The sequence below is a fragment of the Rousettus aegyptiacus genome, unplaced genomic scaffold (assembly GCF_014176215.1).
Source record: "Rousettus aegyptiacus isolate mRouAeg1 unplaced genomic scaffold, mRouAeg1.p scaffold_m13_p_13, whole genome shotgun sequence".
NCBI lineage: Eukaryota > Metazoa > Chordata > Mammalia > Chiroptera > Pteropodidae > Rousettus > Rousettus aegyptiacus.
Genome location: NW_023416288.1, coordinates 25,633,918 through 26,605,071, shown reverse-complemented (window position 1 = coordinate 26,605,071; position 971,154 = coordinate 25,633,918). Strand labels below are relative to the sequence as shown.

The window sequence follows — 971,154 nt, the reverse complement described above, 5'->3', positions numbered from 1 at the left end:
GAGAGATGCAAACTGACTTTGCAAATAATTATGAAGATCCTCAGGTTTGTTAATCTACCATAAGAAAGGATAGAGAGAGGAAAGGCACATTTATTTATTGAGTAGTACTCAATTAGCATTATTTCATTTAGTTTCTAAAATGCTAGGAATTAAGTACTATTAATGTTATTTTACAGAAGAGAATTCTGAGGCTGGCAGGGCAAAAAAAACTTGCTGAGGACTATGATGCATAGATGGTGGCTAAAATAAAAATTTTAACTCTGAAGTTCGACATCAAAGTTTCTCCATTCCATGATGTTAGATATTCAAGGCAAATCTTTAAAAGTATGTAGGCTTAGAAATGTAAGTTTGGAGTACTTCCTATTCGATATGATGCTCCAAAGTACAAAATAAAGTTTAGAGGATAAGTGCTTTAGTTATAGGATGGATTAGTTCACTAGGTGAATGAATACAGAACTTCGAATGTTTCTAAGAATGATAAGGCTCTGGTTTTATTTACAGAATTGTCATATGTCTAAAATAATCCATTCCTATACTTGATTTGTTAGAATTGCCTATTACTTTAGATCTATTTTTGGGTCATTTACTTCCCCTTAATCTGTTCTTTCTAATTATTTTTGTTCAACTTATTCTAATCATCTCCCGGCCATGATGTTCAGCAATGTGTGGATCTTTAATCATGTATCTGAAATTCAGTTAATCACCAAAGTATATGAACCCTTGTTAAATTTAACATTGCTAGCTTACATTATTGTTTATTAGAGATTCTGAAATTTCACTTTATTGGTAGTATATAATTTAGTCATTCAGCGTAGAATCTTTGATTTGAGTGAAATTCTTTGTAAGGTATACATGATGATGTACAAAAATGTGATTTATCAGGGGGAACAACATTAGTTAGAAAATGAGCTCCCTTTTATATGCTGCTTCCTCTATTGTTTTTTCATATTTGTAGCTTCCAGAATCCCAAGAAAAGACTGAAAACACAGAGGCTAGTTTGCCTTTCGGAATCTTAAAATATTTTTGATGCCATGACTTTCAGTAGCACTATGGAAGCAGGCAACTCCATTTTTTAAATTTAACAGAAAATATTCTATCTATTGTTAAAGTAGTTTTTCAAGTCTCCAGTCTGCCACCCTTTCTTCTCAATAGAGTAACAAATTAAACTCCTCTCTCTCCAAAAATTCTGTTAGAAAAAGGTATTAGCCAAAGAAACAAATAAGCAAGCAAGAATTGTCTTTCTCTAGTGGGTTATGTCTTCCTTTGGAATTTCAGTCAAGATTTTCTACCATTCCCAAAATGTCAGTGCCCATCAATCATAAATTCATTCTTTAGGTGTCTTCTCCCTTCATTTTAGCAGCAATGCATTCACAATTCTAACTTGTGTGTTTACATTACAGAAAACAAGAGAAGCAGGTTTTACCTTTACACATCGGGATTATCTGTGGATCTATTTAAAAATATAAATTCCTGGTAGGAACATTGGAATTCTAATTTAGTAAGAACACAAGCCTCAAAACCCAGCCTTGTCATTGGTTGTCTCAGGTTCTTCATCAAAAAAATAAAATAAAATAAAATAAAATAAAATAAAATAAAATAAAATAAAATAAAATAAAATAAATGTGAGGAGGCGGGAGGGGGAAAATAAAAAAATAAAATGTTAAAAAAATTATGTATATATAGTATGAAAAATAAATAAATAAATGGCATTTAAAAAATTGTGAGCTCTGGACCTGACCCTGTCTTCATTTTTTTATAACTCCGACCTTCCAATGAGCAGTTTATCCAAATTATTTCTATATTTTAGAGTAGTATAACTATATTTCTTTTAATACTATAATCAAATTTGGACTCAGATGAATAATGAATTCATCAGATTTTCTTTCAGAGAATGTTCATTAGAATCAAGTCAATGGGGACAAACTTAGGAAGAAGACAAGGGAACTATTAAGGTATAGTATCCAAACTAAAATCTCCCTCATTCATTTAAGAATCCTAGAACTACTTACAAGTTCCAGTTCTTATTTCTTAAACATGCTTCCCTTTCCACTGTCTTGTCCTTGCTCTCGTGTTTTATTCTATTCCTTCCATTCCTCCTCCCTCCCTTATCTTTCCCTACTACAGTTAAATTAAAGTAGTTTTACATGAATCGTAGTCTCTCTTAACTCCTGTGTGCTTATTACGGCCACCACATTTCGATTTACTAGTTGATAAATTACTTCTTTGGCCTTCTTTTCACTCTTTTGGAGTGAAAAATTTCAGCTGGTTCCTTAGTAAATATTTCCTCTGAAACTGAAAGCAAACAAAGCAACAGCTGTTCACCGCACACACAGCCCTTGGAAACCCTGAGCGCAGGTACCACACAAACAGCTTGGGAAATCCAGGTCATCAGATACTTGTGAGGTCCTGTGGAGAACCAGGGAACGTCTCAGAACACAAGAGAAACTTGCTGACTGTATCAGGAAATCATTCAGATTTTAAGTGTACTATTAATTATGAATGGTAAACAACACTTATTTAAGGAACTATTATAGTTTTCTTTTTTCCAGAAATATAAACTATCAAGTTAAAAAAAAAAAACAACAACAACAAGAAATAGCCTCTCTGTACTGGAATATATGAGAGCCAATGATCAAATATAAAAGTTAGCTTTATTTGGGTGTTTTGATCATTGAAAGTCACTGTCACAATCCTCAGAGACTGGAGTGGGAAGTGCTGTAGGTGCTGCTGAGAGCAGAGAAGGTTGCCCCTTAACGTTTTATTGGCTGACAAATTCAGCCGGTAGTGATGCTTTACAAAATTGAGCTTCCCTCCAGCTCTCTAATGGAATAGAGGCTTTGAGAATTTTACAAAATGAGAACTTATTTTCATAGGTCATTGGAAGCCAAAAAATAAATCCTAAAGAAATGACGTTATCAGTTGTCATCTTTTCTCTTTTAGGAGGTCTTGTAAACCCCTATTTGTAAATCCCTTTAATAAAGCAAGTCAGTTTCCTCATGGCAGTTCTTACTACTCCCCTAATTCCTTGGAGACTTTTGCTGGTGGCTCACTGTAATTTTCTCCAATATTCCTCTTGCCATAATTCCCAGTAATTCAACATCCACATAAATGATCCTTCTAGTATTCTGGCATCTCAGTTCCTTGATTTCCTTGCCCCAGTGATTGCACCTTACGTAAGACATGTGTCTTTACCAATAGCTACAATTCTGCCATAGTCTCATCTTCAAACATCCTGCTGCCTTAAAAGAGACTCATGGACATGGACAGTAGACCTGTGGTTACCAGAGGGTGCGTGTGAGGGGGGAGGTATTTGGGGTAAAAGGAGTCAAATATGTGGTGACAGAAAGAAATCTAACTATGGGTGGTAAACACACAATGCAATATATATGTATAGTATATATATATATATATATATATATATATATATATATATATATGCCTTACTGTTGAATTGTACACTTGAAACTTGTTGGATTTTGTTAATCAATGACACCATGATAATTTTTTTTTTCAAAAATCCTGCTCTCTTACCATTTTATCCTCTCTTTTTAGCTGAATACCTTTGATATTCCACCACCAACATTTGCCCTACCTACTGAGACAGTTCTACTACTTTTTCCATTGTCTCTTCCCTCATTGTGTATTTATTGGCTTTCTTGGTTATTCAAATTTTACCGTCAATCATTATAATAGCCCTTTTTGTGTTACTGAATCACAAAGAGGATTAAATCCAACTGTAGATTCCTCTATGTCTGCACTCTTGTAGCTGAAGGTATGTAGAGAAAAACACACTACCATGAAATTGCTCTCTTCTATTCATGATTACGTACCTCAAGTGAGTTCTTGATTCCATCTAGCCATCACATGACACTTTCCAGTCCTATTCATTCTCTCACTCTTTGACAACTGTTTCAGAGTCTTCAGATTTTCAACATGTTTTCAATCTTGGTTGATGACCTAGTTCCTTATTTTATTGAAAACAAAAAAATAGAAACTATCAAGGAGAACTTTACCTAACACTATCTTTCAAATCTATTCCTATTCATGAGCTGCTCCTGCTCTTAAACAGGGCTAACCTCTGCGCCTGCATCCCAGTTACCATTCACCCTAGCTTACTCAGATATAGCTTCGGCAATTCTGTTTTCTTCTGTCTACTGGGTCATTCCTGTCAACATACAAAAGTACTGCTAGTTTCCCCCAAGTCGAAAAAAGCTTTTACATCATTTCTTCTTTGCCCCCAGCTAACCCTACTTATTTCTATTACTTTACATTAAATGTCCTTCAAAGAGTCATCCATAATCACTGTTTCCAATCTTCTCTTTCCATTGTCCCTTGGACACACAGGAGTTGCCCACACTCCGATTGCTCTGGTGAAATTGCTCTTACAAAAGTCAGCACAAAGCCCATGTTGTTAAGTCCAATGGCTGGGTCATGGCCATTATTTTACTTGACTTCTCAGCAGCATTTGACATTGTTAACATACTGCCTTCCTTAAAATACTTTCTTGTCTCAGTTTATAAGACAATTTACTCACCTAATTTTTCTCTGACCTCATAGGCCCCTCCTGATGGATTTTTTCTTATTTCTCCTTTCCCTAATCCTTCCAGCATTGAAGGTTAGAACTCAGTCCTTGAATATTCTTAATTGTCTATACTCACCCTCTAGATGAAAACCCCAAATGTGTATCTTTGGCCCATAATTCTCTCCTTAATTTACAGCCTTATATCCTATTGACATAGCTCTTCAATTATGGTAATAATAAAAAAAAATGAAAATTAAAAAAAAAACTTACCTAGTGCTTACTATGTGCCACACACTATTCTTTGTATTTTACATGCATTAACTCTTTAATACAACAACTTGTGAGGTAGATAGTATTATCCTCACTTTTCAGCTAGGAAAACTGAACAGGAGAGAGATTAAGCAATTTATAGGTCACACAACCAGTAATGGCACTACCAGGATTTGGACCTGAGCATTCTGTTTCCAGAATATATACTATCATCCCTTATAACTATGTGGCACACCCTCTCAAATTAGACAGTAAGGAATCATCTTTATCGCTCATACCCTACTCAACAAACCTCCAGCAACATGTGTTGAATGACCTTCAAAATATATTCATAACTTCATTGCATATTATATTATATCTCTTCCACCTGCACCACTTTGGTTCAAGCCATTATGATTTCTTCTTACTATTATACTTCCTAATTTGTCTTGCCTTTTCTAACTTGCTTCCCTTTAGTCTATTTTCAGTATATAACCAGAATAATGCTGCTAAAGTACACCAGACAATATCGTTCCTCTTCTTAAAACCCTCCAGTGGCTACTCGTTTCACACAGAGTAAAACTCAACCCCACACTGTGACATGTAAGATCCTACATTGTCTTGCCCGTTCATGTTACTTCTCTGAGTTCATCTCCTCCTGCTCTCATCCCTCATCCACTTCTCTCCAGTCACATGGGAGACCTCACCTTTCAGGTTTTCCTGACATCGCCTTGGGAATTCATTCTCACTGTTTTATATGCCTGGAATGTCTGTCTCCAGATATTTGTGTTGCAGGTTGAATTATGTCCTCCTAGATTTATATTTATATCAAGTCCTAACCCCTTCCCACCCACTTAAAAATGTGACCTTATTTGGAAATAGGATTGTTACAAATGTAATTAGCTAAGATGAGGTTATAATGGAGTAGGGTGGGCTATAACCCAGTATGACTGGTATCCTTAAAAAGCATGGAAATTTGGACAAACACACATATACGGGGAGAATGTCATGTTAATATGAAGGCAGAAATTAGGGTCATGTGTCTACCAAAGAACAAAATCTTACTGTAAGTTAAGTGCTAAAGATTGCCAGAAAACTAACAGAAACTAGAAGGGAAGCATGGAACATACTCTCCCTCACAGCTCTCAGAAGAAACCAACCTTGCTAACACCTTCACCTTGGACTTCTAGCCATCAGAAATCCAAGACAATAAATTTCTGTTTAAGCCACCCAGTGTATGGTGCACTATTATAGTAGCCAAACTAATACCATTTGTATTTGATTTTCCACCTCGACAGGTCTTTAATCAAATACCACCTTCTCAACGTAATCTTCTCTCACTAAAATTCAAGACACGCACATCAAAATAATTTTCTTTATTTTTCTCTTTATTATGTAATATGATTTAATTTCACATATTTTTCTTGTTTATTTTGTTTTTTTCTACTAAGCATTCATGAGAGCATGAATTTGTTTTTTTGTTGTTGTTGTTGTTTTTTACAGTGCTGTTTCCCCAGCAATTGGAACAACTGGCACATAGGAAGTGTTCAATAAATATTTGTTACTTGGATAAATTCATAAACTTTCTAGTTGTTTAAGAGTAAATATATATAAGCAAAGAAAAAACTGACATTCTTTCAGCCTTAGTTTTGAAAGACTCCCACCACAATAGTTACCAACTAATTGTAAATTCCAAAGTGAGATTATAGAAAATCATGAAGGACCCACCTTGTCTAAACTTATTGCTAAGACTCTTGAGTCCTCAACACAAAATTAGAAGAAGGGTTGTGAGTTTAGAATGGAGAGAGAATTTCTGGAGAGCTTGGTGATGTGAAGATTCCACTTGCTGTTCCTTCCACAAAAGAAAAATCAGTGGCAATTCTTTCTCTTTCTTTCTTTCAAACTTGGTAAGTGGAGCTTCAAAGAGGCCAAGGAAGAGCTTAGTAGTCATCCTCTACAGTTTATAGCTTCAGAGGACTTCCGTTTGACCCAAACCTGTCTGGCCGAGTGTCCAACGGCTGCATTTGAAGAGTAACCATGTTCGTAGAAGTGAGTTTCATTTGCAAGTATATTCTCATGGACTAGAAAGAGGAAGTGAGTGTGAAAACATAAGACACCTGGGAAGACAAGATGTCGGCTGAAAAATGCTGGAGTTGTACAGCTAGATGCTGGTGTGAAGGTGGAGCCAGAAGCAGCAGCTGGGGAGGCATCATCCTTGTCAGGAATTTACCCGAGAGTTCCCACTCGGTAATTATCCCTAAACACCTCCAAGGCAGGGAGAAGACAGTATGAAATCCATGGTGACCAGGAAAGTTTTTTTCCTTACCCTTCTCCTCCCTTCTGCTTCAACCATGACTAGACTCTGAGCTTTAGAAGAGAGTGAAGATGTGACAAAGTAAAACCAAAACTGAACCCCCAACACCCCTTTACACAACGCATGCGCACACATGCATTCACTGCACTGCTTGCTTCTCCCCTACAGTAGGCCAGATGGGGAGGGAAGATGGAGCACCAGACACGGAGAAACTCAAATTCCAATGAAGTTCAGAATTGTTTTTTTAAACATAGACATTGGCATATTAATTGTTGAACTGAAAACATTTTTCTGACTAAGTGTGACTGAAAGAGTTATTTGTCTTAGAGTACTCAGGTAACTTACTTGCCCAAGATGCCATTCAAGGGCAAAGAAATAGTTGGCTGTACAGAGAGAATGGAGGGAAGGAAGTGGAGAAAATGAGAGCAGTTGTTTTCTTTTGATATTTTGGAGTCCTGCCTTTTCAGCATGCGGGTCCCATATTCCACTGTGCAAACAGAGGAGAGTATGTCTTTATGAAAATTATTTGAAAATTATAGGATGCTTTATGTAGAATAAACCACAGATACTCTCATTTTCTGAGGATGCATTTATAACTCTTATTTTAAAAATAAAATTTAAACAATATTATATTTTGTTACATAGAATAACTCTTGAGACTTCTGGAAGATGGTATAAGAAGATTACTTACTTTTTAAAAGTAAAAAAAAAAACAACTTTATACACCACTTTCTATAACTTGCAGTGTGGGAAAGGTGAATAGGTCTACAGTTATTTTCTTCTGTTTCAGCATTTTTGAAAGGCACGAAAGGAAATAAGACCAATCCAGAAATTCATTATTTCTCTCCAATTTTTCTTTTTCCCATATGAGGAGAGCCTGGAGAGTACAGACACATCAGGGAACATTTCCACTGTGTGGGAGAAACATCTGCAGCGAACTCCGCGGACCACCAGAAGCGGAGTGAGAAGAAGCATGTGGGGGCGGAGGCGGCAGACAATAAAAGGAAAACTGGGAGCCGATTAGGCCCAAACATCCAACTGAATTGCGTAACCTTCAGGTTGCCTTTGACGTTATATAAGTTTAAGAGCCGTAACATTCATATGAGAAACGTCTTTTTATAAATGGTGATGAAACAGAGCTCAGAGGAGCATACCCTTCAAATTACCCGCCCCCTCCCCCAAGGGTATGGAAAACGTTAGCGTTGTGCTTTGCACATTACCCTCTGTAGAGCCTAAGCTGGGTGGTTTTCGTGGGATTCTTCCTAGTCCTCTTTCGCAGGCATTTAGTAAGATGGCCATGCAAAAGCCCAGGAGCTACAAGCCTCCTCTCAAACCAAAGAGAAGAGCAGTGAAGATAGAGATGAATTCAAAGTGAATTCATTGTATAACAGCAGGGGCAAAAAGAGCTCTGAAATGCAAATAATTATCATTAGAAAGTAATATGCGACTACTGAAGAAACATTTGAAAGAATAATGTGGTCTAGCAAAATAATCCCGCAATCTGCATTCAATCAAAACTGACCAAAAATGCTTGCAATGGTCCTCTGTATTGTTGGAAGCCAAATGCTTTCTGGAACTCGTAAAACAACTTTTGCCAAGTGGCACATTACCAACAGAATATTGGTAAAACAATAACCAGCCTTTTCCAATAAAAGGAACTCTCCGACTGTAGTGACCAAGGTGTTGAGAATGACAAGAATATTGATACACCTGTAAATGCTCACAGGTGAGTTTTATGGGTTGGTTTGTTTTAGTATACAGCACATATGACCTGACATCTTGCCCACCAAATAGCTTATGTGGGAGGATGTTTAAAATTCAATATAGTTTTGGAAAATCATATTGGGCAGGGCTACAATTGGAAGGTCGGATGGGAAGAACACATACCACAGACTGTTGGAATCTGCTTAATTAATTTTGCTTCTGGGCCAATTTCATAATTCTCTTAAGTGTAGTATTACTGAAATTCTATTAACCATATTCTCATAGAAAACAAGATATATATTCTTTATAGGTTGTGGGTTTTGCTATTCATCTTTGGTTCAGAGCCTTAGTGAGTAAGATTTTAGGGCTCTAAACAAATAAAAAAAGTCTATCCCTGGCTAGATTTGATTTCAGAAAAATCATCTACTTTTACCCCTCACAGTTCACATCTAGCATCTATGAGAAGCGCAGCCTCTTTGAGATGCAGACTGGCGGTTGTAAGGCAGAAGCCTCACTGTTTTCCATGGCAGAACTACTTACCCTGGGGCCATATATCATATATGGCCAAAGTGCATGGTTTAGGACAGTGGTCCCCAACCCTTGGGCTGCAGACCAGTACTGGTTCATGGCCTGTTAGGAACTGGGCTGCACAGTAGGACTTGAGCAGCTGGAGAGCAAGCGAAGCTTCTTCTGTATTTGCAGCCGCTCCCCAGCGCTAGCTTCACCTCCTCAGCCCCACCTCACGTAATCAGGCATTAGATTCTCACAGGAGCACCAGTCTCTGGTGCCAAATAGGCTGGGGACTGCTGATTTAGGAGATGTCTAGCATATTCAGAAAGCCTAGGACTCATTCATTCACCTATGAGGAACAGAAATATGTTCATGATTAGCTTTTTCAACGAAATGCTAAGAAGTTAGAAGGAAGTTGAGACCGAATGTTTATCAGCCAAAAAAAAGGCAAACTGAAGAACTTAGATTTTCTTTAAATATATTTAAATTATATATCATATCTTTTAATTTATATTTATTTTTCTGAAGGAGAACCCGATAAAATTAGTTAAAATGAATATTCTACCAAAATAGTACACTGAAGAATAATAGTAAATAAGATGGTGGATGACCTCTTTGGAGTCGTACTGAAAGATGATAAAGTAGGTTGCATGAATTTTAATCATGTAGAAAAATTTTTCCTTTATATTCCAGATGAAGTTTAAAAGAATAGATTTTTATTGTATTATTAATGCCAGTATTACATAATATAAAATGTACTCAAACAATAAAACAGTTCATTTATAGCTCTCATGATTTCCTTGATCTTTCTTCCGTCCCTCTTATTTCTTTCTTTCCTTTTTTCCAAAGAGAGATGCCATTCTATTTCTTTTAAAGTTTTATAAATTCTAATTTAAATGAGTGTCTTGGTATTTGAGATACAAAGTAAGTATAGGATAACTGTCCAAATATTTAGATTAGCAAAGATGGAGAGATTAAATTAAAGATTATTTCCCTCAGACATTATTTTTAACAATTTTTAAGCAACTTATTAAAATATACTGTTTTCTGTCTGATTAAAACGTGCTTAACAGTAACAACCGCATTATAGAACACTGTACTTGAAAAAGCTGCAGTCATCTAATTTTATGAGTTTAATAAACCGAAATCATTAAAATCCATCTATTGTCTTTTTTGAGCCCCTCATAATATTAAAGAGAATTGGTTTTATACAGTTTTTACTTGAATATAATTTCTTGATGTCAAAAAGCCTAATTCACTGATCTAACTGCAATTTGGTCCCCAAATATTTCATAGATGCTACAGTTCTTGCCTCGTGCATTAACTCACTGAATCTTCACATTGACCCATTTAAGTAATTATCCCCATTTTATAGTTGAGGAAATGGGCCTTCAAGAAGGTAAGCAACTTGCTAGAAGTCATATGGTAGTTAAATGGAAAAATCCAAAGGAGAACCAGGAATGTTTAAGTCTAGAATCTGGAATTTACCTCATCTCTTACTGAACCAAAAGCCAAGAATAAAATCTAGAAAAATAAAGGTTTTTAAGTGAGGATGATATTGATAAAGCAGCTTGTTTTTTTCAAAGAAAGTAATTCATCTAAAGCATAAAATTAACATTTTACATATTAGATATTGAAGCATTGGAATACATGATAGGTAATAAAAAACTGAATACTTGCAAACTTCAAACACCTGGTCTGTTGCCCTCTTACACCCTGCAGAATGGATGGAGACCAGGAGGTCTGTTTACTTGGATCTTCTTCCAACTGTGTGGGTTTTGGATATGAGAAATTTTATTTTCTTTAAAGTCAAGAAAGAACAAAGAAACTATGTAAAGAAGATAGAGTACACATATAAAGGCCAAACTCTCCTCTATTACTAATATGTGCCATGTGTTTATATGATATAAACAAACAAACATAAATAAAAAGCATATTTAACCTAACGAAATGCATTTTCCCAAAGTTTTATTAATTTTTATTGTGATAAAATACCCATAAAATTTACCATTTTACCCATTTTTATGTGTACAATTCAGTGTCATCAAGTACATTTATACTGTAAATATCACAACCACCCATCTCTAGATCTTTTCATCTTCCAAAACTGAAACTATATACCCGCTAAATATTCACTCTTCATTCCCCACCCGCTCTAGTCCCCGGAAACCACCATTCTACTTCTTAGAATGCTTCTTAGAAAGAAATGGTGGACAGTATAACTATGGCTCTTGAATAAATAGTACTTATTGTTATCCTTAGATTTATAAAAATGGAGTTTCAGAAAACAAGTAGGGAAGTGGAAGTGGATACAGAAAAGTGGAGAGATTGATGGAAACACTAATACCTTCTATTTTACAGAGGAGTCAAGAGATGCTGGTTATGGAAAAATAATTAAAAATGGAGATTTAAGAAAGTCTTCTGAAATAGAAGGGGAAGAGAGATATATCAGTTACTAGACATGAGGCAATTACTGTCCTAGCATAAGAAAAAAAATCTGTAGACAATGTCTACATTTTATGAGTCAAGAAAATGTGTTATAAAAGAAAATTTGGAGATTGAGGTAAATGCCAGTGTAAACAAAACAGAAAACAGGAAGAGGATTTGTTTCCGAAGGAATCAAACTATTGGTGGGCTGCGTAGGCACTGTTTACATTCATTATTTAGTATCCTTGTTTTCATCATTATATAATCTTCCTTATGCCCTTTGAATTTTAAAGGAAAAAAGTGAATATTTTTCAACGAATATAGATGCAGCTAATTTAAAGGAAAGTAAAGACCAATGTGAAGGAGTTTGTGCAAACAAACAAACTACAAGGAGCACCTTTTTTGCTTTTTCATTAACTCAGATATTAACTGTTGTGTGTTTTTGTGGCATATTTCGAATGCATCAAACTCATCTCATTAAAAGCAATGCAATTATGCCTTAAGTTTCTAAGATTTGGACAGGGCAGATATGGATTTCTTAAAGGCAAAAGTAATCTAAATCCAACAACAATGGTTTTACATTACTATTTTTCTCTTGATTTTAAGAATCTTAGGTTTGCATTTATCTTTTAGTGTTTATAAAGTGCTTTTGTAAATATCTTCACAAGGTATCTAATCTGCTAGATAAATATGAAATATCCAATTGCAAGAGATTAAATGACATATCTTGGTCATATTATCAATGAGTGACAAGTAATACGACCATATCGAAACACTTATACTTTTGTTTATGAATGCATGTCATTCTGAAGATTCTGTAAGTCTATAATTACAATGACATTCAAACTACTCTCATATTGTGCTTTCTCTTGTTACAAGATAATGTGAATAGCAACACGTGTTCTCTACATTCTTATATTGTGCAAAGTATCCTTTCTGATCACTAACAATAAACATTCTTTCACATATATTCAGTTCTATCCTGAAAAATTGGCAGGTTACATGCTCAAGGGCAAAATTGAGTCCAGTGCTGATCAGAAAGTCACACATGGTTTATATCTTAGTCCATTTGCATTTCAGTCCTCATCATCATTCACAGAAAGGAAGAGGAGCAAAGCCTGAAGAAATGAGATAATGGACTCCTTTTCAACGCTTCAACCACTGTAAACTAGAAATGTATGAGATTTTTTTTTTTTCATTTCACTCTTGATAAATTAAAGCAGTATGTATACTAAAGTATAAAAGTAAAATAAGGTAAATTCGGCTTGGTGTAATGTAGTTAAAGGAAATGGCAGGCATGATGTGAATTTTGTTAGTCATTCTTAGAGCTATCACACTGCTGCTCTCTGTAGATGAAGACACCATTTCTTCCACATGATCTTAGTTCCAAAGATCTGTGAATCAGTAATGTCACCTGCAAACCGTGTTAAAATCTGCCAGGACTCAATGCATACTGACAACATATACTTAAGTCCAGATTTCAGAATAAATTTTCTTCCCATTCTTGACAAAATTCTAAATTCCAGTTCTCCCTAGCCTTTAGTTCTGTATGTTGCTGATGAATTAATTTGAAATTCTGATAACTAATACTGCAAATATGATGCTTTATTTAAGGTAAAGTTTTATGATAGTGAAAATAGAATGGATGATAAGGACTAGTCATGTTATTATTATTTTAAAATACTGTGTTTGAAAGATTAAAATGCCATGCAAAAATATGTAAACTCCTTATTGGAACATAAAATAATTTGTGAATTAACATTGAGAAATGGAAACTAAAGAGGAGGGATTCAATCTTCTATGCAGAAGAGACAGGGAATAATAGAGCCACAAAGAAATAAAGGAAATAGAAATAGTCAAATGTTTCCTTATTATTTGCTTCCACTTCAGGCATCATGATCCCTACCTATACTAATTACATGAATTTCTGCCCCCAAAATAATAACCAGTATGTATTTTAAAGCTATTAGCTTTTTTAGACTGCTTAAATGGGCTATATCAATTCTGAGTACATGAAGCTGAAAAGAAGGGGAAAAAATATTCTACTTTGTACAGTAAGATTAAATGGCTAGTTCTTTTCTTTTTGATACTGACATCTGTTGGAAAACAGGAGAATGTGCATATGTTTGTTTTTTGAAATCAAATAAAAACTAATTAAATTTAAAACCCCAATTTAAATTAAAGTAAATAACAGATCGACCGTTTTAACGGTACCATTCTCTAATTGCCTAAAAACACATTTATAATAGTTTTCAATATCTTAGACTCTTTTAAAACCAGTAGTTATTATTGTAAATATAAGTATACATCCTTTAAAACTCATTCACTCTAGGTAATGTGCTCGCGATTTAAACTAACAACCGAACACTAAATAGTGAAAAAAAAAGAGTAAAGTTTGATTTAAGTTCATGTATCCTCTATCAGGTGCTCTGAATATTTTTCTTTCTATCATTGTGAATTGATAACATATAAAGAACATTTTCTGAAGTACTTTAATTGATTCAATTTGTGAATATTCTTTAAAAAACATTTCAGGAATGTTTTAACTAGGTTTTTTACAATTTATTTGCCACTTGGGTAAAATATATGCCCAATAAAGCATGTATGCTTACTATGTAACTACTATATTAATCTCTCTTCAAATTAGATAGATCTGGAGGTACTAAACCTAAATGGGGTGTTTTGTATCTGCAGAAACTCTCATCCATCTCCATGGAGGTACAGAACACACAGCTCTGAGGCAGGATGCTTGTTTCACAGAATAACCTATGATGTACATTTTCTACATTGAGCTAGGTTGAAGTCTTTACCAAATGGCCCACCATTTCACTTTGACCTCTGACCAGTATGAGAAAATCAAATATGTGATGGAGAAAGTACTTTTCTTCAAATTTAACTTCTCTCTTTTCTTTGTTAAAAGTTAGACATTTAAAATTACAAATGCAATATGTGATTATCATACAAATGCAAATAGTATACAGAGAGTAAAATGTGATCATTCCTCTTTATCCTCTGATAAAACCCCTCCTCTCAAGTAAAAACTATTAACTTTATTTTACTAGACTTTATGTATTTACATCTGTCTGTATGGATGTGTATATACAAAAGGTGTGGCATGGACATCTCTTAAGTTTTGAGTTAAGTCTGATTATTGTGCCCATCCCTAACTAGTAATGTTTGCCATCGCACATTACGAATCATTACTGGCCTTAGGCCAAGTTTCTTGAACCCATCACTGTTGGAGGAGTTTGAAATGATGGGTTAGGTCTAATCAGGATCCACCTGGTACTGGGAATGGAGTCAATTAAACTGAAAGGTGGGCTTCCTGTAGAGGACAAAAACAAAGATTGTTATAAACCTCCTGAGGGAAAGTTTAAGAATGCAAATGGACACACCTGCTGAGGTTATTGATTCCTCTGGCTAAATGAAGCGGTAACAATAGGCATCAATTACCCACAATCTACCTGCAATTTAGGATATTCAATAGCTTAGTTCTGTCCAATTGAGAAATATGAATGAATGGTATGATCCACAAATCTGGTAAATTTACATCCATAAAAAGGAACAAGGGGCCGAACAAGAAGCCAGAAATATAAATCTGACAGATGCTCTTCATCAAAGCAGGAAACATCACAGGTGGGAAAAAAGAGTTCTCACCTTACCACATTGACCTTACCTTTTAATCTAGTACAAGGGGTCAGTAGAAGATGGTAGCCTAAGGGCCATCCCGGAATGGATTCAGCTGAGGAGGTAAAAATGGGCTTCAGTGTTTAAAATGGTTGTGATGTAGGCTGGGAAGAATCCCCTCAAGTGGGGACTCAAGCCCTACAGCCCACCAAGAGAAGGTCCTTGACTCCATACAGGAAAGAATTCTGGAGCGAGTCAGAGTTAAAGACATAGGAAGGTTTATTAGAGAAGAAATAACACTCTACAGACAGATATGGTCTCCTTTCAAAGTCAGAGAATGAGACCCCGAACATCCAATACATGTATTACTTTCTGTGAAAAAAATTACTGATTATGGGGAGTAAAGAATGGAATGAATAGTTAGGTTTATCTTTAACTCGAGCAGAGTACAGTTTAAATTCTTTGTTTTCCTTTATGGTACTGATAAGCATTAAAGGTATGGGTAAACAGTAATCTCAGCAAGAATCTTTCTCTGTTCTCTAGGTTCCCCCAAGGTCAGCCCTATGGCTGATCAACAAGGTTCTGAGTCAATAGTACGTAACAGGTTCAAAATTCCACTTGGTTTAATATTTAATCAATCTATGTAGTTCTCATGTCGCCTTCTGTTACTGTTGTGGGCAATTTAAATCTGTCGTTGGCCCAGTGGCATTGGAGAGCCCCAGTTCTTTCCAACAACCCAGTAAAGAACGACGGGTCAGTGAAGTTTAGGAAAAAGTAAGCTTTATTGAAGTACATTTCAAGAAAGAAACAGGCTCTATCAGAGAGCTGCAGCCTGAGAGAGGCGGGGAGGTTTGTCTAATATGTGGGCTGTGTTAGGAGGTTACCAGGGTGGTGCTAGCTGATTGGGTGTGAGGTCATTTTGATTGACATTTGGCTGTTACCTCATCTTGTCAACTGCACATGTCCTTACTTGGAATTCAGTCTATTATAATTAGATGAATGAACTTCTGGAAATATGTATGATATTATAATGATGCTATAATGAGGCTGAGATAAAAAAAAAGGTCAATAAAATTCTTACTGCACAAGTATTTGTGTCTGGCCTAAATGTTGTGGCTTTTTTTCCCCTTGTACTTCAGTATATAAGAGCACTGTTAATTGAAAAATGGATTTTTCTGGGAGGTCCTAGGAGCGACCTTTGGGTTAGGTTCTCATTCTTGTTATTCCTATGGCTACAGAACTGGGCATTGCTCCCATCACTCATGGCTACCTAACTGCCTAGCGCTTCCTGTACTAGTTAAAAAGAAGTCAAAAGAATAACATTTTATAACACATGGAAATTATATGGAATTTAAATTTTAGTGTCCATCTATAAATAATATTTCATTGGCCACAGCCACACTCATTTGTCTACACACATCTTGACTACGGCTGCTTTTGAATTGCAGGTTGGAAGAGTTGCTTAGTTGTGAAAAAAACCATCTGACCTGAAAGCCAAAATATTTACTATCTGGTCTTTTACAGGAAGTTTCCCAATCCTTCACCTGTAGTCAATCAAGGACTTTGCTACCTCCCTTAGAAGAGGACATAAGCAATCTCTCCAGCCAGATCTGTGCCCACTTTATGAAGCGTCTCCTCCAGTTCCTTTGATTATCCTCCTGGGACCGCTGACAGGCAAATGGAGTTTTCCCCTAGAACAACTCTCTCAGAAGGCTCTGAATTAGTTCAGAACAATATATTAACGCACCCAACTAGATGTTAGAAAATTATTTCCTTTCCCATTGTCCACTTCAAATTATTTCTAACAATATTGTTGCATACAGTTGTTAAAAAACAAAATTTAACTGAGTAAATTTGAAGATCTAATTGGCTTCATTAAGTGATTCATGAATCGAGCAGTATCTCTTCAGCAACTAGAAGGGCACTCTGAAGAGTTGTGCAAAATGGAAGGTTTTTATAGAAAGAAGGATGGGGCAAAGGAACTATTTACAAAAGAAGAGGAAGAATTATTTTTAGTCCAGGATAACTTCTTTTTTGGGGGTGGGGGGATGGTAAGGGTTTTTATCATACAGATTGTCTCTTCTTTCTATGGGGAATGGAGAGGGCCCAGGTGACTGATTACCTTACTGGGGCTTGAGTAGAAAATTTCATAATAGTTGATTAAAACTGTATTTCTGGGAGAGGTTGAAACAGGAATTGGTCAGGTATTAAAATTAGGTTTGCTATCATGGGCTTTAGCACAAGCGATGCCATTTTAGGCCTGCGATTTTCTCTTTTAATACTGCCTATCAGAATTTCTGCAGTGAGAGTGGCATTAAAGACATGGCTACCCTCTTTCAAAGTTTAGAAATTTAAGAAGGCATCCCCAATTACCAGGTTTATTTTAGGCGACTTTTTTCACATCTGATATATTTAAAGCATTTTGGTTCTGTAGCTTTTGACTCATGTTTGGCACTCCAACACTGAATTGAATGTGGGCTCCATCTAGTGACAGAGTATGCATACTCCCTTGTGAGTATTTTCAATCCTGTGTTTTGAAAACTGTTCTACTTTGCCACTTGCTATGAAAACTCTTAGGCTTAAAAATAGCCAGCCTCCTAGGCAAAGATTCTTCCTCTTAGGTAATTAACCAATGTAGAATCAAAATAGAGACCACGTGTGGGTGGGGGGAGGGGCGTGATACTCAAACCTGTGGACAAGTTCTTGAATCTAAAACTAGCCCTTTACAATTTGTTCCTAGGCTCTGTGTGAATGTTAACATTTTGAGCAGCACATATTGGCTAACCAAGTGGTACCCTAACAATTTCAAGCTTAAGATTTCATTAATTCTTTGAGTTTGAAAATAGGAAACACTGATATAGCCAGCAATGTATAAAAGGAATATAAAGTCTTCTTTTATTTTTTTGTTGTGTTTTCTTTTCGCTCTTCTTGCATTCTTACTTCTGTTGCATCTACGTGTGAGGACCCTTGAGACCTGTCAGCATACGCTCTTGATCTTTTCCCTCATGCAGTAGCTATGCTGGACATGGTTTAAAGCCCAAGTCAGTCTGAGAATATGCCTAACTGACCCTAAAGCTGCCTGTGCTGGCTGACGATCTGTTTGTACCTTTCATGTATGTGGCCAGTACAGCTGCCACGCCCTGTGTAAACGAATCTGCAGTGCTACGGGTCCCTTGCTCTGCCGGACGATGAATTGGGTGCTAGCATTGCAAAGAAGCTGGAGCTACAGAATTCTCTACGAGAGTGGTAGGTGCAGGGAAACTAAATTTCTGAGCTGGAGTGCTGACTGTTGACAACCATGTAAAATAGTGGTTTTTTTTGTTTTTTGTTTTGGTTTTTTTTGGCTGTTGGAGCTACAGCTTGTAGTGCCTGGGGCTGAAGGCAGCATCCTCACTAGATCAGTTAGTTCTCCAGCACAGTTTTCTGCATTATTCACTGCTATATCATCTCTAATCTTAGTTTTCAGCACTTCTCATGATGCTATGTATTATTCAATATCCTCTGATAAATTCTGCTTAATTTCGCTAAAGCTAATTTATGTTACTTATAGCTAAAAATACTTAACTGATATACCAAGCAATTATCCAGCCTTATTTAACGAGAAGTAATTGTGAAAACTCCATTTAAATAATTCACAATTACTTCCAAGTCCAAATACTGTATAATGAATTCTCAGAATGATGATCAAATTATTGTGTGATATGATTCTTCCAAAAATTAGATGGAGCTATTTGTATGCTTAACCACTTTCCCCTTTGAACATTTTTTTAATTTACTGAATACATCAAACTTTTCACCTATCAGAAATAGTCTGTTATGGAAAAGTGGTGTGTTTTTATGTAAACTGCATCATTTTCTCTGCATCCTCCACAGCACTAAATTCTGTATTAAAAAACAAACAAACAAACAAACATTATGTCCTCCATTAATTTCTATTATTATTTTGTTTTTTGATTGTTTTGGAAATGTAAGCAGGCAGCACGACACCTGGGAACATATGATCCGTTATTTTATGCCTACGAATGCTGTTCAATTTGGTATCTTGGATAGAAAAAAAATAAAACATTTGCTATTGAATAAGTATTAAAATATTTAAAGAAATTAAAATAATTTATGGCCAGTATTTGTAACTGCTAATTCTGGGATGATGTCTTAGAGATATTTTGGCTTTATATATATGAAACATGCTTGGAACAACTTATGTAAAAGTGAGATTTATATCGAGAGAACAGAATTATCTTATGACGACGAAAAGTAAAAAAGTATACTGGGAATTCAGGGTGGAAGTGAGGGAACTAGAGAATCCAGGTAATCATTTTTTGATTTTTTTTCTTTCCTTTGAGGTAATATATTTCATTACAGCTGCTCTTTTGCATATCCTCCATTGTTTTTTCTGTAATTCGACTTTCCTGTTTCTCTATATACAAGTTCCTCAGCTACCGAATTTTTATCACCTCAGTACCAATCATCTGCAGAGACCCAGTGCAAAATATCTGCTCAAAATATCTGCAGACCTCCGTTTACATTTTATTATAAGGAATTTGGCTAAAATTTAATCAAATGTCCACGCCTGGTGTAACCAACGTGGCATAAATGGCGCAGTCACGTGTTTAAACACATCTCCCAGGAACCCTTCCACACAAGATCTTTGGTATGGAAGATGTAGATCTCAGATAATTGTTGGAAACTATGTCAAAAATTGTTTTCCACATATAATAAAAGCAATCTCTTTAAAGAAATTGAGAAGGCTTTCATTTTATGTTATCACTTTGATATTTAAAAAAAAATAGAAGGCAAAAATAACTTGTAATTCATAATGCTTATGAAATAATGTTTAAATTATACTTACTGTACAATTGTCCACCTGTGCTATATTTTTTATTTTGCTTCTCTTACTTCATTTATTTTCTGTTCTTCCATTTCAGGAACATCTTGGGAAGTAATGGCGAGGAAGAGGTAATGGATTGAAGTAGGTCTAACTTAAATACTAGGAAAGCTTTATTGTCATTTCCCCAGGAATCAGGAAAGCATCTTGGGGATCTCTGTCTCTATCACTTCAGGTTTCTATGAAAAATATTCTCAATTCTCAATATACTAGATCACTAGGCAGCACATTTCAGTATTCAAAACAGTAAATCAGGATTTATTAATCTTAAATTTAAAGAATGTGTCTCAAAATATATAATAGTATTTTTAATATTTCCACCATCCTTAATAGGTGATAACCATGTTCTAAGAGAAAAGTTAGACTCAAGAACTCATACATCAAGACTATTTTTAATGGATGTTATCTAGCAAACATTCAGTGGTTAAGTTTTTAGATCTACATAGTTCTCTGCATTGTCACACCAGGATAACCAATTAAAAAATAGTCGGACATACACTCTTTATCTCTATTGCTTTCTTTTTACATATTCTAAATATTATATATAGACAATCTAACTTATAGTATACTTTACAATATTTTTTATTCTGAAAATTAACAAATTAACAAGGTAAATAATTATACACGAAAAACCTAATGTTGGGCAACTAGAAAACCTCTGAATGTATTATCCTGCCCCACTGTGCAGTATTGTCAATATTCCCTGCCTTTTACAACAGATGGAAAGAAACACCTCTTAGATTGACATCAGGTTCCAGTTTTATGTGTTGTGCTTTCTGCTTTAGAGATTTTTTGCTTCCTACCTGGTTCATGTTTTCCCTAGGAAAAACAAAAATAGTTGTGTTGTTTTGTTTTGTTTTATTTTATTTTTTAATGTGCATTCTGGCTGAGGATGAGAATAGGGTGAATATACTAACCCTCTGCTCTTTTCAAGTCCTGGAAATGTACCCTGGGAGCATGTAGTGAGCAGACACAGGAGTAGAATCTCAGTGGAATTGTAAACAAAGCAATCAGTCTCCATCTACTGTGTTCCAGCGCTTCTTCTAAAGCTTAAAGATTTTTTTTTTCAGCATTAAACCTTGAGATATTTTGAAAGTTTTATTTCAACCAAAGTCTGTAAACTTTAACTCATTATAAATAGGTTTATCCCATTTCCCAGTCTCCACAACAAATAACAAGAAATATATTTTTATAATCTAGCTCAAATTTTTTATTCATTCATTAAGTACAAAAAGTTAGGTTTTTTTGAGGGATCTCTAATTTTATGGCGCTATATGGGAGTTATAGGGAATCAAATGTGAAGAAAACATGATCAAATACACATATAAATTGCTTAAGAAAATATAGTCTCTCCCCTGCCCCCTCCCCCAAAAGCAATATGCAATTCTGAGTTTTTGCCTTTGTTCAGCATTTTGTATGTATTTTCAGGGACAAATAAAGCATATTTACTTGTATTCCTGATTTTTATCTTTAGTGATTCTTAAGAAGTCCCATCAATAAAGCGCTATCCTAAGCCCTGGGATATATTATACAATTTACTTCCCTTCAGAAAGGAAATTAAAATTTAATTCAGAGACAGGAAACAAATAAAGACAAATCAATTTTATGCTAGAGCTTTATAAGCCCAGCAGTCTGGGAAATTCTGCCTTATGAATGAACCTAGTTTATCGTAACTTTCCTTTGCTTTTGGACCTTAATTCTCAGAGGGGCTTATAAGACATTCATTGATGTAGAACTATTTCCTACAGCAATATTGCTATCATGATTCTATTGTAAGACCAATGTATGTGAAGAAACAAAACTTGAAATATCAAATGTGTTATAAGCATAAGGTGTAGGGCGAGACATCTGTTGTATTTTCAGGGCTAGGTTTTGTTGTTGTAATTATATGTTTTAAAAAGTGTTTTTCCCACAAATATGCTGCCTTATTATGAAAGTTGCTTTTTGTTGTTTACCCTTTAAAGATGTTATCACAGAGCTTCCTTGAGTTCCTGAGGCATGCATATGCTCTAGCAGTGCTTCTCAAACTTGCCTAATAAAAATCACAGAGGGAGCTTTACTAAAATGCATATTCCTGCCTCTCTCCAAACCTAGAAACAGGGCCAACTTCTCCATTAGCCACAGAAGACACGGTTTCTAGGGTCCACAGTATATTTTGATCCAAATAAAATCAAAAGAAAAATTAAATAAATGTAACCCAGTTTGAATTATATTTGTCTTTATACCAACAGTTGTAAAACATAAAGGTTACTATTTCTGTGGATAAAGGAGTACACTGAAGGCAAAAGTGCCCAGGGCCCATAAAAGTCAGAATCTGGCCATGCCCCAGGATCTCTAAGACAGAAACTTTATTTTAATATGCACACACAATAAAGTTTTTGAAATAATGTCCTTGAGCAGTATTTTAATACTATATCCTCTCTGGGTTCAGTCAGGGTTCAATTATGGATCGGAATCATTATGAGTATTACAGAATAAGGACTATTACAGCAAGTTCTTAAATAATCTTTCCTTCAATGTTGTTTCATTATAACATTGATGAGAAAAAAAAATTACTGATCTGGCCGGGGCCACTGTCTCACCATCTCCTCATGTCTGCGTGGGTTTTCTCCAGGTGCTTTTTCTCCAGGTGCTCGGTTTCCTCCCACACCCTGAAGCTGTGAAAGGAATGAGCATGTATAGTCATCCCAGTCTGAGTGAGTGTGGGTGTGGGTGTGCTCTGCGATGAAAGGGTATCCTGTCCAGGGTGGGTCCGTCCTTGCACCCTGAGTGGCCCAGAGAGGCTCCAGCCACCCACAGCTCTGAACTGGAATCAGCAGGTTGGAAAATAATCTTATTTATTTTTATACATTTTTCTTAAATGCGTGTATAGCTCACATTTATTTTGATATTTAATATTGAGTGTTTGGAGTCATTGTTTAGAACTTCAGTGATGTTTTTGTGACCAGCATATGCCAAAAGAGCTTAACTCTTGTTTACATAATTAGCAGATGGGGAAATTGGTTTTGTTATAAGACGTTTAGCTTAAAGTTGTGGTTTCCTAGAACCTGTTGAAGGTGTTAAGTGAGGACTTCCTGTTTTAGAGGGCTAAATCTTATGCGATTGTGAAAGGCCTGGACAAATAGGCCTGGAAGAGGGATTTAGAGGCCAGCTCTCCTGAGTCTGGAAGTGGATGGAAGGGTGTTAGCTGGTGGGGGAATCTGGGAAGGCAGCTTGTCCAGCTGAGGGAGTAGGAACAGGGCAGGCAAAGGGGAGCCAGAAGTCTCTGCAGGGCTATTGCCTCTGCACCTGTTGGGATGGTGTTGTGGCGCGATCAAATCTAAGACCCACGGAGCCAATTGAGATTAATTATGAGCCTTTATTAGCTGGCTGGCCACTGATTCTCCCCACTAGAGAATCAACTCCGAGTTTCCGGGGGAGGCAGCTTATAAGCCTGAAACTATGTCTTGGTGGCCTTGATCAAGCAAGCAAGCAAATTACAAAAAGCAGAAGATGGCTGTTAGCTTTTAGCACAAAGATATATTGTTTCAGGGGGACTCCTAAATCTTGTAGCAAATGGGGCCTGGTAGACAGTTTTGTTATCTGCACCCCCGGAAGCAATGTTGTTTTTTCTCTTGGGAGCTGACGCCTGAAGATATCACTCCCTGTCTTGTCCTTGGGACTAGCTTACTGGAGAATTTTCCACTTTTACAATGGGATGTGGAGTTGGGGCCACTCTTCACCAGGCCTGCAGCCTGGCAGGAGAAGAGTAGAACATCAAATAAGGGACAGCAAAGAATTGTTGGGAAAATAGTTCCAGCTGAACTGAGGAAGCTACAAATGGCTACACGTCTTCACTCAGATGATAGGTCACTTCACCTGAAACAGATTTATCCTGTTGATTGATTCCCCATGATTGCAGTCATTTCGCTCCTACCCTCTCACTTACCAGCTTTATGACCTGGCAAAGGTTATCTAACCCTCAGGAGCCTCACCTTCCTCATACAAAAACAGACAAAAGAGTATCTACCTCAAAAGATTATTGTGAAAACCTAATGAGATCAATAACATGGGGAGTTTTACTTCAGCATCAAGCTCATGGTAAGTGCTTAAAAAATGTCAGTTTCTATTATTATTAATACAGTAAACCACAATTCAAGTGAGTGATGTAATATAGCTAGGAAAATAGTTTTTAAATTTCCATCAAATAACAGTGTTTTTATGGTCTTAAGAATTTAATACCCGGAGAGAAGATTCAGACTACCTAAAAGTAACAACCATTATATAGCTAACTTTGTAACAGCTGCTTTGAAAGCCTGTAGAAATCATGGGGATAACAACTTCAATGGGCTGGGGGAAAATAACTGTCGAACTAGAACCCTATAACTACAAAACTACCTATCAAAAATAAATGCAAGATACATTTCACACATAAGAGATTTATTACTAATAAACTTTTCTTAATGGAAATTCTAAAATATGTATTTAAGTGGAATTAAAAATAATTCTAGCAAAAGAACTGACATGTAAGAATGAATAAGCAAAGATGTAAAATGTAACTAAATCTAAATATTAACTCTTAAATACATATTAATACCAATACTTTAGTAACTGAGTCCTTCTGATAATACTTTTCCACTGAACAAGATTCATGAGCGTTTCTGTGACTTTTTTTGAGTCTTTGCTGTAGCAAACAAAATTTAGCTGCCAAGCTTCAGATGGGGCCTCTCTGTTTTGTGGTTGCAAAGATTCCAAAGTTGACATCTGAATGTGATGCTCTGACAAACATATTATACATTGATTAAAAGTCAAAATAATAAAGCTCAGACTAGTACAAGTCTAGTGTCTAAATCAGGAAAAGATTCTAAGTTTTGGTATTTTTTTAACTATTACAATTTTTCAGAGACTGAACTTTTAGAGTTTATGTAGAAGTTACTAGATATCTTCCAGTATATATTCTTTCTTTCTTTGGTGGATACAGAGTTCCTTCTTTTTAATTGGTTGCATAATCACCTAGAATCAAGTCTACATTTTCCAGTCTCTCTGGTAGCTAGCCATAGCTCTGAGATTAAATTATGACCAGTGAGATACTTTGAAAGGTTATGGGTACAAATTCCAAGATGTACATTTAAGAGGTAGTATTGTGCTGCTCATTGCCTGCCACACCCACTTTTTCTAAGGTTAGACTGTGAATTCGGTGGTGAGTTGTTTTGGACCCTGAGGTAAAGGAGCCCACCCTTGAGGCTGGCAGAGCAACAAGAGGGAAGGAGACTGAGTCTCTCTGACACTGCATAACAAGCACTTCATCAGCCTGGACTTTTATGCATGTTTAAGTCTTTCTGATTTTGTATCTGTTATACTTAGTTGAACTATATATATGAACTTAAATAGAGTAACTATAAAAAATACAGATATAAACTTATAGACACTGAAATTCTTTATTGTAAACACAGCTTTGTCTTTACATTTCATGAAAACACCTTTAACTATTTCTTATGCTGTAAATATTTCGGTGATTTTTAAATACTACTTTCTATTTCAGAAGACAATATTATGATTCTGAAAGCACTAGAAAAATTTCGAGAGATTTTCGATAATAATACTTTCATTTGTAACGTATGTGTCCTTCAGCACAAAAAAAGTCTATCTTTAAGACTAAATTTCTGTGCCCTGTCCAACTGTACAGGCAATTTTAAATAATAACAAAAATATAGAGAATGTTTTGTTTTGGTTTGAATTTTAACAAAACTATAAAGGTACTTCAGAGCAAAGACAGCTAACATATTTAATCATTCATTTTAATGAAGAAAACTTTGACAAAAACGTCTGATCGTTTCCTTTGTCTAGACAAAATTGCTTTGTAGAATACATAAAGCTAAGCTTTTTAAAATATTAAGAATTGATTAAATTACACAATATTTAAGCCTATCTTTCATGTGACACTAAATTATATCACATATTTATTTCCTTTAGTAATTAATTTTGGATTACAATATTCGAGCCACATGTTAAGTTTCCTGTTTCATATATAAATTATTTACATTCTTCCTTCTCTTAAAAAACTAATGACTAAGAATTACAATAAAAAATACTAACCCTGCAGTTTTAAAAAATCAGTTGTCAAAAATCTGAAAATATATGTTTTTGTAGATTTAACTCGACAAACCTAAATGCATACATTTCAAAAATTATAAAATGTACTAGAATTAAATATGTGGGTGTAGAAACAATTTTATACAAATTTTATTTGCTAGTTATGTTTTGAGTGCAGGATCAGATCTGTGCTTTATGTTCTTAATATTTACATTTAATAAATTAGCTCTATCCCAAGAATAAAAATTTCAATACCTTAATTTTCATAAGTAAAATTTAGCCATACAGATATTTTAATAAGAAAAATACCTTCTGCTTCTTTCCTAACAAAAATTTTCTTTCGAAATCATTATTTATGAGGAAAACTTTAGAGCACATTTCCCGAAATTTGAAGACAAAATTGTTTTCCAACTACTCTGTTTTGTAAGTAGATAAGTATAAATGATTTACACATAAAACACAAAGCTTAAGAAAGTACATGTAGAATTTTTTCTATAGTGTAATTCTGAAATACTTTTCTCTATTATAGGATATCTTAAAGAGATAAAGGGTAATAATCCTCAAATCTTCTATTGTGAGAATAATGAAAACTGACATTGTGACATATATGGGGAAACATAAAAAGCGAGAATAGTTTAATCCAAATGTAAATATAATATTTAGTTTTCCTTTCAAACACTACAGTTTATTGGTTTAAAAATATGGAAAATACAAAAAAGTCAGTTATAATATCACTATCTAGAAATAACTGTTATTAATATTTTGATATATTTCTATTCTGTTGTTTATTCTGAGCATATAAGCTTATATATCTATAACATGCACATAACTTTATTATAATTTTAAATTTATATTCTATTCATACTTTGGTAGACTGATCACTTTTATATATTTTAAATAGGTTTATTAATAACTTATTTCATAAAATTTTTGTAATTATTCTTTATTTTAGAAGCATTCAAGAAGCAATTATCTTTTTAATTACTATTAACAGGAAGCAAGTTGAAGATGGCAGTTGAGACATTATTTATTCAATATCTTACCTCATCTTCTTAAAAAAATATAGAGCAGTAAACATGTGATGTTTTGACCCTATTGATGAAAATAAAGTTACTAAGCTGTTCTGCTCCCTTGTAAATTAGACATAAAACTGACTTCAATATGAGTTCATATCCAGAACATCTTAGAACTTAAATTGTGATGACACCCAAACTTTGTAGCCTGGTTAAAAGGAGCAGGTATAGACCGGTATGTAAACACATCATTATAATTGAGAAAATGCTACTAGTGGTAAATATAATGTATTTTGGAAGTTCTTACTAATCCTTACTAAAAATATACATGTATCACTCTCCATACACATTCATATCACTGAGAATATTAGGTATTTATAAGAATTCATTCACTTTTTTGGTCTGTTTTTATGTTTGCATTTTTTATGGTTTTCTGGGTAACAGGTAAATAATCTTTTGAAGTTATTAATTTATTTTTTAAAACTTAAGTTTCTATTCTGCGAAACAGATTTGGAGAAAGTACTATATTTTAATGCCATTTAACTAATTAAAACATAATCTTTCCTTATAAAGAGAAAATATTTTGTAGAATACTTATAAAAAAAGTCAAACAGATACTAGTTCCTTTGGATTCTCTTACAAAATATTTGACTGCATATTTTTGGCATACTAATCTGCCAATTACATAAACTTTAGCCAGTTTTCCGATTAAAAAATGTAAGGTTGTTTAATAGGTCAGTAATACAGCAAATACATACTTTGTCATAATTTGTTTATATCATAAAGTTTCCTATTATAATATATAATTAACAATGTCTCCTTATCAATTTATTAAATGTAGAATATTCTTGCTTTCTCGTTCCTGCATAATCTACCCTATTCGAGTATTTACGGAATGAATGGTACTGGGATAGTGTTCTCCAGGATGACTCGTCATTCTTAAAATCTCTCCATTTCTCCTTTTCTTATTCTAAGAAAACGTGAAGTTTTAATGAGCAAGCTGTGCTACACTGTCAAAAACTCTTACTTTATATGTTTTACAAATTTTTTAAGTAAAAAAAATGTCCATGCCTACACTCTCTGTAAGCCTTTCTTGACAAAGTAGGACATTTTTAAGTTATTTCCGATTATACGTATAGCGCCAAAGATCAAACACATGGTATAAATATTTACTCATGGATCAAAATGTGTTTTACTATTAAAGTACCTCTCAGTTTACTATAGTCTACATGTTCAGTTAGTCAAATCTTGGCTTTGAATGGGTCATGACAGGTGTTCAGTAAAGGGAAGGAAGAAAGATAGGACAGGAACAAAACATAGTCATACCAATGGGACAGACAAACTGAGCAGCAAATTCTCCCACCTCGGCATGTCACGTATAGTTTAGGGCAGTGAGTTGTTGCAGCAGATTTTAGGGAATTCAATAAAATGACTGGCTGTGATTAGAAGCTGGCCTTGGAGAAGTCTGTCAACAGTGAGATTTCCATTCAACAATCTGAGGTTTAATGATAGGAAGATTCCAAATCCTTGGAAAATTCCTAGATTGATAATTTAAGTCATTACCAAAAAAGAAACTAGAAAGCAAGGAAGGCTTTTTAGGAGTCTAATCAATGACCAAAGGCAATACGATTTACAGCTCGTTGAGTTTTAAATCCTGGCTCTTTAAACTCTTTTTAGCATTTTGTAAATTGGAGATAATAATATTACCTTTTCCGTAAGGCTGTTATGAGGATTACATGAGATAATGACTGTAAGGTAAGTTTCTTAGCTTTATTTCTGTCATTCGAGAAATATTAAATATTAACAGTGATTACTGTGGCAAGATAATCAATCACTTTTCTCTTTTCTCTCTGTGATCCCCTCCCCCTCTACTTCACTGAGGTAGCCACAGTCTTTAGTATTTCACAGCCTCAGGGGAAGTTGCATTGCAGGCCAAAGTGAAAGCCATTAAAAAAAAAAATGCTCTCTTGACATTTAATGTGTAAAGCCTGGGGATGAAGTAATTAGATGAAACGCTCATGAGTGTAAATAGAGGAGAAAAGAAAAAAATTGAAAGATCAAGAAAAAAGACAGAGGTATTTCCTCTTATCTAACAAAAGGTGAGAGAGAGAAGACACCAAAAGTAAAGGTTCTAAGGAGAGACTATGGATGTTGAATGATAAACATCAGAATTCCAGTCTCAGGACAGTATTCCTATTCCAAGCAAACCATGAAAACAAAATTTCTAGATCTTAAGAACCTCTTCACACTTAGGAACATTGTAAGCTGTGACTACTATGGTTCAAATGGTACATGAGTCTGGTTTCCTTCACTAAGATGTTGAAGGAGAATAGGGCCCTAACAATGACCGAATGAGAATTTCCCACCAGCCATCTTTGGAAGCATAGAATCCATTTGATTATATTTTTTTAAAGGTTAAAATGGCTCTTTTGTATATACTTGAATTTGCGAATTGTGATTCACATGCTCTACATTATAAACATTAGCACACATGTATGAGTGAGATTAATAATATTGGAGATTATATAATTATAATATAATAATATTAGAGATTAGTAATATCACGAGGCTTCTGAAACTTTATACTGAACACTGCTGTATAGAATTAACTTAAATGAATACCTTATAGATGAGGTAATATTTCACTTCTGGAATTAGCATAAGGATAAGCTTACAGGTCAAGGCACAGCTGACCAACTTTTTGGTAGGAAAAGAAATGTTGGCTAAGCTTTTAACATGTGCTTTAAGGAGGTCTCTTACTTTACAGAATAAGAGTCCTCGTTTAGTTCTAAGCATTTACAAAAAAAAAAAATATTATTTGACACAAATATCGGTTTAATTTTCAGTGATGATTTTATACTATAGTTATCAATATTAAAATTAACCCAAGTAATATAACCACAATTTTTTACTTGGAAATACTTATCCTCTACAAAAGTTAAATTTGTAGAATTTCCATTCCTAGTAATTGCTTTGAATGGCCTTTAAGAACATGGAACCAAACTTGAATAACACATAGTTATGTTAGTAGATTACTCAGAAGGCAGAAACATCTCCAAAGGATACAAAACAGAAACAACAAAGGTATAGAAAAGGAGTTTGAAACTTAAACTAGAGCCTGCCTATTAACACCCAGAGTGTGTTTCCTCTCAGGGTAAATGCCATCAGTGCTGGAGTCAGGTGACTTGTGATGGGCTATTTGCAAAGTACAAGTCTTTAGGCTCTTTAATTAAAGCCAGGACCCTAAAAGGTAGGTAAATTAGTTTTAGTTGGTAGCTAGCTACTGTGACATCTGGGAGGAAGGAATGTATATCTACTCTGGAAGATAACTAATTAAGTTCAGTTAAATATAAGCCTATAATCAAAGAGCACTGAACTCACAAGGAAACAAGTGACCTTGAATGAGATTAGGCAGAAAACGGTATTAAATTTAGGAGCCCCAAGAATTTCAGCTATTGGAATTGTAGAGGAAACAAAACTTTACCTTCTTAGGGTTCTCAGTGAGGCCTGAGAATTTAATTGACATAAAACAGGTTGACAGGAGAAAAACAAGCAAATATAAATTTTATGTGTCATAAGGAAAGGGGGACCCAAAGAAGTGACAAAACCTAAAAACTTTCATACTAGTTTGAAAAAAAGGCAGGCAATTGTGGAAATGTAACTAAAATGTATGAGAGGTTAATTGAAGATAAGAATTACTTTAACAAGGTATGTTTGTATAGAATTCTTTTGCTTTCACTCCCTGTCAAAGAATGTTTGTTTTCTCCTGGTATAGAGAAGGCAACTCTCACATGGGAGTTTTATCTTCTGTTCCAGGAATAAAACAGGAGGTTAGAATGTCCTTGCATCTGCTATTTTTCAAGGACCTTTAACTCAACATAATGCTAAAGTAGTATATTTTGGGATAGCATATTCTGCCACCTTTCAGAATCATATATAAAATGTAAAATAACTATGTATGAAATGTGTAGATAAAAAACAAAGTCGTAGAAAGGAAAAACTAATAGGAAACTGTTCGAAATGATCGGGAAATTTAGAAGAACCAAAATAAAAAAAATATAATTGAAATAATAATTGTTTAAAAAATGTATCGTTTGAACTGTGGATTAGTCAAAACTGAAGAGAGACCAGTGCACTAGAAAACAGAACTGAAGAAGTGACGATATCACACAAAAAAGCAAGAGAATTTAAAAACTAAAAGCAGTGCAGTGAAATCTAATCACATCCTGAGTCTCTTACTTTGCTTAAATCAACCAGGAGTACGTAAAGTCACCAGACATACGTGTACTTTGCCGTTATTATCTAACTCGAATTTCACAAATAGTTTTTCTGTGCACACGAATGAATAAAATGGAGTGCCTTGTCTCTAGGACTATCTAGAGAAACAGGTTCTGAAATAAGTAACAATTAAGCAAGATCAAGAGATGTACTAAAAAAGGAGAGAAATGTGATCAAAGGGAAGAGGATCATTCTAACTAGGTCATGAGCCTAGTGAAACAGCAAATGGAGAACTTGAGAATTGAGCTAGATTTGAAGCGGGTGTTAAATAACATTGATGGGTAAAGAAGATGAGGGGAAGGGAGGGTTAGAGGAATCCGAAGTGATGGGAAGACTGTAGTTCTCAGAAAACAGTGAAGCAAAGAAAGTAGTTTTCCAAGTTAAAGTTTCTGTATTATTTCACTGTCTCTTACCTCTACAATCTCTCTTCCTTAACATGATCAGATTGCCTCTTTAAAAATACTTTCAATTATGTCACTTTCCAGTAAAAATATTTACTGACCTCTCCTTTCACATTTTCTGAGGCTAGAACTCAAAGGTCTCTTCAATATGATCCTAATAGTTCTTTTGAGCCATTTTTCCTCCTGTAAAACTATTTCGTCAAAAATAAATCTGTCTAGTATCTTCAGTTTTCTCTAGTCTGCATCCTGGTCTGTATGTGATTTTACATGTCTACCACCACTGCATGTCTGCATGAGTTTACATGTCTACCCCCACCACTATAACATACCATTTGCCACCTGTTTTAAGACACATGTCAAGTACTGCTGCCTCCAAAACATGCCCCAAATCTTTGAGGAAGATTTCCTCTTCTAACCTCTCTGCAGTTTAGTACAACACTAAACTATTAACCATTTAATTCACAGAAAACAGAGAATATGAAAGGGGGGAAATCAAATAAAAATAAAAGAGAAATCTTTGGGCTTGAAGAACGTAAATTTCCAGATCAAAAGTATCTATCATTTTCTATTTATTTTTTTAAATTAAAAATAGAACTACCTTTTGACCCAGCAGCATACTTCTGGGTATTTATCCAAAGAAAAACAAAACACTAACTAGTTCATAAAGATCTATGCACCCGTATGTTCATAGCAGTGCTATTCACAATAGACAAGATATAGAAGCAACCTAAGTGCTCATCAGTAGATGGTTAGATAAAGAAGTTATTGTACGTATATACAATGAAATATTATTCAGCTTTTTAAAAAATAAAAATCTTACCATTTGCAATGATACAGATGCACCTAAAAGTTATTATGCTGAGTGAAATAAGTTAAATACCATATGATTTCACTTACAAGCAAAATCTATGGAACAAAAGAAATGAACGAACTAAACAAAAACAGGCTTATAGATACAGAGAACAAACTGGTGATAACCAGAGGGAGGGGTTTGGGGGGCTAGGTGAAAAAGCTGAAGGGATAAAGTACAAACTAGTAGTTGCAAAATAGTCATGGGGATTTAGAATATAGTATAAGGTGTATAGTCAATATTATTGTAATTGTAAATAAAGAAAATAAGTACTGTTCTCTAAGTAAAACGTATAAAAAATCACTCTAGTATGTATTATTTTGAAACTTGGACAAAAGTATATTCTAAAATTGTCTAGAGATACAAGTTACTGACAATTTGGCAAAAGTGATCAAAAACCCTGCACACTTAAAGGCTGTGGAAGAAGGACTTCAAATTCTAAAAGAAAATAATTTTCAACCTAGAATTCAATACTCAGAATTCTAAGTATCAGCCAATTGGGGAATGTAAATAAATAAATAATTCTCAATCACACATAAGCTTAACCTAGTTATAGAACCCAAGGATGACTATTATCAAATAAGTTGCAGAGCTCTAACTTCATTTTATAAGTAATTAAGCAATTTATTGCCCATCCCAAAACACTGTTTTATTCATCAACGATAGAAACTAGTCCACAGATAAACAGAAATCAATGTTTAAGCCAAGACTTTCAGGAGGCTATGGAAAGAAACTTCTGATGTATCTTCTTGAAGTTGTCTCCTCTTTTACAAAAGTGGTTTCATCTACACACACACACACACACAAAATTTACAAGCAAAACGATTTTAAACAGAATGCAGTGACTACTGGCACTGAGAAGTTTACATGTTTTTTAAGCTTAATGAATTATTTAAATGTTTTAAAATTATTTTGTGTAAACCAAGTTTCTGTGTTTAATGGTAACGTATTTTAAACAACACAACATATATGATACTCAAGATAAGAATGAGAAGCATAGCTCACTCACTGATCAGTCGTACCTGAGAAATGTATGTTTAAATTCATAACATACATATATGCTAGATGTCATGTCATGGAAGTTAAAATCAATGTCATAATTTTAACACTGTATTGCATTTCTCTATTCCTTTAAGCAATTTTGCAAACACAAAATTACTATAAATGGCCATGTGTATTAATTCTAACAATTACATAGATTACATTACTGGAATGTTAGTATTCTGATCTGTTCCCTTGTTTTCAAGTATTCCTTTTCTTGTTCACTACTTGTGCTATAGTCAGTCTCCTTGATCACATCTCACAGTAATTAGAGAACTGTTCTAATATATTTTTTTATATTATGTTCTAATATATTTTTTTTATATTAGAACATTTTTTAATGATTTCCAGGCTTAGTCATTTTTTTTAAGGGTGAGGAAGAAGGAGTGGAAAAGGACACGGAAAATAAGACACCAACATTCATAAAAATGTTTCATTTTTCTAGAATATTATTTTTATAGGAAAAGAAAAGAAAATAATAACAATTATAAAAAAAGATTTGACCATACACATAAAAAAAAAAACCGAGGGTATTTATAAGTATAAAAGCAATATCATTTTAAACATGAGAAAAGAAAAATAAAACAAATACTAAATTAAGAATTTCTGAAGTATAATTATCATAATAAATTTGAAAATCATTGTCCTAAACAAACCTAAGTGATCAGAGACCAACCAAATTAAATATATAGTTATGCTATTTAAAATAAAACTATATGTTTAGTTTAATTCATACACCAAATGATATATTGAAATTGCAAAAAGGGGAGGAATTGTATGTAGCGTTTTACGATTTCCTATTTCTAGAACATATGTCTCATACCCTCAACTTTTATACAATGCAAGTTTTTCAATTCTCTCTTTAAATTAAACCTTTGGGATTACTCAAGCATGACTGATACACTTAGATGCTATCAGGCATTCAATACACACTATGTGCCTTTGATTTATCTGACAAGTGACAACAAGGCTATATTGAACTAAGCTCAGACACTATCACTAAATGAATATTTGCAGGACCTGCTTGTGGTTATTGTCATACCAGAACAGAACTCTTGTTCAATATCCTGTCTGGAAAGCAGCCTCTACCAGATGCTTCCAAAGAAGGGCAAAACCACCCATAATGCAATTGGAGGAATATGCAATTCTATACCCCTGAGAGAAAACACTTCATCCTGGCCCCAGGTGGCGAGCCACTCATACTCCGTTCATATTCCTCTGAGGACTGGTCTCTTCAAAAAATACATTTTTAAGGGACTTCTTTATGGTAAAGACTTTACCTTTGAAACGCTAATAATATATCAGTGATTATAAGTCACCACAGTGGGAACTCTCCAATTTGTCAGAAGGAATTGCTTTTCCCCATTTTTCATAGTGAGGGTTACTCTATTCAAATGTGATGAGAAACATATATCATCTCCTTATATTTTATACATTTCATATCATGTATAAAATAATTTGGTAAACTATGTAGTAGAAGCAAAAAAGTAAATCGAGAGGCTGAATATACAACTGAACAATGGCCAGACAATATTAACAAAATAGAATAGAACTCACACCCACACCACTGTAGCAACCAGCTTGGGAAGCCAAACAACAATCTCTAAAGCAATCAATCCAGGAAGGCAAATCATACTTATGTAGCAGTCACTGTAAAACGACTGACTTGGCCAAAGACTGCAGCTTCCCTATCCTGTCTTACGCTTTCCTGCCTCCAACTCAGGTTCAACCTGAAAAAGCCAAATTTCTCCCCAAACTAATCACGTAAGATGCCCCACTTCTAGTTAGCCCACCTTCTGCTTCTCATTCAAACAACCTCCAAGCATACACGAAGCATTTTCCATTTTCACTAGAAAGTTCTTCACTCCCCTGACTGCCTTTGAGTATCTACCAAATGGGACAGTGGCTGACTCCCTACCTAGCTAGAGCAAGTTCTGAATATACAGCCTCTGTTCTCATTTGAGCATTGTTCATCTATTTCCATAACAAGTTTATATTCTTAAAATGTGTACATTAATTTTTAAGATTTTAAATTAAAATTAGTTTTAAGATATACTTTAAATCGTTTTAAACAGTTATTTCTGAGGAAAGGATTAGATATTGTTGGTAACTTATTTTTTACTGCATATACATAACACACGTGTTTATATATTTTTACTTCATGTATCTGAGTATAACTTTAACCTATTTAAAATTATTTTATATAATACAAATAAGCTTTGTTTCCATTAGTGAATTTATTTTATTTAAAGAGCTAAGGCAAATCACATGTTGAAAGGAATTATCACAAACTTCCTAGTGGGAATATAGATAAATAGAAGTTTTATAGGTACTATTATGTGACTATTAATAACAACATAAAATAAAATTTGTAAAAAAAAAAAAAAAAAAAAAAAAAGCTTACCCAGAATATCCTCTACTACACAGGTGACCTTGAAAACAGTAACTTCTTCAACTTTATTAAATTTGCCCCTCCTTTTCTTTCTTTTCTTTTCCCTTAGAACTGCCTCCCTCCAATGCCCTCTCCCTCCACCTACCCCCCACCAGCCCAGCTACATAGAGAATGACCACAGCTGCTTTTCTTTTGTCTGCCCGGGGCACCAGGCATCTCTATGGTCACAGATGCTTGTTACTGTCAGACATCTTCTTTGTTAAGGAAGTCTGCATGAAAAAATAAGTCACTACTGACCAGAGGCAAATTATTGGGTAGCACTGTTGGAATTCAGGGCAAGAAAGACAGGAGTAGTGCTACAATATAGAGAAGAAAATGATCGAAATGATCGACTTTCATTTTGAACACTTGTAATTGTGTCTCCACACGACAAGCGATAGTTTAGAAGAGAGGGAATTAGATAAGAATGCGGATGGCAAGCAGTGAAGGCTGGGGACAGGAGTGTCACCAAGGAACAAGGGAGTAAAGAGAAAACATTGCAAATTTCTGAATATACAGTTAAAAGGAAGAGAATTATATGAATTAACTCTTTTCACTACATTCCCAAGAGTGAAAAATTAAGGTAATTAACAGGGATATTTACAATCACAGAATATCAGATTTAAAAATTTTATAGGAGAAAGAAATGTGATTTCATTAAAACATTGACTTTAAAATAGAAAAATTTAAATAGAACCAGAAAACCAAATTATTAAAACAAACTATTCTTAGGAATAATTCTAGATTAAGCCTTCAGTTTTACTGTAGCAATTTTTTTTTTTTTGGAGTGATTTTGGATTTTTGTCTCTAGACCAGCACAAGTGTATTATCACTCAGTCTTTGGAAGAAGATTTAGTTTCCATTTGCTTAATTTTTACAACATCGTTCTCTCAGTATTTTCCATTAAAGCTGATTTAATAAACTTTTTCTCAGTGTGCAAAGATCCTGGAGGCTCTGTTATGTGTACTGGAGAATAGGTTTGTTGGGGATTTATTTACATATTAGTCATAGTAATTTCCAAAGTCGAGACAATGTTTGTTATTTCAACACAAAAGGCCACATTTATGAAAAAAAAGATATCTTGGGAAAATATGAGTCTTAGAATCATGTATTTATGTGTTTATCTTTTAAGTTTAAATTTGATCTCTTGAATTTTACTTTTATATGGCACCAAGCAGGAATACGTTGTTTCATTTCTTATGATTACAAGCAGCATTAGATCACAATAAGGGGCTATATCCAGAGTTTAATAGATTTTATACTTTTACTTAGCCAGTAGGCTTACTCTATGATTCATATAAATTTAGATATTATTACATTTCTTACATGTTTATCTTTACTTCACAGTATGTATGCATTCTGGTTTATGAGCATCTCTTTTTTATTTACAGTATTATTAAAGCATATTGCTATTGGCTTCATATGGGAAACACTTAGACTCAAAGAGTTTGTAAGTGGTAATGTCTAAATTAGAACCCAAATCTTTTAATTTCAAACTGAGTGTAATTTCCATTACCCTATTTGTGTCTCACCAGGAAGCTTATGTGTGCCTGGTTCCCAGCATTTTCTTGGTACAGAATATATAACTTCACTGAATGCTTGAACCTGGTTACAAGCAATACTAACATTCACATAGCTTCGTTACTAATTAATATACTGTAGAATACCTATTACATACCAGACACTATATTTATTGACTTACAGATATTTTCTTTAATGCTTACAAGAATTTTAGAAGGTAGTTGATATCATCTTCATTTTTAGGTAAGAAAATTGGCATTCTGAGATTAAATAACATGTCTAAGATCACACAGTTGATCAAATTCATACCCATGTCTTTTTAATTTTATGCTTTTTCCAGGATCTCTTGCCCCTTTAGAAGCAGAACACCTTTTTATATTTATGTGGCTCTATGTTAAATCATTTTACTTCCTCTCACCCAAAGACCTACCAGTTGGTTCATTTATTTAACCTATCCATTTTTTCTAAGCTATTGGTTACATATATGCATTGTTAGGAAACAAAAGACACCTGGTAAACATAAATTTTATTTGAGAGTAGTGTGTTACAAAAAAGAAAGAAACACTGGCAAAGGAAGAGATTAATAATAGCTAAGGCATTTTAAAGTTGAGGCTGAGGCAAAAGATTAAAAGTGGCTGGGAGAGATCTATTAACAGTATACTTGGGGCCCAGCTTTATGTATGATTCTTTATATCAAAATCAATCACTTCTTAGCTATAAGATATGGGTCTCTTGACAGTAGTCTGATAATAGAAACCTATCTCTAGTGTGTTTTGTTCTCAACCTGCAGACCAGAAACCACTTAGTGCCCCCTCCCTCATTAGTCACTCTGTGAGTAAGGCACAGAACGAGGGTAGAGGGAAAGCACAGTTCCAACCCATGTCGTCTGGGGACAGACTTATGCATTCTGGTTATACCTAACATCCCAACTAGGGAAGAAGCTATTAAATATTTTCAAAGATATAAAAACTGCAATTCTGTTTTATAGATTGGAAAACAGGTTTGAGTTTGTGCATGGAAGTATCTTGGTCTTGGGTGTAATGAAAATGCTCCCAGTAGGTGGTTCCCAGCTCGATTGTCATTTGTTTCCTGAAGCCATCTCAGTCCAAAAAAGTTTTCTTTCCACTTTTAAAATTTTCCATAACATTTTATAACTCTGTTATAACTTTGTTATAGAATGTATCAAACCCACTGTTATTAAGATTGATTTCTGTGCCCTTCTCTGTTTATTTCATCCTCAACCATTACATCAATGCTCTCCTTGGCAGCAGCTCCCCTGCAGCTTAAAGGTGCTGCCATGACTTCAGGCCTTGGAGGAGGCACTAACTACTCTTAGGGACATTCATTGAATGTCTGAATCCAGTTACAAACAATATTATATTTCCTAATATCTTGAGAAGTAAATTGAGAATAATCCCGAGTCTAATGTAACATCTGATAAATACTTCAACTTTGTTGAAAAATGTCTACTTTTTTTTTATATAAGAAATCATATGAATGCTAAAGAGATGGAGAGAAGGACAACACCATTTCAACCTTCCTTCCAAAGATCATGGGCATGTATCTATGACCTGAACATCTCATAAGCAGAAAAAGGCTTTACCAGGTTAAGTGACACTAGACTGAAAACTGTAAATAGTTCCAGTTTTTGTCTAGGATCTTTCTATATTTTGGATCATGTTAGGCCTAAAAGAACACAATATGGAGTGCTAGAAAATTCTACTGTCATGATAACTGACAATCCAAACAGGCTATGGGAGAAAATCTGGACTGTGCATATTGGCTTGCAAAAAAAGAGCGTTACTAAGGAGACACTGTGGCTACCACAGAGATAAATGGCTCAGGTAAAAGACAGGATAGTGGGAAAGCTGGTTAGCCACCACCAAGTAAAGGAAAACCCTGTTAGATGTTTTTTTGGTTTGTCGGTTGGTTTGGATTTTCTTTTTTTTTTTCTGCTTGCCTCTTATTGCCCATAACTGTGTGAAACAATGGCTATGTAGTCACTGCCTTTTTTTTTTAAAATCACTCATGCCATCTCTACTCACAAATGTAATAAACACTCTGAGCTTTTTAAAACATTCCGGATATGCTATAAATTATTGATTCGAAGCATTCCACAAGAATATTTGAGATTGGCTCAGATGCAGATTTAATAGAAAAGCTATTAAAATTTGTAAAAAGCTATTCTTATCTGAGTACATGTTCTAGCAAAGGGTACACCCACTTTACAATGATAAATTATTTGATTTTATTGCTACTCATGTCACAGTTTTTATGTTACTTAAATGAACACATCAAAGATCTATTTAAAAAATGGATCAATTGATTTTTTCTCCAGTTCAACAGAACTAAGTAAAATAATATCTGTTTGCTTGTTTGTTTATTTGTTTTATTTTTAAGCATATGGCCACACTCAACCTGTCTCATTATTTTTCATCTATTGTAGCAGACAATAAGGCAGAGAATGTGGGAGCAAATGCTGGGAGATTAGTAAATATGGTGATGAGAATGTGTGGAAGTTCTTTTCTGATTGTTTCAGTTTTGTCTACAGGATACAAAATACTTATCTGAGATTAAGGCTAGAGGGAAATTCTCTTGGGAATTAAGAAAAGAAGTTATGGAATATTTGTCTTTGGAAGTATAATATGATTACATGGAAGCATAAAGAGGCCAAAGCATGAAGCATTTGAGGTTGATGATCTTATGTTAAAAGTGGTACCAGTCAATAGGTTGTGTGTCTTTCTCTAGCCACATTCAGTTGCAGGGGTGAAGGGGTTAATAAATTAGATGTAATCAGCCAAGCCAATCTGACTAAGAGAGGTGCAGTGAAGCTCCGGTTTATAATGACTGACTTTAGAATTTAAGCTGGTTAAGGGAGGGAGATTGGGATCAAGAGAGTGAAGTGTAATAAAAAGCTGGTAAGGTCAATTTCAGTATTGGAGAATTAGAAGTATTAGATTTGAGAAAAATATTTTGCCTGTGTGAGTCAGAGTATCCATTCCTGATATAGTCTTTTATGTTGTCTTACATGATTAAATTATACTATATAAGATATGGGGAGCTTAATTACCAGTGCATCTCAATCTCAGGCATAATTTATTTAAATGGGCAGGTGGCACAATTCTTAACTTATCTTACGTTTAATAACCAATCACAAACTAACTTATAGATTATAGTTTTATATTTTAATCATTTGCAATTATGTTTTCTATTTTTTATCAACATTTCTAAGGTTTCAAACATGGCAACATTTATAACTATTATATGTATGTGCATCATATAAATCAAATTTTTCCAGCTCTAGAATTATATACAAAATTGCCCTTTATTTGTGTGTCATTAAAACATCTTTATACTTAGAGATGCCCATACATGTCAGGGTTACATATTTATTGCCTCATTCAAAGGTATGTATTCAATTTGCAAGGTGTAATATATCTAAATGTAAATCTATCTATCTGTATATCTATCTATATCTATATCTATATCATCTATCTATATCTATCTACTATCTATCTATCTATCTATCTATCTATCTATCTATCTATCTATCTATATCTGTATTTCTTCCCTGTATCTTAGATGTCCAAGAATTTATGTCTGATGATTCATGTCTCTAAGAGCAGGTGAGAAGAACCACTTTTAGTGACATTCACATTAATCAATTTTCTGCTCATATTCAGTTCTGATAAAGGTCAAAAAAATCAATAGCTGAACTCAGTGTTTTTAAATGGTGAATATGTAACAGAATGCCTTGATAAGCTTTTTAAAAATTCTGACACCTGGGCTCTGCCTCAGACCACAAAATAAAAATATCTTGGGAGTAGAGTGTTGAAGGTGTAGGCTTCTGTATATAGTTTTTAAATCTTTTCAGATGATCCTAATAGGCAGCCAGGGTTAAAACCAATAGCTTAAGGGAAATATTTATTTATCTAGCCTTGTGCTTCCTTTAGTAGTCATAACCAAAGATTGAGAAAAGCAAATGACAAAAAATATCTCTCTGGTTTCATAACTACAGAAAGGGTAATTAGTACAACACTTACACAAAAGATATTAGAAATATATGATTTAAATGATGATTTAAACAAGAAAATATCAATGATTTACAACACTTTTTTTTTTTCAGAGAGGAAAACTATAGCAGACAAAGTTAGCTTATGCTGAGCAAACATGATTAGTTTTAGAGAATCAGTAGCAGAAACTCTTAATCAATTTAGAAATTGCTCCCTGGAGAACATACCTTCCCTATGAGAGTAAGAATTAAACAGCAGACGATTTGCACAACTAAAATAATGATTCCTCCTAAAGAAGTTCTTTCATTAAAACATGGATAACGTTTGATTTTTTGAGTGAATAAAGAGTTTAAAATTTAGAATAATATTCAATTGAATAAACTTTGGATTTCCTACCTGAAAAACATATTGGATGTTATAGATGTCTGTCTTCCTGCTTAACTTTTTTTTCATTCTAGCCTATTTAACATTAGCTCCTATGCACTTTTGATCAGTTTTATAACTTTGATATTTATTTGATAAACTTTCCAATAAATATTACAGAAGAAAATTCTATTTGCAATAAAAAAAAATACTAGCTTTCAATATATAATCAAGTAGAGTCATGTGAAACTTATGAAAAATTATTCCTTTGGCACAAAAGTGAAGCTTCTTTCTCCTTTTGTCTAAAGGAATTTAAAAGCATGACCTTAAATATAAAAGTTGAATATAAAAGTCGAAACTATAAAATTTTTATCAGAAAACAGTAGAGCTGCTTGGGTAATTTCATTACAAGAGAACAAAATTTTTCCCACAGAGACTCTCATTCCCCAGTCATTCAACAAATCTAAGCACTGCCGTGGAGGAATTTTGCAGACATAAATAAGTTATATAAACTGTGCTATATTACTAAGGGCCAGATAAATAATTTGCAAATGAAGCCTTTGATAATCTGTTATTAGAGAGGAAAGCACAGGCCCCAAATGGGGTCACTCCTGCTAAAGCTCATGACAGCTCACCTAGATTTAATACATGACCTAATTACAACTTCAAGCCCTCTAAGAAATGTAATCTTAACCAACTAGTGTGGAATTTTCTGCTCTGCTCCGGTGAGGTAATCTGTCACCTGAACCCTCTTCATCCCCCACTCACAACAGGAGAAGAGACAATCTACATGATAAACACCTCTGCCATTTATTTCCTCCAAAATATAGTGACCTGGCTTGAAACAACCTCACTCCCCACCCCCTTTTTTTGCTAAATTTCTTCTTGCGTTACCTTCCTTCTGCCTATAAAAACCTTCCATTTCATACAATCCCCTAGAGTATCTGTCCACCAACTATATGAGATGCCACCCAATTCATGAATTGTTTAATAAAGCCAATTAGATCTTCAAATTTACTCGGTCGAATTTTGTTTTAACACTGTTAAAGACTATGGAAACATTATGTGTTCTGGGTACTGGTGGTGCTTTGGGGTGAGGAATAGAATAAGAATTTTAACATGTACATCAAGATATTTTGTTTTATTCACAATTTCTAAGCATGATGAATAACATAATTATCAGTATTCCAGAATATTTGATTAGTAAATAGTCAAAACCTTAAATAAATTCTTGTATGTCAGTAAGGTCAGCAATAGAAAAATTCCAAGCATCTTTAGGATCACAAAATGATTGTCTAAAATATTGCAATGTTTCTCTGGTATATTTTTAAACATTGAAAAATTATCGAATAGACTTTGAAGTTTATCTAAATTTATCTTGAAATTTATTACTAAAATTTCTTAAAATTCAGAAATTATATCTTAAACTACTGAATATCCTTTTATAAATCAGAACTACTAAATTTATAATTTTAACATTATCCTAAGACAGCAAATATTATAAATCCAGTACTTCCCAAACCATCTTTACATTTAAAAATAAACTACAAAAGTAAGATACATAAACAAAGCTAAAAAATGATAGAAAGCCAACTAAACACATTGAAAGTAGGACAAATAGGAAGAAAAATAGAGTATAAGGAAACTACATAGCAAACACACATGAGATAAAAATATTATCTATGTAAAAGGAATAAAGAGAGGGAATCTAATTAAAAGAGGACTCAAATTATTTCACAGTTAACCCATAGTAATTTTCTTGGATATGGAACAGACCATTTTTACTTCTGGTTTAAATAAAAGTCCAAGTACATAGATGACAGTTTCTCTTTAATATAGCTTGCAGTCATTTGGTTAAATTATATTTACATTTGATTTGGTGAATGCGTTTGAATGTCAGTAGACATTTGCACATCACCCTTAGGCTTCAGTAGAGAAAATTCTATTACAATGGATTGGTCAGGAAAGTTAATTGGTTTAATTCTGATAATGCATCAATAAGGACATTTCTGAAATGTTAGTAGAAATAGGTCATTAAGACACAGACAGGTCTAGATCAAATTGTGAAGTATGTGAAATGTCCTTAATTCCTCCCTTCCCTTCCCTGTTGACAATCGCTCAGTGGATCAGAGATGTGTTCACCAAACAGCCTCTATCACAATTTACTCTGAGGAAACTTCTGAAACATGCGTGTCCTATATGTAGATAGAATGGGGAATAAAACTTGGCCAATAACCTACATGTAAATATAAAGTAACAGAACCCAGAATGATTTCATATTGAATACTGACATGAGTTAAAATAATGTGCTTTGAGAATTTTTTTTTGGAGAAGAATAAAATTGTATCTTAAAATCAGAGGATCATTTACAAAATATGTTTTTAAATAAGACCTAAACCTTCATGAAGCAAAACGAAAGATTCTTTATTACTGCGAATTCAAACATTATCTAACAGAATTGGGTAGTTCTCTTTGCTTAGATTAGGATCTTAGAAGAGCTGAACCAATATCCCTGGAATTTTACTGTACAAATAGATTGTTCCACATATGAGCAATAAAAGAATTTACCCTTTAACTAGTGCTGTACCTCATAGTCTCAGCTGTTTATTTATTGAGATAGCATTTTACTATATGCCTGGCTCATGGGAGGCATGTGATTACACATTGATTGAACAAATGCATACTATCTACAGCAGTTGTGGAAAAAAAAATCCTGCATTTGCCCCAAATAAAAAGTTAAAATGAATTTTATTTAAAAACATACCTAAAGCACAGGTATGTTGTAGGTATGGCTTCAGAGTTATCAAGTAACCTCAAAATCCTTTATGGAAACAAATAGATTATTTATTGTTTTTTATAAAAGCAGAGTAATCATGTTTAGTAAGATTACATTTCTCAACATTTACTTTTTTGTCTAGGGAATACTGATTGCAATCCTTGATTTAAGATACAATTTTATCCTTCTCCAAAAAAATTCCCAAAGCAAATTATTTAAACTTGTGTCAGTAATCAAGAGATATTCCTAGTGTTAGGGAAGAAAACTTTTATCCTACCTTTCTAGGTTCCTTCAGCTGGTCTAATAATTAAATTAACATGAGACAGATTAACAAGAGATAATAACCAAAATTAATTAGAAACATATGTACAGGATCCTCATATACATGATAGAATCTAAGATATCACATACATGAAAGATTCAGAGACAGAAAGGTAAAATGAGGTATAGATGACATCCTGAGCTAGAGAATAGGATAAGGGGACTGGGGCTTTGGGGGAGAGGGTAATGCACAGGATGATAAAATAAGCGCAGATGTTCAGTATTTAGATGTTTGGCCCTGCCATGTAGATACATCATAAAAAAAAAAGAAGTTATTTCTGGAAAGTACTCTAATTATAAACAAGGCCCCAGTTTGATTTTTTTCTATGGGCAAAGTAAAAGTTTCTCTGTAGTTCACAGGGTCTCGTTGCCTTCAGCTCAATCCACACACCAAAGTATCACATTGGAAGGCTTGTTTTGAACCCCTTCAACAGCATAAAGGATTTAAAGAATGAAAGTAGTTTTATTTTTTTAAAGTATATTTTGCAACTATCAAAAGATTGGAAATTCTAAGAGGTAATATAATTTTAAATTTGTATGTCCAATATGTTGAAATTGATTCACATAGCGTGTAAGGTTCCTCTTTACAGCAATCTAGAATGAAGGAAGTTTCCTATTGATGAGTCCACATTTATGAATGGCCTCGTTTCCCACCTCCCAGTTGAGGTTGAGGACCTTTCTAATATATTCTAATAATGTATGGTAATACTGTTTCATATCTTGGATATGTAATATCGAGTTGTATTCATTCAAGTGGAGCATAAACTCTTGTCTTGATCAGAGATCCACCAGTTGTTTTGATGTATACTTTTAAATAAAATCAATAATCAAGTTGGAAGACAGATAATAAGTTTAGTCATGATTTATAATAGTATATGATACCTCGACTGCAAAAAATCATATCTTTATACTGATGCTTGATTAAAAATTATAACAAACAACAGGAAACCCGAATATATGATTGTTAGAAAAATAAGTTAACATTATCCAAAATGTCAAGAGAAAAGGCAAGAAAATATTACACTAATATGATTAGAATCTTTATAATATCTGAAGTATTTATATCAGCCTTCCAATAATAAGCAAAGTTGTTTATCCATGGTTTAATATAGGGTTTAATTTTATGGTCTAAAGCACAGTAATATTCTCAGTCTTCCTTTTTTTTTTTAGATTTTTATTAAAATATAACTAAGATAATATATTGTATTAGTTCCAGGTATACATCACAACCATTCAACATCTATACCACGGTAAGTACAGTGACCATCTGACACTGTACGACGCTATCACAGTATTATTGACTATATTCCCTATGCAGTACGCCACATCCCATGACTGATTTGTTTTATACCTGGAAGTTTCAACCTCTTATTCCCCTTCACCTTTTTCCTATCCTTTTTGATTTTTCAATCACAGTTGGCATTCAGTATTATTTTATATTAGTTTCAAATGTACAGCATAGTGGTTAGACATTTATATAATCTGTGAATCGATCCCCTAACTAGTCTAGTACCCACTTGGAACTATACATAGTTATTACCATATTATTGACTATGTTCTCTATGTTTACTTTATATTCCCATGACTATTTTGTAACTATCAATTTTTACTTCTTAACCCCTTCATCTTTTTCATCCCTAACCTCCCCATCATCTGACAATCATCACCTTGCTCCCTGTATCTGTGAGTCTGTTTCTGTATTGTTTGTTTATTTTGTTCTTTAGATTCCACATGAGATCATACAATATTTGTCTTTCTCTGTCTGACATTTTTCACTTAGCATAATACCTTCCAGTTCCATCCATGTTGTCGCAAATGGAAAGATTTCATTCTTTTTTATTTTTGGCCTTCATTTCAACATGGAGCTGCCGTAAGTAGATGATAGCTCATTTAAGCTGAAAAGTTTATATAAAAGGCAGAGAATAACAAAATTTCTATGAGGATCCTGAGATAAGACACCTTACATAACTGGCACAGGAATAGAAAAGTTTTTATTGCAGTTTTGTTGTTGTTGTTTTTGTTGTTGTTGTTTTAGGGGGAAGCATATGAGTTTGTGAGTTAGGCATCTCAATTTTATTGGTAATTTTCTTTTCTTGATCAAACTGGTGGTGCCAGGGAGGGGAAAATTTTTCCTTTCACCTCTTAGTTCTTCTGGCTGGTTGAATAATTAAAATGAAGTAAGAAAAATTAACAGGAAAAAATGATAAAATTTAATTTTGTATATACACATGGGGATTCCATAAGAATATGAGGCCAGAGGATAAGCTGAGGCTTATATGCCATCTTGAACTAAAAAGAAAGAATGTTAGTAGTTTGGGACTTTAAAGGGGAGAAAGACAATTCACATGGAGCTAGAAAAGCCAACATTTGGTAAACAAATGTTTGGTGGGTCACCTGTAACAAAGAAAATCAGAGAAGACTGATTAAATGGACCTTGCCAGTTCCTCCCAGTCTCTACAGGCGAGTTCATATTTAACTATGGTTATCTATAATGATAGCTCCCTTCCTAAAGCAGCTCTGCTAAACTCACTTAAAATAATCAATATCCTAAAGAAGCATATTTTGCAGTGGTAAACTCTATTCCCCTTCAGTGCATCAAGAGCATTGCAACCTAAAGAAACAGTAAAGGATGGCATATATTTAAAATAGAGAAGGAGAGGAAGAGGAAGAGATAGAGGGAGATTCAGAGAGAGGTTCAGAGAAGGAAGACTGACTGGAAGATTGTGTATGTGCATGTATATGTGTGCATGCGTGTTCATACACAGTGGAAATTTCCATAGAAGTCTGTATTAAAGCAAATGTTAAGAAAGTAAGGGTAAAACACTAGTAGGTAAATCTGAGAAAATAATTGACTTTCCCCCTCTGCCTTTGGAAAATCATTTCCAAAGTAATATAGAGGTACACAAGAAGATGGAGAAAATAGAGAATAAATGAATGGAAGATAATGCACATTGATTAGTGGCAGTCAGAAGGAATTGGGATTCAATGTGGAAGTCACTGAAATAGTTACATCGACAGGTTTTTATAACAAGTTGACATAGTTTGTTGGCGATGCTAAGGTCAGGGACAAAAAAGGCTCTACAAAAAAAAATGCTAAAAAACAAATTGCATTCCTTTCCCATCTGTGCATGTTTCAGCTTTGCGTAAGGCACTGGAGATACAAACATATGTATAATGTATAGTCTCTGCATCTGTGAAACCTAATGTCTTCTTAGGAAGATGGACAAATAACTACAAGACAATGGGGTGAATGGGAGATGTATGAACATGGTGCTTTGGAAATACTGAAGTGCACATATAGAATGGGGGATCATGGAGAGCATACCAGAGGAAAGGACAGCAGTTATTTTCCAGGTGAAGATAGGGTTGTGGATGGGTGGAATTTTGTGTCAGGCAATGCTTATACTTCTGGAATACTTGAAATACAGTTTCTTAATAGATAAATTCTGTAAGATGAATTAGGTTAGACAATAATGATCAAATCACCAAAACTGTATATTCAACTATAAAAACGGGATTTGCAACAGATATATTTTAAGTCGAAGAAAAACATGATCAGTTTTTATTTTAAAAGTCTATTTTAAAAGAGTGATAATTTTGAAAACAGGAAGGTGGTTAGGAATGTATCACATCAGACAAAGGTCATGAGGTGAAGATCTGAATTAAGGCAGAGGAAGTATAAATAGAGAGGCAAAAATAGATTCTAAATGATGATTACGATCATGATGACGATGTTGATGATAGTGATGCTGAGGATGGTGATGATGATTATAGGTAACATTTTTGAACACTTATTATTTGACATGTACCATGGAAAATTTGTTACATAAATTATATCACATGGTTCTAATGACAGTTCTATAGGTGAGACCTATTTTTATCTTTGTTTGAAAAAGGAGGAAACTATTCCTTGAAAAGTTTGAATAACTTGTTGAAGATTAAAGAGATATAGTAGTTCCCTCTTATCAATGGTGTTTGTTTTCTGTGGTTTCACTTAAGAGGTGTTTGTTTGTTTGTTTTACCCATAGTCAACTGTGTTCGAAATATTAAATGGAAAATTCCAGATATAAACGATTCATAAGTTTTAAAATGTGCACAGTTCTGAGTGTGATGATGAAGTCTCATGCTGTACTACTCTAGCTGGGAAGTGAATCATCCCTTTTTCCAGAGCATCCACACTGCATTTGATACCTTCCTGTTAGCCATCTGGGTTATTAGATCAACTGTTGCAGTATCAAAATGCTTGTGTTCAGGGAACATTTATTATACTTAATAATGGCCCCCAAACTAAAGATCAGTTATGCTGGCAATTCAAGTAGGCTAATGAGAGGCAATAAAATGATTCCATTAAGTAAAAAGGTGTGTACAGTACAATAAGATATTTTGAGAGAGAGATCACATTCACTTAACTTTTAGTACAGTGTATTGTTATAATTGTTCCATTTTATTATTAGCTGTTGTTGCTAATCTCTTATGGTTCCTAACTTTATCATCAGTACGTATATGAATAGGGAAACAGAGTATATAATGGGTTCAGTACCATCTGGGTCTCAGGCATCCACAAAGGTCTTGGAATGTATCCCCTGGATAAGTGGGAACCACTGTGCTAAATACCGTGTATGGATTTTTACCAAGCAATCTAGAGCACCCACTTTATGGTGACTTTAATATTTTAGGAGTTAAAATGGTCAACAGGATGGTAAGATGATATGGCGAATTAGGAAAGAATCTGAGATTTCTCCCAACATTCTAACTTATGTAAATAGGATAAGAGTAGTCCAATTTTTTTGAGACTGAGAATACTGGTAAAGGTACAAAATTTGCTAGAATAATATTAATTTTGAGAAGAAGAAAAATCTATTGAGAGTTGAACTAAAATATATATTTGATTAATCTGCCTAGAGAGATAACCAAGCCACAAGTTTTCTAAAAGGAGATCATAGAGTGAAGAAAAGTATTTTGCACATGTGCATAATAGGACCAAGAATTTAACATTATTTTATTGACTCAGTGTATTTGGTGGGTTTTCCTATTCTTCTTCTTTTTTTTTCTCATTCTATGGGTAACTTCATTTACTTTTAATTGGAAAAAATTAATCTTGCTTTCTTAGTAGCTGCAGAGTTAAGAGCAAAATGTAATTCAAATCACAGAAACATGTCTTCAAAGGATGCATATTCTGAAGAAAAATTTTGCCAGTATAATGACATTAACGTCTACTCATTCCACAATTCCACCTGAAATGAAAGAGCCCTGTCCCTTCTTATCTATTTTGGATGCTCACCCCTGCTCTTGTACTGACACACTATAATAATTGTGCCATCTCTAATTTTTACATCTTCACTAACTCTCATGTGAAAGGGTCTGGTCTGATAATTACTATTCATTACTTCTTTTGTGGCATCTCTTTTCATGACAAAGAAAAAAGCACTGAGAACAACCCTTGAAAAACACCTATAACACATATAATTTTCCTTGTAATACATCAATAAGTTATGATAATTTTTATTATTAAAATTTACAGTGATTAATCTATAAAAGAAAAAGTCAATGCTTTATCAGACAAACTTTCCATCATGTTACAAATTTAGGGAGACTGATAATTAAGATTAAAACTTCTACAGGAAAACCAATAATTCCGAAGTTTTACTTGAACAGCTTCTTGCACTCTGAGAAATTGTTCCTTTTTGGCAGAGTGGATAAAGAACTGTGCATCCCTTCAAGCTTATTAATGACATTCTGTCACCAGAGAACACACAAGATCAGATCCCTGGGGAAAAAAGAGAATGTCTTATTCTAAATGGACAGCTAATGAGATACTTAAAAGCACAGCCAGTAAAATGTGTTACTAGAACATGATCTATACAAATTTGTTTGAGGCCTCCACTTCATTGATTAATGGATATGTCTTATATTCATCTATGTTTCACTACTATTGTTGTGTATAGATTAAAGGCATATTAGACACATCTTATTTGATGCGAGTTCCCAGAGGGAGAATCAGAATTAGCAGCTTTCCTCAATAATATTTGAGGGTTCCCTGCTTGATTAAAGAAAAATAATTAAATTGCTTGTCTAATGTCATTTACATTTCAACCAATTTTGAATGTCAGTAATTTTCCTTGAAGGAACAGACAAAAGCACATGTTCTTAATATTTTTCCATGACTGTTCATCTCATTTATATGTAATTTAGCTGTGTCTAAACAAAGTAAGTAAATGACGAATTAGGCGATTAAAGGGGGAATTTGTTTTTCATAGCCACAATATTTTAATCAACTTTTTCCAATAATAACACTGATTTTTCACTTCCACTTTCTATGTCAAAATGCAAATTAAAACTAAAGCACATGTTTGTACAATATGTAATCTTGTGTTTGAGCAGAGAGCCAATTAAGATGAAACAGAGTCGGCAATGATTTTAACACTCCTAGAGGGAGTCAGGACAGTTCAATACACACATGTCTTCTAAATGAGGACTGTGAGAAAAACTGAATGGCATAAATATGGAAGTGGTACTCCCTGGTCCTGGAGGAGTTTATAATCAATTGAAAAAAACTAACAATTGAACAGATATTTTTAATATAATTTTCACATAAGTACCAGGATGAAAATTTATCAGTGTCATATAAAAAGGTTGGGGAAAAAAAACCTGTAAAAGCAATTCTAAAATGAAAAAGATATAAAAATCACTAGGAAAACTATTAACAATTACAAGTACATTGAAGTGCACTGCAGTGCTTCCTGACTAGTTAGTAAAAGAGAACACTTACTATTTCACAGAATCATATATATTCTAATGTAGCAGGGATTTGTCAATGACAGAATAAATAAAAATGTCAATGATTTCCAATTTTCTTGAACACATTGCCTTATAATTTATCACAGCTATATCTTAGGTCAAGAGGGTAAACATTGTAATGACTTTTCAGTTTATAGCTAAAAATTACAGAGAAGAATAACAAAAACTAAGATATATGTAATGTCTACTGAAGATTCAATCAGTATATTATTGATAAAGAAAATTGGGCCACTTATAATTACTAAAAGAATGACAGTATGCATATACCCATCATGCTGTTACGACTTTCACTTGTAGTGTCCCTGAGTTCTTACCATTGGACCAATTAAACAAAGTATTTGAAAAAGGTGATTTTAAAAAATAGTTTATCCTTTATCTTAGCAATTTTTTAACAGGAGGATTATGATGGTTAATTTTATGTGTTGACTGCACCACACAGTACTCAGGTTATTTCTAGGTGTGTCTGTGAGGGTGTTTCTAAAGATTAGCATTTATTATTCTCTTTAGCTACTATATTCTTTTTAGTTGTCTTAATTAGTTCTTTTTTCAATATTTGTTATTCATAATGTTTTTTTATTATATTGAATATGGAAGTGAAGAAATCTGAGGCCATTCTGAATTTTGTTTTCCTTCTTCCAAATCTCTCTCCCTCTTACTGTTCTACATAGTGCCCTGAAAAATTATTTTCTTATCTTGAAAATACAGTGTTTTAACTGTATATGTCCTAGTGTAAATTTTTGTCCAGAATAATACAGAATAATTTTTTCCAGAACAGTTTAGTAACATAATACGTTTTCACTACATTGATTTAATTTTTCCTTTATTGGAAGAAAATATTATTCTATTATGACCTTTAATATTTTTTTCTATTCTATATGTTACGTGCTCTAAGAGGCATGAATTATCTTGATGTTTAATCATCTTTATTCTCCTTATCTACTTTATATATTTTTTGTCTAAATCAGTACTTTTTCCAGTATTAGATATTCACAGTAGTTTTTTAAGGCCTTTCTCTACCCCATTAATTTATTTCAGCCATTTTATTTTCTTTCTTATTTGAAACTCGTTTTTCAGCATTGTTATTTGGTTCATGATTTTTCTAAGTGTACAATCGTCCTATTTATGTAATTCTGTCCTTCTATCGTCTCATGTTTAATGTCTCATTTCATTCAAATATGCTCTCCTTAAATTCTTCTATAGAAACAACCAAAACATTAGTGGGATCATTTTTCTGTGTCTTGAGTTTTATTTAATCTCAGAATTGAATATTCCATCAATTTGTGATTTTTACATCTTAGTGTACCTTCTTATAGAGTTGTAGGCCTCTACCATTCTTTTTTTTTTTTTTCATTTTACCCATTTCTAACGCAAGTAACTTTAGAAATATTTTTGTTTTTCTGATATAGTGTGGTTAATTTCTCCTTAATTCTTTTACTATATTATCTAATACTTGTCTCCACTTCTGAGATATTATTTGAGAGATATGAATTATATGTTCTTTTTGCTTTTCTAAGAGACTGAGTATATGCTTGTATTTGTGTTGGTGTAGGGAAAATTAGGAGCATTTTAGGGTCAAAAGTGGTAAGTTAGAATTATGTTTCAGTTTAGGAACTGACAGTTGGTCAGTAGTTCTGTCACAGGTCCTAAACCACCTGGCTGGAATATATTTTATCCTTTTTTGAGATGTTCTTGAACTTTCAATTTTTCCCTAGTGCATTTGATTCAGTTAGCTTCTGGAAAATACATGACCCAGATAGCCTCAATTAAATTTGTTAGTTTTTCAGACAAGAAATTTCATGGTCAGCCAGTCTTTATTCTGCCTGTTTATTCAGGATGTTAGAAAGTATAATAAATGTTTTAAATTTGTCAATTCTGGAAATACTTCAAATGATCTTGGAAGGGAGTAAAATATAAATAATAAATGATAGAAATGTTAGCTCTATATCTCCACTTCTTCCATACAAAATCTTTACAATAGTCTGAGAGTGTGGCTTCAGTTATGCCAAAAAACATTTTAAATTAAATTTGCACACAAGTTTAAAACAAATTTTTTAGCATATTTTTCCTTTTATAATCAATCTCTGCTTGATATGAAAATAGGAAGGTAATTTATAATTATCATTGAGAGTTCAAAATTGAGTCTAATTACTTGGGTTCAGTCATGGTTCTATTACTAATTGAGTGACTGCTGTATCACTTTACCTCTCTGAACTCTAATTTCTTTTTATTGTCTACATCTTTGGGTTGTGACTTCAACTGTATATGAAGTATCTGGTATAATTCTTTACAGAGTGTCCTCAATAAATAGTAATTATTATTGCTAGTTAGTATTTTAGTGTTTTACTCAATTTTAATAAAAGCGTAAGGTGACAACTATACTGTGGTTTTTCCATAAATGTAAAAAATATATAGACTTATATAAATGTTGTAATGATATCATACAGTATGATATAAAAATAATTTTTGAAAATTCCAAAGATCTGAAAACAAAATGAGCATGTAAATTTTTTTCTGTATGCTTTCTTAGTATAATAAATAATTCAACTAAATCTTATTTTACATTAGAGAACCAACAATTCTTTAGTTTTCAGTTATTTTTGAAGTATACCCTCTTTATTGTGTTTCTTTTCCTTTTGGAATAGCCATTTCAATTAAAAATCTCAACAAATCTATATACATTTTAATTTAGAAATTGAAACATTGACAAACTGTGTCTTTTGGAGATATATGTGTTTCAGCTTTTCTTCTTCAGCAATCAGTTCTCTCATATCTCATTTGGTGAGAGAAACCTAGAAGTACAATTTGATAGTTGAAGGGGTCAAGTACACAAATTGATTAATGTAAATTTAATTAACTGAGTCTATTAACTGTTGAGTTCTTCAAAACCCTTTAATTACCAAAGAAAATATTTAAGAATAAACAAACAAACCATGTTTGATAAACTAGTCTTGTGCACAAACAAAAATAGTAATGTTAAATAACATTTTTTCTTGGTGCATTTGTTTTGTTTTCCATCAGTATCATCAGAGAAAGCATGTTTTCATCCACTGATTATGGATAGTTCAGTTTTCTTTCTTACATTTATTTGTTACTCATACATTTTAAAAATAAATAAAAAAATATTTTAAAAACAAAAGCAAAATTAATTTAAAACTGTTTCTACCAGAAAAGTACACTTAAAAATCAGAATATTTGATTTATAGACCCTGAGAAATTTCTATACAGAATTTTCAGGGCCTTAGGGAGTAAATGTTCTATGACTAAACCCCATCTGTTATTTTAATGTTCAGAGAAAATATGTTTGTCCATTATTCATTTATTTTCCCATATCGAATTACTTTTTTTTTGATCTGCTTGTCCCACTTGTGTATATCAACAAATCAATTTGTAATTCTGACAGTATCCACCCAGTGATTTGCTAAATCAAATTCAGGACAACTGCTGTGAAATTTTCATAGATTTTGTTGAACTTGCTTTGCCTTTTTCAAATGGCTGTGAACCTATGGATCTTAAACCTTTACTCTATTGTGGAAACATAAATATCACTTTACATTCATAGTTACATTTTTCTGTAAATATTTTTTGAAAATAATTTATTTCTTAATTATACAAAATAATTATTTGTTCATTTTAAAGTATTATTTTATCCCATTGTTTTATTGAGGAACCTATTTTCAAGATTGTACTAAATCGTCGTTTACATACAGAAAAGTTTAATGGGCAGTTCTTCCATAAGTGCAGATTTCAAAAAGCAAGATAACCTGTCCTTGAAACTCTGAGAAATAGTTCCAAGTGATAATATTCCACCCATGCATATCATTCCTCCAATACATATCACTTATCCTCAATTGCTAAATTCTAATAAGGATGCTGCCGTCCTGTGACAAGTTTACATTTTAGGAAGCAGTTGAGCTTTTCAAAAATGTGATTACTATATATTAAGTGGTATAAATGAAAGATAATGCATGCCTAGTGATCTAGATGGTCTTTGGACTGTTTTTATTACCTCTGTTTTTGTCTTTTCCCCCATCTTCACTAACTGTAGCATACAAAATGCATTCTATGTTGAAGAGATTATGAGCAGCATTCTCACAGCAATTACTCATTGAATTTAGACTTTGACACTAAAGACGAAACTCTCAATGCTTGTGAGACAAAGTATGGCCTTTCATATCATTTATGTTTAACTAAATAAACCCAAAATGTGTCATCAAAAAATTAATATTGGAGTAATTCATTTTCAGATCTAAGAGGCATTGCCCTTTGAAGGATCAACTTTTAACTACTTTTTCTATTTCCTCTCTCCTTCACAGGAAAATTTTTATGTCACACATGCAAAACCCAGAGCCCTCTCTAAAATGTCATATGGCATTTAAAAATATAAATATCCATTTTTAGTGCTTGAATAAATCTGATGATTGTTTTTCTCCTGAGCAAAGAGATTTTAATGCCTTCCTGGTGTGTTTTGCAGAACACTGGATCAACATCACACATGGAATATATTTGTAAAGAGACAGACAAAATTATGTCATACCCAGAGGGGATAATAATCAGGTAACAAGCCTACATTTGCTTCATTAATCATATTTTTGTGACTAAGAGAATTAAGAATAGAGTTGGTTATTAGACTTGTGACGACCTCGTTCTCCATCTCCAGTTTTGGTGTGACAAATCTGTTGACTTGTCTGCACAATGTGTCATTGGTAAAGTACGGATATAATAATGCATAATATCTTCTCATTGGGTTAGGGCTTTGGAAAGTGATTTCACATTTTGTATGTTACTTGAAATATTTTTTACTACCCAGGTGCTAATGGTTTGCCCTGGCAAAGAAAATTAAGGCATATTCTCATGGGATGATTTGATAAGGATTTCAAGTAAATAATTATATTAATGTTATAAATAAATTGCATATCATCATATTATAGCATTTTGTGGTATTAGCTTTAAGTAAAAATTAAAATATAGATATCAGGAGTATTCATTTTGGAGAGAAACAGTAATGTGGAATTAAAGAAAAACTTTTTATTTATTGAAGATAGAGTCTGGTTTTTGTTAAGATAATATTACATTACACCTGGTAAAATATAATTTAGTAAATATTTTTGGATATAATTTAGCATCTAATTGGAAATGATAGTGACTGGAAATGTTAGAATTTATTATAAGCCTTTGGGATAAATTTGATGGGATTACTGTATAAAATAAGGTGGATGGGGTACTCATTATAAACAAACTATCAGTTGAACTAAAGTTATAAACATTGCACTAACAAGATATTAATTTATGTTTGTTAATTTAAAAATCATATAATAGTGATTATAATAACTGATTAAACTCCAAAAAGTTTGAAAAGCCATGTACAAAGAGTCTTCCTATTAAGAGATGGTCAGTTTCCAAAAATGATATCATATTGCAAAGCAGTTGCACATGTCTGTCAATATCAACTTGCATAGAGAGAAAAATGCAGAATTGGGTAGAACTTAAGTTAGATAAAATAGGACTGACAGACATTTTTCACTTTTTTTATTAACAGAACCACAATTCTGCTCAGGCAGATAGCCATGTACTAAAGAGAAGTTCATATTTCAAAATATACATACCAGTGGCTAATTTTACTCGGTAAAGCCTATGATTGTAATTCAGATTTCATGCCAATGGCTGGTGTAAGTATAAATGTGTAAATGAATTTTGGCCAAACAAACGGAAGGGAAAACCTGCAAGGAGAATTCTGGAAAAGACCACTTTTCTTGTTGTTAACAAGGAAAAGCAGAGGCAAAATGAAATCTTCTCTTTGTTGGATTCTTTTCTGACACCTGAATATTTGGCAGTCATTTTCGGAGCATGAGTAGAGATAGCATAACAGAATTAGTCAACATACATGTAAGAAGAGAGAAATTAGTAAGAATGAGTCATATAATGTAATTAAATCATATGATATAATGATATAATGTCATGTGATATATAATTTACCGACTAAATTAACCAATTATTCTGCCTCTGAGCTTCTTTTTGTATACAAGATTAAATTTTTATATTGCCAAGTTATTTTTTGTTTGGTTCTTCTCTTACTTGCATCATGAATGATGCTTGGTATTCAATACACTGAAACATTTCTGTAAGACAGTCTATCTGAGAGAATTTGAGAGTGTTGAAAGCCTACATTAGTGGGGTTGATATGTAAATTACATTTGCACTCATCTAAATTTTTAGGACAACTTTTAGGTAATATTACTTATAATTTAGAGCAGGAGAGGACCTTAGATAACATTTGCCACAGTTTTTTTCTACCTCATCAGTTTACAGAATACAGAAATCTCAGAAATGTTAATTGGCTTCCTAAATAAAGATAGCCTGGCTTTATTTGAGAGCTTTATTTAGAACTATATTTAAAACACTTATCTTTACTCCTAGTCTTTTTTCTTTCCATTATACTATGCTTTTACTAGAAATGTACAAACTAAGTCAAATATCTAATTTTAATGATTGTCTCAAAGCCTTATTTTGTTGTCCACTCTCCTTCATAAGACTTGTAGTATATGCATTTTCCAGATTAACCAACAGACTGGGCTTAGCTCCCGGTGTTGGTGAGTCACTGTCCATGGTGCTATAGTAGTGAAAAGAACATAAATTTCTTTAGATAGTTATATTACATGGTATCATTTAAATATATCTTATATGCTAAGTATTAGCCACTTAAAATTAACATATTTACTATATTAGCATCAAAATTAAGATTTTGAAATTTTTTCTTCTTTATTATTCTAGTAATAGTTTAGATGAATGTCTTCTTAATCTATTAAATTCTATATGATCTGTAGTAGAATAGTTTGAAAATACAACAGGATAATATAGTAATTAACTGCACATGATTGATTTTTCTTAATAGGTTCCCAACACTGGTTTGGAACTGATGATTTAATATATCGTCTATTTTTTTCACATATTCATATAGAAGCATTTCATAGTGCTGTAACTCACCATTATCGAGATTAAATTATAATAAAGAGAGACATTTTTCTCAAAGTACAGCAGTGTCTTTACCAAGGCCCGTGAGGCACCACATGATCTGGGCCTCCCTAAACTCTCATGTCCTGCTAAGCTCCTCCTCTTTTACTCGTTCCATCAGCAGTTGCCTTCTTGCTATTTCTGGAACATGCCCAGCAAGCTTCAATTTACAGTCTTAGCTCTTCTTGTCCCCTGTCCCTAGATAGCTCTTTACCCCAGGTACACATGGACTCACTTATTCCCTTCCAGTACTTCACTTTCTCTGAATAAATGGCAAAAAAAAGACAAATAAAATTGATTAAATTGTTGACAACATAAGTCATATGATAGGAAGCACAATCAATCATGTTCATAAACATCCCAAATTGTTTTTATATCATTGGTAATAGATGTACCATAAGCTTTTAACACTATCATAGCATGGAACAGCTCTCCTTGTAGTTATTTATTTTGCTCATGCACTGTGCTAAAAACTGCTTTGACAAACTTTAAGCTTTTTTTTTTTGTAATTTTTTTGGGGGTACGAGCTTTCCACAGCTTTTCAAAGACAATTTACATTATTTTGCAAAAAAACATTTTCCCCTTAAATTATTTTTAAGGTAGAAGAATATCCATTCTTATGCAAACTTTAATAAATCATGACATTCCATAAAAATTTAGAATTTTATGTCATCCACATCTACAAAGTCTGTAGAATTTGAGCCAGCATTTTTTAAAATATATTTTTATTAAAATATAGCTAACACACAATATTATATTAGTTTCAGGTGTATACCATAGTTATTCAACATTTATATGCCTAAAGAAGTGATCACCGTGGTAAGTCCATCAACCATCTGACACTGTACAATGTTATCACATTATTACTGACTATATTCCCTCTGCAGTACATCACATCTCCATGACTTACTCATTTTATACCTTAAGCCAGCATTGTTGAGTCCCATAAACATTTCAGTTCTCACTGTGATCCTGGACTTCACAGCTCAGTTTCAAATATAGCACTATATTTTTTTAAAGGACTTGAGGAAGGTGATTATTTAAAAGAGAATAGGTCAGAAAAATTTTCAGTAATCTTAAAAAAAAATTAAGTAGACCATGAAGATCATGACTATTCCGGAAAAAAATCATGGCAACATAAAAACTTTTTAGTATTTCTGTATATCATACATAAAGTGGTATCAGCTCAGCCAATTTGGAAGCTTCAAATCTATTAAATCAACTGACTTCATTAAAATATGACAGATTTACACTGTAAGAATTCAATTTTTTGTTAAAATGGCCTATAGTAGTCCTTGACTAGGTACTCAGTTTGCCTGCAAATATAAATACAGTTGTTGGGAACATTGTTATTTACTAATATTGAAGTGAACATTTAAATAAAAGAGAGTATAAAAGTGAATTTAAAAAAACAATATTTGTTATGATACTGGGGCAAGCAAGAAAATAAAAAGAGGAAGTAATGAGGATTGTTATAGGAAAGAATTGCTGAGGAGCATAAGCATAAGAGAAAATAAATATTATTTTCCTAACTTTTATCACCATTTCCTCTGAGAGATGGTTAACAGTAGTTTCCCATATATCTACCTACTTTGATACACTGCCTATTAGATAAGCAATTATGTGGCAATAGTTTTTTGACCACGAACCTGATAGCTTGGGTATAATTTTCCTGCCAAAGTTTGTTTTACACATTATTACACTTTCCTTTTTCTGCTGCTTCTTAACATTTTTGTTTCAATGTGCAATAATGGTTGATGTCTAAGCATCTAGCCCTGAGGAAACAATCATGAAATGAAATGAAAAACTAGGATCATGATGCTATCAAGTAAATCAGACTTCTAATGTTTGAATTTCTTCAGTTTAAATATAATAATGGTAGTAGCTTGTCTTAAAATATTTTTAAAATTTTAAAAACCTGAATTAAATGGACCAAAAAAGGGAAACAGCTTAGTTATTCTAATATGATACTGGACAGAAAATGTTGCCCAGGACATGGTCTCTCTATTTGTTTGTACTGATGGCAAAATAATCTTGTCTTTGATCTAAGACAGCATGTGCTTCGACTAGATGTTTCAGTTATTTCTTTTATACTCTTTTTTAAATTAAATTTATAGAGGCGATATTGGTTAATAAAAGTATATAGATTTCAAGTGTACAATTCAATAATACGTCATCTGTATATTGCATTATGTTCAACACCCAAAGTCAAATCTCCTTCCATAACCGTATATTTGACCCCCTTTACCCTTATCTACCTTCCCCCTTTCCCTGTGGTAACTGCTAAATTGTCATCTCTGTGTATGAGTTTTTGTTTGTTTATTCATTTGTTGTTTATGTACTAACACTGAGTGATATTCCTAGAATCTTCCAGCATTATATAGTGATGTAGGTGAGCATGGGATTGTTGCTGAGTGATAACTGACCTTTTAGTAAATTTTTTAATACTGCTCAGACCTGGTTACACAACGCACTTTTCTTTCGAATCTTCTGCATCGTCATGAGAAAAAGCTGAGGTCCCTTAAGCATTTAAATAAAGAAGCTGTCAGAAATCACTATTGAAAAGGAAGGCAATACAACTAAATGGTGTGTTCAAAAGACATGAAAACAAAAACTCAGGAAATCGAGTTTCAGGCATTAGGTTTATAATTCCTATAGAAGAGTTCATTCTAGGTAACTGCACTTGAATTCTCTCCTCCTCTTCATAAATAAAGCATGTTATCACTTCCACCATCTATCTTCCCCTGTTGCCACATATGGTTCCTACAAAATACTCCATTTTCTCCCATCTCTGGGTTGCTGGGACAAGAACTCTACCTTTTGTAGTAGTTCCAAATAAAAAAGAAAGATGTGACTAGCTCACTGAATGCCAGTTTTATATTGGCTTTTTCTGTTCCAAGAAAGAAACTATAGAGGTAGGTTAGATTCCATTTCAAACTGTATTAGAAAAAATAAAATTTCTGAGCAAATTTTTAAGCTCTTACCCGCAATGGCTCCTCTGCTTTCCATTACTATAACATAATATATTATAAATGGTCACCTAGCTTCTTTAAATCGGAAGACAGTATAATTTCTGATATTTAAGGTCTTTTTTTTTTTTTGACGTCTACAGATTATGCCATCTCCAGTCATTCCAGATTTCTGGAATCTCACATTTTAAAACTACGTGTGACTGCAAACCATTCAGTACTCATACTTCAACAATCTTACTTTATGCAGTCCAAGATTGGAGAAAATCGAATGATGTATTGGAGACAGAGGCAGTTATCTATGGCAGGTTTCCATGTCTTCTACAAGGTGTAGTGTTTTACTCTCCCATCATCCCCTCATGTGGCTTCTATGTTCTACGCTTCCCAAAGTGGCAAAGCGAGTACCACCTCCTCCTGGGTGTGGCTCCCACTAAGGTTAATGACTTTCTATTACAGCCGACACAGTTGACCTCTTCTTATTATTGGAATACTGCTTTCTCTAATTTACAGGACATTGCACTTTCCTAATTTTCTTACTTCTCTGACTTTTCCTTCTCAGTTTCTTTGGCTGATACCTGTTTCTCATTTTACCTTCTAATCTAAATATGAAATATATTAGGCTTTGGTATAATCTTTCTCTTTTTCTGTATACATGATATTGTATACAAGATAATATATTTTCTCTTTAAGTGTATCCTCTCTATATATTGCATTTGTATACATATAATATGTCTTCTCTATATTCATGATAATATATCAGTCATTAAAATACTATTTAAAAAAGGGACATGATTCTATCTAAACAGATTCATGATGTATTAATTTTGAAAAAAGAACTTGGAAACAGTTATGATTAATTAGCGTATAAATTCTTGACATACCACAGATCAGGTTAAAGTATAAAAATAAGGAAAAAAACATGAAAATAGACAAACAGACATAAACACATACCAGGATTTTACTTACTATGTTTAACATGGGCACAAATATAAACTATTTTTTTCTTTTATTTTCTCCATTTTTTAATGTACTTCATTGTCTTGGTTTTAAAACAATTTTTCATTAAGAAACTTTGATTTTTATAAAAACTAAAGTTTTTTTTGTGATCAAGACTATTACTGGTTTAGTTCTATTTGCCTATTTTTTTCTTTTGTTGTCTGGGCTTTTAATGTATTATCTGTAAATCACTGTCAAGACTTATATCATGAAGATTTTCCCCTATGTTTTTATCTAGAAATTTTACAGTTTTGAGTTGTACATTTAAGTCTTTAATCCATTGTAAGTTGATTTTTTTGTATATGGTATAAGATGAGGTTTTAACATCATTCTTTTTGTGTGGGCATATCTATTTTTCTCAGCACCATTTGTTAAAGAGTCTATTCTTTCCCCATTGTACATTCTTGACACACTTGTATATCAGTTGACCATGTAAGTGTGAATTTCTGGATGATCTATATTCTGTTCCATTGGTCTATAAGTCTGTCTTTATGCCAATGGCATTTTAATAACTATAGCTTAGCAATATATTTTGAAATCAGGAAGTGTGATGCCTCCATCTTTGTTCTTTCTCAAGATTGTTTTGGCTATTCAGAGTCCTTTGTGGTCCATGTGAATTTTAGAATTTTTTCTACTTCTGTAAAAAATGCCATTGGGATTTTGATAGGGTTGTATTGAATCTATAGATCACTTTGGATAGTATGAGTGTTTTAACAATATTAAGTCTTCCAATCAAACTAAAAAAGCTTCTCCATTGTGAAGAAAATAATTAACAAAGTGAAAAGACAGTGTAAGAAAATATTTTCAAACCATATATTAGATAAGGGGTTAATTTCCAAAATATTTAAGGAACTCCTATCATTGAATAGCAAAAAAAGAGTATTTTTTAAAGATTGAAGAACTTGAATTCACATTTCTCCAAAGAAGGCATACGAATAGCCAATAGGTTTATAAAAAGACACTCAGCATCACTAGTTATCACATCAAATCAAGTCAAAACTACAATATCACCTCACAACTACAGGATGTATACTATTAAAATAAAGAAAAGTATGTTGAAGATGTAGAGACCTTTTAACCTTTATAGACTGTTGGTATGAATGCAAAAATAATAAGGCTACTATGGAAAACGGTATGATAGTTTCTGAAAAAATTAAAAATCAAACTACCTTATTATCTAGCAATCACACTTCTAAGAATTTTTCCAAAATGATTGAAATTAGGATCTCAAAGAAATATTAGCATTTCTTTGTTTATTGCCACACTATTCACAAAAGCTAGATGTGAAAACAACATAAATATCCATCAATAGACAAATGGATAAAGAAAATGTGGTTTATATGCAATGGAATATTATTTAGCCTTTAAAAAAAGGAAATCCTTCAATTTCCGAAAACATGAATGAACTTTAAGGATAATTAAGCTAAGTAAAACAAGCCATTCATAGACAAAATACTGCATGATTCCCCTTATATGGAGTATCTAAAGTAGTCAGAGTCATAGAAGTAGAGAACAGAATGGTGGTGGCAAGGGGCAGGAAAGGAGAGAAATGGGGAAGCTGCTCATCAATAAGTATACAGTTTTAGTAACACAAGATGAATAAATTCTAGAGCTCCACTATACACTAATATTCCTAGAGTGAGCAATACTGTATTGTGTACTTAAAACATATAGAGGATAAATCTCATCAAATGTTGCCAGAATAAAATAAAATAAAATTAATATTATTGAGTAAATTACAATTAAGTACTATATTTTAGGGAGCTATTTTAATGCACGATCTTCTTATTCAAGAGTCAGTGTCTGGTTTCAGAAAGTTCAGTCAGAGAAACTCTGAACTGCTTGAGGCATGTTTCCTGGCACTGTCTTGCATCACCTTTCCTGACTCTGAAGCCAAGACTCATAGCTTAAAGAGTGAGACATTGATTGTCAATGTGTTACTAATAAAAAGTTAAGCCCTCAGATTTCCAAACCAGACATATTTGCAAAAACCATTGCAATTTCTTATTTTTCTTCCTGTATCAGCTATTCATCTCACACTCCTGAAAAGTGATGCATGACTTCATTCATTATGATCTGCTTTAGTATGAGCAATTCAGGAATAGTCATCAAGATTTGCCATTAATCAGTTAAAGATGTTCATAAACAAAGCTGTTGAATAATTCATATAAAATCAAGTACATGTGCTCTAATGATGAATAATCATGAACTGATCTGGAATTTGTTAATGACTTATGAATATTTATCTCTAGATGGTACTCCTGTGCAATTCACAATTCCACAAAAACTGTTTTCTTTTAGATTTCATGGCATACTTTTGCTGAAGATACCTTTGGGACCATTAAGTATCTCTCCTAGAGGATTATAATACAATAAAAATTGTGAATGTAATATCATCTGCAGACCTTCCATAACATACTCAAAAAATCTAATTTATTTTCATAGTCTCAATCTAGCAGATTTTCTCAGATAATATTGTCTTTCAGCATATGATGAACTTACATATGACAGGAAGATTGCTGTGTGAAGCTTACTTAACTAGTCAGATGTGAAAATATGACTAAATAAACCAAACTGAAAACAGAATGCCGGAAATAACGTTTCCTTAAGCAGCCATTAATCTTATGCCAAGTGCAGAATGTGCTGCTCATCAATGAATATCTTTTTAGTGTGCCCTCTGGCCACTTACAAATTGGAAATTTCACAACAATTTTGCACTGAGTATTTATATGACATGAGACACTTCAGCCTAGAATTGTTGTCAGCTGGCCCTTCTCAGGATGAGGAGAATTATTAGCAAGCAACATTTTCAGACCTTTTCAAGTGTTCCAAGTGCTTGGCAATCATTTACCAGTTAATCCTCCTTTGAGGGAGGTCAGCCCCCTGCTTGAATTTTCACATGAAGTTTCTTTTCACACAGATGTGAAATAATCTCCGAAAGGCCACAGTTCAGCAAATGTAGGATAAAGAAAATAATGAGACAGTCCTGTTCAAAATTGAAAAGCAAGGAATTTATATCTTTGCTTGCTCACCTGGATGCTTTTACTGAACGTTTCTACTAATAAAAGTATAACTATTACTCATGATATTATCAAGTATTATTCTAAACACATGAATCAATTTAATCTTTACTATAATCCTAAGAAGTGGGTACTGTCATTGTCTCTATTACATCGATGACAAAACTAAAATACACATGGGTGTATCAATCGTCTAGTACATAGCTAGTAAGTAATCAGGAAGTTGGATGTTAGTATTTTAGGAAGATGGCTATTGAGGTGGAGTCCCAATGGAAAGAACTCTATTCAGCAGGGCTCTAGGCTTGCTTTTAACCACTGTAATACACCACCTCTACTTCCCTGTGATGCCTCCATTGCCGCACTTTTGCGTTGGCAGTCATGATTATCACTTCTTGTCCATCTCAGCAATTACCTATAATATACCTTTCTGCCAAGAGTCCCCAAGCAAATTTGTTTTATGTCCAGTTACTCTTTTTTTTTTTCTGTTAGGGAACTACTAAATTATTTTTATAATGTGCCTCTATTAACAGAAATATTTTGAAAGAGAAACTTTTGGAAATTCTTTTAAAATACCATGTACGTAGATACATACTTGGTCCCTTAGAAAAATATGGTGAATTTTATATTGCTGTTTTTTTCTCTCTCTCTCTCGAAGATTCTAAAATTATCAGATCCTTTACAAAAGTGGGAAGTGTTTCCAGCAAAGCTAGGGAGAGACTCATAACTAACTAGGTGCGCACAGAGTAGTGATTGAGGGTGAGATTGAAACAGCGAAGCATATCATCATGTTCTTCCAGACTTTTTATCCACTATGCCAAGACATTTTCATAAGCATAAATGGTTTTTTGAGGCAGTATTCAGGCAAATTACTTTGAGAGTGTAAATTCCACTGATGTCACACATTGGGTGGTTAAATTCCTCAATTTACAATGAAAGTTAGTGGTTACGATGAGGTCAGTTTCTATTCATAGTAATTATTTCATTTGAGAGGAGAAGGAGCAGGTCTATGAACTATTCTACTTTCCTTAGAGTTTAGGACTATTGCACACTTTTAAGTGTTTATCTCTGGACCAAACTTTTGGGTGTATATACACACCCCTGCCCCACTCTCCATTTCATTAAAAAGATATTAGTGTTTGAATAACCAATAATTATTCGCAAATACTAATACTACAATGGGAATTATATTCTGATAGCTTCGAAAGGGCTATATAGTGGTAAATATAATGATACAACAAAGAAAGAAATTATGAAGTCTGTTTAAGAGGCTAAATTGGAAAAATTAGGTCCTCAGAAACATTTCTAAAATTACCCAAGATACTAATGTTTATAATACTCTTCCTTATATATATAAGTTGAATGTTTTCTCCATAAGGGAGAATATCTAAGGATCAGTGGTTTTCAAAATAACTAAGAGACATTATGAAAATTATTTTATTTATCTTCATAAATACCTTGTATGCATTTATCTCTAATAAAATATTTTATTATTAGAATTAATAATGACTTTAAATGCAGTGATTTTATATTTAGGAGTTTTCAAAACTTTTTTATCAGTTGACACTTTGTATACATCTAATCATTACTAATAGATTCTTTCTTTGTAAATTTATTATTGACATAAAGAGACCATTTTCTCATATTTCATATTACTTTAAAAATGATAATTGCTATTTTATCAAAGTAATAGACATTTTAAAAATAAGTGCCTTACCTGCATTTGTTCATTTATACTGTTATACCTCTTTTATAAAGTAACTTTCATTATCCCTATTTTAAGAAGAAAACACAAACAAAATAATTGAAAAACATAAAGGTTTAATTATTTATCCAGAGTTACAGTTAGTAAGGGGCCAGGTTTGGTTTACATATAAACTTTTCATTTTTAAGCAATAGTTTGTTTTTATTTTGTTTTATTTTATTATTTTGTCTCTAGCTTTATTGAGGTATAATTGACAATTTTTACTGTTTTTATTAAATATTTAATTATACTATAAAGCTGAAAATTAAAAAGCCCTCCCTTTTTTTTTGTTATCATCAATCACTATTTCCTTATGCCCTCTGTCTTCCTTTTAAAAAATATCTCCACATTTCTAACTAATATAGTTTATAGAACTATTTATTTATTTTTCATTGTTAGACATTAACTTTTTAAGTTCTTGACTTTCATTATAGAAGAGAAAGATTTAGCTCATAAAGTTCTCTTTCCTTTGGGACTCCACTTTGATAGCCATTCTTTTAAAATAGTAATATCTAACTTCCTGGTTAAGTCAAATTTTAATGTTTACATTAATATGTTTTCACAAATATTGCTCTCAACTGAGCCATTGTCAGAAGTCTCACTTCATTTCTATACTAAAGACACTGACACTTCATTTCTTGTATGAGTTTTTCTTTATCCTGGAGTTACCTCATTCTCTTCAATGCTTTTTTTACTCTAAATTTATCACTAAGTCAACACCCAAACACTGTAACAGAACTATAAAATTATTTTCAATATGGTCAAATATTTCATATACATATATGTTTCATTATTTTTCTCTGAATATACTCCTCCTAGACCTTCCCTGTCCCCTACTCCCATCTGACCTATTTCTTTACAAAGCACATGGAGCTTTGGAAAAATTAATATTTTTTTTCCCTCTATCCTAGAAATGTTCTTCCTCACTCTTCTCTATTGGATCCACTTTATCTTGGTCATGTGTTTTCTTTTTTGATGCTTATTCCCTAGTTTTGGTGGAGTTTATTCTCTAAGAGATCAGAAGTAAAATGTTTAAAGACCGTATATGTCTAAACATGACTTGTCTTTACATTGAACCTGTAGAATTGTAGGCTAGAATTATTTCATCAACTTTTAGTTTCCTAGGTTGATCTTGAAGAATATGATGCAAATTTTGCATGTAATCTTTTTCTTCTCTGGAAGCTTTTAGCATCTGAATGCCAGTCACTGTGATCATGCCTGGCTTGCTTTAGTGTTTTTGGTTGTTTAGTGTGTGTGTGTGTGTATGTGTGTGTGTGTGTGTGTGTGTGTGTGTGTGTTATGCAGAGTAATTGGTGAACAAGGACATTTCCAAAACCCATATCCTCAGTCTGAAAATTTTTCCTTCCCATATTTTTCTTTCTTATCTCTTTCTGAGACTCTAAATTGCTGGTTTAAAAATTAATTATTAAATATTTATCTTGATCAGGGGTTAGGAAACATTTCTGTAAGAGGTTAGGTATTAAATATTTTAGGTTTGGGCAGTTAATAGAGTCTCTGGAACAAGTACTCAATTCTGCCTATGTAAGCAACCATAGAGGGAATGGCCATGTTTCAGTAAAACTTTATTTACAAGTGGAGTAATTTGCTCTATAGGCAGTAGTTTATCAACCCTGACTTTGATCTACTCTACTTTATTGAAATAAATCATTAATTTTCACAATTTCCCAAATCACTTTTTTGAATTTTCTAGGCAAAGTAACTCATTATTTGCATAGCAAAAAAAAAAAAAAAAAAAAAAAAAAAAAAAAAAAACGAAAATATTTCTTTTCATTAGTACACTATTTATTTGGCCAGATGTTCCAAATGAAGGACTGAATATTACAATTGACAGTAACCTTCCAATTTTAAGATGAATAAATCTAGTATCATTAAACTCTTAGTTTAAGGAGATTTTTAAAAATTTTTTTCAAGTAATTTTAACTTTAAGAACAGTTTAATTCCCTAGAGACAGACATCTATTAATGTAATTGTGAGCATTTCAAGTCATTTGGGATATAATGTAGTGATTTTATAATATTAAATTATTTAATTGATAGGCTAAATCTAGGTTCATCATGGTATTTGATTTTAGTTGACCAAAATTTATGTAGCATTTTAACACATATATTTTATTGTTCTCATACAACTTTTTAAAACACATATATATCTATTTCCCAATGACTAAGGTTTTTTTGTTGATTAGTGATTGAATTTATGCTTTGTACATATGGCGCCTATATGAAAAAAAACATTAACTCTACTCAGTCTAAATGACCAATAATGGATATCAACTTACCAAATTAGTTATCATTTTGTTTTGTCTCCTCTCCCTATGAGGCGATGGAATTTAAAGCTCACAAAGAGAGAGGAAGTCATTGAAGGTAAAAGTAGATTTAAAAAAAAAAAAAAAACAGAAGTGGTTGGTGTAAATAAGAAGCACTAATTTAGGTAATAATAGACATCTGCCAATGTTGGGATAAGATATATTGGCCAATAGAGGTATTTTATGCCGAGTAATCTACCAGTTCTTACTTTTGGATGTTTGATTGTTCAGCTGTTTTTATTTTTTTAAACTTCAAACTTTTCTATATATCTGTATAATAAATTCCAATACCTAAATTTGGTTTTAAATATCTTAACAACCTAAAGAAACTTTAAAATGGATGCATAGATTAGAGTGTAATTATTTGTTTCTTGAAAGGTTGAAAGAACTCAACAGAAAGTTATATTATCCCAAAGCTTTATTTGGATGTAATTTTTAAATTTTTTCAACATTTTCTGCAGTTACAGATTTATTCATATTTTTTCTTTTTCTGAGTCAATTATATATTTTTATGTATTCATAGAAAAGCCATTAACTTATTGAGATTTCAAGATAATTAGCCTACATGTGGGTGTATTATTTCCTTAAAATATTCTGAATCTCCTTTCATGTCTTGAAAATGTTCAACCATGTGTACTCTTTAAAGCTAAAAAAGTGTTGTAAGGGGCGGAGATTAAAAATAACAATGGTTTTTATTGTCTCTGAAAGTGCAAATATTCAGTTCTAGAAACGTTACAAAACTCTTTTTGTTAGCTGCTCAGATTACCTCAAACATGAAAGTGGTTTCTCAGTTGTTTATTTGCAGATGTAAATGGCACTTTTGACAAAAACCGAGGCAGATATTTAATTGGCATAAGTACAGAGGCAATTATAGCCTAAATTCACCTTGAAGATCATTAGAAAATACTGATGTTCCCCAACACAGTTTAGACATGTTTGGCAAAGACAGTTTTTATTTATTGTTCCCACATTTATTTGTGAGTCTGGATTTTCAGCACATATGGCTGTAAAAATCAAACTGTTTAACTAGAAACAATTATATGTGCATTGTCATTTCTCAAGTACTTTCATGTTTCCATATACTTATTTAAACTTCATTTTTGCATATTCATTTTGAAAATCACTTTTGGGCAATATTAAAATTTACTTTTGCTTTATTGTATGGTTTGTAATAACTTCCCTTTTGTTTGGAAATGGTAATGAACTTTTTGATAAAATGAAAGTGAAGCAATATATGTCTTTGTAACTTTATATATTACACATAAATAATAACTGAATTTCAAAGGATAAAATATTTTTATGCAAAATTTGTTCCCTTGAGGAGGACATAATACTTTTTCCCATGGGGGAGAATAATAATTATCAGATCCCCAAATAAAACTGACCCATAGAAAACTTTAGAATCATTGATTTACTGTATGAGACTTGGATGACGATCACATTGCTTAAATATTTTAGCTCTTATTTTGTTCTCTAATCTACATTAGCTAACAATTTTGAGTAAATAAAAGTTCTCATAGCAATAGTTATTGCATTGTTTTTTCAATTAATAGAAATCTTGTTTTTCACCTTTTAGTATGATTTTATCATCTGATTATAAATTATATTAAGGAATATTATTCTATTGATGTTTTACTAAGAATTTTATCTGTTTTATAATCAGAAATGAATGGTGATTTCTATTATAAAAATTTGACATTTTTCAATTTATGATTTTTCCCCTTTGAATCATGTAAAAATGAATTAATATTTACAGATTTTCTAATAGATGCTTATAAATTTCTCAGAGAAGCAAAAAAATCATCAGTAGGCAAGCACAAAATTTTTTTATTCATGATAGGCATATGGTATCAGCAAAGGGTTAGCTTTCATGCCTTTTTGTACCACTCACAGTACAAAACAAATAAACTATCAGCTAAATTGATAAAGAGAAAACACAAAAAAGCATAAATATTAAAAATAAGAAATAATGAGTAGAGACAACAATGGAAACAAGAAATTTAAAGAGACTGCTTTACAGATCTCTAAGCAAATAAATTTGAAAACCTAGATGAAATGGATAACTTCCTAGGGAAGTAGAGGTTACAAAAATTAACCCCGATAGAGTTAGATAGCTTTAACAGACCAATTTTCTAATAAAGTAAATTATAAAAGAACTGCCCAGTAGGACCAGGCTCAAATGGTTTCACAGAGGAATTCTACCAAAACCAAATAGTCTCATTGCTCTATAAATTAGTCCAAAGCAACGAAAATGAGAGAGAGAGAGAGAGAGAGAGAGAGAGAGAGAGAGAGAGAGAAGAAAACTTTTTGAATTCCTTTAAGAAAACAAGTATAACCCCAATAACAGGCTCTTCCTTCTGTCTTCCCTGCAGTTTTTCATCATTTGCTTTCATTCCAATAAATCTGTTGATAGAATGAGAGAACATATGCCACTATTTTGTGAATTATTTTTCTTTGATACTGAAGTTATGTAAAAGTCTCAGCATTCTCTGTCATCAAATTATAATGGGGGTATAATATATGAAGAATATAATTTTCCATCTGGGTTTACTGCTAGTTGATTATTACTGGATAAGTGCATAGATTGAATTTGGGCTCATTGTTATGGAGTATATCATGTTGCTCCATTGTTGGGACGTATTTTTAGTCCTTGTATTTTGTGATTTGCATACCTGTTTATATTATAATGTGACTTCTTTTCACATTAACCACTTTTTGCTTTAAATGACACTTTGCCTGATATTTATAATTCACCATCTTTATTTCTTATGACTTTCTATATAGGTTTTTTCTCTCCTTTGATTTTTTTTCTGGCTTTATTGAAATAGACAATTAGTTGTTCATATTTACATTGTACAATTCTATTAGTTTCAGCTGTACAGCATAGTGATTAGAGATCTATATAACTCATGAAGTGATCACCCACTAAATCTAGCATTCCTCTTTCCTCTTACATATTTATTACAACATTATTAACTATTTTCCTTATGCTATACTTTATACTTCCATGACTATTTTGTAACTATCTACTCAGACTTCTTAATACTTCTGCCCTTTGTCACCGTCCTTTCTCCACCATTTAGTAGCCCTCAAACTATTCTCAGTATCTATTAGTTTCCATTGTTGCTGTTGTTTGTTTTGTTCTTTAGATTCCACATGTATGTGAAATTATGTGATGTTTGTCTTTTACTATCATACTAACTTCGTTCAGTGCAATACCCTCTAGGCCCATCAAGACAATATCGTTTTCCATCCCTTTCCTTTTAGTCTGTATCTTTTAATCTAAACTGTCTCTTGTAGGTAACATATATAGGAGTCTTATTTTCTTATCTATTCAGCCACTTAATTCTTTTCCATTTGAGGTACTTGTTGATAGGAATGTAGTTATCATCATTCTTTATTCTTATTTTTGATACATGTTTTCTCTTCTTAAAGAAGTCCCTCCAACATTTCCTGTAATAGTGGCTTGGTGTTGATAAATTTCTTTAGCTTATATTTGTCTGGGAAACTATTTACCTGTTCTTTGACTCTAAATGATAGCTTTGCTAGATAAAAATTCTTGGTTGTAGATCCTGGGGTTTCATCACATCAAATATTTCATGCCAAACCCTTCTGTTCTGCATAGTTTTTTTTGAGAAATCAGCTGCCAGCCTTATGGGTACTCCCTTGTAGGTAACTAACCACTTTTCTCTTGCTGCTTTTAATATTCTTTCTTTGTATTTAACCTTTGGCATTTTAATTATGTTGTGTCTTGGTGTGGGCCTCTTTGGGTTCATCTTTTTTTTGGGACTCCGTAAGCTTCCTGGAGTTGTATGTCTATTTCCTTCAATAGGTTAGGGAAATTTCCCATCATTATTTCTTCAAATAGCTCTTCAACTTCTTGTTCTCCTTCAGGTTCCCATATGACCCAGATGTTTTTACATTTAATTTTGTCCCATAGGCTCCTTGAATGATTATTACAGTCTTGGCTTCTTTTTTTCTTGCTTTTCTGATTGGGTGTCCTTGGCTTCTCCATCTTCTATATTGGTGGTTAGATCCTCTACTTTACTCCATTGATTTCCTCTAATATACTCTTTATCTCAGATAATATGTTTTTCATTTCTAATTGTCTCCCTTTTATCATTTCCATTTCCATTTTTACATTGTTGGTGTTTTTTTTTTTTTTAGCTCTTTGTTAAAGTTCTCACTGAGTTCATTTACTCTTCTCTTAAGTTCATTGAGCATCTTCATAACCAGTGTTTTGAACTCTGCTTCTGTTAGATTGCTTAACTCCATTATTCCTGGATCTCTGTTCTGTTCTCTCATATGGTTTCTCCTTCTTTTTCTTCCCATTTTGGCTGCTTTTCTATGTCCGTTTCTATGTATTAAGCAAAGCTCCTACATCTCCCAGTCTTATAAACATGGTTTGTATAGTAGGTGTCCAGTGGCATAGTCCTGAGAGGGATTCAGCTGCAGGCCAAATTTAGCCCAAGCCTCTACCCCTCTGGGGCCACCTGTTAAGATTCAGCAAGCAATCCACAGATTCTGTGCTTATAGTTGCTTAAGAAGCCACACCAGAAACTGAGGCCAGCTGCCTCTGTGTGGGTCTTGGGGTTGGCTCAATCAAGTGCACTGGACTCGCCGAGGACACAACTGGATATGGCTTGAGTAGGGCTGTGAGTTGGGGGCGATGGAGTTTCAAGGGATCCTCTGGGCTGGCGACCTCTGTTATCCAGTTTGATGATGTCTCAGCTATGTAGGCACTGCATCTGCACCCTGGGAGAGGGGAAAGCTCAACAGAGGAACCATGGATACTGCCAGCAGTTCTTCCCAAGAGAAAGCCTTACCTCTGGCCCTTGCTCCAGCAACTCAGTGTTCCCTTGTAAGTCTATTGCTGATGCTCAGAATGAGCAGGTCCATCACCAGGAAAGTCTGTTTGCGGACATGGCTCCTTTAAGAGATGTCTGTAGCTGCTGGCTGCCACTTTGGTAGCCTCTGTCCTTCTCAGCCACTCGGGACCAGGCAGCCTCACATCTTCACCCCATCCTACCTTCTACTGTTTCAGGGTGATTAATGATTTCTCTCCCTAGTTGTAGTGCTTCTGTTCCTCTAGATCCCAGATGACTTTGCTTGCTGTTTGCTCTGTGTTTCTGTCCCAACTTTGATGAGGTCATAAGAAGGATGAACAATGCCTCTATCATCTATGTCGTTTTTTGGTGCCTCCTTTCTCTTTTTATTTTAAAACTTTCAAGATCATAATACCTATCTCATAAAATATGATGGGATTAAATGTTTAATATATGAAAGATTACTTAGAAAAGTGTCTGACACATAATAAGTACTTGGCATTATTTTTTCAAAACAAAATTTAATTAGATTTTTAAAGTCTGGTGTGAAACTATTGATTTTTGTTATGGATGTGGGCTGGACATATCTCAAGCATGGTGGGTGTCAGATTACTTCACCAGCTGCTACCATAGCAATTATTTTCTGCAGTCATGCTCTTTTGTCCATCTGAGGCTGTTGCTCAGAGTTTTATAACCTTCCTGCCACTTCCAGATGAAGTCCCACATCAAGGAATTGACTTCCCCAATGAGCGTCAAAGGACCAGTCAATATAACCTGAAAGTCAGGGATACTAACTCTCTGTTTTGTGAAATTTGATCAGTGCTAGGGGTGGGGAAGCAGAAATGAACATAAGATAAATTCCCTTTTTCATACTTCCCAATATAATCTTCTGAGAGTATTTGCATAGTTTGCTTAGAACTATACAGGTTGGCCGAGTAAATAGACATATTTCTTTTCGTGTGGCTATTCATGTAATTTATTCACACTTTTTAAAACTTCTTGTGTCCTATCCTAATTATATGATTTCTAATGCATGACGAATTTCTGAAATACCTATGATGTCATGACTTGGTAATTTGATCACATGCAGCTCATGGCAGTTTGAACTCCATGGTCAGATTATATCTCCCTAGAAAAGCCCAGTAGTATACTGAGACGTTTTTTGTTTTCCAAGCAGAATCTTTTCTCTGTCATGAATGACCTGTTTTTGTTCTAGATTCCTAGGAATATACATTTCAATTCACTTATTGGGGCTTACCAGAGACCCCACCGAATGTCTCTACTTACCAAGAAAAAATCCAGCCCTGTCAAAAGTTCTAGAAAATGTAGCTCAACTGACAGGAAAACCTAACCCATAGTTTGGACTTACTTCAGAGTCCCCTTTCCATTAGGATCTACTTACAGCCAACAGCATTCCATGAGTTGTGATAAATGAGGCAGAACATTATTCTCACTGTGCTGTGCTAATAAATGTTTAATAGCTCTTTAGGAAAAAATAAGTTCTAATTTTTAGTTTTGTCAAATTCTTTCATATAAATACTCCCACCATGGCTGATTTCAAACTATCACATGGGCATCTTTAAATGTGTATTAGGGAGGAGGTATGCACATTTTGATTTCACAAGCCATAGCGAGCCAGTTCCATCAAATGTCTTATATCCTGACAGTCAATTACATGGGTATCTAGGGTACTTGCAGCATTCTGTTCCTCAGGATCAATATGGTGTTATTGATAGCAGATTGTGTGTGATATTCTATAGACCAAGTATACATATGTCATGTATGATGTTTTGTTGTATATTGAGGAAAATCAATGTCTGTTTAACTATATCATGATAGAAAAAGAGATTTAATTCTACATTGAAGTTATACTTCTGGTCTTAACAAATAAAGACAAACTGCTTTTGACTTCTCCATCATGGAGCTCGGAAATAAATGTTTTGCCAAATTAAATGTTGCATACTAAATACCAGAAACTGGGCTTATCTGAATCATTATATATTGACACAGTAGTTTCAGTTAAGACTCCCATTTTAAATAAATTTACAGCAGACTACCCATCATCTACCATGTTCCATATGATTTTAACTAGAGGCCATATAAGTAAACTGAAAGGAATATAATGGGGCCCACCACACCAAATTCTTCAAATCTTTTTTATGTGGTTACACTAATGATTGCTATATTATATATTGATATTTTTATAAGTAACACAAAACACAGATACAGATACAGGAAAAACTCTGAATTTTCCTTTATGAATGGCAATTATTGGAAAGAAACATGGTTCAAAGAAGTTTGTTGAACAGGTATTATTAAAATAGTAAGAATTATAAACAAGTTTTATATATTAATTGTTCATAAATATAATTTTCGAAATATTTTTCTTTAGTCATTCTCTTGGTAGTGTTCAGAAGGTAAGCTTTCATTTTTAAAAACTGTCAAGTGTAATATATATAAGCAAAGCATATATCTCAAGTTTCAAAATCAACAAATATTTAAAAAATTGAACACAATAAGATGACTAGCACCTTGATAAAAGACAGGGCATCATCAGAATACCAGAAACCTCCCTAGGGTGCCCCATTACAGTTAATGCCCCAATAACTGCTATCCTGACTTTTAAAAGCATAGAGTTGTTTGGCCTTCATTTGTTATTAGTCTAAATGAAGTCATATGTTATGTACACTTTGTATCTGCCTTCTTTGTCTCAACATTTTACTTGTGAAATTTATTCATGCTACTGCAAATAGATGCAGATCATGTCTCTCACTGTGTAGTATCCCATTGTGAGACTATTCCATTTTAGTCACTCTAGTGATTTATAAGTGACAATAAGGAAGCCAAATACATTTTCAAGTATGTATTGGCTTTTTTAAATAGCTAGCATCTTCTGTGAAATCTCTGTTAGAGTCTTTTGCAGATTCTTCTGTTAGATTTCCTGTCTTTCTCATAATAAATTTATTTTGCATGTTATTTGCTTATTAGATATATATGCTACAAATGTTATCTCCATTCTGTGGGTTGCTTTTATATACTTTTATTGGTATTGTTTGCCAACTACTAAGATGATAATAAAAGTTTGATTAAAAGAGCAGTTCTAAAAAATTCGTGTTTACATGTATTCTATTTTACTGTATTTACTTTCTAAAAGAACTGATTTTGTCCCTTGATGTATTCACAAATGAATGTATTCTTCATACCAATTTTTAAGGGAAAAGCTTTTTCACCATAGACTTTCCATTATGTGAATTTTCAAACTGTTTTGTTGAAGTAAGGCCATTGGTATACTAGTTTTTACCAAATGGTTAAAACTTCAGATGTATTCATTTTTGGTAAACCTGCATATTGTTGATATTCTAACCAGTAATGGTACCAACTAATTTGTAAATGTCAGTACTTTAAGCAAATGGTTTCATATATTAAATTCAGTTTTCCCAAGGGATAAGTTATTATAATTATTTCATCCTACCCCTTTTTAGTAGATGAGTCAATAATTTTGGATTATGTATATAGATGAATGCATGTACATAAATGCATGTATCATATAATGACACACATACATACATATAATTTAAAATAGTGATTTATTAGAAGAAAGGTAAAAATAATACTTTGGGCCTGAAGATTATTTAGCTACAGGTATTAGACAGCATTTATTATTGTGATTAGCAAAAAGCATGTGGGATTAAAATATGTTAAATTTCCTCTAAGCAAAGGCATTTATCTTGACTTTTAACTTCTGGTACACATACACATGTAATTATTTTCTCTTTGACAAAATAGGTTATTAAAGTTTTTAAAGCACTGATCTTTTAAAAGCGTGCCTTAAGGACAAACAGTATTAAAAGAAATAATTTGCCCATAAGTAGGAGTGAGAATAAAATAGAATAGGGAAATAGTAATACCAGTATCATTATGATTTTGTAGCCTTAAAATTCCTATAGTCTTTGAGAATAGCCTAAGTTTTCCTACAGATTGCATTGAAGTAATTGTATATCATTATTTTCTTCTACTTTGACTTCTTTATTCTTATGACTTAGTGATTTAAGAACAAGGAATAAATGTTTCTTTGAATTAATGTTCAGTATCAATACATTTCTTAGAAGACATCTTTTTCTTTATTGCTTGAATTGGAAATCTTTAATCTAAGGTCAAATATGTTCTCTGATGCATTAGAAGCATATTTTCCCCTCATGTTCTTGAATTTGCCTAGATTGATAAGATAAAGCCATAAAAAATGAAAATATATTTTTCGGCACTGTGTAACTTATAGCTCCTTCGCTAAATTGAAGTAGTCCTTCCAAATAAAATCTTCTAAATACACATACATGTACTAATAAATAAAAGTCAGCTAGATAAGTCACATGATATTTCTGATGTTTTATTTCAGGAAATGTAAAGTACAGTGGAAATAGATGGATTGCAGATAATATACAGCTTATTTATCATCAAATTCATTCAAGTCAAATGGCTAATGGAGCTAGTCGTCATCAAAAGGAAAGGAGGTAAGTGAAGGAACAGAAATACCTACATCTTATTATGCAACCAACAGAGAAATGAAATGAAAAAAAATGAGAGAGTTTTGATGGGGAAGCCTCCCTCTGGAGATAGGTTAGGGCACTCGTTATCTCTTTGTTTTATAAATATAACTTGGCTTTCAATCAGTTCGATTGTGCTTGATCATTTAGGGTTGGCATATTTTCTATCCCCGTGATATGAAAATGTCTGTGATAATGTCCTGCCAAGAGCAAAGGTATAAATGTTCAAATGACTACACCAATCTTATGTTTTCACATCTAAAATATTTTGGAGATATTTCATTCTGGTATTCTATTAGAATGAACACATGTTGTTTTATTAATTTAGCTAAAATGTTAATATGTTAATTTAAATCAATGCATTTAAATTAATCTTCATATAGTTGAATAGCTTTCTTCTCTAAAGTGCCAAACAGAGATTTATATATCTAGAGATGCCTTTCAGAAACTTATAGCCCTTTGGAAACAGATTAAACATCTAGATGACACCAGCATATTTGAAATATCAGAACAAATTTACAATTCCAAAACAGCATCAGCATATTACGATCTGGTTGTTCAACACAGCCTACTTTTCTTTCCTAAGTCTATCCTTTGTAGGTATAATGCACAATTATCTTGTAGCTTCAAATTTTTAAATGCTACATAAAGACCCTTCTATAAAAGACTGCTGGGCCTAAATCTGCATTTTTGTAAAACCTTAAAATTTCTCTAATGTTTGATACAACTTTCAGAAACTGCAAATGTCAGCAAGGAATAAAAGAATCATTAGAAATAATTAGAAACTCTTCAAAATAAAAACCAACCTGAGATGGAGTCTCTTAGTCTAAAAATGAAATTCTCTTGATTTTAACTGTAAAAATTTATTGCCACAGAGAATCCATATAAAAAAAAAACTTTTCTGCTGTGTTACATTCACAAACCCAACACGAATATAGTGAGAAACGGTTTCTTTTTCCATTTAGTAGATCCACTACTTAAAGTAAAAACCTAATAAATCCATTTTTACCAGAGTTTTACTTTTTATTTGCTTCACCCAAAATAACATCAAAATAAACTCCAAATTTTATTCTAAGTAGATTTTGATCTCTTTTATACAATTGGGCTTCCATTATAATAGTATGATATTTTGTAGGACAAGATTATGTCACTGTTTCCTTCAAGGGAGTTTTCAGGTTGTAGGTAGGAAAAGGTGGAATAGTGATTCTGAGTTTCTATTTTCAGAAGTTTTAGGATATAGCATTCATCTCTCTGTTCTCTATCACTCACTTGCAGACTGCCACTATCTGATAGACCCGGTCCACATAACTTAGTAAAAGGGTATGACCAAAAGTATCAGGGAGGGTAAAATATTTCTGATTGATGAAAGACAGTAGTGTCCTTCATCTATATCTGAGAGATCACTAACACTTTATTTTGGCTCTCTATCTTATATATTTCAGATATTTGAGATGGACTTGTACTAAATATCAAATAGCCGTAGCTATTTTTCAATATAAAAGAATGAAAAATGAATTTCTTTTTCCTAATAAAAGAGATAATATATCTCCACTCAAAATAACTTTGCTGTGTCAGACATTATATAATCTATTTCAATTCTTTGTTACTTTTTTTCTGATAACATAGCATAAAGTCAATGTAAACATTTAGAAAATAGAATTTTGCATGTCAAATTTATCTTTTTAAAACATATTTTTCAAAAATACATAAATGTGACTCTTGCACATATACAGAATGAACATATCAAAAAAAATTTAACTTGTTAATAAAGAAACTAGTAGGATGTTAAATGTTGGTTGCCAGTGTAACTGGGTTTTAATAAGCATTTTTAGAAAGGGAATGGTACAATAAGATTTCTAGGTTAGAAATAAAACTTGTTAATGTCTTACAGGGCATTAAAATCAAATCGGGCTTATATTTTTCTCCCAGACAGAAGTGTGCAAATTATTATGTCACTTCATAGTTTTTGTTTTTGTTTTAGCTCTAATTAAATAATAAATCACAAAGTCAAACATAGGTACATCCTTCTAGAGAATTTAATAACCCTCGACTGAACTTATAAAAACAGTGCTGCAGTATGACATCGAAACAACATGATATACTTTCTTTTACCTTTTGTCCAAATTTTGGATATTTTCTTAACAGTCCCCTGATTTGATAAATATATCTCCAAAGAATATTCTTGATTATGAAGATAGGTCACATTATGGTTGGACTGGTTAATTATATAGTTAAGTAAGAGGTATCGATTAACAATATATGTTTCCTTGAGCACACAGTTTTGAAAAACTACTAAGCATTTACCAGAGAAGTCATTATATCTACAAATTTTCATAAAGAAGTTCAGTTCTGTATTTGTTCTTTCATACAAAGACCAGGAAACCAAGACTAAGAAAGTTCTTCCATAAATTTGGGGGAATTCTATTTTCCTTGATGTGTGTAATATTTGTTAAAGTCTCTAATCTGTTAGGAAGTACCTTCCTTACAGTGAGGCTAGAAATACATAACAGATTTTAGTGGGCCAGTTCACTCAGCAAATCCTCTGGTAAGCATATGTTCCACATGGCAACGTGTTTCTTAAGAGAGAGCCTAACATACTCTAATTAAATGAGCAGCATTCTCAATATGATACTCTAGGCATGATCTTGAATTCACCTTTGCTATCTCCAATTATATCTTAGCAAAAGAAAAATAGATTTTTATTTAATCTCTATAAATAACTATATTTTCATAGGAAGGAGAAAAGCAAGAAAACATCCATAGATGAGACCGAATAGCTGTGCTTAATTTATAACAGAACGAGTCATATCACTTTGGAGAGAAATAAAGTTATTTATTGGGGTACAATGAATAACTCATAAGAATTTTATTGGTGTTGCTTCTGAGAACATATGAAGGACAGTGAGGTCATTGACAAATCGTCAGGGCCTTCAAATCCATTTTGTAAACTGTAGATTCTCTGAAATATTTATATTACTCATAATTTACTTGTATACAATCATCCTTTTTGTTTGAAATCTTATTCTATGCATCTTTTATTATAGCGTTAACCTAGCCAAGAAATATGGAGCATAGCAAAGGAATTTATTTTTTTCTTGTATTCTCCGTTCGATAAGGTGAAAGAAGAATCCTTTGTGATCCCCCAAAACACTCTGAGATCTCAAAGCTTTAGTTGTAGATGTAAAAGACACATAGTTTATTCTCCATAAAATTTAGGGTCTGATTAGGGGAAAACAAGAAGATTGGCTGGGAAGATTTGGTGATTTGATTAAAATAGAATCATGGGTACCAAAGAACAATTAATCAATGTGTCACTGTAATATTTTAAATATACATGAGAGAATAAACCTTAATTCCTTCAGATATGAACAATATTTTTTCATTGTCTGAAAGTCAAGGACATGATGAAGTCAGTAGAAAGCACAGAAATATGTTCAGTTATTCTGTGAGGCATGAAAACTGAGGGGTTTGGGAATAGCATTTTAATATCCTTTCTTAAGAAAAACTAAATGTTTAAATTGTGACTTATTAATAACCAAATTCAGTTTTGAATTAATATAATGTGTGAAAAAATTCAAAATATTCCTTTAAATTATATTATTGATAGGCCATCAATAATAAAATTATACCAAAATTTTAACATATTTCTTTGCTTTTTTTCATATTCATTGTTTGTAGGTATATTCTTTCTAAGGGAAATTAAATTAGCTTCTCTCAAACCTTCTCAAACTTGTAATCCACACACAAAAATTTTTTCCTTTTACCTGACTTTTGTATATTTTGAAACTACGTGACAAATCTACTTTAGGACAAAACTATTTTTTTAACTTAAAATCAAGTGTTTATACATACAGAGTGTTTTTCCATATCATTATCATTCTTAGTATAATCTCAAACATCAATATTAATTATAACTTTTAATCAGTGTAAGTTCTATTATAGGGAAAAAACTGGAAGATAGTGATTGATGACTGAAAGTCAATGCCGAGCATGTTGACAGACGCCTGCTGATACCCACATCACTTTTACTCCTTATAGTGGCTAACTGAACATGTTCATTAACTTGACCCAAAGTAACATAATAAAGTAACAGGAAAGTGATATATGTCATATTACATACTATTATATATAATATATAGAGGTTTATTATTCAGTCTTATTTACTATTTCACCAGGTATCCAAATATTATTTGTTAATTACTTGATTTCGTATTTGTCAAGTTAAGTAAGACTATTGGAAGTTTTTTAAAGCTCACATACCTAAAAGGTATAGAATATTGTTATAAATTCTTTTTTAAGCATTTTATATAATTATTAGTTTCAAGTATACAGTACCTTGGTTAGACATTTATATCATTTATGAAACAATCCCCCCACTACCCTACACATGTCTCTACATATAGCCATTACATTACTGCCGACTACATACTCTTTGCCATACGCCCCATCCGCATGACCATCTCTCAACTACTAATTCGTACTTCTTTAGCCCTTCTTAAAGTACTGTCATATTTAAGGTTTTAGAAGTTCAGTTGTTTTTGTTCCTCAATTCTCGGTTCCCTAATGTTTGATTTATGTTACCCTAATTCATCTCTATAAACTAACTAAACAAAACTCCTTCAGGTTAAGAAATTTTATAATTCAATATATCGATATACTATGAAAAAAGGAAGGCTTTTAATCCACAAGAGGTACTGGTTTTCCCCAATTACAAACATATGTATATAGAGCAATCTTGCAAGTTCAGTTTTATAGTCTTAGTCACAAGTTAAAAATAAAGAGAACAACAAAAGAATTTACTGCAGCAAATCTCAAAACACTGTTCTTTGCAGCATCCAAGAAATATTTTCTTTACTAAATTTAACTCATGAAAAGAAAATCACACAAACAAAATGAATAACTAAATATTCAGATTTCTATCTCTCACTTGACAAAAAAAAAAAAAAAAAAAAAAAAAATTCCTGTCATTCAGTAGAGGTCACCAAATGTTCAGATCATAAAACCAGAATTCCAATCATTGCTGCCACCAAGTGAGAAATAAGTTATTGGCATACAAAAACTAGAATCCAAACCAGACTTTATCAAGAATGTGAAATAAAACCAAAACAGAATTTGGAGGTGGGAGAAAAAGGAACAAGAGAGAGATATTAAAGTACTATTGGCACTTGGAAACTATCCTTAGGTTTTTACCCTACACCCCAATAAAATGTCAAAGATTTATCACCTATTATTGAGGAAATCACTAAAATGATAAAGTTGATTCCAAAAGCATTGAGTAGTTGAGCATTTAATGTATGAAAGAAGAAGGAGAGAAGAAGCAGTAGGAAAATTGAATACTGTAAGAAGATTGTTAATCTAATGTAACTAGATACAATCCTAGTTAATGTCCTACATAGCAATAAATCCGTAACTTGGGGCTAGTCTTGTCTACCAGACAAAAATCTACAAGTTAATATGTAACATCATCGTGTGTGGAATACAATTAAATAATAACTAGGAAAGCCAAATTGTATATTCCTCTGGGATCTAGAAAGTGATATGATTCATATTAGAAAAGGCTCACAGTGACATTAAAAGGGTATACTGTATTCCAATTGTTTTTGATTTTTTTCTTATTGCAAGTTTGTATACTATTCCTTAATATATTGTAATTTCAATTGTCAGAGATTAACTGTTCGGTATATAGATTTTTTTCCATGTATACACTTATACTTAGGAACTTTATGTGGAATTTCATAATGTGTAGCTTATTATGTCACATTTTTCATGGTGGAGTATAAACTGCCTATTTCAATTTAGATTTCCTAATTCATTAAAATGGCCTAATGATTTTACATACTTTTTATTTTATTCTAATGTATGTATCCATTCATTATATTACATTATGACATCAAATATACACACTAAAATTTTGAATTCTTAATAACTTTAATTTTAGATTAAAGGGAATAAATTTAGAATATAAATATTTCTAAATTTTTTTAGTAGTAAAGTATTTGGAAGATATTTTTTTCTCCATCCATTTTGTGCTATTTTTAGCTAAGTCATCTGTCTCAATGGTCAGTGAATACATGATTTACTAATCCATGAGTCTTTGAACCATGTGCATTCATTCTATTTACTATTTCATATGTACATGACAAATATTTGTGTTCAACTGTTTCTCAGTAATTATGTATGTTCACTTACTTTGTCCTTAGATAATTTCTTCAAACAAGCAAGGGAAGCTGTGTCCAGTGAGATTGTGATATTCTCTACAAAGATTCTGTGCTTTCTATCTAGTTTCCCTTAGAAAAACCCTGAAGGCTACCAGTAATGTTATGATTTAACTATAGACTCTTGAGATGAACAAGGAAGTTTTGAATGTTAGAAAAGGATGTGAGATAGAGGAATGGAAGGAGAATGGGAAATGAAACGGGAAAAAAAATACTTTATATTGTAAAACCTCAGGAAGAAGTAAAATTTTGCATACACTCTTATTCATACCTCAATAAATACATTATAGATTTATTGCAGAGTTCTTGTTTGTGATCTCTACAAATAATTTTAATATGAAAAAAGATTTTATATTGAAAATTATTTTTTATTCTGTCCTTTTAATCTACAAAGAACACACTTCTTACAAATAAAATTATATTTATATTTTCAAATATTGCTCAAAGACTTAAGTGGTTATAATTACTTTAAATATACTTATAAAATTTATCTCCTGATATCTTAATTATTTTTATAATCTCTCTTCCTAAAATATGCATATATTTTGTTTCACGTAAAGAGTTTTATTGAAAGCTATTCTTTCAATTCAAATGAATAATACTTTCTCCCAGATATCTTTATACCCACTAAGTTGCTGGGCTGGACTGATTCTGATTCTCAAAACCCTCAATCTCATCTAAAATGTATATTCAAAGGTCAGGTGGACCTTCTATGCCAGACATTTTCCATTATGGTGAAATCTATCATGTATCTCATTTTTTAAAAATAATTTGTTTTCCACTTGTTCCTTCAAATTTATCAAATATATCTGTATGTATCCTAATGTCAACTATGGATTTAATTAAAAATAATTTCCCCCAAGGAGGTCCCCAGAGGGCTTCATATAAATTAGTGTATGCTATTTAATTCTTGTAATTTCACCTGTCAGGTGTATTTTCCTCTCAGCTCTCACCTAAACTGGGCACATGTAAATATAACACATCGTATAATTCAAGCTTTTTTGAATATTAGTGTTATTAACTTTACTTGACATATTCTAGAGTATTATTGCTTAATATTTTATTAGTAAAAATAGAAATACATAAAAGTTTTCATATTCCTTGTTGAAATAAAATATCAGCCTCCTCACAATGTGTTGCATTGAGCGTCACAAATTTACAACCTGATAGAATTTATAGAAAAAGGACCCAAATCATTGATATCTGGGGGCCTAGAACTGATTACTAAATATATGATGAATATCAATGTGCACATTGATTCCAGAAACAAATTAACTGAACAATTTATCACTGACACAAACATTATAATAAAATACCTTATTTTTAAAAGGCAGAACCCACAACTGTTAAAATATAGATACTTTGGGTTTTAGATGGTATTATGGTATACATAGATAAATACAAATACACAAGTTTTAATGGCAATATAATGCCAAAAGTTATTTCCTTTGGGAGGCTTAAATGAACTTTCTAGATTTTAATTTTCTTCTTTATGTTACATACTTTGTTTCATTTTTCTGCTCAAGGGTGAGTCCAAAAAATAATGTAAAACAGTGTTCAACTTTATTTATATGTGAATATATGTTATATAATATAAACAAAATATTTTTGTGAGCCTGCTACATGCAAGTCACTGTGAGAGGCTTTAAGGAAATTAAAAGAGAAAATAAAATCCCTTTAAAAGATATGAAATATATTCAATAAAATATCAAAATAACTTAAAATTTGTATATACTTTACACATTGAAATTGAGAAAAATTGCTAGACCTGCTTTCTGGGTCCATGTTTGACTAGGAGTCAAAGTCAAAAGGACTTCCATATGTGCTTTTTTTTTTTTATTAGTTTCAAGTATACAGTACATTAGTTACACATTTATATAGTTTATGAAATGATCTCCTGGATTATTTACCCTCTGGCTGTACACATAGTCATTACCTTACTGCTGTCCATATTCCCTATGCTGTGTTCCCCATTCCCATGGCCCTCTATCCACTACTAATTTGTACTTTTTTTAACCCTTCACTATTTTCTCCCAGTCTCCTCATCCCCTTGGCTCTGTCCATTACCAATTTCCCTCTATGTTTGTGGGTCTGTTTTAGATTCATTTATTCTTTTTGTTTCTTAGATTCTGCATATCAGTGAAATCATATGGTATTTATCTTTCTCTATCTGACCTATTTACCTCAGCATAATCACCTCTAGGTCTATCCACGTTGTTGCAAAGGGTAAGGTTTCATCTTTTTATGGCTTAGTAGTATTTCATTATATATATCAACCATGACTTCTTTATCCATTATCTGTTTATGGGCATTTAGGTTGCTTCCACATCGTGGCTATTATAAATTGTGTTGCCGTAAACATAGAGGTGCATAGATCTTTATTAATTATTATTTTGGTTTTCTTTGGGTAAATACCCAGAAGTGCAATTGCTGGGTCAGAAGACATCCATTTTTAATTTTTTGAGGAAACTCCATACTATTTTCCATAGTGGCTGTACCAATTATAAATCCTACTAACTGCATATGAGGGTTCCCTTTACTCCACATCCTGGCCAACACTTGTTCCTTGCTTTATTGATAGCCATTCTAACAGGTGTGAGGTGATATCTCATTGTGGTTTTAATTTGCATTTGTCTGATAATTAGTGACCTTGAGCATCTTTTCATATGTCTCTTGGACATCTATGTTTCCTCTGGAGAAGTATCTGTTCAGTTCTTCTGCCTGTTTTTTAAATTGGATTGTTTGGGATTTTTTTTGTTGTTGTTGAGTTGTATCATATATGCTTTTTACTCCATTTTTATTCCCACGGCAGTCACTTTACAGTCCCAAATCTGTTTATTTTTCTACCTAAGGTTGTGAGAAATAAATAAGAAACTGTATTTGAAATCTCCTGGAAATACATAGAGAGTGAAAAGCGTAAGGCATTATTATAGTATTAATCATTCTTCAAGTTGTATATGACTGACCGGCAAAATAATGGATCTTATTTGTCAACAAGGAGTTTCCTAGTCATGGTCCATTACAGCTAACTCTTTATTTCTTTATATTTCACTATGTAGATAAATGCTAAGGTGTACTTAATAAAATGATAAATCCTCAGTTTAGATGAGAGGATTTAATGAGAGAAAAATTATTTGTATAATTATAGCAATTAAATGTTGGAGAATAGCTTGAAATATGTGATTAGTCTCAAAATCAGTGTTGATAGTCTCCAAAAATACTACCTTCCAAACAATAAACAGGGTAAGTTATTTATGAATAGCTAATATGTCAAAATTACTGATTTTTTAAATCATTTTTGTTTCAAATTTGAGATCAAAAAAAAAATCCTCAAGACCTTGGAATTAATATTTTCCACATCTTGAACTGCTATTCTTTTGAATGAGAATGTTTCTTTTCAAAACACCCTCAGCCTGACATACAGTTACTATGACATGTCAAATTGAGTTGCATCATGTAATAAAAGGTAAACCACTTCACAGTAGTACACTATCAAAGGTTAGAAAAAAAAACTCTCTTAAAAAAGATATTAATGTGCATGTCTTAAATTTCCCCACCTGCATTTTTTTACTAAAAAAATCAATATGCCATAATTACATAAGCAAATCATATATAAATTAAGGCATTGTATTAGCATATCTTCATCAGACTTTTTAAAACAGTACTTATGGAGAAATTGTCTATATAAAACATTTTCCTTGGAAAATACAAGTGTTTGGTAAGGAACATTTGGAAAATTGAGTGTTTAGAAAAAAGCTTCATCAGCTTTATTCACAACAGATATATGTTGTCAACAAGGACTTGTTTTTATCCCTGTTTGACAACAAGTTAATCCTATCTGCCTCTTCAGAGCAGAGCAGTTTCATATAAAGCCAATGAAGAAATGCACAAGCTTGCATTCTCAAAAGATTTACACATGATTATAGTTTATTTGCCCAAAGTTTAAATTTGTCTCACTACGAAAGTATCTCTGATGAGATTTTATCTTCTATAAATGAGGCTAGTATACAAAAATATTATACACCCACTCTGTCAATTTTAAATTCCTAGTGTTGGTTATATAATTGCAGTAGAATTTCCCTGGCCAGATTTTAGATTTCTTATCTACACTTACATTTCAGAACACAAGTTTAGAAATTTTGACAGTGATTTCTAGAAATATAAATAACATTGAAGTTTTTTGGACTTTTGAGGAAATGGTATAGAATAAATCAAATAAATAGTATTGTTTTATTAAAAATGTCAAAAAACTTACAGCATGAGAGGGAGAATAGGAAAGTTTTCTCTCACAACTTGACTATTTTCTCAACAGAATATTGACTCTTCAAGTCCTGTAGATTGGTAACACTCTGGTGCCTTCAAATATTTCTCTCTTTTCATCTTTGCTAATTGTTCTTGACAAGAAAATTGGCCCCATATTAACTAGTGAGCCATAAAGTATGCACATGTCTCTGTTTTTGAAATTTAAAAATAAAACATTAATTATAAAATGACTTGAAGAATTCAAATATATTAATAAACATGTACAGTCAAGGCTTCCGGTATAATAAAACCAAAGTCGAGTAATGCATTTCAAATGACTCAAATGTATTTCTAGCACATATATGAAAAGAAATTGTTTTAGATTATTTAAAGCCACCTTATATTTTCTACTCAAGGCATTTGTGGATCGATCATAAGAGAAATGCTTCATAACGATAAAAAGGAAATTATAAACAATTTTAGATGTGTATGCACATAGAAAATACTCTCAAAATACATAAATATTTTAAAATGTTAAGTCAAACTTGAATACTTTGAAGTAAATCTTGCTTAGTCGTGGTATAATTCTTTTTGTACATTGTTGGATTTGATTTGCTAATATTTTGTTGAGATTTTCTGCATCTGTGTTTATGAGAGATATTGGTCTGTAGTTTTCCTTTCTTGTGATGTCTTGGCCTAGTTTAGGTATTAGGGTCATGCTGACCTCATAGAACAAGTTATTCTATGCTTCTATTAAAGATACAGAACAAGCACTCGATAAAATTCAACAGTAAAACATGATATATTTTTTTCAATTCTCTTAAGAAAACCGGGAAAAAAATGTTTCTCAGTCAATATAGCATACTCACAAATTACTACAACCTGTATTGTATGTACTCATGACATTTTTAAAAATTTCCCATCTAGATCTAAAAGGGTACAAAGGTGATCATTTTCACCTTTTTTTTCAATAATTTTTCTAGAGATCCTAAATTCATTCAACAAAGCCAGAAAATAAAGTAAAATATATATGAATAGGAAATAAAAGGAAGAAAAAAAAAGCTATTATATGTGGAAAAGTGTATATGCAGAAAATCCAAAATAATCTACAGTAATATAATTAATCTGTTAATTTATCAAGATTACTAGGCAAATGATCAATATGTAAAATCCTATTGCATTTCCAAATAACAGCAAGTAATAGAAATATTTTTTAAGTGACAGTATTTAAATTAACACAAAATAGGTAATATTTGGGAATACACATAAAAATATAGGCAAGAACTTTATAATAGAAATCTACAAATCCTTATAGAAAGAATGCAAAGAAAGCCTAAGTAGATGGCAGGACATACCATAGTCATAGTTGAAAAGGTTCATAAGATAAAGATGTAATTTCACACCTAATTTCTCCATATATTTAATAAAATTCATATCAAAATCTTAGCAAGTTATTTTTGTGAAAATTAATATTTTTTTACTAAAGAGATGGGGAAATGTAAATAAAGTGAGATTGTTAAGAACACAACCAAGTAAATTTTCATAGAGTTTCTTCTTATTTTAGGGTCCCATTCCTTTTTTGACAATACCCAATTCCATAACCCCAATGCTCTTTTAGAGTTTCCCATGTCAGAACATCCACATTTCATTTGGACAGTTATATGTCACTCCTGAAGCCATAGCATCTCCTAGAGAAAGAAAATAAAAATAGTTGTTCTGCCACTCTTTGACAAACCACCTACGGGTATTATCCTCAGTCTCCTTCTGATGTGATTCCCAAATTCTATTATTAAAACTCACTTTTGAAGCTAGTTCCTTTCTTTAAGTAGCATGGACTAGTGAGATTTAAAATAACTCCAGTAATCTTAAGTCTCACAATTATACTTGGTCTGTTTAGTTCAGTCAATTTCAATGAACTCAATCTTCTTATTTGCTAAGTCTTGCAATCTTTTGAGGTTGCTAACACAGGTATTATCTTATTGGTATTTCTTTTTGGCATTTCAGGTTTTTCAAAAGGAACAGAAAAAAATGCAAGTATTCAACTGCTCATTTTAACATAGATATTTCAATGCCATGCAGGTGTTTTCTACCAGTATTTTAACTATTGTTCAAATTAATTTTGGAATAATAAGCAAATTCCTGATATGCAACTATTAACTAAAAGTCAATAGAACTAAAGAAAGAGGAAAATAACCTGTGTCCTTTAAAAACCTTACTAATGTTTTTTGATTATGAGAGTTCTTATAAGCTTTACACTGAATATTTTTTAATGTTTAATAGAACTAAGTAGCTCATGGTTTACAAAAAGGTTATATAAAACAAAGCCTTCAATAAAGTACCTCAAATTTGCGTAAATATAGATTTAATCTCTGGACTTCATTATTAATACAGCCAGCCAAATATATAAGCAAGCATATCCTGAACAGTATGAATGAAGTGCATTTATGCATTTTTATGAATTGGCTTCTTTCTTACCTGGTTGCAAAGTTGGTCCATAAAATTAAATGCCTGAAGGATTTTAATAGCAAATCATGATGTTCCATTCATTTACTACTACTCCTCCTCATTTTTATTTTCTTGGCACTAAATAATTTTAACCATAACAGCATATATTGAGTAATTTTGACATAAATGGAAAATTGACATACTCTTTGCAAAAACAGAGCATTAACCAGTTGTAATAAAAATATTGGGCTGCCTTACTACAGGTAAATTTAAACTATTATATATGTCCTCATTCGACTATGTTTGAAATGTTTTGTTTCTCCTCCTCCATTGTCATTCCCTTAATTCAGCTCCAGTTATCTACTTGTTACATTCTTGTAAGGCCTCCTCTATATTCTGCCTGTATCCACCTTGCTCTTGTCCAATCATTTTCCACATAGGAACCAGAGAGAGTCTAATAATATTGAAAACAAATTATGTATTTTTCCTGCTTATAATTCTTCAATATTTGCTCGTATCTAATAGGAAAAAAAAGATAAAATGTAATATGTGTTCATTTCTCTTCGGAAAAAAGACAAAATCCCTTACCATGAAAGATAAAACCCTGTAGAACCTGATCCCTTTCAAGCTTTCCACCCTCCACTTCCTCACACCTCCTATTCTACTCATTGTGGTTTTCTTTTAAATAGCTCCTTTATTGAGATAAGATTCTAACGTATACAGAGTCTTCACATATGCTGCTACTTCTGCTTGAAAAATACCTTTTTTAATTTTAAAACCAGATTACTCCCATATTGATATTTTACCCTTTTATTCATTCAAGAAACTTCTGTTTACTACTTACAATGTACTAGGTACTATGATAATGCCGCAGTACCAGTGAGCAACCTCAGGCACAGTCATTGGTTCCAAGAATATCAGAGCCGAAATAGGAAAACAGACATGGGGCCAACACTTGCACCAATAACTTGACAATTACGAAAGTGCTCTGAAAGAAAAGCATGTGGTTGTATGAAACATATCATGAGTATACATACTATAAAGAGATGTCACCTAATCATAGAGGTCAGAGAAAGTTTTCATGAAATGATGATTAGCTGAGCTGTGAGTGAGTAACAGTTAATTAAGCAAAGTTGAGTAGCATACAGGCACTAATGTGGAATAGATCAAGCAAGAGTGAAGCAACAAATTTCACTTCCTGATTGCTATCGACTGACTTATGTCCTCCTGTATTTGGAGATGGGACTTTTAGGACATAATTAAGATTAAACAAGGTCATAAGCAAAGGGTTCAAATCTGATAGGATTGGTGGCCTTGTAAGGAGAGGAATAGAAAGGGCAGAAGAGGACAGAGCAAGAAGGTAGCTGTCTGCAAGTCAGGAAAAGAGCTTTCATCAGAAACCTAATCTGCCAGCACCTTGATCTTGGGCTTCCCAGCTTCCGGAACTGTAAGAAATAAACTTTTGCTATTGAAACCTACATGTCTATGGTATTTCGTTATGGCAGCTCATGTAGACTAACCAACTAATGAAAGGCCTCCTTGACTCCGCAGACTACATAAATGTGCCTCTATAAACGAATTTCATTGCAACTTGCCCTTCTCTTAATCTCGTTCTCTATTTCTCAATTAAGTTGTTCTTTTTTGTGTTGCTTCCCTCCATTGACAAACTTGTACCTTGTAGCTTGGGGAAATGGCTGCTCCAAGTTCCAAGTTTTGTTTATGTAGATTAACATGCAGAGCAGGCAGAAACTTCTTTTTCCTCCTCCAACACCCATGTAAAAATTCCAGCGAAGGGTACTGATTGGCCTTGCTGGGTCATGTGCCTGGCATACTGTGGAGCATGCCCAGGGTCTGTGTTCACTCTGTGTCCAAGGTCAGGGATTGTTACCAGAAGGAGCATGGGAGAAACCATACCAGGCTATTAGAAGCCATCATTGTGACAAGCTAGCACTATTTTCAACTTTTTGACTCCATCCTTTACCCACTTCTTTGAGTACTTCACATTGAAAAGTGGCTCAGTTTTCTTTAAATATTTAGAAAAATATCACACTTAAAGACACTCTAAGAATCCATTTACAATGTGACTAGTGTAAACATTTTTTTACTTAATCTCAAGTATGTTACAGTGTAATACCTGAAATCATATTACATGTTAGAATTCAAAAGCATTTTATAACTGCAAGAAAAATATTGTAAGCCAGGTTTATAAGAGCTAAACCTTTTTCTGCAGTCACTCATAAGACAAGAATTGGTTGTACTAACTTTTCCATTTATATTGAAAATTTTAATTTCAGCCATAAAATCTCTCAACACCTAAAAAATTCCCCCTTAGAGAAAATTGTAAATCAAATATGGAAATATTTCACCATCCTCAAAAAAATCTAATATGGATTAAAATAAAAATGAAGAAAACAAATTTTATAGTAAACTAGATAATTTTAGATAAATTGGAACATTAATTGTGTTATTTTGGCAGCTGCCAATCTATGTTGCTTATCATACAAATGCTAGAGCTGATAGAGAAAGTGATGTTTTGCTTTATCCTTCAGATCCTTAGGACTCATTCAAGGTACAGAGAAAATAAATTCATAATCCCAAATTATCTATAGTAATATAATTTTATCTAAAATTTATGCTAAAACTATACTTAGCAACAATTTAATTTAATGAGAGGACATTTTTAAAACACATTTACTGAGTGCTTATTCTGTGCTTGGACTATTGAAGGTACTTCGGATACATCAGTTAATAAGGCAAAGTTGCCTGCTTGCACTCAGAGAAATTATGTTCTATAGAATTTTAATATTTATTTCTATTCATAGTAATGTGACCATTTCAAAGATATCTCACAATGCGTAAGGGACCTGGGATGGCACGATCATCAGACAGGCTCCTACAAATTAGCCTTCACCTTGGAGAAATCAACTCATTTCATCGACTGGCCTTTAACCACATAGCTACAGAAACCTGACATTGAGTATACCAAGTAGTGCTACATCTCTCAGAGGTGGTATTCAATTAATTAAGTTTAAAAACACTAGTGTCTCTAACAAAAACAATGATTTGCTGGTTTACATTAAAAACAACAAAGGTTGTTATACAAGGACCAAACACCTATATGCATTCTTCCTCTGTACACAAAATCTTTGAAAGCCAAATTGTAATTAGACAATTGCTTGTAAAATATAAAATTATAACATGGGAGTTAAAGGCAGGTTTCAAATATTTGCAATATTAGGTTAAAAAAAGTCTAATAACAACCTTCTATGAAGTGTCTAGCTCCAAATTTTTGTGCAATTATTTTACCTTCTCTGATATCACTCTAAAATATACAAATGGATAAACAAAAACAAACATGCTTAACTTACATCTCTATGGCTAATTGGAAAAAGAGCACTCTGTCTGTCTAATTAGGAACATTGTATCTCAGTATTTAAATTGCTCTTCCCTCAGATTCACCTGCCTGGGAAAAGAAAAGGGAAAAGATGCAGAAAATATTCTTGTTTCTATTTTAGTTTATTGCATAATTTTCATTACCTTCTAGTTGACCTACAAATGCAACACGCAGTTTCAGTCTGGAACTTCCTTTTGTTTCTCTGAATATATAATTAATATACTTTAATATCTAATTGATTTTTTCTAACTGGTAAACTCCCAATCTGTGACACTTCTGTATTTCGGGTTTATTCTCCAGAAGTAGATTTCTACTTCTACCTATCACGAGTTTTTTGTTTTACAAAACTCTCAACAGTCTATTCACTGTCAACTCTACTTTAAAACTGTTTTTCTTACATGTTCCTGGTGCATTCCTATGGATGAGTTACTATGGATGAGTGCATTACCTTCTTTACTAATCTCTCCAGTCACTGTGTCCCATAGCTCTATGAGGAGTTGAAGTAAGTCTGGTTTACTTTCACAACATAATAAAATGCTTCCACAAAAGACAATGGCATGTGTGCAAAAGGTGGTGTTTTCAATAAACTGCAGTGTTGGAAAAGCTTTTGTGATATGGAATTGCATATGGAAAATTCATATACAACAAAATCAATGGAGTACTTGTCCTTCCTGGATCGCTCTGAAATGGCTTGTGGTTCACAAAACAACCCAGGCTCCTCAAATTAGCATTAAGAGATCTGCTTCTCATCACTGACCAAAGTCTTCACAGGATAACCTAGAAGATAAACCTGAATTGACATTTGGCTATTGATATGTCATGAAGTTGCCCAGAACACACTTCTTTACTAGTGAAATCATTGAAGACTAAGCAACTAAAGAAAGGCCTCCTTGACTCCGCAGACTACATAAATGTGCCTCTATAAACTAATTTCATTGCAACTTGCCCTTCTCTTAATCTCGTTCTCTATTTCTCAATTAAGTTGTTCTTTTTTGTGTTGCTTCCCTCCATTGACAAACTTGTACCTTGTAGCTTGGGGAAATGGCTGCTCCAAGTTCCAAGTTTTGTTTATGTAGATTAACATGCAGAGCAGGCAGAAACTTCTTTTTCCTCCTCCAACACCCATGTAAAAATTCCAGCGAAGGGTACTGATTGGCCTTGCTGGGATATTTATTCATTTTGTTTGTTTGTTTTTTATTTGTTCATTCAGCTACCTGGTTATTTAGTTACTTATAGCAGATATAGAGATGCACCACTAAGATCCCCTTTCAAGCAAAGCCTCATTGCACAGGTTCAGGGATTGTGTAAAGCCTTACAGCTTTAACTTCATCGAGTTCACCTCATCCTTTGAGCCGAGGGCATGCTTTCCATAGGGCGGCCACTGAATGACAGAGCAGGGCAGTGGTGCTAGTGAATAGAGTAGAAGGACTTCTCCAAAAGGCAGTTCGGCCACCTTTCAGATCTACAATGTGGCTTGACGAGTGTCCTTTCCTAACCCTGCTTTCTCTCAGGTACTTTCCCAGGTATGCCTCCCCAATATATCATTTGTACTCCCAACATATCATTATCTGCTTCTCAGAGGACTCAATGATATCAGAATTGAAGTTTTTAGAACTGGATCATTTATTGCCCAGCTGGAAATGAGGACCATATCTTGAGGGGACTGTGGGGCACTGATAGTGCCCAGCTAAAGCTGGCCATTCAATTACTAAAATTTTACCACGTCATTGGTGCAAATACAGACAAAACAATGCATACAAGATCAATAGAATCTGTTGGTTGAAATTAAATTTTATTAATGCCCTGATGGAAAGACACCGAAAGCCTAAAAACTATTAACGAATAACTGAAAACTAAGTGTGAAAGCCAGAAGGCCAAGTAGAAGTCTTGGAATTACTCCCCCAGTCATTATCTCTGTGGGCACAGTAGTAGAGATGTAAGCAATGCAGTGGTGATCTCTGTCATGTTACATTAGCAAGTAACTTGACAAGTAAGTTAGTTAGTAGCAACTAACTTGGCTCTTGAAGAAACTAGATGGATCCTGCAGTATGGCTAGACTCCCCAAGTTTCTCGAAGTAGTAGACCTGCACCTTACATGCCATGTAAGATTATTGCTAGAGCAGAATAATTGGGCTTCAGGTAGGTGATATATAGCCACTAATTTGGTGAATGTTATTTCCTATCCTAATCAAGAAACAAAATCAGTTTATATTAACAGGTAATAATAAAATGCAGCCAAAAATAAATAAAATGCTGTGAAGGGTATATTACCAGTGGCTCAAAACTCTTTAGGAATAAAGATTTCTTCCATCTTCATGTAAGTAACCAAGGCCAACTGAGGTGATATCTGAGATTTGAGAGAATTTAGATTGCAAAGTGGAAAACAAAGAAGACAAATAGCAGTTGTGGCCACAACTATGAGAGGGACTATATTTTGTCCACATTAACATCATTTTTCTAAGTGTCTTTCCACTAAGGCAGGCAAACTTGGATTCTAGAGAACAGCTTCCTCTGCTTTACAGAGACCCAGTGCAAGTAGTTTTTGTTGTTGTTGTTGTTGTTTTTAATAAAACAACCCAAATATCTAAGAAGGGTAAACACGATTCCGTGAACTTCTGCGTTTAAGTTGGTCCCACAGCCAGAATTGAGAAAAAAATTAATAGTGAAACATCAAAATCAATTACTTTTGGAATTTTTTTTTTTTTTTTTTTTTACTTTTAGAACTTTATTCATATGAATTTCGATTTCTGGTTATGATGTAGTAATCAGTATCAGATTAGTCCTTCTGCAGTAAACAACTAAAAACCTGGATGAGACATATTTCACAAAGATGTTTTAAATGTTAGACAATAGGCAGAGCAGGAATATTTCTTACAGAGGAGTAATAGATATAGTATGCCCCATAATACCTTGGTTTCTGTGTAAAAGCTTTTCTGAACAATGGAGCATAGAGGATATACTGGTGTGTTCTCTCCAAATTCATATCCAACTGGAACCTCACAACGTCACTTTATTTGAAAAGAGGTTCTTTGTAAATGTTTAGTTAAGATGAGGTCATCCCGAGTAAGAATGGGCATTAGATCCAATACGCACTATTACATGATTCCACTTAAACGAAGTTTTAGAACTGACAAAAATACAACAGTTGCTTTGGAGCAGTGAGGGTGTAGGAGCAGGGGGTGAGGGTGAGTGGAGATACCTAGGAAGAGAAACAAGGGGTCTTTCTGGGTGAGAAAATTTTCTGGGGGTGAGAAAATTTTTCTATATCCTAAGAGGAGTAGGGGCTAAACTGATGTGTTTATTCATTAAGCCTCACAAACTCTATTGTACTTTTCACTCTATGTAAATTATATCTCATTTTGAAAAGTTTATTGAAAAACATACACACACACACACACGGTATATTATTCAGTAAATATCTGAAAAATATATCATATCTTTTCTTCAGCTATGAATTCTTCATGATGCCATAACCAAGTTCATTTCAATGCAAATAGGTTTCTGTATGTTCTCTGTGTATTATTGATTTTTGCATTCTACTTTTATTAATGCCTTAATGACATTAAAATAGCTTGATATTTTAGGTATGCTGTACCTAAATGTACTTTGCCTTTTATGAACACCCGATTTGTCAGCAAGTATTAGTCAAATACCTTTATTAAACAATATTCTGCTAGGCACTATAGAGAGGAAGAAACAGAAAACACAATTTAAAAGAAATAAATGATGATCTACATGATGTAAATAATATTGCTGATGGAAAATACTTACCTTACTTTGAGAAAATAAATGACAGATGTTACACTATATAGTTTCAAATACAGTACAAAGAGTTTTAAAGACTGAAAGCTAAAATAGTAGAAAGCAGCTTTTCAGGAAAGTGAAATTTGTATAAGTCCTGAAAAATCAGTAACATCTAATTTTATCCAGCCAAATCTGTCTCTTAACAGGCTGACAGCGTGCTTGATTTTTGCATATGCATGTGTGCAAAAAAAAAAACAAAAAAAAACAAAAACCAAACAAACAGCTTCTTCAAAGCGAAGAGCGTCTTTAAAATTCGTGATATTTTCAGGAATTAAGCATGCACACACACACAATTCTTTTCATATTAAAGCTCTTTTCGATAGCCAAATAATGGTGTTTTGAGATCTGATGATTTGTTAATATTCATTTCTGTACTTATTCTCATAGATATCATAAAAATCTCCAGAATATTGCCCAGGAGAATATGTATATATGTAAATTTTTCAAGATCACACATATTAGAAGTTAGGATAAAGCTAAAAATAATTCCATTTCCATTTTGGTAGATGACTGTTTTTTAACATCCATCTAGTAGAAGGCACACACTAACTCCTTTTCCCCCCACCCTCCCTCTACCTTCATCCTTCTCACAATAGGATTAACTGGTGATTTCCTCTACCACATACTTTGTTCTTCATTCCCTCTTGTGAATTGTTCTTTCTTAGGTTTGTTTTTCCAATCGATTTTAGATGACACCTAGTGTTCCATTTCTAAAACTGCTTGCAATAATACCAGTAGTAAGATTTATCTTTGAACAATAACTGGTCAGTAAAGGATGATAAAGTTTTAAAAAAATTAATTGATTTGAAATCAATTAATGATATTTTTAAAAAAGCAATCAGAATAATAATTTTACCAAGTTGGTACCTATATATAGAATTATGAATGAGATTTTTAAATGTCCTCTATTTTTCAACTCTTACAAGGTACTTATATTTTTGACCAACTTTTTCTTAGTTGAATTTTCTCCATTGTGCTTACATACAGTTTAAAATTTAATAGTTGGATTTATAATTCAATAATACATAGGAAGAAAAATGACCGAGCAGTCTTAGAGTGGGTAGCAGGGAAAATGACAGTATTGTCCTTTATTTGTGACCTTGTGTTTGTTAAAGAAAGAAATATCAGTGCCTTAGCTGTCAGAGTTTCAGAAATTGATGAGACCATTTTGAAGATATAGAAAATGTATAGGATATGCAGATCGAAAGGAGATGACTTAAGAGAAAGAAGGAGGGTTAAAATTTCGGTTATTTGGTCTTTAAATAAAACAAAAATTGACAACGAAAAATGAGGTCTATTGTGATTTCTGCATATATTTATCTATTGATTTTACCTATCAATTCTAAAATACTTCAGTGCAATCTCATTTTATATCTTCAAATTATCCCTGCATCCTTATATCTAACTTAATCTTCTTTTAAAGTTTCCTTTTCTATTCTTCCTAATTTTTTGTTACATTTCGTATTTTGGCCACATATTCGACACTTTCATCTCTATTTATTCTAATCATTATAGATTTCCTTCTAAGACTTAATTTAGTTCCTTCACCAACATGAGCGAAGCAATCTACTGAATTAGTAGAGAATTACTGAAATATGTAGACCTATAAACCTTTCTCAACTCTCACTGTGAATATTATACTTTTTTCTTAGAGTACATTGTTGAACATCACGTTATATTCTGTAAGATCTTAATTCTTTTGCCATTACTCATTTGCTTATTGTTATGTTTCTTTGGCTATGTCATAAGTAAAAATATTCAAGAGATAGACACCTTCCCTGTTATGTAGAAAATAACTCTCTGAAACTAGTTAGAACTTTTTATTATGGTGATGTTTTTCTAGATGGCATATACATATTATAATTTAAGTCTCAATGATACTTATATTCCAACATTATTTAGAAATGTGCAATAACTTAAATGAGAATGGACAATAAATAGGACATTTCCAAACACTGCTGAAAAATTTATTTAAAAATTATTGCTTTAGGAATATTCCATTTATTTAAAAGATTTAAATTGGAAATTTAAGAAAAGCCGAATACGTTTTTAAAAAACAGGGTTGAGAGACCTTTAAAAGTATCTTAAAATTCTATTTACTTTTTCTTTATGTTCCTAGGGCTATTTGACAATGGGAGATTTAATCTAGACCTTAAAACTGTGACAGATACTGCTACATCAACAAGGATATAACAATATATATGTATCAAGTTTGCACATTGCATACCTTAACCTTACACAATGTTTCACATCAAATTTATTCAATAATTTTTAACAGTTTATAAAACTTCTAAGGCTATTACTCATGTAAGAAATACAAATAGAAAATAATTACCTCCTAATGAGCATTAAAAATAAAAATGAGAAAATATTTTACAATTTAGCAGGTAAGCTTTCAGGAAATTGCAATTATTCACATACCATTTATAATTATTTTCTTGTTTTAAGTATATGGTTATATCACTACTTCATTTGAGTTTTAAAAAAAAGACAAGTTTAGCTATCTAAAGGAATAATCAATTTCTTGAGCATATAGTTTTTAGAATTATTACAATTATCTTTTACAAGTTTTTATGTACTTTAATGCACAATATTAACATTGCCCTACTTAGCTATTTTAGCATTATTCAGTCTTTCAAACCTATTGGTACTAAAAGCAAATTTAATGATAACGTGACGAGTATGGCGTTTCTCCTGTTTTTTTTTTTTATTTAAATTTATTTCATCCCATCAATCACTTTTGTTAACAATTACCAAATTGTCTGTCTCCTCCACATGCTTCCAGCGGAGACCCTCTTTTGCTTCTCCTTTATTTCTTACTATTTGTTCTTCACACATTCTCAGCCTCACTGACACTTAGACTCCTCCCTGCTCAATTAAAAAGGATTTAGATTTTTAGATTGGCAATCACATTCTACTGGTTAATTTATTATAGTGCTTTTTTTTTTTTTTCACTTTATCTTCTACATCAGTGAAAGTTCTCTTGGAAGTTCAACCGTTAAACTCTTCAACATGGAATCTCAAGCACACTGAAAGTTGGGTGTCGGGGGGAAGAAAATACCTCATGATCCCAGGCATATAATATCTCCACACAGGAATACTCACAGGCCCAGTTGTTAACACTGTCACACCAGTGAGCTGGCTAACATTTCCCTGAAGTTGCAGCTGAATATCTTCAAAATGGTGCCTCATGTGTGCAATCAATGAAAACCTCACTAAATCTCTCAGGAAGAGACAGTTCTCTTCATTTCTGGTCTTCTAGCTTACAAAAACAATCTAAGAAGTGTACCATGTTGTCATATCCATGGTCATCTACTCTTTCTACCCAATAACATGTACAAAGTGGGATAGATAGTAAAGGAATAGAAACAAAAAGAGGTTTTCCTCAATGCTAGCAAAACTGACTACAGAAACTAGATGTAGACTTTAGTTTAGTCTCGGTTTTCCACTGGACTTAAAATTCTTGTAAGAAGGCAAATTAAGAAACATGATGCTTCACAATGACCAGCAAAGCTCTGTGTCCATGTTAGTCTCTCAAAATTGTTTTTGATGTTGTTGATAAAAAAAATTACAGAACAATAACTTTTTTCAAAAATAACTTTTTGAAAAGTAAACCCAAGTTTTTCATCTGGAGATTAGATTTTTTGTTATTATAAACAATACCAAGGAATAATAATTAATTTTTAGAAAATGTTTCCACTTGTATATAAGATAGGATAATCTATAGATTGTTTTCAACAAAGTGGGGAGAAGCATGATTTATATAAAAGATGAGAGAGAGAAGAAAAAAATACAGATGGTTTTGGTAAAGTGATTTTTTTTCTTTTCAGATTAGCTAGCAGCCAGCAAAGAGACCAATACGGATATTCTGGCTTTGATAGCTCTATGGGTCATCAAAGAAAATTAATTGTTTATGGATTTTCATGATAATCTTTGGTGCACATCTAGCAGGCTATCTCTGTCTAATGTCTATCTGAGTCCTTTGTTAACACTTCCTTTTTAGGTCTGCATATACTTCTCTTATCAGAATTTCCCAAACTAGAGCTGACAATCCAATGACATGGCTAAAATCCCTTAATGAAAAGCTGTGCCACTGTTAGAAATAAGACAATCTCTCATTTATTTATACTTTGACTGTATGTTATAAACTCAAGATGAGCTTTCCATTTATATCAGTATACAGATAGGGTGTTACTATGAATTACTAAGTATTTCAAACTTCTGATTGTAAAATCAAACTTCTAAATAACATCACTACCACCAGCAATCTGCACCTCTCTCAGTCTTTCTCATGTATAATCTATTTTTTAGCTGTCCCTAAAAAGAAACTTTGAGAAATGTTAAGTTTCTGAGCCTACTAGGCATGTTAACAGCACAGCAAGGTCAGTGTGTCTGGTTCTGACCGTAATAGAACAGAAGCTACAGAAACAGATAAGGTCCCATGGCCAATAGAGGCCTTGCTTGTGGAGGATTTTTTGGTCATTATAAGGATTCTGGCTTTCACTTGAGTAGATTTGATGCGGTTTACATTTTGACAAGATGCCTCTGCATGGGTCTTGAGAATAAAATGCGGAGTAGAAAAGGTGGAGTAAGTGGAATCTATTAGTTGGATTTATTGTGATAAAGTGAGTAAGAGTCAATTATTGCACTGAAGTACAGCTATGCAGGTGGTGAGAAAAATTTGGATGCTGGATAAAGGATCTGTGGATGGAAAGGATGTGGGGTATGAGAAAAAGATTGACTCTAATTTTGTCATTTCACATGTCTTGAACACGCTGTTGAAGCAGCTTTAAAAGGATTGTGTGTCTGAATCTGTTGTGGAAATATCCAAAAGAATTAAATCAACTGCATTTAGTCTGATTATTTTAGCCATCTAGATATGGAGTAAATAGTGTCCTAAAATATTGACAAGGTGTTCAATCTCACTCATAGTTAAATAAATACAATGAGAGCAACAAAGAGATATTTTTCCTCTTATTATTTTGGGAAAAACACGAAGTTTGATAGTACAGAATGGTAAGAGTGTGGGAAGGCAGAAATTTTCACGCACAGTGTGAATGTAAGAGAATAACTTGATAATACCATGAGGGAGGTGACATGGCAGTGTCTATAAAAATTAGAAAATTATATCTAGCTCTTAACCAGAATTGCCTGCTCAAAATTTAGCCCACAGATAGATTTTCAGATATGTTTCACAGATATATATATTATAGCTTTTTTTATAATAATGAAACACTGAAAGTGACTTAACCCCCCCCCACACACAAATCCTTAGTTGAATAAATCATTCATCCTCTATGTACTTCCATTTGCTACATTACTATGTAATAACTTAAAAGATATAATTTATCTCTAAGATATATTCTAAAGTAAAAAGTGAAAGGTAGAAAAGTATTTATAATGTATTATTTTGTGTAGAAAGAATTACATGTATGTATTAATATGTAATATCTATGTATGTATGATTTTGTATGTATAAAAATTCTTTGAAGAGTATACAAATGATTAATGATTTCCATTGTGAGGAAAATTTGTTACTTCAGGAGAGGTCCTTATGTTTGACCTCTTTTGCAGTGCTGCATTTTTTTCCCTTTGTGCATGTATTACACCTTTAACTAAAAATACAAAAGTTGATCATCTCAGAGAAGTGGTCTAACCTAGTTTAGACCACAATAATCTACAAATTTCCATCTATTTACTTTGAATTGTTTTAATTTTATTTTGTTCCTGAAATATCTATAATGTCTAAGGTATGTGGTCAAAATTACCTAAGTAATCGCTTTGTTAAATATCTTAAGATTGATTTTGTGCTCAAAATGAGCGTTAGGTTCTTCTTGTGTATTTAACAGAAACTGGAACATTGGAACACCAATGACTTCTTAATTGCTAAACTTGTCTGCTTTTCAAACTTTAGTATATTTGATCTCTTTCAAGAAGTATATTGCTTTGGCCACCACCTACCCTAAGTACTGTATTATACCTTGACTTCAGGATAACCGCTCTTGATTTTTTTCCTTCTATATTTTTTTCCCCCACTTACATTATTTAGCTGGCAGCTTTTCTCCTGTGTGTTCCCCTTAAGGATTACTTTACCCGGGATTCTGTCAGTCCAAGTTAAGTATTCTTATCTTGAGGCTCACAGACTTCAGAGTTGTTCTTAGAATTTAGAGGAATATATGAACTTAGATAAGAAAAATAATTACAATTATATTTTCATTAACCTTTATCTTTAAAATGTAGGCAAGAATCCACAATAGTAGTAACAGTACCTGTATTTTATGACCATTAAAAATTGAGTATTTTTATATAACATGAAAATTGTTATAGATACTCAATATATCATTTATATCCACAACTAGTTTAAAATTATATTAGCTATTACATTTTCCACCAGAGCTTATAATTTGGCAGTAAAGAAGCAGATGTATGACCATAAATCTCATGTGTCTTATAAATATTTTGATAATTGTATTGTAATGGTTTTCTTTGTGACCCTACATATTTAATTCTACATACTTAAATGATTTATCCAAGGAAGCTTTCATAGACTTCACCAGTATATCAAACTGGTAAATAACACAGAAAACATTTGTAAAGTTAAGTCTTTGTTTAGGTGAGCACATCACTTTTAAGACATCAGTAATTATTAAGATGCAAATAATTCTTGAATTTGCATCTTCAACAAAGACTTATTTTTTGAAGGAGACTATACAAAAATCTCACAGGCATGCTAAATTCAACTTATCTAACTTGACTGGACTCAAAATCTGTCTACCATTCCTCCTCTTCCCCATCTCTGTGTTCAAACCTGAGACTTTCTATATCCCCTGTACTTCAGCATACTGTTCCCATTCATTGAGTTTTGAAAACTAGATCATGTAGTCAGTCATTCATTGTTCCTGTGGATTAACAAAAAGACAAAACAAAAAATATTTCACCTGGCAATTTTTGTGCCAGGTGCTATTTAAGATTTATATATCTCAATTTAATTTTATCTTCACAATAATCCTACACACCAAAAAATGTTTTGAGCCCTTAATAGGCTGAAAAACACTGGCACAGAGAAATTGGGTTTTATTAAATTACAAAATCAAGACTCATGTCCAGGTTTCTCTGATTCAAACACCATGCTCTGTCTATCATGTAGGAGATCAGTAGAGTTCATTATTGTTTCTCTTATCTTACTAGAAACTCAAGGAAACAGGAGCCATATTTCTCTCATTCATTCATTCATTCATTTACTCATTCATTTCAAATATTTATTGTTCTACTTAACTGTACAAAATGTATTTCCTAAATAATAAGACTTGAAATTTGAAATTACTGCTTGATCCATGGTCTTCAGAATGAATGTTGTGTTAGCAAGCATGAAATCAACATTAATCTCATACATCTCCATCAGAGTTCTATGCAACCATGTGCATTGCCAATGAGCAGTAATATTTGAAAGGAATCTTTTTTTTCTGAGCAATAAGTCTTAACAGTGGGCTTAAAACATCAGTAAACCATATTGGAAATAGATGTGCTAGCATCCAGGCAGACTAGATAAAGCACAGACAGAATAAATCTAGTATTGTTAAGGGCCCTAGGATTTTTAGAGTAGTAAATGATCCTTGGCTTCAACTTAAAATCACCAGCTGCATTAGCCCCTCTCAAGAGAGTCACCCTGTCCTTAGAAACTTTGAAGTTAGGCATTAACTTTTTAGCTATGAAAGTCTTAGATTATCTCATCTTCCAACATAAAGCTGTTCTGTCCACTTTGAAAATCTGTTTAGCATAGCTACCTTTATTAATTATCTTAACTGGATCTTCTGGATAACTTACTTCTGTTTCTATATCAGCACTTGCTGCTTTACGGTACATTTTTATGTTATGGTGATGGCTTCTTTTCTTAAACCTCATGAACCAACTTCTGCCAGCTTCAAACTTTTCTGCTGCAGCCCCCTCACATCTCTCATCCTTAATAAATTGAAGAGAGTAAGGGCCTTGCTCTGGATTAAGCTTTGGTGTCAGAAACTATTGTGGCTGCTTTGATCATCTATCCAGACCAGTAAAACTTTTTCCACATTAGCAATAAGGCTTTCACTTGATTATCATTTTTGTGTTTACCAGAGTAGCACTTTTAATTCCCTTCAAATTATTTTCTTTTGTATTCCTGACTTGGCTGTTTGGTACAAAAAGGATAGCTTTTGGCCTATCTTGGCTTTTGATATGCCTTCATTACTAAGCTTGACTATTTCTCACTTCTAATTTAAATTGATAGACATGTGAGTCTTCACTGGAACACTGAAAGTCCATTATATGGTTATTCATCAACCTAATTGCAATATTGTCCCCAGGAGAGGGAGAGAGATGGGGGAAACAACCAGGAAGTAGACCAGTCAGAACATACACAACATTTATTAATTAAGTGTGCTATCTTCTATGAGTGTAGTTTGTGGTTCCCCAAAACAATTACAGTAGTAACACCAAAAATGACTAACCACAGATCACCATAAAAAAAAATAATAATAATGAAAAGATCAAAGTGTTATGAAAATCACCAAAATATGACACAGAAACACAGAGCATATAAATGCTGTTGGAAAAAATGGTGCCAATAGACTTACTTGACACAGGGTTGCCACAAACCTTCAGTTTGTAAAAGATCACAGTAAAGTGAAACACAATGAAATGAGGTATGCCAATACTTACATTAAGTTCTAGAGACTGAACTCACAAACTCAGCATACAATCTGGGGTTTTTAGATTTAAAGAGCCAGAAACTAGAAAGATGGAAAAAGCATCAAAGAAAGGATAAGAAAGATGTTGGAAAGCCAAGATGTAAAATATCTCAGTTTGGGATGTGTATGTGTATGGGTTGGAAAGGAAGAGGGAGTGGATAAAGAAAGCTTTCTCAGAGAAGGAAAATATTTTGTTAAAATGGTAATATATTTTTATAAGTATTCAGTAAAATATAATAATTTAGAGGGCAGCATATGAGTTCTATTGCCCATTTTAAATCAGTGGGGTTATGAAGTATATAATTTTGTTTAATTAAAATGATTAGATAACTGTAAATCCTATATCCTTAAAACAAAGAATTGCAATATTTTCAAGTTGAGATTATTTTTAGGGGTACTAATGCTAAATTTTTCCTTTCTCTATCTTCTTTCCCTAATTGCAAAATACATCACTGCAAGAAATGGTGAACCTTCCTTTGGTACCCGCAAGGAATAATACCTACTGTTTGCAGTCACATAAAGATGACTTAAAATAACAGAAAACACTTGTGAGGATTTTCAATACCTGTCACTTCTATAAATATAATTTTAGAGAAGTTTGGCTAGTGGGTATATAGTTTTTATGCATGACCTAGAAAGCTTTATATATATTTTGTAAATATGTATGCATATTTCTGTATGATTCCCTCTTGTTTCTATCCTTATGAAGGAGAGCAAGTTTGTTGATAAAGGGTATGAGGTATACCATGTTTGATGCTGTCACCTAGAATCTGGGAAAAATGGTGTGAAACTAAAGGACAGCCGTGATTGCTATTATTCAGTAATTTAACTACAGAAAATCTAGCAGATGCCACTGATGAGTATGCACTTGAGTATCTTTCGGTGAAGAGCCTAGAGGGGAACAGCCTTTGCCCATCCCCATGTAATTTAAATCTCAAATGACTGTTAAGTGCATTTTGCAAGAAATTATAGAATCAGACTCAATGCTGCAGCTTAATAAATTTATAATGAGAAAAACATTCTAATTTGTTTTTTAAAAAATAAATGGATGTAGATATACATGTGAATATATACACATTTAAAAATCCATTTACTCTTAGTATGATCTAGGTATCATTGGTCCTGATTGGAAACTTGACTTGGTTTAACCACATTTCTTGTGACACAAAGTGCTTTACTCCAAAGAAGAAATTTTTCTTGATTTGCCTGCTATTTATTACAGAAATCGATTCTAGGTCAGGGGCTTCATGGATTCATCAGAGTTGTGTCTCTTAGAAATTCTTTCCCTACAATAGAAAATCAGATATTGTGTAAAAGAAAACAGATATGATTAGCTGCTGTTCACTTAGTATGGACAATCCCATAGTCTACTCAATGCCAAGAAGAGAAAATTACTTTATTCTAGGGGATAGCTATGGGTGGGCATCTGGCTTAGAATTGGAAGACTGGGGATTATTTCTGGCACGGCTGTGTGCTATTTGAGCCCACCATATATCTTCTCTGACTCTCTAAACTCTTATTCATAAAGTGAAGGTGATAATTTTACAAATAATTGTTTGTTACCGTTAACCTAAAATTAAAAAAGGTGAGAAGAGAGGCAATACTCATTCATTTGCAATCAATGAATTTTATTTCAGAGAGCATAGGTTCAGGCAGAAACTCAAATAGTGTCCTAATCACAGGGTAAAGGCAAGGGATTTTTATGATAACAGACAGAGAAAATTTACATGAAAAGAATTTCTATTTGTGTTGTAAAACTGAGCTACTCTAGCTATACATGATTAGTTACTGTCTATCGTCAGATAGAGTTTACAATAATCATTGGTCCTTGTGGTCAGAATGTCTGCTGTGCTGTGGACTTTACAAATAATTGCTTATGAAACGGTGTTGGTTTTGCCCAGTCCAGAGGTGGTTTTGCCCAGTTTGAACATTCCAAAGGGTCAAAGATCACAATGTGCAAAGCAGTTGCTCTGGTATGGTGGCTCTGACTCCTTTTTAAAATAGCTCTACTTATGTCAATTTTTATACTACTATTTTTAGTACAATTTTTCAAGGGTATTCAGGGTATCAAGTGTGTAGCACTTCACATGTTTTATTTTGTTTTCTTTTCCAAACAACCCTATTGGATAGTGTTCTCATTATCAATTGATGCAAAGCAAATCATCCCAAATTAGTGACCAAAAATCTTTGCACACAATTTTGTGCAGTGGAAATTTGGAAAGTCTCAGCTGGAAGGTATGTCTGTGATCCACTGTGATGTCAGCTGAGGCAACTAAGACCAGAGAATCCACTTCTAATATGGCTTATTCACTCACAGGTCTGGTATCTTGGGATCGCTTGAATTATTTCTCTTTTCACCTGGCATTGCATCCTTTAGGACCTCTCTTTGTGGCTTTGGCTTCTCACACATGATATTGGGGTAGTCACTCTTCTTTTGTGGTTTCTGGCTTTTGAGAAAGGAGCTGTCAAGCCTAGTTCACAGCTGTACCCAGAATTGGTACAGCATCATCCCCGCTGCGTACTGTTGGTCAAAGCAATCATAAGGACAACACAGGTATAATGGGTAGAAAAAAATGGATTCTATCTCTTGATAGTCAAGGGATTCAGAATAGGCCTTCCTAAGATGTACAACTTTGGCATGTGAATTATTTTGAGCTGAAGACAATCAAGATCCTACAGACTCACAAGGAATTTTTACCTTACACTTAAAGAATTTAAACTTGGTACCTTGCCCATAATAAGAGTTATTACTAAAGATAACTTTTAATGACCTATCTATAGGGGAGGGCAAACATCTAATCATTGAACATCTATCTTATTGTGGTGAAATGTCCTTCATCCTCTTTGAAGCCCCATGGTGCCTTACTTCATCCTTTGGTCAGAATGTACATGTATTTTTTTTTCCCTTTTCTGTCCCAGAACCTCTCATGAATGTAAGGTTTCTGACTTCTCATATATGTGGAGTTGCCATATCTATATATGTACTGAAATTTCCTCTTGTTAATCTGTCTCATGTTGATTTAATTGTTAAACCAGGCAGAAGAACACAGAAGGGTAGAGGAAGGCTTCTTCCTCCCTCATAATAGAATAGTAGCCAGGTCAGCTGAGTTTTGAATTATATCTGACCCATGATCTTCTGGGGTTGTCTTTTTTGCAGGGGAAATGCATTAAATACATGAACGATTATAGCTTACATGATACACAAATACATACACACAGAACATTATGTGCAAAGGCAGTTGTTACCTGCTGTTTTATTGTCTAGAAATATCCATTTACTTGATATTTATACTTGCTTTTGTCACATAGGCAATTAATAGCTGTATAAGAACCCTCAGGTGTTGAAAACGTGGAATGCCAAGGTAGAATATTTATACTTCAGGTTGTCTATGATGTTCCAAGTCTAAGAAATAATAGATTTTCAATGCCTAAGGCACTGGTAATAAAAATACTTTTAAAAATTGGTACAATGAAGGTAGCTGCCACCTCTGCAAAGAATAGGCAGCTTTTTCATGAGTTCGAAGTATGGAAATGAATTTGTGGTATGTAGGATATATTCCTGTGGGCGATAGGGCCACTTTATATTTTAGAATAATTAACTAACCAGAATACCACATTCCTTCATTATGTCAGAAAAGAGAAAATTCATTTTTCTAAAACTGTTATGAGTTTTCTTAATAGTGGTTATAGCTATAATAGCATGAACTCTACACTGAGCTTAGTAACTCTGACAAAATCTTACTGTGGTCATTTCTTAATATTCTTAAGTAGATATTGGGGGACAGTTGGCTGTGTGTGTGTGCGTACGTGTGTGTTTTATCTTATCCTTTCCATCCATTCTGGGGGAAAATCCAACACATTTTTTTTTCTGCTGTTCTCCGTCTTGCCTTCTTGATGTCTGTTTCTCTAGTTTTGTTTTCTCATCCTCTACTGGCTTCCTTCCTGATGGGCTCTGACCGTTCAGCACAATAAAATACACCTCAGGCAGATTCATATCATTTGAAAGTATCAAGACTTTGAACTCAGTTATGGGGCCCTCTTCTTCCCTCAGTCTACATTTTCCTTTCTTCTTTGCTGTGGAATCTGACTTACATGAGAGGGAGCACAGCCTCAAGTGCCTGGAAAGGCGGCCCAGGAAACATAGATGAATGAGGTGAATAATGTAGGCTGGATACAAATAAAACAAGGTCTTTGGGTTATCTATTTTTTCCCTCTTATTTGGTTTGGACATGAGTAAAATTTGTATTGTTTATCCTAATTATAATTAACCTATTTTCTTTTTATTATTTGTTTACCATCTGAAAGGACCAAGTCTGTCTCATTTACTGCAACACTGTAGTTTCTTAAAAACTTCCTGGAGCAGAGTTGAGACTAAATAGTCATTGACAAACATTTATAGATGACCAGCAAATGGAAATATAGATCTCACTTTTCTGTCAACCCCCTTCCCCTAGAGTACAAATTAATTAACATTAACAGAAATTACTTAACATGTCACTCTAAACTAGCAATATAGGGTCATCGTTCTCTAAACATGTTCTCCTCCATTGTTTTGAGGAACTCTTGAGGGGTTTGTATGTGTGTTCATGAACCATTCCTTTGAGCCACCAAGAACTCTGCTGTGTCCTTTCCTCCGGGAGGGTTCTCTTCCACCGTCCCTCAAGTTCTCAGCAAGGTAGACTTTGTTATCTTTTGGTACCACTGCCAGTCTCTGCCACCATATTTGCTACTGCTGCTCTGGAAGTGTTGAGTGCTTTGAAACATCCTGCGTGAATCTTCTCCACAGAGAAATTTCCAGAAAAAGAAAAAAATCTCCTTGCTCTCTCCTGAATTATACCTCATAAGAATAATAACATCTCGTATTTCAGCACTCTGCAGATTTTTTAGAGTATGTTTGATTATTTTTTTCTTTATACTCTTTTAAATTCATAGCCACCTCTCTTAGGATTCAGGCAGAAATCCATGAAACCCTGAATAAAATACAAATTCAGCTAATCTTTCATGTTTTTCTCAGAATCACTTTACCTTTCTGATAACTGAAGCTTTGATGTGTTTCGAACACATCTCTCTCCTAGGAGTGTCTTCTTATGTCACTCATACACATAGATATCTGGAGAACATGTCTCATCCATATCCTAGACTTGGAATACAATCGAGGATCTTCACATCCTCTTCCAATTTTGTTTCAGTAAACAAAAAAACAAACATGACAGGAAGCCATTTCCAGACCTGTATTGAAGTCTAATGGAAAATGCTTTGAGTTGTAGGGAAGGAAACATAATTTTCCCTCTACCCTTCTAGGTTCTTAGCTGAGATCCTCCCCCCCCCCCATAATAAAAGAGATATTAACAGGAGAAAAACAAATACAAGTTTAATACCTCCTATATACATAGGAGAGACCCAAGAAAACTGAGTAACTCCCACAAATGGCCCAAGCTTCCAATTTAAATATAATCTACAGCTAAAGATAAAAAAAGATGCGGGAGTAGGAGGAGGCCAGTTTTGAGAGGTTACCAGGAGAAGCACAATAAACAAGGGTAAAGTTGTTATGCAGATTTAAGTCAGTTGCTTTGTCCATAAATAAGAGTTTCTAGAGATTTAGAGTCATCTTCCTCTTCCAGAGAGTAGAACATCCTTACAAATAATTTCTTTATAAATAAATATTTTTTAACAAAAGGATAATTTTTATTCCATTTTCAGAGGTTATTCTATATCTATAGTTTTTAAAATAACCTAAAATAATCTTGTACCAAAGGGGCATATTTTGGGATGAGAAATGCTGCACCCTTTCACAGTTCTGATCCCCTTCACAATTCCAGCATGCTGAATCACATTATGTATTGTGACAGTATACAAAGGCAAAATAATTAATATTGTGTCAGCAGCCCAGAGCCTGTAATGGGCCTAGGTTTCAGTTATATTTATAGCTAACTATCATAATCATCAGGGATCTCAGCCAAAGCCTCCTTCTTTCTCTTTTTTCCCATTCCCATTACTGATGATTACAAGGAATTTCATATGCTTATAAAAGGAAAAAACACTGATGGGGGACCAAAGACTAGGGATGGTGTAAAGTCTGCTCTTTTGCAAGGAATGCTTTTTCAATGTGTATAGTGACTAAACTTTTCCATAAAAAAGTTTCCACCCAGATAAATCTGCCACACTTTATGAAGAAATTCAAAACAAGATGATAGACACAGAGCAGTCTAGAGACAGCCTGGCCTGCTTAGCCTTTCACTGCCTTCCAAAAGCCAATTTGAGCTCTGAATAGTGAAATGTATCAGTGCTTGAGAAGCACAGAAATGCCAGGTGAGAATTCAGAAGAGGCCTGTTGTTAAAATGCAAGAGTTGATACAAAAGAGAAATCTTACTCTTTTAAAATAAGTAGAGACAGAACAACCTGGGAAAGCAAGAGTTTAAATAAAGGGGAATAAAAATCATTTAGGAAAACGAAAATAGACTGATGAAAGACTGCCATTTCATAGGCCTTGATTGTAAAAAGATCAAAGGGAAAGGTGAATAACGACTAGAAAAACAAGCATTACTGTGAACAACTTAACTTGAACATAGATCTCATACATATCACTTTTGAAATATTGAAATACGTTGCATGATTTATGAATGTGTCCACACAGCATTTGAAACTGTATGCTGTGTAATGTCTTTGTTAATTTTTTCCACATGCAAGAAGTGATGGAAACTTTCACGTCAGTGATGCGAGGATACAAGAAACCAGTACTCACAGTAGGTACTTTTGTACTTGGATGTGCTTCACCTCTGATTCTTGTTGTAGTTAAATCAAACTCCCACCAGGGGGAGCACGGGAATAAATCTCAAAACCCTAAATCCAGGCACACTTCCCACGAAGGTACACTAGATTACAGAGGGAACTGCTCAGTATTTTTATTTATTTATTTTTTTCTGGTGAAGCATTTACAGCCTGAATTTTACTGTGGGAAGTTTCTTTCAGATTTATTTTCTCTGGTTTTGAAGCTGCTTTTTTTAGTTGTAAACCCATGGGTGAGCAGCAAAGCGATATTCCAGGAAACTCCAGCAGGGAAATATTTTCCTACAGGTTTTCTAAAACCTTACATAGTCAGTAACAACAGAGCCTTCTCCAAGTAGCACTGTGGTGACAGCCTGGGACATGAAGAGGGGATAAAATTAGATGGGGAGGGGACAAACTTTTGAGGGAAACTCAGGCAACAGCTTAATGACTCAGAATGATGAACTGTGGAAGCATGCAGGTCAGCACACCAGATGTAATTAGCAAATGAAATTAGCATCAGTCTATAAATCCCTCCCCCTTGACTTTCTCCTTTGCATTGCCAAGGCAACCCAAGCAGCCTCCAGTTTCGCACCTCCTTTCCAACGACCCCTTTCTCCCTCCTCTTCTCACTCACTGTCTCTGCCCTTTGGGTTGATTTTAAGCCAGTTACACCTGGATTAACATGTATCCGGAGGTGGAGAAAGGAATAAAACGGACAGGAAGAGTGAGGAGATTTTTTTGTTGGTGGTTCATACCCTTTTCAGGATATACACTTTACCAGTTTGGGAATAGTTTATTCCTATTTGTGACTATCAGCTGGCATGAAACATGCTTTTTTTTTTTTTTTTTTTTTTTTTTTACCTTATAGAGGAGTTTACAGATGGAGTGATGTGCACCCATGCATGCCACTGTATGCTCTAAGTGTGCCTTTTACACACTTAAATTTGTCCTTGGAGCTAGTTTGTTGTGAGATAAGCAATTTTTCAAGTTCATTTTCTTGGTCATGACTAGCCAGAAATTGTGAAGAGCAAAGTAACAACTCAGAAAAAGCTATGGGTCTGACTATACACACACACGTAAAACCTCTTCTTTTTTATTCACCCGTTGACAGACACTTAGGTTGTTTCCATAGCTTGACAGTTTTGAATAATGGGGCAATAAACATGAGTACAGATATCTTTTCGAGATAGGGTTTTCATTTCTTTTGCATATATAGTGACTAAACCAATTTACATTTCTACCAACAGTTACAAGTTCTGTTTTCTCTGGATCCTCTCTAACACTATTATCTTTTGTCTTTTTGATGATAGCCATTCTGACAGGTGTGAGATAATATTCATGGAAGTTTTGATTTGCATTTCCCTGATGATTAGTAATGCTGAGCATGTTTTCATGTACCTGTTGGCCATCTGCATGTCTTCTTCAGAAAACATTTATTCAGTTTCTCTGCCCATATGTAAATCAATTTTTTTTCTATTGAGTTGTATGAGTTCCTTATATAATTTGGATAACCCCTTATAAGATATATAATTGGCATATATTTTCTCCCATTCTGTAGGGTGCTTTTTACCTACTTAATTTTAGATAGCATCCTTAAATGTGATGTTTAAATGGTATATCTCTTAGAAAAACCTACTGCTCTCATTGTAGACTCTGGACTTAAGAGGTAAACAAATGTTAGTTCAGAAGGTACCCATATTGGTTTACTGCTTCCAGACTCCAAAGACTAAAACTTTCCTTGACCTATAATCAGGCTACAACTTGTTAAACACCAGAAATGAAAATACTGGGTAGTGCTTCTTGTGTATATAGTGAATTTGGTTATATGTCCCAGCTGCTTTGTTGGGGCTGTAGGGTTTGGCAACACTATAAGGACAGTTAGATTCTGCTCTGGGAAAGGGAAGTTTGAATTTGGAAGAGACCATTCCCCACCCCCAACACACACACCCAACCCCTGCCCCCACACATACACCTGGGACTTTATCTATTTGGTTTGAATTTTCAGGGAATATTAATATGCCTAAGGGTCTTAAGACTATCTCCACTTTTAGGAAAGAGCAGCAAAATGGGGTAAGGATTGAGAGGGTCCCTAGAGAATTTCTTGTCAATAAGAATGATTTTGGCTTCACCTAGAAGAAAAATTTAATTCAAATGTCTCAAATGATTAACAAAATTTTTTATTTCACAATATGAGAAGCCTGGAGATAAATCAATCCCAGGCTCAATTAAGGGACTGACAGTGTAATCGAGGACAGAGTTTCTTCTTGTCATCATTGTCATTCTGTTCTCTCATCCTCACTCTGTTGGTTTAATCCTTGGTTTTGTCGCCTTATGGGTGCAGCATGATCCTGCGCAGCTGATCTTTGAACAATGCAAGGGTCAGGGACACCAACTTCCCACACAGTTGAAAATCTGTATATAGCCTTTGACTCCCCTAAAACTTAAGCTGTCCTTCTGTAACTATGGAGATTGGTTCCAGGATCCCCTGGAGATACCAAAGCCCAAGGATGCTCAAGTCTGCTATAGAAAATAGTGCTAGATCAATGCATTCATTTGGCCTTACGCATCTGGGGGCTCCCAACCACGGATTGAAAACAGTACAGGTATTTATTGGAAAAAGTCTGTGTATAAATGAATCTACACAGTTCAAACTCATTTTGTTCAAGGTTCAGCTGTACTTTCAAGAATTACATTTTCAAATTACAACACCCAGTGTCCCAAATAGGGGCAGTGAGTACAATGGAGAAGAGCATGCAATCTCCTTGTGTACTTTTTGAAGAGCCCAAGAATATTTTTGTATGCTATCTCCACTGACTTGACTTTCATCTTCTATCAACCAGTGTCACATTCCTGTTTGTGAATCAGTCACTGGCAAGGGAAATATCAGTACCTTTATTGAAATAGAATGATCAAGATGCATACCTGGCTTATCCTGAGATGACAGCCACCAGAGTTCTTCCACTGACAAGGAAGAAGTAGGGGATAGCAGCCAATGTTGTTGGAGCATGGGCTAGGGAGCAATTCTAGAGACAATATAGGAAGCTAATTATAAAATATTCTCTTTTCTGTAACTCCTATTATCCCTGAACCTTGAATGATGGCTTGAGAACCTGATTTTATTTTGGTATGGGCCTTATGGACAAGGTCTGTGGGCACAGCTGGATGTCATAGCAGCCGTACTTAGTAATATCCACAAGGGAAAGAACAATCTGGGACCAGCTGCATCTGTGAGATTCATCTGTCCTTCTCAAATGGATATTTTCCCTCCAGTATTCTTGGAGGATTCATTTGTTCATTCAACAAATGAACGTGAGTCTCGAGCACGTAGTCAGGCATTGTTCTAGGTTCTAAAGATACATCAGTGAATAAAATAGAAAAAAAAAATTATGCCTGTGGCACCTTTGTTTTAGTTAAGTTGGCGGGGAAAACAATACCAAAACTCAAAATAAAAAGTAAATCATTTAGCATATGAAAACATCAAATCCTGATCAAATAAATAAATAAAGCAAAGAAGGGAATAGGGTGGGCGAAGGGCTAGCAACCTTAGACAGTGTAGTGAGAAATAACCTCACTGAGAAATAACATTTGAGAGAAGAACTGAAAGAGGTGAGGGGGTGACATTCGTAAATGGCATTTTGAGAAGAGCATGTGAGAGAGAAGGAATTAATGCACAGACTGTGCAGTGTGACGAAGCTGGTGTCTCCCAGTGACAGGAATGAAGCCAGTGAGGCCTGAGTGGACTGAGTGAGTGAGCAAGGATAAGAAAGTCAAATAGAAAACTGGGGGATTGGCGCTCTGAGGTCATCATAGGGACTTTGGTTTATATTCAGAGAGAGATGAGGACTCGGTGGAAGGTTTTCGGCCTAGTAGAAACCTTTTTTGATTTAGCGTGTTTTGTAGAGTAGACGTAGGGTGGCCAGCTTAGAAACAGGAAGACCAGTGAGAGGAGAGTTTCAACAACAAACAGAAGAATGATGGATCAAGGTGGAGAGGAGGTTGGATTCTGGATGGGTGTATAGAAATAGCCCCAGAAGAACCAATGACAGGTGAACGTGGCAAGGAAAAAAAGAAAAAAAGGAAGGAAGGGGGGAGAGAGAGAGAGAGAGAGAGAGAGAGAGAGAGAGAGAGAGAGGAGAGAGAGAGAGAGATGGAGAGAGAGAGGATGAGCGAGAGAAAGAAACCGCTAGAAGAAATACAACGAAGCAAACATAACACTGATCACGAACTCAAACCTAAAAAAAAAGCAAAGAAATACTAAATGAGCGAATACTGCAGGATAGGGAGTATTCTTTTATTAAGAGAGGATACATGGTTTTATGTTTTCTTGATTATGATTAGACAGCACTTAGTAGCACAGTGCTACTGATAAAATGTCAAAAATGTGTTAAATATAGAGAAAAGATATTCTATAATTTTTAAGGGTCATGTTTCTATAGTGATTGAGTTGTCTACTGCAAAACAAGTCAGAGCTCTACCTTCTAATTTTGACTCTATTATTATGTAACTTTGTTACCTTGAACAAGTCACATCATCTTTCTGGATCTCATTCTCTTTCATTATAAGAGTAAAGTGACTTTACTAGGTTATCTGAGGTGCATTTCGGAATCAACATTCTATAATTCTTTCTGTCTATCATCTGATGAAGCCAAAGGTGTTCAGAACAGGCCTCCCCAAAGTGTGCCATTGCTGGTATGTGGGTTATTTAAAGCAGAAGGCAATTGAGGCTCTGGGTTCAAGAAAAACTTCTGTGCTTTCTTTAATTTCATAGAAGAATCTAAATCGGAGGCTTTGTTCAAAATAGGAGTTACTACCAGAGATAACATTTTATGACCTCTCTATAGAACAGGCAAACTTCTAATTATTAAACAGCTTCTCTCTTTCTCTCTCTCTCTTTTTTTTTATCCCGTGAATGACCTTCCTCCCCTTGAAGCTCTAAGGCATCTTGTGTCATTCCTTGGCTCAGGATGCCATATTACCTCAATATACCTTTCTGTCTCTAAATCTCTCATGTATGTGGGGGTCTCTGACTCTCATGTATTCAGGATTCTCATATGTATGTATGTAATTGAATTTGATTTTCTCATGTCAATTTAATTATTAGACCAGCCAGACAAACCTAAAAAAGGTAAAGGAAAAGTTTCTTCTCCTCCAAAAGGCAAACAGTTCACTCTTCATATATAATTGAGAATGTTTGTTTATTAACACGTTACACAAAACATTGTCAAATGGCTTTTTGTCAAAATTCATTTGAGAACCATTTTATTTCAGAAATAAAAACATGATTATTTTAGAGCATACCAGTCTATCAATTGTTGAAATTCCTAAAGGTCTAAATAGAGAGGCACAGAAATATATATTCACAAATAAGAGAATATTTATAATGTATTTTTGTAAGTTTGAATGAATTGCAATATTTGCTTCCTCTCGGGAAAGATTCTCTTATTGTTTGTTTTAGTCTAATTGTAAATCACCAAAAAGAAACATCAGTTAAAATCAAAGGTATTAGTTTTTCTCAGTATGTCTGAGTAAGGGTTAAAGGAAACGTCACACCAAATGAGCACATAACTGGCAGATCCTCCAGTTCGTATCATTCATCAATTTAATTTTACAATATTCATTTTTTTAATTAATCAGAGATTTAATTTTTTTGAGCACAAAGGATCTATTCTATGGTCAAAACTGGCTCTCAATGAGTCATTTCTGAATAGTAGATTTCATTTGCTAAGGAACTGAGATTTTGTATAAATCATTCTTACAGATTTACTGTTTAAATGCTATTAACACTTTTATTCACTCGATATACATATAATGAGCCTCATATGTGCTAGGCGCTACTTTATGTGCTAAGGATAAAACTGCAAAAAAAAAAAAAAAAAGTCCCTAGGCCTAGGGACTTTGCTTATAGTCTATTTCATGTTTGCCTTCAATGTGTCAACTTTACTAACTTAGAAGAAGAAACTAGAGTATGACAGTGTCTAAGGGAGTTTAGAAATGTAATTCTAAAGCAAATGCTACTGCCTCATATGTGTAAATCCAATTATTAAGTACTACTTGCCATTTTTCATCTTTAACTGTTTATAGACTTTCCTAGCACTGTAAGTAAGCTGTGATTTTGAATTAGTTTTTCATAGACAAAGGAATTTTCGACTAGATGAGTGGACTTTATTTGTGCATTTCAATAAAAAGTGGTAACATGGTTTGGACTAAAGAAATTAGATTTCAAATCAAAAGCTTAAACTCCAGCCTTGTCATGTACTATAAATTCAAGCAAGTTGTTTACCTGTCTGAGGTGAGGCCCCATATGTAAAATGGAACCTATGAATGTGTCCCTCTAAAGACTAACTTAAGGCTCTTGTAAAACTGTGTATCCTATTATTCTAACTCTGAAAGTGCATCTTATCATATTAAGGTCTATAACATTAATTCTTCATTTTAAAAATAACAACCATGTTTGTTGTAGACTCATATAGTACATACACATTCAAAAGAATAAAAACATAACTAGTGTATAATTAACCTGAAAAGTTTCATCAGCACATCACTTCATTAATCAAATATATCAGAAGAGAGAAGTCCTAAAAATGTATCAGTTCATTTCTATTTTCTTTATCTTGGTAGTGGCAAAGCAGAAGGGCACTCTGAAAGCAGAAAAGAAAATATGCTTACCTCTGCTTATCTAAAAAGGGATAAGCAAGCATAATTTATTTGAAAACAACAACAACAACAACCACAAAAAGAGCGTTATGCATCCCAAACAGCACAAACATGAGCACATTTTTCTTATTTCCAGCTCTGTATTACCCTTCTAAGATTTACTAAAGGTGACAAAGGTGTTCTGCAGGTACTGTTGATTAACTCATCAGGATTTGTTAGGCTTAATGAGGTAATAAAATGAAATACCCACTGAAAGATTTTATAGTCTCAATAGAGAATGAACAGAACTAACCAAAAGTCTGTTCCAGCCGAGGAGTTAAAATGGTCTTTTAACCTTCCACAATCAATTTAAAGACTCCAATGAGCAGAATAAATAATGGCAATGCTCAGTGTGGAATGAAAGATAGGTTATATGCTAAGTGCATATCACTCATCTCAGGCAGAACAAGCCATCATTTTTGGCTGATTGTTAGCTTAATATTTTATTCTCTCTGTCTGTAAGAACATCCTAGTTCTAGCGCCTTGCTAAGGAAAGTGTTTTATTTAAAAATATATACTTTAAATATTTGTAGGGTAGTATTTCATCTTTACCTATTTAGTATTCCTCATAAATGGTATAAGACATCAAGATGATATCACAGAAACTGATGCCTGAAAGAAGAAATCTAAATATGATAGAGTACATTATTCACTAGCGCTTCTTATTATAAATGAATTTGATATCTGGTCATGTGATCCGCATCAAAAAATAATTTATTAAATCCCCATGTTTACTTGATGAGGTACCAGACAGAACCTTTATGGATCTGAGAATTGCAGCGGGAAATAGCCTAACATGGATCCACATTTAGGTTGCATTCAGAAATGGAATGAAGGAAAAACAAAAACAGATACAAATATCATAAATGGTTGTTTTACATTATAACATCATTGAAGTAAATCAATCAAGTCTCACATGTAAATCAAATGCATTTGAAATAAGTTTCAGCTCATAAATTAATATGTGGTTTATATCTCACATAAACGCCTCTAAAGCTATTCCCATCTTTCATGCTACAGCAATTGAATATTCCAGGCAAATAATTTAACAGTGATGCTGCACTTGGTGCACCGCTTGTCTCATGCAGCTTCCCAACAATTTTGAGTAAGAAAAAGAGCAAAATCAGAACTGAACTGTTATGCCATTGACAAAATAATAAGTAAGAACCCCTCAAAATATGATGAAAGAACAAAGGGATGAGCAACTCAGTACTGAAGACTTTCATCTGCACCACACATAAAGCCTAGTTTAACATTCAAAGAGTGAATATAGACAAGAGCATTGAGGTGAATATAGTTGCCAAATCACAGCACAACAATCTACACAATCTGCACAAAAGAGGGGTAGAGGGAGATAATATTTTGAGGAAGTCTTAATATTGAATTTAATCATACAGATTCATTAAAACTTCTTTCCTAAATAAATCTTAAATTAACATTCATTTCGTTTATTTTTCTCAAAGATCAAATAGAAGACAATCGGATAATTTACCCTAACACACCAAGTAGATGAAGCTGTAAATTCACTGTAGTGGATGCTGAGACGCACTGCACAGCTCCCACTGAGGATCAACACACAAGTTCCCCCAGGGCTGGGAGGGCTGCCTGGCTCACAGCTGAGGCCCTCCCCAGTAATTGCTTTTTGCCAAAGGGAACTATCTCTCCACTGACTGGTCAAGGAGAGAAAGGGCCCAAGCTTTCCTGACTCAAGAAGAACACACCAACTCCAAGAGCTCCCCAAGGGACCAGCTTTGGCCTCTATGTTAACGTTGTTACAATTTGTCTTCTCCCTCTACGCAGTACTGTTTCCTTAACTTTCTCTCAAAAGTTGTCCTAAAGAGCACTACCCATAAATCGCATATATGCAAAATCTGCCTCCTAGGGAAACTGACCTTGGCATCGTCCTCCTCCTTAATTAATTATATTTTGAAACTGCGTGTATGAAAGCAGAAAATTGGAAACACTGCATTTTCTCATTACTTTACCATCATTTTATTAAAATATTTTGCTTATTGTCTCAAAAACTCTTGTTTCCCTCTTTTTCCTTTCCCACATTTTTGATCAAATTCTGATCGCAGCAAGAATACAAGACACTGATTTTTCTTTTCTAAATGCATGATTTAATAAGGATAGAAAAATATTAAAGGTCATTGAATCTAGTTTTAGTTATGGTTTTCAAAAGCCAATAGGCTCTGTACATTCATAGAATGTTCTAATCAAAATAGAATTTGCTAATCCAAATTAGCATTAGTCATCCTTATCTAAGACATTCCTTTCTGACAGTTCGTTCAGATTTATATTCCCAGACATGAGCTACTGTAAAAATTAAGTTTAAAAGAAATAAACCAGGAGTTGTAACAGGAACACTGACAATGCTATTAAGTATAATTAAATATACCGATAAAATAATTACCTACCATTTACTGATGTTTGCTGTCTAATATGTAGCACACTAGGTACTTTTCATATATTGTTCCTAAATGGCACTCATACAACAAGATAAATATTACCAGTATTATACAAGGAAAGAGAAATGAGGTTCATGACAAGTAAGTAGGCCAAGACTACATGTTTAGTTAGTGGTAGTTTTGAGGCCCACTGACTACAGCAAGGCTATCAGGGACATACCTGTAGTGATACAATGCCAAGATGCATTAGCTTGATGTGGTGAGAGAGAACATTCCATAGGCAAGCCTTAGGAGCTTCTCAATCTGAGAAAATTATGACAGGCTTTTATAGGATATTTGGGGCTTGGTTTGAGTTGCCATAAGATAGTTTATGCAAAACAGAATATCAATTAAGATTGGTATGTTGAGAGAAGCAGAGGATAATATGATTGGTTATGGACTCTTATAGAGATATTTCGACCAAGGAGAAATGTTTTTTTGTCATTTCTCTTGGGCCATACATCTATTATTATGGTTTATGAGTTAATATTCTTAAGAGGGCCCATCAAATAGTTTCTCAATTTTCTTATACTCTATTGCCATAATCCGAAAGCCTCTGAATATGTGGACATGGGCTCATTTTACCTATCCAACTTTGTCATGCTACCTTCAACCTAGGCAAAAATTCTAGAATATGGATAGATTAAAATGTGGTTTTTTTTTACATTTAAATTTCATTTAGAATATTTTATAATGTCTGTTGGTATAAGTCTTACCACCAGCTTTTTCTTTAGCCAGATAAAAATGTGCTTCCGCCCCCGCCCCTCCCCCCTTTTCCTTTTCAGGTTTGGATATTATTGACCATAGTTAGGTCTACTAAATATTTTTTTAAAAAGTGAATTTGGGAGTAGACAGCAGAAAACACTACTACTAAGGAAGGACTTGAAAATAAAAATGAGGAGTTGATTTTTAATGTCATGTATAATAAGGAATCACTGAACATTTTTAAGGTAGAAGTATCATGAAAATGTTAGTGAATAAATTTGGGAAACTGTGAAAGATAATGACCTCAAATCAGCAAATGGAGGTAAAGTAAAGATATTGTAATTGATTCAAGAAACAGCAGACATTATAGAACTCATTAGTTGGTTTAATATTAATTTCATTTGAGCAATAGTTGTAGATGGTTCTAATATATCGAATCTGACCAATCAGTCAACGTCAGTTCTTTCCTAAAGAAGAAAGTCAAGTTGATCTGCTTTAGATCAACTGATTGTGAAGTACAATGCATTGAAAGATCTGTCCTTCTGATTTTCTCCCAGACCTTGTAAAGCAGAACATGAGTGATTTTGCATGCTTATTATGACATTACATAGTTTTGATTTACTGTACAAGTGTGAGACATTTATCTCCACAATTCATCATTGGAGCCACAATAGGAGGATGACACAGGTAATATAAAAACACTGTAGCCAGGTCTGGAGTTGAATCTGTTGATATGGTCTGACAAAACTATTTTCAAACACATAAGGTAATTATTGTAAAGTCAGAATGACTTATTTGGGAGGTGTTCTGGTTACTTACTGCTACCTAACTCCTCTGCAATCATATATGAATGCTATCATGCAGAGACAACAAAGGACAGACCACAAAAATAGAAGGGAAGAAAGACCACCTCTTCACCAATTTTTACCTTTCTCTCCTGTCTCCAAGAGGAAACGGGAAAAGGATGGAAAAAGTGAAAGAAAAATCAGAGCCCTTTCTCACAAGAGGCCTTTGAGACATGGTTGGTCTTGAGCTGTGGAAAAGAAAGAAGCTTTGAATGGAATTAGAGATCGAAGTTCTGGTTTAGACTGGATTGAACATTTGAATAACTGACAGTGAGTCATAATGACTAAAAAGGAAATAGAAGTGACTTGGAATTCATGAGATTTGCATAATGTGCTATCAGGAGGCAGGGAAGGTCAATTGAAAAGGAATGTTTAAAAGGAATAATTGGTGAAAAACAATAGGGCTTCCATAAAACATCTTTGCCAAATTTAGTCCGCTCAGTAAACCAGTTAACCTTGTAAATTGTAGGATGGAGCAGCTGGAGCTTGAGACCAGACCTCCCATGTTACTCTTGAGTTTTCTGCATATGACAGCATGTCAGATCTCTAATATCCTTATAAATTTCCCTAATATTAGAATTTAATCTCTCATGTATTTTATTTCCAGTGAATGTGCCCTAATAATACTTTGTACAGTGCATTGGTTTTAGTAGTAATCTGTCAGTTCTTTTCCTGCTTTACAAAATCAGATTATCTTTAGACTTTTTTGGTGGGTATTTTTCAATTTATTCTTTTTGATTTCTGGTTTACCTAACTTGCCATACTTTGTTCTTTCTTGGAAACCTTTCCATTTTTTTCATCTAATAGATGTCAGTAAATAAGAAATTAAAAGATATATTTCCAAGAGCAAATTCAGCATACCTTTGATAGCCTAGAGACAATTTTTGTGTGGTCTTTAGAGTTTATGATTTTAACCAAAGGAGAGGAGGAAAGCTGGATATCATTACTTTGTCTAAATGGTTTCTTGAAAAGTTCAAGATGTCTTAAATGTCAACCAATAAAGAGACTGTCAATTTAAATAACTCAATCCTGGTTATAGGGAATGGATGAAGAATTGTAATGGGAAAGGAAAAAACATTTTAGTCATTAAATGACCTAAGGACACTTAGAAGATAATTAAATAAAAGCCTCTCCTAAACCTGAGACAAATTGAAACACTAAATATCGGTAAATCCATTATACGATATTGTCTGTGAAAGAGTGAAAGCTCTGTTATTTGTCCTGTACTACTTCAAAATTGCTAAGAAACAACATTTTTCTATTTCTCATTTCATGCCTTAAATCGTGTTTAATAAAATATTAAAGGCATATAAACTAAAACATGTCAAGTTGAAGGTTGAAAGTCTCTAGTTAAACTGCACAAAAAATACATATGTTCATCAAAAATGTTTTGAGCCTACTATGATATGTGTCATTACAGGAAAATAAAGGTCAACCTTTGTGCGGTTATAAAATAAATAGTTCAGTAACGGAGTCGCAGATTGTCAAATCTGGTTGGGACCTTGGATCTCATCTAGATCACTCTCTCAGTGGTTGAATACAGATGTCTAAGGTTTCTCATCTAATCAGTTACAGAATTTGAATGGGTGACCATTTCTTTGGATTCCTATCCAATGCATCCATTCTCTCTGAATAGCATTTATAATTTATATTCTGGCTCTAAACATCACACACATGACTCCCCCTTCCCACCCTCCACCGCTCCACCCTCATCCCCACCCCAAATACAAGATACATTTTGAAACAAAATATTATTTCTCTATTTTTACTTTCTAAATCCAAAATCATGTTTCTTTGTGAGATGGCTTTTCCTCTCCGTTTTCTGTCTCCATTTTTCTACTCTAAGCCTAACCCCCTTAATTATTCAACCATTTGAACATCTTCTAACAGGATACTGTGGTCTTGGAGCTGAGAGTCAGTTTTAGGGAAAATAGGTCAATCTGTGGGAAGATGAAGATGATAAACCAGACAAGATAAGACAGTTTGATCTGTTTCTCAATCATTTAAGGTGTTTATGAGGTTTTGTATTTTATGTCAAATTAGGTTCACATACCAACATGAAAATAGAATAATTTTGACCAAGATTTCATAATTATTTCTGTTAGAGAGGGGAGGCTAAAGTGTTTTAACAATAGACTAAAATGAAATGGCTGAAAAAAAGTTCGTTTCTTTCTATGCCATGGTCTAGGGCAGTGCTTCCCAAAATACAGGCGCTATTAGAAAAGAAGATAGATCTACTGAATCAGTAACTCTGGTACTGAGGGCCAGAAATCTGTGTTTAAACAAACCTTCCAGATGTTTCTGATACATCCTAAAGTTTGAAGTCTGTGGGACAATTTTCCAACCCAGCAAGACATGTGTGTGCCAGTGAGAGGGCTTAGCACTGCTTCACTTAGTCATTCAAACACCCAAGCTGATTATATCTGTCATTCTCAATATGCTCACATGAAAGGGGAAAGAGCACAGAACAGGATATGTGAGAAGTTTTACAAGACAATTATAGTACTTCTCACCTAACTTCGGAGGGAATTTCAGCACATGATCACAGCCAATTGCAAGGGAGGCAGAAAAATGTAATACAGCTGAATCATAATATTCCCAGTTACTATAAAACAAGAGAGAGGGAATTTTGGTAGATAGCTGATAGTCTCTGCAACAATTACATAATGATCTTTGGGCAAACAGGTTTACTAGTGATATATTTTACCTCTTTTTCTTACATTCCTATTGACGTTGCTTTCAGTCAGGTGCTTTAATTCCTGGAGTTGTATGAAAGTACTGCATCATGGGAGCTGAGATAAAAGGGTAATTCACAAAAGAGTCATTAGCTAACAGTGTCAGGTACTACTGAGGAATCATTGAAATGAACACTAAAGCTGTCCCCTACATTCGGCCAAATGGAGGCCATGTTGTTACAAAGGATAGTTCCAAAAAATAATGCTACATAGGCTGTGTTAGCATAGAGTATGTTAGTGAGTGCATGGAAGCTGAGGAAATGAAGACAGCAAAATAAAGTTTCTGAAAAAGATTGACTGTGGAGTGACAGAGAGATAGGGCTATGCATGACAAATGATATAGTTTAGAGGCCTAGGAATGATTACATGTTGATGGAAAAGATCTAGCTGAGAAGGTGTGTTTGAATAATCAGAAAAGGGAAGTTGAGTAGTATTCTTGAGAAAGTATAATAGGGTCCAAACAGACTAGAGGAGGGATCTTTGATAGAAGAAGAAGAAAAAAAAAAAACAGCTAAAAAAGAGACATATATGGAGAAAAGAGGAAATTCAAGTAACCATTAGATAAATTGAAAAAGGAAGTTTCAAGAGTAACACAAGTGGATTTCTGAGTATTAAAGTCCTATTTGAAGATTTATGTACAAATCTACATAAAACCGTTACAACAGTATGTTAATGTTACATTGGGTGTCTATATTAATTCGGATGCTAGTAAGTGCTAAAAACTAACATTTATTAGAGTTTCTCTGTTAATTTTTTAAAATACTATATTGGCCATGAGTAGGAAAACTTTGATTTTTCCCACCTAACCCTACTTAATTAATCTGTGTTAGGAATTCCTTACTCAGTAGTTCTATAATAAATATAGAATTGTGTGAAATTCAGTAACTCTCTCAAGGCTCCAAAATGGGCATTCATATGGGAGGTTTAAAACTGTGACATCATTTCTATGTATTTTATTGGAATTTTAGAAAATTCTGAAACTCATAAAATGAACAAATGCCTCATGTTTATAAAAAAGCAATTAAGAAAAAGTGAGTGCATAATTTAACATTCAGTTTATGTGCCAGTGAGTGAAAAAAAATAAGCATTTCTCAATTATTAAACATATTATTTTTAATGAGATCTCTAGGTGCCTATAAATTGTGAGGTGACCTGGATATTTATCCCACACTGTGTTTTCACCCCTGTAGTCTGACTTCTTTAGGTTTCTGAGTGTAAGCCCATCATATTACTCTGGAAACTTATCTTCCCTTATCAGGCTCTCACGGCCAGGCTACCATCCTAATGGTGTCAACTGCTGGGAGACTAGGGGTAACCCTTATGCTAATTATGCAAATTAGCTAGTCCCCAGGGAGCCCGCAAAACCTAACCCTGCTTGCCATATCTACCCTACATAGCTGTCCCCCTACAGATATTTTGCAGTTACCCATCTGCCCCTGAGTGCAATTTCCTGTGTAGACCTGCCTAGCTCCCATCTCTCCTTAATAGCTGTAAATAACAACAAATTCAGCCTTTAATCTTGAAGATTGTCAGTGTGTTGCATCCTACCATCAAAAGAATTCTTAGAGTCTTATAAAACAATTGGCACGGTGTCCATAACCACTGATTTTTGGAAAACTTTTTGGGATACTGCTCTTGGCTTACTAATTGGTTCCATACCACAGTGAAGGAGGTTTGGGATGAAACTTGAGCTAGTGCTTTAGTCTTATTGTCTGCTGCTGTGTCTGCTGGTGGCTGCCATATTTCTCAGAATATTAAAAACAAACTGTGCAAATTGGCCCAAGTCTGGGAGTTAGATAATAGACCAGGTAGGGGCCCACCTTATGCCCATAGGAGTGATAGGCCACTTGAGCTGAGCTTTTTGGGGTGTTCCAGTGTGCTTCCAGTACAGTATGTGTTTGGCAGAGATCTATTCCAGGAGGCTGTCACTTCTTGGATGTTGGCATTTCCTTATTATTATTTTGGGCAGAACTCTAGTTTCTCTATGTATTTCAGGAGACTCCTATGCAGGAAGATGTTGGTTTGGCTCTCCAATGATGGAAAAGTGGTAGCTGGGTCTTGTCAATGTTACTTAGGTTGGGGTAACAGCTACCTATCTTCTTTGCTGCATACCTTATTGCTGTCACCAGGGAACTTAATACTCCCTAGGCACTCATGAACATAAGAGGCTGCACCCTTGTGAACCAGCACCCAATTTATAATCCAAAGGGAGCCTCTGGGGCAAGAAAACTAATATCTCATCCTAGCAGACCTTTCCCAAACACCTATCAGTTACTCAATTACTTAAATAATGCAAGCCCCCTAACCAGTGTGCTTGGGCCTTAGTAAGTGCCCTAACATAACATGCAAAGAGATTGATATTTCTGACAATGGCTTTACCATGCCATCCCAAGGAGAGACTGCTATAGCTCTCAAGTGCAAAGCCCAAACCTTTAGAAGTGGACTGCCTACAAGTAAAGGTGCTGGGCCCATTCACTCTGCTTTCCTGTAACCACCTAAAAGGTTGACACTGAGTTTGCACTGAGTACAAAGACAAAAACTAAAATCAGAGCTTTAGGTGGCAAAAGCTCCTAATGGGAAGAAATAATGAAATAAAAGGAAAAAAAATGCTAGATATGCAGGATAAAATTAAAAAACAAATTTAAAGAAAGGCTTATAATTTGACCCAATTGGAAATCCAAAATTTATTAAAACATTGAAAAGAGTGCTGATTGCCTTTTGTGTCTCTATGTCATAGCTTCTAAATTAATTTGAACATCTCCTAAAATGCATGAATTGACAAAGCTTCATGGAATTAATTATACTGGGTCTCAAATTACAGTTATACCAGAGGATGCCACTAAATTTAAATACAGCACCCCTATAACCTAAGGAGAGTAACTAAATATAAAATTGAGAAAAAATAATAGGTGTTTCTTACTTTAACTATATAGCCTTGCCTAAATTTCTCATAGTCATAATACCTATTGTGCTAACATATTCCATATTGGATGTAGACACTCTGAAACAATGAGTAATAAGTTGAAATTAAAGAAAGTCTTTGGCATTTATAAATTGTTTTGATGAAATTGGACCCTATGGACTTTCCAGTTAAAATAGTTAAGATGACCCAATGTAAGTTAAAATAGGGCCTTCAAGAATTCAAACTTATTATAGAAGACCTAGTTAATAAAGAAGTAATTATGCCCACTGCTCCTCCATTTAACAGTCAAGCTTTGCCTGTTCTTACACCTTTAAAAACTTAAAAAAGGAAAAAAAAAAAAAGAAAAAACGACTTCACAGTGGATTGTTGCAACTTTAATACTGTGGTCCTATCCACTAAGGTTCCTACATCTGATACCCAATATTATTAAAATTACCAACCTCATCCAGTCAAAAATTATATTTTTACCAGAGATTTGGTTAATATGTTCTCTTTAGTGCCTATTTCATCAGGCTCCTAGTGGCAGTTTGCCTTCACCTCCAAGGGAAACAATACACCTTTTCCAGTCCACCCCCTAGAGCACCTCGGCAGCTTTGCCATTGGACACAGTGTCTGCAGACGAGATATTAACTGCATCCGCCTTTCCCCATTACATGCGTATGACATTACAGTGATGGCATCCTCCTCCAAGGAGTTTTGTTTAACGTACTTTTAAGGGGTTAAAAGTCTAGCTTCTTTTAATTATTTTTGCATTCTGGAGGCAACATGTTTCTCATTTATGATTTAACTGAATCTCTCTATTGCTGCTACTTACAAAAGCCAACCTTAAACGGAGCCCTCACCAACAAAAGGCTATAAAATCTGTCCAAATTAAAATCAAAAGGTCTCACAGAAGACCACTCCAGAAAGTGCACCTGAGTTATGCATGAGGTCAGTCCAGAATGGTTTGCAATGGCAGAGGCTTGGCTGCCTTCACTTGGTCACAAGTGGCTCCACATGAGATTGCTTCTCTGGCCATGCCAGTGTCTGAGGCAGTGTCATTCCTGACCATCAGAGACACAGTCACTGAAGATGCTGTTCACTGGAGAAGCAACAGCCCAAACCAGCCCTACCCTAACTGCCCTCGCTCCTTCCCCCATTCACTAAGGTCCCCAGGAGTTTCTTTTCTTACCAAACTGCAGAGCCAATTTCAACAAGGCTTGGAAGTCAGATATGCACCAGTGAAACATATGGAGGAGAGACCGTCTGCTTGTGACTCTGAAGAGCTGGTCGGTCACTACTATCTGGGAAACTACATGCTGAACCACACTGGACAACAGCTGGTTAATTGTGTAGCTGGTGGATGTGATCAAGAATTCCGCACAAAACCAAACTTGAAGAAACATTTTGAATGCAAGCATGGCAGTCAGTAAAAACAATGTGGACGCAATTTTGAAAGTCGTGAAGAGATCTTTAAGAAACATCAGCAGCTGAAAATTCATCAATCTCAGCAGAAAAATGAATTCAAGTGAAACCATGAAAGATGTGGAAAACACTTTGCTTCACCCAGCAGTCTTAAAAGACATGGAAAGGTCCACGAGGGCTATATATGTCCAAAGAAATGTTCCCTTGTGGCAAAAATACGTGAGAGAAATCCATAAAAAGGAAATATGTGAAATATGCTGGGAAAAATTCAAAACCAAAGATTAAAGTAACCAATGTATGAAAACCGTTGCCCAAGAAAGAGATGTGTGTTGATGTCTTAAAAGAAGACTGTAGTAGAAGCTACATAACTGAGCTTAGTCTCCAGAGCCATATCTCTCTTTTCATGAAAACAAAACAAAACAAAACACCTCAGAGTTGTTTCTCTGTTTGGGGTAAAGAACTCTGTGAACTGCTCATCTCACAGACACCCAAAATATAAATCAAGGTTATACATATCCCTTCATATACTAAGGTCACAATACATGACCTTATTTGGACACTCCTTATCCCCTTTGGAGTTGCAGACATTAGTGACGGTAACCAAGACACACATTTTATTTAGAATACACAAAAGTGGGCTCTTGGAAAAGGCACTCAGTAAGGATATTAAGGTCTTCTCAAACTAATGCTGCACAATCAGTTACAGAGACAAGCTTCCCAGATTTGAGGAGGAAGTAGTTTTCTTTCATATTTCAGCATTGGATCCCTTAGTGATCAATATCCATTGTTCATTACAAATTATTATTTAAAAAATAAATCCTGTAATTTTCGTGCAAAGAACTCAGTTATATTGTATAATAGTTTGCTGTTAAAAATAATGAATTTGTTTAAAAAGACATCTTAAATATACAAATAATATAACTTTTTTTGTATATATTATTTTCATTTTTAATATGCTAATGCACTAAAAATGGGGATTCTCTCTCCATCTCTGAGAGGCTTAGCTACTGTTCTCATTGCTTATAGTGATGGCAGTCTGCAGAGCATAGGAGTAAGAAGTAACTAAAGCATAACCTCAAGTTTCAATAACACCCCTTTGGCATGGAAGGTGATGACTGGAAGTGTTTTGCCAAGATTGTGAGGGATGGAATCCAGGATTCAGGACTGTTACTGCCATATCACGCTTGGAGTCCAAAAAAAAATTAAAAAGGATTTAACAAAATAATTAAACTGAGCTCATGATTTGAGGAGCTTTTGTATTTGGCAAAGGCACTTGAGAGCAGAATTTTCCTTAGCAACCGGTTAATCATGATCTCTTGGCTATGTTCACCAATATCCTCATCATCTATTCAGACACTTATGCTTTTATCTACATTTCACAAATACATATACCATCAATTACACTGTACTTCTCGGGGCTTGACTTAAGTAAAGCTTATTTACCTGTGATATTTTAAATAGTATATTTCACAGCATTTTGGTGTAAAATACACCAGGAATCAGCACTGATATTTTTCTCAAATAAATCACTGCACTGATTACCATGAAGTACATTGATGTCACTATCACTATGACAACATTATGACAAGAACTAGTCACTCTAAGGTACCTAGTAAAAGGAATTGTCATTTATATTTCTGAATAAAATGTAACATATTAGGACCTCCGGTTTCTTACATAAAATAGTACCTCTAAGGTTAGGGTTGAATCACAATTGGACGAAGAAATAATTCATGTTAATATTTTTCTAAAGGTAAGAGAATGTATACTTTAACTTTTTTGAAGAATGTATATTTTAGATTTTCAGTCAGTTACAAAGGAAGCAGTTGTTTTATTGCAACAGAAGGAATTATTGATGTAATAAATGGATTTTTTACCTGTTTGTTTATATTTTGTATTAAAGAAAGCACAATGCAGTGATATCCACAAATAGTCTAAATAGGTGAACTTTGGTATCTATTTGAAGCTTTTTATGTGAAGCGATATTTGAATCAGTCTTTATATTTTTAGGATATTGCATAATTTTTAAATGTTTTCAGTTTGTTATGATAGAAGTGAGTCACCTTCTTGTGCTGTTCCATTTTTAATTAAACAAGAATTCAAAATCATTTTTTCTTTGTTAACTTTAAAAATAATGACGCTCATGTGTTCTCTGCCCCTTCCTCATCCCCGGGTATGTCTTATAGAAAATAAATGAAGGCATACTAGAAACTTAGGAAGAAAATATTAGACATCACAAATGCCATTCATCTAGAAATACACTGATGCCAATACTTTTGGATCATTTATGCTAAAATTTGTACTTGTTTTAGTTTGTACAGGAGAGTGTCAGCATTCTGACATTTGCTGTTTAGGGAACTGTATCACCACATGATATGACATGGAACAGTTGACAAATGGCAATTTTCCCGGTAATGTTTGCCTTTTTATTTAATCTGAGCCAAATCTGAAACTCTTTAGAGGAATTCCTTCCTTATAAGACTTGGTTGACTTAAAAAAGAAAAACAAAGGTAAAGCCTGTCTTGATTTTAAGTCTTCTTTTAATTTTGAGCAATTCAGAGAATATGACTATTAGGCATTATATCTAAATATGAGCTGTAATTATAGAGATGGATGGTGTTTTCCCTTTTAACTTATTACAAAATTCTTGAACATAATTGAAAAGCTATTTTTTTTTTTGTAGTGTGACATTTCATGCTAGAGACACTGAAAGAAAAGCAGAAACATATTTGATGGAAAACTCAAGTATGTTTTTTGTGTCACTCAAGTACCAATGTAGAACAGAGAAAAGTAATTCCAAAAAAATGAACATAGATAATATTTATCTGTAAGTAACCTGAAGTTTCTCTGAGAAGTGATATGATTGACTTGAAATAGCTTATATTTTGTTGTATCAATCTCTGTATTAGAACTCAGATGTGCATATTCCGAATATACTATTTTTAAGTAAACCACTTTTGTTTTCTAAATTATACTAAAGTTTTATTATACACCATCAAAACAAAAAAGAATAAATTTTATTTTAATAAAAGACATTTTGATAATGCCTCAATAGCATTTTAAGTAAAAATTAAATAGATATGCATAGATATAAAGAAAAGAAATATAATAAAGAGAAAAAATATAATCAAAAGTCTATTGGATATGAAAAAAACTTAAGGAGAGAATTCCAGACTTCTATTTTTAGTGAAAAACTTCAAAATTGATTGCTTTAACAGCTTTGTTTTCATAAGACATAATTCCCTTGCAATTTGTAGTTTCTATTTTTAAAATAAGCCCTTAGCAGAGCATATTGCTTATCACTAAAAAATCTGTTCAACACCATTCATCTAACCTATTTTATCATATAATAATTCAAGCATTAGCTTTCTTGTATCCTGTAGAGTTAACCTACTTTCTACATCCTCTTCCCATACACACACATACACAAACATATACCAACATATTTTTGTGTTTATTCTACCCTGCTATCCAAATGATATGTTTCACCATGATTCTATTTTTTATGTCTCTCCTTAAAATTCTTGCAGAAGTAAACAGATTTAAAACCCAATTCTCTAAGTACAATTTTTAAAGACTTAAGCAACAGTAATCTTTGAGAGAACTAGGATATTAAAATCATAGTCTTACAAAAGGAATTTAAATCTTAAGCAATAGATCTTAAGAAATAATAGAATATTATTGAAATTATGAATAATCACTTTAATGTTATGATTACGCCCTCTTGTACTATTTCAAATTTAAGTCCAATGATTTTGTAGTAAGTAAGAAATAGAAAGCAACATATCATCTTTTTTTTCTTTCTTTCTTTTGTATTTAAAGAGCCAGTGTTTTAGTTAATTACTCTGGAGATGAATAAAATTTGCCGTTTGTAAATTTGGGACAAAAGGGAAGCAAAATCTCAATGTTATATATGAACTGATTTATTCTAGTTTGCTTAATTTACATCAAATAGCTTTTATAGTATATAAGGAATCCTAATGTTTAGAAAGATATTAAATCTAAAACAAAATTTTTCTAGTATGTATGTTTAAGTCAGAATATATATCAAAACTTAGCTTATTTGTAATGCATGCTAAAAATGGCATTTGGGATTCCAGACACTGTTTTATGTCACACCCAGATCCTAAGGCATGGTGGCACATTGTTATTTTACTAGAGCAATATTATCTTGATTTACCTTAAAATTATGTTCAGTATTTTTTTATAAGCAATTTTAGGCATAGCTGTGATTTAAAAAAAATAATAAAAATAAAAGGCTGTCATCCATCCAGGACTTTTTTTTGCAAACGGGATTACATTTGATAAGCTTAATGTTAATGTACTTATTATTTTTCCTTTCTTTTTACTGAGTAAACATTGCTATTCTCACAAACGTTAGTTTTAAATTCAGTTGATTTGGTCATACATTTAGGATACGGAAAATGGCCAGATATTTTTATTCACCTACAAGTCTTAAGCCAAAAAACCATTTAAAAAGTGCTATATTTAGTGTTTGCAAAGAGTTATCTGATAGTGAGAGCTTTCTGCCAAGAAAGTACCACGAGCCTTTTGTTAGTATTATTCAGAAGTAAGAAAGGAGGTAGGAAACTTTATTTCTGCAATATAAATGAGGATTTTTCTTCTACTATCTTAGAGCTCAATAAACATAGGGACCCTCTTGAAATATATTTATTTATGTTATTTTTCTTTTCATGAGTGCAGACATTTTTTATTTACTTGCTGTCTTATTTACCTGGTGTCACCATCTGTCAAAATATGTTTTGAGTTGAACAGAAGCAGCCAAAAATAAATAAATAAATAAAAATCTCTCTATATCCTACCTACAGATGCTGTTTAATTGAGAAATTAATCCCGACAATTGAAATCATCGTTTTGGAGCATGGGTTTATTTTTCTTTTTATTGTCATCTAATAATTTACCTTATTTGACTCCTCAGGATAAGGAAAGGAAATGCTAATTATTTTCTATTCAGATTTGCATTAGAACCTTCATTTTAGGGCTTTCCGCAAAAATGATCCAAGAGCCCTGAGACACAATCCCTGCCACCCTATGGTGTTCGATGCTATCCTGGTATATGGCTGATCTGCACAGCTGACTGCAAACCATAAACGGTTTCCATTCCAGGGCAGGCATTCTAGGCTACCGTTTGGAAATGCGAAACAGGAATACTACTTATGCATTCTTAACAAGATTCATATCCCTGTTAAAACAAGATAAAATAAGAGCACATCCTCTCAGGGGTGGGGGTTATCACAAAAAGGCAATTATGTAACCCTGGGTAATGGAGGGGCGATTATATCTGTTTTCTCTTTATGATTGATGAAATGGTGGACATTTTGAGGATGATTTCTATCCCATTTGTCTTTTTTTTTTCCCCCCTCTGAGTCATTCATTCTTTCATTTCCTTTTCCTTTGTATTATTTTTAAAAATTGATTCATTCTATTAACTTTTATTGAGTACTTTAGCATAATGAGCCACTTTAGTTTATTTGCCAAACTTGTTTGTACCTCACAACTAAACACTTTCCTATTACCCTAATTTAGTTCTTCACAGCATTTGTCACTACCTGAAATCATCTTATTTGTTTAGTACATTGTCTGTTCCCCTCCCAGGGAAGGTAAGCTTTAGGAGAAAAGAAAATTCTGTGTTGTTTCACACTGAATTTCGCAGACCAAGGGGGTTTCCAGTAATAGTGGTGTTGCTAGCAAATAATAATATTAATAATAATAATAATAATAATAGATAGCAACTGACCTTTGCGAAATTTTTAAATGTTTGTTTAATAAATGAAAAAAAATAAAGTCTACCAAAGGATTTGTTGGGATTAGGCCCAAATCATGTTACTGCACTTAATGACCAAGTCTTTGATCCCTCGAATTTTCACTTTCAAATAACCCAAAGTTTCAGGGTCAAGCCTGGGTAGTACTTGGATGGGAGACCGCTTAGGAACACCAGGTGCTGTAGGTGTAAAAAATAAAAGATAAAGAATTGTAAACTGACAGTCCTTGCAATCCGTGAGGTCAACCAAGAGTTGCCTTAATTAATTAATTAATTAATTAGCTCCAAGTTTCCTAAGGTCAGAGGGTTATCTGTAATCATGCCTCTTCATTATCCTTCAGGCACATTTGTATTTGACAGGAATTGGAATTACTTTTCTTTTTGTGAGATTTTAACAATATATTAAGTGGATAATTACATCAGGCTTGGGTCCCTGAATTTTCTTCCATTTTTTTATGATACGAGAATCCTTAAGGAAAATTGATGGTCCAACACCAAGATTCTACCCTTGGTTTGTCTCCAACATCAGCTGCTGCTGCTGTAGTTGTTGTTACTGTTGATCTGTGTAACCCTTTTACAAATGGCATAATGTTGGACAAGACAGTGAAAAATTTAGGTGAGCAATGAATAAGCAAAATAATTTTGATACGTGGAAAACATGTCAAAATAAAGAGCTAGAATTTTGCAAAAAAATAAAAACTCTTGTAATTAGGTCTTTAAAAAATAATTAATGCATAATAAGAAAATGCCCTGAATAACAGTATTAGTGTGAAAACGAACACATCACATTCTTTGAATCATATCAAGGTATGGTGGATATGTTAAAAACATGACATTTTATGTGCTTGGATAAACATATATGCTCAAATAAGGAATGCAACGAACTGTATTTTAAGATGGATACTTAAAAATGTACTTACATTTTAACAGTCAATTAAATTTATTTCATGCTTGTCTAGAGCAAGGGGCTTGAATGGTGCCACAGGAAGTCTTTCGGCAAAGAATAAATAAATGTCTCTCATTTAGGTTATAGGAAAAATACGAGCAATGGATGGTAGAAAGGGGTGGATGATCCTCAAGTCCCTCTCGAGTCTCATATTTGATTATTAGGTAAATTATTTAAGGCAAAAAAAGAAAAAAAAAGAAATTCAGGAAAGTGAATGGGAAAAGACAGGATCTTCTTTTTTCAGTCTTCCGAGATGGGACAAAGTAAATGTTTCTCTTTTTTTAGTTCAGAAGAACTCTTTTTAAGGACTTATGCTTTTAATTTCACTTGTTACCTCATAAAAAACTACATGTAGGTAAATTGTTACTATAGATAATTTATTTTTCACTGTGAAAACATCAAAACTCGATTTAGCTTGATCCAGTTAACCATACACAAACACAATAAATCAAAGAATTTTTAAATAAAATGGTCTAGCCTCAAATTAGAAACTCATTTTTATTTTTCACTGTTCACATTCTAATTGTACATACTCTAAGAGCTAGCTTATTATATTTAGGGTTTCCATTAACTTACTCTTATATTAGTAAGTCAATGGAAGCTTGTTTTTATTATCCTAATACTTTAGTATCGGGTGAGAAAAAAGGAAGAAAAACAAAGATTAGACTTAAGTATAAAAAGATATAAGAAGCATAATGTAAATATTTATGATTTCTCTGCTCAGTAACATTAAGCATAAAGTGGGCACAGATTTTAGTTCTGAGTTTCTCTAATGTATGGAATGTGGCTGAGTGGGTTCCCACGCTCCTCTCCATGCCTTTGTCAGGAAGAGGAATCCTCACTGATCCCCAGCAAATATTAGAATAGGTTGTCGCTTTGGACTAAACTTAGGGTTCTCTCTTTCTCTCTCTGTCAATTTCTCAAATACCTTTTGCTTTAATTATTTCCTACTAAAATTCTCCAGTGAAATTCATTAGTCTTATATACTTTATTGACTTTTAACATTTTAAACAAGATTGCTCACCAGTAAGGACAATTCAAATTAAATTTAAGCTCTATAATAACATTTTGCCCCAAAATCATGTCTGAAATTATATCGAATCAAATAATTTTAAGTTTTTTTTTTTAATTATAAAATACATCATCCTTAGAAGAGTCAACCACATACTTCTAAAGTCAGAAAGCACTTATTTAGGTTGGCCGAAATAAAAAGTTCTTTTACATTACATAGGAGTTTTTAAATCCTTGTAGATTTTTCCTAGCACATCTCTATTATTTTTTTCATTTAAAAATGCCATTTTTACTTTTCATGTAAAAAAATTTCTGCAGCTAACCAGTTGTTTCAGTCTGAAAATGAAAGTTAATATTAATTAATTCAGTAATTTAACTGAACCAATAATTGCCATCAGGCATATTACTAAATTGGTTCATTTCAAATAATTAACTCATTGAAAAGGTTTGCATTTTATGTAGAGTGAATAAAACATGTCAGAATCTATTGTAAAATGTACAGTGTATGAATATTACCTCTATAAGAGGAAAATTTTAAATTTTACATATTAAGAATCCTCTATCATTTTATTTTTATTTAACTTTCTGTAATGTAGATTTTATATGGTATATTTTAACAAAATTTTATTAGTTATCAAATGGTGGAAGTATTCTCTTCTCCAATTGCCAGTTATTTGTCTTCACAACATCTCTGTATTTGAGTTGACAAATAAAGAAAATAAAAAATTAATTAGACTGCCTGAGGTTATTGTGGAATGGGGCCCAGGAAAAAAATCAAGCTAGCTCTCTCATCTGGTCAGTCCATTCTAATAGAAACAGCACAAGCTGAGGCAGTAAACAACATTGATTGAATATCCCCTTAAAAACTTCTACTATTTCTATCTAATTAGAACTTTTCCTTTGAATAAGAAAAATGATGCCAATCCATTCTGATATTACCAGCATGAGTCACTAAAAAGTTACTTAGCAAACTTTTACAATGTCTTACTGCTGTGCTATGTGTGATATAAAAAAGCCTTTTAAAATTTAGTCCTTCCATAAAGGCACTATGTGTCTAATTAGGGAGACAAACTTAAAAACAAAATTGTATCCACTCATTCACTTGTAGAAAATAAGAGAAGGAAATGATTAGAATGAGCTGTTAAAGTAAAATCACCATGGAAGCAAAAGACTTGAACCAGTCCCTAAGAATTTGGAAGATTATACTTTTGTTGACAGAGGAATAAAAGGGATATCAAAATGAAAGAAAATATCACTTAAAACATAGAGGCAGGAAAGGGAATGGCCATTTTAGAGTGTGCCTGATACAGCTGAGTTGGAAATGATTTTTAACATTTAGGAATGCTGGCAAATAAGGGAGATCATTGAAAAGTCATATATATGATTTCAGAACTGATAAGAATGTTTTTTCATAATGTTTTATTCTTTTGATGGTAGGCCTATGTAAACTTAAAAGGGAGTAGATGGTAGTAATATGTTATTATCACTCAGTTCTATTTCATTGTTCTATGTGTTAAACCAGATTATAAATTTACTAATTAATGTACATAGGTTTAGTAATCTTGTATTGATAACTAAATGGTACATATATATGATGAATACAAACTACCAGTAATTGATGATTAAGAGACAAGTGTTTTGTTTGTTTTATTTAATGTCTATCCTAAAATTTGGTACATATTTTTCTTAGAAATCATGCTTTAAATGATGTTCACATTTCTATCAGCTATCTTTAATCTTGAATGTCAGTGATTTGGTTCAAGACATTATACCTCTTGTCTCCTATCTTATTTAATGGCCAACAATTAATTCCTTATCAATCTTTCTTCCATACTGTTGCCAGCAAGTTCTCTTTAAAATAAAGATTTATTCTTGTCACCGTCCCTAGCTCACCCAAATTCTGTGTAAAAACTTTCAATTATATTTGAATAAATTCTAATATCCTTTGCATAACATACAAGATCTTTCTTTTTCTGGCCTTGGCTATCCATCTAACTGTCTGTAAATCTTACTCATATGTTTATTTTCTATTTATCTTAAATATCACAATTCTTCAAAGTACCATGTTATTTTGGGACTTTATGCCTTGACATTTTATATTTTTATTTATAATTCAACTGTTAAATACATTGTCTTCCAAATCTTTATCTGATATCTCCTTCAATGTATAATCCCTCCTTATGCCCAAATTTTCATCCTTTTCTGCAAAAACAATCAATGTTTACTAATGGAAAGTATTGGATATAACTTTATTATAGCACATAGATGTATATACATTTATATAAATTATATTTTAATTTTATCTTTTTGTCTTCCTTATTAGACTATGTGCTACTACAGGTAAGGTCTGTACTCTATTTGGATGGCTAATGCTAGTGCCTACACATGACTAAAATCATTAGATTTTTATTAATATTGGTCAAATTAGAATAAATGTCCCACCTACTGGAAAGACCAAAGGAAGAAATAAAACTCAGTGCATGTTTTTTTGTGGCATGGGAATATAACACATGCTTAAGACCGGGAGCCCTAGAACAAGCCTATTTGTCAATAAAGTCTTGTTCCTTCACTCTCTAGCATATCAAACAGTTGTCAAACAATTGGCTGTGAATTTTAGAAAGGTAATTAATTCTCAGAGACAGCAATATCACCTCCACCAGCCTACTCAAATGTGAATCCATGAAAGAAGCAAGCAGGCCAAGAGAGACAAATGAGAGTGAGAGAGAGCTAAAGAATATAAAGAAACAGAGAGACAGACAGACAGACAGACAGACAGACAAAGAGACATGCAAGTAGTTCACAAGTGTTTGGTTCTGGTTGCCTGGAGGCCTATAGTTTGATTAATGAGCCAATATATTCCATATGGTCCACATCTTGTCTAAGTTCATTTTACTTGCATTTTTATCACTTGCAACCAATAGAATGCTAAACAATAACTTAGCTATGACATTTATATGCTTAAGGAAAATCATAAAATGAAAAATGAAAAATATTACTTGAAATAATTATAGGACCATTTATTAGCCTTGTTTTATGTGTACTATTTTTATTTTGCACATATTATGTTGTTGTTGAGTGTATACATATACACATACACACATACACCCAGGCACCCTACATCTACTTATAAATTAGTCTCCAAGATACTCTGAGGGAGATTTTTAACTGTATCTCATGCCTGGTTACAAATAATTGATGATGAAAATACTTCACTTTGAAAATACAGAAAAATGTGACCACTTTGTGGAAAAGCCATGAAAGAACATGTTATGTTTTTTCACTCAGGATTAGATATCAAAACTTTTTGCTTAAAGAAAAACATAAACATTTCTTAGGCATATAAAATCTATATGTGTGTATATATTTAGATATTACTATGCATATAATTATTGTCATTGAAGTGAGAGAAAATCTTTTGGGTACATTGTTTTTACATAAAGGAGACAAAACTACTGTTTTTCTTTTATACTTCCAGTGATAAAATCTAATATTATATTATAGAGTTTCCCATTTCTCCTCACAGCAATGATGTGGAAGAATTACATTCACCTTGCAGACCTAAAATGTTTAAATTACTGAGTTATCCAGTAACCTTTTCCAGGTTGACACATTGGAGCAGTTCCTTAGCTAGCATGGCAATATGTAATTTAGTGACAAACATGGTTACTAGGTTACAAATGACTTATGCTGTCCTTAGTGAACTATAGAGCTGTGAATATCCAAATTAGTTTCCTCTATGAAATAAAAAATATTAAATTCAAGAAACTGGATCATGATGGCAGATAGAATGAATAAAGGCATGTAATTCCTCTCTCACCTAAAATACCCTAAATGAATGAAAAATATATTAAGGGAAAAAAAAAAAAAACAACTCTCTACTGCACTGGCAAATGAGAGAGCCATGGGATAGATATAAAATCAGTTTGTCAAAATCAACATCTTTCAGATAAACCAGCTATAACCAATTAGAAAATGTAACTGAAAAATCTATAAATACCTAGAAATAAACCTATAAATAAATGTGCACTGATTCTATGAAGAAATTTACAATATTTTACTAAAGAACATAAAAATCTGAACAAGTAGAAAGATATGTAGTAATCCTAAATGTGAAGATTCTTTTGTAAAGCTGCTATGTTTCATTTAACTGCTCCTGCTATTGATCTATAACTCAGCGCCATCTGCCAAAAAACCCCGAATAGAATACCAAATCAACACCAGCAATTGTCAACCAAATGACAGAGGTGAATTCCAAAAGCAATATCCAGAATGAATCTTTGTGATTAGGTTATTTTTACGGGGTGGGGTGCAGCGGTTCTGATAGAAGAATCTAGATCATTTATTCAGTTATGAGCTGGGGCATTTCTTTATACCTAGAATCGTAACCCACCTAAAAGCTACTTCTCCAGAGAAGCTCCTGCGGAGGGACAGATCACAGCATAATATGGTGTGTGGCCATGACATCCAGCTGTGTGCCCTCCAGGAACTTCCGGGAAGCTCCACCCTGCACTGTGATTAGCCTCAGATCAATAGCAGGCAGGTATAGCAGTGGTCTCATGACCTTTGACCTCCACTGGTTTTAGTATGTTATTTTGTACACATTTCAGCAGCAAAACCAAACTGGGTTTTCAGCTTTGTCCCCATTTCTTGCAAGGCAATACAACTGAACACATTGTGGTTTTCCCTCATTGAGAATTTTAACCCTCTTTTTACAATAATTTGGAAACACTTATTTGTGACTGACTTCTTTTTCTTTTCAGGACTTCTTAAAATACATATTGCACCTATTTGTCAAAACAGAGTTACATAAAAATAAAAATGAAAGGGCGGTCAAGGATATGCATGGTACTCTTGAGATATGCAAAGACGCAGGTGTTGAAAACCTTGAAGTAATGAAAGTGTAGGTTACCTTAATAAAAGGAATATAGCATCTTTGAGACAATTGGTCATAAAAAAAAAATCAGGTGGTTTTTGACATAAAATACTAATATCCTTACTTAAATTTTGTTTTTGTTTTTTTGTGCTTTTGGTTTATTTTTGTTTTGTTATTTTGTTAACATCTCCTGGAAGGGGGGGGAGGGGTGTGTGTGTGTGTGTGTGTGTGTGCGCGCGCGTATTAACGAATAGGTATTAACGAAGAAGGTTGTTAAAATAATTAAACAAGCAGGCCACTAGACTGAGTTGGCTCTAATGCTTTGGGACCCTGCATATGCCAGAGCCAATGCACTTGAATCTGAGAAAATGAAATCAAAGAACAACCAATCACAAACAGCTAACTAGGATTTCCCAAATAAAGTAATTTCTTAAGCTATAACCAATCAAACAGTTTCCTTGCTTTGCTTCAGCATTTTCTCTATAAGAACCTTTTCTCTGTCTCCTAACGATGAAGCACTCTTTTGGTCCGGCTCTGCCAAATTCATTTCATCATATGCTCAGATAAACTCTTGAAAAATTTCATGTGCCTCCTGCTATTTTTAACGAGGAATGCTTAATAATTTAGGAAACCACTTAATTTAGTTTTACATGTTCACCCTCTGCCATTTATTTTCTTTATTTGTCTAACACTAAACACCTTGTCGCATGTACACCTCCCTCACCTGGACCTCATTCTCATAAGACCACAAGAACCATGTGAGGCTTTCTTGGTTACATCATGGAGAACTTTGCAGACTGAAGGAAAATAATCCCTCTTACCACATGTGCAGATACTATTATCTACGGTTATGTGGGAGCCAGAGTTGTCTGAATGTCGATTTAACTCGAGAACTGATGTGGCCAAAATTGTTTGAATAATGTGAAAACAATTTAGAATCTGTAAAAGCGTTTCAAATTAATGAATTTAAATTATGCATGTATGATATTACAGATTCTATAGTATAACCAATTCTACGCACATTTTTATCAAATAATTATTTGCTATCAAAAATATATTTCTGATAAAAAATTTTACAACAATACTTATAAAGCTTTTGCTTTTACAGTGCTATGGATGTGAACTAAATTTTGAAATTTGACTCATGTTAGTATTCACTTACATCATTCATATATAACTCTATCAATGAGACTATTTGCTCTATTGTCATATTTCAGGCTTATAATATTTTGATACAGGTATTAAAAATCTATTATATATAGAAATAGACATGCTAATAAATTATAACAGTGTTATGTAGAAAAACACACAAAAAGCATTGAAAGCCTAATGTATATCATCAATATGTAATATAAAAAAAAGTTTCAAGATCATTGTTAGATAAATAGAAGCTAGTCTCAGGAAATATGCTCATCATCCCTTCCCATTCTTTTAGCCATTTTTCTATGGAGTCTTTCTCAATCTTTCATATTTGGAATTATTAATTTATTAATTATAAATTATCTCTATTTCTTTTTATGCTTTCTTGTTCCCAAATGATCACTTTTAAAATATTCTATTTTGTTTTATGATTGGTTGTATAAGAAACTGTCTCTAGTACTAGACAACATTATTTATTTTTCTCACCCATTGGATGCACAGAATAAATAACTCTTTAAATGAACCAAAGCAGCATTTAAATCTTCTTCTGGGAACATTTCTAGAAATCTCCAGAAAAAAATATAAGAAGGAAGAGAAAAAAGTGTCAGGAATTTTCAAATGCTATCTGAAGATTGATTTTTGAAGGCATTTTTAAAAATTTTTAAAAATGTTTTTGTGCTCTGTTAAGAAAAATGAAGCAAAATACTTGTAAAACAATAAAGTTAAAAACATAAAATTTTAACCATGGAAGTAGAAAACTGAAATGGCTCACAAATTCAGATTTAGGCCTTTGATAGCCACTGAAAAATATTAGAATGTGATTAATAGGTTTCAGGTTAAAGAGTTTATTCCTTGGTAAAGGAATTGTGAAGGTCGACCCAGAGGAGGAAAACAGGAGGGGGATAGGGAGTTTTAAGAATGTTTAACTTTGTGCTAAGGGCTCATGTGTGTGTGTGTGTGTGTGTGTGTGTGTTATAAAACGCGTTTTTTCCTATTTTGAGATCTTTTAAGAAAAGGAAGTAAGATGATCAAATTTGATTCAAGAAATGCGTTTACTGTGGAGAATAGGTTGTGAAAGGAAGAGGGCTGTGAGAATGGAAAAACAAAATTCAGCTAAGAAGCTATGTAATTATATATATTGGGGGAGAAAATTGACATAGGGATAGAATACTTGGCAGAGTGGTGAGGGAGACAAAAATCCACAGGACTTATGAACAGTTGGATTTAGTCATGGAGAAGACTAGAATGTGAAAAAAAACTTCCAAATTTCTGACTTGAGCGACTTTGTTGATGCTCATGACATCACAAGAGAAAGGAAAATGGGAGGATGATTCGGAATGTGTGCTTATTTGGGGCAAGGAGTTCAGGTTGAAGTACCATTGAGGATTTCTAAATTGAAATCTACTTCCAAAAGAAAAAGTAATATAAAGAACTAGCTCTGAAGATAAAGTTCTGCTTAAAGAAAGGAGTATAGTTTACATAATTTAAGAAGAGTGTGTAGAATGAGAATTAAAAGTGAGCAATTCTAACATTTAAGAAATTAAAAGAGAATGAGATGCTGACAAAAGAGTTTAAGAAGCACTAACTTTTGATAAGAATTGTTGGCACATATTTTCCCTACGTCTCTTATTCACTCTGCAACTGAAAAAAGTCTGTTTTCTGCTTTTTTTCCACTAGACTTGCTCTTGCAAATGATCTTCATCATTAAGTCAAATGTGCACTTCCAAGTCTTAATTTTCTTTGACATCTCAGCAACTTTTAGCAGTGTTAGTTTCACCCTTATTCCAGAAGCTTGCTCATCTTGCCTTTTATAACCCTTCAGTCTTTTGGGAGTTCTTCCTAACCCTTTAGCTGATTCTCTGTAGTTTCTTGGTTGGCTAATTTTCCTCTGCAAAATCTCTTAATGTTTCTTCAGGCTCAATTGCAGACCAGCTTCTCATAAATTCTCGCCACAGAATTTTGGAAAAAGCTACATATCAGTGACACTCAGATTTGAACTTGAAGCTAAACTTCTCTTCAGAGCTCCAGGCCTATTTACTTGTTATCGCCACTTGCTTATCTAGTAAGCATCTAAAATTTTATATATTTTATTATGCATACCTCTTGTTATTCCTATTTCCTTTTGCTTTTACCTCATGTCCAATATATAAAGATGATTGATTCTTCCTCCAATATATCTCATATATATAGTATATTATATATACTATATATATACACACACAAACATTTTAATTTATCTTGCCACCATATCTGTAATTCAAAAAATATCGCCACACTTACCTGGATTACTCTAACAGCCTCCTATTAATAGTCGATCTGGTATATTTGCTTTTCTTGCAGTTTATTCTCAATTCGGTGGCTGGAGTGATTCTTTAAAATGCAAATCTAATCATACCTCTATGCTGCTTAAGTCTATGAATGACTTCCTTTAGTTAAGTATAAAACAGGAAACCTTGGTGCTCCTTACAAGGCATTGCATGATTTTACTTTTATTATTATTATTTTTGATCCCAATCTCGTACCTCTCTACCTGACATTTAATGAATTTCTCCAAACTTGTTCATCCTCAGGGCTCGTCTGCCTGAAATGTTCTCCACCGAGTACTAAAAACTGTTCTTGCGGTCGGCACCGTGGACATTAGTTGTCAGCTCGTTAGAAATGTAGAATCTCAGCACACAGTGAACGCTTCAGGCTGGAGGCTGGGCAGTCGGGCATGACGCTTGGGTTTCTGACTTGAGCAACCAGAACTTCATCATCTTCCCTCTCTACACCTACTTAAATTTCAGCTTCCCCAATTAATAAAACTTCTTTAGGAGAACCGTCTTTGATCCCCAAATAAAGTGGTTCTCAAATTAGAAGAGCAGCATCTGTAGGACTTAGTAAATCGCAATTTGCCGCATTCCCGGAGTTTCTCATTCAGTAGGGCTGGTGTGGAGGGCTGGAATTTACGATTCTAACAAGTTCCCTGTGATGCCGATGCTAATGCTGGTCTTAAGGACCCTCCTTTAAGAGCCATTGCTCTAATCAATTATCACCCTTAGCTGCACAGTAGAATCAGCTGGGGGAGTTTTCAAAAACCCTGTTGCCCGCACCACACCGCCAGGCAATAGGACCTTTATTCGGGTCCTTAAATTTACGCAGTAGTTTTATCTTCATTTTCTTCAGATTCCCGAGAACCTATGACTATACTGATATCTGACTGCTGATATCTTAAGGTAAAACATTTTTTTGTTTGTTTTGTTTTATATTTTCCTTGTCTGTTATCTCTGCTAAAATCTAAACTCCGTATTTGTTGTCGTTTTAGGATTTCGAAATTTCCTTTATTTTCTGGAGAATCCAGTAGTGTATTAAACTTTTTGTATGTTCTAGTTAATAGAGAGGCTTAGCACATTTCAGCAGGGGAAGGGGAGCTCTAGAAGATGGGCTTGGCTGACCACTATGTTAAATACCGGACTGCTAAGTTTGAAATTTTACAAGAAAACTTTAGTGGAACATAAGGGGGAAAAGTTGTTAAGAATTTTCACAGTAAATGAATTTAAAGTAAATGATCTTTTAGTTTAGATTTGAAAAAGAAACTAGCGAAGGCAGAAGAGGTAAGATTAGAGTGTTTGTAATCGGAATTTTGTTATTCGATTTCAGATGTTCTGGTACATTCTTGCTACTGAATCTCATTTTCTAGGCCCCATAATTTTTTCCCCTTCTGTTGACAAGTTTTCCTTCAGATAAGAAAAATAAAATTGCCAATATATTATACTTAGATTTGTGTTAATATAGTCATTCCTCTTGAATCGTCTATTTAAAGTCTTGCTTCAGGTGTGTCGGTTGAACAGATGGCTTCTTATCCTTTATTCTTTTGACCTGAGTATGTGTGTGTGTGTGGGGGGGGTATTTTTCTCTTTTAATCCTTATAATATACTGGTTTTATGTGGAAGCCAATAAATGGGGAAGAATAAGAATTAATATGAAGAGAAGTTCTGTAATGAAAGCATTAGATTAATGATAATAGGTTGAGTGGGATTATTGAACCCATTGATATGGAGAAAACTAACAGATGCTAGGATAAAAAAAGATTCTAGGGAACTGAGTACATACAGCTATACTTAGTTATAACTGTTTCAACATTTGTTTTTCCCAAACTTCTCTTTGAACATACATGATTTTATATATGTATGTGTGTGTATACACACGCATACATATATATGATGTAAATTAATGCATACACACATTTTTAGTTTTTTTTTTAAGCTCTTCACATAGATAAACCTAGAAGAGTGTTTTTCTTCTATAGGTATTATTCAGTACACATGATCATGTGCTCAGATAATTACGTTAACTTGACGCCGGTGTGCTCAGTATAATCTCATTACTTTAACATAAGAATTCCAGTTAAATATATACACAGTTTCTGTTTATGTCTAAAAAAGTTAAGGATATAAAAATAAATCTTATTAAGTAAAAATTTACATTAAAACAATACTTTATCCAGAAACAAGTGGAATGCCAGAAACATAAATTAAAAGATTTATAACAGAACAGTTTTGTTTTTTTCATTTCTATATAAAGCAGTTTGTTTTACAAGCAAAGTAATAAATGGCTTAAAACAATCTTCTTGTTGCTAGGCTCCTAGGTACCTAAACGAACTTTATACTTTTTAGGTTTATACATAACAAATAGAAACACTATAAAGATGCTTAGTCAAATAGGTGACTCATCAGAAAAAAATTAGAATTTCTCTTTCCTACTAGAAATTCTTGACATAGTATACAACAGGTAGTAATTTCTTTTTTAGATTTCTTGCCTTTTAATCCTGTTTTAACAACCTAGCTATGTGAACTAATCTCTTTAAAAATAATACCCCTGAAATACTTTCTTAGACTATAGCTTATTATTTCCTGGTTGTTATAAACAGCTATTTCCTTTCAAAATATATATTTTAGCTATTTCTATTTGATATAAGATGGCTGGTACTGATGAATATGCAATCAATCAAATATACTAAAAGTAGGTTAAATTTAAAGAACTTAATTCGAACATTAGAAGAATCTTGCCAAGTAGTATAAATACAAGAGTAAATAATATTTAAAAAGGAGCTTAGAACTGAACTTTCAGAAGACTGAGTGATATATCCGTTTTGATTAGTCAATGACTGTGTGATTGTGAGCAAATCATGTCTCCTTCTGAGACTTCTCAGATTCCCTATCTACATAATGACACGTATTTCTTTGGATGTCAGACATTCAGAAACACAAGGTCCTGATATATGTATCTTTGTGTGTATGTTTATAGTTTTAAAGTGAGGGTGAAGATGCTATTATTGAGCTACATCATGTGAAAATGATATGGGATTAAATACCAACCTATGAAATACTGATTTTATTTTATATGCAATGTGTGTGTGTTGGAAGGAGATTAGTTTGAACCAGTGATTACCATGATCAGGAATGAGGGAACTATATTAAGAAACCATTATAAAACCAGTGGCAGTTTGGCCTAAATAAAGGTGATAGTTAAGGAAATGGAGGGTTCGTTGATTTTTCACTATAAGATTCAATTCATGATTTTTTTTTCCTTAAAATTTTGTGTCAAAGGTGAAGTTTAACTATTACTGGAGGTGTTAAGCAGATCATGAAAAACCAGAAGCACAAATACTGTAGAACAAACATGTATGGAATTAAAATACAAAATCAAGTGGGAAAAAGTATGGAAAACTTAGCAAGTCTATAAATTCTCAACAAATGAAAATTAGGAGAATAAGAATATTCATATGTTAATGATATTTTATCTATTAACAGTGTAATCTTATGTGCTTTTACATCTTCATGCTGATACATCTAAAAGAAAATATTTAATTCCACAATGCCACAGTAGTATTAAAAACAAAATATTTCCCCTTTAAAGATTTTTTAGAGAGTTATAGATGTGAAAAACTGTAGGAAAAAGTTATAACTAGGCTACTGTAATTTGCTCATTTGCCTGATACAAATATGTTATGTATGCTATTGATAAGTCATAAAGACTAAGAATTTTGTTAATTCTTAATGATGATGAAAGTGCAATAAATAAGCATTAATAATTAGAGTATTGATATTCGACTCTACTTTGCTTTCTCAATTATCTTCATCTATGTCTAAGTGTTTCAATTTCTAGCAATAGAATATTTGCGTCGTTGCCTGTTATTTGCATATGAGGATTAGTGGAATGTGTTCAGATTTAGTCCCTTTTCAGATGCGTGTTTGTGTGTGAGTATATAAGAGAATAACACCTATAATTAAGAACAAATATGGTTATTTATGAAAGATATGATTTTGATGTTTATTTGTAACCATATTCATTTTCAGTTTTGTAAGCAATTGTTTCATTAATAACATACAAAGAAAAAAGTGGGCAAACTTAAGTGTACAGATCAAAACATTTTTTACAATTTGAACACACACATAATCAGAACTGACTTCAAGAACTAGAACATTACCAAATTCCAGAAGTTCTTCATATGCTCCCCTTCTTCAAACTCCTAACTTCTAACATTATAGATGAATCTTTGCTCTTTTTAAACTATACGTAAATGGAATTATATAATACTGACATAATTGTATCTTTTTCAACATTATCTTTGTGAGGATTTATTCCCGTTTCATATAGTTATAATTCATTAATTTTTATTGTTGCATTTCATCCATTATGTGATTAGGCAATTTATTTTTCCATTCTCTTGTTCTGAACATATGTTATTTTCATTTAGAATATTTTCACTTTTGAGGTATTATGTATAAGAAGTTATAATGATATGTGTACATATATTTTAGTGACCATTGTTCTTACTAATTTTTTTTCCAATAATAGCCATATTATCTGAAAAAAAAATAGATTATTTTCATTCTTCCTAAAGTTTAAACTTTCAGTGTTACCTTCTTATAAGTGTAATGCCTATACAAAGTAAGAGGAAGAAATAATTCAGATTTTCCAATCTTAGCATTATTGACATTTTTGAACTGGAAATTTATTGTTTGTAGGGTCTGTCTTGTGCATTTTAGAACATTTAGCAGTAGCCCTGGCCTGTCCATATGCGATGCCAGTAGCAACTCCTACAAAACCATAATCAAAATTGTCTGCAGACATTTCCAAACGTCACCGGGGGAAAGGTAGAGGAAGGAATCACCCTGGCTTTAGAATCACTGGAGTCGAATTTCCAGAAAATTTAATAAATAACATTGATTATGTGTATTACAGAAAAATTGTCATTTGCTCTTTACAAAAAGAATGTTATAAACAAAAACTTTAAAAATTGTATTCTAAAGCAAAATCTGAATATGAATCTCTCTTTTTCAAAATAGTCAATTACAAAAGAATGCTTAAACTATTGTAGATTCCAAAATCTTCTATTGGCAGTTATTGCCTACTGTATCTCTTCACAAATATAACAAATTCCCTCTTTTATTAGCTAATTGTAGGATCAGAAAACTTCTAATGAGTAGGTTAAATGGGGTCAAATATACCTGGGTTTTTGAATCTGCTATTTATTTTATGATAATGGATTAATCTCTGTATTTCTCAAACCTACCATCTGCAGAATGTTGTTTTCATTAGCATATATAGTTATTATGAGGTTTAAATGTGATTATGTATGAGCATTGGGATAATAAGACATAAAACTAATGAATTTAGTAGATAACAAAGTGAAATATAATTAAGATGCTATTGACAATGAACTTGAATTTATTAATGCTCAGAAAATGCCTGTTGCAATACTCAAGTGACATTTGATAGATATATTGGTCTGTCAGGAGAATGAGGGATAGACTTTTATGGCTAAAGAGAAATCAGATGACACTATAAAGCAAGAGTTGTAAGAGCCAGAATAGAGCAAATTTGACTTAATAAAATATAGTAAAACAATTAAGAGGTAATGGATTTCGAGTATTCTTTATTTTTAATGTGACTAATTTAACTATGAGTGAATTTAATTTTAATAATAGTTATGTCTAACAGTTGAATCTTAAAAACAACAAAATTTTGAAAATTCAACAATTGGCTCTGGTGAATTGGAACAAACTGCCTTTAACAAATTACTGACAAACACCCATTGTGAAAATACATGAGTAATACTTACATATGTGTTTTATTATCTCAAAAACGGGCATTACAAATCAAAGTTCTTTTTAACACATGTCTGACTAAAAATGACTATATTAACAAAATATTTATAAACCTGATTCTGAGGTTCATTTGCCTCATTCCATAACAATAAAACGAATGTGGATAATATATTCTAGCTTATGTGCTTAAGCATTTCATGAACAAAAAATATATCTGTAAAATAGCCATCAAAGTATTCATTTCTATCTAATGTATGCTACACTTAATTTATTGTGTTAGTCTGACTTTGTGGAGGTTTTTTTGTTGTTGTTTTGGTTTTATTTTTTTTTATAACATATAATGTATAGTATTAGAATTCAGGGAAGAACTGATGTATATAAACTTTTTTTTTTCTTTGTAAAACTAAGACATAATTAACTTTAATAATATTTGTATTCTTCCTTTTAAATACAATATTATAATATAGTAGAAAAATGAGCATTCATCATATACCAAGTAAAGGAATGTGATATTTTAAAAACACTTTTCTTCTATATTAAATATAAAAATAACACACATTTTTCAGTAAGCCATTTGCTGATTGACTGGTCTTTTGGTCAATATTTACTGAGCAATTACAACTCGCTCATTAAATTATTCTAGATATGAATAAAATAGGCCACATCTCTTTATTTGTCAAGCTTTCATTCTAGGGCTTTTCATTTCTTTCATTTTACCTACATTTGTTTATTGAAAAGACAGACATGAACAAATGAAAAAAATCATTTATAATGCTAGGTCCAGCTTTGAAACAAATTTGGTAATTGCTATAAAAATAAAATAATTCATGATAAAAGAATTACAAGTGAAATGCAGAAGATAGTTTAGATAAAGTGACAAAGAACTTTTGGAAAGGTAACATTTGAGTTGAGGCCTAAATAAATAAGGAACTGAGCCCTGCAAATATCTGGGGAGAGAAAAGTCCAGGCAGAGAAAATAGCCCTGGGGCAAAAGCATGTTTGGAGAGTTCTAGGAACCACAGGAAGTGAGTAAAGCTAGATTAAACAGCCCAGGAAGAGTGGTAAATTCAACAGATAGCCAGGGGCACTATTTTAGACATGCTAAAATTGTCTAAGCCGTATTAGTTATGATATATCCTACTATTAAACTAAAGCTAGGAGACTATGACAATCTCTTCCTAAAAAAATATAAACATAAAAGAACTTTGAAATAAGATTTTTGTTATTGTTAATGTAAGTATATATAATTCAAATGAATAGGAATGGAAATAATGTTATTCCTGTTAAATTAAGTTGTAGCTCAACTTTCTGTGCATTTTTATTGTAGTAAGTAGAAATTTTATTCTTTGCATGAATTCGCTTTAATAATTCGTTTATTACTGAATAGTAATCTGTGTTATTTTGGGGCCAGCACTAGTTAGTACACAATTTTTAATTCTTTCCTCTGGTGGCTCAAGGGATCACTTTTGCTGTTCTATGCTTCTAGTCTACTGGTCTAAAGGAGAAGTAATTCTCAATTCATGCCTCGCTTCCTCACCCCTCTTTCTTTTCTGAATTGATAAACAGTTCCATTTAGGTTCCAGTAGAAATCGGTTATTGGCAACAAAGGACAGAATTACCCTTCCTGGATATCTTTGTCAGAATCTGGGATGGGGAAAAGGGCTCACTATACATAAACGAATTGCTCTACCTAATCTGAAACACTTTTTAAAATAAATCTGTGGTTTTTTTAATAAGGAAGTAGATGATGGGCAAAATAACTGTTGAAAAGTCAAACAATAGTATCTGTCACTTCATATTCCTCAATTTTTTTTCACCTGATAAATCTTTTATTCAATTGCAAAATTAAGTCTCTGAACTAAATTAGCACAAATGAGCACAGCTCCAAAGAAACTATCACTAATCGGCTTCCAAAATTGACTGTTATTCAAACTGAGTTGGTAGTTATAATTTAATAAATTACAAAATTATATCTTGTTATATCTATACTGCTTCCAAGCACCCTTTTATTAACTTGCACCTAAATCATTTAGTGCAATCTTTCGATATCTTTTCATTATACCCAAACCTGAAATCTTGTGTATTATAAAATTTTTATGTAATCTTTATTGTAAGTAATTAGGAATTGCCCCTTCTTGCTAGTCACTCACAGATGGTTTCTCAGAATGAGCAACAAAAAATCTAAGTTTGTATTTGATATTATTTGCCAATATTTAAATCATTGTTATTGTTGATTCAAGGACCACTTCAATTTTTTTTTGAAAACTATAAACCATCTTCATGGATAACTGTATATATTTATAAATTATACATAAAATTTCTAGAGTGAACCTTTACCATGATCTAGTTAAGTAATTCAAAAGTCTGTGGACCGCAGGTCCATAGATATTTTTTTTAAAATATCTACTTCTTATTTAATTCATTTAGCTAATTTTAAGTAGCTGGATCTTATAACAATATAGTTATATCTAAAATCACATTTTGAATTCTTTTATGGATAAGGCAGTCTCTTCCTAATACTGGCACAATACAATTTCAGAATAAGATTCTTTTTCTTTATGCAGAGCACTACTGTTTCAATTTTTTTTTTTTGCAAGAGCTTAAAAAGGTGTGCTTTTTATGACAGTATTAGTTTTATTTGTAATCATCCCCACCGTCTACGCCCTACTGAAGTTAGCTGACCTTTGCTTTGAGCAAGAAGTAATTCATCTCATAAATTTTCTGAAAATATATAATCTGTCTTCCTCACATCTAGTATTTAGATCATAATCCTCACCATAACAAAAGAAACTTTGAGTAACTGTGAGAATTCAATAATAAATTTATATTTTCTCCTATCAAAGTCTTACTTCAGACACTTGTTACTTGAAAGAAACACTCAAGGAACTTATTAAAAAGCAATTAATATCATGCTACCAGAAAATAAAATAACTGGAATCTCATGTTACCGTCTAAAGATATATACCTAAACTAGGATTTATGTATGTCCTTAGTCTTTATAGAATTAAGAACATAGGTTATGTTAGATTTTAAATAGTGATTTTTGCGTTCTTGGCAAAATGTGGTCCTAGATGAATGTGCCTTGTAGAGAAATATTTGCATAGTTTCAGAAAAATATGTCTTTGTCTCTACACATTATTTCATATTTTTAATTTTGTCAAACAATATAAACAGTTCAATGGAAAGTTTTAACTTCTTCCTTTCATTTATGAGGAAAATTGCAGCTTAATTATGTGCCCATCTATGAAATCAGCCTGTTTGAAATGCCTAATAATGTCTTCTCCACGGGTCTTTTTATGTGTTCTATATTCCATTTTTTCACTTAAATATCATCTTTAAAATTATGTTTAGAAGCCCAGTTAGAGATTTTAGGAAATGGCCAGATAGGGATATTTGTTAAAATTGTTTGAAACTTTGCATCTTCTGAAGAGTAGAAAAAAACGCAGAATGTCCATAGTTTTCTAGATCACTCCTTGCATGTTTATGTGTTGCATGACCATATGTATTAAAGCTGGGCAGAAAGGCCACAAAAATAGAGAAAAAGAAACTTAAGGAGCTAATGTCTCATTTGTTGCTTAGCATGTATCAGGTTCTCCCCTGACATCTTATATATATTATTTCATTTAATCTTTGTAACAATGCTAAGAAACTGGTATTAATCATCTTCCCATTTTACAAATGAGATAATGAATTAGATTATATATATATATGTATATATACATGCATATGTATGTGTGTATATATATATTTATAATATGAAAGAGAGAACAATGAACTTGGAGTTAGAAATCTGTATCTATATGTACATGTAAATGTGATCATTCAGTGGCTGGAGGTGAATTGCCCATGCTTTGCTATCCATGCATTTTAGTTAGATTTTTGTAAATATAGATATCCATGATTGTCTCCTTCCTTTCAATGGGAAGTATCTATCCATAGAGATACTTTTTCCATATAAACTTTAATTCAATCAGGATTTGGTTGAACATAAAATTAAGCTATGTTTTTGAAACACAGAGAGGACTTTTTATTTTAATTCTCTTAGTAGTAAATAATGCAGATCTTTTAATACTTTTATTTCGCAATGAGAAGCATAAGAATTAAAAAAAATTCCAGAAGGAGAACCCTTTTTTACAAAATAAATATATGTTATTTGGGGTGACAAATCTCAATTGTATATTTTTGACATATTTGACAATTTTACAATCAATACAAAAAAAGATAAAGGTAGATGAAATATTTTAAAATGTAGAAACCAGTCCTGGCAACAAAACTATACAATCTTGCTGTAAAAGTACGTATATTACATTCTGCCCAAATTATTTTTGTAATACACTAAATTTAGTTCCTTAAGTCGCTCTTCATTGCTAGCTGGCCTTTCCATTTTCTGTTTTCCATTTCATCTTTTTCTTTTAGATGTCAATATAACTCAGCTCTGCTATTAGCATGTTTCGAATGTGCAGCGTTGATAGTGTATATACTATAAGATCTGTGAATATGTGTGTTATCTGGAATAATAAAAATTTTAAAAGCTTAGAATAATTATAATCTAATCATGTAAATGTAAATGTAGAATAAATGTAACTCATGTAGATATAATCATGTTATTACCATGGCACTCAGTAATCTAAGGAAAGTCAGGTCGAGCTGATTTGAGATGAAAACAATAAATCAGGTCAAAAGTTGTTCTTATAAAACTTAAGCAGAAAGGCATTTTAAGTGGATATTTGTCTCTAGGGTGAATTTACATGTGATCAAAAGTAAGTACAAGGGATGGTTTTAATATTGAAACTGATTCTTTATAGCATACAGAAAAAGATATGATCTATCCCTTTCATACCATGGAAAAATACATATTTATTGAGTAACTACTCCATGATTGACACAAAATTAAATGTACATAATAGAAATATAATTAAAACATAGTTTCGCTTTGAAGAGTTTAAAATTTGATTGAGGAGGTATACATATTATACATATAAACTTAATTTAATATGACGTGAGATATGCATACAAAATGCTAGAAGATCATGCAAGAAGAAACTTTAACTGTATCTGGAGGCTTGAAGTTATCTTCCTTAAAAAAAAAAAAGCAAGTAAATTTCTTGACCTTAAATGTCTTGTTTTTAAAGAAATTGCCAAATGATAAGTCAAATTGTTACCTCCAGTACTTAATACCATGTTAGTAAATGTTTTTCAGTTGCAAACCAATTTCGTCTAACTCATGTTTTAAAAAAATGCGAAAAGAATTAGAATGAAAGTCAAAGTTGAACTTTCACACATGGGAGAAAAAAAGAAAGAAAAAATAAAGGAGCAAGATGCTAGTCCTTCCTATTGTACCATTTAGAAGCTTTGAAGATTGTCTTGACCCTCATGTTTCTTTCCATTCTGTTCCTGAAATAAGGGTTCTTTATTCGAGTGTAACACTTCCACTTGTGATTTCGATACAATTTAGACCTTTTCACAGGGACCGTTCTACATCATTTTTCTTCATTCTTGTTATACTGTCAGTCTCTAGTGACCTCACCCACCTCTGACAATACATCCATGTTGATCTGTTGCAAAGAAAGCAAAACACAGGAAACCTTTACTTTTTTTAATCTTGTTACTCTCTCATTCAATCTCTCTCTTTTTCCTCTCATTGCTTTTTATTAAAAAAAAAAGTTACTCTATTCCTGCTATGTTCATTTACTCTTTCCTATTTCTTAGCTACACTTTGGTGTCTGATCCTGAGCCCTCCATATGTTGCCTTAAAAAAGATTTCTTAACTAACAAGTAAAATCATTTTATTTATTTTTTTGTTCCTTTTGCTCTCAAGTTCTCTGTATTTTCTTACAACACCTGCCTTGAAACTCCCTTCTCTCTCACTTTTAGGTACTTCATAGCTGATTATCCTCCAAACACTGATAGCTCCTTCTCTGTATCATCTATGACATTTCTTACCTTCAAAATATGTGTGTCCTCTAAGCCCTGTTCAACTATTTTCATTGCACGCTACTCTTTAGACTAACTACATGTACAGATATAAGTTTGATTTCTCTTCTCAACTATAAACTTTATAACTATCAGTTAGGGATCTTTGGTTGACAGACCAGTAATGTAGGCATCACTGGGGAATGTTTTAGAATTGAAGAATCTTCAGACTCTATTGAATCAGAATCTACATTTTAATAAGACCTTTTGTTTTAGGGTAACTTGCTTTGAGAAGCACCTTCCCATTATATATGAGTTTATGAGATTTTTTTGAGAGAGAGAAAAACGGAGAGAGAGGCAGACAGACAGAAAGACAGAAATGGAAAAGGAGGAAGGGAAAAAGGTAGAGAGGGAGGGAGAGAAGAAAGAAGGAAGGAAGAGACGAGAGGAGGTCAGAAGAGGGTGAAGAGAGAGAGAGAACATGTTTCTCCTCTTGGGTATTCGGTATATTATTAGCCTGTGTAAAGCCTTACAGTAGAGAAATAAGATTCTGAATGTAATATACATTAGAGTTCTTCTAAAGAGTATTATATACATAGCAACTGTTCTACATTCACTGATTTTTTCATTTTCTATTTTATATGGAATTATTGCTGCTATTCATAATTACCATAACCTACCTGCAAAAAACTAATGGAAAATTTATTTGAATGCTTTTCTTCAAAAATGCAAGTAATAGTTTCATTATATTATTTTTATATAACATTTTTTTTTTTTTTTTTTGTCAAGAACTGTCTGGTGGGATGTTCATAGGGAAAAAAAAATTCTAGATAGACAATCTCATGACTGAGGTGTGTTATTGAGTCTTGGTGAGACTTTTGTAATCTTTTCAAAACCTACACAGTTCATCCTACCTTTTCTATAAGAAGGATTTTATTTTTCTCCTTGATTAAAAAAACCTCAGTGTGGCACACCTACCTCTCTTTCACATTTTCACAATAAATGCTGTATTCCTTTTTGGAGATTCCATATAAAAACATTGAGTATTTACAGATTGATAAGGCTGCCAAAGCCACTTGAAGTAGGAATCTCATTTGCAGCCTCATTAAAGCCCACAAAGAGAAAAGACCTGGTCACCGCTGATTTGTCAGCTGATATGCTCAGAAAAAAGCAGGCACTTGAATGCTTTCTTGTCCAATAATACTCAGATTGGCTCTAAAGGCTTGTCTCAGCCTTAGTAACATGCTTTTAAAACCGCAAGACTCCAAATATAACATTAGGCTATAGGTAAAATTATGACTACAGAGAAATTCAGTTATGTGGGTTTACTTATGTTTGCTTTAGCCACCGATAAAAATCATTGAAGTAAAAAAAAAAAGCTAAGCACTTGTCAAGTACCGATCAATATGCCCCATGAAATTTTAAATCAAGTTAAGGGACTGATTTATTGAAACAGACACTCATTGTTGTAAATATTTGGCTTTGTCAGTTTTTCACCTGCTTAAGTATTTATTCCAAAATATTCCCATTTTTATATGATAAAATATATTTGGCAGAATATATTTTAGAGATGTAAACAAAAATAATTTATGGTATTATATATATACACACACATATATATGTATATATGTAAAGATTCACTCTTGATTATTTTTAAAACTAACATGTGATGGTTTTCTGTTCCTTACTTCTGTACTTTGCGATCCTCAATCAGCACATTCAAAAAGCAATAGCTTAATCTTATAATGATGACTCAAAAATGAATAAACGAAAATAAATTTTTAATTCAAAGAGATCATAGATTGGTAGTTTATAGTAAGCCAGGCACTCCTGAACTCAAAGGATTGATAATCCAGTAGTTTATTAGATAATTGCTTACTTTTATATATAGCATAATTTTTATTTTTACAACAAATGATTGTTTAGAATATTGACATACAAATAAATAAGGTTTGTCATTGAAATTTTATAAAGTGATTTTCCTCTCCTGTGAGAAATTTATTAAAATAGTATTTTTAAATGTTAGCAATGTCAAAAGGGAAAAATAAATTATTTTTTCTGCTGATCAAATGGAAGTTGAAATTATTCATGAGGTTGAGTACTAAAACCTTATTTATTGAATCCAGAGCTATATGTTGTTCAAATGCTCACTTTTTCCTGAGGATATTAATTATCTACAGATATAAAACAATGGAAGGGTATTCAGAAAGGATTGTTTTCTGCTGTATCATGAAGAAAAATTACTACTGGCAGTATATCGTTTCTTGACAGAGTCGGGGGTAGACTCCAGAGAGGAACATTTTGAGATGTCACGTATTTCTTAATTAATGTGCCATGATTAATGGAGAAAATAATAAAGTAATGCCTTATAATTTTCAAGCATCAACCTAATAGAAATACTTCTGGGGCTGTTAAAAATTAGGTTTGTTTTGTCTATGGCCATGCCATCTGAACAGGCCCAATCCCATCTGATCTCGGAAGCGAAGCTGGGTCGGGCCTCGTTAGTACTTGGATGGGAGACCACCTACGAAGACCAGGTGTTGTAGGTATAAAAAATAAAAAATAAGGAATTCTAAGCTGACAAGGTCTTTGCAATCTGCGAGGTCAACCAAGGGTTGTCCCATCTAGAAGAATTAAAAAAATAAAAATAAATAAAAATTAGGTTTGTTTTATCTCTTAAATATTAATTATAATTAAAAAGCAGCAAAACATAAAGTAGGAAAAGTAAAGAAATTCGCATTCCGAAAGAAGCTAGTTTACCTTTTCACCTTTCTAAAATTAAAGTTTATATATTTATAAGAACTTGATTGCTTTCTTATCTTTGTATACATCAGTTTGGGAAATTTCATCAAATAAAGAGTACTGGGACTGCAGACAGAGTAAGACATTTCTACTCTGAAGAAACTTGGAAAGTGATGCAATTGGCAAAACAATAATTATTTAAAGAAAAAGACAAAAAATAGTATTCTTGAGAGAGATACAAATGTAGATGGAAAATGCACTTCATGAAACACATGGAGTTCACATAGACTATATTCCAAAAATCATGCTAAGAATAAAAAAATAACTCTGGGGATAAGAATAGCTTTATAGGCAAATCAAATTTAAGAGAGGAACTAAAGGATTGAGAGATACACTTTCCAACACTTTTGGGAAAAAAAAAAAGAGAAAGTATACTCCAGAGATATAAAATTATCATGATATAATGTGCTTAATGGAATGTTTAAGTGTGTGTGAGTGGTAGAGAATAATCTAATAGAGAATAAGCAGTGACACTTTAGAAGTAGATTAATCTGGAAGCAAAGGTTTATCATAAGTGCAATAAACTGTGATGGTTATTGTCACAGTCAGCACTCCTAGTTTCTGCTGTCACTTCTGGTCCTTTGTTTCTCAAGCCTTAGTGGCCATAACTGCTTCTTATAGATTCAATTTTTGCTTTAGCTTTTTACCTACATTAAATAATCAGTTTTTTAAATACTCAGCTTATTTTCCGTTTCTCGAATGTACCTTAACTAATATAAAAGGCGTTGAGAGATTTTGCCCACGAAATTGGCATAATCAGTCATGTGCTTTAAAAAGTATAGTTTCATGGTTTGTAGGAGTAGTAGAATGTACCCTAATCTGGAAGTATATTATTCATGTAGAAAGACTGTTAATTCAGGTAAATAGAAAAAAGTGCGACTTGGGTTTGACAAAAGAGAGCTCACTACTGACCTTATTAATAGAAGTTTCAATGACATTGAACACAGAATACAGAAAACATGTGTTGAACCACTGAGGAAGTTAATCCAGCATGTGTATATCACTAATAAAGAGACACTTGGCCTTAAAAGAACAGAGAAATTCTATAACATCTAAAGAAATAAATATATGTAACCAGAATATTTTATTAATCTGACAGGAAAAAGAATATACTCATTAATTTTTTTGAGGTGCTAATGCCTTAAGTAAAATTCTGACAAAATTTTAATATAATTAGAGTATTGCTAGGATAACTAGGTATTTATATGATTAACATATTTCATGTATTTTATGTTGCCATAATTGCTATTAAATAAATTTTTATAAACTCACCCACTAGGATGCACTTTCCATGAGTTTTCTTATGTTCATTTCTGATTTGTCAGTGTCTGGCAAATAATAGTTGCTCACTAAATATTTGTTTTAAAAAACTATGTTTTAGTATATCTATTTTTATTAATGGTTAGCATGAATGTAATTTTAAATAGATTTTTGTTCCCAAGATGAAATGATTTCTACAAGAAATTATATTTAATTAGATTTCTCAAATTCCCAGGCCACTCCATTAGTTACTCTTGTCATATCATCTAAGCATAATACTATGAGGGATGTATTTTTAGTATCAATCTTGTCTTTTTTATAGACTGGCTCAAAGCTGACTATGAATTGCCTCCTAAACTAGTCAATAAAATAATTTTTGTAAAATGAATTTGTACTGGAATCTTAGAGTTGGTTTTGCATATAACTATTTAGCAAAGAGGTAAATGCAAAATGTAAGCCAGCTGTTACTTAATAGAACAAGTTAATTTTTTTGAAAAACATTTTTAATTTTTCTAATTCTTTTCTCATCTCTGACTTTGTGAACACAGAATGCAGCCGAAGGAGAAATGGGGGAAATTATAATTGAAAGAGGTGTTTTTCTTTGTAGAAAGCAAGCAGCTCTAGGATTTTTCAAAGTAAATATAATCTTGTTATTATATAACCTGTATCTTACTGTTTTTTGACCATGACTTCTGTATTTAGAACTACAGGATTTGTGGAATAGTTTTCATTTAATTTTTTTTTAACTTCTCAGTTACAGACATGATATAAAACAAAACAAAACCTAGCAAACCTCATCCTAGTTCACAGATATTTTTAAAAAGATAAAAATAGTGTATGGTGGAATATTTGTCCTGCCATACTCACCTTCTTTAAACAAACAAACAAAAGTTAAAACAATATTTAAAATTTTGTTTAAAGGCATCAGTAAACTGTAAATAAAATGAATACTTAGAGGCCCAAACTAAGGAAAGACAGGAACCAAATGGATGAACATAACACTGAAACCAGCTTTCTCTATTTTGACAGCAATTATAGGGGAGAGAAGAAAAGGTCCAGGGCCCACTCAGTGTAAAGGATACCATTCTAATAGGAGAATACTCTTCTATTAATCCTTGTATAAAATCAGAACCCACACAATCTAAATCATCATTGAAACAGGTCAATAGAAATATCTACCTCCCAATGACTCCAACAAAAGGAAACTCTTAGAAAAAATGCCTGTCTTAGAACTTGATGTTTGGTGTAAAAAAATTAAAAGAACCGCTCCAGTGAATTTGTAATGATAAACAGACTCTTTCATGAGCATGCAGCCTAAATTTTTGCTGTTTGGTTCAAAACCTAAAGCTCAGAATTTATATTCAAATGGGCCTGCGTTGGAAGATTCCTCAGTTTCTTCCAAACAGATGGAAGCAAATGCAAGTATTCTGTAGAGAATCCATTCAGCATGGTGTTAAAGAATTCTCATAGCAAATTTTAAGGGAAAATGGGCAGATTTCTAAAACTTACACTATACAAAAAGAAACAGGTATTACTAGCAAGAACCAGAAGAAATAATAGATTTCACTTTCAGATGCAGAAACATTATTGGCTATACCAAACATAGAATATAAAATATTAATGTTAAATATATTTTTTTAAATTATGAATTGAATATATGAGAAATAAGCATAAGACATAAGCAGTGACCAATCAGATTTGTCAAAATAAAAACATAAATAAACTAAAAGCATGGGACTTTTGAATCTGTGAGGATAGAGTAACTTTATTCTACTCTTCACAGATTCTCCTGCTTGAAACTGAAAAACAAAACAAAACAAAAAACTAAGTATAATGCAACAATAACAAGTAGAAGGATTCTGATAGGTAGAAAAAAGAAGTCAGACAGTTTAGAAACCACAGAACTTGAAAAACATTCAAACATATAATCAAAAGCCACTCATTGTACTAAGAACAAGGAAAATCACAATTAAATGAGAAAAGAAAGTCAACAAATGGCAACAGCAGAATAAATCAGATGAAATAGTTATCTGAAAAGAATTTCAAACCATTAATTAAAGAGGGACACCAATCTGAATGATAGATTTCTCATCTGAAATTTATAGGGACCAGAAGAAAGCACATTTTTTCCAGCATTAAAAAAGTATGTAATCACAATTAAGTCACAATTAAATAAAAAAAGAAAGTCAACAAATGACAACAACAAAATTAATCAGATGAAATAATTATATGACAAGAATTTTCAAGAAGCCATAATAAAAATATTTTAGAAAGCAGTTTTGAATTCTCTTGAAATTGCTGGAAAAAACCCCTTAATCTCAGCAAAGAAGTAGAAATTATTTTAAAGACTCCAATGTTATAGAACTGACAAATGAAATCACTATTGTAATTAAACCTATGAAAACTAAAGACAAAGAAAAAAAATCTCAAAGTGACCAGAGAAAAATACCAATTAATTTAAGAGAAACACCAACTTGAATGACAATAGATTTCTCATCTGAAATTTAGAGAGACCAGAAGAAAGCACATTTTTCAAGTGAAAAAATATGTAATTATACCTTTTTTTATTCAGTAAAAATACACATCAGGAATGAAGGGGAAGTAAAGACATTATCAAACAAAGGGAAACTAAAAAAATTTGTTGCCAGTAACCTACATTTAAGAAAATTTTACTTTAAAAGTAGAAACAATAAAGTATTCTAAAAAGACGTAAGATTTCTAAACTTCATTTGAAGTAGTAAATCACCAATACTAGTAAACCATGATAAGTTATAGGTGTGTATTATAATACCTAGATAAATTACTAAGAAATATATACAAAACAATAAACTAAAAAACACTGTGAATAAATCAAGATGGAATCCTAAAAAAAAAATTAGTCACCTATGGGTAAGTAAGAAAAGAGAAAATGAGAAAACAATACAGAAAATAAAATGTCACTCTTAAGCTCTTACATATTAATAATATTAAGATGTAAATCATCAAAAGATAGCAATTAAAAGACAGATTTGCAGAGTGGGCTAAAAAATAATACAACTATAAGGATCTACAAGGGATTCACTGCAAATACAACATGCAGGACTTAAAGGGATAGAAAAGGGCATACTATGAGAATACCCCCTCAAAAAGAGACAAAACAAAACAGGAATGACCATTAACATCAAATAAAGTAAACTTTGGAATAAAGAAAATTGCTAGAGATAAAGAGGGTCATTACATGATAAAAAAGGATTAATCTACCAAGAATGCATTGTAATCCTAATAGTATAAGCAGTTGTATAAAGTGACAAAGCCTCAAAAAACTGATCAAGCTGAAAGGAGAAATATACAAACCCACAATTTTAGGTGTGGAGAATCTAACTGATATCTATAGACCACTCCATTCAGCAACACAAAATACACATTTTTTAAAGCATCCAAGGAATATTCAGCAATGTAGACTATGTCCTAGATTACAAAACAGAACTCAAGACATATAAAATGATTTCTAGTCTACAGAATAAGTTCTCAGATTGTGATATCAGACTAGAAACCAATAACAGAAAAACAATTGTAAATTTCCCCAAACAGTTGGATATTAAACAACTTTAAATAATATCATGGGTTAAAGAAGTTCTAAAATAATTTTTAAATACATAAAACTAGATTCAAATAAAAATTCAATACATCAAAATATATGTGACATAGGTTAAGCAGTGCTGAAAGGGTAATTTATAGCCCTAAATATTTACATTAGAAGATGAAAAGTCTCAAATCAATAATATAAATTGTACCTAAAGAAACTATAAAGAGCAAATATTCCAAAGCAAGAAGTTAGTGACAAAGATAAGAAAATAAATAAAACTGAAAATAGAAAACGAGTCAATGCGACAGAAAGCTAATTTGTCCAAAAAACTCAAGACATTTGTTAAAACACTAACAAGACCCTCAAAAGAAAAAAAAAAAAGAACAAATATCATTTATATTAGGAATGAAACGAGATATTACCGTAGTTCCTGCAATCATTAAAAGAATACTAAAATAATAACAACAATTTTGTGCACATTTATTTGACTACACAGAAGAAATAGACCACTTCTTTGAAACTCTATAAATTATTAAATTTTAGCCAAGATGAAATAGGAAATCCAAGTAGTCTACTAAAGATATTGAATATATAATTTAAAGATTTCTGCTAAAGTACTGTCTGGGCTAAGACAGTTTCCCAAACTTACCAAATATTTAAAGAAGAATTAATACCAATTTTATACAATTTCTTTCAGTAGGTTGAACAAAATGGGAGTCTCCAAGAGAACCATGAAATAGTGTATTAAGGAAATTAGAGTAATGACCTTTGACAAGTGAAATAAGTCACAACAATTTAAATCAAGGAGGGGCAATTTGTGGAGGACAGAGAAGATTTTCCTGTATAAGGCAATAGGAGAGATGATTTGTAGGTAGGAAAGAGGTGGATATATGTGAGGCAATCACGTGCATGGGACGCTCAGCACCCCACAAGAGAAATAGAGCCAGGAGCCACTGTCGAAATCATGAGAATGGCAACAGTGGTGAAACAGACCACTGGATAAGTTTCCACTACAATATTTAGCTTTGACATTGGCAACCACTTAGTCTTAGTTATAGTTAGGGAAAGAATGATGAATTTTGTGGCTAAATCTATATAACACTAAATATTTTTCATTTTAACTCCGTTAAAACAGTTTTAACTTCTCATGTAAACTTTTAACAGCATCTCTATGATCCTCCTGGTGCTTGTCTCTTTTTATGCCAATACATTTTACTCATTATCGCCGGGTGAATCACCCTTCCCAAACCCCCAATGAACTCATTGCTCTCATGCAAATTCTGAATGGTTCATCATTGCTTGATATAGCTGCTGATCTTGTTGCAGGCAAATTAAACAGATTCTGGCTACTTGATACAAGATATTATTATTCGATAAATATAAAGTGGTTCCTTGACTGAAATAAACCACAATAGGACCAAGTTTAGAAAATTTAGGAAACAGGCCAATTTGAATATCTAGATAAAAACATTTGAAGGTGCTTCTACTGGAATTTATCAATTCCAATAGCTTCACGTGGTTTGTGAAGCTCATACTTCTAGAGGGATTCTGGTTGGCCTAAATTAGGTCCCCTTGGCCCTGGGAACAGGCTGTTTTTATTTACATTCCAACAAAATTATATCCATAGAAACATCAGTGTGGCTTTTGGTTGTTTTGTTTTGTTTTTGTTTTTGATTTTGACTTGTTTTATTTTAACAGAAGATGGAAAACTGGACACTGAGTAGGAATAAACAGAAACTAAAATAAATCCAAAACAATCAATACTAAGATGTGTTTTGAACATAGTCCAAATATCTTAGCCTAATAGTCAACCTTTTCTTTTCTTTTCTGGCTTCTATGTACTGTTTTAGTGTCATACAATATTTCAACATATTGTTGTAAAAGCAAAGTCAGAAAATGCATAACAGAATGGCCCATTAATTTAATTAATTGGCCTCATTTGTGTTTTTACATCTTTAGTTTTCTATATTAGGCTAAATGAAGCATAGTGTTGCTAAATTTGGCTTCTCTGCTTAATGTACCCAGATGCTTACCCTGTAGCTTAAGGCATTCATGAGAGCCTTAGGTGAATATACATACCTTTCCCAGATTATTTAAGTTTGGAAAAATAGGTGAATTTTTTGAAGGAAAACAAAGAAAAGATATTTATCAACTCTTTCTGAATTTATTATTTTTATTTAGATGTGGGTAATTAATAGGTCATTAAACTTGGGTGGCCATCTGCCAGGCATTGGGCTAAGTGTTGAGGCTATAGTAGTGGAAAAAAATTTCAGAATCCTGCCCTTCATAGACTTTACAAGTTAGTGACTTTAAAAGAGTTTACAAATAATAAGCAATAAATAACAAATATACTGTATAATTACTAATTATCTGAAGTTCTGTAAAAGGAAAATATAAATATTTCAACACCAGACTATAAACTTTACAGAATCTGAGATCAACTTTTTAAAAAGTATTTTCAGCATTTGGACAGATCCTTACACAAACACATTTACTGATGCTGTGATAATTTTGGTAAAATTTCTTATTCCAAGCATTTTTCACAAATATAGTATTTCCCTCACTCAGTTTATGTTAATGTTTCTTATTCTACAGAAAAACTAATATAACAACATAGCATGTTTTACTACATGTGTGCATTATAAAGTTAACATAATTATTAAGATAAATTAATGATTTTATTAATTACCCTTTATTTGGCATGAGCTATATCTTATATAATCTATAAGTTACAATAAATGTGTATATGCTTGAAATAGATTATAGCATGAAAAATGTATGGAATCTCAAATTTGTAGTTTAATGAGGATATTAAATCGTCAAGAATTCTACCCCCATGTGATTTAAAGTTAATATAAATTATTGACATTTCAAATGTTAGTTACATTCTGTACCAATTAAACATGGATTAATTGATTATCTCTTATATTGCCTTAAGCATTCTAATTTCGGATCTTAAGTGATATTTATCTGTTGGAAGCAGAGAGGCAATGTAGCAGAGCTGTTAAGAATATGACATCTGGAGCCAAATTATAAAAATTTAGTACTTTTGCCACTCACCACAGGTTTTGGTCTTTGGGTAAATTACTTAAATTCTCTGTACTTCTGTCTCTTCATTTGAAAATTGTAATAACAGTATCAGATTAAGAAGATAGTTATGATAGTTAAATAAGGTATCATTGTATATTTTATATCTCTTAGATTAGTGCCAAGCATAAAAGTGTTTGTTCATACTAAAAGTGAAATGTTTTGGTTGCCAAAAAAGGAAACAAAAGTAACATAAAAGTATATGCTCTTCCAAGCTTTTAGAAAAATATTTTGGGATGAATCTTTAAAAGAAAGAATACTTAGGTGTTAGTTTTTCTTTTTTAAAAAACTAATATTGTATATTTTGTTTGTGTAAAGTATCATGACATCAGTTTCTCAAAATAATCAAAATGGGTGACAATTTTTCCCTAATAGTTTGACGTCAATTCCTTCTGATGTAGAAGTGTTAATGGGCCAGTGTTTCATGGAATTATTCAACCTCAAAAGCCATTTTTAGATAAATCATCCAGGGCAAATATGGTCTCTGAATTCAGGTCGTATCAACTGAGAAAAAAGTGACTGACTTTAAAAATATATTGAGTTATTTTTTGTTTTCATTGTGCAATTAATTTTTAATTTGCAAGCTGACTAGTAATGAAGTTCATTTGCAAAGTTAATTTTCTCATTCTGACCAAGAAACCTTAGTTTTAAAGATTATGCTGAGTATTTTTATAACTATTTATAAAATCTCTAGTGAAAATTACTGGACTAAATGGGAGGTCACTTTTTAAATTGTATAGCTGTCTAGCCACTATGCTGTACACCTGAAACTAAGATAATACTGAATGTCAACTGTAATTGAAAATTTTTTTTTAAATCTTAGGATTCCATAAAGATTAAAAATATGTTTTTCTTTCTATTTACAAATTATTAAAGTTCCTCTTCAGAATTCTCTAAAAAGAGCTATAAAACTGAATTGCAATGATGTAATATATAGATGATATTGGTATGATTAGAACGAACAGGTTACAAAAAGCTTTTAAGAATGATAATAAGTGAAAAGATAACTTTGAGCTTCTTTCAAGTAATTTTTCTATGCCGAGTTTTTTGAGAATGTGACATTTAAAAACATGGTTACAATATAAAGACAGGAAATTATATATATTAATTCACTATAAGATGAAGTTAATTGGTTTTAATGAACGTAGCCATTGGGGACTATACAGGTCACACACGATCAAGCTTTTTCTCTCCCAAACTCTTCAAGCCGAATGCAAGGATATCACACAATGGAAAGCCATCAAACACACACACAAAAGAGTTCAATTTTTAAGAAACATTTAACTGAGGCTTAGAATGAGCTGTATCTTATATATAGTTTTTAGAATGTAGGAAGCTTTTAAAAAATTTTTATTAAGGTATAATTGACATATAACATTATATTAGTTTCAGGTGTTCAACATAATGATTCAATATTTATATATATGGCAAAATGTTCACTACAGTGATTCTAGTTAACATCTGTCATCACACATACTTACATATTTTTTTCTTGTGAAAAGAACTTCTAAGATACACTCACTTAGCAACTTCAGATATACAATGTAGTATTATTAAGTATAGTAATCATGGTATGCTGTATATTACATCCCCAGGACTTACTTATTTATAACTGAAAATTTGTACCTTTTGATCCCCTTCATCCACTATACTGACTTCCAACTTCCCACCTCTGGCAACTACCAAAGTGTTTTCTGTGTCTTGGAGCTAGAGATTTTTGTTTGTTTGTTTTATTTTGTCTTTTTGTTCTTGTTTTGTTTTTAGATTTCACACATAAGTGAGAACATTTGCCACATCATGCAACATTTGTCTTTGTCTGACTTATTTATTGTAATGCCCTCAAAGTCTATCCAATATTTGCAAATGGCAGGATTTCTTTTTTTTATGACTGAATAATATTCCATTGTGGATATACACATTTCCTTCCTTCCTTCCTTCCTTCATTCATTCATCCATTCATGGACACAGGTTGTTTCCATGTTGTGGCTACTATAAATAATGCTGCAATGAACATGGAGCATGTGCATTATATCTTTTCAAGTCAGTAGTTTCATTTTCTTCAGGTAAACATCCAGAAATGAAAATGCTCATTTCTCAATATGCATATTTCTCAATATTGTTTTGGCTATTTGGAGTCTTTTGTGGTTTCATACAAATTTTAGGATATTTTTGTTCTATTTTTATAAAAAAGTTTCATTGAAATTTGGTAGGAATTGAATATTTACATTGCTTCGGGTAGTATGTACATTTGAAAATTATGAATTCTTCTAATCCCTGAGAACAGAATATCTTTTCATTTGTTTGTGTCTTTATTTTCTTTCAATAATGTCTCAGCAAATATGTTTTATTATGTTAATATTTATATTTATCTTTCAACCAGTATAAACTGAGAAGGTTAATTGAAGAAATGTATCCTCAGTTTTTCAAACTAACTACAAGAACAAATACTACACAGATGGCTGATTTCACAACAGTGAATATAATGAATCTTGTTATCAAATTTCCACAATCATATAGCATTTATCTTTTCAACAAAGAGGTTTGTCAAATCTACCAAAAACTAATCTATATGTATATGCATTTTTAATGGGTAGTGCAGGCGAGTAAAATTAATGTTACATATTTTAATGCAAATTCTTCCGTTTAGGTTACCTGTCATTCTAGAAGTTATTGAAATCTAAGGTTTAATTTAACAAAAATGTCTTTAACATTCAATCGCATAGAAGATACAGTAGAAAGCTATCCCATCTCCAAAAATAAAAACAAAAAAACCCCTGAATTTTATTTTTAAGCAGTCTTTCCCAGACTATAGTTGACATAAATCATATTTAACCAGTTAAATAGTTTAAATATCTATTTGCTGAAATTTATAGCATGTTGTTTTAGATATTTAGTTCTGAGATAAGGCTATCTGTTCTCTTTCAAAAAAAAGCATTTAAAACAATGATTTTTACAACTGCATATCAATGCAATTGAAAATCTCTGAATATCATTTGTTTGCATAGCTCTGTGCAAATATAATTATAATTTGGTCAATAAGTCTTGTGAAGAGACAAACAAATGATTTCCAGCGAGTTAAGGAGAATGATGGATGTTGTTCTAGGGTTAGAGAAGGTACAGAAGAATAATTAATTAAATCTATCTATTAGATTTTTTAGGAAAAAAATAAAATGTCATGATATAATATGTATGTTTTGTCTTTTTTAAAAGCATTGGTGATCTAAATAATATAGTGAGGTCACACAACATAAAATACATTCATTTTCAGGAACACTGTGTGGATGGCCATTGCTAAATCAATTATGTTGTAATCCACATTCATCATGGAGACAACCAAATAAATTGCTAGGCTTTACCAGAGTTGCTAATTTCCCATGTAAAACTTCAATTTTAGAACTATAATTTCTTTTTCATAGGCTTTTTATTTTGTACTTCAAATTGTGTTTTGCTGCATTTTCTTTGGTTCTTTAAGTGTGTGTAGTTTAGGACTTCAAATATTAATGATGCTTAAGAAAGTTTGACTAAATGGCCTCTTCAGTAATTGATGTTATTTATCACTCACTGTTTAATAAGACCTCTTTACAATATCAGTTACCTTATTCGAAGTAGCAGGAGAATTCTCCCTGATTTTAAAAATAGTATCTTAGTTCAGCAATATGCTCGTTGTTCCTAAGTGAATCATGCAGCATCCACCATCATTTAATTTTAAAAAAGTAAATGGAAAGTCATGCACTTAAACATTAACCTCAGCAATTATGACTCCAATGAAGAAGAGAGGTAACAGTTTTAAAAACTACTAGTCCATGTGTGTGTATAAGTGCATGCATGTACACATGTATGTGCATGTGTGTATGCATATATAGGCATGCAGGTGTACACATTCATGCAGAACTCTGCCAGGCAGTGTGCTGTGTGATTTATACATGCCATTTAAAAAAATTCTCTAAACAACTCTATGGGGTAGGTGCTATTACTATTCTCACTTTGAAAGGGACCAAGATGGTGACATAAGAGGTTCCTGAACTTCTCTCCTCCCATGGATGTACTGAACATACAACTATATACAGAGCTGAGAGAAATACAGAAACTAGCTGGATGACTTCTACATATTTGGGCAATTGAGAAAATATGCACATAAACCTGTAGGAAAGTGTGAGACATGCTCTCCCCGGAAAGTCCACCATGGGCACAGTGCCATACAATTTGAAAGGAACCGCTAACTTCCACCTTTCCTTGAGGCCTTTTCAGGCTCCCACTCAAGAGATAAGATCCCCGAACACCTAGCTCTGAAAGCCAAAGGGGCTTGCATCCATAAGACTTACGGGCCTATGGAAAACGAAGAGAGTTCTTAATGGGCACGTGAGCCCTAGTCATGACTATCACCCAGGGATCTGCACATAGGGGGAAGGCAGAATGCTCATCTCCCTGTGTTTCCTTAGAAGGGATTTGATTACATACTTTACAAGCTGCTGCCTGAGAGTCTGGTTTCTAATTTTCCCACATTTCAAGCTGGCTGTGATCTTCCACTTTCTGGGGGGGAGCCAGAGGGCATTTCTGCCACCTTCCCCCTCCAGTGCACTCCAACGATAAAACCAGCATCTCTCTCAAGGATATTGCACACACGCCTGGTGCCCCAGCCTTTATGCTTGCCACCTGAGGGATAATACCCCAGATCACCGGACTCTAATAGCAATGGGGCTTGCATTCTCAACTCCAGCAGGATGATAACAGAGGAGTGATTTTAATTTTTAATTTTCAAATTTAATCTTTATTGAGGTATAATTGTCATGTCAAATTGTGAGATATTTAGAACATGCCTATCATGGTGAATATATATATGTATGTATGTGTATATATTATAAAAAGATTCCTCATCTAGTTAATTAACATATCACCTTATTTATTTATTTATTTAGAACATTGAAGTTTCATTCTGTTTCAAATTTTAATGATAAAATACAGAATTATAAACCGTAGTCACCATGTTTATATTAGATACCCAGAACTTATGCTTCTTATAGCTGAAATTTTCTCTTTACAAGCCTTTCACTATTTCTTCAACCCCAACCTCTGACAGTCACTTTTCCACTCTCTGTTTCTATGAGTTTGACTTTTTAAAAAAATTCCACATATAAATAATTCCACGCAGTATTTGTCTTTCTCTGTCTGGTTCATTTCACTTAGCATAATGCCTTCCAGCTTCATTCATGTCGTCACGAATGGGAGAATCCTCTCTTATTTTTTTAGGTTGAATGATATTCCTAGGTGGGGGTGTGTGTGTGAACATGCGCATGCCTGTGCAATTTCTTTATCCATTCATTGGTTCATAGATGCAGATTGTTTTCATACCTTGGCTATTGTGAATGACAACGCTGTGCCTCCAAAAGGAATACAGATACCTCTTTGAGATCATGATTTTGTTTCCTTTGGATATATGCAAAAATTGGAATGCAGGATTATATGGTAGTTCTATTTTTAATGTAATTGAGGAACCTCTATAGTTTTTTTCCATAGTCTCTGAACCAATTTACATTTCCACTGACAGTGCACAGAGTTTCCTTTTCTCTACAACCTGGCCAACACTTATTTTCTCTTTTTGACACTAGCTATTCTAACAGGTGTGAGATAATGTCTCATTGTAGTTTTGTTTTGTATTTCTCTGATTTGTGATATTGAGTATTTTTTCATGTATGACCACTCGTATGTGTTCTTTGGAAAAATCTCTTTTTATATCTTTCACCCATTTTTAAAGTTATGTTATTTGAATCTATAGACTGCTTTGGCAATATGTCCATTTAAACTATTCTTTGAATCCGTGAGCACAGAAGGTCTTTCCATTTATTTGAGTCTTCTAAAATAGCAGTTTTTAAATAGTGTAGCTAGAACACTTCTGCTCACTCCCAACTACCACCACAGCTGTACACCCATGCTCGGCACAGAAGAAGTAGGCAAAAATGGTCCTCTACCAGTTTTTCACTGAAAGGAGCTTAACTGCATACTCTTCTAGCTGCTACCTGAGAATCCACCTTGTAATTATAGTGCATCTAGGTGCTGACTGCAATTATCCCCTTTGGGGCACTGATGGACCTTAGGGCATCCTCGAATTTTGGGAGCCACAAAGGATCAAGACTATATGACTTGGATAATCACGAAGAGTTGAGAGACAACCAGGAGCTCATGATAGGCTGGTGAATGAGGTCCTCTTTTATAGGGGACAAGTCTGTTAAGGCTGGGGAGGTGGCTATCTTACCTAATGTTCAGAAAGTAATACAGAATGTCAAAGAAAATGAAGAAACAAGGGAATATATTTCAAACAAACAAACAAACAAAACAGTAAATCTTTAGAAACTCATCTTAATGAAATAAAACTAAGCAATATACCCTATAGAGAGTTCATGCAAATGAAAAACAAAGAAAGCAGAGGGCGCTATATTTATATCAAACAAAATAGACTTTAAGCCAGAGATAGCAACAACAAAGGAGATTATTATGTAATAACAAAACAGTCAATTTATCAAGTGTATATAACAGTTATAAATATTTATACAACCAACATTAGAGTACCTAACTACATAAAGCAAATATGAACAGATCTTAAGAAATATGTAGACAGCAATACAATAATAATAGGGGAATTTATTACTCCAATTTCAACAAATTTTAGATTATCCAGAGGTATAATCATTAAGGAAAGAGTAGATTTAAACTACATGTTAGATCACATAGATCTAATAGACATACATAGAACATTTTATTCAATAACAGAAGAACATACATTACTCATAAGTACACACAGACCATTATCCAGAATAGATCATATGTTAGGTCACAAAATAAGTCTTAATAATTTAAGAAAATTACAATCACATCAAGAGTCTTTTCCTACCACAATGGTATGAAACTAGAAATCAATTACAAGAAGAAAACTGGAAAATTCCCAAATATGTAGAGATTAAATAACATGCTTCTGAATAACTAATGAGTAAAAAAAAATCAAAAGAGAAATTTAATGAAATGGAGACATGAAAATGGAAGCACAACACGCTAAACTTATGGGTTGCAGCAAAAGCAGCAGTAAGAGAGAAGTTTAGAGTGATAAATGCCTACATTAAGGAAAAAAAAAAAAGATCTTAAATACACAACCTAATTTTCTACCTTAAAGGAAAACAAAAAAAGAACAAAGAAAACCCAAAGTTAGTAGAAGAAAGGAAATAACAAATACCAGAGTATAATAAAAGAAATGGAAACTAAAAAGACAATATTGTAAATCATTAAAACTAAGAACTGGTCTTTGAAAAGATAAAGAAAACTGACAAACTTTTTGCTATACTAAGAAAAATAGAAGACTCGAATAAAATCAGTCTAGAGAATAGAAATAAGCCCACACATATACAGTCAATTAATTTATGACAAAGCAGTCAAGATTATAAAATAAGGAAAGGATACTGTCTTCATTAAATAATTTTGGGAAAACTGGACACCTACATACGAAAGGATGAGCCTGAATCACTATTTTACACTATACCAAAAAATTAACTCAAAAGGAATTAAGGACTTGAATTGAGGACCTAAAACCATAAAAATCCTAGTGGAAAACACAGGGCATACACTCCTTGACACTGGTCTTAGCAATGATTTTTTTTTTTTTTAATTTGACACCAAAAGCAAAGCCAATAAAAGCAAAAATAATAAGAGGAACTACATCAAACTAAAATTCTTCTGTACAGCAAAGGATACTATCAAAAAATGAAAATGAAACCTCAAAATAGGGAGAAAATATTTGCCAGGCACATATTCAATAAATGTTAATACCCAAAATATACAAGAAACTCATACAACTCAACAACGAACAGCCAATTAAGGATGTGAATAGACATTATTCTAAAGAAGATATACAAATGAACAACAGGTATGTGAAAAGGTACTCACTACCATTCACCATTAGGGAAATGCAAATCAAAACCATAATGAGGTATCACTTATACCTGTTAGAATCTCTATTATCAGAAAGACAAGAGATAAATAATAGGAAGTTTGTGAAAAAAAGGGGACCTATTGTGCATTTGGGGTGGGAATGCAAATTGGTGCAGCCACTATAGAAGACAGTATGGAGCTTTTTCAAAAAAATTAAAAATAGAACTACCATATGATCCAGCATCCCCACTTCTGTACATAAATTTAAAAGAAAGTAAATCATGGTCTCAAAGGGTTATCTGTACTTCCAAGTTCATGGCAACATTATTCAAAATAGCCAAGTAGGTAAAGAAAATGTGATACACATAGACATACACACACACGGTGGAATATTATTTAGCCTAAAAAAAAGGAAATTTTCATTTATAACCACATAGAGGAAACTGGAGGGTATTATTCTAAGTGAAATAAGCCAGAAAAAGGAAAGTAAATACTGCATGTTTTCACTTATATATAGAATCAAGGGGGGAAAGTTGAACTTGTAACAGAGAGTAGAATGGTTGTTGTGATGGATTGAGGGTGTGGGGTTGGGGAATAGAAAGAGTCTGGTAAAAGAGAACATTTTAATTATAAGATGAATTGATTCTGAAGGACTAATGTATAACCCAGTGACTATAGTTGAAAATACTGCATTTTGTAATTGAAATTTTCTAACAGAGTTGGACTTAAGTTTTCTTGAAAAAAAAAATATGCGAGGTGATGGTCATCCTAATTAACCTGATAGTTGGAATTCTTTCACAGTGTATACGTATGTAACATCATCATTTAAATTTGTACATTTAAAATATATTCCAATTTTATTTGTCAGTTATTTCTCAACGGAGCTTGAAACATCCTGGTATAGTACATGAGAAAACTGAGATCTGGCAAGAAAATTTTCACAAGGTCATACAGGTAGTCATTGACATACTCGGGAATGAAAGCATGACTTTTCTTTTTTATGTCAAAGCTTGTGTGTCTAATACTGTGCTATTCATAACCAGATAGTCTGGAGGGACTGGTGAGTGGACTTTCCAGCAATATGCTCTGGTGACCTATTTATAGCCTATGAAATATAAGAATTGGACTGAATGAGATCTAAGGTCCTATCCAAAGCCAATCTTTTATGATTATGACTCTTTTTTAAAGGTAATGATATAAAAGCATGTCTTTTTTCTGGATCTCTCCTAAACTCTTAGCCTATATCCACTGATTCATCAATTGAAAATCAGTGAAAAAATTCCCTTGTGACAGTTTGCTCAAGTTAGGAAGTATCATTCTGCTCATCATTTTAATCATGTATGATTTAAATTTTAGCTATTTTATTTTCTGACACTTAACATACTTAAATTATTTATTAATTATAAAGTAACAATATTTTTATTTATTGAGCCATATGTACTTTAAAAACAGATGCTATGCTGATTGGACTGTCTCTTCTCAATGCTTTGTACATACTAGATGCTCAATAAATTTTTGTTGAATAAAATTAACATGACAATGTGTTTTTAAGCACAAATTTACATAAAAGGATGTAATTAAATATGGACTTGTATTTATTTTAAGTAATCTATGATATTTTACTATTTAAGTTCTATTTTTCAAGTTTTTTTTCTTAAGATTCACTGTATTTTGTCTATAAAAGGTCAGTGAAGGTTACCTTTCTTATAATCCTTGATACAAAACCAAAATTTTAGGAATACACACACACACACACAAAAGTGTAAGAAGATATTTTCTTAAACCATTTACTTTAGTACACATGACCAGGTGGAGATTTGAAAATCAAAAGTGGGGAAAACCATACATTTCTTAGGGATTAATAGGTCCTGATGTTACTTCTTTGCAAAATACTCAGGAAATGAGAGTCTAGGTAATTTTAATGATTGAATTTGTATAGTAGAAAACCATTTTGGAGAAATACTGAGACAGACATTTATTACAAAGTTTTATGGAGTCTCTGAGTGACAGACCTGAAAGGATACTTTGAGACCAGAAGAGCCGAGTCATTTGTCTAAATGCCACAGTTATTTACCTTCAGAGTAGACTGGAAGAATGTAAACATCCTTATTTCCAGCTCACTTATCTTCTCAATGTCTTGCATTCAGAGATTAATTAACTTATTCATTCATTTATTTAAAAAGTATTTACTGCAAACATACCACTTTGATGGATGCTAGAGACACACATGTGAACCAAACAGCTTTTACCATTATAGAGTTTACAATCTTTTGGCATTTTTCTTGTAAAAAAGTATTATTAATATACATAATTTTATTTGGGAATATATATTTTGATGATATAGTTAAAGTAGTTAAAAATTAAATGTTTCGATAGTTCCATAGATTGTTGATTTTGTTTATTGAGCAAGTTTAATTTTCTAAAATATTTTTTGGGATGGATTAATTATAAACAAGATTCTCATAAAGTTTCTGAAAATCCAGTGATAAGAGCAAAGAGGCATCTTAGAAAAATGGGCACAGGGTCATGAAGCAGCAATTTATATAAATGTTCCCACAAAAAGGAAAATCTTGAGTAAAGAGGCATCTTAGAAAAATGGGCAAAGGGTTATGAAGCAGCAATTTCTATACGTTTTCCCACAAAAAGGAAAATCTTGAGTTAAAAGAGTCAGAGATTAAGGGTCAGCCATCAATTCTCAACTAAAGATTTTGTTCTTCCAGTAGCAAACCTTGGGGATTGTGTGGTAGGTTTATTTAAAAAGCTGTTTGTTCTTAAATCTCAGTAATGCTATAAGCAAATTTTAAAAACCCAACCAAATTGTTGTTAAATGCTCATTAGCAATTACTTCAATACTTCCTGGTTTTTCCTTCTCTGTCTAGCTTCCTGCTTGTCTGTAATACAGATATCTAATAAATCATCTCAAGAATGTTTAATTTATAAATGCTTTTTCTAAGTATATTTGAATTTTAAAATAAAACTAAAACAAACAAAACAAAAAATGTTAAACTGTGAAAATTCAGATTCTGGTAATTTTAGTGACAGATGAGTTTCAGGGGCCAGATAAGCTTCAAACCACATCACCTATTGATAAATTTGGCCTTCTATTTCAAATGTATTTCTAAGTGGTCGAGACTCCTTTAGACTTCTTTACATTGCATTATATGTAAGTATAAAAATATAAAGTTACTCTTCAGATTTTTAATAATATTATTTGTATGTTTTATAACAGCTATTTAATAGCTCCCTCCCCTGCCCCCAAAAAAGAGGTAAAATTATGTGGCTATTTGGCATGCCGTTTTAGTAGGATTTTGACATTTAAAAAATTCTGAATACTTTTAAATTGTAGTGTTTTATTTTTAAGACAAAATATTAGTCTTTGTAATTTCTATAACAATTGTAGTTAGGTTGATTTTGGTAAGCTGATATTTATTGAATAACTGACACATGTTTTGCACATCAACTAGCATTTGTTTAGCTAAAGGCTGTGATTTTCTAATAATGATAGAAGAGGAGAAGATCTATCATTTAATTATTTTGGGTTTCTTTTCTCTTTCTAGGTTCTGTGTTATATTTCCAGGGGCTTTATTCTTTCTGCATTAATATTTGTCCAATTTAACACTAATTACACAAGCCCTAATAACTAGGAAACTCTATGACAAATATAAAAATTGCTCAGAGCAAAAGAAATAATTCAAGGTGTGTGTTACAAATAAAATCAAAAGAAATTAAGTTTATTTTTAGCTTAGACAACAAAATGCTCAAAATGAATTAATAGTACCGTTAAATTAAGAGGTGCGAGTGTTTATTCAGGAAGAGTTCATGGTTGGCCAATCTATTACAGAATAAGAACATAAAGACAAACTATTGCTAGAGTAAATTAAGTTAGCCATTAAGAAGTATTCTACTCTTTAAGAAGTAGTCTAGTCTTTAACTTTTAAGTTCTGCTAAATATCCCCTTATCTGAGGATATAGTGAAGATAAATTAGGGCAGTGAATGAGCAACTAATAAGGAGAGAAAGAGCGAGTCCATAGACAGTAGTAACCAGTAGGTTCCACCAGAATTTGAAGCTGACAGATGTTAATGCATTGAAATCACAGTGGATGTTGTGTGGGGAAGCTGAGAGACACCACGGAATGTGTTTATCAAGATACCTTGCATTTAAGCTGGTAAACACTTTTGAATAACTATCTAGGTTGCACACATTCTATAAAATAGGCATGATTATTTACTGGTTTCCCTTTTTATTGCCCCAATGCATTATTTTACACATACAGCTCAAAATTATCATTTTTATCTGTGCCCTGATTGGTCACACATATACGCAATTTCCCTTTTAATATTCACTGGTTTCCCTTTTTCCTTTCTTTATTTTCATCCATCCCCCAGTCACCCGCTCCCAGGTTACCAAGTTTGAATGTAGAAATACAGTGTGCAGCTGTTACAATTGCTGGAAGTGGGTTAGGCAGGTGGTTGATGAACAATGAATGACCCATCAAGGACTAAAGGACTTTAGTTAGTAAAAGAGAGAGGGAGACAGGTGTCAGGTTTCCTGTAGGGGAAATGTATCCTGAAAGGTGGTAATTGCATTGAATCGAGCTTATTGTCTCAACAACATCCACTCATACCTGAATAGTCGCTCCCCTGGTCTTATAACTGGTTCAGCAGTTAAATAGCTGTAAAGCACTGTCTCCTTGTCTCATTATTTCCTGAGCTCCAACAGCAATACTAGCAACAGCAGCTGTAGAAGCAAGCAGCAGCCAGAGATAGGCAGGGCTGTTGCTTGCAGCCACACAGATTACCTCCTCCTCACCACACACACACACACACACACACACACACACACGCCCCACAGATTTCCAATATCAACGCGTCTCGATATAAATCAAGGATTCGATGAGAGAAGAGCATTAGTCATGGACAACAGGTATTTTCATCTTTGACAGATTTAGTTTCCTTCTGATGCTTATTGGTATGGATAATAAAATAATCATTTGTGATAACTAGCTTGAGTGGGAGACTGGAGGTGGCCGCGGTGAAGGAGGGGGGAGTGGGAGGAGTGAGAGGTGGGGAAGGGGGATGCCAAAGATGACTTTCAGGCTCCGGAAACCTACATCTTTCAGCCTCCGCTGTTTGCGAGTTGCAAATTCTCTGGGAAATTTTCTGCAGGCAGCCTGTGTTGTTGACTGGAAGTCGATTTTCATCTTTCAGACACTAGTTAGAATGGGCTGTGTGTTCTGGAAGGGGGTGGAAGTGGGTAGGGAGGAGGAGATGCTGTGAGCAGAGTTCTTGAAGCTCCACTCCTCAGGGGAAGTCGAGCGGTGAGGGAGCCTTCTTACTGAGCCGAGAGCGTGTGAATTGGAAGGGATCCTGATAGCTGGCTAGTCCCAGCTCCTCTCCGGAAAAGCAGTTGCTCTCGCTTCAGAGATGTGCCCAGCCTTCGCCTGCATCACACTGCAGTAAGTTAAACTCGACATGGTTAGCAATTTGAGTGGCTTCTGGGTACGTGGTGCGGGGGAAGGGAAGCTGAGAAGAAATGGCGAGGAAAGTTAGAAAAGCATAGCTTTGAATTCTCCATGTGATGTTACATCGGTTTGTCTCCCTCACTCTTGTCCTAGTTGTGCTATAGTCGGCTACTCTTAGTTATTTGCAGAAGGATACTGCTGGTTGCTTAGGTATGCAGAAAGCCCCTGCCCATTGTGATTTTAGGCAACAAAACTGGTAATTGTCCTCTAGATTTGATTATGAGAGTGGTCTCCTGAAAGTTACTCCATTAGTAACTATCCATTATAGCAGCTTGCCTTTGTAGAAGAAAATTTGTAAAGTCTGACTTAGATTTTCAGATGCCCAGTTAATTGTTAAAAGTTTCATTCCAGACTTATTCCGAATCTGTAAAATAAAGAAGCAAACAAGCAAAATGCTTTGATTTGCTTTATGAAATCAAAATAAATCGTGAAGTAGTTCTCTAGATAACTGCTAGGCAACAGCCTAGGTGACACTGATGATATGATAAACATTCAAATACTTTTTAGTGCGTGGAACGTGAAGGATTCCCTCACTTTCTTACTACTGCAATAATCTCTAGATGCTAAATGGTCCTTTCCTTTTGATTTCAAAGAGGTGGTTTTAACTGATGACTTTATATGACTTTATACTTAGGACTAAGCAGCATTGTGTTCACCGACAAACAGTAAAGCTAAAAAAACTTTTAAAAAACAACTTCAACTGGTTGCTCGAATTGCAGATAACCAACTCCTTTCAAAGGAGGCAAAATAGGTCAACAAGGGCCAGCCCATTATAAAGCAAATGACCAAATGAATGTGAATGCCTGCAGAATACTAAAGGTCTTTTGTAGAAGGGGAACCAGAAATAATTAATTTAAAATCTAGGAATATCTCACCAGGTCCTCTTTTACACTGACCAGATTTTCTTAACAAATTTAAATAAATGAAAATAAAAAGAATCCCTCAAGCAGAAAGGATATGTTACACAAAATTATTAGACTTAGTCACAGGGTCATTGGAGAATTTACTGTATTACTATAGTCTTCTCCAAGAAAGATTATGAAGAAAAAAAACAACAACAAAAGTTACCTAAAACAGAACTAGAATTTTAAGCTGATGCTTCAATATGCTGCCATAAATTCTATAAGATAAAGGGGTATCAAAACTTATGAAATAACATGAAATGCATAGTATGTAATTCTGAAATAATGTCATTAAAAAAGAGGAAACTAAGGACCACTCTTATCCTCTTATTTACATTTTAAATTGTGTTACTCTTTTTCTAATCCAACTAATTTTCATTATTTTATTAAAAATAAAATATTCAGAAAGTAATAAGTTACTTTTGCTATGCTCAGGGATCTCCAGATACAATATGTCCATCATTATTGAAACACCCAATTTTTTAGAGATAATCCATTCCACAGAACATACTTTCTTGGTGCAAAATCTCTGCATATGACTTTGGAAATCACTGAGTAAGCTATAATCCAGAGAATATATTTGTTATGATAGTGTATGTAGAAGGGTGGTTAAAATTTTTAGACAGCAATAAAGAAACTGGACTAAGACTGAATAAAAGAACATGTTTGGAGCGAGTTTGCCAACAGTTGCCAGTTACTCTAAAATAGATCATTGCCTAAATCTTGAGTATTTGGTTAAAAAGAAGAAACATAAGGCTAAAAGCCTGATTGAAATTGATACGAATTTGGATTAAATAGGAATTTGTCAGACTTTTTTAAGATAGAAATTCAGGTAGCGTTTGAGTTTTGGGAATACCTTTGCTTCATATTTTGTTTGTTTTACTGGTAAACAAACCTCACGTTATATCTGAAAAGAGGATTTTCAAAACCATTTTCGAAATAAAAAAATTGTTTTAAGATTAGACTCTTAGTAAGGTTTGCTGGCGCAGTGTCTGAACTAGACAACTCTCTTGTGACTCAAGCATTTACTTGCACACTGTTGAAAGAAGGAAGAGTTGTAGCCAAACAAGCCAGACAAAGATACCTGCTGGCCCCTTGATCTAATTCCACCTACTAATAATGACATTGATGTTGATATATAGGCATGAAATGAAATGACCTTTTAAGGATACAATTGCAATGACATTTTAAGGCTACACTTTCCTAAATGCTGCTTCTGGCTGGTGTCAGGAATAGAACTGTACTTACGTATACATGAGACTCTTGCAATATCTTCTTACGCCTGGGAGTACCTGCCTGGAGGAAGCTCTAGGCAAAAATTTGAAGAAATTTTACCCCTATTACCTGTTTCCCATCTCTGGCATTCCCTCTTTCTTGTAAAACACCAGTACAAAATCTTACCTCAAGTAAGAATCCCATGCATTTCTTTATACATAGGTATTGACTATGGAATAGGTTCAACTTCTTGATAGGTCCTTGGTTATTTGCATGTATGATTTACTTGCCACACAATGTGTAAATAGTTCCCGATTATTGTGAGTGTAGTCATGGCAGATACTAGGTTAAGCTTTTTAAAAAAGTCTTCTTTATGAGTGGCAGTAGGGAGATGGCATTTTCTCCCATTCATAAAAAACTCAATCCCAAAGGGAATAAGCAAATTGCCTAAAGCAACACATTTAGGAAATGGTAGGCTAGGATTAGCCCCAGGTGTGAGTAGTGCTAACTCTTAATCATTTTGGCACTTTGTATTGTTAAAGGGGTACTCTACCATGAATCAAGTGGGGGTGGATATGTTTTGTAGGAAGAGTGCGTTGAGAATGCTTGAGAAATCATTCCAGTCAGGAGGGACTTCCCTGTTCTACCGATACCAAGATTGGATCCACCAAAATTGGAACCTAAATTGACCCCAAATCCAAACTTGTCATACTCAGCCATTCCAGTGTCAGTGCTCTGCTCTGGCTTCATGAACTATGGAAATGAAGTTCAGAGCATGTTTGCCAGGATGGACGATATGGGAGGGGAGGGTAAAGGGAAAAGAAGAGTACCACCTGGTGGGAGGCTGGTGTGAGACCTTGTCTAAATTCTGTGTCCCGTGGGACTCTGAAAAACAAGCTCTTTAGACTGTGTGTGGGGTGGAGATCTTTAAAGTCATAGATAAAACACAGACTCAAAACATCTCTTTAAATAGTTGTAAAGTCTGATTGTAGATATCAGATTAGTCATGTCTTCAGTTAATCTCCTTTACTTTATTTCAAAGACTGAAAAGATGATGATTCAAAGGAAAATGAGGGAGAAAGACCAGATGATAACTGAAGAGGGAAAACAGTACATGGAAATATCACTGCTTCTTGCATAATCACTTTCTGAATATTTGCCAGTAAATGAAAGGACATCTTTAACTGGTGAAGATGAAAACAAAATGGTTCATTTAGGTAAAATTTGAAGTATTAAGGAGACTAACATGATTACTGTCACTTGTCTTCTTATCACAGAAGACAAACACTAACAAGGAATAAAATGAAAATGTTACGGGCGTAAAGCCAAATAATATTTTAAGATTGGTCTTTCTCAGCATACTAAATTTAAACAGCTGAAATTCTTTTAAAAATATTATCTGAGTCAACAATTTAAAGGGTTTGCCTTCTAACAGAGAATCTGTATCATATTGTAAGTTTGAAACATGATGTCCTTGACTTTGTTATTTTGTATTGGCAATATGCCCATCACTACAGATAAAGTAGAACAAAACTGTTACCTTCAAAATCAGCATGTAAATGTATATACTCCATAAGGAAAGTTGATGCTACTGTGCTGTCATTCTGTGTGTGTGTGTGCGCGCGGATTTACAAAGCTCCATCGCTATATACATGCATGTTTTGTCAATATGTTCACATCGTTATCTCTGTTTTTTTTTTCTTGTTTCTTGTCATTTGTGATATTACAGGTTGAGGTTAGGAATAAAGAGTTTCAAAAGTTGATTTTTTTAATGTGGTGCTTTGGCTTTCTTTTCTTGTCTTCTCCAGTAGAAAGGAACTTTTATTTAGTGCTGACTGTGTACCAGTTGCTTGTATAAACATTTTATACATTCAATCTTGACAACTCTTATAGGATAATCCTATTATCCCCATTTTCATTTTATAAGAGAGGAAACTGAGACAAAGGATTAAATGACTTACCCACAGTTAGAAATGAGTAGAAGTAGAGCTGGAATATGAACCAGACAGTCTGACTGTAGAGTTCATGCTTTTAACCAAAAGGTTCCAAATCTATTAACTATCACCGGCTAGTTATAACCCTCTACAGTTCGTGCTATGTGTTCACCTTTTTTGTCTCCACTTACACCTGTCTCTCTGTAATTTCTTTCTTGACACAAAATTCCTGTGCCCTCACCTTATAAGTGTTTTGCCTGATAATGAATCTTTATCCCATAAGCTTCTACTCTAGCATCATGACCTTCTGGAATTCTATTTGGAATCTTCCACTGGCCCACCTGTCCTTCTCTGTGGTTTCATTGAAATTTGTGCTTGCCTTTATTATTGAGTATGCCACAGAGGGTTGAAATAATCTGTTTTCTATATTCGGGAAGGAAACCAAACTGTATTTATCTTTGGAACTTTAGTGCTGAGCATAGTTTCTAATACAGTGTTAGTGGTCAATAAACTCTTATTTTGTAAACAATTCAAAGCTCTAATTCGATTCCCTGAAGGGATAGGTAGTTCCACTTCTGTGGTCTTTAACCCCAAAATGACTACAGAATGGTCTTTCACATGCAAGTTGCAAAGTCTGAGCCAGATAGTATATTTTAATAAGTTGAACTTATAATTAGTATAAAATTACTCAAAAGACATTTATGGTCCTCTGTAGTATTGAATATGTAGAATATAGGGGACAATATTTTGGAATATGACAGATGGCATATTTATATCTAGATAACAATATTGATATTTTTAAAGATAACCAATTTCTGATACTAATGTATCTTTGGTAGGGGGAACAAATGTGAGACTCAGTGGTTCATCAAAGATGTTTTGCTCTTATAAGACAATGGAGTGAAGTTGTGAATTGGTGCTTTTTAAAAATTATTGTTGAACTCTTTTATTTCCTTTGAGGAAGAATATTGAGATTTTGATTCAATCTTAGCTGACAAATATTGAGTCATATTTGTGAGCAGACATTAGAAACTTAACTACCGCTAGAGAAAAAATGAAGAAACAGATAATGATGGGAAAATCGATCCTCACTGACCATCTCCCGAAGAAGCATTTTCAGTTTATGGGGAAATTTGGATTTTACTTATTAATGCTTTTGTAAGTTCCTTTCATTAAATATTTAAATATTATAAAAATCAACTGAATGGACACCACATATGGTTTTCTAAATGTATTATTTTTATTAAAAGTACCATCTTCGGTCAGATTATTTGATTTTTTTCGCTTTCTAATCCACGTGAATCAGTTATCAAATATTCAGTTTTAACCATGGCAAGGACAAATGGGATGAGAAGTGGATATTTAAAATCTCTTTGGAGTTCTAGAATGGGGTTACTCCAGTGAGGTAGCTGGGCCTTCCTTTGTAATATAAATTCTTTTTTTAAAAAAAGTTTTGAATTATGTAGTGTTTTGATTATTCATGATGACAGCATTGTGGATGAAGGTGTGGAGAAATTAACTTTGTGTATAGTTTCTCAATATGCAAAGATGCTCATTTGAATGTCATCTTTTTCTTCTTAGGCTCCGTGATATAAAGGTTAAAACTTATTTTTGTATTCAAATTGCCTGACCTCAAATCTTTACTACTTGGATGGCCTTGAGCAAATAACTTATATTCTATGCTTTAGATTTCTCTTTGCAAAAGAGGGTTAATGAAAATGCTATTCAATTCGCAGAATTAGATGATTTAATCAGAACATAAGGGACTTAAAACTAAAGGCACATAATACTAAAAAAGGTTAGCTATTTATTATTTTCTATTTGAGGTATCGCAAAATAAAATATCAATGGAAAAGAAAATGTTTTAAATCAAATCCAAATCTAAAAGCAATATCTATTAGTTTTATTATTAAAAAATATGAGACTCATAAAAATCTATTAAATGTTATAGTAAACATTCTTTGTATAGGATGTTCTTTACTAAATACTTTGTCCCAAATGTTTCCATTGAATTACAAAAAATTACAATAAATTAATAAAGATAAATTAGGTAACACATATAAACATTCCCAAGAGGGTTGCTGGCACACAATCAACCCTCAGAAATTTGAATTCCCTTCCCCTTACCCAAAACTATAATGAGAGGTCTTTCATTCTTCCTCCCCTGACATTCTTTTTTTTTTAATTAATTTTTATTAAGGTGTCATTAGTTAACCAAATCCAGTAAATTTCAGGTGTACAATTTAACAGTAAGGCATATGTATATTTACATTGCGTGTTCACCGTCCATAGTTAAATTTCCCCTGACATTTTTAAAAAGTAGTCATAGCTGTCATTCATTTAATATTACAAAATGATATTCTGTCTTTATCCATATTGACGACTCTGCTATTTGTACCTCAGCAGACTGGAACAATGTGACCTCTTACGTGAGGAACTCTGTTACTACTTAGATTGACTCCTTTTGAATTATATGAACTGGAAAGGAGGAAGAAATGCAGGTACTGTGGAAAAGCATTACAGTATCCTTGACCTGAAAACAGAATGTTAAGCGCACAAGATGAGTTTGTGGTTTATTCAGCAACTTGTTTTGCTGAGACAGAATGTTAGAGAATGTTTCTTTCTGGGCTTTTGACCAAGGAATCCCTTTGCTGGGTCCTTAGTGAAAAGAGATAAGGGCTGTGGAATTCTCACTTGCCTGCTTTTTGTAGCGTGTATTTTAGAGACTGTAATAACACTCAGCTACTTCTGGGAAATTTAAGGTTCATATAAAGAGATATTGCTGTTAAAAATTATCACCTTAAGAAACAACTGCTAACACCATGACACTGTATCCTAGTCCATCCTTTAGGCACTGATGGGATACTCTGGGTTAGGTACTGTGACAGACTCAAGGAAGGGTGAGTAACAAATTATAGACAAGTGCCTAGAATACGGAAGGTACTTAAGTGAAAGAGAAAGAAGCAAATACATCTAAATAAGAAAACAAGTATGTGATTTATTGATGTCGTAATAAGTGCTGTGAAAGAAACAGAGCTGAAATAGAGAACAGAGGGCCTATTTACTAGGGTACAAACTGGTTTTAAGACTTACAAGGACCAACCCTTCCCACCTTCCTACTATGCTTTTTACTATTACAGTGGGTTTCTGGTGTTCACAGTGACTGGAAGAGGATTAGACACCTGAAGTAATCCTTAAAATCAAGACAGATGAACTCATGGTGAATCAGAATTTTAGAATTATTGAGCAAAACATTTTCATTCAGTCAAAAACATGACTCCCACATTGCTTTTCCTTTTACCTTTATATTATAAGATTATTCAGCTTGTGGCAGCTTTTAAATATTAGAAACATGTAAGCACTTTATGTTGCTTAGTAACTTCTCTTGCCTGTCATTTTGGGCTGCAAATAAACAACTTAAAACTTCCCCACACTTGTCCCAAATACTAGAATTGAGAAAGAGCACACAAACTGATGAGTCACTTTGCAATCCTGTTGTTCTTAATAAGAGTCCTGATTACCAGGATGGGTGCTTTACAGTTACATAATGTTATTTGCCACGCCATATGTCAGAACTTTGTAAAATAGAGTCACACACTGAGGAAAGTATAGTATGAAAGCCATTCAGGGGAAGGCTATTGTTTTGCTTTAGGTACCTGGTTTTGAATGTACTCTATCTAAATTCTATTGTACAACATGTTGTGAAAGTGAAGTGGTAAGGGTTTTGAGCTTCATTCAAGCTGCATGCATAACAGCTTGCTGGTGCATTTGGTATTTGGGTAACTATATTATCTTTATAAGAGCACTTTCAAAACAACAAAACAATGGTTTCAGTGTGGCTGTAATAATATTGCTATTCTTTGTGGTTAGGCAATGTTCTTAGTTCTTGAAATAAGCAGCTGTAAAAAAATAAGTCCATTTAATTTGGTGTATATATAGGTAATATGACGGTACTATATTGATCAAAATTTTTCCTCCAGTAACTGTCAAAATTGAAGGAATTAGCAGCTGTATCTTATCAGTGAGGAACATCCTAGATAAGAAGAATGTATATATTTTCTGGTTCTTTAACATCTGCTTTGCTGATTCTAATGAGTTAAAATCCAAACTATGTTAAGACATATGGAAACGTCATTTGAGGAATGCTAATATCTGTGCTAAAAGAAGAAAAGGGAAAGAAAGCTTTCCTTATCTAAACATTCAACAAAGTTAAATAGTTTTCTATTTTAAGGGCTTCTTATAGTTCCTCAGATGTAAGTGTGTGTTGGAATCTCCAGGACTGGAATTTAGTATGAATTTCCCTGATACTGTGCAATCACAGAATCCCTCTTTCTGGGAGTGTCTATTAATATCGCTTTGAAAACTCCAGAGCAAAATTTATTGGTCTATTTGCATTCAATTATTCATTTAAAAATTTTTGAGCATGTACCATATATCAGAGTAGTAGGTTCTGAGAAGAAAATTAAGTTCCCCTAAATTGGGGATTAGAGGAAGATACTTAGATGTAGAAATTATAACACCACAGGCTATGTGCAGCAATAAAAGTTAGGTACACAGGAGGTGCATAGTCAGTTGCTATAGATGAAAAGAATAAGAATCTAAAAAATTAATCACAGATTAATTGGAGGAAAAGTAGGAATTTACCAAATAAAGACAATAAAGTAATTTACAAAGATAGATCCAGAGATCATTATTCTTATACCTTCATATGAAAACCTGTACTCATTTCATTTATCCAAGCATAACTCTTGAGTGAACAGATGGCTACTTAAATAAAAAGATGAGAACTGCAAACTGGGGAAGAGATAAATTTGGTGGTACAGATAATAATTGATTTCTCTGGAGTAGATAAGAATCCCTGGGAAAAGAATGTAGAGTGAGAAAGAAGATCATTTTAGGAACAAATCTCGATGAACTCTAACAGTTATTTTTAGAGTATGTTGGAGTAGGTGGGACTGTAAGGAATGAAAATGAGTTGTCTCAAAGGAGGAAAACAATAACAGAAATCTGTGGTATTCCAAAAGCCAGGGGAAAACGTACTGTAAGAAAGACAAAGTAATCATCACTGCCAGATGCTGCTGAGAGGTTAATTGAGAAAAGGAATGGAAAATAACCATTGGATTTCAACATAGGATTGGATTTCGACATAGGAGGATCATTGGTGATCTGAGCTGAAGATGTGTTGCTGTAGCAATTGGGATGAAACCTAGATGAAAATATGTTAAGGAATGAGTAGGAGCTCAGGAAATGAAGACAGTGACTTATTCAAAAAGTTTTTCTATGAAGGTTTGAAGGAAGATAGTGCTGTTTTAGAGGATAATAGGAGTTCGAAGGAGCTTTTACTTTTCTAAGATGGGAGTTTTTTGATCATGTTTAAATATCTGAAAAGTTGAAGTGATTAGAAATATAGAAGAGAAAGGAAAATCTTAATGGACACCTCAGAATGTGAAATTGAATATGATCAGAGACATATGAGGCATGAGTCGACTTTGACTAGAAGTAACATTCTCTATAAAGAAAGAGGGGATACAGGAGAGAAAGGAACAATATGAATAGGCATTTAGGTTTTGTAGTGCTAAACTGTAGATATTTCTGGAATTTAAATTTTCTTTGAGTAAAATGGAGAAAATCTGAAGTTTTAGACAAGCTTGGAGAAGCAATTGACCTACAAGGATATGGGCAATAGTGGGAGGGGGCAGTTGAGTAGATAGACATGAATTTACAATGATAATAGTTTACCTCAATGAGTGACTTCATTCAACTGTTCAGAGTGTGGCCAAGAAAACAGAGTTTTGGCTTTGTCATTTGTAATGTTACCTACCGCCTCAATATCAGTCATCTTATTGTTCCTTCAGATTAAGGAATTTGGGTGACAGTTTTTCTTTCTATCTCCCGTCACCATTGTAACAGTTGACAAGTCAGTCAGTATGCTACGGAATTTCCGTAACCACCTTACCTTCATTGACATTTCACTCCATTCCATGTTAACCTTTGGACGGTGGCTCCATTCTGGATCTTGGTATTGCTTAGAGTTTCTCATCATTGAACTCATGAATTACAAAACAATATTTATCTTGTTCTCTCTACTTCCCATCAGTCTCTAATACCTTGACACACCTCGTTTTCTTCTAATAGTTCTTTTCTCCATCCTTTTCTTACTATCCAAGCAAGACCCAGTATACAATTTAAATTACTCTTTTACCCAAATCCTTATTTTTTTGTATTCTTTTCCTTCCATTTTACATCTGGCAAAATCCTTACTCTTTCTCAGCTGAGCAATTTGGCTTTGCTTTTTTTTACTTGGAGTATTGAATGCTATTGAAAATCGTAAAACCATGAAAACTGGTCTCATAATAAATTTGTGATCTCCCATCACTGTCTGACCCTAGTAATTAAGAGCTCATGTTTTCTCTTCTTTTCCATTCTCCACAGCAGTTTTCTCATAATTAGCCCAGCCCTATGCACTTTGTATTTTCTTAAGAAAAGAAAGACTTCAGCATATTTAACTTCTCCATTTTTATATTATTTATTTTTATCTTTGGTATTGGCATTTAAAATTTTTAATAAAATTTGAATTTGAAAATTACTAATATCTACAATTTTTGATCCCTATTCCTCACCATCCCCTGCCCTCTCTGTACCCTTGTTTGGACAAAGCTTCATGACACGGCCTCAGTTTATCTCTTCAAAAATGCCTATCGCCACCGTATTTTCTTCCAATCTAATGTTTTTTTGACATTAAGCTGCTTAAAATCCTTTCTGTCAGTACTTCCTCCTCCCCTTACTTGCGCTCCTGTTGTCTCTGTCGTTCTTTATTTTCTCAATGCTTATTAGTTCTTGGTACAAAACAGGTACCTCAAAAAATGCCGAATAAATAAGTGAACTTTGAAAATGCCTCTTTCTTGATTGGGGGTGATGAGTTGTCTCATAAAACATCTCCCTGCATCAACAATATTTTTATCTTTCGATCTTTTCTGTTAGGTAAATGACCACCTCCTACATTCTCTGAACTATACCAGTTCTTACCTCCTCTCTGCCCATTTTTTCAGTATGGTTTGTACTAATTCTGAACAAGTGTCTGTCCTTTAGCATATGTTTTCCCCTTGGTACATAACAGTAATAACTATATAGGTTCTTATTCTGGCGATAATATTCAACCATGTTATTCTGCTTCAAGAGAGTGAAATTAGTCTTAATTTGACTAAATGTAGTAATTGGAGCTTTATTTCTGCAATATTAGAAGCTTAAGTAGGATTTATGTTTATTTTATTTTTTTTAGGCAAGGCAACCTTTGGTTGACCTCACAGATTGCAAGGACCTTGTCAGTTTACAATCTCTTATTTTTAAATATTTTATGCCTACAGCACTTGGTCTTCCTAGGTGGTCTCCCATCCAAGTGCTAACCAGGCCCGACCCTGCTTAGCTTCTGAGATTTAGGTTGGATTTAGATATTTGTTTTGTGACATATTCTGTGAATTGATTATTGACATTCAGTTGTGAATCTGGATAGAAAGAAGTGGAAGGATCAGGGTTATTTTCAGTATTTGACAATAACAGTATGTAGACTTTGAGGGCTTATCTGAAGTAAACAGAAGGCTAAAAGGTCACACATGTGGCAAGAATAGAAAATAACCTAGTCTGTTTTCCCCAGTGCTATGTCATTTTCTTGGAGCCTCATTTAAGTGATGATTTGCCAATGACACCAGAAGTAAAATATTCTTTTAGCTACATCAAATGCTTCTCAAAATAAATGTGAAAAAAAAAAATGCTCGAAGTAGGTTTTTATCATGATTTCCAGGGGTAGTTCACCAGTGGTTGGTCACTTGTTTAGATTCTTGCTTTCTCATAGCCATATCTTTCCTCCATTCTTTTCCATATAAGCACATATCAACTAAAAAGATACATGAAGGCATTTTTAGGGGGAACATGATTTATATCAAACTTTAGTTTCAAGTGGATTCATTCATGGTAGTACACTAGTTTACTTTGCAAGAGTGCATTTTTTACTTAGAGTAGCTTCAGAAATCACAGAACGAAGTTGTCTCTGGGATAGCTTTTGAATTTCTAATATTCCTTTTTTATATAATTTTACCTAAGCAATAATAAATAAGGTTAGCTGTGACCTAAATATAGATATATACATATATATATACATACTGTCATTTTGCTCACAACACAATATAGCCTGTGCCCTCATTAATTTTGTCAGATTTTAAAAAGTATAACTTTACAAAGAAATTAACACTTTCAGGCTGGGAAACCGTTAGATTTTATGATTGTTTAAATTCCGATAAGCAAATATATTTTTAATGTATGTATGTTTGATTTTTCCTCACTTTTAATGGTTTTAAGCAGCACTAAAAGAGGTTGATATATTTTTAGATGATATTTTTTCCAGTCCAAACACGGAAAAATATGGAAAAAATTAATTTTCAGTTTTGAGAAAAGACTTTCTCGATATATCTGGGTTGACAATAATGGAGGTAAGTTTCCAGTCTTATGTTGCCTGGATTCCACTCACTCCACAGTTTTTGTCTTTGTAGGTTGGGGTGGGATTTTATGTTAGTAATCTTTCCTTCATTTTCTACTTTAGATTGCCAAGAGATTAAGTACAAACTATCAAATGAATCCTGCGAAGACTTGTTCTTTCTTATGTGCTGAGCAAAAATGTTGACTTTTACTACCCAACGAATGTTCATTCTCTGTTATCAGGTACTTGATTCTGTTTCCTAAACTGAGTACTTGACTTGTGAGATGAACTTTCTTTCCCATCTACTTTGGGGCTGGAGGTGATTTTCCAAATGAAGTTTGTTGGTAGGCCATACACAAGCCTGCTACACTGGCTGGTAAAGCAAGAGAAATAGAATACAGAAGTATGTATCTGTGGTGCAGCAAGAATGTTACTAAAATGAATATGGCTGCCCTTTCAAAGCTGTCACGGACTCCCTCCCAGATGGTTATAAAAGACCAGAATCCCCCTGTGTGCTGCCTAGAAGGATTTCTTCCTCCGCATAGGACTCTGGGGGTATTGCACTTTGGCTGTGCTTTTGTGTGGAATAAAACAAAGCCTCAGGGAGCATCTACTCATATGCATTCTTAATTCTGTGTTTATTCTTTGCAAGGATTATTTGCTAGTGTAATTGTTAATTGAAGTGAAAGCCAGCTGTAGCTGAGTCATGGTCTTAATTCTTGCCAATGCTAGAACCTGAACCAGCTTTTTAAATTCTGACCAGCTTAGAGTCAAGGATAAAAATATCTTTATTGGACTGGCTCATAGATTTCTTGCCACTTCCTGCAAAACATCAACAATTTCTGGTTCTTGCAATTCCATAGTGTTCCTCTTTATCCTTATCATGCCCATTGGGGTGCAATCCACATTGTCTTGATAATGTTTAAAAAATCATTAAGCTTAGAAAAATTCTGACAGGCCAGTAAACGTAACAGTTACCAGCCCTTACTTATTTATACTTGCCAATTTCAGTATTTAAGTAAAAGGACTCAAACATTACCTGCCTGTAGCCAGCTTTGAAACTTAACTTCATAGCAATTATCTGCATTCTAAGCAATGGCTTATCCTCATAACTTTCAGATGTATGGTTCCTTATTCATAAAAGATGAAAATGAAGAGGGTCAGAACTTTTGAATTTAAGATACCATATGCCAAAGAGGAATCTTTTAGTGCAAGGCAGAGAGACACTGGAGTCCTAGTTGACATAATGGTGTAGGAAATTTTAACACTGGCAAATAGAATGAAGGGAAATCATGTGTTAGGAATAATATCTACTAAATCACGTTCATTCTTCGGGCTTCTGTCTCTGCCTCCCACCAATTCCTTAGCCAATTATAATTTGACATCAATATGCACTTTACTTAAATTGGCCTTGATATTTATTAATAGTGTCCTAATTATCAAATGAATTTACCTTTTGTCATCTTCACCTTATCAGTATTTGCAATTATTGGTAGCTTCACTCATTGTTTTGACTCAATCCTTGTTATTGTTAAGACCATCTTACTATATTATTATTTCTGTTTTTTTTTTTTTTCAGGCAGCCAAAAAGCATTTAATGATTGCCATTCGCCAGTCACTCAGAAGACAATGCTAATTAAACACATAAATTGTTTACGTCCCCGGTAACTTTACAGTTTAGTCTGAGCACCTACATGGTGCTAGATTTTGTTCAAGGTATCAGAAATATAGCATAAAAGTAGTACATTTAAAAACTTACATTATTTTGGAGATAGAAAGTAATGATTACACATATAATACAGTTTTATATATGAGTACCATTAAGAATAACTTAGGGCAAGAGGAAAGTAATAGAAAGTGGGTGCTATTTTAAAAAATGTACTATTTTAGATTTATTTTTAAAATATTTCTCATTTTTCTGTGGACATATTACATTTGAAATGCCTTCAAGTTTCCCAAGAGGTGCTGTTAAGTAAGCAGTTAAATACATGAGGATGAAATTAAGGGTAGTAGTTGGAGACAAAAATGTGAGAGTTGTGTATATACCTGGAACCAGGAGAGATCACCCAGGGATTGAGTGTAGACAGAGAAGTTTCAGTACTGAGCCTTGGGGTAAGCCAACTTTTCACAGGGTAGAGAAAAGGTAGAGGAATCTGAGAAAGTAAGTGAGATGGAGCAGCAAGAGAAAGCCAAGTAACAAAGTGTTTCAATAAGAAAGGACTGTTCAATTGTTACCATTAAAACTGAGAGGACTAGCAAATTGACTTTTGATTAACCACAGGACTGGGAGAGAGATCTGTTGACCTTGAAAAGGGCAGTTTCAATGAAATGGTGGAGCAAATGTCAGGCTGAAGCAGATTAAAGTGTGAATTGTTAGTGCTGAAGTGGAGAGAAAGCAAATCAACTAACAATACAAATAAATTTGAAATTGCACCTAAAATGAATGGTCCAAATATAACAGTATTATTTGACCTAGTCAAGAGGGTTCAAAAGGCTTTATAAAGAAGTAATTATAAATTGAGATCTGAAAGATGAGTTGGTATAACAAGATAGTAAGGAGTTAAAAGTAGGAAAGCATATAAAGACTTTATTGCAAGGCAAATTTGAGGACTGAAAGAAGCCCATACAGCTTGGAGTGGATATGTCTGAGTTTAAAGAGGAATCAGATGGCACAAGGCTGTTTTGTCTTTAACCTTAGATAATTGGACACAGTCGATAATTTAAAGGAGGTGAGTATATGTGGACAACATTATCTACGTTTCAATGTGATTATGCTATCTGTAATGTATATAGGATGATTTGTATGTTGGCCAGATAAAAGTTGGGTAGCTCATTAGCAAGCCATTGTAGTAATAAAGATGAATTATTATTTTAGCCTCGATTATGGCAGTAACAATGTAAATGGAGAGAAAGATAAATCTAAGTGATATTTATGAAGTGGAATTGATAGTGCTTATGGCAGTTTGGCTATGAGTATATGAGAAAACGAGGTAGAGAATTTAAGCATGACCTCTAAGCTTCGAGCATTTACTGTCGTAGAGAGACATTGCCTTGGCACCAATTCAGAGAATAAGAAGAGGATTCTTGTTAGTTGGCTGTTATTTTTGCGGGCCTTAATGAATTTAGTTCGAACATGTTGAATTTGTTCTGCCAACTAGACTTTTCTGTCTAAACATCCTACTATCTCAAGAATACTATTACAACTGAGTTTATCTTCTTCTTTCTATTTTCCTTCCCATGATCTCAGACCCAATCATCTTGAAATGTCCTTTCTTCCTAGTACTGTCCCAGCTTTTGTATTAGCTGACTCAAATTTTGTCTCTTTATCTTTCCTGTCTCTCTTCTTATTCACATTTACACCTGTTTCCCCATTTTTAGCCTTACCAAGCAGTTTTAAACTATTAAATTTCACTCGACTGTACTTTTAACCTGCTGTTTGGTCTTTTCATTTTCAATTCATTCCTTGCTTGATACATATTATTAATCCTCTGTATCAATTTTCCTGTACAAGATTTGGATTTTCCCATACTTTGCTCAAAATAGTTCAATGTCTCCTCTTTTCCTTCTAAATAAGCTGTAGATTTGCCTTGCCCTGTCATCGAGGCTAAAACAAAAACATTTGTAGATTTTCCTTAACCTGCCGTACTGTATAACAAAGTGATTAGAAACTGCCTGGTTTAAATTCTGCCTTTAGCACTCACTAGTCGTGTGATTTTTGTTGAGCTATTTAATCACAATGTTCTATTTTTCAAGTGAGATTAATAATAGCAACTCATTTACATGGTTGTTTTGTAGTCTAAATCGATGAAATTCTCTTAGCACAGTCCCTGGCACAAAGCTAGCGCTCAATTAATGCAGCGTCTGTTATTCTGGTAGGCCCCCACTATACCCCCTCTATGTATGCAGGCACATTTATCACTTCATGAGTAAACCTTTTATTTATCACACGTAACATTTTCTACTCCTTGAATTTTTCTACCTCGAAGATTTTCTTCTTCCTCTCTTGATAAACTTTCACCACAACATAATTTCTTCCTGACTAATCTTTCATCTCTTCAAGAACCTGCTTGAGTCTCACTCCATCCAGGAAACGTTCCTTTCTTCCCCAGCTCACCCTCCTCCCCAATCCCAGGTTCTGTTACCTTACAATTTTGTGTTTTAGTATGTGTGCTCCCGAAGTGAGCACCATTTTTACGTATTTTAACATATATCTTATGAATTCCTGTACATAGATACTTATGTAGCTTTCTTAACCTTTACTACATTGTGGTGCTTGAGTATAGGAAATTTATTTGCTTAGCATCCATAGTGTTTCAGTATTTGTGAGCAAATGATTGCAATGTAAGTAGGCAATTCCTTCAGTAACCTGTATATTCTCTTTTCTTTCCCAAACAGACTAGTTTTGTGTCTAATCCCCATCAAGAAACAGAGTTACTGGTCTAAGATCTTTTTCCTTAAGGACAGCAGCTTTTAAGCCAGCAATCTTCTAAACCAATCAGGGCTAATGTGCTTTCCTGTGTTCTCAGGAACTCTAAGTGCATCTAACTAAGCCTTTCTGGCAAGGACAGCCCTGCTTTTATGTTCCAGGGTCATTCTTTTTTATTTTCTCCCCCAGGTATATATAACTTGAAGGAAGCAATCTTAGGGGAGGTAGCCAAGCACCAGCTTAATACTCTTCCACTCAGAGATCTCCAATAATTGGTTTCTTTTAAAAAATTGGCATACTAAAAGAATATTTAATATCTTTTCTGTTTCCTGCTTAATTTCCCGTGGTCTAAGTTGTGCCGAGTAATGGTCTTTGGAGCGTGAGCTGCCGTTTCTTAGGGTGTTCCAAAAGCATGAATCAGGATTGATTCTTATTTTATTCATAGCTATACTTGGTGGTAATTTTACACAGCCTGAGATGAGGGTTTATTTTTCTCCTTTGAAGGTTTCAGGGATGTTTTTGTCAGGTTTTGGAAAATGTGCTTGAGGAGCGGTGATAAATTGAGTGCTGACTCAGAAAAGTCAGGCTGTCAGGGAACATATTTATCTCCACGTTTGGGAAGCAGAACAGGGTAAGTACAGCCCTTTTAAAAACCTATGTGAAAACTTTCTAAGGTAAGGGAGAAGGTCAATGTGACATGGCTTTATACCCATTTTATTTATAATTTATGGGCTACCTAGGCATAAAAAATATTCTGAAATTCATGATCATTCAAAGACGAACATTTTTTTTTTTCTCGTAGTACTCTACTAATGAGGAAAACCTGATTGTTAAATGGTTGTTTCATTCTTTTTCAAAAATAGATATCATGATATCAGGGAAATAAATAATTGTATTAAAATATTCTTCCAGGCTTGCCTAAAGTAGAGGTCTACCTGCTTTGTAAATAAAATGTTATTGGAGTGTGGTTGAATTTATTTGTTTACATGTTACTTATAGCTGCTTTTGTACTGTGACAGCAGAGTAGTTGCAACAGAGACTTTTTGGCCCACAAAGTCTAAAATAGCTATTATCTGGCCCTCTAAGAAAAAGTTTGTTGCGCCCTGGCTTGAAAGGAAATTTTGTCATAAAAGGAAGTTTCTACTGTGTTTTCTATAATGGCATTAATCAGAAGCTTACTCTAATTGCAGTAAACAACAGAATTGTGATGAGAGCATCAGTAGTCTTAGTCTACCGATTCATTTATTTGCTAGGTAGAATTGGGTTTATAAGAGAACTAACAGTGAGAAGATAATAAATTTAGAGCTGTCTCACCCAATGAAAGCATTTATGAGGAATTAATAAGGTATTGTTTGCAAAATTTTCGGGTCTACCTATGTGAGCAAAATGTCAGTTAAACCCCTAGGTTCAGATCGCCTCTTCTTATAAGAGGTTTCCAAACTATAATTCTCCAGCTTCTGCAAATGTACAAATGGTCACAGTGGTTAATATAAAACCACATAGCTTTGAGTGCAGACTCTTAGCAAAAACTTTGCAGATTCTCTCTCTCCCTCTCTCTCTCATCTCTATCATTATCATCTCTCTTTGTATATGTGTGTATATTCTTCCACTTTAAATATTTATTTAAAGAAATTGGAAAATTTGAATTTATTAAATATTTTATGCATCTGTATATTTCGTGTTCTGGTTTTGCATTTTTTGTTGTTCACTAACACGAATTAATATTCATATAATTAAATATTAGCCATGTGCTAGATGCTAAAGGGGAAGAAAAAAGGCATGGTTCCTACTTTATGAAATCTTTATATTTGGGGAAGATAAACATTTAGTACATTGCAAACAAATCATGTGTATATTTCTCTTTTTACCTTTTTGTCTGACAGGAAAGGCACAAATCATAAATGTATGGCTCCATGAAATGTTTGTAAACTGTATGCACTCATGTAACCAGCCTACATTAAGACAGAACATTTTCTCTAAGAGCTATGGTGTCCCCTCTTGGTTATTCCCACACCTCAAGGAAAACCAGCACCTGACTTCTAACCTCAGATATTCAAATCCAAAATTTCTAAAACATTGAGTTTCTGATATTTATAAATCAGGAAATCTGCATTTCTACCACCCTTTGAGAAATCAGGTCTGGCAGTCCTGGGTGTGTGTATTCTCTCCAGGCTGTGGCATGGCCACGCAGGAGCAGCTGTCCCTTAAGGATGGCGTTAAAGGAATGCAGAAATTAATTTACCAAATGCAAACGTGGTTAAAGTCATACAAGGAGATATTTGGGTTATAGTATAGAAGTCATTTGAATTTCTTTTAGATAAAAATGATTTAAAAGTTTCTCAGAGAAGGAGTATTGTCATTTTAATTAGATGTACAAGTTAACCTTTACTCTTGGTTGCAGTAGTAGGTAGGATGTTGAATGAAGGTATACAATTCTAAAAAATCAGAAAATCTTTCATTAAGGTGTCTGGTATACAACATTCAGTAGCTATACTGAAATGAAACCTAGTAATAATTTTGCCTATTTTCCAATGCGGACACACATTTTTTTACTCAATTGTCTTGCATACACTCTTAATTTCTAATATATTCTCTAGAAAACTGTAAGAATGTTTTTTTTTTTTTGATAATTTTATTGCAGAAATTTAAACCATGTTTATGGAAAATTATCTTAATCAAAATCAAAATTAAGTGATTTGTTGGGAGAAAATGCTTTTAAATATTTTTTATTCATATGATAGACAATGGGTTAGTTTTTTTAATGGTCAAAGATTGTAAAAAAAAAAAAAACACAATTTAAAGGAGGGTAATGGGTGTCAGAGCCATAGATATAATTCAAGAGGATAAGGACAATTTATAGAAGTGACCAAACCTGTGAAAAGATGCCAAGGATCAATGTTGTTGTAGATATGAAACGATGACCATAACACTAACACCAATAGCAATGTAATCCAAATTTCACCCATCAGATAGGCAAAATTTAAAAACATTTAATAACATCCAGTGTGACAAGGGTGCAAAAAAATTGCTCTCTTATAAACTGTCAACAATTCTGTGAATCCTGTGGAATATTTGGGAAGCAATTTGCTATAACATATTCAATTTCAAATTTTCCATTTTTTTTAACCTAATAACTTCATTATTATTTATTTATTTTTTCAATAAAGTTAATATACTAGAATTATAATGACATATGGCAGGGATTTTTTATTGCAGCATTATTGTAACATAAAACTGGAAATAAGAACAAATAAACATCAGTATGGATATGGCTGAGTAAATTATACTTCTCCATTGTGTAATGCTCTTTAGTTTATTTTGAAAAATTGTATTTTTCTTTTACCTCAAAGTCTTCCCCTTACTACCATACCCTCTGGCTGGAACCACCTTTTCTATACTCTGGCCGATTCAGTTTAAATGTCACTTCCCTAAAATTGCCACCTTGATCCTTCAATAGAAGTTATTATGCCCCTCACTTATGAATTCTCATAAGGATTCTGAGGAATTTAGTTTTTTAATAGAAACCAAATCGACATCCTATGAAGCTCAGAATTGCTAGTATGAAGATTTTTGAGTATGCTGTACAGGTATTCATTAAATTGTAATTTATAAAAACTAGAATTTTATTATGAGAGAAAATAAGGATCGCACATACCATTGTCATTTATTACTTACATTGACAGTTTCTGATTATTTCACTTAAAAATAATTTCACCTTGTCATACAAAAGTTTTACGTGGCATGATTATTTCAACATAGATTTAATTTACCATGGAGAAGAATGAGTGCCCTTTTTTGCGTTTTCTTCCCAGCTGTAGAAGCTGTTACTATCGACATTCTTGTTGAATCAAAGGAGTTTTACAAATTTCTTTACTAACAAATATTTAGGATCAGAGGCATATGCTTTGGACCTTATAGCCCTAGGTCATCTTGGATATTAAAAAAAAGTTTTGGCCACTTGGATTAGAACCTCTGAAGATATAAATATTTGGATAGAATGCACATATTAATTTAAGAGGTTCTGACAAGGTAAAGTATGAAATATCCAAATAACTTGGAAGAAGAATTGTGTTTTATATTTAGGAAGAAAATGCTTATATGAAATGGCAGAAACAGTCTGTCTCTTTCAAGTGGTATATCTGACCACATTTATTTACTAAATGCAAAGAGTAGAAATCTACCATATTAAATTTCTTCATTAGTTAGACTTGGGTTGCTGACATTGACAAATCAGGCATCCGAACAAGATATACTTTACCTCAGGTCATGGGTATTTTAGAACATTAATATAGACCATTTGTGTTTGTCATTATTTGGGAAGAGTTACATTACTTTGAACCATGAGCTCTTGTCTTGATATATATTATTTCTTTAATAAACCAAATATATGAGAAATAACGTATATGATATTTAGCTTTGTCTGGTAACATGAGGCCATGAGTATATTGTTTATTATTACCAAATAAAAGCATGAATTTTTGAGCACTAAAATATGACCTATGACCCATAAGCTAAAATGCATGCAAGATACATAATGAATTCAACAGGAGGAATTAGTTTTTAGACATTTTAATAGATCACATGATATAAATAATAAATATCTGTGAACTTTTTATACCCAATAAAAATGTAATTTGGACGTGGTTCCATAGTGTAGCAGTTAGCATGTCTGCTTTACATGCAAAAAGTCCTGGGTTCACACCACAGCGGAGCCACAGTCCATGGTTTATGGCCATACCACCATGAACAAGTCCAATGCCTGGATCTCAAAAGCTAAGCAGGATCAAGCCTGGTTATTTGGATGGGAGACCACGTAGGAAAACTAGGTACTGTAAGCATAAATAATAATAATAATAATAAATGTAGTTTATGTGGACTTTTCATCACCTTTCAAATTATGCAGTAAAATGTGTAGTCATAACTACTCTAGTTGCTTACAGTCTTAAAGCTTCAATGCGGGAGCATTAGAGCAGTTGCAAAAGAGAAAACTAAGCAATTTATAAAGGTTTTACTCTACATTCCCATTTATGAATGTAGATGAAATGAAAAGAAGGTGGAAGTGTTAATTTCTGAATTATTGGCATGACTTTTCTGGTTAGCTTGATTTATAGATTTGTATATATAAAGGTTAGACATAAAGACTTTTTCTTGACGGACTCTGTATATGTGCATAATTCACTGAGAACATATTATTGGCTTTTTTCCCTCTTATTGCGCAACCCCAAAGTTACCACAAGTTAGATGGAACGGAAAAATCTATTTTGCTTTTCTGTAAGAATTGGCAAACATATGAATTCTCTTTTGAACCCATACCCATATAAACTAGGTGCTAGAGGTACAAAACATCATAAATGATAATCATTCCCTCAAAGCAAAGAGTTTTATTTAATTCTCCTATATATGATTTCCCCCCATAACAAATTAGCATATTTTCAAAAGCTTCAAGAGCCTATTTTTCATAGAACTCTACACCATAGAGAGTTATTTAATGATCTTGGAAAAGTTTAAAATTCCCTTAGTAAATAAACATTTATTAAGTGTCACAAGCTTGGTTTTCTGGAGAATATTCCAAAACAAATGAAGTTATACATAGGTTATAAACCACTGACACATGCAAGCCAGCACAGGCTGTGCACAAGGGTGATGGAATGCAATGTCAGAGTAATTGCTCAAAACAAAATTTTCAAAAGAATATTTTAATTAGGAATAAGACTAAAAATTTAGCTGAATTTCAGCAATTATATTGTAGAGTGTAAATCACATAGTTGAATTCTCAAGAGACTGCAGTGGCAGTATGTACTACATAGTTATGAAGCATCCCCTGACATCCCAGCATTGTTATGTGGGAAAAAAAACCTCTTAATTAACTGTAGTCATATAAGTCCTTTTATTTTTTTCACATGCAAATCTGAAAATATTAATGTCTTTATAATTGCCTTCCCAGCACTAAGCACAGTTCTTAACACATAAAATGCATGGAGATATTTAAATCTCAGACAGTGCCTACTTTTTCTTTTCTGAAATCAGAATTCGGTGGATGCTAGTAATCTTGGCTAAGTAGCATTCAGTATACAAGAAAAATTGTTTGAAATATGAGCTAAAGTTTGTTTTGATTTAATTGATTATAGATATTTACACAGAATGTATTACAGTAGTGCTAGGCACAGAGGATTAAAAAAATACAAAATACATAGCATAGCTAGTTGAGGAGACATGTATATCATTAATTGACAATATAGAGCATTATATAATTCAGTTCGAATATTAGTTGTACAGAAAAAAATAAGTCAAGAAAGACAGGTTATATTGAGATGAATTCGTTGCACTTTATAATAAAAGCAACAATATAAAACTAATCTGTACCATTGAGACTAAATAAACCTAAAATCCTAAGAAATATAAGAATATAAGGAATGTTGGTTAAGTTTTAGCTTGACGCTACTTAGTAATCAAGGCAAAAATGTAGACATGATAGTTAAGACGCTCTTATTTTTACTCACATGATGTATAATAGTATATTAGGAAAGATAATTTCATCCTAATACGGGTAATATCATACACACATCTAACATATTTAGCATGTACGCACATATTAATGCACATAATTTCATAATGATTTTTATTGACAATTATTAAACAACATGATTGGCAGTGGTCTTGATAGTTTTACATTATTCTTACAAGTATATAAAAATTTGAAAACACAAGACATTATATTGACTAATAGTTAACAAAAGAATTTTTATTTTTCAGAGCAGTACAAATTAGTATATTTCATATACATAGTGTTCAGTTATGTATGTGACTTAAAACGAGTAAACATGATGACTTCTAAAAAGTGAATGTTTAAAGTATTCTTAGATTTTAAGTTACATGCAGATACAGAAAGCAGAATTTTCCTTCTGAAATATGAAATAGCATTTAGCATTCAGTAAGAATGTTTGAAAAAAAATGGAAGATCCTAGATGGCAAATAACTTTAGAAAAATGAAACATTTTGTCCAAGGCTTTTAGATCTAGCTTCATTTCTTCATAAATACTTCTTTTATATGATTAATGTTGATCATACTGTTGTTAAATTATCTTATTTTTTTGTATGCTATCTACAGCTTTCAAGGAAATTCATCTTAATTCCATGACATCTGCTTAACTTCTTAGTGGCACACCAAACTACTCTTTAGAACATTGGTATTATTTTCCAATACAGAAGAAAAATCTGTTTGTTTTTTTTTTTCTTCTTAACAAGATGAAAAAAGAGTTTGAGAAAGGAAGATATTTCAAAGCTATTTTTTCCTCCTACTTATTTTGGAGAAAAAACTTGAAAATTTACATACAGGGGACTGTGTGATCTAAAGACTTTATATTGTATCTAATAATAAATCAATGTGGAGGGCTAGATTTTGAATAATGCCTGAAGCTCAGAGTACAGTGAATTTGTTGTAATTGTTACTTTTTTCAGTTCTGATTGAAAAAAGCAATATTTAGGATGACTTTAATCTTTTGTGGCAGCACTCCCCCATTTTAAAAATCTATATATGTAGATATAAAATATTAATATGTCAGAATATTAATACGGGATATATTAATGCATATGAATATATTAATATTAATTATTACATATTAATAGTGTTATGTTATCAGTTTTACTATAAAATAGTATAGTCTTTTTCCTCTTTACAGTCTCATGGTAAGATTTTGTAGATAAAAAATTGAGATTCCCATACATTAAGCACATCCGATATATTAACATAAACAAATGGAAACAATGTGTTTGTATTACCTACCTTAATGGATTTAATTTCAGATGTGGAAAATAAATGCTGTTTCCAGTGCTGAGCTATATCAACTAACTTGTCTCCATAAACTTTGTATTATAGTAAATTCATGTCTCTGAAACCATATGAGTTCAATTGTGTAAGATAACCCCCGGCTAGCGAGAAGTGGGTGAGACAACTAAAAAGTTTGAGATAGAGTAGAGAAACTCAGATCCTGCTTTTCTGAGCATTTTCAAAACAGGTTCCTCAAGAAGGATGTGAGAGGGAGGAGGGAGACAGAGATGGAGAGAGGGAGTAAGGGAGAGAGGGAAAGAAGGGCGGGGAGGGAAAGTGGTACCGTAGGATAACTGAGCACATCTTTTCATCTTTGATTAGAGAAATTCAACCTCTGATACATTGGCTGGACTAGAAAATTTTATTGAAGAAAAGAATGCTGTTACAAAATATGTTTTAAAATCACTACTGTATATTTTTATTTTATTATCAGTAACAGCATTCTATTCTTTCATATTTTGCTTAATTAATAAAATTATTATTCCATATTTTTGTACTAACCACCTATGTAGTATTTTGCACATAAATTACTTATAGAACACATATCTTGTACCATTACTGAATCCTACTGATTATATTTCTTTTCAGAAACTAGATGACTTTTATATAATTTTCACTCAATTCAGAGATCTTAAGAAATTATACTATACTTTAGGACTGAAGATTAACTTTGCTTAGAAATAGCAGAGCTCAAAATTAACTATAAATTGTCATGTATGTACATGTCATTGAAAAGCACGTGCATACATTCGTGTGTATATATAAAGGATATACATATATAAGAAGTTAATTGGGACAGTTTATCTAGTATCTACTCTAAATCAAGAGCTGTGCTAGGCATTTGGAGTGTAATATGATAGAAGACAAATGCTTTATCGAGCTACATTCTGTAAATTCTGTGATTCTAGAGCAGGTGAAAAGTAGGTTTCATTACATATGCTGACGTTAATCAGCTAGTATTTGCCTCTGATGCTGTGTAGAGAAGGATTCTATTTTAATCATTCATTTATGACTGTCGCCGTTTCAGTATTGGGGAGGGGAGTGCTTAGTGGTAGCAGGTATATATTTGTTTTACACACACACACACACACACGCACGCATGGACGTGCATACATCATATATTCGTTATCCCTGTGCTGCCGTTTTCATATTTATAATCAGCATTTCTTTGGAAAATTAGGTGCACTTTACAGGCATATTTATGTAATGAATAATATGAGGAGATTAATAAATGAAAGGTTCTTATATTAAACTGCAGAAACGACTTATGATGCTTGATTTTCCACCCTTTATAAACTCACATTTATTTTTAGACCTAATGAATCACCATTTTGCCCTTTGCTTCACAAAGACCTTAGGGAGGTTAATGTTCTTGAGAATCCCAGTTCTGTCTCGATGATAGCTTTATTTTGGGCAAAATGCCATATTGGTGATTGAAGTTTTAGCAAAATCATTAGAGAATGCTTACATTTCAAATGTCTACTGGTTGTTTGGGATAAAAGTACAAACACTAAATGGATAAACATTAAAATTCATTTTGATAATGATCAGCTAAATGTCTGCACCATGCCATCCCTCTTTATATCCCTCCATCCACAAATATGCTAATATTTTTATGAAATCTAAACAGTACTGGGCACTTAGTAACGTCTCAATAAATGCTTGTTAATGATTTGATAGAAGAGTGATCTGAGCGTTCTAAACTTTTTTTCATCACTATGTTATGTTTTATAAAATGAGAGTCCTATTCCTTCTCAGTCCAAATTCTAGGTAATAATAGCATACCAAACACCTAGATGTATTAACATTACCAAAAACCAAGAACAATAAGCATTTAATAAATAAGTACTAAGCTATATGAACTGACATTAAGGCTAGTAAATCAGAGTAGGGTGAATCATGGTAGTGAGAGACAAATTTTCTCAAGAAGGTCAGACTTAAGTTAGTCTTCGTCAGGACTTCCATAATTAGAGAAAATGGAAAAAAGATTTTTTTTCAAAGACAGTAGGGAAAATATTCTGAGCAGAAGACCAAAGTATGTTCTAAATAATTAACTCATTGATAAATGTTTTTATTTCATTTAACTCATTTATTCAATGTCAGAAAAGAATAGCTTTACACCTACAATGTAGGTTATAGGAAGCTACAAAGGTAGGTAAAACAGAGATGTGGAGAGAGCTATTTATTCAAGGCATCTATGAGATACCTAGATTAAGATTCCCAGGTAACATGAATCTGTGGGTTTGGGTATCAGGTGAGAATTGTGGGTGAGATAAGGTTAGAGACTTTTTCATATGCATAACAGTGGAATCCCAAGATGTGGGACAGATCACTCAGAGAAAAGCATGTAGAGCTGAGAGGCCACATACGATTTTCTGTCAAGGTGTTGGATAAAGGAAGAAATTTGATAAAGGAGATTAGAAAATAGAGAGGTGGAAGAATAATCAAGAAGATAGTATAATTTAAAAAAAATGTGTCGAACTATAAAACTTTATTAAAAATTATCTCCCAAATCATAAACTAGATCGTCTGATATAGCATGAACATTAGTAGGTAATCTGTTGTTTATTACTATGTCATGATCCATTCAGACTGACTAGATATGAGTAAATTATTATAAATGCAAAGAATTAATTTAAAAATAATATGAATGTATATTGTATATAAAACTGTTTCAAAAGATAAATTATGTGTGGAACAGAAAAGTGCCCATGCACAGTAAATGCTTGTAATATATTCTTTCCTATTAATGAAGTATTTTTATATATTTCAATAAGAATAAACTTTCAGAAAAGCTTTTGTTAAGGTTAGATTGATTACATTTCATTTGAAACATAAAGTGCTTAATTGACATGAATTTAAGAAAGGGCATTAATAATACAGTATGCCAGCTTGAACATTTTCCTAAAAATAGTCCATTTTGGAAGAATATATGTTCAATTACAAAATTATAATAAAATGTGTTAGTACAGAAAAAAAGGAACATTTAAACTTTAAAAGGTACAGGAAATTATGGACCCCTTTAATTTTAAGTGTTTAATTCTGTCAGAAAATAAGAGTTTGAAACTCTCTGAGGTGAATTCCAATCTAAAGTGAAAACCAGTGCTAAATGCATTGAATTTAATTTCCCAAGAATTGCATAGGTCGTTTTTCAGTTATTCATTACTCATTTTGATGAGTAACATGACTTTTTCTTTGTATATAATACTCCTATTGGCAAGATGTCATTGCTCCTCTCTGTGGGCTTGGTTATTTTAGTGATTGCCATGCCAAAGAAGGATTTAAAATGTTTAGTTAAGAAGAATTCTGACAATGTTTAGATTATAATATCTAGAGGGACTATCCTTGCAGTTTGATAAAAATGTTCTATCTTTACCTCTAAGACAATGTTGAAGATCACTTTTTTCAGAGGTTTTTAGGGAGCTGTTTTATGTCTTCATTTTCCCAGAGGAATTTATAATTAGCATTATACAAGGAACTAAGAATTTCCTAATATTGACTGAGTGCTTATATATGCAACAGAGTCTGCTAAATTTTTAGAACTTTAGTTTCACAACAGCCCCTTGAGGTAGATAATATTTTCTCATATTTACTGTTGTGGTGCTATCAAATCTAAGACCCACGGAGCCAATTGAGATGAAGTGTGAGCCTTTATTAGCCAGCTGGCGACTGACTACCATGCAAGGTTAGAAGAGATCAGTCCCGAGCCTCCAGAGGGGATAGCTTAAAAAGCCTCAAAACCCCCTCCAGCAAGCAAGCAGGTTTACAGAAGCAGAGGCTGGCCATTAGCATATCTTTACACAGGATAACTACACCCTTAACATTAGCATAAGTTGGCCATTTAAAAATTTTCCACCCTTAACATTTACAGGAGAAAATTCACCATTTTCTCACTTCTAAAGAGGAAGAATGGTGAATGGAAAGGTTAAAAGAGAAATTATTCATTAAAGGTAAAATGGTTGGGAAAGTTAAAGAGAGGAAGGTGAGAAGGCATGAGATGGGGGATCAGTACCTGAGCTACTGTGGAAAATCTCTGAAATGAAAATGGATAGGAGAGGGGTGTGAGACAAGCCTGAGGGGCAGCTACAGAAGGGAGCAGTGATCAAGGAGGTGACTAAGGGGATATTTTGCTTTTGAAAATGTGGGATAGCCCCTTCTTCTATGTTTTACCACAGTACCTTCCATATAATCCACATTATTTTCAACACAAGACTGACTCCATGGAGATTCTTGGTCTAATCAGTACCAGGGCAAGGTCCAGTGATATGCAGATTAAATGTTGATGACCAAATGGAAAGACAGTGATGTCAGTTTGGATTAAAAGTAGAATTCAATCCAGGTCTATCTGACTTCAGATCTCATAGTTCTGTTACTGTATCACTTTGCATACAATTTGAAGTCAGCTATAAACTCGAGGCGAAACAACACTTCAAGACCACTGCTGTATCCTTGTTGATACACCTCAGTATTCTGTTAACGACATCCAAATGGACAACTTATTTGATTGTTTCGGTAGTTATCTCACTAAGAATTAGCCATCAGTCAAGGAATCAGTGCTAGTTGTCCCTGCATACATATCCTAAAGAACTGTATTTCTCTGCTCTGCTAGGATGATTTATAAAGATCATTCTCAAAGGAGTAAACAGAAGCCAAAGTTAGTTTCACATTCTGTTAAAAGTAAAGGAGAGAATATGATTCATTTGAGACAATTATATAGGTTAATTACATTCACTTTTAATAATTTATAAATTTTTGGGGCCTTTTTGGTTCACAAACACTGTTAAGCAAATAAACTTGAAAAATTAGTGTTCCAACTTTAGAAAGTACAGTCACTTTAAATTTAAAGAGTAATTTAACAAGTGCCATCTCAGTAAAAGGAAGTAAAGCATTTAAAGAATTTATCATTATAAAAACATGTCAATGAGTAAAAGTGTTGGAGTTAATATATTTTATATGATGCATTAAGACATTCTTAAAACAGTTGAAATACAAAATGTATGATATTTAAAAAAAAGTTTAAAAAGAAAATGGGTATTTTCTGAAATACTAATAATATATGTGAATGTATTAGGAACCAGGACTACTGTCTTCAGATAATTAAATGACTTAAGAAATAGTCACCAGCATCATAAAAATATAATCCACCTAAGTTTATGCATATCAGTATCTAAAATGTGCCAGCTTACATTGCAATGCTCTGTAACAGATTTCTTAACCTCGGCACTATTAGCATTTGGGTCAAATAATTCTTTGGGGCTTGTCATGTGCATTGCTGGGTGTACAGCGGCATTCATGGTCTCTACCTCCTAGATGCCCATAGCATCTCCTACACCCACACTTCAGTTCTAACAATCAAAACCCCCTCCAGACATTGCCAGGGATAAACTTGTCTCATATTGAGAACAACTGCTCTATAAAAATCCTCATTTAACTCCTTCTGAGATACCTTCATGCATAATTTTAAACCTTAATATTTACTTATGTTATTCATAGTTATTACAAATAATTTGGACATCTTCTTTAAGCCTACTTTCCAGAAGTCTTGTATAATAAATAGTGTAGCTCAAAAACTTAGTACTAGTACATGACACGCTCCATCTTTGTCAGTCAAAAAGGTTATTTACTACCAAGGAATGAGTGAATAAAAGTTATTTTAGGAAACTCTTTAGAATATTTTGAGAAAATAATGAGAAATTGACACAGCTAATTTGACTGAAAATATACATACTTGGCACATTCCATAGAGGGACCATATTTTAAAAAGTACTGGAAGGAGAGTAAACTCATCCTTGAGATTAGTTAAAATCTGGGTCTTTCAATATGGAGTGTTGTATGGTCTTTGCTGAGTGAATTCATAGAACATCCCGTGCGTGGATGGATTTATTTTGTTAATGACTGTCACATTCATTGATGACTACTCATTTTACTTTTTAGAAATGAGTTGTTATATCTAAGAAAGAGCCCAATAAATTCAAACATAACTAAAATAATTAGGTGTCATCTGTATTTCAAACTTATTTGAAACTGTTTAAAAAATTTACAACCAGATTAGTTTTTCTGACTTTCTTGGGTATCCTAGTTTTTGTATAGGAATTGAGACCCTAACAACAGATTACCAAACGCTAACTGCTAAATATGGATCCAAATAAAACATTTATTTGTTTGTTTATTTATTTATTTGTTTTAAAGTTTATGCCACTCTAATTCAGGACTCTTCAGTCTGGAAAATAACTGTTCTCCATCACCACTTCTCAATCTCTTCCATCATTATCTGTATTTTTGTATTCATCTCTGTGTTTTTGTTTATATAATTTATGTCACCCAGGAATGCCTTACTTTTTTACCTTAAATCATGAAAATTATGGTGAGTTTCAGTGCTCTCTTTAAATTTCACCTTTTCATGATTTTATTTCAAATCTTTCTGATCCGTATAATGCCTTCTCAGTGGGTTCTCTCTCATTTCAGTTTAGCTCAATCCTTGCCCCTTTTCATCCAGCACAGTCTCTGAGCAGTTGCCATCCATATGTTTATACTATGACTCTTTAAGTCTTTACATTCAACCTAGAACTCTGCCCTGTCTTCTACCTTGCTTTTATTCCTCTTAATTGTAGTAGCTTGAGTATTCCACATTATCAACCAGTGTTCAGCCAAGAGACAAACTATTTCAGGCTTTAGCTAACAAAGAGAATGGAAGAAAGAGAAGCCAAACAGAGACTAGCAACAACAGGAAGCCACTAGTACCTTAGGGCTAAAGAAACTTCATAAAGGGGATGTTTAACAAAATCCCAGAATCCAGACTATTCTGGGAGAGCTCAGGGCATAATGTGATGGACTATGAAAAGCTGGAACCATGGGGGGACGTAAGAGCCCCTGCCAGAAAATAAACCCTCCACATCCAGGCAGATCAAGAGAGAAAGAAATATCTTGGCTACTCACCTCTTTCTACTCTCTGTTCCTATTTGATGGTTTGCTAAAGCCAGTTAGCAAAGGAGCCTGGAAGATATAGGGGATGGATCAAACGGGTACCAGAAATGTAACATAATTTTATTAAAGCCGTTTTCCTTGCCCTTAATGCAAATTCATTGTTCCTCCAGAGTCCCATTAATGGAATTACTGTTTACCCAAGTCACTTTTGATCATCCCTCAGTCCATCTATCGGTCACCAATTCTTTCCAATTTTAACTCTGGAATGTCTCTAGAGTTTGCCATTTTTTTTTTTTTTCATCCTCACTGCTATGACTTATGTGCTTATTCTTAATATATCTCTACTTAACACCCTTGTAGACCTCCATACTGACAGCTCTGTATTCAGGTCTTTCTTAAAGGCCAGTAGAATTCTGTCTGGAATATGAATGAAACCATGATATTCTTCTACTTGTATATTTTTTAAAAAGTACCCATTATGAAAAGAAAAATCTTAAAGCCTTAGCCTGGCATGATGTGGCTTCTGAATCACTTTTTCCGTCATTATCTAGCATTCCTTTGTCCATAGCCCTTGCTCACTGCTATTAAAATGGCTCATAACACCCTTGGCCATTACACATTTCCCTGTCTTTACATACATTGTGCCCTCTGTTGGAATAATTCATAGAGCTTCTATGGGATTCTGTTCAAATATCTCATTTTTTGTAAAATCTTTTCTCACAAACCTTTTATCCAGACTCAGTTGTTTTCCCTTAACTATGCCTGAATATAACTTTATTTTTATTTCTCTCTTTTCATTTTAAGAATGTGTGTGTGTGTGTGTGTGTGTGTGTGTGTGTGTGTGGTATTCTCGGCCAGACTTTGTACTTCTCAAGGGCAAGTACTGTGTGTTTTATTTACCTTTGTATTACTAGAATATTGGAAATATGCTAGGCCCATTACAGATGCTACATAAATTCTTGTTGGTTGGAGAATAGTACATTTCTAGTGCTCTTATGGTCCACTAAAACAATTTTAACTCTGATGTATGTGTACATTTGTGTGTACGTGAATTTGCGCATTTCTTTTTTTTTTTTTTAGATAAATATTTGACATAGACTGTTCTCACTTTTTTAGATTCATTTTCTTTTTGCTCTTCTGATTGGTGTTTTCTGTTATCTTATCTACCAAGTCACTGATTTGATCCTCTGCTTCCTCTAATCTGTTATTTTCCACTGCTCTTTATTTCAATTATTGTATTCTTCATTTCTAACTGGTCATTTTTATGTTTCTTATCTCTATTTTTATGTTTTTAAAAATCTTTTTATTGAAGTTCTCAGTGAGATCATTGAGCATCCTGGTAACCAGTATTTTGAACTCCACATCTGATAGGTTGCTTGTCTCCATTTTGTTTAGTTCTAGTTCTGGATCTTTGTTCTCGTCTTTCATTTAGGACATGTTTCTATGTCTCCACATTTTGGCTGCCTCCCTGTGTTTATTTCTATGTATTAGGTAGAGCTGCTACATCTCTTGGTCTTAGTAGAGTGGTCTTATGTAGTAGTGTCCTGTGGAATCCAGTGGCACACTGTCCCTGGTCACCTGAGCCAGGTGCTTTAGATGTGTTCCCTGTGTGTGTTCCGTGTGTCCCTCTGTTGTAGTTGAGCCTTGGTTGCTATTTGTACATCAGTGGGAGAAATTGACCCTCAGGCTGATTGGTCGAGAGGAGCTGTTTTGTAGGGGCTGAGCCTTCTGAGCAGGATTTGCTTTAGTGGAACTCTGGTGCCTTCCAAGTCTTCCCTTTAGGTGTGCCTTTTTATGGAGGTGGTTACATGGTGCTCTGGTGTGGTCAGAAGCTGGCCACCAGGTGTGTTGGTTATGGGGCCTCTTGGGATGGGCTCTGTCTATTTCAGGCCAAGGTGCCTGTGCCCTGCCTGGGGCCGCTTGATATGAAACAGAAAGTTATCTGCAGTTAGTTGCCACTTGGGCTGGGGTTGCAGGTGCCTGGGAGAGGCTAAGTTGTGAATAGAGTCTGCCACTCCCAGTGCTGGGCTTGGAGCTGCTTAGCCAGAGGTGCAGGGCACATGGAAGCCATATGCTGTCTGTTTGGAGTTTGTGAACCTGTGACTGATTTTAGGAAAGTAGCATGAGCCAAGACAGGTCATATGTATAGAAAAGCCAATGGAAACGGGTTGAGTGGCCCCTCAAGTTGGGTGGGGCAGGGTCTCAAGGAATCACCAGGGTAGGATGAGTGATGTTAGGTAGGTTGATGGGGACTCAGATATGGTACCTGTCTACACATGCATGCTGAGTGTGGAAAGTCTCAACCAAGGAACAGTGGCTTCTGCCCGCACTTCTGTCTTCGATTAAGCTTCCCCTCTAGCCCTTGCCCTGAAGCCAGACAATTTAGTTCGAGCTTACTGTTTTCCTGACACCTTTCAAGCTGCTGTCCCAGTGCTGAGTCTCAGAGAGAGTGAGTCCATCTACAAGTATGTCCATGTGTGGGCTCTTTAACAGGAATGCCTGGGACTCCAGCAGCCCTTTGTCTCACTCACCCACAATCTCTTCTGGTTTTCATAGATAGAAGTTTTGGGGACTTCTCTTTCTGGCACTTGAGTCCTGGGCTGGGATGCCTGGTTGGGGCTAGAACTCCTTGCTCCGCATTCAAGATATTCCTGCCAGTTTTTAACCACCACGTGTAATTTGAGATCATCCTGTTCACATCTCCACCCCTTCTACTAGTCGCAATGTGGCTTCTTCTGTGTGTCCTTAGTTTTGGATTTGTTTTCTGTTCAGCTAGTCTTCAGGTGGCTCTCAGTGATGGTTGTTCTGTTGTTTAGTTTTAATGTGGTCATGAGAGGAGGTAAACACAGTGTTTACCTACTCTGCCATCTTGACTGGAACTAAAACTATATTTTAATTCACATTATAACATTCTTTTTTATTTATACAACTATAAATATGTAGTAAGTATTCATTCCTCTTGGGTTAAGAGCTTTTCCAGTTATTTGTATAAAATAATATGTTGTGAAATTGTAATTTTATATTTAGTTCTAAAATATTTAACAGAAATAGTATTAGTATTTTTGCAGTTATTACAAACTATGCCCAAAGTCTTTTGAAATTTATGAGAAACTATTTATAAAACATGCGATACAAATAATTAATACATAGTTGAACATATTATATTAAGAAAATATGTAAGAAATAATCCCAATGGAAAATGAATAAAGTGATTCAAAGAGGTGATTCATACTGACAAGAAAATTCCTAATACTTAATAAATATAAAAAGTTTCACAACTTCACTGATATTGAAAGAAATGTAACTGATAGTGGTTTGCCCTTTTGGGACTATCAAAAATAAATACAAAAATATTATTATAAAAAATAATTTATGCATTTCCTTAAGGCTTACGGTCATGAATAAGTCTACATTTCCTGACTCTGTACTGCTGCTCTCATCATTACCTCTTGCAGTATCTAATATTAAACTATTGAAAATCATTTTAAATTATTATTCTTGAGGAAAAGCATAGAAAAAAAAATCAAAATTAAATTCACTAATTTTTGTGACCTGAAAATACATTTAATGCAATAGATATAAAGTGGTTGAAATAAAACACAAATATACAAAAATTGTTAAGGTGAATGATGAGATACCACTGTATTATATGTAACAAATGTGAAGAGAAATGATAAAGACCTTTTAGTCTTTCACCTCTTTTTTCATTGAATGTCAGGCTTTTTCATATAAATATGAAAAATCTAAATAAGAGAAGCAACAGAATATGGCGGTTTTCAATTGGCTGAGAGTGGAATTCAGTTAATATGAATTCTGGCCACATCATATTAACTGAGATTTAAGGCAAATAATGTAAACTCTTCTTTGTTTCTTTTTCAATCTTTAATATTACCTCACTCAGAAAGTTCTTACAACCACTAAATAAATATAAAGAGTTAAATATGAACCTAGGTTATAGAGAACACTTAATAATTGTTAGCTATTTTTAATAATTGTTAACTATCTTTATATTTTTAGAATTACTGGTAAGAAGTTATTGTTTTTAATTTTAAACCATATTACACATTTCTTAAATATGGATTATGCTGTAAGTCAAACATTCTAACACATTTTTATTATAAAATCTACTTGATTATTTCCTTTTTCAAAGTAAAACTCTGCAGAAGTAACTTTGTACATTTTATTGGATGCCTCAGGATCTCAGAAATATAAAATATAAAACCACAAACAGTGGAAAACCCAATAAATTTATATAATTCATATATTTATGAATTATATAATTCATAAATATGTGAGTTTGCCAGGTAGCTTAAAATAAAATGAGTTCGTGTATAAATTATCCAGACTTTGAATTCTGAGATTAAATTCTTCCTTCAGTAATGTCTTATATTACCACTAATAATCATTTTCTTATCAGGATATAGATACTTTATGGATACAGTGTGTCCTTCACTGTTTATGAAGGAAGTACATAGCATCATTTTAAATTCTCAGGAAAATCTATGATCTCAATAGTTAAAATCATAGAACCTTTAAAGAATGTTACAGAATTCATAAAATTTCTCTAAGTGTGTACACATATTCATACAATTTTTCACATAATAAATAACATGGCATTCAAAGATACCCTGACACTGTACATTTAACATCTTGAGGGAAAAAAACTCCAAGAAGGAGATTATTTTATATAATCCTCTAATTATAAATAACATATAAGTGTACCATTTGAAACTACAAAACAAATGAATAACAGTAAAAGCATCTAATTAAATTTTTTCTTTATTAATATCTTGTAACCTAAATACTCATCTTTTAGGATTATATATCATCCAGTTCTACAACCTTATAAAAAGAGAATGGAATATCTACCTGTCTTTGGAAAACTGCACCAACATACCATTTTAAATCATTCTTTTTCTTTCTAAGTTTTTCAGTTTTTATTTGCCCATCGCAAAATAACTTTCTAAGAACCTACTTACTGGGCCTTATATACACATATAAAACAAATAAATAATGGGAGACAAATATAGATATATATAATTATCATCAGAGTTCAAATTTCCTCCAAGAAGCACTTATGTTACAAGAGAGGCAATAAATTATCAAGAATGAATGACATTTGTCTTTAGTAAGAAAATGCTTACTCCTTTATAGATTTTAAGTGTAAAACATTATTAAGTGCTTTATATTATGAAATTTCATAATTTTTAAAATGACAGAAACGATAGATTATATTTTAAGTATATATTATGCTTTTTTTAGAGAAGGTATTTGACAAAGAATATAGTTGGCACATTGTTATTAGAATATGCCATTTATATGAAAATACAAGGCTGCTTTTTACATTATTTGTAGCTAATAAAATAGTTTCTTATTGTCATTTTGTTTGTGACAGTGAAAACAAGTAGATGTCAGCAAATCGTTTCTTCTTTTTTGCTATAATTTTCTTATCATATGGCATGAAATCACCTAATTTTTACTACTACAGCTTTGTTATAACTTTGGCTATATGCCTTTTAATTGGGTGTCCTTAGTGTCTATTTTACGTGACATTATAAAGTAGATGGGATACTTGAATCTAATACACCTTCTGTGAGATGTGCATTTGTGCACCAGGTGTTTACCTTTAGTCAGGAAAGGAGGTGAGGCCAGAAAGGAAAATATGTATTAAACAACATAGAGATTGCAATAATTAAAGGTACAAAATAAGTATTACTTCAGGAGAATATAGCTATAATCCTCAATGGTTTAGTAGGAGGGAAATGGAGAAGGAAATTTGCAAACTCTTAAAATGATTATTTAAAAACACCTGAAAATGTCTTTTCTACCATTCTATCCTACTAATTATCTCATTCTCTACTCTCGTACAATATGAAGTTTTGGTAAAGTGGTCTCCTGTACTTCGCCTCACTTGGCTCACCTTTTGAAATCAAGCTTTCCTACTTTTTTTTTTTTCCTAAATCATTTACGTAGCTTTTTTCTGACTTTAAATCACTCTGTATTTAATGAAGTTAGTAATAACATGTTTTCACATGTGTCTGAGGAATAAAATCTCGTTACCAAGACCAACAGGGAGACTGGACTCTGACCCCGTCTCCTTTATCTTCATCTTCCCTTGATACTCAGATCTCTTGTGCAGATACTAACTAACCTCTTTTTGCCCAAACTTTGGTGTATGTTCCTGGCATCCACCCACAAACCACATTCTCTGCCTGAATCATTTTTTGATTGCTGATCACAATGTTTCTGCTGCTTGGAATGCCCTCTTATGTGCTCTGTTCCTAGGAACATATAATTCAAGGTCAAACATTGAATTATGTGCATTCTTCCTCTTCATTTTAGCTTTTCTTGATTTTCCCAGTCAGAATCACGCTTGCACCTCTGTGCTTCTGAGGCACTCTGTTATTCACCAAGCTGCCTCATATAAAAACGAACGTGTTTAAGTCTGTCTTTCCAAATAGACTGTGAGATCATTGAGATCCCAGACCACTGCCTAACCATATTTCCTCCCCGCCCTTCTCCCCCAGAACACATGACAGTGAAATGCACTTGTCACTTGATGACTATTTGATTTTAATATCTGTACCTTAACTACTCTAGCTAGTTTGATTCAACTGCCTTGCTGACCTACTTTGTCTCTATATCTTGGTCAATTACTAAGATTTCTATCCATACCTCTTGGCTTTCTGCCATTCTCATGGTTCTGTCTCTTCCCCACTACTCTTTCATCTTTTGCCATGTGACACCATAACGACTTAATATTCCTCATGGAGCTCTGCCACCTAATGATAATACACATTTTCCTGGCCAAGTAATTATACTCCCTTTGAAGGTGCCACCTCATTTAACAAATCTTGCTCCACATGGCAGGATCTTAATCTAATGAAGAGTTTATTGTTTTCTTTTATATGTCTTCCATTGCTCTTACATTTATTATTATCTAAACACAAATGTTCTATTTTTATTTTTCTCAGAAATAATACATTCATATTCTAAAATGAATGGGAGAAGAATTTAATCATTCTGGTTCTTTAATATATATTTCTCTTGGTCTTCAAATCCTTTTAATTGTAGTCAGTTTTGAACATAGAGATCTGCTATGAACAATCTGGAGGTGGCAATTAGACTCAAGAACATAAACATCCTGAATTTCTGGCTATTTCCAGTGAAGCAGCATTTTATTGAGGCAATTGCAAACGAAAGATAAATCCCACCTCGTGGTTTCTGGGGACACTTTTAAAGTGTTAAAGACTAATACTGGAAAACAGTTTAACCTTCAAATACCCATTCCTCACCACGATCTTGAATATTAATTGGCCTTACATTGAAAAATATTGTTATAGGCAACTGGAGTATGACCTTTAATTATAGTTGAGAACTATTATTCTTCGGGTAGTAATTCTAAAAGGTCACAGGACAAGTAAGAAATTATCCATATAGCAAAAGATTCATTTACTTTGGTCATCTGTGTTTTCTAGACTTCTTGTCTCTTGAGATACTTAGTATTTCATGTATTATTAAAAATGTATAATAAATTATAAAATAAAATTGATACATATCAACACAGTAAAATTTAAAATCCTGACAACAAAAATACCATCCACAACTGAAATAGACTTAAAGCAAAAAGTTAATATATAAAACTCCTATATATGCAAAAGAAAAAGGAAAAATAAAACAACAGAAACATGGTAAAAGAATATAAGTGGACAGTGTATTGAAAGGATATCCAAATGGCTAAATAACATATGAAACGGTGCTCAGTGACTTAGGATGTAAAATATGCAGATTAAAAAAAATAATGTGCTATCATAACTATTAGTTTTCTATACCACTTTAACAAAATATTTAACAAAACCATATATTTTACAGCTTCAAACAACATCTATTTATGATCTCTTATTTTCTATAGATCAGGAATCTGGGTGTGGCTTAGCTGAATTCTCTGCTCAGGGTCACACAAAGCTGAAATCAAAATCAAGGTTTCTGCCAGGCTGTGTTCTTATGTGGAGGTCTGACTAGGAAAAGATCTGCTTTTGAGCTCCCTTGGGTTGTTGGTAGAATTTAGTTTCTGAGGCTGTAGAATGATGCATTGAAGCTTACTTCTTCAAAATAAGGAAGAGAGAGAAAGAGAAAAAGAGAGAAGGAGAGAGAGAGAAAGAGGGAAAGAGAAAAAAGAGGGAGGGAGAGAGGGAAGAGAGAAGGAAGTGTGTGGCTTCAAGTTTCTGGCTTCTAGATCCTCTTCCAAAGGGCTTGTTCACCTGACTAGTATACCCAGGATGATTTTCCTTTTAATGAACTTAAAGTCAGCTGATTAGGGACGTTCATTATCTGCAAAATCCCTTTATCTTTGCCATATAATGTAGTCTTACCAAGAGAGTGACCACTGACAGTCTTGTTTAAAAGTTACAGGTTCTACTCACTCACAGTCAAGGAGAAGTGATTACCTAAGGATGTGCCATTGAGTTTCACCCTAGAGTGGGTCTCCCACACTTGTCTTATGGGCAAAAACTTAATAAGCTGATTGTGAAGAATTTGGCAGCATATGGTAATGCATATGTACTCTCAAATCCAGCAATTCCGTGTATAGTCATGTGCCCAAGAGACATATGCAGAAATGTCAATTGCATTATTATTTTTAATAATGAAAAATTAAATGTAAAACCTATTCTATGAATAAAAGACTAGATGAATAAATTTGGCATATTAATAAAATGAGTACTTTTACTTTTCAGCAGTGACAGTGAGTGAATCAGAGCCACACGTGGCAATAAGTATACATCTGAAAAAATGGGGTGAAACAATACACCGATGTGTACACCTGAAAAAAATTGGGTAAAAAAATGCAAGTTGTGGAAAAAGGCAGTGTGATACAACTTATATAAAGTTTTAAAACATATAAAATGGTAGTATACTTGCATATACTTATATACTTACATATATAAGTAAAACATGTGACTAAAAGAATAAAGGTAGCATAGAAATAATAAACATCAGTGTTAACATCTGGACTTTAAAAGGTGTGAGTTTGCGTGAGTGAAAAAAATATGCTTGCCAATTGGAAAAATATCAATTGACTGAACACTTTATATTTGAATTTCAATAAGAATCTTTTTTAAAGGAGAGCTTGGGATCTTTTTATGTTATATTCCACTGAGACAATTTTCAAATTTTAATCTGGGATTTTTCGGTTCTTAAAAATAAGCCTCAGGAGGGTAATAGGAAAAGTTTATAAATCGAAAATTGTTTACTTATGAGTTCCCTTATAACAAGTACCTTGAATGCTATCAGATTTTATATTTGATTAAAGCATTATTTCTATCATAATTAACAGAAATATGTGCTTCAGAAATTCAAGTGTACTATAATTTAGGAAAATGTTAATTACTAGTCTTCATATATATCATCCAAATTAGTATATTGACATGAAATACTGTTAATATTACTATGAGTGATATTTGTATATATTGTCTTTTGCATATTAAGACATTGAATTTTATGTTTTTATTATGTATGCCTTATTCTCAGAATAAAAAATCTTTAAAAGTACCTGTGAGCCACTCTTCAAAAGAACAGAAATGAAGTTATATCAAATATTATATTTATTCAATATCAAATAGGGTGTTAATATTTAGAAACAAAAATGAGAACAATGCATTAAGTGGCAAGAATCTGAGTTTTCCACGAACATTGTATTAAAAAAATTTTTAGTAACTGAGACTCAAGATTAAAAGTAAATTTCTAAGTGCAAAGGATATATATACTTTTCCTGAAAGAATCTCGGAGAAGGAATCTGTTAGTTGAAAGTAGATCGCACTGGTGATGTGGGCTCTCCCTGGATTTCCAAGTGCTGCTAAATTTAGGCCATTCTAACCAGGAGAGGCTGAGGTGTGCTATTTCTCCACTGATCTCAAACAGCTGGTGCTGCTCACAGACCTTTTTGTGATGGACTTGAGTTAAACTATTACAACCTCGTTTCACACCTTGGTTTCTTCTCAAAAAGAGTGGTTTAATTTCTATATCTTTTTTAGAAACTGACATTAAAACCTTTGTAATATAGTTCAGTTTGTCAGCATTTCTGTTTTTCTTTTTTTAAAAATTTTTTTATGGATGTCCTTGAAGGCTCTCTTGAATGCATTATATCCCATCATGGTCTTACCTAGCAATTATTCCAGTTTAGAGTTTGATTTTTTTTTTTTTTTTTTTTCCTATCTTGTTTTGGTTATAAAAACTTAAAATTGTTTTTTCTTCTTTAGGCCAAGTAACATGCTCAGTAGACTAATTTTATTATTCGTTCTTTTGTAATTCTGCAGATAAACTTCTATAAGTTAAGAATAAAAGCTTGACTTGTAAAAAAAAATCCTCTTTCAATTCAGTCATGTACTATAATATACAAGGACTATGTGATAGGCACTAGGTGCTTTACACAATAGATTTCGTCTTGCTGAGATCATTTGTATTATTTTGCCCAATATGCAAATAGGATATGAAAAAGTTAAACGTTGTTCAAAATGACAGTTCTAGGATACATATAACAGTAAAGTTAAATACTAAAATAGCATGCTCTAAACTAAGTTAGAGTTTATGGTTGAATTACATAGGTTTAACTGTGCAAATTGAACATTACCCTATGGGTAATGAAAAACTATTAAAGATGTCACATATGGGAGTCATAGGTGGATGCACTGTTAGAAAGAGTACCTTGATTGCAATGCCTAAACAGAATACGAAGGCCTTTCTGCTAGTGAGGGAGGGGAGATGTGGCAAAGGTGTTTAGTAGTACAGTGAAGCCAGTGTATGTTTTGCTCGTAGATTGTCATGTGAAATTTAAACTGATCATTTCCATAAATTTTAAAGAAAAATAGCTATATTCCAGAGGTTTCTCAAGCTCACTTCTAAAAGTTTCTGAAGATTATGGTTAAAACATCACTAATCTTGAACCCTTGGTAATTACAAGTTTAACAGTTTATCAAGCAGGGAAAGGCAACATTTTATATTTCAATCCTGACAACAAAAGAGAAATCAAATGAGAAAATTACATTGTGTTTTTCAGTGGTTTTTTGGTGAACCATGCCATACATGGAAAGTTTAAGATGGTGTTTTTTTTTTTTTTTAAGAAAAAAACTAAAACTATATATGACCAAAATACGTATTTTTTTTTTTTTATTGCTGACTTCTGTCTTTGTGTCTGTAAATTAAATATAGCTCCCTGTTTTTGTACTGTATATTACTGCAAAGATTGCTTGTTTCTCAGAGCAGACATCAAATTTCATTTGGTAAAAAAGGTCCCCAGAGTACTTCAGTAATAATTTTCCTAAGGCTGTTTTGTACTCTAACTTGAAGTTGAGTAACAGCATTAGAGTTGATTATTTTCTGAGGATTAAAGGTTTGAAAGATATTAGCTCTTTACCAGCAATCATCAATTTCCAGGAAATACATAAGACTGAATTTATTTTTAATTAATAGAAGAAAATTATAAACACATGCATTCTTAATTCAATACAAACCCTGCATGTATTTTTCTCAGAGGCTCTTCTGGAAAAGAATTAATGGTTGGAAAATTATTTTTAGTGAATTTCTGCTTGGTGGGCATGGAAAACAGTGAAATATATCAACTTATAATAATCAACATTCTAGGACATATCTATTTCTATTGAAAATTTTCAGGTCACATAGCTTGGAAAAAAACATTCAATAGCTTTTTTATTAATCAGTGTTCCATCCTTTACATTTTCTCCTCTTTATTTAGGTTTATATTTGGAAAATCTTTATAAAAGACATGAATAGACTTCATTTTCTGACTACAAAAACAAAGAAACAAACAAACACACAAAAAAATAGCTTATAAAGTGAATCTTTCTTTTCTTTCTAGGTTCAAGATCTTTGACTTTTTCTATTATAGTCTGCTAAATTCTTATTTTCTTATTCTATGACTCATGATCTTTCAGCAGTCCATTGCTGTAAGGTTCAAAGTTAGAAGAAAACTTTAGTTAAAAATAAGTTAATACTCAACTCCCAAAGACTTTATTTCTCACTTGAGTGAGAAATGAAAAATCAATAACAATAATAACTTGACCATATAATGTAAGAATAGTAAATGAAGAGTTACACACACAATCTTCATTCAACATATGCAAAAATAATGATAATAGCAATAATAAAATGATAACATTTTTGGTACTTTTAATGTATTCAACATTTTCCTAAATCACTTGTTTTTGTTTCTATTGAATAACAAATCAGCAAATACTTAGTGCTGTAAAACAACCGTTTTTTCTGCTCATGGATTCGGTGGGTCAGGCTTTACAATGGATATAATGGACTAGCTTGCCTCTGTTGCACTCGTTCTGGTGCCTCATCTAGAAGACATACAGCTTAGAGAAGGGGGGTACTTGACAGCTGTGCTGGAATCATCTGTGAAGGCATCTTTACTCACATATTTGGGGACGGGTGCTGGCTGTTGACTGGGATTTCATCTGGGCTGTTGGCTGGTGTACTTATGTATGGTGTCTCCAAGTGGTGTCTTCACATGGCAAGGTTTGGGATTTCTTAGATGATTTTAATTAAATTCCAAGAGCAAGTGTCCCAAGAGAGAAGGCAAGAGTGAAGCGTGAGCTTTTTATGATCTAGCATCGCTTCTGCTATAATGTGTTGGTTAAGGTAGGCACAAAGGTAGTCACAAGTACAAGGGGAGGAGACATAGACATCACATGTCAAAAGGGTATAGCAGAGTTCTAGAAGGGAATGTAGGATGAAAAATTTTGTTGTGGTTGTTCTTGAAAAGTGGAAGCTACCAGAGCACTTTATATTCAATATTTCACATTAATAAAGGTTTTACTGCTGTACATAATCACTATTGTCACCCAACCCTCAAATCTCTATTCTAAGAGTTGTTCTCCTTAAAACCATGTATGAAAGTAAAGAGAATTGAAAATTCACTTAATTTTCTTAAGAAGAATAAAATAAAATAATTCAAGTTCAAAACCATGCCTGCAAAATGTTGACAATACAAAACTTGATATAGTTCCCTATTTTGCATCACCAAAGATTTCCCTTGAATTTTTTCTTTTATGTTTTTTCGTGTCAACTGAGTCCAAAAATAACACAATTATGAATCTTATATTAAGCCACCCACATAAATCTTCTGAATGGTTTGTAGGCTTTCAATCTATTTCCCCTCTATGTATCCTGTATATATGTTCAAATTTAACACTGGAAATATATTATAAATTCTCACTTACAGAAGCAAGAAGAAAATAACCTTTATTGAGAATCTTTTATCCGTTATGTATTGTGCACATGTTATTTCATTAAATGCAAATGCATCTGGGAGGTAGGTGGTATTATCCACTTTTCATGAGAAAGGAATTGAAACGCAGGTTAAGTGATTCATTTTACATAGGGAAGATGGACAGCTCAGAAATTGAATGAGAATATAGATCTGATTCAAAAGTGGTAGGTTAAGAATATGACTAATTATCCTTTTAATGCCTTAACATATAAATCAATAATTTGAAATTAGGCTATTAGAGTTCCAAGTTAGGAAATAGCAATATCCCCTTGGCTTTTAACTCTTCTATTCTTACTACATGCTTTTAGTAAGCTCACTTTACCATATATGTATATAATTTTTCATGTCTTTCCACTGTTACTATCCTCTTCCCCCAACATTACCTATCTAATCTTGCAGATAATAACTGAGATTTACGTTGTTGAGAAAACAGGAGTCATTAACCAGAATTCTTGCATTTTCTAAGCACCAGATATACCAAACTACTTGCATCTACACTCATAGTTAGGATTAATTTCGGCCCTCACATTTTCTGGAACATATCTCTTCCTGCTTTTCAGGACTTTTAAAGCACATTTTAAAGTTCTTTTTAAGAACTTTGAAACACTGATCATTTTTTTCTCTCCAGAAGCTTAAACAATTCTCACTATAAACTATTCTCTTCCATTTTAAAATGTGTTCCAGTGATTCCTAAAAACAACATATAATTCCCTGATTCCACATTCTTCTCTCAATAGTTACTTTTAGCTTTCAACTCCTCCTCAAAATTATACTTCTCAGAGTTGATGATATTCAGTTTCCCCAAACTCAGTTCTGTTATGTAACACATTCCAATTTGCTTGCTTAGCTTCAAAAAAAATTAATACGCTAAGTTTACCAGTGACCAGCTTGTTGCCATTGGATGTTTCTATCCTCATCTTTTAAAAATTCTCAGCAACTTTTGAAAAGTGCCTTCTATCCTCTCCTTGAAGAATTCTTTTCTTCCTCTTCTGTTGTCTCTTTGACATCATATTCTTCAATTTTTTTTTTTTTTTGTGGGGCGGGGGTGTTGGGATGGGGATCTTTTCCCACTTTTAATTTCTAGATATGAGAGTTTCTTGCAGCATTGTCCTGAGAACTCTTTCTTATATCACACTCCCCAGATGTGCTTGACATTTCATATTTGCCCCTTCAGATTCTTCCTTTATTCCCTACCATTTTTGCTCTATGCCTTCTGAGGCTATTTCATATACCCTGCAACGTTGGTTACCTTTGCCCTCTGGCTTATAACTGGGTTTGGTCAATGTGAGACCCTGGAGGAGATTGGAGAAATGGAGGAGTGTGTGATGAGAGAAGTTATTTCACCACCTCCTGCCCAGCTAAGTTATTCAAATAGAGATGTGCCCTGGTACCTATAAGACCATGGCCCCTACCAGATAATCCTGTATATATAACTACTTTGGTAGTTGTTAACTGCAACATTCCTAGTCCCTTCAGGCTTATGGTCAATAAATTCCCAAGAGAAATGGAGGATATCTACTAGTCCCTTCAATTTAAATATCTTCTCAAATTTAATATATCCCAAAATAAAATGTTAATTTCTGTCTTCTTCTCATATCTGATACTATTCCAGTATTTAGAATTCCTTAAAACTCTACCTTTCTGTACCCTGTGCTTAAGCCACAACTAAAGTAATCATTCTTTATCACCTCATCCTGCACACAACAGATAATATTTATTATCAAATCTTCCTTCAAAAGTATATTTTGAGTTTGGCCTTTTACCTTCATCTTTACTGCCATTTTCCTAGTTAAAACTACTACCAGCTCTCATCTAGTACTGGAATAGCCTCCTGCTTGGCTGAGTTTCCACCTCCTTTCTTTTCCTTTTCCAATCCATTAATCAGAATGGACTTCTAAAGTATGTCTGGATCATGTTTATATCCTGCTCAGAATACTTTAATGGCTTCATAATTTACTTAGAATCTCCATGATGTAGCTCATATCTGTTTTTCCACTTTCTCTCTTGCTCACTAAGCTTCAGTCACACTTGCCTTCTTTAAAGATCTAATATTTCTAGATTTTTTTCTCTCTTACTTCTAGACTTCTGCTCAGAATATTTTTCTTCTCACTCAAGTTCACAACTGTTACTCAACTTTCATCATTTAGTTTAAAGACAACTTTCTCTAAGGCTTACTCTCTGAATTTCTTAATATAAATCAGGTCTTCTATTAGACTCTTATAGAATTTCATTGCCTTTTTTCATATAACTTATAGTTTACAGTTATTTATTTGTGTAGTTGGTTTGTTTAATGTAGATCTTCCTGCTTAAACATGATCCAGGAGCTCAGATACCACATCTGTTTTGCTTATAACTATATCCTCAGCGTCTGGCATAGTGCTTAGTATGCCATTGTGTCTCAATTTAGACTAATTTTCATGGATAAATGAACAAATAATTATAAACCAATTGATAGCATTAGTATTCCATTTAATTTCATCCTTTCTTTCAGAAAGTCTCTGATATATTGGCTCTCATCTTTTCTCTATGATTTTTCCATTAGTTACTTTATAATTTGGAGTTCATAACTGTTGAGACCAGTAAATATTTTCAGTCCTCAAAATAACTAAAATTTGTGCACATATAGTCTTTAATATGCCTTAATGTGTATTAACTGTTCAATGATTAGAGTCATGATATGCTGACTTTTAATAATTATTTAGAAATCTGCATTTAATGTGACTAACAAATAATGTTTTGGATTCACCAGATCCATTTATCTAGACATTGCCTGTGGCTTCTTTATGAGGAGATTGAGTTTCTTCTCTAATTATGAAGAATGTGTTTCAGTTAAGGTACAATAGGACAAGAGCCTTCTCCAAAGCCTTCAACATAATTAATTTACTGACACCTACTAAGCAAAGTAGCATATCCGTTGAATAGAAGAGAATGCCAGGATTAAACTGTTTTCCAACAGCCAGAAAAATGGACCCTTCCTGGTATTCATTTTATGTATCTAAAGAAAGCCCCTTTTGGGGGGAATGTGAAGTCGTGAGTGCACCATGACTAAAAACACACAAATGATGTTAAGAGAGTGCCATGCATACTATAAGCTCTCAATAAAGCTGATACAATGTTGAATTAGCATTATTTTCATCTCGTGTGTATTTTGATTTTCATTGGATTCCAGTGCCTAGAATGCTTTTTGGCATACACAGGGGCCCAATAAATGAACTTTTGTCGTCATCAGCTATGATTTTTGGGTTGGAGGAAATAAAAACTGTTTCTGGCCCATTTAATCATTCATTAAAAGAATATTTCTTGCTTCCAGAAGTAAGATAAGTGGAGAGTCAGTCTCATATTGGGACAGGTATCCAATTATCACTATAATTATTTAGATACAACTGTTTTCATCCTGTCCTTGAATCACTTCAGTCAACATTTAAAGCCCCATAAGACAGAGTCTAATGTGCCAAATGTGACTGAATCATCTGTCTCCCTTTGGTTAGGAGAGACAGTATACCTTGTTTTATAGTCCCACTAAAATTGTATGTAACTGGAGAAAAGCAAATAATTAGGATGAAATCAATGTAAAGGATGATATCAACAGGAAGAAACAAGGAAAACAACACAAAGAAATGTCCATAACACATTCCCATTCCTTTTAGTTTGCACTGCTTCCACAAAGTCCTGGTTGTGATGTGAGAGCATCCTCTGGGAGGAAAACGCGATCTAGCAATGTGGCCTCTGCTAATACATCAACATCTTCATTTTTTCCTAAAGCAGAACAGGGTCACTTTGTAAAAGTGAGTGCAAAAACAATGAACAGGTGGGACCAACAAGAACAGTTTTTTTAAGGCAAGATGACAGGTTATGCCAGTGAGGTCCTGGGGTTGATACTGGAGAACAGTGAAGAAATTCTGAAGAAATGTTAGGCCCAATAAAGGTACCATGGCTATAGATAATAGCATCTGTATAAGCTTTCTTCCAAACATACAATTGTATAAATTCTCTAATTGTTTCTAAATGCCTCATTTTCTACAATGATCACACTGCCATTCTGGTTGATTCCTGAGCAATTGAATATTTCTGATAAAAATTTGAAATCATATGACATTTTGTTTTGTCTTTGTAGATGTAGCACTGAAAGTAGATTCATGACAACCCAGGAATTTATTTTTAAGCATGATTCACAATAGTAGCATCTACTATCATGCAAATCTGTCAGACATTTGGAATTGCTTTTATTTAGTAACTTTCATTGGGATTTTAAAAAATCATAAAATTAAAATTATTTTATTACTAGAGAAAAAAGTTTATATGATCTGCAAAATTGATTTGCATGATTGTGAATGTTTGTGTTGGTACCGAAGATCATTCCAAGTCATTGCTGGAAATTTGGTACACTAGAGGATTGTATGGGTAAGGATCTATAGAGCTTATGTAACCTCATTTAATAATTCGAGTCTAAATTTTTTATATTATCTTTGTTTAGATATTAAAGAATTGATAAATGGTGATTAATAAAAATTGCTACTATGTCAACTCTTGGAATATGAAGTTTATGAAATTAAACAAAAATCTACCTGTACAAAACTAGGCTTTATAAAATTCTCATTACATTTTGTATTCTTAATCATATTTAGTTTTGTGATATGACATTAGGAAATATAGGTAAACATGCCATTAAAGGGTGAATGAGCAATTAAAGTTTAAGCATTATGTAAAATAGAATTACATTATTTAAGAATTAAAAACCCTTAACATTTTATAATTTGTTGAATTTCTTCTTTCTGCAATAATACTAATCTTTTGGTCTTTGTTTCTGTTTTTACAGTGCTTTGATACATTATTGAAACTACAATCTCACATCCACAGTGGTTTCATGTTGACAGATTGCATATTCTAAAGCTCGATATATTTTATCATGAAAGATGTCTGGTGGAAACTTTGAAGCATAGAATTCTGCCAAACACCTGAATAAAGAATTTCTCACCTGGTATGTAAGAGACCTCATCATCACCATGACAAACCAGGAAAAGTGGGCCCACCTCAGCCCCTCAGAATTTTCTCAACTTCAGAAATATGCTGAGTGTAAGTATATTGATTTTATTTGGCATTTGTGCTAAACAAGGTACTATTGGTTGACACAAACAGATTAGAGATTCTGTTCAGCATCAGAATAGATGTAAGTGTATCTTTAAAGTTTGAACATTATGTAAAATAGAAAAAACTTTACATTATTTAGAAATTAAAAACCCTTTGCAAAATAGGTTGATTGGAGACTACCTTTTGCCATGAGAAAAAGGAAATGATATACTTAAACATCAGATCTAGGAGAAAAAAAAAACTAGCATGTTAGATGCAAAACTAAACTTGAAAACACTCCAGATGTAAAAGAAGTAACACGGGATAAGGTAGCCTGGGAGAATGTAGACTAGTGAGACTGTAACCAAGGAGGAGGATGACAGGAGCATAAAGATGGTAATAAGGAAGTAAAAGGAGGAGGGAAAAAAATGGCGTTATACTTGAGTCAGTAGGACCTGACTCAGAGAGATCAGGAGGAAGGAGAAATGTGAGTATTTTTTCCTCCTGTTTGTCAGCTTAATGTTTCAGAAAGGACTGAGAGTAGGAAGTCATAGATACATTGTGAAGTTGGCAATAGAGGTTTTAAAAAAAAAAAGTTGTCAGGACCTTAGGCCAATTTGTTTAGTGCATGCATTTATACAAAAGATAGGCTGTGGTAACTTGCTTTATAGTAAGGTATTTTTAAATATTAATTTTTTATATATATACATAGTAAGATTTTGATTATAAGAGGTTTGTTTTTACCATAAATTTTCAGGAATATGTCTGTTTCACAAAATGAATTTCACCTCTGAATAAAAATAATAGTTAGGTCAAGGTATTGGAGAGAAAAAAAGAAGTAACTAATAAATAGGAGACATTAAAAGGATTGGAAGATGATGAATAGAGAAAAAACAACCTGTATAAAGAATGTAATAAGAAAGGTTGAGAGTCAAGGGAATAACATTGTATTGGGAAAATAAAATGCAAGAAGCGAAAAGAGAGAAAGAATCAATTGCACATAAGAATGAAAAAGACAAAAACTGGAGCAACTGGTGATGCTTAAGCAGAGAGATGTATGGTGTGTAGGAGGATAAGTGTCAGAAATAAATTGAATAATATGAAGGAGAGGCAAAGGAAAGAGTTAAACTCGGGAGAGGGATTTGGAGTAATAAGAAATAGATATGATGATAACAATAAATAATAACACACAAGTACACGTTATGTCAGGAACATTAAGAAATACTTAATACATATTATCTGAAAAGGCCAACTTCGCAGGTTTTCTAGAATCTTCCTCACTTGAGGGCTCCAGTACCCTGGGTGAGGGTGTGAGAGTGCTGCTGGGTTTGCAGGGAAGTCACCCATTCATATAAACATGTGCATTGTCTTGCGAATAATAATAAAAACATAACTGTAATATGGAGGAGGGATCAGAAATTTTTGATATGAAAATGTCGTGATACCGAAAAACTGTTTTGAACCACTGAAAGCACAATTTATTCATTTATCACATGAAGAAAATTTAGCCCAGAATGGCTGAATTCTTGTCTATATTCTTATAATTTGTAAACCGATTTAAATGATTTACCTATGTTTTCCAATTTCTATATGCTTTTTGTTTTTTTCTCTCCCAAAATGAAGTAAGTATTTTTGAGAGTATTCTGCTTGCTGCTGATGAAAATGCAAATATGTGAATAGATATGGACCCCTCTCCCCATCAAGGAATTTACAGTTTAATGAAAGCTAAAAACTAGTAGATAAATGACTATTTCTGGCCAGAATATTGTAAGTGCCATAAGCAAAGTTTGGTGTTCTGTAGGTGTTTAGTGTTCAGTTCAAGAGGGGAAAAGGGAAGTCTTTATGAAAGAAATGGGATTTGAGATGAATCTTGAAATACAGGTTTAAGGTAAATGGAGAGAAAAATGATATGGATAAAAATGAAAATTCAGCATATGTTTAAAGAAGAGAGATGATTCACATTTATTCACACCACAGATTAAGGGAGTAAGTGGAGTTAAGGTTGTAAAAACGAGATGGAATCAAAATATACAATGCTAAACTTGAGTTAGGCAGTGAGGAGTAATTGGAGGGTTTTAAGAGTAGAGCGACATAAACAGTGTTATGCTTCAAGAACTTTGATTGAAACTATGAAAATAGGATGTGCTAATGGAAAGAGACTAGAGTCAGTCAGGCCAGTAGGCTGTTGAAATAGACTATATAATGTGAATATTTAAAAGTAACGAGAAAAGTGGAAATTTAGATTAAAACTAACAGAGGAAATAATAAAATATGAAAATTTAGGATATATATATATATTATATATATGAGAGAGAGAGAGAGATATCTAAAATTTAGCTCTAAGGATTGAATTTGGAAGATGAGAGATTTTAGTGACATAATCCTTTAGTATAGAAAACATTGAGTTTGGTTTAGGTTTATTGAACTTAAATATTAAAAGATATTTTCCAGTATTTGAGTACTTAGGGAAAAAATGGCTTATAGGAAGCTTTAATATAAAAATAGGTAAATTATTGCTATGATAGCTAAAGTATCATTTATAATGACTATTGCTCAGATATTCAAATCCCATTTGAATTGGTTATTAGACTTTAATATTAAAGTTTTAATATATTATAGACTGCTACTTTTATTGGCTAAGGAATATGGGGGTGCATTTAATTATATCATAAAAATGCTTAATTTAGTAATCAATTTGTATAAATGCCTAAGAAAAGTAGTAATAAAAATTGTCATATATAAAAGTTGTATTTTTGAGACAAAGGTTAGTTAATAGTAAGAAGTAGCATGGTGAGTTAAAGAACTTTATTAAATGGATTTCATGAGAAGATAAATTAACTGATTAACTATAAATGAAAAAAATAGTGATGATTTCATGATCATTAGACTTGCTGCTTTTAAAATAATCAAGAAAACATGAAAAGTGCTTGACTTAATACTCAGAAATGTCCTATATAACTAGGAATCTAAGACTGTCATGATTAGAATGTATACTCATGTTATAAATTGCCATGGTCAAAATACAATTGGAAAGACACTTTTCATCCTGCATATTATAAAAAGTAGCATATTTTCCATGCTATTCAGTACTCGTGATCAGTTTATCAGCAGCATTTAAGGATCAGACTTTTTATGTCAATACAATACTGTCAAAGTGATATTCCTCTATATTCTTATTATAAAAGTGGTATATTGGATACTCTTTCTGGATTTTAATTGTTTTGTATGTTTCAATATGAAATTATTCATACGTGTTAAATGACTAAATAAAAAAACAAGTTATTGATTTAAGTTTAAATTCACGACGTGCTAATATACATGGTACATATCAAATAAGTGTTTTATATGTTTTTTGGAGAGGGGATGTGAAACTCTTCATCAAGTTAAATGAGTTTATGGAAACCCCTACTTCAGCAAAAACAAATCATTCAGTGTTGAACCTAGAGACTATTATTTCCTAAAATTATCTGATTTGGGATTCTCTCCCCAATTGCCACAATATACCTGTGTCTTATTTCATTCAGGCTGCCATAATAAAGTACCATGGACTGGGTGACTCATAGACAACAGAAATTTATTTCTCTCATAGTTCTGGAGTCTGGAAGTCTGAGTTCAGGGTACCATCATGTTTCATAAGGTCCTTCTGGGTTGCAAATTATCGACTTCTCCTTGTTCCCTCACATGGTGGAAAGAGCAAGAGAGGAGCAGCAGGCTCTCCATGGACTCTTAAAAGGGCACTAATCCAGTTCATCAGGGCTCCATCCTCATCTAACCCTAATAACCACCCAAAGATCCTTCACGTTGGATATGGGGTTTTAACATATGCACTTAATATGCAGTTGACATAGTTCATTATACCCTTTCACTATAAATGTTTTCTCCACTTCTAGGCTTTTCTCATGGTTAACTGCAGTAGAGTGATGTTGGCACAGCATTCCTGGTTAGGCAGCTAGCACATCAGACAGCTCGTATTCAAATCCAAGCCCCACTATATTTTATATTTTTGAGAAAGTTACGTAATATCTTTGCGTCTCATTTTTTGCACTCGTAAAATGAGGAAAATGGTAAATATGTTGTGTGATAAGTATTAAATTGAATGAGTTAGTACATGTCAAGTAGTGAGAACATTGCCTGGCAAGTTGTAAATGATATAACTGTTTATAATAATAATTATTTTAATAGAGAGGGGGCAAGTGTTATGTTGGCTGTTTGAACATACCGTTGATCAAGTAGGAAAGTGCCACATTTTGAAGCATTGAGTCGGTGTCTTATTTTCTGTTATAAAACTAGATTCTTCCCACAAGGTAAAAGCTTCTGTGCAATTGGCAGCCTCCGTTCTGTATTGTCCCCACAAATGGTGAAGGCAGCTAATGTGAAGCCTGCTGTGGCTGCCTACAGCACGCTGAGACCACGCTCCTGTTTAGGGTTTCAGGCTGAGTCACTCCATGGGAAAGGTTTCCATTGATATGTGGGAGAGGAGTATAATTTTCTTTTCCACACTTTATATGAAGTCATCCAAATCGTAGTTATAAGATAGCTCTCATTCCTGCCGTGTAGAGAACAGAGCTTATCACATTATTAGTTTGTCAGTGCTTCCTGCTGTGGTTTCATGGCTCTGAGAAGGGTTAAGAAACTCCAAGTCTTTTCATGGATAACGCTATTTTCTATGTAGAATCTACACAGTATTTCCAAGTGATTCATTATCTGCCCACATGTTGTCACTTAGGATTAGCTTTTTATTTGCTATATATAAAGTGTGTTACATAGCATGTAAATTATTTTTGAAAAAAATACTGCGTTATTATGGTGGGAACACTTCCAAACCTTCATGAATTTCATATTTTTATAGCAACTGGCATTGTAGAGAGTTGCAAAATTATGATGAACTTGTTCTTTTCAGTAAGGACCGATGTGCCTAATTTTGGACCTACTGTACAATTTCTTCTATTGGAGAGAAGCAGGCGGCATGACTTAGTGGAAAAAGCACAGGCTTTGTGAGCAAACTAGTATTTGACAGTGTTGTAACACAGGCCCATGTTCTTGTTAGTAGTGTGACCTTGAACATGTTACATAAACTACCCAGCTTTCTCACTGGGAAGAGTAGAGTCTGACCTCAAAGTGTTGTTGGATTTAACAAGATAATAATCATATTTATAATAAATCATAGATTTTTAGTTCCCTATTCTAAAAGATATGCAACTATTAATTTATTTAGTGTTCACACTAAGCAGTAGTGGGAGGCAAATGACCTCTTACAAGTAGATTTCCTGGCCCATTGCTGTGACACGATAAGTGATAATGAAGATCAAAAGATAACAATTCATTTATGTTTCTTAATGAAGATCAGTATGTTGATGGATTGTTAACCATACTTCTTCCAAGGTTGGGAAATCTGGAATCCAGGATTCAAGTCCTCATATCTCCATCAGCCACAGCTATTTCTCAAAGGGTTTTTGCATACAGGACAAAGCAAAGGGGCAAAGTTGCTAACTACAAAATATCTTTCTCGTTTCTTATCCTGGTAGATTGGACCTGATTATGTCTTAACATCGGTGATGCTCTGGCTAAAGCAGAGGCATATTCCTGTAGTCTACCCACACTCATTCCTTCCTCTCTGGAACCTCCCTCACTCTCCTTTTATGATAAACATGCGAGGGGAAAGAAGAGAGATGAGAAGGAAACCATGAAACAATTGCAATAAAAATGTAGTAAAGTTCTCCTCCATTTTAAGTAGCTAGCTTACTCTCCCAAGAAATTTTTCTCTCTAGCACAGCAGTCACCCACCTTTTTGGCACCAGGAACCGGAGCTTCTATGAGAATCTAATGATAATCTGAGGTGGAGCTGAGGTGGTGATGCTAGCGCTGGGGAGCAGCTGCAAATACGGATAAAGCTTTGCTTCCTCACCAGTTGCTTACCTCCTACTGTGTGGCCTGGTTCCTAACAGGCCTCAGGCTGGTACTAGTCCACAGCCAGGGGGTTGGGGAACCCAGCTCTAGTTTGATGGTCTAATTTTGTCTTTGAGAAATGTTTTGTGCCTGATCCATACAAGATGGGGTATGGAGAGTGAAGAGACAAGAGACTTGACTTCCTGCCACGTGCATATATTCAGTTTGTTGTTAAGCAAATGTAGATCACATGCTAGCCCTCTTTCAATTTGTCTTGCTGGGATTAGCTTTAACTTTTGGCCCTTGCCCTGTGATACATTGGCTCTATTTTGGGAGGCCAAGCCACTTACTGATAATTACTCTCTTTGTACAAGGCAAAAGAAGAAATGGCACAGGGTCATTTGGTATATGGCTGCGAACACATTATTTGATTAGAAAAAATTGAGTTCGAGTTCTAGTGCTGTGATGTACACCTTAGTTTCCTCACCTATGTCATAGGCTATAATGATGATTAAATATGAAGATGTATGTAAAGTGCTCAGGACTCAATATATTATTGTTATGATGAGGATCATGATGGTGGTACTGAGGTAGTTTAATATCAAATGAGAGCCTTTTTTGATTTAGGCCTACTCACTTATATTACTTATGTGAAATGTCTTGACTTTGCTCTGACACCTGGTCTGAAATTGGAATCTGCGACTCTATTTTAGATATTGCATGTTTCTCATTTCCGACCCTGTTTCTCTGATTCACATTGATTAACTCAGCAGTTCCTGGCTCTGACCCAGATTTTATTTCTGGAATGTATGTTGGCTGCATAATCTCTTTTGCCTCATCTCTGGCTCTGTTTCCTATTTGTTGCACTGCTTGAGACTGAATTGTCTGTTGGTGGCTTCTCTGGGTTCATATGTCTTAAATTTTTTAATATCTAAATCTTGTGATAGTAAAGAGAATCATAATTATAAATGTCTAAATTTGCATTTTTTAGTAGTATCATAAGAAGACATAATTTTCAATAATTTTTAAACATTTATTTTTCTCAACTTTTCAAACTTGCCAAAAAAAATTTTATCAATTTATGTTTAGGACTTCTGTGAAGTATTGGTCAAGGTGAGCCAATGGATTCTGACTGAAAAATTCACAAAATCCCAGTGGCTTAAGAAAGCAGATATTTATGCGTTTTTTTTTTTTTTTTTTGGTATTACATTTCCAAATCTTAGTCAGTAAATGGTTTTATTTCACATTGTCCTTGATCAAGTCCCAGTTAGATGGAGTAGTCATCAAGTTTAAAAATTGGCAGACGCCCTGACAGTGAGAAATGGAGAGCTTGTGAATTGGGTGCTGGCTTGTAAGACTTCTCCTTGGTAATGATATGCTTACGTTTCCTTGGCCTAAGTAATCCACATGACCACATCTAACTTCAAGGGAGGAGAGAAATGCATTCCTTTTGTCTGCTCAGTGTCAGGGGAGAACTGAAATATTTGGTGAAAACTGTTAATGTGGCCAGTATCACACAAGTAAAATATAACCTGCCGTTTACTTTAGACCTTTAGGCAAGTTATCACAATCTCTTTAAGTTTCTGTTTCTTCATCTATAAAGTGAGGATAATACTCTCTATCTAGAAATAATAACTCTTGTTTTCATTACTGCTATTAGCATGATAAATTATAACAGAAGTTATTGTATTTGTACATATTTTAAATTATATCCTTAACTCAGTTAAAGGTTGTTATTCACTGTATGTTTCCTTAATTTTTCACTCACTCCCATCATAGCAGAAAGAACCCCCCCCCCCACACACACCCAAATATGAGTATGCAGGCTAGAGGAACTTAATTTTATTCATTGGTCATTATTTTGCCAACAATATTTAGTATATTTTATTCTTAGATATTATGATTGACTCTGGATAATACAGAGATGAATATTGTTGTGCTTTTAATCAAAGAGCTTAGTCTATTCAAGAAGCAAATATGGTGGCAAATGATGGGTGATAAAGCAATGAAATACCTCTCTGAATGTTATATATGCAAGACTTTTTAAATCGAGGTATAATTGCCATATAACATTGCATTAGCTTTAGGTGTACAATATAATTATTTGAGATATATTATGAAATGATTAGCACAGTAAATTTAGTTAATACCTATTACCATAGTTACAAACTTTTTTCTCGTGGTGAGAACTTTTAAGATGTACTCTTTTAGCAACTTTCAAATATACAATATAGTGTCATTAATTATATTCCCCATGCTGTATATTACATTCCCAGGACTCGTTTATAATTGTAAGTTTGTGTCTTTTGACCACCTTCATCCATTTCACAGCCCTCCCCCATCTTTGCCCTGAGCTTGGGCCACCACCAATCTGTTCTCTGTAAAGTTTTATTTTATTTTTTTATTCTACATATAAGTGAGATCATACAATATTTGTTTCTCTTTTCTGATTTATTTATTTACTTAGCATAATGTCCTCAAGTTCTGTCCAGGCTGTCACGAATGGCAGGATGTCCTTGTTTCTTATGACCAAATGTATTTTTTTCTATTTGTTCATTTGTCTGTGGACGCTTAAGTTGTTTCTATGTCTTGACTATTGTAAATAATGCTGCAGTGAACAAGCAGGTGCAAATATTATTTTAAGATAGTGATTTTGTTTCCTTCAGATATATTCTCAGAAGTGAGATTGTTGGATCATATGGTAGTTCTATTTTTTAATCTTTTGAGGAACTCCCATCCTGTTTTCCATAGTGGCTGGACCAATATACATTCCTACCAACAGTGCACAAGGGTTCCCTTTTCTCTACATCTTCATCAAAACTTGTTACCTCTTGTCTTTTTTATAGACATTTTAACAGCTATGAAGTGATATCTCATGGTTCTGATAAACATTTCCATAATGAATAGTGATGGTGAGCATTTTTTCATGTAACTGTTCATACACGATCTGCAAGTAGGCATCTTTCTCTGAGAGACTGAGCCTTTCAGTCTGCAGCCTCTGCAATGTATTCTGTGGTTTAAGTGGTTAAGAACTAATTTTCTTTTATTACAAGCCTGTGGGATCCATGAACATAGCCTTGCTGGCCACTAGAGCCAGGTGATCAAGGGGTGCATCTTTTGGGTGCAACCCTAAAAACCAGGGCACCAGACTTGTGCACAAGCACCTTTCTGGTAGAGTTGGGCGATGTGGAATGAGGCAGAGGAAGAGTACAAAGATGGCTTCTGCCAGCCTCCCATTTCTGGAGTATTGCTATCAGTCTCTAGACGTGTATTAAATTAGAAGCCCGTTCCTTAAGCCACAGCTTTTAACATGAGCAAATAGGCCTTTTTTTTTTTTCACAGAAATATTGGATACTTGAGTCTGCTACTGCCTCTTTGCTGTGGGCCTGGGGGATTAATGCTGACGAGGCCCAAGAAGCCTGTTAAAGAAACTTTTCTTGGTTCTCTGTAGCCAGTTGGTTTCCTAAACACGAGCTCTACTGGCTTTCAAAACTAAATGTTTTGGAGGCCCATCTTTCAGGTAGAAGTATTAAAAGTTGTGACACAGATGTGGGGTCTAAACCTTTCACTCGTCGAGGAGAAGCTGGGAGTTGTGTATTCTCTCTTTCTCTCGGGTCACCGTGGTGGCACTTGGGTTTACGGTGAGATCCTGACTCATCTTCCCCTACCTGTTTTGACATGGGCATTATTCTCATTCTCCTGATATGAGAAAAATATCCAGTTTAAAAACTTATTTCAGAGGGAATTTTTTTATGTTACGCTGTAAGTTTGGTGTGTCCATGGGAGCAGGCGAGTTCAGGAGCCTTCTATGCTGCAGTTTTGAATAGGAACCTATGCAGAATTCTTAGAGAGCTTTTAACTCTTCATGTGAATAGGAGTCAAAAGGGGAATGGATTTTAATTTTAATTGAAAATAAGAGATAAGAGCAGAGAAATTTCAAACAGTTATCAGAGCATATGCTGAGGTATGAAAGAATGTGACACATTAGGGAAGAATTGGAAGTGTGTGTTGGTGTGTGTGCGTTTGTCTATGAGCCTGTATGTGTGCGCATGGACATGTGTATAAACACCGAGGAAAAGGCTGAAGAATTCAGCAATAGTCATAAAAATGGATTTACAAATGCCATTAGTAAAAAATTTGTCTATCAACATATAGTCATCGGGAAACATTAGAGATATTAATTGAGTGGAAAAGAAGAGAGGCAGAGAGAATGTAGTTAAGCTATTCTTCATAGAATCTTACCCATAAAAATAAATAGGAAGTACTACAGCTAAAGTAAATACGATAAACAGAGGGATTTTGTTCTTTCATAGAGGAGAGAAAGACATGTTTATAGGGGGTAAATGGGAACTCTTATAAGGGGAATACCATATGATGGAAGATTTTGACACTTATGACCAGATCTTGATTTTTGTTTTTGTTTTATTCAATTGTCTTAAGTCAATCTCTACTTTTTATCTTCTTAGTGTATTAGTGTTGGTCTTTAGCAAGTTACATAACCTTCTAAACTTTAATTTTCTCAACTGTGTAATTAAGTAAATAATAAGGCCTTTCTTGCAAGATTGTTTTAAGACTCAAATAAAATAATATGTGTGGAAATGCTTTGTAAAACTACTAACCACCATACATAAGTTAATTATTGCTTTCATTGCTATTATCTACAGAATGTTCAGAGTTATATTTATAATGTTTCTTATATTTTTATGTAGTTCAATGTTTCTGCCTCTCCTAAATGCACATTTATAATTTCATTATTTATCAAATTTTACAGTTTGCTTCTATGGGACTGTGTAAGAACTACCCTCCTGCTCTTATGGCTTAATTTCCTCTTTAACCACTTAGATCGTAGTTTATTTTCAAATTCAACAGCCTCTTTCAAAGCATTCCTATGGCTTCTTCAGGTTCAAGAATTATATCCTGATATTCAAAAATGTATTTTATAGAGAAGAACATTGCCATGACCATGGTGGGTCTTCGATTTTATCCTACTTGAAATGTGATAAGTTAGCCTGCTGCAGATTCATGATGCTAGGAGACATGAGACTTCTAGATCAGAGAAAAAGGACTTTATGAATCATGTCATAGCAAAGAGCGTGTTCCTCAGCTAATCAATGGCTCCCCTCCTTCAGTTCCCATAGGGAAACATGGAAAGGGCCAGGGGATCTCTATATAAGTAAGCATTGATTTTAGTTACAGGAGAGAAACCTCAAATTTAGGGAACCCGAATCTTTTATAATGGATAGTGAACAAACCTTCCATTTGCTCAAGAGGGGATTGCCATTCGTGTTTCTCAATGTTTTTCACTACAAAGACATCTTTGAACTGATAGTCTGTAGTAAAAGGAATTTTTGCCTCTGCTTGCAAAATCTGCAGAAACATGAAAGAACATTGAGAATTGTCTCCCAATGAACATAAGCTTATAATAGTCATTACCACCATCATCAGTAGTTCAGAGGATGCTGTAAACACGTATTCCCCATCAGATTGCTCTTCAGTCCATATAAAAGTAGCCTAGATTTTGTGCCCAGAAGTCTCTTGCCTTGGTGTCTGACCCCTTTTCTTTACATTTTACCTACTGCAGGTTTTCAGGTCATAGTATTTGTGCCCTATATTTTTAAGATAGAAAGAGACTAACCCAATTTCTATATTTGTCTAGAGAGGATTGAGGAGAATTCACTTAGTTGTTAGTATTTTAGAGTCTACCTATGAAAAAATAGGCTTAAGTCTTCCATTTTAGTCAAAGAATTCTCTTAAAACACAGAGATTTACACACCCACACATAACACACACACGTCTTGCAAGTATCAGTCACCATTAACTTATTTTTTAGTGCTTTATTATAGAATAAACACACAAAGGAATTTGAGAGAAGGGGACAAATAGCCTTAATCCACTTACAGTCTCCCGTTTTGTAGAATGCATTGAGAACTTGCAACTAAATGAATGTTGATGATGCTGACTTCCTGACCAATGTCTTAAGTACCTTTGGAGCAGAAGGTATTGCTATTTGAGCTGCTACAACTGCCAAATAATAAATTCTTATAGAGCTTTTTTCAGTTTAGCTTCTTACTAGATTACAATAATCCATCGTCCCTTGAAACTTGTCCTCAAACTGCAGTCAATGGTAAACCAAAGCTCTTAGGTGAAAAATAAAGGAAACGGTAAAATGCTGGTAGTTACAGTTTTGACTTGGATAAGAGAGTCCCTAGGTGTTTACAAAATTCTACCCCATAGTCGTATATCACATATTAGTTATGGCATTTTTTTTTTATTCCTGCCATATGAAAATCTTTCTCTAGAAATTGACTCTTAAAGCTTTTGGTTAAAAAGTATTAAAGAAGGTAGAAGGAATGTCATAACATTTATGTAACAGAAGATATATTCCAATTATTGCTGGAATATGATTTTTGTGACTAATGAAATAGTCTATTACTAATATCAGGGTAGGTGGTTATGATGGAAAAAAATCAATTTTTTTCCAAATGTATGAGCCAGAATCATTCTAAATAAAACTTTCTGGAAGGCCACATTTTCATTTTTACCTTTCTCATACTCCATAGATGCCAGAATTAAAAAGAAAAAAATATAACATCTAAAACATCTTGGGCTCTTTGGGGTCAGAAAAACTGAACCCTAGTAATCTCGTCTTATTTCTCTTCCTAGATGTCAGAGACATCAGGCATTGCTCGCAGTATGTCTGGGAAGTGTTTCTGAAGCAGCAATAATTGATTTGCAGGCTATTTATGAGGCACTACTGTTATGAGACCCCTTTGTTTAATGAACATGTCTGCCATTTCTAAAGTTTCTTTCTGGTGAAGGCACTTCGTGGAACTTTTCTTCCACTAGTGGCTGCCAGTATGATTAAAAAAGCATAGAGTTTAGAAAAAAATAGTACCATTAATTTAAGAGTTCCTTAATATAATCCCTCAAATAATTCTTTTTAGAGTAACAGATTTTCCTAAAAATGATTACTGATAAGATTCCATATGTCCTATAATTGCATATTGCTCCAGTGTTTCTAAGTCCACATTACATATAAAATGGGAGGACTCCTCCTGCTACCTTATAGTTTCCTTTTCATCTGCTCTTTTAAATCCTTGGGTCTCTGAAAACTTCCAGTGTCAAAAAGTTCTGTGTTTAGCTCCTTTTCACTATAAACTACAGACTCAGAACTTTGGAAACGTTCTCATGATCCTTTTGACTTCTGACCATACAGATTGGCACAAGGGAACCACGATAAGATGTCAGTCGATCTCTCCTATAAGAGGGAAAGAATAGATTAATACCTAAAGACTTTGGCATTGACCTTAGTTAGCATATTAGTCTGGTTGTTAGTGCTGGGACCACGTGCACCATTTCTCTGACCTCTTCATTCTCTTGTGGCTACAGGAGGGACTCTTCAGTGCAGCCTGCTCAGGTGCAGATGACTTTGTACATTCAGACTACAGAGAGTTATACCAATAGTCTTTCTGGGGAAGTATGAATAATAATGTCTAGAGTAAACCGAATAGTAAGTCCCCTGAGACTCTGTCCAGAATTCTTCTTCCTCTGTTAGTGCAGATACTTTGGAATGCTTACACTTTTCTCAGGGTATTATTGATAGGAGCTCTCATCAGCCAGCTGAATCTAATAGAATGGCATTTTGTCCAATACTAGAAAAGAATCGATTGGATACATAACTTACCAACTTGTGCTGCACACTCCCCTAGACCACAGTGGTAGCACTAAATGAGGTGTCCTTTTGATAGGAATCCTATAGTTTGCTGACCATGAGGGTGTGGATTGGAAATTGTTATTCCAACCATCTAAATTGTCCACGAGCAACTCAGTTTTGTTGACATTGGATATGTCTTCTGAGTTGATATACGATTTTTGCCTCTTCAGCTTTTTCTCTTTTTTTCTGGTTCTCCATAGGCCCCGACGTCTCTTGATCTCCCTTGAATTAATAAAAATCACAGAGATACTCAGTATCTTGGGGAGACTGATGGCTGACAGAGCTTTTTAGAGTTTCAACTGGCTTTTTCTAAGCTCTTCTTTCTACGGTACTTTGTAAAAATTTTCTAGTGTATCACAAAATTGTATATATTTTAATTTCTCTTGTCTAGGTGGTCAAGATCATAGCATATACATCTTGGCATATCCTAACCTAATGAAGATTTGCTTTCTAAACTAATAGCACAGAGCTCAGCACAGAGAGATATTGCTACTTTCTCTGGCTTTCTCCAAATTCTCCTTCATTAGCCTCCTTGAAGATGACATTCTAACCTCCTTATGTTTCACTTGTATCATCCTAATAAACACACATACAATAGCTTGGTCCCGACCTCGGCGGAGAAACAACATTATCAAACTTATGTTTCTTAAGTAGGTCCAGTGCAGAGATCCAGATGTCTCCACATTGTCACTATCTCTCTCAAAATGCTTTACACCTCTCTACTGTCAATTTAAATGCCACAGCGAAAGCTTCTGGAACTTTCTATGGTAGTCTTAGATTTAGGTGTGACTATTCCACAGGTCAAAAATCCTAGGTAATGTCTTCTCTAACTGTTTCCATGTTATTATGCCACACAGTGTTTTAAAGTTTGTCCAAGTACAGTCCATGTTTCACAAAGAATGGAATACTATGTGTACCTGATCAAAAGCATACCTAGGGTACAAAGGATGGGGCAAACCATTTGTTCTTTTTTCTATGTCTGTTCTTCTGTTTCTCTTTCTCTTTCTTTTTGTAGCCTTTTGCTGTGTCTTGGCTCTATCCTGCCTGAATTCAGCAAGGTCACAGCTGGCAAACCCATTATTTTGGTGTCCTGGGTAGTCATAGTCAGCTATTATTTATGGTTTCATCCCATGAGAAATAGCTCATCGCAGACTTTGGGTCTATTTTTAGAGTATTTAGAGTGGTGTACTTTTAAGGCAAGCCACATATTTGCACGCTGATATTTATTATCACCCAGGATATTGCAGATATAATATAATATCTAACCCTTGTCAAGAGCTTATCATAAGTTCATTATAGGTCACAGTTTTCTAAGTACCTATGCTTTGCCTCTGTTGACATATTTAACCCCTATAGCAAAACTATGAGGCCAGTACTTAATGTTATTATTACCATTTTACAGATGAGGAAATTGAAGCCCAGAAAAGTTAAGTAACTCGCCTAAAGTCATAGTGTTATTAAATTAGAGAGCTATGGTTTGAATCAGGTGGACTGTATTTAGAATCCATGCACTTAATCACTGCTATGCTGACTCTTTATATGTTATACCTTGGGTGATCATTAGCTTAAAAATAAAGCACAAACAAACAAAATTGTCCCTTAACCAGGAATAAGATCAGAAAGGAAGAAAATGAATAAAGAGACCAGGAAAACTCCATTCTGCCATAAATTCAAATTATTTATAAAGGCAAAAAGTGTTTGCTATGACTAAGAAGCTACAGGGCTGAGAAATGGATAATTTTTCATGTTTTCCTAGTATATCCTTTACAACAGCCTTGGGATAATTCTGATGGACAGGGAATTTGGAGTAACTTTGAAAGCAATGAGAGACTCATAAAAAATGAGAGATTATGGGCAGAAGCTTCCTTGAAGATATACATTTCTCCCAGGCAGAATCCTTGAGACTTTAGTAGGAAGAAGCATGATGAGGTCAGCCAAGTTGTTTGAGTAAGCATTTAATGGCTTATCTATTTTTTACTGCAAGTTTAACACTGCTGTGCTGTGAATGCCCCTGAGCAGTGTGGGCAAAATAGGATGCCTCAGGCAGCAGCAGTAATAAATTGTGAAGGTATAATCCAGTAAGTGGGCGAGGGGAAGTTTGCAAATGGAGAGTTAATACAATTTACAAAAATGAAATTAGTCAGAAAGCCCAAGATATCTCTGCATCTGTTTTTGTTCAGTCCTCCACCTCACAGTGTTTTCTTTATTGATATAATACAAGAGGTAAGTGTTCAGTTATGTTTTTGTTTTCAATAGGTAAGAATTCAGTTATATTTTTGTTTTGAATAGAGTTGATTTTAAGGACAGAGGAAATTGCCCAGATCATTGGTTTAAATTGTGAACCTTTAAAAATATGCTTTTGGAGAATGACGGAATTGCCTTGTCAGCCAGTAGCCAGATGAACAGCTCAGTCCATCTGAAGCACAATCTTGTTTTAGAGAGGACCCTGTGGGATGCCACGCACAGCACGCCGCTCAGGAGCGCGGACAGAACCGCAGCTAATGGATGCTCTATAATATCTCTGCTTACCTGGTATATAATTTTTTTTAGTTTACCTCCAATTTTTACGTCCACTAAAGAAGCTACTTCTGTTGGACTAATCAGTATGAAAACGGTTCATTTGTAATGAGAACCAAAAAGTCTAAAATGATATGATTGTATGAAATGAAAATAGACCCTTAAATGACGTTTTCTGTAATTTTGTAATATGATCTTGAATGATAAGGACTAGGTCAATTTAGTAATTTTAAAATGGGTAAGTATTAATAAATTTAGTATATCTTCTAATCTCTGACGTAACTCACTTTGTGGCATAGGGAACTATATTAAAACTTTTCTCCAAGTGTAGACTAATGAAAATTTTGAGGATCTGATCGATAATAAAGATATTTGCCACTAATTTCTTCTCCAAAATAAGTACGTTTGATTCATCACCCTCTTTCTCTTTTTCTCAATCTGTATTATTCTTTTCATTTCATTTTTTTCCTACTTTAGTTCCTCCAGCCCTCTATTTCCTTTCTTAATTGTGGGGAAGGGAAAATTTCCCCTATTCCTCCTCTAGCTTTTTTTGGCTGGTCAAATACTTAAAATAACATAAGACAGATTAACAGGAAAAAAAAAATCAAATTTACATGCATATGGGAAATCCACACAAACATGAGAGGCTCCAAAGAGAGTTAGGCAAAATGAGGTATATATGCCATACTAGACTGAGGAGAAGTAGGTAAAGGTATGGAACTTAAAAAGGAAGTAAGGCTTTTTACAGGAAGATGAAAAAATTAATGTTTGGTAAACAAATGTTTGCTGGGTCATAAGAAACAGTGAGGTCACAGAGAGGACTTTGATCAAAGAGGCCTTACTAGATTCTTCCCTGTTTGTCAGATGTAGTTCATATTATACTGTAGTTATCTGGGATGATGGCTTTCTTCCTAAAGCAGGCCCCCTATCTAAATTCTTTCAGGCAGTTATGGGAAACATGAAGAGTTCTTCCTAAGTCCATTGTTTCCTGAAAGTAATCAGCCTATAATAATTCTTATGCCCAAGAGACACATCTCAGGTTGGCAAATTTTGCCCCCTAAATAGCATAATCCTGAGAGAACAAAAAAATCCATATTTTAATTGGCAAAAACACAATTATATTCTCTAACATGAAAACTAACTCAATTATCACTTGCTCTTTTATTGTTTTTCATAGTTTTATTATTTTTGTTATTCCAGTTATTTTGGTGAAAGTTGTTTGCTTGGGGATAATTGATTTTGAGCTGTATTTTTTTTCCTGTCAGGCAAGAAAAAACAATATCTTTAGTGCAGAGATAACTCTTAAAGTCTGATATTGTAAAGCATGGTTAACTTTAAGTTCTCTCAGTTGAAATTAGATAAAATATAAATCCTCTGTGTCCTTGTGATTTTTACTTTTAATGAGATGCTGTAATAAACATGCTTTTCCTCCAAAGGCTGATTTCTGATATAGCAAAATAATCTTATTTTTAAAAATGAGAAAACTTTTAACAAATCCACTGGCCTTAGGAATAAAAAATAACAATTGAAGACAAATGAAATGAGAATTAAAAATTATATGTTTTAGATTATATATTTCAGTATTCTAACTATTAATTGTCTCCTATCTAATTTAATTTTGTTTTGTACTGAGATTTCACTACTTCTATAATTATAGTTTTGAACAGTTTTATTTTTTCTTTTACTTAGTTTTCTTAAATGTGCCAAGATATCTGGAATCTCTACAATTGTATGAAATGATAGTAGATATAAATTTAATTCTAAAATCATAAAATGTATTATTTACAATAAAAATATATACTATTGCTTAAATCCTTGGTGAATTAGAACTTCAAGTCTTTATTTTATGGTTTCCTGCTTGCTAGAACAATGTGGAAGCATCTAACACTTTCATCTGTTATTTTGTAATTTATATTTGTCCTTTCATAAGTATTGCCAGGCCTTAATACTCGAGTCATACACTTGCCGAAAGAAATGCATGAGCAGGAGTTTGCAGTATAGAAAGGAAAATAGTTTAATATTGAATGGGCCGATCCAGAGTGCGGGGAGCCAATGCTCTGAAGATCTGACTCTCTGATGGCATGTAGCTTACAGATTATATAGGACAAAATCACAAGACATTATGAGTTATGGGTTTGGGTTCTGTTGGGAGCTGATTGGTTGGAGGTGAGATAAGGCTAATAAATCATTTCTTCACATCTTGAGGACAGTTCTGAGGTTTGCTGTGGCATCCCTTTGTCTGGTTTAATTGAACAATAGACAGGGGGTCATTCTCCCTTAGGTCTCAAGAGCTGAAATATAGCTTAAATCAAGATATTTTCTTTAGCCTGCAGAGACACAAGACCTGTGACCATTAGTCAGGTCCATGCTGTGGTCTTCTGCTACGTCAGGGGTTGCTGATTATCCAGGGGAGAGGCTGGGTCTATGAGGAGTGTAGAGAGAGAGAAGTATGATTTCTAGAGCTAGAATTCAAAGCTAAATATAATCACAATTATAAGGACCCTTGGTTTCATAATGTTGACTGATCTCAAGGACTGCCCCTATTCTTTAGTTCTTCACCTACTTAATTCTTTACTCAGAAGGGGAGCAGAATTTGCTACCTGTAAATATGTCTTTTGGGCATAAGAATGATCTCAAGCTGGTTATTTTTAAGAAACTGGAGATACAGGAGAAACTTTGAAAACAGACTAAAAGTAACCCTTTCGTAAGAGACATTTACATTTTTAAGGAAAATATCTATTTGTAAGTGTGTCTCCCTCTCTGTACCAGGAAGAGGAGGATGACCAAATCTCTAGAAACTGTTAGCAATGGGGAAGGCACCTAAGCAAATCTGTACAATTGCCATACCATCGTTTACTATGCTTTTTCTGGTAACTTCCCATAACTAGATATCCCATCATCTTTCTTTTGTCTTTATCAGAAAATGATGTTTAAGGTGGTGGCTTGAGTCATTTTGAAAAGTTACTCAATTTTCCTGGGTATTTCCCATGTATACAGGAAATATACTTGGTATTAAAATTCTGCTTTTCTTTTGTTAATCTGTCTTTTACTACAGGGCTGGGCGTTCTCAGCCAAAAACCTAGAAAAGTGGTCGAAAAATTATTTTTCCTCTCCTACAGGTCTATCTTTCTATCAACCTTCAAATGTTCTCTAGCACTGCTCATTCTAAACATCTCTTTACATATTGTTCCATTTTTCTGACTGGCTTCTGTTCTCAGCAGTTTGTGAAACCATTAAAATGAAGATTTTCATGGTCAGGATTTATTGTTTATTTAACCTAAGCTCTTTAAATTAATTGAATTAGATAACCAGTCATTTCTTCCTAAAGCACTCATGTCTCTTGCTTTCAGATCCATAATTTGCTCTTTCATTGCCAATCTCTGGACTATTTTTTCTCAAACTCCTTTGTAGAGTCTTCTTCTAAAACTGTCCTCTAAATGTTGGGTGGTTTCTGGATTATGTTCCCTTCTAAACTCAACTTTCATATTCTTTGTGATCATCTGTTCCAAGGCTTTAAATACCACATATGTGACAATGACTTTCAAACGTATATTTCTAACACAATCCTCTCCTCTCAACTTCAGCTCTAAATATACAGCTTTCTGGTTGACATCTTTAATTGGATGTCTCATTGACATTTCATATTTAACAAATCCAAAATTGAATTCTTGATTCCCTTCTTTATCAAAATAAAATAAGAATTAAAACTCAATTCTGTTTCTCCCTTAGGTTTCTGAATTTTGTATTTGTGATATTGTCATTCTATAACTTTGAAAGAAAAGTTAAGACTCAAACTCAATTTTCATTTATTTTCTCATTCTCAACATGTAAACTGGCATCCTCTAAAATAATTTTCCATTTCTCTTAACTTATGCTGCTCCCACTATAAACCCTGCCTCTGGGGTTAAAGAGAAGGGTTCTATAAGGAACCTCTGAATATTTCAATTCATCTCTATCTTTTCAGAATTTATTACATTTATTGGTTGTAACATTCATTTGACCCTATTTACTTTTATGACTTAGTATGTTTAGTTAATGCATGTGTATAACTCTTTAGGCATATGGTTTAGTGGGTAAGGACATGGGCTTAGGATTAAAATGCCTAGGTTGACATTTTGACTCTACAAACTGTAACTTTGGGCAAGTTACTTCATCTCTGTGCCTCAGTTTCTTACCTCTAAAATGTGGGTAATTATAGTATATGTGCCATAGCAACATAGTAGTAGTAATTATTATTACCACTTATTGTTATTGGTCAATAAAACAATTGATTTATTGAAATAGAATATGTCCATTTATCCTCCAGTATCATACACACTAGGTACTTGGTATGTGATAGAAAACTGGAAGGCATTTGGAAAAGAAATTGAGTATGGAAAATGAATAAATCTTTGGCATTTGGAAATGATTGGGCATAGGCTAAAGGAATCCAAGAAAAAGAGAAAAGTAGACAGAGTTGTAGCATAAAGAAGAGAGCAAATAGCCCAAAGTTTAGATGTAATCAGTTCTTTTAATGAATGATTAAATATGTGCTCCTTTATATTCATTTTGAAATTGCAGAACTATGCCTATTTTTGTAGTAGGCATTTACGTCTGATTTTCTGTCTCTTGCTCTTCATTATATTCCCATCACTTCTAGTTATTTTCTCTTTCCTCCAAATATTATCATTTTCGATATATAGATTTTGAGCATTTAGCAGTCAAAATATAGTTTCGACAACAATTAATACGTTATTTGTTTTTATCGTTACTTCCTTCTCCTCACTTGCAAAATGAAAACTTCCACTTCACAACTAAAAGTTGAATTAGAATCCTGACTGATAAAATAATCTGATTAGAAGCAATTGTCTTCTCTAGTTTTTCTTCTCCAAAGAGCCATTGCCTCTGCTTCTGTTTCTCTTATGTTAGGGCTGTTTTATAGTTCCTTTCTTCACGTCCTCTACTCACAGCCTCACCCAGAAGTTTTCTAATACTGGCAAGATGACAGGAGGCAGAGGAAAAAGGGTAACTACAGGAGCCTAATGGGCCGCTTCTCCATGCTGCATGGGAACATAGCAGGCCACCCACCCTGCCTGCCTACTTTTTGCTCTTCTTTTATATATGCAGGTTGGCATTCTCATCATAGCCTGCTGGTTCAAGGTTCTTGAACAGCATGCATTAGAGGGGGCAGAGCTAAGTGATTGAATTAATAATGAATAGAAAGTGGACCACCTCAGATTTAAGCATTTTATTTATATTTCTGGAAAATACATTTAAACTACTTTCAATAGTCCCTTGCAGGAGGATTGTGACAATGGCCTAATTTCCCTTGATGTTTTTGAAACAAAGGTACCTAGTGCTTAACACTCTCCCACCCCCTCCCATGGGTCCGTGGAGGTTTAAGGCTCTTAAGAATTCATGTTCTAATCTTCTGGAACATTGGTATTATCACAGTTTCATAGCAGAAGTCACGATTTCTGTACCCAAGAGAAAATCTGGAGTCTTTCCCAGTTGGTATCTGGGTTGCTCTCTCTTGTATTAGCACATAGTAGAAATTCAAAATTAGACTTGGCAGATATATGAGACGCCTACTGATTTTTATTGTTGTGTTACCAGGAGTGACTCTTGCTATCAGCGTCATGCCATAATTTGCATGCTGCTGCATGCACATGTACATTTGTATATTATATTTCATTGGGAAGTGATTAAAAATAGACTGTACTTTGTACTATATAATTATTGTCAATATCTATGGCAGAGATATGGGAGTAGACACTAAGTAGACCATTGGTTTTGACAGTGTAATTTAAACATTGTGTCGTTTGTGCTTATTTTAGATGAAAACATGCATTTCCGTGGTAAGAATGAAAAATGTATGTTAATTAAAATATATGACTGACTTAGTTTCTAAAAGTGGGTAAATTACTGCAGAAGCATAAATATTAGCCACTTCAAAAGAGAAATAATTAAAAACTTTGCAAATAAAAATTCAATGTTTGCTCAGTTTTTTAATTGGTGTTTAACCTCTCCTTGATCATTTTTTACCGTAGTTAATTCTTTAGAAGCTTTTATGTTTTTATTTCTATTTGTTTGAGATAAAACCTAATAAGATTTCATCATTTTCTTTTCACACTAAAGCCAAATTTTGTACTGGGCTTTTCGTAATTTAATTTTTATTATGGTTTAATTAGACATGTTTTATGATTGAAAAATTAAAACTTGCAACATTTACTGGGCTATGAGATGCATTCTTAGTGGCAAAAATAACAAAATATTCCAATATCATTTAGTTGCATATATGAGCGATGCAGTCATAAGCTAATATAATTAGATATGAAGGTCAGAATTCCCGAGAGAGATTATAATCATATTAAAGCTTAGTTTTTTTAGTTATTTTCTGAAATCTCGAAAACTAGAACTGGCTTTGAACTTTCATAGAAATTTGAAATGAGAAAAATAAAAAGATAAACATGGATGGATATTATGAAAGGAGGCATCTTCCAGATAGAAAACTGTGTCAGTAGTCTGTGAGCTTTTATGTTGTCTCCATCAGAGGCATAGAACATAAAGTCAAATTTCTTACTAGGACTTTGTCCCTGAATGATATCTGCATAAAGTAAATCATTGCTATTATCTGCATATGTTGGTTCAGAAATTTTTTGTTGTTATTGTTGCTTTTTCTTTTTTTTATTACAATAAAGGCATTGACAAAGAATACAGGTATCAACCTACAATGGTATTTGATATACTTACATAAAGCATTGTTCTATATCCTATGCTCTCATTATACCATTTAATCTTTCCATCAAATTTATGAGCTAGTATTATTTTACTATTTTTCAGACCAATAAAATCAAGGTTTAGGCAGGTGGAACAGCTATAATATGCTGTCAAAAATGGAACTTGATTGTGTTTGATTCCATACTCCTTGTTCTTTATTCACTTGCTATTCTGAGTGGCCACAATTCTTATAACAGAAATTAGAGACTAAAAAAAATGGTCAATGATTTTTTCAATAACTTCCAACCATTTAACATGAATAAGAGCTCAGAAAAACTTGGCAAAATGACAGTCTAGTGAACAATGAAAAGAAACATAAAAGATAATTTCTAATAAGCATGCAAAGGGACTTCGTTGACTCTTCTCTATACAATAGAAGTATATTATAACAACCTATAGTATAGATATTGAAAATCTGCATCTTCCTCCTTAACTTTAACCTGAGGTTATGTTTTATTTATCTCCTGGTGCCCAACAAGTCTGGTCTAGAGGATTGCTTCTTACAATATGTTCCCAACAGCTCCCTTCCTTTTCCTGATTACATACAGTTTCTGACCTCATGACCCCTTTTGCTCTGTTGATTAGATATAGAAATAACTAAGGAGGAAAAGTTGGAGTGTTGAGCCTGCCTGGTAGGTAATTCTTTGGTTTGAAGTCTCCCGACCCCAAACACTAAAAGCCAGGTTCTTGGGTCTCCAAGAGAACTGCCCGCCACTGGAGATTGAGATGGGTGGTATAGAAAACAAGACATGTCTCTGTTGGGCTCTTGACTTAAGCAGTGGGCTTGGTACTATGCCATACCCCTGCCTAAACAAGGGGAAAAAACAATCCTGTAATGAGTGACTAGAAGAAAAATGGGACAGACATGAGACAATCTATACCTCAGCTTTTGGCATGGCAAGGATATATGAATTTCCTATGGTTAAATAGAGTCAATGAAAGCTGGCCAGGCTTGAGCTATTTTGCCATATTTCAGAGGAGGTCTGCTGTTAAAGGGGACTTGGAGCAAGAACTTCACGAGTTTAGGGTAGGGAAGAGAGGATGAGCTACAGGCACATTTTCAGTGTTGGAGGAATGTGCAGTGGAGGCCCCGAATGAAGATTTCATTCCTGCACAGAAGACTGCTGGCATTCGATTCCTGCCCACGGTGAATGATGACAACCAGAAGTTCTAGTCAGAGAGGCAGCCACAATCAAGATGAAAACAAGGAAACAGCAAAGAAGCAAACAAGGAAAACAAACAAACAAAATTTTATCTCTCCTTTTTTAATTCTTCTCTCTCTCTTTTTTTTTTTTTGGTTACACCTCTCTCTATTCATTTGTAGTTCATAATATTTCATTTGTAATTCATAATGTTTCATTTATATTAATGTAAAAGTATAGGAAAATAAATATGAGAGAAAAGATAGTAAATATGAAGATTAGAGAAACAAATACTGTAATTGAAATGCCAGAATAAGAGAGCAGAAGAAATTGATTATAAACATTACTATTATAACTGAGTATTTACTAGAATAAGCCTTTTTGATTTGAAGAAGTCATATGTTTGCTGACCATAGGGGTTACTTTAATAGAGTTAATAAAAAGAAACACCTAGAATGTACTTAAAATATTTGTAAATTTAAAGAATAAAGAAAACATAAGCACATAAGCAGATAATCTCTAAGGTAAGAATTTAGCTCTTCAGAACCAATTTTCAGAGGAAAATAAAGTTATATTAGTTAAATGTTAGGTGGAAAACAACTCCAAAATTTCAAACCCAAACACATTTTCATTCACAAATGAATACAAAAGAGACCAGTACCCAAATATTTGTGTAAGATTTTGTGGTTTTGAATATCGTATAGTTTTTTATTAATCAAAAAATATTGCTTGAAGATTTTTTTATTGCAGAGATTATTTTCAATTACAATATTGGAAATCCTGACTCAAAGTGGCTACAATGTATATCTATCTATATTTTTTCCCATGTCATTTCTCTCTCACTATTCATTTATGTGCTAGTTTTATGTTCCCCTGAGCAATCCTGGTTGGGGAAATATGCCTGATGGGTGTACTAAAACGAGAGTAGTTCCTTTATTGTAATTGAAGCAAAAATTAAATGTTGCATTACTCACAGCCATTCATATGTATTTCTCTTCCTTCTCTACTAAGATTTGCTAAAAGAAATAGCTGAAAGTAAAGAACACAGAATGCATTAGAAATTCAGACAGTAAAGGTCTTTGGAATAGTCTGGTTATTAATAAAAATTATCATATGCTGTCACACATCTTTAAACACTCTAAATATGGCATTGAAAAAGTCAGAGAACAATCTACTTTTGCTAAAAGCATCATTTATCAAGATTTCATGAGCTTTGTTTTCTTATTTTTGTATTATACTTGGTATATCGCTGTGTTTCTTTTTCTCCTTGGTTTGGATCATGTGTCCTTAAAACCGTATTTGCTAGAGGGGAAGAGATTACAATTGAATGTGAGTTGTGGATCAGGGATGAAAAGGAATAGGAAGATATGGAAAGCTCTTACTGATGCTGCAGAATTGCTAAGGTGAAATTTCAGAAGGCTAAATTTAACCTAACCAAGCATACATGGTACTTTAGTTGTTGAAATCATATTACTTTAAAAATGAAATTTTAAGACCAGGAATAGTTCACATGTGGGAACTGGGAGAAGAATTAAAGGAGTGACGAGAGTTGAAAGATTGAAGTATGTGACAAGATAAATTTCAACAAAAAAATGTGAAACTTGGATAATTTATCTGGGACCTAGAGAGCTGTAACTTAGACTTTTCTGCAGATAGTTTTAGTTTTTTAGAATTTAGTATGCTTACATTTCTACATATGAAATAATTTAATATTGGAGAATGATTACCTGAGAAGAACATAGTAAAATAAGAACTAGGAAATAAAGGGTAGAAAAAATTAAAGTGTTCAGGGGGAATAAATACATTTATCTGGTGTATTATGAAGAAAGACTGTATGTATCAGAACAAAGAGAAAAGATTTTCATTTTATTCCATTTTAAAGTGAAAGAAAAATCTGCCACTATTATTATGAAAGAAAAACAGGAAAGATAAGTGGTCCTCAAACTCAGGATAGATAATAAAAGTGAAAGCCTATAACTCAAAGAGATATTTGTACATCCATGTTCATAGCAGCATTATTCACAATAGCCAAAAGGTAGAAGCAACCCAAGTGTCAATCAAAGGATGCATATATGGGCAAACTGTAAGGTTATAGATACAAAGAAATGATAGCTTTAAAAAGGACGTTTTTATGCATGCTACTACTTGGATAAACCTTAAGACATTGTACTAAGTGAAATAAGCCAGTCTCAAAGGGACACATGTTATATGATTGCACTTATCTGAACAGAATAGAAGGGTATTTGGTGAGGATTGGGGTGGGGAAGGGAATGGATATAATGTGTCAGAGGGAGAAATGAAAAATTTCTGGAGATGGATGCTGGTGATTTACGTACAACAGTGAGAGTATACTTAATGCCATAGAACTGTACACTTACAAGTGGTTAAAAAATAAATTTTATGTTGTGTATTTTTTACCGCAATAAAAAAGTGAAAATCCAATTTTAGAAACTATAGTAACAGGATGAAAATGATCAACTTAGGGAATTCTGATTTTAGGGAATTTTAACTACATACATAAATAATTTGAATATTCTTTCACTCGAAGTAGGTATGATTTATTCATTCTTCATTTCCAATATCATAAACTTAGAATAAATAAGAAAAAGATATAAAAGACTTCATATTTTGAATAAGAATTTTATGAGAAGCATGGATTTTGATCTAGAAGAGCCAATGGTCGAAAGTATATACTCTTATTTAGTTTATGTTTTAGTTATAATTCTTTATAATTAAACATTGAGAACAATTTATTAAAATTACCCTTGCTGTTGGTTTCCAAGCAACACAGTCTTATAAGGATTGTATTGATAGAGATTGAGAAATTTGGAATATTTTAGTTAGATCTCTTCTGAGCCTCTAGGCTCCTTTTAGTTACACCATTATACTTAAATAGCATTTTAATAATCTTCCCAAGTTCACGATACATATATATTTTTTGGTTGGGTACAGTGAACTTTATTGATGGTGCACGACAAGGTAGGGCTCCCTAAGCCCCTCCCCTTCTTCTGGCGGTCTGGGATGGAAACTGGACGTCAGGAGATTCTTAGTGTACTCTTCGTGGCACTGTTTAAGACGTTTGGAAACTTAACATTCTCGAACTGCATTATCTAATACTGTAGCCACTGAATAAATTCTTTAGCACTGAACCAGTCAACAGCTGCTTTACTACACGGTGACTCACTACAGTAGCCATCATTAGCCACATGTGGCTATTGATCATGTGAAATGTGGTTACTCCAAATAGAGATGTGCCATAAATAAAAAATGAAAAATTTCGAAGACTTAGTAAGATAAAGAGATTTAACATTTTAAACTAACAATCACATATTGAAGTGTCATTATTTTAAAATATTGAATTAAATTATTAAAATTAATTTTACTTATTTTTACTTTTTTCAATAGGACTAGTACAAAATTTTAACTAACTGTTGTGGTGCATGTTTGTGGCTTGCATTTCCTTTAAATGACAGCAAGGTCTATCCTAGAACATTGTTACCTAAACACAGCTGACCCTGACTATATAAATTCAGGATGATATTCATTCACTCAGGGTGCAGACTGCCTGCCAGGAGTGACTAAGGTTCACTGGATTACCAGAAGTCATACCATAACTCAGTTGTTTAGTTCCCAAGTCATCATAGTATCTTGCAAGCAACAATACGGGTACTTCTGCCGCTCATCTGAGTGTAGTCTTTTGGAATCATATTTCCTGGTATTTGTCAAGTCTCTAAATGTAAAAATTCATGTATGTTTGCAATCTACATACATTCTTCCACACCTCTATGAAGAACTTCAATAAAATAAAATACCAAAGGAAATGGAAACTCAGTCATCGAAAGGAGTTAATATAGGATCCATATTTAACAAAGGTTTGCTTGTATACCAGCATTCAATACTTTTAAAAAATGCTCCTTATTTCTTCACTCCCTGCCCTTTTATTTCCTAAAACACTGCTATGCCACTGGCACTGAATTATTGGATAAATTTCAATCAAAGTCTTTATGTCAGGCATTGATTTGTGCTGATTTTATAAAAAGTATTAAAACAACAATAAAATACATTTGGGCAAAACAAATTGCCTAGTATTATGCATTCTTTATTAATGAACACTTATTAGAGGATCTCAAATGTGTTAGAAAATTTATTAAAAGAATTCTACACTTCTTACATGGGTAGAGGTGAAAATATGTTCTTGGGGATGGTGATGCTTCCCATACAATTCATACATTCCTTGGCTCTAGCTTCAATTGAAGTTGAAATCTTAAACTTGATGTTTCACTTATTTCTTTTGATATGACCTTGAAAACGTGAGCTCTTAGTTACTATCTGACCTCAAAAATCAGAGGTTGAGATCAGGGAAATCTAGTACTAACAGGTGAGTAGTTAGGACTGTTGTAAACTAAGTCCCAGGTAAGATCATTCATGTAAAAAAATATATCTATGTGCCTAATCTAAATAATAGAGTCAGAGTCCTTAAATTTCTAGATTGACTTTCTTGTAAGATATTCCAATCATTTATTTGTTTTTTAAAGTAGTTTTGTTATACTTTTCTATAGAACCTATAAAGAGAATGCTGAGAGAAAACTTGGCGCATTAAAGTTCTAACTTTTCAAGTTTTATTTGTAAAGTTCTCCTTAACCTCTGTTAAAAATAAATGCTTTTAATATGAGGTTCAAATTTCTAAGTAAAAAACAAATAAGCCATGAGGATGTAATATACAGCATATGGAATATTGTCAATTATATCACGATAATGTCTTACAGTGCCAAATGGTTGCTGGACTTACCAAAGTGATCACTTCTTTATGTCTATAAATGCTGAATAACTCTGTTGGACACCTGAAACTAATATAATATTGGATATTCGATATGTTTAATTTCATTATTTTTTAAGTCTTTATCCCTGTATTAACTATATTTTAATATTTTATATCCACATCATTTGAAAACCTCAGGCAGCTTCAAGTTTAAATGGAGGGTGGCTCGTATGCCAGGGCTGTTCTTGCATTAAAAGGAACTTGAAGTTGTACCTTAGTTGTCATCTGTTTTGCCCCCTCAGTTTTCAGTCGAGGACTTTGGTAGCTCTGTATGAGTTATACAAGGTCACACAACTGATTAGTGTTAGGGCTGCCCTAAGGACCTGGAGTATCTGTATCCTGGTGTAGTTATTTTCACTGTTTCAAAAAGAGCCTCTTGGCCTTTTCTAGGAAAAAAAAAGGGGGAAACCTGTGAATTAAAAGCAAACATTCTACCCTCATCAGTTTTTACCTGGGTTACCGCAACAGCCTATGTGCATGTTTTACTTTTGGTAATTTCTTGTGCTACATTCATTTTTTTCCCCCAGACTTTAATTTCAAGTCTTTATCTTGTGCAGAACTCCTTCACTGACTCCTGATTCAAGCTCAGTGTTTTTCTACTCTCCTTGAAATCCAATAAGAGTGCAATCTCTCTTTTTCTTTTCAATCTTATCTCATTATATTTCTTCTTGACTCCTCACTATGTTACTGGAGAATAATGTACATTTAGTGAGTATTAATGTATGGTTCTTGAGTAGTATAAAATCTTTTCTACAACCACTCTAATTTGCTATCCAATGTACCCTCTTCATATTACTAAGTATTTATTAGTTTTCCCAAGTATTTTTCTTTCTTAAGAACTTATTTGTTCCATAATACTATTTTTATTTAGTAAATGTTAATATTTTGTGACACTAGTATTTTGAAGAATATTCAGTAAACTATAATCTGACCTATTTGTTCATCACTCAGAGAAATTCTTTTAGTCTCCAATAAAGAAACCTAATAGTCATTTGTAATTCATGAACCTAGTTTAAAAAGAAGCTCTAAAGGGCTTTCTTGTGACAATTGGGAATATTTAAATGTAGTTTAGTTACTAGATTATGAATTGTTATCAGTGATTTTAGATATTATGGCATGTGTCTTCGTAAGACATTATTTCTAGGAGTTACATGATAAAGAATGTATAGATGAGACGGCATAATGTCTCTAACTTTAAAGTGACATCGAATTTGTATATACACAGATATATGAGAGATAGACAAATATGACAAAATATTACAATTGTTGAAGCTAGTTTGAAGACATATTTTTCATAATGTAAAATTTTTCATCACAAAATAAAAAACTAAAAAAGGACTTTTATTCCAAAACGATGTTCTACAGCAGTAATACTCAAATTTGCCTAGCGAAACATATTTGTTTGATAATATAATTATGGAAAGTGGGAGCTTCTGTGGCAGAGATGAAAGACTATGTGTTATGAGATATTTTTAGGACTTTCAGCTCCATCATTTCTACGTCATTTATATAATTTATGATACACTTCAATACTGATCTTATCTGATCAATGCGATTTAGTTGATATTTTTCTAATCTGATATTTTAGTTCTTCATAATAATATCTCATGGGAGAGGGTATAAGGAAGATAATATTCATTCTATGCCAATTTAAGATATTGAACTCAGAATTTTTTATAGAATTATCCATCAGTTATTTAAAATTACAAATAACTAGTAATATAGCTATGAAAATTAGTGCTTACTCATTCATTAAATCTTTTTAAAAGTAAAAAGTTAGGTACTATGTTAGGAATTGAACATAAAATGGTTATCAAGGCATCATCTCTATTCTCAAGAAATATAGTGGGTGATACAGAGGAAAGGACAGGCAATTATAACATATGATCTGTGAGGTAAAACTCTTGCATTTAGAAACTAAACTCTAACTGAATATTAAGGGAGGGAGGGAGGGGGAGAAAATGAATTTACTGACAAAGGAAAATTTCCAGGACTGTTCTAGCTTTAGGCATAGCTTCATGGCCTCAGGAATTTTTCTCCATTTCTCAGCTCTGATTTTTTTTTTCTCTCTAAGAATGTCGTTGTCTTTCCTTCTGGTAGCAAGGTGACACCAGCAGTAATAGATTAATACCTTACTAGTTTACAAACTTGGTAGAAAGAGCTGTCATTGTTCCAAACTGTGCAGGGAAAACCCTTGAGCTGATGATGCTAAGTGGTGTCTCGGCTCACTTGCTCCTTGCTGCAACAAATGTTGTAACACTGTTGTAACATTGATAGTCTGGGCGTAGATTATATTGTCATTCTGTAGCCAGGGAATAGGGAAGGCCTCTGGAACAAACATCAGAATAAGAACAAAGTGGATTCTTAAAAGAAATTGCTCTGTTATCACAAAAAAAGAAGGCAGCTTATGAATACCAAGTAGGCACATATAGGAGATATTCAGTATGGAAAATAAGATGTGACAATTACAAGATACAGTAGAAATCATAGGAGGGACACTATATATCAAAAAGGAAATGCTATGTGAAGTACGAATATGAGCACAATACCTTATTTAAGTTTTCACCTTGCAAACTATAGCATTATAGGTGTCTCAGTTATTAATTGTTCATTTGTGTTTATTATTCTGTTGATTAGGAATGACATACATAACTAGTAAGGAAGGTGTTGTGTTATGATCTTAATTACATTTTAACTTAAACATGTACAAGATTTAGATTATTTTCAGGAACTTTACTATAGGTTCTATAGCCATGTAATTAGTGTATATAGCACAATGCTAGGTAATAATTATATACATATATATAATTATATATAAAGAATTATGTAATTATATAATATATAATACTCTCATCTATATAATTATATATATTAGTTAAATTATCCAAGTAAAAATTAAAGAATATTTTTTGACCTTTCTGAACCTCTCAATATAGCAGTTTAAGTTAAAGTGAACTCTTCAGGAAGACTGCAAATTCAACTAGAGTTATAAAAAGAATGAAACCTAAAAGCTGTTATTCAGACTTATGATGAAGGAAACAGAATACAGTGTTATTTTGTAACATGAATTTTTAAAGAACGTATTTCAACTATTTTCGGAGTAAAATATGAAGAACTGTTGATATCTTAGCATATATAAAAATAAGTGAAATTATAAAAATAAAAAAGATTATAATTTGGAATAGGCTGAAATGATCTGAAATGGTATAAAGATATTTTCTAAAACAATTACAAAGAGAAAATATTTTATTTAAAAAGATAAGCATACTTTAGATTCAAATTCTATGAATTCTTGATAAAATTACTTTGGAAGGAAGAGTTACAGGCTTTAAATTTTGAGAACCAAGAAGAAACATATAGATTATTTTCTTGGAATTCTTATCAAAATGGAATTGTAAGTTCACACCCTTGTGTTACAGATATTTACTAGTGTTGATGAATAAGATATTGTGAAAATTAAAATCCAAATCATAGTTTATCTGAAAGTAAGATATCCATCTCTATGGACTAAAAACTGAAAAGACACGTAAAATAGTATATGAAACTAAATATACAGGCATGCCAGACTTTGGTTTTGAACTCAAACATAAGAGGCTGAGACTATGACAGTTTCTCTGTACCAGTGACAACTAAAGAACTCCACAAAAGATGAAATATCAGAGCATGTTTGAAATAGATACCAGATGCTATAGTGAGTCTAACCAGTTATTGAAAAAAAAATCTTGGAAACGATGTACTTGCTCTCTGGAGCAGAAAATACAGGGATAGAGAATAAAGTAGCTAGAATCCTTATGATGATTTTATCTACTGGCTATGACTTCTGTGATACTCTCATTTTTACTGTTGGATGGTGTTCCACAAGGCAGCAGCCTATAGTGTGTAGATGGTGTACTACACAATTCTTAGGGATGCCACATTGTTGTCCAAATAAATGAGTCCATTGGAGTTGTATAGTGATAGCTCTATGCTGCAGTTCTGGGAATAACAATTTACCAATCTAAGTCTTGTTTTCAGGCAGTGGGCTTTAGGACTGAATGGAAGCAACTATAAACTTTCTATAAAGGAATAAGTGAGAATAAAACAAGGAAAAAAAATTCCTCTTAAAATTTGCTTGAAAACAAATTATAATAGCCAATAAAGAAAACCAGTAGTAACCAATAAAGATCAGCTCTGCGAGAATTATATTTTATAATGACTGAAATTTCTAAAAGAGATAAAGAAATAGAATGTATAAATAGCAGCAGTAACAAGACATATGAATTAAAATAAATGGAAGTGAAACAAAAACAGGTATACCTAAAATAGCCAAAGAAATCTCTGGGAAAGAAAGTCCAATCAATGAGAAGCTATGAACTCAACAGATGGAAAAATACCTATGTTGGAAACAAAGAGATGAGCAAATTGATTGTTTGCTCATCAAGGGATTAGTCCCCAAATATAGCATAGATGAAGTTAAAATTACATTTTATAGAGACTATAATTAGATTGAGAATATGTAATATATAACTATTAAGAGCACTAGAAAAATATAATAAAAGTCGAGAGGTGATATTTGAAAAATAAATTTCATGAATTATCTTAAATTGAAGGAAGACATAAGCCTTCTAACTGAAAGTGAACATCCAGTGTTGACCAGGAGAGACAGATAAGTGGGTGGATGAATGGATGGATGGATGGATGGACGGCAGATGCACAGATGAATGAATAGAAAATAGAAAGGTACATACATGTATATGTATTTAGTAAAATAGAAATAGACAATGATATATTTAGATTTTAATGTTGAAACTGCAGAATATATAAAATAAAGAGAGAAATTTTACAAGCAGTTAAAGAAAAAAGATATTACCTGAATTAATTTTTTCAAAAGACCAGAAGCAGACATCCTCTGCAATAAAAGATATTAGAAGACAATAAAAAATAATCCAGAATGCTCAAGAAAATTAGCTATAAAAGTCTAATTCTATAAATTGATAATATTTGATTCAAGAGTAGAGGCAAATAAGTTATGTACTGTCAAATTTTAGCACAAAGCTCTTAAAGAACTAAAAAAAAAAGTGAACTCAATGTTAGGAAACAATACAAGGAACAACTAGGTAAATGTATTATTGAGTGGAGTAAATAATAATGATAAGTAATTTTTTATGTTTCAAAAGAAAGTATTAAAATATAGACAGAACTTACAAGGAAAATGAGGGAGATATTCACTCATGGCTAAAATATGCTAAGATTCTTTAATAATAGTGATATTGAACTATTTTAGACATTGTTAGAAAACTTCTGTTGATTATTTATATTAAACATTACAAGAGTCATCAATTTAAAAAGTATCTGTAGTTTTCTAAGATCATAGTAAATGATTGAACAAACTATATTTATTCTTAGAATTCGAAAGAAAAATAAACAAAATAAGCAAAGAAAAATTATGGTAGAGAAAACATGCACACACATGCACACACATACAGAGCTAGTATACCAATATTAGATAAAAGGATTAAAAGCAAAGACATTAATGAGGATAAAGAGGGCTTTATTCTTATATCTAGAGGAAACTGCTGTAATGATAAATGTTATAATTAATAGTGTAATATCTAGATATAATATCAATGTAATAATACGTGAGAAAAATAAATTATTGTCCTCATAAAATGTTTGCCCAGATGACACCTTCCTCAAGAGGCCAATAATTTTTCCTCTTTTTAAATTCAACCTACCCTAGCTTATACATTCAAACCCTCCTTATTGGTTTCTTTTTTTTTTTTTTTTAGCACTATCACTTCTACGATCTTTTTTCTTATTATGTTTACAGTTTATTTTTTATTTTACAAATGAAAGTAAATTACTGAAAATCTTTTTAAGAAAATGAAAACATGCAAATATTAGAAAAATATTATGTATTCATATGCTTATGAATACATAAATAGGCAGTGCATGTATAAAAAATCTGGATGGTAAAGATCCGCTCCAATTTTAGGATTGTGATTGTTTCCGGGTAAGATCGAGAGGAACAGATTTTAATATATCTGTAAATTTAATGTTGATTTTTATACCCGAATTAATGAGAAATACAACATTTTAACATTTGGTAAGTATTTGTCTTGGGGGTTACAGACGTTCCTCATTTTATTCTCTAAACTGCACATAGTTGAAATATTTCTAATAGAATGATAATTTCATTAATCATAATTTGGTGAAACTTCAACATTGTTTTATAAATAATTACATCAAGAATGTAAACAAGCAAAGATTTTTAAATATTCAGGGAAATTCACAAAAAATAGAATATTTTGTGAAATCGTCACAAAATTGACCAAGAGAGTATGAATACATGCTATCGATGAATTTAATATAAAGCTGCCTAGATCTTAATGGGTCTACCAACTTAAATGCTACAGCCACCACAGTCCTGCTTACTGCAGTGGACATTAGCAGAAAAATAATTGCATTTGTAGAATTAATAACAAAAGAGAAAAAAAGAAAGGCTAAAAAGAATTATAAAATTGATTGCTCCTTTAAAATTAGATTTTAGTTCTCTTGGTGGCAGTGATTTTATAAATTGGAAATTAAATCAAGTGTAGAAATGATTAAAATTATTTTAATAGTCTTCAATTTGTAATACAATCGCAAACTCTTGATTTAAAAAGACCGTAATTTAGTGGCGAGATCCCAGACTTTGACAGTAATTGTAGAATTAGATATAATACTACAAGAATTTCTCATGGAGATAGTTACTCTTATCATATTTGTTTTATTTAAAGTCAACTTACGTATACATTTTTTGTAAAAACTAAGGTGTCTATGCATTTCTCTGCTTTTGGCAAGCAATATTAATCACCTTTATAAAAACTCTTGAGCATTAATTACACAGAATATTTGAGTAATACTTTTAAAAGCATGCAGTCTTCCCTAATTTCTAGAAGCTAAATATCCTAATGATGTTCAGAAACCGAGATAGAGAAGGCAAAGCAGGTCGAATGCATCTAGGAAACAGAAAGTGGAAATGTAGCATTTGAATATCATAAGTGTGGGGAGAAAAGATAGGAATGTTTTTTTGGGACAATAGTGGTGGAATGCCATGTCTCCACAAGGCAAGATGAGGAGAAGAATCTCATTTCAATAGTTCTCTTTTATGAATCTAAGAAGTTTACTGTAGCATTTCTTATAGAATCTATTTCCAACAGCCATTATCTTTCTTAATATTCACCATAATATTTATGTAGCATAAGTGATATGCCTTTTTCCTCTAGGAATTCTAAAAGCTTCCTAGCTCTTGTCTCTTGTTTTCACCTTCCTTTTGAAACTCTAAAATGTGTATCATATACAGCGTGGTTGGTTATGTGCAGTCTTTTTTTAAAGAATTTCAATTGGTAACTTTGTATCACATGACTCTTCGTATCTGTATTTTCACATACTTGTCTTTTCTCCTTAACTAGAGTGTTAGCGCTTCTGCTGAAAAAATATTTTTTTCTTAGATTTAATTTGTATATTCTTAACTGATGATTTCAAGAAATGTAGTTTAAAGTGGAACTAATTTTCTATAGAATTTCTTTTTATAGCATCAGTATTATATTCCCATCAGGGAGAATTTCTCTAGTGGATTAAATTGAAAGTATTTGAATAGAAAAAGTATAAAGGGATTAATGTTAAATTTGTAGATATGCTGGTAGCTTTTAAAGTCAGTTTATGAAAAGATGAGGTATAGCTGTATTTAATAAACCAAAAATATTCTAATGTTATACTTATAAAAGAGCTTTCAAAGTTAGCCCAGCTTTTTATTTTTTTTTTGGGGGGGGGGGTTGGGGCAGATGTGGTGAAGCATTGGCTTAATGTTTATCTTTTGACTTGAATCCACTAGTCTATTTTTACTGTAAATATCTACAGCTACCATTGTTGTCATTCATAGAAACATTAGAAAAAGGTTGATTTTGCACAAAATGTATGAAACCCTTCCTTGAGCTCTGCCTATCATTGTCCAGCTACTTGAGATGAGACTTACTTAGTTTCAGTTCTTTGGGTGGCTTCCAAGGGAAACTGTATATTTCCTTTCTACTTCTGTGATAAGAGTGATGGCAATAATGACAATTCCTAACTCTAGTCAAAACATTTTCTGTGCATCTAGTACCTTACATTCATTGTTTTATTTAATTTTCATTACATCCTTTTGAAGTTGATATCATTATTGTTGTAAAGAATACAATTGAAACTCAGAGATGTTAAGTATCCTGCAAATATCACATAGCTACTAAAAAGAAAGGGTGTTTATACTCAATTGTTTGACCCCCTGCCCAATCTTATTCCAACTGAAGTTTCACTTGAACAGTAAATTATTGAGACCCTATGCCAGATATTGTTCAAGATACGCCTTATCAACTGCTGACTCAACTCTTCTATCCTGACTATTCTAAGTATGTCCTTAACGTTTTTCTTTTTCACTACTTTGGTTTAGGTTAAATATGTATGTAGTTTAAAAGTTCAAACCACAAGAAATGGGAACAATCTGAAGAGTCTCTTTTCCATAACAGTGAGGGGCTGTTTCCATTCATTTCCTTCCTTACCTCTGGTTCTCTATTGTTTTTTTTAAAAATATTTTATTATTAGTTTCAAGTATACAGAGTACATTGGTGAGACATTTATATACTTTATAAAACAATCCCTGTAATTGCCCTTTCTCTCCTCTGACTCTCCACCTAGCCATTACATTAATGCTAACTATTTACCTTTCCAGTGCCTCTTTTTGCAAATGTAAGTAAAATCTAATACATATTATTATCCTTCCTTTTAAACAAAATTTCTCTAAGGTATATATATTCTCTTGCTCTCTGTTTTTTTTTTTTGCTTAAATCTTGGAACAGTTTCCATAGCAGTATCTGGAGACATTTTTTTTTAGTTATTTCTTTATACCTATACTATATTCTTTATTACCTAATAAAATTTCTTCTCTAATAGTCTTTTGTCAACCACCCTCCAAACTACAAATATTTTTATTAGTTGGATAGTGTTCTTCTTTCATTCCTGGCAGTTATCTAATTCATCTCATATTAATACATAAATTGATTTAGAATAGCTATCTCAAAGATAGCAGGTGATTAAAAGAAAGTCCAGTTATTGAGAAGCTGGAGGATTAATTGATGAATTAGTAACTGAATTATATAATGATAGGTTTGGGAGACAAAGAAGAAAATCCCCAAATATATTTTGGTCATTAGGATCGAAGAGATTTGAGGTCTCCATTGCTATCTATGAACATGAATAAGTTATTTAGCATCTCTGATCTTTACTTGCCACTTTCGTAAAATTGGGAAAATAATGCGTACATCAGAAATTATTATGAGGATGAGTGAGATAATTAATATAAATATAAAGAGTATGTGGCATATAGTAGTCACAATAATGTTTTATTTCTTCTCTCTATTCAAATTAATATTGCAAAAATATGCGTATTATCTGATTTTCCATCTTTCTTACCTAATCTTGTCAGTGGATGGTTTAAGACGAAAACGTGGTTCTTGGCACATGGCAATGTGGTTTTCTTTTGGACCGTTATGTAGTTTCTATCCTGTTGGATCTCATTCTCTTTTATTGCCAAGCTCCCAATGATTTTACAAGAAGCATCTTAAGTGATCAAGGCCACCCACTGTTTTTAATCAGAGCTGCAGAACTGCATGTAGCTGAAAAAGCATTAGAAGGGTAGCTAGATATGACAACACTGAATGCTAATTGGATTTGGGGATTAGAGTAGAATGAATAAACCACAGTACTTCTTCATTCTCATATTTGGTGACTGTTAGAACACTTTGCTCTGGGAAGGCAAAGCAGATGATAGGTCTGAAACAAGGTAAATGACTGTACAACTATCGCTCAGAATTCTGTCAAGGCTTTCTACCATTTAAGGAACTCTATTTCTAGAACAGTAATAACAACCCCACCCACCTACTTGGCTATTTTAGGTAATACAGTACTGAAGACTGTCAGAATATTCCTTAGACAATTTCAACTGGCAAGGTGCCCTCTGATCTGTGATTCATCCTAGTGTCCGTTTTTGATTCTTTGGAACATTCGACAAAGGAATAACCAATAAGAAGACAGATGTGCTCACATTTAATTTCTGATGGAAATAATTAGATGCTTTATGTAAAAGCTGAAAACGACCTCTGTGAACCTTTTAGAAAAGCAGAATGAAGGCACATTTTTCAAGATGCACCAAGTAGTTTTTCTATTTATTAATATATATATATTTATAGAATATAAGCAAAACAACACTGATTATGCCGCCTTTACCATGCTTCTTTTATCTCTCTTCAGGGACTGGTTTGCATTTTATTAGGCCCCTCAGTGTTATTCGCTCACCATCTTGACCCCCTGTAATCATCCATTAAAACAAACTGTTGGATTTTTTTTTAACTTACATTAACACCCACTCTACTTGAGGTATAAAGTTTTAAAAATCATATACTAGCATAACATAACATACCATAACATACTAGTATAAGGAATATGACAAACGATATACAGAAAACCTATAGATTAGTCAATCCAATTGCAACTTCATGTCTCAACGTATTTCCCCATGAGGCTTTGAGAAATCTCTGGATTCTTCTCACTTAGTCTCATTAAGTTCAAGTAACAAAAGGATAAGATGAGCTACATAGAAGAGTTCGTATGGTGATTAAATGAGATAATGTATAAAAGCATTCCGCAAAGCATTTTAGACATGTACTAATGTGTTATTTTAATTGCTTTAAAATTTTTAACTTGCAGTTTTTATCATGCCAAAGAGTTTCTTCTAGCCCATGTTAAGTCAGTTCACTCTTATACCCAGCCCCTGGCAACCACTGATTTGATTTTCGTCATTACATTTTACATTACATTTTATCTTTTTAAGAATGACATAAAAATGGAGTCATAAAGTGTAGTTTTTGTTATTGTTGTTTTTGTTTTAAGGTTTCCTGTTTTCTGGCTCCTTTCATGTACCATAATGCTTTTGAACACATTCTTGTTGCATGTATCAGTATTTTGAATTTTTAGCCCTTTGACTAAGGGAAGAAATGGAAATAAAAAGGATATAGATTAGAAATATCGCCATTTGCAGATAACATAATTGCCTATGCTGAAAATTTCCAGGAATCTATCCTCCAAAACCTTAAAATTATTTATAATGTCAAGATACAAGATAAGCCACCTAATGTCAATTTTATTTTTATATATCAGCAATGAACACATGGGCATTGAAATTCAAAACAGTATCATTTGTAATTACTCAAAAATATACTCAGTATAGGAAAATGTGTACAGAACTTATGTGTTGAAAACTAAAAAGATTCTGATGAAGGAAATCAAATAAAATCTAAATAAATGGACAGATATGTTTATAGTTTGGAAGTTTCAACATAACAAAAATGAAAATTCTCCTCTAAAATAATATACAAATTTAACACAAATACTAGTAACATCTCAGTAAAAATTTTTTTAGTAGATGTAGAGAAGACCCTTCTAAAATTTATATGACAAGGCAGAAAAGAACTAGAATAGCCAAAACAATTTAGAAAAAAATACAGTGGGAAAAATTAGCATACGTAATTTCAAAAATTTATTATATAGCAATAGTAATCAAGACTGTGTGATAATTCCAAGATATAGACATAAGTCCGATAAAGACGCCAGAAATAAACTCACAAAAATATTCTGACTGATTTTTGACAAAGGTGCACAAGTTCAGTGGAGGAAAGATAACTTTAAATAAATAGTACTTGAACAGTTGGGCATCTATTAGCAAACAAACAAACAAGAAAACTAACAAATGGGCCTAACTTTTACACATTATGAAAAGTTAACTCAAAATGGATCATGGCCTTATATTTTAAACTCAAAACTATCAATCTTTTTTTGAAAATGCAACAAGAAAGTACATCTTTTCATCTCTCAGAAGAAGGTTGCTGTTTTATGTTACTTAGTATATGATGTTTTCAAATATATGTTCTATTATTAGGACAACAGATAGAAGGATGATTGCATTTGAGAAGGCAGTTTGTTGTACTCACAGATCCTGAGAGAAAGGCATATACCCTGTCCCTGGGGACCACATGTTGAAAGCACCAGGGTTGGTCAGAAAATAAGAAACGAGGAGAAAACATAGCAAGAGACTTTATAATGATATTTGTGGAAAGAAATGGGTGAGAAAGAGTAAGCAGTTTTAGTATTGGTTAATTTGAATAATTTAAGTAGGTGTTGGGTTGCAGGGGCTTTCCCTAATAGTCTGGTACCTGATCTGGAGCAATCAGGGCAGAGGGATAACAGCACAAAGTGTGAGAGCCCCAAAATGGAGATAACTGGAGTATGACCTTTGGATTAATTGGTTTATCTATGAAAGGTATACTTACAGGTATTTTTTTTGCTATCTCTGTGAATTAGTTAACTCTATAAAGGGACAGTCCCTCCATGGTCAGCAAGACCCCAAGATGTCAGAGCATCAGAATACAGAAAATAAAAGACATGGTTCATGTACACGGATTTTGGTGAGATAAAGGTGGCAGTGGAGGGATTCATATCATCTGCTATATCCTCAGACTTGAACGGTTCTGTACACTTGAGCCTGATGGGTAAGGTTCTCAGTGGTTCTAACCTTCCTCCAGAGGCAACAGGCCTCTGCTTCATATGAGGGCAATGTTCTGGGCATTAGAGCTTTTTCTGCTTCTCCTCCAACATCAGTAAGCTTCTCCCTGGGATCAGGGTAGCAGAGGGTTGTCTCTAGCTTTCCCTACTGTGGCTTGCTACTCAGTGCAGTGCTGCTATGGGCCCAGAGCGTGTCTTTGTTCTCCTGATGTGTAAGTTTCTTTGTGTCATACTCTTCCTGTTATTGCTCTCTCCCACATGTTTCTATTGCAGGGGGCCTTGGATTTCGAGTTCAGTTCTAAGGAGACCACTGTCCTTTTTCCATTCTGCTGACAAAAGTACAGCAGCAAATGGATTTAATGTAATTTAATGATGAATTACAATAAGATTTATGCTAATTACATGCATGATTTTATATCTATCTGTCTATCATCTATCTATCATCTATCTATCATTTATCATCTATTTGATTTTAATGAGCTAGGTGGAAGGAGTCAGAATTTAGAGCCAAAATGTTTTACTTAAAAGGAAATCAGTTGACAAAGCAAGAAGTTTAGAAAAAGAAATACTGAAATTATGTTCTAGAGTTAGGAGTTTGCCAGTTATTTTCTATACTTTTCTTGAGTTATTGCTAATAAAATATCTAAAAATTATTTTAAAAAGCTAGTTAGCTATTTCTAAACATTGAAGTGTCATTTTTATATCTCATTACTTTTTACTTTTTTTTCCCTGAAACTGAAAGTCATATGATTAAATAAGTGTATATTGCCGAGGAAAAATGAAAAATATAAAGTCACTCAAAAATATTTAGCTGACCTTTTCTCTTTTTCCATAGAAAGTACATTGTTATCTCCATATTACACTCTGTGGAGATATAGGACCTGTTAATGTTATACAACAAGTTTATGATAACTGTGTTCTAGGATAAGAATGAGAGATTTTCCTTTCTAGCAGTGTGGCAGATTAGCCATTTTGAAAAGACTTTCAACAGCAAACCTACATTAAAATGTATTATTGTTGAACTCACAAGAACTATTATTAAAAATTCCCAAAGGCCAAAAAAATGAAAAAAGTGCTAACACAGGAGAGAGAATAGAATGAAGAAGCTAGGTCCCCCTGGGGAAAAGGCTAATAATATTAGGAAATTAAAGCAATTTTAAGTATATGAATAATTGTAATAATTTGTCAGGAGCATTAAAAAATAGATAACTAAAATCATAATCAAAAATAGCATATAATTTGAAAGAGGTAAATGTGATTAAAATATTCAATGGCTCTTTTATTCAGATTTTATTAAAATTAAATGTTCCTAATGTTAACTATTTGTAGTCTGATCTATGGTGTATCCTCCACTAAAAGAATAGATTACAGGATGTAACGTACAAGGCGGTAGAATCCAAAAAAGAACATGAGTGGAGGGGGACAGACCAAAAGGTAGTGATATTTGAAAATAATACAATATATCCCAATCTTATTTACTCTAGGAATGAAAAGTTTTTAACACTTAAAAATCCCAGGATGTGATTGACTGGAGGAAAAAAAGCTGGGCTAGGCATGTAGAGTAAAGAACCAGAAGTTATACAGTAAACGTATCTACTTTGAAGGGCAGCTGTAGCTTGTGCAGCACTGGCAATTTACAGTAAAAGATTCATGTTGAAAATGAAGCACTAACAGTATTCAGTAATACTCAACACATAGTCGTGATTAAAAATTCTTTGTAAACCAGGAATATCAGAAAGTGTCCTAATTTTACTAAAAGTATTATACAGGAAATTATAACAAATGTCGTTTTCATTGACAAAATAGGACAAGTATTACTTCTGAAATCAGGACTTTAAGAAAGATCCCCATTATCACTACTTCTATTGAACATTATAATGAAGGTTTATTATAAGAAAAGAAAAAAAAAGATAAAAGGATCAGAATAGAAAGAGTAAATTATAGTCCATGGATGATACGATCATCTATTTTTAAAGTTCACAGATTTTATGGACACATTTTGAGAATTAACAACTGAAGTAACTAGCTGGTAGATACAAGATCTAAACAGAAAAAAGTTTTATATTCGAAAACAACTAGAAAATGTAATTAAAAAATAAAAATGTTATTCAAAGGGGTAATGAAAATTTAAAGGTGACATGAATATAAGGAACAATATTTCATGTTTATGATTAAGAAGAACTGATTTTGAAAAATCAATTCCGCATAAATTAAGCTATAAGCTTAACTCTATTATAATAAAAAAGGCATTTATATGTATTAATGTTAGATTTAAGAGCATACTCCATTGTAATATAAGAAAAGTCTATGAAAAAATAGAAACAATAAAAGATCAGCAGCACTTCAAAACTAAAATTATAATGCCAACATAAAAATTGTTGAGACATGCAATCTAGTTGAAGAAAACCTTAAATATCAGAAATCAGTGGATCAATAAATAATTTTTAGTAAAATATTTAAAGTTGTAAATGATAGATCTATTTTGAACATAAGACAAAATATTAGAGATATAAAATGTTTTTGGTAAACACCTCAGAAAGAATAAAAAAAAACACATTCAGAAATTTTGAAAAAAATCTATATAAGACTATCATGCTCAAAATACTATGAGAACTAAAAACGCATGGTGTGAATTGATGAGATATAAGAAAATAGAGTGTACTTGATACTTTGAATATTCATTTTCAAATGAAACAAGATTATTTAGCTTTACAGCTCCTTCCCTTGGGGTCCATTCACACTAGTTAAGAAGTAAATTTACTGTTATATGCCTATTATTATAAATGCTGCTAAGTAGTTTTGAAATTTGAGAATCAACAAATTGACAAAATACTAAAGTGTGTTTGTTTAAGGCAGGCTAAGGTGCTAAAACAGAAACCCAAATTTCTTAGATTTAAAGAAAAAAATAGTTTATATTCCCTCTCCCCCAAATTAGTCAGATGGGGAATGTTCTAGATCTGTGTATGGCTCTATTTCAGGGGTCATTTTTGGGCTCACATTATTTTTATCTTGTGGCCCTGCCATTGACTATACACTCTTGGGTGGGTGTAAGTCCTATTCATTTTCCAGCTGGAAAAAGCCAAGAAGAGAAAGCATGAAGAAGGTATAACATTAGCATAACATTATTAAAGCGTCGCATTTTAGGATTGATGTAGATCATTTCTTAAAGTTCCATGTCCTGTTTTTACATCTGAGCTGGTCATTTGCTCAGCTACGTTAACTATAGAAGAATCTCCATTTGCAGAATACAAATATACAAGTAAAGATGTAATTAGGAAAAGTTGGGAAGAAGATTAATGAAGTGAGTATAGTTAAACAACATTCCCACACTCCATAGAGAACAGACAACCGACACTCTGAAATCAGTGGATCAAGAAATAGAGTTTTAGTAAAATATTTACAGTTATTTAGCATTAATAAGAAAAACTAAAACCGATAATATAACCAGTTTTATATTTATAACCAGAGATAATTTTTAATATCTCTGTGTGTGTTGGGGGAGGTGTATAAACATTTTTTTATATATATATATATATCAGGCAATAAATAGATACTGTGACAGGAAACAGAGGGCTAAACAGAATAGAAATGCCTAAAACAGTTAACTCTGAGGTTTATGAGAGCCCTTATTTTTTATTTTATGGTCATTTCCTTTGGTATTGATTGGTTATTTTAATTGTTATTTTGACCATTTTACTCTAAAATGGTAATTAAAATCACAGTACTTTTATAATTAAAAATAAAATAATGTAACAGAGGGTGGCTATAATTCAGAGATGACAAATCTTTAAAAATTTTCCCTCATTAATTTAAGCAACTGGAATAAAAATAAGAACAAATGTTTTCTTCTTTCTACTAAGTAATTTATATTACATTTAAAGTTACAAAAATGAGCTAATACTCATTTAAAATTCAGAGTGAAAGTTAAAAGTCAGCTCCTTCAACTCTCCTGAAGGCAATGTATAAAACCAATGCTTTCTTAGTTGACCAAATGTATCATATTTGTAAACTTTGTATAACACCTAAACTTTTTTCTCTATTTTCTAAAAATATCAAGCAACTGGAAGAATGACTCCATTTGCAAAGGGTTAGAGTGTAATTAATACTGGAAAATCAGTTCTTTATTTTTATATAGTCCTATGAGATTCAATAAGTAGCTAGCATACTCATTTAAAAATAGATTTTAATTTGATCTGCATGCACACAAAATTGACTATTTATGCAAAGTACTTTATGCACTAGGTGCTATGAAAAAAACTAAGAAAAGTCATGGTCATTAGCTTAATCGAGCTTGCAATATAACATATACAGAGTGTTTATAATTGCAAAAGACTTAGAAACTGCCCGACTTATCATCTTTATTTACAGATAAGAAAAAAACAGTTCCAAGGAATGCATTTACCCTAGCAGTAAAGGTCTCCTAACTCTGAATCCTGTGCTCTTTCTACTTCAGAGCACTTCCCTTCTTCAGTCACTTAATCCTAATAACCTTTAAGGGCATGATGCTTACTAATTACTCTACTAGAGTGCAAGAAATACAGAATTTCCTAGCAATACCTACGTCTACTAATATATATTCATAGAGACTTGGAATCTGAATCAATGTGGCATTTTACTTGAGCATATAATTATTGTAGGTAGGATTCAAGTAGATTTGTAGATTTGTATCACATTTAAATTATGTTCAGATTCTATGCACAATAAAACACTTTATATTTACACACCCTTTAGACAAATTAAATTGGTTCAAAATTGCTAAAGAACAAATTAGTGTGTGTAAAAAAATCTTAAAATGCAGAACATATTGGATCCATTCATGAATCCTTTAGGAATTTATCCTAAGAACAGAATCAAATATGTTTCCAAGATGTATGCATATCACTTTTATTATACTTTTATTATTAATATAAATGTAAAGTAGTTTAAATGCTCAAATATGAGACTAGTAAATAAAATTATTGTGCAGCTCCACAAGGACACACTGTTCAACCAATACTAATGATAGTTAACAAAAATATTTAAAATATATTTAATGTAAAAGTAGCTCAAAGATGCCATGTAATCTTTAATTCCATTTTTATGATTTTTAACCCCAGTTTTATAAATTTTATACATGCATATTGAAAATATTCCAGGAGGATATCACTACAGTGATAATAGTAGTCATTTTCAGGCAGAGAAATTATGGATGGTTATATCTTTTCATATTTAAGTACTTTCTGGTTTCCTTTTTAATAGGCATTAACTATGCAATCATTAAAAATATACAATGATCTTGCCTTTAAACATTAAGGTTATTTTCATCGTAACAGCCAAGGGATACATGCCACTTAATACAATGTCACTCTGGACAGTGAGGGCTGAGCCAAGTGAAGAAATCTGTAATGGAAAGAAAACTTAAGAAAGGGAGGAGAGAATTCTAAGACAATAACAATTTTTTTAAAAAAAAATCTCATAAATTTGGATAAATTTGCTGTCAGTTTTACTTAGCTGGCCATCTGTCTTTATTTATTTGGACTTTTCATTAAAAAATCAAATAATTTGGAGAAGACTTGCATATGACTGCATAGATTTTTAAATGTATAAAAAGGATAATTGATTTCCAATTGTAATCTAATTAAGACTTAAATAACATTTGCAAAGGGCCAGTTATTAATCCAATAACCTCATTCAGAAAAACATTCAAACAAAACCAGTATGCCGTAGCAAAATAGCAATGATGATAATATATGAATAAGGGGAAACCTAAGATCATTGACACTTTCCACTTACACTGCTTCTTAGCTTTTCTGTAATTTTTTTTATCTTAAGTGAAGCAATTAAAAATCTTCATTATAATTTTGTATGTGCTTAGATAATGTGCCTCTGGCAAGAAGTTCTTGCTAGGTAATAATCATGAGTTTAATTGAAATTCTCTTAAATGACTTTTCTCCAGATCGACTCTAACTTTGGGGGAGATGCTTTCCCCAGTCTTTCTCAGATTCTTCCTATTACAAATCAAGATGATTTCTCCATGGCTTGTAAATCTTTTATGCCCAGTAATTCAAATAGACTTTTAACTAGTCCTTATACTCCTCCCAATTCTATAGGTGAAAGCAAATAACACTAATGCAAGTGAAGACCAAAAAGGAACAAGGCGACTGGCTGTCACACATTCTAGTATTTCAAGCTGATGTACAGATGTCACACCACCAAGACTATGAGCTTGTTGACAGAGTTTTTATTTCCCTTTTGCAGTGGACAGTGTAAAAAACTTGTGAGGTAATATGTATTCATGAAAACGTAACTGTCTAATGTTAACATGCTTTTATTATGATGTTTGGCAGGTTGCAATACAAAAGAATATCCCACAGATGTAGGTCAGTATAATAATTTTTATTTATGATCCATTTATATCTCTTGGTGATTTCATCTCTTTTCCACTGCAAAGCCCTCCCATAATCCTTTCTAGAACTTTTTCTGTTGTTGGAAGTAGTTTAATTATATGTTTCTCAGCCCTCATTTTTGATAACTTTACATTTTTATTATAAACTTAAGGATAGGACCCCTTATTTGGAGCAGGTGGTCTTAGAACTATACTGTTCAGGTTTTTTAAGACCCTCCAAACTGCTTGGTTAAATTAGTTCTATTCCTGGTTTTTCTCACTCTCATGGTCTCTTCATTATTTCCTGTTTTTCGATTACTTTGAATTAACTGAGTATACATTCTATTTATACTTAATGAGTGTAACGTATGCATCCTTCCTTATCTGAATCTAATTCATTATTAAAAATGCGTTGACTATTGATTTTTTTAATAATACAGGACTCTGTCATTATTCATTAACAGTGAAAATAAGAATGCATACCCAGCCTATTAAAACATCCCACCAAAATTTCCTGAGTAATAATTAATACTGAAACACCTATGCAAAATTCAGTGGAGACTTTTGAATAATAGAAAGCACAAAAGCAACAATTACTTGATCATATAACACCTAATTATCTAGAACCTTACGAGCTTCTTAGTACACATGTGTGCAGTATACAATGATACTGCTGTGTAAAGTATTAGATATAAATTACTTTTCCTTCTAAGCAGATACTCGAAGAATAAATAATATTTTAAAGACATTGTGAATTAAAAAAAAAAAAACCCTTAAGCAGAACAAAAGCAACAAAGAGTCAAAGTAGTTTTTAAAATCAAACTCTTGAGGACTTCCTGATTGATGTTTAGTCGTGAAAAAAGAGGAGGGGTATGCAGTCAAGGGGAAGGATGATCAGGAGGGAACTGGTGGAGGGGTAAGAGAGACCATGTCTTACATTCAGCCATGTCTAGGTATAAGGCCATGTCCAAGTACATGGAACCAGGGGACAGTTTCTCCTGTTGGCTCTTTTAACTGTGAGAACAAATGTCTGTGAACTATCAATTGGTGCCATAGATAACAACAATAGGAGACTTAAAACTCAAATTCCACATCTGTTTTCATTCACTGTGTGTCAATAGAACTAGTGATAATATGAGAATATGTGATACTCAAATTTGTGTCACAATCACATACCCTTGCCAAATTATTTTTAGATGTCTGATCTAAAATTTATTTAAAGATTTGCATCAAATATTTATGAATTCTCTTCTCCCAATCCACACCAATAATTAAGTTGAACAAATTCCTTGCTATAATTCCTTGCTGTGTGCATATGAATTATTTGTCAACATTTTCATCATCCACAGTAGGATATCTGGCCTCTATACTAGGCCTAAGATGTCTGATTAGCTCTCTTCATAAAAATTTTGAACGATTAGCAAAAAAACATAAAATGATGTCTTTTCTTCATACTTTATCGTTAGGCAGGTGATTTATACTGTATTCTAATTGATCAATTTGAATGCTTTCTTGCTCCCTTCAGGAGCATTTAACCCATTTCCTATTTGCCTCTCGAACACTTGAGGGGAGCGCTTGCTTCTGCAGCATTTATCCTGAGATAACTTGCAGATTACAGTTCTAGATTTACCCCTCAGAGTTTGCCATGCATCCCCAATTCTTTTCAGAGAATTACATCAAAACAGGACTATAGTTGTTGGGACAGCTCTTTTGAACAGGAAACAGATGCCAAATGATCTGAAAAAAGGAATTGCAAAAGGAACAACTATAGCCAGACTCTGTGGTGAATTTATGACACTGAAATGGTGAGATGAGAAGGAGGTGACAATGTTTTCAACATTCCACAGTGACACTGTGATTGAAGTAGACAACAGAGATGGAGAGAAAACTGAGAAGCCATGTGTCATTGTGGATTATAATGAGAGTATGGGAGCATTTCGGCTGATGAGATCAGATGCTCACTTCTTATCTAACAGCGCAAAAGTCACAAGTTTCGGTGTAAGAAATTCTTTGTCACCTTCTAAACATGACAGTACTAAATTCCTACATCCTGTTCAAGAAAGACATTCCTGAGCACACAATCAGCCATGTAAACTTAAGACCGACGTTGATTTAAAGAATGCTGGAAAAGCATCACAATCCAGGGCAGCTACATCTCCTAGGTTGTCCATGCTTTGATAATGTCATACCTCTTCACCCATCTGCAAGACATTTCCCTAAGAGCACGCCACCAACATAAAGGAAACAGAATCCAACTAGTTGCTGCAAAGTGTGCTGCTTGCACAATGACAATGATGGCGAGAACATCTGGAGAGAAACGTGATATTTTTGCACAGTATGTGATGTTCTACTTTGTGTTGTTCTGCACTTTGAAATTTACCATGCAAAAAAAATATATATTAAATACTGATCATCATACACATTTCTGTTACATTAGTAATATAGAGAAAAGTTCTCTTTAGAAATAACTCCAAGAACAGTTTTTATATTTTCTTTTCAGACTGAAAACCAGTCAGATTTGCTTCAGCCTCAAAGAGCATGTTTATATAAAATTAATGTTGGCAATGAGCTGCACTTTTTTTTTTTGAAACAGGAAACTGGTTGATTAATCCTTCATCAGAGCAAAGGCATCTGCATCAGTATCCCCCTCCAGATACTACATCACCAACATTATGTAACATGCTTTCAAGGTTGCCAGTACTCATGGCTGTAATAATAACAGTGGTATTGGGAGACATACAAGCACTTATACATGATCTCACAATCAACAATCCTAGAAGGATGTGCCCTAGAGGTATCAAAAGAGCTATGATTGCAAATGTCCTTTCTACTTGAATTCTTCTTGGAACTTTGATGGGTGGCAACAGAAAGCTTTTTACTTGAGCTTTGACTATTTCTTCCTCATCATTTAGTCCTTACACTTTAAACTTACTACAGCATTGATGTTGAGGCCATGCTCTCCCTGGACTGCTCCGGGGCAGTGACCAAGCACAATGGTGGTAGTAAATTCAGGTTCCATGACAGCATTCTTCCAGTGGACGAGGTTTGCTCAGGAGCTCCGAATTGGCCCAGAGCTGCACCACATCTGTGGTAGTGCTACCCAGTCTTCCTGCTCTTCCTCCTCTTCCTCCTCCTCCTCTCATTTCTTCTCCTCCTCCTCCTCCTCCTTCTTCATTTATTTTTTTTTACTTTATATTGCTCATGTTACCCTTTTTAAAAAATTAATTTATTTTAATTAGTTTCAAGTATACAGTACATTGGTTAGACATCTATATAGTTCCTAAAATGATCCCCCCAATTGCTCCCTCCCTTTCCTGGCCCTCCATCTAGCCAACATATTAATGCTAACTGCATTCTCTATACCATGCTCCCCATCCCCATGACCATCTATCAACTACTGATTTGTACTTCTTTAACCCTTAACCCCATTCTCCAAGCTCCCCAAACCCCCTCCCCTCTGTCCATCACCAAATCTTTCTTCTTGTCCCCTTTAAGTGTTAGACCTGCTTCACACTCTGGATGTGTCCCTGCCTACTTCTCTGCTTCTGCTCCCTTTTTTATCCTAGAATTTCTTTCATGTGTTTCTCAGAGGACCTGAGTTAATTTACCAGTCAACAAAAAGTAAACTTTACAGAATTCCATTAAGTTCCCTGAGTTTTTCAGATCCATGCTTTAATAAAAGTTTTGGCTGAATATCACCTTTAAAATTTTCATCTACCTAAAACCAGTTACTTGTAGTGGGTTTAATAGTGCCCCCCAGAAAAGTGTGTCCGAATCCTAAACCTGGGAACCTACGAAGGTGACCTTATTTGGTACAAGGGTCTTTGCAAATATAATAAAACTATCAGGATGAGCTTATTCCTGGATTTAGGGTGGGCTCTAAGTCCAGTGATCACTGTTCTTGTGAAAGACAGAAGAGGAAATCAGAGAAATAGGAGAAGAGGCCATGTGACAACAGGATCAGAGGTTAGTGTGGTGGGTTGACAAGGCAAGGCTTGTTAAGGATTTCTAGCAGCCACCAGAAGCTAAGGGAGAAACATGAAACAGATTCTTCCTCAGAGCCCCAGGACCCAAGCCTAAGAGTATCTAAATCTCAGACCTCTAGAGCTATGAGGAAATAAATGTCTGTTGTTTTAAGCCACCAAGTTTGTGGTAACTTTTTATATCAACCTTAAGAAACTAATAAACAGTATTAGCTTATACTTGGCAGCTCTTATCTTCCTGGCAGTTCCTCCCTTCCCCACATCACTGAGAATTTCCTCAGCGCATTGATTCATGAGTTCCTGCAAGTCACTAGGGAGACTGTGCAGCCTCTCACTGAGATCCCCTCATTCTTGATTTTTAAATTGCACTGTCTCACAGTCCTTAAATCTCTCAAGCTATCTCAGACTTGCTTTGTAACTAAACATTGTTTTTTTTTTTTTTTTTTTTTTTTTTTTTTTTTTTACAAAATAGTCACCCTTAATCATTACTTTTTTTTTTAGATCTTTAAAAATATTTTAAAAATATGATACTAACCTTATCCTATTAGGTGAATGGCTGAAATAAAGCTAAGGTGTAATGTAAGAAATTCACTCAGATTGGCCAACACATTTAGCTAGCATTTTGGCATATTTTTTTTTTTTGGTAGCAAATTATAGCAAAGTCTGTCAGAAGTTGTCATAGCAAATTTTGCAATGTGATAATGTAGACAGAGAGATACCATTTAATAAAAGTAATGTCATAGATTCTTCTGAACACTGCACGGCAGAGAGATTCAGAAGAAATAAGCCACAATATTCACACACGTAGTGTTTTATCTCCAGTCTACTCTCTGCCCAGTAATTTTTAGAGAATATAAAAATAGTCACATTGTAGGTAAGTTTTCACCTTAAAATTGCCAATTTTAGCTAAAAGGTAGCTTTATCAAAGCTGAGTAATTTTCAGAATAAGTATAATTCTAAATATATTTCTCAAATGTAATACCAGTACTAATATTAATAGAGGTTCTAATATCACTGGGGAATTTGACATATCAGTAAAACATATTCTTTTATGAACTAAAATGTTTCCTCCATTTCCCTTGTTTTCACCTTATCTGGTAGTGGGATTAGAAATTTCCTAATTCCTCAATCTGAATTTCTGTTCAAAAGTTGGATAAGATTTAAGAGAGGTAAGAACTAGAGATAAGATTATTAGGAGGAAAGTATTTAGGGGTGTAGGGCTAAGTATCCTTTCAGGGTATCTAGAGATGTTTTTATCATTGAATCACAATATGTTGTGACTAGAAGAGTCTTTCAATATTGTTTCTTCTAATTTCCTCAGTATTAGAGGAAGAAAATGGAGATCTCTCTAATACCATGAAAAAAACTTCTGTTGATGTTTATAGTGTTTATAATTTTCAACTACTTCTAATTTCACATATAGTTATTATTCTCCTTCTCACATTAAAGTTTTCACAGTCTCTAGAGTCATGGGAAAGATGAGTAGACATTAAAGCCACAAAATACATGTGGCACATTTCACTGAGTTCTCTTTTGAAATTATAATTTGGGGACGATATTTTAGGGTTTATGTTCTTTAAAATTTTTATGTAAGCAAATTATATTTCTTGAAATGTGTATGCCAAAAAATAGATTTTGGTTTTCCCAGATTGCCTAACATTGTGTTTGTTGGTGAATGTACAGAGAGCTAAAAATCTGGTTAGAAACTAATTAGAGACTTTGGTAATTTTGCATTGTCTTAAAACAGGATGTTATTAGCATTGCAACTAGAGAAAACACTATTGTTGCCAGAATGTCCGATTTTTCAGTGTTTTGCAACCCATATAAGAACTTTTAAAAAATGAAATGAAACTTTGATCATCTAAACTAGTGTGTGTTTAAACATGTTTACTAAGGTACAGATTCAAAATTATAATTCAGCTGCATTTTATTAAATATTTTGATCGAAATATTTTAATTTCCCATAAGAAAAAAATTAAAATCGATGATTTAAATATAACTAATTTTGAACAATTTTACATTATATTCAGGTTATTGAATCAAATAAGAAGTTTAATGCATCTAGTAAAAGTGCAAATGGAAATGAAGAAAATTGAGAATAATCTGAAATTTAATCTGAAATTAAGATTCTGGGAAAAAAGAAAAAACCCAGATCTCAGTGTAAATATGACAACACAGACGATGGATGATAAAGGCTCAGAGTTAATGAATATTTATTATGTGCCAGGTACTAATCTTAGCAGAAGCACAAAGAAGATATTTTTATCATCCGCATTTGCCAACAGCAATAATGTCAGCACAAATAGTGAATGGGAGTTAAGCAGCACTCTTAAATCTAAAGATCTGGATATTGAGTTGAAAATGAGTTCATTAGTTTAGAGAATCCATGTGGTATATGTGAAGAAACTACTTGAACAATACTGCATGAAAAGATCATTTCTTGCAACTGTATATATTTTAAAGTATAATTTATCTTCCTGGGGAAATATACTGAATGCAATTTGTAAAACCTCCCTCTGCCAAATGTAATAAATGACCCCAAGTCACTTTTAAAAAGATAGAAAAAAAATGTAGAGCGTAAAGAAGCAGACTAAGCCAAAGGAGAAAAAATATATGTAACTTCAAGTATACAAGTTGGAACGTGTCATCAAGGGGCAGGAATTTCTCAGAATTATCTCACTGTTATTTTTCCACTTCTCCAAAATGAATCAAATGAGTGGGTGCTGGGGATGTTACAGCATCATCAGAAGGGAGGGGAGAAGCAGGAGAGGTGGAGTGGGGACATGAGACTTGGAATATATAACTTTTTTTTTTTTTTTTACCACTAATATAATGGCTCCGCATGGAGCTGATCTATTCAGGTTCTTTATTTTATTCTCTGGGCAAGGAAGAAGGCCGAAAATACAATTATTAACCAGAACTAAATATGTCTAAGTATAATTAGCCACTTAACAGAATGAAGTGAAAAATGAAGGAAAAGGAAAAAAAAAACAAAAGATAAGTACTGAAGTACTGTTACCTCTTGAGAAACACACATAGGAGGTAGCTTGAATTACACATCTCTTTTCCACATCCCCTCATGGCTCGTACAGAGGAGGATGACATCTGAATAGAGTGCATAGAACTGTGAAAAGCACAATAACTGCCAGAAAGTGTTCTCTCTCAAACTAGAGAAAATGACCGGCAGAGTCACGCAGTGGACTTTTCATAAATTGAAGTAATGATCTAAAACCCAAGTGCAGTCTTCCATAAAAAGCCATTAAAATCATCTCCTTGCTTCTCCTCAATTTCCTTGCCCTCTCTCACTCCAAAGCAGTTGGATGGACAAACCACACTAACCCAGTCAATTTTGACTTTCTCCATAACCTGCTTTATAACTGACTGGCCTTCAAAGTGGCCTGGTAATTATATCACGTTTTCCTTGTCGATGTACTTTTGCTCTCTCCTGGAGGATTTCAGCACCTCAGGACTCTCCTCGAAACTCCTCAAATCTGCCTCTCTCCTCTTTTCTCAACAGTTGACCTTTTTTTTTCTTTCACCGACTAAAGTCATCACAACAGAACTTTACATACGCTAAATGGACATCTACCTCTCCCAGCATATGAACCCATATGCTCTGCCTTCTCACTTGTGTGAATGTCCATGCCCCCATCCTAAGACCTTCTGCTATGAATAAGATTATATATTTTTTACCTATTTAAGGACACCGGCCTATGGTTTTCACTTATTTTTTCTACATTTTCAGATTTTCTCCACTAGATAATTTCTATTGGCATGCTGTTTTCTCTTCTCTTAAGAAAATAATCTTAAATCCACTTCTACAATCCAGCTATTACTCATATTCTTCACTTTTATTGGAATAAATATTTTTAAATGATTTGCCCATATTCACTGCTTCCCATCCCTTCCGTGTTATTTTATCTTTACTCACTCTGATTGGGCTTTCGTCCTAACTACTAAACTGAATCAACTCTACATATGGATTTGAATGACTTTCTTTTGGGTCAGTCTAGTGATCAGGTTCTGCTTTTCACTTTTCACTTTACTTGATATTATGTGACACTCTGCTTTCATAACACATTGCTTCTCTGGTTTTCTTGCTGTTTTACTAGATACTCATTCTCAGTCTTGCACATTCATCCTCTTTTCCTGATATCAGAATGTCTGAGTGCTCCAGGTTTTGGTCGTTGGTATTTTTTTCTATGTTCACTCTCCATGTGATATTTTATAGTTCTAAGGCTTTAAATATAATTTATACAAATAACACTCAAATTTAGCCTAGAACCTCTCCTTAATTCCACATTTATATTTAATTATTTACTTAATGGCTGTACTTCGATGTCTAATAGATTTCTCAAATATAAAACGCCTAAAACAAAATGGAGAACTCTCCATCCCAAACTTGCTCTGTCTGCATTGCTCCCTGTTCCTTTTTGTGGCAACTTCATCCCTCTGAATGCTTGAACAAAATTTTAGGGTCGTTCTTAACTCTTCAGTTTCACAACTAATGTCCAATCCATCAGGAAAGCTTTTGGCCACACTTTCAAAAGAATCCATCTTTCCTGCTCCACCACTAAGACCTTCATGCAGTCATAAATCTCTGGAATGAATTAATATAATAATGCCATAATAATTTCCTCACTTTTACTTTTGTCTTCTGCATTCTTATTTTCAATATTATTGAGCATTCCTTTCAAAAAATATTTTGAAATAATGATGGACTTAGAGGAATTTATAAAAAATATGACCAGAGAGGACCCATGCAGTTACAGATGGTTACATATTACATAACTACAGTTTATAAAATACTATTGACACGATAACATACACATTGGTATAATCCACAGAGTTTATTCAGATTTCATCAGTTTTATATGAGCAGTGCTTCTTTTAAAACATTACTAGATTCAAAACTTTGCCCAAATGTCACCTTTTTATAGAAGTCTACTCTAACCTTCCTATATAGAATTGTAAACTGTGACCTACAAGTTAATAATCCCCTTTACCTTGTACTATTTTTTTCCCATAGTAGTTGAAATCTATCTAATATTCTACATTTATTATGTTTATTTTCTATCTTCTTTCAGTAGACCACAAACATGTGAACAAGAATAATTTCTGTTTTGTGCAATGATACGAAACAGTACTTTTTCTAAACTCAATAGTCTTGAGTATTTGAAAGAATGATTGAGAATTCACAACTGGGGGATTTTATTTTTGCTCTTAATCTCTATTTGTTTTGAAAGACCTGTTCATTCTTCCTAGAGTATATAAAATTCTATGTTGGTTAATTCATTAATTCCTGCTCCTATGAGTCAAATGTTAGCATCTCTTCCCAACTCCGCATTCATAATGTCATAAGAGAAGTTTGAATGGCCATAGTGGGAATATTTATAACAGGTACATCAGCAAATGCTACAAGTTAGCATTCTGCGCCCTCGGCAATTATAAACATTTACTAGAACATCACTGAATCACAGCGATTTATTCACCACTTATAATTTTCAATTAAAATTATGTTTTTCATGCCAATTTTCAGTTATTGTGTAGATGAGCGGCTCACATACAAGTGTACATTTTCTTAATTCATTTTATGCACAATAAAATCTGTATAAAATGTAAATTATTTCATGAACCCCCTATAACAGTGCCTGGCCAGCATAGATTTGCTAACAGTTAGATTATCTATCTAAAAAAAAAAAAAAAAAGACTACTCTTATAAATACGTTGTCTAAGGCACTGGACTAGATACATGCATCGAAAAGTCATAATAGCAAATGAAGGAAAGTGTTTTAAAGAATTCTTGTTTAAAAAGATTATTAGCAAATAATGAAAATCAAAAAGAAAAAGGAAATTTTTTCATAGTCTTATATCAGCAGTTAATCTGGAAGTAAATAATTGTCTTTCCAGATAAATAGAAATAGTAGTCACTACAATGTGTATTGCTATACGCATTTCTCTGAGATATTATCGTTGTCATCTTTTCAAGTTAACAGTGATCCCAAGAGCTTAGCAGAAACATGTAGAGAGAGAAATTGCACTCAGAACAGCTTAAGAGCTTTTTATTATAGTTCTTTCTAATGTAGCTGTATCACTAGAATATTCTTTTTAGGATGTTTAAAAATCCAGGTGTATAAATTTCAATTAGCATATAAACTGCTACCATGTGACTTATTATTTTTAACAATAGTTCTGTATTTTTTCAATCTCTTTATACTTTTATTATAATTCTCACACAAGTAGATATGAACTTCTGTCTCTTTGTGACTAGTCCTCCAAATATCCTATAGTGCTGTAGGTATTTCATTTCCACTGTTGACTATAATTTATGTAGAATATCTTTTATATCACTTGGGGAACTGTATTAATGGCTATATCAATTTCTCGATCTTTTGGATTACCAAAATACTGTTATTTTGCCATTGTGACCTGAGGTCAGGGTTAATAAAATTTTGAGTAAAAATCTCCAATTTTTTTCCTAATAAGCCCCTCGAACAACTTTCTCGCTCTCTCTCTTTCTCTCTCTCTCTCTACACACACACACACACACACACACACACACACACACACACACACACACACACACAAACAGACACAAGGAAATGTAGCAGGAAAAAATTATTGATTAACTATCAGTTTCTTTGTGCATCTCTTTAAGGATCAGAGTAGCGATAAAGTCAACCTTAGCTACATACAAAAATCAGTTGAGGTGCTTTTTAAAAATCCTCAACCTGGATCCAATCTAGTACACAATTCAATCTTCATCACAGTGTTTTGGGCCCAGATATATTTTAAAAGTTGCTCAGAAGATCTTAAGATGGATTCAGGGTCATGTACCACTGAGTTAGATACAAAACTGTTTGGTTTAGATATAGATACAGCTCTTTTGCTAATTTTAAATATAATATTGCTAAGTGGATCTTTAATTATCAAATTTAACTTTATTTTGAATACTAATACATTACAGGCACATTAATGCTGCCTCAGTATTTAAATTAGAAAATTATTCTCTTTAAATAGTTAAAGCTACACAACACTATTTGTTACAGGGTTAAAACAACCACTGCAAAGATGCTTTGGTGTGGCACAAAAAAAGATTTCTAGGCCACAAATATCCTTTATGACAGGGGAAAAATTATGTGAGGAAATGTAGATTGTGAAGGAAACTTTTGAAAGCACCAAGTTGAGAGAACCAAAAGATGACTTTTCCATGGTCCCGTGTATTAAACAAGATTAAAGATGTTGGCAGCCCCTCTCATGTTGTCAGAGCCTTTATTTGACCCTGGAAATCCAGTGTCCTCAATGAAATAGGGACCTTTGGCACTGTCTATTTTGGCAAATAGAGGACTAAAGTTGTTATTTATAAAAATGACAAGTGCATTTTATAGCTGAATAGTGTTGGTGTTAACAGTGGAATATGGTCATCTTCTCACAACAGCTATGACTCCTATTTGGATGGTAGGACTCTTGGCCTTGACTTATAAGATATATTTACTTTGGAACAAGCTAAAAAAAGGTTTTCTCTTGAGGCATAATGAGAATGTACTATTTGTGAATTTTTTAAAAATATCTGTTCAATAGTCCTGTCTTTTCTATATACTTTCCTCTTATAATGCAGCACAATTTTAATGTTTATTGAAGATGCATTCTTATAATAACTATATGATATATATATTGTGAAAAATCCACATATATTTTACTTAAAGTTTTCAAAAAGAATAATACACACACACATATATTCTAATTCCATTATTAAACAGAAACATAATCCTGAACAAAAAATAAAATGCATTAAGAAACTTAAATTTGAATAATATCTATAGGAATTTTTGTTGTATTTTTTTATTTATATAGAAGACATCTTCTTCATCTGTTGGTAAGAAAAAAAAAAAAGAAATATAATATTTCCAGGCACTAGGAAAGTAGGTAAAAAAAGTTCTCTAAACTAAATTAACAAAAGTAATGGACTCCATATTTCTATTGGTTCAAAGCAAAGAGGACAGATTTTAGTCATATGCAAGAGTTTGGTCACTGCGTCAACCTCTTTTAGCTGTGTGATTTTTAAATCAGTGATTTCTTTAACCTTGATTTCTTCATGTGTTAAATGGAGAGGGAATTTGATAAAGTCAGAGGTGATTGTGAATTTTAAATGAAATAATAAGAGAAAACACTTTGCAAACTCTAAAATACTTTTTACATACAAACTTTAATTAATAGTGTTAATAGTACTCTATGCATAAAATCACATTGTGGATTTTAAGAGAGTTATTATGAGGAGTTCCATGGGAGGTAAGTTGCTATCTACTGTGGTCGAAGGAGGTCCTAAGAGGTTTTGTGGATAAGATGACAGGTAAACTATGCGTACATTATGCTTGAACTTGATTTGACTGAAACAATCCTGGGGAAAAAGGACATCATAAGCAAAGGAAGAGCTCTAAAATCATGAGATGCCTTGGTAATTGGATGGCTGGATATTGAATTGTAAATAAGGATACATAGAAAATAATTATTGCTAGGTAGGTTTGGATCATATTCTGACATACCTATGATACCAAGAGGAGGAATTTGTGCTTTAATCCAAAGGCAACAGGAAACTATTGAATAACGATGGTATATTTGAAGTCATGTTTAGGATAGAACAAAGGAACAGGAATTTGTTGGGCACCAGACGCTTTGCAGGGCACCATTGTGTGGTCCATATCATTATTCCAATTTTAAGTATAGAAAACTAAGCCACAAAGAAGTTAAAAATATGCCCAGGGACATTCAGCCAGGAATTCTGGAGCCAGGACTTAAATCCAAATCTATCTGGCTTTAAATCTTTCCATTACTCAATGGAGCCTTTTTGATTAATCTGACAAGTGTGTGTTGAATTTTTTGGAATAAAGAGGCAAAGAGGCAGTGAAATCACAAAGGAAGCTTATTCAAGATGCAACAGACATCTAAAGAGATGTGAGGTCAAACTAAAAGTGTTTGATTTTAATGGAGCATTTTTAGGACTCATTAGTTTGAGTCTTCTATTTTCTGAACATTGCCAAATGTACTATGCACTTATTGATTTATTTTTACTTCAGAATTATGTAAAAATAATTAAATTTTTCTTGAAAATCATGTAAAATTCAGAACATTTCTAATTGTAGATTCTTAAAATGTACCTAGTTTAATTCTCATTGTGTTGTATGTTATGTGATTTAACCAAACGTGAGAGGATTCTTAGGGAGTAGACTCTTGAGGGGTCCTCTGGAATGACTCGTATCCTGAAGGGTTTACTAGGAAGAAAACCAGAAGAGAAATCTACTCTAAAGTCCCCATATATATTTCCTTTGTCCCAGCATATTAAAAGGTCTCTGTTAAATAAAATGACTCTGCTTTCAGGCTCAGGACCACCTTAGTTCTTAGATGATTTTTATGGTGATAGAAAAGACAACCTAAAATGACTCAATCCTCTCTGTTGTGTTTATTAATATTAAACTACTTCCTGGTAAGACTAATATACTAGTTTAAGGGAAACAGTTGGTATCCAGTGTTCTTCTCCAAGTCCTCTGTCCTGTTAACCAAGCCAAACAACAGTGCCTCTGGAATTAGCCCTGTATTTCATAGTTGCCTCAAATCACGACCCTCTTTTGCTTTCTAGGAGAGCCAATATTTTGTGCTGAGCATCTGTCCTGAATCCTTATCCTAAAGATTAAACCAGCTGTTTGAACCTGGCTGTCCAGCACCTCAGTTGTCAGCCTTCTTTGGATGCTAGACCTTTGTTCCATTACAGATATGTATTAACTGTGAATTGATCTCCCAGCTTACAGCTGCCTGCCTGCCTGCCTGTCTGGCTGCCGGCCTGGATTTCTCAGCATTGCTTAGCCCAGAATCTGTCACTGTGCTCTTGTATTTGAGGCTCCAATATTAGCTGAAATATAACTGAGACTATGTCTTTCACTCACCTCCTATCTCTTCATCCAGGTGTCACGTCCTTGTTAGTTTTCTTGTGATAGAAGGTAGGTCTGATCTAGTCATGCATCCTTTCTCCTCTCCACTGCTCCAATGTTGGGTTGAATTGCTATGATTCAGAGTTGACATAATCAAAAGATAGGGATATTTATGGTGGTAGGTAATACGAACAAATCCAGGAAAGCAGCTGAGTTACAAAATAAGTAAATGTGTGTTCTCCTATGAAGGTAGGAAGAACAGAAAAATTTCACAATCTAGTGCAATTTGGGAATCCAAGCAGATATGTAAGCAGTTTATGTACGGGGATTCTGTTTGAAGGTTATAGGGCCCAGGCAGGATATGTGGAACCCTCTGGTGTTCCATACCAAAATCTCCTTCTATAGAAGATTGGTTGGATAAGTCAAAGACTCTTTCTTAAAGAGACTGGACCCCACAAAGGTTATTGGGACAGAAATAGAGGAAAAGGTAATGTTGCAGTTTCTAAATTATATTGTGAAGTGGACATTAGATTATGGGTAAACTTCAGATATAAAAATATTAAAAATGGAAATGGATATTGGAAAAGATGACTTAATGGTGATTCATGTGAATATGAATTCAAGTTCCTTAAATTGCCTCAGGCCAAGATCATCATTGAGCCTCAGTTCATGGAAAGGGCAGTTACAGATACATAGATTGTAGCTCTTAATTTATTAATTTATTCCTAGTGGACATCTCACTAATAATATTTCAACATAACTATGGCTAGTAAACCACAAAAAAAATGACACGAATAATTTTAAGGGTTGCTACCTTCTTTGGACATTTATAAATGATTACTAAATGTGTTTTTTACTCCTATAGAAACCTGAGATGAAAAGCCCATGTTAAGGCAGTATCTGTGAAGTTCTATGGAAGAACTACATATAAGAAACCAAACATTTTTCTCCTTCCATTATATCATAGGGCTAAGATATGATTAATATGCCATAGTTTATTGGGATATATTAGCCCATAATTTATGGAGGTATATACAGAATGGTCTACATCTACATCTATAAACAAGAGGAAATAAAAGGTTTTCTGCTTACTCAGAGCAGTGCCTTCTTATCCATAAAGAAAGATTTGAGAATAAGGAATCAACTTCTTGTCTCTTTTTAATATATAGACAGGTCTCAAAGTAGTGTGATTTTCTGCCAGGCCAAAGTACATATTAAAGCTATTACTTTAATGTGTATTAATGTTGGAATAGCTCTGACTGATTCAATCCCAATATTAATTGCAATTCTATTGTTTCAACTTTGTAATACATTTGAATGCTGTGTTAAATTAAAATGTACATCTTCTTCCTGCAGTGTAGCGAGGGATATGGCATAACATATTAAGACTGATCACAATATGAAAAATGCTAGCAAAATACATCCTGGAAACAATTTATAGGAAGCTATACAGGCTTCAGTCATGTTAAAGCAAACTCACAAGTGTGTGCATGTGTATGTGAGCAGGTAGGTAGGATCTCTCACCAGAGGATCTCAATAACAAAATGACAACTTAACTAAAAAATAGTCAAAAGACTTGAATAGACATTTCTACAGAAAGGTACATGAATGCACAATAAGCTCTTGCAAAGGTATTTAACATAATTTTTTATTAGCAAAAGACTAATAAAATACAAAATAAAACTCAAAACCATTCATATCCACTAGAATAACTATAATGATAAAAAAAAAGAACTAGAAAATAACAAATGTTTGCAAAAATGTGGAGAATTTGAAACCCTTGCGTATCACTAGTAGGAATGTAAAATAGTATAGCCCCGTGGAAATCTGTTTGGCAGTTCCTCAAAATATTAAAAATACAGTTAACATATGACACAGCAGTTCTCTTCTTTGGTATATACCCAAAGGAATATTCGTAAAGAAATATGTATACTTGAGTACTCATAACAGCACTATTTATAATAGCTTAAACATGGAAACAACTCAAATTTATATCAGCTAATGAATGGATAAACAAAATGTGGTATATCCATAAAATGAATTTTTTTTTTTGACTGTGAAAAGAAATAAAGTACTGGCATATGCTACAATACGCATGAGCAGGAAGCTCCACTTTTCAAAATTTACGTTATGCCATTTCGCTTTTACGAAAGACCTACATTAGTACCTGCTTTTGCTAACCAGGAGAAATGAGAAAATTTTCACTTTTAAAGAAATGGTAATTGCTTCTTTGCTTTATGGCTATTTAGGCTTATGAAAGTTTTCATAGGAACACTCTATGTTTGGATAGTGGGGAAAACCTGAACCTGAAGACACTGTACTATGGGAAAAAAAGCCAAACACAAAGGCAGTGTATTGTATAATTCTGTTTGTATGACATGTCAAGAATATGGGGGTTTTGAGAGGGTGATGAAAATGTTCCGGAATTAAGATAGCAGTGATATTTGCATAGCATTATACTTAATTGTGCCCTTTATAATGGTTAAAGTGGTGAATTTATGTTATGTGAATTTTATCATACTAATAAAAGGGTCACACATATAAAACCCCACAGAATCACAATAAAGAAACAAAATTGTGCATTCCAAATGAAAACATAATTCACAAAATATAGGTAAGCATGATGCACTCAGCGAGCATCTAAGTGAATTTTCTAACAAGGTGTTTCAAAAGTCATTTTTAATTAGATTTTTGGAACTGGGAAATGTGGTTGTTCATATATCACTAAATCTTGGGAAAGGCAAGAAGGATCATATTCAAATTATAGCAAACACTATCTATGCCCTACTTCATAATTAAAAACTAAGAATCCTGCTTTTTTCCTACATTTTAATTTCAAGCTTATTTTATCACTGTTATTCAAACTTAATTAAATATTTAGATGGCCTATCAACATATGTTAGCTTTTGTTTTATTCCAACTTAAACATATTATAATTTTGAGGTTTCTTGGTCAAAAATTTATATTTTGATAATTATAAAAGCATTATTTTAGTAGATTAAATACACATTTATAGTACATTTATATATAGTTTTAAAGTTTAATAATGTTTATGTTTTTATGACATTATTTCCCATTTTAACTCAAATTCTTTCACCATCTTAATATAAAAATTCTAAAATTTATTTAAAAATTGAAAAAAAATTTAAATACTTTCGGTAATGTATCTAAACTTTGTTTCTTACTTGAATTAAAATGAGCTTTAAGTGTTGAGCTTTATGTATATTTGGAAAATTCTTTCTAAAACTACCTACAAAATACTAAAATCCATAGCTTGCCTCTGAGTAGATTCACCATCGAGGCTTATCTACACATTTTATTTTTCTTGTTTATTTAGTAGAGTTATTATTTAGTTAATGGTGTGATATATGAAAAATGCACTGTATAAATTATAAAGTTTAAAGGTGCTCCTGTTTTCTTTTTTCTTCTTAAACTAATTTAATTTGTTTAAATGTTATGTTATCAAGATAAAGGAGAACAATACTACCTATTCATTTATTTTCTCATCATTTTATGTCTAACATACAAGCAATGGTTCCATTCTTGAACAATACACTTGGGCAAAACATACTTTTTCTGTTCCTTTCATTTTGGTGTGATTGTCTTTTCTAATTAAATAGCCTTTTAAAAGTGACAAAGAACACTTTACATGTTCATTTTTAAATTAATATCTCTTGGTGATTATATTTTAACAAGTCTTTGTTTCTTGACTGTTATATAAAGCTATAACAAACATATATAAATAATTTGTGTGTTTTCTATTTCTTATAGATTCTACAAAGAAATTAAAAGATGTTCTTGAAGAATTCCATGGTAATGGTGTGCTTGCAAAGTATAATCCCGAAGGGGTAAAGTTTCTTTTTTCTTTATATCAGTTTTATATAAGTACTTAGAGAAGGGATTTCTTAATGATTAGTACTTGCAAATATATATACTGTATACTATAGGCCATAACAGAAACAAAATAAAATTCATGATAAAATGATTTTCTGGAAGATAACATTAAATTTTGTACTTACTATTTTTTAATCCAAAAACATTTCGTTAATGAAAGTAACACTTCTATATTTTTTACCTGAAAAAGTATAGATCATCTATAATATAGTTCTAGATTTTTTTTCCTAGAAATCAGGAAACAGGATTAGATAGAAGGCGAGAGAAAGTGGACTGATACTCGTTTTATGACCTACAAATTTAAACCTCAAATGACCATTGATGTGAGGTAGTGAGATTCCTCCTTTCAGGGAATTATTCCCTTTACTGAAGAATAGGTTTTGTGATGGATATAACTGATCAGTTAATTAAAGGACCAGATTTGACAAAAAGAGGAATTTCTTCCCTCTATCTTTCTTTTATCACTTGCCTGTAAGCTTAAGAGTGCCTGAAATTCTTTCCCTGTAAGAACTTAATGTCTCATCGATTGCTTTTGAACACCAAGCTTAAATGAATGCCTTTCCCTTCTTAATTATTTGTTAGATAACCTTCCATTTAATGATAGCTGAGAGATGTTACATTTTAAATGTTTAATGATCATTGCTGTGAGTTCTTTTGCAGCTTCACCAAAGGTAGGTTTACAGGAGTTAAACTGCCCTTTGCAAAAGATTCTTCTGCCCTGGATGTATTATCTAGCCATCCAGAGAGATTCATTTACTGATTAAAATGTGATTTGTTTTTTGTTATCATCGTTATTGTGGTTTTCAATATTTAAAAGAGCACAGTTCTTGGTTATCCTTCAATATTGTACTTCTCTAGAATTCATAGGACTTACACATTTTAGTCAAACCCAATTTCTAGATTCCAACCTTAAAATGTTCATATTGTTTTATAATTTCCTTTTAGTATTTCTAGTAATTAGCTTTTTTATGTCATATTTTTTATTCTGTCTGCATTATGATACATTACTGTACCTTTTAAAACTCTTTAACTTAAGATTTAGTTTTTAAAATAAAGTTAATATTTAGTGCCTACAAATTATGGAGAATATAGGGCAATTTAAAGCCATTCCCATTTTTTATGTATCAAGAAAAAACAAAAACAAAAACAGATATCTGGCCTGCATTTCTCTCACATTTTATTTTCCTGGATGCTGCAGAGTGAGAGAAAAAAATGTTGGCAGATAAATTTGTAGAACTAAAAATCTCAACAACCAAAAAGCAGAATGGGAAAGTTAAAGATGTCAACTTCACTGAATTACTATAAGACACCAAACATAATTAATATTTACATTTCCAATCATGGTTGAAAACATGAATGTTATCCACATACAGAGATGAAACCAGTCTTTTTCTCTCTAAAGACAGCTAATGGCTTTAAATTCAGTTGAAATGTGGTATTATTTGCATAGTAGCCTTTTTTCTTCAAGGAGTTCTTGTATAAAGGACTCACAAGACAGTCTTATTGATATTATATATTTAATGAGGATTATCTGTCACTGTATACTGGATTTATTGAGGTAATTACTAGATTCACTATTAGACACACATATGATGTCAGCGTTTTTAATAATGTAACACCTCTCTATAAATGCACAGATCTGCTCTTGAAATGCATTATTAAAATAATGAACAGTTGAAAAACAAAAAAGTTGGATCTCACTGTGATCCAAAAGCAATTCTAATTTAAGAGTGAAACCATTCTGTAATGTTAATACTGGTATATATTTTCCCTTCGAGAAAAAAAAAATTAAATTTCATATGACTCTTTTAGAACTGATACCTGTTTCACAAAAGTCAATAAGAAATAATTAGGAATGTTTAATGTTGAGAAAGAAATCCTTCAGTCCTAAGATTCTCATCAGTACATGACTCCATCCAGTTTGTAAAAGGTTATACTAATTGCATGAAGGAATTCATAAAAAATTCATAAAGAATCATACTGTCAATTCACATGTGAAGTTCTCTCTATTGACTAGTAAAGTTGAGCCCAAAGTTTTTTGTCATTGGTGACTACTTAATAATACTCAATTATAAAAGAAAAATTAGAAAAGTAATTAATTTAGTCTGATTTTAGAATGAATAACTAATCCTTTATTTTTTAAAATGAACATGGCTTGTATAAGCCATATAAGGTATATTCACAAAGAGAAAACCATCTAAATTTTTCTTAAATTGCTTCTCCTCTTACAAAGTAAAGCTGCTTAAATGCTAGATGCATTATTTTTGTCATTCATCCAAATTACTGAATTTTAAAAGTGCTGTATATGAAATCTTAAGCCAGTGAAAATGTGACCTGTTAGTCTATTGTAATAGAAAGGAAACATTAAGTATAATATAAGTGAGTGATTTATTTTTAATTCCTGTCTTTTAAAGATTATTTCATATTCATTCTTCGAAGAAATAAATAAAGGAATCATAAAATATAAATCTAAGCAATGACTTTAAAGATTCTCTAAGAATAAAACGTTTTAAAAAATGTCGAGATTTCCAAACAAATAAGATTACAGAGTTTTTAAGTAAAGAAACTCATTTAAAGAAAAGTAAAATGACTTTCCCCAAATTAACTAGCTAAGTTCACAACAATAACCATAATTAAAACCTATGTGTCTGGAATCCCATTGTAAGACTGAAGCCCTGTCTTCTTCACTTCATTGATTAGGCCATAGAATGAAAAGGAAGACCTTGAGAGGTGAGTAGAATAAGGGGAAAGGAAAGGTGTTTCAAATAAGCAGTGTCATTCAGTGTGCATGAAATAGTACACTGAATTACATTGCATATGTAACAAGTATGGCATATTCCAGTGCCCATAATTATTACTGACTCATACCTAACAAGGTAAGAGATTCCTATTAGTCTCCATCTAATCTTATGTGAATAATATAAATTGTATGATTACAGCTTGTTTATAGTAGCCATTCAGTCTTAGTGAGGGTATTCATAGTAAAACAGAGTCAGGACATTAAGATATAAATTATTCATGAGTGTAGTGGAATTTTATAATAAGAAATAACCAGTTTGAAATGAATGCCATTAGTGTGTGTGTGTGTGTGTGTGTGTGTGTATCTCCATCCATCCATCCATCCATCCATCCATCCATCCCTGGATTTTAAATTTAATTCTATATTTTCCATTTACATCTAAAGTTATGGGAAGAAATTAGTGGCATATGTATGGAAAGATACTTTTAAAGGTATAGAAAGAGGGTAGGCATATTCTTCTAAAAGAAGGAAATATTAGGAGTGAGGACTAAGTATTCATAATCTAATATATCTTTGTACATACTGTATATTCCCTAATCTCTACAGGGCTTTAATCATACCGTATGTGTTATTCATTGTATTTATAGCATGTCAATTAGACTGTTTGCTTATTACCTTCAAAGATTGATCTAGTTAGCGATTCTCAAATTTTAGCTTGCATCAGAATCACCTGGAGGTCTTCTTAAAACACAGATTTCTGCCTGCTCCCCCACCGTTCTCCTTAGTTTCCATGTTTCTAGGGTGGGATTCAAAAACTTTTATTTCTATCAGTTTCCCAGTTGACTCTGATGCTGCTGTTTTGGAACCACATTTGGAGACCCATGCATCATAGGGTATTTTTAAAATCAATCTGCGAACTTGACCTTTTGGTTAAAATATCAGGGATAATGCAATAATGAGTATAAATTATCTTACATTAATACTTGTATTCTTTCTTTCCTTGCATGCACAGAAACAAGACATTCTTAACCAAGTAAGACAATTTCTTTTCTATTAAAATCTATCTCTCTTCATTCTGATGTGAGCTATACATTTCTCATCTGTATCACTGAGCTATACTTCTGCATCAGTAAGATTTGTATAATATGCAAGATTCTCTATAATACTTATAAAGTTATAATTGATTGTTATCTGTGAAATCAAAGTCTGAAATGGAGGAGTTGATACATTAATGGAATCAAAAAGTGTCCAGACTGTGGGCTTTAGTTTTATAGAGTCTTGAATTAATTTTCTAATTTCACCAAACATAATCAGATTCAGATAAATTATTTATTTAAAGAAAATCCTAATTTATTAATTTACAATAAGAAGTTTAAAATTGCATTTAAATATAATCTATAAGGACTTTTTAAAGTTTGATCTACAGCGCTATTAGAATTTGTGATGGAAATATGGCTAAAAAGCTATTGATTTTTGCCCTTTCAGGGAAAAAAGAGTAACCCATCTTTTCTAGGAAAGTCTATTTTATAAATGAAGTTTTAGGTTCATAGTTAAGTTGGATGTAGAGAACTACAACACATTTTGGGGGTCTCTAAATGGATTGTTCTATTACGTTAGGAATATATCTTACTAATACACATGTGTCGTCTAAAGCTATAACATTGTCTCATTGGACAATACTGGATATGTTTGTACTAGTAGCTCCTTATTCATAGTTTTCCTATTGTTTCAATGATTGCAAGCACTAATTTCATCTCCCAACATGTTGCAGTCAAATTTATTGTATCAGGATGATCTTGACTGACCTAGATAGAGGTCCTACATGTTACAATCTTTGACTGTGATGACTTTTACTAGCTTTCTTCAGAGGATGGCCATCCCTGACCTCCTCTCTGACCTTTGTGGAAATCTACTAGCTCCCCCAATGATAGGCTATATGAGCTTTATGGTATTAGGAGGCAACTCCTCGGAGTGAATGGTTGTTTTTATGAAGCAGGCCTTAGCTATTAAGGGGCATTTGTTTAGCACCTTGATCAACAAACACACCTTTCTGCGCAACCCGCATCCCCACTAGAGACTATCTGAAAACTGATGTCATAGTTAGCCCTGCCTCTTCTTGGGGTCAGCAAAATGAATTCCTTCCTCTCATGCCCCCTTGCTCGGTCTTCCTTCCATATACAATTATTTAGTAGGCAAGCAATTTCAGTATAGATAGAACAGGGAAAGCTGAGAATAGCCTAAGGGAAAAATAATAAAGGCTTGAATATTTGTTGCTTTATTTGTGTTGTGTATCAGTATTCTGTGAGTATAGATTTTCTCTTCTACATTACCTGTTCGTAGATGATTCTTGGCCCATTACATTTTCATAATTCCATGGTGTTCCTTTATCTTTGCCCTTGGTATTCTGCACTATAGTTTTCGTTAATGTGTAGATCACATTTAGACAAGTTGTTTCCATCCCTTAATAAATTGCCTGGGAATTCAAAACCTACATTTTGTATTGCTGCTGGCTACTGTAATATTTTAAATGTCTTTAACAAGGATATTGACACGTATAATTATAAGCAATGATATTGTAAGCTGTAATTGTTCTTCCAAACCTAACTCAAACTTTCCCATTAAGGAAACATCTGGAAAGTATAACAGAGAAAACATGGTTTTAGGAATCCAACTGAACTGAGTTCAAATTCCACATTTGCCATGCATTAGCAGGTCTTGGACAAGTATTTGATCTCTTGTAGCCTCAGTTTGTTCACTTGTAAGATAAGACTGTCAGCCTTATCAAGTTGTTAAAAGGATTAAATTCTATGTAAAATTATTAGTTCTTTGTGTTACATATAGGTATTCCATTGATGTTTAGAGGCAATGGCTGTTGGTCACACTTTAGCGACCAACATGATTTCATACGAATTTCTGGCATATGAAGGTGGAAGTGAGAATCTCTGAGATATATCCGCACCCAGTTCTGTAACCTTGATTTTTTCAGTCTCACTCTTCTCATCTATAAAGGCTGGCCACAACCTAGAATGTTGTCATGGTAGTAGGGTTATTATGTTTGTTTTATGTGCTCCACCTCCCCAAACTACATAAATATCAGGACAGTCCGTTAGCAAGAAATGGAAGTAACATGTTAATCAGTTAATCAATATTTCTGCTTCTCTTCCCTATTACTATCAACACAATTTGTCATCTTCCTCTTCTTATCAAACCTATAATCAGAACACAGTTTTGAAAACACACTACCAAACTGAATAATAAAATGCCTGCTACAAGTCTATTAACCTGATATCGACTATGTACTAATTAGTGTTGAAATGTATAGTAAGTTTCATATCACTATGTGGCTTCAATTTTTATGCCTTGATAGAGAATTGCTGTGGCATAGAATAAAATTATGTCCAACAAACTGAGAAGATATTTACATAAATACTTAAGATTAATTACTTACATCATTTAATAATTAAACTAATTGAAAAGCTTCTTGAAATTTTCTTGTAAATTGCACTGAGGCTCAAATCTCATCATTTACAAAAAATACATTATCTTATACCTATGACAACATTTTGAGTTTATGAATGGACCACCTGCCACATCTTATTCTAAAATGGAAAATTTGATTGACTGCTTCAAGTGGCTGGGCGATAGCTGTCACAGTTGATCTATTCCTCCTCTAACTTTCTGGAAAAAACATATAAAAACTTAAAAATTGTTATTTAAGGTCCATAGTAATAGCTTCTAATTGTTTCTCTACAAATGAGTTTTGAAAATAAGTTTACATAATTTGGAAAATAAATTATTAGCACTTCAGAGTTTAATCCTAACAGCCAACTTTGAAATATGGAATTTAAACACTTTCTATATATTGTTTTTTTTATAACATTTATTAAATAATTTATATAGGAGATAAAAACTAGACTAGAGGAAAAAGTAAAGCTGGGATATTTAGGTGATTTTTTTGCACTTTCTCAAGGACAAGTAGAACAAATACTTTTGGTGTTTGCTACGCCTAAAGTTGATTTTGAGGGTTTGTTTAATGTTTTTTTGGTCTGTGTGTTTTAATCATCAGAAATAGTTTTTTGAGCAGAGCAATGCAAGATACTAGGGGAAAATAAATCTAAAGATTTGGATAGAAAGGATGAGAATGTCTAAGGATTTTAAGTGTTTTTCTTTAATAGGTAAAAATATTATACATAATATCTTTTAAGATCAACAAGTAAAATTTTTCACTTAGAAAAATACTCCAAAGGCAATGTGAACAATAGACTGAGTAGAAGAGAATACCAATTCTGAGTTATTAAAGCAGCACAGTCAAGTGATGAAAACTGGATGACAATGAAGATTATTATGGAGGCCGGGGGCAGATTTAAAGCACATTTGAGATATATGGTCAAACTAAGAGGTTACATTTGGAATGTCAAAGGGTTTTTGATAGACTTGTGAATAGAGATGTTAGTGATAAACCGGTAGCGCATTACCTTCTACTATATATGAATATTAGGAAATCTGTCCATAAAATTATATGTTGATTAACTATAACATAGTGGACTTTGAAGTTAGGTACTAACTAGGAGTTTTTAGACCCGGGGGAATTTTTTTAACTTTCTGAGCCTCAATTTCCTCATCTATAAAATAGGAGTGATAATAGCATCTACTCACTGGGTAATTGTGAAGATAAAAATATAGAATACATATTAATATACTTAGCGTATTTCCTTAAACACAGCGACATTTATATAGTGTTTCCATTATATGCAACAAATATTTTAATCAAATATCTGATAATCATCTTTCCATTTGGTGATAGAACGTATCATTGACTATAAAGATTACAAGGAGAGATTAGAATTTTAAGGAGTTTGGCATAAAACAGCCACCTATCAGAGATAAACATACAGAAAGTGAGAAAAGCATTTGGAACAGAAAGAAGCTATTGGATTACATCTCGATGTATTTACTGCATTTATAAAATACATTAGATATTGCATCTGGTCCTTTGGAAGACATAGAAATGAGCAAGATGATCTTTGCTATCAAAGAGTGTTGAACTAATAAATATATTTTAAAAATTGTTGACAAAATGCTTCAACTCAGGGAATTCTTAAGCCTTAAAAACACTTAGTGGATTCCCTGACTCATTTGGAAAACCTCAGTCCTTTAATCTCTTGCATTGGCTGAGAATTTCCTGGACTTCCACCCCTCAGAGTACTTACACTGGTAGATTTGGGCTGTGATGGATTAAAAAGATCAGAATTCTTTCAAATTCTTAGTTATTTCGTTATCTTTAGTTTCATTGATTTTGTTTTGTTTAATTTGCTGTAATATTAAATATATAGTCATATACTATTACAGTTTAATCTCATTTGAGATTTATTACATAAACGATTTAGCCTTGCTGAGGGCATTTTGTATATATTCTATTTTACAAATCATACCACCTCACATGAATTTTTTTGCTAGACTGCTAACAATAGGTATTTGAATAAAATTTTGCTATTTTTTCTATTTTAGTGTCCATTCTCAAATATATAGTGAGGCTCTATAATGTAAAAGATACTATATTAAACACTATATAATGCAAAGTCATGTTGGATCTTAGTCTAGCAGAAAAGATATACTTGTAAATCTGCCTGTACACATACTTGCATTAAGAGAACTCCCTTTTGAAATTTTCTTTAAATGTGAACATACAATAATTAAGAAATGATACTATTAATGAAAATTATATATGCATAGTTCAAGAAATTTTATTGGGTTTTGTTTTTCAAGGAGAATAACTTTAGAGAATTTATATGTGTGCTTCGGTAACAGCTTACACCTGTCCTAGTCATAGCACTGAAAAATAGACAAGATAGTGTCATAATAGATTCAAACAGATGCTAACTGAAGTGCAAAACTTAGTTGGATACAGATCCTTGATTATAAGATATACTGAATATCATGATAAAAACATTCTGTTTAAAATTCTTCCAATCCATCATTTGCATTTTGTAATTATATACTAAAATAACTGGGAGTAACACTATTTGTTATTCTTGCTATTTAACATCCTTTACTAAAAAATACATGTCTAATTTTCTCTCTACTGAGTCTTAATAATTGTTAGTCTTAGGTAAAGCTACAATTAATGGGGTATTTGCCTCCGACGTGGTAAACAATTTTTTATTTTCCAGAAGTAATTTTTAAAAATTCCAGATTTTCACAATTTTTATTCTTCCTCTATAGAGGGTGTTTCTCCATGGCAGTTTTAGGGGACTATCAAGCAGCTCTCAAGTAATGAACAATCAATTATAGGACAAGATAAATATAAGAAATGAGACATTTAAAAATGAAAGTATTTCATATCACAAATGTGTATTTGAAATCTCAGAAAGTTAGCCATGTTCTTTTGCCCAGTAGCTAACATAGTATTATGGTCTGCATACTAGGTACTCAATCAGCACTTGTTAAGAAATGAGTTAAAGTCAATTATTTGTTCATGGTTTTGTCTAGCTAATCTATAATAGTTCGGTGATTCATTTTTGTCTTTTAAAGACCATTTATTAATTAACAAGATCATGTGGCCATAATAATATTCCTTTACATCAAACAAAAGATAGTCTAAGTTCACTTTTCACATTTTCAAACTTGTATACATAGCTAATTAATAAATATCTCAAATCATGTGATTTCCTCTGCACACCCTCCAATGACTCTTCCTCTCACTCTACCCTCAAGTCATAACTATTGATGGTCTGATAACCGTCATTATCTACCCCAGTCTACACACCACCAAAGATCATGTCTTTGACAGTATCTCCTACTGTTCCAGTCCTCCCTTACTCATGCTCCAGTCTCCTGCTTCTCCTCACTGGCTCCTTTAGAAATTCCTCTAAAACAGGAGCATCTTTATACCTCAGGGCATTTGCCCTACCTGTTTTGGCTATCTGGAATGCTCTTTCTCCAAATATGTACAAAGCTCTCTCCCACATTTCAAATCTTTATTCAAAGAATGTTTTCTCATTTTCTGATGATCAGAGTTAAAACTGCAAGCAGCCCTCCCCCAAGTATATAAACCTCTGTCTTCTTTATTTTTCCTACAACACTGTTGTTTTCTTATCCCCTTTATTTGTAGATAAACCCCTGATGGGAAGGACTTTTGCATGTTCCGGTAACATCTTTATTCAAACACCCAGAGCAGAACCTAGTGCAAAGTGGGTGCACAGTGAATATTTGCTGAGTACAAGAAAATCTCCATCCATCGTGAGACTGCCAAAATAAAATAATGATAACATGACGACATTTATTTTCACTCACTTTGAATCTATTTGGATGAGTAGTAGTGCCATTTATTTAGTATTAATAGAGATTTAAAAACAAAGGGTCCAGATGGTCAGATATAATGAAAAGCATATAGAAATGTGTTTTGAATTTGTGCCAATTTGGCAACAACATCTGAGCAGCTTCATCAGTCTGTATTCTTTACAGATTTTCTGTGTTATCTCCCTAAATAGTCTATGGATGCTACTTACAGAAGAAAAAAATGAAAAAGCAGTTTTCAAAATTTTAAAAATTGTTTGGTGTATGTGTTTCTGAGCTTATAGCCAATTCAATTAAGTGTGACCCACTTTTTTCATTAGTGTTTCCGTCGATACGCATATAAATGATCTCATTCTATTTAAAGGTCATGATCTTCAAAAATCAGTTTGAATGCTGCTTCATAACAGCAGTAAAAAAAATACAATACCTAAATTTGGAAATGTTCTATTAAATCATGAGATACAGAAAATATATAGATTGAGGACAGTATCTATTCACTTACAGAAATGTTTGATATTTTAAACAGCATAGAATTTTAGAAGAGATTTGAAATCTTTTACTAATAAGAAAAGGAGGAGATGGGTTAACTAGGAAAGACATTAAAGAATAATTCCTCAATGAATTGGACACTGAAGCTGCTAATATTTTTAACTTTAAAGAAGTTTGAGTTTTGCAACATTGTAAATGGTGTGTAATGACAGGAAATGTAGGAGAAAGGAAATTTGCTCCCACTGACACTGTAAAGATTTTGAAGAAAGTTTATATCATCAGTAAAACTTCAGTGGTAAATAGGATGAAATCGTCTGATAGAAATCATTTAAGAAATAAGGAAATTTTTATTCTTCTTATGTCTGTAGTAGGCTTTTATTTTTAAAAGTAAGACAATCTGTTTTTAAATGCTTGCTTTCTGAAAGCAGTAATTTGCCATATTGCCTGATACAGAACAATTATAGCAAATATCTAAGATCCGAAAAATTGCAAGTTTGATTTGGGAAGGTAAAGTGAATTTTTCAGTTTTCTGGAACAATAAAGAACAGAGCAGATTAAGATAATAAAAAATCTAACTGACCACAAACCATTGCTTCCTTTTATTTATTTATTTATTTATTTTTATTTTGCATACTAAATGCCCAAGGGTACATTAAGTACTCTTTATATCAATTTACATCAATTTTATATTACATTTAAGCAATAACCCTGAATAGTTGATTTTATATGGAGAAAAGGCTTAAAGCTTTCAGAGAATAAAACTAAGCGGTTTTTTACTTACAGAGCAAGGGAGTGCTATGTCATGAGAAAGTTAAGAAAGTTTTCTTGATAACCGCAAAAAAAAAAAAAAAGGGACTGAGTTATTTTTATTAAGAGGGGTGCCATACCTGCTCATCATCATACAGCAAGAAGGTGTTGGATCCGAGAGTTGATCCAGGTAGTGTAGCCTGACTTAAAAACTATGCTCCTACCATCTGTTGTTCCTGAGAGATTGCTGATGCCAAAAGGCTTGGAGTACAGAAGGAAGAGGAACTATATACAACCTTGCTTCTAACCACAACGCCTATGTATATGTTCATCAAATAAACTTCCTATAACTTTGCAGTACAATTAACTCCTTGTTACCTGTGGATTTTTATACATGTTGAAAAATTATAGATATATCTCTCAGTGTTAGTGACCCATCCAACTGAAAGTGGATTGCTTCTCTTTCACCAGGACGTCTCTCAGGAGCCAGCAGTAAGGATAGGTGCCCCTGCTCAGGAAAACATTTGTATGCCGCAGTCTAGCTGATAGCCTTATCTGCATATTTTAAAACCTTAGCTTTATTCACTGTGGCAAAATGCATTTTGAAAGTACTCCTGTTATTTGAGGCTGTTCTTATATTTTTAATATTTTTCATAGTTTTTAGGTATGTGGTTCCATTCATAAGTGGAATTTGCAATAATCTGTGGTAGTGATGATCTATTAAATATAGAATAAAATGAAGTCTTTTTATTGCCACAAATATAAACATCTGAATTGCCCATCTGAGAATGGATAAGAAAAGCAGACTAAACTAAACTGAGAATATCACATAAAGGTATAGACAGAATCTTGGAACCATTAGTAAACAGTGAAGTTTTTTTTTTTATTATTGCTTTGAGATTAGATGAGGAACAAAAGTGTACATAGTACATATACTTAATTGGCACATGATCTGATCAACAAAAATTTACTTTCTCTAATGATGTCCTTATATGTCATATTACATTTCAAGTTTATTCAAAATAATAAAATTCATTATTACCTACCACCTGACCTCAATATTACATATGAAAAACAGACTTTTAACCCAAAATATCAGTTTAAGGAATTACTTTTATGTTCATCTGCCAGGAGTTTGAACAAAATTAAGAACATCAGTCTGCCAAATATTTGTGCATGTGGGTTTCCTATTTTTAATTTAATCTCAGTTACATTAAACTGGATGAGGAAAAAAAATACCCTTCAAATGCTTCCTTTGAGGCCTATTGTCCCTGTACTCTCTTGATCTGGACATATGTGGCTTTATTCCAGCTTCTTTGTAGTTCTCCCTGTCTCTTCAAATGGCCTACTAGATAGGACCCTATACAACTTCACTGGCCTTCTCTTCCGTGTGGTCTGCATCTATTTCAAAATATGCACTGTTGTCCTTGAAGTCACAGAGACTGTTGGCCAAGCCTAATACAGTACCATTCACTTGCCTTTGCCCTAATTTCCCAGGAGAAATTCAGTTCCTGGCCCCTTGTCTTCCCTTGCTTGGAGAAAGCAAGCTCTCTGGGTAGCTCATGTAAAATCTTATTAGCTTGAGAATAGAAAGTGGCTGCTGTCACCATTTCCCCAAGAGGATGTGGAAACTCGTAACGTGACAATGGTTCTCTCAAAAGAAATGTTCACTCTTTTATAGTCCTGCAGTGAATAAGATTGGACAAGAATCTTGAAATAGGTTTCTTTGAAAGTCTGCATAGCAAGTTTTAGAATTTCACTTTGGAACTTTCATCTGCTGATCTTGGTGTTAGGGTGAAACTTGAACGTTAACTACTATTTCCTATTGTTAAAACAGTATTTATCATGAGAAACAAAGAAAGTAGATAAGAGAAATACCTTTCTTTGGAGTCTTCATGGTTCTGCATTGGCATGTTCACTTTAATGGTCTGATTTAATCGTTACAGCAAATGTGTGTGATTAGGAGTATTATTCCCAATTTACAGAGAAGGAAACTAAGTTTCAAAGAGTACATTTTTAAGGTCATACAGAACTGTCTGGTGGAAGGCTTCTGTTTTTCCTGCTACACCACCGCAGGTAAGACATGCATCTAATTACCAGTGTCAGCCTAGAACTGCCCGATCTGTTTTTAGTCACTTACCTTTTGTAGATTTAAATATAAAAATGAGGTCATTTCTATTGGTAATGATTTTGAACATAGCATAATAACATCTTAACATTGGCCAAGTCTTTAAATATAATTTTTTTTTTCAGACAATAGATTTCGAAGGTTTCAAGCTATTTATGAAGACATTCCTGGAAGCTGAGCTTCCCGATGATTTCACAGCACACCTATTCATGTCATTTAGCAACAAGTTTCCTCATTCTAGTCCAATGGTAAAAAGTAAGCCTGCTCTCCTTTCGGGTGGTAAGTTGAATTATTTACTTTAAAAATCTATATTCAGTAAAAACCTCAAAGGGAAAATCAATATCAAGTTCTTTATAAGAGAAGAGCTGATTTGCTTAAAATTCACCTTTGTTATAAGATTTATACTTTCATACTAAGATTCTGTAAAGTATTTAAAATGTCCCCAAAATAATAAATCCTAAACATTAGTTAAAATATACTTTATCTTTATCCATTGCTTGTCATTTATTGTCTTAGAAGTCTATGTTTAGGTAATAATTTTAAGGGATACTTTCATCAAATATAGAAAAATGGTCTTTTAAATGATTGTATTATATATATATATATATATATATATATATATATATATATATATAAAATATATATATCTCTCCACAAAGCAGTTATGTCTAGAAAACATTTAATGTCAATTGTGGGAAATATCAATATACTTTCACATTTTTATATTTGTAACATGAGAAAAGTGTTTTGATTTTTCTCTTGGATACTTAATTAAATTTTTGTCACCATAGCAGGTGATTAGAGCTTTCATTATGTGTAGCTCTTTAGAGATGACTAATACATTAATTGTCTGTTGCTAATTATGTCAGTTGCCATCCATTCAGGAAAAGTAGAAATCTATGTGAGATAGGAAATTGGTTAAACAGTATTGGAAAGCTGGAAAAGCAGACAAGCATTGAGATAATGCAGAGATTGAAGCACATGATGGCCGTAGTTTGGAATAATCGAAACCCAGAAGCTTAAAGGAAGGTCCTCTTTGAGCTGAGCTGCAGAGTTCTGAGAGATGGAGTGTTGACTGGCAGATCTTGCCCTTAGATGTCTGTGAAAGGGATATTTCCTGGCTGATGTTGGTAGCTCAGGAGCTCATGGAAAGGCCTGCACCTTGGATATCGACCCTTTCAAAGAATCACCATGGTCTGTGCAGGACCCTGTCACTGGAGCTCACAGTGCCTTTCTTGGTGTGGAATAAGCTGGAGACTAGAGCCTATTGCTCCTGCAGCCATGTGCTGCAAGGGTTAAATGCTGGAGAAATCCAACAGGAAGTGCGGGCAGACTAGCAGAAACTAGTCCCTTGTCTTTCCTTCCTTCTAATGTCTCTGTATTACCCCCTTGAATCTCATAGGTTTCTAGCTGGCAAGGGAGAAATGTGGTCTCTAGCAGTGTTTCTCAAACTCTTTGATCTCAGGGCTTTTTTGGGACCTTAAAAATTTTTGAGGACCCCAAAAAGCTTTTGTTTATGTGGGTGACCTCTATTGCTATTTGCCATATTAGAGATGAGACATTTTAAAAATAATAATGAGCAACTCATTACATGTTAACAAGAATAACATATCTTCATGGGAATGACTTTTTAAAACATATTTTGAGAAGAGTGGCATTTTTTTTATTACTATGTCTTGATGTCTGGCTTCATGGAACAAATCTATGTCTTCCTGCTTCCGTGTTGCCATATGCCATGTAGCTTCTTGGAAACACCGCTATGTACTCATAAGAGTATGAGAGTGAAAAAAGCAAACGATATCTCAGAATCATTGTTGAACATGTTTTGACTTTACAAATCCCCTGAAAAGGGCCTAGAGAATCCCAGGGGAGCCACTGGTCCAGAAATTTCCGGCTCGAGCATCACAAAGTAGAATATCAAAGTGTGTGTAAAGCAGTGAGAGGAAGTTCAGTAACTGGCACTCTGGTAAATAAAAATTTAAAACCTATAATTGAGAAATAGGTGGTTCAGGCATAAAGAAAACAGGCAATTTGATGAAAAGTCCACATTATTAAGCCTTATGTCGTGCTGCCTCCCCCTTCTGTTAATGAAATATATTTTCCCTAGAGCAATGAGATGATGGTCCAAGCTAGTTTTAAAACAAGTATACACCGTCTTCCACAGAATATATTTGATCCCTTCAAATTATATAACAATTAGTATTTATCCTTATCTTTAACCATACAATATTTTTAGTTTTTAAAACAATTCCTCTCATGAATTGATTGAGAGGACTCACATTTGCTGTTCTTCTCTGAATGAGATCCATTTGATGTGTCCTTAAAGTGTGATGTCAGAGCTTACCAGTGTTCATGGCTGATCATTTTAAAATGGGACAATTGCTTACGGTGATCTAGAAATTAAAGCTTCCTACTTCTCCATTTCATGCTTTAAATGGACTGCACATACCTTAGATCGAATAAAATAACAACAGTGTTCCTTATTTAATTTTACATGAAGTGATACTGGCTTTGGGTTTTGAGAATGGAAAGGGGGAAACATTTTTTGATATGTTTACGGTCTGAATAATTTAATGTCAGAAAGGATAGAAAACATAAATTACTTAGTGTTCCCAGAAATTCAAATCTCAAACCTCCTTTTTATTCAAATAACATATAGAACTGCATAAGAAATGCCATATTTATAAGGAATAGAAATCAAATCAGGTTTCAAGATAGAAAAAATAATAAGGAAAAATAGCTCATACTTCATTTGGGACAATCACATATTCTGCACAGACCTACTTGAAAGGAATTGTAGGAGAGGCTGTGTAACCTTTATGTAGCAATAATAAACTGTGATTCCTTTTCAAAACTTGGCCTCCTTATTTAAAAACATAAGTGCATAGTGTTCTTTGTAGGATTGTTTCTAATCCTGCATACTTTTCAGACTTAACCTTTGCTGTTTTTTTTCTTCTGGGTAATATGAAACACTAGACAACAATAGACTTTTCCAGGCTTGGGGTATCCTTGACTTAGAAACTGAAAAATACATGTATTTTTATTTCTACAACATTGCTTTGCAATAATCTAAGTCATCTACATAAGATATATTTGTGGTTGGAAATCATGAATAACTTTTGAATAGAGAAGTGCTATAATCTGCTCTGTTTATCCCCTTTTACGGTTCACCATATTTTACTTCCACAGCACTATTGGGAATATGATAGCTATTCTTGACTCTGTATATCAACTGAATAATAAAACCTTCTCAATAAAAACTAAAACTAGAAATGAAAAACAAGCTCTTCTTGTTAATGAATTATAATCAAGTATGGTAAGAGTGAAAAAATAGTTTTTATAGAATAAAAAATTTAAATAATTATAAATGGGTATGAAGTTTGTGTGTGTAGATGTGTTAAGCTTGTAATACCTAATGATCCATCTGGCATTTTGTGTAGTGGATGATTTATTTTTTGGAACATTTTATTCCAATGTAAGTGTGTCTTATCACCTACTTAAATATAAGGTGATTACTTCTACTGTTCCTATGTTGGACTTTTAATATTTAAAGATATTTCTAATGTACCATCTTTCTCATAATCTCTTCTTATTCATTGTAAATGTCAGTTTCTTAATTTCTCACCTATCTCTGCTAGCCTAATGACCAACTTCTTATCCTACCTTTACTCCTAAAATCTATCACTTGAACTACTCTCTTTGCAGAATTGTTCATTCATTTAGAAACTTCATTTTTCTGCAAGTGGCTTATAAACTCTTAACGATGACTCTATATTGTGATCTTATATTTCAGTTCCTATAACTTGAACACTGAGCATAACCAGGGAGAAATTTCATAAAGATGCAGAATGTTGCCACTACAAGTTCCTAACACCTAGTATTAACATGGCTTTAACAACATTTCAGTTAAAAAAAAAAATCTATTATAAAATGTATTTATTCTTGATATTTTCAGCTAAATCAATTAAGTTAAACTTTTAAAAGCTTTTTTAGTTTATTCACATCTTTCCTCTTTCTTAACAGATGACATTTTTTCACATCATACAAAAATGCCTCAATTATTCCCTATACAGCCCAGAAGATTTACTTCAGCTCACAGAATATTAGCTATATTCCTGATGGAGACCTTCATCTGGATGTCCCATAAGGAGTCAAATTAGATATGTCCGAAAGTCAAATAATTATATGCTACCCAAACCTGCTTCTATTCCTGTCTTCTCTGTTGGTGAATGGAGCCCAAGAATCTAATAATTTTCCTACTCTAAAATTTTTGTATTCTTCCTGCTCTACAGTGCCTCATGTTTCGCTAATTACAAAAGGCTTTCTATTATTCACGATAACTTCTCACCTTCTGCCAGTGTCAGTTTGATTCATCATTGTTTGTATTATAGACCGTCAATTAGCATGGCTCCCAGTGGGCCCTGACTTTTCATCTCCAAAATGTTATTTCTCACACAGAAGCTTAATTATATTAAATATATTACTCCAGGGTTTCCAAGTTTCAGGTCTTTACTGTCATCTCATGGAATGTTTTTTAAACTTTTATTTCAAACTTTTTTTTAAAACCAGTTAAAGCAGAGTTTCTTTGGTGAAGGGAAGGGGTGCAGGGGAGATATGAGTACAGGAGTCCTAGTCGCTCTGCCTTTCCCCCTCTTTTTGAGGCACCCCCTTCTGAAGTGCCCTTAATGAGACCACAGGTCCTGAGCAGGGCCATGAAGAAGATGATAACATCTGAGTTCCACAGAATTAAGCCCAATGCCTTATAGTTTGTAGAGTCTGCCTGTGGTCCAAAATTCTGTCTCCTTACCCCATGTACTCCTGATGCTTTTCCTATCTAACTGTTTGCTGAGACTTAAAAAGGCTCTGCTTATTTAGAACTCTGTACTTTCCTGAATGAAGTTTCCTTTCCCCTTTTAACAAAACCCAACTATTTCAAGCCTCAGCTAATGCTTTACTCTAATTCATTAGTATATGCAATGACGAATGCCAGGAATGCAATGATCAGTAAGATGTGATACTAGAATGTCCAACTGGGAAGCAACCCCTGGATCCCTTGTAAAAGTCACAGCATCTGCCTCTTATGGAATAGCTGCTTCCACCTTGCCCCTCCCCAACTCCCAGGTGCCAACTCAGTACAAACTGGGAATTAATTACCTTTAGCTAAATTATCTTTCTTTTCATATAGGGTAGAAATTAATAGCAGTTATTAGTAACTGTTACTTTATCTAAAAATATAGTAATTAAAAGAGAATATACTATGATTTATTACTGGTTCAGACACCAATACTATATATTCCTGTTGAGCTCTGCAATGTCCAAAATATTAATTCTGTAATAATAAATGTCCATTTTTAGCCATGAATCAGAGTAAGATTTTTTGTCATTTTTAAAAATTTTTATATTTATATTTTTTAAAATTATAGTTATATACGATATTATATTAGTTTCAGTTATTACTTCTTATTAGTTGCTTTACAGAGCAGAAAGAGAAGATTTTCCTAGCACCCTTTACATCAAATCATGTAGTGAACTGACCCGTTTTGCCATTCAGTTATTCATTTTATTAATTCATTGATTCATGCATCCAACAATCCATTTTTAAAAACACATTATGTGCCAGGCATTCTACAGGAAAGCTGCGAGTTCTTTAGAGCCAAGCAAATTAAGTGGTTGGATATATTACAATCAAATAAATTCTGTGATATATTTATCAGGATCACATGACTAAGACTTTAACCATAAACCGAAATTATCCAGGTTAAATAGAGGTTGGGAAAGGAACCAAAGGGAATTTCAAGTAAAGAAGACAATGTTTACATTTCAGTTCAAATATAAACATGTCTCATCAAAGGATAGTTCATGAGTTGTAAGACATTCAGTATTTACTCATTCAAAAATATTTATCAATCACTTATAGTGTGCCACATATTATTAAAATCTCTGGGAATATGTCATATGTCAGTGAGCAAATTGGAACTCTTCTCACCCTATAGTTAATTACATTCTAGTAGGGAGAGAAAGACTGTTAAATAAGTACAAATGTGTTAGCATGTCAGATGATATTACTGCTACTGGCAAAAATGAATCATATAGAAAGCATGGGTTTAAGCTGAGGATGACTAGGAGTCCTGGGCTTCTCATGACTGACAGAAACTGAGATAAGGGTTATGAAATGATTATTTATATTTGATGGTCCCAGAGCAGATGGTAGTTGTAACCTTAGAAATACTGGACACAGCCTGGGTCGGGGTGGGGAGGGGCAGCCCTGGCAGGATCAGAGTCCCAGTGGCCTTAGGAGGTTGGAGGAAGGTAGAGTTACTGTGAACACTGAGAGACCTGGGTCTGTGCCCCGGCTAAATTGGACCCGGTAGATGCAATGGCTGGAGGAGGATGGCTGGAGAAGAGGCAAGAGAGGTAGCCAAGGCCATATGGTAAAGAGTTTTGTCTGTGATGCTAAGTTTTGAATTTTATCCGGAAGAAATTGGAAAGCCATTATAGGATTTTTAGCCAGAAGATGATCGCACTGCCAGTGGTGTTGAGACAATCATGAAACAGATTGAGGCTGAAGGTATAAAGGAGTCCAGAAAATATGTAGAATTGAGAAAAATAGCAACTCTTAAAAAGTTCATGTACCTTTTCTTGGTCCCCTCTCATTCATCGTCCATCAGATGTAGCCATGGTTAAATGATTTGTGCTGATAAACTATACGATCATTAGTGAAATTTAGCCATTTTCATGTTTTCTGTACAATCAGAGAGTCACAAGTACTTCTTTTAGGTAGAAAAGGAGAAATAATTTCTTTTTGTCCATAAAGAACTTAATCAAATTAAGAACAGAAAACTGCACAATGAAAATGAGGTACTTGAGCCTTTGGGAAAACATTCTTTTGCCAAATGACTTTACTGAATGTTCTTGCCAAAAGAGACACTTCATTAATTGTGCTGAGAAGAAACTATTACTCTTATCAGGACCGTCTTGAGGATATTAAAAATGTCCATGCGTGCGTGTGTGTGTGTGTGTACATGTGTGTGTATGTGTACTTTTTTACTGTAGGTACCTTTATCGTTCTTTTGTTTCTAAACAAAAGAGTGTTTTTAAGGAGATTTGGTTTAATAAAAATATACTATGTTTTAAGAATTATCAATAAGCTACTTCAGTTTCCACAATGCTAAAAAGGACAGATAAGTTTCTGAAAAACACAGACTCAACAGAGTGCCAGGCTTACATGACTATTAGATAGGAAAATTTTTGGCACTTAGTGGGCATTTAAAATATATTTGTAAATTTTTGGCACTTAGTGGGCATTTAAAATATATTTGTACATTTGTAATGTACATTTGTACATTTAAAATATATTTGTCGATGCAATTTTACCGTTGATAATAATGATTCTATGTAGTCTGTGCAGCTTCCATACCTCCATACAAATTCTCTAGAAATAAAGATAAAAGAATTTCTATCTATTGATCGATTTGGATTTATTTATATCAACCATAACTTTCTTATGACTCCATAGTACCAAATTCACACTTCTAATCATTATTAGTAGTAATGCACAAATTATTTTACTCTACTAAATCTTCTATTGTGAAACTCTAAAAACTCTTCACTGAAACTGGAGAAAGCCCCACAACTTCAAGTACCAATTCATAATAAAATTACTGTCATAAAGGAAAAGTTCCTTTATAATTTCTCCTTTAATTATTATATGGCTTTTAATATGTTGGATTTGATTATACAGGTTTCTTTCTGAATATTCTAAATAAAATTTTGATGTTCAAATTTTCTATATATTCACTCTTAGATTTATTCACACTGAATAAGGAGTTTTTATAGTTTAAATTACATCTTAACAATTACATATAACAAATAATAGTGTTAAGATCATTGCACTGTCATGTTCACAAATTTTTTTTACAGTTTTTGAGATACTAATAAAGGAAAATATAGTATTAATGGTATTCGATACCTTACAGTGTCCCAAAGTAATCCTAACATCATTGAGTTTGTGATATGCCCTTAAAATGCCTAGTAGTACTCAGGAAATATGCAGTAGTATTGAGCATTTGCTGTGATCCACTAGAATGGTTGCTGTATAAAAATGGGACTTTTCAACTGCTTTCTTTATTGCTTTATCCCTAAGCCTAGAACCTGGTTTTATTTGACTAATATTAAAGGTCCTTAATATTTATTCATTTTTATGTTTATAAAGGGCATGCTAGTTGTATAGCTATTGGAAAAAAAAAAAAAACAGATGAGCAAAAAGAAAAGTCATTCATAATTCTTATCCCTATAAGGAAATACTGGTAAAATCTAGTAAATATGTATATGTGTATGTGTATGTTTATGCAGGCAAACACTCATGGACACACACTTCTCACAAACATGTATCACAATGGATGGCCCAAGAAATGGTCTGAATGGAAGATCAACATTTAGAGCCCTCAGACTTGGCTAGGATTTGTAATTTCCTTCCAAAGGTTTATGAAATAATCAATGCATGCACTCTTAAGGGTCTTGAAAACCAGACTCATAAAACAGAAGGTCATTTATGGAGAGGCAGAAGACGGATTCCTCTGATTTATTTTTCTCACCCTAGCTCCACAAATTATCCTGAAAGCATGAAATCCCAGTTCAGACCGCCTTTTGAATTGCGGCTGCACTGCTAGCCTTTGTCTCTGTTTGGCAGAACATAAGATGGAGATAAGTGCATCTATCTTACTGGGTATTGTGGGGCTCAAAAACATGATCTATTAGGTACTCGTGCTTAACGAATTCTAGCTATTACCATTATTCATTAAACAGGTAATTTCCTAGAGTTTTACTTTTCAGATATAGGATAATGGTCAAATGAAATGTTGTCCCCCCCCCCCGCCACCCAATGTCATACATTTTGAAAGAGTACAGTAAAATTTAGGGAGTATTATTGGAATTTCTTTATAATATGTCAAAAATAGAAATTTTAGTTTTATGGCCTCATTTAACATGTGGTGTTTTTATTCCCATACTTAGATATATTCAAGGAACTGAGAGTAATTCAACCAGCTTTCAATTCTCTACCTGCAGACAGCATGTTGCCTGCATTGTCCTGTATAGCCCAATGTAACTTTTTCAGCTTTATTGAAATATAGTAGACAAATAGTTGCTCACATTTATGTCATATAATTCAATGAGTTTTTTTTTCAATTGTAGTTGGCATACAATAATATATTAGTTTCAGTTGTACAGCATAGTGATTAGAGATCTGTATAACTCACAAAGTGATCATTCCACTAAATCGAGTACCTTTATATATTTATTACAACATTGTTGACTATTTTCCTTATGCTACACTTTATATCTCCATGATTATTTCCTAACTATCAGTTTGTACTTCTTAATTCCTTAATTCCTTTGGCCATCACTCCCAACCCTCCTCCTGTCTAGTAGCCCTCAAAATATTCTCTATCTCTGAGTTTCTTTTTTTGTTATTGTTGTTTATTTTGTTCTTTAGATTCCACATGTACATGAAATCATGTAGCATTTGTATTTCTTTAGCTGACTAACTTCATTCACTGCAATACCCTCTAGGTCCATCAAGGCAATATATTTTTTCCATCCCCTTTTCGTCTGTGTGTATGTTTTAACCTGATGTGAGTCTCTTGTAGGCAACATATGTAGGGGTCTTGTTTTCTTATCCATTCAGCCACCTTATCCTTTTATTGGAGCACCTGATTATTTTTCATTTGAGGTACTTGCTGAAAGGAATGTAATTATTACCATTTTTGTTCATGTTTTTGATACATATTTTTTCTTCTTAAAGAAGTTCTCCAGCATTTCCTGTAATACTGGCTCAGTGTTGATAAATTCTCTTAGTTATTTCTATCTGGGAAGTACTTAATTTGTCCTTCGACTCTAAATGAAAGCTTTGACGAATAAAATATTCCTGGTTTTAGATCCTGGGTTTTCCTCACTTAGAATATTTTGTGCCAAGCCCTTCTCTGTCCTGCAAAGTTTCTTTTGAGAAATCAGCTGCCAGTCTTATGGTGATCCCATGTAGGTAACTAACTAACTGCTTTTCTCTTGCTGCTTTTAAGATTCCCTCTTTGTATTTAACTTTTGGCATTTTAATTATGTTGTATCTTTGTGTGGGCTTCTTTGGGTTCCTCTTTCTTGGGACTCTCTGAGCTTCCTTGGGTTGTAGATCTGTTTCCTTTACCAGATGAGGGAAGTTTACATCATTATTTCTTCAAATAGCTCTTCAATGTCTTGTTTTCCTTCAGGTACCCCTATGACACCGATATTTTTACATTTAATAGTGTCCCATGGGCTCCTTAAGTTACTATTATAGTCTTGGCTTCTTTTTTCTTTACATTCTTATTGAGTTTCTTTCTTTTTTTTTAGGTGAGGCAACCCTTGACCTCACAGATTGCAAGGACCTTGTAAGCTTACAATCCCTTATTTTTTATGCCTACAGCACCTGTTCTTCCTAGGTGGTCTCCCATCCAAATACTAACCAGGCCCCACCCTGCCTAGCTCCCGAGATAAGATGGGATCGGGGTTGTTCAAGGTAGCATGGCCATAGACACGATCCTCTTCTTTATCCACTCTGTTTATTCCATCTAATAGACTCTTCATCTCAGATAGTGTGTTCTTCATTTCTGACTGGTTCCCTTTAATAATTTCCATTTCCATTTTTGTGTGTTTTTTTTTTATCTCTTTGTTAAAGTTTTCACTGAATTCATCTACACTTCCCAAAAGTTCATTGAGCATCTTTATAATCAGTGTTCTGAACTCTGCTTCTGTTAAATTGCTTGACTCCATTATTCCTGGAGCTCTGTTGTGTTCTCTCTTGATTTCTGTTTCATTGTCTTCACATTTTGGCTGCCTTTCTGTATCTGTTTCTATGTACTAAGTAAAGCTCCTAAGTCTTCTGGTCTTATTAGAATGGCTTTGTGTAGTAGTTGTCCAGTGGCACAGTCCTGAGAAGGGTTCAGCCACGGACCAAGGTTAGCAGCTGGCTTGGAGTTGGCGCTCAAAGCGAGTCGGTCGGTCACCATGAAAGTCTGCTTGGGGACACAGCCCATTTAAAAGACATCTGCCCTTGCCACCTGCCACTGACTGCCACTGCCATACCCTCTGTCCCACTCAGTCACTCTGATGGAGCAGCCTCTGGTCTCTGCTTCCTCCTACTTCTACTGTTGCAGGTAGATTTCTTTCTAGTTGTAGGGCTTCTGGTCAATTAGACCCCAGGTGACTCTGCTTGCTGTTTGCTCCATGTTTCCTTCACAACTTTGGTGTGGTTGCCAGGGGAGATGTACAAAGCCTCTATCATCTACACCATTTTGTCAGTCCTAGTGTAAATTTAAATTAGTTAAAAATTCAACAAAACATTTAGTTTCTCATTCACATGAGCCTTCTTTCACATGCTTAAGGGTCATGTGTGGTTAATACTACTATATTGAACAGTATATGTGTGTGTGTGTGTGTCTGTGTGTATGTGTGTTTGTGTGTGTGTATTTTTTTTTTCTATTAGTGCCGAATACTCTATTGAAAAGGTCTGATATGGACAGGTCTTGTTTTAACTGCTTTTGCGAAGAACCTAAGGTTTGGAATTAGACAGCTTGATTTTAGCTCTTGACTTCCCAGATAGTTACGTGACCATCAGCATTTTACTTTACTTTCTGGCTTTTCACCCTCTTGTCTCTAAAATAGATTTGTAGGGTCAAATAAGACTACTGTGTTTAAGTGTTGGCACACAGCCAGAAATATTATTATTATTGCCCCTTCACAGTGGTGGCTCTAGAACATCACCCCTAAAGACTTGTACTTCAAACCCTGTTCTTTATTTGGGGTTTTTGCCAGTGTTCAGACAGGAAACTCAAAGTATGTTTTTAGAGGGACTTTGCTGACCTTTATCTCATGGCAGTAACTGTATCCCACTGCCTGTTTTGACTTTTTGAAGAATCATAGTCTTTTTTACATTCCTGGTTGATTTGCAACCCAGACGATTTCATTTTGTTGTCAGTCCGTATAGGCGTTAAAAATAATAATAATAATAATAATGATAGCACTATCCTAAGACAAACATTGTTGGAAGGGTAACTTTAACAATCATGAAATGTATAATAATACTAAACAACTGTTTTACTCTTGGTTGTCTATACTACTCATTGTGACTGTTAATATGGACATGGGAAGTAGGGTTATACTATGTGACAAATCGCTTCGTAAACCTAATAAATTTGTGCAAATTGAACTAGTATTAAAAAAATGGGAAAGCCAAATTGCCAACGTGCTTTATTGCCTTAGAAGTTTAGAAATATAATTCATGTTATTAGTTTTAAATATTTCATTTTAATACATGAAGAGAAACTGGAGATAACGGTACCATTTTCATTATCTGAAATGCAAGTATTTAAAAATAAAACTGGAGCAGAGGCAGTAATTGAACATATACCCCAAACTTATTTGCTAATAATTGAACCTTGTGACGGGAATTAAAAGTATCTATTAGAGCAAAAGTTTTTAGGTTATTGTTTCCAGAAATGGAAGAAAATGAAAATCATGTTCTTGAAGAGTATTATGATAGCATATCATAACAGTAGGCAATGTTAAATTTGACTAATGCTAACTGTTTTTGTAGTTACAACTTTGAAGAGAATATTTATATATAAATGTATATATAAATATATATTTCAGTGTACATATATATATATGCTAAAGTCATAAAAACAGAAAATTACTCTCAAAGTATAAGATTTTTCCTAATAAAACTAATACATTCTAAATACAACATTTATTTTTCATCTTACTACATTATTATACACTGTAATATAGATGTACAAATGTATAGATGTGAGTATGTGGACATAAATAGTGTGAGTGTACACTTTTGTGAGGAACTGTTTAAAGAAGCATAAACTTACACAGAGAGAATCTGCAGACTGAGTGTCAATCAACAGCGTGAGCTTCAGAGCTAAGTACTGACCACTTGTGGGCAAAGAAACACCTTTTGTTTTTCTTAAATTCTTGTTCAGCTTTAACTTTAAAGAGAGTTTCACTAATTTTGGATGTCTTAAAATGGCCTTTGTTAATGGGAAGTAGAATTCTGAGCCTCTTCATTGGAGGCTATTGCTGCTAAAGAGAAATATTTAGTAGTCCATTTACCTTTTTCCAGAGGGGCTATTGTCAAGAAACTAGGCTTGCAAATTTGTGTTTTCTATTTACATTGTTCTCTGTGTATTGTGGACAACCATTAGCATAATCTGCCCAAAAGGAAAAGAACTTGACTTCAGGGCAATGAACTGATCTAGAGGGAGATAAGTAGTGAGAAGACCTCCAGCCAGATTTAGGAAATGGAAAAAATTATAAATGACAGAGTAGGGTACCAATTTGTAGACAGATTGAGGCTCAGAGTCTGTTTTCAGAAAGTTAAATGAAAAGAAGAGGAAACGTTTCACCAAAGAAGAAAGAGTGGGCTGATCTTGGGGAGGGAATGGAGCAGGAACAGAACTCTGAGTATTTTCATTAATTTAACACCCAAGATTTAGTAGAGTCCGGCTTTATGGTTTTTCTTGTTATAATACAGTAATTGTGAAAAAGGTCTTTGACATTGCATCTTTTTCTTTAATATACCCTACAATTCATTGCAAAAAGTGTATATTTTGCCTCTCAAATTTGGCTATAATAGAAGTTGACAAAGAGTTAAATAGTTTTTCAATGTGCGTTGTCATATATGCCCATAATTATTCTTTTGGTAAACTTTAAATATTTTTTAAATATAGAATTATGACACAAATATATAATACAGATTTTAGTTTACAACATGTCATGAACAGCAAATGGGAAATATTTACTCATTTTGTCAAACAAAACGAATTTTAGTACAGTACTGTTTCTTCAAAGAGACTGAGGCTAAACATAAATTATATGTATGTGCTCATGTTCAACATATATATTTTATGTACAGGAAAGGCAAACAGAAAATCATGTGGTCTTCACATTCTTCAACTGTTTATATTCAGTATTATGAAAGATGACAATGGAAGACCATACACCTTAGTTTTATAAGTACAAACAAATGATCACAAAGTGTTCTAAATAAGTGAAAATGTCTAATACATTTGGCATTCTTTCAAATGAATGTCACACCATATTCTTTTCATTCTTTCTTGTTTTGTTCTCAGTTTTGTATAAAAGATTTAAATCGAGCTGATTAAATCATTTCAGTACCATAGGGGGAAGCATAGAAGAGAGGATTAGCTCATCAGGCAGGATGAGTTAGGTCATGGTTTATCCAACCGTAATTCAAGTGCTCTGTTCTTCAGGGCTGGAAGTTATGGTCAAGTCAAGGTTCAGCACCAAGATGTCTTTTATCATAAGTTGGAACTGCGTATTCCTACAGATGGCTAAGCTTTATTTGGTCAGTTAGAATTAGTCAGGTTTTTTTTTTAAGCCTAGGAGAGTCTTCAATTCTCTGCTTGTAAAAGCAACTATATTAGTATTAGATAGTGACATTTTGTTGAGAAGAAAAATAAATGATATATATATTCACACATATATATATCCAATTAACTATAAACAGAAGAAGAGTTAATGTGACGCACAGAGATATTTTTGAAATAAGTAATACTTTGGTAAAGCAGACGAAGGGCGGATATTAAACAGTATTTTTCAGACTGTGGATAGGGACACATTAGTGAATAGTGAATTCAGTTTAGCGGACAATTTTAAGAATGAAATTAAATAGAAGAGAATAGGTCGACAGAGTATACTGAGGCAGTTATGAAACCTAGTGTGTGTGTGTGTGTGTGTGTGTGTGTGTGTGTGTGTGTGTGAAAGAATCATGCTGGATTAAGATATTTATTGTTTTTCTTATGTTTTACTATTGGCCTTGAACTGACAATAGTCTATAAACCATTAGTGTAGAATAAAGAGAATGGACTTGCTAACTGTGAAACTCATAGAAATTAATCGCTATAAGCTTGTTTCTCATCTGTAAAATGTGGGAGTATATGGTTTACCTCACAAGTTAATGTGAGAATTGTATTAAATGATACATGTTAAAGCCCATGGCATGGTTCATCCCACATAATAGCCATTCAAAAAACGGTAACTTTTATTACTAGTAGCATTGTAAATGATAAACTAATTTATGACTTTTGTAATGCATTAAATTATATGCTGGTTGTCTTGATATAGTTGAGGGAGATGACAGATATTCAGCCACAGTTATACATCAAAGGAAATAGAATAGAGCAAGAGTTGTGATCAGGCAGAGATACTCTAAGGAATGATGGGCATGTAGGATTTTGTTTGGTTGGGATTCCAGTAACTTTTGGTTGATCGAGTAACACAGTAGCCATTCAGTTTATTAGCTATCTCAAACACCTCTTATGTTGCCAAATGTACCTCAAAGGATTATTGGGGTTTATCTTCAGTTCTTTTCACGTACAAGAATCTGGTTTCAGAGGCTTCTCTGTTAAGAGGGAACTAGCCATCTAGTCTGAACACCTTTCAGTTTGATTGTCATCGACCAGATAATCTGCAAGCAACAATTGTTGTAAAAAGGTATTGAAGTTCTCTACCCTTGTCTTGGAATAGGCAGAGCTAATGGATTTCAGAAATTAAAATGCAGTCATGTGTTCTTACCTCTCTAATTAAATATCTGTCATGTTATACAGATTTTCGTTCTCTTTCTCTTTTATTCATGGGCAAATTCCTTGATGGCCAAAAGGATGTCTCATTCATGGTGCTGGCAGATATTTGACACAAAAACATGTTTTTATGATAAATGATTCCTGATTATCAACATATACATCATATTATGACTCACTTTTCTTCTTCAGCTTTTTTATGGCCAATTTTATATATCTTCCCAGCTGATTTGTTGCTGTCGTGTCTAAAGCAGAGAAAGGTGGAATTGAAAGAGATTCTTGGTGCATTCAGATCTGTCTACCAACTCACCCTGGACAATAGGATCCAGACTCTGACACCCTCCAGTACATGGGCAGAGCAGTCCTCATGTCCCCAAGTCCCCTGAAATTCTCCATTGTTTACAGCAGTAGGAGGATATGTCTGATGCTGCCAAACCAGTGATCCAGAGACTTAGCTTATCCCATGCCTGGAAGTATATAGCTCTCTACATGGTCTGTGCTTTAACTATTTCTTTTCACTGGTGTTGTTTATTTGTTTGAGAGTGTTTTGGATATTTTTAAGAAAATAAAAACAATTTTTTTCAGGTCTGAGAATGAATAAAGGTGCCATCACCCCTCCCCGTACTTCTCCTTCAAACACGTGTTCCCCAGAAGTGATCCATCTGAAGGACATTGTCTGTTACCTGTCTCTCCTTGAAAGAGGAAGACCTGAGGATAAACTTGAATGTATGTATTTCTTCATTTAGTTTACTTATCACAATTGGGGGTGGGGAAAGGGACCAAATATTGATAAACTTAAAATTGTATCTTACTATGGTTATCTATGTTTTTTGAAATAAAGTGATCTTGATAAATAATAATAATAATAAAATTCTTCAGTTGAAAATGAAGTAGTGAAAGGATATTTGAAACTCTATCAATTTTAGGTTATTTATTAAATTCCATTTATTATCGAGCCTTTCTTGAGCATGTTTCTCTGTTAAATGACCCTTTTTAATGTTGGTCAGATTAGCAATAAGATGATATTTAAAAGTAACCTTTGTTTGTTTTGAAAAAAAGGAAAAAAGGAACATTTATTTCTATATGAAGAGGTCTTCCCATTAGGTAGCAAGAGAGTTCACAGTACACATGCAGCCTCAGCCAACCTCCCCTGGAAATCTTTCTTGAAAATTTCAGCCCTAACACTTACTTTGCTAGGAACAAATAATTTCTCAAATGCCAAATATGAGAATTTCATTTATAGAAATCAACTCCGGATATTACCAATAATTATACAGTAGCTCTGTTTGTTTCTCCTACAATGTAGCAGATATTTCAGATAGAGAATTTCTATGTAGTTGAAAAGAAATAATTGCTGTCTTTAATGAAATATAGTGGCTGAGCTCTCTCTGGTGGCAAACTGTACTCATTGCAATGCAAGAAAATATTTTTCGAACATTTACTCTAAGCCTGAATATTTATTTAGTAATTTATTCTGTCTCTAAAGCCCTTGCTAAATGTAGAGCTGGTGGTTTGTTCAATAATGTGATTAACTTGGTTACATTGGATGTTATTAAGGTGAATTAAAAATTCTTGGTACTGAAATGATAGTGAAAATAATGAATCCCAAATTTGACATTTCTAAAGCAAGTATAGAACATTGTAAAGTCTCAGAATCGTGATTAGGAAGTATGTTTAATTAAATTTAATAGCAACTTGTTGATAATATTTGTCTTACCAATAAAGGATTATTATAATATGATTGAATCACACCTGCTTATGAATGGGCTATGTTAGCATTATTCTTTAAGTAAATATTTGTATTCCTAAATGTTGAATATTTGCATTTCAAGATTTATTTGTATTCCTGAGAATCTACAGAAATCTCTCTCATTCCAAAATAAATATTGATGTTCAGTGAATTTCTGTTGAAGTGACAGCCAGAGGAAAAGTTTACTCAGGTGTTATCAGGATGATGTTTGCAATGAATTTAAAAATAGAAAGGCAAATATATTTTTCCAGATCAGAGACTGAATAAAGGTACCAGCACACCTTCCCAGCATGGTCTTTGTGTTGAAGTTTAATTATTTTAGGTCCACTAGAAGTATTTTGTTTTTAAGGTAGAATTCCTAAGAGGCATGCTTTTAGCTTCTCAATTTGAGTTTATGAATCAACAGTCTTTGTCCACATTGCAGGCAGAATGGTGACCCACAGTTCATTCAAAACTACTTGATGAAGGAAGTCAAACCTGACCTTCCACCTTGCTCTCTTCATTGTTATCAACCCCCTTCCTTTGTTCTGTCTCTGACTTCTTTAGCTTTTTTTTAAGCTTACACCAGATTCAGTTTTACTGTCCTTTTTTTTTTAACCATTTCTTTAGATTCTTCTCATAGATAAACTTGTCATTATTATTGTAATTTTTTTCACCAGATTCTTTAAAGTAAATGAATTTCAATTTCAGAAGCACAATTTCTTTAATTTCTTACATCGATTAAGTCAGAATTCATTCCTCTGACCCACTGTCTTAGCAATGTACAGTACTGTGTATTTTCCCCTTCTGCAGTTGCAAATTTACAAATTCCCGAAATTCATGTCTTCTTTTACAATTATAGATTCAAAATTTTTTAATAAGATTTTAAGGGAATTTAATCATTGTTCATTTAATATATATGTGTTTCCAAAATGGTTATGACTTATTAAATACAAAAAAAATAAAAATAATAATTATAATTAACACAGAAATAGATATAATCTAGTGCCTAATATAATTAACTTTCGTAGGTGAATGTTGAATTTTGATACTGATTTCCTAATTGACTCTATCCAAGTGACCTATGTACATTAAAATAAAAATGAAAAATAAAAACTTCATGCCTCAGTTACCTCAACTATAAAATTGGAATCATTCTAATGTCGATCTCATATGTTTGGTATGAGGGTTATATGAACCAGTATTTGCTAACATAAATTCCTTCACATTTATTAGTTTACATAACTGTTTGTGAAGTGAAATAAAAATAAGTTCAGAACTCTTGCCCCTTAACCACTTTGTTTCCATTCTGAATTTGTCTGCTGCTTGTTGGCCACCCATACCTTCAAATGTAGACTGACCCCGTAATCCATGATGTCCATTATTATTATTTTTTCACACTTAGTTTAAGCCCTCAATTTATTTGCTCATATATTGAGGTGACAGAGGTTTAGTGAAATAAAAATATAATTCAATGGATTAACCTCACCTGGCCTTCAATGTTTCTCTGGTCACCGATCTTTTCCAGTGAAAAGTTAATCTAAATGTTCTGCTTCTTCAAACACCTGCCTTTTTAATCATCTTACATACCAGGTGTGAATTCTTGTAACTTCCTCATGTTGCCTAAAACTCATCAGCTTTCTGACCTTTCTACTTTCTCTTCTGATTCTGAACAAATGAGTGGCGCTTTAATAGTTCCTTATTGAATAATATACAAAAGTAAACCCTAGCGTGCAAAAACTGACCTGGCTCCACAATTTGACTCCAGCCTACCTTGCCAGTCTTGCATTTGGCTTTGAATTGTGCACGCATGCACAAACGATGTTTCAGTCACATAAATGTAGTTTTCAGTCATCAGACAAACCCTGAACTTTCCCAACTTTATGCTTTTGGCTTATAATGTGCATTTGCTGAGGGTGTTCATTCCCAGTGTATGTCAGATCTACACTATGATATGAGATCTAGCTCATATCATAAATCCTCTTGCCATCTTCTAATCAGATCTATTTTGCTTTCCTTCTTTGTACTCTTGTACTGTGTAACTTCCCACCCTACTACTGATCGGTTGTATGAGTGAGCACATTTTTGTGTGTATTTCCACAGACATGCTCAGTAAATAGTTAAATAGAATTGTATTGAAGTTAATGGGTGCTTGAGAAAAATAATGTAAATTATTTAAGTCATAAAATTATGCGAAATTTATTTATACTGTGACTTTAAAATACATGGTATTCACATTTGGGGTAATGTTTATAACTTATTAATAACTTAACTAGGATAATATTTAAGTTAGCTTACCAGAAATTTATCACTAAAGGGAAATCAATGGGAAAATAACCAGAAAATAGAAGACTGGCATGCGGATAATGAAGACTAACCTGTATGTTAGTTACTGCTCTGTGGAGTATTAATCTCAGAATCACTGAAATCTAACACTGAAGAAACCTTAAAGGTCATGTGGTCAACCTCTCAATAGTTTCAATGAGAACACTAAAGCCCAGAGAGACTGGTTATTAAGTATGCATGAGTTGATCTAGTTGTAACTAAAACCCATGATTTCTGACCTACTGCATAAGTGCTCCTTTTATTTTTTTTGAAAAACTTACTTTTACTGTTTTTATTGTTTCTCTCATGAAAAAGGAGAAAATATTACTCTATTACATTAGATGCCACAAACTCCAAGCAACTATTTTTTCAGCTCTGCCCTGAAAGTTTATTAAGTAGGTCTTGAAATACACAAAATGGAAAAGAAAAAAACGCAAATTGAGGAAATTTCAGCTTAAATGCCTTTTGAAATTTTTTAATGTTTAATAAATTCTATATTAATATTTTCATATGAATAATGTATTTGCAAAGCACAAAAACACCGGAGTATACATAATAGGATATTCAAGGGGAAGAAAAGATTAAAATCTTTTGGAAGAGAAAAACTTGTACATATAAAGAATTACCTTTATGTTACATAATGTGCCTTTGCTCTGATCTTTTAACCAAATTCATGTGTGGGCACATAATTGTTTCTATATAAAGTGTAATTGCATGAGCATAAAAATAGGAAAAAAAGTGGGTTAAACTAGCTTGTAACTTTGTGACAGGTACCCACCTTTAGAAGCTATCATGCTGACAGAATTTTAATATTGGGCCTAAATTATTTTTGCACCTAAAAACCTATATCCTTATTATGTTGGTTTTTAAATTAAGGTCTATTTGCTCAATGATTCTCTTAATCTTGGGGCATAACTTTACTTTAAAATTCGAAGAAATAGTCTCATTATAATATTTTAAGATAGGTATTAATTTTATCAACTAATTATTCAGATACATTTTAAAAGGGAAAGATTTCATACACTTACCAAGCCAAAGAATTTTCATTTTCTATAGTGTTAATAATTGCATTTTTATTATTTAGTTCTATTTTTATATGATAAAATAATCCCTAAATCTTACGCCATAAATTTTGATTTTGAAACTCATGCTCTTTATTTATTCTTTAATCTTTTCTTTGTTAGTACCTTCTCCTTTGTTCTTTCTGGAACCACTATTTTTGGATATTAAAACTCCAAGACAGAATTTTGAATGACTGCTCTTTTTTATTTTTCTATTTTCATCTTCTTTTCTTTTTTCTTTCCTTCAACATCTAAAATGTCTTCTACATCTATGATGACTTTCTCCTCCCACCTCCCCACTTTTTCTAATACACCTTGCAGAGGATCCATTCTCTTCTCAGCATGATCCTTATATGCTCCTATTCTTATTTTGTTAATTAAAACTTTCCTCTTACTGAAAGTTTTTTAACTCTTTCCCTGCTCCCTCCTTTTTTTTTTTTTTTTTTAATTGCTTGGTTTTGGAAGGATTCCTTGGTGGTAGTGGGTAAGTGGGCAGGTGGTTAAGATTTATGTCTGACTAATTGGAGATGAGAAAGGGGACTTTTACTCTTCATATTCAGTGTACAGACTGTCACATAATTACTCTATTTTTGAACTAGTACCCCACCATCTGAATTTCTAAATACCTTGAGCTCAGAATTCCTGTGATTGGACTCCTTTAGAGCAGAAAGGCCCAGTCTTCTGCTGGGGTAGAGAGCTGGTATATACTCTCAGGTGCACAGCGTGAAGGGTAATATTTGAGGTCTACCATCTTTTTAGAAGATTTATCAGTTGGTTTTCCAGCTCATCACCCTTTCTATGTAAATCTTTGCCTTCTGTTTACTACCAGCCTAAGTTTATATTTCTCAGTTTCTAAGTCAGTCACTGTGTGTTTTCCAGCTTCTAAAATTTGGTTGTTCTTTTCTCCTTTTATGTTTTCTTTGTGCTTGTGAATATATTCCTATTTCATCCCTTACTTTTACTATTGTGGCACTTCAGTAGAAAACCAAGGTAAACATGTGTGTTCAATATTTTGTATTTTGTAGGACCCCACTATAATTTTAAATTAGAAAAGTGGACTTACGTCTGAAAATTAAAATCCTAGAATTCCTCTCTTATCCAGGACCAAATAAAATTTTTATCCATGATTAGACTTGGTAAAACTTAGAGTAAGTGATACATAGTGCTCAGTATATGTATGTTAATTTTATTATTGATAATATTATTGATTAAACTTAAAGTTCTCCAACTTTATTCCTTGATGAATTAGAAAGAATTCATAGACAGCTGTTAACTCCTATTAATGTTTAGAAATTAATTACGTAAAAAAAAAAATTAGGGGATTTCCTTCAGTCAACAGTGAATGTGTTTTAAAACTAGTTTTCTTATTGAAACAACTAGAAATTTTAGACACAAGATTTCTTTTTTAATCTGAAAATTTCAGGGAATTATCAAGACTAATTAGATTTGTGGGTCCAATTTCTAGGAGAGAGAAAGTTGGCTTTTGACACTTTTTAAATTATACTTTTTTAGAATTACAACTGAGAGCAGCTAAGCAGCTGAGCAGTTTTGGAAGATTGGTCTTAGGAAAAAATATTTCAATTCCAGGATCTTTCTAATAGGTACATGATGGTCTGTAATTGTGGTTTATATAGGTTGGCCATTCATATACTTTTCTTTTTTGAAATATATGCTCAATTTTTGGCCTCTTTCTTAAGTGGGTTGCTTGTTGTTTTATTACCGAGCTTTAGGATTTGTTCATATATTCTGAAAACAATCTTTGTCAGTTGTATGTGTTCTGAAAGTTTTTTCAAGTCTGTGGCTGACTTATTTTCTTATTTTCAGTTTGTTTTTGATGAGCAGAAGCTCTAATTTTTATAGTTTAATTTACCTGTTGTTATTATTTTGTCATTGATGATTCATGTTGGTTCATGAACCTTAAGGCTGGTTACCTTAGGTTGTAAACATATTTTCTTCTTCTTCTTTTTTTTTTTTTTTGGAAGCTTTATAGTTTTGCATTAATGTTAAAATTAAAGTTTGTTTTTTAAAAATGTCAAAGTTTAGTTTAAAGTTTAAAGTTATTTTGACATGATGATTATGTTTAATATGAAGTCAGAGTCAAGGTTATCTTTTTAATATGAATATCCATCTACTTCCATTGTCATTTTTTTGAGAAGACTTTTGAATGATTTTGGTATCCTTGTTTACCATACGTGTATGGATCTATATCTGGACTCTGCTCTCCCCTTGTATGTGTTTATCCTTCAGCTTCACTGTCTCGATTACCTTGGGTTTTTAGCAAATCTTGAAGTCAGGCAATAGAAACCTAAATTCGTTTTCCCTTTTAAAAGTTGCTTTGGGAATTCTTAATCTTTTTTATTTCTATGTAAATTTTTATATGAACTTGTCACTTTCTAAAAACAAAGCTGAAATTGAATAAAGTTATTAGAGGATATGTTCGATTTCATATCAAGATTTTTTTTTTAAGGCTGCCATAATTAAGACAGTGTGGTACTGATTCAATAATAGACAAGTCAATGGAATCGGAAATCTAGAAACTGACCCAAACCTACTTGGATACTTGATTATGACAAAGTTGGCACTGAAGGTCAAGTAAAGATTATATTTCCAGTAACTGTTTCTTTTCCTGTTGTAACAAACCCATCCCCACCAAATTTAGTGGTGTAAGAAAACCACATTCATTTTATTATATCTCATTTTTGTGTCTGGAAAAAGCTTACTTGGGCAGTTCTGCCTGTAGGTCTGTCATATAATTTCAATCAGGCTCGAACTGGCACAGTAGGGGTCAAGAATATCCTTTGAACATTCAAGACTGTCTGGACAATCAACATATGAAAATTAGCTCAGTCTCCCTAGTAGTGAAGGGATGAAAATTATAATGTCAGTGGCATACCACTATACCCTCACAAGAATGGCTTAAATTAGATGGGTACTAGCCACTGTTGGCCAGGATGTGGAGCAACTCACTCTCATTGACTGCTGTCTAGTTTGGTAAAACCACAATATTACTAACGGGTAAACATTTGCAAGTCCTATGACTCAGATATCCCTTTTACTGGTTTATAACCAACTGTCAAATGCTCATCTAAGCATAAAAGCCATTCACAAGAAGGTTTATAGAAATAGCAATTTGGAGACAATCTAAATATTGCTCGAGTTAGAATGAATAAATTAGATATTTTTATACCTTTGAATAATATGCAGAAAAGAAAGTAAATGAGTTAATACTGCTCAGAATAATGCAGATGAAGATCAGAAATGTAATATTCAGTAAATGATGCTAAAATCAAAAGAATGGATGTAGAAGTCAAGAGACTGGTTAAATTTGGAAAGGAGAGAGGAAATAATAATGGGGGAACATGAGAGGGTTTCTGTTATGTTAGCAATATTCTGTTCCTTGACTTGAATCATTAGTTGCAATAGTGTGTTCATTTTGATAATTTTTTGAATATTACAGTTCTCTATAAGTGTAATGCTTCAACAGTATGTTCATTTTTCAAGATAAGTGTTTCGTGTACAGTATCACAGGGGAGACAGAGAAACAGGTTAGTTTTTAATGAAGTTTATTTTTAATAAAGCAGGTTATTATTATTTCTTAAAGGATATTGAGGGCACACAGAATCATTAGAGAACCAGATTTGGAGGCTATTTCTCTAGGAATGATGACCAAGTTAACAATAAATTATACTGGGGGTGGGGGGACATTGCTGCCTCTCTGAGCACCGAGCACCTTTCAATGACAACACCCCTGACGCATCTAGGATTCTAGATGTGCTTTTTCCAGTACCTGCTACTGCCGCCTCCCACCACCAGAATGGATTCCCTGCAGCTCCTTTTCTCTTGAGCCTTTAGCATCAAATTGATCACCTGGGCTTGTGCTTTTGATTGGTAGAGTCTCGGTCGTATGCAAAGTCTGTTTTCAAGTCAGGCTAGAAAGAAAGGGTATCTGGCGTTCCATCTTTGATTGCGCTTTATAAAATGTGGCTTTCAGGACATAGCAAGAAGTTTCAGATGTTGCCAGAAATGAATGATAGATACCCACATCCTCATCCCACTTGCGTTTGTGTCTTTGAGCTCACTTTCCCAATGAAGTTTACCGATAGACATAGGATTCGCATATACCTGAGCTGTATTAAATAGTTTAGCAGTCACTTACTTCAGTAAGGATTAACTGAGTTACAAGTATCTCTCATTCTAAAATATAAGTCTTTGCCTTGTTCCTGGCACTTAACCTGTTCTCTGAGTGGTGTGTGAATTCTTGCCATTGACAAAACTACTTTTACCATTTTCTGCTGTACTAGAAAATATCGAGATGTTGAGTATCCATATTTTGATATATTTTTTTTCCATTTTGGATTTCATTCTCATGTTTTGAGTATACAAGAGAGAACAATCATTTTTTTGCAAGTAAAGACATTTACGTTGTTTACCTTGAGTATAATTTTCCTTATTAATTCAATAGGTGCACATTTCCCTCTTACATTTTAATATCTTTAAAATATGTTTGCAGTTTACAATGAATTGAACATGATAGATTGGCAGATTTTTTTTCCTTTTAGTGTTATATACAAAAATAAAAATTAATTACAAATATGTGATCAAGGTCATTACATATTTATGTCTCCTAGTTTATCAATGTTCTTATTTAACGTTATAAACCTCAGCTGTCAAGATTCTCCAGGAAGTTATACAAACCCAACACAAACCCTCATTTCCACTGCTCTATTTTTACAGCTGTGTCATTCTCCTTTGTTTATCTCAAAATGACACCTGCAGCCTAATCAGTAGTCTCCTGGTGGTGTGTGAATTATAAAAGGGAATCCTCAGGCCAGTCATGGACCTCTGCCATGCTGCTTTCCTGAGCTCACTGCCACAAAGCCAACGCTCACCTTTTCCTTACTTGATTAGTTCAAATAGTGATTTTCCTATGAAACAACATCTTAAGATTTAAACAAATACTCCATTATAGGCATTATAATAATGCATTTTATGTTTTGTCATCCTCCATCAGAAAAATGCCCTGATTTGCCAGCAATCCTTTCCTTCCTTTATTGCTTGGGGATCAATCAAAAACAGTAGCCTGTATTTGTGTAGTACCTATGGCTTTAGATATGCATTTGTGTGTATCACGTCCCTTAACTTTCACAACAAATATGTGTCTTATGACAGGATGATTATTCTCAATTTACAGAGAAAATAGTGTTTGATTAAGCTTACAGAATAATGGACGGTGGATTTCAAATTACAGTTTATTTCCAGATCACCCAAACGATTGTTTCTTCTTATCCACTCTGCTTTACTATCCACATTCTGGATGTTTAAATTTCTTCTCTTATTTTTGAGTTTCTATTTAATGCTCTTGTAATAAAGGATTTGAACAAATAGTACCTTTTATTGTTTCCTAGATATATAACAAATACTGATACACTTTTTACCTGATAGCTAATATTTTTATAAACTAATTTATTTTCAATTAAGCTTGAGAAATGATCTCACAAATCAATCGATTTGAGTAGGGAGGGATTTAGTATTTGATTTCAACAAAAAGTAAATTTTAAAGAATATGCCTTATAATAACATTGATCTTATTGTCTGTAATCTTTTTTCCCAACATCTCTTTTATTTCTAGTTATGTTTCGCCTCTATGACACAGATGGGAATGGCTTCCTGGACAGCTCGGTAATTTTTTTTCTTCAAATGTTCACAGAAAATTTCAAAGTGGTTTGTTCTGAAAAATGCATTGAATAAATTTGTAGCTATTACCATAGAATATACACTTAATATAATTTTCACGAACTCACACAACATTTTTATCATCTGACTTTTTGTAAGAGAGTGATCTGAGAAAACTTAGATTACAATTGTTGCACTGAATAATTTTATTACCAAAAAAATGACTTTTTATGCTCTTAAAGATAAAAATGACTAAACCTTATTTGAATAAAACATGAGAAAGTTGAGACCATTGATCTAGAAAGAAAAAAAATTGTGAGATATGACATTATAGAGAAATATTAAGAATACAGGTAGAATTAAAAAGAATTATGAAGTCGATTTAATCATTATTTTTCACCTTTTTAAAAGTACTTTTAGCCATGTAGGCTGTTGAAATAGCTAAATATATTTACAAATTGCTTTGACAAATTTCCGTTTTTAAAACGTCTCATCCAATTTTAAATGCAACTTGCATTCTCTAGAGTTTTAATTATAATAAGCAATAGAAGAAAATACCATCTCTGTATGATTTAACTAAAATGAATAATTAAATGTTTATTTTATTTCTAACATATGCAAATCATTAATAGTTTTCAGAAGAGTACTTAGACTCTTAGTTGCACTGCACAAATCAGTGGCTCATGTAAATCTATCTCAGGCTTTATCTAATAATGTACTTCATATTTACATTAATAACGTTTTACATATTCTCTCTTCTAGAAAGGAAATATAAGGATATTACTAAAAGAATAAGTGTTAGGTTATGGAAATTTTGAAGTACACAGGCACCTCAAAACAAATGTTTTGATATATTTAGTAATGATTAAAATAAACATTATTTCTGATAATAAGTGAGTTTCTCTCATCATCTGATGTCTCTCGCTATGGCAGAACTCAAGCAGACTTTTACAAGCAAAGCAGTGAAGTTGAAGGCATACTTTTGTAACACTGAGTAGGATAACAGTATATTAGCTTCTCTAGAGAGTGATAAAATATATAATTCCCATTCCAGGAAACGAACACCAATCTGAATTGATGCTGTGATTGTGGGATTTCTTATGTTTAAGTCTCTCTATCCTTTCAGATGCTATTATTTTTAAGTGCCTAGTAGTGTTCAGTTTTCTATTTAGGAATATTAAGCTACATGATACATTTGCTCATTTTCTGGTGGCATTTCATAGTCGCAGTTTAGATTTCTTCAAGATAGTTCAATATGCTTATTGTAGCACTTCTGATTACACTAATATATATTTTTACTGCTGATTTGCTTTATTTAATGTTTCTTTTTCATTAAATTAAAAGGATTTTTTTTTCACTAGGCTTTTAGCCAAGAGTTGGCAGCTTATTTGAAAATTCAGTCAAATGCTGTTTTTGCTTTCTGCCATCTTTTATTAACATATAGTAGATTGATAGCAATATTTGTGGCTATATTCCCAATATTAAACAATAAATTGGAATAAATACATTTGTTTATGTTAACCTAGTATTTTCTATAATTAAAGGTCTGGATTTACTTTCTATGTTTTTTTCCAACAAAACTTACTGCCCAGTGTATTTCTTTCAATGTGAGTTTGAAATTACATCTTCTGATGTCATTTGCTTAGAAATTGTAAGATGTAGCAGTTCACATATTGAGGCAAAGCAGAAGAAAACTGATACTTTGAAAAATGACCACTATGTCTAATATTACTGATAATGTTTATTATTCACTTATAATATGCTAGACAAGATAAATGCATTTCATATAATAACATGTTTAATCTTTGAAGCAACTCTCAAACTAGGTAAGATTAGAATATTAAAAGAAATGTTTTTACTGATGAAGAAACTGAGTCTTAGGTTAAGTGACTTATTTAATGTTGCATGCCTACATAATAGTCCACTAAAAATAGTTTATATTCCTTAAATCATATCCAGGGACTTAACCAAACCAAGCCATTAAGGCATATATAAGCAGAAATAGAGTAGGTGAAGATTAGTAAAACACACACACACACACACACACACACACACACACACACACAGAGCCCAATTCTGGCCTATAATTCCAAAGGATTTGTGTTTAAAATTTTTCTTATCTGTAATAAATAAACACATTTATATTTGTATGGTTTCTGAGACAGTCTTTGCAGCATAAATAACATTTTCATTTTTACATTTTTTCTAGAGAGACGAAATGTAGCTTTCATTAGTTTCTCAAAGAGATCCATGCCCACCACCACCACCCCCAAAAATAAAAACCTCTTTACCATATTTCTGAGTTAATTCTATGACTGTTAACTACATATATTAGATCAGAGATTTGAGCAGAATAATCTTTCATTAATATATGTTCAAGCCTTATTCTTTTATACTTATATTTTAAATGTCATACTGTATAACACCACTTTCAATTTACATTTAAAATTGCTGGCATTTACAATGTATCTTTAATCTTTTCTGAAGATAGGGAAAAATTAAAACATTAAATATCTAGGTACGAAATAGTTTTAAGCTATTTAGCCAAGCCATACGTATTCACTATCAGTTCTTTAAAGAGTTGGCATTTGAGTAGAATAATGTGAAAATTCAAACCAAAATTCTATCCCCTCATAAAGTAAGCTCTACATGAGTTAAGCTTCCTGATCTTGACCCCAAACATTCCTCTAGCAGAGCAAATTATCCTAATAAATGGCTGGAAGAGTTGATATACGTTCTCAATATATCAATAAAAATAAATCTCTCAGCTGCTTTCAGACACATGTTTTCAAGCCCAAAGGTAAGGATACTCAGTGACTTAAAAATCATGTCTTGTGAAAATATACATCTCCTCCTTTCATCAGACGCTCCATTCCAGAGAAAGTTCCTTAAAAATCTACTGGAACAAACTCTTTGTATGGTTGTGCCCTCTCCTGGTGAAGATTTCTAGACAAAATGCAAAGTGAATTTATAGTTAGACTCTTCTTTTATGTGGAATTAATCAGACCTTTTAAACAGCTATTTTACATATATGTAATTATATAAATCTTTTACAGGTTGAACAAAATAAGTACTGCAAGTCAAAGTTATTTAGTAAGACATGGTGTTTATTTTCTCTTCTTTCCTCTCATGTTCTTTGTCCCTCTCTCTGCTTCAGGAGCTAGAAAATATCATCAGTCAGATGATGCATGTTGCAGAGTACCTTGAATGGGATGTCACTGAACTTAATCCAGTAGGTATATAAATTATTTCATCGCTGGCCAAATAAAAGAGACTTAATGGCCCCTTTCTTTTTTGTCTTTTTTGAAACTCTATTACTGTCATTTGATTTTGTTTCTTTTGATAACTCTAAGTTATTATTTCTGATCAAAATATTGTAATTTTATTATCTCTAGCCAAAATGAATTCTGAACAAGAAATGATATATGTTATATTCAGAAACTCTTAGCAGTTACTTTCGCTTTTCTTCTTTATGAAAATTAATTTGAATGGTGGTCTAATATGCATGTAGATCAATAGAAGATGTTGATGGGCACCACCACAGCCATGCCGTGCCATAGAAAAAGTCACAATTAAAATATGGTTTTGATTTTGATTTTTCTTATATGGAAAGTGCTAAAATAGTCATTCCGAAAGAAGATGAAAGCGATTAAAAAGGTGATGATGATAGTTTATGGTGCACAGTGCTGTCTTTTGGATATGTATTATTTAAAGCTTGCAACTCTCTGAGGCAGATACTACTATCTTAATCATTTTATAGATGAGGAAATAATTGAGACCCCAAAATATTAAAATTACTTGCCCCAAACTCTTCAGTTAGTTAGAGGTAGAGCTAGGAAATTTTAAGCAAGTCATTTAAAGAGATAGTACCTACAATACCTAGAAGAGCTTAAAAACTTCTTATTTTTAGTAAATTTATACCAAAATTATAACATAATTCAAATGTGTATTAAAACATACTTGATTAGAAACTATGACTTTAGCCACAAATAATATTTTTGGTTAAGTTGATAAGTGTTATTCATTTGTTTATTTTTTAAAACAAGTTTAGCAAATTGCACATGAATTAAGCAAATAAAAATCAATTCTCAAGTGGTTTATATTTTATATGAATTCAAAAAGGCTATTTCTAAACACTGTTCACATTTATACAGATAGCAGTGTGATAATGGCATGAATATGCGATATTCAAGAGAGCTCTGATAGCATTTCCCTTGTTTTGGCAAACTAATGCCAAACTAACACAAATGAACTTAGTAAAGTAAATAAAGTCATGTGCAATGCCAGGGACAAAGGAGGCACCATTCTTACTGGGAAATGGTTTCCCAAGTTCTAACTCAACTGGTTTTTCTTTTTCTTTTTCTTTTTCTTTTTCTTTTTCTTTTCTTTCTTTTTCTTTTCTTTTTCTGATGTGGAAATACACATGCTGTGCATAATGAGAGGAAGATATATTAACAGTGTTGCAGTTTGTATGTGAAATAATCAAGTTTATGGAAATATGCATTTAATTCCAAGAATACTGCTTGATTCATCTTAATACTTTTTGCACTGAAATCAAGGGACTTCTTTTAAATTCTGTTGCCTTTTTTGGTTATGTTAATCTAACACAGTGATCTCCATCCTATTCACCTTAATACCCATGATATCATTCATCTATTAGTCAAGCCTCTTGTCCTCATTGGAGTGATGGAGGGAAGTGGGGTCTTTTGCCATCTGCTTTCAAAGCAGAAGTGGGTATTACCACTTCCCAATAAAAAGTATTTGTTGGCGATGGAGTGAGTGGCTTGGGTTTGAGATCTGGATGCTCTAAGGAAAGGAACAAATAATTGGCTGAGCAGTTTAATTATGATAAATACCTAATGACAAATACAAGTAATAAACTTTTAGCATTATGGCCCATGCAAGTAAGTCTGCCACTTCTATGGGTAGTATAAATACTAGAAAGTCAAGATAAAAGACTTACCTGTTGCACTGTGTTTGTCGTCACAGTAACTGCCTCATCCTACCTGATGATTCAGTAGCTCTGCCCGTTTTAAACAAATGTGTGCATTTGTACACATTGTCAGCCCCTGATAAGTTGGCATATGTGAATAAAAAGAATTGAACATTTGAGACTGGTGACATTTAGTAGAGAAGATGTTTTTGAAAGGAATTTTTTCAAAATGTACCCAAGCTCCAACATGAGAATTATTAGGTACAAAATAAAATCATCAGCCATCTAAAACAAATGCTCGGTGTTTTTGTTCTCTTCTCATTTATTCATTTCTCCTAGTTCACACTACAGTATTTTCAAGGAACAGGCATTTTAATGAGATCTTATGCATTTGCCAAATTCTAAGTAATGTCCCTTGTGTTTCATTATGAGAACAATGAAATAATTATTTCGCCATCATTTTATTCCAAAAAGTCTCTTTCAATATCTATTAGTTAGTTCTATAGCTAAATAATCTGATTTTCAAACACTTTCTGAAGATACCAATCAACCAAGTTTAAGACTTTTTAAGCAAACAACACTTCTATCTATCATCATAGTAAATATTCTATTTATTGCACCTTTTCAAATTGTCGTTCTAATGTTCTCTGTACTTCTTTCTTTTTTCACATTGATTAAAATGTCCATATTAGATAAAGATGCTGAATTATTTTCTCCATTGGAGTTCTACCATGTTGGCTGGTTTAGCACAATTAGATAAGTACTTTTACTTAACATCAGCCAAGGATAATATATTTAGAGCTGACATATAATTTCTGCTAATACAACACTAAGAATACCTATATCACACTTACTTTATGTGCTAGATGCTTTTTGAAGATACACTAACACATTTAACTCTCACAACAACCTTTTGAATCAAATACTGATAATAATGCTGTATAACCAAGAAATAAATGTATTACGCTGTGGACAACAATTTGGGACACTGTGAGCAAGTCATCTTTAGAAAAGAAATCTAATAAAAAATGACTTGATTGTTTAACTTCTTGGCTCTATTAAGTTCTGATAGGCAATTAAAAGCAACATAATTCTCCCGCCTCTTACCACTTAGCGAAGATTATTTCAGCTCTTTACCATGAAGTTAATTTGTTCAGAGAGTATCTGGCATATTTTGAATTAAAAAAATAATCTAGAGAAAGCAATTAAAATCATTTTTACTTTTTAATTGAAGAGACTTTCTTGTTTTACCTGTGTCATTCAGTGAAAACATGTTATAAAGTTGAGCGATTATTTCTAAAAGTTGATCTTTGAAAGTGCATAGAACTTTCCAGTCAAATTCTGGAAATATAACAGAGCCACTATATCCTCAGCGATAGGATTAAATTAACTCTGTATAAAATTAGCTAGGTATTTATCTGAACTCTCCACTTAGCTGCTAGTCACAGTTATAACCAATTTGATGCAATGCTTTATTGTATCATATGAAATTTTCTTTATTGATTTATTGCGAGTTTTCTCTCTACTCCTCTTTTTCAGATCCTCCATGAAATGATGGAAGAAATTGACTATGATCACGATGGAACGGTTTCTCTGGAGGAATGGATCCAAGGAGGAATGACAACAATTCCACTTCTTGTTCTCCTAGGCTTAGAAAACGTAAGTATTTACACAGAGAGGGTGCCCTGGTGGTGAGTCAGTGGGGTCTCTTATTATACATTTTGATTAGAAATTGATCTTGCCATTTTCAACTATTAAGCATGTAGTGAGTGGCTGGACCTTTTAATAAGTATACCGCAGTGCAATTTAACAATAACTCCTTATGTAGTAATACTTGTCACAAACATATTGACTCATTTTAGGTATTAACATTTTTAGGTATTAACTATTTAATACACAATTTTCCTATTTTTCATCTATTTAAAAGTATAATCTAGTTTAAAAAGTAATTGACCTCCTTTTAACTGATGCAAGAAACTCCCCAATATTATTGCATTCTATGGTTCTTCCTCCCATCCCTATGAAGATAATCTATTTAATTGATAACTAATAAATATTTGGAGAAGCCAATTATATAATGAGATGTTTGAGAGGAAACATATGTGTGTGTATAAGCTTTTCTTGCATATTACCAGATCAGCCAGGTTTTCATTCTAAGTCTGTCTAAAGTTTTTGTCTTCTCATATCAGTGCCTCCAGTGGCAATTGAATACTGGTTTGGAGGAATAAAATAGATTAACCTATGTTCGGATGTGATATGATAGTGATTTTGAAACCAAATCTTGCTGTCCCAGTCTTGATGTGAATTTTAGTAATAGTTAATTTAAAAATCCAAGGAGTTGGTACAACATTTTTGTTTTTAGCACAAACAGTTAAACAAGAATTAACTATAACATGTATATAGTATAATGTATACTTAGATTCAAAGAGCATTATTTATGGAAAGCACCATGGCATGTATAATATTTAGAGTTTTTAGATACAAGAAAATAGTGCCCACCACATTGCTGCTGACCCCAACTCTGTTCATACTTATTACCAGCAATAACAATTTGGCAGACTTAAAACTTTACTGTAGTTACTCAAGATACTAAATTTTTGAAAGTCAGCTATCAAATCATATAGTCTTGTGTTTGTAAAATGTGTAAGACTACATATAGATATATAGTACATATTTATATGTGGGTTTGGAAATATATAAATAGACTTTGGAACATTAGCGTTTGTCTCTTTTTCATCTGGGTCTTTAAATTCTTTTACATTCAGGTAAATTTTACCCTTCATGAGGTCTTTGGAGTTTTATATGTGGTCAGAGGAAGGGAACAAAAAATTATTATTAGATGATATATGGAAATTACCTTTGAAATCGAAACTTATTAAAATAAATATTTAATGTAGATCTTATTTTTAATAGATACATAAGTCTAGAGTTTGAAAATTTATGAGTAATCTTTTTTGTATCTAATTTTCTTATATATAACTTACTATTTTTTTGTAATAATTATGTATCTCTATTATAAATATTTGTTTAATTTGTTAATATACCTTCTGAAAAAAGCATGTGTAAATCAAAGTATTGGAATAAAACAAGGAAATTGACAAAATTTTAACATTTTGAGGTTTAGTGTGGACTCAGTACTGAAAAATAGTTGTCAAATGACTAGTCAAGAAATTGTAATAATAACAGAAGGGAATTTTGTATTTTGAAAGCTATATTTTGTTTATTCTAAACATTTGTGGAAATTCTAGTAGGAAAGAAAGAGAGGAAATGCAGGAATGAGCTAACAAAGCAATTGGTCCCTGGAGAATTGGATAAAGAAGTGCAGAAATGTAGACCAAGTCACCTGTATTTTCAGTATCGCAGAAAGATTTTGAATTGATGTTTTTCTCTGGAAACAATTCTTTATAATTTGATATATAGCTAACTGTACACTAAAATATAAAATTATATATGTATATATATTATGAAAATAGCACGGAGAAAAATAAGCTATGTAGATGGCTTTAACTCGAATTATTTTAAATAAAATACCCTATCAGTTTCTAGTGTAGCAGTGACTTTATTTCAACTGAATAATGATTCTTTGCTATTAATGCCCTTCAGGTTAGCAGCACATAATTTGCTTTATAATCACATTCTTAAATTTATTTTGTGTTTTTAGTTCAAAGATATTCTTTGAGCAATCAATTTAGGATTTCTATGTAGTAGTAACCAGAGTGGTATTCCCAAGCTATGTTCCTAACTATGGCCACTAGATGGCAGGGTTACACTGTTTTAAATTTATAGGTCAATTTCACAGCGGTTGGATGATTGGATTTTTCCCCTGTAAAGAACAATTCTGAGAGTAATATCCCCTTTCCTTCACTTTTTAAAAAAAGAATAAAGCTGATAGTATTTTAAAATATCTTTTAATACAATGCATAAACCATGTAATTGTTATCACAAGACGGAGCATCCGTTTGTTAGAAACAGCTCTTTAATTCCAAAGCATAAGAGCTTTTCTTTATTTTTTACAAAGCAAGAATGACATAATGAAAACTGAGTGATGATGGCGTTTTTTTAAAGGAATTGAGATTTATTTTCTTTTCTGTAGGCAGTTAATGTGTTATGCTATTACCTGTAGAGAATATGATTCATGGTGCCATTCCTGGTGGACCACCCCCAATTTCCCACTTTTGCTTATCAAATTGGAAATTTAGAAGCTTTAGGTTGAATTCAGCCATTTATTGTGCGGCCAGTCTTCTTATGTTGTCCTATAAACTCTCATCTATTGTCATTTATGAGATCAGGGAGTAGATGCTAATTGACAGTGCATGTTAAATACCGTAGTGTATTTGGAAGTGACTATGGTGTACTAGCCAAATTACGCAGATAAAAATATTGTCCCGGGAGAGAAATCCTCACTCCTAATGTTAAGCAGAGCAGCTGTGATTTTATTGTAGTTTATTTTTCTTCATCAACAGAATTTAAAAAGCTATTCTATTTTAAATATGTTTTAGTGCCAAAATCAGAAAAGTAGTTTATCAGAACCTGATTATGTATCAAGTGATAGAGAATAAGAGTCATTTTTTTTTTCTCTTATAAGAAGTTCTTCAAACTTCATGGTACCCAATATGAAATGATGCCGTCTCTTATATCTGAAGGAAAATTGAGAGTTTAAGTGGCATATGTGATTTTGATTATAATAAAAGTTTTGTACCTGAGACTGACTCATTTTTGCTTTAGCAATTATCTCATTGAATAATTATTTCTAAAAATATCTCAATTTCGAATGAATTTTTTAATAGCTAGCTGTATCTAATAAAAAAAATTTTGCTCCGGTGATTGGCAAAATTTGACCATAAAGGAACAGGTAGTTAATAGTTTAGGTTTTGTGGGTCATATTGTCTCTGTTGTAACTGCTCTACTCTAAAGTTAAGAGCTAAAGTTGGACATACAAAGAAAAGTTTGTCAGGATTATCTCTTTCGTTTTATAATCATAGATACTGCATAAGTGAGAGAACAAGGTTGTGTTCCAGTAAAACCTTACTTAGAAAAACAGGTTGATGGCCAGAGTTGACCCAAGGGCCATAGCTGCTGATCCCTGATTTATTCTATGACTAATCTGTCATATTACAAACAGAAAGATTTTAAATGTATTTTAAGTGATTAGAAGAAAGAAATCTAATACTTTTTTTGTTTCAGCTCAAATTGACAACCCCAGAAACATGAGAACTAATGAAAAGATAGCACAGTAACAGTGAACTTCATAAAATTGGTTTTGATACTCTGATTAACTAACTAGGTCATTTTGTGCCTACTAGGCATCCTATCTGGACATACGAAGAGAAGTTAGTCATGAATATCCTTTTCCTTTTATAATATTTTCAGTACAGATATTCCTTTTCCTAGAAGAATAAGATAATTAATAATGCTTCAGTTCCTAAAACATGTAGTCTTAGGTCATTATTAGATTTTTCAAGAAAATTTCTAAATTCATATCATTATATAAACAGGAATATACAGTTATGTAGGAGCCTGCCTTGAAATAAGGATATCTTAACTTCTTAATTTTGAATTGTTGTGCCCCCAACTGGCCTGTATGATTTTTGAATGGATATGAATTTGATTTCACTATAAGTACACAAACAATCCTGGTCTTTAATTCTTAAAGGTAGTTTAAACTTTGCCATTGATTTAAATGTTTTAGGACACTTTTTTTTTTTTTTTTAATTCTGACTCAATAAGGTAAAAGTAATCGTTTTATTTGCCTCCTGATTTTGGATTAATGTGTTCCATGATAAAAATTCTGACTATAGTGGAGAGCAGAAGATGTTGTATTATTAACAGATTAAATTGTGTTTGGAAAGCTAATATTCTGTACTGTACATTCTAAAAATTAATATGGTCAGGTGGTTGTTCTGCTGTTTATATGTTGCTCAATCTAGAAAGGAGTTCTAAAGCTAGATAAAGGCAACAATTCTTGAGATTCCAGATTAGATCATTTAAGGAAAATGACTGTGTGATGTTAATGTACTGTTACACTTGCATTTGAAACTTGAGAATGGCAGGATCTGATACTTCAGAAAGTGTGATCTGGAAATAAGCAGTTAATTCCAACTCAGAATTTTAAAACTGTGTCTTCATTCTCTCTGCCCACACCTGATATAGCTCATCATTTTGTCTAAAAGAATAGTTTCTTTCATATGGTTATACCTTTTTAGAGACCCTGAACAGAATAGTAAGGTAATTTAATGGTACTTATTATTTAATGAGTTGGAATTAACTTGTAACATTAGCTCTTCTATGTGTTATAAGTGAAGTCAGTTTAAATGGGGATATGGCTAGGCGTGGGGGTAGGGGCATTTTGGCTGTGACATCAGTGAAATTTCTCCTTGAGGTCTTTTGGGAAAAAAAAAAAAAAAAGATTATTTATAGTACCCCTAGTTCAGGTGAATACTATATGTGATCTTGACTGTGTTCAGGGAAAAACTAAAACCTTAGAAATTACTGTTGATAATAAAATAGATTTTGAAAGTTCTAAAGGACATTTGCCCCCTTTGAAACCTTTTGAATTCTAGGGGATTAGAAGGAGAGGAAGAACCTAGGACTCTTCTCTGAGAACTTAAACATTTCCCTGTCATAAACACAGGCTAACTACTCTATTGTAAAATATTATGTTCACTAAATAGCAGGAATAAATTTCTATTAAGAATAATGTCCAATAATGAAAAAATAATAACACAATTTTCATGAACTAACAAACATCCCTCAAATCTTTTGGCTGGAACTTTGGGATGTTATACAAGTCAACCCATTGATGGTAATAATATTTGCTGTTTATATAACACCAGTCTTCTGAGGAGCTAAATTGACTTCACAGGTATTGTATAATGAAACCTCACACCACGGCCTGGGCGAGGAAAGTGGGTACTTTCATTTTATTAGAGAGGAAAATAAGAAGAAAAGTAAAATGGCTTATCCACATTTTCAGAGTAGGCCAGGGACCAAGCCTTCTAGATTTCCTCTTCATTTCTTTCTTATAAAAATGAATTCTTTTCTATGACAATAAATATTTATTTGCAATAGAAATACTAATAGGAATATGCTTGACTAGCTGATACAATAATATTGCAAGGACAGAATCTCCTCCCCCGCCCCCCCCCCCGCCCCACTAAGTTTACAATCTAAATATGACAAACAAGACAAGACATGAAAATACAGAGTTGGAGTATAATTTGCACTGCTGAGAAGTAGTTGGCTCCTGATTTCAATTTCTTTCTCTTGAAGTCACATACATATTTCATCTTTTGCATATTTTGGCAATCTATCCGGCTAAGAGCTATAAAGCTATTTAATTTGTTTTTTGGTAAAGCATTTTATGTCTGGGTAATGGATTTGTACATCAGTTGCAGCCTGTAACATGGCTAAGTGTTCTGATTGACAGAACACCCACGCTCAGACTTGTTTATTTTTTGATAAGGAAAATGCCAGCTAACTTAGTCCATATGTGCTCTTCAACAGGATGAGGCTTATTCACATGTAATGGACAATCATTTAAAAATGAAATGACAAGGATTATAAGAACAGTAACACATATGAAAATTGTGGTATTCCTTTCTCCTTTTTATGTAAATGTTCTTTAAGCATTAAACTGTTAACTTTATCAACATGATTTTAAAAAATTAACAACCCCATTACTTAAACTTTTCTCACACAATGTTTTATTCTTATTGGACGGAATAGAAATTTAAGAACATAGAAGTTAAATAAATACATAAAGCTTTCTATTCATTTTATAAACATACCAGAAACCTTATGACTCTAACAAACCAGAGTTAGATCCAGATATTACTGCAAAGCCTATTTTGTAAGTTTGGAAGAAAATTAAAACAGTAACGTTTTCTAAAGTCCTCTCCATGATAACCTTCAGCATAACTGCTTTTGTCGAGAGCTTGTTAGTTCTTTGTCAGAAAAATGAATCTCTGAGCATTGTCAAGAACTGTGAAGAGTCTGAAATTTAGACCACTTACAAGTTAACAAGTTAGCTTGTCACAGTTTCATTCTGGATGCTGGCAGGGGTCGTGAGATTCCTGGGTCAGGGACAAAGTACTTTTTAACTCTCAGTGAAGCAGGCAGTAGGAGCTTCGCGCCTGAGCCGATTCTCCTGGCCCATGAAGCCTCATAAGGGTGGTAGATTACGGCCCAAGTATTTGCTGTACATACCTTCACAGCTTGGAACCCTGGCTTAGGGAAACTAACTTTTTTTTTTCTTTTTTTTATAATGTGTAGTAAACAAACTTGCTTAACCTTTGCTGAATTGAGAGAGATTTTTATTTTACTCAACAGTAAGTAAATCTATTCTCCTTAGGCTCCTTAGTGATACATATCTCCATTATCCAAGATTGTTTATTATTCAAACATATTTGAAAAGATAGCATAGAAAAAAAAGATATATGCTTATAAAATGTGCAGAAATTTAAGGGACCATGGAGAATTATCTCCCAAGAAGCATTTTCACTAGTTGCATATTATGATAAATTTGACATTTCTGGTTCTAATATAAGAATTAGCCACTATGAATCTAATCTAGTATTACAAATACAATGGTTTATCTCTTGAATGGGAATAAGAAAAAGGGGTTAGGGGACATTATTGATACATTATTTTTATTGAGAGAAAGGTGATCTGGGCACGTTTATACTGTTTCACTACTACAGAATTAGTATTAATGTCCCAGCACATAGTAGGTGTTCAAAAAGTTATTGAGTGAATGTATTCTAAGAGATACAATAACTCGGCTAATGTGAAAAATTATGTCCTATAATGGTTTCTATAGAATACCAATAAATGATATCTAAAATTAATTGAATTTGATACAATTTAGTAAATGGTATACAAGAACTACATGTTAATGAGAAAATGGTGGTAACAAAAATAATGATGCATAGTGCCTTTATTTAATAGATTTAAATTTCTTGTAAGGAGTTCAAGGCATTCAATAGTATCATATTATTTCACTTTTATCTTGAACAGTGCAGATGTGATTGAATGCCTATTAGTGAAGCAGCTGTTATGATATTTTATAGTTTTATATTGAAGAATAAATAATAATTACAGTTGCTCAACTAGAATGTGAATTAATTTAAATTCAAGGTCTATTTTTGCAAATAAATATAATGTTATAAATAAATACAGTAATACAGTTTTAATATTTTGACCACCTTTCTATGAAATTAAAATTATTCATATTTTACAAAAAAGGAGAAAGCGTAATGATGATATAATTTAGATATTTAAAAAAAGCTTATCAGGATGACTCCATAGTGTAGTGTTTAGCACATCTGCTTTACATGCGGAAGGTTCTGGGTTCGTGCCCCAGGTGGACCATACCCTGGGGGTGCCAGGCCCCAGGTGTACCCTGCGAACATGTGGGAGGAGATGCCCCACTTTCAGAGATCCAGTTCTTAAGGAGAAATGGCAACATTTATAGGTCAGGGGTAGAAGTGAGGTCGGGGTGGAAGTGGGGTGGGGGTGGAGGGAATTAAAGAGGGGAAAAAAATAAAACTTAAAAAGCTTATCTTTTAAAATTTACCATTGAGACATACAAAAATATATTTAAATAAACTATAACATAGAGAATTCCCAGTTAAAGCCTTAGAATACCACCCATAACTGACCTTTAAGTATTATTGCTTCTCATCCTATCCTTCTGCCTCTTTATAAGACCTAACAACCATCATTAAATTTGCATATTCTAACTACTAAGCAAGGGTTAACATATTCTTGCCAAGTTTTCATTTGTAAGGCCCTTCTACTCATTTTTTCCCTCCCTTTATTCATTTGTTGGCTTCTGGAATTGTGCTAAGGATTAAGTATTCAAACTTGAGGTGCACATGTCCCTCTGTTTGGCAGGTCATTATGATGGCTTGGGACATGCTGCTGAACCATTGGCATTAGAGGAGAATTTGTGGGTTGCTATAGCATCCCAAGATTCGTTAGCAGGGTCTCATTCCACTAGAGCACATGTGTTTTTCTAGACTCTGCGGTGATCTTGGAGAAAGTTGGGGATGAAATAACAGATTGTCTTCAAATGCTTCAGTCCAGCTCTGAATTTTATTGGCACCTACACATTCCACTGTTTATTTCATTAAGTGAAATCTGTTTCTCTTATGTCCCGTGCAGAACGTGAAAGATGACGGACAGCATGTGTGGCGACTCAAGCACTTTAACAAACCTGCCTACTGCAATCTTTGCCTGAACATGCTGATTGGTGTGGGGAAGCAGGGGCTCTGCTGCTCCTGTGAGTATGTTTTTTCTGCCTGGCTGTCATCACCTCGAGTGAGAAAAGGTCAATTTTTATGAAATGGTCCTATTTGTAGATGGAGAACTAAGAAATAATCCTGAGCCTTCCAGTAACTATGATTTATGTTTTCCTGTTGTATGATTCTGGATGTTTAGATCACTTTAACTTTACTTTTCTACAGTTTTGGGAAACCCTCCCTTGGACAAAAGCTAACAACATTTTCTAATTCATTAGTCTTTTATTTTTTAATTGTAGTTTCATTTATTCCTTAGTCTCATTTCTATGGGGATTATTATAAAAATTTTTACTAGTTTCAAATATTTATATCTTGCTCATTTTTATCCTTATTTTCCCCCAAGTTAGCTACTTTATTCACAATGACTTTTCATAAGGAGTCAGTTCCTTCAGGTCTTTAAAAAAACAAAACAAAACAGTTAAATCAGTTTGCATTTCAACTAAGAAGTCACACAAAATAATACAAACTAATCTTACACCTTAGGCATTTTATTTTAACTCTATCATGAAGAAAATCTTCATATATGTCTAATAGGTATTTTGGAACCCAAAGCATAGCCAATTCATAAGCTGTGGCCATTTTCATTCCAGTATATGTATCTTTGCAATTTTATTGTAGTCTATTAAGTGAACACTGCTCATTAGAATTTTCTAATAGTTTACATTACAATTAATTTGTAAGTCACCTAAGTATTTTTAAGTCAACATCATCTATGCGTGAAAAACTTTTATATCTCCTGATGCCCCTCTTAAAACAGAGGGTATATTGTATACTCCTCACTAAAGTGTGAAGTTGTCTTGGGCCAGCAGTTTGACTATCTACACCCTTTTCTGCTATGAAACTGTCAAGTGTATTAAACACATTACATTTTTGTGTATTTATACTAAGTCTAATTTCTCACTTGGCTTCCATACAGTATGTCATTTTCAGGTATTATTTTCAGCTAGCAGCTTCTTAGGTAATATAGGAATTAACTTTCTCTCACATGTATTATTTGACATTAAAAAACATGTCTCTGCCACATTTCAGCGATTTCTGAAGTGTTTAAGGATTTTAATAAGGTGACATGAAATTGCCAGGTGTTAACTTCAGAGGGCAGTTTCTGGTGGCTACATTTGAAAGGCTAGTTATGCTAGAGCATTCTCCATATACTAAGGGAATACTTTATTTTTAAATTTCTATTTTTATGGAAAATAATTTTTTTATTAAAGATTCTATTGATGAGAGCATAAGAAACAAATGATAACCCTCAGGTAAGATGAGAGAGAATTTTGCTCACAAATATTAACTGGTTAGTGTAGCACACATAATACTCTTAATTTTATTACCAACATAGAAGAGAAGAATAAATACGTTTTCTCTTTCAGTGTTACCAAAGGAACTCACAGGTGTGACTATTTTGGAAAAATTTTACTAAATAAATACTACGTCGATTTAGTTTTTTTCATTCTAATTTTATGAAGTGGATAGATTTTGTTTGTTTTATTAAAAGGGCTACATGATCTTTTTTGATTTAATTTTTATTCTATGTATTTATGCATCTAGAACCTTAATTTGAAACAAGTGTTTTATTCAAAGAACATCTGTATATGACCCTAAGTTATATTCAGAATCAAGCCATGAAATAATTTGAAGATACCAATAAAACACACATATACCTATATATGTTTGCATGTGTCGAGATACATATTTGCATATAAATATAAAATTTTGCATATGTATGTATAGTATATGTTGCCTAACAAAAGTCGTTCCTTTTGGACAAATAGTTCCATGATGGCAAGTGAGGGATGAATTGTTACTAAGCCTAGCACGTATGATGACATCTCTTCTCTGGAAATGGATTAAACAGCCATTTAAGGTTTATATAAATCAATAGACAAAATAGCATAAACTCATGGGTTTTTATTCCCATGCCTCCAGCTGCTCTCATGCCTATACTTTGTAAAATATAGATCTCTTTCTTTTAGCAAATGACACTAAGCCATTTGGCAGTCATCAATTTGTCTTTAATATTTTTGTCATCTGGAAATTATTGTGAAAAATTTGAGGGAGGTCTGATTTAATTAAGCATTTCCTGCTATGCCACGATAGAGGAGTCTTGGTTTTTCACATGCATAATATTTCCTGTACTAATTGGCCTTTTGCATTCTATGGTAAAAACAGTCGACTTGGATTTTTCCTTGATGTGGCTGATTGGATTGATTAGGGAGCAGTGGATATGAAATGAGGTTCTGTTAATGTCATTCTTTCCCTATAAAATTGCAATCAAGTTCAGGATTAGTTCTGAATTTGTGTACATGTTTCCTTACAGTCTGCAAGTACACAGTCCATGAGCGCTGTGTGGCGAGGGCGCCTCCTTCTTGCATCAAGACCTATGTGAAGTCCAAGAAGAACACTGATGTAAGTGTATGGCAGTGTCAGCTTTCCGAGGGTGTTTATGGATGCCTCCTCTTACCACAGTGCTCTTATTCTCTTCTAGGTCATGCACCATTACTGGGTTGAAGGCAACTGCCCAACCAAGTGTGATAAGTGCCACAAAACTGTTAAATGTTACCAGGGCCTGACAGGACTGCATTGTGTTTGGTGTCAGATCACAGTGAGTAACACTGGAAAATAAATCTCTAGTCTCCACTCACATCAAAGACTGCATATCTTATCCTCTTCTAGAGTCCACCCCTGAAAGATCAGCCTGAATTTCAGACTAAGTTAAGATAAAACCATGACGTGTCTTATTTTATCTGGCTCACAAAAAGATAAAGATCAGATTTGTCCTCATAGAATTCAGAATTTTAGAGCCAGTGACAATATTGGAGATGATACCATCCTAAAGTTTTCAAACTGTGCTCCCTGGAGCCCTAGGCATTTACTAGGAAGGTAATCAGAAGCCACAGCTAGGGATGGCCAATGAGCATTGGATACTGACTAGGTAGAGTTTAGATCTCCTTCTACTCCACAACCTTATTTAGGTAGAGTTTTTTGTTTTACATATTGTGAATTTATTTTAATCACAGGATAGAAAAATAAACAATGTGGTCCAAAGATTATATAATGAAGCTAAGTCAATTTCCCTTGACCACATGGCTACATAGAGATGCAAGTGGGTTCACATTTTAGTTCTTGATTCTTCTAAGAACTCACTTTACCCTTCTTCATAACATGTTGTTGCCTTGTTCCTTCAGTTAAATCATAAATTGAAAGGTAAAAGATACAGCAATAAATTCATTTATGGTATTGATAATGGAAAAAGAAGAGGTACATCCATCTTTGCTGGGACACTTAAGGACTCCACTTGGTTTGCATGATTGTTTAAGCCTGCTTCTGAGTTTGTTAGATGGTACTTCTAGTGTGCCATGTTTAATTTCTGGAGATTAATTAGGATGTTCAATTTCAAGAATAGCCATTTTTGACAATAGAGTACAAAAATATTTATGGGACTGGGGTTGGGGTTTTGTGTATTTTCTCCAATTGTTGTTGTTGTTGTTGTTGTTGTTGTTTTTCCCCCAGCTAATATTTGCTTTCTCTTTTGATAGTTCTTACTTTTGTGGAAATAAAATAGTAGGGAGCACTATTTCAGTTAAGCAAATAAGTTTCTCTATAGTGCACCTCAACCCGCCTTTACCATTTAATTATTTTTCTTAAATACACATGTACATAGACGGTAATGGGAAAACAAACTGTTTTTCAAAAAAAAATTAAGTCCTTTTTTTAAATGAACATATTTTCTTCAATCATGTTCAGCTATTACTTAAATTACATTTACATTTGAAATGTTCTCAATTATGAAAGTTTGATTTTTTAGAGTGTTTATTTTTTACAATGTCTAACAATGATGTAAACAATGCATATAAATTACTAAAACATTGAGTTTTCAGTTTTAAGAAAACCATAACTATTTTTTTAAAAATCTATGCACATTTAAAAAGTTGCTGCTGCTTTATTTATTTTTTTTTTGCTAAGCATCTATAAAATATATAATTTTTGTTTCAGACCTTGTAGGAGCTTGTTTCTCTTATTTTCTGCATGCAGTGCATCATTCATTAGTTATATTTTTATCATAAACTGAAATTAAAGGATATCAGAATTCTTTAACAGTTTCCCTAATCTGTGACTCCAAAATCTATATTTCTAGCCCATCTGCTCACTACTTATACTTATATATTTGGTCCTGATCCCGGCCCTGGCCTTGCAAAAAATTAGGCCTTTCCTTTTACAAGAAAGAGGTATCACCTCAGAATAAACTGTATTTTTTAAAATATAAGGATTTTATGTCTGAATCAATTCAGACATGACCTAACATCTTATTCTTAACTAAAGATCAATGTGTACATGGAGATGATTTTATTTGTTCACTGTGACAGAGCACCTATAATCTATAAATGTTTTTAAATCCCTGAGCTCTACTCAGGAAACAGGGCCAATGAGGAAACATTGGGTTTTAAGGTGGAATTAGAAAAAAAAAAAAAAAAAAAGTTGCTGTCTTCATAAACCATCTTAAGTCCTGAGACTTCTGGCCCACCTCAGCTTTATTTGATGAAACCCTGACTTCCAAGAGTCCCCTGCGTATTTGGTTAATGAAACAAGACTTGCACAGTATATTAAAAAAAAAGTTTTCACATACTAAGGAAAATATATAGCCTTCTTAAAAGTAACTTTAATTTTTATGCATTTTTTGGATTTTTATTTTAAGCAATTATGAAGACATTAATTTATTGATTTTGTGCTTAAGTTAGAATAATTTACTTTTAAACATTTATATTTTTAGTATAATCTACAGTTTCTTATTTAACCATTGTTCGAAAATTTTAGTATAAAGTTGATTTGCTCTTGACTGATGCTTACTCACTGCTACTGATTGTCTTTAAACAAACCGAATCTACTTCCTATGTTCTTATACTTCCCAGTAAGTGCTATTAATGTAGCAAAGATCTAGCAGAAGTTGTGAAGGTGATGGGATATGACTCCACCAACGTGGAGCTTTAGGAAGGCCTATCTGAATGAAGGCCAGGAGGTATAGATTATGCAGAGAAACAAAGAGAATGAAATGATTTCATTTCAGAGTTTTCCAAATGCCATTCCTTTCTTTTATATCTTGCTTTTGAAAATGGCTTGAGTCTTATAAGACAGACTGACTGTATTATTAAGATGATCTCTGTCCAACAGCTAAGATAGTAGTTGTGTAGTTTTGGGACAGGTATATAAAGGTTTAGGACATTTTCCTAATTTGCACAGTAGTTAAAATACCTATCAGTGTAGGATTGTTATAATAATTAAATGAGTAAAAAAATGTCTGTGCAGATGTATGTAGGGCAGGACCTCATACATAATAAGGGCTCAGTAATTGACAATTATTATTATAGGAAAAACTAGGTAAAATATCATACAGAGGCACAAAACCCAGCTCCTGGCTCTAAAAGGGCACTCCATGAATATCATTCATGTCATTTCTCTGTCACCTCTGGAAGGATCTGTAGTTGCCCAAAGAAACCTGTGGACCTGAATCTCTCTATATTCTAGACGAAACTGATTATTTATATTCACAAGTGGCAATTATTCTAACTCTTTTCTATGAGACATGATATCATCATGCTTGCAGTCATTGGAAATAGAGTTGGAAGTCAGTTTACTTTATTCTTGTCTTTCACCTTTATCTCATATAGTCAACGTATCACCGAGCCTTGAAATTTCCTCCTTAAAATATCTCTCTCAGATTTGAGTTTTTGTCTCCATCGTTCACAGCCCAAGTGCAAGCTCTTAGCACCTCTTAACTAGATTAGATCAGAATGTCTTGGCTTATCTCCCTAACAGAAGGTACTTTTCCTATAATGCAGGCTGTGAACCACCTCCAGAATCATCTTCTGAAAATACTAGTTTGTTATCATATGTCACCTTCAGCAACCTATAATAGCTCTGTAATAATAAATGCAGCCCTCATCTCCTACCACCCAACCTGGTTTTCAATTACTCAAATGCCAGACCCAGTTCTTAAGGACATATATAATACCTCCTCTATGCATAACCCCTGCTGTAGCTGTGCATATTTTTTGGCAGTCCCTTGGGAAGGCCATGCTTCCTCTTTACCTGTTATCTTGCTTACTCTGCTCTCTTAAATGCAGCCCCCTTAAATTCTGACTACACCCCAAGAACCAATAAGTTTCCTGTCTCCCTTGGAATTTTCCTGAACACTATTTCCTTTTTCTGAATACTTTTTATATTTTTAATTCACACCAGAAGGAAAGACTGGAGTGCTTTCCAGTGGTTGTATATCTGCATGCTTACATTGTCTGCACTGCTAGACTACAGTCCGATCCAGCTCTGGTCCAATATACACATTTTTCCTAATCACTCAAGTTCTTGATGGAGTTCTGAGTTTAGAGGAGGTCCTCAATAACTTCACTTTAATGACTGATGTACTTTTCTTCTTACTGTTCACATTGAATTTTAAATGAATGATTTAAATTCTATTTCTTTAAAAACTTATAATATTCAAACCTGTATCAGATACACAAGTAAGTTTAGATAAACTCATTTTAACATACCTTTTCTTAGTCAATACCAAGGCTTCTTGATATTGTACTATTTTGCCGTCACGTAGCCATAAATATAGGCTCTTAGAACTGAGTTCTGTCTTTAGCAAATCTAACAAGTCAAATAATTAAAAACAGAAAAATCATAAGTGAACAGTGAAAGCTATTTTCTAACCTTTAGGCAACTACTTTCCCATGCTTAATAATTCCATCATCCAGACTAACTGTTCTCATTGGTTCTCTATTTCTTCTTTTGCATACATCTCGTGATCCTTAGTATCCCATTGTTTATAACTGCTCATTTATGCTATGAGTGGATTTTCTTGACATTCTATTAAAAACATGTTGTAATTGCTCCTGGCTGTAGTAGAATGTTGCTGGTCAGGCAGGAGTCACCAGAATAGGAGGGTGATACATTTTATTTGAGCTTAACAAAAGGAAGCCTATATTGCAGCTATGGATTATTTACCTTTAGTATCATGGAGAGCTACTACTTTTATTAAAATATTAAGGTCTTAACAGTAATGTTTAAAGGTTTTCAATATCTTTCCAAGAGTTTATTATGCCTTAGCAAATACCGGCATTAGGGCAGTATCCTGAAATTGCAAAGGATTAGAGACAAAAGAATGTATAAATAAACCAACAAATGTTCTTCTAAATCACTTAATTATTTTTAGAATGACATTTTTTTTAATTTCCCTCCAAATTCTCACAAAAATTGTGTTCTATTTTTTTCTTGACTTCTTAGAGTCTACTGCTTTCTCATCAATACAATACTACCACTTTTTTCTGTACTCCATCTCATAAATGTGTGTGCGCGCGCGCACGCACACACATTTTCTTTATCTTCCCTAACTTGAAACAGCTTACTTCAATAAACATAGAACTGGCTCTAGGTTAGGTACTTTTCGAAATTGCCATAAACTCTGAAATTATTTCCAAGTGTTTAATTCACTTCCAGAAAAAGCTGGTTTATACTATTTTGGATTTCCTAGATATGGGACCAATTCTCTTACATAAATGGGAATTTCTGTACATACAATAAAATAATGACCTGAGGATTTCTAAGCCTTACTCTTTGCAAAGAGAACCATGGACAGAAATAACAACATTTTTAACAAGATTGCAATCCCTTTTCTCTGGGACTCCATTGATCATTTTATTGAAGAGGCAGGATTCATCATTGCTCTGGTTTATTTCTATTCCTGATGAGGTTCTTTACACTTTTGGTGATTTGGGAACTGGGTTATCTTTACATCAATTGTCAGTCTTCAGCATCTTATTGACACCAAGAAAGGCTTAGATGTATTTTTTTCTTATATGGTGGTCTGTAAAATGTCATGGAGACAAGTTTAAGTGACTTTTTAAAAAAATTATTGAAAAATAACATACTTGCAGAGAAGTACAAATATCATAAGGGTAGAGTTGAAAGAATTTTGCACAAATGAGCATCCTATGTTAACTAGCACCTGATCAAGAAACAACGTTGCCAGTGACCTAAGATTTTTTGGGGGGAAGGGGCTTTTAAATTCCATTATATAATTGCTATTTTGTTGATTTTTTTATTCTTTTTTTTAATAGACTGTTTTTTTTTTCCCAGAGTACTTTTAAGTCCACAGCAAAAATAATGTTTACTTTTCATGTGGGTAAATATTTTGGGGACTATGTGTATTTTCTCTTGGCTTTCACATTTTATGTTGTGTGTTCAACTATGTGTCTGAGCAATATGACCTGCCATACAAATTTGATTCACAGCCTGTAGAATGATCGATAGTTCTAACATGATGTCTTCAGCTTTGGCATTCCTGCTTGCAGACAATGCCAAGATGTGAATGGTCACCAGATATATTTACCAGCTTCCAGTTTCAGTCTTAATAAAAACATAAGTTTTATTGCACATTATTAGTCAATGTAGACTTCTTGGGTAGGAAAATTTTTTGCACATGTGTCCCTGTGTCACTGATGGTTACTGACCTTCTTATACAGAATTTGCTGCACACTTATCTTCCTGAAGGACTCTGCCTCTCAGCTGCCTAGGCAGAACTAATGGATATGGGCCATATGACAGTCAAACTGGAATATCCCATGCTAGTTTAACCTAGCTGTGCAGAGATGGGTATTTCATGGAACCAGTGGCTGGTACCTGTATTCTGAAACCCTCATACCGCCGTATAGACACACTGCTCAGCTTGTCAGCTGTGTGATTCTACCTGAGTCCTCGGTTCTTTCTTTTGGGCTGTGAAACTATTTTAAATGCCAAAAAAGCTGTTATAAAGTTTATTTTATTTTCACTATCTCCTCTTAACTTCTGCTAACCCTCAAATAACTATATAGAGAGGCTACTCATTCTTATATCATTTACAAATTGTTAGAAATACATGGAATGGAATCATGGAAGAGGCCGAGGCCCTCAGACTACAGATCTGTGGTCAGTACTGGCTAGAGGTTCAGAGTGATCTGCCCTTCTGTCCTTCGGAGTCATATGTGAGGCTTTACAAACTGCAGTCAAGATGAAAATTTCAGTATACTTTCTCATTCTGTACACACAAGGATTTTAATCTTGTACCTTGCTATTTGTAGGGGCTTCTTAGAGCCTGCATTCTCAGTTTTAAAATAGTTTCTTAGGATCGGAAAGCAAAGTTTTTTCTCTGTGACACTTGGCTCAGAAGAGCCTTAAGACACATTGTCTTTGGTTCTGGTTCAATTTTTATAGTTATTGATACATTTGTTTCCTAGGACTGCCATGACAAAATAATACAGAATGAAGGACTTAAATAGAAATTTATTCTCTCATGGTTCTGGAGGCTAGAACTCTGATATCAAGATGTCAGCTGAACCATACTCCCCCTTGAAGGCTGTAGGGAAGAACCCTTCCTTGCCTCTCTTTTGCTACTTTCTGGTGGTTGATCACAATTCTTGATATTCTTTGACTTGCGGCCGCATCATCAAATCTCTGCTTCAATGTCACATGATCTTCTTCCCTCCATGTCTATTGCTTTATGTCCAAATTTCTCTCTTTTTAGAAGGACACCAGTCATTGGATTAGGGGCCAAACCAATTATGTATAACATCATCTGAACTTGAACACATCTACAAATATCTTAATTTGCATTCATAGGTACTAGCAGTTAGGACTTCAACATATCTTTTCGTGAACCCAATTCGACCCATGACACTTGTAATTCCTTCTCTATAAATCCCAAATCCCAAGGCCATAATGTATTCTAAGAAAATTAAGTTGGAAAAATAAGTGTATATTTAAAATAGTCACAGATTTTATTCTGAAGAAACCATGCATTTGCATGTGCCCAATCAGAGCGTCCATTTATTTAGTTCTGTTTTTCATGTGGCTGCCTCTGCTTCTTTATCTTCAACATGTGTTGCCTGCTGACAGAGATCTGCAGTGGCTGATTTGATTAAACCACTTCTTTAGAAGGAGTTTGTATGCCACTGAGAAGCAGAGCTGCTAATTGTGGGCGAATGTACAAAGGTACTTTCATTTCATCTAATGTGGCCTAATGTGTATTATAATACAAGAGCCTTAACTACAAAGCAGGAGTTAGCTTGACAGATACTTTAGATTGAAGGACAACAGAAATACCCTCTTCAACAGAGTTCTATCACCAACAGTAAATTAACACTCATTGGACTCCTATGTTTGGTTACTAATTAACTGTTACAAAGGTAAATTTCTTGTGAAAATTAATGTACCAATGACTTCATTGGGGTGGTGTTTGGTTCAAAACTAAAAAATGATGCAGCTTTTTTTGTTTGTTTTGAATGAGACATGTTATTTTATTAACATGTATAGTTTTTCTAAAGTGTGATATTTCAATTGAATTGATAAGATGTGGAGGGGGGGAAATCCCTAGATGTCTTTAAACAACCGTTACTTCATAAATCTGTATAATTCCAATAAAAATTACCACCTAAATTAAAAAAAAAATCACTATTTAATTCACTGTGTTATGACATCTTAATTTAAACTTGTGACCAAGGTTGATAAAAATATTAGTTTAGGTTCATATATGTTGAAAAGTAAATAACACATTATATGATTATACACTAACTTAACGTAGAGCTGGTAAATACAATATAAAGATACATTTTTATAATGATAATCATCTTATATTTATATCCTGCTCCTACTGAGATGAATCTCTGGTTGCATTTACATATTGAATTACAAAGTTAAAACTAATGATGGGATCAATTATGCCCCATACTGAGCTGTGCACTTTGGAGTGACTTTGAGAAAACAGGAGGGTCAAAAAAAAAAAAAAAAAAGCATCCTCCGTGCTCAGTGGTTTCAAGATTATGCTAACAGATAAGCAAATGAAGGACTGTAATGGACAACATTGTGTGTTTGTCAAAGAAATCAGGCTTTTTTGGTGTAAAACCTAAAGTACTTTATTAACATTTCCGAGAATTAGAAACTGTATCGGCTGGGTCACGGTGCTAAATTGTTTATTTAAGGTAGATAAATAAGGGAAAATATTATGTGAACCTCTTTATGATCCTGTTTGTTTGTTCTTATAATTCTTTTAATGTACTTTTAATATATTTGCTGTCTCTCCTTTGAAACATAATCTGCCCCATATTTGCTGTTGTCATGCAAATTTTGATAGTATCCTCTTTCTCCTTTCCTAGCTGCATAATAAATGTGCTTCTCATCTAAAGCCTGAATGTGACTGTGGACCTTTGAAGGATCATATTTTACCACCCACAACAATCTGTCCCGTGGTACTGGTGAGTTTTTCCTTCTCATCATGCTGCTATAGCTTGAAGTTTCTATGACTATATACTATACCACTAAATACTTCCAGAGCTAATTGTCCATTGATCAAGGCAGAACTGTATAGATATAAAGTAGCCCATTACTTTGGAGAAGACACCTTTGCCCACTATATTTCCTTTTCCCTTCATGGCACAATACAAGTTTTAGTAAGGTATGCTCTAACTGAAGCTGACTCAGGTTTTATCACTTAGTCATGATGTACTTACCAGAAATTGTATAGGCAGAATACTTCTACATTTTACATATTTTATAGATCTAACTTCCCAGAATAATGAAGTTATTCCTATGGGCAATTTTGCTGGGGATGCACATTATATATCTACAATGTTGAAGTCTCCCATGTAGGTCAGAGGCTACCTGGAATGAAGACATACACCTTGAAGAAAGCTATGCACTGTCATTAGGAGTGTTTTATCTTTTATTAGTGAATAATAAATTGAACTACCAGAAAAGTAATTACTTAATTGATTAAATATACAAGTGAAAAATGCATAAGTAAGGTAACTCTGAAAAGAACAAACCTCGATAGAAAGAGAAGCAGATTTTCAAAGATAGTGTTCATATTACATTTTAAAAATCCAAATTATTTCTAAAGTGAAACAGTTATTTTACAAAACAAACTATTTTATATCTATAATGCAGTTCTCAGTTTTTAAAAACAACATGAAAATTAAGTGGCTGGAACTTCAGTTTTATATAATAAAAATACAACAACTAAGAAATGTTAGACAAATACTTTTCTAAAGGTCAACTTAGAAATTAATCAAATTACTCAATTTGCACCCACTTATGATTCATTTTGTAATTATCTGTAAAATACTGGTTGTACTTTAAATGTCTTTATTTAAAAATTACTAAAAACTCTTCATTTTCTGAAACTACAAATGTAGAACAAAAGAAAATACCTCTACATTGCTGAGGATAGCAATAACTAATCCTAACTTCTTTTTTCATGTAAAATTTATTAGACATCCCATGGTAAATAAGATTAATTAAAATTAATGGGAGCCATGTAAAAATGCTTTACATTTTAGATGAATTTTGGTGTTAGTTTTGTACTTCTATAGTATTTTCTTAAAGAGAAACAACTTGTAAATTTTTTTTAGATATTTTCATTTTTTAAAAAAAGTATAGTAAGTTTACTGATTTAGATGCATCCTAGATCTCAAAGTTTAACTTTGAGAAGAAATCTGTTATGTCATACTGTCATCCAGCTGCCTTTGTAACTTCTACTCAACTCTGAGAGCCGGGAGACTACTGCTTTGGTTGACTTGTGCAATTGCTGGTCACATAAAGTCAGACTTGAGATGGATTCTTTTTGTTTTTCTTTCCTTTCTTTGAAAGAATCAAAAATAAAGAACATGTGTGACGTGAATATTCTTCTAATCTCATAGGCAGGTCTTCTAACAGTCTTGCAAACCCTTTAATTGCTTTTTTAGACACTTGATTCTGAAGATTTAGTTTTAATCATTAAACAGTACTGCAGTTTTAATCACGATATGCATTTCATTATTTGCTAGTTCATCATTTCCTTAGTACGATCTACTCTGAAGTATTAGGGACTATTGACCACTTTATCCTTCATGAATTTCTACCTTTCATTGATTCCCATTATACCATTATACCAACCTTCTCCTGGTCCTTCTGTATCTTTGGATACTTCCTTTTATTATCCTTCTTGGCTTTCATGACTTCAACCCGGCCATGTTGGTGGATCACCTTGCTCTACTCTCACATGCCACAGCTTTCTACTCTACCTTCTTCCAAGTAGTATCTGTTTATTTAGTGGATTTCGTTATCCTGTTAGTTTATATTCAGTTCATTATCCTCTTACAGATCTCAAGGCTATAAAGCTGTAACCTGGAGGCTTCATGTTTTACTTGCCCCCATGTATTATTATTTAATGTAATAATGATAACTCTTATTTACTAAGTATGTATACTACACCAGCTACTTTGCTAAACAATTATTCATTCATTCAACAAGTATTTATTGAGTGTCTAGTATATGCCAAGTAGTGTTATAGATGTGAGGGGCAGTAAAAAGCTAAATCGAAACTTTGCCTTTATAGAGCTTTCATTGTATTGGGGCGAAATGGACAAAAAACAATGTAATAAATTATTTAGTACCTGGTTGCGTTAAAATGCTGATTGTATTTTAACTGTAAACAAATGAAATTAAAGCAGAAGAGGAAGAGAAGAAATGCTGGGGCTACATTATAAAAGAAATGGTCACAAAAGAGTTAACCAAGGAGATAGTTGAGTGAAGAGTTGAAGAATGTGAGAGAGTCACCCATGTGGCTATCTGAGGCCATAATTTTACAGACGGAGAAGTCACCAAGAAAAGACTCTGAGGTGGGAGAAACCTGACATATCTGAACGATATCAAGGAGATTAGTGGCTGGGCTTGAGTGAGCTGGGGGAAGAATAGTAAAAGAGAAAATGAAAGATGTCATAAGATTTTCATATTGTGTAGGGCAATTTAACCATTATAAGATCATGAGCTTTTACTCTGAATGGAAGCCATTATAGGATTTTGACTTACATTTAAAAAGAATAATTACTTTTGTATTGAGGGGGCAACAATGGGAAAAATTTATGACACATACTTTTTCAGAGAAATGGGAAGCTGGGTCATTGCTGAGAACAAGAATGGTATAAAGCATATGAAAATTTTGAAGATTGGAAAAAGGTACATGACAGTTATCTAGGGAAGTGATAGTTGAATGAATCAAGGAAATCTCATAGGCAGAAAGTAATGAACAGTCGCTCGTTACTAATTATAAATTTAGAATAAGATCGGTAAGCATGAATGAGTATATTTCTCTGGTCACATTCAGTCATTATTTCTCCAATTACATTTTAGCTCTAGGAGTAGAATAAGAATACCACAGCCTTAACGAGACTGTGTTTTGCCAAATATGACAAAAAGAGAGAATAGCCAGGGAGTTGAGAGTGTATCAAGAGAGTGATTATGATCGCCTATAGAATTTAAGCCTGAAGATGAGGGAAGTAAGGACATGAAGAATGACGTATAGTAAATAAATGTTAGAAACAACGCATCGTGGATTACAGTTGAATCAAAGATTGTTGGAATCAAGGTTATTGGTGTCGGGTTATGGGAGTGAGTGAAGTAGCAATTAAGATTATGAAGGGGTCACAGTTATTGGTAATGATATATATGAATTCCTTTTATCTTCACAGTGATATCTTAAGATTAATATTATAACTATCTCCTTTTATATACAAGGAAACAAAAATAAAGAGGTCAAGTAAATTTCCAGTGTCACATGGCTATGAAGTAGCAATTCAGAATTGGAACCCAAGAAGTATCGCCCTAGAGCTTGTGCTCTGAGCTAATCATTCTCACTCTCTCTCCAAATCCCCAAAGAGGACTTCTCCCTCTTGTCTTATCTCCGTGACTAGAACTTTAATATTGCAACTTTCCCAAGCCAGAAACCTAAGAATCAGTGTTTATGCCTGATCTTGCATATTGACGTAATCATTAGGCAGCCCAGTCTAATATTCTTAATTTTTTTTCTCTTTAGCCCAACTGTAACTGCCTCATATGTCACCCTCACAAATTATTCCCGAGGATTATCCTAGTAGCATACTTACTAAATTGTCTTCTTTGCATGCGTCCTCCATTCTGCTTCCTGGATCTATTTTAAAATGCAATAAAATGTTTTCCTGGTTAAACATTTTAAAATATTTTCAGTAATTCCTCATTTGAACTCCAAACCCTCTAGCATGGTAAGCAAGGTTTTAACTAAATAAACCCGCTCAGTCCCTCATACATCACCTTACATACTAGATATCAAGAATAATTTGAACCACTTGTAATTCTCTAAGTATACCTGCCCTCTAAAGCCTTTGGGATTTTGTATATGTTAATAAATCAGCCTAAATTACTTTGCTTAAAATTCCCCTGCCTTGCTAAGTAGAAATTAAAGGTTACTTTCTTATCATAGAATACATACATTGACTATTAAACCCATTAACTGTTTAAATACTAATAATTTAAACAAATATAGTTGTTCTGTCCACAAAATTGCTCAATCTGCTCTGACTGATGGGCTCTGAGATTTTTCAATTTGTGAGCTCTCATTAACATTCCAGAAATGATTCACGCCACGTCACCGCTATAAATTTTTAATCCTTTGTTTAAAGAAAATTGTTAATACTCACAAATAATATAACTTGTTTTGTTCCTTATTCTTTAATGATAATTTTCTAATTAAAAAATTGGAAGTCCCACTTTCTTATGCTAACATTCTCTAAGAAAAGCAGGTGAGGTTTAGACTCAGTTATTGCAAAATAGTTATGAATATCATATCTATCACATTCTAGAAAATATAAAATGAAGACTTAAGATAGTTTTATTGAGGTTTTTTCTCCCATTGCTTTGATTCTGTGGTCAGGAATTGGTTATTAGATGAACAATATAAGCTCAATATAGATCCCTAATTCCTGTCGGAGGCTCCTTAATCTTGACATACTCCAAGGTCAAGGTTCATTGCAGCAGTCTTCTGATGTTTTAGAACATCTTTTTATGTGTTATTTATATATTTTAAAAAATTCTGTAACACCCTTCTCAGCCTTCTAATCCTTCCCTAACAGTTGTTATTAACTTTTAATAATTCAATAGATATGTGCTTACCTGTTATGGAACTTAATAATGTAAGCATCTTTTTTCACACTGATGGCATGCTTTTATAAGCATGCACTAAAAATGGCTTCCACAGACAATTGCTCTTGATAGTGCCTGTTGCCATGAAAATGGATTATAATCAACTACTCTGAAAAATAAAATAAAAATGTAAAATGTAGTGATTACTGATGCCATACATCAGATATAATCACTGTTTTCTGGGATTGCAATTGGCATCTAGCATATTTTATATTTGGAAGATATATCAAAAAACTACATCACTCAACATTTATGTAATATGGGAATTCTATCAAGATTTTTATGTAAGTTCTTATAATACTTTCTCTGAAAATTTTTGCAGCAAAAATGATTACAACCACAGTCCATTTACTGCCATATTAAAGTAAATTCAGAACTGTTTACAAAGGTAGATTTCTTACAAAGGAAGATTTCTTGAAGGTATTTCCTCATACCATCTTCAAATGCATATAAAGTGAATCCAATACATGAGCTTGATAAAGTTAATTTCTATAAACGGTCATTAACTCTTCCCAATTGATTGTATAACCAGATATTCTACCTTTACTGGACTTCATTAAAAAAAAAAAATGCAATCTTGATTCTTGTTTTAGATCACACCCAGAAATCTCTGCTGTTCATTCCAATCAAAATGATAATGCGAAATTTGTAATAATTTCATATGGAACATAGCACAATGAGAATGCAGTCCATTTATTATTTTATGTTTTAAATTTTATCTCTAATCTACAACAGATTTGGTCCAAGTTGTTGTAATCCTTTACAGGTTTGCTTTAATTAAATTTGTACGTACCATTATTTCATTAATCTGCATCGAAGGGTATTTTAAAAAATCTCATGGAACCCCCTATTTTAATAAAGAAAGATATGTTGTTGGAGACGCTTTTATTACCTAGAAGACATTTTTGTCAGCTCTTTTCGTCATGGTTTGTTATCTTCTGGACCCTATGAGTCTTATTACTGTCATGTCTTATCTTCTGTATTGAGAAAGCATAAAGTTAAATGTATACCCACATTTGACTATGATGCAGGTATTTATTTATTTACTTCTTTAGGCTATTCTATAACTTTATTACTATCCTGCTTCTAAAATTTGCTTCATTATAATGGCCTCATTTAGTAATTTTAAAATATTTTTGATAGCGCATAAATTTATTAGGTTATAGAAATTAATGGAATAGGCTAGATAAAGTCCCTTTGATTATTGGAATAATTTCATAGAGAAAACTTTAAAGTCAATAAACTTCTATAGAACTATGGTATAGTCTTACATTCATTATTTATTTATGACCAGCAGAACTGGGTCTCTAGGAGTGCAGATGTTTTTGTAATGATTCTTCAGTTTAGAGAAGAAAAGTAGATGATCATAAAAAGTCATTTTTATTATATTTAGCTCCAAGATTTAATTTAGTTTTTCTATACATAAAAAAGTTGTAGTATATTATTATTTAAAAGCTAAATTCTTATTTCTAAGGGGTTAAGTTTTTAGTCAATTTCTATATTAATATGTCTTAGTAAAGCTTATGAATTAAAATTGATGATAAAATGATGATTACTTTAAACTCGAGTTTATATTGCAGATGAGTATCTACTGTTTATATACTGTTATGCCATGTCTTTAAAGTGTTTTGAAGATCATTATTAATAATCAATATACATTATTTTGCATACAGTATTTTTAGTATTAGATTCTGGTTTTTCATCTCTTTATGTATTTTTGTTATCTTTTTATTAAAGTCATTGTAGCTAAAAATTCAGATAGAACAGTTCTCTTATTTCTTATAAATTAGAGTCTATTGGTCAAAACAGAAAAGCAGATTACACATTATGGTGTGATAAATATTAATTTATAGAGGCTTTAAAAGAGAGAAGCTTAATCTATCCTGAGGATAATTCAAAGAGTAAATGAAAATTTTCTTGACGAAATGATGCCTTAGCTAAATCTTGAAGAATAACTAGGGATTTGGCTGTCAAATAAAGTGAACTCCATATAAATAGTTACAGCAACAAAAGAATAGGTTGAGATTTTGAAACTGAAAAATGTTTATTAAGAGTTATGAGTGAGGTGAGGCTTGGAAAGATGGATAAGACAAGGTCTGAGATAATGAGAAGTTGGCCTGTCTTGTCAGGGAATTAGGTTTATCTAGTATAAATAGGAGACTACATGATCAGGTTTGTATTTTAAAAAGATAATTCTTCTGGCAATATGATTTAAAATTAATTTGAAGTACCAAGCAGAGGATATAGGAGAGTGTAATTATGGGACTGTGATATGAATAATCAAAAAACATTAACAGAGTGAGAAAATAAAAGAATCAGGAAAGAAGATTGTAGCATAGTAGAACAGGAGAGTGTGATTTTAGAATAGAGGAGCTCAGAGTATAGTAAAGTCCAATAGCAGCCATGGATCTGAGTGGCTAAACTGGAATGTCCAGGAGTTTCACTAGATATTAGGAGGTCAAAGAACTCAGGGGATAGTTTATTGTACCTTGTCCTTAAAACCACCCAGGATAATCATAAGGTTTTGCTCAAATACTTGCTATATGGCTATATTGAATAAGGGTAGAGAGGAAAACTATTAGATTCCATTAACCTCAAATGATAATCTGCTTCAGGGCTGGGGGAATGATGATATTGATAGAAAGCCAAGAAATTTTCATAAAAGCTACAGAACCAATAATGGTAGGGAGAATGAGTGACCTCTTTACAGAAGTGTTATAGGGAAAGTGGCAATGACTTAGAAAGAAAAATTATAATTTATTTATTTTAAGTGTAATTTCCAGAGATCCCCGTAAAAAGTTTTAGAAAAGAAGTGAGGTATGGAAGGTCAATTAGGCAGAAAGGAAGCAAGAAATAAGCATGAGATATAATGATAACCAGAAAGGATTTATGGGCAAGTTGTTTCCTTCGGATGGTTACAGAATGGTGACAAATGACATGTGTCCAGAATGTGAAAATAAGTTATGTAAATCAGTAAGAAGCATCAAACAATCTGTGATTGAAAAAGGGAAAATACCTAAACAAGCATTTGAACAACAAAAGCATGTGTGTGTATGTATGTATGTGTATATGTGTGTGTGTGTGTGTGTGTGTGTGTCATCTAAAACGTGAAGATGTGCTCGTCATCATTACTCATCTGAAAAATGCATATTTAAATCTCAATAGATGACACTGTACACCTATTACAATAATTGAAAACACTAAAAATCCTAAGCTTTGGAAAAAATATGACGCAGCTTGATTGTTCATACACTGCAGGTGAGAGATTAAATTGGTTCAACTGTATTAGAATACTCTCTGGCATTGTTCTCTCTGTATTTAAATCTTTTTTTTTTTTCCACCAGTTTTGTGACATGAGGCAAATTATTAATATGTTGTACCTCTACATTCCATTTCTAAAGTGAAATTAGGTGAATTAATTCAGGAATAATACTTAGAAATATGCCTAGAATATAATAAGTGCTCAATTGATAACATCTAAAACTACTGTTATTGTAACTATTCTGTTGGAATTAAAAAAATAAAATAAACTGTTATTATAAAAGAACTATGTATTAAATAATATTGTGAATACAATGAAAAATGAGAAAAAAATTTAAAAATCTGTAATCAGTTATGTAAGAAGAACCATTTTTAGTATATAAATAGAATCACTATTAAATTTTTTTTCTTGATTTTTAGTTGTACGTGTTTGATATTTTTGTAATTAAACTTAATATATTATGTTACATCCTATTTTTACACTAAACTACTATCATTAAATGTTGATTTCTATATACCATGGAACATCACTGTTAATGACTGCATAATATCTCATTAAATGAAGCTGTCATAATTTAGTTGAAATAGTATTTATATCTAGCATGTTTCTAATTGCTTATTTTGTTGTTATAAATTAATATCTTCGTAAACATCTTTATGAAGAGTAGCTTCTCCTGGTTACTTTCTAATCAATATTGCAGAGTATCATTTTTTCTATACTGCATTATTTTGTTCTACAAATGAGTCAGATGTTACAGATTAGTTATTTCTATACTATAAAACACATTTTCAAATCAGGAACATAGTGATTAGAGTGTTTTCCAAAACCAAATTTTAGTTTAAAAATAAACAGTTATTTAAACATTGAAAATTAACTTTAGGTGATTATTTTATATCTCTTTTTAACATAAGCAATATCAAAATATATGCTAAAGTAATAGCCATTGACAGGAAGTGATATGACATATGCAAAGAATATGTTCAGCTTCTTGTCTTGTGGTGTGTGTTTTCCTAGAATACTTTGTCTTTTTATAATATCCTATATTATTTAAAATTAACCTTTAAAATGCCAATAAAATAATAAACCATGTTAGCTCAGAGAAAGGAAAACAAAAGTTTTCGGAAAATCTAAAATTTAAACATACTTAGATTTGACTCAAATGTTTTCAATCTTACCTCTCATTCTTCTTCGTTGTGACTCTGCAAACTCGGCCAAGTCCTGGTGTTGCTGAAGCAGCAATCTACGTATCTCTATACATAACACCCTCAGAGAACCATATGTCAACATGAAATTCTCTTCCGATCTTGCTTGCACTTCCACAAGGATAAGAATTCTATCAAAGTATGCATTGTAGATATGGTGATTAAGCCTTAAATAGCATAGAGTATGTTAAATCTTTCCTTAGAACATGTGTTTAACCAAGTCTTCACTCCTCAGCAGTGTCAGAAGGTCTGTTAGGGAATGGAAGTATATGTCCCAGTATTATGGGCTCTTTCCGTTCTGCCTGTCATTTATCTCTAAACAGCAACAGTTAATAATGACAACTTTACTACTAAACATTATGCAATTAAAGGAAGGAGGGAGATATTTGAATTCTCTGAGATTCTAAAATTTAGAATTTGAATTCTCTGTAACCTTATTTCCTGTACTAGTTACAGAGCTTCCATAAGTATAGAGTCTGGAGGAAAGGTGTGAACAGTTGGATGAGGATGTGACTTGCTGCGCTGAACTTCAGCTTTTATTGACAGCATTTTAGCTGCTTCACCCTTCTTTTCCATTCACCTTTTTAACCTTTATTGCAGTTACTAAAGTCATGTATTTCTTGAAATTCTTTATGTAACATACCGTAGGTTTGTGCCCATGCAATTTTCTTTTCTTTTCTTTTTTTTTTTTTGTCTGAAGAGTGGGACAAAGCACATTGTCAGTGCTCAATAAATGTTTCATCAATGTCATTACTTAATATTCATTTAATTAATATTCATTATAGTTCAATTCATAATTGTCATGATAGTAATGATAGGCAAAAAAGGATCTCATTTTTTTTCATATTTTGAAAATCTAACTCAGACTCAATTTCATGGTATTATAAAGGATAGTTGCTTTTTATTTTTTTATATTTTAAAATGTGCAGAATAAAGTTCTATGTGTCCCTATTTATTTTTTAATCTACTTTGCCAATGGTTTTCTCTTTTAAATTTTGATGAGGGACACATCACACACTAGAGAGCCGTAATGTTTATAAAACTCGTACACATCTATTTTTGTTGCTCAGTCTTTATGTACATATACTTTAAAGGGACATAGTGTAAGAAATGGAAGGAGGACCCAACATCACTAAATAATGAGTCTATCAATACAGTTATGAGATGAACCTTTCACGTGTTACATTGTCTTAGATTGTCTTTACTGGTTTCTGAAGAACCCATCTTTATGTTAACCTAGGCTCTGTTATGTAGAATGCTTATACTTTTAAGCAGGGTTCATCTAGAGGGAAAAGTTCATGTATTTATGACTAATTATATTTATTTCTACCTAAATGAATTCATTTAGGTAGAAATTAAGAGTTTTATTTTTAGGACTTTAAAATAGTTTTAGTTTATTTTATAATAAGACCACAAAATATCTTTGCACATTCTGTCAGATTTTATGTCTAAAATGTAGCTATACCCCAAGTAAGATACAATAATTTTTTAAGGAAACACACTTGTACTCTGTTGGTTTTGTCATGATTTATAGACTAGAAAGAAAAGAAAAGGCTGATATGACATAATCAGAAGTTCAATTAGTTGAAAATCTTACAAAAATTGAAAATGTGTAGCTAAAAATGAGCATTATCTAAAGAAATATCAAAAAAATATTTAAAACCTAAAATCTATGAAATAGATTCAAACAAAACAAAGAATATTATATATCTGTCTGATTCAAAGGTGAGGATGAGATTATGTATTAATGAATTAAATTATTCTATGACATTACCAACAATATTCAAGGCAGCTTATATAAATAGTAAACAGCAATATAAACATAATCAGATTGTGACAAAATTAGTTAGACTTAGAAATTCATGTCACAAATCCTAAAAAGTCGATACAGGTAGTTTGAAAATTTATCCCTGAGTTTCTTAATAGCTTAGGAAAATGGAGGAAATAAAGCCTGGCAGTATTCATAGCATAAAAACAGAACATTCACTTAGAGAAAACACTTTTTATTGTTACTGTCTTTACTGAGAGCTGAGGTTAATTTCTTCCATGTGAAATTGAGTTGGGAGGGGACTATGCCTCAACAATACCGCTGTACGCTGTACTCAATGTAGTACTGTTTCCTTTGGTTTTGCTTTTTGATAACAACTGTTAATACAGACTGATGGCTTATGGCCAAAGTGAATTTTAGTATAAATAAGTCTACCTATTGACAAAATAAAATAGTGATAATTATGCAATAAGAAAACAAAGGAACAAGCTTAGCATTTAAAAGTTAGGTGGATGTCATGCATGAAGATTTATTGCATCAGGCAGAGGCAAATATTAATAGCAATTGTTTTACATGATCGAGAACACTAAAGAAAATGTACTTTACAATATGCTCATGTGAAAGGGATAATTATAAGGTTAATAAAAGATGAAGAGAAAAAATAATGCTTTATCAGAAACTAAAAGATATGAATATTTGCCTAGGGAAAAATCAACATTGAGGACAACTGAATCAATAATTTGGAGAAAAGGATTATGAACATCTACAGTGCAACAGAGAATCACAACAAAGTAGAAAGAGATCAGCTATTCATAAAAAAAAATTAAACTAAAGTATTCTTTCAGTCTAATTATACTAAAGAAAATCAAATTGAACTAAAAAGAACCTACATTTCTTCAAACTCACTCCTTTACTTAATGCAATTTCCAAGCAATATTTTTTTCTTGACAAAATGACTTCAAAGTTTTCCTGGAAGAATAAATGTTACATGAACACATTATAAATTCTGAGATTAAAGAGTAATAAGGAAAGACCTGTTGTAACAAATCTTAAGAATGTTTATTAATGTTACAGCCATCAAAAAAATGTAGCAGTGGCTCTAGAAGATATAAAGAACTGGTAGACAGTCTAAAGGATATTGAACGATATGTAATAATGTAGAATATGGCGAGGGTTGTATATCAAAGCTGGTGGGATGGGGGGGATGAGTGGTGTTGAGATTACTGTATAGCCATATGGGGAACTAAATTCCGATGAATCATACTACACACCTATTCCAAACTAAATCAAACATGGACTAAAGGTTTAAGTTTGCCTGTAGAAGGCCTCTTTGCCTTTTCTTAAAAAAAGAAAGAGAAAAGATGTTGACAGACTTGACCAATCAAAAATTTCTTTAAAAAATGATAAAGACCAAAACATAACTCAAGGTAAACAGAGGCATTATAAAAAAAAAAAAAATCTGGTTTTGTAAAATTAATATAAATCTAAAAAAATTAAAAATGTAAACCTCATAAATAATCAAGAAATACAGACTTAAAAAATGAGATATACTTTTTCTATCCATTTTGGTAAGTATTTTAAATACTTAGTCTTGATAAGGATGTGTGAAACTGGCTATTCTCTTTAAACATTGGTGAAACTAAACTGCCACAAACTGTATCATAAAAGTTTCCAAATAAGGTAACCTCTGTATTGGTATTTTTGCTTGTGCCCTCCATAGGAAGTACGGGTTAGAGTAGGGCAGCTATCCAGGTCTAATTGCTTCAAAGTAGAAATAAATGCTTTATATCATTCCCATCTTCTATCATTTAAATTTTGAGTGCAATAAAAATCAGAATCTCTTTACCACCAGACATTAAGAATAAATTTCATCTTGCAAAGGTAATCTGTGGTTTTAATGATTCCAGATAAAATAATGGTGATCATAAAGTATTTATGTACATGTTTTCCTCTGTTTTGCTATTAAATATAACTTATTTATTCTGAACTTTCACTTGAAACCAAAACAAGAATTAGCTCACATATAACTTTTGATCCATACAGTCATACCTTGGAGATAGCGCTGGTTTGGTTCCAGACCACCACAATAAAGCAAGTTATAGGCATTCCTTGGAGATAATGTGGTTTTGGTTCCATATTATCATAATAAAGTGAATATCAATAAAACATGTTGTAGTCTTTTTGCTATTGGAAGGTCATACCTTCCATTTGTAAAAATGCAATACCCGTGAAGTGCAGTAAAGCAAAGTGCATGAAATGAGGTATGACTACAACAATTTCATGCACATGTGCAATGATTTTTGACTCATTTCTGTCTTTGTTCCTTAGTTAAATCTACTTTTCTCAATAATGCGGAATGAGGATAGTTTAGTTCTGTTGAAACCGCCATGCCTACTTTTTTGCTATCAAGTCTAAATGATAAAACGTATCTTTTGAAATTTTGTTGTTAATGTTCACAGGAGCTTTGACCTATTTGGTCTCATTTGCCTAAGGAAACCCAAAGCCTGAAGGAATGTAGTGTTCTATTATTATATTACTCCTATTTTTCCTAACCACAAATATTTTAAAAAATTTTTTATGAGGTTCACATTTCGCCAATATCTTTGAGTCATCTAAAGCCTATATTTCTCTAGTTTTTTCCATTCTAGCATTTTCTGCCTCTCTCATACAACTTTACATTGTTTGCCTTTCAGGGCATTTGTCACCACCTGCAAGCATATACTGTTAATTTGCTAATTTATAGTTGAAACAACTCCACTATACTTACATTAGGTAGCACTTGACAGCACTATGATTTGAGTCCAGCGCTCGAACTTCTCTGTTTGTACTCTGAGCTATGTGTCTGTCATAGAACCCATACCAGAGATAGAGCTGTTCTTTGTCCTGTGCAATGTTACTTTGTATATTTGCATATGGATGTGATCTTTATCTGCCTCTTAATGTAGCCCTAAATATATGCTGGTGTGAAGATACATTCACTGTGTCAAATTCCCCTCCTCCTTTTTCTCCAACCCACATTATTCTAATTTGTGACTGTTAAATGTTCTAAAACTGCTCTTGCCCTCCATCCTAAATCTGATGGTACTCTTTTTGGTTGAATTTCTAAGGAACAGAGCATGAACCAGTGATTTAGCTTTGTGTGATTTATAACAAAATCTCTAAGGGAGGGCATAGAGAGAGTTTAAGCCTCAATTTGAACCTTGGAGAATCTGGGACAAAAAATGTACCATAGTATTGTTTTTAACTGAGCGCAAGGGCTGACTTTCCTAACCCTATTAATCATTCATTAACCGTGGTCTCCTATAGATAAGAGGACCCCGCTCCTGTGAGCAAAGGGCAATTCTTCATAAAATGGGATAGCTGGGAAGACTCAGCAGTCAGCACTCATAGTTCTTGGGGATAGGTGCTCTGGCCAGGTAACAAAGGACCTACTTTGACCTACCAACAGGATTAGACACCATTTCCATGAAGGATCTGTTTTGAATCCCCTGCAGCATTTGACAGTATTTGAAATGGTCTGTTCCCATATTCTAAACACTCACCTAATACATTTCTACTAGTTTTTCTTCTTCTGCCTCTCTAGCCATACTTTATTTGGTATTGCTAAGTTCCTAGTCTTCCTTTTACTCCGATATGTGTGGGCATCCATTTTAAATTATATTTTCATATTATGTTCTATGTAAAGGTTCTCATCCAATTCCATGATGACAACTACCAGTTTTGACTATGTCTATGTGTGTTCTCTCTTACCCCTCTAGATCCTAATATTCAGCTTCATGTTGTAAATTTCCTCTTAGAAGTCCCACAGAAGACTCAAATTCAACACACAAGAAACTCAAGTTAATTTCTTGTGAAACTGTTCCCTGCACTCATTGAATAGCACCACCATCATTCCTCACACTAAAAGGTCTTCATCTTTATCTCTGTCTAGTACCTAATTCAATTTAACATGTAGTAGATGCTCAGCAAATGTTTGCTGAGTTATGAATAACATTTAGTTGGTTTTTTTTTACTCCTATCAGTTATTCTTTTTCCTGAGTCAGGAAGAAATAGATCAGATAGTAACATAAATAGCAAATAAAAATTACAATGAATACATAGTAGACAGATTTTTAAAATAAACAATAACCCATGATAATTAAGTTTTATTGTTATAAATTTTTATTGTTGAGTATGTGATGATAAAGTCAGATTAGCATTGTGTTTACTTTCTAGAGTTTCACTTGAAGTATTTTACAATTATTACTAAATTTTGAAAAACTAGTGATTGTTACGTTATTGTAGGAATATAAAATATCCAATAGATGGTAGTGTGAAATGCCTAATATTTAAAATAGAGTAATATTACAGGTCAAGAGCTTAAAGGGAACTTCAAAATTTTGAGGAGAACCAAAAGATTTTTCTGTAGATATATTATATTTAAATCTGACTTTTAAAAATATAGCTCAAAATAGTAATCCATGTAAAATATCACAGTTGCTCTGTGTATTTCAGAAAACAAAAACTGATGTTTACAACTAAATGGAATTTTAAAATTATTCATAATAGTAGGATTTTTTTTTTTTTTTTTTGCGATTAACCTTAGTTCATGTGGTGCTTTAGTTATTGTTACTTAAATCGCAGCATTTTCAATAAGCAAATGTAGCTATATCATTGTTCTGGAATTCTACAGGAACTTTTATGTTTAAAATAAAGCAAATCTGTGTGAAACAATCTGAGTTCTGGGTTAGCAAGTGAGTGTATCGTTTCTTTCATTATTTGATCTCTACTAAAAACAACACACATTCAGAACAATTAAAATATATAATATTGTTAAAATATCTTTAAAAATTAAGTAACAGTTTAAAAACTACTTAGATTTTGCTTTTAAAGAGCATATGAAAAGTCACAATTTTTCGATGGCCTAGTTTATCTCAGTGTTTATTCAAAATTTCTATTATAAAGTAGAGCATGTCTGTTTCTAAGATTGAACAACAATTTTGATTTCCAGAACTAAATTTTATAAATCCTATTTCTAAAGCTAAAAATGTCTAAGGAATTATCTGATAACATAGAAAGCTTAACATTTTCTAAATATCTTAAATATCACATACTGCTTTTAAAAATATTTACTGCTATTTATGATATTATAATGACAAGTATTTCTTTGTATTAGGATTACTTATTAATTCAATAAACTTTTATTGCACATGATAATATGTCAGGTACTAGAGAAACCAAGATAAATAGCTTTTAGGAAGAATGTTTCTGCATTAATCAGCAGCTTCTTGTGGGATATGTATCATATGTCTCTCAGTTTCTTTATGCATTTACTATTTTTTCCATGTTTTACATAATCCAAATGTGTGATATGATATATTATGCATCCTCTTAAAAAGAATATATTATTAGCTACATATGAATGTTCTGCTTAAAGAAAATATGCTATTGGAATGACCTAGCGTAAGTAATTGAGGTTATTTTCTTTCTTTTTTTTTTTTAATAAATAGTTAGTGCTTTGGTAAGACTAGGCTTTTCTATTATCTCCTAAACAATATTAGAATAGATATGTCAGATCTATAATAGAAAGATGTGTGATGAACAACTAATTCCCTAGATATTTTGAGTTAAAAATGATTTCTGCCCACCACTATGTGATGATAAAATCTTTTTGGATTCATCAGGAAATAATGAGGCCTCTAAAATTCTGTGCAGATTCTTTAAGATTTTGCGGGCATTGCCTACAATGCTCTTTTCAAAACAGTGACATGATAATTCATTTACTTAGATTTTTTAGTATACTGAATGTACATAACAACATAGCAAAGTTCCTGCTTGAGTTAAATGGGTTTAAATATAAACTGTGCATGTAGATCTCAAGTGATAGTCTCTTAATAGATGTCAGATACTCTTTATTGTTGCCCTCTTTTATTTCAGTAACATTTTAATTAATTCACACTGATTGAATAAATGTACATTGAGACTTGTTTCCTAATGAGGGCACATTTAGAGGAAAGGTTTTGCATCATTCTGATATCCTGTGGGTAATTATATTCTAATTATGTGGTCGGGGGAAAAGAGTCTATAACACGGTGCTGATATTGTTCATTGGACCCAATTAATTACATGCACATAGTGAAAGTTCATGATAAGGTTGACTGGCAGTTAGTGTAAAATTTTAACTCAATTGAATCTTTTTCTAATAATAGTACAGAATTGGACTTTAACCTGGTTATAAAATGCTTGTGTAAGATCAGTGGATACTTAGAGAGGGGCAAAGGATGAGAACGAATTTCATTATAATTTATTTGTTTTTTAATTCAAGGTTTTTACCAAGATTGATTGAAAGGAAAACTTAGCAGTCTAATGCTTTAATTCTAAATATTATTCTCAATATTCTTTTCTTACATGTAGTGATGTTTCTTATTTTGGAAAGTAGCAGTTTACTTAATGATGCAATGATACATTTCTAGAATGGTTTGTATATTTGTGGAGGGAAAGAATAGCCATAACAAAAAATAATATTGATTAATTTTATGAACTTAAAATTAATTAGGTATTAATCTATTATATTAGGTTCTTTTAAGGGTATTTATTTATTTATTTCAAACCACCAGTTGTACTCAGACTCCTTTTCCAAACATTCATAAACATTATCATACATATATGTACTCATAAATAGGTATCTATTAATTGCATAAAATAAGAGCGATAAGGAATAATTTGAAAAAATTAAGACATGTATGTTTCATTTTGAAATGTGCTTTGGAGATAGTTGAATCTTATTAAAAATTTTGCATTGCTTCAAACAAAAAACTAAAGCTATGCTCTAAATATCAGCTCCCAGCTTTCCCTTACTCAGTTTCATTGTTTTCTTTGTTTAGATTTTGGAAAGGAAAATCCCTAGGATTGAGGAGAATAGCAGGGAGGATTGTGTTTTTCTTTTCTCCTGAGCTTCTGAGCTTCTCCTCTTTCTCTTCATTGCTTTTCTCCTTGATCTCTTCTCTTCCCTCCTGCATCTTTCCTTCTTTCTCTCTATGCTAATAGTGCAAACACAGATATGTCATTTAAAAATAAATAAAACTGTTGGTCCCCATCTACTTATTAGTAATGAAAAAAATAGTTCCAGATGAAGAAAGACCAATCATTGTTTCTTTGCTGAGCTCGAAGCAGGCAGTCGAAACTAATAAAATAGTTTGGTTTCTAGGGTTAACAAAAGTTACCATTTTGTGAAAACTTAAACTTTCCAGACATCTTTTTAATTCTACACTAGATATAGTTATGATGCCCACTGTGCATTTGAAGAAAGTGAAATTTAGATTAAGAAATTTACCTGATGTCTCACAACATACAAATGGCAGAAACAGTGTTTGCCCTAGCCTAAATCCCATGTTTTAAACCTATTTTTAGTATTCTTGCTGCAGTCTCTAGTAATTGGTGAGGCTTAAATAAATTTAGGGGATCTAGACCAGCATTTCAAAAATAGGAATGGAAAGAAAAACAATGGAGTAAAGTAGTAGAAGAGAAGAGAGAGGGAAATGATAGACTACGTCAGAGAGTGGGGCACACAAGTAAGTGTTCTCTGTGAAATCAATTTATATCTATAAATATACATGTATTCTTATTGTGGATCAGAGCAAGAAAGAAATTGAAGAACTTGTCTTCAGTCATATAGGCTTCTAATGATTTTAGGAGACCAAACCAAGTAGGATAACTTTTCTAATGGTTTTATATAACTAGCCAATCAAGTAGTTGAGACAATAACAATAATATTAGAAAGGGTTTTAGCTGTTCTTGTTGATTGTTTTTAAATGTAGAAATATATGTTTGAAATAATTTGAATATATCTATAAAAATACACTTTTAGATTTTTCTTGAAAACATTTGGTGCCTCCAATATTAATTGCTCTAGGTGTGCTTTCCCTGAGGTTCAGTGTGCTTTGTTTCTGGACACAGGTACACATTTTGAGGGAGACTCACATGCCTTGCTCTTCAATATCTCCTGCCCATAGCATGGCAAATATGCACAAATGGTCACATTGACATGAGTAAAATAAAATACTTTTGAGCCATTAATGGTAGTGGAATTATCTCAGTTAAAAATTCTTTTTACTATTAAGTTTATACTGATACAAGCTCAAGTATTTGACTCAAGAGAGAATGGTTAGGCAAGATTGCTGGGATAAGATTATAATTTTTAGACTGTCTTCTAAAAATTTTATTTTGATTGTTAAATTTTAATTAGATATATCAAAGTACCCCTGGAAAACAAATAATTTATAATTGTTTTAATTGACTTGTCATATATTTAAAAAACCTTATTAAGTCTGTTAATAAAGATAACAGTAGGATTAACATTATTTTGATCCTGCTTTTTGAAATTTGTATTGAGTTCATACTGCGTGAATGTCCATATTTAAGGATTCATAAAATTATAAAGGTTAAACAAATTGTGAAACTGGAATGTGGAAATAAAATTCATGGAAATGAAATGGGTGTTAGTTTCTATATCTAAGAGTTGCCATTGGTGCCTTTTTTATAATGTGTGAGGCAAGAACACTATTACCTCTTGGGCTGGGGCAGTGTACCATCTTAGGAAAACAATTGTCCTTTCCTCAAACCTGCTTTTCTTTCCATCTCTCACTTTTCATTTTTCTTTTCTTTTCTCTTCTAATCTTTTTTTCCCCTTTCTTTTTTTCTTTTTTCTTTTTCTTTCTTTGATGCTAGAGATATCCAATTGTTTATAAGGAAAAGAAGTTATTGAAAATAGTTTTATTTGGCCTCTTTAATTTACCACTGCACTGGAAGTTATTGTATTAAGTTAATCCACATGGATATCCACGCCAGATTTTTCAGGCAGAACAGATCTACATTGTGGTTACAAAATGCTTTTTCATATTCAACCACATTTTAAAATAACTTGATTTCCTAATTATTTATAAAAATAGAGACATGGTTAAAAAAGAAAGACAAAGAAACAAAACAAAAATTCTTATTGAACCTGGTATAGTTTGAATAAATAAAGTGATGGGACAAAAAAGTCACTATATTTCGATTCTGCCACTGACTTTATTATCTTAGGATAGTCTAAACGTTCTGATTTTCAGTTTCCCAATCTGAGAAATAGAGTATACAATCTTGCTTCACCGAGAGGATTAAATGAAACAATAAATATGAAAGCAATTTAAAAAAAATATGAACTTTCTTATATAGGTATAAGGTATAATTGTTAATTTTACTTTATCCTTGAAATAACTGATGACCCTTTTAATGTGAGTACTACTCTCTTATTATATTTTTAACTAAATCAAAGCTCTAATAATCTCTCCATTAAAGATTTTTCTTTGTCTTATGACAATTTGGATTAAATTGTCAATTTAAAATGATTACATGTTAGAAAATATGAAGACAAGAGATATCTCAATACTTTAGAATAATAGGATTTTTAAAAATTCTTTAATATTAGGTTGAACTTAATAAGTGCCCTGAAGGCAAATGCATCTTTTAAACTAATTATCTGTTCTGTGTATTCTATTTAATATTAAAATGATACTGATTAAATAAAATCAATCACATCCCTCTGTAGTCACACCTCACATTTGATTAAATACAAGTATACAGTTCCTGTATTAATTCTGATTAAAAATATATTACATTTAGAATTATACACTCATGATAATTGTAAAAAAAAACTGAAACATTTACTCTGCTCATCTCTGATATTTAAAAATTATGCACAAAAGAGTAAATTTGAAGTAATATAATATTTGAATTTGTTTTCTAACAAATTACTTCTTTTTTACTTACCTAGATACCATTTTTTTTTTATTGTAACTCAAGGATAAGATACCAATAAGCATGTTAATTTAATATACACTCTGCATACATATCTTGATTATGAGTGAGTTCATCACAGTTATTCTTGGAGTGAATTTCTAAAGTTGCTCTCAGACGTCTGTCTGGGTGTTGCTAGAGAAAATTCTCAGAGCTAGTGGCTTTCTGTCTTACATATTTATGACTTCTAGCTCATATGAGCTCTCAGTTTTGCTTGAGCTTGTTACTCATCCTTGGTCAACTGCTTTCCAGTTTTCAAAGAAGTAGTGACAAAGTCTTTTCTCTTTCCTTACTTTCTTTATCTCACTACCTCTCTGCTGGCCTTATTTTCTCTGAGCAGATAACCCATATCTCTATTACCCTAAGAAGGAAGAAGCCTGTTAACATGAATATCTATAAATCACCAATTCTCTATACATGTTGCAGCAAAGTGACAGCCAGAGTTCAATTTCATTCCACAGTGCCTTTTAAAATGGGATTTTTATTATCCAGTTTGGCATAATCTTTGCTTTTTGTGGTGTCAGGTCACATGAATTTATCCGCAACCTATATTTAACAATTGTTATTATTTCGCCATTGTTCTTTATATATGTGACCGTGTATGCATGTATATACATATTTACAACAATATACTCATAATATATACTTTATTAAGTTGAATCTTTTAAAAGCAAATTGTAGATAGTATGACACTAGATCTCTAAATACTTCAGCAGGCATCATCTAAGATTAAGGATAGTTTTCTATACAATTAAAATACAATTATTACACTTAAGAATATTAACAATTCCCTAATATCAGTCATCATCCAGTTTATATTTAAATGTCTACAATTATCTTAAAAATGCCTTTTATAATTTTTGTTTGCTTGCTTTGGTGGTAGAGGTGGGTAGACAAGATCTATTTGAGATGCCTGCATTGCACTAGTTTGTTATACTGAACCATTTGATGACTATAATCAATTTACTTGGCTTTTCATTTTCTCTTTTGTGCAGACATATGCACAACAAATATAAACTTCTCAAGGTATAGGCATCTGTGACTCACGCCTTGGAGGCTACTTGATAGACATCTTAGTTTGGTTGCTTGAGAGTCTCTGGGACTCTCCTGGGTCCACAGCATAAGATATGATAAGAAATTTTTGGATAAGGCACTTAATCTGGATTTGAGGGAGAACAAACATTTATATATTATAATAAGGTGGAAAAACTACAACCATGTCTTAAAAATGTTTATTCAGCTCTAAGCTTTAACCAAGAGCTGAGAAAGAAAAATAATAGTACACTGACAAAAAGCCTTAAACTGGCCCAAATTAAAACTAGCATAAACATTTCCTCCACTACCTATTGCCCTAGGTGTATGTAGACTGACTAGGACTCAAGAAGCAAGGAATATTACTGAAATCAAGACACTTTGAATGAAAATTCTACCAAACCTCTTATCAATTCATCTGAGAAAAAACAGCAATTACTTCCACTGTATTCTTTCATTTGTGGAGTAGATGATCCAACTTCATCCTCCAAGATTTTGTTACTTCTTTTGACTAAAAATTTACAGCTGTGGTATTTCTTTTACTTATAGAAATATCTTATAAACAAAGTTGTATTCCTGGGCACCTTAATGATATCTGTAATGGTCCTAGACCCCTTTTTCCTCTGTTCCACTTTTGGATACATTGGATCCTTCTTGTTCATCTCCATATTGAGCAGCTGTTAATCTGTGTGAGGGCTCATTTACTTCAAAAGTTGCTATTTTTTCTTTTGGTTCTTGCTGCCTTCCTCAAGTTCTAGTTGGTAAGGATGTAAGATATTATCTGAGCTCTCAGATTTTTTCAGACCCATCTTGGGGATCCACCCGGTTTCTCCCTCACATAGTTAGTTGGTCCTGGGGAGGAGACCAAAATATACTCTCTGCTCCCTCCTTTTCAGAGACACACAAATATCTAAGAACTCCTAGCTTCCCATCTAACTTCCTACTCTCCTACATCCCCACTACAAAAAAACCTTTATCTAGTATTATGAGAGTCAGAAATTCTTCCAAATGTGTTTTAAGGTCCTGTAGTAACCAGGCTTTTCTAATTCAGTCAACTTTTCTCTGTCTTGCCAGAAGACAACCTTTCTGATGTGAGTCAGAAAAGTAGGGGTGGTGAATAATTGAAGATACACTGTCGTGAAGACCAGCCTCAGTATATTTAACCTTAACTTTTTGTTTAAGTTACTTTCAAATAAAATCTTAATTATATTTTTATTTTTTACAAATATCAATGCATTTTTTTCTTATTTCCAGGGAATTGCAAAATAAAAACAACACCATAAGCTATATCTGCATCAAAAAGACACTATTTTTAGGAAGGAATGAGAGTTGGACTGGAAAATGAGAAAAATGGGCGGGGAAAACAGGCAACTTCAGCAATTAGGGATTATTTAGATATTGTTTAGATATATTTTAGATTAAAAGATAATAGAAGTTGGAGATGAGTTCTTAGTCCAAAATACAAATGTAATACATCATCATTGTTGTAGAGAGGTCTGTGAAGCTGGCTTAAGATGTAGATCAGTCTACTTTGCGTGGATGAAATTGTACTTTGGATAAGTAACTCCACAACCTAACCCATTCTGTATTAGAGCATTCTTTATTTTGTGAAAAGATGTTCATTTATTTAATGTAAGTAAGCAGAAAAATTATAACAAGAAAATGGATTTGATGTTTATTCATTTAGTTCAAAGAGTATAAGAAACTTCTTTAATGTTTGTTTTCAGTTTAACTATTTTTTTCAGCTTTAATATGAACTTCTCTTTTTCAATAGAATCTGCCCACTTCAGGAGTTTCAGTCCCTGAGGTGAGTAAGCAAAAAAGGTTTTCAAACTTGCAATTACAGGTTATTATATGTCTTATATTATTATAACGGGGGGATCTTTATAGTTTCATAATAGGATAGACTTGAAGCATTTCCAGTTTACATTTGTGACAAACAAGAAGTTATGTGAAACAAAGTATAAAGAGAAAAATAAAGCTTATTTTGCAAAGAATTTTGACCAGCATATAAAAATAGTATCATTTTTATTTGTCAGTTAAAATGTAAATACCTTGCAGATACCCCAAACAATTCAATCTTTTGAGCCATTCAAATGTAGCTTTCAATGATAGTACTTTGAGAAATTCTTGCTCCCTTTGAAATGCCCATCACTTTAAAAAGGGTACATTTGCATAGATTATTTAGCATATGATATTGTATTAAAAGCCATTTGAAAAATATAGTCACAGAATAAATGACTTATTTTGAAAATAAATGTAGACATTGCCACATTTATTTTCAATAAAGTGTTAGCTTTAACTTTGCATTAATGAAATAAAGCTTCCACTTTGTTCTGTGACAATATCCTATTTAATTGTTATTATCTCTAAAGGATCTGCTCAAATGGTATCATTTTCTTAAAATTATAATTGGAATCTGCTTCTTAGGGAAAATATGATTTATAATAGGCCAGTATATTGTATAAAAGTATGAATTTATCTAGATGATAACCTAATTGAACAAAAGAATGCAATAATTGCACAAAAATACACTCCCTCATAAGAAATTTTCTAATCCATATAGACTACCTCATCGAATCTTTAAAAAATTTCCTTTTGTAACGAGGCCTTTACTTGAAAGTATACTTGGAGATATGCTTGAAATAGGATATTTCTAATCTAAGAGTAATATTAAATTGTGTTTATATTCTTTAGGTCAGTTGATACCGTTATCATAATCATTATAAAATAGAGATGTGAAATTATACACTCAAGTGATAAAGGTATTAAGAAAGTGTATCATTTAGTCTAACTATTTAAGTGTAAAAGAATTAATTTTATATGTTCGGGTACTTGAATTTATTTTTCTCCTTACCACAACCCATCAAGTGAATATAGGCACTATATTTAAGATTTAAAGTTTTTCTTTATACTTGTAATTCTCCAAAGATTTACCACATTGAACTGTATGATTTATATCATAAGAATGAATAAATGGATCAAAATCGCTATTTTCATTATAGGCTTTTTTATATGTTAATTTTCTTTTTTTGCTATAATGTATGGTTTACATTAACTTGAAATTTTCACTATTCTCCAAAGTCATTATTTAAAGTTTATTTAAACTATATTGTTCCAAAATTTTTCTTAATCCTATGTGTGGATATATAAATGAGTGAATGTGTGAACACATACACACATGCACACACACATGTACACACAAGCACAAGACAAGAAACCTAATATTCCACCATCAGGAACAATAGCTTTTTGGTTAACTGAAAATGTGATTAAAGTATGTAAGGGAACTTATATAAAGGGAATATACATATTTTAAATATTTTACTTAAAATATGTTAATGTGTATTCATTGGCTACACTTTCGATAGGATAAATTTCTTTTCTATGTGGCTGATGCTACTGTTTGGAAATGGCAGATAGCCTTTCTTGAATATATCAAGGTCTGACCACCATGATGTTTCAATTATCAACTGCTTTAAAGCAAAACAAAGGCATTCCTATTTTGTCTCAAGATATTTGTATATTCATGAAAGCAATTATTTCCAACGACTTTCAGTTGTTTTAAAGTTTAACAAAAACTCAGATATCTGTGAAGCAATTAGTTTAAAATACCTTCAAATTTTATTATTAAATCTCCATGTTTTTACAGTCATTGTATTCAAATCCGACTTGAAGAATCTTTTTCTACACACACACACACACACACACACACACACACACACCTTATATTGTGTTTTTCCAAAGTATGCAAGTCATTTTTCATAGAGACAACTTATTTTATACGCACAATTCAATGACTTTAGTAATAATTAAGTTACACAGTAAAGCTAACAAGATATATACTACTTGGAACTGGCATAAACAGACTGGGGATTATACAGAAATTCGTATGTTGATTATTTAACTGATAGAGATGATGAATGTGCACATATAAGAGAGCTGCCTTCTTGCTTTTAACCATGGCCATCAATTAGTGTGGTTTACAAAGGGAGTGGAGAGTTAAATGAAGTTGAGGTACATGTGCACACACGTAATTTTATAATGGCACTACTGTTTGTAAACAGCCAAATGATTTTGGCATAAACCTTCACAGCAACCATTTTTAACTACTACAATCTAAGCAGCATATCCGTGTTAAATTTAATGATAAAATATAAGTTTTTATATGTTAAAAATTACTGCCATTTACTAACTGTGAGTTTTATAACAGTACTTTGATTTTCTCAGTTTACCATCAGGTGAATATTCTCATTATATAGGTAAATTAAATTGTGGCTTAGAGGTAGTAAATAACTTTCCCAGGAATTTAGAGCCTTTGCTATTTTTTGAAATAAATTAGTTTCTCTGGACAGAGAATGTTCAAATCCCACAGTACGGTCACAATAATTAAAGGTACAGCTTTACATAGGTCAGTAAGTTGGTTTCACAGAGGTCATAACCCTTATAAGCCCCAATGAATATGGTGACACTTCTGCTTCAGGGAGATCTTTTATGTTGTGAATATCCAAGTGTTACCTTGGGTTAAAATTCTAGAGTTTCTGGTAAATTTTTGTGGCCTAGCTCTAGTGGCAGAAAGATCTAAGTCTCCATTCAGGCAAGTAGCGCAATAACAGAGAGAGCAAGTTCCAGGATTCCTCTGAAGGATGCTGTTGGCAGCAGAGCATCCCCCTCCCCCTCACTGTGGCTTTGTACCAATGGAGGTGCTTTGCTGTTGCCTGTCTCTCATGCTGAGATTGGACAAAAAGAAGAAAACCCTGTGCTTGAGGTAATCATCCCTTGCTGCTTGTAGTTTGTGACTGATCAATAACAGTAGGCTTTAGTATTGCGGTAAACATCCTTTTTGTGAAAGCAGTTTGCAGCCGAGTACAAATACTAATAAATACCCTGAGAATCAGCATGATATAAAAAAAGATTTTTTTAGAACACGGATTTAAAGTGGTCTTTTTATTTTATTTATTTCATCTTTCTGTTTTCTGCGAATGGTCTTTTCAGCTTTTCTTCTGCGTATATTATGGTGATTATTCTTTTGGAATTCTAATACAATATATCCCCCAGTTAAGATCTGTTGTGCTACTTGTAAAGTCTAAGGATCACAAAATATTGAATTCTATATTTAAAATGTCTGCATAGCAAACACAAATGGTTGATATTTGAAAATGCTGAAATGTCAATAACTTTTGTATTTCGTAGTTATATGTTCTATATTCTTTTATGACTTTTTTTTTTTTTTTGGTTCGAGTAGCTCTTTTCAGTGTTTGAATAATTTCTATTGATTAAAGCAATAATTTTCCAACTCTTTATATCTGCGATAATTTTTCTGGCAGAACAAAATTTGTCTTAATTATAACAAATTTATTTTGTGATTTAGAGCCCTAAAACTAAAAAAAGAGAATGGAAGGTAAAGTGATGAACACTACTCTCAGAGAGTAATTTTATCCTGAATAATGATACAAAATAAAGTTGGTGAGCTCTTCCTGAAACTTTTCAATAACTTCGACATTAGGAGAAAGTCAATGACCATAACAGAGCTGACAGTCAGGGTTAATTAACCTCAAAACAGGCTAGTGAAATTTTCGTGGACAGCAAATTTTCAAAGATACAATTGTTTTCACCTTTCTGTCCCTCATATAAAATAGGAAAGAAGCAGAAATTTTACTCATGGAAACAGGAAAAATTATCCAACTACCCTCCTGTTAGCTTATGCCGCTTAAATAAAATACAGCGAACATCTCAGAGAGACGTCTATAAAATTTGGAAATAAACATAAAACAAATGAGTATAATAAAAAGAAAGCCCTGGGAAAAATTAAATGGCTATGAGTCTCTCCTATTGTAAAATTTTCAGCTTGATTAATTCTACGAATTCCACCTACTAAGCATATTTACCTCAAAGAAACCACTGGTTTTCTTACTGTGTGTTTGAGCATGTATGTGCATATGTGTAAACAAATGTTTACCATATTAGTATTATCTAGATTATATAATAAAACTTTCATATAGATGATACCTGAGGATTTTTGATTAACTTTTTATAGGCCTCTTATAATTGTAGATTACTATATATATATATATATATTTATATATATATAGGCCTCTTATAATTGTAGATTACTATATATATATATATATAATATTATCAAATGAAAATTCAATTTAGGACTTTAAAATTTGTTTATATATTTCACAGCCGTTACCATAAAGCATTTGTTCAGAATATCCTACAGTTTACTCAGAGGAATGACTTCCTGGAGAGACATGAAGCCACTTAATCAACCACTATCTGTTAGTTGGAGATTGTTACCACGCAGAAATCTCCCTAGCTATATACATAGCTAACAATAAAATAACATTAACAGATGTTATGGTAGCTCTTTACAGACACATACTTACATCTTAATTTTCCAGAATCTGGTCACAAATACCTAGTTCCAATGTGACTGACCAACTTAAATTTTATTTAATTCTCATAACCTAAGCATTTTAGGAATTAAATGCTAAATAACAATTACTGGATTATATGGCATAATATAAGGTACTTAAGGTATGGTAGAATATAAGATATATAGGATAAGATATGTCTTTTACATTACAGATTTTTTATAAAATATTATCATGTTTTATTTACCTGCATGCAAGAACCTAAAAAGAAGTTATTCCCATATTCACCAACAATATAACAGTTTTGAACTTTTGACACAAGCTATGGATTTTCAAACATAAAAATTGAGCTTTACTTCATTAAACATATGCCTAATATAATGTGAAATATGTATATATACACACTAGAGTGTACACACATACACACTTTCTCTTTTGGAAATATGATAGACACTATGCATGATGGTAATAATAATTATCACCCACATGGGAAAACCACACCTATTTTACATTTTTCATAATAACTTTCATCTATCGAGCACATATTCTAATGCAGGCACAATGTTAGAACTTTAAAAATTTTCTGCTAAACCTTTCTTACTCTCAGAAATAGATATTTCTATCTCTATTTGAATAAGAGTTCTATAAGGTTACATAATATTTAACTAGTAGAGATAGGGTTCAACTCAGGCTTCTTGACTCCAAATCTCATCCTGTAATTCATTCATCCTTTCTTTGTGTTATACTATTAACTATCTGTGGACAAAATCATAATTTACAAGTTTAGAAAGAATGATCTATTTTTTAAAATGTCTATATTTTTGCCAGAAATTATGCTTATATGTAAGCATATTATTTTCCAACGAATTTTAATTTCAGGAATCCTATTGTATCATACATTTTCAGCCAAACAAATAAATATGTATAGTGTTTTGCATCATGAAATTACAAAATTTCACTTTTTGTCTATCCCGATTACCATTTATTTCAGTCCAAGACATTTTCTGATTCATCTGTTTATCTTATACTTAAAAAACGTTTTAACAAGTCCAATTAAAAATATTTACTAAATTACAAAAATTGAAGTGATACTCTAAAAACCAAACATAAATATAAGAAAATACGTACTTGGATAAGTGATAGGAAAGTAGCACTCAAGCATTTAAGCACACATTGGAGACATTTCTAATTGATCAGAACAATCTTTCACACCAAGCCTAAGCATAGCCCAAGATTCCTTCTCAACATAATGCTTAAGGCAGTTTAAAAAAAATTTTTTTTAATGTTAAGATTTATATTTCTCCATTCACTTATCTTGACTTTTGTCAGCTACTGATCTAGGATCTGATATAGAATAGTAAAACAAAGTCTTTACTCATATGTAGCTTTGGTTAAAGTGGAGGAAGAACAGGATTAAACAAATTAAGTAATGACCATTTCATGTAATAAATTACGTACTTACAAAAGAAAGCTAAAGTGAATAGAGAAGCCTAAGGTTTGACCAGAAACCTGAAATAAATAAGGAGCAAGCCCCCAAAATACATAAAGAACTTTCCAGTACAATGTAGAGTGATTGCAACAGGCTGAATTAAGTGCATGATTGTTGTGATCAAGAAACGAGTAGTGGGGAGTCAATGGAGTGAGATGACAGGCATGACCATGGCTGTTGTACAGAGAAATAACTGTAGAGAGACAAAGATAGAATCAGGTTGAGCTGTTTGGTGATGGTAATAATAATTCAGGCAAATAACTTAAGCCATGTAATGATGGAGGTGGTGAGTAATTAATGTTTAGATAGGGATTTGTTTTCTATGGGAGTAGGCAGAAAAAAATTAGTTTTAGACCCTTTTAAGATTGGTATGCATTTTAGATACTCATGTAGAGAGATGGAAAGAGCATTTGGTATAGGAGTTAAGGTTCAATGGAGAAATCTGAACAAAAAATATAAATTTAGAAATTGCATTAAATAAATTTGAAGCCTTGGTTTAAATGAAGTTACCTAAGGAGTGAGTATAGATGGTGAAGAGACTTTTAAGGGAGAGATTAAGTGTTAAGGACTTTAAAATTGGAGAAGGAACCAATGACGGGGACAGGGAGGTAGTAGTTAAGTAAGAGAAAGAAGTCTCCTGGAAGCTCGGTACATTTCCAAGAGACGAGAAGACACCAATTCTGTCCATTGCTGCTTAGAACTTAAGAAGATGAAAACTGACCGGCAGGTGTCGCAATGAGAAAGTCACTAGTAGTTTTAATAAAAGCTGATTTGGTGAATTGATGATGATAAACATTTATTGGGTTGAGTGAAGAGTGTGAGAGAAGAAATAGAAACAGAGCAAATACAAGAAATGTTTTCTATTATGGTAAACAAAGGAGTTAGCTGCAATGGATTGTGAGTTTTAAGGTTTATGTGATCCTTGATTTAATAATAGCTTAAAAGCCCATCATGTATTTGTCTTCAATATTGGATGTATTTATAGGCATTATTTTTAGTGCTTAGTACTAAATATTTTAATTTATAATCCTATATTTATCTTTACCATTGTTTTAATAAAATTAGCTTTAGTGTGTCTTAATAACTTTCAACAGAGTCACGGTTGGGCACATAGAGATAATACAATTTGGATTCCTTTCCCATTCTTTCTTGAACTGATGTATTGACCACACATTTATCATATACATTGACCTATTTGAAAGCAATAGATTTCATATTATTTACTAGGAATTTGGTACCAAGTTTGTAGCCATGAAATTCTTCTATATGTTTCCCCTTTCAGTAAAATAATTCAATATTTTTATAAAAGGCATTTTTTTTTTTCCTTACAGGAAAGACAGGCAACAGTGAAAAAGGAGAAAAGTGGTTCCCAGCAGCCAAACAAAGTAACTGACAAGAACAAAATGCAGAGAGCCAACTCTGTTACTATGGAAGGACAAGGCCTGCAGGTGGGGTTTTTAAAATCCAAATTTTAGTAATTCTTCTATTTGTCACTTCTGTGCTCTTAAGGAAGCAGTTGTCAAGATACCAACCTCTTTATTTAATGTGTAGATTAGCTCAGTAAATGACTTCAGAAAAATCTTTATTAATTTATCAAATGTCACTTTTATGGTTGATTAACAGGGTGACATTCTGATTAGTTTAATAGTTTAAGATGTTAATGTCCATTTCAACTCAGATCGGTAAGAGATTTCACAATCCAGTTTTTACAAATTATTACTAAATATACACATTCGTTATATATGTATATATTATTTATTTACAAGTATACTTTGTCCAAATATATTATTATATATATTTGGAAGAGTCATTTCAGTGGCAAAACATGTCTTTAGGAAAGAATAAAATGTTCTCTACCTGCGTGGATACTTTTGTTTCTAAATATATAATAAAAATCATGAACTGATTACATTTTATTTATATCTCCCAAAGTATTAAGTCAAAATTAAAATCACCATATATATTTCTAGTTTAAGTGAAAATAGGTAGCTCAAAATCATGTTTGTAGTGCTTTAAAATCCTCCGAATTACCCCTAGGGTTTCTGACATTAAGAACAAGATATATTTCCTTCTGTGTTTTAAAATCTCTTACAGATTAAATGTGTTTTATTTATTTAACTCTGTTTCTCACTCCAACATAAAAACTATCAATGAAGGCATACTTTAAGAGATGGCGAAGTTCATTTTCTTATTTTCCTACCTATGTGTTTCTCTCTTCCAGTTTTCAGTTTCTTTTCTTAAAAATATGCTTCAAGTTTCATGTTCTCCAGGAAAACTTACGATTTACCACACAAAGATATATAATGTCACACACTTTCATTCAATATCATGATTTCATGTCTTCCTTTTTTATTGATTATTTTTTCTGTGATACTGTGAATTATGTCTTTACATTCTTTAATTTGACAACACAGTTCAGAGCACACAGTAGCCTAAATGCTAGCTTCTTCATTGTTTTGAATATCTCATTGAAAATTTAATAACAGCTTAAATGTTAAAACCAGGTTACTGCTTTGTTTTGATCTGAAGAATATATTATGAATAGAAAATCTATTATGAATTACTAAACTCAAATATAAAAGAGGGAATTATGAATGATAAAGTTATTACATTGCATAGAAAGTATAAAAGTTTATCAAAAGAGGAAATCAGGATCTTCACTTTTTTGGAAATCATATCTCCATGTTTAGCAATCTCATTTGAAGTCCCAAATAGAAAATGTAATCACATTTTGACAGCAAACAATTTAATTAAGTGATCCTATGACATTTTTAGTGAAAAATTTAATATGTCAATTGAAAATATTGAATAGTTTAAATCTTTAGTCACTGGGTTTCTAAAATGAAAATAATGAAAGAGAAACCTAATTTTAAAGTTCAAGTACATTTCACAGTTGGCTAGGACTCTTCTCAACATGAAAGGAAAACATACATCATTTGTTAAATAATATACGTTAAGCACTATGGTAATATTTTATGCATATTAAATGGATTCTCTCTATAACAAGAGATAATTATTAGTTCTTAATTTTCTCAATAAATGTATGATAGATATAATTATTATTAATCAGTATTTTCACAATGAGCATATTGGTGTTTGGAAGTAAATTATTTTCAGGGCCTCACAGTCATTGGTAAATCCAAGATTTGGGTGAGGATCATCTGTCTCAGAGTTTATGTGTTTTACTTCTCAGATACTCATCTCACTGGTTAATAAATTTTAACAGGTATATAAATGTGAAATTTCTGACCACCTTGTTCTTCCACGTATTTTTATATTGTTGCAGATTTTGAAATAAAAATCACACATGCACAGAATGGAGTAAATATGATACACATAGGTATTCAAAGAATTTTGGATAAAATACTAAGAAAAGGTATAAGACTAAGTTCTAGGATAGCTATTTCATGCAAAATGGAAATATAAGTATTTGTCTTGTTGTGGTAATCAATTTTAGAATAATAAAATGTTTGTTCTTTATTAGAAAATGCAAAACGATCTACCAGAAAATTGATTTTTGTGTTTTTAAAAATATATATCACAAAAAAGCATTGAGTTGCAGCCCAGTTTGCATATAACTCGGTGACAGAAGAGATCTACACTGCTTAAAGAAGACTATTAATCATAGTTAAGCACATTCATCTTACTTCTTTCCAGCTAACCAGCATAATGATCAGGATTATTATTTCTAATTAGAGGAAGTAATAGATCATGTATAACCTTAAGATGAGTCTCATTAATTAACCCAAGTCCTAAGGGACTTCAAATAGAGGTGGTTAAGCACTCTGTCTTTGTCATTGCTCGCACCGTAGGTTTACACTTAATACATATGATCAGATATAATTGAACCTATAGTTTCTTAACATGCAGGAGATGTAAAAATATGGATGAGTATCCACATGTTAACAAATAAGTAGAAAAACAAAGCAATCACTTAAACTGTGTTAAACTAAAGTTACTTTGTCCCTAATTATTCTTTGAGAAAACTTTGCAAATAAAAGGGTCACTCGATAACCAAAAATTCTACTTTGTAATATTTTTAACAGAAGAAAAAAACTATACTTTTATACTGAAATAACTAAAACTAAACCAGTGTTATCTCTACCACAACTACTTCTCCCTATTCCTTTGTCTTTCTTATTCGCAGTATCTCATACTTATAGTCACCAAAACTAAACTACATCATATATGCACTATATACATCTATATAGTATGTGTATAAAATTAATTCCCTTTGATTATTGGGGGGTGTGTGTGTGTGTGTGTGTGTGTCCTTTGCATACTTTGGGATCCTCAAGTCTGTTCACTATTTCATAATCAACCATTCATTGTCATTTTAATTATCTAAGTCCAAAATTTTAAATCTATACTTTGAATGTTATAACAACCTTTAAATTAAATCCCTGTCTCTATACAAATAATGGGCTAGATTATAAATGATGTGGAAAAAAAATGGAACTGAGTAAGATATAAAATATCATGTCAGAGAGTTAGGGTTGCCTATAATTATAGGTAAGATGTCTAGATTAGAATTGGGGAGTCAGGGACATCTCAAAGTTGTATGGCCCATGCAGCTAAAATGATGGAATTGTTACTGACTGAGATGGAGAAGGGTAGAGTTGGATAAGGTTTGGAGAGAAATTTCTTATTCGGTTAAATATCCAAATAGAGATGTCAAGTAGCAAGACATATGTGAATCTAGAATTTAGGAGGGAGGATAGATACGATTTTGGAAGTGAAAAGCATGTTGATGAAACTTAAAACTGTCATATAAAATGAGATCACTAAGGAAGAAAGTATATAGAGAGAAGGACAGTTGAACTGAGATCCCAAATTATTCTGTCTTTAAAATCATGTGCTTTAATATTTACTGTATGAAATTGTCCTTTTATGTAAGTAAATGAAATTATGCATGATTAGCTCTGTTGTCTGTAGAGGAGAATCTAGTATGAGCTGTGTTCTTCTGGAATGCCCATCACACCTAATTTATAACTATTCTCAAGATTTCAGGTATCACACATGCTATGAAATCTTGCTTGAACACTTTCTCCACTTACTAATATTTTCTAGGTTATACTGTATTACCCTGTACTAATATTTCTTAAAATCTTTTCTGTGAAGCCAAGGGTTATGTAGAAATGCCTCAAACATAATTCTGGTTGATACGAGGCTGAGAACAGGTTCAGAGGTCTTTTATTTATTTATTTTTTACACTCTAAACAAAACAACTTGTATTTCATATGCTTTATATGCTGTTTCACTTAAAATAATTTCAAGTGCTTTATAAATATTTACTTCTAAGAATAAATAGTGTTAGGCTAACAGAATTTTTATGTATTCATGTTTTTGTCTTCCCCTTCCTATTACCAAAATCTATAACAAAATGAATACAACATTTTAGAATGGCAGTAAATCAGTTTTCAAAACAACTGAGTTGTACATTTTATTTCAGAATTATTGGATGGATGTAAAAAATAAAAATGTTGTCATGTTAAAAGACTATATTAGATGCAATTCAAAAGAGAATTAGTGACCTTGTGTATAAAATTGAAACATTAGTTCTATCTTGATTCACAAATTCCATTCAAGGTTTACCAATTGTCTCAAAAATATCTTTCATAACAAAAGAAGCTAGTCCGGAATCATATTAACGTCCTGATTTTGACAGTTGTGTTGTATTTATATAGGAGAATTTTTTGTGTGTAGGCAATGCTAAAGTAAATGGGAGGAATGAAACTTACTTTGAAATAATTTAGTAAGAAAAGTTTGTACAGTGTTGGCAGATTTTTCTGTAAATTTGAAATTATTTTAAAGTATAAAAATAAAAATATCACTTTTAGTTAAATGATTATTATAAGATATTTTCATAATCTACTTAAATTCCTTTAAGTATATGTGATTTGCATTATAATACAAATTAGCTCCTTTAGACTAAATTTTGACTTCTATAATTTCTTACCTGAATTAGGCCCTCTTAAAAACAGATTTGGAATCAAATAGATTGAATTAACAAATTGAAATATTACATCCAATAATTCCTATATCTTTTTCTTATCTCAAACTATTTAAGTTATAAAAGTATTGACTGATTATGATTATGCCCATATTCAATAATAAGAATAACATAATATGAAATGAAATATAGAAACTATTTATGGATTTTGATATTATTTCTGTTCTTTACTCAGGGACTGGAAATATTAACAAATTTGATGAAGAATAAAGTTTCTATGCCTGGTTTCATTTGTATCTAAATCTTTTTCCCTATGCATCTTGTCTTTCTCATCAGTTATTATGAGGTTCTTCCGAGTTTAACAGAGAAAAAACAGAAACAAGGAACAAATAAAACATAGCCTTAGTTCAGACAAGAGAGCCATAATTTTTTCTCTCATGTGTATGAAGTCCAGAAGTAGCACTAATAAGACAGCTCCATGTTTTCCTTAGGAGTGGTACTATCTTTCCCATCTTCTATCTGTAGCAACTTCAAGGTCACCTTATGATCAAAGATTGGTGCTGTTATGGTGTCAAATTCCATGCTGGCATCTGGAGGAGAATGACTAGATGCTCTCATTCTTCTATTTCAAGGAGCATATCTTGAGTTTCTGTAGGACACTTCTGTATTAATCAGCTTGGACTGCTATAACAAATTATCAGAGACTGGGTGGCTAAAACAACAGACATTTATTTCTAACAGTTCTAGAGGCTGGAAATTTCGAGATCAAGGTGCTAACAAGGTAGGTTACATCCCGAGATCTCTTCTCTTGGTTTGTAGGCCGCAACCAGCTCTCTGTGTACTCACATGACTTTGTTTTTGTGTGCGCACAGAGAGGGGGAGGGTAGGTAGGGAGGGAGAGAGAGGGAGGAAGAGTTTGAGAGAGAGATCTTGTTCTTATAAGAGTATTAATGTGATAATGAGGCTCCCACTCTCATGACCTCATTTAACTTTACAAGGGGGGTATGGTTGTAGGGCTTCAACATGTGAATCTGGGGTGACATAATTCAGTTCATAGCAACTTCCAATATATATCTTATCGGGGGGGAAAGAAAACCTTTTTTTTTTCTACTTAGAATATTTATTTGCATTCTTACATGACAAGACACCAAAAGTTACAACTTTTTAAAAGCTCTTTTTTTCCAAGTAGTAGCAACAGTTTGCAAAGCACAACTGAGATTGTGGGGTGCAATCTTACAAAGCAACCCCTTGGCCAGGGTTTTTTTCACTAAGGATGGCAAGGAGTATGAGAATTAAGTGACAATAGTAGATACTCTGTCACTAAGATACTGCATCTTGTTTCAGAACTGTTAGTGAACACAGTGGTTGTTTATTTTTAACTTTTCAGACATAAAAATGGCTATGTAGCACTGTAGGTCTTTGGCTTTCAAATGTAAGAACTCGGCCTTTGGTCTCCTGGAAACTAAATTTACTCTGCTGGATTGTGCTTCTTTTTATAATAACAAAGTTTAGCAGAATTTTAAAGTTTTTTTTCAGTGAGCATTGAAAAAGATGCCAGAATTGCCTTGAACCTTGACATTTCTGGTAAGGCACCATTAAACAATACTTTAACACAAGTCTTTGTGGTGCTAATGTTGAATTATCACCCCTTAAATGTAGGTTACATTAGGTCAGGTTTTTTATCTGTTAACATCATCATCAAATGAGCACCATTCCAGTGTCTTATAAAAACTTACAAATAAATATCTAAACTGTCTAATGTTTTATTTTTATATAGCCTTATTTTATAAGCCCAGTTTCTAATTAGGGATATGTGAGGGAAAGATTTTTAAATTAGTTTTATTATTCCTATATTTCCATTTGGTTATTTGACTTTTGTCTCTTGTAGAGTATCATCATTTTTCTAAATTCTTTCTTTAGCTAAATTATCTTCTATTTTTCTAATCTTTTTGACCTATTTATCTAGTTACTCACCCCTAAAATTGAAATCAAAGTTTTTGTATTTCGAGATACTCTACAGACTGTTCTAGTGAGACATTTGTTTGTAATAATGTGCTTAGAACATAACTATTATATTTCATGCTACTGACCCTTATTTGATAAATAATAATGATACTTAAATGTTTCAATAAATAATATTTCTGAAAGGCATTCCAAAACATGTTTACAAATGAATTCCAAATATTGGACCTAGTTAAAATTTACTCTAATAATGGTAAACTGGATGTTGTGTTTGGGGAAGATCATCCTAATGAGTACTTGAGTTCAGATTTAGTGATTTGCTCAAAAACCTTTATTTACCTTGATATTCTCACCTGTATTTAAAAATAAAAAGTAAGAATTCAAAGTAAGTGAGAAAACGAACTAAAATCCACATCTGTTGACATTTCTTTTTTTGTGTGTAGAAACTTTACGAGCTATATTTGATTTTATAATAGGATGAGAAATAAAGATAATTGAATACTAATCCAGATAAGGGTGTGTTTGGTTTTTCATCATTTTAACTTTTAATGGGGAAGAAGGGCACACGTAACAAATCAGCAGCACAATGACTTAACCTGGTAGGTCCTTCTATATGTAAATTGGTTGAGCACGTTTGGTGCAGGGAGAACTAGAAAGTTAACTGCAGATCCAAGTCATTCATCTCATCTCACAACTGAATTAGAGACAAACCAGGAACAAAGAACCTATGTTCTTTTTTACAAAAGAAAGTAAAATAAAGAGGCAGATAGGATAAATTATAAATGAGAACAAGTTGGATAAGTGTAGAAAAATGAAGAATATCTTGCACAACCTTCTCATATAGCTAATGTAAAAGATGTTAACATTTTCCCCATGCCTGTAGTCATTTTAAAAAAATACGATTTCACTTAAGAATTGGAGGGAAATGTGTTGGTAGAATATTTGATCTTACATTGTTTAAACAAATAGAAAAACATCATATAGTAACATGGTTGTTTTTATTTGTCTTATTAAATATTTAGTATTTCTTTCTAGGAGAGAATAACACAGCAATGAAGAACATTTTGAATTTATTTTGAAAAAAATCGATCTAAAATTTTTCAACTTAATATTTAGGGAGCTTCATTAATTGTATATGTTTATTATTAAAGTATCATTTTGTCAAACTATATTTAGGTGAAAATTTTACAGGGGTATATTGAATAGGAATACCTTTATAAAGAAGTTACCTCAATATTGAAGTTATGCAAAATATGAGTTCTCCTTTATTACCCTATCACAAATAACTTTGCCGTTCACTAAAAAAGTACTATCACCTTACTTGTTTTATTTCTTCTCCTGGAATGTTTCACTACTAAATATGTTTGTCTGTATATTTGTTTACTGTATGTTTCTCCACTGGAGTATAAGCTCTCCTGTGACAGGCACTTTTTCTCGTTCAACCGAGAAATGGGTAGTGATGGAAGCAGTGCATGGCGTATAGCAAGGACACACTCTTTAATGGACTCCTTTTTAGTGAATAGACTTGTTTACTGGTCCTTTACTCTGTAGGCAGACAAAGAAAGCAGTGGGGAAACATCATATAGAAAGGGGCTCTTAGACTGAAAGGGGCGTCAAGCTACCTATTTACAAGTGGTTGGGAAGACAGATTCCACACATGCCACAAAGTTCTAAAGTCTGGGTCCTCTACAAAAGTAGGGCTCTCTGTAATTTGATTCTTTTCTTTTTTTCTAATATTTTCCCCTCTATATTCTGTTTTATTCTGGCTGGTTTATTCACTGTACCATAAATTGTACCTTTTGTTTTCATCTTATGGCTGTTCAAACTTATTCCTTCCTCATAGCTGCCTTCCTCTCTGCCCTGTATTAAGCTGGATCTTACCTCTCTTTGACCACACACACACACACACACACTCTTCAGAATAAAAGAGCCATATTTTTGAATTTGCCAGTTGGCATTTTATGACTTAGAAATTAAAGGGAACTTTTTCATATATAATGTGAATAATTTGTCTAATTGTCCAATTTTTCTTCTAGATCACTCCTGTTCCTGGTACTCATCCACTTTTAGTTTTTGTAAACCCCAAAAGTGGTGGGAAGCAAGGAGACAGGTATGTTTTAAGTCATGTTTATTTTCTGCATCATAAATATGTAAAAAGATTAACTAAAACTGTGGTAAAAACATTTGAAAACATTTCTTATGATTTACTAATTTTTAATATGAAGTAAATAATGCTAATGTCTATATGTTATATCTTGATGTAATCTCTCCTTGTTTTTACAGTTGAAATTTTAAAATAAAAGTTACCTTTTGTAAATGTTCTTATTATCATATCTCAGGTATCTGAATTTTCTCCACCCTACATATCCTTCCTAAACCTATCAAAGAGATTTGTGTGCAACATTGCTCCATAAATACTATTGAATGAAAATTGGTTCTCTAACAGTCTAGTTTCATTATTTTGCATGTAGCTTTTCAGTTTTCTGAGCACCATCGATTGAGGAGGCTTTTTTTTCTTCATTGTATGTTTTCGGCTCTTTCGTGGGAAATTATTTGCCCATGTATGTGTGGGTTTACTTCCTGGTTCTCAGTTTTGTTCCATTGATCTGTTAGAATGGCTATTATCAGCAAGACAAGTAATAACAAGTGTTGGAGAAGTAGTGCGGAAGAAGGAAGCCTTGTACACTGCTGGTGGGAACGTAAATTGGTACAGCCGCTATGGAAAACAGTATGGAGGTTCCTCAAAGATTTATGAATAAAATTACAATATGACCCAGCAATTCTTCTTCTGAATATCTACATGAAAAATTTGCAAACATTTAGAAAGCCAATTTTCTTAAGCTAGTAATGAGAAAAAGAATTTATATTCAGCTTCTAGACAAAATATATTATAATGATTTTCTGCATGTGCATTTTGGAGAACATGATGCCATATTTCTTGGAGAAGCACAATTAACTTAATCTGAATAATAATAAGCTTCATTATCAAGTATCTCAATATTCTGGCTGACAACACAAAATTTTGTTTTTCTGATGAGTTAATGATTTAGTCATATTTAATAAAGATCTGAAAATTACCAAATTGAGGAGTAAATCATATATCCCTCTAAAGAGAATAGTGATAATAATGTATTTGTATCTGCTTTAATAATTTCTAAAAGTCTTTACTAATCCCAGCTAATAAATGAGCAATCAGATAAAAGCACTAATCCACACACTGTGGTAATAAAACAGAAATTACCTTTGTGGTTTACCAAATAGGGAAGTTTAAATGTTTCCATGAATAAAAATACTGTAATTTCTTACCATTTAACTTTCCAGTTGTATTTCAATGAAATTAAGAATGTTCTTCAGTTTCTAATCAACAAAATATTATTTCTGCTTAAAATGTTTTTATCAGCATATAGTTATATTTTAACTCTGCTAAACATGATAGAAATTATTTTAAGTAAATAGTTGCTTAAAATAAGCATTAAAATATTTATAATGCTTTATTAAAGAAAATAGTTGCCTCACATATAGAGATATAAAATAGTAATTTAAAATAATGCTAAATTATTTTCACTAGTACTAACAGTCTGTCTGCTGTATGGATATCTTGAATTAAAAAACTAAACTCTTCTCAAAGAATTAGATAAGACTAAATTCATGTTTGGAATTAGACACAAATTAAGTCTCAAGAGAAAAAAATAAAAATATATTATGTAGGAGAAACCATTTCCCTCACACTAAGATAATATTAACCATGTAGAATATCCTTTAAATGTCTCTCTACCCCTTTTCCCACATACAAAAAATAATTTTCTTTAAATTAAAAATAATTATATAGATACACTAAAGTCATAATATGATTATATTTAGTGAGGTGGGCGGATAGTTGAGTGTTCCTGTATGCATACTCACTTATTGCTTGTCCTTTATGCACTAACAGGGACCATTTAAAGTCAAAGAAAATGTAAATGTGTTTTCAAAGAGATCTATTATGAACAAGAATGTAAATTTTTCTGAATTCATAACAAGAATCTTTTACAAACAGTGAGATTCCATTCAGGATTTTTCTTTCAAAATGCTTTGGCTTTTTTTTACTTTGATATGTTAGATAAGTAGAAAAGGTCACAGAATCACATATTCATACAACGTTTCCCATATCAATCAACAAGTATGAAAGTGGTCACAAATCATCATTCAGACAGCAATGCCTGAGCAGAATGCAAACTCTGCTAGGTACTGGGGATAAAAGACATACAATACTGTCATGTGGGGAAGCAGGCACACAAGCAGATATTTTGCAATACCGTATGGTAAAAGCTAAGCTGGATATGTTTTAAATAAAGGTATTAGGAAAGTTCAGAGGAAAAAATGACTGTTTCTTAAGCCAGAGGTCTTTGAAAAGAGGTAGCTTTGAATTGGTTCTGATAAAAGTCAATGTTAGGCAGGTGAAAGAAGAAGAAAGACAGATTTGTTAAAGGGCATGGTGTTTTGGGGAGAACCAGGAGATATTCACTAAGATTAAAATTTAAGGGAGGAAGGGTAAAAATGAGACCTAAACTATTCTAAATATAATAAAATATTTTATATTATAAATAACTTGACATGGAAACTTTTCATCATGGAAACAGCATGACTACTTAAATAGCGGTATAGAAGAGGGCTGGATAGGCAAGATTTTTATATAATTGGTGAGAGCTCGAAAGCCTTAATTAAGCCATATGGATGGCGTACATAGCCAGGTTTGATAGGCATTACTCAGATGGAAGGTGCAAGGATCATCCATAATCAGGTTTAGGTGCTAGGCAAAAGGAGGTGCTGAGAACAACACTAAGATCTTTCTTGAGACACTAAGTAATATGAATTATCAAGATCTAGAATGTGAGGGTTATTCTGGATTTGAAGTGGGGGGAATATAAGCAGATATTGCATTGTGCATTTGGAGAGTTTCCATCAGTAAACCCGAATGGAATGTGTTTATAAAATATGCAGTAACATTTTTACATGTATGTGAAAATAATTTTAAAAATCTAAATACATTTCTTCACTTTTATTATTTTGTCTAAGACTTGCAATGATGTGAGATATATGTGCACTTAGAAATACTTTGTTGCATTTGTTATACAAAGGTTGATTTCTTTCAGAAAAAAATAAATTATTTAATATGTACTATTGAAACAGTTCAGCAATTTTATGAGTTGACTGATCAAGATGCTTGTTTATATGAAATAAATAGGCAGATGAGGTCACATTATTTGCTTACACACATACAAAATGCATAATCTAAATTTCTATGTGGGAGAGATAGTTTTCATCTCTATTAGGCTGGCCCCATAACGTATAAATTTCACAAGGATTTATTAAGAGAAGATAATTAAGTAATTTTATACTAATATTAAAATATTTATTTGAAATCTAATTAGCCAAATATCATAAAAGCAGGATAAAGTTCTAAATAAATATGCATATTTAGAATGCAAGTATCATTATTTCTAATTTATAAGTCACATCATCTTTATAATTACTGCTAAGCCTCTTGTTAACAGAAACTTTAGTTCTTATTGAACTTTTATACTTCTAATATTAATACAAATTTTATAAATATATATAATTACATCTATATGTATGATTACAACATTAAAGAGTGCTATTTATTTTAAAATTTGGGGGTATCACCAGATTTATAATTTTTTCTTTGATATTTTCATCTTTATAGAATTTACAGAAAATTCCAATATCTACTAAATCCTCGTCAGGTTTACAGTCTTGCTGGAAATGGACCAATGCCAGGGTAAGTCCAAGGATAACATCATTACCATTAACTCATTTAATACTATTTAATTAAATAAGCAGCCTGACATGCCTGAAAATAATGTTATTTGAATACAGCAACCATATCAATATATGAAAAAGTATTAAATATAAACTACATAAGAGAAATCAATGCAGGTGCTGTTTTTCAAAAAAGCCCATTTTGAGCAGTTTTTCTCCCTTCTAAATATTGTGAAGTAACATTAATTCTAAAGCTAATAATATTCACACACATAAATATATATACATACACTAGCTGGATGCTTAAACTTCAAAACTCTGAACAACTCTTCTCCTTTGTCTGTAAATATAGAATACAAATCTACAGAGTAAAGATAAATCTAGTTAAAAAGAATCACGACCATTGTATGATTTTATAATTACTACTTACCAAATCTAATAACTATCACTCTATACTGTATTGTTGATAGGTAATATGCAGTAAAATAAAATAATTTTTTAACAGAAACCATATACTTTCGATGTCATAAGTAGTCACTGAAATAAATCATCATTAATTTGGCCTAGTTAACTAATTAATGTCATTTTCTTCCACTGACCTGTTTTCTCTCTTTCAACATGAGAATAAACGTTAGACCAGATGAGTGAACAAATGATCTACAAGCCTTACACAAGTTTCATGGTTTTTTTTTTTTTTTAAGAAAAATAGCCAGTTCGATTAAATAAGTTCCTTAGGTTATTCTCAGAAACTAGAAACCAAATAATGAAATTGTCTGTACTATTAAATGCTCAGAATAAAATTTCTAATAATGTGTCTATGTTAAATAAATATAAGTACAATACAATTATTAATTAACACAGGCTCCCACAATTATATTCATCTCTTTCTTCCACTCCCTGCTGCCTGCTGTCCAAAGCCAGTTTTCCAATGCTGAGCAGTGATCTGAGGAACCTCCTTGCTGTAAAAGGCAGGCTCACCACAGGAATTTAGTTCAGAACAATACTTTTGTCAAGCTCCAGACTCCAGAAGCTAAAGGATCATGAACAGATTATTGGCTATGTGAGACACACAGGAAGCCACACGATCTAGATAAAGCCAAATAAAAGTAAAGTCTTGATATTAACACAAAGGTCAGACAGGATAGCTCTTTTTCTTGTTCTTTCATAGTCCAAACTTCAAAGAAGTAACTCTTATTCTGTAGGATTAAGGAATCGTGCATTCAAAAATGTAGCTATTCCAAGACCTCTTACCTCCGCCAAGCCTAGTAAAACCTAGGATTTGTTTGTGTTTCATTATTGAATGCCATGCTTGCTGACTCCGCTAATTACAAGCCTTATAACAATCTCTCTGTGCTTTCTTGATCTTTTCTGTAAAATGAGAAAAATATTAGCTGCCTTATACAATAGTTTTGAAGTAAAATGAGTTGATGCCTATGAAGCATATAAAAATTTGCCTATCACATAATATGTCCTGTTAATGTTATTATCAATATTGTTAATAGTAATATTAATTAATAATTACAAATAACATGACCACTTTGTGGCTCTGTGAAATATACTGCAATAACATTGATTTTAGCCCTGTTTTCTCATTTCATTTTTCCTCTACTCTAAATATATACTACATGTTTCCTTTCACTCTTTCAGTTTTTGGCATCCTCTTTTCCTCTACTCTATTTTAATATATTGAAAAAATAAAAGTAATATATGTACTTTTAAAAATCCACACAACAATGAACATTATTTAGAAAGTAAGTTAAAGGCCCAACTTCAAGCAATACCACTCCTTAGGGATTATCATTGTGAATTGTTTGTGTATGTTCTCCCAGAACTTTTTCTATAAACATAAAAATTTATGTATATAATGTATTTACATATATATTCATATATGTAATAGATTCATATACTAATTTATGCACACATGTATGTTTTATAGATAAATTTATTTTTTACATAACAGAGTAATTCTTTTATTATACTCAAAAGCATATGACAAATACTGAGTTCAGTCCTTATTGATCAGTTTTATTATTTTTAAGAGCTATAGAATTTTCCATAGTTTTCAGCTTTGCCATTATTCATAAACACTTAGAATACCTGTACTTGTAAATTATAACCAAATACACTGTTAACATTTATAAAATTATATATGTTTTTTAAAAAAGTATATTTAAATATTTTTATTGAACAGGTTGATATAGGTAGTGTTGCTTGGTTGAGAATATTTTAATTTAATTGTGTAAGGTTCTGCCAAAGTGCTTTGCAAAACATTAGTACTGAGGTTGCAATCTTAGCAGCAACATATAATGCTTATTTTTCATGCCCTCCTTTGAATTGGCTATCTTTAGCAATTTCTATTTTTTGTCCAATATGAGAGATGAAAATATGTCCCTATCATTTTTATTTGCAAGTCTCTGATCAATTATAAACTTGAATATGACATTAATTAGATTAACTTTTCTATAAACAACAGAAATGTACACTGATATATCTAAAATAAAGTTTACTGGAAAATTATGGAGTTGCTCATAAAATTAATGGAAAAATGAAGAACTGTTTCAGAAAAGATACAGATCAAGACAATTTTAGGAAACATAACAGCAGGAATAAAAGGACAATGTCCCATGGGCATTATTGCTGAGAGGAATTGATTCCAACTGCTTTTGGTACACTTACTCTCTGCTCAAGATTCAAACCCCAGAGAGAAACAAATTTATTGCTCTTGTTTCCCATGCTAAAACCTTGGCTAATTCGCAAATGGGACATCTTTACTGACCTTCTTGTCAAGATTGTATCCAAATAGTTTATTTCTTCAAAGGCCAATGAGGATGCTATAACCTGGGGACTTAAGGTGAATTCTTGGTGGGAATAAACAATAAGTGTTCACCACATTTCAACCACTGGGCTCTCCACTATCCCTTCTTTTCTAAACATGTAAATTGAAAACAATTATATCAGTTGACATATTGCTACTAATAAATAAATAATGGAAAACATACTCTTATCCTCCTAAAATGTAAACAACCCAAGCTCTCATATAATTACTATACCCGGCTTCAAACAAGTTCTGGTTCTTTGGAAATATCTCTGGAGATGACTATTGTCTCCACTCTTTTCACCAATTTAGTCAAAAATAAGGAAATGTAAGGGTAAAATTTTAAAAGATAACTAGTTAATTAAATACTATTTTTAATAATATAAAGAATTAAAACATGTCAAGTCTATAGTCCTAGTTTTGCAAGTGATTGAAAATTGTAGCTGAAATACAAAACATTTTTCCTGCCTATATGTCAGCTCTTCAGAAATTTTTACGCAGCACAGTGACCTAAGTATTTTTACCTGCTAGATCTGATACTTTGGTAATCTTGTTTGTATAGGGCAAATTAGTCTCTCACATACCTGTACTGATAGGCATGGTGGTATATGACAATATTAGAACCACCTATCAAATATCTCTGGGTATCTTCCCAAGAGCCTTGATTTTATTGTTTTTCTTTAACTATAGGTATTGAGAAGCCATAATGATTTCTCTCATGATAAACTAGTCAGAAGGTAGATTATTCACATTTTCTTTTTCTTTGTTACAGCAACCAGCAATATACTAGAAATGACTCTTTTGTTAGATTGGATATTAAAGTGGAAACAGGGAGAGAGAGCCCTTCCTCACAGCTGCTTACCCATATTTCCCATGGAATGAGTGATAAGCCTCTTAAGTAATGCCATTAAGATTTGCATTCGTTTGTTACTGTATGTAATCTAGCCTTTAATGACTAACAAATGATAGGAGTAGAGATCCTATTAATGCTTCCTATTCCCATTGTATAACAGCAAATCTATTTCTCCCTGGGAATCAAAGTCAATTATAAGTTAACATCACATCTTTCTTTGTCCTGTTTGTCTTGTGGTATGAAGAGCCTCAAAATGTCTAGGTGTCAGTTTCAGCTTCTAATTCAATGAAAACTTTATTGTCTCATATGGCAACATGATTTTTAATCTAAACCATTAAAAAAAAAGAAAATACAAATTAGTAGTTACAAAATAGGCATAGAATGTAAAGTACAACATACGGAATATAGTCAATAATATTATAACTATATATGGTGCTGAGTGTGTACTAGACTAATCAAGGTTATCATTTCATGAGTTATATAAATGTCTAATCATTATACTATATACCTAAAACTAATATAAAATAATATTAGATCTCAGCTATAATTGAAAAATAAAAACATTGTTAAATAAATAAATAAACTATATGATTTCAAAACCAAGAGGATGGAAAGCAAATTTTTGAAAGTAGATGTATTAGTAAGTGATATATAGAGAGATTTAGTATAAGGATTTTGCATGTTAATGGAGGCTAACAAGTTCAAAAATCTATAGAGTCGATGTTCTAGTTTGAATCTAAAGGCTGGCAAGCTGTTGTAAAATTAGGAAGAGCCATTGTCTCAGTTTGAAGGCCATCAGGCTGGAGAATTCTCTTTCTGGAGCAGGGTTAGAATTTTGTATTATTTAGACCTTCAACTGATTAGACGAGGCTCATACACATAATGGCGAGAGGGCAATCTACTTTAAAGTCTATCAATTTAAATGTTATTCTCATCCAAAAACACCTTCACTGAAGCACCCAGAATAACATTTGATTACTACATGGGCATCCCATGGCACAACCAACTTTATACATAAAATTAATGATTACAGAGGGTGATAGTGTAATTGTAAGTTTTATTACCCAAGTTTTACCTTGTGGTCCAAGAACCATCTTTTTTGACATGGGTAAAGAGAATCATACAGTTCAGAGCACACAATACACCATATGCGTTCCCATTTTTCAAGAGTCTAAGTCTTCAACAGACTATGTCAATATTCTATTAACTAACTGCTTCTCCTTGATAAAATATACAAGAAGCCTTTTAAGTACGACAGGAATCATCTCACTGCCTTTATTTTCCTCTGTGAAATAAATTATTTGAAAGGAGACAACAATATGTGAGACACCATGATAGTGTATAAGGCATTCAGTAAGTCAATTGCTGTGACCAGTGACAAAGACATAATGGGAAGGAAAAATAAATCCAATTGCTAGAATAAATGTCTAGTTCAGTGAGGCAGATGGCTGCACTTCCATTATGGAAAGGGTCCAGTGAATTTAGGCTGTTCCTAAGTAGCTGACAAATTCCCTTGAGGTACAGTAACATATTGGAATTTACTTGTTGGTTCCTTTGATGACAGTTGAATATTCCGGAGTCAGTAACTATCCTTCTTGTTGAAGATAAATCTGTGTTGTTAACCTCTTCCATTGTTTCCACAAACATGAACATGTGCTTTTAAAACACTCACTGGGAGTAACTAAGCATAAATGCTGACTGGCATTCCTTTGGGACATCTGTAGTCCCAATAGATATTCCTTTTGAGAAATTCGGTTGTATAAATTTACCTTTCATCACTAATTCTCCATTCTTGTTCTTTCCAAATCCTTCATAATATAAGATATATTATTAGCAAGCACTGTGAAATTTGTGTGTTTACTAAACTCTGGGCATTATTCTCTCCAGGAAAGGTAGACAGAAAATCTTATGGTTTTAAATACTGCCCGCTTGTCAAAATGCATTCTTTTCTGTCCTCCAATTACTGTGTGGTTGTACTGCCACAGCTGTCTGCTTCTTGCTACTTCCGATATATCATGAAGCATCATTGGTAAATCAGTTTTTTTTTTTTTTTTCATTCTAAAAAGTTAGAATGGAGAAATCTCTATTTGGGCATAGGTCTAGGTTGAAAGAGAAGTAGAGAGTGCAGCCAGAATTAGATTATCTGAGAGCTGGACACAGTTACTTGAATTTCTTAAAAGTTCCACAGCTGATTATGTTGAAGAAGCATGGAGAACAACTGAGTTAGTAGATCAATTACTGTATAAATAGGTGTTATAGGCCATATCTATATGCTACAGTTAGAGTAACTTCCTGTTTAAATTTACAACAATCACTTTAAATTCTTAAACAACCTATTCATTTTTTGTACTACCATTTTTGCAAATTGCCATGTAGGAATGAATCTGCAACCCCCCTTGGTGTCTCAAAGATCAAAATTCAGATTTAAACTCCAGAGAAAAAGTATATCATTGTCCTAGCCTTGGCCACATGCCTACCCCATTGCTTGGGCCAATATAGTTGGTTTACTTGTTAGATAGACCTATCAAAACTGAATTCATCAGTATGTTTCCTCACAGTAAAATAAGTCCAAAACCATAGATGCTCCAAACAAACATTTTTTTTCTTAAATATACTAAAATTTTATATTTCTTATATGAAGCATATGTTCTTTTATTTGCCTACTTTCCTTTTTATTTGTGTTTTTCATGTTCATTTTAACATCCCATTGCACAAATATTAATGTTATCATTTTATATCTGGTGCAGATGTTTTCTTCTAGTTTGTTCTGTGTGCTTTCAATTTATATATTGTCTTTTTTTGACCATATAAACATTTAAAATTGTCATCTACTAATTAATTCTATGCTGAACGATTTCTAGATTTTATTTTAGAAAACTCTATTTATAAGCCAAAGTTACTGAAATGTTCCTGTGTATCTTTTTATTAGTTTTACACTTTAAATTTATAACCTTGAACCTCTAAAGATTGTATTTTTCTTAGAGATGCATTGACAGATTAGGGTGAAGTAGGAATGGAACACTTTCTTTATGTCAGATTGAAACCTAGTTGTCCCACCAAAAGCTGTTCATTCATCCACCGTTTCACCACTGATTTGACATACTTCATATATAATGAAATGATAGATATATTAGAGTATTTCTATCCTTTTCTTTGCTACATTAATGTATTTTCTGATTCTTAAAATAGACTGTTTTTTGTACTGGGACTCTAATTATTCTCTCAAAATTGAGTGACATTTATTCTTTCCAATGTGTTAAGTAATGTCTCAAGTTTTTAAAATATGAGTTTGCTTAGAATTGCACTGAATTTCTTGTTTCATCTTGATTACTATGGGTATGCCCTGTTTCTCTCTGATACCAAGATGAACACTGCATGCCCAGTGGCCTACCTGCACTTCTGTTAGAGAGCTATTCCTCTGTTGCTATCCTAAGGGCAAATGCCACAGGCAGCTGTTCTGAATGGGGACCCTGGCCAGACATGGCTGACCTGCTCACTTGCTATAACTCCTTCCATCCCTGTTTCTATGTATGGTGTACCTGATTCTTGGTCCGCTAGGACAGTTCCTTTTGCAGTGGTTCCTTTTAATGTATTGCTTTGTAAATTGCTCGTTCTGTAAGGTCTCTGTACGAATCTAATGCTCATTGTGATTTAATTTTATCACCATTTCTGGTTTATTACTTTCCCAATGCTACAATATTCTTTTTAAAAATTATATATACATAATTTCATCAGCCACCTTGAGCCTGCAGCTATTCTTTTACTTTTCTTTTTTTACCTCAATTTATCTTCTTTACCACAAGAAATTTTAAAACCATTTTGTATGCATCCCTTCTCTCATCCTATCTTAATTTAATTTAATTTAACCAATTTGTTTATGGAGTAGAAGCTTTTCCTGATCTATCGAAACCTATGCTAATTCCTAGTGTGAATTATCTGTTAAATACCAAAACTCTCTGGCCATTTCTGTTTTTATCTCTGATTATTTTCAAGATAGAAATTGGTGTTTGTTTGTTTGTTTTCATTATATCTCTTTATCTAAATTTTCTCATTCTGATTCTGACTGGTCTATTTAAAGATATCTGAAACTAAAGTCTGTGCTATGAAAGTTGTCTCTTCCTGGTGATGCATATTGTGATATAATTGACTAAATTAATCATAGGTACAAAATAGTTGGTAAAGATGAAATTTAAAATATATACCATTCTCTGGTCTTTATAAAATAAGTTTTTCTTTTGCAAATTAATATAAATATGCATATCTCTAGTTGTTATACCAACTAGTGACTTATGAAAGTTACTATCAAGTCTTTTGTATACTTGTGACATTGCTTGGTTCTTTCTGACTCTAAATTTTAGCATTGCCTATGCACTTTGAATGAAGCAGACACCACTTCCTGCCCTCATGACCATATGTTTTAGTGGAGGAAGACAAATTAAACTAATAAAAATACATTATGTCAGCAGAGAAGGTGAATAGAATGGTAATGAGTGGTGGTTGTTGTTGTTGTTGTTGTTGTTGTTGTTGTTGTTATAAATAGGCTGATCAGGGAAGAACTCACTGAGTATAGACCTGAAGGAGTTGAGGGAGCAAGCCATTTGGCCATTTCATAAAGAGCATTTAAGGCAGAAGGAAGAGCAAGAATAAAAGCATCATGATGAGAGACTATTTGACATGGTTGGGAAACATCAGTAAGAAGGTCAAGATGCCTGGAGAAGAATGGATAGCAGTAGCATATTAGAATATTACTGATGGGCCAGATAACATAGGGTCTTACAGTTACTGTGAGAATAATATTTCAATTTACCTAAGACTCTTTTGGTCTATTCCTGGTGTTCTAGCATCCACTCTAATTTAATAATGAATTCTTCCAAGTTAACTTCTTTGAAAGGTCAGGAAGTACATATAATTTATGGTTAAATTTAAACTCTTTATTATATTTTTCACTTAATTCTTTACTTCAAAATTGTTGTTCAGTTCTGTTTATGTCATGATCATGTAATTTACAAACTTAAAAGAAATATTTTTAATTATATTTCCAAATATATATGCATATATTAGTACATACAGAATAGGTGCATATACATAAGTACTTTGAGAGATGGAGACACATGTACATGACCAAAAATTTGACTGCATATTCGTAGCACTAAATATAGTATGTAAATTTAGTGAGTTGATTTAACTCCTTTCCATTATAATGAAGAACACTCTTACATTTATAGATGAGAGAAAATAACTAAAAAACCTCCAAACCCCAAAATAGTTGTTTCATGTCCTTCAGTTTCCTTGCTCTTAAATAATAATTTCTATTTATATATATTTAAAACATCCTAAAAGGGTTACTATTTTCTACACACCAGAATAACTTTTATTTTAAAGGTCTTTATAGAAGTGTTTTACTATACTAATGAAATCATAAATAGTTTTAATAAAAGATCAGGTGTATTTTAGCTAAGTATTACTTGTTTTTTATTCATTCAAAAATGACTTGAGAGAATTTGATATTCCTTTTAACACATTAATTTTCCAAAAATAATGTGCACTAGTCAAAAAGGAACACATATTTGGACCACATTACAGAGCCTATTGTTTACTGACTGACTTCTTTCTAACTCATATTACATTTGGGAGACTATTAAATTTATGTAATGAGATGACATCATAGATTTCCCAGAAATAAATGTTCTCTCATTTTCTGTCTCTCCTTCTCTTTTTGTCATTTCTCTTTGCCTCTCTGCTTTTCTTTGTCTCTCTTCTCTCTCTTTCTCTTCTAAAATACACATATGCGTAAAATATGTTTTTGAGATTTCCAGAGATGATGACATTAATGTTTCAATTATTATTGACTCACCGGAATACATATTTTTAAATACTCTGAAAGTTATTTCTAGCTATGATGGTAATAGAAATAAATTACACTAAATATGAAATACCCCACCCCATAAAGTATAAATGAATCTTCCATAAAATATCCTAAAAAACTATCTGAATTTGTTGAAACAGGTGCATTTTATAGTTTTCTAAACTTTTAATTTATTGGTAAAATAGAGTACAGAAAATATGAGATGGGAGGAGATGGTTATAATTAGTTTTACTTTAAGCAAAAATGATAGGGGACACACATTACAGTTGATGACAAGTCATCACTTTGAAGCTGACATTATCAATATTCAGAGAAAAAGATGAAATCTAACACCCACCAGTTTGGTATTATAGAGTAGAGAAAACTTTTTTCATAATTGCCTCATGCATTGTTTTTACAAAGTGACTGCAGCGACAATAATACTGTCAATGACACCAAGGTATATATAGATGCAGCCTGGGTACTCGATAATAAGGTGGATGGTATTAAGAATTTGTTTTCTATATTATAAATATAGTTTCAAAAGCAGTAGTAACATCACAAACCAGAAAAGTCACCTGATTTTAGTGAGACAATTGTGAAGACATCTTGTAACTGTAAGGATAATGTGCATCTGTGTACATGCAAGTATGAATATGAATTGAGCTAAATTATAAGATATAAGCATGCTTTTTATCTGGCTCGGAACACTTAAATCAGAATGCAGCCTTTTCTTAAGGCAAGCTCTCAAAGTAAACTATTTTTTTCTAAACAAATTGGAAGGATAAGGAAGAAGAGAGTTGATGACATATGATAAAATCATTTTTGTTCTTTCAAATAGTGTTTCAATAAAATAATATGAATATGTACAATTGTGACCATTCATACAAAATTATTAAGCTAATAATATTTATGAATCTCACACAGATTTCTTCTAAGTATCAGATAGTATAATTTTATTATATATAATGTTTAGTATGTACACTGTTTAGTACCCATGCATTTATTTATTTTTATGTGTTCAATCTCATTTCTAATTGATATATCTAAATTATAATTAAATGGCAGTATTATTACTTTCTTACAATAACAAAATATGAGATTAGAGCATAAAGAAATCCCTACATATTGTCATTTAAGAAATTTGATTATAAGACACTTTCCAAGGTTATGGAATCAGTACGGCAGTTTCTCTCCTTAAGTTTTCCTGGTGTGTTTTTAAAATACTGTTGTCAGGCACAAATGAAAACTTCCTAAAATTTTAATATGTTATATCTTTATACTTATTAAAATTGGAAAGTAGACTTCTGAGTCTTAGATGAAATGTTTTAATTTGCTTTATTGTATTAAGTATCATAATATCACCACCCACATTCTTTTAGGGTGTAATATAGTGATGGCTGTACTGATTGAACAAATGTGATAAAAAAAAGCATTTGACACAGAGCTACTAAACCCACTCATTAACACAGGGCCTCTTTCAAATTTAGCTATTGTGAATAAAAATAAATGCTCTGGGAGAGCATTCATGACCAACATTGAAGCCTCAAAAAATAATTAATTCACTACATTAAATTATTGTAAGTTTAATTTCAATAAATTTCCATAGAAACAACACAAATAATTTCTGGAACCATGCATGATTACTTCATTGGAAAATGTTTATACTTATTAATTCTGCAAGTGAACCTCTAAAATTGATAGTTGAAAAGTATAGCATACATTACTAAAGTTTCCACAAATGGACATCTTTCCAGACACTTCATTCCTTCATCCTTTCTGTTAAGAAAACTGATGTTATAAGGTTGGAGCATCACATCTACTGGTCTTTACAGCTTAATGGGTGAAAACTGAATGCCCACTCAGAGTCTTTCCTTTTGACTTTGGCCAAGTCTCACAGATTTGCTCATTCTTAATTAGAGCTGTATTCCTCTGCAGTTTCTGTCCCCAGTACCATAAGCAGGCCTTCCAGTAGTTCACTGGCTACAATTCCAGATTCGAGGTAGGAGAACCCTGCTCCCTGTTCCTCCAGCTTTCCCTGTCTCTTTGTTACGATTTTGCCAGAACACTGGGAGTGGGAGAGGTGGAGAAAGAGAAGAATGGCCCTCTGATCCTTAAAAAGTATTTGTAACTTTTAGTGAAAGGAAAAATAATTAAATCAGTAATAACCTGTGGACAGTATAATGCAATTTTTTTACATACACATATTGTTTATATCTTTAAACAGCCCAATAAAGCAGATGGTGTTAATTCCATTTTAAAGATAAGGAAACAAATGCTCAGAATGATTAAATAGTTTTCCATGGCTACTATTAAATGAATGAATGAAATAAGGAATGAATGAATTTCTAGGAAAAACAGCATGGGTTGAGTGGAATAAGAGGTTTAGATAGAGAGGTCAATTTTTCAATCCATTTAGCAATCAATTTATAGAGAGTAAGCTGGTCTGACAGTCACATGGGGTTTATGTTTGGGGGTAGGATGCTGCTGAAGAACCAATGATGACAAATTTTAAAGAAAACAAGAATGAATAACAGATGAAACATCATCATGGAGTAGAAGAACAATGGTGAGTCAAATGGATGGTTAGGTTTTCACCAGAAACAATTAGCTCTATAGTAAACTTTTCAGCCACTGGCATATTTTGAAAAACTTTTGTAAGCTTCAAAAACAAAAAGTTTGAAAACTGAGGAGATATAAAAGTTGATAGAGAAATATAGCTGGCAAAAACTGATTCAGAAAGAATTAGAAAATAAGACATTTTTCAATAATTATTAAAGGAATTTAACTATTTAAGACCTTACTATTTTTTAAAAAAAGGAAATCAAAGATATACTAGAAAATGTATAGTTCATATGCAAGTTCTACCAAGCTTAATGAACTTCTAAAATTATACAAATGCTTCCAAAATATAAATATTAAAGGCATACTCTGCAGTTGTTTTTAATGAGAATAATTTTGATAAAAAATTAGAGATGATATCAGGAAGGAAAATAGTCTATTGTGTTCATGAAATTACATGTAAAACTTTTAAACAAATTATCAAACCAAATCCAATTCTCTATTAAAATATTAATAACCAATGTCTAATTTAGGTAAGTGAAAGGACTGTGAGGATGGTTTAAAAATGCAAAAAATATATACATATACATTCCTATATTACTGATTAAATGGGATTAACCATATCTACATTTTAAAAGATGCAGTAAAAATTAACATTAATTTACAATAAAAAGTATTACTATAACAGGAGTAAAAGGAAATTTTATTAACCTTATAAAAGTTATATCACTCAAAAAAAGAAACAGAAAAGAAAATCCCCATAACAAACATCGCCCTAAATAGGGAAATTCTGGAACCATTTCATTTAAATTCAGGAACAAAATATAGAGGTTCTATGAATACTCCATTTCAATAATGTATTGGTATTCCAGCCAGCACAATAAGACAGGGAAAGAAATAACAATTATTATAAAATAATTGAAGACCACTAATACTACCATTGTTATTAGTATATGATACAATTGTTTACATAGAAATTCCAATGGATCTATAAACAAGATATAGGCAGTAGAAAAAATAGGATTAATGTGTCTATCTTTAAGCTCTCTATATAAAAATCAAATATATATACACCAGCAACAAAAACATTAAAATTAGTAAATAAGTTTTAAAACATTAAAAAGAACAACACAAACTATAAAAGAACGGAGAATAAATCTAATAAAATATATGCAAGATCTGTAAACAGAAAATTTAAACTTTTTTAAAGACTATCTAAATAAATTGAACAATCTTATATTCATGGATGAGTAAACAACATTATACAGATGTTATTTCTCTCAAAATTGATCTATAATCTTAAAGTAACTATAATCAAAATTACTATTGTTTTTTCTTTGTTTTTATTTTTAATTTTTGTGGAATATAAGTTAACTTTAAAATGAATATAGTAAAGCAAAGAAGGAATAATATTTTAGATTCTTCATGCTCTATGAGCTATAGAGCTATAGTAAGTATAAGCTTTATAGCTTACCATAAAGATATAGTAATTATAAGAGAGTGATACTAGTACAGAAATGGACCAATTCATAAATAAAATAGAATAGACAGTCCAAAAAGAAATGTGCTCATATTTGGAAATTTGACATATATATAGGGCTCGTATGGTAGAAAGTTGAATTATTCATTAATGAAAAGATGGATTAAAAAGAAGACAAGGAGAAAAATTTGTGCACAACAGATGAAAGGGAGAAAGAAAGGAAGGTAGAAAGAGAAAGAGAGAGAAGAGTTAAAGGATCCCTATCTCACACTACCCCAATAGAATATTGTAAATATTATATTATATATTATATTAATATATCATTTATATAAAATATACAATATAATGTATATTCCATATATTTCTATGTGGTGGTATGAAATAGGAGGATCATGTATCAATATATGATCCTAGGCCATAACAAATATACGACAGTAGATCATAACGAATGTATAATAGACCATAATCCCTATCTCATAAACACCATCACATGGAATTTCCTGAAAAAGTAAAACTGAAGTAAAACTTCTTTGGAAAACAAAAGTTGTGTATAGGTAAACCTTATTCCAAAAGTAGTACTGCCATGAACACTAGGATGCATGTCCGGTGATGCAGTTTGTATAAGAACATAAAAAACTAACCATCCAAATGTCCATTAACAGTGATTTTAAAAAGCATGTTCACATAAATGGTATTTAGCAGTAGAAATTAAATAACTTCAACAACACTCAAAGAGAACTTTAGCTACCACATGAATATATCTTGCTAAGTGGAAAAAGCCAAAAGAAACCAAAATGCTGTTTATGGCATGTGCATGATAACCCAAATAGTGCGCACGATTGTGACTGTGAGGGTGAGATGCTCTAGGAAAAGAGCACCAAAGTATAAGTAAGTTACTGCAAATGTTCTACCCTGGGCATTGGCAATTGGTACATTGTGTTTGTGTTATACATAATATAAGCAAACAAACTGGTAATAGACTGGAAGAAAATATTGCAGCATGTCTAACGAGGTAAATATTCACAGTGTTATACATAAGGAAATATATGAAAATTTCATGTTCTAAGTATGCATGGTGCTTATAAGATGGTTGGGTTTTAGTTTATTTATTTATATTATGCATTGTATGACTTTGACAGTTTTTTCTAATCATGCTAATTTAAGTAAAAATATCACTCATAATGTGTAAAGAGTTTGTAAGATGATTATAAAAGATGACTCAATGGAAAAGAAGGGCAAGGCTTTAAGATGCAGTTCACAGAAGAGGTCACACATTTTCTATAATTCTACAAAAATGCATTCAACCCAGTTGTAAACAGAGATGCATGATTTCACAATAATAGCATGATGCCGTTGCTCACAGTTATTGAAGAAATATAATAAAGTTGTTTATATGTATTGTTTTGGAGTCGCAAGGAAATGGACACCTATCTTCTACTGTATGAGTCATTCAGTGTAATTTGATGATATAGTGGACTTTTTCCCTTCCAGAAGATTAGCCTTTAAAATATGCACATGTTTACATAAATGTACTTAAAATTATGTTAAATACAATACTTATTTTTTTGTTATAGTGAAACATTAGAAATAGTTTAAAAATAGATGAAGATAAATCATTAAATCATAAAATGTACACCCTTATGTAATGCATTTACTTATAAATCATGACATACTATATGTGCTGACATAGGAAGATGTCTCAGATATTTTAAAATAAAAAGATGCACATGAATTGACAGGATGTATAGCATAATGTCATTCATGTTAAAAATACGTGAGTAATAAAATTCATATGTGTATATGCAAATATGTAGGAAAAAATCTTGGATGATTACATATTATATTATTACCAGTGATTTTTTGTAGTGCAATGGAGGTGAAGAGACACATTCCAAATATTTATGTCCCACTCCAATTCTTTCATTGCAAGAAAATAGGCATATATGATCATTTAACTCGCTGCAATACTTGCCTTTGTAACTTTTTCCTTGGTAGATTGCATTAATATGGACGCTACACACAGTAGTTTCAGAAGCAGTGGGCATTTATCATAAGTCTGAGGGAAGCACTGAAACAGTTGCCTAGAACCTCAAAAGCAGCTTGATCAATTTCTCCCAGTCATGAAGAAAGCAGAAAACCCTCAAAGACATCATTTTACTGACAAAATTGTCACATTTCTCTATTCAAAAGAGAATTTTTGATTAATAAAAATTATTAAATGAAATAATGTAGTATATGTCACTCTGGATTATGTTAATTGCAGATAATATCTGGAAGAATATCAATAAAAATTACAACTTATAAATTTTGTTTTTTCTAACTTCAGAGTTGATAAAATAAAAAATACATATATATTATAGAAACTAGACTATATAATTAAAACGTTTAAATTAAAACGTCAATACTTCTAGAATTTTGTTCTAGATAAGAACTTAATATTTTTTAATAAAATCATGGAGATCTTACAGTTTTCATAAAATAAAAATATTTTTCATTAGGGGAAATTCTATGAATACGAAATTAAAAAAGTTCTAAATTTTAAAATATCAACATGTGCCATCACATTCTTATTTTTCAGGTTAAACTTTTTCCGTGATGTTTCTGACTTCCGAGTGTTAGCCTGCGGTGGAGATGGAACCGTGGGATGGATTTTGGATTGCATAGGTAATGAAGACACATATTTAACATGGCTGTGGTGAGAGTGGTAACTTTAAATTCTGTATATTTTCTTTATTTTATTAATGCATTGATATCATTGGATGCTACAGTGATATAAGTGGAAATCTGGCATGTTGCACATAATTTACTGGTTTAATTTATTCTGTATTTTCACATTTTAATTAACACAATAATTTACAAGTATCTAGAAACCCTTCCTTTCTAATCGATTTCTCATGGAATTTTCTAAACCCACAGTTATTTTTAAATCAGGCTCTAAAAAATCCATTTGTTTCTTTACCCAAGAGAGGGAGCCAAAGAGGATGTTAGCATTTGCAGTAAAGTCTGTCAAACTACTTACTCTGTTTAAGTATGGGACCTCAAAACCTTACCCTATGTGGATATGGATATTATAATCACCAATCACTTTTATCATCATGATAGCTAATTTTTATTTATCATATCTAATAGCCTTGTGATAAGATTTTAATCCCAATCATCTTAATTCTCACGAATCTTTAACACTAGAGATAAGGAATCTAAGGTTTGACTAGTTTAAATAATTAGCAAAGTCTTGTAGCTGTGGAACTGCCAGAGCTGGGATTAGAACCCACACTTTAACCTTATTCTATATTGCCTCTGTATTAAAATTTTAAAAGCAGCTTGATTTTTATAAGCTAACAAAACAGATAAAAGATGGACATGTATCACAAGCAAAGCTTCGGATATTCAGAAAAATTACTGGGTTTTCAGAGACAGCTCCCAGAACTGATTACTAGTCAATAAAATAGATTATGAATTGGCCTTTATGAGGAGATAAATCTAAAATAAATGTTCACTCCTTTAGTTCTCATTTTAGTTACTTCATGACTAGTTCTTTGCTAAATAAAGGCCTTTTCACAAAAAAGGAAATAATTTACTCAAAAGATACTTTTACTATCTATAGAAATTGAAGCAAACTTTTATTTAGTCAATGCAGGTAAGAATATTCTCTTTTCAGATGTATGAAAATATTCAAATTAAAAATGAATACAGGTTGTCAGCACATTTTTGGTAAGCATCTTACAACGCTTATCTACTAAAATTTTTGTTAAAAAAGAAACCCCTGAAAATTGTACTTCTTGGCCTTACAATAAAAAAAATGTAAATATTATTAATATGTTATGTTTATGGAAAATACCAGAATTCAATATTTGCAAAATTTAGAACATTGCCTGTACAGTGTTCAAGGACTTGTGAGAATTTTAAAGTAGAAATAGTAAGATATTATTTGTTTTAATCCTCCTCTCCAATTCTAAGCTTCGGCTATTAAACTGTATGATACAACCTTAAATAATGTATTCCCTCCCCATTCTTACCCACAGCCACATACTGCCTTTGGGCAGCTGAGAAGAGAGAAAAATAAAGAAAAGTAATATATGTTTGTGAGATTCATTCAAGTCATATGATGATTTAGACAAAAGTATATGGAAGTTCAGTGGCAGAGATCTTTACTGCTCGAATTCGAAGCACTGTATCATACAAAGTTCAATCTCAAAGAAAACCTTCTGATATCATGGTGATGGCTCCCATGTTGTCTACTCTGACACAGAGGAGCACCATGGGTGGGAACGACACGAAAATATTGTGAGCATTTTACTTTTAGAATTGAGTGTTTTTAAAATATTTTATTTCTAAAAGGAAGATGTACCAAGAGTTGATGTTACAGAAGGACTTTATATAAAAATATACCCTTTTACTCTGGCGACGCCCATGTGTGTATATTCCTACACTAGGTATACCCGTATCCCTGTGAATTTTAATGGAGTTAAACTCACCACAAGTTTTAACTGGGTTAATATGTTTACCAGACTTTCCTCATGTATGAGTCTGAAAAATTCTTGTCACTCTGTAAATAATGGTATTTGTTTGTGTTTTATAATTTACTAAAAATTCATATAGATTAATTTATACTTGCATATTTCTATAAAATATAAGTTTCTGTTTATAAGTACCTAGAGAAACGCCTTCATTTCATGCCAAGCTGTCTTTTTTACTGTTTTTTTTTTCCTGTGATCAAAATTTTACTGTTTTTTACTTTTTCAATTCCACAGAAAAGGCTAACGTAGTCAAGCATCCTCCGGTTGCCATTCTGCCTCTTGGGACTGGTAATGATCTAGCAAGATGCCTGCGATGGGGAGGAGGTAAAGCAGCTCCAGCAATAATGAAAATCTTAAAAAAAAAAAAAAAATTCAGGGCAGAACCTGCTACACACCATAAACACTGCATTTCCTTACTGCATGATGATTGCCATGTTCTTTTAGCAAATATAATTGCTGTGAGGTATAGAGTATATGATTTTGAACAATAATCTAGGGTGGAGAAACAAAAGTGGACCAAGAGTTGGACTGTCAGTTTTGAGCTCTAATCCGTTACAAATTATAGACTTGATTGGGCAGGCAAGCCTCCAGACCATCTCTGGTTTCAGGGTTTCTAATATAAGAAATGAGATAAGCATGGAGTAACTCTAATATTCAGACTTTTATTCTCTGAGTTGTGTAGTAGAATCACAAAAAAAGAAAAAATGCAAATGCTATTGAATGAATTCTCCAGAAATGAACACATATTTTGAGACCCACTTTACACTAGACAGTGTTTTTTTTCATTTGGAGTACAGGGTTAAGAATAGAAAATAAAGGCTGTATTCAAAAGGGTCTTAGATTTTAGTGGCATAAAAATCATATCTAAATTGTGAGACTTCCTACTAACAAGTAAACATAAACAGATAATTAATGTAATGAAAGACCTCACCAAAGAAATTATAAGATGACAAAGGAAGAATCTTATTGGAATAATGACAGGGCCTTATAGAACTGGGAGTAGCCTTTATTTGCCAAGAGAATGTCAAGTTCAAAGGCTCAGAGGTAGGATATCACTTAACTTACTCGAGACTCACAATAAAATTTTGTGAATGGAACAGTGTGAATAAGAGGAGAATATTTCAAGAAGAGGTCTTAAATACATTGAAATGTCATTAATAGGCTGTACTTAACTGAAAATACCAAAGGAAAGAAAACCAGATTTTGCTAAAGCAGCAAGAATTGAATCTTAAATAGTTTTAGCATCTAAACTCAGAGATGTTTGGAAAGTATCTACTAAGAGTGTGAATCCGAAGCCCTTGGGGAGCTTGTTAAAAATACAGTGGCCTGTCCTCACTCCAAATATGCTGAAAGGAAATCTCTGGGGCTGAGACCTGGGCAGATGATTTTCTTTTTAAGCAAACTCCCTAAATAACTCTGATTTATAACAAAATTTAAAGAGAATCATTCCATGAGTATCTGGCCAACTGGTGAAATCTAAGCTGTTATATGTATGTGTGTATATGACAGACAGAAGTGGAGACTTAGTTTAAAAAATGGCATATGATTTATTTGTGATTTCCTTAAGAATATAATTTAATTGTAAAATATAAGTTAAATCTTAGAGTCTAAAGAAAGGTAAATACATGGATGATGATAGATAGATAGGTAGATGGTGATAGATAGATAGATAGATAGATAGATAGATAGATAGATAACAGATAGATGATAGATAGATAAATAGATAGGACCATTGCTTATGAGATTCTTGTATTTGCCAGTGTTTATATATATGTGTGTATTGATTAAAAGGAAGAGAATCATGAATGTATCTTCTAGTTGTATTCCTCTGGAAAATATATTTGATATTTGAAAATTAAGATTTTATTTTTGTTTTCAAATAGTTTAAACCTAATAATTGGTTTATAAGTTTCATTTTGACCATAGTTTAATGATTTTCTTTTAAAAATGTTTTAAAGATATTATCAGTGGTCAAAGACATAGGAACTATATTGTATGTGTCAAGGTATATATTAATGATAAACCACATGTTGGCACTGTTGTAAGTGCTAGATATAGAATGAAAAATTAAATAAATGACTCCTACCCTTTTGGAGATTAGATTTCCATTGAGTGCATAGTCACTAAATCAGTGAACAATGAAATATATAATTATAAAATAAGATCGAGAGTATGAAAGGACAAAAATGATGGTATTTTAGAGAAAGAAGGAAAACTTGGCTAGATGGTCATGACATTCTCTGAGGAACTAACATTTGAGCTAGATTTAAAATACGAGGAGGGAGAAATAGCTCCTATATCAAAAAAAATGAATAAAAGCTGATGTGACTCTTGAAGCTATCATGGGGTGGTGCATGGGTATGGATGAAGAGGAGTGAACAGTCTGAGATTGAAGAGGCGATCATGAGCCAGGTAATGGCAGGGGCTTAGTGGTCATGGTAAGAATTTTATTTGATTGACCCTAAAGCACAAAGTGAAACTGAAAGAGTTGCAAAAGCAGCGTGACACAATGACATTTATGTTTTCAAAAATGGGTTAATTGGGGGATGAAAAATAAACTGTTAAGAAAATGTGGAAATGTGAAGAAATTACAGGTTTTTCAACTGAAAACTTTATAGTTGTTGTAATTAAAGAATAGAAGGATTGGGCTAGGGTGGTGGTAATGTGAATGAGACAAGTAGACCAAGTGGAGTTCCATTTTTGAGGATGGACATAGAACTAGCCAATGGATTGGATAGAGCTAGCAAGGGGGACGGAAAGATGCCGGAGTTGAGCAATTAGGAAAAGAGTCACCATCACTAGAGTTTGCTAATAAAAAAAATGTGCACTGGAGTGAGATTATTTCTTGCCAGGGGTGAAACTGAGCAAGTTGCTTAACAGATGTTGTGCTTCGGATTTCTAATCAGAATTTGAAGAAAATAAGAGCATCTGACTCACAGGTTCTTATGCTGAACTATTAAATTGTTTTCCCAGTGTGTGCTGAGTACCTTATGTAGTCGTAGTAATTATCATTATGCTTAACATTTAGAAAGGAAAATACTTTACTTAACTAATAATCATTTGATTCACTTAAGGTCACTGAACTATATTGACTTGAAGTTTTGTTTTTTTTTTTACAAGAATGTATTTTCATATTTTAGAAAATATAATACTGGAAGACCATAGGATGTCCCTGGGGCATTTGAAAAATATATAATTTATATTCTCTTTGCAATTTTTCTGGCAATTGTTACTCTAACAAAAGTTTGAAATTATTGCAATAAAATACATTGTTTGATAAAGAGTAGGGAGAAGAGACAGTTTTAAATGTAGCACACTCAGAAATACTTGTTTTTGCGTTTTCATGTAATTTTCATTTATAAAATTTATGACTTTTTAGATAGATTCAGGCATTATGATAACATCAATCATTAAATAAAAAATAAATATTTATGTTTTAATTTTTTCTCTTAGCCTAGAGTGATTATAGGCTTTAAATAAAAATAATGGAAGCAAAAATAGCATCATTTTTTTCTGGAGATAAGCTTTTACTTTCGTATCTAGTGAGTTTAATTTGTCTTTTTTATATGAACTTGAGTTCAGGAATCTTATTTATAGTTACAGATTATTATTTAACAAGCTCAGGTATACACAAATATAAAACAGGGTATAGATATTTGTAAAGTAAGGGACTATAGTTTGGAATTCTCCTTTGATGAATTAGTTCTGAAATATAAATGTTGTAATTCACAAAATAGGTTTATTTATTGCTTATCTCTTTATCTTTTTTACTTGGCTAGAAGGCTGATTGATGCCAGCCTTTTTTATATTTAGCCATGAACTCTGAGAGCATATCTAGTGGTAAAGATTTTCAATTGAGTGGCCCTACTAGAATCTAGTTGCGGTAATTAATATTCAGTAAATTAATTTCTACTTTATTCTCTCCTGGTCAACTGCTGTTTCCACATTTTCCTAGTGTTTTGTTGAACCTTGCTGTAATTAACTTGAGATATAGCTGAGGACAAACTCAATATTTGATTTAAAGCATTATTATTTACTCATATTTTCGCTGAGTATGTATGTATATATATTTATATGAATATTATACTATTTTTATACTACATTATTACTATCTTATATTAATATGTGCATAAAAATATGAGTTCTGAAAACTCATTTATTTTCAAACGAGTAAAATTTAGAAATTAGGCAAATATGTTTGTTTCACTTATGGTTATTTAATTCACTAGGGGATATGTGTATAAAATTTGTTTGGGGGGCTATTATTTATTCTGTTTAAAAGAAATAAAAATATTAAGAAAAATTAAACATTTAGAATAAAGATTGAATGATTAGGAAACATAAGTTTATGATGTTTAGTTATCATAATCTAATCATTTAACAATTTAAAGTTTTTTCACTGAATACAATTATATACGTATTATTATGTATGTTCATAGTTTTTGAATTGTGCTGTAAAATATGATATCATCTATTTAAATAATATGTGATACCTTTAATATTTATACCTGTGTAATCATTGTTGTATACTTTGTTGTATGTGGCAAATAGTGCATAATTATTTTTTAAACCTGTGTATGATGAGAAATGAGGTGAACTCCAAAATAGGTATCTTTAGTTTCAGGCTGCCTAGATGCTCTAATAGTTCATTGAACAAATACACCATAAATATGATTTATTCATCTTTAGAGAATTTTGAAATGTTATAGTGCCTGTTCTTTCAATCCAACTAGTTTCCCCAATGTTATGTATGCTAAAACATGTAATGAGAACTCATAGTCTCTGGTTACTAGTTCAACAAACAAATTATTAAAATGTAGACCAAAATGTAGACCAAAGTTGGACACAGAACAAAATCTATGAAAATATAGTTCCGATTCAAAATAACACTTCAAGTGTGTGTATGTGTGGAGTCAGAGAAATATTATTTAACTTAGTACAATATCACAAAATCTGATGATATTATTATCAGTATCATTATATTGTTGCAAATTTTCTATTTTTATGCTTCATGTACTAAGACATTTTATGCATTTTCTAATGTTTTTCCCATTTAATTCTCACAACAGACCTAAGTTTTACAGAAGAGAAAATTGTTGAGGGAGGTTAAAAGCAAATACTTAAGAAAGTAACATAGCCATGATTAGGCTACCATCTTAACTATAATTCTGTATACATGTAGATACTTTTAAGAAAAAATATAACAATAAAAAATAATGTCTTTGGGGACTATCTGTAATAGATTCATTAAAAAGTGGACTTGCTGAGCATTTACTCTAGGGCAGACCTGGTAAAATGAACTTGTAGTGAGAATGATGTGCATAACAGTATGCAGTGTGGTAGTTTTATGATAGGGCTAGTTTTGAGAGCTGTGTGCTATGAAACTGCATAAAATCAGTTGTTTTGAGAGGGTGGCTTCCAGAAATAAGTGCTATCAAACGTAAAACCTGAAAAGGGAGTAGAAGCAAGCCAGCCAAAAGAAAGGGGATGCTCTATGTAGACAAAATAAGATGTGATAGGGAACAAAATTAAACAGTGAAGGACCTTCTGCTTAAATTAAAAGTTCTGTAAAACTAGAAGGGAAAATGTGAGATTAAGGGAGTGATGGAAAGAGACAAGTCTAAAATAGCATCCAAGATTTTTACCTCAGCAACTGGGTGGAGGTTGTTGCTTTTAGCTTTAGAATGATGCACAGTTATACACAAACTCAAACACATGTAATACACCTTTTGTATTTGGTCATAATTTTTCTCAAGATAGTTTTTTTTTTTTTTCATTAGGTTATGAAGGTGAGAATTTGATGAAAATCCTAAAAGACATTGAAAATAGCACAGAAATAATGTTGGACAGGTGGAAGTTTGAAGTCATACCTAATGACAAAGATGAGAAAGGAGACCCAGTGCCTTACAGTATCATCAATAATTACTTTTCCATTGGCGTGGTAAGATTTTCCACCTTTTTTTTTTTATACCAATCCTGGATAATCACTCTGTTAACTCTTACACTATGAAGATTTACTAATTATAAATAATTTATCTTTGTGTCAGCAAAATACTTCTTCTAATGGGCAGTAATAAAGCTTATGAATTTATTTAAAGTTAGAGTATCAGCAATAAATAAGTGTTTCATCTGTTAAACGAAGGAAAGAAACTATATATTTTTTGTAATTGGTTTGACTATTTGTGTTACAAAGTGAATGTTAGAATGGTTTATGATAATGGATTAGTTATAAGTATCAGAGTATAAACTAAAGTTCCAAATTAGTGAAAATGTGAAAATAGTGCATCAAATTGACCTTATTTTGAGAACTTTATTATAATATCATCATATTCTACTTGTTTTTTTTTCATATAGACATTATGTTTAAATTTATAGATTGATCTGAAGTGTAAGAAAAATGCTGCTACTATCCTCACGTGGTTAAGTCAAAAGGCTACCTTTTCACTTAAGTTTTTGAAAATCTTAGACTGAAAGTAAAATATCATTTGACAATTGAATTATTGTGATTTTAATCCTTAAGAATTATAAAAGTGATTTTATATATGTGTAATATATACATATATATAACCAAAGAATTATAGTCTCAAATGTATATTATCTACAGAATTTAATTCCATTTAATATTTCCACTCAATATTATCTTATGTCATACTGTATTCTCTCATGTACACACATGTGTGCATACACACATACACATACCCATACTTCCATGCACTTACATACAACACTAGTAAACTATAGAAAGCATTGGTTGAGTTTATGAACTTAGGAGTCAAACTACTTAAATAAGAGTCCTTTAGCAAATATTTTTATCCATTCATTTATCTGTATTATGATGGTTATTTTCTCTTTCATAATTACAAATAATATGATTATACATTTAAAGAGCCTCAAATAATGGTGCATAATGAAGATTTAATAGACAATCATTGCTAATACTATAATAATTATTGTTATTTACAAGAAAAATATAAGGGATTTGATCCATAAAAGTCCTATTTATATTTGATATGAATGTGAATAATATTTTAATGGCTTTATCGTCACATAACGGACTCAACTTAATTCACTCATTTCAAGTGAATTTTTTAATGATTTAAAAAATATCCAATTTTAGAGCATTTTCATCACCAAAACAAGAACTTCATGCCAATTTATAGTTAATTCCTGCTCCTTTCTCCAGCTCTAAGTGATATCTAATCTTTCTCCAAGATTTGCCTTTTATAAATATTTCCTGTAAAAGAAATATATAGCCTTTTACATCTGGCATCTTACACTTCACATGTTTTTGAGGTTCGTCCATATGAACTACGAAAACACTGTATTATTTTTTATTGCTGAGTAGTAGCATGTTATAGTAATATATTATATTTCCCATTCATCAGTTGATTAACATTTAAAGTGTTTCTAGTCTTTGAATATTATAAATAATGCCACTATTTTGAATCCTTTAGTGATTTTTTTGTTTTGGTTACTGTAATTTTTAACTCTAGAATTTCCATTCGATTCTTTTTGTAATTTCTATATCTTTAATCAGTATTTTCTATCTCAAGAGTCATTACTGTTATGCTTTTCTTTATTCTTTAAACATGGTTTACTTTAGTTTTTTGGACGTTTCTAATAGCTGTTCTGAAGTACTAATCTGGTAAGCCCAACATCTGGAAACTATCAGAGAGTTTGCTAACAGTTGGACTCTATCAAAGACATTATTTTTTTACAAAGTATATGTCACATTTTCCTATTCCTCTGCATGTCTGGTAATTTTTAGTTGGGAAGTAGAGGTTTCATATCATGTATTGTAACTTGGTGTTTAGATCCTCACAGAGAGGTTATGGTTGTTCTTGTGTTTGTTTAATGACTTGCCTGGACTAATTACGTGGAGCCTTTCTCCCCTGTGGTGTATGAGTACTGATGACTCAGTTTTTAGTTTTATCTATTTAAATTTTTGTTTTTATTTTAATCCTGGCTTCCTAGGGATCGGCCTGATTGACCAGAGTTGTGCTCAAACACATCTTTTTGCCATTGGATCAGTGTTCATTGAGGAACATGTATATACTTTAGGCAATTATTGATATTTTAATATCTGCTTTTAGTATTCAGCTTTTAATATCTACTGGCCCTTATTTTGTCTCTTCTGTTCATGTACAAGTCCTCTTATTTAGTCAAGGATGTGTAAATCATAAGGTCTTCTTTTCTAAACACATGTACAGTCTTACACATGCATATGGCCTTTCAGACAGCCAGGGATATGTGGAAATTTATCAAGGTCTATTATGGCTGTCTCATTCCATGATCTCCTGTTGAATTTATGGCTGTTTGACTCGTTAGTTGTTTGTGAGCTCTGACACTAATTTTCCTTATTCATTTGCCACAGAGATCACTACTGTTTGAGATAACTCTCTGAACCATGAATTTTTTTCTTGCTTCTGTTCCAATTCCAGTCAGCTCTGGTGATAGTAAAATTGCTCATTTTCGTAGATTGTCCCACCCTGGTAGAACTACAGTACTGATGGAGTTGAAGGGTAAGAGGGAGCCCAAGGCTGAAACATCACAGATTATCACTGTTCTTATCTGAAGTTCAGCAGTTATTCTTGAATTAACACTCCCTAATTTGTTGTATGCTTTTGGTCAATTTCCAAATTTCTGTGTGGTCCTCCATAGAGAATAATTTCTCCCCACCACAGGAGACACTTGGCAATTTTTGGACACATATTTGAAGGTCATGATTGAGAGAATATTGCAACTTGCAATTAATGAATAGAGGGTAGGAATGCTACTAAACAATCCCAGTGCATAGAACAACTCCCCAAATAAATAAGAGTTATATAGCTTAATATGACAATAGTGTTGAAGTTGAAAAACCCTGACTTTAATAAACAGAAATATTAAATACAGAACTCAACATGTTGAAAAGGAGAAACAACAAAAACCCAAAGAAATGAGAAAGAAAGCTGTAATCAAAATAAAGCAGGAAATAACAGCAAAGAATAACAACAAAAGAGAATATTAGTGAAACCAAAAGCTGGATTATTGAAAAGTGTTAATCAAATATATTGGAAAATTAATTTTATAAAAATATTGTAAATGTTTTTCAAATGAACAGTATAGAGTGAAAAAAAAGAAACTCAAATAAAAAAAGTAATATTTCAAATGAAAATATATGAGGACTAAATATGGTAGTATATCAGTAATGATCAATGGATTTATAAAAGACAAAAATTAAAAGCATCTAAGAATTAACAAAGAATGTATAAGACCTACAAATCGAAAATGTTAAAACTCTCTACAAAGACATAAAATGTCTTTTATTTTTAGCTGGGATAGGTTAACATAATATGCAAACTAATTTATACATTTAATCTATAATCAATATTAGAGCTAGATTTTATAACAGATTTGAAAATCTTATTCCACAATATGTATGATAAAATAGGTAAGTTGATTTTAATAAAAAAAAGAGCTGTTTTACAAAATTAAATATGCTAACAGTGGATTGCATAATTATCATAGAATGGTGCTATGAAAGAACAGATGAAAGAATCAGTGAAGTAGAGAGACACATTGAAAGTATAGAGGTAGCAAAAAACTCATTAGAGAAATGACAGATTGCTTAGTTGATAGTGTTCAAGAACTAGCTTTCTAGCAGAAGAAAATGTTGTTAGAACTCTACCTTATATTATATAGGTAATTACTAGATGTAGTACTAAATTTGAAATTCAAAGCTTAGGACCTAATAAAATAACATGTAATAGAATATGTTTATGATTTTGAGTTAGAACAGAACTAACTAAACAGAATAGATTTTGACTGAGTGTTCTCTCAGAGTCCTACTTCGTTTGACTTGGACCCTCTTTCACTGAGTTATATGAGAAATAGAGATATGAAGAGAGGACAACATCTTGCTTTGAAATTTTGCCTGTGCTTAGTAATATAAACTCTCAACATTCTGGGTCACCATAAACACTCTAGACCTTACAGAGATTTCACGCTTTGTCTGTCCCTCAGCAAGGCTACCTTCTACTCAGCAAATTATATTCCTCTGCCCTAGTCAGTGAATCGGAAAAACAAACTATTCCTGAATATGTAAGTAGTGGAGCTGGAGCATTGAAGGGATGAGAACATTTCAACATTTTGCTATTAGCAGCATGAGAAAGCTTAAGATGACACATAATTTGTATTTGATATAATCTGTAGGAACCCAATTATCAACTAGTTAGAAGATGATCTCACAGTTTGACTACTATTTGTGTAGTTTTTATTATTTTGACTATTGCCATTCTTATACTGACTATAAGTGTTTTATACTTTACATAGAAACTTGCTTCAACTTGTTAGAAAATTTGTAATGGTCAGAAATATATAGATATCCTCTTCATGTATGATATAATTCTTGTATTACGGTGCGTTAACTGCTGACACAACGACCCCTAAATATCAGTGGTCTGACAACAGATAAAAATTAGTTCTTCCCTCATATGATAGGACAACATATGCCAAAATTTCAAGAGAGGCTCTGCTCCACTTGATCAACCAGAGACCCAGGCTCCTTTCATCTTGTTCCTTCACTCCTCTCTATTCAACAATTGGGTGACAAAAGAGAGTAGAGTATTGGAGTGGATGTTTTTGTTTGTTTGTTTGTTTGTTTGTTTTTAATGGGCCATGCTTGGAAGATGGTCATTTGTTGGCTGTATCTTAATAACTTGATTGTGCCTAATTGTAAGGAAACTGGGAAAGGAATTCCATTTGCCCAAGAAGAAGTGGGAAATTGGTAAATAACTAGCCAGTTTTTGCTACTTTCTTCTTTGTAATACTTTTCAATTTTAGTTAGAATTATTGCAAATGATCTGGAAATTATAATTAACTCTGAAAATAGATACTCCTTTACAGTGGTGGTCCTTCAGTAAAAGCATATTTATTTTGCACTTACTATGTGTCAGATTTGTTTGACTATTAGAAATGAACAAGATAGAAGTCTCTGTAATAGGTAAGCTTACCTTATAGTGAAGTGAGAGAATTGTCACAAGAGGATGAATAGCTGGACTTAGAAGCATGGGTTATAGAAATTAATAATAATAAAAAAAATCCATGTGTTACCTTTCATTCTAATTTTGAACTTTAAGATAACTATAGATAATCTCAAAAATCTCAGGAAGGAAACTGCCCACTGCATTGTGACCACATACACCATTAAGTTTATCCTCATAGTTAATTCTTTATTCATTTGCTTAATAAACAAAACAAACAAATAATTAAAAAAAAAAAAAAACTAAGTACCTATTTTCGTTGTCATCATTTTGGTCAGGCCCTATAGTTATACAAATTAATTAAGAGATAGATGACCTCATTATTAGAACTCAGAGTTTAGTGTGAGAGAGAAGCATTAAAAAACAAATGTACAAATACAAATTAAAAAAAAATTTATGTTAACTATTGTGAAAGAAAACTAAAGTTAGCATGAGGTAGAATAAGAGACAGCAATTTTAGATCTTATAATCAGGGAAGGCCTATGATACATTCAAGAAAAAAAAAAATCTGAGGAATACACAGAAGTGAGTTGGGTACCAAAGAGATGGAAAGAGCATACCAAGCAGGTGTAACTGTACGTAAAAAGCGTGAGGTGGGAAAAAGCTCGGTGCATTCAAAGACCTGCTGGATCAGTGTGTCTGGCTGAGAGAAAGTGGTAATGAATGACAAAAAAAGGCAGTTGCAGAGGTGGCTGCCGCCATGTCTTAAAGACTTGGAAGCCAAGGTGCGGTGCTTGTCTCTTAGGAGAGTCAATTAAATGAGTCAGCGATTATAATCAAGAAATTAAGTCATCTAATTTAAGTACAGCAGGAGCTCTTCTACCAGACATGATAGTTGGACATTAATTGAAAGGTAAAATAAGTGTCATAAAAATGATACATACAACTTTGAATATTTCATTTTATCTTAACGCCTGTGACTGTAATTGAATTGGCCAGTCTTCACTTACAGTCCCAGCTAATGTCGTTTCTTTGAATGTGGGTCACTAACTGGGGTTCTACAAAGTCTTGTGTAAATCACATTCCATAGGAAACCATGTATGATTTCCATTTTTAGTTTCTTTTAAGTGGAGTAAAAATTCAAAAGACACCTGTGAAGCAATCTGAGTATGAAATCCTTTTTTACAATAGTTTAAAAAATCTTTTATTATGATCTGTTATATCTAATTCTATAGCAAAGAATATATAATTCCATAGCAGTTTCAGTGTGGCATTTATATCAAATCTTCCAAAACCTTTTTGTTTCCATATAAAACATAGACTTTATTTGTGTAATCATATATCTCTATTTACTTAATATGTCATTAAATTATATTATTATAAACTAAAAGTGGCATAAACAGTATTGGAAGCAACACAAATGACTTAGTAAGAGCAAACCTCAAAATGTAGAAATACAAATGTGCAGGTTTCCTAGACATTAGTAGTAGAAAGAGGCTAGAACCGAGTTACAAGGCTGCTTCAGCATCCATAATCTGGAAGTCTGCAGGCCTCCTACAAAGGCATGAACAGGCATATCTCCTTCTGGTCCTTGAGAAGGCAGGACCACTTCCTAACCATTGCAAAGAGATACTGGAACCAGGTTACAGGGCTGCTTCAAGATCACAGACAGACTTGCATTTGAAGAAGTCACTCTCTCCAGCCTTCACTGACTGCCTTTGGTAGACCTCTTAGCTAGGTTTTCTGAGACTCTCTCAGAACTTTTTCATAGATGTATCCACTCCATGCCTCTTGCTCTCTCTTGGGGGTGCATGGGGGTGGGGGAGCATGGGTAGAGAGTGAGAAGTAATCCTTTTTTTTTTTTTTTTTTTTTTACTATGGTGACATTGCTTAATGAAATCCAACATTATATTCCTTCTCTAGCCTGGCTGGGTGCTGAATACCTCCTGTGTGTTTTGCCTAGGGCATTGCCTGAAATGCTCAAAATTGTGTGTCATCCTCTAATCCTGCAGAGTTGAGCCTGCTGTCTGCAAGGCTCAGAAGGTGTCAGTAAAGGCCTGCCCGCCCACACAGGAGAGCATGCACCAGGAGCTGGCGGTGCTTTGGGGAAGGGGTGAGGCACACAAAACATTGGGGCACGGGAGGCCTCTTGGGCCAGTTTGTGGCAAGGCCTTCAGCTGAAGCGCCCGTAGCAGCTTGTGGGCAGGCCTCCCGATTTAGCCCGTGAAGTGGTTTGTAGGATTCACAGCCCTTATGTCTGTGAGTCCTTGTCTCTCTCACCTGCTCCCAGTTTCTCCTAACCACTCAGCTGTGTGATACCCTCTGTATTCTGGGTGAGGCCAGAAAGAAGCGGCCTATGGGGCTTGAGAAGCTGAGCTCTCACAATACTCCTCCTCTCGGCTGGAGAAACCTCAGGCTGAGGTGGGGTCTCTCTTGGCACTAAGCTGTGCCACCTAGGGGAAGGGGCGAAACGGGCAAAGTGAAAAGTATTCATCTGACTCTTCACTGCATCTATTTTTGGAGTTTTTGCTCCAACTACTGGTATACTGGAACTTCTCTGCTGGACTCTCTGACTCCCGCAAAGGTACTCTCATGGGTGAGTGGTTGTTAAACAGGTGTTTTGTGGGGGTGGATGATGGTTGTGGCATTGTCATCTTACTGATGTCATTCTCCAATAATATTTTTTAACAGAAAGAAAGAAATACATAGGCATTACAATTGAAGATATAACCAGGGCTATGGAAAATATTAAATAATTATGACTATACCATTGAGATCTTTACTCCAACAAACTATCGTGTAGACGAAATGCAATTTTTAAAAATCGAAATATAAATAGCTGAAATTTGCCAAAGAGAAAGGAGCAGCAAATCTAAGCGAGTAGTTTTCAAACTTAAGCATGAATCACAATCACCTGAAGGGCTTGTTAAACTGCAGAGTGACGCTTCTCATAACCAGGCTTTCTGTTGCAGTCGTCTGACATAGGATCCAAGAATTTAAAGTTCTAACAACCTCCAAGACAATCCCTTTATTGCTTATCCGGGATCATGCTTTGAGAACCGTTCTAAGCATACAGACAAAAAGGAAAAAGTAAAAATGTAGTAGAAGAACTACTAAAACTGGTGTCATTTCCAAAGATCTCGCACAGCACAAATAGTCCTTATAGTATAAAATTATTCCAGAATATAGATTTTGAAATGGAATATTTTTCTATTCACTTTATATAACTAGCAAACTTCAACATCGATACCTCATAAACATACCCAAAAAAGAAAATACACATGTGAATATAAATGTAACAGTTACAGACAACAAAATTAACAAATAAATTCAAGTATTATATTTAAGGACTAAAACCTATTGGCCAAGTAGGGTTATTTCAAGAAAATCAAAATGGGTCAATATTAGCATAATTATTTAATTTAAATGAAAACCAGATCTGCCATTTTATAATTAAAAAGTAATGAAAAAATATGTAAATATTTTCTACAAATCAATAGTTAACATCATAATACTGGCATACTAAAGACATTCCAAATAAAATCAGGAAGAATTTAGGGATATTTTTATCACCAGTTCTGTTAACACTTTTAGACAAGTTAGGTAATTTAATATAAAAATTTGAATAAATCCTATAAAAGATTATTATTATTTGAAGGTGAGATGATCATATATACATGCAATACATATGTAGTGCCAAATACCAGGTAGATATATTAAAAAATGTCTCTGTAGCTTTTATTTATAAAATTATAAATTAACATATTAATATGAATATAATTTAATTAACAATATCAGAAAACTATAAAATACCAAAGTTTACATTAAAAAAAAAAACCCTTAGCCTATATGGCAAAAACTAAATAATTTTATACAAAATTATAAAATAAAACCTGAATAATAAGTTATCTCATGTTCCCATATGGGAATATTAAATAGTATTAAGTGATCAAGTTTCCTCAAAGTAATTTATGTTTAGCTTGTTGCTACCGAGAATAGAATTATTGGTAATAATAAATGGGAATTTACATTTAGACAAAGATGCCTTTATAAGTTTTTGAAATAACTAGTGCCCTATAATGGTCAATACTTTGCCATATACAAAATACTGCCAAGTTACAGCAACTATAAAATATGGTGATACAAAAATACATTAATAGAACAAATTTTAAATTTGATAAAAAATACACAGATATGCAGGGAATTTAACATTTGTTAGGTGTTGAAATTTCAAATCATTAGTTAAGGATGAAATGCACAATAAATTAGGTGACAGAATTGATTATTTATTCGAATAAAAATAAATTTATATTTTTATATATAAATTTATATTTTTTAAATTTTTTATAAATTTATATTTTTATATATAAATTTATATTTTTTAAATTTTTTATAAATTTATATTTTTATTCACATCCATATGAAATATACACCAAATATATTAAAAATATAAATACAATTATAAGATATTAGAAAATCTGGAAGTATAATGTTTAGGTATGAGAAACCTGTTGAGGTAAACAGGAAACCTAGAACCCATACAGGAAAAGAAAATTAATATTACTTTTCATAATTTTTAGTTTTAATAAAAAGTATGTTAAACCTCATTAACAATTAAAAGGCAAAGTAAGTAATTCAACACAAGTAATAAAAATGGGGTTTATAAACTAAAATATAGAATTAAAAATAAGTAAGCATCCATGGGACACCACCTAGGAAGACCGGGTGCTGTAGGCATAAAAAAAAAAAAAAAAAGTAAGCATTCAATGTAAAAGTAGACTAAGACTATGAGAAAGAGTTATAATGAATAGCCAGATGAAAAGATTTCTAAGGTTATTAATTTACAAGGAACTGCAAAATTATGCAATAGGGTATCATAGTTTGCCTTTCAGATTATTAAAAAATTAAAGACTGATCATGTCTAATGTCAATAAATATATACAAAAATGGTCATATTCATAATTGTATAATGAACCTGTAAGTTATTCTATTAGATGGTATCTTAAAAATTTAAATGTGAATGCTCTTCGAGCCGTCAATTCCATTTCTAAGAATCTATTCTACAGCAATAAATAATGTAAAAGCCTGAGATGCACCAATTATGTTTGACATATAATTGAGAATAATCTAAAAGTTTATCAATTTTAAAATGATATGCAGCAGGAAGGGCGGTCCCAGTATTGCAATGTTAAATCTCAAAGGCAAATGGTCTATACATAGGCACTATTTTTCCTGTTCTTTTGTGAATGGTGGTACTATAGAAGCTATCTCAAGGAGCTTGTGAGGACTGAGTTGGGGAACCCTAAAGCTCTTACAACAGTATCTAGCACTAGTGCTTAATAAATGTTAGGGCGATGATGGCAGTAAAATAGGAATAATTTTATATGCCTCTGTAAGAACATATGAAAAAGTCAACAAATATATATATATACACACATACATACACACACCAAAATGTTAACAATATTAACTTCTGATAAGCTTGGATATGGAAAGGGAAATGAAAATTTTTCTCCTTAATGTAATTCAAAACTGTGGTAGGATCGTGGATAATCTTTAAAATTCCACAGGATTATTCAAATGTATTTAAATGCTTCTAAATATACTATCAAGATGCTTAAATTCTCTTTCAAATATTAACTTTTTACCTGCTCTGTATCCCTGCCTCTTATATAATTGTTTAAATAATGATTTGAGAGACGATGTAGCTTTATTTGCTTAGATTACATTTTAAGTGGATAAGCTTCACTAATCTATAGTTGCTGTTCTGTTGACTTTTGTTCCGTGTAGTCTTGTCTTTTCCTTTTATCCATTTACACAACAATTTTATTTGTTTATGTGAATAGGCAGTATGTGATGGATACTTCTAAATGTTGGCCGGTACAACAAAAAGCAGTATTGGCGAATATAGGGCAGACAAAACTTTATTTCTCATTCAGTGTATATTTTTATGGGAGTGAGACACAAAAAACAAGTGAATTTCAAATAGCAATACACATTATGAAAGAAAAAACATATGTAGAGTACAGTGGTCCCCCTTTATCTGGGGTTTTGCTTTCCACGGTTTGAGTAACATGATCTGAAAATTAATTAAATGAGAAATTCCAGAGATAACCATTCATGAGTTTTAAAAAGTACCATTCTGAGTAATGTTATGAAATCTCATGTTGTCCTGCCTGGGATGTGAATCATTTCTTAGTCCAATGTATCTACTCTGTATAAGCCACCTACCCATTAGTTACTTAGTAAACATCTGGGTTATCAGATTGACTGTCCTGGTATTGAAGTGCTTGTGTTCAAGTAACCCTTACTGCTTAATGGTCCCTGAGTATAAGAGTGCTGATGTTGGGAATTCGGATATGCTAAAGGGAAACCATAAACTGTATGTATAGGAAAAAACATAGTCTAAGTATAGGGTTCAGTACTATCCGTGGTTTCATGCATCCACTGGGGGTCTTGGAACATATTTTCCATGGATAAGAGGGGACAGCTGTGCTGTAAAAGTGACTAAAAGTATGCTTCTTGCATAGGGTCTTTATTTCACTGCTGGATGGAAAATATTTTTTATTCTACATTATTTGATATGTTTTGCATAAAGAATTTGTCTGCGCTAAGCTGCCTGTACCAGACCATGGTACATTCTGTGGGATGTCACCTGTTCCCTCCATTTGGCCATCTCCCCTTTGGAGATTAGGCTGTATGTATCCTAAAGGTCTTAAGGCCAAGGCCCTCTCTATTAGCCTTAAAATCACTGTCTCATTAGTTTTATTTTCCAGATATTTTCTTCTTTTTGGTAGCTGTGACTTTCCCAGCCCATAACAATACGAATCGTGACTTCTCAGTTTTTTTTTTTTTTCCTTGTGGATTTGAGCTGGAGAGTCAATTTCTGGATAAATGCTGGTAGGAAGCCCATACATCTGGGAACTATAGGATCCATACTCCATGATAGCTTCCTGTTCCAAAACATTCACTTTTTCCAACAGCACAGATGAGAGATTACATACTTAATGTGCAAAGAGTATAATTCAAATTAATGGCAGCAGCCTCACACACACACAAAATCATTTCAATTCCCTTTAAACATTATTTTTTTTCTTCTCTGTCTCATATCAGTCACTGAAGCTACACATGCCATATTGTAATAATGAGAGTATTCTGTTGCAATATCAGGGAGAGAGGAGTGATCCTATGCGAAGATATTTCTAGTGGAGGATCCAGGTAAACAGATTAGCAAAATATTACTTTGATGGACAATTTACTAGGATTTATAAATGGCATTGTTGAATAACATCCTTAACGTTTTCCGATGGTGTATGTCATACTTGTATTAGCATAAAAATCTCAAATATCGAGTTATCGTGGTCATTTAGTGCTCTCATGCTGGTTCGCTTTTAGTCACTGAAGAGTTTATTTATTAGTTCATTCTACAAATATTTATTGAGTACCTACTCTAATTCCTGGGATAAGCATTATAATGGATACAAAAATGAACACTGTGCCAGAAAGAAGTGTGAATTCTAGTATAGTGGAGGTAAAACAGTACACATATGTATCTTTCCTCGAATGTGGCTAGAAGAGATCCAAATTAGTAATGGTTCAGGGAATTTACTTCCCTTTAAACTGTTAGCATTTGTATCTTGTTATTATGAAGTTGTTATAATAAGTTATTATAAAGAGTATAATAAGTTACTGTAAAGAGTATATAGCTCTACAAAAATAGATATAAAGGATTTTTAGGGCATATGTCAGCAACTACTGTAGCATTTTGTAATTAGAGCATCAGTATATAAAAACCAAATGCTCAAACATCTGTATTAACTTTCAATTTAATTTGTGGAGAACAAATTTTAAGGTTCTTTTTGAGGCAGATTGCAGCGGCAATAATAGTGTGACTTAGTGTTTCAACCGTAATAAATGCTAAAATAATGAAAGATTTAAGCAAACCCATTTCTCACTAAATGTTAACAGTTATCATCTCTGCAACCGAGAATATGCATAATTATGCATAATTGAAACCTATGAATTATCTTCCCCACCCCCTAGGTCTCTGAGGCCGAATCTGAATAGCCTATGGATAACATCCATGGAAATGCTTCCATGACCATAAATTATATTTGGCTTGCTGACATCGAATGATATTCAGCCACAGAATAGTGTTCATGTAAGACCATCTTAGCCCAATTCTGTTTTCCCTACATTGAGTATTGATTTTGTAGCAGCCGTTAATCATCCTAGTAAGTTCCAATTTGGACACTCTTCAACACAGAAGTCAGCACTGTGAACAGAAACAAGCAAGGCAATAAGAATTTCTAAAGTTTCTGGAAAGGTCCTCCAGTTTTTATAGAACATATCCAGAAAATGAATTAGTATCACACACTGTGTAAAAAGTGAAAGCCAATATGAAAATGAAAACCTTATCCATATTAGTACTTCTGAAATTGGGCATGGGTCTTTGCTCACTGTAGTATTACTCTCTGAGTCTAGAAGAAATCTGACAAAGACAAGTGGACTTTTAGTGCACCATATATATTACCACCCAAATGTCCTATCAAATAGATATTTGCATAGTTATGATTTAATACCCTTCAGCCTTACTCAGTCACTAAGAGCCTCTTATTCCGCCAGTGTAGGAAAAATATGACTACTTAATTCTCATGACCATAAATTTCAAGTTAGTGGAATAGTTACCACTGCAGTTACGAATAAGAATTCCTTCAGTCATCAGCCCTTTCTTACATTACACATTTTGCCTTTACTGGATAGACAAAGGAAATACCATGACTTGAAATTTAGTTATGATCACAGACTGGTTAAGAATGTGGGGTTTTTTTGTCTGGTTCTTGAAGTCAACAAAATTGGGCTTTAAACATGATCAAAATTTCATTTTATTTGATTTGTCTACTTTAAATGTTTAAGTACTATATAATTTTTAAGCTACCACCTTTTTGTTTATTAAATTTGGCCAAATCCTATTGGTCTAAAGACAATTCTGCTGTTATACTGACAGTAGTAATTGCCATGAGATTCCTAAATGAGGAACTGTGATTATACTTTTGAGAAATTGAAAAAGTTAATCAAATGAAGACTATAATTCTCACTGTAGAAAGACATTATTTTGAAATGTATTTTTTTCCCAATTTCATGATAAGAAGAAATTTATAATGACATTAATCCTATACTGGTGTACAATGTTCTTGGAAAGTCTACTTCACATTTTTTGTTGGAAGATACTGTCTCATGACATTCGCTTCTGAAATGGTTATCTCTAGAAAGATTTATATTATTTGAGTAAACTGTCAATCACAAAAAGATCACTAATCTCAAATACTGGACAATTTTATCTCAAAGCAGTTTAATTTACTTACAAAATTTCATTGCAAATTTAATTCGAATCACTTTCTTACAATTATATAGTTTCTCTTTTAGTGACTAGTCCACATTAATACTCTTCTGTAAATTATTTTTAGAAAAATAAGTAACTTTACTGAATGATAAATAATTTATTCATTAAGCTTCAAATAGAAAACTGAGTTTTTTTTTAAAACAGATCCATCATATAAAAACTAATAATAGATGCTATAATTTGATTTCGGCATCAAAACTAAAACTCCAATTACAACACTGAATCAGAGGCTAAAGCAAATTGTTGTTTATATTTTATAAATTGTGAAAAATATCCTTTCATTAAGCAGCCGATTGTTATATTTTTCAGTTTTTTTGCTCAGAGAAATAGTTTTTTTAAGACCTAAATACATTTACAAGTTATTTTTCCTGCATTTTTTATCACCCAAGAAAATTTACAGTGGGTTTTGGTTATTGACAAAAAATTCTAATCTCTGAAAAAGAGAAAATGCAATGTTTATTTTAAAATATTTAAATAAATATAAAATGTTAAACAGTATTAAATAAGTATAAACTATTTGGGTAAAGAAGAAAATAGAAAAAAAAAGTAGATTTAAAAGAAAGCAAATCTTTATTCCTAGGTAATTTAAATGTCTAAAACAACTATTTTTAGTTGATACCACTACATCATCTATTTGCTGGAAAAATGCAACCTGGCTCTCCTATCTGTTTATTCTCATCATATCACTTTCCTAAAACTTTTCTGGCTATTTCACCTTGATGTTCAAATTTACTCATCTAATAGCATTATCTTTCTCAGTGTTTTGCTAAATTTATTTTGGCATACTTCCCTCCCCCCCGCACCCCCCCCCCCTGCCGCTTGAAATTTTTATCTTACTTCCTTGGGCATCCTCAACCCCATACCTTCTCGAGTCTTGTATTTATTCTCCGGCCACCTTACTGGATTTCTATCACCTTTCATGGTGTTTACTAAGTTTATCTGCCCTTTAGTTGCTGATGGTTACCAACAATTTGCTCTTCCACACCTATCTAGGTTGCTCCATTCCTCCTTATGGTTTCAGTCATAGTCGGTGCAAGTGACAGCATTCTCTGTTTCACCCATCTAGATCTCTTCGCAGAGTTTGACAAGTCTCCACAACTAATCAAGGAATCCTGTTGATTCCATGTTTGATTATCCTCTAAATTTTTTTCCTAGTCCTTAAGTAGCTCAGACCCTTATCACCTATTTTCACTTTTGCAGTGTCTCCTCATTGTTCTTTATGCCTCGAGCATTGACTGCCCAGATCCATGTTCCATCTCGTCAGTCATGCATCAGTGGCCCACTGTTGTGAGCAGGTGAATTCCAACCTCCTTATCATGTTCTGGCCCCACCTCATCTTCAGCCTCACTTCCCTTCTGGGAATTGCCTATAGTTTTCAAAGTGCTTTTTCTTGATTGCTTTGCTCATTTTATCAACTCTGTATGAAACTGACTACCTTCATTCCTCCCCCTGTAATATCTACCAACTGTATCCACTCTTTCCTCATTTGCAAGTAATAAGCTCCTGTCACATTTCTGAATCATCACCTAAAGCCTTTCTAGCATCAAAAAGTCTTTCCTGACTTACTAGACTGGGTTTTCTACTCATTGTTAGTACCTCGTATTACTTTTCATATATCTTGATTTGCTATTAATCATATTCCCATGTTGTTTTTATAGTCATGTTTTTCATTTCCTGGAATCTCAGCACCTTTAGATCAGGAGTAGAAGTTATTCAAGTATGCCTACTCTTTGCACATACATTATCATAGGACAGTTCTCAGTAGATATTAAATGATCAGTATGCTACAAATGAATAAATGTTCTACTTTATTCCAAGCTCCAGACAGAACTTTTTGGTTCTTTCTCTTGCTTATATTTAATTAAGAACATTCTCAGTGTTAAAGGAAAACAAATAGTATAAAATTCCCATCATAAAAAAAAAACTTTCTATATAAAGGTAAGCGTGTTATTTTTTAAATATTTCTAACAATATTAGAAAACGAGACTATTAAAAAGCTGCCTAGTGTGCACAAAAGAATTCATATTGTGCCATACATTTTTTATACATACATTTCAAAGCATGGAATAGTTTCAAAATGCTATGCAATACAGAAGAGAGGGCTTTGTATGACTTGAATGATTTTAACAGAATTTTGATTTTCTTATAGTCATTTAATTTTTGGGACATGAACTTTCCTAATGTTCCATAGCTAATTTAATCTTACCTGGGTTTAGCTGTCATGTGTTCTTAATGACTGAACTTGCAAAATGTGTCACAGCTAAGGAATTTTTTTAACATCGAAAAAAGCCCTACACTTTTGCTGAGAGCTATAATGCTGCAAGTGACAATGATAAATGAGAATGTGTTCCTGAAGAAGTAATTAATCTGCAACAGGGTCAGAACAGCTCCTTAGGTAAATGAAACTAAATCAGCTGTGTAGTCTATAATTAACTTACAACCGTATTACTCCAAGTGTAATATTATTCATTATATATGTAAGGTACTATTTTCTCCATAGGAAAGTTATAATTTGCTAAGTAATGATTAACAATTCATGTTAATATTTTAGTCATATTATTATATTATATTCTTATAAGTGTCATGCATTTCATTTTATTCCATTTACCGTTTCTATGTGAAAGAAGTAAATGTGAATTCTTGACATGGTGTGTACAGAAATGAATAATTTGAAGATAAAGCCTGATTCCTTGTGATTAGATTAGTGCTTACTGGTCATTGGTCCAGCAGGTTTTTTTAGATTTTTGAGAATGTGGAAGTGTATGTAATAAATATTAATTCAAAGCAAAGACATCACACTCAATCTGCATTGAAAAATTAGAAGAAATAAAGGAATATTTGACCTTTAAAACGTGTCACCAGATTTTTATTTCATACTGATCATTTCATAATGAACACCGAATCTATAACAAGTTCAGACATTCTATGATCACTCGATATTAGCTAACCAGGACAGAGCTTACTTTATGTGGAGCACGGTGCTTTTCTAGATATTTTCAAGAATGTTTTAAGAAAGCAGGAAAACAAATGAGACTTAGCACAGAAATGAAACATATTTTCATTAGAACTACTTGGGATTCACATGGCCAAAACCCCACTCAAGGAAGTTTAAGCTGAAATGAGGATACATAACTAGTCCAGGAGTATTTCAGGCTTCAGGTTGGGTTTAGAGGCTCAACACCATCAATGCCATTCATATTGCTTATTCTATTTCTTGGTTCAGCTGATCTTTGACTTCTTTTCTAGCTGGGTCTAAATGATATTGTCTGGATTCAATTTCTCCATTTTAGAATCTGCTTAACTCAGAGTCTCCCCATCAAGTAGAAGAAATTGTTACTTGAAATCTTAGATCAATAATGGAAAGATGCAGTTTTACCTCATAATTCCAACATCAAATTAAGGGAGATATTTGAACAAGTTTTGGACATGCACTCAGGATGGGTCATATTATTGCAAGACCCAGTGCAATGTGAAAATGAAGATCATCTTGTTCAAAAATTATTAAGAATTTCAAGAATGCAGCAGTAGAATATTAAATCAATTGAAAGGCACTCCTGAGAGCAGGACCCTTTTTGATTACATAAATTCTATGGCCCTGAAACCAGCCCTGCCTGGACTCATTCCTGAGGCAATCACTGTGCTCTGAATTACCATCATACCAAAGAATAGTGCAAATAATGATGAGTTTTTATCTACTGAGTCACAAGGACTCTGTTTTCTGTTCTAGAGAGAGATTCTATTAAGACAGGAGAGAATGCTTGATAGACAAAGCAAAAATGATGCCCATCAGAAGTCATTTAAAAACTTGGAAAGCCACTTAAGAAAGAAATGAAAGATTAAGTAAAGTAAAATTTAATTCAAATCATTGGGTTCCACATACATGCAAGTAATTTTCCTTGTTGATGTGAATATTACTTAAGTACCATAACAAATTATTTCTTTTAAGGGAGCTTGTAATGTAGCTGAGAAGATTTGAGAAATTGAAAAGTTGAGTTGTTATTTTTGTCTTGTTAATATTTTTACAGATATAGTTAGTAGATAAAAATCAGAGTACCAGTTAGAAGTAATATGTGAATAGTAGGTTAGCTGAGGAAACAGACACTCAAAATCTTATGACTTAAGAAAACAAAAAGTAAAAAGCTAAAATTTGTTTCTTGCTGGTGATATGTGTCCATCACAGTCCAGAAGGGTCTGCATGCCATTTATGCTAATTCAGGGACTCAGGCTGATAGACCCTCACCATCTGGAACATCCCTTTTCTTTATGGCAGGGGCGTTACCGTTGGGTGATCTAAAATCTGTTGTTGCCCCAGTGGCACTGAGGGGTCCTTGGTACTTAACACTGGCACAAGAAAAAATTACAGATCAATGAGATTTAGAAAAAGTAAGATTTATTAATGTGCATTTCAAGAAAGAAATAGGCTACACCAAAGAAGGCGGCAACACTGTAGAATTCAGGAATTAAACCTTATGTTGTGGCCTTGATGGGTGGTTATAGGGCTGGTGCTAGTTGATTGACATGTGAGGTCATTTTGATAGACGTTTGTCTGTTATATAACTCTCTGCCTACTGTGCATGTGGTTACCCAGAATTCAGTCTGTTATCATTAGATTCATGAACTTCCGGGCGTAGGCATGATATTATAACAATGGTGTAAGGAGGCTAAGTCACAGGGATGTTAGTGTAGGACTGATTATGCATGCATGATCTTGCAGTTAGACAAAACTGGCTACTATTTTATGGCTTTTCATTCTTTTGAACTTCAGGATAAGGTTACCCCTTAGGGGTAATTCATAACCGTAAAATGGGGGTTCTAGGGTAGTACTAAGGAAAGTCTTTGGGAGTGGCCTTCATTCCCCAGTCATTCATGTATACCTAACTACATAACAGGGGTACGAGGACTTTAAAGTCTTTTACCAAAGTTGGCATAGATTAACATTTTATTACTAAAGGGAGTTTGCAACCACAAATAACTTCAAGGGTGCAGGAAATTTCATTTTTACTAAATATACATTAGAAGAACCAGGATATTGAGGGACATGCCCAATGAGCCTCAGAAAGAGCTCTTTTGGTTAGAAAAGTTTCAATTAAATCTCAGCCCCATACTTAGTACATTCATGCCCTGATCAAGTAAATTAACTTTATAATCCTCGCCAATCACATCTAGCTGGGACAAAGTCCTTTATCATTCTCGTCTCTTTTTCAGGAGGTGCTGAGAGCAGTATGCTTCAGTTATATATGTGATCTCTCTTGAGCTAGGGACCTAGAATTAAAAATTAAAAATACCACATTTTCTTTCTTCTTTGTCACCCAATATATGATGGTAGATTAGGAACAGGATAACCACAAAATATGCTCCCAGGAAGGGAAAGAATGGGAGACTTTCAGCTGACCCTGGTTTGTAGCAAGTTTTACATGCTGCTGAGCATATACCGTGAGGGTTCCAGCTACGGGAATGTGCGATGGAAGCTAATTAAGCCTTTTTTCTCTTTTGCAGAGATCTCATTGTCCACTCTTTTCTGTAGTTTCTTTGCTCTGCGCTTTTTTTTATTACTCTCTTTGGCCACATATTATATAGGCATTTGTTAATATGTCTTTTTTTTTTCTTTTTTCTTTTTTTTTTTTTTTTGAGAAATGTTATGTTCTCTGGGCACTTTGTGCTTATGGATTGTGGGAGTCATCTCAAATCTTGTAGACTCACAATCTCTTCTAGTTCATTTCGAAGGTATTTTAATTACTTAGTTGGCTATTTATCTGTTAGATTCCAGTCAGCAACATGATCCGGTACCTACACCCACAATTCCTTTTTGTCTAGCATACTCATACATATACATAAGTGGGAGACACCCTTCATTTTTTTCTGTGAGCTGTCTTTTACAATTGAAAGGGTTTACTACATGCCACATACATTAACCTTTTTCCTGATGCATCTTAATCTTTTGGAGGTTTAACAATGGGAATGAAGGCATAACTTTAACTACATCTTTCCCCTGAGATAATTTAATAAATTGAAAGTTTTTAAAAATAGGTATGACTTTATTATTTTCTTTAGAAAAGCTGAGTTTTAATCTACATTTGTTCTCTAAAGTTCTCTCAGTTTTATCTTGTACCGCATGGGTTCAGGAGAAGTTTCTTCCAGTCTTAATGAATTATCTCTACATAGTCTTTTATTCCTATATATTCTTTTATCCACAAACTCTCAAGTTCTCTTCTGTGCTCACTTTTTTCTTGGAATACCACCAATAGCAGCCAACTCACATTACTTATGTTTAAAAAAATCTTTTCTTCTAGAGCTCAAGATATTTAAGCAGATGATTTATTTCTGTTTCACCAAAACATAATGTGGATTTCATCACCTTCTTTCCTGCTACCTCTGATACTAGTTTCTTCACTGTGCACAATTCTAGGTCTAATTGCTAAGCCAATGTCATATGTTATCTTTTTTCAATCATAACATTCTCCATAAGTTAACAGTTTCTGCAACAGTGTGATAGCAGAAAACACCATACATTTCTTTTACACAGTATATATATTTTTTTTGATTTAAGCTTTGTCCGGCATCTGTCGCTGTTATTCTCTGATCCATGTCATCCTCATTTATGGACCCACAATGTGATGTTGTCTCTACAACTTGGAAACTTGTTGGTTGTTTTGGCAGCTGAAAAGGGATACAGTGAATCACACGCTGGCTTTTCAAAACATCTCACTGACAGCGATGTGTATTACTTCGGTTCACTTTTTTCTTTCCTAAAGCAAGTCACGTGGCCACTCCTAATTTCAGATAGTGCCCAGGAAGTGGAGAACTGAAATATGGGCAAACAGCCCTAATGACTATACTAGTTTGGATGCATAGAGAGGAATAGAAAAAGTAAACAACATTTTAGAAAAAATCTGACAGAGATAAAACATTTAGTGATAGTGGGAGGTTGGAAAGGATAGTGATAGAAAGGATGAAATAGTAGCAGGTAAAAAGGAAATGGGAGAGTTTTCAAAAGCCGAATTTTTTTTAAAAAATACATATTTTGGCATTGACACGAAGAAGCATCTGACAGTAGAAATACTAGTGGGAGTGAATGAGAGGGAAAACTGACATTTGGGAGCAAGCCTGGAAAGCAGAGAAAGAGAAAGAACTGACTTACAGGGGAAAAAAACTGACGGAACTGAAAAGGATAAATGAATTTCTATAAAAGGTAAAACCACACCACTAAGGAATTTAACATCTGTCCTAGAATAATTTTCCTATCAAAAAAACAGAATGTGAAGTTTTTGTCATTACTATTATTCAGGCCCCAGTATTTTTGACTATCCATATAATAAATGTGCCACATTTAATTTATATATTCTTTCTTCGTAAAATAGTAACCTTACTTCTTTTCCATTAGACACCAGATTTTGACATGCATGTCAGCAATGTTAGAAACCCATGAAAATTTTTAAAAGTTATTGACATTTTATTTGCAAAAAAAGTGAGTCTCCAAATATGTTTTAATTTTAAATGCCTGTTATGAAGATTTCTCCTTATTTTAATGGTTTTATGTGCATATATCTCATGATAAAAGTCGTTGAGGCTGATGAAAACCACTACTATTGTACTAAACTTTTACAAATACAAAATCATGGAAATCTTTACACTTTTAGTAAGAAATAATTGATAAATATCATTGTATAGGTTTAAAATGTATAGAGTGTTGATTTCATACACCGATATATTGCAAAATGATTACACCATAGCATTAGCTAACATGCACATGTCACATAATTACCATTTCTTTTTTGCGGTGAGACTATTTAAGATCTACAGTCTTAGTAACTCTTAGTAACATTCAAGTATATGATACAGTGTTATTAATTATAATCACTATACTTTATATTCGATCCCCAGAATTTATTCATCTATAGCTGGAAGTTTGCACTCAGACACATATCTTCCCATTTTCCTCACCCCCCCACCCCCGTCCCTGGTAATGGCCATTCAAATCTCTGTTTCTACAAGTTTAACTCTTAGATTCCGAATGTAAGTGATATCATACAATATTTTGTCTTTCTCTGTCTGACTTATTTCACTTATCATAATGCCCTCAAAGTCCATTCATGTTGTCACAAAAAAGCAGGATGTCCTATTTCTCATGGCTGAATAATATCACATGATATATATATATATATATATATATATATATATATATATTTTTTACCACTTCTTTATCCATTCATCCATAGGTGGACATTTAGGTTGTTCCATACCTTGGATACTGTGGATAATGCTTTAATGCACATGAGAGTACAGATGTCTCTTCCCAATCCTGTTTGCATTGCCTTTTGATAAATACCCAGAAATGGGATTGCTGAATCATATGGTAGTTTTATTTTTTGATTTCTTGAGGAACCTCCATTTTATTTTCCACAGTGTGTGCATCAATTTGCATTTCCACCAACTAACCATTTACAAATACACAATTACTTTAAAAAATTGTGTAATTTTTATTAGATGATTTAGTGAATATTCTCAACAACTCTACCTAATTCAGTTTTAAGGAACTTAAATAGTGAAATTTTTTTCTTTCATCATTATAAACTGCATCATCACCAGGGCCTTCTTTAAGTGTTCTGCTGAAACGTCCTAAATATGTGTGAATTTTATACATCTGATGATTGTCTTATAACTATAACTCAAAGAATGTTTTTAATTAGCTCAAGATTATTTGAAATTTTCAGAATTAATGATTGGATTATAGAGAAATAAAAATTACATTCTAAAAGCAATATAATATCTTTAACAATACATGAAAAATAAATTTTATTTAGAGTATTTATTTTTATCAAAATGAAATTATTTTTTAAAGTGCACGATATCATATACTTTAAAATTTTCCTTTTTGTTCAGCTTTTGAAAACTCTTCCACTTTTATTTTACCTGCTACTATTTTATCCTTTCTATCACCATCCTTTCCAACCTCCCACTATCACTAAATGTTTTATCTCTGTCAGATTTTTCTGAGGTGTATGCAGGTGTTGGGAAAGGATTTGTGGAGCTTCCTCTCTAGCATTTATAAGCAATCACTACCTTCTGAGCTAGCAACATCATGAATCTTAAATTCATGGCCATAACAATGCACTATTATTTATTGAGATTTTGCTATAATTAAGCTACTTAGGAGTAGCTTAATTAAAAGTGCTATTTCATTTAATTCTCTCCACATCACTGTGAGCTAGTCACTTCTATTCTTGTTTCATTTCACTGATGAGAAAACTGAGGTTCAGAGAGGTATCCCCATATTTTTGTAGCTGCTAGGGGAAGAGTGATATCAAAATTTATTATTTTTTAATTCTTTCAAGTAATTATAACTCATAATTAGTTATTTTTAATAAATTTGTATTTTACATACTTTGAAAAATTGATAAAATAGAAATTGCCCATCATTGTGTATTTAGAAATTATTTTAATTTCTAACAATTTTAAGACAATAAAACATAGACTAGTAATGTGTTACAGACCATAATGTGAAACTGTGCAAATAAGTCTTTATCTTAAAATATTTAAATGGTCCCAATGGTCCACTCTTTTTCAAAGCCATTATAGTAAAGTCAGCTAACGTAGAACTATTTACAGGCTCTGTAAACATAGCTTTAGAAGCAGTGTGACAATAAAAATAGGGCATTTTCTTTGTGCACCAAAGTACCCTGAAATCCTCTAGCCACAATGGTGACTGAGCTGGCGATCTGCAGGGAGAGGAGATGCTTGGTTAAAGTCTTATGCTGATTGTCCCATGCAGAATCTTCCCCAGTAGAGAACCCTTGAATTGTGTACTTGAACCACTGTCAAGCAGAAGTATTACATTCCTTTCCGAATGTCTGAATCTTTTGCGTCAGCAAGAGAGGCAGCTACAGGTTGGTTCAGGTGACTAGGCAAAGTAGTGAGATGCAAAACTGGTAAAATTATATACAAAATATTTTGTCCAAGATTGCTTAAGAGGTGTAAAAAGTAAATAGTAAAATAAAATATGCAAGAGTTTCCTGGACAAGAAAAATGACGTGAGCAAAGTTATGAAGTGGAAAATTTAGGTAGTGCAAACCATGTTGAGAGGCGAGTAAGCACAGAGGCTCTTGCAGGAAAGAAGTAGATGCTCCTAAGAGAGTTTGAAAATAGCAGAATGGTCACTTTGAAAATAATTAATAAGGAGTTTGAAGGTTAAGATATAGTCTATATAGTCTATAAGGAAGCCTGGAAAAACAGTTGATCATTTGAAAGGAATGGCGTTTTAGGAAGAATAATCTGACTGCAGCCATGAAAATATATTTAAAAATGGAGGCAGGGAAGCCAATAACAAGTTCAAAATCCAGCACAGTTTCCAGGGTATAAGATAGATGCTGTAATGAAATAAAATAAGATTATTACGATGGAGAGATTAAAAATCAACATGTTCTAAGGACAAAAGAACAATTAAGATAATTTGGTAATAGATTCAAATTGAGGTTGACATGTCTATTAAAAATATTATGACTTGAAAAACATTCTCTGACATACTGATATCAAGTTGGAAATTCAGATGTGTAACAGAGAAAAGAGTATGGTAATAAAAAATTGAGAGTAGATTGATGTGGATGTGATTGCTCAGAAAAACCTTTTAGAATGTAAAAGAAAGTCAAGGGCTGAGTAAGAATAAGTTATTTATGTGCTTTGGGGAATTTGAAAATCTTTAGATTACATGGATTCTGAATATCTATGAGCCTCATTTCTTAAGACCTCTGAATCACAAATAATTAAAAGGTGTTATTCTATGCAGGTAGTTGTGAGAGAATCTCTGTGATAATTTTATCTTTTTTACCTGTTTATCCTCAGTGGGCTCAGTCCTGTTGGATTTGTTGTGTTTAACAAGTAGCAATACATATTGCCTACAGCACTGCTTTTTCATTTGTACTCTAAGGCATTGCCAAATCTTTTCATTCAGTTTCATGGCACTTTAGTGTGCCTCACAAGTGGAGTGGTACTGTAAGTGATCTATGTTTGTGGATGATTTTCATTTTAGTTTTTATTAGCATAGAATCTTCGTTATCATCATAATACTATAGCTGACCTTCAGTTGAGTTATTCTCTGTTCCCATGCGTGATGGGATCACAGATCTTTGGTCAGGCTGTCACTTGTCATATGAATGTGTCAGGGGATAAAAATGTAAAAAGGATAACATTTTAAATACAATGTTTCTAACATGTAAACCATACACTACTTGTTGAGCTTTATAGTCTGTCAAATGTCGGCAAACTACGTGGTGGCTTTAGGTGAAGTGGCAATGAAGTAGTTTTGTTCACATATATCGCACAAACTGGAAAAGTAAGATTAATTACTATTTTAATAGATACTCTATTGTACTGTTAATAATCATTGTATTTTGAAGGTTATATCTATGCTAAAAAGACAATATTGATCAGTTTTTCTCAGAACACATTAAAAAAAAGCTTAAATTTTTCTCACTTAATGTTCATATTCTTTGCATTTATTGCTAATGTGTTTTAAGTGTGCATTTGCCATTGTTACTATTATGTTGTTTTACCCACAAGTCATTAGAAATGAACCAAAGCCTTGAAAGAATTCATTGGAATATAAATGTGATGATAAAATCAATCATGAAGTTATAGTCCAAATTGTGACCATACTATATTTCAAGTGCAGAAGGTGAAACTATATATTCTCAGAGAAGCAAATTGATAAGTGTGATGACTTTGCACAGCAGCCAAAATAGAAAATGATATGATGGGCATTATGAAGATAAAAATATTTTAAAATTAGATTTTGGTGGATTGATGTTTTTTTACATTACCCTGAAGCTTTTTAGGTTAGCTATATCTGCCAATTTAGGGCATGAACTTTTGCTTAATTTTCAAACAGAGCATAATAACCTTTCTGGTAAACTAATTGAATTGTTTCAGAACAATCACAATGTTTACAAAATTGATTACTGTTATTTTTGCCAAAGGCAAGGAAGAGATCAGCAGCACTTCAAAGGCATCATTAAAGTTACATTTTCATAGTAACATGGCTTCCAAGAGTATTATAACATCTGTGATATTATACCCCAAAAACGGTGTATGAGAAAATTCCTTTATCGAATGACACTGTGGATTCTGGTATATCATTTGCTTACAATTTGGATGAACAAATATGGAGTCTACACGTGCTAACAAATATTTCACCTAATAAAACCACCAAAATGACATAATGGGTTGTACATCAATAAGGGAACAGGCTTAATGACTTTTTTCTGATTATCATGTGAAATTTTATGCTACAGGAGATTAGGCAAAGTTATTTTATAAATTATTATGGAAAATTAAAAAAGGTATATTGTAATCAGTAATGAAAATGCCTGAGTATTTCCTCTTGAAGTGGTTACCCCTGAAAGACAATTCACATACCGTGACTATTTAGTTAGTGGTCAGATATACACCTCTGGATCTGAGTATTGAAGAAATATTGAAGAAGTCAATGATATGAAGGTGAACAGAGGACCAATACTTTTTGTGTGTGGTTTGAGATATCGTATGGCAACTCTGGAATTGTGCTTTTAATTACTGAACTATCATGGCTCTCAAGAAGAATGTGCTTTGCATGAGTTTTTGAAATTTAAAGTGAATATTTTTTAAATTCTTGCAGATCAAAATTTAACTTGCTCATTTCATATCTTAGCAATATTTTTAAATCTGTCTTAAGACAAAAAATTTACATACCATATAATTAACCAATTTTAAAGTACAAGTCAATGATTTTTAGTAAATTTATAACCATCTCCATAGAACAGTTTTAGAACATTTCTGACATCCCCAAAGTTCCCTCACGCGCCTTTGCAGTCAGTCGCTGATCCTACCTCCTACATTAGGCAGCCACCAAATCTCTTTTCCGTTTCTTTTATTACCTAACCTTAGTGTAGCACCCCCATCCTCCCAGGCGGTGGACAGGGTAGGGTCTGTGGCCTGTTAGGAACTCAGCTGCACAGCAGGAGGTAAATGACAGGCCAGCGAGCAAAGCTTCATTTGTATTTAGCCGCTCTCCAGCGCTAGCATCACCGCCTCAGCTCCACCTCAGATCATCAGGCATTAGATTCTCATAGGTGCACCTGTCCATGGTGCCAAAAATGTTGGGGACTGCTGCCTTATTGCATTAGTGAGAATTATCTGAATACTCCTGTGAACAGGTATACTTTCCTTGTTCACAATCTTAAGGAAAAGGCATTCAATCTTTCACCATTAATTTTGAAGTTAGATTTTCATGGCTGTTTGATATAAAGCTGAGTAAATGTCCTTTTAATGCTAGATTGTTGATAGCATTTTTTTTTATCATGATGAGTTTTATTGGATTTTATCAAATGATTTTTTTTGGTATCTATTGAAATGGCAGCATTTTAAAGATATTGATTTTCCACTCAGCACTGCTTTAGCTGCAACTCATACATTTGTTATGATATGTTGATTTGCATTCAGTTCAGAAATTTGCTAGTTTTTTTTTTTTCTTTTCATGATTTCCTCTTTGATCAATGTGTATTTAGAAGTGTGGCATTTAAACAAATATTTGGGGATTTCTCAGTGCTTCTGCCCTCCCCCCGTGGTGGATTTCGAATTTCATTTTGTGGTGGTTGAAGTACATCCTTTGAATGATTACAGTAAATTTAAAATTATTGATGCTCTTTAATGTTTTTTCCTGAATAATGCTCCACATACACTTGAAAAGAATATGTAGCTCCTGTTATTGAATGGAGTATTCAGGATGTCAGCTTACTCAATTTAGTTGGTAATGTTGTTTTAGTTATCTACGTCTTTACTAATTTTCTAATTGGCTTATCAGATATTAAGAGTGGGGTATTTTAATCTCCAAATACAATTGTGAACTTGTCTATTCTTTTAATTTTGTTATTTTACTTTATGTATTTTGGGATTTATCATTACATGCATATATATTTAGGATTATTATGTTTCCATTATGTATTTGCAATTTTATCAATATCAAACATTCTGTTTCTAACAATAGTTCATATTTTAAAGTTTATGTTGTCGTTACTGTTTACATGGTATAGCTATTTTCCATCCATTCGCTTTCTATTTGTGTTTCTGAATCTAAAGCATTTTTCTTATATCCAGGATGACAATCTCTGCTATTTAGTGCAAGTGATAGTCCTTTCATATTTCTGTACTATTGATAAGGTTTTCTTCGTGTCTGTGATTTTGTCTTGGTTTTCTTTAGGTCTCATGAAATTTGTTCCTTTCTTTCTTACTTACTCTGTGAATGTGTGTGTGTATGTGTGTATGTGTGTGTGTGTGTAAGAAATTTTTGTTTGGTATCATTTTTATTCCTCTCATTTTTTGTGTGTATGTGCCAGTAGCGGAGGTACACTTTACATACTCTATACTTTAAATGTATAATTCAATGGTTTCTTGTTGTTCATTTTCAGTTAATACTCTCATCTTCAGTCGTAGACAACCACTGATATACTTTCTGTCTCTACAAATTCGGCTTTTCTAGACATTTTATATAAATAGAACCATACAATATGCAGTCTTTCGCATGTTTTTTTCTCTTAGCATAATGTTTTAAGTTTATTAATATAAGAGTATGCATTAGTAGTTCATCTTTTTAAAAACTAGTAAATGGTGTTCTGTGAGTATATCAAATATCGTATATCATTTTATTAACTGATATGTATATGGATTACTCTCAGTTTGAGATATTATAAATAATGCTGCATTCACACATTTCTTTTTGTGGACATATATCTTAATTTCTCTTGGATAGACTCCTAAGAGTAGAATTGCTTAGTTGTTTGTCAAGTATTTATTTAACGTTTTAAGAAACTGCACATCTTTTTTTCAAAGATATTGTACCATTTAAAATCCCAGCAGCATTATGTGAACATTCCTGCTCCTTCACATCATCACCAGCTTGTGATATAGTCTGTCTTTTTTATTGTGGCCAATAGTAGGTGGGTAGTGATATCTCATTATTATTTTAATTTGATCATTATTTATTTTTTTAAAAATTATTTAATTATTTTAAATTTTAATATTTTAAAAATTGTTTTAATTATTTAATCATTATTTTAATGATTGTGGAATATTATCCATTGATATATCTTCTTTGATGAAATATATATTCAGATCTTTGGCCCATTTAAAAAGCATGTCTTTTGTCTTATTGTTGGTTATAAGAGTCCTTTATATAATCTGGATATGAGCTCATTATCGAGTATATATTTGAAATATTTTCCTCTAGTCTGTGACTTCTATTTTCCATTTCTTACTGGTTTTTTTTTGATGTATAATAGTTTTAATTTTAATTAAGTTCAATTTATTAATTTTTTGTGGCTCATTCTCTTGGTGACATGTCTAAGAATGCTGTCCAACTCAAAGGTCATGAAGATTTTTTCCTATATTTTTGCCTGGAAGCTCTATAGTTTTATCCTATTTATTTAGATGTGGAATTAATTTGACTTAATTTTTGTATATAGTTCAAAGGAAGTGTCTGGGTTTTTTTTTTTTTTTGCATATCGATATCCATTATCTCAATGTTATTTGCTAAAAATTTTATCTTCTTCTCCACTGATTTTTGTCAAAAATCAGTTGACCATAAATATAAGGGTATATTTGGGACTCTTAAATTTGTTCTTTTGGTCTACATGCTTATTCTTATGCCAATACAACACTCCAGTTGGTATTGAGTTATAATGTTTTGAAATCATATAGTGTAAGTCCTCCAATTTAGCTCCTCTTTTTTCAAAATTATTTGATTGTTTTGGGTCCTTTTTATTTCCATATATATTATAGGATCATTTAGTCCATTTCTCCAAACTGTTCTGCTGGCATTTTAATAAAGATTTAATTAAATTTATAGGACATTTCTGCAGAATTGCTGTCTTGACAACAATACTACTTTTTCCAATTGATGAAGATAAAATGTTACTTTATTTAGAATTTCTTCCATATTCACAGCAAAGTTGGGTAGTTTTCATCGTACCAGTCTTTTACTTTTTTGTTAAATGCATTCCTAAGTATTTTAGTCTTAGAAACTATTGTATATGAAATTTTCTTGATTTTACTTTAAGATTGTTCATTGCTAGAATATATAAATAACTGATTTTTCTAGATTTTTTTTCTATCTCTGACCATACTAAACTCATTTATTAATACTAGTAATTTTTTGTTGGACTTGTTGGTTTGGGATTTTCTACATACAGGATCAACTCCTCTGCATATAAAATATTCTTTTTTTCCTTCTTTCCAATTTGGATTTTTAAACTTTTTTTTTCTTTATTCTTCTATCCATAACCTCCCATGAAATGTTGAATATAAGTGGTCAAAGTGAATATTTCATTTCGTGTAGCAATTTTTCAAGGGATAGAGTTCTTTGAATATATTTGGGGGCACAAGCTTACTTTTTACATATATTTGCCAATATAGAAATGCAGAAATAATTGTAAAATATTTGTGACACTATTTAGTAATGTTTTTAAGCAGACTATAATTTCTTTTTATTCTATATTATGTAAGGTTTTTATATATTTGCTCTAGATTTACATTATTTAGCTATACAATATATATTTTTATGTCACTTTTTAAAGGAGACAACCTAAGTAAAATAAATGGGAAACTCAGTTTGTATTCATTCATGACAATTTCTGCTAGCTTCTTTATTTTAGGAAAAATCTCATCCTATACAAGAGCAATGAATTAGTAGGGGAAAAGGAAGACAAAGAAGAGGTTTAGTCTAATGGTAAATTACATAAATTATTCATAGTGAAACTGTTAAGAGGTCAGTTTGAACCACCTTGCTATATCTTGTATTAAGACACATTTCTCCTTAGGAACTTAATATAATGGTAGCTTGATTTCATCTGTTTTTCTATAATTTGCCCTATTTCGTGGGACACCCAATATTGTATAGTAAACTCACTTAAAACATCTTTTCATGTTTTGTACATGCTATTCACTTTTCAATTCTTACCCTTCTATAAAGGAGACAGGAAATTTAAATTGTAGGATATATCTGTTAAAAAGTGATCAAGGGAGGAGGCAACTTGAAAGATAAGTTATTGTATGTACAAAATAATAAGCCATGTTAATTACTAGCTGTTTTTCTCAGACTGACCAAAAGCATTAATCAACATATAATCCTCATTACCTCTGAATTTTTTGTTTCATAAAACTGTATAATAATTTACCTTCAAAATTAAGAGTGTAAAGAGTCTTTTGGAAAAGAAATTGTAACTATTTTTTCATTACTACACTAGAAAAAGTAGCCTTAATAAAACTTCATTTCTTAGTAGAATTATTGACATTTTTTGTAAGGCAGAGACCTTTAATGAGATCTCAATCAAAGGACATACTTCAGTAATGATACATGAATTAATCAATGCTGATCAAATAAATCTACTCCAGGCCATTTTGGATTTCACTTTATAAGTAGCTGCTCAGGTCAAAAGATTAACAAGTTCATAAATGACTACTAATAGCATTTCACTTGACTATGCATTTGTATCTAGCTAATTGTACAAGACAGTATTTGAAAGTACTTCAGATTGCAATTTATTGTAGTGTTGAATTCCTTAGAGAAGGAACATAGCAGGGAAAACAATATAAATCAAGGCTTAATCTAAATAAACCATGCAAAAATACTTAGTTATATTGAGTTTCATGCAATTGAGAGAGAGCATAGACAAATACTAAATAGTAATATTAAGACTATTTTGAAAAATACAACAAAAAATTTGAAAATAACCAAATTCTATTTTGATAGTATTATCATTTTTCAGATGCTGTCAAATCATCCTTATTCCTTAGATAAAATAATTTTTATTCATTGCTCAATGATATTTTCATGGAGAGTGACAACATTAATACCTTCAGAGGTCCAAGCCAATATTACATATAAAATATTATCATAATTACTTTGTGATGAGAGCAATATGATCTTTATTTCAGGGCTTATATTATTGGTGCTTTCAATTATGCTATCAAAGAATGTTATCAAAGAAGAAATAGTTACTTAAATTGATTTTAGAGATTATTAATTTTTAGCACCATTGATCAATAAAATAGTTGATCTTCACCTTTTACAATGAATGCATATATAAATTATAGTCTCCCCACATCTTTCTCTTGGTGTCCATCCTTGCCACTCCACAATTTCTGTCTTTGTTTCAGGGTTTTCTACATTCAGCCTATATGAGATACATTTTTAGGGGAGAATATTTTATTATTCCCTTTTCGAACTTAAAGTAGAAGCTTTGAAAATAAATTTAAGTAAATATCTTTAGTATATTTCAATATCATTGTAAATAATTATTTAAACAGTTCTCACGTCACTTAGTAATTTCAGTAAGAAGACAATGAGAGTATGTAAAAGACTCCTACTTAGACTCCACCAGTTAGTCATGAAGTTAAACTACTCTCTTCATCTGGATTAAGCCACTAAATCCCAGTTCAGTTGATCCATTTCTGAACTCCACCTCTTTTGATGTTACAATATTAAATCTACTTCTCTATCCCTGTCTCGATTATTTAACTGTATTGTTTTTTAAAGAAATATGCAATGAAATTACACAAGATTATTAAAAGATACAATGGGACGTCTCTATTTTATAGGTAAACTGTAATAATCCTTATTTCAGATACTGATTACCTGTCTTGCTATCCCCATTCATATTTTGAATAAATTATGTAATATTTTTGGTTAATGTATTTATGCACTATTAGTATAATATAGTGATGATTATTTTTTTCTGTTATCCCTTCATAGAATGTATATTACAGTATAGTTACTCTGAAATTACTGTTCAGGAGAACCACAATACAAATACAATTTCTACAGATTACTTCATAATTATACTTCAAGTTACCATGTAGTTCAATGACTAATCACCATGTTACTTGCAATTTTTATATCTTGTAAGCCTGCAGTTTAAAAGACAGAAATAATCAGATAATTAGCCTTTGATTACATGGTACTCACCCTGTTCTTAAATGTACTTAAATGGTCAATAATTACCATGTAATTACAGAGCAATTATTGTAGTGCATTCACACCACCATATGTAAGGCACTGTCAGTGATTTTATCCCCTATGTTTAGGGATTTATGACTCAGGCATAGAAAGGTCACTGCAAGCTGCATTGGGGAAAAACTGCCTGAGAAAGTGGGGTCATTTCATAAAGGTGAAAGCAGGTGGCAGTTCAGTGGAAAGACCGATTAAAGAAAAGGAGTGGTGACTTTTTTTCTGAGATTTTTGACATAGCTAATAATTACAAAATATGTACAGGAAGAGAAAATCCAGAGTTTATAATGACTCGAAATTTTTTGAAGTCCATCAACTTGTTCTTTTCAGCAAGCCATTTTTGCTAAGGTATCTTTTTTCACTTTACCCAAAGATTTTTTTTTTTTTGGCTGCTAATAGACCATTTTAAGTTACATAGTACAAGGTTCACAGACTAAAACTTTCCATTTCTTTTCCATATAGCAAGAAGTTTTAAGTGCCAGCACCTGGCACCTCAGCAAAAGATCATACTTAGCACATTTTCTTGTTATTGCGTAGTTGCATGGCAAGAATTGATAATTTTCCACTCTGAGAGTAAAAAAAAAAAAAAAAAATGCTGCTTTAAAAATAGTTTTACATAGTTCTATTTTCCTACTGAACTGTGTAATTCATTTTGTTCTGTAATGTTTTATTTTCTACATGTTTATTTTCATTACAATCATATTTCATCAAAAGGAATTGGCATTATTTTTGTTAACAGGGAAAATTTATATTTTAACCCAATCAAATTTATAACACTTTATAATAATATTGTTCTATACTTTCTTTGAACCTTCCAAAAGTGATTCAGACAGGGTTCTACATATTAAAGAACCCCAGGAAAAATTTGAGTAGAAATCCATTTTAACCTTAACTCTCTCAGTGCATTGTCTAGTGCCAAAATTGGCAAAGTTGCTGATTCACCAGCAAATTGCCTATTTACTTTTATAATTTTTAAATTTTCAACTTTTCTTTGATTGGAGATGCTAAAAGCTACGACTACAAAATAGGGGGAAAAAATTCCTCAACTTAAGTCTTCAGATATTTTTTCAGGTTTCATTCTATCCCCAATGCTTTTTTGTATACAGTGGACAATGAAGAACAAATGAGCTTTCTATATAGTTGTAGAGTTGATATCAGTCATTCTAGAGATCAGTGCTAAGATACACAAGCACGTCTACAGCCATGCTCTCCTGAGCAAGCCCAATCCCATCTGATCTCAGAAGCTAAGCAGGGTAGGGCCTGGTTAGTACTTGGATAGGAGACCACTTAGAAAGACCAGGTCCTGTAGACATAAAAAAAAAAGATATGCAAGCAAATTCATTTATGTTCATCTTTGAACATAAATGCTGAGGACATTTAGAATAAGATAAAAATCCTTGAAAACTAAATAAATGAGTTGAATGTGTCATTTCTTGTGGGCTTTCTAAGTACACAAAAGTAGATCAGTTCGATCTTTAAGCAACCATATTTATCATTATCATTTAATTTTTTTTTTCTAAAAAATGGGTGGGAGAAATAGGTAAACTGTTAAGTAAAAAGTAGTGTTTACTTTTATCACAGTGTGTGTATGTGTGTGTATTTACCTCTGACCAATTTTGGTTTGCAGGTATGAAGGCTTAAAATTCATTATTTTTCTATGATTAATTGCTCTACATGAAGAAAAGTTCAAAGCAATTTGATGAAAAATGCATTGCTTGCCATCCTACCATTTCTTTGGGCTTTATAAGCAACTCGAGGTTTTAAACAGCAGCTTATTACTGTGGCGCTCTTACACATCCTCACATTCAGCACACATTACTTGAAATTACTTATTTTAAAATTGTTTTTAATTGAAAAGCTATTTCTTATCATAATACCTTCCTCAGATCCATAATTTCTTCTGTTTTGTTTGACTTTTCCCATTATTTGTGTTATAATCCTTTGGGAGTAAGTAGAATGCAGGCAGATGTAAATCAGAACTCACTTTAAAGTTTTGCTTCTCAGTGAGGAGTGACTGTGTCTCTCCAGTGACATCTGGCAGTGCCTGGAGACATTTTCATTTGACACAACTTGGTAGGGAAATGTTACTGGCTTCTCTTAAGTAGAGACCAGAGATGCTGCTAGATATCTTACAATATACAGTACGGCTCTCCACCAAATTACTCAGCCCAAATTCCATAGTGTTGAGGTTGAGAAACTCTGCTTTTAAAGAATTAGTATACATTGATCTTAAGGGTTTCTAAGAAATCACATTATTTTAGCAGAATGTTTTTCCTTGAAATTATTTAAAATATATACAAGTGAAAAAATATATGTATTTGAATTTAAAAATAATATTACAAAAAACAAAGGAAAAATTAGTCTACTTGGCTTTTTGGGAGTGGGCACATATTTATCAGCATATATAAAATGCCATATTAAATCAGTATTCTTAATGCCTTAAAATTTCCCCTTTTTAATGCTAATTTTCTTTAAATAATGTTCCTTTATAACTTAACTGTGGACCTAATTGTTATGATGCTATTAATACAGATCAATAAATCCTGGAAAATACGTTGAGATAGATAGTTAGCTTAGTAAATTAAAAAAGACCAAAAATATTTTTTTCTATTGCAAAAGGAAAACTGTTTTTCTCTCCCTAATGGTTACTTCTTTTGAATTGTCAATGTCTCTACATCCATTACAGCAATTGGATCATCACATCTAGCCTACTATCAACAATGTTATGAGTCTAATTTAAAGGTCATTAGACCAAGTCACTTAAGTGACCTGCCAAGGACATGTACCCAATCATTAGCTGAGAGAGAATCCCTTGTTGGGCAGAATAATTTTTCCTCTGCTACTTAATGGAGACAACTTGATAACACTTTTCAGGACATGGTATAAATGTAGCAAAAGAGTGTAATTTCCAGAACAGTCGTTTGTATTTCCAGAGGTCTAATGCAGAGTACTCAAAATGTCTTCTTTTCATTTGGGACTAAGGTCACATATACACCTTGGTGCTGCATAGGAACAAATCAAGATGAAGTTTAGAATCATGCATAAAGAAGTTTTTAATTGGAGCAAGAGATTGGACAAAAGGAAAAATATTGACCTACTTGTCTTAAAAACGGTTGTTCTATTTTTATTTGTGGCAGGCCAGCAAACCAGAGATTATAATTAAAAATAACTTACCAAAGTGGTTCGAAGTAGTAATAGTAAAAAACGAAAAACAAACAAACAAAAAAAAAAACAAAAAAAATGAACAAAAAACTTTTTATTACAAAAACTACAAAATAGAGAAAAAGTTATAATGAAGGTAGTGTGCTTATCAAGCAGCTTCAATAATGAGCAACATCTTGCCAACCTGTACTTTATCTATAAATATTTTAATATGTCTTTAACTGCTAAGGGAATTGTATTTATTATGCAGCTACAATGCTCTCATCACATCTAACAAAATTAACAATGATTCCTTAATATTTTCACAATTCCTATAGGAAACAGATGGCACATTCCAACTGGGATTCTTTAAAGTAGAGTTTAAGAAATGAACTATTTTGGGAGAAGTAGGTAGGATTTAGGGGATAAGATAAGTAACAAAGGGCAGTTCAGTAGGTTGGCTTGGATCTGGGCAGAGTGTCGCTTTTGCTACATCCTTGTCCTGAATTCAACAAGGAGTGTAAGCAGTTACTTAATTTCAGAGGAAGGAACTATAACCAATCCACTGGGAATGCTGTTTTCCAGGAACACTGAATTTTTTTCAAGTTTAAATTTAAATTGTTAATATATCTCCTAAGAAACTGTTTTAGAATATAAAGTACTTATATTTTGGATATAATACAATAATTATAAAATACAAAAATTTAGTGATCAGTTTCTCAGCTCTTATTAAATTGACATGAAACAAACATTTTTAAAGTTTCCATTAGAGTAAGTACAAAACAGTCAGTTTATTCAGTATGTCTGTGTGCCTCCATCCAGGGCTGAGGAGTGCAGGGAGATGGATAATTATTAGTTATGGTCCATATGACACATACTATAATAAATATTTTCTATCTAATATATCATTTAGTTATTACAGCAACACACATTAAGATGAGGAATTGAAAACAAAGAGAGGCTAAGAACAGAGCTTCTATGTTTTAAGAGAATTAAGTTGAATTCGATTTTGACAAACGTTAATACATATTGTTACCACTAGCAAAACCACTAAGAAAATAACTAACATAATTTTTAAAATCAGCAGAAAGATTAAATTTATACTCTAAAAATATTTATCATGAAAGAAGGCAGTAAAAGAGATGTAGAAGAGCAAAAAGTCATGAGACATAGGAAACAGTCACAAAAATAGCATACATAAATCTAGTGCTATGAATACTTACATTAAATTGGAATGGACCAAATATCCAACTCAAAAAGCAGAGATTGTCAGACTGGATTTAAAAAAAAAAAAAAAAAGGATCCAATTATAGTTGTATATAAGTGGCTCACATTAAATTTAAATACATAAATAGGCTAAAATAACATAATGGTAAAAGAAATGCCATGCAAACAGTAACCATAAAAGAACTGGAGTGCTTAAAGATGAGAACTATGGCACTTAAAGATGAGAACTATGGCAAAGAGCATTTTATGACAATTATTAGTAGGTTCTAAACGTATATGCACTGCTAAATGGAGTGCCTCTAAACATATGAAGCAAGAACTGAAAGAGTACAAGGAGAAATGAAAATTTTAACAGTATTGCCTAGATTTTTCATTCTTCCACACTTAGTAATTTATAGGGAAACTAGACTGAAAGTGGCAAGGATACAGGAGCCTTGAACAACACTGTCAACCAACTAGATTAAATTGGCATATAAGGAACACTCCACCAAGTTACTGTAGAGTACACACATTCTGTTCAAACATTCACACTCATGGATCATTTTCCAGTATAAATCATTTGCTATTCCACAAACAAGTGCCAATGAATGTAGAAATATTGACATCATACAAGGTGTTACGTTGACCACAGTAAAATTATATTAAAAATATAACAAATAATGAGAAACCCCAGAGAATGAAAATTTAAAAAAAAGACTGCTAATCACCCATGTCAAAGAAAAATCATGAAGATAATTTAAAATATTTTTAAATAAATAGAAATGAACCCCAATATAAAAAAAAATAGAGATGCCACTAAAGCAGTTTTTAGAGGGAAATTTAAAGACTTAAGTATCTATTTCAGAAAAGAAGAAATCACAGACTTAAATTTTAATCTTAAGAAATCAGAAAAAGAAAAGCAAACTAAATCCAAAGGAAACAGAAGTAATGACAAATATTAGAGCATAAGTCAATGAAATATAAAGTAGAAAAATAATAGAGAAAATCAATGCAACCAAAGATTTGTTTTTTGATAAGATGAAAAAAAAAACTGACAAATATTAGCTAGACTGACCAAGAAAATATGAGGGAAAAGCACGTTACCAAAATTTAGAATAATAATTATAAAAACTATAACCTTCTCAAAGAAAACTGGCAAAAATTCTTGTGAATTTGAGTTAAGCAAAATGTGCTTAGACACAATGGTAAAAGTCTGGCCCATAATTTTAAAATTGATATACCAGTAAAGTTAAAAAATATTTACCCTTTAGAAGACATCATTAGAAAATGAAAAGATGAGTGAGGTAGAGTGGGGAAAATATTTTTAAATCACATATTTGATAAATGTCTTTTTACAGATCACATTAATTTTATCCAAGAATAATAAGACACAACTGAATTAAAAAAAAAAAAAAAAAGGACAAATGACTTGAACAGACATTTGATCAAAGGTTAAGCACCTGAAGAACACATTATTAATCATTAGGGGAAATGCAAATTAAAATAACAATGTGATACTACTACATACTCACTAGGAGGCTATAATCAAAAGCCAGATAACATTAAGTGATGGAGAGAATGTGCAAGACAGAATCCTCATTAATTTCTGGGAGATTAAGTGAAACAGCCACTTTAGATAACAGTTTGGCAGTTTCTTAAAAAGTTAATTCCGCACCTAGAAATATACTCAAGAAAAATTAAAATTTGTGTCCATGCATTACTTGTATGTTTATTATACATCAGGCTCATAAGTTTTTTCTTTTTATTGAAACAGAAGACATGGTATGTAGGTCAGTAGAGAAGCAGCAACAGCAGCATCACCTGGGAAAGTGTTGGAAATGCACATTTTAGACCCTACCCCAGACCTACTAAATCACAAACCCTGGGTCAGGGGTCCAACAATCTGTATTTAACAAGACTCCTAGGTAATTCTGGTACATGCTAAAATTTGAGAGACAGCATACCTTCAGATTCCTTTAGTGGTGTAGTTCTTTCTCCTGAGAAAAAGCTCATATCTCCTAAGTCCCCATAAGCCAAATGCTCTTTTAAAAATGGTTTTTAAAATGTTGAATAGACAAATGTATAAAAAATATCACATATAAAATTCTAAATTTCACAATTCTCTTGAAAAAAATCACAAAATGAGACAATACTACTGTCGTCTTGCCTATGTGGAGTATTGAGCTTGAACAGACTCTGAGTATTCTTCGAGGCAGCATGGGTTTTTCACTGCACCCCACGACTTTCTTCATCTTTACTATCTATATGGCCCTTCACAATCTGATTTGCTTATTCTTGATCTTCAATGTAACCCTAGACTACTTGAGTAGAAATTATACATTTTGGAAAGTACAATGAATTCTTCAAGTATGCAAAAAGGATTTTTAAGATAGCATTGCTATAATGGATCTGGGGGAGAGTATTTATAATTAGATTACCAATTCATAATAAATTTTATATTTGAATATTTAAATAAAAAATATTTTGCAGGTATAATAAAATGTTATGGAATGCAAGTAATAGTTGAGTTTAATTGAACTGGTTGAATTAATTTAATTTTATAGTCATATTTTTAATTAGCCCAATTACTTTGTTCAAATTAGGTGCTTTTTTTGGTTTACTTTTCTGTTTCATGTGCTAGGAATTTCAACAATAGTTTACTCATTCCTAGAATGATAGATTGTTTTGTTTACTTGTGAAACAATTATTTTTTTTAATTCTAACTTTTACCCTAGCAATTTGGAAAGAGTAATCTTTTTACATTTCTCTAATAACCCTGTCATTTATTCATAATCCAAGTAGCTTTAAGAAAAATAGTCAAGATGATTATTTAAATAATTTAATGATAAAGTTCTTATTTTTAGATGAAAAGGAATAAGATCGAATATATTGGCCAGATTGCAGCAATGTTGGGTGTATACTTTGATGTTAGACACTCAAAATGTGAAATTTATTGATTTTTTTCCCTCTCTGATTCATACATTTTTGGATGAGGTGCCTAAATTCTTTTTGAAATCAGTTGATATGCAAGTTAATAGATAAATGAAAAGATAGCATAATAAATTTTAATTATTAAACATATTAGATTGTTTGATTCAGTTTCTGATTTATTCACAATACTAGAGAGAAAAAGTGTTTGGTCTGCCTGCCAGGAACACCTAAGAGACAATCTATCTCAAAGCAAACAACTTCGTAATATGGGACCTTGAACTCTGCCATAACTGATTTCATTATTTTCCTGGCAAATAATCACAGAATCTGCTAAAATAGTTTTTCTCAGAGATATTGAGTATTTCCTTTTTCATTTTTGTTTTAATATTTGTTATCTGACATTCTAACACTCAAAACGTGGGAAGTGTTACTTAAGAAGTATTTATTGCTGAGGAAATGTCCCAGCTTTGACTGGGAGATCTTGAGGTCACTAACCTTTATTCTAATTATCTTTTCAATGGGAAATTAATAGTACCTTTCTTGTAAAGCTGTGGTAAAAATTAATTGAGAACATTCATTTTATTACTATATTTGATACAGGGTAAGATTAAAATGATGTTCATTTGATACAAAATAAGATCTCAATATGTGTTAAGTAATACCTTCATGATTATGATAAATGTCTGTTTTGCTAATAAAAGAAATATCGAGTCACTTGCTTGTTTTATAATTAGATTATCAATCCATAATAAATTTTATATTTGAATACTTAAATAAAAGATTTTGCAGTTATAATAAAATGTTATGGAATTCAAATAATAGTTGGAAATATTCACACATTGTCCAGGTAATGCCGTCAATAGTACTAGTGTTCTAGTTGTGTGTAGCTTTTAAGAAAGTCAAATTAATATTCTGTTTTTTAAAAGTCATTTTGGGGTGGGAATATGATCCTCATGTTTGTTTTCATTTGTCAGTGCCGCATTTAAATTTTTAAATTTTGGAAGATAACTTTTATTCACTTTTTTTGGACATGGAGGCAGGGAGTAGCTGCATGATTCAATAAGGAGATCGAAGTTTGATTTATTATTTACATCATAATTTAGAAAGCTACCAAAGAATTTCATTGGCTAGAACCACAAAAGCCTTGTGATTTAAAGAGTACCCCAACATAATTAGTTCTTAAGTTAATTAGTTAGATTTTATTGGCATTTTATACATGTTTAACATTTATAATTTATCTTATGGATATAAAGATTTGATTTTCATTGAAAAGAAATAGAGCTTTAAAAAGAGATTCGGACTTTTTTTTCTAAATAACTGCCTAAAAATGTCTGAAGATCAAAAGCAATAGCAGCAAATTCAGGTACCAAATAGCAGGTAGAACATTTAGCCACTAGTTATCAATAGAACATATTAACTATGTAGAACATATTTATATTTAGAAAACCACCCATATGCTCATCATTTAAATTTCTTTCTATCTCCCTTTAACTAAATGAAACATTATGTTAGGTCCTAGGGAGTATATAAAGATGAACAACATTTAGTTCTATCTGTCAAAACGCTTAAAATCTAGTAAAATGTTATTCAGTTGAGTCTTGAACAATATGGGGTTCAGGGGAGCCAAAACCCTCTTTGCAGTCAAAATCTATGTAGAACTTTTGGCTTGCAAAGAGCTTAGCTAATAGCATTCTGTTGGCTGGAAGCCTTACTAATAACATAAACAGTGGAGTGACACATTTCGTATGCTATATGTGTCATATAGTGTGTTCTTAATAAGCTCGAGAAAACAAAATGCTATTAAGAAAATCATGAAGAAGAGAAAATACATTTATGATGTTTATTGAAAAACAGTCTGCATATATGTGGACCTTTGCAATCAAATAAAAGGTCACCTGTATTTCATTTGTATTTAAATATAAACTTTTGAAAATACTCGTAATAAAAATATTTTCTTTAACCGCAGCACTTGAAATTCAGTAGATGTATTGGAAAGATAATTTTTAAATAAAATTCCTGTGTTGGTACAATATGAAAATATAGGTAATATTATGTGAGTCTTAATTGCTCCCAGAATTAAAGTTTGTTTGAAAGTCAAGCAAATAAACTCTCAAAGATCCTCTCTTCATCATGCTCACATGCTCAGAAAGTGGGAATTACAACAAATTTGCATTTGGTAAAAGCAGAATAAGCTGTTGACATAAATATAATTGCTTTGAATAGACACTTTCAGCAGCTATGCCCCATGTAGATGAAAAAAACTTTTTATTTTATTTTTAATTAACATAATACTCCCAAAATGTGGTCAAACCTACTTAATACATGTAGAAGATAGAATAATAAAGTATAGGTTCTGTCTTAATCACTCTGCTCTATTAAATATTAAAAGTCTGTTATTAATAGCACTTTTATAATGGATGTAATTTTCTACCTTGAATGAAAACCTCATCTCCTTTCATGTGTTCATTGCTGAAGTTATATAATCTTTTCAATTCTGAATCTTATACCAAAGGAATTTTCTTTTGCCTATGTGCCATGTCTTCTTTGTATCAGTCCCAGTTCTTGACTTGTACTAAATACTCAACAATTATTCAATGAATGAATGAATGACCACATGATTGAATGGAATGAAGGGAGAAATAAAAAAGAATAAATTGCCACAGAGCAAATTAAATAAATTATTTCAGATTTTGGTGTTTAAACTTTTGCTATCAGGGATATTTTATGTTTTGTGGTGTTTCAAACTTTTGTAATGATTAGCTCGTTATATTTATTTCTACAGTGTATTAATAGCCATTTTCTTAATTACATTCAATAGGGAAAAGCTGGTAAAACTAAGTTTTTACAAGTCGCATATCTTAATTTGACAAAACCATGTAGTACTTACTAGCTTCCTTCTTTCAAGAATGGCTGGAAGCCACTCTCTAAAATATGAGCTATCTATAGGAATGTTTTGAGACAAATAAAAGAGAAATTGAGTTTTCAGGATGAGATTTTAGAAAGAAGGTTTAAGAAAACCACAGGCATTCTAATCTACCTCATGTCCAAGTTAAACATTAAGAGTAAGCCTATTTCTTCACATTTTAACATCTTTCAAGAAAAGAATTGTGATAAAACTTTACTCTCTGGGTAGTCTTTGAATATGTATCACTTATTAAAATCCTCCTTGGTAATCAAAGAAAGCCAAATAATTGTATCTTGTAAGAAAATAATGGTAAAGTGAACTTCTCAAACACCATTTTCTGTATGTTTGTTGTTCTGCAAACATGAGTATGTTGTTTTGGAAGTATGCATCCAGCCTTTGGTAAATGACAGGCAATGGACATAAATTTACGAGGAATCAAAACTAAAGTGGTAGTGTGCTATCTGATCATAGAGGTGACTAAATGTGTGTACTAAATGCTATAGAATTTAAATAAATTATGGAAATGTAAAAGGATTTAACCACCCCCATACAAAGAGCAAGTTATTTTCTCCATGCGATATTGAAATCCCAAGCTTACATGCCAGTGGTCATATAATAAATGCTCACGTGAAAATTGAATGTAATATTCCTACTCACATCTTAAATGGTAAAAATTACGTAAATAAACTAGTTGAACTCTGTGCAAAAGCAGGGTGATAGGATAATAACAATAGCCCTGGATTTGGGGTCAGACCTGGGTTAAATATGTACCTCACCGAGTCACTTTGAACATAGTAGGTTATTTAGTCTCCAAATGAATCTAAGAATTTTCAACCTTGAGAAGTTACTATCAACTTATTTAATAGATACTGTCCTTGAAATCAATTTAATAGGGATTGGGTAAGAGATTCTGGGGGATTTTTACAACAGCTCCAAAGGGCCTTTGCTTCAATAACTCCACCTCATATTTCTAAGATTTCAAAATCTGCTTGTTCTTCTGTCCTTAAAAAAATACTTTTTCTAATACACACCTTCAGAAGGTATAGTAGCTTAACTTAACTAAGTGATAATGATTTAATAAATTTTAAGCAAACTGCCAAAATAGCAGGAAAGGGATTCTTTAAGTGGATGTGTCATTTAAAGAACTTCAAATCATGTACTGTCCATTTTATCTGCCCACAAGCCCAATTCTGATAACAAAATTTACTTGTTTATAAAATAATATACTGTTGATCACACAGAAGGTCAAAGAAGAATATTTAATAGAGCCACAATTTGAAGCCTATTGTGCAAACAATGTTTAGTCCTAGTGCATAGTTTATTGACATTTGTCTTCTATTTTTATTGTATAGTTTATATGAATAAATCCAAAATACACTTTTTCCCTTTATTTATAACTGATAAACAATTTTGTTTAAATGTGCTGCCTGATCGTCTTTTGAATAGTCACCTGGGTAAAGACAAAAGACTGAACACCAACCTTTGTAGAATTATTGCCTTGTAGCTATCCTCAGAAACCAAAGGTGGCTTTAATTTTTTTTTTTAAATTAATCTGTCACTGCTAGATCATTGTTGTTGACAAATCTGTGTATCTGTAAGTATGTACTATAAGCTTAGGATGGACAAGTGTTTGGACCTCCATGTCTGGGAATTATGCCATCAATACCCACAGTTGATTCACATGTTTTTTTTGGCTCTTTCCCCTCATGCCATCTGTGTGTTTGGCATTGTGCCTGCTTGCTAGTTGGTCAGACCTGTGCCAATATCTATGGATAGTACATAGAATGCTGCAAAATGTAGCATTTTAAAGAGGAAAACCTGCTTCAAGGGGCGTCACATTGGTTCAACATATGGCCTTCTGAGGATACCTGAGGAGAAAGGGTGAACAAAGACATGGAACCCTCAGATACTCCCAAATAGCAAAAACAAAACAAAACAAACAAACAAACAAAACAATCCCCACACTGAAAGTCTCTGTGCAAAGTATGAAATAAAAACATCCTCATATACCTTACAACTTGACATATCTAAGTCATATGTGGATTTTCCATGAAAATGTTGTTTAGTAAGAGACCATTAAGATTTTTACATGGCACATTTAGTATTTCAGGAGCATTCCTGATAGTATGCTCAGGAGTGGTAAGTAGTTCATTAAAATTGGCAGTAATCCTTGGAGAAAATATCAGAGCTTAAATGCTCTTAAATTTCGAGGGCCAGAAATTGAGATGCTAGGTTTTGTAATCGTCATGAAAAGCACTGAAAAATATATTGATCTTAATTTTTATGTCAGTGAATGAGACTTTTAATAATATATATTTTGAATTAAGCTAACTATGCTAAGTTATGCTGCAACAACAAGTAAACCTCCAAATCTTTATGGCTTAACAAATAGTAGTTATATCTTGTCCATGGATCAGACACCTGTTCTTTAAATAACCCAGGCACCAGGCACTCACAGGTAGCACCTTTGCCATAGTATAAGTACATTGTCGCCTTGGCATCATCCAGTGTACAATGGGAAAGAGGACAAAAAAGAGGGAATCCTGGACATATAACTAGTCATGACTAGAATTGATACCTGTAACTGCTCTCACTTCCACTTAAAATCTCCTGGCCAGTGCTAGCCAGTGGTCAGCCTGCTGGGAAATATAGCATCGAGCAGAGTATCAGGGAGTAATGATATTTTGTTCACCTACTTTTAAACAATTCTGGACTGTCAGGATCCTTAGAGATCCCAGTTGTGATCTCTTTAGAGGTCTGTGTATGGCTATCTAATTCTGTGATCTAAGTGCCTTGTAGTATATAGCACATCTTTATTTTGTGGGTAAGCGAATGAACAAATGAACGACTGAATGAATGAAAGCTAAATACCTGTTTACTTATCAGATCAAAAAAAGTTAAATGATACAAAAATTTTGAGTTAGCTAGATCTTTTAAGTACTGTTGCAATTGTGCCAATTCAGGGCACATTGTTTACCTTTTTGTGCATAAATGTTTTGAAGCTAGAAAATTTAATTGTTTCCTTTAAGAGTTTAAAAAATGATTAAGAAGTCATTTTTGACTGTAGGAGTGTGCTTTTTGCCTCCAAAGAAATGTACTTTACATTAAGGTCTGGACTTGCTCTCAGCATGCTCTCTGGAGTTAGGACAACATCCTTCCCGTGGTGAGTTTGCATTTATTGGTTTGTGGGAGGCCTGGAATTTTGTCCTTCTCTAATAAGAGGATTCTGCCAAAATCTTTAGTCTGAGTTACCAGGAAGTGCAGTTAGTCATAGTGTAGTGCAGTTTGAACTAGAGACTATACATTTAATAACACCATAAGTCCTGCTTTGTAGCACTTACATTTGAAAATATTAGACGAGACCTACAAAACTATCTGGGTGTAGCTAAAAGTGAAAGGATTTTAAGTCACTGTACTGGCAGGGAAGAATGTTGTTCTGTCTTTATAATCAGCAGTAATGAGACCTGGAAATTAAATAAGTATGCTGCAGATCAAGAGAGGGTATAGAGAATTTATACAAGGACATTATAAAGAAGCAAATAAACTGGGCATTTGAGCATCATTCACATTCATTTTGCCCCAACACTTTCTACTCCCATATCTTCTTGAGGACAGTCTGCTAAAATATGTTTTCTGTTTGGAGAAAAGAAAGAGCCTAAAGGATATCAACATCTAAGATAAATGATTATATACATATACAGTGAGGAGGCAATTTTAAATTGAGTTTTGGAGACAAAAATTGAAAAACATGGACTAAGCATTTTCAAAATCTTCACAAGGCAGTACACTTGTGACAGAAAGTAGTTTTCAAGATAAGGGAAAATGAGGATAAGTATGGAAAATCAGGTTAGAAAGAAATTTTAAGTATGTGAAATGAATAGGATTTGAGTCCAAGAAATGAGACGTCATATCTAACTGAGCTCCATCTCTTGACCGCAGCATGGGGTAAAGGAAGAGCACTGGACACCTTTACCATGTTACGAAAGTGCGTTCTCTGCTTGTGACCTTTAGAATTCTAGTCTTGTTGTCTTGAGGATTTTAGCATGTTCAAGAGATGATTATAGAGTTAACTAAATTATATCGATTACACTATACCTAATTTGTTAGGTTGAGAGAAATCATTTAGTCTTCAGTCACATATTGACTAGTGTAGATAGAGTCAAATCTTGGAAAATATCCACTAAAATATCTTCAAGTAAAAGTCTCTCAAATAAAAATTAACTTCAAGTCAACCATGAACTTTTTGTGGGAATCGTGTCTTTTTCTGTTTGATTTAAAGGAAAGCAATACTTTGGGTAACTTTTTTGGTTTCATATGCTGGCAACTTATTGATGTGTGTTACCACTTGCTTCAGAACATTCGTTCACTTTTAAAAAGGTAAATAGAAGAATTCTTAAATGTTTACAGTACCTTAGCAATCACATCTCAAATAGATGAATGATACTCTGAATCACAAGGAATAGCTATAGGACATAAAAAAAAAAAAAAAAAGGCAACAAGTTCATCTCTAGATGCATCTTAGCTGTAAACCTCTAGCCACTCCTCGTTTGTCAGTATGGAACTTTAATGAGTCCGGATAAGAAGCTAGTCAATGGATATCCATTTAGCTAGTGATAATCTGAACTCCAGCTGATTGTCCTAGCAGCTGTGTGATTTCATTACCATTAGAAAGGCATACAGCCAAGCCAGCTGGTACCCAAACAGGCTACTCAATACACAGAGCATATCTATTTGTTGGTTTACACATCAGAATTACACAAGGCTTCATGAAAAGTTTGGAGTATAAAATAGAATCTGCATAAAGATTTAATTTAAAGGGCTTATCATTACTATGCCAAGTACAGCTAGTTTGTTTTGTTTCTATATGATATAGTATATTATGGTTGTTTTCGGTTCTTCCATAAATGCAGCCTACATGCAAAATTTGCATTTAGATACCAAACATAACTGCACATCATAATTTCCCAGTTAAGAAAACATCTTTTTGGTTGTGTTTGTTTTAGTGCTTACAACAGTGCATTTTCATTTTTTAAGGCAGCTTTAATAGAAAACAGTTTCAGGAACTTTTTAATAGCTAGTTTACCTTCCATCTGTCCCTTTCTGCCCTCAGTGCCACTGTCTAGATCAGACCTCTGTTGGCTGTCCTTTGCACTTTTGTGAAAGTATTCTAACTGGTGTTGGCTCTCTAATCTCTCAACGCTTTATATTAATCTTAGAAAATTGTCTTGAATCTCATCCTCATTGCATAGAGCAATATTTTGTAGGATAGTCTCTGGCAGTCTGCACCAGAAGCAACTGGAATGCAGATTTTAGCCCCTTTCCAAATCCACCGATTAAGTCTGAGTTAATCTTGTTAATACTAATCTTTGAAAACCAATTCTGTAATAATGATACTACAGGTAATAATCTAATTCTTGACTCGAGGGTACTCCCAATTTAATCAAATGATTAGCAATGAAATAAAAACGAGTCAAAATATAGATTATGATGTTAATTCAAAATATGTGAAAAATCACATTATGTAAGTAATCCTTACAGTGTTTTAGGTGAGAGAAAGCAATTTGTTAAAGCCACAATCTCCTTTTCAGGATAACATGATAGACAGGAATTAATCAGTTCCTGGAGAGAGAGTCACACAAACATAGAGCTGAATTTTGGAAATGATTGTAATAAGCATGTCTTACCAAACACATCTCTTTCAAAGAACAGTATCAAGCAGGTCTTATATAGATGTCGAAGTACATAAGAACTTTGTATGTGTATGTGTAAAATTGAACAGCAAAAAAAAAAAAAAAAAAAGGCAGAGATACAGGCATACAGATGCTTCTAAAGCAAGGGCTCACCACAACATATAGTCACATAAATTAGATCCTGGAGAGGCATATAATCACAAGGGGGAAAAAGACAAGAACATAATTACTGGAGTGAAACTAAAAAGTCAAAAGACAGAGCAAAGCTTTTCAAATGTTAAGCTGTCTAGTGGTGCTTTCATTGATTCCAGTTTTCTATAAGTAAACCAATCCTTGAAGGGAATTTTGGAAAGAGTTCAAACTGAAGGTATTAGAAAGCTCTCGGGTGAAGGAGAAAGGAAGTCTGACAGTCAGAATACCGGGTAAGAGTTTTCAGACAGTAGAAATTGTGCTGGGCTTTGAATGATTAATGCAAGAAGCAAGAGGGCTTTTGCAGTTGGGATGCACTATGAAGGCAGTAATGGTACAGATTATATCATATTTTCAAGGGTTACATAGCCCTAGGAGTTTTAACTGAAATGATAAAACCCAAGATAATCTAAACCTAATTTGTCAATCTAATGTGAAAATTTGTGATCTTTATATTTCTGTCCACTATATTTAATGCTCTAACTTTTATAAATTATATTTTAGTACCACAAAAATAAATATTACCAAAAATATCTCAGAATCATAAAAGAATACCGAAATGACAGTATAGGTGTGTATGGCTTCCTTAAGAGTTATTTATTCATGTGTAACAAACTACTGGATCATGTAATGTCTTAAACAACCATTTTGTTTTGCTTACAATTTTGTAGGGAAGAAATTGGGAATGTGATTAGTGGGTGATTTATCTCTGCTTCATGGACATTAACTCTGGCAGCTGGGCGTGGAGGATCTATATCCAAAAGAGTTTCTTCACTCACATGTCTGGTACCTTGGTTCTGCTTGTCTTTTCTCTTTTTCTCCCTGATAGGAAAGCCTTCTCACAGCATGGAGGTCTCAGGTTATTTGGGTTTCTTACATAGGGGCCGATTCACCCCAAAACAGACATTTCACCAACAAACTTTCCAAGGGACACAAGTGGAAACTGCAAGGCCTAGAATGTCACTTTCACTGCATTCTGTTAGTCAAGCCGAAATTCAAGGAAAAAGTAATAGACTGCCTCTTTTGCTGGGATATGACATGTGAACAGATAAGGATAGAGTTAATTACAGCCAGTACTATGACAAGCTACTACATTAATCCCCTTACCCCCCAAATTTATGGCCATGTCATATGTAAAATATACTAACCATCTCACAACATCCCCAAAAGCCTTATTCCATTAGGACATCGGCTCAAAGTCTAGAACCTGATTTCAGTCAGTTCCCGGTATAGATAAGGTTCCTAAGTGAACTTTCTCAGGTATGGCTTTTTGAATATGATTCATTTTGAAACCTATTAACTAAAGAGACACGTTATCTACATTCTCTATACATACCCAACATAAAATGGCATGGGGTTAACAGCAATTGACACTCCCATTCAAAAGGTGAGGAAATTCAAGGTACAAAGCCATCAGTGGTTCATTCTGACATCCAGGAAAGCACGTACTGCCAGATTTTTGTTCAATACCCAGTTCAGCATCCTAGAGATGATTTTATAAGCCCTTTGTTCTGCTTTTCTGAGTTATTGTTTGTTTGTTTTTGCTTACTTGTACAGAAAAGGACAGCCATGTTTTCTGTTAAACAGTTTCCTCAGCCCGCTACCTTTCCATAGTAGATTGGGGCATCAGCAACCTCATTTCATTTTGTATTCTGTCTGTGTCTCATTCAGCCCAACTGAAAGAGTTCCTTTAAAAACTGTGTGCTTTCTGTGTGTCAAATTATAAATCTATTCCATAAGACAGCAGGCTACCCATCTATCTCTTCCTGATAAAGACTTTTCTCTAACTTGGGTTGACTAACTTGGGACAATGCCATTAAGATTCTTAAATACACTATGAGCATCTAAAAGACCTTAATAGAGTCTATAACATGTACTCTTAAGAGCCTTAGAAACCCTACTAGGTGGGACCTTAAACATTTTTAATGTCTTAACAAAAATCTTAGTCTTAAGCTTGAGTCCTTATGTATGCTGGGGTGAGCTTGATTCTCATTCTTTTCTGCAAAGTGAACCTGCAGTCAAAAGCTCATGATCTTTTTCATTACTTTTTTTCTCTGAGAAGGAACAAAGGCACTATGTTAAGATGTTATCTATAGTTTCCCTAAGATCGTTGAATGATGGGTCACAGGTTATTGATTTAAGAATATACTAAAAAACTGATTGTCTTATGATTAGGGCCTTAAGCAACTTGTGGTACAGTAGAACAAACAAATTAAAAAAGCCAAGATTCAACTAGACCCAAAAGGGGGGCGGGGTGTGAAGGCAGTTAAAAGAGAGGGCTTGAATGGAGGGGGACAGTTACAGAACCAGAAGACAGGGAAGTCAAACTAAAATAAATATTTTATAGTCGATATTCATAGCCAATAAAAATGATGTCTGTATAGGTTATGATAGCAAAAAGCTCACCTATCTTTCTTGTGAAGAGTTCCAAATGAGAAAAACATACTGAAAAATGGAACACACACACACACACACACACACACACACACACACATACATATATATGTACATATATATATTTAGATCAAATAAAGCCTTGCTTCCCACCAAAGTTGATAATTCTTTGCCTCAAATAGCTCCTAGATGCCAACCCAAAATAAACTGAACTATATTCTTGGGCAAAAACCAGTAAAGGGGACAGAAAACAAATTTGAGCATAACTGTATTTGGGGCATTATTTGCTGCATCTTACCACTTCAGAAGTCTGTGTTAAAAACCTTTATGTAGTAACAGTGTAAGCTCTCCAAAAAAAAAAAAAAATCACAGCTATCTTTTCAGAATGAGACCCATCTCCAGCAAATACTCCTTTCTTCCCTCTGTTCAAGAACTTATAAGTGCTGGATCGTCCAAAACAAATTAAATCTTTTTCTTCATATTCTCAAAGCCCTTCCTGTTTAAACACAATATCTTTTCTTCCTCTTAAAAACCCACTGTTCTGCCTCCATCTTCCAGTGATCCCTCTCCTTTTCTACCAATTGTAATGTACTTCCCACATGAGAGCAATCAGTAAATTTAAGGCAAACGAGTAAACTACTATATTGCTATATGCAGTAATTAGTATTTCCGACATTTTCAGTCTGTTAGAATGAATATTTTCTCACTCTGCAGTCCAAAAGAGTTAAGTCCTATTTGTCCTTGCTAGCAAAAAGGCTGACAAGTGCCTATGGATAGATCCTAATAGTCACTGACACATTTTGCAGCAAAAAGAACAACAAAATGATGATTCCCTGAAATTACTTTCAATAGACTTAAATTTGTATGATTTATCTTAAAATAAGAAGGATGCTTACATTTTAGTTTAGAAGACTTCTCTTCTACTCTTGGTTCAGCACTAACATTTAGACAGGTTATTTCTCTGAATCTCTAAGCTGAATATCCAAAAAAAATGTTCACGTTTTTAAAATTCCATGGCTTGTGCTATGTTTCTTTTAAATTTGTAGTGCTATGATTTTATAATACTGTATGTTAATTAAGTTGGCTATATTAATGTATCCTTAGGGGAGCAATTAAAAAAATTGTGCATTTAAGTTTGTGAATATATTTTAATGAGATTTAAAGACATTTAAGCAAGATAAGCATCTTTAACAAATGCTCTTAAGGAGAATGCGTAAAGTGGCAAATTTGCTTCAATAAGACAATATTTGTTTGCTTTAAAAGACACTTTCACAAATTAAGGAGTAGAAATAAATTACATACCTTTTGTAATGAAATATATTCCTCAACTGAGTTTAAACCCTTCAGATAGAATAAAAAGTGATTATTTCCTCATATATTTTTAAACTACAAGAATTTAACTCAGTACAAATAGACATAAAAATCTAAAATAAGTAAAGACATATTAAATGTATGCTTTTATTAATAAAGTTAAATGTACAACAAAACTTTTAATGTGAGTTTTAGTAGTTTTAGAATCAGTCGTCCTTCTTTGAGTGGCTCCTGGCGAAATACAACAGTTCTTTCAGCATTTGGTGACTTTGTGTATGTGAGATGACCTGCCATCTCCTTGAGCAGAGGGAGGCAGTTGAACTGGATTTGAATATTAGTTGTAACCAGATACTGGTTTTGCAATTTTGCACAATTTACCGAACATCATCAAACCTCAGTTTGCTCAACTATATGTATAGTAATATCCAATTCAAAAAGTTATTATTCTTCCAGGTGATCTAGTCAAGTTTTGGTTCTTGCTACTAGCTCTGGGTCTTTTGGTGTTCTTTAGGTTATGTAGCTGAGGCTCTTTACACTCACTTGTGCTTGCCTGGATGGATACTGAGGAATATTGAGACATGTTCTCTTAAATGACCTATTTGACGAATTCAGGACCATAGAGTTGACCAAGGAAGATATTTTCTGTGATGTGGAGAATGGAATTCAGAGTTCAGAGTAATTTTCCCTCAAGTATAATGGAGGGCGAGTGTTGAAAATTAAACATGTTCACTTTTCTTACCACTCTCCCACCTTGTACAATCTGCATCTTGAAGCACCCACACATAGTTTTAGAAATACATTCCTATTAGGTATATTGATTTTTGATACCCTACCTGAAAATAGGACTGCATAATCACAAACATAATTTTAATAGTAATTAGAATATCTGAAGCAACACCTACGTACAGTTTTATTGCAAAAAAAAAAAAAAAAAAAAAAAACAACTCCTGTTTTCAAGAACTTCAGAGTTTATCCTTTCTTCTTTATCACTATTGTAACCCCGGTAAGGTTCAAAGAAATACAAGACAAGGAAGAAGAGATTGACAAGTATTATGATTTTCCGAAGCACGGGATATGTTTGTTTTATTTGATTTGTCAACTTGGAACCTAGCGCAATGCTTGGTATGTCGTAAGGTACTCAATAAATATTTATTCAGGAAATTATTTTGAAAGTTAGTTTGAAAATGCTCATTTTGAACAAAGTATCTGATAATATACCACTTCACAATTCTTTTTTTTTCTTTGAATCACTGTGATTCAAGTAAAAGAACCCCTAAAAGGTGCTATATTTGCAAAGAAATAGCAGCCATTTGTAACTAAGAAACAAATACTCATCCATTATACTATCCTATCACCTTTAATATTTTTAATATGCCACTGAGTTTTATCTTTAAAAAAATTCAAGAAAAAATTGCTTCTGCAGTTATTATAAATTTGACCATATGGCCATTATTTCTGCAATCTACATTTGAAATCAAAAAACAAATCTTATGCACATGTTTGATAAAACATGGACTATTTATTTGTTGAAGGTAAGGCAAAAAATGGTACTTCAATAATTTTTAAAATGCGAGAGTCAGTAGGTTAAATATTAATTTGAATGTCTACAATAATGGGGACCTTTGCTATTTAAGGAAGTCATTATTCCAATGTGTAGTCAACAAGCATATTGATTTGAATTAATTCATTACAAAAAGTCTCCAATCATTTTTAACATAAGTTTTTCCTCTTTAACTGTAGCCTAAAGCTTGTCTCTCTCTCTTTTTTTTTCTTTTGTGGTCAATTTAGCAACAAATTTGCAATTAATCATTTGCTGATTGCAATGAATGGTCTGTCAATAATATGCAACTCACATTGCTAAAAGGGTTATACTGAGCTTTATTGTTTTCTTTTTGTCTCGGGAGTGCTTTGCCTAGCTATATTTTCTAGAATGTATTTTGCATATTTGTTTTGAGGTAAGGCGTGCCAATTTTAAAGAGACACTACAGGCCGCTCTGAGGGTATTAATCAAGATATCCCCTAACTTTCTTTTGGCATTACAATATTTGGACATCTGTTCTGACTCCTTATATGTGAAATAAAACTCATACCAGATAGTAGGATAAATGAAGGGTTTCATTATCTTAAATGTCATAACATTTGTTTGAATTATCATGTGTAGATTTTAAATGCTGAAATTGTCATCTTAGTTTGTTTCATCTATTATGCTGTCCTTTCAAAAGACTATGAACCTAAAAAAATTCTTTTTCTCCATTGCATTAATAATTTAAAAGAAATAATTTACAATTTTATGCAATAACAGTGAAATTGCTGTGGATGAGCTATATAGTCTGGTAATTTCTAAAAAGCATAAATATTTTACTGAGAGAAACATACCCTTTTAAAGCACAAAAGGTTTCTTGTTATAATGGCTGTGCATTTAGTGACAAATAGTACATTTTTAAAAAGCTATTTGTTGACCATTATTGTAGTTCTCTTTGTGTAACAGTATTATAGAGTCTTGGATAATCACTTATTAAAGTATTTTCCATTGTGTACATCAGGAAGTATTTGTTTCTGAATTCCATGGTGCCACTAATTAGTGGTGACGACATTTAGAGACTCATGAATCAACTTGAAATACGAAAAAAATATATTTAGTGTGTAATAATTTAATGGTGATAGATATCAATAATACTATCAAAATTGACTTAAACTACCCCTTAATACTCTTGCCTTTCTTGAATTTTTTGTTTTTTGAACCAATAAGATAGCTGTTTATCATGAAGCCATATCACATACATCCACTAGGCTTGAAAGCATTGGTAGTCCTAAATACTAACTTTGTGTCTGTATTTTTTTTTTTTCATTTCACATTAGAGAAAAAGGGTGACATACAATTTAACATACATAAAAGGATTTAACTAAATCATGAAAGCAAAGTAGTATTTTACAAATGTATAATTTTGAATATCTTTTAAAAAGTCATAAGCACTTTCATCCTTTTATTCACTTTGCATATTTGATGTCAGAGACTCAGTGATGTTTTGCCTAACAAAACATTTCAATCCAAGGTGCCTCATAATATTTTGTTTGTGAGACTCATTTAAGGTGGTTGTAATTCTTAAGTGAAAACCACTTTTGTAACTATTACGTATTTGAAAAGAGATATAAACCAAAGTTTAGATTGAATTTATATTCTTATATTTACAAAAGTAGTAATTTTAGGTAGTGGTGTCCTCAATTAAAATAGCATAAAACCATTTTATTCCAAGTATTAGAGAGTATCAAGTATCAAGCCATTGACACATTTGAGTTAGGGACCTAAACTCTGGTCATTTTATAAAACACTAAATAAAATACTACATTAACATATAAGATAAAATATATTAGCATATAAGATAAAATGGCAGGTACTGAATGAGATAAAATACTAAATTAATGTAATAGAAAATATACTCTAACTTCCATAAGACAGTACATTTTAATTACGCATCTTCTCTAAGCAAAGGGACTTTATAATTTTAGTTGAAGAGCATTTTCATATATAGTAAACTTTCAAAGGCCTTAAAATATTTAAACTAATATGTTGGTGACAAAATAACATGGAATATTTTGTCCATTCATGTAATTATAGATATTATATTAGACCGTGGCATTTGATTAAGGTCACAGTTCTATTGTTCTGAAATGTACATGATAGGAAACTCTGTGTTGAATTTTTTTTCTTCTTTGAGTTAGTTTTTTATGTGAGAATTTTTCATGGTAAGTTGTGTCCCAAAGGCTTTACAGTGTTAGTATAATGATCTATCAAGAGTTACTATCTCTTCTTTTAAGTCTTCAAATAGCAATGTGGAACGTGAAACTATTTTTATCCCATAACATTTAAATAAACATAACTGAACATTTATTTTGTGCCTAATCATAGAACCATTTCTCTAAAAATATTAATATAAAACTATTTTATCAGAGATAGTAGCACTAGGCAAATATGCCTATTAAAGTTTGCATTGGTTAAACTTTCAAAATAGATGTATCGAAAAATAGTTATGTTTATATAAGTATACATAAATAATTTTATCTTTTGCAAAATTTGACTGTGGTTATTACTGTTTATTAAAACATACAAACAGTATAATTAAATTATTTTTTTATTTTTTCAACTCTATTCAAGTTTAACTTTTATTTCCATAAACCATAAATAAGTAAATTTATTGTTATGATTTTCTTGCTATTGAATGCAAAATATAAAAATGATTTAAATTTCTTGGTACCTGTTACTTTTTCAGTGACCTATGTATCTTAATTTTACAGGTTCAGTAATTACATGGGGTACTAAAAACAGTTTTGTGTTTGTAAAATTACTTTATAATGGGATGATAAATTTAAATAGTCATTAATTGGAAACAAACTGTGGAAATATATATATATATATATATATATATATATATATATACACACACACGCACACATATATATACCTAGTAGGTTTAAATTGCAAATATTTTAATAGAGTTCTAGAGGCAGATACATTTTGAATAGTAGAGTGAGCAGAGGATGGAAGCCTCTAAAGCTAAGGCTCAGATTCGGAACTTTGATGGCTCTACGTAATTATCATGTTTAAATGACAGATTGCATTAGAGTGTCAGATAGTTAGAAGGAAAATCATTTGATGCACTCTTGTAACAGTTTAGGTGGGATGCGATCAAACGTGGACTAAGGCAGGAGCTATAGGAATAAGAAGTTACATATAGATTGACGGAACTGATTTCTAACTCTCTGGGAGAAAAGTGAAGAATGAGAAATAACTTGAACTCTGAACCCAAGGAGCTAGGAGTAGGATGATGGGATCAATGATAGGAATAACAATTTTAAGAAGAGAATACACTTTGGAGGAAAAAATGTTGAGTTTGAATTCTGAGCATGCCACCTGCATGGCAACATAAAACATGGGTTTGGAAACATGGAACTCATTATGAAGAGAGCAGTCAAGGCCGCAGAGAGTGATCTAGATTTTATCAGGATAGTTAAAAGCTTTAGAAGGATATAACCCAAAATGGGGAGATTTTAAGATTGTGTTTTGAAGAAGTAGAGGATAGTGCTAATTATTTCAAGGATCAAGAGAACAATGCCAAGAAAGACTTCAGAGTTTACTGATTGGGGTCATTTTTCCCATGCTGTGAAATTTTTAATATCTTTGATCTTGCATCAAAACTGTCAATGAAATAGGTCCCAATATCGCTCAACAAAGGTCTTCAAACAAATACATGGCACATTTTTAAATACTTATTATTAAAACTTTCTAGAAAGATAAGGAAAATCCAGGGACAAAACCAATAAATTTTCACATATGAATTTTACTTTACTAAAGAAAATATTTTTTAACTTAGATCAATATATTGTATGCAATTTGCAAGTGAAGACTGTTTTTAATTGATATATTTAAAAGATAATACATGTATTTTAAAATGTCATCACTTATGAAGTCAGAAATTTGACACATAATAAATTTTCAGTGATAAGTTTTACATGAGCAAATCCAAATACAATGAAAGGGAAATAATTACTACTGATTTTCAGTATCTTCTATATTGGAGGTATTAATTTGAATTTTTCACCAAACTATTTTCTTATTCCATACCATTCCTTACCTCAAATAGAGGAAACAGTTTCCCCAGAGTCCCACTACTAACAAGTGACAGAGAAAGGATTCAAATAAGGACTATTTAATTCCAAATTGCTAGTTTGATTTTTTTCCTATGATATATTCAATGGTTGTTTATTTAACCTAATCAAATAAAATAAGAATCAATGTTAATAGAATAATGCGGTGCCAAAATCTAAATTTTTCACCATCACATATAAACATTCCATAAATTTACTTATCTATTTCATTTAAAATTTTTATCCAAATATTGGCTATTGGCTATTTTCAAACAGAAGATAAATTCTTAAAAGAAATGACTTTGTTAGTATTACAGTAAAATAGCACATAAGTTTTTATTTGAGATTCTAATAGTTTCTTAATGTTTTCTAGTTAACAGTCTCTTTACTAGTGTCATTAACCATCGATGTATTTCACTATTTGCTTATTTGAAAGATGTTAGCACACACCATCACATAATTGTATATGAATATGTTCATAGTTTCCAGAAATAATTTTAAGTAGGCTTTTAGCCATTCAGCCTTTCAAAGACATAGTCACTATAGTCAAATGACATATTTATCATATATTTGGATGAAGGCAATTATTTTCCATGTATGTGTATATACTTTTTGTAAACAATATTCGATCAAAGTCAAGGCTCACCAGGAAATGTTGAAGGACTAAAATTCAATTTCTCATTGTGGGGACTTTTGGAGACCATACAAATGTACTTGTTTAAAAACATAAATGTAGATGACACAGTCGAGTCCATTTATTCATTATGTGCATTTTTAAAAACTAGTTGTTAAATTTCAAGAAAAAATTGAACAAGCAAAAAGCTTCAGTGTGACCAAGGAAGACTTTGTCATCTCTGCTGAACTTTGTCTTCTTTTTCTCTCTCAGTTGGAGGCACCATAATAATCCAATACCTAAGCTAAACCAGCGAGTAGTCATCTCTGATCCTTTCCTCCCTTTTCCCACTCAGCCAATGCCCAGTCATCAAGGACAGTATTTACCTTTGAAATATTTCATGAACAAGTCCCTTTCTTTCCATACATACGTGCTACTACTGTTCTAATTCTGCAGTTATTTTATATCTCTCCAATATGGAGCCCAACAAATCATCTATACAATATCAAAGTGTTTGCTCTAAAATGCAAATAAGATGTCCTGTTTAAAATATTTCTGTGGTTTCTTCTTTTATAATCAAGTCTCATCTCCTTAACACGATTATATGCGTTGCCTTTTCAGACCAACTTGTGTTTGAATTGGGGGAAAAGAGTATGAAAGAAGAATCCCAATGAAGGTCATTACTGAAAAGACAGGCAGAGGAGGAGTAGCTTGCCAAGTAAACTAAGACCTGCAAAAAAGAAGGAAAACCAGGAATTGGTCTGATCCAAGTCAAGGCGAGAGAGTATTGGAAGGAAGGAAGAGAGAGAGGAAGGAAGGAAGAAAGACAGGAAGGAAGGGAAGAGAAGGGAAGGGAAGGGAAGGGGGAGGGAGGGAGGGAGAGAGAGAGAGAGAGAGAGAGAGAGGAAGAAGAAGGAGGAGGAGGAGGAGGAGGAGGAGGAGGAGGAAGAGGAAGAGGAAGAAGAAGAAGAAGAAGAAGGAAGAGGAGGAGGAGGAAGAGGAAGGAGAAGGGAAGGAAGGAAGGAAGGAAGGAAGGAAGGAAGGAAGGAAGGAAGGAAGGAAGGAAGGAAGGAAGGAAAGAAAAGAAAAGAAAGAAAGAAGAAAGAAAGAAGGAAGGAAGTCAACTGTCAAGAGGCCAAGGGTGCAATATATAATGGTGTGATAAATTATACTTCAGACTACAGTAGGAGAGGGAGTGAGAGTTAGTAGAGGAAGCAAAGAGAGAAAACCTAGTTAGTAATTTTAAGTGGTGAAGTCGAAAGGCAGAGTGCAGTAGGTTAGAGAGTAAGAGGAAACAAGGAAGTGAAGTTAGACATTCTAGTCAGTATCTGTAAAAAGTCTGGGTAAAAGTAAAAGGTGAAAAGGAAAGTGCAGGCACATTTGCAGGCACAGGAGGGTTAAGGGATTTTTTTGGTGTATATTATTGATACCTAAGCAATTCTGATATTAAAAAGAAAGAGCCCATAGAGAGGGAGAAGATGAAGTGTGGAAGAGGAAAGATATAAATTCCTGATGTATTGTGGTTCCTGAGAGGTTAAGAAAGAATAGGAACTTTCCAAACACAGGTCTGGGGAATGTTCTTAAAATAGAAGGATACTTCTCTTGTAACAGAGGGGAGAACAAGGTATGTTTGAAAACATTTATACGTTAGGCTTGGTAGTAGGATGTTGGAAAGTTTCTTGGTTAGCTGTGTGTGTGTGTGTGCGCGTGTATGTGTGTGTGTGTGTGTGTGTGTGTGTGTGTGAGAGAGAGAGAGAGAGAGAGAGAGAGAGAGAGAGAGAGAGAGAGAGAGAGAAATGAAAATGTCTAATATTTCCAGAAGGCCAATGTCTCTGTGAAATACTGTTGGCCACTAACATGTTGAGGACTTCAGCAGATTCCAAACTCAAATCAGAGGCCAGTAAGATACTATCAATTAAAGATCAGGCCTGGAAATACATTAGGTCTAGAACAACTCTGAAAAAGTACTTTCAGCTCAGGCAATTGGCCCACACATTTGTCAAGTGGAGGTTTGATTAGCACTTCCAAAACCATCAAGTTATAAATACTAAATTCTATTCTAAGGAGAATCTTCTTATATTCGTTTCTTCTAGGAAATTTCATGATGAAAAATAAATGTTCACAGAAGGAAGGTTTCACAGAATAACAGTTTTAAATATTTCAAAATTATTTTAAAAATAAAAATAAAAGGACTGAACAGTTTATAAAATAAAAGTACCTCTGAAGTCCTATTCTGGAGTAGAGTTGAATTTAAAGGATGACCCAAACAGAATTTTTCTTATGTATTCATATTTCCCTCGAACATAACTACGCATGTTAATATTGTCAGTCCATTTCCAATCTCTAGCATCTCTAAACTCTCCAGTTTCAGCAGATCTCACTTGTCTCCCTTCCATTATATTGTCATCTTGATCTTTTCTCTTTTTTGATGGCACGGTCTCACAAGGTATGTCCCAGAAAAATTATATTCCTTTTCAGTAAGTAGCTCTCTGGGGATCGTGGTTTTATTTTTATTTTATGTGGAAAGAACACTAACATGAGATCTACCCTCTAAACAAAATTGTAACCGTATAAAATATTATTGACTATAGGTATAATGTTTTATAGCAAATCTCTGGAGTTTATCCATCTTGTTGAACTGAAACTTTATGCCCTTGGATTAGTAACTCCCCATTTCCCCCTCTCCCTAGGCCCTGACAATCACCATTCCACTCTTTGATTTTATGAATTTGACTCCTATAAATACCTCATCTGAGAAGTGTATTTCTTTTTCTTACAGAACTTTTTCTCCAGAGAAACAGTCCAAAAGTCATCTGAACTTTCTTTCTGCAGCACACAGGGAAAGAGAAAAATTAAGTGGACAATCAGAGGAGGGGGAAGTTGTGAGTCCTTGTGTATTAGCAGTTTGAGTTCTTTCACAGATAGAATTATATACATTTATGACGTTTGAGGGTTATATGTCTTAACAATTTGTCGCTATGATACATTTTCTTTAGAACCTACAGTACTGAATCATGTTTAATAATAGCTCAAGAAAGGCATGTGGATGATATTTAGGATTTTAAGATTTCGTTATCACTCTCATTATGGACTTCCCAGGATCACTTCCCAGGACTGGAAGGCAGAGATTAAAGTAATGTCTCTAATATTCATTACTTCTGTGCTTCTGTGTAATCTAAAGCAATGTTTGATATACATTCTTTTATTATTATTTATGGATTTTCTCTTAGGACTCTCAACCAGAACTGGCACCTCTGCCCCAGACTGTGGCTCCTTTCTCAGTCTCCAGCAGGACTGCTCCTTCCTCCAGTACATAAAACCTGTGGACAGGATCACTTCTTTCTCTGCTTCCACAGAAAGGTCCATAATAGACTAATTACAGCCCTGTTTGGAGGTAGTAAAAGCAGACTAACAGAAGCAAATTCCATATATATATATATATTTAGATAAGGACTAGATCTTAAGTTTTATGTTGCATTTAGAAGCATAGTAATTTTATCTCTGAAGTGTTTCGCAAATTCACTCTTCAATATTATTCATTCATGAGGATGATGTCATAGCCCTTTTCCTCTTTAAAGCACTAGTTTACCAATGTGGGACTCCTGTGGTCACTTTGTATGCTGTTCTTGGTAGCATTGAGACATGAGGTATTTTTGCTAAGGGATTTTGGACTCACATTCTTCTAACTTCGGTTATATAAATTAGGGATCTTTGATTATGATCAAGCTACTGACTTACCAATTTTATTTTAAGGACTATGATTACAAGGACACGTAGTTAAATTTATGTTTATTCTTGAAAACGAAGAATAAACACAAATGTTGTTATTCTTTATCAACATGAACACCAAGTGAACTATCCATATTGTTGAGATTAGTAAGGAAGTCACACCCTGTGTCATGGATTGAGAGACACAAGAATAAATCTAGCTGCCCTTCTGGTGAGCTGCATGACCTTAGGGAAGTCCCTTAAACCGAGATAGGTATTTTCTTCTTAAAATATAAGGATTTGTAATTTTAACTATAAAGGCAAATAATTGAGTGAAATAATTCTCAGAAATCACTATTACAGAATTTGCAGACAGCCTATCTTTATGTTTTCAGAAGAATGGAATGCTTAGAAGTGATTATCTATCTGTGCTTCGGTTAAGATAGTATTTGGATGCGTGGAGCAATAACAGAGTTACAAGTCGGGGGCTTCTTTTTCAGTTAATAGGACATCTGGAGGAAGTCAGTTCAAAGTGACTATGGCCATCAAGATGTTTTAAAGGACCAGGTTCCTTTTTTTTAATCCCTCTGCATTTTCAGTAATGGCTTTTATCCTCATGTTTTCAAGTTATCTGTTCTACCTCTTAGGAATTACCTCCATATTTCTATGAGTAAGGCAGTCGTGATGGAAAAAGGTGGAAGGTGGAAAGGAACTATATCTAGATCACAATTCTTAGTTACAAAGAAACCCAAGGAATTTAGGATTTGTTTGTTTGCTTGCTTGCTTGTTAGCTGGATACATGGTTGCCCAAATGAAGTGAGAATTCTGTTGGTTAAAACCAGGAGGGAAATAGATATTAGGAAGGTAACAAGCAATACCTGCCATAGCCTAATTTTATTTTAGAACCAAAATACCTTTGGTAGGTATATAGTTCTAGGAAAGGAATGTTTTGTAGGAAAAAAAAAAAAAGGTGAAATCTACCTAAGGGACTTTTCTATGTGTTTGTTTAGGAAGGCAGAAAATGAAGACAGATATATAGGAAGGAGAAGGTAGAGGAACAGGAGTGGGAGGAGGACAGGAGAATGAAGTGTATGATGCAGTACTCTTCAGCGAATTTCTCCTTTAAGATGGAGCATATAAATAGTGCATATGCTGTCACTGTGAAATATCTTAATGACATCAACCAAACTATTCTTATCAATTGTTTTTCAGATATAGTCATATTTGGAAATCATTCCTGTAATAAAGCTAGAGTTGTTTTGGAAGCAATTCTTAAGAGATAGCCTTTCTAGGCAGTGGACTACATGACTGTAAACTATTTACATATAGACATATATTCTGGTTTATGTTTTGGCTACATGCATCATCAGCACTACTGGCATTCATTGACTTCATGAATGTTTTATGGAGAGCCTTACTTTCATACTTTTTCCATGAAAATTATTTTTGGCTCTAATAAACTATTCATTTTCCTGCCCTAGTGTTATCCTCTAGGGGACCCCACCCCACCCATCTCTCATGCAGGCTTATTTCCACTCTCACCTTTGAGATCTCCTCCAATTCTTATTTACAGACAGTACATAGAACTTAATTTGTTTTCTAAATCTCATTTCCTTTTTCCTTTGCATCCACCTCAACGCCACTCCTACCTGTTTCACTACTTCCTCCTTCCCCTTATCTCACTTCAGGTTCATACCACCTTGGGCATTCTCAATCCCAGTTTAAATCACTGGTAATATCACACCAAGTGTTGACTTAGATTTATTTTGCAAATGCAAGAATTATGCCTAGTTTGAGATAGTATGGAAACTGCTATCACATTTCAGCCACCTGGGTATTCAAAGATGACAAGATTTTCCTTGCAGATTTGCTGAAATTACATCAAAGGACTGAATACATTTGCAGCTTTTTATCAGATTGAATGAATACTGTAATGACCAAATTAACCTCAGACATAAATATGATTGATGTATCCAACCTTTCTATTTTAACTAAAAAAGAAAGCTTGATGATTGAAAATAATAGATATTAGCAAAATGCTTAGGATTTCCAGAAACTAAAACACAATTAAGTATCTAATTTACTGTGAAAAGAACTGTTAAAGGTATATGATGTTGCCTTGGTTTTTCTGAATTCAAAATCTCAGGCAAGTTTAGAGATTGTAATAAATAAATATTTTAGTATTTAAGTCCATACACTTTTCTTTTGAAACTGGAAAAGAAGGCTGCAAACTATGAGGTAAGACTTCTTCTACAGGAAATAAAACACACACACACACACACACACACACACACACACACACACACACACACACACACACTAGAACCCTATACCATTCAATGGATACTGGTAAAATATTCTAGGCCCATGATCATCTTAACTAAGTCTTTTTTTGTAAATATTTTCTAGTCAGGTGATACTTAAAGTAGTTGATTGGTTCTGTGTTAAGGTGCCATCAATTTGTTCTGTGACATGTTACTTGTAGACTAGTATTCATTTGCCTAGTACCTAGACAATGTAATAATGTAGTAATACTTTTCTTTTTTGGTGTATTGTTAGGATTTATGCTAAGGGACGAATATCCTCAGCAGAAATATTTAATTCGTAGTAACCTGGGGAGGTAGATATGAGCTATTTCCATTTTTCAAATGAAGAAACATTTTTCCTAGGAATAAAAAATCCTAAGAAAACTAAAACACACCACAGCATAGCAGCCTGGAGCCAGTCAGTGTAAACAGCTCCACACATTGTTGTGCGGTGCAGGGTCTTCCATACTTAACAGGATAGGCCTAGCCTTTAAGAGTACTTAAAGATGATATTATATATCAATTTTAATGAAATAAATGTTAGCTCTTATTGTTATTGAGTTATAGACACACATACATGTATATGAATATGTATATATGAATGTATTGAAATCTATCAAGAAAAATTACTCCCTTTTGGCTGCTTAGAAAATCAAAATAATGAGACTTAAATTTGGTTTGCTTTAATGGATATATTTTATTTTTATTTCTTAGATTTTATTTTTTTTAATTTATTTAAAATTAAAGTAGTTTATAAGTTTAGGAAATAATAAAACCAATTTGAGAGTCAATAAGTACATATTTCAAAATTATGCAATTTATGTTTTAGCATCTCCTCTTTTGATAAAATTTTGATATGGATATAAAATAATGAACAACCCAACTACAGAGAACACTCTTTCAATTGCTATTCAGAATAATCTTAAAATATCTTTAGCACAATACTATAAAGGGGTATCAGTATCCTCTTTAAAAGATAAGGAAGCTGTGACTCACATTAAATAAGTAATTTGTTCAAAGTCACGAGTCTTGGCAGTGAAACCTGTCTGAATTCAAAGTTCGTCCATTCTAGGTTGTGCAAGTGATGATGATTTAACTTCTGTTTCCTAAAAATTGCAATACATAGAGATAGAAAGGGTAACATTTAGATGTAAAAAAAAAAAATACTATTTTAGCTTTTTCTTATTTGGTCTCTTTTTAGAGAATCCTAAAATATGGCTGCTGGATAAGTTTACAGCATTTGACAGTTCTCTTTCAAGCCTCTTGGGGTTATGCCAGAGGAGCAGAGTCCCATGAGAATTTGGTCTGAATTCTCATCCAAATGAACACCTGCTGCCATTGTTCTTTATCAATCCTGTAGTCAGCAATGCCAACTCTCGCTTTGTGATGGAACCCATTCAACACAAGAAAAGGCATGCCAGTGTTCCTCAATAGTCTTTATTTTCCTTCTCTCTTTGCTGTATGATCCATTGCCCAAGTATCTTGGAGGTAGAGCTAACATTAAGTTTATCTTTGGCTATTTGGTGTTCTATGTTTCTAGGAGTTTACTCAGTTATAGTCCAGTCTACTCAAATGGTCTTCTTTTGATTTTCTCTCTTCTTCCTCTCCCTCACTTCTCCTTTCTCCCTCTTCCTCTACCCTTCTCTTCCCTCACCTACTCCTTCTCCTGTTTCTGTTCCTTTGGAAAGGAAGAGATTTGTTACTGTAAAAATATATGCTTGTAAAGCAAATTATATTACACAGTTTATTTTGAAAAGTCTGAGTTCTCTAAATTAGCAGAGGCAAATAATTCAAGCAGAAGTAAGTTCAATGATAATCTCCCTATGGATAACTAATATTGAATTTTCATTCTTAGTACTTGATTAATATTCCATTGCTTTTGTTTTACTGGACTACTGGTTGTATGCATTCAATTATAAGGTATTCTAAATTGATTTTGAACCAGATTAGGGTTAAAGTCAAAATAAATGATCAAGATGCCTGATATATTATAAATAGCCCAACTCAGATTTTTCTATAATTTCATACCACAATAAGACAACATCACATTCTAAAATAGATTAATTATGACTTATTAAAATCATTGAGAATTAAAACAAGAGGAACTCTGTGATTGGGGTTGAGAACAATCGGACCAGTAAAAGAGAACCATCTTGATATTCCTGCTTCTAAGCAAACCAGGAAGTTGACCAAGTATATATAACAAAGTTATATTTTAGAATATCAAACTGTAGATTTGTTGTTTTTTGGCAACTTTATATATATATATACATACACACCTTTGTGTTCTTTTCACTCGTGAATTAATTCAATTGCTCCACAATTTTTAGAGGATAAAGTGTACAGAACAAAAAATGCGCTTCTGTCACAGCTCTTTCTTGTAGGGAAAAGCCACTGTGTCAGCCATCTGCAGTGGGCATTGGTCCCTCTCTTGTTGTGCCTCATGCTTTGTTATGCATGAGTAAGCACATTAGTCTTTTCATTTCATTCATTAGACTTTTAATCCTTGATTAGTGCTTTTGAGATTCTCTCAATTACACAACTTTTTTATTTCCTTTGTGTTTGGTCTTTCTTATTCCTTTATCTCCACTATGAAACAAAATTAACAGTTAATCACAACAATACCCCCGTTTCTATTGAGATGACTGGTAAATATATTAGTTTCCCATTGGAATGATTAATCATTAAAGTCAACAAGAACTGTTTATGCTTGAAAAGCTAGAATCTCAGTCTTCCTCTAGTCTCACATACTGAGTTGTGATTCTGTCTCATAGAAACTGAATGGATTTTCTAAAAGGAAGACACTTTCATCGGAACTCGTTCATTTTGTGTCTCAGAACCTAGATACACTTTCCACCAGTAATCCAAAAATAAATTTTTCTCTTCGTTGTTTTTCTCCATGATGTAAGATAAGATATATATGTCAGAAAGTTGGTTGTGAAACAAATGGTTAATAATTACATGTCCAAGACACTCTTAGAAAACTTAGAAGTCATGCACTGTACTTACCTTTACTAGATATGGATCCTCACACTGTTTTGTTGTTGTTGTTGTTTGTTTGTTTTACTATAATTAAGTTCAGAGAATGAGGAGCTTCTCTATCTGATCATTAATCCACTTGGCCATCCTTCCAACTCTTACATAACAATATTTTCAACTACTTTTTGACATTTATGCTCATATGCACTATCTTAAATGTACTTTGAGCTTGAGGCCAAAACCATTTATTAAAGGAGATATATAAATTAAAGAGAAATCAATTCCTAGAAGTAAATATGACAAGTGACCAATGGTAAAATGGTAATATAAATTACAATTGCACAAGATTTATGTGGATTATCCATTTTTTGCCTAATTTTGGAACATCTTCTTGGCAATGATACTGTTAAGAAAAATGTTAATTTAAATATATTATCCATTAATATTTTCTCTTTTAATTTTTATTTCTACAAGTTAATAGGATCATAAACTGTTCTGTTTTTCTTTTCTGTTTCTCTCCTAGGATGCCTCCATTGCACACAGATTTCACATCATGAGAGAAAAACACCCAGAGAAATTCAACAGTAGGTAAGATAACAAATGATGAAATTATAATGCTGGTTACTGTTGATAAATTATGCCATAAAAAGGATCACTGCATAGTATCAAATGACTGAGTAAGGCTTGGTATGTAAGTATTAAGGAGAAAGTGTAAATGAATTCAAATTTTTCTTCTAGGTTTTAATGAGATTATAGTGGAAAATGCAGTGTGGTCATCTCTAGTCCATTCTCATATGGTGAAAAGAAAAATTTCAAGTATAAAGTGAAAATAGTATTTTAAAGATATTCTTAAACCTTTACATAGCCAGGTTTGTGAAGGGTTTATCATTCCAAATCCCAAGAAAAAACATGGGGCTCTAAGTTGATAACGTTGAGTAACTAACTGCATATTGCATAGGTATAGCATAAGTCCTTTAATCTTTCTACTGTATGTCCAGTATTGGCCTCAACTAAGTGGAAAATAGACAAAGGAAATATCAATGATAACATAAAGTACTTTTAAAGACTTTTTCTTCAAGAAGGAAATCCTGCTGACCAAAATTTTGCCACTATGGCAAGCAATACATGAACGTTTTTCTCTTTATAAGGCGGACATTAACTTTTTCTGAGAGTCAGGGAAATAGGGCAAGTTTTAGCTTTGCATCTTCCTCATCTCTAGAAAGAAATATGACTATCTCCACCTCACTCCCTTGGGAAAATGGGGCAGAAGAAGTGAATTATCCTTGCTTCAATTATACCCATTTTTACTCTGTTCATTTCACAAAGTTTCAAAATCATAATTAGCATTTATATATGTGTGTATATATATGTGTGTGTGTGTGTACGTGTGTATTTACATACATATATATATATATCTATATATAATGATTTATATATTCATGTTCAAAGCCAAAGTCTCTGTGGACTCTGTATTTGGCTAGGCTGACCTCGTGTCATGAATGTGACAGACCATGTATTAGACAACTGCATCTAAAATTTTTTATATATTTTTTATATTTATTTTGATTTTGTCACACAGTACATTGCCATAATTTCTTTCTATATAGGTTCATTAAAATGCTGTTCAATGTATTTTCAAAATTATATTAGATTTTTTAACTCTAGACTTTTGTGTACTACTTTATACAAGAATCATCATAGTAAATAATTTCATGATTAGTGATTTTTCATTAGATTTACCTATTTAAATGCTTTAGCAAAACATGAAAACTTATTTCCAAAACCTATTATTAGGTATTAGGTTTGACTTGAAATCTTCTTTTTACCCTACGAATCATTGATCATGATGTTATGGTTTGCCTTTCCTCTCATAGCTGAGACAGCTATAAGTTTTGTTTTAAAGAAAATGAAGAATGTGTACATATGAATGTGTGTGTGTGTATGTGTGTGTGTGTGTGTGTACATAATATCTTTAGAAAGGTTCACAAAAATCTTTAACTTTGGTTCCTTCTTCAAAAGGGAAACAAGTGGTTGGGATAAAGACTGAATTTTTATTGTATGCTTTTTTATACTGTTTCAATTTTGAGCCATGCATATTACTAAATTACATTGAAAGTAGTCTAATTAACAATTTGCATCTATAAGTTTTCCTTATATCTAGAATAAAGAGACATTTCATTTTACAAGATTTAATTTTACTTCATGAAATATATGAAAACGAATTGATGTAACAATGAAATTATAGTCACTTTATGGTAGATCTCAGCACTCGATGATACTGATGTACCTTGAATGTCCTGGAAATGTATGTATTTATTAATATACTGAAAACTAGTGTAGAATCAACTAGCCTTGGCTAACCCAAATCCTACTCTTTGAAGCTTTCATGTGTCAGTATTTATATATTACAATAGGTTTTTAAAAAATGCTGTTTGAAAAATGAAACATGCAGTCTCTCAGGAGTTTCATGGTTTTAAATGCTCATTATCAGCTTTAAGAAACACACAGGTGGGAAAAAGAGTTTAATGATGTTTAAGTCATATTTGTCCCAGACTTACTCAGAAGAGAGAGGAAGAGAGACAAAGAAAGGCAGAGACAGAGAGAGGTGGTATAAAGGGCAGGAAGAAAGGAAAATTAAAGGTATCAAGAGATGTATCAGTATATTTATGTGATACTCAAAAATTTGACAGCCTGCATATAAGAATGCCAATATTTATGACCCCTTCCTTAAGTGTTAGAGGCTAACAGATTCTGTTCTCTAGAATGATTTAATAATTCTTAATAATGAAAATGTTTATTATTCACCTATATCCAATCAACTTTTTATCATTTGTGGTACTAATTTATGATATTCCTCACTGCCCAGTATGTGGTAAGGTGCCATTTACAACAATGTATTTGTATACCCCAATGTGTTTATAAGATAGGAAACTACCTCTTATTGATACTTATTTGTAAATTTTAGGCATGATTAAATCTTACTCATATAGTTTAAAGGAAATATTTCATAGAAAACACCTTCTAGATTGACACAAGTCACATGTTTTTATTGTGAGTTTAAAGAATGTCAAGTATAAAACAGATGCTCTATGCATTATTGGCCAACTGTTTTTTATGATAGCAATTTGTCCTAAAATTATACATTTTACCAAGTCAATTAGGCATATACATTTTAATCTATACTGCTATAGATTAATTCTTCACTCAGAATTGTAAGCATTTAGATAATTCCCTAAAGTATAATAAAACATATTTAGAATACGGACATTTTCTAATAAATTTCTGTGAGGAAGGAATGCCAGATATTGTGCACAAACAATTTCATACTTACACGGCCAGATTTTCAGATTTCAACATTGAGACAGGTTCAGCCATAGCACTCTTTCATATTTTCAGGAATTTGAAAATGGATTTTTGTAAGTACTCCTAATAATGGTGTTTCAGATCTGATTTCTTGTCACAATAAATCATATGCCATTAATATTATCCTCTAGCATGCTCACCTTGAAATTCATTTATATTTCAAAGAACATGATGTTTCTAACATTATCTTAAGGAAATTAATTACCAAAATATATAGTTCTGCTCTCTATGCTTCTTATGACAGAAATGGAAAGAACTGAGAAAGATAATGATTCTTCCGGTGCTTAAGAGAGTGCGAGTTGAGAGGTTTATATCATATTCTTTTCAAAATTTCTGTATAAATCTAAGTTAACTGTTAAAAGAAAGTATGCTGTTCAACTTTTTAATAAACATTTTAACAAACATTTCTAGTTTTTAGACTCAAAACAAAATTATCCTTACAGTATTTATGCTATTATTTAAAATGATTTATTATATAATATTGTAATTTAAAATTTTTATATAATTTGGCTGTTCCTATGTACAATCATATTTACATTCTTATAATTCACATACATTACACCTCTCCTGGTTCTGTTTAGATAGAGCATTTTAAGTTCTTGCTTTAAAAAACATATATTGATATTAATAACTGTACATTGAAACACTACAATATACATTTGTTAAAATTATAAGTAAAAAGGCTTACAATAATTTTAGAGGAAATGAAAAATTGTTTAATTCCTTGAATGAAACCATGTAACCTTGACAAGGACTTACAAGTCATAAACAAAACTAGCTGGAAAAAAAGTATTGGTAGCATTACAAAGATTTGTTAATATTATAGTCATGGCTTGTTTTCAAAGAACCAATTCAAATTCCTTATGTACAGTTCCTAATACCATTTGCTAATAAACAATGGCCAGCAATACTCTACAAAAATACTGTTTCGTTAAAACCACACTGGTTATTTAAAAGTATCTGGTCTTTAATTCCCTGAATGAGACAAAGATTGTTTTCTTTGCCCTTGTTCAGAGGTATGTTCTTTATTTCTGTACTATTTTTGCTTTTTGTGAAAAAAAAATCTACTAGAAACTGAAATCAGTGTGTACATTTAAATAGGGCAAATTTAACTCAAAATCTACTTAGTGACACCAGGTATGTCAGGTGTTGCCTTCCAAATGTGTGAGGAAAAGAAACAAAACTTGACAAATTGGTATACTAGACTGAAAACTTGATATTACTATAATAATAAACTCAAATTTTAGAATGTATGTTTTTCAAACTATCCAAGAAGTTAATAGCATAAATGAATTTAGAAAATTTACTATGACTTTACAATCATCCTCATTCTGTGCAGTAATACTTGGTTTTCTGACCATAGGCTTTGTGGAATAGAATGAAACTCTGGGATTTTACTACCTACCTAGTACGTGGAACATAAATAGCATTCCATGAATGTTTACTAAATTTATTCACTAAAGATTTATTATTCAGTAGTATATTTGTCTTCTAATCAAAGTCCTAAAGTTTGGATAAAATATTGCTTTCCTACCATTGATTTGGTGCATTATTTTACAGCTTTTAATAAGGAGCCCCTTTTACATTATAGGCAGCCATCTAAACACTGAATCTTTCAAATCTCCAGGTATAGGAGGGAAATGAATTTGGGGTTACATAGAAACCTTACTTAGCTCTAAGTTCTGTAGAACAATATAAACTAGAACAAAAGTCTACATTGTAGCAGTCCAGAGCTAAGGATATTTTCTGGGGCTCTAAAGTTAAAGTAACCATTAAGCTCTGAAGGATATATGTTTAAGAAGGGCTGCTTCTATTCTCTGATTTAGCTGAAGAAACATTTCTGGTTTCTGTTTGCAAGATGCTTACATTTTATGAGTGTCATCCCATGCAAATTTTCTAAATATTTTCCTCCTCGATTTTGCCTTTCTATTCCTAGGATTTGTGTTTTTGCTTTACATGAATTTGCATGTGTTTTATGCAAAAATTTTATACACACACACAAACACATAAAAACACATGCATAGACTCACTTCCTGGGATGCCAAATTAAAAAACAAGATTTATGAAGTAATGGTAGTTATTTCAGAGATTTCCGCAAAATCACAGCTGAATAACCCACAATAGAGTATTTTCTTAATAAGGAAGAGTACTAAACAGTAAGAAAGCAGTTTAAGAAAACAATTTCTACTCTTTATTACAGATTTTATGTCTACATGGAAACTTTTGGGAAATATTTGTCAAATTAAAATACTACAGTAAATTATCCTTTGTTCTTTACAAGATGACATTAAATATATATGTACATAATGTATATATTATACAAATTTATACATGTAAAATTTCAACTTGTTCATATGAATAAATGATCAATTTTAGAGAAAAAAAAAAACATAGTTTTAACCAGCAGTAAAAGCTACTCTCGCTAAGAACGCTATCCCCAATTTACCAAGTGTTTTTGTTTCCTTTGTGTTCAGGCTACTCCCTTGTGCAGCATTAGTTGACTGTAACAAGGACCATTTTCGCTCTGGGGGCTGAAGAGATCCACTAAACTAATTAGACGATGGACAGCTGACTTTAGGGAATGAGCCTGTGACATTGTTCAATGTCAGTGACACATTTTTTTTTCTTTTGATATTCATAGATTATCTATAGGCTAGAATTTGGAATTGATTAGAGTTTGATTGTGATATTCTTTTGAATAATGTTCATGCCACATGGGTTAGTTAATTTGATATGAAATTTAAATATCTAATTTATGATATCTATATGCTTTTGAAATCACTCTATCAATAGTATAACAAAACTGTTTTTTGGTTCTTCTAGAATACAATCAATTAACTGTTGTTAGAGTGCACACGGCATCAACGTTTGTTCCATGGGAACAAATTCGAGGACCCTTATTATACCACTTCTTTGTAGGGCATATTAAATATAAAGTTAATCTATCTTGAACTCTTTCCAAAGAGGTTAATCACCTCATTATAAGGTAATTTTACCTAGAAAGTAATCCCCTGGAATGGCTAATTGGAACTAATTAGATACTTTCCATTGCTTCTTGCTCCACCCAAGCATTAGTTACTAATGCCTTTCCTTGAATACATATTCTTATATGGATATGTTCTGCATTATTTTCTGATTAAACTTATTCTAACATATTAACCGTAAATGGCTGATTTACTTTTTTTTTTTAAAAAAAGGCTCCCTTACATATATTTTTCTTTCAAGAAAAAAATACTCACTTGCAACATTTTGAAGTTTGTATTCTTTACTTTCTGTTTCTACATGACCAGTGTTCTTATAACATAAAGAATCTTACTTAAGCAACTCTCAACATCTTACATATATTCATATGTATTAGCCTTAACATATAAAGAAAATGTTTTCTTAATAGGTACAATTTCTGAGGAGAGTTAGAAAGTATAAGTACAGTCTATGGCCATGCCGCCCCGAACAAGCCTGATCTTGTCTGATGTTGGAAGCTAAACAGGGTCAGGCCTGGTTAGTACTTGGATGAGAGACCAAAATAAAAAATAAGATTATAAACTGACAAGGTGCTTGCAATCTATGAGGTTAACCAAAGGTCACCTTGCCTAATTAATAAATAAATGAATGAATAAATAAATAAATAAGAAAGAAAGTATAAGTAGAAAATATTGATTTATATGAATTTTTACTTTTCATTTCTCATTCCTATAACTTTATGGTATTTTTTAAGATTTAACAAACACAACATCAACATTTGCTAAGATTTGCCAAGGTAGTCCATTTACTTTTGCTTCATAATGAACCTTTAGGCACCATAATCATAAGGGTCCATTTTCTTTCCCTTTTCAATAACATTGTTCCTATATCGTCTAAGCCTTACTAACAATGTCCTAAGGCCTGTCAGTATCCTTCTGTCCCTTCCAGATTCTCTCATCCTTCAGTTCCAAAGCAAATGCCACTTTCGTTTGGTTTGGTTTGGTTTTATGTTATGGCAACACTGCACTTCCACATATCAAAATTGCTTCTGTTTACTATTGCTACATAATGAACTACTGGAAAGCTTAGCCATATAAAACCATTGTATGATGAGCGAGCCTCTGTGGTTCAGCGATTCAAGCACGGCAAAGCAGGGATGGCTTCCTCATGTCTGGGCCTTCAACTGGGAAGTTTCAGTGGTTGGAAGTGGTTTGACAGCTAAGGGACAGAATCAACTTGAGGTATGTTTACTCTCATGTCTGGTGGCTAATGCTTGTTGTTGGTTGAGACCTTACCTGGAGCATTGTTATTAGTCAGGGTTCTTTAGAGAAATGGAACCAGTAGGCTCACAAGGTTTTGGTGGCTAAGAAGCCCTATAATCTACCTTCAGCAATCTGGAGACCCAGGTGAAGTGAAGACCCGAGAAAGGGGTGTAATTCAGTCGGAGGCCTGAGAACCAGGGGAGCCGATGCTGTAAATCCCAGTACGAGGGTCAGAGAAGGTGACATGTGCCATTTCATTCAGTGAGGCCGGGGAAAGAGGCAAATCCCTCCATCCTCTGCCTTTTGTTATTTTCAGACATTAATGGTTTGGATGATCCCTAACCCCATTGGGGAGGGTTATCACCTGAGTCCACTAAGTCAAATGCTAATCTTATCCAGAAAGATTCTCAAAACACCCAGAAATAATATTTAATTTGGACATTCTGTAGCCATTCAACTTGTCACATAAAATTAACCATCACAAGCACCTGCGCATGGTTTCTCCATATGGCCTCGGCTTTCTCACAGTGTGGTGGCCTGGGACGGACAGCCTTCTGACATGTCAGCTCAGTCTGCTAAAACTGAGTGACCCAAGAGAACTTGGCTATTTCCTGACTTCGTTTTAGTAGTCACATATTTTCATGTTCACTGTACTTTTATTGATTGAAATAGTCAAAACCTCATTCAAATTCAAAGGGAGGAGTCATAAATAAAGTCTTTCAAACAGAGGAATATTAAAACATATTATGAAACTTCCATACAGGGGTTTCAATGATGAATAATACCAGGTTTTTGTTTCAAAGGAACTTAGAGTTTAATGGGAATGGTATCACAATATAAAATTATGATAAAGGCTACTAGGTATTTAGGAATAACTCTTCTAAGTCATTGAGTTGTTTTTATCATACAATGTTTTATTTTATCCTCAAAATAAGTCTATTCTGTAACTATTGCTATTTTCACTTTACTGAGGTAGTTACTGTCCACATAACAATTCATAATAGCAGAACCAAAGCTTATACTTTTAAGATACACATATAGTCAGGAATAAACTGTGCCTCTAAAATATCTCCTCATCTCTCCATGTCCCTCTTTCCATAGCACTTAACTCTCTTTTGTTCGAGTTATAACTTCTGCTGGCAATTCCAATTGTCTTTTTTTTTTTTTTTAACTTTATTTTCTGGGGCCTCTGTGTCTGGTAATATTTAAGCAGTCTAAATGTCAGTTGCATTTTACTAACATCAGCTATTGCTCATCGCTGACACTGACCTTGAGACCTATACTAGGCATCCTTATCCTCACCATGCTAGACCTGGGGGTAAGGGTGCCTATAATTTGCTGAGAATTGGGGAGGATTACAAATAATATGTTATAGTTTATATATAGCTTTCTTTAGGTAGATTGTATAAATAACACAGGATATAGTTTCATCTCTATAAAAAGAACTGGAAGACCTTCACAACCAAACTCTGAATAAATTGTCTATACTTTCCCATTATTCATTCATTCCTTTTTGAAATCCAATCTAATCTGGATTCTCTTTCCACTTAAATGCAACTGCCCTCATTAAGGTCACAAAAGATCTCTAAGTCACTAAATTACACACACACACACACACACACACACACACACATACACGTGTTTTGAGCTCTACTGAAATTGAATTTGAATTTGTGATTTACTCTTTTTGAAACCGAGTCAATTAAACAAATCATTATATACTTAACTGCTTATACCAAGTTTTTGAGTTTTATTTATGTTTTTTTCTGCTGTCCAACCAAGCCATAATTACTAGTGGTTCTCAGAATTCTGAGATATAGTTTTTCTTCAATTTATACTCTTTTGCCTAATCTCTTGAAGCTTCTTTGAAAGTGATCTTTTAAAAATGCTAAACTACCTTCCTTTATCAAGTCCTGAATAGTATAAGGACGTCTATGATCTGGTTCCTGGCTAGATTTTTGACCTTTCCTCTGTCTTTTGCTGCATCTGCCCTTCCCTCCCCTTTAGGTTGACTGTTGCTCTTCTTTAGACTAATATCTGCTTAGTTGCTCCATCCTGAGTATAGACTTCCCTTGTTCCACCAGACTAGGTTTGGCTCCCAGAGCACCCTATACTTCCTTTCTGTAGAATGGTAGAGCATTAATCATTTGAAATATTACTTGATGTGTTTATAATTCCTTGATGTATTTTGATTTAACTATACGGCCCTTCCTTTTCTCAAACTATAATGCATCTATTACTTTAATGCATCTACTACTTCATGATATGGTTGAGAAGGAAGGGATCACAATTCTCTGTTATTAAATTTCAGTAGACTTGAAATTCATACTAGAGACAAAAGGTTGAGAGTAGATTTGAAAATTTCATAATTCTTGTTTGTGACTATCAAAATGAGAAGCCCAAAGGACTCAGAGTATGAGATTTATGCTATAATCATGATTTTGATATTACAGTCTCTGAAGGGATCTGAAATGCTGATAAACTATTATTTAAAAACACGTATTTCTTTATATGATCATTTGTTTTGTTAATTTTTTCTTAATTTAAGTGTAGTTGGCAAACAATATTATGTTAATTATATTGGTTTCAGGTATGCAATATAGTTATTCAACATTTTCATACTTACAATGTGCTCACCCCACTAATTCTGGTAATCATCTGTCACTGTGCAAACTTATTGAAATATTATTGAATATATTTCCCTTCATCTTTTCCACCCATCTTCCCCAGTTCTCCCCTCTGGCAGCCTCCCCCTTTATCTCTGTTTAAATGAGTGCATTTTTGTTTGGTTGGTTTCGTTTTGTTTTAGATTCCACATATAAATGAACCTATATAGTATTTGTGTTTTTTATGGCACCTCAAGGGAGTTTGATAATAAAGAGCTAAGTGCTTAGTCAGGAAATTAATGTTGGAATTGGTGGTGCATGGGAAACAGTGACAAAATAACAATTGCACTGCGCTGTGAAAATAGTAAAAATAAAAGAAAACTTTACCAATTGCTATTTTCAGTGTTTCTACTTGTTACTCTTTCTTATTTTTATTTTTTAAAATCTGATTATTGTTTTTTCAGACTTCTAAATTTTTTTAAATGTTCAACTTTAGTTTTTTAATATTGTCTTTATTACATACCAAACCTAACAAATTTGTAGAATTCTTTATGCTGAATAAATGTTATGTTTGTTTATACAGACACATTTATGTAGCCTTTATTAAAGTCATAGGAATAAACCATCTTTGAAATATTTTTTTTCACAATGCTATTTTGTATTTCAAACTCCCCCCCCCCCTTTTTTTAATTGTGGTAAGATATAACAAAAAAGGGCACCACTTTCACTACTTTTATGTGTAACTCTCACAGCATTAGGTGCATTCACATTGTTCTGCAACCATTACCACTGTCCATCTCCAGGTCGACTTTTTCCTTCCCGAACTAAAGCTTAATACCCATTAAACAATAATTCTCCTCACCCTGCCCTCCAGCCTCTGACAGTGACCATTTTACTTTCTGTTTCTATTAAATTGACTACTCTATGTACCTCATGTAAGTAGAACCGTACACTTGTGACTGCCTTCTTTCACTTAACATAATGTCTTCAAGGTTAGTCCATATTGTCGTTAGTGTCAGAAATTCTCTTTAAGGCTGAATAATGTTCCATTGTATGCATATACTACATTTTGTTTATTCACTTGTCTGTTAATGGACATTTGGGTTAATTGTTTGGCCTTTTGGCTATTGTGAATAATGCTGCTAATAATATTGGTGTACAAGTATTTATTCAAGTCCTAAGCTAGGTATGTGAAACTTTCTGAATATCAACTTTAAAGAGAGTTAAAAACTATATTAGAATAATTATATCCTATAAAATAAATTAGATAGAGGTTAGTGTACCTTTATCTTCAAATAATTAGGTAAATGTGCATTTTCTGAGTCTCGTTTTGTTTCTCAGTCTCTCCTCTCCTCTCTTCTCCTCCCTCTTTCCCTCTCTCATTTGTGATGTGGAACAGGATGAAAAATATTTATTTGCCACTGATTTTTCTTTAGAATGTATATGGATCTTCCTAATTTATTTTCGTATTTCTTTGACTTGCCATGTAGTATATCTTTAAAGATTTTAAAAACTAAGTCTCTGCTGTTCTCTGAAAATATTTCTAAATGCTGAGAGAAAACTAGTATGAGTATTTAAAAAAACTGTCTAATCACCAAAGAGGAGATTTACCCTGTAACTGAAATATAAACATTATATATATATATATATATATGTATATAATTTTCTTAAGCAAATATTGACTCATAGGAAATTATTTTATGGCCTAATGTCTCATATTCTGAGAATATTCATTAAGTATAGTTTATTCAGTAAACAATTTAAGAGTTATACATTCATACTTTTATTATGAAAACAAAATGATTACTACTAAATTTTGAAGAAAAGCCCGTCACAAGTTTAACATAAATACCATTAATATAAATCCATATTTTCTTTCCATTATTTTTAATGTGTGACATGCAAAATGTTTATTACTATAAATATTTCTATACTACGAAAGTGCTTGGAAAATAAGTAAGGTAAATAATTAAATATCCTTACTGCCCTTGAAAAGCCTGCAGGTCAGTAGGGAAGACAAACCAAAATAAATTGCGGTGAAGACTATCACTGAAGTTAAGTGCAAAATTGAGTGCAAAGTGCTACCAGGAGGAAGTATCTATTTTTGTCTGAGGGAAGAAGAAGAGAGGACATCCCCCCAAAAGGTATTCTTCTCATACCCATGTCCACTACTCACAGTATCGTCACCAAGTTCCTCTACCAAAAATCACATTTGTCACTTCTATTCATGTTATGACTTAGTGAAACAGCCACCTTAGTGAAAGGCAAAAGCTCAGGAGAATGGGGTCTCCGGCTGGGTGAGGGTTCATGCGCCCACCTAAAGCCTGGAAGGCTCTGGTACATAGAGATAGAAAGGAAAATGAAAAATAGGGGTCATTCAGCAGTCTCTGTCAAAATCTTAGTGTATTCTAAAAATAAATAGAGCTTTTCATAGACTTTAAGTTTCTTATTTCATTTTCTCAGCTTTTGGAAGTAACTTACATCTAAATTTCAAGGGTCTTCATCTTCTATTGCATCTGTTTCATGAAGTAATAAAAATGTTTAGAGGTACAGTATGAAAAACCTTACGTGATAAAGCCCAAGTGTAGTGCAAGTAACCAATCCCACATTTATCTTCTTTGTGAGTTTAAATCTTTACACGTCCTTTTATGTCTTATGCCACTCTTCTAATTTTATAAGTTAATTATTCAGTGTTACAGCATAATTTTTTTGTTTTATTTTTGCACATAGACGTGCACATAGACAATTCTTTACATGTATTTTTTACACATTTTCATCTTATTGTTATTATTTTTCTTATTTAATTCATTCTCTTAATTTTTAAGACAATCAAATTTGAAAGGACCTCTGATAATCCCTTTTTTGTTACAAAAACATTCATGTAATCTATGAATTTATGACTATGAAATCCATTCATACCCACACTCAATTACTTTAATTTTATTAGCTCTTTTGCATTTCAAAGTAGATGTTTTATCCTGTTTTGTATTTATGTAATGATTGAAACCATATTCAAATATATCTAAATTAACCGTAACCTATTAGATGGCATAAAAGGATGCAGAGTCTAAGGAAAACTTTCTATTGCTTTGTTTATATGTATTCTAAATTTGTCATTCTTTATTAGAAAAATTATATCAGAAAAAAGATGAGTTACCATGAAAATGTAAAATAATTGTACAATAATAGTCATCTCATTTTCATTGTGAATTCTTGTAGACAACTAAATAGTTATAGATCTAATAGTTGTCTTTTGTATCCATGCACTATAATAAAACTACACTAACATTTCTTAAAGGCTGGACATTTCTAGATACTCTACCAAATGGTTTTCTTGGATTATTTTATTTGATCCACACACAATCCTAGGAAATGGTTATTGTTATGCTCACTTTATATATTTACATATAACTGAGTTAGAATCATAATTAATGTGTCCTAGCATACATGTTTAGCAAGTTACTAACCATTTTGTTCAGATAAACAGTCGTTTAATGCATATCTACTAACCAGAAAATATTTTTATTCAGAATAAAAGATGAGTTTGATACCATTCCAGCCTCTTAGAGTTTATGACTTATTTAGGGAAAGATACATGCAAACCTATGACACTGTGAGATGAATGCAGTAATCAAAGTATCATATCTAAGAATAAAAAGGAGAAAATAATGTTTACATGGTGTGGCAGTGGTGCTAGGAAGGCTTTGTAGAAAACATGTTTGATCATGATCCTTAGAGATATTCACTTTACAAGTTACTGTGGAGTCAATAGAAATATCACATGTTAATGTTAACTGACATAAAACATATCCATGTATGGCGGGGAGCATAAATAGTTCCAGAAAGACAGATAGACAGAGAGACAGATAGACAGACAGACAGAGAAGTTTGAAATGTGAGGAATGTAAGATTAAGGAGATTTGCTCATCCTACTGAGATCCTACTACAAAGAACTTGCTAGTCATATTGGAAACTTGGACTTGAAATAATTATAAGGTTTTAAACAAGGACATAAGACTAAGGAAATGGATGTTTAGAATAAAAATAGTTGTCACCGTTACCAAAATTGGTAATTAATATGGGTATGAATATGGATGTGAAGGAAATAGTGAATGAAAGTATGAGTGGAGGCAGAATAATAGCAGTACCAACCAAGAGGTCAATGGAGGAAGAAGAGGTGGTGTGTGGAAGAACATATTGATTTGGTTCTGTGTTTGTTGAATGCGAGGTATCTGTGGGATATCCGGATCAATTCCATAGACGATAAATCATCTTTTTGGCCAAGAATTAGGTGGGATGTCTGGGATGGAGATGAAGAAGCATTACGATAAAGGAGCTACTCTTGCTCCATCATCTGTAAACCAAAGCATTGATAAAATCCAGAGAAGTGGTAACAGTTATTTTACTAGGTTTGGTTAATTTTAACTATACTTGTTATAATAAATGGTAGTTAAGAGTTTTGAAGAGACTGAAAATCATTGGTGAATTATATTTTCATCTTTTCATAATGATACTAACATGTAATTACATATTATTAATTAGTTTTACCAGAGGCATTTATTTAGACTTTTTTGTTTGTTTAGACTCTTATCAGAAGCGTTTACTTATTTAGGCACAATAACACTTTTCCTTTAGTTTTTAAGATAAGCAGTTTAAGAATCTAACCTTATTGAGAGTCTCACCAAAAATCTCATTTTGTTAGAATGCCTGGGATTCAGTTTAAAATCCAAATTCTTACATAAAGTTTCCATAGATTCTTAATTCTAGAAAGAATGAAGTTAGGGTATCTTTTTGAGAGAAGCTTGAAAAGATTCTCAAAATACTTTAAAGAAGTTGAAGAATCTAGCCAGCAGAGGGCACTTGCTCACATGCACTCAGTCCTTGCAGCAATCCTTGTGATCAAGGAAACAGGAAGAGTTCTTTCTTAATAAGCATGCTGGCAAAGTAATCATTTTGCTCAGTGTTGAGTTAATGCCAGAACGTAGATATTTATACCAGGAGTCCTTCTCTTGTGGAAGTATACATCTCTTTTAGTGAAATATAATTTGAATCGTATTTGAATACGAGCCAGCAGATTTGAGAATCTGTTTATAAAACGGTCAAATCTGAGCAATTTGTGTTGGAAGGTCAGAGGCCAGCTATGTACCTTAGTTCTGCTGAATAATTAAGGAACTTCTGATTATATTTGATGAAAAAGGCCAATTTTAATATGAAGTGCAAGGGACTTCAAAAAAAAGTCAAAATGTTGATACTCTTTCTTAATTGTAGCATTACTAACTGAATAAATGCTAAAATGTCTTAAACAATTTTCTAATTGAAACTGAGGGCATTGTAAGAAGAAATTGTTTCTTAAAAAATTCTTAGATAATTAAATTTAGGAATAGTAGCATTATTCTGGTATAATACATAGGTTATTTTCTTAAGATATTTTCCCACATACTTCTTTAGTTTAGAAGTATTTAATGATCTTGCAAAAATATTATTGTATAATTATTCTAGAATTGCAAGTGATGTTATACTTCTTTTTTAAAGCATTTTAACAAATCTCATATTTTACATTCTATTTTACACATAGAAACTGTTAATGTATAGAAATTGTTGGCAACTGTAAATTTTGTTTGTTATAATGCAAGCTCTCTTACATGCCCTCTTTGCTAGTACAGTATGATTTCTTGTTATTATAACACGTACCATACTTTTTTAAAGCTGTACACAATGAAATATGTATATGTGTAGTGTCTGAAATCTGTTTGCATTTAAAAGATGATATAAAACATATTTGTTTCTTATGTTTTAAAGAGAAGTTAATGCTGTCATTTCTACTTTATGATCCAACACAGTGAAAGAATAGTAAACTTTAAAAACCCGTGGAAGTTAATTTTAATGTGTAATAGTGTGAGGGGGCTTTGTTTATTTTCTTCATTTATGAAGCATATAACAATCTTATTTGCCAAGATGATTATTATTTAATAAAGTGACAAACTGTCCCACTGATAGGATACATTAATTTGCCTTTAAAGCTGTTCCTTGTCCTCCATAAGAAGGTGATAATTAGGTTTTCAGATTAGAGTAAAATAATCATGTCACTTATGTAGATGCTTAAAATATATTTAATCCTTTTTATAAACTTGAAACAATTTAAAGCTGTAAAATATTTTTCTCTGTGAACTTTTAAGTGAATACAGCTAATATATCCTGTTAATTTTAAGCTAGCATGACTCTTTGGAAGGTTAACAATTGGAAAAAATAATGTAAGCAATTATTAACTTTTCAGGTAAAGCAATGGTATTAGACTGTGTAGAACATCTACCTAATAAAGTAGCACTCATTCATATCCTGATTTAATTTCTTCCTTTGTCCACAGAGTGTGCAATTTAATCTTCGAAAAGTCACATAGAATCATTTTGTTCATGTATATTATTAACATCCTCAATTTCTAATGTTGAGGGCTCAAATTATTGTTAGATACTACAAATAATTAAATTTCAATTTTAACATTCTGTTACACAAAATTAACTAGATCTCACATGTTAAGTTCCCAAAAGTACTAAATGATGTTTGAATTTCCAGCAGTGAAAACAGTTTATAAAAACAAAACACTAAATGACTAAAAAAAAAAAAGACTCTTTCACTGCCTGAGGGCTGATGATAGCACATTGTCTTAAAGTTCTAAAGCCCAATCTTCTCTAGCTTTAAATAACTAAAGGTAATTTCCTGTTCTTAAAGTTTGCAGAGTATTAAAAATGTCCCTAAATCTATTTCCGGAACCAGGTTGGAGAATGTTCAGTGCACATTCATTTAAAATACCTTTATGTTCTGACTCAATTACTTTTAATAGAGTGGAGAATGTTTGGTGTAGCTTTGAGTGCACAGCATGAAAGGCTGGGTTTTAGTTAGAAAACATATAAAATTAGTTCCTGTGGACAGGTAATCTCTAGAGAAATATAAGTAACCAGAAAACCTTATTGAAGACCATTAAATGTACTGCAAATGTCGTGTGCTTTCTTTGCACATGTTAAATACAGAGTTGTGACATAAATGAAGTTATTGCAGGACATTGGCATGATAAAATAAAAAGAAATTTTTGTTGATAATATGTAAAATGCCACATCAGATTTTATTCATTCTGCACTTATTTCTTTGAGGTAGCTTTTATACAGCTGTGAAACCTAGGGAGTTTTGTACAAAATGATTTTGACAAATGTTCATGATTCCACACCAATGAAATGCATTTTAATTTCATTCAGAATGTTGTAAGCGCTCTAGCACATAAACAGTAATAAAACTCATATTGAAGTTATTTCTGCAATTTTTTTTAACTTCACTGTTCAAATGATATAGGCAAGTTTTCCTGGTCCTCATTAAGAAATATAGACAATCCTAAGCAAAATTTACATAAGAAAAAAATGCATTGATGATTTGGAAGTTTAGACCTGATGCTGGTTTCCATAGATAACTCAGCCATGAGAAATGCCATGATGTCATACGAAATGCACAAACTTTATTTCTTTCTATATCTGATTTCTACTTTTGCTTCTTAACATCTCTGAAACCTTGGGTAAATTATTTAGAATTTAGGATGCTCCATTTCATCGATTTCAGCAACAGACTAGTAATTCCTAGTTCTCAGGGTTGTTATGAGGTTAACTTAAATTGAATGAGGCATGTAATGTAATTAACATAATACCATTTCATTTTCTTTTCATGTCCATCAGCATTTACTGTCAAAACTATCATCTGAATCAAGTGTATAAGGAATATTAAAATGCAGAGGTCCAATAATTCTATGGCATTTAGGAAGGCAGATCAGAAATATTAAATGATTTATGGAAAGTAGAAAATGGACTAGGAAGTTTTTTTAAAAAAACACTATTTAACAGGTAATCTACAACTAATAATTGTAAATGTAATGCAGAAATTATGTTATATACTAAAACATGCACAGGTTTGGATTAAGAAGCTGTGTTATAATTCCTGTTGTGAAAATTACCTCCTCTATAAATTGAAATGATTTTGGTAAGACAACTCAAAGGGTTATTGTTGCTATCAAGTGCAATATTATTTGTAAAAACACAGGCTCCACTAAAATTAGCTCAACATTGTTTTTCAGTCAAAATTGTGGTCCAGAAGAGAACACGAGTTTGATAGAAACACAGAAATGCCATACAATTAAGCGGTTTCTCTAAAAGGGAGAGCATTTTCACATTATACTTCCCTCCCAAAAGGCGGAGCAAGATATAAATGCTTCCCAGTGTTTCATAACAAGATAGATCAGGGGTCAGAAAACTATGGCACACATGCCAAATCCAGCCTTCTGCTTGGTTTGTGTAAAAAAAAAAAAAAAATGTATTGGAACACAGACAAGTTTATTGGTTTTCCTGCTGCCTATGGCTGTGTTTGAACCACAAGGGCAGAGTTGAGTTCTGACTTAGACCATATGATCCACATTGCTTAAAGTATTTACTATCTGGCTCCAAAAAGAAAATGTTTACCCCCCCCCACCTTCCTCAATAGATGGAAAACTGGAACTATGAGAAAAAGTGTTCAAAAGAGTGTAGATAGATTTCAGAGCGTATAAAAGGGGTGGAAAATCACATTCTGAAATATGAGGACCTGTACAATAGATGCAGTTGAGAAACACAGTGGAAGAGGAATTTAAGTAGACTCCAGATTTTAAGTACTGTATGAATTTTGAGCAATTGTAGAAAAAACAGACTCTGCAAGATGTAATATGTTCTAGTTCATATCCATATGTGCTACACAGAATAGTGAACTAGGACAATATGTGAAATAGAGACCCTTGAGTTGCCAGTCCTACATCTATATCAGCTTTGCTTATTTGTTTGGTAGGAAAGGCAAGCCATACCAGAGCTGTATTATTTGGGCTTGGAAAAGCTGCAGTGGTGATGAGCTCTGAAACTTCACAGCCTAAATCCAAATCTAGGCTTTTTGATCACCAGAGGATTAACCCTCTCCGTTTCTCAGTTTTCTCCTCTGTAAAAAGGCACAACAGTAATTCCTATCTGATAGAGTAGAGAGGAGTATATGAGTTAATACATGTAAAACTCAAAGAACATTGCCTGGTGTGTAGGAATCACTATATGTGTATGCAATTGCTACTTGCATTTGCATGCACACGCGTATATTAGCTGTTTGATTTATATATACTAAAATTTTCATTGCATGGTGTGAATTCAGTCAGTCACATTTAATCCATTTTTTGATTTAAATTTACCTTCACATCGATATGTCTGGACAAATGGAATCTCATCTGAAAATTTCAGGCAAGGAATTATTTTATATAATGATTTGAAATAATAGTTATCAAAATAGGTACATAAATATTTCTTTGAGGCCTGAATATATGAAATGAAACAATTTCCTTTGTTCTAAAGGACAAAATTTGCATTTCCAAGGTCATAGATTTTTTCTTAATTTCAAAATAAATATTGTTTTAAACTATATGGTTGAATAGTTTGGAATTCATAAGAAGGTAAAGTTGTTAACAGATCTTAGGTAATTACCTAGTTGTTTTCTATTCTGAGAAGATTTTTGACCCACATCGTTACTGTTTAAATAATAAAATACATCTGCATACTGATTTACAGTTTAAAATTTGCTTTCATATGCATTATTTTATGTGATCTTGAGATGTTTAAGCACAGAGATGTATGCCATGCATGCTCTTTTCTTTTTGGCAGCAAATATTGCAAACATATTGATGGTGATAATTAATATTTTCTAAACAGTCAAAAAACAGGTGTACCTTTCCAAATAAATCCAAATAAAATTCAAAACAAACTTATTCGATGACTACTAAAAGGATTCAAAAATATTCTAGAAATTGTCTTGAGCAGATTCAAATTAGAAATATTATTATAAATAATTATGTTAAATTTTTAAAGATAAGAATCGTGCTTTATTCATCTTTGTATTTTCATTTGCTTATCAAGTGTCTAACACACAGTATGCATTCAGTATTCTTTGAATAATATAAATTTTAAGCTTCTTTTGTTATTTTTATGGAAGTTTTAATCCCTATATGTTTGTATCCATATTTTGTGGGGTAGAGTTAATGGTAAGAGTAGCTAAGTTAATTTTACATTATTATTTAAAAATTACTAGTTTTGAGAATGACCACATTAATGCATCAGTAAAATATAAAGTGACCATAAGTCAAGCTGTGCAAGAGTACCTTTCCTAAATTAATTACTATAATTGATCTCATCTTGTTCTTGAGCCACCATTTTCACTGTTGTAATAAATAGGTTTGTCAATTAAAATGCTTCACTTTTCTGATTTAAAACATTTTCTCTTTCATGTAGCTACCCATTTTGGTCCTTCCTTTTTTCTTTCCCAAAACAATGTTTGGGTAAAAAGGCCATATTACATTGATTCAACATAGGGAAAGACTCTACCTCTGCTCTCTGTCAGGCAGCCTCTCTCTGCTAAAGTGTAGCAGGAGTCAGGTGGTCACTGGGTATACCCCAGGTACTCACCTGATATTTTGGGCATCTAACCAATACCTGGTCCTGATTATTGTGGTCTGTGTAATTACCTTCATTCTCAATATCCCACACTCACCAGCTTCCTGTCCTGAACCTATGCCTTCTCTTGGTTCATCTTCTGAGCACTTTGAGTCCACATTGTGGGAGTGTCTTATCATTCTAAGTTCTTTATTCACAATAAGGTCTATGTGACCTTGTAAGTGCTTTCTTCACATCTGCTTGACTGAATACCTCCTTCAGCCGTTGCTTCTTCACTGTCCCCATGCCATATAGGGCCCAGAATTATGAAAACAGCATTGTTTTTCTCAGATGGTGTCTTCTGAGGCTACTCCTGGGATTCTTTTATTGCCTTGCCCTACATAGATATTTTTCTTTTCTACTCTGAGGGGTTGACTTGAGAAGTGAAGAGGCCAACACTTATATCTCATTTTTTATCTTTCCATTACCAATATTTTGCCTCCCATCTTGCCACCCACCAACTCTACCCACCAACAGCATGGCTTTGTCCTTTGGCAGAAAGCCTCCACTGTGCCTCCTTATTCTATAGCTTCAATATATTAATTCTTTTATCTTTTGTCTTCTGTTACCTGTCACTTGATCTGTACATCCCTGCTGTGGAAATGCACAGAAAGGCCCTTTATCTTTTCAGCGAAACGTGACTTTTACAAAAGTCAAAAATGCATGTCTTTCTTCAAATTACTACTTGGATAATGCCATTCCAGAGAAGATATACACAATGTTGATGTTAATTTGTAGAGGATAAGAAGCCATTCAGGGTTTTGGTATGAACCAGTATGACAATGTGTGGATTTAATATCTCAAAAGTAAAAACTGTCCCTGTAATATCTATTTTGCATAATGATACAATGTGTTCCTGTCATTTTTTAACTCCATGAAGCAGCTTATCAAAAATATCACAAGATCAGAATTAGTTGTTGTTATCTAGAATGTAATATATAATGAACTTTAAAAAATCAAAGTCCACCAATTTAAAAGCAATTCACTACATTGTTTACTTTCCATACTATAGTATATTCATAAAATATTCAATTAGATAGTTTCACTGAACATTCCTCATGAAAGTTTGGCACAGAACCCAAATCAGAATAACTAACTGGGTTGGCTAAACATTTTGATCCAATAGTCACATACAAATTAAATGTTAATTCTCTTACTCTTTTGAAGTTGATATTTCCTTAATCTGTCATGAAAGAAAAGCTTGCAAGAATATGCTGTTACTTTAGGATGTACGTGTTTGAGGAGAGGTTAAATACCACTAGAAGATACTTGGAAGATATCTCATCTTATGAATTTTTTAATGGTAAAATATGTCAGCAATGCTCAAGAAAGTAGATGTAGATATTATAGGCAATTGAAAGTAGTAGGTGGTTATTGTAGCTGGAACGCCTCCCAGAGCAGATGGTTTTTTAGGAGTTTTTGAAGGAGAAGAGCAAGGTGGCCTGCCTGGCGTATATTAATTGAGTGCCTGTTCCAAGTGTAGGGGGTGGTTGGAAGAATGTGTGATGTCTTGAGTGGGCGAATGATACAAACAGACATAACTTTAAAATAACCTGGAATTTATATCTCAGAAAGCTTATAGACAATTCACAAAGACACAGTTTTGTCTGTAAGGAATCAGTAAAATGTAGTTATGCAAACAGAAAGTTAGCACCCTGTAAAATAGAACTTAGCCAACATGGTCAACATTTTCACATTTAACACTTGGCTATTGCTTATTAACAAAGTAGAATAATTTTCTAATGAGGAAAAATTATACTAAAACTACTTGTGAATTTGTGTTTCAAGAGAACAGATTTTATAAAGAATTTTTAAAAAGATATGATTATTAAACTCATATTTTCTATGTATATTTGCCAAGCATAGATTCTTTAAGAAATGACATGGTTTACCTTATTGTGTGGTCTTTATATTCAGTTTTACATTCATAAGGACTCTCTAGTCTATTCCATTCATCCATTTCTCACAGCCACCATTCTGATATGAGTAACATCACCGCGTGCTCATACTGCTGAAAATTTTCCTAATCGAATTCCATTCCCAGTCTTCCCAGTTTTTTAGACACATCTATATGTTGCTCTCAGCTTGATTTTCTTAAAAATTGATTTCGCTCATTCACTTGATAGTGTCATGGGTAAGAACACAGAATCTGAACAGACTTCCTATGTATGAATTGCAGCCGTGTCACTTTCTAATTGTGACCTTGGACAACTTACTTAACTTTTCAGTTGCTTAGCTCTCCAAATACAAAAATATTTGGAGAATAAAATTGCCTACCTTAGAAACTTGTTATGAAGAGTAAATTAGTTAATATTTCTAAAATATTTTAAACAGTGCTGGGCACATTGCAAGCATACTGTGTTTAATAAAGGTCATGATCATGCTCCAAAAACTTTAGGACTCTCTGTTGCATAACAGAAAGTTTAGAATTCCTAGTCAGGCATTCAAGGTCTTTTCCACCATCTGCCTCCCACCTTCCAAGCTTAACCAATCTTTTTTCCAGAGACAAGCATTCTACTCAGTATTTCATTTTTTTTTTTTTTTTACCCTTTCCTGCTTGTATCTGTTAACTACTAGCTTTCCTCAAACTGAGGTGTTGATCAGCATTCCAATACCACACTCATCTCTACCCCCAAGTTATATATTAGATCATGCATAACTGTCAGAGTTTTCCTTTATCTCATCTTCTGAATAATGTTTTTCTTTTTCATCCTCTTCCTAAGTATCTTCCCTGAATTCCACCAACACTAATAGCCTAAGCCACTTGTATAGCAATATTATGTTATTAAGTTTCTGTAATTCATATCTCTCCAGCGAAGTTACTAAAATCTCAGCATAACACCAGCAGTCAGCACATGATTTTGCACACCGAGGAGATTAGTAAGCATCTGGTGAATGAGAAAATGAATGAGCAGGTGAGTGAATGCATGCATAAACTTGAAAATTCAACAAGTGAATTTATTCAAAGAGATTGAAAGGAATTTCAGTGGCACTCTGTCAGGTTTTAGGTAGTTCCATTTTAGCCAAGAGACACTTAAAAATTAGATAATCTAAAACTCCTAGTGACAGCAAACAATTAGTGTTTTTTGATGCCACCAAAGTCAAGGGCATGTTCTAACATATACATAGGAGCTTAGAAACAGCTGATATGTTATAACTGCCCTACAGCAAGTAGGTATGCTGTGACAAAGGGGGCTGGATGTGGTAGCTAGCCCTTGTATCATTAGCATAGGTCTGTTGGTATACAGAAGTAGAGTTCTCGATGTTTCAAGTCTGAGATATGGACTGTGTCGTACTTTTATTACCCAGTGATTTAGAAAATATAAAATGATACAAAGTAAAATAAATATATTTATGCTTTAAAGTACATTTTATAATCTATTTAAAAAACAAATATCTTTGAAAATCATCATCATATATAAGTATAAAATAATGTTGCTATTGTTGTTGTTTTACATATGTGGATTTATAGACCCATTGTAATATGTCGATGTACCCTACCGATGATCCACATTTTGGAAGCTATTGGGATAGAGCATGGCATTAATGAGGCCAAATTTATGAGCTGGTTTATATGAGCCTCTGTGTGTCCTCTCTTGGACAAAACTCTTACCCAGAATCCTGGACCAGGTACTTTAAACATGTCTTTAGATACAAATTGAGCAAATAGTGAGCTGAATAAGAAATTCAAAGAGATCTCAGAACATAGCACATAGAATTGGTGTTTTATCATATTTTGTTGAATATATTATTATTCAAAGATTTGATCATTTGTCAATGTTTAGCTGAATTGTTTTTTATATTACCATTCATGATAACATCGTTTTCTGGCGGTATGCCATGTGTTAAAATAATATGTGGAGTGTGTCGAAGCTAATGAGGCAAGTTTCTATTAAAAAAAGGTAAACCCTTTACCCTATTGTATCACTCTTAAGGAGTTAATAAAACGATTTAAACAAAAAATAAGTAAGCTAATTTGCATAAGTTCTCAGGAATTTTTAATAAGGACCTTAGAAGAGGTTTTCTGCATGTGCAAATAACCATCCAAGAGAACACATTCTGTTTGAATGGAACATTAGTTAAGCAGCTGCTTTTCAAAACACAAAAAGTTTGCATGGCTCTTGGGTCTGCTATTAACAAGATTTTCTCCATGCTTTTTAGACTTCAAAGAGCTCTTTCATGAAGTATGGGGAAACCCTATACATTGACTAACCAGGAGATTGCAAGAAGTGTTTGGAAAAAAATTCGGTTGCAATATATATAAATGAGAGACTAAACTGCCAAAGAAGTCCATGAAACATGGATTTTTCACATCTTATAAATATAGTGGTTGAAATTTAACTTACAAGTAAAAACATGCCTCTGAATACTTCAGCGTAGACATCCTCTTCTGGTAGGACTTCAAATTCTAGGAAACTTCTGCAGCACAAAGGAGTTGAGTTTCACAGAAGGCAGTACCAAAGACTTACTTTTTAAAAAATCATAATTCTATAAAAAAATAAAGAACATTCTCATAGATGCCTTGCTTTATGAGAAACGTGAAACCTGTGGGTGTGACTAGTGTATACACATTAGTATAAATGCTTTGCCTTTTAGAAGGCAGGGTTCTCTTTATGATCCTTGAAAACAGTTTCTACCTATTAAGATCAGAAATGGTTTGATTAATTTTAAAATTATGATTAATTAAAACCAAAGTTCACGTTCTGCATTTTAGCTTTATTTTGGGCTTCATCGTTATTGCCCTCTCTTTATTATCTTCTCTTTGTTGGCTCTACTTATTTACGTACATTTCTGAATTATATGTGTCCTAGTAAAATATTTCAAAATCATTTGGGGATATAAAAATACAGTTAACAAATTAAGGATAAAGACTTTTACAAAGTGTGGGGTATATATCTATTTGGCTTTTTTCTCAGTATCAATCAACTTTTGCTTGATAATAATCGCTAGTTTTACCTTGCATTCAATAATGCAAAGAAAAGTGGACAATTTTGAAAAGATACAACTAAAATATGTAGTGGAAGTAAAGAAAAAGATATGAGTGGTTTTATTCCTTTACTTCTCTGGAGTGCTTGTCATCTTAGATGCAGGTTCTTAAAGTGTGCATCATGACAAGGAGCCACCCAAAAAACAAAAAACAAAAAATAAAAGAAACAGCAAGATTAAAAACAAACAAACAAAAAACAAATTAAGGAAGAGATTAATTCACATTTTTACAACTATTTTCTCTGAAATGTTTTTTAAAGTATTTAATAAGTTGATTTGACCTTAAACTGAGTCGTGAGTACAAATGATTTCAATGCTTTTGCCTAACTTTCTTTTCTACTACATATCTGTGCACAATGGTCATCTGTTCAAAGATGTTGCTAAAATTTGCCCTCACAATTTTTTGATGTGAATGTTTAACTAACTTTTGTTATTAACTTGGCCATAATAACCTTTAAATGCTTATTTACCCTTGAACAATTCCTTGCAAACAATCCTCTTGATAAAAATTCAATGTAGTTTGTACAATTGTATGAAGTTAAAGTAAGGAATCATTTAGAGATTGACATTATGAACAACTGTTGGTAGCTGCTTTTTTATAATATTAAGTTTCAAATATTTAAATTCTTGAGATGTGCGATTCTATGTATATCAAACTTGCAAATTAGAATTTTCTTTAGTCTTCATATTTTGTTATTTATATGCCTCCATTCTATAACCAGCATGTATGTTTTTGAATTATTTAATAACATTTTAAACTCATTCATGCAATGAAGAGAAACAGATAAATATAATCCTTTTCCATTTGTAACTTGGAAAATATGGAACCAGATCTTTTATAAAAATCATTATAGTTTATAGAACATATGACTTAGAAAAGGAAAATTAACTTTTCTCCTTGATTTTTATTATTTTCACCTTAAAAGCTACTTCCCGTGCATTTTTAATAGAGTAGTAAAAGCCAGGATTTGATATCTGGTAACCATAATGATCAGAAAATATTCAGTCTTGGATCTGATAGGCATATAACATAACCATGTCTTCATTTAAAAAGAATTAAAAGTATGCAAATGACAGAGCTGGGGAACAATAGTAATACTGGCAGGCAAACTGAAATATAGAAAGAATTAATGCCAACCCTCTATTATTAATTAATTGGAAAAGAAATATTTCAAATTTAATTACAATATTTCTCAAATAAACTTGATATAGGGAATAACATACATTCTTTAGTGGTTTAGGACCTTTCCACTATGAAAGTATATTGTTTATTATTTTTATGCTTTTTTTTTTATACCAGTCCTAAGAACACAGTAGTCATATATTCAACTTGAAATTGTAGAGTTTTAAACATAATAATAGCCATTATTTGTTGGGGCATATACAGTATAATAGGTACTATGCTAAGAGCTTTACATGTATCACACATATTTATCAAATAAGGATATTAATATTACCTCCTTCATAGCTCCTGTGAAGATGAAAATGTCTGGCTAATATCAAATGCTTGGCAGAGGTGGGTAAACTATGGCTCATGGGCCAAATCTGACCCACCACCTATTTTATATATATATATATATATATATATATAGAGAGAGAGAGAGAGAGAGAGAGAGAGAGAGAGAGAGAGAGAGAGAGAGAGAGAGATCTCAAATGCTTAGTACATTGTTTAATAAATGTCTGATACCTGTTTTGTTTTAGTCATTACTATTATTATTTTAGCACTTAATGATATGGTATTTACTATCCAAATTTTTAAGATTAGGAAATTAAGATAAGCAAGGTCAAATAATATATAAAATGTGTAATTGTTGGAGGCTACATTTGAATTTTCTCCATACACCTTCGACATCCATGTATTTAACAACCATACTAAAATATTGTTAATGAACACATAGCTTACCTTTCTGTCAAAAGTGATATTGTGATAACCTTAAATTTAAATTTGCTACTAACTGAATAATACTAAAAATAATAACTATCATATATGACATAAAAATTTGACAAAAAATTTAGAATTTTTAGAAAAGGAAATAAAAAATCTTCATTATTTTATTATATTTTATAATGAGTAATCATTATTCATATTGTGGGCCACCATTATGAAATTGCTATAGTTGAAGATATAAAGAGGATTTGTAAAATTCAAGCAATATTGAAATTGTTGACAGTGTCATCTAAGGTGTATGTGGATGAATGGAGTATTTGAAATGAAAGTGACTATTTTTAAGATGTATAAAGGATAATTATTTTTATATACAATGTTTATTTATAAATTTCTTTTCCAAAATCAAAAATGCAAATAAGTAAATGTAGTATTTTACTTCTTGGCATTATGGTGGGTAGGTTCACTGAAAAACCTCACACCAAACACTAAATACTGGATTAAATATAAATTCATGGCTATGATAAAATGGTGAAATATAAAATATAAATGCATAACTATGTTGCAAGTAAGAGGGAATTCTCCAGCATCTAAAAAGAGAGGGAAACTAAAGATCTAAGTTTCACTGGAAACAAAGTTGTCTTCAGCATGTGTGAAGAAATTTATTCCTCTGGGATTATAAAACAAGGTCATTAGCCTCTTCAGCTTGTTCTTTGAAGGTTGCCTTCATACTAACATCAACATTTGAAATGCTTTAAAATTAACAAAAAGGAGATTGTAGGGGAGAGGCAAGAATCATCTTCAACAGGAAGAGATGAGAGCTATCTGTTTCAGCCTAGTCGCAAAATGCAATAAAATTTATGCAGAAGTTAAAACCACATACTGAACCTACACAAGTTTGGGATTTGAATCTCTACTCTTAGAGGTCTAAAAAAATAAAATAAAATTTTATTTTATTGTTAACTCTGGGTTGATATCAGCATGGTATCTTTGCAGAATCAAAAGCAAATTCTACCTGGAGACATTCACTTTCAACCTAGGGCTTATACAATTCTCATCCATAAAATCTGAAAAAAGAAAAAAAAATAAAGGAGGAGATGGGGGGAGGAGAAAGAGGAGGAGAAATAGTTGAAAATTTAAAAATAGGTGATAATATAAATTACCGTGAAGAAAAGGCAGCAAAACAGAAAAAAGCAGATTTATACCAAAATTTTAAAATAACCTTATAACATTAAAATTAGCAAAGATAATAAATATTTTTAAAAGGTTACCAATAAAAAAAATTTAAAATTTGAAATGCCAACATGACTATAAAAGTATCAATCAATTTGGACAACAAATCCAATGTCTATAAATATAAAATATGATTATTAAAATTTGGAAAAAATTCTAAATGTAAGATTAATAAACATACTAATCTTAAGAGTGTATATTAGTGAAACGGAAGACAGAACAATGCATAAAAAAATATGAAAAATGAGAAGAAAAGAAATATAAGAAGAGAAGCAGTGATTGAATTTCTGAAGTAGATAATAAAGAGAAGATACAAGAGTTAATATTGGAAATAATAGTGCATAGAAATTATGTAGAATTAACAATATAAATTCTGAATCCAGGAATTATAATAAATCCTCTACAGGATAACACAAAAATACACAAACAAACAAAACTTTCAGATGCATCTTAATAAAACTACATGGTACCAGAGAGAATAAAAAACAAAGAATACAAATTTTAAAAAAAGGAACGCAACTTTAACAAACCTGATACATGATGATGAAAATTGAAAGTATTTCCTTTTGATTCAGGAATGATACAAAAATGCTCACAAACATCATTTCTTTTAGAACACTGTGCTGGAACTTATTGCCAGACCAGTAAGTCAAAATCATGAAATGCAATGAAATAAAATAAAAAATTCAAAATAATTTAGAAGGAAGTAACCAGATTACACTTATTTGTCATTAATATGATTATGTAAAAAAAAAAAAACACTAAATCGTCTACATTGAAATTATTAGAAATAATATGAACCATCCGTCATTTAATATGTAGTTAAAAATACAATTGAAAAGACAAACTAGATCCTATTTACAAATATGAGAAAACACAAATTATACTGGAATATATCTAACAAAGTGGCACAACAACTTCAAACTTCAAGGGCAAAAACGATCCATTTATAGAAAGCATTAATCCAGAATTAAATAAGTGGAAAACAAAACCCAGTTGATTAGTAAGAAGACTAAGAATCATAAATATATCACTTATCAATTTCTAATTCCATTTATAATTTTAAAAGTATGCTTTTAAAGGAACTGGGCAAGCTTATCTTAAAAATGGTATGGGAGGCAAATGTTTAGAGAAAGTAGGAGAGTTTACCTTACCAGATATCAATATTTATCATGAAGGTATGATAATATGAAATGTGGTATCGGTGCAAGTATAAGACAAAATCATTAGAAAGGAGTGCCTGGAAACTTGTCTATGCACAGAAAAGATTAAATTAGATCTCTATTTCATACCATAATCATACACAAAATAATTCTTACTGCACTGAAGATGTAAATGTAATAAACAAAACTTTAAAACATTTTTAAAAGTTTTTTTAAATGATATTATAAAAATTGGAAACTTCTGTATATCAAACAACAGGGAACCAAAAGGTAAACTGCCCCCAGGGAGAAGATTGGTGTAATGTCTGTTACTTTCAAAGGATTATTATTTAGAATATAAAGAGGACTATGTGGTTTAAAGAAGAAAATGAGCTACTTACTATTAAAATGGGCAAAAAATATGGATATAGCAATTCTAAAAGAAGAAAAATGAATGCTCAATAAATACAGGAAAAGCTATTCAGCTAGTTTCAAGTAGGAAAAAGCCAAAAAAAAAAAAAGTTACCACTTCACATCAATGAGAAAAATAAAGATTAAAAGTTGGACAAGACCAAGTGTTGGCATGTATGAGGAGCCTGTCATGTATATCTTAAAAGAAACATTTTGAAAGCAATTTACCAATAGGTATAAATTTAAAGATGTGCATATCATAAGACACAGGTTTAAGAATGTTAAACACTCTTTGCATTGTTTATGCTTGCAAAATAAATTGGAATCAACCTACTACGCCATCAACAGTGGATCAATAAATAAACTGTAGTAGCAAATTTAATCAATGGAATATTGTTCAACACCGATAATAATGAAATTTGAGTTCTGTCGATCTGAATATATTTCACAAACCCAAATGCTGGACTTTAAAAGAGCAAAGTGCAGGAAACTACATATCCCTAATAGCATTTTCATAAAGTTTTAAAACTTGCAAACATTTTTATACGCTTTAGGGTTAGATACATGCATAGAAAATGCATAAATTCGTGGAAACTGATGCCAAACAAGAAAGTGGTCATCTGTGTGGAGAGAGGATGGAAGAGTGAATGAAGAGGTTGTCATGAGGAGGTGCACTTAAACTGATTTCTTCAATACGTAAATGGAACAGAAGTTTTTTCTTGTGTATTTTTAATTCATCGTTGCGTATCTAAAATCTTTTGTAATGTTATTTCAAAAGAAATAAAAATATTTTACTGCTTTTATATTGGATTTTTTCTCAGACATTTATAAATGTCATAAGAAGCTTCATTTTCTTCTCTATTGAAATAAAATATTGACAGTACATCAGCTTATATCAGGAATGACTACAATGAAGAAGAAATGTAAAGAGGCAGTTTGGATATAAGTATTTGTAGTAAAAGCAAGCCTTCTTTAAGAAAACAACGCTTTTATGTTTATTTGTTTTCCTTAAACACACTTTACTTGAAGATGTCTTGTCTGGCTATTTCAGTGAAATGCAAGACTTTGGAATGAGCTTGGATTTAAAATAATAATAATAATAATAATAATAATAGCAATCATATAATTATAATAATAGTTTCCCCCTTATTATATATTTTCTCCATTATTATAGGATTTGAACTGTTAAAAGAATCTTAGAAATTGCTAAAGGTTAGAGAGTATATTCAGTCACTGTATTTTTTCTTAATACTTAGATTTTAAAACACAGAAGCGTTAACCTTTCAAAAGGTATAGAAAAGATAATTAGGTGATACTTAATTGTCTGTTTCTTTAAGGAGCATATTGCTGTATTAAAACCTATTCTTGCTGTGAGAACTTACTAAGATTGTTAGAAGGACATCTTGCTTCACAATGTCGGCTCTAATTTGAGATAAAATAATGCAATGCTGTCATCTATAATTCATGGCAACTCATAAGTGTAGTTCATCGAAATCTCACCCATGCTCCAACCTCTGTCACTCCAGGAAGCAAGATTCATTGCACTTTACTTTTTGTTTCTATTTAAATAATCATGTTAACTGTATAGAGGGTTTGGGGAGTAAATTGTTATCAAACACATAATGAAAGTTTAGCTTGACAATACCCCTTTAATAAAAGTCTGCATTTACTTTTTCTTTTTTTCTTTTTAAGACATGAATACAAAAATACAATGTTTTTCACAGTTTCTCTACTAAGCCCTCCTCCAAATGTCACATGTTTGATTTGGACCATTTTTGTTGTTGTTTTTGTTTTTAATGTCTAGTTTTGCTCTCTTGACCTACTAAGGCAACTTCATCAGCCTCATGAAGAAGCAGTGACAGCAGTCAACCTGCTAAGACTGAGAGCTTGAGCCCGATTTTCTTAATCCTGGTTATTCTCCTCTTACACTGTCAAGTTAGATCAGAATTTTGTCAAGTTTGAATTAATTTGCCCTAGTATCCCTGAGTTTCTATTTGATTTAGGTACTTGAAGGGGAAAAAAAAATCTTATTCAGAAATTCAAAACTTCCTAAACTTTAGGCTCCATAGTAAGGATTTTGACAAAGCCCTAAGTCCTATGATATATTACCGGTTTTTGTCCGTTTGCAATCTTGCAATAAAATACTTTATTATTATTATTATTATTATTATTATTATTATTATTATTTTATACTTTTGTCTTTCCTATGCTGAGGGGGCAATAGTAAACTTTTGGCTTTTATTTCCTTGTTTTATTTTTTAGTTATTTGAAGATGTCTTGTCTGGCTATTTCAGTGAAATGCAAGACTTTGGAATGAGCTTGGACCAATAAGTTTTGCCTTTAAAATGCTTTCTCTGGAGTTTTCTAAGGCAAAATCACAGTTATTTCCTAAGAAGAACTTAAAGAGAACCCTAAGAAAAAATTAAGAGGTTATGGAGTAAGTGGGAAATTAACTTTTTAAACCTCACAATAAATTATTGAACATAGTTTTTGAATTCTCTATAAATTACTTCAAAGACAGTTCTCTATCTTCAAAGTTTCCCTTTAAAGATGCAAATTAACACAATTATCATAGTTGAAAACATATTTAAGAGGTATGCAATCAAAATAATCAGTTAAATAAAGCTAGCATGAGCAATCACATTGGGTTAGTAAATAATTTCTAAAAGAACTATGGTTAGCATACTTTTAAGAGTGGAACATATTTTCTGTAGAGTCAGTACTGCTCCTCAGCTTAGACTAAATTTTACTTTTCTAATCTAGGAGCCAATAAACTAATAAGTAAATGTGAAGAAAACATATATAAAAGCATAAGTAGTTTTATAATTATTAAAGTCATTTTATACTAATTCTGCATTACTGAGTAGTGTAAAAATTAAATCTCTCATGGACTTGGTTACTGAGTTAATCAACTCGAGCTTAATTTTTAATTATATTCACTTTTTCTGGGTCTGATTTACATGTTTTTGTTTTCTGTCATTGTTGTCATGCTTCTTTATATATTTAAAAATGAAATGCATCTCCATAAATCATTAAGACTTGGTTCCCAATACAATGTTTTGTGTATTAAAAATAAAATTTATGGTTTGCTGAGGTTGCAGTTCCTTACTGTGGAAATACACGAATAAGCAAAAAGAAAAACAAAAAAAGAGAAAGAAAATCCAAAATGCCAATTTTATTAAGTTCATTAAGAAGGTGAAATTAGTTATCTTAATTACTAAATACTATGTAAGCATTTTAACCATGATATAATTTTTAATTGTTTACTTATGTAATTTCATTAAAATATTTTCAGGTATGATGCTTGCTGTTTTGGGGTTCTAATATTTTATAATACTGCAAATTCTAATTAAAACAGAAGTCAGGCTCCTCAAATTTGAGTTAAGACTAGATTATCTTTAATAAATTTTATAATAAAAATAGGCCTACGACTGGCAAATCACTGGAAATTCACTGAATGAAATGAAAAATCAAAGGAGCATCTAATAGCATTTAAATATCTAATTACTGAATTTAGGATGAAAACAAAACACGGCATTTTAGAAGGAGGGTAGCCTCCCTTACAGGAGGCCAGAGAATTATCAGGGCCGTAGCAACCTGTCCCCAAGGAAACAGCATGCCAAGACAACTGTCCAGGGAGTCAGAAATGCTTGTGAAGAGAGAGAGAGCAAGAATATTCAGTCCTCGGCCTTGGCCTCCTTTACTAACATAGTCATTATATTAGTAAATGAATCCAACTTTTGGAAGAGATATTAGTTTGGCGAATTTAAAATTTAGCTTATATTTATATAATTATCCTCTTTACTCAAAGACCTAACTATTAAAAATAGGAAATAACCATTGGTATTGGGAATTAATTTTGTAACTTCTTTCATTTCTGAAGTAGTATTCTCATGAATATAGTGGAAAAAATTAGACATTAATTCCATCTGAAATATTTTAGGCCTGAAGAATAGTGATGAAGTCTCTTGATCTCTCCTTTGCTATTGTGTTAATTCATCGTGTATTAGAGTGACCATTCGCCCTATATTTCTGGAAAAGAAATATTAGTACAATATGTACCAAAATTCAATAACTGTATACGATCTTGTTAGCTCACAAAGCTTACTTTCTGTCATGATTTACAATAGAAAAATCAATATCATTTGCAAATAGAATTAAAATTTTAAGTTGATAAAAGCAATTAATTTCACTCTTGTATGAGTATAAAAGCAGCATGTGGACATATTTTCTCTTGCTGCTATAACAAATAATCTGAAGCCTAGTGACTTAAAACAAGACAAAATTTATTGTATTTATTATCTTATAATTCTTTAAGTCAGAAATTCAACATACTGATTTAAAAACACAGTAGTAACAAAGCTGCATTTCTTTCTGTAGATTATAGGGGAAAATCCATTTCATGTTGTTTCCAACATAGCATCTTTGCTCCATCTTCAAATCCAGCAAAGATAGGTTGAATTCTACTCACATCACATCACATCACATCACCTTAACTTTTGTAGTGACATCTCCCTCTGATTCTTTTTGGCCTCCCATTTTTAAGGCCTTGTGATCACACTGGGCTCACCCAACTATCCAGTATAGGTCCCTCCTCTCAAAGACTTAAATTCAGTCAGTTCCACAAAACCCCTTTTACTATGTAGAGTAACAAATTCATAGGTTCTGCAGGATTAGGACAAAACATAGATTAACCATCTTTGGGGGAAGTATGGATTATTCTTCATAACACAAAGAGTTTAAGATTTCCAGGTCAAAATAAAGATAACTCAGCAGTGTTAAACTTTTAGCTTGCCCAGCTTTAATTTTTTGGTTCAGTTAAAGTAACTGAGGATATCTTTGATTCTGAAATGATAAACTTATATTCCAAACATGCTAATTCTATTTTTTAAATTAACTATTTGTGATGATTAGTTTCTTTTTCTTTAATCTATCAAAATTTAAAAAAAAATAAAATTTATTGAGCGTCTTCTCTGAAAAATATTTTTTAAAATCTTTTATTTAATATTTTACTTAAGTATTTTTTTTAAGGAATCATGTAGTACATCTCCAATGATTCCATTCTCATAAAATATAATACCATTGCCTTTATGTTACCATTTTTTGCTGACGCATGCTGAGGAGACTAAAGAACCCAAGGCTGCACAGCAAGGTAAAGTGCTTGATTCAAACCCAGATCTTTCTGACCACAAAGTCTGTTGTTTCAGGTCATGTGTCCTGGAAAAATGATTCTGAGATAAATATTTGTATGCAGGAAGTTTATTAGTATCAACACCAGTGAGAGCAGAGGAAATTGGATTGCAAAGAGTTGAATTTTAATGAAATCTCAAAAAAGGCTTCAGGTGATCCCTTGGGGAGCTCTAGAACTAGAGTGGCCCTTGAGAGTCGTCCTTGAAGCAAAGGGCCAAAATTTTTATCTTTGATTGACTAGATAACAGATGTGGGCAGCTTCTTGGAAGAAGGTGTGATCTAAGGCAAAAGATTCTCTCCCCTGCCCAGCTATTGACAGCATTCAGTATTTCTAGCAGCTAGAGGAATGAATACTTTACTTTTCAAGCTGGGAACTGGGCAGATCAGCAAAGTATTTACTACACCTATTCTCTTTCCATGGGTGCTTATTAGAGTTTCTTCCATTCATTGTACTTGACTTTCTCCCATTCTTTCTGAGATTTACACTTCCTTATTCACTGCCAGGGAACACATCTGGAATGTGTCAATTGAGGGAAAAAATGGCTCTAGGGCAGCTTCAAGAAAAGAAGGAGGAAGGGCAGAGAAAGAAACAGGAAGCTAGAGAAAGAAGGAAATGAAATGAGGACTGGGACAAGGCTAAAGAAGTCAGGACTCAGGATGTGAAGGGACCACTCTCTAAGTTTCCTTCTTTTGGGGATTATAATTAATGGATTGGTTCTTAGAGATCCATTTCTGTGTGTAAATTTTAAAAAGTAGTAACAAGCCAAGTAATCCAGTAGGTAGAATTTAAGCCAAACATCATGAAGGGAAATTGAAAGTCACAATTCAGAGAGGTAAGAGCCACAGGCCAAACCTGGGGAAGTAGAAGTAGAATTATAAGATAAGAAACAGAGAAGAGTTGACAACAGTTTAGGAAGGAAGCAATTTAGTAGTATATCCTGAAGAGCAAAGGCATTTGGAAAAGACCATGACAGAGGATTGGTAGAATTTGCAGCCCTTTTCTTTTTTTCTTTCTTTCTTTTTTTTTTTTTTTTTTTGCAGTAAGGTAGTGGCAGTTGTAGTGGTACCTGAGTGAGTGAGTGAGTGGCTGTAAGGGTTATGATGTCTACTTATCTTCATTACTTTTTGTTCTGAAAATTGGATCAGTTCTTAAAGTGACAAAGAGAACGCTTTATTGGGGTCTAAGACAACAGCAAAGACAGAAAGTTACAAAGGGAAATAGTTCTAATTTGATGGTAGCAATTTCTGTACTTATCAGTGAGAAACCAATACTTGTTTTATAAGGGATTTTGTAAGTCAGGAATTTTGTATGTACCATGAAAGCATATTGAAGTCTATTTTCTCAACTTAAATAAAAAATGCAAATATTAGAAGAGAGATCATTTTTACGTTTCTGGGCAAGCACTTATGTTTTCCAATGAAGCATATGTGGCATAGCCTTTTATAACTAATAAATGTCAAGACGTTGCAAAATGTACATTTATAAATAATCATATAAATGTGCAAGTAAGATCATAATAGAGGCATGATCTCTCATACCAAGCTACACTATTTGTGTGGCTTTTCTGTGATTACATATGATTTTTTTTTTGCTTTGTTATAATTTTTATGAGAAATCTCACAGAAATATGTATATCTTTTCTCTCAATAATTTACCATTAATTTAGTAACATAGCTGTAACAATCATTTTAATTATTGGATTAAATGCAAAACTATTTAAAATGTTAGGAAATTTTTGTTTAATAATTAATAACAGATAAAGCTTAATGATTAAGAACCCTAAGCATTGCCTTAAAGAAAGTAGGTGACACCTTCCACCATGTGAAGACACATGTGTACTAGAGAGATGGCTCTATCTAGAACCCACCTGCTGGTGCCTTGATTTTAGAGTTCTAGTCTCTGGAACTCAAGTCTGGGAGTGAAAACACTCTAGTCACCTGATCTTGGAGAAGTGGTTCTGAAACTGTGGGCAGCTATTGTAAAACTGGACCACTAGGGGCATTTCAAGTTCCATCTCTTGGCAGGCTTTGGTGATCCCATTGGCAATGATGGCACAGTTGACAAATCCACCAAAAAAAATATTGACGAGGGTGGCTTCGATCTGAAATCAGAAATCAGAAGGTGTCAACATTTTGATAGCCAACATTCTCAAAAATAAATGGCTACAAAACAGAGATAAAATAAAAGACTTTTTAAAATGCAGAACACAAAATATAAAACAAAAGGCCTAGAAAATATTAAGAAAGTTAAAATTTAGTACTGAATTCATAAATATCAATATATGACATTGTCATATTAATCCATGTTTTTCAATCAAGTACTTCTCTGACCTCAAGTGAATTAAATCATATATTATTTTAAAAAAGAAAGAAAGTAGGCAATTAGTATTATTTGATGATAACTGAAAGTCTATTGTATAAGAGCTACCAAATTGTACCTTTCTCTCATGACATGGTGTCAAAGCTTTGAAGTAGAGTAATTTAAATTGCCAAACATTTTCAGGAACACTTTAAGATTAGTTTGATCCAATTAAATTGCTATTACCCAACCAGTTTTTCATCTACAAAAGCAGATAATTTCTGTTTTAAATGAATATTACAGCTATAATATTAGAGTTTAATGTGGCACTACACTATAAGTAGATGAAAAATATGAGGTTTAAGGAACCCACAAAAGGTGATAAAGATGATGTAGAATAGATGACAGGTCAGGTGCTTACTAAGTTTTCAGTAAAGCAGATACCAACTCGTATGGATCAGAGGAGAGAGTCAACTAGTCAAAAACAGAGAAGTCTGAAGACACAAAACAATGAAGTAGAAAAACCAGAAGGCAGTACAAGGGAGAAAGGAACTTTTCATACTCTGAGATGATCAGAAATCCAGGAAATGAACCACAACTAGGAAAATCATGTCAACTGATTGATCAGAACAAGGACAAGAGACTGATCACAAGGAAATAATGCTTTAGAAGAAATTCCTCTTTGAGGTAGGCAATTCAAGGTAAATGTTTCTAGGTATAGTTGAAAACTAATCTAGAGGTAGAATCATCTTAAGGCAGATTTTTATGTATAGCTATGGCATGGTATTAAATTAGATAAGTATTTTCATCGAATAGTAAAGAACTTTTCTGAAACATGGAAATGTACCAATAAAATCACTCAGAAATATGGAAGCATTATTATGTTTATAAAAGTTGGATATCTGAATAGAATTAGCTAGACAGTTTCCCCAATTATGTAACAAATATTCAACCAGTAATTCAGTTACTATAATACTCATCTAAAGTTAAGCCCAGGGTGTCTTAGTTTTGGACATAACAGGCAAAATTTTTAAATATGTAAAGGGTGAACCCAACAATGTATAACCAGCCAAAATGTCATTTAGATACAAAGATATCAATATTGAATATTTTTGAACATGCAAAGAAAAATTACTGGGGATACTACAATGAGAGAACTATAAGTATCATCCAAATAATTATAGATTAAAATTTTTTTAAATTATGAAATTTTGAAAACATTGATTACATAACAGTGAAAACAAAAACATAGAAACTGAAAAGATTAATAAATTTCACTTAAAGCAATAAAGGTATAGATATATTTAATAATATCTAAAATGCATTTATTATACCATAAATATTTTAGTTTATCTTAGTTAAAATTTTATCTCAAATCATAAGCAAGTTAGGAAAGTTTTTATACAGAGAGTTCAAGAAGGTTGTTTGAATAAACGCTTTTGAGAAACCAGAGTACTAAGGCCCTTTGTCTCATCCAGCTGCATTTAATCAATCTTTATTTGAGAAAAAATGGATCTAAGACATCAAGATTCACATAAATATGCATAATAAAATAATTTATAAGGACAGCTTTATCATTAGAAACAGCAAAGTGGTCATCCATTTATATTATCATTGTTTTAGCATTTTTATGAACATTATGGTCTATTTTAATTTTGGAGAAATGTGAATTATTCACACTGAATAGTCAAATAGAAATAAAATATTATAAAACTGAGTTAAAGAAGAAAAAAAATGCAAGTTAACTGAAACTTGAATCTATTAAAATTGTTTTAAATAAAGTAAAATAAATAAAGATAAGGAAACGGCTTAAATACTTTAAGTTGGGGAGACTCTTTAATGATACTCTTTAGTGACACAAGAAATATTAAATTATTTCAGGCTTTGAATCCTTATATTTTTCCTGCATATAGACTCATTTCAAATCATTTTTTTTTTTTTTAAGTTAGCATTTTGAACCATGCTTCTCTTGCTCAGGCCTGCTTCTACATCTGGAAGTGTACTTTACCTTCTAATAAACTTTTTTTTTTCTGCTGTAAAAAATATAAAATAAATAAATAAACAAACAAATAAATAATAAAAATTGAAAAGTTAAATTTTCGCTTATTAAATTATACCCCAGTGATGAAACAAATGCATTTAGAGATATGACTGTCCTTGGTAAATAAAAATATAATTGTCCTTTTTAATACAGAATTAGTGGTACTAATTATACTGGAATGAACAAAATTTAAGCTCAAAGCTCAATGAATGTTAACTTTTATGAGGATCTGTAATCTGCTTACTAGTTTGTCTTTGCTCATAATTTTAGCAGAAGTGACTGGAATACTTTATTATCAAGAAATCACTTAAATTTGAGGCAAGGCTAACGGATTGTGGGTAAGGTTAAAGGTCCAGTCACTTTGTAAAGGCTTATTTCCCTCTGTGCCCTGTAACTATTGTGATGTGTGACCTTCTTGTATAATGAAGCCACTTTATCCATGCATGTATTTATTCAACAGACTTTTATTGATCTCCCACTGTATGCTAGGCACATATAAAACTTTCTCACCAGTGTTTATATTACAATAAAGTATCAGGTTTTGATTTTATATCTCACACGTAGATTGCATGGCTTTGAATCACTTCAACTTAGATAATAGGTTTCTAAATAAAGTCTTACTTTTTAATGTGCAAATAGCAAATTTCTATTACAATGAGCTTGAATTACACGTAGTAGACTGAACCACCTTTTCCCAATCCCTAAGGTAATTTGAATTAGATAGTTAGTAAAACTTTCTGTTGACATGTAAACCTAGTCTGTGGTATATTCTTCTGGATGCAAATATTCCTTTCTCTTTTAGTTTTATATAAATAATAGCTATTACCACAATAGTGGCTTTAATCTGGATTTTAACTAAAGTTAATTAGATAGTTGAATTTCAGTAATGCTAAATGCTTGTGACATTTACTTTCCAACTACTGCAAAATAAAAATTAGATGGAAATGTTTGGTTGTTATTTCTTTGAGCTGGTTTTTAGCTGAATGGAATAAAATTACTACTACTAATCTTGACTTAAAATGATGTAAAGTATTCCTTTTCATATATGCCTTTATGAGACTACACTGAGGTACCAAAGGCACTTCTAATCATCTTTAATGTAAATCTGATTACAAGATAATGTCTATGACATACTGCAGAATGTTGTCACAAGATAACTTGTCTTCTTTCTCCTGATATTAGATAATGCTGAGACAAAATTGAAATGCTTATTCTCAAAGCAGGAGACATCGATCTTATTATTAATTTCTATTTCTATAACTTTATATACTATCAGATTATTGCTTGTAGTTGATTGGTTCTCTGTGTTGGCTGTAGTTGTATTATGATTAACTTGGTATATCTTTGTATAAATTTACAAATTTATACCCTCTGTTAGATGATATTTGATTTCAGTATGTAAATGGCATTTTTAACCCATGACAATTTTAAAATTAAATATGTTAAGGATGATTTACATATAAAACAAATGTATGGTACAGTTGATCTTTATCTTTCATTAAATATACAAACAATGAAAGGAAAATTTTATTATGGCCTTAGCAAAATGATAGATTGAAAGATTTAAAGGATGTCCCAGTATGGAGTTGAAAAATGGGAAGTTTAGCAGTTATATTAAAAGGATAGGATATTAGCAAATAAATAAAAAGAAAAATTAGTGGGAATCATGGTCTCAATTCTAAATAATTTCTGGGATGGTGTCAATATTGGCAATGTTCTATACCATATGTATAAATTGCTTGTATTTACACATCAGCCAAATAATCAATTTGAGATATTTACTCACATGAGATGGGTAAGTGAGCAAAAATAAAACCCAGAACACATACAAAGTGAACAAATGCCATATCCTTGTCTATTGACAGCAGTTACAACATCACCCCTTCCTTAAGAAGGAAGGCAGTGTGGTGTAGGGGAGTAATCACCAGATCAGATCAGCCTGAGTTTGATATCCTGCTCTACCATTTATTTGCTATGTGATCTTGGACAATTATCTTTAACTCTTGACCCTCACATTCCTCTTTGTAAAACTAGAGAATAAATGGGATTAGGCATTCGATAAAGCATAAAGGCTGAAGAATCTGGAGAAACATTTAAAATCTTACCCACGTGTCTAGTGTGTTGTATTAATTTTAATATTAGTTAAGTTCTCCATCCTTCAGTATAAAAGAGAAAAAACAAAATCCACTTCTTAGAATTGTTTGGAAGATTAACATAATTAAACTTCTAGCTAGAGAGTGATGGAGCTCACTCTTTTGTAAAAACGGAGGCCAGAGAATGCTTTTTTCTAAATGACATTTCAAGAGAGACTTTAAATAAAGGAGGGACTGTGACATGCAGAAATCTCGAGGAAGAATATTTTGAGGAAGGAGAGCTGGTATACAGACCCAGAAACAAATCCTGACTTACTGTATTCTAGACACAGAGGCAATGTGGTAGGAACAGAGTGAACAAAAGAAAAAGTGGGAATGAGTACAACAGAACAGAGGTCCAGGCCACATGTGGCCTCATAAACAGTGATAAAGGTTAGGTTTTACTCAATGGTGATGTTGGGCAAATTGTACAGGGGCAACTCGCATTTCTGTGTGAAAGGCTGAGTGATGGGAATAATTATTTGAGTGGCAAGACCAGTTAGGCAGATATTGCCCAAGATCGGGCAGGGAGTGATATTGGTTGGACTAAGGTGATGGTGGTGAGTGAAAGGGATGAGATGTGACAGAAATATATGATAAATTTTAAACTTGAGCCTGAGCAACTAGGAGAATAGAAGTACCATTTTTTTAAGAGGAGAATATTATGAGAAGCAGTTTGATGAGGAGGAGATCAAGTTTTATTTTCAATATATTCCATGTACCAAATTCAAAGATTGGAGCAGTTATAAATGCTAAATGTATGTCAATGGTTTTATTGTAATCATAATTGTGTGAAATGTCAATGATTTCAGTTTTTTTTTTTTTGAAAATTCTCCTTTCTTAGTCTAATTTTATATGGAGTCACAGTCTCATGAGTTAAAAGAAGCAAAGCTATTGCTAAGCCTTTCAAAATATTTCCAAACTAATTTTATGAACAACTAAGGAGTAATTATACAGTTAAATAAAAAATTTATGCATAGCTAGATTCATTAGCTTTTATACACTAATTATGGGCCAGATGATATTTGAACACCAATTTAGTAAAGATGAAAAGTATAAGAGTTATGAAGCCATTTAAAACTTCTTAAATGTCAGATAATTTTATTAGTTTCCATGTAATTAATATTGCATTGCTGATTTCAAAAGGCAAATAGCATTATTCTTTTTGACAGTTATTTTAAAGATATGTAATTTTTCTATATCTTACATTTCAGACTGGAATACCAAGGTATGCAGTAACTTTAAAGAGTAGTTTTTAATGACCCTTCCCCACCCCCCAAAAAAGCAAAGCTATTCTATAATATTATTTACTGTCTAACCATCTAGCTATCCTGCCATCTAGTCATCTATCTTATTTGGGTCAGCTACTGTTCCTATTGTTAGAATTTCAATTTACCAAATCATAATGGTGTTCTAGAGTCAAGAGATAGGTAGAGCAAGATCATTAAACATAGGCTTTATGCTCAGAATGCAGTTTGAGTCCCAGCATTGCCAGTGATTAGCTATATAATATCTTATCAGTTGTTTTGTTCCTTAGAGCCTAGTTTGCCCATCAAGACATATATTGAACCCATAGACTTATTTGGGGAATTTAATGAGATGACGCACATAAAGAACTTAACACCATACCAGAGACATAGAAAGGACTCAATAAAAGGTGCTCGTTATTAATATTTCTTGTATTGTTTTTACTGTTGTTTATTATTATTATTATTATTATTATTATTATTATTATATTATATTTTGAAGAGTCTGTTGTATCTATAGCGTTTTTAATGATCAAATTTCATGCACCAACACCACAGGATTAAGCACCTAAAATGTTTTAACAGGGAGAAATTTTCAACATTTAAGAGTAAAAATATCCTATGAGAGAAATAGAATCTTAAGACTAACCTATCAAATAGAATGTAACAAAGGCATTTTCTTTTTGAGAGGATTCTTTGATATTTGAGATTGTTGAAGCCACCAGCCCCCGATAGTCACAATGACCACTAGAAACCAGTGAGTTATAGAAAACACACTCTTTATTCAGCCAGCTGGGTCTGTCAGGGGTATGCAGAACCCAAATTAAGCAGCCCTGATATGTAGAGGTTCAGGGTTTTTAAGCCCTAAACCCCATTCTTCATTCTGTCTGAACACAAAGGTCTATTTTTCTTCTATTTACTACCTGTCAACCAATAGGTCACTTGTGCAAGTGGGGGTACAGAAGCAGAAAGCTTATTGTTATGTTCTCATGGGTGATAGCCTATGTTCCCATGGGTGATATAGCCAACCAGTAATTTTCCAGCCAGCACAAGATAAAGACTGGTGGTCTCTGTGTTCCCTTGGTCCTGTATGTGAATAACTGAAATATTGGATGATTTTTTTCACAATTAAAATAAATGTTCATGATTTTCAAGCCTTCGAGATTCCAAGGAAACCATCCAAAGGCAACTTATGTATTTCTTATTAAGTATCTTCATTTCATTAAGGTAATAGCAGATTGCACACAATTTTAGCAACAGCAATTCTCAACAATAACAACACACACATACTCAACAAAACTTCAGAAAAATTAATATGACTTTATTCCCATTTAAGAGTATTGGCTCCTCTCAATTTTTTTAGATGCCAGCAAGCAAACTCTGAAATACAGTGATACTTTGTTGACACCAGATGAATCATATTTAGAAACAATTGAAAGGACACTGAATTTAATTTTATTTTTCCTTTTACATTAATGGAACAGAAGAAGGTAATATGATTTGGCAAATTGATAAAGGAGATTAGTTGTCAAAAGTGCATTTTTAAAAATAGGTAAACACAATATATCAATATTTTATATATATATGTTCCATAAATATGCTTATTATTTTCCCAGGAGGCTGTAATAGCTTTTTTGGATGCTAAGGAGTGCTTGAAGTGAATTTTTATGGCCCAGTATAAACTCCTAAAAGAAGTCTTTATAATGGAAACATAGTGAGACATTAAATATCAGCACTAAAATAGGTACTTTTGAATCCTATATTTGTTTGAAAATAGTAACAGCAGCTAGAGTTTCTCCCAGAGGTATATTTTCTTTAGCTACATGTCTAAGTATGTTTAATTACAGGAGTGCTCTTTGTGCCTATTCAGTGTTGATACTAAATATTGTTTTCCATCACCACTATATTCTTATTTTAGATCTTTTAAAACGAACTCTACCCAATAAAATACAAGTGGAAATTCTTTTTTTAGGATTAAGTGAAATGTTTTGCGTTGATAAAGGTTGAAAGGCAAAATGTTTCCTTTTTTGCTCAAAAATTCTAGAGGCAGTTGACCCAAGACATTTCTATAACTTGTTTTAGAATAAATATTATCTACTTTCTCCTTTATCTTAAAAAAAAATAAACATGAGTAAAAACAGCTGATATATTACATAATAGTTTACAGTTGACTAAGTACTTTTAAATAAATTATTTTATTTAAGCCTGAGCAAAATCCTATAAGATAAGTATGCTATCATTATCATTATCATTATCATTATCTATGGAAAGAGGTCATTGCGTTATAGTCAAACAGCTAGAAAATGTCAAATACAAAGCTTGCCTATTTGAAATTTTTTGAACCTTAAAATATTTGTTCTTTAAAGTTACATTAATTTTCTAAAATACTATGGGACTTTTCAATGAAATTCCAAGAAATTGCTTTAACAATTAAAATGATTATGTACATTTGTAAAGTATGAGCACTTTCTTTTCTTATCAGCTAGATAAGAATTTATTTCATATATGAATTAAAATAAGTTAGTTTGGGTAAAAAAGAGGATTCTATGGAAAGTAACCTCATAGGGTGATCTGATCATAAATTTCTAACTGGGCAGGTTTTGTGCTTAGTCATGCCCCAGGCCTATAACTTCTTTAGTGAAAAGTTTTAACCCCGCTGTTCCTGTGCATTTAGGTTAATACCTTTGAAATACCAGAAATAATACCTCTAGAAGGGGATTTTAATCCTCAGGATAACACATAATCTTATTAACTATCCTATAATCCAATCCTCGCCTTGCTTTCTCCAATTTTATATTCCCTCCTTAATTTCAAATGCATAAAAGAAACTATAAAACTCTTATTCTGCAGAGCATTTGAGATCTTTCTCTCTGGCATATTGTTTGGCTCAAATAAACTCATCAAAATTCTCTACAAGTTTGAACATTTCTTTCGTCAACGTTAGCATCTTAGCCATATATAGTGGAAACAAATTTCAAGTTTAAGATGAATAAAACTGAGTACAGTAGTCAATGTCTTTAAGGATTTCCAAGTGAGCTGAGGCTTTTGTGTTATGTCATGGTTGGGGTGGAAGATTAAAGACAGCACAGTCACTTTCATGTTCAAATCTACTGTGATGATTCATATTTCAGTTCAGAAGTAGAGGTTTAAAAAAAAACAGATTCTGAAAGCTATGTTGATATAAATGGGATTGTCAATATAAAAATGTCCAAAACTGTAGAAAATATTTATAAAGACCAAACAGAGGATACACCTGGAAACAAGATCTCAACAGACAGAAAAATACTTCCGAGAATGGCAGTTTGCAGTTTCTTTTATACATTTGATATTAAGGAGAGAATGTAAGGAAGATTAAATGAAGGTGGAAGAAAGCAAGGTGGGAATTGGATTACAAGATAGTTAACAAGATTATGTACTACCTTTAGAATGATTTTGCCTATGAAAGGATTACTCTGGCATTTCCAAGGTGTGTTAACCTAGATGCACAAGAACCATGGATAGTGCTTGCTTAAGGCAAGGATAAACCTTTTACTAAAGAAGTTATATGCCTAGGGCAGGACTACCCTCCATTACCTGTCCATTTAGGAATTTATGATCAGATCATCCTGTGAGGTTACTTACCTTAGAACCACCTTTTCATCCACAATTCCCCCTTTTGGTCATAAATCAATCTGAAGAAAGCATTGGTTACCAACCTTTTGATCAAATACTGCAGTCTCACAGTGTTAAGAAGGTCATTTCTAGGAAGTCTCAGTATAGATATTGTCTTGTCGAAATTGTGGACCATTGGGAACAGGGCAACACTTTAACCATGGGATGTGAGTAGAGACTAAATTTTCCCAAAAAAGGAAAGGGCAGGTAAATGGAAGGTAGTCAAATCTTATAGCTTTCATTGCGAAGACAGTGGATCATTTCTATCCTGTGAACTATCACAATTTGAGTTTGGCTGCCTTTCTCATTTTTCTATACTTGGCATTTAGTATAACATTTACATAAGCCATAAAGAATATTAACATTTATCTTATACATCTTCAGTAATCATAAACAGTTGAACTATACAGAAAAAGAAACAAGTATAACTATTATTATGACTAATCATTAACAGACAGTTAAAGACAATCAAACAATGATTTCTGAGCATCAATCTGTAGGTATACAGGTTTTGTCAATGTCTTCAGTTAACTATCTACCTCTGATGTCAGTGGCTTCTCATTCTGGGAACTCTACGATGTCTTTTGTAGGGAGAGGTGAGTGTCAGAGATGGGAATGGATATCCATTCATAGTTAGGCACAGTTTTAGATGAGAAATGTCGGTCGGTCCATGAGTTAACTTATTTAGGTTTGCCCGAATGAATTAGTTTGTAACATCTGAAAAAGTCTCTTACAACAAGGTTGGAGAGAGTCTTTTAGGGTAGACAAAATCTCATTGTTGTAAGCTATACCTTTGAGTCTTTGTCTTCCAGGATTGCGCTATGAAATGAATCAGTTCCTAATTTATCAATTTCTTTAAGCTGATTAATAAGTTCTTTACAATAACGAAGAATATCTCCTCTTAAGGTTGGTTCATGTGCCCCTTCATCCAAATGCAGAAGGTGACCAGTTACTATTTCATAAGGAGAAAGGCTATATTTACCAGAGAGTGGATATCACAATGAGGAGCACTATAGGGAGAGCTTTCGGCTAAGGGGGATTAGAAGCATCTGAAACTTTAGTTAGTTGAGTTTTAATTGTACCATTTGTATATTTCACGAACCCAAAGAATAGGAGGTGATAAGCAGTGGAAAATATTGTAGAATAGATCAAATATTACAAATAGATTGCATTATTCACCCAGTAAAATGAGTCCCTTTGTCACTATGTAACTCAGGGGGAATTCCTCAATTGGGAATTATTCTTTCCAATGAAAATTTACCTACCATTAAGACTGTTGCTCTTTTGCATGGAAACGCCTCCACCCAACGGGAGAACATGTAAATCATAATTAACACACATTTGTAGCCTTGAAATGGTGGCATTTGGATAAAACACAATTGTCATTCCTCAAATGGACCTAGAGGGAGTGTGAAATGTCCCGGGGACCTGTAGACTGGTTTTTCAGGGTCATAGTTAGACAAATAGAATTTCATCTGTACACTTTATGAGCTGCAGTGGAAGAAGCTTTCCAGTAATACTGTTTATTCCACGAAACCATTCTTTCAGGATCCCAGTATGTTAATTCATATGCACATTGGAGTATTGGGTAAGATTGGTTTCCCACTGTGTCCAAGCCATATCTGTCTGAGTCAAAGGTTCTCCCTTTTTGTTGCCATATTTTTTCCTTTCATAGCAGTCTTCTGGACTATAAAAGAGAGTATTTTATTTATTTAGCAAGGAGTAAAGAACATTCTCAGTCTGGATAATTTGATTCCTTAGTGCTTCCTTTTAGCTACAGAATCAGCTAAATAATTTTCTTTTGTTTCCATGGCGGTAGATTTAGAATGTCCTGGAATTTTGATAATTGCCAATTGTCTCAGTTGCTGTGTGGCATCTAGTAATTCTTCAATCCATTTTCCATTTTTTATAGGATGCCTTGAGAATTTGAAAAGCCTTGTTGCTTCCACAGTATTCCAAAGTGTGAGCTAAACCAAAGGCACAGGGACTATCAGTGTAAATATTGGCTATTTGATCTTTGGCCAGAATAACTAATTCAGCTTGTTGGTCAGGGCTTATTTCAGATAAATAAGAACTTTCTATTACAACCATTGTGGAAGTTACTGCATATCCATCCAGCTCGAATGTTTCTGTTCTTCTTTGAGATAAAATCTATCTATAAACCAAATTAAATCAGCATTATCAGTAGGAGTTTCCTAAGAGCAAGGTGGTCAGTAAGTAAAATGCAATCATGGTTGTCTTCATCCTGTAAAGAAGTTAGCAAAGTTGCTGGGTTGAAATGGTTACAAGGATTTAAAGTAATATTGAGTGCAGAAAACAGTAGTATTTCATAAGAAGCTGATTATCTTTTCAGATGAAGGCAAAGAGATATTGACTGTCATTTTCTACAGGAATGCTGAAAAGGGCACTATAGAAATCTGTTACTGAAAAATATTGGCAGTCCACAGCAGTGGCCGATAATAGGGTATGTCCATTTGGAACCACAGGATGTCCTAGAATAACAATTTTATTTATAACTCTGAGATCCTGTACAAATCTTCATCCTTTTCCATTAGACTTTTTTTTTTTTTTTTTTACTAAAAGGATAGGAAAATTACAGGAGTTCATATATGGAATTATGAGCCACTCTTTTTCAGTAATCTCTTCTAATGAGTCTTAAAGGATATTGGTAAATATTAAATAGAGGCAAATTATTGTCAGCAGTTATTTTGACAGGAGTGGCTGACTTGATCATGCCAGTGTCAGTACTGGAAAGAGCCCAGAGCTTCATAGGAATGTCGTGCAACCAACATTAAGTCTCAAGATTAGTTTCCTCTCGGGGAGGTTCCTTTAAAATCATTATTTTCTCAATTGTTTCGGCATTTGATTTAGTTGTTAAATGGATTTTGGTCTTCTTGAAAAGAATATGAGTGTTTCAAGAAAGTCTAGGTAAATTGGGAGGGACAGATCTGACTAGCAAAAATGTATATTGTCCTGTAACATTCCGTAGCTAGAAGGGAATAGATTTTGATTTAAAAATGGACATTGGTTGGTTAGATATTTCTACCATTTGTACAGACGTTTTACTCTGAGGGAGAAGGCAACTTAGTTGGGTAAGGTAAAGACTAAATGAAGTGCCCCCAGTATCTACAAGGGCGTTGGTAGTTTCCCCCTTTATTGGAATTTCAGGTTCTCCTAAAGTATTGGTTAGGGGAAAGGGATATGCCCTCTTGCAGTCTCCAGAGCAGCCCTATGCTCACTCCGGTCTCTTTTCTTTCTCTAAATCCCATTTCAGTTTTCTGCAATCCTTAAAGTGATTTGGCTTTTTACAGTAAAAGCAGACTCTCCTTTTTCCCTCATTGAAAAGGTCTTTGGAGAGGTCTGAATAGATCACTTAGTTTTTGGAACTGTAAATTCATAATTTTAGTAGCTTTATCTCTTTATTTCTTTTGAATAATTTTAAATAATTGATCAGACAGAATTGGTAGTTTGTCAGTATGGGTAGTTGACCAGATTAATTCATGTCTTTTAATCAAAGTTACAAACTCCTCATCTAATCCTTCCAGAAGTGCTGAATTGCCTTTTTGTATGATTTTGATGATCCTTACGACTTTCTGGAGACAATCTTGAATATTGTTTGAAAGTTTATTCAAAATATTTTTTAAAAATCAAGCATAGTTTCTTTGGGTTTTTATCTACATTGTAGGACTATCATCCAGTCTGTTTTCTGGGAGAAAATATCAGGAATGTTTTAATGAAGCCACTGGGCTAATTCCTTGCATTTTTCTCAGTCTATTTCTCTTTGTTTTAAAAAATTCTCCATAGGAGTTTCCCAGCAGACCTTACTTATTCATCCTTCTCCTTTGCTCTCAGAAATCAATAGATGTATTATTTGGAACAGGTTAGAATAGCTAGGATCATATAGCCCAACAATTAAATTCCTTTGCAAATCCAACAGGGTCTTGGAGAAGATCAAAAAAGTTTTTAGATTATTTAATTCTGTTTTAGTCCAAGGAGAGTAAAGTGTTGCTGGTTTCCCTTGTATTGAGACAGACTTATCTCTAAAGAGATCTGCCAGAATTTCTGTTCTTTTTTTTTTTTTTTTTTCCCCTAGCCTATCCTAGTCTGGCTTTTAAGTTTCCCCTAAGTCAGTAGAAGGTGGTGGTGGAGGAGGTGTTTGGAAAGAAAAGGAGGAAGAGAAAAAGAGGACAAGTCCAGAAAAGGGAGCTCAGAAAGTAGTGGGGTGGTTGGAGAAAGGAGGTAAGTGGGATGTTGGCATTGAGCTCTTTTGGAAGCCTTCTTTAGTTCAGAGAGAGTTTCTAAAAGTTTCTTATCTGAAGTGAAGAAATTTTATCTGAGAGTTCAGAGATAGTTATTTTAAATGTTTTCATTAACTTCCTAAAGAGAAGAAAGTTTACCTGTGCTCCCTTTAGAGGCTTCTAATTTTTAATCATGGAAAGCATCAGATTCATTCAGTTCAATTTTAAAGACTGATTTTTCCAGTTGAGTGCACAAAAAATTAGTTTGGAGGTATCAAAAAAATCCCCATTTCAGCCATCTTAAGCTGATATCACTTGATGTTAAATCTCTCCATTTCTGTGGATACTTTCAAGTTGAGGCTCTCTGTGAGTTGTGCATAAACCTGCCAGAGTACTAATGGGAGACTAGGTATGGTGGATCTATTGGCCTCAGAGACACGATTTCCTATGTTATTGTTAATTTTTCTTTTGAGCCAATTTTTAAAAAGCCAAAATTAAAAACATCCACATAAGAATAGCTCAGATAAAGTTAAGACCCACTACCTAAAGCAGTTAGGTCTGGGATTCCAAGAGAAGAATAATCCAAGGTCACCAGATGTGAAGAGGGGGTCAGTGGAACACAAGCCCCTGCTGGTACCTAGTACAGGGTCCAGATCTGTGAGGTGGTCCTGGGTAGCCTTCTTCAGAATCCTGCCAACTACACCAAGTAAATGTGGATGTGAGAACATCCAAAGCTGTAGAAAATATTTATAAAAATTTATTTGAGCCAAATAGAAGGTACACCTGAAAGTAAGACCTCAATAGACTGAGAGAAATGCTTCCTAGAATCACAGTTTGCAGTTTATTTTATAAGTTTTAGAATTAAGGAGTGAAGTAAGCTGGAGAAAGCAAGGGATTGGAGATAGGGTAGTTGACAAGATTAAGTGCACCCTTGAGGGTTGTTAGGCCTCCAAGAGGTCTGAAAAAGAGGGTTACTGTGGCACTTCCAAGGCATTTCCAAGATGCACAAGAACACTAGACAGGGCTTGCTTATATGCCTGCAGTGTGACTACCCACTATGACCTTCCCATTTAGAAATTTATGATCAGATCATCCTGTGAGGTTATTTCCCTTACAACCATTATTTTTCCAGTAGATAGCAACCTAAAAACTCTGAATTTATACAAAGCAAAGATATTTTACCTAGATTTTCTATAATATTCTAGAAGTTTATTGGCAAATAAATCGAAATGAATCTGAAGACTCTTCTGCAGATTATCTTTAAAAGACTGAAGAACAGCAAGAAAAGGATCCTCACAATATCCAAAACATAATTTTCAGTCATATTACAATGACAGTATTGCAACCTAAATTTATCTTTACTATAGACTAGGTAATATTTGATTTTTTCCACCATGAAATTATTTTTAGGGGCTTATTCTCATTTAAGTCTAGAGCATGAACTTTTTTTTAGAACCCAGTCTTCTATGTCTAGGGTTACATTTTAATTTTAAATTTTAAAATATTAAAATAAGTAAAAATATTGCTGTTTGTCTCTGACATTTCAGATTAGATATATCCAAAGTGTCAAAAGTATCTACCAAGTAAAAGTACTGAAATACAAGTTAACATTGCTTAAGAAGTGGGATCGTCTTTTCCTTTTTCCCCCTCCCCCTTCCCATGTCCCAAATACAATATTCAATACCTGTTTTGCTCTTTCTTCTTGCCAAACATATTTCTTTTTGGCAAATCATGGATGTCGAACTCTAGAACTTTGGAGTGAAGGGAATTTCAGAAAACACTTAATCTTTACTACAACCAATAGAGGATCAGAGAACTTAATTGTCTTCCCAAGGTCAGTGTGATTTTATTGGACAAACTAAAATATAATAGCCATACCCATAATTTTTGTTCTTTCTAGTAGATATGTGTATCCTTAAAATCAATGATATGTATAGTAACTATTAGAATGTGATATTATGAAATATTTACACAAAAGAAGACAATCATCCAGTGAACGATCCCTAAGTAGAGTGCAATTGTGTCCATTGAAAGCTAGGGTTACAAATTGGGAAAGTTTTGAGCAAGTGACCAGACAAAGAAAATGCTGAGTAAATTTACTTGGAGAGATAGAAATGAATTAATTTAAATTATTCAGGAAAGGATGTGAGACCAAGACTAAGAAAAGTATAAAGTTTAAAAGCATATATATTTAAACAGTGTATATTTTTTGAAGTTGGGAGGCAATGGTTAATAATGAAAGTGGGTTCCTTGTATCTTCCAAAATTTTTGAAGTTATCCATAGTCTGTAAAACATAGCTGAGGAGAAACACCATAGAATTTATTCATTTAGACATAATCAAAGCAAAGTTGTATTTTAAAATACATGAGTGTTAATTGACTCAAAGTTAATCATTGATTTGATGTGTAAAGCCAAACCAATTTTTAATATGCACTAGAAAATACAAATTCCAAAAAGGAATGTATATATTTACATATAATCACTGTATATAACATATTATATATTCATTGATTTATATAGTTATTTTAAACTTTTACTTCTAGAAATATATTTTAACATTTAAATTATTATCTACTTTTACTCTGTTGTAGATTTTCATGTTATTTAAATATAGATCACATCAAAACATCTCAAAATGACTAGCTGCCTTATTCAAAGTATTTAAATATTATTCAGTTGTTAAAAATTATGTGCACAAGATATAGGATTTTAATGGATAAGTTGCACAGGGAATAATGTCAAATGACTCAGCTTGTCAGAAATGTTAAGTGCCCTTCGCACATCCCTAAGGCTGGAGAATATCATTTCACACCCCTGCCAGCCTATTTAAAATTAAGTCAAGGAGTGTGTGGAGTTTTTATCCTCATTTACATGGGGACTTACAACAAACATTTCTGATAATATTATGCTATACAGATCCTTAAGTTTGCACTTTTTTTGTGTGTGTCATTGTTAGTGTTCTTATAGAATATTTTTTGGTAACAGACATTTTTAAAAATGTTGTAAGAGACTTGCAGATAACAGGGAAATTCTTTAATTACACATGTAAGAAAATTAGTTTGGATTCGTTAAATTACTTATTGACATTACCCCTCTTTATTACTGGCAGAAAAACAAGGGAAATTCTTGTACCCAATTTCCAGGGAGGGGGTTTTTCAACTATACCATTTCCAGAACAATCTGTATGTTACATTGTACTGAAATAGTCTGTTTAATATCATGGAATTCTTTTCATCTCTTTTTTATTTTCGATTGTTCAAATATGTTTTTAAATCTTCCCAAAGCCTGCTCTATTCTGCTTTCAGAAGGTAAACTTTGCTTAACCCTTCCAGATTCTTTATACCACTGATCTCTGACCTGGCCTATCCCAATCTCTTACAATGAGTCTCATTTTCCAACCTCTCGACATCTGCTAAGGATGCACGTTAGTCCCTAATTCATCTTGTAGATGACAGGAATATCTAAACCTGTAGAAAATTTTTATGAGTATATCTGAGTTTATTTGAGCCAAACAGAGGATATACCTAGAAGTGAGATCTCAAGAGATGGAGAAAAACGTTTCCCAGAATGACAGTTTGCAGTTTCTTTTATGCATTTGGAATTAAGGAGGGAAGGTAAGGAAGGTTACATGAAGGTGGGAGAAAGCAAGGCCAGAATTGGATTACAGGATAGTAGTAAATAAGTTTATATGCTTTATTGAGGGTAGTTACCCTTCTTAGGGGGCTGAAAAAGTGGCATTTCAAAGGTGTGTTAACCTAGATGTGCAAAAACAATAGACAGGGCTCGCTTAAAGCAAACATTAACTAAAGCTTATATGCCTGGGACATGACTATCTAACCTGCCCAGTTAGGAATTTGTGATCAGATCACCCTATGATGTTACTTTTCATGAGATTTATCACAGCAATCTAATCTTTGTCCACAATCAACTTTATCTTTTTATTGCTATCTACTGAAATTTTTCATCTTTTGTTAGACTCTTAACTTTTTGCTTTTCTTGAATTACCTGTGAAACATTATAACCCTGTAAACTTAAAATAAGTACAGTCTATGAAAAGCAGTATGAATACTGAAACAGTTGACAATAAACAGAATTTTAAAATATTGAATAAAAAAGCTTAATGTAGATTTAGCCTTTAACTTTTAAAAGCAAATCTTTATAATTAATGTGCTCGAATCTCTCCAATCAAACAAATTTTATTTTCATTTGCCTCGGTCATATTCTTTTAGTTAACCTTTATTGTCTCTCCTCTTTGTAGCTAAACTATTGAAGATATTTTCTATATTTTCTATTATCACTATTCGAGTATAATCCAATCTGTCCACACATCGATCATTCTTTCCGTGGGCACCAATAACCTCCATCTCACTTTCTTTAGTAAGACTTCTTTTAACTACATCTTACACAAGCTCTCTCCAGGATTTATTTTAGTTGGATACTTCTTGAAACAATATCTTTTTCTCTTGGTTTCTGTGACACCGTATATCTTGCCATTCCTTTTCTAGCCTCTTTCAGAATTATTCTCTTTTATCTGGAATAGCTCAAGATTCATTACTAGACCTTTTTACCATTAACTTTATTTAACTCCTATATAACTCCTAAAGTTTATATATAATCCAGAATGCTTCTCAAATCCAGGCTAAGTTTTCCAACTACCTCATTGGAATCTCCTATTCCATATTTTGATTTTTTTAATTCTCATAACCACATGAGATAAATATTATTCCACATTATACTCTATATCTAATCCATTACTATATCATTTCAGTTTTGCCTCATAAGTAGATCCATCACTTCATTCCATTTTTCTCAATTCCTTTCTAATATAGGCTCATGTAATCTCTCACTTGAATTACTGAAATAACTTCACAGTTCTCTTCACTGACTTTTGATCACGCTAGCCAGAGTGATGTTTTTCTAACAGATCTCTGATCATTTCACCTATATTACTTCCTCTTTAAATCTCCTTAATAATGTTCTACAAACCCTGGGGGATCTGTTACCCGCCTGACTGTCCAGGCTCACTGAGCTATCTTTTCTCTACTTTTTACTGTGTGTCTCCTGCTCTTCCTTCAGATTTCAGTTTTATCGTGTCTTTAATAGGAAAGCCTGATCTCACTTCCTTTTAGAAATCAATGCCCTTAACATATGCTTTGCAATACATCTTCCCTTTGTAGCATTATTGAAGTTGCAGTTTGAAATCTGTGAGATTATTCTAACAATATCTTTCACCCCAATATTGTTTGCTGTACAAGTTTGTGTTTGTGTTTTGTGTTTCTTTTCTGAAAATTTTGTCACAAGATGTTAGGATGGTGTGTGCTTTATAGAAGAAATTCATCATATATTTTTGAATAAATGAATGTTTATAGACTTATTGTCTGTCTTTATTCTTACATATATGTGTACACCATTACCAATGCATACACATCATATCATTATCACACATGACCTATACACAAATACCTTCCCTTATACATACTCCCCATACACACGAGTGAACAGTTGGTGATAATAAAACACAGAAATTGTTACCATCTGATTTTCTTGTTATATCCATATAGGTTGACTATTTTAACTAAATAATTTTAATATTTTTTCTATACCAGTGTTTAAAAAGCCACATATTATTGCTCTATACGAATATGTCAACATGTATTAAATCAATGCCCACTTATTTTAGTGTTAGAGATATACCTTGGTTAACATATTTTATATTAAGCTTTGCTTATAGCTATAATTAGTTCACAAAAATAAGGAGGTAGAAGAGAGTGATGAAATACTAGCAATATTTATTTGATGACCAATTATCATTTGTCAGAAAATATTCTAAGAGCTACAAGTGTACAACCACCCTCTAAGATGGGTATTATGATCCCCATTATACAGAAAGGTAAGCCAAGACTCATAGCACAAAGTAAGTGACCAAGATTCTCTAACAAGCAAGTGCCAGAGCAACAATCTGAGTGCTGGGCTTTCTGATTATAATAAGTGTTGTTAATAATAGACTATACTCGTTTTAAATGTCTTGATGTTTATTGCCAAATGGCCTCCAGAGCTTTTATATTAATCTATACTATTATACTTTAATATTTATGCCATCATTATTACTATTATTATTTAATAGGGAAAATGTTTTGCCACTTAGATACAGAAATACATTTTAATTTATTGTGTGTTCGAATACAAGTAAGGTTCAATACATTTGTATTTTTCTGTGAGTTATCTAGTCGTATCATTTTATTATTTTTATTGGATACCTTTTTAAAATAATTGGGTCATCAGAGATCTTTCATTTTAAGGACAATAACTGTGATCTTATATATTTCAAATATTTTCCCATTTTGTCAATTTTATTTTAATTTTATTTATGGAGTATGTGTATACTTGTAGTGTTGTAGTCATTTTAACTCTTTTGTATAGCCAAATAATTCAAGGCCATTAACTTTTACATATTTGAAATTTGACTTTTGGAAACATTTTAATGACAGATAAAGGTTAAATAATTCTTGAAAGAAATGTGCTTGGAAATATAAATTATAAATATGGTTGGTTATATAAGTAAATGTAGATTAAATCTATTTTAGATGTGTCTTGCTGAATAAAATTGTTTTAGAGATAGGAATAGCAAAAGGTTTTGGAAATAGAATGAATGTACACATGAGATGAATCTGGAGCAAAATGAATAAAAATTTACCCAGAATCAGACTTTATAAAAAATATACAGCTATGTTATAAATTTTAAAATATGTTAAAAGCTTCTGCTGAAAGATTATTTTAAAAAGAGTACATTTGTATGTATTATTGGTATAAATAAGCTTGGTGTGATGAAAAGGTCAGGGAAATTGGTGGAAGAATATCTAAGAGATTTGAGTTTGGATAGCGATTTTGTTAATTGTGGTATAGTGCTTTGTTGAAGTCCAAAGATTATTGGTATAATGAACAAGAAAAATAGGAAATTTTAAAAAATAAAAATGGAAAAAAATCAGCGAACTAGAATTATATAATTATAAAATAACTCAAAAATGGCAATTGTTTCATGAATTTGAAAGGTAATTAGATATAATTCCCAAAGGTGTTTTGCCCTCACCTAAATCTAATATATTATTCAAACATTTTCTTTTTACCCAAAAGCTTGTTAACATCAATAATGTGGTCAATTTTACCCTGATATACTCTGTGAAAATGAATGCTTGGTCCTGTAATCCTTCATATTCCCAATTGTAACTAAACCATACTTATTTACTACTATATAACTATAGTAGTAAATGAGTATATAATTGTTTGCTTATTGATTTAAATATGTTTCTGTTTGTTTCTGAACCTACTCTACCCAAGATAAAAAAAAACAAAAAACCTGTCCCTGGGTAATAAACCTGTCCCTGGATGCTTCTGAGACTTGGAGCTTATTAATGCCAAGTTCCACAAAGTTTCAATCATGGTTACTCTGAATGTTATGCCAAAATGTCAACTGAGTAATTGATCACTAAACTCTGTGACAAAGATAAGCTTACTTTGTCAAGAGCCACTGTATTTTTTCTTCACAATTGTATTCTCAAAAATAACTTCTGTCTTCTTAAATAGAGTATGTGTAATACAATGTTAGTTCTGATAACTAATAATTATCAATATGGACTCCAAGAATTAAAAAGTGATGTCTTCCAGACTTGTTGAAATTTCTATTCATTACAAAACTACTTTAGAGTTGGTAATTGTTTTGCCTCTAACATCTATCTGTGTCGATAACCATACTTTCCAATAAGTTTATGTTATTAATCATATATTATTTATACACTGCTGAGAATGTAGAAGACAGAGTTAACACAAAGTTAACTGTACTACCCACCCACCCCTCACCCTTGCCCCAGGATATGGGAGCTTTTATTTTGATACTGCCTTACTGTCTATGCAAACTATTATTCTATTCACTTGGGTGGGATGAGGTGGGGGAGAATCTGTGAAGTTTAATACTTAATTCTGTTATTCTATATCTCTTTCTTGTCATTGTCTGTTGATCTCCCATTCACTTCCCAATAGTCTCAAAGGACCAACAAGGCACTTGATTTATAACATTTGTCTTCATTCTTATTGCATCATCCTTTGAAATCTTCACTCTCTGTCTTTAACCACAGATTTTGCCATACTATTTTGTAATACAATGTATTAGAAAAGATGGAGTATTTTTCTCCATCTCATTAATTTCTGTTCGAGTCATGCAATTTATTTTGGCCAGTAGAGTGTTAGCATTTATGAATTGAGTTGAGTATTTAATTTCTTTGTATGGTTAGGCTTGCTTTTTGTGTTCTGTCAGCCAAAAGGAGACAAGCACGTCCACATAGCTTATTTTCCATCAACCTGGCCTCTCAAATGAACAGACATGGAAAAGTTCTAAATACTAGAGCAAAGCACTTCAGACCAGCAATGATCCAGGTGATCCGGGTGAACCTAGCCTAGATCAACTAAATACAATTACATTGACGATCTATGGGCATAAGGCAAAATGTTATTATTGTGAATCTCAAACATAGACAAAGCCCACAAATTATCATCTTCACTCCTTCATACAGACTAGTAATAGCACATGAGAAAATTGTATGTCAATTGAACAGCATCACAAAACTAGATGCAAATATGGTCATATCTCATATTATGCAAATTAATTATTCAAGATGCTACTTTGCTTAATAATGGAAAGCTTAGAATCCTCTAGAGGTTTCTTTCACTCTGTACATTTTCCAAGTTTCCCATGTTTGGATAGTCTCAAAGTGGTCCAGTCCTCTTTAAGAGCTTGGTTTCCCGCCCACCTCCCCGCCCCCCATCCCCCACCCCGTTTGTTTGTTTTCTTAAAGAAATAAGAGTCATCATCACAGTTTCTTTCTGGCTTCCCATATACAGTCATCTTTCTGAAATGTAACCAGGTAGGTCTTCTAAGTATAGTGTTGACCACAAATATACCAACTGATAAGTCCCAAATTCTTGGTTTGAGTTCTTCATGTCCTTATATCAGGGCAAAACAGAATTTTTCTTTATATCCTTAAAACTATAACATTTCTTAATTCATCCCCTTTTCCTTCACAGTTCTTTTCCCACAGTATTAAAGGAGGTAACCTTAAATGACCTGAATGGTCTTCTGCTAGTTTTGAGCTAACTTGCTCTGAGATCACTTTCTTATCCTTTCCTTTTCCTATTTGGATATAGGGGGCCGAGTTTTTAAGTTGTATTTTCCAGTCTATTATGTCATCTGCCATCTAATTTGGTTCAGCCACTGAAAGTTATTGATAATGGAGACTTTCACTGACCATGAGAAAATGGAGGAAAGAGTAGAAGGAAATTTTACAGTAATCTCTCTTCAGCTCTCTCTGGGCCACACTTCTAGCAGTGCCTTTATCTCCTCATTGGCTCCATCTTCTCTTGGCTACATCCATCTAAGATTCCATCTTATTCTGGGAGACCCTTCCCCTGGTCTCTGGTCATATCACCTCCCCTTTTTTGTCCCCGAAGGTTACAGGTAGTAGTGGCTTCCTGCTCTTGGTAATCTTGTGTTACCCTGCCAGTCCCAGTTTGAAGTCACAGCTATTCCTAAAAATACCAAGCTCTTTCCTGCTATAGTTCCTTTGTTTTTCTAGCGCCTCTGGTGTAAAATGGTGTTTTCTCACTTTTCTTATAGAGAGCTTCTTCTCCTTTAGGTCTCATCCCAAGAGTCATTTCCCAGCAAAGCTGTACCTGGCTTCCATTATTTTCTGTCACACAGAACCCTTTTGTTCCATGTGTCACAATCCGTATCGTTTACATGATTATTGTTTCCCTCGTATATTGACTCTCTTCTTCCATGATGGCTTAAGCCTTTCCTGGCTTTATTATCTCTTTATTCTCAAGACCAAGGATGGGACATATTAGATTTATAATACATTTCTTGGATGAGTCAAAGAACAAATGAATGAAAAAAAAATCTGATTATGGATGTCAGGAATCTTATTTAATTCTTAGTACAAGCCAATGCCATAATTACTATCATTAACCAATTTAACAGGTGAGGACCAGACATTTATAGAGATTAAGTAGCTTGTCATAAATTATTTCAGAAGTCATCAGATTAAGTAACTTATTAAAAAGTTAATAAATGATGGAGTCTTATTTTAAAAAAAGACAGATTTTGTGATTTCTTAATTCATATTCTTCACCAGTATTCATTTTTAAAAATGTTGTCTAAAATAAAGATATCGACAAAGCCATGAGGATTTTTTTTCCCCTTTATATTCTTGCATATCTAATGCCTCCAGGTGTGCAATAATGAATTACTAGTTTTAAGAAACTGAGATGGAGTTTATTTATGATGTGGAAATCAAGAATTTGGATTTGATACATTAGATATGAGATCCAGTTGGTTATATAAAGTGACCTGTTGGAGTTTGGAGCCTTAGATATGAATCTGGGAATGATCAAGTTCTATGTGGTGCTTTCAGCCTCGGAGCTATATGAGACTATGCAGAGACTATGCAAAGAGAGAACATGGGCACAGAGCACTGGATTGAAGCTTGGGTCACACCAGCATTTAATGGCTGAGGTGAGAAGGGGGAGCAAACAAAGGACTGAAAAGGAGCAGCCAGCAGCAACATAAAAGAAAAACAAAGAAGTGCAGATTTGTAGACATGATCAGACAAGAGTGATTTAAGAAAAATGGATGTTGGTGAAGGCAGAGCAAGGTAAGAGCAGAGCAGAAGAGAGGACTTTTGGGGTATTGGAGACCAAAGGGATGGGGTTGAGTGAGAGTATGGGATGAGGTGATCGAAAAGGTGAATGGAGACCGCCACTTTGGGGAGTTTTGTTACAGAATGAGGCAGCAGCTCTATTTCCATCATTGGGCTCATTATGACTACCCAGTAAATGTTAATTTCACACACAAGGATTGAATTGTAATTTGAGGAGTAATTTGTAACAGGGTCAACAGTTGAGCGTATGTGTTAATTTGCTCTTAGGGAGAATGAACAATGAAAAAAAAATCCATTTGTTGATTTCCTCTTTTAAACATTTGGTTCCAGCAGACAGAAAGGTGTGGATGACATAGCATACTATTCAATAAAGAGAAGATAATGATAACATTCTTGTTTGAGAACTTTGAAGAGAAAGGAAAGGCATTATACCTGAAGGACACAATAGGTTAAATGGAGACATCTGAGACTATGTATGATGCATCTCATGTCAGTATCCAACAGTTTCTAACCTCATCCACTCTTACTTTTGTTCCAATGCCTGTGTCTGACTATAAGGGGAAAGTAAATATACAACCTTTCTAAATCAACTTGCATATTATACTGTGTGCCTTTGGCTACTTCTCTCTGATATGATCAAATGTATGGACTTTCTAAAAACTGCCTTACTCAAAGCAATATTCTACTTCTGTCTAAGAAGGAATTTCATGCTGGTAGCTAAGGAGTTGTAACAATTATATAAATAGAGTGCTATGATAGTGTAATCTTCGATAAGAAAAGAGTAAAGAACATACTCATTAGGCAAATTAAAAGCTTAGATGAGTATCATGGGTCCTGATTTTAGGTGTCTTTATCCTGCCAGCTTTCGTGATTCATACAGGGTTTAGTGGTTTCAATAACAGTCCTTATAGAAAATATTTGAAAGATCAAGTCAATGTGGTGGTTAGATAGATGGCAAAGCAGTCATATGTAAATAGTTTCCGAGGTCTTTACAGGAGTTTACTTCCTTATTGAAAACTAATGGATTCTATGGGACACTAATTAGCATTCCCTAAGAGTTCTTCAAGAGTTGTCGCATTGGAGTTGATGTGAATTGGCTGAAAGCAGCATAAATTGATTTGATCACTAAAAGGCCTTGCATTTGAGGCTTTTTTTTTTTTAAGTGGAAAATGGCTCCCCAATGAAAACATATATCATAGGAGAATGAGAGGAAGAGGAGATAAAGAAAATTGAATGTTCGTCACTGATCAATTATTCAGAATCAATTATGGTTTGCTAGGGAAAGCATGCTGTGCCAAAGCCAAACCAAACTCAAGTAAGCATGAGAATTAATTACTTTCATGCTTGCATAAGGCTAGAGGAAGGAGGAGGTGGTATCAATTGGCAGAAACTAAATGCTCTATGGGAGCAGAAAATAATTATGACACAATGAGAGACCTTACTCCAGAATGTCAGGAATTCTGTTATTAAGGAAGAGATTCTGAATTCAATTTATAGAAGGGTATGTAAATTAATATAATTTCTTCTTAAAAACATGGTATTAAACAGGGTTCTCTGGAGAAACATAACCCATCGATGTATGTATATAATATAACCCATTGGTGGATGTATATATGTGTGTATATATGTAATATATGCATATATAATATAGATGTATTTATTATATATGTATATTAGACACATATAATACACATATATGTAATATACACATATCTAATATATATTTTAACATGCATGTATTATATGAATATATTAAATATATACATCCATTACATATATGTGTGTGTATGTGTGTGTATGTGTGTGTTTGTGTGTGTGTATTTTTCTTTTTGGAGACATAGAGATTTATTTTAGGAATTGGCTCATGCAATTGGATTTTGAGGACTGGCACAAGTGAAATCTACAGGGCAAGCTGGCAGGCTGACAATTTTGGCTAAAATTGATGTTGTAGTTCTGAGTCCAAATGCTGGGAACTCAGGGCAGAATTTCTATGTTGCAGTATGGAGGGCAGAATTCCTTCCTCTACAGGGATCTTTGGCAATTTTCTTAAGGCCTTCAACTGATTAGACCAGGCTTGCCAATTTATGGAGGGTTATCTGCTTTATTCAAAGTCTACTGATTTAATGTTAATCATATTTTTAAAAATACCATTACACCATCATATAGGCTAGTGTTTGACCAAACAGCTAGGCATCATAGACTAGCCAAGTTGACACATAAATTTAACTATCACACTTAATATACCTACTTATGGTCCAAGTCTGTGCTATGGATAATAACTTCTCACATTTTGATACCTATTTTTACACATTGTCATAGACAGACATTTTATATTCTCACAACAGTATTGCAAGTTAGGAAGGGCATCAAATTTGACTCAAATGACACAAATGAGACAGAATGATTAAAAATGTAATTCTTAAATTATAGTTTAAAATCTACATCAAATGTCATGAAGAATTTTATTAGCAGTCAATAAGAAAGAAAAAACAATGTTAGTAAGAAAATATATAAAAAATAGAGTTAAAATTAGCCATTGTTTGATGTGGTTAGTAGTGTCTTTATTATTAAATTACAATTCTATAAATTTAAAATTATAAGCAACTTTAACTTGGACTATTTTTACTTATAGAACTAGGTAAACTATGACAATTTTTGATAGTAAGAATAGTATTGTCTTTCTTTTTACTCTTGAAAAATGAACAGTAAAGTCATATATAGGAAATGAAATAGATTTGCTTCTTTCATGTCATCTGAATCTAGAGAGAAAAATAGAGAATTAAAGAGAGTGCAGTAGTTATCAGCCTCTGCCAAAAAAATTTGAAGTACCCCTTCCATTGAGGGAGATTGCAAAGTCTTTTCCTCATACCTTAAAAGAAAAAGGGCAGTGGTGCATATTAATTGAATAGGATGATGTGTGTGTGTGTGTGTGTGTGTATGTGTGCACGCGCGCGCAACTTAATGTGGTGTTTTTTTTTTTTTCCTTTTGACAAAAATTTCCCCCCTGCGGAATCACTCTTATTCACAGGTGTCATACATAAGGGAACTAAAAGTCCTATCAGTATTTAAAAAGCCTCCCTAGGTAAATAAGTATTTCCCTTTCACTGCCATGAGTGGAATTCTTTTGAGCTAAGAAAGATTGAAGAGTCTCTATCATTTCTAGAGAGTGAATTAGTTAACTATAATCCTAGAAAGGAACTGCTATACCAGTTATTTGAAACATTTAAAAACTGGCTTAATGAAAGTGATTATGTTTGGAGTTAATGAAGCACTCATTCCCCTAACATAGTTGAGTAAAGGAAAGAAAGATCTTTTGCCAATAAAAAATCTCATCAGGTGATGGCCTTGACAGAACATCCCACTATTCCTGTCAGCCAGAGCTGTCATAAACAAACCACTGATGAGACAATGACAATAATTAACACTGTGTTAATGGGATATGGAGCCTCACAGTTATTTTTTCAGCTACAGTGAACTGAATGAATGCCAAGCAGTGCACATGGCTTAACATCATAACATGTTTCTCTTTTATTTACTGTGGTTATGTTGGCTCTCTTGTGTTAAAAATGACAGATAAGCTTTTTTGAGCTCATGGGATGGTAGATAAAAAAACTAGATGCTGGAAACCCAACAACTATGTTCACATTACCATTAATAATTGACAATGAAGAAATTGGCTTAATTGGGACTTCACTTAGATAAAACTATGGCAGTTTGGCCTTTCTCAATGAAAGGCATGTTGGATTATGGCTATAACTCTAGAGGAGAACATTCTCTTAAAAATCAGAAGCTTAAACCAAAATTAAAATAATCAGGGGCAATGTATTTTATTAGAGATGATGTCGCTGGCAGAATCAAGTAATTAAGGTTGCGAGAGGCGCTGGCTACTCCTGCTATAAGCAGGCATATTTGGTAGTAATTTTTGGACATAAAATGACATCACATTTAGTACAGGCCATCAAATTGAGCTAGGAAGCAGTCAAGGATAGCTTGGTTCCTTGACTTGGTTCCCTGAAACTCTTCCTTGACTAAGTCTCTAGACTCATCATTGCAGTCTAACCTGCTTATTCTCTATTGCATTGTCAAGTGTGCATATCTAAGAGGACTCTTCTTCTTAGCATTGATACTTTGCAATAAGATATTTATGGAACACATGATTGCTTTCTTAAGCCCATTTCAGGCTCAATAAACTTCATCTTACACAAGGGACAAACATGGTACGTCTAGACAGAATTTTTTTTTTTAAGTTTAGCTTCCCTGTTTGAACTCAAATCAAAAGAAATAGCTGTATTATATAAAACGCATTCACTTGTGGAAATGGAAATGTTTTGATCTCTATTAAATACTGGAAATTAAGAAAAAAGTTTGAATGTACTCTGAAAAGTGAGATTATTTTTACCATCCTGAATGACAAATCTTTCTGAACAGGCTTTCCAGCAATTAGTCTTGCTCTAATGCTATTTCTACATTGGCAAGATGAAGTCAGTTACTTGCCAGATCTCTGGAGAATATGGTGCTTTCTGTACAGGCATCAGTATTTGTCCAAATGCCAGAGTGTATGCTTGTACTTGGCCAGTGTAGAAACATCAGAAGAGGCCTGAAATATTCTAATTTTGATTGGATTAGTTGGGTGATTTCTCTAAGGAGTTACTGCTTAACTTCTCTAAGAGTAACAGATTATTAAACATAATGCAAAGAAATTTGTGAGTTATTCTGACTATTTATTGAATATGCATTATGTTTGGCATTACTGAGGGTCAGAAGGAAGTAAAATCATGGTTCTGACTCTAAGGGAGACTGTAAAGGATGTTTTCATCTTAGATTCACAATTAATTGAAAAGAGTTATGTGGTACTTCAAAATGGCTTCTTAGAAAACTATTTTTACATGCACTTTAGTGTACAAATGTTAGGTTTTTTTCTGGTAGTCTATAAAATACTTGTACAGAACTTCTCTTAAAATACTTGGAAAAGAAATTCTATTGTTCTTGCCAAAATTCATGGTGGTTTTCATAATAACCTAATTCTTTTGTTAATATTGTCTTGATGTATCTGTCCTACCAAAAGGGCAAGACATCTGGCAGTCTATGAGGATGGTTTAAAATTTTCATTTTATTAGTTTCAAAGGCTTCAGAATAGTCCATTCCCTGTTCTGTCTCGTTTTGAGAACTTCAAGAGAAATGCCTTTTCAAAGAACACCCTGTTGAAGTAGATTTCTTTGCCATTCTAGAAACACATAATTTGGATGTCATCCCATATTCTGACTCAATTAAAGCACAATCAACTCTAAGTTTTCTTTTTTTCATGGGCCAAAAGCAAATCTCACTTTTTCATGGAAGTAAATATATAGGACAATCACTGTACATGATAATCAGTTTACTTATTTCAAAAACCGTAGTACTTTGTTATAGGATTAAAGTTATAACGTGGTTCAATATGGATTCTAAATGTCATCTTTGTTTCTATTATAGAAATATATTTTTTCAAAATTAAAGGTACTGAGAGTAATCTTGTGTTGATAATAAATTTAATGAGATAAATACATTACTCTCAGTATTTAGGCTTATAGCACCAAATACAGCTATAGTTAAGAATTAAAGAACTCAACCACTTAGGTACAGATGGTAAATTCTTGTTTGTTGCCCCATAATTAGATTCATCTCCAAAAAGGTTGTGGGTATTTAATTATTCTTATTACTTATAATAATAGATACTAATTTATTGCTTTATATACTAAAATGCTTTTAAATATAGTCTCATCATATTCTCAAAAGCTTCAGGCCACTTTTGTTTTAGGAGTAGTAATGGTGGTAATAATAATCGTACTCTAATTTACCAGTGAAAAATGAGGCTTAGCAAAGTTAAAAGGTTTATTCAGATTTCTGTGTTTTCTAAGTTATGGAGAAAACTCATAGACTCCTCTCTTGATTCCAAGTTTCTTACTAACTTCACCATATCTTTCCATATGTCCACCTGGCGTAAATGTGAGTATGATTCCCAGAGGTGAAGAATATGTAGACATATCTCATCTTGAGATGACTTGCTTAAGTTGTACTAAAGTAGCCCCTAGATCTTCTTCTCTAGCATCAGACCCAGCCCACCATTGACAACCAACTAGAAAACCGTAATAACTTTCAAATTCATGGTCTGCAGACCAGTACTTTGCTTCACTTTTATTCCTGCAATTTTTTCAATCATAGGTTATGAGTTAGAATCTGAGCTTACGTTACTTCATAGAGGACTCTACACAATAAATGTCAACCACTATTCACTCCGATTCCATTCCCATGATGTGTTTCTAACCACTATTCTGGCTACACCCTCATTTTAGCTCACCAGAAGTAAATTACTACTAAGCTCTTTACTCCTCTAGATGATTTGCTCATTTGAGAAGAACAAAATAGTAAAAACAGAGTTCAAGATTTTCCTTTTACATATGCCAGTTAGTTTTCCTTTCCATGAAAGTACTTGAAGCTTTGTGTCACTGTTTTTTTTCAAAATGATAGCGTGCATTCATCAAAATCCTAATGCAAATCTGTGCTCAAAGCATTGATTGTCAGCTGCTCCATCATTTGAATGAATTATACCTTTAGTCCTAATACCAATCATACTAATGCCCATGATAAGGTGTCTTTCTATTTTCCTAATTATTCATTTTGTATTCACAAGGACATTTTAAAGGCCTCAGCATAGGAAATGTAGGAGACTATTTATTTATTGGTAAATGTGGTTTAGCATAATGTTTCACAATGGATACCATAAAACTTGGCATTTCTTCATTTTTCCCATCTTTAATCTTTTTGACCAGTCATTATCATTGATCAAAATTATTCAAGAGAATAAGATCAAAGTAGATATTTAGGTAGTTGCAGTAGGTGAGCATTTGTGGGCCTATGTCACATTTTCTCCAATGCATAAAGCATTCTTTGAAGTGAATCCAATGTTTATATCAATGCTAAGTGTTCAGAGATTGCAGTAAAATTTTGGCTGTCTGAAGTCAGAGTTCTTACACTCCCATTCATCTTGAAAGAATATAAACACAAAAGAAGGCTCACATTTCCTGTAACACAAAGTCTAATTTTGGGGTAGCCAGGAATAATTAATTTATCTAGAAAAAGTAGAAGACCCAAAGATTTCACTTGGTATAAGAAAGCAGCCAAATAATAAATACCCTGATTAGCTGACAAGAACAAACCACTTTTTTTCACATAAAAGCTAAGAGGCATAAAAGAAGCCACGTTAAACAAAACACAGCCAAACAAAAGCAAAAATGTGTAATGAAGAGAGAACACACAGCAAAGAACAGTCCATTGGACCGTGGTGGTAATGATGCAAATCAGCAGTAGCGACAGCAGTGACGAACAAGGCTGCAATGCTAGGGACAGTGAGTAATGAAGAGGCACAATAGGAAAAGCAGTTTCATTGGTAGAAGGACACAGTGGTTCTGGACTCCAAAGCTTGTGGAAAATCTAAATAGAGGTGATTGTCACTCCTTTAGAAGGAGAAAAGAAATGAAGAGCCAGCTAACTACACTAGAACCTGAAGATACTCTCATAGAATGTTTCTAAGAACTAGATGTAGAAAAGAGGAGAGGTGTCAATATGTACTGGTAATTCTATACCCACAAAAAGTCTGCAAGTGAAAAGGAAGCCAACCACTATGGTTAAATAGTCTGAGGGCAGCCAACATCCACAGCTGAGGGCAATGACAGTTCTTGTCCACTATTCAGTTCTGCACCAGTAAAAAATAGCATTTGTAATGTCACCTCTTTGTATAATACAGCATGACTTTTAATGCTAACAATGTAATCTATCAAGGAGGTTTAAATCCTGTCATGTCTATCTGTGTAAAGATTGTAAGCAAACATATAACTCTTAATGGAGATTTCCATGCCCCAACTTGAAAAGTTTGTTGTCCAGAAAATTTTATCCCTTTAATATTTCCATAGAACATAACTTTTGTAATAAGGCATGTAAATTAGTAGATAAATTTTTGGCCCAGTACAAAGTTGGGAATTCTCCCTCTTCTGAAGCAGTCAAATATGAAGAATAGGGCTACATATTCTGCCTCTTCTATTTAGTGAAAAACCTGTATGTTTTCATTCTGGTCCTGGTTATTTGCATAATGTGGCAATTTCACATATGGGTGTGGATTACAGCATAATGTCACTCTATTATGAAATGTAACCAGAAACAACTTACAACACAGTACTTAAATATGCTATCTGCTTGTACCTACATTCATCAAGGTTGTTGAATATTATGCTATTTGAGATTTCATAACAGCCTTTTGATTTCTGGTCACAGAGAGCTGGGATTCTTCCTACTTTGAGTTGAGCTTGGATATCGTCTTGACATTAAATCCCAATATGTAAAGTTTAAGTAATAATGCCTACACATCCATAATTAATAAAATTCCTATGATAAGCCAAGATGGTTTATTTTTCTAAAAAATAAAATCATTTTCTAATTTAGATAAATGGCCTAAAATATCTGTTCTAGGTAAGGTTTTGATCTTTTAGTCACCGTGCAAAGTTAACCTTGTGTATCCCTTGTTTTCTACAAGATATACTGTTATATTTTTTACCTTGCCATTAATTGTTTTTAAAAAATAAATAAATCTTTAATAACACTGAGAATAAAATTTAGGATTTCTCAAGTAACAGTTTGTCAGCAAACTAGACTTTGGGACTTTTTATTTATTTCCTAACCAATAAACATCCTCTTTTATAAAAAGAAAATAACATCCTTACAGACATGTAAGGTCGACCTGCTCTGCCATTCTTCAATGACATAGGCACATAATTACAATCCGGGAGAACAAACTTCAATTCACATATTGATGACTCACAATGGGAAAACTTATATTAAAGGTAGTTCTTCAAATGCATATTTTATAACCAAGAAATTTTATGTTATTAAAGTGATATATGGAAGTAGCCTGCATTGCTTATGATGAACTCATTTTTTAGGAGAAAAATATTTACTCTTTTTCTTGGAGAAACTAGGAATCAAGGATTTTACTTATGTTAAATTCACTGGGTTTATTTTATTATTAGTTAAACAACATATGTCTTTTTGTTTCTTTCAGATAAATTAATGTAAATGATAATGATAAGGTGATTGGGCCTAAAAATAACCTTAATACATCCCAGACTCCAAAATATTGCACGTTTGGTATTTGTGCATATTTATATACATGGCAAGGTACATATTTGTGCACATGGTAGGATTTTTTTAGACATAGTGGTTCTCTAAAATGTTTTTACCTATCTGGATTTTAGAATGCTAGAAATTTTAAAAATCATCTCTGTATATTGTTTCTTAATATCAATAATTTTAATAAGCTATTTTAAAATTTTTACCTAGATCTTTAAGTATAAAATGGGATTCTTTTTTTGTTTTCTTACATTCATTTCAGAGATAATGGTGACATTTAACTACTGAAAATAAAGAGCATAGTAATAAAATTATAAAGATGTATTTATACCACAATTTGCTTTGAATTACAAAGATTAAGAATTTTTCTAACATGTGACCAAGAAAAAGAGCAAAAGATGGGATGAGAGTGAGTAAGAGATATTAGTGAAAATATTTTATCATTGTATTCATTATCATAAATCAAAGGCACGGTAAAATTTGCCTTTATGTTTGGAAGAACGAGCTTTTTATTGACTGCCTTTCATAATTAATAGCATTTACTCTTTAAATCAAATTAGTTCACTTTTCCTATTAAAGCTTTACTGTAGGGTCATTTTTTAAAGCACAAAATGACCTTGACAAAAATGAAGGATCAATAATATGTTGATTAGGAGTCTATTTGCTCTAATAGCGAATGTTTCCTTCTTGTTAGTTCCTGTTGGAACACTCTCGGAGGTCGTAGTTCATTACTATCTCCTGGCAGTGGTATTTTCTACATACAGAAGAAGTTGACCCGACTGAGCAAAACACTGATGGATTGACTTAGTCATATATATAGATTTTTCTTAATACTTCTTTAATCAGCTCGTTTTTGGATTCAAGATTGTGTTACAGGATATCCATCATTTGAGCAGGAAGAAGAGAATGATATGCTGTTGAACTTAGCATCCTCAGAATTTCTCAAGTTAGACTTAATCAATGAGGGGTATGGGAGCCATGCTTTATTGCAGAAAAAGAAAAGTTTAATGTGATTGAGGTTTCAGAAAATCAAAATATGAGCATTGATGGGGAAATGGATAGCAGGAAGAAAGTACACATATAGTGAGTTTTATGAGTGTTCATGATTTAACGTGTTGATAAATGAAGTTAGAAAGGGTTGTATATAAGCAACTGGAATCCTTGCAGAATTTATTTTTTTTCCTATAAAATGTGGCAATATTTATTACAGAGGGGTCTTCTTCTACAGTAGTTTGAGCAAAAGAAAACAGATATTTAAGCAACAGCACAACCAATAAACAGAAAACATTAATGATATATTCTTTATCAATAATATATGTGCACTAGCTGGTCTAAGATAAATCTAGTCAAAGGAAAAAAAAAAAAAACAGTTTGCTTTGGCTAGCCAAAGGGAATAAAGGACAAATGAGATGCAATTAAGCAGAGAACAATTTAGTATAATTCTAATAGCAAAGTCTTTAATGATGCTTTGGTATAAATGAATTTGATATAGAAATATCTCCCAAGTTAAGTTGTGGAAACTCATCTCTTTAGTCACTTAAATTTGGACAGGCCAAAGTTATTATGCTGAATGAGAAAATTGGAACCTTGGAAAGGAACTAAATGACCTAATTGATCTTCTTTGCCATCTCTGATTTTTAGATACAACCATGAGTTAAATGAAAAAAGGTCAATTTTTTTGCTATTTAAGATAAAAAGAAATGAACTGAACTTTACGAGTACTTTTTTTTTTTTTTTAATCCAGCATACAGCTGTGTCTACAGTCTCCTCTGTCTTTTTGCCTATGTTTTTGGACTCATATTATTCTTAGTCATATGCTCTAAGGTAGTGTTTACAATCTTCATAGTAAAAATCAGTTCAGAAAAAAAAAAATATTTCAGAGAGTTTGCTTACAGTTTTTCTGAAGCTAAATAGACACCGAGTTTCTTGTCCTGGTTTAGAAACAATTATGTCATTTTAAACTATAAAAACATTATCCTTGGCTGCCCCATAAGCAACTGGTGCACCAATAAGATAGTTAAATAAATGTTGAGAGGAAGGAAGAAAAGATAAAGAGCCAAAGATGTTGTATCAGCTACATTAACAATGTAGATCTTTTATGATCTTTAGAAATTAATGCAACACCCTGGAAAAGAGCAGGGGTAGGGTAGGTTTTCTATAAAGGCCAAATAGTAAATATTTAGTTTCTGCAGGCCAAAGTGTAAAATTAAAAATAATATATTTATTATTACATAACAAGAAAATAAATTTCTATACATTTTATTGATAACATTAAAAATATATTGAGTGCTTATTTTTGGAATACATGTTTGCTAATGAGAAGAATAGATTTCTGTTTTGAGGGAGTGACATTTTGCTTAATTGTGGTTCAAAGTTGGTGTTCCTTGTCATCAAATCAATTACAAATGTACAGGATATACAGAAAAAGGCCTGTTATGCCCTGTAAGCTGTTGCTTCCTATTCTTTTCCTAAAATACTTTTGACCTAGGGTAGAGATATTTCTGTAGAATTTTTATCTCCTAAGAGGGAAATATTAGGGAAATTTTTACCTCAAAATTATTTTGCTGTTTTAAATAAATGTTCTCAGTTTGTTACATGTGACCAATCAAATATACTTGAATTCTTATTTTATTTGTTGTAATTGTATACCAGAACCACTTTTTGCCTAAGGAATTTGGAATTTCCAGTAGGATATGACCAGAATTATATCTTTCCAACCATTCTCCACTCCCTACATGAAGACAAAATCACCAAATCTGCTTCACTCAATGATTTTACTCTGATAATGTTTGTCAGGACCCTGGTGAGACCTGAATGATCCACTGATAAACGGTCTAAGCATCTGCTGCAGAAACGAAATAATAGTGTTAATTTATATTTATATACATTCATTTATTTACTAATTCAGTTATGCGTTCTTTTAATAATCATGTTTTTAATGCATGCTACATTCTGTTCACTGATAATTATTAAGAGACAGAAATGTGAAGGTTTTTCTTAGACAGGTGAACTTTACTCTTCAAGTAGGATAGAGAAAGATCTTGGGTAGAGATAGTTGGCTTGGTGTGCAAGTATCAAGATCTGACTCAGTCAGACTCTCACCATAGACTTATTCAAAATGCAGCAAAAAAAAAAAAAATAGATAAAACTATGTATTTCCACACAAAATTAATTTTTCATTGCATTCTTAAAAGTGAATTAATATGATAGTTACTTAATTTTAATTACAAAATATCTCTAGCAAATAGTTAATAAATTGTCAAAATGAATATATGATGGTTTTATGTTGATTTTTCTTGAATTAGTTTTTCCCAATGACAAATTTCCAGAGAATTAAATTTTCTCTAATTTAAGATCTAATTTATTTAAAGCTAAAACAAACTTTCCAGAAATTCATGAGCTGAGTTCTTAAAGAAGGCAACAGCAAAAATCTCTTCACAGAAGAAGTAATTTTACCTACCCTAAACCAATATTAGTGAATAAATCACTCTCTTTTTTATGAGCATATTTTGCACACATATTCCATCTTCTAAACTCTGTTGTGGTATTTTACTTAATTATATTTTCCTTTCTCAATTCTGTTGTGATAATTTTACTTAAGTAAAATTGTGAAACAGATCTCTGAATGAAATACAGACAAAGTTGAAATCAGAGACACCTGTGACTCTTGGATGCATGAAAAATAACTCGAGATTTCTTTTGTTTGTTGTGGTGGTGGTGGTTTTGTTGAAGAAATGTATTGTGCACTATAAATATCTACATTTAAAAGTTTCAAATGATCATAAGTCATCTCTTTGTGGTTGTTATCAAGAAATCAATAAAATGACATAAGAATTAAGTGTATAAAATAGTTCAGAGAAAAATTATTCCTTCATTAAAACTTCCTCATATTAAACCAGGAAACATGGATGGCACTCAAAAGAGAATTTCAGTTCATCTAGTCGAAAAGGCAAGTGAAACTTAATTCCTTCAAGGAATTATCTTTTCCCTAACATTCCTTCCGAAATCCTCAAGAACTTCATTATGAAGTTATTATAGCAAATTATTAAAATAAAATTAATAGGCATATGAGAGATTTCCATTTGTTGACATGGACACAGGGAGGCATTTTGGTTTGTAGCAGCAAAAGAGAAGGAAGATCTGACTAGCTTTTACTGTTTGGAATCACAGCAGCATTTAAATAGAAATATCAGAGAAGGATTAATGGGAATAATGAAGATTCTGTATCATGTACTTTATAAGCATATCACAGTTTGCTCAGAAATGGGCAAGTAGTATTTTCTGTCTTAAAATAGCAGTGACATATGCTTCCTCACACTGGTGTTACTGCCTGTACCTTCACGGTTTTTAGGTCAGTTGCCAACCAGTACAACTTTGAGTTATAAAGTCTCCTCACTACGTTAGAAGTGTTTCACTATAGAGAGAGTAGAATGGGATGCCCTCATCCTTTAACTTTAACAAGGGCCACTGATGGATGTGGTCCATTTAAATGTACAACAGAGAGCTGAACTATATAACGAACTTATTATTCCTCTCAGAGGATTATAGGTTAGTCCCGGAGGAGTGCAGTAAGCCAGAGCAAATCCATATCTACTGGCTAAACAATAGCCAGAAGGCTGACTAGAAATATTGATTTACTTTCTAGGCCATTTAGGCCTTAATGGCGGAGAAAAGCTGAAGTGCTGTTTACTTTTCTGCCAGAATCGACCAAACAACCAGTCCATTTTTTACAGGTTTTTGATTGATTTCACTTAGAAGAATTAGAGGTGATTTATTTTTAAGCTGAAAGCAACTCGTAAATATCTTCAACTGCACAGGTTCCCTGAGAGGAAATGTTAAGTGGAAATACTTATTGAGAAAGACTTTGTTGCAAATCAATGGAAACAGGTATCATGCCTCACTATGAGCAGTCAGATGTCAGACACCTTTCCAGAGCCCTGTCAGGACTATAATCTCATCCCTTCAGCTACTCTCCTTTTAAAGCTCTCAAGTTCACCAAGCTTGAATAAATTTAATCGCCTGACTGAATTTCAGCCAGATGCACCCTGCTGACTTTCAAAGGGTCCTAGATGGGACAACATAATGGTGTACAAGGCTCGTATGAAGCATTTTCGATGTTTGATGGGTGAAAACAGTAATTTATCACACAAGTGGCAATTTTCCATGATTCCTCAATCCCATACACAGAAAATGTGGAACTCCAACAAAGGAATGAAACAGACACACAAAAGAAGACTCATCCCAAATGCTACCATGTTAGTCTGACTTTTAAAAAGCTATCAACTCTTAAATCAGTGATCATATTGAAAGATACACTTCACCAATAACAACAAGAAATGATTTGTGATTTACTGTTTAAGCTGGCAAGGTGTGAAGAGGCTATAATGAGAGGGCAGTTAGTGTTTTAAATGATCTTTCCAAGAGTGCTGCCTTCATGTTTGTAACGAGTTAACAAAGGGGTAAAGGACAGCACTTGAAATTCTGTATAAAAGCTCTCTTTCTGAGTTGGCAAAAGGGTGAGAAGGGAGTTCAAGAAGCTTCTGATTTCATCTCTGCTCTTTTCTCAGTGTCATTACCACATCTATCATCTTATACACTTTTTAAAATGGTGCTATTTGAGAAAGTAGTCAATGTTCTTTTCTTCCCTCACCTTACTGACTTTTAAAAATTATATTAACAATTAAAATCAATGGTGAGCCTTTGCATTCATCAAGCTATTCTTACAATTTTCAAAAATATACAGTCATCTTTATTTTATATTTTATTTTCTTGATAAAATCATAGCTACATATTGTAGAAAATTTCAATAATACATACAATTTTAAATATGAAAAAGATCACCCATAATCCCTTCAGCCTAGAATAAGCACTATTTTTTTTTGTTTTGTTTTTTTTTTTTAGTATTTTTCTGTTCAGTGTTCTTTCTTCCTACTTTTCTTTCTTTTTCTTTTTGCTTAGGTATTTATGCATAGTTCTTAATATTAAAAAAAAATCAGAACAACTAAATATCATTCCACTTAACATTATTTCTGGAGCATTTTATATAATCCACAAGAATCTTCCTTCAAATAGGGATGACACTGCTCCATCCGACAACTCTAACCTGTAAAATGGGATTAATGGTAGGGCACCTCTACTAGTGCCCTGCTTGCTTTCTGTGTTGTCTACTAATTACCGTTAAAATGGCAAGCACCACTTAAGAAATTGAAAAATAGATAAAAGTTTCTATTAGATAAATCTTTTAAAAATAATATGTAGAAATTAATCTAATTAATGCTAGTAATCTTTTTTCGTTTATTTTCTTTATTCTTCCACTTTATCCTTTATGTTTCCCGTCAAAATATTTGATCTTTTAGAAGAGGTCACATGTCCTGGGAGAGGAGCTGTACATGATAAGCTTGAAAGGCCATATTTGCTCGAGTTCACCAGAGGGACAGCTAGGTACAGCTTTGCTGTAATTACTAGATGGAGGGCAGTCGTAATTTATGGGCTGACAGTTTACACTTTTTTTCTCACTAATCTCTTGCTTTTCACTAAAATCTGTGCAACTGTTTTAGCAACCACCACATGGCTGTGTCATGGTTCCTGTGGCAAAATATGTGTGTGTGTGTGTGTGTGTGTGTGTGTGTGTGTGTGTATTACCTTATCACAGATCTTTCTTGATGAATGAGGTTACTTAATTAGAAGGGGATCATACTTGATAGAGTCACATGTTAGGCAAAAGTTGCAATCAGCCCAGATTCCCTAAGTATAGAGGTGTGAGACAACTCACTTCTCTTTTCATTCTGGGTATTTAAATGGAGATACTTGCTAGGAACAAGTATGAATCTCAAAGAAATTTTTTTAAAAAATCGTTTCTGAGTGAAATAGATCGGTGAAGAAAACAACAGCTGTTATCATGGAGCTGAACTGGATTTGAAAATGCTAGCTGGAAACAATGATTATAAATGCAATACTGCATTATGATATTAGAAGCTTCCAGGCCTAAAGCACTGGTTTAGAGCAGAATTTCCACATGCCATGTGGAACTGTAGTTTTGGAATAAATTAATAGTTTCTATATTCAAACAAGTTCAGATCAGCCCCACAATCCTCACTCTTGGAAATTCACAACCAACATAACATTTTCAAGGCTCTGTGATGTTTTATATGTTCGTTTTTACTAACCTCTCACTGGAATTATTTCCTTCAATTTGAATGAGGACAGCAAGCTCCAGTAATATTAGCAGTACCTGATACTTTGTCCCCCATTAAAATCATAGATATTTTCATATCACAAAATATCATTTATGCTCTTTACTACTTTAAAATTATGGTAGTTATTAGACCTATCACAATAGGTCAATATCACAAAGTGTCAGTAACAAAACACTTTAATACGTCAGAGATTTATTTTTATATTTTGATAATTGTACTTCAGTAAAATTTGTTTCCCCTTGAAGCCCTATACAATTTGTTTTGTGTATTTGATAGTATTATTCTGAGAAGGGATCTATGACTGTCAGAAGGATCTGTCCCACAAAAAGTGGTTTAAAAACCCTTGCTATAAATAAACTGATTAAACTCGGTCTAAGCTAGTAATCTGCAAACTTGCTTGTTTAGGAATCCTTTTAATTTTCCTACTAATGATCATGTCTGAATGAGTCATCTAGGGAACACTGTTTAGAAAATTCTGGCATGACCTTGGCCTCACTGACCTACTGCATTTTCCCTAGAACTCTGTCCATAACCAGCTGCCTCAACAGGAGGAATCAACATGTCCAGAGTTCACAGGTTTCTTCACCACCAGACTTCTTAGAGCCATTAATATCCTTGTAGATAGTGAACTTCAAAGATGGTGATATTATTAGTGTCCTTCCTCCAGTTCTTTTGGCCATGGAATCTTTTTCTCTTTCAGAACAGAAGTCAGGAGACAGCGTTCAGCATGGCATGACACATGTACGTGAAACGCTGTATCAGTTCATTTTAAAAGATTAATGCGAAACTTTGATCTATTAAGTGCAGGTAAAAAATGATATCTTTGTTTAGAGAAAAAAATGATGAGGGAACATAATAAAGCTTCTATGCCCAAGACAATACCGTAAGACAGGAAAGTGATTGGTTATTGGCAACCACCCATTTGGTCCCGGAGAGTTCTCACTTGCCGTGGGTTTTCTCAACCTTAGCACTGTTAACATTTGGAGCGAGATTGTTCTTTGTGATAGACCGTTGTCCTGTGCATTGTAGAATGCTTAGCAGCACCCCTGACCTCTCTTCACTAGACATCAGTGTCAGCTGCCACCCCTTCCCCCAACCTGCCTAGTTGTGACAACTAAAATGTCCCTAGATATTGCCGAATGTCTCCTGATAGGTAAAATTGCTCCCACTTGAGAACCACTGGAATAAATGTTTATAAGAGGAAGAAATTCTCCATTCTATAAGAATGTAAAAATTGGTTAATCTGCTATACAATTAATAATATAACTATGAATCTCTCTCTCTCTCTCTCTCTCTCTCTCTCTCTCTCTCTCTCTCTATATATATATATATATATATATATAATCTATAAAAACAATTTTTCAGGAAAGTCCTGTGGGTCCTTCTAAATGTGAGAGAAATTTAATATGTTCTGTATTTACTTTGTTATACCTTCTTTGAAGGATAAGCAAACTTTTTCTATATGAATCTAGATAGTGAATATTTTAGGCTTTATGGGCCAGACTATCTGACACAGCTACTTGATTCTGCCATTATAGATTGAAAGCAGCTACTGACAGTATGTCAAAATTTGAGAGTGACTATTTTAATAAAACTTTATTTACATGAAAACATGGCAAGACAAATTTGCTAGCAACCTATATTTGCCTTTAATAGTATGTAATAATTTTAGGTCTAGAATATTGAAAGATGCTTTCTAAAAAAAATGTTAATGTATATGTTCGACATACATTTAACTAATTCTTAAGTCATACTAATATTCAAAATTGGCATCATCTTATCTAAAAGTTTGTTGACATAAATTAATGAATCATCTTGGCCTATTCCTCACAGATTTGTTTACATTTTGGTATCTCGTCCCTGAAATTCAGGGGGAAATGACTAAGTGGGTTGTTACAGAAATGCGAGGCAGTGCATACCTCATCTTTAAAAGCCTTTCAGTCCATGATTGATGATGACCAGAGACAACCACAAAGTGTAGTCAATCTTGGTTTTTATAAACAAAATATATGCTGTATTAAAACACCAGTATGAATGCCAGTTAACACGTCCTCTATAGACAGGCTATGTTAAATGACACCATTCCATAGCCATGCTCCCTTCTTTCTTAGGATTGGAATGCCAGATTTAATTCAGTGTAGTATTGCATTCAGTTAACAGAGTACAATTCCCAGCCTTTTTCTGTAGTTTCATATGACTGTGTGACTAAGTTATGGATGATGAGATATATGTAGAAGCAGTATGTAAGACATCTAGGAAGGATGCTTTAAAAAGTTGACTCAGAAAGGAGCCTCCTTTTGCTCACCTGGCTTCTTCGTTCTGCTGGCCGGCACATTGATATGAGGGTTGGAGCAACTGAAGCCATTTTGAAATATGAGCTTAGGTATTGCACATTGAGGGTGGCAAAGCAGAAAGATAGGAATCTGGGTCTCTGTTGACACTGAGAAGCCAACACATAAGACTGCATATCTCCTGATGGCTTGTAAATAAAAAATGAATAAACTGTTTTTTTTTTTTTTTTTTTTTTTTTTTTGCCAATGTGTTTTTGGAACTTATGTGCTGTAGATATAATCATAATTGATTATATTAACCATATGTTTGAAAATAATTGTAATACTCATGTGCTGATCGTTGAAACCTTTATTTCCTAAGTATGTAGCTTTAGGAACTGGTGTACCTCAAACAATCAAGGTCCCAATCCCAAAAGGAAAGGGATTGGGAGATAAATGATATATAAGGACCCAGTATTCTTCTCCACAGATGTTCTTCTTTGAGAGTGAGACAAGCCATTATAAGTAGAAACTGTTGCTGGGAAAAAAAAAAATGTCCCCATCGAATCTTGTTTTCACCACTAATCTTTTTTTTTTTTAAGTCTACTCCAAAAGAAAAGGAGACAGAAGTTCTTTATACTTAGAACTATCAAAATACTACCAAATTAACAAACAGAACAAGAGTGAGATTATCAGGTTTCTTGTCTGACTAGCACATTGTTACCATATTTTTCATATTTTCAGTTTCCTAAAGGATCCCCTTTTGGTTATTCTGCACTCTCTATTCCACTGTCACCGGCCATGGACCCTGTTGCTGCTGCACAGTCCACCTAGCTAAGAGTTGCCACCATTGGCCATTTAAAGATGCAGAGACATTGTCCCAGCCAAGTCTTCATTTTAACCTCCAGGCACTTTCTGTTTTTTCTTCTAGATCTATAGCTACAGGGCAAAGCCCATGACAATAAACACTCAAGCTTTATGGTCCTTCAGATTATAAACACTCTTCTTTTAAAAGACATCTGTTTGGTCCCCTGAACTGCTTAGTTTACTAAAAGTTGCAGCCCCTTGGCCAACCCTTGAGCCTAAGGCTACGCAACAGAACATTCTGCCATTAAGAAAGAGGACAGGCTGGGTTCTAGAAGTCAGCATGAGTATTTGGACAAAGATTAAAAGAGAAATTATTGTATTAAAAGCAATTGCTTAAAACCAATTGAAGTCATCTAGTAGCCAGACTCTTGACATCAGTCAGCACTCACCCCACCCTCTTTCCTCCTTCTCTAAATCATCAAATTTCTCAAGTACAGATAAGAAACAAAGTGGGGGAAAAATAACTCCATGATTTTTCTGAGGTACTTAATGATGAATTTCATCATAGAATTTCTAGGAGCAGTGGTGTGTGAACTGGAAGGTTGGTTCAACAAAAATGATTTTGTACATGGTTTAGGACTTATAGGTGATGAAAAGAATTAAGAGATTTTATTTAAAGATGGTTTTAAAACAAACTCTTGCTGAATGCAGTATAATGAGATAAGAAAATGAAGCCAGAGAAGCGAATTCTACAAATAACAAATTAAGAAAATGAGGAGATCTAGTGTAATAGGAAAAAGTCTTAAAATGTCTGTGTGATATAATTGTATACAGTACTCTCAAAAAGTATGTTGGGAAAAAAAAAAAAAACAATTTTTTTTTCCCTCGGAAGACATTTCCCCCAGTCTTATTATGACTAACTTTATTTTTAATCAAAATTTCCTGCTATCTTTTCAAATCAATTTTGCTAACACTGATTTTCTAGTTCACCAAATTATGTAAATATTTATAATGGACGAGAGCACAGAGTTTTTTTCCTTTAATTCTGTTTGCATGATCACCTAATATAAAGAAAGTCAGAAGAAAATAAGTAGATAAGTGCTTTCAAGTATATAGTTTATTTACAATAAAGGCTCCTTTTGGTCATTTTTGAGTTATTAAGTTTTTAGTATATATCCTACCACATAAATTTCCCCAAATCTTTGAGTATTTTATACAGAAATACACTTGTTGAGATGTTCGATGTTAGTCTCTCATAAAAAATAGTCAATGTATCTAGGATAGAATCTAGATAATTTTCTATTCTTTATAAAGACTGATTATATCATTCCCTAGGCTCTATTTGACTTTTTGAATTAGTAGAGATTTCCCTCTACCACAAATTTTTAAGTAAATTTTTTTGCATTGGAATAATTTTAAACTCACAGAAAGGTTGCAAAGATGGCTTAGAGAAAGAATTTCTATATACATTTTACTCTGTTCTCACTAAAGTTAACATCTTAACACAATCATGATACATTTGCAAAACCAAGAAGTGAACATGCAGAACTAAGAAGTTAACATTATTATATTTTGGACTCTGTTTACATGTCAAATAGATTAAAATGTCATCTTCCCTGACCCTAGAAATGACTGAATCTCCAAAGAGAATCGATGTTCATAAAGAGGCTTCAAAATTAGTAGGGAAGGAAAAGGGCCTCATGAGCCTAGAATTAAATTCATTTGCCTTCCATTGTGTTCTACTTTCAGTAGAGGCCTTTCTCCTGTGCAGCCATACGATATACACAATTTTGTCTGGATCATCCTGGGTAAAGTCTAAACTATCCCAAGAATGTCTGATTGAGTAACTCTGAGATACTTCGACTGAACTGCAGAGTCATAGGAAGCACTTAGAAGGCTGGCAGATTCAGGAAATTCCCATTCTAAGAAAACTGTTTATGTATTGGAAAGACAGAGATGTGGGGCCATCCTCAAAGGAGCACTCTGAGGAACGGACAGTATTATACTGCCTACAAAGATACTTCAGAGGAGTTCTTTGTGCTATGTTTGCAACTTTTCTGTGAATTTAAAATAACTTCAAAATAAAAAAGTTAAAATAATTTTTCAAAAAAAGATACTTCAGAATTGGCTGAAGAATTCTGCATAGAGCCAAAGAGATCACAGCCCCTCCCCCACAAGAGCTAGGAACTATATTCGTCAAGAATCCCTAGGAAAGCCCAGGAATCCAGGAGAGGGGCTCAGTCAGTGCAGGGTACATGATTATTTATGGGGGACAGGGTGCTTCCTTATTACCACAGGTAACTTGGGGTCCTGGCTAGGTATCTTTTATTTTTGGTATACACTATTTTAATATACATCTTTTTGGGCTGCATTTGTACCAAGTTTTAAGTACATATTGCCAGTTTTTATTAAAATGACTTAAATGTTTTCCTACCTGTCTTAGAAAGATAAGAATGCTCACTGAGGAGTTTTAAAATAAAAGACAGAAGCATGGTTTTCCAGAAAAGAAAGTCCATACTTTAAATCATAAAGCAAATCAAAAAAGTTTAACAAGACTACCATCAATGCAATTTTTCATTTTAAATTAAATCATGGGAATAAAACAATTTTCTTTTTTCTTTCTCTCTTAAGAGCTTAGTACATTATAATAGATATGACATTGAGTGATTGCTAAATTAATGAAACCATTGTTAGAGTTCTCTACAAGTTTAGAGATAGATTTATAAAAGGTACATTTGACTGCCTGGCTGCTCAGCCCTATTTTTGTCTCTTTTAGCTTGGAAACAGCCTCATCAGGAAACAATTTTGCACAATGGGTCAAAAGACAAAATCCATTGGGATAGACTTCAGAATATTATGACACAAAATTGTCTCAAATCTTGGGTTCTCATGATTCAGACCCCCTATCCTATAACCTGGGTATAGTAACAGCATTATTTGAACCTGCGAAAATGTGCAAAATATGTACTTAAATTTCCTAAATAATGTCTTAAGCTACAAAGGCCACTTGTGGCCTTGTGCCGTGGGTCTTCTGGACAATTTCTCCATGGTTTTGGGGACTAGGAAGGGACCTTATCTCAAGATTTCTCTTTTAAGTCATTTATAGAAAGCTCACTTCTGCTTCAAGGAGCAAGATTACAATTTGAGTGTCTAATCAACCTTTTACCCGTCTGCCTGTATGGAAATATCTAAGTACTTCTTACTCAAATTACAAAATTATTTAGCATCAAATTGTTCATAAAATGGCTTCATGTAGGTTTAGTTTTTAAATAAGTAATACATGTGCTGCTGAAGGAGCAGAGAGCGAGTAGGGGGAGCCCAGGTTTTATAAAGCTTTTATAATACTATTCCCCAAAGTTAGAGCATTGTAACAGTGGTTTCATTAATTTGTGAATCATTCAATGTCATCTCTGCTATAAAGTGCCGGACTTTTAATGGGTTTAGAGAGAGATGAAAATTATTTCTGTGATTTAATTTAAAATGAAAAATTGCTTAGTTAGTAATTTTGTTAATTTTGGTGGGTGGTAAAATCATTTAATATAAGGTTATTTTTGTGATGAGAGTATACATCTGTTTTTGTAATCTTTGTGACAAGAAGGATAGAAAATAATATTTAAAATATTGCATAATAGATTAGGTTACTTATAAAATTAAAGAGAGTGTTGAGAAATATAAAAGGTTACTATGGTGGCTTATAGCAGGGTTCTTAAAGAATCCTCTCATTCACCTCTGATTTCAGCCACAGTTATCTGGGACATTCTGTGCCCACTGGGACCCACCTCACACTGGCAGCCTTCCACAAGTGCAAACTGTGTGCCTACGTGTTTTCTGCCTCAGGACCTTGCTCTCTTTCCAGAAACTAGAGAGGCAAGAGAGAACAACTTTTATCCTCTTGTACCTTGGATCATCTGTATAGCATTTATACATCAAGTATCCTATTTGTAGAAACCTAAAATGAAGTCATTCTTGAAAAGTTTGAGCCAACATTTCAGCCAAGGTCTCTATGCTGTCTGGTCTGGTTCAAATATTAAGACCCTCATATTGAAGCTGGAAATATATTGATTCATTTATTCAGTGTTTGTAGAGAACTTACATAATGTGAGGCATGTTGAAGACACTGAAGATCGAGCCATGAAACAAAATCATTGTCCTTAAGGAACTTCAGTCTTTTGGGGGAGACAGTTAACAAATAAAACATCAGAATTTCAGAAGGTAGGAAGTTCTACAGAAGAAAGAAAGGCAAGGAATGCCAATAGAAGGTGACATTTGAATAGAGAGCTAAAAGGCATGTAGTTATTCAAGGGAAGAAAATTTCAGGCAGAAGGAATGGCTGGTATAAAAAGTGAAAACAGGTCTGGGCAAAAGCTCAGCAAAGAAACAAACTGACCTTAAACTAATAATTCCACGTCTCAGTTTTGTCTTTGGTAAAATTAAGGTTGAATGCCAGTAGCAAATTCATTGTGAGGACTGAATGTGTCATTTATGTAAGGTGCATAGTATATGTTCAATAAATTAGCTCTTATCATTCGTTCAGTTTCATTTATTTTACTTTCAAAGAAAATACTAGCAAAGGTTTTGGATTCAGCTCATTGCGTATTTAGATGAAAATTAAAACAGCAACCCAAAAGAGTCTTGGATTTTTCTCAGTCTTCACTTTTATTACAAATGGTCACATTTTGTTGTTTTGGCCTTGGTGTATGGCATGTGCCATGCATCAACCCTTGAAAAAATATCTCTTTAGAGAGAAGAGGGAGGAGATAGTTTTTAAAACCTGTCTAATCATAAAGGAAAAAGGAAGTAAGGGATACTTTACAAGTAGAAGAATTGATTTAGTTTTTGTTATTCAGGCCTAAGGTAAGAATTTTCTTGATGAAAAATGAGAAAAAGAAACTTTCTAGGCAGAGGGAGTATCTCATGTAAAGTTTCTAAGGCAATAGGGACACAATTTGTCCCCTCCTCAGGATATTTGACAATGTTGGAAAATATTATTGATTATCATAAAGGGCAAACACTACTGGCATAGAATAGAGGCCAGGGATGCTGCTAACCATCTCACATTGCACAGGACAATCCTCCATAACAAAGAATTATCTGACCCTTAAATATCAATAATGCTGAGACTGAGATTTCAAGTGATTTAATGTAAGAATCAAAGAAGATCTCTGTGACTAGCTCTTATTATCACAGGGTTATAAGATAAGCAGGAGTGATTTCATGTAAGAATCAAAGAAGATCTCCGTGACTAGCTCTTATTATCACAGGGTTATAAGATAAGCAGGAGCTATTTCATATAGGACTATATTGGCTGAATTAGATTGTATCTTAAATTCAAATAAAGCCACTGAAGGATTTTAATCAGGATGTGAATGGGGAGGGTGAGGACATGGGGGACAAGTGGAGTTGGCAAAACTTGAATTATATTTGGAACAGATTATTATAACAGGAGTTTCAGCTGAGGCACATCACAAAGGGAGGTGCTAATACACAAAAACAGTTTGGCAACTGTTTAGCACTCCCACACCACAGGTATAAAGAGATAACTGGTAGATATTGGAAAGTTTGTGGAGAAGATTTTTCTAGGGCCTGATATGTTGTCAGATCCACGTCACCCTTGCTCGTTGAATCAGGCCTTGCTAATGCCACCTAATCCACAGTTGTGAGAGGTTTAAGAGGCTTACTTGGAGATCTTTATAGGTGTCTCTTGCTTTGTAGGACATCTTTATGAATTACATATGAGAAAGGTAAAGAGTAGGAAGCTGACTGAGGTGTTTTTGACAGCAGAAGAGGGGTGTTGTATTCTCTGGGCTTCCATGGTAAACATGCAGCATGAGGGCTGGATGTATGAGGACTTCCAGGGGGCATATCGGGGAGGGAAAACCATGAGCTGCTTTGAGATTATTTTAGATCATTCAGAGGACAAAGTGGCCTCCGCAGAAGGAGATGGAAGTCAGGCTGGCAGCCATCCAGGGGATGCAGAGGAGGTCAAAATGAACTCACTGGAGCAGCAATGCACTTGACTATGTCAGGTGACTGTAGATGAACTATCTCCAGTGTTGAGGTAAAGGGTAGAGGGAAGAAGTATAGAGAGGAATCTGAAGAATGAAAGAAATAAATTTTTTAAATATGACAAAACTAGAAAGTACTATTGGAAGTTTTTCACCATAATACAAATCAAGTAAGAGCTATTTTACTCTCCTTACCTCTTCTCCTACCCTGTACTCCAAATCAGAAGGGTCAGAGAATGTGGATAGGAAGACGGAGCAGGAAGAAAAGTCTTAGATGAGAAATAGATGAAGAATTTGCCTCCTCTTCCCTTTCCTCATCATAGGTTTTCTTCTTGCATCAACCATTAACTAGGGCAGGGCAGAAATTTCAACTTTATATTATGTTAGGAGTTTTGGTGAAACTAGCATTTTAATTAATGAACTGAAACTTAGAGCAAAAAACTAACTCTTTAGAATAAATTTAAGCAAATTTGAAAAATAATTTAGTTTATGATAACAGTACTTAAATTATTTTAATTTAATAAAACTGTTACTGTTTCACAAATTGAAACATGAACAAAAACACGGCTTCTTTTTGGAAAATAGTTTGGAAGTGGAGCACATATATTTGCAAAGATATGTTAGAGTGTGTTTTGAATATGATACAAAGTATTATGGCAAGGTAATAAACAGCCCCAAAACAAGGTGACTGAAAACTACAAAAGATTCTTTTCCATTATGTTTCAGCTTCTTTGCAAGGATGGGAATGCTTGTTTACTCAGTCAAGGGTCCAAGTTGATTAGGACGGCTACATACTTAAACCTTGCCATTTGGTATGCAGGGAAGACAGAGAATTCCAGAGGAGCTCACTTTGGCAGTTATATTCCAGTCCTGAAATAACTCTCAATGTGGTCTTAACATTTCATTGGTCAGAAGTAACCACATGGTCCCACCCCCACTATAAGGGAGACAGGGGATGTTATTCTATACTGTTCTCAAAAGAGGGACAGTGAAAATATTTGTCCAGTTGTGTTGATGCAATAGTCAAACCATTGATAATAATGACTTGGATTAAAGTAGTAGAAATAGATATGGACAAAATTAAATGGACATATTTGAAGGATATACTTGAACAAATCCTTCTGGAGTCATAAGTTCCAAAAAACAAATATTTACCATTCATGTTTTTCTAAGAAAGTACATGAGCACTTTAAACAATGCAAATATGTGAAGTAATATATTAATAAATATAAACATAATTTACATTTGGCAGCTGCTACATGCTCTAGGAAATATTCTAAGAAATCATTCTTATCTTTAATTCTTCATATTACACATATTTCTTATAATGGTAAATATATCATAAAACAAGCAGTAATCAAGTCAAGGATGCAGATACTTATGAGTGTAGTTTTTTGGCATATATTTTTTCAAGTAGTTTGCTAGTTGTTGCCACAGTTATGATGTACTTGCATTACAGGCTATATCACCACCATACAGTCCTTTGAATTTTTTTAAAAAATAATTTCTATTATTTTTAACACAATAAGGGATATGACTATGAATGTACATTTTTTTCTAGGGAAAATCTTTAAAGAAAACTTAAAGTTCAAATTTCATATTTAGATTTTACTAGCATCCATCTTTCGTAATAATTCATTATTCAAAATTATGATTAATTACAATATTAGATGTTATTAAATCTCTTTTTAGTTCATATTATTTGTAGCATTAAGAATAAACTAAGAGACTAGGAGTTGGCTTCAGGTATAATGATGTGTGTTATGAAATAAAAATTAGGTTTTTCCCACATATTAAGATAAATGAGAGAAAAAAAACAGTATAGGTGAAAAAAATATATTGTCGTATATATGTACAAATTTTCCTCTTTCTAATAGTAAATTAGGTTTTAATAAGCCAAATGGCATAGAAATACAGCAATAGAAATTTAGAGGCAGGAGTACAAACTAAAGGTTAAAATCTACTCATAAAATGTAACCAACTCTAATTTCATGAATTCTTGTTATTGCAAACAGTGCATAACACATCTCTATATAGTATGTTCTCGCATATCTAGTAAATGGTAAATGTTTCTGTCTTCTCAATTTTAAATGAAAACAATTATTTTATTTCTGGTGGATTTCATTTGGATATATGCAAATAGTTTGAAAATTATATTTGTGATTTAACATGATAAATGCTGGTACCGAATTACTTTGAATAAGTAATAAAAAATAATTTACATTCAAAGTCTGTCATTTATGATTCATATCACTCAGGATTTTTGTTAATTTTCAACTTTGCAAATGCACTCATAGTCAGGACTTTTAACCTGGATTTACATAGTTCTGGGCACTGTGAAAAGATTTTAAGAAGAATGTAAAAATCCTGAGATTTTAGGCATAATCCTTTACATATGTGTTATATGTGTATTTCAGGAAAGAAGGTTCATGGCTCTCATCAAATTCTCACAGTATCCATGACACACACAAACTATTAAGAACCACTGTGCTAAGTACTCACCTCATGAATTCATAAATCTGTTTAAACTAATTGGCTCTAGCATCTAGATTTTTTTAGTTCTTACTAAATTTATTTTTACAAAAGTGAGTAAAAGATTTTAGCACTGCAGTAGGATTTCTGCATATAGTAGTAAGTAAAGAATGACAAAGCCACATTAAGCTGAGGATACTGAGGAATTCAGGTTGGCTCAAGTTCTATTAATAGAAATCCCACATCTCATCTTTACTTGTAATTTCAGGTCCTTGATGTTTTCGTATTTGCAAATGGTTAAGAATATAATCATTAATAATTAGCACATAGGAAAAGGTAATATTTTTTGAAGTCCTCAGACTTGAACACTTTTTTCATTGTGCAAAATTAAAATTATTCTGTAAGCTCTGGGTTGTCCCTTGTCCCTCTATGTTCATCCTGATTCATAATGTGGATATCACCCCAATACGATTGGGTGAGACATGGAGTTAAGGATTATGATGATGGAGACAAAAAGTCTTAGAAGACATAGTCATATTGATTGATTCCCAGGAGACTTGAATCTAATCCTATGTCTGGAACAAATTCTACCCAGTTTAGGCACGGCTGCCTCATCCACTGGGAAAAAAGAATTCTGCAGTATTTCTACTCAAAGAATTCTGCAGTATTTCTGTAAATCCACAATTAATAATTTTATTACCATCGATTATTCTCCAGATATTGAGTATTAACAAGTTGAAGTCACTGTGAAGGAGATTAAAATGAAACTGGCATGGAGACACCCTAACCTCAAGATGTTGACTGTCTAGGAGGAAACCATAAATGATTAGAATATTTTAAAGGGAAAAGTTTCAAAAGAAAGGTACATATTTAATGTTTGCAACCAGTGTCATACATAAAGTGGTATTAGGTCTACCAAATATATTCATTTTTATGACACATTTGCAGATGGTGACCTTCTATATGATAATCTTGGTGCATTTCCTTAGAAAATTCTGTTTTTTTGAAGTCTGTTGCTCCACGATTTTTGGTTCTTGAGATTTATGCCCCTGTGCAGTCTGGGCCTGAGCTGCATTAGCACCTGATTTACCATGAGTGCAGATGGTTATTGGAAATAAAAAGTCAGCCATTTCCTATGATTAAATCTCTCCTGGGCTGCATCACTCCCTCTTAGCTATTTCCTCACTTTTGCATATGATTCATTTGCAAGCAGAACAGTGATTATTATATGATTGTTAAATCTAAAGTGGAAAGGAAAGTAGATTATTAGAAAAAGTCTAGTAGCTTATTAATATATATTATGTGCTGCAACGAAATGATTTTGCCAAAGTATTAGCAAGATGATAGATTTATGGATGATGAGAGAAAATTACTCTATTGTGACAATTGAATGTAACAAAAAGAATTCAGAATCGTTCTTTCTTTTCATTTTTTCCTTTTGCTTTCCTTGCTTTAAGGGGTTATTGCTTAAAACAATAATCTCTTTAAATGCTTCCTCATCCTGGTCACTTGCCAGTACTTCTGGGCAATAATATGATTGTGAGTCTAGTAGGCAAAGGAAGGGAACTCCAGGATTGTTAATTGCTACGTTAATATTTTTGTGAGCTGAGAGGAAAGTAAGACTTTGTTTCCAGCAGAAATATGTTACTATTTTTATCTGAATGGAAATAATTGACTTATTTTTTTCACTTGACATTTTTATGTGAACAATAAAAGAGGTTGAAAAATTTTATCACCCTTTCAGATTTTTTTGCATACTTGTTATATTATACTGATTAATAAAGTTGACCACATAGTACAGAATCAAACTGTGCAACAGAAACTTGTTGATTTGCCTGATTAGTACTGTATTTACTTGCCCTATCATGTTTTTTTTCTTCTATGTAAAAGTCTAATTGTTTAATTGGAAGACAAATAATGACAGTTACTAGAGCCCTTTTCTCTCTAATTCATTCCAATTATTAAATTTGTTTAGGTGACTTAGTTTCAACTGTGAGGATTCAACATGTGGGAGTTTTAACAATGAAATTCAAGCTCTGCTCTGCTGATCTTTTAGGAAATGTTTTGCTGCCATTTCCTGAATGCTCAAGCAGCAAATAATTGCATCAAAATCATAAAACACACACACAAAAATACAAGTTCTGTGTAAGCCCTACTACTAACAGTATTCATCATAAGACAAATGTGCTATGCAGCTAAACTTCTGAACCTAACCTACCAAAATGGTCTTGCAGTGAGCTGACACTCTTCTAGCTAGGCTCTTTGGCCTTCTCTTCTTTGTTTTGCAGATCTGCTTTCTACCACAGAAGACTTTGTACGTAGAATCACCTGTTCCAGAAATGTGGTTCCCTCTCAGTACCTACAACCTCTCATGAAATGTTTTTACTTTTTCTTCTTTCACATATTACCATAGAAATTTCACAGTATTAATATATTTGAGGAATTATGATCTTTCTTATGAAACTGTAGGACAGAGGTTATAGGCAGGGTTTATAGAAGCTTTCGCTGACTTCTGTATATATTATGCTTAGCCTAGTATAACACGTAAGATAAGTTTTTATATCTTTTATCCAGTAACACATAGCACATCCCACCAAAGGTTAGTGGCATAAAACAGCAGCAAATAATAATTTCTCATGTTTTTGTGGATTGGCCGGACAGCTCTTCAGCTAGTAAATGAGGTAGCGATGGCTCATTTAGGATACTGGATCTTCATCTTCATGTAATTTTCATTCTGAGCTTTTTCACAAGATGATCCAGAACAATGATCCAAGAGGGAGGAGGGGCATTAACAAGTCCCTTGAGGCCTAGACTCTGGAATTTGCACAGCTTCACTTCTGCTACATGCTGTTGGTCCAAATAAATCACCAAGGCTGATTCAAATTTATGTGGTTGGAGAAAGGGATTTACCTTTGGAAGGGAAAAGTGGTATAGCCCCACTGCACAGAGCCATGAGTGTAGAATGGAGAAACATTTGTGCCCATTAATATTCAATGTATTCAATAATACTTTGTTATGAATAAAATTCTAATTTGGTTGTAAAGGCTAGTCCAGGAATTGGCTGAATTAAATGTCTATGTTTTGTTTCATTGCTTTTAGGTATTTATTATATATATTCTCTGTTCTTAAATGAAAAGAGATGGAAAGAGTGGTTCATTCCGTGATAATGGGCAATCTAATCTTACAGTTAGACAGATAATTGCTTTGAGCAATATGAGAGTAGAAACTTTATTTATCTTAATCATTGATGAATTTTAGCAACTAGAACAGAGCCTGACCCATAAGAGGTATTCATTGAATATTTTAGAGTGAATGGATGAGCAAAAAAATATATACGTTTTTCTTTGGTCTTCCGTTTCATGTTCCTAAGAAAGCTGCTTTTCTTTTGTTTTTGTCTGTCTCATGATTAAGTTCTAAATTTTTAGAGAAATAGCTGAATGGGAAATAGAGTTCCTGTTCACATGTGATTTTATGACTCTATAATTATGAATTCTGGCAAGATTAAGTGACAGAAAAACATATAAGGAATAATTTTATGGTTTTTATTATGAATATTTGACCACTCCCTAAAAACGAGACTCCAGAAGATTTTTTTTTTGTATTGATAGCTACAAAATGAAAATGAGATATTCTCTTCTACCTCTACAGTCTATTCAGAATAGGAAATGTCTTTAAATGAGTTATGTAACCTAAATGAGTGACTATAAATATACAATAATATTCAGGATTTTATTTCAATAATGTATCTAGGTTTAGGCCGTAGTATTTTGTGGACTAGGATATCACTTTGTTTTGTCTCAATTAGAAAGTACAGATGACATTTAATTCTGGAACCCAATGAAACACGTTGCTAACTATTTTAATAAAGAAAAAAATAGTGTTTTGTTGATGGTAATGTAAATAGAAAATAGTTTCATCTTATACAAATATTTCCAGTGGAATTCATCTCTATTTATTATTGGCTCATATGGGCATAATTTCAAAGAAGAGAGAATAGTGTATGGGCTGGGCATATTTTAAAAATAAAACAGTAATAATACTATAGAGAAAAAGAGGGGGAAATGTTTCTTTCACATCCACTTAGACTCATCCAATATGTACTTGAATTACCAGCACAATGATTAATCCCCAAATGATAATGCCTACATCTGTCAATTAGTTTATATACAAGTCAGCCTGACTATTTTATATAAATTATAGCATCTTGACTGGAAACAAAAACATATCATGATATTCTAGGGAGTCATCCAAGTCCCTCAAGATATAATTCAGTGTCAAAAAATGCAATCTAAATAGTAATGAATTTACTGATTCATGTGTTAGACTATATAATTCTTCAATTTGATTAAAAATATCAACATTTTCAATATAACTCAAGTAGTCTGATACCTATCCATATCATTTTTATACAAGATAATTAATGTGTTTATACAACCACTCCTGTATAGCATTGGAAAAAGGAGAATTACCCCATTTTTTAGTTCTAGTATGAGAGAAGTTTTAAGGTGAACAGTATTTTCAAAGCACAAAGTTGTGCTTCTTGGTACAAAATTGAAAAAGGACTGCTTATGTGTGAAGAAAAACAAAAGGTGAAACACTAATTTTCAGAGAATAGAAACCAGTTTTTTTTAAGTGTATATATGTGTGTGTGTGTATGTATATATATATGTATGTATGTGTATATATATGTATGTATATATACATATATATATTTTCTGTTCTTTATTTTTTACAAGTTTTACAAAATATAGCATCTAAAATTGATTAAGAGAAATAAATTAAAATGTAACAAGCTATATGTTCTAATCATACATAATTATTGACTTAAAATTTTTTTATGACTGCGGATAGTAATAGAAAAGTTAATTGGCCTTTTGGTGATGATAGTAAATGTGTTTTTTAAAAATATTTGTGCAATCTCTGTTTTAAACATGTTGAAATCATTCATATTGTATTTTGAAACTGCTTTGTCTAGTATTTCAGACATTCATATTTTAATATGCAAAGCAAATGTCATTAGATAGGGTTAATTAGTTTATAATGTTAATCCCTTCTCATAGTTGTTAGATGTACCAAGTTCCCAATTAATTTATATTTCTAGCTGTAAAGAGTTGCCCATGAGTCAGGACAAAAAATCAGAGCTGTCTGTGCTATTATGTCTACTAAAACTATTACATTTCATTAACTTCCCTGAAACATAAGTGTTCATTATTATCTGTTGAACTACAGTAACACTAAAGAATCTTTATATTCTTATACTTGGTGCTTAAGTAAATGATTGGCTTATTACATTCAGTAAAAGCATATAAATAGGGCATAAGAAATAAGAGAGAGAGAAAAAAGAGAAAAAGAGAGATAGAGACAGAGAAGGAAAGAAGGAGGGAGGGAGGGAAAGAGAAAGAGGAGGGGAAAGGAGAGAGGGAAAGCAAGAAACAAGAAAGTTAATCAGTGAATGGTAGCAAGAGAGAGAAGTAGCAAGCAGTTCTTTCACTATCTAGCTCAACATATTAAATTTTTATTATCCAGCTAGTTATTCCTATTGTCTATGAAGGCTATTTGGGCTTTTCAGCAGTCCTCCTAGTGGGCAATATCTTGAATGTCATGTTAACGATATCGAAATCCATGGAAAGCCAAATTAACTCCCAGAATGCTTGGTAATTATGGAATTAGAGCAAAAGAAAGGGATAGTCTTTGGAAAACCTGACCAACTTCCTTCCTAAGGAAATCTTACTACTCCATTTTATTGTGTACACTCTTATACCATGCTGCAAACCTCCTTTTCAGCATTTATCATAATTAATATTAAATAGTTTAATATATTTTTTCTTCACTAGAAATTAAGTGTTATGCAAGCAGAGGCTTCTATCCTATGTACAGATGTGATTCTGATGCCTCTCACAGTACCAAGCCTAGAGAAGGTGGCTCAGAATGTTGAATAAATTCCAGTCTCACCAGAAAGAGAGCAGTGTGGCTTCACCTGATGTCCAGAGTTAGGTGTGGGGACATGCTAATTCTCAAATGTGTAGTGCCTTCCTCTTTTTGTTTGTAAACACACCAAAGACAGTTTTTGTGTGGTGGAATATTTATATTTATGAATACAATAACCCATTTAAGTAAACTAGAGCTTTCTTTTTATATTGAGACATATAAACCTTGATTATATTTTCACTGTTAATTTTAGCTGGGTGCTACACGTTTCTTTTTATATTAGTAAGAAATACTATACCTTAAATATTTCTGCAGAAAATATGACATCGTGGTGTATTTTATTCAGATATCACCAGGTAACTCTATTTCTAAGATATTGGATATGGGATAGGGGAAGATGAGAAGTATGAACTTACTATACAAACTTCACTGACTATAAAAACATAAGATGTAAATTGAAGACTCTTCTAAAAGAGATATTTTATGAGTTTTTCCCCCGAGATTATTTCAAGTATATAAATGTGGAAGTAATTCTTAGAAAATTCAGGGAGATAGCAAGTCAGATGAGGAGAGCACATTTAGTGATATTTGCATATCACAAGATAAGCACTGAGAATTATGCTAGACAGAAATTCTTCGCCCTAACTTTTTTATTTCAGTTACTACCAAATTTTACATCTAGAAAAATAGTATTGTATGACAAATATATCACCTAATTTAGAATTTCTAAATATCTCATTGATTATAATGTATGTGAAAATCTTCTTATAAATTGCACTGGGCTTGTCAGTGTGCTTTAGGCTGCAAGGAACAGAATACACAAAATAAATGATAAATCTATTGATAAATCTCACATGAGTAGAAATCCAGAGACAAACTGTTTCAGAGTTGACTTATTAGGAAATTCGACTCTGTCAGGGATCTGGGTCAGCATCCTTGTCTTTCCCTTCATGGCGAAGAGGTGGCTATTCCATGTCTAGTTATAATATCCTTGGTTGACAGCTTCCAAAAGCAAGAAGTGGGGGCAGAGCTTTCATTTTGTACATTCTATCAAAGTGGAAAATCTATCCTAAAAGGTCACAGTATACTTCCCTCATGTCTCATCAGTAAGTTCTAGATTATTATCATCTTTAATTGGGTAATTTTAGGAAAATAAAAGATCTTTTAAAATAAAAATATGAAAAAAAAGAGCCATCTAATGATGGCCTATCAGATGTAATATTTTTTTATGGCTTAGAAAAATATTTCAGGTGATGCCATTGCATTTATTATTATATTTAATAAAAGGCAGTATGGGAAAAAATCTAGAATTTCTTGACTTATATTTAGCTACTTCCCTTGTGATATTGGGAGTATGATTTTTTTCTCATTTTTTCTTTGCCTTTTTTTTCTTTTTTTTTTTTATTATAGTAACACTGGTTAATGAAATCCAATAAGTTTCAGGTGTACAATTCAACAGTAAGGCATATATACATATACATTGCATTGTGCGTTCACCGCCTGGGAGTGTGACTTTTAAGCTTCATTGGAATGACAGTATTAAGCTCAGTCATTCTATCATAAATTTCATTTACTCTTTCTAGCAATTTTCTTAGGAAAACTTTTATAATTATAAAATATTTTAATAGTAAAAATCTAATTATTATTGAAAGATATTTCGTTCTAAACATGCTTGGACATTGCAGGTTTAGTTTTACATTTTGCATAATAATTAATTTATTAGTGATTGTTGGAAGCTTACTATGTGTAAAAGGAAGTTCATACTTCTTTAGTATGGACTCCGCAATATGGAATCACAACTGCTTTTACATTTTTCCATCCTAACTCTCCTAGTTATTTCTAATGTGCAATAACAAGCGAAGAAAAATAACATTTAGGAAAGAAATAATTGATTAGTATTATGATAGAAAGCGTTTTATAGCCAAATGTATAACCACATGTTCTTTTTCTTTTTAAAAGAGAATTGAATAAATAATTGAAAAAATACACTAAACTGTTTTACTTTGGGGTATCTTTTTCATATACTTACATATGAGAAACTTTCTTTACTTTTGTAAAAGTAATCCAAGTTAAAAATCTTATTTTTAGAATATCCCATCTTTTTTCACAAACTAAGATCAAGTATTATATGAAGTTCTTATGGCTTCATATAATACTTTCATTGTCTCCTGGGTACTTAACAAGCATATCTTATGAATGAGCACACTAGATACAAAAATTTTTATATCTCATTTTAACAAAATTATATCTTGTTTGGAGACATAAAAAATATTTTCTCTCATTGGTGTGAATATAAAATGTCCCGACTGTAGTGATTACAGCTATGTTTCTTTCTTATAAAATAATATTAACATTATTCTCTTGCTCTGAGAGAACTATAAATTGCTATTTTAAAAAAACCCATGGATTTGAGGGTTTTAATAAAATGTAGTTCTTTTTATAAAATATAATGATATAGAATTGAGGTTATTTCTGTCACTAGAATGTTCACATGGATAGTATGCCATAACATTATGGTTTCAGATTTCTACAAGCAAATATATAACTTTTTACATATTTAAATGCTTGATACTATATTTCTATAAATTATAGTAAAATTTCCCATTTATTCCAATATTCCAAACTTTGAACAATCTTTTCATGATCGTTTATTGGTGAATTTATATTTATCAATCAAAATAAAAAAAATAAATTCCCGATTTCGTTTGAGGTGGGTATGCACTTGGTCTTTAAAAACTGCCTTATTGCTGCAATCCATGTGATTTATAGGAGACTTCAAAAGGTGACCAACAACTTAAACTACAAGTGTCCCCTGTCTTTATCCCTATGCTAATCTAGGGGTGTTGCACTGACAAGGCCCGCTGTCCTGCCAACATGCCGCTATCCTATAGTTGCTTCTTCCCTTAGGCTGCAGCTTTCAGACGTTGTTTATCCACTGATGAAATCAGGTCCCACCTGGGCCCTTCCATTTGGTTTCTGGTATAATTTAAAAAGTGATATCTCACTACATTTAGTAATAAATGAGTAACCCTATAACTAACGTGTGGTGTAATGTCTCTTGGCAATGAAACACAAATAAAACTGAACTGATTCTATGACATAAATGTACCACTTTAAACACTTACCCTATTGCTATAAGTCAATAGTGCCACATCCCTCATCACCAATAGTTAGCCAAGTTCAAAAATCCTGCTATGTTTCTAGAGTATTCCATATTTTAATATTATTATTAAAATAATTTTATTATTAAAATAAATACATCAAATATGTATTATTAAAATAAAGTTACTGAATTATCAGAAACATTGTTCTCAGTGAAAAAATAGTTTTAAAACCAGATTCGAAATCACCATTGAAATACTTTGATAACAGAGCAAAAGTGAAAGAAAGGTAATCAAAAAGTTGAGATTTTTGAAACATCTAATAAGTAAAAAAATAAATTATTTAAATCCATTTTAACTGAGCTACTTAGGGCATTATGTTTTTGTTTTTATTTCAAAAGCAAATATTTTAAAAGGCTTTATTTTCTCATTTGATAAGCATGTTATTCATACAATATAGATAAAATCAATTAAGGATGCTTGGCAACAGATTCAAGTGTCCAATAGACTTTTTTAGCATTATAAATTTTAAATGGTCTTCCTATATTTCTTATATCATCACTAAATACATAAAATAATAAACGAAACACATCTTTGAGAAAGTTGACCTTTACTTTAAGAGTAATTTTACTGAATTAAACTTTTCTATGTGTTCGTGACTTTTGAGCTTTCTGTGGTAAGATAAATGAGGCAATTTCACCCCTCTCTGTAAGTTCCATCTTTGTTAGAAATAAACATCCTATCTAATTAGGTTCTTTGGTATTCTTTTTGGGAAATGCACTACTAATTCACATTTTGTTTTGTTTTATGTTTGCTGCATTAAAATTACTTAGCAGACGGAAGCCAAAACAAACAAAATAAAAACCATGTAAAACAGGAAGAAAAATTCCAAAGAAGATACTTGGCTAGAAATTAATTACTTATTTGAAAGTTTAGAAATCAAAGAACTAAATAGTAACTAAATTTCATAATTACAGGAATTATTTTTTGCTTGAGCCAAAACTCTCGAGAGTTCACATTTCCCTAAAGATATGTAAAAGAAGCAAAATTACTGTTAGTAAGAAAATGCCTGGTAAATATGAGATAATTTATTCATTTTTACCTGAACATCTGGTAGCCAACCATTTTAAATATTAAACCTATATATTTACAATTAAATTCACTGAAATAGAGTTTGATATATTAATGACAAAATTATAATAGTATGAAAAACTTTTTTGGTAGGACATTTTTCATCATCCCTGCAATCACAAAACTTGTTTAAGAATACAATAAATAAGACTTTGGTGTGAAAATTTTACAATAAGTTAAATGTCCAGTTACCGTTTTTTTAAAGTCCAATGCTGTATGTTTTCTATGACAAATTCGAGTTTGAATTATTTGGATCATTTTCTAATGTGGCTGTAAAAATAAATAGCATACATGCTTAAATGTAGGTTTTTGTTTTGTTTTGTTGTTTTGTTTTGTTTTGCATTTCTACAACCTAAAGACCAGTTTCGTTGAAAAAGATAAAATTTAACAACTTTTAATTTGTCATGTGGAAACTGATTCTATGTGCTTTTTATTACCTCCATATATTTATCTAAGTGAAACATAAAAATGGTTGTAATAATGGAGAATTTAAAGCAGCTTTTGCACATGAGCAGTAATGCTAACTAATATGGTGAATAAAGGCTGAATGTAAATTCTCAGAATTTCTGTTTCTGTTTGCAAAGGTATATCTTGGTTAGCTGATACAAACTCCTCATCATCCTAATTAAGCTATAAAGAACTTTGGTGGACAGAATGGGGAAAAAAATAGGCAGTAATTATTTATATGTAATCAGAATCCATATATATAGTTATATATATATAATTTTCTAACTATAATACAACATACATTAGATCACAGAACCTGTCAAAATATAAGCTTACAACCCTTCTTTTGCTGAAGTAATGCTCTGGCATTCCAGAGATAACCTAGGTATGACAGAAATCAGTATAATCTAAAATCACCCCAGTTCCTATTAATTCTACCTCATTTATGTCTCTTGAATTGAGCCTTTATCCATCTCTCTTGCCACTTGGTTTAGGCCTTCAATTATATTTCAGTTGTACTTTTTTAATAGCCACATTTCTGTCCACAATACCTGCATTTCACATTCTTGCCCACTTATTTATTTCTGCCAGATTTATTTGCCCATATAATTAATCTGGTCATATCACTCCACTGCTAATACATTCCTATCAGCATCCTACTAATCAATAATTTCAAGTCCAAACCTCTGAACTTGGCATACGTGTTCTGAAGCAGACCCTTATTTGCTTGCAGTCAGCATTTTCTTCACTTGAACTGCACTCCTAAAAAAACATCCAATTTTTTCATCTTCCTCCTGTCTGCCTTCTCTACTTACCTGTTAAAATGTTACCTTCTCTTCTAAAGTTCTGTGGATTCCCTGAGGTAAAAGTAGTTTATTCATGGAAGTGTTTTCTCACAGTGCTTTGCTCATATTTCATTTAGAGATTAACTTTTTAATTATTTAAAAGCCTATAATCTCACATCATTCTGAGCTCCTTGTAGATATTAATAATTGCATTCATATTTATATATTTAGCACTAAAAACAGTAGCATATGGAGGTGAGTGTTCTCACTAAATATTTGTTGAGTGAATGAATGGGTAAATAAATGAATTTACAAAGGTCTGAATAAAAAGCCAACACAAAAATGTTATTAGAAAATTTGCTGAATGTAGAAAACAATGCCAGTCATGAAACATCTACTAATTATTCTAAGGTTGTCTTGAGACCACCTCTTACAGACCAAAATTTTCCTCTCAAAATACTGAATGATATACTTTTCGTCATTATAATGAGTCATTAGGACAGCATTTTTAATTTCACATAATGTCAACTAGTGTACAAATTTGTAGAAGCACATCTATCAAATAGATATATGCATTAATTGAACACAAACTTGCATGTAGGTTCAAGCCCACAGATCCTGGTGTCAAATGTTTACCCCTATTCTAACTGCTATCATCTATTTTTATGTACTCAGATATATGAAGTCAGGTCATAACCCAAAGAAAATATTCTCTAGAAAAGAATAAGAATTCATGGTGGTACAATACTCTGAAACCTATGTTGGTTTTCAGATTACTGGCCTGAATATGGTGACTGATACAGAAAGAGCTAATGAAAATTTTGTGAAGTAAATAAAACCTTGTATGAGGCTAAATATTATTGAATACATCTAGATAGATGAGATTACTTTTATAATTTGTAATGTCATATCAGAGAACTCAATTCAAAATGGCATAAACACTGTATTAGGTTCCATGTCATTTTCCATAACTCAAATAGTGTTTAATTAAGTGGTAAGGTCCTTGCCAAATGCCTTTTTAACTGTTGAAATGTTTTATACATAGCAATATTTATATAAAAATATTTACATATAAAGAATAATGTGATGTGAGAAGCATATTCGAATATCATAACAAAATGTTTTTCCATTTTGCCTTTATGTATGAAAACATGTATCTCATTTTACCTATTTTTTTCTAATTGAGGACATGGTAACATAGAATATATATATAATCAAAAACTACATTTTTATGAGAATTAATTTGTAAATTCAAGACTGGGTGATATTACAAATCTAGTCAACCTTTATAAAGTTACATTAAATGATCATAAATTTAATTACCTGTCACAAAGAAATAAAAATATGGTCAATGGGTCATGGGAAAAAATAAATTTTGAACATCCTTCTTCCAGATTAAATACTGAAATAACTTAAATTATGCTTTTGCAATTTTTGTTATTTTGATAAAATAGTATTACTTCTTTAGTTCTTCTATGCTATATCATAATTCCCCACTATTGTTCATATAATATGGCAATATCTTTTAAAAATAATTAATTGTTCTTCCCAAATTACTAAATTTCATCTTTATGGATAACCACATTAAAATTTTTTTTAATATGCTATACAATTGCGCCCATTTCTAATGACTATATAGCCATCTAGAAAATTTAAATGTATTTAGCTTAGCTATTTTTTCCTCAAAAAAGCCCAGATTTTTTTTTTATGATTACAAAATGTCTAGTCTAAAATGAAGTAGTCCAAGAACAAGCCAAGAGTAATAAGCACTAAAATTATATTTTAAAATCTGAGCAACCAATATATATGTAGAAAAGTCAAAGATATAGTCGAATCTGTCAAATCAATTCATTCCTGTAATCCCCTCAAGGGCAATCATATAATTTGACACCAACATTTAAGCTTTAAAAATTATGCAACCATCTATTACATTATGGATGGCACATGTCCTCAAACCTTTTCTACTACTTATAACACAAGACATGGCTACTCCATTAAAAATATATTTTCTGTTATAATTGCCTAAGCTGCTTCTTCCTTTTATTTTTCAGAATGAAGAACAAATTTTGGTATTTTGAGTTTGGCACATCTGAAACTTTCTCAGCCACCTGCAAGAAGCTACATGAATCTGTAGAAATAGAAGTAAGAAAAATCAATTATTTATTATAATACTATGAAATGGCTTGAATTTGATTATTAATATGTCTGTGGAGCCCATAGAAACAGTTATATTTTGAGCAATCCACATAGCTTTATCTATTATTTCTAAAATTTCATTCCTATCACTCACTGGAAACCTAGCACTATCTGAAATATTAGTATAAAGTTAGGTTTGACTCTGAGTTATTTTAATACAGTATAAAATAGAGATGGAACAACTTTAGAAATTGGTAGAAACGTTACTGAGTACAGTGCAGATAGAAAAATGTAAGATAAAAGAAAGTACTTGAAGAGAAAGAGAAAAGTTTGCAAGATACATTAAAAAAACTTATTATTTTCAGGTCTCAATATCTTATAACCTTTAAAACACAGTTCACTAAAATTGTACTTACTTTCATGAATAAAGGTTAAAAAGTATACTTTTTCTTTCTATTCCCATTCGTTAACTAGATTTTCTCAGTTCCCAAGGTTGCCATTTCTCCCATTACATTTTGTAGGAAGTGGAAAAGCTAAGACAGAGAGCAAAGATAGCAGGAAAAATACATTTTCAAAAGATGAGGAGCAGATAAGTCGACTAAAAAATATAACTGTTGTATACCTAAAAGTTTTGGAGGTGAATTACAATAGAAAATGACTTAGTTTTATTCGGAGATTTTAGAGATTAAAAGAAAAGAAAAAGTTATATGTTGATAAGTGGTAAAGACAAACTAAAGGAACAGAATTACAAAACAAGAAAATCTTGTGACTGATATGAATTCAGAAATATTGGCTTTAACACTTTTTGTTTTAAAAATAAATACAAAGCTTTTCTTCTGAGACATAAATCATTAGCGGCATATATGCAGGTAGTAAGTTTGTAAACAAAAGTGGTTATGGACCACATGAAATTGTAATAGCCTGGTTTGGTTCTTCATTACCTTACCTTTCTAATTTACTATTAATAATAACAACAGCAGAAGTGGTACCAGTTCAGAATGTAACATTTTACAACTTTTTAAATTATAATTGATAAAGGATTGGAAGTAGAATTGATGGTGATGGAATGAAAAAAACCTTTCACTACTGAATCAGATCATATTCCTGAAAAGGAATATAATCACAGAAGATAAAAGACTGGGTTCAACATGACCTTTCTGTAATTACCGTTCATGAAGATGTGTGTGTGTGTGTGTGTGTGTGTGCGTGCGTGCGCGCACGTGCGTATGTATAGTGTTATATATTTACATAATTATATACAGACACATATATGTATGAAAAACATCTCAAATATCCCTTTACTTTCATTAAATTTTTTTTAAAAAATCTTTATATAGTGGATTTTGAGTATTTTTTACCCTCAGAATGCTCGAAAAATTTGTAGAAGGCAAAACTGAAAACAAATTTATAAAATTAGTAGTTACAAAACGGTCTTTGGGATGTAGAGTACGACATGGGGAATATAGGCAATAATATTATGATGGCTATGTATAGTGCCAGACAGATTCTAGAGTATCTGGGAGGATCTCTTCATAGCATATCAATTTCTAACCATTGTGCTATATACCTGAAATTAATGATGATATATATACCACACACACACACACACACACACACACACACACACACACACGTGTAAGTATGGCTTCTGGTTGAATGTAAGGTGGAAACTCTGAAGCTTCTTGCACCTCTACTTACCTTACCCTGCCACTGAATATAGATTGAAAGAAGAAAATTATCCAGGAGAGATATTCCATGTTCATGAGTAGGAAAACTCAATATTGTCAAGATGTCATTTCTTCCCAAATTAATCTATACATTCTATACAACCCTAATCAAAATCTCAGTATTACTTAGTAATATCAACAACTGATTTCAGAGTTTATATGAGAGTCAGAAGACCCAGAATAACCAATAGAATATTGAAAGCAAAACTTGAGGACTGACACTACCTGACTTCAGGACTTATTATAAAGCTACAATACTTAAAACAATGTGATATTGGTGAAGTAATAGACAAATCAATGAAACAGAATAGAGATCCCAGAAATGGTTATAGTTTACAGACCTTTGTTAAAGGGAGAAAGGCAATACAATGGAGCAAAGAAGGCCTTTTTCACAAATGGTTCTGGAAAGACCACAGGCAAAAAAAAAAAAAAGGATATGGAGGAACCTTAAATGCATTTTCCGAAGTGAAATTTGCCATTCTGAAAAGTGATACATACTGTATGATGCCAACATATGATATTCTGGAAAAGGTGATACTATGGAGACAGTAAAAAGTTCAGTGATTGCCATGGGTTATGGGAGGAGAGGGAAAGTGAATAGACAGGGCACAGAGGATTCTTAGGGCAGTGAAAAAAAAAACCTCTATGATACAGTATGGGTAGCTAAATATCGTTATATATTTTTCAAACCCATAGAATGTACACCAAGAGTAGCCCTAATACAAACTGGATGTTGTGATGTGTCAATGTAGGTTATCAGTTTTAACAAACGTAGCACTCTGATAGCAGACATTGCTAATAGGACAGTCTGTACATGTGTGAGGACAGAAGGTATATGTGGGAAATCTCTGTATCTTCCTCTCAATTTTGCTGTGAATTTTAAACTTTAAAAAAATTAAGTGTTCATTAAAAAGAAAACATTGATCTATAGCATAATATTATATGTGTCACAAAATAAAAAAAAATGTTCAAGAAAAAGTTTGTGTCATAACAAAAGATATTTGAATCAAAATAAATTTGGAAAACATTGACTTTAAAGTTAATAAATGATGAAATTAGTGAATTTCTTACACTGAGCCTTACATCTTATGGAAAACTGTTTACAATGTTCCCCTAAGAAAGTTGGACAACTAGAACTAAGTTATTCTTCTTAGGGTAGTGTTTCTACACGCCCTCCAGGCTTGCAAGCTCTGCATTTACTGGCTTATTCTGGGAACCATTGCAATAGTCTTTATAAATCAGAACCAGTGCTGTGCACTCCTCGTTCTATTGTTGCATATCTTGAAATACTGTTATAATTTTATGTATTTATCTCAATTTTAAAACTTGATGTGTGTATATGTGTGTGTGTGTATACAGATGGTAATGCAAAATCTGCTTCTCTACTTACTTTTTAATGAATCCAGTCTATCATATTAGCAGAATATGCCTTTGTACCCCTAAGGTTACTTCATAATTAAATATAACAAAAACAGCCATTTGGAAATTTGATATTCTGTTTCCTGTTGCTTTCTATTTGGCCTAAAATTATACCAACTATGGCTCGAAAATATATAACAGAATAAAGCCACTTCAGTACAAGAGTACCTTAAGTAAAGGGTATATGTTTTATCAGCAGCTTATTCAAAACAAAACATTTACTGTGTGACCCTTTATTTCATATTTCTCCATATAGGAAGCTTCTTCCAAAAGGGTTGAATATTTACAATAATATGAATATCATGAGATGGTAATAATATAGCTATGATTTAACTATTATTAATTATACCCCGTGCTTGATCCTAAGCATACATTATTTTATTTAGTCTTCCTCAAAGTCCTATGAACTAAAGAGATTTTATTCTAATATATATCCACTGCAGAGATGAGCAGATGAGCATTTTTTTTTTTTTTAACAATTTAAGAGAAATGAGGAGCATGTTGCTGTAAAAGGTTTAAATCTAAGGGAACAAATCTATTATAGATTATATGCATCTATGTGTCTGTGTGTGTAAAATAGCAATATATAGGCAATATATATGGCAAGAGAGATTAACAAAGTAGAAATGTTTAGTTTTCAGAATTTCAGTTATCTTCTAACTTTGTTACAAAATATAAAAAATAAAATGTAAAGCTTTAAAATTACAAGGAAATATACTAAAAGCAATTTGTATTTAAGTATTTGGAGCATGTACCTAAGAATCTCAGATCTACATCTGTCATTGAAACTATACAATTAGTGGATTTTTAATTTGTTCTGTGTATTACGCAACATTCTTGAGATATTAGAATAGTCCATTCTCCACAGTATTTCAGTCTTTTGGTTGTCAGTGAGACTGGGAAGGATGGTAAGTTTTACGGCCAAGAATTTACATCCCAAGATATTGAGATTTGTCTTAATGATTAAGTACATCTATAAAACCTTAAATGATCTCAAGAATTAACAAATGGCAATAATAGTATCAGAGAAACAAAATAAATTAGTAAGATTCAAAAGATAAGGTAGATTCTTATTCCCCAGTAACCTGGAAAGCGCGGAGTTCTTAAAAGCAATAGGGCAGAGTTTCCCAATTTTGTTCGTGCCATACCTTCATCAAAATCCTGGGTGCTCTTTCAATGTACATTTAGAGGACCTTTGTCTAGTCTTAGCCCTACCAATATACTACCTTGGGGTGAGGGAAATGAAATTTGTGAATGAATGTTTTTTTTTGGATAGACATGTATCACTCACATTGTTAAGAAATAGTGAGATCCACGGCAGTACTGGGCATCTATTCCCCAAGCTAGTGTGTCTCTCCTACCAGCTGATACATACCTTCTCATGCCAAGGTAGAAGGACCCTGTCCTCTCTCAGAGGAAGACAGATACAATTGGCCAGGTGCCATATGACACACATGCTTAAGTGGAACAAAAGAGCATACATTGAGCCTGAAACTGAAAAACATTTCCACACAAGGTGCAAGCTGGACAAAGACTGTGTGGGCTCTTTATATATATATATATATATATATATATATATATATATATAAAATTCTTTAATTACAGTTGGTATAAAATATTATATTGTATAGCGATTAGACATTTATATAACTTATGAAGTGATTGCCCTAATAAATCTAGTACCCATCTGACACCATACATAGTTATTACAATGCTACCAACTATATTCCCCAAGCTATATATTCTACATTCCTGTAACTATTTTGTAACTATCAATTTGTACCTCTTAATCCCTTCCCTGCCTTTATTCATCCTCTCAACTCCACCTCTATCTGGCAGCCATCAAAATGCTCTCTGTATCTACGACCTTATTTCTGTTTTGATTATTCATTTATCCTGTTCTCTAGATTCCAGATATAAGTGAAATCATGTGACATTTATCTTTCTCTGTCTGATTTAATCTACTCAGTACAATACCCTTTAGGCCCATCCATGTTGTTGCAGATAGCAAGATTTCATTCTTTTTTATAGCTAAACAATATCTCATTGTATATATGTACCACCTCTACATCTATTTGTCTGTTGATAGACACCCTGGTTACCTCCTTTGTAGATAATGCTATTCCAATAATACTGCAATGAAAATATGGGTGTACATGTCCCTTCAAAGTAGGTTTTGGGTTTCTTCGGATAAATACCCAGAAATGGAATTACTGGGTTCTTCTTTGTCTCTTGATATAGTCTTTGTTTTAAAGTCTGTTTTGTCTGGTATATGTATCGCTACCTCAGCTTTTTGTTCATTTGTTTCAATTTTTTATGAAATATCATTTTTTTATCCTTTTACATTCAATCTATGTGTGTCTTTTGATCTGGTGAGTCTCTTATAGGCAACATATGCAAAGGCTTTGCTTTCTGATTCATTCAGCTACCCTATTTTCTTATTGGAGCATTTAATCAATTTACATTGAAAGTAATTGTTGACAGATATGTAGTTATTGACCTTTTCTTATTCTTATTTGTGATCTTTTTTTCTTAAAGAAGTTCCTTTAACATTTCTTATAATACTAGTTCAATGGCAATAAACTCCATTAGCTCTTTATTGTCTGGGAAGTTCTTTATCTAGCCTTCCATTCTAACTGATAGCTTTGCTGGGTAGAGTAATCTTGGTTATAATTTTTTTAGTTATAATTGAGACATGGTTGACATATGAGAAGAGCCCTTTGTTTGCTTTTTTCCAAAGCACTTCCCACATCTGTGACCTTGCTGCCTCTTAGATGGTGTTTTTGTTTATATCATTAGTTTAGAAGTAAATAAATAACCATAAAACCACCATCACACTCAGTGTCGTCAACTTATCCATCATCTCCAAAATTTCTTCCTACCCTTTTACTGTGCATGCACGCATGTGTATGTGTGTGCGTGTGTGTGCGCGCACGTGTGTGCGTGCGTGTGTGTAAGAATACTTGAAACATCTACCCTTTCAAAAGATTGCGAGGTGATTTTTTTTTTTTTACAATGAAATTCTAGAAGCAATGATGAGGGATACAGTGTGTACCTCAAGAAAGATAGTCATAGGAAACTAAAGTTGGACTCCTTGAATTCAAAATAAAAAGTAACTTATTATTCCAGAAAAGAACACAAAATGTAGTGAGGACGAGGCATAGCATTATCATTTCATTACGATAAATACGTCATAGTTTTTCTTAGTGAAGAGACTAAGGAAAAATGTAACAGGTAAAAGTGGAATGCCTAACCAAAAGGTGAAAGTTCCATTCCATGTTTACCAGAAATTATTTTATAAGACAACTTTTGGTAAGAATTCTAATATTTCAGCAGCAATTTCTAGCTTTCACAGAATCTACTAAAAAAGAAAATCATGTAAAACTAAAGTAGTTTTGTGAAAATACTATGGCTAATGCTTGATATCCTGAACTGGCAATATTACTCAAATTACCTAAAAGGTATGTTTTGAGCCCTTATATCACACTACATTTTGTCAATAAAACTTATAAAATGTATTTCAAAAAACATAAAATTTAATCCCTGAGAAAATATAGACTACCTCAGCCTTAAAATATCAAAAGAGATACTATTAAGCCATTTGCTGCTGTAGTTTTCAGCAAAAACATAATTTTGTCTTATAAATTAAGTATAAATTTGCAGGAACTCTTCTAAAAGCAGACTTACATGAGTCATTTTCCTTTACACAGTTTTATACAATGAACAAAGCAATGTTTTTATGTTTTGTCGAATAATATTTTGAATAATTTTTATCTGACCTTGCCATAGAATTAGACTCACTATGAAATATTTTTTTACAATTATCTTGTCAAATTTATTATCTATATTTATAGCTTTCCAGTTTTATTTACATTTTGAATTTTACTATCAAATAATATGTTAACTGAATCTGAAACACTAAATTCACATATAAAAACTTATCCTTGACACCTGTATAGTATGGTCTGTTGCAATTCCTGGTCTCCATCAGAACTAGCACTGGAATTTTCCAGACTGATGAACATAATGTTAAAGCAAACAGAGGAAGGTAGCCTGGGGTCAAGAACTAGTGGAAACAAATACTTAATAACTAGCAATTTTTGTAAGTACCTTGTCCCGCTCTTATCAAAACCTCAGTGTTCTTCAGACCTTCCTTATTGGCACTCCTTAACAATATTTTTTTTTTTTTTTTACTTTTCAAAGAGCCACTTACTCTGTATTCTTAAAACGACACGTGACAAGACTCTGAAGAGTAAAAACATAAATAATAGTATACAATGATGTTTTGCAATTGTCACATGTAACTCCCCTATTTCAATTAAAAAAAAAAAAAGCCTGTTTGTAACATGCTCTCCTTTTCTGCAGATGAACAAAGGAATACTACTTTCCTAATTCTGAAAGTAACTTGTCACAGTGGGATTCTAAGGCCTAGTCAAATAATTGTCTTAGTGTACTACCTGCTGTGTTCAATATTGAGTGAAAATGGAAGCCAGGCCCCAACTCCAGCTTATTTCGCAATTCTTCTGTTATTTAAATGATTTTAGTCAGTTTGGGGGGAAACCAGACCTTTATAAATTAACAGCAGGGAAATACCAAAGGTGTCAGATTGCATATTTATCATATTTTTCGTGTAATACTTAAATATGTATTAAGAAGTGACTGACATAAATTAGGCAGATTTCAGAAGCCACAGGCCATGGCTTGTAGAGGACCCCCTTCTGCTTGACATTTCATCCTTGTCAAAGATCAAATTATTTTAATTTAGGCTGCAAATTATAAGGAATGAAGACTTCTTTGTGGGAATTCCCTGTGGTAATCTGACTTTTGTTGTTACTGCTGCTTGTCAGTGTGCAAAAGATATAATATGCATGCAAATAAGGTTAAAAAATATGTACTATCTAATTATCCAGCCAGTACATTCCACTTGAAGACAGTGGGAGGCCTGACACACAGTATGTGTTTGATTCATTGAGGCCTGCAGGGTATTTACACAAGATTACTTTTAATTATGAAATTAATATCTGTTTATCTAGAATATATAGCAGTAAGTGAGTATACACATGAGCAGAATTCTTTAGTAAAAAGAAATCATCTTAATTTAATACATGAAAAAGAAGAAAAAAAAGTCAATTGTTTCTAAAAGGGGTGGGGGGGGGAGGACATCATCTAGACCTTGGTTTCACCCTCATTGAAACAAATTGAATGAAAACTTGGCATCTCTCTAGAATTGGTTTCCAGCCCTGCCAAGTAGGCTCAAGATGTGTTTCTTTATTTCACAGCTTTTGGATTTCAATGAACAAGATGCAGCATTAGGTTCAGTGTGATGAGGCAAATGTGGAAAAAGAGAGGTTTTCTGTTTGTTTTCTGTTTTTATCATTTTGGTGGAACATTATCTCTTCTTGGTTAAAAAATCATAATTGCCATGTGAAAGAATGATGAATGAAGTTACTGTCTATGTTTTTTTCTATTTAAAAAAACATGGCAAATAAAATAACCCCACTGCGGATATACCTCAATTATGAAATGCATATCCCTAACAAAGCATTTTGTTAAACAAAATTTTATATATTTACATCTTTTCTTACAATGACTTATAACTAAACATGAGAGAACAATATCTGGTATATATTTATAATTACTACAATTTTAGAAAACTCAAAGCAAATGAATAAATAAATAATTCCAAAAATACCATATAGCCTTGTCACTCTCCACACGTCCATCACTAGAAATAAACAGAATATTCAAAATATTTAAAAAGTGACCAAACTGAATATCACAAAGCATAGTCTGTTAGCAAGTTCCATATTTTTCCATATCGAAACAGTTCTTTGTCACCAGGCAAACGAATATCTGCCTGACTAATGGTTTATATTTTTCAATGTATTGTTACAGCAGCAATCAAGTGCCGATGAGTTGGAGGTTGTGTTTATTGCTATTCTTGGCATTTTCCTCACTCAGCCTGCCTGGTCCTCCATGCTCATTTAGACAACTGTGCTGCTCATTTTGCCCTTTGTACTGTGTTTGGAACTTAATCTAGACCAAGAAACTATCCTTAGCCTCTCCAATGTAATTCAGAGCTCTTGCATTGCTGTTTTGCACTTTGTATTTTTTTTTTCAAAGTCTCTTAAGCCACTTCTTTCTCTGACTCAAAAAGTGAGGCAATGAATTATGAATTCTGTTTTTTCACTTTCCCCCAAGAGTGCCTTGGAATATGTTCTAAATAGGAGGCTATCATTAAAATTTCTGCCTAAAATTTGACCAAACATCCCAGAATCAGCCTCTTTGTAACACAATGGAAATTTATAACTGGTTATGTATTCAGACACTAACATGTCTCTCTCCCAAAGGTTTTTTGTAAACAAAGAGACTGATGATTTAATGTGATCATTTTTAAAGACTATGAATGATAACTAGTTAATGTTAGTGGTTGCTTTATTTTTATATTGACATTTACTGTAACTACTTTTGCTTTTGAAAAATGTATTTAAAATGGCAAGATTATGGATTTAAAATCTCTTATTAAAATATCAGGAAATGCAAAAGAAGAAATAAGAGAAATAAAGATAAGATATCTTACTGTTCTTTTCTTTTTATTGATTAGTGTGACGGAGTACAGATAGACTTAATAAACATCTCTCTGGAAGGAATTGCTATTTTGAATATACCTAGCATGCATGGAGGATCCAACCTTTGGGGAGAGTCAAAGAAAAGACGAAGCCATCGCCGGATAGAGAAAAAAGGGTCTGACAAAAGGACCACGCTCACAGATGCCAAAGAGTTAAAATTTGCAAGTCAAGGTATGTTTTCTAACATTTGTTTGTTAAATCGATCTCAATCTGCTTTTGCTCTTAATCTGCTTTTGAAGCCTACATTAAAATTAAAGTTTTCCATTGCACTATAGCTTATATACTTATACAGTGTTTTTCATAATATCAAATACATGTGTGAGATTAAGTTATATCATAACACATGATTCTAAAATCATGTGTAAACTGACTATATTTTTCATGGATTTTTTTCTCCTTTATTCTTCTTTGCATACATATCTTCACCAGCAAATAAATACATAAGTATTTATGTATTTGTGTGGGTATTTAGAGGATAATATATTTTGTACATTAAATTCTGGACTGTGATTGGCATGGTCAGGATATTTGAGTTGCTGTAACAAGGGCCTAGTTAAGACTTTTTAAAGTTTGTTTAGCAAGATTTTTTATTCTTTGCCTTTCTCAGTCAGGCTATGACATTGAAGCTATTTTATAATGAGCTATGGTTCTAAGTACCATTTATTATGGCATGCTTAAATATATCACAATAAATTTTAGTTATATGCTACTATTTTTTCAGAAATTTAATAACAACAAGTAGGAAACCTGGGCAACAGAGGGCAAAAGACTAACAAAATAGAATAAACTAGCTGTGGATCAGAATTTTCAACTCCATGGTAATATACTTCACATTGGGACATGACAACTGATTCTTATTGATGGATTTGATAAACAAAAATATTAAATTGGTAATATTCTAATAATTTATTATGTCTTAATAATTTATATATATTATCCATAGTATTTCTTGACCTTCCAGATTTTACCTAATACCATAGATGGCATTCCAAAGTCTAAGAAAACATATTGACTCAACTCAGTATGTCAAAGACAGATGATAAAGGTGTTACAGGCTTATGGACCTAATAAAATAAATGAATATATATGTACACTTATATATTTAATTATTTAATTAATAAAGTGTAAAGATGATTGATAGGCTTAATGGTGATAGGAAATAGTGTTAAGTTTTGATGTCTTCAGGTATCTGATTCAAGTTTCAGTTAGCGGGTGTTGACTTCTGTTATATAGAATTGGTGACTATAAGGGTGACAAAGATCAATGGAGAAAGTATTAGGTATCCCCTGAGAAGAAGTGCTTTTTAAAACCTGTCAATAATAGGTTTTGATGCCCCTTAAATGTATAGGTAATCCTAAAAAGGTAAATCCAGAAGAGTCATGTAATTTAATACAAGTAAATTTATACAAAATTAATTAAAATGCTTTATACTCAGAATGAATATAACTGTGAAAACATGAAGGATATGTTTTTTTGAAGGAGAAAAATGTAGAAAAATGAGTAGGTTCATGTTTTATGAATTTAAAATGAAGAGAATTAGGTATAATTATTAATTTCTAGAGTTATTATTAATATTGTATTTATATTTAAATGTAACCATAGATTTTTTAAAAAATTAACAACAAAAAAATCTAAGTATTAAAATTAGTTTAAGGGCCATACTAAGATGAAACTTAAATATTCTCTCCCTAGGGAAGCAATGAGTATATAAAACATAGTAATATAGTCCATACAATAAAAAAGAGATTTATATATATAATAATTTCCAGGATTATTTTTCTATTTGGTCAGTACATACCAAGTATTTGCCATGTCCTTTACATGTAGATATTACAGATATGTATCTGAATTGATTCTAAGTGCTCAAGTACCACCCACTGAGCTGTTAAAATTTCTGACTGGTAGTTATACTCCACCAGGACAAGTGTATGTACACTCCCTACTGAGCTACTGCAGGCATGCCATTTACTGGCCTCACTCTTCCCCTTTGTAGGCTTTTTTAAGGAATACAGCTTTGGAGTAAGGCACAGACAAATCAGTCTGAAGTATTGTCGAAGACTCTCAGTGCTTGCAATTATAGGAAAAGTTTTCTCTTCCCATTCTATCTTGTTTTTTACTATAAAACTATTAGGACCAAGTTTCCATAAACTTGGGAAGGAAGAAAGAGTGAACCTACGTGGTTTGTGACTTAGGAGTACTTTTTCTCAGTACAAAGACAGAGAAAAACAATTAGAGCTTTCGAAGGTCATTGTGTGAGAAGAACAGAAGCATGTTTATAGCCGATTTGGCTCAACTTTTTTCCTCCCTCTCTTATCTGACTATGCTTGTAGTTTATGTTTAGTTTTAGTTCAAATAAGTGTAATTTCATTACTAAAAATGACCTTATCAGCTGAATATAAAAAAAAATAGACGTTTGTATATTATTCAGGTTTTTAATTAAATTCATGAAGAAAATGTTTTTATTTTGATATATTTTGCAACACAGTAGCCAAAAGTATCTCAAAATGCTTCTAAGTTTTGATTTCAAATTTATTCTGTTAATTCTTAAATGTCATACTTGATAATGAAGAATGAAATTTACTACTTAAAATATCTGCATGTATCCTTTTCCTAAATGGTAAACATTTCTATTATTTGATTTTGTTTTCAATTTCTTGATAGAAAATCAATAGTATTAATGTGAGTCAATCAGCATTTTAAATCTAAATATATTTTCAAATTTGCACAAAATTATTGCAAGTATTGACTTAGAATGAAATATGGGAAATATAATTCTAGTCCAATATGTATCTTTAACACAGATTTAAATTAATATCTTTCACTTTTAGAAAATATTTAAGTGAAGAAATGAAAGATTGAATAGTGTAAATTTCTTCTTTTCAGGAAGCAATTTCTCAAAATATTAACTAACAATTTTTATGATATGCCTCCATAAAAAACTCAGAAGTTTAAATTTTTTACTTTACTGGAATGGATGTTTATTTCTATAAACTTTAGAAAGCTTTTGATTGGGGAGAAGAGTGGGAGAAACATACATAACTAGACTTTTATAATAAAGATAAATTATTTTATTTAATAGAAGGATTTTAATTAAGAAAAAAGTTTACAAGTTTATTTTTGTTCGTTTGTTTAATTTAAAAAGTCATGGACCAAAGGTACAGGATTAGGTTTGGAACATTAAATTCTTATTTCTATTGTGCTGTACATGATCCTGCACAAAAAATTTGCTATGATCGGAATCTTCAATTAATAAATCTGTTGGTTGGAAATTTTATAGTTGATTTAATTTGAGTTGACCAAAAGTATAAGTAATTCATTTAATTACATTATTGTTCCAGCAAAATAGTCTAAAACAGTTTCATGCAGTTCTGAAACATCCATACACATCTAATTCAGTGGATGTTTTCTCTGTATATTTGTCTTTTGTGTTCTTTCTTTCTCTCTCTCATTCTTTCTTTTCTTTCTTAGCACAAATAAATGTATCATATATAGACAGCATGGTCTTTAAGCAAATTGTGAAGTAGGCCAAATAGGTCTCCAGTGCTCTCAGCCTTAATTAAGTCAATCTTTCCCAATTCTTTCAGTTGCTCTGTTCATCTTTCTTCTCCTCTTCTGAATTAAATCTAAGCCTCGGAAAGATGTCTAATAAATTTATTCACATTAATGTATAAATGACTGATTGCAGATGAAAGTAGAGATATTTGCATTTTAAAAGAAATAAAGGCCTTCAGCTAAACCATTATTTTTCAAACTGTTCCATTGAGTTATAACTGCAATTCTTCAGTGGTTCTGTAAAAAGCTTAGTTCAAATGCATTATGTTCATATTTTGGAATAATAAGAAAAGGTCATAAAAACACGCTAAAGTGTGTCTTACAAAATTATTTTTTATATTAACGATTCTCAAATTATTAAATTCTGTTACCAAATCAAAAAAAACTTTCTTTCCTTCTCCTGTTCTTCCTCCTCCTCCTCTTCTTCCTCTTCCAACAATCAATAGGTAGATTAAAAAGATAGATTTCCATATTCACATGTACACATTTATATATATATATATATGTGTGTATATATATATACACACACACATATAAATTAATAAGTAAATACCTGTGGTATTAACTGGAGTCCATAGCTCTGCAATGGTCATTTAAAAATATATGTGTGTGTGTATATTCACATGTACACATTTATATATATATATATGTGTGTATATATATATACACACATATATATATATAAATGTGTACATGTGAATATACACACACACATATAAATTAATAAGTAAATACCTGTGGTATTAACTGGAGTCCATAGCTCTGCAATGGTCATTTAAAAATATATATCTTTGTATATTTAACCAAGATAATTCTACAAATGGGTACATTGCCACCACAGCTCATGTAATTAAAAGGCCCACAAACTCAGGTACTTTGGATTGGCACAAGCAACAAACAGAGCATACCGGCCAATGGCAATGAAAACAGGTGACAGTGCTAATATTTTAAACCAACATGGAAATCACCTTTAGAATTTTTTTTTTACTTATAAAGAAATTGCATTAGTAATCTAGCTCCTGAAAATAAAAAGCTTGTACTGGTTTATATATCAAGTGCACTTTTATACAGATTTGAGGTATAATCATGCTCACAACTGCAGCTAAAAGTTCCACAACAAAGTTAAAGTTTTAGCTAATTATGTTGAATAAGATCAATTTGACTAATTGAAATGTCAAGTGAACATCTGAACTCGATAGATAACGTTGTATCATACATTTGTTTTGATAAGATTGAAGAACTATATTAAAAACACAACTTTGAGAAGAATTTTTTAACCAAACAGTGAGAACCTCTCAAGTAATATGAGCAGTTTTTAGTTATTCTAATGGTTTTAGCTTTGAAGATATAAGTCCAGCTATCCCACTTTCCATTAATGAACTCAAAATGGTGTAAGACACAATCCAAAGTTTATACCATTTATGATTAGTAATCTGTCTGGATCAGAATATTCTCAATACCACAAAACCAAAACAAAATGCAGAAATCAATAGGTTGCCTGTGACATTGCAACTGTCTTCATTAAAATTACTTTATTGTTCTCATAGATTTACTGTGTGTAACAAAAGTCTTAGCAATTTAAAAATTTAAAATCTATTTTTCAAATAAAATTGTAATTTTTGTATTTACTGGGTTTTAAAAGACTGCTTCATTTGAAAAAGATTTTTAAAAGGTTGACTGCTTTCGAAAGTTTGGTAACCACTGAATAAAAGTAATTACATTCAAGTTATAGGGTTTCAAATGTTTGCCAAAGCTAAGGGAAGTATTTCAGAAACAGCTGGGCTTTCTGCTTAAAACCTCATTAACTAGATGATGATCTAACCCACATATGGATGCAGCTAGCCAGGTAACCATTATACAAACTGTATTTTAAAAACTAATTAGCATATAATGTCGTCCATGAAATTTTTAATGATTTCATTGTCCATTACCAATGCTGATTGTTTTATTTGGGCAGGCTTTCCCAAAGCACTCCAGTGATGGAAAATTGAGATGGTTTAAGCAGTACATATTTGTCTATTTCGGAGTTAAATTGTTTTCATAATTACTATTACAATTTCTTTCTTATAATAAGGGATTTTTTAAAAAAAATTATAATTATAATCTAAATTTATTTTTTTAAATAAATCCTTTTAAGTAAAGATAGAGTTAAGACCAAAATAATAAAACAGGAGGTATATGATTATGGCAAAAATTATGAAGGTGGGACAAGAAAGGCTAAAGTATAGAAAATTGCACCAGGCTAATATTTCAACTTCACATCATTTGCATAGCCCTGATTTTGAATACTTAATGTTGACAATATTTTTATTCTTTGTCATCTTGTGTGAAATTTACTATGTACCAGTGTCCCCCAAAATAAACTTTTCTATGTAATTTACACTGCACATTCCCCTACCCTATCTTATTTGATGTTTGTGAGCTGTATTAGGGAAGTCTAAAACCCTGATTTTTCTTAGGAGCCAAAGGGAAAAGACTATGTATCTGACCGGCTGTCAAGGAATCTCTTTACATCAAATGACTTTATTAATATCATTTTTGAAAATTCTTGAGAAATAGGAAAAACAGTCAATTGAAGCCAAATTGATCAAAGAGGGCAAATGAGTTGATGTCTTTGAAAGCTTGGCAAAACTTGAATTTATTTTGCCTCTGAAGATAAATAAGGTTACTGGCTCTGATTTCTACATCTTTTAAGTGGGAATGGTGAGTTCTAGGAGAGTTGAGAGTTATGTATATGTACTATGTATTGTATTGCCTGGATAATCGCACAAAGAGCTTTTAAATAATAAGACTAACACTTTCTATACCTTATAAAAGTTACACTTATCTGAATTTGATAGTAATGGACATTTGTCATCCATTATTATCAATTTTTCTAGATATTTCTATGGCTTATTTAGGGTAATTTAGAAGGCAGTGTTTTCAGTTGTCTAAATATAACTGCAGCATTCATTTTAGAACTTTAGATGATGTATTTGGCATTCAAACACCGACAAGCAGAACAATTTCCAAGCATTTAAATTCAGTGATTAAATCAATTAAATTTAGAAACAAGAAAAGGATTTCATGCTGTATTATTATACCTGACTATTAAAATGGCATTTGAGATGTTGCATTTTACAAAAATATATGTTGCATTTAACAGAAAAGTAGCATTAGATATACTAATACCATGATAATTTCATTGGTCGAAAATAGGTCCATACATTTGATATTTAGTACTTTTTAAGGAGATGTCTCAAAATGAGTTCCTAATTGTATGTTTTTAAACTACCTCCTTTGAAATTTTTCAGCCATAGGAAATGTATATAATAGTACATACTTAATAAAGCTATCTAAATACAAAAATTTCTATATGCAATTGAAGATTGCATCATATACCTGGATCTCTTAATGTGATGACTCTTTTTTTGTTTTTACAAAAGTCATGCTTCTAAAGTTAATGAAACAGTGATAAAAAGAAATTAGAGAATATAGAACATATTTCTTATATGTAAAAATAGAAACATACTTCAAAATATAAGACCTTGTACTCTTATCTTTGGCCTAGCTGTCCTATAAAAGCATGTGTATTATGAAGAAGCATTTATGAAATTTGTCATAAAAACTCCCTAGAAAGCTCTAGCCTCCTAGAAATTTGGAAAGAAGGAATCATAAATTGAATAAATTAATGTTTTAGGAACAATTAAAACATTAAATGACAATCTTTAGAATATTCTTATATCATTTCTGGAGCTATATTTAATATCTTTATGTGACTGGCATTATTGCCATTTTCCCCATGTTCAACAGTCAAATTTTCAAAATTTGACATGCAGTATAATTCTCAAAACGAAATATGACATGCAATATAATTCAAGAAATTCTTACAGTAAAATTAGTAAGCTAACAAAATCATTTGAGATATAATAGATTAATAATCATTTAAACAGAAAAGTGGTGTTTTCTGATACACAAATGAGATCATTGCTATTAAGAGCTTAGTCTTGAAAATAAACTGAAATTAGAAAAATGGAGGAAACCTAAAAAATATATTAAGTAGGAATGACAAAACAAGGAGCAACTTGCTTTCAACTAATGAATCTGGGGAAACAAAAAAAATCAGTTGTTAGTAAAAGTCACCTATTGAAAAATATGTGATTTAGCAATCAATTTAATAGATGCAAGAGAAGAAAAGGAATTCATTTACTTGTATTTTTAAATTAAGGCTCAGATGTTACCTTCTCATACATCCGAGGGAAAATACCTGATTTTCAAATGCTAATGCTGTTGTGAGACCCTCTACATTTCTAGCTATTGCTTTTAATTGGAACTTCGGAGAAAGATGAAAAATATAAATTCTTTAACAGGTTATTTTCTCTATACTGTTGATGTCTCACATTGGTAATAAAGTGACCACCTTAATTGTTTCCGTGACAGTATCCGATCCCAAGTCTGTTGAAAATAATGGCAGGTCATTATTAAAATTTTAGGCCAAGGCAAACTGCATTATAATTTTAAATAAGTTTAACTTACACAGTAGTGGAAATATAAAATAAATTAAATAAACATTGGCTGATTGTATAAGCCTCAGCTAATTAAATAACACTTGTAAAGACTTAGCTAATTAAATAACACTTGTAAAGCATGCTTTCAAATAGTAGTCACATAAAGTTTCCAAATACAAAACTCTATTCATAGCAGTTTCCTAAATATAAAGCCCTGTAACAATCTTGCCATTTTAGGGTAATGATTTAAAGCTCACATAGTAAATTTATTACAGAGAACTCATGATAAGTTTTTCTATAATCAAGACATATTACAATAAATTAAGGAGGGTTTTTTAGAAAATAGTAAACATGAAAGAATTATCAAAAAGACATGAAATCAACTTCATCATTTGTTAAACATAAGTCACGGTTCTATTTTTTTTCCCCCTGTTGGTGTAAAAAACTATGTTTTCTTTTCCAACAGGAGAGAAAATAATAACCAAGCAAAAGTATAATTTCATTGAGAATTAAACTTCAATTGCACCATCTTGTGGAATGACATCTTATTTAGAGATTTCAAGCCATTCCAGAAGAGATATCGGACTTTTATTTTACTTCTCTTTATTTATAAGGATTTTTGTTTGTTTGTTTTTCTGGTTACCTTAATGGATGTGATGAAACCATCACAATCTAGTACCCAGTTATTCTTGCACATATTTGCCTAACTAACTGAGGGTACCAGGGGTCCAGTAGAGCAAAGAGACCTATTTCTTGAGTCAAATCCCACCATCTACTAAATTGTCTTTGAACAGTATGAATTTGAGTCAACCAAGGGAACTAACAACTAGAAGTGTTGCCATGAATGTAATTTTCATGAATATAGCCTTTTATTATATGTAACTAGTTAACATATAAATGGTAGCTTCTTGGACAGTATCCAGCCAACTGTGTTTTGTAGAAATTGATAGAGATTTATAAAGATCACTATTCCCTCCACGATGAATAATTATTTTCCTGGCTTAATAAAAACTTTTATATACCTCTTTCTTTGATAAACTGTGGAATTATGAACTCAGGACAGGGAAGACTGGTATCTGTTTTAGGCAGTATGTATTAGCTATTGTAAAGTACATCCGAATAAGCTAAAAATTTAAACCCGAATGTTATGAGGTGACAGTCTTTGAAATAAGACTAAAAATCTCCATGGATAAACATGGCTAATTTAAATGAGCCCTAGGGAGCTTTTTTGAGAAAGTTCAAATGCCTAATGAATGCCACACTGTTATTCTAATTATCCCATAATATGGCACAAAATAACAATTTCATTCCATCCTTTTATTTACAAAGCTGCTCCTATTATCATTATATTTTACCTGTTCAAGCTCTGAAAGATTATTCCTCATTGAGAGATTCATTAAAAGAGAGTAATTACATTATATTTCACAGATTGGCAGAAAGAAAATGTATCTTTGAACAATTTCATTTCCCTGAACAGTTGTTCATTTCAGGGTTGAAGACAGGTCTATTAAGTATTTTCTACCCTTTTTAAACATGTCAAAGCTAACCATTAATACTGAAATTAGTAATTTGGTTCTGATTTAATGAAAGAATCAGCTGCTATTTGTAGAACTTAATTTCTGTGAATGAAACACAAACATAATATTTTCAAAAATATTGAATAACAAAGTATTTAAGAATCTTTTTATGCTATGCACAAAGATTTAAATTTGTCACTTGATAATTAAAGCCATTAGCATACTGACTTTTTTCCCTACTGATGTTTGAGAATATATACTTCTGCATCCAAAAAATTACATAAAGCATATTTTCTTATTAAGTATCGCATTCAAATTTTCAGAGTATCTTGGTAGTATGATAATAAGAGAGAGAGAAGCAACCAATATCAAAGAATGTTTGTTTTTAGGTTTCCTGCAAGAAAGGTTCTGTATAGGATGCATGATTAAATGTCTTTTCAAAATTAAATAAGGAGTCATTTGCATAAAAATGTAACTTGGAAGAAAATAGGTCTGAGACTTGTTACTTTATATTTGAACATGTTGTTTCTTGTGAAGAAAGCTATGATGGTCATAAGTGAATAGCTCAACTCTGAAATCTCTTGTAAGTAAGTGAGCAATAATGAAATAATATATTAATTATTGATGGTTTCGTCGTGCTTTCTATATTTGATATAAACACTTTCTTTCCTAAGAGTCCTTATATCATAGTCTTAACAACACCCTGGCCAGCTCACCATGTCTCAAGTACCAAGGTAGCAAGTGAGCCTAGTGGGAAGCAAAGAGTCAATATCTTTCTAATATAAAACTATGAAAGATGCTATTTGATTTTTAAGACAGTAATTGTATCAAATTTAAATAGAATTTTAAATGTGTGTAGGATTTGAAGAGCTCTACGAGATATAAAATGAATTAATCTGCATGTCTCATTTTAAAAGTATGTAACTGAAATATACTGACATTAACAGTGCTATTTTGAGTTGGAGGTTGAATCTGAGGTTTTGTACATTTTTGTAATTAGAAATTATTTAAAAATTCTTCACTAATGTATTTTCTATCCTTTTTATTAATGAAACATTTGTCTTTAAAGGGATTTTATAAGGTCTTTATCTTAATTATCTTAGGATAGACTTTTAGATTTCCTTGTTTTTTCTCTTTTTTATTTTTTCTGTTTGGTTTCTAAATGTTTTTTGTTACCTTTGCAAGCATTACTTTTCATTCAAATATTCATACAAAAGTCAGCAATTAATCAAGAACTATAACAGTGTTTTTATTCTTGAGGAAGAGAATGAATGCTGTTTATGGTAGATACTAAAATCGAACTTCCTTTGCTAGTCAAGAAACCACTTAGTTTTCAAACAAACAAAAATAGAATAAATGCATTGGTGTAGGCATTGATGTCGAATTAACCTAAAATTTTTTTGACATTGTAAACCCTTCTTGTAGACTTAAATAAATCAAGATATTTACTAGGACGTACTCAGACAAATGCCTCGATCATGTATATGTAATTACAGTTTGTGTTCGCGAATGTGTGTGTCTGTGTGTGTCTATGCATCTATGTGTATATACTGACTTCATTTACGGGAAAAGGCTAACAGGCATACAGATATTAAAATGATGCATAGAAGAAAAACATCACTTGAACAGAAATTCTTTTGAAAGTCCCAATCACAAAACCAGTAAGCAAAACATTGCTTTAGTAGGAAGGAAGGGGGATTTTATTTTTGTTTTAATAGGAGAAGAACAGAATGTGAGAGAGATCAAAGTGTTCTCTAAACTACAAATCATTATCCCATTATCCCAAGGGAAAAGGAGACTGAAACTAGGTAAAAAAGAGGGGAATTTCTTTTCTGTTTTCCTTTCATTCTCTTCCATTACATGTCATCCTTTGAGGATACTGCAATCTTCAGATTTCATGACTTTTCTTCCTCCAAATAAGAAGGCCCATCTTATAGTGAACTTGCCATAGTAGCTGAACAACACACTCTCTTGATTGACCATTTTAGCACATTTACACCTATTTACGGCTCAGAAGACAATACCTTCTGAAGATTTGTAGGAAACGTTTTTTCAATACGAGATATAGTTGACGTATAAATTGTTTAAGTTTCAGGTGTACAAGGTTTTGATTTGACACATTTACATATCGCAGTATGGTTTGCCACCGTCGTGTTAGCTAACATCTCCATCACGTCACTTATCACTTCATACTTGTGAGAACCATTCAGATCTAGTGTCTTAGTAACTTTGAAGTTTATAATACAGGAGTTTTGACTATACTGTAGTAACCTTTCTTTTTCGATTCTACATCTTTCTAAGAGTTGTATTATAAAAGTTATATTTCATGGACGAGTTAAAAAATAAGAAAATTAACATTACACCAATTGTGTATTTCACACAGAATTTTCATCTCAATCCAGTTTGTCTTTCTGCTACTTTTTTTTCCGGTCAGCGGCCTCTGAAGGGAAAAATTTCTAACATGGACATTGAAGCCAGTGAATTTTTTACAGACAGGCTTTAGTTTTAGTTTTTTAGACTATGAGTATATGACTATAAGATATTATATAATGAAAAGAAATCTGTGTCCTCTGATCAGTTATTAACTTGGCCAAGTCTGTTTCCTAGCCAATATAAATGGAGATAATAATTTCTGATTTTTTTTTTTACCTCATGGAGTGATTTGTATATCTCAACACATTTCAAATAATAATTTACAATCGAAATGTAACATGGTTTTATCATTATTCCATCAACCTAAAAATATGCACAAGGCTATCTAGACTATGCAAAATACTTCCAACATTTGGCCCACTTTCGTGAGAGAGGAGATAGAAATTAAGGGGTCATTCTCCAGCTGTGCAGCCAATAGCCCTTCTAAGAATTAATCCTGGCACCTATTACAGAACTATAAGAATATATTTTAGATTATGAAAAAAATTGCCTATTCTAAAAAACTATATAATGATTAAGTAGTAGACTTCTCAAAACTTGAAATCTTTAAATTGGATCTAATGAGGGATAAGGAAGATATCCTCTTCATCTTTAAATTGAAATGGTTATTTACCATCCCTTCCCAAGAAAGGGACAAATCCCATTAAAATACATGTACCAATAAAAATTGATTAAAATGCAGTTGATTCTTTCTTGATGTTGGAATAATTGAAATATTTTATTTATGCCAATTAGTTTCTCAGTATCTCCTCTACTCATTTGTTACCTTCTTCCTTTGATGAATCGTGGAAAAGACAATGTTTGCTTTCTGCGCTCTCTTTGGTTACACTCCTTTAAACTCTCACTTTCTTTCAAAGATTGTAAGATTATGGTAGTCACAGTACTTATTGCCAGGGAGCCACGCGGCACATTACCCATTACCACCCCCAGCCCACCCCGCACTGGTTTTGCAGCAGAGATCAAGTCACTTCAGCAGCCAATGCAGCCTGTACCTGCTACCTCCTGCTCATGTGTGTGTGTGTGTGTGTGTGTGTGTGTGTGTGTGTGTGTGTGTTTCTCTTGATGGTACAATACATTGCATGTGATTCACAAAAATGTTTGTAAGAGCCCTCTCTCAAGTACATTGTATAGGAAAGTACAAGCTGCCTAACGAATAGTGACATTGAGAGGTGCTTCCTGCTGGGGTGAAAATAAATATAAGAGATGACAGGGACAGGTAATGGCCCCTAGCAGGCTGCAAAACTTTTTTCAAACTGGTGCTGACCGTGTGCCAATGGATGTGGCAATAACTGTCAACAAGATTTATGGCCCTTTAACATAAACTAAGTAAGAAAGAGAAGGTTGAAGGAGTTCTGTGATTTTATTTAAAGTTTAGTGCCTCCTGCTTTTTGAACAACTCTTTGTAGGCAGCAGAGATGCAGTCTCATAGGTCATTCATAATTTTCAGGGAAGCTTTTTGCATGGACTCAAGACTTTGAATTTTTATTTTATTGTTCTTACATGTAGTGTTTTATTGTTGGTGGTGTGGATGCTTCTGTTTTGTAATTAAGAAGGAAAACTCACAGAGTTAGAGTATGGGATGTCTAGGCTCTCGTAAAGTGTAGAAAGTGTAATCATTGTTCATATTCTTTTACCAATGAGAATAAATTTCAGTTGTTTCAGATCTCATCAGTTGCTCTTGATGGATAATACTAGGTCTTTTATACTAATATGTCTCTTTAAAGGATGATTTTCTATTATTCAGTTTCCGTTGTTGCTGGTATCATGTCTTAAATCTAGCATTATCTCAATAAGCCTTTTATATGTATGTATAAATGTGCATATAACTTTTTCCATAAATGATCAGTGAATGAACAGATTATGCTTTTATTAACACTTTTCTTTTTTCTCAACTTAACTATTTTCTTGTTTAACTGATGGTTTCTGTCTTCATCAGAAATTGTGTAGGATGGACAAAACTAAAGATCAGATGAAATGAGACTCAGCTCTTAAATTGAGCAAATTGATTACCCTCATTTTAAGACTAGTAGATAGGGTTTTAAAATGTTTCAATGTGCTATATGTATATTTAAATAAATAAATAACAAAAAACAATCATGTTAGAGACAGAAATGTCAATGTGCACATAAGTCATTCATTCAGTAGTTTAATATGTGCCCAGCCAATTGGATTTGTGACTGCTCTCCTTCTCACTCACTCTCAAGCCCAATTTAGCTTTTTGATGTTCTTCAGATACACCAGACTTGATATCATCTCAGAGTCTTTGCATTGCTATTCCCTCTGCTTCAAATATTCTTACCTCACATTTTCACAGAGTTTCACGTGGCTTTTTTCCTTTCTTCTTTCAGGTCATTGTGAAAATAAGCTCTCTTGGGAGAGGCTTTCCTTGCCTGTGTTTCTAAAATATCATGCTATCCCCTTTCATGCCCTACTCCCTGTCGCACTGTTATCCCTCTTGAAAACCTGAACTCTTTAATGAACTGTAGCAGTTGTACAGAAGAGTGCACACATCATAGATGTGCACTTGATGAATTTTGACAAAGTGAACAAATCTATGTAACCACTCTTCCAGATCGAGATATAAAACATCACCAACCCCACTGAAATCCTCCCAACACATGCCCTACTCAATATCCTGACTCCTATTATATGGATGTTTTAAATTTTTATACAAATGGAATTATATAGCACATATTTATTCATGTCTAGCTTCTTTATTTTCATATTTTCATTACTTAATATTCATCATATTAGTATATAGGTTTTTTTGTTCAGTTTGGAGCTTTGAGCATTATTGCACAGGTCTTTTGATGTGTGTATATATGTATATAGAAGATATATATAGAGATAGATAGATAGATATATACATACATTATATCTATATCTATATCTACATCTATCTATATATATATATATATATATATATATATATATATATATATATATAAATAATTTATTTCTTCTGGGTCTAGACCGAGGATATAAAATTGCTGGATCATAGGGCATGTGTATGTTCAGCTTTAGTGCCTACTGCTAAAAGTGGTCGTACTGATTTTTACTCCAGTCAGCTGATAAGGCGTCCGGTTGCTCCATTTTCTTAACAACACTTTATATGTGAATCTTTTTAATTTAACCATTCTAGTTCAGTATGTTTTAAATACACATTATAATAAATGATGGGGAGCACCCTTTTTATGTAGCCAGTTTATTTGGATATCCTCTTTTCTGAAATATTTGTTAAAGTCTCTTCCTACATTTTTATTGGACCTTTCTGTCTGTCTGTCTGTCTATCTATCTGTCTATCTATCTATTTATCTGTCATCTCTCTATGTTTGAAAGAACTAGAGTATTTTATTGGTTCTACAGGTTGCAAATATACGAAATTGATCTAGTGATCTATTTATACCTTTTTGATTACTGCTTTTTATCTGTGGCTAGTTTTTTAAAAAATCTTTTTAACATCTCCTATGTTATTTTTGCGAAGCTTAATTTGTTTAACTTTTAGATGGAATTGATTTTTATGCATGGTTGAAGGCCAAGGTCAGTAATAATTTTTTTTTTAATATATCACTATTCGATTTGCACAGCACTATTCGGTGAAAAGGCTCCTCCTGAAATGCTTGGTGTTAACAAAATCTTAATTCAAGTGTCCGTTTATGTGTTGATTTATTTCTGGACTCTATATTCCATGCTAGAAATAGTTTTTCTCTAGTGTCACATAGTATTTTAAGCTTCATGGGTCGTATGCTCTCTGTTGCATCTATCCAGCTCTTTCACAGTAGCAAGAAAGCAGTCAGAGACAGTTCCTAAATGAATGGAAATGGCAATGTTCCAATAAAACTTTATTTATAAAAACAGGCACCAGGCCAAATTTGGCTTATGGCTGCAGTTTGCTGACACCTGTTCTAACACCATTGGTCTATTTGTCCATCCTTATGTCAGTGCTTAACTGTCCTAACTAATGTTTTGTTCTTCAAGAACATACTCTGTAAATTTTTCTTACACATTTTAGAATCAGCGTATTTATTCCTCCCCTTTAAAAAAAAATATAACTCCAGGGATGGGATTTTGATTGGAATTTATTAATAAGTTTAGGAAAAATTGACATCTTTACAATCTGTCTTCCAATACATGAATATCTTTCCATCAATTTAGGTCTTCCTTAATCACTTATAATAATGATTTGTAATTTTTAGGTAGTAGTCTTAATCCTAGATAGTTGATATTTTGATATGCTCTTCTAAATAGTCTATATTCTAACATTTACTTTCTAATAGTTTTTGCTATTATACAAATACAAAACTAGAATTTGAAAGCCATTTATCAGTTCTAATAGTGTATCCATAGATTCTGTTGGATTTTAAAGATATGTAATCATGTCACATATGAGTAATGACAGTTTTATTTCTTCTTTTTCTACCTTTATAACTTTTCATTTTCCTTTCCTTATTTTTCTGGTTAAGGTTTCCAATAGAACGTCAATGCAAGTAGTAGTAGTAGATGCTCGTGTTGTCAGTATCTCACCATTGAGTTGATGCTTTGCTGTAGCTGATGCTTTTATAGATACATGTTAAAGATTTCTTCTTTATTTCAAGTTTACTAAGTTTCTATTTATGAGTTTCTGTTACAAATGGGTATTGAATATTATCAAATTCTTGTTCTGTATCTAGTGAGAAAACTACAAATTTTATTTTTTGTTCTGTGGATGTGGTGAATTACCTTACTTAATTTTCAAATTTTAAAGCAACCATGTATTCCTTAAATAAATTTAATTTGGCATGATGTAATATCTTATTTATGCAACCCTGGATTCAATTTACTAATAATAGGTTTAGAAGTTTTGCATCTGCGTTCATGAGAACCATCACAAACTTGTAATGTCATCAAGGTTAAGTAAGGTTATTGTGCCAGCTGCACAATACAAGTCAGGAAGTACACTATCTTACTGTATTCTAAAGCCATGAGCACCCAAAATGTTCCTTAGGAGAAGGTTTAAAAATTCAACCATCTTAAAAATATGTATAATACTATGTAAATTTTTTATATTTCCTCATGTGTAAGTTTTGGGAAATGTTTTGGTTTTGTTTTTCCCCTTTTAATTTGTTTATAACATCTGTATTTACAAATCTTTTACCATAAAGTTTCAGATATCCTCTTATTATTTTTAAAATATATGTATTCTTTAATGATGCAACTTTTCATTACTCATATTTGTAATATGGTTTTCTCCCTCTTATTTTCTTTAGTTTTAATTTTCTCTTCTTCTTTTTTTCTAACCTCAAGTTAAATACTTAGCTCATTGATTTTAGCTTTTCTTTTCAATTATATGCAATGATGATTCTGCATTGTCTTCTATGCATGGCTGTAGTGTGAGCCTACAAATTTTGCTATATCGTTCTATTATTATTATGTTATTTAATTCCAATTTTATTTTATTTGACTCATGTATTATAAAGTGCCACATTCCTTTATTTCCAATAATTTAAAGAATTTTAGTGCTGCTTATTATTGATTTCTAGCTTAATATCACTGTCATCACGAATATACTATGAATTATTTCAGTCCTTCAAAATGTAATAAGATTGGCTTTATGGCCCAGCACATGATCAGTTTGGGCACATGTTTCATGTAAATGTGTTCTTCAAAGATTTTTTTAATCATAATGATTTTGATCTACTATTCCTATCAGTTATGGATTGATATATTTTCTCACCATAATAGAGTTGATATATTTTTCTTTATAGTTGTTTGTTAGTGTTTACTCATGTCAGTGCTACTATTTAAGTGAGTATGTTTTAGACATGCATATTTAGAATTATTGTTGTTGTTAGTTTACTCTTTTACCACTATGATCTTTACCCTCTTTCTCTATAGTAATACTTCTTGCTTTAAGACTATTTTGTCTTATATTAGCATAGCTAAGCTAGCTTTATTTGTTTACCCTTGCAGGGTAAATCCTTTTCTATTCTTTATTCTCAATGTTTTTGTATCAATGTTTTTATTTTAAGATATGTCCTTTATGAGCAGCATACATTTAAATTTATTTTACCAACAAGACTGACAATTATTTTTATTATTATTCAGTCCATTTGTATTTAACATAACTACCGATATATCTACTACCTTCGTATTTTTTTTATCTGTTCTATGAAACTTTTCTTCCTTATTTTTTTCTTATTTTGAATTAGAAAGTATGTTTCATTCCATCATTTTGCTCTTTTTTTATTTTTAATTATATATTCTTTTGAAGCATGTATCGTTGACTTACACACATCTAAAATATACTTTTTTTTAATCATCACCTGATGTGTGGTATTTTTGTCACATTTTAGTTATACATATATTTTCAATCCCATAAAACATTACTATTATCATTATTAGTCTCAATCTCCCTTACGTTTATCTCTATATTTACTTTAATCGAGGTATACTGATATCGTAGATTGGACTCCTTGGAAACTAACTGTGACTTTGAGGGAGAGAGTTTCATGTAGAAAATATACTGGGGATGAATCTCAGGAGTGACACCTGTGAGCAGTGAGGAAGACAGATTTGGGAAGGTAAAGAAGCAGATCCACAAATACATTGCAACTGAGGACTTGAAGTGATTCTCCAAAACCCGGGGCAGCCCTTTAGAGTTGTCCTGAATTGAGTCAAGATGGTTAAACTTCCGAATATTCTCATCAACTGTTTACTGGATAGGTGCCTTCTCAAAGGGGAAGTAGATATGGCTGAGGTATTTCCCTGGGATAGATGACAAAACCCAGTGAGTGGGTAGCTATGAAGTGACCAACAACTTAATATTTCTAGAAACTGGGAGCTGAGTGCTTTGGCCATGAAACGTTGATTTGTGTGAAACAACAGACTATCTAATTACTTCATAGAGTTTGCCCCAACTAGGGACAACTTCTCCAGAATTCAGGTTAGGATTTAGTTGCTGGGGAACTTATAAGAGATGTGTCAATAAATTGTCCCTGCTGCAACAGTTAATCTGGAAGCCACAAATAATATTTATTCTCCCCCACCACCACCATCATTCCAGCTCCTCCTCACTCAGGTATAACTCTGCTGGTCGAGGCATCTTTTCTAATGGATTTGTCCAGATCATCATCTTTCCTAGCCCATGGCTGCTGCATTTAGCCATTTATTCATTAAAACAGGTCACTTAAGCACAAAGATATCATCCTGTAGATAACCTAAACATCAAACATATTGTCTGTTGCCTCTGCAAGCATGATGGCTCCTTTCTTAGTTTCTGGTCTGTTGGCACAGGGACATTAAAGTGACTAGGTAGCAGCCAAGGCTTAAAGTTCAACAGGACTATTACTGGGTCTCCTGCTGGAAGAATTTTTCCCCTTACACACCAGGATCTCTAGATCTGTAGAGTCTAAAGTTGCAAGGATGGGAAGTACAAATTCCCAATGTGAGTCAGTAGCGGTGATGGTAAGTAAGACCCCTTGTACTTCCTGTTTTTGGTTCCTGGATCCATGCATTCTACTTATTGGGAACAAAACACCACACAGTGGTTATTAAATTAGGGTGAATGCTATGTCTAGAGGGTGGTACCTCACTCTTACAGGGTATAATCTCCTGATTGATACTTTTCCTGAGTCTTTAAAAGGCATTCCACTTTTCTATCAGTTCAGCATTTTCTTGGTGGCTGTAGGAATTTAACCAGTATATTTTGTTATAATATACCCTTACTCTACTTTCTTTGTTGAAAGAGGAGTTCCTTGGCCAAGACAAGATTATATAGTTTTCATGATCAATTAGCTGAGTCATTCTGTCTGTCAGGTTATATTGTGGAAAAAGCTCTCTAATGGGTGTTGCTCTTGTACAGAGATCTTCAGACTTTGTTCCCATTCCTTTAAATCCATACAGAAAGTCTTTGGGGCTTCTTGTCTAGATATACTCGAGTCCATGCATATTATCACCTTCAGTTCCTCTTTCTATAAAATGATGGCCAGACATGCTTCCCAGAGCTCTCCTGTTAGAGAATTTCCCCTTACTGCTGTTTGTGAGAAGCATTGTCGTAGAACAGCAGCCCATTTTTGACACACATTAATACGACAAAACAAACCATCATGAACTGATCTTTTTTCCTTCTCCGACATCTGGTCATAAGAATCATAGTGGAGAGCTGAGAGAGGAGTGCTGCTTCAGCAGTGGTGGGGATCTGGGCCACCTTTTCATACAACTTTGCATGCTTTCTGGCCTTACTTGTGTCTGATCCACGTGTACTTCTTCCATCCTACAGTGGTTTTATGAGCTTATGACAGCAGGCTCTTCCAATTGCATTATAATAGAGGTCAAGAGAGTTAACAGAGCCCCAAATTAAGACTCCATGGTTTATTGTTATCTATACCACATGGATTTAAACGGATTTTGATTCTTCTCTCTGAAAGTGATAAAAATGAATACATTCTCCATTTCAGTGTCTACATACCTCTCACTAAAGGCTATGTTACTCTGCTCAAAAAAAAAAAAAATACCACATCTGGTAAAGCAAATATATTTGAGATTACTGTTTGATAAAGTTTGCAGTTATCCACTGTCATATGCCATGTTCTATTTTCTTTTATAGGTGCTAGACTTGTGTCATAAATGGGGATATGCCAGAGACTACTTCCTCTGCCTTCTTTAAATCTTTGTGGGTGGTGATCATTGATAGCACTTATATACAGGACAAAAACCAGTGTGAAGATCTGCCAATTACCAAGGATATGCACTCTGATAACACCTTGGGAGATCGTGTAAAAGACCACCTGCTGGGGCTGTGAACTATTGTGGGTCAAATGCAGGCCAAAACTCTATTTATTATCTGGATTATATATGACTTTCTTTTATTAACGGAGCTAGTGCGTCAATTTGGGTTTTAGGGTATCAATTTCAATTTCGACTCTGAAGGCAACAATCCTCAAAAGTTCCATATAGTCCCCTTTACTTAATGTGTAGTCACTTGAGTAAATGGCCTTAGGTCCCTCCGGAAAATAACTGGGGGGATTACTACATGATACTCTCATAGTATTGCCAAGTCCATCCTCTTGGAGATTTCCCTCATACTTCAATAGTCTTCAGACAAGCCTAAGGATCAACTCAGGTCTAGAAACTGGACAAGACATGGTGATTTTTGTAGGGTAGGTGAGTGGTAAGAGGGAGAGGCCGGAAAGTTGCCCTTAGCTTCCTGATCATTCATTCGTGATTTATTTTTGTTGTATGAATTGAGCAACACCCTTAGTGGCTACCCATTTGTCTCATTTTAGGAACTTTGTTTTCTATTTATTTACTCTTATCTTTTTTCTTAAGGTTATACTCCATGTTTGCCACTCCTATCGTCCTGCTTCTTGAAATAATAACATATAACTTTCTCTGACTACTAAGTGCTACCTCTTAGTATGTTATTTAGAGATTATATCATTACTATTTTTATCAGGAATCCCAATTCTGTAATGTTGTCCCCTATCCTGCCTATAGAAGACAACTACTGCTGAGCTTCTTGATGATACAAATGTTGCTCTTCCTGGCACATTTCTTATTGTTTGATAAATTAAGTATCCACTGGGTTAGCCCGTAGACTGTAGTTAGTTACTGGTGTTTCTAGTCTTATGTACATATATTTTTTTCCTAGTCATGGCCAATATACTGAGTTATTTGATCTCTTCCTCCATCTTCCATGGTAGTTCTGGAATTTCTACCTCACTTAGCATGGGTTGCATATTTTTCCAAGCTTCCAAGAACCATCCTAGCAGCTGTTCACATCATCTCCTAGAATAATGTGCCAGGGTTTTAAATTCTGTATCACAGAAGAGTGCTCCCATATCAACTAACTACTGTATGTAAATGTATATTCTGTGATCTGTTGTCAAGGACCCTCAGGATCCATGTCGTGCATACCCTCCCTCCTCCTTCAGATATTTCAGCAAGTAAAGTGATGCCTCCTCTCTTAGCAGTCCCAGAGCATCCCTGTTCTGGTCATGCTGGTATTTGACCCTTAGTATTTGTCTTGTTGTCAGGGGAGGTAATGACAGCCAATCCTGAGGTTAACAAGGATTATTTATAAGAAACTTGCATTTTTTTCAGGTTTCTACATGATCTTCAAGTAGGGGTGTGATGGATACTACCTTGTAAAAAGAAAGGTTAGGCCACTTCTAGTGGCCTAGAGAGAATCTAGGAGATCTAATTTCTGAATTGCATCTATCCAGATATTCACATATCACTACCACAACTCTCAGGGCTCTGATCATGGAATAAGAGACCAGTTTTCTCTGAAGTCTGCTGCTTTTATGAATAACTGCCAGTCCTGGTCTTTTGTTCTCCTTGCTCTCTGGCAGCAGATTAGATCCCTTTAAATCTTAAAAAAGAAGCCCTCTGGCTTTCACTTTTGCCTGAAATTGGCGATTAATCAGTGTGGTATTTGCTTTCACATAGAACTGTTAAAAAAAATTGTACTGAAGAAATTGAAAAAAAAAATTGCACTAACCCCTGAGATAGTGCTCTGCCTCTAGCAGATTATTTCATTTAATCCTAACAACAATCCTGCAAAGGAAGCAATGTTATTATAAAATTTTAATCTGAAGAAATTTAGATCATTTATCTCAAATAGTAGAACAAAGTACATAGACTGTTGGAGACCTACTTGTGAAATTGAGAAAATCTGTCCTACATTTTTAGTTTATTCTGGAAATGAGATCATATTCTACCCTAGCACTGTCTTCTAAGGTTTTTTTTTTTTTTCTTAAGCTTCCCACAGGTTTAATAGTCCCCAGTCCATCTCTCATGTCTCTAATGTAACCCATATATTTTCACCTTATCTACCTTAAGACTTGCAGTTTCACATTTGTTTCTAGGAGTACCAGAGAGCTTTTTAACTATTGTTTAATATTTGTGGTCTTAAAACTAATTCCATATCCTCACCAATTCATGCAACATGTTAAAAAAGATGTTTATGCCTCATTGTTACTTTCTTTGTGGCTTTAAGATTTGACAAAGGCATTGTGATTAAAAGAAGAATTACATTTGAAATTTGGCTATCCTTATGAGCTGAACACATATATTTATGCCATTAAATAGAATGATAATATTAGAACTATCCTATAAGAAAGAAGTTCAAGTCTTTTAATTTAGTAATTATTATTAAAGAAATCTATCATAAGTTAATGAATAGAGAAATGATTTATATCTAAATGTATTCATTACATAAAAGGAAATTATATAAAATCCAAATTTAGGCAAGTGGTTAAATTAATCATGGCATCAAAAATTACATTGAAATTATAATTATCACTCATTAAAAGTATTGTCATTAAAAATTATTGGTTGCAGTATTTTTTTACATTCATGGTTTCACTTCATTTATTGAAGTATGATTGACATATAAAAAGTTTAAAGTATACATGTTGATTTGATAGATTCATATATTACAATATGATTGAAGAATTTTTGTAATATTTGAGAATGTTTATGATATGAAATTACATGAAGAAAGTCGAATAAAACTACAAAAACAATGTTATTTTATTTTTGTATACACATGTACATGAGACATATAAAAAGTGATTACCTCAAAAATGAGATAATCATTTTTTACATTATTTCTATTTTTCTAAATTTTCTAAAATTAATTTGTATTACTTGCAATTCAAGAAATATGTTATTTCAAAGTATTTTATTAAAAAAAATTTTACTGCTATTTCTCCCTAAAGCCCTAAGGCAGTAGGATCATTAGATAAATTTATTGATATGTATAAACTGAAGCGAAGGAAACTTCCACATAATTTAAAGATGTCAATATCGGAATATTTGAATGATTTAGAACAAAGATAAGATCTTATATAAAACTCTGAGTAAAATATTATGATTTTAAAAGAAAAAAACACTAAGACAATGATGCAATATGATATTCAGGGAAAAGCACAGTGGATATAGTTAGCAGCATATAAATGAAAAAAAATCACTTGCTTTAAATCTGCTAACATTACTGTTATTCATATAAACTACTGATATTGATTTTTTTCCACCACAGATTAGCTGATTTATAAGTTGGCATTCAATACTGTATATGGTAAAGATTTGGGTATTATTTGTACACATATGGACACATTTCTTTAATTCTAAGAAAATTTCAGCTGTTCTTTTTCTACATGTATATATAGCAGCCAACTGCTCGTTTTTCATTTAGAACATCCTCTAGTCTTTAACCTTTACTGTTATTTGACTATTCAATTAATATGCGCAGTCGTACATTAGAAATATGTTAAAACTAGAATTAAATGTCTCGGATGAAAGCTTATAACATCACATCATTTTCTCTGGAAGACTTTAATTAATTGAAATCTGAAAATATTAAATGACTATAAGCATTTTTTATACCATTATAATTTTCCTGTTTTAGAAATTAGAGAGAGATGGTTTGAGATAGTGAAGATAGTTAGATATTAGATTCTTGCTATACTCCAAACATAGAATTAAGCATATTACTCATTTATCCATTTTTTCCCCTAATATTATAGTATTAATACTATATGACAAGCAATGTGGTAAATTTAAATCAAAAGAAAGTGAAAAAAAATTAATCTAGTAATAAAATAATAAAGTATAGTTAATGCTATGATGGGAAGGAACTGATGATATAGAAATGCATACTAAGAGCAACATATTTTATTGAGATATTAGGGAAGTGAGAAAATACTTAATTTTAAGCAGACACTTGAACAATGAGAATGAGATAGATGTTTGTATTTTCAGGTTTCTGGTCGGGTAACCAGGTGGTTTTGAAAAGCCAAAAGCATATCTCAGTATAAAAATTACAATGGAATTAACTAATTATTGGCCTGATTACTTGGCTTTTGTGTCTTTCCTGCCAAATTAAAAACACCATGAGGGCAGGGAACATCTCTATTTTGTTTCCTCTTATATTCTTGAGATTGAGCTGGATTCCTGGCAGACAGTAATAACTAAATGATTATTTGTGGGGGAAAATGGGGAAGGCAAGAAAGACATGAGGCTGAGGACAAACTCCACATTACTGGGATACATGAATGCTCATCTTCATTAAAAAAAAATACAGTTGAGGAAACTGACTCAGCTTTTAAAATAATGCTAACATTCAAAAAGAGGGTATATAGTAGAGTGAGAGTAGCAATTAACTTCTCTCCAAAGCCAGTGTGGTTTCCAATACACACGGTGACTCTTGAAAGAAAACCAACCATAAGCCTCGTTCTGAAGCATGAAGCCAAAAGACCCAGGGAACATTTGTTTCTGTCTCTATCAACCAAACTATCCAAAAATTCTGAGAAAAAGCATCATTTGATTAAACTCTAAGTAAGAACATAAAATAACCATATAATAGCTAATATTCTACCTATTTCTGTATTATTGATAATACTATCTGTCAATAAAAAGCAGTGTTTAAAATTCCAGACATACCCTTGAAACATTCTTTTAAGCTCCTTCATAGAACTCAAATATAGAAATTAATTCCTCCTATAACTCTTCTGCTTTTCCCTATTATCTTTTTTATTCCTTACATGTTAACCTTATTTAGTATCATACTTAATTAAACCTTTTGCTGATTCCAGTTTGTTTAACTTCTTCACCTTACTTTACTGGCTACATCAATTCTCTCTCACACACAAACACACACACGATACAAACACACACAGACACAAACACAGGCACACAGAGTTAACGCCACTAGGATAAAACTGAATTATTTCAAATATCTGAATACTTTCTCAAAACTTTTAACTACTTTAAAATTAATTTTAAAATCCTACTTGGGAATATCAGCTCTAAGAAAAAAAGAAAGAAAAAATCACTTAGATTTCAAGCAAACTTAGGATGTCTAAATCTAATCTTCAGAATTAAGTCCTAGAGTTAAACTAGGTCTCATCCATTCTTTTTAACCCTTGGAAATTTATCTGCTTTTTCTCTCTGCTATTCTCATGCAAAATGGAAATAATTTGGGTAAACATTTAAATATATACTACTTTGAAAACAAAGTCAACTAGACTGGCTATCTAATACTCTTCTCTGTTAAGAACTGATTGATCTATGACAATTCCCATAGAACCTTTTGCTTTCTAATGTTTGTCTTATAAACTGAGAACCCTAAATAGTGATGAGTACTATAATTGGATCATTGACAAATCAGGGCCCCTGAAATCATAGTAATGCAATATGCTAGACCACTGACAAGAAGACCTCATTCCTGAAGCTAGTGGCAATTGTGACATCTGATAGATCACAAACCACTAGACCTATAAATAGATGCTGCTGTTAAACATGTTTAGAAAGCTTTGAATTTCAGCTTTTGAACAGTAATTCCAAATATATATCTATATACATAAGAGAGGTTGCTGGCTTAAAAATCAGTTCATTCTAATCATGACTGTCCTTTCTCCCTGCGTCACCCTCAAACCTAACTACCAGAGGTTAGACTTCTACTTAACATTATCAGAAATGGGGTAAGAGAAAGACATACAGTTTAAGTGGCTTAAGTTAACTAATGAATCATAATGGCTAACAAAAAAGAAATGAGATAACAATCTCATACAGTATTTTTATGAGCAACATATATACTTAGAGTGAGGGAAAAGTCACAGATAATGCAATGATAATAAACTATACAAACTTCAAAACTGGGGGCTGCTTCTATCATCGAAATAGTTTTCTGTCTATAGCCTTGGCACCCTGAACAAGCCCGGTCATGTCTAATCTCGGAAGCTAAGCAAGGTTGGGCCTGGTAAATACTTGGATGACAGACCACATAGACCAGGCATAAACAATAAAGAATAAAGGATTATAAGCTGACAAGGTCCTTGCAATCTGTAAGGTCAACCAAGGATTGCCTCACCTGAAAAAATAAAAAAGAAAAAAAAGAAATAGTTTTGTACTATTTTCAAAACTAACAAATGTCAATAATATAAATCTCTTACTAGGCTTGAGATAGGCTTACTGTCAGAGACAAATTTCTGCTTTTCAAGAAGTTGAAAATTCTATAAAATTACCATTAAAATTCACAGAATATTGAAATAGACATTTTATTTCTTAGTTTAAAAATTAAAAATAAAATGACATTTATGAACTGTAAGATCACTACGAGACACTAAACTGACAATGGTTACTTACCAAGGGAAATATCTGTGAACTAAGCTTGGCTAGCAATTGAAAAGAAAATAATCTGCTTAGATTCTAATATAAAAATATCAAGCCAGCAATTTCTTTTTCTGAAGCTCATCTCATTACCTGGCCTCCTGAGGCAGAAAAATGGATATAAGTGAATGCTATGAGGTTTAACACAAAGCTGAATGTTATACTGTGACAAGAAAATTTGGGAATATTGCAGAAATCAAAATGCTCTTAATGATGCAATTTAAAAAAATCTATAAACACCACACTACAGAAATAAGCTGTCTTACATTAACTGAGTGTAGTGATGCTAAATATAGACCCTGACAGCCTAGGTGGGTCTCAAAAAAAACATATAAACTAAAAATAAAAAGATAATTCATCTGAACAGTAATCATTTTAACTTGAAGCAAATACATAAAACTTACCTTTAACATGAAGAATTACAGGTTGATTTGTTATTTCTGAAAAAAATTTGCAGCCTCCTTTGCTTGAGGTGTACGTGTATATGAAGTATTGTCTGTGTGTATATGATATTAGTTCTACAAGAGGAAGCTGTGTAGCAGATAGGTAACAAAAAATAAAGCAAAACAAGAGTGAAGAAGCCCATTTTCCAATCCAGGATTTCATTAAAACTTTACATTATCTGTGTACATGATAACTTTCTCCCTTTAATACTTGATAGATTCTTCTTTCAATCCTCATTAACTTTCATGATGGCAAAAAAATGCATGAAAATTTTAAGCAAGGTACTTGAAAATTCTGCAGCAAGAGCTAGGCCACCTACACGTGAAAGCCTCTGAGCCACATCATTCTTCATAACTAAAGAAATGACTAAGTGCTTACCTGGAGCCAGTGTTCCAGTGTAAGTTACAGTTGACCTTTGGAATCTCTATCCCTGTTTTGGCTGACTTTCTTTGATGCTTGTAAGTTAATAGAGAGTGTACCGAGATTCAGTGGATATATTTGAACTTTAACACAAGAACAGAGCAGCCTAAGACCAGGTTTGTTCTGAGCAAAGAAACATTAAACAGTAAAGAAAAAAAAAATTAAGTGGGGGAAGTAAACCAGTGTTCATATAGTAAATATGGCAGGTAAGTTATTTTATTTAATGAAGTGTAAAGAGGCACAGTGTCAAAAAGATCAGTAATCAGGAAGAAAATGGTCTCTCAATTCAAGGCTAATATCCATCTATTATTATGGAAGAATGAACATGCTTTTATGTGAAATATTCTTCCTAAAATAAAAAAAAAAAAAACTAAACTTAGAGAAGAAAAATAGTCATAACAACTAAGGAACACTTCCTTAAAGGAAATATGCAATTCTTTAAAAAATACACACACGCACACACATGTCATTATATTATGTTACATTACATTATAAATAAACTTTGTTACTTAAAGAAATACTTTGCCATTACTCCCTTAAATAAGGCATTTCCTTTCTTTGTTTCATAATGTCTCTGGAAGGAATGCTTTACTCCTGTTTTAAAAAAAATCATTTTTAAAATTGGCACTGGATACATAGGAAAATTGATCTAAGATGATTCTAGATAGCTGGAGTAAATAAACATCCTTATTGCCTAGCAGCCTAGCTGTGGTGACCAAATGATATAATTAGATCTTAGGCTTCTCATACTGTCCATAGTATATAATCTTTGGAATTTGCACAAAGTCCCTTTTGAAGTAATTTTTTTTTCAGCTGATGATTCATTCAATGCTGAGAATAATGGCCAAGAGTGACCTACGATCATAGATGTTACATTAAGTAAAAGATATCTCTAGCTAGCTAGCTATCTACAGACAAAAACTTAATATTTAACTTCATCATGTGGAGCTTTTCAATATGTAGGAAAATAAGGTGATGTAGAGTAATTGTTAGGTGGCTTTCAGTTTATAATCAATGGTCAAGAAATGCAGCTCTGAGAAAGCTGCAATTAACTTGAGTCTGAAGAATAAGGAAGCAGTTACGTGGCAAGCCAATAAAAGTGTGTTACAGAAAGAGAAGGAAATTCAAATGCAGAGATTCTGAAGCGGGCAAGGGTTTTTGTTGTTGTTGGTGGTGGTGGTGTTTTTTTTGTTTGCTTGTTTGTTTTTTGGGGTTTTTTGCTAGTCTATTTGAATAAGAGCAAGGAACTCTATAAGCCTGGAGTGACATGAGCAGGAGGAAAGCAGGAGACAGACATTGGGAGGTTATGAGAGGTTTTCAGTAGGGAGCAATATGATTTAATAAATAGTTCAATTGTTTTTAAACAAAATATAGTACACATGAACACCAATGTCTGAATGAAAAAGGACATTTTGCAATTTAACACAAAATGATCACCTGTGTAAATACCACCCAAAAATAGGGCATTGGCAGCACCCCAGAAAATTTCTTTATGTCTGCCCTTCAACTACAAGCCTCTACACTCTACCAGGAACCATTATTCTGACTTTGATTATAAATGCTTTCTTGATTTTAATCTAATTTTAACACATAAGAACAAATCCCTAAACATCGTAGTTGAATTTTTGTGTTAAATAGTCACTTAGTATTTATTCTCTTTTTCTGTATCCATTCCTTTAGTTACTTTTATGTTTGTGAAATTAGCTCATTTGTTATCTTTGGCTTTAGTTTGTTCATATTTGTTGCTATATAGTATTATAGAGATTAAGAGAATCAAAACAAAACTGCAGTCCCTATGAGAATTTGCCTATTTCTGGTTGGCTGTTATTGCTAGAGTATTACCATTCAGAGGTCCCAACATAAGACAAGTGGTGTTCCAAGCCACCTACTTTGGTGGCCTCAAACTCAAGTCTGACAAAAAGTATTCTTCACTCTATTAGTCACCCAATGAATGAAAGCCCACAGGGCAAAAATAGCCCACCTCTTGGAGATCTCTGTCCTTAGTCAGATGATAGCCCCGTTTCTTCGCTCTTGGCTTATCTTTCTAAAACTTCAAATAGATGGATTTATACATACACAAGAAATACATACATATCCGTCCATGTGTATATATATGGATAGATGTATAAATATGTGAATATGTATATGCCTGTATGTAACCTTGAGGAGAATGAATTAAGTGGGAAGAGTTAAACGTAAGATGTAAATTAGATCAATACTGTCATTGCCTGCACGATATAGAAAGATGTCTTTGGGTATGATAGCTCGAAAAGAGAATTTTTTCCTTCAGAAGAAATCTCAGGACTTGCCAATTGTTAGGGTATGTAGGATGCAAGAAAATAGAGGAGTTAAGGAAATTTTTTTTCCAAGGGAATATTATATCTAAGATCAACTATTTCTATCCCATTGCTACTAGGTATAATAGTCAAATATGATTTTGTTCTTTGGTGTTATTATGTAACATTTTATTTTAGAATATATTCTTAGATTTTAGGTTTTGGAAATATATTTATAAGATGATGCATGCATTAAAACAAAAAAAAGTCAAGTACCAGAAATAGATGAACTAAAGGAAAAGTACAGCCTTTTATTTTTAAATCTTTTCTATTAAAATCATGTCAAACATATACAAATATATTGCAGAGCGTATGTGCCATATGAAACTCTGATAGGAAAGCTAAAGTCCAATCAAATTTGCATCCAGTTAAAAGATTTCCTCAAGAAAACCCATCTGGCTCAAAACAAATGCCATCTTTGACTGATAAACCAGTATCTAATGCTTTTCTGTGCTGAGTGAGTCATTGAATTCAACAGACATTTGCTGTAGTTGAAATGACGTACCTCAAAGTTTATTGTTGATCATAGGAATAAGACTATTCAAAACCAGGAAACTAAAAATGAGTAGAGCTATAGAGTAGATGTTCTTATGAATGATGCATTTGTTAAAACTGAATTCTGGATGTCTTTTAAAAAGTTTATGTGTTTAAGATTAAAATTAAGAATTGCAAGTCATAAAAAAGAAGAATTTAAAGTAGGAAAGGATATAAAGTTGAGATTATTGTAGATTTGACTGAAAGTATACAGAGATTTATAGAATAGTTAACTTTATCAAGTAGGTTTATAATGGTAAATTACTAATGAAAATAAGTGATCATTTTCATGATGGGCTTTTAAATGTAGAGTAAGTGATATATGGGGTGATTATAACAGCATCATTGTATGTATCAGTACACAAATTATATCATTGACCATTTAAGAAATGTCTTCATAATGATTAGTAGAGAAAGAAGTGAAATCAAAAGAATGAAGCACACTTTGCTATTAAATGGCAACATTTAAAACAATAGTGACATCTAAAATAGGAAAAAAAAAACCATGTGATGTAATTTTTTTAAGAAATATATCACATTGGATTTGAATATGTTGGTGAACTTTGGACATTACACTAGAGGTATTTTATAATTCTTGGTAGATTTCTTTCAGCAATCATAGAAGTGTGACTATACCTTCTTCTTTGTGTTTTTGGAAGTAGTTGGCATATGAAGATAGTGACCACGTGCCCTGTATTATAGCGGACCTATATTTTGTTACTATGGTTCTAAATACAATGATTTGTTTAGTTTAGTATTTTGTTGTTGTTTGGGCTCAATAATCTTCACAAATATAAATTACTGGCAGTATTTCAGTCCTTAAAATGTTTCAAAAACTATTCTGGAAGATTGTGATGTGTTGGTGAAAAGACTTATTATAGAAATGTAGTTTCACATATTATACCAGCTTTCCTTCATAAGCATTTTTTTCATTTACTTTTCTCCCCAGAAACTCTACGTTTTAGCCAGCTTAGAACTGTTACAAACAGTTTGTTTACTTTTTCCTTCTGCTACTACCTACCTTTCCTCTAATATGCTACATCCACAGCCACCCCTCCACTATCATTGGATAGCTAAGAAATAGAATTATGAGAATTAGTTAGTATTACAGAAAATAATATGAAGTTCTTAAAACAAGGTAGAGGGAGGATTGAAGCTTGAAATACTTTTTTCCTGGGAAGCTAGGGTTGGCATTATTTTGATAGTATTGAATTAAACTATCCCAGAAAACATTGTCCAGGAAAAAAAAAAAAAAAAGTGAAATTACAGGTCCCGTAGCCCTGAACTCAGTAGATAAATGGAAATAAGTTAAAATTTGAGGCATAAAGTTCTTTTAACAGACTCATATTAGACAAATGTAGGTTTTAGGCTTTGGAAACATATAATCGAAACACTTTTGGTCCCTGAACTTCCTTTAGGAAGTATAAGGAAAAATATCATTCATTTGTAATTGTTAAATAAAAAAAAGAAAGCTAATATAAAAATGCCCAGTTGAAGAAACATTTATTTGAGATTGAATTTCAGTCTAAACATGATCAAAGATGGTGACATATAGCTAACTGAAAGCAAAATATGTTACCAAATAGTTCATTCAGCATGATGCCTTTTTTATAATGAAAAACACATTTTACATACAGATCACCATCTTTATATTCTTTAGCTATCTATAGAGAACCTAGTCTGTGCCAGGAAGTAATCTACTTGCTAAGGAAATAGTGTTGCTCTAGAAAAATAATGTATTTTTTTTTTCTCACACGAAGCTCTTGGGAGGAAGAAGACAGCAAGGAAAGAAATTTGATACCCACTGGCAGATTTCTTCCCCAACACCTGGTGATCTTCTTTAGAAAGATTTGTGAAACCTCCTTGATCTAGAGGTTACGTGACTTTCTGGTTAGTTTCTTTTGAGCTCCGATAAGATCCTCTGAAACCTCTACTAAGGTTCTTCTTACTGTGTGATCTCCTTTTTGATTCTCTTATCGAACTTTTGAGTCACTAGAAAGCCAATCTTGAGTTCTATTCAACACTCTATCCCCAAGGTCATCCCATAATAGATTTTCAGTAACTTTTTACTGATTGAATAACAGACATCCACCAAACATTTCACAGGTTGCAATAAATTGTATTTGCTAAGAAATTATATAAAGAGAAAAGAAAAATATTCTCTATTTGAAAATCACAATAAATGGATGTCAGATGCAATGAAACAAGCATTTTTATTATCCCTTATAAACTTTGGCTGAATAAACTTACACTCATCCCGATGACCTTCTAATCTCTTATACTTTCTCATTAGCACTATTTCAACATTTCAAACCTTTCGATTTATTCATTAGGCATAGTATAACACTATTCGCATCACAGTGACTATCAATGGGACACCACAGGGTCTACACACTTGATGCTATAGGGGGTAGTGAGTAGCTGTCTTTAACACTCCAAGAAATTCTTGAGCGTGTGGTAAACAGAACATCACTCTCTTACTCTAAACTTCAGAATCCGTGAATATGTTTTTAGATAGCAAGGGAGAATTAAGGTTACAGAAGGAATTAAGGTTGCTCATCAATTGACTTTAAAGAGATTATTCTGATTTATCTAGGTGACTTCAATATAAGGGTCTTTGTAATCAAAAGAAAGAGATAGAAGAGGAAAAAACAGAGAGATGATAAAGCCTGAAAAAGATTCAACCCAACATTGTTGGCTTTGAAGGGGGCCATGAGCCAAGCAATGCAGATGGTGTCTAGAAACTGGAAAAGACAAGGGAATGGATTCTCCTCTAGAGCCTCCAGAAAGGAATACAGGCTGCCAACACTTCGATTTTAGTTTAGCGAGACCCCATTTTGGACTTTTGCCCTCCAGAACTGAAAGATGAAAAAATTGCATTGTCTAAGTCACTAAGGTTGTGCTAATTGTTTTAGCAATAGAAAACTAATAAAGGGGAGGCAAGTAGACAATCCAGTCTATAAAAAGTCGGAGAGGCAAGTTGTAAAGACTCAGCAAGAACAGCATAAGGACTTTGAAATTTATTCAAAGTGCAGTAGGAAGGCATGGGTGGTTTTAAACTGGAGAGTTTTAAAAAATAAACTCAGTCTGCTCTGTGGAGGATGGATTATAGGCATGCCTGGAGGATATCACCTAGAAAAAGTATGCAAATAGAAAAAGGAAGGGAGCCCAGGAAGAGATGAGGAATAGACAAAAAAGAAAAAAAAAATACCGGAAGGCCAAACCATATGTTGCCATTAGCTATTTCTGGTGGTGACATGACAGATGATTTATGTGTTTTCTTTTTTATTTTTTTCTTTCTGTTTTACAAGTTTCTTTATTGAGCATACTTTACATGGTGATTTTAAAAAATAACAATAAATGGCATACCATATGGAGAATAAATCAACTACAGGTGTAAGATAGTAGTTCCTATCCTGTGAAGAAAGAAGATGTTGGGTAACCCAAGATAGAATGAAATACAGAAACCATGGGAAGATTGCAGTTTTACCTGTTTGCCTTCATCTTGGCAGGTACAAATAGAAGCTGGGCACTGAGATATTTTTATCACGCACCTGCAAATTCAAGTAAATTGTGCTTGATATGGTTTCTGAGGAATTTTTCTCTTTTTATGTGAGGGAATTTATAAAAGAAACTTTATCTCCATACTGTTCAATAATTGCTATTTCACTAAGCATAATGTACATATTAAACTAAATATGTGCATATTCAACAAATAGCAATATCTTCAATCAAAAGAAAAAGAAAATTATTTTTTTAGAACATGTACTCAAAGGCCATGCTCATTGGTGCCAGCTGAAGTTTTTTTTTTTATTATTATTTGTTTCTTTTTCTCTCTTTCATCTTAAGAATGGTTTACACACAATCATTTGAGTTTTCTCAGTCTTTGATTTGGCCATCTGGGAAACCCAGAACACTGGATGACTCATTTTTGATCAAGCATTTTACGTCATGCAGAGATGGCCTAAACTGAAACCAGTAGTGGTCAGAGCTCTGTGTATTTATCTTGTTCTTTTTTTTTTTTTTTTTTAATAAAGTAAGTAATACCACTGTCAAAACCAGAACCTCTGAAGAAACCAGATTTTGAAATCATTAGCCTCTCATTTCATGATTCGAAATCAGAAAGCAGATACACAGAGACACTAAGTGCAGAGAGTTTCAGTGTTATGGGGGAGGGGGGCAGGGAAATGGCAGCACAATTCCTCCATAAGTAAGACCACCCAAGGTCTGAATTAGAATGAGCCATTTAATAAAAATGCGCTCTCACCTGCTGGCTTATAGATTGATATTCCCAAAGAGGGAGTGGTATAAATCTGTCTAAAAATTGGTTTCCTATTTAGGGGTTCCAAAACACTGCTGAAACATGCCTTTTATTTTGTTACAAATTATATATATTTAAAAAACCAGGTTTGAATTGCAGTCAATCCAAAATATGAATATGAGCAAATAGACTTCAGCTGACACAGAATGAGAATATTGCTGCGACACTTTTCACAGTTTGAATGTACTTAAAATACTATGAGAGAGGCAACCCCACAACATTCCGCACTCTGAGTCAGTGCTGACATTGCAGTAGCGACATTTTGCAAGGAAGAAGACCCAGAGGAGAGGACAATGACAACGTAAATGAATCATGTCATATCTACTATAGATGAAAATGCAATGAATGAGAGGACTTCTCATGGAGAGGACTCTTGATTGATTTAAACATTATAATTAATATTTCCCCAAAACACATTCACAATTATTTCTTTAAACCCAAAAATATTAGGCCAAGATGACTTTTGACAAACAGAACAAATAAGTTGTCACAATTTCCATTGCTTTCTATAACACTGATAAACATAACATTCAGACTTCAAATGCGAGTATTTGTGCCTCAGAGATTGTGCTTCTTTAGTGAAGAAATTGAAAGGAGGTAAATAGTAGATGCTACTAACAATTTCTAGAAGCTACTGTGTCTGAAACTCCTGAAATTAGCTCTTGGCTGTCTATACCAGTGTTTGCTTTGTTGTCTAAAATTACATTATGGTCTGCTGCTTAGAGAAGCAAAATGTTTAGGGCAACAAGATATTTGTTTTCTATGTATAAGGTTTGTGATTTTTACTAGTAATGGCAGAATTTTCTACTTGCATTAGATAATTCACCTGGATGTATTTCTGATATTTACTATTTAAAAATTTATAAAAATTGTCTGAAAATAAAATTTTAAAATTGAGACTTTTAGTGGGTTCCATAAAAGTGATTACATTAAAATGTTCTCTCATCAAAACAATTAGTCCTGGGCCTTCAGGTTTCTAAGACTGTAGGTTCCCTGTAAGACTGATTGGAGAATTCACTCAGAGGAAGATTGAAAATTCCTGAACCAAACCAAATTTGGGATTACCAAGGAAGGGACCAAAATTTGAGAAGACATTTAGGACCCATTTTACTTCAAGTTTGTGACTACTTGAGATATAAATGATTTTTTTCATATATCTGTGCCAGTATTGAAGAAATTTCTTGACTTTGCAAGTTAGGACGTTGCCATATCCTTGACAATGAAATTTGTCTGCTTTAAAATAGAGTGATATTTTGGTACTTCCTACCTAATACTCTAGGCATGGCACAATGGATCTGTTATTTGTGGTCATTTTGCTTGACCATGAAGTTACAGTCCATCCAAATGCCTATTAGTCTAACATTTTCTACTTTAGCCCATAGTAGCAAGCAATTACTCTAGCTTACACCTGGAAATTATGTTGCCCAGTTCTACCTGTGGTAAATTGTACCATGGTTTATAAAGACTTTTTCCTGATAAGAGAAAGGGTTACATTCTGTCATTTTACCTATTAGCTTCCAGTGTGGCATGAGACTCTCTTTGCCCAACAGCATGCGAACAGAAGTAGTTGACCCTCCTCTGGGCAGAACCTTTAAGAGCAAGTGTGTGGTTGTTGTGTCCCTTTGTTCCCACTGTCACAACAACCAGCAATGTTTCAGATAGACTGAGGAAATATGCAGCCAATGTACAACTCATTTTGGATATGTAGCATAAACGGAAAATGAAGCTTTATGTTTGTAACCCACCAAGGTATTGCATTCTTTGTGAAAAAGGATCACCTAGCCATTCTTGACCAATATAACAATCATCTCTCCCATTTGATAGATTTTCTGAGCCCAAAAGTAAAGTCCTAGAAGTCACCCTTAGACGAGTTATTCAAATTGCAAAAGAGTAACTTTCAACCAGTCTCTGGAATTCAATTCAAGAGCATGTTTTTCACAAAGGGATAAGAGATAAAATTTGCACTCTTCTATTTTCTAAAACTCTTTTTCAAAATGTAATGTGTTGAAAATGTGAAGGTGCTTGGAATAAGGCATACAGCTTTTCATCCAGAGGCTGTCTTGAGTTTGGGGATTAGGCTAGGGCTTCCCTTTCCTGCCTGTGCCTGTGAGCATGAGCAAGGAGGTGGTCCCAACCCAACCCGACTGCTGCTTCCAAGTTGGTCGTGATGTATGCCAAATTCATGAAAGTGCTCTATACATTTTTGGATTGGGCCATAGCATTTGGTTTTGTACATTTTTTGAGCATCAATTATTAAGTTTGTAGTTCATGTTGACCACCCTAGAGTCACGAACATTAAGGACAAAAGAATACTTGTGTTTTCCTTGATAATAATTATCAAATCTGTAAAGTTCTTATTGCCTTTTATCAAGGTATTTGCTGAGAAGACACCAAAGATAGGTTTCTCTATCCACACTACCATTACAGAATGTTTTTCATTACTTTTATTTGGCCATTTTCTTATTTATTTTAACTTTATTTTTAAAGTTTAGTGATAGAAAAAGGAAAAGATTTTTTTTAAACTAACACAGTGATTTCCTAATTGATATTATCTTTCTTTGTTATAGCATATTACCATGACTTTGATAGAAATTTATAAGTAATTATTCTTTCAAATCACTTATAACAAAAACATGTATTGATTTAATGTATTATTAGTCAGTATCTATCATCTTCAAAATAGGGCATATAAATGGCAATGAAGTGTTTAATTTTTAAACAGGATTTTAGTGTGGTATATAATATAAATGCATACTTATACAGATATATTGTTCAGAAACTGCCCATGTTTGTGAATTTTATTCAAATATATTTGCTTCAGTTTTTAGGCAGTTTACTTTTATTGATAATTATTCAATGCATTTCTCTAGTTAAAGTCAAGGATAATTATATTTGTCCCATTACTAATGTCCTTCTTCTCCCACTGGAAAAAAAAATATTAAAAATTAGGTGTTTCTTTTTTAAGCATGAGTCTCTGTTACGACACTTCAAAACAATTTCCAAAATATCTACACCAAATATTGAGTTTAGTATTAAATCAATCATTTGCCTTCAATCTATCATTATTTTAAAAGCCTGATTCTATAATAAACAATGTGTCTTGGGAAAATTAGAAGAAATCTGTTCTTAGATTCTGAAGAATTATGCCAAAGAACAGCATGCTACAAACAATATTCCAAAACTCGGTCGTTGTCACATCCTTCTGTATCACTGTATGTGTTAAGGGCTAAGTTTTGGCTGAGGCCCAGCCCATGTGGGTGCTATCGCAAGCCTTGCATTCAGGAGCAACAGTGCATATGGGTGTGGGCTGTTCTTTCTGGTAGCAGAACCAGACTGACCCACCACAACACATCAAGGAACCTCCTGTTTGGATACGTCTGTCTGTAGGGAGGTTTCCAGCTGGTCTATTTGCTATACATTTGGATGCTATCATGTAAACAATGAAAACATTGAGGGAATTGCCCATGGAGTCTGACTAACAACCAAAGGCTGACTTTGGCTACTCTACAAAGACAGAATGATGAAAGCAAAAGAGAGTAGAAAAAAGGGCGTGAATAGGTGGATGACTGAAAGGGAAACATAGGAAAGCAGGAATAAAGTTGCAAGAAAGAAAATAAGAATGGGTAATGTCTAAAAGTGCAAAGGGTACTTTACTTCTGAGAATGTATAATTGGTCAGAAGTAAGTAGCAACAATTCCTAATTAGGCCTAACTACTAAAATATATCCTTGCACATATATATATATATATATATATATATATATATATATATATATTTTATAAACTCTAATATTTATTAAATTATAAATTTTGTAATCGAAAAGAAACATGTGGATCAATGCAAGGATATATTTTAGTAGTTAGGCCTAATTAGGAACTGCTGTCATTTACTTTTCGAATTAGGAATTTGAACTCAGCGTAAGAGCTCAGTATATGAAACGTACCATAGACATGGCACTAAAAGTTACTACAAAATAAATATATCATAATCTTTCACTCCCAGGCCAGAGCAGTCCAGGGCTACAACAGTAAAACCTCAGAGATAGGCCTCACTTACAAAATGTCAAGAATTCTAATGCCCTCAAATTCTTCCCAACCAGTTCAGGAAGTTCGAGGTACGATTTTTTATATGTTGACAAACATGAACTTCTTGGCTCTAACAAACATGATCTTCTTGGCTCCATGTCTTCTATTTCTGATCCTAATAACAGAATAATCTTTAAAAAAAAACTCCTTGCAAAGAAACCAAGGACTCCTGAAGGGTCATAGCCTCCGCTGTCTCTGCCATTTTCTTTTCACCATATGCCGCAGTGTATCCCAATGGGCACTGCGGAAATGGGGCAGTGCAGCCCTGCCATGAGGTAATATTACATCTGAGATTCTCACCCTTGGGTGTACAACACAGTAGTTTCTGTGAGGTCTGAATACCCTTCAATTAAATTAAAATTAATATGCCTTAGACCTAAGCATGCTAATTAAATATTGAACAAAAACATTTTGACACCAAGTTCTAGAAGGTTCTATATCAGGACCTGTATGTTCAAAGATCTCTGCACTCAACCTTTTTGTATTCCTGTCTCACTACTTCACCTCCTAGTTTTAAAAGATGTGTTACTTAAAAGCTTTAAATGAAGCCTAGCGGTTATCACCGTATTCCTGTTGAAGATCTAATACCACATTAACTGTGGACACTCACCATGTGTTCACAGTGACTCAGTTTCTTTACCGTAAGTCATGTAAACCATGCAACAGAGGAAGGTAAAAAACAATAGGTAAATGAATGAGTATTCAACAAACCTTCATTGTGCATCTACTGAATGCCAACCATGGTGACAGGCATTTAGAATAACAGAAGTTCCTAGAAGTTTCCATTAAAAATTCTGGATATAAGACAAAGTGACATCACAAACCCTACTTCTCTGATTTAAAACTAACCTTAATAAAAGAGAAATACTAAAATGTAGAACTCAAGAAATCATTAAAACATCTTAAAATGACATGTAGTAGAGAAACCAATATAGTTTTAAAACTTGTAGTTTTTCTTTTGTCAGATATAGATAATATACTTAAAATCTAACTTTTATTCTATGCCATATTGGAATTTCAGAGCCCGTAGGTCCTGAGTAATACATTCCATCATAATAAGTTAACAAATCTGTTTTTCTAATGGACAAAAGTAATATGTTTTTAATCATAATCACAGAATTTTAATGCTGAAAGAGATGGTAGAGAGCACATGGCCCTATATCACCCCACCCCCACACACACTAAAAATAAGTATGCTTTTTTTTAATGTCCATATGTGTATATTTCACTTTATATGTGAAGATGTGACCAGTGGGAAAAGTAATGTATGTCTGTAAGTGGCTAATATATTGATTACAGGTGAAGAAAATTTTGGTTTTGGTGGATTTTTTTTTTTTTTTTGGCTATTGAAATGTTTCCCTAATATTGTCTTAGGGTTTTTTGGCACATATTTTATAATTATGATAATAAGTAAAACATTAAGTTATAATATGCTTATGTATTTATAACTTTAGTTATTGAAACACAGTCTGGAATCTCAGAAATTATCCAGGCATTTAATGTTCAGTTAACTTATAAATACTTCCTATCTAGAAAGATCTGGAAAAAATGTGTTTTAAAACATATTTAAGGACTGCAAACATGAGAATTTAGGGTAATGAAATGTATAAGTGACTAAGTCAGTTATAAGCAAACGTTCATTATGTGAACATTTATCCTATTTCCAATTCAGATATCTTTCCCCTTTTTGAAGATCAATAGTTACCATAAGAGATTTTGAAAGACAATTTTAAATTTTGGTTGCTTGCATATCCTTTAGTGCAAGACACTAGTGCTTACGTAATATGTTCCTGTTATTCTTTCACTTTTTAAAGTCTGGGTGCCATTAAGTACAAATTGTCACCATGCTAACATGTGAAGCCATATTGTTCCTTAATTTTTATCCAGTCACATGTAATCTGCCCTTCCTAAGCATTATGCTTTAGTGCTTAGTGAAGCACAGTTTTTGGATAGATAGGAAGTGAAACCACCCATCTCTGGGCAAAGTTGCCTCACAGGTGTTGGGTGTTATGTTAGGTAGACTTCATGAAGGGCTTCCCACGGTGGTTGTAGAGGATGCTCGGCTGTACACTAGCACTAATTGTAAATAATGATTTCTGAAACTGCAAACTTTGTGGGTCAGTAGGCAGAGAGGTCTCCAGCATCTAATTGCTGTCACTTTCTAAAGAGAATTAAAAAGCAACAACCTATACTAGTCTATTGATGCATACAATTTCTAGTAATACAGAAAAGTCAATTCCAAGGATAGGTCTCCTTTTTAAAAATTTTTTAAACACAAAGAAGATGTAATATTTAAGTATTTGAAGCTACTCCAGGAATACTGACTGCCATTAAGTATTCGAAGCTACTCCAGGAATGCCATTAAGGTCAAGGATTTCTCAAATCTGTAAGTGCAAATTTGTCTCATAAATGTATTCTTTGTTTCTTTAAATCATTTATATAACATCTTCTGACAAATATAAAGGTACTTTCCAAAAATATGTATTATAAATAATTTTAAAAATATAAAGGATTTAATATCTGTCCTTTGGCACATATGGATGTCCAACTAATATACCTATGAATTATCAGATGCAGTTTGGTACAGCCATCAGTGAGCCCAGCCCAACTGATATGTCATGTACAAAGTGGTCTGTGAGACTTGTCTGAAAATAACATTTCCCTGCGCTCTGCTAAACTATTGTATTTTTAATTTTAGTTTTCTGTCCTTATTTCAGTTTGCTATACTTGAAGCACCTTCAAGAAAGATGAAAAGAATGATCAGCTTAAACACCTAGTAAAAAGGGCATCTTCTCTTTGAGACATTTACTTACTACATCTCTCCTACCACTATGCTCTGTTAGCACTTTGTAGCCTCTCCATTACAGCAATAATTATGGTACAATCAATCAATGACTTGCCTCTGGACAAGCTGGTAGGTTTCATGTCTTGTTCAGCTCTGTAGCACCCATGCAATGGCAGTGCATTTTAGGAGCTCAGTTAGAGCAGGGTGTACGTATGTGGTCAAATAAATAAAATACGTACTTAGGAAACAAGATTAAATCAAGTTATTTTTGATTCAGTGTAAAGCAAAAATGGTCTCTATAGGTGCAGAGTGAGAAGTGTGGCTAAGTAAAGTTTAGGAGTAGAACTTTTTTATTTTTTCAAAATAAGAAACAAAATTTTTTTTTAATAATCTGTTTCTTCATCTGTGAAATAAAAATTATAGTAATGTTGACATCATTTGGTTGTTGTATTAACTGAGAAAATTCATGGGAAAGATGTTAGCACAGTGGCTGACATACGATAGTTTCTTAAATGTTAATGGTTATTGTTTTTATAATATTGAAAAGCACCAAAAGAAAATTCATAGTAATATGGTTGAGGCGTGATACCTCTAATAATTCAGTGTGTAGTTTCTGGTAATGTTTCCAATATGGAGATGATATATATACAACACAAAGTTGGAATAGGACTGTGCATATATATTGCAAAACTAAAATTTTCATTTAAAATATACCCTAGGTATCTATTTCATAATACGTATATTATGACTTCAACGATGTTTAAGTTTGTCACATAGATCTGCTATAATTGATTTAACTCATTTTCATTATCAACTAAATATACTTTTTGAAAAAAGTAGAAAATCAAGAAATGTTTACCTATTAAAAGATCTTTTTTGAGGAGAGTGAAAAAGTTGTAAGAAAATATGTAGTTCTACAATTCAACAAGAATTATAACTGGTTTACTTGCCTTTATTACAGGGAATAAGGGACTGTATAGTATTAATTGAAAAAATGTATTTCACTAAATAGTGAGGCTGTAGTTCTTAGCAGGGGCAGATTGCATATAACTGTGCTAAGAAACAGTAAATATTAAACTATTAACATCAGAGTAATATGAACTTTATACCATCTCATTTTTGAATATTAAAAAAGACTGAAATATTTTCTATATACTAATAGGTCTCACATAGCGTATGAGAGTAGCAACTAAAATTGTGAATGAGATTTCAGAATTTCTTGCATTTATATTTATAAAGAGTAAAGAACTCACTCTTTTTGAATTAAGAATTAGATAAATATTCATGTGCTATAAAAGACGTGACTAAGTCAAAACTTATTTTGTTACTTACAATTTTCATTGCCCTAAATTTTGATTAGCCTCACCTTTATTATTAACTAGCTTTGCAGATGTGCTTCCAAACTTCTGGAATTCTTCTAATCTTTTACTAGCAGCACATCATTGGCATTGTGGATTTTGTTAAGGGCTGTTAAGAACTGCTAGCTGATTTTGTTAAGCGACACTATTTGTTGTAGCCATGTCTTGTCTTCTGTCAAATGTCAAAGGCGTAGCCATTCCAGCCAGCAGAGACCCTGTGTGAACTACTAAAATTTCCACACATGGATGCCATTTGACTCATTCTACACATGCTGCAATTAAGTGCTTGCTAAATGTTGCTTTTCCCTCTCTGAAAGAAAAGCAATTAGAGGGAAAATGTGGAAAGATTTAAGTGTGGTTTATCTGAAGAAATAGGCTTATAGTGAATTGTGACCAAGAACTTTGTGTTCTATCGCTGGGGGAAAATGCTCATAATTAAATGTTAGTTTAACAAGTTTTAATGCAAAAACTTTTTGTTGAGTGACAACCCTATGTGATAGGAGTTGGAACTATAAAGATGTATATGATATGGAATCTGCCTCAAGATTCAAGGAGAAATACACATTTAAAAATGGCAAAGCTATAATGCAATGAAGACAAACATAGAAGTTAAGTATATTCAAAGTAGTAGTAACATAAAAAGTGTTCATTACTTCTGGCCAAAGTTGGTACAGGGATACTTCAGAGTTTGTGGTGTTTAACCTGAATTTTAAATAATGAAAAAGAATTTAGGTTTATGGAGGACATTCAAAGTACAAGAAACTTCATGTATAACACACACTCATAGAAACAGTATAGAGTGAGAAATTGTAAGTCTGATGTTAGTGAGCAAATTATCAAGTGATAAAGACAATATAAAGTCAAGTGATAGAGGGGAGACAGTTAATAAAGGATATTTAATGCCATGCTGGCAAATTAGAATTTTGGATGACTAGGAATCATTCAAAACTTCTTGTAGGAAGTAACCTGAGGAGGTTTGCATTTTAGTAAGAAAACTCTGACCATGTATATGAAGGTAGGATCATTTGCTGTCAAGAGGAAAAGTAAGATAAAATATGGAAGCTATTGCCCAACTCAGAACTGATTATCGCAAATTGTCTAAGAAAGAAGTGAAGCCTAGGACTGTCACATCGTTTTGCGAGTAGGCAGTCAGTGACCGCATAAGCGGTTACCTTCTACTTCAAATCCCAGACTGAGCATACAAGTCACGATATCTTCATGTTAGCCAAAGCCCCAAGCCAAAGTATATTGTTCAAGCCCATTGAAATAGGGGACACAGCTGCTCAAGTCTAGGACATTCTTTCATAAAACAATAAAATATAAATATGCATTCAACAATTTAAATCCCTCTGAAGATTATTCTTAGAATAAAATTTTAGAATACTTATTTCTAGATACTAATATATTATCTGTGGACACGGTAAGAAATTATACAGATATATTTTTGTACAGATGCGCGCGCGTGCACACACACACACACACACACACACACACACACACATACATTTCCCTTAATGTGAACAAGTAGAAAAGAAGGAAGAAAGGAAGAAAAATTTAATTAGAGCCACTTACTAGAAACAACTGAGTGATATCACATCTGTACAGTTTTAGAGCATGCCTTTTCAAAACAAGATAAATGGGCTTAACCAGTGGAGATATCCACAGCATTTGTATGTAGAGTTGTCATTCAATTAAAATCTGTTCTCTGAACCATATCACCTGAAGATCCATAATTAAACTGTGCTAACCAAAATACTAAGATCCTAAATCATCCCTAAACCCAGCATTCCAGTCTTGCTGTCATTAAAATATGATAAACCAGGGAGCCCACACTGCTTGATATTAATATAATGGCTATGACTATAAAGCAATCAACCCGAATCCACAAACTACATGTGCACATCAGTTTCATGCCCTTCCTATATATTCACACCTGAAATGACATTATGAAACACTTTACCACATGCCCTATTGAGGAAAACTGTGATCTTGTAAATTTATAACTAATAGGAGACGGATATATTGGGTAACATTATCATTATTTCTTCATTTGCTGTACCAGAAGATATCCTGACTATTTTCAGAAACATCCTTTCATTCAACTATTCCATCTGCCCCCCAAAATAGTTTCCTTATTATCAATACTACAAAATACAAGCTTTATATCTTTCTTTTCCTTTAAAATCTTTGATTATTCAGAAGCAATTGGCAGTTGGAATCTGTCTTTCATTTAAGGATGCCAGGGTGATAGCCATCTATGCAAAATAAGTAAAAATTTTAAATAGTTAAAACTCCACAATGTGTACTATGAACATCTCCTTGTTCTTATGGGATTGATTTTGTTGTATGGATATGATAATAGGTAAGAGAGAAAATGTTTTCAGTCATGGATGATTATCTGATTTAAACAACAAAAGTAGAGTGACATTAGGCAGAGTTGAGGATGAAGATATGGCCGATAAAAATAACTATTGTACAATGCAGTGATAAAGTAATTGTGTGCATAGCTTCTTCAAAGACATAAATCTCAACAGAAAAATAATTGGAAAATATATTTTTCTGATCTAAGTATTTAAATGTTCTTTCATAGTCAATGGTCATCTATAGAGATTCAGAAAACACGTTTCCTTTTTTATCGTATGAGATTTATCTTCCAACTTATAATTTTACATATATGCTTATAGTAATATAATGCCTGGCGTTTTATAGAATTTTTCACAATTAAAAATCTTTAGTACTGAGAATCTATGAACAAATGCCTTGCCAACCTGATTGGGATACCAAAAGGTTTTTTTCACATGTATCTTCTGTATTTCTTCAGGTTGACAATTACTAATTCTCCAAATAAAACGTACTATAATCATGTGTCATTATGAGAGATAATATATGTGACATAATTAATTAGCAAATTACTTGGTTTTTAGCCTCATTGCTGCTCTTCAAATCAGATTAAATTAAATCACATATGCACATATAGTACTATGTGCTTATTGTATTTTAAATCAGAATAGCAAGGAGAATAATGGGAAGAAGATATGTAGCTATATCGCTAATACAACAAACAAGTATGGTTGTATGCATGATCTTTCGGTATCTAAGATAAACAAGGATGCAAGAATATCTCTTCTCCTTTCTTTATCCCCACTAGCAAAATGTTGGGATTTTGTTCAAAATAGGAAACATAATATTGTTAAATTTTTGGAAAATTATAGATTGCCTTTTCCTCTACCCCCATCCGCATCCCCCTCTGCACCAGCACACACACAAAAGGATGCTGGGGAAACCAATTTATTGGGAGCTATTTTCTTTTCCCCTTAAAAGTCCAACTAAAAGCCTTTGTGTTTGGGTCCTTTAAGCCCAGAATACGTTTTTTGTAGTGCTCTCTTTCAAGCACTCAAGCCATGTGCTGTTCCATTATTTTAGAATGGTTATGCTTTTCCTTTAAACGATATTTCTCTTGCCCCTCAAAGGCATCATTGTCTGCCTGGGATCCTCAATTCGGTTGCTTTTAGCCCCTGATAAATTAGTAATGGAACAGAATAGGAGGCTTTGTGGCTCCTGTGCCCTGTTATTAAATTGTGGTTTGGTGCTAAAATGTATACACCGCAGTCTCCGTAATGGCAGGTAACTGTTTGACTAATTGGACCAGACTCAATAGAATCACAGAGCTACAAGGATCTTCAAATTCTTTAGTTTAGTAATCTTATGTTTTCAAGAAGACTAAGGCCTTAGAAATTAAAAGACTTGCACAAGAACATACAAACAGCAAGCAACATAGCTTGGACCATGGCACATTTCTCATATTATTTCTTTTTGAATCAGATATTTATTAAAATAGTAAAAAAATAAATTTGGCCACAGTCTTTTGTGAAAAAAGATCTGAGAGTCTTATAAAAATATTTTACAAATTCAAGGCTGCTTTAAAAACAATCTGATCAGTCATCAATTTCTAAATTATTGCTTACTCATAACGAAGTCTATGTTCCTATAGGGCTCTATTCTTTTCGCAACTTGGTCCTACAAGCTTTTCCCTTCAAAATGTGTACCCATATTATATCAGTTAATGTATAATTGGTTCTATAAGGTAGTTAAGGAAGATATTACCTCTGATTTACCTAGTTCTAATCTGAATCCCAATAGCTATATGTTTAAACTCTGTGTTTTAAAGTCACTTTCTACCTCATGTTTTACTTATTTGTTTAGATGCTTCGTACTTCCTATTAGTCACTGAAGCTTTTGAAAGTAAAGGGATTTCTTAAGCATCTCTCAAGACCCCACAAGTTCCAGCTCATGGCTTCACAGAAATAGGCCTTCAAGGTCTATTTAGTAAATAAACAAATGAATTCCTCTTTTATAAATAAGAAAAAAAAAAAAATATATATATATAATGTCTTTTTCCAGGTCATATAGGAAATTAGTGGAAAGATAGAACTAAAATATTCTATTCATTTCATCACCTATCCTCTCAACAGTGGACTGCTTGGGCAAGGACTCAGAATGCCTGTATTACCAACAACCCCCTTGGAGGAGAAACAAATTTGCCACGGCATCTTTGCCCCTGTTTGCCCTAACCGGAGCTGACTAGTTGAAAGGATGGGTGGGGCCCCCACCCAGTTCACATGGAACAGAACACAGGCTAATCAGTGACTTAGAAGCTGAAAGGCATAATGTACACAGGCGGGAGAGGCTCCAATAGGCCAAATGGCAGCAAAAGTTGTGACCGTAGAAACTGAGTAAGTGGAGGGACTCAGTTAAGAGGGACATGACGCATACGTGCAGTAAACAGTGGGAGTGCCACCAGAGACAGTATGCGGCCTGTGGAAGAAGAGCACTGAGTTGCATGGTGCAGTGTCTATTCTGACAGCTTTACTTTTCTGTTTCTACCGTTATCTTCATGTATCTTAAAAATGAAACCCTTTTCACTTGAGGTAAATTGAGGAATATCCTTCTCATGTGACAACAACAGAATCCACGACTCCTCATTTAGAAAGGTCAGTGTATTGCCACCTTTCCACAACGCCTACTTATTAATTCTCTATCAAATGGAGTATAGTAGGATTTTTAGTCCAAATAATTAAATATTTGCCATCTATTTAGAGAAGTGTTATAAAAGTTTTCTCTATGTAGTTGATTTTAAGGTTTATTTTGGATTCAAATCATGTGTTTCTCAGGAGTGAAAACAAAATTTCCCTAACAAACAAAACAGAGAAGACGAATGGATTGCATCTAAATAGGAAGTTTCTAAATCTGTGAAGTGCAATTCGGTGCTGGTGGTTTTCAGCCTTGCACCATTTCCTTCAGTCTGGCTAACACCTTGACCTGGTCTGCTCCCGTACAGCCAGAATACGAAGCTGCATTTTGAGAGGATATATTCGATCTTTGTGAGACTCCCAGGTAGAGTCAGAGAAAATCCCTGAAAGGATACAGTCTTTAGAAATATATGCCAACTATGGCCCACAGCCACTTTAGTTAGACTGTTACATCTAATTCAGGCCCAAATAAACCAATGCAGTTGATTTTGAGTAAGTCTTTGAGCCAGCCAGTGGTAATTGTAAATTTTGTCCAGAAATTTTTTGATATCACTCTCATTAAGAGTTGGAGCCTGATTCTCCTCCCCTAGAGTATAGGGTAGACTCAGTGGCTCATTTTTAATAAATAAAGTCCAAGTGGTGATGTGTGATTGCAAAGAATAGGTCATAAAAAATAGAGCAGTTTCCTTCTTTTTCTCTCATCCCTCACTCTGCCATGAGATGAGGGCACTCAAGTAGCCCTGTGGAGAGAACCACATAGCAAGGAACTAAATAAAGCCTTTGCCAACACCGGCGAGGGACAGAGGCCTCCAGCCAACAGCCATGTGAGTGAGCCATCACAGAAACCAGTCCGATGCTTGGTGACCACTTAGCTGCAACTTCAGGACAAACTCTAAACCAGAATCACCCTGTTAAACCAATGCCAAATTCCTGACCTATAGAAACTGTGAGATAATGTATGTTTGCTGTTTTAAGCTGCTAAATTTAAAAGTAATTTGTTTCCCATAATAGCTAATATGTTGCACTTACATCCTGCAAAGACTGTCAAAGTGGAAGTTACTTCTCAATGTTCTAATATTTGAATTATTTTTCAATAACCCCTTCTCTATCAGAATGGAAATATAAAATAACTTATTCTCAAAATTTTCAGTGTTGTGTTCTATATATGTTATGCTTTGTAGGGTTAAATGAGTTAAAGCATTTAACCCACAGAAGATTTATATACTTTTCTTAAAGGAAAAGCAAAATTAACTTTCTTTAAAACTGATTAATAATGCTAGGAATCCTCAAAGATTATACCTTCTATAACATATTTCTTTTATTTGTTTTTTAAAGTGGTACTAGTTTTATTTTAAAATTTTAAAAGAAACCAAATGGAAGAAGAATTTCTTATATGTTTTTACATTGTTATTCTGAGACTTCTTTGGGCACCTCTTCGTGCTGAATTCTAAATCAATAAATTTGCATATGCTTGAAGTATCTGTATTTATATACATACATATGAATACTAAAAGGCATATGTTGTTTTTCATTCCCTTTTTGTTTTATTTATTTATTGCCGTTGTAGATTAATTCCTACCCAAAAACAGCTGCCTGTGGGTGGTGGGTAAATTCACTTATCTCACAGAATCTTTATGAGATGACTTATAATCTGGCGATGTGAGAGAAGTATTTGGAGAGTGTGTATATGTGTGTGCGTGTGAGTGCACATGCACGTGCACATGTTATTTTACTGTTTAATCTAGATGTTTAAAGTCTAAACTTGGATAGTTCTACTAATTGGTTAGATCAGTGGGGTAGAAGCTAACAGATCTGACTTACCTCCAAAACAGTTATAAAAATTAGGTAATACGTGGCTGGTAACATTGATTTTTTTTTTCTATTAGGTCTTTAACCTGTAATTACAGACTTAATAGTTTCAATGTTGATATGCCTTGTGGGTTATTTCTGATATTTAGATATTTGTCCTATTGTAGCCTAGTAAGTAGAGTAGTTCTGAAATAGTTTGATGAAAGTGAATCATCAAATGAGTGTCAGCCCAAGAATTATACCATTTATCCTATGATCTGGTTATCTGTTGTATAACAAATCGTGCAAAACTTAGTGGCTTAAAACAGCAACCAATTATTGCAACTCGTGGTTCTGTGGGTCAGTAATTTAGCAAGTAATTCTTCTGTTCCATGAGGCATGACTAGGGAGTTCAGCTTTGCACCTTAGCATGGAGTACTGAAAGGCTGAGTTGGTCTGTATCCATATACTTACCCATGTACTTTCAAAAGACAGGAGGGGGAAGCTGCAGTCTTTCCTAAGGGCTGGCCCAGAAATTGGCCCAGAAATTATCACTTTTGCTGTTGTCTTTCGGTTAAAACAGTTCAGAACCTTCTAAGACTTGATAGGAAAAGCATCAAAGAATCTATGGCATCTTTAATCTGCCACACCCTGGAAAACACACAGATATACACTTATACACAAATACGTTTAATATATCACAGATATTTCTAGAAGGAAACTAACTTATTCATCAATTATATTTCAAATGAAATTAGCTTTAAAATATAAAGTAATGTTCATATAAGAAAGAAATTAAAACAAAAAATCTTCAGTTATACTGCAGCACATCATATTACTTAAGTATTAATGTATTTTAATGCCAGTGGTGATCATTAATATCAAGGAAATTGATTAGACAATGATCACTTTAAATTATGAGGCTATATTAAAATGAATAGTATTTGTCCATTTAGTTAAGCCTATGTGTATTCTTTTGTGTGTTAAAAGGTAGCCATTAAAATAATCAGAGGGTAAAAAAAGCATAAGAATATAAATTGATACAGTGAAACATTTTATTTTGAGCCCTGTTGGAGAAATAATGGTGGATGTATTTTGTTTGGTACATTGGTATTTAGAATCTCAATAGATATACTTAAAAGGTCAAACACACAGAAGCCTCTTTACCTGTGGCAGCAAAATGACATCATCTCTAGCCTTTATAGCTACAAACATTTTTCAAAGACAGCAATTTATGGATGCTTTTCTAAGAATTAGTCGATATATTAGCTTTCTTTAAAATATACAGCTGCAGCAGCAAGCCACATATATTTTATTTGGCCTTGCTAATTTTCTCTGAGTTCTAGGAGCTATGGATTTTTGAGATATTTGGCTGAAATTCAAAATGAAAAATCATTTTAAAAAATAGAAAAGCATTTCATTCTTTAAAAATGCTAAAAATATATGATGCAAAATGTCATAGTTTGGCTGTAATAGCAAAATTCTTAGAATCAATCAGTCAAAAATAACTGTGTTATTTAGGCGCAATTTGAAGGCATACAAACTAAAAACAGTATTTTAAAACCATTTATAAGAGCTTGATGGCTTCTCTATACACTGATAGCTATTTGCCTTGTAAAAACAACAATTGAATGAGCACAGAGAATAGGCCACCATAGAAAAGGTTGCCTTTTATGTAGTATTAACATGTACTCAATAGCATTTACCTACTTAATCTGGGCCAAGGGCAAGAGGGTACTTCAACAACAACCCATACTCCCCAATTTTACCACTACTCCCACTGTATAATCCCCTCACAATAAAAGCAAGAAGCAAACAAAAATTACATAAATACCACAAATTGGGAGATGGATTTTTTATGTTTACTTTGCCAGAATGAAAATATTTGAGAAAAAGTACAAAAGTACTTGGCCCCGTTATTTGTTCATTATTTATTTAGTCAGAGTATATTTATAAAGAGCCAACTGTATACCAGATACTATTCTCAACCCTGGGAACAGAAAAAAATAGGCATGACTCTTGCCTTTAATTTACTGAGAATCTAAGGGGAACAAGTTCAACATAAACACACAGGTGTATTGTAGTTTGAAAAACACAGTTTCTGGGGTGGGGATGGGATACCATAGGATCCAGAGGCAGGGCATCTAACTCAACCTTGGAAAAGTGAGGAAAGATTTCCCCAAAGAAGTATGAAAAGAACATTTGGGAATTAGATTAGCCAAGAAAGGATGTGGAAGTCACAATAGTAAGGAATATGAAAAATGTCAGAATTCAGAAACATGTTAGTTGGAACGGTAGCACAGTATGGGGAGCGTAGCAGAAGAATATGGACATTTACGTGATAAGATGAATAACATCTGAACTGAAATTCCTAAGCAAAAAATTAATAAAAAGAAAAGAGAATACAAGAGAAGGTAGAGGATGCCAAACATAGAGAAACATTTCTCAAGTCAAAATGTACGCTCTAACTCTTAGGACCAAAGAAGCAAGCGTAAACCAGATCTTAAAGCACCCAATATGAAAATAAAAACAAATTAGTCAGTGCTTAGTAGAGTATCTTTGAAGGTTTGGAGGGCAGGGTTTATTTATTTAGTTTTTCACTCTGACATTATCAGATTTGGTTTTAGTATAATTTCTGACTTGGAAAAAATGGATTTGTGACAGAAAGATCAAGAGATTGTGACAGAAATCCAAGTGAGGGTGGCGTAGAAAGCTGAAAAACAGAGCCTTTCCAGTTTTCACTAACAATCTTTTCAAAGTCCTTCCCAATTCTGCCCAGTCTCCATCACAACACCAATGCCACATATTTTTGGTTTATGTTACAGCAAAACCCTGCTTCTGGTAAAGTTTCAGTTTTGGTTACTTGTTCCTATGTGAAAAACTATCATAAATTTTAGTGACTTAAAACAAGTGTCCACTTTTTTTCTCATGACTCTAGGCATTTACTGGGCTCAGCTTGGCAGTCTTTCTGCTCCCAGTGACGTTAACTGGGGCTATGATAATAGGGGTGCACAAATGGAATAATATATCCAAGATCTCTTACTCACACGACTGCACCAGTTCTGGGACTCTTCGGACAGCTTGGTCTCTCCATGTAGTGTCAGAGACTCCCACTCTCCACATGACATCTCCAAGGTCACTCCAGAAGAATAGCCATATTTCTAATATGGTGGCTCAGGTTTCTGAAAAGTATAGAAACAGTAGCTACTTGACTTCCTTACAATTTAGATTCTGTTCATTGCTGGTCTCTGCTACTCATAAAAATTGAGCCTATATTCTGAGTGAGATCCTTAACTATAATCAGGACTTAGGAGCCTCCCTTTAGATTCCTGCCTAGAAAACAACCAGAACATTTCTAGATGTCCCATAATCAGGCTACTGAGGTCCCTAGATGCAGGTGTTTTGTATTTGGGTTTATGTAATGTAGAAACCAAGGCCAACCTGAAAGGATGTTGTATGGCTATTTCAGAGAGATTTCTGATAAAATGCATGAAAACTGAAAAGTTTGATGTTGTATGGTTCCCTCCTTCATCTGGATGTAGGATATACCACACAATAAAAGATATAAATAATCATAATAATACTACCTGTTTTTGTAGGGTTGCAAACTCACAGCTTACTCAGGTATGTAGATAAATTTAATTTATTTTATCAATAATTAATTGAGTCTAACTTACCACCATCTGCTGAATAGCAGGAAAGCAAAACAAAGTATATAGTCTTATCTATTTTAAAATGTGTTTGTTCTGACAGTTAACAAATTCTTTACTAAATGTTCAATCATTCTAAGATAAAATGTACAGCTCCTCAGCATTCTTAGCCACCTGTCCCCCTCCTCAGATTTATTCCAAGATGTTATCTTGATATGTGTTGGGAGGAATATGGTCTAAGTCATCTCTTGATGGGAAGGGAAAATCTGACATGTTGAAACCAGCATCCTCTGGCTCCCTTGGTTCCCAGGGCAGTAACCCTCATCAACATCATTGCTACTTGCCCAGTTGTTACTGTAAGCTATAGTCTGATTTAGTTTACTACTGTCTGATTGGTAGGAGCTCCTTTGACCAGAACTTTGGGTCTGTCATTCCACATCCACACCCTATCTGGGTGTTTTGCCACTTGAATTGTCCTTTGCAATAGCCATAATAGTGGCAGGTCCTTGAATCTGAGCCCAAAAGTCTTCCTACTCATTCCACCAGGGACAAGAGAGTACATCTGGGTTCCATTTACACTATAAGGTAAAAGATGGCTCAAAAGTGTAAATTCTACCTAACACCATTGTACTGTTGGGATTCCTTTGCCAGGTTGAAAATTCAGCTGCTATATATTATTATCTGGGGATCTCTTACTCTCCAGAGGGCTCTCTCTGCCCTCACTATACCTTCTCCTAACCTAAAGACAGAGAGGGTATATCCATGTTATTAATTATTCACCATACAACCCAGAATGTATTCAAGGTCTTTGTGATATATAAAGTATATTTCACTAAGCATAATCTCCTGCTAACAGGTTTTTTTTTTTTTTTAAGTTATTTAATTAGGGAGCTTTACATGGAAGAATTTGTTTCTACTTTGTGTTTTCAAGGACATTTAATGCCAATTGCTTTTCAAAAAAAATTGTAGAATGTAAGCTTTTGGATTACTATGTGTCTAGTTGAAAAAAAAAAACATCCTGACAGATAGTAATATTGAATGCTGGAACATAATATTCAAAAAGACCACCAAATCATTGTATCCCTTTTAAAATATCAAAGATTATATTCTATATTTTATTTTTTAAGAATAAAATATAATCGTATAAAATCTGTTTTGTATTTTTCCTAAACCCATTTTAAAGATCTTGCTCAATCTTATTTTTGGTTATGTGTATACTACATGTTAACTCGATTAAGGATTAGTTGAATCTAAATATAATGTTTATTTTTATCCCTAATTTAGCATATCAAATTAATCACCGAAAAAGCAAACATATCAGATAAACTCTAGGTGTTTGTCAGTAGATGTGTCCACAACTTTTGTCCCTCATCCATTGCCACAGGGTATATAATATCTAAAGTTTACAAAGGGAGAATACTACATCTGCCTTGGAATGATTTGTGCCAGCACTTACGTATTTTCTGCATAAAAATGTGGAGGAACTATCTATACATTACTGAAACTATTGCTTAGAAAGCAACGAATCCAACCTAAGCACCAGTTATTTTATTTCTATGATACCAAAACATTTATATCTGACTTTTTTGTTTATTTGTTTTACTAAAATGACAAGTTTTTTGCCACTATAATATTTGTCTAAATTATTTGGCATTGGGCAACCCAACATGTTGAAGACAATAAAAACAATTGCCTGTATAATTTAAAAGAGTTAAAACACAAGGGCATCGAGCAGTTGGTCAGTTCATTTAGTTAATTTTCTTATAGCCTGCATATAAATACAGCCGTTCTGAAGAGGGTTTGCCATTTATTTAGTTAATGTGATCAGGTAAGCCACTACCTACGCAGTGAATAAGGTCCCAGGCTTATTTTTTTTAATGGTTTTCTGGACTTTTTGATTGCATTAAATGTATAATTGACAATATTACCTTTTCTACTATATAGACAATATCTTAATGAGCACTAAATCATCTCTTTTTGTGGGCTTAAAGTAAGTTTTAATCATAACCTTACCTGAGTTAAATGTTAACATTTTAGTTAGTAGCAAGGTTCACTGAAAAAGAAATGTTACTGTAATTCCATGGAATTAAGTGGCCACACTTAGGCCAAAGAGTTGCTAAAATTAACTAAAAGGGCCTAGTTGCCTGACCTTTAATAAGTTGAAGCCTTACTCTTAATTATATTGTTTGAACATTCCTAACCTACCTGATGTAATAATATCCAAACGCTTGAGAAGCTGCCATATTTTATTAGTTGTAGTAATATCGATTGTTTTAATAATGAAAAAAGTCTAAGAGTTCTTATAAAATCTTGGCTATCTTGGAAACAAAGCCTCATCTAGCTCTGAGCCCATTGACTTAATGTTGCTGTATGATCACCAGCAAGGTTTGATTTAAAACATGCTAATATGAAATAGTAACTGGAAAGCAATTCGTTACACGGTTTTGTTTTTTTTAACTAAAAAAAAACTATTCACCTGGGGAAAACCAAATTCATATCATAAACATAATGCTGCTTATAAGGAGTACTAATGATATACTTTATGAATTTTAATTTCTATTTGGAAGTCAGCAAGTGTGTATTCTATAAATGTAAACCATCTGTTGGCACCTCCTAAAAGACTAGATTTCAGTCCATCCCAACATGAATTATTTATTTTGATGGATTTCTTTCCTAAGCAAATTCAAGGTGTGTGTGTGTGTGTGTGTGTGTGTGTGTGTGTGTGTTGTGTGTGTGTGCACATGTATGTTTTAATCTGTTTCTGAAATAAAGTTTGAAAATCAGGACATGCATAACTGCTAACCTAAAAGACAGAAGTGCTCAACAATTTAAAATGTTTTTATTTCATACAATAAGTTGTTTATAAATTAAGAAAGACCATTTAACATTAAACCACAGGTGAAAAGAAAAATAGGAGGAAACATAATGAAAAATTTCTGTAATTTTAGTGTCTTAGTGACTATATAAGAAATTCCTATCACCGAAAAGAAATTCATAGTATCCACTAGCAATAATCTCAAATACTCCATAATTAATTATAAGATAACTACAATGAAAATGAACATTTGAAATATATTCACTTTACTAAATGAATATTTAATGTATTTTGAACAAATGAAGAAAATCTCATTGAGGCTAACATAACAGACGGTTACATTGCCAGTATTACATTTTTTAAAAATTATTCTTGTTGATTAATATATAAAATGACCCTTATGTATCAAAGATTACTGCACATAGTTGCACTTTCCACTTTTGAGTTTATATCTAACTTTGACTTTATGAAAAATTTCATAAGGTAGGACAGAGACAGTCAATGCACATTAGTGAATCTGTACTCTACTCCAGATAGAAAAGAGATGGGTATGCAAGGAATTTTCTAAACCATGTTCAACAGGTAATTGTGTAGAGTTAAAAAAAAAAAGTTGTGCTGTAGGATTGCTTCAAGCCTGTTGAACAAATTTTATAGACTAATATATCACACATACACATCACAAATTAGAACAAGACTTGAACTAGCCTTTAAGAATCAGATTTTTTTTGAGGGGAGGGGATTAAAGTAAGTAAATGCCTCCCAATAGTAATTTAAAATTGTAGATTTTCTTGGGGCTATATACGATTTTTTTTTTTTTTCTTTTTAGAAGAGTGAGCCCTATTTGAAGCAGCAATCTTACCCTGGATCTACAGATTCTCTCTTTTTAAATTCCCTTACATGGTCATTATTTTATTTCACAACATGGACAAATTAAAACAACTGAAAAGTCTGTTCCTCTTTGCACCAAAGACCAGTTTCCTGCTGTACATAGGCTCAATTGTGGTTATGAGTATTTCCATAACACTTGTTGCCATTGGAGAGCTACAGCGGCAATTGCCATCTCTGGGTTGTTCCCTCCCATCCCTTTCACCCTCCAGCAATTTTTGTTCTCCTCTATTCAGGCACATTTGAACTGATTAAATGTTCTTGGATTATGCAAGGAAACTATAGGACAAAGTAGCAGAGAATGTCCTGTTGTATTTCACTCTAATTTCAGCTGTTAATAAATTTTATCTGCACTTTTTGAAAATGTATCTTTAGTTATTCCTCCAGGAAGCAAATCCAAAATATATTTAATTCAGATTGTTTATTGATTCTTGATGGTGTAAACAAAATCTTAACGCAGTAACTTAAAAAATCTGTATTCCAATTCTTATCCAAGTACCTTTCCCAAGCACAATCCTCCCTACCCTTAATATATACAAACTCTTCTAATTCTGAGTGCCCATTAAAAATTAAGTGCAATCAAATAAATTGAGCAAATGGTATCACAGAATTCTATTGGCTTACAAAAAGAGTGACTATCGAACAGGATTTATATTTAGCCTTTCCACATTTAGAAGGGCATTTTGTTATTGTAGTGTATGTTAACATAGTCCCTTGGTTCATTTGGTTATCCTACTCCAAATAAAGGATGCTATTATTTTATATTGACATCATTTAAAGTCTATTCACTAAGTAAATAAAAAAAACATCATATCTATGTGTTTCGTTAAAGGCGGAAACCATGAGTGCAGTTAGGGCTAAGATAACTTAAAGCCTAGACCCAATATGAGTTATTCTCATTACTTAATTAGAAGGGACACATATAGAGAAATTAGGGAGACTCTACTCATTCTTAACCCTTGCTTACCCTTTGGTCACTTTTTTCTTAATGTTTTTTCATGATGCTACTATTTACACTGTCTATTGTACCTTCAGTGAATATTTTGTATCTGTTCACTCTTCTATTGTCACTATAAATATCTTAATAAAACCATCGTTCTCTCACAAAAGAACTACTGCAACAACCTCCAATTTGTTTCCTAGCATTCATTCTGGCCATGTTCTATTCACTATCACCACAAAAGCTTGAATAATCTTTTAAAACACATGAAGCAAATCATTTTAGTCTCCCACTTAGAATATTTTTAAAAAGACAAAAAAAAAATGCACTTCAAATATTCACACATTTGGAAAAATTAAAACATCAAAATGTAAGACAATATTAAAATGAAATTAAATATGAAATACTGCAGATTAAGAACATCAGCTCAAGTGGTATTTAATGGGAAAATTATGTAGCTATATAAGTACAGTAAAAAAGAGAGATTGAAATTGGAGCTAAAAAGTCAACTTAGAAAATTAGAAAAATAGTAGAGTAAATGCAAAAAATATAAAAGGTAAGAGTAAAAAATTATTTAATAGAAAATATTCAACAGATAAACAAATCAAACAAACTGGTTCTTTGAAAATCTAATGAAATGGACAGAACTCTGCTAAGTTTTAAAAAGAATGATCAATAAGAAATGAGATAATCATAGAGAACCTTATGATAAAGAGATTAAAAGAAGAGAATTTCTGTATTATAGAATTTTTCCACAAGCTTTCAAAAGGTCAAGAGAAGAGAGGCTGAAACATATATACATTATGTCTCGCACTTAGTAAGACCTTAGTGATCATTGTTGGCACAGGTTCAGTGGGGTCAGACCACATAGTTGAAGCTTGAATGCAGTTAACATATGAGTGACTGGCAGGTGAGGAAATGTAGAAAAGAAAATTCAAGTAACTGTGCTAAAACTTAGCTGTAGAAGGAAGAGAATGGGGGAAAAGCTGGGAGGACAGTACAGTAAAGACAAAAGCCTTTTTCACAAACTACAGTGAAGGAATCAGTAGAAAGGTAAGTGGGTGGAGCTAGGAGTGGGGACCCCATAGTATTATTTCATGTGCGTGAAGGCCTTTGGCAAGGGCATCATGTTAGCCTTATTTTTCACTCTTCTCTTTACAACGGCCTAGAGATCTCCAAGTAACCACTGGATATGCTTCCTGTTTTAGAACTTCAAGAAGTCTTTATACAAATGTTCTTTTTCTCACTTAATTAGGGGCCAAGGGATATGCTTCGAGTAGAGTGAAATGTCTTTAATTGAATTCTGTGTCTTGGTCTTTATCATCATAAGAGTATACACACATTGACTCTGCTGATTGCATTATGTGTGGTAGCAATAGGAGGGTGATTAATATTAAAATATTTTAATCATTAAAACACCTCTAATTAAATTATTTTATTTTTTCCAAATCTTAATATGGGAATGTTTTCATTTTTGTTGCAACGTTTACATCTGTCTCTCAGTAAGAACTTTCAAGTTTGTTGATTGCAAATAATCCTTGGCCAGGCAATGAGAAACAGTTTTAAAGGAAGGCTAGTTGAATAGGGTTGATACCACACTCAGACTTCATCACATTGAACTTCACATCTGCTTTCTTCCTACCATACCTCATTCTTTACATTAAAAAATCTGTGTATATTTTATGTTAAGTTAATATAAGGAATTGAATGTGGGACTTCCTGCAGCTTCTGTTGGCTGCTCTGCCAAGTAGAAGGGAAAAGCTGTGTTGTTTACACTTCTCAGTGCTATAGAGCATTGTTCACTCTAGGGAAATCAATATTTCTAACTATCCATGGTAGGAAGAATTCTTCATGAGGTATTAGGGAAAGGTTTGAGATAGGGTCGTGACAAGGGGAAAATCTCAATTTGGCTCTATTTTTGACTTTTTATTTACTTTTAGGATAAATTTGATAGCATACTGTTGTGTTTGCCCTAGGGGAAGAGCAGGGAAACAAAAAAACACACACACACACAATTTTGGACATTCTAGAAAAAGTTTTAAGATACCTAGAAGTAGCTTAAAATAATAATAATTAAAATAAATAAAATAAATGAAGTACTGCGAGAAAGGAGTTGCGGAGAGAGAGAAAACAAGAGAATGAAGACGAGAATATAAGCATATAGAAAAGCACAAGAGTGTAGAGAAGGCCTCTTAAAAAGAACCTGAAATCTGTTCCAGAATTCAGCATAATAGTATAAGGCAGGTATCATTATTTCAAATCACATCTTGGCTTCACCTCTCATTAGTTCCGTATCCTCAGAAAAGTTACCCATTCTCTCCGTGTTCTAAAATTGCATCTATAAAATGTAGTTGTTGATGTTCTTCTTCTCCTTCTGTGCCCCCTTTCTCTTCTCTTCCTCCTCTTCCTTCAAGAGTTTACATAAATGAAAGTGAAACCCACATGTTACTGAGTCTAAACAGCTTGTTGTTAGGAAGTGTTTAATAGTTATATTGAATAGTCGGTAAGTAACTCAAGAATTTTACCCATAATCCTCATAAGGTTAGCAGCTACACTTTGGTCTCTGAGTATAAAATATCATTTTTTTCATGTGGTCCTATTAAAATGGTCATAACTGATACAGGACAAGCATTAGTATTTAAACCAAATGCAGATATCTGTATACTGTGTATGTGAGAGACCAATGGGCCATGGAAGCAGCCTACACAAGAGTGTCCACTTCAAAAAGTGATTGATTTATCCGAGTGGAGAAAAGGTAAACAAAGGAGAGTCAGAGAAGTTGAGTCATGAGTATGTAAGGGTCAGATTGCATTTATGGAGTAGATTCATATTTCTGAGAGAAGAACAAAAGAGGGGAGAGTCATTTAAATTTCCAACTCCAAGCAGAAAAATATTCTATTGATGGTGTTTAACAGTGTCATCCTCACCAGAGTATTCAAAACTCTAGTCCTATAAGAGGTGAAAAAAGTGATTTCCAGAGAGACTTCAGATATAAGAATGTTAAAGATAAATAGAGAGCAGTAGCAGTTTCAGTGGTTAATAATCAATTATTAAGAATAGGTGGTAGTAAGGGCCCTCAGGAAACTGTTAAAGAAGTCAGTGTTGATAGCCTGGGGCCAGGTAGCTGGAGACCCAGAGGAGGAAACAGACCTAAAACAGGAAAACAATCTCTGAGCCACGTTTCTTAAAGTTACTCCCATTCCCTTAGCCAAGATAATAATAATACATAGACCCTGATTTTTCAAATGCTATTGGATATATTCTTTACAATTATAATTTGATGTGGAGTTTTTTAGTGAATTATATGCCATTCTTATCACAGAAATGGATGTAGCTTTTTCAACGCAAGCTTACAGGCAGCATGGCACAATGGTTACGAATGTGGCTGCATCCATCAAGCCGACCGTGCTCTTTTCCCCATGGGAGCCAGTGTGCAATGGCTGCAAACAGCAACAGCAGCCTTGGTAGTGTTTGCAACCTATTGTTTGTATAGGTTGTTCTAAGGGACCTTGGAGACAGTCCTTTTCCAGTGGACACTCATGTCTGACCTCATGCTATTTCCAATCTAGACTCCAGACATGGGCTACCTTTGGAAAGCCCCAAGGCACAGTGGCCAGAGGTCCACATTGGCCAAATAATCGTATCCATTCGCACCAAGCCGCAGAACAAGGAGCATGTGATTGAGGCTCTATGCGGGGCCAAGTTCGAGTTCCCTGGCTGTCCAAAGATCCACAATCCCAAGAAGTGAGGCTTTACTAAGTTTAATGCAGATAAGTTTGAAGATGTGGTGGCTGAAAAGCGGCACATCCCCGATGGCTATGGGGTCAAGTACATCTCTAATCGTGGCCCCCTGGACAAATGGTGGGCCCTGCAATCATGAGTCTCGGTGCTGTCCTCTCCCACTCTTCTACTAATAAATCCCTATTTATGTTAAAAAAAAAAAAGTGGCTGCAGAAGCTAGATTATCTGCTTCTGAATTCTGGGCCCTCTACTTACAAACTGAGTGATTTAGGATAAGGTCCTTAACATTTCTGTTCCCCAGTCCTCTCATCTATAAAATGGGATTGATTTTTAAATGCATAGCATAAAGTTATTGTCAAAATTAGATGTGAAACACTTAAAGCAGCATCTGGCAAATAATCACCACCCAATAAATATTAGCCATTATTCTTAGATTTAATATTTTATGATGTACTGATATTAAAAAGTCAAGCAGCATGACATATAAAGTTTTTCATGCACATGCATACAATATCCCATAATACCTTATGCATATGGAAGAAAAATATCAATAATAAGAACTTAGATTAAGCAGTCTTTACTCCTTCGTTTAATAAAGTTAGGAAATTTGAACAAAGATGGGACAGAAACCAGTTATCACGAATCCCAGTTTAGTTTCAAATTATGGAAATAGCTATAAAAATAAAAAGGACAAAGTGAGGATCATTTGAAGAATTGACAATATTAAAGACTAATTTAAGGAAGAGCCTATAGTGAAAAATGATTGTAGATTCAGCATCATTAGAAAAATAATGGTAATTTTAGGAAGGGAGGTTTTTATATGTCAGGTAAAGCATGCTAATGAAATAACACAAGTTGAAAATTTTATCTCTGAATAAAGTATTTGAAAAGCAGTGCACTTTGATATACTAATGATTCAAAAGAAATTTTTTGATATATGTGTTTGGAAACTGAAATGCCATACCAGGATCTAAAAGTGTGATTCCTCTATTTTGAATCGCGTCTTTGGTGCATGAAATGTTGGTGATTTCTGCATGAGACCTTGCCTTTCAAAGATACAAATCAGGATATTTGTATGAGTTATTTGATATGAAAAGATAACGTATTATAGCATCCATCTGGTTCTAGGAATTTTAAAATGTCTCTGTATTGCTTATTTCTCACCACCAATTTTCGTCACTTATTCCATTTCTTTGATTGGCCCAGCCCTGGAGGGAACCAGCAGTTCAGTTCCATTCACACCAGCAACAGGCGTCCAGACTTCAGAGTCATATTTGCACAACACTTTAAGTGCTAGTTGTTTCCCACACTTTAGTGGGCACCGGACATCGTTTTGGTCACATTATTTATACAAGCTTAGAGCAATAAGATATTTCCCCTAAGCTTTTCATTTTTCATTATTTTTTTGAAATTTCCCATCTTTTTATCTATAAGAAAGAAAATCACCTAAGCATGGACTTAATGTACTTGCTTATGGCCCTTCTCATTTATTTATATTGAATGTCTAAAATTGCTTTTTTAAAAAAGAGATTATCCCATTACTGTAATTCTCTCCTTTTATCATACCCTCTTCCAATCTCTAATCTTCATATTGTCACCTCTATTAAGAAATGTGGGTATGCTTCTTATTTGCATGAAGTACAAATTATTTACAGTGTCTCAGAGACACCCAGAAAGCTTCATCTACATTTTTTACAAGAAAAGTTCCCATATATTTGGATGTAGTTCTTGTATATTTACTGCTGCTGACAGTTCTATTGAATTTAGAAGCACTAACATCATCTTCAGTTATTATTATTGACGTGGAAGTTATGAAGGATATAGTTGAATTTAAGAACTATGACCTTTCTCTGAGGTCACCAATTAAACTTTATGACTTACCTTATGAAAAGCTGGAGTCAAAAAAGGACAGAATAACTTTTTCTCCCTTCAGGTTGTAATATAATTTATGAACAACAGTCAGAATTTGCTCAAAGTATTTCCACAATGTAAGATATTGCTTTGAAAGGCCTGGGTGGCATTACTTGAATGAATCCTGACCTAAATTCCTGAGAGAAGCAGGCCTCCCGGCTCTCCGCTCTCTCTCAGACAAACAGTAATCTGATTCTCAAGCACAGAAAGCTGTCACAATTTATGACCTTTACTGTGAGTGATATAAACTAAGCCAAAGTAGAGACAGAATTACCTCTTACCTTGTGGAAAGTCACTCTTAAGGTCACTTTAAGGACAATGTGAGGACGGGTGCCCTACTGCTTCTTTGCCCTGTTAGGCCTTTCTGTTTGGCTGATTTATCCATCCTAGTGCACGCCCTGCTCCAGTAATTCAAAGAGAACTCATCCTACACTGGATGAGATCAAGACTGGGAGCCACCAGAGACTGGTTTCTGTGAAGAAAAATTATGTCAGCCGGCAGGCAGGTCAGGGACTGACGGCATCAAATGAAATCAGCTTCAGTTTTTACATTCATCAATCATCATCTGCCTCATTTATATGGACCAAAAAAAATGTTGATTTGCTTCACATTAGCCTTTTTATATAAATGTAACATTTTATAATATACTGTGTTAAAATATATAAATGACTACAGGCTGGTAACCTAATGTAATTTGCTCTATTATTCCAATGAGTTATTTTATATTCACTCCTTCTCAAAATAACTAATTACAAAGAATTGTCTTTTTACTTTGCTATTTAATCATTAATTTTCACTAATTTGATAATGTCTGTAAAATTGTTTATTTATTCATAATATTTTCCCCTGGACTTTGCATATTGTATCTCAAACGTTCTCCTTTCTGTTCTTACGTGTAACTACATAAATGTTCCCATGATGTATTTATATGATCTCTGGCGCTCAGGTGAATCAATTTTACTCATTTATTTTATTTTACTTTCCTACTTTCAGGTAAAAGACAACAAGTTAAAACATTTTCAAATTCAATTACATTTTTAAAAGCCTTTTAATTTGCACTATTCCCTGTTAAGTATGTATAAGTTACTTAAAAATCAGCTTATATCTTAAGGACAATTTTAGGACATGCATAAGTGCTATAGGATGTTATTTATGTCATTTTCATAAACCGTATAAGTTGGGTTTAGAGACATAACATTCACATATTTAATGTTAATCTGTTAGGATCTATTTAGAGCCCTTCTTCACATGGTCATAGTACTCAGAATTTTGATAACCTTTATAGAATTTTGGATCACCATGGAAGAAAATGCAAGGTAAAAATCTTAGATAGGAGAAATTGTATTTTGAACTACTAAGTGAAAATCAGTCTACTGATTCTTTTAATATTTATATTATCTTTAATATTTTATATTGCTTTTTATAATTCTATACTGCATTTTTATACTGATATACATTATGCATAGTAGTTATAGGTGTTATAATTTTTAAGAATAATAATACTGAGCATTTACTTTACTTAGATTGCCATGGAGCTCAATTAGAAGAATCTTCATACAGTTAACCAATGCTCTGAAAGATTAAATCTAAATCAGAACAATTAAGTCGCTTGGGATCATTTCCTGATGGTGTTTACATTTTTAACCACTGGTAGGCATTTTTTGACTAAGAGTCAAAAAAGAAGACAAAGGTTAACGTAGATATTAAGACTATATCTATGACCATAACTACTTGGAAGAAATGTGGTGAGACTTTTTCAAAAAGGTTTGTGAAATGATTAACTCATAGATTCTGCAAATTCAATAAGAAGCAAATATAAAAATTTTCAGAGAATTCTGTGGTTTATTGTTTGTTTGTTTGTTTATTAATGGCACAACTTGTTAATCCTGCTAAATCCTAACCATTTACTGAAGATGTCACTTAGCTTATAAAGAGTTAATTACTCAGTGACTGAAAGACAATGAAGAACAAGATGTCAGAGCAGAGGCAGCTTCTTCTAGCTGTGTGCTTTTACTCTGTTGCTATAAGTAAATAGGAGACTCAAATAGCAGAAGCTAGCCCCAAAGAATCTTTCTTTGGGGAGGGAACAAAAGGTAAGGGGGCACTTTCTGGCATTTCTCATTGAGGAGGTTGAAAGAGGGAGATAGTTGTTTATTGCCACAGTGACAGCTCTGATAATGATAAGGAAACACAAACTTAGATTTCTTAGGAGAATCCTGGATGTCATGGGCCAAAATAAAATCATTTTTGCCATTTATCACTTAATGATAGCTTAACCACTCCAAAGATAATAACTTTTAAAATAATTAAGCAATTATTTAAACATTGATACTTTTGGTTATTTGGGGCACAATACCAATGGCTTGTTAAAATTCTGTGACTTTTCACAAGTATTACATAGGTACCAAAGAATATTTCTTTTAAATGGAAACTAGGTTTTGGAAGATTGCTTTGTTGTTCTTTTACAATTGTGAGATATAGGATGTTCAAATAATTTAACAAGGAGACTTAATAATAAAATCTCTTTAGCAGATTATTGAGATTTCCTTAAGTATTATTTAAAATTCTCTATATTCTTATAACTTATATAGTAAGGTGTTGATTTCAGAAAGATATGTGAAAGTTACACACTAACTTTGTGGATTTACCAATATTTAACTCGTGTGTTAAGTACATAAAGGTTAGTCACTATTATAATTTTTGTTTTATATATTATTGATATTAATTATTAATTTGTTTCCATTTTTTAAAAAAACTCTTTGGCAGAAGAGTGTTTTCTGGTTAATGGCAATACAGTGGCAATATGTAACTGATGAGCAGGATATAGGACATGTGCACCTGTGCTGAGCTGTGTTTACTTCCTTATTTTCGCCTTTTACATTTTAAGCAAAATATATATGGTAGTTGTAAAGTAACAGGATCAAATTATTTTTTAATTATATCTGCATGTCAACATTTAGACCCAAAATGTATTTCTATAGGGTCCATAAATAGTACTGTGGTGAAATACATATATTTTTATAGATTTTTCTTTAAACTCAAACACCATATTAAATCCCAATACCACCTAATCTCCAGTCCTTTAATAATCAGGCCAACTGGAGGGGTGGTATCATAACCAATGATCTTAACATTATTTTGGAAACCATAACCTAATTAATGTGCTCAAGTGGAAGCCTTTGGCATTTAATGAAAAAATTAGTGCTGCTTTAAATCTGGGAAGTCCTTTAGGCTTCTAAAACCATGGACGATTTTTCATCATCAGGTAAAAATCCCTGCCCTAATCAGAACCAATTCTACATGTCATTTTAACATTCTAGTCAACCAAGCCTAATAGTATACAAGGACTTTATCATGATTTTCATGGTTCTTTTTATTATGCTTACCAAAATTTAAAAAAATGTTATATTTTAATGATTAATGGCTCTTGTATATGAAGGAATGACACTGTAGTTGCCTTGTAATACTTCATATTTTTCATAATTATGAAGACACTGAACAAGTTAACAAGTGTCTGAGGAAGGAAAATAGCAATTATTCCTAATAATCTTTAATTCATCTCATATAAATATATGAAGATTTCATAAAGAAACAAATATAAGCTTATTCTGAATACATAAGTTTTTATACATGTCTTGCTTTTGATTCTTTGAATTGGTTTTATGTATGTTTGTTCGTTTGTTTGTTTGTTTCTGAAAATAACCTAAAAATTACACTTAGGGCCCAATCTAGCATGTTAAATTAGATACTTAAGATATAATATAGCTTGAGACAACCAAATTAATCAGGAAGAATTGAAGTTTTCATTCTGGAGTGAATGGAAGGACTTCAGAGAATCCATGAACCCTCTGATGTAAAAGGCAACATTTTTGTGTTCTGCAGTAATGGATTTTAATTGCAAAAGAGTCTAATTGGCTTTGGAAACACAAAAATAATTGAAAATCACACACACATTAGGTGAAATGCTCACCTAATCTAAAATTCCCAAATTATATTTCACTCCTTAGGCCCACAGGAAGTCTGGGGCAACTCTAAATTATGAGGATTCTTCTGGCTTACACCAGGCAGGATGGGTATCAGGTAAATATAGATTCTAGTCTAGGCTCAGAGATTCATTGACCTTTTGACCTTAGCATATCACTTAACACAGTTACTCTTTTTTTTTTATTCTTAAAATGATGATGCTAATTATCTGCCTAGAAAGATCATAGGATGTAATGAATGAGTAAACACATAATAAAATTATGAAGTGCTATATAAATGTAAGGGATTATTGTGACTATATTGCTTGAGATTTTGGTATTAAAATGTACAGTCTACAGAAAATTACACAAGGCAGTCTGCCATGTAAAGATCAAACAGTAGTGAGCTGTTTTAGAAAACACTTTTTAAATTCCATTTTCTCAAATTTTCAAATTTATATACCTATGAGCGTTAAACTTTGCTGAGTACATTTTAACATTTTTTAAAAACTTTTTGAAATCAGCAATAACATTCCTAGAGCTATAAAAACATGATGTTCCAACTGCACTTTTTTATAAGCTTTGTACCCTTTTCTTGGTTTTATTGCCAAAACAACCCATGGAAAAAAAGATGCAGAAAAGATATGAAAGGAAGTAACGACTGCTGAGCAGTTATCCCGTAGATGAATAATAGACAAGTACATAAACAGATGCAAGCCTAACACGGATGCAAAATGAATGAGAGGAAACAAACAGCAGAAGCAGTTACAAAGTTAGGCATTGGGAGTGGGCATTCATCTATCTCCCTTGGAAGATGCTCTGTTGCTGACAATACAAAATTCCTCTTCACTGCAATATAATCATTGCTTTATGTCTCTATATCCTTCTGACAAGTCAAAAAAATTAAATTAAAAAATTTTGAAGACCTTAGACAAAGCATGTTAACTTTAATAGGTTGTATTCCTATGATACTTCAACAGTCATGTGAAAATTAATTACCATCTGTACACACATATAATAGGTAGTATATCAACAAACATTTTCTTCAAATAGCACACAATTGCTAATTTGATATATGTTCTCACTAGGAATTACCTGTCTTAATTAACTGAATTCACCTATTCTATATTTACTTGTTGATAGATCTGTATAATTGTGATTTTATTTGAGTAATAATAGATATAATACTTATTATGTACTGAATGACTACTATGTGCACTTGACATAGATTTTCTCCATTTCATCTCCTACAAGATCTTTGACTAGTTTAATAGTTCGAGTTGTTAAAGTTATCATACCAAATTAGACTGTAACTATTTACATAAGATCTTCAAGCTTTACAATAAAAGATAAAATCTTTAGGAATAAAGAGAACAAAATGAAAGGTCAAAATGATAGTTTTTTGAGAAGAAGGAAAAATTTTTACCATAATGTGATGAATCCAATTTCATAAAATTCAGGGTTATATCATTGTGAAGTTAATTGAGTGACTTTGGGTGCTTCAGTATAGGATACCCGCGGGTGTGGGTAGATCATCCTCATCCTCCTGTATCTCAGTTGGACTTGGCACATGGGGACAGTGGTCTCATCTGGTTTAAATAGGAGTAGGGTTGGCACAGATCTTGTGGTTCACTGGGAATTCCTGACCCACAGCCACAATGCCAAGAATGTTCTTGCCTGCCAGCCTCATCCTGGAAAATTGGACTAGGAAGTTTAGGATGGACCCACCACTGCCCTGGCATCCAAAATAGAGAATATTGCCTGAAACTTCCTGCCTAGATGTTTCACCTTTACTTCTCTGCTTCCCATAGATGATAAAAACTTTAACCTTTTGTCCTATACTATTTTGAGTATATTATTTTCTCTTTTTTTCCTTTTCTTAAAAATTTTTATTTATTTATTTATTATTTTTACACCTATAGCCCTGGTCTTCCTAGGTGGTCTCCCAACCAAGTACTAACCAAGCCTGACCCTGCTTAGCTTCCGAGATTGGACAGGATTGAGCTTGTTCAGGGTGGCATGGCCATAGACAAGAATAATTATTTTCTTTAAGCATTGTTGCATTTCATTCTTATTAAATCAGAAAATATACCCCTAGAAAGTATATTGTAGTTGAGCCCAAAATTTAGCCCTGAGATGCCTGGAAACCAAGGCAAAAATAACAGTTTTCATTAGTTCTTATTTTTGTAAAAGGAGGTTCATAGGTTTAAGAGAAACTTTTTTCTTTCACCAACCTCTGAAGGATATTCATTGTATGGTTGTATAAAGAGAAAATATCAGCCGATTATGTTAACATGAAAATTATTTTTATTTCTGTGACATATTAGTAATAAAAGCACCTTTTATTATTACAAAGTCTACTGTGTATGACAGAATTCTTGATTATGTTTTGTGTCAAAATTAATATTGAATGAATAACATTCACTGAATGCTGCAGAGATTATCCAGGAAATATATACATGAAAGGAAAAAAAAATTGTTCTTCGTATCATCTTAAAGAGGTGAACTTAAAAAGATAGTTTCTCATCTTTGTTGCCAAGTGAATGATGCACTTCTATAGCTTGTTCCATATCTGAGATAATTACATTGTTGATTCCTCCATAGAAAACAGTTTTGTTGCTATCAGACCTGTTTCTGATTTTTATTGAAAATATCTTAGGTAAATTGCCTAAATGTTCTATGAATTAAAATTCAAATGGCATTAAAATCATCTTAAATAATTGTAAAATATTAGGAAAATTAAGTTTATATTTTTTACACTTACTGAAGACAGTACATTCTCACATTGATGGCTAGTTGGTGGTTATTTGGTGGCTACACAGCACATTAATAGATTGAACAGACTCCATTGAAGAATAAATGCCTCATTAGCATTTTCACAACTGGCCACTTGAAAGGAGGAAGGAGAAAACAATACATAAACTAGAAAGTAGTTTAAAAAAATAGGAATAGAAGAAGGAAGAGTGAGAGGGAGTAAAGAAGAGAGGGAGGGAGGACGAAAGCATAAGTAAATTGAGCATACCATTCATATCCATGTTGTTTGTTTCAGTGGAGTCAATATCAACTTTCTTTTTATTTTACGTGTAATATATACACATACACTGTATAAGTAATTATAGGTGTATGTATATGTATGTATTTAACAAAGTAACAGGTTATTATAAGTGATTAATATAGAAAAGTATTAGGCAACTGCAATGCTGGATGGCAGTATGTTATCTGTGGCTGTGAAATTAGCCTTATTTACTAGAAGGGAATACATGAAAAATATCTCAGAAAGATGTTTCTCATACTCTAAACTAGATTATCACTAGGTTTAATACTCCAGATTATCTTATTGGTCTTCTACCACACTGCCAAAAATTTAAGAAAACAGAAGGTAAATATTACATTAAGATTTAAGAAAGAGAAAAGAAAACAGTCCAGGAGAAAAAAAAAAGAAATTAATATTAAATTCTGAAAGTGTTCAGTGTTCTACATGCTTATTTTTACTAATTTTTTTTTTCTATTTAGTTTTAATTTCTTGGAGAGTTGATCAAGCTATTAGTATTGCTGATGTACAACTGATTTGCCTTAAGTGTGTTGAGTTATTGGTCGATAAGTCTTTTGGTAACTATCTGAGGAATGAGAAATTTAGAATTAAATTATTTCTTTCTCATATATGATTCATAGTTTGGAAAAGTTTACTTGCTTTGATTTTTAAAAAGTATTATGAACTTTAGTTTTTTTTTTCAGATAAAATGTCCCACCATATGTAAAATTATTTTACTAAAATTACAAGACTATATTATATATAGCGGCTTATAAACTTCGACTCTCGATTTCATTTTAAGCTCAAAATTGTCCTTTTATCAAATACGTTTTTTTCCTTTTTTTCTCTTCAGTGTCATGACAAATTATAAATTTTGTAAGACATTATTATTGAAGGGGTGACTGGTTCTTCTAAGCTTTGCTAACATTTTCCCAATTCTGGGGGCAGAAACAATAATTTATTATTTTTCTTTCTTAATTAAATTGAATACTCTCTTTATTTTCTAAGAAAATTGCTCTGCCCTCTCAGCTTATTTGAGAAGTGATAAGATGCTTTTTCTTTTGATAATTACTTATTCTGATGCTTGGTTAAATTGAAACAATTATAATTTATTTTAAATGATGATTATGAAGAATTATTAGTTATTTCAAATGATATTTACAGTTTTAAAAGTCTGTAACTGTAAAATATGTACATTACTTTTTAAATTCTATATTTAAATCAGGATTAAAATACATATACTACAGTAATTTTTGACCAAAAAGAATCAAATAAGTGAATAAGCTCATTTTAAAATTTATTTTATTTAAAAAATCAGTCTGAATTAGCAGTATCATCAATTGTGTGATATGGGTGGCATGCAGTCTGTGACCATATATGTATGTGTGTGTATATGCAAGAGGTAAACACTCTAGAAATGTGGTTTGCTACCTATGCACATCACCAATATTGTGACAAAATTTTATAGCTTCACATAACAGCAAAATTAGCTACAAGAAGCTAAACATTAATATATTATCTTTTAAGTATGAAAGCTAGATTAGCTTTTTAGAGAAGTTAAAGCAGAATTAGATAAAGAAAATTAGTTGGCATTTTCAAATATACTTTACTATTTAGTCGTGCTTTATGTCACATATTTTCCAATCACACTTTTTGCAATTATCATATATAACATGCTGCATTGAGTTTTAGTTATAAAATTTTACTTATAAAATTACTCGAGCCACTAATTTCCAAAGAATCTAACCAAATATTGGCATTCTACTTCACTGATGCTGATAAAATCTCTGATAAAATTGATATCCACTCCTGTATCCTGAAATAGGGTCCAATTTCTGAAACCTTTCTCTGTCATACAGAATGACAGTTTAGTTTCTTAATATCAAATTCATTTGTCCGTTCCAAGCAAAACAGATGGTTAAGATAATTATAATGGAAATGGCATACTGAGAAAACTGGAGAAACCATCCCATTCTTCTATCTTTTCTTTTTCCTCTTTTAAATGCCCTGGATAAAAGTATGGGGTAAGGAACAATATATGCAAGTCAAAAAAGTGAGATCTACCCTTGACTCTGTGGAGATTACCTGTTTGACTCCGTTCAAATCAATTGACCTCTCTGAGTTTCTAGTTCCTCTTCTTGAAAATCGTGAGGAGGATCTTGTTCGCCTTGGTGGCCCTCAAGTACTCAGGTAGAACTGCAGCATTCACCTGAAAGAGGCTTCCTGGAAAAGAGAAGTCAGCTTGAGTGGGAGAAGAGAGGTTCCTTCAAAATCAAACCCAAGTTACTTTTTTGTTGACCAAAAGAATTTTTATGCAAAAGGCATTTCAAATGAGTTTAAAACAGAGCAGAAATGAATCTGAAATGCTTAACGTGTGCTTTTTCAGCACTTTCTAGTAATTATGACAATTTAGGTGGTTATGTAAATTACACAATTCTTGTAAAATGACATAATTATGAAATGTTGGGGCAGAAACAGAAAAGGATTACTTTGCTTTAACGTGAATACTGCAATGATAAGATTGGTAATGCACCTCCTCCGTCACCTTTTATAAATCCCTTGGGATTTTACTGTTGCCAAAGGAAAAGTATCAATAAAAAGTAACTTTTCATGGGCGTGAGTTTGATAAAAATTGGAAAGGGGTGTTATAATTCAATGAGTATATTTTGCACTGATTTGTATTGTTTCAATTCAGATTATTAAAACTATGTTTGCATAAAAAATCCATTAATATGAAACTTTTCAAAAATATTAGCTTTATTCCTAGTAATTTATTTGGCATTTGGAGCACTTGAATCACTGGAAACAATATTTATAATAAGTATTTCACTTAACATTGTGTGGTTTGTGTTTTTCAGAAGAAGATTTCATTAGGGGAGATATTGCTAACATACAGCCATGTGGTTTAAGAACCGTTAAAGTACATATGTGTGTTTGCAGATTTCAGAAACCACACTTACTTTTAGGAGATAGTATAAAAAAATTTATTTTTCTTCTAAATCTGTGGTTAATACCCTTCTTTCATTCATTCTTGTTCTTCATTCGCCAATTAGCAATGACAGGGTATATATAACTGTGTTTGTGAGAAGTAGAGGCTCTTTTTTTTTTTTTAATATTTATGTAGTGGGTTGAATTTCAAAATTGTATCACAAGATTCCCTATTTTTCTCCACACTGGCCAGTTTCATCCCAAGAAAGGATGAACTTGTAAGTTTGTAACAAAGGTTGTTACTTGCCTGGCAAGGAGCATCATGAAGATACTTTGCCTTCCAAGCATTTTAGGTTTCTTGTATTGAACCCCAGATAGGTGCACTACTCAGCCTAAGGTTCACAGTTAAAATCACCCTTGCCCATTGTTTGCTCGATTGAGTTGAACTATGATATAGGGAGTGACAAAGCTTTATTTCCAGCTTCCTTTACCTTTCTGGGGGGTGGGAGATGGGTAGGAGAGGCATTCTTCTCTCCATCTACCTATGGATGAACCCCACTCACTCTTTCTATACTCTGGTTCCTAATTCTTGATGTGTTTAGTTTTTAATTATATAGATTTCCACCTCCTACTTCTGGAGCTACCTGCTCCTGCCCCCTATCACCCCATAGCTTGTATGAAATATTCTTAGATAATGATCATCATCTTTAAGTGATTTATAGAGGTGAATAGAATATTACACATTCCTATTTTATTACCTCGCAAATTCAGTCACAGTACCTCTAACTAAGAAAATAGTTTTTACTGAGCAGTATGGACCTCTAATGCAGTTGGATTTTTCTCTAATCACACCCTCTCACAGTTGCTAAGGAAACAAAAGGAGCAAGTAAGGCCATTTACCTCACTAAGTTTGCCAGTCACAGTACTGAGACTGAGGCCTGGGGCTCAAAGGGACATCAAAAAGAAAAGTCTGGGACTCAATGGGAAAGAAGAAAGGGCATTGGCATGAATTTTTGCTTTACAAAATAGAAAATATGAACATCCTGCCTTGGCTAAGATATGAAGTACAAAGAAAAAGAAAGACAGAGAGACTTTTACACTGCTCTTCACACAGTCACTTCAGATGGTCCCACTTGTCGTTGATTAACCACACTAGGGTGGAGAATTATCTGAAAAAAACATTTCCCCACTATTTCCTTTCTATGTCCCTTTTCTTTTTTCTTTGCCTGTACATAGCTTAAGGCAAGCCTTTTTTATACATAGGCTTGCATTGTCTTGAGGCCTTCTTGTGTTCTCTTCTATCTTCCAACTCTAGCCAAGACACCTCAAGAAATCACTCTTCCTTTTTGCAACCATAAAGTCAGAGTATCAAGCATGGATAATAAGCTTCAGTGGTCTTTGTGTGGCAAGGACAAAATGCTATTTTAAAGAGGCCAGTAGATTCTTCCTGTTGCTCTGGATATAGTCTAGATCTTAAAATTGTTAGAACTTGGAAACTGACATCTTAGGGCATGTGAAGAAGTTACGCTTAAATGGTGAGCCTGAAATTTGTCCTTAAAGCAAGAACACCCTTCATTCTGGGAGCTGTCACTTTAGTGAGTACATTTTAGTCTTACAAGAACCCTTGCCTGGCTTTGAAATAAACCTCGAACTCAAAATAATCAGATAATTTACAGTAAATATTGTTTTCTAATTAATAATGTATTTTGAGTGCTTCCTTGGCAGGATTATACCCTTAAAGAAGTTAGTTTTTTGCTTTCTAAATTAGGAATTTGAGCAGGTCCTGTCTTAGTGTGTGCTTACACGCCAGGTAAAGTAAGACTGACTCACACAGATTTTGTGAAGAAGCATTTGGTCTACTTTAAAGATTTCCTCTCCTTTGTCCCCAGGGCCCTGGATCATGCTATACAATGGGATGGGAATTTTCTCCTGAAGAAAATGCATGGTCTGCCAATCATCCCAAGTTTAAGTAAAAATAAGTCGACCCTGGGTTCCTGATGGGAATTAATTTTTTTCCTCTCAAAATTTCTCTGGACTTGAGGAGGGGAAGGAATTTTGAGGAGTTGTTTGTCTACAGAAGACACATGTCTCTCTCCTAAAACTCCAAAGCATTGAAGGGTTGAGGATAAAGATGATCAATAGGTAGGGGTTGCTGGGAAGGAAACATTGATGGGTTCTACAGGAGGGGAGATCTAATATCCACTTTAACCTATTATTTTTCTTCATTTAATTCCCTTCTCTTAAATCTTTGTTTAAATTTGTCATATACGGGAAGGGAATTAAAGGAGAGGCGAAAGGATACAGAAATAGTACAACAATCTGAAGAAGTAGTCCTGAGCTAGCTGGAGTGGACCAGTAGAAGAGTCTGGTCTATAGGGAATAAACACCTGGCAGGTTTGTGTTCCATGAAAGCATTTTTCAGAATTCTCAGAAGTTTTAATAGGAAATTTCAATAAAACTCATCAACTTCTCCCAAACCCAGAAGGTGGGACTTGGGCTCAGTTGAGCATTTTTAAGACAGGCTTGATGACTTTGGAATATTTGAATAATATTGTTAATATACTTCCAACCTCATGCTGTCCTTAGAAATGTAAAAGTTGGACATCAACTAGACTTTTATTTTCCTCTTTGAAAACCATAAACATATTGTCTTTAATCAAATTCTCCATATAGTGAATCTTTAAGCATTATAAGAGAAAATATAACACTAATTAATTTTAAGCATCACTTTTCTTGGATAACAGAATTAACTTTCCATTCATACCAAGAGACTCTCTCTCTCTCCCTCTCAATCTCTCTCTCTCTCTCTCTCTCTCTCTCTCTCTCTCTATATATATATATATATATATATATATATATATATAATATGCACACATATATATACACACACATATCTACATATATATGTGCAAACACACAATGCATATATACAATAATATACATACACATAAATACATAAATTACATTAATTTTACAATATGCCCAATTATTTTTTACAGAAGTTCTTTCACAAATTCCTGATATAGTCAGTTCTTAAATGTACTAATAAATTATTTTAGTAATGAGTAGTTTTCTTTTATAGAATATTATTGAAAAATATAGCATCACCCGAATAGTCATTAAAAAGTAGGTTCTTACTTAACCCAACCAGTCATCTAAAAATGAACAGCAGAGACTCCACACTTGTCATTCAAGGAGGATTACAGCACAATAATGAAGATAACATAATTATATAGTAATTTTTTAATTGCTATAAAGATATTTATAATAGACCTACATGATAGGGACATATCTCATCTCGTAGAACAGGAAGAAAGATTATGTTGAAATATGTAGACTTAGCAGGAACTATGGAGAGGGTCATTTTTTCAGACAGATAGAAAAGCGTGTGTGAAAGTTGCACTGCATAGAGAAGATTGATTCTTTATAGGAACTAAAATAAGGAAAGGAAACGCCAAAAAGAATAAAAAGACTAGCAAGGATAATCTACTGATCTAGCATGTTTTATCTGAAGTTGAATGTTTTAAAATACTTTTGAATCTCTGTTGCTATAATAAAATGTGGTAAAGTTGCTAATGTTACAATAATTCACTGGTTATACCATTTTTTTACTCAAAATAGTTATGGCTCTGTCTTATCTTGTTGTTGTTAATTTCTACTTCTTTTCCTCAATTTGTGGATTTTTGACTTTACGGATTACCTCACATAATAATTTTCATGTAATGACTTTTCAACATAACAGCTTTTGAAAATATATACCACTTTTCAGACAAGGTTTTTTCCCCTAGTGAAATGACTTTTTCCCACAAAATACACTAAGCAACTAGACCATAAGAAGAATTATATCGGCATTACTGTTTTAAGCAAATGTATTCACCAATTTTGGAGAAGTCACATTTTCTAATAAAATAAATCATATGTAATAAATTTGAATTATGTGAATTTACCAAATGAGGGATTAAAGAGGAAGGATCTTTTATTGTACTTCAGTCTAACAACTTGATGTTAAGCATTTGTTTTGTCCTAATAATGTGATCTGGTTCCTGGTCTATTTATTTTTTTAAGACATTTTTGTGCAGTTTTATATTTACAACAAAATTGAGGGAAAGATACAGAGATTTCCCATATCCTTATACCCCTCACACATTATCGGTATCTTCCACTAGAGTGGTACTTTTGATACAATTGATGAGCCTACATGATACATATTAATTACCCAAAGTCCATAGTTTACATTAGATTTCTTCTTGATGTACATTCTGTGGGTTTGGACAAATATATAATGACATGTATCCACCATTATAGTATCATACAGAGCATGGTACTAAAAATATCTTGATCTCCACTTATTCATCCTTCTATCCCTGGCAATCAGTGATCATTTTACAGGCTTCTTAGATTTGTCTTTTCCAGAATGTCATATAGTTGGAATCATATACTATACAGCCTTTTCATGTTGGCTTTTCTTACTTAGGAATATGCATTTAGATTCCTCCATGTCTTTTCACGGTGTGATAGCTCATTTCTTTTTGCACTAAATAATATTCCATTGTCTGAATGTACCCAGTTTATTTATCCATTCACCTATGGAAGAACATCTCAGACACTTCCAAGTTTTAACCATTTTTTAAAAAGCTGATATAAACATCTGTGTGTAGGTTTTTTGTGTCGATATAAGTTTTCATTCCTTTGCATAAATACCAAGGATCATGATTGCTGGATCATATGGTGAGAGTATGTTTAGTTTTGTAAGGAACCACCAAACTGTGTTTCAAAATGGCTGTACCATTTTGTATTCCCACCAGCAGAATAGGAGAGTTCTTATTGTTCCACATCTTTCTCCGGATTTGGTGTTGTCTATGCTCTGGATTTTGGTCATTCTAGTAGGTGTGTAGTGATATCTCACTTCTGTTTTAATCTGCATTTTCCTAATAACATATGATGTGAAACATCTTTTCATAGGCTTGTCATCTGTATGTTTTTTAGTGAGATGTCTATTAAGGTCTTTGTCCCATTTTTCAATGGGGTTGTTTATTTTCTTATTGTTGGGTTTTAAGAGTTGTTTGTACATTTTGTATGACAGTCTTTTATCAGCTGTATCTTTCAGTTTTTTCATCTGGTCTGTGGTTGTCTTCTAATTCCTTTGATATTTTCTTTGGCAAAACAAAAGTTTTAATTTTAATGACATTCAGCTTATCAATTATTTCTTTCATGGATTATACCTTTGGTTAGTATCTGAAAAGGCAACGCCATTACCAAGATCATCTAGGTTTTCTCCTATGTTATCTTCTAGGAGTTTTATAGTTTTGTGTTTTACATTTAGGTCTATGATCCATTTTGAGTTAATTTTTTTCAAAAAGTGTAATATATTGATCCTTTTTTTTTACATATGAGTGTTCCATTGTTCCAGCATCACTTGTTCAAAATCTATCTTTGCCTCAATGTATTTCCTTTACTCCTTTGTCAAAAGTCAGGTGACTATGTTTATGAGTGCTTGTTTTTGGTCTCTCTATCCTATTGCACTGATATGTTTGGTCTATCTGGTACTAATATCACACTGTTTTGAACATTATTATACATTCATAGTAAGTCCTGAAGTTGGGTAGTAGCACCAGGGTTCAGAGTTTGTTTTTCTCCTTTAATATTGTGTTGACTATTCTGAGTTTTTTTTTCCTATCCGTATAAACTTTGGAATCAATATTCATAAAATAGCTTGTTATGATTTTCATTGGAATTGCATTGAATCTATAGATCAAGTTGGGAAGAATCAACACCTTGGAAATATTGAGTCTTCCTATCCATGAACATGGAATTTCTCTTCATTTATTTAGTGTCTTTTTTTTTTTTTTTATTGTTTTGGTAGTCTTCATCAGAGTCTTAAAGTTTTTTTTTTGTTTGTTTCATATAGACTATGTAGATATTTTGTTATACTTATACCTATTTAATTGTTGGGGTGCTAATGTAAATAGTATTGTGTTTTTAAATTTCAAATTCTCCTTGCTCATCGTTGGTATGCAGAAAAACAACTGGCTTTTGTATATTAACATTATGTCCTGAAACTTTATTATAATTGGTTGTTAGCTTCTGAGCTTTTATCAATTCTTTCAGATTTTCCCTATAAATAATCATGGCATCTGCAAACAAAGACAGTTGTCTTCTTTCACTATTTTTATCACACTTATTTTCCTTTTTCTATCTTGTTGCATGAGTAAGCACTTTTAGTATAACATTAACAGGAGTTGTAAGAGACTATCTTGCCTTATATCTGATATTAGTAGGAAAATTTTGAGTTTCTCATCATATGATATTAGCTGCAGTTTTTTGGTAAACAGTCATTATAAGTTGAGGAAATTGCCCTGTATTCCTAGTTTACTAGGGATTTTTATCAAGATTTTTATCAGGTGTTTGATTTTATCAAAGTCTTAGCATCTATTGATATAATCATGTTATGTCTTTTTTCATCTTTCAATGTGATAGAATACATTAATTGATTTTCAAATGTTAAACCAGCCTTTCATGAGTGCGAAAGGTCATGGTATATAATTCTTTTCATAGTTTTGTTTTTTGGATTTAATTTGATAATACTTTGTTGAGGATTTTTTTCTTCAATGTTTATGAGATAGTGGTCTAGTTTTCTTGTAATGTCTTTATATAGTTTAGATATTAGAATAATGCTGATCTCATGGAATAAGTTAGGAAGTATCCCTTTGGCTTGTATCCTCTCAAAGAAAAATTGTGAAAAATTGGCGTAACTTCACTCTTAAATATTTGATAGAATTCACTTTCGCTGTTGTATCTTTCACAGAATTGGTTTATTTTATCTGTGTTATCAAACATATGAGCATAAAGTTGTTCAAAGTTCTGTTTTATTATTTTTAAATTTTGATGCATCTACAGTGATGTTCATGCTTTCATTTTATGATATCAGTTCTTGACCTCTCTTTTTTCTTAGTGAGCCTGGCTAGAGGTTTATCGATTTTATTGATCTTTTAAAAGAACCAGCTTTTGGTTTTATTGATTTTTCTCTATTGATTTGCTGTTTTTAATTTTATTGATTTCTATACTAATTTATATTATTTCTTTTCTTCTGCTTACTTTGATTTAATTTGTTCTTTTCCTAGTTTCCTAAGGTGGAAACTTATATTATTGATTTTAGATCTTTCTTTTGTAATACATTCACTCGATGCTATAAATTTTCCACTAAGCAACTGCTTTTGTTGAATCTCACAAATTATAAGCTGTGTTTTCAGTTTTTAGTTCTTCTTTGTCCCATGTGTCATTTAGAAATATAGTGTTTAGTCTCCATGTATTTTGGAATTTTTTAGTTATCTTCCTGTTTTATTTTTTAGTTTGATTCCATTATGATCTGAGAGCATATATTATATGATTACGATTTTTCATTTAATTGTTAAAAAGTGTTTTATTGCCCAGGTCTATCTTGGTGAATATTTCATGTGAGCTTGAGACAAATGTGTATTCTGTTATTGTTCAATGAAGTAGTCTATAGATACAAACTATATCCAGTTGATTAATGGAATTGTTGAGTCCAACAGTGTCCTTAACGGATTTCTGCTTGCAGGATCTGTCCACTTCTCAGAGAAGTATTGAACTCTTCATCTGTGATAGTGAATTTATTTATTTCTCCTTGCAGTTCTATCAGTTTTTGCCTATTACAGTTTGATTTTCTTTTATTCAGCACATACACATTAAGAATTGTTATGTCTTTTTAGAGAATTGATCCCTTTATCATTATGTAATGTGCTTCTTTATCCCTAAAAACCTTTCTTGCTTTGAAGTTGGCACTGTCTAATATTAATACAGGCACTCTTGCTTTTTTTTTTTTTTTTTTTGACTATTGTTTGCATGGCATACCTTTCTCCATTTGCTTTAAATATTTTTTATTTAAAGCAGATTTCTTGTAGACAGCATATAGTTGAGTCACGGTTTTGTTCCACTCTGATAATCTCTATCCTTTAATTAATACATGTAGATCCTTGGCATTTAAATTGATTATCAATATAGTCGGATTAATCTACCATATTTATTAGTGTTTTCTATTTACCCATGTTCTTCTTACTTTTGTTTTCCACTTTTTTGCCGTTTGTGGTTTTAAATGAGCATTTTATCGAATTCCATTTTTTTCCATTCTTACCATATTAGTTATACTTCTTTATAAATGTATTTAATGATTGCTAAAAGTTCACTTTTAAATGATACTACTATACCACTTACAGGTAGTGTGAGTTACTATGTGTGTGTATATATATGTGTGTATATATATATATATATATATGCTTTATACATAACACACATAATCAAATACATTGTTACTATTATTAGTTTGAGTAAACTTATCTGTTAGATCAATTAAGAATAAGAAAATGTCACTTATTCCTTCTCCCATGCTGTATCTTTATGTATATCTGAGTTTCTGACCTATATTATTTTCCTTCTCACTAAAGAACTTCTTTTAATATCTCATGCAAGGCAGATGTATTAGCAACAACGTCTTTCAATTTTTGATTGTCCTTGTAAATATTTATTTCCCCTTCACTTTTGAATGGTAATTTTGCAGGGTACAGAATTCTAGGTTTGTGATTTGTTTTTTTCCCTCAACACTAAATATTTCATCTACTCTCTTTTTGCATGCATGATTTCTGAGGAAAAGTTGGATATAATTCTTATCTTTGTTACTCAGTAAGGTTTTTTTTTTTTTTTTTTTTTTGCTGCCTTGTTTCAGGAATTTTTTCTTTGTCTGATTTTCTATGATGTGAAAATGTTATGCATAGGGTGTGTGTGTGTGTGTGTGTGTGTGTGTGTGTGTGTGTGTGTGGTGGGGTTTTTTTGGCATTTATTCTGCTTCTTGTTCACTGGGCTTTCTCAATCTGTGAGATGATTTCTGGCATTAATTTGGGGAAATTCTCAGTCATTTTTGTTTCAATTATTCCTCTGTTCCTCTCTCCTTTTTTTTTTTCTTCTATTATTCTCATTATACATATGTTATACCTTTTATACTTTTACTACAGACTTTGGATATTCTGTTATGTGTTTTTCAATTTTCGTTCAGAGATTCTTTCCTCAACCATATCTTATCTACTAATAAATGCATGAAAGGCATTCTTCATTTTTGTTAGTGTTTTTTTTTTTAATCTCTTGCTTACATTCTCTATTCTTGCAGACTGTCTACATTAGAGCACTAGCATATTAGTCATAGTTGTTATAAATTCCAGGTCTGCTGTTTTCAACATCCCTGCTGTATCTGGTTCTGATGCTTGCTGTATCTCTTCAAATTTTGTTTTTAGCCTTTTTCTGTGCCTTGTAAATTTGTCTTGATAGTAGTACATGATGTACCAAGTAAATGTAATTGCTGTAAATAGGCCTTTAGTACTGTGGTGGCGAGATGTTGGGGGAAGGAAGTGTATAGTCCTATGATTAGGTCTGTGAGTAGGTCTCAGTCTTTTAGTAATCTGATGCCTCTGAACTGTGAACTCTACAAGTATTTCTCAGTTTTTTTCCTCCCTCCTTAAGTGAGTCAGGATGGCTAGAATGGGATAGAGTTGGCTATTTCTCTTCCCAAGTCAGTTAGACTATAATAATACTGTGAGTTAGGGTGTGGTTAGTTTCCCCCAAAGACAAGCCTTGTTTGAAAGAGCAGAATACTCTGGTATATTTTCTTAAACCTTGAAAGAAGCCTGAAGGGATTTTTCTCTGATATTTATTGTGGAAATCTGGTCAAGCTCCTAGAGGTAAATCTTACAATAATGTGGGGATGCTCAATAACTGGGTCACTCTGGAATTCTTGACTGTAAGAGTTATCCACGCTGAGCCTCCAGAAATTCATAAATTACAGGTCAGATTTTCTTACCCAAGCATGCATGCCCACAGCAGTTTTTGCTTGTGAATTGAGCTTCTGCCTGGTAAACCTGGGTTCCCTGTATTTAACTGTCCGTCTCTCCATTCTTAGAGGACACAGTTTGCTGTTACCTCCTCTTATAGAGGAGTTTTTGATTTTTCAGCCTGTTCAGCTTTTTACTTGTGAGGACAGATTGCAACTTCCAACCTCCTTACATATGAAACCAAAATTGCCCAACTTCTCTGACTTTAAGTTTAGTTTTAATATGGGAGAAGCATGAGCCCATATGGCTTCAAAACATATATATATTAATATAGTGGGAAAAAATGATACAGCAGGAATGAAATTTCCAAGAACTCTCATATTTCTTCCACCAACCACCTCTCACTATGAAGTTTTTTTCTTTTTTTTTCTTTTTTTTTTGACCAGAAAATAAAATATCATTACATTGCATGTTATGTGCAAACTATATTTACTTACTTTTGAATTATCATTTATTATATATAAACTTTTCTATTATTCATATATTATTTTCTCACAGTGAAAATTTGGTTATCTTGGCTTGAGATGAAATATATTATAATTTTCCCCACTACAGTTGAGGTTTTAAAATAATTTAACAACTTTTTACTTAGAGAAAGGCTTCTCAAGAATGAATAACAGTTTGATACATTTTGTAATTATTGATAAAGTAATATTCTCTGAAAATTAACCCAAAGAATCTCTCTTTCATGGCTTAATTTTTTTAGCATCTGTATTATTATGTAAATTTTATACAATAAAATAAATGAATGAGATATACACATTGTGTATATTCATATCTATATATATCACTTTATATATGTATATATCAGTAATGAATAAAATTTTATATACGAGTAAAATAATGTAGAATGATTAAAGTCAGAGAACATCTTTAATAAATTAATAATTAGCTTTGCTGGTTTTTATATAAAAGATAATTAAAATTATTTTGGGTGATATGAAATGTATTCTGCCCTGTTTTATGAAATATACAGCATAAAGTTACACTTTTACACATACCTCGTTTTTTTCTTTTTTAAAATATAGAGATCAGACTAAATGATCTCTAAGTTTCTTTTCAACTTTATTATTCCAAAAAATATATATGTGTGTATGTATGTTATAATATTTTAAATATATATATATATAATTTCAGTAATACCTGATCATATTCTTTATGAAATTTATTTGGCAAAATTTATCATGTCATTAAAAATGCTTTTCTTTTTCATTTATTGTCATCATTTGTAGGAAGATATTTTAACACACACACACACACACACACACAAAGAGGGAGAGAACAAAAGATGCCAGGTAGTCTTCTTCACTGGTTACAGAAGTTATGGGTTTTGAAACAGAATATAAGTTTTTAAAAAATGTTTAACATATTACATACAATGGCAGAGGTTGAGTGCTATTTATCCCTGAAAATCCATTGTTCTTTCTTGTGATTTTTCTGATTGTCAGAAGGGGCAAAATCATCTGCCGATTTCACATTTGCTCACACCCACTGTTAGGGCAAAATCACTCTGCTTTGTGTGTAGAACTGTCTGGATAGCCATCATCATGATACGCTCAATGTAGAATTATACTCTGTGCCTGTGTACACACACGTGTGCAATCAACATAACCTTCTAGGTGTTTTCAGGCTAATATTAAATGTAGTGACTTTTCAAATTAGAGTCTTTGTTTTTTCAAAAACAATAATGAGGTAAAACTTCTTATCACAACAGATAAGACACGTGAGTTGTAATATTAAAATAAGAGCAAATGCATTGTCTGGATTAACAAAGAGCAATGGGATGCGGCCTCTGTGCCAGAGCATGTCCAGCAACAACTTAGTCTTTCTCCTTCATTTTGTCAGATTCCACTTCCTTCAAATTGAGGAAATAATCAATAGCGTGCATTGCAGCTGTTTCTGTCCTGTGGTCTACACGACAAACAGGCCTCAGTTGGAAAACAAAATAAAAATAAATTATAAAGAATGCTGTCTTCACTAGAATTAGTGAGCTATAGAGGCTAATGACATACAAACCCTGGTCTTAAAAGCCAGAAATTCTCTGCTATGCTGAAATTGAGTTCACCGAGTCTAAAGATTAAGAGTGGTTAAACCACTTTGTACATTAGATAGTTCAGCATAAACTATTGTTAATACGTATAAATTGATCATATTCTTTGCAGACGCTACCTAAAAACCTAACAGCAACACAGCCTAACAACCTAAACTATTTTATTTCATATTTTCCATGACTCCTCCTTTCTCTCTCTTCCTTCTTGTGTAATTTTATCAAGATAGAACCCAATGAGCCTTATTGTTCCATATTCAAAATGGAAATTTAGTTAATTCTTATTTCCTGGTAATTGACTTTAGAGAATCCTTTTCAGTTACATTTATTATGTCTATTCTTTTTATTTGCATTGTCTAGTTTTGTTGGGCTATTTGCTCATAGATTTCTCTAGTAGCTTAAATATTTGGGACATATTTTGAAACTCACATACTTAGCTACTGTGATTGTTTGAGTGAAAATTTAAGAAAAGGGAACATTCCAAAGTGTGAGTCTAGTTTCAACGTCCAGCATAGTGTGCCTGGATGGGCTAACTATATAGATTTTTCACCCTCAAAAGTGAGATTTTTCTGGATAAAAGTTCATCAGGATTATGAAAGAAGCACAATAGGGTCCAAAGTAGAATGGACCAAGACTTTGGCAACCTGTAGCCTAACCCTGGACTTCTCACTAAATAGCTGTAGTCCCATAGATATGATATATAACATTTTAGATCTCCACTTTCTTATTTTTAAAATGAAAAAAAATTATTAACCACATAACCTATTAGCTACTATCTTTAAAGTTTATGATATCATGTAAATGTATGATTCTATGTAAATGTCAAAAAACAGCAGAAACATCTTATCTAAAAAAATAATCATAGACATTGATTCCAATGCCATATTATATTTTTCACATATGATTCATTTCATGTAGTACAAGTTATACCAGATATTGATAAATATTTGCTAAGTATTTGGAAAATTTGGCCAACACAGATTTGGTGAACTATGTGATTCAGTTTGATATATGTATATGTCATAATTATAAAAATGTTTCCTTTCTCATTTGCTCCACGAACTCTCAATTTAAAATCTTTTTTTTTTTTAAAGGAACTGTCATGAGGCTAAACTTTAAAAGAGAAATTATAGAATGACCATTAAAATAGTTAAATGTATAATTGCTTTAATTTAAAAATGGATACTAAAATCATATTTTTTTTCTTTATCAGTTTGGTTCTAATTCACATTTTAAACATAAATAATGTATATGCTTTTAAATAGTCTTAAAAGTCAGAAAGAAAAAATACATATAATCCTCTTAACATGCACTTGCTAGATGGTGTTTCATGTTAAGTCAGAAATAATTAAGGAATCTGTCTTTAAATCTAAGAATTTGAGGAAAATGAGTAACTAGGGATAACATATTTGTAATAGTATTTTTCTCTACAATTCAACTATTTGTAATAATTTTTGATATGTTTTTGTCAGCACGTGTGAATTTATTTTTATGTACTTCATTTCTATTACACTGTGTTGGGATTCTGAAAGATTATTTATGATTTGATTAGACATTTTCTCAATCCTTGGAACCATGTAGCCAAGTAATAACTTGACCTTTGGATATTTCAAATTGAAATTTAGTAACTAATCTGAAAACTATAAAATCAATGACTCATAGAGAGGGAAAAATTTTTTTTAAATTATATTAAGTATGAAAGAGAGTAATATTTTATAATTTATTTTAAAGAAACTAATTATAAAATTAAAAAACTTGAATTTTTCTGCTAAAATAAAACAAGTAAATTCCCTTTATATAACAATAGCACATTTTATATGCATAAATTGTCTGACTTTAGAGAATAAATTTCAGGCATTGTATTATAGAAAAAGCAAAATATTGTGCTTTTATTTAATCCACTCATTTTTATTGTTGTCTTGATTTATATCGATCCCTCTTTTGAGGTTATATGATAGTCTATATCATTAGCTAAACTGATCCAAACTAATTCATCACAATGTTCTAATGGTTACTTTCTTTTTTAATGTCTGCATATAAAAACTGTTTGGTTCTATGGCTTTATCTGCATTCAACCTATAAAACAGAGTACAAACCTTCAAGTAATACATGTGGCTGGATTATGTAAATCCAGGCCCCTACTCCTAGCCAAAAAAAGAAAAGAAAAAGTCAAAGTCTTACTTTCAGCATGATACCACACAGAGCTCTGTGGCCCTACTCACTAGTAAAACTGGTAAAAATTGCTTTAAAAATTTTAAGTCTCTGGAAATGGTTCTAAGAAAGGTAAACACAGGTCATATAATATGTAATTCAAGAAATATTTGAAAAAATCTACTAAAACTACTGTTCCCTACTCCATCAGTTGAACACTCAGATGCTAAAGTGGAGGTTTATTAGAGAGAGTAAATCTTGATTACTTGATTCAGCACTAGATTTTTTATATATTCTAAAACTATATATAAATTGGACTTTGTCAAAATTAAAAACTTGTGCTTCAAAGGACACTATTAAGTGAAAAGATAACACATAGATGAGAGAAAATAATTGTGAATCATATATCTGATAAGAGGCTTGTATCTACCACATATAAAAAATTTACATCTCAATAACAGAAAAATAAGTAATCCAATTCAAAATGGGCAAAGATTCTGAATGGATAATTTCCAAAGGGATCTACAATGGCCAATAAGGACATGCAAAGGTGCTTCATGTCATTGCCCATCAGGGAAATGCAAATCAAAACCACAATGAAATACCACTCTATACACACTCAGATAGCTAGATTCGAAAAGTCAGTTGATAATAAGTGTTGATGAGGATGTGGAGAAATCATAACCCTTACACCTTTCTGATTGGACTATAAAATGATGCTGCCGCTTCAGAAAATAGTCTGGTGATTCCTCAAATAATTAAACATAGAGTTTGCATATGACCCAGAAATTTCACTCCTAGGTAAATGCCTAAGAAAAATGAAAGCATATGTTCACACAAAGACTTGTATATTCATGTCTATAATAACCAAAAGTTTTTACTCAAAATTTATATAAATAGGGGAATAGATAACCAAAATATAGTGTATTTATACAATGGAATGCTATTAAGCCATAAAAAATGAAATATTATGAACATGCCAAAACATAGATAAAGCTTAAAAGTAATATACTAAGTGAAAGAAGCAAGTCATAAAAGACCATATATTATATGATTCTATTTATATGAAATATCTAGAATAGGTAAATTTATAGGTATGAAAAGTAGATTGATTAGTAGTTGCTGGGGAGATAGTAGGATGGGAAGAATGACAGATTGACAGATAGTAGGACTAGGGGATTAGATAATAAGGGATAATATCTAAAGTATATATAGGGTATCTTTTAGAGGGAATGAAAAATATTCTAAAATTTACTGTGATAATGAAGAGATTATGAATATACTGAAAAACTCTGAATTGTACATTTTAAATGGACAACGCTTTAAAATTGTTGTCCCAGAAATGGTGGCTCAGCTTCTCCCTCAAAGGTTATAACATAATTTTTTAGTCTAGAAAGTCCATAAATGGAAAAAAGTATGATCGGCTTTCTCTTATCTTCATTCGAACCATCTCTTACTCATTATGGGTAAGAGCTGCTTACAAAGCAGATCGAGTTTTCATTCCCATTAGCATTGGCCTTTGGTCAGTTCACAGCACAGAAAGAGCTTTTGTTGGCAGACATCTCAGACCACCAACAAATTCACCTATGAAGTTGAGCAAATGCCATTGTGGTTTTTACTGTTTTTTTTTTTTTTTATTAGTGATATTTTTATTTAACTATTGAGTGGTTTTGCGAGATGGTTTCAGTGTTGACCCACATAGTGTCATCTTGATCATGATTTATAACTCTTTTTTAGATGATTACTCTTTTCACTCAAATTATTTTTGAAGACTGCAGTCTTAAGAACACAAAGCTTTGTCTGGTAAGGTATATCTGTGTGTTTATATGAATCTACCCTACCACATAAAACTTAGTTTATTTCAAACCCAAATTAAATTCAACATTTAAGTAAGAGTCCTAATAAGAAACACATTAAACACTCAGGATAATCTGAGAAGGGCTCGTTTACAAAGGGACTTATATTACAACATTAGGGGCAGGACCATAGGGTTATATGCAATGGAGTTTTCACCACCTAGACCTCAGTAGATGAAAGGAAGAAAAGGAAAGTGGGGAAATAAAAAAGAATGGTAGAGAATCAGCTACTTCGGGAGGAGTGTAACTTGCTGTCAAGGGTCATGACCTTTTTTCACTATGTATAGGGTTTGTAATATTTTAAATCAAATTTACTACTCATGATAGAATGATACGCTAGTATGACCTTGAGAAGTCAAAAAAAAAAAAAACAACTTGAGCATGGCTGAGATTCGAGTAACATCCATATTTTACCTGTGTCATTTTATTTTTTAAGCACATTACTTACCTCCAGCATCTGACCAGGTTAAAAAGCTTTTTTTTTTTTAAATAAAAATCACGTCCTTTTAATATTCTTTTTCATCATGGCATATTTTTTATTCCCCACATAGTATTCATTATAATTTACAATTATATATCTTAGTTTTTGTTTTAAGTCTGTTATCCTCTTTAAACAGTAAACTCCTGGAAAGCAAGAAGGGTATCAACTTTCTTTCAACAGTTTTAAAGTCTTGGCATAAGGCTCAGCACATAGTAAGAACTTGATAACTATTTGTTAGTGAATCTGCAAATCAATCTGCTTAAAGAAATACTATACAGGCCATATGGATACAGTGGAACACAGATAGAGGGAAACAAGATTAACATTGAATAAATAGATATGTTTTAAAATGTTTGACTTTGGTGATTAAAGTACATGCCTTTCAAGTCATTTTGTTTCCACATACATGTATGTGATTTCAGTGCATGGAGAAGTAACATTAATAGTAAACATATTAGGTAAGAGTTCAAATACAAAATCATAATGCTTCCTCGCAAATCCTAGCTTCACTGTTAATTAATTAGGCCATTTAGTTTACTCGGTATCTCAGTTTCTTCATCTATAAAACATAATTAATACTATTACTCACTTTATGAGCTTATTTGAGGATTAAATGAGATAAAATATATAAAACAGTTGTAGACTAACTGTACTTATTAAATTATCAAAATTTTAGTGCTAATTATTATTTTAATTATCACCATCATAATTTTTCTGGGCTCATCTGCATGCATATAAAATTTGAAATAAAGGGAATGCGCATATAAGAGATGGAAGAGGGTGAATGACTAATATGCTTACTATGGGATCCTACACTTTGTGATGTGCTTTTAATATATTATTTATATTTTACCTTTGAGAGAAATGTGTCCCTAAAACTAATTTTTCCCCTAGATCCGTCAAGGTGGTTATCTTGTCACGCATGTTTAACTATACTGCAATGTTCTCTCTTATAGAATGGTTTATATTTGTCCTAACTTGCAATATTCTTGTTTTCCCTGCATGAAAATCTCACTGCATTCCTCAGCCATCAAGCACATGTTAACGTTTTCCTCAAAACATCACTCAAATGCTACCTCCAGTTATAATCATTGCCTTCATGTTTTTGTCTTATCATCCGCCACTATGATGAGGGTAGGTCTTTGTAGATAAACTCTATTTCTCTTTGAACTCCTTTGACTCCCTTAGCAGCATCCTGGCATGCAGATAGTGCTTATTAAATGTTGAGTGGGAGGAGGATCAGAGGATTGCAAGAGGGAGGGAGATGTAAATGGAAGCCAAGACAGTACTGTGTGACTCTAAAATCTGTGAAACGTTCAACAAAATTTCCTCTCAACTCATGCCATATTTTCTTAGCTCTTACTCATCTGAAGTTAGTTTAGGTGAGGTCAGAGAAGGAATTAATGCACTTAAGCTTCTCTTGGTGTTTTCAAAATTGTACTACCTTCCTGTAGGTAGAATCGGGCACTACATTTGAAACTTTAATATTCGTTTTGTTATAATTATTTGAAAGAAAAAATCAGAATAGAGACAAAAGGACAATATTTTTAGAAATAAATTTTCTAGCTAATAGAGTACAATGTTTCTTTCGGGAAAAGGAAGAATGTGGAAAATTAAAGTAACTGTAATGAAAAATATGTAGCTCTCCCATTACTCAGAAATAAATGCCATATGACATTTCTATATTTTTCCTTTACTTTTATTTGTGCCACAGTGCACAGACAAAACACATGGATTTTTTTCAAAATTTACTTCCAAGACATGAAATAGTAATAAATTTATTTGAAAACATGAATTTGAAATTTTGAAGTAGTGCATGGAATTCAATTTCATAAATGAATGAACACCCCCAAAACAAAAGCATGACATATTCAAGAAAGTGAACAGCTCTGTTTACTGTAGAAAACGAAGGTGAGAATGGCAACAGATAGAGATAGAGATGAGAGCAGGAAAAAGATAATATGGGATTGTGTAAGTTCTGTCAAGGATTTGGAGTTTTATCCTAAAGATAATCAGAAAGACTAAGTGTTTTTAAACAAGGAATATATGTGATCAGATCTGCATTTGATAGAGATGGAGTAAATGGGGGGTGACTAGTTAGGAAGCTAAAGTTGTGTTGGACTCAGATGGTAATATCAGAGATAAAAAAAAAAAAGGTATGAGGAAGGAGCAAATGGAGAAGGACAAGGAGAAAGAAATGTGTGCAACCTGACTGTACTAATAACCAGGGAAATGCAAACTAAAACAATAAGATATAATTTTTCTCTTATTTTAATTAGAAACAAAAGAAAAGTTGTTGTTGATCATTGGCTATAATGTAGGGGAGATTATATCTTCCATACACTAATGGTGAGAATATAAACTGTATGACTATTGCCATACTTTCATGAATGCTCTGGCAGGAGGCATAAGAATCCTGGTTAGAGATCATGTATAGTTTATTACTCAATACAATAACAGTGACCAGAAAATCAGCCTTTTTGCACTGGTTCTCCAAGTCCTGATTCCCACGGGACAACACAAAGAGGGTCAGGTAACCTCTACCCATGCAATGGGTTGTTGTATTATAGGAGAAAAACTCTGAGTTTAGGGGAACATTATTGTACTGTATAGTAAGTATGTCTTCCTTTTGCTCTGGAGGAAGACACCTCTTCCAAGACTATTCACTATGCATCATTGAAATGATAGTGCAGAACAAGGACAGCCAAAACCTTACTTGCCAGACATACAGAAATGTAAAAAATCCATGGAGAATTGTCTCTCAACACTACTCGTGAGTATAATCTGGCAGTATCTTCTAAAATTATTTTTCTCAACCTTGAGAAACACTTATGTAAGGAGCCGTGTACAGGCATACCTCGTTTCAGTGCACTTCACTTTATTGCACTTCACAGATGTTGCATTTTTTTTTACAAACTGAAGGCAAGACTCTCCACCAACAAAAAGATTACTACTGGCTTCATTGCACTACTTGCTTTATTGAAGTGGTCTGGAACCGAACCCATGATATCTCTGAGGTATGCTTGTATAAGGATACTCATTACAGCATTGTAATATAAAAAAGAAGCCTAGCTTCAAATAGAAAACAGTCTAACAGCGGGATATTTAGACTGTGGTATTGTGCGCATTAATTAAAATGGGACAAATCTATATACAGTTGACCTTTGACATGGAGCATGTAACTTTCGACTCCCCAAAAACTTAGCTATCCTCAATATTCAGAGGGAATTGGTTTCAGAACCCTCCTTGAATACCAAAATTCATGGAAACTCAAGTGTCCCATATAAAATTGTATAGATCAATGAATACAGTTAGCTTTTTGCATTTAGAATCCCAACCAGAGATGGAAAACAGTACAGATAGTTAAAGAATTGAGAAAAAATGAAAAGAAAAATACTGTATGTAAACATGTGCGGTTCAATACCATATTATTCAAGGGTCAACTGTATACAAAAATAGTTCTTCATGATATGTTCTTGTATGAACAAACCAAATTACAGAGTATGTTACCACTTTTTTTGGTAAAAATTGACAGACATCCATAGATTTGAAATAGAATTAGTACACATATTAGTACATATAAGACTAGGCAAAAACATTAGATGAATATACACCAGACTTGTAATTAATTTTACCTTTGAATAGAGAAAGAAAAAGATGGATAAGGATTGATAGTGAAGTGAAAGGGCATCTTTGCCATATTTTATAAAATTCATATTCATGTTTGACTTCTTTAATTTTTAAAAGTAGATTGGCAAGTCTTGGTATTTGATAGATTTGGGAAAGGAGAAAGACAGATGTCAAAGATGACATATTATCTGACTTAATCAATTAGGAGGCTGGTAGTGACATTTGGAGGGATTGAGAACTTTAGAAAAGGGATAGGTATTTGGAGTGGGGTAGGGGGCAGAAGGAAGGAGAATAATGAATTAACTTCAGAAGTGTTAGGTTTGAAGTACTTATGAGTCATTCAAATGCAGATGTTGGATGAACAGTTGTTCAGGCCTGAATCTTAAAAGACAAGGTTAAAATCTGTTGTTCAGCTGTGAAATGGTGGTAACTAAAGCCATGTTGGCAATGAAAGGGTATAACAGAAAAAAGGACCCAGACAAAGCCCTACAGAATTACATTCTTTAATTGTTAGAGGGAAAAGGGAGAGAAAAGGAAACTAGGAATAAGTGGCCAGAAATATAGGAGGAAGAAAATGAGAGTGTCACAAAGCAAAAGCTAAAGAAAGATACTACCCATAGAAGTGGTGGTCACATATGTCACATGCTACAGAAATATAAGAATGATGATTATAGCTGCATGAAAGGACATGACTTATAAAATTAAGATGATGAATTTGAAGGAAATGTTAAGGAGAGAAGTCAGATTTCAATGGTTTGAGAAGTAGGTAGGAGGGGAACAAAGTAAGAAACTTGTAAAGGTGGTTGGTTAGGAAGTGAGCAATCATGAAAGTAATCATTGCAGGTGAACAGAGCACTTATAAAAGTTCAAAGGAGAGAATCCTGAACAGGTTAAGATTCGGATGGCAAGGGTCCAATGGAGAGGGAGGAGAGTATGTGAAAAATCAAGAAAACATGAGGCTATACAGCAGAAGGAGATGTTCTAGCTTTATAAAGAGCCTACAAATCTATTATAACAGGAAGCAGAAGCAAAGGGCAAAATGTGGGTGCTTATTTGTCTAGGCTCCAAGATGGTGGAATGTTGAAGTAGTACCCATCTGGTGACTTCAAGTTTCTCTGCAGCTAGTGGCACTGCCATTTCTTGAGGGCACAGGGGATTTGGAGATTTGAAGAAGGGTGTATAATCTTTGTGTAGAACGAGTTGTTGATTTTTTGAAGCTTCATATTATGGAAACTACCTGATGGATGATCTCTACCAGCCTCATTCTACCACACTGGTTTATCTGAAAATCAGATATATGTTGACATTTTGAATTGATCCAAGTCATATTAAAACTTTATTGTGATTCTTGCGACATGTTAAAACTCTGTTCTTTTCCTGCTGACAATATTTAGAGACAGAATTTTAAACTCAAGAGTTAACCTTCTCCAGATTATGCACTTGAATATGTATCTAACTAATCTGAAAAAACAAAGCAGACATCTTTCTGGAGTACTATCTGCTAATCAGTCTCATAGAATTGGCTGGCTGCCCTTCGGCCTGAAAAGAATTCCTATTTGCCTTTTTGTTGAGTAAAAGAGACAGGCATTTGCCCCTCGTAATAGAGGCATCGCTACTTCTTGCTTGGCCATTGCACCACCAGATGTATCATAGAAATACTCTAATGGATAGTGGTGGCCTAGGAACATAGGGGATAATCTGATGCAGGCAGATGATGGCAGTCAAGATTACTCAAGCTGTATTGAAATTTCCTTTGCACCTGGCACTGGAGGTGTTAGCCATGCCAGTTCAATCCCCCCAACACAGATGTTCTTGTTGTACCACTTTGTATGTATAACATTTAGGTTTCTGTTCAGCTTTGCCATAGTACACATAAATACTGTAATCCAAAGACCACCCATTTATTAGTGCACCTGCATCTTCACTCAGATTTCTTTCATTCTTTTCCATGAATGCTCAATAGTCTCCTAAAAATGAGACAGCCACGGGCGAATAACCTTTTATGTCTGCTAGATAGCTTAACAAGATGACGACGACGATGATGATGATGATGATGATGATGATAAAAATAACAATACCAGATTTTTTTAAAAAAAATCTATTGCTAAAACAGGAAGGTAACCTGAATCATGTTTAAGCAAAATATATTTTATTAACTTCTGTTCTAAGCTTTTCTTTTTCTTATTAGTGAAGATTGACTATGTAAATAATTTGTCTCAAAGCTACATATATATTTTTTTCCTTCGAGTGGGATTTTAGTAGCACTTACATCTTAAGGAGCAGATTTTTCTGTGTGTGAACCCCTGAAGCCCCTATTTTAAATTAATAGGAGTGGAGCTCTGTGCAGCTAAAGACTTGATATGACCTTCTGAATATGGGATAAAAAAAAATACCTTTGGAGGGAGGCAAAATTATTACTCTAGAGAGAAGTCTTGTGTAGTTGATGTCCTACTGAAGTGGAAAAAGGGCATCAAAATGTTTTGATCTCGTTTTTATAGTTGCGAGCCATGTCTGTATCTTTCCAAATACCTAATTTTGAAATATATTTTTTTATGAAAAGGAATTTCAGTGCTACTTAATTTTGGTTTGGGGGAGATAGAACTGCCTTTCATTATTCATTTGAAATAAATAAATGTTTAAACATGAGCTACATTTTAAAAATTGATGCGTGATGATGGTTTTTAAAGTTTTTTTTTTTTCACCAGTAGCAATAGTTTCCCAGGTTTATATTCGTGTCCTGCTTATTTATCACTCTGCATATAGCCACAATTATATTCTGTTTAAGACTTGTACATGCATCCCACAGAGAAAAAAGAAATAATATATGCCATTATATCAATATTACTCTAGTCATTTAGTAATTCATTATGTAGAAGTAGAGGCTACCCAGAAGCCAGCTAATTAAGGGATGGAGTGGAAAAAAGAGAATCCAAAAAGAAGAAGCAAAAAGAATAAATGAAAAAATAGAAATTAGCCATATCCAGGAGGCTGTGAACGTCCTTTTGTTTATTTCGACAACTCTTAGAGCACTGGGATAGGACTGAACAAACCCTAGCAGTGTATTCAGTGAATAGTTAGAGAATAAAGCAGCTGCAGAGGCTACCTAGTGTGTGCTCCTATATTCCAAAATTAAAGACATAATCTAGGATGTAGAAAAACGAAGAAAGGAATCAATAAAAGTTAGCTTCCTTAAATATTATAGACTTATTGCAACTATTTTCATTTTGAATTCTTTTGTTCAACACATAAATACTACCATATGTGTATACACAAGCACAAAGAAACACCAATCTATAACTTAGAAGAAAGAGGAAAGGAGAATATATATAAAGAGGGAGGAGTTAGGGCTGTCTGGCCATCCCTGGCATCTAGTAAAATAGACGGGGACTGTTTGAAGTAGAACTTGAACCTTCATTAACCCTTCCTGCCTCCTATTTCAAATGTGAGGATTAAAATAAAATATACTTCTTTATCCTAGACTACTCTTTGTTCTCTTTGAATTTTTAAGGCTTTCTAATACCATACTCCCATCATAGCTCAAGAATCCAGAGTACTAGTACCCACTGCTTCATTTCTTATCCTTGAAATACTTTTCTAGTTCAACAAAGTGTTTTTATTCTTTATGATATTAACGGCGACTCTTGAGTGTCTGTCCTGTGCAAAGCATCATGCTAAGTGTGTTGAAAATATTCTCTCACCGGGCATTTGTATTTTGTTTTACAGACAAAGGATATGGTGCATGCAAAGATTAAATATTTTTTAAGAAGTAATTAATTAATAACTTAAGGAGCAATAATGTGGACCCAGACTTCCTATTATAAAATGTACATTGTTAATCACTATAAAACTTTACTGAGATCATAGAATAAAGCTTTACAAACAAATTTCTGTAGAAGTATTTAAGGATTGCACAAGAAAATGTGCTGATAATTCATATTTAAGTTTCGAGGTTGTTAATTTTTAAAATTTTCTTTTACTTTACTTTGAGGATATGGTATGGAAATCCATAACTTTCTCCTCTTTTTTCTACATTTACACTCTCACCCTCACTGTTTTCATGTCCTACTTACCAAGTACAATAAAGGAATAAAACTAAAAAGGTAGGTACCTCAAGATAAAAATCATAGTTTTATTTCAACACATTTATCAGCTATGTTAGTTGCAAACAATGAAATCCACTCTTACTTGTGTAAGAAAAAGTAATTTAATGACATCAGTAGCCCTGAGCCTCTCTAAAGGACAGGGAATCAAGCTTAAAAGCCATGCATGCAGGAACCGCATATAAAGTGAATCACCTGACTTTCCACAGGGAACTTTACTACCACTGCTGTTCATGGGTACACCACCTTACCATAGAGGTGCTGGACACGGAATGTTACCCCTAGGACATCTGACACTGCTTCTTTAAGAACAGGTTGTTAACACACCATCCTGGCAAGAATCATTTCTGCCTGGCACCTCTGTCTTCAGCCATTTCTTTCCAAACTAACACATTGGAGCATGTAAGTGGCAAAGCCTAGTCACATGCTGGTGGATTACTCTCCTATAGATCACATGCTGTCGGTTCATATGCTGATGGATCACATACTGATGGATCACACTCTGATAGATCACATGCTGACCCTGAAGGAGGCAGGGGGAATGAGCTTCTGCCTTCTGCTGAAGATAAAATTTATATTCCTGAAACATAGGATGGTTGCTTGAAAAGAAAACATGACAAATATCTTTAACACCCAATAGGAGAAACAATATAATGAGAGAAAAGGTTAACTGAAAGTTATTTTTAACAACTATAGCTTCCATCACATTTTCCTACCCTAATACTTGTTTTCTGTATCACATCTTTCTCTTAATTGAATATGTGCTAGTAACTGATATATATTGTACTTTATTACTATTGTCTTACATAAAAAAATTTAGTTACCTATCAGAGATCCTGTTCATTTACCTAGAAAAATAGTTGAAGCATTAAATGAATTTTCCCATCTAAGGTCTACTTGTATTTTAGAATTTGCTTAACTTTAGCATATATTATATTATTTGATCTTCATACTAATTCAAGAGGCAAGTAGGATATATGACATTATTTCCACTTTACAGATAAAGAAACTAGATTTCATAGGAGCCATGTGATTTCTCAACACACACACAAAAATGATTATTTTGTCCACAATAAAATATTTCAGTGGGGGGCCAACAACCCTTTATGTAACTCCAAACTCTTTAACATAGTTTATAAAATCATGTCTCCATGTACTTGGTTACTTTTTTGAACCTAATTTGCCTTTTCCTTATATCCCTTGAAATTCTATGCCACAGCCATATTGAACAGTTTCTAAGTCATTTTAAGCATTAGGATTTATCTAACCTTTCATTTTGCCTTTGTACATACCATTCCTCTTCCTGAAACCAGCATTAGCTACCTCTTCACCTGGCTGGGACTCATATCCTTCAGGTTGTTGCTGACACATGACTTCCTATGAGAAATTTTCCTGTAGATTTATTAACTTACCTTCCTACAAATGACCTAGTACCTTGAACTTATAACCCCTATCACTTTTTGTAATTGTTGCTTTAATGAATCATTTGTTTATGAGGATTCCACACACCATCTCCTCTCTTTATTAGAATGGAATCTCTGTGAGGACACATGTCTTTCTAATCCATCTCAGTAATGCTGGCTTCTTAAGAAATTGACAGCTTGTAGTTATCACACAAATTTTTCTTTTGAACATATGCATTATTAAATTATCACCCAGTTAGTGTTGTAAATCAAAAAATAATCTTATTCAAAGCCTGTAGTTTTCCTTGCTCACAATTAACTATATGTCCATCTGTCTGCATCTCCCTAATATGAATACATACATTATATTATTTGACTTGTCTGCCTGTATTCTGCCATTCCAAGTTTTATAGATGTAGTAAGGCTCTTCCACATTCTGGCCCTCGGATTTTTTTCAGTTAGTAGTCTAAGCTAAGAAGACAAAATCATAAATGCCTGGTAGAGCTGGAAGTGAAGCACTTTAGGCAGGGACTTGGTTGAATTGGAAAAGGAATGCCTTCTTCTAAAGATGCGATTTGAAAAAAGGTAAGTTGGCTCAATGTTAACAGATCTTCCTAACTTTCAACGGTCTCAGAATTGCATGTTTCTGTGGGATTTACTTATTTTTTAAAATGTTAACTGGAATGGGAAAAATTTTTGTAAACTATATATCTGATAAAGAGTTAATATATAAAATATATAAAGAACTCCTACAAATCATTAACAAAAACAAACAAACAAAATGACCTGATTAAAAAATGGGCAAAGGACTCAAACAGACATTTCTCCAAAGAAGACATGCAATGACTGATAGACATATGAAAAGATGTTCAGTCTACGGCCATGCCATCCTAAACACGCCTGATCCCTTCTGATCTCGGAATCTAAGCAGGTTCGTGCCTGGTTAATACTTGGATGGGAGACCTCCTAGGAAGACTGGGTGCTGTAGCCATAATAACAATGACAACAAAAAAATATGCTCAACATCTCCAATCATCAAGGAAATGCAAGTTAAAACCCCAGAGAGATATCACCTCACACCTATTAGGATGACTATTATATTAGAAAAATAATAATAATTGTTGGCAAGGATATAGAGAAAAGGGAGTCCTCATACACTATTTGCGGACTGCAAATCGGTACAGCCACTATGGAAACAGTACAGAGGTTCTTCAAAAAATTAAAAATAAAATTACCATATGATCCAGCAATCCCACTTCTGGGTATATGTCCAATGGAATCGAGATCAGGATGTTAAAGAGATATCTGTGTCCCCATGTTTATTGCAGCATTATTTACAATAGCCAAGACATGGAAGCAACCTAAATGTCTAATGATGGAAAAATGGGTAAAGGCTGCGTTGTATATACATACAATAGAATATTATTCAGCCTTTAAAAAGAAGGAAATACTTTCATTTATGACAACATGATGAACTTGGAGGGCATTTATACTAAGTGAAATTAGCCAGGCATTGAAGAACCAATACCGTATGATCCTATGTATATGAGGAATCTAAAATAGTCAAACTCATAGAAATAAAGAATAAAATGGTGGTTACGAGTGATGGGAGAGGGTGAAACCGGGAAGTGTTAGTCAAAGGGTGCACAGTTTCAATTATACCAGAAATAAATACTAGAGACCTAGTGAACGTTATAGAGCCGATAGTGAACAACACTGTACAGTACACTTAAAACTTTGACAAGAGAGTAAATCTTATGCTAAGTGTCTTATCACAAAGAGAGCAAGAAACTTGGAGATGATGGATACTTTTATCACATTGATTATAGTGATGGTTCCACAGTTGTATATTTACCTTCAAATTCATCAAATTCTATACATTAAATATGTACAACTTTATGTATGTCACTTATGCCTTAATAAAGTAGTTTTAAAAACTGACAGATTAAACAAAGTTAGCAACAATTAAAAATTTTATAACACAGTATGGTATGAGTCAAACAATTCTGTGGACTAGATTCAATGTTCTGGCCAAGAATTTGTGACTTTTGCTCTCTGAAGAGATTATGTGAGATGTTCCAAAGAAAGAAAAAAATTTAGGGATAAGGACAGAGAAAGAAGAGTTTCTGTTGGGCCAGGCAGGGAAAGAACTACTGTGAGTGGGTCCCAAGAACCATTTAGAACCATGCATCTCCCTGGAAGATTTCTGAGGAGGTGGTAAGATTCACAAATGGAAGCACTGTGAAAGCATCTTCTATCTCTGATGGAAGAGCTGGGAGGCAGCCCCAGGACAAGTCTCAGCAAGTTTCCTCAGTACCACATGTGCATGGCATCGAAATGCAAGCTTATATAATATGAATAACAGTGGCAATTGCACTGTACAAGTGAGAAGCTGTTTTCAAATGTTCCTGGCTATTATACAATCTTTAGAGAGGAAATTAGCCTTTAAAATAGATGAGATCTAATTTGCTGATAGGATAAAGTAATGAGAACAAGGAGGCAAATTAAATAGGTTAACAGGAAATAAAAATTATGTTTTTGTTGAACACCGAATGTTGTGGGCGCGTGTGTACGTGTATGCGTGCGCACACACACACACACACACACACATAGACACACACACACACACACACACACACCCCTTATTCAGATGCTTAAAATTTCTCCAAGTAAACGCACATTGCCTTATTTCAAAGAATTACATGACAATATCTACTAGAGATAAAGAACAGAAACAATTCATAGTAACACATTATTTTTCTCCTTGAATTAACCCACCTGAACCTACATTTCCCTCCCATCGCCATGACCCTGCTTCTGATATCTTTTGTATGGAAAATAATTGCTGTTCTGTTATTATAATAGGAGTCTTGGCTTTTTCATAATGTTCCAAAACACTCTAAATTTCTTTTTAACCAGTTAACTAAGAAATTGAACCTTTTAGTTCTTATGAGCAAAGAGCCAAAGAAGATTTTTATGAGACAACTTAGGTCGTACTAACTCCTCATCAAATCATAAACTGTGTGTTTTCTTAGCAGTTTTATATTTCCCAATTTAAAATGTATGTGGAGAGGCAGTCTCATGTAATACAGTATGGTCAGTGACTTAACCAGACATCTCAAGCTAATCATATCCTTATATTTATCTAGAAGAACACATATATACACAGAAGGTTCAGTTTACCAAGACTACTTATAGAAATATACAGGAGAGCTGCAATATATCAGAAAAGCTGAAGCTTTGGGTCATGTCAGAGTTGAACATGGATGCACATATTAGACCCCAGTATACAAGTTTTCATGTGTTATAATTTCATCTACTATAGCAGAGCCTGGTGAATTTCGTAGACAAAAATACTGTCTTCATTTTTAATGTATGTGATTTAATATAATGTATATCAATGACTTATAAATGTTAATTAGTTGAAAACACATTAATGGATGATATTTTAAGTATAATTACATCAACTCATTTTCTTTCTATTTAGGAATATGCTTGTTATTGAGTGCCATTTCCAGTTTTATATTTTCTCAAATATATGTCACTGGGAAGCTCCTTTAAAATGACAGGGGAAATAAATGTCCTGTAGTTCCCTGGGAGAGGAGAGAATAGGAATGACACTTAAGTCCTTTTTATGGCTGTTATTTATTTGGCCAGAAGCTTCAGATCGTCTAAATATTTCAGATTGTCAATTGGCACACTACATTTTTCTTTGGACCACACCTACTGAAGTATATAAATAATGAACACATTCTTTCCCTAGTCACCACAATATACCTCATGGAAACAGAGACGATGCTTTATAAAGCAGGTTGACCTCATTTATCCCATCTAAGTAAACCTCTTCACATTTTCCACAGCCTAATGATATTTTCCAGGGCCCCAGTGTATATGCTTGCGCAGGATGTACTCTGTAAAATTTGAGGCGATGTCATTCACCTCACTAAGATGTGAATGGTGGCCATAGAGAAGCAAGGTGTACAACCTGGACAGCTTCATGCAGTGGCCCGCACATTTAGTGACCTCTAGAATCAGAAGTTTTTCTTTTTGTTATTGTACCCTAGCTAGCTAAATTGTATTTAAATGCTTTAATGCTAAATATTCTGGTTTGTACATATGAGCCTTTTCTGAGCATGTGTGAAAATTCACTGCCCTTGGAATGTAATTATTATTAGAGTAGAAAAGTATAAGAATGAGGCAAAATCAAAAAATATATATCCATCTCTAATTACTTTTGTTAATTTTATAGTTTATTATTTATTCTGTACTCCAATTTATTATTGGCTAATACAATTATCCTCATAAGAGGAAATCTCGTGATTGTTTTGTGTATGTCCTTTAACATGAATGCAGAAAAACTCTTGAATGTGGAAAGAATAAAAGTTGATTTTTTTTTTAATTTGGCTACTGTTCTTTTTGATACTGGCCCCCACGCAGAAATTATTCGCACATCTGTTGATTTTTTTTCATGTTGCACACATTTGCACCTTTTTTTAATGTTGACTGAATCACTTAATTGTAGAGGAGCGTTCATTTTAATGTAAATTTTACAGTATTACATGAGTGAATGTATGAAAATAGCTTGGAACAGTTTAAATTGGGCAGAATTCTGCTTTGATCATAATGTGCCTCTTCAGCATTAAAATAAACTTGCAACATATGCTGAAAAACATGTGTAATAAGTAAGTGCCTCTTGCATGGTGACTTATCTAGGAAAAAATAAATCATTTAATAGAATTCAAAAATTTATAAGATATTTCTAAAAACTAACAATGCGATGATATGATTAGCATTGTATAATGACAAATAAGTACTTCCACACTTGGCTATTTCTAATTTAAAATGCTATCCGATTAACATAAGTTTTAGAAATATTTGAAAATAAAACATTAAGTAGGCAAGTGTATAATACTTCATTATATTGTTACACTTACTTCTAACTTAAGCTATTTAAAAGATGTCAACAAATGTAGCAAATCGATTTCAGTGTTTAGAACAGTCAGTAAAAATAATCAGGTTATCAGTATTTAATAATGATGAGATTGAGAAGAATTAATGACAAAGTAGTTTCCAAAAAATAGAAAGACTACATAAAACAGCTTTGTCCTTTGAAAATTACCTTGATAAAGATATCATTAATTAATAATAGTTATCCAAAGAATCTTTCCATCAATACCTCTAGGTGCAGGGAAGAATCATGATATTGTAAGCATACCTCTACACATTTGCTGCATAACTGTGGGCACATAACTTATCTTCTCTAGTTCCTTTCCCTCATCTGTAAAATTGTGTCAGTAAAGCATGCTTTTAGTTTCAAGTTTAAAATATCTATCTAACAATGGCTTAAGCATGGTCCTTAAGTACTACAAGTATATTAAATCATGAAAACTAAATAGAGCCAGGTAAATGTAAGAAATAATTACAACACAAAAGATAATCCATCAATGTTTACCTTTAATCAAAAGGAATACGTTCATCCCTTCAAGAAATTTTCTCCGAAATCATGAGCCTTTTTTTCCCCCCCCAACTAGTATTCATTGTTAAACAAATTCAAAGGTGAATCTTTCTTTTGGAGATACTTATATAAAATTATCAGGAAAGCTTCAAGTGTACGTAATACAGTTCAGTATTGCTAATTCAACATATGTTTATTGATTGTTCTATGCCAGATTGTGTATTTGGGGATCTAAAAACAAAACAACAAACTCCAAAGCAACACAACATATACTTTTCACTCTTAAAGATTTTACATTAACTTGAAAATAGTGTTCATAACTACAGGTAAGCTTTCTCCAAGCTGTCTTCTATAGGGAGTTTCAGTGAGCTCTATGAGAACGTCCCACAAAGCCTGTACTAGCATATCCTAAAACAGACTCCCCATGTTTTCTGTTTGCCCATTGCTTTCCACTGCATTTTTCCTTATCTTGGTTAGTGGCATTGCCATCCGCTCTTCTCACAGCTTGACTCTGGGTATCACTGTGCCTTCCAACACTCCTCAGCACCCAGGTCATGATACTGTCAGTTCTGCCCCCTAAACAGCTCTTTCTTTCATGTATGCTGTCGCAGCATAACCTTAATTCCTTGTCATTTCTCACCAGGATTATTTCTGTGCTTCTCTAATTGATCACCTTTCGTTTTAACTCACTTCCTTCCAATCCATCTTCCTCATGACTTCCTAAATGTTCTTTTTAAAATGCAATCTAATCACTTCTCTACTTAGCTTAAGAATCCTAACTAGCCCCCAGTCACCTACAGAGAAAATCCAAACTCCCAAACAAGGTTTTTAAGGCCCTTCATGAATGAGTCTTATTACATCATTTCTCACAACTCTTGCCCTTGTTACTTATAATACAGGAAACTTGATATTTTAATAATTCATTGAATGTACTATGTGATTTTAAACATTATTATATTTCCATACACTTTTCTCATTCCGGAACAGCTTTACTCGACCCATCATCATAAAACTGATATTTACCTGTAGTATCATCAGTGATGAACAGATATTCTTTAGACTTCTCTCTCCCCAACTTTCCCCACTCCCAACTATCATTCATAGAGTTAAATACGCTCCACTTTTGGCAATGTATGCTTTGCATATGTGTCTATTGTAGCATTCATTAAACTATATTATATATATTTTTTACATGTCATTTTTCTTAAGTATACTAACCTCTTTGAGGTTAGGTACTGTAACCTCATTCACATCCATCTTAGTCACCTTCCTCAGCCGGCATATACCATTGGCCCTCCATATCCAAGGGTTTTATATCTATGGATTCGACCAACCACGGGTCAAAAATATTCAAAAAATAAAATTCCAGAATGTTGATCCCCAAGAAATATAGTATATACACAGCACTTACATTTCATTAGGTGTCATGTAATGTAGAGATGATTTCAAGGAGCATGTGTGTAGGTTATATGCAAATATTATGTCATTTTATATAAGGGACTTGAGCATCCACAAATTTTGGTATCCAAGGAAACAGTGCCCAGTGAATTGATCTGCTGAGCATTTATTTGGTGCTCAATGTGACTTAGTTATGTGAAATAAATATATAAATGAACAAATGAATGTTAAGTAGTGTTATGAAACTATGTGTGATATAGCAAAATAAATAGAGATCAAATTTAAAGCAGGAAAATAAAAATTCTGGCCAAATTCATAGTCAAGATGGAACAAAATAAGATACTTAAGAAATTCATAATAGGTAATGTCAAAATTGGGACTGCTTTTGCCAGTAGTGTAGGGGAAAAATTAGAATCAGACTAAAATATTGATAAGGATCATACTTACAGAAAGAGATTTATCATGGTCCATTAGACAATCAGATGACCAAGTGCAAAGTGATATGTGTCATTTTTTACTGCTGGGTTTTGTACTCTGAGAGCCACCCTATGTAAATCTCTGATTCTGTGATAGTCGCCTCACAGGGTAAGTTGAGTGCCAAAGGGGTTATAAAGATACTACATTTTTATAAAAGTTAATGGTGGGTTGGCGACAAAAGAGAAAGCATTACAGAAGAGCTATTATTATACTAAGCCTTAAAGGACTAACAGTTTAAGTGGGAAAGGAAGGAGAAGCTTCCATATTATTGTAGGGGGTGGGCAGAGTAGTGGCAATCAAGCCTAATTAGGGAACACAAAATAGTTTAGACAAGGCGTAAAAATTTACATGGAAGAATATAGGAAATAAAATTCAAATTACGGATAGCTTAATACCAAAGTTCTTGTTCATTAAGGACTGCAAATCAATTAAAGGCATTAGCGAAGGAGAATGACACCATCAAAGTATAATGAGGACAATGAATCTGGCAGTATTAAGAACCGGAAGTTTTGTCACTCATGTCATTTAGTTTCAAGTAAAAGAAACCCGATTCAGCTGGCTAAACAAAACTGGACCATTTTTATTTTCCACGTTTAAATCTTAAATGATTTTAAAAGATACAAAATGGATATATTTGCTTATGTATCTGAAAATGTGTGACTGTGTTCAGGAATGGCTAAATCCAGGTTCTCAAATGATTAAGTAACAGGAATGGCTTCTCAATGCCAAGCTGTCCTCCGGGAGCTTCAGATTTATGCCCCATTCTGAACCTACAGTGATATGTGAACTTCTCCTTTCTCTCAAAGATTGTATTAAGTGACTGGTTATGGCTCGTTCACCACTATGTGTTCAGCACCTAGCCTGATAACCAATGATAACATTTTAATATTTTTCTTTATTTTTTTTTTGTTTTGACACTTTTTTTTTTATTTCTGAGATTATAATAAGCATGCGGTGAATAATAAATGTCTTGTTTTGCAATATTACTATCCAGAAATCTAAGAAGTTGTATACTTGGTCATCGCAACTACTTTTATTTCTAAAATCTCTAAGTAACAACATAGCAAACTAATTATATTAATTTAATGGCCTAATAAAGAGCTTCATTAAGGTGGGCTGCCACCAGCCCTATTGTAATGTAGTTTGTTCCTTTTGGCAATTCAGTCCCACTAAACTTTTGATTCTACTCTGCCTTGTACCGAGAACACCTGGGCATCATCTTTCTAACCCCATTCCTTGCAGAAATAAGACCATTCTGGGTCTTATTTCTGTCCCTTGGTTCACAGTGAGCCCATGCTGCCCCAAGAAGCCTACAGAGTACTGACCTAGTTGCTCTATTTCCCTTTGATTCCATGGTACAAATGCTCTTAGTTCTGGAGATTGGGTTTGTTGGACTCAAATGCTGTGAGTGATAAAATCTTAGGTCTCTGACTCCAGAGTTTTCTGTCTTCTGCCAGCCTCTCCCAAACTGTGGAAAGCTAATGTGATAGCTGTCAAGAAAGGCAATATCTCCGATGCTTCACTTCTTGACAACAGAAGAAAGAAAGCTTCTCTTCTCACCTAAGTTCTTCCTAGAACCCTGCTTTCTGAGTCTTCCTTACTACTCTCATTCTCTAGCTTCATTTTTTTTAAATTAATAATCCCTGCAGAATAAATTTTTTTCTTACCTGCAACTCAAATTAACATTCCTTTATGAATATCTTTAGTCGCAAAGACTTGTTTCAATCCTTTGATGAGGAAAAAGGAAAGGACCGAATAGACATAGAGTACAACTCTGAGACTCTACTGAGTAATTATATTCTTTCACCTATCCCTGCATCCTTTAATCCCAGAGGTGTGAATTTATCAGTGTGTTTCTCAAATGGCAGTTATGTATAGCTGAGATGCATATTTCAAAGGATGTATAGGAGCCAAAATGAGTCCCTCAACTCATTTTCCTTGGGCACATGGGTCTATGTCACACCTGATGACCTTAGATAAGTGTCCTATATCAGAGAGAACTTGTGATTTCATTTGTAGCATTTGCTCAATAATACCCCCTTTACTCTGGATGGATGTACACCTGTGAACTTGTCAAGCAGAAACCACTAGTAGGTATTCTTTGAAATGCGTTATATCGGTTATACAACTGCTATCGGAGAAACAAACCTTTCTAATAATATTTTTCCAATGAAACTGGTACTCATTTTGCATTTTTACCTAAGAGGAAAAAAAAAAAATTAGTAAGACTCTGCCAGGAGCTTTAAACTATCTGGTAAAAGTGGTGATCAGTCCAAACACATTAAAATTCTATTTTCCTTTACAAGTGTTTGCTGCAGATGACCCCCACTGATCTTAAATATATTTCTGTATCTGTAACTGAATAGAGGTTTTCTGTACAGCATGTTCTAATGGCACTCTGGCCTTTAGCCAACAAGGCACTGAATACGGCTATTTTTAAAATACAGAAACTGGGAACAGCTGCAGCAATCAAATTTGATAAAAACAGAGAGGAACTTTGCTTTTTTTTTTTTTTTACGGTTTGTCCAAGTTTAGACTTCTTTCATAGAACCGCTTTTGTTCTGTTGTATGAAGGGCTGCAAGACCAATACAGTGAAGCCCTTTTAAACAAATAAGTTTTAAAAGAATACGACTAAATAGAATAATTTTTCTTTGTACCAAGTGTATCAATGCAAAAGTATTTTAAACTATCTTTTAAAACAGTTTATCTCTTATAAGTTGAGGTAGGAAATGAATGAGTTGTATTAGCAAAGTTTGTACTATAAAAGAGGTTTTGCCTTCCCCCACTCCCAAAGCAACTTTTTGAAAGGGAAGATTTAGTTTCTCAGTGTTGGAAATCTGAAAGTTTGCATTTGAACTTCTCTTGTAGTCTCAAGGGTTGTTAGGGACTAAGGTACTTTGAATGTTCCATTTCTACTTTTCATGTTACTATTAGTCATGAATGTTTCTGTATTTTCTAAAAGCAAGATAATATTGGTGCAGTTCTTTTATAAAGATAAAATGACAGGCTTTTTAAAATGTAAAGGAAAACTTTTACAGAGATCTTTTGTACTTATCTGGATCCCTCAACATGTCTCTATACAGGGGCTTATTCTTGATTTTTAAAAAAGAATTCAAGCTCTTTGGAAACTTGTCACTACATGATTAATAAGCATCGTGAGGTGAATAGATACTGACAATCTCTTATACTGTCGTAGGTTGCGAGTTCTCTCTTCTAAGTGATTTCATGTGTTGAATGGATTTCTCTGCTAACTTTGTAATTGACATGACAAAGAATATTGTATTTCTTATAAGTATTTACAAATGGAATTAATTTAAAATCCCATCCAAATAAAACTACTTATGTCAACATTGATTCAATTTAGTAATCCAAAATGTAATATAATTCTTTTTCTGTAGCCATAAAGTCATAAAATTATCTTACTGAAGAAAAAAGAAAAAAGCAAGGATATATACAAAATAGAATTCAGATGTGTACTAAGCTATACTAACTTGTTAACTGGTAGACTATTGGGTATGATGGTTCATCTGTCTCCAGTGTACTACCAGCTGAAAAAAATAAAAACCAAATTAAGCAGACTTCTTTGACTCGAATAATTTGTTCTGAAGCATTAATGATTCAAGAACCACCCTTTAAACAGTGAGGCAATGATGATATTGTTGTGTTGTTAACATTTGAGACTATAACAGTTTTTGCTTAATTCTGTTCTCATGTCCTGTTCTTCACTGGGTCCTCTGTCCTGCATTATAACAAAACTCCTTAAACAGACATACTGTTCTAACCAGAAACAGTGACATTCCTGTTGCACAGAGCCTTGAGCTCAGCAGGTTTTCAAGGGTTCTCTGTCAGGACAGATACCAGATTTAAGGATATAATCCTATATTTTAGAACCAAACAGTTCTAAAAGAAGGTTAGTGGGATTTAATTCTATTTAGTCATGCAACCTTTTTTTCTGAAGATATATTGCCAGGAGAATAAGATTTACTTCTGACCAGCAATGCTTTTATGCAAATAGCCTAAGAAAGCACAATAACCTCAAAATAAAAGAATCTCTCAATCTTTTGCTAGAAGTACATTTATATGTTACCAGGATAAGCAAGATGTAAAAACCAGATATATTGTACAGGGAGATTTTTAGTGTAAATCACTATTCTTCATCATTATGTTGTCCTTTATTTAATTTTTAGCATTAAGTTTATATGAGTTTACACCCATTACTGTTTTTTTTTAATTTTATTGTTTTTCATGGCATTTTTTTCATATTTCATTGAAACTAAAATGGGACAGTAAAACATGCCATTATATTCTTTATTATATTTTTTAAAGTAACTGATTTTCACAGTGCGTCTGGAAATCGAGTATAAAGACTATACAGTCATATGTAAAGTAATATGGCACTGCCTTTAATAAACTAGATTTTTATTTGAGTGTTTTTTCTTCCTTTTTTTTAATGTTTGGAACTGATTAATTCTTAGAATAAGGATGGGTGATCTCCCTGGTGACTTCGCTTCCTTAGCAGGCATCAGTGTTAGGGTACAGGATGCCCCTCTAGAAGTTATTCAGAATCTGCTGACATCAGCCATCATTCATGAGCACTTGCTTTGTTTAGTGATTGAGCTAATATGAGGAGACAAGTGAAGTAGCTTGCTTTATGAAGGAGAGCAGGAGAGGTATGGTGCTGTGAAAACATCTCTACACACACTAATGGCTCATTCACACAGAAAAAGAGCCACAGCCTTTAGTTTCTCCACAAAGCTTAACAAGAACAAACCGATTTAAGAATCCAGAAGCAGCAGTGTTGAGATTCACCGCTAGCTTGTGCTCATAAACTCCTTGCTTATATTTACTCTAATATACATTGTCAGTTGCAGCAATAGATTGCTGTGGGAATTCTTTAAGCTGGTTCTCTATGGGCTTTGTGAATGAAATGCTTATGATTTCTTGGGTTGTGTGTCCTGAGATGAAGATCGCTCTTCAAGTACACCATGACAAAGTGAGTTGAAGGCCCCGAACCACTTAGGTCACGATGAAGAAAGGTGCTGACAATATGCCACACTGTGATTTATGGTCTTTACTTTTTTTTGGATTCATTTGGGAAAGTTCAGAATTTTAGAATGAAAGTACAGTTACAGTCAGCTCTAGCTAGTTGTTTTCAGAAACCATATGGCTTTAAAAGAGATGATCAAATTCATTCTTTAAAAGTCATTTTTAAAAGCAGACATGTGATTCCATTATATATATATATATGTATATATATGTGTGTGTATATATATGTGTGTGTGTGTATATAGATATATATATAGTTTCTTTATATGTACCTTAACCCCTCATATTTTTTTTTTATTTCAACAGGAAATGAGATATTTCACACTGCTAGATTTTCCAAATAAAGCTAGTTAATTCATTTACATACCCATCTTTTTAGTCTTTACATTTTAACCATTTTGGATGGAAATCATTTTACAAAGTATTTTGCATTTCTTAGCTTTCTTATAGAAATTCTTCAGAGTATAATTCATAATGACCTCAGTAGTCATTTTTACACTGTATTTTAATTTGGCGGGAACATCCGAAACCATTTAGTGGTAGGATTATTGGTGTTACCATATCATGGAGTTATATATGTATTTCTTTGTAATGTTTTTTTTTTCTCTTTCATCACTGGTAATATTTAATTGGTTAGTTCCTACTGTTGTCTGTATATACAGATGGAATTTGAAGTGGAGCATACCTAGTTGGAAAATCAGATTTGTGTGAAGACTTGGACAAGTAATATAGTCTTGTCATCAATAAAATGAGGAAAATAATATGAGCCTCAAATGATTGTTATGAATCTTAAATGGAAAAATGCCTGTAAGTTCCTGAATAGAGAGCTGCCTACAGAAGGCATACTGTACATATATTTTTTTTGTCTTGATAGACCTCTAATCACATAGTATGTTCCCTAAGGTGCTAAAAGTCTGCTTTAATGTTTACAATCTTATACTGTGAAACACAGAGTCCATATTAACAAATTTTTGCTTTAGTTCTCTCCACTCCGTTCCTAATTTGCATATTCTAATTTATGGAGGTCTGGGAAAATAGCTATTTATACTTGTGAAAAATTATCTAAATTAAGAATCAATGAACAATAGGCAGATATGTTAAGGAAGAAATCTCAAAGCATTCACTTTGGTGGATGAACTTCATATATACCTTGGTTTTTTAAAAGTTTATTCTGGATCCTCAGGCATGTTTCCAAGAGTTGCTAGATAAATGAAGCATCACGGGTATAGACATATGATCTACCCACACTCAGAAGGTACATCTCCATAGCTAGCTTATTCTCACCCCAGCCAAATAAGAACTTACTAGATGGTGATAGAATTAGCAATTTATAGTGATTCGATTACGGAATGTCCCTGCTGAGTCAATGAGGGTACCCCAGGACATGGCCTCCCACAGTGTTGCACCATGTTGCTGGACACCAGGCAAAAGGAAAATGCCCTGCCCCCCCCCCTCCTCTCGCTTCAATACACACTGTATTCTATGAAATGCTGAAATGCTACAACCCACATTCAGTCTGTGTTTGCAATGCATCCTCTTCTGTTCCCTCACATATGGCAGTCTGAAACAATTACATAATGAGACATATTATCATGGCATAACTGTCAAAAATGATGAAACTAAGCTATGAATAAATATTACCCACTTATTAGCTATGCTGCTCCTGTACTCTTGAATCTGTACTTCACCCCTAACTTTCGATTTTATCTTTGCACCCCCTGATTACCTGTGCAACAAAGTAATGCAGTACTACCAACATTCAGGAAAAGACTTACAACGTCAAAGACAAAGTAAAGTACAGTTTCTTACCATTTTTGTGCTATAGTCCTTTTTCAAAGTTTGGCGAAATTTACAGGTGCCTCTCAGAGCCATGGTTTAAAATTCATAAAGAATATATACAGGCTAACAGTGGACACCAATGATATTAAAATATTGTTAAAATTTTGATTTAATAATATGTGTGCTTCTTTATTAATAAATTAACTTTAAAGATCTAACAGAGGATCCATAAGTATTAAGATTTAAAAATAATTAGTATAAATAACATTTTTATACATTGCAACAACTATAATGTGATAAGGAAATATCTGTGATATCTGTCAATGACAAAGTCGGTCCCAGGCATTTCTACTACAACTTTGGTTTCTCACCTAAATTTATACTTGAAAGAAGTTTTTAATTTCAATTACATGTTAGTGAAAATGAAATTGTATTTTTCAGCATTCAGAGTCACTGACCCAGTGTTGAGAATTTTTCTCTAATATGACCCAATTTAGGTTATTTTATTATGTTTTTTCCTTCCGAAGCACCTCTTCTAGACTTTTAATTTTAAATATGAAAATACCAAATTTGGCAGATTCTCTTGCTTTTTTTTTTTACCCCCATGGGGCCATTGGGAAAGACAATTTAACTCTTTCAGAAATGGACTCTTTTCCCCCTAAGCAAAAGCAATCTCCTCCTTGGGATAGACAAAGACTTCCGAAAATCAGGATGTCAGGATTTCTCAATACTTGGCAGGTACCTCACAGGTCTAACTCTTACCTGAATCTCCAGGTCTGGATACAACTTCTGTCATCCTATCTCTGACGTTACTTCTTTTTCTCACACTCAAGAAAGGCAACCAGGATGTAATGACTCAGCATACTGTTGAACAATAAGCTGCTCTAGTGTCCTTTGTTAATAAAGCTATTTTGAAACCTGGGTATTTTATGATTAATAACAAATTCATTCTGTGAAACCTCAGAGTGCATGAGAGCGATGAGACTACCTGCTCGAGAACAGCTGTTCTACACAGAAGGACGCAGACTGAGGAATGAGTGCACAGACATTATGTCTTTTAGGCCACTGTGATGCCATTTAACAGTTATCGTGGCAGTACTAAAGTGAAAACCTCAGTGGCCTGAAAGAGTTAATGTGTTTCTTAAGCAATGTTTGGCAGTTTTTTCCAAAAAGTCCGGATAGTTTTTTCCAAAAAGTCCGGATAGTTTTAGGCCTTGTAGGGCATATGGTCTCTGTCGCAACTACTCTGCTCTGCTATTATAGTGTGAAAAGTAGACATTGACAAAACTTAAACAAATGAGGATGGCTATCTTCAAATAAAACCTTATTTATGAACACTGGAATTTGAATTTTATATAATCTTGAGATGTCACAATATATTAATTTTTATTTTTGTTCCCACTTTATAAACATGTGAAAAACAGTTTTAACTCACAAGCCATACTAAAAAGTGGGACAGATTTGGTCCATGGGCTATATAGTTTGCTACTCTTAATGATGCAATCAATAGCCAGGCAGCAAACCAATTAAGTAAGTTCGTCTGGTTGGTTTTGACATCCCAAGGGGGTCTGCACTTAAATTTTAGCTAGAATGTAAGGTGAGAAAGTCTTTGATATTTTTAGGTGATACCACATATAGAACCAGAGTTCAAAGTTACCTAGATAGAAACTATCTTTGTCTGAAATCAATCAGGACCTTGATCTTAAAGACAATATGCATGAGGCATCAGTTGAACACAGACATTACAAACCGTTGTATAAAAAAAAAATGTGGAAGTGTTATAGAAGCAAAAACGTGCAACCCAAATTTAGACTTCCTTTTCTTTTCTTTTTTTTTTTGAACACCTAATTAGAAGTTGGTATGGATTTATTTAACCTTTACCAGAGTTAGTACATTTTTCACTCTTTCTATACAGTTCTTTGCGTCAGCAAGAACATAAAAATTTGAAAGCCTAGGTATTCTAAATCCATAAGAAATATCTTTATTACTGATTATTAATAGTAGAATTGAGATCCAGGGCATTTTTTTTTTTTTTTGGCTGGGAGAAAAAGAAAGACAAATGAAAAGAAAAAAATTAGGAGGATGGTAGACAGTAGCAATATGGTATGGGTGTAGACGATCCGTGTGATTCATGGAAAAGTTAGGCCTCACAAATTAACTCTGTTGTGAAAAAGTGTTTCTTTCTTTCTTTTTTTTTTTTTTTGTAGAATAGTTCCTATCAACCAGATCATTACAGAAATTAGCATAAAATTTTATCTATTTAAGAATCAGGCAGTGCAAATATATAATACTAAATATGAACTTCAATCTTGTTGTCGTTGTTGTTGTTTTATAAATATCACCAGACACACATTTGAGGTTTTAGTGCTTACCACAGTGTAGTTTTCTGGTTGACGTACATCTAAGAAATGAGTATATTAACACCCAGGCTATAAAGCCAAGCAAATTTTAGTGCCGGCTACAGCTGAAAGAATATGTTTCCATTCCTTGTCCATCTGTTCTTGGCAACATAAATTTAAACTAGAAACACAGAATAAGTTTCATGAGAAATAAGTCTAAATAGGGTTTAGAACAGCAAGGTGAATGCTTTAAGTTATTATGACTTGTTAACATTTGATTTTGTAACTAGAAGGTTGTGCTTACTTAGAGAAATCTCATGTGACAGGTATAGCTTAAAGTTTAAAAATAATAGTTTTTATCAGCTCACTTAAAAAATACAGTGGCTTGGTCACACTTTCTATTAAAAGACTTTCTAAGGGCTTATATTAAATTTGCCAGTTATCATGAGCCTAACAAACTAGGGGATTTCAAAGTACTATTTGCCGTACACTTGAACTATCCTAAAAATGTTACATCTACATCTCTGAACTCCAGGCTAAAATGGATTTATTAGTGATGAATGAAGGTTTTCTGTACAAGATGGAGTCCATACAAAACACATTTGCTTGTTTATCTTCAAGTAGAACCTCAGCTATGACCAACTCTTATCTGATCACTCTGTTTAATCATTATACCTTCCCACTCTATGTCAAAACCTCCAGCTTCTTATGCTACTAAAACAATATTAAACTACTAATTTAAACTTGAAAATTCATAAGAATGTCAAAATAGAAAAAGCATATATTTTCACCTAGAATTTTGCCTCCAAATCAGCTTCTTGATATATTATTAGGAATAATAATATTTGTCTTAATATGGTTTTTAGGTGGAGCAAATGAGATGATATATAGGAAGTGATTAGTCCAGTGACAAGTACTTAATAAACACTTAACAAGCAATGCCTATTACTGTTATCTTCATTCTGTTAAAAAAAAAAAAATGACTGCACGTGGTAATTATCTCGTCTACTCCAAATAGTATTTTGGTAGCATATTGCTTATCAGAAAAGCATTTCAAGAAGTTAAGATTGTTTCTTGAACTTCTGCACAGTTACTCTGGACAAGTCATTCAGTATTTAAGAGAATCAATCTTATCTTTGAAAAGAGAAACTTTAATTCTATGATCTCTTAGGTCTTTTGTTCAAGTAATTTAACAAAATTATGTTTGACAGCATATCCTCATACTTTATTTATAGTGCTGAAATATCTATTTGCTGCCAAATGTCTGATGTGGGATGTATAAATGTTCCATATATACATGTGGAATAACATTAAGTTTGTTGATGTTAAAACTACTGGTATATTTTTTGGCATTATTTGGCTCAGAATCCATTCTTCCCATTTTGTTTTAGAATAAGCTAACAGCAAATCTTTTCCCACAGCACCTCCAGGTTTAGTTAAACTGAGAGTTTTATAAGTAGGCCATCTTTTCATTACTTTCACTATCCAAGACAGAGAAGCTTTCTTTGTGAAGGTAGCTTTCATTTCTCATCTCTATAGTATCTAATGGTATTAAATTGTACACATATGCATTTGTACTGTAACTTACAATGCTTCTGTTTTTTTTTTTAATTTGTTTTTGGTTTTGTATTCAGATCTAAGCGATCAGCTACTGGAGGTCGTTGGCTTGGAAGGAGCCATGGAGATGGGGCAAATATACACAGGACTGAAAAGCGCTGGAAGGCGGCTGGCTCAATGCTCCTCTGTAGTAGTCAGGTAATTCTTTCTCTATAACTGAGAAAGGGGGTTGACATAGCATAACTATAAACTAATTGAAAGTATTCAGAGCTCTGATAACCACATTTATTTTATTTGTGTCTCAAATTATCAATGATTAATACTGATATATTTCAAAATGATGAAAATTAGCATATTTTACAAAGTTTTTGGTTAGCTATTACTTAGGTTCGTCGGAATTATATTATCTCTTATTGAAACCATGGATACAATTCTAACATACATATTTCATCCCCTCTAATGTAGTTCACACTCAATTTACTGAAGCATTGAAATATATCTACTAGGAAAATTACCTAAAAAAAAAAACACTATCAAGGCATTATTAACTTAAATTCTTTCATTGACTAAGTGTACCAGTGTTTCTGTAAAAGCAAATAAAAATTATTATGAATTAAGATTTTGGATATCTATTAAATTTGAACCTAATCAAGAAACATTTTTTTTTACAAAATTTTACCTGTAGAAAAACAGGTGTATTTTGACTTTAAGATGAAAGCATAGATTATTACTTGAAAGTATTGATAACTGGAAAGTCTAAGGCAGCAAGCATCTTTTTTTCCTGGGTTACGATGTAGGTTTGTATGAAAACAAGGAGCCTCTTTTGGCTGTAGGAATTCTGATTTTGTCATTAAACATAAACCCTACATTTTTAGCATTAGAATTTTTGTTTATATCACCACATTTCCCAGGAAGCTCTTAACATTCTGTGACCAAGAAACCTTTCAGAGTATTCACTAATAATCAAGAGTTGAAGTCCCATTCAGAAGAGATAACTTTAGAGCCCAGCTATTACCATATTTGCATTCCCTGGTCTCATCATCCAATAGTTTACTTATAACCTGTTATGTAAAATATTTCAGTGTTACACTTAAAGTGAAATATTTACTTCCAGGACTAGCAAGTCTCTGCCAATGCAGATTGATGGTGAACCATGGATGCAGACCCCATGCACAGTGAGTTGAAATGCTATGTCACTTTCATTTTTGCTTTCCAAATGCCATATACTCATAATCAACTAATCACATACTCTTATCACTAAATGATCATAATATCTAAGCTTTGGCCTATCACTATGTACCTTTTTGTTTGTTTGTTTTTTCCCCTTATTTATGTGGCAGAAAGATTTGCATTCAGGATTTGGGCATTACATGCCCTTGACAATGATTTAGCTTTAGAATCTTTGTGTATAACTTTTAAATAAAATAAATCAGTTATAAACTCTGGAACTAAACAAAATTGATAAAGTTCCTCTTAACCTTTCTTATACTTTTTCAGAACACCTTATGAGAAAATTGTTCATGGAACCTTCAGACCTATGTCTCCCTGAATTTATTACCCATCTGTTTTTTTTGCCTCCATTTGGGGATTTGAAGGCTTCCTTCTCTATAGAAACCTCCCTCCCCCATAGCTGTTCTCTCCATAAGAAATATTATTTAAGTCAGATATTTATACCTCCAAACTTTCTACATTGCTCTTGACACCAAGAATAGAAACATAATCCATAATATAGCTCATGATCAATAATAGAACATTGAAATAATAGAACAGGGAATAGTCTATGATCAATAACATAACTGTTTTACGTTCTGTTAAGAGGAGATCAAATAAATAGATAAATAAATAAATCATATAAGAAATATGACTTTGTATTTTAAGAGTCATGAAAAAATAAGGCGAAACAAGAGGAACTGGGTGGAGTATGGAGGATACTACTTAGATAAGTGGATCTAGGAGGCCTCTTTGAAAAAGGTCAAAGGCTCAGTGTGTTAATGAAACAGTAAGGAGGATAGTGTAACTGAAGTTTTTAGGGTGAGGGGAAAGTGGTAAGAGATGAAGTAGAAAAGATGGACAAGGTTCAGATCATTTATTTAAAATGATTCTAAGTGTAATAGCAAGCTATTGAAGATTTTAAGTAGCATCTGATTTACATGTTTAAAGTTCACTTTGGCTAGTTTGAGTGAGAATGGATTACATAGACTAGCAGATGGTAGACAGGGTCTATCGGAGTAGTATGGGTTTAGACTGATAGTGTCAGGGAAGTGGATGGATTTGAACTACATTCTGGACCTGAAACAAGGAATTTGCTAATGAGTTTTCCTGAGGTGGGAGGTAGAAGATGAATCGATGTTAGGTCTTATTTACGAATAATGGTGCCATTTACTATGCAGTTAAGATTGGGCAGAAAACTTGTTAGGGAGTGACAGGAGCGGCCTTAATTTAGATTAATACAAGCATTGTGCTAAGTGCAGTATTACATGTATTTTTTTTTAATTGAAGAATAATTGACACACCACATATGGATATTTATTAAATATTTACATGAACTCTAAATAATAGTTATCACCATTTTTCAAATGGAGAAAACTGAGGCTTTGGAATGTTAAATAACTTACTCAAGGTCAGATATGTAGCAGATATGGATCTCAAACCTGGGACTCTTTGGTTAAAGCCCATTCTTTTAACCACTGGTTTAAACTAGATTTCAAACATCATAGCTTAGCATATTAGAAGGAAGTTTTAATTGTACCTTTCCAGCGGTTTAACGCTGAAGCTATTGGCTCAGTCTTGTAGACAGCACATACATATGACTTTTGGTTTATACCTGGTAGATTCCTTTTAGCTACTTGAACCCTAGGTTTGTGAAATCAATTAATTCTGTAATAATGACGTAAAATAAACTGGACTAAAAATTACTCTAGATTGGCTACTTCTTATGCCTTTTGCTATCACCGTATGTACTTCCAAATATCCTTTAAAATTTTCCTGTTCCTCTTTTTGCCCGCATATATATACTTACAACTTGTCTGTTATTTTTCACTCTCCTAATGACACCTCTAAATTCACATTTATACTTGTAGACAAGTTAAATGTACTGTCGTTGTTGCAGGTGGTGGTGGTGGTGGTGTGCTGATGGCAATGGCGATGATGTGGTTGTGGTGATGGTTAAGATTGTGGTGGTGGGGATAATAGTGGTCATGATCGTGATGGTGAAATAGTGGTTAATTTGAGGTTATGATGATGATGGTAGTTGTGATGATGACAGTGTTGATGGCAATGACAGTGGCCATGATGAACTCGTGGCGGTGCTATCAGTGATGATGATAATCGTAGTTGCAGTGCTGGTGGTGATGTTTGTGATGATAATGCTGGTGGTAGTAGCACTATTCTTGTTTTTCATAAAATGTCATTTTTGGTCAGCCTGGGTCACAAGAAAATAAACGAAAGACAGTGAAACCAAACACCTTTCATTAGTATTGTGTAGTCGTTTGCATTTTTCTCAGGAAGAAGATGAATTTAATTTCTGTGCCATGTTTTAAATCAAGATGGATTAATGGCAATAATAATATCTAAAATTTATTAAGCTTTTAGCTTGTGCCATGTACATTTTGAGACACTTGATCTGTATTGACACATTTAATTCTCACAGAAACCTTATGATTAGCTTCATTTTATGACTAAAGTAACTGAGACAGACAAAGGTTAAATAGTTTGCCTGATTCCACACAGATAATAAGTGGCAGAGTAGAAATTTAAATGCCGGTGACCCGGCTTCACTGTCTGCACCCTGCGTGGATACTTCCCACTGTGAATCTCATCCTATAAAGACCCCAGACCATCCCTGTGTCCCCATTGGAGTGCGACCTTCGGTAAATCACTTATTACCTTTCTCCAGCATATAAAATCTATGTCTATTAAAATCTAATTAGTGTTTTAGAATAATTTTGGCTCATTTCACACAAGGACTTATAACAATACATTTGTTGTTTTCTTTTAATTAGTAATTGGACATTTATTTTACCTATTAATGATCATGATATATACATTTGTTAAATTAATAATACATTTTATGTAACATACTTCATTTTCTCTCTTTCTGACTGTTCTTATTCATTTAAAACATTTATCGCTGTCTAAAGTGGGCCAAGAACTGTACTAGACTATCACTCATTATTGTTTTTCACATTCTGGCATATCTTACTTTTCCTAGAACCACATGGAGTTCTGAACTTTAAATTTCACTTCGACTGAGAGAATGTTTAGTATTCATAGCATTGGTATGATTTAACTAAAAAGTGTTCTTTGCTTCAATCGAATAGGAAATTTGTTTTTCTTACAGAACATAAGAATTGGTAGAATGTTAAAATTCTTTGCCAAATTTAAATATCTATAAGCTGATCTTCAATTTATGCGGGAATCGCCCTAGATATAATTTTAGAGCACAGCAGAAGTTCTGTTTTCCTTTAAGTGGAATATATAAAATAGAAATGCAGGTGATAAATGGGTCTCAATTCTTACAACAATTAATATTTACTTTTTTTTAATCAAAATTTTGGAAGTGAATGGCAGTGATGTTTTACACAACCATGTGAATGTACTTAATGCCATTGAACTATATAATTAAAAATAAATAAAATGGTAAACCTTGTTACATATGTTTTACCACAATACAAAAAAAAAACAAATTTCACCAATCCTGGGTTCCAATATAAAGAAAAACAAAAATCAAAGAGCTTAAAATTTATTCTTCAAATATATATTTTGTAATTATTTTTATGACCTTTTAATAACCTTGTACTAAAGTACTCAACAGAAATTTGTTAGGTACTCCTGTGTTTACAGTTTTGTAATAGCCACTGTGTTATCAGAGAATCCTTTATATAACTACTAGCCATCTTAATAAATATATCAAACTAAAGAGACAGTTAATTCTAGAAGACTTATATTGAAATAATTCACAAAGAACCTTTCTTTAGGACAGAATCCAGAGTCTATTTTTCCCTCTCTATCTACTTCCTTCCAGTCCTTCTTCCTGAGCATGTCAAACATACTGACTCTGACGTGAATATGTTCCTATTATGGGGAGAAAAAAAAAAAAAACAACATTGGGAGGATAGTAGGGGAAACAGTAAGATATTCAAGATCATAGACTAGGTCAGATTTTATTTTGTCTCTGCATGTGCAGCTCTCCTACCCCTGGTTATTGCAAGCGATGGGAGGCCAGTAGAGTTGTGTCAAGTGAGGAATGACCATACTAAACTTCAAAATCAGTGTAACCAAATGAACTCATCTGCCTCCCTCCATCTCCTCCCCACCCACCAAATACTGACCTCTTGTTACATTCCCAAACTCCTGCTCCTCCCTTTACAGTACTGAGTTAGTTACCATTATGCACCCAGTGTTTCCCAAGCTAGAAATCTGAGTCCTCCTATACTTCTGCATATCCTCAAATTCAGTTACCATGCCAACCTAATGATATGACATATTTCTGAAATCTTTTCTTTCCATTCCTACTATCACTGTCCTAGATTCGGCCATTTATTTCTCTGATTCTCAGCAATTACATCAATCTTTCCTAACCTCCATTTTTTTCCTATTTAAATCTATTCTTCAGTTTTCAACTACAATGATCAGTATAAAATATCACCATTACACTCTTGTACTTAAAAATCATTTAATTCCTTTCTATCTGTTCAAATATGGTTTGAGTTAGGTTTTCTGTTTCACCAGTATCATCTCTTCTCTTTCATCTCTTCCTGCGCTTCCCTCTTATTATTTTCTTTAGCTGAGTAACAAAATTCATCTTTTCAGATTTATTTCATGCTGCCCCTCCTCCATAAAGCCTTTCCTGAATGCCACCATTCCTTATACTCTTCCAGCCCATGCCTGACTTTAACTAGTCCAAAAGTTCAGCTTTGGTGTCTTATAGCTTTATCTAACTATATTACCTTGAAATTATAGCTTATTAGGGTCCAACATGGTAATATAGGAAACCTCTGAACTTACCTCCTCCATAGACACACAGAATATACACCTACATATAAAGCATTTTCTCCTGAAGAACCACTGAAGGCCGATTGAACAGCTTCTACAAAACAAGTGAGAGAGGGGCCATATAGAGAAGGGGGGAGAAATGGTAACCAAGGGAGCATTACTCTGAAGAGGCAACCTACAGTAGAGAGGGTATCACTGATAGTACAGTGACAGAACCACAATTTAAAGGTGACCTAGATTATACACACAAAAAAAAATCTGTTTACTAACCACAAGGCATCTTCCAAACAAGCAAGAAAGTGCAGGAACTCTCCAGGATCAGAAGTGCTAGCTAACACCATTAAATTTCCCTTTCCATCTACATAGTGCAGGTGAGAATTCAATCCAGGAACTCTAGCCAACCTGCAAGGCTACCACAGCAAGGCCGGGAATACCTCATCTCCCACCTGCTCCAGACACAGCGAGCCAATCTGCCAGGATATCCCTCCAAAGCTACATAGGTCCACTTCAGCTCTGGCCAGCTGCCAAAGCCACCAGCACACATATCTATACAGAGTATACTCCAACACAAGGCCACCACTTCAAAACTGGAGAGGGAGTTGTTTCATCTAATTCATACAAACACAGAAAGTTAAATAAAATTTGGAGATAAAAAATATGTTCCAAATGAAAGAAAAAGAAAAGGAAACCTAGTGAAGCAGAGATAAATAATTTGCCTGATGAAGAATTCAAAGTGATGGTCATAAGTAGCTCACCAAACTTGGAAGAAGACTAGAGAACGTAGAACTTTAACAAAGACATAGAACATATCAAAAAATATTTAATCAGAGCTAAAACATACAATAGCTAAAATGGAAACTACATTAGAGGGAATCAATAACAGATTAGATAATACAGAACAGATTAGTGACCTGGAAGAAAGAATAGTGTAAATCACCCAATCAGAACAGTAAAAAGTAAAAATAAGGAAAGAAAGAAACAAACAAAAATAGTTTAAGGCATCTTTGGAACAACGTAAAGTGTACTAACATTTGCATTATATGGGTCCCAGGAGAAGAAAGAGAAAAAAGCAGAAAACTTATTTGAAGAAATAGTGACTGAAAACTTTTCTAACCTGGGAGTTGAAACAGATATCCAGGTTCATGAAGCACAGAGAGCCTTGAACAAGGTGAACCCAAAGAGAGCCACACCAAGATATATTATAATTAAAATGGCAAAGATTGAAAGTAAAGAGAATCTTGAAGGCTTTAAGAGGAAATTACCTAATCACGTACAAGGCTACCTCATAAAGTGGTAGTATATTTCTCAGCGGAAACTTTGTAGGCCGGAAGGGAGTGGCAGGATATATTTAAAGTGCCAAAAGGAAAAAAAACCTACAACCTAGAATATGCTACCCAGGAAAGTTAATCAGAGTTGAAGGAAAGATAGTTTTCCAGAGAAGCAAAAAGTAGAAGAGCTTATCACCACTAAACCATATTTGAAAGAAATTTTAAAGGGTCTTCTTTAAGCCAAAAAGAAAAAGCCATAAATAACCATAAATAAGAAAACACGTGAAAGAAAAAATATATCACTGATAAAGGCAAATATATAGTAAAGACAATGGATCAGCCACTTGAAAAGCTAGTACGAGGGTTAAAAGACAAAAGTAGCAAAATCAAGTACAACTACAAAAAGTAATTAGGGGGTAAACAAAACAAAAAGGTCTAAAATATGACATCAAAAACATAAGTTGTGGAGGCGGAAGTAAAAATGAAGCACTTTTAGAATGCCTTTGAACTTAAATACCTACCAACTTAAAATAAATTGCTATACATATATATGTGTATATATGTATATGTATACACACATAGGTCATTATATGTGAACTTCATGGTAACTACAAACCAAAAATCTAGAAAGATACTCAAGAAATAAAGAGAAATGAACCCAAACATACACTAAAGAAAAACAGCAAACTACAAGAGACCAAGAGAGGAAGGGAACAGAGAGCTACAAAAAAAACAAAACACAATTAATAAAATGGCAGTAAGTACATATCTATCTATAAGTACTTTAAATATAAATGGACCAAATGCTTTAATCAAAAGACATAGAGTTGTTGAATGGATAAAAAAAATAAGGCCCATCCGTATGCTGCCTATAAGAGACTCACTTAAGATCAAAAGCCTCAGACAGACTAAAAGTGAAGAAATGAAAAAATATATTCTGTGCAAAGAGAAATGAAAAAAAAAGCAATCTACAGATTCAACCATAATTTTTATCAAAATACCAATGGCATTTTTCACAGAATTAGGACAAATATAATAAACAAATAATCCTAAAATTTATATGGAATCATAAAAGACCCCAAATAGGCAAAGCAGTCTTAAGAAGATCAAAGTTGGAGGCATCGTGCTCCTTGCTTTCAAACTATACTAGAAAGCTGTAGTAATGAAAATAGTACAGTACAGGCACAAAAATGGTCACATCAATCAATGGAACAAAATAGTGCAGAAATAAACTCACACTTATATCACGAATTAAACTATGATATAGGAGTCAAAAATATACAGTGGTAAAGTGATAGTCTCTTCAAGAAATGGTGCTAATAAAGCTAGACAGATACATGCAAAAAAGAACATGAAACTAGACCACTTTATCACATCGTATACAAAAATAAGCTCAAAATAAAGACTTAAATGTAAGACCTGAAACTGTAAAACTCCTGGAAGAAAACATAGGCAGTAAACTCTGACATTGATCTTAGCAATATTTTTTTGTATTTCTCTCCTCAGGCAAGGGCAACAAAAGCAAAAGTAAATAAATTTACTATATCAAACTAAAAAGGTTTTGCACAGTGAAAGAAACCATCAAAAAAAAAAAAAAAACAGAAGTACACCCCACTGAATGAGAAAAGATATTTGCAAATGAAATATCCAATAAGGATTTAATATCCAAAATATATAAAGAGCTCACAACACTTTACATAAAATAGAAGTCTGATTTTAAAATGGGAAGAGGACCTGAATAAACATTTCTACAAAGAAGACATACAGATGACCAACAGACATATGAAGAAGTTTCAACATCACTATTCACCTGGGAAATATAAACAAAAAGCACAAAGATGTATCACCACACACCTGTCAGAATGGCTGTTATCAAAGTCAACAAATAGTTTTCAAAGATGTGGAAAAAAGGAATCTTTGTGTGCTGTTGGTGAGATTGTAAATTGGTGCAGCCACTATGGAAAATATATAGAGATTTCTCAAAAAACTAAAACTAGAATTTTATACAACTCAATAATTCTAAGTATTTATATAAAGAAAACAAAAACACTAATTTGAAAAATGTATGCACTCCTATGTCCATTGCAGCATCATTTACAAAAGCCAATATATGAAAGCAAACTAGATGGTCATTGATAGATGAATGGATAAATAAGATGTGGGGTGTGTGTGTGTGTGTGTGTGTGTGTGTGTGTGTGTGTGTATAAATGGAATATTGCTCAGCAACATAATGAAATCTTGCATTTATAAAAATATGATCTATAGATCTAGACAGTATTATGCTAAGTGAAATAAATCAGAGAAAAATTTCACTTATATGAAGAACCTAAAAACAAAACAAATGAACAAACAAAACAAAACAGACTCATAGATATAGAGAACAAGTTAATAGTTGCCAGAGGGGCTGGGGTGGGTGGATAGGTGAAAAAGGTAAAGAGGAATAAGAGGTACAAACTTCCTGTTATAATATAAATAAGTCACAGGATGTAATGTACAGCACAGGGAATATAATCAATGATATTATAATAACTTTGTACAGTGACAGGTAGTTACTAGACTTATCATGGTGATTACATCACCAGGTATATAAATGTTAAATTACTATATTGTATACCTGAAACTAATATGATATTTTATGTCAACTGTACATTAATAAAAACAAATTTAAAAGAGAAATTATGAACTTATCTGTCACTTCTTGGTAAACATAAACCTGTTGAGGTTAGGCACCATGACTTTGATTGTCTTTGTATCCCCAGAACTACACTACACACATCATTAGGCTGCCGATACCAAATGCATTTTGAATTTGTGAGATTCTCAAATGTTTTTTTGTGGTAGTATAACAATTTTAAGAAGTGCTTTCTACTAATTCTTCTTTTACTGAACATAATGTAGATTGGCTAGCAATTCATTCACATATTTTTTATATGTAAATACATGTAAAAGTTATTTCAAGTTATCTTTATTCATTACATTCTCAAGCAAGGAATTTGAATGTACCAAGAAGAAATACTTTCTCAACCTTAAAAGATTTAATCCTGATGTGGTAGGATTAAACTTCTTTGAGCCACTTTTTTCTGCATTATCAGTTATGTGTTCATTTTACATATTACATAGTCTGCATTCTATTAATACTTTGAAGTATTCATAGTCATATGTTAGTTATTATTTGTGATACTCTTATGAAAAGTAATGCCAAAGAGGTTGTAATGCAGTATAATTCTGGGTGCTTCATTTTATATTAAGATAGACAGAATTCCTGAAGCCTTCTTTTATGTAGTAGAGAATTGCAAGTAATGAATAGATCATAAGATTAATGGTGAAATGACTACAGGTAAAGCACAAAGGCTCATCAAAGTTATAGCTGAAGTCAAGACAATTTCTGGAAAGCATTTACATATGTTTTGCCTTTTTTATACCTTCCTTGGTATAATACCTGTCAGTACCCTGAAACTACTTGCCCAGTCATAGCTTCCAATGTCAGATACCTGTAACGTGCTGCTCAGGCCTGACTTGGTACTGAGCCAGTCCTTGTCAAGCCTGGTTTTCCTGCTGCCTTTAGTTTGACCCCTTGTGTTCCTGGGGCAGACATTTTGTCATGTCATCCCTAAGAGCAGCTCCCTCCTGCTGTACCCATTTCCACTGTGTAGGCCAATCTATAAGACATTATTTTCTGACTTGGATGCTAGTTTCCTTCCTTGTCACTAGTTTCTACTTGACTCAGACACGAGCTAATTGCCTAGCCTCTGCTTGTACCCTCTTTTAGTAAGACTGGATCTTTTCCCCATTGTCCTAAGACACTGCCGTTATCTGGAGTTAATCTTCATTTTGACACTTGTTTTAGCAAAGAAAATATTTCCATCACAACTTTAAAATGCAAACTCTTTAAAAAAAGGAACAGCATTCTGGGGCCTATTAAATTTTTATCTGTGTATTTGTTGTTGTATTTAAATAATCATAATTTTGAAATGTTAGTTAATCTTGAATCATTTACTAAATACGAATTAATCTCAGGCCGTTAAGATAGAAAATGAAAAATTTTATAAATTTAAACTTCCAGTTCCAGGAATTTAGTTATCTAAATGAAGGCCAATTGAATTTTCAAGACACTTGTGTATCCTGGAGATATTTGGAGGAAACCATGGTAACAATGCCTAATATTTACTGAGTGTTTAGCATGTAGCAGTTTCTATTCTGTGTATTCATATCTATTATTCATTTAATCCTCACAACAATCCTAAGAGGTTGGTAAAGTTATTATAATCCCATATCATCAATTAAAAAATAAATAAATAAATAAATAAAAATTGAAGCCAGGTAAGTCAAGCAACTTGCCCAAAGCCATGCATTAAGAGGTAGAGCAAGAGGCTGAAAGCCTTTTTTCTTAATTATGATGCTTTGCTACCTCACTCAGTTTTTCCTCGGGGCCTTAATGTATCTCTAATATTATCGATCAAGTACAGCTCTATTATTTATAACAAAATTTAATTATTTTTCAACTTATTTATATCTTTTCTCTTTAATGCGTTGTTTTTTGCATGCCAGGTTAGCCTCAGCCATCCATCACATTACTGCCAGAATTACTACTGAACGACATAACTATGACCGACCATCCAATCCCTCACCTCAAAATTCAATGCCTCCTCGTCTCACACAGAATAAAGCTTAGAATTCCTGTCATGGCATGAAATTATTTTCCCCAGGCTCACGTCAGCCTGTACCTAAAATTCTCATCCCCTATTTTGAGGTTTAGAAAAAGACTCATTCCTCTGGCCTCCAAACAGGATAACCAACAAACATATAGTTTCTTCCAGCAATTCTCTAGAACCCACGGATTGCATTTCTTTCATCGAATCTTACATTAGTTTGTTATTTTGATATGCTTATTTTTCCCCTTTTACTCAAATTGCCTGCATTAATTATCATATTCTGTTGGGATATATGTATTTTTACAAGTTACTTCAAAATCTTTCTGAAAGGCGAGGGGATATAAATATATGTACACTAAAAATAAAATAAAATCCCTCCAATGCCAAGCTTAGCAGCAATTTCCTCATGAAGACTTTTTAACTCCCTGTCTGTCTGAAATATTTGCCTGATCCTTTGTACTCCTGTGACTCTCTGTTGATATCTTCTTAATGGCATCCCAATGCATGGCCCTGTATTTCGGCTATGCACATTTGCACCCTTCTCTTCTGACTTAATTGTAAGCATTTTAAGATCACTTCTAAATTCCCCTTCATGACTTGCATGGTGTCTTTTACATAATGTGGTTTCTGATGAGAAACCCACAGTCATTTGAATCGTTGCTCCACAATGTATAGTGCATCATTTTTCTCAGGCTTTCAAGATTTTTTTTCTTTGTCTTTAATTTTCATTCATTTGATTTTGATGAGTCTGGGCATGGATTCCTTTGAACTTATTCTATTTTAGTTTCTCTGAGCTTCATGAATTGGTTAGCTTGTTTTTTGCCAAATTATGAAGTTTTCAGTCACTATTTCTTCAAATATTTATTTAAGCACCACACTTTTTCTCCTTTCCTTCTGTAACTCCAGTGACATGTTTTAGATACGTTGTATATTATATCATCAATCTCTGAGTTTGCTAATTTTTTCTCCTCTGTTCTTTCTGTTTTTCGTATTGTATAATACCTTCATTCATATTCGACTTCACTGACTTTTTCTTCTCCTACCTTCATTCTGTTCTTGAACCCATCCAGTCATTTTAATCTTTTATTTTGTTCATTGTACTTTTCATTTGTAACATTTCCAATTGGTTTCATCTTTAAAATTTCCTCTATTTTCTTTTAGCAAATAATCCCTATCTTTTAAAAAAAAATTAAAGAGGGTGTACCATTATTTCTTGGAGCATGATTATAGTAGCTTCAGTAAAGTCCTTGTCTGACTATTTTAACACTTTTATCATCTCAACGATTGTATCATTGGCTATTTTTCCCCTTAAGAGTTTTTGAGATTTTCCTGGATCATCATATGTGAGAAATTTTGGTTTGCATCTTGAACATATTAAATATCATGTTAACTCTGGGTGTTATTTAATTCTCATAGGGAATGTTGATGTGTTGTTCTTGTTGTTGTCGTTGTTGCTGTTATTTTAGCAAAAAATGGACCCAGTTAGGTTCAGATCAGAAATTCTGATCTGCTTCCTGTGAGTTGTAGTTCCAATGTCAGTTCAATTTTCAAAGTCTTTGCAATGTTATTCAGATTTATCCTACATGTACAAGACCCATAGACATGACTGGAACCTGAGTGGTGTGCTACCCCCAATACAGTTTTCTAAATTGTCAGTACGTTTCTCAAGGTCAAATCTCTGCATACACAGCTCAGGGGCACACTGAGGAGATCATAATCAACTTTAAGGAATAACTTTATTTTGTTCCCCTCTACTCCAGTATCTCCCTAAAGTGTTTACTTGTTGTTGTGTTCTCTCTCTCTCTCTCTTTTTTTTTTTTTTTTTGCCTCCAGGGCTCCTATATTGCCCTTCTACTAGAAATAAGGTCTTAGTTTCCCTGTTTTGCTATGTACTTCCTAATAGCATCTATCCCCAGGGCTGTCTAATAAGGAGAGAGAGAGAGAGAAAACGAATCAGGTATTCATCCACGCTTTTGGAACCATAGTTACACTAGTCAGAGAGAAGGGCTTTCCTTCATTACAGTTATAGGTGCCTGATACTTCTATGGAATTGCCAGGGGACTAGGATGGGAGAGATCGGGGCGATAAATAGGACAAGATATTTTTCTCACTCTCTCATAGACCTGTGGGGCCCTAATTTTCTACCTTTTGAAACAAAAAGACAGGGCTTTTCTTAGTGTTCTAAAACTGTACTTGGTATACGATTTCAGGTTTGGGGCTGCTTTTAAGTTCAGTCTAGGAAATGCAAGAGGGAAAATAAAAAAAATAGGAAACATCACTGGTTCAGTGGCACTTCATGCTCTAGTTTCCTTCCCTAATCTGTCTGCTATCATTTGCTTTTCAGTATCCTTGGATATCTGTTTATTGTATTCTGTGCAGCATTTATACTTGACTCCAGGGGGGAAAACGGTGTGGAATATGCTTACTTCTTTTTAACTAGAACTGAAAACACATCACTTTCCTTAGATTTGATTGTACATGGCTACTTGAGGTCTGTCTGAATTGTCCCCATTAGGGTGGCATATTATTAACCAGAAGTGCCAGCTTTGAGATTTCACAGTATAGTCCTCATTTTCATATCTCTTACAAATATACTAAATAAGTCTAAGAAATGCCCTAAACCTTGAATTGTAAATCTTATCCTTTTTGAAAAAACTTCTTTAATTTTTATTTTATTCATGTGTCCTACATTTAAGTACTTGATAGAGCATTTAACTTTTTGTTTGAGTGAAAATAATTGACCAAAAAGCATAGCTTTTCTACTAATCTACAAGGATAAAGTTAAGTTTTAGGTATTTCTCTGGACCAGTAATGATATGGATGACCCCATGAGTCTATGTTTTTCAGATTACCTTGTCTATAGGCAAACTTATTTTAAGACTTTGCAAATAAGTTATGTGATCCTATGAGAGGCTTTTAGACTGTGCAGGTGGGGTTAGGTGAATGTTCAAGGTCATGAAACAAAGAGTTATAAGACTGAGACTGCTCCTAACTTGTTTTTCTACTCCCAAACATGTTTTTCCACTCCCCATTGCTTCATTAAGCTTGTTTGCCTAAGGATGAAAAGTTCAGAAGAAGAAGTACAATGATTCTGAAGTATATTCTAGGAAGCACAGTGTAAAACAAGGCAACCAGGCCAATGAGACTCCGTGGCACTTTAACCAGCAGCTCTAACCACAGCAAACCCAGGATAGGACACTTAGAGTTGGGAAGCAAAATAAGCCGAGATTGTTTTAATGTCCCTTTCAACACACTTTTAAAGTTGAATACCATGAACACCCTTTCTACTTGAAAATATCATTTAAATTACCATGTAATCTAATATTATATTATAAATATAATATTATCAGATGGATTGCTTTTTTCCATAGTTTGTTCGATTATGACCCTCTTGATTGCTAAAGATACAATAAATATTTGTAAAGCAAATTGTGGGTAGAATTGTGTTTTCTGACAACTAGTCACTGAAGCCTAAGTATAAACAGGACATGGAAAGTTTTATGGGAAGAACAGGATGATTTTAAGAAGTAGGAAAATAGCTGGAATGTGCTTATCTTGATGGTGGGTGGGTCTCCTTTGCCTACTACTAAATTAACAGATCCCAAAGACCAGGGAATTAAACACAGATTAGAAAGAATACAGCCTTACCACTGTTTTATTGTAGAATGTGAACCATTTTATTAAAACTTCTGTATATCAGGTTTTTATTTGAAATCCATTCTAGGTTTTAATATTTTAAAAGTTATTTTGAGCAAACTGGCTTCTACAACTGAAATAGTCAACTTTTCTAGCACTTGTACAGAAATTTAATATAGTCTGAGGTTAAAAATATCTTTCATTCCTTGAAAGCAATGTTTTATGGAATTTTCATAAGGAGGGAGGGAAAAAACTGCTTAGGGAAATTACTATGCAAAATAAGTATATCCCAATAGGTAGAAAACAGGAATGAAGGCCAGAAACTAAGGTCTTGTATTTATGTCAGTGACCTCTGGACTTCAGAGAATTACTTAATCTTCTTGAAACGTTTTCTTTATCTTAAAACTAGCTACCCAGAAATCTAAAATGAGTGTTGAAGGGTTGTTGAAAATTACTATATACCACATTATAACAATACTGAGAATGTATTGGTTATTGGTATTGGTTATTAAGTGTTGTTATATTTATTAACACACTTGAATTTTCTCTTTTTTCATTGTTTAGATTAACTTCCCTGTTATCCAGAATCACATAGGGGAAAAAAATTAAACTCATCTTATTTTATTATGGTAGGACAAAAATTGACATCTTCTTGAGAACCGAAGTGTTACAAAAAAGGCAGCAGTGACTTTTATTGTTTTACCATGATCATTTACAGATAAACTCATATTGGAAAAGAACATTATTTTACCATACCATTTAACATCTCTATTAATTATCTAAAAAGAAAATTATATTAAAACTGATCTAGAATAGAATAGTGCTATGAAAGTTATCTACAGGTTTACCAAACCTTTGAATCTCCCAAGACACTTTCATTAAATCAATTAACTTTAAATGGTATGAAATCATATTGAATGCACCAGGTTGATTTCCTGGAAAGTAGTCTTATTTTGAAAATTTGATGAGAATATTATTTTCTCATTATAAGTTACACAGCTGTTGTAACTTGATACTTGCTGATTTTGTAGACACACCATTTTCAAGGAATTTTAAGCTGGTCTAATGGCTTATTTAGAAGAGGGTGAAAATAGCTGACAAGGGAACATTTGTGTTTTTAGTGATAAAGGAGAAAGAATAACCTGTAAATTATCAGTTGGAGGATGCTTAACAGGTAGATGAAGATAATGAATATTTTCCTGATGTGCATAGAAATGAAATTTTGCCTAACATTTAAATACAGAATAAGGATAAATCTTAAAAAAAGGAAATACCACCATTTGTTAGTTAATGAGTCTAAATCTTGATATTTTGAGGAATAGAAAATTAACTAACACTCTTCTTCCATTTTGACACTTATTTGAATAAGCAGACTGTTGTTCTGATGGGTATATTTTTTAAGGTGTGAGTGGTAGTGAGACTCCAAAACCAATTAAATAAAACAGAAACTAAAAGCATCTTTTTACCTATGACTTCATTGGTAAATGCTTTTGCATAAATTTGCACTTTTGAAACCCTAATGTTATTTCAAAGACTGGCACTTTAGTGTTTAGTTGGGAGTTATTTTATGTGTTCCCCTGTTACTTATGCATTAATTAGTTTTGTTTACCTGTGCATAATTTTTTCTAATTTCACAACAGTTGTTGTTTTTTGTAATTGACAATGCAATTTACTGCATGTGTGCTTTCTGGCCCCAAAACAAGTATGTTAAAGTGTAAAGCACCAATCTCTTTATTTCAGATTGTTAAAAAAGGGATTGGTTGTGACTAATTTTCAATTAATTTGCTTTGGTTACGAGGAACAAAACAATTTCACCTTCTAATTAAAATTTAAAATATTCCAAAGTGTCATCTTTAGGTGTCTGTGGAATGTATAATTTCCATTTTGGTTCATTGCTGGATCTGTAATACCCATGAGCTTGACAGCTCTATTAATTTAAAGCCTCAGTAATACCTATTAGTACAAAACATGAAAAAAAATACCATTAATCATTTATTTTAATTTTGCAGCTCTGTCATTTTCTCAGTATGTTTTAAAATTATGATGACAACGTAATGTGCACAAATCGACTTGGATGAAGGGGAAACGGATCACACTACTTAGGAGAGATACTGAAGTACATTATTAGAGCTTAATTAATGCCAAACTGATTAGATTTGATTGCATTTTGCACAAAAATATTTTAAAGAATTTTTCTTACCATTATATTTAAAAAGTTATTCCAAACATGTTATATTTATAATTAGGCTTACCTTTTATAGTTCTTGTCTTTAATACATTCTATTTAAATATTTTGAAATCAACCTAAATTATTCTTTTATTCTTCATTTTGAAACCTGAATAATTTAGTCATGAGTTTCAATTTAGAAAAGTTATTTTTATTTCAGCTAAAATATAACAGTGTCTCTCATCTTCATATGCTTTGATAGGAACTTCTAACCTAAATTGGGCACACTGTCCAAAAACAAGAAAGGGTAAAAATTGAAATGAGAAATATATCAAGTATATAATATTTCCTGCATTTATATTGATTTGATCCAGGACTGTTGAATATTTTAAAGCAGTAAAATTGTATACACTTACAGAATTTTGTCATTAGCTTTGAAGAGGACCAATTATGTATATCATTAGTTCATTGAATATATTTCTCTATAATGGGTAGTCTCTCAGTCAGTGGGCATCATTAGACTAATAGTAAATTTGATTTCTTTATTTCCAGAGTAGTTAGAGATCTCTCATTTGGGGATACAAATTACAGAATCACAAGATCTGAGCCTGACATTCCTCCCACATATGCCTTGTGATCATAACATATCTAGCTCTTCATTTCCTCTGATTTTTTGTATTAAAATTAGAAAATATGGCTAACATATTCTAAGCTTTTCCTCAAAGAGCAGCAAACTGTGTTGTTGAAAGTTTTAAAGAACAAGCCTTCTTATCCACTAACAGAGAACAGGGTTTAGTGTCTCATAGAGATGTTCCTGGGGTGAGTTACAAATTTCAAATAAAAATCTGAATTTAAAAATTCTTAATAAAAATACAATGAATAGAATTTAATAACATTGCTTTGATTTCCTTGAAGAGTCACAACATAGTTACACATGTTTCATTTGAGGAGACAAAAATATTTTAAGATGATTACATATTATGTTTTATCCACATGACAATTCTATGGGGTGAAAAAAATAGATATTATTAGACATGATTCTTAAATTAATAAATAAAACTTAAAAAGATAATGCAACTATTCCATCTAAGCTAAGTCAAGAATGTCTGTGATTATTGAATTCCTTCTTGATAAGTGCAGACATTTTGTCCTAGAGTATTATAAAGGAGAGAAAACAAAACAAAATTTAAAAAAAGACATGACCTCTGAACTCAGTGCAGGAACACATTACTCAAAGAGCCATATAAATATGAAATTCCAGTAATGATATAAATTCTGTGAACAGAGGTTCATGATACTATGATACTGTGATACTGTGATATCATGGTACTATGGTACTATGACAAGATATAATAAAATAATTTGACCTCCTCAAAGGAAGAAGGTCAAAGAAGACTTTCAAAGGAACTCAAAATAGACTTGAGAACTAAAGGATAAGGAGCATATAACTAGGCATAGAGCAGGGGAAGAGTGTCCTGTGCAGACAAACCGGCATGGAGTAGGAAGGAGCATGGTGTGTACATGGATGTGAAAGATAACGTGATAGATGTGGAACAGAAGGAAGTGAGGTGTTGGGTAAGAGAGGCGATTCAGTGAATCATAGCTGCAGGGCCTTAAAGCCCACAGTAAGATTATTTAGTTTAGTTTAAGAGGCATGTGGAACTAAATAGTTTAAGCAGGAGAGTGATATGATCAGATTTATGTTGATAAGATCATTCTGGGTGGAAATGGTTTGAAAGGAAAGGCAATAACCAGTTAGGCGACTTCTTCATTTGTTCAGGCCTTAGGGTGGTGGTAATAGAAGTACCCCTGCCCTCGAAAAAAAAAAACAAAAATCAAGAAATACAGATAATATTTGAGAGGTAAAATTGATAGATTGCTTATGAGAGATAAGGAGAAAGTGCCAAGGATGATTCAGATTTCTAGCTTGAACAATTGAATGAATGATAGGACGGTTCCTTGAAAAGGTGAGTCTGGAAAATATGTTATTTTATCTCCAATTAAATTCAACTAAGTTATACTCCCCAATCAGTATATCCTAGGCACATTGTTAGGAACATCAATTATCATTACACGACATGATGGCAATTTTTTAGGAGTATCATATTAAAATGTTTACTGGATTACCATGAAATAGTTTAAATTGGAAGAAAGTCATTAAGATCTGTCCTGTGATATTCCAAATAGGCAAGGGTGTAGCTGAGTCTAGGAATTTGCGTCATTAAAGAATTTTCTTTTCATAATATGTCAATATGTGTTTATTGGTTTCCCTTGGTTTAAGGAAAAATCCATTCTTTCTGTGGGTTAGTAATTATGCCACATGGATTTCTTTCTAATCTTTCATTTGGGTATAAATGGAACCTGGCATGTGGCTGGAATACTACCAGGTGCTTCTGGCCTCCACAGAGAGAAGGCAGATGGCCATAATATGCTATCTCCCAGTGTCACCCAAGGAATCCTGAAATCCTTGTTGCCTCAGAGAAGAAAGAGATTAGCGAAATGAGTTCTCCACTGTACTAAATAAACATAATTACACTAAAAGTAGTAGGTAACATTTATTAAACACATATTTGACATACATAGTCTCATTCGCTACTTGCGGTGGTCCTATAAAGTAGGTATATTGTTATCCTCCTTTAGTCAATAGAGATTGAGGCTTGAAAATGGGAGATGCTTAGATGAGTGGCTAAGCTGGCACTCAGACCCTTGCCTCATGTACCAAGCCAATGATCTTAACCCCTATGCTCTATGAAAAGACTATATAAGGAAAATATATGAAATATTACTTATTAAGAAGAGTAAAACCACGAATAGTGAATATCATGAATATTCTCTGGTTATAGTCAAGGGTGATAATTTTTTTGAGTATTATTTTGTTTTCTGTTTTTGTTTTTATTTTTGTTTTCCGTTTTAATTTTTTTTTATATGACCAAAGATTTGTAGAGGCCCTAGGAAAAGAAAAGCAATTACTGGGTTAAAGTCGTGGGTTAAATTTCTCTGTAGAGACATAGAAATTATAAAAAGATTGTTTTTTTTAAGTTGACCTTCTCTGGCAACCAATTTGCAACCATAAAATATTGTGAATGAGAAAAGCAAATTGATATCTTTAAAAAAGATTTCAAATCCAGGTATGAATATTTCTCCTACAGAGTAGCCAAATAGCCCTTCACTTTTAGAAACATTTCTCTTTTTTTATTACCATACATATTTAAAATTCCTATAAATTTCATCAGCAAATAAACATCTCAAGCCCATTTTTCAAAGATTTATTGTAAATTCTTCTCAATGATTTCTCTGGATTTGATGTTAGATCAAAGACTTATACATTAAACTTGGAAATTACTATCATTGCAGAAAATAATGGTTAGAATCATAAAGAAGCTGGCACAGAAATTTTAGAAAATTGTTATGTTTCATTGCTTTGCTTTTTGGCAGTTATGGACCTGAAAAATTTAGCATGCTCTTTATTCCCACTGTCATATGGCTCAGCTACACACACAAATTCAAAATGGTTTTCATTATTGGAAGGAGACAATCTTATTCCAGAATCAAGCTAGGTAACTTTTAATGTTCCAGATAAGTGTTAAATTAAGCTTTCCCTACAGATATTTTATGGCATTTATTTTGCTCTGAAAACCTCATTCATTTTTAAGGTAGCTGAATAAATCCATTGATAATAAACCCTTAAAGAGGTTAAAGAAGGAAAGAAAATATTGGCTAGATACAGTGAGAATATTTAAAAAATAAAATGCTACCTGCAGAGGTACTTTCTAAGAGCAACAATATTATTAAGCCCACCCTGGCGCAGGGTAATAGACTATGCATTTAAGCCAGATTTGATCCGTTGATACATTGTCAAATTGGGAAAGCTGGTTCAGAATTTTCACAGAACGAATTCCAAATGGTGGTACTCAGTATAGCAAAAATATGCCGTATGAAATTATTTGTACTTTCATTCATTTTTTAGCTATTGACCCATTAAATCATAATTTTAAATTAAAATTTGTTTCTTCTACTGTATTCCTCATAATTCCAGATGTAATTTTCAGTATTGACTATAATTACATCAATGGTCAACAAGTTATGCCCTTTAGGCCAAATCTGGACAGCTGCATGTTTTTATATTGCTAAAGAGTTAAGGACTTTTTTTTTTTTAAGGATTTTTTGATTTAAAAATATCAAAATAAGAATGCTATTTTACAATGTTAAAATTATATGAAATTCAAATTTTAGTGTCCATGCATAAAGTTTTACTGCAACACAGACACAGCCACTTATTTACATAAAGTCTATGAATACTTTTGTGCCACAATGGCAAAGTCTAGTAGTTACAGAGACCTCATAACTCACAAAGCCTAAATATTTACCATTTAGCCCTTTACAAAAAATGCTCGCCGAGCTTTGAATAACATGAACAACTACTTAAATATCCTGCAGTATATAACTCTCAAATATAACGATTTCTAGATTTAGAATTGCAGGTAAGCAATTCAGTGACTTACTTATATGTAAACCATAGTGAAAAACTGAGGCATCCTTAACCCAGATACATGCAATTTGATGGTTTTACCCTCTTCTATAAGAGGAATAGGCCACAGTGAAGATTGATTAGAAATGCTTATATGATGATGCTTCTTTCTAGTTTTTCTCCTCCCTCTCCGGCTAGTAGCTTAGATTCCTTCATAGAATTACATTCTTCCCCTGCTTCACCCTTTAATGACTGTATCCCTTAGTTACATAGTCTGATCTCTCCTAGTTGGATGTACCACACTGTCCTTCAGTAATCTCTTCTAAGTGGATATAATTTACAAGCTCATCGCGTCTGTGTCTGTCTCAGGATGGGTTCTCCCCTGAATACCAGACCTACATTTCTAAAAGACACTGAACATCATCCTCAGAATTTCACACTGAACACTGAGTTCACCAACTTCCTGGTTCCTACCCCTGCCAAAAATGCATCTCTATAAAAGTTATCACCACTCACATAACAAGCAAAGCTAAAAGCATGGAAGTCATACTAAAATCTTTCCCTTTTCCACTAGTATCATGTCCTAGGTTGTACCTCCCTGATGTCTCTCAAATCTGCTACTGCCATAACTTAAATTCATTTTGCTTCTTTTCTGAATTATTATATTAACCTCCCATCTGATCTCCCTGCCTCTGGTAGAGCATCTGGACTCTGATCCATGCTTTCAGAGTGATGATGCTAAAATTCAGGTTTAATGATGCCCTGTCCTTCCACCATGATCTAAATGGCATTGCTTTGTGCTTGCATTGAAACCTGAGACTACCTCTGTAGCACAATGTGTATGTATCACAACCTACTACTGCATGTTATCATCATTAGACTGTTAGTACATCAATTATGTTTTTTTTTTTTAAAAGCTCATTCAACTTGGAATCCCCAGAAATAAACTGAAATAAGCTGGAACCTAGTAGATTAACAATGAAGCTAATTATAGTTGAGTAAATTAAGTTACTTGTTTCCATTGATATCACCTCTCAACCATATGTTTTGGGGGTGAGCAAAAGAAGGTGCTGGTCATTCTGTCAGTCACAGTCAGTCAGTCAGTCAGTCATTCAACAGATTTTATTTGTCGTAAGCCTTAGGAGGAAAAATATAAGGACAAATAGATCAGGGCTTTTCAAATTAAACATGCATATTGATCGCCTGGAGGTCTTGTCATAAAGCTGAATCTGATTCAGAAGGTCTGGGGGAGGACCGGGGAGGCTCCATTTATAACAATGACGTCAACAATCCTAGTCTGAGGACCGCATTTGGAAAACAGAACACTAGGGTGCAAGACAATTACCTGCAGAGAGGTTTTCTGTTAATTTTTAAAATATTTGTATCAATATATGCATCTTTAAAAAATGTATAGACTTGCAAGAAAAATAGCCCCTGTCTCATCACTTCTGTGCGACCAGTCCCATTTTTTAATTCTTCAGCTTTTCTAATCATTTATTCTTTATCTGTAAACAATACACTTTACTGTTTTGTTTCGTTTTGTTTTTTGCCCATTAGTTTTAGGTATATTCTACTTCACGCTATAAAAACATGGTTTAAAACTCTTACATTACTCTCTTCAACTCTTACTAACAGTTAATATGTACTGAGTGATTTTTACATGCCAAGTAACATTCTAAGCATTTCGTGCACATTGATTCATGTAGTCTTTACAAGGAACCAATGAAATAGACCTATATTAAAGTTTCTACAATATTGATGAAAGAAATGAATCATAGTCACTTGCCCAAAGTCTCCAGGTAGAAAGTGGTGGACACAGGCAGCCTGATTCTTAATTATTATGCTGTTCTGCTTCTGGAAAAAAAAATACATAATTTTATTTAAATCAGTATAAAATATATAATCATTGAGATTATGAAAACAAACCAGCTGAAGAACCAAGCATTGACACCAATGACATTTTCTTTCCTATAAAGCTTTTAGAATGTCTTTTTTGTTACTCTTTTGCAAAGTTACAGTAATTCTCATTCTTTAAAGCTACACCGTATCAATTTATCTATTATCCCCACTCCTCTTTTTTATCTGGCAGAAGCCCTTCCCTGCAGGTTTCTTTTTGAGTTTATTGCAAATCTATTGTCTTGAGTCTCAGTTGTACCCTCCGTTATTCGGTTGTTATTGTTGTTGTTTTAATTACCAATTTTTTAGAGTACTTTCAAGTTTACAGAAAAAGGGAAAGGAATGTATAGAGATTTCCACCTAACCCCGACTCCACACATGCAGAGCCTCTTCTCTATCAACATGCCCCACCAGAGTGGTACATTTGATACAATCGTTTAACCTACATTAACACGTCATAACCATCCAAAGTCCATAGTTTACATTATGACTGACTCTTCATGTTGTATATTCTAAGTCTTTGGTTTGGACAAATGTATAATGACGTATTTTCATCAGCATAATTTTAGATGAAATATTTCTTCTGTCCTCTACCTATTCATCCTTCCCTCTCCCCATAATCCCTGGCAGCCACTGATCTTACTGTCTACATAGTTTAGCCTTTTCCTGAACATACTATGTTAGAATCATACAGCATTTAGCCCTTCCAGGTTGGCTTTTTTCCTTAGGAATATGCATTTAAGTTTCCTCCATGTCTTTTCATGGCTTGATGGCTCATTCCTTTTTAGCACTGACTAATGTTTCATTGTCTGGATCTACTGTAGTTGATTTATTTATTTACCGCCTGGTTGCTTACAAGGTTGGGCAGTTATGAATAAAGCTGCTCTAAACATCCATGTGTAAATTTTAGTGCAGACATAAGTTTTCAGCTTCTTTGGATAAATATTAAAGAGCGTGATCACTGGATCATATAAGAGTACATTTAGCTTTGTGAGAAACTACCAAACTGTCTTCCAAAGTGGCTGTACCATTTTGCATTCCCACCAGCATTGTAGGAGAGAATTCTGTTGCTCCACATCCTCACCAGCTTTTGGTGTTGTCAGTGTGATTATGGGTCTTTTGAATCTCTTCCTTAACTCACTCATTTATTTTGCCGGAGAACACCCTCAAATACGTTTTTGTTCCTCAAAAATGTTTTAAAGGGCATATAAAAGGTAAACTCTCTAGATCTTTTTTATGACTGAAAATGTCTTCTTTTGTACCCTTACATTTAATTGATACATTGACTAAGTATAGAATTCTAAGATAAAATTATCTTTTCCTCTGGGGTTTGCAGGTATTTCTCCATTTTCTTTTAGCACTAATGTTTTTGAGAAGCCTGATGCCATGCTGATTTTTATTTTTCTGTAAGTGACCTGTTTTTTATTTTTTTTTCCTCTCAGAGGGCATTTAAAAATCTCCTTTTTATCCCTGTGCTTTGAAATTTCACAATAATGTGCCATTTGCTCTGGGCAGGACAGGGATCGAAGTTTGATTGGCAGAAAAGAGAGGGAAGGTTTTCCAGGGCAATAACTGGCACAAAGGTATAGAGATGGGAAATAAGGAGCAGTGTTGGAAGACTTGAGTCGGCTCTCAAACCCAGTTCTTGCACTTACCAACATGAATTGTGTAATGCAGGTTATAGAACCTCTCTAAGTTTTCGTCCTATATTGTAAATTAAGCACGTTGACACTTACCTCCCAGGGTTGTTGAGAGGATAAAATTAAATAATATAAAAATAAAATTACCGAAAAAAATTATTCTCTAACAGGTATGAGAACTCCTTAAAGGGAGAATAGATCCACCTCTGTTTTAAGCTTATGAGAATGCATTGATAAAGCCTTCAGGTGGGTAGAGGTGGCCTCCAGGGACTGGATATTAAACAGATTGTTCAGATAACCTGATGAAGAGAAATATTCCTTGTTATAAAAAGTGGGAATAGTCAATGATGGGAAACAGAGAACTTGGGGGGAAAAAACCAGTGAGTTGGGCCACACGTGCCCTCCTCTCTTCCTTTGATTTTAGTTGAGCTAAAGAAGGCCTTTGGAGACAACATAAATGTCTAATGGGAATAAATGCCATTCGCTGTCTGCTGGGAGAAATAAACCCTTTTTTCTATCCATTTTATGAAATTATACTTCAGTTCTACACTCTTTAATAATAATTTTATGGTAGTCGAGTTTTGTGGAGGGCAATTCAAAGAGATGGATGAAGTAGGTAATATCTGAACAATGTGGAAAACACTTAGCATGCTGGTCAGCACACTGTGAGAGCCAAATCTTGTTACTTTTTATTCATATTATTATTCTTAATATTATAGTCATGAGGTGGAACTGTCACAATAGGTACCCTGACAAAAACAGAAACAGGAAAACTTTGTCTTGCAATCCTTCGCCTATTTTATATGTGCGTATCTCTATTTCATATTGACTATTTGTAAAACTGAAATGGAAATAGAATTTTGTCATGTTTATATTTTTATATGTGTTCAATCTTAATTTGAAATATGAAGATGGAATTAGAAAGAGTCATGAGATAGTAGAAATGCCTTTTCTGCTGCTGTTGCTTATCAAAAGAGTAGGTGATATGTAGAAATGAAGAGATTTTTTACAAGGATAACATTATATTACTGAGAATATCTATCTGACATTTTTTAAGCAATACTTTTCTACCTTCATGCAGCCACTCCAGCTTCTAGGAGCTCCATCACCATTGCTTATGATTCCAGAACTCTCTCTCATGTATGATCTCAGATTCTCTGCCAAACTAAATAATCAAAATCAAGTTGCAAAATGCCTTACTCATCACTGATGCATTGATGAACAACTAATAAGTAACCACCTGACTTTTAAAAGAGAAGCTCTCAAAGAAAGTTGGTTCAAGTCTTCAGATTGCTGAAACTTACTACTTTCTAAAGTCTTTGGAATCTGCTTCTTACTGATTGTTGTTTTTCTACTAGATAGTAGGATCTCAAAAAAATAAAAATACAAGAGTGTGAAATGTGTACAAAACAGGCATCTGAATCATTACTCCAGGCCTGGCGAGGCTTAACCAGGTTTATCCCACACGGGCAATCTGAACCTGAAATTACACTTAAATCTCTACACCTGGACTTTCTGTGATTACCAAAGAAACAATTCACCTGGACTAGAATTATTCTCAGCCTTAATGGAGTAGTTTTTGCTTCTGCTCAAACATAAAAGACGTGTAATTTCATAATGACATATGCAGAGAGCCTGGATATATAACAGACACTTCATGAATGCTGGCTTTCTCCATATTATCTCCCCTGAATAAGAAAGAATCTTGAGGAAAATACAGCCAATTGTTTCTCATTTCCTTAAACAACAGACCAAAGAGATGAGATATAAATTTATTTATTTTTAATAGAAATAATGTTAAGTTAAAGAAAGAGTTGTTTACTTGATCATGAGACTGATTAAACAACTAAGAGGTTGAGTTATAGATATTGGTAAAAATAAAACTGGCTGTCGTCCTGCACAGAAACTGAAAACTGGAACCCCCTATTAGTCAGTAACGTGAATTAAATGTCCCATCCTTTCAGGAGCGCTGAATGAGATACTGTGCTGTTTTGGAAGGCATACTAACTTGTGATTTCTATCAAAAAAGGATTGCTAATATAAAGATAGCCATGATCGAAATTCAAATACCTAAAAAATATGAAGAGTAAACAAAACCTCATGTACAGTAATTCATGCTATTTTCGCTATGCTGGTCATAAAATGATACTAACCTTATGTAAGTGACTATAGGATTATATTTCTTCCAAAACCTTGGAAGAAACCTATAATACTAAGTGACTATAGTATTATATTTCTTCCAAAACCAATAATTTGATAAGAATTTATCTTATTTTCCAGCATGTCCAATACTCTTGTACCTTCTAAAGGGTTTAGTCCAGCAACGGTGAATTGGCCTTCTTACTTCTGCTGCTAATGGTCTATTTTAATCTAAGGTTATGACATAAGTAATATGTGATAGCTGCTTCCCTGGTACTCATTTAGAAGTTATACTTTTGTGTAAAAAGATTCATCTTCATGTTCAATGTTTAAAAAAACAGTGCTATTTTGCTTAGCCTCCTGTTTCAGCATCTATATCACTATTGTATATGCTTGTTAAATTTCTCTTTCCTACTTGACTATAATTCTTTGAGGGCAGAGATTGTGCACTATCTATTTTTTAAAAGTTCCTGGTACAGTTTCTAAAGCATAGTAGGAACTCAATTTTGTGAAATGAATAAATGAATGAATGATGCCTTATTAGATATTGTGCAAAGCTAGGATTCAGAGGAGTTTAAAATCAATAGCATACGGTACAGTGTAATCTAAAGTCAAATTATTAAGAGGAAAAACCTGGTAGAGATCTTTTTCAATCTACATATATAGGTGCATTCTTACATCTTAACTATCTAGTTATCAGTTCCCTAGTTCATACGATAACAAAAATAAAATAAAATAAAAATAAAAAATATAAGAAAATAAAATAAAATAAAATGACATAAAATGACATAACCAGAGAGTAAGGGGCTGGTTTATCCTACTGGCCTTTTACAAGTGTAATTTATTTTTACAGTAAAGAAAGAAACACTGAATCTTTCCAGAATAACCTGATTCTAACAGAGTTAAATAAAGTTGTTCATTTTTCCTCATTTTTGACATACTTCTGTCTTTCTAGACTGTGAAGTAAATCTCTGTTTCCCAAAAGCCCCAGTACCGATTTTAATGGTCCTGTCCACGTGACATACATTTTTTTTTTGGTTTCATCACTATTAGTGAATGACAAGTGAAGGATATTCATTCTAACTTGAAAATGTCAGATATGCACTTTAAGAGATATATTTTTGCAGCTTTTAATGAGGTGGTGTTTCTTTTTGAAAGAAATACTCATCTCTGATGCGGGTGCGATGCAGGTGACAACTGATATTTAATAAGCGATGGTTCTTGTATTAGTCGCAGTTCTCTAAAGAAAATGTCTCAGATTGCTTTTGAAAAACTCTTAGCATCACTAGCCCAAAGGCAAGATGTGACCTTTTTATTACATAATGAGAATCATTTATTATCTTACAATGTATCTTAAAGTCACAGACAAAATGCCACTTTGATAATTGCTTTCAATTAGCTTTGAGCATAGCATATATTCACAAAATGTCTTCTCTAATTTAGACTTGAATTAGAGAAAATTGCAGACATAATCTACTTTAAGCTTGTCTCATTTAAGGTGATTCGTAGTTTTATATCAAAGAAATCAAAACGAGTAGCTTTAGAACAGTCTCTCAAAGTGTTTTAAGCAGGCTTTTCAATATTTGATTCTATTCTATTACCAATTAATTAACAAATTAGAAAACTGGTTCATCATTCCTGACCTTTTATACACGTTAACGTGTGACTTTCAATTCTAATTATTGTTGTGAAATCAAACCTTGCAATTCGTGTTGAAAGAAAGAAACAATCTGATTAGCAAGATAAATAAGGCTTGCCTTGATACCAAGTGCATCTCTATGTTTAAATACTATAATGATGTATCCTTCCCTGCCTTAAATAAATGATACATAACTAATGGTTGATAAATTATACTGCATAATCATGTAACCTAAACAAGGAGTTTGGGGTTATTATTACAAGTGAGATTAGAGGTAACATGATGATTAAAATGTGATTTCAGTTATTTTTTATATTTTGTTAGTACACTGAGCATTAGAATATGGTTTAAATGCATATCTTTATCTATTTTAAAATATTTTTGAAAGAATAGAAACTCTGAAACTACATTTTATATTTGTGGTATTTCAATAACTCATGGAATATTATTAACCTAACAGAGATTCTCAGAAATCGAGATTAAATCTGGAAGTTATTCTTTCTCTTTTTTCTCCCTAGATAAAAATTACACATAAGAACCAAGCTCCAATGCTGATGGGCCCTCCTCCAAAAACTGGGTTGTTCTGCTCCTTCGTCAAAAGAACAAGAAACCGAAGCAAGGAGTAATCCTGTATCATTTCATTCTTAGAGATCTAATTAGCATAATTGGGCCATGGAACTTATGCTGGAAATCTTTGAATCATTTCAAGTCTCCTGCTCATGTAAATCATAGAATTGGTTTAACAGTTTTTGTTACTAAGTTAATTGAAAATTCATCTATTAGAAAATTTATTGTCAGTTTTTATAGGTATCTTTGCATGAAGAAAGCAGTTTACATAAAGTGATACTGCATATTTTTGTTGCATGCATTTCCATAGATTTTTATGTCTCCCACCCATTCCTCTCTCAATTTTGTTTCTTAACTTGTGAAACATAAAAAAGGAAATACCATGGGCAATGTGATTCTCAGTGTGATTCCATTATCAATAAGCACTAATCAGTAATGCTATAATGATCATAATCACAGAGTGCTGTGCTTTTTCCTTTTAGAATCAGTGTATCAATAGTCTTTGACCTATGACTTGAGGAGAAACTTTTCATTGAAAGAATTTATTAAATAGTTGTATATGGTACCTTGCTGTATCCAAATAGTTTGTCATTGACATCTTAATGCTTCTGAGTGGAATTTAAATACCAGGTATAAAGTTTTCTTGTGCTGAAAAATAGAAAGTGGTTTTTATTTTGTTTAGTTTTGTTTTTAATTCTGGAAATAAGAGAAAACATGTTACTTGGCAGTAAAGTGTGGTAATATGACCAGCCTTATTCCTTTCTGCATGTGTATCCAGAAAAATATTTATAACCACACCAGTAACCAAATAGATGTTTTAAACTATGTGCCTAATTAACTGTGTTTCCCACCAAAGATTCAGAAAAAAAAAAAAAAAAGATGCTTGAGAGAAATGTTTTAATGCATAATTAATTGTGGAGAAAATTTATGATTCTTATGATTAATTTTGTGATGACTAAAACTCTGGAAGAGAGTGAATTACCCATTAATTATAATTAAAATTCTCACCTTTCATAGACAATAGGCTATACAACACAATCACAGCTCAATATTATTAACCTAACAGAAGTTATATATAAAGAGCTGATTTCTTGCTTTTTTTGGTCTTTTATAAATATAAGTGTCTGTATTTTTAATGGATTAGTTAAGTACATTGAGAAAGTAAATGCTTATGTCAGTTTCTTTCTAATATGAATTGATACCTGTAATAATATTGAGCTCATTGAAGCAAAGCCTGCATGCAGTTAGCCCCCTCATCTACTCCACTGCCATCTCTATGACATTCCAAATCTTTATTTGGAAGTAATGGCCTAGACCATTGTTTAAGGTGCTCATGACATGGTTGGATTCTCTGATTATTTAAAGAAATCATGGAATAGTACTTTTCGTAATATTTCATTTAACCTATGATATAAAATGAAATGCTATTCTGAGCAGATTTGGTATTGTTTATTCATATTGACCTGCATCTCATCATTGCATGTTTTATGTTTTCAAACATGCCATAAGGAAAACAAGTGCTTGAAATGCATGATTTATTAGTTTCTCTCTCCACTCTGCATTAAAGTACTAATGATTTATCAGTTCCGTTTTTTTGTTGATTCATTCATCTTTGAATAACAATTAGCATTTAGTGATTCTGTTGAACACAATTCTGTGCATGGATTTATGAATTTCAAGTGAAATTGCTATAATTTTTGTTCTTTGATTTGAAAACTCAACGCTATTATATCAAATAGTTACTCTCAAGCAATGTGGTATAATGGAAGACTATATATAAAGCATATTATTTTAGTGTTCCAGGAACATTGAACGGTAAACACCAATCAACAATAAGTTTAATTGTTTTGAAAATAAAAGCTTTTGAATAAAATTAAGACATTTAGCATTCCCGGGAAAATTATTATTACAATTGCAAATGTAGCACAGCAATTACTTGCCCTAGTATAATTTAAAAACTAGTATTTGGCAGAACAGTAATCTAGACCAAAAGTAACAAATGCGTTAGTGTTATAATGTTACACAACACACACATTTTTGTGTGTATCTGTGGTTACAGGTAATAAATATTTTCACATAAAGTGATAAAATTTCTACAATGGGCAGGCAGGCTTTGTGTCAAAAACATATTCTGAAGCCATAAACGTTCAGTACAACATACAATTATTTCTTGGCTACCTTTTAGAGTATATAGTTTGAAGGCAGCAACAGTTCGTGAATCATTCTTAACAATCTGTGCAGTGGAAAGCTGTTGAATAGACAGTGGGATGAGACAAATTAAACAGCCTGCCTATAAGACTTCCATAATTTAAATAACGAGATGCGGTTTTACTTCAATATAGCTATATAACTAGAATTAGTGATAACAGTAGTTACTCACATTTTCAGTCAATTGGAGTCATTGATACCAATAATAAATGTTCAAATAAAGATGAAATTTTACTTTTCCCAATTTATTCTAAAGATACTTATGTGCTTGCCCTTCAAGTACACTACTCCTGGGGTTTGAAAAGTAGTTTATAAAAACCTACTTTGATGGCTTCGAAAGCAGAGAAGATATCTTTTTCATGTTTATGACAGCTTCAACTGAAGAATATTTATTTTTAAAAAATTTCTAAATTGAAAGTTCTAGGGTATATTAAAATATCGAATAACAAATGTTAGCTTTACAAGATAGAACTTTTTCTTATATGTGTGTGGGTGGGTGAGTTGTTGAGTCAACCTCTTAAATATAGTAGACATAATGGTATCAAGTTTTAAGTGGATGCAGCTCTTAAGTAAAAATTAATACCAAGTTTGCAGGTGTAAGAGGAAAAGGAAAAAAAAATAGATGTGCACTTTGCTAAACATTGCCATACACTTAGTTGATAAACAGAGAAAGAGATTCCAGAATAAACTGGACATCCATGCTTCTAATAGTATTGGAGGTATCTATGTGGAACCACAAATTTTAAAGGATGTATTTTTCCACTTACATTTATATGCCATGTGTATTTGATTCAAACAGTACATGTCAACTTATTATGGAGGAAGAAGATATATTGTAGGAAGAGAAAAATAACTTTTAAAAAAATTTATTTTTAATTTTTCAACAGATTATGTGATTATAGCCGGAATAAAGCAAAAGGCTCAGATGTTTAATTTAGTCTACTATTGGCAGAAATTTAAATCCAATGAGAATTAATGAATCAGATATATATTTCTGCATTTTGGATTTGTTTTTTTTTCCTTTTTTAGGCTCATGGAAAGCAATTGCCATTTTCAGAGAAGAATCTGTTTTCAATAACAGACCATATTCTACTTGAATGAGACAAAACTTTTAAATGGCTCCATTCATTTTGGGTCAAAGTTAGTTTGCTATGTGTTAGTTACAAAAAGGAAAATACACTTTTCATGGCACATAAGTATTCAAATACAGTACATATATCCTAAATTAAAATATTAAGCCCTAATATGTTGAGGATGTAAAATTGAATTAAATACAACAAACAGAAAACTGCAAAAGAACTTTTATTTTGTGAAAGGCAGAAATCACTCTTCAAATCTCCAAATTAAATTGCATTCTACTTAAATAAAGTTTGGATAAACTCGCATTTGAAGGATTCTGTACATCTTTATTGCATTTAAAAACATGGAATTTATTTAATTATGGTATCTTATTTTCTCAGAAAGTGTTATATACAGTATTCTGTTTTTTGAAATAAAAATGTTAACCACCCAGATAAGTGTCATTCTTTACTGCCATTTTGTCCATAAATGAACTCTTCAAGCAGTTGACAGTCAATGTACTGTGGTGAACATCCACTGGGAGTACCAGGCCGTTAACCCTGTCTTTTGTCAGGGAGACTAGAGTCTGGGTGTTTGGGGACTCAGTTCTGTGGTACGAACCAGCCCATGTTACTTTGTGGTGCTTTGGCTCCAGGTTGCTGCTCTAAACATTATTCCAGCAATTTCAGAGATTCCAAGAACACCAGTCAACTGGATGATAGAATCGTGGAGACTGAAAGGGAAGGGGTTCTGTAAGGACTTATGCTGAATTTTCTAGACGAAACTGATTTCTGACTTTATTTGTTTGACAGACTTCAACAAATATTTAATGGGCACTAACTAGGTACACGATATTTTACAAGGAGGCTACGGTGATTTAAAAAATGTTTTTAAGTGACATATCTCTTCTCTAAAAATCTTTCTATACATTAGGATGGTTAAGTAATTGAATAACCATATTACCTGATGAGGCAAGGTAAGAACCAAGGTAAGCAAAATGCAGCACATATGCGAATGAGGAAAGATGATTTGGTTGGAGAGATTCACAAATGCCTCTAGAGAAGATAAATCTGCAAAGGGCTTTTTGCAGTAGCTAGAATTTTACCTGAAGAAAGCAGCAGAAAGAAGGGACTCCTAAATAAGAGAAGGTGATTGAGGCCTTGGGGGTAGAGATCAAGTCCTGGATGCTTCATTGCCTCATTTCATAAAGATGTTAGGAAGTTTATAAATTAGGAATTTAGATAGTGGTTCTACTTAAAATTATTAGGAAAAGAAGGAGCAAGAAACAAAGAAGAAAGAGGCCAGGAAAAATATGAAGAATGGAGGTAGCGAGGGAGCCAGAGAACAGAGGCAAACCCCCAAATTAGGATTAAGTGGATATAAGAATTAATTTGCATTCATGAAGAGAGAAAAAAATAAACAACTCTCAGGTATTTTGACTTAAAAAGCCTCAAAGCAATATCTGGCCATAGTACATTTTCAGGGAGGTTTGATTACAAATATTTGAATAATGTAAGTAATTTTTTAAAACACTCTGAAACTTACAGAACACTAGAGTAATACAGAATGCTAATTGTAAAATGTGTTGATGCTAAATATATATATAAAAAAATACATATAAAATAATACATGTTTAAAATGTGTAATAAAATAATAGAAAATTGTGTAATAGAAAAATAGAATACTCTAACATCTTAGAATCTTAGAGGTAGAATCACTAATAGGTACAACGACAGACTCTTACTCAGTCCTATAAAACATACATTCCTTGAGGTCGGTTGATCTCAGAAAAAGACGTTGCTGATTAAAATTGTGTTAACAATAATACTCATGCTTTTAGGGACTTTATAGCACATTGTTGAAACAAAATATATTTGTGCTAAAAGAAGACTATTGAGAGTGTATATTTACATTATTTGTCCTACTATAGTCCCATTTTTTAGGATCCTGTGATCAACATCTTCAGATGGTACGGGGCGGTCAGAAAGAATGCCTCTATATCTTTCTTGCTGTTCAAAAATTTGAAGGAGGTAGAAAAATTAAACACTACACAGCCCCACAAAATGTCCTTTAATGAATATTGAAATCCATCCCATTGTTAAGCTTTCGATGCATTTCCAACTTCCCAGTGAAGGAGAGTATATCAAGAGGCTCAAGCATGAGAGCTCCAAGACCAGACCTGAATACAACTCGAATTTGCCACCTCCTAGATGTGAAACCTCAGGCAAGTTATTCAAGGTCTTTGTGTCTCATTTTTCTCAACTGCAAAAAATTAATATATTAAATAATCTAGAGCAGTGTATGTCACATGCATGTAAATAAATGACAAGAAAAATCCATGGTACAGCAGACCTAATTCTGTTCTGAAAAATGGTTGACAAATGGTTTGTTTGTCTATTAAAAAATAATTTTCAACTTCAGGTTCAAAATAACTTGTCAGGTGGCATTGGTGGTAGAGTGGTGAGCATTGCTGCCTTCTAAAGTGTCTTATCAGCATATGTTGTTTATGTTGTTTATACTTCTCCCAACCTAATTCTCCCACAAACTTATCTGGACATTTGCAGATGTGCCGGAATAACCTTGAAGAGAGACTGGAAAAGCAGGAATATAGGCGATAATGGGAGACATTCCATAGCTTGTTACCTATAGTATAAGCACAGGCAATAACCTATGGAAAGAAGGCTGCTAGGGATAGAGAAGGCCCATGGAGCAGTATGGGATTAGGGGTATCCTGCATATCCTAATTTTTGTTCCCCCTATGAATTACCACTCCATTTAAGTGGATGAGTTTATTAAAAACAAGTAAAATCTTACCCATCACAGTCATTAACAATGTTAATATTATTAATAAAAATAAGAATCGATGCTTAGATAGTGCTTGCTCCATTTTGCATACAATTCTACATGTAAATGAATTCATTTGAGTTTTTTAATTACAAACACCATGCCCACTTCACTCATTACAAAATTGAGGCATAGAGATGTTATTTAAAACTTAATGCTATCACTGGACCAGCACAGAGTCTGCACGTCTGGTGCGACTGGGCGTAGTGGACAGCTGTTTTTTCATTCTCTAAGGAATACCAGTGAGAATATTGGCCCTTAAAAGCTATCCACACTAATCTTTGGCACTTGTGAATATGTTGAGTGGCATGGCAACAGGGCATTAAGATCGCAGGTAGAATTAATGATGCTAATCAGCTGACTTTAGAGTAGCCTGGCTTATCCAGGTGGGCCCAATGTAATGTTGAGGATTCTTTAAAGTAGAAGAGGGAGGTCAAAGAGGAGGTCAGAGTTAAAGAGAACCTAGAAAAAGCTACACTGCTGCTTTTGAAGATGGTAGAAAGGAGACCACAAGCCATGGAATGCTAGGAGCCTCTAGATGCTGCAGAAGGTAAGGAAACAGATTTTCTCTAAAGCTTCTACAAGGAAAACAACGATTTGATTTTAGCCTAGTGAGACCCATTTTGGACTTCTGACCTGCGGCGCTATATGATAAATGTCTGTTGTTTAAAGCCACTAAATGAGTAGTAATTTATCACAGCAGCAATAGGAAACTAATATAGGAAAGTAGCATGTCCACATGCAGAGATGTGGCTACACATCGATGCCTTTTAAAATAGAGTAAAAGTTCTCTCACTTAAACCTTAATGCATTTGAATTGCTTAATCCTCATTAAAATGTATTTGGATGCTAGAATACAGTAGACATGTTCTCACCTTGGACCCTAATGTAGATAAATTGATGAGGGAGGGAGAAAGGGGAAGAGAGATGTTATTTCCTAGTTCATGAGATTTTGATTGATATCGCTTTAAGAAGGAAAAAAAATGGAAAAAAAAAACTAAAAACATCTGTTGTGATAAGACCTATTTCACTTTTCAGGGGATGCATTTAATCCTGGTTTTAGTTATTTGGAAGTTTACAGTATAATAATGCTTGTTTTTCCTTCTGGAGATACCTAAGACACTTTATGTTTGTCTGCAGGGATAAAAAAATAATAATAAAAGGTGACTGACTGTAAATGAGAGGTTTAGAGTACTCCTCTTAAGTTAAATTGTTTGTTATGTCTGCCCCACATTTCCCTGCAAATTCGTTTCGCAAGCTCAGCTTGAGCTGGAGCAACAGCAGAACAGAGTTGGCTAATGAAGCTGGGTCAGAGCCCTGCTTTTGCTATTTGTGTTGCTATCCCAGTTTGAAGCTCTTGAAGAGGAGTGTGCTTGGCAAATGCTAATGAATTTAAACTGGTTTATGTTTAAATTACTAGGTGTTTGGAAAGGAAAATTAAAGTACTTTGCAGGTATTTTACCTTGTAAAAAACTTTCTGGGCCTCTTATCTTGTTCGTAGATCAAGATTTCCTGAGTTAAAGGAAGGTGGCCAGCCAGATGAAAACTGAGCATGTCTTTCGCTATTCCAGAGCCTTCCCTATGTGACCGAGTTCTGTGTAGCTACCAGAGAGTCTCTGGTCTTCCACACACACTGGAGAAGTTGATCGGTCAATTCAGTGGTCTTTTGGGTACAGTTTAATGACCACTATTCTCTCCTTGACTAAAGCTTACTCGGGCTCCTCTAAACTCTTTCAACTAGGCCTTAACTTTTGGGTTTCCATGTGTGTCTGTTCAATTTTAGCAAGAACTCTGCTAAGTCAATTTAGCCATAATCCCCCCACCGTTCACATGTGATCACCCTCGATACCTAATGAGCTTCTCATCTTCCATCATCCCCCAGGTGATGTTCTATCACCCTAGCCTGCCTTCAGCAAGAATGCCCCATGCTCCTAATTTTCCATCCACTGACCCCCTACCCTGCTCCTTAGCTATATTTAATTTGAGCCTAATCTCTATCCCATACTAAAAAATTCCACTGTAGTGGTCCCTATAATTTATCACAATATCCACTCCACCACCTCCTTGAATAAACTCTTCTTTATGATAGCATTAACTCTTTTTTTAACATTAGTCTTTGGTACTGTTTTTTTAACAAGGGTAATACAAGGAGAGAAGCCCACTAGGTAAACCTCATAAGTGGGCTTTGGATGATGGTGAGAACTATATTGCAACTAACAATCTCATGCCTACCTAATTTGTATGGGTCTGTGACCACTCAAAGCAAACAAATTGTTGCTAAATGAGAAAGTTACACTGATATTGACATTTTTCCCCTGTTCAAGAGAAGTGGCAAACTAAGATGTTTATACTATCTTTTAATTTTAAAATGTATCTAACAAATTTTAATTTAAAAATGTATCTAACAAACAAGCAAAAAGGCTTATATAAATTTCATTCAGCCCGTGGGCCTTAAGTTCTCATCATCTTTCTTTAAGAACTTCTTTCCTCTGTAAAATGTCAGTTCTGTAATCAGAAAGGAAACTATTTGTTTCTCTGATAATAAGACTCACTACTCCTTATCCTAAATTTCTCTGCTAAGAAGTATGGGTCACAGTTGCAGTTAATGGTTCTGAGAGCAAATGTACCAAAACCCTAATGACACAAAAATATTGTTTATCTCTTACTGAATTCTTTAACAAATTTCGTGCATGTTATTTGAATGCCCACGAACTCAGGAAATACCCACGGATAAAACAAAGTCCATTGTCCTCATGTGGGCTATCTTCTAGCTGATATAACCATTAAACCATTTCTGTAAGCCATTTAAAATGATAATATCTAAAAGTTAAAATTAAAAATTTTCATGAGGCTATTTTATACTTGGGAAGCTTGCAGGCAAGTCTTTTTATAGCAAAAGTAATCACTTTCGTATTATACTATTAAGTCTGGAATTTTTATTTTCATTCTTTGCTCTCTACTCAATTTTCCTCATCAAATTTCATTGACTCTGATTTTTACTCAGGACTTTTACTATTCATACTAAAAGGAAAGGAATAAAAAAATCAATGTGGTAAGTGATTTATCTAAATAATATGATGATGCTATTTTTTATTATTGAAGTTGAGAATAATCACAGCTAACCACTAGGAACTGAATATATTTTACTACTCACTGGATGTGTGTCTCTTGAGGTAGAGTAGGTAACAAACCCCACATTTACCTAAAACTTGTAAAAAATAAATTTTATGCAAAAACCAATACAAATCCATATACATGTTTAAAATGGAACAAATATTAAAGTACAAGTTCAAGTTTGCAATTGGTCGACTTAAAATATTTTCTCAGGCTCCCTGGTTTATGAGATCAGAAAGTTGAAAAATGCTTTGGGGAAAGCACTGCCCCACACTCAAATCCTCACCAACAGCTTGGATCTCATTTCTAAGCTGCAGCCCTATGTCTGGCTGCCTACTGGTATCTCTGTATGTTCCATAGGCATCAGAGAGTCAATGTGCCCGAAACTTGACTCATCCACATTCTCACATGACAAACTGCTTTCCTTTCTGTTATTTGCTTTTCATGTAATAGAAGCTTGACTCACTCTCTCATAGCTAATCAGTCGCCAAATCTTTTCTAGTCAATCTATTTCATTCATCTTCGACCCCACTGTTATCTAATTTTTGGTCCTTGTCTCCCATTTGAACTTTTTTAATAATAACCTAACTGATACATCTGCTTTAGGTTTGTTCTCCTTTCAATTGATCCCACCACATGATGTAAAAAAAATTTTCTAAAGCAGTAATATATTACTAATGATCTAATATACTCTGGAAATAGGCTAAATACTGAATAAGGTGAATTATTAATTTTTCATAAAAGTATGAGTGGCATCAAAATTTTTATGGTAATGTCTTCATTAAAATGAGCTATTTTGAGTGAGGAACAAAAGGACAAGTATAATAGAAATACACATCAACAATATCTTATCTAAAGAACAGTCCAGCATAAATTAGGTGTGTAGTACTGATGGCTGGACCTTAACTACCATATCAGCAGAGAAAGGTATTGAATAATACTGACCTAGAAGACTTCCAGCACTCAGAGCTCTCCAAAGAACCCCAAGGCCTCTGCCCTCATACTTCCTTAACCTTCCAATATCCTTACAATCTTAGTAAATACATGGCTTTTAATATTTTACCATTTAGTAGAGAACTCGTTCATTCAAAGCTTGTTTTACTGCATCCAATCATTAAAGTTTGACTTACAATGGATTAAAGCAAGAAATAATAGGTAAAACAGGAGTTAAAGCACTTAGCATCTATAAAGATCTGCAGATGTGCTAAATAATAATTTCAAAATATTTATACACATTTGTAACTTTTCCTGTGCTCTCTGGTAACTACATGCTGTGAGCTCTATTTTCACATCAGTGAAGAATTAGTTGAATTTTAGCTTGTAATATTTTAGATTGCCATAACATATGTAGTTCTAAATATCTGGCATTTCTTTTGAAGTTGTTATATTATAGATATGTTTTTTTTTTCTTGTTCTCAATATGTGTATTCTACCTTTTAGACACTTTTTAGAGAAAGATACAATTTTATCTAAATCATGTATTCACACATATGCACATGCCACATCACACACAATTTGACAAAATAAACTTAATTGAAGGTTAGAAGAGTCATATATAGCCTATATTAATTTCAAGGTATCAAAAGCTATATTATAGAAAGATACTTAAAATATTGTGAAAATGCTCATTTAATTGTATCTTTATATTTCTTATTATTATTTTCATACAATAATACACATAGGCAAAGTAGAGATTCTCTTATTCACGTAGCTGAAAGACCAATGGTGACCCTTAGGTAAAAGTGTCCTGTTGCTTAATAAATGCATAAATGAAGGTTTCTAAATGATCCTTTGATTTCAAATAGCTTTTTAATTTTCTGCCAAACAGATAGTATTAGCATTTAAGAATGGTGAAATTTATAAATTCAAGGATAAACTTTTAGGTTTTAGTCTTATTTTGATTTTAGTTATTCTCCTAGTTTATACGTGCTTCTAAACTAAAATGCCCAGTTAACTTTAGAGAAAGAACATGGCATTTGAAAATAGGAAAGAATAGCAATTTTCCTTTCTAAAACTCAACCTTCTATTGGTTTCTAGTTCATGTGTTTTTTGAAAAGCATAATCTCTGATTTTATAACTATTTTTAAATTATTAAAATTTCAAGCTATTTTAAATTTGACTTCTTCAAATTTGAAAAAAATAAAATACATTATCTCATTTTAATATTTAAATTATGCATTCCCTTTCTATATCTTGGGGACATGTATTTCAAATATCTGAATATAATTCTTGTTTTAAAATTAAGTTTATTGGGGTAAGATTGGTTAATATAATTATATAATTTTTAGGTGTACATTATAATTTAACATCTGTATATTCTGTTGTGAGTTTACCACCCAAAGTCCAGTTTCCTTCAGCTACCATATATTTGATCCCCTTTACCCACTTCACCCTCCCCCTGCTCCTCTATATTTGACCCTCTTTATCCTATCTACCTCCCCTCTCCTTCCTCACCCCCTACCCTCTAGTAACCACTAGTATATAGTACATGTCCATGAGTCTCGGTTTGTCCTGTTCCTTTGTCGCTTTTACATTTATATCCCACATATAAGTGATATCATGTAATTTTCAACTTTGGCTTATTTCACTTAGTATGACTGTCTCGAGTTCCATCCATGTTGTTGCAAATGGCTGTATTTCTTCTCTTCTTATGGCTGAGTAATATTCCGTTGTAAATATGTACCACAGCTTTTTTAGTCACTCATCTATTGTAGGACACGTTGGTTGCTTCCATGTCTTGGCCACTGCGAGTAATGCTGATATAAACATTGGTATCCAAATATCTTTATGGATGATTTTTTTTTAAGTCTTTGGGGTAAATACCCAGTAAAGGGATTGCTGGATCATATAGTAGACCAATTCTTAGTTTTTTGAGGAACCTCCATACCATTTTCCATAGTGGCCGTACCAATTTGCAGTTCCACCAGCACCGTATGAGGGTTTCTTTTTCTTCACATCCTCTCCAGCATTTGTTATTACTTGTCCTGTTGATTATAGCCATTCTAACAAGTATGAGATGGTATCTCATTATGGTTTTGATGTGCATTTCTCTAATAGCTAGTGACGTTGAGCACCTTTTTGTATGTTTGTTGCCATTTGTGTGTCCTCTGGGAAGAAATGTCTGTTCAGATGCTCTGTCCATTTTTTGATTGGAACATTTGTTTTTTTTGTTGTTATTGAGTTGTATGAGTTCTTTATATATTTTGGATATTAAGCCCTTATCAGAGGCATTGCTTGCAAATATATTTTCTCATTCTGATGTTTGTCTCTTTATCTTGTTGACAATTTCTTGTGCTGAGCAGCAGCTTATTAGTTTGATGTCTCATTCATTTATTTTTGCTTTTACTTCCTTTGCCTTTGAGGTCAAAGGAAGTTCCTATGTTTTCTTCTATGCATTTTATTGTTTCAGGTCTTATATTCAAGTCCCTAATCCATTTTGAGTTAATTTTGGTATGTGGTGATAGACAACAGTCAGTTTCTTTCTTTTGCGGGTGGCTTTCAGTTTTCCCAGCACCATTTATTGAAAAGGCTTTCCTTTCTTCATTGTATGTTTTTGGCTTTTTTTGTTGAAAATTATTTGCCCATATAAATAGGGTTTATTTCTGGACTCTCAATTCTCTTCCATTGGTCCATGTGTCTGTTTTGCTGCCAATATTATGCCATTTTGATTACTGTCACTTTGTAATATAATTTGAAGTTGGGCAGAGCGATGCCTCCAGCCTTGTTCTTTTTTCTCAGGATGGTTTGGCAATTTGTCATCTTCCATGCGTCCATATGAATCTGATGATTTTTTGTTCCATTTTGATGGGAATTGCATTAAATCTGTATAATGCTTTAGGTAATATGGTCATTTTAACTATGTTGATTCTTCTAATCCAAAATCATGGAATATCTTTCCATTTCTTGTATCTGCTTCGATTTCTTTTAATAGAGTCTTGTAGTTTTAATTATATAGGTCCTTCACATGTTTTATTAAATTTATTCCTAGGTATTTTATTCTTTTTGTTGCAATTATGAAAGGAATTATTTTTTCCTCTTTTTCTGACACTTCATTGTTAGAGTATAGGAATGCTATGGATTTTTGAGCGTTGATTTTGTAACCAGAAACTTTATTTGCTTATTGTTTCTAGTAGTGTTTTTGTGGAGTCTTTAGGGTTTTCCATATGGAGAATTATGTCATCTGCAAATAATGACAGTTTGACTTCTTCATTTCCTATTCGGATGTCTTTTATATCGTTCTCTTATCTGATTGCACTTGCTAGGACCTCCAATCTTGTATTGAATAACAGTGACGATAATGGACAGCCTTGTCTTGTTCCAGATCTTATAGGGAAGGTTTTTAGTTTTTCATCATTAAATATAGTGTTGGCTGAGGGTTTGTCATAGATGACCTTTATTATGTTAAAGTACTTTCCTTCTATACGGATTTTGTGAAGTGTTTTGGTCATAAATGGATGCTGTTGTCTTGTTGAAGGCTTTTTCTGCATCTATTGATATGATCATATGATTCTTATTTTTTAATTTGTTTATGTGGTGTATCACATTAATCAATTTACATATGTCGAACCATCACTGTGCCCCTGGGATGAAGCCCACATGATCGTGGTGTATAATTTTTTTTAATACGTTGCTGTATTCAGTTCGCTAGTATCTTATTTAGGATTTTTGCATGTGTTCATGAGAGAGATTGGTCTGTAGTTTTCTTTCTTGTGTTATCTTTACCAGGTTTCAGTGTCAGAGTAATACTGACTTCATAAAATGAGTTGGAAAGTATTGCCTCCTCGTCAATTTTGGGGAAGAGTTTGAGGAGAATAGTATTAAATCTTTGAATGTTTGGTAGGATTCACTGGTGAAGCCATCTGGTCCTGGACTTTTCCTTTTTGGTAGGTTTTTCATGATTGTTTCAGTTTCCATACCGCTGATAAATCTATTTAGATTTTCCAGTTCTTCTTGATTCAGTCTAGGAAGTTTATATTTTTCCAACTACTGGTCCATTTCTTCTACATTATTATATTTGGTGTTAGATACTTTTTCATAGTATTCTTGTATGATCCCTTGTATTTCTGCGATATCAGTTGTAATTTCCCCTCTTTCATTGATTTTATTTGTGTCCTTTCTCTTTTTTCTTTAGTGAGTCTAGCCAGAGGTTTGTCAATTTTATTAACCTTCTCAAAAACCAGCTTTTCACGGCATTTCTTTTTTTTCTTGTTTTTGTTTGTTTGTTTGTTTGTTTTCAATTGCACTTATTTATGCTCTAATTTTGATTATTTATTTCCTTCTACTAATTTTAGGCTTCATTTGTTCGTCCTTTTCCAGTTTCTTAAGATGAACCATTAGGTTGTTTATTTGGGCTCATTTTTGTTTTTGGAGATAAGCCTATAATGATATGAACTTTCCTCTTAAGACCACTTTTGCCATGTCCCAAAAGCTTTGATATGGTGTACTATCATTATCATTTGTTTCTATGTATTTTTTGATCTCTTTTTATTTCTTCCCTGACCCAATTATTCTTCAGTAGCATGTTGTTTAATCTCTATGTATTTGTGGGTCTTCCTGCTTTCTTTTTGCAGTTGATCTCTAGTTTTAAAGCATTATGATCAGAGAATGTGGTTGGTATGATTTCAACCCTTTTATATTTGTCGAGGCTATTTCTGTGTCCCAGTATGTGGTCAGTTCTCGAGACTATTTCATGTGCACTAGAGAAGAATGTATAAGCAGCTGTTTTGAGATGGGAGGCTCTGTAAATGTCAATTGTGTCTTGTTGGTCTAATGTATCATTTAAGGATGTTATTTCCTTATTGATTTTCTGTTTGGATGATATTTCCATATCCGAAAGTGGGGTATTGGTCTGTTTCTCCCTTTAGTTCTGTTAGTAATTGCTTTATATATTTTGGGGATTCCTGATTGGGAGCATAGATATTAATAATTGTTAGGTCTTCTTGGTGTATGGTTCCCTTTGTCATTATGAAGTGTCCTTCAGTATCTTTATCTTTTTTATTTTGAAGTCTAGTTAGTCTGATATTACTACTGCTACTCTCACTTTTCTCTGAATGCCATTTGCTTGAAATAGCATTTTCCACCCTTACACTTTGAGTTTATATTTATCTTTGGAGCTCAGATGTGTCTCCTGCATATGGTTGGGTTTTGTTTTTTGATCCATTTTGCAACTCTGCCTTTTAATTTGTGAGGTAAGTCCATTTACATTCCGGGTGATTTTTGAAATATGAGGTCATCTTATAGCCATTTAGTCTTTTGCTTTCTGGTAGCTCGATTGTTTCCATGACTTCTTTGTCCTCGTGTTTCTGTTTTGTTTTGGTTGGCTTTTGTGGGTTTTGCCTCTGGTTCTTCTTGTTTTATGTTATATACTTCAGCTCTGAATCTTTGGTGTGTGGTTACCATTACAAATATGAAAAGGATAGCTATATATATATGTAGTCATGCATTTTCTTCTTGAATATGATTTTTATTCTCTGGTATCTTTATCTGAAGAAAAGTATCATTTATTTTTGATCATATTTTAATTTCTTTAAATTACTCCCAGTGACATCTTGTACATTTTAGAATCAAAGCTGCTTAGAGCTATAAGAATCCTTCCTTAGCTTCAGTTCCTTGGCCATATTTTCAGAGTTAACTGAACTACTCCTACTTCATAAAAAGTTCAAACCGGCAAAAAACAAAAACAGACTTTTAAAATAAAAGAATTATAATCAAATCTGAATTATCTAATAAAATAAAAGTGTGTGTGTGTGTGTATATATATATATATATATATATATATATATGCACTAGAATAGTTATTTCCAAAATATTTGGTTTTAGAAAATACCGATTAATTTTAGAGGGTTTTTTTTTGCATAATTATGTTTTATTAGACAAATATTAAAATTACTTTGCTTCTCCTGAGTAAAAAATGCCTGATGGTAATAGAGATAATTGAGTAGTGGGGTTGACAGGAGTTGGCAAGTTTACTTCAGAATTTTAATACTTGTCTTAGATAAAATGCAAAACTCCAAATTACATAGGTAATTGAAAATTATAGTTGTAATAACTAAAAATAATAATAAAAACCTAATGCACATATTTATAGTAATTATTGAGCTATCATTTGTTATTTTAAAAGTTTGACTCCATGATTCTTTTAAGTTGTTTTTTTGTTTGGGTTTGGTTTAGAAACAACACTAAAGCCTGATATAGTATTATCTAGCTACAATGGTCTGAAAAAGTAAGAGTAAAGTTGTAACACCATTTGGTTTTAGATAGAGAAGAGCATGCTTTTATTCCTTTATTTGAATAAGAAAATTTATTTAGAAACAGACTTGAAGCAATTTTTACCAATAATATAGAGCTTCTAAATTTAACATTTAAAGGGTAAATACCTCATATGTATTCTAAATATCCTCACTCACTTTTAACTTTTCTCTACCAACTCAACATGGGTTTTAAATGAAGGTCAAAAGCTATCCACAAGACTCTTCAACCTTTGATTTTGCATGGAAATGACAGGAAAATATATTTTTTCTATTACACTATTGCCTGTACTTTGCATTGTTACTCACTTCATACTCAACTTTTTTGCCATTGGTGTCTGGATGATTGCTAGTGTGCCTTCAGTGGATTAACAGAGTCTTATCCCAGCAGATAGAGAACACAATGGATATGTGTTTAATCTTTAACCTTCTCCATCAACTCAGGATTTAAATCTGGTCACATATTTATTTTTACAATTGATTGCTCATGATTACACTTTTCCTGTTAGCACAGAAACCAATTGATATCTTCTTCTGATGCAGGAATTACTCACTGGGGCCCTGTAGCAAGAGAAGAAGGGAGATGTGAGGGAAAGGCACAGAGAGAGGCCAAAATTAGTCTCAACACATACAATTGTGCCATTCTTTTTGCAGCTATGAGGTGACACCATTGAAAGCTGTCAACAAGCTGGTGGTGATGCCTATGCTGGCGCAGATCCTCTAGAGTGTTGTGTGCTGTAGGAGTGACCACACCCCAAGAATAGATTTGAAAGTTACATTTATCTTTCTTTACTCAGTGTTTACTATTTTTCCACAAAATATAACACCACGTTGTGTTTGCCTTTTGGGGTTGGGCAAAACTGTGTTTAAAACAGCTCTCCTTCATTACTGCTTAGACCTTGTTTTAATTCTAAACACTAGCTCAGACTTTACCTTTTCTTAAAAATATTTTATTTTAGGAGTCATGTTGCCTTTCCGTGTCAGGAGATCTTTCTGAAAATGTCTTCTACTTTGGTCTCTTTACCTTTAAATTTCAAGGGGTTGAGATGCCCACGTAACCTCCCACACTTATTTCACTTATATCATTCTTATTACCTGCAACCAGTGAGGAAGAGCAAGAGCCTCAGGAAATCAGTCATGAGGAAGTCATGAGAGGTTCTCTCACATAGTTTTGCAGGTTTCCTGCCCTTCTCAGCACCACCCCTTCTCATTCCATGATTTATGTGTCTACCTACCTGCAGCTTCTCTGCTGAATACATACGTACTCCTTGATAAGTACCTCTGTATCAGGATCTTTATAATGCTCTGGCTTTTGTGATGCAAATTCAGCAAAGCTTATCTTCAATGCTTCTCATTTTCTTTCAGGATCCTCTTGCCAATGTCAACTTTAAATGTTCGCATTCTACCAAAAGTGGTTTAAGTTTTCCACTGAAACAGATTTTACTGTTTCAGGAATCAAGAAATTGATAATGCAATCCATGACTGCAGGGACTATTTGTAACCAGATCTTCTAGAATTCTATTTAGAGTTCTAGTTTTTACAAAATATTCCTTTGAGATACAGCCTCAGGTAGCAGAATGCTTGATGGGTTTCCAGTCAGCCTGACTCATTTCTAAAATCCTAAGAGAAATAAAATAAAAAGAGAAGGAATAGAAGGAAAAGAATAAGTGTGCAATGATGAATGAGAAAAGAAGTAAAAGCTACATTTGAGCTCTAGTTGTTATAGTATTTGGACTCTACCACTTGGAAACTGAAGTGAATGGAGTGGTATTTATATTTAAAGGGAGTTTTCCATGAACTTAAGATGTATAAATAATAAATACTGATTTTTTCAAAAGGTATACATAGTGAAAATTTAAAAGAAATTTCAGGAAAAAAGTATTGTGACTTCAACCTTTTTATAAAATAAATTTGTCTCTTACATAACAAATAAACTAAATAGAGTGGAAGCCAATGAAAGGGTTCATCCCTGAATTCAATAGAAGAAAGCATCACTATGACCATTTTCTTCCATGAAAATGGAGGCTGGCCAGCTCTTTGGTATTCAAGCTCATGGTGTCTGAAGTGCAATTCATGAGTAGAAACCAATCTAAATAAAGAAAATAAAAACTCTTGAGAAATACTAAAAGAAATAGTCTAAAATATAAGGATAACTATTTGCATATCATAAAGGAGATTGACATACATTAAATGAAAGAGGAAATGTAAGAGTTCAATTTTTCTGTAACTCCGATTTGCTTTGGAATAGGTGAACTCTAATTCATTGGAGTTTACACAAATGGTATTTGGTTTTAAGAGTCAGTAGCTTTCTCAAATTTTATATATATATATAAATGTATATACATATATATACACACATATATATGTGTACATATATACACACAAATATATACACACATATATACATAAATATTTATTTATGTACTCACATATGTAACAATTTATACACACACATAGATTTTCAACTTTCCTGTGAGTATTCATTTACTGCCCTGGTGATAATATATTGCATTTCACAGACACATATCATATTAATTCACACTGAAATAAGACCGGCTGTTTATCGATAGCCATCAGTTCTAAGAAAAAATAATTTCAGATTCCTGGCAACCTTATACAATTTGCTTTAACCTCAGATCAGAGGATTATATTCTTTTTCCTTGTGGAGTTTTTTTAGTCATTTGCTAACGGCCTAATTTATTTTTTCCATCGAAATATAACTATTTTTTGGGAAGCAATTCAGAATAAATAAATTATCACTAGGTATGGGTTTTGGTAACCCAAGTGTTAAAGTTAGCAAATACCACAATCTGCATTTAATTTCTATGCTTTTCCTGTTATTTACCAAGTGTCTCCTTTCATGTTATAAATAATTTAGAGTTCAAAGTGAACTATGCCATTAAGTGCTAGAAAGCTCCGAATCACGTTTATTTCATTTGTTAATGGTTCCATCATATAACCAAAATCTGAAACATCCCACTTTCCTCTAATTTTAAACAAAAGTCATGTAATATGAAGTGTAAGCTTTCCTATGGAAGGGGTAGAAAAATATCAAAATAAATTGATTCTATAACACATTTTATGTTTTACTAGAGATAAAGTAATCTTCTTACTGTATGTAAGTTATATAGAAAAATCTACATTAAATATGACCAAACAAAGCAGAATATGAAAACTTAATATAAATTGATTTAGAAAGGGTTTTTTTGATATCTGTTATTCAACAGCGACATCTAAAATGTAAGACAATTTAAATTTATATGTATTTTGAATCATCATATAAATAACTTACCTGCAACCCTTAAAAGAATAAAATTACAATTTTACATAAATATTATTTATGAATGTCTTATGAATAATTTTAAATATTCACTCAGTACGTTGTGAAAATGACATAGATTTGTCACGGTAGTGAGAAATATTTTGCTACTTTAACGTCCTGATTTCCTTATGCCGAAAAGGAGTCATTTCAAATGGTTTTTTTTTTTTTTTTTTTTGCTAGTTTTATTTTTCTGATCTTGAAACAGTTTTCAGAATGAGAAGAGAACTAACAGGAAATCTAGACCATACATTCACTTTAACAATTTCAAAAAAAAAGAAGTCAAAAGTCTTTGATTCATCAAAGTTACAAAGGTAAATTGTAGCAGGTTTGGAACTAAAATGCCAAAATTCAGGTGACGCACTTTGACCACTCTGCTGCTTCATTTGAGATAAAGTATTTGAAATTCTAAAACTTTCAAAAATATACACCGCATACAAGTTTAAGATATCATAGTAAGGTGTGAAAAGCAAATAGTACTTAAAAAGTATATATGAAAAACAAATAGTACTTAAAAAGAGTATCTAATTTCTTGAAATTTAAATGACTTACTCTAAACCAACATATAGAAAATTCTTATATTTGTGTTTGGTCTTAGGTCAGATTAGAAAATAAAAGTTTTTTAAAAATGAGCTAGAACTTGTTTTCTTATTTATGTACATAGTGTCGTATCTTCTTTATTTTCTACATATAGTGAGAGCAATACAGCAGGTCCTTGAATAATGTCATTTCTTTCAATGTCATTTCATTATAAAAGTGATGAGAGAGAGAAAAAAATGATCTTGATCCTGGGCCACTATCTGTGTGGAGTCTGCACATTCTCTTCATGTCATGATAAGTTTTCTCTAGGTCCTCTGGTTTCCTCCCACTTGCCAAAGACATGCAGATGATGTGAACACTCACTCTCAGTTGTCCCAGTCTGAGTGAGTGTGGGTGTGTGTGAGTGTGTCCTGTGATGGAAGGGCATCCTCCAGGGTAGGTTCCCACCTGGCACCCTGAGCTGAGGAAGAGGCTCCCGCCACCTCCAACTCTGAACTGGAATCAGTGGGTTGGAAATCTCTTATTTCTATTCACCTTTCTTAAATGGATGTATAGTCACATTAATTTTATTGTTTAATATCCGAAGTATCCGTGGCTTTTATTTAAAATTTTGATGATGTTTTTTTAATCAGACATATGCTGTAGGAACTTAACTCATATATCAATTAGCCTATAGTAAAATTTATTTCATTATCTGTCATTTTTCTTAAAGTTGCCATTTCCAAGAACCTACTGATGACATTAAGTGAAGATTTAGTGAACTTAGCATCACGACTATATTTCTCCATGTTTGTTGGCTCATTTACATGATGTAGATCATCACTAATATTATAGGGCTTGTGTCAGGACTAGCTATGATGATGCATTTAAGAAGTTAACACAGTATCTGACATATAATAAGAGTTCAATAAGCTTTGAAAATTAGTATTATTAAGTGATTGGCTTTATTGAATTATCATTTTCTCTTAATATTATCTGATTGAATTACTCTTTCACATAAAATACATTTTCTTGTTTACTTTTATAAAATGTTGACTTACTACCTCTTCATAGTTAACAATGAAAACTCCATAATTAAAGGGAAAGAGACTAACATAACATCTTTCTAAGGGAGGTATTAAAACCCCTCTTTGTCTAAACTTAAACACTCAGTTCAAAGCAAGTGACTACTAAAACTTCATAGCAATATGAGAGAAGCTCAATTCCAGCTTTTGAGTCCATCATTTCTCTATCAGATGACTTCAAAACCCAAAATATCATGCAACTTTAAAAATAAAAATTAAAAAGAACTGTTTTACTCAGTCTTCTGGTAGAAAAACAAGTTTTGCTTAATTCACATACAATTTAATTACATATGTCATCCAACATCAATCCACAAAAGACCGAGAATCATTTTCTAAAGTTGTTTCCAACACTACTGGACTATAAATTATGAGATAAGACTTAGGGCTTTGGAGTTTCTGTCTGCTACACCTTCATATGCTTTTGTACTCCCTTTCTTCAAATCAAATGCCAAATTCAAACACTGCAAACACACACCCACATTTACTCACTCACACACAAAGAACTATCTCCTTCATTTCCTTCTTGAGAGGCTAGAGCATTCTTTCTATGCTAAAAATCATACCTCATTGCGCAACATGGCCTGACCTCTTAACCAAGTCCCTTTTAAAGATGACTATAGAATGCCTTACAATTTTCAGGATACTTTCTCAGTTTTTTGTTTGTGTGTTTGTTCGTGTTACAAGCACTACTCATATAAGTCCTAATTTTCAAAAATTGAAAATAAATTCATGAAAAAATTTCTTCAGCTTTCAGATGAATGATGATTAATTGCCTTCCTTTATCAGTATGTACCAGATAATATGCTAAGCACTTTGCACATACTATGTTATCTAACAGTTCAAATAACTATACGCAATAGATGCTGGTCTTTATCCTTATTTCAAATGGGTAAATTAAGAGGGAAACCAAAATACACAAAGCAGTAGAATTAGTAGGAGAGAAGCCAGTATTACAGTAGGGTTGCATCCTCCATAACGATGTTTCCATGTTCTTTGTTATGTTATAATGCTTACATTGGATAAGCAAACTCCTGAGCTGGTCAGACATGAGCCTGGGGTCATCACTTAGGAGAATCCCCACAAGAAACAGGGAATATTTTCTCCCTTCCTTGCTCCCCATCCTTTCCCAACAAGAAAATTGAGAATCAGTTGCTTCAAACAGTGCATTGAAAATAGGAACCTGTGATATGACAGCATCATTTCTTAAGATTGTTAGACCAAGACAGTCTTACTATCCAACTCTAAGAAATAATAGATGCTTCGTTATGTGAAAGAAACTCTTGCCATTTTTCATTCTCGTTTATTAACTGTGCTATCTTTTGAAATCATAGTGTTTACATAAAACAAAAGGAATAAAAATCTCCACAAACTTTACACCCTAAAATATACTATATATACTATCAGAAACTTTCCAGTTGATGATATAAAAACCTTTTTAAATTTTAGTTATGATACATGTTGTTTGAGAAATTTTGGACTTGTTCTGTTAGCACTCAGATGGCTGTAAGGAAGACAGCTGCTGGGGAGACTTGGCAGGTGTACAAATGAAGCTAGAAACGTACATGTTTGTCACTTAGAGGCTGCACACACCTACTGTTCCTCTTCGCCAAAAGATAACATTTCCACATTTTATAGGCAATTGTCTTTCCTTTTTTGTCCCAGAGGCTCACCAAAATTCAATAAGTTTATTTTAGTGAACACCACCTTGCTGTACTCAGCACCTTGCCTAAGCAAAATTCCTTAAAATAAAATAAGCAGAAGCCATTACTGCAGAGTGAACGAAGCCAAAATGATCACAAGCCCATTTCTTTCCAAATGAGCTCATTACTATTAATTCCTCCTGTCCTTAGAGAATATTTGGAAAAGCAAGTTCATCAGGAGAGTGAAATAAATGTTAAAACAAAGTTGGTAAAAATACCTCTCCCCTTCACGATTGCATCCTAAGTAAGAAAGTCCCATAGGACACTAACTCTCAAAGGCACGGGCTCTAAATAAATGTTTTAGATGATTAGGTGTGCTTGATTCTGGGGGCACCCATGGATATTTTGACACTAGTATCAAACAGAAGCTAAATATTTGTAGAACTACCTCATTAAATACACACAATGCAATGAATTCCATACTCAAACCTATGACTTTCCCTCCTTGAAAATCTAGAGACTCTGTAATTGGAAAAAATATAATAGCCACCAAAAGTTAAAAATAAATGATGACATTTAAAGACATGCCCTCTGTGGGTCAACTGCTCTGACTGCCCATACCAAGCCCTAAGGAGGAAAGCTTTAAAATCTGCATTAAGGGGCACAGTGCTAGAGGGCAAGGCTTTAAGTGGGAAGAGTGAGGTGAATAACGAATTTCATTTCTTGGGTACCTTCTCACACTTTTCTTTTTGAACACCAGGTCTTCCAATTACTAGCTGTTTGACATTGGACATTTAAATTCTTAGTATCCTTGGTTTTTATAACATGAGAATCATAATCATTCTTATAAAAAAACAAAATATTAAATGTGGAGAGTCTAGTAAAGTAAGCCATAGACCTGATCCTCTGCCTTCAAAAGGACCAGAAGGACCTCGTGGGTTTTGGAGCCATAAGGTGGGTGAGGTGACAGGCAGGCTTTTGAAGGAGATAGGTATTATTTTCCTATGAGCTAAATCTTCCATGATGTCTCATCATATAAGTGTGGTAAATCTTCAGATCTAAGATCAAGAAAAAGAACAAGGTAATCTGGTTTGACTTAGCCAAATCAAACCAGTTAAAGCAGCCAAATAAATTTTCTTGACTCACACGAGATCCAGCCTGTTTCAATAAGATGAATGACCAGATAAGAATTGGAACCATTTGCACCATTTTCTCATATATAATTCTCCGTAAGCCTGCAACAATACCAGGAAGTCCCTGAAAACTGGGAGTTCGGGATTCTTGTTTTTGACTTAGAGACAGTACTTCAAAATTCTCTCCCTCTCCTGCTCCGTTCCTCCTTCCCTCCCTCCTTCCTTCCCTCTCCCCTCCCCCATCAGTCTATGTATCTATTTATCTACCTTAAAATAATTATTTTTTTTTCCAGAAAAGACATTTTTATTATTATGAAAACTTCTGGCCTTTTTTCCCTGGTGAGTTCGCTTAATGATATGCCAAATAAAGAAGCCATACATACAGAGTGAGAATGCTACTGGTTAGCTGTCTCTGAGTAATGCTGTCAATTATTTCATTTAAGAACAGAAACACACCTTTCAAAGAAGTGACTGCTACTCTTTCGTAGCATTCACACTGTTAAAGCTAATAGAAAATAGAAAGTGAGAAAGTATTATTTCATTTAAAAGCTAGTGATGCCTAAGTATTAAATAGGAAAATGTCATACTGATGACACATGAGTGTCAAAATTCAAAGTAGAAAATTAGTCAATTTAATATTTGATGTATAGTGCTTGAAATTATAGTCGAATGTTTGCATGCCTAGATATCACTAATAATCAGATTTTCAAAGCAAAGCAAATGCTCTAAACCAAAGATAAGGTGATACTTGATATATATATATATGTTTCTTTATTTTATAAGACTGAAAAACTTTAAATAACTACATTAACAATATTAAATACATTAAGCACGAACTAGAAATGTCCATCCTGTGCTACATGTTTCCCTGACCTCCACCGCATGAAGAACACTCCTGAAAAAGGCTCTACTTCTTATCAGCCAAAAAATAGAGAGGGTTTTGAATAATTTATCCAAATGCCCTAATGTATTCTTTCAACATGAATGATATAATAGGTGAAAGATACAACTCTTTGCTTTTCTTTTAGGCTCAAACATTTGACCTCCGGAAAATATTCTAACATTAACCAAAACTCTTACATAAAGGAAATATCAGAGAAGATCATGTATATAATAATGATATGAAAACCTTTTAAATTTTCAAAATTCAAAAGTTGATATGTAGGCCTCTAAACATTATTTTGTTTGTTCTTCATCTTGGGTATCAAGCAAGTGCCTAAAACGGGATTCATTATACAGAAATGCATTTCAGCCTCTAGAAGTTTAATTATTTTTTTAATTCAATACATTGCCCACATTTTATTTGATTGATTTTTTTTTTCTCATAAGTGTATTCCAAGGCGCAGCCATTGTTCCTCAACTATAAATAAAGTAGAATATGTAGCTTTTGCCTAACTTCTTGGGTAAATCATACTCCAATCCAAATACTATTTGTACCTGATTCAAGATATTCACATGACAAATACTCAATTACAAATGATAGGAGAAAGATGAACAATGTTGAGGAACTGTTCTATATGGTTCTATTTATTAAAGATTGTGACAGTTCACTATAAAATGATCACATAGGAAGTGAGAAAAAAAAATCAATCTGGGTTCCAGAGACAACTATCTAAGTAGAGCAACATGCAAGAGCAGACAAGCATGCACTGGTGGCTTTCAAACTTTAAACCACAGACCAGAGCCAAGAAATGTATTTTACATAATCATCCAGTAACACACACACACACACACACAATTAAAATATGTAATTTTCATAAAATAACACTCTGCATTATTACATGACATATTCGGTATTTTTTAACCTAGCCTATAGCATGTTGTGTCATCTTATCTCATCCTATTCTCTTTGGTTTCACTTGTGTTTGGGCAACTTTTATGTTCCAGATATTAACTGTAGTCTTTGCCTTGCATCCGGCTGATAGTATTTGCCTTGAGTGTACCGAGTATTTCTGAACTGAGGCTTCTCAACCATGTCTGCTTGGGCCTGGAGGAGAGCACCACCAACTATCCCAAGAGGCATAAAACTGTGAGGCATAAAAATGTGAGGTAGTCACCATTTGGGTAATAAATTTGATTATTAGGAACCAGTGGAAGAAATATTCCTTTCTTTTATTCCTCTACTGAGACACATGACTCCTAACTTTTCAGAGTTGCATCAGTAGGATCTAGCCCCTGACACCATAGTAAGACCAGAATAACACAGCTGTAGGGTGTTTTTTTTTTTTCTTCTCTATTTACAATTCTCAGTCCCTCACTACCTTTTTTGGAGATTGAAGTCCAAATAGACCACTGGTACATATACTCTACTCTCAACTTCTTTTGGGGGGTAGGGGGGGGTGGGAGGAGGAACCCACGCTAAGTTTTCACTTGATTTTTAAAAAGTGCTAGTTAGAAACTGATTTTGTGAATCATAAATATTAGTTTGCAAAACAGTGATCTAGGCCTTGGGAAAGAGAACACATGTGAAAAAAATGACTCTTAGGTGATTGTAGAGGTGAAGAATCTCATATCAATTAGAGAACCTTGTAAAATACCCATTTATGAAGGGTACTCAAGAGGTCAAGTGTAACATGGCTGATAGGAAAATATTCACCATCCTTGTAGTATACATGAACCCCACTCACCACTGCCTCCTTTTGTGATTTCATGTAAGGATAAAATGTATATAGTGCATTTTAATTTAACAAATATTTATTGAGTTTCTATAATCTGAAGGCTAGATTGTTTCTAGAAGAGAGCTGAAATATATCTTACATCTTTTAGTGATAAGAAATTGGAGGTCATATGGGCACTGTTAATGCTTTCAAATTTATTAAGGAGAATCAGGAGTTTCAAAGGGAAACTTGAAAAAAATAGAAATGAGAAATTGTATGTGTATGTGTGTATGACTAGAGAAGAGATTTCAATAAAATTTAATGGCTGAGACAAAACTTCACAGAAAAAGAAATACACAGAAAACAAAACAAAACAGAATGACCAATAAAGAAACAACTGAGAAGAGTATCAGCAACAAAAATTTTAGTATCAATCTTTGTACAAATTTACCTAGGGAATGAGATATAAGGTAAACATGAAATATTATTGTAAATAACTACGTATGTCCACGCAAATGTTACAGGGCTTCCCTTATCACTAAGGAGGTTTAGGGGCCATGCAGATTTCCTCTTCTGTGATTTTTATAGCTTTTAACAATATTGCCTATAGACAAGCCGATGGTTAGTTCTTTTCTATGGAACTGTAGAAATTATTTTTACATATCCTGAAAAGTAATCTTCTGTCAGTTATATGTGCTACAGTTGAAGGAGTCTTCATTAGTATTCCAAAAGAGTCCCAGGAGCATCTGACAAACTCTTCATTTGTCAGGCTGAATTTAAGTCAAAAATAGATAGGGACCCTAAAAGAGGGCAATGATTATTTTAAGATGTTTTATCTCTTGTTGGTCAGAAGGAACAAATTTTCAGTGATAAGATAAATAAATTCTGGATATCTAATGTACTGAATAGTGATTATAATTAACAGTATCATATTATGTACTTAGATATTTCTAAGAGATAATATCTATAAAATTGAAATTAATAAAATATGATAAAATAATACAATATACTAAGAGAATACAGAAGATGTGGTGATTAATTCATTCAAAGACAGTCAACCAATTCATGAGTTACCTTGCGAGGTACTGAGATCCCAAACATAGAAGACATTGGAGACAAATATGAGTTGGATTCAAATGCATTTGGATATGCACAATAAACACAATAGTTCAAAGGCTGCCTGAGTTTGAAACAATATCTAAGATGGTTATATTTTGAAGAACATGTTTATTGCACTTCATCCTAAAAACACACAGACTCAATAGAAATCAGAGAAAACTGCTATCTTGCTTATAGTTGGCCTGGGTTGCCAGGGTATGATCCATAGGCTAAATCAGGGGTTGGAAAACTATAGCCTGTAGGTCAAATCCATGTAACTTTCTGTTTTTGTAAATAAAGTTATATTGGAACACGGCCATGCTTATTAAATTATATATTGCCTATGATAGTCTTCACACTACAAGAGTAAGTTTGAGCAGTTGCAGAAAAGAGCCTCTGGCCCTCAGATCTAAAATATTTACTACTGGATTTTTCACAAAAGTTTGCTGAGTGCTGGTCTAGATGACTACCTGTTACTCATGCTCAAGAAGACATTAAGTTAAATGTTGGACTAGTTTATTTTCAACTTTATATGCTACTTTAAAATTATGATTGTTATATATTTTTATTGTTCAGTTTTGAGCTAATTGTTTTACTAATATAGATAATTATGTTCATATCTGCTTACAAGAATATTAAATCCTTCAGGATGATGAAATCAATAATAATCAATGGGATTATATGTATTTTTCCTCCAACCTTAAACTTACATTATAAATCTACAGATTACTTGTGTTTCACCACTATTTCCAGTCAAAAATACATTTAAATTGATTAGAAAACAATTGAACTAATAGTGCTATAGCAACAAGACCTATATGATGAGATAATGCTTGCTGGATATTTAATGTTAAATTAATGAGAATTATGCAACCATTACTACTGTTGGAGTGCCAGTAATAGATGTTTTATTATTATGTAAGTAGAGAGATTCTGTCTTCTCACTATTTTTCTCTTATGCTGATTGATCTGGCCACACTTTCTGAAGAATTGAATCTCTTATATTTTGAATGCAGGCAGGGAAATGTGAATTGGAACCTATTTTTTAAACATAAGCAGCTGAGATAAGATAACTATTTTTACAGCATTAGCAATGTCTATTACCCAGGCCTCAGCATTCATACCCATCATCTCAGAAATATAATGCTCTTGCTAGAAATCTGAGAGCTGGTCATCTTGAGAGCAGCTGTGGTAGCCAGCCTTCAAAATGGCCCCTGATCACCCTCATTTCCTGGTATTTACATTTTTGTGTTGTGCTCTTTTGCACTGAGTGGGGCTGACTTGTGTAATCAATAGGATACTACATAAATGATAAAACGTGTTATCTAGTGCTAGGTAATAAAAGGCATTTATAATTCCACCTTGCTCTCTTGGATCACTCACTTGGGAAGGAAGCCGGTTGCTATAACATAAGGATATTCAAGCAGTCCTATGGAGAACTTGAGTGGCAAGGAAATGTGGCTTCCTGCCAAGAGCCAACAACTTGCCAGCTACATGGGAAAGCTACCTTAGAAGGAGATCATCTCGCGCAGTCAGACCTTCAGATGATTGCAGGTATTTCACTTATAACTCATGAAAGACTCCAAGCCAGAACCGCTGATGAGGCTTCTTCCAAATCCATAAAACACAGAGATGAAGAGATAATAAATGCTTATTATTTTAAGTCATTAAGTTTTGGAATCAATTGTTATGTACAGTAGATGACTAAGTAGCAGCCATACACCGTCTTGAACAATTGTAGAGCCCTACCTCACCAAAACGATCTATCCATACTAAAGAACGCTTGGCACCTTGGAACAGAAGATCCCACTTCATAGAGCATACAGCATCTTCATGCAACAGTGATGAAGGCCCCCTCTCCAGGTGAATTCAGCCCAATCAGGTTGCCTGGCCTACTGCCTGGGATGACGAAAAGAAAAATGTTTTGACCTGAGAGGCTGGCAAAGATACTATCCTCATTTGGAGCCATGTGGCATTAAACATGGCACATGACTACTAAACTTCATAATTTCATAAAACTTAAGTGAGTCTTTGCCTGTTTTCATGTGTTGTGAGGGCCATTTGAGGGACCATGTGTGATAATACTTTTGAAAATAGTGAAGGCTATGCTCGCATTAGTGATTGCTAGTCTTCGGCATCTAGTGTAAAAAGTGAATGCTGGCTCCTGCTTCTTTATTTATAATGGTCAATAAGACTGTGTCCATGTTTCTTGGTCTGAATTATTGGGCATATGTATAGCTCATAAAACTATCTTTTATACCTTGATGCTTCTTACTATGTGTGTAACTAAATTTATTTAATTTCCACTTTAAGCCTGAAGCAACCAAAAAGGTATGCCATCCTTTCTCACATTAATTGTCCTCGTGTTTCACCCTTCTAAACATTTTCATGCTGTCCTGCTACATCTATCTAGTCTGAGAAGAACTTATATCTCCCACTCTTATTCATCTCTGTGCCCTGTGCTATGAACCACCCAATGGTAAACACCTCTAAAGAAATAAAAGTAACACACTTGTTAGTCTATATTATCATGAATATAAAAGAAACACAATATTTTACATTAACTTAGCTCATTTATTACTTTGGGTAATCTAATTAATATAAATATCATGAGTATTTATACTTTGCATCAGGCTCTATTCTAGGTGCTAGAAATATAACTGTGGATGAAGCTAACTTCCTACCTTCACTAGACTTTTAGTTTATTAGTGAGTGAATGCAGACCAAAATAAACTGTATAAAATATATAGTATTATACATAGATAGTCCTATTGAGAAAAACGAAGAAGAGAAGGGAAGGATTATAGGGAGTGCATGGAAGGTGCAATTTTAAATAGAGTTGCTGAAAGTCTTTATGGAGAACCTGATATATGAGCAAAAATCTGGTGGAGGTAAAAAATGACATATGAGTCTCCAAAGGAAGAACACTGCCATCAAAGGAAAAAGCCAAAACAAAGGCCCTCATGTGGGAGTGTATCTGTTTTGCTTAGAGATGAGAAAGGAGTTCAAAGTGGCTGAAACAAAGTGAAAAGGGGGGGATTGTAACAGATGAGACCAGAAGGGTTAACAGGAATCAAAATCTTTTTCAATAACTTGGCTGTACATCGGATGAGGTGGGGAGCCACTGAGGGATCATGAGTAGAGGGTTGTTCTGATATAATTTATGTTTTATAACAGTTGTGATAAGAAAGTGTGAAGGGTCCCACAGCAAAAGCTGTGTGATTGGTGAGAGGTTTTCAGCATTGACTCAAATGAATAATGACGGAGCCTTGACCCAGTGTTTTAAAAAAATGAGGTAGTGAGAAATGGCCAGATTCTGGATATATTTTGAAGGTAGAGCCAAAACAATTTACTGACAGATTGAATTAGAGTGTTAGAGAAATAAGATGACTCAAATATTTTTGGCATGAGCAACTGGATGAATGGAACTGCCTTTAAGTGATGAAAAAGGTTGCAGGGCAATCAGCTTTTGGAAGGTAGAACAACAGGATTTCATGTTGTAATATGTTAACTTTAAGATGACCACTAACCCATTAGACGTCCATGTGAAAATGTCAAGTAGGCAATTATTTATTCCAGTTGGGAGTTCAGGGTTAAGGTCTGGGCTGAAGGTGTTCATTTAGAGTTTTTCAAGATTTAAATAATATTTAAAGTTGAGATTCTATGGCAGGGAAAAGTGTGGATTAAAAAGAGAGAAGTCTATAAACTGAACCCAGAAAAGCTCCGCCTTTTAAGATAGGCAAATAGAAGAGATAGGCAAAAAGACTTGAGAATGGGCAACTTGTTACACAGGTAAAACAACTATGACAGTGAGGCACCCTGGAAGCCAGGTGAAAACAGTACTTAAAGGATGGGAGACTCATTGACTCTGTCAAATGTTATTGATAGATCCATAGATGGGGACTAAGAATAGAAGCAATGGAGAGGTCACCGTTGACATTGGCAAGAGTAATTTCAATAGAGTGGGAAGCACAAAAACCTGAACGAGATGAGGTCAAGGTAGAATAAACAAAGAGAGTGGTAGTGAGGACAACGGTTTTGAGAAGTTTTTTCTTTAAAGTGATGGAGGATATTATGTTAAATAAAATAAGTCAGACAGAGAAAGACAAATACCATACCATTTCACTTAGATGTGGAATCTAAAGAGCAAAATAAATGAACAAACAAAACAGAAACAGACTTGTAGATACAAAGACCAAACTGATGATTGCCAGATGGGAGGGTGGTTGAGAGGTTGGGTGAAAAAGTTGAAAGGATTAAGAAGTACAAATCAGCAGTTACAAAATAGTCACAGGGATGTAAAGTACAGCATAGGGAATATAGCCCATAATACTGTAATAATTAGGTATGGTGCCAGGTGGGTGTGAGACTTATTGGGGGGATCACTTCATAAATTATATAAATGTCTAACTCTATGCTATTCACCTGAAACTAATATAAAATAATATTGAATGCTGACTGTAATTTAAAATTTTTTAAAAATTAAAGCTTGGTTTTTTTTTAATTATTTTTTTCATGGTGACATTGGTTAATGAAATCTGGTAAGTTTCAGTTATAAATTTTAACAGTAAGGCACATATATATTTATACTGTGTGTTCACCTCCCATAATTAGATTTCTTTCTGTCACCACATATTTGACTCCTAACTTTGTCATTTTTAAATAAAATTAAATGATGGAAAAAATACGACGTAGAAACTGGAGAGGGAAGAGAGATTTAAGGAGAATTGTAAGACAGGAAATACTACAGAATATATCTAAAAAAATATCAGTAGAGAGGAAAAGAAACAATGATGGAGCTGGAGCAGGGAGGGAAATTTGTGAAAGCAATGTGCTTGAGTGGTTAATTAGAAACTGGCACACAAGTGGAAAAGTTGGTCATTACTGAGTACACTAATTTATATCAACAGACATTTCACAGGCACAGGTGCATATAAGTGGGTAGATGTATTTGCCAGAGAATTTTGAAATTCTTTTCTGATTATTTCCATATTTTCAGAAAAATAACATGGTAGGTCATGGACTGAGAATGAGCATAAAGGAATTGGTGTTGAAGGGTTGAAGAGGGAAAAGACAATTTGAAATAGTCATCGAGGAAAATGGGATAAACACTAGACAGGGAAAATGCAATGAATTCCATGCATTGTTAAAAGCTCACTTGACATTTGTGATCAAATTTAGAGTGATTCAGTGTGTTTTTCTCCAGCATGTTCAGCTGCACTGTCTGGGCAGGAGTGGAAAGGAAGACGAGTTGGATATAAATAAGGCAACATAGGCTTTGCCAAAGAAGTAGAGCAAAGTCAGTGAAAGGCAGAGCAGCTAAAGGGGAGAAACCAGGGAGTGGTTATAATGCCTGGACATGGAATTTAATCAGGACAAGGAAAAGAGTAGAAATATGAGGATGAGTAGGGGATAATAAAGGCAGGCATGTCAATAGATTTTAGACCCCATGAGTTAAAGAGAGTGTTGGAATTGGGATTTTAGACCAAGTGTGCTGGAAGGATAGAACATGGTTGGGAAGAAAAGATGCTTGTAAATGAAATTTAGAGGGACATCAGTTATTGGTAATGACAAGTTGTAGGGAGCAACCTTGAGAGTAAGTAGCTGGAGACATACACACTGGAGGGAAGGAGGGCAAAAAGACTTTAGGCAAAGATACTGAAAGAACCATCTAAGTGGATATTGAAATGCTTTAGAAGTATGGTAGGAGTAGTGGTAGAAAGAGTGACCATGAACCAGGTACTTTGTTATCAAGGAACAAAAGAAAGTGACAAGAGAACCAAGTAGGGATACTGGATAGGATAGTCTCATAACAGGGGTTCATGAGAGTAAAAACTGGATGTTTTAAAAGTGAAAACCAGGAAGACTGTCCATTGCCTTTCTGGGAGAGGAATACGCAGTGTGTGAAGAAGCAAATCTGTTCCACTTGAGATGACCAGGGAAAGTGGTATCCCCAGGGAAGAGGTAGATTAGAGCAACAAAGTGCTGATGAGCAACTGGGTGGAACAATTAAATATTTTCATTGTCCACCTTTTTGGTAACTCGATTATATATCCAAAAAAAAAAAAAAGATATAAAAGAGAAACAACCTGTAGACATCCAGGTACTACTGAACCAGAGCTCAGTTCTACAGTTTGTTTGTATGAGTGATTCACCTGGAACTAGTGACCCAGGTAAGGGATTCAAGGTCACATAGTCAGGATAACCTCTATGCTTACTTCTGTAGCTCCATAGTTTTTGTTTTATTTTGTTTTGTTTATGATAGAGGAAAACATGTGTTTCATTAGCCTAGCACAGTGGAATGCATGAAAATAGTATTAGATTTTGAGAATAAAATCGTAACTCTGGTTTCAAATGTAAATTTGGCCACTAATAAAACTATATTCAAAACAAACAGCAAGATGATAAAGTGCAAAGAACATGCTATGAGACTTGAGATCTAGTGTCATTTCCCCCAGTTGCCCAATATCACTGGGCTTTGATTTTTCCTGTGTATAAATCGAGAGTGTCAGACCAGATAAATTCTAAGATTCTGGCTCTAAAATTCTAATAACCTACTGACAAGGCCAATAATAAAAATATTTTAATATAACTTTTTTTTATACTTACTCCACTTTAAGTCATTTGAAAATTGTTTGTATAGTAGAATATTGAAACTATCAGTAAATAATATAAACATTGTTTTTATTTTAGAAAGCAAATGAAAGAATGGCATAAAATAAATGCCTATATTAACAAAAAGAATGATAAAATTTGTTATCTTTTCCCAACCCCAGGTTAAAGGACAGCGTTTTCCTAGGTAGTTCTGTCTCCCAACCAGTCTCAAGATAATTAATAGCTTTATAACTGATTCCTATTAATATTTAACCAATGTAAATCTCAGAATAGAATGATAAAAGGAATAATGGGTGATATAGATGAAAAAACTGCATAAGATTAAGTAAAATTTTTAAAACACTGAAGCCATTTCTCCAAATATTATTGTTGTAGAATTATATCTTTTATCCACCACATATGGCAAATATGACACAAACCAGCTCTATACTCCCCAAGTTTACTCTGGACTGAAATTTTTCAGGTCCTGTCACACTAATATTTAGTCTTTCTTATGCATGTACTCAAATTACAGCCTTTGTGACCCAAGACTATGCTTGATAATGCTCAACAAGGCAGGGGGATAGTCTACAACAATGCACTCCAAACTGAGGTGGGTAGATTGGCTGCCTACCAATCTGCAAATTGTTTCTTACTAGTCTGCAAAAGATAAGGACCTTGGTAGAAATTGCATAATGAGATAAGAAGCTTGTGCTAGAATGTAAATTATCTACATCAGGAGGCACACTCGATCTCAGCTGCTATTTTTTTTCTCATTAGGACCTTTTCACTAAAGGTAGCAGGGCATTGATTTCTATTCAAGCACACTTATGGACTGCCTCATGGACAACAACTTTGAGTAGCACAGGCAAAGAGATTAAATGCGGAGGGCTTCTCTACTTTCTACAATGTAAACATGCTTAATCACTCTAAGTTCTTTGTATTATAGCATAAATTAATTACTAATATAGTTTAACTACTCTCTATAAACACAATGATATCCATCACATTCACTACTATATTCCTAATACCTGGAACAGATATGGTCTCCAATAAATGTCTATTAAATGAATAATATTTTTTAAAAAAAGAAGTACTATTCTTGAGACTACTTACTCCTTCATAATCAAAGCTATCTTTAATATGAACTCGTTTGTTTTCATTACTTTTTTGATTCTACAATTTAAATGGATAAATAGAAAAACAAAGCTTGTAGTAGAATACATATGGAGCAGATATTTATCTCTACGATTAACTCAAAGATTAGATGTTAAAGAATAAAAATATTATGATTAAGAATTCATTATCCATTACTGTTTCCAGGACTTTCAGTATCATGTTGAATAAACATTGTGAGTGGATATTGCCTTGTTCCTGATCTTAGAGGAAAAAGTTTTGGCTTTTTACCACTGAGTATGTTAGCTCCAGTCTGTCATATATGGCATTTATTATGTTGAGGTACATTCCCTGTATACCCTGTTTGTTAAGAGTTTTTATCATGAAAGAATGCTGAATTTTGTCAAATGCTTTTTCTGCATCTATTGAGATGATTATATCCTTTTTGTCCTTCATTTTGTTAATATGATGTATCACACTGATTGATTTGCGGATGTTGAAATATGCTTGCATCTCTGGAGTACATTCCACTTGGTTGAGGTGTATGATTCTTTTAATGTGTTTTGAATTTGGTTTATTAATACTTTGCTGAGTATTTTTATATCTATGTTCTTTGGAGATGTTGGCCTATTCTTTTCTTTTTCAGTAGAGTTCTTATTTGGTTACCCAAAAACTTTAATGTCTCAAAAGAGTAACACATATTTTTAATCACTTATGGTTTCTGTGGATCATGAATTCAGGAGAAGCTTCCATGGGCAGTTCCAGCTTCAGGTTTCTCATAATGTCATAGTCAGATGTTGGTCAAGCTTGGTCAGCTGAATTCTTAACTGGGGCAGAAGTATTGAAACCCCAGGTGACTCACTTACACAAATGGCACATTGACGTTGGCTGTTGTCAAGAGACTTCACATCTTGTTGTCAAGGGCTACTTGAATGTCCTCATATTATGGCAACTGACTTCCCTTACAAATGTTACAAAGAAGCCAGGGCCAGGCAACAGCTATCCTTTTTATGGCCTATCCTTGATTTTCAACACATTCTGTTCATTAAAAATGGTTCACAAGTCCAGTTGCTACTCAAGGATAGGAAAGTTAGGGTCCTCCTTTTAAAGAAAAAATGTCCGAATTTGCAGAAATATGTTTAAATCACCAAACATACATAAGAGATCAAGATCCCCCACCTCCCCCCCCTTTTTTTTTTTTTACTTAAAAGACTTTATTTTAGTCTAATCACTAATAAATTCACTAGAACATAATTGGCTTGTCTTCCTTCCGTCCTTCCTTCCTTCCTTCCTTCCTTCCTTACGTCCTTCCTTCCTTCCGTCCTTCCTTCATTCCTTCTTTCCGTCTTTTCTTCCTTTTTTTCTTTCCTTCTTTTCTTCTCTTCTTTTCCTCCTCCTTCAAAAATCTCCTCTTTTGCTCAACTGACCACCTGATTTGTCTGCTTTGGAATCTAGAAGATATAGCCTAAGTATTTCTTCCAAGGTTACTCACCAAAATGTGAAACCCAGTCTAACTTTTCCAAGTGACAGATTCACTCATGTATATTTATTTTAAATAACCCATCAGTGACGGCGGCTCTACTTTTATTCCAAGTCTTTGTGATCATAAGATTCAGGGAAGTGTGTTTCTGATGAATATGAGAAGGATAATAGGGTGGGGGAATTTATGAAAACTTAAAGTGACAAGGTCATAGAGAGAATTTTGTCACCCACATAGTTTAAGTCTGGATGCATGATATGGTAAAAGAAATTGAATTGATAACTAGATAATGCACTATAGACCTTTCAAATAGCAGGAGCAAAAGTCATTTTTTCTTTTATTTCTTATTTATTTTAATTAATAATGCATGATGGTGATCTCAGCAGTTTAGCACAGCAAGTTCCAATTCTCTCATTTTCTATCTGCAGTACAGAGATGTGACTCTGCTGTCAATACAGGTTGTGGCATTCGTTGTATAATAAAAATCAAAATTGTATATAGTGTGGCTAACTTTTTGAACCTCTCTACAACAAAAGGATATATTTTTGTCTTATGCAAAGAGATGATGTCATGTCATGTCTTTTTTGAGACTGAGGGGGTCAAGTTGTATAGTGGGCAGAGGCAGGTGTTTAGAGAGTCACTCTCTGTATACAGTAAAACAGAGAACAAAAAAAAATATTACCTCAAATGTTTATACAATATCATAGCCTAACTATATTAAAGAAATATACAATATATCCATTCTTTTATAACTAATGTATATCCTATTAACATATTTCATATTTAATTTCTAGTAAATTAGATTTTGAAAGCTAAAATGTTTAACCAAGGCCAGCAAAACTTATCAAGCATAAATATCTTTACTATCCTCAAGCTAGATTTATGCTATACTTTGCATATGAATTTCAGTGTATATGGATCAAAGACTGGCATCAGGGGAAGTTTCTCTGACATTGAAGGTCAGAAACTTGAGAAATAGTGCCAACAGAATAAGAAATAATAAAAAGGTGTTGTCCAAGAATGTCTGTGTTTAGTGTACACCCAGACAGCTGAGTAATTTTCCCATAGTTTCATTATAAAGTGAATATTCTCATTCCAAATAGCATTAGAAGAATTTTTATGTGATTTCTTATGAAAAATAACTTTAACTTCAATTGCTAAAAAGCAACTTGATTGCCTGTGTTTATTCTATGCAATTTACAAAAATAGGAATGGCCTGTGAACATGATAGCAGTGCTAACTTTGTATTATGGCATAGTGCATTCTAATACAAGATAGTTTAATGTAATAGTTTTGTGACTTATAAAAAACAAATTACCAACTGATAATTGATTTTTAGACTTATCTTCCCTTTTAGGGCCCTAGACTTAAAGAAGATTATGGGGAAATCTAAGAGCTTCACTCAAATATTTCTAAAGAATAAAAGAATATAGCTTCTTTGAGCAGAGGGCTAGAACAAACTATTGATAGGAATGTATAACTGAGTTTAATTTTAAGCATTTGACAGAAGGCAGATTTTAGATATTGCAAAATTCTATGAAAGAAAATAACACCTGAATTAAATGATAATTTAGTCTCCCAGAAAATATTTCTGGGAGAACAAAATTTCCAACATTTTAAATAATTCCTAAAACTTCAGAATCTAACTCTCAGTTTTTTTCCCCCTTTTCAATCTTTGTTCTAACATGAAAGAATGAAAAACTTAAGAATAGATGACATCAGAAAGAGCAAGAAAAGCCCTACCTAAGTTTTGTCAGACTAGTTAGATCTGTATCCATTGCTAATAGATAAGGCATTGACATGTTTTGTTTTGTTTTATTTTTCAGAAAGAGAACAGGGTCAGTTACTAAAATGGTAGCTTTCCTTGATTAGCGTAAGTTTCTAACTAAAATCTTTTCATGATTTAGCAGAATATGGAAGCATGCTAGAACCTATTGATGCAGCCCATGGAGAAGTGAGCAGTACACAGTCATGCTATAAAGTTTTGAACCATTTTAGGTTTAGTGGAGAATAGAGGTGATGTTTGATATTGCAATTCAAGAAGTATCAAAGGCGGCTTGAGGTCAAAGTCCACCTGAAAGCTTCTTTCTTTCATCTAAAAGATGGGTCAGGCCATATGATTCCTCTCATTTTATTTTTCAGAGTAAGAGAAGAGTAAAGAAGAGAGTAAAGAAAATATTCAATGTAAAGATACAGAAAGATAAAGAGAGAAGGCCTCACCTTTTCCAATAGTAAAAGGCAGGATTATTTTTGTCAGAGTGCACAATAAAGGAGTAAATAGTGTCACTAATTCTGATAGTGTCCAGAAAAGCTAGAACCATAGAAATACAGATGATAAAGTTTGAGCAATTGCAGAAATAAAGTGTCATGGAACATTGACGATGAGAGCCATGGAAGTGGATTAGCCAGTAGTGTAAAATAGGAGGAAAAATACAAGAATGATTCAGATAAGACTATTGTGTTCACACAGAAATTCTTCCCTCAGATGTTGATTTCACCACTGTAAGCGTATGAAAGAACGAAAGTTGTATTTCAAAACTTTTTGTGTCTTTAGAGGAGATATTTAGCCTCTGCGACAGCAATTCTACATCATCCGATTTAAGTGTGTGTGTGTGTGTGTGTGTGTGTGTGTGTGTGTGTGTAAAAATGCATACATGCTACTGAACTTGCATAGGTAGTGGACCTGAAAAACAGCACTTTTAGTCTTTTCTGAGCCTAGGCAGAAAAAAAGTTTTTATGGGGTCAGTGTAGTTCCTTCAGTGATGATATATATAGCGTCTGTTTTCATCAAGCAGAGGGGAGGTAGAAGCACAGTGCTTGCAAAGCCCAGCTTCTAAACATTAAGCCCTTGAGAGCAGCCATAGTTTCTTAATGGTACATCTGCTGTGAGATTCGTCTCTGAGCCTCTCAGGGCCATCGTTGCTTGACAGAAGTAGGAAGAAAAAGTGCTCATTGGTTGCGTACTACAAGGAGAAACAGCAATGAGGAGATGGTCTTACTATGGTCTAAGGAGCAAACGCCCCTATATTTCAAGCACCTTGTAAACCTCAACAATTCTTCCATAGAGCAACAGACAGATCCAAATCTTTACTAATTGGGTATCCCAGTCAACCTTTAAATTATAATAATATGATACTTCTTGCTTTTGCTAAGTACACTGTAAAAAGTTTCCTGTCTGAGTATGGCATAGGTTTCATTGGTATGTGAAAATCATCTTAAAACTCTGAAAACTTCAAGTGGAGAAACTAAGTGAGGTTATACACACACACACGAATGACAGGGAGGCGGAGAAAGAAATTATATATATATATATAGTTATATATAGTTATATATATATATATATATAACTATATATATATATAGTTATACAATTATATAACTATATATATTTATATATAGTTATACAATTATATTCAGATACCTACCTATATGCAGTAACCATAAGGAAAGTCAAGAGAATTCAGGATTGTGATTACCTGGAGAAGTTGGGAGGAGACGATTCTGAAAGAGCACTACAGAGGATTCCAAAGCTACTAAAATTGACCTATTTCTTAGGCTCAACATGTACATATGTGTTCACTTTATTAATAAGCATTAAATTAAACATATATTATTTACATATCTTTTGTACATATGAATTTTTTTAACAGTAAATAGATGAGCAAAAATATAATTTATTATCCATAAACAGTAAAATACAAAATCTACATGGAATCTGAGTAGAGATTTGAGAAGGAAAAAGTAAGATTCTACTTCAGTTAAGTTGCAGATAAATGTGAAATATCTAAGTGTAGACAGACTTTCATTTCTGGAACTCGAAGCAAAGGTTCATGCTATAGATATAACTTTAGAAACCTTCAACATGTATTTGGTATTTAAGTCAGAAAATATATGTGTGTGGAGAAAAAGAAGATAGCTCAAAACTGTACTCTGAAGAAAACTTTCCTTCAGAAGTAAAGGACAAAAATCCAACCAAGAAACAACAAAATTGCTACCAATGAATTGGGAGAAGTTTGTTTCTGGGAAACCCAGGCGTAATAATCTTTCAAGAAAAAAAGCCAATGGGCAATCTTAGTAAACTATGTTGAGAAACCAAGGAAGATGAGTTCAAAGAAGTGTTTATTTTTCCACAATAATGTCACTGGAGGTCACAAGGAGTTACCCTTGACTGGAGCAGAGCAGTGATGGGAGCAATTTGGAAGGATTGAGATGTGAATGCAGAATTCTATTCTAATAAATTCCTAACAAAACTTATCTCTTGTCTCTTAAGATAAAGTAAGTGATAAAATCTATAAAAGTAGTAAAATCTTAAAAAGTAGCCACATAATTGAAAATAACCTAAATCAGCAAACTGTGAAAAAGTGAAAGTTATAGGACTCTATACTAGAGTAGAAAGAAAAATCAGGGCATGGATCCTGTCACTTCCAGTAATGATTAATCTTATTTGCCAACTTGATTAAGCTAAGGAATCCCCACGTATCTGGTAAAACATTATTTCTAGGCATGTCTGTGAGGGCGTTTCTGTATTCGAATTGGTAGATTGAGTAAAGAAGATCCACCTTCACCAAAGTAGGTGGACATCATCCAATCGATTGAGGGCCATGATAGGACAAAAAGGTGGAGAAGGGGCAATCATTCTATTTTTTGGAGAACCTAATACATGCTGCTATTTGCACAAAGGATCTTGAGTAATACTGCAAAATCTGAGTGAAACCACCAAAGGTGGTACATTTTTTTTTTCTTCTCATTTTGAAGCAAAGAAAATGATGGCTGGAAGCAGTGCTGTAAAGTGGAGGAAGGAAAACAAAGATGACCCTGATCAAGAGTACACATTGCATAAGAAAAATAATCTTGAGTCGCATGAGTGCAAAACACACCTAATTAAGGCAGATTTACTAGAGGCTAATAAAGCTTAAGCCTCAGGTTTCTGTCACTTACATGAGACCTTCTAAGACATCAAAACTAATTTTGTACTCATACTTTTGTATTCTTTTCCTTAACAAGGGCCTTAGAATTTGTATAAACTCACTAAACCTCAATTTACTTTGCTTATAACTAAGAAGTGTAAGCCTTGATAATGTACATTAGAAATCACAAAGGAAAAAGCAGTGACTCTTGCAAATAACACCACCTCCACTCTCATGGCTGTTCCCTATCTCACAAATATTGGAGAGAGACAATTTATCCAAACTTCCCATCACATCTCAGAGAAAACAAAACTGGCCTTGATACCGCAGGAAGATAGCCTAGTTACTCTTACAATTATCCAAGCAAATGGAGTGTCTAGACAGAGATGACCAGGAATGAGAAAGAAAAATACAGCCTGCATAGCAATTAAGCAGGCATACTATGGCAAAATAATTTAAGATAAAAAAGACAGAAAGGAAAAGAAAAAAAGAGCAGTCATACAATAGGAAATCGTAACTTGAAAAAAATAAAATTCTTTACAATTGTTTCACATTATAGAACAAATTAAGAAATGTAATTTCTGTAAAATAAGAGCTTGGAAATGAAATGATATGACAACAACTTGTTTGAAAATAATTACAAGCATAAGAAATTACAGTTAAGTCATTATAATAAAATTAATAAATTAATTAGAAGAAACAAAGAACAAAAAGACAAAGCTAAAAATAAAATTGCTGACATAGAAGCCTTGGAAATAATTACAGTAGATCTTTAAGAAGGAGCTTAAAGAAACAGAATGAAACAATTGGACATGCATGATGGAATGAAAAAGCCAACATATAAGTACAGTCTTTTGTTCTTGAAGTAGAAAGCCTGCAAAAATAGAACAGATTATTTTAAAATGTAATACAAGAGAAGTGCCCCAAAATAAATAATTGAATCTGCAAACTAAAAGGAAACCCTATTCCAGACTAGTTTGATATAGAAATCTCAAGACCAAACCATATGCTAAGTCAGATATTTAAGTATTCTTTTAAAGAGATCTTTGTTGAGCATCCAGCAAATTGCCTAAAACAGGGGAGAATCAGGCTCACATCAAATTTCTTAGCAATCCTCAAAGCCAGAATATAAAGAAGTAGTTTCCACAATGTTCTTAGGCATATGTAAACCAATAATCTTAATGCTCAGCCAAAGAATCAAGTATAAGGGTAACAGGAATATATTTTCAAATGTGAAAAATATCAGAGAATACACAGCCTACATACCCTTCATAGGAGAAAAAATATCTGCCATATAAATTCAGCCAATTGGAAAAATAGATAAAAATGAAGAACACAAAAGAAGTACAAAAGGATTGGTAAACATTAAAAAAATGAAATAGTAAACCAATGTAAACAACATTAAGAATTATTTCTATAGAAGTCATAAGTTTGCAGAGTATAAAATGTTAATAGTAAAAATAAAATAAAATAAAACTTATTTTACTTTATTTGAAATATATGAGTCCATTTTGATAAAACATGTTTTTATCAATTGTTCTTTGTTTACATATATAGAATGATATATGTATTTGCTTTGTATAAATGAAGGTACTTTTAGGCAAGTGGTATTTGGGAAATTTTTCTTTGAAACTTTTGTCTTTATAATTTCCCTGCAAACTTTGAACTTTATAGTTCATGCTTATCACTTTGTCAGGAACAATAAAATGATTTTTAAAAGGTAGAATAAAACAAAACTAATAAAATTCCAAAGGAAATATTTTATAATGATAGACTATTAATTAAATGATTATTTTCTTCTTTGTATTTTTCCTGCAGTGTTCTAATTGCCTTACTCCACTCTACTATCAAAAATTATAAAACTAATACATGGAATAAATCAGCAGAGGGAGTAAATGTAAAAAACTATTTGAAAAAAGTTTGGTTATGAATGAGATGGAGAAAAGGCTATAATTGAAAGAAACTGTGGACTTAAGGCAGGGTTTTTATTAAAATAGAGAAAACTAGAGCATGTTTCTATACTGCTGTAAAAGATCCTCAATAGCTATAAAAGTGATATTGCCAAATGATAGTGAAAATAACTAAGTAAACGATCATAGTTCCTTGCAGAGGTTATAAAGGGTGAAACTCAGAGCACCAGCAGAGTGATTGTCCTTGGAAACAAGGAGAGCCAGTCATTCCATGGTAGCAGAAGAGTAGAAAAACATAGTAGCAAATGTAAGCAGGTTGTACATGTAGGGATGGAAAATGAAGAACATTTTATTGTTGTAGTTTCTTAATTAGGTCAAGGCTTATTACCTGTGAAGAGAGTAGGAGGAAAAGATATTAATGAAATAAATAATACTAGTTATTGTAACAAAACAAATCCCAAATTCTCAGCAAGTAAAGGCAATAAATATGTGTTTATTGTGCATACAAAATCTAATGTGAATATCATTGATAGGCAAGTTATTTTCCTTGTAATCACGCATGACTCAGGTTCTTTCCGACTGTGAATTCACCATCTTATAAGTCCTCATAGTGCTTTTACCCTCGACCAGCAGAGCAGAAGAGAGGACTGTGTATAGACGGTTTTTATGGGCTAGGTCTGAAAGTGATGGACATAATTTCTGCCTGCATCCAGTTGGCCAGAGCTCAAGAAATTGACTACATCTAACTGCAAAGGAGTCTGGGAAATATAGTTAGCTTGTGACTCCAGATGAAAAAGGAAATGATTTGGAAAGGAGCTAACCAGTTTCTGCCTCAAGACGATTGTATAAAATAATTTCAAGTAGTGGGGAAGTTAGCCCATTTGAGATATAATGTGATTGTTGGGCTACGCAGAGTGCAAATCAAAAAATTTTAAATTAATAATGTTAGTTTTTTAAATCAAGAATGTATAACGAAAATTCCTTGGCTCATTTGTATTCTACAGTTCAGTTTAGACACAGAAAAGGGAGATGGTAGGGCTCATTCAGTCCTACTATTTTCCTAGGCGAGTAAAATAGAGGGAGAGTCAAATAACCAACTAAAAATATTTGCGAAAGAGAAATGTTATTTATGGACCATAGAAACAAGGCTGATCAAGGAAGCAGAGGAATATTGCGATGGATATTGGATTTAATACATTGGAGATCTCAGTGAGGTCAGATATATGTAGCTATAAAAATATTTCATAGAAGAGCTAGGAAAATGAAATTGTTTATAACAGAGTGAGTTGCTTTAGATCTCTTTTAAAAGTGTGTGTGTGTGTGTGTTTGTGTGTGTGTGATAACAGGTTTATGTTTATTATCATAAAAAGAAATGACAGCAATAGAATGGATAAAAAGGTAATTGGAAAAGAGAACAGAGGAAACCTGAAAGGTCAGGGGGATAGAATTTGTACATGGTGATGTTATAAAGAAAAATGACATGTAGGGAGGAAAAAATATTAGCTGTAAGTTTTAGCCTTCGGTGAATGAGCTCGATGAAGATTGTTAGATGACAGTGTGAATGAGAAGGAAATGGTAACTTATCCAGAGGAATGACTCTCAAAAAGATAAGGTTGAAGTTATGGATTGTAAGTAATAATGGAAAGTAAGAAATTCTAAATAGCCTACCTAGACCCAGTGGCGAGTGAGAAATGAAACAACCCCAAGTTAAGAAAAAGTTACTTCAGTAGATATCTGTGTTTCACTTAAAGCAATAAAGAGAGAATATTCCACGAGGATTAAAGATACTGGGGAGCTTTCTGATCACAGAGTAGGTGACCTTTTAGTTGTTATGGTGGGTTTGTGAGGAAGGGTAGGGTATGTGGATGCTTAGGTCAGATGAGTGGATATCAACAATAGTATGGAAATGGGACTAGAACTATAATGTATAACTTGGAAAGCTCCAACATCTGTGAAGACTGGGGTGAATAGAGATAGAAAATACAATATTATTATAGGACTGTATAAAAGCAATGTTCTTACTATTATTCTGGATTTTTCTGCTGCTCTTAACATGAGGAGAAAACACAAAAGACATTTTTAAAAATGGGACAGATGTGACAGTATTTGAAGGGTAGAATATAGAGTTATTGGTGATTGATTATAAGTAATAAGAGGGATAAAAATGGATAACCTCCTCATTTTTGGTTTAAGCAATGGAATGGGTATTGATGTAATCATCAAATATCAGGAATGCTTCTAGAGAAACACAGATATTAAGGTTTGTTTTTATTTTTGAATGAGAAAAAGGATAAATTAGTCATTCAGATGGAGATGGAGATATTGAGTTAAATATCTGCAAAATAGATCAAGAGATATGTCTGGGCTATAGATATAGGAGAGCATCATCAGTTATGGGTTTGGTTGAAGTGGAAGGCAAAATGGACTTAGAAGAAGCAGCCAGAAAGCTAAGAGACAAACCAGCAGGAACTTGTATTATTATTATAAGAGCCATAGGACAGGAGGGAGAGATAAATCTGTAGGGTGAAAAGATACTGACGGGTAAATAAAAAAGATTGAAAAATGTCAGTTGGTTTGTAAGACATGGCACATATATACTTTCTACTTCTGTAGTTGCCCAGAATTTTCTGGAATGAGACCCAACTAGACTTTTTGATTTTGTGAAAATCATTCTTTAATACTCACATATGGCTTAATTTCACCACCATTATGTATACATAATGTATTTTTTAATATTGTTTTGTCAGGTATAATCATTTAAATAATACTATTACCAGATAATATATGTAAGTATAGTAGTTTAAAAACTAATATATCAGACTCTGAAAATGCCATTTTCAGTACAGGGGCTGGTTTTATTTTTTGGCGCATACTCTAAATACTCGCTAATAGTGGAAAATCGTTTGTTAAGTGAAATAATCTATCACAGATGATCATCTTGTAGCACAGCTCCTATATGAAATACAGTATCTATGAAAAATTAGTATGAAACTTTCTGCATTAACATTATAAATTTCCATTTAGTAGAAAAATTAAACATATAGTAAACATACATTAAGTGACTATATTTATTTAAAAGCTACAACAAAAGTAACACTCAAGGTAATGAAAATATAACTCATTCACTAAAAGGAATTTAACATTAAACTACTATTGATACAATCTTGTCCTCAGATACTAGTTTACAATTATCAGATGTTTACCAAAGACAAGATGAAGCAATAGGAAATCTTTTGATAGTTTAGGAAATGTTTCTCTCAAGTCCGACAGCTTTATTAATGCTACTTTTTTTCTTTTCAGATAAAAATTACAACATACATGCACATCCATTATTCACTTAATACTGTAAAGACTTCTGAACTCAGCAAATTCAAAATATTTTTTACAACTAAGGGCTTGATGCCATTTTTCTGTTTACATTTTGCCTTTTCCCCCCTTAACTTTCATTTTTTAAATCAACCTTAAATTCATAATATATTCATCCCACTGATGAAATGCAATACAGCAATCTGCTTGTGTGTGTTACAGGGAGTCCCAGACACTAACTCTAAGACCATCCTGATTACTTTCTGGGACCACAGAAATCTACATTATCATACTTTACATACTTATATACATGTATACATACATATGTACATGCATGCATACATACATACATCGTCATACAGTATTGGGAGGTCAGTGAGGCAATATAAAAATCAAAATTCACAAGTGATCAGACAATGAAAATTTGTAAAGCTTCCTTGAGTTGCTTATTGGTTCAACAAACAGCAATAATAGAACTATGTGGGAAAGCTAAGCAGCACATATTCTCAGATTTACAAACCAAAGTCAACAAAAAAAATTTCCTGACACCAACCATCTTTTTAAATGGGGCAATCTTTTACATTTATCCTATAGTGCTAATTATTTTTTAAAAAATAAAATAACACCAAAAAGAATGTTTTTTTTTTATCAGTATAGCTGATTCAAGATTCTTCTAAATAATATATTTTAATCCTATTTAATTAAATTAGCATTATTATTGCTAAAAATATAATTCTAGGGAACTATAGCAAAACTGCTTGGCTTTGATCCTGGCTCTGCCAATGTCTGTATGACTTTGATGAAGTTACTTAGCCTCTCCGTGCCTCTGTTTATCTGTAAAATGGGAATAATAATGACATCTCTCACATATGGTTGAGTAAGGATTAAATTTGTCAATATATGTAAAAAAAATTAGGACAGAGCCTGGCATGGATTAAGCTCTATTTAAATATTAACTAGAAGAAACATTAGCTGGAATAAATTTTTCCCCTAGTTTTCAAAATGGCAAACGTCAATTCCTTTTAAATTTTGGCAATTAATTTGTCGGGCAAAGTTCCACCATCATCTGTTACAGAACTTCTGGCAAAGAAATTCTAAAGGCTACAAGTAGAATAAGAGGAACATAACTCAGGCATTTATTCAACAGGCATGTATTAAGTGCCTACTATGTGTTTGGTGGCTCCTAGATTCTAAAAAAAATATATGAGCAGTCAGTCCTCAAGGATTGGTCCATCAGATTCGCAAACATGTAAGTAGGTAAATCACTTAAAAAGTTATAGGTGCTAGGATCCACATATGCCATATGGACTGCAGAGGAGAGAGCAGAGGGCAAAAAGTAGTCAGGTCCACTCAGTGGAGGCAGGCCAGGTGCACAGAAGTGGCCAGATCTGAATAGACCCCGAGGCCTAATTGAAAATCCCCAAACACCTCAGTTATCAAAGAGCATGATAAAAATCTCTGCCCTTTAAAATTAAATGTATAATGGAACTTCATCTTGACATCTCTTTTGTAGTTCTAGGTGAACGCATGGGGTTCACATGAGCTTCAGATTCCTTGCTTCTCTTTAATTCTAAAGAAAATCACTGATGAATGTAGAACATAAGTATTTGCATGATCTAATGCATCATTTCCTCCTGCTTACATTTCTTCACAGATAAAATGCCACAAACATTATTCTCAAGGATAAAAGAACGAGGGGAGAAAGCTACAGAAATATTTGAATGCCAAAATGTATTTAAATGACATAATCAGATCAATGAATACTTAATTGAAAGGTAAACGAAACCGTAAACAGTTATAATAGCACTTCACTTTTTCTATGTTTTAGGCCGATGTTCAAATCCACTATGTCATCAAGTTTGGCTTGGCAGTCACATCCCACTCATTCTGAGGGCATGTGGCAGAGAAGCCAGTCTGCTCAAAGAATACGTGGATCCCAATCTCTTACTCATCTCATGGCAGAAAGTCTTTTTTAAATTGCAGTGCTGCCAACATGTAAAGTGAGGAGCAGCTGAAGTGACTTATAATCATCTGCAGACGCTTTGTGACATTGATATTTCTTTTGTGAACAAAGAACATCAGAGGAAGCGTGGCAACTTAGAGTTAGAATGGATACACCTGGATTTTCTCCTCCGCCCCTCTCCCCACAGTTAAAAGAGAAAGGAATCAAACCCTAGAAAGATCAAATGCCCTGAACAAAATCATACATCTAGTACTAAAATCAAGGCTAGAATCCAGATTTATTGAATTCGAATCATGTTTTATTTTCACTACATCATAAATTCTTCCTGTTAATTGTAAGTGGAATATAGTAGAACCTTCGTATTCTGGTAAAGTGATTTTTGAGGCCTTCTCTAATTTAAGATACAGCTCTAAGCATATATTTTGTTCTTTCAAATGCAATATAGTATAACTGAAAAAATGCCAATGATACCTTCAGACTTTTAATGCATCTATAATATGGGCCTATGGTTTATTTATACAGCTATTAAAATAAATGTCTCTGAAAGCACATTTCCTTCTAACGTTACATGTTTCATACTACAAGTTAATTGCTTTTTCAGATTTTTCTAAAGTTTTATCTCTCACAATAAGAACAAATTTTGGACTATTTAGAACATTTGCTGAATCAGATTCACAAATCACTTTTTCTTGTCTTCACATAGAACTTATGGTGGGCTTGACAACTTCACATTTCTAAACCACCATATAATTTGACAATCCATTTTTAATTTATCCAAAATGTAATTTCTGGATAAAAACGTTAATAATCTTAATGAATCTCTACCACTAGCAGCTGGATTTCTTTCCTGAGTCATTTTTCATAAAGAAACAGTTTTATAGCACTTCGCTAGAATTTTTATATACTATAAATGTGAGACAGAACACAAAGCCACAAAGAACTTTGAATGTTCAGCGGTCATCTCGCCCCCTAGCCAAAGCTCATAGCCTTGTGCTGTGAGTTGCTCACACTCATAACTAGTAAAATTACTTGTTGCTATGTAATATAGATGCAAAAAATTTCTCATAAGTAATATAAAGCAGTGTGTGAAATCTATCAAGTCAAGAGTATCCTATATCCTTATCATATCCATTTTCTAGCCTGCACCTCAGAGTGCAATGTTTTTCCCATTTCACAGGTGGAAACTGAATTAGCATTGTTTGATTACATAGAGTGCGTCCCTGTGTACTTTTTTAAACCCGTTATTTATACACAATTGACATTCCAAGGCCTGCAAAGTTTTCCAAATCAAGCATAGCACATTACATAACAAAAACCTGTCTTCTGCCTCTTGCAATTGAGAACTTTCAGCTGTTAGATTGAGTCTCTGAAGAAACTGTTCAGTGATGTATTCAAAGTATTTTTTTTTTTTTTGAATGATGCAACAAAATTTCAGCAAGTTCATTCCAAGAGAAGAGGGCTTATTTCTGTGATCACCTCCAACAATTTCCCTTTTGCAGTTTTTCTCTGTTGTTAGGGCTTTGATCCTTTTCTGAAATTGGCCTTTTTTTTTTTTTTTTTTATCTGCGGTTACAGGTCTTCAGTTTCTTACACAATCGTCCCAGATACATGCTGATCTTCAAGGTTCTTCTTCTCACTGGTTGGTAGTGATCTCTTTGTACTGAAAATATTCTTCTTTCCAATAGGCTATACTTCTAAACTATATCAAATACAAGTTAATCTATAACTGTATTGATGGTTTGAGCTTTGGATTATAGATTTGGTAGTAAATGGATCAGATCATGCAAAATAGCCTTCCTTGTAGGTCATAACGTATATGTAATTTTTTTTAAATGTATGGTACTCAAACTAAACTATAATAAATTTGATTTTATGAACCAATCGTAGTTCAAAATAATTGTTCGTTACAGTTTGCATTCTGTGTTTGCTCTAATATTTTATATATGTTCAAAAATGAACTCTCAAATTTAGAAAATGTGAATAAAAAGCATTTTCACAGGATATTACCTTTTTATTTGTGTTTTACCAAAACAGCTATCTAATCTTTTATTTTAATAAAAAGCTTCATTATGATTTCATAATATATCAAAAGGTAGAATTTTAAAGCCTTTAATTACATTAGAAAGAGTGACAGTGATTTTCAAAAGAATTTGCTTTTCAAATCTCATTAGTAAAAATGATTGATATTATATAACCCAAAACTTTGGGGGGATAAAAATCTATCTTATAGTTGGAAATAAGAGAAGAGTGGGGTGTCTATTTTTAAAAAGAATGTTATATTTGATTTATGATTGAAATGTGTTATAATTAATCTGTATTTCCTTAATAATTTTTCAAAAATGAATTTATGCTATGTAATCTACATCAGGCTAAACAAAATATCTATTGAGGCTTTTGCTGAAGTTTTCAGAAACAAACTAATGGTTCGGGATTGCAGATGGTATTATATTAGCCTGGAATTCTTGCAGCCATCTCTCTCCTAGAGGATTGTTGCCTGAAAATTGAAAGAATTTATGAGAAAATGGAGATGAGAAATGGAAAAGAGAGATATTGTTTCAGTACGACTGATCATCCTTAGACACTCCATTTATTTTCAAAAGTCAATATATTTCATTTATTTCTTAAGCAAAAATAAACAGATAATTAAAATTTTATTCATAAAAACGATCAGCAGCAGGAAAGAAAAGGACCAAGATATAGAAATAGAACAATTAAGCTCATAGAATAGGATATAATTCAAGAAATAAAATAATTTAAAAATTATATTTTTATAGTGATTTGAAAAGTTATTGCAACTCCAAAATAAAAGGAAAAGAGGATTATAGGAATCAATGTATGAAAAAGGAAGACCTAAAATGCCATTGTCAAAGCAAAATTAACTAGAGTGAAATCAAAAAATAAATAGATGAAGATAAATCAGTACTATAAAGGTAAAGTCAAAGAAATTTCTAGAGCATAAAGCAAAAACGAAGAAAAAATTATAGTTGTTAAGTTGAAAAATATAATGTTTTCAGAAACTATAGCTTCTCATCCCCAGATAATTAGAGGAGAAAGAATGAAAGGAAGAGCTTTTTTTTGAAAAAAAGAGAAGAGATAGAGAGGAGGAGTCAATAATGTTTTCCCAAGCTGAAGAAAGACTTAGGTCTTAAGATAGAAAGAAAATATTAAGGAAAATTAGAAAATAAGGGGAAAACTTTTATATATGTACACACACATACACACACACACTGTCGAGGTTCACAATAAAAAGCATAAAGATAAGAGAGTGGCTCCATTGTGCAGTGGTTAGCACGTCTGCTTTACATGGAGAAGTTCGTTCATGCCCCAGGTGAAGCCATGGACCAGGCCCCTTGGGTGCTCCATGCCTGGGGAGCACGCCGGCAAGTGTATGGGAGACTCCCCACCTTCAGTGATCCAGTTCTTAAGGGGAAATGGCAACATCCATATGTCAAGGGTGGAAGCAGGGGTGGGAGGGCGTTAAAGTGGGGGAGAAAAAAGCATAAAGATAAAAAGGAAGTTCTAAAATCTTAAAAATGAATAACATATAATACCTTCAAGAAAATATAATAGGCATCAGACTTTTCATTACAACCAGAAAGACAGAAGAAAACAAACAGACAAAAAACAAACAAACGTAGGCATAGCATATTCAAACTATAGAAACCAAAGCCAAGTAGAAAATCTTGATAGAAGCCAGAAAGGAAAAATATTGCTTACCTATACAGGTATACATATGAATTACATTATACTTCTCTTCAGAACCTACAAACACGCCAAGAGAATGGAATGCATTATTTAAAGTATTAAAAGAAAAACAGTGGGTCTGGGTGAGTTTGAGTTTTGGTCACACCTTCATCTGGGTTTTCATTGAGAGCCTAGTAGAGCTCTGCTTCCTTGGACCTGAAACACTGTGGGGAATTAATTTCCACCATTAATAGGTTTTGAGTGTAGCTTTCTAACCTTTGAAAACTTGATGATTTAAAAGATGACATATATCTTGAGGCAAAGATAATCGTGAGTTCGAAGCAGTCCCTCTAGAAGAACTTGGTTTCTTCAACACCACAAAGCCACAGAATACTTTAATCTGCCTTTAAAACATTTCCAGCCCCTTGCCCAGGTTCCCATACCACCCCCAAAATCAGCAAATAGTCCAGAATGCAAATTGGCCGTACATTTGGTAATGTTCAAGTATCAATCCATAGAAACTCTACTAGTTTCCCTTATCTCTGTGGGGGTCCAGAATGAGCCACCCCAAGGTGTGCCTCTGTGGTATGAAGTTTACTTGGAGCTAAAGACAATTTTAGTTCAGACTTAAGTGAAACTTATGCCTCTCCTTTTAACTATGTTCAAGAACTTGAATCAGGGGCTTGCCCATAATAAGAGATTATCAGAGGTAACCTCTTTTGACCTATATATAGGGCAAGACAAACTTCTGTTTATTAAGCATCTACTCTTCTTATCATCCTGCAGTGACAGTTTGACACTCCTAAGGTGTGTTACCTCATCCCTAACTCAGGATGCCTTATATACCTCAATGCCTATCTCCAAACTTCTCATTTGTGTGGGGTTCCTATGCACACCTAAATTAACTTTGATGTTCTCTTGTCAATAGGCCTCCTGTTGATATAATTATTTGGCCAGCCCAAAAGAACCAGAGGAGGAAAAGGGGGATTTTTCCTCTTCCCTACACTTCCATCAAAGAACCTAAACCAAACTAACCTAGCTCTCTATACCCTTATTTGGCAAATGCTCCCCGGAAAGAGAACAAGTAGAGGTCTAAAGCTCTCCAGCAGGGGCTTTTCATTTCTGGAATTTTATTTCATCTATTGTTTACTTATCCAGAGCACTCTGATATTCTCAAAATAATAGTTTAAATTATGTTATTTTTTTTTACTGCTACAATTAATCTTGTAATGAATATTGTACTCTATTTGTCTTTGTACATATATGTCAGTAAAGTGTAGGATAGACTTTTAGAAGTTAAAATGCTGGGTCAGCAGGTTTGTAATCATCATTTAAGTTTTATTGTTATTATTATTATTACTTGATTAAATTAAAAAAAACAAAACACAGTTCACCCATTTCTCCCACTTACCATATCTCCTGCTTCTGGCAACCACCAATCTGTTCTCTCTAAAAATGTAATTTTTTTTCAAGTTCCACACATAAGACAGATCAGATAGTATTTGTCTTTCTCTGTCTGATGTACTTCACTTAGTATAATACCTGCAAGGTCCATCCTTATTGTGTGTGTGTGTGTGTGTGTGTGTGTGTGTGTGTGTGCGCGCGCGCACTTGTGTAGCTGAATATTATTCTATCATGTATATATATCAACATTTTTTTATTTCATTCATTTATGAATACTTTGGTTATGTCCCTATCTTGATGGGCATCCTTGTTTTGTTCCTGCTCTTAGAGGAAGATCTTTCTATTTTCACCGTCGATGATGATATTAGCTATGGGCTTGTCATCTATGGCTTTTAATATGCTGAGTTACATTCCCTCAATACCTGTTTTGCTGACTTTTTATCATAAACGAATGTAGAATTTTGCCAAATGCTGAATCATCCATGAATCTCTAAAATAAATCCAACTGATCATACTGTATGATCCTTGTAATGTATTGTTGAGTTCAGCTTGCTAATATTTTGTCGAGGATTCTTGTATCTATGCTCATTAGTGATATTTGCCTGTAATATTTTTTTCTTGTGACATCTTTGTCTGGTTTTGGTATCAGTGTAATGCTAGCTTCATAAAATGAGTTGGAAAGAGTTCCCTCCTTTTCTATTCTTTGAAAGAGTGAAAAAAAAACTGCTATTAATTCTTGGCAGAATTAATCACTGAAGCCATCTCATTCTTGACTTTTGTTTGTTGTAAGTTTTTTGATTACTAATTCATTCTCCTTACTAGTAGTATGTCTGTTCAGATCTTCTATTTCATCATGATTCAGTCTTGGTAGGTTGTCTGTTTCTAGGAATTTATTCATTTCTAATAGGTTGTCTAATTTGTTGGTGTATAATTGTCCATAACAGTCTTTTATGATCCTTTGTATTTCTATGGTATTAGTTGTAACATCTCTTTGCTTTCTAATTTTATTTACTGAGTCCTCTTTTTGCTTGGTGAGTCTAACTAAAGGGTTGTAAATTTTGTTTGTCTTTTCAAAGAACCAGCTCTTAGTTTCATTGATCTTTTCTATTATCCTTTTCATCAATATTTTATTTATTTCTTCTCTAACCTTTGTTATTGCCTTCCTTCTACTAACTTTGGGCTTCGTTTGTTCTTTTTCCTAGTTTCTTGAGGTATAATTTACATTGTCTATTTGAGACTTTTTTGTTTCTTGAGGTAGACATTTATTGCTTTGAAGTTGCCTCTTAGAACTGCTTTTGCTGCATCCCATTAATTTTGGGAAGTTACATTTTGATTTCCATTCATCTCAGGGTATATTTTGTTTCAGTTTCGATTTCTTCTTTGACTCATTGGTTGTTCAGTAGCATGTTGTTTAGTCTCCACATATTCGTGAATTTTCCAGTTTTTTTTTTTTTTTTCCTGTAATTGATTTCTAGTTTCATACCACTGTGGTCAGAAAACATGTTTGACATGATTTTTATCTTCTTAAATTTGTTAAGACTTGTTTCTTGGCCTAACATGTGTTCTTTCCTGGAGGATGTTCCACATATACTTGAAAAGAACATGTATTCTGTTGCTGTGAGATGAAATGTGCTGTACAAACCTGTTAAATCAATGAGGTCTAATGTGGGATTGGCCCCTTTATCCTTATATAATGCCCTTCTTTGTCTCTTTTTGCAGTGTTTGTTTTAAAGTCTATTTTTCTGACATTATATAGCTACTCTGGCTTTCTTTTGATTTTCACTTGCATGGTATCTTTTCCATCCCTTCACTTTCTGTGTCCTTACATCTAAAGTGAGTCTCTTATAGATAACATACAGATGGAGGCTTTTAAAAATAAATCTGTTCACCTACTCTATGGCTTTTGATTAGAGAATTTAGTCCATTTACATTAAACTTAATTTGAGATAGGTGTATGCTTATTGGCATTTTATTGTTTTCTGGCTGTTTTTGTAGTTCGCATTATTTCTTTCTTCTCTTGCTTTCTTCCTTTGTGTTTGGATGACTTTTTTTAGTGCTATGTTTATATTCTCTTTATCTTTTGTGTTTTACTATAGTTTTTTTTTTTTGTAGTTACCATGAAGTTTATATATAATAATTTGTATCTATTAACAGCCTATTTTAATTTGATAACAAGTTTGATCCCCTTCTAAAGCTCAATACTTTTACTCTCCCCTGTCACATGTTATCTTTTTGATGTGACATTTTGCATCTCATCTTGTGTATTCCTTAACTATTTATTGTAATCATAGTTATTTTTACTATTTTTGTCTTTTAACCTTTAAACTAGCTTTATAAGTGATTAATCCACTCCTTTTACTATATATTTACCTTCCCAGTGAAAGTTTTTATATATATATATGTATTCTTGTCGCTAATTAGTACCCATTCTTTTTAGCTTAAAGAAGCCCCTTTAACATTACTTGTAAAGCTGGTTTAGTGGTGATAAACTCCTTCAGCTTTTCCTTGCCTGTAAAACTCTCCCTACTTTAATTCTGAATAAATTTGTTAGGTAGAGTGTTCTTGATAGGAAGATTTTTATTTTAGCATTTTGAATATATTGTGCTGCTCCGCTCTGGACAGCAATGTGTTTCTGATGAAAAATCAGCTTATAGTTTTATCTGGGGCAGGGATTCTCTTGTACATAACAAATTGTTTTGTCTCTTTTAAGACTCTCTCCTTGTCATAACTTTTGTCATTTGAATTATAATGTCTCTTAGTGTAGGTCTCTTTTGGTTCACCTTATTGAGAACTTTATAAGCTTCTGGGATATGGATGTCTGTTCCCTTCCACAAGTTAAGAAAGTTTTCAGCCATTATTTCTTCAAATAAAATTTCTCTTCCTCTTTTTTCTCCTGGGAACACTATAATACAAATGTTAGTTCATCTCATATTGTCCCAGAAGTCCTTTACACTATCATAACTTTGTTTTTTTCTTTTTTCTTTTTGCTGCTCTGATTGCCTTATCTTCTAGTTGATTGATTCTTCTATTTCATCTAGTCTTCTGTTGAAGCCCTCTAGTGTATTTTTCAGTTTACTTATTGTATTCTTCAACTCTATGACTTCTGTTTGGTACTTTTTATATTTTCTTCCTTGGTTGAAGTTCTCACCATGTTCATCCATTTTTCTCCTTAGTTGAGTGATTATCTTTATGAACATTACTTTGAATTCTTTGTAAAGTAAATTACTATCTGCATTTAATTCAGGCATATTTCTGAGGTTTTAGCTCATTATTTTATTTGAAACATATTTTGTTGTTTATTCATTTTATTTGACTCTGTATTGGTTTCTATACAGTTGATGAAACTACCTTTCCCATTCTTTGATGATGAATGTTGTTCAATCCCGCCCCAGTTGTTGGTCTTCTCTTAAACCTCTGTGCTTGTCCAAGCAGCCTGTTATATTTTAATAGCTTCTAGTAGTTGTGGATGTGCCAAAACCTATCAGTGTCCCAAGAGGAAAATTTTCAGCATCTAGATTCAGGCTGACTAGAAGCCAGACCTTCAGGCAGCAGCTTAATATATATATATATATATATATATATATATATATATATATATATATATATGTGTGTGTGTGTGTGTGTGTGTGTGTGTGTGTGTGTGTGTGTGTGTGTGTGTGTGTGTGTGTGTGTGTGTGTGTGTGTGTGTGTGTGTGTGTGTGTGTCAGTCATTCTGTGGGACAACAAGCATAAGCCCCACTGGCCAACAGAGCCAGGCAATCCGGAGGTGTCCTTAAGTGGCAGTTACAAACATTTAAACTCTTTTCTGGGAGATGATGATGAGTTGAAGCAAGGCAGAGAGAAAGCACCAAAATGACTTTCACAGCCTATGTTCCTTAAGGCTAGCTCTGTATGCCTCTAGATTGTGCCAAATCTGAAGCCTGCCTTTCAGGACAAGTAAAGAGCCACCTTCACAGAAAGATGGAGAAGGGCCTTGGGTATGTTAGCCTGCCAAGAATCATCTCTGCAATTGCAACAGTCCCATGGGACCCAGGAATGCACTTCTATCCCCCCCATACCTAAGCCAGACAATCAGGAGGCATTCCCTGGGCAGCAGCTGTAAATACGAGGGCACCAGACATAAAAACCAGAGCATCAGACTAATGTAAATCTCTTCTCCAGGAGACACTGGCACTCGAACTCAGCAGAGAATAAGGATGAAGAAAGCATGCACCCTCCAAGGTCTCTGGAAAAAATTATAGCCAGACTTTACATGCACATTTAATTAGTAGCCTGCCCCTCAGGCCATAGTTCCAATGATTAGCTAATAGGCCTCTTTCATATAAAGAGTGTGCTCCTGGGTCTATTGCCTCTTGCCGTGCCCTGAGGGTGGTAGCTGTTTATGAACTCTTTCTCTTTTGATTACAGTCCTGTGGGACCCACAAACATAAGGCCAACTAGCCACCAGAGCCAAGGGATGTAAAATTGGGGCACAAAACCTAGGAGTATAAGCTTTTTTCTAGGAGACACTGATTTATAGTCCCATGAGACCAGGAATACATGATCCTCTGGCTTCCAGAGCCAGCTTATCAAGAGATGTCCACAGGAAGGCAGCAGCAAAAATTGGGGCACCAGGTGAATATGAAAGCTTCATTCTGGGAGATAACAGCTAAAAGAGAGCACAAAGATGGCACTCGGCCAGTGTCTATGCCTGGAGAATGTTCCAGCAGGCTTCTACATTTGTGTGATAATTCAGATGCCTGCTTATTAGGCTGGTGCTTTAATATAAGCAAGAGACCCTCTTTCACTTGAACTCTGAATGTAAAGAGCTGCATCTGAGCTGGGCTCTGGGGCAAGTGAGTTTGAGCTTAGGAGTCATTTAAGTGTCAATTCTCAGATCTCTACAGTCTTGTGGATCTTGGGACATGAACTCTGTTGGTTTTCAAAGTTAAATGTTTTGGGGGCTCATCTCTCTAATGCATGTCTTATAAATTGGGGTTTCTGACTGAGGTTCAACCCTTTGATCCTCAGGGTTTTGATTCTTTCCTGGTTGTGGGTTGCTGGGCCCAGGGTGGGGTTTATGGTGAGACAGTATCTCAAACTTTCCTGCTTTGATGTGATTTTCTTTTCATTTGTCTGATGTGTAGTGGTCACTTAGCTATCAAGTGAGTTCGAGGACATTAGATTTTTTAAAGAGGAAATTGTTACATATGTAGTTGCAGACTCAGTGTGTCCGTAGGATCAAGTAAGTTCAGAATTTTCCTACATGTTCATCTTGAACCCGAACTCCTACTTTTTTTTTTATTTTTAACTTGCCGTGGAAGGATCATTGGCCTACCACAATACATAACATTCAACTCAAAAGCCTTCTTATCCTTTTAAAATAAATTTTAAATATATTTTACAGTATAGTTTAAATACTAGAGTACAGGTTTATTCTTTATTACCAAAATTAATACATGTATACTGGGTATAACTTCATAAAAATGTTTCACAGATATTAGTATATGATCAACAGTGTTTGGTGATCACAGTTTCCGAAAATAATTCTTTTATACTGCTCCAAAAGCCACCCATATTTGATTTCTTAACATATTCACAAATCTATTCCAGATAAAATAAAATTTTTCAATGATCTTGGCTGAGAAATATTTATTCATATGTAGAATCTAATTTTTATAGGCCATATTTAGCCACAAAAATTTGCAACTGTCCTTAAATAAAAATATAGCAATATTCTGCATTGGAGGAATTTTTTTTGAAAGAATGATGAACTATAGAAGCACATAAAAAAAGATGAGAATCATGGTTTTTATTTTTGCTGAGAATTGTTCTACTTATTAAACAAGTACTAATATTAAATTAAACATATTAAGTTACCGAACTCTTGATGTTCATAACTAATGGCCTAGCAAAAAAAGATATTGTGTATTTTCCTATTCAAGTTAAATTATTGTAAACTTTAGCTTCCATAAAAAAGAGCCTCAATTGGTTGTTTTATTTCCTACTGTATCTTCTACACATCTTCCAGATGTTCCCATCACCAAGATTTTTTGAATATTCACTCCTTTATGGTGATTTCATATTTCTCAAACTTTAGTAGTTTTTTGGTCTCTTGTCTTATTTTACTTTCTTGGAGTTATTCTGTCAAGCTTTTTGTGCTGTGTGAAAAGCATTCAACTATCAAACATCTGGAAGTAAAACTTTGCAATTAACAGACACATTTTCATCACTGGAAGTCTGTTAGTTTGTGAACATCTTGTTCTTGCCTTTCTAGTAGGTATGTTGAGAAACTGCACCATCTGGGTCTAATAAAACAGAAATGAAAACAGCATCAGAATACTCATGGCATGGTTGCCCAAAGCATCCCTGTATCTTGTTTCATCTATGCATTTGTTTTATCTTTCTTGGGCTGAGCACTTGTATTACTATATATTTCTGAATTGTCATTGACACAAAATGAGTACCAAAAAAATGGAGACCAAGAGGTGAAGGATCTCTCCCAGGGGATTATTCACAACTTTTTCTAAATTTAGGACAATTTTTTCTAAATTTAAGTTTAATGATCTTTCAATGAACCAACTAGAGAACCGAAGAAAGTACACACAATAAAAGCAAAAGAAATACATAAAAGCACTAAAATTATCACATCATTTAAATTAGTAAAGAATTTACAGAGCCTTTCATAAAATGTGTTATTTTTGAAGAAAAGATTGATTTATGACCATAGACAACTATAGCTTCAGGTCTAGAAATGTGTATGTGTGTATTTCTTAGAACTGCCTTGATAATTAAATATGTAGTAGGCTAGCTGGTAAAAATATTTGCAGCAGGTGATATAACTTCCTACCCTTCATTTTTCCTCAAAACTATTTTGAAAATCTGCAGTGAAAATAATTTATTTTTAGTGGTCAATGATAAGTCACAGGTTGCTCCAGTCCATGTAATCCTCAAAAGTTTCATAACCTATGTGGAGTCTGGATTTTTGTGCGTTTAATCAATAATCCCTAATTATCATGTAATTTATGACCCTAGTGAAGTTGCTTTAAACTTAATCTTCGGTTTCAGTAATAGTTATAATATCAATATAGTGTATTATAATACTTCCACTTGTATTAGATCTAGGTTCCACCTCATTAGATTGCGACAACATAAGGAAGAGTTCAAATATCCTTGAGATAATGCAGTAAATATGTACTGGAGATGGTTTCACATAAATTTAAATCATAGTTAATTCTCCCTGGGAAGTGATATAACCAGATTAATTACAGAATACCAGTCACCATTATATTTTGTTATATCAGTGTGTCGTGTCACAAACTGAAGTTATTGGGAATATTGTTTTATCGAGTTTCTTATAATTTACTATTGGCTTCTTAATTCCATCAGACTGCCTCATTGTCCACACAGAGCTATTGTACAATGAGTTTTCAAGCACTAATACATCTGAATCTAACATTTTCTTAATTAGGACTGTAATTTCTTATTGTCTTCCAAGTATCCAATATTGTTTCTTATTTATTTGAGTTTGCTTAAGTAACTCTAAAGAATTCAGTTTTGCTGGTCTAATTAGCATTTGACAAAGGGCATATATCTTTTTACTTTTACCTGGTTAGTAGGGTGAATTTCCATTCAGATATTGTATCTGTTACCATTTACACATTCAAGTAATATAGATGCCAGCAAGACATACATTTTTAAAACATACATTTCAAAATTTAACCAGACATTAATTTTTACCCTACTACAATAGCAACTCTATACTCACATAAATTAATTATTACCTCTAAGGGATTTATTAGCAAATCTAGGCAGTACTATACACTGTGCTCGTTTATGCAAAGACCTAAAAGAATTTCTATTCAAACCGTAAGCCATTTCATCCAATATTGAGCAGAGACTTGGTCAGGAGATCCTGACCTACATGTCAATTTTCTTCTTACGTTACAAACTTAATGTTAAAGGAGAGCATTTTGACATCCATTATTGGAGGCTCATCAGAACTTTTCTTTGTCGATAGTTTGTCTAAGCTCCAATAAATTGAGCATATACACTTTAAGGTTTTTGTATCCTAGGAAGTTTGCAGATAGTTGTAAGTTACTGAATTTTCTATGAAATTCAACCAAGATATACAATGCAAACACTGTCAGTTTTCTCTTTTTACATGCTATTTATAATTAATCTTCTCAAGACTTCCATGCGATTAGGTCCTTAATAGTTGTTCCCTTTTATTATCTTGAAGTCTTTTATGAAGAAGCTAGAATAAAAGATCTATGATTACTTTTTTTCATCCTCCTGAGGTCCCAATAGCAAAGTCACTTACAGTGCCTCACTAATGAAACTCTTTTATTTCAGTATAATCAAGCTGTATAGGGGACAGACATTCTGTTAGGAAGTTTGTTTCCAAAAGGGGAAAAGGTCACAGAAGGTCACATTGAGTGACATCAGCAGACTGGCCTGGTTAAATGCCTACTCCTTCCTTCTCCTAAGGCACTACCAACAAGGAGCAGTGAGAGTGCCGGTAGCACAAGATAAACCAAGCAAACCAAAATAAAATTACAAAGGCTCAAAAAAACCCACCAAATTAAATTGTCATTGGAACAAAAGCCCACAAAACTAGGCTAGAACCTGACTGCTAGAGCTAAGCAGGATGACTGACTGCTAAAAAAAAAATAATAAAAAAAAAAGATAAATTGGAACCAGAATCTCTTAACATAATGAACAAAACTTCTAAGATACAATCCAAAATTACTCATCATACTAAGGCTAGAAAAATATAAACTTGAATGAAAACAAGGTAATCAACCAGTGCCAAGACTGAGTTAAATCAGATGTTAAAATTATCAGCATCCAGTTTTAAGGCAATTGTCATAAAAACACTTCAGCATCAATTTTAAATTTTCTTCAAACAAATAAAAATAGTAAATGCAGGAATAAAATAAAAGTTAAAAAAGAACCAAAGGAAGCAAACAGAAAATGTGGAACTAAAAATTTCAATAATGGGAATGAAAAAATTTACTGGATTGGTTCAATACAAGATTGGAGGTGACAGAGGGTAGAATCCATGAAGGATAGTCAATAGAATATACTCAAACTGAATAACAGGCAGAAAAATAGACTGAAAAACAAATGAGCAGAACGTCAGGGACATATGGGGCAATAACAAGTATCCAATATTAATGCCACTGGAGTCCCAAAGGAAGAGACGAGAGTGGGAATAAAAAATATTCAAAGAAATAATGATTGAAAACTTTCCAAACTTGGCAAAAGATGCAAAACTATAGATTTAATAAGTCAAGTAAATTTCAAACAGGATAAACCCAAAGATATCTACATCATAATTAATTTCTGAAAAGAGCTAGAGAGAGGCAACACATTACCTATAGGGAAACACTAAATCAAATGATTGGTCATCTATAACTATGAAGGCTAGAAATAAAAGGCTTAATATTTTTTAAGTGCTGAAAGAAAAGAACTGCCAAATATGAATTCTATGTCAAGCAAAATTTTCCTCAAGGAATTAAAAAGAAATAAATATATACTCAGATAAAAGAAAACTAAAAGAATTTTTCACTAGCAAATCTATCCTTAAAGATTGCCTAAAGAAATCCCGTAAGCAGAATGAAATGACAGAAGAGAAAATCCTGAGCATTAGGAACAAAGAAAGAACAATAGAAAGAGCAAAACTACGGGTATATAAAATACACTATCCTTTCCCATGAATTTTATAAATTATATTTGATTATTAAAATAAAAATTATAACACCATCTGATACTCTAGATAATGACTTTCAATAATGAAAAATAAAAAGACCTAAAAGGAAATAAAGAAAAAACTTCACCATAAGTGGTAAAATGTTCATACTAGACTGTGATAAGTAACATTTATATATTGTAGTGCTCAAGAGAGATCACCACGGAAGCATTCAAAGAGAACACTCAGGAAAAAAAACTCTAACTAAATCAGGATGAAATACTAAAATCAGTTTAAGTAATCTATAAGGAGGAAAAAAAATAATTATAACTCGAACACGAATAATAAAATGGTAGACTTAAGCCCTACCATATTAATAATCAAAAGACAGAATTTGGCATAAAGTATTTCTGTATAATTATTTACTATTGGACTACTTTTAATTGTCTCTTGTTAATATAGACATTATTCAAAAATATTTATTATATAAAAATCCCCCAAACTATTACATTATATTCATTGTCTTCTAACCTAATTCTATTCAATAGTTTTATCAGACCTTATCAAAAAAAAAATTACATAGCAAATTTGTAGCCTGTTAGTGATGTAATTAATAACTAAGCACATTGAAATGCAGGATGGGTTGAGATATTTTAGGATCTTTTAGTCTTCATTTTTTTAAAGTTTTATGTGCCAAAGTGGACCAACATCAGTCAATCTAATTTTTCAGAAATTTGTTGGGTACATATCTTAATGAAATAGATCATTAAATAACCACTGAGGATATTTTGTGACTTTTTTTCCTCAAATAAAAGAATTGACTTGCAGTCCCAGAGCATATGGGTATATCAGGAAAATTACATGCATTCTCAAAGAATATATTAACCTGCATGACTAACAATCCATCTAGGGAAACTGAAGCAAATCCTGTTTGGACATTTACTCTTTATATATCTTTACTCTAGCTCATTGATTCATGAACATGAACAAAGTTAAAATAGAAATAGGGACACATTAAACTTCCCTGAGTCAGTTATTCCACATATCCTTAACTTTAATTGTCTCATTTTGCCCTTTTCCTGTGGTTATTAAATATTATAGTATGCAAAATTATTCCTGGTATTATTGACAAATATGTCAAACCTTGTGTTCATCAAAACTGATCAAAGTGTTCTGCAGCTTGGTTTGTACAGTCAGATCTAGGCCTTGAGGTCAGTTTCATGAACTTCTGTGGGAGTCAAAGAACAAAGGCAGAAGCATCTGTATCTCAAAGAGAAAAATCAGTTGGTGCATCCTCACTCTTTGAATCCAGCGCTTTCGTGATCATAAGAAACAGAAATGTATTCAAGTTAGTCCAAGAGAAATAGAATTTATTATAAAGAGGTTATCTCCATCTGAGTTCCATTAGAGAAAAAAAAGGTCACATCAATTTGAAAAGGAAACTTTTAGTATACAGAATGATTAAATTTTGATAAGGGGTCCACCATAGGGATGTAAAAAGAACTCTACAGGTTACCCAGGGCTGAAGGAAAGTATGAGATGAAGGACAAGGTTGGAAAGGGGGATGCCAAGGTGGGCTTTAGGTCTTTTTGGAAAAGATGTGGTTTTAACCCCCTGAAAAATTTGCTAGGTTACTCAGGTCAGAGCTAGTCCACGGTGCCTGGGAAAGCAGAAACTAACTAGCAGCTAGCTAGCCAAGGTTCCTAAGCCAGCATGTACACAGAGAGAGTGGGGGCAGGGCTTCCCCTAGAGGATTGGAGTTCCTGGTGTCCATGTAGAGAGGGCCCATGGAAATAGCCCTTCCAGTTGCACGGACAAGCTGAGACTGGAGCAGGTGCACAGAAGGTCAGAGTACTACTGCAAGTCCTGGAGTACTTGGTGTTCACAGAGATAGCTGTAGGAAACAAGGGTGGTGGGCAGGCACACAGAACATGGAGGCGGTGTTCCAGGAGAGAGGGCCATGCACGATGGTCACTGAGGGACTATATTTTCTGGAGGCACACTGACACAGAGAGCCAATGGATGTTCCTACACACTCACCACTGATAGAAGATATAGCAGGATCAAAAATAAAATACAAAAAAAATTTTGCACACCAGATTCAGAAGTCTCCTTCCTCCCTCAATGTCTTTCCTCTACCTGCTACTGATACTATTTAACATGTTCACTATGACAGAGAAATGCTTAAACTCCAATTTATTATTGTAGAGCAGTTACTGAAGGGTGAATTTGGAACTAAAAGGTAATAAAGTAACAATTGGCATAAATGTAAATGGAATATAGCTGATACTAGAATATTATAGGGGATTAAATCTGCACTTAGAGACAAGTTCCTATTTTTTCTATTTTTCTTTCTCTCTTGACTATGGTTTTTCTCAAGGCGCCTCTAATGGCTCTCTGTGTGAGATATTTCAGCTTCAGCTTTCATTTTTAACAGGTGCATTCTATCAAGATGTAAAGTAATGTCCCAAGTTATTTAAAGAGGAAATCTATTAAACGAAGTTCATTGTTTTGTAACAGACATCACTTAGATTATAGTGTATAGATTAGCCGTACTTGAGACCACTCCTAATTGGTTCTGTACTGGGGATTGGGTGACGTGGTATAAAACATGGCTCCCAGGGAAGGCTCTTCAGCAGGAGCCATAGTTTCCCTCTTGCAAGGGGAGGGGCCATGGACTGAGAAATAATAATTGATGATGTCTGTCATAAAAAATTCATAAATATGTTTTTTAATTATATATATAAAGTTTTATATTTTATCCCTTCTAGGTATCTTATAAACTTTATTCATAAATCCATTTTTCTACATCATAAAACATTTGGTTTTCACTAGATCACCCTCATATTTTTTTTTATAACTTCTCTTTTTGGTATACAAACATCAAAATGGACCTAATTTATAATGGAATACTTATATCCTGAATCTTTCTTGACATACTTTTGTTGAAAATTATTATAGTTGTAACAGAAAGAAATACAAATCAGTTTAAGTAAAAAAAAAAAAAGAAATTATTATTTCATGTATCTGAAAAATACTGACTTCAGTTATTGCTGGATTCTCAGACTCAAATGGTGTTAATCATTTCTCAGCTCAGTTCTTCGCTGTGATGGCTTCATTCTCTAAGGTTTCTCTCTACATGATGGCTGCCACTATAACAGACTTCTATCGTTTTTAAGAGCTTGTCAGAGCAGTTGTAGGCAGCAGTTGTGGCAATCAACAATGGACATCTAGGAAAGCAAATGTCAAGTTACCCAAATAAAACCAACAGAAGTGTAAAAAAAAAAAATTTGCTCACATTCTTTTCCTTCTGTGGATTCTTTTAGCTTTTATGTATCTATGTGATTATATTTTTAACTGAAAATGTAGCTAATCTACAAATTAGTAAATATCCATTATGAATAACCTTTTGATAAGTTGGACACACATTTCTTATGATCTAAATTGGGTTGAAAAACATCTGGTTTACTTACTGCCACTTTGTCATCTCTTGCAAATACTTCTATATTGGCGACTCTCAACCGAAGACAATTTTGTCCCCATCAGGAAAAATTTAATAATGTCTGAAGATATTTTTAGTTGTCACAACAGGGTGGGAAGATGCTACTGGCATCTAGTAGTAGAGACAAAATGTTCTGCTAAATATCCTACAATGTACAGAACAGCAGCTCACAACAAAGAACTTCCATCTTCAAATGTCAATTATGCTAAAGGTGAGAAGCCCTGTTCTTCATGATCATTTTTCTCTCTTTCTTTCTCTCACTTGTCTGTCTGTCTTTCTAGCTCTGTCTCTCTCTCAAATATGCACACACACACACACACACACACACACACACACGCCTTAAATTCCCTCTCCACCCAATATCCCAGGCATCCAATACCTATAGTTGGCATTCCAAATGGAAACTATTGACTATCTAGAGATTCTTAGGAAAACAATAATTATGTGAGCAAGTGGACTCTTTTGGTGGCATGTGATATAGATAATATTTAATTTCTCATAACCAACAACAAAGTCATTAAGATATGCTGTCTCATAGAACTCAAAAATATGTGTGTCTGGGTAAGAGGAGTCACTAGACACAGAAATTCAAAAGCCCACATTATATTCTCTGAATCTCTCAATGTTGAGTAAAGGATTACTATCCAGATTAATGCCTTTGCATTATAATTTTAAAAAGTCAATCAATAAAAACAATAAAAATAAATGATCAGCCAGTTTGCAGAAGAGTTTAATAGTAAATAATGATATGAAAAAAAAAATGTTTAACCTCACTAGTACTCAGGAAAATACATATTAAAGCCAAGACTTGGTACTGGTTTTACTAGTTATGTGGGCATAACTTCAGGTCTGAAATTTCTTTCTTTGGTAAGAATGTGCTACAATGAGAATAAACTGCTAGACAGAATGTTAATTAGTATAATCACTTTGGAAAATAATTTGACATTATTTTGCAAAGTTAAAGATAACAGTAACCTATGATCTAGAAATTCTATTATTTAGTTGACATCGTAGACACTTTCGTACATGTGTAGTAGGACATATGTTGTTCATAAAAATTATTCAAAATCAAAAATAACTAGACATACACAAAATGTCCATGAACAGAAGAATATGTAAACAAAACAGTGATAATCACTCTATTGAAGATTATATAGCAACGAAAATGAATTAACCAACTACACAAAACAATATAGATAAAACTTAGGAATATTTTGTTGAGTGAGAAAAGGCAAATTACGGTGTATGATATTTTCTAAAGCTTAAAACAAGTAAAACTAAACAACTTATTGTTAAAGAACATATGCGTATATGGTAAAATTATTTTTTTTAAAGAAATAAAGAAAGCAAGGGAATGATAAGTATAAAACACAGGATAGTGCTAACTTTTGATACAATGGCCCAGAGTTTGAACAGAGAAGAGAAAAATAGATTCTATTTCTTGAGTTGGGATTTGGGGTTCATAGTATTTGTTTTATTATTTGCTTTATATCTTTCATACATGTATATATACTCTCTCTATATATACTTTTATATATACTCTTGTTAGTATTAAAATTACACAGTCTTTTTAAAAAAGAGAATTGTTTACATAATTTGGATACTAACTCAAAACAACAAAATATTATAAGAAATCAAGGGAATTTGAACTCAAACTAAATATTGATAGTAGGGAATTACTGTTCATGTTTTTAGGCATATAGGGTATTATGGTTTTGATTTTTTTTTTTTTTTTAGAGTTCTCTTTTAGAGACGCACACTAAAATATTTAAAGGTTAAATCATATAATAATTGGGATTTGTTTTCCTATAATCTACATGTTGAAAGGAAAGTAGGTGAGATTATGGTGAAACAAGATTGGACATGTGTTGATCATTGCTGAAGTGGAAATTAGAAACACAAAAATTTATCATGTTACTCTCTACTTTGGTATGTTTGGAATTTCCGTAATAAAAAGAGAACACAAGAAAAAAACAGTTCCTTTCCAAATAAAATTTTGATTAAATGACTTAACTTTGATTCTGTTGAGTGACAATTATTCTGTTTTAAAAATGCCACTTGTACAGAAAAGGCAGAATCAGTTCCCTCTCCCATCTTCCCTTGCTGTCAATAGTGTTATCCTACTCCTAATCGGTTCAACTTAGAATTGCCAAAAATGATCAGTTTTATGTCTATATACAATGCCCTCAAAGCCTACTAAATATCTTCCATTGAAAAGCCTTTTGCTTATCTTACTCTTTTTTTTTTTTTTTTAAGTGACATTCCTCACCTATAGCTTTCACCAACTTCCAGACCCCAAATTGCTGTCAGGTTCTTTTATACCCTTTTTTTTTTTTTCACTCTACCCCACAAGTAAAGAACCTATATGCATTAGCACTTCTGTTCCTGTGGTCAAACTCTTCTAGCTATCTTCAATAAGTAGTTACAACACTGTTCCTTTCTAATCCAAAATACATTCACCTTTCGAGGCCCCTCATCTTTAACTAAAACTTCCCTGATGATTCAAGACTTCAATGGACTCCCTCCTTATTGAAATACTTTCTTCCCTTGACATTTATAATGCCACACCCATTTGAATTTCTTTCTAATTCATTGACCTCTCCTGCTTGGTATTCTTTTCTAACTTCTCTTTTATTTTACTTCAAAAGGTTTGAACCCACAGGATTCTCTCCTGTCCTATTAATTTTATCTGCAAAGAAATTTTATCATGTATTGTATTTATTTTCTAAACATCAATGACTCCAAAGTTTTGTCTGCATCTATGATCTTTTTCTCCCTCCCTCTCTCCCTCACTCCCTCTCTCCCTCTCTCCCTTGCTTCCTTCTTCCCTCCTTCCTTTCCATCCCCCCTTCTCTCTCTTTCTTCGTATCTATCTACAAAGCAGAATTATTGATTATTCTCCCTACACTAGTCAGAATTTGTTCAGGAAAATATTAAACACTCTAAGCATTTCATACAGGAAGTGACATTTCAGGAAACTAGAGAATTATACAACCATTAGCAAGTTTGGGGAAGCCCCACCTAGGAATGAAATCTAGATAGGCAGGAAACTCAGAAACTACTGCTACTAGTCTCAGCCACCTGGAATATTCAAGAGAGTGACTCTTGGGAAGATATCTGGGAGTCACTGGAAAAAATACTATATTTGCCTTCTCTAATGCCCATGCAGCTGCCTGTAGTTCCCACTAAAGAATAATGCCTAAAATAGAGATTTGCTGAGAAAGCCAGTGTAATATTATTTCATCTTCAATTAAAATTCTCCATGTGTAAACATTCAGAAAAAGAAAAATTAGTATGTAGGAAACCATTTTATACTATAAGATGCCATCATTGTACCCAGAAGGTCATGGAGTGTGTCTGAAACAAAGATAGCCAATGCTTAGACTGCATGGTTGCTAAAGAAGAGTCTATCTCTTTTGATTTCTATGTAAGAGAGAGAGAAAAATATATAGCAGTGGGAACTGAAAGTGAAAGTTCATGATAAAGAAAGCCAAAGTGTGTCTGTGGGGTGGGGAGTTTACATGGGTTGTGTTCAAGCCAAAGGCATGTGAGAATAAAAAACAAGCAATACAGAAAAACTATGCAACTCAAAGTAGGTTAGCAGGGTGGGAGGAAAAAAAGGAGACCTGCTTAGAGTCACTGAATGAAGTTAATTGTTCAGGGCTAGAGTGAGAGTCCGCACACTCTTACTGCCCATCTCCTTTGAACTGGCTTGGGATTACCTCATAATAAACAACAAAATTCCTGTATTCCTGGGTATATATCTACTCACAATCACTCCCTCATAACTAAGAGAAGTTTGGCTGAATTTTCCTTCTTTATACCAATATAAACCTAACTAGATTATTTATTGTTCTAATTTCCATATTTTTGTCTTGTCATTTAATCTTTTATTCAACAAATACTTATATAGCAACAGCTATCCATTAGGCACTCTTCCAGGTTTTAGGATGTGTTAAAAAACAAAAACAAATTCCTGGTTTCTAAAACATATGATAGAGAGAGAGACCATAAAAAAAAAAGTGAGTAAGTTAAATATACCTTTAAGATAGTGATAATGCTGAGAAAAAAAGAAAAGACAAAGAAAAGGAATATGAAATGCTGAAGGGGAAAAAAAGAGGTTGAATTTTACACAAGTTGGCATGGGAAGGTCACAAAGAGACAGTTAGTTTTAAGTAAAGACTTTAAGCAACTAAGAGCATTACTGTGAGCATACATGGAAAATTCTAGGCAGAAGGAAAACCAAACAGAGCTCAGTGTTGGGAAAGTGCCAGTGTGTTTAAAGAATATCAGAATAAACGTGAGGAAGCATTAGGATATGAGGTCAGAGAGCCATGAGAAGTGGGAAGGTGAGATGAGGAGTGAGTTAGACAAGGACATGCAGATCAGAATGAGCCTAGTGGTACAGATTTTGGCTTTCATTCTAAGTGAGATGGGTTGCCATTGAAAGGTTCTGAGCAGAGAAGTGGTGTGTTCAGACAAGTTTTAATAGGATCAATCTGGTTTCACTGTTGGTAACAGACTATAAATGACTAAAGAAAGAGAAAGTTGATGAATTAAGAGGCTGTTAACGTATTAAATGGTTGCTGAATGGTTGCTTTAGACCAGAGCAGTGGCAATGGTGGTGTTGAGAAGCAAACAAATTAGGCATACATTTAAAAAATAGCACTGAAAGAATTTGCTTTTAGGTGGATTTGGGGTATAAGTGAAAGAAAGAAATCAAGATTTGGGGTCCGAAATGTGAAGACTGTAGGAGAAGGTGATGTGTGATAAAGTAGAGGGCAGATATATCAGGAACTCAGTTTCAAGTTTACGACACATTGTTAAGTTTGAGGTGCTTATTAGACTCCTAACAGAAATGTCAAAGAGGCAGTGAGAGATAGAGATCTGGAGTTCTCAAGGAGCTTTTTGGAATGGAGATATATAAATCTAATTGATAGTCAGAAAGACACACAAATAAACAGATGGACAGATTATAAAGCCATGAGTCATGATGAAATCCCATTTCACAGTCCAACATTAGGGGCCAGTGAAGTGAGAAGGACAGCCAATGAGAGGTGATAGGCAGAAAGGTAATGAGAAAAACTAGTTCCCAGGGACACCCTGGAATCACAGAAAAGAAAGTTTCAAAGAAGGATAATCTACACTTTCAAATGATGCTAATAAATTATCTAAGAGGAGAAGATGCAAAGAGGATGATCGAATGTAATCGAGTAAGTTTCAGAAAGTTCTCTCCCAAACTTCTCTGTGGAATAGAAAGCAAAGTCATCAGCTGAGAATGAGAATGTCGAAGAAGGTTTTAGGTTTTCACTGTAAATTTCCAATTACAATGCCTTTCGCTTAGGAGGTGCTCAATATGTGTTGACTATGTAAATGACAAAAAAAGGAGAGTAGGTATGGATTAGAGGCCCCATGCTGGTCCCTACTGTGTTAAGGAAGTCCTTACCTTCCTTAACTCTAAGATTCAGTTTTCTCCTTAGAAAAGTTAGCCAACAACAGCTACTTTAATGGAGGTGGGGAAAGCCCTGATTGATAGCATTTGTGGTAAAGTAATTAGAAAACGATGTCTTGAATACTTAGTACCTTTGTTTCAAATATAATTTATGTAATTATAAATTCCTATAGCTTAAATTTTTTATTTTATTAAACTTATTCCTGAAGATTTAAGACGTGGCTCTCAGGACCTGAGGCAGGTTGGCTCCAGTACACAACCGAATCTACTCTTCAGTTTTAGTAAGGATTGAATAAAATAAGATATGAGAGAGAGCTTAAGTTTGTTAAAAAGCTGTATAAAAGCCAAGTATTATTGTTTATTATGAGGTATTTTAGAGGACATGAGAAAAACAAAAGATACGGTTTCTGCCTTAATTGTGTTGGAATTTACTATGTATCCTCAAATAGAGAATGATTAACAAGTTAATGAACATGAAGTTAAATTTCCACTTAGGTGAGTTAGAGAAGAGGCTTTCTGACCATAAAAATGGAGAAAGACTTTAACCTTTTCTTCCACTCAAGGTCTAAAGAGTTGATCGATTTAATCTCTTTCTGTTTTGCAACATTACTGTTTAAATATGCTTTTCTTTTAGATAGAAAGACCAACTATAAAACTTCTAAAAGATCCTTTAAGTTAGGAGTCAGGTTTTTTTGGAATATTGGGTAGCATTTAATATTAAGACTCATTTCCTTAGCAATAAGAGATATGGTGAAAAAGAATTGACTACTAACACTTTAAAAAGTGACATCTTTTTCACTCTGCATAGACAGTGACCCGTGCTGATGAACTTTCTATATTTTGTCAGCTTATGATTCATATGTTGTTTACCAAAGTAGAGAAATAAATATAAGCTAGATGGTTACTTTAAACATGTGGCTTCCGTTTCATAATTTCAAAATATATTTATGCTACTTTGTAAAAAAAGGAATATTTATTTCCAGTTTAACATCTCATAAAATGTACCTTTAAAAAATTCCTATGGAGAAATTAAATGTTATTATAATATCTGTTTTGGCATATAGATTATGATTAGAAGAGATGGTATCCACTGTACCATCAAATTTTCCAGTAACATCAAAGAGAAATTTAAAAATATCTCAACATTGTCCCTCCTCAACCTTTCACTCTTCCCCACAAGTTCAAGAAAGATAAATGTAGAGAACAGATGAGGATCTTGGGGTCACATTCATGTACAAATCATAACTAATAAGAAAATTAGTAACAGAGGAGACTTTTCTAAGAATAAAGAATATTTACTTACCTTATTTTTAAACCAATTTTTAAAACTTAGGGTACTGACCTCTTGACCTTTCAATCACTTCCGTTATTGAAGTTGAGGCTTCTATGTGTTTGTCAATATGCTTCCCTCTCTTCTTCAGAACCAATCTATTGACTTCCCACTGCCTATACAGCTTTGTAAAATGCGATGGTAATTTAAAGCACTTTATTTTACCTCCACTTCAAAAAGCAAAAGGAAAGAAACCATACCTCAATAATTACTCAGAAATTAAAAAGAAAATTAAAAATTTTTAGTTATCTCTTTCCAGAAATAGAGATGCCCTTAAAAATAGATATCAATAGAAATCATATTTGCAGTGCTCCAAATTCAATGTTACAATTAAAGCATTTTTAGATTTACAAAAGAAAACTTGTTATTTTTTTTTATATTTCTGTCACAAGAGTGATATTTTCCAGAAAATTTCTTAACAAATATGTGCAAATTATACAGTAGTTGATGTTAAATATATCAAAGAAATCTAATCATCCATGAGAGAATTTTCACACTTGTAACTTCAAAGGCACTGTCACTTTCATGGAAAGCCTTGCTATCTGTTCTTTGGAAGGAAGACATACTATCAAAATTGTGTTGAAAGAGGTCATAGAACTTTCCTTTTGGGTACAGGGTTAATATTCAGTATTATATTGGAATACATTATTGGAAGATAGTTACACTTTCACCATTTTATAATATATAAATTAATAAGTTTAATTTATATTCTTATCAATAATGCTTTTTTATTGACCTCATTATGACATTTTTATGATTTAAGAAATTTTTTCCAATCCTTATTTTTATTTTGCCCTTTAAGTTGGTTTAACAGACAAATCTTAGCAAATACTAATTTAATAAAAAATCTCAACCTGAGATTCTTAATCTTTTTTTTTGTTTCATGTACCTTTTTGGTAGTTGATTGATTAAAGACTAAATTCTCAGAATGATGTTTTGAAAGGCATAAAACAAAACATATAGACTTATAAACATAACCAATTATGTTGAAATGCAGTTATTTAAATACTTATAAAAGTGTGTGACTCAACACATTAAATAACAAGACCTAGCAATATGTAAAAAACTATCAAAGCAGAAATGTGCATAAACAATAAGCTGTAATATCACTAACAACTATAATGTGATTTAAAAATATATTTGATTTCTACTGGTGATTAAATTACAGGTAGTGCTACCACTACTGTTGCCTATATTCGTAATTAAAGAAAATACTAAATTTCAGTTGGAGGATAACGAAAATAAAGGTGTAATTTTTCCCTTTACAAGTTTATGCAGTCTATGAAATCTAGGGACTCTAGGTTTGGTGGATGTGAGGCAATAAACTCCTGACATAGCATTTTATTAAAATGTGCCTTCCTTGTAATAGCTACATTTTAGAGTTTCTTACACTAAATCATTTCGTCTTTTAGACCCTTTTATAGTGGATGCAGCTTTCATTCCTCCCTTCCTTTTCTTCACATCCTTTTAGCTGGTAATATGTTCAATTCAAGAAAAACTCTCTGAATTCTAGTAGATTGGCCAATTGGAGAAGAGGCAAAAATTTCTCATTTTTTCAATTTATATACCATAACTAGAACATAATGTTTAGATTCCCTATTGTGTGCAATTACATATCTGCTCAACTTTTTATTTTAGAAAGTTCCGACTTCCCTGGACTAGTTGTGCCATGATTTTTTGATTTTAAAGAAAAGGCTGACCACTCACACATAGTATAAGTAAGACCTTGTTACAAGAAGAGAAATGTAAGGCTCCCTGTTTCATTTACCTTGATGAGATGTTTCGAAAATAATATATAAGAAAGAAAGCTGAGTTGCTAAAGTTTTAAGTCATTTGATTTTAAATCATAATTATTATGCAGTTAAACCTCAATATAATTTTCTGAAATTCAGTCCAGAGACTTTTATGCTCAAATTATGGATAATGTTTCTAAAATATTTTCCAAAATCGTGAACACTTTAGTTAAATAACATATTTTTTCTTTTCTGATAAGTGATTACTACTCATCATTCATATGGTATTAAAAGTCTAAGAGTATCATGATTTCCATTTGTTGATAAAGAGCGAGCTATAATAATTAGCCAAAATGACTCTGTAAGAGACTCTATTCCATTTTTTAATTATATATAACTTATCTACTATGACTCCTTCTAAGAGACTCTAATTATGGAAATGTTTGTCATTTTTGTCAGAACTAGAGTAGTCCCATATAAAATAATCTGTTACACTATAGATGTAAAATGTGTTCATTTATTTGGATATTTCATACTATTAATATTATAGTATGTGAAAACTGAAAACATGAAAAATAAAATAGAAAAGTAAAATAAAATAATGTAGTAGCAGAAAAAGGAAAGACTGAATTTAAAATCAACAATTCAAGAGACAGACTCTCTTCTTAAAGAAATTTAAAACAGGATATATTCCTTTATGGATTTAAGATCCTCATATGAAAATGGCTTCAATAAGTAGCTTTTGAAAACCAACTATATTGAAGACAGTGTGTCCGACAGTTGGTGATATAAAAAAAGAAGTGTAAAATAATGATTACCTTTGAAAAGCATTAGAATATTGATTGACCCATTCACTCAGCAATAATTGGCTCAGACCTACTATGTGACTCTTCTTAATGCTGAGAATACAGCCATGAGTAAAATAGACAACATCCCATTCCTTTCAGAAACTACATTCTGGCAACAGAAACAAACAGTAAACAAGCAATAAACACATGATATTAGATAAGTGCTGTGAAGAACAAAATAAGTAAGTCAGGATAAATGTTATCTTAGATAGTGTTGTGAGTAAAGGTCTCCAAGAGGATAGCTCTTGAGTGAAGAATTGAATCAGAGAAGCCATGGAAATATCTGGGAGAAACACATTCACAGATGCCTTAAAACCTATCCATAGATAGATTCTAGGTTGAAGGAGCATCAAGTCAAAAGCCCTGAAAGTGAATGTGCTTAGTGCATCAAGGAATAGCCAGAAGACTATTTTAGCTCGAGCTGAGTGAGAGAACAGAAACATGGGAAATGAGGTTGGGACTCGATGACTATGCAGAGGACTTTGGTTTTTATTCTAAGTGGAATGGACACAATTGGAGGCTTTTGAACAGGAAGCTGATTTAATTCTTTCATTAAATATATGTGTGAGGCACTGTATTAGGTAAATCAAATAAGTCATAAATCTTTTCCTTTGCTTCAGGGAGCATGAGAGAAGTGACAGACATACTAAAGAAGTGAATGCTATGAAGCATTTTGGTACTATAATGGAAATATGCAACAGGTACAGGATGCAAGCTGCCACTAGAGAAAGAATTGAGTGAAAAGAAAGGTCAGGATGATAACTGAGAGTGATTGCCTAATAAGGGATGTTGGAAGGAGAAAACAGGCAATGGAAATGCCCATAAAGAATCCAGAAGAGATCAAGAGTGTGGGCACAGAGATAGGAGAAGAGCCCAGGGTACCAAGTCATGAAAACCATGGAAAAGATACTTTTAGAAAGTATATTTTTAACCGCTCAAATTATACAGATACCAAATAGAATGAAGGTTGAAAGAAGTGAGGGACCGTGAACCTAGGGTCATTTATCTATTCATTTAATGCTTTTAAAACATTACTTACATACCAGGCACTGAACTAGTCACCAGGGACACAGTGGTGATCATAAGAGTGGAAGTTGTAGTGCCCTCATGATGTTTACAGAATAATGGGGAATACCAATATCAATAAAAATTATACAAACAAGTTTTTAAAAAATTAGCAATAATAATTGCTATAGAAGAATAGGGCCTGGTACTATTCTGATATAAAATGTGGGCATTGATTTAGAGTGGAAAATACAGAAAACATTTTCTGAGAAAATAGTGACAGAGCAGCTTTAGTTCATAGCATTGAAAAGAAGAAGTCACAATTGCCCTAGTGGTTTGAAAAGGAGCCCTTATTTTGTCATGAAAATTGTGAAAATAGTTAATGTCTATATCATTCAGTTTATAAAATTTCATTTTTGGAATTTTTAATTTATATGGTATTTGAAAAGTACTAATTTCATTTCATTTAATCTTAAATCATGATAAGAGCCAGGAGATTAGATAAATTGAGAGAAATGGGTGGAGGAGGGGAGAGATGAGCTAGAGGAAAAGACAAGAGAGATCAGTATTACTAATCTAATTACTAGAATTATAGGATAACACAGCGCCCACAATAAAGTGTAAGGGCATTTTGGATGACTCATATTAAAGAACACTCATATTATCATCAAGGCTTTAACTTTGGTGACACATAGAAATGCATTTAATTTCCCTCTCCCACCAACTGTGGGAACTTTGAGAATTTGCTCATCTATTTCAGCAGCTATTTTATCTTCTTTAAGTAGGTTAATTTATATTTAACATAGGTCTTATGGGTATTAAATGAGATCATGTGTTAAATGCACCTTTTTTAGCTCCTGGCAAGGTAGTAGGTAATCAATAAATAGTAGCAGTATCAGTGATAGTGATTGATAGTGATGACAGTGACAATGATGGCACTGATGACAATGAAAACAACATGATAACAAAGTTATTCACTGTGCTGGGCTGTGGGAAGCTAAAAGACAGCCCAACTTCAAAATGTTCATCTAGTTGTTGATACAGGATATATGCTAAAACAGCAATAAAATTGCATTATGCTTTAAAAAAATATGAAGAGTATAAACAAGGACTAGAGGAGATGAGAGGAGGACTCAAAACATGGAATCTCGAAAAATTTAGTGTCACAGATCTTAACCCCTTTCTCAGAAGTGGTGTTTGTTTCCTACGATTCCTATAACAAATTATCACAACTGGGTGACTCTTAACTAATTATATCTGCAAAATCTCTATTTGCACATAAAGTCACATTCTGAGGCACTGGGGGTTAATACACACATACACGCACACACACATGCATACATATATACATATATTTGTAATTGTAGGTCACACAATTCAACCCATAACTTATCAACTCTATTGCTGCAAGGATTTTTTTTTCCCCCTCATGGGACCATATGTTTAATTTTATAACAAAAATCACAAGAATAGTCAGGATTCTCTAAGCTAAAAGTAACTGCAATCCAACTTTAAAAAACATTTGGAGGGATGTTCACAAATTTAAAGATCATTACTGAATCAAAGGGCAGCTCTGGGGTCCTCCCTCACTGCTTTTCACCTTTGCTTCTCACCAGGTGCCTGCTGTATCCTCTCAGGTGTATCCTTGCATCCACAGATATGGTAACCAGAAACTCTAGAACCACAATCTTCAATGCAGAATTAGACAAACATCTTACCTCCTTTAGCAGAAAATGCCTGGCAGAAAGACACTGAATGAAACTGGGGCCTAGACAAATGACTTTGGCTGTAATAAGGTGCAATGATCATTGCCTAGCCTGGTCATAAATTCAAATCTTTTGTCTGACGCAATAAGATCTGTTTCCAAAACAAGAGGAGAAATTTGTCTTGAGGAGATATATTAGTTTTTTAGGATAGCTATAACAAAATACCACTAGCTGCTAATGAGACAAATCATTTCAAAGAAAAATTGAAAACACCAAAACGTTAAAGAACTTATTCAACAGATTCTGTGGAATCTGTAAACAAGAGACCTTTATTTTTTTCAGCAATCTGCAAGCTCAAAGTTCCAAATCAAGGTACCATCAAGTTTGGTTTCTTCTGAGGCCTCTCTTCTTGGCTTGTAGATAGCTGTGTTCTCCATCTTTCTATTCTGCATTCACATGTTTATCCAAATCTCTTCCTATAAGGACATTAGTCATATTGAATTAGGGCCCACCTATGGGACCTCATTTTACTTTAATTACCTCTTTAAAGGCCCTACCTCCAAAGGCAGTCACAGAGGTAGTGAATCTTAGGACTTCAACATACTTTAGGGGGAACATAATTCAGCTCATAACAGTAGATAACTCTGACAGGAGGCAACAAGCATATGCCTGATAAGCAGGCTCCTGTGTGGCAGGTGTTCTGCTAAGCAGACTATATCACAGAACCTTTCTAAGAGTCTTCTAAGGTTTACACAATCATTATCCAGAATTTTACATATGAAATTAGACGAGCTAATGTTTCGTCCAAGGTAATAAGGAAAGCTAAGATTCAAACCCAAGTTTATCTGGTTCCAAATCCTATATGCTCAGCAACTACATTGTAATTACAGAATTTGTTTTGGGTTTTTAGTTTTGAGTTTTGACGTTTGCTTTGTGTTTGTTTTATTTTTCGTAAAGGTGGAAAATTATGCTAAAACAAATAACACATTTAAATCCTATAATCTTCTGCATTACAGACTTTTGAGGGCCTTATAGAAACTAATTTTCAAATTGTCTCTTAACGATCTTGGTTTCTAGCTGCTAATGAGACAAATCATTTCAAAGAAAAAATTGAAAACACCAAAATGTTAAAGAACTTATTCAACAGATTCTGTGGAGAAGTTTTATTTTAAATGTAAGCTTGTCTTAGTTTTACATTTTACTTGGAGAGCTGCATTAATTGGAATTAATTAATTAATTGCAAAATTGTTTTATTTTTTTGGACAGTGGATAACTAAAGATCATTTCAGTTCAGTGGCATCTATAAAATGATCTTATACTCCAGTCCAAAATTCCATATATTTGCATTTCAGCTGAAGCATTTCTTAGTGTCGATACTTGTATTTCCCGAACACTGAACTGCAGGGAACCATTTTTTTTAAGGTAATTTTAGAACCTCATCATAAAAATAAACTGCACATTAATAACATACAATAATAAAAAGTACATTAATTGTTCATCTTCATAATGTATGTACACTAATCTTTTGGGGAGCAGAGAAGTTTGTGGCTGACTATAATCAGGCTAATTTTTTATAGCAAATAAAAAGGGGGAAAGAGGACTATATTCACTGTTGATGATCTATGCTCCAGATCAATAACTGAAACCTCACATAACACAAGAATACTAAGCATTTTCATTTCATAATAGGTTGTGGAAAGTGACCACACGTTTCATTTCCTGACTTTGTGGTAGTTTGGAGCTTTCAGTGGCTCCATCAACATAAAGAAAATGAGAGTTTAGTGATCTTCACCTTCACAGTCCTGCAAAAATACATGGAAAAAACTAACAATCAGGAGGAAGCAGACAGATCTATATGGTAGTTCAAGTTTCAGACCAACTCCATCTCCACATGAGCTTTTACTTTATTTCAAAGTGCTTTCAACTTCTAAGTGTTATATAGGCCAAACTATTAGAACTTGAAACCTATTTGTTCTCTAAAAATGAATGATGCTGCCTTGTCTTTGAGCAGAGAGAATGTCCTTTTGAAATCAGTTTGTTAAACTAACTTCACTGAGTTCATCATCTCATTGATGAGCATCATTTAATATTTAATTAAATTAGTTTTAATTATTGTGGAAAATTAAAAGTCCAGAATTAAGACCTTTATCACATTCTCAGCTCAACCTTTTAAAAGAATGAGACTGATAGAATGTCCGATTTTTTTCTAGCTTTATTGAGGTGTTATTGACAACAAAATTGTTGTATATTTAAAGTATACAACATAATTATTTAATAGTCATATATATTGTAAAAGAATTCTCACCATCAGATTAATTAACACATTCATCACCTCACAGTTACCTTTTTTTTTTCCTTCCTTGAGAAAACTCTTAAGCTCTTAGCAAATTTCAATTATACAATAATGTTATCAACTATAGTCACCATGTGTTATACATTGGATCCTCAGATCTAATTCATCTAAAAACTGAGACTTGTACTTTTTTACAGTCTCTCCCTATTTTCTCACACCCCACCCCTTGGCAACCATCATTCTACTCTGTTTCTATGCATTTGGCTACTTTTTTCTTTTTCTTTTTTCTTTTCTTTTTTTGATTCTATATATAAGTGACTCCATGTATTATTTGTCTTTCTCTGTCTGGCTTATTTCCCTTAGTACAGTGTCCCCCTGTTGCAAATGGTAGGATTTCTTTCATTTTTAAAGGATGAAAATATATATGTGTATATATATATATATATTTATTTATTTATATTTCACATATATTACACATATGTGTGACAATTTATATATTCATCTGTTGACAGACACTTGGATTGTTTCCATATCTTGGCTATTGTGAATAATACCGAAGTAGACATGAGAGTACCAACATCTCTTTAAGATAGTGATTTCATTTCTTTTGGATATATACTCAGAAGTGGGATTGCTGGATTATATGATAGTTCTATTTTTCATTTCTTGAGGAACTTCTACACTGTTTTTCACAGTGGCTATGCAGGTTTACATTCCTACCAACAGTGCACCAGGGTTCTTTATCTCCACATCGTCAGCATTTGTTATCTCTTATATTTTTGATAATAGGCATCCTAAGAGGAGTGAAATAAAATCTCTTTGGGGTTTTGATTTGCATTTCCCTGATGATTAGTAATTACAGTAACTTTTCATGTATCTGTTGGACATTTGTATGTCTTCTTTGGAAAAATACTTATTCAGATCTTTTACCCATTTTTCCAATTGGGTTATTTAATGTATGTATGTATGTATGTATGTATGTATGTATGTATGTATGTATGTATGTATGTATGTATTGCCATTGCCTTGTAATGAGTTTCTTGTATATTTTAGCTATTCACCCCTTAGATATTGGCTTGCAAATATTTTCTCTCTTTCCGTTGGTTGCCTTTTCATTTTCTTGATGGTTCCTTTTTCTACAGAGAAGGTTTTTAATTTGATGTGGTCTCACTTGTATATTTTTGCTTTTGGTTGCCTTTGGTTCTTGTTTCAAATCTAAAAAATCATTGCCAATGCCAATGTCAAGAAAGTTATCTGCAGTTTTCTTCTAGGAGTTTTACAGCTCTGGGTCTTATTTTCAAATCTTTAATCAAACATTTTGAGTTGATTTTTGTGTCTAGTGTAAGATAAGGAGCCAGTTTCATTCTTTTTCATATGGCTATGGAGGGTTCCTAACACCATTTATTGAAGACTATCCTTTCTCAATTATATATTCCCGCTTCATTTGTCAAAAACAAATTGACCATATATTCATGGATGTCCTTTTGTGCTCTCCATTCTTTTATTGAGCTACATGTCTGTTTTTATGACAAGACCATCCTATTTTGATTACTGTAATTTTAAATATACTTTTAAATCAGGAATAGGGATGCCTCCTGCTTTTTTCTTCTTTCTCAAGATTGCTTTGGCTAGTCAGGATCTTCAGTGTTTCCATACAGTGTCTGATCATTCTTAATGTTCTCATGACCTAAGAGTCTGATTGAATCAAAAGAGCTGCCAGGATGGCATAATAGCAGATTATGTGAGTGTGTGCATGCGTGTGCATGTGTGTGTGTTTATTAGGATGTAGTGTTGGAAAATTAGCAAGATAATAGTAACAGAGTAAGACAAATGATGTTTAATATTAAAATTAAAATGTTAACATGTTGATTTTTATTACAAACCAGTATAAGATAACTTGTATTTGATTTCTAATTTATTGATATAATGACTAAAATGGTAAAAAAAAAAAAAATCTGGAATACCATTGGCAGTACAGAAATAATAGAAGTGAATGAAATACCAGCACACTACATTGATCTGTACAAAGCATAGCCATTTCGAAGGCCTTGGAGTGATTGTATTTGCTAATTCTTACGTCTGGGAGCTTACTAACAACATAGCTACCTAGGCACAAGAAAGAAAAAAAAATTTTAGAGGCTCTTTTATTCGCTCTCTTGATAAAACAAAGTCTCTATCTCTAAGCTACCAAGAAAAGTCTAGCTACGTTGTGATCCTGACTTAAAAGCACCATATTAGCATTGCTCCTAATGAGAAAAAACGGAAGAGATTTTCATCACCATTGATCAGACTTGATCTCAAAGTGGCAAAAACTTTGAAGCCTACATAACCAAGGTGATACATACATCTTTTATTTCTTGGTGTTACATGTTATTATAACGATACACACATATTTAAATATGTATTACTAAGTAAACCTTAGAATCTACTGGAATGTTTTATAGCCCTAGCTGAACTTCATATATGACCTTTGGTCTATACCAGGCGTAAGCAATAAAGATCATTGTTTCAGTCTGTTTTAATTTTACTTCATGATTCCATTTCAGAAAGGTTTATAACATGTTTAAATGCCTGATGTACACAACCCTATATTATTTGATTAATGTGCTGGCAGTTTTACAAAATGTTTGTTTTTAATTACCAAAAGGAACCAATCCATATTAAAAATTAAATGGTTGCAGTTTTTTAAAACTCTGGATGCTTATTAAGCTAGAGTTAGCCATAAAAACATTTTTGGCTCCCCTACAACAGAAGAAAGATTTATCTAAGCTACACTATTAAAAAATCCATTTAGGCTGTCAACAAGTATGTCAAATATCAACCGAATATGATTTAAAGATTCAAGGCCATAAAAGAGAAATATCCTTGGACTGTTGTACAATCTATATGGTTTCAAAGAATCAGAGGAGAGTGACAGCCTGGCACAAGAAGGAAAGGGAGATTGACAGTTGCATGGGGTAGTGAGTGTGAGGGCTGGTCAAGTTATCCTGCCAGTGCCTGTTTTCTGGGCCAGCCTGGCTATGACTGCCATATCCTCCAATTCTGTTTCTTCTATATGTGCATTCTTGTTCCGGTTCTATGCCAGTTCACCTTTACAATTATTGTTTTATTAGTCTCATTTTAAGTACATTTTATATCGTAATTCCATTTCTCTTTTCCCCCAAGACTATTTTTCTTCTATTAAATACACAGGCATTGATCATTTGCCACAATTTCGAATGGATAATAAGTGATAAGAATTCGATTCATGTCCTTAGGGAACTCACAGCCTAGCAAACATCTGGTAAAACTATTAAGGGATAGCTAGACCATGAATAAATTTTTACAATGTCATGTTTTCAACATTTTTATTCCTAAATTCCTCTAAATGCATTATTTAATCCTAATAGTCTCTCTTTTCATAGGTCAAAATTATTATTCTTCATTCATACATAAGTAAAATAACATGCATTGATTTTTTAAATCCAACTTCCATATGCATTAAATAAATAGTTATATAATAATAAACATGAGAGTATTATCTCAGAAAGTATATTCTTTGACTTCCTGGTGAAATCAGTGCTACTTACTCATTTTCTTAGATTCCAATATCTTTAAGGAATCGAACTTACATTTGGCAGTAATCCCACACCAAAAAAAGAAGGAGGTAAACTCAAAAGAAAATTCAAGAATTTTGTGTATATAAAAATAAAGCACTGCAAATGTAGTGTTCACTAAATTCCCTTTGTGAAATTGAAATATTTACTTAATAACGAGGCCCAGTAATTTCTCCCCTAATGTAATACGATAACTAGGATATGTTTAGTACACAGAATTATACTCAGAATATAAGACAAATAATATACCACTTCTTGGTATAGCTGTCAAGGTCATGGCACTGGTGTCTTTTTATAAAAGTTTTAATCCACAGTAAAGTGCTCCAGCAATGAGGCTACCTTCTGACTCCTGTTTCAGAGGTGGCTGGAGACTCAAGTTGAGTCAATCCAGATATTCCATTTTAAGAACATGAAATTTTGAACCCAGAGACATGGAAAAGGGAAGTTTAAAGGGTGGAATCATAGTGGTATTTTGTTAAGCAGCCCATGGCTGGCTACTGCTGAGGGCACTGAATCTGCCATAATCACAAAACTTTTAAAATATAAATTGTTCACCTCTTCCAAGAAGTCAAAGATATATTCCATTATCTTTCCAATACGTTGTCTTTTATGTTCAACTTAAAAAGTAATTGCTTTGAAAAATAATAAAATAGTAGACTTTTCAAAAAGCTAATAGTGATCCCAGTTATTTCATTCAAAACGAACTTTGAAGATAAGGAAACTGAAGTAGAGAGAGAATAATTATTTTGTCTAAATTTATGGAAAATAATATATGTATTTTAAATTAGCATTTCCTCAATACAATGTGATGAGGTAAAAGTTGGTATATTTCATCTTTAAAGAATATTATCTCCAAATCGACTTATTTTTTTTTTCCTTTACACCTACAGTACCCAGTCTTCCTAAGTGGTCTCCCATACAAGTACCAACCAAGCCTGACCCTGCTTAGCTTCCAAGATCAGACAAGATGAGGCATGTTGAGTGTGGCATGGCCATAGATTTAATTTGTTATTTGATTAAATGGGAATGTTGATCTCATTTGACATGATAAAGTGTTACTTCTGTGGACTTAAGTTACTAGAAACAGCATTTGAAAGTGACATTCGGTCATGTGTTTGGGTTCTCAATGATATAGACTTTGTTCAAAATTTGTAATATTGTTTTTAAATTTGATCAGACATAGCCCCTTATGTATGATGTTAACAAAATTCCCAAGGTCGTAAGTGAAAAAAGGCAAAGTACATCACAAATGTTATTATTTTATGAGGCTAAAAGGAAAATATATCTATGATTTGGTATGGCATCAAATGTCTCTGGTAAGAGAAGGTTGTTTCCTATGAGAGGTTTAAGGACCTGGTGGAGACATGGACAAGGAGACTTTGTTTACTCTGTATTTCCTTTTATAAATTTTGTAATACATGCACATATTACCAAGTCCTAAAAGAAATAAAGCTCATCAATGAAAATAGGTATGTGAAAATAGCAATGAAAATTGTTGTAAAATGACAACAATAATAAGAGATTTATATTAAATGTTAAAATAATCTATCAAGCTATTATAATTAAGAACAGTGTAATAATACAAGATAAATCAAAAACTAGCTAGATAGAATGAGATAAAGAATTCAGAAATAAATTTAGATACATTTTGGAATCAAATATATGGTTTCCAAAAGAGGATATCAAACTTGGAAAATATTTACTAAACCTCGTTGGGACAATTAATGACTAGTTTGGAAGAAAATAACACACACCCTAACAAAAGTAAATTTCAAATAGATTCAAAGATAAGGAGTAACAACAGAGAAGCTATAAAAGTACTAGAGGAAAATATATGATACCACTTTTATTTCCTTGGAGATGTGAAACAACTTCCTTTGAACAACATGAATCTCACAAATTATAAAATAACAGATTTAATGTTAAAAATTAAACAGCCTGTCTGACAAAATATACCAGAAGTAAATTTATTTAAAAAGCAGATAAAAACTGAAGAACATAGAAGAAATATTAAAGATATAAGCGGAACTTAATGAAATAAAAACAAAAGTATAATATAGGCTTGACCAAGAACAAACAAAAGTTTGTTTTTTGAAAAAACTAATGAAATATACAGTCTTCCTATAAGACTGATAAAGAAAAAAAAAAGATAATTTGGAAACAAGACACAATCAGGAATAATAAAATAATACACAAATACAAGGAAATATCTTCATTCACATTAAAAATATACAAATCTATTGATAAATCAATCATTAAATAAAATAGAGAAATATTCTTCAAACAATTGAAAATAATAAAATAGCTACATTCAACAAAACACAAGTCTAAGAATGTTCATAGCACTATTCGTAATATCCAAAAATTATAAACAAGAAAAAGGATAAATTATGGTAGAGTCACCCAACAGAATATTACACACCAGTAAAAATTAATTGCTATGCATAAATGTATGAATCTCACAGATATTATCGTGAAAGCAACTAGATACCAAATGAAAGTATATGGTATGGTTTTATTTACACACATTTCAAACAGGCTAAACGAAATCAATAGTGTTAGAAATTAGGATAGCGGTTAATCTCGTGAGAACTGTGATACTTGGAAAGGGGCTTGAAGAGGACTTTGAGGATGCTAACTAAACCTTTATTATTCCATTGATCACTGAGCTAAAAAATTATTTGTATAAAATATATGCTTTTGTATATATTTTACTGTTTAATAAAAAGTTCTAAAAGCAAAAAAAAAATAATGAGACAGAACCATTTATGTTGATCTGAAACAATGTCAGTGATATAAAGTTTTCACACACAAAATATATGGCATAATGCTAGTTTATAAGGATAATAAAAGAATGGCGCAGTGGGAACTGGGAAGTATAGTAGATATGAAATAGTTAACAGTGGTTGTCTCTAAGGCTTGGAGTTACAGGAAGAGTGTAGGGAACTTTCACTTCTTACTTGACGTATTTTTTCCAAATTTGTTGCGAAGATGAATACTTGTTCACTAGTAATAACCTAAACACATGGACAAACAAATACAATAATTAGTGACTTCGCAAATAAGTGAGAGGCGTGCTTGCTGATTCTGAGAAATATGCAGTGAGTATCTGAAGGATGATTTGCTTATGTGCTGGAAAAATACATCCATTAGGGCCTGGAGTTAAATATTATCATCTTTCTTTAATCCTAATATTTTTCCTGTCTTGTGAATTTAAATAAAATGCTGGGCATTTTGATTATTGGTAACTGAGGCAAAAGCTAAAGATAACAGAAGCCAGGAAGAAAACTTCACTTAAAGAATCCTTAAAAACTTTTAGGATTTTCAAAACTTCATAATGTAGGAAAAGAAATTAAAAATATGTATACATATTTGGAAATGTATATGGTCACATACTTATAGGTTTATTGATTTATATATAAAACACATTTATGTATTATGTGATATAAATACATATGAATAAAATTTATTTTATATTTAGTACATGTAAATTTTCAAATTATAGATTATTTTAGAAAACTAGGGACTAAAAAGCACTGTATGGGTTACCTTGTCTTGAAAGATTGCCATCATAAGAATCCAGAAGAATTTAAAAGGAAGATTGTAAATTACTTAGACAGATTGTCAAGATTGGAGAATACAGGAAAATACTCGAATTGGGTGTATTAGGATGAGGTCCCAACCCCCAGGTCGCAGACTGGTACCCGTCTGTAGTCTTTTAGGAACCGGACCACATGGCAGGAGGTGAGCGGTGGGCAGTGAGCAAAGCTTCATCTGTATTTGCAGCCACTCCCCAGCGTTAGCATCACCACCTCAGCTCCACCTCAGATCATCAGGCATTAGACTCTCATAGTAATACTGGCCCCTTGTGCCAAAAAAGGTTGGGCATCGCTGTATTTGGACATACATCTGCATTACTAGAAATTTCTCAAAGAAATAAGTGCCAGTCGTGCCAGCTAGATTTCCAGGCAGGCAGGCAGACATGCATACACATTGTTCAGTCATAGTCTAGTAGCAAAGCTGGAGGAATGCATGGGACTAAGCCAAGGATTCTTCCCGAGCCCCAGAAATTCCCTCCTCCTTGCTTACCCTGTGTCAGTCAAGTGACACACCCACATCAAACTATATCCAATGCAAAGGAACTTCATTCAGGCCTTGTTTGCTCATAATGTTTCCTGCTTTTACCAAATTCATCTCTTTTAGTTTGACTGGATTTACCTGCAGGCCTTCATGATCATTTTAAAATACTTCTTTATAGTTAATCTTTTATCAACATTTTTGTTTTTATTCCTTCTGTCGTCTTCCATCTGCTAGATTTATAATACAAAGGTCTTGTTACCATATTAGTAGAGAGGGATTAATAAAAATGTGGATATCCATCAATAACTGTCACCATTATCATACTAGAGTTAGTCCCAGGTAAAAGCTAAGTAGAGAAGCAGGAGACACAAGAGTCTTTAGGAAACTGTCTACCTTGTTTATTTGACCTAGAGCTGGTCTTTATCTTGCCACTAATGTACAATTGGATTAGGTAATGCAAACTTCTCCTGGTTGTTTAGTCATATTTCTATCTGAAGAGTCTGATATATAAACTCAGTTAAAAATGCAGGAGGTTGGAAGGTAACCACAGATTTTAAACCCACAGTTGTAGTAATTTATCCTCTCAGGAAAGATATACTAGCTAGGGTGATATTATAAATGGAAAATTATGAGGGAAGGGAGTCATTTGAGCCTGAATAACTCTGAAACCAAGTAATAACTTCACAAATAGGACTTTCAGATGAAAAAGATTTATGCATCAGGGAGGAATAAGGTGAAATAAATATTCTGAATAGAGTACAAAATTTTACATGTGGAGATAAATGCTGCAATGACACAGCATGTAAAATCAGTGATTCTGGTATTCATTTTCTTTTCTCTTATATATATATTTTTTTGAGGGGGCACTGCTTCTTTTTCCTCCCCTGGAGTTTCAGTATCACCTCAGGTTCTGTTCCTCCTCTCTTTTGCTCTTTTCCCTATTTATAAACTTACTGAAGTACGTCATTTATTCATAGTCTATGCCTTAATATATCTAGTTCCAACCATGCTCTTACGCTCTGTATAAATTGTAAAGACACTTGGGGATCCAGCACTGGAAGAGACATGAAAATGTAGCCTTTGGTCATTCTATACACACATCCCTTCTGCCATATCTTCAACAAATGGTGATTTTACATATAGCTAAAGCCTTCCTGTAACAGAACATCTCACAATTTTTAAAGAATTCTTCCATGTATTGGACAGAAGTGGGCTCTCTGAAACTTTTGTGTATATTTTTCACTTGACTCACAGCATCTATAAAAAGGAAGCATAGCACTTCTTCTCCATTACAATACTTCAAATGTCCAAAAGTAATTACCATAGCTCCTGTACTACACTGCAGGCTAACTATACCTAATTTTTCATTCATTCCTCATGTGACATGGTTTGAGGTAAATTGAGTATATTGCAAAATAATGGTTGTAGATTCTTCCCATCTCTGTATGCACATGACTTTGCAGCTTGTCACAGAATTATTCCTCTGCCACTTTGAATCCTGATTGGTCTTGGAACCAGCTTTGACCAATAGCATATGGCAAGTGATATTAGCAGAATTTTGAGTATAATGCTCAAGGCCTTATTGCTTAACATGAAATCATATTTTCTTGGAATCTGAGACATCCATGTAAAGAAGCCTGGGCTAGTCATCCCAAGGGTGAGAATGGCTCAGCTCTCAGCCACTGCCAATCTTCAGATGTATGAAGGAGGCATTCAGTACCAGTCTGGCCATCAAATGACTACAGGTGCAAAAATGACCCCCAGATTAGACCAGCAGAACTGCTCAGCTGAGTCCACCTTAACATGCTCACCTCCAGAGTCACGAGCAAATAAATGATTGTCGTTTGAAACCACAAGATTGTTGTGTTTTGTTACCAAGCAATAAATAACTAATATAGGAAATTGTACATCACCCATTTTATAACTCCACCCTTTGGAGTATCTATTCCTTTGAAAGTATAGCACCCAATGCAGAATACGGTGTTCCCATTTATAATCTGTCTAAAGCAGAGTAGATCAAAATTATCCTCTCCTACATTATACATAAATTATTTCTGTTATAGAAGTTTTAAAATTGCTTTAAATTTTAAGGTATCACATTTTCTGATCTCCATTACAATCATTCTTTATATATAAAATACTATGAAAATATTAAATATGCTTTATGGATTTATTTTGAAATATTAATTTCTCAAATGTTTTATTATTATTATTATTATTATTTTGATAATTTATCTCCTTTTGTCTTGTCTCTTTCTGGAAACTCTATTTGTTGAATATCAATCATTTAGGATCAATCCCCAAAGTTTTTTTTTTCACTTCTTTTAATTTATGAGATTTTTCTCTTTGTATCATCTTCTTAACTTTAAGAGGTTTCTCTTTTTCCTATCACTGTTCTTTTATAATATCACCATTCCCATTTTAGAGATATAATAAATATTCTCTCTCTAATCATATTAAATGTAAGTTTCCATTTATATTATATATCGAGTCTGTTTCCTCTAGGTTCCTGCTTAAGGGACTTGTTTTTTGTTTTTAATTTTTTATTTGGTTTCTTTTTTTTATGTCAGATACTTTCTTTAAATAATTATTGATTACAAGAAATAGCTAACAAGTCACATTTAGCAATAAGATGCTGAAAAGCTGATAGGAGCTATGGAGGGTGGGGAAAGATTGGAGAGGAGAGAAAGGGAAAAAAAGTCTGCTTAAATTGAGTAACTGGGATCCTCATATATCAATATATAGTGTTTTTGTGTTTTCTCTTTTTTCTTCAAGACTATTGAATTCTCAAGAGATGTCTCCTCAGGATTTATGGCTGGTGTTCTGAGAGAAAGGTGGGAAACAAAGTCTAGAGTATTCATTGTGCTAACTGTAACTCACTTTCCATTCCACTGCTCTCTCCAGCTCTCTCACTGGACTGAATGTCCCTAAGCCCTAAACTTCTCATTACATCTCTGTCACAATTTCTTCAGAGTAAATTTCCAGTCCCTACTGATTACGGAGGCATTGAGGGGATGCAGGGTTGTGAGAGAGTTGGAAATCTGAAGGTGGAGAGGAGGCAGTTATACATTTTATGTGCGAATTATAAACCAATATCCTATTGCCACTATTATTCCCCACATAATAACTTCCTTATTAACTTCAAGTGCTGGGGAGCCAGAATTTTACAATTTGAAGTTTGGATTGTCCCATTCTTTACTCATGGCCTCCTCTGCTAGTGCCTTACACTCAGCCTCCTCCACTAATCTAAGTGAGTCACCACCACTCCTTCTGCCTCCAAGCCTCCGAATATGTGCTTAGAATTCCTACCTATCAATTTCTCTTCTCCAGTTCTCTGCAATTTTGCAGGTTTAACCTTTTTAGATTCTTTTATTGCATTTCATTGAGATTCTCAAGAGGCAAATATGAGCAATGAGACAAATGGGTGTGGGATTCAAAAGTTTAAAAATATTTGTTTTTAAGTTAATAAAGCAAATAATGTGCTCTTTAAATCCCATATGTTGTCTAATTCTTCCATTTTCTTGCCTAAAAATAAAAAATAATGACAAGAGAGGAGAGAGAGAGAACAAAATCCAAGAAGGTTAATATAAGTTTATTTTTAAAAAGATATGCCAACTCAGCAGGTCTATAGATATCACTTAGAAAAACTAGAACTCGCAGACTTTAATGGTGATTTGGTGATTTTATTAGCAGAACTGAAATATTCCTAAACTGAAATGCCACAGTATATTATTATCTTGGGCCTTCATCTTCAATCATCATGCTTTAAATTAGGGTCAACGAACTATGACCTTATGAGCCAAGTGCCTGTTTTTGTAAATAAAGTTTTATTGGAACCGAGACACTTTCATTCACTCATGTTGTCTATGGCTGACTTGGTGCTATAAACATTGCCAATTACACAAGAATTGAGTAGTTATAAAAACAATTACTATCTGGTCCTTCACAGAAAAATTTTGCTTATACCTGCTTTACATGGCTAAGCTCCAGGAATACAAGAGTTGTTACCTATTTTGTTAAAAAAAAATAATAATAATAAGTAGAGAATCAGATATGAAGAGGAGCAAATGTTTTGTCTTTATTTCTGAATTAAGTAAAAAAGATTATGCTGCCTCTTAAGTATAAAGGCAAGTAAAAAGAATGTCTTGTGTATAGATTTTACTTGTAACATATTAAAGTCAAAATCTATTATAATGAAACTCTTAATATCATTAATTACATAAAGAATCAAAGTATTTATGAACCTGATTAAATGCTTTTACTTTAATCATGGTGGACTCCACACTGTATAGGGAATAAAGGACCCCTGAGTTTGAGTCTCGTCTGTGCTATTAATATGCTCTATGGCCTTGGGCAAGTCACAGTCCCTCTCGACTTAAGTTTCCTTGTCCATAAAGACAGGGGATTGAATTGCATGGCCTTGCATTGCCAATGATTCTCAAAAGTTGTAAAAACTGTGCAGTTAATAGCTTCTTCCCCTGCACATAATGTTATTAGGCTGTTCCACTGGTTTTAATATTTAAAAGAACAGTGTCAAGCACTAAAATGAATACCAAAGCTGTGGTTATATTATGATTTTTCTACTTCTATACTTTATTTGGGTTCCCTTAGAAAAATCATTTATGCAATTCCATGCTCTAGTTTCCTTTTTACGAAACCAGCAATAATAGTGTTTGTATTTTTAGGATATCGAGATATACCATTCTTTTTGGAAAAGCTGTTTGGAAAGACTTGGAAGAAAAAAAGTACATAAATATGAAATTCTTATTTTTAAATTAATTTTAGGCTATCATAATTTTAAAAATACTTAACCTCACCCTTTAAAATATTACATATAGAATGCAAATTAAATGCTAAATTTTACATAGCCCTTACTCATGTGTGAAAAATTAGATATTCTGCATCATAGACAACTCTTCTGAAATAATGTCACCATGTAATATCACTGTTAGCTTTCCCAGCCGAGAAATGCCGTTTTCATGAATAGTGATAAGAAAGGAATTTGAATGGAATTTTATATTCTCATGCTTTGTTACATAAAATTGTCACTCAGACCTATAAATTTTATCCCTTTTATACCAAATATAAATTGTCACTTGCAAATGTGTCGCATAGATTTAGATGCATTTCTTCCTATTTAATTTTTAAATGTCAAGTAAACAATGTTAGGTAAAGAGAACTCCGAATATTATTAGTTAGTATTAAATACATTTAATCAAAACCATGATCCTTTCCTATTAATATATAATATTAAAAACCTTACTATTTACACACTATACAGAAATTGGGAATGTTTGCTTTAGTAATCTAACTTAGAGTAAAATTTTACAGAATAAGAATTTCAAAAGGTCTGAACCTTTTAATAATATGGTAAAATTACTTCTTTCTAAATACTATTCCTTAGAGTTTGATAACTTACACTAGTAATTATAATACAAATTTTATCTTGATATTTAAGTAGAAAATATGATTTCATATTAAATTAGCTTAAATCTCTTTTGGGAGATGGTGATTTTAAAAATACTCTAAATAAACATAATATTGGGTCACTTTTTTAAAAAATCTATCTGTAGATAGTGTAATGGTCAGGAAAATGCAGTGCTGTTGTCGAAGATCCTGTCATTATCTGCTGAGAAATTAATTATTGAATAGCGATGAGGTATCTATAAAGTTAATTGAAAACCTGCAAGGCCTTACCTTTGAAGGAATTTATAAAAAATGACTAATGAACGATCTGGTTGAACAAAGATAATTACTTTATTAAAATGGAATTCTTATAATATTTTCATCCTTTAGACCTTCTCACTTCCTATCATAATTCCCTCAGAACGGACTGATAATGTATATTGTTTTAGTCACAATTTAGGACCACATTTCTGGTCTTGTTCCTATAATAATGGTATATTTTACTCATTTCCTATTATTCCAACTTTTCATTTACAAAGACTTTTCAGGTTGTCTATAGCTTTCCTTTTAAGTTCTTGTGAAGCTCTATCTGGTTATCTTTCATAGTAGCTCACTCTAAAAGGTTTATATTTAGCCTTAAGTTTTTTGTTTTTCATTTGAATTCATACTTTAACTTTTTACGTAGAATTGCTCTTCTAATTATTCTGAGCATTGTCACCACTATGACATTCTTTTCTTAACTTATGAACAAGCTCTGGGATCATTGAGCTTCACTTCCTACCTGCTGATAAAATTGTAACTGGTCAAGAGAATCTTTTAGTTCACAAAGCCAGCTCCATGTGACTCCTGAGATACTTTCCACCCTGCACGATGCTTTAAATTCATGGTAATACGTTAATTACATAGCCCACTCTCAGAAGCAAGACTAAATATGCTACTGGTTTTAGGACAACAGTAGTTTTATGTGAAGCTGACATGAGATCACTACCACCCTTGTTGCTTCAGACAACTTCTTAGCACTTAAATACAACTTAAAAAAAAAAATTTCTTATATATCTAGCCCAAATAGTCTGAGAGGGTATTGCTGACACATGAAATAACAAAGGAGCCAACAGAATTAAAACAGAGTGAACAAAAGGAAAATTGCAGGAGCGAAAGTCAAATGTGTAATGGAAGAGGCGCAGTTCATTTGCGGTGGGAAGCTTTTAAGTTGGATTCTAATTTTGCCCACCTTCTGGTATTCATGTTCTTGTTTACCACACAGTGTTTTAGTGTGGGCTGGACTTAGTGACTTGCTTCTAATGAAGAAAATCCAGAAAAAATCATGGGCTATCACTTCCAAGATTAGGTTACGAAAGACGCTGGTTTTAAATTTGTTTGCCTTCTCTTACTATCATATTTGCTCTATCTAATGGAAGCCAGCTGCCATGTTGTAAACTGACCTCAGGAGAAGCCTGTGGCAAGAACTGAGGGAAGCTTCCATCCAACAGTCAACAAGGGACTGACATATAAAAACAACCACACAAGTGAGACTAAAAGTAGATCTTCCACAATGGATTCTTAGGAGACAGCAGCGCCTGCCAATACCTTGATTACCACTTTCTAAGAGATGCTGAACCAGAGGAACCAATTAAGTTGCACCCGGATTCCTGACCTACAAATGCTGTGATATATAAATGTTTGTTGTATTAAGTCTCTAAGTTTAGGGGTAAGTTGTTATATAGCCAAAGATGACTAATCTATGACCTAAGATTTATAGGCCATTGTGATTATTTTTCATCTTTCTAGGAGAGAGAGAAAGCTATTGGAAATTTTGGACAGAGGAGTGGTGACTTACATTTTAAAAAGATTATTCTTGGTACTGCATTGGGAATGGCTTTAAGGGAATAACGACATAAGCAAGAAGAAGAGTGTCTTAGTCTTTTCAGGCTATTATAACAAAACATCATAGACTGGATAGCTAGCTTATAAACAGCAAAAATGTACTGCTCACAGTTATGGAGGCCGGAAGTCTTAAGATCAGAGTGCTAGCATAGTCAGGTTCTGGTTACTGGTTTTGTGCTGCAGACTGCTGACTTCTTGTTATATCCTCACATGGTGGAAGGAGTTAGTAAACTCTTGAGGTCTTTTGTAAGAGCACTAACCCCATTCATGAGGGTTCCACTCTCATAACCTAAGCACTTCCCAAAGACCTCACCTGTTAATACCATTACACTGGGCATTAGGATTTCAACATATAAATTTGGGCAGAAACAAACACTCAGCTCATAGCAGAGTTAAGAAGCTGTTGCTCTAGTTCAAGTAAGAAGATAGAGGACTGAACTAAGGTATAAGTAGTGGAAGTTATAAAAAGTGGTCAGAATCTGAAACACTTGAAGAAAGAGCCAAGAGGATTTGCTGAGTTATGAGAAAGAAGGAAAAAAGTTAAGAATGTCTCTAAAGTAGCAGACAAGATGTATCTGCATCTAAAGAAATATGGAAAGCTATGAGATAAGTTTGGAGGTGATAAATATAAGGAGCTCAGTTTGAGGCCTGTTCATTGATGCCTAATAGACATCCAAGTGAAGCTTCAAGTCATCAAATGAATGTATGAGTCAGATGATCAAGGGAGAGGGCCTATGTGCAAATATGAATTTGGGAATATTCAGACTACCTATGTATCCAATCCTTGAGAATGGATAAGCCCATCTAGAAGGTTATATATAACAGAAAAGAGAAAAGGTCTAAGGATCAAACTTGGGGTCAGCCCCCAAATTTACAGATCAGGGAGCTGAGGAGAATCCATCAGAAGAAACCTGAGAGGAAGTAAACTAAGGAAATAAGGAGACCAATCGAGTGTTATATCCTGGAAGTCAAGAGAAAAAATTATTTCAACACATCGTGTTTAAATATATCTGTCAAATGCTGCTGATAGCTCAGATACCATTCAGAACTGGGAATGGACCATTAGTTTTAACAACATGGAAGTCAGGTTGCTTGGTGACCTTGATAAGATAATCAGATAGGGTGAATTGAAGGAAGAATAGAGGAAAAATTTTTTAAGTATAGAAAAAATATATGATGCAGTTTTGCTGTAAAGAGAAGAAGAGGAAACAAGTAGTTGCTTAAGGAATAAGTGGGGTTAAGATACTTCTTTAAACTAGGAAAAATAATAGGAGCATTGCATGCTGATAATTCATTTAAAGAATATAAGTAGTTGCCAGAAAATGAAGCAAAAGTTGGAAATAGAAAGTCATTCCATGAAAAAAAAAATGCATGTAATTTCGAGGAAGAAACTAGTTTGTCATAATTATTTTTAAACTAAAAAACAGATTTTTAAAATTCTACCCTGAATATTGACTGGAAAAAAAAATACAAGTAGGAGCACAATCTTATGAGGGAGCCATAAAGCTCTTTATTAAAAGACTCAATCTCTCTCTCCGTATTTTTAAATCTATTAAGGAAATATTTGCGACTTTTTACTATAGCAAAACAAATAAAATCATAGTTTATGATTCAATATATGCAACTGATGTTATTTTTATTTCCTGTCACCTTCATAACAGTTATGTAGCACTGCACAGTATTTTTTCCCCTTATCTCTAGCAGTCATTCTCAGACTCTGCTGTAAGAACCACTTGGAGAGCTAGTGAAAAATGAAGATTCTTTGCCCATAATGGTCACAAATGATTTGATAGGTTTGGAATAGTGCCCCAAATCTGCAGTTTGACCAAGGCATTTTTAATACACATGCTCATGCAATTTTGGTGAGACAGTTTACATTATATATTGAGAAAATCTCTTAACAGGGCTTTGAAATTAGGATGAAATATTAAGTCAGACTTGCTATAATGTGGGGGGCCAGATGAAGAGATGGACTATAGTAAAACTGAAAGGCTCCCAGGCTCCAAACACTACTGGATTAAAATACTAGCAAATTTTACGTTTTAGTTATTTGATCCTTTGATCCTTTCCATATCTCCTGTGAACAGCCAAAAAAGAAAAAGAAAAAAGAAAAAAGAAACAAGTTTTGTCTTAACTGATATTAAAGAATTATTTAAAGGTCTTGGTTTTGAAGTTTTTATGCCTAAATGGGAAATATCTTAATAGAAACTTAAAGCATTTATAATACAAATGTTTGTTCTGAATTTAGTAGTGCTAAGTATCCAATTCTCAAATATTCAGAACAATTTATCAGATTCATAAATTACCCATATTCCTTACAAGTGGCTCCTCTTCTATCCTTTTCAATTTAGGTTCTGTACATTTTAATAGCCTGTCAGGGAACAAAAATAAAGGAAGAAGGCTAACATGAAAACAAAATGCTCATGATCTAAAATTCAGAATCCTTCATGATCTGTGTGTTTTGGTATACTAAAATAGATAGAGCAGGGAATAGTTTGCCTTGAAGAAATGAAGTAATAAAGTGACAAGAATTTGGCCTTTAGTGTTATTCATTGATAAAAGGTAGGGAACACACAATAAATACAAATACCAGAAAATGGGCAACACTTAAGACTTAAGTGTTAAGAATTTAACACTTAAATGTAAATTTGTTCATCGTTGCTATTTGGGGTAAGGAACTGTGCTAGAAACTTAGAATATTAGACACAATGCTTGTCTTCAGAGAGTTTGTAGTTTAATATAAAAAGACATTGACAACTGCTGAATAATTTACTAAGGGCTATGGTGAGCAGTACACATGGTACTCTAGAAAACTGAGAAAGAAAATCTAGCTTAGACTAAGGTAAGGGTTGGAAATGCTTCCTGGGTAAAGTAGTCCTGGGTTCTAGGTGAGAAGAGTTGCGTCCAGGAAGGAAGCAGAACTGGGATGGAATTTTAGACAGAAGGATATAGTGTGCACAGGCATCAAGGTGTGTGCTGTGTATGAAAAACTGAAAGCAGCCTAGGAAGTTGAAGAAGTCAATGAGGAAAAATAGAGTTAAATCAAAGATGGATCTCATGCCAAACCAAGGAGTTTAAAATTGATTCTGAAAGTCACAAGAGATCAATAAAGTGGAGGCCTAAGGATTAGACCCACCTACATATATACTAGATTTAAACAACGCAGTGTTAACAAGAGAAACTTGAGTTAGCATTAACGATCAGAAAAATTCATATAGAATCCAGATCCTCAGTCTGCAAATGAGGAAATTGGACAAGGGGTAGTCAAGGTTCTGCAACTGGTTAGGAGGCAAAGCCAGAATATGAATCCAAAAGTACTGGCTGCAGAGATTTTGGACATGATCATTGTATTATGATCAAGATATCTGGGCTTTGAAATTCCATGGGGTGTCCAACTTACAGGTCATGGTATATCAAGGAAAAGCTAGAAACTGTGATATGACAAACATCAGAAAAGTTTCCACTTGCCCTTCTGTTAGGTGGGTTATGATAAAAGAAGTTTAAATTTGGAAAAGAATGGAGAGTATACTGGGTCTTGAGGTTTTAAAAATATTTTTGAATGTTCCCTCTAAGTTTGTCTTATGCAAAGGTGTTATCCAACTCCCATAGCAAAAATGGATATAATAGAGTTAATACAATTTCCTGTGATCCTTCAGGTCAAATGGCTCCTGTAATATCTTAAAATATTGAACAGTCTTTACAGCTCAGTAAATGAATCCTGGTACCAATAACTTGGAAATTCATTTCTTCAAGATTGATGTGGGTGACAAGGCCATCAGAGTGGCAATGACATGTTAGCTTTTATGAGAGGATACTCATTTTCTTAATTTTCTGTGTGCTTTATTTTCCAGGACAGGGAAAATAATGAATATATTTTATGCCCTTTGTATTTTAAAAGTAGACTATATTTTTGAAAATAAGAAGACTTAGAGAAGCTGAATGGAAAAAAAAGGAAAATTGTTGGTATTCTTACAACCAAGAGATAACCACTGTTAAACTTTCTGTGTATATCCTTCAAGATGTGTATTTGTAAATATTTTTAGATTTTTATTTATATACACATGTAAATGTTGGCACATTGCATAAACATCCCAATCATCATTCTAAAACATTACATAATATTTCGTGGCAAGGTTGTGTCATCAATTATCAAATAAATCCTTAACTGTGAATCATTTAGTCAGTTCTAATTTTCCTGTTAAAAAAAATACACTAAATTCCTATACATACGTATATAACACTTGCCACTTTTTTTTCTTAATATACATTTTTAAAAATTGAACTGTTAGCCCATGTGTGTAATTTAAACTTTTTGGTACATACTGCCAAATTTCTTATTCATATTTTTCTACCAATTCATATTTCCATCATTGCTTTTACTTTTTGTCAAACCCAGTTAATAGAAAAATAGTATCACATTAATTTAATTTTTATTTAACTGTTTTTATTTATTTTGATGTAGGTATGAGATTGGAATCTATTCATATGTGTTTTTCTAAATGATTAGCTGATTATCTCAATACTAAATGTTTGATTATGTTTCCTTCTAACTCAAGTACTACTTTACCATATTCTGTTATTATATATGTTGTTACATTTCTAGATTTTCTTTTACATTTCAATTATCTGCCTGTTATTTGTGCTAATTTATGTTAATACTCATACCACATTTTATATTAATAATAATATAAAATGCATTTTAAATTTTACCTTAAATACTTTTCTTGAAACAAAAATTTTGGACATATTCTTATAAGAAAAATCTAATTGGGATATTGCGTAGAATTGTGCTAAATTTATATATTCACTTGGAATGGATCGACATCTTTGCAATATTGAGTATTCACATCTGTTATCTCTCCATTTATGCAAACTAGTTATATAAAAAGATACTAATTTTCTATGTTTTCTTTTATGTAAGTTCTGTCCATTTTTTAAGGTTCATTACTGGAAATTTTTTTGTTTTGTTTTTATTAGGAGTGGGGTATTCTTTTTATTCTCAAAGTATTTTTTATTAAATGTAAGATTATTATTGATTTAGATGCATTTATTTGTATCCACTTTTTAAATTTATACATTGGTTTTAAACAATTTTAGCTGATTCTCTTTGGTTTTTCAATAAATAATCATATCCTAAAAAATAGTTTGGAGCTCTCTTTTCAGTCTTCCATTTCTATATACAGCTGTCTGGCTCGCTTCACATTATCAAGTCAAAAATTTACATGGAAGCGTAGACCAGAAGACAAACATAGGGAATGGGACCTTGGAGGGCTATCTGATGTACCTTCTATCAAGGCCAAATGTCCAGCACCTATGACAAATGACTGTTTTAAGGGATTTAAAGAAATTCTGCAACTTATTCTTCATCATATATTAAACTTTCTGTTCATGGTACTGAGTAAGTTCTTATTTTTTCCTTATTCTTTAAGGGGTAATAAGTTCCCTGAGTGTATAAGATAAACAGCAAGATATATTCAAATGGAAAGAAAAGCAAAGAAGTCAGTAGTCATTAGTACCCTAGCATAGTGTCTGGGACACAGTCAGTTCTAAATAAGCTTTAAATAAAAGCCACCTCTAAAAGGCCTAGAAAATAATAATAAAAGTTTCATAAATTGACTTTGATTATTATGTCTGAAATTAAAAAGAATTTTTTCTAACACTAGCATCTTCATTTCCAGGAGCAAGGAAGAAATGTCATTACATGAAAGAATGTCAACTGATAAGAAAAGCAAATAAAAACTTTACTATCAGTTTAAAGTGACAATATGTTGTGGTTACCTTTTCTCAGCCAAAGATCTTCAAGAGCACATAACAATTAACAGTTGGGTTTAAAATTGCAAAATTATGACTGATGATATAGCAAACATAATATCAATGGCATGTTCCAATTCTGGACATTTTGCGGTTCATTTCTTTTTAAGTTTTAAATGAAAAAAAAAACCCTATTAATTGTTTCCTCTTTATACCTGTTTCTCAAAGTGGGGAGAATTATTGTCTAATTGGGTTGATAGGACTCTGAATATGGCCCATAACATTTAATTCATTTCCTTTTCTTGAAGCAACATAAGCTAATACTGCTTCTATTATCATAGAAAATGTAGATAAATGACTACCCCATTAGTCTAAAAATATAGTAGCTTGAGCCAAGAGATAGTTAAGAAGAATGAAGTTAAAATCTGGCCTTTAGCATGTTTTATCGTGATCCATTTCTTTAGACAATTAATGCTTAGTTTTTAAGATCATGAATTTATTTTGAAATGTCAATTTTAAGACAGTGAGAGAAAAACATTCAAGGCAATGATAATGTCCCACTTTAAAGTTCTTGTGTTTCTACTTAAATGGTTATAATAACACATGCTGTAGAAATTTTCTATATTTATTTTAAAATTACTGCTATGTGCATATGTATTATTCTTGGTAGGATGGGCATCTTCATATCTAGGGCATCCCACTATGATGACTGATTATGTTCCAGCTGGTCTTTCTCTACTTAGGAATGAAAATTTTTTACTGGCGTAAATTTAATCAGACAATCTTGTTAAATGTGGCACTGGTCCCAATTTGTTCAAAGTTTTGAAAAGAGACAGCATAGGAGGAAAGACAAAAGCAACAATCTTTAATATCATGATCTTCTCCAATATGACTTCTAAAGTCTGACATTCTTTGATTCATATTCTAAACGCATCATTTACTAGCTCTATGACTTTCAAAGTTCTGTGAAATCCCTTTAATTCTTGGTTTTCTGTAAGTTGGAGAAGAATTATTATGAGGGCAAAAGGAGATACTGTATGTATATGCATTTAGCCAAGTGACTCATATGTGAAGTGGACGATAAATATTTCCTTCTACTGTTACTCTGATATTTTCCAACCAGCATCAAAGAATGATTTGCAAACCACCTGTATTATGATCACTTGAGGCACTTGCTAAAATACAAATTCTCAGTCTCTCCCGGTACCAGCTGTTTCAAGACTTCTAGGGTTGAGGCCTAGAAATCCATATTTTTCACAAGAACTCCAGGTGATTTTTATGCACATTAAAGTTTTTAAAACATTACTTAAATACTTGAATTTTGTCTTTTAATATCGATTTATCATCTAGCAGTAGTTTAAAATCACTCTGCTGTAACTCTATCATTGTATCTTATCAATATGCTATCTTCCTGGAAGAAAACAAATGCATGCTGCTGGAGTTTGTATTTAAAGTGCCCACTTCCTCTCCCACCCACCTTAGCTCAGTCCCATTCAAAACTGCATCCAGCGTCCCTTGAGTCTTCCTCATCATTCTTCTCTCTGCACATTAGCAGTTGGATCTTTCTGAAGTCCTCATTAGACACTCTTGTTTTCAAAATCTTTGCTTAATCATTTTCTACATAATTCTAAGTTCCTGATCATAGAAAACAAAATCTTCAAAAATATGCCCCTAACTCTCTTTTCAGTCATATCTCCATCCTGTCCCTGACATAGTAAACTCCATTGAAAGAAAAAAAAAAAAAAAAAAAAAAAACTCGCCATTTCAAGTAAATAGTTCTGCCCTGGTTCAGTGTTCTTTCTTTAGTCAACAATGACTTTAAATTTCTTCCCGTTGAAATCATGTCCACCAAGATCCAGTCTGAAGGCCACTTCCTCCCAAGAGCTTTTCCTAATCTCTCCAGCTGGAAGAGATTACCTTCTTAAAGCCCTTAGTTAGTTACACTTTTACAACACTTAAGATTTTTCTTTTGGTTTTATGTCCTCGATTAGGTTTCTCGTTTCTTGTAGACAAATAATGTATCATCTCTTCTTCATTTCTCATCGTTCTCAACATTAATTCTAAACTCAAGATGGTTATTCCGAAGTAACCCCTACATGAATAAATAATAGTAACACGTAATCTGCAATAATGCCTTTGTAGAGACACTCAATTTATGAAATATTTCTGCTTGATACTCAATAAGATTTATAGCTATGCATTTAGCTATACTTAATAATACTAGGATGGTCAAACCCTTACATTACTATCAAGCCCCTTATTTACAAGATGAAACAGTTTTAGAAAGTTCAAAATAAAAAGAATTTGGGGCTTAATTATTTATTTATTTTCTTGAAAATGAATATGCAATTATTTACTGTTGTACCATAGTCATACTTAAGAGCTTGGGTCTGAAAATTTAAGACAAAGAGTTGGTTAAGTATATTATTATAGCAAATTTAATGATTGAATACTGAATTCTCTGTCATTTTTTATCTGTTTGGATTGCCTATTAAAAATTCTCAGCCCAGTTTTATTATGAATTCCAGGTGAAAATGAGCCTAATAATTGTGACTTTGTTTTTGTTTTGCCACATACAGCTTAATAACTGCTGGTTCTCTCTCTTTTTTCAGGAGTTCTGAAGAGGGTGACACATCAGATATGTTCTTTGCCCACAGTTGCCATAGGTACAGCACAGGTAGGGAGATCCCACAGGAAAATGGGCCCCCAAACTATCATTACATCATTAAAAACAAAACATAAAAATCATTTATTCCTAGCTAAACATTTTTATTTTCTGCTGTCTCTGTAAGGTGGAGTAGAGAGGTGGGAAGAATGTTCTAATTTGAAGTAATTTGTAATGAAAAGAAGTTATTATATATAATTATTTAATGTGTTATTGATTCATTTTAACTAAGGTTCAGGTCTATATCATGTAAGAGCTATGTGCAAATTACTCTAAAATTATAGTCAATTTTGGCAGTGTCGTAGCTTTAAAAAAATCTTTGGTTTTCATTAGAATTATTTATTCCTAGTCATAAAGAAAAGTATTTGAATTTTTCTAATACAAGGAATACTGTACTGGTAAAAGTATGTGATGGTAAGAATGGGGATGTCCCACTCTGGTTCTTAATTTCACATCCTACAACATGATGAATGTGTACTGCATTAGTTCCAGGGGCCCCTCTTGGTAATAAAGAATTGTACTTAGCCATTATTTTTACATATCCATATTCATAACCATTACGATACAGAGTATATTCATGACGGTACTAAGTGTGGAGCATGGAACAGGATAATTTATTGAGATATTATTTTGTTTTGTTTTCATTGCTATGGAAGGATTAGAAAGAACAAGAGCTATTTTTACTTCGATATCTCTCTTTTACTCTCTTCCTCATTCCAAAAGTTGCCAGAATTTGTGCTTCTTTTTCTACCTGAAGATAACCTCCCTTTCCAACTTTTAGTTTCAAAAGCCTCAGTTTATTGAGGGGTTATGCTGGAAGCTGAAGAGAGAGGCAGAGTAATGAGGGAAGATGCAGAAGGGGTGGGGGTAGAGGCATCAAAGTAGAGAAAGACGATTGTCTTAACTTGGAAGGAGATGGGTGGCTACTGGACCCAGAATTAACATGGATCTCTGCCTCAGTCCTCACTGAAACTCCAAGAATATGGAAGAAACTGGGAGAGGTTGGTTGAGTACATGGTACATCTAGGGAGACTGATCTTTAAGGACTTTGGCAAAGATTTCTTTGGAACTACCTACCTTCACAAAGAGGTCGGCTTGTTTACTGAATGTGTCATCAGAGTCATACCTGACCGAGGAACTGAGCCCTTCTCCCATTTTCCAGTCATCTTATAAAACTCTAATCCTAATTGCTGACCATCATTCTGTGGCTTTGATTAAATTGATTAAATTGCTTGATTTCTTGGATTCTCAGTGGTATTATCTATAAATTACAAAGAGTGTGATAGAGATTCCAGCACTTCAGCCAACTTGAATTCCCTATAATAAAAGTAACTTTTCCAAATACTTTATTTCTCTGGGCTTTAGTCCAATGTCTTAAAACTGCCATCGTATCTTGCCTGTGAGAGTTGGAGGAGTCACTGGAACAATCCTCTTTCTTAATGTCCTTGGAGTCCATTCGAGTTACACAACAAGTGAATCTCAATACTACAGGATTAAACTCACACCAGTATTTACATAAAGGCAATATTACCTACACCTAGTTTTACTCACAAGAGGCCTTTCAAACCATTTAAGTTCTTTCAAAGAGAACTAAGACTCTCATATTAAAATAATTCAACATCGATGTCAGCTACAAAGGATGAGATCTGAAAGTGTTTTACATAATGGCAGTGTTTTTGAAATAAGCATCATCCTTTAGTCTATATATTGTATTTGATTCACTAAATATAAGAAATGTATGTTTGCCTTATTTTTAATTTTCTTAAAGAAGTAACCTTTTCTAAAGGCATCTGTTAAACATGTGCCCACTGCTAACCAAAGGCACAGGATATCAAAGTGCCAGCATTCTTTTGAATTTCAAGATCTAAAATGTTTGCTGGAAATTAGTTCAATAACTATGCAATCACAATGTGCATTTTTAAAAGTTGCACATTAGCCTTTATCAATGGGAATTGTTTTCACCAATATCTAAACAGGACTAAAACAAAGACATCCACTTGAATTTGGAATATGCAGATTTGTCCACAGAATTTGAGCACAGGAAAGAAAGCAGAGAAATGTAATTTTATTTTATAGTTAGGAAACCTGAAGCAGAGAGATCATTAAATGAGTTCAACAAAACTTTAGAGTAGGTAATGTTAAGTCCAGAACATAATGAATCTTAAGCCAGTTATCTTTCATTTGATGAAAATAGGTGAAGTCAGATGAATTAATTCTCTCAGTAAAATTCTCTGCTTATATTTTATATTTACTGAATATAAATGCAAGAATATTTAGTCAAAGTAAGTTTATGCTCACTCCTTAAAAAGACAATACTATAAATAAGTAACACAAAATAGATAATCTCATGGGGGGTGCAACCTGTCTTATGAAGTGTCTATGAAATTTTCACGTCTAAACACCAAAGAAATCGTATCTTTGGTTTCCTTAACTCACAGAAAATAAGCAGTTAAATTGTAGGAAAGCTTTACACAAATAGACATATATCATTTTTCTCTCCCCCTCTATATTTAAAAAATGTATTTATATTTGTATATAATAAATGTATATATTTATATGGACCTACCTTAAAGTACCTGTGTTCTTAATACATAAAATTAAATTATCAGCTCTTTATAGACCACAAAAGTATGCCCACATGTAGGACTTTGTTGTAAAGCAATCTTTTGTAATAGTATATAAACCACTTCCCGATAATATTAGCATCCATTTCCTAACTTCTCTATGTTGTATTCACTTTGCCAAACAGGAAATGCAAATCCCCTTTCTTTGTTATCCTTCCATTAAAGATATGCCACTTCATTGAATTAAATAATTTCATTGAACACAAACCAACCATTAGAATGAGATTCCAAATGCCAAATATACGTATACATTATATACCCTTTCATTCTTAAAAGTATGAGAGAATAGAAGGGAGTAAGTAAGAATGATAAGTGTCAGGCCAAGGAAATTTCCCTTTACCTCTTTAGTTCTTTTGGCTGGCTAGTCAAATAATTTAAATGACATACAGCAGATTAACAAGAGAAAATCAAATTTTAATATGTAAGCATGGGGGGATTTGCATAAGCATGAAAATTCCAAAGGCAGTGGAGAAAAATTAGATACAAAAGTAATCTTGGACCAAGGATGGGGAGGTAGGCAATTCATAGGCAGATGAGAAAGATTAAGCACTTGGCCAGCAAATTCCTGTAAGGTCACGGAGAAACAATGGGACACAGAAACAGATTTTTGTTTGGATCCTCCCTGTCTGCCACGCTTAATTCACATGTGCTGAGGTAAATAGGCTGAGGTGAATATGTTAAGATACCCTTCCTGAAGCAGGTTTTTCTATCTGAATCTCTTTAGGCAGGAAAAGTAGAAGTAACAAATTCATGAGTTTGTTGGACTTTAATCATTTTCAGCTCTAATAATCTGTTCTAATAATCTAATAATCCAATAATCGGCATGCCAGGGTGCCATGGAGACTCATAACTCCACAGAAGCATCTAAGCTGTCCTGTCCTTAGATTCAGACAAAATGGGGCCTAGCACAGGGCCTCACATGTATATGGGCCTTCACTTATATTTTTGTCCCCAGTATTATTTTGTCTTGAAAATATTAAGAACTGGCTTGCATTTAAATATAATTTCAGCCTTCTTGATAATAGTCATTTATCTGAGATTCTTCTTTAGAATCGATAATATATATAGCACCAATCTGCCCGCCGCCCCCCCCCCCCCGCCAAATCTGGGTTTTCATTAAGTTAATGAGGCCTAGTAAGATTTCCTTGACTTCAGTCCTATGCTTTGTGAAACTGACCTCAGCTACATTTTATTATGTCTGTAAACCTCTTTCCTCTATGATTCTGAGTTTAGCAGCGATGAGTGATATTTGTATGAAAAGGTTCTGGAGCTGTCAGAAACAAATTTCTGTTGTTTATAAGCCACCTGATACATGATAGTTTGTTACAGTAGCCTGAACAGACTAAAACGCAAGTGTAAGACAAGGTGAAATACCTGTATACACACATACATAGGGGTTCACAATGAGCCACGCCAAGACATGCCTCTCTGGTACGTGGATTATTTGGAGCTAAAGGCAACTGAGACCTTGCCCCTTCTCCGCTTCCCCTCTGCCTTAACTATCTAGAAGAATTTAAATTAGGAGCCTGGCTCGCAGTAAGAATTATCACCAGAAATGACTTTTTACCTATCTATATGGTAGGACAAAATAATAATTACTGAACACGTGCTCCCCCTGCAATTACCTTCTGAAGCTTCAAGACGCATTGCCTCATTCCTAGCACAGATATCTTTTATACCTCAATTTCCCTTTCTATAACTAAACCTTTCAAGTGTATGAGGTCTCTCACTGTCTTAACGTATGCCGTATGCCGTGTTCCCATGCATATGTTTGCCAAAGGTAAGCAGTCCTCCTACCCCGACATTCACCGCCCCCCCACACGCCCATCTCTTTTTTATTGTTTTTGCGTACTTATCTGGCAAAATAAAGAACTGTTAGCTTTATACTGACCCTTAGTTGTTGGAGGTTTCGTTTGTTTGTTTTGTTTTGTTGAGATTTTATCATTTCAAAATTGAGCGAACTGAGGAGCTACACAAGAACCATCAAATCTCTCTAAAGGACATTCCCTGGTATTCTAAGTGAGAAGCAATTTCTCCATTTTCCTGAGTGAGCTCGGCAAGGCTATAGGTAGTGTATGATAGCCTGAAGACTTAGGTCACCACAGACTAAAATGAGGATGGAATAAAGGCAGGGGGTGAAGCCCTCCAACTATGACTTCGGGTAAGATTAATTGTTACTATTTTTCTATTAGTGTTATTATAACCTTGTTTATGAAAAGAATGTGATTTATGTTCACATGGTAATATTGAATTAGTATGATTAGCAGCCCTAAAAGTAAACTAATTTAAAATTGCTGTTTCAATTTTGCTCTAATAATTTACATAAGTCTATCCTATATTCCATAGAGCTTTAGTGCTGTGAGATGCTGTACCTCGGGGAAAATGCTAGATGTTTTTGGAAAGTTTAGTGTACTTTCTCTCAGCAACCCTCAACTCTCCCATCATCCACATCACTAGGAGATGCTAAACCATCTCCATCTAGATTTAATTCATAGGGAACATTAGCATATTAAAGGCTCTGATATCTGCCAAAGGGTTATTCCTTTTGTTTTGTTTTAAATTGATTTAATTGTGTTCAACTCACCTCAACATTTCTCAAACTTTCAAACTTACTCTGGCAACTTTTTCTATTGCTTTTATAGATGACATCTATTAGTATTCCAAAATAACGTCCTTCCCTCAAGACAAACTTTGGGGAACTCTGTTCTGTTTATTGTATAACCACAGTGGTTCAGACTATATATTAGAAAATGCTTCAAATCAGACTTGGAGCAATTGTTCAACATTTAATGGTCTTGAAGTTCATGGAAGTCAAATGCACTGGGGTTTAGGGCTGTTCCTCCACTTGCTGGCTCTATGACTCAATGAAGGTGAATCCTTTCACTTTTTTAGTATCAGTTTCCTTAGCTGTAAAATGGGGTACCAGTAAAGATCCATGGGGAGCATCCACCCAGTATATAAAGTTCCCAGTGCACAGCTTAGCACAGAGAACTCAATAAATGTTTTCCCCAGCCCTTCCTCACCCCCTACATTTTACAAATAAATGGTTAAAAAATGACACACAAAATCTTAATTAAAAACAAAAACTTTACATTCCAAGTTTTTAGAAATTCTGAGGAAATAATACACTTTACTTGTCTCAGGTTCATAAGGTACCTGTGATTTCCATGGCTACTGAAAAATAATTTTACGTGAGACTAATTGCAAAGCAGATCAATTCTTAGAGCAAATGTCCTTGAAAATGTCTCTTTAATTTCCATTTAATTTGAACAGATGTGTTTGCAGTCCTTATTCATGCAAAACTCCCGTTGACATCACTTAGTTCCAAACTAAATTAGTTAATGTAAATCATAAAAGCAGGATCACTGAACAGACACAAGATTATTGTGCTCATGTTATGGCTCCACAACTTAAAAGGCTAGGACAAGAGGACTCAGTAGAGGAACAAAACAGTGATCGAAATGTTGAAAGGCAAGACCTAAAATGAAAGCATAAATTTAAAAAAAAGTAAAACTTTAGGCCTTGTTAGGATGGTGTGAAATGGAATTTATAGAAACAAATAATACATTACATATTGCCTTGAACATACCTCTAGTTAACTGTATTCGTTCATTGTGTAGTTGGCAAATGCTTAGTGTGAGCCAAGTTCAATTCTAGGCATGCTTGTAAATAAGATAATGAACAAGACCACCAGGTTCCACTCTATTTTACTTGACTTTACATTTTTGTAGTGGGGAAAGGAGGAGGAAGGAGGGGTCAACAAACAAACAAAAAACAAGTGCATATATGTAAACAAGTAGGAAAATTTTAAACAAGCTGCATTTTATGATGAAAATAAAACGGATTATTATGTTAGCGAGAGAGTCAGGGGAAACATGAGGGGGTGGTCATAGAAAGCTCCTCTAACGGGACGTTTTGCTGTTATTATATTTCTGCTTGTAGTTTATTTTTTATTTTTTTCATCTGGTGGAAGTGCTTTGTTATTTGTGTATTCCTAATATAACACAATGCCTGGTATATTGTGGTGATGAATGTTGAAGAGAATTTAATATCAGAAAATAAGTTTAAACTTCAGCACAAGGGATTTAGTTTAGTTATTACTAAATATCCCAATCCTGGAGTGTAAAATTCCTAAATAGTTTTGTAATTTGCAATTCTGAATTTCTTTTGTGTCTTCATCTGCTCTGGCTGCCATAACAAAACATCACAGACTAGGTGGTTATACAACTGAAATTTAGTAGTTATGAAGATTAGAAATTCAAGATCAAAATGCCGGCATGGTTATATTCTGGTGAGAGCTCTCTTCCTGGTTTGGTCTTTCATTATGTGTTTACATGGCATGCGTGGTAGAGAGAGAGAAGGAGGAGTGAAGGAGAGACAGGGGGATGGAAGGGAGAGGGGGAGAGATAATGAGAGGAAGATCCCCCTTCTTCTTACAAGTCCACTAAACCCGTCATGAGGTCTCTACTCTCATGGCCTAATCTAACCCCAATGACCTCCAAAAGTCCTTATCTCTTAATACCATCATGTTGAGGGGAAGGGCTTCAACATATAAATTTTGGGAGGGACACAACCATTTAGTACATAACACTTTGTTTTTAGAAGCTTTAAAAATAAGACATGTTTACTAATTCCTCCAACAGTTGTCACTCAACTAGGTGATAGGAATACAACTATGAATAAGATAAAGTCCCTGTTCTCCTTGGTCTAATTGTGGAAGATATCTTGCATAAATTAGAATGGCAAATCTGACAATCTGTGATGAATCGAGTATTTAAATAAATAAATAAATTCTTATATTCTGCCTCTGAGATGGCTCCTAATGATCTCAGCCTCCTGTTATTCACACCATTGTGCCATTCTCCCACATCTCATCAGTCTATAGGACCAATAGTATATGGTAGAATTATGGTTTGGCACTCCCAAGGTTAGGTTGTAAATGACTGAGGACTCCATCTTGAGCTCTCAGATTATTTGTGTTGGGAAGCCATGTCATCTGCAGATTTACAGAGAAATTCGTATGATAAAACCTGAACACTTTGGTCGTAGTCACAAGGAACTGAGCCAACAACCACATACATGAGTGAGCTTGGAGGCAGATTTCCAGCTCAAAAACTATAGCTGTAGCCTGCAGCCTCAAGAGAGACCCTGAGCTAGTAGCACCACACCAAGTTGGTCCTAGATTCTTAATTCACAGACACTGTAAAATAATACATGTAGATTAATTTAAGCTACCAAATTTGGGAGTAGTCCATTACTCAGTGATAGATAACTAATGCAAGCCTTTCACTGCAGATAATTTGAGAAACAATGATTGAGGCTTCTTGATCAACGGTCAGATGTTGAAGGCTTAATTAAGAATTAACCAGTTCTTACAAAGTATGTCTTTATGCGGTAGAAAATAAGAGTAATTAAGGCATTGGTAACAAAGAAGAGGAGTTATTGATACCTCTTCTTGCTGCAAGATTATCTGGAATCCAAGTACTGATATCTCCCATTACATCATAAATTAGTCAGAAATCAAGAGCTATTTGTAATGAACGCCATGGACTTTTCCTCTGTTTTAACTGATAACACTTATTATTTTAGGGATTCTGAATAGATTTCAGTAGGAGTGTGTGTGAAAATATGCGTGTATATATAGGAAAGAATATCTTAGTTTTAACTCTAATAGCAAAGATTGTTTTTAGGTCCCATCCATACACATACCTGAAGCAATGGGGTTCTGTTTCCTGAATGCCCTCCTTTATTGACTCAAAAGATGTCGAGAGTGTTAGATACAAAGCTTTCCTGACAAAGGTTAGATTCATTCATAAATAACTTATTTTCTGGGAGGACTATGTTGCTCCCAAATATATTTGACAAACCAATGAGCATTGATGTTATTTGACATAATAGAAACAGGGAGTAATTTCAATTTAGAACATAAAAGTGAACCAAGAGTGAAAACCTGAATTTTATTTAGAATGTGTCATACAGATACAAAGATTTGTAGCTTTCTTTGATGTGCTCTCATGAAATGCCTGTAGTCAAATGGTTATTTTTAAACTTGAGAAGAAATTCTGGACAAAAGGAACATTTTAAATGTAAAAGAGAATTCAAGAAGATCACAAAGAAGTGAAATCACTATTACAAAGTTCAAAGACACATTGTTCTTCAAATATCAAGAAGCTGACTTAAGTCTCATTGGTGACCCTCATTCAGGGAAGACTTTCTAGGTTTTAAGGAAGTGAAGGACACAAGGTCATTTATTTTATTTTATTTTATTTTATTTTATTTTATTTTATTTTATTTTATTTTATTTATTTTATTTTATTTTATTTTATTTTATTTTATTTTATTTTATTTTATTTTATTTTATTTTATTTTATTTTATTTTATTTTATTTTATTTTATTTTATTATTTTATTTTATTTTTTGCCCTCTTTTCAGAAAATATTCTGTTTTGGACCACTATTCTATTTTACTTATTTGAGGCTAAGTTCTCTGTTGTGCATTCTCATCAAACGGCATTTTCTCTCTCTTTCAACTACTATGCTAGACTTTTTGAACTCAGTAAGGAGATATTAACTGAAAGGGAAAATGGCCCATTGTATTAGGCATCAAGTCATCTGACTGCCAGTGACCAGGGAAAGGAGTCTTATATGCCAGTCGCCTGCCTGAATGGGATAAGTATTAATGACAAGGAATTGACTCCCACCTGTATGGGAAGCTAGAAAATTGGTTTATCATGGGCCAGAAGTCAAGCTGACTGTACCCAGGTGCCAAGGACAGTTCTAAAAGTCATCCAGAAGGTCAGAGAGATAGATTTATGACATCAGACCAATAAGGACTGACTCAGAGAGGGGAGATCTATTGTCTTACATTAGAGAAAATCTCTAAGGAACAAGAAACGTGACTTTTATGGAATACCAACTCTGCTAGGCAGTCTAAATACATTAGCTCATTTCTTCCTCACAGCAGTTTTGAAAAATAGGTTTCATATCCATCAAACAGATGTGGAAACTGAGACTTAAAGAGATGAAGTAATTTGGCTTGTGTTGGAGCCAGCATTCAACTCATGACTGATGCCAAATCCTCTTTCCACTATATTCTTTTTTTTTTTTTTTCTTCTTTGAGTAACTTCAACACAGCCATTGGTTAAAAATAAAAAAAAAAAATTAAAGGATTTTTTTCATAAGGAATCTCAAGGGCATCTAGTACAAATTCTTCATCTAACAAATTTTTTAAAAAAGAAAGCTCACATTGGACTAACTATGATTCTGAATTATATACTTCAGCTACTTTGCTGTTGGTGACATAAATATCACACCCTTAGAAGTCACAAAGAATATTTTTCTGTGTCGAGAGAGAGAGAGAGAGAGAGAGAGAGAGAGAGAGAGAGAGAGAGAGAGAAATCTACACATATGAGGACTATATTTAGCCCAGTGCAGCTTTTAAGTTTCTTTTTTGACAATAATTTTAAATGAAACTTTTACTTAAAGCCATTTGTATTAGGATAATCAGCACTTCTCAATTGTCCAGTAAATTTTTGTATGTTTTCTGAACAGTCATTGCCCCCAACATTGCTTAGCTAATATTTGAAATTTATTTATATTTGCAGAGCAAGGCAGTTCAGAAGCATGCTATTCATTTACTGATACATTTATACTACAACAAGCTTTAAACAGTTTCTGATGCCAGTGGCTAAGAACACAATTGTAATTAAGATCCTAAGGAGTTTATCCAATGAAGGGGAGAATAAGAATTTAGAATTTAGAGCTATAAAAAAATGCCAGCTTTGAGAGCCCACAAGAAGGAGTTTCCCTAATGCTACTTGGAGTTCAGAGCTGGAGAAAACAATACCTCCCAAAAGGAGGTACTTTGGGAAGCCATTCTGGAAATAATATTCCTTTCAATATCTAATGCACATAAAAGGTTAACTTTATTGTTAGTGATTTAGATCATTCTAAATAAGTTGTGTTCCAGGAGAATAAAATTCTATTTCTAAAATGTAGTTTTAGAATCCTTTTTTTTTTTTTTTGCCTTTGTTACTAATCTGTCTTTAACTACACTTGTATATCTCACTGTGGTCCAGACAACTACAATAGTGGAGACTGGTAAACTCTGATGGTATTTTACCATTTATTTTAAAGTTATTAATGACATGCCTTCAATTCTAAAAGAAATGCAAGTGGTCTTCTTTCTAAAGGAAGGTAAAGAATTTATGTTTTGTTCCTTGATTTTTGAAAATTTCCATGGTTCCTACAAAACTAACTTAAAACAATTTTTTCATCCCTTTAATGCATTTAAAAAAATGACTATGATACATGCATGTTTGACAAACCATTCCAAGTACTAGATAAAAAAATTAATTATCTTTTACTTCAAACCTCCAATCAGACCTACTTCAGGTAAATGTAATTAATAATTTAAAAAGTGTGTGTCCTTTCTGATGGTAAAAATTAATATTTATAGGTAAATATAGTATCTATAAGAAAAAAAATATAGGTATACATTACACATTCTCAGTGGGGTTGAGATTGCTCCCAAATGTTGACAATTGGTTCTCAGAGGAATGGATGTTACATATTGCAATGATTTGTGATCCCCCAAATGATTACAGGACATAAACAAATATATAGTATGTCTGTGGTATTAAAATTTAATGGGAGTAGAGTAATTATGAACAAAAAATGTCCAAAAATGTCTCCTTAAGGGGAATAATTTTTTTAAAATGTTGGGAAACACTGATATATATGTACATATACATATATCTTTGTATGTATATATATATGCACACACATATATATGTATATACACACACATACACTCACACACACCCGTATATACACTATTTTTTTGGTTTTGAACAAAAACAGGATATGTGATACTCTGTTCTGTCTGTCTCTTGTTTTTTCATTTAACTTGTTATATACTCTATGTAACTCAGAGTTGACACATGCAAATGATTACAGGGATCAGGTGGGTAACACAGACAAGAAAAACAGAGATTGGAGAAGAGTATGGACCATGGCAAAATTGAGTGTCCGTGCTCCTTCATAAGAGGTAGCGGTACTCAGCTTCAGCTGATGGTTGCCATGTGGGCCCAGTGTTATCATATTCTTTGATTTGACAAGTAATAGTGGAAATCTGAATTTTAAATGTTGACTATGAATTCTCCATGAGAGTCAACATTATTTGGGTCGCTCAAAACGTGGCTGCACTAGTAAACATTGCAGGCCTCCCTTTGGACTTCCGGTAGAACTCCAACCCAGATTTTCTCAAAAAAGATTCAGATACCAACTACAAAAATCCCCTGTAGCAGAATTTCCATGTGATGTGCTTGCTGGCTCCAACTCAGGCCTACAGAATCAGAACCTCTATGGATCTACCCAGGAATCTGAATCTTTAACAAAGAGCTTTTAAAGTAATCTCAAGTATGAGAGCCAAGGACAGCATACTTTTTAACAGCTACATATCCACAATTAAATTCCAAAGTATGAAACTATCATACTTTAATAAAACCATTTCCTTATTGGTGGGTATTGTAGTCACTTCTAAATTTTCTTGTCTATAAACAGTACTTCAACATACGTCCTTATACACATTGCTTTTATTTTTATAGGACAGGTTTCCCAAATCAGGATAATTGACTCTAATTTTAGGGGATAATGGATATTCTACACTTTAGGGTCTAGTAGATATTGTAAACTTATTTTTAAAAGGTTGCAGAAAGTCACACTTTAGCCACATATTGTAGTGCTCTTATCCCAACACAAACATTCCTGGGTGTTAGAATTATTTTTCAACTCGATGGGATAAAAATAAAAAAAATAATCTGTATTTCTATGAAGTATAATATCCTGACTTCAAGTGCAGTTGAGAATTTTTTTTTTTTTTAATCACATGTTGGCGTTACCTTTACTTGGGGAGTTAGGGATATTTCCCAGCTAACCAAGGCTGGGTTTAGAGTGGGAGCCAACACCTGCAGTGTCTTTGCTTACCTCCTCCTGGGCTCCACCTTCCCCTCAAATCCCTGCTCTCTTCCTACAGGGAGTCCACTAAAGCCACTAATTATTTTTCACCATTATGGCAGGGCTCTAAATTTTCCTTTGGAATGACATTCACCTGTCCATTTCTTTTTCCCATTTGGCTATTTAATAGTCTACCATTTCCTTATCTATTGAATGTAGCTCTGTATAAACTAGGTCATGAACGATTTGCTTTATATTGTATTTTTTTAAAATAAGTTATAAAAGTTACTATTTTACTTAATAATCAACCCAATTTGAACAAATTGTATTTAGCTTTAAGTAACCATTTAAAACAAGCAGTACCATTTTAGTTTTCTTTGGTTGTTTTTAGAAATTTTCTTTAACATCATGTATTTTCAGTATAATGCTATAATAAATTAATTGCAGAACAGCCACTAATGAATATTATTTTATTTTATTAAATAATAGTAAAGGAAATATAAAGATTTAAATAGCTTTATATGAAAGTTAAAAACTTTCCAAACTCAGAAATAGATTTTGGGGGGTGGGGGCCGGGTAGGAGGTAGGGAGGGTGACTTTCTCTCAAGAGATCTTATTTCAAAACCCAAATGGGATTTCAAAATGCAAGTAAATAAATGTCAAAGCCTCTTGGCCTCTGCTCTGCCATTCTATGCCTGAAATCCTGCCAAAATGAAATTTTCCATTCAAGAAGGACTGGCATTTACTAAGCTGATGTTTTAAAGACTCACTTTCAAAAGTAGTGGAAACTTTGTGCAACTTTTGACGTCCCTCTCTGTGGACAGAACGGCTTCCTCTGTAGACATTTTCCACAATGGTAACATTTTCTGAAAAACGAATTTTCCGTTCTTCCAAAGTCTTCTACCACTAGGTCTACTAGTTTTTCCCAGTGCCAAGCATAGAAGATAAACAGCAGCCAAACTAAAAGCTACTGTCTCACTAAGTATCATGGCACAAAAAGAAAGAAAAGAAGGGAAAGTGGGAGAAAGAAAGGAGCTTGATCCAATAGTTCACTTGCTAGAGGGGTACATTTATCTCAAAGTTGTATGCTGTTTCAAGAAAACTGAGCTGTAGCGAGACTGGCTGTCTGCTTATTCACATAACATCATTTTCAATTACTGCTAAGATCAAATAGTTAAAAGCTGAGTTCATTTAAAGAATCCAAGAGGAAATATGGCGTCTCTGCTAAACGTAGTAAAATCAGAGGATTATGCCCCCGCTTCGGTTTGCCAGTCCAGCGTTGGCGGGAGGGAAAGTGCTTTGAGAGGCCTGTGAATGTGGATTTGGGAAATGGAAACTAAAACTGTCAGCCAGGGAAAACCTGCAATATCCCTAAAAGCTTTGAAATTTAACAAGAACCTGTGGGATAAATCAAAGGTAGAAATGAAATTTACAGAACGTTAAGTGGAAAATTGGACTCCATCAGCAATAGAACTGTTTGCACTTCTAAAGGCAATGACTTGAAGCATGAAGCGAAAGTTACTAATCTATCCTTAAGGCTTTTCGTCCACTCCTTAATTCTCTTTCCTCTCAGCTTTTCTCGTATGCAACGCACCCTGGAATTATCCCCCTTGAATTTCCACTTTTGTTTTTCTCTCGTTGCTTCCAGAACTAAGCCTTCTTTTCCTCAACTTCTAGTATTTGTTCAGGGGCGTGATACACAGGAGGCTGTGAGGTAGAAAAAAGTTTTCTGGTTTGGGAAGCTTGGGCCTTTGTTGTGTCATTTCCCCTACCCCTCCACGCCCCCAGACACGTGACCAGGAGAGGCCGGAATTTTTGTGAATGGAGCTGAAAGGTGGCTGCCGGGGCGACAGAGGCTCCGCCCCTTCCCTAAAGTGGCCAATCTCCTAGCGGAGCGCTGCGGGGTCAGCAATGAACAACAATGGGCTGGGAACTTACGGTACATTATTGGTTGTGGCGAGAACCTCGCAGGGGCCTAAGCCGAAGCTCCGCCCCCTCCCTGTTGCCCTGGATACCCGTCAGGCTCCCGCGGAAGGAAAGGTCTTTGGAAACTTGCTAAGAGTACAGGCAGGGTTCTCCTGGGAGTGCCGGGCGGCGGGACACCCTTTCTATTGGTTCCTTGCCTGATCGCACCCTGAGAAAGCACCAAGAGCCTCACTATCCCAGCCTTGAGGCCCCGGCTGCTCCCGGAACCCCTCCCTGGCTGGGGTTAGCTTGCAGTTCCCGCTCAAAATGCTTTTAGGTGCGCACGTTAGCACTGGCTACTTTGATTTACTAGTTTCAGAGAATGCTGTGTGTGTGTGTGTGTGTGTGCGCGCGCGCGCCCTTGCTGTTAAGTTATTGGGTGTTTCTCTAGTAACACATTATTTTAAACCTATTTTACAAGTCTTTTGACATAGATCTTTCCCCTTCTGCTTCCTGTGGAGTCTTGCACCCTCGCTCCATTTTGATGCGTCTCTACACCGTTCCATTTAAGGAAGGAAACTTTCAAAAAGAAATTAAGAACTGCAGCATGCTTCCCAATGGGTGGTTCAGCTGCCGGAAACGTCCTTTGGTTTCTAGCTCTGGTCGCCACCGAGATCACAAGTGAGTGGTGTCACTGACTCCCTGGTCCCATCCCCGCGGCCTCCCATCTCCTATTGGGCCGCGGCTTCCTTAGTGACTCTTTTCAGCCCCAAGCCCCACAGGAGGGTCAGGGCAAACTGTTTCAGAGTTGCAGCCCTCACTTTTAAAAGTCCTAGTCATTGTCCTTGAAACCCGAGACCCCTCACTGATCGCCCCCAACTCTGGGTTGTTTCTGTTTAAAACCTGAAGAGGAAGTGAATGCGTCAAGTACAGTAAGTGACACCCTCCGTCTCTGTGTATACATAACAAAAGCTCAGGAAATGTGTGGGTCCCTAGGATATCCGAGCCACCCCATCCCCTCCCTGCTATTCCCCACCTCCACAGTTCACTAGAAGCACCTTGTCCCAGTGCACACGTGGGAGAAATTTGATTTTTAGACTTTTCTTCACCTAGATTACTCCGTAGTCCTCCCAGTTCTCCCTCCCAACGCAACCGCTCTAACGAGCATTTTCTCTGCTTTTCCCAGGTGCTTTCCCCACGGATTCTTTAGTCCAGTGCTCATGAACGATAGGATCTTGTTTGACTTGAGGAAGGCCATTAAAAAAAAAAATGTTTTTGCTAAATCATAGTGATGGTGGTCGGTGTTGAAAAAAGGCAAAAGAACTTGGGCCAAAAAACTTAGTGGGAACGAGGTTACAGAGCAAGGTGGGCTCCTTAACAGGTTAAAAGTGTGTGTGTGGAGGGGCGGGGGGGCGCTGTGGATCTTGAGGGAGGGGAGGGGAGGCGGGGGAGTTCGGAGGCACGGACTCAATGGATCGTGCTTCAGAGTATATACCTGAACTGAACAAAAGTGCTTTAGGAAGTCAGCCCAATAGTGGACCAAACACACCAGTAAAGAGAACTGGCGCCTCGGTACACACGAATTCCGTGACCCTCGGAGCCTTAACAATAAGCAGCGGGGTTGGGTAGGCGGTCGATTTCTTCTGTGGCGTTTCCAGATTATGGACCCTTCGCCAGCCCACCCAACACCCTCTTGGGCAGAGGGGCGCAGAAGATCCAGGAAAAGGGGCAGCAAGCCGCCTGATTGACAGCCCGAAATCTGATCTTGTGAAAGAGACGCGGAACCAATGGGAGGCAGCGATCCATCAGTTTGGATTGGAGGCCCCTGGAGGAGAAGTAGAGGAAAAACCACCGAATTGAGCTCTGTCAGAGGCGCTTTCGGCTTCCAAGGGGGAAGTGCTGGGCAATAATTAATGTTTTTATTAAATTTGGAGGGAATTTTTTTGCAGCAGTTCGCCTAGTGCGGCCTTCAGGTGGGTCTTTCCAACAACTTTTTATGTCTCTCCAGATAATTGCATGGTTGTGGGTTGCAAAAACTATCCTTATGAAAGAGGTGTCTCCGTCTCTTTAGTCCCGTTAGGTGCAAAGCAAGTCTCGTTGATCGCCATTGCTAGTTTTGCACACGTTTGCGAATCAGAGCTGCCCGGGGTACACCGACCGCGCAGGGAAACATCGAGTGTAAATAAATACATCGCCTCTTGTTCGGATTTTTGCTACCGCCGAAAATATGTAAATTGTGAACTCTCTTGGCTCTCTTTGGATCCAGGTGAAGGAGGCGGCATAGGGAGGGTTATTTTTTTGTGAATGGGACTGTCGGAGGGTAATTAACTATGCAAATTCGAGAGCTTCATTCATGATTTTTTTTTTTAAGCCTAAAAGCCATCTTGTTCCCCTCTAGGTTGATAGAAGTCCAGATCCCGAGGAAATCTCCAGCTAAATGCTCAAAACATAAAACACTGAGCTGAGATTTGCGAAGAGCAGCGGAATGGATGGATTTTATGACCAGCAAGTGCCTTACATGGTCACCACCAATGTGAGTGATCAGTTCGAAAGTTGCTGTTTATAAACTTGACTGGGGCGGGAGGGGGTAGAATGAGAAGGGAGGGGGCAAGGGGGTTGGGATTGCAGATACTTTTATCTGCTTTGTTGCCACTGTAGGGCGACTCTGCTTCTAGAAGCCCAATCTTCAAAATGAGCTTACCTTTCAGTGATTTGGCGAAGGCATAGTTTTGTTTTTAAGACCCCTTTTTTTTCTAATTAAAGTGCCCAAGATGAGTAGAAGAGGAGATGGAGGGCAGCAGCAGCTGCTGCACTCAAAGTTTTTGGCTGGGTTTGTCTGCCACATTGAAAAGAATGAAGTTGAGACAAATGCTAACACTTTTTGTTTACATGGGCTGTTTTTATTTCTTTTTCCCCCTTTTATTTTCTTGTGTTTTTCATTTCGTCACTCTCTCTCTCTTTTTTGAGGGGATATCAGAATAAAAATCATTGTAGTTTAATCTAGCTTTGATCCAGCCTAAAAACGACTTTAAATGTAATTGCTTAATGTTTTGATGCTGAGATACCATGAATATATGAGTAGTATGCTAGGATCTGCTCTGGGAAGCCACTCTCCGGGGCTGTTGAATCCTCAGTTTAAGGTTTTATTGTCAAATAAATGCAGAAAGTGAATATTTAAATTGATACTATGGACTTTATTTTTTTCTATTTAGAGAAGGGATCCAGTAGACATGTATGCATGTGTTTTTTTATGTGTGTGACATTTGAGGTTTACATTCTTTTAAAGGATTTTATCTTTCCCTTTGTAGAATCAGCGTGGGAGAAATTGTAACGAGAAACCAACAAATGTCAGGAAAAGAAAATTCATTAACAGAGATCTGGCTCATGATTCAGAAGGTGAGGTTTGATTTTGGGCTAAATCCCCCCTCTTTACCTGTGTTCTCCACCCTCATTAAGAAGAAGAGCACTTCAATCTTAGTTTCAAAATAAGAAACACTCAAATTTCTGTATTTAAGACTTTTACTTGGAGCAATTAAAGTAATGTGACAGTTTGCACTGGACTATATTTTATGGCCCTGTCACAAACCAGGGAAAGAAGGAAAAAAAAGTTAGTGACATCCTTCTTTTACTCATTCTTTATGTTTAAATATCCTTGTCCATATGGCTTATAACTAATCCCATACATTACAGTAACAATTTAAAAATATCCAACACAATGAGGCAAATCGAGCAGCTAAATTTCCCCTTTCTACTTTATTAAAAGTTAAACAATATAAATTATTGTTTGATTTCCTATCTGCCTTAAACTAAAACCATGCCTGTTATAAACTTTTCATGGATAATTTTGATGACTCCATGGTGAGGTCATAATATCTTGTTTACAGGTCTTAAAATAGTCACTGAATTATAATTAAGGCCTAATTAATAAGTATAATACCTATGTGGGAAATTAGGTTACAGATTCTTTTTATGAACTGTTGGTAGGAAGTCTATATATTATAAATTATCCAGCCATATGGGAGTATTAATAATAAACTTAATATACTTAGATTTAATTATCAAAGTTCAGCTTGCCATTTAGATTAAGTATATTAAATTCTGAAACTTCCTCAAATGTTCGTAATTATTGGACACCTCTTTCTCCACTATGACAGAATGCAAAGTTTTGGACATGATAATAAACAGGTGCCAGGGAATTATCTTCTTTGACTCTCGTATTATTGTAGAAATTTTCCTTAAAAACTTGTATTTAAAAGTTGTCCCTTTTATCCTTGAGGAATTGAACCTGAAAACATAGTACTTTGAGAATTATACCATGTACTGTTACATCTTTTATATCAATTCAGTAGATAGAAATAAAATGTTTTTCAGATCTTCTAATCTTTTCCCTACTACTTTTTTACAAGATTTGAATATATTTAAGAAAGGATTCCGTGGATAGGCACGCCTTCACCTCAGCCTTTTTTGGAATCCTAGTGTACATGTGTTATTTGGTGTCCCTGAGGGTGGTGGGGGGGAGATATTGACTTTATTATTTAGTTGACTGAAATAATTTCTTTAAAAAGTATCACTTAATAGCCAACAAAATGAGCAGGATTATTGATATATTTAAGTTATGAATTCTGTTTTCCTTTTATATTGACACCCCCTCCCCAAATTAAATCAATATATAATACAAATTCGATGAGAAACATTTCTATTTAATGAAGCCTAAATATCTGCAAATCTTTTGTTTGTCTTTGACTTGTTTTTTAGAACTCTTTCAAGATCTAAGTCAATTACAGGAAACATGGCTTGCAGAAGGTAAGGCAAAAAAAAAAAAATTGCTTTAAAAGGAGGGGAAAAGCAACTCTAGAAGGGGGAAAAAAAGTCCTGAACTTGCTGTCTTAATGTTCAGCCCAATTAATTGAGCTCTAAAAGAGCCACCTCATGTGTCATGCATACATTAGAGCCTCTGATGAGTTTGTCTTTGGGGAATCTGGGGCTGCACTACCCAGTGTCATCACAAATTACCAGGAGAAATTGCTTCCAGCTCACAATCACATCTGCTTTTGGCAAGAACTAATGCACCAAGACTTCAAGTTCTAAGCCTCTGTTCAGATTTTAATTGCAATTGATCAGGTTTATATTATTGTACCTCGAGAGACCTGCTAGAGCCAGAACCCGGCTTGCTGTTTCCTTTAGAGCAGCGCATATCATTATTTGGTGTTCTGGTGGAGGACTTTTCTGATGGCAGAAATTAGTTTCTCTGGGTTCATCAGGACGGGATGCTTCAAGATTTAAGTGCAAGTGTCTTCTTTCCACCTTGTTCACAACACAGAACCTTAGGTGTGTATCCAATATTTAGGAAATCTATGGCTATAAAATATATCTTTGGGAGCTTTAAGGAATTTTTTAATGTTTTCTGTTTGTTACTCTTATGTGATGTTTGTTGAAACTGACCTTTACTAGTCTGTCATTTTTATTAGGATTTATTTAATATAGCAAGGAGACATTTAAAGGCATTACTTATATTTTTCATTACTTTCGGATAACAATTTGTGTTGCAATTTACTGTGCCTTTTATTGTATAAACTTTATTTTATAGGGACAGTGAGATACTGCTTCAGTACAGCTTTATACAACTTGAGATATGCCTAATGTTGAGGGACCTTGTTGATGTCCATAATTTGAAAAATTTTTGAATTTGTTCTAAAATATGAAATGTTAATTTTATCCTTGATGTGTTTTGTGGGAATCAAGAAAATTATAGATATTTAAAGATAGATATTTAAGCACTGAGCATAACTGTCTTATTTCTGTCTTCATATTATATGGGAAACATGCAATTTTGGGAACAGATTATTAAGGTGGTTGAAAGAAGAGGGTCTCTTTAAATGGAACCCAAGTGTTGCTGTTGCTATTTGAGGCGACTGCTGTGTTTTATCGGTGGTCTCGCATGCAGTTGATCAAGTTGCTGTTAGCATGTAAAATAACTTTCTTTGTTTTGCTGATATTCTGGTTTTCCAAAGAGCTTTTGCAGTCTTTTTGAATCTTTTAAGTTAAATAGCTTTCCTGGTAGCCTTCGGAAAGGGTGATTGTATTTGTATGTTAATGAAAGGTAAGTATTAATGAAAGTTTTAGTTATATTTAAAGGTCATTTTGCTTGTCTGTGTAAATGAAACTTATTGCAATAGATTACTTATTATTGCAACATAAGCCATATATTTCAAAGTAACTTTTTCAAGAAAAAATTGCATGGAGGTTCTTGTATTAACTTTTTTTTCTGTTAGTTTGCAAAGTTGAAGGTTGTGAGGACATTATATTTATGAGGGAATTTATTCACTCAAAATAACTTAAAATATCTATTTTAATTGTTCTGGAAGGTTGGTTCCTTAAGATGTTTAAGTCTCATTGATTCCAAGTCAGTGTTCTTGCTGGCAGATTTTGAATGTGCATAGCAACTCTGTTCCTGGAATTTTAAAATGTGGAATCTGTGACAGACTCTTACTATTTTATAATCAGTTTCAGTACAGTTTTTTACTTTGGACTTGCTTTGTTTTCTGTATCACTTGGATAAGTGTTTTGAATAATTTATCCGAGTTTATCTTTTAAAACTGCACTGACTATTCTTACCCATGATTATTAAAATACCTGTAAATCAAATCTGACAATTTTAGTTTTATATAAAATAAACCTAGAGAATGAGTAATATCTTTGCAGGACCATGGACTTTTACTTAAAAAATAATTCAAAAGGTTAAATAAATAAGTTCAAGAATTAATCCTCGGAGTGTTGTATTGAATACACAGGTGGGCTACTATTTACAAACTGTGGATGCGATTGCACCTAGAATGATTATAACATTTTTCAAAATAGTTTACATTAATTTATACTATCATGATATAAGTAAAAAGTTGTTAATATTTTTTAAATCTAATAGTGAGAAGAGAGGTTCCTTTTTACTATTTGTTAGTAGGCTGCATGTTTATTTTTATTTTAGTAATTATATGTAATTATATTATTTGCATTAGCATTTTAACTTGATTTATCCCACACCTTGAATAATTTTAGCTAAAAAGAGATCTCAAAATTATACTATTTTACTTGTAGCTGGATTTGTCCATTTATGTTTCTGGAAATCCAGAAATTAAAACATCGCCAAATTAGCTGCCTATGAACCTTTTACATATTTCTTTTCATAATGTATTGTAGTCAAGAAGCTGACCATGGAATTTTAAAGCATCTTGACCCTTTTAAAAAAGATTATTGGCAATTAACCAAGTTTCTTCCATGAGTTAGAATCCAACTGGGAAGTTAAACAGGTCCAAAAATCTTGACCTGAGAGTCAAGTTAGTTTTCACGTGTCGAATGAAAAGCATGTTTAAAAAATTATCAAAGTCCCTAAATACTTGGAAGATCATATATCTTAGCATGTTTCTTTTTCCTATAAGAATTTTATAACTTAGACCCAAAGTGCAATCTATGGATCAGTCATAGGTAAATTATTATGGAGTAATACATGTGTTTTATGTCTAAGAAAATTCGTGATAGATAAGGGTGGAGTTGGAAACAGGTTTTTTTCCAATTTACTGTTATTTCTAAAAATAGACTTCGATTCTCTCAAAAAAATCATTTCTAAACAGGGCTCAAAAATATGTTTGTGACAACTATAACTCTATATTGGTATCACTTTCTAAGTACTAACAGTGCAATTTAAAGATTTTTAACGGATATACCACAATTTAAGATAATCACACTTCATTTTGAAGTTGAAAAGGTAGTTTTTAATGACCACAGTAGCAGTTAAAAAAAAAAAAAGAATATTCCTATTTTAAGTTTTGCTATAGCTAGTTTATATTGTAATTGTAACTATGTATAATTCTTTATTGATTCTTTGTCTTTCGATTAGATTGCTACTGACAGAAAGGCAATTTCAATTATTTGATTCCGTGAAATAATGAGTTCAAATATCAATCCTATCAACGTTATGGTAACATCTCATTCTTAACAACCTGTTTTAAGTGGTACTTTACGAATGGTGTCCTAGAAATTTATAGTTAAAATGGACCCTTTTGCAGGGGGGTACAGAAATAGAAGTATGTAAAATTGATTTTCAAAAGGCTTGCATTCCTCTAAAGTTGCTTATTAAAGCTTACCTACTATACCACAAACAAAAGAGAAATAAGAAATTTTGTATATAGCTAATGAAAATACATAGCAACTCTTGAACATTGTTTTTGCTGTTGGTCTAGATGTTTTGAGGTTCCTTTTCATAAGTAATATTAAGGAAAAAAGTCAACAGTGATTCGCTGCCATCCGGGTAAAATGTTTTTCAATGGAGTTGTAGTAAGTCAAGTTTCATGTTGCCACCACACTTGAGTCAAAGTTTTATCTCTAGAGGGTCTTACCTCATGCAGATAAAGCTGTTTTTATTTTCTTTTGTTTTATGTGACCTTCGAATGATAATTAGGTTGACTTAAAAGTATATATATATCATTTTATCTCAATTCCCTTCATTGGTTGATACTGTTTATATTTAAAGTTCTTTATTTCAGAGTTCCTTAAATAATATGAGCTATTGTTCTTTGGTGTCATCCAACAATATTCAGCAGTCATAATATACTCATTTTTATTTTTTAAAATTAAACTGTTTCTTTTTAAAGTTGAATGTAAATTGGATGTGTTCATGAATTTTTTTGTTTTCCCGTGATGCAGCAAGGAATAAAGCTTATAAAAACTATGTTATTTTATGTGGTTAACATAAAAAAGAGAATTGAGAATTTAAGCATTAAGTTACAGAAGTCTATATTATTTCTTAGAATTGAGCAAGAGTAATTTTTTTTAGGGTGTGTGGGCTACTACCCCTCTTTGCATTGTACCAGGAAATACTCTAAAATGTGAAAGAAAAACTTCTCCTTTGTACTTGATTAAAAGATAGCAGGTAGAGTAATGCATTATATTTCTAAATAGTCATTGAAATTATATAAATGCCTTTCATCTGTGGTCTATTTGTGAAATAGAAATGTTTTTTAAGATTAGAATTTTGATTTGGTATAGAATAATGTTTTTACAAAGGACCTTAATAGAGGTTTATGAAATATTACCAAGCTTTTCTAGTTGTCACAAGAAATCTTTAATTTCTTAAAATTTATAATATAATTTTATTCCTTTTGGCCTATGTATAAACTTGTAAATAAGATGTTAATAATAATAATAATAAACCTGTAGCATTAGAGAAAATATTTGGCTGGAAATAACAGCTCAGAGCTACCCTTAAGTTTTCAACTCAGTATAGATTAGTTCAGAGTTAGAAATTGAAGCTGGTTTGAGACTAAAGACAACTAAAACTTAATGTTTTTGTGTTTTTCTTCTTTTGGAGCATATAGAATGTCTTTATCAGATATCGAAATATCAAAGATGATTCTGTCATTGGGAAATAGCCTCCTTTTTTGTCTGTTTAAATGCTTTTATACTTCTGTATTAATTAATGCTTATATATTTATGCAACCATGTTAATGTTAAAAGCGGATTTGTTATAAAACCAGGTTTAGTGGCCTCATGATTATTTTATTCCATGGCCTGAAGCTTCCTTTTAGTGTTAAACAGAATACCACTGTGCGAAGTTTGATTTTCTTGATGTTTTACTTAAAATGTATATTTCTTCAGAAAAGTTGTTTTTAATCCTTTTATTTAAAGTGAAATGCTGCAAAGTCATAGTAATCTGTTATAATTGTAGGATAAAGAAACTTTGAATAACAGGCAAGAAAAATCAGGTATTTTTAAATGTTTTTTCCTCTTTATTTTTTCTCTCCCTTCCTCCTTTTTTCTTTACAGCTTTCCTTCTTAGTTTTGTACATTTAAGTTTCTGACAAGTTACTCTATAAAGCAGGATGGATTAAATATATAAAATATATGGATTTAATTTTGTAAACTTGTTATTTATTTAAATGTGTACTTTAATGGATCTGAACTGTATTTGAGATAGAGCAATAAAACTATGTTTATATTGCAAGTTCAAGTTAGCTTGCTTTAGCTCTCTAGAAGGGTGTGACATGAAAAGATTGTGGTTGGGCCACATGGCTCATGCTGGACTGTGTTTTTGTGAATGGAGGCAGAACTCCAGTTCTGCCTGCTTGTCTGGAGGAATTGCTGAGGAGATCAGCTGTCTCATTCACGGGCAGAAAGAATGACTCATACATCTTCCGCCTTGTTTGGCTCCAGGTCATTGTTACAGTGGATAGAACTGGTTTTAATTAAATATTAACCCCTTTTATACTCAACATTTGTTTCATCTGTAATTTTTCCACTTTCCCCCCCAGCTTTAAAAGAAGCCAACAGGCGCCTAGTCTCTAAGAAAAAGGGTTTTTTTTTTTTACTTGCCTGCAGCCAACCTTGGAAAATATTTAAATGCTTACCTTTTCATAAGTAATGAAAGTTTAAAATATGCATAAAATAAAGGCAAACTACTTAAAAATTGCCCTCCCCCTAGGAAATGTTAGTTAAGAAAGTATATTAAAATTAAAAATAAGGGTTAATGATTCTGTGACATCTAGATCATGATTAATGTTTTCATGAGTTTCTTTATTATGGTATGTACTGCTAGGTAGTAAAAAGAGAGTGTGAGAAAAAAAAAAAAACAACTTTGGCTAATAATCTAGGTAAAGCAAACAGCTGAGAGTGCAGATACTACCCTTTAAAAGCCGAGGTCCTAAGACTTGATGGCAACTTGTCTGTTAATGTGCAATGGACTGATAGAGCTGCTCCAGCCATTACCAATAAAACCTACATGCTTAAGCTTCTCGAAAGCCTTTTATTGGTCTTTTGGTATATACTTTTCCCCCTTCTCCTTTCTTATTCTTTTCCTTCCTCTTTAATTACATAGTGTGGGGAAACATTTTCTTTCCTCAAAGGTGATTGTTGCAAGCATAGTTTATAATAAATACATATCAGTGAAACAAACATATTTTTTTAGGTTAGCCTCTATTGTTAATTTTCCATTTTGGAGTTGGTATGACTTGTCACAAATTATTAGGCAGCTGTAGTTTGCTACTTCACAGAATTCCTGTGAATTGAGGGAAAAAAAAAGAAAATGTATGATACAAGTGTAGCAATACTTTGTCATTTTTTCCTTGTCCAGATCCAACTTGTGTTTTTAGTTAACTGCTCTCCTTTCACTCGAACTTCAAATTAGAGGTAGACTTAAGCCTTTGTCTATTTAAGTAGCATGTTGCTTCATTTGGTCTGTTCAGTTTCTGAAGATTAGCTTCTGTGAAAATGTGAGTCATATGTTTTTTGTTAAAATTCTGTAATATGTTCATGCATAAGTGTGAAGTATTTATTCAGTATGTTAAGGACTTAGAACAGAAATAGCAATTTTATTCTTTTTTACAAATTGCTAGTATGCAGCTATTTTCTGTTTACTTTTGAGGTACAACTTCTAGTTTCTTCTGCTCCTAAAGTTTTCCCTTTTTTGCACACATATCCTAACACACAACGCATATCCATCAGAGATTTTTTTATTTCTTTCTCTAAGTGATATACATCATGGAGTTGCAACTTTGTTTTATGATAGTGAGAAAAAAAAAAAAAAAAGTCTGGCCGTTAGGACATTCGTACCAGCATATTCAGTTACAAATATACTTCTGTTACTCACCAGCTATTTTTAACTATTCCTGTAAAGAGATATTACATTTTTATTAGGTTCTTGTAAATGTTGGCTTTTTAAAAGCACAGTAATTGCTGTGATTGATAATTTTTGCATCTCAATAGTTGTATATGTTTAGATGTTAATTTAGAAAGTAAACAAAAACGTGGTTATGATGGAAAAAATGTGTATGATTTGATTCCGTTAACCTGCTTTTATTTACTAAATAGATGTTAAAACACTTTTTGTAATATTTTTGTAGTACTCCTCCAGTTATAATTTTTGAGTCTATGAGAAAACTCAAGCTTCCTGCAATGTCAAGAAAAATGTTTATACAAGAGAATGCTAATGTACAAATTTTAGCTGTTATTTTTATCCGTATACAGTATAATTCATTACAAGTAAAGATGTTAAACTTGCATTGTAAGAATTGAGGTAGTTTTTTGTGAGTGAAATGGAAAAGATGGGTAGGTAGTAGAAACTTGGAGAGAAGAAAATTTCTTGAGTATCTGGCATTGTCCAGCATTTTGTTTAGACTATTTCATTTAACCTTTACCAAAAATCCTGCATTTTCACTCCTGAACTGACAAGTAAAATGCAGTTCAAAGAGGTTAAATAATGTTACACAGTGTATAACTATAGAACTATAATCTGAAGTATGCGTGACTTTAGTTAGTTGGTTATCAGATATTAATGGAATACGAAGAGAAAGCATTTCTAATATAAGTTAATGAAATAGGCATCATTTATAATTTGGAAAAAGTTCCTAATTTGTTTAGTTTCATTTTGTGGCAGAGGATGGAATTTGTCTTTAATAAGCTTAAATATTGATGTACAGAATAAAGTTTCCAGAAAATAGTTGGATGTCAAACTGCATATATGTTGATAATAGGCAAGATTATCATGGGTTCTGCTCTTAATAATATAACATAAATTTTATTCAGCCAAATAACTTTGTTTTTAAAAATACTACTATATAAGCTGGTAAAAAGAACTTTTAATTCTATGTATTCGTAATCCCTTTTTATTAGAATTTTTTAATATAGAATTTCTTTTAAGTTAGAACTTTCCTTAGCTCATTCAATTATCAACTCAAAACATTTTCAACAGACTATTTTAATAAACATTCCCCATGCAGAATAGGCACTTTTTAAAAAATTAAATGACATCTGTTTTAATATGACTTGATTGGATAAAAAGTCTCAGATAATATTCATAAACTAATAATAGCTAATCAGATCACAGCTAAAGTTAATTAGGATGATAACTTACTATATTTTTACCAATTAAAAGTAACCTAACTTCTATTTTATGTGGTTTGTGTGTACGTGTCCACATTTGTGTGCATGTGAAAACTTTTTTTTGTAATATTCTATCAATTTGGAATAGGTTATTTCGATGTCTAAATCGACCGTGATGAAAATATTGTAAAAGTGAAAAAGTTGTGTTTTGATTGCTGCCGAATGCATTTAGTCCTTCCTATTTAGTAATTTCTCCTTTACTAAAATAGGGAAGTCGTTTGACATTAAGACTGATGAAATAATGATATTCTTTTCATTAATGCTAAATAGTCACCAGGAAAATATTTTGCATGAAAAGATGGAGTTTATTTTTGTTTGTATTATTATGACCATAATCACTGAAAGATAACATTTTATTATATAGAACCAAAATCAATGACAATGATTTAAGAAATTTTGTCACACATTTTGGCCAAATTTAGGGTAAATGTTTTTAATTATGGTAGTCTAAATTGCAGTAGACCGAACATATCAAAAGTAGACATATCTGTAAATCAGAGGGATGTGAGTAATAAGTACATATCATTTGAAAGAATTATGTGGTTACTTTAAATGGGATGCTTACGCACTGGCAGTTGGTGAATTGAAATACCTTTTACTCCATTCTTTCAAAACAAAACGAAGCAAAACACTGCAACTAAGAGAAATCCTGTAGCTTCTTTTACTTTGCATGTGTCTATTATTTTTATCTGGTACGTGAAATTCAGAGGGACTGCCACCATTACATTTCTGACGTGTTTTCTGGTTGACATCAGTGATCACTTCTGTTTCCTCTCTCAAGTGTCGCTGTCAATACCACGTTAAATAGGAGCTCGTTGGTTAATAATAACACATTTTATCTCAGCCTAAAAAAGATCTTACATGAAAGTTCTTACTTGATATTTCTTATGTCTTGGCCATTTTTCTCTTAATTTAAATTTCTTTTTTCTTCAGCTCAGGTACCTGACAATGATGAGCAGTTTGTGCCAGACTATCAGGCTGAAAGTTGTAAGTATAGTTTGACTCATCTCCTTGGCCTTTTCTGTCTTTCTTCCCTCTTTCATTCTTTCTCTTTGGTTGGTTTCCACTTCCAGTGTCTGTTCTTCTTGCATTGTGTCAGTGCCCTTTTAACTTACAGTCATGAAGTGATTTTATTTATCAGCTTATAACATTGGCAGAATCTCTGTACAATCTGAGCAGAGCTCCAAATAGTAGTGAACCAAAACTGATTTGATTAAAAGATGGTCCTATTCTCTGTATTTGGTTAGTATCCTTGGAGAAGAAACAGAGAGATCCATGAGTATGCAAGTGTTTACTTCTAGTTTTTTAGTATGTTCCTAAGGAAAAGTCTGGATGCTGATGGAAGATAGTAGTTAAAATCCATATGAGGTTATTTATTGTAACATAAAAATTCTGGGCCAAACATTTATTGGCTTATTGTATTATTTTATATTCATGAACTCTCACCTGCTTTGACTTAATTTTTAGCCTCATTTTCTGCTTCTTGGTCGCACTACTACAAATGGAAGTAGCCATTGCCTTCTCTTAAGATCCCTTCAGTGTTTCTTTCTATGAGACTTGCTCCAGGGCCTGACTGTCAGAGAATGAGTGAGGAGTGATTCATGGGTACTCACCCTCCTGTAATTGCAGAGTGAGCATTTTGCCTGTACAAACATGGTTGCCTTGGGGTTTACTTCTGATACTTATGCTTTGCCATTCTACCAGCTAACTGCAACTATTGACCTGAGGTGCAAATAGTAAAGAAAAGGATATAAATGCCATCTCGATTGTGAAACTGACCTAATACACTTTTGTTCTGTTAGCATCATTTAATGTTTTATTTTTCCAGACCACTGACATTTGCACAAGAGGCAGTATCAACAGCAACAAGATATGCTTAATACCTTACAGCTTATTAAATCCATATTTTCATACCCAATATCATAAATCTAATACAGATACCTATGTTACTTCACATAACAGATGTTTGTGAGCATTGTTTTCAACTTTTATGTTTGGTATCTTAAATTTCCCAGGTTTCAAGATTTGTAAGATGTTCCTTCAAGATTCTCACTCATGCTAAATGTTGTTAGTTCACTAAAAGATTTTTTTCGCTTGTGATAAAATATACACAACAGAAAATTTGCCATTTTAACTATTTTTTAAGTATGCATTTCAGTGGCACTCACTTGTTGTACAAACATCAACACTACCCATCCCCAGAACATTCTCATGATCCCACATTGAAACTTACACTGTACTTGCTAAAAAAAATAACTCCTCACGCCTCCCTGCCCCCAGTCCCTGGTAACAGCTGTTCCATCAGCTTGATTTTGATATGACAAGAGAATTTTGTGTGTTGCTCGATTACTGAATATAGTTATTAGAGAAACGATTTCAAGAATCCTATATGACAATGAGACAGAGACTAAGAAACTCCCAGAAGGACGATAGCTAAGGATGAAGGCTCCCCTTCATGAGAATGTGAGAAGAGAATGATCACACTTCCAACATTTCCTTTCCCTTTCTGTGCGGCACTTGAGTTCTTTCTAAAAGCTAAACCTGTCATCTGAGTGGGTGAATTCATCTCATTGAGTCATTTTACATCTGAAGAAACTGGTAATGATTCCAACACTATATCAAGTGCCAGAGTGAAACAACTATCTTAAGGTAATTTTTCACTCCTTATTTGACCTCTTCAGGTTTTCTTAGTCTTCACTCTTTCATGTCCTTGAATTCTCTTCTTTTGGTCACAGTAGAATGATTTTTTCCTTTCTCTTTTTACTCCTTTGATTCCTCCTCCCCACGCCACTCATCTTTTTTACCTTCATTCCTGGGGTTCTGTCCCAAACCTTTGCTCTTATTTTACATGTGTTGCGGCAGCACTGTCCCATAGAACTTTCTGTGATAATAGAAATAATCTATATTCGTACCATTTGATACAGTAGTCTCCCTAATCACATTGGTTGTTGAATACATGAAATGTAGCTAATGGGACCGAATAAATGAATTAATTTTTTTTTTAATTATCATGACTTTATATTTAAATAGACATATGTGGCTATTGGATATTGTGGTGGTCAGTACAGTTCTGTATAACTATGTCTGCTACAGTGTTATCTCCAGCCTTGGTCTCTGTTCTGCTCTGTCTCCTGGACATTGTCACCTGATCCTCTATTGGGGTCCTTGTGCAAATGACAAAAAATGCAACAGCTCTGGACTCACCTGCTTAGCCCTCAGCTGAGTGTTGGCATAAAACACTATTTGCACAGCAACCCCAGTCTTTAACGTGTTTCTCCACAGACAATCCACACTCAGCAAGGCCAACGTTGAAATCATCATTCTCTTCTAGTTCTGTTGCCTTTCTAAGGCAATGGCATCACCATCCAAGCTGAACTCCTTTGATTTATTATTAATTCTTCCCAGTCCTTTATCATGAACCTCAGATTGCATACCAATTTGTTGATTCTACTTTTCAAAAATATCTTAATTTCATGGCCTTACTCCATCTCTGTTTCAGTACTGAGCTCACACCCACACTCTGCCTAGACCAAATTTGTGATCAGCCTCTTGCTTGGCAGCTTTGCCCCCCATTCTCTCTCCTCCAGTCCACTCTCTGCAATGGCATCATTCCACAGCCATCGAACCTTGTTAATTTTCTCCTGAAACTTCCTTCAGGACAAAGTTCTAATTCTTTAGCTGTACAGAACATTATTCTATAACCTGGGCTTTGACTACTGTTTCAATTTTAACTTGATATCCCAGCACCCTGTCCCTTCCCATTTTCTGAGCTTGAGCCCTTCTAATTTTTCAGTTCTCCAGACAGAGTGAGTTGTTTTATAACTCTTTGTCTTTGCACATGTTTATTTTGCTTTAAAAGTTTTTATTTTTTTCTTGCTGTCTGGTGATCCTCCTACTCCAGACTCAGTTTAGACTTTGACTCATCAAAATCTTTATTGACCTCTTCTTTGCCATCCTTACCCTGCAGAGTTAGATTATAACATCTCATCTCTTGTATTTACTATATTATAATATTTTAGGTACATGTGTTTCATTGATAAGACTGAACTTCTTGAGAATTAGGAGTATGTCATATTCAGGATGCCTTGCATGTAATAGCACAATAAATAAAATTGTCATCATAATCACAATCAGCTTCTTAGTACTTATTTCAGCCAAGGTATTTTCAAACTCTTAAGGAAGAAACATGTTATCTTGCCTTAAAGCAATACATAGTCTCTTTCTGAAAAAACATACTGAAACCATGAATGTTTAACCAAACATTTTCAGAATGCTGAAATTTTATTTTACTTCAATTAGTGACTATTTACAGTTAAACAAATATGTCTCTGGGACTTGTGAATAAAATACCTAATTATAAAGGAAACCTATAAACAAAGGTAACAAGAAATATGAAATAGTCTAATAAAAAGAAAGTGACAGTGTGCTCTATTTCAAGTTTTCACTGACACGAAAGGACTATTGTTCAGATGATAGTGACCAACTAGTTTCAGTCTTCATTCAGGATAGAAAAGGAAAACGATTTAAAAAGAATAGGGCATATGGATTCTATTCTAAGAAGGATTTTTGGATGGAGAATGTTATCAGATATTACAACTAAAAGGTTATATTGTCTCCTAAATGCCTTTTACAAATGTTTGATTCTCATCTGTCTCGGAATGCTTACTGGGACAGAAGGATCCCATCTCTAGGAATGGAAAGAAACTCCATTCCCCTCTGTAGCCTGTCTATAAATTCTATGGGGCTATCTTTTCAAATGTGAATAATCAGATTTTCTTATATACTTCCATCAAATAAAATGCTTCTGTATTTGCTTTTATTGCTTTAGCCCTTTTGTACATGTAGGTTAGGAGAATTAACTGCAAAATTCTATTCAACATCGGATTATAGAATATACATTTGACTGTAAAATTATGAATCTATGTAGAAGAGTAGAGAGCAGAACAGTCAAAAATTGTGAAAGTGAGATTAAACCATAACACTTGAGTACTCTCTAAAAATATTCCTGACCATTGTTTATTTTTATTCATAAAATATATGTATTAAAAATTTGGAATCTAATGCTGTAATACTATAGCTTACTTACCTTTGAAAGATGCTGACTTTTGAAGCACATATAAACATTTAAAAATAAATAAAAATAAACAAAAAAACCCAAAACTCTCTGTAAGACCATCCTAAGAAATGAATGAAAACTAAGAAATAATTACTTGGCTCTAACAAATTGTTTGTTTCTTAGAAACAAATCTTCAAAACTCAGGCACTCTGCTGAAAAAAAAAAAAAAAGAATTACTTTAGGATATGCTTTAGTCTAGAGGAAGTAGAATTATCTCTCTTCAGAAAAGAGAATTTAAAAACTATTTAGAAGATAGATGAGCCTTATTTTCCCAAACTATATCCAAATTTGTATAAAACTGAATTTTTCTAAATCCTGTCTTTTAAATTTAATACATCAATAAACTTATATTTTAAATGATAGTTTAAATTTAGTTATATCACTAATCTTTTTAAATCTACTACCTTATTTTCTTCATTACAAAGTTATGAGTTATTAGTTTTCTAACTAGTTTGTTTCCATTTTGTTACATTTAGTTCCTTTCAGTATTTTCTTTACAGTGATTCACATAATAGTTGATGGTCACATTTATATGTTGCATCTTCCCAGAACAAGCCCAGGGTTCTGCAAAATGCCCAGTAGGATCGAGCTTGTGACTCTTCTTTTTTCTCTTACACTCAAGAAAGAACACTGGAATGCAAGTCAATGAGAATAATGCCATCAAGAGAATAATAACCTTGACTTTGATATATTTATGAAAGTAAATATAAAAAAATCACAAATTTCTATACTTTAACTGAAATTTGTAATTCAATCCTACTGACCCATCTGAAAATAAGACAAACCGGTATGTGAGTACTTAGCTGTTTAAAGCCACTAACATATGGGTGGCGATTATTCAAATAAATAAAAGTCACACTGTGCTTCATTTTCTTAGGAATTTTTTTTTTAAAAAAACAGTATAGCACTCTGGGTCTTTTGCTTGTCTGTTTGTTTTTTTACAGTAAAGTGGAGACGAGATACCTTAGGTTACTATTAAAAATCTACTTCTTAAAAAAGAAGTAGACAGGACTCTGCAGACCCTGAGTAATTTCTTCTTTTTAACATGTTCTTGTTGCCTGAGATAGGAAAGTTCCATTTATAGTTTGTGTCTTCTTAATTTTCTGCCTTTCTACTGAGCTACCTTTCTATCTTCTGTTCCTTTCTATACATACAGTAAATACTTTGTAAAAGTTTACTTTTTGTTACTAATTTTGAAACATTTCTTGCCTGATTAAGTTTTCGGATATGACCAGTCAGAAAGATTTTGTCTTCCATTCCTCTGCCTGTTTTTACCAGGCGTGAGCATGCATTCAAAGAGGAATTCCATTTCTGGGATTTGAGAACATAATATTTTTACTGTGTTTTTTTGTTTGTTTTAATTTGAGGCATATTTAAACATGTAGTCAGACTCAAGGTTTCCATTCAAGGATGTATTGTGTCCTGCCTTCCTTGAAACAGTGTGCCTGAGATTTAAGCAATAGTTGGCTCTTGAAGTTTCTGTGTGCTTTGTGTATGGTTTTCTGCCATTGTTTTGGTTGGTTTTGGTTTGTTTGTTGCTTTTTTAATTTTTTTTTTGTCTTCTGCTTTTTTTCTTTTTTGCAGTTTAAATTTTTATCAAGGTGATATATTCATAGAATAGGAAAAAAGAAAAACAAAGATCGTTCCTCATTTCACAGTCCTTACTCTCTAGAGTAACCATTTTTTTCTTTTTTAATAGTTCCATATACTAAATAATATGCTTATACTACAATTTCTTGATTTATCAGTTTTAGATTTTACCTATTGTCCCATTCAGATAGAGAAGCATTTTGAGTAAGTTTAAATTATTTTACTGAAAATAACCAGCTATGTAATTCTACATAAGTCTAGTCACTTATTCACGCTTGAGTATGAATAAGAAGCATTTGGGAAGCTTGTTCAAACACAGCTTCGTGTTCCCGATACTTTGAGAGTTTGACTGATGCAGACCTTTCACGGAACATAAGGTTTAGATATTGCCTATTCTGTCATTTAATTTGTTGGACAGAGACGGCTGTGTTTGTCCTTTGAAATTGCATTGTAAGATAGATGCCGCTATTTGTACACTTGGAAGTGTGTAATAGACACACTTCCTGAAAATTTTTATTTAAGTAATATAGTGTCATGGATTATTTAAATATACCAGAGAACTACAAATAAAGTGTATGTAGAAATGATAGTTTCTTAATTTTTGTCATCTTTGCTAAAATTATTTGTATTTTCCAGTTCCAAAGACTATTTTCTATTTATTTTCTCTTTAGCTATGAGAAATTCAATACAGACTATAGATCCCTGTCATACTAGAATCAATTTGAGTTTAGAAGGTCACCTAGTAAATTGGGAATCTTCCCAATACTGGTTAAAGAGCACCAAGGACCCCATCCTGTTCTGGCTGCATCCAGGAGAAAGTCTTGTCATCAGTTAGGTTACTCTTCTATGGGCGGTGCGCATTTGCTCCATGCCTCTCATGGTTTAGAGTTCAGTGGCCACCTTTTCAGCAGAACAAAGAGTTTAGTGCTTGATTGTTTCACAAGGAACATATATTTCAAATCAAAATAGAAACCCAGTGGGAAAAAAGCTACATCTTGCAAGAAGTTTTGTTTTAGATAACCTCCCAGGAATCAAAAGTTTAATAGAAGAAAGAAAACCTAAGTCATGCACCTTAGGAATGTCAGTTAACTTTTATTTATTTATGACAAGGAAATAAATAATCTCTCAGGTACAGGACACATTATGATTTCCTATAAAACTTTCTCCACACTTGGAGAAAAATAGAGGATAACATCTAAATATGGTAAATTCTTGCTTGAATTTAAAAGTGGATTTTAGAAAAACATAACGAATGGGATATATATATATATATATATATATATATATATATATTTTTTTTTTTTTTTGGTTTTGCAAGTTAATTCTTTCTAAAGTGGATAGATAAGACTTCAAGTCAAAGTAAAAACCAAAAAATCAAAGCTAAACAACCCTTGCACCGCCGCCCCACTGCCTCTCCCAAAACTTGGGTTTGTTCCGTTTCTAGTGAAAAACTAAAATTATAGACCTCAACTCAAGTTTTTAGTTTTTTCCTTCCTATTTATCCTCTTTAATGTTGCCTGTAGTGTAACAAATTATCCTAGAAATTGACTTCAGAAACATGCTCAAAGGAAGTATGTCAACAAATACTTTCCACTCACCCTGCTTATAATTAGTAACAAATTATTTTGAGAAAACAATCTGTGCCATCTTTGGTTGAAATTTACTCAATATTAAATAACTGGACTTATGCAGTAACTGGACTTATTAGTCTAAGAGCTAAATAGTATTTGTTGGAAAATTAGGTACGGGATAAAGGTGGAAAATTATTTGTAGAACCAAATGTTCTTTGTTCCAGTATTTTTAATATATACACATATACTTATGTGTAGTGTTGAAACAACATTTGTTAGAATTTGCAAATAAAGCCATAGCAGTCATGAAAATAAGTACATTTTTGGGCCACCATTTCATAGAATATATAAATTTCATGAAAACAGATATAAAAAAGAAATAATCTGAGCTAAAGTGAATCTTTGTCATAATTGTATGCTTAGTGTTTTTATGTGTTTTTATATTGTTTTTCCCATATTTTAAATAACATTGAACATGTACTTAATATGCACAGTGCATATTTGCTTCTGTCTGTTATTGAATTTTCTCCTGACGAGAGTTTGTGCTGTGTAAAAATGGTTAGTGTGATTTGGTTGGTTTTTTAAATGTTGTAATGAATTATACCCCAACAAGGACTACTTGCATTTGACATTAGCTGAGGGCAATGCTAACTCGAGAACTTAATTATTAACAATTTATCTAGAAAGGCTAGATTAAAAATACTGTTTATACAATGTCTGATTAAACTTTAAGAAAAGTGCTTTTGTGTAATCATTTTGTATGCAGTATTTGAATCTTATTTAAATCTAAGGTTTAGCAAGGAAGTTCATTTCGCTGTAGATGCCACATTGTTAAACCATTCAGAGATTTGTTTCACAGTTACCCCTAGTTTTTGGCTTTCTAATCCTGTTAGGAGTGATTTTTAGTTCTCTGAGAAGAAGCTGGAGTTGCGATTGTTCGTTTATTTATGTCTTAGTACGGGGAAATCTCATGTTCATATTTCTGTTTGCAAAATTGGGATGCTTGTATTTTTAAAAATGTGAGCCATGTCCATTATTTTCATTTTTATGATTTAAAAATAGGAAAAATCAATCTTGATAATATAAAAACTATTTTGCTTATAAGATTTTAGTTTATTAATACATATTTCTGCAGCTGTATATTTTTTGAGGATGCTAAATAGGTTTATAAGATCCTAAAAGTTTATTTAGTCGACAAACACATTTTGAGCCTATTATGTCATGTTCTTTCTAGACACTGATGATACAGTGGTGGACAAACAAGAAAAAATACCTCTGCTCTTATGGAACCTACATTCTTGACGGCATGTAACTGACAAATAAAGTCTTATTTAGCCCACGTTAAGGGATGTGAGATTGTATAGGGGTCAGTATGTATGCATGATCATTGTGTATTCAGATGCTGATCTATTACATTCTGAAGAAAATATGCTTACGTTTTTGTTTGTTTGTTTGTGTTTTAATTTTACGTTACTATCCACAAAAAACACTCTGCTCAAAGGTGTGGCCACTGGATTTCCCAGTAGATGACTAACAGTGTCTGTGTTCACACCTCTTCAGTCTACGCCTAAATTCCTGTGATGGGGGACTAGGAAAAATATCTTATGGCTTTTAAAAAATTACGTACTCTAATGGTAATTATTATATACACAGAATATTGACCTACTCTACTTTGATATCATACTTGTTCTTTAAGATTCAGTTCAGAAGTCATTATTTCTTGATTATTTTAGTTAGAATGAATGATTCTATGTGTCTGCAAGTGCTTTATATATATCTCAATTTTAATACTATTTGAATTGGCTACTCATATTTGTATGTTTCACACATTGTAGGTATTCAGTGAATAGTGAATTGAATAAATAGCCTTTTGGGTATTTAGAATCTTTTTTTTTTTTTTTAAACGTATTCATGCACAGGTGGCATAAGTTGTTCGAAGTCTAATGTACATATCTACTTTTATTTTCCTGTATTTCATTTTTCTTTCAAGGGTAATGGAAAGCTGTTTGCATTTATGTAACATTATAGCTAGGTCTCAGTTATCAGATCAGGGCTCTCTAATAAATGGTATTTGAGACTCACAATGCATTTCTCAGTAATCTTGAGTTAGCACAAATACTCAAATAACTTGGTATCATTCCCATTTTATATATAGAGAAACCTAGGACATAAAATAATCTTATAACTAAGGCATGTGATGACTGAAATTACTAATTTAGATCCCTACCTCTTACATGCTTACTCTATGGAGATCTTCTCCCTTCCTTGAGGACCTGTGCTTAGCCCACTTGAAGGTTTCAAAACTGTTACTACCCTTGAAAAAAAAAACTACATTGCTAAGAACGAATGATATTCATACAGGGTATTAATATTGTTTGAAATTTTTTCCTTATCAAGGTATGATAAACTGAGAGAGACCGAGAGAACCTCAGAGGGGTTTGTCCCAAGAAAGATGTGCTGTGAACTTGTTTGAGCTAATAGCTTCAGGAAAAGAAAGATGGGAGTATTTGGTATTGGGGAACTATTCCAATTCACATCCAGGCTGTAGTGTTTGTGTTTCCCTGCCTCAAAGATTTTATCTTAATTATCCAGAATTTGAGAGATTTATGACAACACTGTGGCCTTCTCGCATGTTGTTTATGTGCAGTTTTTGACTTCAGAAATGTTTCAGACATGGTACATTTTCCTCACAGGGGGAAAAGATCTGTTTGGACAATTAAGACAGTAATGGTAGTAGCAGCAGTAGAAGTATTAGTAGAGTATCAGTCATAGTAGTAGTTTTCATGGAATTCCCAAAGTAGTAGTAAATATTCATGAAAATCTCAATGCTGTACCTTGAAAAGACATTGTAGATCTTTGAGATCAAAACTCTTATTTTTAAGATGAAAAGCTGAAATCCAAAAAAGTTGTTGGATGCTCTCTGATTTTAAAAGAAATAATATATGCTCTTACTTGTTTTTTTTTTTTCCGAAAATGGCAAATTAAGAATTATATGAACCTAGATACTTTTACTTATTAGATTACTTTTTATTTCACACATTTTCTATTTGTAACACTGGAATAAGAAATGTTTGCACCATTTCCTTGTTAAAGAAGGTACTCTTGAACTCTGTTGCCTAACTAGCATAATTATATATATTTGTTGGATGAAGGAATGAATTCAGTTTGATGCATCTTTGTACCAGACTTTTGTTTATCTACCAGTTTGAGTGATTTCTACATAATTCTTACAGTTATTTAGATATTTCACATTAAGCATGATCAGTATAGATAAACCTGTACAGAATTCTGGATAAATTTTCATCTGAAAGAAATGTATATTCTCCTTTGTTTACTTTTCCTCCTGAACTTTTCAACACTGACATTCAGTCCTTAACCAGAAGATGCTCTTAGATTTCATTCCAGCCACAGAGTTGTCAGCAAAAGTTCTGTCAAATACTATCAGGGTCACTGGACTCAGTTAAAAGTATCTCATTCCTATTGAGATATATGGGTAATATTGAAGTAAACCCTTTAATAATGTTAGCTTTTCCTTTGAAATGGCGCTCATGCTGTGAAATGAACTTTTACTGCTATTCGAGGTTGTTTTTTCTCCATCCTCCTGGACACAACAGCCTTATTATGTTGATTTGATTTGACTCTCTAGTCCTTGGCACTGCGACCAGAATGTCAGGTGACACAGTTATCTCAACTCACGAGTCTGCAGGGAAAGCCAAGTAACTGGATGTCATTGCTTTTCTGGGTGTTTTTGCCTTTCTGAGTCTCTTAATGTTTGTGTTTTTGTCTAGGATAATCAAACCCTCTTTTCCTTTCTGAAAGCTCTACTTTCATTCACTTTTATTGCAGATTAAAGGCTGCTACCTTAGAAGGTTATCAGCTAATCAATAAACTTCAGTCATCCCATCTTGTGATAAATCTGTCCCACTGATCAAAGTGGAAATTTAGGTCCTTTAGCTTTCACATGGCAATTTCCAGAGGTTTGGATAACGTGCTCACAGAATGTATAGACCTATCCTCTTATGTATATTTAGAGGCAGTCATATGAATTATGTGTGTGTGTGTGATGTACACGTAAGTAGATCCACATATACAAATGGCTTCATCTGCATTTAATTTAAAATATTGCATTCTCACTTTACTTAACATTTTTGTCAAATTCTAATCATCAGCAAACTTATCGTTTTCTCTAAATATACAAAACCTTTTTCTTGTTAGGACTAGTATTAAAATGCCTCCTAAATCCCTAATGTAAAATTTCAATAATTGTAAGTGTAGTGAAATAGGCGCAAATGGTAAAATTATAAAATTTTAAAAAATTTATAGTTAAATGAATAATAGTTTTAGAATGTTAAGATTTGGAATCTTTATTTTGGTAAAATGCAGCTTGTTTTCATTAAATTCCTACCATAGCTTTTTTTTTTTTTCCATTATGAAAAATAAGTTTAGGTAACAAATATTCATAATGGCAGTCGTTAATGCTAGATGCTATGGAATGAAAGATAAAAATAATATTAGTGAAAAAAAGCAATATTATTGATTGATAGTATTAATCTCTTATATTTGTTTAGTAATTTAGATTTCATAGGTCATTTTCACATCTCATATCTCATTTTCTTCTCACAATGGCCCTGGGATATAGGCAGGGCAGACAAATCTCACATAGGTTTATTGTGATTCCCAGTCTCACAGATAGTGAATGGCAGAACCGAGATTCAGCTTGTAACTTTTCTCTTGTTTGCATCTGAGCAAAATGTGCTGACCAGTCCTTCATTGAAATGCCCTACAAGGGAATAAAATACATGTATTTTTGCCACATGCTGTACATTTCTATGTTTGTATAAGATAATAAGTAAAAATGGAAAAGATCAAAAATATTTCTTATTATTTGTAGAGTTCTTCAAATTTATAACATAATGTACATAATAACACATATATGGAAAGCAGAGGTGGAGTAGATAGCCCTCTAAGTTCCCTATTACTCTATGAAAATCTTTATCCTCATGCTTTGAATTGTAGAAGTGTGGTTAAGTTCTGTGTATACATAAGTTTTCAGCTTTAGGAAGCTTGAAAGTTTGCTTAACAAAATAATAATGCTCTCAAAAGGAAAAGTTTTAATTTTGGTTTGGAATACTGTTTACCTTTGGTCATTGTATAATTTGGCCGGAAACATTATACTGAGATTAATTGAACATCATATTTGGCATTTTGTCTGATACTACAATTGCAAGGACCTTGTCAGCTTACAATCCCTTATTTTTTATATTTTACGCCTACAGTACCTGGGTGGTCTGCCCTCCAAGTGTTAACCAGACCCGATCCTGCTTAGCTTCCGAGATCAGATGGAATCGGCTTGTTCAGGGTGGCATGGTCCTAGACCTATTTTATAGTATTAATGCTGTAGACACTAAAGCCATATACTATAAACATGATGTGATTCTTTCAGGGGACTGACTATAGTGTACTGCATAAGAGCAAGGTATTGGACCTAGAACCCTTAAGTTGAAATTTCTGCTATATACTAAGTGTAGCTTTGTATAAGCAACTTAAGATCATTGTGCCTCAGTTTCCTCCTGCTTCAAACAGTAATAATTATGTTACCTTCCCTTGGGGTAATTTGAGTATTAGGGTAACTTACATGTGTTTATATGAAATATATAAGCAATGAGTATGTCTGCACATAGATAGCACTATATATAAGCATTTATTCTATATGTACACAAATATATATGAAATATACAAAATACATAATTCATATCATACTATATCACAAATGCATTCATTTTGATCAGCTTAACTTTTTCTGTGTTGTTTTTGTCTTGTGTATTTGTTTGTCTTTTTGCCATGCTCAGAAATTACAGATACCAACTCGTAGGCTGTATCTATACACATTGTAAAATAGTTATAAGAACAACTTGTCCTTTTTACTCTTGATCACGCTAAGCAGTTCAGTGCATATCTACAGTGATACTGTCAGAAAACACTTTGAAGTTTTGTTTGTTCAAACCTACATTTTTGACAATGTAGATTCATGAACAGAAAGTTGAGCCGGTAACATTCAGTACTTGAAATACAAGCCTGGTTAAATAAGAATCATTTAGCATCACATGTTTACGATTACGAGGTATGAATTTTAGTTGATCAAGGACACTCTAATTTGTGTAGCAAAATTGCCTGCATCTTTGTTTTTGTTGATTTTGAAGCTGATGTAGTCATTGAAAAGGAAAAAAAAAAGTGTTGATTTTTCAATTAAGATGCAACCTTTACAATGCAAAGCAATAATAATTATAGTGTTCACTCAGCCCGAAGTAAAAAATTCTGGAGTTAAATAGCAATAATCAAGATGAGAACTATATTAGAAGAGTGCTAATTTTATGATCATCTCTTATTTAAATAATAAAAATTAATCCACGGAACCTTTGCTGTAACACTACTTGCAGTGAAATGGTATTCGGCTTTAAATATGGCCTCTGGAAGCTCATTTAAAAGTAATTGGCTCCTTAAATTGTGAATGACCTAAGATCATCCTTATAAAATAGCTACTACTCCAATGAATCAATTATTAGGCGGTGGCTGAGCTTCTATCACACCAGATATGTTTGACTCAACAATTGGACTCTGCATGCTAAATTTAAGAAAAGTAGGTTATAGGTACAACTAAAAGAAAACTTGGAATTACTAACATCAGAGGGTAGTTCTGCACTGAAATAAAGATCTTAAAGTGGCTATAACCTCACAAGGCCACGTGTCAGCTTTGGGGCCCAACAAACTAGGTTCAAATCTTAGTTCCTCGATTTAACATATTTGTGATCTTGGGCTCATTATCTAATGTCATTAAGCACTGTGAGTAAAAGATGAAAGTAAGTGGGTCGATGCAATGATGAAATGAGATATGTCAAGATTTTGGCACATTGGTTAGTATTTGATAACTCAGAAGCGCTAAAGAAGTAAGACATCAATATTTATTTAATATAAGTACTGTTTTGAGGACAGAGGATTTCATAAACTGCAGCAACAGTTTCAGAATAATAATGCCAATAATATAGTTAGAAATTTTCAAAATGATTGTATTTGATCGCCCTAGTAGTTAAAGAATTTGGTTAGTGATCTCATTACTGGTACCTACCGCATGCTGGTAATATATCTTCCCCAGACAGGTATAATGAATAGATTGTTCTCCAAAAAGTAAATGTCACCCTATTTTCAATTATGCTCCTTTACCAACCCGGAAGAAAGAAATTACAGATGTAGCAACACATACATTACAAATTTATGGAAGACCCTGTTCTTTCTCTAGTTTGTATGATAGGCTGTCTATGCACAGTACTCTAAGTATTTCCTTTAAAAGGATAAAACTGTATTCATGACTAGCAATTGGAAGAAAAATTGTTTGACAGAACAAATCATTTTTTAAGCCATGACTTAGAGGGATTATTTCATTTTAGAAATTATATTAATTATTTGCATAGTTATAATGCCAAGATAAATATAGACAAATACTTAAGTATTTCTATGGGATAAAGATTGTATGCATAAAAATATGTAAAACACAGACCCATAATCCCTGACTTCAAAAAGCATACTGGGAAGTTTAGAAGAAGATGGGGAAACATGCTGAGGATAGTTAAGATACAGTAGAGTAAGAAGTTAACATGGCGGCCTGGAATGCAGGTTCTGGAGTCCTAATAGTTGGACACCATGCCCCTGTCTACTACTTTTCAGCTGAATGACCTTAGTAAGTAACTAAATCTCCCAATGCTTCCATTTTCTCAGCTTGCAAAGGGGCTTATAATAGTATGGGTGACATAGATGTGGAACAAAGATAAAATAAGCCTGGGCACTTGTAATTATTGACACCATTACTATTATAATACTAACAATAAAAATACCATATGACTATAAAATAAATGAACATGACAGACAATAAATCCTATAGTTTCTGTTTGTTTCTTTAAGAGATCAGTATAGATTAGAATTGTTGAGAATGGCCTCATGAAGAAAATGAAATATGACCTGGAACTAGAAACCTTGGCTCATGAAATAATTAGAAATGAAATGAACCTAGAGATGATCTGTCCTTAATGGACAGTAATAACGAATACTTGCATAGTGTTCACTGTGTCCTGTGTACTCTTCTAAGCACTTTATATGTACCGTAAAGCATCTAATCTTTACAACCTTATTTAATGAGAACTATTATCTCCTTTTTGTCAGATATAAAAAAGTGAGGCACAGAGTAGATAAATGGATTGTTTCTGGTCCACACAGAGACAGAATTGCAGACCGGATTCTGGAGTTTACACTCGTAACCACGATCATACGCCATTTCAAATAGAGCTGTGTGCCAGAGATAAAGTGGTTGGGCAAAACAGCTCACCCAGAGTGACCAGTCTTGTCCGAGTGGTTACTGACAGAGGTAGAACTTAATCTTCCTTAATACCTAATGTTCAGTACTTCTGTGTTTACACTTCAGTTGGCTCTTTAAGATTTGTATGAATTACCGAGTGATGAAAGAAAGGCCTGTTAGGCAAGATGAAGACCAGGAGTTAATTGCTCTGAAGTAGGCATGTGCATTTTCTGTTCCTTGGAGAGAGAAAGGTGCAGTATTTGAAGATAGAAATGTGCATTGGGTTGTGGTAGAGATGAAATTGAAAGGTCAAAGTCAGTCAAATTTTGTGACTCTGCAAAAGTCAATCAGATGCATTTGGGGTTTATCCCTAAGAACAAATGCTCCAGCCCAGAAATATCTGAATATGAAATTAGATGTCACATTACTGAGGAAGAGAAAGTGAATAGAAAAAAACAAAGGAGCATAATATATTTTTTTGTAAATGTGTTTTACAGTATAGACATACTGTAGTTAGGTGACCATATTTACAACGAATCTATATTAAATAATTTATATGTATCAGACATTATAATTATGTCAGTGGAATCTAATGTGATAATTTAAAGAAATGTGCACTAGCTAAGAATTTATGCATATATTGTAAGGAAAGAGAAACGAACTTTATCTAACTTATTATTTATCCCTATGCACACCCTCAATTTACAAAGCTCCTATTAACTTCAAAGGGATGAGGAGGAGAATGCAAACTAGGCCTATTATGTTTGTGATCATACATTTGTTTTGCAGGTGGTACCCATGTGTTTCTCCAAAGCTCTTTTCTATTTGCATACATGGAAGGAGAGCAAAGTGTTCTTTCATCTTCATATTTGTCTAGTTTCTTGGAACTATGAGTTACAAAGGAAGTCTGTATGAATCTTCTTTGTGTTAAGTGCTAATTTATAAGCTGCTGAATATATCAGCTACAGTATTTGACACACCTAATAGTCACCTTACACCTGGAATTACAGCAGACATATTGGTAGAGCTCTGTTCTAAAGAATTAAATTATATTTCGGAATATAAAATAAAAAGAAAATATTAAAAATAAATCCATTTTACACATGAGTTTTCTACATTATGTTGTGTTGGTAAACCATTAAGGGTCTGAATGAAGGCTATTTGTCATCATTGTGTATCATCTTTGATTGCTAAGTTATAGAAATATTGCTATTCCTATATAATCTGTGATCGATAACAGGCATTATAATATTTGCATTCATGTGGGCATATTGTTAATATCTAAGAGTCTCAAAAGGTTAAATTTAAATAGATGCTTTAGATTGACCTAGCAGTAAATAAAGTTTTGGCAGTTTAAAAGAAAGATTACATTGAGTGTTTAAATATGCCACCTCATTTAAGATTAGAGATTCATTTACGTATACCTTATCCTAAATTTTCAAAACCCACAGAATTAATAACTAATATCTATTTAAGTGAAATTCATGTGAAAATTAAATCAAATGCAGCACTTATTTCCCAGTTAGTGCATTTATATACTATTGATAACACAAAGACTTGCATTGTGTAAAGATTAGTATGATTTTATATATATTTTGATATTACCATGAAATGCTCTGCTCGAGATAAAAGTAAAAAATTTGTAATTTAAATAGACTTGCCTTTGTGCTGCAGTATTCTGTCTCCAATGACACCTGTAGAATGCCGCTACCTAATTATGCTCTATATTTTACGTTTAATGTGGTAATCTAATTTCCCCTTATTTGCAGTTAGCAAGTAGAGGTAAAAAAATATATACATTGGAATGTTGCCATGACACTATTGCTGTGGAGTCAAATTTAGTAACTGGTGCAACGTCTTGGTTCCCATCAGTCAGGGCCTGTGTCCTGAAGTATCAGAATGATATTATATGTAGCTTTTCCCTTGTAATGTAGCTTCAAGGATGCACTTATGGGGTAGTGCTATAGGAAGGCTCTAGAGTAGAAAAAAGGAAGGAAGGAAAGGATGGGGAGGTGGAGAGAGAGAGAAAAATGGAAAGAAAGAAACATCCTTTGAACTAGCAGTCAGGAGGTTACATCAAAACTAATATGTAACAAAAATTTAAGGATAATTTTCTACACATTTAAAAAAAATCTCTTCTGGAATACTGTAAATACAGTGAAAATTGAGGTTTCTTAGGTTATAAGTGTATATAATTAATGGATAATTATATCAGACTTGATTTTATATTTTCAACTATTCTAACAATTATATATTCCTAGATCAGTGGTCCTTAACCTTTTTAACACCAGGGACAGGTACTCCTATGAGAATCTAATGCCTGGTGATCTGAGATGGAGCTGAAGCAGTGATGCTAGCCCTAGGGGGTGGCTACAAATACAGACGAAGCTTCCTTGCTTGCCAGCTGCTCAGTTCTTGCTGTGTGGCTCAGTTCCTAACAGGCCATGGACCGGGACCAGTCTGTGGCCCAGGGGTAGGGGACTCCTACCCTAGATCATATCAACTAAATGGAATACAATTGTAACTTTGTTTAAATATGTTAACGTAAGTTGGGGTTCACGGTATAGAAATCAATTCCAACAAGTTCTATAACCATGATTAAAGTACTTCTCAATAGCTGCTCATTGTAAAGTAAAGGTTATGAAGGTGGAAGGTGGGCAAGAGTAATCTCTTAAACTCCTTCTGAAATACTGTAACCTGACTTGGTTCATTTGGGATTTGTAGCTCCCAACTATTATGCCAATGAAAAATTATAGATGTGTTCTTGTAGGAGAAAAGTACTTTTTAATCTAACATGTAGTACATCTTTTAAAAGGAGGTTATATTTAAAGGAAATGATCTAATAAAAATGAGTATGTTAAGAAACCACAAAAATTACTTATAAAATGCTAATTTAATTCTAAAACTCTTCATTCCAATAATAATTTTCTTGGGATTATATCCTTTAGTTTGGAAATGTGATCTGTGTATACACCAATCATTTACATTGGCTTCCTACAGGACTCACACGGTAAAATCATTTCCTTATGTAGTGTATCTTACATGGTATCTCTTGACTGTTTATTTCATGACCTTGGTTGGTTAAGCCTGCTCAAGGCTCTCTTGCTTTTTTTTTTTTTTTTTTTGGTCAGTGTTGGCCTTGTTTGCTTTTTGTTTTATTGATGAAGACTGGGCTTGTGTCAGAAGAGACTTTTTGCAGCTTATTATTCTATTACTCCTGTGCTGTAGATAATTTTAAGTTAATATTAATTGTTAAGAAATAAGTAAATGTCTTAATTGGAATCTGGAGGTGTGCTGATGGTATTGTCACTATTTAAGAGCAAATACTGTACTTAGCTATGAGTCTTTTTAAGAAAGTCTCATGGATTTTCATAAGGAATTTTGGTCCACATCAATATTATCTTCTATGTGAAGAATAAAGTAAATTTTTTCTAAATGTTTCTACATAATAATGATGGCTTTTTTTTTTCTTCACCAAGGTTATTTTTGGATTAAAAAATGTAGCCTCCAAATAATAGTTTTTTTACTTTTATATCTCATGCCTCTCTCTTTTTCTTATGAGGGGATTCTTTCTTAATCTTACAGAGTAAAATGAACATTTTCAAAGATGGGCAAAATACTTTGGGTAAAAGTTTTTCTGTAAGAGTGGTAATTCTTCATGTATACATGAATTTAATGTGCTTCAGTGCACATTAAATTAAACATTACAAGCCATTTTTAAAGAAAATCCTTAACTTTATTTTGGGGAAGAAGTTATAAAATTTTTTGCCAAATGAGTAGTTGGTTTAAATAAAATTTTTGCAGGATTTATCCTAGCTCGTATTAACAGCTATAACAATTGAGGCCAGGTGACAGACAATTTCTTTTTAAGAAGGTGTTTATTGTCAGAAAAATTGCAAAGTTTCCTTTGTAATTACTCCATCTTTGCTATTTTGGCAGCATGTAAAGTTTTATTGGCATTTACTGAAAGATACTTTTTTTGGCCTAGCCAGCTAGCTTTCTTTTGTGGAGGAGCAAACTTTTCTAGCTCTGGTATTAATAACATATTTTTAACTTTGATAGTCTGTGGATGGGGTCTTTTCGAACAAGGGGTCAAGTGGCCAATAATGTCTGGATCAATCATATCTTCACTGGAGTGACCTCACGATGCTGTAGGTGTTCCTCAGTTGTGTAAGTGTTGCCTCCCAGTTATCCAGTGCATCATTTTTATACTAAACTGGTCAATTTAAGACCATGTAATTAAAGGCTCTTTTCACATACATACAGCCTGGAAAAAAAGTATGTTGAAATTGTGAATCAAAAGTCAGGAGGCACTAATTTGAAAGGAAATAGAATTTTTCAAGCAGTACAGGTTCATCAAATCAAAATCAAAAGATCCTTTTCAGGGGACGAATATTAAAACAAGTCAAGCACAAACATTTGAAGATATGGAATGATACTAGGATGTTGTTAGGCTTCTGAGTGTGGTATATAGGTTTGGCGTTTCGGTTGGCTCGGTGGTGATATTCACCACCAAGTATTTCTCTTACCTCCGACTTCCTTAAAGACTTTTCCAGGGCATGCTGATGTATGTGAGATGAGTTCTAAATTTCTAATTATACTCCTCTAGTTCTGAAGACCACAGCAATAAATTCATTTAAGCAAGTGTTTACATCACTAATAACTTATTTCATCGCTTTTAAAATAATACTGAAGGAAATGGTTATACTTCATTTCATAAAAACATTTACTTGGCTACTGTTCTTAGTAAAACTTAACATATCATAGAAACTGCTATTTCTTTTAGTAATTATTTTTCCAAAATGATGACAGGCATATTAGTAATTGGCAGTCTTCTTTGGCAATGAAATATTATCTTAATTTTGATTTTTGTGTTATTATATATACAGTAACTAATATAAAATTTTAAGTTGGAGCTCCTGTGTTTGTGATTAGATAAAGAAAATTAAAGATCATGTTTGTTGTTAATTACTTATAAGTAAAATATACTGAGATGCTACCATTTGCATTGATTTTTCTCTATTGTATATTATCTATTATCTTTTTTGTATTGGTGGATTTCAAATATATTTTTACCTCTTTTTTTCTGAATCATTTGTTAGCGATTTATACAGATAGTGTACAGAGGGTGGAACTCTGAGGTTTGTTCTAGGGAGTTGGATGAGGCAGAAGATGTGAGATAGAAGAAGCCCAGCTTTCATATGTTCTAACTATGGGAGGGACCTGTCTTCATGGTCACCCAGTGATGTGGACTGAACACCCCTGGTATCTGTGGGTTCTGCAGGGCCCATCTGTCATAGCATTCCGAAGAACTTCTTTCTGCTAGACCGAGAAACACCAGGTAGTGCTGGAATCTTCCAGCCTCTTCTCAGCTAGGATAATAATAGTTACTATGAAGTCTTTTCCAAATAGCGTTGTCCATTATTTGAAAGAATTACTAGGCAGGGAAATAATATTTATTTTTGGAATGTTATAGGGCTACAAAGAGTATTTATATTAAAACAAGGTGGAACAATTTGTACAGAAGAGATGTTTTACATATTCATGAAAGTCATAATTAGGTAATTTATTAAGTAGAGCAATTTTTGAGAGGTGCGGGTTTGGGTGGGCATCTTGATTTAGAACTTTATTTCATTTTATTAGGTCTGTTTCTCAAATAGCTGCAGCTTGTTCAGGTTTTATTCCTGCCAGTTGGATATGAAGTACTGTATGTTTGGGCTCACTGTACAGAATTTGTTTCCAAAAAAATAGTGTCGTGCTGCTTTCCATCTACTGGACCAGTAGGGGTAGGAAGATCTGATTTGAAGCCAATGCAAAAATGCAAAACTGATTAGATTTGGATTGTTCATACATTAGGCCTTTCTTTCCTCGTTCTTACCCTTTTCCAGATGGAAGAACCGGTTTCCTCCCAGGATACTTTCTCCTGGCAATTAGACTGAGAAGATCAGGACCATTTAGTGCCACTACTGCTGAAGTACTGTGATCGTTAAGGTTGGGCTTTAAAATTTAGAGGAATGAATCAACACATTCTGTTCTTGGTTTCTTTATTTTTTAGTTAATGGTACTTGTGATGCTTTGAAATTAGGAAAATAACTTTCTGTCTTTGCTTCTGCTTTTTATTTTATTACTATAATAACATATTACTTTCTGACATCAACTGGAAAGTGGGTGGTCCGTGAAACACCTTTTAAAGCATCGAGTGTTTTAAAATTGTAACCATATCACATGTGCAGCTTTCTAATGTGCATTATGGACCCTCCCTTCTTGAATATAGTAGATTAATTCTGATTTTGCTTTTTCATGACGATGAAGGCTCCTCATAATTATGAATTTTGGTCACTGCTGTTTGCTAAAACGCAGTAATGCCCTCAGTTATTATTGAGGTGTGTAGATGCCTGCGTGGCTTCAGAACATTATGCCATCTGAATTGTATCAGATCTTTGCATTTTCCTCTTCTTTGACATCAATAAGGTACTTACACCCAGGAATTAAATTTTATAGCTACGAGGAAAGATTGCTTAGTCTTATACCTTCATTTCGTACATTAAGGAGGGAAGCCCAGAGCAGTTGCACAGTTCATTTATGGTCACACAGCTAGTTACAGGGTAGGGTCAGATCTAGGTACAGTTAATCTACTCCTAATCCAGTGCTCATTCTGCCAGGCCACACTGTTGACTTTTTCCTTCTATCCAGGAACCTCTCCTTACAGATTTTTCTCCCTGTGTAAATTGTTTTGTTCTTAATGTGTAGTTGATAAAGTGAAATTGGGAGCAAGATGAAATAGAAAAATTAGCGAAGAGTCTGATGGCCAGAGTCCTGTGACTGTCATAAGTTACTTCTTTGAGTTATCTTCTGTGAAAGGAAGTGGTTGGATAAATAATGGTAATAACTAACATTTACTGAGTACTTACTATGTGCCAAGTAAAATTCCAAATTCTCATGTGAGTTACCTCATTTAATTCTCACACAGACTCAGTGAGGAAGGTCTGTGACAAGCCTCATAGAGTGAGAAATTAAGTCACATAGCAGTTACCTAGTTTGCCACTAGTCCTTTAGCCAGTAAGTAGCAAAGCCAAGACAAGGTATCCATGCTCTTAGCCACTCTTGTTTCTGGAAGAGCTACATGCTCTCTTTAGCCAAATGTCTAATGATTCTGGATTTGAATAATAACAGAACCAATAGCTGACATTATTGAGCGCCTACTACACACTTTATGAGTAGTGTCTCATTTAATCCTATCAGCAACTCCACGAGGCAGGTGCTATTATCCTCATTTTATAGATGAGGAAACTGAAGCACAGAGAGAGGTTAAGTGGCTTGCCCAGTCTTACAGCTGGTAAGTGGCAGTGACGAGATTTGAAATCAGGAAGATTTAAGTGACCGTTAGCTTTGCCACTCTGCCTTATTGCCTAAGAAGGAGTACTTGAGTATCTGAGCCACAGTGTAATGAATTTTGTAATATTCCTTTTTGCTAATTAGAGGTGGAGTGTGCGCACATGTGTGTGTGTGTCTGTGTGTGCGCACACTCACGCGCACATGCAAGTCTGTATGTGGGAACACACTCACTAATGAACTTAGCTGTGTATTAGATGAGGGGTAGAAAATCCTCATTCCAAGCATATAAGTGAGTGAAGAGAATTTAGTGCAAGAGATAATGAGGTAGCGGAGTGGTGGGGATGATGGGGACTGTGGCAAGTATGAGAACACAAGCCCTGACGAAAGAGGCAGGTGACAACCGGCTCAGGCAACCGCTGTCTTGCTTTTCTGTCTGGAAAGTGGACTCAGTGTTGCTGGATAGTGTCCCACCCCACCCCCCCTAGAGAATCCAGAAGTTTAGATTGTAAACCAGGAAAAGGCTTTGAAGCTGATTTTTTAAATGATCACAAGTAACTGAAATTATTTGAAACCATCTGTGAACCAAACAAATGTTGGCCACCTCTAGTTTAGATTTTCAGGACCGCTAGGTAAGTGACCTTCAGATGAGTGAGAGTTGGCTGCATCTTCCTATCGCCACTAGTTCTGAAGAGAAGATAGACAAGCCCGAACACTGTGTTTCAGGTCTATTACATTCTATTAAGATAGCAAAATGGTACTCTGCTCTATAGAGAAATTTGAATTATTAAGTGTACTTTTAAGAAATAACTGTCTTGTGAGGCTGTAACATAATCAGGCTTTACTCTGTAGAATGTAAGGACGCCTGGCTTCTGATTTCAGCTTTGTCCTCAGCACTAGTTTCCGAGTCTTTAGATAACCAATACTGGATGGGGCTGTGAGGTGCAGAACCACCTCTGGGACATTTTCAAACTACATCCCCTCCTCTATTCAGGCATGCCCCCTGGCCAGACCATGCAGGACTCCCTGCTGCAGGATGTGCAGACGCAGTTTGGTATTAGAAAACAGGTTTGATATCCTCTTCTGAGAAATATACGCTTTCTCCGAGACAGTGTTGGTTTCCAAACCGCCCAGGAAGTTCCTTACAGATGCCGAGTGTTTAGGTCGGGAGCATGGTAGGGGCGTGTCAATGACCCTTTGCCTTCCTCTACTGAAAGGAGCGCTCCTCTTTTCTATCTTTTTATCCATTGGGCTTCCACTTTAGTATGAAGGTTTCTGAGTACAAACACTAACTCGATCCCTAAAACTTATTCATATCTAATGTCCTCTTCAATTATAAAATTCTGAGAATCATAATAAAGGTGAGTCTTCCTTGCTTTGTCTATGATTATTACTAAAGAGCATATTATGTGTTGCCAAAATAACATCTAAGGGCATGATATAGGATCTATTCCAACTGATAATAATAGTCTTTTAAAAACATTGTATCTATTTTATAACTGCTCTACTGGAAGAATATTATTTAAGAAAAAATAAATATCATCTCGCTGTGCTATGGTTTAAATTCCTACCTCGGAAATATAGATGTTTGTGTTTCCAGATGCTTCAAATAATGGAAAATCATGAAAACTTGAATCAGGGTCCCTGTCCTTAAATGTGTTTCAGTTTGCATTTTGATAGCAGTTTAGAAATGTTATCGCTTGTTTTGTCACAGACATAATTCACATCTTTCTTCAAGCACTGTAAACAAGAGAAATGGTTTAATGGCCCCATAAAGGCACTCTGCTGATAGCTGAGATTAGGCCTTTTAGTAATGGATGTTGGTGTATGTACGTGTGAGTGGTGTGTGTGCACAGTGGGGGTGGGGAGGGCTTGGAAGAGGTAAATGTACTGGAAAAGAATCTTTGAGAGCCTCAGATGCAGAAGCAGTGCCTGCTGCTTTTCTGTGTGTCTTGGAAGATGGATTTACCGAGGATGTGACACGGTTGTTTTTATTTGTACACAAGCCTTCCCCTTTGCTTCTGGAATTTAACTTAGTACTAAGTGAGGTCACTGCTATTCATTTATCACCTGAAACTGAAGGGTTAGTAACTTAAAGTGAACGCTTTTCAGCTAGCGAGTGTATTCTTAACTACATATATTTGTATAAAAGGCTGCATGCTTTTTTCATGCCATGCTTGTATCTGGTCTTAAATAATCTAATTTATGTATACCATTTACATTTTTACCCTTTTATAGTGTTTTTTTTTTTTAATTCACTGCTATAGCCAAGTGAAAAAATTTTTTTACAAGCACTATGGTGTCCACAGAATGATTTGTTTTGACTTTCTCCGTTATATTTTGTAGACAAGTGTAAAAATTTCTCCACATTATACATAATCATGGTCTAAGTAAATGCCGTTAAGTTTTTCAAAGTACATAAATTTGTACTGTTTTAGAGCCTCAATATTGTGTCTTTTTCATCATCTTGTTTGTGTATTCCCCATAAATTGGCTACACGAGGCTGTACACTAGGTTTTGAGAGTCAGAGTAAACAGAGTTAATAAAACGAAATTAAATGTCCTTTGTTAACTACTTTAGTTGCACCCTACTGCTAGCAGATGTCACTGTACCCTTCCTCTACATTTATGATTTCTTTCTCCTTTTTCATTGTAGACCATAATCTAAAACAAGGATCAGCAAACTTTCTTCTGTAAAGGGTCATATAATAAATATTTTAGGCTTTGAAGCTCCTAGGGTTTCTGTCACAAGTACTCCATTACTCAAAGTAGCCTAGACTATCCTTAAATGAATGAGTGGGACGGTGTTCCAATAAAACTTCATTTACCAACACAGTTGAGAAGCCACATTTGGCCATGGGCTGTAATTTGCCAAACCCCGTTATAGAACATCACACAAGTAGTCTATTCTAAAGGAGAATTTTTGAGCAGACCAGAAACTCAACATCAAAATTTATGACTACCATCAAGTTTCTGTATTCCTAGCTACTTTTACTTAAAAAGATACAATTTTAATTCAAAGACATGGTTCTGTTTAGAGAAGTAATTAAATATGTGATGTGTTTCTCTTTCTGGGGTAATTGTTTTGCGCTCACAGAAATTGCTACTGTATTTCACTCTTATAATAAGAATTGAGAGGGAAGCACAGTGAAAGGTCAGTGCCAAGACAACTTATCACTGTATTTACACTCACTGTCCACATATAGAAGAGGACCCATCACTTGTGACATTTTGGTTATCAGAGTCTAGGAGAAGCTTTTAGATGCTGGATAGCAACATTTTTCCTTTAGTGAAATGTGAGTGGTGTGAATTTGTAAATGCCTTTGGTCACAGTAATAAATTGAAAGAAGGCAGAATGCCTAAAACCAAGCATGAATGCTTTGAGAAGTGTTTTCATTTAGATACAAGTGCCAAGAATATATTACTAAGGTCATGTATACAGAAATATGCATCACATACACATGAATTAATCAAACTTAAAGAAGACTTGCCAATATCTTTATTAGAGAAAACTTAAAACAAACAAACAAACAAACAAACAAACCCTAAAGCTCTATTTGGACTTCTGTGAGCTCTTGATAGTAAGACTATATCTTACTTTTAATCTTTCCGTAGCTCCATATCCCCTCCCCATCTCAGAACCTGGCATAGCATCTGGGCCATAGTAAATGAAAGAGTTAATAGAGAAATGAATGGATGAAAAAAAACATCTGATGTAATGTTATAGTGCTGCTCATGCATGAAAGAAATCATAAATGTGTTTATTCAAAATAAATTTGAATTCCGTGCTCAGGGGTTCAAAAGTTGCCTCAAAAAAAAAAAAAAAAAAAAAGCTCAGGGCTCTAATTCTTAACTTGTTGTTAGGCATGAAGCTTAGCAAATATTTTTTTTTTGCAAAATGGAGAGGTAAAAATATCGTTCTTGTCTTAAATGATGAGAACCAAATAGAATAGGCGAAGATTCTCTGAAAACTTTATAATGCTATGTAAATTCAAAGTTTTTTTAAAAAGCATTATAGCTAGTTAGTGTTTTCTATCACAATGCCAAACTCAACCACAATTCAATAAGTCAATGCTTATAGTTAAACATATTATTTTTCTTAAATTTACAGGACATCATCATCTTCACCATAGAAATATAAATCAAAACTCAATTCATAAATTTCACTGTTTATTCTTTGGATCAAACATGAACCAGTCAATTACAACAAATATAGTCTGTTTCCAGTTTAAATGTTCCAGCATCATGATTGTTTATAAAATTATTCTCCTATGAACAAATTTTTAAATTCATTATCTTCATCTTTATTTTAGGTGTTTAACTGTGATTTATTATTTGTCTACCCTCAACCAAAGATGTGGTTGTATACCAGCATTATTACGCTTGTATTACACTTGTAAAGCCAAGGGCATTTCAATGCTCCAGTAGAATGAGGACAAGATTGTGTCTCTGTTCTAAAATGTAGGTGGAAAGGAATGGAAGATGATGTTCCATAGTTCATAAATCTAACATGAAAACAATTAGTAATTTAACAAATACTTTAAAGTGAATACCATAACCCCAAGTAAACTTTTTGAATTAAGAAGTGGTTAAGTTTATTTTGGAATTGCATTTTTTTTAAGTCTTGGTATTTTGGAGCTCTTAAATTTAACCATTAGAAGAACTCAGTCATCATTAGTCAGCCTCAAGATGTGGTTTTAAAGGTCAAGCCGCCATTAAAGAAAAAATGCAAGATGCATCTCTTGAGCATTCTTTCTATTTTTCCTCCTAAGGTCTGATTGTCCAGAGGACTTGTGGGTTATTAAAGTTTGCATGGAAATGTATTTGAGGAATGCCCCAGGAGGATTGCCAATTTCATAGATAAATTATCTGAACTGTCTGAAATCAGGGATTAAGATATAGTATCATATCATTTTGAACCATCACTCCTTTGTAAATGAAATGAAGGAGTTAACTCACTTGATTTGATATACCTGAAGAAGGAAAGATTCACTTTAATTAAAATTACAAACAATGCAGACGCCTGTAGCTCTCTGTTCCAGACCCAGCAAGGACGGTACAGTAAGCGAAATGAAACGTACCTAGCAGCCTCGGCAGCAGGCTGGAGCCGTGTTCAGCGAAAGTAATTTAATTAGTGTTGATCATGACTCCAGATGATGGTGATTTGATAAGGAATAATTTAGTACTTAACAGCCTTTTACATGCACCAACTCCATGTGGGAAGGTAAAGCAAATTGCACAAAATGAATGTGCTGCTTTCACTTGTGCCTGTGCCAGTGAGCTGGAAAACTGCCTGTTAGCAGACGCTCAAGACTCTCAGCCCCGTGATGAAATACCCAACACGTTCTCAGCTCAGCCCTCTCTGGTAGGAGTCTCTATACTACCCTTATTTAAGAATAAATAAGACAAGTCACTTTTGTGATATAGAATCTCCAGGAAGCAGGAAAGGGAAAATGAGGGAAATAAAGTAGCATGTGTGGTTCTTGTACAAAATGTTAAGATCTTCAGGGTGGCTTCTCTTTGTTTTCCTCACACGCAGCAATTAAAAAAAAAAAAATCCTAGCCAACTCAAATTCATTGGATTACTTAATTTGGCTTATGATTAGAAAAATAAAACCACAGTTCCAGGGGCCTATAATAAGTAAGAGGCCCACACGCGTTGAATGTGTTCGTTGTGGAGAAAGTAGGGGAGCCCTTAACTTCTGCGAGTAGGGAACCTGTGAGAATTCTTGAGCGTCAGCATCTCAGGAAAAGGAAGACATAGTTTTTCTTGTAAAGTCTTTTCAAGTACTGGATTGATTTTACAAGGCAGTTCACACTGGATCCAGGTGTTGCTAAGCATCACAATGGATTTGAAATTAGCTCAGTTATGAGAATGGCCTAGAAATTTTATAGGATACAGAATCCTGATATAAATCCCAACCTTCATGAATCAGAATTTCTGGGAGTGGTATATTAGTTGGCTAGGGCTGCCATAACAAAGTACCATGAACTGGGTGGCTTAAAAAAAAACAACACTTACTGTCTCAGAGTTCTGAAGGCTAGGAGTCTGAGATGACAGTGTCAAGCAGGGTTCTGAGGGCTGTGAGGGAGAATCTAACCTTTGGCTCTCCCCTAGCTTCTGGTGGTTTTCTGGTAATCTTTGCCATTCTTTGGCTTATAAAAGCATCTCTCTGATCTCTGCCTTCATCTTCACATGGCATTCTCCTGTCTCTATTCTGATTCTCCCTTTTTAAAAGAACATCAGTCACATTGGATTACATCTCACCCTGATGACCTCATCTTCATTAATTTTCCGAGTAAGGTGACAGACTGAGGTTCTGGGGTTAGTAAGCCTTCAACATATAAAGTTTGGGAGGATATAATTTATCTTCCAACATATGGGGTCTGGGAATCTTTTTTTCAAAAGTTGCCTGTGTAATTTGATGATTAGCCAGACTTGGAGATCTTGAGTTTAGGGATCAACTTAAACTCTGGTGGCACTTTGGGAATCCTTAATGTCCTTTCATCTAAGTCAATTCAGGAAGTACATGGATCCAGTCTGAAAGCCCTAGAGCTCAAGATAGTGTATATTCTAGAATGGATCATGCCTTTTGCTACTAGGTTGATACTGTCATGCTAGCAACCATTCCTCATAGTGCCCCAAACTTGTCATCCCCCCTCCCGCGACTCATCTTATCCTATGAAATTGAAGCACATTCTGAGATGTCTCTCCCAGAACAGGAACCCAGACATGTTCAAATATCTTAATTCGTATAGCGTTACTTATTGCCTTTCACATTTTTTAAAACTTTTTGTTGAGATGTGCATTTATTATAATGCAAAAACCCTAAGTAACATTTTGATGGATTTTACAGATGTATATATTTATATAACCACCACCCAGAGCAAGATGCAAAATATTTCCGGTACTGTAGTAGGTTCCTGGTGCCCTTTCTCAGTCATTAACACTCCCATCCACCAACAGAAGGGGATTCTTTCACTATCAAATAGTTTAGTCTGTTCTTGAAATTCATATGCTATACACTCTTGTGCTTGGCTTCTTATACTTAACTTCACATCCATGAGACCATCTACATTTCTGTATGTGTCAGTAATTTGTTCCTTGTTATTCCTGCAAAGTATTCTGTTATATCAATATGCCACAATTTATCCATTTTCTTGTTAATGAACATTTGAATTTTTTGAGTTTTTACTATTATGAATAAAGCTGGTATGAACATTCTTATATGTCTCTTTTGGTAAACACATATAGTCCTTTCTCTTATATACCTTAGAGAGTAATTACTGGCCATAGGATAGACTTATGTTGAGCCTTAACAGCTACTGCCAAAATATTTCTCAAAGTGTGTTTATAAATTTATAGTCTCAGCAGCATATATTTAAGTCGCTGTTGCTTTAGACCTTCAACCTTGATAATGCCAATCTTTTGCAGTCTAGTCATTTCAGTAGGCATATAGTGACAATCTAATGTGATTTTATTTGCATTTTCCTGATAGGTAAAGATGTTAAATATCTTTTCGTATACTTTTTTTGTTGTTCATTTGTTTGTTTTCCATTTAGGTTCCTTTTATGAACTGACTGTTCAAATCTTTTGTTCATAAAGATGGGTTATTTTGTCTTATTAACATAGCAATTCTTAATATGCTGAATATGAGGTCTTTGTCAGGTCTTTCTATTGCTAATATCTTGCAGTCTGTAGCTTACTCTACACTCTCTTAATAGTCTCTTTCAATGAAGAGAAGTTCTTAATTTCAATGAAGCCTAATTTGCAGATTATTTTCTTCTATGATTAGTGTTTTTTTGTGTCCTGTTTACTAATCTTATTCTCCCTCATGGTCCCAAAAACTTTTAAAATATAATAATATTGAATATAATGGTTTCTGATATAATGAATAAATGCAATCAACTGTGTATTATACTGCATATTTATTAACTCGAGGTCTTACTAATTTTATTCTTATAAATTAGATCTGATTTCTCAGGTATAATAATTTGCTGCTTTTTCAAATGACCAGTTGAGTTCCTTATAATATCACTACAGCTTTTTTTAAGGAATATATAAATCTAATACTTAATCCAAAGTGCTAAACTCGACTATATATATATTTTGAGCTGTATATTTTCAAAGAAATACTAAAATAGTTGAAAACTATCTGTTAAAAAAGCAACAAATGTGTGGTTAAGGATTCCGTATACAGTATTTGTCATTCTAAGAAGTCGAGTGTGTGTGTGTGTGTGTGTGTGTGTGTGTATATATACATATCCACAGGGAAATAACCTTCTTATACATTTGACTTTAAATCTTTTGAAGATTTTAAAGACCTTTCATCATGCAGGTTTGGGACTTAGGCAAAAGTAGAAAGAATAATGAACTCCCACCTACTCATCAATCAATTGTTAACATTTGTCAACATTTTTCTAACTTGAATCATTCCGTATCCTTTTTTTTAATACTATTTAAAAGAAAATTCCAGATATCTTATTATTTTCTGTAAATACTTTATGAATCTCTAACTTTAAGTCTTTTTTTTTTTTGTACAACTGCCATTCCATTATCACATTCAACAGAATTAACAATAATTTTTAAACTATCTAATACCTAGTTCATATTCAGATATCTTGTCTGTTGCAAAGTTGTCTTTTTCTAGTTAGTTATTCAAATCAGAATCCTAACAAGTCCTTATATTATAATTGATTCTTGAGGCTCTTAAATCATTCTTAATGGTTAATGCATTACAATGTTCTGACTTGGTAAAATTAATGAACATAAGCACCCTTGGTAAATGAAGACACATTTAATTTCTCTTTGTTTCTATTCCTCTACTTTCTACATTGAATAGGCATATTAAATATATGTTACATTAAGGAAATACTTTGAAATAGATCACCTGGTGAAATTATTTTATTATTGTTTATTATGTTTTCCTTAGACCATTAATTTGGGTAAAATTTGTTTCTTTGGCAAATTTGTTTTCTGTGACATTTCAGATAGCTCTTGAGTACTACCATTGAACAATTCTGTCAGAATTATGTACATGTACAAACAAATAGCATTTTTTTCCTGCAGCTTGAGAGTTTTTGATATCAAATTCTTATATGAAAATCATATGACATTCAAACTAGTACAAGTTTATAATGCCATAATGTCATAATCAAGATTGAATGGTATAATAAACTACAAAGTTTCCCTTGTCATATCTGTATAGAATATAGACTTAATATTTTGTGTTTTAATTCCAGTTTTTATAGTAGTTAGAATAAATCTTTAGAACATGTGTCCTTTGTGTGTTTATCCTTTGATTAGTCATACTTGGACAAACTGTACATGAAAATAAAATCCATTCTCATGTCTATTTTTTATCTTTTTACCAATTTTTTATTTGTATTAAAATTTCAGTTATTCTGACTAGATCTCTTTTAATAGATATTTTTTCAATCTTATAGAAGATTTTTATATATTGTTTTTAAAGCTATTTTTACCTTCAAATACATGTCTTTTGGCCTTCATATTTTATATGATCTTTGTATTATATTAAGCATTAATGAATATAAATATAAACCTGCATTAAGTCATATGAAAAAGGACAAATCATCATTTGATGGAGAATAATTGTTTTATAGTAGATTACATGTGTTAGCTTTCACATATTTCTTACATTTCATCCTCACAATTCCAGTAACTAGATAGGCAAGTACTTTTATCTCTCTTTTACAGATGAGCACTGGCCTCAAATCTTTTGAGTTTTTTGCCCAAATTATCATCGGTTACCACTAGAGCTGCACCTGGATTTTCTTTTAGTTCAGTTGTTATTTCATTAAACCATCACTGTTGATGGATTTGAGATATTTTCCTTTCGGTGATGCTTAAAATTAATGTTCTAGATTTCCATTAATTCTTGCATAATCAGTTGCATTTTGTCTACTTTAATCGCTGGAAATCTTTCTGAAATATTTTCAAAATGTATTTTCTGAAAACTGAGCTTCTGTTATTAATATCGGCTAAGCAAATTGTAAGTGATTCAGTTTAATAAGAGAGTTCAAGCAGGTATTGTGTTAGACAATAAAAGGAGAAAGGGTGTATACAGAGATTCTCTATAATTTTTTCTTCCATGAAATTTCATCACAAGTGATTTTTCTTAAATACATGTATATATGAAAGGTTAGTGACATTTTAATGAAAAGTAGTTTAGGTTAATATACTTAATCCCTAATTGCATTTAATTTTTGTGGGTATTTTTGTTTTGTTTTCTAGTGGCTTTTCATGGCCTACCACTGAAAATCAAGAAAGAACCCCACAGTCCATGTTCAGAACTTGGCTCTGCCTGCAGTCAAGAACAGCCCTTTAAATTCAGCTATGGAGAAAAGTGCCTGTACAATGTCAGGTAAAGCATCAGGTGTATGTATAGAGGATGATGGTTCTTATGGAAATAAAGTCTGGAATAATATAAAATCTCAAGTCATATTTTGTAAGAGTTATATCTTCAGTATATAACAAGCTAAATTAGGCAGTGTGTTTCACAGAACTCCAAAGAACCATTTGCCATCTGATCACACACTTTTAGAATAATTTTAAAGCAATAATTTTCATTTACATTGTTGGTTTCTTTTCTACTGTAGTGATTGATGCATTCTGGGTTTGAAAAGAGGGTCTTGGCGTGAGCAGCTATTGTAAGATCTCTTTGGAGTGAATGCATTATGCACTTTAGATAGAGTTTATAGAAAAAAATGAAACATTTGGCAGGTCTCAGCAGTACATTAGTTATCTGACAGGCTTTGCAGATGATCTATAAGATGCATTCATAGACAATTGCAATAAAGTTAGAATTTTATAAGGCTTAGCAGAGGCTATTATCTATTAAAAAGCCAGTCATTCTTTCTGATGATAATAAAGGGTGGAGCAATAAAAGTACATTGTTCATTTGTTAGAAAATTTGATAACATATATGTTCATTAAAAACCCTTCACAGTAAATTGCATTCTGCTACTTTTCATATTGGCCTCTAATTGCATAAGGAAGAAGTTGGCTCTGTGTATTGAGTATTATTACCCTCAATTATAAGAGAAACTTAGTTCTTAAAAGAAGTTAGTTTAGAACCTTAAAACAGTGATTACATATATTTGCAGTTTTATAAGTTATGTTGATTCAAGTTCATGATACATTATGATCCTAAAGGGTCTTCTAGTCTTCATATGTTTACTACTTTCTTACACTCTTTATATCCGGGATATATAAGATTTAAGAAACTTAAATTTGTGCAGCCTTTTGGCAGCTGAACAATACTTGCATATTCTATTACTATTTATTCTTGCAAACTTGTCTTTTATACCTGCTTTTCTAGGATGTCCGCCAGAGCCTGCAATTATGAGCCACTTCAATTAAAACTACAAAGCTTTTATTAAAAAGATCTCTTGTAGAAGCTAACTACTATACCACACTCAGTTCAGATGACATTGTATATGATCAATCTGAATTTTATTTTATAGCGTTTTTAAATTTTGCATTTTCTCCTTCAATGTTATGAATTCACATCCTTTATTTTATATTAGAATAATTATTTAATAAGTCAAAGAATTTTTAATTAATGAACCAAAGAGATATAGAATTGTCATTGATCAGAAGTGTGATTATAAAATAACTACTGCATTATATGACATATCTAACATCCATAAATTAACAGTAGAGGAATTGACTGAATATTTTAAGGTTCTCCCTGCAGACCAATAATTTTCACAGTGAAATACAGATTATGTTTTCCTTCTCTATACAAACAATAGAAATATTATATTTCATGGGGGAAAAGTAATATCCTGGGGCAAAAGACTTATCATTTTTATTATTATTATTATTTTGTTTTGTTTTTAATGTGGTAATGAGAGAGGTGAACCGTTTTATAAAACAAGTGGATTCTCATTTAAGAATATTGGTAAAGAAAGTAAACAGAAGCAAACAATGTTTTTTATATGAATACTATTGTCTTCAAGGCAAGAGTAGACTTATACAGCACATACTCCTTCGCTTCTGTATTTTTGCACTTGAATGTATTTCTCTTGTATAAATGGAACAGAATAAATTATTGCATAAGTCAACACACAAAAAAGTGTTTTTAAAAAGAAAAAAATATGTACTGATGAATGCTTTTTATTTTATGAGGAAATATAGTATTTTAACCTAGAAATATATTTTTTATTTGAAAATTTAAGTAAAATTTGTTTTTAGTAAAATACTGTTTAAATTACAAAAATTAGTTAAATCACATTCTTAAAAGCTACCCATAAGAAATCAACTGCAATTCATAAATAAGTTTACTCATTTTATTCATTTGTGAATTTTCTGAAGTTTGTGACAATAGGATTTTATTCTTAAGAATATCATTTTGTACTTATTTTTATACTCTAAGAAAGTTTAAATATATCAGAGAGATTTTAATTTGCCTCATTAATCTTTATTATCCCATGTGAGGAAGTTAATGCCAAGCATCATTTATTTTATATTTAAAAAAATGAAAATAAGGCGAAAGCATTGCCTTCTTAAAATTCTACCGCAAAGTCAAACTAGATATGGTCTCCATCTTATTTTACTGTTTCTTCTTATTCTAAAATCTAATTTAACATAGAAGAATTATAATACCAGAAATATTTCATGAAGTAGAAAAGGTCTGTCAAACTTGCTCTAGGAAAATATCAAGAATAAATGGAAATAATGCTACTTTCATAGACAGTGATTTTTCTTATACTGAATTGCTTGTATATGTATATATGTAAAAGTATATATGTTTTATATTTATGCTGTTACCAAGTTATATATCCAGTATCCTGTTTTCTGTTTAAGTGCGTGGCAGTTTTGAAGATTACATGTTCTAGAATTACAAAACCCCAAAAACATACAATTCTAACTTTCTTATGACTTAAGCCTAAAATGTGTTTTTCTTTCCTCGGGTTAGAACTTTTTTTTTTAATCGTTCCAAAGAAACAAATGGTTTTTTGTTTTTTGTTTTTTGTTTTTTTTAATTTCCTCTCTCTCTCCCTGTATTTTCTGTTGTTGTTGTTTTGTTTTGTTTTTTGGTTCCTTGGGTAGTGCCTATGATCAGAAGCCACAAGTGGGAATGAGGCCCTCCAACCCCCCAACACCATCCAGCACTCCAGTGTCCCCACTACATCATGCATCTCCAAACTCAACTCACACCCCGAAACCTGACCGTGCTTTCCCAGCTCACCTTCCTCCATCGCAGTCCATGCAAGACAGCAGCTACCCTATGGACCACAGGTATACAGCAAATACCATTTTTGTAAAAACTGTTCTTCACATTCTTGGAAGAAATTTCTATTACCAATTCCTAAGACTAGTAGTAGATTTAAGGTGAGCATATTAATTTTGCGCATCTATGCAAAATATTTTTAGAGAGAGCTTGCTCTATCTATAGTTATAAATAATTTGTGGAGAAGGTCGTTTATAAACATTCCTTTTATAAACATTTAAATTTGTTGCTAAAATGGAAAATTAATCTATATACTGACATTTGAACATTTCCCTTTTGCTTTGCCTGAATTAAATTGCTTCACTTAAACTTTAAATCAGATCATCCCATTTTTATGAGCATATGTGTGTACTTGTTCTATAAAGTTAGGAGACTAATTTTAGTAGGTGGCTTATGGAATTAGGTTCTTTACCTTATATTGAACGGTTTAGCTGTACACAGCTTTGCAGAATAGAACTTTCCAAATGATGAATATGTAATGTCAGTAGTTGAATGACCCTAGACACTGAGAATGTAAAGGGAAAGAGGTATAGACCGAATTATTTATACTTAGGAGCAAGGCAAGAACCCAGAGCGTGGAGCCAGGAGAATGTCGTGGCGGGTTATTCTAGATTCCTAGAGATAAGTAAATTCACATTTAAATAGATATTGGGGGACCTTTAGAAATCTTAATAACACAACTTAAAACACAGATTGATTTTATACAGCATGCTTCCTTCACCTTCTACCTTATATAAAGCCAGTGGGCTGCTGGTAAATGTTTAACAACAGGCTCTGTAGGAGTAAATCCAAAAGACCTAATCTGTAGCATTTAATGAGACTCTGATGTAAATGTTCCCCTCATGGCTGACTCACAGCTGTCTATGTGACAACCTTGAATGTGGAATTGGAAAGAGATGTGCAAGTAGCACTTCATTACTTAGTATTTCTACCATATAGATACTATAGTGATAACCTCAAGAGCATTTAATTATTAGTAAAATGTAGAACAATAATTACAAAGTGATGAGTTTTGAGTACCGATTTTGTTTTTAATATAATTTTGTTTAAATATGCATTTACATAGCTTACATCTTAATGGCTGTGTTTAACAATTGACTCACAGAATTTCTGAAAATTTAACAATAAACCAGTGAAAACCGGCCCTGACGCACCATTTTAAAAATAACTCGCAGAAGGAATCCTAGATCAGCAGAGAAAACCAGAAGATGTGCCACTGGCAACTTGCTGAAAAATAAGCGAATACTCAAATCTGCTCTTGATAGGTTATTTAATGTGACTCAATCTCAAATTCAGTAACTCTTTTTGTGAGAAGGGATAAGATGAAAGCATTCTTTCCAGTATGAAACTAAGCTGTATCTTTTTCCACCTTTGTTTTCATCACTAAGCCCTCCTGTGCTTTAGTTATTAAATGCTTCCTCTTGTCTTTCCCTTCTCACCCTGTAGACTTGAGAGCTTGTCGGAGCATAATGGTATGAGCATCTGTGTAAACAGTTTTATAAATACAGATGAAAGAAATCTTATTGCAGGGTGGGCCATCAAACAGATGCACATTGTACAGGGTTAAGAGGGAAAAAAGTTATGACCAAAAGAAGCAAGGTTTATTTTGTCCATGTCTGGTGACTTCCCAGAGTTCTCGATACCTGAGTCTTTCAGTCTTCAAATGAGCGCCAGAATTCTAGATTGTATAGTTTGCTCTTTGAGCAGAATAGTTAGTTATTTCTTATGGAAGATGACTGCTAAACAAGCAGCGTGCCTGTTTTTAGGTGACCTAACATGAAATGCTTTAGCCAAATCCATTTTAGTTTCTCTACTTGAAGTCAAATTTTTGAGACTGGGAACAGCCGGTCCGGAACTACCAGAGGGAAGCTCAGGGTCTTTTCCCACTGCCCCCCATTGTGTTTTGAGGACAGTACCAGCTGGCCAATCCCAGGAAAATCTCTGAAGCCGTATGTTTCTGTGGAGGATTTCTCAGAGGGCTTTAACCAAAGAAGACAGTCCCTCAGCTATAAATGGCAAATTTGCTCTGGGAACAGATCCTTACCCCAAATAGCCCCTTCCAGCCTGGGCACCCCACCTCACTCTGGTAATGCTTTATGGCCAACTGGGCTGCACCCCACTTCCTTTCCTCAGGCTTGTTCTACTCCTCAGGCCAGCCCTTTGGCACTATTTTCTGAACCTGCTGTGCAGGAGCCTTGTCTCTTTTTCTCAATGTTTCCCACCACTTACATGCTGTTTTTCTTCATCCAAGAGTTCATTGGCATGCTCTCCTACCTTTAACTCTCTTCCAGAAGATTCTTGAGTCACTTTCTCTTTACAATTGGTCAGCAACTCATAAGAATGCCACCAAAATGCCACTAGAATGGCACCATGCTTCCTGTGAAGCATGTGTGTTTGATACATAACGTGGTCATCACTAAGTATCAACTGGAATCAGGTTGATTTGTAAAAGCAAATGGCTTGATTCCTTACAAAGCTTTCGGTACAAGTATTATTAACTTCCCTTTAAGGCTTTACAAGTGAGCCGGTTTCTTATTTTAACTTCAAGTTACAATTTTCTGATTCATTCCTTGACAGTTCTTAATGATAATTTCTGTTTCTTTTTTTGGCTAATGAAATAAGCAAGGGAAGGGAAATGAATGCAGTGTCTGTCAGCCTCACTGTTGTGCAATATCTAAGTTTCTAAGTTTATTTTCTGCAGGTGTAGGTGGAATTTCAGTGTTTTCCAGGGCAGCCAGTGAGGCTAGAGTTAAATCACAGGATAAGTGTTCTTAGAAATGCTAACGTTAACTGCTTTGCAATTCTTTGCCTTTTACCTGATTTTTATTTAATGTTACCAAAATTAAATGTTAACTTTCCAAATTAAAGTCTCCAGAATACTTTTAGTGAGGGGAAGAAGGGGAGTTAATAGGCTTATATGTGCTCATAGTAATGCTGGATAGGTTATTTTTAAGCACTCCTGGGCATTTTTAGAGCACTTTTAAATCTTTAATTAATCCACATCTTTGTGGTAGGTCAATGATATTATGGATGAGAAACACAGAACTGAACGATTATGTGATTAGCCAATCGTTACAGGGTATAACCAAGAAGGAAAGAACAGAGACTCACTCAGCCTCCTGCCAAGGCCTCAGAACTTCCCCACGTCCTAACGGCATGACCTGTCCCAAATCTCTGCCACACATACGTGCTCTTCCCGTCCCTGGAGGTCTGCTGTATATTTTACACATGTTTTTATCAACCTGATTTATTATTTGTTTTTTTGAAGCTATTGCAACCCAGGGTGTTATGTGCTACTGTTTGTCAGTGAAGAGATGGTCTTTTAAAAGCCAGCTTGGATTAGTCTATAATATTTCCCAGTTTGATTTATCACTAGAATCCCATGTTACTTAGGACATTATTGAAGATTTAAGAGCCGTGCCCATTTGAGAAGAGAGTCTTTGCTCTCTTGTTTCCTCATTAACTAATGGTGAGGGAATGAAAACCGATAAGTAGGTTTTTATTTGGTTGATTTTTTTTTTTTCGTTTGTTGATTAGTTTGGTAACAGAATTAAAAGACAGAGGATACAGTTTGAAATCAGATTCTTTCTGGATTTTTCCTGTTATTTTATTTTTTTCCTGGTATATTATTATGTGAGACTTTCTTAATACGGAAACTTGATAAATGATTTAATTGATTTAGAATTTGGCCTTTTTTACTATTAGGGTATGTATTTCCTCAAAAAATAGTGCACTGTTCTCCTTGCCCCACTCAAAGCTCGCCTTTAACTTATTGCGATGTACCAAAATGGTGCTGCAAGGGACCAATTAGAAGGGGAAAACAAGTCACATTTTCATTAAAAAGCACAGTGTTTCTGACCCAGGAAGGAGGAATCTAACCTTTGTTAAAGATTTACACTTTCAGACAGTTGGCATCACGTTCATTAAGTAAGCAGTTAAAAAGTGTACCAATATTTTAAAGAGTATTCCTTATTACTCTTTTATTTGAAATATGCTCTTATTTTCCAGATTTCGCCGCCAGCTTTCGGAACCCTGTAATTCCTTTCCTCCTCTGCCGACAATGCCAAGGGAAGGACGTCCTGTGTACCAACGGCAGATGTCTGAGCCAAACATCCCCTTCCCACCTCAAGGCTTTAAGCAAGAGTACCACGACCCAGTATATGAACACAACACCATGGTTGGTGGTGCTCCCAGCCAAACCTTCCCCCCTCCTCTGATGATTAAACAGGAACCCAGAGATTTTGCATATGATTCAGGTAGGCCTATGCTTTAAGTTACATTTAAGACATCTTTTCACTGGCTTGTCACTTCGATTAGAATTGTGATTAGAATTGCCATCTGACTGGGTGGTGCCTGACCTTTTTTTTTTTGCAGAATCTTCCTGATTTTATCCCATCATTGAATCTTTATATGTGAAACATGGGACTGTTAAGCCTAAGGGGTTGGTTGAAATCATGTCTAGAAATGAAACCAGTCCAAAGAGTGCAATGTGTAAAATTAGGCACACACTCAGCCCAAGAGAGAGAGTAACATTGTAATTTTTTTCTGGATTCTGGGCTTTTTTTTTTTTTTTTTATTTTGCTACTGTAGCACTACTTAATAACAGTATTTATAAGAAGTCATATTTTTCTGTACTGGGGCACTTATAACTTCTGTTTGTTTTTTCCCTTCATTGGTGGCAAGATTCCAAGCGTCCAGAACTAACGATTCTTATATATTAAGAGAGGAATACAAAAATAAAGATATGGTTCATAAAGCTTAGCTTTAGGCTCATTGAGCCAGAAAGACACCACAAAGTAGTATATCGAGATACAGAGGGGGTTTTCTTTAGAGTGAGGAGAGTTTAAATCTCTTACAAATGTTACCATCAAATCTGACCTTGAGACCTTAGATGAATTAATTCATTTGTGCTCAGATTCTCCTGTTTATAATCTTAAAATCAGGGCATCTGCTTTTTAGACATCAGGAATTTTTTTTTTTTAAGCATGAAAAAAATGCTTATAAGAAGGACACTGTGCATTGGCAAAACATTATTAACATTATAACTGTGGTCAATGGTGATTGTAGACTTGAAAATATTTGAAAACAATGTAATTTCCTTTTGTTTGGATGCAAAGTTATAGATGTTCTTTGTGAAGGAACTGTGGCTTCTCTAGGAATGACTGCTGAGTTTTTCTATCAGTTCTAGTTGAGGAAAAAAAATGTCTCCAGGTCTTCAGTTTCCAACTTGTATGAAATGACTTTCTTTATTAGGAACTGTCCTTAAAAGCTTGGCAAGAGGGAGCCCTATAACTGATTCTTCCTCTGGCTACCCTTCCACATCGGGTCAGAAATTCAAACGGCTAAGAGGAATCGTCCACTCAGATGACATGTCTCCATTTCTAGAAAGTGCACCGGCTACCCACAACCTATGAATTTCCTGCCCAACCAGCCCTGAGTCCACTTTTAGGGCCGGAGCAGTTTCCTCTCAGGTCCAGTTTTCTGAAGGCAGAGCACACTGCCCCTGTGTGTACCTCTGGGTCCAGAAAGGTGGCTAAGGGACAGCTCTTTGGGGGAGGGTGAGGATGGAACTTGGATGAGCTTACATGTGAGGCCCCCATGGTATGGCACAATGCGGGGTTGAGGGCTAAGAAGAGAGGTAGGAGGTGGGGCGGGCTGGGGTCTGAAGGCTGGAAGCTGGCTTCACAGCATCCTATTCCTATTCATTTTACTGGCTACCACATTGCAGCAATTAAGTTGAATACATCTATATATTTCATACATTGCAGACAACAAGTATGATCTCCAGATACTTGGTTCTATTAGTTGTTTCGTCCTTGCTGAAAACACATTAAAACGACCTTTATAGGATATATAATGTATTTATTACTGAATCATTGATTTCTTGGTTCACTTATCAATCTTGAACAAATAGTACATTAGAAAATATTGTATGTTATTGAAGAACAATGTAAAAAATGTTTCATAGTCAGTTTATTCAGCATCTATGATTAAAGGTTGTCCTTTTGGAAGGCCTCTAGAATACTTTATTGCTTAATTCAATATAACGTAAATGTTGTGAAAATAAAAGAAGTTTTATAAGTGAAAATGCAGCATGATTATACTTCTAATAAATCCTGACATTAATTATGACATGGGAAATGGAAGACCTATTAGTTATAATTATAATTACAGGAACGCAATTTAAACTGCCGAATATTTAAACTAAAAAAATGCAAAATATTATCTTAGTAGAGTAGAAATTTTTATTCAGGAGAAGAGAAAAAATAAGTTGGATCAGAAGATACTGAGGAGATGGGAAATTTATATTTAGGACCAATTTAGTGAACCAGTATATGATCATGATTATATTAAATTCTATGTAGTCCAGCTACATCTATTGTCCGCCCCTGCCCCGCCCCCCGCCCTTCTCTTATTTGCTAGCATAATGGTGCTGCACAAAGCAGTACACCGGTTTTTTTTGTCGTTGGTTGGTTGGTTATATTTTCCTGAATTCAACATATTTTTCTCTTTTTTGCTTCTGTGGCCGACTGAGTACATAAAAATGGGTTGAATATGTATTGAGCACTGTATTTGGAGTACCTTGCACAGTGCTCTATTTTTATTCGTTCATGGTTGCTTTTCCTTTTTCATGCTTGCCTATGAAGTTTTGAGGATTCAAATACTTGAGATAATTAGAACAATATTTTGTTAGAGTTGGCATTAATTGATTGGTTGGTCTTTCATCATTATTATTTTTTATAGCTAAGAGTAGTATTTTTAAGAGTTGGCAGGCAAATTAAACTCAAGTTTCATGACTGAGTGGCATCTTTTAAATGAATTAGAGTAATATTCTAAGAACTGGGAATGAAAAGAGGAAAGGAGAACTTTCAGCAATATGAAGAAGGTCACTGAAATGAGAAAACAGAGGGTTGTGCATACTCTGACCTTTGAGAGAAGAGGAAAAAGTAGAGAGTACAGGAGAAAGCTGAAGTGTTTCCAGAAGGAAATGTGTTTGTGTTTTTTAATTGTGTTTTTTAAGGTCATTCTTGCTGGTACTGATGAGGCATACTTTCAATTTGGTGGCATGCAGCATTTATGTGATGGCAAATATTTTTAGCAGTATTTTAAAATTGGGAAATTGACACAAATAGTTGTTTAATAGAATTACAAATCTTTAAGTTCATGAAAGCTCTTGGAGATCACCTGGTTCTTCAAATTCCTTCTCCACAACTCAATTACACATATATTATGTCCAAGTTAACATCATGTTTTGTGAAACATCCAAAACTAGAACAAAAAGGTTTTCATAGTCTTAGTTTAATACACAGTTCACAGTCTGTCTTTCTATATAATTGACCAAAATAATAAAGTACTTTAATTCATAATTAGTTACATAGATTATTGTTCCTTTCCTCTAACTTTTGGAATATTTTCCTATGATTTTTTAAAAGCTCTGTGTTCCAGGGCAATAAAAGCATATATATTATGATTGAAGATATGCTTTTCCTAATCTGGAGGTGTCCATTTCACATTAGATGGTCTCCAAATTTTATTCTGTTAGCTGTTCACTGTTGTAAGATAGGAAAATACAGGACAATATAGGATATTTAGGATTAAAATGCATTCTATTTTCTTTTTAAAAATACACTATACATATGGTCAAGAGTTGAGATTGTCAAGAAAGTCACTTATCCTAATAATTCTCCTGGAAAAGGCTGAATTAATAGTTACAGGAAAAAGCGGTGAATTAATCCTTTGGTTAAATGAACTTTCAGTCTGAGCCTTCTTTTTGAACTTCACTCTTTGTTAAAACCCTTGATAGCTCTGGCTTAAAATTTGACTAGAGCAGTCGTTTTTTAAACTTTCGTCAGTGGAATCCATTTTTCACCAGAGAGCTTAAGAGGTTGGACTGAAATATAAAACAGATGTAAGGAAAAAATAAGATGGAACTTTTCTAACCTCCACTTTAAAATTCATTTATTTTTCACCCAAACAACCTCTCCCAAGTTTCCCACATACTTATCACTTTGGAACTTTGATGAAGGCCAGTAGAAAAAACTTTAAATTTTTAAAAATTAATTATTGGGATGACATTGGTTAATAAAATTATATAGCTTTCAAGTGTACAATTCAATAATATATCATCTGTATTATTGCGTGTTCGCCACCCAAACCTTTAAATTTAGAGAATGATTTATCAGGGCTTCTTATCAACTGACTCAGCTTGCATAAAATTAAAAAAAAAATTCAGAAAGCTAAAATTACCAAGTAGGTTATCTCTAAACTATTACCATTACGATCATTATTTTTATTACTACTACAGCTCAGAAATTCTGTCATCAGGGTATATTATTTTAAAAATGATTTTTTATTTACTTATAAGAGGAGTCATTAGGAAATTGAATTCACACATATTTTCTATTAAATTTTCTTATGTTCTTTCTGAACAATAGAGTTTCACATAAGTAATGAACCAAAAATATTATTCAAGAAACACAAGGAATATAGTGATTATGAAAGGAAACTGTTGAAAAATGCTAATTAAAGTCAGATGGAGCAAAGGGAGTGGAAGTAAAGCCTACTGATATTTATTTTGAACACACAGTCCTGCTATAAACAAGCAGGCTGGTCATTTCCAAATTGGAAGCCCCAAGATTAGTAATTATAATTTAATTTTTAAAAACGTTTAGCTACATTTCCTCATTTTAATTCCATATCTTTGAATCACCTTAAAAAATAATTTCTAAAAGAATATTGAAATTTTTTTTAAAGCTTTGAAAAAAGAATGTTATTTAGGAATTAATTATTATGTAGGCTCACTTTTTAGTGGTCTTGCTCTGTTCTGTGTTTTCTCTGGGTGGTAGATTACAGGATTCCTCATCACCTCCCCCGACCCGCCTGTGTCAAATGTTTCTCATTAGAACTGCAAAATATGGTGGTAACTTTACCTATCCTCTGCTATTTTATTTACCAGATATTAGAAATTGGAAGATAAATTGTCATAATACCGTAATAGACAATCCTTCACAGGTTTAAAACCAAAATCCAGGCATTTTCCATATTCATCCTTCTCATTCCTCCTATAGGAATGGTAAAGATCTTGTGAAAAATAGTTTAGAGATATTTACAGGGATTGTTGACTGCAACTGTTCCCCCGCATGCCTTCAGGTTGCTGGAAGACAGAAGTGTTCTTTTCCCTCTGGATTCATGGATTAAGTTATAGGTGGCTTATAAAACTTCTTATATGTTTAACAGTGTTCGCTATAGGACTGACTCTAAACAAATCATTCCCATAATTGCTCATAAATAGCTCTTTTCCCTCCTTAAATCTAGTATTTTTAAACATCACCATACTTAGTAATTTCTAGGACAGTGATGGTTATGGTTCCATGAAATTTGGCTTTTTGTACTTGATATATAATATTCCCCAAAGCCAAGCCTTGGCCCTCTCTCATTATTACACAGTATTTGCTTATGGCCAGATTTTCTCCTGAAACATGGCAGCTCATTTTTTTTCTCCTCCTAACTTTAAAACTAAGAAATTCAAGTGAGAATCACTTGGGAATTTAAAGGAATCAGCTATCGATCTTTCAGAAAATGTTAACATCTTATCTGTTTCTCTAACATCCAAAGATAATTTTCTTTTACTCAGCCGGTGATTTATGGGCTAGTAGATCACTTAATCTCTGATTTTTACGTGCCTCAATTGTGAAAAGTGACAGTGATGTCTTCCTAATTGATTTTGCTATCATAACAGAAATCAAAGATTGGCCTTACAATTTGACTTTGCTTTTTATTGTTTAGTATCTCTCAGATGGATTTTCTTCATTCCTCTCTGAGTTAAAATAGCAAATCTCCCCAAACGGTACTCTCTGATCCACTATATCAGTTTTTCTAAGAAATGCTTAAATATGCTGTAAATCTAGAGTTACAGTAAGTGGCATTGGCTAGTGATTTGATTTGAGAATTGAGACTATGGTCTGGATTTACTCTTTATGCATTAACACAGGTCAAATGGACAGGGACTGCATTTAAGTCAGTAATGGAAGGCTGAAGGCTGTCTTAAACCAATCACATCAGTTTTACCCATGACGAATTGGACCCTAGGGACAGAGCCCTATAAGCATTTCTCTTACATGAATGGACTCTATAGAGCCTGGAGTTTCATTCATAAAATGGAGACTGAAAGGAAACACACACACTCACTCACTCACTCTCTTACTCTCTGGAATGTTCATTTATACAGAGCTGAAGGGTGTAGTGTTCCATCAGCTGCTGCCTTTGCCAGTTGACTGGAAGTAATGATTAATGTTCATTGGTCTTGCCTGCATGTAACCCGACACTATTTATGGCCTTGCAGTGTTCCTAATGTATAGTGAATGAGAAGACAACATTCTCAAATCAGAAACATAAACAGGAACTGGTGGGTCTGAATTCCATTCAGATATGTCATTTCAGCCACACAGTGTTTGTCTAACTTGGATTTTACAGGCAGGAAAGGGGGAAGGGAGGGCTAATCTGCTTGTGCGTTGTGCTAGCTTGAAAAGGGAATTAGAAGGAGGAGGGAAATGTACTTTTATAGTGTGAGAATTTTAGTTTCTTTTTAAAGGAAACAGCCAGGATGCTTAGGCCCAGATCTGTGTATTACGAATGGATAAAATGAACATCCAACTGTTTTTACATGTGCGACTAAGATTTGAAATTAAATAAGACAGTTTAAGTTTGAATATTTGGACATTGATCTGTGTGTGTGTGTGTGTGTGTTGTTCGTGAATGTGGACAGGAGAAAGGAGATAAATATTATTTATTGTTTAAAAGTATATTTTAGACTTAGAATGTTACGGGATTGTTTTATACCTAAAGGGTTTCTCTATGTGAGTTAGCTATTTAATAGTTTAAAGTAAAAGGAAGACTTTTTATTTGCTAAAATATTTTTACCTAGCATGTGAATAACTTAATTGAAACCTTTTCAAGGAATTCTTGTTAGATTAAATAGATGATTATTGTTTAATCATTTTTGTGTATGTGTGTGCGGGTGTGTATGTATGTGAATTTTCTAGTTAATTGTTTCTAATTCTGGTAAATGTTACAAGGATAGATATTCAAAGATACACATGAAAAAAACAAAACAAAACTGAAAGATTGACAAGCATGTGTTATTGTGATTTATTTGCTATTTTCTTAAATTTACAAAAGTCTCTTTGAATTCTCTATTCTGATGATCCTTTTCTATAGACAGACCCTCACAGTTGACTGCCTTATCGACATGTTTTTGTTATTCTTAGTATTAAAAAATAAAACTACCCACTTTGTATGACGCTGAAAATATTATGTTGCATCCTGGGCCTGATGTCTGTTTACTATGTATGTCATAGTAAGCATATTTTCTTACCTCTTCTGTCCTTTATTTCCTCATTTATGAAAAGGGCCAAATAATTCTCATGCTTTTCTGTTTTTATAAAGATTAAATATGATTATGTCTATAAAGTTACTAAAATAGTATTAGTGGTAGAGGCAATAATAAAGGATTTCTGTTGTTATCATTTTATCTTGACTTCTAGAGAAATCCTCAAAGGCTGCTAGTTCTTGAGTAAGATGCCGTTATTATTTCTATTATTTAAAAATACACTTTTGGGGGCTAGAGGAGATAAGACAAAATAAGAGACCTATTCTTATGTTTAAACAGTCATATTGTGCAAGGCAAACAAGATACTGTACTATTTTGCTGTTTCTGAAAATGAAGCAATCGTACCGAACTTAACAGTAATCCAGGTACCATGCAAGTAGGATAAATCATCTGTATATTTTAGTGATTCAGGGAGAGATGAAAGTGAGAGGCCAAAGCAATCCGTGACATATTTGTTTCAAATCACGTAGAATCTAGAAGGCGAACGACTCAGTATGGAAGCTTAACATTAAAACTCACCTCTTCAGAATTTTTTTGTGGTGCATTTTGGTGGCTAATGGCATCTTTTCTCGTATTTTTCTTTTAAACTAATGCTAATTGTCAGAGTATAATAATATCTAATAAATAGTCAAAATTACAATTGGGCTTATGTTTCCTATCACTTCAACTTTTCTTTTAACTCTAACTTAATAAAACCTTCACGGCCTTGTAAAATTGTGAGCTTATTAGATTATATAAACTAATCTTGTTTGAATCTTGTTATTTATTTATATGTGATACTACCCCCAACCCCAACCCCAACCCCAGGTACTTACAACAGAAGTTTGTAGTTTTATAAGTAAAGTTCCATAATGTTATGTCATATTGCATAGCCTTTACATTTTAAAAGCATCTGAATACAGATACTGCATTGTTTTGTTTTGTTCTAAGATTTTACAAATACGATGCTAGGCATATTGTCTATCTGTCCTCCAAGTCTATCAACAGACTCAAGACATCTGAGCTGTGGTGGAAGAGATGTATCTGCAGATTTTATATATTCGTGGTTTACCAAAAATCCAAATGAAAAATATCCCATCTAAGTGTGAATGCGGTAATACTAAATCCATCACTCTCTTCAGATTTCAGCCAACTCCAACTATTCTTCCTTTGCACGAGACTCAGCGACTAAGATGTTATACTAACATAAAGCTTTTGCGAGTGGCAACAAATAGGCTTTATACAACTTGACTGTTTTTGCTGTCATATTTGCTTTATTTCTCAAGTGAATTCGGACATACTAATACGGGGCCTTATTTTTAGAGCTGCTTTTAGGTTTTATCTGTAATGGAGAGGTCATATGAGTCTAACATTTTCTCCCATTAGCATCCTTTTCAGGAAACATAAAATAAAGTTTTCTTGATTAGCTACATGAAATCTATGCATGTACAAGTGGAAATGCAAAGTAAAAGGATGCTGTACTGGGATGGATATGAATTCATTTGCATTTAGACACATCTTCATAAAGCTCATGTTATTTACGTACTCTAGAAAACCTTTGGATTTTAAACTTTTAACTGTGAGATTCCCAGGAAATGAGAAAACAAAACAAAACAGGAAAGTGCAAAGTTTAACACAAATAAAACTTTGGCAAATTCTGCCATAATGCTCATCTTGAATGAGATTGATGATGTTAGTTCTTGGTACAACTCAATATTGCTTTACATAGTAAGTACATGTTTCTGAACAACTTTTTAAAGCTCCTGTTTATACATTGAAACACACACACACACACACACATTTTTCACCAAGTATGTGCCCATACACATATTTTGACTCTGGACATTTAATGTGCAAAAGTTCCCACTATCAAAAACATACAATATACAAGTTTAGTAAACTTGATTTTATCACATGACCTCCTCAGAGAGTTAGTCAAGTGCATACTCATTCTGTCCTTGCTTTGTACAACATGTGAAAGCAAAACCTTATAAAACATCAAACTTATTCCTACATTGCTGAGATTTTCTCATTTACTCTCAGATTACTCTTAATTTATCACATGGATTATTGCTACAGGAATGTAACCAGAAGCATCAAATGAAAGAAAGGTGTTTTCTCCCCTTGTTCACAGTTTACAACTTGGAGAATATCCAGGTTCTTATACTATTTGATAACGAACAGTTGCAACAAAATGTTATCTCAGTATCTCAGACAGTGAAACATTTTCTCTCTGATCTGGCCTGATGTTGCTACTAGAAATTTAGGCAAACCATGGCCTGCAGGGAAACCTTTAGTCTGTGCCACTGGGCAACAAATATGCAAATCAGAGCGGTGCCTAGCAGTATTATATTTGCAAATTCAAAACTACTCTTTGTGGTCAAACCCTTGGTAATGCTTCCCAAGTCAGTGTTATGTTTCCCAATACGCTTTAAAATGCAAGTTAAGGGACAGAGAAACCAACTTTTTAGTTTCATACTCGCATGTCTTATTCAAGAGAATTTTAACAGTGTTACTACAAGATGAAGACTAATCAAATCAGGTAGCTTGGAGTGTTAGTTTACTATTCTTAACTTCTCTACGCTGACTAGTGTATTCAAAGGACAACAGTGCTTTTCTGCTTTGAATTTTTGCAGCATATTAGATCAGCTTTCATCACCATGAACTCATCTGTGACAAATTATAGGCAGTTTAGTTTCTGCTAGCTGATTTGGCCCAGTACTAATGTCATGTTGTAGGGCTCTTTGATCTGTAAGTTTCAAAATAATAAAAGATCCTTTGTCTAAAATTAAATTTGCATAATTCAATTTACAGATTGAATTTAAAACTTTTTAAACCAAAGTTATTTAGTACCAAATATCAAGAGATAACACTATAAAAAGAAGCCCAAGAGAGGTACCTCCAAATATTTTTAAAATGTAATAGATTGTCACTTAAACCTTATATATAATAAATTCATAATGAATTTAAAATGAATATATTTTAAGTAGCATAGGTTAGTAGATTTGTGAAGAATGTTACAGAATAAGTATACTAATAAGCAACAAATAAAACCATCTCAATAGAAACGTGATTTAAGAACAAACCAAGATACAAAATAATTTTGATACTATTTATTTTTAGTTTTAAGTACTGTGGTTCACTCAGTTTAAATACTTGGGAGTTTCACTTACATGCCCATGAAATGTCAGAACTGAGATTCAAAACCAGGTCTATTAAATGACAAGGTGCACGTTTATAATCACTGTGCTGTACTAATGATCCTAAAATTATATTCTGTGGATGAAGGTAGTGTAAAAGTGCTGTCATATTAACATTTGTGCTTAGGCTAAACTACAGCTCATACTGTTGCTGAATTTTGGAAGTTTATTCCATGAAAAAATATAAGTGAATACATATGCCATGCCTCCGTCCTCTGCCACAAACCATTTGCCTTTGAAGTCTCTGCTTAGCTAGTTGGGATCTTACATGAGCATTTAGCAAAAGTTAAAATGTAATGCCAAACTTCATTGGCTAGATTTTTTATTAGATAAGGTAGAAATGAAAGCAGCAGGCAATTTAATTAGCAGTAATTTTTCTGGGCAAGTCATTACTTTGATGAACTTCAGAGCAATGTTTATGGCTCCTAATTAACCATGTTAGTCATTTGATTGAATAATCACTTTGGAAATGTTTCTACAATTTGATTAGAGTCTGACCTACTCTGATAGTCATAAATTAACTGATATCACTTTAGAATAACATGACTTTAGTTACTTTAGGGGAATAAACTCCTCTTAGCCATATTATTTTCAGGCTTCTCTGGACTCTATAAAAAGACACTGATTTTAAAGATAGACTGGATTTAGACAATGCTAGCCAAGTATTTCAATTTTAAGAGCTAGATGTTAATTTTATTCACTTTAGGGTATAATAAATAGTATTAAAAACTGGCAAAGACACAATTATATTCTCATGTATTTTTTTTTCCCTAAACTGCCATTCAGTGCCTTTTTTTAGAACTTAGATCACAAATTGAGCCTTTGGAAATATAACGGAGGTTCTGTTTTTAGACTTATTATAAGTCATTAATTTACTTGAATTTTAAATTAGTATACCTTAAATAGTATAGATTAATAAACATTAGAGTAAATACAACAAGAAATGAGAAACCAGCCAGTTCAATAGACAAGAGGTATTGGTGAAATTATCCATCGAATCCTATCTTTGATGTCAAATGTCTACTTTTCCAAGATTATGCTCATTTTGTATTAGAGTACTTTTATACGATGTCCCTTCAACTTTGAATAGTGGGTTTCTCAGAACTGCTTGCATTTTCCTCTCTTTCTCTTTTTCTCCCCCTCTGGGGAGGAAAGACCACATTTAATCACACATTTATACATAATAGAGTTTAGCCTATATGTTTTCCTCTAGCAGCTTCCAGAGCTAGCCAGCTGTTTTTACAGCCACACTCCAGCTGGGCAGCGTCAGTAAAAGTATTTTGTGGCAGGGTGTCAACATTGGTACAACAAAAACGCTTGCCTCTAAGCAGCTGCTGAACTGATGGCAAAGTCATTAACACTGTCCCTTCCAGGCCCAGCTGCTTCGAGGGACTTTATACCTGACAATAAATCAAAATAACATTAAAAATTAAGTTGAAGAACCTTGGTTAAAAAGTTGGAATAAATCAGATTGCTAACCATTAGGTAACCGAAAAGATCAACTAAATTGCCACCTATTATAAATTCTGACATCAGGAAACAGGATTAACTAATTGCCTTTTGTAGGGTCAGGATTGCATGCTACATAATGCTTTATATAAAGAAAGCATAGTAAAATTTAATGTTTCATAATGAGTTTTACATTGTTTTAAACTAGTAAGCTATTGATTCCTACATACTTTTAGGTTTTTGCCATTAAGATATTTTTGACTAAAACCACATAAATTTTTTTCTGTGAAAAAAAAAAAGTCTCATATTTTGATTGGCATTCATCACAACACAAATTTAAAAATAAACCAAATATATTTTAAAAATGGAACATTCCAGACCAAGAAAGAATGACATCTGGCCAATTATATTATAGCATGAGAATCTGCATATAGATATAGTTAAGAAAAGATAAGGGTCATTAGATTCCAATTTATTTAAATGTTCTTTATTACATGTTTGATTATGTGCTTTACTACAAGTAGTAGAAAAGGGGACATACTCTTACATTAAATAGCACGCTCATTATATACATTTTACAAGTTTTTGTATTCGTTGTTTAAAAAGCTTTAGTAATACATACAAAAGATAAAGTTAACTTGATCACATATATTTATACCTTCGTGTATACCTATATATGTTACATGCAGTGTTGGGGCCAGGTTTGTGAGACCTAAAAGTTAAAGAAATATGGGAGACCTTCTTAAAGGAAAAGAAAATGAAACTACAAAATTCTGAGGTTCAGGGCCTCAGAAAGGAGATTTGAAAGTTCAGAGTCCTAAGGTTTGAACTTCTATATTCAGAACCAAAGAACTTGGGACTATAATAGACTTTAGCTAACATCTTATCTAGCCCTTTATTTAATAGAAACAGTCACACAATGGCTTATTTAAAGTTCTGTAGCTTATTAAATAGTAGTAAATGAAGGACTTAAATTTTAATCTTTTGTCTCATAATCCATGTTTCTTTTCCTTTGCCCTGTAAGCTGTTAAACATATTAAATACACAGCCATCAATATGACTCAGGTTTAACCGTTAACCAACTTTATTTTCTCAGTGATGAGTGAACGTGATCACATAGGCAAGGCCCTATTTTTAGGGTAATTAATGGAGTTTTTTGTGGAATTTTTGCATTTTTGTTTTATAGCCTCATTGGTTTTGGATGTGACCTATATGCTTAACAAAATGAAAAGCCAGTCATGCTTTTTATCTTGGGGTGGGGGAGATAACAGTCACCTTAATGGGCTGTAATTTTAAGCGATTTAAATATTTCATCTTTTCATAATGATTTCAATCCATTGTTCATGAAATAAACTCTGGATGAATCTTTCATTGATTTTTGCTTTGAATGCCACAGGATATACAAAGTTATACCATAAATGGCCTGAAACATATTTTAACTCATGACATTATTTCAGAGACACCATCACATTCTGTGAGATTGCAGGTAGAACCAACCTTTAGCAAGATTGCTATAGCTAAAACTTTGAATTTCCATGCCTGTTCAGGAGAATTGGTTCAATATGATAAACTTCTCGTTTTTCTCTTTCTTATATGGGCCCTGCCTGCAATCTTAATGATGTGTTGACAAGTTCCCCTCATGGAGATTCATGTCAGTTTCTGTTACTTTCCTGTCTGCACTCTGTCCATTGATTACAGCGTGTTTTCAGCTCCCGACTTCTCTGTGACCAATGTTGTTTCCTCTTTCAGAAGTGCCTAGCTGCCACTCGATTTATATGAGGCAAGAAGGCTTCCTGGCTCATCCCAGCAGAACAGAAGTTAAGTTTTTCATTATTGAAATTCCTTATAAATACCTGTCAAAATCATCAGACATCCCAAGGATACAGTCACTTAATCATTGTATTTTATGAGAAAAATTACTTATGTTCCCTAAACCATTATTTTTAAACTTTATCTTTTTAAAGTAGAAGCAAGATTTATCAGGTCATGCTGTCTTGTATTTGGTTGTTAACATGAATCATGTGCGCACAAAAAAAAACTGCTGAAAAGTGGATTTGTGTCCTTTTTGCCAACGACCACATCCTCTTTCAAGAGAACATGTGCTTTATAAATCACTCCGCCTTACTCTCCTCTACTGAAATGTATCTTCGAGGAATTTTCAGTTTTACTTTACAGACCTAAGTCATTGTTTTTGAAAATAAAACAGAAGATTTAAATAACCTGGATTTTCCATTTTTGCACAAGTAACTGTTAAGAATGGAAATTCACATAAGAGGCCTAGAGAAGGAGTATTTAGTGTGGGCGTGTTTATGGCAACCATGGTGGGAAGGCTTTGATCTAATGGTCTTTGATACCCGCCAAGTAATGAATAAAAATGATTTTATCTGGATATAATCCTCATTAAAGTATTTCTAGAAATATGTACATGGTTCTTGATGTAAACATTGTATGTATTTTCAGTAAGATAACTCAGACCTATCCTTCTAGGTTAGGTCTAATATTGATTGTTTGTGTAAATGATATTAATAGAATTAAATTTCTTTATTTCAAAGGATAATAGTATAATGAACTGCTAAATCTAAAATATTTGACACCAAAAATTTTGCACAAATGCAATGTAATTATTATTGCTACTGTTGTTAATAGTATGTGTACCCACCATAGAGACTAATATATTTGAGAAATAAAACTGACTGTGTGAAATTTCTCCCTGGCGATTAAAGATATCAACAATTAGAAGAGGGTTCCTGGTCAAGGATATTTGGGGGAGAAAAAGATTGTGAAAAGCTTTCAGTTTATTTTTTTCCTGTGAACTTACAGCAAAAAAAAAAGAAAGTTAAAAATTTTTTTTTTTTAACTATCTTGGCTATTGGAGATGAAAACACAGGAAGGCTAAGCTAAATAAATATTTTTGCAAGGAAGAGGATAAACCAAATCTGTTTCACTTCAACAGGGCAATAATGTATGGCAGATATCAGTAATTCATTTTGATTTCCTTCTTGTCTTATTGTCATTTATTATTAGTCCCATTTTATTGATGAGGAAACTGAGGCACTGGGGTTGAATAATGTGTCCAAGGTCGCAGAGCTGAAAAATGGCAGAGTCCTTTTCTACCCCAATTTTCTGTTAATGGTTGTATATTAAATTGTTTGCTAGCCTCATTTCTATCATGAATAAATGTATCCCATTTCCCCCCACAGGCTGTATGTTTGAAAAGGGCCCCAGGCAATTTTATGACGACACCTGTGTTGTCCCAGAGAAATTCGATGGTAGGTTTTCCATGTGCTTTAAGTTTTGATTTTTGTAGAGGAGTGATCACCCTTGCCTCTTTTGAAAACAGTCAACATCCCTACTTAAAGATTTCTATGTACATCATTTGTGATTCACTCCATTCTTGCTAAACTTTACCTTTTATGAGTTATCTTCCCCTCCTCCATTAAAAGCCTTTTTCTTTTGTCCCATAAGAGATCTCATTTAGTGATGAGTGTCCTTCTTGCTGAGCTTTGTGTGGAGTAAGAAGGGCCTTTCCATTGCCCTGCTGAGCACATGCAGCTTGTTCTTTGAGATTTATTGAAAGCTGATCCTATAATTAACAAAGCAGAACAGAAAGCATGCTACCGTGGATGCACAGATGACTAATGCAGCCTCTTTCCTTTTATTGTTTATAAAAAGATGCATTATGGAACACAGGAACAACATAGCTGCCCATTTAGTTAGTGATTGTTAGTCCTTTTTTGATTTTCTGGGAAGATGTTCATTACTAATGTGGCATTACTTTGTAATTGCTTGAAAGAGAGTTAGGAAAGCATTACCTATTTTTAATATCACTCGCTGTTGCAATGAGAAGGTCCCAGATATTACGAAGGGGTGTCAAGTTAGATAGAATCTTCTTTTCTTGACAAGAGTGGCAAAAGTCGGCATCTATAAGGATGCATGGGTAAAAATTGATTTAGTTTTTCATAGTGGTCTCTGTATTTCCTGCTTTGATTGTTTAACAGGAAATGAGAGGGCCCTCTGATTAGCCGATTGCACAAACTTTCGGTATTATGGCTATAATGACTTTGTAGATCTCAGAAGTTTTTAATGGTTATATTTAAACAACAAAGTCATGCTCAGATTGCTTCTCAGTCTCTAGTTGCTTGTAGACTACTCTGTTCTCAACATTTTTGCTAATCTTATGTGCTTTTCAGAAGGGATAGTAAGTCTTGGGAAGATCTGTTGCCTTAGCTTCCCTTTAAATTGCTAAATCCATTCAAGGTCACAGGGTTAAAACTCTACTAGGGTCATTTTTTTTTTTTTTGGCCTTATTCTACAATAGATGTTAGTTTTAAGCTTTGGGTTTCAGTGTCATGATCTGGATTATTTTTAACCATTAGTAGAGCATCACAATTCCTAAAATATATCCTTTTCTCTTGAGACAAAACATGATGCTTTCACTTCTTGGAATGACCTTTACAGTTTTGTACAGTCTTAGTAAGCTTAACACTTTAAGAAATCTTGGTAATCAGTATGGGCATATAAGGAAGAAACATAGTTCAAAACTATTAATAAGGTGATGATATAATCTAACAGGCCAAAGTCATACTAACGTTTAGGGAAGCTAGTGGTCTCGATTATTTACTCCCTTTGTGTTTTAAATACTCTCCAATTTTATGCTAAGAAAACATTTTTTGGGGGAGATATTATCAGTCTTACATTTTTATAAGGAATAGAGAACAAGAAGAAAGAATAACAGAAGATTATTACATTTTATAAGGACAGTATAATCAGTCACATTCATAGACAGAAACAATCTAGAGATTATAAAATTTGACAGTGTTTCACTCTGTTTGTATAATTGCTGTTACCTCCATGAAAAATTGGTAAATCTCAGAAGGAAAAACTGAGATAAATAAAACTGTCATTGAAATAAGTATGAAAAGACACTTCTATATTATCTAGCTTACACCAAAACAACATAATGATTTTTATCAGCTGCCAATAATAATTTTACTTTAGTTTAACTTTTTAAGTGTTTTTTTTTTTTCTGTAGTTATTTTAAGAGACGTATTTCTGTCTACTGACCGAAAGATTTTTTAAAAGCTTGTGATTTGGTTTGTTTTATAATTCACATTTACTGTGAGTAGATCAGCTTGAATATACTCTATTTGAATTTTTCCTTAGTGGAGAAGGGAAATTCATGCATTAACAATGATGTTTGTAGGGCCTGAGACTGTCAGTCCTCAATGTGACCAATTCCACATATTTTCGAAATAGAAAATATGGTTGTTAACACAATAAATGACATAGAAGCAAATAATCTTGAGTTATGCATTCAGTTTTTATTTCTTTGTTTTTGTTTTTTGGTAAAAGTGAGATAACTGACCAGAATTATACCAGAAGTGTTTTACAGTAACATTTTTATTGCTGTAATCTGTTTAATAGATTATTATACTATATATGAATAACATGTAGCAAACCTTTCTTGCATAAAAATATAGATTTCCAGAAATCTCTAGTGTATACATTTTTAAACTTTTAGAAAAAGAGTAGCAAACTAAATTTAAGTGAGTGAAATACAAACAAGAAATAAAAATGAGATTTTTTTTTATTTGCTACTATTTGAGAAAGCAGTAGTTTCAGTATGAAGGTATGGAGGAAAGAATGTATGATGGTAAACCAGTATGCCCTGAATGGCCCATGAGATTCCCTAATTTATATCAAGTTCAGTTTACTTAATTTACAGTTTGAGATGCTATTAAATTTGCTTGAAATTTGCAATAGTTTGTTATGTGCAGGTCAATGAGGTACTTACAAATTGTAGTTTGCAGAATTTAATTTCTACAAATAAAAAGCCCAGAGCTTAAAATTGATTACCCCCTCTTCAGTGTTGCTTAGAGCAGTGAGTAATGGCATTAACAACAAAAGCAATGTGTTTAGATGCTATGGTTTCTAAAGAAATCAATAGAAAAAAACAATACAATTTTTTTATAAGTAAAATGACATTCGTGGATTTATTCTGCACCAGCATGCATTTATTTTGACCCTTATATGTCATGTGTAGTTTTCTGTTAAGTTTATACAGATTCCTGGTTTACATTCAACCCCTTAAATATTTTAAATTGTTAATTTAATTGTATCATTATATTGCACAGATACCCATAAAGTGTTTGTAGTTTAACCATTTTAGTGATCGGTTTAATGTAAATTTATATAAAAGTTGTTATATTGCTAATAATAGAAACTTTATTTATTTATTTTTTTAATTTAGGAGACATCAAACAGGAGCCAGGAATGTATCGGGAAGGACCCACATACCAGCGGCGGGGATCACTTCAGCTCTGGCAGTTTTTGGTTGCTCTTCTGGATGACCCTTCAAATTCTCATTTCATTGCTTGGACTGGGCGAGGCATGGAATTTAAACTGATTGAGCCTGAAGAGGTGGGTTTAGTAGGTTTTAATTAGGAAAATCACAAATTTTAAAATATAACGAACAACACATGTATTTGATTATTATGTCAAATATGTAGGGTTGGTTTTGTTGTTGTTGTTGTTTTACATTTTAAAACTTTGGGGGAAACCTTCCAAATTAGAAGAAAGGGATGAAAAGCATGCATACATTTAAAACAAACAAACAAAATGAATATGTTGCATACTTGTTTCAGTTGAATACCATCATTAGTGCCAAAGCAAGGTTTGGGAAGTCTGTAAAGGAGCATCTCAGTTGGGGATGTTTGACGATCTTTAGGGGAGAGAAGGGTTGTCTACTGAGGTTCATTCAACTTGTTTTGACTTTGGAGGAATTGTTCTTGAGAATTAGCACTAATTATTTGGACACTCTTGCTTTCGTTGAGGGGGTTAGAGGGGAATATTTAGAGACCAACGTCTCTGCAATAAGGAATGGGGAGAAACAGCTGTGGGGTTTAAAGGCATGCAAGGGCCACAGTGGGAAATTGTCACTCCTTCAGTGTTTCATAGGAGACACAGGCCTGGTAGGAACATTGTTTCCCTTTGATTGTTGATGACATATTTCAAATCAGCTGGGCCATGCACAATCCATTGGAAGATGGGGATGAAGCGTAAAGTGTCATCATAATACATAAGAGATAATGAGAGGACTCTGGATAGAGATATTATGGACAAATGGGACACAAACTCAACTATCCCCCCACCCCACCCACCCCTGCCACCACCCACCACTCCACCATCTCCATGCACATACAAAAGGAGAATTTTCCTGAAGAGCTCAGTTCAGTTTTTTTATTCCCAGGACTAACTTTAGGCTTAAGGCTACTGTTGTTACTACAGCATAACCCACCAATAGCATTTTGGACCCTAGTGGAAAGGTGACTGTTATATGAAATATTTGTGTCTTTTTAAAGTGCTTTCTCTACTACTATTAAAATTGACTTTAGTTTACATTAAGGAAGAAGGCAATGGGGGACTTTTAGCTTTGACTGATCATATTGACTGTAGTGTCTAAACACCTCAGGAAGATATCCAGAAAATTTTGAACCTAAAGTGATTAGTTTCATATAGACTGGACATCTACAACCTAAGCTAATGGGCCTATACATCTTAAATTTTCTGCCCTATGAAACCATATATTATATCATAATCTGATTATATGCTCTCTAAGGTCACATTACTTATTAAGATTTAGAAGATTATCTCATTCAAATGTGTATTATAAGAAGTATGAAACAGAGGAGGTGGTTAGCACAGTTAAGTCACCTCCAGGCTAGAGCAGTACACTAATAACACTAGGTAAGCTCCGAAGTTTCTTTTTTGCCTCCCCCTCCCCCATCCCCAAGCACACACGTACAGAGGCCTCAATATCAGAATTCGAAAGTATCCATTATCTGATCTGGGCTATATGTTTGGGTGTTTGATTTTTGTAGTGTGTCTCAAGTTTAATTCGTCTGTCAAATGAAATTAGTTTTTATTTAGATGTATTTAAATGAGGTAAGTGAAAGAACCACAAAAATATGAAGGATTGACAAATTGAAACTGGGAACGCTTAATATAACGTGTTGAAAGCTTCTTAACATGACAGAAATATGTGCTCTTTACTTCATGAAAGATGTTCATGATCATCATAACGGTTGGTTCTTGTTAGCACTGAGTACATGTGACAGGAATTTACATCAAACAGTTATTTCCCTCCACGTGTGGTCAAAGTAAAGTTGAGCAGAAACATTTTTAATTTTTTTTCATATATTAAGTTAGGGAAAATTACTAAATTATGTCAGTAATTATTGGTCCATTCAGAAGAGTAAAAAATCTCATGCAAGTGATTGAATTCTCTATATAGCAACCATTGGCTTTTATGATGATCAAGTTTAAATTAAGCAGAAGACTTAACTCGCTCACCATTAAGTTCCATTGAATTCTGAATTTCTATAATTTTTAAAGGCAAGGAATACAATTACATCTGTTCCATACAACAAGCAACATTTAGACACCTTGTCTGTAACAGACTCATTAAGAAAGGGCTGTGTAATTCAGTCAGTAGACCACTTCCAAGTAATAACTAACTCGGTGGCAGTTGTGCAATAAGCACCAAATGTCTCCTAAGGCCTTTGTTCAAAATGAAGCCTTCCATTTCTGATCGCTGCATTGTTCACCATCGCAATTGTGTTGTTTACGTTTAAATTTCTTCTTTGCAAAGTGTTTGTGAAATGTCTTCAGCCTGTGTGGCCTACGTGCACCCTCTCCTATCTATCACACAGCGGCTCTTTGGGGGGCTGTGTCAGGACACACATGAGAAGGGGCTGTGAAGCGGACCCTGTTGGAACGACTCGTGGGTTCCATTTTTTTTTATATTCTTTCTGGGACTTTAAAATAATATTGCGTGAGACTTTAGGCTGTGCTGGTTATCTGCTCAGTATGTTTGGATAACTTTAGCAAGCACATCATCCTTAACATTGCTCCTTTTGAGATATTTGAGATAATTTTCCGATGAATCATAGATCTGAGGGAATTATTCCAGGGAACAATTATTAACATAATAAAGCATCTATAAGACTCAGAGTGGAAGTTTTTGATGATATTCGAACTTGTTGAGGTGGAAGAGTTACCAAGAAGTCTAAGTCAGGCCCTGATTGTGTGTGTGTGTGTGTGTGTGTGTGTGTGTGTTTACCGTTACATATTCGAACATGATTTTTAAAAATAAATTGAGTAACACTTGAACTCTTGCATTTTCCTATTAATTTCTTTGACGATGGGAGTGAATGCTATAGTGCCATCATCTTTTCACTTCCCTCATGTACAGCCAGTTTTCATTTGAAGGAGTATTGTTGACATTGTCACCACCATGGCATCCGCTTCACGTAGGAAATGGTGCCTTGGCTTTTAGTGGTGCTGGGTATTGTGGTGATTGGCGGGTCCTGTGTCAGGGCGGAATGGATTTTCTTAGTTAGTGGGTGGTCTTACCTATCTTCGAAATTATTTATGTTAATTGTTCATTTTAAGTTTCAGTCTTTCTTTTTTATTGTTCTAAGGATACTTAAAATGGAATCTACTCTCTTCAAATTTTTAAGTGTACTGTATAATTATCAACATTGTGCTGTACAGCAGGTTTCTAGAACTTATTTACCTTGTGTAACTTGTCTGTATCTCATAGGCATACTGGATGTCTCATTCCCCACAACTTTATGATGAATGTAACACTGAAACAGCTCTAAAAATATATTTTAAATATATTGATTTAAAAAAAAATGACTAATAATACCCACAGTGATAAGAATTAACTGGTACCCTAAAAGTCAAACTCTGCTTATATAAATGTTAAAAAAAATTCATCTTTCTCTCCCAGAGACATCCACAATGGTTTCTTAAAGTTTGTTGCAAATATTTTACTTTCTAGGTGCATCCTGGTGAGTTTCCAGAAAGGACTCATTTATAATTGAATAAGTATCCATAAATTGTTTTATTTAAGGAGATATGAATGATTTATTTTCACGTCCTCTCCAGGTTTACATGTTCAGTTGCCATGTCTATTAGTCACTGATGTCCATTGCTAGGTTTTTCTTTGAAGACATTTTATTTAGAATGCATTGATTTCATTTCTTATTGCTACCCTCCCATTTCACTATTGCTCAGAACATTTAATTAAAATGAGGTTTATCTTTGGAAAATTAAGATGTACCTGCCACTGTGATTGTCTGCTTGGATATATAGTCGTGTTCCTGTTACATCACAACTCTCTGCTCTTAAAAAAGAATACTGATGCATGTGACTACATTACATTGTATCTTCATTCAGGGAATACAAATTAGTGAGAGAGAAAATAGCAAGGATCGGTATTTTTAACAAAAAAAAACACTTTAAAAAAATAAAAAACCCTGGAGAAAGGTTATTGCTAATAAAGTGGAGAGACAGAATGATCTCTCTGAAAAGTGTTCTATTTTAGTATATGTGACATCGCAACAACTTGAAATTTCATGGACACGAAAGAAAACATTAACCCTATTAGATAATGCTCTCTTGGGGTTGGCTAGGTATGAGTGGCAGCTGCTGTTTCTGCTCAGACTAATAAAAAGTAGAAATTAATGAGAATGTGACTTTAGCTACACTAGTCTGTATAATGCTTCAGCTACAATTTTATTCTGATGATGCTTCAAGCCATAAAAATTGTTTGTGGTCCACATTATTAATTTGTATACTGTTTCTAATGCTATACACACTATGCCATTTCTTCAATCTTTTATTTAGTATCAAGCAGGATATCTTTTTTCTTTGGTTTATCGTAACCTCAAGAAACACCTTTGTACAAAGAGATCACTAAACTGCTCTTAATCTATAGTTTTTATCTGAAAAAACTAAGCCCGAAAAAGCCACCATGTATCTCGATATGGGAAACACCTCATTTTGGTGAATTGCAGCCTATTCATTCCTGTTGTAAACACATTCCCTTATTTCCATTTCATTTCGTATCCAAAACAGTGGTAACAAAGAATTCTATTGTGATGTTTCAGAATGATCACTTCACACTCCAGGGTTAAAAAGCAAACCAGGACACAGGAAATTCAGATTATGATAGTTTTTTCCTCTTTGATTTGGATGCGTTTTGGATGGGTTGGAAGTAATTAATAAATTAACTATTTTAGTATGAAATATGTTGATAAGTTAATACTTAACACTACAATGTAATTCTATTTTGGCGGCAGGTGGCCCGGCGTTGGGGCATTCAAAAAAACAGGCCAGCTATGAACTATGATAAACTTAGCCGTTCACTCCGCTATTATTATGAGAAAGGAATCATGCAAAAGGTGAGCAGCTAATACAGCATTAAAATTCATTGGAATGTTGCGCATAAATCTGCATGTCATACTTTAAAAGCCACATATCCTCGCATTGCTGAAACAAGGTTTTCACTCACTTTAACATATGCTTAGCTCTTGGTTTTCCTACAAACCTTTCTATTTATAAATTCATAGGCATCATAGACAAATGTGTAACAACATCATATACAAAGTACTAGACTTTCTGGAAGTTCTTGCTTTGTCATGTTTGGTAAAAAAAAAAAAAAAGGTTTCTGTACTAATATTGCAAGCATACATCTTCAGAACTTGTTGATATTCTGCTACCTTCCGAGGTATATAATTTTGAAACATTTTTGCTTATAGATTTCAATCCTAACCGAATTCTTACTTTTCTGTCTTTGTCCTGATTCTCAAAAGACTCAACATTTCTTGTTCTCATTCTGAAGAACATTTTTCTTGCCTGAAGATGCTAAACCATTAATTAAAAATAAGTATTTGACCTTATTTTATTGGTAGAATGAAGTTAAATATATTTTATTTTATTCGAATTGAGTCTCCCTTAATATTTGAAAGTAGCTTTTTGAAAAAGAGTGAGATAAAACAAAAGAATGATATACTGAGAATATAGTATAAAATTTTTGAAGAAGATAATGAATAAAGATAAAATGTTTGGACATTTGTTATTATATCCTTTAACCTTGCATATGTGTTCAATCTACTTGTCTTGACTTTGAACTAAGTTTACAATTTATCCATTGTGAACATTACGGTTTTACCATGCATCCTTTGTTCATTTGGGAGGACATGAATAGTTATATATTACAGATTGCAGCATATTTTTATAGTAGCATAGTTATTCCAAGAAACACTAGGCCAGTTGCTACATGAAACTTACTAGAACAAAGGGAACAGCATCACTGAGTTTCCTAGACCAAAGGAAATCAGTGCCCTGAAGTTTGCCAGCTCAGCAGTTAGAACTTACAAGATCCTTAAAAGATAAGGCTGCTGTAGATTTCTGGTTGCTTCCTGTGTCCCTGAATCTCTCTTCAAAACGTATAACCGTTTTCTCTGTGCTCCTCTTAGCTTCTCCATCTCAACCCTGGGGTCATTTTTAATTCCTCCCTTTCTCTCATTTACCATTCCCATTTTCAGCCTAGCCCTTTCATTTTCCTTTCATTTTCATCACCATCTTTCTAATTCCAGCAGGTCAGGTGGGCTGGCACAGTAGGTGCTCAGCAGTGCCCCCTGGGTAGTGATGCTCAACAGTGAAAGTAAATGCAGTCATGATTTAGGTTTGCATGTTAGCTTCTCATCAGATCACCCTTTTCAACAGATAGCTTGTTTCTCCTGCTAAGTGGTGGTGTTCTTACCTCCTGTAGTTGTGATTATTAAATGAAATAATGTATCCGAGACACTTGCACTGTACCCAGCATAATAAAAGTCTTCGACAAATAATAGCTCCGAATGCATCTCACACTGGAAAACTAGTGTGAACCAAGGCATATTTAGTTTTTGTGCCTTGACCGTTATGTCCCTTATTAAAGGGAGCATTCAGAGAGCTAAAATGTATTATAAGACCTCTAATTACACCTCAGCCTTTAGACACGGTGTTTAAATATCTCCACAAAGTCATGCCCGGCCTTAAACATTTGCAAAGGTGTTCATGCTTTATCCAGTTATCTCATAAGCCATTTGTTTACCTCTTATATAAATAATAAGGCAAGATACTATGAAATAAATAATGGCATAGATGTTGTTGCTCCTCTCGCTTTTTCCCATTAAGGCTATAATTGCCAGAGTAAACTATTTGCAATTCTTTATTCATCAGCTACTATAGGATAGCAAAATGCTGTATATAATAAACTTTTTGAGATATCACTGTATAATGTAAGAAAGAGTAGGTCATTTAATGATGAAACATGCAGAAGTTGAAGTCTGCTTGTAACTGGCACAGCAATCAAGTCTTTTTACAAGTTTTATGGACATACATATTAACTTTTCTTCCTCACATGTGTTGAGCCTTTCTGTTTGCTATTCCCAACTCTCATTACTTCACTCATTGTTCTGCTTTTAGAATGTTTTGCCTTCTCGTCTTTACCTGTTAATACATGTACCCTCATGATAGATCATTATTTCTTTTGGTTTAATCCATAAGCTTTAGTTTTCCTTCAGTATTCCTGTATTCTGAAATTTTAAAAGTTAACACATAATTTAAATACTCAGTCCTTCAAACCACAGTTCAAAACATACTTCCTTGTTTAATTCTGATCAATCTCTCCTACAGAATTCATGTTTTATCTATCTCAGCATTGTAATTTGAGTATACTCAATGTATAGCATTTTCCATATTGTAATTAGAACACTAATAATGTAAGATGTAATTTCTCTAAGTTGATTATCAGCCCTTGTTATAAACTCTGCGTCCTTTAACATAGTCCAATAAATATAGTAACAGCCCTAAAAAATGTTTATTCACAAGAAAAATGGAAAGAAGTTTTTAGTCAAGGCAGAGTCCTTAAAGAGATTTTATAATCTTGATCGCATGTTACACATTTTAATTCCCTATATTGATTTATCAAATCATTTCTAATTATAACCAATAGCAACAGATTGGACAAAAAAAGCTCCAGTCGCCTAAAGCAAATACCTTTTTCTTCCAGTCCTAAACAAAACAAAACAGCCTCTGAGGTATGCGAGCCATTTTTTTTATTGTATTTCTCAAAATGCTTTGAACAAAGAACAGAAGGAAAACTAGGATTTAGTATTTTAGCTTTGTTTCTGAAATTATCTGTTTTTATTTTCATAGTAACTTCATTTTATCTTTATGAACTTAATTTCCTTTTAATGAAAGACTGAAATGAGTGAATTTATGTCAGGCCCCCCTGTTTGTCATGCAATGCACCTTAGACGTCCATCTCAATTTTACACAGATATTCTTTCCTGAGGAGCCAATTCTGGTCTCCATTTTACAGAAAAAAAAAGGAAAAGGAAAAGAAAAAGAAACTGACAGCAGTTTAAGAAATATATCCAAATTCATAAAAACCAAGTGTTGACTATTTTCAAACCTAAGACTATTCAGGTTATTTGGGCACATCTTACAGGATAAAAACTCCAGGACAAAAAAGTATTCTAAATCGGAGTCCAGAACAGCAGTTGCTTCTTTTCTTCCAAACATATACAGATAGTTGCTAACCACGAACTCACCATCCCCCAACATCACAAAGCGACTAGCAATGCCTTCTTGATGCATAGGAACCCAGAGGTGATTAATTTTCACCTTCCTAAAATTACTGAACTCTGGGTACACACACAAGTTACTATCAAAGTTGATACAAAGAATATTTATCCATATACTCACACATACGCCCAACCTAGTTTTGAGAACCTCGGCATTGTTTATTAATGGCACTGAGGGGAAGGGGGACCATATATGTTTCACTCAGTTGTTTATAATTTCCTAGAGAAGCATTACTCTTCAAAATTTAAGTCTGGGGCATGTCATTCCCTACAAATTATGCTCCTACTTTATTTCAAGCAGCTGTCACATTTCTTTTTCTCCTTTCCTCTCCATGCATTGTGTACTTTAAATTCCTTTCACTTTTTTACACCTCTTACTTCAATTTGACACTTTATACACATCCTTAACTTCTGTCTAATGCATCTTGTCTTCATTTTTAAAAGATGTACCCAGAATAATGCTGTCTTCTTGATCCATCTTTCATTTAAATAAGGCAATGCATCTTTCTTTTTTTTGATGAGAATACACAGTGGAAAAAAATAGAAAAAAGAATCTTTTTACCATGTGAATCAGTGAATCACTAGTCTAGTCATATTAAGAACATAACACATTTTTCTTCTAAGGTTTGGAAGTTTAATTTTCTACAGTTTCAGAAATGTAATAAGAAGGAGACTACACCTTAAAGGTCCAGTTAATTTTGCAAGGATAGATATTACCTTCTCAAAGAAGGGGGAAAAAAAAAAAACTTCACTGAGATATCTGTGTAAAATCATTGATTTTCCCCCCTCCATTAACAATGTAAGTTTATCTTTATATTAAAACAAGGAAACTGCTAAACTTTTTAGCTATGTCTAAAATGAATGTAAATATTTCTCAAGATCAATATTTCACATTTCCCTCAACTGAATCGTAGTTTATTCCACAAAGTAAAAACTTTTTTTTTAAATGAGTATCTGCTAACACTTGGTTGCTTTTTCTTTTATCCAGACTTTCTCATGTATTAAACCATGTTTTTGTTCCCTTTCCTTCCCCATCTGGGATGGTAAAGATGCGTTTTTTGTTTGTTTGTTTGTTTGTTTGTTTGTTGTTATTGAGGTGTAATTGACATATGATGTCACATTAATCTCAGGCATACAACATAATGATTCAATATTTGTAAATGTTGTGATCACCACAGTAAGTTAATGTCTGACGCCATACATAAGGATGAGTTTTCCCCTTCCATGTTTTCACCAGGTGGCTGGAGAGAGATATGTCTACAAATTTGTGTGTGATCCAGAAGCCCTCTTCTCGATGGCCTTTCCAGATAACCAGCGCCCGCTGCTGAAGACAGACATGGAACGTCACATCAACGAAGAGGACACGGTGCCTCTGTCTCACTTTGATGAGAGCATGGCCTACATGCCAGAAGGGGGTTGCTGCAACCCTCACCCCTACAACGAAGGCTATGTATATTAATTAACCCAAGTGACAGCCAAGCAGGGCCTCCTTGCTCTCTTTCCTCTTTTTGCAAGATGCAGAGAATCTCTGAATTCTCTTCTATCTTTGTTTGATTTTTGTTGTTTGTATTTTATTTTTAAAATAATAATACACAAAAAGGGGCTTTTCCTGTTGCATTATTCTATGGTCTGCCATGGACTGCGCACTTTATTTGAGGGTGGGTGGGAGTAATCTAAACATTTATTCTGTGTAACAGGAAGATAATGGGTGAATGGGTGGGGGGAGTGGGGGATTACTTTTTACTTAGGCTTGGGATGGGGTCACACAGGTTTTAAGTATGATGAAGCTATATCATGTTTCTTTGATTTCATAACAACATAAGAAAATGTTCATTTTCTCTCGGTATCTATGGTACAGTTAATTCACATTGTGTAAATATCCGCTCGGAGACTGTTTGCCTTGGGCATCTTCCTCTATCATTTCTGAGTCTCTGCAAGGTGTACAAAAAAAATCTGTAAATGGCGGTTCGATTATTAGAAATAACTGTTTTGCACCTCTCGTAGAAAGGTATTTAGAGATTGCATTTGCTGTTTTTGTTTGTTTGTTTTGCTTTATATATGACTTACAGAGGATGACCATGAAATGGGTAATTCTCTCTGAAGTTGAGTAATCACCATGACTGTAAATGAGGGGCACAATTTTGGACTCTGGCTCCAAAATGAGTCACAGGCCAGTAGCGTTACATGTATCTGGTGCCACCTTGCTGTTTAAATACAAATCATACTGTCAATTAAAAATTCGAAGCCCATTTATGTTAAATAATAATACGTCATGGTCCTTTGAAATCTTCATTTAAATGGTAAATCTGGGATCACAATGAAGCAAAAGATTATCTATGTCTTCACTTCCTTCAGCACATAAAAACATTATTTAATCAATAAGAATTAACTGTACTAAATCACATATTATGCTGTTCTAGATACAGCAAGCTCTCCTTATGAAAAATATCCAATACACTAAATAGGTACTATAGTAATTTTTAGAGATGGTACCCATTGATATGCATTTAAACCTTTTACTGCTGTGTTATGTTGATAACATATATAAATATTAGATAATGCTAATGCTTCTGCTGCTGTCTTTTCTCGAATATTCTCTTTCATGCTGAATTTACTATTACCATTTATAAGCAATGCAGTTAACTACAGATAGCATTTCAGGACAAAATAGATGACTCAAACCATTTATTGCTTAAAAAAATAGCTTACGCCATGCTATGCTATAAGCAGCTTTTATGCACATTGACAAATGAAGAGTAAGCTTCAGCTTGCTAAAGGGAAACTGTGGAAACTTTTGTAACTTTTCGTGAAGTGGAAAATTATTTACAAACTGTTAAAGTAAATGAGGAAGTTGCTGTATGACATAGTGCTGGCACTGATATCCATCATCTTGTTTTGAACACTCATGTAAATGTGATTGGATTGTTTGAAAGAAGATTTAAAAATTTAAAGTTTCAAAGGTTTTTGTTTTGCTTTCATTTTGCATTTGGAGAAAATACTGAAAGCAGGATGTGTCATTCCATTCACCTTGGAAAAAAACATAAGTAAATGAGGTTATAGTATCTCTGAATGGCTTGCTAAATAATTCAAGCAGCAAACATGAGTTTTGTCCAATCCATCCAAATATCTCAGAGGAACAACAGTTTTTTAAGAGTCCATAGCAAAATGTTTTTAAAAAATTCTAAACAAATTTGAAATCAACTTATAAAAGCCTTCCATAATGAGCATGGGAAAGATTATTGAAAGCTGATCTCCCAGCTACCCATTTTTCACATGTCTTTAAATCAAACAGTTATTGGGAAATCCACATGCCATAACTGATACTATTCACATATAATTCTACAAAAAATTCTAATTTCAACATACATATGTAACCTTTGGTTTTAATGATTGTCCTGCACATAAATTATCTATCATTAAGCCCGTTCTGGGCTAGTAAGTATGCCTTAAAAATCAGAACTTCCCCCTGACTCCCCACCCCACTATACTCATGTGGCTATTTATAGTATTTAGAATAAAAACAGATTTTAAAATATTCAGCTAAAGTTTTATTGGAAAAAAAATGGACATATTTGGAGAAATTAAAGGAGAAATTGAAAATGGGTCTTTCAAATATAATCTAAATGAAATTGTATCAAGTATTTCTTTTCTATTCTTTCACTTTTTTCCCTTTTCTTTTTTCTTTTTAAAATTCTACTTCTAGTTTGCCAGTGGGGAGGAATAGGGTTATGAATTATCTTAAGGAATCAAAGGAAGAACTGTTATTAATTATATAATATTTAAGGACATATTATATAATTGACTGTTTAAGGTAGTGACTCACTGAACAAAATAAATAGTTGGCCAACATTAATGATATTTCCAGTACAGAAAGGTTTAAAACATTGCTTTATACACTCTTGGGAAATGTATCTAAATTTTTTTTTAAGTTTTGTTTTCTACTTTTTGTTCTGTTTTATTTTCAGATAGATTAATAAATCTGGCAGCTGATTTCTTCAAGATTCTTGTGTTTTGAATTTCTAAGTGAATTGGCTACTCAAATAGAAATCAATTAATATAACATTTTCCTTCAACTTGGTAAGAGTAACTAAAATAAATGTCTCCCCGAGTGTTTGCTGCCTTTTGATGATGACATGATAATACCCAATGGACTAATTATATAACAAATAATGTTGCATCCCAAATAACTAATGAAAAAAAATTTTTCTTAAGCTATGCCTATTACAAATTATTAAAAATAAAAATCCATAAGGCTTACAGCACAGAGAAGTTTTCTCTAATCGTCAAAAGATCTTGGAGGTCATTTAATTCAACCTTTTTACAGATTGTAAGGCATACTTCGTTTTATTGTGCTTCCCTTGATTGTGCTTCACAGGAATTACATGTTTTACACCCTCTACCAGGCAAAAGATTATGCCTCACTTTACGGATGTGTGCTACCTTTATTATGGAGGTCTGGAATGGAACCCACAATATCTCTGAGGAATGCCTCTATTAGTTTCCTGTAGCTGCTGTAACAAATTACCACAAGTTCATTAGCTTAAAGCAACACAGATTTATCATCACTCTTATAGTTCTGGAGGTTAGAAGTCTAAAATGAGTCTAAAAATCCTCTAAAATCAAGGTGTCGCTGGGCTTGTTTCTGGAGGCTCCAGGGGAGAATTCCATCCTAGGATTCTCCACTTTTAGAGGCTGCTAATATTCTTGTCTCCTGGTTTCATCACTCAAATCTCTGTTTCTGTCGTCGTATGTCTTCTACTGTAGTCAAATATCTCCCTCAGCCTACCTCGTACACAGATAGTTGTAATTACTTTTTGGGTTCAATCAGATAACCCAGGATAATCTCCCCATCTCAAAATCTTTCACTTAATCACTCCTTCAAAGTCCATTTGGCCAGATGAGGTATTCACAGGTTTTTGTGATCAGGACATGAGTATGGAGGTGGGTGAGGGGTTGATGTTATTTAGCTTACCACACAAGACACTGTAGTAAAAATACTAATTGACTTACCTATGGACAAAAAAAGTTTTATCGATAGAATTGTAATTAGAAATTACTGATGGACATTGTTTATCGTTGAGGTAGTCTCTATTCCGCATAAATGGTACAGAAAGCATTCTATATGAAAGTTCAACTATTTCATTAAAGCATCTGGTAATTACATCAAGCTTTTAGATTATTTAATTCCTCTTCATGTAAACATTATGTAATGAAAGGAAAAAAAAAACAAAGGTGTGATAATTACAGATAGTAATTACAGCTAGTAGCACAGTTAATTCTGTTGTCGAATCCTAATTATATTTTCTTAAATAAATTTCTTTTTTATGCTAGTATGAGTTGTTACTATGTGATCTTAACACCTGCAGGTGATTACTATTAGGTAAGAATAATATATAGAGTATGCCTGTTACTCAAAAGAATATGCCTGTTACTCAATTATAAAATATAAGTAAACTTATCTTTATGTGACAAGGAATTAAATTTATTACCCAATATTATAGCATTTGGCCTGAATATAGGAGTTTGTAAAATGAGCCACTTTGTCTATCAGGCAGCATTTTCAAGGTTTATAATGTCAAAACATTATAGAGGAGAAGGCCACTGAATGTCTTCTACTTGGTATCTTAAAAGAAAAACTAAAACTTAAAAAAATAAGGAATAAATGTGTTCTGTTTTCCAGTTGCAGTTTGATATGAGGAAGGTGAAAAATATAATAATAGAAATCAGGTAAAAATAATAGAAGGAAGTCAAAGAAGGCAAATGGACATATAGAGCAGTTATGATAAGTATTGTGTAAAAGCCAAGTTTCCATCTGTTATCAATGTTGGGCATTATACTAAAGAATTTGGCCCAGTTTACTCAGAATGCAGCTAGTACTTTTTAGGGCTTGACTTTTTTTTTTAACATAAGATTTGTTTAGAAAGATTTATTTATTAAAAAAACTTGATGAAAAATATAGTTTAAGAAGCGATAATTTGTTTAGAATAGTGGATGCCTTTATATAAATATTAATAATTTTAGAATGTTGAATTAAAAGTATATATAGAATAGCTATGGTTCATAAATTCATATGTAAGGTAGTTCTTTTGCATATAGATTCAAATATTCTTATTTACTTCCATTCTAAAATTATATTTATGTTTCTATGGGAAATAAATTTTTAATTTACTTGGATGTATTAGAATTATACTTATGGTTTGAGAAAACATGCTATGAAATTTATGTGATTATAGCAAATTTAATATGCTCAAAATTTAAATCTAAAATAAAAGCCCCCAAACTGAAAATATTGGACTATCGTGATCACTCTGAAAGAGGGCACATTTTAAAAGTGATAAATGTCATCTAAATTTTTGACTTGCTCCTAAGCACATGAAACATCTGAATTATTTGATTTATGACCAAGGCACTTGAATAATGTCTAATCCTTCTATAACTTCCCAGGTATTATTCTTTCTGGTAAAAGGTTCCAGGACACCTGATAACACTTGTCTTAATGTCTTTAAATACTTTTTTTTTTTTTTTAAATCTCTTCAGCAACTATGTCAGGAAGACATTTGGGTAAAGGAACTATCTAAATTATTTCAGTGACTCCCACGTGCCAGCCAACATGACCTAGGTTGCCGCCTTAATCACTTGACTGGCTTTGTATGAGAGGCTGAGGGTAATGGCAAAACCAGAATGTCGTCGTGTCTAGACGTCTGTGATCACAAGCAGTTTCATAAACCCTACTCTTTTGGTGTAACCTGGACCTAGCTACTTTCTTGATTTAAATTTTTAATAACTTAAAAATGTATGTAACGATGAATCACATTTTACTTAAAATTTATTTCTTTAACCATTTTTAAATAGTCTTTATAGAAAATCCTGAAAAAGAAATGAAGTACTATTTAAACAACACCAACATCAATCCATGGTATGTATGTATGTATTTATGTATGTATTTCGAGTCTTTAAGCATTTAGAAATCAAAGTGATTATAGTATCACTTTGGTTTTTTTTTTTCCCCATTGGAGGCAGATAGAGCTTAATGATCTCCAAAGAGACAGATGTCCTGATCAAATTGTTCAGAAAGTTGTAAACACTGACCTTGTGACATTTTCCCAGAAAACTTTTAAAATGTAGTATATTTGAAGTCACATGGTTCAGAAGCAGCAGCAAATGGATTTTTGAAGTAGAAAAAAAGAACTGAAAGCATAAATATTTTATAGAGAAATCTTAATTTTAAAAAGGTCACATTGATGCAAAGGGGACTACGGTAACTTATATACCTTTTAATTTTCTGTGTAACCAGTAAAATGATTCATTATATAGAAAGTTTAATGTGAATTAAAGTGGAAGAGGAAAAATGTGGGGGGAAAAT

The 971,154-nt window shown here is 33.1% G+C and overlaps 2 protein-coding genes, 1 non-coding gene and 3 pseudogenes across 10 annotated transcripts; 5 read left to right on the top strand and 1 right to left on the bottom strand.

Moving 5' to 3' along the window:
- The first annotated feature begins 184,064 nt into the window (after positions 1–184,064).
- Positions 184,065–767,230, top strand: DGKB (diacylglycerol kinase beta). 4 transcript variants are annotated; one of them, XM_036230386.1, is made up of 26 exons: positions 184,065–184,195; positions 234,600–234,856; positions 300,338–300,414; positions 304,213–304,233; positions 313,986–314,139; positions 330,084–330,224; positions 340,243–340,292; positions 343,444–343,518; positions 346,759–346,878; positions 355,384–355,501; positions 357,835–357,923; positions 358,003–358,119; positions 366,698–366,796; positions 390,386–390,418; positions 397,812–397,928; positions 406,432–406,505; positions 410,100–410,174; positions 426,289–426,374; positions 428,462–428,551; positions 434,008–434,168; positions 503,164–503,228; positions 605,870–605,960; positions 615,705–615,900; positions 733,529–733,649; positions 734,566–734,626; positions 763,469–763,576. In XM_036230386.1, exons 2-26 carry the CDS (start codon positions 234,787–234,789, stop codon positions 763,574–763,576), a joined length of 2,409 nt encoding a protein of 802 aa, XP_036086279.1. In that variant the 5' UTR covers positions 184,065–184,195; positions 234,600–234,786. The 4 variants fall into 4 exon arrangements, with proteins under 4 accessions (XP_036086279.1, XP_036086281.1, XP_036086278.1 ...); XM_036230385.1 differs by lacking the exon at positions 184,065–184,195 and adding an exon at positions 184,443–184,727; XM_036230388.1 differs by lacking the exons at positions 184,065–184,195; positions 304,213–304,233 and adding an exon at positions 184,442–184,727.
- LOC118611134 lies at positions 324,308–324,426 on the bottom strand (annotated as a pseudogene).
- On the top strand, positions 468,818–468,936 carry LOC118611180 (annotated as a pseudogene).
- LOC118610869 lies at positions 677,648–677,783 on the top strand. The gene has a single exon (XR_004954130.1). It is a non-coding gene; the product is annotated as a small nucleolar RNA SNORA70 (small nucleolar RNA).
- Positions 716,272–716,390, top strand: LOC118611094 (annotated as a pseudogene).
- Positions 767,231–884,996: 117,766 nt separating the features above from the next.
- On the top strand, positions 884,997–967,344 carry ETV1 (ETS variant transcription factor 1). 5 transcript variants are annotated; one of them, XM_016139085.2, is made up of 14 exons: positions 885,000–885,126; positions 885,225–885,419; positions 885,552–885,686; positions 886,462–886,549; positions 887,909–887,956; positions 897,014–897,067; positions 930,288–930,417; positions 933,111–933,299; positions 937,300–937,547; positions 951,058–951,126; positions 952,509–952,577; positions 955,559–955,728; positions 960,459–960,560; positions 965,029–967,344. In XM_016139085.2, the coding sequence occupies exons 3-14, from the start codon at positions 885,639–885,641 to the stop codon at positions 965,248–965,250; spliced, it is 1,437 nt and encodes a 478-aa protein (XP_015994571.1). In that variant the 5' UTR covers positions 885,000–885,126; positions 885,225–885,419; positions 885,552–885,638; the 3' UTR covers positions 965,251–967,344. The 5 variants fall into 5 exon arrangements, with proteins under 5 accessions (XP_036086277.1, XP_015994571.1, XP_015994580.1 ...); XM_036230384.1 differs by lacking the exon at positions 933,111–933,299 and having other exon boundaries at positions 884,997–885,126; XM_016139094.2 differs by lacking the exon at positions 885,225–885,419 and having other exon boundaries at positions 885,013–885,126.
- The last annotated feature ends 3,810 nt before the right edge of the window (positions 967,345–971,154 follow it).

Excerpts from the sequence above, each read along its gene's own strand:
- DGKB (XM_036230387.1), top strand. The coding sequence starts at position 234,787 with ATGACAAACCAGGAAAAGTGGGCCCACCTCAGCCCCTCAGAATTTTCT. Across the intron at positions 314,140-330,083 it reads GCCTGCTCTCCTTTCGGGTG|GTCTGAGAATGAATAAAGGT; the intron begins GTAAGTTGAATT and ends AATTTTTTTCAG. Across the intron at positions 346,879-355,383 it reads TTCTCCTAGGCTTAGAAAAC|AACGTGAAAGATGACGGACA; the intron begins GTAAGTATTTAC and ends TGTCCCGTGCAG.
- ETV1 (XM_016139085.2), top strand. The coding sequence starts at position 885,639 with ATGGATGGATTTTATGACCAGCAAGTGCCTTACATGGTCACCACCAAT. Across the intron at positions 937,548-951,057 it reads AGATTTTGCATATGATTCAG|AAGTGCCTAGCTGCCACTCG; the intron begins GTAGGCCTATGC and ends TTCCTCTTTCAG. Across the intron at positions 951,127-952,508 it reads TCATCCCAGCAGAACAGAAG|GCTGTATGTTTGAAAAGGGC; the intron begins TTAAGTTTTTCA and ends TTCCCCCCACAG.